Source organism: Canis lupus, chromosome 29, assembly GCF_011100685.1.
Source record: "Canis lupus familiaris isolate Mischka breed German Shepherd chromosome 29, alternate assembly UU_Cfam_GSD_1.0, whole genome shotgun sequence".
NCBI classification, from domain to species: Eukaryota; Metazoa; Chordata; class Mammalia; order Carnivora; family Canidae; genus Canis; species Canis lupus.
Genome location: NC_049250.1, coordinates 12,739,965 through 13,893,397, shown reverse-complemented (window position 1 = coordinate 13,893,397; position 1,153,433 = coordinate 12,739,965). Strand labels below are relative to the sequence as shown.

Below are 1,153,433 nucleotides of genomic sequence, written 5' to 3'. Positions count from 1 at the left end.
GTGCCAGAAATGGAACCAATGACCAAACATATATTTCTTATAAATCACAATATCATAGAATCCATGAAAATAATCCACCACAAATAATGTGAAATCTAAAAGTAAGTTTGGGGAGTCTTGAAAAAAATCAGGGGGCTCTGGAGGGGAGGCTCTCCTGATCCAACAAGAAAAAGTTTCCTAAAACGCATCTCCATTGATATCACAGATAGCTACAACTCCTTGGGTGGAGAGAAAGGGGAAAAAGTCTAAATATCCATTTGCCAATGGACAGCAGATCAAGGTAAAATTGATCATGGTCATAAGAGCAACTGCTTCACGGTAACAATCCACTGCAGATAGCCAGAAAGACATCACAATGGACTCTCAAACTGAAGCTAAGATCCAATGTGAGAAACTCAAGCTCAGGAGAAGAATATCATTCTAAGGATTGAAAATATTACCATTAAATGGGGCCTGAGCCAAATTTTATTTGAAAATTTGAAAACACAAAGATGTGGCTTTTTTTATGCTTAAATGCCATGGAGCAAATTTATTCCACACCTGTGGAAATACAGACATACAAAACACAAAAAATACATACAAAAAAAAAAAAAAACGTAGCACAGGGGATCCCTGGGTGGCTCAGCAGTTTGGCGCCTGCCTTTGGCCCAGGGCGCGATCCTGGAGTCCCGGGATCGAGTCCCACATCAGGCTCCTGGGCATGGAGCCTGCTTCTGTGGAGGCCGAGAAAAATTAAGGCCATCCCACCTAAAGTTTAGCATTAGCACAAGTACAGCCATCCCAGGCCCCTTTGAATAAGAGCTGAACTTTATAGGAGAAACTGCAGAATGTCCTCAATGTCCCTCGGCAGGGAATCCCATATCAGAAAGACAACAGAGCCCACACCTGTGGTAGAAAGTCCCATATTAGAATGAGAACAGAGCTCAATGCCCTTGAAAGCCCCATATCAGAATGTAAACAGAACTTGAGAAATTCCTCCAGCCCTTCTGAAAATCCCCTAGACCAGCCTATAAAAAACCCAGCTGTCACCCAGTTCGGGGTCCAAGTCCCTGCTCTGCTGTGTCAGGTATACTTGGACCCAAGCTGGAGCTTGCTAATAAACCCTCGTGTGCTTGCATCAGTGTCGGCTGCTTGGTGGTTTCTCGGATTCATGATCTTGGGCACAACACTTCTCCCTCTGCCTGTGTTTCTGCCTCTCTCTCTCTATGTCTATCATAAATAAATCTTAAAAAAACAACAACAACAACAACAAAGTAACACAAATTCTCTGATCTGGAGAAATAAAGGACTTCTCAGGTATGAAGAATAAAACAAAAACTCAACTGAATTAAAGACTCTGGTTTGGGGCAGCCCAGGTGGCTCAGCGGTTTTAGCACCACCTTCAGCCCAGGGCCTGATCCTAGAGACCCAGGATGAGTCCCTCGTCGGGCTCCCTGCATGGAGCCTGCTTCTCCCTCTGCCTGTGTCACTGCCTTTCTCTCTCTCTCTCTCTCTCTCTCTCTCTCATCTCTCTCTCTCATGAATAAATAAATAAAATCTTTAAAAAAAAAGAAAAAGACTCTGGTTTTACAGGATAATCCTTTCATTTCTCTGTGATTTAATTTCTTCACTTCCCTTTGGGAGAAATAATAGTTTCTATTAAAAGAAGGAAGTATTGGGATCCCTGGGTGGCGCAGCGGTTTAGCGCCTGCCTTTGGCCCAGGGCGCGATCCTGGAGACCCGGGATCGAATCCCACGTCGGGCTCCCAGTGCATGGAGCCTGCTTCTCCCTCTGCCTCTGTCTCTGCCTCTCTCTCTCTCTGTATGACTATCATAAATAAATAAAAGTTAAAAAAATAAAATCGGAGGGTCCTATGAGTTTAAAAAAAAAAAAAAAGAAGGAAGTATTATGAGAAAAGTTTCTGTACCTATGGTGCTTTTACATAGAAAGCATGACATGAAAAACTTCCCTTTCACCTGAGTTCTCTAAAATGCCTACATACCATTTCTCCAGGAAACTTACTGGACAGAGAAGGTAAACTATAATTTAAACACCAAATAATGTCTGGTAAAAGACCCATCCATTTATACCATTTATTTTATTTGAATGATTTAAACTCTAACTTATTTGGGACCATTAGTCAAGTTTTAATTCCTCCTCTCTAGTCTAACATGTCAAGTATCTGACATAAAAAAGAACAATAGCTTAGGTAAGAAATAGGAAAAGTGTATCTAATTATTAAAGGTAATAGTATAATAATTTTTTTACAAGGATGCAAGTTAATTGATTCTTACATTTTATTCTCTCCTTAGATTTTAGTTCATCTTTATTCTTTTATGTTTTTATAACTATAGATTGTGAATTAATCTATTTAAATGGGATAGTATTTCACAGAAAATGGACATTCTCATGAATCCCAGAACTCCTTACCAAGATGAAAGACCATGTTAATAAAACACTATTAAATTACTCTGCAATAGTAATTGTTCTGCTTCCTTCCACCATAGTGAATGGTAATAAAGGAAGATTTCCCCATACAAGTGCCCACTGCCATTTCAAAAAATGAGACCATTGGCTTGATTTAAAATTTGGCTGTAGGGTCTACCAGTTCTAATTAAGATGACTAAATCTTGATTTAGAAAAGAAAGAGAAAGAGGTTAAAAAAATACAGAATGTCCTGATCAAGTAAGAAGATAATTCAAAGGTCTTTATTTTGCCCATGGAAATGACTGCCAGTTGGGATATATAAAAGAAAATTTAATCAAGTTGATATAATCTAATACATAGGAACTGACTTGAGCTGCAAAATATGAAAAAGAAGTTTTCTGTGATTCAAGAATTCAACATATAATGCATACTAGGTCAACAGAATCAATATCAGCAACTCCATTCCTAAATGAATATTTTTAATTGTCTTTAATTTTGTAGCTATTTATATTAATCAAATAAACAAATAAATGGTAAATTACCAGCATGACAATGACTTCTTTTTTAGAAGCCAGGGACTTATAAAGCATAGCCACTGAGGAGAAAGACATATAGAAAGCCAAGGATACTTGGCAGTACATAGATATACACCTTAGATATATTTAAATATAAATTTACCATATATGTGCTATATTAGTCCACTGAAAATTATAAAACATTGCTGAGAAGACTAGGAAACACTAAATAAATGCAGAGAAAAACCCTGTTTATGAATAACAAAATTAAATATTAAAATATCAAATCTACTCAAATTGATCAACACAATACCAATCAAAATCCCAGCAGATTTTTGTAGAAATTTACCCTCTGATTCTGAAAATGTATATGGAAATGCAAAGGATCGAGAGTTGCCAAGTGATTTTGTTTTGTTTGTTTGTTTGTTTTATTTGTTAAGAGTAGCCAAGTGATTTTGTGGAGGAAGAACAACATTGAAGGCTTACACAATACTTCAAGATTTGCTGTAGAACTACAATACTTACAACCGTTATAATATTGGCATAAAGGACACTCAAAAAAATCAATGAAACAGGATAGAGTCCATAATAGTCCCAAGTATCAGTACTAAAATGATTTTAACAAAGTTACCAAAATAATTGTATGGAGAAATGATCAGTTTTTTCAACAAATGGTGCTAGTACAATTTGATAATCATATGCAAATTTTTTAAAAACTTGGATCTTCACCTAATACATACATATATATATATATATATATATGTATGTATAACTTGAAATGGAAAACTGTAAAACTTCTTAAAGGACAAAAATCTTGCTGATCTTGACTTAGCCAAAATTTCTTGACTATCAGAAAGCTTCAACTATAAAAACAAATTTAGAATTCATCATACTTAAAATCTTCCACTCTTCAAAATTCACAGTTAGGAAAGTGAAAACATAGGCCACACACTGGGAGAAAATATTTCCAAATTCATATCCTATAAGGAACATGTCTCGAATTATATAAAGAACACTTAAAACTCAATAATAAAAGGACAGACAGCTCAGTTTTTTAAATGAGCAAAGATTTAGACATATTTCACAAAAGATGGTATACAAATGACAAGCGAGCATATAAAAAGATGTTGATTATAATTAGTCATTAAAGCACATATTAAGATACCCCTAACACTCACCAGAATATCTAAAATTTAAAGAATTGATATAATCAAGTACTCGTGAGGATGTAGAGCAACTGGAACTCTCATTTATGGCTGGTAGGAATGCAAAATGGCACACAATTTCATAAACTTAAATATACATTACCATTTAGCCCAAAATCCCATTTCTAGAGAGTTAGCAAAGAGAAATGGAAAAAAATGTCCACCCAGTTGTTCATAACAGCTTTATGCAGACTAGCCAAAAAACTAGAAATAACCAAAATGCCTATCAGTTACAGAATGGGAAACTTCAGTATATCACACAATGGAACACTAATCAAGAAGAAAAAGTAAAAGAATACTGATAGGTTGAACAACATGAATGACTCTCAAAGCACTATGCTAAGTTAGAGAAGCCAATCACAAAACAGTGCCTACCTCATGATTCCATTCATATGAAATTTTAGAAAACACAAAACTATACAGAAAGAAAAAAACTCAGTGTTTTACCGGGGCTTTTCAAGAGGAAAAGAATTGACTACAAAGAGCTATTAGAAAATTTTAGGGTGATAGAATGTTCTATATCATGATTCTGGTGGTTGCCATATGATTGTATCCATTTGTCAAATCTCACATAATTATCCACTTAACAATGAAGAGTTTTATTGTATATAATTTACACTTAGATAAAAAAATTTTAAACCTAGAAGTAATAAAATTGTATAAATCTAAAACATGGAATAAATATAGCAAAATACTAATAAATGTTAATAAATTGTTATATGTAGGTAATAGACATATATCTATTCGAATATTATGCCCTTTCTACTTCTCTGTATTTTGCAAATTTTCTCTGTGAAAATATGTTTAAGGAAGATGGTAATGTGATAGGGAAAGGTACCTAGGTGAACACCAAAAGTAAAAAAAAAAAAAAATCTTCCAAGATTGTCTTACCATCAGTTATAACCACCTCCACATACAGTGGCTCTGAAATGAGTTTATGACCCAACCAAGACTGAACTGTCATATTTCTTGATGATACTTCCACTGCCTTTAAAAACAAAGTCTCAGGAACAAAGAGAAAACCAAGCAGTGAGACTAGTGGTGCTATTTTAACAGAGTGAATAATTTCTTACTGGCTTAGACTCCTTTACTCTTTCTCTTTTTTCCAAGTGCAATATTTGCTAAAAAGAAAATTTTTTTTGGTGTTTTATTTGGTCTTGGTGTGTTTCTTTTTAGCATGACTATTCAAAGATTTTCTTTTTTTATTTTCTTTGTAATTGATCTGTTGGTCAACGTATTTTTAGAAAATGAAGAGGTAAAAAAGGACATGTTTCACTTCTCTCACTCTCTAAAACAGTTCTAAGAAACCAGGTAGAGAAAATACTAAGCAGAAAATATTGCCATTTAGCAATTATTAGGAGACTTCGTTTAAAAAGAGAAAATATTCCCTGAAACTCTGTGATGTATTAAATGCTCATTAAAATTAATGAGAATGCTTTTATTCTTACCTGTGAGAATTTTTTTTTTTTTAAAGCACGGTTTAGATAGAAAAATTTTTAGTCTTGCAAGTGTTCTATAAGTGTTAAGAAGTCTGGAGGGACCATATGAGAGAAAGTGAGAATGTGTAATGCTGTGTGAAAAAAAATAAAATTGTTAAGAGTTTGATGGGTAAGAAGAAAAAAAAGATATCACAGTTTTTCTGCTTCTGCCTTTCTACCACAGGATTTCACTAATGTTCTCAAGTGAAACACTCTTCTGAAAGTTTAAACAAGATCAATATTTTCCTTCATGTCAAATACATAAAAACATATTTTGAAAGGCAGAATGTTTTAGTTATCTATTTGTCATGGTGGAAATGATCAATAGTTGATGTTGAGGGAAAAATCATTTTGTCCATGTTTTCAAATAAACAACTTTTCTTTATAATAAGAAGGAAGCCATGTTATATATAAAAAATTATCATTTTGTCCTCTTTCCCTGATCTAATTAATAAAAGGAAGGAAGGGAAGCTCTTCTAACTTATTAACCACAGACAGAGGTAACTATTACATTTTCAAGAGAAGAGAAAAAATAAATGCTATTATCTAAAGAGCAAGGAGGATTAAGAGCAGCTAAAACTGGTCTGTAAGTTCCCATTCAATGTCACTGGATCCTGTTAGCAAATGGTTTTACTCTTGTGTAACACACAGTGGAAGCCCTCATGAGTTCTCTTTAGAAGTCCTTCACTTAGACAACTGAGACTGTCAATATTGAACAAATTAGAAATTCAAGGGGCCAATCAGATCATTTTTTCCCTTAACAGTAACCAACACTGCTTTTACTTGCCTCCTTTTACCAAACACTGCATCACCAAGAGAAATATGGAAATTCCAACATCAGAGATTTCTTTTTTGTTTGTTTTTTACAGATTTTATTAATCTTTTCATGAGAGACAGAGAGAGAGGCAGAGACAGAGGGAGAAGCAGGCTCCCTGCGGGAAGCCTGATGTGCAACTCGATCCCAGGACCCCGGGATCATAACCTGAGCCAAAGGCAGACACTCAACCACTGAGCCACCCAAGCACCCCAACATCAAGATTTCATATGTGTGTATATGTGCCTTCTTTTTATTAGGAAGGCATTCATCACATGCTAGCACTATCCAGGAAATTAGGGGAAAATTACATGCAAGATGTAAATTTTAAAAGTGTGCTTTGGGGCAAGCTGACTCTTGATTTCACCTCAGGTCATGATCTCAGGGTCATAAGATGGAATCCCCACCCCACACCGTCGGGCTCTGAGCTATGCCTGGAGGCTGCCTGTGCTTGTGATTCTCTCTCTCTTTCTCTCCCCCTGCCCCTCCCCTGAAACTGGTACTATCTCAAAAAAAAAAAAAAAAAAAAAAAAAGATGCTATCTAGGTATAACTTACTAGATAACAAGATAACTTATAAGGTAAGACAGTTCCATCTAACACCATGATAGAAAAAAATAATTACTTAGACCATTATACAGATGGCATTGGGTTACATACTACGTAACTTACAGGAATGTATATGACATGATTTGTACCCTTTACCAAAGCACTAGTTTATTAAAGAGAAAAATCTATAGACATAAATCTTCAGGCAGCAGTGTAAGAGGATCCATGGGGCAAACCTATGACTAGATGCCAAAAGGATGGTACTGATAAAGTGCAATGCTCCCTTGGAGGCAGTGATCACTAATCTGTGGAAAATTCTGTGAAGTACTCAGCATAAGTCATCACTGATTGAATGTCTATGCTTTTTGAGTAGTTTCTCATACTGGGAAGGACACAGAATGCAAATTAGTCCCACTTTGGTGTGAAATCAGACTTTACCATCCATAATCTCAGCATTAGTAAAATGAAAATAATAATAGTTTTTAATTCATTTTTTGACGAAATTTATCAAATAAGGTGCTCCAAGGACTCAGAGGTCATCTCCCTGGGGGCCAGGTCAACAACCAGTTCTGAAGATCTTGGGAATGTACCGGGTTTGAGCAAATCAGGCCTGCTAAATTAACCCTTTCCTATACAACTGACCAATAGCCCCCAGTAGGTCCAGGCCCTAATTCCTGGAACCTAGAGATGTTATATAACAAAAAGGACTTTACAAATATGAGTAAGTTATTGAGATGGAGGGAATATGCTGAATTATCTGGGTGGGTCTTAAATGTAACCACAGGGATTTTGTAAGATGGAGACAAGCATATTTAACTATGAAGAGAAAGAGGACAATATGAAGACTAAAAGCAAGATACTAAAATGCTGGCTTTGAAATTAGAGAAAGAGCCACAATTCTTTACATAATACAAAGAATTCAACCAGAAAAGCAAGGAAAAGGAGTTTCCAGAGGGAGCATGGCCCAGCCAACACCTTGATTCTAGTCCAGTGAAACTGATTTCAAACTTCTAAGCTCCAGAATTGTAAGCCACCAAGTTTGTGGCACTTTGTTACAGCAGCTGTAAGAAACTGATACACTTGGGGATAAAACTTTGTAAGGAGATCACTTTGGCATTTTAATTACTGAATCTTCTTGGAAGTCATTTTTTCATTTCATTCAGCTCTAAAAGAGTGAAATATTATAGCAAGATGTCAGTATATCCATGAACATGCATGCGCACATTTAAAATGCAAATGATCATAAGTACAAAACATTTCAAGAATTTGAAAGCCTTAAGAAATAGCAGGCAAGCTACCCTAAACCAGATGGCCAACTAATGGATTCAGCAGTTGTCCTATAAGGATATTAAATTCAAATATCAAAAGCTGTAATATCCTGAGTACTGTGACTTGAATATAAAAAATAATTGCTAACACGGAAATTAAAGAAAAAAAAAACTGGCATCACATGAAGGGTAAGGGTAATCAAATGACATTGGAAATATCAATGAACTTTACTGTGTCCTGGTCTGAATTTCCATATTCTACAACAAACCTTAAATCTACTCAAAGTCTCTTATTTCCTGTTTTTGAAGATGATAACATGACCATATTCTGCCATTGGTGATTTCCCCAGCTTCAATTAACATACATGTTTACCCTTCTGTGAATGTAGTCTAGGTACTTTCCAGTTCTAATTCACACTCACACATTTTACCCATTAGATCAGATTTCTGGGGGAGGGAGGGTTTCCCTCTAGGTACACTGGTAAATCTCTAGTCTTTTTCTTACTAATCAGATTTACCTATATACAATCACATTCATTTTTACAACTCATTAATTTCTTTTTTAGTCATAAGCTAAGCCAGTGGAAGAGTCGAGTAACCAGAATGATTTTCCTGAACACTATTTTTATGGCAAAGATAAAATTGTCAAATAATAATTTTTAATTAAGTTAAAATAATTTTAAAGAGTTAGGAGGGACGTTTATCCAATCTCTCCCATTTTTTAATGTTTATGGTATCATACTCTATAAATCAATTTTCATAATATACAATGCACGCAACACAATTAGTGACTTCTGAATCATCAAATATTCTAATGTCAAGAATGACTTTAGAATCTATCATATTGTATCAAATTGTTTGAAAATTGCTAAGCCATATGTGAACTATATGTCAACAACGAATAAAACAGAAACTTCTTTTCCAAAACAGTCCAATTTGTGGCCATTTATAGCTGTTCAATAAATGTTAGTTACATTTGCATGCCCATTTACTTTAGTAGCATACACTCTGTCAGGAAACTTATAGCCATTTCTGTAAGAGTAGGTCTCAGTCTTCATTACTCCCACTTTGTTGAAACTTTATGTAATAAATTAGTAAACAAAGGCAACAAGAGATTGGTAGGTTGGCCAATTCTCCCAGCAAGGTATTAGCAGAGCCTACACATGGTTACAAAATTTAATAAAAACACACATACTCCCAGTTTATCATGAAATACTTGAGAACACATTTCCCATTGAATACTCTTAAGATACACAATATTCAGGTTTTCTTTTTCTCTAAATAAAAGACTGCAGAATTTTTAATAATCTGGACAAATTCATATTTATAAAAGTCATTCATCAACTACTACAAAAGAAATGTGAGTCCAAATTAAATTGAAGTGTTAATATTTGATCCAGTTAACTGGAGACCAAAGAAGATATCCAATTAAAGGATTTTGGTTTCTGTAAAAGTTCTTTAATTAATTACCAAAACTGTTGGCCAAAATATCAGATTTCCTCAGGCATCTGAGTCACTACAGCTTTGGGGCCCCAGTCAGAGGTTGTGGCATCCCGCAATGATTTCTATGCTGATGACCGGCTCTGAGTATCAAGGGAAATATCAACAGTATCTCAGAGCTCAGCTGGCAGCTCTAACTCAGACACATTGAGCCATTTCTACTGTGATTTCCATGGAAACCACTAGGAACATAACTTGGTAAACCAAGAACCAGTTATAAAGCTTCTCAGCTAAATGCACTGCAAGTTCAATGTTTAAAGGTCAAAATGAGGGTCATGCAGTTACTTGAAAACACATAACCTATATAGTGACCAAGATGCAGATAAGATTTTATAAAATTGAATTAGTGTGAAGGTAACCCCAAACCTCTGTTTCCCTATTGACTGCCTGTGTGCTTGTTACTGCCCATCCCCAAGCGGATACTTTACAATAGCTAAACAGGTAATGGCCATGGTTTCTGTGTGACTACAGTTTGCCTTTGCATACTACTTTGTTTCAAGGAAACCAAGTAATAGTACAAATTCTTACTTCAGTTCTGAGTGCTATTATTTGTAAAATTATTTAACATTTAAAAAATAATTTTCCATTTACATTAATATTTCTCACTTTAAGTCAACAAAGATAGAATTCACAGTTTGTCATAATGAAGCCTTTAAAGCAATTCTTAGTCCCTAAGTTTATTTGCTCTGACGAATGCAAAGTGGGCCAGGAAAATTCACACCTACATCATGGTTATTGGACATGACTATTTTATTTTAAAAGTATTTATTGACCACCTACCGTGTGCCATGCACTGTGCTGAGTGCTAAGGATATAGTAGGAGTGAGATGGGCATCATCCATATATTCAGGAACTTCTAGCCTATGGTATTCCATGTTTCGGGTGACCCAGGCAGACTGATGACTTGTTGGACAAAAATTCAAGGAAGTAACTACGTAGATTGAAAAACTTATCTCGGCCAGCTGGAGCTGAAAATTATCCAAGATACTTATCCTTCCAGTTAGTCCATAAAACATGTATTACTTGGAGTAAATAATCCTAGCTGTTATAATAAATAAAAGAACCCTGAAATCTCATTTCTGGTTTATCTCAGTGGGGAGGAATGAAGGTGCTCTGTTTCATAATATTCCATGGGATCTAGGCTACTTCAATCTTGCGGCTCCACACTCCTCTCTGGCCTTGGAGTTATGATCCATCCAGTGAGTGAAGAAAGTGGGAGGATTTGACAGGCCAGACGTAGAATTTGAGCATGTGACTTCTGGAATATTTTGTTGGCCAGAATTCAATCTCACAGTCATACCAATTGCTCTGAACTCTAGGAAATAGTGTCCAAGAAGAAAAGAATATTCTCTACCTGTCTGCACCCACACCAGACCAAAGTTCTCTCTGTTGTGCCCAAGATTGCGAATCCGGGAAACCACCAAGGAGCCGACACCAATGCAAACTCACGAGGGTTTATTAGCAAGCTCCAGCTTGGGTCCAAGTATACCCGACACAGCAGAGCAGGGACTTGGACCTCGAAGTAGGTTACAGCTGGGTTTTTTATAGGCTGGTTTAGGGGATTTTCAGAAGGGGTGGAGGAATTTCTCAAGTTCTGTTTACATTCTGATATGGGGCTTTCAAGGGCATTGAGCTCTGTTCTCATTCTACTATGGGACTTTCTACCACAGGCATGGGCTCTGTTGTCTTTCTGATATGGGATTCTCTGCCGAGGGCAATTCTGAGCTCTCTTGTCTTTCTGATATGGGATTCCCTGCCGAGGACATTGAGGACATTCTGCCGTTTTTCCCATAAAGTTCAGCTCTTATTCACAGGGGCCTGGGATGGCTGTACTTGTGCTAACGCTAAACTTTAGGTGGGATGGCCTTAATTTTTCTTGGCCTCCACATTTCCCCCTCCAGAGGAACCTAAGGAAGGACCCAATCATGGGTCCAGGCTGGTCTCAGAGTGAGCCAGTGGGATGAGTAAATCATGATTCAAACCAACCTTGTTGCTGTTCTCACTCCTGTTTACATGTAGTCAAACCTTTTCTGACTTTTGCCATAGACTCCCGGACTATTCCTGAGTGGTCAGTAAAGAAGCAACACTCCTCATTTGGGGTAACACATAACCCCCCCACCCTTGCTTGCAAAAGCCTCTCCACAGTTAAGACGCTCCCATCTTTTTAAACCTTAAAAGACTTTAAAAGCAAGGCTGAATTGGGTCCACATTTTTAAATGGCTAAAGGGGATTGGTTCTGGCATGAAGAGGGCAGAGCATAAGCAACATTAGTGGTGTAAGTGAGAACGGCACAGTCTTAAAGTCCTTGAGAATGGCGTGTGGGTCAGCTGGCCGGATGTGGGTGTAGTGGACCCAGGGAGTAATCCCGTCGACCTTGAGAGCAGTGGGAGTGGTCAGGATCACAATGTAGGGTCCCTTCGAGCGAGGTTGAAGTGTCTGTTGTTGTTATCTCTGCATGTACACCCAGTCACCTGGCCGGTATTGATGGGGGCCCGGGGGTGGCCCAGTCTCGTAGAGGGCCCTCAGCTTAGGCCACACCTGCTCATGGGTTCATTTTAACATTTGGAGGGAGAAAAGGAGTTGGTGATCAAATTCAGCAAGTACCTCGGGTGTTAAATTGGGAATAATAGGTGGAGGAAAACCATACATGATCTCGTAGGAAGTCAGTCCCATCTTATATGGGGAGTTCCTCACCCTATATAGGATGAAGGGGAGGAGAGTCACCCAGTCCCCACCAGTCTCCAGGGCTAATTTAGTTAAGGTCTCCTTTAATGTTCTGTTCATCCTCTACCTGTCCTGAGCTTTGGGGCCTATATGCACAATGTAATTTCCAGTCTGCCCCAAGTACTAGTGCCACTCCCCGTGTTACCTTAGAGATGAATCCTGGGCCATTGTCTGATCCAATCTTAAGGAAAACCATACCTTGGTAAGATGTCTTCCAGCAGTTTCTTGGTCATGGTCTATGCTGTTTCATGTTTCATGATGGACAGGGAAAAGCCTCTGTCCATCCTAGCGGACAGTTTGCAGTTGTGGGATCCTCTGCTCTGCAGATCTGGGCTTTTTTAGCTGAGGCCCGGTATCCTAGAGCCACTATGGTTTGGAGCAAGTCCCTGGTGCTTTGCAGGCATGTGTCCTGGTCCTCCACCGCCAACAGGATATCAAATGAGTGTGCTCAGAATGGAACTCACCCAAGTCTTTGTGTAAGACCTCATCGAAGATGGTTGGTGAATTTTTGAATCCTTGTGGTAGTCGAGTCCAGGTGAACTGGCCATTGATGCCTTTCTCAGGGTCTGTCCATTCAAAGGCAAAGAGGTCATGGTTCTTGGGTGCTAAAGGCAAGCTGTCCCTGAAGCCAGCTTCTTGAGGTGCCTCCATCTTTCCTGTGGGTCATCCATGGTTGTGGCCAGGATCTTGGCCAGGTTTCAGGTCTGCTGGTCACTTAGTTTGGTTTGTTGCTCTTCCAAACTTTCTTTATTATTATTGACTCTTTCTGCTACTATAAGTCCTGCAAACTCTTCTGTCCTAGTATTCTCTCTAAGAAGGCTGCTGGACTCTTGTCTTTACCCTGTCTTACATAACCATACTTCTGCCAGATTGGTAGGCTTGCGAGCGGCAGCCTGGAAACCTGCCCCTAGAGTCTGGCGGTGGACCCGGAATCTCTCCTTACCTTCAGCTGAGTTGTGTGCTTTGGGGAGTAAAAATGGTTTTAGCCAAGGAGGGGACTTCTCGCTCATGTCCTGATGTAGGGCACCTGGTCAGGGTGGCCGTCAGGTTTGTCCCTGAAGATCACAGCCTTAACCTGTAAGATAGTAGGTAGGTGGAAAGTTCCTTCTCGGGGCCATCCCACGCCAAAGGGTGGCCATTCTGACATGCAGTAAGTTTGAAATTTCCCTCTCCTTATGTAAACAGTGATGACAGTTAACAAAGACACAGTAACACAGACAAATGAACAGTTAACAAGGGCATAGTAACACAAACGTTCCAGTGCGGCCACAGAGACAAGACAGAAAGTAATCCGAAGGGCTGGCAGCCGGCCCTCCTTACAGGTGAGGACCCCCGTCCCCCTTACAGATGAGGACACTGTCCCCCTTACAGATGAGGACCCCCATCCTCCTCACAGATGAGGACTTCATCCTCCTTACAGATGAGGACCTCTGTCCCCCTTACAGATGAGGACCCCCATCCTCCTTACAGATGAGGACTTCCATCTTCCAGGCAGGGGCAAGGGACGTCTCCTCAAGACCCCCGGTGGGCAGTCTGCCAGCACGTCCACCTAAGCCAATGCCGACCCAATACAGATTGGAATTCCTACAGGTAAAAGTACAGTTTAGAGCTCTCAGAGAATATGTGCACAAAAGGTAGAAAAAGTTGAGTGCACTCACCAGGCCTGAAACCCTCCGGATGGGGTCCTGGAGGTCTCTCGGATCTCGGACGAGCCCCCATATTTTGTGCCCAAGATTGCGAATCCGAGAAACCACCAAGCAGCCGACACCAATGCAAACTCACGAGGGTTTATTAGCAAGCTCCAGCTTGGGTCCAAGTATACCTGACACAGCAGAGCAGGGACTTGGACCCCGAACTGGGTGACAGCTGGGTTTTTTATAGGCTGGTCTAGGGGATTTTCAGAAGGGGTGGAGGAATTTCTCAAGTTCTGCTTACATTCTGATATGGGGCTTTCAAGGGCATTGAGCTCTGTTCTCATTCTACTATGGGACTTTCTACCACAGGCGTGGGCTCTGTTGTCTTTCTGATATGGGATTCTCTGCCCAGGGCAATTCTGAGCTCTGTTGTCTTTCTGATATGAGATTACCTGCCGAGGACATTGAGGACATTCTGCAGTTTTTCCTGTAAAGTTCAGCTCTTATTCACAGGGGCCTAAGATGGCTGTACTTGTGCTAATGCTAAACTTTAGGTGGGATGGCCTTAATTTTGCTCGGCCTCAACACTCTCCATTCCACCAGCACACAGGGGAAAAGAGCAAAGAACCTATGAGAATTTATCAACTCAGCCTGGCAGTGAAACACACAATCCACTTACATTCCATTGGCCAGAACTCAGTTTTGTGGCCACATTTAACTGTAAGGGAACCTGAAAGTTTTAAGGTAGGTGTGTGCCCAGGGGTAGAATAGGGATTACTGGTCTGCTCTAACAGGCAATTTCTCTCAATCATTTCCAAGAGAAAAAAGAAAAGTATGCCCTCATTTGTTCAAATTCCTCTGACTGCCCCTACATGATTCTTCTTTTCGGAAAGTCCTAAGCGTTCCTATTTTAATTTCTCTATTTTAAATTAGAGGACTCAAAAGGAAAAGTCTTGATTAGAGCAAAGCAAGATAGTTAGCCAAAAACAATCTTGTAAGTGAATTTCAGTTTTCCTAATTCATGGTCTATGTAGTTTACTTTTATTCAACATGTACTGTGCACTTTGTGCCATGTTAAATATTTGGAGAATAAAAAATAGAGACTTAACACTTCCCCTCAACAAAATAAGCTTTTATTTATTCTTAAGCAATAAAGCATTTGCACAAAAGGAAACCATATACATAATTATGATTTAGAGAAATAAACGTGCAATTATACATACTGTGACTGGGACCACAACCTACACTCCAAGAAGGTTGTAGAGAAGAAAAAAATGAGCAGTGTAACACCTTGGAAGAATTGCACTGAGTTTAAACTTGAAAACTGTAGGATGTAGAAGAATAGAGAGAGAGAGAAAAGAGTTTTTAGAGATGGTATTTGATGTAGAAGAAAAGTAGGAGCAAAATTCTGTTGTGAATACGTCCAGGAGACAGGTGTGGCTGAGGTGGAGAGCGGGTATGGGGATAATGGAAGTGGCCCCACTAAGATGATTCTGAAATCATCACCAGAGAACTGCTGTGGGGACTTGATGTGGCCAGAGGGGGCCTGTTCAGGTGTTTAAGGAATACTGTTCTGGCGACAATGTGTAGAGCAGAAGGTGAGAGGGTGACAGCAGCACTCAGTGGGCCTTTGCAAAAACTGAGGAACGCAAGGATAAGAGACAGGACTAGAGTAGTGTTATTTAAAAAAAAAAATATATATATATATTTTATTTATCTATTTGTGAGAGAAAGAACAAATAGGGGGAAGCAGAAGGAGAGGAGGAGCAAGCTCCCTACTGAGCAGGGAGTCAGACGCAGGGCTCCATCCCAGGACCCCGAGATCATGACCTGAGCCACCCAGGAACCCTTGGACTAGAGTAAGTGTTAGAGAAACCATAAGAAAGAGTAAGTGTGGAAAAAACATCCCTTGACCAAAGAATATTGCATTTATGAAACAACATATTAAGAAAAGACTTTAGGAGTGCCTGGGTAGTCAACTAAACATCTGACTCTTGATTTTTGGCTCACTTCATGATCTCATGGGTCATGAGATCAAAGCTGGATGTGAGACTCTAAGTGTGGATCCTGCTTGAGATTCTCTCTCTCCCTCTCCCTCTGCCCATCCCCTGCCACTCACATTCTCTGTCTTTCTCTCACACACTCTAAAAAAAAAAAAAAAAAAAATTAAAAATTAAAATAAAGAAGACTAAGATTTTACAGAAAAAAAAAATGCCCAAAGCAATAATTTAAGCTGACATCCCCTAATGGTGGCCCACTTCTAGCAAATCCATGCATTCATATCCTGTTTACATTTCTGTTGTGAGGAGAAACTATAGAACCACCAAAAAAGACCCCATGTTCTCCCCTTAAAACAATAGTTTTTTTGGCAAAAAAAGAGTAAGCAGCTACAAGCCTACTAAGAAATGCAGGATTACGCACATTATCTCTTACAGACAGGCAGTGATGTTTGTTATACACTAAGGAGATATCTTCTCAAAAAAAGCAGATCTCCTCAGTTGACAATAGAAATGTAAACAGAACCTTACAGAATTTTCTCTTCATTTGGCCTATTTATTTATTTATATACTGCCTTTGCTAAAAAACAAATTAGGCTCACAGAGACAAAATAAAACAAGATAAAGTAAAAATAGGTGATGGAATCAGGGCAAAAGAATAATAAAAGCGGAAAAAATAAGAGCCATGAGTAGTGTTAGTACATTTAAAAATAATAATAAAAGTGTTACAAAACTCTATCCACCGGCTAGAAGTGAACCCAGAATTTGGTTCTGAACTTTCTGCCCAAATCAGAATTGCTTGTATGACACAGTGTTCTTAAAACAAAGCATTTATTCAGAAGGGAAAAAGCCATTCCTTGGTCTAAGACCATCCCCTGCCCCAAAAATGAAGTAATGATTACTAAAATTTTGTGTTGGTCAGAACATTCTCCACTGCAAATGATAGAAGGCCCAACTCAAACTGACTGAAGCAAAGAATTTACTAATAGTACAACTAAAAATCCAAGGGGTTAATCTATGATTTCAGGCATTGCCAAATTAGGGGAACTCGAATAATGCTGTGAAGACTCTTCCTTCATACATCTCAGTCCTACCAACAGTGTACAAAGGTCCTTCCTTTTCTTGGCATGCATGCCAGCATTTGCTAGCTCTTCTCTTCTTGAGGATGGCCTTTCTCACAGGTGTGTGGTGATATCTCGTTGTGGTTTTAATTTGCATTTCCCTGATGACTAGTGATGTTGAGCCTCTCTTCATGTATCAGTTGGCCTTTCATGTCTTCTTTTTTTTAATTGAAGTTTGATTTGCCAAGATATAGTATAATACCTGATGCTCATCCCATCAAGTGCCCTCCTCAGTTACCCCATCCCCCCTACCTGCCTCCCCTTCCACTACCCTTTGTTTGTTTCCCAGAATTAATTAGGAGTCTTTCATGTTTTGTCACCCTCTCTAATTTTTCCCACTCATTTTCCCTCCTTTCCCTTATAATCCTTTTCACTATTTCTCATATTCCCCGTATGAGTGAAACCATATGATGATTGTCCTTCTCCGATTGACTTACTTCACTCAGCATAATATGTCTTCTCTGGAAAAATATCTATTCAGGTCCTTTGCCCACTTTTAAATTGGTTTATTTGAAGTTTGTTTTTTTGTTTGTTTGTTTTTATTTTTTGTTTTTGTTTGCTATTAATTTGGCAGGGAGGGTTCTTTGTATATTTTGGAGATTAGCCAGTATCTGTTAAGGACCAGATAGATGGTTTGCAAGTATTTTTCCCATTCCATAGATTGTCTTTTCACCTTATTCTTTTTCTGTGCCGAAGCCTTTTAGTTTGGTGTAGTCCCACTTGCTTATTTTTTATTTTGTTGCTTGTGCCTTACGTGTCATATCCAAAAATATCATTACAAAAACCCATGTCAAGGATTTTTATTACCATGTTTTCTTCTAGGAGTTTCATGGTTTCCATTTTGAGTTAATTTTTATGAGAGGTAGGTATATGGGTCCAATTTCATTCTTTTACATGTGAATATCCAATTATCCAAGCACCATTTGTTAAAAAGACTATTTTCTTCATTGAGTATTTTTGGCTCTCTTGTCAAATATTAGGACCATTCATGTTTGGGTTTATTTCTGGGCCCTCAATTCTGTTCCTATTGGTCTATTTGTCTGTTTTTATTCTGGCACCATACTGTTTTGATGACCATAAATTTCCTTGGTTAATCTAAGAGTTTTTCATTTGTGTGTCTCTTTAAAGAATCAACTCTTGGTTTAATTTATCTATTTATCTATTGTTTTTCATTTCTCTATTTCATTTATTTCTGCTCTAATCTTTACTATTTTCTTTGTTTTGCTAACTTTGGGGTCAGTTTGCTCCTCTTCCTCTAGTTCCTAAGGCACAGAGTTAGATTGTTTATATAGGGACCTTTCTTGCTTCTGAATGTATGTTTATTGTTATGAGCTTCCCTCCCCTCTTGGAACTGCTTTTGTTGCATCCCACAAGCACTGATATTTGTGTGTCCATTTTTGTTTGTCTCAAATAACTTTATTTCTATTTTAATTCTTCTTTGATCCACTGATTGTTCATGAGAGTATTAAATTGCCCTATGTTTGTGAATTTTCCAGTTTTCCTCTTGTTATTGATTTCTAGTTTCATGTCATTGTGCTCAGAAAAGATACTTGGTATCATTTCAGTCTCCTTGAATTTGTTATACTTGTCTCATGGCCTACCATATGGTCTATCCTAGAAAATGTTCCATATGCACTTGAGAAGAATATGTATTCTGCTATTGTTGGATTGAATGTTCTATATATGTCTGTTAGGTCCATTTGGTCTGTAGTGTTGTTCAAATCTGCTGTTTCCTCATTGATTCACTGTTTGGATGATCTATCCATAGTTAGGAGGGGTTATTAAAGTTCCTAACTATTATTGTATTAGTATTTATTTCTCCTTTTAGCTGTTTGTTTCTGCTTTGTATGTTTAGGTGCTCCAATGTTGAGTGCATAAATACTTATAATTGTTATATCTTCTTAAATGTATTGACCACTTTATCATTATATAATAACTTCTTTTGTCTATTTTTACCATTTTTAGTTTAAATTCTATTTTGTCTGATATAAGTATAGCTACCCCTACTTCTTGTTTTGGTTATCATTTGCTTGAAATATCTTTTTTTTATTCCTTCCCTCTCAGTCTATGTGTGTCTATAAGGCTAAAGTGAGTACCTTGCAGGCAACGTATCATTGGCTCTTGTGCTTTTTCAGTCTATTCAGCCATTCTCTGTCTTTTAATTAGAAAATTTAATCCATTTACATGTAAAGTAATTATGGATAGGTAAGGTCTTACTATTGTCATCTTTTACTTGCTTTCCTATTGTTTTGTAGATCTGTTGTTCCTCATTTCTTATCCTGCTGCCTTTTTGTGTTTTCATGTCTTTTGGTATCAGTATGCTTTGACTTCTTTATCATGCTCTTTCATGTAATTACCACAGGGCTACCCCATGTAGTTACCATGAACCTTACATAAAATATCTTAAACTTATAATATCCTATTTAAACTGACAATAACTCAACTTCAACAGAATTTATAAAGTTTACACTTTTACTTCTCCTCCTCACTCAGATTTTAGGTTACACTGTTATAATTTACATGTTTTGTTATATTGTGGGCTAAATAACAGTGGGACAACTGGGATAAGGAGTAGGAACTTGCTTCATGGAGAGTATATCTAACATTTATTAAAGCTAGCTCATTAAGGAGTGTGAAGGTATATTTTAATGGGAGGATTATCTTATAGCTTATTAGAACACAAGAGGGGAATAGATAAATGTGACTTAGGAAAAGTAGAAAAGTCTTCCAGGGATAACCTGAGATCAGTTTTCATCCCCATATAGAAATCCAGGAATATTCCAACTCAAGAAAATTGAGGGGCAGTGCTTCAGAACAACACCCTCCACGGATTACATCCATCTACCAGTTGGCATCTTTACTTTCTATTCCCACAAACTTCAGAAACAATAATGGTTAACCAACTAAATGAGGCCCTCTGGGAACATCTGAAGAAGAATCCCTAATGGTGATATTGCTAAATCTTCTAGAGATGAACATGGTTTTATTCAGCCATTTAAAAAAGAAAAAGGAAAAAAAAAAAAAAAAAAAAAGCCCTAAGCATCTTGTTACCATCCTCTTGATTTACATTATTATTCTCTGCATCATCTGTGACCTACAGCATTACACTTCAAATTTTGTCAGTGCCTTGAAGCCAGACATGGACCAACAATTCTCCTATGACTCACACCATGGGGAAAAACACCTGGCACAACCCCTCAAGGCAGGCTATGTATGGTGAAATTTTAAATGGAAACCAGATGGTTTTGAACACTGACTCAACCCCCTACACAGCTCCCAGATGCCAGCAGTAGACAGCATTCTCCAATGGTTAGTGAGTGAGTATCTCAAGATGTGAACTCCATCTCTATAAGATGACACCACCACCACCACCCCCTCACTCTATTCTTTTTCCTTTCTAATGCCTTCTCCATCCCTTTCCATTTCCCCAGGCAGGGAAATCCTTTCAAGTCCCAGAAGCTGAAAGCTTCATTTTTATGTCTAGCTCAGAGGTATCTAATTTCAGCCATGGTAGACATGATCTGTAATTCTGAGTTATACATACAGTAGCCTTCATAGCCACACCTGACTATTGAGCACTTGAAATGTGCAAATGAAAAACTGACTTTTTCATCTTATTTAATTCTAATTAACTTAAATTTAAATAGATACATGGGGGATGCCTGGGTGGCTCAGTGGTTGAGTGTCTGCCTTTGGCTCAGGTTGTGATCCCCAGGTCCTAGGATTGAGTCTTGCATCAGGTTCCCCATGGGGAGCCTGCTTCTTCCTCTGCCTATGTCTCTGCCTCTCTCTCTCTCTGTGGGTCTCATGAATAAATAAATATAATCTTAATAAATAAATAAATAGGTACATGGCCACGGGCTAGGTCGGGGATACCATACTGGACAGGACAAGTGCAACTCTTGCCACTCAGAAACTAAGAACCAACCAATTTCCATCTATTTTTCTGGCTGATTCTTTCTAATTTCCTTTTGAAATAGTCTGCTGAATAATTGGAAAAGAGAGGACATTAAGTAACATTTCAAAAATATAAGTTTATCACATTTATCCCTTTGTAATGCCCAAAATGAAAGTTACTCTAATCCAGGGCATAGGTGTAATTTGCCCCAGGCTATCTAAGGTAGACTTGATAAGCTTCACTACAGGGGGAACATTCTGGTCTCTCACACGTGGCACTTCCTAGTTCTTACAGGAGGGCCTCTCATAATAGAAATGAAGAACTTATCAGAGTCAAAGAAGGCAGAGAGTTAACATCATACCCATGACTGCACCCCTCTCTTCCTGTTTGTGTGCAAGGAAGTGTTTGAAACCCATATGATTTGATGGGGTCTGGGTGGCCTAGTCCCCCTATTATTGCCTGACCTCTTGAATGGTGTGGAAGTTGACAATTCTGTGCCCTCAAGAGTGGTACTGAAGGAACAGTAACAAAAGTCTGAATCTGAAAAGGCCCATATGGCAGGAACAAAAGATGACTCAGCAATGACCTTCATGGACCACCCACCAGGACCAAGTAGTTTAACAGATGCCTCAGTAGATACAAATGTAGACAGATGACAGCCAAAGACCAGATGTCTCCTCTCCTTCTAGTTCCTTGGCATCATTTAAGTTTGCAAGAAGTATGATGGAACCAAAGAGAAAAGGAGAAGTTTGAATAGGTAAAAATTAGGTTTTAACAAACCCCAAAAGACTAGCACACATTAAAATTTAGTTTTAGTTCTAGGAAAATGAGTTTATACTTATTCCTTATCTAAGTTTGTAAACTGTTATATTAGAATGTTGTTGATATTATTATTATTGTGATATCTAAATGTCTGTGTATATATACTATATGTATATATTTCCCGCAAAAGTACTCAGTGAGAGTGGACTAAAAAGTCTATTCACTATAACCCAACTCCTCTTCATAAACACCTCTTCATAAACATAAAACTCCTCTTCATATACATAAAAACATAAAGAAACATAAACATAATGTAACATAAGGTTACATTAGTATATTTGGTCCCCGCTGTAGCCATGAGTTCCTAAAGTTCTCCAATGAAAAGAGGTAAATTAAACTCATCCTGAAGGCCATCAAATACTTAATTCTACAAATACTTAAAATTTTATTTGACTTGATGGAAGGGGGAGCAAATACTTTTTTAATTAAATTTGAATTTGAATTAGCTTTGATCTGTTTAAATAGAAATACAGTCTATGCTTACTATTGATATTGAATTATGTTCATGTTGCTGCCTTGGTTTAAGCATCCAGCAAAAAAAAAAAAAAAAAAAGCATCCAGCAAGTGGTCTCTAACATACATTGTTTTCTCCCTGTCTACCTGCTTTTACTATTGTGACCAAACACATTAGAGGAAAAGTTAAAAAATTAATGAGATTTGTCTTCTAGTCCTCACAATAGTGTATGTACCAGTGCCCTGGTGCCGCTTATCTAAACCTGGCACCAACTCCACACCTCCCAGCATAACTGGAGGAGTCTATCATGAGCTAACATGTGACCATGACACTTTGCCCAGGGAACATGCATGCAGGATCCATTGTACCTAGTGCCTTAGTTATGAGGAGTGGCTCAGAAGGTGGAAGCATCAAGTATATCCAAAGGATACAAGAAGTTGTAGAAGCTCAGTATAGACAAAAGACTTGGATAAGAAGTCAAAACACATCACTTCTAACCGGACACAGCCACCCACTAGCCAGGAAAACTTAAGCCAGCCACTTAATCTTCCCAGTCCTCCATTTCCTCATTTGTGAGGTGCTAGATGAACTCTAAGATCCCTTCCAGTGAAAATGCTAGATGATTCTGATTTCATCTCCTTATATGTATGCATATATGTAAATAAATTAAAATAATTTACTTCCATAATATCCTGGGCCATTTTTAAGATTTGTCCTATCAAATATCTTATAAAGCCATAGGTAATAAAGAGTTTGGCGCTAATGTAAAAACAGGCAAGCAAAATTGAACAGAAAACACAGACATAAATTGAAGGATACAAACTAAAAGCTAAATATTGTTTAATCACTCAACATGTGCAGATACTATGCTTTGTGTATCATCATTATTCAATTTATCACTTAATCCCTGAAACATGATAAATGACATAAGATGGTGATTTATTGAGAAAGTAATGGGTGTCTTGTTATTTGTTTTTTCTACTTGCATCTACTTTCTCTACTCTTTGGAACAAAATAAAAAAGACTTTTTCTCTTTTCTACACCAAGAGAATAAGTAGGACCTGTATTGCTAAATCCTAGTGAGAAGTTATAAACCAGTGACCCACAGGGCAAATCTGGCTTTCAAATGTAAAACCCATTTTGTGTTTTTTTTTTAAATAAAAGTTAGTTGCCAGTACTTTAAAATAGGAATATCTCACATTTGGAAAAAAAAAAATGCAAATTTTTGTCTTCTGAAAAATCACAAGATTGAGTAACACTGGGCATTTTTGTCCAAAGAAGATTAACAGTACATCAGTAGCAACTGCCCCTTTTAGGCAGTTTACCAGGCCATTTCCTCCCCCTTTTGGTCCACCTCTGTATTTCCACCTAACTGGGCCCTGTGGGCATTTTATTTTGCACTTTCTGATCTCCCTACCTCCAGGTGTAAATTACCAGCTTTTGTAGTTTAGGCTTTGAAAGAAATCAATATGGATCTCCTCAGATGCAGAAGATATGGAAACTTCTGTGCAGGGCACCCCAGGTGGCTCAGCGGTTTAGCACTGCCTTCCACCAGGGTGTGATCCTGGAGACCTGGGATCGAATCCCACATCGGGCTCCCTGCGTGGAGCCTACTTCTCCCTCTGCCTGTGTCTCTGCCTCTCTCTCTCTCTCTCTCTCTGTGTCTCTCATAACAAATAAAATCTAAAAAAAAAAAAAGAGAGAGAGAGAGAAAGAAAGAAAGAAAGAAAGAAAGAAAGAAAGAAAGAAAGAAAGAAAGAAAAAGAAAGAAAGAAAGAAAAAAAGAAAAAAAGAAAGAAAGAAAGAAAGAAAAAGAAAAAAAGAAAGAAACTTCTGTGCACCAAGGGTAAGATAAAAAGTTATGGGAACCTACCCTGGGCAATCATGAGATGTAGAACACTGGAGAATAGACAATTACAGCTTCTATAGGATTATGAGATCCAGACCACTCTGGGAGAGCATATCCAAATACCAAAACCTCCTGAAAGGATCAGGGATAACTAGCCTCAAGGCCTCAAGCCTAGGCAAAGTCCCAAGGTGCTGCCATCCTCAGAAGTTCCTTGCTTCTAAAGGAATTAGACTAGCCTGAGCAAATAGGATGATAAGCCATAATGATCCATTTGAAGATATAGCAAATGATCAACACCCAAGAGCAGCATCATTGGCTATGAGGGAAAATGGCACATTCCCCTCCAAAAGACTCCTTTACAAAGCGTTTATGAGCAACGAGGACTTCTTTACCCTCCTGAGAACTGGAAAGTATCCACAAAGAGCAACTAATATGGAAATTCCCACCAAACTGAATGAGTAGGGCCAATATGGGGGTCAAGGTAGGGCAGGAGTTTACATGTTCAAAAAGCTTCCCTGGAGATTGTGTAAGACAGACTGGTTTGGATCCCATGGACTAGCTCTTTACTCACTAAAGTCATGTAAAGCTCAAAAAATCCATGATGCAGAATTCTTTTGCATAAAAAGCTGTCCATAGATGGGAAAAAGATAAAGGATGTAAAAACTAGTGCACAGCACATTGGTTGATAGAGGAATCCATAAACAAGAAACTTACTGCCAGGATACAAGTCCAAAATAGGAATTCTAACTTGCCAATATATTAGTGCCATCTAAAGGGCCAAATTAAGTCTTTAATTCACAGTATGGTATATACCTAATAAGCCACTCAGTGGCATTAGACATAGAGGGCATTGGCCATTTTGGCCCTCCAGCCTGTGTTCTCCAACCTGGTGGTATCCTGCTTAATTTTTAGGGCCTTACTTTTCCTCCAAATGGCCATTGCCTCAGAACACAGATTAATCTGCAGCAGTGAGAGTTTGTTTAAATAAGATAAAAGTTTATTTTTATTGTATACCATTTGATTCTTATATAACAGAAGTTATATAGCACAGAAGTTGTTTGGAATGCCCAGGTGGCTCAGCAGTTTACAGCCTGCCTTCGGCCCAGGGTGTGATCCTGGAGTCCTGGGATCAAGTCCCACATCAGGCTCCCTGCATAGAGTCTCTGTCTCTCTGTCTCTCTCTGTCTCTGTCTTTGTCTCTCTCTCTCTCTCTCTCATGAATAAATAAATTAAAAATCTTTAAAAATATATATATAGAAATTGTTTCTGTATAAGATAGATAACATACAAGCTATTTCTCACTTCTGTGTTCAAAATGGTGGTGCAGGCCTGTGTGCCAGCTCAGTAGTGTTGAGCACACAGGCTCCTTCCAGTTTTTTTGCTTTGCTGTCTCTAGGGTATGGCCTTTGTTCACAGAAGACTTACTCCTGGTTCATTCATGTAGTTGTTAGCAAGCCTCAGTCTCTCTTCACATGGAGCTTTTCACACAGCTGTTCACAACATGGCAGCTGGCTTTCCCTGGTGGGAGTTCTAAGAGAGAGCAAGAGAAAACACCCAAGATGGAAGTTACAATCTTTTACAACCTAATCTTAGAAGTGGCATCCCGCTATTTTTGTCATATCCTACTTGGTAGAAGTAAGTCACTAAGTCTAACCTGTACTCTGGAGGAGTAACTGACATAAGGCAGGAACACCAGCCGACAGAGATCACTGGGGCCATGTTACAGTGTGCCTGCCACCCCATAACCATCAATCCCTACATATAAATGAATCACTATCAGAAAAGGACAACGGGTAAAGCTTAGCTAAAAGTATTATTTCCTCTTTTTTTCCATGAAATGGCCTAAAAATATTTAAGTGACTATTTTGCTTTCAAAATATCAGGCAGCAATTGTCAAGCAGAATCCACCATTACCAATTTTTTTTACTATACTATAATTTACATTGCACTGCTACAACTGCTATTTCCTATGACATTCCCAAGGATATTTTAAACGATGATAAAAAAGACAGTTATATCAATTTTTTTGTATTTTATTATTATTATTATTAACAATAATAACAACCAGATGAGCAAAAAAGAGGTAATGTGTCCTTTTTTCCACTTATCTTCTTTTAGTCCTCTATTATGATTTCTTTAGCTGCCATTGTAGTTTTCAAAAAGCTAGTTCAATTACTGAAATACTACCCGTTAAATTAGAAATGATGGGTTTGCCAAAGAAATCAGCTATTATTTCGAAATAAAAAGCATAGGCGATGTTGCTAACCCTCAATGAATTTTCAGAAGTCTCAAACCTTTTCAAAGCCATTGTGAACAACAGAACTAAGTTGATGCTTTTGAAATCTAACAAATTGTTAAAGGCACAAAAGTGACAATACCTGTAAATAGCTGGGTTTTCTCAATTATCTAATAAAAGAGCTCATGTGCAAACAAAGTAATGTTTAAGCATCTATATGCCAATTGTTCAAGTGTTGGAGTTCCTGTTACTTTCTGTAGCTTTCCTCTGAACAAGAAAGGTGATATCTCCTGCCTAACGAGATCTATACACACTACCTGGAAGTCTACCTGTTGGGGTGGCCAAGAGGTCATTCAGCATCAAGAAAAAAAAAAAAAATGTTCTTTAATTTTATTTCAATATATAAAAAAAGAAAAAAGAAAAAATCTTGGCAAGGTGCCCAGATTTTCTGCTAACAAATGCATTATCTCATTTAATCCAAACTTAAATGTCACTTTCTCAGAAAACTCCCCTGATCACTACCTCTGAAGGATCTCTAACATCACTTCTGCATTGTTCTCTGCTACATACTGTATTGTTTTCCTTCATAGCACTTATTTGAATTTTAATATGAATTTCTTTGTTTCTTTGGATGTGTACAACACTAAATTGTAAGCTCCATGGTGATAGACTCTTCACTCACCCCACCATGAAGCATGCAGCATAGAAGCTAAGCACCAGCACCTGGAACCAGGTTGCCTGGATTCCACTCCTGGATATGTCAGTCACCAACTATACGACCTGTACATGTTTATAAACCTCTTTGGGCCTCACTCTTGCCATCTGTAAGATGAGAATAAAAGTAGAACCCTCCACCCTTTACTGTAAGGATTAAGTGAGCTAATATATATTAGCACTTTGAAGACTGCATGCCAAACAGCAAAAAGCTATTTCAATACTGGTTGTCAATGAAGGCCTAGCTTGGGGTTCAATAAATGTAGGTTTAAGGAAGAAATTCAATTCTCACAATAGTTTCACATTGTCTCTGACACTACCGACAAGTAGCTCAAGCAGTAGAGGACAGCCAAGATCATACACTAGTTAGTAGTCCTAGAACATGTCTATGTACTCCAGGCAAGCTAGATTTACCAGCCCAAATCGTTTAGTTTTGTGTTACCTTTCATGTGTGCTTTATTTTCAAATGTTCCCAGCTTTCCAGCCTTAGATTAACTGTACTATGGGGTATAAAAGGGAAAAATCACTTCTACTTGAGCTTTAGTGAAAACCAGGAGAGTGGTGCCCCCTGCTGGAAGCCTGCAATGGGCTCCCAAGGTGAGGGGATCCTGGAGGCAATAGTTGGAGTTAACAGAATCCAGGCACTTTTCCTCAGTTTAAGGCTCTTCTCCCTTCACGGCTATCTTGGAGGAGCTGTACCTTATTTATTAAGGACTCAACAATTTCCTTTCAATATTTTTGCCAATTTTCACAAGAGTACTGCTAGCAGGCACCATTCTCATTTTACAGAATAGTATTGTAGAGAGGCTGAATAACTGCCCCCTTTCCTCACGCCCCCCCATCACACATGTAGAACAGGACTGCCATGCAAAAACTGATGACTCATTTGATCCCAAGTTATTTAATATGTCTGAGTTTAGCTTCCTTATCTGGAAAAGGAAATAATAACTACCTCACTGGTTGTTGTGTAATTTAAACACAGTCTGTACATGGGAAGTGCCTAGCACACTCCTGAAAGCATTAAGGTGCTTTTGGTGAGGAGGGGTGGGGGAGATGGGGGAGGGAGGGGGGAGGTGCTGGCATCTCAACAGCATATGCACTGATTCTTAACAGGTAAGGTGAGTTGCCCAGACCGACGATAAGAAAGCACTCAAGGTACCAAGGAGGATCCTGTGAAGGCATGGCACAGGAGGTTTGTTTGAGCAACACAGCTGAAAGAGAAGGTAGCAAAGATTAGAATTGTCCTGAAAAAAAAAAAAAAAGTTTTAGGTGGAAGAGAGACATAGGCAGTTTTATATTTAAAAATATTGTCCTGGAGCACTGAGTTCCAAGGGTTGCATCAGAGGAGACGATTACAAAGACCAGGCCACAGGGGCACCTGAGTAGCTTAGTCAGTTAAGTGTTCTACTCTTGATCTCAGCTCAGATCTTGATCTCAGGTCATAAGAGCAAGCTCTACACTGAGCTCCACACTGAATGTGGAGCCTACATTTAAAAAGAGAGAGAGAGGAGAGAGAGAGAGGCCAGGCCACAGTGCATAGTGAACACCTGAATTATAGCTGGGCTTCAAACAGAGAGAAGGAATAGAATATAAAATTTGGAGGAACATACTTGACAAGATTTGACTGTGCTTTGGGGACACTAAAGGGAAAGAAGGCTAGGATCCTGTGTGTCAAGCATGGGTAACCAAGCAGATGGACCAGCCATTAACAGAAATATGACAGGCAGAAGGAGAACCAGGTTTCTGAAGCGGGACAGAAAATGAAGAATTTTATCAGTGACGTAAAGCCCTTCAAGGGCAGACTTATCAGACAGATAAATCCTGCAAGGACAAAAAGATAAAACTTGGACGGACAGATCTCCTCTTTTGTTTGTATCAGATAACCTGACTATGTGCTCCTCCAGAGCAGAACTATGGTATCCTGGTCCCTGGGCACAGTGCCTGGCCCCCAGCATCCCCTACAGGAGCTAGGTTCTCAACTACGTGCTGTTTCTTCATCTGAGCACCAGAGAAGCAAGGTGGCTTGTTTTTATGACCATGATGTGAGAACAGCGTGTATGTTTAAACACTGGAATAAAATTCAGCATGAAGAAGTACCCACACCATGAGAGATAGCAGGACTTGAGGTGCCATCTCACTCCCACTCAGGACATACCTACATTGGATCAAAAGCAGGCAGACCTCTCTAGTCAATTCAAGTTATTATTTCTCTCCTCTATTTCTTGTCTTTTTAATTTGTTGGGTGAATACAGTTGGATTCACTCATAATGTGAGTCCTTGATAGAGGTCCAATTGATCTTTAATGGGCAAACTAGTAAATGAGTAAGTAAATCCTCAAAGCTGGGGCCTCTGGGTGGCTCAGTGCCTTCAGCTCAGGGCATGATCACAGGGTCCTGGGATGGAGTCCCACATGGGCTCCCTGCAGGCACCTGCTTCTCCCTCTGCCTATGTCTCTGCCTCTGTGTGTGTGTGAGAGAGAGAGAGAGAAAGAGTCTCATGAATAAATAAATAAAATGTTTTTAAAAAATAAAAAATAAATCCTCAAAGCTTCAGGTGCTTTCTCAAATTTACCCCAATGAGAAGGTTGGAAAAATGGAATCCTACACACCAATGGGCTTCAGAGTCTCTTACTTGTCTGCTCCTTGGAGGAATTTCAGAAAACTATGTGCCTGCTTGCTTATTTTTAAGTTTTTGTGGATTTTTTGTTTTGTTTTGTTCTGTTTTATGATAGTCACACACAGAGAGAGAGAGGCAGAGACACAGGCAGAGGGAGAAGCAGGCTCCATGCACCGGGAGCCCGACGTGGTATTCGATCCTGGGTCTCCAGGATTGCGACCCGGGCCAAAGGCAGTCACCAAACCACTGCGCCACCCAGGGATCCCTATTTTTAAGTTGATATAAAAAAATCTTCATCATTATTTAAATAGTTGCAAGATATTATTTCCAGCATAGTGTAAATAATGATTATTTTAAATAAAGCATAAGGTCACTGTTAAATATATCCAGTGGAATATACTACATGACTTTGATACTCATCCTCATCCATTTCTAGAATATACACTAGCAAAGTCTCCTTTAAAGGTGAAAATTTTTACATTATATTACTTATATTCTTTTCTCCTTATATGCTTATTTCCATTCCACAGCCTTTTTAGAATTTTATTCTAATGTAGTATATTTTAGGGGATCCCTAGGTGGCTCAGGGGTTTAGCTCTGCCTTCAGTCCAGGGCCTGATCCCAGAGACCCAGGATCCAGTCCCATGTCGTTCTCCCTGCATGGAGCCTGCTTCTCCCTCTACCTGTGTCTCTGCCTCTCTCTGTGTGTGTCTGCCATGAACAAATAAAATCTTAAAAAAAAAAATTGTATAAAAAAAATGTGGTATATTTTATTCTTAATATTTTTGTGCTTTGATCATAAGAATAGTAGGAAAAGGTATGTAAATTGATATTAAACTTATTTTCTGCAACTATATAGTTCTAAATATTAAAGATATTTTTCATTAAGAATGTTATCAAATTAAATATTATTTTTTATTTATTTATTCATAGAGACACATAGAGAGAGAGAGAGAGGCAGAGACACAGGCAGAGGAAGAAGGCTCCATGCAGGGAGCCTGACGTCGGACCCGGGTCTCCAGGATCAGGGCCTGGGCTGAAGGCGGCGCTAAACCACTGAGCCACCCGGGCTGCCCTGGGCTGCATTTCCTTCTGGGGGTTCTCAAGGAGAATTCCTTTCCAGGCTCATTCAGGTTGTTGGCAGAATTTAGGTCTATGCTGCAGCTGTAGGGTTGAGGTCTTATTTCCTTGCTGACTGTCAGCTAGAAATCATCCCTAACTCCTAGAGGCTTCTCTCTGGGTAGCTCCCGGCCTCAAAACCAGCACCTGTACAATACACCCCACATCCCTCTGCCTCCTCTTCTTCTGCTGTATCTCTCTGATACTTCTACCTTCTGCTGCTGCTTTTATTGTTCTTTTTTTTTTTTTAAGATTTTATTTATTTATTCATGAGGGACACCAAGAGAGAGGCAGAGACACAGGCAGAGGGAGAAGCAGGCTCCATGCAGGAAGCCCGTCGTGGGACTCCATCCCGGGTCTCCAGGATCAGGCCCTGGGCTGAAGGTGCCGCTAAACCCCTGAGTCACCGGAGCTGCCCCTTCTGCTGCTTTTAAAGGTTCAAGTGATTATACTGGGACCACCAGAAAATCCAGGATAATCTCTTCTATTTTAAGGTCAATGATTAGTAAATTTAATTCTACAAAGTCCCTTCACAGAGTACCTAGTTTAGTGCTTGGTTAACTAACCAGGGGTCACGAATCCTGGCACATTTTAAGAAAACTACCTACTTCAGTAACATCTTATTAGAAAAACATCTCTATTGCGATGCTTGAGGCTGTTTTACTTTTTCAATTAGTCCATGTGTTTGTGGATGAATATCACCCACCAGTAGGATGAGATATATTCAACAAAAATTGTATTTGTTTTTCATTTTCAAATATGCAAGTACTAAGAAACATTGTCCATATAAATAAGTAAATGGGAATGGAAGGAATTTTGTCATAGCAATGTAACTGAATTCTTTAAACTCCTAAATTATTCTCCAAAAATATCATCAAGTGATATATCATTTGAAGTCTTTTTTTTTTTTTAATCATCCTTCAACCATAAAGCGACTGAGGATCTCCTTCAATTCTGTAGAAAACAGAGAATTGCAAATCATCTGTCTTGCAATAGGATTCTTTACTCAATCATCCTTATTCTCAATTTCTGGGACTTAAACCAAAAAGTATTTACAAGACTTACCGATTAACTTTACCATGCCTATTACTCTTTCACTTATAAATATAATGGAAATAATTTTTGGCTCGAATTAGTTTGGGGAGAAAGAAATGTTTTATTCTCCAGCTCTGTCTCGCTATGTAACCAATATTTTTAAATGCAAGTACCCAAGTTTCAGAGTTTGGGTGGTCTCTCCAAATAAGCAAAAATCCACCTGGACAGAGCAAAGAGCAAGGTTTATTTTATTATACATTAAGTACCAAGAAAAGATTGTGATCTTTAACTTATAACCTATAATAAAAAGTATTTTCTCTCAGATTGACAACACTACCGATAATATATAGATTTCTTCAACACTCTTCAAATCTGAAAAAGGATATCTAGCCCAATGGGCTAACAAGCTATTTCAAGAGCAACATAAGCCCAGTAGAGAACAACAGGGAGAACCAGAACAGACTGTTAGGAATTGAACGGGATCTATGTCACATCACCCAACCTCCTCACTGCACCCTAGAACCAAAGGCAGAAATCTTCCCTTAACCCACCTTCCAACTTACCTTTTACTTTCTCAAAAATATCCCTGTGCCAGATACCAATTTATTACCTGCCTTATTTGCAAAAATCACCCTTCATTGCCTGCTTAGGAAAAATTGACAGGGATACTTTAAGCAGTTTTTCTCTGCCAAGTGGCATGTAAGCTTTGCCAGGAGGTGGCACTGGAGGGACTTTAGGAAGAAGGGGCTTTCTTTCCTGGTTTAGAGTGGCTTTTTCAGACTGCTTCTAAATCCCAGGGGACTTCCACACCCAGCTGCTGTGGTGCTTACTGCATCTTCCGAGCACACCTCCTACAGCACTCACAGCTTTTCCTGTAGCCAGCTCCTGCAGCACCCAGCAGCCCATGGCTCCTCTTGCCACTCCTCCAGAAGGCTTTGTAGCAGAGTGCCTATAATAAAGTACCTCCTTATCCAAAAAATGTCCTTGGTATCCTACAGATTCTTTTTTCTTTTTTTCTTTTTAAGATTTTATTTATTCATGAGACACAGAGAGAGAGAGAGAGAGAGAGAGAGAGAGAGAGGCAGAGACACAGGCAGAGGGAGAAGCAGGCTCCATGCAGGGAGCCCGACATGGGACTCCATCCCTGGTCTCCAGGATCAGGCCCTGGGCTGCAGGCAGGTGCTAATCTGCCAAGCCACCCGGGCTGCCCCAGAACAGATTTCTAACAAGTTCCAGAGGGTGGGTTTCCAGCAACTTCTATGGGAGCAACACCACAGTGACTTCTCTGTCAATCACTACCCCACAGGCATGCCTTCCCCAATAAGGACTAACTGTCCACTTGGGGACCAGGGGGCAGCCTCTTCCCTGGGTACCCCATCTCTGCCCAGGGGTAGTAGCTTGCTCCTTATACCTGCTACTCCTGTATTCTTGGAGGTTCTCTTTACTTGTTACTAGCCAATCATTTTAACCCCAATTTCCTGTTATAATTAATATATATAATTAATTCTTTACATTAAACTTTCCCTGTTCAAATTCCTGTGTGTTCCCTCTCCTGATTGGACCCTGATAAAACTCTAAAATCAGACACCTCCAGAACTTCCCTCAGTTCAGCTAAAATAGGTATGTCTCTTTAAGACTCACAGAGGAAAAAAAGGTTTTAAAATATGTTATACTTTCTCTTTTTAACAGATCTCATTGTCTGAGACAAATTAATATTATTTTTAGCAAATTCCCTTATTATACAGAATGAATAATCCCAATCCATTTAACCTTTCCTCACAAGCTCTCATTCAATTCATTCAGCACTTTTCATTGGTCTTTGGGGATCTCCAAGATGTGAAGAGGGATTCTGGAATCTCAGACAGACTTCCAGACAGGCTGCTGTGTGCTTCTGTTACACTAGTTACATGTTCACAAATTAGAAAAAGTGAGAAACATGCTGATGCAAAGGTAAAATTATTTTAACGAGTAGAAAAGGCACCCTTTCTTTTATCCTTCTTTATTAAAAATGGAAGTGTGGAAAGCAGAGGAGAAAAGAAGAGAGACTACAAAACGTTAAGCAACGCAATCAAAAATAGAAAATATAAAAAAAAAATAGAAAATAAGCTGGTAATGCTTCAGTAATAAAATGACAACATGGAAGTGAAAATAAGGGACCTATAGAGCTTTTACATCTAAATTCAGACTTTAAGAAAGACTTCTAGCTGCCCTTGGAATTATCTGAACGACCTTTAAAATATAGAACCCATCATTTGCATTAATCCTGCTTTTGCTATTGTCTTCTGAAACAAGCCCAGAGAATTTTTCAATACTTCAAGGTCATATTCTATGGCAAGGGCAAGAGAATTCTGCAGCCAATATAAGTCGATTCAGCAGCTGTAGTAACAGGAAGCCATCTGCAGCCCTACATTTAGTATGTAAATGAGAGAAAGCAAAGGTCTAGCATTGGATGCAAGATCTTAAATTGGGTACTTCTCTCTAGCTTTCTGTTTTCCTCTGATAAGATCTGATTCATTCACTTCTTTATCAAATAGTTATTGAGTATCTGGGGATACCAGACAATAATTTGAATGATAGGAGCAATCTTCTTTAGCCACTGGATTCTTTCTTATTCCTTTAGATTACTAACTCCTTTTTGGATTTACTGACCTCCCTGAAAAACCAGACCAGCCGGTCATTTACTTCCTCAGTTCCTACTTTCAGGTGTCTAAGCACTCGACCGTCTCAATGTTTTTTATGGCCCTCTAGCCCCCAGCTCATTGCTATGCCAAGCAGCTCACAGCAAATGACCTTATCTGGTTTTGTGGAAACTTGAAGCCATACAGTCCTAAGATCTTTAATTTCCTTTCTTTTCTCTTCAACATTTATTCTGACTTGTTCCCCTCATTTTCTGAACCTCCTCTTTCAGATTTAATCAATGACATCTATAAAAGAGAACTCCTCTAACGTCTCTTAAATCAGTGTTGTGCATCCATCTCTAAGCTCTCCCCCTGATGCAAGTTCTAATCAGCTCTCACGGGAACAAAGGCAGTATATAAGTTGGTATCATCTTGTATTGATCAGTGTTCTTAGTTGCAAGTAACAGAATCTCTACACACTCAATAGCTCATAGAATCTCCAGAAGGGCTAGAGATCCAGATTGAGCTGTGCACCCAGGAACAATATCCAACACACAACCAAGGCTGTCCTAGTAAAAGCACCAATGCCACCATCACCTGGCACCTGGGAGGATTGAGGCTGAGGGCCAGAGACTCAGCAATTGCTGCTTCCAAATAGCCAGAGATATGTCTGTTTCCTTACTTGTCACAATACTAGTTTCCCCACAACTAACCAGCAACTCAACATTGCTCAGATCCAAATCCAAGTGTCTCCCAATTGCATCTGAATAATGACACCAGGTTCACATGCCTGTACTCTAGCTTCACGGGAGCCTAGGAAGGTGGGCTAGAATTGAAGTTTTGAAAGGTAAAATTTACAATATGGGACATTACTAAAATGTAAGAGAGCATTCAACAATTCAGGCTGCCACAGAGGCAGATGACCACCAAACATTACTTTTTAATCCATATTTTAATATGGAATACAATTATTTCATTCCTTCTTTTAAAAGAAATAACTTCATGGGTTCCCTATCACCTAAAGATTAAGTATAAGCTGCAAATGTAGCATATTACCCCCTTGCATGCTTCCATCTTCTTCCCCTCTATTCATTCCTGCTATTATTTTATATTCCTAGAAAACTAAAATCCTGTAAGACGTTTTTGAAAAACCCACACTTGTAGTTCCTAACTTTCTCTCCTTCCATGTGCTTCTCCCTCTGTCTAGAATGCTCCTTCCCTTTTCTGCCTTCAAATCCCTGCTGAGGGATCCCTGGGTGGCATAGCAGTTTAGCGCCTGCCTTTGGCCCAGGGCGTGATCCTGGAGACCCGGGATCGAATCCCACATCAGGCTCCCGGTGCATGGAGCCTGCTTCTCCCTCTGCCTGTGTCTCTGCCTCTCTCTCTCTCTCTCTCTATCATAAATAAATAAATAAAAATTAAAAAAAATCCCTGCTCAGAGTACTTATTACATGCCAAGCTGTGGGCTATGCACTAGAAAAATAAAAATTATTAGTGGACTTCCCATCTCAAGGGATTTAGCATGTGCTACAGACTAAATGCTTGTGTCTCCCTCAAAATTCATGTTAGACCCTAATCCCCAGTGTGATGATATTTGGAGGTAGGGCCTTTCAGAGGCGATTAGGTCATGAATGTGGAACCCTCATGAATGGGATTGATGCCCTTATAGAAGAGCCTCCAGAGAGTTCCCTTGCCCCTCTGCCATGTCAGGACACAAGAAGAAGATGGTCATCTATGAACTAGAAAATTAATCCTCACCAGATACCAAATCTTCAGATGCCTTGATCTTGAACTTCTGGCATGAGAAATAAATTTCTATCACTTATAAGCCCCAGTCCACGGTATTTTTGTTATAAAAGCCGGAATAGACTAAGACACGTGATGAGAGAGATATATAAACAAACACGATGAAAACATAAAGCTACTACTAGAGTAGACCAGTACCACTGGATGTTCTGATAGTTCTCTGTCGAGAAAAGCATGTGAAGCCAAAGGATGTGGTTAATCATTCTGTTTAGGTGGCAGGGGTGAAGATTGTCAGGAAAGGCATGGCAATATAACATTTTCAAATATTAACATGTGGGGATTTTTTGCTCCCTGCTATTTCTCTCCTAACCTTTTCCCATATAAGAACTACTTTCTAATCTTTATGGCCTTTACTGTTCAAAAGTCTAAGCTCTGAGGACTGAGATCACAAACCAGAAATCCATGGAGAATATGCAGCCTATGAACACAATTTGTTTGGTTCAAACAATATTTTTATAGATTTAGAATTAGTTGCCAGCATAAACAAATTTGGCAACTTCATATAAAACTTTAAGTTTCCAGCTTCTCTTGAAAATCTGGAACTAGTGTCAACTTCAGGCCTGTGTATATTGTGGCATCAGTGAGCTGCAGCTAAGTAGTGGCTGCCCCTTTAAATAGACCCCATCCCTACCACTCATTATTATATCTTATGTACACCTGCTTCACTCTCATATTACCAACCTTATCCTGTCAGATTTGGGTTTTAAACACAGGCCCTAGAATAACTGAGAGGATTTTTGGAGGACATAAATGGAAAAAGACTCTAGAATATAAATAAATATGAACAAGACTAGAACTTCCCACCCAGTCCACATCCCATCCTAGAAAGAAGTATCACCTGATGAGAGTAGAAGAGCAGAGTAATGAGAAGGCAGCCCACCTTCATGGTCATACTGCTAAAGAGATGCCGAGAAGCCCCACAAAGACAAATGACTGGCTATGCGTCTGTATTCAGGAAGCACTGAGAACCTGCCCATAACCTCTCTGTCCCAAATATGGCATGGAAGTAACAGAGAGCTGCTAGAGATGCCAGGGCTATATGGTAAGAGACAAGGAGGTTTGTCAACATCCTATAGTAATTAGATTATATCCCAAAATGGTGATTCAACTTTGGACAAGAAAAGGAACACCAAGAAGAACTGAGATTGAGTTTCCCAGTAGTGTATTTAAAAAGAGGGCATACAGGGATGCCTGGGTGGCTCAGTGGCTGAGCATCTGCTTTTGGCTCAGGTCATGATCCTGGGATCCTGGGATGGAGTCCCGCATCAGGCTCCCTGCAGGGAGCCTGCTTCTCCCTCTGCCTATGTCTCTGCTTCTGTGTGTGTGTCTCTCACGAATAAATATATCAAATTTTTAAAGGGAGGGTCATACAGATAGAAATTGGCTTGAGGTGTGGAATAAATTTAAGCACATTTGCACGGTTGAGTTTGTGGACAGTTACAGAAACATCACAGAGGATCTAAAGATAGCCACGTATTCACCTTGAAGCCAGGAAGGTAAGTAACTATGGGAACAGAGCATGGAAACATGAGCTTTTTATATTCAGAGCAGAGCAATTAGTTCATTTGGGCTGTAATCCGGAGGTCAAGATGGGGCCTGACAATATTGGAGAGGCTGCCAAGAGCCTGATGATGGAAGATCTAGAAGAGAATGAAGTTCATTCCGCAAGCAAGGAAAATAATTGAACAGAACTCTAGATGTTGAGCAAGTTGGAATAGACGGAGAAGAACTTATAAGTTCAGTTTTAGACATGCTGACTTTGAGATATCTCTAGAACATCCGAGTGGTAATGTAGACAATATAATCTGGGGCTTGAAAGAGAAATCTGGGTTATCAATACATATGTGAGCATCAAAACCATGTGGAAGAAAGTGAGAGAGAACCTTCAGGAAAATCCACATTTAATTGATAACCAGAGAAAGAGGACCCTGCAAAGGACATGGAAAAGGTGCTTCTATAGAAGAAGGAGGAAATACAAGAAGGCATCATCATGGAAAACATGGGAAAAGAGATTTTCAAGATGTGACCAAAAATCACAAGTGCAGAGGAAAGATCAAATCAGAGTCAAATATAGACACATGTGTGTATGTTGGATTTGGTGACATGAATGCGTGTATTTTCACGGCAAGGTCAATTTCAGCAGGTAGTAGGTTAGACAGCGTATTGTTGTGAGTTGAGGAACAGGGTGTCAGTGAGGAAGTAGAGCCTGTGTGTGCAGATAACAACAAGGAAATTGAGCTATGGAGGGAGGAAGGAAACAGAGCTATAATTGGAAGAAAACTGGCAATCAAAAAGTATCATTTTTAAGGTGGGGAGAACTGAGTAGGCTAAAAGGAGTCAAGGAAAGAATAGTTTAGAGATGAAAAAGAGGACTTTTTTCTTTGATTTCACTAAATAAACAGGTCTATAACACTCATGTGCCAATCCACTTCTCGTCACTTTACCAATATTAACTTATTTGGCCTTCACAACAACAAAGTGAAATAAGTACTATTATTAACCCAATTTTCAGATAGGTAAACTGAGGCTCGGGCAGGCAAGTAAGAGGTTTGTCCAAAGTCACACAAGTACTAAGTGTAAATGCTCGGTCCCCTGGCTGTGTCTCCAGAGTTCATGCTCTCCCACTGCTCCATGCTACCTCTGGAGGGGGCAGGGATAATCAGGCTCACTTCTGGGGGTGGGGGTAGAACACAGGGTGCAGCTGAGGGATAAACATCAGGTAAGAAGAATCACCTCTGTCCCATGTAACAAGAAATAAAGAAGGAGTGGGAGAAACTCAGGCTAAGATCATGAGATTTTCATCTGGTGACTTCTATTCCTTTTTCTCTAAAGTGAGAGATAATGCTGTGTGCTGAGAGAAAGGTAGAGGCAGAAGGCGCCTATACATTTGGGAAGAGTGGAAAATGGCTAGCCTTGGGAACAATAGGGAGACAGCTGGCTGGAGGAACGCATAGGGTCTGCTGGCTGGCTGTGCTGAGAAAGCAGCTGGGATCAGTAACCATGAATATATGGTGGTTGCAATCAAAGCGAGCTGCGTTGTTTGCAGAGCCAAGGGCAAAATGAAAAATAAGGGGCCCCTTTTTCAAAGGCTTAGAAAGGGACTATGAAAGATAACTTATTTTCTTTCTTTCAGTCTGTCTCTTGGCCATTCAAGGTGTTTTTATTTGTTCCTGGGCAAGGGGATCCTCTCTGGAGGAGTGCAGAATCTTATGGGGCCCAGGGGCCCCACCCCGTGACTTGGTGCATGTGCATGTGCATGTGTGACTCACTGATCCTCTCACTGGCCTCCAGTCCAACATCCCTTCCCACAGGCCCACCTTGACTTATCGCAGACTGATGACTTCCAAGAGATTCAACCTGTACTCAGGATGCTCCTGGTACCTGGATGGAGGGTTGGGGAGAGGCTCCCACCCACCTAATCACTTGCCAAATATGCTGTGGCCCTGTCAGCCTGGGGTAAGGACAGCCATGACATGGTCACACAAGATACAGCCAGGTTGGAGCATTTACCAAACCTCTCAGGACAGAGGCCCGAAGGTGCCTGAGGTGGGGAGTTTGCAACCCAGAGCCTCTCCAGGAGGCAGGAAGGCTGAGAAAGGAATGCATGTAAACCAAGATTCCAAATCCCAGACACAACAAGGTGCAGAAGGGTGGGATTAGCATGTTTCTATTATGTTCTTTCTTAATACAGACAATGGGGGTGGAGGGAAAGGGGACGTATATACTTGCCAACACACAGAATATTTCTGGAAGATGGAGATCTTCCTAATATAGCTGCCTTTTGTGGGTGGGATTAGGAGACCAAATATATAGAGTGAGAGGAAAATTAGTTTTTATTTATCCCCCCTTTAAAAAAACTTTTATTTTTTTAAGATTTTTGTATTTATTTATTTATTTGAGAGATAGAGAGAGAGTGAGTTGAGCATGAGTGGGGAGAGGGACAGAGGGAGAAACAGACTCTCCATTGAGCAGGGAGCCCCATGGGGTGCTTGATCGCAGGATTCCAGGATCATGACCTGAGCCAAGGCAAGTGCCCCTGTTAGTGGTTCAGCCCATTAATCCTCTGACTCTTGATTTTGGCTCAAGGTCATAAGATGGAGCCCAGCATCAGGCTCCAAGCTGAGCATGGAAGCTACTTAAGATTTTCTCTCCCTCTCCTTCTGCCCCTGCCCACCCCACCACACCCCCACCTCTGCTCACTCTCTTTTTTTTTTTTTTTTTTTAAGATTTTATTTATTCATGAGAGACACAGAGAAAAAGAAAGGCAGAGACACAGGCAGAGGGAGAAGCAAGTTCCACTCAGGGAGCCCAATGTGGGACTGGATCCCGGGACTCCAGGATCACACCCCGGGGCTGAAAGCAGTGCTAAATTGCTGAGCCACTAGGGCTGCCCCTCACTCTCTTGCATGTACACTCTCTCTCATAAATGAATGAATGAAGTCATTAAAAAGTGTGAGTGAATGAGAGTTGAGAAAAGTAGAGCCAATGACTCTAGATTTGCTGTGTTGGGAAGAGGTGAGCACCAGAGGGCAAAGCATGATGGAGACATGCCTCAGGATGGACACCCACATTTCTAACCAACGATGAAGAGCCACAGTGGGAAGGATGCTAAACAGCCAGAGGAAGGCAAGATGGAATGGCAGGGCAGTAAATGGGGATCACCAAGAGGGAGGCATCAGAAGCACAGCGAAGAATTAAGCCTTGAAAAAAGACCTAAACCTTCTGAAACTGGAGGAAGAAATATGCCCATAAGTGTAGGCTGATGTGGGAGAAATCAAGTCCTAATTGTGTCCTGTGTTTTGTGAAGGAAGTGACAGGGGCATCTTCTGAAAGAGGGGTGGAAGGAGGAGAGTTATCTATGTACAAACATTTAGAAAAAAATTTAAAGAAATATATCAAATACTTAACATGGGTGGACTTGAAGGATATTTTAATTGCTTCTTTTTTCTAGATTCTCTAAAAGATTTTTTCTGTTTTTCAATAATTTTGTTCCAACTGTGGGTGAAGAAGTCCATCAGAAATGTGGAAGTGATGATACATGTCTCATTCAGACCCTCACTTCACATCCAACTTGCCAACTCATCCTAGGAGAAAGAGGGACTGGTCCTGGAAGCCACAGGGCAGGTAATGATGCATGCTTCATCTTCACCCTCCTCTGCTGGCAGCCATGTTCCTGCTCCAGAGCCTACTTCTGCTCCAGGGCACTGCTGGATTCTGGGCAGAAGAAAACTTGTGAACCCATTGGAAGTGTTTGGTGCTTTGGGTCCTCAGCCCAGGTTGAACAATGCTACATATCAAAGCAGCCTCTCAGGAGAAAGGCTGTTGGCTTCTAGACTCAGACCAAAAGCCTCTGCTGTGTCCACTGCTCCAGGAATGTGCAGCACCCAGGCCAGTGCTCCTTCCACCATGCTGGCCTCCTCAAAAGGAATCCTATATTCCAAAACCAAAAAAACATTTAACAACACATTTTTCAACTATAACATATACACAGATAAGCCAAAACCCATACACGACATAGTTTTCTCAGCAACCTGAAAAAAGTGGCGATTGCAAAACCAGAGAAAAGACAATGTATGTAGGTTTAGGGCCTAAGCAACTGTAGCCCTTCGGAGATACATGGAGGGAACATTCTCGAGCTCAACTCTAACTCCTTCATTCCCACACCCAACAGCTTCACATATCAATACATAGGTACCTCATCTCAGGTTCATCTTGTCCCGTGCAGAGCAAACACATTGCTTCCAAAACCTAAGGTGGAAAATAAGCTTATAAATTCTCTTCTAGGGATCCCTGGGTGGCTCAGCAGTTTAGTGCCTGCTTTCAGCCTAGGGGATCGAGTCCCACGTGGGGCTCCTTGAGTGGGGCCTGCTTCTTCCTCTGCCTGTGTCTCTGCCTCTCTCTCTCTCTCTCTCTCTGTCTGTGTGTGTGTGTCTCTCTCATGAATAAATAAATAAAATCTTTAAAAAAATTCTCTTCTAGATGGTAACTAATCTGATCTTGCTCATCTGCGTCTCAAGTATCTACTTGTGAAATTCCTATCCTACTCAACAGTGATCACTTCAAATTTGCTCCACAGCATTTTAACCATAAAATTACCTTTCATTCTCAGACAATTTTGATAAATGTAATCCACTACTAGCTTCAAGAGTGAAGAAAATCCCTTTAATGAGGCAACCTTCTGGAACATTCCAAAAGAAAGATTGCAGTTGACAATATACTGATAATAAATAGTTGTTGAGGAGGAAATTTCTGATCTAAAATTCTCAGAGATTCTGCCCAATTTTTAAATCCCTTTAGAAACATTAGAAAAGAATTGAAAAGTGAAAGATTTCTCCAGGGTCATATCATCTCTGTGGAGTCCTGACATAGTTATGGAAGGATTTGGATTGTAGGATCTCTCTTTGAAATTGGCAGTGAAAAATTAGTAGATATGCAATTTAAACAAAAAAAATAGCTTTAAAACTTATAGGCCCTTCCAAAATTGATTGAATTTGAAGAAAACTGTGTATCTTTTTATTACCTCTGAACTCAAGGAAACTGAACTGAGTGAATGCCTATATCGAACCAAGAATAGCAGTCTATTTAAACTATATGAAATTGTGCTGATTTTCATGGCTCTTAACTAAAAAATTCATTTCCTTCACTCTTAAGCCTAAATCACATTCAATTCTATTACTCTATGGGATGATTGTGACTGGAAGACTTTTATAATCTAACTTTACTGATGCCCTCTATGCTCTAAAAAGCCGAGCTGCCTTTTCCCTAAGAGAAATGGCAGTGGGGTTAATCCAGCTTATTTGAACAAGGGCTGCCAACTCCCAACCCCCATCCAACTTGGTTTAAAATACAAACCACTGGTATAAGTATTATTCTTAGAATCTTTGAACTGGGTGAGGCTTTAGAGATCATCTAGTACAATGTTCTTTTGCTTCATGGACTTCGCACATTTGAAAATGGATAATTCCTTTTTCAAATATACAAGGTACAAAAAATAACCTTAGAGGACCAGAAGTACGTGATTGGTTATGTATAAATAGTGAGCATCTTCTGTATCTAGCAGGTAGATGGAAAGAAACCACTTGTATTTTTTCAAATTTTAAAGGGTATGTTCACAGTTGGTTATTAAATTTTAAATACTGCATTGTGACTCAAGTCAAATAAATCACTATTTATTACATAAGTATAGTTTGCCCCAAATTGTATCAAGCAGTAGCATACAGTCCAGAATATCAATACACAAACTAATATGAGTTCACTCTGATATTTTTCCCAAAAGGGAATTTAAGAAAGAATATCATTCTGCCTTCTTAGAGGAAAAATTCTTGATTCCAAATAATGTTTGTGTTATAGTAATTTTCCTCTTTTTAATCTTTTAGATGATAAATATTAGAGAACCTCTAAAAGCTCAAGATAGAATGTCAATAGATCATATTCTAAAACAGTCAACAGTTTGGGCACAGTTCATCACTCTGGTCCCTAAAACACTGTCTTCAGGGGCACATGAGTGGCTCAGTCAGTTAAACGACTGGCTCTTGGTTTGGACTCAGGTCATGATCTTGTGGGTCATGAGATGGAGCTCTTTCTGGGGCTCAAAGGCCAATGGGGAGTCTGCTCTCTCTTTGCCCCTCCTAAGGCTCGTGTACATGTGCTCTCTCTCAAAATAAATAAATAAATACTTAAAAAAATACGAAACAAAATACAATGCCTTTCCTTGCCCTCCAGATACAACACTCCTTTGTTGTTCCTGCTACCCACTGGGCGCCCCTTCTCACAGCCTTTTGCTAGTCTTCCTTCTTCTTCTCATCTTCTCAACACTGTAGTTCCTCAGGATTCTCTTATGTTGCTTCTCATCTCCATTTGTTCTCACAGTGATCACATCCAATCTCATGGCTTTGAATGACATTTCTTCAAATTCATATCTGTAGCCCAGAACTCTGCCCTGAACTTCAGACTCATATATCTAACTAGCAACTTAATATCTCCATTTGAATATCTGATAGACATCTCAAATCTAACATACACAGAACTGAGCCTCAAAACCTCCTCTTCTGGAATCATCCCTATCTCTATTATTGGCAATTCCATTCTTCAAGATACAAGGAAAAGACCTTGTCTCCACCTCTTTTCTTTCTCTAATACGCCACATCCATTCTATCTGCAAATTCTGTTTTCCTTCTCAATAAACACAGAATTCAACCCTACCTTGCCATGTCCACCACTCCCATCCTGGTCCAAGCCACCATCCTCTCTGCCTGGACTATTGCAGGATCTTCCAAACTAGTCTCTCTGCTTCTACCTATTCTCAACACTGCAAGCCAAATGTTCCTTTTAAACGTAACTAGTTTTGCTAATCTGTGTCTTAGTATCTACCCATGAAGTTCCTATCCTACTTCCAAGACTGAATATATCAAACTTATTTAAGTCAGATATTTCACGTCTGCCTAAAACCTCCCAATCACTTCTCAGCCTACTCAGAGTAAGCTACACTTTACAATGGTCCATAAAACCTCACACAATCTACCTGTCCATGTGAGTGCACATGTGCACACACACACACACTATACACACACACACACACACACACACATTACTTCTCTGATCTTATCTTCTACTGCTCTCCTTCCTGTTTTATTCTGCTCTTATGTATGCTGGCCCCTTGACTGAGTCTCAAACATTTCAAGACATGTTCCAGTTACAGGAATCTTTTCACTGTTGTTTCTATTCTTCCCCCAAATTGACACATACTCCCTCACTTCCCTTGCTCAAAATTTGCTTCATTTTTTTCTCTCATCACATATCAGTTTCAAATATATTTTATAATATATAAAGACTGCATATTGAGTTTATTTATTTTCTTTCTAGCCCACTAGAATATAAGCTTTGGGAGAGCAGGAATTACCTGTTTTGTTCACTAGTATATCTGTAATTCTAAAGACAGGACCTAACAGTACTCAATAAATTATTGTCAAAGTGAATTCAAACATATACTTTAAACAGCTGACATGATATTACACAACTTTTTGTACAGTTTTGTTTTCTTAAAATTAGATCCTTTAAAATTAAAATCCTTGATTTTTGTCACACATATTCTAAAGATTTTCCTTTCAGCTACACACTACAAAAAAAAAAGATAAAGACCAGAGTTATAAATGGTGAATACATTTTTAACTTGTTTCAATTCAATTTTATATGTCTATAGAGGTCGATAAATTGATTTTTTTTTCTGACCTTGGACAGAATTTCACATGCCCGTTACAAGTCTTTTTCAGCTTTAAAAAGTTTTATTTCCCATTAAACAAAAGACTCCAATTTCATAAAAGACAGTCATAAAGATTGATATGGTTAATATGGATTTTGTTCACTTACAAACTGTGTTCCAGAAATCTTTCTGCCAATCAGTCTAATGGGATTATTATTTTATTGACCATATATTAACTATTTGATCTTAAAAACTCACAAATTATGCTGTGGTAGTATCTAAAAATCAATTATCTAATTAATTATCTAATAAAATATTTGCTTATTATATTTACTGCCTGCTATAATGGAACCAAGGGCAACAGATTTGTACTGTCTCTCACCTATACACACGCATGTATACACAGGCCACAAACACAAATAGGCACAAGAACTTTTGTCACAAAAGGAAAACCTTTAGCTCTATTTCTGCAGATAGTAAGGATCAGAAAATAAATTATCCATTCATATTCCGAAAGGTAATTAGACTAGAAGTAGGATAAGACCTCTATCTGACTTTTGGGCTACTGCTCAATCCATGACTAGAAAAAGCATTTTTCTTTCAGGAAGAATACAAAGAATGGATAATGTCGGTTATTCCAAAGACAACAACACTGTTATGACTATTTGTCATCTACCTAGAGCTCACAAACGCAGTGGTCATAAAATTGTAAAACAATAAAAATCCAGGTGCTGCAGTAAGAGGAGAATTTTTGGAGAATTCAGAAGTGAGAATGCAAAGAATTCGTATTTTCTTCAGAGTTGAAGAGAATTTTTCCAGGTAACATTCAGTCTAGAAATTGGTCTCTTGTATCCCTACAAAAAGAAGAGATTTACGTAGACTAGACTTCTGAAGCACAGGAGGTAAAGTGTAACAATCCTTAGGGAAAACACTGGTGTTGCTACTACAAGTAGGCGTCACTGAGAAAAAACACTGAAGGAAATCAAATTTTATTTCCTGTATCATAGATGAGCTAACCCAAAGGATGAGGTGCCACGTCACTCACAGGAATGAAGGATCTTACCCAGTATCAAGCTTTACTGATTTCAGGATTACAATAGCCAAGGTACACAGACACAGAGTTCTGATGCCCCAGTTACACTTTCTAGGTTCTTACTTTTTGCACTAGTGGTACCCTCTGGGTCCAAGTAGTGAGTGTATTTTCCACATAAAGTATTGTTTTCCCTCCTGGCAGAGAACATTCCAGGTTATATCTCTGAATAATACTCAGAATGTCAAATCTGTGACATTTTCTAGGAGGGCATATCCCATAAATCCATCGATTCTATGTTTGTTTGTCATTAGCATTCTAAATCGGAGACATCTTGCTAAAATACTCCATGGATAAGGACACCCCTCCTAAACACCATTAAGGGCGTTGGCTATTAGTATTCTTCCCAGGATATTATACCCCCTCAGCTGTCTTCTCTCTTTCTTGGGCTTTGACGATTCTTTCTTGGGCTTTGACAATTCTCTCTTTGACTGACTCTAGTCAGCTTCCTCTGAGCTCTTTTTACAAGCAGGTCTTTGTGGGACCCAGGAAATTTAACCAAAATCCCCTACCCCTGGACAAGCAGAGCAGGACTGATTCCATTTTGTGCTACACCCGCCACCTCCCGTATGACCCCCACATGACCTGCTTATTGCTTAAGGCGCTGCCCCACCCTAGTCAGGCCCCTGGGCACACCCTAATGGGAAATCGGCTCCTAACAATGTAACCCTGCTTTGTGCCCGCCAAAACTGCGCCCCGATTCTGACCAAAGTAATAGGCCAGCTCAAGTGGATCCTATAGGGTAAGGTGTAATTCAATCAGCCACCTGCGTGTGGACCGACATGACTGTGCAACTTTCTGCGTATCCCATTGGCCACTGGCCCCTATAAAGCTGCACCGCCTCTTAGTCTCGGGGTCCAAGTCCCTGCTCCGCTGTGTCGGGTTTACTTGGACCCAAGTTCGAGCTTATAAATAAACCCTCGTGTGTTTGCATTGGTGTCGGCTCCTTGGTGGTTTCTCGGATTCGCAATCTTGGGTACAACAGTCTTGACTTTTGGACTTCTGTATTTATCTTTGAATTGTCCAATTTTAGCAAGAATCCTGCTAAGTCAGTTTAACCAGAAACACATCCTCTCCTCTCCATCCTCCTCATGTGATTTCTCTAGCTGGTTTTCAGCTAGAATCCTGTGAGCTCAGTTTAACCAGAATCCCCTCTTATTCCTGATGTTTCCTTTTAGCAATTTTCTATCCACTGACACCCACCTCCTCCTTGGCTATAAAGTCTCACTTTTCCTTGTATTTGAAGTTGAACCTGATCTCTCTCCTCTTTTGCAAAATCCTCTTGTAGGAGTCCCCTCAAATAAAGTCTTCCTTACTGCCTTTAACAACTCTCATGTTTTGTTTTTTTTTTCCTTAACAGTATGTGCTCCTATCTCCCCATAAAGGAAGAGAACTACATTACAGGCCATCTTTTTTCCCTCATGCTAATCTACACAGTAGCAAATTAGAAATAGCAGTGACTATTACTATGGAAATATGGTTAATAATCACCCAGTACTTAAAGTTTTGACCTTAAACAAATCTAGACAAACTGTCTGGCAATTCTTCACAATTAATACAAAAATTTTGATGTAAGGGAGGAACTTTCCAAAGCCAATTACTGCAAATTTGAAATACCATCACAGATCAGTAAACAACTTCCCAAAAGACAACCAAACACATGATTTTGAAAAGACCAACACAGAGCAAATGCCCTTAACCTATCCACTCTATAATCTTCGTAATTTGTTGTCTGGAAAACTATGCTTAAATATTTATTAAATTGTCTCTATTATATGGGTTTTATTTTTCTCAAGAAGTCTTCTCATTGTTGTTAATATGGTTCAAATTTAATGACTCCCTTCTGGAATTGTTAAACTGAACCAGATGATTCACCAAAATATTTGCAGTGTCAAGATTATGGTACCCAAAGTTGGTTTTAAAAAAATTATGCTGTGTTGCTGCTGGAGTGCAATGCACATTATATGCTCTCATTATTTTTTATAAAGTTCTCCCAGGTACCATAAGGAGCAAATTAAACACATAAGGACTTTGCCCTCAAGGAAATTGCAGTTTAAAAGGGTCAACAAACTGAGAAATCAGCAGAATGATTGTTCCTACACTGACCCTGTTGAACTGACAGATGTCATTGAAACAAATGATGACACTACAGAAGGACATGCTGTCCATGAATAATGGAGACCTAAACCTGGCTCTTGCATCAACTATCTGTTGAACCCTAACACAACACTTCCTTCTTCTGGATCTCAGTTTTATCATTCATGAAATAAACAAAATTTGGATCAGATCATGTAGAGGCTCCTTCAAAGTCTAAATTCATAGAGGAAATACATACAATAAATAGATGAATAGAATTAGCATTCATGATGTCGCTCTTATGGAATGCATTATAAGTCCCAAGAACTGAGTGCAACACAGTATGTATTTCATTTGGAAAATTCACATGAAATGCTGTATGCAGAAATGATTTGAAGTGTCTCGCCCTTAGTGCCTCTACAAAAATAATACAAGTGTGGCCCATATCTTGGCCCCCAGTTATTTGAATCTCATCAGTACTGGCCTCAGCTTTGTACTCAAAAGTCTATTTAGGTAAAAAGTCCTATGAAGCTTTACACCTTTAGTTAAGTCACATACAAAAACTTTCATAAGAAGCTGAATTATTTCTGTGAACATTTGAAAGTTCACCGTTAGTGTATCCTCAGGGGAAGGGCAACCTGAAGACAGGGGTCTTCAGGCTCTAATCACAGGAGGCTCCTTCCCAACCCTGACCAAAGTGAAAGAAGTTATTATAAGTGACCAAGCCTGGCACTGAAAGATAAATGCAGTGTGGTCTCACTTATATGTGGAATCTAAGAAAGTCAAACTCGCAGAATCAGAGAGTAGCATGGTGACTACCAGGGACTGGGAAATGGGGAGAGGAAGAGTTGTTGCTCAAAGGGTGCAAACTTTCAGTTAGGAGATGAAGAAGTTCTGGAGAGTTAATGTACAGCATGGTGACTACAGTTAATAATACTGAATTTTATACCTGAAATTTGCTAAAAGAGTAGATTTCGAGTCTTCTTTCTCCACACACACACACACACACACACACACATCACACAAAAAGATCACTGTGAGGTGATGGATGTGTTAATTAATTTGATGTAGTAATGATTTCATAATGTACATGTATATCAAACTAGCACCTTACACACCTTAAAAATATACAATTTTTATAATGCAAGGTGGGGAAAAGAAATTATTCCTGAGGAGCTTAGATGCTAAACCTTGAAACTGGCAAAGCCTAAGCTGACTGCAGAAGTTATGTAATTTTTTTCTGAGTCTTCCATAACTCTAAAAATAAAGAGAAGGGGGGGAATCCAGTTTGAGTCTTTTTTTTTAAACACCTCATAATGGCAGAAACATTTGAATTTCTTAACTGGTACACAAGAGAGAAGAAGAAACGAGATGGGTAGAGATTTAAATTCAATTCTTTTCTTCTATTGTGTGAGACAACAGCATCAACAACTGGCAATTGAGAGAAGAGATACATCATTATACTTATTTATAGCATTAACTACTTTACATTCAGCCACACAAGTGAAACTGTAAAAAAAAATTATAAAGGGAGTATGTGGTTCTTTCATTAGCTTGTCTGTAATACTGGATTGGTCCATAAATTAATGTGTATAAGAGAACAGGGAAAAAAAAGAATTCAAAGCTCTGCCATTGTAATTACAGCTCTTTAAATATCAAAAGGCACAAAGAAAGATTCCTTTTGAAAAGCCTACCGACTCTCTTGGCAAGACACTATTAATTACTTGCATAAATCTGCAGTTTGTACACCCAGAGCTATGGGTGACATTATTACATTATCCAAGTTTTTACCAGTCCCCATTGGTCTCAGCATGTGTTTCTGTAAATTCTTGTTTACCAAGCTATCCCTCTGTAAACTTCAGCTTCCTTGCTCAGAGGGAATGAGCAGAGCTCTGGGATAACAGGTAGCTTGGAGTCCCCCATCACTGTCTATAACTCACGCAATTCAATTAGAGAAACCGTACCATGTGAATTATTAAATTAGGCTGGAGATTGCCATGAGCAGTAATAATATCACAATCTTATTTAAAAACAAGACATTTAGCTTCCATAAACAAACTGCTCATAAACAAACCACATGGGCAAATGGAAAATACAGAGTGGGCCTGGGATCTAAATTAATAGTTGAAGCCCTAGAGAAAGGACATCTAGAGAAGCAGTTATATCTTAGAAAATATTTGCCTCCAAATTTCAAGCTTTTATATATAAACTTAATCAACATTTCTCTTTTGAGCATCCGTTGCATAGGAAGTTTAACAGAATTAAAACCTGGCCCATGGCTCTATATTTTTGCAATAAATACAGACTCTAGGGAACATCCTCCAAACTGCTTTTGGGGGAGAGAGGGGGAGTGTGTTACTTGATAAAATGAAAACCTAAATTCAAAGCAGCAAATGTGTCCTCTGCTGTGCCCAAGTACCAGTTCTCAGCTTTAACCATGAATAAGAACCTTTGGGATCCCTGGGTGGCTCAGTAGTTTAGCGCCTGCGTTCAGCCCAGGGTGTGATCCTGAAGACCCGGGATCGAATCCCACATCGGGCTCCCTGCATGGAGCCTGTTTGTCCCTCTGCCTGTGTCTCTGTCCCTCTCTCTGTGTGTGTCTCTCATGAATAAATAAATAAAATCTTTTAAAAAAATGAATAAGAACCTTTTGCAAATTTTTTTAAAAGGAAAATGGATTTATGACCACTTATGAATTGATCCAAATCAACTATTTGGGGAGAGAGAAGCAGGAAAAGCAGACAGCACGTCAAAATCTAAACTGTCTAAAGGACCTCATGCTGAGGAGAAAGCAGTAGATGTTCTTCCTCACGGTCTAGTCAAGGCAAAGCCAAAGTGGCAAGAGATTAGGCTCACCTCAGGTCAGACCCTTGTAATGACTGTGAGTATCAAAGATGCAAGGATTGAACTTAGAGGTGACCCCACTCTCACAGCCATTATACCCTAACGTGACATCACTTAATAATACAAGTTGTTGTGTTCCTCCTAATTACCAACAAGCCAATTAATTATAAGACTTGGCCAACAGCCAATTCTATTGATATCATGAAGCTTGATCATGTAACAGAATGGAAGAGTTCCTTTACATCTTTTCCATCCCTTATGCTTCTGCTCACATGGATGAGCACAGGAATATTTTATAGTTTGGAAGTATGGGGGAAAGTCAAGAGTACACAAGTATGTGTATCAGTAGATAAATTCATGTGAGTAGACTGACCCAGTAATATAGACTATAAAGTAAAAATGGGTGTCATTCTTAAAGATGTCTATATATTTATTAAGAACTTACTTGTAGTATCCCAATATGTCCTAGATGAAGGCTACAAAACTTTTTCAATGTTCTGTAGATGTTCTAATACAACTCTTTTGATTTTACAGACAAGGAAACAGAGATAGAGAAGGTATGTGATTTTTTTTCAAATTTTAAAATAATCAGTGGTAAAGTTAGGATCAAACATGGATTTATCTGCTACACAAGGATTCTTTTGCTATTATGCGGAGAGTAGAAAGTATGAATTGGTGAATATTCATTTTACTTAAGTCTAGGAACTGCTTTTTGCTGTGGTAGCCATGATCTAGCTAAATAAATATAAAAAGAAAAGAAGAAATTTTTAAAAATGTAAAAACAAACATTGTATGGGAGTTCTTTTAAAGAATACTTGTCTTTTTTTTTTTTAAAGATTTTATTTATTTATTCATGATAGTCACAGAGAGAGAGAGAGAGAGAGGCAGAGACACAGGCAGAGAGAGAAGCGGGCTCCATGCAGGGAGCCCGATGTGGGATTCGATCCCGGGTCTCCAGGATCGTGCCCTGGGCCAAAGGCAGGCGCCAAACCGCTGTGCCACCCAGGGATCCCAGAATACTTGTCTTGAAGGAGGATTGAGTCACACAATGGATCATGTCACTTTCTTACTCAGAAGTATGACCTTGAAGCATCTGCCCCTACTCTTTCTCCAACTTTCTCACATGCCCTTTTCCTCCACCACTACATTTCTAAGTCATCAGACTCTCTTTGTCCATAGCAAGCTATTGTCGTCTTCCTCCCTAGATCATAAGTCTCATATCTGTCCCTGTGGTCCATCATTTTATTCATGGTGTCCAGCACAGAGATGAGCATACAGTTGACATTCAATAGATATACACTGAATAAATGAATGAAGTTACACATATAAGAATACTTGGAAATTTTCCAGGATGTAAAACACGATGAAAATATTACATTTTTTTTGTTTAATTCTTAATGCATTTGGAAACTGATTCTTACACACAATTTCCAAAGGACATATTTGTGGCCTATAGTGCATGTGTTACATTGTATGATGACATCTGGATGAGCCAGATTAATTAAATTATCTATCACCCAACTCCTTGCACTAACCAGCCTGAGCATCTTACCTCTACCTCTTATTAAAGAAAAAGAGAGCTCTTTCATGTCCAGTAAACAGAAAGAAAAGGGCATGACCATTCACTTCATCTATTCTCCTGTCCCGGTTGCAGGGCAGGATACTCTCAGGTCATACACAATCATCCTTTAGGGATAGATATGTGTGATGGCAAATATGATGCTTTTGGTCCCTCTCTAACCATAACTTGCTTTATTGATCTGAATTTCTGTCAAGGGTCCTCTCCAGGAAACATAGAAGGGGCCTCAGGACATTATCCAAACAGAAAGCATAGGCCAACCAAGTCTTCAGTCCTGATGGAGCTTCAGGATTTGTACAGCAATCGCACTTACACCTCACCTTCAGAGCAACAGAAGCTCGCTATTGGATCATCTCCCCAAAGCCCAGGAGCTGGGCTTATCTATCTTATGTATGTGTGTTTATAAGAGTATAATATGTGGAGAAAAAGTCAACTACCTTTTCTCACTGGAGATGTCATATGAATTAAAATGTTTTAAGAGTCATGTCATGCTGCCTGGTGTGACATTATTTCTGGTCCAGTTTTTCAAAATAAAACACAATCAGTATCTTAAACTAATCATTTCACTGATTCAGGTCTAAAGGATGGATATATATCTGGATGTGTGTGTATATTGATAGATACAGATACAGATATGGAGGTAGATATAAATATAGATATGTACAGCAAAATCTCTCTTTCTCTGTAGGTAGATCAGTAGGTAGATTATTATATTATATATAATACATAACATTATATATATCAGATTTTATATATATCAGATAACATATGCATATATGTCAGATAAAGTCTCTAAATTCTATTTGTGGGAGATAAATAATAAAGTAAGTAGATATGCCAAAAAGTGTTAAGTGCTAAAGAGAACAGAAAAGCATAAAACAGGATAGGAGAAAGGAGATAATGGGTTAAGGTAAGGGAGAGCCAGATTGCATAGAGAAGCCTGTACAATAGGGTAATATTGAGTAAAGACTCTATGGGGAGGGCAGCCCAGTGGCTCAGTGGTTTAGTGCCGCCTTCAGCCCGGGATGTCATCCTGGAGACCCGGGATCGAGTCTCACATCGGGCTCCTTGCATGGAGTCTGCTTCTCCCTCTGCCTGTGTCTCTGCCTCTCTCTCTGTGTGTGTCTCTTAATAATAAATAAATAAAATCTTAAAAAAAAAAAAAAAGACTCTATGGGGAACCAATCCATGCAAATATCTGTGGAAATGACAATTCACATAGAGAACAAAAATTACAATTGTACTTAGGTGAGAAGCATGATATATTAACTAATATATTTCTTGTTTTCTGTATTGATGTGTCTGGCACCTGGGCCCTTGCTGTTTCTGGGGAGACTGGCCCTCCCAGGGTTAGCTAATTCCTAGAGATAGCAAACAACTCATCCTGGGAGCACATCTATTTCATATGCAAATGAACCTATCCAAACTCCTTACTCCCAGTCACTTTCTTTATTGGGCTTTTACACACAAGGCCAATATTCCCCTGTACTAATTATCCCAGGAGCAGGGATCAGACAACTAGAGACAACCCCTATTCCCCAGATACCACTGAAATTATTCAAACTAGCGAATCCTAAACCTGCTTAATCTGTTTTGCTTTGCCTTTTCCTGCAGATCCCAGAATAAAAGCATTTCCCCATGCTTTCCCCTCACTCTGCATCCTGGCTGACCCTGGTGCTTCCTTGTGTGGTCCCCACATGACACACCAAGCCTTCTGCTTCTAGAGAACTGTGAATTAAAACCTCTTCCTCCATGACAGTCATTTCTGTGGATGCATGTCTTACTATATCTGATTAAAATAAATCCGGGGTACATTTTAAAATGCACGCTTAGTGTGTTCAAGGAGCAGTTAGAAGCCCAATGCAGCTGGAGCCAAGTGTCTGGTGGGGATGGGAAGCAGGAAAGATAAGATGAAAAAGGGAAACAGCCACCTTCTATGCAGCCTTAGAGACGATTACAAGAATGCTAGCTCTTCTGCTGAGTGAAATAAAGAGCCATGGAGAGATTCAGAACAAAATGACATGATTTGACTTACATTTCAACAGGACCAATCTGGCTGCTATGTTCATAACAGACTGAAGGGTAGCAATGGCAGGAGCAGGGAAATAATTTATTTATAACAACAATCTAGGTTAGAGATTCTGGTGGCCTGGACCAGGATGGTAGCAGGAGATAGCAAACAGGCAGTTGAGTTCCAGATATGTCTTTTTTTTCTTTTTTAAGATTTTATTAATTTATTGGGCAGCCCAGGTGGCTCAGCGGTTTGGCGCTGCCTTCGGCCCAGGGCATATCCTGGAGACGTGGGATCGAGTCCCACATCGGGCTCCCTGCGTAATTTATTTAAGAGAGAGAAAGAAAGCAGGAAGGGAGAGGGGCAGAGAGAGATGAAGAAGCAGGCTCCCCACCAAGCAGGGAGCCCAGTCCTAGGACTCTGAGATCATGACCTGAGCTGAAGGCAGACATTTAACCAATTGAGCCACCCAGGTGCCCCTTGCATATAAGTATTTTAAACAGTCAGTAGGATTTGCTGATGGTTTGGTGTAGGCTGTGGGAGAGAAAGAAGTCCGTAGATGACTATAAGGTTTTTTGACATGTGAAACTATAAAAATGTGGTTATCATTGCCTGAAATGGTGAGAACTTCAGGCGAAGTATGTTTAGGGATTGGGCAGGGGGCTACGAATCATGAATTTGGTTTTGGATACATTTGATTCGAGATGGCTATTACGCATCATTAATTTTATGATTAACTTCAGCAAACAGGAATAGGAAAAAATATATCCTATTTAAAGGATAATGTGAGGGCAGCCCGGGTGGCTCAGCGGTTTAGCGCACCCAGGGCCTGATCCTGGAGACCTGGGATCGAGTCCCATGTCAGGCTCCCTGCATGGAGCCTGCTTCTCCCTCTGCCTGTATCTCTGCCTCTCTCTCTCTCTTTCTCTCTCTCTCTGTTTCTCATAAATAAATAAATAAAATCTTTAAAAATAAAAATAAATAAAGGATAATATGGGGGGAGCACTTGATGGGATGAGCACTGAGTGATGTGCTATATGTTGGCAAATTGAACTCCAATTAAAAAATAAATAAATAAATAAATAAATAAATAAATGCAGAAATGATCACTGAGTTTAAAAAATAAAGGATAATGAAGTAATCTTCTATGTTGAAGAGGCTCATGTGGCAGTAACTGTGGATGACCCTCAGCCAAAAGCCAGCTAGGAACTGAGGTCTTAATCAGGGCAGTCCAAAGGAACTTAAGCCTGCCACCAACCCTGTGAGCTTGGATACCCATCCTGGCTCCTTAGTCAAGGCTTCAGATGAGACCCTGGTATCCACTGACACCTTTATTGCAACCTTGTGAGAAATCCTAATTCATGCTGTGCCCAGATTCCTGACCCACAGAAACTATCAGATAATAAATGTGTATTATTTTAAGCTGCTAATTAGGGGGTTATTTGTTATGCAGCAATAGAGAGCTAATACAAGATCATTAGAATGAATGTAGATAGAAGAGAGAACTGGGGTTGGCCCTGGGCACACCACTGTTTAGAAAACAATAAGATAAAGAGGAAGGCACAGGGAGACCAGTAGCCTATGAAGGGAAGCAAGGTGGCTGACTATATGACTATAGGATCAACAAGGAGGAGGAAATCATAACTGGTCAAAGACTATCAGTAAGTTAGAGAAGATGCAGTCTGAGAATTTGTCTTTGGGGCTAGCAATGTGGAGATTATTACTACAGTAAACACTATATGAACAGTAGGGCAAAAAACAATTGTAAACTTTAACTTCTTGAATAAAGATAGCCAAAATTTCATAAATGAGGTTTCCTTGAAGGAAGATACAGCTATTTCTATTCCTGCCTGCCACAGTTGATCATAAAATTTTAATATTGGAAAATAATTCAGGGATTTTCAACCTCAAATATCTCCTTCATAGATGAGGACAATGAGCCAAGTGAATCTCAAGGTCACAGATTCAGCTAGTCAGGAATCAAAGTAAGACTAAAGAAGTCTTCGCCTACTGCTCTTTCTGCTGAGAAACACAACCTCTTTGATTTCCTACTTCAAGGTGATGATTAAAACTCCTAATGCTGTATAGCAGTATTAAGTATCACTAACCTCTCTTACCTGAAGTCTAATTTATTTGTGCTTTCTCATATTTAAAATTTTGTAAATGTATTATTAAGAAAAAGTCTGTGGGGCATTTTTTTAAGATTTTTTTTATTGATATATAGTTGGGATACAATATTATATTAGTTTCAGGTGTACATGGGATATTTTTTAAGCAATTGAGACAATCAGCATGTAAAAGATACAAAAATATTGTCATGGGAAATCCCAGAATTTAATTTAAAAGCTCAGTAAAGCCAATAAGATTTCAACGAAAACAAGTGTCAATAGTTACACCATTCTAAAGAACACACTACAGAGGTATTCCTTAATACACAAAATCATTCGCTTCGCAACATTTTTCAGAAATAGTGAATTATCTTGTTCATGTAATCATTATTGTTGTTTTCATTGCACTGAAATGTAGGCTCCCTGAGAGTGGGGATTTATAGGTCTTATTCACCTCTGTATCTCGGTGCATATAATAGTCCCTGGAAACTAGCAGAATGGAAAATATACCTGTAGGACGAATGAATGTTCACACTGGGCATTGAACAACCTAAGTGAAGGCATTTAAGCAGAGGTTTTCCTCTGCATAGACACAGGCCAGGAAGTATAAGACATTTTTTTTAAGATGGTGAGGGGCATGAGTTCCCTGGGCAAAGGTGATTAAGAGAGAGGGGAGGAAATACAGACTGTGGGGTGGAGGGAAGTAAGTACATGTGGTCCTCAAATGGCAGGTGAATGGTTCTGGTCTCCATTTTAAGTCCTTAGGGAGCCACTGGAGATTAATGACAGGAAGAATAACAAACATTAGTAAGACTTGGATTTTGTTGGTTTTTTTTTTAATTTAAATTCAACTAATTAACATATAAGGTATCATCATTAGTTTCAGAGGTAGAGGTCAGTGATTCATCAGTCTTATATAACACCCGGTGCTCATTGATCATGCGCCCTTCTTAATGCCCATCGCCCAATTACCCCGTCCCCCCACCCCCTCTCCTCTAGCGATGTTGTTTATATCCTATGTTTAAGAGTCTCTTATGGTTTGTCTCCCTCTCTGATTTCATTTTATTTTTCTTTCTCTTTGCCTATGATCCTGTTTTGTTTCTTAATTCCAGATATGAGTGAGATCATATGATAATTGCTTTTCTCTGATTGACTTATTTCGCTTAGCCTAATACCCTCTAGTTCCAACCACACCATTGCAAACGCCAAGATTTCTTTTTTTGACTGTTGAGTAGTATTCCGTTATATCTACATCTATATCTGTATCTATATCTATACTTAGAAAGGACTTGGAATGAAAAGGAGACAAAATGTTGAGACAGGAAGCAGGAAAATTTATTAGAATGCTTTGAACTGTTTTTTTTTTTTTTTTTAAATATGGCTTGAGCTACACCAACGATCAAGACTTTTGCTCCCAAGGAAATGACAGTCCAGTGGGAGGCAGACATGTAAACAGTATGCCCCAGCACAGCATAATAAATGCAATAAATAGAGAAAACCGGAATGTGGTAGACACAAATAAAGAGGTTCTGAGCTCAGTTTTAGTTGCAACATCTGCCATGAGACATGGCAGAGATATGGAAGCACTGCCTATCAGCACTGCAGTCAATGGTTCAGGAAGTGGGAAGAGTACTGTCCTAGAACAGCAGGGCTGCTGTCCCAGAGCAGAGAAAGGATGTACAATGGGAACAGAAAGCAAGGATTGGGGTGCCTGGGTGGCTCATTTGGTTAAGCATCAAACTCTTGGTTTGGGCTCAGTCATGATCTCAGAGTCATGATTTCAGGCCCTGAAATCTCACTCCTCATGCATCGGCACCCTCCCTACCCCAGCCGAAGCTGAGGAATCTCTTTGTCTCTTTCCCTCTCCTCCTTACCCCACTCACGCTCTATTTCTCTTTCTCTCTCTCTCTGTCTCTCACTCTCCCTCTCATATATAAATAAATTGTAAAAAGAGAAAAGAAAATAATATAGCAAAAAGGCATTGAGGGCCATTCAAACTACAGCATCATAAGGGTACCTGGCTGGCTCAGTCAGTGGAGCATGGACTCTTGGTCTTGGATCATGAGTTTGAGCCCCACATTGGGTGTAGAGATTACATACATACATACATACATACATACATACATACATACATACATAAATAAATAAATAAATCTTAAGAAAAAGAATCCACAGCATAATAAAGATTCGGTGAGTGTGAACACAGGTGGGAGGCATAGAGTATTTCCAGAATCCCATTACCTTCTGGCAGGCGTTTCTGAGGCTATACTTGCATCCCCACAGCCTCTCCCACACCCATCCCCAGAGGTGACTACTATTGACTTGCCATTACCATGGATTCATTTTGCCTATTCTTAAATTTCATATAAACAGAACCATACAGTAGGGTCTTTATTTTTGTCTAGATGGTTGCTACCCAGGTGAGCATATACATAAAATCATGTTTATGTTTAATATTTGCGTGTCATGCTATATGTATATTCTACCTCAAATTTTAAAGCAGTAGAAGGAGGAGGAAAGGAAAAATAGAAAATGATTCCTAGGCTGTGTTCCTCAGGTTTCCACCAGACACTAGTTTCAGAGGATGTCAACAAGCATTACATTTAAGAAGGAGCTCCTTGTTCAAATAAGCTTGGAAAAGGCTGGGCTAAATTGAGTTAACGCCATTTTGTTGTGTGAGTCTTCTCTGAGTTTCTACTACATTAGTAAGTACTGTGAATCTTCGAAGGGATGACATATATCCAGAATTTCTCACACATTTCTGAATATCTGAGTACTCTGAGACCTGAGTATCTCTCAGTACTAAGATATTAAGAGACTCGTTTTGGGAAAGCTCTAATCTGTACACTGTGAGAAACGGATTATATGAAATGGGAACTGGTCCAGGAGGGAAAGAACTCTCTCGGGTATATTGCATTTGAGGTGCCGGTGGGTAAATCCATCAGGCACCAAGAGTCCAGGAGGTAGCTGAAATGCAGGAGTGGCATTGGGAGAGCCATCAGGCCTGGGGATATCTTTTGAACTCTGACATAGGACTTCTGTTTGAAAATCTGTGGGTAAATATAGAATACATCCTCTAGAAAAGATATCAGGTGAGATATCCCCAGGACCAGGTGGGTAGCTGGAAAGGGAGAAAGGGACCAGGAAAGTGACAAATAAGAGGAGTAATGGAATAATAGATTGGTTTGAATACAGTTGATGCAGAAGGAGGGTGCCCCTCCTCCCGGCAATAATACACGTTCAATGCCTTCACGCTCATTTCTCTCCCATCCTTAAGCTTTTTGTACAAAGTTCATCCAAGAGCCAGAATTCAGAGCTCCTTAAATGTCTTTAGAGTTCCTATCACAGGGGTCAGATTTTACAAGATTCTTTACCTCATGAGAAGAGAAGCTTAGTATCCACAATACAACATATACTTCTTGAGGTGTTATTTAAACAAACACATGATTCTTGAAGAAAACCACTTATGCCAGTCTAAAAACTGGTGAAATAAAAAGAGGATTGGAACAATATGAGTGTGGCTTATTTACATTTTGTTTTCAAAAAAGACAAAGAAATTTCATTTAAATTAAATATTTTATATGCTTCGTCTACTTAGTTAACTAGTTATACCAGCAGTTTTATATGCTGCTTTCATTATTAGCAGATATATCAAGATTTGCACATAGAATACAGCAAAGATGGGTTTAGATAAGAAGGTAAGTTAAGAGAAAGGGAAAAAACAAAATTAGTCAAGAAGAGGCAGCAGTGAGGTGAAAAACCTTTGCTAATATTTTATGAAAAATTTAGAAAAACAAGATTTTGTAATACCAAAGAGACAACCAATAAAGATCTTGTTTCTTCCATCTGACTAATCTGGAAGCTGCAGAAAATGTCGTTCATTCTAACCATCTTGAAAAAAAATGATCTTATAATATTGCCATCTGTTGGCATATGACAGATACAGCATTTCAACGATGCAGATAATGAAGCAAAAATACAGAAAATTAAAGGGACAGATGTGAAAAACTCACACACTCATTTGGCTTACCATTTCACATCTGTTCTCTCAGACCTTCCCACTAACACAAATCTAACTCCTAGATTCAATATCTTGAAACGCTATGCTGGGTGGCAGCAACATGCCAATTACTGACTGCAGATCAATTCATTCCAACACATCATGTGTTTTCTCATCAATATTGGGAGTCTTTTATCCAAAACTCAGTGGCTGCTATCAAGGGAGAATCCAGGTAAGTACACATAGGTGTATATTACACTAAATTTATTTATCTCTGCCTTTAACAAATTGCTTCACAGGCATCCATATGTTCTACGTACCACTCTAAGATTATTCATGTTTTTGCTTGGCAGAAAGATGAAAAATAATAAGAATATTAACTAATCCCTGCATAATGAATAAATATGTTCATTTAAACACTGAATCTCTTTTATGTACTTTTAACATTTTGGACCCTATATTGTCTACTCAAAAAAATTAGTTAAAAATGCAAAAAACAAAAACAAACTATAGTCTAATCTCTACAAGAGCTCAGTGAAAAGGAAAGAATGTAATGAAATAAATATATAATTGTTTCACAACAGTTGACACACATTTGCTGGAGCAAACATTTTCCATGTACTTTCACTATGGGGACAATGTTGTGAAGAAACATGTTCCCTGGGATGGAGCCCACAGATCACTGAGTCCTCATTGGTATTCTCCCCCCATACATCAGTTTTGTGGAGATAAAATTGACATATAACATTGTGTAAATCTAAGGTCAAGGTGCACACCATGATGATGTGATACAGGCATATATTATGAGATGATTACCACGGTAAGATTAGTTAACGGATCCATCAGCCTCCCAGTTGCCATTCTGTGTGTGTGGTGAGAACACTTAAGACCTACTCTCTCAGCAACTTTCAAGTAGATAATTGCTAACTGTTGTCACTACGCTGTACGTTAGATCTCCAGAACGTATTTACTTATAACCAGAAGTTTGTTCCCTTTGACCACCATCTCCCATTTCCCTCTCTCCCCAGCCCCTGGCAACCTCCCTTCTACCTTCTGTTTCTATGACTTTGTGTGTTTGTTGTTGCTGCTCTTTTTGATTCCGCGTGTAAGTGCAATCACACACTATTTGTCCTCTGTTTCTCTGTCTGAATTATTTTCCTTAGCATCATGCCCTCAAGACCCAGTCCTGTTGTTGCAAATGGCAGGATTTCTTTCTTCTTTTATATATCACATCTTCTTCATCCATTCATCGTTCAACTGACACCTAGGGTGTTCCTTGTACCGTGGCTATTGTGAATAATGTTGCGATGAACGTGGGGGTACAGACACCTCTTCCAGATGGTGTTTTCATTTCCTTAGGATACACGCCCAGAAGTGGGATTGCTGGAAAACATAGTAGTTCTATTTTTCATGTTCTGAGGATCCTCCATAACATTTTCCACAGAAGCTGAGGCAGTTTGCATTCCCACCCACAGAGGACAAAAGTTCCCTTCCCTCCAGATCCTTGCTTAGCTGTATTCTTGATAGCATGAGGCTTCCCAGCAAAATATTTAAATTTTGTACCTCCATTAAACTGAGAGTCTTTCAAAAAGTAATAAAACCGTATTTTGAATCACACAGATAACAACCTTATAACCTAACAGGGCCAACACTGTTTTTCTTTTACAAAGTTCTGTCTGTTACTAAAAGTTGAGCACATCGGTAACGTGCCTATCTTAGCATGTTTTTATGAATGTCAGCACCAAGTTGCTCTACATCAAAGGCTAAAGCAAAATCAACAGAAGTGAACTTAATATGGAAATCCTACTTTTCAGCCAAATGGAGACCAAAGACATCAAAAGCTACAAGACAAAAGGCTTCACAGCAGTTTGGTTGGTCTAGAGAAAGTAGCAGAATTGAACTATCACAGGGCAGGTAGTAGAAGAGCTACACTGATTTCAAAAGCTCTTATACCTTCAGTAATCAGCACCATATTCAGCCCTGAAGGAGCCAGCAATGTCATATACTATCAAACATAAACTTAATTTTCAGCTTATGGAAATTTAGTAACATTTAATAAAATACTTACATCTGTAACAGGGATCCGAGACTCCCCTCTCTCCACCCCTGCCCATTAAAGAGGATAGACGGTCCTTAAGCTTGAGTAAAACTTGTGTCGATGTTATGGCCACAACTTTGGGACATACCAGCCTGGATTCCCCCTCTTACTAATTGTCTGATATAAAGTAAGTTACTCGACCCCTCTAAACCTGTCTTTTCACTTGTGCCATGGCAATAACTATAAGCCTCATAGTGTGTCAGGCAGATGGCATGCTCCTGCATTTGTAGGTGTCATCTGTGTTCATAACAGACAAGCACAGAGTTATCATAGGGCAAGATCTTAATACATGTTTAATTATTTTTTATTATTATTTATTCCTCAAAATAAAGCTTCAAGGAAGAAGTTTGGCGCCGGGACACCTGCACCCCGATGTTTCTAGCAGCAATGGCCACGATAGCCAAACTGTGGAAGGAGCCTCGGTGTCCAACGAAAGATGAATGGATAAAGAAGATGTGGTCTATGTATACAATGGAATATTACTCAGCTATTAGAAATGACAAATACCCACCATTTGCTTCAACGTGGATGGAACTGGAGGGTATTATGCTGAGTGAAGTAAGTCAGTCGGAGAAGGACAAACATTATATGTTCTCATTCATTTGGGGAATATAAATAATAGTGAAAGGGAATATAAGGGAGGGAAAAGAAATGTGTGGGAAATATCAGAAAGGGAGACAGAACGTAAAGACTGCTAACTCTGGGAAACGAACTAAGGGTGGTGGAAGGGGAGGAGGCAGGGGGTGGGAGTGATTGGGTGACGGGCACTGGGGTTATTCTGTATGTTAGTAAATTGAACACCAATAAAAAATAAATTAAAAAAATAAAAAAATAAATAAATAAATAAATAAATAAATAAATAAAATAAAAAAAGGAAGAAGTTTGGGTTTGTTTGGGTTGTTTTTAAGGTTTTATTTATTTATTTGAGAGAGAGGGAGAAAGAGCATGAGCAGTGGGGAGGAATAGAGGGAGAGGGAGAAGCAGGCTCCCTGCTGAGCAGGGAGCCAGATGAGGGGCTTTATCCCAGGACCCTGGGATCATGACCTGAGCTGAAGGCAGACACCTAACTGACTGAGCCACCCAGGTGCCCCAAGGCAGAAGTTATTGAGCCCATTTCCCAGGTGATGAAATTGAGACTCAGAAATTTCTAGTGACCATGACACAACAGAGAGCTGAGAGCTGCAATTCAAGGCCGGGTTTGGCAGGTTCTGAAGCCTGTAATCTTTCCACTGTACTCGACTGCTCCTTAGGAAGTGGCCTGAGAATCCTCATTCTCTGTGACTGTAACCATCAGCCAGCCCCACGTACTAGACTTCTTCTTTACTAGAATCTGGGCCAGCACTTCAGACGGTAGTGTCCTAAGGTAACCAAGACAGACAAGGTACTTGTGATGATCCAAACGACTGTGGCCTCCCTTGACAAGGCAGAAGCGGCCGTGTTCTAATGAGATCGAAGCACTTCTGCTCCATCTCCTCCTCAGCCTCCTTGAGCTACCGGAAACCATGAAGAGAAAACTGTCAATGTCTTATCTCCCTTCAATCGGATGGCCTATGGAGATAAGCAAGCATGAACATTCAATATGTTTCCTTCTTCCTGTCAGAGAATTTCCCTAATTATCTGTTATGATTAGAAGATTTGTTATTTCCATTACCAGAGTAAAGATAAATAGTTGTGGGTTGTTTTTTGTTTCTGGAAAGACCTCTTCTATACCTTGCTGTGCCCTCAAAAGTCAACTGGGGAAGCTAATGGGTGGAAGAATTGGATATATAATGAATGTGGTGGCTCACATTTCAGATGTTACACTGTCTTCTCTACACAACAGGGAAATAAAATTCTCTAGACTATCAAATGTGACAAGTCTGCAGTAACAGTCAATCCTTTTTATTTCTTGTCATTAAATGTGCTCTGCATCAGTATAATATGTAATAATTGTCCATGAAATGGATGCCTTCAGACTGACTTACTTTCAGTGAAGGGGAAATAACAGAGATTTGCAATGTGGAGTTATTAGTGGTGATGATGATGAGGAGGAGGAGGGAGTATTTTTGAAATGTCTTTTTTTTTTTTTTTTTGGAAAAACTAAAGGCAGGCTATGAAAAAAGGCTTGACCATAATCAGCAAGCAAGGACTCTATAGCCATTTTTTTAAATAAACTCTTGAAATCTTAACATTTACCTTTGTCCGATTTCTGTAGGTTTCCTATTAGTGCCATGAGTCACAATATGGATTAGGAGATCTAAATCACAATGTTCATCTTTATTCTCATTGGCACAGGGAGACACTGAGGCATATCGGGGTGATAAGGTCTATGCAATGAACCCTTAGTCTGACAATATCCTACCCTCACCCATAATGTCGGGGTCAGCTTTCTAGAAGTTATGTTACAGCTCTATGACACACACTTAGTATTTATGTCAGCACATGTCTCTGGGACCTATGAAGGGAAAAGCATATGAAAGATACAAATCCCAAGGAGCTCGCAGTGAGTTTCACTGGCCTCTGCAATATAGTGGGAGTTTCTGTGGGGCCCATAAGAGGGAACACTTTCCCCCAAAAGTACCGTCTAAACTATGACCTGAAGGTTGAATGGGAGATGTCCAGGTGAAGAGGAAGTCAACCAAAAGAGTGTCTCTGGCAAAGAGAAAATCGTGCTCAAAGGCAAAAAGGCAAAGGTGAGTGAAACAGCTTGGTGCATTTGACAAAGGTTAGGTGATTCAGGCTGCCTGAAGGGAGGAGCCAGCGGGAAAGGGACAAGTGAGGCCTGAGAGCTAAGGAGATAGCAAAGTAAAAAAATAAAACCTCAGCAGCTGCATTAAGGAATTTGGTGTTTGAACTAAGGGTGATTATCATCACTATCAAGAGATCTTAAGAATGCAAGTCATATAAGTGGACTAGTGACTTAGAAATACCATTCTGCAAGTAAAAATAGAATAGAACAGAATAGAAGAGAAGAGGAAGATAACAATGAAGATTTACTGCAGTTGGTTAGGAGACAACTGCAAAATCTGGGTGGAAAACCATAGCGGTCTGAATTAAAGTCCTTAGCACACCGACTGGTTCATAGGAAATGCTCAGTGAATGGCATATATCACTAACAGCACTAACAATAATGCGATGGCAGGAAAGAACGGATTGAGGTGCACTTAAGATGCAAAAATATATACCACCTCTTACTTGTCAGCTAACCGAGATGAGAAAGCAGGAGAAATCAAGGAGGTAGTATCTGTACCTGTACCTGTGGTAGTCACTATGATGGGGATGTGGGAAAAGGATCTTGGCTTGAGGGTCGTAGAAGAGGTTGAATTTATTTGGGGACCATTTCAGCTTAAAGTTGGCTGTGAACATTTCTCAGCTGATTTTCCCTGTTCTCTTTTCTTTTTCTTCTTTATTTCAACATGTTAACCATTTAAAACTGTACAAGTCAGTGGCTTTCAGCATATTTACAGTGTTGTGTAACTGTCACAGCTTTCTAATTCTAGATCATTATTCCAAAAAGAAACCCTATATCCACCAAACAGTTACTCTCCTCGCTCCTGTCCCCTGAGCCCATGGCAGCACTAATCTGCTTTCTGAGTCTGTAGATTTTGCCTATTCTGGATATTTCATGTAAATGAAATCACAGGGGGCACCTGGGAGGCTCAGTGGCTGAGCATCTGCCTTTGGCTCAAGTCGTGATCCCAGGGTCCTGTGATGAAGTCCCCCATCGGGCTCCCTGCAGGGAGCCTGCTTCTCCCTCTGCCTATGTCTCTGCCTCCCCCTATGTCTCTCATGAATAAATAAATAAAATCTTTTTAAAAAATTAAAAATAAATAAATTAAATCACATCCAATATGTGACCTTTGTGTCTGGCGTACACAAATGTTGCTAAATACTGAAGAGAAATCAAAACAGAATAAAATCGAAAACTGGCTTTTGGATTTGCCAAAATGAGACTTCCAGTCTCTCGAGTAGAAGCAGTTTCAGAGACAGAATCAATGTTGTCCTCATCAGAAGTAGAGAAGACAGATGGAGAAGATACGGAGAAGGATGGTAAAATTAGCACGGTTTTAGTTATTATTCTGTTTCTAACAGTGATTATGCAACTTTGGGAAGGTTGTTTAATCACAATGGGCCTCAGTCTTCTTACTTATAAAACATACAAAAGATAATCTATAATTATAAGCCACAGGCATACCACGCCTTCTCCAGGGAGTTTGATAGTATGAAAATGGACTGACCTGACAGAGGTGGTAAGCCCACCTAAGAACTTCCCAGGAATTCCTCTGAGACTTCCTAAAATCCTTTTTTTGCCTTAGTCCAATTACGCTTCCTAATTAAAAAAAAAAAAAAAAAAAATGACAAGGACTTGGGATCTATGGTCAATTCTGTGAATTTAAGTGATCCCGCACTGCAATGGCCCTACAGCCCTGAAAGGAAGGAGGAGGTGGATTCCTGCTGTAGTGGAGACCTGTGCGGCCCATCAGCCCTCTTTAGAACTGAAACACTCACATCCCATTGCTGAGAGCTTGGGTGGCAGGCAGCGCTCAGCTTCATCCCAACCCTGAAATTGCCCTTAGTCAAAGAGAATCGAGTGGCCAAATCACACCCTTCCCTAGGCAGTCTGCACACAATGACCAGCTGCTGGTTACAAAGGCCAAAGAGCCATCCCTGTGCCAGAGAGCCCCAATAATGGGATCATGGTCTGAGGCTGTACCACCTCATGCCCTATGGTCAGGCCTGCTGCCCTCACTCTGCCACAGAGAGGTTTCTCCCCAGGAGACTCTACCCCAAATCTCTACCCAGAGCCAATTTTGCAGGAAACCTCAACTCAGCTACCAAATATTTGAAACATTTATGGCAGATGAGAAGCAAAGTTTGGCTGACGAGACTTGGGAGTGAGTTAACTTCTACTCTGTCCCCAAATATTTAGGAACCCCGAGAAGAACTCCCAAGTGATATTTTTCAAGTGCACCCTGGACCACTCTCTGGAAACTTAAAACCTAAAAAACCAGCAGCCCTTTGGAGAACCTAAAACAGAATTTGTTTAGAAGAAGGTGGTCAAAAGTTGCAAACTTGCAGATAAAATAAGGCCTGGGAGTGTAATGTGCAACTCGGTTACTATAAGTTAACAACACTGGATTTTATATTTTATATTTGAAAGTTGCTAAAAGAGTAAATCTTAACAACTGTCATCACAAGAAAAAATTGGAACTCTATGTGGTGATGGAAATTAAGTAAGCTTATGGTGGTGATCATTTCACAATATACACATCAATCAAGTCATTATTGTATATCTGCAGCTACCATAATGTTATATGTCCACTGTATCTCTAACAAACAATCTGTAAAGTGCAGCGGAGTCAGCCCCCATCTGGCCCTACGTGGGGCCACAAATCTGTGGAGTCAAGAATTGCACTGGTGGCAACAGTAGAGTCACTTAAGAGCCACCAAGAATAAAAGAGCCACCTAGGGGTCTGCCTGGGATGGTGGGGAGGGCAGGTGAGAGCTGAGGCTTGAGGGGCTCGCCTGACATCTGCGTCCCCCAGGCTAAGGCTAAGGCAGCTTTCCCACACACGGGCGCCAAGACCCCTCCAGGGTAAGAGAAGAGCCGCAATGCACAGCACTAACTTACACAGAATGAAAGTGAATTGCACAAAGCAAGGCAACTTGCTTCTACTTAAAGATTCTTTAAAAAGAAAAAATAAGATTCTTAAAAAAATAAATCAGGGGACCTGGGTGGCTCAGTGCTTGAGCATCTGTATTTGGCTCAGGTCATGATCCTGGGGTCCCCGGATCGAGTCCCACATCAGGCTCCCCGGAGGGAGCCTGCTTCTCCCTCTGCCTGTATCTCTGCCTCTCTCTGTGTCTCTCATGAATAAATAAAATATATTTTTAAGAGTTTTACAAATCTCCTAAGTCCAGAAGTCAGAGAATCATATTAAGACAATAAGCACACTCGAATCTAATATGATGCTATATGTCAATTATACTTTGATTTAAAATTTTGTTTAAAAAAAAGAATATGCAGAGAAAGCACATGAACAGGAAGGAGGCATTTGGGGCTATTAATCTGCAAAAGGCTGATTGTTATCATTTCTGGAAGATGAATGTGAGGAAAGGTTTAAAAGAAAATTAAAAAAAAAGAAGGGAGCAAGAGGGATTAGAAACATCCCAGGCAATAGGTGAGGGCTCTTTGCATACATTTGCCCCCACTATCATAAGTGGGTGTTATCACCTTGATGTTACTGGTGATGAAACAGGTTCAGAGAGCCTAAGGACGTTGCTCAAGACTACTCAGCTGGGAGGTGGCCCCACTGGAAGTGACCTGGGGCCCCCGCAGCAGTGGGAAGTGGGAACAAGAAAGACGTCCTGATTAGCAGCTGGGTTTTAGGGAAGTGGGATTAACAGTTAGGCCCCTAGAACACAGCACATAGGACCCCCAAACAAAGAGCGAGGGGGAAAGCCTGCCCTATCTGTCCTCTAAGGACAAACAGGGACATTCTTCTGAGATCTAAAGCAATTGAAGAGTCTCAGATAGGGAGCCAACCATATAGAGGATTATGATCCTTAACTCACTAAATCACCCATGCCAGCGCGGCGGCACGCATCCATGTGGAGGCTCGTATGAAAATTTAATTCCCTGTCCACCGAGTGCTTCTGCTGTGTTCTCAACCTCAGAACTTTGCCGCAAGTTATCGAAAGCTTTTTCTTTCTTTCTTTCTTTCTTTTTAACTGAGCTAACTCTACCACTGCATCCTGACAGTATAATTAACACTAGCCTGGGGAGGGGAATTGTTCTGCATTAAAAACTAAGTATTGCAGACAGATAGTTTTAGATCTTCTTGCATGGCTGAGAAAGAATCAGTACACTGAGCGTGAAGTCAAGAGAAGTCAAAGAACAAAGGAAAAGAACACTAATGAATTCTCAGATGTGTTGGAAACCTGTTAAGTCCCGGGTTTGACACTAGATGTGGAGTTAAGTGATTTTTAATTTTTTTTAATTGTAATTTTAAATTGAATATAATCCAAGAATGCTGTCTGTCATTTTACAAAACCTCGCTAATGGTTACACACGAGGGACATATTAACTCCTACAGAAAGGATTCCCCCAGGAATCAGTCTTCTAAGAGTTTGGGACAAAGGTGATCTTGCATGAAATTATGCATCTATTCTCCTGCATGCTTTCCCAACTGAGCTGTGTGTTTGTCAGGAGGGCCACGCTGCACACTGCAGGAGGGTCATAGGTTTTTGGAGGCAGAAAGGAGCTTTATACAACCTCACACCCTTGTTTCAAAGGCAAGGAAACAGGCATGTGGCAGCTCTAGGGGGAAACACAAGGCCTTGGCTCTCGGACCAGGACTCCTTCTGTCTCATCCTGGACAGTTCTGTGATTCGAGGGCCCCGTAAGACAATTATCTCAATCCATCATCTTGTAGGCTGTCCTGCCAGGTTTAGTAATAATAAAGTGCTGTCTTTCATAAATCAGCAACTTCCTAATTGAATGCAACAGCATCTTCCCCAAATAATCATCGAGGAGAGTAAGGAAGAGTTAGGAAAGTATTCCCTGAACTAATATTGTGATATCTTTCTGAATTAATATGTAAATCAGCCCTACCAGCTGTTAATCACAAAATGAGATAGAATATAGGAAAATGCTTGGTCAGTTATTCAGAACTCCTTTAAGTGATCTATTGTTATTATCGTCATTATCACTACTTCTACTCTTGTCATGTTTGAACTTGGTGTTGAGATATATAACAAAATAAATGCTAATTCAGACTGAGAGAGAATAGTCTAAGTCATACACTGTTATTAAAATGTAGGGTTATTACCCCGAAGTCCAGAGTCTTCCTTAAGCTACTGCTAACAGAATGCAACTAAATACAGTTTTTGTCTGCTCTACTTCAAGATAAAAAGCATCTGTAGTTGACACTACACATTTACATTCTATAATTAATGTACTAGATACCTTAGAAAAGAATTTATCCTGTTAATTATTGTAAACATGCCTATATATTAAAACCTCATTAATCCAGGCTTCCAATAATTCAGAGTTTAATTTGACATTTTCCTTATGTCAAAATGAAATACACATTCTTTCCCAGATACTGTAAAGGTATATTTCAATAAGGCACAAGCTGAATTAATAAAATTTAAGTATATAGTCTCTGGAAAGATTTTATTTGAAAGGCTTTCAAAATCCTACATTGCTGCCATCTGGTGGCCAAATGTGGTTCTCTACTATAATTTTCAAATTAAATCTGTATAAATATATCACAATTTGAACTCAAACAATATGTGTATTTTGTCGCAAATTTAAATGTCTTGCCATAAAGTAGATGAGAGTAGAGAGTTTATAATTGCACACTTATATTGATAACATGCCCAATGAAATACTTCACTTGAACGTGTTTTAATAGTGGATTATTAATTACTGTATAGAGCAAGGTCCCTGCCTGTGAATACAACCCCAAAACAATGAGGAATAGTCTTTGCTAATGCTACTTCATGCTATTTTGTTAATGTAATATGGAATTTAACAATTCATGGGTTTTTCAATTCTATTGCCGTAGATCCAGGCCTCGAAAGATACTACTATTTATTAGCTAAGCGAATTTTGGTAAATAACCCAACTGCTCTATACTCCTTATTTCTTCATCTAAAAGATGGAGATAATTATGTTTACCTCTTTTGTTGTGAGGATAGACTGTGGATGTGTGTAAATATCTGACACATAGTAAGCCCATGTTTAATGGTAGAAATTACTATCATTTCTGTCCTAACAACATACATGAGACTCAGGGAGAATGTACAGTCCTTATTTGGAATGTAAACCTGAGTTTTCAGCCAGCTTCTACCTAAAGTGCGAATCAATCACCCACTTTCTACCCTTCCCAGGGAAATATTTAAGAGCTTCTTTTTTTTTTTTTTAAGATTTTATTTATTCATAAAATTCCTCGATCCCAGGACCCCAGAATCATGCCCTGAGCCAAAGGCAGACGCTCAACCGCTGAGCCACCCAGGTGCCCCTAAGAAGAGTTTCTTTGTAACAAGTCCTCATTCTGGGAGTTTTGCCTCTTGAAAGGCAAAATAGTTCTTGGTGTTTTCAAAACAGCCACGAATATGAGGAATTCACACTCAAACATGGGGAAAATGGAAAATGTTCACTGAATTAACCCTACACTTTGAAATGACTTCCTTACAGGCAAAGTTCTCAGCCCAAAGATATTCCATCCAGTGATCCAGTTGAGAGGGAAATTCTCATTCTGATGGTTCTCCACCTGTCTGGGCATGCCGAAACAGAAGGGGGTGTCATCTGGACAGCCAGTTGCTACCCCCTGCTATGTCTTAAAAGAGGTAATTTGCTACCCAGGTGCTAACACTGACTCACCAGGAGTTGTTTCATACATTCTGCTTTCCCAAAGGATTTGACTCAGATGTTTAGTCTTAAGTTGTTATGTCTGTATTAGTATGTTTTGTGGCAGAAAAACAGCATGAGAGGTTTTATCTTATTGATGTGGCACGCTCCAGTGGCTACATAACCCCACTCAGGACAGCCTGGCCTGATTTAACCCTCCAAACCTGCGAGTCAATAACATTCATTAAGTGTCAGTTGTACGTTTGTGTGGATCACAGTACTAGGTGATAAAGATTGGTTAAAAATGGATAAATATAGACATATGCTGTATTTTCAAGAAACGTAATGACTAGCTGGGACACCCCAACAGTAACAAGAGAAATACTTACTAAGGAATTGCATGAATATAACACAGAGTGTGTACATGAGTCTTTGCAACATGGAGAAGTAGCAATCAAAGCACACTGACATGATTCTAATCTTTCGGTGCCTCTCACTCCCAGTAAACATGATTATCAGGTACTCAGTACACTCTGTCTACCATGTAGCTCATCACTAGTCTATCTTTGGCCCTCCCCCAAAAGCTTAATAGCTAAATTACTTATAGATCTTTTATTGGTCACAAATTACTACGTACATGGAGCCTCTGAAACAATCCAGTGTAATGTTCTTGTTCTAGGGGCATATAAACAGAAATTGGTTTATAAATTTCAGTTAATAAGCTTGAAAACAAACTAGAGAGGGATTAATGTACAATTCAAGTTTGTCATAATCAACCCCTAGATGCGAAAGTCTAGACAGGCAATAATAAAGATTAACAATCTTATCAGGATTATGAAGCAGCAAATTATTGGAAAAGATATCTTTGATTTATTATAGTCATCAAAGGAATTATTCCAGAGCCATAGAAAATGATGTGAGTCACATTCCAAAAGAGACAGAGTCAATTGTTAATCACTAAAATGACTTGTATCTTGGTATCTCAAAAAGTATTTGAAAACACAACAAAGAAATTAATTTTGTCTATCTCAGAAAGGAGGATATGTAGCCAAGTTATCAGTACACATTTGTAAGAGCCTGAACTACATCAGACCACATCATGTCTTTTGACATAATTGAATGAGTACACAGGAGTATCAGAGTAATGATAATCTATTTACACCTTAACAAAGCCCTCAACACTGTTTTGTGATTAAATCCATGAAAAGTCTGTAGATATGTGGATAAAGGAGCTGAAGGTGACATAGTAACTAATTAATTGGTTTCTAGAAGGGCTTAGATAAATAACAGCACTTTGCCTATTACCTCTTTTCTTAAGTTCCAAATGGCAACACAGATTTTTGATGCATTCCATCTTCATAAATTAAAAGATCTGTCTCAGAGCACTTAAACGCTGAAAACATGTGATGCAGAAAAGAATGGATGTAGTAGGAAAAGAGAGGCATTTGGGGGAAGGGGTATTGAGGGAGTCTCTGAGGATGGTACAGAGAATTCCGAAAATTCAGACAGAGAAAGAGAATCACTATCTTGGTTGACCATCACTTTGCCACAACCTGCATTAAATCATACAAATACTTGAAGTTTGTTCCTTCAGGTTATCGTGTCACTCAATCTCAATGATTAGGACCATATTTTCCACTTTGGTTACTATAAGCATGAGAATGTAAGTTCCATTAGGGCAGAGGTTTTGCATATTTTGTCAAAGCTATACCCCTAGTGCTTGAAAGAGTGCTGAATAAATAGTTGTTGAGTGAATGGTAAGTATGATCAATATGCTCACTGAAATAATCCATCTGCTGCATACAAGGTAAATACTCCTAAATCAATAGCTTCTCTCTGCAGCAATAATGCCACTTACAAATGCAAATGGAAAAATATGCCATTCACAGAAGTGACAAAAACTATAAAGCAGTAATAATACAAGCACAGCATATATATGAAGAACAGTATAAATATTACCAAAAGACATAAAATAGTAACAAATGCAAAGATGCACCATCTTTGGATGGGAAGACAATAATAAAAATGTCAATTCTCCCAAAAGCAATAATGTAAATCAATGTAATTCTAATTAACATCCCCAAAGAATCTTTTATTCCAGTAGGATTATATTTAATTTCATGTGGAAGAATAAATATTCAGAATAGCCAAGGAAACCATTTTAAAATCTAATGACAATGGGAGATATACTATAAAGCCACTATAATAAAAATCAATATGGTATTGACATGAAAATAGATTAAAAATAATAAATCAGTGAAATAAAATAGACAACCCAGAAATAGATACTAATGTATACGAGACAAAGGTACAGTAATTTCATGAGTAATGACTTGACTGCTTTGAGAAACATAATGTCATAGCCAGTGCTCCATAAGGAGAAAATAGTTAGGCGAGCCTTCATTTATCCTACACACAAAACAAACTCCAATGTAGATAAGAGTTAACTGGATAAATAAGTAAAATGAAATAAAATAAATAAAAATTTTAGAAGAAAATGTAAGAGACTGAATATATAATCTAGGTATAGAAGTGAGAAAATCCAAAACCTGACAGAAAGAAAGAAAAAGAGGAAAGAAAAGAGAAAGAAAGAAAGAAAGAAAGAAAGAAAGAAAGAAAGAAAGAAAGAAGAAGAAGAAGAAGAAGAAGAAGAAGAAGAAGAAGAAAGAAGAAGAAGAAGGAAGGAAGAAGGAAGGAGGAAGAGGAAGGCAGGAAGAATAAGCTGAACCCCACGCAAGCAAGAAAAAAGCAAATAAGAAAGAAACGAAGATCAAAAAAGCCTAACCCATCCCTCCCTAGATTCCTAAGCAAAAACAAAAAAAAAAACTACATAACAAACAACTAAAAAGACATAAAGACAAAAAAAAGAAGAAGAAAGAAAGGGGATCCCTGGGTGGCTCAGTGGTTTGGTGCCTGCCTTCAGCCTGGGGCATGATCCTGGAGTCCTGGGATCGAGTACCACATCGGGCTCCCTGCATGGAGCCTTAAAAAGAAAAAAAGAAAGAAAGAAAGAAAAAAGAGAACTAGAAAGAAGGACTTTGTATACTTTTGTGTATACAAGTGTGTCTATCTCTATTTATAGTTTGTCACAACTATAAAGCATAGAGTAAAACACATTTGTAAGAGGTGAGTTCTTCCTGATTTGGAGAGGAGGAAAGGAGAGTAGCAAGAGGCAAACAAAGAAAAGAAAAAAATTATAGCCTTAAAATATTATGTATCCCATTTAAGAGTTTGTGTAAAATTATATACACACACACACACACACATATACATCATGCAGGCATGAATACGGAAAGAAAAATTTTAAATTTAGAAACTTAAAGAGAGAAAGGAAAAGAGAAAGACAGAAGAATGGAGGATGAAAGAAGGGAGAGACAGAAGAAACTGGCTATTAGCAATCATGATACAAGTGATCAACTACCAACTTTATCTGCTAGTAACTTTGATAGTTTTCAACAATATCAGATAAGCAAACTTCAGTCCAAAATGTGAGGGTATTTTTAGTTTTTGTGATTTTTCTTTTCTTATCTTACCCTTCCCACCTTTTCCCCTTTAAAAGGGGGAACAACATATTGCCAATGTCAAATGTCATCTACAAAGCTCAGAATTTTGCCAGGCCACATGCAAACTTTGCAGCTGATATGTCTGTCCTATAGACTGATTCCCTAAGCATTTTGTGGCATGTATGAAGCCAGATAATCTAGTAGGTCAGAGGCTTCTCCTCAAAGCACAACTAACTGTCCAACTCCAAGAAAAGCTTGCTTTTGCAAAATAAGAGCTTCTGTGTCTTCTAAGTTATAAAATACTAGAGAATACATTTTCAACACAGAAGAAACAATTTCTGAAACACCTTAATAAATCTCAGTAATTGTTAGAATACCATGAAGTCAAGCAGAAAACAAAGAAGGATATCAATTTCTCAAAAGATCAAGGTCAATAGAATTGGTTTCAGCAAGCATTCAGCAATTTATAATGAGATCAAACTTGTCACCAAATATCTTGGGAAAGTAATTACAATGGACATACTTTGAGGCTATGGGTTAGCATAAGGTGTCACCAAAGAATTAAGAGTGATGACGATATTACAGGTTTAGAGAACAATGGATGGGGAGTACGAATACCAGGGAAAGAGGTTTTAATACAGACATCAAGTCTGCAGAGCAAAATTACTATAAACTTGAATTGAGGTTAGTATCATTCAAATAATCTATATCCATTAAAATGTTATATTCAATCCCCATTGAGTCATTCATTCGACCTGCCTCCCTCATCTTTTCTCTGCTTTAGCAAGGATAGAGGACTGACCCTGAAATACCTCAATTAATGATAATCCCTACTTCTTTTGGTTGAGTCCCTATTCTATAAGAAGTACCCTGTATATAATATCTCATTTAAGCATAATTGCAATTTTATGAAAGAGGTGTTTATTTCACCATGTCAGATGAAGAGACAGAGGTTTGGAGAAGTGCAATGAATAAGACCAAGGTCAAACAGCTAGTAAATGTCAGAGCAGGTATCTACAGCCAAGGCTAACTCACAACCTGAGCTTTATCTACTCTACTACCATAGGTCCATCCTGTCCTGGAGTCAGCCTACTGTGGAGAACTCACCGTATCCACAGCCATCTAACTTGAAGTCACTGACAGTATCATAGGCATATCTCCTTTTATTGCCCTTTGCAGATATTACATGTTTTATAAATTGAAGTTCTTTAGTATTGAGCAGATATGTTGAGCAAATCCATTGGCACCATTTTTTCAACAGTATTTTTTCACTTTGTGTCTCTGTCGCATTCTGGTCATTTTAGTAACATTTCAAACATTTTTTACTATTTTTATAGTTGTTATAGTGCTCTGTGATCAGTGATTATAACTCACTGAAAGCTCAGAATATGGTTAATATCTTATAGCAATAAAGTAGTTTTAATTAAGGTATATATACATGCATACTTTCAGAAAAGTACAGGTTGTTTTTTGGTTTTTATAGAAATAATGCTATTGTACATTTTATAGACTACAACATAGTGTGAATGTAATTTTATACACATTGGGAAACTTTAAAAACTGCATTTGACTTGTTTTATTGTGATATGCACTTGATTATGATGGTCTGGAACCCAGTGCACAATATCCCTCAGGTGTGCCTATATTCATACAAGGCCGTAGTTGTTAACTAACATCGTGGGACAAATCTGAAGACACAGCTACACATGCCATCAGCTCCTTTTCCTAGACACTTATCTAGTGTGAAGACACTTAGCCCATCTGCCCCAGTCAATGCCTAACCCCCACCTCAGCCACCATCATTATCCTAGGTTCCTTGGACATATAAACAAGAGACCTCAGGAAATCAGTCATGACCCAACCCCATATCCTCTTCTTTAGAAACATACACATCTTCTCTTCCTAAGCTCAGAAAATCTCATAGAAAAAAGAATATTAAAGGCTAATGAGTGATGAAAATAAAGCTTCGGAATCTTATCCCTAAGAACATTGTGGGTGGAAGCAGACGTAGACTCTATGAGTTATGAGTCTCTACACTGACGCTTTAACTTTACAGTGAGGAAAACTGTGCTCAAAGAGGTGACATGGGTTCCCTTCATGATGCAGCCCCTGCCTACCCTTCCAATCTCACCTCATGCCCTTCTCCCATCTTCTATGTCCCCAGTATAACACACAACTCAGCACCAGGCAGCTAGATGCAATGAGCAAGTTACTTAATGTGACTATCTCCATTTCCTCACTTTCAAAATAGGGACAGTTCAACTTTCCATCTTTCAACATATTTTTATTGAGATTTAACAATACCAGGGACTTTCTAGCCAAACCCACAGGGTTTATATGCGATTAATTCATTAGAATTGATTGGTGAGGTTTAAATTCCACATAAAACTCTTAGGCTAGTGAGTGGTAAATAGAAAATTCTCTGTAAATATATTAGCTATCAATAGTATTATTTCCTTATCTCACCTCTATATCTGTATACAAACTTCTCTCTCTGTTTGAAATGCCCTTCCCCAGCTTATTCAACTGTCAGGACTCAAATATATCATCTCTGTAAATCCTTCCCCTCTTTTTCTAGGAACAGATACTGGTTCCCTTTCCCTCTAGGCTTTCTTTGTACATATAACAATTATAGAATTATCCACATAGTATTAGAATACTTCATTCCATATCTAACTTCCCCCCTTTCCTTATGGACCCTGAGTCCCTTGAAGACAAATGGGGATAGTGTCTTGGTCACAGAAGTTCCTACAGTTAGCACAATGGCAAGGACAAAATCAATTCTCCAGATGTGAGTACTGAAGATGTGAACTACCCATTGGTCATAGGACCATAGATCTCAAGTTCCCTGATTCCCTGCCTCTACTGCTTTTTCTATCATGTTGCTTCTCTGAATCAGTGAGAAGAGGGTCACAATGTGCTAGTTAAGACACTACAGAGCAGTGGGTATTTCTTAGGAGGCCTAGGTCAGCCTGCGTCCAGTCAGGAGACAAAATCTATGCAGTGATTTAAACAGAAGAAGTTTAATATGAAGAAATACCATACTGGCTTGTGGATAATTTTAATACCCATAAAGCAATATTTAATACTTATATCATATCCTAGAGCTAAGGGAGCATACCCAAGGAAAAAGAAACAGAAAAAGCAGTCCTCTCCTGACTGGGATTCTGATCTCAGTGGAAAAAGCGTAGTTGCAGCCCACTGGATGGCCAGAGAAGTTTGTTGGTTCCTACTCATAGGGCAGGCAAAAAGCAACCCTCTGTGATAAAGGCAAGCTATAGTTAATGGGCAAGTATGCGAGTGTGCAGAGGAAGTGGGGCACAAGTGTAGGCAGGGGGTCTGGGGTACTCAATGCCTGTACTGGGAGAGGTGCAGGAGAAAATCTGAGGCAAGCAGAGGGGACTGAGGGGTCAGGTGGACAGAGACCTAGAGTATACAATGTCTGTGGCCATCAGCCCACATCAGCGCTGCAAGATCACCAAAGGACCCTGGTCCCTGGAGTCATGGCTGGGGCAGAGCACCACTGAGGACCTCATACCCACCCTGCTGATAGGGCAGCCACAGAAACAACACGAAAAGCTCTTTTCTCCTGCAGTGTCCTTCCAAGTACCCTCTATGAGAAGGCTTGATATGCTCACTGTAAAGAAGAAATATTTAAAGTTAGCCTGTCCATTATTGCAGAGTAGGTATTGAAAGATGAATCTGGAACTGACAGGCAATAAAGGGATAACTGGCACAAAGCCCAAATTGAAGTTTCAGGGTACAATAACTGAGGATGCTAATTCTGTTAAAGTCCATGACACTGCCAATCAAAAGGGAACAACAGGCTTGATCTGAATAATAATGTGATAGTATGGGCAAAGGTGTAGCACAAAATATGCTTTTGATTAATATTTTTACCCAATCCCCTTAATAGTTGTCATAAAAGTTTACTATATTAGTTATCTATTGCTACATATCAAACTATGCCAAACATTAGTGGCTTCAAACAATGTGTATTTAGGGGGGCCTGGGTGGTACAGTTAAGCCTCTGATTCTTGGTTTCAGTTCAGACCACAATCTTAGAGTCAAGAGATTAAGCCCCATGTCAGGCTCCTTGCTCAGTGTGGAGTCTGCTTAAGACTCTTTCTCCCTCTGCCCACCCCCCAGTGCTCTCCCTCTATCTCTCTCTAAAATATATAAATAATCTTTAACAACAACAAAAACAACATGTACTTAATTCCTCATAGTTTCTGTACATTTGGAATCCAGGCTCAGTCTACCCAGGAACTCTGTGTCTCACAAAGAGTCTCTCACAAAGCTTCAGTCAAAGCATTGTCTAAGGCTATGGTCTCATCTGAAGGCTCAACTAGGGAAGGAATTACTTCCAAGTTCACTGAGATGACCATTGGCAGGACTTAGTTCACCAAGAACTGTTGGACTGAGGATCTCAGCCCCATAGTGGTGATTAGCTTGAGCCTTCTCAGGTCCTTCCACATGGGCCACCCCTCCCCTAGCTTGTTTCATCAGAGTGAGTAAATGAGAGGAACCAAAGAGAGTGCAAAAAAAAAAAAAAAAAAAAAAAAAAAGAAGCCAATCTTTTATCACTTAATTTTGGAAATGGTAATACCCTTGCCATATCCTACTCAGTAGAAGCAAATCACCAAGTCCAGCTCACCACAAAAGGGTGGATTGCCCTCGGAGACAAGAATGCCAGGAGATGGGATCATTTCAAGTTCCTGTCAGAAGTTACCTACCACATTGCCTTTGCTTTTCATTTCTTACTATTTTCCCTTAAGAATATAAAACTAATACATGAAATTGCAATTTTTTAAATTTAATTTTTTTAATGTTTTAAAGTCCCTATTAGAAATCTAAATATCCTGGGGTGCCTGGCAGTCTCATCCAGTGGAACATGCAACTCTTGATCTTGAGATTGTGAGTTTGGGGCCCATGTTACAGAGATTAGTTAAAAATAAAATCCTTAAAAAAAAGGAAACCTAAATGTCTTATTCTGGTTAGGTAACATATTTAAGATAGCTTTGATCATGCAGGAAGTGAACACAAAAACAAATGCCAAAAGAAAATGCTTTATAATTGATCCATTGGCTGCCAATCACAAATTTCCCTCAAGTTAAACAAGTGCAACCATTTGAAACAGATTATGAAATGTTTTGAGCATAAATCTAATCCCTAAATTAATAATATATATTGCCCAGTCATGCACACTTGTAAATTCTCTCTCAAAAGTCTAATTAGCCATTCTGTATTTATAGCTACCCAAAATAACTGTGTTGCAGGAGCCTTTATTAAGGATTCAATTATGCCCACTACTCTGTATATACACATGTAAGGGTCTTACATTCTAGCATTCACATTCCAAAAGATTAAACTCTGATATAGCAGCAGTAACAGAATCTTATGTTACACTTTCTTGTCTACTCATAGCACCCTTCCAGGAACAATAGGAATTCAGAAAGTGATATATTAAACAAATGTCAATTCATCTCATATTTGTGGAATGCCTATTACATTCCAGAAACTACATTCGGCACTGAGAATACAGTGATAAATAAGGCAAAAAAATCCCTCCTGATAGTACTTTCTCTGTAGCGAGAGACTAGACAATAAACAATAAATAATAAATAAATAAATAAATAAATAAATAAATAAATAAATAAAAAACAATTACAGATGCAGTAAGTGCTAGAAAGGAAATCAACACAAATTATATAATAACTGAGAGGTTAGCTTCGATCAGGTGGTTAAGAAAAGCCTTTTTGAGCAGGGGCTATTTGACCTGAGATCTAAAGAATGAGAATGAATCTGACTCTTGTAAAAGCTAGAAAAAATATTCCAGGCAGAGGGAAGGGTAAGTAAAGGATGGCAAGGATTTGAGTGACTAAGAAACAGGAAAAGAGACGCTGTGCTTGGTGCGTGAAAGTCGAGGAGAGAGAATATGAGACAAGCTCCCAGAGAGCAGAGGCCCATATTGGCCAGGGAAGGGATTTTAGATTTAAGTATTATAGTGATGTAAACTGATCAATCTATATATCTATATATTTTTTAAGACTTTATTTACTTATTTATTTAGAGAGAGCAAGAAGGGGCAGAGGGAGAGAGAGAATCCCCAGTAGATGCTAAGCATGGAGACACTGGGCTTGATTCCACAACCCTGAGATCACAACACCAAGATCATGACTCAATCTGAAGTCAAGAGTTAGATGCTTAACCAACTGAGCCACTCAGGCACCTCTGCTTCATATTTTTTTCAAATACTTTTAGTTCCCATGTGGTAAGGGAGTGGAGTTAGACCTGGCAAAACCTGTGCAGAAGCTGTTGCAGGGGGACAGGTGCCAGATAATGGTGGCTCAGACCCAACTTGTGGCAGTGGAGTTGGAAAGTGATTGATTTCAAAAAATATGTTTGAGGGGTTCAATGGGAATGGTGCAAAAAAAAAGGAGGACTCAGGCTGGTCCTTAGATTTGGAGTTAGAACATTTACTGAGACCAAGCAGAACAGAGCTCTGGGCTGGGGGGTGGGAGGGTAAGAGGAAGCATGTGGCTTCCGAGGCTGGGGAGCTCTGCTGTAAACATGTTCAATTTGAGATGCCTATTACTCATCCAAGTGGAGATGTTAGCAGTGAGATTTTCAAGGTTATAACTCAAGCAACCAAACTAGGCTGGAAACATCAATTTTAATATAATCAGCAAATAGGTGATATTTCAAACCATGAGAGCAAATGACATACCTGTGGACAGACAGTAGATGGAGAAGAAAAGAGTGGCCAGGAGCAAGCCCTGAGATACTGAGTCATTTGGAGACTGGGTAGTGGAAGATGAGGAGGAAGAAGGACCAACAAAGGAAAGTAAGAAGGAGGAAAACCAGAAGGGCATTCATTGTCAGGGAATCCAGGAGAGGAGAGCATTTTAAGAAACAGATCATAGAATCAAGTGCAGGTGACTAAACCCTGACACCTGCCCTTCACATTCAGCAGGTTAGAGGTTGTCAAGGACCCAGGCACAGGAAGTTTTAGCAGAGTGCTAGAGACGGAAGTAAGATGTTAATAGACTGAAGAGTAAATGAAGGTTAAGAAAGTGGAGACAACTGCTCCGAGAAGTACTGGAAGGAAAAGGAAGTCTTCATAGCTTTTTTTTTTTTTTTTAAGATTTTATTTATTTATAGAGACCCAGAGAGAGAGAGAGAGGCAGAGACACAGGCAGAGGGAGAAGCAGGCTCCATGCAACAAGCCCGATGTGGGACTTGATTCCGGGTCACCAGGATCACACCCCGGGCTGCAGGTGGCGCTAAACTGCTGCGCCACCGGGGCTGCCCAGAAAAGGAAGTCTTCAATTGGTTGTATTGCCTTTAATGTCTTTGAATAATTCAGAACATCCAAGAGGGCTTTTGCAAATACTAAATGGTGACCATAACCAGGGTTCTTCAGAGAAACAGAACCAATAAGATATGCAGAGATGTGTAGAACGTGACACATTATGAGGGATTGGCCAAACGATTATCAAGGGTAGCTCCCAAGATGTGTGGTCTGCAACCTGGAGGCCCAGCAGAGCCAGTGGTGGAGTCCCAGTCCAAATCTGAAAGCCTGAGAACCAGCAGGGCCAAGGGTGTAAGTCTTGGCCTAAGTCTGAAGATCTGAGACCAAGGAACACTGATGTCTGAGGGCAGGAGAAGATGGATGTCCCAACTCAGGGAGAGCACATTCACTCTTCCTTTGCCTTTTCTTATTTTTTATTATTTTATTTTATTTTATTTATTTTATTTTATTTTATTTTATTTTATTTTATTTTTATTTTATTTTTTGCCCTATTCTGGCCCTCAGCAGATGGAGGATGCCCATCCATCATGGTGAGGATGATCTTTTGCTCAATCCACAAGCTCAAAACACCCACACAGATTTATCCACAGATCATGTTTTTGGGGTTTTTTTTAAGATTTTATTTATTTATTCATGAGAGAAAGAGGTAGAGACACAGGCAGAGGGAGAAGCAGGCTCCATTGCAGGGAGCCCGACGTGGGACTCGATTCCGGGACTCCAGGATCACGCCCTGAGCCTAAGGCAGATGCTCAACCGCTGAGCCATCCAGGCATCCCTCCAACAGATCATGTTGTACTTGATCTCCAGACATCCCTTAGTCTGGTCAACACAAGATTAACCACCACAGAGTCCAATCAATATTAGGAATAATAATATTTATTTGTTCAACATATGTTTATTAAATACCTCATTATGTGCGAGTCACTGATGATTTGAAGGTAAATGATGAACAAATGTAGGTTCTGCCATCTAACCATTACCAGGCTCTTTAGACAAGTAGAACCAGCACTTTCCAACACAATATGACACGTTGGAAGGTAAGTGGTGATGTGAACCCAGTGGAAGAACAACAGCTCTACCCGGGGAGGTGAGGGACATGTCATTACTGAAGCAATACTAACAGTAAACAATTACAGAGCACTTACTGCATGCCAGGCCCTCCCCTATACACATTCACTTTTTCCTGACTACTGAGTTGAGTAGGCATGGCTATTATCTCCACTTTACAGATGATAAAGCTGAGGCTTATAAGTTTAAATTAACTTCCCAAAATCATATGCCCAGTAGAGAGTGTAGCCAGGATTCAAAGCCATACCTCAGAGTCCGTGTTTTTAACCATTACATCTGTGGTTTTCAAAGTGTGGTCCCCAGACCCGAAGCATCAGCATCATCTGAGAGTGTGTTGGAAACGCAGTTTTTCAGGCAGCCCCGGTGGCTCAGCGGCTTAGTGCCTGCTTTCAGCCCAGGGTGTGATCCTGTCGACCTTGGATCGAGTCCCACGTTGGGCTCTCCCTGCATGGAGACTGCTTCTCCCTCTGCCTGTGTCTTTGCATGCCCCCTCTCTGTGTCTGTCATGAATAAATAAATAAAATCTTAAAAAAAGAAAAAAGAAATGCAGTTTTTCAGGTTCCACCCTATACCTTTTGAATCAGTAATTGTGGGGAAAAGCCCCTGCAATATTTTTTTTAACAAACCCTACAGGTGATTCTAAGGCACACCAAAGCTTAAGGACCACTGTACTCTATTATGCTTCCTAAAAAAGGTAAACAAGTTCGGCAGATAGACAAAAGTGATTAACTGTTCAGGAGGAGAGAGCAGCAGGTGAGAGGAAGAGGAGAACAGAAGAACATGACATGAGGTAGACTAGGCAGTAGTTCCATGAACTGAATACCCTCTTGCTTCCCTTCACATCTTCCGAGCCCACCCCTTACTTCAGCCACTGGTGCAGCAGCCAATTCTGTGCCCCGCTTGGCATGGGTCAAATTGGTTAGTGGCCTCCCACTTTCTGCATTGGGGTTTCTCTGACACCTAATTGTGGGACATCCATGGGAACCCACTTGACACACATATGTGCTTTGTCTGGACATGTGGGGGCATCAACCACCATGGCACCACCTTTTGCCAGTGGAGGAGAAAGGGTGGAAGTGGATGAAAAAATGCTCTGTCTCAAAATTAAGGAGTCAATCCCATTTACAATTACATCCAAAAGCATAAGATACCTAGGAATAAACCTAACCAAAGAGGTAAAGGATCTATACCCTAAAAACTACAGAACACTTCTGAAAGAAATTGAGGAAGACACGAAGAGATGGAAAAATATTCCATGCTCATGGATTGGAAGAATTAATATTGTGAAAATGTCAATGTTACCCAGGGCAATTTACACGTTTAATGCAATCCCTATCAAAATACCATGGACTTTCTTCAGAGAGTTGAAACAAAATCATCTTAAGATTTGTGTGGAATCAGAAAAGACCCCGAATAGCCAGGGGAATATTGAAAAAGAAAACCAGAGCTGGGGCATCACAATGCCAGATTTCAGGTTGTACTACAAAGCTGTGGTCATCAAGACAGTGTGGTACTGGCACAAAAACAGACACAGAGATCAATGGAACAGAATTGTTCCTCAACTTTATGGTCAACTAATATTCGATAAAGGAGGAAAGACTATCCATTGGAAGAAAGACAGTCTCTTCAATAAATGGTGCTGGGAAAATTGGACATCCACATGCAGAAGAATGAAACTGGACCATTCTCTTACACCATACACAAAGATAAACTCAAAATGGATGAAAGATCTAAATGTGAGACAAGATTCCATCAAAATCCTAGAGGAGAACACAGGCAATATCCTTTTTGAACTCGGCCACAGCAACTTCTTGCAAGATACATCCACGAAGGCAAGAGAAACAAAAGCAAAAATGAATTATTGGGACTTCATCAAGATAAGAAGCTTCTGCACAGCAAAAGAAACAGTCAACAAAACTAAAAGACAACCTACAGAATGGGAGAAGATATTTGCAATGACGTATCAGATAAAGGGCTAATTTCCAAGATCTATAAAGAACTTATTAAACTCAACACCAAAGAAACAAACAATCCAATCATGAAATGGGCAAAAGACATGAACAGAAATCTCACAGAGGAAGACATAGACATGGCCAACACGCACATGAGAAAATGCTCTGCATCACTTGCCATCGGGAAATACAAATCAAAACCACAATGAGATCCCACCTCACACCAGTGAGAATGGGGAAAATTAACAAGGCAGGAAACCACAAATGTTGGAGAGGATGCGGAGAAAAGGGAACCCTCTTGCACTGTCGGTGGGAATGTGAACTGGTGCAGCCACTCTGGAAAACTGTGTGGAGGTTCCTCAAACAGTTAAAAATAGACCTGCCCTACGACCCAGCAATTGCACTGCTGGGGATTTACCCTAAAGACACAGATGCAGTGAAACGCCGGGACACCCTGCACCCCGATGTTTCTAGCAGCAATGGCCACGATAGCCAAACTGTGGAAGGAGCCTCGGTGTCCATCGAAAGATGAATGGATAAAGAAGATGTGGTTTATGTATACAATGGAATATTACTCAGCCTATTAGAAATGACAAATACCCACCATTTGCTTTGACGTGGAGGGACCTGGAGGGTATTATGCTGAGTGAAGTAAGCCAGTCAGAGAAGGACAAACATATGGTCTCATTCATTTGGGGAATATAAAAATTAGTGAAAGGGAATAAAGGGAAAGGAGAGAAAATGAGTGAAAATATCAGTGAGGGTGACAAAACATGAGAGACCCCTAACTCTGGGAAATGAACAAGGGGTAGTGGAAGGGGAGGTAGCCCTTTATCTGGCTCAGGCTCTGTGAGCCCTGCCCCTGCCCCCCCGCGGCACCCCATGTGCTCACTGCAGCTGGAGCGCGCTGCCCGGGAGGAGGCTGCACAGCATGAGGTGCACGGTGGGGGTGGCCTCGTGGGCGCTCCTCCCCAGCGTCTTTGCCAGCTGCTCCAGGTCCCTGTGGATGTGCCGCTGCAGAAAGCTGCTGGGATCCCGCACCGGAGGCTTGATGATGTTCATCACAGCCTGTGAGACACAAGACCTAGCGTGTCGGGGGCCGGCGCTGAGCCAGAGGCGGCTCCTCGGAGGATGCTCGCGAGGTGCCCGGAGCACGCATCAAAGGAGCGGCAGAGCAGAAGGGGCGCGGCCTGGGGACCACTGCCCTCGACATCGTCAGTGCGACACAGACCCTCACGGCTCTGTTCTTAATGCATCAAGACCACGCAGCACAAAACCCGTCTTCCTTCCCCAAGATGCATGTTTGTAAGCTTGCATGGGAATGGCCTCATCCCAAACTCATTGAACCTACTATACTGCGTACAAACCTAAAAAAAAAAAAAAAGAACTCTCAGAGCCCCAACATTTTGCTCTCACGGTTCATCAGAGGAGGCACAGGACGCTTTTTCTTTTCCCAGAAAGGTAAACGTCATGGTTACAGGAGCCTCTCTGCTCCCGGGTGCACCCCGAGTCGTGGAGTGCGCATTTAACATGGATTTTAGGGGCGCCTGGGCGGCTCAGTTAGTTGAGCATCCAACACTCGGTTTCAGCTCAGGTCATGATCTCAGGGTCGTGAGATCGAGCCCTGTGTCGGGCTCTGTGCTCAGTGGAGATTCTCTCTCCCTCCACCCCTCTTCCCTGCATGCTCTCTCCCTGAATAAATAAAATCTTAAAAAAAAAAAAAAAAAGACACAATGAGATGAGCACTGGTTGTTGTTATACTATATGTTGGCAAACTGAATGTAAATAAAATAAAATAAATTTTAAAAAAGGAAAGGGAGGTAGGTGGGGGCTTGGGGTGACTGGGTGACAGGCATTGAGGGGGGCACTTGGCAGGATGAGCACTGGGTGTTATGCTAAATGTTGGCAAATTGAACTCCAATTAAAAAAATAAATTAAATAAATGCTCCGTCTCTCAATCTGTAGGCAAACGTGTCATAAGTTTCCTCCAAAAGTCCCAGGAGGCTGAGGTACCATTTGCCCACGGTGGGAGTCAAATCAGTGGAAGACCCCTGTATTAATTTTCTTTCTGTTCCATCTTCCTAGCCCCTCACTCCTACTCTCCAGGAACTAGTTCCCAAATAAGCTGCCTGCACATATGCCTTTGTCAGTTAGATAAATGAGGCCGAGGTGAGGACCGTTTCAAATAGAGAGCAGGGTGTCTTCAAGAGTTGAAACAAGTCTAGTATGGACACGACATGAAGCACAAAGGAAAATGTGGGTTGAGCTGAACCTGGAGAGGAATCCCAAATCTCTTGTGGCCTTGTGAACCACTTGAGATGTTTGGATTTATCCTCAGAGCAGTGGAAGTCTCTGAGGGCTTGAAGCAGAGACTGGCATGATCTGAATTGCATTTTTAAAAGCGGATTCTGGCTGCATAGATTGGAGATGACCAAGGATGGAGACAGGGAGAACTGGCAGAGGGCAGGAGGGATACTGCTTATCTAGAGGAAGGCAGTGACCATTGAAATGGAGAAAAGTGGACAGAATCTAGAGATATTTAGGCTGAAAACATGAATCGATGATTGATTAGATGTTGGGGATGAAAGGAAAGAAGTGTTCAAGAATGAGCCCAGATTTCAGAGTTGGACACCTGGCAAGAGATGGGGTAGGGAGAGGAGCACGCAGAGAAAAATGATGAGTTCAGCTTTCGATGTGATGAGTTGAGGAATCTGTATAACATTTTAGCTTGGTGTCCAAGATGTCTAGATGTGGACCTCATGAGTAAGGTCAGGGCTGGATGCAGACTGGGGGAACATCAGTATATGTAGATGCTTGAAATCATGAGAGAAAGTAAGACTCCCTCGCAAGAGAAGTTAGAGTGAAAGGAGAGAATAATCTCAAGCACAACTCCAAAGGAAACCAGCATTTAAGGGATGTATAGGAAAGAGGGAAGCAACAAAGGAGCCTGGGAAAAGGCTCCCAAAGAGAACAGAATTAACATCCATAGAGTTCAATGTCCTATCCTAAGCCAGGGGAAAGAATGTTCCTTCCCTAATGTAGTCAACACTAGCAACAGCTGCTGAGTCTTCGAGTAAGATAAAGCAACTGAATGTATTGCATTTGATAACACAATGGTGGTCAGCGGTGACGTCATCGAGAACCCCTTCAGTTGGCTGATAATGGGAAACCACACTGCAGGAGATTGTGTGAGGAATAGGAACTGAGCTCTCTGACAAAGTTTGGCTACGATAGAGGAGAAAAACAGGGAGGTAGTGGAGAGGAAGGAAGTAAGAAGTGGTCGATTTCCTGGATGAGGAAGAACTGAATACCTTCAAGTGCTGTTAGAAAGAGCCAAAGGGAGGGACGGATGAGACCGGGGAGAAGTAACTGGTAGAACAGAGTCCCTGAGTTGGCAGGAAGACAGGGCATCCAGTGCATAGATGGTGGGATTAATGGGATTAACTTTGGCAGGAGAGATTCTCGATGCACTGCACAGAAGAGAAGGAGGAAAGAATAGGTCGGGATCTAGTAAGTGGTGGGGAGGCTGCTGGGAATGTGAGGGGGGGGTCCCCCTGGGATTTTCAAGTTCTGTATAAAACAGAGGCAAAAATCTGCTGCTGCTGGGACGGGAGGTGGGGGCAAGTCTGCCAAAAATGTGAATCAGGAGATAGAAATTAGGGCTTACTTATAGGGACTGGGGTGATGTGAGAAAGAAACAGAGTAGAATCATTCACTAGAACTTGCAGTCTCATTTTCCATTTTAGTCAGTACTTCTCTTACACCCATGACACTAATGGTGGAAATATCATGAGATCCTATAAGTCCTTATTTTCCTCAAATCGCAAAAGCAAGGGAATGCTCATGCCCCATGTCTGCCTGTAGCAAGTCATTTTACTGGGTCCCCTACTTGGGGAAAAAGTAGAACCACATCTGAGCTTCTGCCTTGCCACGTATGCTGGAGTTTTGCACAAAGTGCTTTTTTATCCATGATACTGCTCTGGCCCTCTGGTAGCCAAGCCTATTCCCATCCGGCAAGGAACCCGCCCCTAGACTTCACTCTACACCGCCAGAATAAGATAGTACAGGCTTCTTCCCCTTCATGCGAGGGGCGGCTACTTGTGGGGAGAGGGTTGTGGACAGTTTGGGTTGCAAACTGAGAGAAAAGCCCTGTTGGTGCAGAATAGAGCTGGGGTGCTGGGAAGCCAAAGAAACACTTTGAGTTGTCATCAGCTCTCTGTCCCACCATGCTCTGGTAAGAAACTCTGAGAAGGCCAAGAATTCTAAGCCTTAATTTTCTAGGTCATTATGAATGTATAGTTATCATGGCAGGAGGATAGAAGGGTTTTCTCTTGATTGACGACTTTTAAATACTTGGGCAAATGGTATGTAGATGTCTATTTGTTCTCTGGTCTCAGGCCCCACAAAAGTTGGGTGGGTCCCATAGCCATACAGTCCTCCCAGCTCCGTCCCAGCCAGGTTGACTTGGGTTCTCCTAACTCCCTGAGCACATTGGCATTGCTGCTGCTGTGGCAATAACCTAAAGAATTCAAGTTCTAGTGTTGCCTGGATCCAGAAAATCCCCTCTGAGAAGGTGGCCTCTTTCTTTGGGAACTGTACTCGGTGGAAAGTTGTCTCACCACCTTTGGTGCCTGGCACAGCGATTGATCTTCAGTTCGAGGACCTAGAGTTGTTTCCCAACTCTCACTTGAATGAAGCCTGGAAAATCTAATTCTTTCTCTCCCAGGGAGAGAGGAGGCTCTGCTCTTTGGATTACAGCAAGTTAAAGTAAATCTTCCTCCTGCCCCTCCTGCAACATCAGCTTCCATCTCCCCTTCCTCGGCTGAGCCTGGCTTCCCTCAGAGGATTCATTCCCAAACAGGAGAGGAAAATTCCTTCTTGTTTTTACTGTCATTCTTATTCTCATTTCCTCTCCCTCCCTCTCTCCCCCAACCTCTCCCATTCTCTCCTTCCTTCTCTCTCTCTCTCTCTTTCCCTCTCCCACTTTCTCCCTCCTTCCCTTATTCTTTCCCTCTCCATTCTTTCCAATCTCTCTCTCTCTCTCTCTCTCTCTCTCTGACTTGCACAACTCAAGACTACCAGTCTCTCATTTCCCATACTCTCCATCTCTTCTTCCTTCCCACTTCCCCTCATTGATTTTTCCAGGCCAACTGTGACAGCTGATTTGCCTAATAAGGATTTTGACCACAGGTGACTTACCTCCCGATTTTTGTTATGTATCCCTTAAACCTCTCTACTTACAACTTTGCAAACAAGCTTAAACTTAAAGACTTAGAAGACATGAAAGAGTGTCTTTAGGTTCATTTGTTTGGAAGATTACACACATACACAATAATATGAACTACTCGGGGGCTTCGGTTCAATTTGCTTATTGTTGCACCCAAACTGTTGCTCTTGTTGTCAACTTAGAGCTTCCTTGGTTTTTCCACTCGAAATAAATTCAGCTTTCTTTGCAGAACTGGGGCATGAAGCAGATTATCAAAAATGTATGTAACATTTCACAACTGCAAAAAGATATACCAACATAAAATAGCGGATCGTTTCAATTCAGAGACTGAAGAGGGCTGTCACATGAGAAAATCAGATTTTCACTGTGTCTCCTTTGAGAAACTTGTTAACGACATCTCTAACGAGAGTGATCACAAATGTTTCTTTATGCTTCTTTGAGAAATCGTTGCTAAACTCCCTAGCCAGGAGTGGGGGAGAACGGCTTCAGAAGCTAATTTGATATCTAAGCTATCCTAATTTAGCCTTTTCCTTCAAATATGGGAACTTAAGCCTATTCCAGTAACATGTATTAATGTCACATTTTCTGTCCTTCACTTTTAGTTACATTTAAGCAAAAGTAAACATTCATTTCTTTCTCCGCTGCTGTAGTTATGATAAAGAAATTTTTTCCTTGGATTTGGGGGGGAATATTAAAACTTACTAAGGTTGACAATTTCTGTTTTGGTCACATCACTTTCCATTAACATAGGTTTTGGCTTCATTGTTAAAATTGCTAAAGAAATCTGATTGTCCTAAAATTCTATGACATATACGTGTGTGTGTGTGTGTGTGTGTGCGTGTGTGTAAAGAGAGAGAGGTCTTTATATAGTGTTAATTTAAGTCCCTGATACCCAAATATATAAGTTAAAATCTTCTTTCTACATTATATTCCATAGTTAAGAGAGATGCAGGATACCAAAGAGAACCGTGTCATTAGAATTGGTAGGATTTAAAAAAAAAAAAAAGAAAAAAGAATTGGTAGGATTTGTTCGTGTGTTGTGAACGAAGACTTATCTGTAAGTGGTTCCTCTGCCAAGCAAGCACATAAGGAATGATTTATGAGAGAAATGTGCTCTTTTTGCATTTTATGAATTGTGGAAGGAATCCCAAAGACTGGCCAAGCCTCCACAGAGTAGCTTGACCTCATGGGATTTTCCCCCCGCCTTATTTCAAACAGAAGAGAATCCCAATTGTCTCTTCTTCCCTTTCACTTTTCTATGCTTCTAGATACTGAGAATCTCTTGTTACTTTTCTTTTGTGTTCCCATTGTACAAATTGGAAACACTTCTTCAGTTGTACTATCTTATTTTTTTACATTTCCTCTTCAATCATCAGTCTAAGATGGTACAAATTATTTCACATAATGAGGAACAATGGGAAATACACGTTTTCAGTTTTATTGAGATATAATTGTCATATAATACTGTAGTTGCTTAAGGTGTAGAACATAATGAGTTGATATAGGTATACATTATGATACGAATAAGTTTTATGAACATCCAGCACCTCACACAGTTACACAATTTTCGTGGGGAGAACTCTTAATATCTACTCTCTCTTAGAAACTTTCAGATACATGATATTGTTAACTATAGTCATCATGCTGTATGTTACAACCCAGAACTTATATAGCTTGTAATTGGAAGTTTGTACTTTCTGATCACTTTCACTCATTCCTCTAACCCCTGCCCCCTGCCTCTAGCAACTACTCGTCTATTCTTTATTTCTATGAGTTTGGGTTTTTTAGACTCCACATATAAGTGAGATCATACATTTGTCTTTCTCTATCTGACTCATTTCACTTAGCATAATACTCTCAAGGTCCATCCATGTTGTCACAAATGGCAGGATTTTCTTTGTTATGACTGAATAATATTCCATTGTGTGTGTATGTGGGTGTGGGTGTGTATGTGTGCATTATGCGTAAAGGTCTTCTTTCTTCATTCATCAGGGGACACTTAGGCTGTTTCCATGTCTTGGTTGTTATAAATAATGCTGCAATGAATATAGGGGTACAGATACCTTTTCAAGGTAGTGATTTCTTTTCCTTCAGATACATATCCAGCGTGGAAATGCTGGATCATTTGGTAATTCTATTTTTAATTTTTTGAAGAACCTCCATACATTTTTCTGTAGTGGCTGCACCAATTTACATTCCTGCCAACAGTGTGTGCACAAGGGTTCCCTTCTCCCCATCCTCACCAATACTTGTTATCAGTTGTCTTTGATGACAGCCATTCCAAGAGGTGTGAGCTGATATCTCATTGTGGTTTTGATTTTCATTTCCCTGGTGATGACTGATGTCAAGTAAGTTTTGATATACCTGTTGGTAATCTGTATGTCTTTTTTAGAAAAATGTTAGTCAGTTCCTCTGCCCATATTCAATAAAAATGAGAATTCTTAAACACTACTCTACTTGTAGGAGTATAAATTGTTAAAACAATCTCCAAAAAAATTGACAAAATCTAGTGAAGCTGAAAAAGTTTATACCCTAAAAGCTCAGTAATTCCATTCCCATATATGTGCCCTAAAGAAAGCTCTGATGTATTTACATGGAGACATGCATAAGAATTTTCAAAGTAATCTTATCTCTAATAGAGAAATAATATAAAGAACCCAAGTATTCATTAAGAAGAGAATGGATTTCTTTTTAATTGCTATGTGTTCACATATTGGGATATTATGTAAGAGTAGAAATCAGTGGATTACAACTATCAACTATATGTATCAACGTGGATGAATTTTACAATATAATTTTGCACCTTCTCAAAAAAAGCAAGCTACAGAAGAAAAAATTCAGTGTGATGCTATTTATGTAAAGTTAATCAATATGCAAAACAATACTAATAATGAGAATGAGAACCAGTAATTTCAGGATAGTTATATCCTATTGGAAACAAGAGAATGTGATCAAGAAAGGGTACACAGGGGGAATCAGATATACTGGTAATGTTTTCTTTTTAAGCCAGATTGTAAGTACACGTACATGAATGTTTGTTATATTCTTTTTCTAAAAGTAATGCTACTATTTATTGAGCAGCTACTCTATGAGGGATAAGTGACATCCATGAGGCCATATATTCAAAACCATGCAAAATAAGTATGTTACTTTAAGGGGGAAGGAAATGCCCAGAGAGATGATTGATTTACCTTAGATCACATACCATGTGATAGCAAAGGTGGGGTTTAAACACAAATCCATCTCAAATCAAATGTTACATACTTTCCACTACATATCCATTGTTTTGACTGATTTTTCTTTGTGGAACTAACTGTCCTTCAGTCTAAGTTTTTATGGCTGAGTCTACCCACCTCCCAACAAAGGATACACACATACGCAGCCATTTTCTCAGGCAGAATAATAGATTCAGAGGACAGATGACACAAGCCAGGTCAATGAAACTCAATCTTGGTGCCATTATGCAATTGTTGAGAGAGACATATGTTCATTGGGTTTGCTCAAGTAATAAGAGACAGTTAAGTTAGGTGTTACAAGTTGCTTGGCGATTAGGTTGGAGTTGCTAGGCTTGTAGGATATAAATTCAGACCACCGGTGCCCTCTTTGTCATCACTTGTGGAAAACTCTCTTTTAAGAATTAAAAATAACACACAGAAAAAGGAGACAAGTGAGAAAAAGAGATTTCTAACAATACTAAGACCTGGACTCTCCACTAAATGAGTCATTTCTTATGGTTTGGTTCCACTTCAGTTGGTTTTCTATCACTGGCAGCTAAAGTCTCCTAATATATCAGTTTCTTTTAGTATGTGTTTTCATATAACTATGGGCATTTCCTTATACATCAGTGAGTCATAATTCATTCATTTGAATGTATTTTGATTGTGTCTCCTCTTCTAAACAGTAAGGTTCAGGAGAACAAGAATTATGATTTATTTTGCTTGTCATGGTGGTCTCAATATTTCCTAAAACTTCCAATAAGCATTTATTAAATATTTGTTGAATTAATAAATAAGTGAGCAAGCAAACACAGAGCTCCCATTCAAGAAGCTCAATAGCAGAGAGAAGCCACACCAAGTACCTAAAATAATCTACCTAATCTTGTGTTTGTAAATAGAAACAAACAACCAAGAATCACCAGGTATTTGGGGAAAATACTTCATAGAAGTACTGGGTGAGGAAATCTATCAAAATGTAGAACTTGAGAATGAAAGTTTGATAAAAGAACAAAAGCAAAAGACATGGCTTATTTCAGAAAGTTCAAATCAAAAAAAAAAAAAAAAAGAAAGAAAGTTCAAATCATCTAATATAAATTCCAATAACAGAAACTATGTAAAATAAGGATGGAAGATAATCAAATAAGAACAAGGAGCAAATGCTGCAAAACTAAAGAAAATCTTGGAGGTTTCAATCATAGGATAAATCAGGTATAAACTTCTATCATCAATAAGAAAAAAGATAGCCATTGGGTGGGAAAGGGGAACAAAGGAAGTAAATAGCTGTACAAGAAAATGATAGCACTAAGTCTAAAATTTTGCATGCTTTTAAACTAATTTCCATGTAAGAACACTGGGACAGAATACAAGTGTTAGAAAGCTTGGCTATGTGAAAACCATGGTACACCTGAAAGTGGAAAGGTGAAGGAAAACGGAGGTGTTAGGGAAGTGTAGACATGCTGCCTTCCTCACCTATATAGTGGGAGTCAAGAGGAACTGCCTAAAGATGGTGTCTTGGGTATTCTTTAAATGTTCACAGGTAATCAGTGAGAATTAAGATTAATACTGACAAAACTAAATCATAAAAATCAGAGCTATAAAGGTGGGACAATCTGAGTTAATTCCTCATTTTTCAGAGTAGGAAGACAATGAGTACTGTAGAAATTAATAAATCAGTTTCTAGAGATAAATCTAGGGTTAGAGAGGTAAACACTGAAAAAGCTAAAAACAAAAGAAATTAAAGTGGTTAATTCAGGGGTGCTTGCTTCTCCCTCTGCCTCCCTGCCCCGTTTATGCTCTTTCTTTCTCTCTCTCCCAAATAAATAAATAATAATAAAAAGAAACCCTCAAAAATAAAAGTGGTTAATTCAGGAAGTAGAAATGGAGAGACAGAGGATATAGGAAACTTTTACTTTTCATTTGGTACTCTCCTGAATAGCTTGAGGTGATTTTTTTCCAGTGTGTAGGAATTACTTGTATAACTTGTATTACTTGTATTTTGTCCTAAAAAAGGGTAAAAAATGACCAAAACATAAAGATAAGAAATACATGATCACTGTAGACCTTTCATAAGCTAATATAACATCAGTTTTGGGGCTTTTTGTTTTTTATTTTTTGGGATTTTTAAAAAAGATTTTATTTACTTATTCACGAGACACAGAAGAGAGAGGCAGAGACACAGGCAGAGGGAGAAGCAGACTCCATGCAGGGAGCCTGATGGGGAACTCAATCCCAGGACTCCAGGATCACGCCCTGGGCCGAAGGCTGGTGCTAAACCGCTGAGTCACCCAGGGATCCCCCTGAGGTTTGTTTTTTTTTTTTAAAAAAAAGATTTTATTTATTTATTTCAGAGAGAGAGAGAGAAAGAAAGCATGAGCAGAGGGAGGGGCAAAGGGAGAAGCAGACTCCCCACTGAGCAGGAAGCCGGATGCGGGGGTCTATCCCAGGACCCCGAGACCATGACCTGAGCCGAAGACAGACGCTTATCCAACTGAGCCGCCCAGGCACCCCTTATAATGTTGTTGTTGTTGTTGTTGTTGTTTTAATGTTGTTTTAAGTCAGGTTTACTGTGGTATACTTTATATAAAATTCATCTTTTTTGTATAAAATTTGTTGATTTTGACAAATATATAGTCATATAGCTATCACCACAATTGAGGTATAGAATATTTTGATCAGTCTCAACAATGGACCCTTCCCCAGCCCCAGATCCTAGGAATCAATCATCTTATTTCTGCTCCTAAAGTTTTGCCTTTTTCAGAATGTCATGTGAAATGAAATCTTCAGTATGCAGCCTTTTGGTATTTGTTTTTTTTCATTTAGATTAATGCTTTTGAGATTTATCCAGGATATTGCATATATCATAGGTTGTTCTTTTTATTGCTGAACATCTCATTACATAGCTGTGTAACAATTTATCTATTCTAGCTGATGGGCAGGTGGGTTGATTTTTGACAAAGGTTAAGAAAGTTGCTATAGGGATCCCTGGGTGGCGCAGCGGTTTGGCGCCTGCCTTTGGCCCAGGGCGCGATCCTGGAGACCCGGGATCGAATCCCATGTCAGGCTCCCGGTGCATGGAGCCTGCTTCTCCCTCTGCCTGTGTCTCTGCCTCTCTCTCTCTCTCTCTGTGTGACTATCATAAATAAATAAAATTAAAAAAAAAAAAAAGAAAGTTGCTATAAATACTTGCATATAGGTCTTTTGGTGGATACATGCTTTCATTTCTCTTGCGGTTAAGTCTCATTTCATATATATGAGATTGCAGAGACATATGCTAAATTTGTGGTTACCTTTATAATAAACTTCCAAATTGTTTTCTATACTGATTTTGCCATTTTGTATTCCCACCAAAAATGTATGAGAGTTCCAGTGGTATTATATCCTCATGGATACTTGATATTGTCAATCTTTCTAAATTCAGCCATGCTGCTAAGTATAGAGTAAAATCTTATGATTTTAACTTTTCACTTCCCATGACTAATGATGTTAAGCATATTTTCATGTGCTTCCTTGGCAGCTTTTCTTTAGTACAGTGTCAGTTCTCCTCCCTTTCTGCCCCCCCACCCCCAAATTGTGATTAGGCACTCTAAATTTTTGAAAAAAGAAAAGTTTTATAACTTTCAACACACAAATCTTTCACGTATTTTATTAGATAGATTTTTCCTTAAGCATTTGATGATTTTGGATGCTTTGACTGGAATATAAAACTACAATTGATTTTGTACTTGTATTGAAATTTTATCCTAGGGATCCCTGGGTGGCGCAGCGGTTTGGCGCCTGTCTTTGGCCCAGGGCGTGATCCTGGAGATCCGGGATCGAATCCCACGTCAGGCTCCCGGTGCATGGAGCCTGCTTCTCCCTCTGCCTGTGTCTCTGCCTCTCTCTCTCTCACTGTGTGCCTATCATGAATAAATAAAAATTAAAAAAAAAAAAAAAGAAAGAAATTTTATCCTATAAACCTGTTAATACTCTTACTAGTTCTGGTACTTTTTCTATAAGTTCTTTAGAATATTCTACATAGATATTTACTTCATCTGCAAATACATAGAATTTTGCTTTTTCTTTTTCAGTCTAGAAGGTTTCTATATCTTTTCTTTTTCTTTTTTAACAATCACATCGGTTAAGAGTCAAGCAATGAGAAACAACAAGGAATGAGAGCAGTAGTCTTACCTTGCTCCCAATTTTAGTGAGAAAGCTTTTAGTCTTCCCCCAGTATCTGTATTATATAAAGGTTTATCCTAGATGCCTTTTCAGGAAGTTGACAAAGTTCTTAGTTTGGTAAGAGTTTTTAATAAACAGTAGGTGTTGGATTTTGTCAAGTGTTTTTTACGTATGTTTTGAGAGTATAATATGATTTTCCTCTATTACTGAATGTCATCAAATCTTACATTTCTTGGATAAACCTCACTAGTTCACAACCTATAATATCTACTTATGTATGTATATGATGAGCTCATAAATAAATAAAGAAATATTACCTCCTCCACAATTTGGTGAAAGGAGCTTGACTAAGTAAGACTGGTGTGGGGTGTGTGTGTGTGTGTGTGTGTGTGTGTGTGTCTGTCTGTTTTGTTTTTGGTTTTTTTTTTTTTTTTGGTCTGTCTGTTTTATTGTAAATTTTGACAAAATTAACCAGGAAATCATAAGGCCTAGTTTCACTGTGTATGAATGCTTGGAATTATTAATCTAACTTACTTTGTAAGTATAGGTCCCTTCATGCTTTCTATTCATTCTTAATTCGTTTTTCATAATTTTTGTCTTTCAAATAAGCCATCCATTCCATTCACATTGTCAAATTCATAAGCCTAAAGATGTTAACAATATTTCTTTCTTACCTACTGAATATTTCTAAGATCTGTTGTGATACCTGCTCTTTTTTTTCTGGCTCTGGTTATTTGGGCATTCTCTCTTTATTTCTTGATTAATCCAGCTATATGTTTATTAATTTTATTTAAGAACAACCAGCTCTTGGATTCTTTGATTTTCTCAACTGTTATTACCTATTTCACTAATTTTTACTCTTCCTGTTATTATTTCCTTCCTTCTTTTTACATAATACTGTCTCTTTTCCTAGTTTCCTAAGGTGGAGGTTCAGATAATTGACTTTAAAGCTATCTACTTTTTAAATATAAACATTTAAAACTATAAATTTTCCTCTAAAGCACTCTTCTAGCTGCATTCCATAAATGTTAGATTTTATTTTTTTGTCAAAAAAAAATCAGTTCAAAGTGTTTTCTAGCTTTCTTTTTGATATCATCTTTGACCTATGGGTCATTAGAAGAGTAATACTTTCTAAATATTTGGGGATTTTTCCAGATGTTTTTTGTTCCCTATATGATTTAAATCCCTTCAAATTTGTTGAGATATTTTTATGGTCCAGTATGTGAACTATATTGGTTTCATGTGCATTTGAAAACAAAATGTATATTATAGTGTCATTGAGTGTAGGGTTTTATAAATATAAATTAGATCAAGTTGGTTGATAGTGTTGTTCATATCTTCATATACTTACTGAGTTTTTTTATCTCCTTGTTCTTTCAGTTACTGAGAGAAGAATATTGAAACTCCAACAATAATTATGCATTTGCTTATTTTTCTAGTTCTGTCAGTTATTGCTTTGTGTATTTTCAGGTCTCCATGAGCCAACATTTTTATCATCTAAAATGTCTGTCTTGGGAACACCTGGGTGGCTCAGTTGGTAAACATTCAACTTTGATCTCAGCTGAGGGCTTGATCTCAGAGTTGCAAGTTCAAGTTCTGCATAATATAGGCTCCACACTGGGCATGGATCTTAACATTGAAAAAAAAAAGTAAATAAATAAAATATTTTTTAAAAATATCTCTTTATCTCTGGTACGATTTCTTTCTTGAGTCTACTTTGTCTGATTTTAATATAGGCACTTGATTTTAATATAGGCACTTGAGATTTCTTACAATTAGCTTTTTCATGGTATATCTTCCCCATCCTTTTCATTTAATCTGTCTTGAAATATAGTGTTAAACTAGCTCTAGAATTAAGATTACTCTTGATGTGCCCTAATAAAGCTTAATAACAAACCTCCAAAAAATCAAGCTAACCCCAAGTAACATATCCAACCTGTTAAAACAAAATTCAAAAAAAATGTTTAAAGAAGACAATATAATCCAGGAACTTAACCACTCGAGATTGCAATGTCAGTCAAAAATCATACCAGATATGCCAAGTAGCAGGAAAATGTGACCTATAACTGAATACAAGTCAGTCAGTAAAAACAGTTCCCCAAGATGGCAGTGATAATGAAATGAGCATGTAAGGACATGATGCTGCCTGCCTAGGCTGTGCAGGCCTGATCAGCCACATCATTTCACTGGGTCTTATCTCTGTACAGACTCTTCCCAAGAATGTTCATATGAGATACATAAATGTCTTATCTGGCTTCAGCTATGGCTTTCCAGCCCACAGCCTCATAGAGATATGTCTTTAATATATCCAGTCAGACATCACTCAGGTGCCCAACCAGATAGTTATGTTGTTAGTCATGGCTCAAGAGTCAATAAAAATAAAACATGGCCCTTTGGAGTATCGTCAATAGCAACAGAGGGTGCTTTCAATTTAGGTCATTGTGCTCACCTGCCCTTATTACAATCAGTCTTCCAAAGTTGTCTTCGGTTTAGCCAGCTGCTGTCACCCAGTAGACACAATTAGCTTTACATTTGGCTCAGCCTTCAGGAAGCCAGCTGCTCTTTTCCAGAGGCTCCAGTCAGCCTCTGTTAACATTACCAGGTACCTCTACTGCAAGAACATCCTGGGGCTCGTGGGCCCCAAGGGTAGGGCTGCTGAAAAAACCTGTTGCACTGCCTCTATTTCTGCTTGCTGCTCTCCAGCTAAATTTGGCATCTTTCATGTTGTCTTAGATATTGGGCTCAACAAAATGCCTAAGTGAGACAACATTCTCTCCAACCCCAAAAAAATCAAATAAGGAACTGGGCTCCCATTTTGGTAGTGGGGGCCAGACAGTAGATAACTTTTTCTTTACTGTCTCAGGGATCACACTTTGAGCCTCATAACACATTGCTCCCAAGAATTTGGTTGTTTTTTGTATTTTATCAGAATTAACAATCCACTTCTATACTATCATATAAGTTAGCATGTACTCTAAAGTCACTGCCACCTGTTCTTTATGGAGTCTGTGGTGTGCAAACTCTAAGATGGCCTCCAACAAACCTCACCTCCTGGCATTCACAGCCTTCTATGATCCTGCTTTTGAGTAACTTGCTTCTAAATCAATAGAATACCTCAGGATTGAGGGGATGTCACTTTGTAATTAAATTAAATAACCTTATGTGATGTCCATCTTTCTAGCAGACTCCTTTGCTGGCTTCAAGAAGCAAGCTGCTCTTTGGAGAAACCCACATGACAAGAGCTAAGGTGGCTGGCTTCCAGCAAACAACCAGCAAGGAGTTGAGGCCCTCTGTCCAATAACCCTTGAGGAACTAAATTCAGCCAACAACTCTGTAAATCTGGAAGCAGACACTTCCCCAGTAGATGCTCTAGATGAGAGCCTAGTTTGGGTCAACACCTTGATTGCAGCCTCCTCACAGATTCCGAGGCAGAGGATCCAGGTAAGCGTTGCCAGATTATCAATACAAAGAAACTAAATACTTAATGTCTGTTATTTTAAGCTATTAAAATTGTAGCAATTTGTTACCTAGAAATAGGTCATTAATATAGGGCTTGTCAGCATGACATCATCAATGCAGTGAAACTAAGCCTTTTGAATGGAGAGAGATTTACTTCATGTTTCAGCCCATCCATTGGTGGCAAATAACAGGAGAATTCACATACTCCTGTTGCAGTACCATAAATGTGTATTGAGGCCCCAGCCACATAGAGGCAATGTTCAAGGTGAAATTCCAGGTGCCACCAGATTTTTATATACAATATCTGGAACAGTCAGGGCTGTGATAACTGAATTCAGTGGCAATAATCCACTAGAAGTATCCAGCTTCCACAGGCCTTTTCAATGGACACACTGTACTGTTGTAAAAAAAATTGCATCCTCAGTACCCCTGCTGCCTTTTAAGTCCTTATTCATGGCTTTGAATGCTTTGCTTCTATAATATAATTCCATATTGCTTTTGCTGCATAACATGGAACTAGAAGCCAGCCAGTGCCTTCTTCCCACTGCCATCTGCAGACAAACAACTCCTCTCAACTGGGAAAACCCTCTTGTAATTTATAAGCTTTTACAGTACAAGCATATAAAACATCAATACAGACTATGCATTCATCAATGAGAGCAACACTACCAGTGCTTAACAGAGGTTTCAACAGCCCCATCCAGATGACTACAGTTACTTCTCTCCCATGTTTCACTCCTTCAAATCTAATCAATTGAATATGTGGCTCCCACTGCTCAAAAGAATCCGATAAAAGGTTAGCTTCCACCATGGCATCCCCTGCCAGGGCCAAAATGTGCAGAAGGTGATGGTACAGCTCATCAACCTCATCTTCAGATATTTGCAAAATAAATCTTGGATTCAAGTGTGGCTTTATGAGCAGGTGAACACACAGATAGAGGGCTGTATCATTGGTTTTGATGAGTATGTGAACTTTGTATTAGATGATGCCAAAGAGATTCATTCTAAAACTAAGTCAAGAAAATAGCTGGGCTGGATCATGCTAAAAGGAGATAATATTACCCTGCTCCAAATTGTCTAGATCCAACTAGAAGTGATCAATGAAGTGAGAAGTTCTTGAGAAGACCACATAGCTTGTTTTTTTTGGATGCCCGTTTTGGGGAATGTAGTTCTAAAACAATTGTTCATATTGCTTTGATTACTTTGTTATTACCAGATGACAATAAATGCCTGTGGGATTATTTTCACTAGAAGAAGAAGAAGAAGAAGAAGAAGAAGAAGAAGAAGAAGAAGAAGAAGAAGAAGAAAGAAGAAGAAGAAGAAGAAAGAAGGAGGAGGAGGAGGAGGAGAAGGAGAAGAAGAAGAACCTGATAAGATAGTCCTGTGAACAATGGTATCCAAAAGAGTCATAAAAATTTGTTTCCCCAACCCTTCCAACTCAAATATGCCATTGTACCCTCAATGGAGTGTAAGATCTTTAGTTCTTGCTGGGGTCAGAGTTTCTTCTTCTAGGCACAGTTCCTTTTTGGTCCCACTCTTAATCTGTCTTTTTCTCCTAGGCTGTCAAATCTGGACATAAGAATGGAAGGTAAGAAAGCTCCCTGACTTATTTCCTCTAGTAGCTGGAGGTCGATCACTACAGAGGAATCTGGTTTTAAGGAGGCACTTTCTGTTTCACTTAGGTGGACAACTGCCTCTTGGATTCCACCTCCCCCAGTTGATATATATGCCAAATTTCCCCAGCACTCACTCCATCCATCTCTTCTTTGGGAAATCCCTTTTAATCTATACCCAAGTGGCCTTATTGCTGGGTTCCTTTTGAAGGGGTATTGTTTTTATTCCCATTCTTGGTTTTGTTTCAGATTGCAGAGACACTTATTTTGGGGGGGATGGAAAGTATCTATCCTGGGCAATCATCACAGTCTCCTGCACAGGGACTCCAGGTACCATAAACAAAATTCATAAAGTTCCCCAAATTGAAGGTCAGATTTTAAGAACTCATCAGTCATTCTCTGGGTATGGGACTCATTGTTGGGCTTGCCAATTTTTCCATTGTTCTAACCAGTTTGGAAAAGCTAGCTACACTCTCCTTCTCTGAATATCTTTATTAGCCTTGAAAAAGTCTCCATGAGTTGGCCATATTGTAATCATTGAAACAGAAATCCCATGACTTTCTATGGAGCATGATTCCATCCCAAGTGAATAACTTGCATATTGTGTGACCTGTGAAACAGCCTAGCCCAGTCACCCTCTAACAACAGAACCTTTGCTGTGTTCTCATCAAATAGACCTACCTGCTGAGTCTCTAAGAGTCCCTGCTGGAAAATGTTTCCTTTAGATTCTGCTCAAAAATTCAATAATTTCTTCTCCAGTTCATCTCTATCTATTGATACTTTTTCATATTTAGCTGAAAGAAAACCATAGATACTTTTTACTCTGCCTGGCAATCCCAGGCACTTTTAACTATGTTAAAAGTATGACCCTGCTATTTACCAGCTGTGTGATATTGGGACAAGATCTCCTCTAGTTTGAATTTCCTCACCTCGGTAATAGGGGTATCAAGCACAAAGCTCTAGCCACAAGTTCATTAGATATATTTGCTATTTTCCATACTATCAATTTTCTGCCAAGCCTCTGGTCATCAGTAACATGGTTCATCTTTTCTCTGACCTCCAATGACAATTTCCACTCCATCTTTCCAGGCCTCTTATAGTCTCCTTGAGTCCTTTCCAGCTTCTACCCCAAGGCCAAAGCCAAACTCACATGTTACAAGGTTTTGTGATAGAGCTCTCACGAGGTTATAATTAAGAGGGGGATGAGACTGAATCATTTCGAGGTTCCCCTCAGACATGGGCATGGATCCATCTTTCTCTCTACATAGTGTCATGTGGTCTCTCCAGTAGGGCAGCCAGATTTTTTTATATGGCCCATCAGGGCTCACAAAGATGAAAAACCAAAAGCTTCTAGACCTTCTCCAGGCTTACACCCACTTAGGCAAGTGTCATTTAACACTGCCTCTTGTTGGTTAGGTAGTCACAGAGCAGGGAAGATCCTTAGGGAACATAAAGCCTATCTCCCAATCAGGGGCATGATAAAGGAATTGTGACCAATTTTTGTGACATTCATGACTTTTTTAGGCTTGTTGGAGACATATTTTAAGCAGTGTTTCCTCCCAGGTATACATATAACTCGGCATACTGACTTGTTGGTAAAGGTTTTAGCTGTGGTGATCTAGGAGAATCATCTGACCTCCTTGCTCAGCTCTGGGCTTTTGCTAGAACAATGCATTTCATTAAGAACAGATTTTGCTACAGCTATTTTATGCAGACACATTTTCACTGACTCATTTCCTGGGATAACAATCTTAGCTATCAAGAAGAATAGACCTTTAATTTGTTCTTGGTGGTAGGGGGGAGGTTTAAAACAGAGATTAAAAACAGAAGATAAAACAACACATCTCTGGTTGCTGATATAAAAAACAAAGTGTCAAAAGAAACAGAAAGCTAAAACCAAGAACACTTCCAGCTTTTGTTGTTGGAAGGAGACAGGCAGCACTGAATTTTTATAGGGTCTATTTCTGACATGTATTTCGCTCACCTGGATGTATCACCTTATCACATGAATGCAGCACCAACTTACAGAAGCATCTTCTAAACAAGTGAACTCTGCCAGTAGCATTCAGATTTTTATGGAACAATCAAGTTGATCAGTGGTTCTTGCCATATCTGAATGTTTTTCAAGAAGCAGAAGAAAATGTTTGATTATACCTCATTAAACAAAATGACATAAAATTCGGTGCTTGGGAATATTATCAGACTTGGGCAAAAATCATGGATTAATTAATTCATTCAAAATTTTGTGTTGACAAGACTCTGCTATGGGACATATACTGCTTATGAATTTGGAATAAAACATAATAAAAAGCAGTATGGGAGAAGTGCCTCTAGAAAGATGATCTCAGGGATCCCTGGGTGGCGCAGCAGTTTAGTGCCTGCCTTTGGCCGAGGGCTCGATCCTGGAGACCCGGGATCGAATCCCACGTCAGGCTCCTGGTGCATGGAGCCTGCTTCTCCCTCTGCCTATGCCTCTGCCCGCCCCCCTCTCTCTCTGTGTGACTATCATAAATAAATAAAAATTAAAAAAAAAAAAAGAAAAAAAAAAAGAAAGAAAGATGAGCTCATAAGAGGGGGTGACACTATTAAAATTATAAAACCACCCACTATCTCTGATGCAGACTGGTGATGGAGCAGCAGAACTCTGCTCTGTTCTGGTCAGATAAAACTCACACCAACAATAGTTTAGAGACTACCTATGCAATTGGTTTAAGAATGCCAAATCTTCGTCGTGAATTTTTTTTTTCATCGTGAATTTTTTATAACTGTGCTTTTCCTAATATAGTGTATTGGTGTCACCATTAGTCTCACCTTTTAGGAAAGTCATTAGAGGACAATGGGAAACATGACATCCATTGGTATTACAATCAAGACTGTTCATCCAAAGTGCTAGCTGAGAGCACAGCTTGAAGTGACTGAGACATAATGCAGGTACAATTTGATACGGAAGTCTAGAGAATGAGGTCATGCCACAGAAAAACCTGGTGTAGAAAGCGTTACTGCATTTATTCAGCAAAGTGTCGGGGCTTTAAGAATAGAGAAAATAATTTCCATCCTCGAAAAAATACTTGTTACCTCTTGTAGAGCATCTCCATCTACCTGTCATCATGCTATGAGCCATTGCATAAGTACAGTCTAGCCCAATAACAATCTTGCAATAAAGGCATCAATGTTCCCAATCTTTTGGTGAAGAAACTCAGGCTAAAGGAGGTTAAATATCTTATCTAATATCACATGATTTTGCCCCAGGTATGCCTGACATCAAAGCCTCTACTCGTTCTACTATATGAAGCAGTCTCAAGTAGAGAAGAGGACTAACTAGTCAGTGGCCACAAAGGGACACACATCTAAATCAGACCAAGGACTTATGAATGGTTTCAGGGAAACACTGATGCTGGGATCCAATCTTGGAACACCATAGATTTACTCATTTAAATTTAGTCTGTTAATTATAAGTATAAGCTCTTGGTAGGTGGTTCAAATTAAAGAAAGACATAAGACAAAGGGCAAGATCTCTCCCTTTTCCTCCCTCATATCCAGCAAGTCTAGCACCATAGTTCAGAATTAGCCATTGTTTTGAATGTCACGAGTATATTTCTGGAAGCTTTACAAAATCCTTTTAAAAATTGCCTTACATTTAAATTATGTATTAAAATCCAATGTAAATCTTCAATTGTGTGTTAGATTTTAAAACTAATGGTACAGATCATTCAAATCACATGTGACATGAGTTTTTAATTTAAGAAAATACACCAACATCTCTCTGCATAAGCATTCATGGCTGTAGAGTGTTTCACTGTAAGGAATTCCACAGTTTGTTTTTTAGACAAACAGATTTGTTCCCACTTCCTAATTAATTGCTATCACAAATAGTACTACAAGGAGTATCTCCACATACCCACATATTTTATGCACTTCTGCACAGAGGGAGAAATTCAGAAAAGAAGAATTCAAAGTAGTATAGAAAACATGAAGACAATGGGCTTGGAGTGGGGGGTACTCTGAGGCTGAGGATCCACATAGGAGGCACCTGGAAAGCAGGTGGTTTAGGGAAGACAAAAGCATCAAGAGCAGAAGTAGATCATAAACATGGATGTGACCTAAAAAAGATTGTGGGGATAGCCTGAAACAAAACTTTTGCATGTCCATCTCTTCACCACCACCACCCACCACATACCACACACATGCACCCACACATGCATACGGCCGCTCTAGTCCGGGTGTAACCAACCCTCATTCTAATGAGGGTTTTTCATAAAACGCTGTGAATTTTAACCCTTCCATGTCTCAATGCCACCATATAACTGAAGCAGAGCAGAGCAATAGGGCTCATACGAAGCAATCCCTGGAAGACTTCTGAAACCCAAGAGGTCCCAGGAAGCCGGACAAGAACACAGTGTGGGACAATGGCCCGTTAAGCAGCTGACCCTCATGCCCCAGATTCACACGAAGAGAGCAGACTCATGTCTAAAATTATCTCTGTAAAATCATCATTATTTTTCTTATACCAACTACCTTTAGGGAATCCTGGGAATGGTAAGGGAATTGAAGGCAGAGCACAAATAGAAAAAAGCTTCATTTTTTGCAATCCCCCCAACTGCATTACATCCTCCAATATGATAAGAGTTTTCCTGCATATTGATACTGAGATGAGAAAGCCTGAGTCAAAATATTACAGTTTAAAGAAAAACAAAAAAAAAAAATCTCAACCAGGGAAATGGAAAAATGCAATCAAACCTCAATAGCTCCCTCTGCTGTCATCTTGGGTAATTTTTTACATGTTTTTGTTTTATCTTTATTTTGTAATTTTTCACTTTGCAACCACATTAGATTGGGTAGCAAAAGAGTCAGTTGATAAAATCCTTACCAATTTGTCTACAATCGAAAGCATCCCTCCTGAAGCATGAATAATGATAGTTTTATGATCAAACCTTTTCTATAAGGTAGAAGTGTCAGTGTCATTTAAAGAAGTGATTACACTTCTGAAGTGAAAAGTGATGTATATGCTTCAATCACACGGGAACATTAATCTCTAAAAATAAGACTAATTTTTAAAATTAAAATGTTTAAAAATAAAACGTCTTGGTAGCTCAGTAAGTTAAGTGCTTTCAGCTCAGGTCATGATCTCAGCATCGTGGGTGGAGCCCCGTGTCAGGCTCTCTGTTCAGAGGAGAGTCTGCTTCTCCCTCTGTGTGCACTCTCTCTCACAAATAAACAAAATATTTTTTAAAAATAATAAATAAAATGTTTAGTTTCACTTGTGTAGGCAATTTTTGGTCATGTGGAAGCCGATAAGCCCATGGCTTTGAAGAGAATCTACAGTTGGAAGCAAAGAAGGAAAACAAACACTAGCCAAATTAGGAAAAGAACAAGATTTTCCACGTGAGGACAGTCGTCACTGCCACTGCTGGAGGGACAAGAGGGAGAGAGGAAGAAAAGCCTGACATAGTGAGGGCTTCAAGATGCCAAGCAGTGTGCCTCTTCATTTTCCTTCTCTGACAAATCTGCGTGAGACTATTTCTTATACTACAGGTAAGAAAACGGACAGGTGCATTTCATTGTTTGGTCAGTCAACAACTAAGTGAAAGGTTTGGGTCCAGATTTAGAAGTGTTTGGCTTTGAAGTGGAAACAAGAAATTCTGGGCTTGAAGTCCTAGTTCTCTCCCTCCCTGGGATCTTGGAAAAAGAGCATCCCAGCAAGTTCCTCCATCTGTAAACTGAGTCTACTCCCAGGGTCCCTCCCAGCAGTCTAAATGTCCTCAGGATAAATCACACTGGAGTCCCCACACCTTATCTGACCCCAGAGAAAACCCAATTTAAATTAGAATCAAAGGCAATTTTGAAAAAAAGGAAGGAAGGAAGGAGACAGTTTTCAAAAGTAGTTAAAGAGAATACTCAAGGTAAATGGGGATGTTATTAGGCAGCAAACTTGCTCCCCCGCTAAGGAAAATGAGTGTCACAGGGCTTCCTTTCAAGCAGTAATTAGCAGCACCAACTTTCTCCCAGTTCATAGACTGACTTCTGGTTCCCAAGCAAATGAAGGCCACCTCTGCAAGCAGTGATGGCAATGGTGGCCTTCCTCAATCTAAGAATTGGCCTGGAGGGAGTGAATGACTCATGCAGCCAGCAGCTACTGAGCACTTTCTGTGCCGGCCAGGGTTTACAAATGAAGGAGACAAAGTCCCTTAGCCTCGTGATTGTCACACTTGACAGGACAAAGACTACACAACAAACAATTTTAGATAAGTTCTATGAAGAAAATAGAAGGGAAGAGACTAGAGTGATAGACTAACTACTTCAGATATAGTGATCAGGGACTTACTCTCTGGAAGTTATTTTAGCAGAGAGCAAATATACAATAGGGGCAGGGGACAGAAACCCTGGAGGTAGGAATGAACCTTAGGTTTGTGGGGGAGCAAAAAAGCCACTGTGGCTGGACAGAGTGACAAGGCACAAAGAAGGGGGGAACCCAGGCTGCCTAACAACAGGAATGAAAACAGGGCTGAGGAAAGTGGAGATGGGAATCACTGATTCTTAGGCGATTTCTCCTGCTCTGGTGACCACCACTTTTGCGTGAAGCGTGGTCAGTTAAGTCAGTGACACCCAAAGAAGAGCAGAGGCCAACGGCAGTGAGACACTGCTCAGTGAACGGGAGGGCAGACAAATAAGGAAGACCTCGGACAGAAACATTTCCCTTCAGGTTCAAGCCTCCTCATAAAAACTCCTGACATGTCTGTATCAAAACTAACATTGTGGCACAAATCAAAGCTAATTTTTAGTTAAAGCATTCCCGTTCTTCTGTTTATAGGCCATAATGTATCAGATAAGATGAGGAAGTTAAAGCAAAAAGTTCAGCTATGACCAAAAGCTATGAATCAATAGATTCCTTGTAATGACTATGCTGGGGGGGTTTTGTTTTGGTTTTGGGTTTTTGTTTTTTTGTTTTTGTTTTTTTTTAACTTTATGTTCCTAGATCAAGGAGGAAAAAGACGGGTGTGCGCCTGCAGGAAGGTAAGGGGGCCCAGGAATGTGTATGGTGGGGAGTTGCCAAGACAGAACTCGTCAAGAAGTGATTTGACCCATCTTGTGAAGGATACCCATTCACAAAGTGGAGTATGAACACTCCAGTCCATCAACAAAGAGTGTCCCAGAGGACAGGTGCCCCAAAGGGGTCTGCATGCCAAATGCATATTCATAATCATACTAAGGCTTTTCCTCTCTCAATCTCTCCAGTTTTCTGGAGGATTACATGGGAAGTGATACTGCAAAGATTGAACAGAAGATGAAAATCCAGCTGCTTTAAAATGTTGCAGTTCTAACTTCCAGGATGGTGAATATCAATAGATTATACCCACGTGAACAAACCTCTTTGGGTTCCTCAATAATTTGTGTGTAATGGGGCCCTGAGACTAAAATTTTTTTTTTTTGGTTTGTTTTTTTGTTTATTTATGAGAAACACAGAGGGAGACAGAGGAGAGAGAGAGAGAGAGAGAGAGAGAGAGAGAGGCGCAGAGACACAGGCAGAGGGAGAAGCAGGCTCCATGCAGGGAGCCGAACGTGGGACTTGATCCCAGGTCTCCAGGATCACGCCCTGAACTAAAGGCAGTGCTAAACCGCTGAGCTACATGGGCTGCCCCAACTAAAATGTTTTGAGTACTGCTGCCCCACCTGTTGATAAACTTGACATTATTATAGATTATGAATATTGTGTATTACAAATAGGACGTTTATTGGCGGTAGCTTTATTATTAACAAATTAGGAGAGTCCATTAAGTACTCGGAAGTAGATTCAGGAATCAAAATCATTAAAAAACCACTCTAAGGTAGTAAACAATCTGTGTGTCTACAGTGGGCCTGTGCAAAGCTTCCAAATGGTGTGAAAAACAGATACCCAATAATGAAACATCTGAGGTTTTCCTCCAGAATTGTTTAAGACCTCACTGTGAATGTAAGAGTTTCCTCACCCAGCTATAAACACAAACTAAAGGAGAGAAGATGGGTACCTACATGTGAATAAAATTTGGTACTGATTTGTTTTTTAAAATTTGAACATGAGGAAAAAAAAAATTTGAACCTGAGAACCCTGTTCAAAGGGTCTTCTGTAAAACCATTTTAATCTGGTTGAAAGCAATTACTAATGCAAATAAGTAGTTTATTTCTTCATTTATATACTGTAGGAAAGCATTCCATTGGTTTTTGTTTTTAATGCATGACCTTTCAAATATCACCTGGACAGAAGTAAAGATTAACAAACAAAACCAAAATGAAAAAAACAAGCCTATCTGGAAAGCCTAGGCTCTGTAATTCCAAAATAACTTTAATGGGTGACTTCCTCCTCCTTTTTTTTTTTTTTTCCCCTTTTTAAAAGCGAGTAATGAGGGGAAAAACATCAGTTTATATAAACTCTTAGAAATGAAACATGTGCTTTTCTTTCCAAAAGAGAAATGGTTTACTCAAGGCAATTCCCCAAGACTTGACAAAGTTTCACTGGCTGTATGTGTGGACACCAGTTATTGTTACTGATGTTCTTCTCTCCAACATTCCATACAGAAAACATTTCTTACACTTTAGATATTTGAAATAAATATGTAAGTGCTAGCACATTATATTTTCTAAGTGGTATGAATACTTCTTTCTCTTTATTACATTTATTTGCAAATATATCATAACAGCTTATCATCATACATGTACACATGCAGCCACATGCAGAAACTGGTTAACCTGTTTAATGCAGACGGAGAAAAGATTTGAACTTTAAGAATAATAATTTAGGTCAAAATCTTTAAAATGAACAGTGTTAAATAATGATATTGATGTTAATTAAGGAATAGATTCATAAGAAGTGATACAAACAAACTTTAAACATTTTAATTTAAAACAGACGTATACTTTAGTTCACCAATTATTTCATATACGTCCAAGACCTTTTCTATGAATAGGAATCTGGTGATTCAAGTTTCCTGATATCTTTCTTCTATGAATCATGCTTCACCTCTAATGCATCGCCTAAGATTTCCCACTGGAGTGAGAACTCAAAGTACACTTGTACACTATGTGCAAACTTCCACATTTTTCTGACTTTTCTGACAAGTGTTTACAGTTTTCTGATCTATACCTAATTAGACAACTCACCTCTATCAGGTATTGCCAAAGCCGTCAAATCAGTTTTCATAGAAACAACTCTTTCAGTCACATTTTATCAGTTTACATATTTATAAAAGAATCAAGTACAACTGGAATCAACGAGTTTAGAAAGCAGCAAAGATGACTCTTGGGAAGCATACACACAAGGACAAACTACAGAATAGCCACAAGATGCGCGTACCAACGTGCTCCAAGCACCGGGCGCTTCACGGAGGAATGCAAAAGTCAGTTCATATGGCAAGCCCAAGCAGAAATAACACACGTAATATATTACTTGGAGATCATAGCTTCAATATTAGCATGCAATGATATTATGTTGAAGTTTTATTTGTAAACTTTTTTACCTCAAGATATAATCTTTCTTTCAAATACATCCTAGAAGAGTTAAAACTGCCATCTTGTTTCCTGGATGTCAAATACCTCTTACTTCTAAATTGCACAATATCACTGATGAAATATGGAGGTAACACATCCACATGAGTGTTTTCATTCTGAATTGTTACTATTCATAATAAAGCTCTTACTACTTACTAATGATAACGTTAATTTGTATATTGGCACCCACAAGATGGATGTGCCCCACTGGCCAGGTGGTCAGGAAACTGAACCCAAATCAGCCTGCATTCATACCTGAAACACCTATCAAGGAAACCTAACACACCAATCACAGTCCTCCAGCTCAGCCTTAGCTAGTTCATCTTACCCATTAGAAAAAAGGACCTGCTAACCAGGCATGACCTGTTTCCCCATGGTCTCTTGTAGCATTCTTGCCCAAAATCCCTCAGGAAGCACTGCTTGCAAGGTGCTGTACTTCCCCCTCCCCCCCACACTCTGCTCCGCAATCCGTGGATTTTCCCTTGAATAAAGGACATCAAAATCATTAATAAATTGTTTTAGCTTTGTCATTGGATTCCAATGTACTTAAATGGTATCAATATTAAGGAGAGTTTGTAACAAAGTAAAAAATTTCTTCTTAGGATCTAATTTTCATCTTTGGCTTCAATTTTCTTCTATTGTTTATAGGTTTTATGTTATTCCCCCATATTTGCTTTCCTTTTGGTCTAATTCACCATATTTGCTTTCCTTTTGGTCTAATTCACCTTTGGTTCTGCCATCTGCTCCACTCTACCAGATAAACTAGTTCAATGTTGTTACATTTTACTTATTTAGAAAGAGCATGGCTGACAGTTAAAACTCTGGACACCAAAAGCTGGCAAAATAAAGATAAATGATAATTTAAGCTTTATTCAGGAAGTGACTGTTCTCTAGGAACTCAATGATAGAACATTATGAATTAATCACTTTCTACAACCTCTAAACTTCATGTAAATAGTGAAGATTACCCTGAGAAATCTTCAATGGCAATCAAATAAATTCTAAATTCCCCTAAATGTCTAAATTTTAAATAAAAGATAGAACAGTTAACATCTCTGCCACAGGTCCAGGGATTGGGTTAAATACTTTCTGAATGTTACCTCATTTAATCTTCCTGAAAAAGGATCTCTTCATTCCTTTATTTTTAACTTTTAATTGATGAAATCTAGGCTTGGATCTAGTTAGTGGACCCAGAATTCAAGGACAGGTCTGTGGGCCTCCAAAGTCCATGCTCTTTGCCAAAATATTATGCAGCAGCCTCAGTATTTCAAAAGATTCCAAACTATTTAAATCATCTTTTTTTTTTTTTTTTTTAAGGAAAGAACCACTGTAACCTGTTTAGCTCCTAACTCAGGGCTTTCAACCCAGCCAAATTTCAATTTGTTCAGATTTGAACATCTGTTCTTACCTATGCACATAAGATCAAGATATTTTGCCATCATCTAAATCTCCTTTATTAATACATCTTCTCCAATCTGTTTGTTAAAATTCTCACTCTATACACATATGTAGAACTCGGAGAGTTGGTATGAGTCTCCGTTAGAATTCCTCCAATGCACAACTGTTCTGTTGAAAAAAGGAGAAAGGGGAAAAAGCTCTAAAAAGATACAAGCAAAAAGGAAAATATTGTCACAGCCTGCCGGGATGAGGCTAAGTAATAATAAGACATATTCTTATATTTCTCTTCAAAAATACAAGGATAAGGGGAGTACAACTGCCCATTCAAGTGTGGGCTGTGATTCTTTAGCACAGTACAGCAAGGAGGAAAAGAGTGGCTTTGCAATGGAGAAACCCAAGACTACCTGAGCCAGGTGACCAAGGTCAACATCAACAAGCATATGCTGGGGCTATGCATATTTGATATGATATAATGGAAATTGTAATTTCCCTATTAGGTGCTCCTTCCCAAAACTCATAACCTCAGTCTAATCCTAAGAAAATCACAAGATAAAATTCCAGAGAAACATTCTACAAAATATCTCACCAGTACTTCATACTGTCAAGATCATCAAAAACAAGTCTGAGAAACCACCACAGCCAAGAGGACATGGCAATTTAAAAAGTCATGTGCTATATGCTTGATAGCATCCTGGACTAGAAAATGGACATTACTCAAAAGTGTGATAATAATGTATCATCAAAACTGGCCTATTAATTGTAACAAATGTACCATACTAATGTAAGATTTTAATAGGAAAAGCTGGGTGCAAGGTATATGAGAGCTCTGTACCATCATCCCAATTTTTTGTGAAACTATTCTATATAGTGTTATTAAAAAATCTATAAGGATAATGTAAAATGGCAGTATAATGAAAAAACAAAACTCTTGGATTTCTTTGGAACTCATTCTCGTCTCTTTTAAACAATACTACGGCAAAGATGGGGGATTCCATACCGCTGAACTTTAAAATTCACAGAAGGGAAGCAGTGGTCATATTTCTATCAAACATCATGAATAAAATCTAATTTGGGGTACTCATTACTTATATTCTGAAAATAAAGGATGACTATCAAAAAATTATATTGGTTTCCAAACATCTTCAAAAGATCCTAACACTCACCATTGCTAGAATTAAGTTATAGCCTACAAAGTTACTTAAATCATCAGTTATAAAACTTCAGAATTGCAAAGAACCTTGGATGCATTCTACACCAATCTCTTGGTAAGTGCACTAAAACAGAAAATTTGCTCAATCTGCCACTTAGAAGTAACTCAAAGTCTGGTCTTTTAACTTTCAATTCAAAGAAGTTCCCCTATTCGATAATTCCATTCTGATTACAGATAGGTCAGATAGAGCCAATAATGTTCTTAAATGACATTCAAATATCTACATCCCTGTGTTCTATGTAAGGGGTATTCTTTTGATGAGCAAGGGGGTGGCAGGGATGAGGAAGCCATCAGTGTTATGAATTTCACACTTCTATCTTCTTTTCATCCTAAGTTTTACAAAAAGCTTTTCATTTACATTTAGTCCAATGCTCTACATGTAACTCAAATTACAAAACAAATTCTGAACTTAGTGCAGTATTTATAAACAAATATAAATATGCTGATGAGATGCAAACCCTCCCTTTAGGAAATGACCAGTAAAAAGGAGGTTTTTGACGCTGCCAGTGTGGGACACCTGGGGTGATTCTGTAAAACCGTGCCCTAACCACATGCCAACAATGCCGTATGCATCTGGAAAGTTTTGACAGCACAAAACTAAACTCTGATTTCCCCTGTCAGAACAAGTACCTTAGATAAAGAGCCCAGCCAAGAATCAATGCACCAACCAGATTCATCACGATCTACATAAGCTCTATCTATCCCAAAGGATAAAATACAGACTGTTAGAAAAGCATTCCTTGGTACCAAGATCGGAGGATTAGGGTTATTAGACAGCTGGTACCACCACTTCCTCCTATTACATGAAAACAAATAGGCCTCTTTCTCTTTTGCTCTAAGTTTAGTATTAAGAGCATGTAATTCAATAAGCTCACTGGGGCGGGTAAAGATTAGGATAAACTCTCTTTAATTCCCCCCACTTAATTTAAATGGCCAACTAAAACAAGCAATACAATCTATTTGTATTCGAGAGAAACGTCAATCAGGAAATCCGTAATAGGACAGACAGAAATATTAGATTTTCTGGCAGGCAATACATATTTTTGAAGATAAAATGGAAAAAAACACAGATATGAGTGAACAATTTTTATTGAAACCCTCAAAGATTAAAGAGGACCAAATGGTGAGTTTGGGTACCATAACAGAAAATCTCACCTAACTGTACCATCATTCACAGGAATGAACAAACCCAAACACGACAAAATTCAAATTCTCATGTAATTGCTACAAGTGAATGTAAATGAACTAATCATTTTATCATAACCTTTCTTTAATCATACGAAAAAGAAGGGAATTTACATGGCATAACAAAAGATATGCAAAACTTAATGAAAACACAATTCTCTTAAATTTTTCAAACTTATTTTTATAGGATGCAGAATGCACTTGAAATGATTAAATGACGTAAGCTGACTCTTTTTTATTGCAAACTGTTTTAACATCAGCTTAACCCCCATGCATGGTATTCAAAAAGAACACAGCTTTTGAATTAGAAAGATCACTCGAGTTAAAATGAGGAATTAAGTACTGAAATTAGGAAAAGGCTGGGGTTTCTTCTGAAAGAAATCTTCAAGTACCAATATGTATAGAGAAAGAATACTAATTTTGGTTACATTTTCCCCCTTACTGTTAAATATACAAACTATAATACCTTTCAAAATAAAATACCCACATAAGATAACTTTAATAAGAAACATTCAAACCAGATCTTGGAAAAATATTAAGCAAGAAATTTACTGGGCCAGTAATGTCTTAATTTGTGATTATTCCAACATGTGATGATATGTCTCCTGCTGCAGAGCCCAGGTTCTCTCCCTTTTGGTCCCAAAGTTAAGAAATATTTAGTTAGTTGTGCTATTGAGACAATCTGCAATAATTTCACTTAGAGAAAAAACTTTTTGCCATACATTTACAGACCAAAGAGGAAGAGAAGGTAGGTGCTCTGAAGAAAAATTAAACGAGAAAAAAATTACCAATTTTGAAAAGATAAAGGTTTTTGTGTTTTTTTCTTCCCAAAGGAATGCTGCACCCATTTCACTTAATAGAAATCCAGGTTAAAGGCACTGGGATGTACTCCTCACCATGAATAGACTACTCAATTACATCTAACATTGGAGTCTGCTACTGCAATCAGCCTGCTTGCTGAGTGAGTGACACTTCTTACATAGAAACCTAATGTAAATTAAACAAGTTTGAATCCACTTATAGTGTAACTAGTTTTATAAAAATATTCAGAGTTGCTAATAAAGCACCAAGAAAAAGAGAACCTCAGAGAGAGGACTCAGACCCTTCCTACAAGGTCACCCCTTTACAGTTTTGTCTAATAGGACCTCCAGAGTGACAAGAGTCATCTTTGACATGTCCTACCTATATAATCTCAGGGATATAGAACATTGCGATGGTGACTATATACCCAAATGCCAATTTTCATTATAAATAGTTAAGAGACATGTTACAAGATTTCATGGCTTACTCGTAAAAAGGTAAAATAGGTGCAATTTTCCTTTAAGAAAGTCTTTATTCTGTAATATACCATCAACATTTTGATGTTCCCTTCAGTAAACACTGATATAACTACACTGGGACTACCAAAGAACTGTGAAGTAGCTACGATTATCGACAAATACTGTACCTTTTTTTCCACTTGAATACAGTATTTGTACATTTAAGAAAACATTGTACAAAAAAATTATATAAATGAAAGCCTCAAAGAAATATCTGTCACTAAATTTTTGAATTGAAGTGACCAAAGACCATAGTAAATGAAAACATTTCTAAACATGATGTAAACATAAATGGAGTAATGCAAAACATCAAGGTATTCACATCTACTATATTGCTATTTTCACCCTTAATGTATCTTTCTACATAGTCTTCTCCTTTTGGAACAGTAATATAAGGGGCAGTACATTATCTTCATAACCTTATGCCATCAAATCAGTTAATACAGATGCTTGACACATTTAATTATACAAAATCAATTTGTTTCAAGTTACAAAATTAATGTTGATATGTAATTAATGAAAAAAATAAGATGTTAAAAAGATAACTATAAGAATACCCAGATATATGCTGTATTCCCATTTATATAGATCTGATCAATAAAACATCAACACATTCACTTAGATACTGATTTAATCCATGGATCAAGGCCATATTTTCAAAGTATTTTAAGGATGCCAGGACACTGCAAAAGCTGGAGAAAAGAGTTGAGGAACAGTATATGCTTGCTAAACAAGAACTATGTTTATTTAGCTAGTGAATACCTAGAGTAATAAATTTTTACTTCATGATAGCAATCAGGCTCGCAAACACCCAGAAATAGGAATTAAGGGTTTTAAATGTAGTTATAAAGGTCATAAAAAGTCTGATTAGACTGAGGTACATTTACTCAAAATTTTGAGATTCATTAAGTGGTAGCAAACAAAATAATTCCTCAGACAAATGCACATTTTTCAGTATACATATTATTGGGGGAAGGAGGGGAGAAGAATGTGCATTAATTGGTGAAATCCACCAAGCTGCATATCAATATTCTGTTACACCAAACAGTTTGAAGACAAGGGAAATGTTCTAATATAATTTCAGATTATGTTTCATTTGGCTAAAATAGAGCTTAAGGTTGCTTTGCCATATTAAAAGTTTACTACAATAATTTTTCACATAAACATTTAGACTTGAACTCCAGGACTAAATATGGCATGATTATTTTGCTTTTAATCTGTCAAATAGCTAAAAATTGACAATTTAAAAACTACAACAAAGAAAAAGTTGAAGCAGTGTGACTCTTACATCATTGAACCACTTCTAATGGTTAACTGTTAGTATTTAACAAATTCAAAGAGTTAATGAATCCTTGCATTCATTCAGTCTTCTGTGCCTTAGCTAGGATGCATAATTACAAAAGACAGCAGATACTGGTAAAAGCTTCAGGACAGAAAGTGCTTGACGAAGTTACAGTTCTCAAGTGTGTTTGGTGAGAGTATAAGGGCAGATGCGCTGATGAAAACCATTACAAGAAGAGTCAATTCTGTGTTAGAGTTCAAAGATGTCACCTTAAGCAGAAAAAAAGCTTTAATAACGTCTTCTTTGACTTATTAGGCATTTCCAGAGTCTACATCATTAGTGTTGTAATTCTAACAGGACATCTTCATATGGTTATTGTTTGTTTCTATTTCTCTCCTGAAAGAAAAACACAAAGAATTTTTAATAAAATATTATCATTATTTAAAAATTATATTTGTACTATAATGCAAACCATCTTCATAAAAAGTTCTTTAAATACTAATTTGAGTAATTAAAAAAGATTTACTACTACCTGTAAACACCATAGAGGGATGATTACACAAAACATTTTAAAATAAAGAAATCCAAACACAAAGACCTATTTCAGGAGAGTATGGCCCTCTCCACAGCCCTACCTTCCCATGAGATTTTGTTTAAGGTGAGACTATGAATGTCTCTTTAGTCCTTTCAATCAGTTTTTAATGATGAGGTATCAAATAGAAGAAAAGGCCTCTGTAAGCAATTTGAAAACTACTGGCTAGGTAGGGTTAGGAGGAAAGGAAAAGAGTTGTACTAAATTGCATTAAAGTTGTATTACATTAAGATTCTAGTGTTAATTACAAAATATTTTGAATCACAAACTTCTATACCATATTCTCACATTCATATTATAACTTTTTCAATCCCTTGAACCAAAGTTAACCTGAGTGTTGTTTTCACCATGTTTATTAACCAAATATTCATCTATATTATTTCTGTCTGTGAAAAAATGATGACCAGCATTGGGCATGCCTATCAAAGAAATACATCATGTGAGTTAGTTTGCAACATCTTATTTTAATTTGTAACTCCGTTCTCAAATTTTAGCAAGCATCAGAATCACAGGGAAAACTTATGGAAACACAGACCACCCGGCCCCAAATGTTTCATGAAGCTGAACCTGTAAGTCTGTATTGCTAACAAGTTCAAAGGTGATCCACACACTGCTAGCCCAGAGAATATACTTTGAAAACCACCTGTGTTTAAACAAATTATGAGGCTCTTTTTGTTTACACCACGCCTACTTTATTTTTCCATGAGTAATGCATGTTCTATAATAAATATGAATATACATTGTAAATGGTCAAATTAGTTTCCCATCCTGTGACAGCATCAGACAACTGTATTTTAAATTCCAAAGAGAACTTTTTAAGTTCTTTGTTGCTAAATTCCTGTCTTTTTTATTTTAATTTACTCCTAGAACTTGGAGAACAGTATTTTATATAGAAAGCTAATAAAACAAATGCTCTGCTACAAGATAACTACAAATAAATAATTCATATACACATCAGTGGGATACTCTAAAATTAAATAAAACAAAATGAAAGCAGACACAAAGCTAGCTAATTAATCACATTTCAAAAAGATAAAAAACAAAATCCAACAACATAAGAAAAACAAAAAGAGAATTTGGTACCAGGAAGCTGTACTCTAATTTCATAAAGGCCCTAAAGCTTTTAAAAAAACCAACCTAAACATAAAATTCAGTTCTAAACTGAAAGAAATAGTTCTAAACAAATAAACATTAGAGTTTAAACAAATAAACAATAGAGTTTAAACAAATAAAAATTCTGAAGCCTGCTTTAATTAGCCAGATATAAAAAACTAGAGAAATTCATTAACTCCATGAAGAGCCCCAAAAGTACAAAAGAAAAAAAAAAAGGCTCTATTTAAGTTAAACAAAGAGAAATTTAACACAAAGGGAGATGATCAGCTGGATCAATGAGAATCGTGTTATTTTAACAGAAGTTAGAGATGCTATTTCCGTTTGAATGGTGATCAACTATGCACTTTAACTGAATCAAATTCAAAATATATAAATTACACATGTATTATAATAAATCTATGTATGTAATGCATAACTTCTAACTCAGTGGACAGAAAAAGAGGAAAATAAAAAACATCAATCCAATAGAACAGATGGTGGGGGGATAGCTTGAATGATTTAGATTTAATTAGAAAATACAAAATAAAGACAGATAAAGACAGGAGAAATACACATTTATATCAAGCATCAAAAAATATATGTTCATCAATGAAAACATAACCGTTCAGATGCTTCAAAAATCCAGTTACACATGTTTTGTAAGAAGACAAACTAAAACATAAATAAGGACACAAAGTTAAAAGTAATGAAAAGACACAGGACAACACAAACCAAATAAAAGCTGATACAACTATATTAACACCAGACAAAAATGATGGCAAAAACCATTGTTGGGAGATAAAATGGTCACTACATACTAAGTAACAGACATTTTAAAAATAAGCTGTGACAATATTAAACTAAAAAAACTTTACATTATATTAGAAGTTGTCAGAATTTTATAAAGAAAATTTGACAGGCTTCTCATTATAGCAAAAGAATTTAACACATTTCTCTAAGTAATTGGTAAAGCAGATTATTAATAAAAATACAGACTAAATATATACATAATACAGAAAACTGAGGCAATTATAGCGTATACACTGAATCACCACAAAAGTGGTGACTATACACCACAGCAGAAAGCAAATAAATCTCAATAAATACCAAAAAGTCCATGTCATGAAACATCACATTTTCTGACATCAGTTTTTGAAGCAAAACATAAACAAAACGCTTTACTCATATTTGGAAATTCTAAAAACACACTTCTAAAAGTCTTCCAAAAAATCATAATGGAAATTCAAAAATTTTACATCAGTACAATAATGAAAATGCTTAGTCTAAGCATTGAACACTTAGAAATTCACATATGCAGAATTTAAAAAAAAATTAATGAGTTCATTATCCAACTCAGTATGTTAGGAAATAAGTAATAAGTCCCCAAAAGTAGGAGGAATGAAATATGATAGCAGCAGAAAATAATGAAACAGAAAACAAGAATGAAGAGAACCAAAGAGAATAAAAATTGGTGTTTGGGGGGAAAAGCCAGTGTTTGGAGGAAAAAAAAACCTAACAATAAAAAAATCTCTGGGAAGACTGATTTTAAAATAAGATGCATTTAATATCATGAAGACTAAAAAATAATACTATTCATGTCAATATGCAAAAAAACTTAAACTTCCCAAAAATATAATTTACCTACATACAATTTACCAAACCAAACTCCAGAATAAATAGAAAACCTGAAGAGATCTGTAATAACTAAAGAACATTAACCAACAATTAAAAATCTACCCCCTCCACAAAAATCCACCAGGCTCACTCACATGTTTTTGTTTATGTATCTATCTATGTATGCATGTATGTAATCTCTATACCCAACATGGGGCTCAAACTCAAGACCCCGAGACCAAAAGCCACATGCTCTTCCAATTGAGCCAGCCAAGAGCCCCCAGGCTTACATGGTTTTAGATGTATATTTAATTAACTGCCCTACAAATGATCACTCTAAACCTAACACCAACTATTCCAAAGACTAGAAAACAGGGGAATATTTTCTGAGTATTTTGAGGTTAGCAATACTTTGATATTAACACTGTCAAGAATGAAAAAAACTAACAGTCCAATCTCACATGTCATAAAAGGATCTCTTAGGGGCTGTTTCGCTGGTAACTAAGTGTAGAGAGGAGCAAAGGTGAGAATGGGAAGGCCAGTAAGGGCTAGCACAGTAATAATTCAGTATAATAATAATAGCCCTTAAATGGAGATAACAAATCCACAGCTAGTGAAGAGCTTGGATTCGGGATACATTTTGAAAGCAGAACCAACAATACATACTTACAGATATATTAACTAATTAGATATAGAGTAAGAAAGAGAAGGTTCAAGACCGAGTCCCATAACTGGAAGGGCAGTGGTACTATGTACATAGAGAAGGTTTGGGGCAGGCAAAGAAACAGGGGAATTACATTAGATTTGAGATGCTTATTAGACAGCTGAGAAGATGTCAAATAGGCAATTGGATATAGATAGGAGTTTGGAGATAGAAGGAAAGACCCAGGGTGGGTATACAAATTTGGAAGTCCTCAGCATAGTAAATGTCCATTAACAAAACTCAGGTCTTCCTAAAAATGGTCAATACCTTGGCTTTAAGACAACTTATGTTAACCAGATCTAGAACTGCACCTGACACTATTAATCTTAAATAAATATTTAAATATAATGAGACATCTATGGGCATGCTGTCAACTACAGACCACTAGAAATATGAGACTAAGCAATATGGAGCTATCCTAACTTTTTGTGCTATCTAAAAGGAGATACTCATTACACAGCTGACATCATAAATTACATGTACTGGTGTGTTGTTGGGAAGTTAACACAAGGAGAAAGGAAACTTGAATTATACAAACGGAGCCATGGTCCAGTAACAGCTGAAGGACTTAGTGATATGTCAGAAGAAGGCACTTTAAACATATATACTCTCTAGGGTACAAACTTTCCAAATGGACTCAGAATTCTATAATAATTGACAATTCAAATAATGTACAGTGGGACCCCTCCTTCTCTCATTTTCCATTAACAGAGCTAGGCCTCAACCTGGCAGATTCAGAGATTTGAGGGCTTTTGAGTCTCTGGTATAGGGCTTCTTTCCCACTTTGAACTGAGCAGACACTGGAGACCAAACAAATGATCCTAAGGCCCACACCCAGAACCTGGCCTGTGGAGATGCGCTCCAGGAGGTAGTTTACTTGCCAACCCATGTCTTTTTGACAGAGTATAATGGATGAGCTAAGAGTTCTCTACCTAGAAAACAAAATTTTCTTCAGTGTCCTCAGAGGGGCCAACAGCTTACCCTTAACATTACAAGTAAATAAAAAAAAAAAAAAAAATTACAAGTAAATTACTTACTTCCTTTTAATCACTGGTTGGTTTATTACTATTAGCAGTATTTCAATAACCAGACCTGAGACCAAATAAGCCACAAGGGAAAAAGCAACTATGTATCTAAGAAGCCACACCATCCAGAAAGAAAATGAGAATAAGCACTAGGAATATAAGCACAATAAAACAGAAATGCTGAAGGAGATAATGAGTACCTAGCAGGGAGGGGGGGAGGGAGAGGGGAGAGGGGGAAGAGAGAAGAGAGAGAGAGAAAAGGCAGGCAGTCACTTGGGACCGAAATGCAACAAACACCTTTTGTCTAGTTTAAAAATTTGACCTTTGAATTGAAAATTTCAGAACATGAATTAAAGGGGAAAATGGTCATTGTCTCACCTAAGGAGTAGAGTATTAAGTCCAAGAATTATCTCAAATTACAAAGCAGAAAAAAAAGAGCTGGAAATCACAGATTAAAAAATAAGAGAACTGTAGGATAGATCTAAGACAAAAAGAATATTCTAGAAGTAGGAAAAAGAACAAATATAAGAGCTAAATAAATTAACAACAAAAAAATTTCACAAATTCTTTAATATTCTTTCCTGCATAAGGTGGGGCTTGTTTTTCCTCATCTAAAGTGTGGGGCTGGACATACTGACTTGCTTCTAAGACAGTATGAAAAGAGAGAAAAGGGATATTTACATTAGAAAAACAGACACAACCTTAACGAAGTAATCAAAATTAATATCACAAGTAGTAAGTCACATATAATCAGATGAGAAGGACACACCACTTATGCAGTATTCTTCCCATAACGCAATCTAATCATGAGAAAGCATTAGGCAAACTGACACTGAAAGACACCTTGTAAAATATCTGACCAACAGTCTTCAAAAATATTAAAGCCACGAGAGACAGAGAACTGTCATAGCTTAAAGACTATTAAGACATAAAAAGAAAATCTAAAACCTGTTTTCCAGATCTTGAACAGAAAAGGGCATTTGTGAGAAAAGAGGGAAAATCTGGAAAAATGTCTGAGGTTAACAGTACTGTACCAATGTTAATATCTTAGTTTGGATAGACATGATTATGTAACACAGCAATAATTAGGAAAAACTAGCTATACGGAGACATCCTGTATTATCTTTGCAACATTTATTTAAATCTAAAAATGACTTCAAAATAAAGTTTAAAAAATAATAAAAAGTTAGAAAAATACAACTTCCAAATATATTAAATATCATATTGCCACAGAAATACGAAATACATAGATGTTGTACAGGGTATTGTTGATTTAATGGCTGCCCAGCTTCTCTTTTAATTGTTTATAAGTGTTAAATTCTCCAAAGTTAAAACCAGTAAATTATTTTTTTTAAAAAAAGGGGAGATACACATTTCAAAAAAAGACAAAATTATAGATGAAGAATGACTACAGCTAAAATATATAATAGATTTAATTCCTCAGGAAAATTAATCACTTACCAGGAATAAAATCTACTCAGATTGGCTTACCCAACTGAAAAATTTCACACTAGAGAGTAGAACAAGGACAGTAACAGATGGATAAAACCCCCAGCTGTTCAAAAGCCTGTACATTTGTCCAGATCCATTAAAGTGCTTTAATACTGAGATAAGCTTCTGACCCTCACTGTCCCAAAAACATGACCAGTCATTTTGCATTAAGAAAGCAAAAGACAAAGTATTTTACAGTGCAGATTTGGTCTGTTTCTTTTATATTCAAAAATTTTAAAAAATCATCAAGGGAAAGGACGATGATTATTTGGGAAATGAACTGTTCAATTTTTTTAAACTTACATTTCCATGTAAGTGAGACTTAACATTATTGTTCCTCTGCATGACCACACTATAAAAAAAAAAAAAAAAAATGCTTCAAAAGATTCCAGTCCCCAAGTTTGCATTTATAAGTAAGTATTTCGGGCTTGAAAAAAAGTAGATGCAGTCTGATAATTTATAAATAATTCATCTGTACCAATCAAAGATCAAGTAATCTCAAAGTGTACTACAGAACAGAATTAAGTTCAAAGAGTGAAAAATGGTGGAGAATAGTCATAATATATGTTAGCTTATGCCCAAATAAGAGTAAGAACATGATTTTAAGAAGTCTTAGAATTTAGGATTAATTCATGTTTTGAGCTGTGATTTGATTTCAGCAAAATAACATCACTCATCACACTATAAACTTGTTTATGTGTATCCTTATTTTGGTTTTAGAGTTTCCACTTAATTTCACATCTAAGTCACACTATATGAAAAATAAAATCTTGCACAAAAATGAAACATAAAGATCAAAAAGAAAATGGTCTCAATTTTTAACAGACAATGTGACTATTAGGCAGAAAATCCTATTTGAACTACTAGAACAGATAAATTTATGAAAGTCACGGGATACAAGATATTTCTATAAGCTAGCAACAAACTGAAAAAACTTAAATTACATTTACAATATAGCATTAAAGAATATAAAATACTAAAAAAGATAAAAAATACATATATTACATACTTAGAATTCATCAAGAGACATAAAGATCCCCAATACTGAAAAACATCTAACTTCACCAGGAGAAATTAAATGTCTGTCCAAGTAGATTGAGGTACACAAAGGAAAGGCTATATATCTTTAGTGGCTCAATGGTAACCTTTAATATTTATCTGTTGACTGAATAAAGGAATCACACAGTTAAGTAACATACAGGATCTAAATTTATGGTAATATAGGTTGACCAGAATACAAGATACATGCTAGTTTTCTCACATAAAAAGGCTGATCTGAGGATGCAGGAACAGAGGCTCTTAAAGCCACACAAAGGAATCCATATGCAATTCTATTTTGGATCAATTTTGGTCTATTTACAGTAAAATGAAAATAATAAAATTACTACATTCAGACTTTTTTTTTTTATATTTTATTTATTTATTCATGAGAGACACAGAGAAAGAGAGACAGAGACACAGGCAGAGGGAGAAACAGGCTCCCTGCAGGAAGTCTGACACAGGATTCGATTCCAGGTCTCCAGGATCACGCCCTGGGCTGAAGGCCATGCTAAACTACTGAGCCACGCGGGCTGCCCACAGACTTTCATTCACAAGTGGAATTGCTCACTAGTAGCTTTTTTACTTCTTAGTTCTTTTATCATATATTCTATATTTTCTCATTTCCTTATTTCAAATGCAAAAACACACCAGCACTCAATGTATAATGTGTAAGAGTTGAAATATCTGTCAATAAGTTCACAAAGTTTTCTGCCAAGAAACAGTAAAGTCAGTTACGCTCAGAAATTAGAGTACAATGTAAGTAAATTTCTAAATTAAGAAACGGCACATCAAAATTTTAAAATAAATTACTAAGTAAACAGGAAAGATAATTCAACAATTAAAGTTACTTCCTGAGGGGCAGCTCCAGTGGCTCAGCAGTTTAGCGCCGCCTTCAGCCCAGGACATGACCTGGAAGACCTGGGATTGAGTCCGGGATCAAGTCCCACATTCGGCTGCCTGCAAGGAGCCTGCTTCTCCCTCTGCCTGTATCTCTGCCTCTCTTTCTATGTCTCTCATGAATAAATAAATAAAATCTTTAAAAAAAAAAAAGGAAAAAAAAGTTACTTCCTGAAACTTAAAAAAGATTTCATATTAACACAAATACGTATGTTCCTGTAGTAATTGTTTATTTGCTGCTTAGGAAAAATAAGTAACTGAAATACCATTAAATTTAATGATGACTGTTCATACCACAGCAGGTATGGATAAAGTATCTCTGAAAGTTCTGTAATTAATCCAGTAAACTATAGACAGTTCATTTACTAAACTTGTAAATTCCTTATCATCATTGGAACAAAATACAGCCATTTTTACTCTACTATGGGGCAACAATATTAAATTTAAATATAAATATTTAAATATTAAAAATATTAAATTTTTTTCTGAGAAAAAAATAAAAAAAATCAGTATTATAAAACGTTAAAGCACCTCTTTTCCCACCTCTGGCTTACAAAGAATATTTACCAAGTTCAAAATAATCTTACTACAATTAAAACTGTATCATCTTTTCTTTAAATGATTTCATCTGGGGATCCCTGGATGGCTCAGCAGTTTAGCGCCTGCCTTCAGCCCAGGGCGTAACCCTGGAGACCTGGGATTGAGTCCCACATCAGGCTCCCTGCATGGAGCCTGCTTCTCCCTCTGCCTGTGTCTCTGCCAATAAAATCTTTAAAAAAATAAAAATAAAAAATATATGGTTTCATCTTAAATATTTAAAAGATCACTCAATGTTTTATCAGAAAACATGTCACTTAAATACGCAATATAAAAGTTTATAGAATCAGCACACCTGGCTGGCTTAGTCAGTAGAATATGCAACTCTTACTCTGAGGGTCATGAATTCAAGTCCCATGGTGGGTGTGGAGCCTACCTAAAATTTACTGAAAGGTAGTAGTCAAGCACAGACTTCGACTCATTCCTGATTCTAAGAACTAATTATAACTTGATTAATGGGAACGCATAAAACTAAATGCTCTACTTGAAAAAAAGAAATATAGGAAGAACTGTTAGGGAAATGCTTACTGTTATCACAGGTATAGTTATTGTTAAAATGACTTCTTGTATATTAACAAAAACCTGGTTACTCAGAGACAGACCTATCATCTCACCTCAGAATCAAAATTATTCCAATTAGAAAAATACTGTATGAGGCACTGAAATTTACTTTCAAAATACCTAATAATATAAAATAGTATATGACTAAAATGCATAGAAGATTCTAGAAATTAAAGCTGTTTAGGGATCCCTGGGTGGCGCAGTGGTTTGGCGCCTGCCTTTGGCCCAGGGCACGATCCTGGAGACCCGGGATCGAATCCCACGTCAGGCTCCCGGTGCATGGAGCCTGCTTCTCCCTCTGCCTGTGTCTCTGCCTCTCTCTCTCTCTCTCTCTGTGACTATCATAAATAAATAAAAATTAAAAAAAAAAAAGCTGTTTAATGCAGCTAATTATAATTATTATAATTATGCCTTAATTCTACATAAAATGCAGGTTTTCATCTCTTTCTGAGAGAATAGGTAAATGCCATATTTCGGAAATTCATTTCAATGTTATAGGCAATTAAAAACTCTTATTTTTATGGGGAAATAAAAGTTATTAAACAAAAAATTTCACTTGAGATTATATTCCCTGATCACTAAAGATTTATAAGAATGAAAGAAACAGTAGGATCTAAATGACTCACATTCAAATACAACAAAAGTAAAATTTCAATGAAAGGATTACCTAAATAGTCAAAAGTAAATTTTGCTGTGTAGATTACTTGAATTTATCTGTACACATATACTCAGAACATTATTAGTTCTTTCCTTTCCTTTATTTTACAATTAAACTAGCTTTATCATTAGTAGTAGTATATACAGGGACACCTGGGTGGCTCAGGGTTTGAGCGCTGGCCTTTGGCCCAGGGTGTGATCCTGGAGCCCTGGGATCGAGTCCCATATCAGGCTCCCTGCATGGGACCTGCTTCTCTCTCTGCCTATATCTCTGCCTCTGTGTGTGTGTGTCTCTCGTGAATAAATAAAATCTTTACCAAAAAAAAAAAAAAGTAGTATATACAAATAGCAGGTTGAAGTACAAAGTAAGCTCTAATATCTACCACTAGCCCTTTCTGTTTTAAGTTCCTCCTAATGGGTTGCCACAATAATGGTAAGTAGCAAACTAATATATAAATTCCTTGTTTTTTCAGCGATCCCTGGGTGGCGCAGCGGTTTAGCGCCTGCCTTTGGCCCAGGGCGCGATCCTGGAGACCCGGGATCGAATCCCACATCGGGCTCCCGGTGCATGGAGCCTGCTTCTCCCTCTGCCTGTGTCTCTGCCTCTCTCTCTCTCTCTCTGTATGACTATCATAAATAAAAAAAAAAAAAAAAAAAAAAAAAAAAAAAATTCCTTGTTTTTTCAATGGAGACACTATTGATACCCATTGTATGAGTAACTTATCACAGTGGATGGGTATGTTATATTCTCCTTCTCTTCTCCCTCCTTAGGCTAGAAGCCACACTATTTCTAGTTTTAGTGACTAACTTTATAACTTTAAATAATATGCTAAGATATATCAACTCCTTGATATATCATTTTTAACAATTAATTATGTTACCTTATGCTACTTCATAATTATGAGAAAAATACTGCATTTGTTTATCCTTCCTCAAATCTTTCCTTCCCAGTCCATCTCATGACATTTTAACTATTCATTAAATCTCTTACATACTACTGTCCATTTCTACAGATGAAAAAACCAAAAGGCAGCATTATGTAACTTGAATGATCAAGTACATAGATCCTAATTTTGGTACAGCAATTTAAACCAATAAATAATCAATGGCATTCAAACTTTCCAAAAGAAAGAGATTCATCAAAGCATTTACTCATTTAACAAATATTTAATCTCCTACTATGTGCCAATCATTTAAGCGCTAGAGATTCAGCACAGAACAAAGCAAGCCCTGCTCTCACAGAGCTTATGTTCCAATAAGAACATGATTAGCCAAAAATTTTATTTTCTTTTAGCTTCCTTCAATTCTCCAAGGTCAGTGCTTCTGGTCAGCCTTTCCTATGGCTTCAAAGACCATAGTGCCAATTTAGAAGACTAAGTGGAGATACTTTTAGTCCTGAGATATACCACATAAAATGAAGATCTATCTGATGCAGAGTCCCTGTTAAAAGATATTTTTTCCAATATAACCAGTTACCAGGTGTTACCCTTTTCCATTCTCCTGAAAAACTTCTTCAGGTTACTTTCTTCATGAAGGATATGCAGCTACTCTTGCACACCTGAAATCTTTATTTTGCATTCCCCCTTCAATAATATAATATGACACTTACCTTTAAGAATATAATTCTATATACCCTACTCCCCTCCACTCTGAAATAAGATTTTCCGTGTGAGTATCCAGAATTGTAGATGGAAAAATTCTTGAGGCTAACCTGATTCTCCTTTGTCTGTAGTAGGTAATTTGTCTTTTGCTCAGGAAACAAGATTTTCTCTTTATCCTGCCTTTAGTTCAATTTGAAATAATCCTGCTAGTCACTTGGCTTGAGCCTATTCCTTCTGAAAACATGTATCTTTTGGCCCTAGCCATTTTTCTCTAATCATTCTTCCCTTTGATTTTTTCCTATACTCTTCCTCTTTCCATTGCTTCCTTCAAAACCTTTTATATATATTCTTCATCTCTATCACTTTACATTTGGAAATTTCTTTGACTTGAAATTCCAAATCAGTTGATTTAAAACATCAACATTTGATTATCTGCTTGCTCAATGATTTTTTTTTTTTTATTTTGGCACTCGTGTTTCGCATTTCCAAGAACATTTTCTTGTGTTCTTTTGTTTTTACATACAAATCTTCCCTAACAACAAATTAAATTTTGTTTTATATTTTAAATTATCTTCTCCCTAAATTCTTCTAGTGAGTATGTCTTGGCTATTGTCATTAAGTTTGATTTAATCAAATATATCAAAAGTATGTGTTCAAATCTAAGAATGACCAACTAGGCAAATACTATGATTTTTTTAAAGAGTTTATTTATTTATTAGAGACAGAGAGAGACAGAGAGACAGAGAGGCAGAGACAGAGCAGAGGGAGAAGCAGACATGGGAACCCAAGGTGGGACTCAATCCCGGGATCATGCCCTGAACTAAAGGCAAATGCTCAACCGCTGAGCCACCCAGGCATCCCAGCAAATACTATGATTACTAGCATGGATGTGTCTTCCAGTTTTAAATCTGGGTGGCGCAGCGGTTTAGCGCCTGCCTTTGGCCCAGGGTGTGATCCTGGAGACCCGGGATCGAATCCCACATCGGGCTCCCAGTGCATGGAGCCTGTTTCTCCCTCTGCCTATGTCTCTGCCTCTCTCTCTCTCTCTCTGTGACTATCATAAATAAATAAAAATAAATAAATAAATAAATAAATAAATCTCACCAATATCTCTTAATCTAAAAGAGAGAGCATGACTCTCTACATATTATATAACCTGATAGGATGTCTAGCACTTTTCCATCCATTGGGTGTTTTACTAGCAAGGTAACCTGGGGACTTCCTCCATTGTCAAAATAATCAGAAGAAGGAAAAAAAAAAAGTCAAAGACCCAGTGATGAGAAGATGGAATTAGCTTCTTGGCATCCTTGTCTTCTATCACAAACAGGCCTAAGAATTTAAAGAAAATCATGAACAAAAAAGAAGAAAATCATGAACACACTAAGAGAAATGAAAGTTACAGTAACCAGAGACTCAAATATAAAATTTAAAACTAAAAACTCCATGAAAAAACCATAGGAAAAAAATCTTCCCAAACCAGAGAAAGGCAAGTATTTGCAGTCAGATCAGTATAAGCCTTCTAAAATTGATTACTATTTAAAATCGTTAAAAAAAGAAAAAATTAAACAAATAGTAAAGAAAAGAACTATGATATATGGAACTTCCTCTCAATTGTTCAAAAAAACATACACCAAACAGGAAAGAATGTTAATAAGGTAAATTTGTATAAAAGGCATATAAATGTTTCACATATTTCTTATTCTTCCAAATAAATTAATTATTATTTCCAAATAAAAACATGAAGGAAGTAAAGATTCATGTATATTGTTGCATGCTCAATCATTCCACTGTATTACTAAGGCACCAATGTATCTTGGCTATTTTCCTGCTGATGAACATTTACATTGCCCCCAGTCTTTCTACCATTATCTTCGTTCTTGTGTATCTTCTGGGGCATTTGGGAAGTTTCTCTTAGATATATATCCAGAAAAACTAATGAATTATAAGGCATATGAAATGTATGGCTTTATAAAAGAATGCAAAACTATTTCCTACTCCTATCTGCAATTGCAGAAGAGATTTTGTTGATCTACAGTTGCTCCAATACCTGATACCATCAACTTTCTTAATTTTGCCAAATGAATGGATATAAAGCATTTTCTCATTATAGTCCTGATTTGCATTTCCCTAATTATTGTGACTATCTTTTTAAATATTTATTAGCCATATTTATTTCCTCTCCCATGAAAGGACTATATCCATCTTTTGCCCATCTTTCAATTGGGCTCATCTTTCTCTTAAACTGATTCACAGTAGTTCTTTATATATTCTTGATACTAATTTTTGGTCAGTTATATCCAACATTCTCCCAGTGCCTAACATGTCTTTCTACTTTCTTTAAAGCATCTTTTGATGAACAGATTTTTTTTTTTTTTTAATAGATTCCATGTCCAACGTAGGGCTTGAATTCACAACCCAAGAGTTGAATGCTCTACTGACTGAGCCAACCAGGTGCCCCTTGATGAACAGATTTTAATCTGGTCAAATTTTATCAATCTTTTCTTTTATAATTAGTGCCACTGTATGTCTTAAGAAACTCTACCCAAAAACTGGAAAGTATGCACCTAAGAAAATGTGACCTCCACATATCAGAAGGTTTGAAGAATTTCAGCAAAATATAAGACAGATGGAGTCAAGTTAGAAAAGAACACTGAACGATGACCTGCAAATCCTTTTACTTAAAAAAGAAAAAAGGAATAATAAGTTAAAAAAAAAAAAATCTACCAAAACACCACTAGTTTGTTCTTTTTTGATGGAATCAAGGAGAACCTATGACAGACAGACATCCTTCATCATGGGATGCCAAGAATATTTAAAAGCAGTTATGCTGGAAAGCTAAAGTGCAAGCACAAGCTTATCTAAGAGAAAATCTACAAATAAAAGTCTACACATTCCTCCTGGACAGGGGATATAACAGCACCAGGAAGAAAACAGGGCAAGTATACATAAGACTTCAAATGCTAAACAGTTAACAAACAGGGAAAACTGTTTCTTGACTTGGTGGTCTCAAACTCAAAGCAAAGTTAAATTATACATCTGCTAGCACTATGCATTGTATTGATTCTCCCTTCTTATTTACTCCTCACAGGCTGATAAATCACTCGATTGGTGAAGTCAACAATCAACATGATTCTCTTACGCCCACATGTATAGCAGGAAGAGAATGTGCAACTAACACTAAGCATTAAAAGGAAGAAAGAAAATGACAACCCTGTTTTGGAGCAAATATCTGACCTGGATGATCCTCTTCCTGGTTCAGTGATGATAGAAAAAAAAAAAAAAAAAAGTCAAAACAAGTCGTAAAATAGTATTTCACAACAAAGAATACTAATAAAACTATAATGAATCAAAGCCGCCGTATAATGAATGAAACCATCAACACAACTAAAAGGCAGACTACCGAATGGGAAAAGATATTTACAAATACAAATGACATATCATCCAAATAAGGGGTTAAAGATCTGAATGGATGTTTTCCCAAAGACAGACAGACAGATGGTCAACAGACACAAGAAAAGATGCTAAACATCACTAATCATTAGGGAAATGCAAACACAATGAAATCTCACTTCACACTTCTCAGAATGGCTAGTATCAAAATGACAAGAAATACCAAGTATTGGTGAGGATGTGGAGAAAAGAGAACTATCTCATGCAGAGTTTGTGGGAATGTAAATTGGTACAGCCACTGTGGAAAACACAATGAATGTGCTTCAAAAAATTAAAAACATAAATATCATACAATCCAGTAATTCTACTTCTGGGTATGTTTATCCAAAGAAAACAAAACACTATTTCGAAAAAAAATAGATATATATCCCTATGTTTATTATTGCAATATTTTTAACAGCCAAGATGTGCAAGCAACCCAAGTGTCCATCAATATATAAATGACTAAAAATAGATGTGGCATACACACACACACACACACAATAGAACATTACTCAGCCATAAAAAAGAAACCCGAAATCTTGCCAAATGTTACAACATGATGAATCTAGAAGGTACTATGCTAAGTGAAGTAAGTCAGACAGAGAAAGACAAATACCATATGATTTCACTCACTTATACGTGGAATCTAAAACACAACAAAACAAAAACAGACTCATAAATACAAGGAGTGGGAGAGTGGGGGGGGATGGGTGAACTGATGAGAATTAAGAGGTACAAATTTCCAGTTATAAAATAAATATATTACTGAGATCAAATGTACAGAACAGGAAATAGTCAATAATACTGTAATAACTTTGTATGGTGACAGTAACTACACTTATTGTGAATACTTTGTAATGTATATGTATCAAATCACTAAGTTGTACACCTGAAACACTGTATGTCAACGATAATTTAAAAAAAAAACCAAAAAACTATTTTGAGTCTAAATCACAGCTGCCAGAGGTTAGACATGGAGGAAGAATGTAAATACAAAGGGACAGTAAAGACAGTTTGCCTGATGAAACTACTCTGTATCCTGATAGTGGTAGTGGTTACACATATCTACAAATGTGTTAAAATTCATTAACTGTCCACCCTAAAAAAGTGAATTATACTGCATGATTAAAAAAAAAAAAAAAAAAAAAAAAGTTTTAAAAAGATGTGTACATGAATTTGTCGGAGCTTTATTTTATTTACATTCTCCAAAACCTCGAAACAACCCAGAAGTTCTTCAAAGGATGGACGGGTAAACAAACTGGTAAATCCACACAGTGGAATGATGCTTAGTAATTAAAAGGAACAAAGAATATATAAAACAACACTGATACACTGCAAAGATACATGCTAAGTGAAAGAAGCCAGTCTTAAAAGATTACACACTGTGTAATTTTGTTTATGTGACATTACGGAAAATACCTTACAGAGACAGAAAACAGATTAATCAAAGGGGGAAGAAAGCACTTAACTACAAAAAGCACCAAAAGGGAATTTACAGTTTTACTGTATGTAAATTTTTTTTTAAAAAAAAGAAGTTAAAAAGCATATGAGAGGAAGAAGTTTCTAAAAAAAATATATGAAGCAGAAATAAGCTTTAAACCATCAGCTTTGTGCTCAAATTTCAAGATGGACTCTGGATCAAGTAAAAAAAAAAAACAATCAACATGTAGGCAGGAGCTAGATGTAACAATGTAAACAAACTAATACTATCACTGAACAATTCACAACTTCCTAAATCACAAAATCAACACAAAGTAAACCAAATTAATGACATGGAAATTAAAATTTGAAAGTCTCCAAATTCAGAGAAAAATGATAAAGAACCAATGGCACTCAGAGACAAAGTTCCAACACATTTTTTGACATAACCAGAAAAAAGAAAATATAAGTAAAAACTTGGCTTATAGACAAAGATTAAGGAAAGTTATAATAGAGGTCCATATTAAATTCTACATACATGTTCATAGTCCAAGAATAATCTTTGGTGTACACAAACAGAAATAGCTATTTCCAAAGAAAGAAAATTTAGGCTGGCCTCAGACTTCTCCATAATATAAAGCCATAAATAACGTAATATAAATATAAAACTATAAATCTAAGCCTGAATAAAAAGTTTGTGACCTAAGAATTTCATATCCAGGTAAACTGTTGTTCACATAACATGGCCAAAGACATTTACTTAATCTAGAAGGACTTAATAAATATATTTATGTTATCCATAAACAAAACATACACACCAAATTATTCTTCCTAAAAAAATTGTTATATAAGATTTTTAAGGGATCCCTGGGTGGCGCAGCGGTTTGGCGCCTGCCTTTGGCCCAGGGTGCGATCCTGGAGACCCGGGATCGAATCCCACATCAGGCTCCCGGTGCATGGAGCCTGCTTCTCCCTCTGCCTGCGTCTCTGCCTCTCTCTCTCTCTCTCTCTGTGACTATCATAAAAAAAAAAAAAAAAAAAAATTAGGATTTTAAAAAAATTCTTAAACATCATCAAAAAACGGGAAGTAGGGCAGCCCGAGTGGCTCAGCGGTTTAGCGCTGCCTTCAGTCCAGGGTGTGATCCTGGAGACCCGGGATCCAGTCCACATCAGGCTTCCTGCATGGAGCCTGCTTCTCCCTCTGCTTGTGTCTCTGCCTCTCTATCTCTCGTGAATAAAAAAATTTTAAAAATCTTTAAAAAAAAAAAAAAAAAAGGGCAGTAAACCATGAAATGATTTAAATGTATAATTTCAAAGTTTAAAAATTATTAATTTTAAATCACTGTTGTATATGTAATTGCAAAACAATATTTAACTGTCAAATAATTCCTGAGACAATTATGTAATAAAAAAATAATAAAACTGGGACCAAATTTTTAGACTGGGTAGGGAAGAAATGTAGAAGACGTATAAGGGTGACCTCTCCTTAGTGGTGGGAGAGAAAAGAAAGTTGAGAAATAATTCCTTGCCAGGCATCTTTTTCCCTGAGCAATCTCATCCCACTTTTGTAGAATCAACTATTTAAGAAGAGAAAGCTCCCAAATCTAACTCCTACATCTAACTGCTTAATCAGAGATTTCAGTCTGTATTTCTCAAAGGCATTTTAGAATCAGCACATCCTAAAAGGAAAACCTGCACCCTACTTTTCATAGCCCAAATCCAATTCTCCTGATCCACCATTTATAATGGCAGCTACAATATGACCATTTACTCAACTGCTGAGCTCAAAAATTCAGAAGCCACTTTTGATCCTTTTTCCCCTCATTCTCCCACATTTAACTGGAATCACTAGCACCAGAATCACCTAAGGTGCTCTCATTAAAAATGTACACCACCAGATCCCTTATCAAATACAGTTGATCCTTGAACAACATGTGTGTGAACTGTGTGGGTCCACCTGTATGCGATTTTTTTCTGCTAAATACAGTATGATAAATGTATCATACTGTTCTCTTCCTGATGATTCTCTTAATACCACTTTTTCTCTACCTTATTTTATTGTAAAACTAAAGTATACAATTCATGTAACATACAGAATGTGTTAATCAACTATTTGTGGTATCAGCAAGACTTCCTGTAAACAGTATGCTCTAAGTGGTTACGTTTTGGGTAAGTAAAGTTATACACAAATTTCCAACTGCGCCGGGCAAGTCTGGCATGCTTAACCTGCACATTCTTCAAGGGCCACCTATATATCAGATTTTCCTGCAGTGGTCTCAAGAACCTGCATTTCCAAGAAGCACCCCACTAATTTAAGTGCCCTAAGGTTGGCAAAACCACTGCTCTAGAATCATTCTTTCAATTCACCAGTGAGGAATGTTCACTAAGATAGTTCCCTTGTCTGCACAGACCAAGAAGCTCCAAGATATGTAAGATTACACAAAGAAACAAATTACTGACATTTTCTAAACTTCCTACTTTATCTTTTTTTTTTTTTTTTTTAAGATTTTATTTATTCATGAGAGACACAGAGAGAGAGAGATGCAGAGACACAGGCAGAGGAAGAAACCGGCTCCATGCAGGGAGCTCGACGCGGGACTCGATCCCGGGTCTCCAGGATCAGGCCCTGGACTGAAGGCAGTGCTAAACTGCTGAGCCACCCGGGCTGCCCTTCCTACTTTATCTTATTTTCTACATAAGAGCTTTCCATAGTAACCAACATAATTTATTTAAAAAGTTTCTAACTCTATCCCTGCTGCATTTGAAAAGAAATTTAAATGTACTGTCAATGGAAAAATCTCCTAGTTAGGTCTACTCCGTCCATTCTCTCTTTTCATCCTAAAAATAGGACCCCAATTTTGTTCTGTGCTTTGGAACAGAAAATGTTCCCCAGCCTGTCTTGCTCTGTATGCCCTATGATCAAATTCTGGTCTATATGGTGCAAGCAAAAACAGTGCATAAGTTCAGGAAAGTCTCCCTCAAGAGTCCCACAGAGGGTCAACAACAGAATAAGAAATCAAATTCTGCAGTCAAAATCTAAAAGCTCATGCCTTCACAACTCTAAGCTGCCTTCCTAAAGTCAAATTCCTACTGTATTTTGTACAAGTGCTTCAAGTGTACAAATTATAAAAATGGTTTAGGAAGGAATTTCAAGGAAAAAGTCTACATTACTTCTCATAAATACAAATATTCAAACATTCAAAAGCTGTTTGTTTCAGACTCCTGACACATTTTTACATAAAACTAATGTTTAAAATTAGTGATTAGAATCCCTCACCAGTTCGTGAGTCTGCTTAGTTATAAATGCAGAACTCTGATGACCACCACTCAATGACCTTTATCACCTGAGTATGAAGAACAGGCAAAGTCAGATGAGAATGACCCTTGGGAAGAGAAAATGATGGCCACGTGCCATCAGAGGCCCTAAAGGGAGTTTACAAGGTTCTGTTTCTTAAGCTAGGTTTCCCTCAGAGGAAAGCTCCTAAACCCGGAATGTAGTATTAAAAGGCATTAAAGAATACCCATCCAAAAAAAAAAAAAAGAGAATACCCATCCATACATACCACCCCAAAAAAAAGACCCTGCGGAAAAAAATTACTGTACTCTTACCCTACGCATGGCTTCCTCCTCTTCTTGACGCTTTTCATAATGTGCAAAGTCATCAAAGATTGAGGTGGTATGCTTGAAAGTAGCAATTATTTTAAGCACTTGCTTAGCTTTTTCTAGGGGTACCTCTTGAGTGTCCCTTGAATTGGTAACTGGTTTGTTGTCATTATTTTCTAAGCGAATATGCCGTAATTGGTTATTGGGAACATCTTTGACAAAGATCCATTTAACTTCAAATTTGCCCTTCCACTTATCCTGAGACCAGACACCAGCATATGCATTATAGTCCACAACAGACTTCATTTCAGCCACTCCACAAAAATGTCCACTGCCATTCACACTGAAGAGTAAATAGAGTGGGCCTTTCCCATTCAGGGAACGGTAAGCTGCATCCAAACGCTTATTACCATGCTCAGTACTACACCAGATAGAGTACTTAATTGAACGGTGTATGTCATCCTCAGAATAGCTTTTAATTATAAACACACGTCCATTCTTCAGGTTCCAGTCAAAGTCTTTGGGATTATAATTGTTTATGGCCTTTAGCTTTTCCAGCACTGGATGCACTTCCACATTAGAAGGTGAAGCACTGACAGGAACAACACCTAAACCAAAGTTTTCACCGCCCACTCCATTGTTCTGGTTGAATCCAGCTCCCCTATTCCGAGGGGCTACCCAGCGATTCTGCAGCTGCTGCTGTTGAGGCTGCACTTGGTGAGGCTGGGCCTGTGGCTGAGGTCCTTGTTGCTGCTGTGGTTGCGGTGGCTGAGGCTGCTGTTGAGGCAGTTGGCTTTGCACCAATGGTGGTGGTTGAATTAATGGCTGAGGCTGCTGGATTATAGTTTGAGGAGGCAGAACTGGTTGGGTTGGTGGAGCCTTTACCACTGACCCCTTTTCATCCCAAGTTCCAATATTCATGTTGTGTTTTATAGGAGGTGGTGGCACAGCAGAACCCCCAATTCCCACATTGCCCTTGGGTTTAAGTTTCGGTTGAGGTTTGGCAGGCTTTCTGGCAATGGCAGCCCAGGAGGTTGGTTTAGGCGCTGCACTACTAACTGGGGGCACACTATTAGTTGCAATGCTAGTCATACCACTGCTGCTCAAGGCTGTTCCTACAGTTTTTGTCACTGCAGCTGTCAGGTCACCACCAATTTTCAGTCCGGTCATGCCTTGTTCAATACTGCTAATGCCGGGCACCTTACTCAAAGTATCATTGCCAAATCCAGCCTGTCCATCTGTAATAGCTCTCCCAAGAGAACTAGGTGGATAGCCATAACTGCTACTATAAGCAGAACTTTGTGTTGATTGTCCCTGAGATCCACTTGTCCCCCATGTAGAGAAATCAGCATTACCAGGAAAAAAGTTAAATCCATGTTGACCAAGAAATGGAGGGGTATTTCCTAATGCCCCAGGTTGACTAAACACACCATCTGGTATATAATGATGTTCTCCATTACTCATTTGTCCATAGGTTGTCAGATATGGCATAGGTTGGTCTCCAGCCGTGGACCATGCTGCTTCCCCAAGAGAATATGGAAATCCAATGGATGGAGCATAGTAACTAGGCATGTATGGATCTGACATTGGTGGATAGCTGTTACTCTGGAAAACAAAAGATCATAATCAGGAGCGAAATATCCTCTGAAGAGTAAGGGTAAAAAAGACTGGAAGATTAAAATAGTTTTAAATAAATAAAAAACAGATGCATTTGTCCACATAGAATTAAAATTTCAAATCCAATTGTATCAAGACAAAATTTTGCTGGTATTTCTGTTTTAAAATATTTGTTGTAAAACTGTTCTTTTAGAGGGGGTGAGGAGAGGAGACGGGTAGGATGGGATTATTTTTAAGAGTCAGATCCTCCAGCACAATTTAAAAATACCATCATTTCTACAAAAGTCTGAATTATAAACTTTGCAGACACAAATTGATCTTTTACAGCCAACTTTATTTCAAGCAGCTGATGTATCCAAAAATTTATGCAAAGATTAAACAAATCTGGAAGCTATGCCAAATAATACAGGAATTATAGTATACCTATCTATATAATAGAATCCAATTCAGCAATTAAATTTTATACTTTTATTAAGAAAAAATAAAAGAAATGCTCACACTCTGAGAAGAAAATCATGATTCAAGATTATACCCAGGGCATGATCTGCTTCTTGTTTTGCCTTGCTCGTTTTGAAAAACAATCAAAATCAAATCCTTACTATGATTTCTTAACGGTGGGACAACCAGTACCTTTTTTCTTTGTACTCTAATTTCCAAATTTTCCCCAATTAACTTATCACCTTCCCGCTCAGAATTTTAATTTAGAAAGAGTTCCTGTAATTTTTTTCCCAGAATTACTACAATTAAATCATTCGTTTTGGGATAGTAATTAAACATTCATTTAGTAATTTGCCAAAAATGAAACCACCAAATTCTATTAAAGAAAAAAAAGAAAAAAACAACTTTGTTATTAGCCAATGTAAAAAACAAATTATTTTAAGGATTTATTTTGAAATGGGTTCCTTAGGCCCAATACACATATGAAATAGATTTTCTCACTCTGGTTTAGCTCTGATTTTTAAAGCACTGGACAGACCTTTATAATGTACAGAATTAAGCAAAATTTAAAAATTAAACTAGTATCTAGTCAGGACAACTAGTACTCTCCCTGGAAGAGTGAATGCCATTCTGAAGGCTGATTACTCAATTTATACAGGCGTTTTTATTCTAAATTCCCTGGAATAAAGTATTTTTTTTTTCCTGTTACTCTCTTAGAACTATGCTGCCCACTACTTTTCCATCCAAAAAACTGTGGCAATATAAATGTGTGACAGTAACATCATAGATACTACTTGGGATTCATTAGAAATTTCTTTTAAAGGCCTATCATTGAATATTGAGATGTTATTACTATTAAGTTACTTCGCCACACCTCACAACTGTTGAAATTGTCCACTATGAGAAATTTAATATTTTGTCTTTTGAAATGATTCCAATAAAACTGATTAAAAAAATAAGACAATCAAAGTTTGCATTTAAATTAATAATTGTAGGGATGCCTGGGTGGCTCAGCGGTTGAGCTTCTGCCTTCGACCCAGGGTGTCATCCCGGGGTCCCGTGATCAAGTCCTGCATCGGGCTCCCTGTACGAAGCCTGCTTCTCTCTCTGCCTCTCTCTGTGTCTCTCATGAATAAATAAATAAAATCTTTTTTAAAAAATTAATAATTGTGACATAGATTTACTATTTCCAGCAAAGCTTGGACTTAAAAAATAACTCTGCCACTTCATACTATTTTTTTAAGAAAATGACTTTTTAAATATACTCTATATATTTTACTACATTCAAAATGGGAAATAGATGGGTTACTGCTTACTAATTTAATTGAACATATTCTTTGACTATATTAGATACTATATTTGAAAATATATTCCAAAAAATGTTCACAATATTAGTATGAAGGAAATAACGAAAATCTGACATCATCTCACAGACCAACACTGGAAATACTGACTGCTATATTTAATACAAGAGAAACCTGAGGAAAGTTCACAACCAACAATGGTTTTCAAAGAAAAAATTCTTTTTTTTTTCAAAGAAAAAAATTCTTAAATTAGTAAAGATTAAACTTTCCTAGTCATGAAGATCTCACACATACACACACAGTTATGAAGATCTCACACATACACACACAGATTGTGGTAATCTGATCACAAAATTATTGGCTAAAAATAAAGGTACTTGTAGGGTTTCACACTGACAAGGAGGTCCTTGTGATATAAAACTCTAAAAAGCTTAATAAAAATGAACAGGCCAGCCAGTATAACATATATGTTAGAGTAAAATATCTTTTAAGTTATTTTTTAAGTTGCTAAAAATATCCTTTTATTTATTATTTCAACCAAACACTTATTGAATGTCTACATTGTGAAAAACACTGATACATTCATTCTAAAAGAAAGCCTACAGTTAAAGAGACACAAAACACAGGGAAGTGAATAAATTCCACATGGGGAAAGAGCAAGAGAGCTGTGTTGAAGAAGAAGGTAACCAGTTTCAAAGTTTTAATTTAGAATGTTGGCACTGAAATCTGCACTCAGTAAGTCCATACCTGGATGTGAAAGTGGAAAATCAGACCAGGTAGAAAGTTTTTAAAGTTCATTCCTCATAATCAGGTTTTTGCAAAATAACACTCCTAATTTATGTTGAATATTTTTATTTTACCATCACAAATGCTAAATTTTGCAGTTACCTACTAAGTTCCTAACTTACCTGTATCACAATAATTCAGAGGTTAGCAAACTAAAGGGCAAAGAGTAAACAACTCAAGCTTTGCAAGCCAAACAGTATCGAGTCGTTGTCACTCATCTTGTTTTTTTTTTTTAAACAACTCTTTAAAAAGCTATTAGCTTAGAGGTTCTTTCAAAGAAAACAGGGCATAAACTGGATATGATCTCTGGGCTACAGTACGTCCACCTTGTTTTAACTGGTTATCTAATCTGTACTAAATTCCTAAAAAAAGAAAGCCAATTTTCTCTGGGGAATGGGAAAACAAATCCTGCCAACTGTTACCTATGGGGCTGGACCAGGCCCAAACTCTTCGGTGGGAGACTTTTATTAGGTGTCTTTTCAATTATTTTTTTAAATCGTAAATTTTACTACTTCACATCTGTATTACTGATTTTGTCAAAGTAAGCTTAAATTACATTAAAATGTGTTCCATTAGTCACAACTGCTATCAAACAGACAGCTTTGGCTAATAAGCAGAGATCTTACTAAAGAGCTGTCCACTATTACTGCTACCACCTGTACTTCTTAAATATATTGGATAAGTGGCCAGCTTTCTGCAGTTTATCAAACGGTAACCACTTATTTTTCCAGCAGTTTTAGCTGAATGTTTTTTTCCTTAGCTCCATGAAAGTACTTTAAGCAGCTTCTAAAGGCAAGGCTTCATTTTGGGTCCTAGTAAGAAGAAAGCTATAGGAAACTTTCAGAGTTTCAAAGTAAGATAAGGTCAACACATTTCAAACTAGTAGAGCTTTGATTGTAACTGGAAATATTTAAAAATATGTTCTGCTAAATTTAAGATAGATTCTTAATTGCTAGCTATGTGGAATACCAATCAGGGCAATCTACCTTGGTAGGGAAGAGGAACCAAAGTTCCACTTACTGAGGATGGAAAATAACAACTGAAAACTTACTTTCACATTTTACTTCAAACTGGCTATAATGAGACATAATCTCTTGTCACAGTTTATGTTCAAATAATTGCTTTAACAGTTTATTTATAATTTAGAAACTGGTCAGGTATATAGTGAAATTTTACTATATTCTTTAAAGATATGCAACCTTTGAAACAAATGATGTGAAATGTTTAATGTTTCCCTCATAGTCAAAGAACTTTCCCTTTTTGGAAAGGGAAAAAAATAACATCAATATGTAAATATGTAAAGTGATTTAAAAAAAATCAATGAATATAATGAAGCATACTCTTAACAACAGATCTACAGACTTTTTACCCACAGCATTAACTTAGAAACACAATCTGGGGAGGCCATTTAACATAAGGTTGAAGTGAACCCATGAGGTATCTAAACTTTAATCCGAGCCCAGGCACTTATCAGCTATGTGAAAGTAGCCAAATTACTTATACTCTGAATTGTTTTCTTATCTACTAAAAGGAAATAAAGATACAGTGCCTAAAACACATTAAGTATTCAATCAATGATAGTTACATTAGTCAATACAACTTAACCTGCCTCTTTAAAATGTAAATTAATCACCAAACACATGATATAATTTCAAACCTACCTCAAATCTTAAGAATATAAACTCATCTTCTTTAATCTCTTACTTTGTCAGTGACCTCATGAGATCATGTAATTTCTTTAACCCTGACTCTCTTGGTAAAATGGGGATAATACCTGCTGGTCTTTATCAATTGTCAAGATTTTTTAAAATCTACCAAGTTAATTACAAAGTGCTGTTAGGAAGTATAGGAATAAAGCCTTTTATCTTTAGTTCTCTTTTTTTACTTGAAAACTAAAATACAGAAATAATTTAAAAGATCTTCCTTAGAATTTTAAAATCACTTGTTATTTCTCAGCCTTATGATATAGATCAATTGCTTTTCTAGTACCTCATAGAAAATCTGAACAAGAAATTCATGACTACTACTCTGACTTGAGACATTTTAATACAACCCAATTATAGCCAGTGTTTCACAAAGAAACTTAAGATCCATTTTCACTTTCTTTCAAAGAAAGACTCTATAAATAACCCAGAAGTCCAATTAGAAAGGAAAAGGCATAATTCACCAATAAAAGCACTTTCATACAAAGAAAAACAAAAACTGTTTTCCATTAAGAACCTGAGGTACTTCAAACTCCAGAACTCACTTCTGTATTAAAAAGTCTTTAATGCTTACGTATACTTTCTTCAAATAACTTCAAAAACATTATCGTACTTTTCAAAAAAGTATACCCTACACGTATCTAACCACAAGGGTGTCACAAAATAATATAAGTGGTACCCAGTTAACCTAATTATTTCATCAAATGTAATTCTTTGTTCCCTAATTCTAGCAGATAACCCAATCCGTTAATTCAGTACTTGCAGGTAACCCAATCCACTAATTCAATACTTAATAAATGCCTACTATGTGCCAGACACAGTGCCAGTCACTGGAGACAAAAAGATGAAGAACATGGACTCTGACCTGGAACACTTCCCAGGTCTAGTGTGGAAGACACATATACCCTACCATTTGATAGGTACTGTAAATGGAAGTCCAAACAAAGCAAAACAAGCACTCTAGCACAAAGAGCAAGCAGGGAAGCCAGTAACTGGGGAATCAGAAGAGACTTCACGAAGGGACAGATAGATCCATCTGTGTGTATATATATGTGTCTGTAGATTATACATACAAAGACTGAGATCATGAAAGAAAATATTCAGAAAATATTTATATTCTTAGAAAACAGTGAGTTCTATTTCCTTCCTCAAATTAGGTGGAGAAAGTTGACCAAACAGGAGGCAGAGAAGGAAATGGAGCAATTTTTAAGGGCACTCATATAATAAATGTACCCACTGTTGTGAAGCTGCGCTAATAACTCTTAACATGACAGTGGCACAGACTTGAACTTTAAGAAGACTGCTGAGTGGCAATATAGAATTACTGGTTAGAAAATCATTCCAATAGGAAGAGATAATGAAAACCTTAACGAGGGCAATGATGGCAGGGACAGAAAATAAAATTCAAAATATTTTTTACTTTCCTGTTTCTCTATTCCACTTTTCTAATAAACGTAGCTAAGAATTTATTTCCCTATATATACAAGCAGACAAACTCAAACTTCATTTTTCCAATTTATTTTTCAAATTTATATGCACAACTTACATGGCATCTTTAACAGTACCATTTAAACCTGAATTTTCCAATCAACTTAATCATATTACTCTAAGGAACTTTAGAGAACTAATTTTAATACCTAGAGGATGAACATTTACTTCTCAAATTACTATAAAAATTATCCCTTAAGAAACAGAGCACTAAAAAAAAAAAAAAAAAAAAAAAAAAAAAAAAAAAAAAAAACAGAGCACTAGAAAATAGAATATACTACTACAGAAGGCCAACAACCTGTTTTAAAGTATCCTCAGATTTACTTGAATTAGATTTAAGTATACAAAACAATTTAAATCATTAGCCAAAAAATTAAACACTTTTCCAGACAAAAGATTCATTTTTGTTATTTTATATTAAAGTCAGATGGAGGAATTTAATTTTAAAAATATATTATACAATCAATTAAAAACTTTTTAATTAAACAATTATTTCGGCTAGGTCAGTACACGTAACTATAAATGCTTACATAACTTTAATCTAACTAATTACTTCAGATACTTCACTAATAATTCTAGTTTTCATTAACCTGCTTTAAAAGGTCAATTTTTAAAAATTTTCTCTTCTACCTAGGTTCATGTGATCATGAGTAATTCAAATTCTTGTACAACTCATCTCTAAGATTTCTGATAATTTTCAATTTTTCTCTCCAATAAACCCAGTTTTCAACATTCCATAGTGTTAGCACTCTTCAAAAGGTAAATATGTGCCCTGGTTACAGATAATTATTTTTTATATTATAGAAAAATAATTGGTAAAAACCTACTCATTAGTACTAACAAGGAGGAGGAGGATAATATAGCCTTACTGGCATCAAATTTAAAACTTCTCCTTAAATAGCACATGAATATACATTTAAATATAACAACTTAATTAATACAAAGCATAAGACTTTCTATTTAAACATCACATTAAAATGCATCTTTTATATTTTTGTCCCAACATAAGGAAACTTTTATGATACAATTTAAACACTGGGTTCAATAAATGTTTTTTAAAAAATAATGGTTTTCTGACACTCTCAAAGCTATGTTTTGTTTTTTACAAGTTCAATCTTATGCAGAATTCCAATATATAAAACAGATAAAAAGCATAGCACAGCTCTGGTTGCTGCAGGGGAGGGATCAAGAGTACCCTCCCCTGGTTTTCCCTAGCACCTCTGTGGAATGCCAAAAAAACAATCTTCTAAGCCCCTGTGACAAATAATTATAAAATATCTGTTAACCAAGTAGAACAAGAGGATTCTTACTGGTTGCAATTCTCAAACATTTACGTTCCATTAAAATTCCTTGAAAACAGAGGATGAACAAATTAAGTCAGAGAATCTTCATAACTACATCCTTGTCTTAGGAAGTCATTTTACATTATAATACATAAAATATGAAATCAAGTAGCAAAAAAATTCAATTACTTAAAATTTAAAAGAATTTCCCAAGCTTATCTGATCATGAAGACCTTTCTGGGAAAAGATCTACTATACTTCATAATACCAGAATTCCTAAAAAAAAAAAAAAAAAAAATTGGAAAACTCAAAAAAAGTTGGAAACACAGCCATAAGAGATGTTAACCAAGATTACTGTAAGGGCCCAAATATAACACAATACTATACATTTCTTTTAAAACTTGCACTGCAATTCAAAACAATGATCTTCCTCTATTTTCCATTTATACGTTCTTTCACAACCTTTAGGTGGAAAGTAAATTTGTTACTAAGATCATAAAGTTAGATTACATAAGTATGAAATGAATTTTTTCATTCTTTTATGAACAGCCAAACATTCATGGATTTTATCACCCGTTTTTATTCTTTCTCATTTATTTATTCCCTCCCAAAACAAGCTAGGAATGTAGATCAACAGATAGAGGGGGTGGGTAAGGGGAAATGACCAAGAGGTAGTTCAGGTTGAACATAACCGTGGTTCTCCACACTCCCAAAAACAATTCTGCATACCACAAATTGGGAACTACTTCTCAAATTTTCCCTACAACTCTTAAGGCCTACAATAATATTTGGTTCCTTGCTATTTTACAGTTTAAAAAAAAACCTAGAGGTTAAGATTTTATGGTACATTTTTCATATACTTTTTTTAAAGCAAAACAAAAGCAGTTTCATTGCAGAATATTCTCTCAAGAAACTGGTTAAGAACGAAAGTTCATTTTTAAAAAATTTATAGTAATTTATAGTAATTTATTACTATAATAAATAAATGGATGCAGAAATGGTATCTAGAGACCAAAGACACCAAAGAATACTTTTGTTTTTCAATGTTTAAATTATACCTGTATACCAATTCACAAGATAATCCATGAAGAATCCAAACACAAAAGAACCCAAAGTCACCCCTAACCGGATTTGGTGACATTCTCCAAGCCTACAATATAGAAGGCAAGCAGATTTATAAATCTTCTATTCCCTATGTTACCTGATTATATTAAAACTTTAATTATCAATGAAATTCAAATTGGAATACTTTGTAAAAGAGAAAACACTACATTTAGCCAAAAATTTCAGGCATAAACTAGTCCTCTCCCACAAATGTGTAGCTAATTACACTTGTCATTTGCTTTGGCTATGAAGATACGGCAGCGACATTACAAGATAATCTAACCATGCCACAAACAATGTTCATCTTCAAATCTTTGTATTTCACAATCTAGTTTCAGCCACCTAGAATTTCTAAAGAATACTCCTGTACCACAAACCTGCAACCGTTGTTACTCACTATTATGCAGGCACACTAGATTAATACATGTTATGGTTAGCCTTATTCAATTAAAATATCTATTTGAAAAACCAATTAATACTAATGTAAGTTTAAGTTCCTAAATATGGGACTGTCAGACTTACCTGATTTGTCTGGCTACTTAAGTATGGCTCAAAATCATCATCATTTACAGCATCTTTTTGATGAATCGAACCGTTTTGTACTGAAACTAAAAAATATGTTTATATTAGATGTGTGGTAATTATCTTTATGAAACTGACAGAATAACCTAACATTTTCAATATTTTTCAACCAACTCAGAAAAAGTTATCCTGAGTTGTTGTTCTCATTTAAAAAATCCTCTTAAAAATTTAACTTAATTTAGATACAAATATTTATGTGCCACCAAAAACTTACAAATCTTGTATATACCCAAGAATACATAACCTATATATACACTTTCCATTACCAAAAACATAATGTAAATATCTCAATTTCAACGTTGTAGTAAGCAGTTAAATTGCTGGAAGGGTTCCCTAATGCTATATTTGAATCTAAAATAACCACTTCAAATAGTCTTGTAGATAACAGATTGCTGAATGTTCTCTACCTTTGTTAAATCTCCATTATTTAGTACCAGAAAGGTAAATAAAGAATGAAATAACTTTCCTTGGTAACTAAAGTTGGAGTAAATGTCTTAAATATTTCCAGTTAAAGGAAGTAACTAAGATTCATTGAAGCAGTTGTCACAATGAATAAAGTACAAAAAATCTAAATAAAAAGGCCCCATATTCTAAACCAAAAAATTATGAAGACTTTCACTTGAAAGTACAAACGAAATTAAGACACTAAAGATAACCATGATTATTCTTCCAACACATAAGACCAGAGAATAATTTATAATGCCATATTTGTTCAGAGATCATTTCCAAAAATGCCTTATAAAATTGTTTTTCTCTGAATGCTATCTCAGATTGCTTTTGAGCATAGACAGACTAGCAGTAAGGTCCTGAGTTTGAAACCCAAGTCTACACTGAGAAGCTGGGTGATCTATAGTTAGTGACTTAGCCTCTCTAACTCTACTTCTCTGTTCAAGGAGATTATTAACAGTACCTGCTTCATTTCATCTGAGGATTCAAAGACAGTATTCAATAATCTTGGCTATTATTATTACATAAAATATTATAAGATCCAAAAGAAGACTAAAAATTACTTTAGGACCACATAAACAGAAGTTTAACAAGGCTAAAACTTGATATGATGACACTGTCTAAATACACTATTCTACATTTGAAACACATGTGAGATGAAAAAAGCTCAGAGTTTCTTATCGATGTTGACTAATCCCTGAGGGGGGAAAACAACAACAACAACAACAAAAAAAAAAACCCTTTCAGTATCTGAAAATTTATTGCTTAAAAATACAGTGTCACAAAGTTACTATAAATTAAGGCTGGGAACAATGGATTTAAGTTGTGTGTTCCTCTATAGCATCGTTACACTTTTATTTTCCCGAATTTTCCAAGAGTTTAGATCACCAAAAATGTAACCTTATAAGCGGACAATGGCATGGAAGCAAAGATAGGTGAAATCCCTTAATTCTTTGCCACCTACTGAGTAGCAACCATCACTCAAAGAAATACTACTACTCTGTGAAGCCTTCAAAGTAGACCTCTTACGATACTATATTGCCTTCAAATATCACCGGAGGAACATGAAGGTCACCTTGATCTTGGCTCCACTGAGATGGTTTAACTGTATCTGGTAAGGATTGAAAGAGTCAGGGTTGAGCTAAACTAAATGTGCTTGCTACAAATTTAAATATGTAACACCCACTAGCAACAAAAATAAAGAGGAGGATACCTTAGGTTATTTCTGGTGGGCTAATCATTTCCGCCTAGGAGATTCTAACATACCTGTTGTCCTTTACCACTGGCTTTACCACCCCTTTATCAAAGGTGGTTATGCATGGTCTATACCTCTTGAAAAAAATCTTCACTACACTACTAGACTATGACACTAGTACATATTACTAGAAAACAGCTCTCTATTTCAAAATTATAACTAGCTATTTCTTGTATTCATTAGATTCTCAGAAACTTAGTCCATGCTGCTAATACAGTAAAAAGTACCCACTTAAAATCTATCTAAATCTACATTACAGTGCTATTCTTACTCATTTCCTCTGTTCTATTTTCTCTTCTATTTCTAAGATGCCGAGACTAAGAACAAAATATTCTCATGCACTAAGTATACAGTCTACAGTCTGTGCATAAGTGATGCATAAATATGTCTAAAAAGTCCTAAAAGATTATTCAAGGAGTATGTCAATCTAAGGAAAAAATATTTAATTAAAAGTATTTCATGAATACTGACAAGCAATTTGCATTAAATTAGAATGTAAGAAGCTAGCCCTTGAGTTTCAGAATCATACCTTTCCTTAAGAAATTCAACTGTCTTAAAGACTTCAGTTTTTGAACATTACTTAATGAGAATCTAATGTTTTGGATACTGAACGCTATTAAATAGTAAAGAAATCCAAGCCAGTTCCATAGTCTGTATAAGTTCTTCAGGGAAAAAAGAACAGATGACTTACATGATTCTTCGCCTGTTTCCTCTGCTCTATGAAGCAGAGTCAAATCAAGATAGAACATGGGCCTTAGGAGCCAGGTGATTCTTTGCTCTGGTCCTGACTACATCAAGTTAGGAAAGTCAACAGATCTGTGCATCATGTTTTCCCACCTATAAAAACAGCGACAATACCATATACCCTCTATCTCCTTATAGGAATGTTTTGAGGATTAATAATAAAATGAAGCCTAAAATGACAATAAAGTGCTTTGCAATCATTTCCATAGGGAGTGTGGGGAGAGGATACAAAACTACATTTTTCCACTACTTTTCTGAAACACTAAAATAGAGCCAAATTCAACCTAATTCTTTAAACTGCAGTTTTACCAAACAATTCTGTCCCTCTGTTGGGAAAGGATGGGGGAAGGGGGAGGGGAAAGACAAATTCCTTTCCATATATTTGTCTATTTATACACTTATGGCACAGGAGGAAGCTGGTAGCAAGGCTGCTAGGAGTACAGGATCTGACACTTTTATCTGTGGTGCCTGCAGGGAAAGGAGAGGTACCCTTTTATTCCAGCAAGCAAAAATTCTACTTATTAATAAATAACTGATATAAAGTCAGTTTTAAATTATGAACCAATAAAAACAAATAATTAACTAATAGTTAAATAATTATCCTTAAATTCCTACTGTCCTTCTACTACCCTAGCCAAGATAATAAAGAGTTCTAATATTTAACATAAGGAATATTAATTAAAAAGAACTCAAACTTACAAAGAAAGTAAACCTAGAATTATTATTTATACTATGAAAGCATTTTTGTCTTACAAAGAGATTGATATAGAATCCCCTTCAAATTTTGGCTCTGTTAGTGAACTTAAATCCTTAAGTATATACAGAAAAAAACTTAGAAAATCAAAGACACTAAGACAGGTGTTAGGCTCACTGTCAAATGAAGATAATTCAGAAAAGAAATCCAGCACCTCTGAAATTAAGTCAGCTGAGAAGGATTATGCTTTCAGAACTTTGACAACTCCTCAGCGCCATGTATCTTTCATGTTTGAGAAGTTGAATTCAAGTTTAATACTCATTCTTAGAATACTCAGGATGTAGTTCAGGAAAAATAACTTTGCTTTCTGCTTCACAAAAGTAAACAGTAACTGTAAAACAATTTTACTAGCTTGAAAACCAAGTCAGCTAAGGCACAGTAGTTTTTCTCAAAGACACACATAGCTACTGGTATCAGTTCACTGGAGGTGCTGCCTTCGCCTTGTAATTCTCCCTGCAGGGGCATAAAAATACAAGTGATGTATATGTGTATTTGTGCAGTATCTACCATTTTAAAGCATCTTAAATGATTACCAATACTTTTAGGCCAGCAGAGTTTTTCCCTCCTGCAACAGTCTCCCTGTACCTTAAAAATAGATAAGGTGAGGAAGGTGAAAATAAATCCAGCAAATAAAATGGCAACTAGAGCAGTGGACTACTATAATTGTAATTCCTCATAACATACAATAGGATTTACAGCTAGAATTATCACTTTTATTTTATAGACAGAGGGGAAATTCTGACCAAAAGGTGCAAAGTGTTCAAGCTCACTTGGCAAGTCAGTAGCCACAGAAGTATTAGAACACGGGTCTCCTAGGAATCCCAGTCCATCGTTCTATCCATGGATAAAACTATGAATGGAACAATAAGGGTGAAATAAAGAAAACTCTTGGAATAAAGAGCTATCCAAATAAATACTTTGTGTGTGTCCAAATACATCTAAAAGAGGTTACACTGATGGTTCAATGAAATTTTAATAACCAAAAAAAAAAAAAAACTTATTTACATCAATATGCAATACTGTCACAGATAATTTGTATCTATGATATGCAATACTGTCATAGATAATTCATATCTATAATATCAAAAATATTGCTAGGACATACCTTCATGAAATGACTATATTGCAATCAAACTTACAGTAATGGCTTACAATGCTGTGGATGCTTTATTTTTTTGTTTTGTCAAACAAGTACTTCACTGAACTTGCATACTTACCTTAAAGCAGGTAACACAAAACACTTAGCATTTCAAATAGCCTTGCAAAGTGCCACCTCCCCACAGATCTAGGATAAAATAATTTATGCTAGGCAATAATGACCACAGATTCATATATCTCCAAGTCTATATACTTCCTCATGAGCAGACTAGCGAAAAAAAAAAAATTAATGGATCATTCTTTTCGAATTTACAAATATTTAACACATTTAAATAAACAATATCAAATACTGAAGTTTATGCTTACAACAGAAAAAGAATTCTAAAATTAAACTTTAAACTCTAAAAATTAAAATTCTAAATGTGCATATACTCCGCAAAAATACATCTTTAATCAAAACAAACGAAATAAATTCACGCTACCTGATGCAGTGCCATCTATCTGGTATGTACAAATTCTCAAACTGTACTACAACTCAAAGAAAATTAACTGAGTTGAGTACTCAGAATCTATTCTTTTCAAATTTGCAACAGCAAATAAAAGCCCTAAGAATATAAAGAGCACCAATAAAGACCTTGAACTTCCATCTCAAAAGCTACTGTACATCTTATTTTCTAGGTAATACTTTACTACTGAAATAAAAAACAGGAAGCAAAATTCTATTTAGTCTAATTTCAAGCCCTATTACAAAACGTTATAAATATATAATTCACTGTAATGTTAACTGGCACTATCCCAAGAAAGCAGTTATTGTTCTATACTTACTAATGTCACATGATTAATGCCAACGTTTCAGTCAGTTGACTGTATCGTTCCATGTTAATATAGACACAAAATACACTATTTTTTAAAAATACATTGCTTTCAATAGTTGTGTGTTTTTAGACTAAAGAGTAAAACACATAACCAGAGCAGAAACCTCACAAATTATTTCCTTCCCAGTCCTTTCTAAAATACCAGACTGAGTCACACCTTGCAATCAGGACTACACAGCAAGATGACATGCCTGTTCATTTTTGATCTCTCTCGTGTTCCTGCCTCATTATAACTGACTCCACTAAGTGATTAACAGTACAATTTCCACTAATGTGACATGTAACACAGCTGGAGTTGTATTTCCCAACGTAACCCAGCAGTGTCGAACAAAATGTCCACTTATCTGCAGGCATTTGTAGAAATTTTTGTGGTAGAAGTTACATAATACAGATCAATTGCAAAATTAAAGAAATGTCACCACATTCGTAATACCTCCTCAACTGAAACACACAAACTAACAAAACTGTTTCTTGTACCACTTTGGTTTCTATATAAAAAAAAAAAAAAAAAAAAAAAAGTGCCTTCAAAAGCAAGGAACCACCGAAGTTTAAGATAGCATTTGGCTCTGCTCTGTCCACGATGAAGATTTCTCTAAACATACATTTCAAAACATATTAAAAAAAAAAAAAAAAACTGGAGCAAAAACAAACAAAAAAGCCCTGGCAAAGTTTAAAACTGACATCAAACGAACGTTGGGAAATAAGATTAAAATATTCAAACTCACCTTTATTTCCTTGCCCTTTAGGTCTCTGCGCAGCAAGACGAAAGGTGTGGTAATGAGAAGAGGAAAAAAAAAAAAAAAAAAGGAGGGGGGGAGGAGAGAGAAAGTGTGTTAATCAAAGACATTATCAAAGGCAAGTTATTTTCAACAACCCGCGTAGGAGTAAAACCCCCCACATCCTCCACAGCCTCCAATTTCCCAACCGCCCCCGGTCTTTAAACCTCCTACCCGCCCCTCGAAATCCGTCTGCCGGAGCTCGCCGGGCCTCAGCCCCACGCCCGCCGCCCTCGGAGGCGCCCCAAGGCCCCCGGGAGCGGCCGCTCCCCCACCCTCCGCGGCCCCGCGGCCCCGCGGCCCCGCGGCCCGGCTCGCCCGGCTCGGCCGCAGGCTCCGGGGCAGGGCGCTCGCCCCGGCCCGGGCGGCAGGACCGCAGCAACTTGCGCCCGAGGCACCGTTATGGGGCCGGCAGCGGCGGCGACGGGGAGGAGCCGAAGCCCCACGCGAGGGTGGAGCTCCAGGGCTCGGGCCTTCGCCGAGCCTGAGGCCTCTGCTCCCTCACCTGATCCACGCTAGTGGCTGACATTCTTCACCGCAACCCGAGAGCCGCCGCCGCCGCCGCCGCCGCCGCCGCCGCCGCCTGGGCCTCTCCCCGAGCACTCACAGCAGTCGGCTGCCGCCCTCCGCCGAGTGACTGATCCAGCCGCCGCCGCCGCCGCCGCCGCCGCTCGCCGAGAAGCCAGAAAGAGGGCCTCGCGCTCGGGCGTCCGCGGAACGGGCCCCTCCGGTCGGCGTGCAGGCTCCTCTCCCCCTCTCGCTCTTCGCTCCTCGGGTCCACAATGGCGGACAGACGCCCTGGTCTCACTTCCGCTCCGAGCCTCCCTGACCTTCCGCTCTCCACTCTGACGTCCCTGCTCCCCTCGCTCTTCCTCCCCCGCCCGCTACCGACCTCGGCTCCGCCTGCGCATCGCCACGTCACCGGAGACGGGGCCCGCCGGCCGCCCCGGGCGCATGCGCCGGCGGGGGAGCGCGCCTGGGCCGCGGCGGGCGCCACCCTCCAGGGACGCCTCCGGCGCGGCTCCTTCTGCGCGGCTCGCTGGAGGCCGCGGGAAGCGGGAAGCGGGCCGGAGCGCTCGGGGCAGGAAGTGGGCGCGGGCGCTGGCGCGGGCGGGGGCGGCGGCCGCCCGGGGGCAGAGCGGAGCCCAAGGCGCGGTGCGGGCGGCGCCCTCCTGCTGGCGCAGCGGACGCTGAGCCTCTTCGCAGCGTCTGAGCCGCCGCCGCCGCCGCCGCCAACCCACCCCCCCACCCGCCCCGGGAGAGCGAGCAGCGGCGGCCCGGCCTCCGCCAGAGCCTCCGGGGCCGTCCAGGCAGGGCCACGTGGGCGGCCGGGTGAGTCAGGCGCCCTGGGGACGGAGTTGCTGGGCCTCCCGCACGAGCCAGCACGTGCCCCGAAAGTGGCTGCCTGGGAGCCCTGGCACCGATGGGCAGGGCAGGTGGCCCGCAGGTGTCCTCAGCGACCCCAGGCACGCGGTCGGAATTCCGCAGAGCGCCTGCGTCACCCCCGGAGTGCAGGGATCGCCCAGTTCCCGCGCTGGTGTTCCCGCCCCCGCCCCCGCCCCCGCCCCCGCCCGTCGCGCTCAGTTTGGCGAATAAAGTTCTCCCGAGAAAGACACACATGGTTACAGGACGTTTTTCAGTCGCAGAAGTTAGTTTCAAAAGCACTGGCGAAGTTGCTGTCTTGCAGGTCGGCAGAAACAAAGCAGCCGATTTGCGACATTTCGAAAGTTTTGTGGCAACAACATCCTTGCAATAAAGGCGAAGATTCCTTGCCTAACAGGTGTGACGTGGTCTCTCGGTAATTCAGAAGACTAGATGCTTAAAGCTATCAAATGAGGGAAAATTGAGAAAGTAGGAAATTGTTGAATTATGGGATTCATTTTGTAGGTCACGATGCGGTGGTCCTTTAGAAGGGCCAAGAAATAGGGGATCCCTGGGTGGCGCAGCGGTTTGGCGCCTGCCTTTGGCCCAGGGCGCGATCCTGGAGACCCGGGATCGAATCCCACGTCGGGCTCCCGGTGCGTGGAGCCTTCTTCTCCCTCTGCCTGTGTCTCTGCCTCTCTCTCTCTCTCTCTGTGACTATCATAAATAAATAAATAAATAAATAAATAAATAAATAAATAAATAAAAAGAAGGGCCGAGAAATAGAGCTGGAACTTAACGGGGAGGGTCCACTGCTGTGTATCAATCCTCGATAAGCATTTTTCAGACCAGGTCGGCTTCAGACCTGTCATTCCGCCAGTCTCAGACTCAGCGGGATTTTCGGCTCAGACTGGGCCCTCTTGCCGCCTCCCGGGACCTCTCCCGCCCTCCTGTTCTTACTCTGGGTCTCTCCGTCCTGCGCATCCTCCACTCGAGGACAGAACTTTATTTTTTTTATTTTTTATTTATTTATTTATTTATTTTTGAGGACAGAACTTTATGCTGTGAGAGAGGTTGGTGCTACAGGCTGTGAGGGGGGAAACCGCGTACAGGAGGAAGCTTGTGAAATCTTGCAGGCCTTGTCCTTCATTATCTTTGTTAAAAACCGTGGCTTTGGAATCCCAACCTGAGTCTGAATTCTGGCTGGGCTAGGATTAGTTGCACAACCTTGGGAAAGTTACCGAACTTTTCTAAGCCGTAGTTTCCTGATAACTAAAGTGAGGTCGGATATGTACAATTCCTGGCAACAAAAAAAAAAAAAGAAAGAAAGAAAAGAAAAAAGCTTTCAACAAGCATGGCTAGTTTTGGGTTTCTTTGCTAAATAATTACCAGAATGGTGATAATATCTTAACATTCATTGAGTGAGTGAGTGTTCATTATGTGTCAGATACTGTAATAATTTTTTTTTTTATTTATGATACTCACAGAGAGAGAGGCAGAGACACAGGCAGAGGGAGAAGCAGGCTCCATGCAATGGGAGCCCGACGTGGGATTCGATCCCGGGTCTCCAGGATCGTGCCCTGGGCCAAAGGCAGGTGCCAAACCGCTGCGCCACCCAGGGATCCCATAATTTTTTTGAATGCTCACAGCATCCTTGTATGTTAGTGCTGTTGCAAAAACTGGCACACAGTGAGATTAAGAAACACGCCCAAAATAACACAGCTGGCCGCTGAGAGCCGGGATTTAAACACAGGCATTTTGGCTTCAGAGCTTGTACTCTAGCCACCATAAAACTGCCTAATGACACGATGTTTGATGAGCTTCTGTTCTCTTTCACTCTTGCCCCGTCAACAGTCTCCTCCTTTGCTTATGTAATAATACCCTTCCTAGCATTGAGGTCTGAAATTGCAGAATGCAGTGGTGACTATCATGAAATATCAATGCACTTAATCTAGTATTAAATGTTATTTTTTAAAGTACATCAAGGGAACTACCTAAAAATCATTTTTAATGCCTCCAAGAGCATGTAGACGAAATTTTGGAAGAGGCTGCTCTAGAGTTTAGATTCTAAAGCAAAATTTCACTTTTCTTCCGGGCCACGGGTATATCAGGCTCTTGGTAAACAAAACACTGTTCAAAGCTTGGAAAGGAGTAGGTGGGTTGGGTGTCAGCCCCCATCTACCCACCAGTCATCTTAGTGCCTTATCCGGTGAACTTGTACCCTGTACAAGTCTAAGTGATGGCCCTGCACTTCTGCATGACTTTTTGTATCAGTTCAAATTAGGTTCAGCTGCTGGTGACATCAAGTCCAAAATAACAAGAACTTAAGCTAGAGAGGTCTGTTTTTCTCTCATATAAAGGAAGTCTAGGGCAGCCCAGAGCCTGATCCTGAAGACCCTGGATCGAGTCCCACACTGGGCTCCCTGCATGGAGCCTGCTTCTCCCCCTGCCTGTGTCTCTGACTCCCTCTCTCTGTGTGTCTCTTGTGAATACAAAAATCTTTTAATAATAATAATAAATAATAAAAATTAAAAGATGTCTAGAGGTGGTCAGTCCAGGGCTGGGGCTGTCGTCATGGTGTTAGGTACCCAGACTCCTAGCCTGCCGGTTCCACCATCCTCATGATAACTCTTCCGCTTGTGATCCAAGATGGTTGCTCAACTTCCCAATCACATTCCTACCAGCAGAGGTGAAGGAGGTCCTGTCTCTTTCCTTCACGGACATTTTGAGAAATTGCATTTCCTACTTCTACCCACCTACTACTAACTAGAGCACAATCTCATGAAAATACCTGGTTGAAGGATACTTGGAAACATTCTGGATGGCCATGTGTCAGAAAGTTTACTACTAGGGGAATCCCTGGGTGGCTCAGCAGTTTAGCGCCTGCCTTTGGCCCAGGGCACGATCCTGGAGTCCCGGGATCGAATCCCACGTCGGGCTCCCGGTGCATGCAGCCTGCTTCTCCCTCTGCCTATGTCTCTGCCTGTCTCTCTCTCTGTGTGTGACTATCATAAAAAAAGAAAAAGAAAAAAGAAAGTTTACTACTAGGGGAGAAGGGGATGGCATCATGAGAGATAAACTAGTTAGTACTGAACTGTGTATGCATAATTACACAGATTTCACTTCTTACCACTAGACTATTGATTTGGGGGTTACAAATAAATTTTAACTGAGTAGGCATTTGCAAATACAGAATCTAGGAATAATAGGAAGCAACTAAGAATAGTGATTGAGCGCAGCCCGGGTAACTCCGCGGTTTAGCGCCGCCTTCAGCCCAGGGCATGATCCTGGAGTCCTGGGATCGAGTCCCAAGTCGGGCTCCCTGCGTGGAGCCTGCTTCTCCCTCTGCCTGTGTCTCTGCCTCTCTCTCTCTCTCTCTCTCTGTGTTTCTCAGGAATAAATAAATAAAATCTTAAAAAAAAAAAAAAAAGAATAGTGATTGACACAATGTAAGTAATAATAAGAGTTATTTTCTTGTAGATACATACTATGGTACTGAATTATCAAACAAAATTTTATATAAGTACCGTGATTCTCTGAGGTAAATGTATTAGAAAGTCATGTGCAGATTAAACAAATATGTCATCTGTAGTTGATTAAATGTGATGGTTGGGATCCCTGGGTGGCTCAGTGGTTTAGCACCTGCCTTCTGCCTGGGGTGTGATCCTAGAGTCCCTGGATCGAGTCCCACGTTGGGCTCCCTGCATGGAGCCTGCTTCTCCCTCTGCCTGTGTCTCTGCCTCTCTCTCTGTGTCTCTCAGGAACAAATAAACAAAATCTTAAAAAAAAAAAAAAAACTCATAAAAAAGTGATGGTGAAGTCATAGAGTGTCATGAGAAAATCAGATTCAGCTTACATGTTTTAAAGTGACAACCCTTTTCCCAAAAAACAAACAATTCAATTAAAAGATGGCCAGAGGACCTGAATAGACATTTTTCCAAAGGAGATAAGCAGATGTCCAACAGACACATTAAAAGATGCTCAACATCACTCATCAGGGAATGCCAATCAAAATCACCATGAGCTGTTACCTTACACCTGTCAGAATGGCTAAAATAGAAAAGAGAAGAAATAACAGTTGGCAAGGATATGGAGAAAAAGGAACCCTCGTACACTGTTGATGAAAATATAAATCGGTGCAGCCACTGTTGAAAACAATATGAAGGCTCCTCAAAAAATTAAAAACAGAAATACTGTATGATCAACTACTGGGCATTCACCACCACCCCCACCACCCCCAATGAAAAACGTAATTCAAAAATATATACATATCCCTATATTTATTTTAGCATAATTTACAATAAGCAAGATATGGAACTAACTTAAGCATCCATGGATAGATGAATGGGTAAGGAAGATGTGATACACATACACCCACAGGAATATTACACAACTATAAAAAATGATGAGATCATGCCATTTGCAACCATATGGATGGATCTAGAGAGTACTGTGTTAATAATAAGTCAGACTGAGAAACACAAATATGATTTCACTCACATGTGGAATCTGAAAAATGAGTAAACAAAAAGCAGAACCAGACTTATAAACACAGGGAAAAGGCTGGTGGTTGCCAGAGGGCAGGGGGTGGAGGAATGGGGAAAATAGGTGAAGGGGAGTAGGAGATACAGGCTTCAAGTTATGGAATGAATTAGTCACAGGAAAAAAAAAAAAAGGCACAGCATAAGGAATATAGTCAATGATACTGTAGAAATGTAGTATGATGACAGATGGTAGCTATGCTTGTGGTGAGCATAGCATAATGTATAAACCTGTTAAATCACTATGTTGTACACCCAAAACTAATGTATCATTGCATGTTAACTATGCTCAAAATTTTTTAATATATAAAAATACATTTTGCCAATACTAAATCCACCACAAGTTCAAAGACTGAATATATCTTATTAAATGGAATTTGTACTTACCTGAATTTCACATACATGTCAAATAAAAGATTTTAGAAGGAAAACTATTTATTTTTAACGTGAAAATGTTGAAGAATTCCAGTTTTATTCTGTTTTACAAATTTTTTTTGAAATCAGAAATTTCAAATAGAAAATGATATTTCTGATACATCTAGCAGAAGCAGTAAAATAGGATTTGAATTATAAAAGAGTATGAAAAGACAATACTTATAAATGTCATTCAAAATTCAGAAAAATCCCTGGATTTTTAAAACATTGAATGAATATGTTAAATAAATGTTGTTTAATAATAGAGTGTACAGGGCAGCCCGGGTGGCACAGCGGTTTAGTGCCGCCTTCAGCCCAGGGCCTGATCCTGGAGACCCGGGATCGAGTCCCACATCGAGCTCCCTGTGTGGAACCTGCTTCTCCCTCTGCCTGTGTCTCTGCCTCTCTCTCTCTCTCTCTCTCTCTCTCTCTGTCTCTCATGAATAAATAAATAAAATCTTTAAAATAACAACAATAATAATAATAATAGAGTGTACAAAACTCCCGAAACTGACCAAAAGACCTCTTCTTTAGTAAAAATAATATTGTTTCTTATTAATCAATGAATACTGAATGCTTTCTGTGAGTGTAGCACATCATGAAGCATTTTGAGGGAAATGCAAAAAAGATCCTTATACTCAAAAGAACTTATCTAGTTATGGAGATAAAATATGCCATATTAATCTCAGTTGGACAGTAATTTACAGTTTGTAACTTATGTCCTTATATAAGCATCACCTAGGTCCTCTGAGGTAGGATAAGTGGTATATAGTTCATTTGCAAAAGAAAAAATGTAGACTTAGATCATAATAGTAGGTGATAGAATGCTAGAGCTGGAATTAGAACATAGTATTTCAGATGGTTAGGCCAGTTTTCTGAACAAATTTTAGGCAACATTTTGCAAAGGCCTCTGCTTTTTCCAAAATAATAAAATTAATATGCTCAGTGCCATGGAAGTTTTACAAGATCAGTAGATGTTAGGAAGTGGGCCTTGAAAAGTGGATAACATTTACATGGGCGGTGAAAGAGGAAAAAATCTAGATGGAAGGGGAGTATAAAATATAGCATGGTGAACAGGAGCATGAAAGCAATAAATAAGCAGGAGTATAATGGAGGAGAGGGAGCAAGAATCCTGGAATTGCGGACTTATAAAAAAAAGTGCCAATTCTCTCCAAGTGACCTTAATAGAAATAGCACTCTTACTCCCTCCCCTACCTCACCCCCAATAGTGCAATGGGACTAGACAAGAGCATTCTCTCCCAGGTCAATGAGAAATGAGTTACCACTGATTTCAGCCCAGCAGGGTACAACTCCCAACCAAAGTGCTTCCTCTCCCTTCTGGGTATGGTGACTCACTGGTCTCAGGCTGCAGCTGTGACTGTTTTGGAGAAGAAAGGAATCAGGCACCTCAGGCTGAAGATACAGAGGGCCAGAGGGACCAGTGCACTGACTGCATCTATTTCTGCCACTACAAAGTGACATAAGTAACTAGCAGTGATCCACACGTGTCAATACAAAAGTGTAAACTGTTGATAGTTGTGGAAGGGATGAGTTGGGTTTTTTATTTTGTTTTTTGTTTTTTGTTTTTTTTTTTTTTTGGATTTTATGTATTTATTCTTGGGAGACACAGAGAGAGGCAGAGACATAGGCAGAGGGAGAAACAGCCTCCCCACAGGGTGTCCAATATGGGACTCGATCCCAGACCAGGATCATTCCCTGAGCCAAAGGCAGATGCTCAACCACTGAGCCACCCAGGGGGCCCATGGAAGGGATTTTTTTTTTTTTTTTGAATTTTTACTTATTTATTCATGAGAAAGAGAGAGAGGCAGAGATACAGGCAGAGGGAGAAGCAGGCTCCATGCAGGGAGCCAGCCAGACGCGGAACTCGATCCCAGGTCTCCAGGATCAGGCCCTGGGCTGAAGACGGCACTAAACCGCTGAGCCACCCGGGCTGCCCAGTAAGGGATGTTTTTTGAATTACTCATCAGCCCTGGTGGAATGAATAGATTTGGGGTCACAGTTCCCATAACGTCGTAGGGAAGTAATCAATATTGTGATTGCCGTTGTTCTTCCAGTCAGGGGCAGCTTACAGGATCATCTTTTTATTTCCAGAATATTCTGAGTTCTTTCAGGCTGCTTTAACAAAATGCCACAGACTGAGTGGCAGAAATTTATTCCTCTCAATTCTGGAATCTGGGAAGTCAATCAAGGCTCCAGTTTTGTCACATTCTAGTAAGGGCCCTCTTTCTGCACAAAGCCTGCACATTCTTGCTGTGGCCTCACTAGCAGAAGGGTTGGGGAATCTCTGGGAGTGGGGAGAGGGGTGTTATCTTTTATAACAACACTAATCTCTTTCATGAGACCTCTGACCTCATGACTTAATTACTTCCAAAGGCCTCAGATTTCCTCATACCATCACATTAGGCATGAGGGTTTCAACATAGGAATTTGGGGAGACATGAACATTCAAACCATAGCATGCCCTTCCTCACCTGCTAACATTTTTCCATTCTTCAAGATCCAACTGTTACTTTTCCTGTAACACCTTTTATATTACCAGTCAGAATCAATACCCCCCCAAACTCCAGAGTACCTTTTAAACAATCAACTACCATATGTCTGACTCGTAAATACAATTAATTAAGTGCCTATTACGTAGCCGATGTGTACAGGTCATTTACATATATGATTTAATTTAGCTTCCCAGTAGTGTACTCCATTTCACACTTGAGACAACTGGCATTTGAAGATATTAAGTAACTTGCTTAAAGTCATTTGGGTGTGGTCATACATCGATTTGTAATGTGCCAATAAACCCTCTTAAGTTGGTTTGTAATGGTGTAACAAAAGCCTGAGTGACAAGATCTCTGAAACAGAGACTGTGTAGGAAGGTTTCACAAGGTCAAGGAGGTCACAGAGAAGTGGTTAAGAGGGTAGATGCTGGAGTAGGACCTTTGAGTATGTATCCTGATGTTAGCATTGAGTAGCTTTGTGGCCTTGGGCTATTTTCCTCCATTTCTGTGCTTTGGTGTTGTTCCTGCCTCTTTGAGTTCTTAAAAAGATTAAATGAAAAAAAAAAAAGATTAAATGAGAGATAATTGTGTGCAGTGTTTACCACTGTCCTTCAAAGTTAGTAAACATTCAGTAAGCATTAGCAATCATCATTATTGCCATCTTCTTTATCACCGTTGTTAAATAATTATAATGTACCAAGCAAGATGTGAGAAAGAGCTTCAGAATTTTACTAACAAAACCTGGGTTTATATCCCAAGAATACCTCTTCAGAAGGCATGTCTTAGACAAGTATTTAATACTCTCAATGCCAATTTCTTAATTTCTAAAATGGGGGAAATATATTAGGGTTGTTTACAGTATTAAGTAAGAAATCATGTCCAAAAATATCTTGTGAAACTGTTAAGTGTTTTTGCAACAGCAGTATTTATTAGGAACTGATCTCAGCATTTTATACACTGCTTGCACACTTAAACTTTTAAAAATTGAGAAATTCAAAAGTGTGGCTAATGGTGAAAGATTTGAGATATTTACATATTCACTATTACCTGTTTTTCTTCTCACTTTATGAGATGTTAATGACCAGGTGATTAATATGCTGTATGTAAAATGGTGACTATGTTGCTTAAACTGTGACAATCCAGTCTTTTTTTTTTTTTTTTTTTTAAGTAAACTCTAGGTCCAACCTAGGGCTTGAACTCACAACCCTGGGATCAAGAGTCATACACTCCACTGACTAAGCAGCCATATGCCCCTGTCATGGCTCAATCTTAAAGTACTTAGAACATACTTATTGTAGATCAAATCGTGTTCCTCAAAAGGATATGTTGAAGGCTTAACCCCCAGTATCTTATCCAAATAGGGCCATTATAGGTTTAATTGGTTAAGATGAGGTAGGAGTAGGGTGGACCTTTAAATCCAATATGATTGGTATCCTTATAAGAGAAACACAGTAACACAGGCACACACAAGAGTAGAAGGCAATGTGATGACAGAGACAGCAATTAAGGTGCTGCAGCTGCAAGCCAAAGAATGACAAGGGTTGTCAGCAAACCACCAAAAGCTAAGAAAAGGCAAAGCGATTCCTTCTTACAGATTTCAGAGGGACCACAAACCTGCTGACACCTTGTTTTTTACTTCTAGCCTCCAGAACTTTTAAGACAATAAATTTCTGTTGTTTTAAAGCCACCCAGATTGTGGTACTTTGTGATAGTAGCCCTACAAAATAAGTACAATACTTTATGAATTCCTTTTAAAAATGTCACATGAAGTTAATTCTAAAAAATCAGAATTATTCTAGGGAATTAAAAATTATGAAAAACTGAAAAAATAATAAAATACTATCTTGAACCACTGCTCTTCATGAATCCAGAATTCTGTGAGAGGCAATGAAAAATAAAGAGAACACATGGATTTTTCTAGTTATATATATTTGGCTTCAAATTCTTGCCAAGCCACTGAATAACTGTGTGAACTTAAGTTATTTAACACTTGTTCAATTTCCTCATTTTAAGAATGGGATCACCATGCCTATGTCACAGGGCTGTTGAGAAGCATTTGTCCAGCATCTGGGCCAAGCAGGCATTTAGCCAATGTTCTCTCTGAGAAGATGCCAGGGGATTTTCTATACAGCACCATGGTGAGTGCACTTTAAAACATTCTCAGGTTAAGAAATGAAAATAATCCCAAATTCCCCTTTAGTAACCCATGAGAAATATTTCATTCAGAAGTCAAGATTTTACTTGTGAATCTGAAGCAGAACACTAATTTTGCAATATTTATCAGATTTCATCCAAACCCTCTGTCTTTCATCAGCACTTCCTCCTGGTCTTCTTGGTCCTTTCTCCATATTTAAGCAGCAGCTAGGCTTTTCTGTTTGTACTCAGGGAAGGAATGTGGCTGTGGGGAGTTGGAGGGAGGATTCTCTTCCCAGCCTTTGAGTTTTAAAAGCAGAGGCCTAGAGATAACAAGAAGATCATAAAGAATAGACAAAAGAGTAGAGAGATTGCATCAGCAGGAACACAGCTTCTTCTCTTTCTTCCACAATCTCTCTATACCCTGGCAAACAAGAATCCCCAGGGTTGAAAGGAATTTCAAAAGTTTGGAGATGAGGCATGTATGCTGCGCCCTAGAGAAAAGTGCTGTCCCTGCTGAGTGACAGAGGTAGCACCAGGCCAGAGAGTGTGAGAGGTCCCAGCTCCTCTGGGGCAGGCTCCACGCAGGCAACAGGGCTCAGAGGAAGCCTTAAGTGCCCATTGCAGTACTGAGGAAGCAGAATGAGTCCCACAGGCCCAAGGATGGTGACAGGTAAAGGAGAAAAATCCCTGCTCAAAAGAATCATAAAATAGGAAAGGAAGTCTTCAGAGAAAATTTCTTGGACTAATTCAAAGTGGCCAGAGGGGAATTGATATCTTAAGTGATTGAGGGGGACAGATGATATTGCAGATAAATGAGCTTTCATCTCAATATCCTGGCTTTATGCAAACATTAGAGAAAAAGAGGGAAAGATAATTGAATGGACCAAGATAAAATGTATGCCAGCCTGGTAAAATGGTGCTTTGAACTAGAAATCAAGAGGTAGCTGGGTGGCTCAGTCAGTTAGACATCTGCCTTCAGGCTCAGGTCATGATCCTGGGGTCCTGGGATCAAGCCCCCAAGGTCCTGGGATCAAGTCCCCTGTCAGGCTCCCTGGTCAGTAGAGAGTTTGCTTGTCCCTCTCCCTGTGACCCTTCTCCCCTCTCATGAGCAATCTCTCTCTCTGAAATTAATTAATTAATTAATTAATTAATTTTAAAAATCTTTTAAAAAATTAGAAATCAAGTTGATCAGTAAAAATTCAGTTTTGTTTCTTACACATAGGAGTTTGTAGGTGAAGATTCTGGCCTAATGTACCTGATTTGTAGGGTTTGGCTTATAAAGTTCAATTTCATTCATGTAATATTTATTGAGTGCCAATCATGCAAGTCAGTGTTCCTGCCCACGTGATACCAACAGTCCAGTGCAATGTAGGTACTAAAAACCAGTTGCAGGTCAAATAAACTTCACCAAAAGGGAAGTACATAGGATCATAGATCAAAAGTATTTCAGCTATATAGTGGTACCGTAAATGCCTCCTTGAGGAAATTATGTTTAAGCTGCAACATGAAATATAAGCAGGAATACTCAAATTAAGAACGTAATCAGAAAAAAAAAAAAAAAAGAACGTAATCAGGAGAAAAGCAGTAGAGGGAAAGCAGAGAGAAGAATATGTTTCCGAATGAAGAGTGAAATCCAGTACAGCTAGAGAATAATGGGCATAGGGAAGAATAGCCTTGGGCTTGAAGGAAGTTTTGTTTGTTTTTATTACATTATTTCTTTGCTAGGTAAGTTGGCTGGAAAATAAAGTAATGTAGCATATGTAGGTCTAAAGCGGGAGGGAAAGTTTAGCCATTATTTAAAATAGCATTCTCTCACAATGTGCCAAGTGAACTTCAATGACTGATAGTTTGGAGTAAAAATATTTCACTCCCACACCCTGTGCCTAGACATTATCTGTAGCTTTATATTGTGTCTAGATGGGAACTCTCTGAAGGTTTTAAAGACTATGCTCTTGTAATTATGTCACTATCTTTCACAACATGTTATGGTTTTTACAAGTATAAATGAATTCAGAACTTTAAACCACTTCCACCGGAATGCATTACATTTCAAATGTTTCTTTTGATCAGAATATGATAATGTGTGTTTACTTTTGGGTCGGCAGTCACCAACAGCACATTTATTTTGTCATATCTGTGTGGGCTGGAAATTTAAAACTTAAAATGCTTTCTTGCATTAAACTAATAAACAATGACTTACACCAGGATATGTATCCTGTAATATTGCTGGATCAATTTTTTCTACATTTGACTTTTATTTGGCTCACCTGTTGTCATTGCTTCACACAGCATTCATCCTTTTCTTTCTGTTACTTCTATTCATTTTCCCTCTGCATTGCACAAAGTGTCAGTTTACCAAGCCCTATCTGACTCTGGCCAATCCCACCAAATCCCCCTTTCTAGTTCAGGCTCTCATCATTTCTCACTTTGACTAATGCCTCTGAACTGCCTATATACTCTCACCCATCAACCATCCTCTATCTTGCTGCCAAAGTTTCAGATTTTGTTGCCAGTCCTCCCTCACTGAGCCTAGAAAAACAATTTCAAGCATTTATCCCCAATACAACCAAATTTATTTATATATTAATCCATTCATTCATCCATTAATTCATTCAATCATTCATTGTGAGCTCTATGCCTAACGTGGGGCTTGAATTCATGACCCTGAGATTAAGAGTCTCATGTTCTACCGACTGAGCCAACCAGGCACTCTCCAGCCAAATTTATTTTTAATAATTTGTATTATTGCACTAATATTAGGTCTAATATAAATTACATTGTAAGAATTTTTTAAGATATAAACTAAGCTACACATAAATAAAAATTTCTATCTTATGTTCTTCCGTCTGACTCCCAATTCACACACACATGTGTTCCTACCTGCTAGCCTCAATATACACGTAGAAATCTTTCAATGTGCCACACTCACTCTTGACTCTCTATCTTTGCATAGATTAGATTATTGCTTCTGCCTGGAAATCCTTGCATCCTCCTTTTCTTCCCAGCCCTTTCTTTGAGAAACTCCTACTCATGCTTCAGTGTTCATTTACATTACTATCTTCCAGGATACCCTCCTTGATCCTATTAGGTGCAGTCAGATACCTTTTTTGTGTGCCCTAGCAACCTGAGCATCTCTTATATTGCTCATGTCCCTTACTGGTTCTTTAAGCTCCTTGAGGATAAGGAGCAGGGATTTCATCTTGATGTCATCATTGCCTAGCATACTGCTCATCACATAGTGTAACATTCATAATTTGGCCAAGAGTGGCTTGGTGGAAAGCAAGCTGGACATGTCATTTTGGTCATGGGAGTGGTCTTATAACATTTTCTGCATCTTCTAGAATTGCTGCCTATTTTGCTTTTCTTTTTACCTCCCTGGAGCAAGTTTGTACTTTTTTATACTAATTTATCTGCATCTAATTTTAACTGCTCTGCACTATTCATCATGTCAAAAATTTCATATAGCCTAGATAGCCAATAATTGGTAAATTCCAAAAAGGTATGCAGGATATGAGATTACAGAAAAATCACACTTAACATTTTATATAAAAGAAACTTGGAGGATATCATCTAAGGTATTAGTAAACATTTTATTTCGAAAATAGTTTTGTATTATTAAAACACTTCCTGCTTATTACGGTAAATCAGAAACCACAAACAAGGAAATAAACAAAACAGCAGTAAAATTTCATCATCCTAGAAACAACTGCTTTGGAGAGAATGGGAGGAGAGGAGAACTCAATATGAATCGATTAGTGACTAGTTAGGAAAAGAGTAGTCTTGCTAAGATTTTGGGAGGGAGGGATACCTGGGTGGCTCGACAGTTGAGCATCTGCCTTTGGCTCAGGGCATGATCCTGGATCTGGGATCAAGTCGCACATCAGGGTCCTTGCAGGGAGCCTTTATTTATTATTATTTTATTTTTATTATTTATTTATTTTATTATTATTTATTATTATTATTATTATCCCTCTGCCTGTGTCTCTGCCTCTCTTGTGCGTCTCTCATGAATAAATAAATACATCTTTTTTTTTTTTTTTTTTAAATAAAGCCCTTAGAGTACAAGCAGAGCAACTCAAACTACAGGCACAGACAGTGGTCCTCTGAGTGGCACATTCCAGATACCTGCACTTGCTTCAGAGTATCTGCTGCATGTTCTCTCATGCCTCAGATCATGTTTTGCAGTGCCATCAGAAGCATTTACCCTGCCTTAGTTGTCATAGAAGGCAGGGAATTTCTTCCATGCCAGCATTTCAGATCATCTTATCCCCTATGACCTTTATGGACAGGTGGAGTCCAGCATAAAATGAAAATGCCTGGCTCTCTCATTCTACCGGCTGTTTCTAGACCATCTTGGACTACCAGTCAAACGCCATAAATTTTCATTTTTAAGATGTGAGTTCTTGGGGAGGAGAGGTTGAGACAAATCACCATTAGATACAAAATTATATTGTTAGATTTACTCACCAGAATATTTCCTTCATATATGTACATTCATTTATGCATATGTGCTTACAAAAACATGTTTGCTTCTGCAGAGACCATTCCTTTAGAGCAGCACACATTTGCCATAGTCTTATTTTGTGCCAGGTATCCTACTTGCTCCTGAGAATAATGAATTGAAGCCCTTGTCTTATAGAACTTAGACCACACAGTGAATTGGAGAAATGATTACAGTTCACCATGACACATATGATCGTACATACAAAGTACAAGAGTAGTTCAGAGGAAAGCAACAACACATCAATCTAAGAATCAAGGAAAGTTTCACAAATGTATGAGAGTTTTGAAGGATAAGCAGGGGTTCACTGGGCAAGTGGTGTAAGGGAGGGCATTCCAGGCGCACAGAATACTTTGTACAATGGCCCAAGGGTGTGAAGTTGCATGGTAGGTTTGGGTCACTATAGTATGTAATGTGTGAGTGCCTCAGGGGATGTGCACGTTGAAGCAAGTGGAATATCAGGTAAAAGAGAAACACTAATTAAATCTCTCCTGAGATGCCATTTCCCTGTCAGATTAGCAATAATTCCAAAATTCTACACACTCTTTTGATGAGGTTGTAAGGAAAGAGGTGCACTTTCCTTTGCTGGTGAGAAGTTAAAGTAGTACAGAAAATTTGAAATATCTATCAAAATTACAAAATTGCAGGGGTGCCTAGGTAGCTCAGTTCATTAAGTGCCTGCCTTAGGCTCAGGTCATGATCCCAGGATCCTGTATATATAATCTTCCTTCTGATCATTTTCTGATAATATTATATACATACATACAAATGTATATATACACACACTTGCAAAAAACATATATAATATACGGTATAAGTTATTCATTATTGCATCATATGTAATACTTTTGTGATTCATCTCTTATTACCCGTATTAACTTTTCATTCCTTGCTGAATTGTATTTCATTATATAGATATGTTTATTCATTTATCAATTAATGAACATTTTTTTCCCAAATTTTGCCTCTTACAAATAGACGTTTGCCTACTAAACTTGGCAGTGTTTGCATTTCTCTTGAATAAATATGTAGGAATGGGTTGTATAGTAAGAATATGTTTAAGTTTATTAGAAACACTGAACTATTTCTTTAAAATGGCAGTATCATTTTGCATTCCTAATAGCAACTTTTGAGAGTCCCACTTGCTCTATGTCAGCACTTGTTATTGTCAGCTCATTTATCTTAGACATTATAACAGCTGTGGAGAGGTATTTCATTGTGGTTTAATTTGCTTTTCCTTAGCAATTCATGATGTTGAGCATCTCTTTGTGTGCTTATTTGCCATCCACATTTCTCCCTTTTAGTGATGTGTCCAAATCTTTTGCCTCTTTTTATTAGATTGTTTCCTTACTATTGATAAGTAAGGGTTCTTTATATATTTGGGATGTAAATTCTTTTATTAGACAGGCTTTGGGGAACCATTTTCTCCTAGTCTGTGACTTTTCTTTTTCTGTTCATAGTAGTCTTTCAGAGACCAGAAGGTTTTCATTTTTTTTAGTCTTATTTATTAATTTTGTTTTTTATGGTTCATGTTTATTATGTCTAAAGAAATCTTTATCTAAACCAAGGTCATAAAGCTCTTCTATATTTTCTTATAAAAATTTTATAGTTTCAGTTCTAGTATTTAGGTCTATTATCCTTTTGGAGTTAATTATTTGTACATGGTGTGTATATATTAATCTTCAATAAAAAGTTAAAAAGGAAAGGTTCCAGCTATGCTGACCTTTATTTTGATGTGACTTTTAGTATTACTCCACCTAGTGGTTACTTAAAAATATTCACACATTTAATTTGTCAGTTCATATGATATTTTAAAGTTTATTTATTTATTTATTTATTTATTTATTTATTATTTTTATTTAAATAATCTCTACACCCAACAGGAGCTCAAACTCATGATCCTGAAATCAAGAGTGATGTTCTTCTTACTGAGCCAGCCAAGCATCCTCATGTAACATTTTAAATATAAATAAAAACGCAGTTTTGTTTTGTTTTTCAAAAAAAGAAACAAAAGTATTTTGAAAACAAATGTTTGGAAATAATCATTTAATTTTATTTTGAAATAGATATAAACATATCACCTGTAAAAAAAAAAAGTCTCTTATTGCTGCACACTTGGAAAATTTGAGAACAGATTTTTCTAATTTTTTTAAAATACTTCCACTTTAAAATGAGGCATGCCCATGGGATTCAAGCACTTTTTAAAAATCTGACAGCACAGCACGTTCCAATTACTTGTCAAGAATAGTTAATTGATATTAGAAATGGTGGATTTTTTACTAAAATAAATTTAGTAAAATTTTACTAAAATAAATTTTACTAAAATAAATAAAAACTTCTGAATAAGTGGATCAAATTGAAAAATGAATATTGGATCTACATATCTTTGTGACATATGCTTTAAAAAATAACCAATACCAAAACAAGCCAAACTTAAAACTAGACTTTTCGGTTGCTATATCAAAAATCCATAATCCAAAGGGTGCCTGGGTAGCTCAGTAGGTTAAACGTCTGCCTTCGGTTCAGATCACGATCCCCACTTCTGGCTCCCTGCTCAGCGGGAAGTCTGCTTTTCCCACTCCCTCTGTCTTGGTCTCTCCCCCTGCTCATGCTCTCTCTTTCTCTTAGTCTCTCTTTCAAGTGGATAAAGTCTTAAAATAATTGATAATCCAAGATTTTAAAAACTGATTATGCACTCACCAAAATATTATTAATGGCAAAAAGCATTTTTGTACCATTGACAAAATAAAATAAAATTATTTTTATAGTATTTACTTCCTATTTACATCACACTATAAAATACTTGTGTGCATTTTACAGTATACATAATTTTTAAGTATAAAAACAGAAAATAATTAGATGTATCTTTGAACAAATTCCTCAATCTCTCTGGATTCCTATATTCTCACCTGTAAGATGAATGGTTTTGATTCTGTTCAACTTGCTTTAAAATTCTTTGATTTTGTAATTCTATGCCTGGAGAGACTCTTTTTGGCCTGTATGTCTACATTTTTTAAATGATACCATCATCAGCCTTTTTTCACATGCTTAAAAACCTGTAAGACCTACATTTTTTTGGAATTCAGGCAGCACTTCCCCCTGTTTGAGGTCCATCCCCAAGTTACACAAGTATCCTTTGAGATTAAAAAAAGAAAAGTTTTTCATTGGGCATAATGGAGGCAGGGAGATCAGTTTATAACATTGCTATGATTGAAGCATGAGAAGGGGATTTATGTAAGGCTATGTAAAACAAAAACAAAAACAAAAACAAAAACAGATGTGGGGAATGACAAAGGAATCTGTTTTGAGGAAAGAAAGGACAGACCTGGTGATAGGTTGCAGATATAAGAGACTTTGCAAAAAAGAGTTAAGGATAATTAAAAGATTCTAGCCTGGAGATTAGAAGAAATGTGATATTATGGACAGGCTTATGAACATATTAAAGTGATGCCAGTATATGATAGAAGAATGTTGAGAGTTATTGCAAAAGTTAGATTTAAGTCATCTTGGTATATACAATTATCTTTACTTTTTTATTGGAAAATAAGTTACAGATTAAAGAAAATGGGTTAATATTCCTAATGGATAAAGATCATCTACAAATCAGTAGGGAGAAAAAATACAATTCCAATAGAAAAATGGACAAAGACAATGGCCAGGAATTCATCAAAGAAGACACTCAAATGACCAATAAATGTGAAAAATGTTCAGTCTTACAGTTTAAGAAATGTGAAATTAAAATAATAATAGCCTGTAACATAGGTGATCAGGCGAGGCCTTCACCATAATTATGCTGCTTCTTTGGAGAAACTGTTCTTTTCTCTTATAGAAAAGGACTTGAATGTGGTTAGAATATATTTTGAAGCTATGACTTATGAGCCCTGGTTTATGGTGGAAATGAGAACCTGAGAGGGCAAGAGCGGCAGGAAGCCTGGCTGGAGCACAGCAGGTTGATGTGTCAGAACAGGTGGTCCAGGAATGTGCTGAGAAGAGCTGACAATCGGAGGAATTCTTGATGACTACATCAAGTGAAAAAGATAACCTTTGGCAAATTGAAATGATATGTCTCATTTCTGAAGGTGAAGAAAAAGTGAAATACATCCCCTTAAACCAGCTAACCAGGGATTCATTAACATAGAATTAATCCCAACATAGCTAGAGAAGAGTGGAGAAGGCAACCAGATAAACATTGAAAAGCACCAAAGATGCAGAATCTCAGGTGTATCAGTAGGGAGCATAAACAGAATTATGTTGGAAAATCCAGAGGCTGCTCTAGGGATTCAGAAGAGAAATGTTAAAGGTGCCTGGCTGCCTCGGTCAGTAGAGCACGCTACTTTTGATCTCTGGGTCATGAGTTCAAGCCCCTTGTTGAGGATAGAGCTTGTTTTAAAAAGAGAGAGAGATTGAGAGAGAGAGAGAGAGAATGATGTTAAAATACATCAAGAAAACCGGCAGAACTTCTCCAACTCCATGTGGAATCTATTGAAAAATGAAGGGACAAAACGATGGTGAAGAAACTCCATTTTACCAGCTTCTCAACTATTTTTGGTGTCTTTTATGATGTTTTAATCTTCCCAACAGGAGTTCAATTAATTTTCTAGTCTCCTTCTCTATGGACTATACGGATGACTATTTGTATGTCTTTAGTGACTACCTGCTATTCTAAGTAAATAAAACTTAGAATCCTTGAAGTGCCTTCTCATTTTACAGACTGAAATTTCTTTTTTTTTTCTTTTCTTCCCCCCCCGCCCGGGGCCCCCTTTTTTTTAAAGAAAGAGAGAGAGTAAGCACAAGCAGCGGGGCGGGGGGAGGGGGGCGGCCAGAGGGAAAAAGAGAATCTTAAACAGGTTCCATATCCAGCACAGACCCTGATGCAGGCCTGGATCTCATGACCCTGAGATCACAACCTGAGCTGAACTCGAGTCAGATGCTTACCCAACTGAGACACCCAGGCGCCCCTACAGGCTGAAATTTCTGAAGCCATGTTACCACGCATGCTATGTTGAATGGCATCTCAAGGTCTAAAGCTCTCATTTATATATGCTTTTGGATTATTTTTTAAGATTTTATTTATTTATTTATGAGAAGCACAGAGAGAGAGGCAGAGACATAGGTAGAGGGAGAAGCAGGCTCCCTGTGGGGAGCCCAACGTGGGACTGGATTCCAGGAGCCCGGGATCATGACCTGAGCCAAAGGCAGATGCTCAACCACTGAACCACCCAGGTGCCCCAGGATTTTAAAAAATTCTAAGGAGTATCTGAACGTGACCTTCAGTGTATTTCCTTGGATCATCTATCTCCTTGGAGAGATAGTGGCCTTCATTCATAAGCAATCTTTTCTTAGGCTTCTCAGTGTTTAAAGAGAACATCAGTTTTCTGAATAGTCTGGTAACACACGAGTCTATATTTAAGTGACAATGCAGAAAATCTGTAATTCGGGCATAGTCAACATGAAGTATTAACTCAACTTTTGCTGCAATGCTGTCGATGTTTTAGCTGAGAGAAGTACCGTTTGGGGAAGACTGACCAGAACATGGATAACCCCCGGTGGTGTGCTGCCCAGACCCACCCACAGGACTGAGGCCCATCTCCCCAGCCGTGCCCATCCCCACTCTTGGTTGCTGATGGCTCACAGACCCCCTGCAGGAACTCCACTGTGGGAGTTGTTTTCACTCAAGGTCACACCACCTGCTCAGCAACAGCCTGCAGTTAGTGTTTGGGGAGTGGGACACACAGGTGTCCTTCCCTCATCTCTGAAGGGTGACCCAGCTCCAAAGCTCACTTGGAGATTGACTGAGGCCTCTCTCTCCAGCAGTTGCATCACAGTTCAACTTCTGCCAGCTTTCCATCCATGATCCCCTAGGGGTGTTGCTCCTGAGAGCAATCCCTTGCAATCTGCCCCTCCACCCCTTTGCTCCCAGGAAGCAGATTGCCACTTCAGCGGCTCCTCCCAGAGAGCCCAAACTGAGACATACTCCAAATATTCTTTCAGATATTGTCAGCTCAATCCCTGGATCTAGTTGGGTCATAAGAGAGGTGGCTTCCTTCATGACTTAATGTTGGCCACCCTAGAATTGCTTAGCTTAGTTTGCTTGGAGGTGACTCACACCTGCCTTTGTGGAGTGAGGCTGTACAGAACAGCCGTGTGAGACTTGTCATTATTTCGACTCAAAGATCTTATTATTTCTATGGTTTCTTGTCTAAGGAGTTTATCTTACGGAAATATTCTGACTTGCATGCAAAGATGCAAAAGATGAATAAAGATAATGATTAGAGCAGTTTACAACAAGGGTCTAGTGGAAATTATGTAAATATTCAACATATATACATTTGCCACAATTTAAAAGCTCATGTAACAACATGAACATTTTAACCTCATTTATTAAATGCTGTAAATACGCTCATAGAAGAAGATACCCAAAATTTGACATGACAAGTAGGACAGTAGATATAGATACAGCAATTACCTACATAGAGGTGAAAGTTGAAGTGACATCATCCTTACAATCCCATAAAATGATATATATTGGACACATTTTTACCTAATTTTGGACAGAGTCCAATAAAATGTTATATAAAAACTAACATTTTGGGACACCTCAGTGTCTCAGTGGTTGAGCGTCTGTCTGCCTTGGACTCAGGGCATGATCCCAGAGTCCTGGGATTGAGTCCCACATCAGGCTCCCCAAGGGGAGCCTGCTTCTCCTTCTGCCTGTGTCTGACTCTTTCCGTGTGTTGCCCATGAATAAACAAAATCTTTAAAAAAACTGAACATTTTATTGAGTTGATATAATACAATTTAATTTTTAAACAAATTGTACTAATTTGTAAAAATTCTACTAATTGTAATAAAGGAGTTTTTTGAGATTTATTTATTTATTTTAGAGAGAGAGAGTGCAAGCAGGGGAAGAGGCAGAGGGGGATGGGCAGGAGGAGAGGGAGAAGGAATCTCAAGCAAACTCCTTAGACTCCCTGCTGAGCGGGGAGTGTGAGGTGAGGCTCAATCCCATGACTCTGAGATCATGACCTGAGCTGAAATCAAGAGTCAGATGCTTAACTGAGCCACCCAGGCACCCCCGTAATAAAGGAGTTTAAGGACTTGGTTGTGATAGGTTAATTCTAATAATCATAAAATGAATTTCCATAATTACTGAGTGATTTTTTTGTCTATTTAGTTTGAGTCAATAAACATAGGTATGGTTATTATTTACTGATAATCTCTTTACGTACTAGTTATTTTATTTGAACTATGTGTCATTTATTCTTATCAGAGCTATAGAAGTCAACTCTATTCCCATTTATTTTATTGAGAAGAAACTGATCTTCAATAAATTGAGCAGCTGAGTAGCTACTTCATGGGAATTCATTCAGACTCAAACTGGAGGCAGTATTTTTCAAAGTTTTTGCTCTATTAGAGAAACAATAAAGAGGTAAACCAAATTTTTTGCTCTTGTTAATTAGCCAAAGTATATGTTCAATTTATATCTATTTTTAGTTGATTCATCTATAAAACATTGTTATAAATATTTGATAGCTTAATGTAAACCAAAGAAGTGTTAAATGAAAACAGTACTACAACATAAACTCTACCTTAAAATATAAATGTATACACAGGGACATAGGAAAAATGTTTGAAATAATATGCATTCTTGAATGGTGGAATTGTGAATGGCTTATTTTATTGTACTCTTCCTTATTTTGTAAAATACATAAAATGAATATTTCTCAATTTGTAATTGCAAAGCATGGGACTTTTTTTTACAAATATAAAGTTGCTTCTCGTTTTTAAATAGAGCATATCAGTCTCCTTGATCACTTTAGGAAAGTGCATTTTATATTGAGCTTTTATTTGTTTATTTATTTATTTATTTATTTATTTATTTATTTATTTATTTGAGAGGTAAAGAGAGAGAGAGTGGGAGGAGGGAAAGGGTAGAGGGAGAGAGAGAGAGAATCTTAGGCAGGCTTCATTCCCAGCATGAGGTCCCACAGTGAGGTTCCTGCAGGGCATAATCTCACAACCCTGAGATCATGACCTGAGCAGAAGTTAACGCACTGAGTCATCCAGGGGCTCCTATATTGAATTTACTTTTAAATGAACCCTCATTCAGTTTACATTCTACCTTTCCAAGACTGATAGAAAAACCAATTGATTTGAGGGGGGCACTTGACGGGATGAGCACTGGGTGTTATACTATATGTTGGCAAATCGAACTCCATTAAAAAAAAAAATATATATATATATATATAAAAGATTTCTTCTGAAGTTCCACTAGGTGGTGCTACAGTGGAATGAATTGCCTTTTTCTTTTTTAATCTAGTTCTCAAACTTTTGATCCTGTTTTGTTATTCAGGATGTGATTCCCTTCCCCCAGTCAATCCCTTCATCTATGAAATATAATTTAAAAATTAATTGGTTTATGCTTAAATGACAATACAAACAATGGTCTCTTACAAACATGAAACAGACAAACATCCAACTGATCATGGTGAGGGCCTTGGAGATAACTGAAAGTATCTGGACCATGTTTTGTGAAGCATAATTTACAATATAGTATTTTAAGAAATTTGAGTTAATAATTTTCCAATTATCAGCAGTTCTCAACTTTCAGATATTCAGCTACAGTAATCCAAAATTATGGCATACCAATGATTACATGCATATAATTATGTATGATATTTAGAGTAGTCTGTACAAAAATCCTAATTGTTCTGGCCCAGAGGCTCTTTCTCAGTGAGGCTCAGGAAATTCCCCCTTCATTGTACGTTTGTCCTGCAATGATCTTTCTGGCTCATGGTTTCAGACATCACACAATTAACTCATGTTAATATATGTTCTTCAGCTTTGTTCCTGGTAATACTATCAATAATGTAAATGAACCTTAATGCCATTAGATGTACTATTGTGCCATTAGGTAGATTTGGCAACTAAAAAGTATGTTAGATTTTATTACTTATGAATAAATGTATGTAGTGTCTATAGAAGGCTGATGCACTGGTAGGCTGAATAATGATTTCCAACCACCCACATCCTAATCCCTGGAAACTATGAATGTTATCTTATATGACAAAAGAGACTTTGCAAGTGTGATTAAATTAAGGATCTTGAGATGGGGGAAACTTCTTGATTATCAGAGTGGGCTTGATTTAATTACAGTAGTGCTGATAGGAGACACAGGAGTCAAGGTAAAGAAGGCCATATGACAACGGAAGCAGAGATTGAAGTGATATAATTTGAAGATGAAGGAAGCAGCCACAGCCAAAGAACACAGGCTAGAAGCTGAAAAACCCAAGGGTCTAAGGCTCTTTTAAGAGCTTCTAGAATAAAGCAGCCCTGCAAACACTTCTACTTAGCCCAGTAAAACTGATTTTAGACTTCTGGCCTTCAGAATGATATGAGAATAAATTTGTGCTATTTTAAATTAGAGGCAATTGGTCACAATGGCAATAGGAAACTGATATATTTACATATCTGACTTTTGTTTGGCTACCTACCCTATTAATATAGTATTGCTGTATCAAAATCCTAACCTGCCTATTTTACTGTAACACACAAATTGTAATACATTGGAAAAATATGTGCTACCTCTGGTGCATTTATTAACTAGCTCAATATTTCTGGAAGATTTAGCAACATGTATAAAGATATTTTGAAATTTTCATACTCTTTGGGGCACTTGGGTGTCTAAGTTGGTTGAACACCCAGCTCTTGATTTGGGCTCAGGTCATGATCTCAGGGTCATGACCTCAGAGTGGTGAGATGGAGCCCCAAGGAGGGCTCCACACTCAGCAGGGGGTCTGATTGAGATTTTTTCTCTCTCTCTCTCTCTCTCTCTCTCTCTCCCTCTGTCCCTCCCCCGGCTTGTGCTCGCTCTCAAATAAATTAATTAATTAAAACCGGAAAATTCACAAATATGTGGAGATTAAACAACCCAGGAGCCAAAGAAGAAATCAAAAGAGAAATAAAAAAAAATACCTTGAGACAAATGAAAAGGGAAGTACAACATACCAAAAGTTACGGGATTCAGCCAAAACAGTTCTAAGAGAGCACATCGCTATAAATGTCTGCTTCAAGAAATAAGAATGATTTCAAACTACCTAACTTCACACCTCAAGGAACTACAGAAGAGAAACAAACTAAGCCCAAAGCTAGCAGTGTTTTCTTTTTCTTGCTTTAGATTCCACAGATGAGTGATACCATGCAGAATTTGTCTTTCTCTGTGTGACTTATCTTATTTAGCATAATGGGCTCTAGGTCTTTCCATGTTGTTGCAAATGGCAGGATTTCCTTCTTTTTATGGTTGGATAATATTCCATTACCTCTATTATATATATATTTACACACACACACATATATATAATGTTTATGTAGCACAAACATAAGCAAGTTTTACTCTGGAGTCCTATTTGAACTTGGTTGATTTGCATAGTTGAGCTCCAGAACTAACTCAAAGGGCAAGACTAGGTAAACACATGCTGGAATTGGTCTTTGGATATTTACAACACTGGCTAGTGAACCAAAGGGCACCACTGAATAAACAGACTACAGATGCCTGATTGCCTCACTCCTTCCAAAACCTACACATAGCTATTTATTCCTAATAAGACCATCTTATTCCTGAATAAGATAATCTGTATAAATGATTTTCACATAACATAAAAATTACATATTAACATTTATCTACGAAATGAGACAGACTGACATTGTTCATATTCTTAATCTGATGTTAGGTAATAACTAACATCATATGGCTTCACTCCTATAAAAGTCCTTTCTCAATCATCACTCTGCAGATATCATTCTATTTGTTGGGGATGGGGGGATTCCTTCAAGGAAGGAGTGTTAATTATACATACTATGAGTTATATAGATGTAGCTACTTATGTTCATTTTACTTTTCCACCACACAGAAGGTCTTCCATGCAAAGACTTTTACATTTTCTAATGGATATATTGTTAGCCATGTAAATAGTACCATTTAAGGTACTCCAGGAGAGAACAAAATTTAGGTTGATAGACTCAATTTTTTAGAGCATTAATATTTATACCTAACAAAGAATCTGGTCCAGTTCTTTCCTTTTTTTAGGTAAGGAAGAGAGACTGACTGAGTCTCTGTCACTTAAGTTTTGAAATAAGCTCTTTTGGTTTAGTGTATCTAAAATAAAGTCTCATATGATCTTGCGTGGTTCCCAGCACACAGAAATCGCTTCACAAGTATTTGTAAAAGAAATTACTGCTACCGGAAGATGTCAGAATGATTTCTCTCAAAATCGACTGCCAATGTATTATAGACATAATATATGAAGTGCTTAGAATGATCCCTAGCACATGGCTAGCACATATGTTTGTAACAGATAATCCTGTTCCTCAGTTCAACATTCAATGAGCACTGAAATACACGGCAGTCATCTGTTCTGCATTCCATGTATGCTGAATTGAGGCAAACATGATTTCTCAAGGAGGCAATTGGCTAAAGTTAGGATCTCAGTGTTAATCACCCTTTTACAATCTTTGTTATTTATTGTAGTTATAATTTGCCCCTGAAATTGGAGAGCCAAGTGAGTTAATGTTATGAGTCAGAGTTCCTAAGAGATTTCATAATTCCTTCAATACATTTTGGTTTGCAAGTATTTTCTTGTAGATCTCTCTGATGGAATGAGTTTAGGTTAACTTCAATAGCAAAAAAAAATAAATAAATAAATAAAAAATAAAAAAAAAATTAAAAAAGCCAGTTATGTACCTAAAGCCTTACAGAACAGGTCTGTAGACCTAACTGAATGGAATTCAGGCCACCTGATATTATATTAACAGATGTGGACACAGGCTATTGTTATAATCACTTCCTTAACCAGAGTCTATTTTAACAGGACAGGATTAAAACTGAAGATGTGAATTCCTGCATTTAGGCTAAATGGAACTTAGAAAAGCTAAACTTAGATTTTTTAAAGGTAAGATAATTGAGCAAATCTCTTGAATAGTTCAGACTGCTCCATGATATCCCTTTATCAGTATGACAGCTCCTCAAGATTCAGGGCCGATATCATGCCAATTTTATAGTTATAAAATCCGTAGGTGATAGAGATAAAAGAGACTATCTTCAGCTAGTGATTATCAAATTTGCTTTATCCTAAGAATCCCAAGGATACCTGGGATGTCTGCTACAAATCCATATTTCTAAAACTTCTTCTCTGGTTCTCTGGAGATTCTGATTAATAGGTTTGGGTAGAGCTGGAAATCTCTGTCTTTAACAAAAAACTCCAGGTAAATTGTTCCAATGTTTGGCCCAGCTTGGGAAATACAATCTTGATTATTATTTGTCAAAGGAGAAGAGCTGCATGAAAACTCCTATCTGGGTCAGAAATCATCAGAGCTTGCAACACTTAGTCCACACCTAAAACTCAGCAACAAAATAGAGAACTTCCAGAGCCACCCCAACCACTAGTATCTTAAAAGATTTCATTGGTTCCAGCTGTCAGGACTTGATGTTGTACCTCTTAAATAAAAGACTGCAACAGGCATGATACTGGTAAGCAGGAAGTAGAGTCATGCTTTACCTCAAGACTAGGAAGTGAACAGAATCAAAGTGCAGGTAAAGCTGATATATGATTTTATCAAAGCTAAGATGTCATTGACTGTAAATGGCACCATTATTTTAGTTATCACTTAGAAAAGCATTATGATATGATGCTTTATCAGCCAAATACTTTATAGAAAGAGTTTTTTAGACTGATATTTTTATCATATACATAAACTCAATAACTCCAAGAATACATAAAATGGGAAATACTGTATTTCACTGTCTAAGTCACATTTTTTCCATATTTTTACATATGAAATCCAGAGATATAATCTGTGGTGACATAGCAGTGCATCATAATTTAATGTATCTTTACTTCTTAATATGTATATATAAAATATTATCTTACAATGTATGGCATTTTAGATTCAGTGAAAGTTGGTATTAGCAATATATTTTGGCTAATGCATTCCTAAGCTCTCTTCCCACCCAGGGACTCTAATTCAGAGTCATCCATGTCTGTGGTTTTCCACACAGCTGTTTTCCCTTGTGGTATCAAAATGCAGCATTTGTTAAAAGAATCCATGAAAGAACTAAGTCCCATTGGTTCTGGACTCTAAGCCAGGTTTATAATGAAATAGAACTACCTTATTTTGACATTGGAAATGTTGATAATTACATCTGGTTCACCAACGCCCTCAGCTCTTGCCCATGACCTTTTTGGTCTATGCTCTGAATCGTTTGGTTAACAGAGGATAAAAGATTACTCTGACATTTTTTTTTAAAAGATTTTATTTATTTGTTCATGAGAGACACACACACACAGAGAGGCAGGCAGAGGGAGAAGCAGGCTCCATGCAGGGAGCCTGACATGGGACTTGATCCCAGGTCTCCAGGATCACACCCCAGGCTGAAGGCGGTGCCAAACCACTGAGCCACTGGGGCTACCCTGACTTTTTGAGTTTTGTTACAATTTTTTTTTTTTTTTTTTTTTTTTTTAGATAGGCTCCACACTCAACATGAGGCTTCACCTCATGACCCTGAGATCTGGAGTTGCATGCTCTGCCAATTGAGTCAGCCATGTGCCCCAAGATTACACCAATTGTAGCCTCTATGGAAAAGTTTGGCAGTTTCTCAAAAGGCTAAACAGAGAACTATATATGACTCAGAAAGTCCATACCTACCTATATATCTAGAGGACCTAAAAGCAGGAACTGAAACAGATACTGGTACACCAGGACTCATAGCAATGATAGCCGAAAAATAGAAGCAACCCAAGTGCCCATGGACAGAAAAATGGATAAAGAAAATGTGGTACAGGGACACCTGGGTGGCTCAGAGGTTGAGTGTTTGCCTTTGGCTCAAGTCATGATCCCGGGGTCTCAGGATTGAGTCCTGCATTGGGCTCCCTGCATGGAGTCTGCTTCTCCCTCTGCCTGTGTCTCTGCCTCTCTGTGTTTCTCATGAATAAATAAATAATTTTTTTAAAAAAGAGAGAAAATGGGATCCCTGGGTGGCGCAGCGGTTTGGCGCCTGCCTTTGGCCCAGGGCGCGATCCTGGAGACCCGGGATCGAGTCCCACGTCGGGCTCCCGGTGCATGGAGCCTGCTTCTCCCTCTGCCTGTGTCTCTGCCTCTCTCTCTCTCACTGTGTGCCTATCATAAATAAATAAAAATTTAAAAAAAAAAAAAATAAAAAAAAAATAAAAAAGAGAGAAAATGTGGTACATACAAACAACAGAAAATTATTCATCCATAAAAGGAATGCAATTTTGATATATGCTACAACATGAATGGATCTTGAAAATATTATGTTAAGTAAAATAAATCAGACACAGAGGGACAAATATTATGTGATTCCACTTAGATGAAGTACAAAAATAGGCAAATTGATAATACAGAAAGTAGAACAGAGGTTGCCAAGGGTTGGAAGTAGGGAAGTTTTTGGTTAATGGGTACAGAGTTTAGGTTGAGGATGGTGAAAAAAGGTTTAGGTATAGAGAGTGGTGAATAGCTTGTGAATATATTTAATTCCACTTTATTGTAAACTTAATGATTATCCTGAGTAATATTTCTTTATAAATATTTTACCACAAAAAACAGTTTGCAACACTCTTTTTAAAAAAATATTTTATTTATTTATTCATGAGAGAGGCAGAGACATAGGCAGAGGGAGAAGCAGGCTCCATACAGGGAGCCCCATGCAGGACTCGATCCCAGGATCCTGGGATCACAACCTGAACCAAAGGCAGACGCTCAACCACTGAGCACTCAGGTGCCCCTGCAACACTCTTTTATCTCTGGATTTGCTTCCATGTCACTCACACTCCATCTGGTTAGTTTTCATCCTGGCCCTTTTGATGTATGCAAGCAACATCTACTGTATCACAACTGTGGCCAGACCAAGAACAATTAGAGGAAGCCATTTAGATACATACCAATTTCAGAGATGTAAAATGTGGAGAAATGCATCCTTCAGCAATGAATGAACCAAGGTTCAGGGATTGGGGCTAGAGTTAAGTATCTCTGTTAAGGTCAGAAAGGACAGTAGTAAGAATAGATACTGAATAGATCACTCATGTGATCCTGAGATCCTTCATCTGGGGACATGGAAAGTAAAGTAGCAGACACAAAATTAGCTGATTTATCCTGGAGACCCGGGATCGAGTCCTGTGTCGGGCTCCCTGCATGGAGCCTGCTTGTGTCTCTGCCTCTCTCTCTCTCTATCTGAATAAAAAAAAAAAATTAAAAAAAAAGTTATTTAAAAAAAATTAGCTGATTTAGTTTAGTAGTTAGCTAAATTAGAGCTCAATGCCAGAACCACAAAACAGAAAATGTGTGGAAGCGTTTTACTATATTAAGGTTAGAGTTAGGACTAGGGCCAGGGTTCAGTTAGGGTTGGGGGTCAGGTTAGCAAAATATATATTACAAATCTATATAACAATAAACAGATATTGTGGGATCCCTGGGTGGCGCAGCGGTTTGGCGCCTGCCTTTGGCCCAGGGCGCGATCCTGGAGACCCGGGATCGAATCCCACATCGGGCTTCCGATGCATGGAGCCTGCTTCTCTCTCTGTCTGTGTCTCTGCCCCTCTCTCTCTCTCTCTGTGACTATCATGAATAAATAAATAAAATCTTAAAAAATAAATAAATAAATAAATTCTTCTACTTATAAAAAAAATAAACAGATATTGAAAACAGAAGAATGCTTATTTTTTATCCTAAATTTTTATTTACTTACACTATATTTTCATGTATCTTATCTCCTTGGATTTGAGTCCATGTGTAAAAAAAAAATCCCCAGTAGGGGAGGAGGAAACCTAAGCTTATAGCTTGGCACTTCCTTAGTAGCACATATCTGTTGAGAAGCAGAATCGGATTCCAACTCTTAGGTACCTCCAATGCTCAGGGCTTCTCAGCTCTACCCCAGGAAATACTGTATCATCTGTCATCAATGAATATGAAACCTCTGTGTGGTGTAGGTCTCTGAGTCCAGATGAGCTAAAGAAACATACTTAAGTAAGTAGAGATATTCTAGGATTCATCCTTGGCTGTTGGATTTTCAATTTAATTAGAGTCAATTACCACGTCCCACTAGGAGTGACCTAAATGATCATAGTGTTCCTAATATGCCAATGGTTCAGGTAGGCAGATATGTAATGCCAAGAATTGGCTTTAGTCCTCCTGCTAAGCACTTAAAAGCTGAGCATCATGTTTCATAGCAATAACCTTTGGAGGTCCAACTTTCTCCTTTAAATAGGGATATTACCCACATTGTGGCACAATTTCACCGTTGTGAAATTAGAGATAATGTGTATAAAGTATCTAGCACAGTATCTAGGGAAATGGTAGGAATTTGTAACACTATCTACTCAACGATTTTATTTTTACTCATAATGAGACTACATTGACCCAGTCGATTCTTTTTTTAAATTTTTTAAAAAGATTTTATTTAATTATTCATGAGAGACACAGAGAGAGAATGAGAGAGAGAGAGAGAGAGAGAGAGGCAGAGACACAGGCAGAGGGAGAAGCAGGCTCCATGCAGGGAGCCTGAGGTGGGACTCGTTCCTGGGTCTCCAGGATCATGCCCCGGGCCGAAGGCAGGAGCCAAACCGCCCAGCCACCCGGGCTGCCCAACCCCAGTCAATTCTATATTAAAATAATCTGCTTTCCACAATTTACATTCATACAAAAAATAATTGCACATTTGATTGCAACATAGCATGATGCAACATAGCATAAACAATCTTAACTGGACTAATCACCAGCTGTGTGATGTTAAGCAAGTTACTCAACTTCTCTGTTCCTCAGTTTTCCTCAAAAAATAACTTGGGAGTAACAGAACCTGCCGTGCAGGATTGTGGTGAAAATTAAATGAGTTAACATTTGGCTTTGTTTGTTTGTTTTTAAATTTTTAATTCCAATATACTTTACAATGTTGTATTAGTTTAGTTTCAGTTGTATAATATAGTTTCGACTGATGATTTGAAACATTCCTTAGTGCTCATCATGATGAGTGTGCTCTTTGATCCCCATCACCTATGTCACCCATCCCTCCACCCACCTCCTCTCTGGTAACCATGAGTTTGTTCTCTATACTTAAGAGTCTGATTTTTGGTTTCTCTCTCCTTTTTTTCTTTGCGTATTTGTTTTGTTTCTTAAATTCCACGTATGTGTGACATCAGGTGGTATTTGTCTTTCTCTTACTGACTTATTTTGGTTGGCATTATACTCTATAGCTCCAATTAGGTCATTGCAAATGGCAAGATTCCATTCTTTTTTAAATAGCTGAATAACATTGCAATATATGTTGCAATATATATATCTCACATCTTTACCCATTCATCTATTGATGGGCATTTGGTCTGCTTCTGTAAGTTGGCTATTGTAAATAATGCTGCAATAAACATAGGGGTGCATGTATCCCTTTGAATTAGTGTTTTTGCATTTTGGGGGTAAATGCCCAATAGTACAATTATTGGATTGTAGGGTAGTTCTTGTTTTTTTTTTTTTTTTTTTTTTTTTTAATTTATGATAGTCACACACAAAGAGAGAGAAAGAGGCAGAGACATAGGCAGAGGGAGAAGCAGGCTCCATGCACCGGGAGCCCGATGTGGGATTCGATCCTGGGTCTCCAGGATCGTGCCCTGGGCCAAAGGCAGGTGCCAAACCACTGCGCCACCCAGGGATCCCTGTAGGGTAGTTCTATTTTTATTTTTAACTTTTTGAGGGACCTCCATACTGTTTTCCACAGTGGCCTTACCAGCTTGCATTTCTACCAGCAGTGCCTGAGAGTTCCTATTGCTCCATATCCTCACTGCCAGCACTTGTTGTTTCTTGTGTTGTTGATTTTAGCCATTCTGACAGATGTGAGGTGATACTGCATTGTAGTTTTGATTTGCATTTTGTTGATGATGAGTGATGTTGTGCATCTTTTCATGTGTCTGTTGGTCATCTGGATGTCTTCTTTGGAGAAATGTCTATTCATGTCTTCTGCCCATTTTTAAATTGGATTATTTGGTTTTTGGGTGTTCAGATGTATCTGTTCTTTATAAATTTTGGACCATAACCTTTAATTGGATATGTCATTTGCAAATATCTTCTCCCATTCAGTAGGCTGCCTTTTAGTTTTGTTGATTGTTTCCTTCACTGTGCAAAAAGCTTTTTATTTTAAATGAAGTTTCAGTAGTTTAATTTTGTTTTTATTTCCCTTGCCTCAGGAGACATATCTAGAAAAATGTTGCTACAGCCAATGTCAGAGAAATTACTGCCTATGCTCTCTTCTAGGATATTTATGGTTTCATGTCTCACATTTAGTCTTTAATTCATTTTTGAGTTTATTTTTGTGTAGGGTATAATAAAGTGGTCCACTTTCATTCTTCTGCATATAGCTGTCTAATTTTCCGAACACCATTTGTTGAAGACAGTATCTTTTTCTCATTGCATACTCTTTCCCTAATGAGTTAACACTTGTAAAGAGCTTAGAATATTGCCTGGCATATAATAGGGGCATATAAGTCTTTGTTTAAATAAATAAACAAACTTTTTTATCGGCTTTAACATGTCATTTTCAAATAAATGATTGACAGCAGTGAGATATTCCTTTTTTTAAAAAAAGAATTTAGTTATTTATTCATGAGAGACACAAAAAGAGAGGCAAAAACACTGGCAGAGGAAAGAAGCAGGCTCCTTGCAGGGAGACCAATCAGGACTCAATCCCAGGACTCCAGGATTACTATCTGAGCCAAAGGCAGCCACTTAACCGACTGAGTTACCCAGGTGCTCCGTGAGGTAATATTTCTAACAAGGGGAATAATTTTTACTGTAATAATCCGCATGATTTTTTTAAAAAAGATTTTATTTATTTATTCATGAGAGACATAGAGAGAGAGAGAGAGAGAGAGAGAGAGAGGCATAGACAGAGGCAGAGGGAGAAGCAGGCTCCATGCAGGGAACCCGATGTGGGACTTGATCCCGAGACTGTGGGATCCATGACCTGAGCCGCAGGCAGATGCTCAACTGCTGAGCCACCCAGGCATCCCAATCCACATGATTCTTAATGCACAGCTAAAGAATGGCAGGTATGGCTCAAAAATTTAATTTACACATCTAACCAAGTGCCTAGTTCACAGATGCGGGGATCCTTAGTTGAGGGAGTAGCTAGGTCCTTTAAGGACACTTCCTGTTCTGCAACGGATGTATACAATGAATCTTTTCCCCAAGTCAAGCACACAGGTACCTTCAGCCACTTACCAGAGTAACAGAGCAAGGGGAAAAAGAAACACCTAGTGCGTTGGAGGATTACCAGACATTATGAATCCCCAGAGCCCCAAAATACCACCATGTTCTCCAGTCATGGGACTTGTGGAGATCAGGTGACGGATGATGTCTTCAGCTGAGTTTATTTTACACCAGATCTGATGAGATAGGAGGCTGATCCTATGGTCACTTCCTTACTTCGCAGAATATATAATGCAGTTAGACGTATTAGTATTTGGCGGAATCCACCTGTTGTTCACACCCCACGCAGTAAGTGCGACTGTAATAGAAAAACCAAATAGAAGCCCTTGACACTGACCACCTTGCCCCTCTTCCCCCCACTGCCATTCTTCTACTGTCCGCGAGACAGTTGAGCAAAAGCAGCCCCACATGTCTAGGTAACTGCAGAGGTCTGGGCTATTTAACTTAACTCCTTTAGTCAGCAAAAGCCAAACGAGTATTAGAAGATATCTGTGGATTACTATAAACAATCAGGTGCTGAGGCCAATTTTAGCTAAGGTTCTAGATATGGCATCATAACTGGAGCAGATAAACATTGTGCTATTGACATTAAAGACAGGCTCTCCAATTTTTATCAGTGTAGATAATCAGACCCAGTTTGCCTTTACTCGGCAAGGGAATGTGATCTTCACTGTTGTGCAAACTCTGGTTCTTTCTTATATAAAGTAGTCCAGACATCGCAATCATCTTAATGTGCAAGACTGGCTGAGCAGGCCAGTCTATGATCTGACCAGAAACAGGTGGTGTACTCATATTCGACAATATAGGTCGCTTAATAAAGGGACTGTTTACAACATTGGGGGGGGTGGGGAGGAAGACATCTAGTCATTACTACCCTCAGATTTTGTGCCGGGCTGAATGGTATCTGCCCAAAATTCATGTCCTTCCTGGAATTTCAGAATGTGAACCTATTTAGAAATAGAGCCTTTGTAGATGCAATCAAGTCAAGATGAGGTCATAGTCGGTTAGGGTAGAATCTAACCCAATATGACTGGTATCCTGAGAAGAAAGCATTGAGACGCAAACACCAAGAGGTCAGGGAGTTGGCCATGTAACTCTGAGAGCAGATACCAGAGTGCTGCAGCTACAAACCAGGAATGCCAAAGATTTTTTGCAAGGACCTGACACTAGAAAGAGGCATGAAACAGATTCTCCCTCACAGCCTCCAAAAGAGCCACCATTCCGACCTACACTTGGATTTTGGGCTTCTATTTCCAGAATTGTGATAATAAATTTCTATTATTTCATCCACTTGGTTGTGGTACCTTGTTACAGCAGCCCTAGCAAACTAATACAGACCGGAATGGACAAGGGGTGGGTAGTTGTGGAAACTCAGAGAAGTAGTTATAGGGGTCAGAGAGGGCTGCTTAAAGGCAGAGTGGCCTTCAATAAAGGGCTACAGCCAATCTGCTAGGACACTGTGGGAAGGGAGCTGAGGGAATAAGACTTTGACCTCAAACTCTCCCCATCTCTGGCCAGTGGCTCCCACCGGCTAAACAGAACTAGGAGCCAGAGGGCAAGGGGCATATTGAAGAAATCAATAAGTCAGCCTCTTGCCACACAAATGGGAGAGAAGAGTGGTGGCTGCACATCTGAGGTAGAAATGGAAAATATTCAGCACTGGGTATTAGGTAATATTGTGGAACTCTGGCTAAATTTTTTGGAGTGAAAAAATGGTACTCTAGTAATGAAAAAAAATATTTTGATGCACATTAAAATATTTACCAGCAAACTATGATCTGTAAGTATCCTTTAAATTATTTCAGCTTAGGGGCACCTGGGTGGCTCCGTCAATTAAGTGTCTGCCTTTGGCTCGGGTCACGTGATCTCAGAGTCCTGGGATTGAGCCCTGCTGCTTCTTCTCCCTCTTCCCCTCTCCTCGCTCATGCTCTCTCTCAAATAAGTAAATAAAATCTAAACAAAAATTTCAGCTTATTAAAAAAGTGGGAGAGGCTGACAAAACAAAACTGGCAAAAATGGCACTGATTGCTAAAGCGGGCCGTCCATTAATATTCACTACTATTCTCTCCAACTGCAAAATTTTCCATGATAAATATTACATTGAAAAATTTAAATTAAGGCTTCCCAAGCAATGTAGGAAAAATATTGCTTCAGTGGAAAACTATACACTGTGTGGACTCTAGATGACACCCTCTGGATTATCAGATTCTGATTTTATCTAAGCTATGTTGCAACTTTATAAATTGTACATAACTGATAGCAATGGCAAGTAACTCTTGTCTAAAAACATGCAAATTCTGTCCTACCTAGTAGAGTTTCAGTTGGCCTCCTTCCCTCCCTGTGGAAGAAATCACTCTAGTCCCTGTTTGCACATTCATTTCAACACCTTTTATTCCCTACACATGTATGCTGTGTTGATGTCTCCTTCGAACTTGTTACTCTGCTTATAAGTTACATAAAAGCTTTAACACGTGTTCACTTTTATGTTTGCTGGAGTCCTCATTTTACCCCTTTTTTTTTTTTCATAAAGATTTTATTTACTTATTCATGAGACAGAGAGAGAGAGAGAGAGGCAGAGACAAGGCAGAGGGAGAAGCAGGCTCCATGCAGGGAGCCCGATGTGGGATTCGATCCCGGGTCTCCAGGATCAGGCCCTGGGCTGAAGGCGGCGCTAAACCACTGAGCCACCCGGGCTGCCCATTTTACCCCTTTTTGAAAGTTACCTCGTATCAGTGATAAATAGTATTTATGTCCTTCTCGTGAAGCTGAAAGTAAAATAAACGATTTGATATACTCATGAACGATTGTGTGTGAATGAGTAATTAATTGTAAAATGCTTTTAGAGTAAATTGTAAGCTAGTTGTCCAAATATTTGCTAACTTTCCTCATTTTTGTTTCTCATACCACTGGTTCCCAAAACCCCGTTGGAATCTTTGTGCCGGAGGCCTAGCTGGATTTTCAGTAAACACGAGAGCTCATGGAAGTGAAATATGAGCATGGCAAGTTTGAAAACACTTCAAAACAAAAAGCGAGTATCATCTCCTGAAAATCTGTGTTAAGAAAGTCAAGCAAATGACCCCGCTCTAGCATTCCCAGCTCTCCCATCAGAGACCAGTAGCCTTCCTCTGTGTGCTCACAGCACAGTCCCAGTACCTCTTTCATATCAGTTTTCACATTGGATCCTAAACCCTTATGCCAATAGCTTTGCATCTCACTCCAAGTAAAAATCAAGACTTGGGGTCTCTGTCTCTCATTTATAGTGTTTTCCGTTGGATTCTGATTATTTACTGTAATGGCTTCCCAGCTCCCCCAGACTGGAAGTCACAGCCTGCAGCCCTGCAAACCCAGATATCCCTGGGCCAGCTTCCTCACCTCTTCTGGGTGTTGATCCAAACATCCCTGTAGGTGCTATCCCTCTTCATTGCTTTGTTTCCCCACAGCACTTACCACTCTCTCTCATGCCATATTCTGTCACTTATTTATCTTGTCTATTGCCTGTCTCCCTCCACGAGAATGAAAAGTCCCCAAAGACAGGGGTTTCTCTGTTTTGTTCACAGGTGTAGCCTCTGCACCTTGAACAAAGTCTGGAAACAGTAGCAACTCAGTAATTATTCTTTTAATAAATGAAATGCTTGTCTCATTGCTCTCACCTAAGGGCAAAGATTGGGCTTTATTTTTTTATTTTTAAAAAGATTTTATTTTATTTATTCATGAGAGACACACACACACACAGAGAGAGAGAGAGAGAGAGGCCGAGACACAGGCAGAGGGAGAAACAGGCTCCATGCAGGGCCCCCCAACGTGGGACTTTATCCCAGGTCTCCAGGATCACGTCCTGGGCCAACGGCGGCGCTAAACCACTGAGCCACGCAGGGATCCCCAAGATTGGGCTTTATTTGTGCAATTCTAGCATTTATGTGGCACATGGTATATATTCAGTAAGAGTCTCATGGATTCCCCTGGGAGACCCAGGTCAATTCTAGGGTGGCTGCAATGGTAGATATCAGGGAAAGCCAATTAAACAACCTTTCTGGTTTCCGTGTTATTTCCCTGACTCATCATCACCTGGGATGGCATAGATGAGGTCAGACATTTCTGGACTGTCCACTGAAAGACTAGACATGGTGGTGCAGGGTAATGGGAGAAGTATATGGTGTTTACAACTTAATTTTTTTTTTTTGGCACTTGCTAGACATTCATTTATATGTCACTAATAGGATAAAGTTTGAAGAACAGAGAAGACTGCCTGGATTTGGTGGAAGGGGCAGAGAGTAGTGATTTTTTTTTTAAGATTTTATTTATTTATTCATGAGAGACACAGAGAGAGGCAGAGTCATAGGAGCCCGATGTGGGTGGGACTCCCTCCTAGAACCCAGGATGACACCCTGAGCTGAGCGGCAGGTGCCCCAGCACTGGGACATCCAGGGGCCCGGGGTGGTGAATTCTTAGGGTGGCCTTATGGAGTGTGCAGTTTAGAGGGCACTGTGGGAATACAGTGTGAGGTGGAGAGTGCGTGGAGCACCCGTGAGAGCGAGGAGGAGGGCTCAGCGAGGAGTGCGCCGGTGAGTGGTTAAGGCTCCTTCAAGGTCTGAGGTAAGAAAGAGAAAGAGAAGGAGAGAAAGGAAGAGGAAGGAAGGAGGAAGGAGGAAGGAAGGAAAAGAAGAGAAAGAAAGGAAGGAAGCGAGAAGGAGGGAGGGAGGAAGGACAAGAAGAAAAGGAAAGAAACGAGGAAAGAAGGAAAAAGGGAGGCTTGGGAAGGAAGGAAAAGCAAGGGGAGGAGGAGGGGGAGAGGCAGAGAAAGCGGGAAGGTAGAAGAAGGGAAGGGGGAGAAAAGGCTGCGAAAACTTTTCTATCGGAGTGTGTGAGTGTGTGTGTGAGTGTGAGTGTGTGAGTGTGTAAGGCCGTCCCAACTAGCCGCCAGGCGTGTAGGCACACCGGCTTCCCGACACCTTCGGTCCCGAACACCACCACCTCCCTGACCCGGGAAAGGAAAGGCGGGGTGCGGAGGGGCGGGGGGCGGGGGGCACGAGGGGGGCGGGGGGCGGAGGGACGAGGGGGGCGGGGTGCGGAGGGACGAGGGGGGCGGGGGGCGGGGGGGGCGGCGCCCGGGGCTTCCCTGCGGCGGGGCCGAGCGCGGCGCACTGCGCGGGGCGGGCATGGCCGAGACGCGGCCGGGGCCGGCGGCGGGGCTGGCGCTGAGCGCGCTGCCCGACCACTGCCCGCTGCTGCAGCCCAGCCTGGCGGAGCTGCGGCGCCGGGCCCGGGCGGCGGGGGCCCCGCGGTCGCCGCTGCCGCTCACCGACGCCTTCCTGCTGCGCTTCCTGCGCGCCCGGGACTTCGACCTGGAGCTGGCCTGGCGGGTAAGCGCGCTCCCCTCCCCGCGGCGGGGCCCGACCCCCGGGACCCCCGGGACCCCCGGGACCCCCAGGACCCCCGGGACCCCCGGGACCCCCGGCGCGGCGCGGCGCGGCGGGTCTCGGGCTCAGCCGCGGAATCGCGAAACCCGCCGAAGGGCTCCGGGCTGGGGGTGCCTCTCCCGTCCCCGGTGAGAGAAGACAAAGCAGCGGCGGCGAGGGGGGAACCCGGCCCCGCCACATCCCAGCAGATCTCTCCGCGCGGGGCGGGGAGGATGAAGCTGCCGGGAGCACTGAAGGTCGAGAGCCAAATGCCAGCAAAGTAGCGCCATCATTACTGATAATAATTCCCAAGTGTCGGGGCGGCAAAGCAGTCCAGGACATTTTGGGTGAAAAGATGTGCGATAAGGTGGTTCTCTTGTGTTTCCAGGTACGTTACAGGTGGTTGAGGGCCGGGAGGATAGGAAGGCAGGAACCAAACATTGGGATGGAACCTTGAGCTCCTGTCCCTTCGAAGCTCGGCATCCTCCTCTGTGAAATGTTAGCGAGAGAGCCTACCACCGATTGATTTCCAGGATTGCGCATTAACCAGCCTCACGGAACGATACGTACCCAGCAGAGCCTGACCCAGCAGAGCCTGACATACGTAATGCAATCGGGCCCTGAACCTGGTCTAGCCCTTTCCCTAGCGGAGCGGCGTACTCAGTGCAAGGACGGAGATGGGAGGCAGGCAAAGTACCATGGTGCAGAACAGTGACATGACCCAGTAGGAGTGTTGTTGTTGTCGATAACTGATTTTTTTTTTTTTTTGAAAAAAGACTCTATTTATTTAATCTTGAGAGCCACACAGAGAGAGGCAGAGAGGTAGGCAGAAGGAGAAGCAGGACTCCCTGCGGGGAGCCCTGTGAAGGAGGGACTCGATCTCAGGACCCTGGGATCAGGACCTGAGCCAAACGCAGACACTCAACCACTGAGCCAACCAGGTGTCCCTGATAACTGACTTTTAATGGAAAAAACTAAAGAGCATGGGTGATTTAAAAAAAAAATCATCAGCAGTAAAGAGTGCAAAGTATGTTTCTAAAAGTAACTTTATAAAGGAAAAAAGTTCCCCATCCCAAACCTTCATTTTGCTAGTGATCTACCCAGAAGCAGTTTTACTGTTGTTACCTGTTTGTCTTTCTAGATATTGTCTGTGCTTGTACAAACACATGTATGTGTTTTACAGTTGGCCTTGGTTATTTTTGTTTGCTTTTACCTCATTTATCATAGAGATCAGCCTATTCCCCTCTGTGTGCTACATCTTACTCTTTTGGGGGCTGTATACTATTCCATTGTATGGATTTATTATATCAAAATTTATTAACCAGCCCCCTCTTATTGGATATGAGTTGTCCTCAGCCAATGGCAATGCCCACGCATGCTGTTCTTTCCTTCATTCCAATGATTATTTTTTGAACTCTTCCAATTTGCCTGGCAGTGCACAAAATGCAATAAACAATATCTGTCACCAACTGGATATTGTAGTATCTCCTTATACATTTGTCTTCACATTTTTTTTTAATTTATGATAGTCACACACAGAGAGAGAGAGAGAGAGAGAGAGGCAGAGACACAGGCAGAGGGAGAAGCAGGCTCCATGCACCGGGAGCCCGACGTGGGATTCGATCCCGGGTCTCCAGGATCGCGCCCTGGGCCAAAGGCAGGCGCCAAACCGCTGCGCCACCCAGGGATCCCATACATTTGTCTTCGTGCAAAAATAGGAATATATCTTTGTAAGTTCAACCTATATAGTTGCTGGATGAAGTGAGGTTTGCATTTCAGTGTTGACAAATATAACTGTATTTCAAAGGGTTTGCACTAATTTTATGACTTTTGTTATAAAATGGTGCCTCTTTCTCTGTATTATCACCTGTATTGTACGATAAAACATTATGATCTGTGTCAACCTGCTTGATGAGAAATTGGTTCTTGTTATAATATGCATTTATTTAATTATAAATTAGATTAAACATCTTTCATATATTTAAATTTATAAAATTATTTTCCAGTTAACTGTTCTTACCATTTGTTAATTTTCTTCCATTTTGTTCACATAAAATACACATTTTCTTATTCATAAAATGTCTTTATGTATAAAGAAAATAACCCTTTGCCCTAGTTGTCTTTTGACATTGCTTGGGTATTTTTTTCTATGCCTAATTTAACCATTTTTATGTAATCACATATATCAGTTCTTTGATAAGCTCTTCTCTCCAAAATTTTTTCTAGTAATTTATGACTTTTTATTTTTTTATTTTTATTATTTTATTTATTTTTATTTTTATTTTTTTAAATATTTTATTTATTTATTCATGACAGACAGAGAGAGAGAGAGGCAGAGACACAGGCAGAGGGAGAAGCAGGCTCCATGCAGGGATGGATGGATGCATGGATCTCCATATCACACCCTGGGCTGAAGGCGGCGCTAAACTGCTGGGCTACCGGGACTGCCCTATTATTTATTTTTTAAAAAGATTTTATTCATTTATTCATGAGAGACAGAGGCAGAGGAAGAAGTAGTCTCCATGCTGGGAGCCCGACGTGGCACTCTATCCCGGGACTCCAGGATCATGCCCTGAGCCAAACCAGGGATCCCAATGACTTCTCTTTTTAATGTTGGAGTTGCTAACCTATTGGGATTCATTTTGATGCCAAGAATGAAATAGGAATCTGATTTCATTTTTGTCAGATGGCTACTCAGTTATCCTGACCCACTGGGATTTATTTTGATGTTAGGAATGAAATAGGAATCTGATTTTATTTATGTTTTGTCAGATGGCTACTCAAGTATCCTCATACCCAAGTATGAGTAACAAACTAATATTTACTCAGTAATTACTAAATATAAAGACACTCTTAGGTCCTATGAGAAGTGCAGTTTAAATGAGGCATTAAACATATAAATGCATAGAGGTAACTAATAATAAAAGAAGTGTGCAATTCACTGATTTCATTTTAGCTGCTTTTCAAAAGTAATGTCTAAATACAAGAAGAAATAAAATTTACCTCCAGCATCTGTTATATGTATTATTGTCTGTATTCTTTATTTTCCTGAATTGTTTACATCATGTCCTTGAGGAACTGGTTAGCAAGGCTGTCTAAATCCCCTGGATAGGGATCAAGTTTCTGTCTGTGAACTCTTTGCCTTACTTTTCTGCCAACTGGATAGGAAAAGGAAAGGTTGAGTGTGAAACTTTTTTTTTTTTTTGTCAATTTCCTCCATAAAAGAAGCTAATTCAACTCAAACTCCCTTATTTATAATGTAAAAGCCCTATAATTTTAGTATATGAAGAAGGCCTTGATAAGCTCGTCAATTACAATGAAATTTCTCATTCTAGTTTTTGTATTTGAAGTTATAATGAATTATTGAGGTTTTTATGATTCTAATAGCTTATAGCATACCAGGTATCTTGGTAAATAGTGTTTGTGCAGATTATCTCATTATTTTCTCATTTTAGAAGACATTGTGACGGAGACAGTAATTAGTCCAAAAATCAGTAAGTGGTGGAGTTAGGGATTTGAACTTGGGCTGAACTCTGCAAAGCCTGTGCTCCCAAGTATACTGCACTTGCCCCTTCTGTTTAAAACAGTGAACATAAAATGGCCAACTGTTAACCTGTCTGTTCCACATATTCTAGTGAATTCCTGTGTTTTATAAGTGACTAGTTCAGTTTCTTCTGTTTTTGCTCCGTGTGGCAAGTTTTTTATCCTTTAAATATTTTTATGGTTTCCCCTAAGTCTTCTTTGAGGCTTTCAAAAATCCATTGACTCTTCCTATAGGTTCTTTTGTAAAATTTATCTTATCACATGTCAGTTTCAGTGACTCTGCTCCTGATAGTTACTGTATAACTTCTCTGAGCTTTAGTATTCTTATCTGTAAGCTGGAGTAACAATATTTACCTCTCAGGATGGTTGTGCGAAGGAATTGAAATAATGCCATCAAACCCTGTAGAAGCAGCACAACTATAGTTGTACTTCATTTGAAAGTGCATGAAAAATGTCAGAGGCAAAGCATAGTTAAAATAAACCATAACTTTTTACTTTTATTTTTTCCTAATTGTAGCAAAACAGGTGCCTTCCAGTAATGAAAGTTCACTTGCCAATTTTTTTTGTTGTTGTGGACTTTTGATGATTTGTTTGAGAATTGCTCAGTAGCAGTTTACATCATTTATGTAACTTATTTATGTCAGCCAAGTTTATGTCAGTGGAAGAGTAATGATCAAAGATCCAGGGTTAGATATTTCAATTTGCAAAAGTTAAATGTCAAAGGCATGAGAGTGATTTGTGCAACTTTATGACAGTCAGGTTTTCAAGTATGTGAATTCAGCTGGGTTACTCATGCATTAATTTATTCTTTCATTTACCATTTGTACCTAACTCCTGGGTGCCCAGCACTCTGTAGAGATAAATAAGTTGAGGCCCCTGCCCCTGTTACCTAAAAGATCCCTTTTAATGAAGCTACAACTTCTGTGATTCCATGGGAGACTAAAATTGTTATTTTTACAAGGGAGCTAATATGCCGCTTCTAGCATTTTGCTTGAATCAGAATTAAAAGGACTATTTTATATCTGAGGAACTATCAAACACTCATTCTGATGTCCTCTAAGACAGGAGGAGGAAGAGAAACTCATAGAGTAGAATGCGTATATCAGAATCTACAATGTACCTTTTGTTCTTTCTGCTTTTGGAAATTGCTATTTAGGTCACCAACTATTTTGTTGTTGGCTAATTTATGGACGCTTTTCGTTCTTACCTCTCAGTTTTCTTTAACTCATGTCATTCTCTTTTTAAAAAGAGTTCAGAAAAGTTTATTAAATGAAGAACCGAGAGGGAGAAAGACAGAAAAAGAGAAAGTTAGAAAGACACCATCACTGGAGAGAGAGAGGAGGGGGGCCCGGCGGCACACAGAACTTTTTCCTCCCTTCTGTGCACCATCGTGTCGCTTCTCCTACAGTCCAGCCAGCTTTTCTCTTTCGTCAGTCATTGCCAGCCATTAACATTGCCCAAGGTTGGGATTTTCACCCTTTACTTGGGTTTTAAATTTGTATTTGTAGTTTCTCCTCCAGATCATTAGGATTTTGTGATCAGACCTGTCATGTTTATTCCAATGACTCTCCCTTCCTTTCATCGAAACTTCCATTCCCCAGTGCTAGTAGACCTCTTTAAACTCAAAACAAGCATATTGTTGGGGTGCCTGGGTGGTGCAGTCACTTAAACATCTGATTCTTGGTTTTGGCTCAGATACTGATCTCGGGTTTCTGAGATCCAGCCTTGCACCAGGCTCCATGCTCAACATGGAGTTTGCTTGAGATTCCCTTTCCTTCTCCCTCTGCCCCTCCTGCTTGTACTCTTTTTCTTTCTTTACAACAAAACAAAACAAAAACCCCAAACATATTGCCACTTTACAAAAATTGAGAATGCTGAAAATTGTGAAAAGGAAAATTAAACCATAATAAACTTTAAATGCATAATTTGATTTTAGTATTCTCCACAATATACAGGCAATATCTGTATTACTTGTAAATGCAGAGTAACCATTATTGGTGGTTCTCTTAAAATAAAAAGAAAACAGGATTCCTTCAGGCCATACTTTGCCAAGACCTACTATCCAGACATACTGTTTCACTTGGAAGCATACCACTATTAACAAAGTTGATTTTTGTTGTTTATCTATTAGTAGACAGTATAGCAGTGGTCTAGAGATGTTCCGTTGTACCTTTGGCTTAGCTCTTTTTTGTAAGAAAGAAAATAAAACAAAAAAAATTTAGTTATCTGTACAAAAACCTGCACTAATATACTCAAATGAGCAATGAATACAAATATCTTTCCCTATTACAACAATAGCAGTGGTCACTGCCACTCATTATGCCCATATATGCTTTATGCTTAACCCTACAAGGCAGATATGGAGGAAACAAGACACAAAGGAGTTAAATATTTATCCAAGATCACACAGGTAATAAATGGTAGGGTCAAGGTTTCTCTGATGAAGCAACCTGGGAATTTAACTTTTCACTGCATAGCATGGCACGTATGATCCAGTTGTCACCAGCAGGTCAGTCCCAAGGAGCACAGGCATTTTATTCTGTTCATGGCTGTAACTCAAGTGCCTACCGGGTGTGTAGAATATTGTAGATCCTCTAAAAATATTTGTAGAGCTAATTCATTTAATTGATTTCTAGTATTCCTGTATCTTCCTTATTTCAGAAAGGAGTTATCTATTGTTGAGTAACAAGTCACTCCCAAGCTTAGTGGCTTAAACCACAACTATTTATTGGTCTGTGATTCTCTAATTTGGGCAAGGCTGAGCAGGGATGGCTCATCTCTGCTCCACACTGCATCAGATGGGAAGTTTGCTGAGACCAGACCAAGATGGACCCTGCTTGTCCAGTGCCTCTTTCCACATAGACTTATTCTTATGTATTTTTATGTATTCTTATGTATTATTTCTTAAGTATTCCTATTCTTATGTGGTTTCTGGATCCCCAAAAGCAGACTCAGAAAGTCCCAGCCTTCCTAAACTAGCACAGTGTCACTTCTGCGGAAGCAAAATATAAGGCCAGCCCACATTCTGGGGGGGCAGGAGTCAACTGGATTCCACCTCGAATGGGACAAATGGCATGTGTTTAGCAGGAGGGGAGGTATTACTGATAGCTGTCTTTGGAGACTATCAACCATAGGAGATGAATGAAAATTATTCAACTTTAAGTTTGTGATGAAGTCTTATCACCTGAGATCCTTGAAGAAGGGAACTTTAATTTTTAAAACTAAAAGGAAAACCTAAAAAACAAAAAAACCCAACCCAGATTAAAAGCCTGACATAATGGATGGTAAGGGCCATACATAATGCCAAGGCTTTGCTACCATTTTTACAAAGTGCTTTACCATGTATGCTCTCTGTAGACAATTTTTATTTTGTTTTTCAGTTGCTGAAAAACTATTATAAGTGGAGAGCAGAATGTCCAGAAATAAGCGCAGATCTATGTCCCAGAAGTATTCTTGGTCTTCTGAAGGCTGGTTACCTTGGAGTCCTGAGAGCCAGAGATCCCACTGGCAGCAAAGTTCTTATTTACAGAATTGGTAAGCCATATACAGCACTATTTTCCTTTTTCTCTCTTTTTTCTTGACCGCCATGTTGAAAAGCTTCCATGAGTCCATATTTAAGAATTTTGCTTTTTAGGTTTTAATTGAGGCTTACTTTAGACTGCAATGTCCCTCAACTATAACAAAACTGGCAATCGTGAGAAAATTAGAAACCAAAAAAATCTTACTTCCATTTTTCCACACAGTCAACTGTATAAACTAAGAGAGAAAGAAAACAGATAAATATGAGGAAAAGGTGAAAAAGATCAAGGTAGAGTGTTTAGAGAATGCTTAGTTGGAAATCCACATAAGAACTCTGAACTGTAAGAACACAAGCTCTGCAAGAGCATGGATTTTGTCTGTTCTGTTATTCATTGTAGCTAACACTGAAACCAGGACCTAGTACATGGTAGGTATTTATTGAATATTTTTGGAGTGAATGGCTAGTTGGATACCACTCAGGGCTGAGGAGCTCGTTCCCTGGGAAAGGGGGAGGTCCGGGGGAAAGCAGCATCCCTGGGGTGTTGAAGACACTATATTCCACATACCCCTCTTGTCACAGCATCCCCTTTGCACTGTGAGATCTTCCTAGTCTTTCCTGTAGACTGGCGACTGGCCCTTTCTTAGACCTGTGTATGATTAAAAATGGGGTGTAACAAAGGACTCACACTGCTGCCAGCATCCTCTCGTGGCCCAGGTGAAAGGACAAAGATAACCAACGTTTTACGAGGAGAATCTTATGAATTATAATCTTACATAAACTTTTATACCCATAAATATTCAAGGGAACTTTAGAATAGTTATAGATTTGCTTTTCCTACTTGATTATAGATAAGATACCTGCCTGTAAACTCAGCTGTTTATGATCTTGCAAGAAGGCACTGCATTTAATTCTTTAGGGTATCAGAAGTAGACCGATTCCATTTTTTTTGCTTCAGCTTATGTGTCAAATACAATTGGGCCAGTCATGAAGTCACCGTCCATAAACAGACATCCCAATGTCTGCCTTGTCCTTTTAGGAAGATGAATGAAGGTCCCTGAGTTCTTTAGGGATAGAGGTGCCACAGTGAAGATAGTATCTATGTTTTATGTAGCAAGTAAACATATATTGTATGAAAATATGGTATGTCCAGTTTGAATTTGAATTTCAGATAAACAGGATATAATAAGTGTGCCCCATGCATACTAAAAAGTTATTTGTGGTTTACCTGGAATTCACCTTTAACAGGATGTCTTATATTTTATCTAGCAATGCTACTTAAAGGCACAGGAACATAATACTGAAACCTGTATTAATGGGGGGGGGGGACTCTTTCCTGCAAGTGTCCTGGCTCTGTACTGCCTGGTGGGAGTTTTTTCACGTTTGTTCATAAATTACCTGGGGCAAGTTACGAATTAAAAATGACACCTTCCTAGTGAAAAAGCAAATATGCTACTTTGATCATAAATACCTTAAAACTGGGGACACCTGGCTGGCTCATTTGGTGGAGTGTGCGACTCTTGATCTCGGGGTTGTGAGTTCGAGCCCCACGTTGGGTATAGAGATAGTTTAAAAATAAAAGCTTTATAAATACATACATACATACCATAACACTGAGTTCATACTGTTCTATTGCTTAGAGAGAGGGTTTCTTGTGGTACATTAACATTTAAGTACACTGTTTAGCTAAAAGAGATTTTTTTTAGGAAGTATTTTATTTATTTATCCATGAGAGACAAAAAGAGGCAGAGACATAGGAAGAGGTAGAAGCAGGCTCTGCCTGGGGAGCCCGACGTGGGACTCGATCCCAGGACCCCGGGATCATGACCTGAGCCAAAGGCAGACGCTTAACCACTGAGCCACCCAGGTGCCCCTAAAAGAGATTTTAAAATCAGGAAAACATGAAGATTTAGTGATGGTCAGAATAGAAGAGCATGCAGCAAATTTCCTGTGTGTTATGTAGAATAAGATGTTTTATTCTGCGGTGAAAAGGAAAAACTGAGAAGCAGTTTAGGAGTAAAATGAAAGAAGAGGATAAAGATTTATAAATTACCTAATATAATTGAATTAATGGGAGAAACTAAAAAAGGAAATCTGTGGTAGAGGTTTTCAGTAGAACATTAGCATAATCACTTTTCCCTAGGTACCATCTCTGCAGTGAAAGCAGTGAGAAAATGCAGTCCATCAGGGCAATACAAGGTGAAACTCAGTTTTTGCCATTATTAGCCTACAAACCAGAGGATATAATTGTATGCCTCTTGGGACTACTATCCTGCAGTAGCAAAAATAAAATGTAACAAGCAAGTATTAAGCTTTGACCTACAGGACATCGCCCAGTCTGGAATTGCAGCTCTACTACGTTCTAGCTACATGGGAAGCTACGTACCTGTAACCCCACCTTTTCATCTGTCAGAGGCACAGTAAAAAAGTATCTCACGGGGTTGCTGTGAGCATTAAATCTTGTAATATATGGACGCCTGGGTGGGTCAGTGGTTGAGCATCTGCCTTCAGCTCAGGGCGTGATCCTGGGGTCCTAGGATCGAGTCCCACATCCACGCAGGGAGCCTGATTCTCCCTCTGCCTGTGTCTCTGCCTCTCTCCTTGTCTTTCATGAATAAATAAATAAATAAATAGAATCTTAAAAAAAAAACTCGCAATATATATGAAATATAATTAGGACATTACCTGACATATAAAAACAATAAATGTTAAATAGATGCTGGAAAGGGAATTAAGACATATTTTTCTTTTGCCTTAAAGGAGCTTATTAGTTAGAGTCCAGAGCAGCGCTATCCAGTAGAATTTTCTATGATGATGAAATTGTTCTACAATAGTCACTAGTCACATGTGGCTATTGAGCACTTGAAATGTGGCTTTGGCAACTAAGAAATTGAATTTTTAATTTTACTTAATGTGAATTAGTTTACATTTAAATAGCCACTTGTGGCTAATGGCTACCCTACTGGATGGCACAGGTTTAGACAACTCTGTTGGTGAGCTCAGAAATTTATGCCAGTAACTATTTTCTTAACTGCAGGCTTTTAATCATTCAGCTCACATTTTTTACCATTGTGGCTTTCTGCCAGTGTCTAAAGTAGTATAGTATATTTGAGCTGGGTTATCCATGAAATGATTACTCAAATTCTTACCAGGCAACTGAGACTCTTAAAAAGCAAAGCGCAATCCCATTGTGCCTTTTTGGGAATACTTCTGATTGTCTCTATTTTCAAAAATTTCCTTGCTAGTAGACACTCCCCATCAACATTTAAATCTATTACGTGTCAGCCATCCAAAAACAAAGCAAAAACTCCTCCTCAATCCCACAAGATCCTCCAGCCTCCAGCCTAGCCATCTCTCTACTCCTCATTCTCAGCCAAACATCTCTAATTATTGATATTCACCATCCATATTTTCACAGTTCCTCTTAATCCACGTTGGCCTATTTTCACTCCCTCTTCTATGCTGAAATCATCAGTGACCTTCTTTTCACCAAATCTAATGCACATAGTTAGTTCTGTTTTACTTGATCTCTCAACACAGCAAACCACTTCCCGTTTCTTGAGATATCCTCTTCCCTTGGCTTTTCTGATGCCACATTCTCCTGATGTTTTCCTGACTTTAACTGGCTACTCTTTCTGAGTCTCCTCTGCCGGCACCAGTTGTTTTACTACCTTTTAAATGCTGATTTTCTTTAGAAAATTGGCCTCAGCTTCCTCTTCTTATGCAACTTTCTACATAGACCTAAGATGATCCCCGTCACAGGCTGTCATGAAAGTACAAACTCTCAGATTTCTGTCTTCACTCCACTATCTCCTCCTGTCCCCAGGGGTCCAAACAAGCATCTCCATATTCCAACTGTGTCCAATAGGATGGCTCTCACTCACCATTTTTACATGTCCAAAACTACTTATGATCTTTTCCTCCCAAAACATTTCTCTTCCACTGTTTCCAATCTCAGTAAATGGTACCACCATTCTACCCAGTTGTCCAAGCCAGACACTTTGGTATTTTGAAACTTTACCATTAATCATGAATCTTCCCCCCCACCCCTTTTCATTTGTCTCCTTAGGCACTCCACGGAACCTTCAGTATGAAGACTTGGATTTTTTTTCAGCCTTGGAACATTTTTCTCTACTGTTACTCCTCTTTTCCCTCTTCCCTATTCTCTGCATTATTATCTTCCAGAACTCTAATTAGTTGGATGTTGAAACTTCTGGAGCCAGCTGCATGTCTTTAGCTGCATGAGTCTTTTGATGCATACATTTCAACATGTGGGTCTTTTCAGAGAACTCCTCAGCTTGGTATTCCAAACCATTATCCACCCACTGATTGTCTTTTCTGCCATTTGTCCCATCAACTGAGATTTGCTTTGAATTATCTTTTTGTTGTTTCCAAGATCTCAACTAATTCTTTCAAATAATAAATAACCTGTTCTTATAATAATAACCTTCATTACCCTTTTGTTCCCTCACTGAAACTGTTTTGCTTTTTAACGTTTCTTGCTCTATTAACCGTTGGTTTTAGTGCTTTTGTCTATTGAGTGTGGGTCCCCTCTTCTTTTTATTTTTAGAAATGTTGTAATGCTTAGTGGATGTGTATCTTTCAAGATCACCTGTTTGCCTATCCATTACTGTCATTCTGCTTGCCCTGGCCTGCCCAGGGATGGTGGGGGAGGGGAGGACAAGAATGTTGGTAATTCTTCATTGTTTCCCCTGGGTGTGGGCAGCTACTGGAGTGCTTCCCTGGCTCTTTTCCAAAGCCCACACTTACTCTTCTGGTCTGTACAGACCTGACAGCTATGTGCTGTTGCCACTGAGGCGTGTTTGACACATCAGCCTGTCAGTCTGCTCTTCATCCATTTCCCTTTAGCAACCTCCGGTTAGTGTAAGGCCCTCTTTATAATGCTTTATCATGCAAAAGCCATTGCTTTTCCCATTTCCAAAACCTCGGAGCTGGGAGCATAGCTAGGGGTATTTTCATCTTCAGCCACAACCCCTCTCCTGCTTATTTTGGGCTATAGTTTCATCTGGCACTCAAATCCAGCCTGCATTCATTCTCTTCTCCCCCATGCTTTTAAAAATCTGTTCTTTGCTAGGGATCTGAGGATGGGGGGAAAAACAGGAACATGTTTTTGGACCACCAATTTGATCCTTTATTCAATCCATGATCTTGACATGTTTCTATTTCTACTGATCTTTTAAGTCTCAAAAGAATTAGTTTCCTTTTGTAAATCTTCCTGAGTCTTTACATTATGCTGAGATGTGCTATTTTTAAATTTTTTTTAGCACAATGGGACCCAAAAGTTTTCACAGCTTATGATGTTTTTCGTGTAAGTCTAATCACATCCGAGCTTATTGTACAGGAGGTAGAAACGCAACGGAATGGTATCAAGGCTGTCTTTGATCTAGAAGGCTGGCAGTTTTCTCATGCTTTTCAAATTACCCCATCTGTAGCCAAGAAGATTGCTGCTGTTCTTACAGTAAGTGTATATTTTAAATCCTTGAGATACTAACTCCAAATAATAGATTTGAATTTAGTTAAATGTTCAACAAAGCAACAGGACAGAACATTTATTAGAAAATTAAATAACTTTTAAATGATACATAGAATTCAATAATGCTAAGAGGAAATAAAGTGTTATTAATTCACAAAAGAATGTTGCAAGAAACTGTAAATATGTTCAAAATTAGTAACCATTTGAACAATAATATGATAGCTTTCTCTTTCTGATGTTAAAATTTTCTTCCTAAATCAAAAGATTGTCTCAAAACAATATTTATAGCAATGGTATAACAAAATGTTACATTCTTGGTAGGTATAAGTTGATACAGTTCTTTCAGAAATTAAAAGGTTTTTAAGATGGCCATCATCTTTGATATAGTAATTATACTTTTGGGGACCTAGCCAAGGAATTTTCTGAAATATGGTAAAGACTTCATATATAATAATAATAGTAGTTTACCCTGTATCAGGTACTTTGCTAAGTATCTCAAGTGCATTACCATTTAATGGCCAAACAATCCTATGGCTATTATTTTTCCCATTTTACAGGATAATTAACTATGTCAGAGGGGTGACATAGGAATGCTCAGGCATACACATTTTGTCAGCAGTGAAGTAAGAAGTCCAGTTTAGGTCATCTGAATATGAGTTGTGTTTATAACCACCATTGCCTTCTATAAATATAGTTACTATAGCATCAATTTTCATAAGTGAAAATTAGGAATAGCTTATTTGTCTAGAAACAGGGAAATGGTTAAATTAGGGCAAATCCATTTGATAGATTATTGCAACAATATGATATGTACAAAAACTGTATTATGTCAGTGAAGCAAATGGTGCAAATTACTTAGGGAGCATATTGGCAATTATGTTTAAAATAAAATTATTCATAGAAAGAACCTGGAAGGAAAAGCTCCAAATTGATAACACATCTGTAAAAGCCATGCATGGGGAAAAAAAAAGAATTTTGCATGTGAAGATCTTGGTGGGAGAAATCTCTATGTTAACACATTTTGGGTAGGAAAACTATTGAAGTGTTTTTTTTAAATTCTTAACTTTTTAAATTTTCTAAATAAACCTATCTTACTTTGATATGAAAGATTTACACCTATGTCAAAAGTTTAAAAGTGTGTTTACTATTCCTTCAACTTCACTGAAATTTTGTTTCTCAAAATAAAAATGAGGGTAAAATGGTTAAGTATAAAATATCCAAATGACTCATTGGTTCCTTGAAAGAACATTTATACATAATTGGGGAAAATACTTTCCATGTCTTACTTACAAAAGATGCAGGTCTTTTTTATAAAACTTTGCCTAAGCTATAAGGTGAAACCTTTTTTAGAGATCTTTACTTAATCTAGTGACTATGAACTGTAAAGCAGACTATTTTGTTCTTGGAGTAAATAATTCTGAAAATAAAATCCCACTTTAGGTACTGCGCTAAGTATAGCAGGTGTTCAGAAAAGGAACTGGTCAATAGGAATATTTGTTGATCTATGCTTTGTTCTTAATACTGTCTTTCTTTATTTTCAAAAGGATTCCTTCCCATTAAAAGTTCGTGGTATCCATTTGATAAATGAGCCGATAATTTTCCATGCTGTCTTTTCCATGATTAAACCATTCCTGACTGAAAAAATTAAGGAACGGGTGAGTAAAACCTATTCAAGTCACTATTCTTCTGTCCCAAATGTCCCAATACTTTTTTACTTACGGATTGCATTATTACCTCCTCTCCCCACAATTAACCCAATGTTTTGAGTACCTAACAAACCATTTTTATAAATTAAAATTTCTTTTTAATTTTGAAAAATCAAGATAGGCTGTGGAGAAATAGCCTCTCTCATTCACTGAAGTGGGAGTGAAAACCGGCTATTCCCTATAGAGGGCAGTGTGGTAATAGTTATCAAAATCACAGCCTTTGCACATCTGGGATTTTATCCCACCAATGTACCAGCACATAAACAAAATTACATATACAAGAGGATTCATTGCAGCAAAAGATTGGAAACCACCAAGTGTTCATCATTAGGGAACTGATTAAATAAACAGATACATCAACACAATGGAATACAATAAGATTTTCATGATGTAAAGTGAAATTTAAAAATGAAGAGTAGTTTTTTTTGTCTGACATCTTTTGGGAAAAAAAGGAAAGAAATCAGAATCTCTAGTTATATTTGCATTAAAAGGGTATATAAGAAAGTGACCTAACTATATGTAATAGAATAGAGGTGTATGGATGGGGTGGATGAGGTTTGAATAGGGACCAAGGCATCTCATTATGTATCTTTTATCTTGTTTTGATATCTAGTCATATGAATGTATTCTCTGTGCAAATAAAAATAAATGTATTTAAATTAGACATGCATAAATGAAAACCATAGTCCCAAGGTATGTGACTAATATCATGTTAGTTAAAGCAAAGAAATTTGATGTTTTTTTTTTTTTTAAGATTTTATTTATTCATGAGAGACATAGAGGGAGAGAGAGAGAGGCAGAGACACAGGCAGAGGGAGAAGCAGGCTCCACGCAGGGAGCTGGATGTGGGACTCGATCCCAGGTCTCCAGGATCAGGTCCCGGACCGAAGGTGGTGCCAAACTGCTGAGCCACCCGGGCTGCCCCTGATGGGGTTTTTTGGTTTTTGTTTTTACATATCGTGTGGAGCCTTATCTCCGGTGGATATCTAATATCTCTTAGGATTTTTCGAAGTAAAATCTGAATTCCCAAGAATGGCAGCCCCTCTTCTACATTAATCTGTAAAGGATAATTGGAAGAGGTTATCCAGTAGGAATTTCTATCTGTTTTTAAGAAAAACCACACCTATGAAAATGGCCACTCTTCATTCTAGTGTTTTTGGAAAAGTCAGTTTTTGGGGGGCTTTAGTTTTGTCTCTCTCTGCAGTGTAGCTTGATAATAGCTGACCACATTTTATTTAACTCTGAAAGATCTAAAAATAAGTTATTTCTATTTTGGGTTACATTCTGGACAAATAAAAACAAAAACAAATGGAATCTAAATTAATAGAATATAAGCAGAAAAGAAGGAAAAATAAAAAATTGAGAAGGCAGGTGAAGCGTTTCAGCAAAAGGTAATTGACATGAAAGAGATTTGTCAAAATAAGGGAGCAGGGGAACCAGTCCATTCTCTTCCCTTTCAACATTTTGGCACTATCCTGTGAATGTTCTTTCTGAGGAGATAGTGGAATTTTTTTTTTCAATTAGTTGATGATCTTTTAAACATTTCAGAAGAAATCAAGAATTGGGACTGTGAGGTTCTCGAGAACAGGAACCTTGTTTCATTCATCTTTCAATTGTCATATTCTAGCATATAGTAACTGCTTTTAAATAATCATTGAATATATAGATGAACATTTTGCCCTAGCCGTTGGAAGGAGGGCACTTATTTATTTTTAGCAAGATGTACTTTTAGCTGAAAGTTCTAGGTCTTTATTTTAACCTCTTGGCATTATATGATCAATTTTTATAGATTACAGTATTTGAAAATTTAAGGTTCTCAACCATCATAATTGTCTCTTAATTCTGTACTAGCCAAGAGTATCCATCAGCTGTACTACATAAATTACTCACCATATACATAGCTATATGTGCAGATATATGCTTTTAATTCATACAAATGAATACCAGGTAGTATATTTTTATCATCTCTAGAACAGTCTCAGGATGTTAGATATTTTGCTGAGAATCACCTGTACATTAGGGAATAGAATGTATAAAATAATTTTAGAGTTTTAAAATCTATTTTTGAAAGAGTGTAGAATATCTTTTTATTAAAAAAATATCTTTTTATAAACCCTGTATAGTTATGCAAATACAAATACAAATAAAAACAATATGGTGATTACATTCATAAGCAGCAGAATAGAAATATACATATAATTCTGATATAAGCAGAGAAATAAAAGGCATACTATCTATACATGCTCTGCTATCTTGAAAGTCATTAGAATGCTTTATTTTATGGTACTGATTTTACATTAGAAATGTATCTAATACACTGAACATCTGAGGGAGTATCTTCTAAAACATTTTGGCTATTTCAGATTCACATGCATGGGAACAATTACAAACAAAGCTTACTTCAGCATTTCCCAGACATTCTTCCTCTGGAATATGGTGGAGCTGAATTCTCCATGGAGGACATTTGTCAGGAGTGGACAAATTTTATAATGAAGTCTGAAAATTATCTCAGCAGCATTTCACAGATCAGCGAATGAGAAAAAGTTATTTAATGTGAATGACTTCCTAATTATAAATATGAGTGAGATCCTACCTGGTTATATAAATGAAAGAAAAACAATCGTTTGAACCAATTAATGTTAACGGGTCTGACTGATCTTTTAAAATGTAAAACTCTTCTGACATGAGCAACATGGGTATTTAGGAAACTTCCTGACTTTTTAAACGCATTTTCTTTATCTTTCAAGTAGTTAAATGTAGTACACCTTAAAAGCATAGAAAGGATTCACGATTTTTGTACTTGAAAGTATATCTTTAAGTAGCTGTTTCTGAAGTTTCATTTTCAGCAAGTTATCAGACTACATTGGTTTAGTAATGTATAAGTAATCCAAGAAAATAAGTATTAGTACCAATCAACTGATGATAAAAATCTATTAATGCCCATTTGTTTGGGTGTCTGATTAGATTGTAATTCAGATTAAAATCTGAATATAGTTTTACAGAGTTATTTCTGTGGACCAGCAAGATAGTTCATCTCAGGGAAGTTCTGTTTCAGCATATTTCCACAATAGAAACTTTTGATTGAAGAGTCTGTACACCACAAACTATCATAGATAGCATCTAGAGGTCTTTATATAATTACTCATGTTGATACAACTGACAATCAAAAATAATTTAAGAAATATTCCAGGCATAGCTGATGGCTTCTTAATACTATTTCTGCATTTTCAAATATATCAAGAATGTAATTTTGACTTCAGTTTTTGGTTATTATCATGACATAGAGAATTAGAAATGGAATAATATTTGGAATAATTAGAAATGGAATAATAGTCCTACAGGGACTCTATTTTTAACTGAACAATAACACAACTACACAAAGGAAAGGATATGTTTACATTTTAAAAATCACTGTCAGTTACACCTGGAACTTTTCAGATTATGTATGAAATAATTCTACTTTTACTATATATCAGAGTATTCTAGTCAAATTGTCTAATTTATATTTACTTTAAAAAAACAGTTAAAATGTGCTGTTTGTATGATAGCTTATGTCAAGAATATATCGTTTATTAAGAAAGATACAATGTTAACATAGCTTTCAATTTATGACCATTTTTATAGTGTTTCATAATTTTTTAAATTTTATTTTAAGCTTGAAAATAAAAAAACACAGGGTAAAAATTTGTTTAAACATTTGTTCAGCTTAGTTGAGTTTCAACATTAATCACATAATAGTATCTTTGTGATAAGATGTGTGGAAGGTTTTTTTCTTTATAAGAAAATTATTTTAATCAGATGAGCTGATACTTGTGATTCTCTGTACATATGTCTATGAAAAATTGAGAGCAATTGTGAATGTTCTTTAAAGTACATATTTAATTTTGATTTAGCATTGGGAAGCTAACTTTACATTACATTTTTTTATTAATAAATCAGATCATGCCTGCTTTCTAAAAAATTATAAAATCTTCCTTACAAAATCATATAATTCACAAAATTATATAATTAAAAATAACAGCAGAATAAAATCACTGAAAAAGAATAAACAATAACAACAACAGAAAGCTCTGATTTACTCAGCTTTATTCCTCTGAAGGAGATTTATATCAGAGTTCCATTTCATTTATGTTTGGATAATTAAAACACTTTCTTCTAACTCTGTGAAGCACATGGATCAAGGGTAATATTTAAAAATGTTTTTTAAATGTCATTCACTGGCGAGGACATTAAAAGTAAATAGAATTAAAATATGTCAGTCAACGGAAGTACATTTCAAAAAAAAATGAGACTTTGACTTTTTTTTAATGCAACAATTTACTCTTGAAGAACATTAAAAGAACAATGTGAAATGAGCAGGCAGCTTTATAAGATGGTAAGATTGTCTCTGTTACCTTACTGTGATTGCACCGGAAGTGCCTTTTAGAAGGTTCACTGTAACGTGTTCATTGTGTTACTGAACTGCACAATAACTTTAATACTGCTTAAAAGAAAATAAAGATCTTTCACATAATAGCTGTTTCTTTTTCATTTTTAAATACAAATGTTAGGCATTTGTTTTCAAAAATTGCCTTTCTTTATAGATAAGTTTAAGAAAAACTTACCACATCTGGTTGTACATTACACAAATGCTAATTTTTCCTCTGTAAGTTTTCGTTGCAGGCTGGTTTTGCAGGGCTGCTTAGTTCCACACCATTTTCCGCTAGTGTCTCTCGCTGTGCTTAAAGGGACCACAAAACTAATTTCATGAAACAAAGCCATGTAGATTTAATAAGTTAAAACTTCTAAGTGGAAAAAAATGTACTACTTAATCAGATAATCAAATTTTGAAACAATCTGCTGTTAACCTAGATCATGATTTTATTCGTCAAACTATGTATTTTTCTTACAGAAATAACACTGAAGAGCTAAAGCATATACTGTGCCTTTGCCACTCATCCAAATTAAGTCTGTGGCTCATAAAACAGGTCAAACATACAAACCTACCAAAAACTCAACAAACTAGTAGGACGGTGTTGTAGGATGGTGTTGTCTGAAACTCCTTACTGTTAAATTTTGCCACACTTATTGCCATGGAGGAACTGTGAACTCCACACAGGCAGAACCAGTAATGAGGGTAATAAAATTAGGATTGGCAACAATACATCTCCAGTAATTTTCTTGTTAGCAAGGACGCGTACCATCCTCCTCCTTCCCCCATAGCTAGTATTTGCTTAACTGCTTTCTTCTCTACCCAGGTCAATCATATTAATCTATTAAATGTCTACTTTTGATAATTCTGGACACTGAATCAAATACTACAGTGAATAGAGAAATTAACTAGATGTTACTTAGAAAAGAGAAAATATATATACAATATAGCCAGGTAAAGTGCAGGATAGTGTAAGGGTCATTAGAATGGTTCTAATAAAATGCCTTGGAAGGGAAAAAAAAAATGCCTGGGAAGGAAAGATAATTTCCACATTGGGTAACTGAAGATGTGTTTTTAGACAAGGTACAACTTGAAGCAGAACATTTAAGGTGAATTGACTGCCCTAGCAAACAATGAGAACTGAGGAGAGAAAGGATATTCCAAGAAAAGAAACAGCATGAGCAGAGACAGAGATGAGAAAGAATAGGCCATGTCTAAGAAATAGTAAATAGCCCTATATTTTTGGAGGGAGGGAATGGGGACAGAAGAGTAGGACTTCCCCTAGAAAGATGCACATGAAACAAAACGTGTGAGGCTTTACACACCTGCTCAAGGGCACTCAAATGTACAGATTACTTATTTTGTGCCAGACAAAAATTTAGATTCACACATGTTGTGCCTTGTGATCTTTGCCGGAAAAAAAGGTAAGTGGCATTTTGTCCATTTTTTTACAGGCGAGAACTGAACTTTGAAAGTGTCTGCTCCTGGCTCAGATTCACAGAGCTAGCGAATGCCAGCATCACTGAACTCAGCCGGCTTGGCGCTGAAGTCCACACCCTCCACACCACCACCGTGCTCCTCATAGACCCAGTTCCATAGGCCACCAGACTCTACCAATCCTACTTGGGAATGTCAGGCCCCAACCCATTTCCAAGATTAGTCATCTCTCATCAGACCTGCTATAACAGCCTCCACAATAGAGGAGTATTACCAGTATCTCCTTATTCTTGCCCTTACATACCCCTTCCACTGCTGCCAAAGTTCTCTTCCTGCAAGATTTTATTCCCTGAACTTTGAGAGAAGCAGCACTGGTTGTGCGGTAAACTAATTGGCATCCGGAGCCCTTAACAACCAGGCCCAACCTGTTCTTCCAACTTCACATTGCAAGACTCCAAACCCCACCTGTACTCTAGCACTCAGCCTTCTCACCACTTGGAAAACTATCACCCCCTCCATGCAAAACATCTCAGAAGGTGGCGGGGAGGGAGGTAAAATATGTGTACTGTGTATAGCGTGTACTTTGAACCTTTGCTCTTATTGTTTTCTCGGCTCCATTTTCTTTCCTGCTTTCTCTGCAAAGTCCTGCTCACTTGTCACATCTGTGAAAACCTTAACCCTCCAGAGAATTCTTTGCTCCCACTTGTGGATCCTCTGTGTGGATGTCTAAAACAATCTTTATGACACTGAATTTATAGCTGTTTACCTGTCAACCTGCTGCAAAGTGCTCTTAAAGGCAGACAGTCTTTTTCACTTTAGTATAATCAGTATCTAACTAGCATCTAGCACAGGATCAATACTCATAGGATGCAGACCTTACCGAGGGATATTTATTATTGCAAGGCTGGGGATAGCTACCAGGGAAAGAGTCACAAGTGGGATGAAGGTCTGCCTTGCTAAGTGGAATATTTACTAGGAAGTTGGGCTATCCTCAGCAGCCTCCTTACAAACCCTCTGACGTAACCTCCTCTCCCTACTTTTTTTCTCTCTCTCATCCTAAATGTTAGCAGTATTACAGTGATAAGGTCCTACCCTGTTGGGCTTTATTTATCTCAGACCTCAATCCATTTCTCTGTTTTAAGTATTTTAAGTAATTGGCTTTAATTTTTTCGTTGATTTTAAACTTCACTTCTTTTAATTTTACTCTCACACACATACGAATTACAGGCTGGCCCCCAAGATGTTGTTCCAGAGACTGGTTAACCATAGTTGAGTAAATAAACTCCTCCTCAGGAGTTCTCATCAGGAGCTCCCTCTCCAGTCCATAAGAGCTCTTTTTGCACGTTACCCAGAGCAGAGTTTTACCAGGCACCATGCCCCTCTTTCTCAAAGCACTATGCACATGGGGTGATGTAAAGGTCTGGGATGGGGAATGGTCAGGCACAGCCCCACACTGTACTCCATCTTCCTGCCCCACTGCTCAGTCTTATCCACTCATTAATCAGGAGAACCTCTTTTGAAGAACTTCAGTCCATCCTCTGAGGGTATCTGAGTCTCATTACCGGAATTCAGTATGTAGATGACCTTCTCTGATTAATGATGGTTGTCAATACCCAAAATTCACTCCAAGCTCTTGTCCAAAAGGGACATAACATCTCTAAACATAAAACAGCCTTTAAGTTTTAGCACATGATATTCTCCTTGAAGTAAAGGCTTTATTTCAAAAAAAGAAAAATATTAACACCATTATCAATTTCCCTTTCTGTTAACACCAAAAGACAACTCCAAGGACTTACACGAATAGTTGGCTATTGCCAGAACTGACTTCCTAACTTTTCTGCTATTGCCTCTCCCTTATAAATCGTGACTAAAGAGATGGCCCTGATCTCCTTAATTGGGTTCCATGCCTGCAATTCAAAATCTCAAATCCTCTCTGTCCTCTTCTCCACTGTTCACGTCTCTAATTACTCATACCCTTTCCCTTTTTTTATATATGAAAGGGGTAGATCCAATTTAGGGGTCCTTCTTACCACCCAAACTGCTCCAAAACAAAGATTACAAACTTGGGTTCACAATTCACAACTAAAAAGAAATAAAAGCCTTACTTCAAATAGAAATCCACTTCAACAGGAAACCTTAAATTGAAGGTTTTTGGAGAGGCCCACAGAAGCAGATGATGACATAGGTGACAGACTGTGCTACCCCCAAAATATGCCACTTTGACAAAAGTATTATTTTGAGCTGCAGGGAACTGAGAAGAAGCAGATACAAGAAAAGCTCTCCACTTTCCCCCTATTTACCTAAAAGCAGGACATAAATGTCCCCTTTCTTTTCTCTACCAGGAAAGACAAAAGTTAATCACTGATGACAACTATAGACCCTTATCAGTCCCAAGAAATCTATATAATAAACAATAATTTATTTGCCTTTATCTTCCATTAATTCTCCTTATATTTTATTTGCCTTCCCACAATTTATCACCCGTAGAAACTCAAAGTCTTCTTCCTTTGCTAAGATGTTCTATAAGCCCAAGTTCTAACCAACCCTTTAAGTTACCCTTCATTGAAATTCCTCTGACACAATGTACACTGCATGAATAGTTTTTCTCTTGTTAATCTTTATCTTTTGTCAGAGATCCTAGCAGAGTAGAAGGGAAAAAAAAGGTTGTCCTCCCCTATTATGACATGAAGTAGGCTTTCTCAAGAATAATTGTATGATACCATAAAGTGGTCAGCTTGCAACTAACATACTGGGAAAAGATCATCCACAGGTGTTTTTTTTTTTTTTTTTAAGATTTTATTTATTCATGAGAAACACAGAGAGAGAGAGAATGGCAGAGACACAGGCAGAGAGAGAGGCAGGCTCCATGCAGGGAGCCGGACGTAGGACTCGATCCCGGGACTCCAGGATCACATCCTAGGCTGAAGGCAGGCGCTTAACCCCTGAGCCATCCAGGGATCCCCCTGAGCCACCCAGGGATCCCCATCCACAGGTGTTATATTTAATTCCCTCCATATTTTCCTTTTGTATCCTTCGTGTTATCTGCCTTCTATTTTTCTATTACTGATTAGTATCAAAACTTCCTTGAAACATGTCTTTTTTGCCCTTCTTACTATTCCTTCTTCCCTATTCCTTATTTTACCTATATTCAGGATCCCCAAAACCTCTGGATAGCTTTTGCTAAACTGAGACTACTCAAACTTTTTTTTAATATTTTATTTATTTATTCATGAGAGACACACAGAGAGAGAGAGAGGCACAGACACAGGCACAGGCAGAGGGAGAAGCAGGCTCCACTCAGGGAAGCCCAACTTGGGAATCGATCCCGGGTCTCCAGGATCACACCCTGGGCTGAAGGCAGTGCCAAACCGCTGAGCCCCCCGGGCTGCCCGAGGCTACTCAAACTTAACATCTTTATTAAAATTGTTGCCTTTGTTCACCCTTTCCTTCATTTTCCTCAAAATCTTCCCATCCTTAAAACCACCACAGCTTAGCTGTTTTCCCCACACAATGCTAGGGAATTCTTCCTATATTTTATATCAGTTAAATAAATAATCAAATCCAATCTGGACCACTTTTTAGAAAAGTTATATTTATTTCTCTGGCAATTTCACAGACAAGAATTTTCTAGGTTCCAGTTTTAAAATATATATATATATTTTAAAATTTTTATTTATTTATGATAGTCACACAGAGAGAGAGAGAGAGAGAGAAGCAGAGACATAGGCAGAGGGAGAAGAGGGCTCCATGCACCGGGAGCCCGACGTGGGATTCGATCCCGGGTCTCCAGGACCACACCCTGGGCCAAAGGCAGGCGCCAAACCGCTGTGCCACCCAGGGATCCCTCTAGGTTCCAGTTTTTATCTATATAGTTGACCCTTGAATAACATGGGCTTGAACTGAATGTGTCCACTTGTATGCAGATATTTTACAGTATAATACTGAAAATATATTTTCTCTACCATATGATTTTTGTAATAACATTTCCTTTCCTCTAGCTTACTTTGTTATAAATACACAGTCCATAATACATCTAACACGCAAAATATGCATCAATCAACTGTTTATGTTATTGTCTAAGCTTCTGGTCAGCAGTAGACTATTAGTAACTAAGTTTTGGGGGAGTCTAAATTACATGAAGATTTTCAACTAGGCAGGGCGAGGGTGTTAATGCCTCACAACCCTGTGTTGTTCAAGGGTCAACTATACATCTTTTACTCTGCCAACTCTAATGACAGTACTCGTAACTATTCATCATTTACCTAAAGAAAATGCAACCTTACATCTAACAACTCCAGCATGGATGCTGCCACTTGGGGGCACTACAGTTTCACATACGGAAAATTCCCAATCAGGATAGTCTCCTTATAACCATACCCTTTTCTCAGCTACTATATGTTAGAAAGGATGACATTATGGCGAAAAAATGCCCCATTTTCTTTGGTTATTCCAAAAGACACCTATTTCATTTAAGGAAGCAGACCTATTGCTATCTCCTAGCACTGGAGAGGCTCATATTACCTGGCCAGTCTTGTGAGTCCTTACCAGATATGCAGCCCAACCACTTTCTTAAAGTATTTAAATTCCTCTTTGTCTTCTTTAATGACTATCATTGATCTGGACCATAACTGTTTCCTGAAAATGAAGACTGATGCCAAAATGTTAGTATATTCTTCCTTTTTCTCCTGAGCCTGATAACACCCTTGAAAGGGAAGCTGAGAGCTTGGCAGGAGATCTTGAGGACTTGGATGCTGTATCTCACATTTGAACCATCTTTTTGTCTGGAGCATCTCCACTATGGGCTACTCAAGAATTGAGCCAAAGCTCTCACATCTTCCATGAACAGGAAACAGGAAATAACCATCACTGCAAATGATGCAATAAAGAATACTGAACTTCTTGGTAAACAATTTCAAAACTTAGCACACAGAGCTCCACAACTGACTGGCACTTGATCTAATCTTGTGCCATTTGGAAGTGACTGCCACATATGTATTCCTCCAAATCCTTTATTACATGAATGCTTTACCTAGATACAGAGATGTAACCGGGCCTCCTCTAGCTGACTCAGCCTGCATTCAGTTGCTATGTTGAGACAAATTTCACATCTGGCACAGTTACACAATATAGACAATAAAACATGAATAAAGTATGCAGACTAGAAAAGCTTCCACATAGAAATGGTAAAAAGGACAAAATTGCAGATCATGCAGCCAAACCACAATGTACCTTTGAACAGTCTTTCTCTTTTGCTTGTTGTCCTCTGTCTTCTCTCTCTTGCCCTCTCCTCTACTCCCTCCTCTTTACTTCCCTTCCTTTCCTCTCCTTCTCCCTCATCCCTCATTATGTCCCATTTCTCTGGGCTCCTTTGTGATTTCTCTAAATCCATAACCACCCCTCTTCCCTTAGCAAAACAAAATATCTCATCCAGAATCCATCTTCCTTAGAAAGTATGAAAATAGTGTGGGATGGATTAGTGACAACTCTTTACTTTTTTTTTTTTTTTAAGTTTTAATTTTAGCTTATGTATTTTTATTTTTTTTTAAAGATTTTTAGCTAAACTCTACATCCAGTATGGGGCTTGAACTCACAACCCAAAATCAAGAACTGCATGCTCCACCAACTAAGTCAGCCATGCACCCCTAGTCCCATTTTTTTTTTTTAATTGCGAGGGTGAGGGGTTAGTTCATTTTAAATCTTTTTAAAAATGTTGTATTAATTATATATTTTCAAATTAAAATTAATTCAGTTTTTCCTTTTTCAGTCACTTTTTTTAAAGATTTATTTATTTATTTATGATAGAGAGAGAGGCAGAGACACAGGCAGAGGGAGAAGCAGGCTCCATGCCAGGAGCCCAACGCAGGACTCGATCCCAGGACTCCAGGATCATACCCTGGGCCAAAGGCAGGCGTCAAACTGCTGAGCCACCCAGGGATCCCTTTTTTTTTTTTTTTTAATATTTATTTATTTATTTATGATAGACAGAGAGAGACCTTTTTCAGTCACTTTTATTTATTTATTTTTTTTTCAGTCACTTTTAAACCTTTTGTTCCCACACATGTATTTCCACTGGATTCTGGGCAAGCTATGTTACTTTCCTGTCATCTAGCAGATGTCATGAGTGAAAGGAATTGCAAAAAAAAAAAAAAAATGCCTCTTCCCTACCTTAGTAAACAAACACTTGGTTTCAAACATTGCAGTACACATTCATAGGAGAGGTAGACACTCTGTAGCCAGATTCGGGCCACTCTGATGCTCTCATCTTATTAAGCTCTCGGATAGTTATTTCTCCTTCCCAATAGGGTCATAAGAGAAAACTCTTGAGGTTTGCTCCTATCAGTTTCCCTCTACCCTCCTGTAAACCAAGAACTATCTAGAACAGGGTGTAGCCAAAGAAGGCTATAGTTGTTCTTCTGGTTGGTGGTTCTAAGTCTTTGGGTCCTGTTTTCAGTAAGTAGAGCCCTACCTGGGAAGATACTAGAGAAGTGTCCTTTCTTTTGTGATTAATAAGCCATTGCCTGCCCCCAGAGACGTTTATCCTGTTCAACTGAACTTACTGGTTTCACTAAAAGTAAATGCCTAAGGAGTGACTTGATTCAACTTTGGGATGTATGTCACATTGATAATACTCCTAAATTTATCCAGTTATCCCTTCATCTTTCTTCTCCTCTGCTTTTTCCTCTAGTGGCCTGTTGAGTTCTTAATGGGGCCTCACTAAATGGATTGCTCTCCTTCTTGAAGAGATAAGTCATCTGAGATCTCCTCACTCTTTGAACTAAAGAATGAGACTAGTGCAATTGTAATGAGACTGACTTTTGCCAATTCCCAGTCCTACCCAAGGACTAACACTGGAATATTCCTTTCTATACCATCACTACCATTCTGGATGTCAAGGTGTATAAAGAATGGAGCAGAAGAGAGGAAGTGTTAAAAACAGGGTAGTTCAGAAGAGGCTAGGCAAATTCTAGGGTGCAGCCAGACCACCTTCTGTTGATAGAGAAGTCATGATTGATTGCAGGCAGTTGATGACTGGAGAACTATATACTTTACAGCATTTAGATGAGCAGCATCCAGAACTCTGCTTTGGTGACAGTCAGTGGTATTTCTAACAAGAAGTGGCCCACAAGCATCTGTAGTAAAACACTGGTGATGATTTTCTCTAGAGGCAATTAAAGTGCAAAAGTGGCCAGTGGCAAGGACCTACCCTGACTCAAGTAAAAACTGGCTTGAGAAACTCAGACAGACATGAATGTTTTTTTGTAAATAATTGATGTAAACTTAGGGTGGAATATCCAGTTACTTAATTCATCTATACATAGAAGTAAACAAAGGGTTGTCCCTTTTGAAAGTGGAAAAAAATCCTAGGGCCCAGTTAGATGGGATAATGCTATTATAAATATTTAAGAAAAACATGTTACTAATAATAAACTTTATCAATTCAAATGGTCCTTAAACAGATCTGAGGGTAAAAGGTCATTTTGGATATTTTATTTTTCACAGCTAAATACAAATACAGTGTGTGTGTGGGGGGGGAATAAATACATACATATAAGTACGGTGGGAAAAACAAGATACCAGTTTTGCTTATGTTTTGTTTATTTTTGTGTTAGCTCTAGTGGTCTGTTTTATTCTTTGACATTCCAATGGTGACTTTTGTTTTGCTGTTTTCCTGATTTTGAAGAAAAATTCAATGTGTTTTACTCTAGGTGCCCACTTTTAATTTTTGCTTTGCATTATACTTGTATTAAACTTACTAAGTCTTTTGTTTAGCTGTTTTTGTTAGATAACTTACAACTGTTTACAGTGTTAGGAACATACCTACTAATAAAACAGGATCCTCTGATGATACTATGTCTTGCAGTTAAAATTACTATACAAAACAGGAGACATTATTCTTTAGGCAAAATAAAGAGAATTTAAAATTCCTTCTTATAGATTCCAATTCTTTGTTGAAAACTTCTCATTGATTTTGCCCATATTTTTCTCCATTTAACTTAAAATTGTAACTTAAAATTTTATTTAAAATAAAAACCTTGTTTTCTAATTGCAGTATCAGGATCATCTACCCATCTATCCATGGGTCTTCAGTTTTACTTTTCTTTTTATATTACTATCACTTACTTCGTCTTCTTCATATTTTTAGAAATACTTTATAGTATATTGGACATTGCATTTAACTGTAGAGGCTCCAGATAATATCTTCCATTAGCAATGATTCTTCCTTTCTTTTGTCAGATAGAGTGAAAGGCTAGTCAATCCAATCAGGTCTTATACTGGATTGCTAATTTGGTTAAGATTTAGTCCATCTCTGGTTCATCCCTATTCTTCGTTCCTCCTGGGCTTTTTAATTATTTTATTATTATTATTTTTTTTTTTTGAAAGAGAGCATAAGAGCAAGGAGAGGAGTAAAGGGAGAAGAGGGAGAGAATCCCAAGCAAGCTCCATGCTCAGCATGATGTGGGGCTTCATATCAGGACCCTGAGATCAGGACCCAAGCTGAAATCAAGAGTTGATCCTCCACCGACTGAGGCACCCAGGTGCCCTGGTCCTCTTGGGTTTCCGATTGATAGTCTGCATACTCTTTTCTTTTTTTTTTTTTTTTTTTCAGCCTTGAAAGTTCTACCTTTGGAAGATTTTAAACTTAGTACCCATCTTTTGCAGGTTAAAAAATCTTGTAAATGCCTTGAAGTATCTATTGTGGGTTTGCTGAAAACTCCTTCTCTCTAATAGAACTTTGTTTCCAAAACTCTGCAAGACAAGTGAATGTTTCACTCTGCCTTTCCTACTCAGTCTTCCTCAGTTTCTGGTAACATCCCAGAATTTGGCACATATTCCATGGTAAAATTTAACCATGTACTTTATATTTTCCTTTTTTTTTTTTTTTTTTGTCAGTCCTACATAACTACAAAAAACTCCAGATTTCTCTTTTCCAGCTAGGATCTATTTGTTTTATGTCTATGTGCGTAAGTACAGTTATTTATATAACTTTTACCATGCCCTTTGTTCTTTTCTAACTTTTTCTATTTGGTCAGTTTTAAATGGCACCTTTTGACTCTCACCTATTACCTATACACAACAATTTTATTTTAGTTTTCCCTTCCTCTCTCTCTCCTTTCCTCTTACTTTTTTTTTTTCCTCTTACTTTTTTAACTTGCATTCTTCCTATTGGGCAGAATATATATTTATATTCTACTCTTTGATCCAAATCCCTACTCTTATTTTAGTATTAGTACTACAATTCTATTAAATGCTCACCATCAATTGGTTTGTTTTTTTTTTTTTTTTTTTAAAGATTTTATTTATTCATGAGAGAAACAGAGAGAGAGGCAGAGACATAGGCAGAGGGAGAGGGAGAAGCAGGCTCCACACAGGGAGCCTGATGTGGGATTTGATCCTGGGACTCCAGGATCATGCCCTGGACTGAAGGTGGTGCTAAACCACTGAGCCACCCAGGCTGCCCCCATCAATTGTTTTGATGTATTTTCCGAGTCACCTTTTGTTTACATGAAATTCATCTTCTAGATGGATTTCCAGGAAGGGTGTGAGAACATTTATGTTTATATAGCTTGCATACAGAAATCTAAAAATTTGTTTGAATTTTTCTTAAAATGATGCTCCATTATTGCCTTGATTTTTATGTTCCTCTTGAAAAGTGTGAGATCATACTAATATTCTTACCCACATAAGTAAACTGATTATTTTGCCTCATGGTCTTCAAAATTTCTTATTTTTCCTTAATGTCCAAGAGTTTTGCTAGGGTAAGTCTCAGAGTTGTTCATTCCAGGTCAATTTTACCATTCTTCTCTTCCTTACATAAAGTCTCCTGGATTATGGTAAAAACTTTTGTTCCATTGCTTTATTTTCTTCTTCATCCAGGACTTCAATAATACAGATGTTGAATCTTCTTTGCCTTTCATTTTAAGCATTTTTCTAAGATCTGTTTTACTTTTTCAATCACCATTCCTTTGGTTATTTCTTCTCTTTCTTCACTGATGGTTATTAAAATTCTGCTTGAGTCTTCTCTGCTTTAGACAGATGAAGGTAATTTATTCTTCACTTGTGAGATAGTTTTGTCTTTTCCTTCAAATTTTTCCAGATTAGGTCAACTTTTGAGGCATTCCTTTCTGATTTTGTCCATTTGTGTTCTTAGGTGGTGAACTAGATTTGATGTGTACACATATATACACACATCTAATGCTTGTTTGAGAATATTTAATTTTAGTTTAGAACTTGGTCTTACAGTTTTGTTTTGAGGAATAATTTTCATTAGGTGAAATGTTACAATTTACCTTTTTTGTTTCATCTCAGAGTAGTTTTGCATTGTGTTGGTCTGATTTTTTTAAACAAGCATTTTGTAGACAATTTCCTACTTGAAAAGTATCTTATTGTGTCAATATAGTGAAGTGTAATTCCTTTAAAAGATAATGTTTTTGTGGTGGCAGTTTTATGTATGTAGCAGTGAGGTAGGGTGGCTGGCACGACTTATTTCTTCTGTTTCTGTAGAATCCTTAATTTTTCCCCTTCTTTTGTTCTCTTCATTGCCATGTCGTTAAGGGACATTACCTTCTCATAAATGTAGCTGATTCTTCCTCAAAAGTAACGCTCTCTGTATCTGACACTTCTGGTCTCTTATTTTCAAGCTCCTTCTTGACATCCATTGTTATAACTTACTAAGACCCAGGCTGTATTCAGTATGTTAGCACTTAATGTTTGACATTTTCTTTCAAGGTTTGATTTTGCCTATGCTTTGTTTAATCATCCACTCCCTTTTTTCTTTTTCAAAGATTCTTTGAAGTCCTGCCTCTCCCACCTTTACATTTAGATGTCTTGTAGCAGTGGAGGAAACTTTTTAAAATTTGGAACTAATCCATTTTCTGATAATTGGATGTTTGTGGTATTCTCTGTCTTCTAATATTGCTAAAGGCATGCATCACATGTGATTATATTTGCACTACTTGTACATAATGATGTTTTTTTTGAAAATGTGTGGAGAGATTCTGGTTCAGGTGGTTGACTTATCCTCTAGACCCAAGCATAATTTATCTCTGTTATCTCTTATTAATATGGATGTATCTTTGTTTAAAAGCAGCTCCAATTTATTTTCATGCTTTCTAAAAGTCTATTAATTCTTCAATTTGGGGCACCTGGATGACTCAGTCAGTTGGGTGTCTGACCTTGGCTCAGGTCATGATCTCGGAGTCCTGGGATGGAGCCCCATGTTGGGCTCCATGCTCAGCAGGGAGTCTGTTCCTCCCTCTCCCTCTGTCCCTCTCCCTGTTCATGTGTACTAATAAATAAATAAAATCTTAAAAAAATTATTCAATTTATTATCCATTCTCTTATAGGTCATTTTCATTGCGTTTAATATTTCACTGTTATCCCCCCGCAAAAAAAAAAAAAAAAAAAGAACATACTTGTACCTATTTCCTTGTTCACACATCCAAGCATTACTCTAGGGTATATACATATGTCTGAAAAATATTCGTTTACAGAATATGTGCATTTTTTTAAAGATTTTATTTATTTATTTGAGAAAGAGAGAGAGAGCACGCATGAGGGTCAGGGAGGGTAGCAGCAGAGGAAGAAGGAGAAGCAGACTCCCCAGTGAGCAGGGAGCCCACTGCAGGGCTGGATCCCAGGACCCTGAGATCATGACTTGAGCAGAAGGCAGATGCTTAATCGACTGAGCCCCCCCAGGAGCCTCCAGAATATGTGCATCTTCACCTTTACCAGATATTCTCTAACGTTTTCAACAATGGTTGTAATAATTTATGATTCTACTAGTAGCGTTAAAGAATTTTCATTTTCTACACACTTTGTTATTTTCAAGGCTTACATTTATGCCAATCTGATGGATGTAATGTATTATCTTAATTTACGTTTTCCTGATGACTATTTAAGGTTTAATTTGTCTTTTCATATTCTTTCCCTAGTTTTCTTTTGAGATGTTCTTATTAAGTCCTTTGTATATTCTAGAAATAAACTATTAAAATTCTACATTTTGTAAATATATCCTCCAAGTTTGTGCCTTATCTTTAACTTTCTTAAAGTTATACAGAAGTTTCAAAATTATAACATTGTCAAATTTATTACTTTTCTCCATTAACATTTCCATCTTTCTTTTTTTTAATTAATTTATTTTTTTAAGAGAGTTTATTTATTTATTCATGAGAGACACAGAGAGAGAGGCAGAGACACAGGCAGAGGGAGAAGCTGGCTCCCTGCAGGGAGCCCCACGTGGGACTCAATCCCGGGTCCCCAGGATCACACCCTGGGCTGCAAGCGGCGCTAAACCGCTGCGCCACCGGGGCTGCCCCACTTGCATCTTTCTATACAATGTTTTATAAAATCCTAAGTAAGTGTCATGAACACTTACTACTATGTTTTCTTATTGGAGTATATTTTGTTTTACACATTTACATCTTTATTTAAATGGAGTTTAGGGACGACTGGGTGGCTCAGTGGTTGAGCATCTGCCTTTGGCTCAGGTCATGATCCTAGAGTTTGGGATCGAGTCCTACATCGGGCTCCCCATGGGGAGCCAGCTTCTCTCTCTGCCTGTGTCTCTGCCTCTCTCTCTGTGTCTCTCATGAATAAATAAATAAAATCTTTTAAAAAATAAAAATAAATAAATAAAGTTTACTTTTGTGTAAAAGGCCAGATAATTATTTGTCCTCCGAGGATAGCCACCTGTTCCAACACCACGAATTCATATTTGCCAAGGCTCTTCCTCTGTTCAATTATACTCAAAACCAGCTGAGTACTAAAGGCCTTTCATGATATCTTTAACCACATCCTGTGGGCTTATCTTTCACCACGCCCTTGTACAGTAGCATTATTGTCTTATCAAACCAGGCTACTTACTGCATTCAGTCTTGAAATATACCAAAGCTAATTCTTACTAAGTCATGTTCCCTTCCCGTCTTTTCTCCTTACTGAAAATTGCATACTTCTTCTAAAAAAAAAAAAAAAAAAGACACTGTCCAACCAATTCATCTTTGCATCCTCAATAGTTGGCCCTGATTGAACACACTCCCAATACTCGTCAAAGAATTTTATTCTGAATTCACTTTGGCCCTTGCGAGTGGCCACTTCCACCTAGAAAGAAAATACTTTTTGCCTTTTTACCTACCTTCCCACCAAAATATGCCTAGTGATCCTAAAGCATTTTTTTAATTCTATTTTTTAAAAAGTATTTATTCTTTTTAAATTCCACCCTTGTATTTTTAAAAATCTTAAACAAACCCTCAAAATACTTCTATCGCCCAGGAACCAGAGTCATCGTTTCTGCGCCTGTGTGGAAGGCAGACAAGTGTACGGTCCAAGCTAACAGGAAAGGGCACGTGCTCGGGGGCGGGGGGGGGGGGGGCGATGCCAGCAAGGGGCCCCTCCTAGAGCCGCTTGGCAGGTGAGGCCGCAGGTGCGCCCGCGCCGGGGAGGTGTCCACATCCCCGTCCCCCCCTTGCCCTCGCTTCCTCCAGCTGCCTGCACCCTGAGGACGAAGAGCGCGGTGTGGAAATTACCTCCGAGGCCACAGTCTCTCCTTCCAGGGAACGCTGGAGCGCCCGACTGGGCTGTCACCATTGCTAAGGACACGCAGGGTCTCCCCTTCGGGAGGGAGCTACCCCGCTGGCGGCCTGGGTTCAAGATTCGCTCAGACCCAGGCCCGGGGCCGTCCCCTTCCAGAGCCCGGGCTCGGTCACGGGTGACGGGAGGTCACCGCCATGGACGAGCTGAACGGGGAGATCCCGGCCACCCCGAGCCCACCCGCACGTTTCCGGCCTGTTCCGCACCGGCCGCCCCGCAGCGCTGGCGGCCGCGGGGTCGCGGGTGGCAGCGCGAACGCCGAGCGCGGCCCCGGAAACGCCCGCCCGGGCCCCGCGGCCGCCGCGCGCGCCGGAACTACATCTCCCACAAGGCCCCGCGGCGGAGCGACGCCCCCGCCCGCCGCCGCCGCCCCCGCGCGGCCCGCAGCCCGCCCCCCCGGCCGCCGCCGCAGCCCGGGCCGCGTAGGCCCCCAGCCGTGCCTTTGAAAGGCGGCGGGAGGCGGCGGCGCGATGGCGAGCCTCGGGCGCCTGCTCTGTGTGCTGGGCCTGCTCCTGTGGGCGGCGGCGGGCCCCGGCTCGTGCTCTCCTCGCGCCTCCTCGTCCAGCAAGCCCATCATCGGTAAGAAGGCCGGGCGGGAGCCGCGGGCCTGCGGGCGGGTGTCGGTCCCCGGCGCGCCCCGCCCTGGAAACACCGAGTCGGGGGTACGAGCCGTGCCCTCGTTCGTAGCACGAGGAAGAGCCGAGCCGAGGCGCCCTCCCGACCGTGCCGGAGCGCCGCGAGCGCCGGGCGGTTTCCTCGAATCCGCTTGGCTCTTCGAGCTGGGAGGGAGGAGGGAGCGCTGGGAAGAAGCCTTTGCACATGGCTGGGACTTGCTACGGACTCACCCAGCTCTGTTCATGTGTGGGTTGCAGTTGCAAGGAGCGAGGGCCTGCTTTAAGGTGCAATGCATTATACACGTAAACATGGATTGGCCAGAGAATCCAGATTTTACGGTATACGTTGGGTTCTTGTCATCTTCAGCACAGGAGGGCAGCAGTGGCTGCTCTAATCCCAATGTCAGTTCTCCCTGGTGTGGAAGTGAAGCATGCATTTTTTTCATTTCCAACGCATTCGTGTTTTATTTTATATTTTATAATTTTATTTATTTATTTTATTTTATTTATTATCTTATTTTTAGCGCATTCGTGTTTTAAAGAGTAAAATCAGTTTGCATCGCCAGAACAGACATTCGATGCGGGGAAGGGGAAGGCTGCCCAGCCTAGAATTAAAATTTGCCAAAAGCAGTTTATGTCAGACAATTAAGATTGGCCATACTTTAGAGGTAGTATGATGCTATTGAAAGTCTTTAACCTTCCTAGAAGAGGAACATCATATTCTGTAACGAAATAGAAAGTAAACGAATATATATATTTTTTCCTATATATTGGTAGTGCCCAATTTTCAAGTGCGTTCTGTATCAACATTTGGAACGGAATGCCTTATTTCATAGCTATTTAAAATGGTGGCTAGATTCCCCAAAGAGAATGAACTCAAAATAAAATTCTGTGTAGTGCTTTGAGTATTGTGAGTACCGAGAGGAGGGAAAGGGGGGGGGGGGAAAGGAGGGATTCTTTCCCTTTCCTAGAAGCAGTGGTAGTCCAGGGTCAAATACAGAAAAGGGGAATGTTTTTTCAGTCCCATCAGTTAAGACAAAATAGTTAACTAAGCACCTACTATGTGCAAGGCATTAAATTAAGAAGTGCAGAGGAGTCAAAGACAAGGAAACCATAAAAGTTGTGAGGTGGCCTTAAAGTATGGGTAGAATTTGGGCCACATTTTGAGGGACTTAACAGCCTGAGTTTTTGCCTTCTGGATGGGAAAAGTGAGTATGTGGGTGTAGGGGCAGGGAGGGGGAGAAGTTGGTGGAACTTACATTCTAATATACTTTTCTCCTTCCTGGTACTTATGTTCAGAGGTCCCAGACCTTTTTTGTAGCACCTCACCTTGCCTGCCTTGTACCACTCCATTCTCCATTTTCTGTGGCTCTCCCTAATTCTTTCCTTACCACATTTCATTTTCCTCCGCAAAGACAGTCTTATCCATAGCAAGAAAAACAGTCGTAACAAATTGTGGCATCTGGCAAGTGTTAACCAATGCTTAACAAATGACAACTTTTGTGACAAGCTGGAAATAGAGAAGTGATTGATTTAGACAGCTCTTCCTATTAGGTGGCCTCTAGAGGCAATGAAGGTGTTCCAAATGCTGAAGCAGTAAATGATAAGGGCACAGGTGTATTCTCCGGATAGACTTTTTTTTTTTTTTAAAGATTTTATTTATTTATTCATGAGAGACAGATGAGAGAGAGAGAGAGAGAGAGAGAAAGAGAAAGAGAGGCAGAGACACAGGCAGAGGGAGAAGCAGGCTGCATTCAGGGAGCCCGATGTGGGACTTGCTCCTGGGTCTCCAGAATCACGCCCTGGGCCTAAGGCAGACACTAAACTGCTGAGCCACCCAGGGATTCCCAGATAGACATGTTTTGATGTATATTAGATGAAGTACTGTGCTGGGGCTGAGATTTCAGTGATAAGAGGTAGGTGGGGCCGAGCGCATAGGGTCTTGTAGGGTTTATAAAAGTTTAGGAACCCATTGAAGTACTTACTTAAACAAAGAGGTACCTCCTGTTGATTTGTTGTCTCTGATCTCATTTCCAATTGTTTTCTCCCCTTGCTCACACAGAGCTCTAGTCATATGGACTCCTTGAGATGTGAAAGGCACATGCCTGACTCAGGGCTTTGCACTTGCTGTTCCCACACCCTGAAACCCTCTTCTTCCAGATGCTTGCACATAGTTTACTCCCTCATCCCTCTGAAGTCCTGGCTCAAATGTCATGTTCTACTTTCTCAGAGAGGACTTGCCTGCCTGTTGTATTTAAGGAGACTTTCTTCCCCCGATAGATGGGACCAACTCCTCCCCTTCTCCAACACACACCTTCTTACTCTACTTACTTTTTACTTTTTTCCCTTAGCATTTGCCACCAGCCATCAGACTTTCTGTTTTAACTTTTTATCTTGTTAATTATTTGTCCTCTCTTCTCTCCCTCCCACACACTGGGATTAAAGCCCACAAGGGAGGGATTTTTCTTTTGTTCACTCATGTGTCTCCAGCACCTAGTTCAGTGCCTGGCATATATTATGAGTCAGTAAAATACTGAATGAAGAAATGAGTGAATGAATGAATGGCAATATATTCAGATTTCTTTCCATGTGGAGAACTGGAATTGTGGAGGATTGTTTAAGAAAGGATGCAGAGAGACCTTTTAAGAAGCTATTGTAATAGTCTGCAGAGGAGGCAAGATGTTGATTGCTTAGATTAATGTAGTATTGCTAATGTTGGAGGGATGTGGACAGAAGATATTTCCACTCTTTTGCTTTATTATCAATGAAGCAGTGTGTCTTTGAGTGTGGGACGGGAGAGGCCTCCTTCTAGACTTAAAGATGTGACTGATCCAGCCTGTGTGAAGGAGGCTGGTGCTACTGTAAACCTGCACTGGAGCTTATTTGGTCTCCTTCGTGAGGCGAGAGAGAGGAGGCTACTTAAAACTCAGATTAGTCCCTGCTGCTCTTTTACCAAAGTCTATGGATGTATTTACAGAAGAAGCTTTGTATTTAATTCTGTGAATTAAACAAGCAAAGTACTGATATTTTTACTGTGATGTGTCTCAGTTTCTAAGTAAGAAAAAAGGGAAATTGTTTGAAACTAAATTTCTTTCTTTCTTTGTAATTTAGGAGTATTAATGCAAAAATGCCGTAATAAGGAACTGAAAAGCCTGGGAAAATACTATATTGCTGCATCCTATGTAAAATATCTGGAGTCTGCAGGTGCAAGAGTTGTACCAATAAGGTATGAGCTGATATTTTTTACACTGTATAAATAAAAACTCCTGTTTTATCTTAAATTATTTTTTATCTCAAAAATTAATGTTTTCTTTGCTATGATTGTATCATTTAAATGTGGTAACATTGCTCCTAATTTTTGTCATGCACCTAATGCTTAGAGTCATTAAATTGTTTCAAGTAAGAAGCTGTCTGTATTTACAATGCTATTAGAGGTCTGTCAAGCGTGTTAGGTAAAGAATGAAATGATAGTTTCCAATACCCCAGAAAAGGTGGTATTCATCAGACATTTGGAAAATAATGGAGTAAAAGAATTGACAACTAAACCAGCTTTATTCCATAATATTAGGAAACACTATGGAATTAGGGAACACTTATGGAATAAAACACAGTTTTAGAAGATAACTTTAAAAAAACCTTCACACTCTTCTTTAAAAGTTTATAAATAACTAGCACAGTGGTGTTGCTTCAATATAAATAACAAGAATTGCAATCTTAAAGGAGCTACTTTACTTTTTGTGATATAATGGCATAGTAAGATTAAATGACTTACTTATGTCATGTTTTAGAATCTTCCAGCTCTCCTTGTCTAATCCACTGTAAGTGATTTCACACACAAAACAAACTGCTTGCTTTGGGCAACCTGTTTATGTGATTAATTCCACATTAAAAAGCTATAACAAAGAAAGGTACTGTTCAAATAAAACACTAATAATCAAAATGCAAACATTACAACTGAGAGAATTGTACCACAAAATGGTTTTATGTTTAGCCTCATACGGATCGTCCTCTTGTTTAATCTTTTACGTTTATTTATTTATTTATTTATTTTATGATAGTCACAGAGAGAGAGAGAGAGAGGCAGAGACATAGGCAGAGGGAGAAGCAGGCTCCATGCACTGGGAGCCCGACGTGGGATTCGATCCCGGATCTCCAGGATCGCGCCCTGGACCAAAGGCAGGCGCCAAACCGCTGCGCCACCCAGGGATCCCGATCTTTTACGTTTAATTATCTCTACCCCATTCGCTTTTGACATTCGTCTTTCATTTTTTTTCATAGCAAATCTAATTTTTCAAATGAAACCTTATTTGGAACCCAGATAACACCAGAGTTTTAGAACTGAGGAGGTTTTAAGGCTTCAGAACAGTGTTTCAAAGTTTTGATCATGGGAGCTTTTTTCTGCAAGTGTTCTTTTAGGACATTCGTGCCGATAATCTGGATTCAAGGTAGGAGAGACACAGGCAGGTAGACCAGTTCAGAAACTGTTGAGGGAGGCTAAGTGTGAAGTGATGAGGCTTGACCTACTTGTAGGATCGATGGGTAAATATTCTCTAAAAATATCAGCAAGATTGAATGACTAATAGAATGAAAGGACATAGGGAGGAATAGTTGAGAATGAGGAGTTTTGAAACTGGACAAGTTTTGAAACTCGGAAGTTTTGAAACTGGGGAAGTTTTGAAACTGAGCAAGTTTTGAAACCTGATGACTTAGCAGCAGAATGCTGGCATTTATGGCAGTCACTGAAAACATGACTGTCAGGATGGAGGTTAATTTCCAGCTTGGGTTCCCAAAGTTCATCTTAAGGTATATTGCTCAGAATTAGAATCATATTATCCTACAAAAACTATGTAGTGCGTGGCAGCTAAATTCCCAGAGTAACCTATAAAGGATGACCTAATATAGAATGAGAATGAAGTGGCCATACAATAATGTTGAATTTATTTCTGAGTTTTGGATGCTGGGAGCCAACTTCTGTGATTTAGAAGGGAAAAGGAGGAGGATGGGAGACCTAGGCAAAATTCTGGAATACTTAAAGAAATTTGTCTTTGGTCTCCTGTCTTCTTGGGTCCCTGTTGCCCTGAGGTTATCATAAATCCTCACTGAGGGGCTAGTGGAACCCACGGAGCATCCTTCTGAGAGGTAGCCTGTGACAGCCCATGGGTTGCTTTTGGTTTAAAAATGTAAAACAGAAAAAAAATGTAAAACAGTTTTAAACATTTACAAATCAGAAGACTTCAGAAAAGTCTGATTTTCCAGCCTTCTTTTTTTTTTTTTTTAAGACAGTCTTCAGGGCTGACTTTAAAATGAAGTAAGCGCCCACCATTAGCAACAATGCCTGTTACTCCTTTTCTTGCTGCTGAAACTGTCATCTGCCTTCTTTAACAGGCTCAAGCTGTTTTCTTTTAGATAAAGAGAGAATAAACTTTTTCATGCCCTATTGAGAAGGTCTTTGGTTTCTAGAAAGTCTGACTGCAAATAACATTTGTATTCAAAGAATGTGACCTGGCCTGTCTTTCCTGCCCAGACTCTGAGGCACTGGAGTTCGGGACACTTCTTCCCCACCTCCCCTCAACAATTAAGCCCCTTAAGGGTGATTAGCAGGGTCCAAAGGTTCTGTCATGGACAATAGGGGAGCCATTTATTTAGAATTAATGAAATGATTGAAACCAGGCCACCCGGCTAGCTGGTAGAAGTCCCTGGAATGTAGCTGAGTGATCTAAATCCATTCTGGTGGTGATTGTATGTCCTGGTTTAAATATTCATGGGGAAGATTCTGGGTCCTGACAGTTTGGTTCCCTTTTTATTGACACAGTGTGGGGAGGTTGGGTTGGCCGAATACTGGGAATGTGGACTCAGATTTGAATCTCCGTGTCACTTCCCAAGTCAGGGCTATTTGTCCATTAATCCTCTGTCTAAAATATTGCTAAGCACCACTGCAATATCACCCACTGCTTTATAGCTCTCTCTTGGGAGGAGGATTATTATGAACTTTTTTTTTTAAAGAGCATTTGAGAGAGTGAGAGAGTGAGCACAGGGAGAGGGAGAATTTCCAATAGACTCCCTTGCTGAGCATGAAGCTTGACACACGGGCTCAATCTCACAACCCTGAGATCATGATCTGAGCTGAAATAACAGTCAGATGCTTAACCAACCGAGCCACCCAGGCACCCCTAAATAGCTTGGACTTGCAAAGCTCATTTGTACAGGAAAACCCAGCACGACGAAGCACAGCCCAAGTTCTGGGCATCATAAGTGTATTTAAAAATGGAAGAGGTGTTGTAATGCCCTCCGCCCCCCGCCCCCCCTCCAAAACGGTCCCTGGAGCAGGAATGGACTTTGGTTGACATTGATCATAAGCCTACTTCTTTTATGGCTGATTGAGAGGGTATCATACCTTGTTATTTTCTTATAGAACCAGAAGACTGCTTAATGTAGGAAAGTTCTCACAGGAATTTCATAACCAGGATACTCTCTTTTCTCGTTCTTGCATTTTCTTGAACTGTTGGAAGAGCAAACCCATTTTACTGTGACTTAACTAAATTTTCACGTATCAGTCCCATCACTTTTTTCTGGAGAAGGGTCTAAAATCATCAATAACTTAGTGATGTTAGGAGCCCTTAAGTGGTGTTTGATGAAAGGAGCTTCAGCATAATTACCTGGGCAACTTAGCTTCAGAATAATTATCTGGTGTACAGTGATGTGCATGCAGCCTGTCCCTAGATCTGAACTCATGACTTTTGAATACACAGTTGTGTATTCAAAATCTTTTGCAGTTGGTGGTGGGGATGGAATATAGCAGACTTGACATTTATATGTATTGTTTTTATCTGCCCAAACTGCTTATAGTTAAGGTAGGCACATTAATAAATCTGTTTACTTAGTCTTTATATAAAACTACTGAACATCCTTACATGTTTTTGATGGTTTTCACCTAGCAGAGAAATTACTGGTGCCCAAATCTCATGGTCTTTAATGTTTTACATATTAACACGAACTTCACAATATTAAATTATATGAGACCACATAAAAACATGTTTATTTGTCTGATTAGCAAAACAAGGATATAATTACAGTATGCGATTTTCATGTAGTTTGAAAAAATTCCTCTAGGAAGGGAGAGAAAAATTATCTGGTATTTAACAATTATTTTTTATTTGTCTTTTTAAAATTAATGTGGGGACTTCACCTACAGCCTTACATTTTTCCTTTGGTTTTGGAAATGGATCTTTTGTAACTGTTTTTATTGTTTTCAGGCCTGATCTTACAAATGAAGAGTATAAAAAGCTTTTCCAATCTATTAATGGGTAAGTTGGCAATTGGTTTGTTACAGGGTATGAGGTAGATGTAATCTGCTTTTGCAAAAAGGTACTTACTAATATACATGTTACTGTGTAACTATCATATAGTAGTGTAATGTTAGTTTTCCAAGTTCTTTTATAGGAATTGCTTTGTTGAGAAATTGGAAAAGTCCTGCAGAGAGAAGGCAGTTTAAGAAATAAATGTTGCATAGTGGATCCATTTAGTTTATTTAAACATATGACATAATCTTTGTTTTTTTAATGTGTAAATGCTTACTCTCTTAAATATTTTGAAGCCACTTTGAATGCCATGGCATACTGCTTATTTAGGAGATTTAGAAGTCCTAGTCTGAGGATAATAATCGATTATCTTTCAGAGGATAATTTGAATAGAATTTGGAAAAAAGCTTTCTGTTCTCTGGCTTCACCACAAAAGATATGATTGGTTAGCTTAACAATAAAACTTTTAATCACATGAAAAATGTTCAACATTACTCATAATTAAAGGTTAGATAATTATAACTATTAAAAACTATTTTTAACTATCAAGTTGGCAAAGAAGACAATTTGTTAATACTCTATGGTGAGGCTGTGAGGTAACAAGTATTCTCATACTCTATGAGTCTGTAAGTTATATAGTTTTTTGTAGGATAGGTTTGCAATATCTACTGAAATTGAAATGAAATTAAAAATGCACATACCTTTTGACCCAGGAAATCTGTCAGAAGGAATTTTATTTTATAAATATATTCTTCTTGTTATGTGAAAACTTAGACCCAACACTCATAGTAGAATTGTCTGAAATATCTCCAGTTTGGAAGCCACCCAGTAGTCAGTCAGTTGGGAATTGGGTAAAAAGAGATTAACTACATGCATATAAAAGAGTATTATGGACAGATTAAAAAAAGTGAGGGTATCAGATTCTGGTTTGGATCACTTGTTATATGGACAGTGTGATACTGTTATGTAAAAAATTAAGGCACATAATGGTTTGTATAGGATACTCTCGTTTGCTCTTTTTTTTTTTTAAGGTAGGGGTGAGGAGATTAAGCATAGCATAATCTATCAGGTGAACACACAGATTTTAAAGCTGGTAGTTTTTAAAGATATTTATTTATTTATTTATTTATTTATTCTATCTATCTATCTATCTATCTATCTATTTATGAGAGAGAGAGAGAGAGAGAGAGAACACACACCAGTCTGGGAAGGAGAGGGGGAGTAAGAGGGAGAAACAGACTCTTCCTCACCAAGCAAGGAGCCCAAATGGGACTAGATCCTACAACCTTGAGCCAAAATCAGAGTCCAGTGCTCAACTGACTGAGCCGCCCAGGCGCCCCTAAAGGTGGTTGTTTTTGATTGGGAGTTGAGTAGAAGAAGTCTATTTTATGATAAAGCTTTTATAAAAAGAGCTTCTTTCCCTGCTACCCTGACTTTTAAAAGCTATGTTTATTACTTTTTTTTTTTTTGAAGCTATGAGTAAAACATATACAGTACCCATTATGTGCGGTGTACTTTGGCATAGAAGAGATAAGTAAGCCCAGGTCAGAATATATGATAGAACTTCAAAAATATACAAGAAATATATACCAGAAAATGAGCTGTACTCTCCTGAAACTTCAGAATCACCTTTATTGAGCCCGTGTTACACAGTGAACCCCATACTGCTCTGTGAAGGAACACAGATGCAAAGGCAGAGACTTGCTTTTAAAGGGGTTTCCCAATCTGAAAGAGACAGACCTAAAATTTTACTTTATGAAAGGACTTTGGCATTAAACACACCAGGTTTGAGCAGAGGCAGCTTTTTAGAAATGGAGTAAATGAAAAGGGACACCTGCTAATGAGCCTTCTTTAAGCCACTTTTAATTGTAGGGTTTTCTGCATAGTTTCATGGTAGATGTTCTACCTTATAGTTTGTAAGTTTTCTACTAGACTATGAAAAATTCCTCATCCTTTTCTCTCCAAGCTAATACTAAGAGGTAGAATGTATTTGTTGAATGAGCAATAGTCTCTAAGTGAAACTTTGGGGTGCCTGGGTGGCTTAGTAGGTTAAGCATCCAACTCGGGTTTAGCTCTGGTTGTGATCTCAGGGTCATGAGATCGAGCCATATGTCAGGCTCTGCACCAAGCGTGGAGCCTGCTTGGGATTCTCTTTCTCTCTCTCCCTCTGCCCTCTCCCCACCCCCCGTCACATGTGTTCTCTCTCTCTTTCTTAAAAAATGTGAACTGTCATATATCTCAAATTCATATTTAAGTATTTTAGAATTTTAACACATTTAATCCAGTTTTGTAATCTTTTTTGAATAACTCTAGTTATTTGAAGACTTGTTATATATTTTAAATTTTATTTTTTTAAATTTTTTTTAAAGATTTTATTTATTTATTCATGATAGACACAGAGAGAGAGAGAGAGAGAGAGAGAGAAGCAGAGACACAGGCAGAGAGAGAAGCAGGCTCCATGCTTTGAGCCCGACGCGGGACTCGATCCTGGGACTCCAGGATCGTTCCCTGGGCCAAAGGACAGGCGCTCAACCGCTGAGCCACCCAGGGATCTCCTGTATTTTAAAATTTAATATAAAAAGTTGATATAGGGATGCCTAGGTGTCTCAGCGGTTGAGCGCCGGCCTTTGGTTCAGGGTGTGATCCCAGAGTCCCAGGATCGAGTCCCACATGGGGCTTCCTGCATGGAGCTTGCATCTCCTCTGCCTATGTTTCTGCCCCTCTCTCTCTGTGTCTCTCGTGAATAAATAAATAAAATCTTAAAAAAAGATATAAAAAATAGTAAATATTTTTCTGTATCTCTCCTTTATGGGTAGAATAAAATAAAATCAAACATGACTTCCCCTCTTTTTTCCCAGAATTTTTCTGGATTTTTAATTTTGTCGTTTCAAAATTTTTTAATAGTGTGCGTATTTTAGAAGAAATTTCAGGGTGATAACAAAAATTAAATTCTCATGAATATTTAATTCTAGCCTACATATATTCTTATGACCATTTTGTTCTTTATGATTAAAAATAATTCTCTACGAGCCAAGACTGACTCATGATTGTGGGCCTGTAATTGATTTTGGCATCATTGATTCCATAATTTAAACCTAGCTGTACCTAGAATTTTATCTCGACTTTATTTCTAGCTTTGTACACTCTCCTCCTCTTCCCCACTTACTTATTCTTCATTTATCCACCCTCCGTCTCAAAAATAAACTTGTTTATTGAAGAAGTTTTGGAAGAATATGCACAAAAGTATTAACTATGGTATTTTACAAATGTGTAGGAATGTAAATACTTTATATATTTTTGTCATAATTTTCTTTCTTTAGTGATACTGCTGCTGATAAGGAAAACGTTGTTTTAAAATAAAATAGAGTGTTTATTTTCTGTGGGGCATAGGTTTGAAATGCACCCTATTTGATGTTGTTTCAGGATCCTTTTCCCTGGAGGAAGTGTTGACCTCAAGAAGTCAGGTTATGCTCTCGCGGCCAAAACATTTTACAACTTTGCCAAACAGGTAAATATCAGTTGCATATTATTCCGGGTGGGTTTTGTTAATTTTGCATGAGGACAGTTCTTTCTTTCTTTCTTTTTTTTAAAAAAAAAATTTTTATTGGAGTTCAGTTCGCCAACATTTAGCATAACACCCAGTGTTCATCCCACCAAGTGCCCCACTTAGTGCCCATCACCCAGTCACTCCAACCCCTCGCTTACTTCCCTTTCCACTACCACTTGTTCATTTCCCAGAGTTAGGTGTCTCTCATGTTTAGGACAGTTCTTTTCGTAAGCAATGTGGTAATACTTCCCTCACAATGACCCCAGCTTCATCCGCCTTTAACTTTTGAGCTTCCTGCTGTTTAGCAGCCCTTGGTGGCACTCACCTGTTTCCTGTGTTTTCCATTTAATTCTGGGCTTCCGAGGGAACCAGGGCCTGGCAGACTGGCCGTCTGCACTAGTGCTCATTGATATGAAACAGGTGCTCATGCTAAGCTGTTTTTTTTGTGTGTGTACCAGGCATTGTTCATATGTTACTAGTTCTCATCTCCTCTTGAAACCGCTCTTCGTCCTGACTTCTTCTATCCTATTTGACTTGTCCTCACAGTTACTCTCGACTCCACATTCAGATAGCCGGCAGAGCCTCTTGAATCCTTTTGCAATGTCTCACATTGAGCCTGCCTCTGCACTTTACCTCAGATCCTTACTGTTTCTCTCCTGAACTATAATCTTGATTGCCCTCGTATCTGCCCCTGCCCTTAAATATTTCCCTGAAGAACTGCTTTTAGCCTATGAGATACTTGTTTAGAAACTTTTAATTCTAGGCTAAATAATCTGTAGCCTTTCATAGTCTTGGGATCAAGACATAGAGTGTGTGTCCCCGGCCCACTTTCCTAGCTTTTCCTTATGCACATAATTGAAGCTGGTTTGGTATTTCTAGCATGTATTCTCTGTCCTCCTACTTTTAAACTGGTTTAGTCTGTTTCTTTCCATTCCATCCCTAATTCACAACTTGTCCATCTTTCCAGGAAAAGGTCCTCCTTCCCTTCTGCCCAGATTTCTTTCCCAACTCCACCAGGAATGGCATCCTGCTTCCCTCTTAACAGAGCATTTTGTTGTAGAATAATTCAAACATTTATTTAGCTCCTGCTCAATTATATGACAGGGTCCATGATCTTCAGGAGCCTCTATTTCAGAAGACAGAATATCTTGACGCTAGTTATTCATGTCTCAGCAGATTTCATGGTCCTAACACCCTTTGAGGTGTTCCTCATTTCATATTATACGGTACCATGTACTTAGTACATGCTTAATGGATATTATTTTTTGAAAAAGTGAGCAAAGTGGAAATTTTATAATGTGAATGATTTGAAATGCATTGGAAATATATATTTGAATATTATAAAATAGTCATTTTGCCTTTTGCATAGAAGAACTCGTGTAACTAGCTTGCTCAATTAAAAAAAGACAAAAAGGGGATCCCTGGGTGGCGCAGCGGTTTGGCGCCTGCCTTTGGCCCAGGGCGCGATCCTGGAGACCCGGGATCGAATCCCACATCAGGCTCCCGGTGCATGGAGCCTGCTTCTCCCTCTGCCTATGTCTCTGCCTCTCTCTCTTTCTCTCTCTGTGACTATCATAAATAAATAAAAATTAAAAAAAAAAAAAAAAAAGACAAAAAGGAGCCACCGAACCCCTAAGACCCAAAAGTCTCCTTTTTGAAATGTAATTACCTACTTGAAGATACCAAAAAACAAAACAAAACAAAAAAAGCTCAGCAGCCTCAAACTTATTTAGCCACAGCCGTTTCTTTCCTGACTGTTCCTTTCTTTCCAGATCATGGATTTCCTCTGATTTAAATTTGATTAGCTGAAGGTGGTATGATCCAGCTATTACTAGAAATCCAGCTAATAATCCAGCTTTCCTATAAATCCTGAGATAATGAAGGAAGAACTTCAGAGTGTGTTCAAACCGGGCCATCATCCAGAGCAACAAGATTTGTAGAAGATGTATAAATAGACATCTCTCTAGCATTATCTTTAATATTTGCAGTTCCTAATTGTCACTTGTATTGCTTGGTAGTTGCCTGGCAGTTTCTTTCCCAGCACAGCTGAGATTTGGAGAATTTGATTGACTAAAACTGAATTATTATACAGGAGCTTGATCTGAGGAAAGGTTAAGTGCTAGCCTACTTAATGGATCCTGGAAAATTCTTTAGAAACCCATGCATGATTCAGGTGCCTGCCTTGAAATGACAAATCAAATGTATAATTTTTGTTTTAAAAAGTTTGAATAACCTTTTCTCTTTTACTCTGCAAAGAGTTTTGATGATGGAGACTATTTTCCTGTGTGGGGCACTTGCCTTGGATTCGAAGAGCTTTCATACCTGATTAGTGGACAGTGCTTATTAACTCTTACACATACTGATGGAATTACAATGCCACTGAACTTCACTAAAGGTGAGAATTCTCTTTTCAACCATTTTTTTAAAAAAAGATTTTATTTATTCATGAGAGACACAGAGAAAGAGGCAGAGACATAGGCAGAGGGAGAAGCAGGCTCCTTTTCGGGAGCCTGATGCTGACTCAATCCCAGGATCCCGGGATCACAACCTGAGCCAAAGGCAGCCACTCAACCACTGAGCCACCCAGGTACCCCTCTTTTCGACCATTTTAAAAATATTACTTGGGCTGGATTAGTAAGGAGCAAATATTCAAGTCAGAAATACTCCTAATGTTTACTAATTTTTAAATTATTTGCACAAGCTGCCGATATGAATGATCACTTTTGTTCTGAGCTGTGACGACGGCTTAGGAGTTTTGAGTTTTGACCATTCATTGCCTATAGGGATATCAGGACCATGCATGATTAAGACCTCTAATATTGGACCAGAGCTTTAGTCCTAGCTTTGTCCCTTTTGCGTTGGAGAAAAGTTTAACCTCTCTTGACTTTAATTTCCTGGTTTTAAAGGCTTTTCCTTTTAGAATTGTTTGTGAAGATTAAATAAGATACTCCTTTTCAGCTAATGTGCTAAGTGCTTTAAATACAATTCATAAATGTTAGCCATGATTACAGTACAGCATTTTTCTCTTGACTGTGCACTCTGTTCTAACCCTAGCTATGGTGTGCTGCAATTCGATTCTGGTGTAATCACCTGGAGTTAACGCAGGCTCCATAGTTATAGATTATCTCACCAGTTAGACTGCCCTTAATTCAGATACCATCCACAGGTCACATCCCCAGGCCACCCACACTTCTGACCGACTGGCCACAATTTTAAGGATTCCCATGACCCTTCCTGAGATTTTGTAATTCACCAGAATGACTCACAGAACTCAGAAAAGTGCTGTGTTTGCACTAACAATTTTATTGTGAAGGATACACATAGGATGAGGTCCCACAGGGAATGCAGAGCTTCCACGTCCTCTCCCTGTTGAGTCAGAGCACACCACTCTGCTGGCACGTCAATATGTTCACCAACTGGAAAACTCCCATGAGCTTTATTGTCTAGAATTTGTTACTGGGGTTTCATTGCAAAGGCAAGCTAGATTTAATCATCTGCTGGGTGACTCAACTCAATCTTTATTCCCCTTTCCATCCCTGGAAATCAGGCTGGCTCAAAGTCCTAACCTATTCTAATCCTGTGGTTGATTTCTCTGAGGATCAGCGATCTAGGGGCCCACCGAAGTCACCTCATTAGCATGACGAAGACACTCCTGTTGCTTAGGAAATTCTGAGAGTTTTAGAAGCTCCCTGTCAGGAACTCAGGGCAAAGACCAGGAAAATTCTGTTATATCCCTCTGTGTAACTAGGTAATGATTCTTGTAGGTTACCTATCTCTGAATCCTCAGAGTTGAGTGCTGTCAGCTATTTCTATTCTCATGAGGATTTTGGATGGAAAGCAGTAGTTGTTATACATAGAACCTACAGAATGCTTTATATACTTTTCAAAGTTCTTTCTCACATTATCTTTCTTAATTATTGCAAGACCTCTGTGCGAAGTACATGTATTAGGTCAGACTATTTTGGATATATGTGGTGAAATACCAGTGGGTATAAAAAAAGAAATAAAATTCACCCAAGTACCTTACGTCAGATTTTTATCTGAGGTGTAGGATTCTCATGGAAGCCATCAGCATGCTGCATGAGAGGCTTCATTTAGGGAAAGCTGGTGTTGAGGTAAATTGCTCTTTTTGATCTATATACTGAGTAGGAATCTCTTGGCCTGTTTAATGTTCTTTCCTACATTGTTGGTATTTTAAAACTTTTTAAATTCCAGATACCTTCGAAAATATGTTGAACATTCTGGATCATTTCCTGAGAAAACAAAAGTATATAGTATATTCGTGCGGTAAATTGTACCTGTTTTCAAGAAAACACAAGTTAAAATTTTCTGTTTCTTCTATGGCTAGCCTGATAATTAATCTGCCAGAAGGATTTTAGTTATTCATGTTAAAATTCTAGAAGTACTTAATATGGAACTTATTTGAATTTATATGTTAGACTCATGAATATATGAATACATGTGTGGAAATGATATGTTTTGCTTTCATTTGGTTATCTTATGTCTTAATTATGGCCCTTTTTGGCCATACATCAGTGAGTTCAGTGGATTTTATTTTTTCGGTGTTTAAATTATTTATCTTGTGCTTAAATTATTTCAGATGCATCGCAGAGCAGAATGTTCCAGAATTTTCCTCCTGACTTGTTGAAGTCATTATCAGTGGAACCTCTGACTGCAAACTTCCACAAGTGGAGCCTCTCTGTGACGGTATTACATTAATTAACAATGAAATTAATGCAGGTAGATTAACTACAGAAGTAATTATTTTGTTTTATTTTTATACTCTAGAATTTTACAAAGAATGAAAACTTAAAGGAGTTTTTCAGTGTATTAACTACAAATACAGATGGCAAGACTGAGTTTATTTCAACAATGGAAGGTATCTATCATGGCACATGGACACTTTATTTCACTTATATTTATATTAATTTTGATTTGATGCTTACGAATAAAATCATGTTACTCTGGGGTGTGGGGATAGAAGCTAAGGCATTTTGGGGGATAGGAGGTGTGTTTTTGTCTATGTTCCAAATCAGTTGTGATTTACCTGGGTCATCTGATAGATGGAGTGATGGAGAAGGAAAGTAAAGAGTAAGGGGGGATTAGATAAAGAAATAAATGAAGAAAATGATTTCTGTTTCTAGCAGTGTTGTAGAATGAGTACTGTGATGGATTCTCCTCCCAAAAACAACAAAAAATATGACTCATGTTCAGAAAAACATCTTCCTAAACACAAGGTTTACCCCACTATCCAAAAGTAGAGCCTTTCTATGAAACTCCTAAGCCACAATGGCACAAAACAGAGTATCTCTCCACTTTCCAAGAGTTCAAGTTAAGCCACTTTGGTTTTATGAAACACCTGCACGAGTACCTGTTTCCTCTAACAGAGAAATCTGAAGAGGATTTTCACTTTTGTGAAATAAAGCTGTGACTATACTAGTGTAAGTCTTTCATAACAGGGAAGTGGCATAATGTGGAGTTTTGGAAAGCAGAGGGATACCTGTACATTGATGAAGTGACAGGATACTCAGACCAAAACCTCTGGTAGTTAAGTGGAGTAGTTTTTTCTTTAATAAAGTGTAGTTGACAAACAATGTTAATAGGAGTTTTTGGTGTACAACATAGTGATCCAACAATTCCATTATTATGCAGTGCTCACCACAATAAGTGTACTTTTCTATCACCGTAGAGTTATTACAGTATTATTGACGTATTCCCTGTGCTGTACTTTTCACCCCTGTAACTTATTTATTTTATAGCTGGGAGTTGTAACTTTTAATACCCTTCCCTTATTTTGCCCATCTCCTCATGCCCTTTCCCTCTGGCAACCACCAGTTTGTTTTTGTATTTGTGAGTCTGTTTCTATTTTTTGTTTGTCTTGTTTTTTAGGTTCTACATATAAGCAAGGTCATATAGTATTTGTCTTTCTGTCACTTGTTATACTTAGTGTAATACCCTATTGCTCCACCCATGATGTCCCAAATGGCAGGATTTCATTCTTTTTTATGACAGAGTAATATTCCATTTTATGTATATGCCACATCTTCTTTATATACATTCATCTATTGCTGGACACTTAGGTTGCTTCCATATCTTGGCTCTTGCAAATGATGCAGTAAGCATAGGGGTGCATACATCTTTTTAAATTAGTGTTTCTGTTTTCTTCGTGTAAATACTCAGCAGTGGAATTACTAGGTTATATGGTATTATATTACTAAGTGGAGTATTTAAACCAGCATTATTATTATTGAATCAGGAGGACGTAAGATGAACCCCCCCGCAGTCAAAGTATCCCATGTAGCAGTACCCCCAACAAATCCTGCCTGCGTAACTGTGAGAATTGCCATCTTGTACTTTGACCCTTAAGGGAGACGGGGTGGTAGTAAATAAGCCTTGAGCATTCATAATGACAGGCTGGTCACATGTGGCCTGCATTAAACTGGGAAGTTCAATAAATCTCAAGTCGAAATTTTTGTTTAGAGTTGTCTCAGTCTGGTAGTGTCCCAACATGCATGGAAAAAGTGAATATTAATAATTCTCTCTGGAGAAAACTTCATTTATCCCAGACTTTAAGGGAGTTCCACATTATGAGGCTTTAAGGAAAAATGAGCAGTTCCTAGCCAAAAAATCAAGTACCATGAATGAGAGCTTACAGAAACAATAGACATCTTTGAGTCAGGGAGGCCGGTCAGTGCTACCCGAGAGGCCAGGGTGCTGGAGGGGGAGTAAACTGGAAGAAGGTGGGCATGGTTCATGTTACCCGAAGATTGGCCTTATTACTGGCTTGCTCTTGGGGGAGGCCAAAGGTCGGAGGGTTTACAAACAATATCTGGGGAATTCTGGGGAAGGTTGGTCAGCCCAGCCGGAAGTGAGCTGATCATCTTCTCTTTAAGTCTGTTTCCCGCCTCTGTGTTTTGGTCCAGCAGTAGCACTGCCATTTGCCACATCGGCCTAAGTGAGAAACTTGGATGTTGTCTTTGACTTACTGCCCTCCTTTTCTGCATCTAAAAAATTTGTGCCACTTTTCTGCTCCCCAGATGCATGAAAATGTTACCTCCCATCCGATCCAGCTTAGCCTTGTCCTATAGTAACTACTTTCCTAACCTGCCAATTCCTCAGTAGCCTCCTAACTGTCCACAGAGCCACCTCCCAGGCAGCCTCTGAAACACCAGTCATGACTTTAGGAACCATCCCACAAAGGGACATAGTTTAGGCTGAGGCAAGTTGGCTGGCATAAAAGGACCCCAAAAATGCATGGCATAGTTTGGTCTCCTATGAATACATCATTAACGGAGGGAAACAGACCCTTGGTGGAAGAAACTTGGGTCACTAATCACATGGGACAAGTTTTATCTCTGGGAGAATAAGCACAATTTTACTTTGACATTGTGAGTTATAAAATAATGTTTTACATAGGCTATAAAACATAACTTTATTGTAAATTACATTTTAGATCATTCTTTTTTTTTTTTTTTTTCATTTATTTTATTTGAGAGAGGGAGAGAGCACATGCAATGTGCTGAAGGAGCTAAAGCAGAAGGACAAGCAGACTCTGCACTGAGCAGGGATATGGGGCTTGGTCCCACAACTCTGAGATCATGACCACCAGAGCCGAAATCAAGAGTCAGACGCTTAACCAACTGAGCCAACCAGGTTCCCCTTAGACCATTCTTAATACTTACTCATTTGTGTTCTTCATGCAGGGTACAAGTATCCAGTATATGGTGTCCAGTGGCATCCAGAGAAAGCACCTTATGAGTGGGGTCAATTAAAAGGCATTTCCCATGCACCTAATGCTGTGAAGGCTGCATTCTACTTAGCTGAGTTCTTTGTTGCTGAAGGTAATATGTGGGTATATAATTTTATTAGTCTAGTATATGTAGTTTTGGAGGAAATTGTCCTGATCTGAACTTTGTATACTCTTTTGCTCTATAGATGTTCTGTAGGTTTAACTTTAACAAAAAAATAAATTATGTGAAAGCCCTGAAATTCAGATATTAAGCATTCAAATAAAACCAGGACAGTTATTTCAGTTAACGGTATTGTATGCTCTGAAGTGCGCTAAATTCTTAAACAATAGCATAGATTGCTGAGTTCTTTTCTTTCTTTCTTTCTTTCTTTCTTTCTTTCTTTCTTTCTTTCTTTCTTTCTTCTTTCTTTCTTTCTTTCTCTCTCTTTCTCTCTCTCTCTCTCTTTCTCTCTCTCTTTCTCTCTCTCTCTCTCTTTCTCTTTCTTCTCTTTGTTTCATTCTTTCTTCCTAGATTTCATTTATTTATTAGAGATTTATTAGAGAGAGAGACAGAGAGAAAGCATGAGTGGGGTGGGGAAGGGAGAAGCAGGCTCCCCGCTAAGCAGGGAGCTCAGTGTGGGCTCAATCCCAGGACCTTGAGATCATGACCTGAGCCAAAGACGCTCAACTGACTGAACCACCCAGGTACCCCTTTTGTTTGTTTGTTTGTTTGTTTTTAACTTATTTATTCGTGAGAGAGTGAGTGCATGCAGGTGAGGGGAGAAGCCAAGAGAGAGGGAGTCCTCAGGCAAGCTCTCCACTGAACATGGAATCCCAATGTGGGGCTCTATTCCAGGACCCCAAGACCATGATATGAGCTGATCAAGAGTTGGCCACTCAACCGACTAAGCCACCTAGGTGTCCCTAGATGCTTAAGTTTTAGTTGAGTGATACAAACACAATTGCAAGGGACAGGGCATCATCACTCTGGTGAGGCATGAACTTCGGCCGGCTGGGTTTGCCCCCTCTCCCCAAGCTTGCCTTAAGCTTTTGTCAACCCTCCTTGCTCACACATTAGTAAAGTGCTTCCTCATGAGTTTACTCTGGTTAAGAATTACATTCAGTTGAATGGGTAGTTTCATGACCAAAACCCCAAACTGAAAACAAAATCTTCCCATGTGCAGTATTAATCCCAAGTAACATTTTTGTGTCACGTGTATGGGGATAAATGAGAACAGCAAATAGGTGGAGTTGGTTGCAGTACTATCACATGGCAGGGCTATTCTCTTTATCTCTATTTCCCAACATTCTTCTTCTAAAACTGCCACAAAGCCTGTATTTATTTCCACTTGAGGATAAAGTCTGAGCCTTCACTGCTTCACACTCTGACGTCAGCTGACTTGTGCCTCCTCGTCTGTTACATTTCTGTCTTATCTCCCACTTCTCTGTCTGCCTCAGCTTTGCCAGTTTCTCCATTCCCTTGACTCTGGGAGCATCTCCATGAACACAGACGATGAGAACAACACAGTGTATTATTCTGTGTGGCTACTAGGCAAGGTTCTTTTTTTTTTTTTTTTTTTTTTTTTTTTTTTTATTCAAGAGGGAGACACAGGCAGAGACAGAGGGAGGAGCAGGCTCCTTGCAGAAAGCCTGATGTGGGACTTGATCCCAGGACTCCAGGATCACACCTTGGGCCAAAGGCAACTGCTCAGCCACCCAAGCGTCCCTAGGCTAGGGTTCTTGAGTGCTAGGTCTTTGCCCCATTTCTATTTCCATCTCCGGGTTCTGCATCAAATCTTGTACATAGTAGGCCCTTTGCGAGTGTTTAGATCAGTGGGAGAGTGAGCCCCACACTGGATCTGGTGCAGGGCCGATGCAGATGCTCTTTCAGCAGAGGCAATAAATAAGTTAGGTGCTACTTTATCTGGGAGAAATCTTAGAAGACATTTCTCTTTTTCTGATGGTATTTTTTTTGGTGGTATTTTCCTGCTTGATACTGCTGATTATAGGAAGAAATGTTAGAAGGTAGCCTTTTGAAAATTTTATCCGATCTTTTTAAAATTTAGCTGTCTTTTTCTTGCAGCTCGGAAAAACAGTCATCATTTCGAATCTGCCGTTGAAGAGAATGAAGCACTGATTTATCAGTTCCGTCCAGTTTATACGGGAAATATTTCTTCATTTCAGCAAAGTTATATATTTGATTGACAGCCTGCAATGTGTTAACAGAGAAATTTTGAATCATTCCGTGATTAAACTGTTGCAATAACTTGCTACTCATGGCAATAATGGAAAGCCACACAGAAAAGATCCCTTTTCTATGATATTACTAGCTCTGATTCTTCATTCAGTGTATTTGACAATTTATATCGCCTTTGATAATCAGTGAGATAAATAATCCCAGTGTATTTCATGGAAAAGCTTTTATCTGAAGATTAGAACAAAACAAAAGGATTGAAAATAACAAATATTTTTTTTCTTATTGATTGTGGAAATAAACACCTTCCCCCTACCCATCAACCCCATCCTTACCAAAGACCCTTTTTATATCCTACCTCTAGTTCACTGTGAGTCTTTCTTTGAGTCTTAGGAGTATTGGGGTTGTGTGTGTGTGTGTGTGTGTGTGTGTGTGTGTGTGAGAGAGAGAGAGAATATGTGAGTATGTGTATGTGAGTAAGAGTGTGAGAAAATTTGTATATGTGAAGGTGTGTATATGTACATGAGTGTGAGGGTGTGTATGTATGAGTACGTGTACATGAGGGTGTAAGTGTGAGAATTTGAATATGTGTGAGGTGTATGTGAGAGCATGTAAGTGTGAGGATGTGTACATGAGAGAAGGTGTGTATGTGTGAGAGCATACAAGTGAGAATGTTTACGTGAGTGCGTAAAGGTGTGTATGTGATTGTAAGTGTGAGAATGAGGGTGTTTGAGTATGTGTATATGAGAGTATGAGTATGAGGGTGTGAATGTGTACATAAGAGAGTGTGTAAGAGTGTGCGCATATACCTATATTTCCTTTTCTGCCTTTTCAGCTCCATAGTTAAACTGCATACCTGAAAGCAAAGCATGTCTTGAACTTTTTATCTCTCACGGTGTCTAACACAGTAAGCCCTCCATAAATACTTGTGACCATTGGGGAGTAAACTTCTTTCCATGGAAAATCATTTGAAAGCTGCTGTACATTTATTTGCATACACTTTATTTATTTTTTTTAATTTTTATTTATTTATGATAGTCACACACAGAGAGAGAGAGAGGCAGAGACATAGGCAGAGGGAGAAGCAGGCTCCATGCACCGGGAGCCCGACGTGGGATTCGATCCCGGGTCTCCAGGATCGCGCCCTGGGCCAAAGGCAGGCACCAAACCGCTGCGCCACCCAGGGATACCTGCATACACTTTAATACATTTCTCAATCTGTCTTCCCACTCCCATCCCTCATCATCCCACGCACCCTCACCAACTCTGACATTTAGGAATTCCTCGAGGACAACAAAGCAGAAGAGCAGATAATTTGAGCTGTTTTTGACAGACAAATGTTTATGCATCTGTTCTCTGTCCTTCAGAGCTCCTGCTAGAGAAGCAGAAACCCAGGAAACAGTGACTGGGCAAAGTGTTGTAGGAGATGAGCAATGATTTTATGTACAGAAAGATAACAATAGGGGCACCTGGGGGGCTCAGTGGTTGAGCATCTGCCTTTGGCTCAGGTTGGGATCCTGGGATCGAGTCCTGCGTCAGGCTCCCCCTGCAGGGAGCCTGCTTCTCCCTCTGCCTGTGTCTCTACCTCTCTCTGGGTCTCTTATGAATAAGATCTTTTAGAAGATAATCTGAAGATAATAAAACCATGAGCTTTGGGCAAGAAGTCCAAAGAGAACATAGAAATTGTAACACGTCTAGTCAGTTAATCACGGGCCTTTAACAAGAGTGGCAGACTTAGTTTCTATCTACGAGCAAAAAAGTTCTGTTAAGTCTTGTCCAGTGTGCCATTGCTAACTAACTTCACCACCTTCTTACCGCTAGAAAAAGGTTAGCAATGCTGTTAGACTGCCAGGGCTTTTCCTAACCCATTTGCGTTAAAATCTAAATTTCACTTCTGAAGTTCCCTAATAACCCTCCACCCTGACTTTATCCTTGCTCACGATACCATAGCATCCATCCTTCTGCCATGAATACCAGCTTCTAATTGCTCCCAAAGATTCTCACTATGCTTCATTGATAATGACCGCAAACACAAGAAAATGGAAGCCATCATTTCCTTTTACTTTAAGTTTTCCATTTTTCCAGCCATGTATTTTTTTTTTTTTGAAGTCTTCTATGCTAGACTCACATTATTCCAAGAATGCAATCATTTTCAAAGCTGACAACAGCCTTACTTTTTATTTGGCACCGCCTGCCAGAAGGCTTGGCAAGAGGCCCAAGGGCAAGTGAGAAGAGCAGTCCCATCCAGACAACAACTGTCCCTTTCTTGTCTAGCTTGAGACTGACCGGGGCAGCTTGATGTTGCTACATCAATGGAGGGAAGAGAAGATGGAGTAGAGGTGCCTGTTGAGGTTACTGAGCCAACATTCAGGAAGACCACAGGAGGAGATAGCTGCCCGGAAGGAGTAGAGTGACTGCCCAACTATCATGCAGCCCCTGGAAAGAGTAGAGTGACCACCTTGGGTGCCAGTGACTGGAGACACGAAGGCTAAAAGATGGGGGTTGCCACCCCACTACCTTTGCATTCTATAAACCAGAGGCAACACTGTAGTTGGAAGTTGGATGTGTAAAGGTCAATACACACAGGCCCACACTTGCAGCTCAAGCCCAGGCATCAGCAGTAGACCCCAGTAGCCCACATCCTTGAACTTGCCCTGTGCCCCTCATGAAAGTCACTTAAAAGCAGTGTGTCAGCACCATTCTGGCCAACCAATCTCATGCACTCCTGTGAAAGAAATCCTGTGCCTTCTGTCTGGGTGGCCCTCCTGGAACTGGAGTCTGGCCACAGGACCCGGGACAATTCCAAAAGCTGCTTGGGCATCTTGGTAAGGCACAAATGGAGTAGTGTTGGATAGTATGTTGAAGGGCAGAAGCGGGCCCAAGGGCCCATGCAAGTCTGCCTAGGCTCAGAGTGCCCTACCCACATGGCTCTGCCAAGGCTGGCTCCCCACCACTGTGGAGGCGCATAGGAAATGTTGGAGGGATGTGCTTCCTGTGACCAGGACCCACACAAGACCAGGTCCAGGTGCAGGGTACCCAACCCAGACAGCACTTTGCTCTGACCAGTCCCAGGCACGAGAAAGGGGCTTGGATGGCTTTGAGGAAGGTACTCCAGAGAGGCGGCCTGGCTGGGCAAGGTCTGGAGCAGGACCTCTGCTTGCCTGTGTCTAGGGGTGATGATGCTTCCTGACTCACGAGGGGCCCAGTGACAACTGCTGCATAAAGAGAGAAACTGAGGAAGCATTAGAATCTGAAGTATAGATGCCACACTCCACACCATGCTCATGGAAGACACCCCTCATGGCCCCAGGACCCTCATCAAGCCAGTTCATGACTCCAATCATCTATCTCTAGTGTGAGAGCTGATATGTCAGCTGAAATTTATTTGCTACTGCTTCTGGTTGAAAGCAGTGCTTTTCGAGCTTACATGCATGGGAATCACCTGGGCACCTTACTAAAATGCAGATTCTGATTCGCCAGGTCTGGGGTTAGGCCTGCGTATCTTCTGACCAGCTCCCAGGTGATGCTGATGCTATCCGTCAGCGGGCCACACTGAGGCTCGAGACTTCTCTGTTGGCAGGACAGGAGCAGAGTCTAAAAGACAAAGTGTGAGCAAGTCGATGTGTGGGTGGGGAGAAGAAAAAGGAAGAAAGGACAAAAGGAGGAAGGATTGAGTAAATGGGGCTTTCTGTGCGTAAGAGACAGCTAATGAGGATCCTTCCCCAGCCTACAGCTGATGCAGCGTATAAGGGTTTTGGGGGAACAACTACCAAAGTCATTACCTCACCGTCCCCCATATTTCTCATCCTTTTACCCCTATGAAACATTTCAAATGGAGTGGGAATGTTGGACTCCAAAGCACAGGCTGTCACTCATTTCTACTCAGCCAGATGTTTTTGAGTGCCCACAGATTTATGTAACTTGTGGCCTGACACAAGATGTTCCATGAATAGATGTTAGTGGTCTCATTTCCACACTGCGGAGTGTGCAAATCCTTGTACCTCAGCAGGCTGAGTTTCTGGGGTTAGGATGGTCCTGTGGTTTCTCAAAGTACAGTGATAACTCCCACCAAAGTATTCAAGCCCAGTGAGCACATGGCACACGGTGCCCCTCCTCTCATTTCCCCTGCCTTCTCTGCAATATTGAACAGCCCTCATACATGCTGCGTCTTTCTGCCCTATCAGACTAGCAAGAAAATACAGCACTTTTTTCATATGGGAAGAATTAAGAGAAAAGAGTCTTTTGCTCCTTAGACACAGAAGCTTTATTATTATTTATCTTGTAATTTTACCCCACTTATCAAATTTCTTTCTAAAATGAAATAAGTTTTTATTCCATGTAGCATTTTCATTCTCACAGTTTAAAATTAACTGAGGCATTTTGCAGTAATGAATCAGAAACACTAGATGTCACACAAGAACCACCTAGCCTAAGGTTTAACCTCGTGTTTACATTCGACCACTTAGTAGATTTTAGGTTTCCAGAAATCTTAAGAATGTTTCATTGTACACTTATCATATTGATTTAAATACCAATAGTTTCTTGAATCGTTATGTTGTCTATGTCAGGGATATCTCAGAAAAACTAACGGTTGTGTAAACATAGATTTATGCCTAATTCTAGATATTTTATATTCTGATCTATGAGAAGGCCCTGAAAGACATGATAAGAAGAAAAGGAACAATTTTTATCTTTTAATGGCTAGGTAGTTTCATGTACATAAATTTGTGGTTTACATACAAAATTCCCAAACCCTATTCCCCTTCGACCTTAACCTAGCAACTTTTAGGCTAGAGGAGCTTTTGTTTTGTCTTGTCTTCCTGATGGCTAAACTACCAGAGCTTCATATAATAGAGATGCTTCTGGGGAGACCTACCTTGAAGGCACCAAATCAATCAAGAAGTGTTCCTTGAACGTCAACCATAGCAAGATCCATGTAGGAGAAGCATTTTAAACAAACATTGATGTTGGATTTTTTCCCTATAGAGAAAAGTTTCTTAATATAATGTACTCTAAATCTTGTCTTAATTTCCCTTTCAGATTTAAGGAAAAGTCTTGATCATTAATTTTTCTACTGGACTTGTTCCTTTTTGGATAAATTTAGCATATTTTTAGGCTTCCAATTCTCTGACATTTATTATAATTTCTCATAAACCTAATTTAGAGGCAGTCTGTTTCATCATATAGATTGTCTTTAGAAACTTATAATACCACTTTAATAACTTTTGTGTAGTTCAGCATTCAAGTTAATTCATCCTGGAAAATTTTCAGGGAGAAGCTCGAAAGTTTGAGAGAAGTAGAGACTCTCAGAATGGGAGAGTACTTTGATTGTCATGATGGGCAATGGGTAGATTCCATATTTCCATTAATGAGACTTAAACAATATCTTTCAGTCAATGACACTATCCCTGGACTACATTGATCTGAAGACAAATTAAAAATCACAATTTCTGGGGGACCCAGTTTTTGGGTGGCTCAGATGATTAAGTGTCCACCTTCAGCTCAGGGTCATGATCCTGGGGTCCTGGGATCAAGCCCTGAGTCAGGCTCCCTGCTCAATGGTGAGTCTGCTTCTTCCTCTGCCCCTGCCCCTCCTTGTGCTCTCTTGTGCTCTGTCTCTCCCTCTCAAATAAATAAAATCTTTAAAAAAACAAACAAACAAACACACAATTTCTTCTTCTCTGGCTCATCTGTTGTATCTTCCAACCAGTTTCCCAGCTGGATGAGAATGGAAAGAGTACTGGTGTCAGAGGCCAAGGGTCCAGTTCCATTTTGGTCACTCTTATAATCTTGGGCAAATCATATACCCCCTTAGTCATGAAAATTTCTGCTCATACTCTAAGCACTTCATATTCTGTAAAAGTGTTCTTCACATTTTTAAGCCCAGAGTGATGCTTTTCTTTTTCTTTTATATTCTTTGATAATCTAAAAAAAATCAATTTCATCCATTTTTTATAAAGTTAAATAAGATAATAAAAGTTTTCAACTTGTGAAGGTAGAATGCCAGTTTTACTTTGCCAAAAGTTAACAATTTTTTCTGTTTCTCTTTCGATTTTATAAAATAAATTGAAATAAAGATGAACATTTGTGTTTTTTTCTTCTCTAGTTGGAAGGATCTAAATGGATCTTCCCTACTCTTGATCTAGAGACAAAGGAGCTAATAGATAATATATGCAAATCTTTTGGTATAATTAACAATAATGATTGGCCTTGATGTTGAGAGTGAAAGCCACATAAAACAAAGTCTGAACTAAGAATAGAGTTTATTTTATTTTTTAAGAATAGAATTTAGAACAATAATAATGCAACAATGATAATAGAAAAACATTGAATTAAAAATTCTGTCATTTCCCCTTAGTGTATTATTGTCATGTATTTGCAGATGTAATTTGTGTTCTGCTTATAGTTAACTGGGTCAAAAACATGTTTCTGTGTTGCTGTGTGTGGCCATCCTAGTTGTCTGGGTCCTTGCTCTTTGGGAGGGCAGGATGACCTGACCAGGACCTGGCCTTGGCGGCCAGGATTGGCCAATGTGGGAGGTGTGTCAGGGCTCCAGACAGGACAGGAATCCTGTTTAATGTGGTCCAAAGTGGGGACAGTGAGGTAGAGGCAAGCCAATGTACACAGGCAGAATCAAAGAGTGCAAGAGTAAAAAGGGTAAGAGTAGTATAGTAGCTCAGAAATGGAGTCGGGGACTGTAGGGAAGACAGCCTGCAGTGTGAGCCAGCGACTACAGCCAAGGAGTCCTGGATAAGTGTCCCAGCTCCGGGGGGGATTGTCCTTCACTGGATGGTGTTCTGATTGGGGCATGCCTCATCTGCAAGACAGGGTGCCAAGACTGATTTTCCTGACTGTGAGCTATTCCATATGTAAAAGCTGGCAGTATTTGCCTAAGTTGGGCATGGAGGCCAGTATAGAGTACTACTGTTATCACTTTTTTCCCCAATGCCCAGGTTGCAGACTGTGCTAGAGGCCTCCTGTGTAAGAATTACTCTGGGCCACCAGCCACTCTACATCTCATACTCCATGTTTTCTGCCTTCACTCCAGTCTCTCCCCCAAGAGAGGGTTAGATATTTGGGATGTCTTTATTCACTTGCCCATTCCCTTATGTTTGTGGGTCGTTAGGGTGGTTCACTGAGGGATGTATAACCCCAGGCTCCAGCCCAAGCCTTGGCCTCAGCTGTGTGTATGTCATCTCCCTGTGATCAGTGAACCTGAGCAGAACATCCCCCTGTGCAGTGAAGACCGCCCTGCCCAGCATCTACTGGGTAAGTTAAATTCAGGGGGAAGTGGTAAGAAGCCTCATTTTGGTCCCGTGTATAGGCTGTGATCTCCAATGAAGCTTTATTTATTTTTTCTTTTTAGATTTTATTTTTTTATTCAGTAGAGAGAGCACACATGTAAGCTGGGGAAGGGGCAGAGGGAGAGAGAGGATCTCAAGCAGGTCCATGCTGAGCTGAGCTCGAAGCCTTGAAAGGGCTCGATCTCATGACCCTAAGATCACAACCTGAGCAGAAATCAAGTCAGAAACCTAACCAACTGAGCCGCCCTGGCACCCCCAATGAAGCTTTTCTTTTTTTTTTAAGGCTTTATTTATTCATTTGACTAAGAAAGAGAGAAAATGCACACAAGCAGGGGGAGAAGCAAGCTCCCCACTGAGCAGGGAGCCTGATGTGGAGCTCAATTACAGGACCCTGGGATCATGATCTGAGTCGAAGGCAGATGCTTAACCAAGTGAGCCACTCAAGCATCCCAGCCCAATAAAGCTCTAAATAGTAATGCAGTGATGACTGCATTTCCTAATTTCCTACCTGCCTGGAGAAGGAAAGTTGAAGGATTAGGCTTCTTCAGAACCCTTAGTAACTGCCAGGGTGAATCAGTCAATATCCTTGCTCCCCTTTTCAATGGGCAAGCACTCATAACCATCCTTAGGCCAAGGTGCACTGTGGTGGCCTGATGATGTAGCAGCTGCCTAGGGCTGGACACTACTCTTCCCTGAGGCCACCCATGCATACCCTTAAATGCACCACCAGCTGCCAGAGGTCCCATCTGCACTCATCCGTGGTCTCCAGGATGCTCACCCAGGTCTCTAGTGCAGGAAAGGGGCACAGGTCTGAGTGGGACTCATCACCTCCAGATTGAGGAACAGCCAACCTCAGGGATGCCAGGGAGTGTTTCAGTTAGCTTTTATTGTATAATGACTCCCCTTCCCCCATTTAGAGACAGAAAATAACCACTTTATTTAACTTATGATTCCACGTGTGGCTGGCAATCATTTGGTCTGGCCAGGTAATAATGGGTTACTACCCAGGTGTCCTGTCCAAGACACAAATTCTTCCAGAGCAAGCCCACGAAGTTCTGGATGCATTTGGAGGAGATTAATTCAATTCTGCATTTGTGACTTTGTCTTTATCAAATGCTGGGCCAGGTAGACACTGTGGCCTTTTTGAAACATTGAACTATAACTCTTAAAATTTGTTAGCCTCAAGGCTGACAATCCACCTATCAGCTGCTGTTTTAAACATATATTTTATTTTTTATTCAGGTATGGGGAGGTCAACAGATCAGAAGACAATTGGCATTGAAAAGATAGCTTATTGCTTGTGGTTTCTAAGAGGTAAGAGGCAGGCAGATATCACACCATGCAGGGTCACACAGGGAAGCACTCACGTTGGTCATGGGCAGAGAAAGCAAGGGAACTGTGGGCAAGAGCCTTTATTGCAGCTTTTGTGAGAAGGAACAAAGTGCAAGTTTGGGTAAGAAGGCTAAGCAGGTTTAGCCCTGGCTAGTTTGCATAATTTCATCAGGCTCCAGGTGTAGCGGCTACCCCTACTTATGTAATGTCTGGCTCTGGGGTGATTAGGATTGGGGGCAGTGTCCTGAAGTATAACAGACTGATAAAGCAGGTGAGTGGTGAGTAGGGGCTGTTACCTCTAGGAATGAGCTAGCCCTGATGGGGGCAGGCCTCCCCTGGTCAGGAAAGCCCCAATGTCAAAGCATCAATACAGAAGCTACTAGAAAATGTGGTTACTATACCACCTGTGCCTTCTATGCCTAGGCCAGGTGACCATGTGCCTCATTCAATCTCCAAATGCCCCTAGGAAGTTCTTTCTTAGATTACTTTTCCTATTTCTCTTCCCTTACAGTTGTGAGGCTCGGATGGCATCTTCACAGAAACAGCAGATGTTATCCTCTGGGGTGCACAGTCCCCTAGTCCTTGCCCCTTTGATTGGCAGTGAAAGCTGAAGCATCCCTGGACCACCGAGTCACCCAGCATCTGAGTTCAGCCCTGTTTGCGCTTGGATTTTGGAGCCATTGGAAGTCAGATCTGTCTGTTTACACTCCTCAGTCATAGACCCGAGGCCTAGCAGAGTTTATCAGATTAGGAGACAACAATCTGCATGTGATCAACTATATGACTCGCTTGCCTGCCTTCATTCTACAGGGTAGAAATGGAAGGGCAAGCCCCTTCCACAAGGACTATTGTTTTTAGGCTGACAACTTCCTCATTTCCTCTGATGAAACAGAAACTCTCGCTGCTGGTCAGTGCCTGGTACAGCCAAGGGTCACACACAGGGACCTCCTGGATTCCTCCGACACATCAGGGAATGGATATTGGCCCTACTTTTTAAATCTACGTCTTCCCGAGGTACCATGGCATCTGATGCACAATGTTACCAGTGTCAAGGATGCCCCTCACTGGCTACCGAGATGGCTTCTGGAAGTCATTCAGCCTGGTCTGAGCTCCGGGTCTACTCTCCAGCCTTTGAGATCATGCAAGCCTCTGTCTTTTTCCCTTAGTGGCTCCCAGAAGTTGAGGGTGTGCCAAGACTGTCAATGTATCTACAGGGAGGATGGTGGGTATCAACTAGATGCAGGTTGATTAGCAACTGGACCCTCAGACAGCAGCTGGGAACATATATAATGTAGTTAAGTCCTTTCCAGGAAGAAACTGGGAGGTGGGTATTTTCCCTTGCTCCCTCTCAGCTGAGCCCAAGGGTAGTGCCATGGGACATCCTCCTGCACCTGTTTAAAAACCTCTTCTTTGGGGACGCATGGGTGGCTCAGTGGTTGAGCCTTAGCTCAAGTCATGATCCCGGGATCCCGGGTTCGAGTCCTGCATCAGGTTCCCTGCAAGGAGCCTGCTTCTCCCTCTGCCTATGTCTCTGCCTCTTGCTCTGTGTCTTGCATGAATAAATAAAATCTTTAAAAAAATAAAAACCACTTCTTTGTTTCATATAGCCATTTGGGACTGGTGAACGCAAGCAAGCCTTGTTGGCTATGAGAGGTAGATGACTTAGGGCCCATCCCTCCATTAGTGGCTGTAAACGTTGGAGCACTAGATGTGTGGGCAAACTCCTCCTAGAGAGATACTGTAGACCTGGTTTGAGGGTTGGAGTGAGACAAGAGGGAGGTGGGGGACATGCCTACTGGCTCTTTTGGATCTGGGACAAACAGTATTCGGCACCTAGATGGCTGTTAATTAGAAGCAGGACCCTGAGGCAGCAGCTCATATAAAGTGTGCAGTTAAGTTCCTTCCAGGGAAAGACTGGACAATTTGCATTTTTGCCTGCTTCCTCTACACTGAGCCCTGTGGATGAGCTGAGGCGAGTGAGCGCACATCTGCATCTGCCGGGTAACAACTGCTTCTTTGTTTGCTGTAGTCCTTAGGACTCCCAGTGTAGGCCCCACACGTTTTCAGAGCTTGTGATTTGGGGGCAGATCCTTGGGAGCCCGCCTTAGGAGTTGGGGCTCTAGATGTGTTCTCTAAGGCTCTGGATCTTCAGGGAGAGGCTGGGGGAGAGGTTATTCTCTCACAACCCCCCAGCGCTGTGCCCGGGGTAGGGTCTGTGGCAAGAGTGTGTCTCGGCCTTTCCTACTCACTTTGATGTGGAGATTTTCTCAGTTTCCTGATGTATAGGAAACTGATGAAACTCAGTTTCCGCTAGTCTCTAGCTCTTGAGAGAACTGCTCTGTGTAGAGTTGTAATATTCAATGCGTCCATGGGAGGAGGGAAACTCAGGAGACTCTTACATTGCCATCTTGTTCCAGGCCTAGATTTTTTTTTTTTTTTAATGTTCCTTCACCTTTTTTCTCTAAGCCTCAGAAGTTCTTCCATATTTTTATTTCTATTTTTTCTTTTCTTTTCTTTTCTGATTTTCTGTGATATGGTTTTTTGAGTCTGTAACACAACTGAAGTTCATTTGGGAGTGTGGTGTGAATTTACCAGCTAATTTTTTGTGCCATATACACAATGCTTTTTCTATAAGTTATCAAATAAGCATCTCTTTCCCCTTTTTTACAATGTTGTCTATAAAATGTACCACATCTTTGTAAACACTGTTATCCATTTCATATTATTTTCTTTCCTCAACTTCTGCTTATGCCAGTCATATTAATTTAATTATAAGGTCTTTGTAATATATTTTAATGTAAGGCTAATTTTCTTTTATTGGCTTTCTTTTAAAGAACTTATTTAGATTTATTTATTTTTACAGATTTTATTTATTTATTTATTCATGAGAGACACAGAGAGAGAGGCAGAGACATAGGCAGAGGGAGAAGCAGACTCCCTGTGGGGAGCCCGACATGGGACTCCACCCCAGAACCCTGGGATCACAACCCGAGCCAAAGGTAGACACTCAACCCAGGTGATGCTTAACCCAGCCACCCAGGTGCCCCTTGATATCTTTTTTTAAAGTTTTAATTTAAATTCCAGTTAGTTAACATACAGCATAATATTAGTTTCAGGTGTGCATGATAATTTTTCCTATTTATATGTTAAGATTAAATAGAGGATTATTTTGTTGGGTCCTCAAAACCCCCCCACACCCAACACGAATTTTACTTAATAAACATATAAATTAATTTAAGAAAACTGGCATCTTTATGTTTATCTTTTTCCATATAGCAATTCACAATGTATCTTTTATATCTCTTATTTCCATTAGGTAGTTTCATATACATTTTATACATTTCTCCTTAGGATTTTTCTTATTTTGTTGTCTAAGATTATTTCTCAATGGGATTTATTAATTTACTATCTTAATGAAAAGTTTTAAACACATATCCTTTGAACTCATTAGAATAGAATGTCTTTTACATTTTTTAAGTTTTTTTTTTTTTTTTTTGGTGGTGATGTGGGAGCCTGGAGTACAAGCATTCCACTGGTTTTCATGTGCGAATTTTTCACTTATTCTTATCAATTCTGAAAACTTTTTAACTGATTCCCGAGGGCTTTTATATTTCATTCATTTATATAATGTATTTATACATAAATATGCATAATTATATTTTATACATAATATAGTATATTAGGATTACTAATTCCCCTTTTTCTTTTCATGCCTATATACATTTTCCATATTCTATGTGATGATTCTTTCCCAGAAATAAAGACTTGAATGCACATGTTAAATTAAGGAGGGCTGAATCATTTAGATTTTGAAACGTTGCAATTAAAATAGCAAGGGTAAGGTTTACAGACTTCTACTTTATGTGAATAAAAGCATTCTAAGAAGTGGCATTGTAATCATGGAATATAATTTTCTGGAAGGCATTATACCAAACCAGCCATTTATAGGTAGAGTCAGATGTGTGTGGATTGTTGCTGCTCTGGTACTACAATTAAGCTTTTACCTTTTCTTTGCTTTCAAACAGAAAGTACTGACAAAGGATGTGGTGCCTTCAGGGCCTCTTGGAAACCATACAACGGCGCCCTTGTGTTGAACTGTGTGCTAAAGAAAGGAGCGTAGCCGCACTAATGAACCTGTGTCAAGATACTACCAGTTCAGTTCCCATCACTTCTAATTAGGGCTTCCAGAATTCTCTGAACCTTGCCAGGTCTCTGGCAGGGGTCATTTTAATGTTTCCACTCCAAAGTCTGGCTGCTGATTTTATTTTATTTTTTTTCCCTCTGTAAAATTTCCGGAGTCGTTATGACATAAAAGTCATTTACTTTGCCTTTCATAATAGAAGCTTTCTTTTTAAAACCCTTTTTATTTTGAAATAATTTCAGTCTTACAGAAAAGTCTCAATTATTATACAAAGAATTCCCATCTGTCCTTCATCGAGATTACCCAATTGCTAACATTTTACACGTTTGCATTAACATTCTCTTTCTCTGCATTTGGGTACATGCAGGTATGTAAAAGTGCACGCACACACACGCACACATTCTTTCTTTGAACCGCGTGGAATTAAATTGCAGGTGTGCTGTCTTTTACCACTAAATTCTTCAACGTGTATTTCCTAATAACAAGGATGTTCTCTTACATAATACTGTATAATTATCAACATCAACAGAACTGATTAAAATGTTTCCATTTGCCTTGCTATTATTCTCTATAGCAAAAAAGAAATTTGGGAGTGGGGATCCAGAATCCAACCCAGAATCACACAGGGTATTTAGTTGTTATATCTTAGTGTCCTTTAACCTACTCCTTAGTCTTTGTCTTTTGTGACCTTGAATTTGTGAAGCTATAGGTGAATTATTTTGTGGAAGCTTTTTCCTAATCCTAAATCTTCAACTAATTCCAGAGGTATGACCTTTAACTTGCAATTGAGTCTCTGTTATCTTAATTTGCCTATCTAACCCGGAGACATTTACCTCCTATTTGTGATTAAAGAGCTCAAACGTACAAGGGCAAAAACATCAGGAGGAAATTGGCATTTGCTGAGCACCTGCAAAGTCCCTGTACTGGGCAGTTGATAAACATTTCATTAGCACATCAGTCCTGTAGCATGAATTATTATTATTGCTATTATGCACATTTTGCAAATGAAGTAGCAGATGCTCAGAGATTGTAACCTGCCCAAAGCCACACAGTTGGAGCTGGGACATTCTGCAGCCCAAATCCTCAATTTCATCACACTCCTGAGAGGGCACTGAATCTACCTTGACCTTCATCCACATTTGGCTCTATATAGACCTTGACTTCTACAGGGTCATCTAGCCTTCCATGGAGGATATTAATGTATTACCTTGTTCCTCCACTGGACTATGAACCAACCAGCTCCTGAGGAGGAGAGACCACAGTTATTTACTTTGTAGTCCTATGTCTAACTCAAAGTCTAGAATGTCAACAGTTCTTGAATAAAGACATCTGAGCATATACATAAAGTCTAAGAGAAATAAGAAATGCATCCTGGGGACTCCATTTAAGTCTCCCATATTCAGGACTCTGACCACTGCCTGAGCCCTGGAGCTGGATTATTCTTCTCTCCTCAGTGAAACACTGGCTTCGCTCAGCACCAGGAAGATGTGCTCTTTTGATTCCCTCCTGATCTCACCAGCTGTGAGATTGGCTGTGAGATTGGCTTCTTAGTCTTAGCTGACTTATCCTCACCTCTCTGACTGTTAAGCATGGGATTGGCCAGTGTCTGATCCTTGGACATCTCTCCTCTTTCTGGATTAACCTACTTGGTATTCTCTAGTCTCATGGTTCTAAACACAGCATGGCTACTTTAAAATTTGTATCCTGACCTGGATCTTTCTGGAACTTCATTGTTTACCTGCTTATTCTTCATCTGTACTTGGATGTCTAATAAGCATCTCAAACCTAACACATAAAATTGAAGTCCTAGTTTTCCTTCTACCTCAGTAAATGGAAACTCCATCTTTCTTGTTGCTCAGACTAAACACGGTAGATTTATCCTTGATCTTCTTTTTCTCTTATATCCACGCACAACTCAGCAGAAAATTCTATCAGATTTCAGGGGCTGGGATCATGATACAGTGATAATTTCTTAAGTATCTTTTGAATTTTTACTGAAAATCAAATAGATGGCCAGTCCTGTACTGTGTCCACTCAAAATTCATTTGTTGAAATCCTAGCCCCCAAAGTAGTGGCATTTGGAGATGGAGCTTTGGGAGGCAATTAGGGTTAGATGAGGTCATGAGGGTAGGGCCTTCATAATGGAACTGATGCCTTTATAGAAGAAATATCAGAGAGCTTGCTCTTTTTCTCTCTGCCCTGTGAGCATACAGCGAGAAGCAGTGTCTACAAGCCAGGAAGAGAGCTCTTGCCAGAATCAGACCATGCTGACACTCTGATCTCAGACTTCCGGCCTCCAGAACCGTGAGAAAATAGATTTCTGTTCTGCTGTTTAAAGAGAGTTTTGTTACAGCAGATCAAGCCAGCTAATCACAGACCAATCTGCATAGTGAATGGAAAAAATACCCATGGAAACCACCTTTGAGAAAACTAGATGACAGAAAGCCCCTACAAATCCTCCCTCAGAGGATGGACACATTCAAATAGAATTTAAACGTATTCAGACATAGTCAGAATTCAGAATTCAGACCTATTGTCTCAAACCCTACCAGCAATAGACAGTTGTATAGTGGGAGTAGTGGAAAATGAAAATTGAGATTCTTAGAAATGTTTAGTGAATAATCTCATCTCTAAATTCACAGCATGACATGAAGAAAAATAACTAAAAATAGGGGCACCTGGGTAGCTCAGTGGTTCAGCATCTTCCTTTGAGTCAGGTCATGATCCTAGGTGGGTTGGAGTCCTGTTCTCTCTCTGCCTATGTTTTTGCCTCTCTGTGTCTCTCATGAATAAATAAATAAAATCTTAAAAAGAAATAACTAAAAATAGAAAATGCGTTGAACAGAATAGGAACCTTGGGGCAGGTAGGGGAAGGGAGGGCAATTCAGAGGAAGTGGATTTCAGAAGGTGCTGTCAATGCTGAGTACAACCAGAGCTGGAGGCAGAAAATCTTCCTGAACCAGTTCCTCACCCTTTGATTTTTAATTAAAAAAAATTCCACCACCTTGTTGGAGAAGTTGGCTCAGTTGTTCCATAGACTGTCCTCCTTTCTGATTTTGTCTTTTTACCACCTCCATTTCCTATAAACCAGATGTTGCCTGTACACGTTCAATCGGAAGCAAGATCAATTTTTTTTGGCAGAAATACTGCGTATTCCAGTGATGAGTACTGTGTCCTGCATCACTCCAGGAAGGACATAATATCCCATAATGGTTTTCCCACTTTGCATGGCAGCAGATTAATCAGAAGGTCCGTGGGCAGCCCAGGTGGCTCAGCGGTTTAGCGCCGCCTTCAGCCCAGGGCCGGATCCTGGAGACCCAGGATCGAGTCCCGCTTCGGGCTCCCTGCATGGAGCCTGCTTCTCCCTCTGCCTGTGTCTCTGCCTCTCTCTCTCTCTCTCTCTGTGTCTGTCATGAATAAATAAATAAAATCTTAAAAAAAATAATAATCAGAGGGTCCATTGGTAACAACTAGTGAAGACATCTATCAACTAACTCATCTGACTGGTGACCATGGAGTCCAGCCACTTGTAACCAGCGTGGCCCATACTGCTGTGATCCAGTCCACCCCCATGTCACCTGGAGCACTGCAGCATTTTTCTCACCTGTCCCTGCTTCTTGCTCCCCAGTAGTCTCTTCTCCATGAAGGAGCCAAGGAGCCCGAGTGATTCTTTAGAACCCTGGGTCCCCTCACGTTACTTTTCTGTTCAGAACTCTCCAGCTGCTTCCTAACTCACTCAGAGCTAGAGCCAGTCTTTTGCACTGGCCACCTGGGTCTCAGGGATCTGGGCCCCACCTCCTATCCACCTGCCTCGCCCTTCCTGGCTCCCTGCCAGCCACCGGCCCCACGGGCCTCCACCCTGTGTCTCAAACCTGCTTTGCAGCTTCCCCACCTGGCCTTTGCACCTGCAGCTCCTTTGTCTAAAATACCCTTCCCCGGAGGGCTGCCTTACTCCCACCTTTCCTTGTACCCGGTCTTTCCTTATATGTCCTTCTCAGTGAGGCCTTCCCTGATTGCGCTACATAAAATTATAACTCTTGTCTTGGTGCTCCCTCTACCTTTCCCTGATTTGTCTCCACAGCATATAAAACTATCTGATGTAATTTTATTTGCTCGCTCATATAAGTATTTTCTGCCTCAGCAGCTAGAACATCATATACCCGAAGGCCGGCCTGTATTTTGTCCTACACCACCGCCGGCGTGCGGCTGGCACCACTTACATGACTGATGAGGAGTTGTGCGCTCAGGACTGCAAAACCCCTAATTGAGCCCAACCTGAGTGGGCAGCCGAGGAGTACTCTACCCCAGGGGTGGATCACAGCATTTTTTTTTTTTTAAACAGTGTTTTAAAGGAAATTTCGACTATACTTACCTTTTGCTTTCTGCTCTCACTTTACAACGTAATCCCCTGAGTCGGATTTGACTCCACTGTAGAAGGCGGTGTCCATGTGGCCTCCTTCATAAAGTAAATAACAAAACCTCAGTGACCTTAAGGTCTTTAAAGCCTCTGATCACAATTAGTAAGCAAGTGCTGGTGTCACTGGCCTCGAGCATCAACTATACGGAGTGTTAATATGTTGTATGTTATATGTCTGTATGTTATGTTATATGTCTATATGTTAATAATCCAACCCCCCAAACAGGAAACTTTCTGGCTTCCAACTCAAAATGCTTGTCGGCACGGCACTACACATAGGAAAAACTGTAAATCTGACTCTGAAGCACTGCAGAGGAATGCGGGCCTTCAGTTGAAGTTTTCATTTTATTTTTTTATGAGGCAGCAGAGGAAGGGGCGAGTGCCTTGCCACAAATTCACTGAGATCTCCTGCTGCCTGCTGTCGATGGGGGCACCCCGGTCTCCTTGTCTTTCTGCCTCGCCAGGCTCGCCCCAACTTGTCTTCTCCCTCCTTCTCTCGGCCTTGGCCCCAGACTCCAGTCTTCCACGCCTCTCATGACATTTCTCATGTAGATCAGGGATGGCCTTTGTTTTTCCCAGCAACCAGCCTACTTCCACACCCAGCACAATGCATGGCATGGCCGGAAGGGTGAACAAGGGTCTTCCCTGCCCTCTCAGGTCTAGGCCGGGCAGCCGGGGGGCGCTGGCATGTCCCACCGTGTGGGATCCCACTCCTGTGCTGTCTGGCTTCTTTGCTGTCTCCCGCCCTGGCTCCCACCCTGCAGCCTGCCCCACGTGAATGAGCTCCTAAGAAGTGCAAGGATGAGCATCTGAAAGGTCCACTTCCCACGATTAAGCGTGCAACAGGATATGCCTTTGCCATGCCTACCTAATTGCGGTTTATTTGTTTAATATTAAAATGCTCTCAGATCTACGTAGGCCATCTGCTTTTCCTCCAGATTCACTGAGCCCTGATGCATTAAGCATCTGTAATGTTATTTCTCTTTATGTCATTAAGGATGGGAATGTGCTAATGTAAATACCAATTGGAAAGCTTGAGTCATTTTTCAAACTTTTCAATCATGCTGTTTGCTGCATTATTATTCTGGATTAGTCTACTTTAGGTACAATTTTACAGTATCATCAAAGTCCAACTCCAATATTTAGATCCCAAATGACAGATTTAATGGCCTTCGTTAACACCCCAATGATGTAGGCTTAATTTTATGGTTCACCTGTTTTTGCTGTTTACTTTCTTGAGCTTCAGCCAAGCTGAAGAAAGGGTATGAAAACAGAATCTCATTGTCCATGAAAGAAAATGCCGCTTTCCATAGTAGAAAGAAAACCTGGATTCTCCTACGTTGGTACCTGAAGGGGAGTCTGCATGTGGGGGTGGAGGCAATGTGAACCCCACAGCTCCCATTTCTCCCCAGGCGATGCCTTAGTCACACTGGCTCCAAGGACATGCTCCTGCTTTTGAATGTTCAAGCTCAAATGAGGAGCTGTGGCTCTTTTCTCAGGAGTCTGTGGCACTTTTGGTTTAAGATCAAGACATTCTGTGTATTTACTTTCAACTTGAATTTTACTGAACAGATTATAAAAGGAAAGTCTAAAAAGTCTTCTTCCTTGGTCTATGTGCCCAGGGACATACCAGCCCTCTTTCCTGGAGACGACCAGGGTAACTGATTTCTTTATAACTTCTCAGACATGTTCTATATTTAGACAAATACTGATATAATTCACCTTTTTCCCTTTCCAGACAAAGTAGCACACTGCAGCACTTCTACAAGTGGCCCTTTCCCTTGCTGTCTTGGAAATTCTCCAGCACAGAATTCCCCATTCTTTTCTGATAGAGGCTCCATAATGACCCATTATATGGTTGTACCATAATCTATTTAGCCACTTTGCTACTGATAGGCATTCGGGTTGTTTCTTATCTTTGTTTACTCTCAAAGTGCTTCAATAAAAAAAATTTTGTGAGATCTGTAGGACAACTTTTTAGAAACCGTTGGGTCAAAGAGCAGGTGCACCTTTACTGTTAGTCCCTAATGTCAAATTTATGCTAATAATATTCCAATTTACACCCTCCCCCACCCCTACATACACACAAGGAATGTATGCACTTAACAAGAGTTTACAAAAGTCTGGGGAATAGCGTAGGAAGTAAACAGTAGTGGCCTGAAGTTAGATAGTATGGTTTAGGAGGTGTGGCTCATTCATCTTTCGCTTGTGATCCATTAGAGGAATGCTTTGATTCCTAGCTCCCAACCTGCTGTATAGAGCAGAAGCTCTCAGTGAGGTGGGAGTTGTCTCTTCCTGTCTCACATCCTCCCACCTCACTGAGCCAGAAGGGCACACAGATGCTTTAGGTATTGCAATTCAGGCAATAGAAAACATAGTATTTTCCTCATGTCTCTCGAGCGAGGTCATCAAGAAGATACAACCACCAATTGACTCATAAGCTGGACCCAGGCACTCAGAGACTCCCTCACCCCCTTCCCTGTCCTTGGAATGTGGGTTCCACTTGCATTTCCTGTCCTCAGAGGCTGCTCCAAGGACATGGCCCTGAGATGGTGATGTGGTGTTGAAAACATCTTCATGGTATACACGACTGAGCCCACTTAGGGTCTCTTTATAGACTTAAGATTTGGCAGGCAGGTGCAGGGATCCATTTGTCTTGCTGGCACCTCGATCAAGCCTTGCATGTAAGTTCCCTCACTACTGAAACTGAAAACTGCCACCCACCAACCAGGAGTGGCCTGTGTCCTTCTTCAGTCTCTCCCAGCCCTCTGGTATGGGTGCCGACTTCAGATTTCACCGGAGAAACTCCTGAGAGGTTGCAAACTGGCATCCTTCATCTCCCCAGTACCGACATCTGACTCAACTAGAACTCAACTAGGATGAGCCAAAGACTGAGCCCAAGGAGTTGGCTGGCAGCAGGAAGATTGAGGAGACCAAGGAGTCAAGGATGGTATAAATGGGAGAAGAGAGAGAGATTTCTCTACTGGCAGGAGAGATGGGCCATATGGTGCCCCTTGAGAATGTTATGGGTGGCAGCATTTGCTCTTCTTGACTTTAGGGTTTTTGTAGGATGTGTGGAAAGATTCAGATTAGGACAGGCAATATTCTATGGGAGCTTAAAGTTCAAGGACAATTTGTTTTGCTTCAGTCTTCTAATTTCCTCAAATATTGCTAAAATTCTAACACAAATTCTCACTTACAGTGAAAAAATATACTAAACAAAACTATTTGTAATAAAAGATTTTTGTGGCCTAGTTCGCTATATGCTTGCCATAGCTCGCCATTTTCTTTCTGGCCAGAGCTAGATTCTATTTTTCTGCTTTCCTTACTACTTACTGGGGTCCTGTGACTATGTCCTGGCCCAAGGAATATGGGCAGAAGTGATATGCACTGTTTCTAAGCATGGTCCTTCACACCCTTCCCCTCCAACCCATGAAATTATTTCTACACTCTTTTTTTCTCCTTTTTTTTTAAAAATTTATTTTAGAGAGAAAGAGAAAGGGAGTGCAGAGGGAGGTGCAGAGAGACTCTCAAGTAGAGTCCTCTCTAAGCACAGAACCAAACATGAGACTCGATCTCACAACCGTGAAAATCACTACTTGAGCCAAAACGAAGAGTTGGACATTTAACCAATTTTGCCACTAAGGAGCCTCTTTTTCTCTCCTTTTTTTTTGTGCAGCTGGAAACAAAAGACTCCAAGGCCTTAGGCCATTTCTGGCTTATGTAAAGCCAGACCACAGGATGACCTCAGGGCCCTTAATTCTGCTTGATGAGAGCAAGTCAGAAGAGCCTAAATTTTGTGCTCACATTAGTTAGATATTAGTTCTCTCCTTGGGTTGGTCTCTGCTTGGCAGATTGCTGTCCCATCTAGTTACTTTCAGGTCCTCATAAGCTTCTAAGAAAGCATGAAAGTAGGTGTAGGATTCGACTTCATTACATAGACTTCCCCAATTTTAAATAAAAATGTTGCCCTTAATCAGCAGAAGAGGTCAGATAATTCTTTGTGAAACCTTTTGAAATAAAAAAAAAAAAAAAGATAGAACTTTACTCTGCGTGCTAGAATGTGCTTCTGAATGTGTTAAAATCTAGGCCTGTTGGCCTTCAGCCCTTGGACCCCAAGGGTTACAGCTGAAGCTAGTCCTGGCTGTAGAACAACTTGTTGGCCTTTGACATGGATGATGGGAAGAGGAGGCAGGGGGTTGAGAGGGCCAGAATGGGTGAGGGAAGACTAGCATTTGTAGGGCACTTACTAATATGTCAGGACCTGTGTTACCTGCATTAAATGTATTTTCTCGCTTAACAACCGATTGGGGTAGGTATCAGCCTCCTTTTATAGACAAGGAAGCTCAGACTCTGGAGAAACTTCACTGACTCAGTGACATGGAATTAATGCATGGTGGAAGTGGAGATTAAAGAACATGTGTGTGTGTGTGTGGGGGGGGGCGGTCCTAGGCATCAGAAATGCAGAAAGATTGGAGGTGAGAAGAAGGAGAGTCAGAAAAGAAAAGAGAGGAAAGAGGAGGGGAAGAAGTACCTTCCCACCAGCGACCCACCCTGTTTCCCTTCGAAAGTATTTGCTCTGTAATAATGCCTGCAGCTGAAGGAAATTGCTTTAGCTGTTTTTATTCTCTAGGACACTTTGTCCCTTAAGGAATTTGTTCAAGCAAAGAGCTTTGAAAAGCCTGCATTCAGTGAAGACGTCCAGTCTCTTTTATTTCTTATCACCGAAATGGCAAAGACAGAATCAGGCACCATTAGTTCTGATGTCTCAGTCTACACAAGTCTTCATTAGAGCCCTTAAACATTACCATTTAAGAAGACATCAGCTTTTGGGGAAAATACTTTTTGAAAGCAAACTTAATGAAGTCATTTCTACATAATCTGGAAGCAGAAATGTCTTTTATGATTGAATTTTTATTTCCAACATATTGACTAATGTCAGGATTATTATGTCACAGTGAACTGAATGGGCACATACTTTGCTCTGAGTTGGCACAGGTGTATTCTCAAAGGATTAAAATGGCAAAGATGGGGAGGAATGGAATTAAATTAAGTTTCTGCTTAAGTAAGAGGAATAGCGCAATATTCATGCTCTTTGCCAACAATTTTAGTTTCCAAAGATACATGCCGTTCCTAGTATTTGCTGGTATTTATTACCCAAAGAGGTACCTTTGGAAGTAATTTGACTTGTCCCTGGTCAATCAGGGTCTAAGGCCCTCTAGTGGTGTTTTGTTGAATAAAATGTTGACTTTCATTGATTTGCAAGGCTCTTCATCTGGTTACTACTTACCTTCCACTTCCCAACCGTTTCTCACACCTTCCACACTCACTATATTTCAACCATGGGAGTTCCTTGATTGTGCCCACCTCTTTCCCAACTCATGAACTTGCATTGAAATCAGAAGTGTTACTCTACTGAAGGTAGGATCTCATTTCACATTCATTTACTTTCCATCACAACATTTTTTTGCTTTCATGGCCCTTAAGCACAATCTGAATTTATTATTTTTTTAATTTTAATTTTTAACTTATTATTTTTTTTTGAGAGAGAGAGAAAAAGAGAGAGAGAGAGAGAGAGAGAGAGAATGAGCAGGGAGGAAGGGAGAAGCAGACTCCCTGCTGAGCAGGGAACCAGCCCCCCTACCCCCCACTCCCCATTTGCAGGGCTCAATCCCAGGACCCTGGGATCATGACCTGAGCTTAAGGCATTAGCTGGCTGAAGTACCCAGGTACCCCAGTCTGAATTTATTTTTAATTTGTTTATTGGTTTGCTCCGAATTTACCTATCATGTGATTATTGTATTTGTCTTTGCTCACCAAGATGGGATAAGTTCCATGACAGCTGCTAGAGGCCATGTTCCTGGGAATTTTCTTTAGTCTTTAGGAGATGTTATAATTGCAAGTGACTAATGGTTAGTATTTCTTACCTTCTCTGGTAAGAAGTATAACTCACCAGACAAAATATTGGTAATTATTAATTAGCACCATATAATTGAAGAAAATATCTGTTTCTCCAAACTGCAACCTTTCAAAACACAGAGAAAACTGTGAAATCTTTGAATGGAGGAGTTGCATCTTTTTAGCTCAAGATGAACCCTAGTGTCCAGCACAGTATCAGGCACATTATCGACATTTAATAATAACTTGTTGAAATATTGAATAAATAGAACTGCAGGTAAGACCATTCTTTTTGGTGAGCTTGGAGGATCTTAGAGGATGAGAGAATGGTGAGAACACTGAAAATGGGTAATCAATGTGAGAATTCTCAAAAAGTGGAAGAAGGTAAATTTTAAATGTCATGAAGTGATGAATTTAGTGGAAATGCCAAGCCATGACTTATGATATCTCACAAAAACTGACTTGGTCTTTAAGAACTAATTCTCAAAGAACACATCAGGTCAGATATACTATTTGTTTTTCATAAAATTAATATATTAGACTACACTAGAGAGATTCGGGAAATGATGACTGGATTTCAGAGTGGTACTCTACCGACCATAGTGCATCATCCCAGATTCTTTTTTTTTTTAATATTTTTTTTAAATCTTTATTTATTTATGATAGTCACAGAGAGAGAGAGAGAGAGAGAGAGAGAGAGAGGCAGAGACACAGGCAGAGGGAGAAGCAGGCTCTATGCAGGGAGCCCGACATGGGACTCGATCTCGGGTCTCCAGGATCATGCCCTGGGCCAAAGGCAGGTGCCAAACCGCTGCACCACCCAGGGATCCCTCATCCCAGATTCTAAGGAGGCACCTGAGGCCTGCCCCATGAGAATAATGTGATAATTTGGTTATCATCCCTAACTTGTCTTATTCAACAATTTGTAGTCTCTGAAAAAAAGTTTTGAAAATATGTAGGCCACAGGAATCTGAGAAGAGTAACAAATGTGGTTAAAAAAAATCAGAATTCAAAATGATATTACTAGATTTTAATGATTGACTGAATCTAACAAAATTAAGCTTAAAAAATTCACAGTTAGGAAACTAAAACTGAATCTAATAAACCCATTGCACAGATGCTGGGTGGGGAGTTTTCACTTAATAGTAGTAACATAAGTGGGGAAACCCTAACCTTATGGCTCTAGGTGATGGAAAATGAAGAGGGCAATATGACTGGGTAAAAAAAAAAAGCTAATGTGATTCATATTTATAAAGTACTTAGAAAACTCACAATGTAGTAGGTGTAGCTAGGGTTCAACATGTAACTATGGAAGCAGTACCAAAGTTCTTAGAGTATTGAGAGACCAGAGCTGCTTGATAGATTCAGAACCTTCTACCTAGCAAGGACTCCATAATTATATGTTGATTGGAACAACATTTAACTTAGGTCTTGAAGATTGAGTAAAATATATCCTGCATTCAAGACAATATGAGCATATACAGAAAACTGCTCCCAAATAATAGCACATGAAAAAGCAGGAGGAATGTTTGGAAAAAGCATGAAAGAGACAAAGGTATGGGGTGTGAAAAAGAGAGTAGCAGTAAAGAGGCCAGGCTGACAACGTAGGTTGATCAGATAATGGAAGATCTTAAATAACAAGCTAAGGATTTTGGATCTGATTCTTTATCCTATTTCAAGCAGGGTGATAAAACAAAGCTCAGAGTTGTCATTCTAGAAATCTCTTGAAAACAGAGATTTTAGGGAAAGGTAGGGGTTCTAAACCCCAGTATAGGAGCCGATTTAAATAAGAAATGATGAAAGGCAGGATTAAGACAGAAGCAGTGGGAGAGGTTGAGATGACATTTAGGTTATTCTGACACAGATGAAAAATGGAAGAAAAAGAAAATTTGAAACATGCTTGAGTGAGAGAATATATATGCTAGTCTGTTGTTTAAATTCATAGCCACGATTAGATGATGAAATCTATTAGGAATATCTAATATAATTTCTATTTGCCCAACTAGGCATAGAAAATTCAAATGCCCATTTGAAAGAAAAGGCAATAAGTTTCTCAATTTCCATTTTTCTTTAACGTTGCTTTTAAGTACATGAGTGCTCTGAGACTGTATTTCAATCTTATTGATACATTTGTAAGTTTTTATGTTGTTGGGCTTGTATCACTAAGGGTAGAATCTGGACTATACCACTGGAAGCAGCATCCACTCCAGTTGACTTTTTTTTTTTTTTAAAGATTTTATTTATTTATTCATGAGAGAGAGAGAGAGAGGCAGAGACACAGGCAGAGGGAGAAGCTGGTTCCATGCAGGGAGCCCCATGTGGGACTAGATTCCAGATCTCCAGGATCAGGCCCTGGGCAGAAGGCGGCGCTAATCCTCTGAGCCACCCAGGCTGCCCTCCAGTTGCCTTTTTAATATACTCTGTTTTAGAATTACAAAAAAAAAAAAAAAAAAGGAAAAATTAGAGTTTTCACATACCCAACCATCCCTCTCTCTGTTTCTTCGGGGATGAACCCACTCTGAGGTGCTAGTCAGTTGGTTCAAGACAACTTCTTTCACTGTTCTTGGAGAGCCCAGACCTGGGGACAGGATTCCAGTGTACACGTGTCAGGCCAGATGTTAAGTATTCTGTTAACTAATAGAAATAACTGTATTCACTGGTGGTAGATTCTCCAGTGGAGATTACTCTGATGTTAAGGAGATTTTGCTCCCTGGTTGGGATGTGGTGGAGGGAAGGTATTTCTGGTAACCTGATGAGGAAGCACACAGAAATCAAGAGCGTGCAGGTTCTGTGGGAGCAAGGAGGTAGCAGGCAGGTGTTTAAGAAGAGAGGTGCATTCAGAGGCTGCCCTGTGAAGATGAATTCAGAATAACTCAAGGCCCACTGGTATCTGAGATACACTTTTAAGCTTTTCTCTTCTGGGATATAGCCCCTTTATTGACCATCAAACCTTAATAAAATGTATTAGGTTTAATAAAATGTAAAGGTTTGTTTCAGCTTGCCTTGGGAAATAAAAAGAGAACTCGAGTTCCTGTATGGGAAGAAGTTGCCAGGAGTAAGCTGCAGGAACAGGAGGAAGTTGTGAGAAAGTTTGTCATTGGCAAAGGAGCCTATAGCAGTTGTTTGAAGTGAGCCTACACTAGCAACACGTTGGTGGATTTGTAGAGCATCGGAACCCTCATGGGGATGCTCAGAAATTCCTGGAGAAAAGACTGGGTTTTGGGGCACCTGAGTGGCTCAGTCAGTTCAGCATCTGCCTTCGGTTCAGGTCATGATCTTGGGCCTGGGATTGAGCCTCTGTGTCTGGCTCCCTGCTCAGCAGGACCCTTCTTCTGCCTGTCTCGCCTCTCATTCTCTCCCTGTCTCTCAAATAAATTAATTAAATCTTAAAAAAAAGGAAAGATTGAGTTTCCTATGGTCACATGGCCTGTGACTTAATTTCTCCTTGATATTAGAATGAAGGGACATTCAAGATGTATCCCTTTCCCAATTTTACCAGAATAAATACATAACATAATGGGGAAAATGTTATTAAAAACAGTAGTCATAAAAAAAACAGTAGTCATCTTTTACTTCAATGTACATTTTTATTCATACTTGAAAAGAATAGTCTATTTTACTGCTAACTTATTGTAAATGTACCCAGAATCAAAGGGTCTATAGAGACATAAAAAATGTATGTAGTTTCTATTAAATAACACTTTCTGGTCACTTTAGAATATGAGTATAATATACAGGTATTATATGCACAAAAATGTAAAAAGGAATTGTGAAAACAAGTCTTGTTACCAGTTTATATAAGAAAAAAGACATTCATTTTTCACAGGCTACCAATGTCATCTAGGATTGGTTCCTAACAGGATTCAACTTTTTCAGTTAATTCACCTGGTAGCTCAAAAAGCTGTAGAAAAGAAGTTAATTTACAGTGAAGTCACCACACAGTGTTGGGGGCAGTAGAAATTCATATTGGTACAAAATATCATTCAAGATTTTTACATTAAGTTGCAGTGTCAAGATTGAGACACATCTAGGTTGGCAAGCCATCTAAGAATTGTTCAAGACAGAAACTTCTTTTTTTTAATGACTTCTGCTGGTAAAAATGTTAAAGGTTAAAAATATGTAGAAATAGGAGGTGCAATGTCCTGTCTTCCTGTTTTCTTAACCAGCAGGTCCTGGCCTTTGAAATAGAAGGAAAAGCTTTAGGTACTTCCAATTGTTTTCCACAAGATGGCAGAGTTGGAATTTCAAATGTGAGAGCAAACTTTCTACCATTGGTCACAGCAACAAAGAGACATTCTTATCAATTAAATACTGCTACTGTGCTTTCAATGGTAGTAGTGTAGTAGTAGTAGTAGTAGTAGTAGTAGTAGTAGTAGTAGTAGTCGTAGTAGTAGTAGCAGCAGCAGCAGTAGTTGTAGTAAAATAATAATGACATCTAGCTAGAAACAATAGTTAAGAAAGAGCCATGTGTTGCATAATCTAATTATGCATGGGGACGGCATTTAGCATTGCTTTTGCTCTTTTAGTGACTTCCCTTATCTGTCTGGCCTGGTTTTTATTTAAACACTGACCCATCGAATAAGCCCCTAGGGCACCACTCTCAGATCACCCCAGATGTAACAAGAAAATGTCTGTGGATCTCACTTAAGCAAATAGTGACCACAATTGCTGTTGATAGCTAGGAGCTGTAGACTTGCTACCTTTCATAGAAATCCAGAGGTCCTTCAACTTTGCTTCGGTTTGTGGGACATGAGTGCCTGCAGTTCTGGCATTTGTTATTCAGGTCCTGAGCCATAAGAGGCTCATTTTGTCAATGTGTTCTTTCATAAAGTCACAACAAAAAATATGGTACATGCTTGCCTAAATGAACGAGGACCATCTACGGCCTAGTGAGATCTCAAGATCATAGAGTGAATAGATGTCCCTTCCAGAACCTGGACCCAAGGAAAGCAATTTACTGACCACCTGTAAGCTATTTGGATTTCTTCTGTAAACTTCTCAAGGCAAAGATGTGTATTTGATTTATTGGTGATTCCCAGCTTCCTACACAAAGTAGGTGCTCACTAAGTATTTTTTTGAAACACAGGGAGAGAGAGAGGAAGGTTGTGAATGGGTTCTCCTTCCTCTTGCAATTGCTGGGACTTTCGATTCAGAAGAAGGAAAGCCCCAGCATCTCCCATGAGGGCCCTTCTGTGCCGAGCCCTAGCGGGCATTGATTTAGGACTGTGTGGTTAATACACCTCTTGACAACTGGATTGTAGGCTGCTAGCTGGAAAACTCTCCGTTATGATTTTATGTGCCAGTGGCTAGTGCCTGCACACCTCACATATAGAAAGTGATCAGCTGGGGTGATGTGAAAGAAAGAAGCAGCAGCCATAGGTTGCCATCAGTGGGTACTGGCACGTGGGGCAGAGTGAAGGAGGTCATCTCATCCTGTCTTACCCACGTAGCTGGTGTACCCGATGCTAGTATGGCAACAACCTGCAGAGAAACTTCAAGACCAGTGGTAGCTTTTGAGTCCTGTCAGTTCTACACACCAAAGAGCAGATCGGAATTATCCAAGAAAGAAGAAGAAACTACACACCCCAGTTTGATATATGCTGCCACTATCAAAGAGAGATTTCCTATTTTGGAATGCTGATAGGCCAAGAACGCACCAGGAAGCAAGTTTGTTTTGATGAATGTGGGCAGGAGAACTACTTCCCATGGAAAAAGGGGTGCCACATTCACGCTTTCTTCAAAGACTTCCTTTTTCTCTGAAATATCCCAGGACGTTGAGATCTTTGCAACTGAAAAAGAAATCAAGGCCTTCTACCAGAAGAAATAATTCGGCAACTGTAAGGTGGAGGAAAATTTATCAAAGGGGAACATTCCAGAGAGCTAATACCAAGGCCCACAATCTTGAAAATCTATTCTTTTTTTTTTTCCCCACCAGAGATGTCTTCTTACTAGCACATGGCTCCTACATAGGACATTCAGGGAATGTCTTTGGTATGACAGTTATTTTAACCGTTTTAATACCCAAGCATCTTAATTTTAAGCATTTGAATCATGAGTTTTCTAAAGTGAAATTTACATACCTAATTATTAGAAAAGACTGTATTGACCACCAAGGCCAGCATATAATGTGCAGGTCAGGCAGGGCACAGCAGTGCCAGGTGTCAAGGGCTCCTACTCAAACTGTAGACACTGGAGATTCATATGATTATCTGAAAACTTTTGCAGGAGATGACAGTAAATTGTCATACTTAAATAAAAGTGAATAATATAATTTTAGGACAGATGAAAGTATCTTGAGTAAGGCATTCCCGTTCCTAATTCCCAATAAATATTTTTATTGATAAGATAAAAATATCATATGGATCATTGTATGAATAAAAAGCTGCTCCCTGAAGCAATGCAATGTCAACAGTCCACAGACTCTGCTAAGTGTATTCATTCTCACCTTCAATATCCCCAGACAACTGTGCTATAGATTTTTATATTAGTGTTCTGTGTCTGTTCTTTGAGACAGAGTATATTATATGACTTTCACTACTTCTGCTTATTTTATACATAGCTCCCTTTGTAATTTTAGGCTTACAATTCAGTTGTCGAAATGTGGTCGAAAACTAGGACTTTAAGGTAATTAGACTTGTGTATAAATTAGGAGTAACTAGGATTTAAATAAATGCTTTTTTTTCTACAGAAAAAAAAAAACGCAGGAGTTGTAGAATGTGGATTTTACAACATTTACAGGGATAGAAAGCTTTTTCATTTGTTTCTCGGTTCTCTGTTCTGTTGTGGATAGATGAGGTTGCCTGTTGGCAGAGTTCTTGTCACATAAAGGGAGTCTTAGAAAAATTTGAAAGGTAAGCACAACTGAGAAGCCAGTTTTTTTTTTTTTTTTTTCTGTCTCTTTACCTACAATGGCAGAAATTCCTTAGTGTGTTCAGATGGGAGGTCTCAGTGGGAGTTCTCACCTATACGTTTCTGCCACAGGATAAGAAATAACTTTGTTATTCTGAGGCAGGCATTTTGCTTTAGGAACTGAATTGGAAATTAATACTTTTCACTTTGGATTTTCTCCCTAAGGACTTAAAAGTATTTTGAAGTGTTAACACCCAAATTCCCTTTGAGTCAGGCAGGACGAAATTGAAATATCTATGTCTTTAAATGAGAACACGACCTAGTCTTGCCTACAGTTACCATGCGGGCTAATAGTACTCTGTGCTGCTAGCATTTATCACATGGCATCTTAGATTTGCAGGAAAACTTTAATGAAAACTCTCCATTTTTTTAAGGGGTAGTAATTATCATGCAGCCCCATATTTATACCTATGAAAATGTGAAACTCAGGCAGAATAAAATCAAGGAGGGCTGATGGCCATGGGCCCTGAAACAAATGAAGAAAGAATAAAACAGGATCTGGGGTTGGCCTTTTCAACCCTCCCTCCAAACTTCCTTCTTGACAAAGATTAATGGGACCAATGTGACTCAAGCTCAGAGACTTTAGAGCAAAGCCTGGGAGCATAAAAAAAAAAAAAAAAAATTTACAAAGGGCCAGGAAATTTCGATTTTTGGATGAACTTTAGATATTTGTGTTCTGTAACCGATAGCCTTCCTCTGTGATATTTTAAAAATCCAAAGATCAATTAATTGATTTTTTAAAAAAATTCACTACACTAAACAAGTGGTTTAAAAATAATGAATAAAATGGAATTAATGAGCTTTGCCTGGCTTATAAAAACAACGTAAGTATGCCACACGAATTGTCCTAAATTTCATTCTCTAAAGTTATTGAACTTGGTGCTCCATACATTATATTTTGCCTAAAAATGTCTTGCGCAGGAAACTCTTTTTTTACTTAGAGTGATGGCAAAAGTGAAGAGCCACAGAAGAACCTAAATAAATATTTAGGGTTAAATATTTAACTAACTAATGTAAATTATTGGGTTAATTGTGACAGTTAATAATGGGTTAATAAATGGGTTAAATGTGACAGTTTATAATTATAAAAACACTAGACAGTATAAAGAGAAGGCTCACAGCACAAGGCAAGTTCTGCTGAAGGAATGGGAAGGCTGATTAACAGTCACACTTATAATACTCTATTTGTATCATCATTATCTGAATGCAATAGGAATAATCACCATGACTAGGCTCTTGGTTTCATATTACATAGGGGACCCAAGTAAACTATTTTGTAAAACTGCATTCAATGTCTGCTATTTGAGGTTTGAAATAGATTTAAGAAGCCAGCAGAGAAAGAGAGCAATTCTCTTGTAAGAATGAGGCTTAAAAGAAGTGAAACTATGTGAGGCAGTTAAAAAGCAACTTCAAGCAATTATTTGCAAAATCACTTCCTCATGAACAAAAGTCTTTAGAAGACACTGACACCAGTGGTTTTGCTGGATGACCAAAAATCATGAGAAGACTTGATAAGGTCAGATGTTTAAACCATAAGTAAAGAAAGGAGAAGGCCGGAAATACTGCGCTGTTCTGTTTTTTGGGAAGCAATCAGCAGTGATCTGAGATCTGGGATTTTTTGTTTGTCCTGAGAAGACAAAATGGCAAGATGAAAGCCAATCAGCGGGGGACTTTCTGATGCTCAGATCCAAGCAGAGGGAAGGTGGTGGGGGAGGAGCCAACAGCAGGTGTCTTCCTCAGCTGTCCTGAGCCCTGAAGACAAGGTGAAAAAAATCATCAGACTGCAATCAACAGCCCATGCCTAGTTAGTCAGGACCTGTGACAGCTGGAGTCCACCAACGAGAGAGTAAAGAAGGCTGGGCTGAGAGCTTGCATAGCAGACCCAAAGGGACATGGGACAAGCCACTGCAGCTATCAGCCTGTCTCCTCATCTGTAAACTGAGCAAAGGAGTCACTGGGGTCCTTCTATTCTACAACTGGATCCTGCACCAGGCATCTTGTTTCTTGCTCTAGGCATCTTATTTCTTTTAACGTTCAATCCTTAAAATGACCTTATGTTATTTGTTGTTAAGGGATTTGGGTCACATGGCACATTTTAGCAAAGTGATTGTTTAGAAAAGGATACACTCGGGTGTTCAAGTTTGTGGGTGGATGCGGGTGTACAATGTGCCTAACTCAACTAATCCCTCAATCATTAGTGATGGCTGCCAATTTGCAGTCACTGGATATTAGGAGAATATAACACTTTTCAGTGAGTGAAATCACCTCGTAGTATTAATAAATAGTATGAAGGTTTCTCTGTCTCTGTTTTTCTGTCTCTTTCTGCCCCTACCCCCACCCAGCCTAGGAGAGATGTTTGATAAAATGTAATTACAAAATTTTTATGATTTCCCTCAATTGTAGTTTCTCTTAGAGTAAAAGACTATCAAGTAGTTTAAAATACTCATTCCACGGTAGCCAATATGTTCTTGAAAAACAGATGAAGGGAAAACACAGGCCTAACTTTTACTGAGAGAAAATAACAAGAAAAGGATTATATACTTTCCATCTATATATCCTGCCCCACCTTCCTAAGCATCAATGTCCACACAAATTTGTTGAATTGAATAAAAAGAAAATAATGACACTGCTAATCAATTAGAAGAAAAGATGCTGCTAAAATAAAGTAGTTGAAGAGTTATAACCATAGGAGAAAAAATTTATTTTTGTAGCACAATACTGAGGACCAAGCAAAACATCAGATTGGCTCTTGAATTTTAAATTTAATTTCCAGGAAAGGAAAGCTAAAATTTAATTTCCAGGAAAGGAAAGCTTCACAACTCTGAAGAATTGTGGAAAACATAGAAGGATCTTGGGTCATAGATTTATTTATTTTTTCTTTCTAGGAAGAAAGGTAGAAAGATGAGGTAGAAATTCTCATTTCAAGAGTCAATGATTATTTTCTCACAGAATTGATGTATTTTTTCAATTATGTATTATAGTTAAATGAAAACATTATTCTAAAAAATCATGCAAACTAATATGAATTGTATGGCAGAGACTGCTAAACATTCTTCAATACATATTTCCCTTCCTTAATAAGAAAGAAGCCCCTAAATTTAGATGGGTACTAGGCTACCAAGATTAAAGACTATAATTCCCAGCTTTCCTTGCAGTTAAATTTAGGGTGGACCAAGTTTTAGCTAATGGGATGTAAGCAGAAGTAGTATGTACAGCTTCTGAGACATGTCCTTAAATGAAAGAAGCACCTTTCTCTGTCCCTTTTTTCTTTTTGGCTGGAATACAAAAGCAATGGCTGGCACTTTGGCAGCCATCTTGAATTGTGTTAGAGCTTGAGAATGGCAGGACACATAATGAAAAAGAAGAAAGAACCTGGGTCCTCATCTCTAGGGAATCCAAGTCCAGCTCTTTGCTGACTATTTCTAGAATTTTGAAATATGAAGAGGTCTAGACCTCCATCTTGTTTAAGCCACTGTTCATTCGTTCTTTCTCTTTCTTTCCTTCTTTCCTTCTTTCTTTCTTTCTTTCTTTCTTTCTTTCTTTCTTTTCTTTTCTTTTCTTTTATTTCTTTCTCTCTTCTGTAGGTAAATCTAATCCTAACTATTATAGACTGACAAGTTTACCTGCCAAAGCAAGTTCTATGAGAATAGCTAGAAAGATCATTGGTTTCTTCCAACTGTTTAAAACAAAGCAAAACAAAACAAAAACCTAACTCTGGAGAGGAAAGAAAAAGCATGCCCTTGACAGAAAATGGTTCCATGTTTTTAGTCAAAGAAAGGAGCACAAGAACTCTAAGTGAAGGACTGACATCTCCACATTCAAATTAGGTAGACTTTCAATTTTGGATTCTTCCTTCTTTCCTTTCTCCCTCCCTTTCTTTTCCCCTTTCCTACATCTCTTTTCTCTCTCCTACCTCATTTCTTTTTCTTCTTTTTACTTAATTTAACTCTCAAGTTCAAACCAAAGCATATTTTAGATTCTTTGAATATTTCATAGTTTTAAAATGTTTAGCATTTAACATGATTCTTGTCTTTTATATGCTTGCAGGCCCAAGGAAAATGATTAGTTTTTCATCTGACACCAAATTTTTCTAGAAATATTGATACTTAAGAAAGCTTATCCACTTTCTAGAAATGGCTCCCTGCCTCTCCCCCTTCCCCCCACCTTAGTCCTCAATAAAGAAATTAAGCTTCTTTAGGATGAAAAGAGAGAAGCTGCCTACAAATTTTAAAATTTTTGAGAATTTTGTTTTTTGGAGAATTCTTTATTAATAAATACTTTCCTCTAACAATTAAAATATACCTGCCCCAATTCTGCATTGTACATTATGCAGTCATACGAGCAGTGGTTTCTTTTTTCAGTTCTACTTTTGGACATAACATTCTTAGGTTGTGGGCCTGTTTATCATGAATATTTCAGCAGGTTTAACAGACACTTTCACAAACCTATCCGGCAAAGGTTACAGATGACTCCTAAATGGGAAGGAAACAAGAGAAACAGACATTCAAGGTTTCTAAGTTTAAAAAGATCAATTATTTGTATTTTTTCCTGCTTAATTCAGTTATCCCCTGAAAGCAGCTCCTACCTTGAGCTAAAATGTCAAGTTAGAACATTTGAATTCTAATCAACTGTAAAAGTTCTCCTAGTTACATACTAAGGTGACTCAGAAAGGAGAAGCCAAAATATTCACTCCCTACTGAGTCCACATTTTGGGATAGTATAAATTTTTAAATTAGGTCTAAAACGAAGATGTTTATTTTCGGCAAGCTTCCTTTCTAATTTACGAAGATTGAAAAGTGCAATTTTGGTTTTTATTTGCTTCTCAATTTAGCAGAGTCACGATGGTTTTCCTCAGCTTTGCAACGCACATTTTAGCTGGTGTTCTAGGGAACACAAATTCTTCTCAATCATGAGTGTCCCATTCATTAAGTGAGACAAATGACAGCCTTGCTCTATTTTGTTAGATCCAGCCTCTTGAAGCTGGCTACCTTCCTTAGTGAGGTCTATAGGAAATAGCAGCACTTATTTTGCTGAAGGAAAGAGAGAAAGAAGTCAATATTTTGCTAGGGCAAGGTGTCAAGTTATCTTCAAGAAAAGTAAGTCAAAAGCCTCCGAGTTTTCAAGTGATAGGAACTTAAGTTTTTGTTTTAGGGACACATACCCTCACGTTATAGGGCAGGTTAAAGGTTTAAGATACTTGAGGATATATTAGCTTAGAGCTTTTCCTAAGAGATGTTTGAGATTTGTCTGACGTAGATGGTTCTATGCCTCAAGATGTATTCTGTCTCCTGGGAATTCTCTAACAGGCTACATGCTCTTTAACTCCTCTTTTGCAGTCATGAAATATAGCTGGAAGCTGAAACGAATAGAAGGAAGGCTGGAAAGCATCCCAGGTGCCTGTGGACACACAATGCCAGCAAAAGGATAAGTCATGGACACGATAGAAGATACAGCCTGGGGTAGGGTTCACCAAGGTTTTATATGACACAATACCAAGATTGTTCAAAGAAGAAGAAGAAAAAAAAAACATTGGTTTTAACTCTCCCCTTCTGCATTCCAGTCAGCACTAGGGGCTAATGGGCAGTGGACATCCTATCTTTAGCTTTGCCAGGTCCACTCTTGAACCTAGAGCTGCACCATCTCTCAGGCTGCTGAGACTCCGGCAAATGAGTGCATGCTCAGGGACACATTCATGTTCCCTTACTCTGGACACATGTTGCATATGGAGATGCCAAGATTTGGCACGAATGGAGAACATACTGAACAGGTCTGTTGAAAGCCCCACTGCATAATGCACAGTGCTGGATGGATCTCCTACAACAGGAGGCAAAAACTGCAAGAACTGGAGGCACTCCCTCCTAAGGAGCAGTGACCATGACAGCAGTGTGTGCAAAGACCCAGATCAAGGATGACTGCTGAGTGTTACTGTAAAGCTCAGCACTTCTTTTCATCCCTTTGTCATAGGGGAGCAGGACCTCTAAGGGGCAGCCAGGAGAGGGGTGAGGTAGGGAGAAGAAAAGTGGGAAGGAGAGGAGATCGATCTAAGCTGTCTCTGATGAAAGGTAAATTCTCTGGAACTCTAGAATGATCATTATGGATTGCTGGGATCCCATATTAAGCAGTTACCTATATTGAAAATCTATAGAAAAATCACTAGTGTAATGATCTCCTCCTCAAATCTGTCACTGGCAGTTACACAAGGTCTAGGACTCTCCAGTGCATCTTAGCAGTATGTACACATTTACACCAAGATAATACAGCAAGAAAAGTTAGTATGGTGCTACTTTGTGAAATGTTAACTGCGTTTTGTTTGTGCGCATGTGTGTATGTGTGTGTGGGGGGGCAATGAAATGACAAATTAAAATACTCATGTATTGGTTTTATTCTAGTCTTACTGGCTTTCTGTTTTTGATATTCTATTAGCTTCATCCATAATAATAATATGTATTAACCTTGAAATATAAATGTTATTTTTAAATTAGGAAATGAAATTTTTTAGTATTCATTATTTCTAATTATTTGAACATGGCAATTTTTTTTCAAGCTACTTTTTAGAAAACTTAGAAGAGTTTGGTGTTTTCATAACACTTGGCTGTACAGCAAGAGCTCCAGACAGGGTCCAACTTGTTCTGATATTACGATAATAACTGCCTCTTTCAATTGGTGGAATGCTTCACAGTCGACTGGATACATTTTACATTTTACCTGATTCTCACCTTTCTCTTGGGAGGGATTATAGTTCTGCCTTACAGATGAGTAAAATTCCAAGGCCAAGATGTCCAGCACTGTCAAAAGCCACAGTGGTGGGCCTGGGACACAAACCCTACCATTTGCCCTTTAATTCTCTTTCCTTTGGCCATAGCTCTTGCCACTCTGTATACACACAGGACTCTGGACAAGTCCACCAAATCCCCTAGGTTTCAGATCCCTCAACTGTGCAATGGTGGCTTGGATTTGACCATCTATGAGCTTCCCTATGAACTCCTCTTCTTTTGAATTTGGGTTTTTTCAGTAGAATGAAAAATGATGGGTTTCAGTGTGCATCACCGGACTGAGGGGGCACAATCGAAAGGCTAGGGACTAAAATGAGCCACTAGAATGTCCACGGTGGTTGTCATGAACTGGGAGGAACCAGGGCAGACTTTGTTGTATTAGTTCTGATTCTTCAGAGTCTCATAAAATATACGGACTCCAAAAAAAAAAAATCTCTATACACATAAAAATTTTGCATATGAAAAAAAATTTTGCATATGACTTTCGATAATTTACAGATTGACTTCTTAGAGATGCATGGGCCAAACTAACAACTTTTGGATTATATAGGCACATGTACACAATATCGTGGCCAATGGGTGGGCCTCATGTTGGTTGCTGTACAAAGTGAGCAAGACTTATTTTGATATAGGAAATAGTAATTGAAATATATGAAAGGAAAAACTATAATGTTTTTCCCATGGAAAATTATGTTTCCGATATTACTTTCTTGGTTATTGGGATGGGGCAGGAGAAAGAAAAATTGATATAAAACAAATATAAATATCTTTTTAAGAAGAATTTATAGAAAATTCAATGCCATTTTAAAGCTCCTTTTGGATATCTTTTTTTTTTTTTCAAATTTTTATTTAAATTCTAGTTAGTACTCCTTTTGGATATCTAAGAGCAATATCCCTGACTGCAGAATTGCAGTTGTGATTTCTGTCTCCCCATCCCACATCTGTATGTTTTGATCAGATGCCAATGTCAGAATTGGGATAAAGAATTGAAAATATGAACATCAGAGATACCTATGTACCCTCCAAAAGAGGAAAGGTGTCCTACTAATCATGTTACTTTGCCATGCCCCCTTGATATATACTTTTCAGAATACAGGAAGAACAAGATAATGCGCATGAATGTGAAAATTTAGACTGACATAATGTTATTCTGCATTTTGGAAAGTTGAAAACAAAAGACTCCATGTTTTGTCCTGTGGTGTTGAAACAATGACCCATGGTCAGTCTGAAAGTCAGATCTGTGGTCCATTTGTCAGCTGTCACAGCATCTACCTCACTTTGAGTAGTCCCCTGTAACGTCTGTGAATGCAAACTCCATCAGGCATAGGATAACCGCAGTGGTCAGCAACATTGACTGAACACTTCAATACAAAACCCAGTATTTCTCTTAGAATTGACTGTAGAAGGTTTTCATGACATTTTTTCATTTTGCATGCCTCACATTAAATTTGTTAAAAAATGAAAAACCGATTTTTAAAAATAATTTACAAGTATTCATATAAGAAGAAAATGACTTAAAAAATACCCACCCAATCACCTACAACTCATCTAGCGCACAATGCTAATAATACATAGGCTGTGACCAAAGAACTCCATGATTTGTGGGGAAGTAGGGAGGCGCAGGCCGTCCTCTGGGAGGAAGTGAAACGTGTCAATGTGGAGACATGCTCTCAGTGGTGCTTTGCTTCCTAAGTCAAGTTCAGCAGCCAAGTTTCAGAGTCAGCGCCGTTACTTATTTCGACCTAAAACAGAAAACATGAATTGCTTTAAAAAACTTCAAAATTGAAAACTGAATTTCCTTTCTATTCATCCAGGCTTTTCAAAATGCAAAATAGTTTCTGGGTGTTCCTCATGCAGTCCGTGCCTATGACTGTATCAATAAGAAGGCCAAAAAAAAGCCCCCACTCTTCAGATAGGGCGTGCAATCAGGTAAAAAAATCATAATATAGGATTGCTTTCCTGGGAGAGAAGTGTCAACCCTATTAGCAATTGAGGAATGATGTAAAGGTATGGCTTCTGATTGTCTTGAGATAAAGATGATAGGGTAGTATTATGTCTCCAAATTACTAGATATATCCCTAGCTTGGTCTTCCTACAGCATGCTGTTGGCTGATGGCTCAAGAATCATCCTCATCTGGCTTTCATACCACTGATCTATGTTCCTACATACATCCCACCCTGTGATGATCAATTTTATGTGTCAACTTGAGTAGGTAAGGGTACCCAGATATTTGGTCACACACAACCTAAATATGACTGTGAAGGTGTTTTTTTAGATGAGATTTACATTTAAATCAATAGACTTTAAGTAAAGCAGATTATCCTCCATCCTGTGGGTGGGTCTTACTCAGTCCCTTAAAGGCCTTATGAACAAAGACTAGAAGGAATTCTGCATCTGGACTGCCTTTGGACTCCAGACTGTAACATCAGCTCTTCTGTAGGTTCTCCAGTCTGCAAACTTTCCCTGTACTTGTTGGACTTACTTGGTCTAAGTAATCATATGAATTAATTTCTTAAAATCTCTCTCTGTCTCGCTCTCTCTCTCCACACACACACATACACATACACACCCTATTCGTTCTGTTTTTCTGGAATACACACTCCCATCTCTAGTTACTCTGGTCTACTGGTTCTGAGTCTATACTAGGCAGTAAGTCTTTGGGAGGTGGTTGTTCTAGCTTATGTATCTTCCTACAATATCAACTTCAATACACTGCCTGCCACACTTGGCACTTAAAGTATTTGTGAATACTTTTGCTCTCACTGTTTCTCTCATGAAAAAAGTCTTAGCTGATTCAAATCCTATTCATCCTGAGGGTTCAGTTGACCTTTCTTCTCCTCTTCGAAGACTTGTACTTCCACCTCGGCCATCCTGCTTTCTCACCCGGCTGATAGCGGGTCTTACGATGTCTGTTGTAGCCCCTGTGGAGTTAATGTTATTCAACTTCACAATTTAATTTGGCTTTGTTTCACTCAGGTATGTAAGTTTCCTCCCTCCAACTAAATTGTAAGCATCCTGCCAGTAGAGGCTGTGTTTTGCATTTATTTTATAGCCCATCTAGCAATTCTCTTTCATTAACACAGTTCAATGACTTGCTCTATGGCAAAGAATAGACTTTTTGGGTCATAATTTGAAAAAACCCTCCAACCTCCCAATTTTACTTTTGGGTAACCACTCTTCTCTGTATAAGTGTTGTTCCCTCCTGCACACTTCAAGAAGTTGGAGTCCTTTGGCTCTTTCCCCATCTTCTTATCACATTTTCTCTGCCCCTCTATTTCTCTACACTCTGGAAGACATATAGCCCACATGTCTACCTCTTTTGCCCCACTGTAATTTAACAGGGATTGAGGCTGAAAGATAAAGAGATGAGATTATAATGGGGGAATTTTTACAGTTTTGTATGGAGTCTTAGTTAGGAGGGAGACTCAAGGTCCTAAAATTTATTCATCCATCCAACAGGTGAATCTCTTCTAGAATGAGGATAAGGCAGTAGGGGAAGGTGCTTTTGTTTGTTAGTGGTAGTACTGATGGGAGTTTGGGGGGAACTTCTGGATATACTCACCACATTTAACTCTTGTGGTCAGATTGAACTAATTCTGTTATCTTGTATTTTCTACACTTTCAGTCTAAGTGACTTGACCTTGTGGCAAGATACTTCATATGTGGTCCTGTGTCAGCTTCTTGTATCACATCTGGAGACACATCATGTCTAGTTGTCACTCTTTTAATGGTGTGATGATTGATCAATGAGTCTGTGTAGAACAGTTTGAGTTTTGGAGACCTTAAGATCATATCTTTTTTCTTCAGATGTTCATAGATATGTTAGTAGTTACCCGAGGGTACCTACCCTCAAGGCAGAATAAAATCAAGGAATAATATAGTGATGTTATTTCAAAGTGTGTCTTCTGAGAGACCTGTCATTGTATCTTTTTCTATTGCTTTTCTAAGTCTCTCTGTTATCACTTCTGGTGTGTGTGTGTGTGTTTGTGATTGTGTGTTCACAGACACATGTGCTCTCATCTGTGTATTCTATTTTCTTTCCTATGTCTTGTTTCTTCCTAGGACCTGTCATAACATGGGATTATAAATATTTCTTGATGTGAATATAAAAAGATATGTTTTTAGTATAAAATTTGATTTATGTTCATTGCATTTAAATTTAAAATCAGAAGTTATTTTCTTTTGGAAACAGGCAAAATGAAGTTAGTTTACATATGTTGATTAATTTGGGGGAGGAGGGTGCTCCATGTTTCCACATCACCGAGTAAATCTATTTTCATCCTGTTAATATCTATGACAAGGGCTGAGAAGACTGCTAAGAGTTCTGGGAAAAACAGCAATTGACCATTTCCCTGGAGGTTACCATTCAGATGCTAGTTTTCTTATTTTAGAAAAAGCATCCAATGCTTCACAAGGCTGTGTGAGAACCAGGTTCCACAAGGTTCAGGGGGGCAGTGAATGAGGTCACATGTCAAATTAGAAGGTCTTAGAGATCCCAGTGAGGTACAGGGCAGATCATCGGTCATGGTCATGATGGACCCTCTTTGTGTGTTGCTGGCTGCACTGTTGGTGGCATCATTCCTTCCCAGCAAGAATAGTAGTGCATGAACTGACTGGCCTAGTGACGACTCTGAACCATATAAATACAGCCATTTCACTGCTATGTGGTCAAATGGCTACATATTAGGTTGTATTCTTACATAGTTCCTAAAATTAATTAGTCATTTCGTATGATGGATCAAAAAGTTATTTATATCAGTGACAAAAGTGCTCTGAAGAGAGAAAGAGCAACAAGCCCAAAGCATTGCCCCTTTGTGCTAAGTAAAGGTGGGCATGTGAAGGAGCCCAGCTGTCCTCTGGGACAACTAAGAAGGGGCTGAGTGCCTTACAGTTGTTGTTGAGCTGCATTCTCGAGATCCCTGGGGAAAGTTAAAGCCTGGGCAAGTGCCCACCATTTCCAAGGACTGACGGAAGCCCTCAGGCAGAGGGGTTCAGAACAGAACTCCACACTCAGTAATGGGAAGGGTAAGCAGCCCTCCATTTGAGCAGATTATAGACACCCTGCTCTGTGTACCACAGGGGACAGACAGCTAGAATGAGAAATATGAAAGTGTGAAAGGCAATTGAGGACAAATAAAAACACGATAAAGACAGAGTTATTATTTTATTAGCCTTAAGGTGCTTGGTTGAGAAAGATAGGAGTGATCAAATAAATGCAGCTTGCAGCTTACAGACTCCAAATTCTTCCAGCTTTAGTTTACTAAAGCAGTTGGTGGTTATTGGTTTGTTTGTTTGTTTGTTTGTTTGGGTTTTTAGAGAGAGAGAGACAGAGAGAGAGAGAGAGAGAGAGACAGAAAGAGCTAGCTCACTAGCAGGGGAAAGGAGCAAAGGGAGTGAAAATATCTTAAGAGGCTCCACACTCAGTGCAGAGCCTCACATGAGGCTCCATGGGGCTCCATTTGGGGTTCAGTCTCAGGGCCCTGAAATCATGACCTGAGCCAAAACCAAGAGTGGGAAGCTTAACCCCAGCTGAGCCACCCAGGTTTCCTTGGTATTGGTTTTTAAAGCAAGGTTTGAAAGTGCGTCTTTCTGACCTCCGTACCTCCTACAGGTGTGCACATGTGCTCGTGCGCGTGCGCGCGCGCACACACACATCTGTTTGTCCTCCTAGCTGGTTCTTAATCTAGGTGCTGTAAATGCAAAATGGTCTGGCACCAACTTGCAGGGATACTTATACAAAGCAACTTTTCTCAGGGAAGAGCAGGTGGGCAGGACCACCTCTGGCTCTATCCAGTAGCCCGTCATCAGAGACCAATTTCCTCTGGGCTTGGACCATTAGAGGCTGAGACTAGGTGGTGCAGGTACAGGTGGGTGCTGACTGTGGAGCCCCCCTGAAATGGGAATTAGCCTTGTCTGTCTTCTCATCCTGAGTTGCAATAGCTGACAATCAGTAGTTAGCCACATAGCAGGTGACAATTTTTGTGAAGAAAAATTAGTCTCCAGCTAAGGCAATCAGACAAGTCAAGGTGCCAGAGAAAAGTCAAGTTCTCATTTGGAAACCTTAGAAAAAGATTGGCTGAATGTGGGGGAAGAAGCTTTTTCAACAAGTGTTTCTTAATGGCAGTCATGAGGCATCTTACTCATGGGAATTTCTAACGTCATCAGATCTCTCTGCTGTAGAATACAGTTCTGAAACTCCACTACTGTCTTTTTTTGACAAAGTACTTTGGTCTAATTATTTCTACCTGAAGAATTACTGCCACATAGACCTTAATTTCCCCACTACTCAGTTGCTAACCATTTTGATTTTGACGAACTTTAATTTAGTTGTTCACTAGGATGTTCCCTGAAATTCCGTAGCTCTTTCATAGCTGCATGGGTTTTTTTGCCAAGTGATTTTTCTTCCTGACAGATAAATCTGCTTTTATTAGTGCTTTCCCCTGGTGTTACTGCAGCCTCTGCCATAAGCTGCATGGTAAGTGTCCTCTTCAAAGCCACCACTGCCCACATGGCTCACTGCTCCTATGATGAGAGCGACCCTTGCTCTTTCCCCTCACAAAAGGTGATATCAGTGTGGGGGCAGTGATGGAGGAGGCCTTGGCAGAGACCCAGGCTCTATGTCGAGAATTATAGCTCCCTCACTGATGGCGGTACCAAGATGCTGGACCCCCAACACAGGCTATCCCTGACCTGTGTGCCACATGGCCCAAAGCCAGACCCAGGCAAGGACCACTGAGTGCATCTCTGTAGCATTTTTTAATTCTTTTTTTTTTTAGTGGTATTTCACCAGTGCAAGGCTGATGGACCCAGCCCCGTCCCCCTCACAGTGTGTGTGTGTGTGTGTGTGTGTGTGTGTGATGTGGGGGACACCGAGGGCCTCCCACTTACTCTATACCTCTCTTTGCCATGCCAGACTAGAGTCAAGCTCAAGAGGGTCTTCTTTCCCCACTGACTCTGCCAAGCCTGGTCCTTTGGCTGGGGTTTCGCTGGATAGTAGGAATCTTGGTCACCTACATAGCTTTCTTTTTTTTTTTATTTTTTATTCAAGTATAATTAACATCCAGTGGTATATTCGTTTCAAGTGTTTAATATAGTGATTTAACAAATGTATACATTTTTCAGTGCTCATCATAAGTGTACTCCCTTCACCTATTTCATCCATCCCTCCATCCACCTCCCTGCTGGTAACCATCAGTTTGTTTCTGCATTTGGATCTTTTTTTTTGGGGGGGGGGCTCCTTTTTTCTTTGTTCATTTGTTTTGTTCCTTAAATTCCACATATGAATGAGATCATATGGCATTTGTCTTTCTCTGACTTACTTCACTTTATATAATACAGCATTATACCCTTGAGGCCCATCCATGTGGTTGCAAATAGCAGGATCTCATTCTTTTTTATGGCTGGCATCTCCATAGCTTTGGGTATGAAGAGTGATGCTGTTGAGATGGCAAAGCCAAGGCTGCTGAGGATCTGGGGGCATCCCCACCAGGAGCTTTCAAGATTCCTGCTTTACTTAAATATCTACTTCCTCATAGGCTTGCTCAGTTTGTGTGACAATTATGGCAAATGCTAGATTGGAGAGTCATGAATTTCAACTTCACCCTCTGTAGAATGGCCAAGCAAATTAGCCTCCATGCAGGGGACACTTATTCTCTTCTTCTTTCCATTAACTCTTTATTATCTTTCCTAAGTCAGCTCAGGCATCATCCCTTCACTGAACTCCCACCCCTGCAAGTGAGAAGTAAGCATTCTCCCTTCTGCAAAAAAATGGCCTCGGGAACATTGTTTTGCATCTCCTTATTTCTGTGTAGGTCTTCTCTCCTAGATCATTGGCTGCTGGAGGTCAAAGCTCAAGTATTTTTCATTTTTCTGTCTCTGGCACCTAACCTGGGATCTAGGACACACATTATAAGTAATAGAGAAAGGCTTGTAAATAAAGCTAATCTAATTTACTTAATCAGGCCTTCTTGATAGCTTGGTATCATTTTGAAAAGAGACAAAACATTGAGGACTAACTCCATATGTAAAATGCCTTCTCCTATCTCATCACCCCCAACACACACATTTCACACACAATTTGACTGTGGGCACAGCAAAGGTACATTTTATGATTATGAGTAATGACACAATCAAACATGAGAATGGAGGCTTCCTGTGCAAATCGACAGTGTTACCTGTCAATGGAATGTCTGCTTGTAACTACCCCTCTGGAGTCGAAAGCCACCCTTCTACATACAAGTACTTGAGAGTATGTTCAGGATTCTCCTGATTCACTTTTAAAAAAAATTTTTGATTCCCTTAATAAAGTGGCTTCCTCATAAAATCTGGCTTTGTACTCCATGGAGATTAAAGAGACTTACTGAAAGTTAAAAACCAGCATTCCCTCCCTGTCTGACAATTATACAGATGATTGGCTTTTTCTCCAACTTGTTGCTGACTGGTGATATGGCATCACTGAGCTGGGCACAACAGAATCCAATAAAATGGCCTTATTAAAAGAAATCAAGCAGGATGACTGATGCCAACTGGATAAACTGCAATATTTGCATACCAGTGGGGAGCACACACGCTGACCTCTTAAATTGTTTCATGCACAATGATTTTAATTCAGGTTTGGTTTGATCTTTCAGATTCCTGCTCCCTTCATGGTTGAAAGGCTTTCCATATTCATCTGACAGTAATATGCATAATTTGTCAAAGCAGGAACTTGTCCTATTGCCTTCCACGGCCTGTAGTTTATGCTACATTCAGCTAAAAAAGTGTGAGAGTTCATCAGTGAACAGGGTAGTTGAGAAAACCCTTCGAGGAGGCAGTAGAGTTGATCAAAGCCTTTCGGGTAATCTCACGGGTTTGCTTCATGTATTCTTGATTCACAGAGATGGGAGAGACATTAGGAAACATAGATGGCAGTCACTCGCCTCTGGGCCATGCCAGAGAACACTGTGAGGTACACAGATACACATGCCACTCAAGAAAGGAGATCCCATCAACATTAATCAACTGCAATTTTAATAACCTTCCTTAATAGAAAGATCTTTCTTACATCTGACCAGCATTTTTCATATTGTAATTTCCTCTGCTGAGTTATTTTTTCACAGTGGAGATGAAAGAAATCATTCATCACCTTCTTTATTACATAACGAATGCATATTAGACTCTTCTAGCCACAACTAGGCATTGTTTTCCATTCTTTTCTCACTTCCAATGCACTGATCATCTTTATTATTGTCACAATCTCTGCCAAGTTCCACAGATCCACAAATATCAACTTTTGGAGCACATCATTTATGAGCACTCAGTAGCATGAGTAATGAGGTGGTGACTACTTAGTCCCAGAGTGTTATATAAGGTAAATGATTTTCCAAATTGGATTTGCTTTAAGAAGCCGACATTTATTTAAACATCTATCATGTGACAGGCACAGTGCTGATTTGTGTAGCTTGTGAGCTATGTTTCCTTTTGATCATTCTGCCAGAATAAAATTAATTCAACCTGGAGAGGCTGGAGGAGCCCGTGCAGGCTTCTCAGGGCTGGGGGTGAGGGGCTGTGGCAAAAAGGCAGCAGATGAGGACTTTCATGTATGTTTCCTACACAGGAAATTTACATAATTTCTTCTATAAACAATGGAATTGCAGAACATTGGGCTGAAAGAATAGGAAGGTCATCTGGACAAGTCTACAATATCAGGCATGGTGATAGCTTATCATTCAGAAAAGATCCCAGCTCTACCCCTTACTCCTAGTGGGACTTTGGGAAATTTGTTTAACCTCTATCTACCTCTATTTCCTTTTTTATGAAGTGGGACTGTTAACTAGTACATTGCATTATTTCCATGAGGATTAAGAGAAATAATCCATGCCAAGTGCTTAGCACATGATAGCTATTATTTTATACTAAACATGGATAGATGTTTGTTTCTTAGAGTTTTCAAGGAATGGAGTCACTGTATCTATTTTCTTGCTTTCTAGTATTTTATCAATCAGGTGACCACGATTCCTTCCTTATACTCAATTACAATCTGTCCAGGTTAAGATGTTTTTTGTTGTAGTTGTTGACTTGCTTCCATGTCCTCTAGGAACAGTTAGTCAAATATTGGAGTACTAGACACAATCATAGGTAATTTTACATATACCGTACATACCTTATCCCATTTAATCCACTTCCCTTCTCTGCCTGTGAAACCATAATACAGGTGGGAGAACTAAGTCTCAGAGGCATCAAGGAAGGACCCTGAGATCACACACAAAGATCCTGAATTCTAACCTAATCCTTCTCCACTTTTCTCTCTGTTATGTGGCCTCCAAGTTACATATCTAATTTCTCTTCTATAGATTACATTATCCTTTTTTTTTCCAATTTGGCAATCAACCTTTGATAAGAAAAATAAAAAAAAGTTTTAGAAACATAAACCATGTTATCTATTTCAAATTATTTTTGGAATGAGTAATAATAATGATGATGTTGGGTTACATGTAAAAGGTGTGTTTTAAATATGAGTGGAAAATTAAACCAATGATTAGTAGTAGCAGGTCCAAATTATCTCAGGTTTGGTTAGTTTTGACCAAGTTAGAAGGATTAATATTTTCCATCTCATCACACCTTTACTTACAGGTTAACAGGCTTTAACTCAACATGATCCTGGTAGTAGGATTGTGCATCAAGTCCACCTATGAAGTCAACTGAAAATATAACATAGCCTGATGTGAATAAATGTGTAAATAAAAACACACATAGTACTTGGTGTTTGAAATAGAACACATAAAAATAATATTAACAAAAAAAGCTGTCTACCACAAATGGAAAAAATGTATACTTAATATAAAAGACTGCTAAAAGTATTATCAATGGTCAAAAAACAGGGAAATTTTAAGAAACACATAAAGAACTTGGGATCCTAAAGACTGAAAAATCAAAGTTGTTATTGACTTTGTGAAAAATGAAGTAACATCAAATAATGTTAGATTTTAAATAATATGTTTGTCCTTAGGCATACGGATATGCTCTTTCCCCCTATATATCAGAAGATATACCTTTTCATCTTGTTGCCAGAATCCAATTTTTTTCTTAAGAATATTTATGGCATCATTAGAAAGACCTTTAAGAAGTCATATAATCTATGCCCATGCCTTTTGTCCTCAAGCCATCCTTGACGAATAGGCATTTGCTTTTTGCAAAGAAGGTTTCATCTCTTCTCTGGTAGCATGGTACTGGTTTCACAGTCCGTATAGAATCACTATGCTTGGTGACATTCATTCTAATTTCTTTCTGTTTTCATCATACCTTCTGTCTTTCCTTTATCATAATGCCCGTGGCTAATCTTAGTTCATGTCTCTTTTTTTTTTTTGGTAGTCTATTAAAACTATTAATTATTTTGTAACAAAGTTTGGTTATATTACAGCACTATAACATTAACAGGTACATAGGCATGTAGGGATACTGAACTTTCAGTGAGTCTGTGTTTGTGTACACAAGATGCCAATATTGTATCATATCCCCAGCTCAAGGCAGGAATGTCAGTGACTTGTGATTTAGTGAGGGATGACTTAGCCTAGAAATTGTATTAAAGCCTAGACCTACTCTAGGTCTAGCCACTCTGACCTGCTGTATCCTTTTACCTCGATTGAAGAAGCTAAGGTAAGGCCGGATAAATCAAAGCTTCACCAGATCACTGTGTAGACACAACAAGCAGGTGTCAGGGATCATTTCCAGGCAATCCCCTTGGAGACTAGATGAATCTGAAGCCTATCGTTTTCTTGCCAGGTCACATAAGTTACCTGGACACTATATTAAGGAGAGAAACAGTGAAAGAGGAGCCAATATGAGCCACTGAAAAGACTCCCAGAAAGAATAAGCAGTGCATAGGGACCATTTAAATGGTTGGATAGGACAAAAATTTTATCAGATTAGATATATTTTTAAAAGATTTTATGTATTTATTCATGAGAGACACAGAGAGAGAAAGAGAGGCAGAGACACAGGCAGAGGGAGAAGCAGGCTCCATGCAGGGAGCTCGACGTGGGACTCAATCCCAGGTCTCCAGGACCCCACCTCAGGCTGCAGGCGGCGCTAAGCCACTGCGCCACCGGGGCCGCCCTCAGATTAGATATTTAATCAAACATCCACTCCATCTTGCTGACCAATGGGTGGGAAATTAGAAAAATCAAACTGATTAAAAGTTGAATGGGCGGGGGATCTCTGTGGCTCAGTGGTTTAGCGCCTGCCTTCGGCAGGGCGTGATCCTGGAGTCTCAGGATTGAGTCCCCACATCAGGCTGCCTGCATGGAGCCTGCTTCTCCCTCTGCCTGTGTCTCTGCCTCTCTCTCTCTCTGTGTGTGACTATCATTAAAAAAAAAAAAAAAAAAAAAAAATATATATATATATATATATATGCATTTGTGAATAAAATGATTCCATTGAAATTATATTCAAAGTAAAATTTTTTTTATAAAAATAAAGATGGCATATATTTGTATACTTTATATTTTTTTCCAAAGATTTATTTACTTATTTTTAAGAGAGAGAGAGAGAGAGAGAGAAACTAGGGGAGGGGCAGAGGGAGAGGAAAAGAATCTCAAGTACTCCCTGCTGAGCATAGAGCTGGAGGCAGGACTTGATCCCAGGACCCTGAGATCATGACCTGAGCCAAAACCAAGAGTTGGATGCTTAATCAACTGAGCCACCTGGATGTCCCTTATATCTGTATGCTTTAAAGCAAAACAAGAAGACAACTTTTTATGTTGATCATTTGAACATTAAAATGTAACATTAATACAGTCATCATTTTTGGGATAAATTCATGTACTAGAGTGAATCTGCTCCTTAGCTATCTCTGTAATACATCAGATCACCGGAATATACATATAACATATATTTTTTTCTATATGGTTTTATTATTTTCATGAATTTATTTATAATCTTATTCAAATTTTTTGTGGTTAGTAAAGTTGAAATTGTTGATTGACTCTGTAAATGATACTATTTTTAACTATGGAAATATTCTCCATATAAGGCACGAGTGATCTCTATGTGAGTTTGCTAAAGAGTGGATATGGGTAGAGTTACTCAGCCCAAATACTTTCCCAGGTAATGTTATTTTACCTCTATTTAGTGCATCTTTGCCCAAAATTTTATAATACAAGAAATTATAAATTGTATGTATTTATGACTTTTTAAAATATGAATGTTGCAAAATTCTTAGGCCTTCTCACACTTCAGCTTCTTTTCATTCTGGTGCAGAATATAAATTCATCCAATTAAAAATAGGAGGTCTGTCAAAAGAATCTTCTCAAGTTGAGATATTTCAAGAGGAAATTATAAAATTGAAAAATTAAATCTTATATAACATTTGAGCTTTCATGATTTAATTTGCCCGGTTCTCTTCCTTTGGTGAGCATAAATTTCAATGTTCTCCTTTTTATAACCTCTCAATTACTGCCATTTACTAAAAGCTTCAGAGGATGATTTTTGGGGTGCTTCATTTGTTGAATGATTCAATTTAAATCTTTCAACTGACCTTGAATGCAATGCCACTGAAATGTAGAAGATTCATTTATAAAAATGCTTGCAACTATTGTAGGGAAATTAGATTGATCTATAAAGTACTTCTTTAAAGGCTGAAATGTTCTTAATTCTGATGGATGAAGAGAAGCAAAGATAGAAAATGTATTCCGCTTTCCTGAAGTTCTTTTAGTTTGTTTTCAATATCAAACTCATTACCAAAATGTTTTCAGGTAAATGCAAATCAAAATCACAATGGCATACTACGTTATACCCACTAAGAGAGCTAGAACAAAAATGTCAGATAATAGCAAATGTTGGTGAGGATGTAGACAGATTAGAACCTCCCTACAACAGCTGGTCAGAATGTAAAATGGTGCAGCCACTTTGGAAAACAGTTCCTAAAATGGCTAAACAGAGTTACCATATAACCCAGAAATTCCACTCCTAAGTACATACCCAAGATAAATGAAAACATATGTCCTCACAAAAATTTGTACATAGAAATTTATAACAGCATTCATAATAGTGAAAAAATAGTGAAAAAATTCTCATTTACTTACCCTAATGTGTGTACATGGAAACATATGTAATATATATATAGTTATATACATATATATGTTACGCTATTATATATGTTTATATATACATATACGTCTGAAAACTAGAGTTCCTATTTTCATTGCTGCATTCACTGCAGCTTCATTGGGAGGCAACTATACCTCTGGGTGCCCTCTACTGACCATGCCTGGCAGCTGTGGGCTGGTGCCCTGTGTCCAGCATCCAGCACTTGCCCACCTCCATCTGGCATTGAGAGGAGGTGGCCATCTCTGCTACTCCTGTCCAAGCACCTACTTTTTAAATCACTGACTGATCTACATGCAGTCCTTAAAGATTTGGGGAGAAGATGGAGGTGGTGTTGGTTTTCTTATACATGCAAGCATGTGTCATAAGGAGAATTCTATTCATTGCGCTTGTTTCCCACACATCTTGAGGAGACTATGGCAGAAGCTTGATCTACTTGATCCTAATACAATTATCTTTTTTCTAATACAATTATTAATGGTAATATTGCATTCAATTCAAATATTGCATATTTGAAAACCAAAAAAATGTAGGACAGAGCTTAAGTGGGACAGGATGCCAAAAGAACATGTGTAAACAAAGACTGTTTCAACCAAACTAAGACACATGGTCATCCCAGTGGATGGCATGACAAATGAGCTACATTTTTTCTGTGTATCAGAATTCTAGTGCAAGGTAAATGTTTCATATTTTTAAAATCAAAAATTACATATTGGTAAAACTTAAATTATCAAGCATCCAGAACTCAAGTAGACTCCAAAAAAAGTAACTATTAAGGAAGAATCAGGGGGAGGAGCAAGATGGCGGAAGAGTAGGGTCCCCAAATCACCTGTCTCCACCAAACTACCTAGAAAACCTTCAAATTATCCTGAAAATCTATGAATTCGGCCTGAGATTTAAAGAGAGACCAGCTGGAATGCAACAGTGAGAAGAGTTCGCGCTTCTATCAAGGGAGGAAGACGGGGAAAAACAAATAAAGAAACAAAGGCCTCCAAGGGGGAGGGGCCCGCGAGGAGCCGGGCTGAGGCCGGGGCGAGTGTCCCCAGGACAGGAGAGCCCCGTCCCGGAGGAGCAGGAGCTGCACCGACCTTCCCGGGGGAAAGGGGCTCGCAGGGAGGTGGAGCAGGACCCAGGAGGGCGGGGATGCCCTCGGGCTCCCGGGGACACTAACAGACACCTGCGCCCCGGGAGAGTGCGCCGAGCTCCCTAAGGGCTGCAGCGGGCACGGCGGGACCCGGAGCAGCTCGAGGGGCTCGGGGGCGGCTCCGCGGAGGGGGCTGCGGGGCGGGAGCAGCTCGGGGGGGGCTCGGGCAGAGGAAGAGGCTCCGTGCGGAGGGGGCTGCGCGGCCCGGGAGCGCGAATCCACCAGCGCAGGCTCCGGAGCACAGGGCGCCGGGACACAGCCCAGGATCCCGCCTCCCCCGGGACAGGCAGAGGCCGGGAGGGCCCAGGACAGCGAGGACGCTCCTGCCCCAGCTGAGCAGATCAGCGGCCCCGCCCGGAGCCTCCAGGCCCTGCAGACGGAGTTCCTGCGGGGCTGAATCCAGGTTTCCAGAGCTGCCCCGCCACTGGGGCTGTTCCTCCTGCGGCCTCACGGGGTAAACAACCCCCCTGAGCCCTGCACCAGGCAGGGGCACAGCAGCTCCCCCAACTGCTAACACCTGAAAATCAGCACAGCAGGGCCCTCCCCCAGAACACCAGCTAGACGGACAACTTCCAGGAGAAGCCAAGGGACTTAAAGTACACAGAATCAGAAGATACTCCCCTGTGGTTCTTTTTTTGTTTGTTTTTTTTTTTGTTTGTTTGTTTTTGTTTTTTTGTTTTGTTTTGTTTTGCTTTTTGATTTGTTTCCTTCCCCCACCCCCCCTTTTTTTCTCCTTTCTTTTTCTTTCTCTTTTTCTTCTTTTTTTTCTTTTCTTTCTTTTTTTTTTCTCTTCCCTTTTTTTTCTCTTTCTCTTTTCTTTCCTTCTTTCTCTCCTCTCTTTTTCTCTTTTTCCCAATACAACTTGCTTTTGGCCACTCTGCACTGAGCAAAATGACTAGAAGGAAAACCTCACCTCAAAAGAAAGAATCAGAAACAGTCCTCTCTCCCACAGAGTTACAAAATCTGGATTACAATTCAATGTCAGAAAGCCAATTCAGAAGCACTATTATACAGCTACTGGTGGCTCTAGAAAAAAGTATAAAGGACTCAAGAGACTTCATGACTGCAGAATTTAGAGCTAATCAGGCAGAAATTAAAAATCAATTGAATGAGATGCAATCCAAACTAGAAGTCCTAACGACGAGGGTTAACGAGGTGGAAGAACGAGTGAGTGACATAGAAGACAAGTTGATAGCAAAGAGGGAAACTGAGGAAAAAAGAGACAAACAATTAAAAGACCATGAAGATAGATTAAGGGAAATAAACGACAGCCTGAGAAAGAAAAACCTACGTTTAATTGGGGTTCCCAAAGGCGCCGAAAGGGACAGAGGGCCAGAATATGTATTTGAACAAATTCTAGCTGAAAACTTTCCTAATCTGGGAGGGGAAACAGGCATTCAGATCCAGGAAATAGAGAGATCCCCCCCTAAAATCAATAAAAACCGTTAAACACCTCGACATTTAATTGTGAAGCTTGGAAATTCCAAAGATAAGGAGAAGATCCTTAAAGCAGCAAGAGACAAGAAATCCCTGACTTTTATGGGGAGGAGTATTAGGGTAACAGCAGACCTCTCCACAGACACCTGGCAGGCCAGAAAGGGCTGGCAGGATATATTCAGGGTCCTAAAGGAGAAGAACATGCAACCAAGAATACTTTATCCAGCAAGGCTCTCATTCAAAATGGAAGGAGAGATAAAGAGCTTCCAAGACAGGCAGCAACTGAAAGAATATGTGACCTCCAAACCAGCTCTGCAAGAAATTTTAAGGGGGACTCTTAAAATTCCCCTTTAAGAAGAAGTTCAGTGGAACATTCCACAAAAACAAAGACTGAATAGATATCATGATGACACTAAACTCATATCTCTCAATAGTAACTCTGAATGTGAACGGGCTTAATGACCCCATCAAAAGGCGCAGGGTTTCAGACTGGATAAAAAAGCAGGACCCATCTATTTGCTGTCTACAAGAGACTCATTTTAGACAGAAGGACACCTAGGCCTGAAAATAAAAGGTTGGAGAACCATTTACCATTCGAATGGGCCTCAAAAGAAAGCAGGGGTAGCCATCCTTATATCAGATAAACTAAAATTTACCCCAAAGACTGTAGTGAGAGATGAAGAGGGACACTATATCATACATAAAGGATCTATTCAACAAGAGGACTTAACAATCCTCAATATATATGCTCCGAATGTGGGAGCTGCCAAATATATAAATCAATTATTAACCAAAGTGAAGAAATACTTAGATAATAATACACTTATACTTGGTGACTTCAATCTAGCTCTTTCTATACTCGATAGGTCTTCTAAGCACAACATCTCCAAAGAAACGAGAGCTTTAAATGATATACTGGACCAGATGGATTTCACAGATATCTACAGAACTTTACATCCAAACTCAACTGAATACACATTCTTCTCAAGCGCACATGGAACTTTCTCCAGAATAGACCACATATTGGGACACAAATCGGGTCTGAACCAATACCAAAAGATTGGGATTGTCCCCTGCATATTCTCGGACCATAATGCCTTGAAATTAGAACTAAATCACAACAAGAAGTTTGGAAGGACCTCAAACATGTGGAGGTTAAGGACCATCCTGCTAAAAGATAAAAGGGTCAACCAGGAAATTAAGGAAGAATTAAAAAGATTCATGGAAACTAATGAGAATGAAGATACAACCGTTCAAAATCTTTGGGATGCAGCAAAAGCAGTCCTAAGGGGGAAATACATCGCAATACAAGCATCCATTCAAAAACTGGAAAGAACTCAAATACAAAAGCTAACCTTACACATAAAGGAGCTAGAGAAAAAACAGCAAATAGATCCTACACCCAAGAGAAGAAGGGAGTTAATAAAGATTCGAGCAGAACTCAACTGAAATCGAGACCAGAAGAACTGTGGAACAGATCAACAGAACCAGGAGTTGGTTCTTTGAAAGAATTAATAAGATAGATAAACCATTAGCCAGCCTTATTAAAAAGAAGAGAGAGAAGACTCAAATTAATAAAATCATGAATGAGAAAGGAGAGATCACTACCAACACCAAGGAAATACAAACGATTTTAAAAACATATTATGAACAGCTATACGCCAATAAATTAGGCAATCTAGAAGAAATGGACGCATTCCTGGAAAGCCACAAACTACCAAAACTGGAACAGGAAGAAATAGAAAACCTGAACAGGCCAATAACCAGGGAGGAAATTGAAGCAGTCATCAAAAACCTCCCAAGACACAAGAGTCCAGGGCCAGATGGCTTCCCAGGGGAATTTTATCAAACGTTTAAAGAAGAAATCATACCTATTCTCCTAAAGCTGTTTGGAAAGATAGAAAGAGATGGAGTACTTCCAAATTCGTTCTATGAAGCCAGCATCACCTTAATTCCAAAGCCAGACAAAGACCCCACCAAAAAGGAGAATTACAGACCAATATCCCTGATGAACATGGATGCAAAAATTCTCAACAAGATACTGGCCAATAGGATCCAACAGTACATTAAGAAAATTATCCACCATGACCAAGTAGGATTTATCCCTGGGACACAAGGCTGGTTCAACACCCGTAAAACAATCAATGTGATTCATCATATCAGCAAGAGAAAAACCAAGAACCATATGATCCTCTCATTGGATGCAGAGAAAGCATTTGACAAAATACAGCATCCATTCCTGATCAAAACTCTTCAGAGTGTAGGGATAGAGGGAACATTCCTCGACATCTTAAAAGCCATCTATGAAAAGCCCACAGCAAATATCATTCTCAATGGGGAAGCACTAGGAGCCTTTCCCCTAAGATCAGGAACAAGACAGGGATGTCCACTCTCACCACTGCTGTTCAACATAGTACTGGAAGTCCTAGCCTCAGCAATCAGACAACAAAAAGACATTAAAGGCATTCAAATTGGCAAAGAAGAAGTCAAACTCTCCCTCTTCGCCGATGACATGATACTCTACATAGAAAACCCAAAAGTCTCCACCCCAAGATTGCTAGAACTCATACAGCAATTCGGTAGCGTGGCAGGATACAAAATCAATGCCCAGAAGTCAGTGGCATTTCTATACACTAACAATGAGACTGAAGAAAGAGAAACTAAGGAGTCAGTCCCATTTACAATTGCACCCAAAAGCATAAGATACCTAGGAATAAACCTCACCAAAGATGTAAAGGATCTATACCCTCAAAACTATAGAACACTTCTGAAAGAAATTGAGGAAGACACAAAGAGATGGAAAAATATTCCATGCTCATGGATTGGCAGAATTAATATTGTGAAAATGTCAATGTTACCCAGGGCAATATACACGTTTAATGCAATCCCTATCAAAATACCATGGACTTTCTTCAGAGAGTTAGAACAAATTATTTTAAGATTTGTGTGGAATCAGAAAAGACCCCGAATAGCCAGGGGAATTTTAAAAAAGAAAACCATATCTGGGGGCATCACAATGCCAGATTTCAGGTTGTACTACAAAGCTGTGGTCATCAAGACAGTGTGGTACTGGCACAAAAACAGACACATAGATCAGTGGAACAGAATAGAGAATCCAGAAGTGGACCCTGAACTTTATGGGCAACTAATATTCGATAAAGGAGGAAAGACTATCCATTGGAAGAAGACAGTCTCTTCAATAAATGGTGCTGGGAAAATTGGACATCCACATGCAGAAGAATGAAACTAGACCACTCTCTTTCACCATACACAAAGATAAACTCAAAATGGATGAAAGATCTAAATGTGAGACAAGATTCCATCAAAATCCTAGAGAAGAACACAGGCAACACCCTTTTTGAACTCGGCCATAGTAACTTCTTGCAAGATACATCCACCAAGGCAAAAGAAACAAAAGCAAAAATGAACTATTGGGACTTCATCAAGATAAGAAGCTTTTGCACAGCAAAGGATACAGTCAACAAAACTCAAAGACAACCTACAGAATGGGAGAAGATATTTGCAAATGACGTATCAGATAAAGGGCTAGTTTCCAAGATCTATAAAGAACGTATTAAACTCAACACCAAAGAAACAAACAATCCAATCATGAAATGGGCAAAAGACATGAAGAGAAATCTCACAGAGGAAGACATAGACATGGCCAACATGCATATGAGAAAATGTTCTGCATCACTTGCCATCAGGGAAATACAAATCAAAACTACAATGAGATACCACCTCACACCAGTGAGAATGGGGAAAATTAACAAGGCAGGAAACAACAAATGTTGGAGAGGATGCGGAGAAAAGGGAACCCTCTTACACTGTTGGTGGGAATGTGAACTGGTGCAGCCACTCTGGAAAACTGTGTGGAGGTTCCTCAAACAGTTAAAAATAGACCTGCCCTACGACCCAGCAATTGCACTGTTGGGGATTTACCCCAAAGATACAAATGCAATGAAACGCCGGGACACCTGCACCCCGATGTTTATAGCAGCAATGGCCACGATAGCCAAACTGTGGAAGGAGCCTCGGTGTCCAACGAAAGATGAATGGATAAAGAAGATGTGGTTTATGTATACAATGGAATATTACTCAGCCATTAGAAACGACAAATACCCACCATTTGCTTCAACGTGGATGGAACTGGAGGGTATTATGCTGAGTGAAGTAAGTCAGTCGGAGAAGGACAAACAGTATATGTTCTCATTCATTTGGGGAATATAAATAATAGTGAAAGGGAATATAAGGGAAGGGAGAAGAAATGTGTGGGAAATATCAGAAAGGGAGACAGAACGTAAAGACTGCTAACTCTGGGAAACGAACTAGGGGTGGTAGAAGGGGAGGAGGGCGGGGGCTGGGAGTGAATGGGTGACGGGCACTGGGTGTTATTCTGTATGTTAGTAAATTGAACACCGATAAAAAATAAATTAAAAAAAAAAAAGGAAGAATCACTGAAAACTAAGTAATTAAAAAAAAGGTACGTTCAGAAACTAAAAACATCAAGAATCCTTTATGGTTGGAATGCAATGTGGCTTTTTGGCAACAGAAGCCTGTAAGTCCACGAGATGATGATGTTCCTATATAAAAATGAGTTTTTTATCTATATACCAACACTTGCCATTTATCAGAATGGAACAAGAGTTCAAGTAAAAGAGTGAAATTGGAGCATAAATGGAGGGTAAGTGTACAGATCCTGAAGGCTTTTTTTTTTTTTTTTTTTTTTTTTTTTTTAAATGATGTCAAATGCTTTTAAAAAAGGTAGAGGGCAGCCCGGGTGGCTCAGCGGTTTAGTGCTGCCTTCAGCCCAGGGCCTGATCCTGGAGACTTGGGATCGAGTTCCACGTCAGGCTCCCTGCATGGAGCCTGCTTCTCCCTCTGCCTGTGTCTCTGCCTCTCTCTCTCTCTCTCTCTGTGTCTCTCATGAATAAATAAATAAAATCTTTAAAAAAATAAAATAAAAATAAAAAAGGAAGAAAAAAAATTTTTAAAGATTATTTTATTGGAGAGAGCAGAGAGACAGAGAGAACGAGAGACAGCAAGAGCAGGGAGGAGAAGGAGAAGCAGGCTCCATCCCAGGACTCCGGGATCACACCCTGAGCTGAAGGCAGACACTCAACCCAACCGCTGAGCCAGGTGTCCCCAGTACAGTAAAATGTTGCTTTAAACCTAGAGTAGCTTTGTGATTCCTTCATATCAGGGGGAATCCTCCTCAGGGCTATGGAATGGCTAAAGTAACCGTAAAGATATTTGGTTACAAGTAGCAATTTCCTCTAAGAAGTTGCTTGGCTGTGCCTTAGAAGTTGGCACAGGAAATACATTTGAAAGGACTGCAAACAATGGGGTTTCCTGGCTGCAGGCTCTCCCTGTGCGATCTTTTAGAGTAACACCTCGGTTTCCGATGAGAACGAGAATGGGGAAGAGAGCAGGGCTCTGCATAACAGGTTCTTCTGGACAGTTGCTGCCAACTCTTAATTGCACTGCTTTTTTTGTTCTCCATTTTAAGACTTGTATACAGAGTACACAGAATTCAACATAACTGTTCTTCAGGTCACCCAGCAAGCTGTTCCCCCAACACCCACCCCTTTGCCTCCCCGTGCTTCCTTCTTTCCCACCTCTTCCATCTACTCTGCTGTCAAAGATCCCCATATGGAGTTCTCCCTGTAATAACTACAGATTTCATGGAGGTTTCCTTTCCAATCCTCTTGTTCTAATACCTCTGAAAACTTGTCTGTGACTTTTTTGATTCCTTCTCATGTTTTGTTGAAATTCATCATCTCATTTCCATTGGAAAAATTCCTTAATTCAACATCTTCTTAATCTGTCTCATGAAAATGAATTTTAGAATGCACAGTTGCCTTACTTTCTTAATCATATAATATGTCTCCTTTATGGAAAACTTAAAAGCTGAAGGTCCTCCTTCCTATGGATTTGTTTTCAAGTCTTTTGTTAAGTCATCATTAAAATTGTTTTTTCCTTTTTTGGGGCACCCGGGTGGCTCAGTCAGTTAGGCATCTGCCTTTAGCCTGGGTCTTCATCCCAGGGTCCTGGGATACAGCCCCACATCCAGCTCCTTGCTCAGCTGGGAGTCTGCTTCTCCCTCTCTGGCTACTCCTCCCCCTGCTCATACTCTCTCTCAAAATAAAATAAAATAAAATAAAATAAAATAAAATAAAATAAAATAAAATAATAAAATAAAATAAAATAAAATAAAATAAAATAAATAAAATAAAATAAATAAAATAAAAAAAATAAAATATAAAATAAAATAAAATAAAATAAAGAAATGAAATGAAATGAAATAAAATAAAAATCTTTTTTAAAAAAAATTCTTCCTTGGGCACCTGAGTGGCTCAGCTGGTTAAAACATCTGCCTTTGGCTCAGGTTATGATCCTGGGGTCCTGGGATGGAGCCCATGTAAGGCTCCCTGCTGAGGGGGAAGCCTGCTTCTCCTACTCCTCCCTGCCGACACAGGGAGCCTGTTTGACTCTCTGCCTATGTCTCTGCCTCTCTCTGTGTCTCTCATGAATAAATAAATAAAATCTTAAAAAAAAGCAACATCTTACTGTACAAATCTGCAGTTGTTTTCCACTTATAAAAGATACACAACCAACTGCAACTTTTCTGTTTGGCTACAGGCAACTTTTTGTCATAAACTATAAACTAAGTTTCCAAAAGATAAGTCAGTGCTACTGATTCAGTTCCTTACTCACACATTGCAAACCTGATTGACTTTATACACCTAAAGCAGCAATGACATTTGTATAAATATAAACCCGAGGCAATGCCATTCCCAGTGAGAGCTCAAGCTGTCATCTCTGCCCCAGGCTTAGCTATATTCACCAAATAATTACCAGAATATAGGTGTTTTGTTTCTCATCCAGCTACACTGCACACCACCTTGTCACTGAATTAAGAAACTCCCATGCCCTGGAACATTGCCTTTAGCTCAGAGCAATGAAAAGACCCAGGAAGATGAAGACCAATTAATATATTTATTCAGAACTTACTTCCTGGTCTATCATTGTTTCTGCTATTCAGGTATGAGATCGTTTTAATAAACATTGATGGTACAAGTTGCCAGGAATAATGTCTTAAGAAAGCATTGCTCACTCCCTAAAGAACTCAAATATTGTTGCAACATTTGACTGTGGTTTACTTGTTCTGTGATACGAATTCATAAGAGAAAAGCCAGGGTAGAGGCTTGCCACCAACTGAGTTCATGTAGATAGGATTTTGCAGCACCCCGCGGATAATGAGGGCTTTTAGGAAAGACCAGTTATTTCAGAGGTAGCTGACAACTAAACTCCGCCTGTGCATAAGGGAAAGAGCTATTTTGCAGCATCCCTGATCTGCTGTCTTCTCCCGCGTGAAGAACCTGAGTTTTCCGAGCACATGCTGTGCTGTGCCAAATTGTAGGCCATGGTCTGGCTGGGCAAAGCGCCACGATGGGTGTGTGCTGGGCATAGTAAAGATGGACAGTGCCCTCAAACACTTGCTGATGCCCAGAGGGGGCAGCTGTGCTGTGCTGCTGCCTGCCCCAAATAGGTTTATGAACCTGAAGAGCCCTTCAGGCAGACCCATGACACCCAAATGCAAGCTTGATGTCCATTCCTCATTTTCTTCATGGGGCAAGAAGTTTAACATTTCTTCCACCTTTCAGAAAGCCCATGTAACTCAAAAAGGGAAGCACTTGGGATCACTAGATGCTCAAAGATAAGTCAGCTCCAGACCGGGAGAGCAGAGTCCTCAGTCCTGCAGGTTGGGCTGTCTGGGATCAGAATTCTTCAACATTTTTAATCTTCCTGCTTGGCAATAACCATGCGACATGAGCTCTTATTTCTCTTTGGTCCCCTCTCAGTCTCAGGTACTGACATGGGGAACCAATATCACTGTCATTGTTACTATCGGCAATTTGGTCTGGAGAACATGGGAAGCTGTCACTGGGAGATCCTGGAGAGTTTGGAAGCAACCCCAGATCTGTCCAGGACTTCCAGGCCCTGCTTGTCCTAGGGAGGGGGAGGGGAAGCAATAAGAGAGCAGTAGTCTGCAGCTGGAGAATGCGTACCCAGATGTATAGACTTTGCAAATGGTGTGCAGTGGTCATTCCAAGAGCCTTAATTCCAAAATTTATGTGTCCTGAGAAAGTACCTGAGGCTGTTCGGATTCTTGGTTTCCTCATCCTCCTTCACAATTGTCTTCATTCCACTTTACAATGGAAGGTATTTATCTCAGCCATCTGGACTCTTGGCACATTACCCTGGAGGGTATGTATTATCCTCTCACTAAACAAAATGGCTGTTTTAATTTCACATGATGATAAAATAATAGCTTCTAATGACAAGGTATGTGGCTCTAGTTTTTTGTTTTTAAAATAAATTTTGTAATAAATTTTAGTACATTAAGAACATTTTTTGATACTAGGCCACTGTGTTTTCCCATATACCTTAAGCCACTTTGCCTATAACTTCACTCCTCTCTACTTGTCCTTCCTTTTTTCCTGTCTTATTTTCTCTTTTGTGCTTATCACTATTTGCCATGTTATATTGTATATTTTACTTAAAAAGACCTTACTTGTTGTCTGACTCCCTTACTACAGTTTAAGTTTTATGATACAAGAATTTTTGTCTGATCTTGTGTGATTTTGTTCACCACTATATCCTTAGAACCTAAAACAGTGCTGGGTACAAGGAAGGCCCTCAAAACTACCTGGGGAAATAAGGAATTAAAATAATTGAATGACTTTGCTGTAACTAAATTCCTTCCATTCTCATATTTTTTTCTGTATACAAGGTTTCTATAAATGTAACACTATGACCAAATATTATAAGTATGTGAGGTAGCCTATCTCATCCTAGAAATAACTAATATTCATCCATGAGTACATGGACTAATTGAAAGAAAACATTACATTTCATTAAGAGGTACTCTTCCACTAAATGTTTCATTTTATGTGTTAGTTTTTCTTTGGATAGGGTTATAAGTGAAATTATTGGCTATCAACATGACTGAGCAAATGTAAACATATTACACATATTGATGAATACTTTTATGTTTGCTCAATCACATTGGTAGCCAATAACTGTAAGTATAACACCACCCAAAGACAAACTTTAACACTTAAAATCTGAGTCATGGGAAAAAATTACATTTTTATTTTATTTTTATTTTTTATAAAGATTACATTTTTATTTATAGAAATAAATCTAAAAAATCTGCAAGTCCTTTACACTGAATACAACAAAACACATTGAAAGAAATTGAAGGTGTCTTAAACAAATGGAAGAATAGAAAACATTCATAGATTGTGAAACTCAATGCAATAAAGATATAATTTGATCTGTGGCTTAATCTATGGATTCAAAGCAATCCCAATAAGCCTTTCAGCAGTTTGATCAAAATAGTCATCCTATAAAGAAGATGTAATATATATACAATGGAATATTACTCAGCCATCAGAAAAGATGAGTACCTACCATTTCCATTGACATGGATGGAATTGGAGGGTATTATGCTGCCTGAATCGGAGAAAGACAATTATACAGTTTCACTCATATGTGAAATATAAGAAATAGTGAAAGGGAAACTGAGTGGGGAAAAATTAGTGAGGAAGACAAACCATGAGAGACTCTTGACTCTGGGAGATAAAGGGTTGCAGAAGAGGAGGTGGGTAGAGGGATGGGGTAACTGGGTAACAGGCATTAAGGAGGGCATGTGGTGTGATGAGCACTGGGTGTTATACTCTATATTGGCAAATTGAATTTAAATAAAAAAATAATAAAGTCAGAGAAGGATTCTAAAATAAAATATGAATCCTAAAATGTATATGAAAAGGCAAGGACTTAAGATTAGTTGAGACAATCTGAAAGAACAAACCATGAAATTTCCTAATTTAGGACTTAGACTGGTAATGGGACTATATAAACTAAAAACTTATATTCATCAAAAAATAATATTTATTGAAAATAAAATTTCAATCTAAAAACAATTCTGCATTTCAGAAGTATATGATAGAATAAGAAAATATTTTAAGGATAAACATATGATATTAGGACTATTCTATGAGTCAAGTGGAATGGAGATAACATGTTCCAAGAGGAACTGGAGCAATTTAAAGTTTCAACTCAATTAAAGCTTATTTAGTTACTTTTTATTTTACTTTTTTTAATTAATTTTTTTCTTTTTCTTTTTTTTTTTTTTTTCTTTTAGAGAGAGAGAGAGGAGCAGAGGGAGAGGCAGAGGGAGAGAGAGAGAGAGACTCTCCAGCAGGCACCACACCCAGCGTGGAGCCAGATGCAGGGCTAGATCTTACCCTCTTGAGATCATGACCTGAGCCAATTAAGAGTCAGATGTTTAAAGGACTGACCCCACCCAGGCAGCCCAGGTACTTTTTAAATGGATGATTGTGATATTAAATTGCTACAGTGGGACGCCTGGGTGGCTCAGCAGTTGAGCGTCTGCCTTTCCCTCAGGGCATGATCTGGAGTCTGGAGACTGAGTTCCTGCATTGTGCTCCCTGCGAGGAGCCTGCTTCTCCCTCTGCCTGTGTTTCTGCCTCTCTCTGTGTGTCTCTTGTGAATAAATAAATACAATCTTAAAAAAAGATTGCTATGCCATTTAGATTCCATAGGATACATTCAAAAGAGTAATGCTTCAGTTTTACTATTAAATATTGTGATTTGTAACATGTCAATCTACCTAAGATGGAATTTCTCAAATTCCTCTCTCTCTATGGTTCTGAGTTAGGGTTGGCTACAAGAGACTTTGTGTGAGATATGGAGACATAAGAGAAGCAGCAGTTATTGTGCTCAGGAAGTTGATGTGGGGTCCCAGGCTCCATTATGGCTTATACATGGAGTACTGACAGCCAACAGTGAGATCCTGTTGACAACCGAGACCACAGTGGGATCACTGCACAGTTCAGTGGATGCTCAGCCCTACCCCTCACAGATGGCACCACCACATCAACCTTCACGTCAGAATCAGTGCTGGGAGGACAGCCCTCCCTGAGCTCATATCTGATGCGGCTGAGAAATTACTGAAATGGCTGAGTTTTCTTGGATGTGCCTATCATGAGGAAGAAATGCTAAGTCTGGTTTTGTGAAAATAAGGAAAGTCACATTTTTGTCATATAGTTTGGGGGGGGGATAGGGTAGAAGTATGATTTCACAATTTTGTAATATTTGAATTGGATCTTGAGATTCTTTTATTCTAATGATAAGTTTTGCATATTTACTGTTCTGTACTAAATAAAATAAGACAATTGATTTGGAGCAAGATCATTGGCTGTATTACATTATATATGACTCTATATTCACTTAAATTTTAATAGGGTAGCCCATTATTTTTCTCCACAGTGTGCAAGTAATTTATATTCTCACTCAATATTTAAATATGAATGTTCTGGTTTTAATCTAGTGAATGACCAGTGTCTCTTTCTTTACCTATTTATGAAGAATTTACTTGTTATCCCTGTTGGAAAGAAAAGCACAATTGCGTGTTGGAAAGCATATGGACTTTGGTACTTGAAATATCTAGGTCAGATATTAGTTCCACTCCTTACAGGTTATGTGAGTTGGGAAAAATCTCAGTGTAATGAAGTAAGAACAATGACTGCCTCACAATGTGGTTGCCCTAGATGAGACAGTGGCTATGGAGCGCTGGCACTCAGCAAGCATATGGCAAATGGCAGGCTGTTACTGACATTATTTGCACACTTATCTTATTCTGATGACATGTTCCCATCAACTACTGATTTCTGAAATTCTACAAGCTTTGTGTGTAGCTTAGGATAACAATGATCCATGAGAATTCCAACATTCTTTTGCCCCTATTGTCCAGAACACTGCCTGTCCTTGAGGAACTTGCACTGGATTTGTGTCGAGTTTGATTTTCTCATATTTGGAAAGAAGAGCTAGTTTGGAGGAGGGCAAACTGGTTAGTTTGCCACACATTAAAGCCTGAGGTTTCATCTTCTTTGAACATTTTTTTTTATTCTGGAAAAAGTAGGCTCCCCTGCATAAAGGCATAGTGCAAGAGAGGAAATAACGCTCAGTGGAGGTAGAATTTGTGGAGTTAAGTGTGGGTGCAGTACGCAGGACTCGCCCAGGACACACGTGACCATCTCCATCATCACTCATTTAGCTTTTGACTGGCATTGCTTTTATTCCCTACTCCTTTTTTCCCCCACAGTAGCACAAACCCTGAGGGGCAATCTCTCTTTTTTCTCTCCGTATTTCAAGTCACTCTGTGGGATTCTTTGTATATAATATATCCCCTTGGTGCAAAGTGCACAAAGCGACTTTTTCATAATGTGTTCAGCGTTACTCGTTTAGATGCAGTGATATGCTTATTCTAGGCATTCTGTAAGGATCCTGTGGACCGGTCCTTAGTATTTTTTTTTTTTTTTCCGTCTTTAGTATTTTGTCTTTGATTCTTCTGCAGGGGAACTTGGTTGCAGTGTCCCTACAGGGTGCTTTGATAATAATCATCTATTACTGTGGCTTCTTTCCTTGCTCCTCATTGCAAGAGTTGTACCATCTTTGTAGAGATGCCTGTAACGTATCTCCCTCCACCATCCTACCCCCTCAGCACATGCGTGTGCTTTTTAGCTTTGTTTTTCTCATATTTTGAAAGACGGTAGATACTTTTTTCCCCCTTTTTTACATTGGGCTTCATCTTTCATAACACATTTTCTTTTCTTTTTTTTTTTTTAAAAGATTTTATTTATTTAGTCATGAGAAACAGAGAGGAGAGAGAGACAGAGGCACAGGCAGAGGGAGAAGCAGGCTCCATGCAGGGAGCCTGACATGGGACTCCATCCCGGGTCTCCAGGATCATGCCCTGGGCCGAGGGCGGCACTAAACCGCTGAGCCACCCTGGGCTGCCCCATAACACGTTTTCTATTCTCTTTAAAGTGACTCCGCTCTTTCAAAGCCACAAAAACTGCGCTCCATGTTGCTATAGTATATACACTCTTAACCCTTTAGCTAATCTTAGTTGGGTGGAATGGCTGCTCATTGTTCTCAACTACGGTTTGGCTTTACCAAAGGCCTTTGTAAAGTTTTCTAATTTTCCAATTATTATCATTCAGAATCACTGGTGGCTGAAGGCCTACATTTCAACTGCTGGGCTCGTCTGGAGGTACATTTTACTTTAGAGAAAACAAGATAAAAAAGAAAATCTTGGAAGCACCTCCCTTTTCATTTTATTTGGCTGCCTTTCTAGTATTTCTTGCTTTCCTGGGTTTAGAGCTCTGGAATCAGATGTTCCCATAATCTTGCTGACAGTTGCTTCCCACTTTATGATAATTTTTAAATAATGGAATAATGAATTTCTTTTTTTTTTTAAACTTTTATTTATTTATGATAGTCACAGAGAGAGAGAGAGAGATAGACAGAGACACAGGCAGAGGGAGAAGCAGGCTCCATGCACCGGGAGCCCGATGTGGGACTCAATCCCGGGTCTCCAGGATCGCGCCCTAGGCCAAAGGCAGGTGCTAAACCGCTGCGCCACCCAGGGATCCCTGGAATAATGAATTTCTAAAATCTCTTTGGGGTCAATAAAGCAGCACGGAATGGCCGAGAGGAAAACTGATGCTCAAAAAAGTAAAGACTAAATACAGTTCTAAGAAAAAAAAAATACAGTTCTAAGAACTTGTCTAAACAGTTAGAACTTCTTCCTTATATAATTAATTTTTTCTTAGTTATCCAGTTTTCCCAATAAGTTTTTTTTAAAATAATTTTCATTTAAATCAAGTCACAAATATCTGTTGATTTTAAAGTCTCTCTATAATTCCTTTTTATTGTCTGCTTCTACAGTTCTGGACATTTTCCCTTGAATATCATCATTTTTTTTTTTAATGGCCTCTATTATTACTTTTGGTTCTCCTTGTCCTAGAACAATCTTTATCCAAAAAAAAAAAAAAATGTTTCTTCTGAGATCTTTTTTTTTTTTTTTTAAAGATCTTATTTATTTATTCAGGAGAGACACACACACACACAGAGGCAGAGACACTGGCAGAGGGAGAAGCAGGCTCCATGCAGGTAGCCTGATGTGGGACTTGATCTCAGGATTCTGGGATCACACCCTGAGCCTAAGGCAGAGGCTCAGCTACTGAGTGACCCAGGCATCTCTTCTGAGATCTTTTTTTTTTTTTAATTCTTTTATTTATTCATGACACACACACACACACACACACACACACAGACAGAGAGACAGAGAAAGAGGCAGAGACACAGGCAGAGGGAGAAGCAGGCTCCGTGCAGGGAACATGACGTGGGATTCGATCCCGGGTCTCTAGGGTCACGCCCTGGGCCAAAGGCAGTGCTAAACTGTTGAGCCACCCAGGCTGCCCCTGAGATTTTTTTTTTTAAAATAAATCCTTTTCTCTTTCTTTGAATTACTATTCAAAGAAAATTGATCATATTCTTCCCAAGATTAAACCCATTTATTGACTCCATATCATCTAGCAGAGCACCACAACTGGTGTGATCTGAACTGGTACAGATGTGACAAGATATCAATTCCCTTATTCCCTGATGTGTGTGTGTGTGTGTGTGTGTGTGTGTGTGTGTGTAGCTTGGAGTAGCTAGCCCTCTGGGCCAGTCATTTTTTTGCTGGGAGAAAAGTGATTTATTTACCACAGGGTGCCCTGTAAATGTAGCTTAATCTGGTAGTGCTGAAATATGAATTAGGTTGGGAATCACTGATGTAAGACAGAATTCATGATCCCTCAAAGCTCACCCCACCATTCACGTGATGAACTGAACATACCCAATTACTCATCACTTCTTGTGTAATTCATGTTTTCCCTAGGCCTTCTCGAATATTCTATGGTTTTCCCAAGCTTTTTTTTTTTTTTTTTTTTTGACATATTTTCCCTAGTATTTAGAATTTATTTTCTTTCTTTCTTTCCTGGTGGTGTAATATTCTCCATTTAAGACCATGTTCACATGCTCTGAGTAGCCATGTTTGGTGCTCTGAGACACCATTAGCCTCTGCTTAATTTTTCTGTGCATGTGATTTACTTTAAGGAGATCATTATCTGCACTTGACTGTTCTGTAATTATTTACATGCTTGGCTCACTTATTAGAAGCATAAAATCTCTTAGGAAGAGGACCAAGTCTTATTCACCTATGTATCCTTGTGGCCTAACACACAGAAGTCTTTCCAAAACTGTTTCTGAAATGAATGAATCAATGAAGAATTAGCTATTTAACCTTGATTAAGCTTTAAAATTAAACAATAATGTGCTGAATCTGGACTATAAATACTCTTAGATCTTGATAGGTCAGTGACCTTGGAACAAGAGGAGCTATGAGAGAATTGTAGAATCCAATTAAAGATATTTACATGTCTACAGGAATTGGGAACCTACCTAGAACATAGAATGAACACAGAAGGGGCACAGGAGTGGTTTAGTGGTTGAGCATCTGCCCTAGGCTCAGGTCGTGATTCCAGGTCCTGAGATTGAGTCCTGCACTGGGCTCTCCACAGGGAGCCAGCTTCTTCCTCTGCCTGTCTCTGCCTCTTTCTCTGTGTCTCTCATGAATAGATAAATAAAATCTTAAAAAACAAACAAACAACAACAACAACAACAAAAAAAAACAAAAAGAAACTCTTCATAGGAGCAAAGTCTTCTGTATGCTGAAATCTAATGCCATCTGAGTCCTGGTGTTGTAGGCTGCTAAACTAATCACATTTGAAGGGTATAGAATGAAATCTCCTCTTGTTCTACCAACTATTAAAAAAAGCCCCATAAATCCATTAATGGATTAATGCTTGCCAGCTGAAAATCCCTCAGCAGTGAGCCAACTCAAATTGTTTGAAATGCTTATTTATTGGAGAAGTGCATTTCCAAAACTAGGAATTGACTACATAATTCCATAGCTCTAAAACTTTTTTATGAAGTACAGATTAGGATTTTGTAATCATTGGGATAATCTGTATTTACTTGGTATGTATAATCTTTGTGATTCTTACCATAATCAGATTATGTGTGGTCTGGCAGATTCACCCTGTAAAACCAATTCACACTTTGAATTGGGTAATGAAGTTTACACTTTTTTTTAAAAGATTTTATTTATTTATTCATGACAGACACACACACACACACACACACACACACACACACAGAGGCAGAGACACAGGCAGAGGGAGAAGCAGGCTCCACACAGGGAGCCCTACGCGGGACTCGCGGGACTTGATCCCAGGTCTCCAGGATCACTCCCTGGGCCAAAGGCGGTGCTAAACTGCTGAGCCACCCAGGGATCCCCTGAAGTCTACACTTGTGATTTTAGGTTGAAGGACGTGGGAAAACTTTATTAAATTTGTGTAATAATTAAGAAAAGATGAGATTCAATATATGTATAGGTTTACTTTATCAAATTTATTAGATTTGCTGAAATGGTTTAGAAACTAGTGCTTCCTTTACTTATCAGGGTGAATTATTTGAAGGACTTCAAAAGAATGATAATTACAATGAATTCATGAATGTAGCTTACATGCTTAAAGGGCTTTAGTTTCAATTGTAAATGGAACAGATTATTTGAAGGAATTTAGGCTACTGAATTTAAGGAGATCAAATAGTAATTGAAAGTCCAACAGAATAGTATTTAACCTTACACAAGAATGAAATTCTGATACAGGCTACAATACGGAAAAATCTTGAAAACATGGTAAATGAAATAACTCAGACACAAAGAGACAAATACTATAAGATCCCATCTATATGAGGCACCTAGAACAGGTAAGTATATAGAGACAGAATAAAGGTTACCAGAGGGAGATGAGGAGTTCTTATGGGCACAGAGCTCCTCTTGATATGATGAAAAAGTTCTGGAAACGGATATTGGGGATGACTGCACAATACTGTGAATATATTTAACGCCACTTAATTGTACTCTTAAATATGTCCAAGTAGTTAATTTGTATTATGCATATTCTACTAAAGAGAAATAAAAATAATTCCCCCAAAAAGTCGTTATTAAAATTGACCAGATTTATAAATGGAAGAGTGAAAGTTCTATGTAGCATTTAGAGCTTAGGAAAAACCACGGTTTAAAAATGTTGTCACTTTAATAAATTGCACAGTGATTTTAAACCTTGAATCGACAGAGATAGAACTTCCTGTCCAGAAAAATCTTCCCTCGTGGACATCAGAATGCGCACAGTGACAAAGTCCTAAAGAAACTTTGGCCTTCACCTGTTTTCTTCCACCTTTATTGTCTCAGAAGAAAAAATACAGTCAGTATGACACCTTGGCTTTAACTTTAGGACTAGTAACTAAGAGTCTGAGTTTTCTTTAAATAAGAAAAAAAAAAAAACAGATTGCATTTAGTTTTTCAAATAAACATAGGTGAATAGAAAATGAGGCAAATATAGAAGAAAAGAAAACAAAACTTAAGTCCAAGCCGTGTGTGTTTTTTTCACCCAACATGTAAAAAAAGGCACACTTTTCATCATTTTCAACACAGCCTTCTTGCTCAACACAGGGTTTTAAACAGAGTCTCTGATACAATTTGTCTTTTAATTCACTAGTCTTTTCAGGCTCAGCAAGCCAGGGAAGTCCAGATTGTCTTTCGACCTTTGAGAGCATCCAATATGAAGCTGGTTCTGAAGTCAAAGCCTTTGTGTTGGTTGGGAGCCTCTTCCAGGAAGTGACTCCCTATGCACTTGCTACTCCTTCTGCCAGGAATGCTCTCCTCCTGGCCATTCAGCTCTCAACTTCCTATTTATCCTTTCGGTCTCAGCTTTGGTGCCGTCTCCTCCATGAGACCTTTCCAGGCACACAGGAAGCACTGGCATTTTGCAGGATACCTGAAATGTTCTACTCTCCCTTTGGTAGTAGAACTCCTGCCTGTTTCTCCATCAGGGTCTCCACCTCTGGGAACCCTTCCCTGATCATATGCTCTTGGCTGCTTTTCAGTGCCTCATGCCTCAAAGGCACTTATCACCCTTTTCTCAATTTGTGTGGTCATATTTCCAAGCAAAGACTCAGGGACCCAGGTTCCTTCAACACTGTAGCTGCACCAATTTAAAGATGTGGCTTCCAAAGCTTCTATGCTTGTCTGCATCTAATAGGTGGAAAGGGGGAAAAGCATGTAAAACCACATGCAGTCATTTAGAGGCCAGGCCCAGAAGTGGATATATCCCTTCTGTTCACTTCCCATGAGCTAGAATTCAATTTCATGGGACATCTGACTGCAGGAATGCTGGAAAATGCAGTCCAGCTATGTGCCAAGAGAAGAACAAACAAATGGGGCTAGTGAGTAGCTGGTCAGTCTCAGGCACAAGCTTGTACGTAGCTATAACAAAATCTGTGACGGTGGTATTCAATGAGTAAGGGTTGGGAAATGCTACAGGCTTTGCAGTTGATTGAACTATATGTGGCAAACAAAGGAGTTCTCTGGATATACTATTAACTCTACTCTAGAGATTTTGTTCTCACGATCAGAGAGGGAGAGAGAGAGATCCTGCTTCCTTCTATGAGAAAAAAAATGTGGACAAAACTAAAAGGCTGGTTAGGTATAAATTAGAATTAATTTACTTTTCACCTCATCCAACTCAGAAGGAGAAACAAATTCTTTTACTGCTCTTCTACCTTGTTTTCATGCTGGCATCCAAGTTATGGGAATACTCCTAAATGCCTCACTTAGTTTCCAGTTCCAAATATTGCTCCCAGAAGGAACGCTAAATTACTTTTTTCTTAGTCAATAAAGTACTTAGTAAAAGCACATAAAGATGAGTGTTCCTTATATACCTTTTATTGTTGGTTACTTATATGACATTTCTTTAAAGGAATTATAAAATCAGATTTCCATTTAATATTTGGTCCAAGAATGTAGCTCTAGAGAATATTATGTCCCATTTTGTTACTTAAAAGGGATAAACATCTGTTTTATTGTTTGGTCTCACTTTAAAATGCTTCTGTTTTATTGTCTGATCTTACTTAAAATGCAGTGTAACAGTGGGAGTATAAGCCATTTACTAGAGATGGCAAGTTAACATTTTAAGGACTTAATGATAAGTCATCCCTCCAAAACTAGCCAAGGTAAATACTAACTCGAAATTTGTTACCTGTGTCTGCATTGGAGATCCACTTAATTTGCATAAGGATAGTAGAAATAATTTTTAATTGGTAAAATAAGTGCTGTTCAAGAGACAGAATTACCTGGCAAAACTCAAGAGATGGGAGAGCCAGAAGAGAAAATTTTCAAGGAGGGAGCAGTCAACAGTGACCAAAGCCATCAATTATAATGATGCTTGATGAGATCTAAGTGAATTTGACAATTAAGAGGTCATTGCTGGCTTCTGAGTGAGCGTTTTCAGTAATAATGTAGGACAGAAGGCCTGACAGCAGCAGCCTGACAGTGAATAGGAGATGAGAAAGTGAACACTGTGAGTCTGGACTACTTTGTAAGAAAGTCTGAAGGAGGGAAGAAGGACGAGAGATGGGCAAGCTATCTGTCCAGGTGTATGGTGGGGAGGTCAGAGTAATGTCTCTGCATTTTAAAAAAATTCTGTGACTTTATTCATAAGCTGAGGAAAAAAATTCAGTGGGAGGGAGAAACTGGGCAAAGAGAGAGGAGAAAAAGAGAGTTACAGACGGGGTAGGGTGGGGGAGAATGAGAGGGTGAAAGAGTAAGAGAGAAAGAAGAAATAATTAATGGAATGAGGTGCTTAAATACGTGGAGGGAATGATGCCCTCTTTTTCTGTCAGGAAGAAAATAATCATGGGTAAATACAGACAGTCCTGATGGGAGAGAGACTCCAGGCACTTCTAGGGACCCCTGCCTACTTGGCTTTCAATTTCTTTGTGACAAAGTCTTAGTGGTAGAGTTTTCTTGTCGAGTGTGTTGGGCGGTGGAAGACAAGGGTGCTGAGAATCACATCACCTCTCTGGGTTTCACTTCCTCATCCCTGAAGTGAGGGCAGGGAGCTCGAAGATTGCAGTTGTAAGGGAACCCGAGAAGGTACTGACTCAGAATGAGAGGCAGGCTCACAGGTGACATCGTGAAGATGCACCAGGGCCAGTGGATGTGGCCATGTTCTTCTCTACAGCATCAGGACAGCTTAGGAACAGATGTACAAGTACTCACTGTGGAGCACTGGGGTAAGGACACTGAACTTAGAATTAAAATGGAGACACAGGAAGCCCTGTCAGAATGCTGTCAGTTGCTCTTTCCCCCGGGCTCCTAAATTATCCTACTAATAATCTAGAACAAAAGCATTGCACAGGATCCACATAAAATTCTTACAGCCCATTTTCTTTCTCACTGTGCTCTGAGGGTGCCATGAGGGTGCAGATTTTTTTTTTTTTAATTTCTTACTCTGCTCTTTCATAATCGCATCTGGCTTTCAAATCCCTCATCTTCCATTCTGTACCATCTGGATGGCAGATCCTGCATTCTTCCTTCTTAAGGGCATGCCCCACACAGTAGGCTGCTGGGTAACAGTGAGAATGAAGCTCCAACCTATTTGAAACAGGCATGTAGGGAAATGTGATTATGTCCTTCTGAGTGCGACAGGCATTTGTGTAGAGAGCTTGCTTTAAGGAGTGAGGCCGATGCTTCACACTCTGTCGACTATTAATCTGATGCAGAGAGATAGGGATGTTTTCAACAGCTGCTGATATCTACCATTTGTGAATAAATGTAAAAAAAAAAAAGTGTGATGCATTTGACTGCACCTTGAGATAATCCCTTAGCTCGGACATCTTCCATAGAGTTGCAGTGTTAGAGCTCAGAGTGCCTTTGGGATCCCCTAAAAGGTGATTTGAGTTGTTGATATGAACAGAGGTAGATATTGGCAGAGTTAGGACTGCCTTCATTTAATTTCTAACATCCAGTTTCAATTGGAAACGTGGCACATTAAAACCTGATCTGGGGTAGTAGGTGTTCTTTGTTTGCTGGTATCAGCTTTCTGACAAGTAGCTGATGAAAATTTCCAGGCATATAAGTGCACAAACCATATATACCTTATTGTGAATTAATCAGATATTTTTTCTATTGTGTGGGGAATGGGTAATTTAAATTCTTGTAAGGTGTGAGGAAAGAGATATGAAAGACAACATAAAGACAAAGGGGTGTGTACACACTGGTTTCCTATGATGTTCCAGATACTGAACCAGGTCCTGGGATCCTAGGGTAAGTAAGCTATGATCCCCAGCTACACGTGAGGAATGCAGTTGATTAAAACATAGCACATAGCACAGATTCAGAGATGTGCTTAGGGTCCACTGAGGCATGGGGAAGGTGTCCTTGGGAAGAATGATAAAATATGTGGTTGGGGGGGGTCCTGGGTGGGACAGTCGGTTGAGCATCTGACTCTTGGTTTCTGCTCAGGTAGTGATCTCAGGGTTGTGAGACTGAGCCCTGTGTCAGGCTCCAAGCTGAATGTGGAGTGTGCTTGAGTTTCTTTCTCCCTCTCCCTCTGCCTCTCCTTCCTCTGCAAGTGCACTTGCGTGTGCACACGTGCTCTTTTTCTGCGTAGTAGGTTAGTGGGTCAATAGAGGGAGGAGGCCTCTCCGAAAGAGTTTGGTGGATTTAGGAAAACAGATGTGGCTGGAGATGAGGAGATCAGAAAAGACAGCTATGAACAGTCCCCAGTTAGACTCAATTATAAGTCCTGGTTTAGTGAAATAGGCAATGTCATGGTGAGTTTAGTGCTGACTTTGAGGCTGGTTCTAGTAAAAGGGCTTCTCTATCTTGCCCCTGCGGAGAGTTCCTACTTGATTTACTGGTTTGGGTATTTGGGTATTTATGATATTCTTCTTGAGAGAATACTGTCTTTCTTTTTTCAGCTTTACTGAGGGATAATTGACTAATAAAATGGTGATATATTTAAAATTTAATTCATAGTGATTTTATATAAGTATACATTGAGAAAGGATTCTCACCATTGGGTTAATTTACACATCCATTATGGACAGACACTGTCTTGATAAGCTACTCAAGGACTGGAATTCTGTCTCTGAACCACAGCCCTATAGCTAGGATCCTATTCTATGCCGCCTGACCTTTCTAGGTGTGGTGCTGGCTGAGGTCAGCCAGCTCTTTGATAGGAGTCAGTTCCCTTGGCCAGATTCTGTGGTTGAATTCATTCTGCGAGTACATCTATCTTCCAAGTCCCCATTCCCTCTGGGATATCTTGTCCAGGAATTGACAAACTCAAGCTCTTGCTCTGATGTGATATAGTGGAGGTTTAATCCATCTCCCTGTATCTTGACCTTCAAAATTACTAAAAATCATCCAATTTTGTTAAAGAGATGCAGGACGACTGCCATTTGCCAAACATAGATATTTATAAATGCATCAGGCATCTCACTCAATTCCAAACATAAGACAGTATCATTTCATCAAATTTGAAAATCTTGGGGTTTTGAAATCCATTTTTAAAAATGAGTTGCTAGGTAAAGAGAATTTAACAATTTAAATTCAGCAATCATTTCTATGGGATGTTATGTGCAAGGCATTTTCTAGGCTCTAGGATTAAATCAGGGAGCAAAATAAAGATCCTGAACTCACAGATCATCTATTCTAGTAGGAAGATTAGCTAGTAATTCTGTGACTATTTGACAAAGTCTTCTCATCAGATTAGGGAAGATGCTTCAGGCTCTAAATCTAAACTGTAGTGAGGTTAGTTAGATGTGGACTCACCGTGAAGTTACCAAAAGGAATTTATTCTCTCTGAGAACCAGTAGATTTTTTTTTTTTAAGATTTTATTTATTTATTCATGAGACAGAGAGAGAGACAGAGACAGAGGCAAAGATAGAGGGAGAAGCAGGCTCCATGCAGGGACTCGATCTTGGTCCCGGGATCACGCCCTGAGCCAGAGGCAGACGCTCAAACTGCTGAGCCACCCAGGCATCCCGAGAAGCAGTTGATTCTTGATGGCTTATTGGTCAGATGCTCTGACTCCTTTGAAATTTTGGCTATGACTAAAAGATCATACTCGAATCTCTGTCTTTGACTCACTAAATTCTCCTGTCCCTCTACTTCAAATATCTATGTATTGCAAGGCTCACAAGACAATGGCTAGTTTTCTATTCTGAGGATCATCCATCCATCCTCTGCTGCTTTCTCTCTTTCCCCTGTTGCCCAACCTTTGGGTCACTCTCCTTCTCTAAGGCTTCTGCAAACATTACAGAGCCAAGAAGGGATACTGGGAAGCTAACATTCCAAACTAACCAACTGTCCTCCCATTAGCTTCTTCAGTAAATTCTTAGGAGAAGATAGGGGTTGTGAAAATAAATAAAGGAAACCTTAGTTAAAGTGGCACTGGGCCCTGTGCTCAGCAGGGAGTCTGCTTGAGACTGTCTATCCCTCTCTCTCTGCCCCTCCCTGCCTCCCTTTCTAAAACAAACAAACAAACAAATAAATCTTTTTTTTTTTTTTTTTTAAAGAGGGGTGACTGGGTGGTACAGTTGGTTAAATCTCTGACTCTTGGTTTTGGCTCAGGTCCTCTTCTCAGGGGCATGAGATTGAGCCCTGTGTCGGGCTCCGCACTCAGCCAGGGCGTCTGCTTGAGACTCCCTCTCCTTCTGACATGCCCCCCACCCCCAAAATAAATAAATTAATAAATCTTTAAAATAGAACAGGGAAGCCCTGAAGGAGGAGCTCTCACATATGTACCAGGCTGCATAATCAGCAGAAGAAGGAAGATAAGAATTACCTTGACAGCAGAAGGCATTTTTCACACAGGAAATTTCATGTTCCACTTATAAGAAAAAAAAGATCCCTTCCTGCCCCAGCACTAACCACTGCCTGCAGCTAATGAGAAAGCCTGTAACTTTGTACTCTTTCTTGTTCTTCTCCAATGAATTTTTGTTTAAAATAACCCTCCCTAATTTCTTCCTACAACCTAATAATAGCTGACTTTCCCTTTGTCTCTTTGGACTTACCTGTGGTTCCCCATAGTCTGCTTGTCCCAAATTGCAATTCCTCTGCTATTCCCGAAGAAACTAATTTTGCTGATAACTATTTTATTTTTAAGATTGGTAGGGTTATTTATTTCTGATTCACATCATTGGTATGGTAATATCACCTTCTACTCTTGAAAGGCATTTATGGGCAGAGAGGCAAATACACGAACACTAGCCTGCAGGAAGCCTCAAGGACAGTAGATTATGGAATGCTTTCCCAAGAGTCACACTTCCTTCCAATGAAAAGTTCCCCCAAAGTATACTAACAAGGGTCAAACAGTTGCACCAAGAGTTATTTTGAGCTTTTCAATCTAAATTATTGAACTCACACCTGGGGGAATTCATTTCCTTTTCAAAACCTAACTCTTAGTTTTCAATATACTTTTCTCCAACTATTCAACATATGCAACCCAGACTGGCCTTTGTGAGACCAAACAGATGTCCCAGTTGCAATTTGCAAATTAATATCAGAAGCAGTCATGCTAGCAACAGATCCTCTCAAGAAGCCTGGTAATATTTATATAAGTTAATACTATTTTTCAGCATCTTTTGCCTTGCCTTCTTCTGAATTGCCTTCTTCTGAACACTTCTCTGAATTAAAAACATTCTTTTTCATGTGACAAGATAGTAACAAGCCTACAAGTTCATTTTCAGCAGTAGATGATTCACAAACAAGATGTCAACAGGTTTTTACGATTACAGATTCCAAATATCCTGGTCTCACAGAAGTGTTCACAGAGATTGATAGATATTAAAAAAACGAAATAAAAGTGAAACAAGACATATAAATAGGCTTCTTCATTCGAATGAATGATGGCAAGTTCTGATCCCATCAAACAGCATTATTCCCTTTTTGAGCTTTTTATTTCATTGTCTTTGACCTGCCATCAGAGTCTTTATAAGAGATACAGTCAGCAGAAGAGGCCGAGAGGTAACTAAGGAGATGGGTGGCTGGAAATAAATGTTTCCTCAAGCATTTATTACCCTTCAGAAATGTCCATCAGCTGAAATGTTAGTCCCACAGAACCACTTAGGCAGTGCAGAGGAGAGAGCGGGTAGCTGTTATTAATTTTTAAGGCTGGCAGTTAGCTTTCAGTCCAAGAACAAGGCTTAACTTTGCATTCTGAATAATGCAGAGATTTTCATTAGTTAGAATAGGAATTGAAATGATAAATGATACATTGTCTGCCAAAATACTGTGACATTACATTATATATTTGCAGTTACCTTTCAAAATAAGCTTTCTAGAAGTATACTTAGACAAATTGGAAAGCTACCAGTGTTGGCTTTCTTACTGTATGTTTAAATTTTGGAAAAACAAATCAAAAGACACATCTTTTTGACTGCGGGTTGGTAATGTCATATCCAAAGGGCAGTTCATTATTGCACCTAAAAGCTAAGTGTTGGCACAAATTGTACTAGTCTATGAGATCATTGCAATTGGTTTCCAGACATTTCTTTTTGCTCACATTTGCCTTCTGAAGACTCTGGGACAATTTAATTACAACTGCACTTTTGATTTCTACTTCTTTCAATAAAAAATGTAAAATTACACTCACTTGAGAACTATCAAACTAAAAGGTTTGTGATTGCTTTTCCCTGTCGTCTTTCTTCCAGTAGATCATCATGTCAAGTCTGCCTAGAGCACATTTATTTTGTTTTGAGCACGTAAGATTTTTTTCTGGCTCTAAGTTTTGTTTGAATTGATGGTAACACAACTATTATATCCAGATGCCTCTCGATAACTTAATATATGGCCCCAATAACAAACCCTCGAATTAAACCATTAATAGAATAGGCTTCTAGCAGCTGCTTGAATGCCAGTTTGATGGGCATGAAAATAGCTGATTCGGAGATTTCTATAGAGAAACTTAAGCTAATTAAAGATGCCAAAGTCAATGGAACTACAATATCTGCCAGTAGCAATACACTCCATATCCACTGACATTATTATTTTAAAAGAAGGCTGAAAGAAGGTCAAAATCATTTACCCAATTTAGACGAGCTGTTTCTTTTGCATGTCATTTTGTATTTTCAAGTTTTGCTTAAAATCACAAGCCTCAAGAGAAAGTCCTTTATATATTTATTCTAATAGATACAACACTATTGATTAATTTGCCTTTTCTCACACAATAAGGTAGGATGGAGCAGAAGCATCTTTTGAGACCCTCCAACCAGTTCAGGGAGGAAGACAAGAAACAGGTGCTTTTGGTACCTATTCAAATATACATTATAAGGGATTCAGCTGGGATTTATCAGGCAGTGTATCATTTTTTGGGGAAGTATTTATTCTAATAATTTCCGTTAGGTCTCAATTCCAGTTAAAATTGTTCCTGGTCAGCCGATTGTTTTTGAAGGTGCAGCCTGTCTCAGCTGTGAGTTGGAAGCACACTGCTGATTTTCTGTGCATTAACTTTGTCAGATTGGGGAACTACTAATGGAGCTCCCAAAAACATATTTTCTGAAGTTAACTTCACACTGGGAAGTGTTGTCATTACAAGAGCACTTTCGAAATGTCAGAAACTTTCTGGTTCATCTAGTGTTTTAAAAAATACCCCCAAGCCAGTTTAAAAGATGGGATGCAGTATGTTCACACATTTTCACTACCTGAGAGTTTAATCTCGGGGTCTAATATTTCTTCCAGTTGGTTAAATAAATCCTCGTTGTCAACTGGATTCCAGTTCATATACTGTGCCTGCATCTATTTGGTGGGAAGCATTCATCAGATCTCTTTGGAGTTGTGTTATAGAAAAAAGTTATCATGGTTAGCTGACTCATCTTCATTTTTTTTAAAGGATCAACTTTATAACCCAGACAGTAACTGCAATGATATAACTGAACCTTTGAGATAGGCGGGTGTAATTTTATCTAATAATGATTTATTTTAAAAAAATAAATTAAAAATTTCTTTGGTATCACATGAGCTCATGACAGTTGTGCCAAGAAATGCCTTATTCATTAGCAGGCACTCAATAAATGCCAGCTTTTAGCATATGTTGCTAAATCTCTGCCCACAGAACTTCAGGTCATATATGTCTTTCATTTCTTTGGTGGTATTCTGCTGAAACATGACTACTTAGCTTTTTAGCATCCCCTTAGTTATTTTACAGCATTTCTTTAAAAAAAATTTTTTAATCTCACCTTAAAGTTATCTTTTTTAGTTTTTGTGGAGCATTTTATGTAATATATATTCATATAATTCTTGCTGTAATGGGTTGTGTGGATATTATTGCTACTAATCAGACTTCAAAATTCTGCAGTAGCATACTTACAATGAAACAATCCCCAATTTTCTATTCAATATTATGTTTAGATCTCTGAAGAAAAGTTACTAAGACATGGTATGATACCAATCTATAGACTTCCACATCTCTGGGCATTCTCACACACAGCTTAGATTAAGAATTTCAATACTTAGTGCTACTTACTTGTGTGCAGTTCAGTTTGCAAATGTTTGATTGTAACTTTGCTATGCTTCATTTAGTCATTTTAAGTTCCAAATCTGAAAGCTTTCATAGCCCTGTAATGATTAGCTTTGGAAGCTATATTTCATCTAAAATAAACTAATAGGTAGCTATAATGGTACTTACAGGTGTCCTCTTCTTCCATGAAAATACTGATCACATAACAGGCATACACAAAACCGACCAACTGCAAAGGAAAAAAAAAATACTTTAAGAATCTATGCCAAATGTCCAGAATTGAAGAGCCTACACAATCCAATAAATAAAGATAAAGAATATATAGTAATAATGTCTATGAATCTTAATAGGAAAAAAATTCTATTTTTAAATAATGGCTGTGATTTTAAAGAGCTTTTCAATTTCTACTTAGCTGCAATAGCTTTCTAAAACAGTACACAGGAATGGGAAACTTTTTTTAGATATATGACTTAGATTTTGATTTGGGATTTACAGTTTTTACACGTTAAAATCATCACAGATTATTCAGAACACATATTTTTAAGTTCAGACTATTTAGAGAGCAAATTGTAGCAGCACTCATTATTACTATAACTATTTTAATATTTAATAGCCATAAAAGGAATCAAAATATGCTAATTGTAAATTAAATACCAATCATCAACTTAATTATTTGAAATGCTCAGAGAACATAAATTCTACTTAAATACTAAATTGTTTTGTTAAGTATATCATAAGAAAACACATTCATTTTGAGGTCATTAATCATATAATGACACTGAAGAGATACTTTATACTTTGGATACTAGTGATTAAATAAATGCAGGTGCCAGAGTGTAGGCTTTCTACCTTTTCATATGATTTTCTGTGCTTATTACACTCAGAAGGCAATTTTTATTTTATGGAGCTGGAGACACCACAATTCCTGGAGGACAAAATGGTCAATGCATCTAGTCTAGTCTAAAATTACTCAGAGTACTTTGATGAAAAGTAGATACCTAAATAAAAAGTAGATACAGTCTGTCTTCTTACTCTGTTGTTAACATATATCCTGTCCTACCCCTTATAGAATAACATTTGGCAAGGAAACTTTTCTAATAGTCCCAGTGTCTAAGGATGAAGTTCCCAATGCAGAGAATAATCTCTCTGGTGTTTATGACTACCCTGAAGATTAAGAACCTGATCTTGGAGTTCACCTCCAGACTGTTTAAACTGGGTAGGTTCAGGTGCTAGCTCTTCTTCACTTGCTGAGATGGATTTCTTCTCACTCTTTCAGGAAAATGCAGAAGGACTATGAGCTGAGAGGGCTAGAACCATAGATATTTGAACCAAGATAACTGAAGAGCATCTGTTGCTGCTTGACGGTCCCTTCACGTAGAAGACTGTTGGAATGTTGCTTCTCTAGTTTGCTCAGCACCTCATAGGAACTGTGATTGAGTTTGCTCACGTCCCTGTAGATGTCCCTCAACTTGGAAATGTTTTGGAAGATGGTCACATAACAGCCAGTAAGATTATTATAAAGAATAGTCAGCTCTTTTAGTGGTTCCTGGTTCAGACCTTTAAACACAGTCTGGTGTTGCTGAACTCTTCCTCAGCCTCAGCTGTACTGGCCTCATCTTTCTTCTCAGCCTTCTGCATCACCTCCAGGTAGTGCTGGGCACTGTCACGGTTCATGAGTTTCCAACCCACTTGGTGATTTCTTGCCTTCATCTCACTGAATGGGCCTATGTAGTTTTCCATGGTCCTCAAAGCCTGATCAGTTCATTTCTCTTCATAGTCTTCCCAAAGGACATCATTATTCCCTACAATGGTCACCGGTTTCTTATGAAGGTCTCACTCACTGCTGTGGATAACCTATAGGATTTCCACCATTCCCTTTGAGCTTTCAGGCATCACTTTGCACTAAGGGTATTCCTCATGTCCTTATATAACTTTTGGCTTTCCACTACATTCCCGGTTTATTACAAAAGGATATAACTCGGGAAGAACCAGATGGAAGAGATCCATAGGGCAAGATGTGGGTGAAAAACGCAGAGCTTTCATGCCCCCTTGAGTGCACCACTCTCCCCAAATCCCCAAGTGTTCACCAATCTGGAAGGTCTCACAGATATTTGTTTATAAAGATAAGAGAGAGCAAGTTCATCTGAATACTTTTTTCAGAATTTTTATCTTTTTTTTCTTTCTTTTTTTTTTTACTGAAGTCCTATTATCTTATATTTCTTTCCTGTAGTTTCAGGGCTTTGGGTTATGCTAAAAAATATTGTGTTAACTGTGTTTTCTGGAAATATTTATTGTCTATGTACTGAAGAGAACTGGCCAATATATTTCCTTCTTTTCCAAATGAGTCTTTTGACTGATGGAAAATAAGACCAGGGTTTTAATTATAGTTACAGCCCACTATCTTTCCTCTGTCAGTGAAATTTTTGTTACTGATGAAATGGGAGACACCCAGTTTTAAAAGAACAGATAAATGTATAGCAACAGAAAATCTGTCAAATTCAATTATTCACTAATGGGGCTTAATAATATCTTGATAGATGACAAGAAAGGAATTTTGGCTAGGTAATTGAAATATACAGTACCATTAGCTAGAAACAGTAAGATAAAGACATGCCATACTAGAAATATTAGCTCATTCTCTAGGCCCTCAAATAGAAATTGCCAGCCTTAATCTCAATATTATAACAAATGAATTAATTAACATATATTCTTTTACTTTTGCTTTATTGAAGGGCACACTAATAAAATATTTATTCCAAAAATTTCCTTTGCTATCGTGATTAATGAAACTGCTGCTTAATTAATAATGTTATTCTCATGAGAACCTGTCTAGACATCATGTTAATCACCAATTTGTTGATGGCTGAATGTTTTGTAGCTCTTGGTTTCCCAGAATATGAGTTGAAATAGTCCCTGTGGCTTTCTGCTTATCTCCAAGAAATGGAATAATGTGCATTCTTGCCAACAGCAAAGACACACAAAGTAAATAATACCAGGATAGTCCTGATTATGTCTGCTTTTAATAAAGTTTTGAAGGAGTCAGTAAATTTATTTATTTATTTATTTATTTATTTATTTATTTATTTATTTATTTATTTATTTTGGAGTCAGTAAATTTAAACACACTGCTAATCCATTAAAGCCATCCATCTCTATAGTTACAACTTTTAAATGATTTTCTCATATGTACTGTAAATTCTGACTGCATAAGTTCCATTCCATCTTTTTTGGTATAGTAAATTAATGCAAATGACATAAGACTAGATTCTAACACCACTTCTTGTGTAAGAGGTTGATTAATTTTTGCAAGTAGGATTTGTATATGCGATTGATTTGTTTTGGCCTGCAGGCCTTGTATAAGGATTGGCAGGATTTGGTTTCACCCATGTAGAAATTAGGACGACAGCCACTGGCTGTGTGTCCTGCTAGTTGTGGATCTTAGTAAGAATGAATCAGAGAAATGAGTCACCTCTAAAAGCATGAGCATCTTAAGGGATCTCTTTCAGGTGCAACAGATAGGTGAGAAAAGCTCATCTAAGGAGTTCTGAAAAGCTTGTACAAGTCCTGCCTTACAGAGAAAGAATCAGTGGATTTGAGGGAAGCTAAAAGGATCCTTGATCAAAAATAACTCCCCAACTACTTTCCTAAATTTTCCAGCATTCACACCAACATTTAAACACTAAAGTTTAAGAGATTCCTTAACGAATGACAGAAGTTTCTCTATATAGAACCAGGCTCTAAAATGTTTTTTGTTAGTCGATTTTTCCTCAGATCCAAAATGATTCTATAAAGGTCTTGGCCAAAGCCATCTGTGGGAGGCAGGCAGAAGGTGACACAATTTTTTCTGTGTAGAGAGCTTTACCCTTATGAAAAAAGTCATCAAGTTAAACGTTTGCAAGCAGAAAGCTTCTCTATATGTAATTTATTTATGTTAAGGTGTTAAGTTGCTTATAAAAGAAAGCATAGCTACCTAATATCAAGAACTGTGCAGGGTTTGGGATTTCACTGTGTAAGCTAACAAGTTAGCCTCTTTCTGTTTCATGGATTCTGGGTCAGAGGCAAAGGGCTTTATTACTCATAGCTCAGCAGTCAGCATGAGCTTCATATCTCTGCTGCATTCCTCTTGGGTCACGATGGACCCCTACAGACATAGTGGGTTCTGTTACAGGAGAGGAACATTGAGCTACTTTTACAGCAAGGGAAGCAACCTATTCTGCTGGTGGGATGGAGGAGTGGTTACCACCTTCCTAAAGGTTGTTTGCTGAACAATCCTGAGAAATTGCCCAGGTAAAGAGTGATTATAAATTTGGAGGTTATCAGTTTATAGGTGGTATTTAACTGGGTTGGGACACTAAGGAAATGAGTAGAGTTAGAGAAGGGGGTTAAAGAATGAAGTTCTGGGACATTATGATGTTTAGGGTTTGGAGAGAAGTCAAGAAACCAGAAAGAGACTGAAAAGGCCTGACCAGAGAGGTACAGTGACATAAGAAGGCAAGGGTGTGGTGTCTGAGTGGCTCAGTCAGTTAAGCATCAAACTCTTGATTTCAGCTCAGGTCACTATCTCAGGGTCATGAGATTCAGCCCTGTATCCTGTGTCACACCCAGGGTGGAACCCGCTTAAGAATCCCTCTCCCTTGGCCTCTGCCCACCACCCTCAAAAGAAACCAAGGGCAATCAATTGTGCCAAAGGTCTCTGGTAGGTCAAGGACAATGAGCACTGAGACTTGACCATTGGATTGGATAGTTTGGAACAGATGGGTGACCTCGATGGGAGTTGTTTTGATGGAGGATGGGGCAAAAATGTGACCAGAGTGGGTTCAAGAGAAAACAGCATGTCAACAATTCTTTCAAGGAGTTTTGGAAAAGGAGAATAGAGAAAGGAACAGTAGCTGGAAAAAGATGTGAGGTCAATGAGGTGTTTTTTTGTTTTTTTAGTTTTAGTTTTTTTTTTTAAATATATATATATATATACTTAAGGATTTTATTTATTTATTCATGAGAGACACAGAGAGAGAGAGAGGCAGAGACATAGACAGAGGGAGAAGCAGGCTCCCTGTAGGGGAGCCCAATGTGGGACTTGATCCTGGACCCTGGGATCATGCCCTGAGCCAAAGGCAGACGCTCAACCGCTGAACCTCCCAGGCGTCCCTAGTTTTTCGTTTTGTTTTTTAAAGGTGGACAGTAATACAGCATGTTTGTATTTCAAGGGGATTAAGGTTTTCCTTAAATCATGATTCACAAATTGGGGTAATGCAGAACAAAGATTATTTGCCTGTCCAAGCACACGTCACTTTTATCTGCTTCCATGCCCTCTATAATCCTGCCTCAATTTGGCTTTCAAGGCTTGTCTCCCACTATTCTTGGCCATGAGCTGTGCTCCAACTCCCTGAGCACACCCCATTCTTTGCTTGCCCATGACCCCCTAACCTGTTCTCACATCTCTGCTAGCACAGACCCTCTCATCCTTTGAGCCCTGTTGTAAATGTCACTTTCTTTAATCTCTCCAGTGGATACACCTCTAGTCTGAACCGTCTCACTACTTTGTTCTTATATCTCTAATGGCAGTTCTCAGTATTGCTTTGTGTCAGAGCTATGTATTCATTTGTTATCTTCCCAGTAGGTCCTTGAAGGCAGGACCCCTCTGAGAGAGCTGATGCAAAGTCCATATCCTCAGAGTCCTGTCCTGGTTCCTTCCGGAAGGAAGAGCTACACCTTCCACTACTTTGGCACAGTCCCATGTTCTTTTATGAAGGCCCATTTGATCTCTCTATTTGCATGACTAACTCTACTGCCAGGCTCTTTCAAGGTGAGAACTTTTTCTCAATTTAACTTCACATTTCTGAAATTTAGTATTTTGCCTCATACAAAGAAGGCACTTATTAAATGTGTTTGAACAAGTAAATGATGAGATGCACATATATCGAAGCAAAGTGTGGGAAGAAGCCAAGGTGGCTGGAATGAAGCAGATGAATTTCAGAATTCCAGCACATTAGCAAAGCTGAAATTCCCACATGGGTCACCCTGTCACTTAGCCAAAGTAAAAACAGTGTGCATCAGCACCTGTTACCTTGATTTGATAAGTTCCATAGATTTTTCTGCTTTGCTGTGATAATGTCTGGGTCATGCAAACAACACGAGAACAAGCCAATGATTGTACCATCTTAGACAAATGGATGGAACATGAACATGTAGAAAGGAAAGGTATATTAAGCTCTTTTCACTTATGAGTTAACTATTGGTTGGGTTTACATGAAACCAAACACTTAAAGTATATTGAAAGTAGCTAATGTGTATCTGAATACATACTGCTGCCTTCCCTGGGGAAAGAAATAATATGATGGAACAGGAATTTTTTAGCCACTTGACTGAAGTGATACAGTGGTTTTCATGAAGGATGGTAATGCTTCAACTCTCACAGGAAGCCTGAATGCAGCATGTCCTGGTTTCATGTTAGAGTGATAGACAACAGAATGTCCGGCTACATAACACATGGTTGGTTACTAATCTGAGAATCTTCTGACTTTGTCTTCTGGCGGGGGTGGAGGTTCAACTCTGTGCTATGGGTCACCCTCAATTTTGGACTGGAGAGCAGGTGTATCCTTCCTTCCTAGGGACTGATAAAAAAACCTCAAGACTGAAGACCAGGCAGCTGGTGGACAGGCTCATCTCACAGTGCTGTGTGGACACATTTCTTTTTCTATGACTCCCGGGAGTGCTTTTTCGTGGAACTGTCACCCACGCCCATCTGTTTTCTCTTGCATGCCCAGCAGAACAGAAGTGTAGGATCTTGGGATCCTCAAGGGGAAAGAATCATAGGAGGGACTGGTTTTTTATTTATATGGATCACTCTGGGAAGAGCATGAATCCCAGTGAGTCCTAACCTATTTGTTTTCAGTCAAGCTGCTCATACTTTTCCTTCAGGAGTCCAGAATTAGAGTTATGTCTGTTTATGGAAGTGTCCTATGCCAATTGAAGCCTGAAATTATTTGAAGGCATTTGGTTCAATCTCCTAAGAGTCCCACTGGTACACTGGGCTCTAAATGAATCAATGAATATGGAAATAAGTTGTTTTCTCCACGATGACCATAAAAATGCACAACAGCAACAGCATCGCATTTATTCGGGCTTTGGGGATTTATTGCCCTTACGTGTATGGGAAGCACTTGTGTAGACAGTCAAAATGGAAAACAAATGGGTTGCTGGCTTCTACCAAGGAAGATAAGCCTTTTAATGACATGCTTTTGTGAGGCAGACGCTTTGCACAAGCCAGCTCAGCAATATCATAGAGGACACAAATGTTAGTCTGATTTGCAAAGAGCGTTGTTGTCAGATAGTACATTTCTGGTGGCAAGTTGTTGAGGAATAAGAGCATTGTTAAACAAACAAACAAACAAACAAACAAATGTACCTATTCAAGTAGATCTATTTTATCTAGGACTTTTCCAAGTGTCCACTGCCAAATTCAGTAATTTTTCAGTGGTATCATGTGAATAGCTGGGTACGGTTATAGTACCCGAGGATTACGAGGTAATTTGCAGAAAAATTTTTCTATCAAGGAAAATTTCATCTGGCTTTTAGCTGATTTACAACTCTAAATGTAAACTCAATCAGAATCTTTAAATATGTAAAAATTATCATAAATGTAGTTTGGTGATAGAGATGTTTTTGCAATAGTATCATAATGTGATGGGTGAGGTCTTGGGGAGCATACATGTCTGTGGCTACATGGACTTGTAAATAAGCCAGGGCACATAGAGCTCTGCCTGTTTCACACCTGACCATTTAAATGGAGTCTGGCGCAGGAGATGAGTAAAAGCTAGGTGTGGGCAAGAGCCCTCCCCTCCGCCTATGTCCACCCAGAATGGTCTCAGACTTGCTTGTTTGACCTTCTATCCCTTTTCTCATCTTGAGATACTGACTTCACCCTCTGACAACTCAAACCTCTTATCCTTAGGACTCATTTTGAATCTTCTTTCTGGCTTACTAAAGCACAGTCTTCTTGTCACTAGATGCATAGCCTCAGACCTGCCCATACTTCATCACTGCTGCAGCAGCTCACCAACCCTCCACTTGGGGTCAAGGGTGGGGGAGTATCCCATATCATGGACCACCTGACCTCCACTGATTGTCCCTGTGAAATGAATGCTAAGGACGGCCATGTTGCCATGGTGTTCCTGCATACTCCTTGGTTCTGAGCCTTTGCATCTTTTCTCTCCTGACTGCTGGAATGTCACCTTGGTCCTGGGACCAATGACGCTCTTAGCAGGGATTCAAAGAGTTCCATCTAATACTTGGCGAATCAATGAGGCCACTCTTGCTAGTAGCGTTGCTCTCATGCATCCAGGTCTTTGTATGGGGTTCAGCCTTGTTCCTGGGAGCCAATGCTTACCTTACAGCTGATGGTTATGGTGTCAAGAGTACATCTTCTGGTTGGAGAGATCTCAGTTCAAATTTTGGTTTTGGCATTACTACCTGAGTGACCCTGGGCAAAGTATTTAACCTCTCTGAGCTTCAGTTTCCTCATGTGTAAAATGAGACTAGTGATCAGATTACTTTATTGTTACCACATGTGAAGATTACTAGGATAATTAATATCCATTGCTTAGTACAGGGATTAGTTGGACACTCTTTTGGGCTCTATGTGTTCATTAATTCATTAAGTCTTTACATCTTTAGGAGCTAAGTTCTTTATTAACTCCATCCTATAGATGATAAAATTGAGGCATAGAGATAAATTAACTTGTCCCTAACTCACCTAGGTAGGAATTGACACTCTGGCTCTTTAGCCCATGATATTAACCCCTCTCCTTCCTGCTGTTCTGTATGTAGTTTTTCTATGGCTCAAAAATGCATTTATTTAGCAAAACAGTTACAAACTCTTATATAAGCAAAATTCCCAAGAAGAAAGTATTATTTGTCATAGTAATCCTTACATAGACTAAAGCGCTACCCACCTATCTACTTAACACATTACTCATCACACACTGTGTACTTTTTAAATGATGGTTTCAACTTTTAAAAGCATATATCAAAAATAAATAGAAAGAGGAGTTTTTCACTAATGACACTCATTTTCCTATTGCTCAAACTGAGAGTTCCTTTTGTAATATAATTTTGGAATGCTCTCAGAACTATATAGCAGTGATATTTTCTTTCAAACACTAGTGCATGTATGGGTCCAGGAAAATTCATTGTTATTTTATTTTTTAAAGATTTTATTTATTTATTCATGAGACACACACACATACACACACACACACACAGAGAGAGAGAGAGAGAGACACAGGCAGAGACAGAAGCAGGCTCCATGCAGGGAGCCTGACGTGGGACTCGATCCAGGGTCTCCAGGATCAGGCCCTGGGTTGACGATGGCGCTAAACTGCTGAGCCACCGGGGCTGCCCTGTTATGTTATTTTAGTTGGTTACTAAATGCTTTGTTGAAATTCAGGTGCATTATATACTTGAATCTAAACACAGCCTATAAATCATGACCAATAAAGAAAGCAAGGTTAATTCGCTCTTACGTATCCTTAGTCTATGTTGACTTCCAAAGGTTCTACCATTTTTATTATTTCTAGTCATTAAATAATGTTTTTAATAATTGACTCCATTTTGAGATGGTGGAGTAATGGTATTCAATTTTCTGCATAATTTGTGGCATTAATATTTTGGAAAAGTGGGACAGTTGCCTGAGTCAAAGAAGAAAAACAAAGAAACACCTGGGAACAATCTTGGTTCTCTATCATTGATGAAAACCAGTTGTATGATTTCTGGAAGATGGGGAGAGCTCTGGGTTACATAAACCACCCCCAAGATGTTATAATCTAAATATCTCAGAAAGAGCCACAAACTACCAGTGCAGGGCAGTGCAAATTGGTTGTGGGTTCCGTTAGGAGCAGCTGCATTTCCCTAGTGCCAGAGCCTGCTCTCAGCAACCTTCATTGTTCCAAGTTGGCCTTTCAGGGTAGACATCTCAGGTATAATTACCAACCTCCACTAAAGTGAAGAATATTCCCACCTAAACAAATTCCAGAAAGCAACTCCAGAAGGAATTTGGGAGTTGGAGTGTTACTATAAAAGATATTTGGGCTGGGTAAGGAGGGCCAGATTGAAAGAAAGTAGTTTAAAAAGCTATATTTTCAACTTTTTTTTTTTTTTTTGGTTTAAAATATTTTACTTCAGGAGCCAGTGAAGTTTCTAGATGCTTTAAAGATCTAATTTATACTTTAATTAAACAATCTCTGAGGACCTATTGTACTCACAAAAATCCTTAAAAAATAGATTATACTATTTATGTAGTTGTGAGTGAAGTGAAATGGCACTTCTGCTTCTATCTCAGGTGTTTAAGGATCAGAATAGTTGACATTATGTCTATTGATTTTCTGTTTTAGTTCTGCTTCATCAGTTATCCGGCTGAAACCATTCTGCTGTATGGACAACCCAGAAGGAAGGCATTAGGTTTGGTTCAGCGTAATTAGAGCTGGGTCTCCCTACTCTGCCCTGAATGGTAGCAACTGTGTGAGAAGAATCTCTGGTGCCATGTAAACTCAGTGGGAAAGAATGGTGTTCAATGAGTTTTAAAAATATGGCATTCAAGGTCCCCCAAGGGTATCTCCTTCAGAGTAAGTACAAAAAGCATATGATCCCTACCAAGTTTGACAGCTTTCTACTTTTCTACATGGTAGAAGGTGAGCTGAGAGAATGATCTCATTCATTTTAGAGAATTCTAGGGAATATCTGGATGGGTATATATTATACCTCTCTTTTTACAGTAATAATCAGATACTTCAAGACAGATTATATCCCGTTACATATCATGATGTATGTTTACATCTCATTAGAACAAGAGACCTATGGGACAATTTGTAGCCACATTTTGAGTATTTACCGGGGTCTAGTTACTTAGTGCTGAGTTCTTGGTAACTAATTTTTACAATGTATTTGTGAGGTAAATGAGGAACCCAAGGATCTGAATAACTTGTCTCTGGTTACATAGCTAGTTAGTAGTAGAATCAGGAATCAACCACAAATCTTTTAGTCTACAAAGGCCTATGCCTTTGACACAGTTCAAACTGAGCCAGATCAACACTCACCAGGAAAGATCTGAGATGATGAAGACACTGGTTATCTTGGAGGTTCCCCACTGACAGAGGCAAGTCACTTCATACTGCAATCCCTACAGCCATAGGCCCCCCTTTGTTCTTTTCAATGACAGACCATACTAAGCCCCAGCCCAGTAACACTTTCACGTCTCATTTTTTTTTTTTTTTTTTTTTTTACACCTGCTCTTGGGTCACAAAGTAAAGCAGAACTATAACGCTCAGGCCCTACAAACACATTACATTTAACTGCTTCAGCTTCAACTCTGGCTTTCATCTCCATTCTCAAGTTTACTCTTGGCCTCAGCCTTAGCTTTGGCTTCATTTACTTGGCAAATTCTGTCTTCATCTGTAGCTCACAATCTTTAGGGATTCTTCTAGATGGCATCAAACCCCAACAGCCACTAGACTCCTTTAAACTCATCTTGACAAATAGGCTTATCTTATTCATTCATGGTTTCCCATCTCTTCAGATGAAGAGAGCACTTTAATACATTGTTCCATAAGCTTTTCCTACAATGAAAATTTTCGATTCTATGAAAGTCCCACATTTAACTCAGCACACTCCTTAATCCTGCCTATTACTTTGTTGAGCATGAGACTATTGAAGCAAACCAATTAATCTATCCACAGACACAACTTACTGTATTTTCTTTCTACATTTTTCCATCATACCTTCTTGATGTGCCTGAGGATAAGGAATATTTACTCTTTATGATAACCCCCTTCACTAACGTTGTTTTCTTATCTTGATTTTCAAAGATCTTTCTTTTGCTCTTTTGAGTTTGTCTGCGATATCTTCTTTTCACAGACTCTCCCTTGTGCCTTCAAAAATGTTTAGTTCTCCCTTATCTTACAAAAATGTCACTTGATTCTGTTATGTCTTACAGTTCCTTCGTTCCACCCACAAAGTTCTGAAATGAATGTTTTTATCAGCTGCCTTCTTTCCTTTGCTTTGCGTTCCTTCCTTAATTCACTGCGATTTGGCTTCTGGCCCTACTTTTCTGCTGAGATTGCTCTTTTAAAGGTTAACAGCCTACATTTTGTCAAATCTAATGGCCTTTTTATCCATCCACATTCACATAGTATTGGCACTATGCTCCAACTTGACTGTGAGTGTTAGGTTCTGCCAGGCTCCCACATCTCCATCCCTGCTGGGGCCACTTAATCCACCACTGTTTTTCAGCCTGGCCACAGCATCAACAAGCAATTTTTGCTGTAGCAATAGAGGACCAAAAGATTCTAGGTCAATGGTGGGACTTAGCGACAAGTCACTCTTTGACATTAGCAGCATGGCCCTGGTTGATTTTATGTTGATATAACCTTGAGTAAAAAAGAACAAGCAGGGACAGTCTAGGTTTGGCACAAATTTAGGAATAAGAAAAATCTGCTTGGGATCTGAGGAGAAAGGACAAAAACAAACTTTAGGAGAGTATCAAAGTCATCTCTGATCTTCACTGTTGTCTTCAGCCAAGGGTATCCTTTCTCAAGAAAGCGAAGAAGGCCAGGATCCAGGCTTTGGGATGGTGATATCATCTCAGAGCTCTTGGTTTAAGGGATTAAAAACCAGTAAAACCCATTTAGGAAGAGTTATGGAAACTGGAGGCAAGAACAGCTTCCTGAGAAAAGGGGATCTAGAAACTAGGGAGAGAGGCAACTAGAGTTGAAAGACACCTTTTCTCTAGTTTAGGAGAAAAGGGGTAGGGATTGAAGGAAGGAACCAGAACTGATGATGGATGGTACAATTAGGAACAGATGAGTAAGTACGCAGTTGACACTCACATTGGTCATCATTTCAACAGGATTCTTACAGGTATCCATCTTAGGACATGGAATTGCTTCCAGACCCTAATAGCTAGCTGCGAAAAGGCTCCTAACATACTACCAAGCTTGGCTGCCACTCAGCTGGGACTTCAGAAGGGTGGAAGGTATGCACTGCTTCTCAAACTCAAATGCACATATATATTTTCTGGGATCTTGTTAAGCTGCGAATTCTGAATCTAGTAGTTTTAAGGTGGAACCTCAGATTCTGCATTTCTGGCAAGCTCCAGTGATACTGGTAGTTTGCAGACTGCTCTTTGAGGAGCAAGGAGTGAAAGAAGCAACTGTTATCATGAATAGCTGGGGTTAGGCTGAACCCGTCTTTCAGAAGAATCAGGTCCAGGTTTGGTCCTTTGGCTTTGGTCCTACTACAATCTAATAAGTACAGTGGATAGAATCAAAAGCAATGTGGATATTTATAATATGCCAACATTTGTTTAAAAAATGTGGGGAAAGAGAATACATATGCCTATCAGCTTGTATGTTGTAATAGATTGCTGGTTGCTTATTCCATGTTTATTCTTTATTCTTTAGCAACAGAACCCCAGTGTTTGTGAGTGGCAAAGTGCCCAGCTTAAAATCTATCCCTTCAGAGGGCTAGTCAATTAGTTGTGGTATGGGACTTTTAAACCTCTTTAAAAGGAGCTGGCTGCTGGGAGGCATGCCCTTTTGTTCTTCCTTCTTTTTGGCTGGAATGTTGATGTGATTGATTTCACTCTAGCCACCATATTGTGATCGTGAACTGCCTTTCAGGATGAAAATTGTGTCCCAAGAATAATGAGGAAGAAAGATAAAAAGCCTGAGTCTCTGATGACCATGGAGGCACCATTATAGGCCCATTGTGCCTGTCTCCAGATTCCTCTTGGATGAGAGAAAAATAAAACTCTACCTTCTAAATAGCCGTTACTTGGGCTTCCCTTTATATGTAGCTAAATTCAATTGCTATCTGCTACTGTATGCACATAGTATTTCTCAGAAGGTTATCTGAGAACTGATATCAGCTGTTGCCTCCTGGGAGGGAAACTGATGATTCCCTGGGTTAGGGGCTGAGAGGGAAATTTAAATTTTATAGTATCCCCTTCTGTCCTTTTTGGAGTTTTCATTCCAAGAACACAGCCACAACAAACATTCACAAATAATAAACCAACAATAAATAACAACAAAACACAAACAAAAAAGCAAACCAGTTAAACATGAGTAATATGAGAACCTTGCATTCTTGCGAGTGTTCAAGAAAAACATACTTTGAATTTTCAATGCCTGTTTTCATATCCTTTGAGTGAAATTTTCTTTTCATTAAAGATGAAAGTGGACCCAGCTGTATTATATGAACTTAGTAGATATTTGTACATGAATGAAAATTAGCATGCAGAGTTGACATTCAACTCAACTTGGATTTTCTTTTTCGTTTTTGCAGAATTTTACATCAGGATCGCTATGCAAATCATTAAAGCTCCAGCATTTTTTTACCACTGAAATGAGATCTCCAAGATTCGGAATTCATATTTATGATCAGTAACTAGGGAATCAACATCTGAGGAAGAAATGTATTTTGGAAGTTTGTGTCTCTGTTGGGTCTTCATATAATTGAGTTAATCTATTTAATGAAGTGTTAGATTTTCATTGGTAGTATTTATGGCAAATATCACAGGAGACACAAATCTATGTGTGATCAGAATCCATTTAATCAAGATCATTCAAGAATCTTCTGCTTACACAAACATCTCCATTTGCTTTCTAAGACTTTCAAAAGAAGATTTATTTACTTATTTGAGATAGTGTGTGAGCAAGGGGAGGAGCAGAGTGAGAGGGAGAGAATCTCAAGCAGACTCCCGTTGAGCCCAGAGCCTGACACACAGCTCAGTCCCAGGACGCTGAGGTCATGACTGAGCCAAAATCAAGAGTCAGATGCTTAACCAACTGAGCCACCCAGGTACTCCACTAATGTACATTCTTAAGATGGAATGGAACATACTGAGTATTAGGGTTCCTCTCAACTTTATTTTGTAGGTCAGGAAACTGACCCAAAGAGCTGATTATCCCCACCTGACACATCTCATTACCATTTCTTCAGTATTTTCTGCCTATATGTCTGACCTATCTAAATTAATGACAGGCTCCTGGAGGAAAGAGTATCATCTTATTTATTTCTGGAAGTAAACAGAAGATTATGTAAATATATATATGAATGGATATGTACCCCAATAACATTTTACCAAATCACACCATAGCAGTTTTGACACAAGTTTTAAGTTTTCTTCTTAATCTTTATATTTGAGATTTTCTTTATGTTTTATTTCATTTGAAATGGAGTGACAAACCTGGCTTTATTTCTTTTCTTTGGTAGTATATTTGTATCTATATTTTCAAGTATATGATTTGAGCATTTCACTAGGGGGCTAATCACTATAGCTTAGAAAATGTAAAGATAAATCTTATTCACACTTCATTAGATTAAGAAACATTTTCTCACATCAGTTAACATGACGATTCTTAAAATGTCTGCCTTCTTACCCCCATGGTGCTAATGTGAAGTTAATCTAAGACTAGTATGAAAGCAGATTTAGAAAGAGATTTTGCAGATGTCATATGAAATGGTAACCTTTCTACATTAGGCTCTGACTAGGAGATAGTGTTATTTTGAGTACCATGCTGCATCTTTTCCTTTGTTTTTGTTTTGTTTTGCCTTTAAATTCTGAAAGATTTTGCTTTTTATGATACCTCGAGATGTCTGCTCAGAAAAGTAATTAAACAATTGTGCAACAAAGATGTATTAAAATATACTTAATCCTTGCTAAAAAGGACAAAAGTAACCCACAGCATCTACTGTAACCTCAACCTCACACATATTCATCAGTCCCACTTCTGTTATTTTTGCTTTTACTAGCAGTTTTAATCCTGTGAATAGAAGGAATTTAAGCCTTATGCCACTTAACTGATAGATTCTCAATTTTCAGCAAGGGTTTCTCTGATGTCCTTTCTCTGCTCATTTCATCCAACTAATAATATTTATTGTGTAAAGATGGAAGGGGGAATGGAGAAAGAAGAGGGAGAAGAGGAGGAGGAGGAGAAGAGGAGGAAACACCAGAGTGAGATGCAGAGAAAGAGAAAGGAAAGGAGAGAGGGAGGAATTCACAGTCTTCATTCCTACAAAGGATTTATTAACATTTTAGAAACAGTGAAGTCTCCACATAGATCGCTAAATTAAGGAAAGAATTTTGCCTCTGCTCAAAAAGCTAAATAAGAATCCTATTTCCATAGTTAATAGTGAAATCAAACTAGCTCTTTTTGCCTCCCACTTCCCTCCTCACTCATGCTGTCCGGCCTCCAGGGGAGTCCTCTTCTTCCACATTGCTCCCTTTGGGATGTTCTCAGATGCCTCATTGACATGAAAGCGTAAAATCACAGCCATCTTGTAGTTTTCAAAGGATAAAATATTAAAGGGATAAATCCATCTAACAACTTTAAAGGGATTGTTGTGAAAAGTTGAGAAATAGCACATTAGTCAGTGGGTGGAGAAGGGCTTCTCAGGGATGAGAGGGGTGGCGTGAGTGACAGACATCACACCCAAAGAGGGTGGCACCCATTTCCCTCCTGGGTAAGCAGGCCAGCCGGGCTGGGAGAGGCCCTGAAATCCCATCTCACTTGTTGCCCAGGGGCTGCGGGTGAGTGTGCAAGCTTGCACATGCAGAGAACACAGACATCCAGAGTGTGTTCCAGATACAGTAGAAGAACACTCAGCTAACAAGTTTAAATGATAATTTTTATGTTTGAATACATGTCATACTGGCTTGCTTCTTCAACACTACTGCATAAAGGACACGGGGGAAATTAAACACTTTAATTGTAGGCAGACCAATTACCTTCTGATAAATTAGAAAACAGCTCATGGAACATAAATCAGTTAAAAGGAAAAACTGCCCTGAATAGCAAGTTTTTACCAGTATCCTGCATACAGGAGGTGGGCTTGAATGAGGAAATTACCTACATGATATATCCTTTCATCATTGTTCAAATGATCTAACAAAAGGAAAATCAGAAACAAAGAACTATTCAGTGCTCATTTGCCAAAGATTGCTTTGGTGGTCAGTATACTCATTTGCTGTCACAGCATACAAATGTTTCAGTAATCCTCTCTGAAGGACAGTGTTTTTAGAAGTTTAGTAAATGTTGGCCTGTTATCTTTCCAAGGGGCCTGTTAAAACATTTTAATACTGCTTCAGATCAACTGATGTAAGAAGTGTGCTGTGGATTTCAACAGCTAGAACTGTCAGCTAAGCTGAAGACCTACTTAACTGAAGAGCATGTACAAGATAAATTGTGCTTATAGCCATTGCAATACACCACACTTTAATTGAAAGGGTTTGATTAATTTGCTAGAGTAGTGCTCAGAACTCAGAGAAACATTTTATGAACTAGATTATTGATGTATTATAAAAGGTATAACTCAGGAATGGCCAGATGGAAGAGATCCATAGGGCAAGGTGTGTGGAGAGGGGCTGTAGAACTTCCATGCCCTTTCAGAGTGAGCCACTCTCTCCACTTCTCCATCTGGCTTCTGCTCAGGTCATGAACCGGGTCCTGGGATCAAGTCCCACATCAGACTCCCTGTAGGCAGCCTGTTTCTCTGTCTTGCCTATGTTTCTGCCTCTCTCTGTGTGTCTCATGAATAAACCAAATCTTAAAAAAAGATATTTATATGGAGAACAGATTGGTAGTTGACAGAAGGGAGGTGGATGAGAAGATGGGAAAAATGGGATTAAGAGGTACCCACTTCCAGTTTTAAAATAAACAAGTCCCAGAGATGAAAAGTAAAGCATAGGGAAGACAGTCAATAATATCATAACAATGTTGTATGGTGACATGGTACCTATACTTATTGTGGTGAACACTGAGTAATGTATAGAATATTGAACCCATATGGGGTACATGTGGAACTAATACAACATTATATATCAATTATAGTTTAATAAAAAAGATATTTATACAAAAGTACATGTGAGAACTCCATAATGGTTAGACTTTATCAGTAGGAAATGCTGTCTCTCTCCTAGATAGAACTACAGGATTTATTTACTATTTGCATCTTTAGTTGTCACCACAATATCATGCAGTGTTGGTGGTGTTTTGAAGGACCTCTTCTGGTATTCAACAGAATTTAAAATTTTTATCATGCAGTCACTTTATCTTATTTTTCTTTGGGCCTAGTCCATTGCTGGCACACAGCATTTGTCTAATAAACTTATGCTAAAACATTAAATGTAGTTTTTGGAATCTCTCAAGTAAGAGAAACAAAGATTAAAAGGGCTCATTCAAACCTTGCTCGTTGGGGAAGAAACAGACAAACATCAGTGGAGCAGAATAGACAGCCCAGAAATAGACACACATAAATATGGTTAACTGATGTAAGACAATACGATGGGATAAAGATAGTGTTTTTAACAAATGGTGCTGGAACAACTGGAAATCCACATGCAAAAACACTTAAAAACCATTCAAAAAATTAACTCAAAATAGATCATAGACCTTAGTGTAACACATAAAGCTGCAAAACTCCCAGAAGAAAAAAAAAAAACAGAAAACAAAACAAACAAACAAAAAACCCCCAAAACTCCCAGAAGATAACAGGAAAAAATCTAGGTGACCTTGGATATGGTGATGTCCTTTTAGAAACAACACCAAAGGCGCAGTCCATTAGAGAAATAATTGATAAGATGGACTTCATTAAAATTAAAGATTTCTGCTCTGCAAAAGACACTGTAAAGAGAATGAGTAAACAAGCCACTGACTTGTAAAGAAAATATTTCTTCAGATTTCCTCAGATGAGTGGAGAAAATATTTGCAAAAGACATGTCTGATAAAGGATTGTTATCCAGAGCATACAAAAAATAAAAAATAAAAAAAAACAACAACCTCTTGAAACTTAGCAGTAAGAAAATGAATAACTGGGTTGAAAATAGGCCAAAGAACTGAAAAGAAATCTCACAAGAGAAGATATTCAGATGGCAAATAAGCATATGCAAAGATAGTCAACAGCCTACGTCATTAGAGAATTTCAAGTTAAAGTAAGAATGAGATACCACTACATATCTACTAGAATGGCGGAAGTCCAGAACTCTGACAACACCCAATACTGGCAAGGATATGGAGCCACAGAAATTCTCAGTCATTGACAGGGAGAATGCAAAATGATTCACTCTGGAAACAGTTTGGCAATTTTTTAAAAACCTAAAGGTACTCTATTTGGTTCAGCAGTCATATTCATTGGTATTTACTCAAAGGAGCTGATAACATATGTCCACATAATAATCTATCTGTACATGGAGCAGCCCACGTGGCGCAGCAGTTTAGCGCCTGCCTTTGGCCCAGGGCATGATCCTGGAGACCCGGGCTCGAGTCCCACGTCAGGCTCCCTGCATGGAGCCTGCTTCTCCCTCTGCCTGTGTCTCTGTCTCTGTCTCTCTCTCTAATAAATAAATTAAAAATCTTAAAAAAAAAAAGAACCTGTACACAGACGTTTATAGCAGCTTTATCAATAATTGTCAAAAGCTGGAAGCAACCAAGATGTCCTTCCATAGGTGAAAGGATAAATAAACTGTGGTACATCCAGATGATGAAATATTATTCAGTGCTAAAAAATAAAACATTTTGAAATATAAAAGGATCAGTTAGTAGTTGCTGGGGATTAGTGGGGGAAGGAAGGATGAATAGATGGAACACAGGGGGATTTTAGGATAGTGAAACTTCTACATGGTACTGTAATGATGGATACATGTCATTATATGTTTGTTAAAATTCACGGAATGTACAGCACCAAGAGTAAACTTTAATGTACACTATGAACTTTGTATGACCATGACACGTCAATGTAGGCTTATTGATACAAATGTACCACTTTGGTGTGAGTTTTCTTAATTAATAAATTAATTTTTACAGCATTTTTAGGTTCACAGCAACACTGAGAAGATAGGATAGAGAGTTCTCATATACTGACAGTGGGGCCTTTTGATAGGGAGGATCTGCATATGATTGGCAGGGAATGTATGGGAAATATCTGTACCTTCCATTCAATTTTGCTGTGAACCTGAAAAAGCTTTAAAAAGATAAGATCTATTAAAAAAAAAAAGCTTCATAGAAAAAGAGATCAGATTTGTGGTTACCAAGGCAATAGAGGTTGGGCAGGGGAATATTGGAGGAAAAAACATACAGATTAAACCAAATACAGCAATGATTTTCAGTGTGAAGCTTCTATTGACCTTGAAATTAACAGTCTAGCTGTAACACCTCTACCCGTAGCCATGGCCCCTTCCTTCTAGTATTCAGTAGATTTGGGGCTCTGTCAGGTGACAAGTAGGACAAGGCAGCTAGGAACAGGGGTCTCCCATCAGAAGGCCCTGTGGGGAGGATCTCTGCACCAGCTACATCAGGCTTTGTCTTCATTATAAAATGGAGGAATCTGGGAAATGGGGCATGTGTGCAAAAAACCATAAGTAAATTTTTAAAAATTCCTGATTTGAAGGAAAATAGGTCAGTGTATTTAAATCGAATGTGGTTACTGAAGGACTCTCTTCATCTTTAACTGTGTTCCTTTACCTTCTTTTACCCCAAAACTCTGTTATAAAATAACCAGTCCCTTCGCTCCATGCTAAATTCTGGGCTCAGGTCCTGCAGGAGGATGGGATGATGGATTTTAAATGGATACTCTTTTTGTTGTAGAGCTGATTGTGGGGTTTTTGAGGAAGGATCTCCATCTACTGATGTCTTAGACAATCTGGTTGCAGGAATTGGAAGATCTCAAGGAACCATGTGAATTCAGTTCCTTTGTTTCAGTTAGAAAGGTGATAGAAATGTCCAGACTACTTGGAGTCCTATCCCAACTTGGCACTTATTAGATGTGTGATGTTTGGCAAGTGTCTCCTCTCTGCATCTGGATCCTCCTCTACAGATTGAGAGCAATAATATCTAGTCCCTGAATAGAATTTCTGTATGGATTAAATGGATTTTCACCAGTGAAGTGATTAGGTCATGTTGGGCATGTGGAAAACATTACATATGTGCACGGTAAGGTAGGGACTGGGTAAGGTGGGTTCAGGGCTATGACAAGACTCCAGAATTGAAGGAACCTCTGGGCCTCTATTTGTAGATAAGATTCCTTGTGGGATGGATTTGACCTGAAACCAAAGTGCACTCCTACCAAAGGCCACTGACTCTCCCAAAAACAGTTCTCTCTCTTATGTGGGTGGGACCACTGTCCAGGTGGCGGGGGGGGGGGGGGGGGCACTGTTCACAGGGGCATGCCAAGCACTCAACTCTCTTATCTGGGTCCTCTGTAGATGGTTCCTTTCCTTGATGCCTCCTGTTCAAGGACAACCTTGAACTCTGCAACAGCAGAGATAAAGTTCTTTTACAGAGAAGTTATTAACTCAGGATCTGGTAACTTGAGGTGCTTCTGTGGTTAATGTATCTGCCAGCAGCCACCAGCAAGACTCTCGTGTCAGTGGCAAAATTACACGTTGAGGTTTTGCTTTCTCTGGGAGGATATATTAACTGATAAGAAAAGGATTATTTGATTAATCAAGGAGTTATTTCTGTTGGAGTTTTGTAGGGATGAATTCTCTCACAGAAGGAAATGTAAAACTAACAAAGCAACGTATTCTTCTCTTCAAATGCCCAATTTGTGTATTGCCTTACTAAAAAATCCTCCCAACATCCTAAAACATGGGACAAATCAGAAAAAAATCGGAAGCTTGATATAAAGCCAATTGTTGCACATATCTGATCCTTGGCTGAAATGCAAAGTGTTCTGTTAGACTTCTTTGTTTCTCTCTATATGTTGATACTGTCATTTAACAGAAAAAAGAAGCCTTCAAATTATTCACTGAGAAAATGAAGGATACTGTGTTGTGAATATAAAAGTATCAGATTTTGGTAGGACTAAATAACTTATCATCATTTTAGTATTAGAAATTTTAACGGAGAGTGAAGATTCTGGCTCTAGGTCCAAATTCTGTGTGCAACTTCAGGCCTGACCACAGCCAATTGCTGAGTCCTTGTTTGGCAGGTCTCACGGGAAAGCTGCCCTCTCAAGCTAGACTCTGTGCACACTAAGGCATCCTGTCTCTGAAGGGTGTTGCAGTCAAAGACTCAGACTTGAGATCACATGCACATGCACAACACGGGCCATATTCTCTTGTGTGTCTGCATTCCTACCTTAGGTGCCCTCCCCTCTGGAGGCCTTATTAGGCAGGTCCCAGCAAGAGGCTTTTCTAGGCTGCTTCTGTTGAGACCACATTATGGGGGAGAAGGGGTTTGAAGATGTTTTTCTCTCCTCTGATTCAATATTCAGTACCTTTCACTCCTATTCCCTACCACTTCCTTCCCCCTGGCCCCCAGATCTATAAAATGGCAGGAGTCTTTAATTTGGGGTTCCTTTGGCAGTGAGACGATTCTTCCCATGCCATCTACACCAAATACAACTGACCTTGATGCTGGTCTCATTCTGTGGGGAAAAATGGAACCCTAGGTGGTGCTAGCACCTTCTTTCTGGCTTCTGGCTTAGGCTAATCACAGTAAGTGCAATTGACCATTTAACTGGGTCTCAATCAGTTCAGCTCTCTTCACTGGGAGGACATGTGGCTTCATGGTTTTCACTCCTCCCCTCTCCTCCCCACCCCTCTCTGCTGAGAAATATTTCTTCTGTCCACCAAGCCATTTGACAGCGATATCCCTTTCTTACTCATTTAAAAACCCAATCTTAATGGTGCCACAATGTCCAAACATAGTGGTCAGTTCTGCTCCCTCATGCTTGGGCAGGAAGGGGACCTGTACATGAGTCAACGTGGACATTCTTGTGTTTGCATTTGCAGGTGTGTTGCCAGGAGGAGACCGATGTGTTGTCCATGAAACTTCTATACCATATATATATATATATAGTATACATATATCATATATATCATATATGCCACCATTATACTTATCTGCTGAGCTCTATCTGGCCACTGCTTGAATGAAAGAAAAAAAGTAAATATTAAGCCATTAGGATAAAACGAGTCTTCTGTTGCCTTTAATATCTAGAATCATTCCATAGCAGAGCTATACCAGAAAAATGCTCTCTGAGGAAATGTGTTAAAAAACAAAAGCCAGTCTTTAATTCCAGTTTTCTCAGTATGAATTTTGTTGGGTTAAAGAAGACCAATCAAAAAAGAAACCTCTCCCCTCAACCACTTTTCCAAAGCTAAACGGTAAGAGTAGATGGCTTCATTTAGTGATCTCCATTCTTTTTAATCTCAAATGAATGTCTGTTCCTTTTAAAAATCCTATTTAAATTCTGATCATTTTTTTACCTTGTTATCTTAAAATAAGTCTCTATTCCTCCTTTTATCCCTTTTAAAGTTGACAAATTCTGCTTGATTTCAGTTTCCTAGATGTATTCTACTTAATTTATTCCTCGGGTTAAGTATCATTCATTGTTCTCCTAAATTAATCTGCCTATTGGAAAAACACCACCAACACACAGTAATTTTCCTTTTCTTTCTTAAAAATATTTTTAAGAAATGTTAAAAATATCTTCTCTTCAGAGCAGGCATCTCTTTTCCAAATGTTCTTGGCCAAGGCCATTTCAGAGGACATGTAGACTACTTTCCCAGCCTATCATTTCCACAGTTGGGCTTATATTTCCCTTGTTCTCCATCGCCATCAACAGAGCCTGTGGTCAGAAAGTTGCAGAGTCAAGGAGAAAAGATCTAACCTTTTAGATCTTCTTACTTTTTACTTCTTGCTTCAATCTTTTTACTTTTCATCCACTGTGAGCAGTGGTGGGAACAGTCTGAATATTGATTCAGGAGATGTCTTCGTCCCATGGTAGCTCCATCCTTTGGCATCTATTGGCAGGTTCTAGATATGTTACTTGTGATGCCATCATAAGGTAGGATACCTGATGATAGCCCTCTTGTTCAATACTCAAGTATTTAGAAGCTGAACCTTTTGGGCTTTATACAAAGTGTTGGATGCATGCATTTTCCCCTTACTATGTTTTTCAGAATATGAGAGTTGTGTAGTGGTGTTCACAAGTAAATATCCACATATGTGGTAACAATGCCATTATCACAAAATGATCCCAAAGCTCGGGTAGGATGCAGCACGCTGGAATGATCAAAGTCACAGCACTGTGGTATCATCAATACATTATTTTATGTCTGAAACCAAACCAGGTCTGGGGTTAATTCGAGCAAAAATTCTCTTTTGTCTAAAACATCTTGCTGCTTCAGGTATAAATTATTTCTGCCTGAATTATTGAGATAAATGTCTCTTCGGTCCATTTCCCTTTGCTAGTAGAGTCCTAGCTTCTAATGGAAGCAAGTGCCAGGTCATGAGGAAAAAAATGAAATGAACCAAGAATGAATGAAAAGGAAACATGAAAAGAAAAAAAATACTCTAACACTGGTATGATAAAATGACTTTTGTGCTCGTTAAAGCTTAAAGTTCTTATGTTGCACCATACAGGGTTATTTAAAACTGTTATAAAGCTCAAGTATTTGTAATTTGGCTTTTTATTCTATCGAGAGCATCTGTTTCCTTTTCTACCAGTTACACTTCCCTACTTTTTCCTTTAAAGATATGTTTCAAACTCCAGACACCCTGGTCTCTTAATGCATTCTAGTCAGATCCAGTATATTCTTTTCAGAATGATAGGAGAATAGCATACAAGGTTTCCTGTCAGTTTAATGATTCAGTTGCTGATTTGCTGATATGTCTTAAAGCCATTTCCTACTTACACAGCTGGATGTACTACATTTCTCTGTGCATGTGTTTGTGAATGTATGTACATACTTTCAGTGTAAATATACTTGTACATATACAACCAGGTGATCTATTTCATTCTGGGAAATGGCTCACAGAAAAGCTTTTTATTCTATGTTCTTAGACTGCTAGTGAAGGATAGTTATTAAAAATAGGAAATATGTTACTTTAAATACCCAAATTAAACACCAGGCTATTGGATTTGTCATCATTAACTAATATTTCTTACTACGAGGCAGAGGGCTTTAGTATGAAATTTATTGCGGCAACTCACTATTCCTGGTCTGTAAGGGTTTCCTTCTTAAGGAAGGAAAGGTCACAGGCTACCCGGAGGACAGCTGTCAGGATGTAGGTTTTGTATTAGCTACAGGTTCCCATTTGAGCAAGGCTTTGAGCTAGGACAGGCTCCAATGAGCCTGGTCTCACTTCTCTCCTATCTCCTGCTTTCTTGCTGGACTTTCTGGTATGTGTGTCTTATTTTGGTTAAAGACTTGGTGTGTTTATCAGTAAATAATGATTACAATGACTATCATGTATTGATCATACACTTTGTGCCAGGCACTTATATTGAGGTCTTTATGCATGATCTCACTCAGTTCTTAAAATCATCTTATAAGGAAACTACTGCCGTACTCATTTTGTAAATAAGAAACTGAACCATGGGGTTGATGTGACATGATGTAGAAGTGGTGTATAAGAATTTGAACTCGGGATCCCTGGGTGGCGCAGCGGTTTGGCGCCTGCCTTTGGCCCAGGGCGCGATCCTGGAGACCCGGGATCGAATCCCACGTCAGGCTCCCGGTGCATGGAGCCTGCTTCTCTCTCTGCCTGTGTCTCTGCCTCTCTCTCTCTCTGTGTGACTATCATAAATAAATAAAAATTAAAAAAAAATAAATAAAAATGTCTAATCATCATCAGTTTTAAAAAAAAAGAATTTGAACTCAGATATGTTGGCAAATTGAACACCAATAAAAAATAAATTTATAAAAAAAAGAATTTGAAATCAGATATGTATGACTAAAAAACATGGTTTTAACCATTTAGACTACTCTGCCTCCTTCTCCAAGGGGGGGAGGAGGAGGAGGAGGAGGAGGAGGAGGAGGAGGAGGAGGAGGAGGAGGAGGAGGAGGAGAAGCCCTGCAATTACTCTTTCTTTGCTTTACACCTTTCATTTCACATTGAGATGAATCTACCTTCTTAATTCTTCCATTCAAGTACTTTTAGAATATGGAGATAAGGCTGCTGATTCAAACCTGTCCATGGATCAATCCTAAAATTATTCACAATATCAAACATTGATTAAATGCCAAACTATGGGGCTCCTGGATGGCTCAGTAGTTGTGCATCTGCCTTTGGTTCAGGTTGTGATCCCGGGGCCCTGGGATCAAGTTCTACATCGGGCTTCCTGCATGGAGCCTGCTTCTCCCTCTGCCTATGTCTCTGCCTCTCTCTCTGTCTCTCATGAATAAATAAATAAAATCTAAAAAAATTTTTTTTAATTTAAAAAATCCCAAACTACTACTCAAAATAGCAATATAGTTTATTAGGGATGTGTGAGTGAAGGACTGAAGTGTCCAGATTCTCCAGTGCATTTACACACATACACATATACATATTGCATGCACACATGTGGTTACACATACAAGCATGCACATACACAAAACACATGCACACACAGATACACAAGCACAGACACTTAAATTTAGGACTTATCACTCCTGCATTGTGGGATGAAAAAGCAAACCACTTTTAACCTCTTTTTAGTTTATGAAAATAGTAAGTCCTACTGCTGTTTTTCCTGATTCCCAAAGCTTCGCTTGTATTATCTACCTTCTCTGTGAAAATTTCTTATTCTTTTATGTTATTTCTTGTATCTTCATTCTTTCCATTTCTTTAAGTCATTGATTTGTATCCTCTCTCTCCTAAAAGCTATATATCACTCAATATTATATTTTCCAATTTCAAAATGATTTTCAGTGACCTTTAAAAACTCTCAAGTGCATTTTATTTACAATTAAGCATTTTTCATGGTTTTTGGCACTCTTTGGCATAAAGGAAGGGAAATTCAGATATTATAACAAATGCTAAATATTTCCTTTTTTTTCCTCTGAAAATGTCTTAAATTATTTTTCAATTGCACCATGTATGTCAGGTTTTAAATATTTGATCATCTCTTCAATAAGTCGGCTTTCTTGAATGTCTTTAATTTTCAATTTTAAAATATTTTAATTTTTATTTTGTTTTAACTACAAAGAATCGTTATTTCCTATGTGACTTTGTTATGATCTCATTCATTGGTTTCAGTGTGTGTGTGTGTGTGTATAAATTATTTAACATCTTTTTATTTTTTATTTTATTTTTTCAAGATTTTATTTATTTATTCATGAGAGATACAGAGAGAGTGGTAGAGATATAGGCAGAGGGAGAAGTAGGCTCTCTGCAGGGAGCACAATGTGGGACTTGATCCCAGGACCTCGGGATCATGACCTGAGTCAAAGGTAGATCCTCAATGGCTGAGCTACCCAGGCGTCCCTAACCCTCTTCTTTTAAAACTGAATTGCTTTACACTGTTACTTTCTCTCTCTCTCTCTCTCTTATTTTTAAGATTTATTTATTTATTTATTCGTGATAGAGAGAAAGAGAGAGGCAGAGACACAGGCAGAGGGAGAAGCAGGCTCCATGCCGGGAGCCCGCAGTGGGACTCAATCCCGGGACTCCAGGACTGCGCCCTGGGCCAAAGGCAGGTGCTAAACTGCTGAGCCACCCAGGGATCCCCACTTTCTCTTTTTTTTAAGACTTTATTTATTTAGAGAGCATGCATGTGTGCATGAGAGTGGGGGAGGGGCAGGCGGGGGTTGGGGGGGGTAGAAAGAGAGAGAGACTGAATCTCAAGCTGACTCCACACTGAGTACAGAGCCCGATGCGGGGCTGATCCCAGAACCCTGAGATCATGACCTGAGCCAAAATCAAAAGCTGGACACTCAGCTGATGGAGCCATATAGGGGCCTCTATACTTTTACTTTCATGAAAAGTTCTTCTTCCCTTTGACTATGTTTTACATGATGCATTGGATTTGTCATATAAATGGGAAGCCAAATCATTTTTTTAATTACCTTAAAATACAGGGCAGCTGTCTGGTTTTATTAATATTGTTTTTATAATTGGATTCCTGCTAGTAAATCCACTTTTTTGGCTATTAGTGTCAATAACCAAATTGAACTGCAGATCAAACAGATTGTAGTGAATATAATATGTAGAAATTTAGTTAAGACAAGCACAACTTTACAATGCAAGAAACAATGGGAGCCCGAAATACATCACATGAGCATCAAGAGTTCATTTGCTTCACATGTGACACCAGAGAACAAATCTGCATGTCAGCTCCCTTGTTTCACATGGAGATGAATTGATCTTCTTAAATATTTCATTTATTTAAAGGTATTTTAGGTTATGAAGACAAGGCTGCTGATTCAAACCTATCCATGGATTAATCCCAAAATTATTCACAATATCAAACATTGATTAAATGCCAAACTACTAATCAAAATAGCAGCATAGTTTATTAGTAGCAAACATGCTAATATCCTAGTATAATCACAAATTACAAAATAACATGAAAGTTCTACTATTTGGAAAGAATGAACATGGCATTTCTTTTGCAAGGCAGCCACTAAATTGACCCCCTTAAATAATACAATAAGTTCTCACAATATTTTGAAAATGTTGCAAACTGAAAACATGTATGAGTCTGTTCTCATACTGGTCTAACAGACACCCATGAACTCCTTGTGGGGTCATAACCCAGGGAAATGTCCCTTTCTGTCCCTTACTGTTGGTTCATTTAGGCAGATGCAGTTTGAAACAGAGTTAGAAGGGCAAGGAATTTTGTGGCACCTGGGTGGTTCAGTTGGTTAAGTGGCCAACTCTTGATTTTGGTTGAGTCATGATCTCAGGGTTCTGGGATTGAACCCCACGTAGGGCTCTGCATTCAATGGGGAGTCTGCTTGAGGACTTTCTCTTTCCCTCTCCCTCTCCCTCTGCCCCTCTCCCTGCTTGCACTCTCTCTCTAAAATAAATAAATCTTAAAAAAAAAAAAAAAAGGCAAGGGATTTGAGTTACATAGGGAGGTGAGAGGAACTGCAGTCCCAGCAGATTAATCGTGAAAATGAAGCTCTGACAGTCAACAAAAAATAGTGAGGAGTGGGGAATGCTTATCATGGTTACTGGAGAGGCAAGGGGGAAAGGAACCGTCTACACTGTCAGGGGTCATGGCAGAGTATAGAGGTCTAGCAAAGAAGCAGCTGAGACATTAGCTTTAGTCCAAGGAAGGAGGAGGAGGTAGGAATTAAGTTGCAAGACGGCTGAAGCTCAAGGTAAGCAAGCATCCAGAGAGCTTTCAGGGAGAGAGGAGCTCAGAACATGATCTGAAGCAAGTTTCTTCTAAGGCAGTCCAAAGATTGACCCAACCAAACCTACCCTGGCATCCATCAAAGTTGCTCTAGTTCCCCAGTATCAGGGATATGCTATTATCTGCTCAGGAGACCTCTGTGTGTGGCCAGGTTGTGTCTGACCAAATTTGGGCCTCCCACAAGTGGGGGTGGGGTGTCACAGTGGATAGCATAACAATCTCTGCTATTCCTCAGGGACCTCGAATAACCTGCTTTCTCTGGGCTGTTTTTGTGGATTAAAATATTGAGTGGGTACAATATTGAGTGTATACAATGGAATATTACTCAGCTATTAGAAATGACAAATACCCACCATTTGCTTCAACGTGGATGGAACTGGAGGGTATTATGCTGAGTGAAGTAAGTCAGTCGGAGAAGGACAAACATTATATGTTCTCATTCATTTGGGGAATATAAATAATAGTGAAAGGGAATATAAGGGAAGGGAGAAGAAATGTGTGGGAAATATCAGAAAGGGAGACAGAACGTAAAGACTGCTAACTCTGGGAAACGAACTAGGGGTGGTAGAAGGGGAGGAGGGCGGGGGGTGGGAGTGAATGGGTGACGGGCACTGGGGGTTATTCTGTATGTTAGTAAATTGAACACCAATAAAAAATAAAATAAAATATTGAGTGGGAAGTTCTATATGCAATTCAGTGCCATACAAGAAGAAATGGGAATCCTGAGATGAATCACAGTGTTACCTGGAGCTGAATTTTGTATTCTTGGGACAATTTTTGGAAACCCCCTTCCCCACCCACAAAAAATGTTTGTTGAAGTTGGCTTCCTACCAGTCTTGTAGCCAGGTAGTCCAATGTAGGCATGCAATGGACAGCTGGATCTGGTTTTCTATCTCAAGGACTTCCCTGGTAGTCAGATTGCATCATCTAGACATGTTTGCTCCCTCGCCTTAGAATGGCCTACGGGCAGAGGGCAATTGTTGCTGACAATGAAGATAAAATCGGTGATTAATATGTTAAGAGATATTCTGGGGCAGAAGATAGGTGTATTTGAAGAAGCTGGCCTGATTTTCTCTGATGGATGGTAAAAATTGAAGGTGTGGCCCTAAGCATAGTGCATTCTGCAATCTATAACGCTTGTTTGAAAATGTGAATTTGTCCCAATGTGATTGATGTACTAGGGGAAAATGTGAACGTAATGAAGATTTTGCTTTTGTCTGTACATGACTTTGTCCATGAGAAATAACAAGTGGATGCAGAAAACTGTACCCGGTGGAACTGAGTTGTGCAGGAATACACAAAATGCACACATGAACACACCTCAAAATCTACCAGCTACCTTGGTTTCCTACATGTGTTATAAGCCAAGCTCATCCTCTTGTAGAGTTATAATTTTTCATCAAATTTCAGACAAGTTTTCTTCTACCTCTTCACAGTAATTCGGAAGCTGCAGCCTTTCTGTCATCCACTTCAGCAAATAAACCGCCCATCCTTTACAAGGTAAAAAAGCATATGCATTTCTTAATCATTTAATATGTACAAAACTGCTATCATTTTTAATAGCTTCCCATTTTTCATGATGCTAATAAAGATTCTGAGTTGTTCCCTGGCCCCATTTTCTGTGTAAGCCCTTGTGGTTTTTGTTGTGCAAATTTTAAGGGACACATACGTCCGTTGAGAGCAGAACTGATGGGACATTTGGTTTATCCACTAATATGATTGAGATGGATTACGAAGGCTTGGAACAGATATTTGTGATTGCATCCTGGGATTCTGGTAGAAGATTCCTTCCGGGCCATCATTCTTCTTGATGGCATAAATATAGATTGCTCATTGGCCATGGAATAAGGATATTTTCTAGCACTCTTGCAAGGAACTTGATAGAAACCAATGTGCCCGAAGAGCAATGTAGACACAAGATGGAGGTGATGGAGGGTTTTGATTTGAGATGTGGGGCCCTCATTGATAATGAATGCTTTTCTGGGGCTGGGGTACTCCTACCTACTTTTTGCTGCTACAAGGTGAACAATAGGCAGTCTGGCCAGGGCTGCAAGATGGGGATATCCTGCACAGATAGCAGGCAATTGGATAGCTGGGGGCCTTCAGAAATTAAAATGCAGAGGGTTTAGAATTGGCTTTCTGGCTCTGTGATTTGGGAAGGACCTGGATCTGGCAATGAGAGGAAAGAAGAGGGCCAGTAAATAAATCTGTTCTTGGCTGACTTGTGGAATGTCATGGAGGTTCTGCTGGTTCATGCTAATAGCTAATGGGAGGTTTGGCTCCCATAAGAAAGTGCCATGAGCATTTTGTGAATTGTTAGTGAGGATTTGATGGAAAATACCTCGTTCTCCAAAGTGAGGCAATGAGACTCCACATAAATGATATTCAGACAGAGACAGTTCCATTACAATCTTCCCTGTGGGCTTCATGGCCTTCCCATGCTCCCTCCCAGGAGTTATTCTCTGTAGCAAAAATGAGCCACAGGTCTGGGTACAGACTGACTTAATGTGAAATTGGTATATGCAAACCTTAACTATTTTAACTTTTATTTTTTTCTAGCTTTGTTGAGATATAATCAACACACAATATTGTATAAGTTTAAGGTGTACAATGTGATGATTGCAAAGCTTAACTCTTGCTAGACCTCTGACAGCTACTGAAATGTCTGATTGTTGTATATCCGTTGTGTTGGAACAGTGATTTTCAAACTGTGTTTTATGCAGCTCAGGGCGTTTGGGAGAAAAGAGGGAGGAATGGAAGGGAGAGGAGGGTGTCAGGCATTAAGACCCCCTCCCTCCATTCAAGGTAAGCAGATTCGTCCTTTATGTTGTATAATTGAGATTTCTTATTAGTTGAATTGTGTTCCCCCAAAAGATGTGAAAGTCCTAACCCTTAGTGCCTGTAAGTGTGATGTTACTTGGAAATAGGGTCTTTGCAGTTGATTAAAGTGAATCCTTAATATAATCCCTAATCAATATGACTGGTGCTTTTATAAAACAAAGAAATGTGGATACAAGATAGATGCACACAGGGAGGATCCCACCTGAAGATGAAGGTAGAGATGGGTACCTCTATAAGCCAAGGTAGGCCAAAGACAGTCAGCTAATACCAGAAGCCAGGAGAGAGGCATATAATAATAGATTCTCTCTCACAGCCCTCATCAGTAAACAATCCTGCTAATATCTCAATTTTGAACTTTTAGCCTCTAGAAGTGTGAGATAATAAATTTCGGTTTTATAAGCTACCCATTTTATGGTTATTTTGTTACAGCAGTCCTGGAAAACTAGTACAGGATTCTTGGTGAAATTTCATTTGTAAACAAAAACAAAAAACAAAACAAAAACACAAAGACTTCTCAGGTTAAATTTATTTGAAAATGATTGAGTTAGATGGGCCAAGTGGAGAACTGTGGCCACTTCCAATATCAAGCTGCATCATTCAAAGGACGGAAGAACTCTGAGTGCCAAGACTCTACCAAAGCAAAGTCAAATGCATACTTCTTGCCATGGGCATCTAGTTGGTGTTTTCATAGTATTATACAGTGTGGAGAAGTCATGAGAAGAAAAATAAAAAGGTACCTAAACAATCAGGTTATGCAACGGCCTAATGTAATCATGATAAGAAGAGGCTGAATGGCTTTAATGTATATTCACAATGGTCATAATAAATTCAAAATAGGATCTTTTGTCTTTTTTCATGACTATGCCTAGTTACATGCTCTTCAGAATTCCTATTTGGTATAAACTGTGATTCACCTGTGCTAATACAGCAAGCCAGGAGTCAGTGGGAAGGTATTGATTTTGGATAATGATTTTATTTAACACCTGGTACTCATTGCACAGATGTGCATCCTTGCTTCTCTCCTTGACAAGGAGGAGAGACACTTGATGGGCAGATGGGGCCCTACTGTAGATTTCTTTCATTAAATTCTCCATGGGATGCCATCTTTGACTGATCATGAATGCATGTTCCTGGCAGAAGATCAATAGCTCAGGCAGAGGGGTGGAAAGCAGGCAGGGTTTGGTTTAAAAAGTCTAAGTATATTTTAGAGTTCTAGGATTTCTGTGTTTATGGAGTGGTGCATCTTGTGTTATTTGTACTCTAGTATGTATGCTTGCTGCTGGAAGGGATAATGAAAGCAGTAGAAGCTAGCTGTGGCTTTCAATGATGTCAAGTGATTCTGGATAAGCTCTTGCATCCCTGGAATTATGAGGTCATGAGAAACCAGGTAGTATCCAGAAATGGATATCTTTGATAACATTTAAAATTATTAGTGGGCCCAGAACCTCTTGCAGCACTGACCAGAGACTGAGATTGTCTTTGGATGTTGGGTTTGTGGTGTTGTCACCCAGCCAAAAGGATTACTCAGTTACACACAGTGCTCTCTGTGTGTGAATATGTCCATTTGTAGAATAATGGTCTATGTCCATAGTGAAGTAAAGCACCACTTTGAGGATATCCAGGGGATGAGGTTTCCAGCTCTGTCGTGTATGCCCCAGTTACCCTCTCCAGTAACAAGGCACACATTTATGTTGAATCCAGACGAGGTCTTGGAATTCTTCTACACATAGCTATCTAGGCATTTGCTACCAACGGATGAGTTGCCATGCAAGATGAAACCTATTTGCTTTGTCTATATTAGGTCTTGAGTAGGCATTTGGCATAATGCTTACTGCCTGTTCTAAAATGGGGCCATACTGGTGGTTCAGTTGTAGAAAAGCTCCAATGTCCCCACAGAGAAAAAAATCATCTGAGTGGAAGTATCTAGATTCATGTCTTACACATATGGATTGAGGGCTGTCTACCTGTTGGCTGTGAGCCATCTTAGATAGCCAACCACTCCAAGTCACCTCCTGCAGTCCAAAGTCAAGCATTTGGCTTCAGACCACTCTGCATCAGACAGAGAAATCCACTCGAAGTACTACTGAGTTGTAGACTAGTAGACTCTTGACCTTGGATTCACAGATAAGTAAATGTGGGCAAGATCCACTGACTGTCCCCAGTGCTTGCTCAAACATCCTGAGGGCCTGGCCAGGAACTTGGTTGGTAAGAAGAAGCAAGAACAAACCCACCACAGCTAATTAGAGATTCCCTCTGCTAGATCTCTTAGCCCTGTGGGGCTGGGCCAGGCTCTCAGAAAGGATATCAGCCAAATTCTTGATCCCCTCTGAGTATAAATTATCTGCAACGATAAAGTAGAAACAAGGGAGGAAAGGCAAATTGGCACTTATGGAGTCTGGCACTTTGCAGACACTATCTTATTAATCTTCTCAGCAGCCCCAGGAGGTAGGTAGTTTAATTTCATTGTATGGATAAGGGAAGTAAAGCTCAGAGGGGCTGTGTACCTTTCTGAGGTCACAGGTAGGAAGCAGCACAAGTGAGAGCACCTTCAGGTCTGCCCAGAAGTCTTCTTCCCTCCTTGTGGCACCTGCTCCACCATACACCTCTGGCCAATGCCAGGAAAGAAGCCACATCTCTCATATCACATTATTTTGCTTCTTACAAACTTTGAAAAGCTCATTATTATTGTTTCAGGTGCCTACTCCACAGCCAGCATTTAAACAGATTGATGAAACACTATCGTCCACCTAGCCAAACTTACAGTCGGCTGTTTGTAATACTTCTGACATTTCTGAGGTCATCTCTCTTTCTCCCCTCAACACACAGATGGGTCTGGCTCCGCAATTCAAAATGACAAAGCAAAATGGCAACAAATGTCAAGTGTAACAGTGATTCTTTCAGACAGATCACCAAGAGAGCAAAGCTATTAAAAATTTCATTCTCTTTGCCCTTCCATTTGCCGGGCTGCATCCTCTATGTTACTAAAATCAGCACGCTTGGAAGTAATCTCTAGCACCACTGCCTGGGAAATAGCGCTGTTTCTGCAAATGTGAATCTAAGTGGAGTAAGATCCAAGATAGCTTGTTTAGGATTGGTAATTGGTAAGAAAGATCTAGTAAATACTGTATTATTACTTATAAAGAAAGAGGGCAGGAATAGGAAAAAAAGGAGCTCCTTGTCTTTAAAGGAATTCACATTTTTATGTAAATTTATTTGATTTTCATTACATATAAAGAGTCCTCCCATTAAGTATTATTTTACTGAAAGGAAGGATATGGAAAAAGTTAACTGGAATAGGAAAATCTTGCTAAAGGAACTAAACTTCCTTTTAACTTGGAAAAAAGAAAAATGATACTTTCTTATACAAATCTGACATGTCATCATTGGCATCATCATTTCACAAATGATGCATACTAAAACATAATTAAATCATGCCAATGATTAATGATTTAATTTATCTCAAAAAATAGCATAAGACTGATACTGCTTTTTAAATTTGAATTTAAATATTTGACCCAAATCAACCCTTCATCTTTAAAAATGGAAGAGCTGAACCACTTGTCATATTTCTTATGCTCTGGATAAATCTTACCCTGGTTGTCTAGTCATTGATTTCTAAGAAAATTCATTTGTCAAAACTCTTTTAGTTCATGCTTCCCTCTTCCACAGTATCATTTCCTGGACTGAAATCACACAGGCTTTCTCTCCTTGCCCTTTACATACATCATTTTAGTGTTTTTGATCTTTCTTCTTCTTTGATAGCTTGTGTGATCATGTATGGATTTTTAAAAAGCTCACGTACTGAGATTTTTCTGTCTTCTGGGTTATGGTCAAGTCTTGGAAATCTGACGTCCTGAATCTATGTCTGCTAAAAGGATTGAGGCCCTGGTGAGTTGTGTGTTGATAAGAATCAGAAAGCAGATGTATTTTAATTAAATAAAACAACAGAGCACAGAACACAAGGTGAATGTTATAGTTAGAAAATTAAATCAAATTCGGTAGCCTATTGGGGTGTGTATCAACGAAACCTGTCTTCTTTCCTGGGTGACTCATTTTTGTCTTCTTTAAAAAAAAAAATACTGTTCAATCCTTGTTTAAATAATGCCCCTTTGCCTCTCACTCCCAGGCTGGCCTGCGAGCATACTAAGCCTGATTAGCACACATGTCTGTGTAGCCTACTACATGAATGTCTGCTTAAAACTTTCTTTTCCCTGATTTTATTCTGCATCTTCTGGGGTAACTGTGATAAGCAAAGGTAATAAATACAAATACCACATCATTTACTTAGGAAGTGTTCAATCCTGACCCGATGCTCTTTCATCATTCACTCTGTTTCAGTCCAAGACTTCTCCTATGTAAGACTCAGACTCAGGCCCCAGGGAATGTTTCATGCCAGTGCCCTGCATCTCTTTTGTGGAAATGTCTTGTTTGGGGAAGGTGTGCTGAGGGCCAGGGCAGGGGGTAAAGATACAGGGTAAGAAGTCAGCTCTGTTAGGTACAGGATTGTTTTCATCACTTGAGCATTAGGTCTGTAACAAATCTATATTATGAAGGAGATTTATAGAACACGTAACCAGTGGGGGACAGAGAAAATTGAAAATCTGTAAGCACTGAAGGCAACCCTAACATTGGCCATCTGCCTTTATACTATCAAAAACAAAACAAAAACAAAAACCAAGCACATGACAATATATTCCCTTCTTTATTTCAAATCATATCCAAATATGTTCTAGGTCTGGGCAGCTATTCCTCGATGATATATGATTATGTACAATGTACTTGGTGGGCAAAACAGGCATTATTTCATCTAAATTTCCTTTCAGATGTGGGACATGAAGGTTAACTGGCACTAGAAGGCATAGACTATCAGAAGAGTGGCACAGATAGTGTTTTCTTGCTGGGTGATGACAGTGTAATCCATGGACATTCAGGGCCACCATGATTCCTCAATTGCCCAGGCCCAATACTTCTGTCCCCTGACATACAGGCAGTGGCCAATATTTACAGGCAAGCAGAATGGGGACAGTCTTCAACAAGGGACATGCTCCCTTCACTAGTAATTCCTTGTCAGTTTTGTCTTTTGCCTCAACCTTCCTTTTCCCAGACTTCAAGAAGATCCCATTCAATTCCAAGGCATCAGCATTTAGTACTGATACAACTAATACAGAACAAGAAGATGACATGTTCCCATTCAGGCCTAGCTATGAACACCTGATAATATTAAAGTTGAAGGGAGTTAAAATAGGATCTAGCAAGGGCAATGAAGTGAGGATCTTCTCAGGAAACAAAAATATCCTCCACTCCACTCTTGGATTAAAAATAAACATTTTCTTTTAGCCTGTTGTCGAATTTTCTTGCAAGTGCTGACCTACAGAGTAAGTCAGTCTCCCAAATGTGCATGGCCGATCTGAAGTTTTCTGAAAGGAATCTGGAATCCCTACTATCCCCAGAAATAAATCATCCTTGGGCATGAGACCAGACAGTTTCTACGGAGTTATTTTATTCTGTGGATGCATTCCCTTTCTATCCAGGTTTACGTTCAATAACCCTGGAGAGCTCCCCCATTATGCCTTCTATAAATAATGGAATCCTTTCTTTTAAAAGCTCAAGGCAGAGATGCAAATAAGTTGAGCTGAAAAAAAAATCTTTCAGGCCCCAAATGTCCTGTCATATCAGCCAGGCCAATGATCTGCATGTTTGGGGCACTTACGATCATATTTCAGCTCCTGCCCTGGCAGTTACTGTTACTACACTATGACTTTGGCATACAAATAGCTTTTTATTGTGAAGTTGCAAAGTGCCTCGAATCACTTCTTAGTTATAGCTTTCAGGACTTTTCTCATAAAGCTTTGGACCCCTGATGACAAGTGAGATCATCCTGGAGCTTTCTCACTTCTTGAATGGCATGGAGAGGAGAGGTCAGGAATTAGTGTCAACAGCTGCGGAAGAGAAGGGGTGGCCTCGCGCAGAGTGCACCCTCTTACAAGGAAGCTCCCTACAGGTGACACAGGTTAGAAAAAAATCCTGAAAAAACAATCATTTCTTATTGCTGCCGTAGAAAATTATCAGAAATGTAGGGACTGATAAAGCAACACAATTTGTTATCTTATAGTTCTTGAAGCCCAAAATCCCCCATTCCTTTCTGGGGACACTACAGAAGAATCCCGTTCCTTGCTTTTTCCGGCTTCTGGATACAGCTTGTGTTCCTTGCCTCAGGCCCTCTTCCATCTTCAAGGCTTGCAAGGGCAGGCTGAAATCTCATGTCTCCGATCTCTGACTCACTTTGCTGCTCCCCTTTTCCATTTTTAAACAGCTCCGTGATGATATTGGGCTCATTTGCAGAATCGAGGACAATATCCTCATCTCAAGGTCCTTCATCTTATTCCCTTCTGCGGAGTCCCTTGTGGCACTAAGGTAACATTTTAACAGATTCTGGGAATTAGGATATGCACATCTTTGGGGAGCCATGAGGGCACCTACCAAGAATGCCTGGCTGCAAAAGACACGTGAACTCTTTAGTTGCCTCTTTGGGTTTGAAAGTCACTGGGGGAAATGGGAGAGAGTGACATAAGGAAGAATATACACAGCAGTCCCAGAGGTGCTACAACGATAAGATGCTGCTCACACCTGTTCAGGTGATTGCTTTCACTAAGTCATATATTCAATACAGGCTTCCCTTTTTTTGTCATCATGTATTTTTTACGTGGGTTGAGTTGGCAACTTTCTGGGGATTGAAAAGGTGTGTACTACTATTAAAGTGGTTGGAGAAGTCATGCAGTAGTATTTGCCTTGCTTGGAATTATAAAATTTATTTGTGGAACTTCTTTCATCCTGGAAGGTCAATCAGCTTTGGGACAGCAGAGCTACCATCAATCTGACTCTCTTAGGCAATCTGGCCCTCTGGAGGTCTCCTCATAGGAACATTTTTTAATACTAAAAAATGGAGAAAACACAGTAAAAAGGACAGGAGCCAGAAGAAAGAGTCTTAACTTTCCCTCTCACTGTGTTTTCTGACCGTCCAGATTTAAATAAAGCACACCCTAGAGAAAAAGTAAAAACTGTGCTTTATGAAGAAGAGTTAATTTGTTAGAAAGCCTGGTGGATCTGTCTATGATGGAACTGAGCAAATTATATTTAACAATCGTATATGCATTAGAGATTCTAAGTATGTAACCAGGTCACGAAATAAGTCAACATCCTTTTGAGATCTTTCTTTTTCATTTGAAATTAGCAATTGAAGGATTATGTGGGTTGGGGAAGATATATGTCAGAAATATTTTCCCCCTAGTGATTACCAGTAAGACTTGGCTTATATTTACAAAAGCCGTTCATTCATTCATTCATGCATGCATTCATAAATACTTATTGAATGCCTACTAAGAGCAATGCTATGGAGGAAAGGATGTATGGGGAAGTGTATATATAAGAATGAAAATAAAATCCAGCCCTATTCTCTGTATAGTTTATAATCTTAAGAGAAAACACTGTAATTTGTATGTGATTCCTGGGTACAGTGAAGAGATTTTATAAATGTTTTTGATTTTCTACAATTTGAAACTCACTTGTGATTTCATTTATATGATCTTTACAAAGTCATCCAAAGGAGGTCTCTAAAAAAGATCTATTTCCTTTTATTTATAATTTCAAAAGCCTAAAACATCACCACTTCAGATATCAATGTCTTTTGTTTCTTCAACAAATTTGCAAGAGACTTTTTAAGAAACTCAAGTCCTTATGATACAGTTGTAGGATCATATATATCACTCTGTGTTGGTGTTAAAGCCTATTTTGTTAATATAGGCACAGAACCCTAAAATCTTTAAATATGGTAGTCTGTCAGGCTTAGCATACTTTAGGTTGGTTTAAAAAAAAGGGAAATTGAGAAATAGAGAGTATGCATAAATAAAGGAGCTAAATATAATGAAAGATAAATAATTCTTCTTACTAAGCCTTTGGAAGAAAGAAAGAAGTAGAGGCAAAAAAGGGATGACACATAGACTGCTTCTCTATTGTATTTCTGCCTGTTAGGGAAATGGGAGAAGATATGTTTTAGAAGGAGGATGAGATTATGTCAGAAACATCTGCACTCTGTGGTGCACTCAGGAGCAAGGAGAAGCCCCCGGTTCACACTGAAATGTCTCCCTTAGTTATCCAGAGCTAAGAATGTTAATGAAAAGTCACTCATTTCTTTCCATTAAAAAGGCCTACGTTATCCTGGTGACCTCAGGAATGCCAGTAGCATTGTCTGGTTCCAGCTGAAGGACTTCAACACATGCTTATATTTTACTGGAATGATCAGAAATTAGTGTCTCAAATGTTGAGGAGTTTATTTCCTTGGATATAATTACTGATTATTTGTGTAATTTGAAATATTTATTCTAATTTAACGGGATGGTTTTTCCAGCTCTTACACCTAAGAACTATATCCTATAGATGCAAAATCTTCCATATGTTTAGTCTATAGCTCCCCAACAATCAATATTCCCTTCTGCTAGTCCTAAAGAAGAAATCATCTCTGTTTAAAACTCATGGAGACCGTACTTGAGAACAGAACAACATTTACACATCTAAGACGATGACAATGATGAAATAATTTGAATTCTCCTAGCTATATGATTTAACTTGTTTGCAGCTTCCATTTCTTATTAAGTTTCCTCCAAATCCATAAATCTCTTTCTAAATGTCCCAGCTATCTTTGCTGGTGTTCAAAGAAGCACTCTGAACAGCGCCTTCCCTGCACATTTTGATACCATCACAGACTTCTAAATCCTAGGATTTAACTGCTTCCTCCATCTACATTTTATTTTCCTAACAAGTTTTCAAGAGTCAAGAGGACTTATCCTTACTTTTATTACTCTCATTAGCTCTTAGGATGTACTCTGCACAAAGCAGACATTTAATAAACATGCATTACACAGCCAAAGAAATTTAAATATTAAGTTCAAGGATTCCCTTTGGTGGGGGACATATTGGGTCATGTTAAAGGTAAATTGCTGTTGTAATTCAAATTGTTTTTGGCACTAGAGTCAAACTAAATTAGCTCAATGTCTTTTGTTTCTCATTAACTCCAAAGCACATTGAATTTAGAAAAAAATGTGAATATTGTTTGATAGTACCTCATATTTTGTCATATCTAGCTACTTTGAAAGTTATTCTAAAGCAGTAGACAGATGGAAAAGATATAAATCCTGAGGTACAGAGTTCAAACAGAAATACTCTTCTCTGGTCACCAAAAATACCACTATGTTCGAGTACTATAATGCAATACCATACACATTGTCTTCATATTCAGAATAAAAAATTTTCCAATGAATAATTAAAAATCACTTCAAGATAACTCTAAAATCTTACTATGCTTTTCAGACATGGGGAGGGAATTCTTTCAATTGCCTGATATCAATTGTGGGAGTTTTTCCTATGTACCTCTATTACCAAATGCACATGGCTCAGTTCATCAGTTGTGATCATTATTAAGTCATTAATCACTGACTTTAAAATATCATGAAGAAACATTTTAACCTGAAATGGAGATGGCATCACCCTCCCTACTTCATGAAGATGCATAGAATCAGTCAACTTCACACGTCTTAAATAAATTGTAAGTTTGTGAAGACAAAAAGAAGATCACATTCATTAAAAATAAATGCCAGTTCATTATACACAATGTCATTTACAAGGTCCTAACATTGAAGAGGCTGGCTACTCCTTGCTAGTATTTTCTGAGAAAACAAATAATGGAACCTCACAGGAAGGTCAAATGGAGGCAGGACTCTGAGTCTAGTCTTTTCTGTGAGTGAATTTAACAGAGATTGCATTTACTCCCGTTAGTGATAAATGTACCTATCACACTTCAACTTTCCAGGCAAACTTGTTTTTGTTTATTAAAAGGTTTAGGTTTCACTTTCTGATTGATTCTTCAGACAGATTTTTGTGTCTTTAGCTCCCTGAATTGAGTAAATGCTATTTAAGTTCCCACACTGGCTTCTGAGTCCTATTTTTTATTTCTGGACCCGGCCTCATGCTAGAGTCCTCTTTTCACCATGGACCTTATAACATAGATGTGGAAGCCAATGGAGCCAAAACATACGAGGTAGACCCAGAGAGAGACTTCTGCCCAAGCTCCACTGGTGAGCTAGATCTGCCCATTTCCCAGCCCCTGTTCCACGCCGGTGACTTTGTTTCTTTTCTGATCTCATTGCTGTCTGAAAATTCCTTATAATTTTAGATGGGGTAGCTGCTGCTTTGTCTTGTGGTTTTACCAAAAAGGAATCTTTTTTATTTTACTTTTTTAATTTTCAAATTATTTTTAAAGATTTATCTATTAGAGAGAGGGAGAGAGTGAGTGGGAGGAAGAGAGAATCTGAAGCAGACTTCTCACTGAGTGCAGAGCCTGATGTGGGGTTCCATTCCATGACTGTGAGGTCATGACCTAAGCTGAAACCAAGAGTTGGAGGCTTAACCTACTGAGCCACCCAGGTGCCCTGAATCTTGTTTATTTTCTAAGAAATTCTTTTTCTAGCTTTATTAAGAAATAATTGACATGTATCATCATATGAGTTTAAGGTGGACAGCATGGTGGTGTAATTTTCACATATTGTGTAATGATTACAATACATTTACTTGACATCCATCATCTTACACAGATAAAATAAAGAACAGAAAAATAATTTTCTCCTTGTAATAACTCTTAGGTTTTACTCTCTTAACTTTCATATATCACAGCAGTGTTAGCTATAGTCCTCATATTGTACATTACATCCCTACTACTTACTTCTCACTGGAAGTTGACACCTTTTGACCACCTTCCTCCAATTCCTCCTCCTTCCATCTAAAAGGGAATCTTGAAGATGGTCAGAGGAGGCCAGACTGACTTATGCAATTGAAACTTGTGGATGAAAGGTAAGATTATATATATATATATATTTTAATTAAATTTTATTTTTTTTAATTGGAGTTCAATTTGCCAACATATGGTAAGATTATATTTAATAAATTTGCTGAATTTTCTTATAATTTACTGTTATAGGGCATTATGTATTATATTAGAAATCTAAAATGAAAAAGTATTTCATATTAAAAAATTTATTCCAGACATGGGGATTAAGTGGGGATTTTATACCTTATTTCCTAGCACAATGTTTTTAAATACAATTATTTTATACTTGTATGTACAGCTAATTTTATGGTTGAATCAAGCTATGAAAGTGAGCATACATTCAAAAAAATCAGAAAAAAAGGTAGTAACAGAGACCTTAAGAGGCAAAGGAATTAAGTTAACTTTAGAAAGATTTAAGGTAAATTACATTAATTAAGTCCTTGTTATGTGCTGTGATCTGTATGTAGTGTGTTCACATTTATTATTTGATTATTTAATCCCTTAGTTAATGTTACTTATATTTATATCAATCCTAGAGTTTTAATATTAAAACTCAGATTTAATTCTGGTACATTTCCTTTACTTTCTTGAATACAGAGGGAATATTTCTTGAATACAGAGGGAAAATTCAATTATTTTTAGTGGGAGAAATCAGTAATTAAATAATTAAATATAAATCTTAGACACTACTTGATAAGTAATCTGATAAGTAATCACCAAAAGGACTTTCAAAGAACATTTGACTATGTTGTACTAGATAACTTACAGCCATGGCAAAAGAAAAACTAAAACAAAATACAAGAAAAATATTGATTTGTGAAGGTATATCTAGAAATCTTTTATGTTCTGTTGTGAATCTTAGATCTTTTCCATGTCTGTCTGTATTTTGGAGCCTACTTTGAACACGCTGAAGTTCAAATTTATATCCTGGCTCCTCTTTTGATAGCCTTTGTTTTTAGTGATTGTAACACAATGATGATTTCATCAATTTACTCATTTTTTAATTTCATTTCAAGGTCAACTGGAAGCAGGTGTGGCAATTAAAAAATTTCTCTCATTTTGTGATGGAAGGTGCAAAGCATATCTTTCAGGAGTCTACTTCAGGCACAAATAGCTTTAATGAGCAAAAAGCTAGTAGCTAAAAAATAGGTAATTATAGTTTTTAAAGTGGTTTTTCATATATATTTATTTATAAAGCACCAAATTAAGTTATAGAAGAAGATTTAAAAAATGAGTCATGTTACCTTGCCTCCATATTGTCATTCTTATTTAATTTGATAAAAATCACAAGACTTACACATTCTATGAATATAATGTGGCTACTTAATAAATGTCAGTGTTCCTACCCATTCTGTGCAATACAACTGGTCTTACTATTTTTTATTTTCATATCCATGTAGAATCTATGCTCTGCTGAGCTCCATTTTGTCTGGCAGAATGACTTCTTTTACTTGGTTTGCTTTTAGTAATTTTTCTTTCTTTATTGAATTTCTTTATCTTTTCTAATAGTGACATGTGTCATTACCTCCCTGGTTCAGCTATTTCCAATTAAACTTTTCAGGGTGTCTTAAATGCTGGGGGTCAAACATTAGGATGCACACAAATCATATGGGCAGCTTGTGGAAAAGATGTGTTCCTGAATCCCCACTTCAAGAAATTTTTTCAATAGGCTTGGTGAGAGATGGGGGGGTGGTGCTTTTTTCACAAAACTTCTGACACTTTTGATGCAGGTTGTTGAGGCTGACACACTAATCCTCTGCAATAAGGCAAGGACTCATGATCCTGAGGACTAATTTTTCTGAGGAAATCTTTCAATTATCTATTGTTATATAACAGACCACCCAACACCTAGTAGCCTGAAACAACCATAGTAATTAATTTTGCTCATGAATCTGCAAACTGGGCAGGATTGGTGGTAATGCCTTAAACTGTCCACATGATGTCAGCAGAGGTGGTTTGGTTGCAGCTGGATATCCACTTCCAACATGGCTCACTCATGGTTGGCAAGTTGTGGCTGGCTGTTGCCTGGGAGGTCAACCAGAAGGGTGTTAGTTAAGAGCATTGGTTTCTTTCTACATGGGATTGTCCGTGATTCTCTTTGGGCTTCCTCACAGCATGGTGACTGGGTTCTAAGATTGAGCATTCTATGAGGAAGTAAGCAGAAGCTTTCAGTCTCGTCAGACTTGGCCCCAGAAATGGACACTGAATAATTTCCTCTATTCCATTGGTCAAAGCAATGAAAGAGTGCTCTCAGATTTGAAGAGAGGGTTAAATGTCAAAGAATTTTTGACTGTTTTAAATCTTTTATAGTAACTTCATAATTTCAGAGTGTGATCCTAAAAGTGAATTTAGAGGCAATTTAGTCTACTGGCTTCCAAGTGAAACATGGACAACTAGGCATTGGAGTACAAAGAGAAAATATTAGAACTTCATTATATTTTTCATTACTTATTTTGGTATTTATCATATAATAAAATGGACTTTTTTTGCTTTGGAGGTATAGTTTTATGAATTTTAATACCTGTATATATTTGGATAGCTACCACTATAACCAAGATATAGAACAGTTTTAGCACCTCAAAAAACTCTCTTATGCTATTCTTTATGATCACAAACTTACCCTGCCTGTAACTGCTGGTAAACACTGATTAATTTTCCATGATAACAGTTTTGTCCTTTCTATATGTCAAATAAATGAAATAACAGAGTACTCTACCTTTTGAGATGGGCTTCTCACAATGCTTTTGAGATTCATTTATATTGTTGCATTTACCAATACTTTGTTCTTTTTTTTATTACTGAGTAGCAATGCATTGTATGAATATACAGGTTGGCTTACCTATTCACCCGTTGGAGGACATTTGGATTGGTTCTAGCTTTCAGCTCTCATAAATAAAGCTGCTATGAACATTCATGTATAGAACTTTGTTATGTTCTAACTCATACTTTAAAAATATATATTTGTGAAGTGTGTTTTAAAATGTGAATAATGATACAGTAATGCATGTTTATAATTTACACGTAAGTTGTGTATGAGTTCATATTAACTCAATTATAAGAGTATGTGGTCAAAGAGCTGGGAAAATTTTGCTAATGATCAAAGCTATGTGATGAGTACATGGGCTTTATTATGCTGTGCCTTCTACTTTTATTTGTTTTAAAATTTGCATAATATAAATTTTTAAAAGATTCATAGATCTTTATCTGATGCACCCCACTAATGTAACAGATGTAGAAGTGAATATTGAGGGTATTACTGGACATAGGAGCAAATGGCAAAGACACACCCAGCTCTTCTGCCTCTTTCCAATGCGTCATGAAGCTGATTTAGGTGAAATGACAAATTACATAAAGATTTTAAGTTAACTATGCATAGTCTCATATTCTAGCATTTGCCAACCACATATTTGGAAGTATTGATGAATACTTTTTTTTTAAGATTTTATTTATTTATTCATGATAGACCTAAAGAGAGAGAGAGGCAAAGATACAGGCAGGGGGAGAAGCAGGCTCCATGCCAGAAGCCCCACACGGGACTCGATCCCAGGACTCCAGGATCACGCCCTGGGCCAAAGGCAGGCGCTAAACCGCTGAGCCATCCAGGGATCCCCTGATGAATACTTTTTTAAAAAATCACATTATAAGAACAAATCAAGGTCAGCAGCGCTGTTCTTGTTCGATCTTTGTTCTTTTATTTTCCCCTGGTGCACTAGACAGGTGTATTGCAGAGAAAGCAAATCACTAGGCTTGTGAGAACTGAAAGTCCTTACTCTCTCTGCCTGGTGTGTAAACGTATCCTATTACTGTAGCCACTTGTTACTAATGTCAGCACACAGTAGAAAAACAAGGTATAAAAACTTTAGTATGGTTACAATTCTCCAACACCAATTCAAAGACATTTAATTTGTCAGAAACCAGCAATGAACCATCCTGCTATCTCTTAACTGTCATTGGCCCCTTGGTTGGGTTGGAAAATTTTTTATTTACTATTATTGTTATGCCTTTATCATTATTTTCCTTGTAAAAAGAGAATTAAATTACTGCCTTAACTTGGCTAAAACCTGCCAGACATTAAGAGTTCTTTCCATCCCACACTCCTAGACCTTGATGGCCTATGAAAGAAAAGTCTGACACTAGGAATATAAAGTTGCCTTCAAACCAACCTAGAAATCCAGATTTGAAATAAATGACTACAGTTTGTTACAATTTGGCATGTCTCACCTATGTAAGTCCTCACATCCTCTCTTTTCCTAGCTACAATATAAGGAGAGCATTGCATTTCCAATAAATAATGTATAATTAATTAGCATTTCCAAAAGCATATTACCCTTTGCATATAACTGTCTTCCCTCTACCAAAACAGCAGGTACTAATGAGATCAGGTTTTTGTCTGGGAGCAATCAGTTCCTGTTATTTGGCAATTATGGAGTGCTTAGGGGATGGAACTTAATTTCTCTGGGTTCATCCATTTACAATCAACCTTGTTACAATGGAAAGGATAGAATTCTTCTAGATGGGAAATCTTATTTAACAAAGTCAGAGAAAAAGGATACTTGCCCTAAGGGAATCTTAATATGTACTACCTCAGAGAACTGAATAATTCTGAATTTGAGAGTCTGTTCAACATGATGGTGTGGGAAGATCTTGAACTCACTTCCTCCCACAACACAAAAATCCAGAGCTACACATGAAATAATTCCCTCTGAAAAAGGCCTGAAAAACTCCTCCCCAATAAAGAAGAAAAGAATCACATCAAGGGTATAAGAGGTGGAGACTAGTCTTGCCACCTCCTCCCAGTGCTGTGACCTACAATTGGGAAGAATCTCACATCCAGAGATTCTCCCTGAGAAGTGAGGGGTTTGTGCCCCACATCAGGCACCTCAATTCTTGGGAACTGAACCACAGTGATGAGCCCCCAAAATGTCTGGCTTTGAAAATCAATGGGTCTTAGGCCTAAGAAAAATGCCACTCTTAAGGTGCTCCCATACAGACTCACTTGCCTTGGACTCAGCACAAAAGCAACTATCTGAAAAGTGCCTAGACCATAAGTGAAGATTCATTTGCTAATCTTAAAGCATCTACAAGAGGGCAGGCGCCTATTAGGACTCTCTTCAGGGACAAGGGTGCTAGTGGGTGCCATTTTTGCATTCTTCCTCTAACCTGCTGGATGGTGTGTGCACCTCTCACCTCCAATGCAGACCCCACAGCTCCACCAGAGCCAGGCAGCTGAGCATCCCAACTCTGCAGCCCTGCCACCCATGCTATGCACTTCACATAGAGGATGCTGCTTGACTGTCTTATTCTGGTAGTCAGGAAGAATTGGATTTTTGGGTCCCACAGGTCTAAGATAATTGGAGAGACAGTTCTTGGTATGCTTCAAGACTACCACACATCTAGAAGCTATGGAAGTGCTCTCAGGGAATGTAGGCTAGAGGATGCCATCTTTGTACTCTTCCTTGGCTTTACTAAAGCTCCCCAATATCTCACAGAAAGGAGCTATACACTCACTTTGTGCCTTGATTTTTGCAACGATTGCCCAGTAGAACAACATCAGATTGTCTTGTCTGGAGGCAAGCAAGGTTTATAATCTCCCAGGACTATATATATTTGCACACATTAAAAGCTGCTGCCTGAGAGGCTAGCTTCCAATTAGCCTAAAACTAGGGGCTAGTCCCTTCCTCTGGATCACTCATGGGACTTCGTACTCCCTCAACAACTGGGGAGCATCAAGAACAATTAAAAAAAAAGAATTAATCAGACTGTTTAGACAATCACAGAGATTTGAGAAACAGCCAAGAGGGCAGATTAAAGGATAAAGTTTATCTCCTACAAGAAGTCACCCTTTCAAGACTGAAAGAGGTAGCTCTTTTGCCCAATACATAGAAGCAAACACAGAAAGTCAAGCAACATCACACTCAACAGGGAGAAGCTCGAAGTGTTTCCTTTATGATCAGGAACAAGACAAAGGTGCCTACTCTCACCATTGTTTTTCAACATCGTATTGAAAATCCTAGCTAGAGCGATCAGGCAGGAAAAAAAGAAAGAAAAGCCATCTAAATTTAAAAGGAAAAAGTAAAACCGCCAGTATTTGAGGATGATATGATTTTATATATAAAAAGCCCCAAAGACTTCATCAAAAATACTGTTAGAATTAATAAACAAATTCATTAAAGTCGCAGTGTGCAAAATCAATATATAAAAATCTGTCATATCTTATAAACTAACAATGAACTATCAGAAAGAGAGATTAAAAGGGGCACCTGGGGAGCTCAGTCAGCTGAGTGTCTGACTCTTGATTTCGGCTCAGGTCACGACCTTAGAGTCATGAGATTGAGCCCTGCATTGGGCTTCACACTGGGTGTGGTGCCTGCTTTGGATGCTCTCCATCCCTCCCACTTTGCCTGTCCCCCTGCTCGTGCATGCTCTGTTTCTTTCTCTCTCTCTCAAAAACAAAAAAGAGAAATTAAGAAAATAATCCCATTTACAATTGCATCAAAAAGAATAAAATCCTTATGCACTTTAACCCAGGAGGTGAAACTACATCGAAAACTCTAACACAATGATGAAAGAAATTAAAGAAGACACAAATAAATGGAAGAAATTCCATGCTCATGGATTGGAAGAATTAACATTATTAAAATGTCTACACTTTCTGGGACCTCTGGGTGGCTCAGTGATTGAGTATCTGCCTTCAGCTATGGGCCTGATCCTGGTCCGGGGTTCAAGTGCTGCATTGGGCTCCTTGAGAGGAGCCTGCTTCTCCCTCTGCCTCTCGAGACACAGGCAGAGGGAGAAGGAGGCTCCATGCAGGGAGCCCGACGCGGGACTCAATCCCGGGTCTCCAGGATCACGCCCTGGGCTGCAGGTGGCGCCAAACCACTGCGCCACCGGGGCTGCCCTAAATAAATAAAATCTTTAAAAAAATAAAATGTCTACACTTTCTAAAGCAATCTACAGATTGAATGCGAGGTCTATCAAAATTATAATGACATTTTTCACAGAAATAAACAAACAATCCTAAAATTTGTGTGCAGCCACAAAAGATTCCAGATAGCTAGAGCAATCTTGAGAAAGAAGAACAAAGCTGGAGGCATCATGCTCCCTGACTTTGAATTAGGTTAAAAAGCTATAATAGTCAAAACAGTATGGTATTGGCATAAAAGCATATACATAAAGCAGTGAACAGAATACGGAGGACATAAATGAAGCCATACATATATGGTCAATTAATTTATGATGAAGGATCCAATAATATACAAAGGGCAAAAGGATAGTCTCTTCAATAAATGGTGTTGGAAAAACTGGGCAACCACATATAAAAGAATAAAAATGGATCACTATCTTATACCACACACAAAAATTAACTCAAAATAGATTAAAGACTTGAATGTAAGATCAGAAACTATAAAACTGCTAGGAGAAAACACAGGTAGTAGGCTTTTTGACACTGGTCTTCGCAGCATCTTTGGGATCTGACTCCAAAGGTAGTACCAATAAAAGCAAAAATAAATGGGTGGGACTAAGTCAAACTAGAAAGCTTTTGCATAGTGAAGGGAACCATCATAAGATGAAAAGACAACCTACGAAATGGGAGAATATATATGCAAATCATAATCTACTAAGGGATTAATATCCAAAATATATAAAGAACTCATACAACCCAATAACAACAAACTCCAAAACAATCAGATTTTAAAAATTGTCAAGGGATCTGAATAGACATTTTTCCAAAGAAGACATACAGATGGCCAATAGGCACAGAACAAGATGCTCAATCACTAATTATCAGGGAAATGCAAATCAAAACGATAATGTGGTATCGCCTCACAGCTGTTAGAATGGCTATTATCAAAAGGACAAGAAATAACAAATGTTGGTGGGAATGTGGAGAAAAGGAAATTCTTGTACACTGTTAGTGGAAATGTAAATTGGTATAGCCACTATGGAAAACAGTATGAAGAGTCTTCAAAGATTAAAAATAGAAGCGCCATATGATTTAGCAATTCCAATGTCTAGCAGAGATTTATCTGTAGAAAATGAAAATGCTAATTCAAATAGGTATATGAATCCTTATGTTTATTTTAGTATTACTTACAATTGCCAAGATACGGAAACAACCATTGATAGATGAATGGATAAAGAAGTTTTGTTATATAAACTATGGAATATTGCTCAGCCATAAAAAAGAACAAAATCTTGCCATTTGTGACAACATGGACGGACGTTGAGGGCAAGTGAAATAAATCAGAGAAAGACAAATACTGTATGATTTCACTTGTATGTGAAATCCCAAAACAAAGCAAATAAAACAAAATGAAACTCATAAATACAGAGAATAGATTGGTGGTTGCTAGAAGGGAGGGGGGTTGGAAGGTAGGCAAAATGTGTGAAGGGGGGTCAAGAGATACAATCTTTGAGTTATAAGATAACTCATATGGATGTAATGTATGGCATGGTGACTACTGTCAATAATATTCTATTACAAATTTGAAAGGTGCTAAGAAAGCATATCTTAAAAGTTCCCATCACAAGATAGTTATTTTTTGTGACTCTGTATGGTAACAAATTTTATCTAGACTTATGGTGGTGATCATTTTGCAGTGTATACAAATGTTGAATCATGTTATACATCTGAGACTATTATGATGTGTATCAGTCATACTTTAACAAAAAATATTTTTTTAAAATAATTCAAAGGAGTGAACTATTGGCCTACAGAACTTAAAAATAATGCTTCTGAATTAAAATGAACAGAGAGGTCAGTAAAGCATGCTGATCATATTTTTGAGTATGGTTTTGTCTGCTATTATAATAAATACTTAGTGTTATTAAGTAAGTTTAAATAAATAAAAGTTTCTTCACTTTATTTTTTTGGACTACATTTTTAACTTCACACATATACCCACTTCTTAGAGATAAATAAACTCTTATTGCAAATATCTATTTTATTTATGCTCTTTAGGCTGCAAATAGCTCTAAAGTTCTTTTCAATGATCTATTGTTCTCTTAAGTTAGGAAATGAAACTAAAGTAATACAGATCTTTGAAGTGCAGTATCTATTCAGGCAATTCCTGCATGATGATTAGAGATGAACCACAGGGGGTTAGAATTGGTGGCACAGCAATGAGTGGGGAGGGAGAGACCTGAACTAGGAGCATGCATTTTGATATTGAGTGTAGCATTTATTATAAATCATCCTCAAGGATGTTATTGATATGGTATGTAAAGAATATATTTTTCATTGTTTTCTGAGGCATGGCTGCAGCTGTGTCCTTCATCTCCTACTCCAGACCTTTCTGTGACTGATGGCTCTGCTCGAAATGGACTGGCAGGCAGGGGCCATAAACTGGCGGTCTGGCTACTTCACCCTCTGGGGTAGTACCAAGAAGTGACCGAGCTCACACTTTACAGCAATATGATTTCCAAACCTGGCTACATGTGAGGATTACCTGGGAAGCTCTTCATAAGTAGCTCTCTGGATCTCATTTCACACTCATTTAAAGAAGATCTCCAGAGAGTGGGACTCAGGAATTTTTTAAAACATCCCTGGGTAAATCTGATGGTCAGCCTGTGGAGGGACCATCGTTTCACTCAGTTTGTTTAAGTGGTTCAAATGGAGGTATGTATCAAGAGAACATACATGTGTGTGCTTGCACAGACACACACAAGTTATTATGACTAAATAAACCACTGGTTCATTTAATCTTGTGGATTTTATCATGATAGTATCTGGGCACTTTTGGAGGCTGACTGGAGAGATTACAGAGATCATAAAAATATTCCCAGTTTCTCCATAATAGCTCAATTGGATATAAACATTGTATTATGGATTTTCCCCAACCTCTGTTGAATCTATAATAAGAGACACTTATGGTCTTTACCTGAACATATATCTAGTAACACAGAACCATATATGGTAGTTATAAGTAAAGTGACTTGAAGAGTTGATAAAGTTTGTCTATTATTTTTGGGAAAACTCTAATTCCTAATGTGTTCTTCAATGTTTCCTTAAATTTGCTAACGCTGAGACCCATGAACTGTTTCATTCATTGGAGGACAGAGTGTAAGGCAGGGGATGGTATCTATCAACTTGGTTCTATGCTTAAATCTTTGTTTTGCCAGCTGGAGACCTTAGAAAGTCATAATCTCCTTTCTTGATCCCCTCCCCCCATTTGGGTTCATCTCTACATTCTCTGTGGGCTCTATATTCTATGAAGATAATCATTCTTTCAGCCATTTCTGGTGTTGTTTTAGCCACTATCTTCCTGGTGTTTACCATTTAGGCAGGGTGACATGACTCCTTCACGAAATGATAAGTGACATGCAGCATAGGAAGTAACTGGGATTGTGTAGAGCAGCATTCTTCAAGGTCATAGGGTGGGTTGATGAGGGAAGGCTTGTGGTAGGTAGTTAGAACTGAGGGCTAGAAAGAAGAGGATTTAAATAGGCAAAAAAGAGTGGAGAGAGTATATCAGGTCAAATGGGAAGCATGAAAGTTGGAATATATATGCACTGAACTCAAGCTTTCCATCCCCCAGAACAGACTGAATCTCCCATGAAGTAAAACCCCTTCTTCATTTCCAAAGGTCATTGCAATGACCATTATGATAGTCTATTTATAGACTATTTATAGTTATTTGTAAGTAGTTTTTCCTGTGTTTTTCCCCCTTAGAACACAAGATCATTTTCCATTCACCTTTGTATTGCCTGGATCCAGCAGACATCTTATAGCCAATAGACTGAGCATCTAATATATATCTGTTACATTAAGGAATAGGGGAAACAATAAGAATTTGGAGGTAAGGCTGGTGTAGTGAATGTCATGGCACATCACTCAGGTGTCCCATTAGGACCCATCCCCCAACTGTTGGGAGTATTGATGGTTGTCTATTTAATCAGTTTCTGGAAATTGCTCTTAGCTGAAGGTCAAGTCCTAAGTCTGTCTCACTATAGGTCAAGTTCCCTCCCCACAAAGGGTCCATGCCCAATGTCTGGTCAATGCAGGACGATAAAACCCAAGTCTCTTTCCCTAAAAGTGAACAATTTTGAAAGGCTGTCACAGTGCAGGGGCTCCCTGTGGGATTGGTTGATGTCTTTGTTGAGTCTGCATTGCAGTTCAATTCTCCCATCTGTTCAGCCCTGCTTCCTTCACTTCCTCCTGGTGTTCATCCTAAGGGCACACTCCATTAAATTTCTGGTATGCAAATTTCCACCTCAGAGTCTGTCTCTCACAGAATTCAATCTAAGACAGCTGGTGTGGGAGTTTAATTTTGGATACTATATAGGATAAGGTTGGAACAACCCTGTTTTAAGCCCAAATGACACCATTATGAGAATTAGGAGTCACCCTTACTCATCTGTCAGAAAATTGTCCTAAATATACAAACCTACAGTGATTGTAAAGGTGGAAGGCTCTCAAATAATTGAGCGACACAATGGAAATTGGCAGCCTTGAAATGGAAAGATAGGTTTGTGCCAGATTATGAAAGGCTTTACTAATCAATCTGTGGATTTTATCTTCTCAATACCATACTCCCATTTTGCTTGCATTCCAGGGCCTTACTAGCTTTTAATCCAAATTTAAGTAATGATTCTCTTCATAGTTGCTATATGTGAATTTACTATCAGCCTCCAATTCTGTAACATCCTTGAAATAAATCCCTGTTTCTCTGTTCAGTATTTTATGCAGTTTATCTGTATTTAGCATTACAGTGTCAAGGGTGATATAATCTATGGTTTCTCATGTATTCATATATTTGTTCACTGGGAAACATCTTCAGCAGAAGGGGAAGTCTCCTAAATATGTCCCTGAGATTTCTCAGGTTAAACATTCATTACACAGTTAAGTTGAATACTTGGCAAGTATAATTTAACACCAGCACAGCAACCCCGCTCCCAGCCATATCTGTGCAGAAAATGAGAGCTGAGAACCATTTCCCAAATTTGGTTCCAATGTAAGTCTTCCTAAATTCACCTAGATTAGTTAATTTAGGCATATGGGTATTCTACAATGCTTTGCTTACAGTGCTAAACCACAATCAGCTAGCAGGTATGTTATGGACAAGTCAGATTGTTAAAGTCAAATGCTTTAAAGATTCATTAGCATAGAACTTACCTCATATTCATGCTTTCATTGAAAGCATTTCATTGAAACACTCTTGTCATACTAAAAAAAATCTTTCAACTGCTTTCTTTTTCTGTATTTTTATCGACAGAATTTTCCTTTCATGGCCATTTACTCAGAATCCTTCAAATATTTTGTCCCATTCCAGTGATAGGAAATAAATTATGCCCTACCATCAAGAGATAAAATCAGTAATAGAACAACCACTATAGATCAGCTGGTACCTTTTTCTTTTGACAATATGCTTCATTTTGATAACAGAAGGATTTGGCCACCTTGCTCAACCCAATTTAAACTTCACACAGGGTCATCAACTAGTAATGAGAAACTGGATTTTCACAGTTGCATCCTAGAGAGAATTTTTTTCCAGCCCTAATCTGTAGCTTTGGTCATCAGCCTCTGTATATTGGCTTTTTGATAGCCAGGCTATAGATGCATTGCATCATAAAGTACAGTCCTGGTGGGTTTCCTTCTCTAATGTGCAGTAAATAAGAAGTTCATCATTATATTAACTTTCCCTTTTGAACAACATGAATGCAAAAACTTGGCATAGTGGATTACTTATGAATCTCCCACCGACTGTGTTCTCCAAATGAGATGAATATAGAATCTCAAAGAAGGATATTTTTGGTAAGCGCATGTATTATTTATAATCTCAGCTAATATTTAAATTTACGTGCTGAAGATGTGGGTTAGAACATATAGGTATGCGTCCTTCACTTTAATATATAATTTAGAAATTCAAGACTGCTTCAAAAATAATGACGTTTCAAAATGTGATAGGAAGCAATATTATCTCCCCCAATTCTATTTCTTGCTCAAAAAGTCCTCTTTATTCTTACAATGATGGAAAACAGCAGCCAGTAATCAAGGGCTCTTTCTCCTTCTAAGATTGCAATCTTTCTGGACTGAAACTTTTTCTAGTGATGAGAAAGACGTTTAAGTGTTTGAGTAGCAAAGTTCAACTTTGAACTTGGGTAGAAGCACAAGACTTCAATCTAGTGAAAGTAAAAAAAAATAAACAAAAGAGAAAATGAAATCCACCATTGCCCTGTCTCTCTCATGTGAAGCGTAAAATTTGCGGCAGATTATCACCTGTTTGGCAGTTAGATATTTGAGAGTTGACTCTGCAGGTAAAAAAATAAAGGAAACATTTACTATCAATAAAGAGGGGAAAGATTCTACTGGGCAATAACTGGTATAATTCTTAGCTCAACTATCATTTTGAAGCCAAAAAAGCTCAAACTCTGTAGCTCATTATTACAAAAGATAATTTGGGCTTTGAATTTTGCAGGTGTCTCGGGGTAAAATGCAATCAGCATTAATTAAAGTACTCCTGCTTATAATTATGCCTCTGATAGGTTCAGGAGAACAAAAACTACCAAAAAACAAATGTGGCAAAAAATAACTAAAAATAAGGGCTCTGTAGACTCAGATCCCTTCAAACCATTTAGCTAAATACGCACATTCATGTTTATGTTTGTTTTCAGCATTTCTTCTTCATGGATTGTTAGAGCTCCCTAATATAGGATTCTTCGGTAATCAAGTCTTTCCTCATCTCACCAATACCATGAAGCTTTTTGGAAATTGGCAACCTTTTCCTACTGCTCTCCTCTTCACCTCTGCCTGTTGCTTTTTAACTTGCAGCCCCTTCATTCCCACATTTTTCATGTGGGTTCATCAGGGTTCTGCCTTTGATCTTGTCTTGTTCTGTGTGTTTTCCCTGTGCATACTTTTTACTTCAACAAAGGAGAACTAACATCTAGTCCTAAGCTGTCATCCTCAGCTTTGCTTGGATGTCCCATAGACCTTCAACGTGAACATGTCTAATACCATATTCACGTCCTCCCTCCCCAGACCTGCTCTAAGTTCCGTATTCCAACCTCGGCTGGTGTCATTACTGAACCATTCTTCCTCCTCTCTCTTCTTCCACTGAGTTTCCGAATCTTAATTAAATCTCCTCTTCCTAAATAAATAAATAAATAAATAAATAAATAAATAAAATCTGTCTCCAACAAAGCATTTGCTTCCATTCCTAATGCCCTGGTGTAGTTCCGACTCTCATCATCTCTTGTCTGGACCGTTTCAGAAGTTTCCTCTTTTTGATGTTTCTGTAGCCAGATCATTTTCTCCTATTGCACACTCCACATTACTGTCTGAGGTACTTACAAAACAAATACAACTCTGTTATTCCCCTATTTCAAACCCACATTCATCCTCTTTTGCTTATATGATTAAATACAAATTTATAAGTTAGGAAAAATTTGTTAGTTAGTAAATGCCCAATATTATTTTCCTTGCCTGGAATGACTTTACCTTTTTTCCTTCATCTAGCAGGGCTTTTTTGTTTGTTTTATTTGTTTGTTTTTTAAGAGGGGGACGGGGAGCAGCAGAGGGGAGAGAGAATTCTACCGAGAGAGAATTTTAAGCAGGCTCCATACCCAGTGTGCAGCCTGACGTGAGGCTTGATTCCACAACCTTGAGATCACAACCTGAGCTGAAATCAAGAGTCAGACATTTAACCGAGCCACCCAGGGGCCTCATCATCTAGCAGCTTTTAAAAATAAAATTTGTTGGGACGCCTGGGTGGCTCAGTGGTTGAGCATCTGCCTTTGGCTCAGGGAATGATCGTGGGATCGAGTCCTGCATCAGACTTCTTGCATGGAGCCTGCTTTTCCCTCTGCCTATGTCTCTGCTCTCTCTATCTGTGTCTCTCATGAATAAATAAAACTTAAAAAAGAATGAAAATAAAACTTGTTTAATGAGACTATTTGAAGTTTATTTTTAAAATTATTTTTCATTTTTTGCAAACCTTTGGGTTTAAAATCCTATCAGCTTATTCTTAGAGTCAAAAGTATGGGCTTACAATTTCAGAGCTGATAAAAAAAATCATTTATAAGTCCAATAGCAATGAAGACAAAGAGATCTTTCCCCTACTATTTTTCTCTGAAAAAAAAAAAAAGTCATCTTCATCCAATCCACAGAGGAAATACAAATAGCTCCAATAAATCCTTCTTCTCCCTGATGCAATGGCTGATATGTATTTGGAATACAAGTGATCATGACCCAGAAAAAAATATTACTACTGTGACTGAAAAATTAATCAATGCTATGATTCAGGATAAATTAAAATGAAGATTAGGTGTTAAATGTTCTGAAGCTGTTATGTAAAATGTTGATGATTAAGGTACATATTTTATTTTTTATTATGGAAATTTCCCAAACACAGCAGTAGCATAAGGAGAATAGTATAAATGAATTTCCATTCACAGATCAACTAACTTCAACAGCTGGTAACTTTGTCAATCTTGTGTCATCTATCATTCACAATTTTATTTTCTGGAATATTTTAAGGTAAATTGCAGTCATTATTACCTTTTATTTGTGAACGCTTCAGTTTGTAACTCTGACATATAGCATTATTATAAACAATAACAAATTATTATATTACCTAACAAAATTAGTACTTATTCCTTATGTACCATTATTATTAATATATTTTTATTTATATTAATTTATTATTAAACATTATTAACAATTCCTTGCTGTCTCATCTAAGTCATCTATCATTCACAATTTTATTTTCTGGAATATTTTAAGGTAAATTGCAGTCATTATTACCTTTTATTTGTGAACGCTTCAGTTTGTAACTCTGACATATAGCATTATTATAAACAATAACAAATTATTATATTACCTAACAAAATTAGTACTTATTCCTTATGTACCATTATTATTAATATATTTTTATTTATATTAATTTATTATTAAACATTATTAACAATTCCTTGCTGTCTCATCTAATATGTTTTCATATTTCCTTGTTTTCATATTTCATATTATATTTGGTATGTTTTTTCTTTTTTTTTTAAGATTTATTTATTTATTCATGAGAGACAGGGAAGGAGAGGCAGAGACAGAGGAAGAGGGAGAAGCAGGCTCTTTGCAGGAGCCCAATGTGGGACTTGATCCCAGATCCTGGGATCACGACCTGAGCCAAAGGCAGCCGCCCAACCACTGAGCCACACAGGCCTCCATCTTCTTCTTCTTCTTTTTTTTTTTTTAAGTAGGCTCCACACCCAGTGTGGAGTCTCATGTGGAGCTTGAACTCACAACCTGAGATCAAGCCCTGGGCTGACATCAAGAGTCAGCTGCTTAACTGACTGACATGCCCCCCGCATTAGTATGTTTCTTCAGCATTTTAACCTATAACAATTCACCCAATTCCCTTTTTGTTTATATCACTTATTTGTTGAAGTGTTAGGCCATTTATCCCATTAGAATTTGTCATGTTCTGAAAAATCTCTACTTATTCTTTAAGAGTGAACTCATATGTTTGCTCTGGGGTGCTGTCACTGACTCCCAAAGACAAATTTTCCAACCCCTGAGTTCCTGTAGCACTAAGTGCATGGAGTTGCCAGGTTGTTGTACATTTGTTTACGTCTTTCTTTCCCAATAGATTAGAAAGCCCTTGAACACAGGAACATTATTTTATTCATCTTTGCATTTCCAGGGCTTAAAGTCAAACATGACACACAAATGGTGCTTCATAACTTTTTGCTATGTGAATGAGGAAATGAATAAAGATAAAAGACAGGTCATACTTGAAGAAAAAGTTGGCCTAAGAATACCATCATTAGTAAAGGAAATAAGGTAAAATTTAGTTCATACTATCCATTCTTTGTAGAGTGTATCATTTGTTTCTATCCCAAACTGACTTATTCTTACATGAAAATGATAAAAACCAATCTACCATTTGTATGACTTTATAATCCTAGGAGGGTTTTTTGTTTTGTTTTGTTTTTACTTCTTATTTTGAAATAATTATAGTCCTATAGGAAAATGCAAAAATAGTATATCGAGTCCAAGGAACTCTACATACAGTTCCCCCTACCCCCACTGTGGTATCATCTATAACTACTGTAAATATCAACATAAGAAACATTGTTAATTATTACAGACCATATTCAGTTTTCCCCAGTTTTCTCATGAACTTATCATGTTGGTTGTGTGTGTGTGTGTGTGTGTGTGTGTGTGTGTAACTCTATGTAATTTGATAGAATCCTAGTTTTGATGAAAAATTTACTTCCAAGTTGATAATGATCTGAATCATAAAGTCACACAGAAAAAACAGTATTAGTTCTAGTTATGATTTTGGTGCAATCGGTGCAGTTCAAATCCTGGTATACCTCTTCTGTTTTAAATATTTAACAATAAAATATAAAAAGAGAGAATAAAAAAGAGAAAGTTATGGGTTCCAAAGATGAGTTAAGTACATGCAAAATCAGCAATAGGAAAGAAACAACAATGATGAATGACGATGAAACCTTAGGCCTCCTAGTCTCTGGTGTGGGAGCAAGCACTAATTGTAAATAAGGACTTTTCACACATTACCAAGGACAGGCTCAGTAAGGTTTCCCCCTTTTACATGTGAAACTAGGGTATGACTGAGGACTTGCTGCCTGAAAATGTGGCTTACCAGGAAGCTCCCAGATGCTCTGGGAGGTGAGAAAACAAACACTCATCTTCATAATAAAAACTAACTAAGCTGCTTGTTGCTCAGTGTCTTGATCTGTAATATCCTCAGCATCAGAGAGGAAGAGTGCTGAAATTCACTCTAAGATCTGATCTTCAACTGAATGCCTAGGGTCAGGGATGGCGGTAGGGACAAGGAGTTGCTGACTGAAGACCAGACCTGGGGGAATCTAGGAGAAGAAAGAGACAAAAATAAAAACTTCCCGCTCAAAATGAATTTACCAATGAAATTTCTAGAATATATGGATATATTCATATGAAAAAAATGGACAACAAAATAATTGGAACATGATTTTATTTCAGATTCATAAAAAACTATGAGCCTAACAAACGCTTTAAACCATGTACATTTGAGACTCCAAAGGTAATTAAAAAAACATCCACTGAGGGGCGCCTGAGTGGCTCAGTTAAGCATCTGCCTTCAGCTCAGGTCCTGATCCTGGGCCCCTGGGATCCAGCTCCATTCCGGAAGTCCCTGCTCAGCTCCCTCTACCCCTGCCCCTCACTCCACTTGTGCTCTCTTTCTCTAATTCTCTCTCTCTTTCTAAATAAATAAATAAATAAATAAATAAATAAATAAATAAATAAATCTTTAAAAAATTCCATTGAAAAAGAAGAAAAATTTATAAAAAATAATTATGCAGAGATAAAGGAAGAATAGTTAGATTAGGGAAAAAAACCCAAAGATTAAAAATTGTTTTTAAGGGGCAGCCCGGGTGGCTCAGAGGGTTAGAGCCGCATTCAGCTCAGGGTGTGATCCTGGAGACCCGGGATCGAGTCCCACGTCGGGCTCCTTGCATGGAGCCTCCTTCTCCCTCTGCCTGTGTCTATGCCTCTCTCCCTCTCCCTCTATGTCTCTAATGAATAAATAAATAAAATCTTTAAAAAATTGTTTTTAAAACCCAGCCATTGAAATAATTTTTAACAAATGAGATCGTTTCTACATTGGAAGAAGGGAAAAGAGAAGGAAAGAAGGAGAAAGGAAGAGAAAGAAAGACATAAGACACTTATAGGATAGAACAAAGGCTCCAAAAAACATCTGGTTCCGGTTCTAGAAAAGGAGATTATAGAGTGAATAAGAATAAGTAATATTTGAAGAGATAATGAGAATATTTATAGAACTGAAGAAAAATGAGTTGTCATATCAAAATTCTACTCTAAGTATTGATCAAAATAAATAAAAATAAATCCAGACCTAGAGAAGCTGTAGATAAAGAATCTTAACAGCTATCAGAGGGAAAATGAAAAATTACCTACAAAGTAATTAGACTTATAACAGATCTCTTATTGCCAAATATTGATACCAGAGCCAGTGAAAAATAGCTGAAAATTATTTAGGAAAAAACTTTAAGACCAGAATCTTTAAAACCTTATATTTAAATATTTCAAACATATCCAAAATTAGTCGATCTAAAATTGTGTATTCAGGTAAACAATCATATGAGTGAGTACAAAGAAAAATGTTTTTCTTTTTTTTTTTAAATTTTTATTTATTTATGATAGTCACACACACAGAGAGAGAGAGAGGCAAAGACATAGGCAGAGGGAGAAGCAGGCTCCATGCACCGGGAGCCCGACGTGGGATTCGATCGCAGGTCTCCAGGATCGCGCCCTGGGCCAAAGGCAGGCGCCAAACCGCTGTGCCACCCAGGGATCCCAGAAAAATGTTTTTGAACATAGAAGGACTAAGGAAATTCACCATCCAAGACCCTCACCTCATAAACAAAACAACTCCTGCAGTGCTTCAGCAAAAAGAAAAATGAACTCCGAGAGAAGATGTAAGTTTTAAGGAAAGGTGATAAACACAGAGATTAATAATTTTAATCAACTATTAATATTGTAGAATAAGACCAACCAAGAGGTGCCTGGGATGCCTGGGTGGCTCAGTCTGTTAAGTATCAGATGGACTCTCATCACCATCTCAGGATTGTGAGATGGAGCTCCACATCTTGCTCCTATTGGGCATAGCGACTGCTTAAGATTCTTTCCCTCTCCCCTGCACCACAATCGTGCATACACAAGTGCTTGCTTGTTCGCTTACTCTCAAAATACAAAAACAAAAAACAAAAAACCAAAACTTGTGAGTATACTTGGAACAGGTAAAACAAAAACTCTAGGAATAATAACAAGATGGAGGATACTCATTGTGTGGTTAAAGTTGTGGCATGGTCTTGTCATAAAGGAAGGGAATGCATATAATGAATAAATTCAGACTATATATCCCATACTGGTTAAAAATATATATTTGACATATATGTTAAAATTTGAGGGTAATAAAAGGAGATGTAGATTGGAAAGGAAAAAAAAAACCTGTTCCTTTTTGTATGTTACATAATTGTACATACTAAAAATGAACATGTGGAAATCAAAATTTGAAAACATAATACATTTATTCCAAAGAAAATTAAATACTTAGGTATAAACCTAATAAGACATGCACAGGGATCTGTATGCTGCAAATTACAAAATGTTGAGGAAAGAAATCAATGCAGCTCTAAATAAGTGACAAGACAAATTATATTCAATCAGACATGCCATTGGAGGACTCAACAAAGAAAGATATTTCTCCCCAAACTGATCTATAGATTTCATGTTATTCCTACCAGGATCCTACCAATGATTCTGCAAACATAGACAAACCTATTCTAGAAATTATATAGAAATGTGCAGGCCCCCAAATAGGTAAAATAATCTTGAAAAAGAATAAGGTGGAAGGAATCACTCTAATGTATAGTAAGTTCTTCTATGTAGCTATAATAATCAAGATAGTGTGGTACTGATGAAGAGGTTGATATATAGATTAGTGGAATATGATAGAAAATCCAGAAAAAGAGTCACACAAATATGCCAAACTGATATTTCACAAAGATGCTGAAGCAGTTCAATAGAGGGAGATAGCTTTGGATAAATGGTGCTGAGGCTACTGGACATGGGCAAAATGGGCTACCTTCTACAAAAATTAACTCAACGTGGATTATGTACTTTAATGTAAAATACAAAACTATGAAATTTTTTAAAAAATGTACAGGAAAAAGTCTTTGGAGCCTATGGCTCGGCAAAAACTTAGACTTGACACCAATTATATGATCCATAAAAAGAAAGATTGATAAATTGGACTTCGTGAACATTAAAAGGCTCTGCTCCGTGAAAGACCCCGTTAAGAGGACAAAACTATAATGTTCCAGACTGGGAGAAAATATTTGCAAACCATATAGTCAACAAAGAAGCAGCAACCAGAACATATGAAGAATTGTCAAAATCCAACCATAAAAAAAAGCAAAAAATCCAATTAAAAATGGGCAAAAGACATGAACATTTTACTGAAGAAGATATATGGAAAGCAAATATGCACCTGCAAAATTATTTAACATCATTAGTTATTATAAAAAGCATGCAAAATAAAAATCACAATGATATCCCATCACATAAGAATGGCTAAAATAAAAATGATGACAAAAAAATGATGACAACTCTAAATGTTGGTAAGGATATAGAGAAACTAGATCACATATGCATTGTTGGTGGGAGTGTACAATGATACAGCCACTCTGTATGGTAGTTCCATTTAAAACTATGTATGAAACTACTCTACCACCTCACAATTATACCCTTGAGTATTTATCTCAGAGAAATGAAAACTTACGTTTATACAAACCTGTACATAAATGTTTATAACAGCATTATTTGTAATAGTCCCAAACTGCAAACAATTCAGATGTCTTTCATAGGCAAGTGGTTAAAAAAACAGTGATATACCTTATCAAGAATACCATCAGTATACTAGTAAAACAGAATAATTGTTATATGCAACCACTTGGGTGATGAATCTACAGAGAATTATATCCTGTGAAAAAGAGCCGATCCCAAACCTTTACATACTGGATGAGTCCATTTACATAACATTTTTGGAATGACAATATAGAAATGGAGAATAGATTAGTGATTGCTAGAGATCAGGGATGAAGTGGAAGAGAGAGGTAGGAGAAGGGGAAAAGGGTGTGGGTTATAATAGAAAGAATCCTTGTGATGGAATTGTTCTGTATCTTGACTCTAACAAGTTCAACACCCTGGTTAATACCCTGGTTATGATATATTGTATTATAGTTTTGCAAGATATAGCTATGACTAGGGAAACCAGGTAAAGATACACAGGCTCTCTTTTTATAATTTCTTAAAATTGCATATAAGTCTATTCTTTTTTTTTTAAGTTTTCCAAAGTACAGTAAATATTCATTTTTCTTTTTTTTAAATTTTTATTTATTTATGATAGTCACAGAGAGAGAGAGAGAGAGAGAGAGAGGCAGAGACACAGGCAGAGGGAGAAGCAGGCTCCATGCACCGGGAGCCCGACGTGGGATTCGATCCCGGGTCTCCAGGATCGCGCCCTGGGCCAAAGGCAGGCGCTAAACCATTGCACCCCCCCGGGATCCCCTATAAGTCTATTCTTAAATCAAAAGTTTAGTTAAAAAAAGTAAAAAAAAAAAACAAAAAAAAAAAAACCAACACCTAAGGGTACTCTTTAATGGAAAAAAATATTTGTGCAGTTTCCAAGGGAGCAGCAAATACATACCTGCATACATATATTCATATGTGCACACATACGTAAGACCAAAAATATTTGAAACTATCAATTTTACTGAAGTCAGGAAAGGAGAAAAAAGAAAGCAAAAATGAGTATCTTCCTACCTACTTACATACATATATATCTATATGCATACACATGTCCTATGGTGAATAAAATCATAAAATAGAAAGATCAAAGTTTGTCCAATAAATAAGAATGTATTGAGCTCACATATTAAAAGACAGATATCTCCATCAGGTTTTACATTTTATAAATGAGAAAACTGAAGCCCACAGAGCCTAAATGACTTGTGGATATTCTCAAAGCAAATTGGATACAGGGACCAGAGTGAAACCCAGGCCCCCTAATTCCATGCTCACATACTATAAATAATAAAAAAAATTTACCTCAGAAATGACCAACTCCACCAAATATATCCCATTAGACTTGCTGGTGTGCCTTGTGATATCCTCAAATCATAAAAGAAGCAGAATGTGCCTGAAAACTGAATTACATTTTTCTCCAGAGTGAAGACTCTTCTGTATTTCAAAGGTCATTTATTTTTCAATTTTGCCATTTTTCAATTTCTCAACATGTGGCTCAGGGAACCTACACTGAATCGAAAACTTGTGAGCATGATTACTCAAGCAAGCAGCTGAGTTCCTGCCTTTTAGCTCTCGAAAACAGATTTGCTTCCCCAGCCCTTAGGGCCAGGTCGGGTTTTTTTGATCCTTGAGCTTAGGGGGCTGACTTCCACCTTGGACCGTGTGAGGAAGACAAAATCATAAATTGTGGGATCATTAAATGAGAGTGACCAAGGCGTCTGTATCTTAATTCATATTATTCTATTTCCTTTCACTGTCATAAAAATAAGTACAGGGAAAAAGTAATATTATTAATTCTAGAGGCAACTAGACTGGTTTTGAATTAGAAGAACTATGTTTGCATTCATCATTTTTTAGCTGTGTGATCAAGAGTAAATTATTTGCCCACGTAGACTTTGGTTTCTTCATCTATAAAATGTATAGCTATTAAAATTTCCTGATTGTGAGCCACAGTGAGATGAGAAAGCCTCTGGTTTTCAACAGGCATTTAAATTTGAACTAAAAATAATTTGATTTATTTTGAAAAGACTTAAATGTAGGGGTGGTGGAACTATTTAATTAGTCTAAAATTCTTTTCCTGTGAAAATCTCAAGTCAAGTATTTTCTTCACATACATGTGTTTCTGGGAATGCTTACCCAATAAGTGTGATTAATAACTTCAGACAGTTACAGTAGAGGCCAGAAGACAAAGTGCTGAGGGTAACAGTTGTCGACCTGAACTAAGTATCCAGCCAAACCACTAAATAGAATAAAGCTGAGATAAAGACACTCAGATCAACAAAGCCAGAGTTGACTACTAATGATACTTCCAGAAGGGGGTGATTGAAGCCAGCATAGGGAGTGGTATGTGAGAGGCCACACTGACCAAAGAAATGGGTAAGCATGTGGAAACACCAAAATGAACAGTTGTTATAAAAATATAAGATACTAAGTTGTGGTCATTATAAGTAAGGCGAACCTAAAATACTAGACCAAATGAGAGGGGGATGATGGGAATCAAACTGTAAAGGACTTTATGTCCTTTGTGTGTTCAAAAGGAAGACAAAAATATAAGTTGTTTAGATTTTTACATATCAAGTAGGTAGGTAATACTTTAAGGGTAATCATGGAAAGATCTGGAAATAGATATACTACAGTTATAACTAGCAGAAGAGAAATGAAGAGGATAAAGGATATTGATGAATCTCATGGAAAGCAGGAGAGAAGATAAGCAAGGAAAAAGCATGGTAAACAAGACACAAAACAAGCAATTTAAAAAATATAATCTACATGTAAGTAACTTCATATCCATTAGTTAGATAAGAACATGAGGGGTAGGATACTTATTAACTTTAGGGTAATGGCTATTTCTGAGGAAGGATAGAGAAAGCTGATGCAAAGGTGCTTAAGTGATGATATCAGTAAAGTATTATCTGGACTTCCTGTGGTCACGACTTTGTAATGTATAAACTATTGAATCACTATGTTGTGTACCTGAAACTAATGCAATATTGTTTGTATGTCCATTATTCTCCAATAAAAAACATGTGGAACAAAAACGGCAAAATGTTAATATTTGTTCAATTTGGATACAAGAATATGTTATACTATTTTTTTATTAATTTGAAATATAGGGTAATAAAAAATCTATAAATTATATCTGTGTGTTCAAGTTAACCAAAAAAAAAATCTACCCTTTGTTATAAAAAAGTTTAATAAACAAAATACTAGCTTATATAGAATAGTGAAAGCACAATATGGGATTTGGGGAAAGTTCCAGTGATGATTTTGGTTAGGGTAATCAGTATACCATTCACTTGTCAACTATCCTCCATTCTGCACCATTCCTTCCATCCTTCAGAGGCCGGGCATTAGCTCCTCAGTGCAACTTCTGCTTGGTCTGATGTAGACAACTGGAAATAAGCAAGATATTGGTCTGGTGATCTCTGAAAGATAGGACAGCTTTCCTGAAATCCTCCATAGTGAATTGACGGTGGAGAAAATCCCTGGAAGGCCTAGCGATGTATGTCTTTTGATCTATGTCATGATTTTCAGGTCAGAATACTGGGAATCCTTTTAGGAACAGACCTGAGATTTTATAGTCAAATTTGATACTAAAATAAAATTCCATCACAGGAGGGAAGTGGTGGAGCTTGGTCTTCCCTCAGCGAAATTTGGTCTTACTCCGTAGTCCTAGAGATTTCAAGCACAACATGGCCTCGCAGAGGGCATCACAAAAACTCCATCACACATGTAGATGTATAATTGTCAAAATTAATTACTGGTATATACAAATAATAATAATAATCTAGTTATGTGTACGATAGGAGCCAATTTCACGTTAAGTAGGAAGTATGCCCCAAGCAGATTTATATTCTTCTGGGTCCACCAGTTTCCAATTTTTATAGTCTTCCTTTTTACCACATCCACTCCCCTAAATCCCCACATGCAGTTCTGCTCCATTGATGTGGTCCCCACATCAATTTAACTTGAGGAGAGGAACCTTTAAGCAGCCCTAATTCCAACCTTGAAGCAATTCTGCTAACCAAGCACTTGTGTATGGCTGGATGTCCAGCCTCTTTTGGCAGCTACCTTGGTCTTCTTCCTGAGTCCTCATCTGGTCACCTGCCTCGAACCCTAGGCCAGGGTCCTGTCATCTCTTCCAATGCATTAAAGCTCAGTTCTTGCATTGCAATTAGTGGTTGGGCCACTCCATCTGGTAGATACTTCTTAATGTCTCCTTTCAACAATTTTGAGACTCTTCTTACTTCTGAATTCTCAATTGCTAAGTGTATCAGCTGTCTAGGGATGCTAAAATAGAGGACCACATGGAACAACTTAAACAACAGAAAATTCATTGTCTCATAGCTCTGGAGGCTATGAGTCTGAGATCAAGGATGACCATTTTTTTCCCAAGACTGATTTTATTTTTTAATAATTGATCACGAGTCCCAGATTTTGATAGAATAACTGGTCTAATTAATGTCTCCAAATTTCTTAAAAGTACTCGTTACTAAATTAACCTAGGACCAATGTCTATTCCATTGATTGTCACCATTTGTTATTTGTAAACTGTCATGTTCCTGAACTTTGGGTGGACAAGAGGACTCATGTATTTAAGTTTCAGAGCCTGGGAAATCCCGTTGCTGTGCTATTACTTAGCTATGAGAGTGATTTCTGATAAAGAAAAAAAAACCTATGGGAAAAAGAGCACTAAACTTCTCGAAGAGGGATCCTTCTCTGAAGCAAAATGTTCTGCCTTTTCCAGAGAATAAATTAAAGAGCGAGTCCAGTGAAAATATGGGACAAAAGGCAGTAGATATTTTCATCCAAGTCCTGCTACATCACAACAGCACTTTCAGTCTCTAAACAAACGGCACTGGAGAGCACTCCATGCTCTCCTTAAACAACCCCAGGTGACCTTTATAAACGCTTCCTTACCTGGAGGACCAGCGCATCAGGGCAAAGTCACACTGAAGTGCTAATGGCCTGCTTTCAGAATGACAGGCTCTCCAGCCCAATGGCTTTAAATTCTCATTGGGTTCAGTGTGTGTGTGTGTGTGTGTGTGTGTGTGTGCGTGTACAAGTGTGAAATAAAAAATGGTTTTCTCTCATCATAAAAATGATGCTTCCTTTCTACTAAATTCAATGACACAGTGCTCAGTAACTTGAATATACTTGTCACTCTGCCTAGTACAAGATAGGCTGGGACAGGGGGCCCCTAGCTTGGCTGCTCCCTTGAGATTTAAGTAGTAAGAGAAAATATTCTTCAAGTCCAGATCTCTGGATGCATTTAGACATCATTGGCTTACTTGTGTGGAATTTATGTTGGCTGTCGGCACTCAGGTAAGTGCTGAGCATCATATGCATATTTGCACATATTTGCACAGCATAATCATCTAGTCAAACTGGGCAGCCTTGTTCATTTTGCAGAGCCTAAGGGCAGTATGCGTCATCCACTGTGAACTTTAAAATCACCCATCACATCTAACTTGCTGAGCCTCAAACTGAAGGATGGAGAATTAAAGACATGCTGTTATCCAAGCCAATACACTTTTGAAAGGGTCTTTGATCTGAGCATTTGATGGATTTGTAAGGGATCATAAGTGTTGTCAAGGTTAGGTCATTTTGTAAACACACACATGCACACACACACAGGCATATATTATATATGTCTACATAATTATATATGCATATAAATTTATACATAAATTTAAGAATGCAATTAATAAAAGATAATTCAACCAGAAGTAGCATTTGCTTGTGCACTTAAAGTGCATTCATACAATATTGATTTTCTGTGCCTAAGGATATTTTAGGTGACATATTAACATGGGGTGGAGTGACAAATATACACTCAACATATCTTTTGGAACACTTACAATGTTCCAAGCTACTATCTACATTATCTAATTAAATTTGTGAACATGAAGCATTCAGTAAGTTATTAATTTCCTTTTAACTGCATTTTAGAGTAAAAAAAACCCCTAAAACTTGGAGAAGCTAAGGACTTTCAGCTGAAGGTTCAATAGCTAGTAAATTCTGGCACAGAAATCCAAACTTAAGATCATCTAATTCTAAAATGGATAGGTGCCTTTTCCACTACATAACACTGCTTTAGAATCTCTGTTTATAAGACTTTTCCACATAAGGTCCACAAATACCCAAGAGGTGTGTGGTTGGAGCTCAGGGGCTCATGAGCTAGGAGGGAAAACATTACTTCTCCCTTTTCACCAAACTCGAATGGAATTTTAGCATTTACTTCAATTATAAATGTCAGCAACAAACCTTAGAAGTATTGTTTGTGTTTGCTTGTACTCTTTTTAAAAAGATTTTATTTATTTATTCATGAGAGACACAGAGAGGCAGAGACACAGGCAGAGGGAGAGGCAGGCTCCCTGGGGGAGCCTGATGCAGGACTCCGGGATCATGACTTGAGCCAGGGGCAGACGCTCAACCACTGAGCCATCCAGGTGCCCCATGTTTGGCTGTCCTCTTATGAGGTGGGGAAAGAATGGGAATGTGATTTGAATATCTGACAAGGAAGAGCAAGACCTTCTTGGTGATGGGAACCCAGGTTATACATATGTGTAGCCCCTAAATAAGTGGGGCTCACCCAGTTCTGAGAATCAGAGTTAACTTTAGAGTTTGTTAAATATACAAACTCCTGGGGTGCCGAGGTGGCTCAGATGGTTAAGCCTCTGACTCTTGATTCCAGCTCAGGTCAGGATCTCAGGGTTGTGGAATCCAGCCCTGCCTTGGGCTCCCCATTGGGCAGGGAGCCTGCTTAAGATTCTCTCTCTCCTTTGGCCCCTCCACAACCCCCCCAACTTGTGAGCATGCTCGCTGTCTAAAAAAAAAAAGTTTAAAAAGATGAAATAAATAACATTTCAAAATATGCAAATTCCTGGACCTTGCTCTCCAGGAATTTTGATATAACTGGTCTTGAGGTCAGTTCTGGTCATCTGCACCATGATATACACATAGAAAGTACAAATTCAGTGCCCTGAAGGGGGTGGCTGGGTGGCTGGGTGCATAATTAAATAATTCGCAAGAAGGAAAAATAGTGAAAGAAGCAGCAGGACCAACAGACAGTGAGACTATAGGTTCCTGCTAAGTGTCTGGGGGGTCACACTGGTTTTCTTCATCTCTCCCCCTGCTCTTCCTGTCTCAGGAACATGCCCTGTGTTTCCACCCAGTTGGATTCCTCTTTAATGCTGGGAGACAAATTATATACAGTACCTTAGAGATGCAGGCAACTTATCAGGAAGTCTCCCAGCACTGGCAACCCTCCTCCAAATAAATAAAAATGTAGGGCATGAAGAGGAAAGAAACAAAGGTGAATATTAAAAACCTCCAGTTTCCCTGCTTGCCACCTTTCAATTTCCCTTCCCAACTCCTCACCTCAACAAACACCTTAACAGATTTAAGAACAGTATCGAAGATAGATTTTGTGGGGGAGGAGGGCTACAGATTTTCTCAAGAGTAGCTTTCGGAATTGAGGACTATTTTCTAAGTATCTTTACTGAGCTCTGTTTTTGCCTGATGGCATTTTATTTATTAAAGCATTTATTAGTGACAGTTGAATGGGTTTTTCTTGTACTTATATACCACATAGGAAGTGAAAAAGGGATTTTCTATGACATTTGTCTCATGCTCTATTTGATATTTATTGGAGCCAAACTTGAATCTACACATGTTAAAAATAATCACCTCATTAGGAGGCCATTTATTGCTAGTCAAGCCACCTTACTTCCTGTGGAGAAATAACATGCTACGTGTGTGAAGGCTACTAATGGTGGCAAAAAAAGACATAAAGGATGATGAGAAGGGAGCAAAGTGGTTGCCAGCACTGCAGCCCACTTGTTTTCCTAGTAGCTACTGGCATTGTTGGAAAGGCTTTTTATCCTAAAAACTAGAAAGCCAGAGATTCAAGTATGTCTAATCTGGTAGGTGTAAAAGCTGATGACTGTCAATGATTGCTTAAACACTCAAAAGGATTTAGTTAATAAGGCATCATGCTATTGCTTCTTAATTAGTGATTTTCCTCCCTCCCTTGGGCTCAAATTCTAGCAATGCCAGGAATAATTTAACCTTGAAATCTCAAGAATGAAATGGATATTCTGGGTAATCATATTGAGGGTGCATTCTTAGATATTCAGCAAAATGTTAAGAGAGTAGGTCCTCCTGGACCTGAGGAACTGAGTCCGGGGTTCTCACCCCGACCTCGCTGGGGGATGTGAGCAGTACTGCTAGGCTGGCTAGGCCTGCCTGCCACATCGTCCTCTAGGGTAAGTATCCCTACCCACACTTCCTTCTGCTGAGCAGCATGTACTTCCTTTGGTCATAGATAATTGACCTGGAGAGCGCAGTGGACTTAAAAAGAGACAGCTGGTTGATAACTGGCCTGTGACCTACAGCCCAGCACCAGAAGATGAGCTAGGCCAATGAGATTCATCCTCTCAGAATTTTAAAACACATACACATTATCAGTTGAAGGAGGAAGCTGAGGCCAAACAGTTATAATTTGAAGGAAGGCCGGGGTGCCCTCTCTATCACAAGTTGAAGGCATGAAGATGCTGAAACTACAAGTACACCAAGGAAATCAATCCAGAGAGAAGGAAAAGGGGAAGGAATCAACATAAAGAGCAGCCATGCTATGGTGAGGGCAGAGGGGAGTTTATTTCTGTTCAGTTTCCATGATGCTCAGTTGAGTCTAGTTCTTGTTCTTGGACTCCTGGGAGAGCTGTTCTTGCTTCCCCCCAGTAAATCATCCTTTACCTGAAAAACACTAAGTGGGCCTCCTTTACTCATGAGAAAACATGTCGGTTAGACAAACTCACTTCAAAATGCCAAACTCAAAGCTCCACAGAGGAGTTTTAGAAGTCTGAATCTCCGAAATTCTAATATTTGACTCTTGATCTGTAAAACGTCAATTTCATGTGGTTCAACTCAACATTGTGTTTTATGCAGACCATCCTGGGCCTGTGTGGAGAACGGGGCCGGGCACTTTTACTCTTTCACTGTCCACATATTTTCCTATTGAATCTTAGGTTTTACCAAGTCATTTCGCTTCTCTGAACCATGCTTTTCATGTCTCCATAAAATTGTTTATGGTATTCCCTCTGACTGGAATGCTATTTCCTAGCTTTTTTTTTTTTTTAAAGATTTTTATTTATTTATTCATGATAGTCACACAGAGATAGACAGAGAGGCAGAGACACAGGCAGAGGGAGAAGCAGGCTCCATGCACCGGGAGCCCGACGTGGGATTCGATCCCGGGTCTCCAGGATCGCGCCCTGGGCCAAAGGCAGGCGCCAAACCGCTGCGCCACCCAGGGATCCCTTTTTTTTTTTTTTACCTATAGAACACTTTTCATCTTTTTTTTAAAATTCAAGTATAATTACCAGTCAGTGTTATACTAGTTTCAGGCATACAATGTAGTGATACAACAATTCTACACATTACTCAGAGCTCATCAAGATTAGTGTACTCTTTATCCCCTTCACTTCTTTCATCCACTCCTCTCCCACCTTCCCACTGTGGCAAGTATCAGTTTTTTCTCTTTATTTAAGAGTCTGTTTTTATGCTTGTCTCTTTTTTGTTTTGTTCCTTAAATTCCACATATGAATGAAATCATATGGTATTTGTTATTCTCTTATTTCACTTAGTTTTATAATCCTCTAGCTCTACCCATGTTGTTACAAATGGCAAGATATTATTCTTTTTTTAGGGCTCAGAAATATTCCAGTGTGTGTGTGTGTGTGTGTGTATACATACATATTTTATGGAAGTTCGATTTGCCATCATTTAGTATAACACCCAGTGCTCATCCCGTCAAGTGCTCCCCTCAGTGCCCGCCACTCAGTCACCCCATCCCCCCACCCGCCTCCCCTTCCACTACCTCTTGATCGTTTCCCAGAGTTAGGAGTCTCTCATGTTTTGTCACCCTCTCTAATTTTTCTCACTCATTTTCCCTCCTTTCCCCTACAATACACATTTTAAATGCTAACTCACTTGTGAAAGTTTCCTTGATTTGACTAGATTCAATAGATATCTTTTCATTCTACTCTTCCTTCACACCTGGTACTTTAAATTTGTTAGCAAGTACTATACTACACTACTCGTACCTGTTAAAAGTCTGTCTTAAAGGCCACGTCAAGGGCCATGAGGTCCTTTGGAGCAAGGACTACCTTTTTTTCTTTCTGTCTCTAACACAATCCAATACTTGGTAAATGTGTGATTTTAAATAATCTAAGACATGTGGAATTTTGGAATATAATTCCAAACAATTCAAAAATTCAAAAATCAGAAGGCACTCATCATGTGGTAATATCACATGTATTATCCTCCACCATTTACATGTAGAATGAAATAATCTTGGAAAAAGAACTAAATGCCAATATTTTAGGTATTAGATATACTTAGATCTAATATTTCCACTAAAATAATTGTTAAACATGCGACTTCAATTATAAGTAAGAAAATTTATAGTCTGACTTTTTCCTTGTAAGTGTATCCTTCTTCCATTGGGAGTTTGAAAATAATTTAAATTAACCTGTTAATTTATTCTGAAATCTACTGAAAATACTGGTTTGGAATGAACTCTCTGGTTTAAAGTAGAGACATGAAATTTTTTTAAGGAGAGAAGTTAATAGACTTGCATTTTAGAAACATGTGGAGAATAGCCCAAAGGGCGAAACTATATGCAGGAAGACCAGTTAAGGAATCATTCAGGCAGTGGCTATAGAGACAGAGAAGGAAAAAGAATGAGAGATAAATACAAATATTTACAGTAAAGCCACCAAATTTTTATATACCTAGGCCGATAAACTGAATGATATTTGTTTTCAAAGCCTTTTGGTAAGATAATGCTGTTAATTTTTCTGCAATTTGTGTTCTGAATAGAGACAGTGGTTTTCTCATGACTATCATTGTATGAGTGAAAAATAGAACACTGACTTAGAGTGAGCTAATTCACACACATAAGGAATGGCCATTTATACTCTTGGGAATACTCCATTAAAGGAAAAAGTCACAATTTCCACTGCAATTGCTAGGGAACTAGGGATATATGGAGAATACCAAGAATTATTCCTTTGGATATAGCTTCATTTATCTATTGATAAGTTAGACATTCATGTTTTGCTCAGAAACAACAAAAACAAAATAATTGGAATAAACCAGGGTATCTGTAGAGCTCATTTTAAGGGACTGAGTACACATAATATGCCAGTGTTCACACCAAAGCATTTTTTTTCTAGCCCTTGAGGTACAGAGTCAAAGCAAATTCAACAATATTTAAGTAACATGGAGGATTAAGATTCTCAAAACAACCTAAGTTGTTGGTTAGTATGTTTGAAAAACCCTACATAATAGCACAATTTAAAATTTTAGTTTAAATTGTGGATTGATTCTCAATTCAGTACCAAGTGATTTGCAAAATTATCCACCTAGTTGCTTAGGACAGAAAATTTGCTGTCTGATTGATTCCTTTCTTCTTTCTTCCCTACATCCAAACAAACATTAAGATCTATTCATCTTACACTCTAAGTGGTCTTTTCATACCCACCCTGCCATATGGAAGACTGCAAAAATAGTAACCATACTTTGCAGTTCCTCTCATTAAGAAGTGGAATCAATTTCCCTATCCCTTGGATCTAGATGGGTTTCGTGACTCACTTTGACCAATAGACCAATGCTGCAGAAGTGAGGCTTGAGGAACTCAAAGGTTGGGCCTCAAGAGACCTTTCAGCTTTTGCTAGCATGGTCTTGGAACTATGTGACTCCAGGAAAAGATGTCCCATTTAATCCTCTCAATAGCATAATCATGTAATTGCATAATAGTAGGCACTACTATTATCTCCACTATAAAGATGAGGAACCAAGAGCATACAGAGGCTAAGTAATTTGGCTGAGATTGTAGACCTAATTATTGGTAATATAAGCTAATAATTGTGTAGGATTCAAACCTAGGCACTCTGACCACCACACACTTAGGCAGAGATAATGGCTCTGGTTAACCAGGGACAGTGAAATCTCCTTGCTATCAGTGACAAGAGAAGTAGATACTCATAATTTTGGGTAACATTATCAGACTTGCAATTACTTGTTCAAAAGCATTTCTTTCTTAATAGCTTGTAAGTATAATAAGAGCAGGACCATGTCTGTCTTGTTCTCTTTGTATTGTCAGAAAGGTGTCAGACACATGGCAGATGTTTAAGAGGGAATAATATTATTTTCATTTTAGAATACCTGCATTAAAAACGTGAATCTTTAAATTCATAAGTAGCCCTTGAGCTTCCCCTTCAACTGTCAATAGAAATGTCCATGTACTAGACACACACACACACACACACACACATACACACACACACCCCGGAGACAATGAACCCATTGCTCACTGCCTACATGTACTCATTATTTTTAAAGATTTTATTTATTTATTTATTTGAGAGGGAGAGAGAGAGAGAGAGAGAGAGAGAGAGAGAGAGAGAGGGAGAGAGAATATGAACAAGGGGAGGAGTAGAAGGAGAAGTGAACTCCCTGATAAGTGTGAAGCTCAATGTGGAGACTCAAGGTGGGGCTCAATCCAAGGACCCTGAGATCATGACCTGGACCGAAGTCAGACGCTTAAGCTACTGGGCCACCCAAGTGACTCTAATGTAATAATGTAATAATGTAAAAATGTAATAATGGTGTTCACTATTACACCAAAGCAGCAAGAGAAACAAGTGGTGTCTTGATGTGCAGTTTTGAGAAGGTATCATAACTTTTTCAAAAAAAGAAGATGACAGTATTTATTCATTGTTTTCCTCTTTGTTCTGGCTGCAAAGTTCATAATTAAGTATCAGCTTTGTCATTATAGATTTGTGACTTTTTAAAATAAGAAGATGGTAGTGTTTATTTATTGAGGTTTCCCTTTTGTTCTAGTTACAAAGAAAGTTTACAATTAAGCATCCCACTTATTGATTGTAGATTTTCTCAGCCAGTAGATTTTGATCTCTTTCTCTACTTTCCTCTCTTATTTTTGATTCTTTTCTTTGTTATAGCAATAGCTGTTTTGATCTTTTTATTTTGGGGCTTTGATTATTTGCTGCCTAAATCTTTTAGGGAGTAGACAGGATATGAAAAGATCTGCAAAACGATAAGTGATATATTTTTATTTTTCGTTATTTGACACATACAGCATACAGAACTGGAAATGGGATAGATTTATTACTTAAGTGATGCCATACCTTTTGAAGAAAGGATCAGTTTTTTTTTCCCAAGCTACAGTAGAAGAATAACGTTATGTAACACACAGATACAGAATCAACTCAAGGAAAGCGTGTTTCCCCCTACCCCCACCCGCGTTCTTTCTTCTTTTATTCTTGTATTTAGTCTATTCAGAACGAATTGATCCTTATTCCCAACCATTCAAGGTTAAATCTGTTAATCCATAAATTCCGTATTGTTCTGTTTCAGATCAGAGTAGAGAGCAGCTGCGGGTTTGACAGCTCACCCACTGAAGCATATGCTCACAATTGCCCCCCCCAGGAGCGGGCCTCCAACAACTGCATCCACGGTGTTCACATGTGCCAAGCTCAGTCTAGCCTCGGACATATTAAGAAGTAACCAAATCATCAGGGTTTCATACTCCACTGGCACTGTGCAGGTTACAGACCTTTTTTCAAAGGGTAAAAGCTTATGCTGCTTTCTTTAGTTCAGCAATAAATATTTATAGGATTACCAGCCCATTGTAAGTGGGATAACCAAATGCATTCTAATGCAAAACTGCTGGCTGCTTATCTAGCTGTTTGACAGAATGCAATTACACAACCAATTCTCTTTTTTGGTGCCCTTCTGTTACTGTTCCCTGGATCACCGATGATAGACCCTCGGTAGATGTTTCTGTAATTTTTCCAAGCATTCTCTGTTAACAAGGTTAAATATGTCAGCTATCCCCATAAGTCCTGGGATAAACATTACTCTGCTAATATCCAGATATAAAAATGATTTTTTTACTAACAGAAAAATCTCGCTTAAAATCATTATGGCTACTTATGTCTTTGTTTTCAGTATGAGACAGTGCCTTTGATGATCTATGTACAATAATATTACATGTAATGCCTACTATTTATATGACACTTTTCTCATACGAGTTCTATATATCTTTTGACACTTGAGCTAATTTATTTTTATGAGCATGCTGGTGTTTGTGGCATCATTACCAGCTAAAATTTATTGAATGCATATTATGTGCCAAACACTGTGCATATTAGCTCCTCACATGTATAATCTCCAAGCCTTGCAATAATTCAATAAAAAAGACACCATTACTATCTTTACTTTATAGACGGAGGAGAAGAACTTCAATGTTTACCCAGAATATCGTAGTACTAGAATTTCAGTCCAAGTAGGTGTTTCTCCACCACAGATGAAAAGCTGATGTGATGAGGATTGAATTGATTCTCATAGGATCCAGAAGCCAAGACTATGTATCTGTAAATGAGTAATTCAATGTGCATTCTTCTATATGAGTATGTGCCTAGTAAAGCAGCACTTGGCCTCTCTCTTTGATTTTATTTGATACCCCTTGTCCTGGGAAGCAGGTGGCAATCTCCTGGGAGTATCAGGACAGGCCAGGGTTTTACTGCAAAATTCTAATTACATCCTAGCTGACGATCTCCCAAAAACAAAAATGGAGGGTACTTAAAAGTGGGATAAAAAACAATTTCAGTACCAAACTGTTAAATGTGATTGTTCTTCATTTATTCATTCAAAAAACATTTATTTATAATAATGAAGGTTTACTTATGATTTTCATGTCTAATGTAAGCAGTTCTGCAAAAGTACTTGACTCCATAGCATCTATCTCTATTCCCTGTGTATACATTTGAAGAGACTAAAGTTTCTCTAGTGATTTTGGGAGCATCTCAATTCAGCTGTTTTGTCTCTGGCAGGGGTGAGGGGGTGGGGCGCCTTGGAGTTGGGGTTGAGAGAGACAGCCTGCCTGCAAGAATACATTGTCTCCTCTCTACACTTATTTCAGGACTGGCTCCTGTTATCCACCCATGAGGCTGCCTAACTTGGGAGGTAGAGATTAGAAAGCTCATTTGGTTGCCTAGCAAAAAAAGCCATGCTTTGCAATTGGATTTATAAGGAATAAAGCTCGTACCCTGATTTTCATTTGTTTCCTAAACCTTTTTCCTGCTTAATTTAATTTTAATGTTGGTTTTTGTTTTTTCCTGCTTGATTTTAAATTCAAAAATAGATGTATTGTCTCTTAAAAGTGCTCTAAAAAGATGGTAATATCTCTATTCACTGCACTATTAATTATAGCAGAAAAAAAGCAAGAAAAGACTAGAATTTTAGATGTTAACTAACCTTGCATTTCTGGGATAACCCACCCTTCTTGGTTATAGTGTATGATACTTTTGTAAAATAAATGCCTTTAGTGAGATAGAATTCACATAGCATACAATTCACCCATTTAAAGTGTACAATTCAGTGAATTTTATTATATTCACATAGCTGTGCAACTGTGAGTATAATCTAATTTCAGGACATTCACATGATTCCTAAAAGAAACTCATACCCATTAATAGTCACCTCACATTCTTCCCCTTCTTCCTCCTCCACCAGCCTCAGGTGACCACTAATCTACTTTATGTCTCTATAGATTTGCCTATTATGGATATTTCTTGTAAATGGAATCATATAATAATGTGGTCTTTTGTGACTGGCTTCTATAACTTAGCATAATATTTTTTAGTTTAATCCATATTGTAGCATCTACCAGTACTTCATATTCTGGATAGATATTATGGTTGCTTCTATTTTTTTGGTTATTATAAATAAGACTGCTATGACCATTTGTGTGGATGAATGTTTTCATTTTTCTTGTGTATATACCTAGGAGGGAAATTGTTGGTTAATATGGTAACTCTATATTTAATCTTATGAGGAACTATTAGACTATTTTCCAAAGCAGCTATACATTTTGCATCCCTACAGCAGTGTATGAGGGTTCCAATTTTTCTACATCTTCACTAATGTTTGTTATTGCCTATCTTTTTTATTATAACCATATTAGTAGGTGCAAAGTGATTATCTCATTGTGGTTTTCATTTAAAAATAATATATTTTTATATTTTCTAGATTCAGTATGCCAGTCTCTGATGAAAGGTTTATGTGTCTACATAAGATCTTACTTTGTAATTTTCTTGTGATGCTTCTGTGTGGTTTTGGTCTCTTAAGAGTAGACTAATATAAGGAGTTGAGAGGTGTTCCTCCCTGTTCTATTTTCTGAAAAAGTTTGTGAAAGATTGCTATTATATATTTTTGAAATATTTGACAGAATTCATCAATGAAGCTATCTGGGTTTCAAACCTCCTTTTTTGGGAAAAATGTTCTTTTTCTCATTTTTTTTAGAGGGATGAAGAGACAGAGGAAGTGGAGGGGCAAAGAGAGAGGAAGAGAGAGAATCTTAAGCAGGCTCCATGCCCCACAATGGAGGGGAGGGGCTCCATTTTATAACCCTGAGATCATGACCTGAGCTGAAATCAAGAGCTGGATGCTTAATCAAATGAGCCACCCAGATGCCTTTGGGCAATTTTTATTACTAATTCATCTTCTTTATTCCTTGTGGTTGGCCTATTCAGGTTTTATAAACTCTCCTTGAGTCAGTTTTGGTAATTGTCCATTTTATGTAAGTTATCTAAGTTGTTTCCATGAAGTTGTTCATGGTATTCTCTTACAATCCTTTTACTTTCTATTAGGTCAATAAGGATGTCCCTTTTTTCATTTCTCATTTTGGTCATTGATGCCTTCTTTTATTTTTTTCCTGGTCAATCTGGCTTAAAGTTCATCAGTTTTATAGATCCATGAAAGTGCCAACCTCTGGTTATTTTGATTTGCTTTATTATTTTTCTATTTTTATTTTATTATTTACACTTTGATTTTTGTCATTGCCTTGTTTTTGTTTGTTTGGGCTAGTTTGCTCTTCCTTTTCTATCCTAAGTTGATCATTAAGATTATTTGAAAATATTAATCATTTCTGATGTGCTCAGTTATAGATATAAATTTCTCTCTACTGTTGGCTGTGTTCCATAAATTTTATTGTGTTGTTTTTGTTTCCATTCAGTTCAATTTTCTTATGGCCAGAGAACATACTCTGAATACCTTCAATTCTTTTAAATTTATTGAGACTTGTTTTATGGCCTAGCATATGGTCTACCTTGAAGAATGTTCCATGTGCTGTTAAAAAGAATGTGTATTCTGTTGTTAAGTAAAGTGTTCTATAAATGTCGGTTAGGTCAAGTTGGTTGTTAGTGCTGTGCAGGTGTCCAGATCTTTGCTGATTTTCCATTTACTTAATGATTATTTCTGAGTAGGATATAGAAATATACAATTTGTAAATTTTCTATGTATCCTTTCAATTCTTTTGGTTTTTACATATGTCTTTGGGTTCTGTAGTTAGGTGTGTATATATTATCTTGATGTATGATTCTTTTATCATTATAAATCCTCTCATCTATAATTATATCTCTTTTCTTAAAGTCTGTTTTTTTCTGATATTAGTTATAATTCTATTACTATTTCCATCTGGATGGACTATCTTTTTCTATCTTATTACTTTCAACTAAGTCTTTTAATCTGAAATGTGTCCTTTGTACACAGCATACAGTTGAATGTTACTTTTTTTTTATTAAAGATTTTATTTATTTATTCATGACAGACACAGAGAAAGAGAGGCAGAGACACAAGCAGAGGGAGAAGCAGGCTCCATGCAGGGAACCTCATGTGGGACTCGATCCCCGGTCTCCAGGATCACGTCCTGGGCTGAAGGCGGTGCTAAACTGCTGAGCCACTGGGCTACCGCTGAATGTTACTCTTTTAATAAAAAATCTATCCTGACAATCTGTGCCTTTTCTCTGACACTCACATTTATTAAAATTATCCTCATGCTTGGATTTACATCTGTAATTTTTCCATTTCTTTTCTGTATGTTTCATGTATTTTTGTTTATTTCTTTCCTCCTTAGGACTTTCTTTTGTATTAAACAAATATTTTGTTTATTCTTATTGTATCATCTAAATTTCTCTATTGACTTTTTACTGTATTTTAAAAGTAATTTTGTTTTTATTTATTTATTTTTAGATTTTATCTATTTATTCATGAGAGGCAGAGAGAGAGAGAGAGAGAGAGAGAGAGAGAGAGAGAGAGGCAGAGACACAGGGAGAGGGAGAAGCAGACTCCATGCAGGGAGCCCAATGTGGGACTCGATCCCGGGTCTCCAGGATCACACCCCGGGCCGAAGGCGGCGCTAAACCGCTGTATCTGCGGGATGCCCTGTAATTTTGTTTTTAAAATAGCATTACAGGGATGCCTGGGTGGCTCTGTGGTTGAGCGTCTGCCTTTGGCTCAGGGTGTGATCTCGGGGTCCGGGATGGAGTCCTGCATCGGGCTTCCTGAAGGGAGCCTGCTTCTCCCTCTGCCTGTCTTCGCCTCTCTCTGTCTCTCATGAATAAATTAAAAAAAAAAAAAAAAAGCAGTACAATGTGCATCATTATTTACCATAGTCTAATTAATCTTCAGGATAATATTGGCTTAATTCTGGTAAACTATAGAAACTTTGCTCCAATATAGTTTTCCTTTTCCTATTTTCTGCTATTGTTATGTATTACATGTATATATTAGAAACCTAACAGTACAGTGCTATTATTGTTTTATAGACTCTTTCATTTTTTAAATATATTGTGAGAAGAAGAGAGGAAATACACTCTGGCCATTTTTTATACTTACCCAATTATATATCATTTCTGGTGCTCTTCATTTCTTCCTTTTAATTCGATTTACATTCTGGTGTTTTCTCTCAGCCTGAAATTTTTTCTTTAGTATTTCTTTTAAAACAAGTCTATTACCAACAAATTTTGTCAGTCTTTGTTTATCTGGGAATATATTTTCACTTTTATTTTGTTGAAAATAGAATTTTTGGTTGACCATTTTTTATTTTTGGCACTTTAAATTCATCATTTCATTGTCTTCTGGTCTTCACCGCTTCTCTAACAGTCAGCTGTTAATTTTTATAATCATTTCTTTGTATGTGATGAGTTGTTTTTCTTTTACTACTTTCCAGACTTTGTCTTTGATTATTAACAGTTTGGCTATGATGCATCTAGGTGTGGATCTCCGTATGTTTATTGTTTATCCTACTTCAGGATTCATTCAACTTCTTGGATCTGTATTTATTTTTTCATTAAATTTGAAAAGCTATGTGTTATTATTTCTTCAGAAAAAATTGTTCTTGTCACTCTTTCTCTCATCTATCTTTCTAGGATCCCAATTATGTTTATATTATGTTGTCTCCAGATCTCAGAGGTTAATTCTCCTCATCAACTTTTCCCCCTCTGTTCATTAGATCAGATGATTTCTATTTCTCTTTCTTCAAGTTTAATGATTCTTTCTTCTACTGTTGGAATTGAACCTATTTAGTGAATTTTTAATTTCAGCTACTGTAACTTTTGATTATTAATATCCATTTGTTTCTTTTCATAATTTCTATTTCTTTGTTGAGACTTCCTATTGTTGATTTATTGCCATAATATTTTCATTCTATAATTTCAACACGATTTCCTTTAATTTTGAACATTTTTATAATTAGCGCTTTGAAATATTTGTCTGCTAATGTAATATATGAGCCCACTTACAGACATTTCTATTGACTCTTCTCCCCATGAGGCTTGGGACACACTTTCCTGTTTCTTTCCATGTCTCATTCTTGTTGTTGTTGAAAATCAGACATTTTAGATAATACATTATAGCAAATCTAGATTCTACATTTTATCCCTTGTCGGTTGTTAGTTTATTTTGTTTTATTTTAAACTAACTTGTCTGGGTCTAATCTTGTTGGTATGTAACTTGGTATGTGATTGCTAAAGTCTTCTCTGCTTAGTTAAAAAAAAAAAAAAGCCTATTATATATTTTTTATCCAGGGATCCTAGAGCTCATTACTATGTTTGCAAAGCCTAGTAGTTGATCAATGATTGAGAAGAGGTTTGCTTCAACACCTAATACTAGCAAATCTTCTACCCTCTGCTGATGCATCTATGTGTGGGTTACAGAGTACACTAAACATTTAGGCAATTTTCAGATCTGCCCTGGATTTTATCTACTTCCATGCCCTTTAGGTCTTTCTTTGATATGTGTGCAATCACTCAGTCAGCCAGTGATGTTTGGAGACCTTTGTGCCTGCTTGACTCTATCCTGCACACATACAGCCTCCCACTTTTATATAACATAAAACAATCAACGGGGTGACATCTCATTACTTTGCCATATAATGTAAGGTATCATGAGATGTACATATCATCTCGCCATATTCTGTTGGTTAGAAACAAGTCCCAGGCACTGCCCACACTCGGGGAAAGGCAATCATATAAGGGCATAAATACTAAAAGGAGAAAGTAATTGAGGGTCACCTTAGGATCCATCTATCGCATAAAGTCATTGGGGACATCAGAGATTATCTATTCTGTGGTGGGAGGCTGGAAAAGTACAAATTTAGGAATATTTTCAGAGGATGACTGAATCTCTAAACTGCTTAGAAGAATCATCTTAACTCAACATATTAGGCTATGGACAATGAGATTTTAGAAATTTTGGATTTGATGGCATAGAGAAGGTTCATTGCACTGGGAGAAAAGAGAAACTACATAATATTAAAGAAGACTATCTTTTAAGTGAGAAGAAGCAGTACAATGGGTTATTGAAGGAAAAATGAGATAAGATCAAAGCTCTGGCTTTTTAAGATTATCTTTCTAAAATCTTAGGACTGAGACTGTTTTGATCAACTCTTTTAGAAAAATTAACTTGTCAATTTGTTGGTGAATTTTTTTTTCATATTGAATTAACTGAATTGAATGAATTGAATCAACTGAATGCTTTGGACATTATGTAGACAGAATTTTTATCTGGATGTTGATATGGACTGAAACAGGACAAATATGGATGTTGAAAGGGCACTGAAATGCGTTAGCACCAATTGATATATTGAATTAGATTCATTGCCCCTCAATTTATTACTTCCTAAGTTACTTGTCTGGATAATCAGGGTATATTATTGTGTCTACAAAACCTGGATGCTTTAATTAGTGCCTGGCATGAGCTTGTCTTGCTTAACTTCTCCTTTAGGAAATTTATTTGCAATAAAAAGCTTTCCCTAGACAAGAAAAAAATTCCATCTGATCACTAGATTAAAATGTGGATTTAGAGGATAGTGATGAAATCTACATTGAAATTATATGAAATGAAGTTTTGGGCAGATAAGTTTTTGTTTTCAAGAATGTCAGTATTCTGAAATGTAAGGAATACTAATTAAAAGGACTTATCATGGATGCCCACAACTTTGCAATGATTATGTTAGAACCACAGATGATAAGTATTTTAAACTATGACCCTAACTTGAAAGATGTGAATTTTTTTTTAAGATTATTTATTTATTCATGAGAGACACACAGAGAGAGGCAGAGATATAAGCAGAGGGAGAAGCAGGCTCCCTGCAAGGGGCCCAATGCAGACTCGATCCCAGATCCCAGGATCACTCCCAGAGCTGAAGGCAGATGCTCAACCACTGAGCCACCAAGTGTCCCGAAAGATGTGAATTCTATTTGATCATAAAAGCAAGCATCAAGAACCTGAAACTTGACATCTTCATTACATACTTAAGTAGCAATTTGCAACGTTCTACTTATTTTATTTTTGAATTTAAAAAGGACATTACATTTCTGTGTACTTCTTTAAGGATACTAATGACAAAGAAGCTATTTCATCCAGAGTTACAACCAGTCTGCCTTCATAAAGCCCGGGTTGGAGCAGGTTATACCGGAATAGACTCTTGTTTGCCAAAAATGGACTCAGAACTGCCATTTCCTTTTGACAACTGTCCTCTTCTCAGCTTGAAGTCCATGTCCATTTCTCAAGATTAAACTCAGGGCATAAGAAAACATCCCTGCTGGATGACTTTAACTTCTCTCCAGGTCACACCTTATGGGGGTAGAGAGAGCTTTCTAAGTTCCAAACAGAAATCTATACCTTGCCTATAGCTTTACAAGAAGGGCATGGAGCCAGGTTTTGCATTCAACATAAAAAGATTATAGCTAATAAATCTGCAACAGTTGCTAATGCAAATACTGGATCCTGTCAGCAAAGCACCAGTCAAAATGTCTGTGATGTCCAATGAGATAAGATAGTGAAAGATATGCTGTATGGTAATCTTCCAGTAACAAACCAGAAAAGCTGGATATGAATGAGGAGGAAATACTCTGTCCTACTCAGGAGGCAAAACTAATGCCAATAGTTGGAAGTTTCAGGGTGATGGATCTTGGATCTACAGACAATAATTTTTAACACTTAGAACAGCCTAATAATGGATGGGGCAGCCTAGAGGGGTAATGAGCTGCATGTTCAAGGAAAGTCTGCATTACAATTTGTTAGGGAAGACACAGATCAGCATTGTCCAATAGGAATATAGTGTGAGCTGCATATATGATGTTAAATTGTCTAGTGACCACTTCAAAAAAAAAGAAGATAAATTAATTTTAATTATATATTCTGTTTAACCTAATATATCCTAAATACTTTTTATTTCAACATATAATCAATATAGAAAAATGATCAATGGGATATCTTCACATTTATTATGTACTAGGTGTTCAAAATTCAGTGTGTGTATTACATTTACAGCACATCTCAGTTTGGACATACCGCATTTCATCTGCCTCATGACATTTGCCTGCCACATTGCATAGCACAACTGTAGACCATGAGGAAGACTGGCTTATATGGCTTCAAAGATCCCTTTCAATCAATAATTCTGAACTTTTAAGTAACTATGCAGTAAACAGAAGTTAAGACACTGTTCAGGCATTCAAAAATATTATGGAAAAGTGGTATAGGCAGGAGAAATTCTTCTGAAATTAAGCAGAAAAGAGAATTTATTGTAATTGAAAAGTCCATGCGTAAGACTTGTATTGACTTGTAATTGAAAAGTCCATGCGTAAGACTAGTTTGGGTAGGACTCAATTCAGAACTACTATGCCTGTATTCCTCTGTGTCTGTATGTCCTTTCTTTTTTTACAGATCTGTTTTTCTCTCAGATAGGCCTTGTCTACACAATGGCTGTTTCCATCTACAAATCCAAGCCCTCCCAATTCAGCAACCTTGGAAGGAAAAATTTATATTTCCTAAAAGGTGAGAATTGTACAGCTGAGGGATGCCTGGGTGGCTCGGGAGTTGAGCATCTGCCTTTGGCTCAGGGCGTGATCCTGGAGTCCCGGGATTGGGTCCCATATCAGGCTTCCTGCATGGAGCCTGCTTCTCCCTCTGTCTATGTCTCTGCCTCTCAATCTCTCTCATAAATAAATAAAATGTTTATTTTTTAAAGAGCTAAATTTAAAAAATGGAAAGGCATTATTAAAAAAAAAGAATAGTACAGATGAATCTTAGAAATAAGCTTATAGGACTATTTATGAACCAGTCACTGGGTCCAGGGGAAGGAATATGCTGACTGAAAAATCTTAGGATTCATGTTTTACCCTGGAGCTAGAGGGTAGTGGAGTCAGTCTTGCCCTAACCAGAGCCCACCTTTAACATGCAGAGGGAGAATGGATGTGTGTCTAACTACAAGGCAATTGAAGTCCTGTCATCAAAAGTTAGGGATATGGAAGATGACAGGCAAAGGCAATAGATGTCTGCTGTTCCTTACTGTAGTGTGTACTATTATCCTCTTCTCCCTACTCTGTTAACCCACCTGTGAGTTACCCTGAAATGTCAGTGGACAGTTCTGCACACTGACTTCCATGATTCTTGGCTTGAGAGATTTCTCTGGCCCCAAAACATCCTGCTCACATCTTGGGCAGGGCATCCCGGAATGCCAGGGATTTAATATTCTTAAGGAAGCACTCAAGTTGAGAGGATGGGGACATACACATGGAACTAAGGGATGATCCCCAGGATCTTGAACTCTGAGCTCACAGTAATAACTTGTTCAACAACCCATTCTTCACTAGCTTTTCTCATTCCTTTTTTCCTGTGTTCCTTCGGATCACCTCCTAAGGCAACTATCTGCACTGAAGGCCTTGTTTCACCATCTGGTTCAGGGTAACCAGAACATCTCCCATCTCTGAATTTCAAAGAGGATTTGAAATGTCTGTTTTATCTAATTGGAAGCCAATTCTGAAGGCAATCTCTGTTGGAAGATCAAAAACCAGAGGCTTTAAACAATGTGTGTTTTTGAGCCAGACTACCTGGTTTCAATCTCAGTTCTACTATGTGTTATCTGGGTGACCTTGGGCAAGGTGTATAGCATTTTCTGCCTTACTTTCCTTATTTGAAAAATGGGGATAATAGAATTGCTAAGAAGATTAAATGACTTAATATTTATACAGTGTGTAGAACAAAGCCTATACCTAATAATTATTACATATTTATTCCTTCACTCTTTTCCTCTGTACTATTCTTTCTAATCACCAACAATTATGAGTGTTAGGCTGTGTCAACATGTCTTATATCTGTAGTACCGAGATAGAGAATCTACCTACTTTAGTGCTAGGCCAAAAGTAAATTGTCGATTAGTATCTGTTGCTGATAATTACAAATGAAACAAACAATGAAGATTCAAGTCACTTGCAAAGTAGTGCTGAAGAGTTTAGAAATAAGTATTTTGGTCTGACTCAGTTGTCTTAGTCCATTCAAGCTGCTATAATAAAATACCACAGATGGAGTAACTGATAAGCAACAAAAATTTGATTTCTTACAATTTTAGAGACTGGAAAGTCCCAGATCAAGGTACCAGTGTGGTTGGGTGAGGGTCCTCTTCCTGGTTCATTGACCACACCTTCTCACTATGTCCTCACATGTTGGAAGGGGTAAGGATCTTTCTGGAGCCCCTTTCATACCACACTAATCCCATTTATGAGGGCTCCACTTATACTGCTTAAGCACCTCCCATAAGGCCTCACCTCCTGATACCATTATCTTAGCAGGTTAGGATTTCAGCATAAAAATTTGGGGCGGAGGGCACAAATATTCAGACCATAGCATTAGTAAAATTCTAACTGCTTTTCCAAGTATATTCTAAAAATAAGATCTGGGACGCCTGGGTGGCTCAGCGGTTGGGTGCCTGCCTTCGGCTCAGGTCGTGATCCTGGGATCTGGGATGTAGTCCCACATGGGGCTTGCGAGGAGCCTGCTTCTCCCTCTACCTATGTCTCTGCTTCTCTCTCTCAGTCTGTGTGTCTCATGAATAAATAAATAAATCTTTTAAAAAATAAATAAAAATAAAATCTATTATAATTTGAACATAAACACTAATTTCATAGAAACAAATCCCATGCTGAAATAAAATATAAAATACTGGCTTAATATAAGAGATGAAAAAGTTTCACTTAATGGAAATTATATACATATAGCTATATATTGACAATTAACTTCTTGTCATATAAAAGTCGTTGAATTTTTATTAAGTCCTTTTTTACAGTGTAGCTCCTATACAAATATAAGTTGACTCAATGGCCAGGAAAGAAAATTCAGATTGAATATATCATGTCTCCTCCAAGAAAGAAAGAGTCAAATGAGAACACATGTCTGGATTAGAAGCAGGTGAATTTTGCTTAAGCACGGTCTTTCCATCAGTCTGAAAGTTACAGAGGCTGAAGAAGTATTAACAGGTTGAGAAGGTGTTCTAGGTTAAGAAACTGAAAACTCTTTACAAATTGAATCTTCACTGATTTTCCTCTTTGTTTTTCATGCAGACCCAGAACCCAGCATGATTTAATATTCATAAAGGTCTTCCAAAGCCCCACCTGAAAGCATTACTTGGTAGTTTTGGTTTTGTTCTGATGATTTACTCCACTAACAAGAATAATTGGATATTAATAATAACTGGAATAGAATTTGTTTCCTCTGTCCAGTACATGTAGGACACAAAAATCTCACAATTTAAAGATTTGGACTTACACAAAATTGTGAAATAAATGGACAAGATTTGCAAATTGATATTTTAGAACTTTAATATCTTTCCAAAGCATATGAAAAGATGTATTTAGATCTATATTACCTTTTGTTTTATGTATTAATGAAATATCCTCAATAAGCATAATAGTTTTGGGATACATAAGAACAAAGTTTGATGTCTCCTCCCCAATCACTGACCACAGGATCTTGGACAAGATATTTATTTCATGTCACAGTTTCTTCATATATAACTAGAGATAATACAGCCTACCTTTCATTATTCCTGAGAAGATTATGCAAGATTATGCAAGGTAACACTTCAAAAGGAGATGCCAAGGCACATAGTATATACCCAGTAATGATACCTGTGATTCTTTTTATTATTAACATTGTCTTTAGAATCCTTTTACAGGTGATCCCTGGGGTAGCTCAGGGGTTTAGTGCCTGCCTTTGGCCCAGGGTGTGATCCTGGAGACCCGGGATTGAGTCCCACATCAGGCTCCCTGCATGGAGCCTGCTTCTCCCTTCTGCCTGTGTCTCTGCCTCTCTCTCTCTCTCTCTGTCTCTCATGAATAAATAAAGAAAAAATCTTTAAAAAAAACCTTTTATAGCTAAACATTATAACACAGTTTTCTATTTATTTGGATTAGTTTTGCTTATTATTAAAAACTTTGTGTATCTTAAAGATTTTAATTGTTCATGTTTCATTGTCCACAGGACTTCCTGATTATCTTTGCTACTAAGTAGTAATTATGCACTGCAAATATTTGCTCAAATTTTATATAAATCAATTTTAAATGAAAGAGCTATTTACATTGATTAATTTAAATAAAGAGTATCACCTTCATAGCTCTTTTGCTATCAGCTTAGTCAAATGTGAATGGCCATTATCGCGCTAGTTACTTTAAACCATTATAAAGTGATAATTCTGAACCATTAGAATGGCAAGATTTTTCAGTCTGAGGAGGCATATCTTCTACTTTTAGATGGCTGACTGTGTTTTAAGTTTCATGATAAATCTGGGAATATTCTTTTAATTATTAAACTTAAAAAATAATCTGTGTTTGATTGCTTTTGTTTTACATGTCAAGCAGAGATAAAAGCTACCAGTAAAATAAGATTCCCAGACTCGTCTCAGTAACTAGCAGCATTATCTAGTGCTCAAATCCAAACCCTAAGTTCCATCCTTATTTCTTCCTTTTCCTCACATGCCACTTGCTCTCATCCTGCAAGGACTCCTGTCTAGGCATATCTACTTCCATGGCCACAACTCAAGTCCAAGTCACCATCCTTTCTCAGGTGGTCTATTGGAATAGCCATCAAATTGGCTTATTTTCTTTCATCCTTGTTCTCCAATCCATTCTTCAAACAGCTCCAGAGTTGCTTTCCTAAACATAGATCATATCACTCTCTTGGTTGAAACATAATAGTATCTTGCCAGTGTCTTATAATCCAACTCAAATTCTGTACCATGGCTTCTCTAACTCCTACCTACTTCTCTCATTTCATCTTTCACTACTCACTCACTTGTTCTCTAGGCTCTGGCTGTGCAGATCTTTCTGTTTCCTCTGGAATATTCCTAGCTCTACTCTAATTGACTTCATTTGTATGTCAGCTCAATGCTTCTTCCTAAGAGACATCTTCTCCGGCTACTCTGCTAAGTATTGACTAAACCGATTTGATCATTTATAATCATTAAGTCTTTTTTGGGTAGGTATTTAGAGGAAGTCAAGGAACAAAGTTTTTTTTTTTTTTTTTTTTCTCCCACAATCTTGCTACCAGAAAGCAAGCAGGTCTGGTATAAACTTTGCCACACACGAGACAGTATTTATTAGCAAATAACACAAAACCAGTCATAAAACCTGTCCTGCAAGTTCAGTGAAGTCCCAGCACTCTATCCTTTTGGGCATTCTAAAAGCTGATATTTTGCTTGCCTGCCAATCTTCCCTAATAGACTGAATGATACCTTGGGAAGGACTATGTCAAGTTCTACTTTGGTTTATCCCCATCCTTTCCTCCCCAAAGCTCCTAGCATGGTGCTTTGTATAGAAGAGGGGGCTTACTGAATATATTTTTTCTGAATGAATGATGTACAGCTTGTTTTCATTTAGAAAGAACACAAAAAATGACAAAAGATGTTCTTTAGGGAATTTGTACAAAATTTGGTCTTCTAAAAGGAGAGTGTAAATGTTTTTGCATTAATTCTTATCATTATGAAAGCTACTTTTTCTTTTTAACGAATAATTAATTCTACCTAAGGCTAAAGATGAAATGTCTGCCAACAGCTGAATGACATTAAATTACCCTAAGTAAAGCATCAATAAAATTAGCTTTCTTGCTTCTAACATCTCCATAAGCCCAAGTCACAATGTTTACTTTGATTAATTATTAAACATATCTCAGATTTCCTATATAATGATTTTTGTGCTAGATATGATTTCTAATTAAGCTTTACATTTCTCTGATGAAATTGTATTTAAGTCTACCAAATGTTATAACTCACTTTTGCATTTAATAATCAATGTCTAGCAGATTATTTGAAACCAGTAGGGCAGTAATAATTTATGAAAACTGCAAACATGCCTGGGATAATCATGAATGCTCGGGCCTTATGAGACTTAGTTCTGTTGTTTGGAAATGGTATGGAATTTGTGGTTTGAGACATAAAGGTCTGTGATAACTGGTTAACATACAGAATAAAATCCAATCATACACATACTATTAGGGAGAATGCTATGGTATAAGAAAAATATGAACTTTAAATGTGTACATGCTTTAGGTTGTTAAAACCCCAGATGCTGAGTACAAGTGACAGATATTAATACTGGATTTATGTAAGACGAAGCATCTATGAGCTGAAAATTGCTATCTGTAATCTAAAGGTTTCCAAAACATGGATATATACGTAGACAAAATATATGGTAGATTGTGCCAAATTTCACTTAAGTTTTTATCAGTGAACAGGAATTGCATTTCCTTTTTTTTATTTATTTAGGCTTTGCATTTCTGAAAATTCTGTTAAATACTGTACAAGTGTTAGACAAAAATATTAAAAGTGAATACAGGAAAGAGTATTATTCAGCCATAAAAAGGAATACAGTTCTTCTACAAGATGCATGAGGAAATCTTGCAAACATTCAGAGTGAAAGAAGCCAGACACAAACAGCCACATATTACATGATTTCATTTATATGGAATGACCGGAACAGCCAAGTCCATAAAAACAGAAAGTAGTGTAGTTGATGCTTAGGATTGGGGGAGAAAGAAAGGATAGATGGTAATAGCTAAAGGGTCAAGGTTTCTTTTCAAGGTGATGAATACATTCTGAAATTGACTATGCTGATGGCTGCCGTATCTGTGAACTGAAAACTACTAAACTGTATGATTGAAATGGATGTATTGTAGGCATGTGAATTATATTCCAGTAAAGGCTTTAAAACATGTATGCACATTTCAAAGACAGAGAACATACACTGCAAAGGCATGAATAACAAGAAAGACATTACTTACAATTCTAGTTCACAAGACAATCACTTTCAAACCCAAGCGACTTTACTGACCAGACATATTCCTGGTTCCTGAACACAAATGTCTCTACCAAAACCTTTTTAGTGTTGTCAACATGGCAATGGCAATTCTTCCCCCACAACCATGAACACTTCCCAGTATTCTGATGGTCCGATAAGTCCGATAAATGGTTCCCTTATGGGCCTCTGAATGAACTGTTGACTCAGTTTTCTGAGGATGAAACTGAATACAGAGATCAAAGATGGTGTATAGGGAGTAACTAAAGTAAATACTAATACTTCTAGGTAACACTTAAAAATGGCTCACATTTTGGCACAGACAGAAACCATCTATTTCATGTAAAAATGGATTTAATGGGAAAGAGTGATTCTACGAAGAGTTTAGGTGGTAGGTTGATTATGATTTATTTCCTCTTAGTAGTGCCTAGAAAGGCCCAGCAAGCAAAGCAATGAAAAAAGGAATGTGATATACTTAGCATTTCATGCGTTGAAATCTTCCTTTTTTTTTTTTAAACAACAAAAAGGTAGTTAGACAGTTTCAGGGCACCTAGGTGGCTCAGTCAGTTAATTATCTGACTCTTGGTTTTGGCTCAGGTCATGATCTCAGGGTCCTGGGATTGAGCCCTGTGTCAGCCTTTGGACTCAGTGGGGAGTCTGCTTGAGATTCTCTCCTTCTCCCTCCTCATCTGTACCTCCCCTCATGCTTCCTCTGTCTCAAGTAAACAAATAAATAAATAAAATCTTAAAAACAGATATTTTCAAGGGTGAAAGGAACATTTTGAACTATTCACTTCATAAATCTTTTAGCTATTGGATAATTATTAATTGCTCTCTTTTATTTTAAAATACTGGAGTTGTCAGTAAACCCATCAACACAAGAGGAGATTCACAGCCCCACAACTCGGAGGGAGTTTACCACTGACCTCGGCAAAGGGCTGTCAGGAAATTAGACGCTCTCTTTCCAATGTCATAAGGAAGCACAACAAAGTAGTTAAGACCACGGACTCTGGATTCCATCTGCCTGGGTTTGAGGTCAGCTTCGCTCATTACAAGCCGTGTGACCTTGGGAAAATTGCTGAATTTCTCCATACATCTCAGTTTCCACACTGGAGAAATGAATAAAATAATACTTTCTTCTTGGGCCATTTTAAAGATTAAATGAGTTCATATTTGCAAAGCACTCAGAGAAGCTTCAAAAATATTGGGAGCAGGTTAAATAAATATAAAAGCTAATATACAAAAACAAAACAACAACAACAACAAAAACCCTTCTTTTTGCTGTATTCACATTTTTGGAGGAATATAATTCATAGTAAGTGGAACTTATTTCAAAGCTTATCTTTTGACTTTCATTCTTACACTGTGTGAGCATATGTTAGCGAATTAGCAATAGTATTATCTGCTCCTGTCATGGGGCCGTTTACTCTAAGCAGATGGAACAGATACCCATGCAGCCTTCTGAGGATACAGATTCTGCAGGATACCTTGTGGTCTAATGTTACTTTTCGCTCTATAGAGTTTTAATTTATCTTTAAGCTGAATGTGTCTGATATAAAGGGCAGAGAACAGTGATGAACGCTGACGTGTAAACAGAATGGGGATGTTAGAAAAGCCATTCTCAGAGTGCTCTGGGCCCCAGATCTGACCACGGGGACAGCCTCCAAAGATGTTAAAGAATGAAACACTGTCACCTATCAGATATGAAGGAGAATATGTTGACAGCAAGGATTCAAGACAATATGTGTGTAAAACTATCTCCGGGGAGATAGGTGAGTTTTCAATATCTCTTCCAGGTCTACAGATTAGAATTCGTCTAGTAGTTTTAAAAAATAAGGTCCTTAAAATATTTATCTAATTGTCTATCTAGATGTTGTTTAATGGTTAACATGAGTATATGGATCTGTTTGCCAGCAAATAACTAATGCCAAAAATTGAAAAAGAGCCTTAAGTTACATATTTATTATTACTGACCTCAGAACAGAGCGGTCCACTAAAATGGAATAACTTGTAATAACATAGATTTAAAAGTGTCTCTAAATGATCACGTAAATATTATGAGATTTAGGAATGTTTAATGATCTAAGAAAAACAACCATAATATCTCTTCCACTCTCCTATACAAATTATGTGACAATTAAACAGTATGTTAAACATGTGATACAATATTTAAAAACATTTTGGGAGAAAACACATAATTCCACACCTATCTTTTGCATCTTACTTCTTTTCCTTGACTGCTTATTTAAATCAGAAATCCTTTCCATGTTTTAGTATAAAATTTTATATTAAATTATCATAGTTATTGCTATCTATCCAGTGATCATGTTGATGTACTGTAAATTGTTATACTGTCTTGAACAGGATATGTTTAGACATACCTAGGTTCACTATTATAAATAACAGTGAAAAGAACATCATGCAGGTAGCTCTTTGTTTCCGTTGAATTCTTTTCTTGGGAGAAATTCCACTGAGTGAGCTTACAGGGACAAAAGGTACAGACATTTTAATGGGCCTCACAATAAAGAATGCCTTTACCAATAAGTTAATAAAAATTTACTTCAATACTATGTATTATTGTTTTTAAAGCTGTTAAATTAGTGTAAATTTAATTTGTACATATCAAACTACTATTGAAAATAATCATATTTTACACCTTTGTTTACAATTTGAATCTTCTCTTATGTAATTACATTTGTTCATATCCTTCATTGCCTGAATGATTAAATTTCATTGTTTTTATTATTCATTTAAATATCATGTGTTTTTTTTTTTTAAGATTTTATTTATTTACTCATGAGAGACACAGAGAGAGGGGCAGAGACACAGGCAGAGGGAGAAGCAGGCTCTATGCAGGAAGCCCGATGTGGGACTTGATCCCAAAGTCTGGGATCACGCCCTGAGCCGAAAGCAGACGCTCAACCGCTGAGCCACCCAGGCAATCCTAAATATATGTTATTGATAATGATCCTTAGTTCATTATATGTGATAGAAATATGACTTTTCATTATTTGTTTCATTTTAGTTTTCAAGATTTCATGGTCAGATGTTTGGTAATTAGGTGAGTAAAACATAACATTGTAGAATGAGATTAATTGGTTATAGAGATTCTTTCAATCAGAAATATTTTATCCATATTCTTTAGTGGAAAAAGGAAACACTGCATTCTGGGTTGTAGTATTTAATTTCATATATATGTTTCTTGTTTAAATCTGTGGTGTTAAATTTCCAGAATGGAAATCTGATTTTGAAAATATGTACAGTATAGTGCTTGGAATTTAACTGGACATAATTTTACATTTTCACCAGAAACTGTTTTGATGTTCTCCTTAACGGGAGCAAAGTAACTAGACTAGTGGAGGCCTGCTCAAATACAAAACACACAGATTTGGAAGAACAAATTCACAGGGAGAGTTATGGTCTTGGAGCAGACTGACTTTCCTTTTCTGTGCACCTGGGTATTCTCTCACCAATCCAAACAAATAGCATCTGAATCAGAAATAATTTGGAAGCATGTTGTTTGGATAGGTTTTCTTTACCAAATGGTATGAAACAAAATTAAGACGTAGCCTCAGTAAATTATATTCAATGTTTATACATTATGCACTGTGTTTTATAAAACTAAAATCTAGAAAATTTATATAATTTACTCAACAACTCTGAATGAGTGGCCACTCTGAGTTAGGTATAGCTGTAGACATTAGGGATACAGGGTAAATAAGGAGTCAAAGCCACAGCATTTGGGAGCTTGCTACTGGCCTTTAACTTACTACTTCAATCATGGTTTCACTATGATAAATAATTCTGAAATTTTTCACGAAAATAGGAATTTATTCGGTCAGCCAAATGCTCTCAAGCAGCATGGGTAGGGAAGGACTTTAGGAAACCAGAATGAGGAAAATAAATACATGTTAAATAAATGTTCACTCCTCAGAATAAAAATTTATGATTGAGTGTCCTATGAAGATCATAGAAATGACATTTTTCATGCAGGAAATGGGTGTCAGGTGTGGGATTAAAGACCTAGGAGTTCAGTAGATACAGTCTATCAGGATGGAGCCTTTGGCTTTTGAACAAGGACCAGCTTGCATAGGAAAGGGAAAGGTATGGAGCAATTGTAGTAGGAACTCAGTAATAGCAATACAAAGCTAATATTTACTGAGTGCCTCTGTGTTATGCACTGTGCTGAACATTTTGCATACATGCCCTTCGTTCCCCAGATGAAGTTCAAGTTCATCCTGCCTCTTGCATTTTGTCAGTGCACATTCCTGCCATTTTTGGTCAAGTGGATTCTTCCTTTTGTATTTACCACGTGAGACTTTGAATCTCTTGTTTCTTGGCCATTTGTTCATTCACCAAGTATTCACGTGCCATCACTCAGCTACTCACTGGTACTACAGAAATGAACAAGTGGAAAAGGGCACAATTCTAGTCTTCAAGGGGCTTTCATTCTGGTAGACAGACCAGAGACTCAGTGATTATAAAACTTCTCTCATGATAGGCCATCTACTACACTTGGAGGTGAGTGAGCAGGGCAGGTTTGGGAAATGTTCTTACTGGTGCATGCACACAATTATTTAGTTTAACGCTATGCATAATAGTTAATAACATATAACTATGATAATTGGTATTCTATTATTCATTATATATTATGTTAGCTATGTGATATTATGTTCTATACATCCAACATCATTATATTCAGATGAGGTTAACAATTTAAATTTTCATCAATGGGGGGGGGCATTAAATAAATAACGAACCACTGATGTTCTGATACAGAAATAGCTCCAAAATATATGATAAGTAGAAAAAAGGAAGACATCAGAAGAGTACATGTCATATGCTGTCTTTTGTGGGGGGCAAGGAAGATAATCACATTTTCTTGAATTTCACATAGACACTTTGGAATCATGTGCATAGCATTAAAAAACAAACAAAATGAAAGTGGTTGCCCATTGGGGAGCAGAGATGAGGAAACCAGGCAAAGGGGTGCACAAAAATAAGAGGGAGTACTTTCACTATATACATTTTTATGTTTTTGGACTGAGTGAATGTATTATCTATTTAAAAAATTAACATGTCCTGAAACTTTGGGGGAAAGGGTATCTACTAGTGGACTGTGGCCAGGTGGCTGGAGACCTGAGAGGGAGGAAGGTGGGTGGAGAGGCATTCCAAGCACAGTGTTGCATGCTGGGAGACCTGCCATGCTTGCAAACCTATCATGTTCTGTGAAGATGGCAGGTGGGCTACTTTAGGGGAGTGTTGGGAGATGAGCATGGGAATCCTACAGGGGGGCAGGTCCTGAAGTTCTCATGTAACAAGATATTAATTCAGATTTCATCTTGAAGGTAATGGGAATCTTTGGCTGGTGATCAGAAGAAAAGTGAGTGATCAGATTGGCACTTTGTAATCATTCCCGCCCCCAAGGGAAGCAAGTATCCGTGTGATGGATGAGGCAGAACTGGGGCCAGGAAGACTATTTAGGAAGTTACTGGCCATCCTTCCAGTAGAAATGATGAGCATATGAACCAAAGTCTGTGCTCACAGAGAGGAGGGACTAACAGCTTGAACCATAGCTAGCACACTTGACTTGTCATCTCCTCCATGGATTTGATTTTGTTTCTTTCCTAATATTGTCCAGTTTTCTTTGGATTCTATGTTAAAATTTAACTTGGTGGGGTTAAAAATTTGCAGGAGCCCCAAAGCTACAAGCTTCAGTGAGATCTGGGTGATAGGAACCTCTTCTCTGACTTCCACTTTCTCTCTTCTGCTCATCCTGGGTGCCTGGGAGGGAAGCCCAAGGCAGGGTGCTGCTCTGCAGAGACAGCGGCATTGGCCCAGGGTGGAGGCCAGAGCTCCCGTGCTGGGGCCAGTTGAGCTGGGCACGTGGTCCCACAGGGGATGCCAGGCCATTGCCTTCTTTCCAAATTCTGCTATTTTTTGTTGGTTTGTTTTTGTCAAGCTTGTACATAGTCCCTGTAGATGGTTATGACTGGGATTTCATTTTTTTCAGTTCCAAGCTCTACTCTCAGGTGGGACAATTGTACAGGCAAGATTCGTCAGCAGAGCAGAGCTGTATCATGGGCATATCATTCAAATACTTCCCTCTCACTTGCCAGAGAGCTGCTGCCTTTGAACCCTGAGACAGCTCTCCATAATCCTGCCCACCTCCATTGGCCTCTTTCTAGATCTCTCTGTGCCTCTAATGCCATCTCAAAGCCCTTTATCTGTTTGCAAAGTTGGTGCCCATGCAGCATAGGCTGCAACCATCACCCCCCTTTTCAGGAATAAGACAGACATCTCAGCACATGTTAGGCAACTGCTACAGCAAGTATTCCCATGTCATCACATTAAAAATTGCAATTCAAATAATTATAAACATATTTTTAAGAAATAAGTGGAAAATACAAAAAGCCCATGTAACCACGCAATAATAAATAATTTGACAATTGTGAAACAATTTCAGAGTATATTCTATTTTAATATAAAAAGATAAAATATTGGAAATCTTGTCTCACAGGTGTATTACCCAAGAAAAGTCAGAGATAAGCAACTAATTCTTTTATTGTTGGAAGGCTGACTGGTACAGTCAGGTCTATATATGCAGGTGGACAGTTTTGAATGTTCCCTAAACAAATATGTTAAGGAATTAATGTATAACTGAGGAGTACTTTGAGGTGGCAAAATATATTTTATTTTATTTAGTATTTCTCCTTAGTGTGTGTTTTTATGTGCCAGTTCAGTCTCTTATCAAATAAATACTGTAACTTTGCCATTCATTTGATATGGCAAAATGACTTTCTGATTCCACACTATTCTGTTGCATTCCAAAAAAATTTAAACATTATGCTATCATTCCACAAAGTGGTTAGCAATTTACTATGAATAATTTTTTAAAAGGAGGGAGATCTGTCCAGATATGAAAGATTCTAGAAAAATGCTTCAGAATCAAAAAAGAATAAAAACCTTTAGAATCTAATATATAATAAAAGAGTACTCATTTACCTTAAAAATAGTGTGAAAATTTTTAAGAAAAAATTTGTCTCCATATTTTTTTAAAACAATGGCTTAAACATATATATTTACCACTGTTTCATATGCAACCACTGGGAAATTAAAGAATGACCAGAAAATAGGAAAAGATGATAAGCATCTATTGACAATTGGCAATATATGAAAACCATGAATAATCAGATTTCCTGTTACATCTCAGAAGGAAAATTCCTAAGTCTCATGGCCCAACTTCTTTCTTTTTTATTTAGTGCAGAATTTGTCTTTCATTGAACTAGAATCCTAAACAATCTTCTCTTTGATTTTTTATTCCAATCTTTATTCCTTCTAGAGAATTATATTTCAAATGCTCTAAAACACTTTTTAAAAACTTGAATATGAAGGTTAAAGAACAATATTCATACATTATACAAGTGAGGTAAGACTGCTACATGGGCAGCCCCAAATGAGCCATGGCTCCTGATATTGTCACTTTTCCATAACAACCCCCCTACATTCAACTTGGGCTTGGTCATATGGCTTGCTATAGTCAATGGAACAATAATAAGCATTACTCAAGTAGAAGCTGCATAAACACTTACATGTTGGTCTTCTCTTGGAACCTACCTGCCTTGTTATAAGAAAGCCTGTCAAGTTTCTGCAAAAAAAACAAGCCATATGGAGGAGAATGGTCCAATAGCTAGCACCAGACATATAAGTGAGGTCTTCTTAGAGATTCTAGTACCAGCAGAGCTCCTGGTTAAAAGGTACATATGAGTGACCTTGGACCATATCACGTGTAGCAGAAGAATACTCAGCTGAACCCTGCTCAAATTCCTGATCCATAGAACTCTAAGCAATACATTTATATTGTTCAAAGTAATTCCATTTTGGAGTGGTGTGTTATGCAGCAGTAGATAATCGATATAGTAAGTGCTAGCAAGGGTTTTTCAACCTTCTTTCTAGAAATAATTCCAAGGTACATTCTTAACTGACACACACTTCTTTTTTTTTTAAGATTTTATTTATTTATTCATGAGAGACAGAGAGAGAGAGAGAAAGGCAGAGACAGAGGCAGAGGGGGAAGCAGGCTCCATGCAGGTAGTCCGACGTGGAACTTGATCCCGGGTCTCCAGGATCATTCCCTGGACTGAAGGCAGCGCTAAACCACTGAGCCACCCAGGCTGCCCCTGACACACACCTCTTATATTTCTGTTGTCTATTTATTTACTATTGAGCCTGTATCTTTTTTTTTTCTGACTCGACCTCTAACCATTTGGACAAAGGACTGAGAGAGATGGTTGGTTTAAATGAAAAGTGTGATTAAAAATGGCTTTATTACATATTGATTCAAATAACATTCCAAGTCCTTGTTGGATCTTAAAGGAACATCATTCTTGATAATGGTATATATCCTAAGTTAATTCCACTTTACGCTGTAATCAAATTGTGGGTGGGACAATCTGGTAGAAAAAAAATGAACAGATTCCTAGCACATGAACCTTATGTGGTCCATTCAAGCCATTTCTTCTCTATGCTCCTTTATATGGAAGTGTGTCTTGACACCAGATTTTAGGCAACACAATGTGGAAAACTCTTTGGTGGGATTTGTCTTTTAAGGATTTATTATTTGAAATATGAGGCTTAGGAGATTGAACAGGCCATTGGGTGTGTTTGCATCCTTCTTTCTCTGGAATTAATGTGCATTAGTAAGAATGCTTTGGAAGTAGAAGCAGAAGTGTAAGTAGAAGAGCCCAAAGTAGAGAATGTACAAGGCTATTTCTGGGGGACAGCGATGCTATTTCATTGAATGGTGTGTATTCTGTATTAAGTTAGAAACTATAATCACTAACTAGTTCTAAAACAAAGTACCTGGATACCAAGAGGAAAAGATGTAGCCTCATTAAGTATAGCTGATATTAGCATACTTGCTACTATTTCCATTGTTTAAAGGATGTTCTCCATGTGCTTATTTAAGGCATAATCTACCAGATGGATGTGGACAAAAGGTTTACTTACAAAATGGCCATAAAGGAGAGTCTTGATTAGGCAACAATACAAATATGCTACTTACAGAGAGTAGTATCTGGACAGCACTGTGGATGACCTCTAGGTACTGGAAGTCAACAAAGCAGCCTGTGACGGAGACATATGTGTAGTCATCCATCATGCCGTGGGCTGACGGAGGCAGCACTCTTCGGACACAACCAGGCCCATGCTCCCGCCACCATGACCGGTGTACAGAAATGTTGAATGTCATCAGATCTGTATCCTAGGTGGGCAGAAGACAAGAGAACACAAGAAGACAAGCCTATCATAGCACATCTTTGATTTTCAACCTTAGGAAGAATTTAGGATGAACAAAATTATTGAAATGATTTAAATTTCAAGTGAAAAATAACAAAAGGCAGAACCACAAATGGCTCTTTATACCTTATATCTAAACTATTGGATTATAATAGTTTAATATAGAGATAAAGTCCTTTGAAGAGTAACAATTTAAGATTAGTGCACATCAAAAATCCAGAGACAAGACCACCTATGTATGTTCATTTTAAAAATTACTTTGTTCATTTTGAAACTTTTTGTCTGCATTTTCCTATTCATCATCGTTGGGATCACCATCACGGTCTAACATATAATGAGTGCTTTTTTGCATGTTAGACATAGTTTTAAGCATTTTTCATATATTATATCCTTTAATGTTCATGCAAGTACTATTACTAACCCAATTTATAATAGGCTGAATAATAGTCCTCCCAAAAGACATTCAGGTCCTACTTCCTGGAATCTGTGAATCTGACCTTCTTTGGATTCTCTGAGTGGGCCCTAAATGCAATCACATGTATCCATATGAAAAGGAGTCATAGGGAGATGAGACACACAAAAAAAGAGGAGAAGGCAATGAGACCATGGAGGCCGAGAGTGGAGTGACGTGGCCAAAAGCCCGGGAAAGTTGGCAGCCATTAGAAGGTGGAAGAGACAAGGAAGGATTCTGTTCTAGAGCTCCAGAGGGAGCATGGCCCTGTCAACACCTTGATTTCAGAGCAGTGAAACAGATTTCAGACTCCTGGCCTCCAGATCTGTGAGAATAAGTTTCTATTAAGACCTCAGGTTTATAGTATCTTGTTATACAGCAGCCATAAGAAACTAACACAGGTAAGGAAATAAAGTCACAGAGAGGTAAAATAAATTGTCCAATTTAATGAATAAATTTTAAAAATTGCTTATTTGGTCCGCCTGGGTGCCTGGGTCCTTTCTCCTCAATTGTTTCCAGAAAATACCACTGACAGCTCCAGCAAAAGAACAAAGAAGGCAATCCTTGATATTTACATATCAAAACAGCTTTCAGGAGTTCTTTTTTTTTTTTTTTTTTTTTTTTTAAGGAGTTCTTAGCAGAAACAACAGCCCAGGTGTTTAATCCTCAAAAGATGTCTTTTAGTAATTTGGGGGGAATGTCAGCCTTGTACAACTAAGATCATACTGTTTTCCCCTTAACAATAGATTGAAAAGCATAAGTGAAGAGCCAGGCTCACAAATAGCCTCACAAAAAAACTAAAAATTGCAGCTGCAGGGTGGAGCCAGAAGGAGGAAGTGTGATGATGGAGAGAGGGCAGGAGGGCCCAAGGACTAGGACACTGCACCTGCAGGGAAGCCACAGGAGCAGGGTCAGCCTTTCTGGATTTCCCAGCCACCACCGTGAGCAAGCTCTGGTGTCACTACTGCCAAGGGGTGGTGGTCTTGGCTCAGAAGCCCAGGAGCAGCCTAATACAACACAAATGATGCTCATCCCTACCTCAGTGAGATGAGGACAGTCCCTATCTCAATGGCACAGGGAAATTCTAAGGACCAGAAATTGATTTTTGGAACTGTGAAAACACAGAGGCACCTGGTATGAAATGGAAAGCCCTTCACTTGATGGGATGAGCACTGGGTGTTATACTATGTATTGGCAAATTGCTTTTAAATAAAATATTAAAGGAAAAAGAGATGGAAAGCCCTTCCATATATATGATTGGGGGCTGAAAACAACCAGTGTGAGACCTCTTTGAGTAAGGACAATGGGCAAACTCTCCCCTGTTATTCTCTGCTGTATATGAACATGAACCATGAGGTAAGAAGTGCGTCCAGTTCATCTGAGTAGGCAAAGCCACTCTGCAGTTTTAGGTTCTCCTCAACTCAAGGAATTCAAATTGAGACAGGGCAGCCCTGCCCATGAAATCCAGCATTTCTCAATAGTGGAAACTATACCTCTTGAGTAGCTTATCTGGTAGCAATGAGGAAGCAGGATGTTCACCAAAGGAGGGACTCCACTGGGAGATTGTTGAAGACCAAACCAGTCTGTGGCAAGGTGGGTCCCAGCACTGAACTTTCCCCTCCCCCTTGTAAGATGCTAAAAATCATGTGTGTGTGGAGGGGGTTAACATGCTTATTAGACATATGATGAGTGAAGAAGCATGAGATCATGGCACATGCAAGTGTGCAGGTGCCAAGAAATTCCCATCTCTACATGCCTGAATGTCAGTCTTTTCCTGTCTCAGCTCCTTAAAAAAATTTTCCTGGCCTTTGTTCTGAAACCCAGTCTGAAGGACACTTTCCTTTCTGCAGTCTCCCTTGGGCTGGGGTATAAGCCCCAATATAAAGCCTTGCTTGGAACTTCCTGCTTGGCCTCCCATCAATTTCTATTACTTGGAGAGCCCAAGGATCCTGGTTGGTAACAAAACTACTATTGTAAGTATACCTCAGATTATCTCGCTATTAAAACATTTTACAACTTTTTTTTCTTTTTTGGGTTGTTGGTTTGTTACACATATCATTCAGTTACCTTCACAGTTACAGCACTTTATTGATACTAAAGTATTTTACATCTTTTTTTTTTTTTTTTTTTTTTGTTCTTGGTTTGCCACCTGTATCATTTGCAGTGCCCTCTGAAGGGGAGAATATTATCGAAAAATAATTGCTTTAGCTAGTGAGTTCCGTTTAACACAAGGCAATTTACCTGCAGGCAAACTGCACACTGACTGCTCCCTTTCCTGACCCTCAGATTTAATCTCTTACAGTTAGTCCTGATCACAACCGAAAAACTATTATTTCCTGTTTTAATAGAATTCATTAGGTTCAGGATGAACTAGCATGATCTCAAAAGTCATAGCGATTTCTACTCTTTAAGCATTCTTACCCAGTGGCCTTTTCTGTTGCTGGACTCTAAATTCCTTCCAATATGACTTGGACTAAAATTTATATTACACAAATAAAACAAAAGTAAATTTATGAACTCATGATATTTATTTGTTACACTAATAAAATCCCTCTGCGTAGTTCTCACTTAATTTGTTGGCACTATAATTATTTATAAACTGTACTGTTTTTGCAATGACTGTATTAAAATTTGAATGAGAACATCGGTAATATCAAATTATACTTAAAGTTCAAACTTCCAACTTATAATTGGTATAAAATTGTATTGCAAGTTTGTGTCTGATTTCCATCCCTTTCAATAGCTAGATTTCAAACATTAAAAAAAAAAAAAAACCCAAAAAACCAAACAAACTTTACCACTCGATAATTCAGTTTCCTGTAGGAGGCACATCAGAGGAAATGCAGCACAGAAAACTGTAACAATGTTTTTTTATAAAAAAAATAAATACAGATCACTTACTTTGTTGAAGCTTTTTGTTACCACATCAAAGCCTGTAGTTTTGAAATATATGGGTTAATGCTAAACCATAGATCAACAGCGTGATCTTCAAAATAATTTCAAGTACCTCCAATGTCATTTCCCTTTCACCTCTTGGAGTTAGAATATTATGTTATGATTTAAGCACATCATGGTTAAGAAAATTGGCAACGGGGATTTTTGTCATTTTCTTTAGAATTTAAAAGATAAAAAGACTGATATTTGTATTTATGCAAGTGTCAGTGATTACCAAGGGACAGTTTGGAGAACAAAGAAGAAGAAAGCAAGGAGGGAGAGGAAAACATGAAACCAAAGCAGAAGGGTTTGGGAGGCATGAGGACAGCCTGAAAGAGCACGTCAAAGCCAACAGAAGAGAGAATCAGGTAAGGTGGTAATGCCATAGACTCAAAGCCTGGTAATAAAAAAGGACCACTGAATTTGATGACTGGTTGGGCAGGGGGAGTTTATAAAATGCAATAGCAGGATGGAGCACTCGGGTGGCTTAGTCAATTAAGCATCTGCCTTTGGCTCAGGCCATCATCTCAGGGTCCGGTGGGCTCCTTACTCTGCAGGGAGCCTGCTTCTCCCTCTCCCTCTGCCACTCCCCCTGCTTGTGTTCTCTCTCTCTCTGTCAAATAAATAAATAAATATAATCTTTTTAAAAATGCAATACCAGCAGAGTATTGTGAGTGAAAAACTGGATTACAAGGAATGGACGAGACTGAAAAGAGGGACTTTGGTGTCCTTCTTCATGAAATTTGAAAGTCAAGGTAGTGAGAACACAGGGTGGTAGCTTCAAGGATGAGCAAGGAGAACATTAGCGCATGGAGATCCACACGTTAGCTCTATCTGCTCACACTCACAACATTATGACTTAAAAGAAAATTATTTCAGAATACCTGCTTTCCCCAGGTATCTATTTAAGCAAGTATTAAATGTTTAAAAGTTCTTTGATATCTCTAGTGTAAATTCCAAACTTGTTCCTGTTTTCTTCAAATACTTGAATTAAACAAAAAAGGAATTTCCAAAATTCTTTGAAATATTCTTTTTTAAAAAATTTATTTATTTATTCATGAGAGAGAGAGAGAGAGGCAGAGACACAGGCAGAGGGAGAAGCAGGCTCCATACAAGAAGCCTGACGTGGGACTCGATCCCGGGTCTCCAGGATCACACCCCGGGCTGAAGGCATGCTACACTGCTGAGCCACCAGGGCTGCCCTCTTTGAAATATTCTGAACCGAGTAGGTGGACATGCCTGCCTACATCCCATTCACTGTAAGTATACCCACAGTACTCGAGTCAACTCAATATTCACTTCTTTTATAGTATACCCCAATATAATTTCTGATTAATCAAGGAGTTAGTGTCTGTCTTATTCTTATATGTACTTTCACTCATCTGCTTTTCTTGGTATGTCTGATTAAACTATAGCTAATCCTCTCTACTTCTAGAAATGGATTCTCAACTGCTAATAATATTCTTTTTTTTTTCCTGTTTCCTTAGTTGTGACTCAAAGTCATTGAATCTACTTTTATATGGTTATCCACTTTCTTTGTCTTTTTACTATGTCTTATCATAAGCCAGCCCATCTGGAAGTGGACATTTATTTAACAAAATAGATTTTGCTCAATTTTAAAGAGTTAGCATTGGGCTTATATTTATATGATACAATTCATGTCAGTTGAAACTTCTTTTGAAATATTTGTTCATCTCAGAATATGAATTAGACAAGTTAAAACAACTTTCTCACATTTCTAGTTATTATTTTTTCCATCAAAGCACTAAACATTTCAGAGGGTACTGTAGGTCCATAGAATAAAGGGTAAACACAGTGCTTGGCAGTGAGATATAAGTGTTTGGAGCACATAATACAAAGATTTGGAACCAGTTCAAATATATCAACAATTATATGTTGTTGTCCTTAAAGATAGGTTTAAGAGATATTCATTCAAACTTCCATCAAGAAGCATCTGCCATTTGTTGGTGCTTTCTTAAAGAATCCTTAGTACAAGCCATGGATGAGTCATAATCACTTAGGTTTGTGCCACTGGTTCTGAATGTAAAGAGCAGTCTGCACCTATAAATACAGAGAACAAAGTGATGGTTGGCAGAGAGTGGTGATGAGGGGAGGGCAAAATGAATAAAAAAGAGTGGGAGGTACAGGCTTCCAGTTATGAAATGAGTAAGTCACAGGAATAAAAGGCACCGCATAAGGAATATAATCAATGATATTGCAGTAGTGTTGTATGATGACAACTGCTAGTTACACTTGGGAGCACAACATAATGCATAAATTTGTTCAATCACCATGTTGTACACCTGAAACTAATGTAACATTGTGTATCAACTGCACTCAAATTAAAAAAAACTAAAAGAAAAGAGGAGTCTGTAGAATAAGTGGCTACTGATCATTCTGACTTCCTGTTTCCCATCTCTACATCTAGGTATTCCTGGGATTTTTCAATTCTGTACCATTGGTCATAGGCCAAAGGCAGAACTAAAAGTAATCAAGCCTCTTGTTTTCATTCTGGGGCTTCATTCTCTGGATTGAACAGCTACAGGAAGCAAGGAAGTCTCATCTGTCCATTCAGCAGGTATTTACAGAGTTTCTAATATGAGCTATGCATAAGGATGTAATATTGAATATAAGGGATCTTATCCCTGCCCTCATGGAACATATATTCTGGTGGATAGGATAGGTAATTAAGTAAACAAAGAAGTAGGCAAAAATAAGTATACATTGTAAAAACTAATATAAAGGAGATTATGTGCTGGAGAGTGGCTTGGATGTGGAAAGAAGTTACTGTATGCAAGGTGGCCAGAGAAAGCTTCTCCCACAGTGGATATTTGGGCTAAGATCTGTTAGATGAGAAAGAAGTAGACATGTGAAGATCTGGAGAAAGTGTTGCATGCTGATAGAACTGCAAGTGCAAAGATCGCATGATGGCAAAATGATTTCAAACTCCAGGTGCTGACTGAAGGATCTGACAGCTAGAGGGAAGCTGACGTGAGGGTAAAAGTGGTATGTAGAATGTATGCGTGTGTGAGTGTGATCTCTGTCCACTGAAATGGCCTAGAAGCAATGTCACTCCAGTAGCAACAAACACTGCTGGTTCACACTCCCCAGTAATAAGAACAAAGGTTATTCCTTGAAGAAATGCTAAATCCAGTGTTGGTGCAAGGAGGGAACAAGGAGACTGTGAAATGTATTTTGTGCTAGAAAGTAAGACAATTTTCAAAAATTAGTAAGTCATGTCAAAAGGATGTAGGAACCAATATGAAGGGTCTGTCTGGCTGAAGTTGTAATAATTTGAGCACTAGAAAGAATCATAATTGAGGCCGACCAAACACACTGAATCACTGAAAATCTGTGACTCCACAATGATCAAAAAGGAAAGGCAGAAAAACTCATTGTTAGTATTTAAAGCACCTACTAAACAAGACCTCTGTGCTTTCTGCTCAATTTTGCTGTTAACTGCTCTGAAGAAAGTTTGTTAATTAAAAAAGATAACCACACTTGAAAAATGAGTAATTAAAGAGAAAGAATTAAGCATTTATTTTGCCTTTTTCCAGTAGGAATTCTATATCAAGTTAACCAAGTTTGTAAACTAAAGCTCTACATTACTGAAGAGTGTCAGGCAATAAAGATAGAAGAAACAAAACAGCTTTAAATTTTTCCCCTAATTTTAACAGAATTGTTTGATGCTTATAAGGATTAGCAATTGGTTATTAAAAAAATTAGGTAAACAACAACAAAATTAGGTAAACAGTTAATCCATGTAGTGCCAAAGAACATCATATATAAATTTCATTTGAGTGTCAAAAATACTTACAGAATAATAATAACAATAAATATATCACATTTTGGAACTTATGAAATGTACATAAAATGATATTCAGGGAAAAATTTATAGCATTAAATATTTATAGTAGAAAAAGAAGAAAGGCTGAAAATAAATGACCTAAGTGTCCAGTTTAAAAGTTTGAAAAGAATAACAAGTTAAAGCTAAAAATGTTGGAAGAAAAGATGAATAGATACATATTTAATTAACAAACATTTGTTATATGCCTAAGCTGTTCTGGGTTCTGGATTAATCCATGAACAAAACAGACAAAAATTCCTGCTCCACTGGAGCTAACATTCTTGTATGGAAGATAGAGGTAAATATAACAAAAAATATAGCACATTTCGTGTTTCAAGATGAGTGGTATTTAAAAAGAATAAAATAAGGATACAGAAATATTTAACAGCAGAAATCAATTAAAAAGAAATCAAAGATCCAACAGAGAGGAATAACAAAGCACAAATTATATTTTTTAAAAATCTCTAATAAAATGAACAGTATCCTGGTGAAAATGACCAAGCTTAATATGACTTGTCATTGTCCAGGTGTGGCTTGGTGGCCACTCATATGCAGGATAACTCCGGTCTTTTATAGAATAGTGTGGAAACATCAAGAAGTTTAAAATGGGAATGCCTCTTGATTCTGTGATTTTACCCCTCTGCCTTTATCTTAGCTCACATATCTACCTGTACATATGAGTGTTCTTAGCAGCATTGGTTGCAACAGTAAAACGTTGAGAACAACTTAAATGTCTATCAGAAATTAATAAAGTAATATTCATGCAATCACATGCTTTGTGAAGTAGAAATAAACTAAGTAAGCTTATGTATATTAAAAGTGATGGATCTCCTGAACCTAGTGTTCACAAAAAGACTCAAGTTGTGGACAAAATAGTGTATGACCTCAGTTATATACAGTTTAAAAAGTCACACAATAACACTATGTATTCTTTTAGGAATGTATATATACATGTATAGTAATACTTTAAATAAACATATAAATACAACAAATGCAGAATATAGAGTGAAAAAGGAATCAGGGAACAGTAAACGAAGGGTTTAACTGTGTTGAAAAAGTTTTGTCTTTATTTCATTGGTGATAACATGAGTATTTGGTCATTTTGATTATGTCATTACACTTTATTAAGTATTACATACTGCTTGAAGATACAAATTTTAACAATATTCTATTTCTCTCCATTCCAGTTGCCGCTTTCCTAGACTGGCCAACCACTGTTTTTTTGGGACAACTGCAATGACCTCTAAATACACCTCCTGGCATCTCTTGTTCTCCTCAAATTTATTTTTATTTTCTTTATTATAGCCAGAACAGTATTTTTTAGACCCAAATGTGTCACTAGTTGCTTAAAACACCTCAAGGGTTTCCCACTTCCCAAAGATAAAAGATTAACTTCTTGGGACAACTTGAGCGGTCATTTTTAAAAAAATTCCATTTATTTATCCGTGAGAGATACTGCCAGAGCGGCAGAGAAGCAGGTTCCCTGTGGGGACCCTAATGCAGGACTCAATCCCAGGACTCCTGGATCATGACTTGAGCTGAAGACAGATGCTCAACCACTGAACCACCCAGGTGCCCCATTTGACAGGTCTATATCTCCCCTGCCTCTAATCATTTCTGCAGATTCCTTGTCCTTCCCTTCACAATCGTGCTCTAGCCTTACTGACCTGCTTCCCATTCCCCTTGAACTGTTCTGTCTAACGTGGTCTCTACACACCCTAATCCCCTTTCATAGAATATCATCTTTCACTCTCCCCCTCCATCTGCTTTCCTGTCACTGAAATCTGCCCTTCCCCAACCTGGGTACCTGGCCAAGTCCCATTTATTTTTAGGTTTCAGCAGAGAAAGTCATCCCTGGCCCCTGGAAAGTCTGGGCCAATATAACTCTTCTATGTGTTCCCAAGTGCCTAGTTCTTCCACCTAATTTTATATCTTTATTTGGGTAATGAAGACTCATTCTTTTGTTATAGTCAATTTTCTGACTCACCTACAAGATGATAAACCCAATATAATCAACACTGTTTTCCCATGCCAACAGCTCAATATATATATTTTTAATCAAAAGACTGAACAAATCTAATTGCTAGGTGCTTGAGTCACAATTTCAGCTGAGAATTGAGAAAACTTTAAAAAACCAGAAAGCAACCACATATCCATCAAAGTGTCTCTTATGTTGCTTAGTGGGAGTGTGTATTTGTGCAGCTACTTTGGATAGAGTCTTGTATCCCCAGTAAGCTAGATGTGTGTATGCCTTATGATCTACTGTTTCCACTCCTGAATATGTAGCCAGGAGAGATGAATGCATATACCTACCAACAACCCATATGAAAATCTAGGCATCTCTTTGTAGCCAAAGTCTGAAAGCACCCCAAATATCCATCAGCAATAGAATAGATAAAGAAACGTGGTATGTTCATACAATGGAAGCCACACAACAACAAAAACAAATGAACTGCTGATACTCACAAGGACATAATTTAATCTCACCGACATGATGTCAACTGAAGGAGATCAGGCTCTCAATAGAGCATATATTTCATGATTCCATGTCTGTGGAGTCCTAAGAACGGCAGGACTCAGCTATGTGATGGAGGTTGGGATGGTGAACATGGGTAGAATGGCAGGGGAGAGGGATCGTCTCTATAGTCAGCAATTACAAAGTGTTGGAAAACCACAGAGTTTCTTCTAAAGCTTCATAACCTTTTTTTTCTATACAAGAAAGTTGGAGTTGCAGGATTTTTCAAATTCATACTTCCCTGTTTCATTCATTTTAGAATTGACATAACTTCTAGAAATGCATTTTTAAAAAAAGATTTATTTATTTATTTGAGAGAGAGAGGGAGAGTGTGAGATTGTGTGTGTGCAAGCAGAGGAAGGGGCAGAGGGATAGAATCACAAGCAGACAATGCAGGGTTTGATCTCACAACCCCGTGATCAAGACCTGGGCTGAAATCAAGAATCCGATGCCCATTCAAGTGAGCTACCCAGGTGCCCCTCAAATGCATTTCTTAAGAAAGGTAGTGTACAGATGATCAATAATCTTTCTCATGTGTAATTAAAATAATTGAGACACTGTGCGAAAGTAGGAGGAAAAGAACCATGGCTGCTGGGGCACCTGGGTGGCTCAGTCAGTTAAGCATCTGCCTTCAGCTCAGATCATGATCTCAGGTTCTGGGATCAAGCCCCACATCTGGCTACTTGCTCTCCCTCTCCCTATACACCCCCCTCCACTTGTGTTCTCTGCAGTCTCTTCCTCAAATAAATAAGTAAAATCTTTTTTTAAAAAAAGAACCATGGCCAAAGACCTAATTTCCTTCCTTAAATTCGTTTGTGTGTGCTTTTGATGCTATTAGAAGGAATCAAACAAAAACTTGGAGTTTCCAAATAATGACTGAAGAAATAATTAATTCCTTTAAAAAAGATGATGTAGGGGATCCCTGGGTGGCGCAGTGGTTTAGCGCCTGCCTTTGGCCCAGGGCGCGATCCTGGAGACCCAGGATCGAATCCCACGTCGGGCTTCCGGTGCATGGAGCCTGCTTCTCCCTCCTCCTGTGTCTCTGCCTCTTTCTCTCTCTCTATGTCTATCATGAATAAATAAATAAATCTTTAAAAAAAAAAGATGATGTAAATGATGCCACTTTTACTGCAGGGCCACTGTGAATGGGAGAAGGGAAAATACAGTGAGAAGTTAACAAAAATCTACAATTTGCAAGAGAACTTTCATTTTTCTTTTACATGTTAAGTTTCCAGGGTACCTAGGTGGCTCAGTGATTGAGCATCTGCATTTGGCTCAGGTCATGATCCCGGAGTCATGGGATTGAGTTCTGCATCAGGCTCCCCAGAGGGAGCCTTCTTCTCCATCTATCTATGTCTCTGCCTCTCTCTGTGTCTCTCATGAATAAAAAAAAGGCAAGTTCCCCTAATCCTATTTGTATTTAATTTTTAGTTGTCAATTTATTAGTCACATATTCCTATATATTAGTTTGTCTACTTTCGATGTGGATCAGGCCAATTGGGCAGAACCAGGGATGTCTCTGTAAAAACAGCCCTCCAAAAGCGTCAAAAGACTTAAGCACTGAAAACATTTCAAATATTAATTATTTGTGAAGGTATAATGTACATTCACAGATATTGACATTTGTGGTATGTAATTGCTGCACCTGACTACACTAAAATTTGCTAACAGATGATTTTTTAAAAACAAGTATACCTTGCATTTGTAATCTATGAATTTTAAACACCTGTAGTTTACTTAGTTAATTACCAAGCTCATTCAACACATCTGGCTTCTCTGTCTTTGTGTTAATCAATAATTATTTGATCACAATGTTATGCCTTTTATGCTAATCAGGATTTTGAGACCATAAAATTGTGCTACCTTTGTGCTTCATGCTGGCACTAATGTGTTATATTTATAGTGTAGTGTATTCATAATTCATGCATACATATGCATGTATGCACACATTTTACTTCATTGGTGCAACAGGAAATTTTCTTTTCAATCTGTTTTTTCTTTCTTTTTTTTTTTTTTGCAAAGTTCACTACATGAAAAGAATAACTTTACTTATTTTTAATTGTGGTAGGAAAAATTCCTCATTTAAGAAAAAAATAGATATTTGTTTTAATGTGATAGAATTATTTTTGAAAAATAGAAGGAAAAGTAGTTGTTCCTTTTTTGAAAGGTATTTGGATAAATAGAACAATATTGGTCTCGCTGACCTATGAATGTGGCTGCTGATGTGGTTTAAAACCCTCTACAAAAGAAGACTATTTTTCTTAATTGCTTCCTTTGCTGAAATAATTGTGAAGGCTGGAAAGAGGTCTGATTAATTGCAAACTTGGATGTGGTAAAAACCTCTCTGGCAGGTTCTTATCTATCACCATCAATCTCAGATTGCACAGTAACCATCTTGGAAGCCTTGCAAGAGGCAGCCTCTTGGGATGTGGAAGTTTCAGAGACAGTGACTTAAATACAACCCTGGTTGGATATTCACTGTAGCAGGGGGATGTTTATTAACCCATTCTTATTGCTTGACTCCTCATTAGGATCTTTAAAGTTCCACACAAATCTTTGTGTGTTTATGTGTGTGGCAGTGTTATGCACTGTACCGTGGGGAGGAGCTGAACTGAGAATAAAAGCCCACCTCTGCCCCTTTGTAGCTATTTTCACTTTGAAATATTGTTCCCCTTTATATCTCCCCAGATCCTTTGATATGACCACATGTCATCATACCAAGTTTGGACATGCCTCATGCCAACAACAGTTCTATCTATGCCCTTCATCTAAACAGGATTAAGTTAGCACCAGCCAGATATTCCCCAAGTTGTACAAAGTCCAGTGGCCACAAAGGAGTTACCTAAATAATGGACATATTGTTTCATTTTCTTACTGTTTAATTCTTTTAGGAATAATGCTATTTAAGATCATTTCCTTTTTTTTTTTTTTTTTTTTAACCCCACAGCTATCATGGAAGTATCTGTTCTGGGGTTTTAAGGATCTCAGGGTGCTTCTAAAACATTAATTAATTCGTATTAGAAAGTGAATTCTTACTAGCAGTGAATAATCCCAATAATTTTAATGACCCTAAATGAAGTAAAGATTATTTTCAGCTCTCCTTAGGTAAAGTTGCAGTTGTAATTTTCCAAAGATATTTAAGTCCCTTACAATTTGCTAATCATGGGGAGAAATAGATTTTTTTTTCTTTATAGATAACTACTTTTATTTTATTTTAAAGATTGTATTTATTTATTCATGAGAGATAGAGAGAGAGGCAGAGGGAGAAGCAGACTCCATGCAGGGAGCCCAACGTGGGACTCGATCCCGGGTCTCCAGGATCACGCCCTGGGCTGAAGGTGGTGCTAAACCACTGAGCTACCCGGGCTGCCCAGATGGCTACTTTTGAATCAAACTATCTAACTTGTCCAAAACATACCTAGCCTCTTTTTCTCTAAGGACCTAGATGAAGACACATACTATTAAACAAAGTAGAAAACCTCCTCTCCTTCACAATTCTGCCTACATCCACTAAACAGTTCTCCTACCAGGAGCTGGGATTATTTCCATGGGGGTGGGGGGGAACTTCAGGGATCTTCAGGGATGCTGGTAATTGCTGTGACTCCACCTTTGCAATGACTGAAGGAGTAACTAACAGTATGAGGCCACAAGTGTGTGTCTATGCTTGCTTTATTTCTTTTCTGTCTAAACACAAAAGTCCAACAGTGTAGGTTTTCTCCTGTGAACACAATAATTTCACTATACTTATGGAACATTATAAATTTAAACCTCTTATTAGGTCACAAGATTTTCTCTGAGAATCACTGCATAACTTTTTCCTTGCTCGGCCCTTTAACAGAAAGACTGTTTACAAGCACTGTTCTCTACCCATCATATGGCAAAAAAAGTTCATACTTTCTTAATTAGCACTTTATAATCCCAAATACCTAGTCTATATTAATTATATTGCAAAACAAAGCTCTTTAGAACTATTTTAATTCAGAGCCAGTTATGCAGCCCTTATATGACTCACACAGACTGCTATATTTTTCCTGTAAGAACGATGCTTTGAATATCTCGTCAACCAGTGCTAAGGCCTGATGGCATCTTCTATGTTATTTGAGGATAAGAATTGTGCATCAGAAGCTCTGTGCACACTGAAAGGCCAAGGTTTGGAGAAGTGAAGGCTGGTTCAATCAGTAATCAGAATATGCCCGCACCATCCCTGAGGCTGGAAAAAAAAAATCATTCACCAAGGGTCCAGTTCTTTTTTCTCAGAGTCTGGGAATTAGAGATATGGTTTTTGAGGAAGTCTAGCACTTTTTAAAAAGTTAGTTTGGAGACTTTCTAGAAACAGATCAAACAGAAGAAGATTCTTTCTTTTTACTGTCACATCTGTCATTCCTTTAAAAGTCTGTTTCCTCAGTGAAGGGCACTGTTTCCAAGGGCCGTGTTTGGTAGAGGGAGAAGAACCTGGAGCATTGAAAGCAGAAGTTGCACCTCCAACCTACTAAGTGAGGCTAGAAAGGCACAGTTGGCCCGGCATTCTCATCATAGTCTCGCCAGTAAGAAGAAGAAAGCAAAAACTCAATTTCCAGAGCAGACTATTGGCTGACTACTTTTTTTTTGTTTTGCTTTAAACCTTTAATCAGAGGAGAATTGAAATAGAAAAGTCACTTGCATTATCTCTCCATCCTTCAGGAGTTTAATTTTCATTTATGTGCTTAACATTCTCTAATTTCAGGTCATGTGCTGGGTCACCTGTAATACTTTAAGCAAGTTAACATAAAATTTCTATTTCAACTTAAAAGTCCAGGTAGTTCCCTTATGCTTTACAATTGAGGCAATCCTCAGGGAAGAATTAGGCTGTCTGGTACATCTGCCTCTGTTGGGGAACATTATACATTTATATTTCCAGCTTCTAGATGTGACTCTGATAAGGGGTCTGTGACCCCATGTGTCCATACAGACCTCCCCATAAAAAAAGGCACCAGAATTGGTGAACACATGTGACATAAATGCTGAAAGGACAGAAATCTTCCCAACAATCCTCTTTCCTTGATGTCATGTTCTATCAGAGACCAGCATGTGCTATTATGTGGCCCTTGGTAAGGTTCCAAGAAGAAGGGGAAGAGTAGATGCATAACACATACCAGAGGCGTTTTAGGTAAGGATGGACTGACATCACATAACTTAGAGCAAGTACAGTGAAATAAAAGGTTGCTGAAAAGATAACAGCCACCTTTTTTTTTCTTTTTAAAGATTTATTTATTTTTCTGACAGAGAGGAGCAGGAGGGGCAGAGTGAGAGAGAGAATCCTGAAGCAGCTCTCTACTGAGCTTGGAGCCCCATCTGGGGCTCAATCTCATGAGCCTGAGGTCACGACCTGAGCCAAAATCAAGAGCCAGATGCTTAACTGACTGAGCCACCTAGGCATTCCAGCAGCCACCTTTTCTGGTGGGCATCATAATATGGGGAACTTCCTTCCTTTTCTCCACTTTGTCCAGAATCTAAACAGTAGCTTCTCTTTCAGCCATTCGCCAGATGGGACCGCTTTGCAGTGGGAACTCAGGTAACTTGATGGCATGGGTCATCTTGGCTTTGAGGAGTAGAGTGTGAAAAAGGACTAGAATAAAAAAGGGAGAAGAAGGATATGCTGCCATTGTCAGAGAAAGATCACCTGGGTGGATGCAGGAGAAAAGAGAGTTTTATGGGGACCTTCAGTAAACCTGGAATCAACAGGTCAGAGCCATGCATTAGATAAAATTAACGGGGATCCCTGGGTGGCGCAGCGGTTTGGCGCCTGCCTTTGGCCCAGGGCGTGATCCTGGAGACCCGGGATCGAATCCCACATCGGGCTCCCGGTGCATGGAGCCTGCTTCTCCCTCTGCCTATGTCTCTGCCTCTCTCTCTCTCTCTCTGTGACTATCATAAATAAAAAAAAAAAAAATTTAAAAAAAAAAAAAAAAGATAAAATTAACGAATGATGGAATTTAAATTGCAAGATAATAAATAATTCCATTGAGAATTTGTGTAGCTATTTAATAATTCATAGTATTCTCTGGTTATTTATTTTACTCATGCCCATGAATACTACTCTCAAATTCAGATAGCTTATAATAGAATGCACTACACAATGCATATTTATTTATTAACATTTAGAAATAAAGACATTCCTATCATTTAATATGAATGTATAAATGTGTTAGGGCCCTCAACTCATCATAAAATACCAGGAATTGTTACTGAAAACATTCTGGGCATTTATGTAATGATTCTCAGTATTGAATAAAGAAAGTTCTATATTGGGGATATGTAAATTACAGCTTCTTAGTTTAATAAATACTTAATTTGGATCATAACTATACAGAACATGAAGGCTTTGGTTTAGTGTTTGTGTATGAATTGTAATAATTTTTTGCTGGGTCAATTCTTACGTTTAATAGAAATGTGTGCAGAGGATTAAAGAGAGTGTCAACAACCCACAGCATTAGTGCTGATGATGGTCAAAACTTACCCACGAGGCAAAACATAAGGTAAATGGATTATTTGTGAACACTTTGCTAAGATTGAGAACAAAGATGCTCAGAGTAAAAAACAAACACAAACAAGACCTCAGCTGACTATAGGACAATGATTCATAAGATTAGCTCATCCCAGAACTCTTTAAGCCTTCTCATTGTGGACTAGAGTCTCAAAGGCCTCACTCCCAAGAAAATCTAATCAAGCCCCTAATCAACACAGAATTGCTGGGGAACAGAATTGGAGAATTTTTTTTTCTATTTTTTTTAGGCTAGTTGCTTCTGATAGTTCCTAGATTTTTAATGAAGTGATGGCAGATGCTCCCTGCCTTTCTTCCTTACCTGTGCTCCGGGCTCCACACCTTTCCACACACACCTCTTATCTCACAAGTAGGAAAAGCAGAAAGACATGGAGAAGACTGTAGAGAGCTCAAGTTGGGAGAGAGGAAGGAAAGGGAGATTCCATATTACACACAGGTTAGATATAACATTGCAGAAATTCTGGGGACCATCCTATGCCTAACATTTACCTGAAAAGCAATCATAATGCTTGGTCTTTCTGATCTTCATTTGTTTTTCTTTCTGATCTTCTGAGATGGGACTGGCAGTAGGCATGCCTACTCAGTGACATTTGTCTATTGTTTTTGTCCAGCCTTGGACACAGCCAGTCCACAGCCAGGAGTACACGTACTCTTTTCTACTAAAGTGAGTCTGGCTTTGTAATTAGAGTACCCCATGAATTCAGATCCTAGCTGCATCAAAAACAGAAAAACTGCCACTATTGGCATAGCTATGTGTCCCCATCTTGCTCTTTGGCCCTTTGCACACTGTAGTATATTTGGCTTTTTATGGTGGTCTTGCCTACTGATTTTATGTTTCTCAAGAGCTGGCATGGATTCATTTTTACATACATAGTACCTAACACAGGGCTAAACATACAGAGGGTAAGTAATAAATGTTCATTGATGAATTATTGGTTCTTAAATAAAATGAATAAGATGCACACTTTAAAATCAAATGGTCAATTTTTTAATCTACTAAAGAGTTAAACATAAAATATAAACTATAGAAGCCTTACAGAAAACAAACACAAATATATATCTTAGGATAAGCAAAGACTATACAAACAAAAATAGCAAAGGAAAGGAATGATGAGGAATAGGTATAAAAAATTTGCCTTTGATGACAGCTAATGAGAAAAATTGGCACTGGATTTGAGAGTTGACTATTTCCACCTGTGTTATGCTAAGCTTTGAAAAATGGTTTTGCCACAATTGAGTCTTTTCAACCACACTATTAAAAGGAAAAATATTCCTGTAAACAACACTATGTTTACACAGATGAATTAGTTTAATGCATTAAGGAAAAAGGCTACATGAATTTAACGAGATGCATTAAGATGTCTTTTTAAAACTTACCAATAAATAATTGGTTTGACTGTATTTTTCAGAGTTTAGTCAATTAACCTTGGGTCCCTTAGGTGTGGTCCTAGGATTAAAGTACTAGGGAATTACATTGCTGTAAAATATATACAGTTTTACAGCTCTATAAGGATATAACAAGAAATGATCTCTCTATTTACCACAGCCCTTTTCACTCAGATTGTTTTACAAGTAGTATGTCATACTAACCAAGAAAATGTACAATTATATGTCAAGGATCTTAAGCAATAATTGAGAAGAAGTCATACTCTGAAAAAGTTACAAAATTTATTGTTTTACCTTTAATTTTTGCCACCTGATTGATTCACCATCACAAAGATTTAGAGGAGTAAATTATTGTTTGTCTAGTAAAATTAAAAGGTCTGAAATTCTATTTACAAAGCCTATTTTCCGTGTCCATACAGAAACACATATTTTTTTTTAAAGATTTTATTTATTCATTTGAGAGAGAGCGAGAGAGCACAAAAGGAGAAGAAGAAGCAGACACCCCATTGAGCAGGGAGCCCCATGCAGGGCTGGCTCCCAGGACCCTGAAATCAGGACCTGAGCTGAAGGCAGATGCTTAACCAACTAAACCATCCAGGTGCCCCTAGAAACACATATTTATAAGAAAGCAACAAAACTAAATACTTAATAAGAACTTTAATCTGTGTATAAATATTGAATACCTTAAAAATTAACTTGACTAATTTAGAATTCAAAATTAGCCCTTGATCAAATTAGCTGGATAATGTTTATCATTATTTGGTATAAAAAAAAGATACAACTTTAATTATAATAAAGCATATAACATACAATAAGACACACAACTTTTTTTAAAGACTTATATTATGATGTCAATTATATTAGGCAAAAAACACTAATTGATGAAGCAAAGAGTAAAGTGTAGGCATGCTAAAAAATCACTTTTCAAATCTGAGAAGTTAATGTGTTATAGGGAATATTCTAAAGCTTCTAAGAAAATTACTCAGTGAAGTATATTGAAAATATAATAAAAGACTTTGGCTAGAAAATAAATATCCTCTCTATAGATAAATATGGTTATTTAGTAAAGGTCATAGGATTACTGACTTATGGTCTCTTCACATTTCATATTCTGGGTGTGGAACTACTTTTAGCTGAAGTCAAACTTCCATTTGCAGTAAAATTCAGTGCTACCTCGTGATTAAATGTTCTTTTGCTACAGCAAATTTTTTTTTTTTTGCTACAGCGATTTTTAAAGTAGAATTGAAGCTATGATAACTTAAATGTGGATAGAGCCTCCTTACTAATTTTGGATATCAGATACAGTATCAGTGGCAGGTTAATTTCTAGGTAAGTTTCGTCCAGCTTCTAGAGATTATTCCTAATAGTTTTTATTCTCGAAGTTTTTTTTTTTTTCAGAGAATTCCAGTCTCTAGGCCAAAGGGAGCAGCTCCCCATGTATCTATCAGTGTTCTGATGCTAGCTCTTTAGAATGACATTAATCTCTATGCCACAAATTCATGTATTTTTTAATCTGCTTCAAGAACAAAAAGGATATAATGGCCCATTAGGAAACATTAAATCTTGATCATTTTGTTAATGTTCTCACTAATATGTGTTCTATAAAGTTGCTCACTTTTAGAACTAAGATTCTAGTGTCATGGGTTAATGAGCCACATAGCTTCTAATGTTGTACATCTGCCATTAATCCATTATCGGAAAAGGACTAATCTATGGCCCTAGCAGATGGATCAGAAGTCCTGTAGGGGTAAATTAACCCTCATCCTTTACTGCTGGGTCTTACAGTTTTACAGAGCATTTTCATATCCTATCATATTTGCTTCTTAAAACCATTCTCTGAAGTCAGGGAGATAGTGAATTATTATTACCATTTGTTTGAAGAGTCTGGCAGGCAAGCATAGCCTCTTGTATATCTTTGACCAAAAGAGGACTGTGTGTGGGGGTCTCTTACTGAGAAGGTCATTGGCTGACTGAAGTATCTGAGCTGGGAAGAGAACATAGGAGGTCAGTCCAAATAAGCCTCGGTGACCTAGCCCTGATCATTGAATTAGGAGTCAGGGTTTCAACCAAACAGCAGTTATGCTGCAGAGGAGGGAGGCACACTCAGGTGCTGACATGCTGCTTGCCTATTTCCACTAGGCCTTATGTCAAGTTATTTGGTGCACCAAGGCTAACAGCTTCCATATCATATTCACAGGAGATCAGAAAGGTTTCTGAGACCTGTTCCTTTGTGCTCACTCCTGCATGGCCCCGTACTTCAGGGTTGATGACTCTACCCTCCACTGTGGAGTGCCCTGGCTGTTGGGCTAAGGTTGAATCTGTTATACTGTCTGGTGACTCTTAAGAAAGGCCTTGAAACTCAACTCCCTCTGGTATAGGTGGGAGAAAATTAGTTACAAGGACTAAGAATTTTCTTCAGATCTCGGAGAGTACTATCAATTCTTTTTCTGAACGTTGTCATAACAGAGTAACAAGAAAACCAGTGATGACAACAACCGCTAACACATCTGGCACTTATAATGTGCCAGCCACGGTTCTCAGCACTTTACATATTTTAATTGACTTAATCCTTGCAACAACCCCTGGAGTAGATGCTGTCACACTGCTGAAACTGCGGAGGAGCTAACAGGCACTAGGTTATGAAGCCTGGCCTGTTTCCAGTCCTCAACCAACACTGTGTCATTCTCAGATATATTTGAATATACTTGGGTTTATTTTCAGATCACTTAAATAACTTGCTTTAATTGGTAGCCTTTAAGGGGCAGACCTGATTTTGGAAGGTGGACTGACATGGCAAAACAGAGACCTGCTAATAACCTGGGTCCTTGATGACGTTACTGCATCAGCCACCTTTTGAAACCTGTTCTACTTCTGGGGTTTGGCATGCAAAGGCTAGATGCTCTTCACATCTACAGCGCTTGAGTCAGGATTTCTGTTACTTCCATCATCAATTTTTCCAAGTGATCCAAGAGTCCTACCTTAGCACCAATTATAGATGCAGCGACTTGTGTCTGAGTTTTGGCCTTGTGATTTGGGGTCAGTTATTTTTTTTTCCTTTGAGGGAAAGCATCCTTTCCCTTTTTCATTTATAGAAAGGGAATGATCACAGCACCTACTTCATCTGTGTGGTGAGGATCACATGATATACACAAAGCACTTTAAACAGTGCCTGACCCAAGTAGAGTTTGTATTCACTAACATGTAGTGAATATTAGTTTTTTAAATATTATATTATTATTGCTTTGTTATTAATCCTTGACATTTTTCTAATCTGTAAAATGTGAATAGCAATAAATTTATAGGGCTGTTATGAGATACAATGAAAGAACTCACTTATGGTGTTTAGCAGAATATCTGACATGTGGAAAATGTCCAATAGATTTTCGGTATTTTTCTTTCCAATTAATTTTTTATTTTAATCAAAATAGTGTACATATGGTGTAAAAGATAAAATAATGCAAGTCTTATAATGAAAAAAGGGGTCCTTTGTATTTTATGAGTTAAATCTATCAAAACATTTATTTTTCCTAAAAAACCCCCCTATGTACATTAAAAAATAATACTGTCATCTTTTGTGTAAAGATTTACTCCTTCAATAAACCAGTCTGAATACACAAACTTCATATTTTTCATTTTATAAATGAAAACCAATTACAGTCTGTGCAAGCTGTTACATAAGAAATGCTATGCTATTATATAAGCAATTGGTCTCTTTCTAAAATGAAAAATGGAGACATGTCTGGAAAATTATATTGCTTGCTGATCCATAAAGTTGTATAGATCAAATATCCAAGTACAAAAATTAAATATCTAATACTACACCCCTAAGGAAATATTATACTATCTGGATAAACTGAAACCCTGATCTATCAAAATCTAGTGGTTTAATTCCAGTCGCAAGACATATTAATAATAGCAACCTGATTCTAAAAAGATTCCAAATACATTACAATTAACTTTCTAGCCCTCTCAGAAACTGATGAAGCTTTATACAGAGCAATAAACTAAAACTCCATTTGCATTATTAAATTTTGTAATAGAATGAGGGATTCTATATATTAAAGTCATATTTAGTGACACATGTAAATCATAGAACTGTTCACTTCAATCTGTTCTTGATTTAGGAGCTAACAAATCTTAACCTATAAAATTCATTTGGGGGACATTCCTAGTAATTTAATGATATCCAATTTATAATAGACATGCTGTGTAACAAAATACTAACATTAATCTCAGTGATTATTTGTGACATTGTGCCTTCTCAATAAATATTTGTTGAATAGGTAAGAACACAGGAGTTGATAAAATGCCCACTTACAATGTTGTCAACTTTTTCCAATACAGATTTTTAAAGAAACTTATGAGCTATCTATATGTTTCATTATTATAGGGGAAAAGAGTTACTTAGTTTTATTAATTTGTCAAATATATCAATCTGTAGTATGTGAAAGTGCTGTAGTACTGTTTTGGATACGTTCAAAGCATTCAAATGCCAGTTTAGTGTCTACTATTTGCAAGACATTGGTATATACTGTGAGAGAGTCAAAAATAAAAATGATACTATATTGGGCTCTTTTTAAGGATAAGGTACTGAAAACACACTTACAAAAACAATAGTAAAGAGGAGCCTGGGTGGCTCAGTCGGTTAACTAGTGGACTTTAGCTTAGGTCATGATCTCAGGGTCCTGGGATTGAGCCCCAAGTAGGGCTCAATGCTCAGCAGGGAGTCTGTTTGAGGATTCTCTCTCTCCCTCTCCTTCTAACCTTCCCTCTGCTCTCATTCTCTCTCTCACTTAAATAAATAAAATCTTTTTTTAAAAATCCCAAACTATATTTTAAAGACATAATCCACAAGGATGAGGCAAATATGAGAGGAGGCAAGGCCACACAGCTTTGAAAGGTAGAAGCGAATGGATAAGCGGGAATTGATGGCAGTAGGAAAGATAGGGACAGACTCAAGTTATACTCGTAAAACCATAAAAAGCATCCATTATTTCAGAAATGGAGGCAAAACGGGGTGGTTCTGAACTTAGGCAAGCTGGGTACTATCTGTTTGAGAACTAGTTAGACCTCCTGTGTCTTCTCCTCCTCACTGCTGTGTGCCCCTCCCTCCCCTTAGTCTGGAGATGTATTTCCCGGAGAGGAAACACAGAAGCTTGTGAGCAAGCAAGTGCTACTCACAGTTGAGGGTGTATGTGCCATGCCGTGACAACAACATGGGGATTAAGAATCAGAGGTATACCAAATGAATGCAAAGACCCCTGGCCTCTGCCCCTAATTGGCTCTCAAGATGCTGGGCTCTGAGATCCCTTCCCTCTAGATACAGATTGGAAGATTCTTCCCTGAAGAATTTATTTATTCCAAAGCAGAAAAGACAAAGACACTGATGGCTGGAATTCCCCAACAAATGGTCCCCACAGGCCAATTTATAGTGTGGCTCTGAACTGAGGAGCCCCATGACGTGCTCAGGTGGCCAGTAAGGTTTAAAGCCCTCCTTCAATCATGCACAGAAAGCCAAGGATGAGAAATACTTGAGGAAAGACTTTCAAAGGTAAAGAGTCAAGCTTACGAACTGGGGAAAAAGAAAACAACCCAAAAAGCAAAACAACTTCAAGGAAACAGATCATGCAAGGAAAAAAAAATACTTAAAAAAAAAAAAAACCCAAACTATTGGGAAGACAAAATTACAAGCCAAAATTAGGATGCTGTTAATGCAGAACATTCAAATTTAAAAAGAGCATTTGATATGAGAAACATAGTAGCACCTGTGAAAATTCACTGAAAGGACTGGAAGATAAAATTTTCAGAAATCTCCCTGGAAGTAGTATGAAAGGACAAAGAGATGGAAAATAGAGAAAATCAAGAAACTTGGCAGACTAGCCCAGAATACCCAATGTCTGAGTGATACAGAATCCTGTGAGAAGTTCAGGACACAGAACATGGAGGGGAGAAAATGATTAACAAATGATTTTGAGGATATTTACATAAAATATAGGTCATACATTTCCAGAAAGAGAGGGTCTGCTAAGTGTTCAGCATGAGATGGCCTTATTTGTGAAGAGCTTTTCCTTTCCCAGAACTTAACCATTCCTAGATCTGGCGATGCCCTAAAAGGCCTTCTAGAATCCCACAAGCCAGACCCTGATTCAACTCTTTCAGGTGCCTTGAAATATGAAAGACTAAATTCTGGAAAGCTGGATGATAATTTAATGAAAAAATAATAAGGCACTGTAAGAAAAATCCCTGAATAGTATCATATGTTTAACAAGCATATTAAAAATCAATAGTGGGAGGAATTTCTCCATAATGTCATATGTACACAACTTCTTAGAACATACATTATCTATGTAAAACTGTGATGTGTCTTCTGGGCTATTAACTTCTATTAAAAAGGTATTCCATGGCTCTGAACCATGCCAGCTGTGTCAAAGAAAAATGGATAATTCTTACAGTCTTTCATTCCATTTGACCAAATCATTGTTCTCAGCAACAAATGAGCCATACAATATGTTCTTTAGAACTTTTAGACCCTTTAACTTTGAATTCAAAATAAAAATTTTCCTAAACAGAGCATTAAAATAAGAGTGGCAAGGATAATCACTGTTTAACTTCTTAGATTCCTTCCATTCACCATCGATTCACTCAACAATTACTTAATTCATCCCTACTTTTGCAAGTTATGCTCTAGCTGTTAAAACTATACAGAAATCAATGAAAATCTTTGGTCAAGATGGTGGTTTGAACAAATATATATACTTTAGTTCCCTTTTCAAAACTCATTAAAATATCAGTAAGGATTTTAAGAAAAATGGATAGGCATACAGGGCTGAGTCAGGCTGTACCTTCTATGTGGGCTACAAGACTCTCCTATGGAATATCTGACTAACTGAAGAGTCAAATCTATCACCTTGGTGTGAAGGGGCAGCAAAGAAGACCACAGCATATGTTGAAAGTTTTGAAGCAATCCCTCTCCCAACTTTTTAAAAATATTTAATTTATTTATTCATGAGAGACACAGAGAGAGGCAGAGACCTAGGCAGAGGGAGAGGCAGTGAGCCTGATGCAGAACTCAATCCCGGGACCCCAGGATCACGACCTAAGCCAAAGGCATCAAGATGCTCAACCACTGAGCCCCTCAGGTAGCCCCCTCTCCCAACTTTTAAAAATAAGGGTACAATTAAGGATCATTAGACATTTGAATAAAGCCCCTAAGAGAGGAGATAGAGACCATAGCAAATAGAGGAAAAACCAAAGTAGTTGTAAGAAACAAACACCCTGATGGCAAAGACAGCTCTCTTTCTCGAGAAAAGACTATCATTTGTATCCACAGAAAGCAGAAAGGAAATGTCAAAACTACAAAGTAAAGATTTTGTAAAAAAGGGAGAATTTAGGGGGGAAATGATATTCTGAATACTTAAACTACTATGCTGTACACAAAAAGCTCATTTAGAAATGCTTGAAAATAAAATCAAAGAAGTTCTTCAGAAACTGGAAAGTTTAAAAAGTTCAGGAAATTAAATATCTGTACTTTATCACATGTCGCTCTCTGAATACCATTTTTATAGCCATAATAAAATAAACATTGAATAATAAAAACAATAAAATAAGATAAAACAAGATGTAACAAAATTCACTTTGTTAATTTATAAGAGTAGATGTAAATGCCTATATTTAGTGATTGTCTTGTGAAATGGTCTGTTGCTCTTAAAAATCCAAATTAGAGAATGATACTGTTGAAAGGAAGGTGAGAGTTTGCTTCAGAGCATACCTTATGCACAAGATGACCAAAATAGTGGATATTAGGAAATTAAACAACCAAAATAGTGGATATTAGGACTTACTTAACTGTGGTTTTAGGTAATATATTTTTAATAAATTAAAGTAATGAATGTATGTACTCCTTGCAAGGTAGAAGCAATTAAATTTAGTAGCTCTGTCATGGAACAATACCCCTGTCCCCCAAGCTCCCAAAATAATGAGTTCCTTTGGAATATATTATCCTAATGGTACTCATTCTCATGATGTTACAGAATGAAAGGAATGAAATATTGGTGCAAATGGAGGCAATCAATGCTGACAATTTGATTCAGTGCAGTATAATTCCCTGTGGTTTTATTTTTAATTCTTTTGTTATTATGTGGCTTCACTGAAGTTTACATTGATATGCTGTGGTGTCTTAATAGCTATTAAATTTGACTCAGAAATAAAAAATGAAACAATCAGCCCAAATTTCCCAGAACAAGATTCCGGACATAGAACTTTAAATATTGTTAAGTGGGTTCTACAATGACAGAATTATTTACAAGACAAATAGAAAATCGAACCATCTAGAATTTTCAAAAAGAGATCTGTGAATAACGATAGAACTTGGGTGACAATTTACAAGAGTCATTAAAATAAAGTGCTGGTCCCTGACCTCTAAGCTGCAAAATGTAAACCGTCTAAACTCCAAAACCCATGTTCAGTCATCAGTATTCATCTTTGGTATTACAAATAAGATGATTATTGGTTTGATCAGAAAATGAAGTTTCCACAGGTATTTTTTCTTTCCATACACACTATCTGCCTAAGAATCTAACTTTCAAGGCTATAATAACCAAACATTTGCTTCTAAAATGTCCACAATTTCCAATTTAAAATACTTTCCGAATGCATTTGACATGCACCCTTTTTTAAACATTATAATTGTATGCTCTCCTGTCTTTAATTGAATGATTTCTGAGTGGAATGATGCCAATAATTTTGATTTAGAAGTTGTCTATATGGCAAATATAATACACAGCTGATACCTTCAAATTCTAAAACGAGCATACGTAGCCATGGTGGAGCTGAAAAATGCATAGTTTTATTTGATATTCTACATTCACTCAACTCCTAACCGTCTTTGGTTACAGGCCTTCAAGTGCCCAGACTTGTGTGTATTATCCAGAGGAACAAAGTATGGCCACTGACCTAGAGATGTTTATAATCTAGACACGAAGACAAGCATGTAAAGAATTAGATCTATCCATACAGAGAAAGCTCTATAAGTCGCGCAAGCATACGGCTGCTATTAGCCAATTGGGTACATTAGGAATTTGAAGAAAAAGATGCACCTGTGGATGGATGCAACTCTGTGCATCCTGTACACATGGGGTTAAGTGGAGACCACTGCACACAGCTCTGTAAGCTAGTGCTTTGGAACTGCGACAGGAACATCAATTCCAAATGGACATGCATGGAGAGGCTTCCAGGAAGAGGTGGCATTTGAATTTGCAAAGAGCCCAGGAAGTACAGTGTGTTTCTCACTCTGGCCCATCTCCAAATGATGGAAACAGGGTACCAGAGACTCATTTTGAAGAAAGCTAATTTGAATAGCTGAGATGATTATACCCTTCACATGAGTTTTCCACTTAGGACTCTGCTGCATATGCCTCTGCAAGCATAGCGTCCCTCAGTTACTCAATGCTGAAAATAGGATTGGATTTTTTTATTTCAATATAGACTGAGCATAGGAGTGATAGTAAATCACTGATCTGATCTGGGAGGAGTCTCACTTGATTCGCATTTAACTGGCCGCCAAATTTTTCAGCTGTCCATCCATTTGAGGGACCCCCTGTGTTTCCACAACCCATAAAACATGTAATGACTAAATCTGAGATTATTCTAATTGAGAGTTAGAAAGCATGACTAAAGGATATGTGGCCACAGTAAACTGTTGGATACAGGCTGTGGGTTTCTGGCAAATGGTTAGTTATGTGGAGTAAAGAGGTGAACATCAGACCCTGCACCAAACGAAGATGCCATTGGTCTGATGCCATGTTTTGAAATGCCCAGATGGCCAAATCCTAACATCTATTGCATTAGAGCAGGATTATGAATCAAAATGAGAGAAAAGATAATTGGGGCCAAAAAGTGGTTATAGTACAGTGATAAAAAGCTTACAATCTAAGCAACACACAGGGATTAATAAAAGGTAAATCTGGCTGGATTTAATGCTGACCTTCAACAAAATAATTTACTTTTTAGCAACCACAGATGGGTTTATAGGAGAAAAGACTAGCTATGTATAATTTTACAGCTAAGATAAAGGATCTAAATGCAAACATAATATTTAGAAATAATTTGTTTCTGGCCAAGAGCACCATGGAGCAGTTAGGGTCCATAAAGTAAACAGATGGAAGACAATTGTGTAAAAATATAGTATTTTTCAGTTTGGAAAATATGGTCTGATGATGATTTATTTTATTTTTCCTGTAACAGACAAAGTCTAGCATCTTCAGATTCGAAGATTCGATCAACAGCACAGAAAACAAAACAGTTAATTGGTTGTTGTTAAAAAGATGCTACCATAAAATTCTTAAAAAAAAAAAAAAACTGAGTAAACACAACATGTACTTGAGATCCCGTATTGGAGTGTTTTTTTGTTGTTGTTGTTGTTGTTGTTGTTGTTGTTGTTTTGTTTTTTAGAGGAAAAGAGAGAGACTTCCAAGGAGGCTCCACACTCAGCATGGAGCCCAACGTGGGGCTCAATCCCAAGACCCTGAGATCATGACCTGATCTCAAATCAAGAGTTGGACGCTTAACCGACTGAGCCACCCAGGTGGCCTTGTACTGGAGCTTTTTAATATAGAATTTTTTTTTAAAGATTGTATTGATTTATTCATGAGATACAGAGACATAGGCAGAGGGAGATGCGGGACTCTATCCCAGGACCCCAGGATCACGACCTGAGCCAAACACAGACGCTCAACCACTGAGCCACCCAGGCACCCCTACACCTGTTATTTTTGCATCTCCATTTTCTTTGCCAAAGGTGATGATTAATAGGCGATTCAAGGTTTAAATAATACATGTCTACCAAATTGACCATTCTGATTGAATTAGGGGATGAATGGGAAAAGAGATTATATTTCTGGGAGTCTGCACAGTATTTCATAGTTCATAAAACACTTCCATATTTGAGTGAAATTATCCTGAGGCCGTTCTGGAAAATACCATTTCTTCTTTTTTAGCTAAGGCAACTGCAATGCGGAGTTGTAACAACCTGCCCCAAACTTGCTGCGTTTAAGCTGCAGACCTGGTTTTAGCTTGGTCTTCGGGTTCCTTGTCTAGTCCTTTCTTTTACTCTGTGCACCTTCTCTGAATTATTAAGCAGATTCAAACCAAAAAGCTGCTCCAGAGATTTCTTCTCCTCCCCTGCAGAAGCACACCCTGAAGTTGAATGTTTTAGTGTAGCAGAGAAGCAGGCTAAACTACTTAGCATTCTGAATTTCAAAGTCGCCACCAAGTAATTAAATAACCAAATTAAAAAATATATATCACTCTAAAAACATCAAGATTCTAAGTCATAATTCATAAGCTACCTGTTTTCCTACTCTGAATAGTAGATAGCTTCAAGTAGCATAAAATATTGTGAATTTACCATTTCGTGGTACAGCTCCTCACTAAGTACTCACAATTTCAGGAATGTTAATAACAGCCAAACAAATGTGAAGATTTTCCTTTAATCATACCAAAAGATGGGACAGAATGAATAAGCAATGGAAGAAGGAGGTTAAGGCTTTTGAAGATCTTAAGTTCAACTACGAGACCCTCCTTCTCTCTCCCCCACCCCACAAAGGTAGGAAAGTGAATGGAAGAGAAGCAGATATTTAGAAGAATTTGATATTCAGGGTTTCCCAATTAGTTACAGCAGCGATCATTTAATCAGAGTTTCTATAGCATCAAAAGCAGTTTATTTCATTAGCATTAATTCCATTTTGAAGGGCACTGCCAATTAAAGATGTTTTTAATTGATCATCATTCATGGTTTAATATAGATTCTCAATATAATTGATTTAGGATGAAAACCATAATTATAGAGAAATCTGGCAATGTGCTTTATAATAATGCAGCATATCATACTGATTTTCTTGAACTTGTTTGACATTTTTTGAACAGCTTTTGTGGGGCTATATCAAATGAATTTTCTAATTTTCACAAAGCAGGAAGTGAAATTATGGAAATCATTGATGTGTATCTTGAAAAAGATTTTAGGATAAATGATTAAGAAACGATGTGCCAATATCACGAGGAAGGCCACAAGGAATCTGGCATGTATCTAATGACAATATCGTATCAGGATTTATTTCTTTGATGGGGGTAGTAGAGGGCAAATGCAAAGAAAGAATTGTTTAGAGCTTGTTCTTAAGTTGGCTAATGTTAGGCAATATTCTACTTCTTAAGGTAGAGAGAAATTTGATCAACAGATAAATGACTTAGAAACTGCTTACAACACAGTACTTCCATGGTGCTTATTAATAAATTTATATCAATCACAAGGGAGATTTCCAGGGGACAGCTACCTCTTCCTCTGTTCTCTTCAGTGTTTTTTTCATTACTTACATTTCTTAAGTAAAGAAATAGAGGGCATACTACCCTCAACTAGTAGTTGAAATTAACTTTATGATTAGTAAATATACTGAGTCAAAATTGTCCTGACATGATATAGCCATAGGCTGAAATCTACCAAATTGCTGTTTAATTGGAAAAATATAAGATTCTACACTTGATTGTACACAGTGGGAAATATGTAGCCTAAGAGTCTTAGGGATTAAATTTAATAGAAACTCCACAGGAGTCATTAACATAGCCTCAAAAAAAGCAAACATGATCTGAGGCTGAATTAATAACAGCGAAAGATCTAAGAGCAAGAGGAGGGTTGTGCTCTGCCCTGTGTGGTGGGAACTCTTAATTCTGGGCGTCTCTCTTCAAGGGAAAATGAAAGAAGGGACTCAGATGATGGACAAAAACTCGAACGTACATCAGTTGTGGAATTCAGTAATTACCCTGCTTCAGAATAGACTAAGAACTTGAGTGAAGCATGAAAACTCTTCAAATATTTGAAGGTCTGTTATTTAGAAGCAAAGTTTAAGAAAGGTACTTAAACTAATGGGCATAATCACACTAAAAGAATACCTATTCTCTTGACTCCGTATGTGAAAAATGGAAACTTTTTTTTCAGTTTTAATTCATCCTTTCCACTTTTTTTTCCATTTCCTAGTCTATATTGATTTAATGCGTAATTTCAGGTCAAACTAATGATTATTTTCTTACATTATTTTGGGTGTTTGAGATAAATCAGTGAACAAAAGACAAAGATCCTTGCCCCACATATGCTAATGTGGGGAAGATGCTAGAGGTTGAGAGGAAGACCAACAACAAAAAATAAAATATCTAGGCACATTACTAACTAAGATGGAAAACGACAAAAAGACAAAAATGGAGTTCACTAGGGGTGGAGGAAATTTGCAATTTTATTTATTTATTTTTTAAATTTATTTATTTATTTATGATAGTCACACACAGAGAGAGAGAGTGAGAGTGAGAGGCAGAGACACAGGCAGAGGGAAAAGCAGGCTCCACGCACCGGGAGCCCGACGTGGGATTCGATCCCGGGTCTCCAGGATCACGCCCTGGGCCAAAGGCAGGCGCCAAACCGCTGCGCCACCCAGGGATCTCTACAATTTTAAATAAGAAGTGATGAGAGTATCTCATTGAGAAAGTGACAACTGAGATAGAATTCAAGAAGGGGAGGCAGAGAGCCATGAGAACAACCCATGGAAGAGAACACCAGGCAGAGAAAAAGCATAGGCAAAGGCCCTGAGGCAGGCATCTTTCCAGCAGGATCACAAGGAGGTGAGTGGAGCTAGAAGAGAGTCAGCAGGAAGTAGGGCAGAGGATAGGATGGAGAGGCAATGGGGAGGTTGCGTGGGGGGTATGTTTCCATAGATCATGCAGGACCCTGTAGGCTTCGGTAAGGACTTGGCTCTTAATCAAGTGGAATAAGGAGCCATGCAGAGTACTGAGCAGTGGGGCTGCCATGGTCTGACCTATGTTTTAAAAGGATCACTCTAGCTCTGTTTTGAAAATAAACTGTGGAGGGGCCAGCATGAAGAGATTCAGGCCAAGTCTCTTCCATTTATTTCCTAGTAGAGCAAAAAAGGAAGCAATTTAGAAATGTCATTTTGCATTTATTATACACTTTTTTTTTTTAGTTTTACTAGGAAAAAATGTAATAGAGCATATCACAGAAAAATCATTGAATTATATGACTGGGAGAAACCTTGAGAAATAATCTATTCCACCTTGCCTCAATCAGATAGTATTTCTATAAATGACTTCAGACATATATGAATCTGCTTTATGTTAAAGCACTTCTAGTAAAAGAAATTTCACAGCTCTATATATCTATACTCCAAAGCTTCACAGATGTCTCTTTCGAAAATTTCTTCCCTGTGTCAAATTAGAATTCTTTGCTTTATTTTTTAAAAAAGATTTTATTTATTTATTCATGAGAGACACAGAATGAGAGAGAGAGGCAGAGACACAGGCAGAGGGAGAAGCAGGTTCCATACAGGAAGCTCGACATGGGACTCGATCCTGGGACTCCAGGATCACACCCTGAGCCAAAGGTAGATGTTCAACCACTGAGCCACCCAGGTGTCCTGAATTCACTTTATAAACTACAATTTCCTTCCCTCCTTCTCTCCCTCCCTCTTTTCTTCCTTCCTTCCTTCCTTCCTTCCTTCCTTCCTTCCTTCCTTCCTTCCTTCCTTCCTTCCTTCCTTCCTTCCCTCCTCCCTGCCTTTCATTTTTTCTTTCTTCCTAAATGGAACTTAGAATAAAGACTACTAAATGTCAAAAATCCAGATTTCTAATCACATAGGATTCTAATCACACTGGCATACAGTATAACCTTTGTCAGATCACTTTGTCTCAACATATAAATTAAAAGATGTAGACCTTCCTTTAGCTCCTAGGAAGAAATGAGCTCTATAAATCCAAGACATAATTAGAATCATTGTTGGTTTTATTCTCTTCTCATCAGAAATGGAGAATTAATCCAATCCCTTACTAGGATTTTAACTCAGCAAGATGGTGTATGTTGCCTATAGATATGAAATCTTCAGGGAGCCTTGAGTCATTAATTCTGAGATGGGGAGGGGGAACACTCTGAATTCACCAAAAGCTTTTAATCCAGATTTAGATCCATTCTTACCCTATTACAATAAGTGACCTTTAAAGAAAAAATTCTGACAGTAATTTAAAAGAAGTTTAACAGAACAGTTCAAAATAGCTAACATAGATTCCCTTGAAAAACATACTTTAGGTCTTAAAGGACAGGACTAGGTATTTGAGTGAAACTTCACTAGAAGACTATTAAAAACTAAAAATCATGTTGTACAGCTGAAACTAATGTAACATTGCATGTCAACTATACTAAAGTAAAATAATTAAAAATAACAGTGTCAAAATAAAAAATTAAAAATAAGATAAAAATTAAAAATCAATAGCTCAAGTTTTCAATTTATTTTATTTTTAAAGATTTTATTTGTTTATTCATGAGAGACACACAGAGAGAGGCAGAGACACAGGCAGAGGAAGAAGCAGGCTCCTCGCAGGGATCCAATGTGGGATTTGATCCTGGGACTCTGGGATCAAGCCCTGAGCTGAAGGCAGACCCTCAACTGTTGAGCCACCCAGGCTTCCCAGGTTTTCAATTTAAGCCTTTTATATGTATGTGTTTATATATATTTGTACACACACACATATTTATGTACTTACTCATTTACTGGAGAGATCAGAAACTGACAGCAAGGAGACCAGTTAGTTTTTTGTAGGAGTCCAGAGAAAAGATGACTAGGGTTCAGTCAAGGAAGCAATGGCAGGAATTTGGAAAGAAAAGGCCCCATTCTAGAGTCTGTAAAAGGGAGTCTTTTCACTGGAGCTATTCTGTTTCTTAATTTGTCTGTCAAGATTCTGAATCTAAACTCTTCTAGTTAATGCAACTTCTTCTTTTTGTTTCCTAGAGCTGGTCAGATATTGCCCAGGTCGTTGTGTTTTTCCTTATAAATGATATTTGCTCTTTTCCTAGGGCATATTGATTTCCTGTTTTCCCTTGGCCTATGATTTTTAAATTGGGTTCTTCAGGGCCTTAAGATGTGTTAGAGTTGCTTCGTAGGTCTTGCAGAAAGTGCTTAGAAGGGGTCAGAAGGAGACCAAGGGCCACAGTTCTCATACCTCTACCCTTCACTTCAACAAAGCCAGCTCTGCTTTTATTTTATGTGTGAGTTTCCCCATAAGATTTTGTTTGAAGAAAGCTGTTTAAACAACTTTAGCACAAGGTAGTGGGTAGGACTTATTTTAATTTTAGTAGTATTCAGTTAGTGTTGACATAAGACTTGGAGGAATAACCCAATCCATTTTATGTCAAGATATAGAGAAAGGTTCACCCGAGCTTTTGCTGAAACTATGGGGAAGTGCTATATACCAGAGGATTGGAAGTCACATGAAGATGATGTTTCTGGGGCCAAGTGTATATGAAGGTCAAAAGTCACATTGGAAGGATGCCTGGGTGGCTCAGCGGTTGAGCGTCTGCCTTTGGCTCAGGGCATGATCCTGGGGTTCCCCACATGTGGATCCCTGCTTCTCCCTCTAGCTATGTCTCTGCCTCTCTGTGTCTCTCATGAATAAATTTTTAAAAAGTCAGGTTGGAAAGCTTGTTCTTTCCAATATTTCTAGATAACACACTTGCTTCTGGTAATGGGGCAAACTCTCATGTTGTAGGGAGCCAATTAGGGAATGCTTCAGGGAGCCAAGATGTTTACCTTAAACATCACTTGGTCAAGATACATGATGACATCAATGAAATCATCTCCCCACTAAAACGAAGTGAGCTGAATTATCTATGTCCTTTTCATATAACTTGGAGAACCCAAGGAACCACAGCCATCACTACTAAGTGGAGTCTTTTAGTACTAACCACATACCAGGAAATGTAATTGACAGGACCTAAGACTAAATGTGAGGAGACAGAGAGAAAGAGAGAGAGGATGTCCATGTTTTTCCTGAGCTTCTGGCTCATGCATGTGGCTGGATCACAGTAGTCCTTACATAAAAGAATACACAAGAGAATGAGAAGCATAAAAGGGAAGACAGTAAGATTCATTTTGAAACAAGTAGAGTCGGAAATGCCTGATGAGTATCCAGAATGTGGTGAGATAAATGAGTCCAGAATTCAAGAGAGCATCTGGGAGGGGTGTAGATCTGTGAATCATCAATATGGCATTAGTGGAAATTAAAAAAGGGATGAACTTGCTGAGGGGCCATGTTTGAGTGAGAAGACAAAGTGAGGATAGAATGTTAGGTGGCCCCAGATTAGTAGATGACAGGGAAAGAGAGCTAATAAATAAAACGGAGGAATAAACATAGGATGAATAAGTAACTCAGGGAAGTGCAGCTCTTATTAAACTCACAGGAGGGGAGAGTGTTAAGAATAAGAGAATGATGATCAGCGTTAAGCTGCAAACAAGCAATCCTCTGCTATAATTAATTCTTTGTGCCTTCAACTGATCATAGAATAAAGCTCTACTTCTTGGTGTGGAATGGAAATCCCTCCCAAATCTCATTTCTAGTCTTCTTTCCCACAAAGCCCCAGGTTCTTTGGTGCTTGCAAACACAAAACACAAGTGTTCTAATAGCACTTCTCTTTGCGCTTCATATAATATGCTTTGTGCTTAAATATTATATGCTTTCTGCTTTTGTCCCATTGTTCCTCACACTTGGAAGCATTCTTACATGTTACCTGTGCCACCTGGGCTCCTACTTATCCTTGAAATTCCTGGTGCCTTTGCAAAAATAGCCTCTATCTCTAAGCCCCTTGTAATACGACTTTGCAGATCCTTCTATCAAGAAGTAGAGTTGGGGCGCTTGGGTGGCTCAGTCAGTTGAGCACTCAACTCCTGGTATTGGCTCAGGTCAAGATCTCAGGGTCATGCCATTGAGCCCTGTGTCCGAGTCCACACTCAGCACAGAGTCTGCTTAAGCTTCTCTCTCTCCCTCTCCTCTCTCTCTCAAAAATAAATGGATAATTTTTTTTAAAGATATGGAGTTTATTTCTCCAGCTCTTGAATCTGGGCCGGCTTCCAGACTTGCTCTGGCCAACAGAATGAGCAATACAAAGCATGTCAGTTTTTGAACCTAGGTTTCAAGTGGCCTTGAGAGCTTTCATTCTCTCTTCTGGAACACTGCTATGACTTGAGAGGAAGCCCAGGATGGTCTCCTGGACAATGTCAGATCATGTGGAGAAGAATCGAATCTATTACAAGCTGGCCACCAGCAGTACAGTCCTGGAACATGTAAAGGAACTCAGCTAAGGTGAATGGAGCTGCTTGCCTGACTTAGGGCTGATCACAGTTGCATGGCATTTCTTTCTTCTTTTTCTTTTTAAAGTTGTATTTGTTTATTTATTTGAAACAGTGAACATGTGCAACAAGTTGGGGGAGGAGCAGAGAGAAAGGGACAAGCAGACTGCATTCTGAGTGCAGAGCCTGACACAGGGCTTGATCCCATGACCCTGAGATTATGACCTGAGCTAAGATCAAAAGTAAGACACTTAACTGACTGAGCCACCTAGGCGCCCAGGTGCATGTATATTTCTAACTGTGCCACAAGACCTGCTAAGTGACCTTAAGACTCATGAGCAATACCAATTTTTTTTTTAAGCCACTGTGTCCTAATATGGCTTGTTATGCAGCAGTAGCTAACTGACAGAGTGGACTAGCTTGTACCTCATCAATTCCATGAACCATGGGCTGATGAAACTTGCCAGTAAAACAATATAAAAAACAAAAGCAGAGCAGCCTCTTTCCTTTCACAGAGGCAAGTGACCTGAGATGAGGCAACAGAGGGAAGACAGAACCCAGAATACACAGGGCCAGATGGTCCTTAATAAGAATTTCAGAATTGGACATTATCAAATATACAAAAAAATTTTTTTCTTCTCCTTTAGATTAAAAATGAAAAATCACCATCAGTCACAAAATCTTAATATCATATTTAAAGTTAAAAAGTTTGGAAATCTTGAGACAACTGGAAATCTGTGTGAAAACCTGCAAAGAGCCCTCTGTTTCCTTTAACTTGGGCCAGCATGCTGTGAGAGCCCCCACCATCGTGCTGAGCCTCAACTCCCACCTCCTTCTCCCCCTGCAACCCTGCTTGCTATCTAAGCCATACTTCTGCAACAGCCCTTGGAATCAGAGACAATGGAACGAGTACATCTCACCGTCTTTCTTAGGTTATATTCCAGAGCGGAGGCACTTAAGATCCTCCAAGGTTCATTTGCGTCAACCTCTCTACCATAACACCTGCTTCAGTGCTGAAAGCACTTCCATGGAGGAGATAATGTGTAATGCATGATAAAGAAGCACAGGTTGCTACTTAGCTTCAAGTACTTATAAAAACATTGAACCACCCACGTACTTGAAACTGTGGATCTCTAAGATATGTGAATATTTTTAAAGGCCTCTGAAAGTTGGACAACTTGATCTTGTATTCTAGATGGCAAGGACTGTGAGTCTGATACCCCCGTGCATTATAGCAGGGGGACAAATCGTTACCTTCATAATTTAGTCCGTGGCTTCTAAGTATTCCAAGTTGATCCCAAGTATCAGGGGACATAATGAAAGCTGGTGAAGCAGTTAACAACCATAGTGTAGCCCTCCACCTGTGCTGAAGCTGTGACAACGTCAGTTCCTCGCAGACCCTGTGTGCTGAAGCTCATGACTTCGCACTTTCCCAGAGTGTAGCTTATTCAGACAAACTCAAGCTGCTGCCTCATCAGTGGAACATTCTGCTTGTGTGAAATGTGTGCAGCTGTCAGGGAAAACCTAACAGGCTCTGCAAACTGAGAAACTGGCTGGGAGTACCTCTGTCACAACGCCTGGGTTCCTACCTACCCAGCTTCTGGACAACTGTCTACTTGTTAGCGCTACCAGCCAGGCAGACTGAGACAGAGACAGAAACGTCCATGGAGGCGCCAATGTTGAATACCTTGTGCTTTTCAGTGATGAATTTGGAAAACTTCCCAGATTGTACATCTGCCTTGGCATAATATCTTGTACTTCAGAGAATGAGGCTTTCAAGGGAGAGAGTGAGAACAACCACATCTATTCACAGGGGGAGGGTGACATTTCTTCCTTCTTTCAGGGACAAGTGCTTGCCTTGTTACGCTCTGCCCCTGTTGTTGTAGCTGCTGGTGAATGCGTGTAGTCAGGAAGTGCCCACTTGGCACACGGGCCCCACCAGGGTAGGCTCTGCGACTGGTGCACAGCCCAGCCAGCTCCTCCAAAGGAAGATACTTAGGGTGGTAGGATGGGCCAAGAGGGACGCTGCTAAAGTATGCATGCAGCAAGGCCAGAGACCCTTTGGCGCTCTTATCCTTCTCATGAATTTGCAGTATCTGTTTTTTTTCTTTTTTGTTTTTGTTTGTTTGTTTTGCTCTGTGCCAGTCAAGTAGCCAGATGCCAATGAGCCTCTTTTGGAAAGGAGGAGACAGAGATTCAATGTTTCATAATATTCCTTAGAAAGTACACAGGCCCAAAGTGGTACTTTGTAAATCTCTTCACTGGGATAGTCATCTTACTCCGTGATGAGATCTCATATTTACGTTCAAATTTACATAATTTCAGGGTTAATGAGACAGAGATACAGAAGAAGAGATTTTGATGGGGGCACAGGAATTCTGGGCACCTGGATGGGATTAATAAGAATATCTGAACACTCTTTAAAATATGTTCTGACAGTGTAGGGAGTTCCTATGATGTCCATTTTATAAAGAAAGAGAATCTTTTAACAATAACACATAATCTACTGAGTTTTTAAAACAAGGATGACACTGATTGTGGAGTGTATATTAATAGGAATGAAAGATCCAGATTAATTGTTGGGAACTTCTGATGGCTGAAAGGCAAAATGTACAGGCAGTGTGCAAACATAAATCCTTAAAAACAGAAGGAAATGAACAATGTGAGATAGAATCAGACTGATGACTTCAATACTGGGATGTGCAGGAGGAGGGTGGGAAGGGACTTGGTCTGCGGGTGCTGTGTTCTGTAACGGCATGTATCCAGGTAGACAAAAAATGTGCAAGATTAGAGGCATGTGTTTCAGGCATCTACTTAGAAGGGATGATAACAAGCACGTTTAGTCACTTTACAATAGTAGTGGGTCTTGTGATGAGGAGAATTGTAGAAACGCTATCTAGATATCTAATAACTTTAAAGTAAATTTCCAAAAGGAAACAGATCATAGTTTCTGTTAAAACATGTTTCTCCCCTCAATATTATTATAGAAGCAAATATAATAGCAAATAAAAATTGGTGTTAGAATATGCAAACTATAAGAGGGTGCATGTGTTTGCCATTGCTATCTTACATGTTGAAGGAGGCTTAAAACTTTATTATTAGCCTCAAGGTTAATTTAAGAAAGGACCTTCAATGTTCCATATTTTAATAGAAAATATAAGCCATCCTATAACCATGCTATCGAAGAATAGGTGAAAACACTGGAATGTTTATTCTTGAGATGAAAAGACTTTGTAGGGGGAGATGATACATAATACTTACTTGTGTATGTGTGTGTGCAGTACAAGTACCTGTATATGGCACCAGTGTGTATCAGAAGGTGAACTTGTCCTTATGTTTCCTTTGTAAGTGCTCTTTTGTGCCCTAGTGTTTTCTTTCACAGCACTTCTAACATTTGTAATTCAATGTTTACTTTGGATACACTCTATCTCTTGTAGACAAAGTATGTATTTGTTTTATTCTTTGCTCTATTATCAGAGTCCATTCTAGGGTTTGCAACAAGGAAAATGCTAAATCAGTATTTTATGAGTGAATGAATGAATGATTCTGGACGATTACTGGACAGGAATAATATTTAGCAAATACCTCCAATGACAAAACAAACACTATACCAGGTACTTATATATATTTGTATCATTTAATCTTCCCTAGGACTCCGAAAGATAGATATTGTATCTGAGGTCTGTTTAGGTCTAAGACCAATGCTCCTTGGACCATGATGGACATCCTCTGTAGCCCATAATAGAAACAGATGCCAACTCGATATAAGGATGGACTTGCTAAGAAATCTGACAATTGTGGAATGCACTCTCTTATGAGGAGCTGAATTATCCGTCAGTGGAATTATGGAGTCTGTTTGACCATCTGTCAGGACCATATAATAGAGAAGATGCAAAAGAAGATAGAATTAGAAACCTATAGTGTTCCTCTCAATGCTAAAACTTTAATTTACTGTGTAGCCATATGCTGAAGTGGCAGGATAATATGGTTCTTCCCTACTCTTGGTGCTCCCCCGCTTCTTCTTTTCCTTTTAAAGCAGATGGCTGCCATTGTGTTTGCTGCCCCAGGAGGAGCATATACAGAACAACAGTCAGAGGGTCTGCTGTCTTTTGTCTTTGTTGTTACAGAAGCCTATGCCTTCAGGGGAAACTGGAGGGTTGGGGATACAGATAAAATTTTTAAGAGAAAGATCAAAACAGAAAGCAGGGCTTCCCTCAAAAGATAACGTGGCCTAGTGAATAAGAATTGGATGAGCGAAGTAGAGAGGAGTTAATGAGTGGTAAGCAAGGTGCTTCACAGGAAGAGATGCCCTTTAGCATCCTTCTTGGGTAGAGCCATGTGGTTGCAGAACTATCCCAGAAAGGGTTTGAGGGGCTTGAGAATACAAAGGACCATATCTATTAAAAACTCTGGGGACCTGGCAAAATGTTGTCCAGAAGGAGTACTGAGGCATACAGAGCCAGAGAGAATACCAGGTGACCCCACAATTAAAGGGAAACATCCCAACCCGGGACCTTGGCTTTCAGGAGCCTCCCCAAACTCAGACACAAATGTGGGGAAGGTAAGGAACAAGGCAGTGGATTAGGAGTCTTGAGGATTTGTTCTGAAGCCAAATCAAACCAAAGATTGAAAATTTATTTTTAATCCCCTTACTTGTCATTCCTTTGTTTCTCTGCTGCTTTTATATAGTTGAAAATACACATACTCCTCCAAAGAGAATAGTTTAATGTGTGGATTCTGGATAACCCAAATGTGATTTTTTGATGGAATTCACACCCTAATGGGGGTTGACTTATGTCTTTTGAGAGATGGTCTTTGTCCATTTTGCATTAATTCTCCTAGTCTTAAAAAAGAAAGAAAGAAAAAACTTCCTTAAGTTTGGGGCCTCCTATGACATTACACACTTGTTTCCCCCAGAGGAAGTGCTTCGGCGAAGTCGGAGTAGTGATCGATAACCTCTTTCTATTCCTTTCTCCAATAACATGCTTTTTCTGTCGGTTGCACAGACATTGTCCTGTCAGTCAGGGTCCTTTGTGAAACAGACACCAGAAGTTTCTAGAGATTTAATGAGGGGAAATGCCCATGAAGAATAAGGTGTGGAGAGAAATCAGCGGGGAACTTTTCGTGCACAATGCCAGTGGGACACCTTGGAAGAGAGAGAGGAATGGAGAAGCACTGGATGGAAAGGTCTCTGGACTGCACGCAGTGCAGATCTGACAAAGGCTGACAAGGAGCACCCTGGTGGAGTGAATTATTGACAGAGAACAGAGTTTTATTTTTATACCCCAACATATCATTTCTCAATAAACCAGTTACTCATGATTGTTATCTACCCTTTATGGGGTTAATACTACCTATGCTCCTGCTGTGTGAGAATTTGACCTTTGGCCTGTCTCTAGCTCTGTTCTACTGGTCACCTGGTAAAGATGATACGTGTCAACTACTTTATGAAGCCATATTTAGTATGGTTAGAAAGTAACCCATGATTGACAAATGACACGTGGACTAAGATTTTCTGTTATAAATGCTGGTGAAAAGCCATAAATTTTGGTTTTCCTGAGTAAGCGCCACATTCCTAATGGAGACTCTAGAAGCTATACCTATGGGGATGCTACAAAATATGTGAGTTCTCCTGATATATGAGGTTTTTAAGCTAGTGTGGCTCCCGGACATGTTTGATGTTTCAAGAAATCTCAAGGAAGAGGAATACCTGACAATGCTGTGTTGGCAAGCTGTGGTTCCTGCCTAGATCCTTCTAAGTGCTGGTGTCAAGTGTGGTCTATCATGGCCTGGGGCCTCAATGTTTAGTTGAACCTAAGAAGACTCTCCATGGATGTTGCTTACATAAAAAAAATGCTTGAAAAAATTGCAGCCATGACAAAAATGACTCAGAGAATATCTTTACTCAGAGAATATCATTATCTATGTCTTTGGAGTATCCTTGAGGAATCAAACTACTGCTTAGTGGTCCTTCATCATTCCCAATGGAGCAGAAATTCTCCCTTCTTCTCCCCAAACTCCTCTCTACACATTAGCATTTTCCTTTCTTTTTTTTTTTTTTTTAAGATTTATTTATTTATTCATGAGAGACACAGAGAGAGAGAAAGAGAGAGAGAGAGGCAGAAACGCAGGCAGAGGGAGAAGCAGGCTCCTTGCAGGGAGCCTGACGTGGGACTCGATCCCGGGTCTCCAGGATCATGCCCTGGGTTGAAGGCAAGTGCTAAACTGCTGAGCCACCCAGGCTGCCCACATTAGCATTTTCTTATGTGGGTTCCTAATCTTTATTTTCTTTTTTTTCCTCCATGTTAATTGCCATTTTTCATAAAAATTGCTAATATTTTTTGGGAGCTGACTACACTCCAGATACTCTTCATAAACACTTTACCAACATTATTTCATTTTATTTAATCCTCACAACAACTTGAGGTGGCTTGATAATCCCTATATAAAGACTAATGTAGGTTTAAGTAATTTTTCAAGATGCAATTATTAAGCCATATAGTTTAAATTATAATTTAAACTTGTCATCTGGGAGGTGATTTAAAGTCATATTCCAATGATAGATAAGAACCTTTAACTTTCCCTTCGGTAGCTTAGCTGAATAAACTTAATTATATAACAAATATGTGAAGATACTGTTCTCATATTATTTTTTTGAGAGTCTATCTCCCCCCAACTTCAACTTCTCTTATCACTTCTAGTGAAAAAGAAAAAAATGTTCATATGATGTGTTTTCTTACTATATTCCAAAAATAGTTTTAATGACAAGCTACAGTTGGAAAGGTGGAAGAAATTAAAATTGAAAGTCTATGGTTGTGACAATAAAAGATAAATTAACTGAGTATCAACTCTACACCTAGAACACTCTAGAAGAGATCATAAAACCTGAAGGAAGATCAACCAAATGACACTGAGATATTTTCCTTAGGAAAAGAAGGGGAATGTGGAAGTTTTATGTGCTGGAATCTCTTATTCAAATAATCTTTAAGTTCTTCCTAAAACAAAGCTGATTAATTGAGGTGTCATTTAATAATCCTGCAATTACATATGCAGTTTTGAAAGTAGCAGCATTTTATCGCTTTTAAACTGGGCATTCTAAGCATGTATGGCTAACTGGGAAAGGGCTTGCATTGAGTATCTCTATTGGTTGTTCTTATCTAGTATGATGATTCAGGTATGGTATGCCATGTTTCAAGATCAAGGGGCTAATTAGTCACCAAAAAAACTTTTCTCCTTTGCTAATATCATTCTAATTCTAACTTCATATTTGAAAAGTTTGTACTCAGTTGCTACTACTTCAAGGAAGTTTGAGAGGTCTCTACAATATATATGACTTATTAAACTTATCAAAATATTTACTTGTATTTCTAACCTTTCTTTAAAGTTCCAATTATGATAAACTGAGACAAAATTGGTTATAATTGAATGAAATTATCGAAAAAATATATGGATAATTAGTGGATAATTATTTACCTGAAATAATTTAATATAAATATATGATGAAGCATTTTTTGTAAAGAGACAGGAAGACATAAAAAACTCACCACCAAAAGTTTTAGTTCAAATCACACATATGTTAGTTACTTTACTGAATTTCAGGGTTCAAGAGATTAAAATATCCTTCCACAAAACATCAGAGTTCTACAGATAATGCTCAATGAAATGATGAAGTCACTTTTGTCCTACCTCTGCTTTGGTATGCTGAATTCCCCGGTAATCTTTTTTGTGTGTGTGCCTAAGTGGGAAAGGGAAGAAAAGTCAAAGAAAGGGCAATGGCTAAAATCCTTTCTAAGCCATTCATGCCTCTTGACAATTACAGCGTGCCTTTGGATATCTGTATCAGTTTGCTATGCCTGCTATAACAAATGACCACAATTTGAGTGCCTTAAAACAATGCAAATTTATCATCTTATAGTTCTGTAGTTCAAGAGACCAGATGGGCTGGGCTGGGAACTTCTGAGGGACTCATATCAGCAGGGCTGTCCTCCTTACTGGAGGTTCTGGGGAAAAAAAAATCCATATCCAAACTTGTTCAAGTTGGTGGCAGAAGTCAGTTCCATGCAGCTGGAGGACTGAGGCCCAGGTTCCCTTATTGGCTATTGGCTTGAGTGGTTCTCAGCTTCTAAGAGGTACCACACTCCCTGGCTTATGAGCTCCTTCACTTCCCAAAATCAGCAATGGTAGGTCAAGTCCCTCTCATGCTTTGAGGCTCTCTGACCTCTCTCCTTTTGCTTCATCTCTCTGATGTCTCCCCCAGCTGAAGACAGTACCCTGCTTTTAAGATTTTTTTTATTGATTTATTTGATAGGGGGAGGGGAGAGCAGAAGATATGGCGAGAGGCAGAGGGAGAAGCAGACTCTTCCCTGAGCCCAATGTGGGGCTAGATCTCAGGACCCTGAGATCATGACTTGAGCCAAAGGCAGACGCTCAACTGACTGAGTCACCTGGATGCCCCAGATCCCTGCTTTTAAAGGCTCATATCGTTAGTGTATAGAAATGCCACTGACTTCTGGGCATTGATTTTGTATCCTGCCACGCTACCGAATTGCTGTATGAGTTCTAGCAATCTTGGGGTGGAGACTTTTGGGTTTTCTATGTAGAGTATCATGTCATCGGCGCAGAAGTCAGTGGCATTTCTATACACTAACAATGAGACTGAAGAAAGAGAAATTAAGGAGTCAATCCCATTTACAATTGCACCCAAAAGCATAAGATACCTAGGGATAAACCTAACCAAAGAGGTAAAGGATCTATACCCTCAAAACTATAGAACACTTCTGAAAGAAATTGAGGAAGACACAAAGAGATGGAAAAATATTCCATGCTCATGGATTGGCGGAATTAATATTGTGAAAATGTCAATGTTACCCAGGGCAATATACACGTTTAATGCAATCCCTATCAAAATACCATGGACTTTCTTCAGAGAGTTAGAACAAATTATTTTAAGATTTGTGTGGAATCAGAAAAGACCCCAAATAGCCAGGGGAATTTTAAAAAAGAAAACCATATCTGGGGGCATCACAATGCCAGATTTCAGGTTGTACTACAAAGCTGTGGTCATCAAGACAGTGTGGTACTGGCACAAAAACAGACACATAGATCAGTGGAACAGAATAGAGAATCCAGAAGTGGACCCTGAACTTTATGGGCAACTAATATTCGATAAAGGAGGAAAGACTATCCATTGGAAGAAAGACAGTCTCTTCAATAAATGGTGCTGGGAAAATTGGGCATCCACATGCAGAAGAATGAAACTAGACCACTCTCTTTCACCATACACAAAGATAAACTCAAAATGGATGAAAGATCTAAATGTGAGACAAGATTCCATCAAAATCCTAGAGGAGAACACAGGCAACACCCTTTTTGAACTCGGCCATAGTAACTTCTTGCAAGATACATCCACGAAGGCAAAAGAAACAAAAGCAAAAATGAACTATTGGGACTTCATCAAGATAAGAAGCTTTTGCACAGCAAAGGATACAGTCAACAAAACTCAAAGACAACCTACAGAATGGGAGAAGATATTTGCAAATGACATATCAGATAAAGGGCTAGTTTCCAAGATCTATAAAGAACTTCTTAAACTCAACACCAAAGAAACAAACGATCCAATCATGAAATGGGCAAAAGACATGAACAGAAATCTCACAGAGGAAGACATAGACATGGCCAACATGCATATGAGAAAATGCTCTGCATCACTTGCCATCAGGGAAATACAAATCAAAACCACAATGAGATACCACCTCACACCAGTGAGAATGGGGCAAATTAACAAGGCAGGAAACCACAAATGTTGGAGAGGATGCGGAGAAAAGGGAACCCTCTTACACTGTTGGTGGGAATGTGAACTGGTGCAGCCACTCTGGAAAACTGTGTGGAGGTTCCTCAAACAGTTAAAAATAGACCTGCCCTACGACCCAGCAATTGCACTGTTGGGGATTTACCCCAAAGAGACAAATGCAATGAAACGCCGGGACACCTGCACCCCGATGTTTATAGCAGCAATGGCCACGATAGCCAAACTGTGGAAGGAGCCTCGGTGTCCAAAGAAAGATGAATGGATAAAGAAGATGTGGTTTATGTATATAATGGAATATTACTCAGCTATTAGAAATGACAAATACCCACCATTTGCTTCAACGTGGATGGAACTGGAGGGTATTATGCTGAGTGAAGTAAGTCAGTCGGAGAAGGACAAACATTATATGTTCTCATTCATTTGGGGAATATAAATAATAGTGAAAGGGAATGTAAGGGAAGGGAGAAGAAATGTGTGGGAAATATCAGAAAGGGAGACAGAACGTAAAGACTGCTAACTCTGGGAAACGAACTAGGGGTGGTAGAAGGGGAGGATGGCGGGGGCTGGGAGTGAATGGGTGACGGGCACTGGGGGTTATTCTGTATGTTAGTAAATTGAACACCAATAAAAAATTAAAAAAAAAGGCTCATATCATTAGCTAGGGCCCACCAGGATAATTTGCCTATTGCAAGGTCCTTAAACTTCACTACATCTGAAAAGTTCCTTTTGTCACATAAGGTAGCATATTCACAGGTTCCAGGGATTGGACCATGTCCACTTTGGGGACTGTTCTGCTTCCTATGCTATTGGTCATATCAGTGGGCTTACCCCTAGCAGATGCATCCTCTAATGACCACCTGCAGATTCTTGATGTGTCCCCTAGCCTTTGCTTATTTCTGTATGGAAAGCATACAGTGACTCTTCCCAGAAATAGTCTGTTTTCAAGATCCCCATTCTTAGTGAATCCTCAAGTTGACTCCGCTATCAGCTTTATGCTGCCCCTTCAATTCTGACAGGTGATCTTTTCCCTGCCATCTGTCTGGATGTCAGAATATCTGATTTTCTCCATCTTCTGCCCTCTCTTGCTTGATCAGCATGGTTTCTTTCTAAACTTGTCAATCCCAACCTGGGATCTCCATGTCTTTTTGGAGAATAAGTCTTTCCATGGTTTCTCTAGTTCTGGCCTGAGTTCTCATCCTTAGTACCATGAGACATTGCTGTTCTTATTTTTAATGTTTATTAAGAGTTATCACTAGGTGTGGAATGTTACTAAAATGTCCTCTCTGTGTTCCAGCATTTATTCACTAGAAATATGATGTGCTTATTAGCTATGACTTAAGCTAGTATCTATGTGTTATGTGATATATCACAACACAAACTCAAAATTATCTTTCAAAAACCTGTAAGACTACATTAATAGAAAAAACATTTATATAGCCTGGATCAACTATTTGCTAGACATTTTTGATAAGTTATTGAATTATGATATAATTATACTGATGTTATTGCTAATGCCTGAAATGAATGGGCTATAAAATATTCATCTTGGTAATTTGAGTCATTTTAATAAGCAGATTATATTAATATTATAGTAAACTAATAAGCTACTTGGTAATTGGTTATTAGGCAACCAGAGCTAACTGTGGGTATTGAGTGGGATTGAACAGTTACTATCAAAACTCTTACTGGGCTATTTCAAATATTATGTGACTCCATAAGCTCAAATTATCAATATTTATTTTACATCTATTGCATGCAATGCACTGCAATACAAATGAGACATACATGGATTCTTTCCTCAAGACACTCAGCCTATTAAAGGGAGTGAGCAGGTACCTCAATACCTGGAATTCAAGGTAAAAAGTAACAAACGTCCTACCAAAGGCACAGATGAAACATTGCAGGGGCTGAGAAGAGAGGAAAAAAATGACTCTGCTATCAAGAAACATATCTGGTATCTAGTCTACATTAGACTTTAATAAATATTGAATGTATTGGGCCTATTGTTTGATTTGAATCTTGATACATTTAAACTCAGAAAGAGGGTGAAACCAGCAGTCTATCAAATGAGGAAATGCAAACCAAAGCACAGAGAGAGTGGAAGTTCTCACATTACTGTCTTTACCTCTGTCACTTAGGTCTCTGTCAATTAGGTCATTCTCATCTTGGTTTCTATTACCCAGTTTCATCTGCCTTCTCCACACCCTCCCTGACTGGCACACATGGACATACAAAATCTCATCTATTCTGCAGCAAAAAAAACAAACTGTTGGTCACTCTCTTTTTTCCATTCCCATCATCTTCATCCCACATAGAGACCTGTTCCTTGCACCTGGTCTATTGCAGTAACCTCCTGAACGGTGTCCCTATGTAGAGCATTTGATCCCTCTAGAACTCCTCACTGCCATTTGAACTCCTCATAGTACAACTCTGAGCATGTCACTCCCTGCATCAAAATTAATATTTCCTGAATATAGTCTGATCCTTACTCTAGCTGTCAAAGGCCCTGTGATCTGATTAAATTCGTGGTTGTCTTGTATTTTGCCATAGTTGACGACACACTCCTTCTCTTGCTATTCATTGCCTTCCTGTTCTGTTCACACGCCTCCCTATTTTGAGGATGCTTTTCCTCACTGACATTACTTATCATTTCCTACATGGGGGACCTCACATGTCCTTAAAAATTCACCTCTTTAGCTACTATAAGAGCTCTTTACCTTGTTCTCTTATTTGGAATTGATTTTTGTCCAGTTGTTCGGACCCATCCTAACTTCTGTGATTTTCCTATATTACACTTCATACTGTCTCACAGTAGAGTTAAAACTGCCCTTTGAGTTCCTTGGGAGAAGAATATGTAATTTTTTTCATTTCATAACCTCACAAAGGTTACTTAACAAACGATCGGTAATGATTTAATGTATGGATTGTTGTCACTTGGTCCCTTTTTGTTTTATTTCTCAGTAGAACATTTATTTGCTATTTGCTATTTTCTAGTGGGATGGTTGATTAGGTGAATTTTCAAACATCAAAAGTAGGTTTTATTTGAGAGACTTCAAATCTTTTTCATCACTGAAACCTCTTGCTTAAGATAATGTCCAACATGTCTTACGCACTCACCTAATAAGTGTTGAATAAATAAATGCATGAATAAAACGAAAATTTAAGAAATAGCATTGATGTCTTCATACACAAAGCAGCTTTATTTGGTGACTCATAATCACTTTTATATATCAGAAAGACAATTTCAAAGTATTTGTGGGCTTAGTATCCTTATACTTCCAGGAATCTCGTCATACTTATCATTGACATGTAGGAAGTATAGAGTTCTTTCCCGTTATATAGAAGACAGAATTTTAAAGTTTCTCAGTGATGCTGATGTTTGGGAGATAGAAGAGCTCAGTAATTATCTGCTAATGTTTCCTACTGCCTGAAAAATTCTAACAGGTTAATTGCTAATATGCTCCTTTATTATTCTCAACAATGACATTCCTTTATGGTAAAGAGATTACTTAAAGCCCTCCTCCATGTTATAGAGTACACTTAGAATCTTTACTGAAATGATAAATTCTAAAAAATGGTAAAAGTTACTTTCCATTGGTAGGTGTCAGTGATGCAGTTCTTAGACTCTAATCTCAGATGGACTTGGGCTTGAATGCTGGTTCAGACAATACTAGCGTGTCCTTGAGCAATTTATTCCATCTCTTGTCTGTACAATAGGGTAAAAATGGTACCAATTTTAGGGGGCTGTGATGGGGATTAAGTGAGGTACTACATAGACATACTAATGGAAATGTGCATTTCTTCTATGCCCTGTGGTGTGCTAAGTGCTCAGTGTGATTTGCCCTCACTTGATCCTCACATTAGCCTTTTAGAGTCAGTACTACTATTATCCTTATTTTTGGATCAATAAATTGAAGCACAAAGAGTTGGCTGAGACACAGTAAATCCTTAATAAATATATAGCTAACATGTTTATTTGCATTGATTGACATACTCTCAGCATATATGTTATCAAACTATTTTAATCAAACGGTTTATTTTTGCTTTATATATTTGTAAAATATATGTGACTTGTAATTATGAATGTTTAATGAGCATTACATTGTACCTGATGCTTTGTTAACACTTTATGTGGCCATTTAATTTAATTCTCACAGTCTGTCTATGTGATGCGAAATTCCTTTCCATTTTGCAGGTAAAGAAATTGATGTTAAAAAAATAAGCCATATGTCTGAAGTCAAAAAGCTAGAAATCGGTAGAGTCAGTACTTAAACCCAGGCTGTCTGATTCCAGAGCTGGTGTGAGAACCCTGCCATTACTACATAGCCTCCAGCCTAACTCCTCACATTTCTAGAATTTTCATATAAAAACATAAAAGGAGGGATGCCTGGGTGGCTCAGTGATTGAGCATCTGCCTTTGGCTCAGGGCATGATCCCAGGGTCCTGGGATCAAGTCCTGCATCAGGTTCCCCACAGGGAGCCTGCTTCTGTCTCTGCCTCTCTCTGTGTGTCTCTCATGAATAAATAAATAAAATCTTAAAAAAAAAACCATAAAAGGAATGGAGTCAATGGAAAGCAGAGTCTTGAGAGTAGTACTGTGGGTGCAATAGTTTCCTATATGGCTGGTGTAAAAATCACCATAGATTAGGTGGCTTGAAACACTGGAATTTATTCTTTCACAGTTCCAGGAGCCAGATGTCTGAAATCAAGATGTTGGCAAGTTTGCACTACTCCCGAGGCCTGGATGATGATCCGTTCCTTGCCAGCTGTGGTTTCTGGTAGCTGCTGTGCTGCTGCCTCACTACAACCTTCAGGACCGGTATCTTCAGATTTTTTTCTGCTCTGTCTTCACTGCCTTCTCCTATGTATATGTCTAATTTCCCTCTGTCTGTCCGTTTTAAAGACACATGTGATGGCATTTAGGGCCTGCATGATCCAGGATAATGTCCCATCTCAAAACCCTTAACTTAATCACACTGGCAAAGACTCTACCATATAAGATAACATGCAAAAATTCCAGGGATTCCACTCGGCATCTACAGGGCCACCCACTAATGCGGGAAATATTTGTCAAATCCATTAATCCATTGGTTGTGACACTAATTATTCTATGTACCAAGAGTGGGAAAAATACCCAACATGGGCAGTCCATGAGGAGACCTTCTAACATAAAACATATACAAGCGCTATATCCTCAGTGTAGATATAATTCAGGAAAAAAAAATCTACAACACAGAAAGAGACGGGCATCCTGCTTGCCTCAAGCTTGGCCACGTTTGGGCACTCTAATGGGTAAGCCCTAGAGAAGTGTAAGTGATATGTAATGGAAAGCAATTAGTATCTCTTGTGGCTTTAAAACCAGCACAGCCATGGGGGCTATAATTTACATCAGTAATCTTTCTTTTATAAATTATTCCAGGAAATGGGAACATCCAGAATCCCAGAGGAACTGGTCTTATATCAGGATCAATAGGCTCTGAAGATACAGGAGGGGAGGGTGCCTGGGTGGCTCAGTCAGCTGAGCAGCCGGCTCCTGATTTCAGCTCAGGTCATGACTTCAGGGTCCTGGGATCTCAAACTTGCATCTTAAGCCTCACATCAGGCTCTGAGCTCAGCGGGTAGTCTGCTTGGGGATTCTTTCTCCTTTCCCTCTGCCCCTCCTCTTTCTCATGTGCCTGTTCTTTCTCTCCCTCTCTAAAATGAATAAATAAATCTTAAAAAAAAAAAAAACGCATAGGAGGGGACTGTAGTGCATGTGGCAGTCTCCATTCCCGACCCCACCCCCCACTCCCTCACCCAATGACTGGTGCATTCTTGTTGTCTCCTCTGGGCCAGATAGCTCTCAGTACAGGCCTTTCCCAAGAACTACTTTCTCTGGAAGGAAGTAGTGCAGCCCAGGGTTATGCCCCCTTTTCATATCTAGTGCTCCATGCAGGAGTACAAAGGCCAAGGCTCTTTGTCTGGATGGACTACTGGGAGGATTTATCTTCACCTCAGAGCTCACTCTGGAATGATGAGAGGCCTCTACTGGAAGTGTATTCCTCTCACTATCCTTCTGCTAATCCTGCTTCCCTCCCTTTCTTACAGGTCTAAAGAGCATACCACAGTGGTCCTGCAACAAGTAATGTCCATCTCAGGGTCTGTTTCCTGCAGAATTCTACTTACTGGAGATTTGAAAAATACAAAAACAAACCAACAAACAAAAATACAAAAGTACCAGGATTTATCAAGCAGTGCACCTTATTTAAAGGCTGTGTTACTGTGAACTGCCCCAAAATTTGATTACAGATATATAAACTATGTCCTACTCAGCTTTAAAGCTAGAGATATTTCTAGTTTTTAAAAAATTTTGGTAATTTAACTGGACCCACAAAGAATGTGTATTTTTAAAGCACCTGTTCTGTTCTAATCTAACAAACGTGTTCTTTGGAGATAATGGATACACATTCCCATCCTTCCACTTACTAACTCTACATCTTTGCATAAGTGACTTAGTCTTTCTGAGCTTCTGTAAAGTGGGGATCAATGTTACCTAGCTACTCCAGAAGGCCGTTGTGAACATTAAGTTATATATCCTCCCTGCACAATCCTAGCACTCCGCCTGCCATGGAAGAGGCAATTTATGAATGTTAGTTCCTCTTCCAGTTCAGTATTCTCTCAAGAGAATAATTGCAATAGAACAGCAGGAAACATATGCTTTTTGGGTGGATACTTTACATAAATAAAGTTAGTATACAGAGTATAATAGGAAGAACAATGCCACTTGAATCCTCTCCTAATTTAAAAACAAACTCAAAATCACAGAGTTATTACTAGAAGGCATGGTTGGTGTACTATGCTCTATATATGATGTCAAGGGTGATCTGATGAGCCAAGATGGCACGTGCCTCTGCTTCCATGGCAACTCCTTACCAGGCCTGCCTGCCTTTCTTCCTTCCTTCCTTCCTTCCTTCCTTCCTTCCTTCCTTCCTTCCTTCCTTCCTGGTATGCCTTTGCCTGGTGGTCCTGAGGTGACCTGGCAGCTTTTGATGAGCTAGGGAGGAAACAATAGTTGATGGTCCCGGTTTACTTCCTTTCTAGCCCATGTTGGAATTTTTTAATCCTTGATCTTCAAAGTCCACACAGACCTTGCACAGGTGCCTAGCACACCACTGGTGAAGTGGTTTTTTTTTTTTTTTTTTTTAAGATTTTATTTATTTATTCATGATAGTCACAGAGAGAGAGAGAGGCAGAGACACAGGCAGAGGGAGAAGCAGGCTCCATGCACCGGGAGCCCGACGTGGGATTCGATCCCGGGTCTCCAGGATCGCGCCCTGGGCCAAAGGCAGGCGCCAAACCGCTGCGCCACCCAGGGATCCCGGTGAAGTGGTTTAAACTTAGCTGCTCTTCCAGGAAAGTATGTCTACCTTGATGGCCATTATGAATTTTATGTGGATTTCTTGGAGCTTAGGCAGAAGAAAAAATGCATATACTCTGAATAGTAAGAAAAATATTAAATTTGATTTGTAATAACTAATTCAATTATTTTTGTAAATATCTATCAAAGTGATTCGGAAATATGGGTTTATTGATCATGAAAAAGAGAGCCAAATTTAGTGATATTTGGCAGTGCACAGGGCATTTGAAATTTTATAGAACTGACACAAGGAAAAGATCTTGGTATAATAGGAAAAGAATCATGTCTCATTTTTACAGTGCCATACAGGTCACACAGCTTTTTTGAACATATTAATGTTCATGATAATGGTTTAAGATAGGTAGACTATGTGTTCTTAACCTCACTGTACAGATGAACAAATTGAAACTCAGAAACATTAATGTGAAAAAAACATTAACTTCCTCACTCCCACACAAAAGCTGGGTAAAGACTACGCTGCACCTCCGCACTTCCAGGAAGTTGTGTGTGGAAGCCTGCATATTCCACAGTAAGAGTAGGGGAGGAGGGTACAGAGCAGAGAACTGGATGCCAAATCCCCTTCCCCTAGACCCCCATTTTGTAATTGGCCACACTCTCATGAAAGGTACAGCAAGAACCTTTGTTCTCCTCTCTGAAGTAACAATGTTAAAGGATGCTAACAATCCCACTGCCTTTTCTGTTCACATTTTCTCTCATTGGGTTATCTTTCACAGCTGAACTCGTTTCCCATTTATAGCTGCCTGCTGGCCATCCTTACCTGGATATCTGACTAGTGCTTAAAGATGATCATGTTCAAATGGAATTAGTTATCATCCCCATCAAAATCTACCCTTCTACATGTTAAATAAATTAATAACAAGCCACGAGACTAATTGCAATTCTTTGCTTCTCTGTCATCTATTACCTTTTGTGTGTGTGTGTGCTTTAATTTATTTGAGAGAGAAAGAGAGCAAGAGAGCACATGAATGGGGAAGGGCAGAGGGAGAGGGAGAAAGAATATAAAGCAGACTCCGCATCGGACAGAGTCTGATGTGGGACTTGATCCCAACTGTGAGATCATCACCTGAGTCAAAACCAAGAGTCAGAAACTTAACTGACGGAGCCACCCAGGCACCCCTACCTTTTGTGTTTCTGATGACAGTGACACCATTGTGTTTCCCCCAACCCAAGCACAATGCCTGGAAACATTCATACAACTAATGCAAATTGGGGCAGTGCTAGGCACAAGGAGTCATTAATAGAGGGAAATTGACACATAAACAAAATTAAGCACAAGGTAGATGTTTAAAAGAAAGCAGTGCAACTATAAACAAGGTGGCAATGATGTCTGCTTCTGATGAAGTAAGCAATGGCTTCCCAAAGGAGGGACAGCTAAGCTGGTTCACCAGGCAGACTGGTAGGAGAGGGAATTCCAGGTGAAGAGACAGCATGAATGGAGGCATAGGCCTGAATAAGCCTAGCACATTTAGGGAGTTTTGAGTTCTGCCATAGGTCTGGATGAGGCCAGAGAGACACATAAGGTCTGCGTGTGTTTGTTAAGTAGGATGGAAGTTATCCTGTAGACCAGTGATCAGCCTGGCTGCAATTGCACAAAAGAATCACATGGAGGGCTTTTTGTAAACAAGTGTCCCTTGCCCAAATCCTTTAACAACCCCCACATAAGAGATTGATTTAATTCCACCACTGAAGCCTTGGAATTAATTATTTTTATAGTGCCAGAGGTGATTCACAGGTGATTTCTAGGTTTTAAGCAAGAGAATGACACACTCAGGTAACTGGCTCCTCTGTTGCTATGGAGGTTATTTTAGCAGGGCAAGACCCTAGGTAAACATTCTGAGTAGATTAACTTTGGCTCTTCCAATTCTGTGGTCCCTCCTTTTTTATACTTGGCAAGTCATTAAGATTGAGCCTCTGGCTTTCTTGAACCAATTCTCCATTTATTTTCTATTTTCATTATTGTGTCCTGGTTCGGCATTTCATTATTTTTTACTTGATGTATTTCAGTATACTTAGCAGGTGAGTCCCTATAGTTTCTCTTTACTCAAGTTGAATCTATTCTAGACACCCACATTTATCTTCTTAAATTGTAAATTGGAACACATCATTTCTCTGCTCAGAAACCTTCAATGGATTCCCATTACTTATTGAATTCTGTCTTCCTCAGTCTGACAGTAGAAATCTTCACCTTAGCTCAATGGTAATGTTTTCTACTCCTTAAATACACTCATTATGTTTTTGTTTTGCTTATGTTGTTTTTTTCCCTAGTAGAAGGTTTTTCCCAAATTTCTATTTATATAAATCTCTCCCATATTTCTTCCAATTTCTTCCAAGTTTGGCTCATATGATTCATCTTCTTTGAAGCCTCTCTTGCTTGACTGGCCAAGCTCATCACAGACTTCATAGTACCCTTTCAATAGAAGTATATAACTTTCTAGTATCTTCTCTATAACTACCATCTAACATCTAAAATGCTCTCAGATCAAACAATTATTAATGCTAGTGCATAGTTTGCTTCATTGCAAATAAAGATGGTGTCCTGGTCATCATTATACATTACAATATATATTTTCTATAGGTATTTGCCCAGTCCAGGCATAGAATCCATAAAATAAATTAAAAACTTATAATTTATAAATAAATAATTTTGAATTATTTCAAAATTGAGTAAAGAGAATTATTTCAAAATTACTTGAAATATATCAAGTAAAAAAGTTTAAATGAATAAAACTTGAAATAATGAATTAAGAGTTTTCATTGTCTCTAAGGTAGAAGAATTTTTCTTTTTAACAGTTCTAATAATAAAGTTAAAAATGAACTGGGGAAAACACAAGACCCATCTTAATATTCTCCCATACTAGTTACATGTGGAAAGTTCCCAGATATTGGAATCAGGCAAATATGAAGTTGAGTCCCACCTCATTATTTACTAGTTGTTTGACTTTAAGAACATTGCTAGATCTCTTTGAAATTTAGTGCCTTTTTCTATAAAATTAGACTTGTGGCACCTGGATCACATGAGTATTCAATGTGTAAATAGTATAACATAGGGCATGTGTGATAATCAGTGTATAGTAGATAATCAAGTATGCTCTCCATCTATATATGTTAAATCAACAAATTCTATAATAGACTAGTAAAGAGTCATTTACTTGGTATATAGAGCAGAGATCAGATTTTTGCTAATATGATTTGCCTTGTAGAATTAAACTTTAAAATTGATACATAATGATCCAAGATACATGTATATATAGAGTGATTCTTGGATTAAAAAAGAATTAAAGGTTCATGTTTGTCTAAAGAAATAATGAGTCATTCAGAAAAGGTACTGATAGCCAAAAAGCATAGAAAAAGGGAAGACCATGAGAAATATCTGGTTAGTGTCTAAGTCCTAGTACATGGTCAAGGATTTGCCTACTCTGATCTGGTCCAGGAGATGTAGGCATCTAAATAGGAGGTGCAGACATGCCTACATGCCTCTTCAGGCTCCATATATATTAGATATCCTCCTGATAATTAGCTTTTCCTATAGCTTGCTTTAGACAAATACTTGGTCACCTTGGAAAAATAATTTTTATTTCATCTTACTGGATAAATTGTTTGTTTGTTTGTTTGTTTTAGTTTGGAATCATGAGTTCTTTCACTGTGGATCACTGTTTCTAAGTCCAGTATCTTTAAGACACTCACCAGGTCAATATTCTAAGACATTCAAGTCCATGCCACATTGAGGAGACCATCCTATTATCAAGCACCTTTGTGTCACTTCACATCTCAGAGCCTTGGTACACAGTGATAAATGGTGTGGATGAGCCTTGCATCACATATCTACATGTAGTTTCTGTCCAGTAGACTGGACAACATAAGGGTGAATGCCTGGGCACTTGTTGATTGCCTATACTCTGTCTTTTCCTGCCTCCCTCTTATTGAATTTTGTCTTTTCAGTCTGACAGTAGAAATCTTCACCTTAGCTCAATGGTACTGTTTCCCATAGCCTATTTATGTGGTTTTGGAGAAACTGTGCCCACCATTGCTCTGGGATGGAGCTCATGACCCAGATAGGTCAATCAGAACATTCTATGACTCACTACGGTGATTGGCTTATGTTGGGCATATGAGCTAATTCAGTTTAGTCATACTGAATCTCAGGTTTTCTTGGAATTGTGAGACAAAGGTATGTGACCTTCTTCTCATCTAGAGAAGGGTATGGCTGTCAGGCCAGGTTGTCAGGCCAGGGATTGCAGCAGGCATTTTTTTTTTTTTTTTTTATGAGGAGGAAAACTGTCCTGAAAAAACAACCAGAGGAGGACGGAAAAACTAGGAAAAATTTAAAGAAGCTGAATCAGAACTTCAGCAATATCATAATTCCAAGAATCAAACTGTGCCTAAAGCCTGACCCACGAGTGACATCTCAATTACATAAGCCAACAAATTCTTTCTTCTTGTTTAGATCAGTTGTTGAGTTTTATGTTACTTACAAAATAAAGAGCCCTGACAGAAAAGTGCACTAGCACATCATCATAAATAATTTTTATTTTCTCAATTGTTTAAAATAATAGCCCTGAAAAGAATACATAGAACTATAAAGCAAATAGCTTCCTGGTATTAATATTTTATAGAACAATTCATACTTTCATTCTTTCAAAATGATTCTACCACACTTAACCAACTTTCTGATGTCATTAGGAAAAGATAGTTATGGTGCTTACTTACCTGTATTCTCCAGTCAATAAAATCTGGGCATTAAAATTTCAGTTTGAAGCAGCTAAATCTTAAACTGTTTTCAAGAGCACCTGAAGGATATAACAGAGTGTTCTTGGGCATGAATAGATTTTTTATAAAGTCTTTTTTGTCAGGCAGATTCTCAAAAAGCTCAGCTCATCAAGAGATGTAGGATGTGTTCACATCTGTTCTCATCCTGAGTGACCCTTCTCTCACATAAACTGAAAAGTTTCAAGTGTATGAGAATGAAGGCAGCATACTAACACATTCTAAAAGAGATGAGAATGTAGAAGAAAATGGCATGAATTTATTGAAAGTCTCTAGATACAGTTCACTTTTTACATGACAACATCTATCACGCCATTCTTTCTTCACACAAATGATTGCTAGTGCTCAATGTTCAAGGACTGGGACAAATACATACCCTACTAGGGTTTTGCTTATCTGCTTTTTAAAAACGTAATATTCAGAATCATGGCATCATTGAAATTAAGATTCTTGCTTATAAGCAAGAGAAAGTAATTCTAGCTTCTTTTTTTAAAAAAGATTTATTTATTTACTTATTCATGAGAGAGAGAGAGAGAGAGAGAGAGAGAAGCAGAGACACAGGCAGAGGGAGAAGCAGGCTCCATGCAGGGAGCCTGAGGTGGGACTCGATCCCGGGTCTCCAGGATCACGCCCTGGGCTGAAGGCGGCGGTAAACCACTGAGCCACCCAGGCTGCCCTAATTCTAGCTTCTTGAGTATAACAGATTTATTTAGAAGAATATTAGTTGTGTGTATAAATGAATGTGGGGCTTCACAGAAATGGTAGGAGAACAGAGACTAGTCTTAGAAACAGGTGGAAATTAATGAAGCTACAGAGGGACAAAACCCAGGAAATAGGAGCCATAGTTCCCCTATTTTAACCTGTCCAGGGCCCCACCACTGGGATTAAAAAACTGCAATCATTCCTTCTGTCAAAGTTTCAATTGTCTGTGTTAAATTTCCAGAAGAGAACTCTTTTGGCCACATACTTGCCCAGGAAAGAGAGGCTCTAGTTTCTTTAGCTTGTGTAGTGGGTAGTGAATCACCTTCCCAACAGGACCATATATAATGGCAGAGGTCCATTTCCAAAAAAATCTAGGACTAACTCGTGGCCAACCAAAACAGCACACATTTTCATAATAGTATATATAGATCCAGGAATCCCAAGGCAAATTCCTGCCTCCTCAGATAGACATAGAATGCCAAAGGAGTTAACAGCATGGTAACTTCTTTGTGTTTTGTGTCAGAAGTCTAAAGCATTGGGTCTAATAATATATATCTCAAGGATAAAATGCCAACATTCTTCAAGGCAAAAAATTAAATAGAAGCAATTCCTTAGAGGAAATGTCTATTGGTTAGATGTTCTTTCTACTACAGATAGAAGAAAATGCCTGTTGTTCTGCCATTTAAAGAGACTGAGTCTTGAAAATTACACACACATAATATGGAATAGCTCTCCTTAAAGGAAAGGGCTGACTTCTTTAATCCTTGAGCAAGAAATGGGGTAGAATTATTTTGCAAGTCTTCACTTTCTATGTTTCTCTTTAGTAAAGATTATTTATTTTTTAGTGTATAGTGCAGAACCTGACTTTAATTGTGTTGCTTTTGCTAGTTTGAATTATTTAAGGCTAGCAAAACAAACAAACAAACAAACAAACAAACAAACAGATTTGATTCGTAGACTGGACAAAAAGCACTGGGAGTTTGCTTCCATTAGAGCTGAGTAGCACAAAACTAGTGGTAAGACGAGGAGAAGAAAATATATCATTGTTTTTTATCAAGTGATTCTCCAGTAGCTGATTTTCTTAACATGCAGGAAAACATACAGAGGGAGAGGCAATTACATTTTCCTTGAGTGCAGCTGCTTGTAAATGTAATGCACTAATGCAATACCTAAATACTCAAATGAGTTTCTGATAGTTCTATCCATCACAATACAACTCTCACCATGTCACCAAAGCATAGCCATTCTATTGAGCCAAAGGGAAGAGAAGGTGAATAGATTGTTAAGCCACTTATGTTGTTGGTCCATAACTTTGTAATGTATGCCTTTTGCTCTCCTTTTTCTTTTTGCGGTATAGTCATAATTGTACATGCCAGCATGATTATATACTATGTGCAACTACATTTGATGAGATGCATTTCCTTAAAATGGAAGAAAAAATGAATTTAGAAAATGTTTCATTTCAGTCCTCTTGGAAGCAGATCTTAAGACAAAGCTAAGAGTGGAAGAGGTTTGTTAAGGGTTAATGTCTAAAAAATAAAAAAAGGAGGAAGCAGAATTGAGCAGGGAAAACCTTCAGACTGAAATGCAGATCTCATAAAAATTTGAGCCAATTGAACAAGAGAGATCTAAAGCAAGGGTTGGCCCCTGTAGATCTACATTAGGCAGAAATGACCAAAGCTAGCACCCCAGTCATGCTCAGTCATTACAGGGAACTGCTTGGGTGAGTAAGATCTTCATAAAGATGAAGCAAACCTTGCAGAACACTGTCAGCTTACAGTATCACTGCAGATAAACAGGCAGTGCTTTCTTAAGGGAATTCAGAACGTTAGGCCTTCCTAATTGTCATAGAACGGGAAATGGTTCCTCTAGAATTAGATACTGGTTTAGTCCCAGAGTAAGTGTCATATACTGACTTTGTCATTTTTATGACTGCTATCAAGGAGCCCAGTCCTAAATTTGCAGGCAGAGGAAGTGAAAATGTAAACCATTAATCATATCAACCATTCTATTGAAGGAAAGTACTGATGATTTACTGTAAACCAATTAAAAATTAACAAAACATTGTCTTCTTTAGGTTGCCATAATAGAATATTGTAGACTGTGAGCCTTTAACAACAAACGTTTATTTCTCAGGATTCTAGAGGCTGGAAAATACAAAATCAAGATGTCAGAGATCCTATGTGTGGTGAGGACACTCTTCCTGGTTTGTAGTGGGAGGTCTTATTATATCCTTCCATGGGCAAGGGGAGAGAGACATCATCTCTCTCCAGTCTCTTCCTGTAAGTGCACCACTCCTAGCATGAGGGCTCCTCTCATCATGACCTCATCACCTCCTAAAGACCCCATCTCCAAATACCATCACACTGGGGATTTAGGCTTCAACATATGAATTGTGGGGACAACACAGTCAGCCCACAGCAAAAATATTTTGAAAATCAATAAATTACAGATAAATAGAAAAATTTAAATATGTATATTAACAATCTCTCCTTTCCTCACCCTTCCTTTCACTGGCTTATTTTTAAGTAAATTGCTTAAGTTTATCAATAGTCAGCATCGCCTGATACGGACTTAGTCATTTCTGCTCCAGATATGTTACTAAAAATTAGTAGACTAACATGTGGACTCTTGGATAAACAATATAGTTATTTAACATATCATCTAGAAAGACAACATGCATGGTGCAATGGAAATAACTCTGTGAGGAAGTGAGAAGACTTCAGTTCAGGCCTTGAATTCTCCTCTGACAGTTAATATCTATGTCCTACATTTCAAAAAACCATTTACTTCCTATTGATGATTTCGTTGTGGATTTTATCTTATCAGAATTAGAGGAGATGACACCAAAAATTTTCAAAAGTCTTTAGAGATACAAAGCAAAGTCCACATTTTCTTGGAATTTGTGCTCTAGTGGAGGAGAGAAACACAGAGAAAATACAACTACAATTTGTGATAGACAGTGCTGTGAAGAAAGATGAAGCACATGATAGAAAGAGAATGCCTGTACGATTGTATATGTGTATGTGAGGGTGAAGGCTTGGATTGTGGTGGTTCAGGTCACCCTCTAATGGAGAAGATGCTGGGGCAGAAATCTAGATTACATGTAAGGGAAAGCCAAACATAACAGCAAGGGTAAAACTCTAGGGCATGAATGAACTAAGCTTTTTGGAAGAATCTTGTAAAGTGTGGATATATTTTCTGAAAGAGGCTGGTTACAGAAGTGAGGTGGGTAAGAAAAGGCAGATCTTGCAGGAAGTAAAGCCCAAGCAAAGAATTTGAGGTTCATTCTAAGCCTGAAGGTAAGTCCGCAATGTTTTTAGGCAGGATGACCTGATATGAAGTATCTTTTAGAAAGATGACTCTGGCTGCTGCAGAGAAAGCACCTGATGAGAAAGGAGAAAGGAAGCCAGAAGCCAGGCATTAATTAGCCTGGGTGAGCAATGAGGGTGATTTAGACAGAAAAGGTGGTAATTGGTCTGTTTCACAGTACATTTTGAAGGTAGAATTGTCTGGAATTGCTGGTGGACTGGATGTAGGGTGTGAGGGTAAGAGAGCGATCAAGAATGACTTCTAACCTGAGCCATCGCCTAAATAGGAGCTCAAATCTGTTATCAAGCATTTGGTAAAAAATCAGGAGTGCTTGCCTTCTGTGGGCTCAGCCTAATTTTTGGTTTCATTAACATGAGCAGTGAGCGGAGATTTCAGTTTGGGGAAGAGGGTATGCTGTCCTTCATTTTTCACTCATTACTTTATTCTCTACTCACTACCACCCTAGGAGTTGACTCTTACATTAATTGAAATTTTTATGTGAATTTTTATGACTCTTACATTAATTGAAATTTTTATGTATCTTTTATGAAATTTTTATGTATCTTTTAGGTCCTCTTTTGGGGAGGTAGAAGAGGGGCAGAATTTAGACCATAATTGGGCATCTGCATTAGAGGAGGGGCTTTCTAATCTCTGCAATCCCGCTTAGGATAGAAATGATTGGCAATGATGATACCCAATCAAATCCTCATTGTGCAGGTTAAAAAAGTAAATCCTTTTCTGCGTTTTGTAATAATAAGAAAGCAAAAGCTGGCACAATTTTTAGATAAGGGTTTTCTCATAAAAGTTTGGCAGCATCATTATGTTCTATTTGACATAAGGTAAAGACAGACAGAAATAGTAGCAGGACTTCCTTCAGAACCATAATGTAGACAGGGAGACAATTAGTTTTTTTCTGGCCTGAAGCTTGAAGAACTTAGAAGATCTTCTTCAAGGTAAGAAACAAATAATTATAGATATGAAAATCAGAATGAGATTACTTATATGAGAAAAAAGCCTGCAAAAAGATAACTATTTAAAACTAATAAAGTCATAGACACCACATAATACACACATTAATAGCATAATATTTTTAGTTATTGCCTGACATTGTTCTGTAATAATTTTCCCTACTTTCGGTTGTATATACTTTGATCGCATTGACACAAAACAAAAATTACATCATTTTTAAATAGAGAGTAAAGATAGTTCTGTTTCACTCTGGCATGATTGATGAAACTTTAAAAAAAATTTATAGTTGGGATGCCATAAAAATATGTCTTCTTCCACAGATGTATTCACTGATGGGAGAATTACACCCTACAAAGACAGAATTCTGATTAATTCTATTTTGCATCATTTTTATTTAAAAAATCCTATGTTTTAATGATTGAAACCTTTTTGAAAGGCCAGTTTTGGATTCTTTATACTTCAAATGTTATTCGTCCCCTGTACTCATAGACATTTAGTGTGAGGCACAGACAGCCTTGCATCATGGCATAGGCCTGGTCCTACCCCTTTGTGTTAGGATCCGGGGAAAGAAGGCACAGTAGGCTGTCAGTTTTCTTGGAAGCCCTTCCCACACTGGGAAGGCTACACTAAGAATTATCTATGAAACTCCTAACTTGTTTAACTAGTTAACTTCATTAAACTAAAACCGAATATATTCTCCACTTAATTTCTCTGTAACCAAATGACCAAAACACCCATGGCCACTCCAATGCCATCCTGTCACCAGGAATGTGACAAAATTGGAAAAGAGTGATGGTCTTAAGCAGTTGGAGCAAATTACTTTGGCAAATTTTGCTAAAATGTATGTGAACACAGTACCAGGACCCCTTGCAGCACCTTGGAAGGGATCTGTGCAAGGAGGGGCCCAGGAACTTGAGCTTCATTTTGTCTGTGACAAATACTCTTTTGTTCAAGAGTCACAGTTTGGCATGTTCTTTGTTGTAATTTGATGAGAGAGAAGAAAGTCATAACTAGATAAGTGGTAACCTAAAAAGGAGTTTCAGGCTTACAGAAGGGAAATTTGTTCAAGAATCTCTTGAGCACATTTAGGGGCACCTGGGTGGCTCAGTCGGTTCAGCATCTGCCTTCGGCTCAGGTCATGATCTCAGGATCCTGGGATCAAGTCCCATGTTGGGCTCTCTGCTTAGCACAGTTTGCTTCTCCCTTTGCCCCTCCCCCATTTGTGTTCTGTCTGTCTCTCCCTCAAATAAATAAATAAAATCATTGAAAAAGAATTTCTTGAGTACATTGAAGAGGAACAAGTGGAAAATAAAAGATCTTTTTTTCTGGTATGTTTTACTCTAGTGCCTCTCAAACTCACATATGCATGTAAATTCTGAAGCTCTTGTTAGAATGCAGACCTTGACTGAACCAATCTGGGTCAGCATCTCAAATTCTGCATTTCTAACAACTTCCTAGCTGTTTGTAGTGCTGGTCTTGGGATCACATTTGAGTCACAAGATTGTAGCAGTAGTTCAAGTGGTGATTTCAAGGTCTCCAAAATTAAAGAGGAGACTTGGGGTTTAGAAGGAGATTTGGGGTGTTCTCAGCATGAGATCACATAAGTAATAAAGGTAATCAGAAACAAGAGAAAAGCCTGAACTTCTGGGCACAATGACATTTACAGCAGCCTTTCTTGACTGGAATTCCTCACCTCAACCAGAGAACACAGAGAATGATTTCAGTGGCTGTTTAACCTATCCAAAGGGTGGCACCTAACTAACCCATTCTAGATGCATAAGGGAGAGGTAAGGTCAGTGGATGTTGTTGGCCATCAGGGATTTATCTCTGGGAACTCTGGCTGAGAAAGACTGAATTAAAATAAAGGAAAAGAAGAAACAATTCATCAAACAATTGACTGAGATTGGCAAGGAAGTCCAAGTAATTTCAGGAGTTTAGGGCTTCATCAAATTTAATATGAAAACTGTATGGAACATGAGGAAGTGCTCAACTATATGAAGAGTTATTAAGAGCTCAAATAAAATAAGGATAGATTATTGATTATCATCCTCTCCTTCCACAAGACAGGTTGTGTTGATTTTGGCAAGAACAGCTTCAGAGAGCAGGAGATAGAAGATTTGATGTGAGTGGGTTCAGGAAAGAATAGAGTGCAATGAAGGTTAAATGGTGAATACAAGCACTGTTCTTTATCGAGTGGTGAAATGGGCTGTAGCTGGACTTCACAGGAAGGGGTTGGGTAGATTTTTTTTTATTAAGAGATGGGAGTTATTATAGCCTTTTTTGGTATGCTAATCAAAATATTCTAGTAGAGAACTGAAGTGAGAAGTGACAATCTTAGTAGTAAAGCTTCTATTGGGATCAAGGAGCTAGGATCCACCAGGAGGAGGAGGAATTGACTTTATAGAAAAGCATGGAACATGTAACAGGATGGGAGGCAGAATGTAAGGATCAAGTTTAGGCCCCAGATATATGAAGAGACATAGTGAAAATATCAGCAGAAGACAGATCTCTTCACCAAGACCCAAATGTTCCATTCTGCGGTACTTGTTAGGGCCATGTATGCAGCTCCATGCTACTACAAATGTTGTAGTGTTCCAATTCATTCATTTAGCAAAATCTCACAGAGGACTGACTATCTGGGTATCAAATACTGTTGTTTCCTACGGTTGGCTGAATTCTTCTGCAGAACCTTTTTTTTCCCTCTCCTCCATTAATGTCTCATCAAACTCAAGAGTCTTTTTGTGAGTTTATTGGAAAAAAAAGTAGGTAGATAATAAGATGCTTAAGATATGGGAGCCCAAGTTCTGGTATCACTGAAGTAAATCCTTCCCTGTGTGAGTGGATAAGCCTAGAATCGTCAGGAGTGTATGTAAATGGGTATTGGGCGGCAGTCCTAGGTGCCATAATCTCCACCTGTCCCAGCACCTCTGAAACACTCTGGTTAGGAAAGTCCTGGACACCCTTCACTCTTCCTTCAGCTGCTTGCTAAATTCTCTTCTTCCTTCCCATACTGTCAACCAAAGTTTACTGATGTCTCTTGCACCTGACCCCTCGTTGTCATTTCTATGTCAACCTCTGCATCTAACCCCTTCAGAATTTACCACCTGAATTTCTGTGATAGTCAGCTAATTGATCTCTCTGCTGCTTCAAACAACTCCTTACTCTGTCTCCTAAATCACAGGCCAGACTCACCATTCCCCTTCTCATAACTGCCAGTTAAAGAAAGCCTGAACTGAATGGGACATTTGGAGCCTCTGGATCTGACATTTTCAACTTCATTCCTTCTTCCATCCATCAAATCACCCTCTGCTTGAACCACAAAGGGCTACTTGTCCTTCATGACCTTTCTTATGCCTTCTTCACATCTTTTATTCTGGTTTTTGAGTCTGAAATAGAACACTTACCTTGGCCTTCAAATTACTGCAAGGACTCATAAAAAATTCTACTTTCTTGGCAAAGCCTTCTGAAATATATCAAGTCATAATGCATTAGTCTTTTTCTACATCCCCATGTAAGCTGACTTGTACAGCTACTGCAGCACTTAACTCATGTCCTGTGTGGAAGATAGATGCTTTTTTATGTATATTTCTTCTACTCAATGATCAATTCATTACAGAGAGGGACAGTATTTACTCATCATTGAACTGTCTCCCAAATACATTCACACATCTCTCAAAATGCTATGTACACAGTAGGTGTTCAAAGAATTGTGCATGGATATATCAACCAACTAATCTATTATTTCATAAAAAGTGAAATTAAAAAAAAAAACACCAAATCTTGGGCCATTCACCAGGTTGTCAGTGCTACAAGGGCAGAACCTTTTATTAACTTTTTTTCTCCCAGCACAAAGAACAAAACTCAATGAAAATTTGTTGTATGAATAATTCAAAAGATCCTAAGGATCAATGAAGAGTAGGCCTTTCTGATGGTTAAGGGTAAAGGATGACTCCAGTCAGAGAAGTAGTAAAACAAGAATAACTTCCAAACACAAGGGGCAAACAATAGAATATGAAGGGATGTTCGAGAAAAATACACGTTCAAAATAACCCGAGAAAGATGCTGTGGACATCAGGCCTGGGCAGGAGGGGGTTACAGGCATGATGAGAATGTTGATAGCAAATCAACATTGAAATGCTTTTGTTCATAATCTCAGACTGTCTGGAGAGACTGCCGGGCAAGACTATGATTTGTAGTAACCACAGGAAGTAAAAGTGGCAGCTCAGTGCACCTGGGCAGGAAGGGGGCTGGGTTAGTGCTCCTCAGCCAGCCTGGGCTCTTCTATAGAACAGAAGAGACCAGAAATGACTGCTTCCTGTGGAGTAAGAGATGGCCATAAGATTTGAGAGCCATAGTGGGTCTCATATTGGCACGGGCTAAGTGACCCCAAATCCAAGAGCTGATGGATGGGCCTCTCAGGATGCATAATGACCTTGGCTAGAAAGAGGCCTGCTCAGCAGCAGGATACTTGGCTCCCAGGAGCATGGCCTGACTGAGTGAACACACTGGGAGATACACCAGCTAAGGCCTGAGCAGAAACACAGGCAGACTCTATAGTTAAGACTGGATCCACCTCGACTGGACAGAGATCTGCCCGAGGACAGCCAGGACCAAGAAGCTGATGCAGGGGGACCAGCCCAAGACCTCATGTGAGGCCAGGACCCCTCTCTCCCTCCCAGCATTGGGAGGACAGGAAGCTGTCACTTTTGGGAAGCCAGCCACCATGTGGGGAAGGTGCAGGGGAGAATGGGGGGGGAGCAGGTCTGTTAGGAGTGAGCCACCCCATGGACTGTTCACCTGACAGACATGATCTAGACTGAGACTCACCAGGGCCATTCATCTCCACCTTCCCCATGTTCTTGGCCCAGCCCTGGGAAGCAGAGGCTGGTAAGCAGGAGGCGTAGGTTGGCCACAGAAAAGAAAAAGGTGCCATTTTATGTGTTTTTAGGAATCTAGTGTGTTAATTTGTGACCTGTCAACTTGGAGGTCCAGGGGCTCTGAGAAGGGGGGCTTCAGTCAGAAACCAAGTGGTGGCCTGTGGCTCAGGCAGGAAAAGGCATCGTGGTCCCCAGTGTTCCTGGTGGGCCCAGGAGAGTGGAGCCTGAGCAGAGAGGGCTGGGGACACAGAGGACAGCCGAAGGGCCAGACCAGAGCATGAGCCTGCTGACCCAGGGAGCACAGCTACGGGGCCTGGAGGAGGCTATAGGGGCTTGGAATCTGCATTCTACTAACTGAATAATGGAAGTGTGTTTGTGTCGGGAGTCTCCATCTGGAGCACCAGCTCTCCTAGATTGCCTGCGCTGAGTATCTGGAGATGCCCTAGGAGGGTGTTGAAAATAGTTTGTACACGTCAACCCATGCTATTCTCAAGTGTTCCGTGAGGATGTTCCTTTGGCAGAGGGAGGTGGGTAGAGGCCACAGGACGAGGGAGAAGACAGTGCCCTGATGCCCAGAGGGACCCAGTGGACAGCTCCCCGCCCAAGTTGACTGACCAGCTGCTCTCACTCTGTCAGTCACCTCTTCTTCCTTTGGCAAGTGACGTGAACACAGATGATATGGAGGACAAATTTCAAGAGATGGTTATGCACAGTCTTGGGATGACTATTTACTATTGTCCACAGCATGCCCATATCCAGAACAGGGTTAAGACATTGAATTTCTATCTGTGACAAATTTCTTTTCTTTGTGAATCAAGAATGGCTGATCACATTTTGTTGTCTTGGGCTATCTGATCTACTTTTAATCATTTCACTTGCAGCTTTGGTATCATAGTTGCTTGATGCATTAAAGCTGCCATAATGTCATTTAGTGGGGTCCTTCAGGTAGTTAGTTCTACTAATGTCCGGACCAAGCATAACTGAGGTCTTTAGTTTTCTTAGAAAGGAAAAAAGAAAACAAAACCCAAGTTCTAATTTTTAAATGTATAATTCACATGTGGCTACTTCCTCACTATCTATATAGTTAATTATAGATTATAAAACTAATTATGTGTTCTGTAGTGTTTTCTTCCAAATTGAATCCCAAGATCCTACATTAATCTTCGCTACATATCTGTGAGGTGTGGCCATAAGATCGATTATCTTCCTTTAACAGAAAGAAGAGAAGGGAAGTGGTTTGCCCAAGGTCACTTGTGAAATCAGTGCTGGGACCTGGCATAAAGCCCAGGTCCCATGATTCTTGCTCCTGTGCTCCATCCAGGAAACCCTGCTGCCCCCAAACCCTGACACCTCCTCCGGACTAGCTCCAGTTCAGCTAAGCAGACAGACGTCATCCAAAGCATCTGGCTAGCTAGAGAGTGTGCAGGCCAAAGCATGGCTAAACCTATTCTGACCCTTAGACCAGAAAACAGCACAGACTAACTAGATCACAGAATGACAAGTAGTTTGCTATCTCCATCCAGTCCTACAGAACATGCTGGAGAACCTCAGTCTCCTAAACCCTTTGTCATCACAACACAGCAAAAGCAGAGGTGCAATGTACCAGACAGTCACATTAATCCATTAAAAAATCAAGAATTTAATACACGCAGGCCCCTAAGGTATTTCTCATGTCTCAACCATTTAACCCTTCCAAAGCATCGAAAGGTACACATAATTATCCTGACACATGGCTGGTAAGTGCCAGAGTCAGGATCTGAACTCAAGTCTCATGGAGTCCTCCACTCTTAGAGCAGAAGCAGCATGACAGTGGGTCCTTATGGATGGGGTCAGTGCTGCTCATGGGGATGGGAGAGACAAACTCGAGTAAGTCTCTCAGAAATCGGCTCACCAGGGACCAGAAGATGGAGTGGAATGTGTCTGTCATGTTTCCTCTTGGCTGTGGTGCTAATTTAACTTTGATCTTGGCATAGTCAAGCCTAGTGTCAAAGCGATTCCATGGAGATACAAATGGTTTCTGCCTGGATGAACACGATGGACACTTGGAGGGTGGAAAATGAAGAATTCCATGTGGAAGAGGGGCTACAGGGATATGCCTTCCAAGTGGGTTGGGCCCCTCACTTTTTAATCACTTTTTTCTTCTCATCACTGCTCTATTCTAAGAGCCTTGAATAACCCCTGCATTTCAGATATACACTCCAGTGTAAATATGCAGAACATTCTGACACTTAAAAATATGTCCGTAGCAAAGTAGGACAGGTTAGAATTACAGTGTAGCCTGCAGGCATAAGGGAGAGAAATGAGTAGGTAATACTTCACTTCCTGAAGTTGCAAGGAATAGTTTACCAGCCAATTGCTGCAGAGGGAGGATAAAATTACTATCCAGATCAACAAATGCATAGACTAGAAAACAAATAAATTATTTCAACACTCTTTCAAAAACCCATGTTTTATCGATGATAAATCACTGAGTGGAAGGGAAGTTATGAATACTATACTTATTTTAAAGACTCTGTATCTTCATGGTGTGATATATTCATTTATTCAAAAGTGCACCATCAAATTATCTGAATGGGTAAACCTCATTTACATATAATATGCCAAGCAGTGATAAATTAGAACTGTGAACATCCATTGCCTCAGTTCCCTGATGATAAACTCAACTAATTTCTTCCCAGGTAAAGCAAACAAATAAACAAAACAACTGTTTCTAAAGTTTACTGAAGAAGCTTGTATTACATGCTCATGACTGAATTCAATTTTCCCAAAGGATGGTGTGTTAATGTTTATGATGCTCAGCTCACAACTATCACAGGGCTGGGGATCTGAGAAGCATCCTTTTACACACAGAAGATAGAGAGATTGTCACAAGTTGACCCCCAAGCCAATGCCATGGAAGAGGATCTTTATAGTATGATTTCATGATTCTGTAAGAAGACACTCTTGAAATGTACACAGAGCACATTCAAATTTAATTCCAAAGCCAAACAGAAGTGCTTGGGATTATTCATGCCTTGGCTGTCCTTCATTAATGCAAATAATTAAAAGAGGACTGTAAACAGAGAGGCACATGGGTTGCTGAGATAAACCAAGAGATCTGTATTAGCTTCAGTCATTCTGATCTCTTTTGTCCTTTTGGTTATTTGGATATTTACAGAATGTTCTCCATTTATTCCAATGAATGCCTGCTGAGGGATAGGGTAAGATTGCTTTATCCCCCTTCCTAAAATGAGGAACCCCAAACTCTGAGATATGGACTTGGTCAAGGTCACTAACTAGTGACCTAACTAGATCACAGAATGTGTGCAGAAAACTGAATCGACGTTAGTGCTTCTGTTTCTTCAAGCAGGGCTCTTCCTCCTGTAGTACAGACATGGAATATTGTATAGCACGCACACGCAGTTGGCACCATTCGCTCATTCAGCAAGTACATACTGAGAGCTCATTGTGTGTGTGGATAGACATTTTTGGCACTGCAGATAGAATGATGAAAAGCATAAAGATCCTGCAACATGGAAACCATGAAGGTCTTTTCTTTTTCTTCTTTCAGCCTTCTAATAGGAGCAATGAACAATTAGGGGATGGGCTTTGAACACAAAAGATGAGAAAGAGAGGATTTACTTATGTGTGAGAGTTCTGGTTTCCTGTTACTGAGAACTGGCTGTGGGCACACAGCGGGATATGCTTCACTTCTTATATAATGCATATGTAAAATGAATCCAAATAAATATAATTAAATGTAGGATATTGACCAACCGGTCTGTTAAAGGGAATGTCATTCAGTACATGTAATAGTATATTATTTCAGTTGCTAAAATGGATTCTGACATCTTAAGAGGTTTCATTATATACCTATGAAATATTTACAAAACTGTTCTGGGCAGCTGATAAATAATAGCAACTTCAGACATGCTTAGATGGCTATTTTGGAAGGCAGCATTCCCTATATAAGCAGCCTTTTTAAACAGTATGAAAACTGAAGATGTGATTTCTAGCCTGAAGAAAATAGCCAAAACAATGAAAGTGATAGCTTTTATTTTTATTTTATTTATTTATTTATTTCACATAAAAAGTTTATTTAAAACAAAAATAGGCATATGTTGAAGGGCTTTATTTTGCACTTCTTTCATTATCTGGAGGTGGGATATATTTGGGGATTTATTGGCCATTTACTTTATCCCAAAATGTGCAAGTTCTTTGCTCTGTAAACGGGGGTCTGAGTGTTCTTATTCTTGTTTTTGATTGCCTGTTGTTCTTGCTGAATCATTTTCTTTCTTCTTTCTGATAGCTGTTATATACTGAAATGGCCCATTCTAATGCTTGGGTTTAGAAAACACAAATACTCTCTTATTTAAAAAGGATTCATTTACACAAATGGATTTTTAACGAAATTCAGTTCTTTTGGTAACATGTTCATTTACTGGTCTCTTCCCCTGTCTTTTCTTATTTGTAGGTTTCTTTATCTGCCTGGAAGAGTCTTAGCTGGAGGCAATCTCAGAAATACAGAACACTGTTACAGGCTTCTCTTTAAAATAAGGGAAAAAATGGTAGGGGCCACGGTTACCAAAGAGCTGTTAGGAAAAGTGAGAACTATATATTTAGTTGGGGGATTTAGAGGAATGGTTGGAATTAGACATTTTAGAGTAACCACGAAAAATGAGAAACAGTTATTCCAATTCACAAATTCAAAGCGTAAAATAACTTATGCTTTGGGGAAGCATGATTTTTAAATACAAATACAGGTTACAAAGTGTTTTGTAATCTAATTTGTGAGCTCTAATTTATGAGGCTGGTTGCCGCAAGCCACACAAGAACCCCCAACATAGGTTTTTATAATTCTATCCACTTCACTTTGTTTCATTAGTTTGCTAAATGTTTCCTGATGTATAAAATAATAGCTGCTGAAAATCTGCAAGCCACAAAAATATTCTGAAGCTTAAAAATCTATGCCAATTTTCTGGGGTGAGATCTAAACAGGTTGCTGAATCAGATTTTCTAAATTGGAAAATAGGGAGCCTAATGGGGAATCAATGGTAGCAGTGGTTCAGAATGGTAGCAAACTCAGCTCCAGACAGGGGCTGCTGCTTCTCCTGACAGCAAGGCCACTGCTCAGGGCAGACGGCCTGTCACCTCTTCTCTCAGCTGCCACATGCTCTCTGAGATCCACCTCCTGGAGCCATCCCTCTGGGCTCTCTGGGAAACAGGGCTATGAAAGTTGGCCAGGGTGGATGATTTTTGTTTGATTTTATTTGCAGATTCAAAGGAAATGGAGCATATTTTATTTCCGACACAGTTTTTCCAAGAAAGCAATTATTTCAATGTTCCTAACTTCTCATGCCCAATATTTCCTCATGATTTGCCACAAGTTTACATCTCTCCCTCGACTCACTTTATATACTCTTTGTGATGGATTTCTTTCTTTCTCTTTCTTCTTCTTCTTCTTCTTCTTCTTCTTCTTCTTCTTGTTTCTTCTTTCTTTTTTAAAGATTTCATTCATTTATCCATGAGAGTCACAGAGAGAGGCAGAGACATAGGCAGAGGGAGAAGCAGGTTCCCTGCAAAGAGCTGATGTGGGACTCCATTTTGGACCCCGGGGATCATGCCCTGAGCCTAAGGTAGATGCTCAACCACTGAGCCACCCAGGCATCCCAATTATGTCCATTATTAACAGGTGCTTTATTTCTGCTATTAAGTTTTTAATTTCCAAGAATATTGCCTTCTGCAATATTTTAAGCATTCTGTTCTTGTTCTGGTGTTGTAAAATCTTTTTTTCATTTCTCTTAGAATGTTAGCGATTCTAAAGAGTCATTAGAAAGGTTTCTCTTCCCTTTGTTTACTTTTTTGTTTTTTGTTTGTTTTTGAGGGGGGCACAGTTTTTGTTTTTCTAAGTGTTTTATTTCTGCTTTGTTTTGGTCACTTCCTTCATTTCAAAGACTTTCTTTAGGTATCTGTAATCCCATGGATGTCTGATCATGATTAAGAGTGAGAGATCAAAACAATGATTAGAACCATTGAGGGCATTAAGGAGCCCTTGTCAATTTGGAGCTTTTCTGAAGGGTGATTTGGTTTGTATGTGTTCCCAACCTGGACATCATAGCAATTCTCATAAAAGAATGCTGATCATATAGGTAACAGATCAAACTCTATCCTACTCCACTGGAAGAGCAGGGCTGGTGCAGCCCTCTAGTTCTAGCCAACCATACATTCCCCAGATTTAGTGCAGTCTCTTCTTTTGTAAGACCTGCTTTGAAGCCGTCCTGCCCCTAAATCCCAGACAGAAGTAATTGCATCCTCCTCAGTGCTTTCAAGATACCTTGCATATTTCTTTATTTTAGAATCTATCAGGTTGTCATAACTTGCTTATGTATCCCCTTAATTCTTATTTCCTTGAAGTAAATAGCTAGGTCTTTTTCAACTTTTAACCCCACACCTGGATTAGTACTTACTACGAACTGAATTGTTTCTTTTCCCAAAATTCATATGTTAAAGCCTTATCACTCAATGTGAGAGTATTTTGAGATGGGGCTTTTGGGAGACAATTAGGATTAGATGAGTCATGAGATTGAGGTCTCATGATGAGGTTAGTGTTCTGACACAAATAGACACTGGAGAGCTTGCTGTCTCTCTGTCACATGAGAGCACAGCACGGAAGCTGTCTGTAAGCCAGAAAGGGGGCTTTCCTCAGAACCCAAACATGCTGGCACCCTGATCTTAGACTTCCAAGCCTCCAGAATTGTGACAATATAAATTTCTGTTCTTTAACATACCCACTACATGGTATTTATTTATGGCATCCTGAGCCAACTAACATGGCACCTAACACATAAAAGAATCCCATAACAATACTGAATAAACCAAAATGGGACTCTTTCCTGGATACAAATTCATAATGGCAACAGAGAATGTGGTTTAATGTGCCAAAAAGAGTATCATCACATTCCTCCTTTCCTGGATTCTATTTCTTTTAGCATCTCTTATAAATGAACAGTTCAGAGCATTGTTTCAGTGTCAGACCCAAGTCTTGACCTAACTCTAACACTTACTAGTGTAGGGCCATAAGTAAATTCATAAGTTACCCATGGCTGTTTCCTTCTCTGTAAAAGGGAAAAAAATAAGTTTGTCTATATAAAACAGCTGTTCAGATAATTATTATTTTTATCTATTTATTCATGAAAGACACAGAGAAAGAGAGAGAGAGAGAGAGAGAAAGGCAAATAGACATAGGCAGAGGGAGAAGCAGGCTCCATGTAGGGAGCCCGACATGGGAGTCGATCCCGGGACTCCAGGATCACACCCTGGGCTGAAGGCGGTGCTAAACCGCTGAGCTATCCAGGCTGCCCAGTTGTTTAGATAATTAAACATACAGTGCTTGGAAGAGTTCTGGCAGAAATTATTTCCTAAAAAAAAAAAAAATGTAGTTGTGATAATCACCCACACTGTTATGCTGCCAGGATTCTCACCAGTGAAATCAGTGAATTGGCATATCTCAGATTTACTCCAAATGATCTGCCTCTTTAAGACCTCCTCAGAAACTTTTGCTAACTGTCTCAGTGAAAAGAATAGATATTTTTCATTCTTTGTTTTTGTTCTAACATTTTGAGAATGAGAAGCTTTTCTTACCCTTCTAGAAAATGGTATGTTTCCTTCTGAGAGCAAATGTTTGGTTTCACCAGTCTGGCAGTGCTTCAGCTAAGCAGCAGGATGGCTAGATAGTTTAAAGAGAGGCTCTGGGTACTAAATTAACGGGTCTAAATTCTAACTTCTCTTAACTGGTCTAAATTCTAAGTTCTTTTAAAAGACTGCTTGGATGATTTCTTTAATATTGAAAGCCAAAAATTCTAGATGGATATAATTCCATATAAAGTATTGAATAACATTATTGAGCTTCCATGAAAATTGCCAACTAAGATTTCTCCACAACCTTCCACAAGGGAGACAATCATTTGCTAATGAGACTTAATGAGGTGAATATTACAGAGTTATGCAAATTGCTCCAATATGAGACTTGAAAATTGTTATTCCTCTTTGATTCCTTGGGTGTCTCTCTTTAACAATTCAACCATAAAGAGGTGATTTTTAAAAAGATGTGACACTTTTTTTATCATGCAAATATGAATACAAAATGTGTAAAAATTAAATTATAAATTATAGGTTGAAGACAAAAAGATTTATTAGTGTTATTCTAAAAAAAATCCATTTTCCCAGTAGGGAATAATCTTGCAATGCATTCTCCTTCCCTTTCAAAAAAGATGTTTTGCTTTTTTGCAGGTACTGGTGGGAAATCAGAATTATATTCAAGTGAAGGTTCTTTTAAAAATACACATCTTTTAGGCATTCTGAATCTTTAAAACAGTTTGAAAGGTTTAATTAAGAGCCTGTGAAAGATTAAAACAAAGAATTCCTGTTAAGACCAGATGGCTTCACTGGTAAATTTTACAAATATTCAAAAAAGAATTAATACCAGTCCTTTCTGAAAGTCTTCCAAAAAATAGAAGAGGAGGGAATGCTTCCAAACTCATGTTACAAGGCCAGCATTACTCAATACCAAAACCAGATAAAGACAGCAGAAGAAAAGAAAATGATAAGTCAAAATCCTTGACGAATGTGGATGTAAAAATTATTTAAAAATCTTAGCAAACCAAATTCAACAATACATTAAAAGGATCATACACTGAGATCAAGTGGGATTTAGTCCAGGGATGCAAGGATGGTTCAACATCTGCAAATCAATGTGATACCTCACATTAACAAAATGAAGGGTCAAAATCATATGGTCATCTCAATAGATGAAGAAAACATTTGATAAAATTTAACATCCATTTACAATAAAAAGCCTCAACAAACTGGGTATAGAGGGAATGTAACTCAATATGATAAAGGCCATATATGCTAAACTCACAGCTATTATCATATTCAATGATGAAAAGCTGGAAGCTTTTCCTTTAAGGTCAGGAACAGGACAGGGATGTATTACTTTCAGCACTTTTCTTCAAAATAATATTGGAACTGGAACAGGAAAAATAGAAAACCTGAACAGGCCAATAACCAGGGAGGAAATTGAAGCAGTCATCAAAAACCTCCCAAGACACAAAGGTCCAGGGCCAGATGGCTTCCCAGGGGAATTCTACCAAACGTTTAAAGAAGAAACCATACCTATTCTCCTAAAGCTGTTTGGAAAGATAGAAAGAGATGGAGTACTTTCAAATTCGTTCTATGAGGCCAGCATCACCTTAATTCCAAAACCAGACAAAGACCCCACCAAAAAGGAGAATTATAGACCAATATCCCTGATGAACATGGATGCAAAAATTCTCAACAAGATACTGGCCAATAGGATCCAACAATACATTAAGAAAATTATTCACCATGACCAAGTAGGATTTATCCCCGGGACAAAAGGCTGGTTCAACACTCGTAAAACAATCAATGTGATTCACCATATCAGCAAGAGAAAAACCAAGAACCATATGATCCTCTCATTAGATGCAGAGAAAGCATTTGACAAAATACAGCATCCATTCCTAATCAAAACTCTTCAGAGTGTAGGGATAAAGGGAACATTCCTCAACATCTTAAAAGCCATCTACGAAAAGCCCACAGCAAATATAATTCTCAATGGGGAAGCACTGGGAACCTTCCCCTAAGATCAGGAACAAGACAGGGATGTCCACTCTCACCACTGCTATTCAACATAGTACTGGAAGTCCTAGCCTCAGCAATCAGACAACAAAACGACATTAAAGGCATTCGAATTGGCAAAGAAGAAGTCAAACTCTCCCTCTTCGCTGATGACATGATACTCTACATAGAAAACCCAAAAGCCTCCACCCCAAGATTGCTAGAACTCATACGGCAATTTGGCAGCGTGGCAGGATATGAAATCAATGCCCAGAAGTCAGTAGCATTTCTATACACTAACAATGAGACTGAAGAAAGAGAAATTAAGGAGTCAATCCCATTTACAATTTCACCCAAAAGCATAAGATACCTAGGAATAAACCTCACCAAAGAGGTAAAGGATCTATACCCTAAAAACTATAGAACACTTCTGAAAGAAATTGAGGAAGACACAAAGAGATGGAAAAATATTCCATGCTCATGGATTGGAAGAATTAATATTGTGAAAATGTCAATGCTACCCAGGGGAATTTACACGTTTAATGCAATCCCTATCAAAATACCATGGACTTTCTTCAGAGAGTTAGAACAAATTATTTTAAGATTTGTGTGGAATCAGAAAAGATCCTGAATTTTAGCCAGGGGAATTTTAAAAAAGAAAACCATAGCTGGGGGCATCACAATGCCAGATTTCAGGTTGGACTACAAAGCTGTGGTCATCAAGACAGTGCGGTACTGGCACAAAAACAGACACATAGATCAATGGAACAGAATAGAGAATCCAGAAGTGGACCCTGAACTTTATGGGCAACTAATATTCGATAAAGGAGGAAAGACTATCCACTGGAAGAAAGATAGACTCTTCAATAAATGGTGCTGGGAAAATTGCACATCCACATGCAGAAGAATGAAACTAGACCACTCTCTTTCACCATACACAAAGATAAACTCAAAATAGATGAAAGATCTAAATGTGAGACAAGATTCCATCAAAATCCCAGAGAAGAACACAGGCAACACCCTTTTTGAACTCGGCCACAGTAACTTCTTGCAAGATACATCCACGAAGGCAAAAGAAACAAAAGCAAAAATGAACTATTGGGACTTCATCAAGATAAGAAGCTTTTGCACAGCAAAGGATACAGTCAACAAAACTAAAAGACAACCTACAGAATGGGAGAAGATATTTGCAATGACGTATCAGATAAAGGGCTAATTTCCAAGATCTATAAAGAACTTATTAAACTCAACAGCAAGAAAGCAAACAATCCAATCATGAAATGGGCAAAAGACATGAACAGAAATCTCACAGAGGAAGACATAGACATGGCCAATAAGCACATGAGAAAATGCTCTGCATCACTTGCCATCAGGGAAATACAAATCAAAACCGCAATGAGATACCACCTCACACCAGTGAGAATGGGGCAAATTAACAAGGCAGGAAACCACAAATGTTGGAGAGGATGCGGAGAAAAGGGAACCCTCTTGCGCTGTTGGTGGGAATGTGAACTGGTGCAGCCACTCTGGAAAACTGTGTGGAGGTTCCTCAAAGAGTTAAAAATAGACCTGCCCTATGACCCAGCAATTGCACTGCTGGGGATTTACCCCAAAGATTCAGATGCAGTGAAACGCTGGGACACCTGCACCCCGATGTTTATAGCAGCAATGTCCACAATAGCCAAACTGTGGAAGGAGCCTCGGTGTCCATCGAAAGATGAATGGATAAAGATGTGGTTTATGTATACAATGGAATATTCCTCAGCCGTTAGAAACGACAAATACTCACCATTTGCTTCAACGTGGATGGAACTGGAGGGTATTCTGCTGAGTGAAATAAGTCAATCGGAGAAGGACAAACATTATATGTTCTCATTCATTTGGGGAATATAAATAATAGTGAAAAGGAATAGAGGGGAAGGGAGAAGAAATGCGTAGGAAATATCAGAAAGGGAAACAGAACATAAAGACTCCTAACTCTGGGAAACGAACTAGGGGTGGTGGAAAGGGAGGAGGGCAGGGGGAGGGGGTGAATGAGTGACGGGCACTGAGGGGGGCACTTGACGGGATGAGCACTGGGTGTTATTCTGTATTTTGGCAAATTGAACATCAATAAAAAATAAATTTATTATTAAAAAACATACAAAATAATATTGGAAGTCCTAGCCAGAGCATTAAAGCAAGAAAAATAAATAAATCATTCAAATTGAAAAGGAAAAAGTGAAACTGTCACTATTTTGAGGACGACATGATTTTATATACAGAAAAAAATTCAATCTGATTTAAAAATGAGTAGAGGACCTGAATAGACATTTTTCCAAAGGAGATGGCCAACAGATACATGAAAAGATGCTCAACATCACTGATGGTCATCAAAGAAATCCAAATCAAAACCCCAAAGGGTATTTGAATGGGTATTATCATTGTTATCAGAATGGGTATTATCATATTTATTAGAATGGGTATTATCTAAATGATAAGAAATGACGGTGTTGGTGAGAATATGAAAAAAAAAGGAAATCTTTGTGTATTGTTGTTGGGAACATGAATTGGTGGAGCAGCTATGGAAAGCAGTTTGGAGATTCTCAAAAAATTAAAAACAGAACTACCATATGATCCAGTAATTCCATTTAAGAGTATTTATCTGAAAAAAAATGAAAATACTAATTCAAATAGATGTATGAATCATCATGTTCACTGCAGCATTATTTACAATGGCTAAAGATATGGAAACAATCAAAGTGCCCATTGATGTATGAATGCATAAAGCCGATATATATTGGAATAATTATTCAACCATAAAAAAGAGTGGAATCTTGCCATTTGTGGAGACATGGATGGACCTTGAGCGCATTATGCTAAGTGAAATAAGTCAGACAGAGAATGAAAAATACTCTATGATTTCACTTATATATGGAATCTAAAAAAACAAAAACCTAAATCCCCCACCCAAAAACAAAATCAAATCAAAACAAAACAAACAAAAAAGCTAAGCTCATAGATATAGAGAACAGATAAGTGGTCTCCAGAGGAAAAGGGTGATGGGGTGGGTGAAATGGGTGGAGGCGATTAGGAAGTACAAACTTCCAGTTATAAAATAAATAGGTCATGGGCACATAATATACAGCATGGTAACAATAGTTAATAATACTGTATTGCATATTTGAAAGTTGCTAAGAGGCTAAATCTTAAAAGTTATTATAACAAAAAATGGTAACTATGTGTGGTGATGGATGGTAACTAGACTTACTGCAGTGATCATTTTGCAGTGTATACAAATATCAAATCATTATGCTATATACCTGAAACTAATATAATGTTATATGCCAATTAAACCTTAATTAAAAAAAGAGAACCTGAATCAAAGACATTAAAAAGGAACAAAAAACATTCCTCTTAGAAAAGCTTGTTGCAAGTGAAAGAGAATGAAGATTTTTCATGTAAAGAAAAAATTGTTTCAGCCAGTATAAAATCATGATGTATGATTTTTCTATAACATCCTCAATGGTGCTTATACAATCTTATATTTTCTGTATGTCTAAAAATATGTTAAAAAACATGTTGCATTGGGATTGACACTGGCTTCCATGAAATAATGAGAAGAATATGCAAAGCAATGGCAGGCATCTGAGCACAGCCTGTGGTCAATATCCACGATCATATTTTGGTTCTTAGTTGGTGATAATTGGAGGTGCAGAACTCAACATCAACATGCTATACATTGGTATAAAAGTAATTATGGAAAACATCTCTTCATTTAATTTGTCTTACCCATGAGGTGAGACCTACTGAAATACACCCCAACCTTGAAGAAATCATAATCAAGTCATGAAGAATAAGAGATAAAAAAACAGAAACACATTCAACTAATAGTAATAAAGGAAGACTATGTGTTCCAACAAACAAACAAACAAACAAACAAACAAACAAACATATAAGTGAAATTCTCCAATAGATATTTAGGAACATGGTCTTATACTGCATGATTTAACTGACACTAGGATATTTAAGTAACTTCTGGATTATTCACCTGGTAGTAGGGTAGATGATGATAGATGGAGCAAACCATGTGTGAGGCCCAAGATTAATTAGGGGGATGTTATTCTATCCTAAGTCAGAGGTAGTGAGCGTCTACATTTTGTAATACGTTTTGAACAGGAAAAAAGAGTGGATGAGAGACATGTTGTGAAGGAAAATTGAAGCTGCAGTGACAGATCTGTTTTGAGTCCATGGAAATATGAGAGTTGTGGTATAGTGAAGAGCTACACAGAATTTACATAAATATTTCTACTTCCACAGTTACTAGGATGAACAGATGTAGAAATCAAAATACAATTTTACTGGGCCATCAGAAGGATGGAAGGACACTGTTTTCTGTCAAACTGTAGATCAAGTGACTCCTGTGGGCTGCTCCTTGCTCAGGTAGATTGGGCCATTTGAATGGACCTGTATTTAATAAAAACCCACTACATACTTTGCACAATGTTAAGTACTTGGGGAAAATAGAAAATTAAAATCAAATCTATGTATTATCATGGAGATCTTATAACTGTTTAAAAAAGATGGGGCTCTAACTGGGCTCTGACAACATTGAACCCTTACCCTAGGTGATGTAGCATACCTGTTTCCTAGATGAAGTCCAGAACAGCATAGTGCCAAGACTTCTTGCAGATGTCACTTCTGCTTTCTGCCATGGGTTTTCTACACCTTGAGTTAGACTTTCACCATCCTTTCATAAGTAGGTGAAACTGTTTTTTATTTTTTAAATATTTTATTTATTTCTTTGAGAGAGAGAGCAAGTACACAGGCAGGAGGGACAGAGGGGAAGGGAGAGAGAATCTCAAGCAGACTCCATGATGAGCATGGGGCCTGACTTGGGACTCAATCCCATGACCCTGAAATCATGATCTGAGTTGGAATCAAGGGTTGGACGCGTGACCGACTATGCAGCTAGGCACCCCTGAAACTGTGTTTTAAGCATAAAGACAATGGATGAAGAGGCATTAAGAATTTCCCTGAATTTTGCCAAGGTTGCTATACTGAAGCTGTGCTCACTGAAGTTATCAACAACCTTTGTCATTAAATCTCATGAATATTTTTCTGTTCTGTAGTAATCAGGTGTATTTTGGTTACAAATGACAGAAAAGCAACTCAAACTGATTGAAAGGAGAAAAAAAAAAGGATTTTATTGCTCACAACATTTAAAAGTTCAGGCTTCCAAGCTCTTTACCAGTAATTCCAGTGGAATTCTTGGCATGGAGTCCCACTGGCTTGTGTTCCTCACAGGACAGGATTTCTGATTTCCCCCTGATTTCTATTGCCAACTGTAATCAGACTCCCAGACCTCTTCCTCCTCCCTGTGCTCAGGGAGGTCACACACTGCTTATTTCCATCTGGTAACCACTGGGTGGGGTTCACTCAACCCATACCAAGTAAATCAGGAGAAGGCATAGTTCCCACAGGAAAACCAGAGTACGTTATCAGAAGTATAGGGAATCCATGCATTTCCACTTGAGCATTTATTTGATTTGATTTGACAGAAATTTCTGACACTGAAGATTCATTCTTGAAATATGGCATTTTCTTGCCATCTTTGGCATTATTTGTTTTTCTCTCATTTCTGTTACTCCTCCTTAGGTTTCTACATATACCTGACCCAGTTTATGTTCTATCCCAAATTATTTCAGGCCATTGGTTGCTCGCTCTGATTCCTTGCTGAAGAAAATCCATTGAGACTCACATCATTCTATCATTTACAAAATTCCAGCTACTAATGATATCACTTCATCTCTTGGCACTACTTCCTATCTCAGTGTTTCCCAGTGACTCACCTGTGACCAAATCTCCATCACATCCATTACTAAGGGCAGTAGAAGCTCCAGCATTGAGGCTTGATTGGACTGAACTCATAGAGGCTCTAACTTTTCCAGGGGCTGCCTAGAAGGGCTGAGGGAGTTAACACCCTGAAAGACACACTTTGATCAATGAGAAGCAAGACATGGAAGGAACTGGAAGATAAATTGCATGTTGTTTCATAGCTTTAAAGACTGGTAGCAAGGCGAGGAGGTGGGTAGTTCCATAGGGTCCCTCTGGGGATGTCTCCCTTGACTAAGCATCACCCTATTTTCATGTGAGGCTAAGAAGGTAATGTACCACCACCTGTTTGCTTTCCTGCCTTTTCTACCTCACTACTATTTTTTCTCTTATTCTTACTGCCCCGCTATGGCACACTCTCACCCAATAAAGGGTAGCATGGTGGTTTACTTTGGGCTTTGCTTCTTAGGAAAAAACCTGCGTTAAGACAAAGAGCCATCTTTCTGTGATCAATGCACATTTATGGTGCTCCTTCAGTTTATTGCTAGGTCACTTCTCTTCTCATAGCACATATTTTTCCAGGGGACATCACCCACCCCCTGATTCCTATTGCCAACTGCAGACTCCCAGACCTCTACCTTTATCCCAGGCTCCTCTTCTGAGCTCTATCTCCACGAACCCAGCTCTTTCTGGGCATCTTTCCTTGGGGGGCTCACAGGAGTCACAACTTATGGACATGCCAAACTCAACCTGCTCTTCTGTTGACGCTTTCTCTCTTAGTGAATGGCACCACCATGCACCCACTGTCTAAATCAGACACCTGGAGTCCTTGATCCCTTACTCTGCTTTATGCCTCACTATTCACATCCAGTTTCTCACCAGGCTCTCATAATTCTATTTTCTTTTAATGCTTTTTTAAAGTAGGCTCCAACATGGAGCCCAAACTCAGGACTCTGAGATCAAGACCTGAGCTGAGATCAAGAGTTGAACGCTTAACCGACTAAGCCACCCAGGCATCCCGAACAATTCTATCTTCTAAAAGCCTGTAGCCACAACAACCTCATTCTATCTTCCCTGCGTGACCTCTCCAAGTTATTTTCCTACTTGCCCACATTCCTCCAGTTCATTTTCTATAAAGCAGTACCTATACTTATTTTTCCCACTTTATTGAGATATAATTGGCACGTAAAATTGTGTGAGTTTAAGGTGTACAATGTGTTGATTTCATATAATTACATATTGCAAAATGGTTACCAAGAGTTGGCAGAGGATAGGTTGCAAAATGGGGAGATATTATCAAAGAATACAAGCATCCAGTTATGAGTAAGAGCAGTTTTTGAGATCCTTGAAAACATCGATCTCGAAGGCTTTCTGTTATTTCAGGTAAAACTTCCTTAATGAGGTTTACTGTGACCCTTGTGCCCTATGCTCTACCTTTTTCTCCAGGGGCATTCTTGTCTCTCAGCAATCCAGGGAACTCAGGTTTTAGCCCTATTGAATTTTTGTTTTCTCTCAGCTCCATGTTCTATCTCACCTCTAAGTCTTCACTTAAAGACTGCTTAAAACTGTCTTCCGTCTCCTCTTCATCTAGCTAACCTCTACTCATCCTTCAGAGCTCAGCCTACATAGCTCTCCTTCCAGGAAGCCCTTCTCTATATCCACCCTGTTCCCCAGTCCAGGTCAATGCCTACTGCCAAAGCTCCCACTGCACCTGCTCATTTGCTCTCATAGCACTTACAGTGCTGAATCAGACATATCATTTAATTCTGCTTTCTATTCAGGGTCAGGTCCTCTGTCTACTGTGCTCATAACTGCTTTCCTCAGAACCTGGTACAGGGACTGGTTTAAAAATATTCGTAATGTATAAGCACCTTTTTACAAGTAGTTTTGCCACCTAGCTTCTTGTTTCGTATCAAGTCCCAGAACGTCCAGAGTTTTCTCCTCAGAGTTTGGGACAACTGTTGTGTGCAATCTCACCTCTGCAGACCCTTTGCACAGCTTTCCTTGCAGAATCACAAGTGATGGTATTAGAACGCCTTTTAGCACATATGCTCTAAGGCAGAATTTATCACTGACTAGTTCTAAGAAAAAAAACACCACATAAATGAGAATGCAATTGTTACTATGTGTTTCAAAGTTTGTCTCCTTTCTGGCTTACAGAGTTAAAAAACCTAGTCTTGAAGAACTGATTTCATGGCAAGTGAGTAAATTAAACACGCGCCAGCATTGCTTGCCAGGGATCATGTGCAAGGGAGCTGGGTGAGGTTCCATGTCGCCTTTTTATTCATTTATGTCTCTTTGAGCTCAGCCTCTTTTTATTCATTTATGCCTCTTCTTTGCTGTTTTTCCCCAATGGCTATGTGGGAGTTTTTTTTTTGTGTGATTATTCTAAACTATTGTACCCTTACAAATATTTTTTGATTATCGTAATTTTTGCTCATGTGTATTTTTATTTTATTCTCTGCTACTTTACATGATCACACGCACTATTTCCATTATATTTTTTGGCTTTGTTTACAGTTTATTATCTGTTGAAGAGAAGTTGCTGATGGCAATTTTTAGGGTTATAAAATGTAATATGGGCTCATATCATAACTGGGACTTCTAAAATGGAATAGATTTCCAAAGAAATCAACTTTATGTAAAAGCTATGCCTATTCAAAATGGATAAATACAATGGCTTATTATAAACATTAGGAACATATAAATTAACCTCCCCATTTTGGTTTTATGTTCAGAACAAGCTATTACAGGCTGAATAAGGACATTTTATGTCTAAGCCTACTATCTTCTGCACCAGTTTTTTTAGTGTCTTAAATGATTTGTTTTGTGGTGAGTGAATGAATGAAAGGCTCCACCAGCACAGATACAAAATCTGACCCTGTGCACGGCTTTGCAGTCTTGTATGTAAAATTGTATATAATAATAGTACAGTATTGTTAGGAGTGGATTAAGTCTTTAAAAAGCACCTTCTAAGACTTATTTTATTTAAACCATGAATTGGGTGCAGTACGGGGGTTGTGAGGATAAAGCTGTCTAGTAGATATGTGACCAACAAGGTCTGGTCAGTCAATATGTCTGCATCCACTTTCCTAACAAGAGGAGTGAAATACCTTTGATTTTTTTTTGTGTGTGTGTGTCCATTGTAACTGGTGTATCTCTATCATCTCAGATGATTGCATCCCAGATGTTTTTGGTATGTATCTCAAAGCAATAAGTTTCAAAATTTAATTATAAAACAGGAGGGCAGCCTGGGTGGCTCAGCGGTTTAGTGTTGCCTTTAGCCCAGAGACTGATTCTGGAGTCCCAGAATTGAGTCCCACGTCAGGCTCCCTGCGTGGAGCCTGCTTCTCCCTCTGCCTGTGTCTCTGCCTCTCTCTCTTTCTGTGTGTCTCTCATGAATAAATAAATAAAATCTTTAAAAAAATTATAAAATGGGAAACAGCTATTAAAAACAGGACTATTTTTGGAAAGTAGAATATTAATTTCATGTAAATGAGTCCTCAGATTAACTAGGAAATACTTTGCAAAGTTGTTTTGGGGGCTAAACAGTTGAGAACGGGAGCCTCAGGTGATTTGCATCACAAAACAGCACTAATGACCACAGCAGTGGTTGAGAATGTCAAGCCCAGAAAATCATTAATTGTCTAAAGCAAAGCTTGTGCTCAGCAGTAATGCTGCCCTTTGCATATAACACCCCAGAAAAATCTACTTTAGAAATGCCAGCCTTTGGGCCATCTTTTCATATAAATTTAGTTAATTCTTTTATCTTCAATCCAATGAAATCTTTCACTTACAAGTGGGAGTGGATTTTAAAAGTAACCTGTATCTGTGGTAGTGCAGAGAATCACTTTACTTCGTGATTATTTTAAGGATATTTATCCTCATTCACATTTAAATAAAATCTCAGAAAAACAAGTATCTCCCTGCTGTCACCCCCTTCCTAGAGCAGCAGGACTTCATTACATTTATAACAAGAGAATGAATAAACACTGCCAATCCTTCATTAGTTGCTGGTGCGGCTTTCTTTAAAAGCTAAAAAAAATTGGAGCAAAAATTTGAGGTAAGTAGAAAGTTTTGGGTTAAATTTGTCAAAAGTAAGAACATGCAATAGCTTCAAAAAATCGCAGATTCAGCTTCACCTCAGAATTATCCCTATTTTTGTGCTCTAAACAAACTCTGTGACCTGAAACCACTGAGGAAGAGTCTCACTGTTCTACACTCGCCCAACCTCTATCTATTCTTATACCTCTTGGCTTCTCTTACCCGCTGCTCCTAATTAGCATTGAAATCAGCCATCAAGAGTATGCTGTGATTTGGCCTAGGGGGATGATAACTTAATCAACCAAAGTTAAAGACCTTTCCTACAAGTTACATTTGTTATGATTCTCTTCTGGGTATTCCTTTAACCCACCTAATGAGAAAATGCAACAAAATTCACATTTTTAAATAAATCATATAGCCACGATGGTATGCCTGTATACAGAACTTGGGGGCTGAATGTGGATAAGTGCATGAACAAATTAATCAGCAATCAATTATTACTCATCTGCTTTTGTGCTTGGCATTGTGGACAACAAAGAAGGAAGACCTTCCCAATGCACATAATTTCTGAGGAACCACTTAAAAAGCCAAAAACAGGGGAGCCTGGGTGGCTCAGTCGGTTAAGTGTCTACCTTGGGCTCAGGTCATGATCTCAGTGTCCTGGGATCAAGCCCCACATCTGGTTCTCTGCTCTGCGGGGAGCCTGCTTCTCCCTCTCCCTCCACCTGCCGCTCCCCCTATTTGTGCTCTCTCTCTCTCTCTGTCAATAAATAAATAAAATCTTTTAAAAAATTAAAAAATAAAAAGCCAAAAACATTCGGAAAGAAAATGTCAAAATCAATACCTATAATTGACAATGCAGCCATTACTTAGTTTTCTGTCATAACCAAGAATAACTGATGTATAGTTGCCCTTTCCATACACTTCATGATATGAACATGACTCACTGATTCACAATGTAAAAAGCTTCCTAGAAGTCCTAATTCTGAATTTCTAGGAAATTTGGGATATAGGTATATAAAGAGAAAAGATAAACAGACATATTCACTAGGGATTTATTCTTCTGGTGTTCTAAAAAAATGTCATTTTGAAGGATTTTTCTGCTTCCTAGAAAAGGAAAAATGTAATGTGGCGATACTAAGAAAAAAAAAAGTAGCTATACTCCTTAACCAGAATATTGTGCCTGATGTGCGTTAAGATTCCTCGTTAGAGATAAGGATAGAAAAGTTTGATATTTGTATCAATGAAGGTCCCAAAGGAAAGAGTTGACACGCTTATATCAGCGCATTTTGAGAAGGTCTCTATTTGCGAAGGGAATAATTGCAAAGACAGTGACAAGGTCTAGGAGAACTACAAAGGGCAGTGCAAGGACCTGGCACAAGCAGGGCCCCTGAAGCTGTTGCCCTGAGCCCAGAAGAGACTAGGACAGGAGCCTGCTTCTCCCTCTGCCTGTGTCTCTGCGTCTCTCTGTGTGTCCCTCATGAATAAATAAAATCTTTTTTAAAAATTGGGAAGTGTTTTGTGCCAGTCTCGGCCTATCCATAGTAATTCTGTTGGCTAAAAATGCCTGGGGCACTCACCTGAACCCCATGAGCTTCCCACACATATCTCCCCATTCCAAAGCAGTGTTGCAACTGGACAGACCCTTGTAGATCTTATTGTGGTTGCAAGATGCCCATCAGCAACAACCATCGGGACACTTTGAAAAAAGAGGGGCCCTAGGGTTTCATAGGCCACTCTTCATTGATGAATTTAAAACAGGGGAGAGAGATTGAAAGAATAGGAGGACAAATAATACACTGTTCAAATGGTCTGTAAATTACCGAGATCTCTAAAACAAAGGCAACCCACAGTGAAAAAAGTGGCCTGAATCTTTATCTAGTTTGTGGCTGGCAACAGAGTTTGTCTTTGAAGTGGGTGCCTTTTTGAAATGGATGCATCAGCAATCAAAGTTTAAGTCCTTGGCACTTGCATTACAAAAAAAGAAAAGAAAACCCAACTCTTGGGGCTTCATACTACTGAAGCCAACTGCTGCTTTCCTAGCATGGTCAGGCAGTAAGTATTCCTGCAACTCACGTGATAAGGGAGTCCTTGGACCAATTTCCCACATCACCATCCCACCAGGATTTTCCCACATCACCATCCCACCAGGATTGATTGCCTTCCATACTCTAACCAGTTTTCTTGGTGCCTTGCAGGATGTGACTCCTCTGGGAGACCAGCCTGAAGGGAACCAGTCTTGGACAAATTAATACATATCTCTGCAGGTAATGTTCTTGTGCGTTAACTTCCTAGCTGATCATATACTATTTTTATTCTTACCACATCAAAGTTTTATATATCTTTTTAAAGATTTTATTTATTTTATTCATGAGACACACACACACACACACACACACACACACAGAGGCAGAGACACAGGCAGAGGGAGAAGCAGGCTCCATGCAGGGAGCCCAACACGGGACTTGATCCCGGGTCTCCAGGATCACGCCCCAGGCTGAAGGCAGGCGCCAAACCGCTGAGCCAACCGGGCTGCCCCAAAGTTTGCATTTTTAATAGGCTCTCTGGTACTGCTGACTCTGTTGGCACAAGGACCACACACTGAAAAAGTAAAGGTCTAAAAAAAAAAATGAATGAAATGTTTCTTTTCTATTTCTAGGGCAGAGTCCATGATTTTTGCAACCATAATGCTGAGCGTCAGAAATTACTGAGATTAAAGAATGTGAGCACCAAAGTGTGATTGAGAAGGACTGGCCCTAGTTTCCATCTGCAAAGAAACAAACTAGAAACAGACGTCTCACGCTGGTGCTCATTCTGGCTCCAGACCAGATGGAAGAACAGAGGGCATTTTTAAAGGACTGTGAAACTTAGACTCTGGGGTGCTCACAGGAGGGCCACTGGATACATGGGCTAAGCCAGACCCTGTGCTGACCAAGATGAGTGTGTGCAATCATTTATATAAACACCTATGTTAATTAGGAGCAGGGCCAAGGAAAGAAATACTAGAAATATTTACTGAAGTGTTTCATTCAGATTATTCAGGTTAAATTCCACAAATGTTTATAAGATACCTACTTGCCAGGGCTCTAAAGCATACCCTGGAGAAGATACCAAGTAATACACAATATTGGGATTCTACTTCTGAGAAACTTGCAAATGATTTGGGAAGACACGATTTTCACACACAAAACGGTTTCTTGGTCACTAGTAACATGATGCACTATATTCTAAAAGCCAAATAAGGGCAGCCCGGGTGGCTCAGCGGTTGAGCGTCTGCCTTCAGCCCAGGGCCTGATCCTGGAGACCGGGTATCAAGTCCCGCGTTGGGCTCCCTGCATGGAGCCTGCTTCTCCCTCTGCCTGTGTCTCTGCCTCTCTCTGTGTCTCTCATGAATAAATAAATAAAATCTAAAAAAAAAAAAAAAAAAAAGCCAAATAAGAGAAAAGGACTAAAGTTATGACTACAAATTTCAAACCAATACTAGGTGAAGCCTAGGAATCCTATTGTACTTCGCTCATACATACATCTGTGTTCCCATATTCCAAGATGATTATTGACTTAGTTTTCTCTCCATGTCCAAAGTCCCTTTCTTGATTCTCAGCTATGACCTCCCCCATTCTGTATTGGTAAAAAAGGTAATTAATCAGAAAAGAACCAGTTTATCAACCCATCACCAAATTAGTGGAAACTTAGACTCCCTGCACCCATGTTCTCCTCCTTTCCTCTTTTTGCATGTTCCTGCTCTTGCCCATGCTCAGGCTCTCTACTTTTATCACCATTAGTCACTCAAGGATCTTACTTTTGCAACTTCCCCTCTTTCTTTTGCAAGGTCAACTTCTTTTCTACCAGAACCACTACCACTGACTTGCAAATATGCCTTAATATTGCCTAGACTTAAGAAAAAAAAAAGTTCCATTGATACTATATCTTCTTCTGGGCACTGCCTTATTTTTTAGCTCATTTTCAGTACAGTTTTTCAAAGAGAGTTTTTCCTTTTTCCGGTTCTCCTCATTTATACCCTGTGAGTGGGATTCCTTCTTTCAAAACCCTATAAGTGACCTTCATTTCTCCTCTGCCCATCAACATGGGTTTTAATTTGCCAAATCTGGTAGCAGGTCTGCTGTCCTTATCTCATTGGAATTCCTGGTAGCATGACATAATAGACCATCTCTCTTCATCTGGAAGCAACTTCTTCTCTTGATGTCCATATCAACATATTTTTGGTTTCCCCTATGTTTCTCTGGAAGCTTCTTCCTGATGCAACCTCCAGATTTTGAAGAACCCCAGGCTCAAACCCTGATTCCTTTTCTCTATCTGCACTTAGTCTACAGAAAGGATCTCACTGAGTTCTATGACTTTAAGTCAACTTAAAGGGCATGGTGTCAGGATTTGAGATGTATTTCTGAAATTCTGAGATGTTAGAAGAGAGTTGAAAGAGTACAATGTAGAGAACAAACTTGCAGACTTCTCCAGGGAAGACCAGAGGCAAGGCAGTCTCAGCTGGCTTAGTAGTAGCCTTTAAGCATTAAGAGTTAACTCGTAAGAGCAAAGAATGAGGCAGAAGTTCCCTTTGGGAGCAGGCCAAAGTTTGTGGACCACACAATCTCCTTCATGTACTTTTGGAACTATGTGAACTATCCATCCCTCTACTTACAGCATGCTGGTAATTGTACAGCGAAGCTGCATCAAAGTTCAGGGAAGGAAAATATGGCACAGGTTTGTGAAAGCAGAGTTGAATCAATAGCAATAGGAATGGATAGGCTGTGGCAGCTGGGTGGCTCAGTGAGTTGAGAGTATGCCTTCAGCTCAGGTCCCGATCCTGGGGTCCTGGGATGAGTCCTACATCAGGCTCCCTGCAGGCAGCCTGCTTCTCTCTCTGCCTATGTCTCTGCCTTTCTCTGTGTCTCTCATGAATAAATAAATAAAATCTTAAAAAAAAAAAAGGACTGGACGGGCTTTTGTTCTGAGCACTAAACTAGTGCAAGACTACCAAATTAAATCTTGAGAAAAAGAAACAAGATCAGCAATACTAATAGGTGTTGCCATTTTTGGCATTCCAGTGTAAACCCAAATATACTCTAGTTCTAAACCCATGTAACAGTTACTCTGCTCATTAAATCTACTCCAAGGGCACATAGACCCTCAGATGATAAGGCCATTTTGGCAACTTGGAGGATGGGCAATATGGCTGCAGATTTTGAGTGGCTATAAGTTGATGACACACATCCTATTTTGTCTTTAGCTTTGCTTAACTGTGTCTCTCACTTTCCGTTACTGCTTCCTACCATCAGCCTCTGATTTGCAGATTACTTTCATATTTGGAAAACCTGGTCTATGGCCAAGGATTAATAGGAAGCATGGAGAAAAGCAAGGTTTGTTCGTTTTGTCTTTGTGTGTGTGTGTTTTTTAAAATAATAACAGTGAAAAAATACTGGATATGGGTTTTTATTCAAAATCAATCTTCCTTCTACCATCATGGTTTCATAAAGATGTTATTAGGAGGTTACAGACCTTATTGGGATGGGTCAATAATTCTTTTTTTTTTTTGGTAAGGTTTTTGACTAGCAATCAAACAGTCTAAAAGCACCCATATTTTATCAAAGCCCTATTTCCAAGATTTTAACATATTTCCATAAAGTAGAACGTATTATTTGTATATTCTTGGATTGAGGATATGAATTGAAGCCCCATACGTTAATCTACTGGCTATTCCTTTTGGACTGAACAATCTCTTATGCAAGAAGAAGGACCCTGCCCCGAGGTCCCTAACACTGGTGGCGTCTAGCCAACTGCTGGGAGGTATCTTTTTACTGTACTATTTGCAACACCATTATGCCTCTTGATTCTCCAGAATGAATTAATGATAAATGCCTAGGAATTATAGTACTTCCCCTTTGCAGGACAAAATTGGCCCAGAAGCTCATTTAGGGTCTTCTAAGATTGGCTCCAAAAGACTGAGAATTCCTTGTGATGAAATACTAAATGGAGATAAGAACATTCCCTCTAAGAAGCCCGCTAATTGCTTGGTTTCATTATTTTGTTTCTGCACAGGAAACTCCAAGCTGAGAGAGCTTCTCATTTCTCAGCAGTAATGTGATTAGTGTCTTCCTCCTAAAGTTTTCCTGTGGGGCAGGAAAAGAGCAGAAATCACCTGGTCCGGCAGGATTTGCCAAGATGGGAAGCTCATTTGCATGCACACAGGTGCTGTGTTTCTTCCACAGATTGCTTGGTCCATATAACAAAGGAATATTCCTATGAATTCTGAGCAGCCTCAGGGGTGCTCTTCAAAGACTCCAGGCAATGAAAAGGAAGAAAAGGTCTTTTGGTTAAATAGTGAACTTCATTAATTAGAGGAAAACATTTGTTTCATGCCTGGTTATGTCTGGTATTAACTTTTGTTATTTATTTTTTTATTTTTTATTTATTTTTTAAAAGGTTTTATTTATTTATTCGTGATAGACATTGAGAGAGAGAGAGGCAGAGACACAGGCAGAGGGAGAAGCAGGCTCCATGCACGGAGCCCGACGCGGGACTCGATCCCGGGACTCCAGGATCGTGCCCTGGACCGAAGGCAGGCGCCAAACCGCTGAGCCACCCAGGGATCCCCAACTTTTGTTATTTAAAATGTTTTTGTACCATAGTCCTAAGCTTGAAACCATACTTTCCCCAAACATACGAAATTCACCTTTTTTTAGAGAAAACTGATAGCTATTGCTATATGTACAAAATTTAAAAATCTATATTTTTCTGTAAAGTGAGGAACTTAATTCACACTAAAGAAGCAAAAAACCTCAGTTTTTAAACAATTGTAAGCAGGAGAGAATGGAGTTCATCATGAAGGAATGAGAATTGCTAACTATTGTGTATTTTCAACTATCAATTTATCATCACTAATTACTATCATTACAGAGTATGAACATAAGATTAATGGAGATTTCCGAGTTCTCTAATGAGGTGCTTTGTAGCAAAATTTATACCAGTGACGTGATTTCCTTTTGTTTAGGATATCAGCATAATTACTTCGGTTCTCTAATTATAAGGAAAGTCCTAAATAGAGATAAAAGTTTCATCAATGAAAGTATGCCCACTGCATTTCACAAACTAATGATTAGTCTCAAAGTAGACAACTTCAAGTTCAGATTGAGACCTTTCTGTTATTGTTGGGACCTGCCATAGACATGAATTTTCAAGTTCCACATTGTGTGGAGATTTGCATTTAAATTAAAAAAATTTTAAAGAGGGAGGAACCAGAGGCAGAGAGAGCAATTTTGTTTACAAGGGGCTCTGGCCCCATCACATCAGGCATTTTATGGACTTCCCTCCAGCATACATCCCTCTTTGTTATCAGCAGTGCCTCGGTCTACTGTGGGCCACTGACACCTTTCCTCGGGGCTATTGTACAGATTAGAGATAATATATGCAAAGACTTGACGTTTGGCTAGTGACTGGTTATTATTATTTTTATCTTATTGCCTGGTGGGTCTTTCCCACTGCAAGAAACATGGGATGTGAGACACAAATCAGGCTGCAGATGTAGACACGAACCCCTCATCTGTGATCACAGGACTACAGACACAGTAGGTGTTGCAGGGATTGGAAGTTCAGCCCCCCCCCACCAATGGTAGGAGATGGAGTGATCAACAGGCACACGGGATGCAATAGTCATATGGAAAATCACAAGAAGAGAAATACTTTTATTTTCATGCTTGCAAAATATTCTGAAATTATAATGCCCTTGAGAGCCCATGAGGTTTGAATGACTTTTTCCCATTTTATAAGATGCAGAAACTGTTGGGGCTCCTGGGTGGCTGAGTTGGTTGAGCATCAGCCTTTGGCTCAGATCATGATCCCAGGGTCTTGGGATTGAGCCCCGAGTTGGGCTCCCTACTCTGTTGAGGGCCTGCTTCTTTCCTACCTCGGCCCACCACCACTCTCCCACCCTGCTTGTGCTCTCTCTCTCTCAAATAAATGAAATATGAAGGAAAAAAAAAAGATGAAGAAAGTGAAGCTCAGGGGAGGAGAGGGAGCTTGCTCAGTCAGGCAGCATCAGGAGGTGGAGTGACTATTTGAGTCAGTACTTGCAGGCCCCCTCGCTTTTACCCTACCCTTCAAAGCTTCCATATATCCCAAAGAACCACAGAGCCACGCTGCTCTGCTCCTGCAGCCAAGGACCATTCTGTCTTTGTTCCCAGGGCCCACGCTGCAAAATAAGGTATGGATGGAGCCTTGCCTCATGATAGGAAAAATCTGTTAAAGGCATATTTTTATTAATTTTCCTTGAAATCAGGGTGTGAATCCCTGATTTCCCCATCCTTCAGGATCACTGAAACCTAACTCTTAATTAAACATATTTATCAATCAACTGTCTTTTTTTAAAGAAGATTTTATTTATTTATTCATGAGGGACAGCGAGAGAGGCAGAGACATAGGCAGAGGGAGAAGCAGGCTCCCTGCGGGGAGCCCAATGTGGGACTTGAGCCCAGGACCCCAGGCCAGGATCACAACCCGAGCCAAAGGCAGATGCTCAATCACTAAGCCACCCATTTGCCCCTCAATCAACTGTCTTAAAAGCTTACTCATTTTCTCTTCAACCCCATAGGAAATTTCAGTTTCCTGACCAGAATTGAGAGGAGCAAACAATGCAAAGTTTATGTTAACATTTGTAAAAGTTTCCTTGGTATTTTCATATTATACCCTGGTCCAGCATTTCTCAGTTATGTTCCCTAAAGGGTTAACATGTGCCTCAAAGTAAAAAAAAAAAAAGTTAGCAAACTGTATTAGAAATATAGAAATGTTATGGGGCGCCTGGGTGGCTCAGTTGCTTCAGTGTCTGCCATTGGCTCAGGTCATGATCTCAGGGTCCCAGGATCAAACCTATGTTAGATTCTTTGCTCAGTGTTTCTCCTGCTCTCTCTCTTCCTCTGTGCAGTCTGTCTCTCAAATAAATAAAATCTTTTTTAAAAAAAGATTTTTAAATTTTATTATTTATTTATTTGAGAGAGTGAGCTTGACAGAGCACAAGCAGGGGAGGCAGGGGTAGACAGGGAGGGAGAAGCAGACTCCCTGCTGAACAGGGAACCCAACATGGCACTTGATCCCAGGACCCCAGGATGATAACCTGAACCAATGGCAGACACTTAACTGAGTCATGCAGGTGCTCAAATTTAAAAAATCTTTTAAATTTCAAAAAAAATACAGAAATGTTGTATCAAAAAATACAGAAAGATGTATGAAACTACTAAGTCAGTATAAATGGTTGCTCTTACTTAAGTGATATGTATGTGTCAGTAAAAGAATGTCAAGGGTGCCTGGGTGGAGCAGTGGGTTAGGTGTCCAACACCTGATTTTGGCTCAGATCATGATCTCAGGGTTGTGAGATCGAGCCCCACATCAGGCTCCTCGCTCAGTGCAGCATTGGCTTGAGATTCTCCTTTTCTCTCTGCCCCTCCTGCTTATGCGCTCTTTCTCTCTAAAAATAAATAAATAAATCTTAAAAAAGAAAAGAAAAGAAATGTCATAGCTGAGAAAAGAAAGTAGCTACAGAGAACCTACTCTATAAAGGCAAGCAAGGGGTGTGACAAATCAGCAACATTTCAAGATCTCCAAGTGGCACTGGGCTTATCTTTTTAATGTTCACTCAGCTGTCGACATTGTGTTACAATTCAACATCCGATGGTTTCTGATGCTTAATCTGTGCCAGACATTGAAATAGGCACCATGACTAAGATGTCAATTAGATATTGTACCCACCTTTACGCAGCTTATAACCCAGGCAGATGGACTCTCAAATCAACTATGCATGCATTGCATGCATGCTTAGTACATAGATATTAAGACAGCAGAAAGGAGAGGGGCCCTAGGAGTTCACAAGAGACAAATCTTTAGTAAAAAGGATTGTGGGGGAGTTGGTGCTGGACCCAGATTGTAGGATAAAGGGTTAGCTAGGCATCAGAAGGAGTAGGAGTGTTCCAGATAGGTGAGACTATAGAGAAGTCTCTGGAAACTAAAATTACTTTGAAACAGATGGAGTGAAAAATACCTGTAAGGGAAGGTCAAGAGAAGAAAGTGGGAAAATATAGGCAAGATCAGTTTGTGAGGGATTTGGAGTATCTTGTTTATTGTTTTGGCTTTCTTCTAAAAGCTGTGAAAGCTACTAAAGGGTTACAAATACAGGGGTGACATAATTGGATTTTTATTTTTGGGAAATTATTCTAGCATCAGCATGTTGTAGGCATGGGTGACAGGAAAGGGTATCAGTTTTCCATATTTCTGGGTGAAGCTCTGAGCGAAGGGTAGCATCCCCCACTAAGGTACAGAATATCAGAGAAAGAGCAGGATGCAGGGAGCGGAATGCAAGGTCAGCCTCTGACACGTGGGACATTGTGTAGCAGCCGTGGAGGAGGAAATGCCCAGGCACTGCTAGAGATACCTGTGCAGAGGTCAGGAAAGATGGTCATGGGTTCTAAAGAAAGCTAAAGAAAAGAGTGTGGTCCAAAGTTTTCAATGCTACAGAAAATTCTAGTAGAGAGGGACTGACAGGTGCCAACTTAAATTGGCAGAGAGAGGTCATTTGCAACCCCTGAGAGAGTAGCTCCATCTAAATGGTATGGACCCCTGCATCTGGGGAGTGATTGGGGGTTTGGAAGTGGAGATTGTAACCACAGATTTGTCCTAGAAACTTAACTGTCGAAAAAGAGATACAGGGTAGGATATAGAGGCAAGTTGCCTTGCTCTTAATATTGCAGAGCAGATTTGAGGCTGGTTACATGATAAAAAGAAACACCCAGTGGTGTGTGTGTGTGTGGGGGGGGGGCAGGGCTGGAGAATAAAAACACATGAAAGAAAGAGGCAATCTCTGGAGGAAACAGAAGGTGTGGGGCAGCAGCACATCTCTTCCTCTGAGTCAGAGAGAAGGCAAACTGAGGAAGTTACAATGGCTCACCCCTATTTCACTCTGAAATAGCAAGTAGTGTCATGGGTAGAGCTGGGGCACGAGCAGAATCAGGCCAGCAACTGGGACCAAGTGAGGGAGATGGAGCAGTGGGGTGCATGTACGGTGTCCTGGATACCTTTGTCACATTTTGGCAACTTGCTGAATATACTTGGAAAATCTGGGATTGATTGATTGTCAGATTCTTCCATCTGCCTTTAAGAACCAAAGCCTTATTATTATGAGATTATGAAGTGCTACTTTTAATGAAGAGTTTCAGCTCTCCATCACTCATTAGGTTAAATCTCATTATAACTGTCTGGTGTATGGTTTACAACTCACTTCACTGCAGAGTATCATTTATAACCAGAAGAAAGGCTCCATCCTATAGTATGTTTTTACAGTCAGACTCTACCTCTTGCTCAAACAATTATCCAGTGTAATTACACTAGAACTACTAGTATGTGCCTTTTTATGACTCCAAAATGAACCCAGCTTTTGGATACAGATACATACATCAATTTCACAAACTCCAATTCATATGTCTGATGGATAGGAGTGAATCTGAAATACTTTGATTAGTTTTTTCTGGTCTAAAGGAGCATATGTCACCCCCAAGTTTCTGGATCCATCATACATAGTCTAACACTTAGAATTGTTTTTACAGAGTGATAATGAATTTATATTGAACTATTTGTTCTCTGCCAATTCCCTCTTAATCAAGGAGAAACATCTACTAATCTACTAAGTATGTTGTTGCATAATAATAATGCCTAACATTATTGAGTACCTACTATGTGCCAGCATTGTTTTAGGTGACTTTGCTATGGCTCTCATTTAATACTCCTAGCAATTTTATGCAGTATGTATTATTATTAATGTAAGATCATGAGGTAGAGGATACTTTTCCATTGTGTTTGCTGCCTACAACAGTATTTGGTAAAGGGTAGACATGTAAAACATATTTATTCAATAAATAAAACTCCATTTGACAGATGAGAAAACTAAGCCACAGAGAGGCTAAATAACTAGCCCTAAGGTTTTACAGTGCAAGTTAAATGAGCAACTATAAGAAAGATACTTCAAATAAGGTAATGGTGAGGATGAAATATGTTCATATTTGTGAGTTGATAAAACAGCGCCCGGAGCATCCTAAACACTGTTAGGGGAATTTGCCCTAAACACTGTTAGGGGAATTTACTAGAATTATCTATTTACTTTTGTGTCTTTCTCTCATGATCAGGCAAGGCCTTATTTATTTCTCTACCCCAGGGCCAGTGGGTCACACACATTAGGTAGTTCACAAATATGTTTTGAGAGAGAAAGTGTTTTCAAATAGGTATTTCTGAGAGCTTAATGAATTTTTTTAACAAAAGTAAAATGAATTTAAGTCATCTATTCAATATTCATTCAACAAATATGTATGAAGGACTACCATATTCCAGGTGTTCTGCTAGGTGTTAGGAATAAAATGTTGGTGAATCCTGGGTGGCTCAGTAGATTAAGCATCAGGTCCTGAGATCCAGCTCTGCACTGGGCTCTCTACTCAGTGGGGAGCCTGCTTCTTCCTTCTCCTCTGCCTCTCCCCGGAGATCATTCTCTCTATCGCTCTCTCTCTTTCAAATAAATAAATAAAACTCCCCCCCCCCTTTTTTTTAAAGGAATAAAATTTTGAAGAAAAACAGAAAAGACAGTCCCTGCCCTCATGGAAATTGCAATCTAGGGAGGGGGAAAGATACCAATATATGTGTTCTTTTTTTTACAGCCTTGAATAGGAAGTAATCCAAACCATGTCTTACACATGTGGAATCTATAAAAACTTCTTGGCAAACTGGAACATAAACTAAAGTGGTAGCAGTGATTAAATGCATGACCTATGCAGAAACATTAAGGACATAGCATATGTATAGATTGGAGACAAATAATACTGAGAGGAAAGGGTAACTATTTAGTAATATCTGGAATAGAATAAAAGAACTGGCTAGAAGAATTACTTAAAGTGATTGAGGGTTGCATAATAAGAAACAACATTATACAATCTAAAAATGAAACATTTAGATTGGAAATGGAAAAAAACCTGGTAATGATAAAATTGGTTAGATAATGGGATAATTTGTCAAGAAACATCCTATTTTCAAATACAGGTGATGACAAAATGTGTAAAATTTGTTATGCAAACCACGTATAAACCCAGCAGGGAAAACATTAGCACATCAATAATGTATTTTGTTGTGCAGCAACATATACGAGCACTTAATTCTGTATTGAGATAATGACACTTCAGCATCTCACTGACATAAGCTTGGATAAAGGCCCAGTCTTGTCTCCAGGCCCCCTGACTCGTGAGATGTTTCCCCAAGCTGATGCGCGAGATAGCTTTATAGTCTTGATTGTGCCCTTTGAACTTTGTGGGCTTCACTGTCCCCATCTGTGAAGGAGGGTAATGATTTAACTCACAGTGAAGAAAACGATAACTAGCATTTATAGAGATCCTGCAGTGTTTCTGAGTGCAAGATGCTTTTACAGATGCATGCTGCTACGACAATAACGGGCCCTGTCTTTGTGGGATCCAGAAGCTCATCTTGAGTGCATCATAAGTCAGGGGCAGAGCCAGGAATGACCTTTCTGACTCCAGCAACCACTTTCTGTCCTCTGGGCCCTGCTACTACCTAAAAAATGGGCCTTTCCTTCAAACCTCCATGAAACTAGCAACCTAAAGACAAAAGATGCACCCTCTCTATTGCTCTATTTTACATCAGAACTCTGATGCCTTTTTCAGGTGAAAAGGGTTTTTTTAAACTTCAAAAGGGTTGTGAAAAGGGATGTTTCTAGAATTGCTGCAATCACTACCTTGTCTCACTTTTGATAAGCAGTTACATCCAGGCTCCATCAAGGCATGTGACAAAGCAGATCCTGCCATCTTTCTCTCTGGACCCCTTCCCATCCCAGTCCCCGAGTACTCTATGCTGGAAGAAATCTCTCTTTCCCCATCATCCTATCCATAGCACAGAGTGTGTTCCCATCATCCAGCTTCCCTGGTCCCAGCCATGTCTAACAGGAAAGCAGCCTCATTATCTCTTGAAGTAATTCACAATAGCCTATCAATGACTGCTAGAGCAACCCAACCCTCCTAGGACATACACAATATAGGAAGGCTAGCTAGCATTGCATAGAGCACTACTGCTCACAGAGCTACGGAAAGCACATTTAATTCTGTGAGGTGCTGTTATCCATATTTTTCAAATAGGGAAACTAAGTTTGAGAGAGAATAATTAGCATAGAGTCATTCTACTATTAAGTGGCAGAGCCATAGTTTATTTTTTTATTTATTTTTTTTTTAATTAGCATTTATTTATTTATTTATTTATTTTTATTTATTTTATTTTATTTTATTTTTATTGGTGTTCAATTTACTAACATACAGAATAACACCCAGTGCCCGTCACCCATTCACTCCCACCCCCCGCCCTCCTCCCCTTCTACCACCCCTAGTTCGTTTCCCAGAGTTAGCAGTCTTTACGTTCTGTCTCCCTTTCTGATATTTCCCACACATTTCTTCTCCCTTCCCTTATTTTCCCTTTCACTATTATTTATATTCCCCAAATGAATGAGAACATATGATGTTTGTCCTTCTCCGACTGACTTACTTCACTCAGCATAATACCCTCCAGTTCCATCCACGTTGAAGCAAATGGTGGGTATTTGTCGTTTCTAATGGCTGAGTAATATTCCATTGTATACATAAACCACATCTTCTTTATCCATTCATCTTTCGTTGGACACCGAGGCTCCTTCCACAGTTTGGCTATCGTGGCCATTGCTGCTATAAACATCGGGGTGCAGGTGTCCCGGCGTTTCATTGCATTTGTCTCTTTGGGGTAAATCCCCAACAGTGCAATTGCTGGGTCGTAGGGCAGGTCTATTTTTAACTGTTTGAGGAACCTCCACATAGTTTTCCAGAGTGGCTGCACCAGTTCACATTCCCACCAACAGTGTATGAGGGTTCCCTTTTCTCCGCATCCTCTCCAACATTTGTTGTTTCCTGCCTTGTTAATTTTCCCCATTCTCACTGGTGTGAGGTGGTATCTCATTGTGGTTTTGATTTGTATTTCCCTGATGGCAAGTGATGCAGAGCATTTTCTCATATGCATGTTGGCCATGTCTATGTCTTCCTCTGTGAGATTTCTGTTCATGTCTTTTGCCCATTTCATGATTGGATTGTTTGTTTCTTTGGTGTTGAGTTTAATAAGTTCTTTATAGATCTTGGAAACTAGCCCTTTGTCTGATATGTCATTTGCAAATATCTTCTCCCATTCTGTAGGTTGTCTTTGAGTTTTGTTGACTGTATCCTTTGCTGTGCAAAAGCTTCTTATCTTGATGAAGTCCCAATAGTTCATTTTTGCTTTTGTTTCTTTTGCCTTCGTGGATGTATCTTGCAAGAAGTTACTATGGCCGAGTTCAAAAAGGGTGTTGTCTGTGTTCTTCTCTAGGATTTTGATGGAATCTTGTCTCACATTTAGATCTTTCATCCATTTTGAGTTTATCTTTGTGTATGGTGAAAGAGAGTGGTCTAGTTTCATTCTTCTGCATGTGGATGTCCAATTTTCCCAGCACCATTTATTGAAGAGACTGTCTTTCTTCCAATGGATAGTCTTTCCTCCTTTATCGAATATTAGTTGCCCATAAAGTTCAGGGTCCACTTCTGGATTCTCTATTCTGTTCCACTGATCTATGTGTCTGTTTTTGTGCCAGTACCACACTGTCTTGATGACCACAGCTTTGTAGTACAACCTGAAATCTGGCATTGTGATGCCCCCAGATATGGTTTTCTTTTTTAAAATTCCCCTGGCTATTCGGGGTCTTTTCTGATTCCACACAAATCTTAAAATAATTTGTTCTAACTCTCTGAAGAAAGTCCATGGTATTTTGATAGGGATTGCATTAAACGTGTATATTGCCCTGGGTAACATTGACATTTTCACAATATTAATTCTGCCAATCCATGAGCATGGAATATTTTTCCATCTCTTTGTGTCTTCCTCAATTTCTTTCAGAAGTGTTCTATAGTTTTGAGGGTATAGATCCTTTACTTCTTTGGTGAGGTTTATTCCTAGGTATCTTATGCTTTTGGGTGCAATTGTAAATGGGATTGACTCCTTAATTTCTCTTTCTTCAGTCTCATTGTTAGTGTATAGAAATGCCACTGACTTCTGGGCATTGATTTTGTATCCTGCCACGCTACCGAATTGCTGTATGAGTTCTAGCAATCTTGGGGTGGAGACTTTTGGGTTTTCTATGTAGAGTATCATGTCATCGGCGAAGAGGGAGAGTTTGACTTCTTCTTTGCCAATTTGAATGCCTTTAATGTCTTTTTGTTGTCTGATTGCTGAGGCTAGGACTTCCAGTACTACAGAGCCATAGTTTAAATGCAGAACGTCTCACTCATGATTGCACATTCTGTCCGTCATCTCTTACAGCTGTTCATTGGTACTGTGGTTTTTTGTTTTTCTGTTTTGTTTTGTTTTTTTTTAAGAGTGGGAGGATAACCTTCTTTCTTGCCTCTTTTCTAGTTCTGGCCACCAGGACACCCTTTCTTTGAGTCATAACAAGTACAAGTCATACAGTCAGTGATTTAGCAAACACAGTAAAAAACTTACTAAATATTCTCTCATATTTCACTGACCTTTAAACAGAGTTCATTGTTAAATTTGGCAACATAGGAGCAAAAGTGGATGATTTACTGTCTTACTATGTAAGCCTTATAGAAAGGTGCTTTCAACAAAAGCGCATTAATTTTTCATTGTTTCATTTAATGTTTGGTGGGTACTATTTTTGGCACGTTGCATACATTGTTTCATTTAATATGTACGGCCACCCTCAGATGAACAGTGCTATCACTATGTGCATTTTATAGATGGCAAGACTGAGGCACACATAGGTAGGTAACCTGTCTGAGAGCTAGCAGATGGAGCTGGGATGCAAACACTGAGTGTGTCCCGGAGTCCCTACCTTAGAACTGATGCCCTACTGCCTCCCATGGATCTAGCTCTTTCACCCTGTGAAATGCTGTAGAGTTTGGTGTTGATGAGGGCACTAGCAGCTATGCCCGATAGCCTGAAGACAGCCATGACCTCACATTTCTGATGCTTTCCCAGCATCTGTGCCCAACAGGCCACTTGATGTGCTTACTCACACAGTAGGAACAAACTCTAGAATCTTCATTGGTCTGAATTCAACTTCCTTATTCTTGAGAATTATTGAGCACAGCATGAAATATGAGTTTATGTCAAGAACAAATAGATCTATCTTTGCATTCCCATCAGAATGAGGCTTTTTCTCCATGGAAATCAATGAAAGTTGCGTGGCTCTGAAGAGCCTGCACTCAGGCTCATATCAACGTGCTAATAGTAGACTCACTATGTGCCCCTCCTACTTATTATGGAAGGGAGGAGGCTTCAGGTGGTGCCTACATCCCATTAGGGAAGGTGGGGTCAGAAGCTAATAAAGACAGAAATATCTCAAGGGCTTAGTGAGCTGGAAAGTTAGGTTTCTTAGAAATTAAGCAACACACAACTCATGAGTGGTGGTCCTGCTGTAAATTATTTAAACTCTCAGTGCCTCTGATTCCTTATCATAGGGTTGCTGTTTGGGTTATTTTGTGTTAACTTATGTAAAATGTTTGTAACAGTGTTGGACATCCATGCAGGGAGTGTTCAGTAACTGTGATTTCTCTTTGCTGCTGACTCTCCTGAATAGATGATCGGAAGAGTGGAAAAACATGACTATATGTCAAAACAGACCCACAAAAGGAGAAGGAGGGAGGATATGGCAATTTCCAGTTTCTTCTCATTATTCAGCTTTGTCTCATGCTGTCTCTTTTTCGGAGCCCTTCTTAATTCTTCAAACTGTTTCTCCTCCTGCAGGTCACATGCTTTATTTATTTCTCTGTCAGATTAATTCTCACATTCATCACAATCTGATGAGGCAGGAACTACTACTGTCCTCATTTTCGGATGAAGAATCTGAGATGTGATGTTCAGCAATCTGCTTCCATCACAGAGTTGCTACGCAGTGGAGACAAGACTCAAAGGGAGCCAAAATATAATCATTGGATTTACATAATTCAGGGTAGCACAGTGCTTAATTGGCTTTTGAATCAGAAAAAGCTGAGTAGGAGTCCAGGTTTCAACATTTATTATCCATATGACCTTCGGCAAACTCTAGTTTCTTGACCTGTTAAATGTGAATAATGGTGTTTACCTCTTGGGACAAGTGAGGATTAAGTGAGATAGCACTTACGGATCATCAGAGGGGACTTAATTAACTGAAGCTTTTACTAAAATTATCTACCACTACCAGACCTTGATCCCAGCTTTATATCCCCAGCACAGTGTCCAGCATGTCCAGGTATGGATGGATGGATGAGACATGAAGTATTAAGTTGGACTGAGAAAATTAAGCTCTGAAATACCACATCAAAGCAATATTATATATCAGTTATTTTAATATAAATAAAGTTATTTAATGCAAATATATTCCTTACTGGACATTTTGTGCATAAAGTAATGAAGGTAGGAGAAATAATATAAATATAAAAGTTAGACATAGACATAATTTTTATAAATGGCTATATTAACATTTCTAGATGTTTAAACAATGTACAAATGCATCATTTTTTTTCCTAATCATAATATTCCATTTGCACTTACATTATGTTGCTTAGAAACAACTATTCATTATATTACTGAAAAATCTCACCATCAACCATTGATTCTCCATATAATGTTTTTATTATGACTATTGTTCCTCAAATAAGTACCCTGTCACTTGGCATATGCTGATCGTTCATATAAATTTAAAGTGGTGAGAAATTTTTTTCTGGCACCACTGATCTCATAAGAGAACAAGAACATCCTAAATCATCTGCCAGGCCTGTGACAAAAGGGGCACTTTATGACCTGGCTCCTGTCCAGAAGTTTCCTTCATTGCTGGTGGTTTTGAGAAACATTCTATTGCTATTACCCAAACAGAAATATGGAGATTTTTCCTTCCTTAAAGCTAATGGCCTTGGGTAATAGACTTTCTCTTCCTTTCTATCTCTGTATCTCCAGAGACACACGTTTTTTGTTTCCCCTCCCTCTGGAGCCTTTAGGCCCCTGTAAGAGCTTGTAGCCAATGACATGTTTCCTCTATTTCATCATTCTGTTGTATGCATTCTTTTTTCTTTTTAAATATTTTATTTATTCACGAGAGAGACACAGAGAGAGGGGCAGAGACACAGGTAGAGGGAGAAGCAGGCTTTGTGTGGGGAGCCCGATGCAGGACTCCATCCCAGGACCCCAGGATCATGCCCTGAGCTAAAGGCAGACGCTCAACCACGGAGTCAGCCAAGCATCCCATGTATATATTCTATTTAAAGAAAGAAATGCTGACTCTGAGACATTTCCGTTGCCCCCCCAAACATGTTAATCATTACAATTATGAGATCAATAAGAGGAGACAGGTAAAAAAAGTGTTTATAAATTCCAGTGAACCTAGGTCCATGAATTTTCCCCATTTCTCTTCTCCCAGGATGTGCTCTGTCTGATATCTTTCTGTCCTCTCTTGAGTCTTGTGATTCTTCCTCATAATTTGCTAATCTCAGTGGCATTCTTAGAGATTATACCTGCCTCCTAATCTAGACATCTATATTAGATGTATCTGGATTATACACAAATACATGTATACTGCTTTATTGAAGGCTATTATATATTTAATTAAGAAGGAAAATGCCATTGTGGTTATATACACAAAGATCATTTCTAGGAAAGAGTTTCCTGATTTTAGGTTGTTTGATAATAGTTGAATGCGCTCACCAACATTAGCACTAGGTTGATACTCTTTATAATCACAAAGAGCATAATAAGTGTAAAGAAAGAAGAGGATGATGAGAGGGTTTAGTGGATCCAAGACTTTAAAATAGCTCAGCAGTAGGAACGAGGGTTGAGGAGTGAAGAGATGAATGTCATTCTGGATTGGACCTTTGGAGAACTGGAAAAAGCAGACTTCCAGAAGGCAAGTCAGTTTGAGTTCCTTGTCTCAGGTTGGTTCCAGTGGACTATAGTTAATCCTTAGTTAATATCTAATTATGCTTCTTTTCTCCTAGCCTCACTCACCCATAAATTTCTTGGTTTAACAGAAAAAAAAAGAAAAAGAAAAAAGTTCTCCCACTGTGAACATATTAATTCAATCCTACATAAAGAATAAAATTACAAAAAAAAAAGAATAAAATTACAGCTAAACTAATCAAATCAAAATGGATTGCAGACTTAAATATAAAACTTAAAATTGATTTAAAAAGTAAGGAACATTTCAGAATCTAGGGCTAGGCAGAGTTCCGAGACTTGACTCCAAAAGTATTATTTATCAAAAGAAAAACTGATAAATTGAATCTCATCAAAATTGAAAACATTTGCTCTGCTACAGAGTCTGTTAAGGGGGAAGGAAAGGTGAACTACAGATAGGAGAAAATGTCTACAAGCCACACATCTGACAAAGGACTCATATGCAGAATATATAAAGACGTGTTAAAACTTAGCATTAAAAAAATCAATAAATCCAAGTAGAAAATGGGCAAAAGATATGAAGAGATATTTCACCAATGGCAAATAATCACATGATAAGATATTCAACATCATCAGTCATTAAGGAAATAAAAATTAAAATCACAATGAGATATCACTGTGCACTATGCTAAAATAAGTAACAGTGACAATACCAAATGCTGGCGAGGATGTAGAGAAACTAGATCATTCATATATTGGGAGTGGTACAGTCTCTGTAGAAATCAGTTTGGCAGTTTTCCAAGAAACTGAGCATGCAACTACCAAATGATCCAGCAATTACATACTTGGGCATTTATCTCAGAGAAGTGAAAACTTATAGTCACACAAAATCTGTATACACATGTTCACAGCAGCTTCATTCATAATAGCCTCATGAGTTTGAAAAAGCCCAGATATTCTTCAATGGGTAGCTGATTAAACAAACTGTGGTATATCCATATCATGGAAAAAAATACTCAGCAAAAAAAAAAAGGAATGAACTATTGATACATGAAATAACTCTGATGAGTCTCTAGAGAATTATGCTGAATGAAAAGAGTTAATCTCTAAAAGTTATGTACTGTATGATTCCATTGATATAACATTCATGAAATGACAAAATTATAGAATTAAAGAACAGATTAGTGGTTTCCAGAGGTTAAGGACTAGAGATAAGTATGTGTCTATAGAAAGGTAACATAAGGGATCCATTGGTGATGGAAATATTCTGTATCTTGAGTATATTAACATGAATATTCCGGTTGTGACATTGTACTGTATAGTTTTACATGATGCTACCATTGTAGCAATTGGGCAAAGGATGTACTGATCCTCTGCATTATTTCTTAAAACCTCATGTGAATCCACAACAGTCTCAAAAATTTTAATTAAAACATGGTTTACACATTTACATTGAAGTGGATGGAACTGGAGGGTATTATGCTGAGTAAAATAAGTCAGTCAGAGAAAGACAACTACCATATATATGGCTTCACTCACATGTGGAGTACAAGGAATAGTGAAAGGGACCATAAGGAAAAGAAGGGAAACTGAGTGGGGGAAAAATTAGAGAGGAAGACAAACCATGAGAGAGACTCCTAACTCTGGGAAACAAAACAAAAGGTTGCTAAAGGGGAGGTCGGTGGGAGGATGGGTAACTGGATGACAGGCACTAAGGAGGGCACATGATGGGATGAGCACTGGGGGTTATACTATATGTTGGCAAATTGAATTTAAATAAAAATTTTTAAAAAAAACATGGTTTACAAAGGATATTTATTACATAGGGAAATGCTCTTCCAATATTTTAACCTGTGAAAAAAACAAAATATGAAACTATATTTTAAGTAATGAAAAATTTAGAGTGTCTATATTGACCTATATGCTGACCCATGTATATACTGTATATACAGTATACATGCATACACACACCCAAATCTATATATATTGCTGAGCTCAACAAAGGAGAATATTAAAATACTATGAGGGATGGGGGAAGAATAGAAGATAGGTTTTTTACTTCAACATATTTTTCAGGTTTTAAAAAATGTTTTATGTTACGTTTATAATCAGCAACAACACAACAAAACAGTTTAAGCCATGGCCACCCATCCAACTCATACTTCAAAACTTCAGGCCTTTTCCAGTAGGGTGCCAGAAGAAATGGTAAATTATTGAAAACCTGGATCTGATATTAAATAAATTATCCTTTCCTACTTTCCAAACTGATGACTTATAATTAATGGGCTAATTTAACTGCAAATCTTCAAGTCAGTAATATTAATTAAAAAGAAGACATGTAAATGACCTTCTGAAAAGGACTTATTTCTTAATTTGCCCACAAATGAGCACTTGCCATTACTTCTTAATCAATACCAGGAAGCTGGCTGGAATTAATGCGTGGCTTCTTCGTTTTAGCCACTTTTAAGAGCACTCAGGATCACCACATGTAGACTGTTCAAGGCCAACCCTATATTTCCCTTTAATTTACCTGACCTTTCAGGCAGTGAGTGAATTTAAGGCCTTTATAGGCTTGGCCTCAATAACTGGCAACTTTCATTACTTTAATCATGGACCAAAAGCTTTGGGAAATGTCAGCCTTTTCTATGCCATTGTTTAATATGTTAATAAGATCATTAACATCTTCTTTTGCTGAGAAAAGGACCTGATATATAAAGAAAATGGTAGGAGGCTGTAGGTGGAGGGGGATGAATAAAACCTTATTTTTATTTCTAGGAGGAAATAGGAGTTCTTTCCTCAGTATCTTTTTCCTCACATTAGGTATAGCATAAATAGTGGCTAACAGGTTCTAAAATTCACACTTCTAAGAAATGCAGTTGCCTCTTTTGGGAAGATCTGGGTCTCCAGACAGCATATAAGGTGAAAATCAAGTATACTGTATTGCAAATTATTCCTGGGATCCCTTAAATTGTCCAGAAAGGACCTTGCTAATCCACACTTGTGTATAACACAACCCTGTAACTCTTTTCAGAGCTTGCCTTCAATTAATTCCCTTTTCTTTCTCAAGAATGTTGTTGACTGTGTTCTTCTGCACATCTTAACAAGCATTTTACTAGCTTGCCAATAATTAGGGAGATCCTTAAAACCCCTGGCATGTTCTTTCCGCAGGTCTTACTAACACCCATTGGCTGTTTCAGGCTTGAATGCTTCCATTCCCTTGAAAATTTAACTGACCCACGATGGGAACTGCCAAGTTGAATTCAGCTAAGGTAAACAAATACTTGCATCACATGACTGCATTATAATGAAGAGGTAAGGGTGAGTCTGAATATCTGTCCACCACAGACAGTATCATCTTCACATGAAATCACTGGTTATATTTTATGGCTTAAATTAGCATAGGATTGGGGATCCCTGGGTGGCTCAGCGGTTTAGCGCCTGCCTTTGGCCCAGGGCGTGATCCTGGAGTCCCAGGATCAAGTCCCGCGTCCGGCTCCCTGCATGGAGCCTGCTTCTCCCTCTACCTGTGTCTCTGCCCCCCCACCCCCCACTCTCTATGTCTATCATGAATAAATAAATAAAATCTTTTAAAAAATTAGCATAGGATTTAAGGATATTTTATTTCTTACCTTTGTGTGTGTGTGTGTGTGAGGGAAAAAGCAATGCAAATTAAATAAATAAATGGGAAAAAAAAGAAGAGACACCACAATGAATTGTCCATTACAAGGGAGGTAATCATAAAGCTACACCTGCTTTCAGATGCAGCTAGATGGATGGGATAGTAGCTTTGATCTGGCTCAGCATTAAAGTACCTCTCCTGTCCTTGTCATGGCTGGGCTGAGTGCCAAGGCAGCTCCTGGATCTTGATCAGTCAATTAGATGGCTCTGAACCCAACCCTGAATCAATTCCTTGAAAATGTCGATGAACTGGTGTCTGATATTCTAAGTCTGATTCTTTCTCTAGCCACTCATTTTAGGATTTCCTCATCTGCCCAGTGGGATGGGAGGCATGGGGTAGGACTCATAGGGCTACACGGGTGGAGCTGCTGTAAATCACCAAGTTCCAGGCAGGTGTTACAAGGATAACCAATGAAGACAGCAAGTGGGGCAGTTGACATTTCAGATCCTAATTACAAGGCTGTGAAAATATAATTTTTCAGATAATTCAAAGCCAAAGCCTTTCTGAAATCTGAAAACACAGATGTTGATTTACAGTCTTTGATGACTGAATTCACTAGACGGCTATGCTGAGTCTCATTATTTTGTGTTAGGCAGCCCTGGTGTCAGCTATTGGGACAGTGTTTTGCTTATTCATAAATCTCCCTTGTCTCTGTCTTTCAGGCTGCTTTGAGAAGGGAGAAGTGTCCTCAGTGGTGGGGGAGGAAAAAAAAGTATGAGTACAGTAATATGTTTGCTCTAGGTTTTTTTTTTTTTTTTCTCCTCTATGCTGTGTTTCTTATACCTAACAGGGGCAACTGTCAATAATGGATATGATCTTAGTCATAAAAGGGATTAAAAAATACATTTTCCAGATATCAGTTGTCTGACCAGGGGTAAATCATCTACTGCCTATAATACTTTCATTTTCTTATCTATGTCAGGGGAAAGGTCACTTTCTTTGAGAGATTGATGTCAGGGTAAAAAGAGCCACCTCATGGACTTGCCTGGTATGTGGTGGACCTTCGAGCCCTAGCCTCTTTGTTTCTTCTTACCTGCCTCAAGCTCTTTGCACTGAGAAACAGCATCTTGCTTGGAGAGTGAGCTCTGTGTTATAGGAATCCTCCGCTACATTCTGATTTACTCACTGGTGCTATCTTACAGGCGAGAAACTATGGCTCCTAGACATCACATGCAGCAGAAACCGAATTTAAAGGTCTCTCACACACCACTTCTGATCCATTAGCAAATTCTGTGAACTCTGCTTTCCAGTTGCATTTCAAATCTGATTACTCTCCCTGGCCACTGTTATCATCCTGGCCCAAGCCACCTTTATGTCTGATGTGGACCACCATAACTATCTCTCTGTGGGTCCTCTTGCTTCCACTCTTGTCCTCTGCATAGCAGTCACACTGATTTTTGACTCTGTGATTCTACTATGCTCAACATGCCTCTGGGTTCCCATTACATTTGGACCAAACCCCAGTCCTAATTGTGGCAGATGAGATTCCCACAGGATCTTGCCACCGCCCAGCTCTCTAGACACATGGCCTGACCTCCTCACCTTGTTCATGGCATGCTGGCGACACAATACAGCATCCTGCTCTTTCTTGTGCACGCTGAGCATGCTTCTATCTTGAGGACATGGCATTCCCCCATATGTTTATATGGCTTCTTTCTCCCTTCCACTCCCCTCATTGATAGCACTTAGCACAACAATATATTATATCATGTATTTGTTTGCTTATATATCCTGGCTCTTAAACCAGAATATAAACTATGTGAGAGCAAGTCCCTCTCATCTTCCAGATATATCTTCAACAGCTACAATAATATCTGGCACAGAGCAGATGTTAAATAAATTTGTTGAATGAAAAGTGTCAGATTCCAAAGCTGAGAAAAGAAAATGTTTAAGAAAGTTGGACCTGATCCTAAAGAAAATCTCTAAAAAGATTATTTCTGAAAAATGTGTAGAAAATGAACAGTTTCCAGTGAGCTTTATGCCTTTGGCACATTTATACCAGCATTATTTCTTCCTTTACATACGTGACAGTGTTTTGATGATGGTTGTCGTGTTTTGTAAAGCCCCTTGAGCTACTCGAAGGAAAATACAATATAAATGCAAACTAATAATAAACCACCTCTCTGTTTGGTACTCCTAATAAAGTACAGGAGGTTTTTGATGATTTAGTGAAACATAAAGTAGGGTGTTTCTAAAGGTAGAGAAATAGATCAAGTCAAAATCATTATAGTATTATAGTAAGATCCAAGCAGCAAGGGGCCTTCACATGTAAACTCATCGTAAGTTAGACCTCAGAAATTCACTTCCTGATGGTCTGAACAAAGGTGAAAGCCTCCTACCTTCAAGACATTCTGTTAGGCTACCATCATTATTCTAACTCTAGCACAATCTTTTAGCCAAACAGATACAATTCTTATTTTGTTGTCTACAATATAGCTATTTCTGAATAAGTCAACATTTTTTTTTCCCTTCTGGAGCTTATCTTTTCTTATATTAAAAATACTATAGACAGGGATCCCTGGGTGGTGCAGCGGTTTGGCGCCTGCCTTTGGCCCAGGGCGCGATCCTGGAGACCCGGGATCGAATCCCACGTAGGGCTCCCGGTGCATGGAGCCTGCTTCTCCCTCTGCCTATGTCTCTGCCTCTCTCTCTCTCTCTCTCTCTCTGTGTGACTATCATAAATAAATAAAAAATTTAAAAAAAATAAAAATACTATAGACAAAGAATGAATAATAGAACCATATATGATTTAATTGGTTAGACCTATCCAAACCAAGATTATATAAGTCATTTAAAACTTTCTTTCCATAATATTTATGAATACATTTTTTACTTTTATGATAAGTTTAAGGAAATTAGATTCCAAGTTAACATGACTTAATTATAGATGCTCGTAGTACATAAAGGAAGGAGAATATTTTGGAAAAGTTAAATGTTACTATATTTTGCTGCTCCAAATCTGTGCTTCTAAAACTATCACAGAAAGGAACACGTGTTTACCTAAAGTGCTTTTCTACTGCCTTTGATAGAAAACAATACATTTGCTGAGCCACTTTAGAGCTGTCAGTCTTCAACATAATGTTTTAAAAGTAATCCATTCATGTGGACTTTCATTTTATTGATTTTTTAATATTAAAAAAAAAACTTCTGGGGGAAAGCCAGAGTTAGAGTCTAAATATGAATCTCTATTAAACAGTTTAATTTTGACCTGTTATGGTAACATTCTGGCATTTTGTATTTTTCCCTTACTATTTGTCATGGAAAACAGAAATAGGCTTATCATGTGGTCATCTTTTTCACTCCTTTTGGGGAAAAAATGTATTAAAGCAAAACATAAGAGCTGCTGTTAGTTTGTAAAGGAGTTTACAGAACCAGCCAGATAGACGAATAGAGAACATAGAAAGAAGAAAAAAAGATATTTGTTTTAGTTTTCAGATTGATTTTATTGCTAATAATGACACACATAGGAAGTCTTGACTTGTTTCTCATATGGAAAGCTAAGGTCTTAAAAAAAAAAAGGTTATTTGACGTATACGATTCCAGAACAGACATTCCAATTACAACTCTGATTTGCAAGGTTGAAGCTTGCTAGGAACCCTTGGAGAATTTGACAAATTAATGTCAACACTGAGAATAAATTTTAAAATATATCAAAAGTCCATTTTTTGGGTTAGCTCCGAAAATGACCCATCATAGGTGATACTTTATCAGGTTTAAACTATGAGACACTATTTCATGGGTATTCTTCCTAGAGAAGTCATCCTACAGGGTACTTGAGAGTTCCAAATTTCTCTGGAAGCTGAGCCTACTTCATTTCACTTTTTTACAAATTCAAATATGAAGAAATTATTGTTACTGACTTAATCCCCAAAGGGAAAAGAAGGGGAAAGAAATTACAGCAATAAAAAGGAGATTTTCCTTTAATCAGCTTCTTATGAAGAACTGTAAAGCAAACTCCTGGTACAGGATGAAGGTGATTAGACCTCCCAGATGGCACAGGACTAAAGAAATATATGGACAACTATTTCTTCTCCAAGAAATAAAGGCCTGTCCACTTGCTTTCTCTTGGACTAGTCAGTTCATGAGAGCACTGAGTCATGCAAAGGTGCTTGATGGCTCCATAGAAGGTGCATCACCCTCTATGACGGCTCATTTGCATACACTCAGTTCATCCCAGCAGGAGGTGTGCATTCAGGGGTCTCCCAGAGCAGAAACGGAGAGATTCTTAGATAAAAGCAGTTCTTTACTAAACTTTATAACCTCATTCCCAACTCCAGTTGTCAGTTAACAGCTTTCAGGATGACATCTTAAATCAGGAAAATGTCACACGTGTACAGTAACTGGCCTCATCTTTTCTGTAAATTGCTGCCTGTGGTTTTCAAAAACATAGTAAATTGCTGGCAATTGACAATGTGTCTCCCCTGCACAGCGAACTTCACTTCTGCACAGTTAACAAATCAGGCTTAAATTATTCATCAGATCACCCAATGTCTAGGCTCTTCTGCCTGTCATTGATTAGGGACCGGTAGCCTGCCTGTCGAGAAATTCATGCTCCCAGCATATAAGATTAATTGCATACAGGAAATAATAATACTCTCTGTCTCAGTATCTCAGCTAATGGGGAGCACAACTCACTGTATAACCATCATTTCTGCTTCCTATGCTATCCTGAAGCGGGACATAGTATTTTCTCACACTAATACTTAAAACAGCCTTACTGCCCCTGTATACTTCCAATATACTGAGGAAGCGTTTTCTCTATTAATTCTATCATTACAGGGCAAGAAGAAAATGTGATGAGTTATTTGTACAAACTAAAACATCTGATGGACCATTTAGAAATGATGCCATCAAACCATTGTTCACTGTTCTGGAAACAGGGTCAAATCAACTCCCCAGACGGCTCAACTGAATTGAATTTTTGTTGCTAAAACAAATGGGGGGATACAGTGTTTGTTTTGAAAGGGCATCTTAACACCATTTTTCTTTCAGCAGCAGACATGGGATCTTTCAGGAACATATTTAGCCTTCCTTGAAATATTTTTTGAATCAGTACTGGCTCTAAGCTGAACAGTGCGGTTGTTCAGTGCAATAGTCTTACATTTAAGGAACACACTTGTCTACTTATGCACAGGGAAATTAACTTCAGATCATCACAAAAGGATCCCCAGCAGGCTGGCATCTTCTCCCAACTGTGCCTGCCCAGACATACATGTCCAGGACATTGGTAGTCATGGTCTAACTTGATAGCTTCCTTCTTTAGAGCATGTCCCTACAAGACCACTTCCCAAAGGTAGTGACCTTGGCTCTGATGTCTGTAATTCCACAGAAGTTATCTCACTGATGTCTGCTGGCCAGAAGAAAGTCTGAGAGCGTGGGATGGAGGTGGGTGGATAGACACAAATTCATTTCAGGAGATTTTAAACATTCAAAGCGTGTTTCTCACTTATGGTTTGTCGGTAACAGCATCTGTGTTTGTGAAGGTCAGCTTAGTTCTCGTAATGCTGTTCTTTACTGAGTATGCACAACCTTCATCCCATCTTCCTTAGGAAACCTCCCCTGATCCTGGTGAAGACTATATTCCCTGCTCTGTGTTTCCCTGCTCTATGTTGCCAGCAGTTTTTCCTTCATTATCGTAACACTGGTGACATTTTCTAGTTATGACTCATTTAATGTCTATTTTTCCTATGATACAGAACATTTTATGAGGGCAAGAACCGAATTCAGCCCTAGTGCCTAGAACAGTGCTTCAAATTAAGTAAATACTAAATAAAATTATCTTTAGAATTATACGTGTTTAGTTAGACATTATTTTCAGCTGCATATACCAAGCTCCCAAACACATTTTATGCTATAAAAGAATTCTGGTCATAGGCAGCTCAGGGTAGTATGGAAACTCCACAGTTATTAGATTGCCAAGGCTCCTTTTTACTTTTTATTCTGTTTTTCTCACTCACGGTTAACATCCCCAGGGTCACCTCATAATTCTAGATGGTTACCATCAGTGTGGCAGCAGAATAAGGGCCCCCAAATATGTCCACGTCCTAATCCTCAGTACCTATGATTATGGTACCTTCTGTGGCAAAAGGGCTTTGCAGATGTGATTGAAGGATCTTGATATGCTGAGATTAACCTATGTTATCCAGGTGGGCTCAATCTAATCACATGAATGCTTAAAATTTGAGAAGTTTTCCCAGCAGTGAAAAATCAGAGGTGCCAGAATGAGGATTAGAACTGCCATCACTGGCTTTCAGGATGGAGGATGGGATGCTGGCAGCCCTAGAGGCTGGATAAGAGAAGGAAAAGTTTCTTCCTAGATCTAGAAAGGAATACAACTCTGCTGATACCTTGATTTTACTTTATTTTTCCTAATTTTAGTGAGATATAATTGACATATAACACTGTATACAATTAAAGTGTACAACATGATGATTTGATAGACATATATATTGCAAAATGATTGCCACAATAAATTTAGTTTAACATTCATGACCTCACATAGTAATAAATTTTTTTTTCTTGAGATGAGAATGTTTAAGATCTATTCTCTTAGTAACTTCAACTATATAATATACAGTACTGTCAATTATGGTCATCATTTTGTAAATGGCATCTCAGAACTTATTTATTTATTTGTAAATATTTTATTTATTTATTCATGAGAGACACAGAGAGAGGTAGAGACATAGGTAGAGGTAGAAGCAGGCTTCCCATGGGAAGCCTGATGCGGGACTCAATCTAGGACCCCGGGATCATGACCTGAGCCAAAGGCAGATGCTTAACCACTAAGACACCTGGGTGCTTATTTATTTTATAACTGGAGGTTTGTAGCTATAGAGCACCTTTACCCATTTCCCCAACTCTCCAAGCCCCACCTCTGGCAACCACCAATCTGATCTCTGTAACCATGAGCTTGATTTTCTTAGACCCCACATATGAGTGAGATCAAATGGTACTTGTGTTTCTCTCCTGACTTATTTCTCTTAGCATCATGGCCTTAAGGTCCATCATGTTGTCACAAATAGCAAGACTTCCTTCTTTTTTATGGCAGAATAATATTCCAGTGTGTGTGTGTGTATATGTGTGTGTGTGTACACACATATCAAATACATACAGATATATATCACATTTTCTTTTTTTAAAAAAAGATTTTATTTACTTATTCATGAGAGACATACAGAGAGAGAGAGAGGCAGAGACACAAGCAGAGGGAGAAGCAGGCTCCATGCAGGGAGCTCGACGTGGGACTCGACCCAAGGACTCTAGGATCATGTCCTGGGCCAAAGGCAGGCGCTAGCCACCCAGGCATCCCTATATCACATTTTCTTGATCCTTTCATCTGTCAATGGACAAAAAGATTGTTTCCATGTCTTAACTGATATAAATAATGCTTCAGGGGCAGCCCCAGTGGCGCAGCGGCTTAGTGCCACCTGCAGCCCAGGGCGTGATCCTGGAGACCCTGGATCGAGTCCTACATCAGGCTTTCTGTATGATGCCTGCTTCTCCCTCTGCCTGTGTCTCTGCCTCTCTCTCTCTGTCTCTATGAATAAATAAAATACAATCTTAAAAAAAATAATGCTTCAATGAACATGGGGGTGCAAATAATGCAAGTATGTCTGTAGGACAGTGGTTTCATTTCATTTAGATATATTCCCAGATGTGGAGTTGCTGGATCATATAGTAGTTCAATTTTTAATTTTTTGAGGAACTCCCATACTGGTTTGCATCGTAGCTGTCTGATATCTTGATTTTAGTCCATTGAGACTCATAGGATTTCTGACCCACAGAAGTATAAGATTTGTATTAAGTGTAAGATGTGTATGCTTTAAGTTACTGAGTTTGGAGCTGTTTCTAAACTGTATTAATTCCTTAGCAGCCTTCCAGAAGTCCTCCATAATTCTTCTACTTCTATCTCAGTGGCCAGAACTTAGATGACCATACCTACTCTTACAGGGACAAAGAGATACATGTTTTTTAGCACTTCTGTCTCAAACAAAAGCAGGGTTTTTCCTGACTCTTGATGAGAAGAAGGGGGAATAGATAACAGAAGGTAACCAGAAACTTCAGCCATCATTTTTTTACAAAATCATGAATAGAAGATGAATATAGTTGAAAACCTAGAAAACGAGGAAAATGACATAATTTTCATGGAAATTGATTTCCCATTTGGAAGTTAATTTAACAAATGGATATCCTTCCTTTAAATGTTCAGTTATCTAAATTTCATTCACTTTTCATCTCTTCCATCTAATTTTAATCTTAGAAATGTGTGCTTTCAAAATTTCAATACTTTTAGTAAATTAAGAATTACTGGGACAGCCCGGGTGGCTCAGCGGTTTAGCGCCGCCTTCAGCCCAGGGCGTGATCCTGGAGACCCGGGATCGAGTCCCACATCCAGCATCCTGCATGGAGCCTGCTTCTCCCTCTGCCTGTGTCTCTGCCTCTCTCTCTCCCTGTGTCTCTCATGAATAAATAAATAAAATCTTTTAAAAAATTAAGAATTACTGATATCCAGGTTCCATAAATAAGAGACCTTGAGTCAAACCAGCTGCTATAAGAATAAAGTAGAATTACTTGTTTAATACCTTTACTTTTCCTTCAGCTTCATCTTTTATATGAATTTGAAATATTTGGTCTGGTTTTTGTAGTAAACTGAAAGTTTCCCCCCAAAAGAGCCAAGCTTTCAGGGAGTCCGGAGTGCTAGCTGCATCAACATTCCTAATTGTAGCACACAAGCACACTGATTCCCAGAAACACAACTGGACATTGTATTGCTGCTGTACTTCTGTTATTCCTGGATCAGCAAACAGGCAGAGGGTGATTAGTGCTGAGAGCTTCCAAAGGGTGGAAGCTCATCCCTGATTACTAGACACTTGGATGCTTGTTCCCTTTTCATTCTGACTTCCCATGCCTCTGTTCTGTGGGCTGTGCTGACCACCCATTCTGTCTCATTTTCTGGGCAATCTTTGCTCTGGGCACTTTTTCTCTGTTTTCTTCTGTCAGTCCTCAAGACATAAAGGGCTGAGATTGCTTATGCCTCCTGACTCTGGGCTGGTGCATGCTGCAGGCAGCATCCCATTCGGCTCTGCAGGTGGGCAGACATGACTTGGAAGCTCCTTCATACTAAAGGGCATGTCATTCCAAGGATTTTCGAATTGTCATTCTATTAATACTCCCTGCATCAAGAGAAAGCAAAACATACCTCCCCTCCCTACCGCTGATCTATGACAATAACCTCCTGATCAATCTTTTTTTTCACATCTTCTCCTATATATCTGGTTTGATTTCCTTATCATCCTGTTCATCCTGAATTCTCAAAGCTTATCATTTCTGAGCCAGGGATCCAGAACTCTCGTGCCATGGCAGCTGATAGAACAAAACTGGGCTTCCAGTGGCTGCTAGGACAAGACAAATTGATGCATAGATACTTCTAGGGCCATTTGTGTTCAAGATCCCAATCGGTCTGAGGCTTCGGGCACATAATTCCCTATACCATCACAGCACAAGAGAAACTTTCTCTGTGCAAAGACAACTTTTTAGATATTATCATTGTTATCTGTGATTTACCCCCTACAGGTTACATAGGAAAATTTGAAACAAGGCATGTAAATGGCTTGTGATTGCCTTCATCTGAGAGTAGCGTTGAGTAATTGTTATCATAGGCTCCTCTCTTTGTACAGGGCCCTTCAGCTTAATGTTCCTTAGTTACGATTTGGCTATGTAGTGCTATTTTATTTTATGAACTACACCATGGTTCATGCTGGTTTTAAAAAGTAAGTAAATGCAACTAATCAGGCTCTCTTTTTAATCTTGTGAAAGCTGCAAATGTCACCTGAAATTCTTCATCACCAGGATTATACTCTTAATTGACATTTCATAACAAAGAGATTGTGTCTTCACAACAAACTAATTAACATCACAGCAAGAAAATCTAAAATCTTAATGGCATTTACTCATGTTCTATTCATTCTACACATTGTTCTAAAATGTCTTATGTTCAACTGACTGCATAAAAAATTCTGCAGTAGCTACTTTAAATTGTCTTTAAAAACATAGCAAAGCATTTGACTATTAGCTAAAGAGTGTGGTTTCTCTGCAGCACCAGAATTTTCCTGAAGATAATGCTTACATGGAAATTCAGCAGGCGTGGTCAACTCAGAATGGTTTAACTTATGAAACCAATGGCTTAACATTACAGATATTGGGATAATTATATGTCTGTTAAAAATAAATATCATTTAGGGGTGCCTGGGTGAGGTCATGGTCCTGGGGTCCTGGGATAGAGCTCTGTGTTGGGCTTCTTGCTCATGGGGAGTCTGCTTCTCCCTCTCTCTCTGCCCCTCCCCCTATTCATTCTCTCTCTCTCTCAAATGAATAAACAAAATGATTTAAAAATGAATATCATTTAATCAAATTTAGGGAGAATTAGGCATATTTGAAGAGTGTCACATAGGCAGAGGTCAGTAGTAGAAGCTGGAAAGACTAAGGCCACAATGAGGTCAGAATGTCTGCAATCTCCAGCATCAGCTCTAGGATGGCTACGTAAGAAGTTGACTACTTCCTGTCTCTTCCATCAGAGGAGCAGTCACAAAAAGGGAGGAGAGAGGGATATGTGAAGACCTTAAGCATGATTAGCTCTGGTGAGAGCACAATAGATTTGAATCAGACACGAGACTAAATTTTAATGACCAAATCTGTTACAGAATCTATATACAATGTAACAAGGAATGCAAATAAGGTCTGAAACAAAATAGTTGAGAGACCACTCACTCTAAAGAAATAGAACTATTTAAAAATTATAATCCAATGAGTTGAGACAATAATCTAGGTATACAGGTACCATGTCTAGCTTTCTTCAAAAATTGATCTTAGGCATATTTTCATTATAAGAAGAATAAACTATAAAATACCCCCCAAAACCACTCAAAACCAAAACTTCTGTGTAGTTTTCTAATTATATTTGCCTAGGCCTTTTCAATATAGTCACTCAAATCATATACAATAGAGCTATTGTTGATAAAATAATATATCCATCTGCTTTTTTGAAAACAACAACAAACTGTTTGAACCCATACAGAAGGGCATCAGATAATCACACAAATTTCTGATTAAAAATTCCTAACATCACCCACCCCGCAGCATTTATTTAGCAGTATGTTATAGTTTCTATATGTTATTGGACTACAACATAGAGGCAGATTATATTTTTAGAGGAAATGTCTTCAAAATGTTACCCTTTGATGAAATTTATGAGAAACAAAGTACTAAGTTTAAACTTGGTTATAATTTTCTTTGCGTAGAAAAGAAGCTACAGGGGAAAACAGCCATTTTCCTATACAAAGAAGGACACTGAAAATGCTATTTTAAGAAGTTGTGTTCACTTAGATCCATGCCAAAGGAAAAAGTATAGTTTCAGTCTTTCGGAATAAGAAATGCATAACTATATTTATGCTGCTTTGCTATTTTTTTAAGAGCATAATTATATTATTTTGGAAGAAAAGAGTTTAGACATAAAAAATGAACGAAACAGAAGGAACCAAACATAAAAATAAACATTTGCAAGTCTTTGGGTCTTATATCAATTTAATGCCTGGAAGCAGATTGTGATGGCTCTTCCTTTATTAATCCTTAATAACCAGGTAGATATCCGCCACCACTTCCATCTTCCCCTATGCCAGGCAATATTAGAGACAAAAAATTCTTTCTGGATAGCAGGATAAGTATGCAACAATATATTAATTCAGATACCAAAATATTTTGTTATTCTAGTGAGCTGAAAGAGTTTATGCAATTCCCAAAGTGTCTCATTGATACAGATATCACATTTACTTCACGAAATAGCAAATAGGATACCATTCTTGTAGTTCCGAATGTAGGCATAGTTCTGCTGGGTTTCTAGGATGCTACTGTATTATCTGCTGCTACATTATTCTCAAATAAAAATATTTCGTGCCCTAGCTTCACCCCTCTGTAAACATCATATTTCAAGATTCCTTTTGAAAAATGGCCACATAGGAAGAGATCATGAAAGGGAAAAGATAAATGTAAGTTTAATGTACATGGTAGATTCAGTAAATTTTATTTATTTAAATAAAAAAAGAAATATACTATACATCATTGATTTACTTTGAAACTGTCATCTGAAAAAGAATTCTTTGAAATAAAAATGATTAGGCTGTTTATAAAAAGTAATGGATGGACTGCAAACAGCCAAAGGAAACTGAAGTTTTGTTTCCTAAGCAATTGCTTCTGTACCTGACTCTGAACTGACTCTAAAAGTTTTCTACTTGAAAGTGCCTGTCCAAAGCCACAGTTAGTGGAAGAATCCAACCTTGAAGGAAAATGAATCTTGAGTAAGAAAGAGAATTTTTCCAGTAAGTACAAAGGAACAATTCAGGCTAGGTAATAAGGATAAGCCTTGAAAAGAAGAATTATCTCATTGATCTTGCCCGGCTGCTCAGGTGAAATATTCAACTGAAGAATCTCACAAGAGAAGAGGACCCTTATATAAGAGGGTGACAATTTAAGTAAAAAAAAAAAAAAAAAAAAAAAAAAAAAAAAAAAAAAAACCGAACAAAAAGAATGCTATTATTGCCATTGGGGGAAATGACTTAAATTTCCTTAAGAATCAAAATACCTATAAATCAGGTCACAATGGAAAAAAAGTCCAGATGTTAAAACATGATATAGAGGAAAAGAATGACGGTAGGTTTCTTTTTGTGTGAAGGCCATGTAAAGCACCTGTACAGAGTAGAAATCACTAAAGGTAGTCTCTCTCTCTCCTCAACCTCTTGTTTATTAGTTTTTGAAAGGCCCCTGACAAAAGCACATGATTAATAAGATAAATCTTCATAGAGTTTGTTTATATTTATTTTTATGCCTAAATTATGCTCATGTGCTGTCATGTACATTTTGAATTCTATTAAAATAGGACACACTCAAAATTCCCTACGATCACAATGTGTAAATTCCAAGAGAAGTTGCTTAGAAGAAATATTAGCTGAATATAAATATAAAGCATGTGTATGCTTTAGAGTAAGCAGGAACATGGTGTAAGACCCTAGCTTAAATTCCTTTGGAATTAAAAAGAAAGTACAACTTGAGTCCTCAACAAGACTTATTTTTCAGTCTCTTTAAATGTAGCAAATGAGTTGAGTTTTCATATTTACATTCTGAATGTATTCCTAGGGAGGAAAAAATGATTTCAAGTCTTGCAACCTCCAAAGAAGCAGCAATAACTTATTAATTGTGCCCTGGGTGATCTTAAACTGTGGCAGAAAAACAGCCTTAGAGACTTCCAAAGATGCATAAAGTTCTCCTAGGAGGAACAGTAGGGACACCAGGAGAATCTAACTGCAGAAGTATTTCAAAAAAGCCATTTACATGTTGAAGGAGAGGATTTAATTAATAGTGTTACAGCTGTGAAGTTAATATGCAGATCGGAGGTCCTATCACAAGGGACTGTTACATATTTTTTAAACAAGTCACTCAGTCCTACATTTTTTTTCCCTTTACAGCTCTTTGCATAGTAATAAATACATGTCCCGAAGGTTTCAGGATGAGAATCATGATGTCTGCTAATTTCTTCAATAATAATAAAGATGATGATGTTGATGGCAATTATGAGAAGCACACTTTACTGAAACCTCACTCTATGCCAAGATCCTTTCTCAGTCCTTTATATGCATTATCTTAGTTAATTCTTTCAACAATGCAGTAAAATCAGCGCTAGGAAACCGAGGCTCCAGATCACATAAATGCAGACCCACAATCATCCCTGACCCTATCATATGTGTATGCATTCCCTAAAAACAAAACAGTCATTTCCTTCAAGTTCTTGATCTTCTTCAAGATCAAGAAGATCTAAGGAGAATCGGGACCCTTAAGACCAGGGACAAACATATGGTACAGAGCTGACTGGCAAATGAAGTTAAAAAGGAAAGGAGTGTTTGGATGCTGAGATCAAGAATCCCCATAACAGGCCAAATGTATGATGATCATTCATGCCCACTATAATGTGCACTAATAGTTAATAAGAATGGTTATATGGTTTCTGTCATTGCAATAACACCAAATAGAGAGATTTGTTATTTTAGAATGGATATTTTGGGCAAAAATCCAGGCAAAAGGAGACTTCTATTAATCTATCCAAATGGGTCATGCCAAAAAATGCCTTCACGAACTAGCAAGAAGTAGAGAGCTTTCAAAAGTACATACCAGCATATATGGACAATGAATTTCTTATAAAAGCTGGAGTCCAACCTCAAGGAGTGGCAAAGGTGCTTGGCTGTGTCAAGCATCCTTAACTCTGCTCCATTTCTCAGAATAGATTTCCTACAGATTGCAACTGAAGCTAACCTGTGGCTAACCAGGGAAATGTTACCAGCCTTTGAGGCAGTTAATAGAAGGAGAACACCAGAAAATCTTTAGTATGCTCACTTTGGAGTCGTCTATACTTTTCACGACCTAAAATACTTGGTTGCTTGCCTAATGGTATTTGAATGCATAATAAAATGAGTGACCGGGACTAGAACATCCATTGTTTTTAAACTTGCACCCAAAGAAACGAGAAGGAAAAAACCCTTGATGAGCATTTTGATATTAGAAAATCAGTTACGGAAAGCAGGGAGGGAAAACTGATATAAATGACTACTACTAATATTATTATCTTCTTATCATTTCATAGGGTTGTTTTGAAGCTCACCTGAGTTACCATAAATGATGTGCTTAAGACAATGCTTAATACTCAACAAGTGCTGATTACTACCATTTATTGGCAAAACTGGTCCCATTTTTAAATTTCCAGGAACTTAGTATGGTTAAATGATTTGCCTAAGGGCCCATAGATAATAGGTGCTAAAGACAAGATTTGAGTAAAAGACTTAGGATTTGAAATTCAGTTTTCTTTTAGCACACCACAATACCAATTCCATAGGATGAATTTCTTCTGGTCTAATTATTTTTTTCCAAAAAATTAGTTTATATGGAAGAAAATAGAAGAGAATTACTGCCCAGTACAGTAATGATTTAAAATGACCATTCAAATTACAAGATAGAAAATGCCATGGTTTGAAAAATGCTATGCTTAACTTATTATTCACAATTATTATATTCATAGAATTTGCATTTCAAAATTACTTTATAATCTGCGTGTTACAGAAGATTACTAGGCACTGATTTAAGTACTTTTTTCTGTCTTAAAAATTAGAGGTAAAATGTGATTAATGGCACAAATATTAAAGGTAGATGCTCATGCATTAGTATAAAGTCAGTATTAGAAATGTCATTTTTGGCTCCTGAACACATTTGCCAATGTGAGAAAATGATGACAAGTTCTAATTATAAAGTTATTATAGTGTAGAATAACGAGTAACCACCTCTGGAGGTTCAGAGAAAATCCTTCAGCGATTTTTGCTGCTTAGCTGAATCAAAAATTCTTACCATATGGACTTCAATGGAGCCTAACAATCCTAACAGTCTGTGTTGGTCAAGGCAAATTTTCTAAGATCTAAAACCACAAATGCTACTAGAAGACCATTATGTTACCTAGGAGTTTTTAGACTATCATGCAATAGAATAAGTTAGCACAAATAGAGTTGATAATGAGAAATCTATAAACAACAACAACAACAACAACAACAGCAAAACTACAGCTTTTTCATTCTTTTTGTAATTATACTGTTACCTTTCTTCTCTATGATTTCTGCAAGTAAAGGCTGTGCTGGTTTATGAGAAAAATGTATGAAAAACAAAGCTAGAAACTTTACTCAAGATGCTCTTACATTCGGATGGCAGTCAAAAGCCAGTTCTGCAGGAGTCACAGTGAAAACTGTGTGCTCTGCTGACACTCGTCATAGACAGAAGTGAGGATGGCAACACGTTGCATCAAGACAACTCTCCTCTGATCAGAATTTCAAGATGTACTTAGTTGTTAGTGAATGTATCCTCCACTTCCACATATGAAGTTTTCACGGTTTTTCAATATTTTCACACTGAAAATATGTCACAAACATATTTTCCCCCAGGATCATTATTCAAGCAAAGATAGCAACTTGCTCTTCATATTTATTCCGTTAACATTTTCATTAATCCCTCTTTCCCCTTTAAATACAAGAATGTTCAAAACCATTTTTCACTTAACCTTTGGAGCTGTTGTCACTGTGACATTAGGCCTTTTTAAACTGGACATTAGAATACACTGGAAGCTGAGTTCCACCAGAGCTTAACAAACCAAAGCGTAAGGAAATAGTTGTGGAGTTGATTAATTTAACATGCTCCCAAGATCATTCTTCCCTGATCAGTATCCAAACTTATTTTTGATTAGTATTACATTTGTAATGTTAGATTACTCTCTATATATGAGAGAGAGTTTATGTGTGTGTGTATGTGTGTATACATACACACACACATATAGTCATGATAATTATTTATTAGTGTACTCTTTTTAAAGTGTACTTTGAAAGCATAATAAACTTACCTTAGAGAGCCCACCTACTTCCAAATAAAAGCAGATAATGAACACATTCCAGGTGACCCAGAGGGCAGTCCATACTGTGTACTAGAGAGAAAGGGGGCAAGGGGGAGAAAGAGAAGAAATAATGTAGAGATGAAAGGCATGTATACTAAATAAATCAATAATAATGTCAATAAGTCTCAGTCTTCTGGGAAGAAGCAGGGCGCGCTCAGAAAAGAGTGCTCCTTATGAGGTCCCCTAAGATCTAGAAATTAAAAATCCAATAGTTTCTACAGCTTTCAGTAGTGCCAATAAAGCTAGATTTATTTTTAAAGTGCTTTGCTGGCTTGCAGATAAAGTTAAATCCAAGTGCTGACTTGATTTCTGTTTTCTGAGTATTAGCTTTTCTAGGGAATACAATTATGCAAATTTTCTGTGGGTTATCTACCTTTTAGTTATAATACTAACCTCTCAAGTTTTTAGGAATGTTAGTCAAAACTCAGCACTTCCAGATTCCTGAATGAAGATCATGTTTGAAAAGGGATGTTTGGAGTAAAATTAACAAACTTTCCCACTGAAGTATTTTAGTATGAGTAGAGTGTGTGTATGCCTCCAATACAATCATATAAAATATTTTTTAAAAAAACACAAAAACTAATAAATAGGATTAAGAATAAGCAAATAAACAACAGACTTCCATAATGGGAAAATACCTTCCAATCACATCCAACAGACTCAAACACACTAGCCTTACCAATTAATTGGTTTTATTAGTGTGTTAGATATTAGGAAATGCCTAATATTCAGGTTGACCATTACTCACAGGATAGCCTTAGATCAAGACTCACCAGTGGAGAGGGTCTTAGGGTGCAATGCACCCAGTCATTGATGAAACTAAGATATAGAACTAACATATGGAATAGCTTGGATGACTGAGGATAGAATTTACTGTGGGAACACAATACAATGATTTTCTCATTCCCTTTACCACAAAAATCTATAAATTCTAAATTTCTCAAGTAGACACACTAATTAAATCACTGCTTTTTACCAGTGGTTTTAATCACATGCTATTGCCAAATTAAAATAATTCTTTTTTAAATTAAAATAATTCTTGAAATAGTTTCATTAGTTTATTCTATGCTGTATTATATAATAAAATTACAAATTTTAAATCTGTGTAAAATAGCCATGTTCCAATTGGAAACCTTATCTGAAGCTTTGAACTACTCATAAAATTTAATTTACATTTGTCTTTCTGTTAATTGTGATTTTCAAAAGGCTTTCAAAATAATCAAAATGATCTCATCCAGTGGTGTAGTTCTATAACTGGTTACATTTGATGTCACATCAACATCTTATTTTTCTTTCTGGAGAGGTTTTGCTTTTCTTTTGTTATTAAGAATAGTGCAATTATAATTATGAGTTAAGGCTCCAAATCACTGGAAATTTAGAGAAGTTGGCATATACATTAAAACATTAACACAATTAAAATATATAGTGAAGCTTTAGTATTTGTAGATATTACTGATGCTGCCAATATCCTGTTAGTAAAATCTTCTGGTATGAACGGATTTAGACAGTTTTAAAAATGTGCCAAGTGCCTTGGAATACACTTTTATAAACCACAAAATTAAAAAAAAACACACAAAATAGTCCCATGGATACTGAAAATTGCTAACCTTCATCCTCAATGTATACTTTTTGCAAACTGACTGAGTCACAATAGCCACAACAAATTTTAAAGCTGTTGCTAATTTAAGATGGCATCTGGCATCTGACATTTTTCATTCTAAATTTATCTAATTATGAGTCTATTAGAATGAGAAAGCAGTGCAGACCACTAAGTCATGAGAAAGAAGCCAATGATAAAAGTTTAAAAAAGGACATAAAAGAAAGTAAGACTAACATAAGGAAATAAACAAAAGTAATTGCAAAACCATATGATTCTTAATTATTAGGGCTTCAAACTTCAATGCTTAAGTATTCTTTTAGAAAAGATAATCCACTCGCAGTTACAACAAATGCAAAATAAAACAAATCTATTTAAAAAAATCACAGCACAGATTCAGTGATTGAAGTGTACTCATGCCATTTGTGAACTTTCAAAGATAAAATGGTTATTAGTTGAGTAGGTTTCAAGTGTCAGCTGCTAAATTCCTAACAATAACATGAGTTATTATATTACTCTGCTGTTTTCTATGTTCCTGGTACTGTGTTAAGCACTTTGTATGTTCCTGATACTATACTAAGTACTTGATATAAATCAAGTTTTCTGTCATCACACTAAACTAAAGAAGAGAGTAATCCTTTGATCACCTAGTTAGTGTCGTAGCTGGGAGAGGAAATCTAACTATCTGACTCCAGAGCTGAGATGCTTATGTATTGAATGACAGGCTTTGTTTTAGAAAATCTTAGGAAAAGGACTATGAAATAATTTGCAAGTTAATAGTTCACCAAATTTTGCAACTTATGAAATGACCAATTCACCAAATTTCCAGTTTTCCAAAAATCAGTTTCATTTACATAATTCTACAACAGGCAAAGTATCTGAATAACAATTTCTTTTGTACTTTGCAACTAACTTGTGTTGTGTGTAATATGAATGTTATAGGTTTTTTAAAAAATATTTTATTTATTCATTTGACAGAGAGAGAGAGCACAAGCAAGGGGAGCAGCAGAGGGAGCATCAGAGGGAGAGAGAGAAGCAGGTTCTCTGCTGAGCAGGGAGCCAGGCATCTGTCTGGATCCTGAGATCACAACTTGAGTTGAAGGCAGATGCTTAACCAACTGAGCCACTCAGGCGCCCTGAATGTTATGGTTTTTTAAAAGCAATATCGTAAGCTTCCTTCTTCTAATATATTGGTTTGTTGAGAACAAACATTATTAGTATGACTGAATTTTAGACTATTATGAGATGAAAACTATATACCTCAACCTGCACTGGAGACATAAGTCCATACATAGAGATATAGGGAAATAATTCTCTAGCAATACAAACATATCCATAGGCATTTAGCTAGGCAGGAAGTATTAGGACAACATATGTATCTTTTTTAAAAAAGATTTATTTATTTGAGAGAGAGAGGGCATGAGTAAATGGCGGGGGGGCAGAGAGGGAGAGAATCAAGCAGACTCCCCACTGAGGGTAGAGCCAGACATGGGACACAATCCCACGACCCATGAAATCATGATCTGAGCTGAAATCAAGAGTCGGACATTCAATCTACTGAGCCACCCAGGTGCCCCAATATATGTATTCTTTTTGACATGGGTGATTTTATTTTATTTTATTTTATTTTTATTTATTTATTTATGATAGTCACAGAGAGAGAGAGAGAGAGAGAGAGAGAGAGAGAGAGGCAGAGACACAGGCAGAGGGAGAAGCAGGCTCCATGCACCGGGAGCCTGATGTGGGATTCGATCCCGGGTCTCCAGGATAGCGCCCTGGGCCAAAGGCAGGCGCCAAACCGCTGCACCACCCAGGGATCCCTGATTTTATTTATAATTCAACTGAAACAAGAATTTAAAAAGAGATGACTCCATTTTTTTATGAAATACCTTTTGGTTATCATGAAGCAAACCTATATGTTCATATATCCAGATACACATAAAGTATAGAAAATAGCTTATATATATTTTTCTCTGTATAATTATCTATTTATTTGTTGTTCTTTGCTTATGTTCAGTACACATATTTTAAATCCTATTTTATGTAGATAAAGCCTATAAGCTGAAAAAAAATGCCCATGTAAGCCATGTAGCTTCTTGAATATTTCATGGTTTTACAAAGATATTTCAGTGTTTTTTAATTGAAATGAATTTTGAAAGTCTTACAGTCTATTTCTTCCTCATTGAGCAATTAGTCTATAACATGAATTATTTTTACTTCCTGAGCTTGTTTTCCAATTACCAGAAAGGCCATTTATTCATTTATTCACATGTGCATCAATCAGATACAGTTTTATGCACAGTATGTTAGACTTATAATTTTTAAAAAGTAGGTTTCTTGCTCACTCATTGTTCTAATAGTTTCTGGAGTTTAGTATTAATTTCCAGAAGAACTTTAAGAGAGTAATGTCCTGTCCTTTCATTTTAATGGCTAAAAAAGCAGAATGAAAGCAAAAAAAGATATATTGAACAGTTCGATCATTTACTAAGCACTTACACTGTGTTAGGTTATGTTAAGCAAGTCACATATATTACATAATATAATTCTTAAAGACAACCTGAGTCAGATTTTTACATATGAAGTTAACTATGGTACAAATAAAGCAAATTAATGTCCCAACTGTTCACACCCAGTAATTGGTGGAGGGGATTTAATATAGGACCAATTAAATGGAAAATGGACACTCTTAACTGTCATGTTGAGTAGCGGCCCAGGAAGGAGATTTATGATGACATAGAAGGGAAATTTTCCTGTAACGATTCCAGTTACACAAGTTCTTATGTTTGTACATGAGCATTTGCATGAAAGTCCCAATAACTAAACTGTGGACCTAGCAAAACAACTTGGCTTTCTCTTTAATTTTAATTTTAATTAATTAATTTATTTTTAAAGATTTTTATTTATTTATTCATGAGAGACACAGAAGAGAATGAGAGAGAGAGAGAGAGAGAGAGAGAGAGAGGCAGAGACAGGCAGAGGGAGAAGCAGGCTCCATGCAGGGAGCCCGACATGGGACTCGATCCCAGGGCCTCCGGGATCACACCCTGGGCTGAAGGTGACGCCAAACCGCCGAGCCACCTGGGCTGCCCTCTTTTTAATTTTTAAAAGCAGTTTTGAGTTAATTTCCAAAGTCATTATTTATTAAAAAATTTAAATTAGCTAATGCTTTTGCATTTAAATTGATTTAAAATTGCTTAATTAAATTACTGCCCATGAAATAATAAAGATTTAAACAATTCCAGGGCAGAATCTCATTTTGGAGTTTCTTGTAAGATTTAAAATTTTTGATATAGGAGTAAACAGACAGGAAGAAACAGTTGATTCTAGAACAATATGCTTTCTGCTCCATTTCATCTATAGTCAAAGAAACACGAAAGGTGCATTCAAACCCTACAACTGGCCTTGGTATCCACTAATACATATATATCACACCTTGCACTAAGCTAAAATAAATTTCAATCAATATAAAAAGTACCATATGACAAAGTTGTTTGGTGTTCTAAAAGTAAATATAGCAATATCAAACTGCACCTTATCAGCAGTAATAGTATCCAGAGTGGAATTACTATCCTTCCGTTTTGGGACTTGACTGCATTTTTCTAATAGTCTTTATCATGAGACCTCCTCAAATACAGTAGCTGGTGTCCACAGCTTTCTATTTCTTAGAAAAAAATGAGATGCATAGTAAGTCAGGTAATGGTAGATGCAGGCAGAACAGCCCATAATAAGTTTATCATGTAAATCCTCAACTAAGCTCAGATTGGGATCAGCAAGGCTATAAGGCCAGTTTCTCTTATTGAACTATTGTAGGTGTGCTCTTTTTTTTAATTTTTATTTATTTATTTATTTTTATTTATTTATGATAGTCACAGAGAGAGAGAGAGAGAGAGAGAGAGGCAGAGACACAGGCAGAGGGAGAAGCAGGCTCCATGCACCGGGAGCCGGATGTGGGATTCGATCCTGGGTCGCCAGGATCGCGCCCTGGGCCAAAGGCAGGCGCCAAACCGCTGCACCACCCAGGGATCCCTTGTAGGTGTGCTCTTGTAAGAAATCACTCTCCAGTCCATCTTATAAAATAATTTTATCCAATAACCTTTAATTCATTTATTCTTTGTTCACTTAAGTATTGAGCATCTTTAAAGCCCCATACATGCCAGGAGAGACCTCGAAAACAGCAATGGGTAGGTGCAATGAGCCTGCCAGGAGGACATTGGTGAGTGGAGTGAGATAGGCCTGCAAGTGAGGATTGTGGGTGTGCAGAGTGCTAGGGTGGAAAGTGTCACCAGGATCCACAGGAGCAGAGGGGAGGAGGCATTTATCCTGGAGCAAAATGCTCAAGCAAGGCTCCTAAAGGATGACCCTTCAGTGGAAGCATTATTATTATTATTTTTAAAGATTTTATTGATTTATTTGACACAGAGATTGTGTGTGAACACACAAGCAGGGGGAGCAGCAGAGGAAGAGGGAGAAACAGGCTCTCCCCTGAGCAGAGAACCTGACATGGGGCTCCATCCAGGACCCTGGGATCACAACCTGAGCTGAAGGCAGATGCCTAATCATTATTAACAGTTTTCCAAGAAAGTAAGGAGAACAGGGCATTCCAGGTAGGAGGACAGTGTGTGCAAACAGAGGAGACAAGACACAGCATGTGGTCTTTGGAAAACACAATAGTTCAGCATGGCTGGTATGAGATAGGGGTGTGCAGTGGGCAGCAGGGACTAGAAGAGCATATTTTATGAGCTTTCATTTTCCACTCTAAGAAGTTAGAAGTTCGCCTATAGACATTGCTATTCTGCATGGTTCTTTACCATAACCATTTCCATAAGGGTGATTAATTCTTTAAATTCAGCTGTGATAAACCCTATTTGTCTGCAGAAATGGCAGTAACTTACCATCTGTGTTTCAGTGCTCCAAAATGTCTGTTAGTTTGAAATGGATTGAATTTTAGTGGCATTACTGGTTATTGTTTCAGCCAACAAAGACAGCTAATAGTAAGAATACTGGTGGGTGAGTCGAGAGAAAACCTCCTGCAATCAGAAAGCTCTTTCCCTGCTCAGTGAAAAGTCAGTATGAATTTCTGATCCAGCACTCTTCTCACGGCCACTGAAAAGTTGGTGCCTTCTGAGGCACATCTTCATTAACATGAATGCCATATTTATTTTCTAGCTTTTCATACCAGAATTAATCCTGGCCACCAGTGGTAGTTTCAAACTGAAGCATTCATGGAAACAACTTAGGGATGAACTGTCCGTGGTGTGAAGATGGTAACGTGGCCTAGCCATTCTCCCAATAACAACATGATCTTCCCATTAAAGGCACTCTTTGTGAACAGAATTCCCATGCTTGTGGATTAATAATGACTCTTCAACCATTTCTCCCAAATGTACAATTTATATCCATGTTGGAATAAGACACAATCTGGAATCCCACACAGGTAACAATATTCTGTGATCAGCTGAGATGGAAGGGCAGCATTATTTTCAATATCAAAATTTATACTGACAATGCCACCATATCATCTGGAATCTGGTGGTGAAGAAAAGTATAATAATCATGATAAATCAACTTTGTAAACCTAACAATAACAGAGGTGAGGCAGATACACACCCATTTCTGCCACTTACTATCTGGGTTTCTGGGGTAGGTTACTTCATATTTCCTTGTCTGTAAAATTAGGGATGCTAACACATACCCACAGGTATTTGTGAAAATTAAACCCAACAACATCTTTGGCTTTCCCACCAATTCATTGCTTTCTTTCTCTCCCTATCCTGGGATATGGTCTTAAATAAGGTAACAAACAAGATAGAAATTTGATTGGCATACAGCATTAAAAGAGAAAATCAACATGAGCAAAAACATGGATTGTTTTTCTAATAGATTTTTCTTGAACATTCATAAAGATCTAAATCTGCTTCCTTCTATGCACAAGAGGGAGAAGGGAGAGAGGGAAGCAAAGAAAAGATACCAGAGAAAGAAGTGATGCCAGTTCTATCATGAATGGACTCTGAACAGATAAGGAACTCCATGGTAAAAATGATGATAAGTATTTACTGAGCATCTACTACATTCCGTGTTCTCAAAGAACTCTGCCTAGTGGGAAAACATAAGTGTGAACAGATGATAAAACATGCTCAAGACACAGAACTGGAGTGATTAACTATTACAGCATATGGAAGGATGGAAGTGTGCTACAGAGACAGAAACCATTGCTGAGTTGGAGCTCAGAGACATAGGCAGGACTACAGGGCAAGAGGCTGGACAAGCAGGTAGGAGCAGGGTGCGTGATGCTGAAGTGCACAAACTCTCCACACTTTGACGGCTTGTGCTCAGCCCCATCAGCCTTCTCATGCCCTTTTTACAGTCCTTTCATCACCTCCAGAGACACTCCCCCCACCCGGTGCCTCCCTACTTTGCATAATGAATTCCTGGAGAGCAGGGATGCTGTAGTTTACCTTCTTTTCTATTTATCAAGCTGTAGCCCAGGGTAGTAGGGCTCAATAAATGCTTAATGAGGGAATGGGAACTACTGCTACTGACGTCCTACTATGTGCCTGCATTACCTTCTGCCCACAACCCCCTTGGGGTCTCCTCTTCCCTGGTGAACTCCCACAAATTGCAGATCTCCGCTCCCCACTCACTTCTGCAGGGTCAGCTCCATCTCCTCATTATACATTGCATGGCACAGTGTGCCCCTTTGTAAAATGTGTCACAGTTGAAATTTAACATTTACCCGAATGATCATTTGACTATTTGTAAGGTAACTACCCAAGATGGCAGAGAAGACATGTGTCTGTATTTGATCACCAATGTAGCTCACACTTAACACAATGCCAAACATAAGGCAGAAACCCAATAAATGGGGTTTGAATGAATAAGTTAATGAAGAAAAGGAGGAAGTTAAGAAAGAAGGGAGGTGGGGCACCTGTCTGGCTCAGTGAGAAGAATGTGCGACTTGATCTCAGGGTCCTGAGTTTGAGCCCCATGTGGGGTATAGAGATTATTTAAATAAATAAAAGTTTTAAAAAACAACAAAGGGAAGGAGGTAGGGGAGTGGGGAAGGGGAGAATGAAGGAAGGGAGGGAGAGAGGACAGACTGTGAGATCCATGCTTGGACAGGTGGTCAGCCAAGGATATTCTTAGATTTCATCCTGCTAAGAGCTGGCAAAGAGTTTTAAGCCAGCGATTTAGGCAAAGTGCAAAGGACACAGTGGAAGGCAGGAAGATAGAAGCCTCAACCAAGGCAGTAGCTGTGTGACCAGTGTGTAGAGCCAGTATGTAGAGGGTACAAGCAAAGGGACTAGGTAATGTCACTAATGTGTACCAACAGCTTTATTCCAAAGAGGCCACTGGTTTCAAGCCATCTGGTGTTTGGGGCTTCCAAGGAACACCAACATGATAAAGTCTACAGTGAGCAAAAGTGCCATGTTTATAGCAACAAACTAGAAGACAGAATTGATATAGTAGTTTGATATTATGCATATGGAAGTGTTTTATGCTACAAGTCCAACTCCATGAGACACCCTTCTAGCAGATTATACAGTGCCTCAGCAGAGACTGGCTTTCAGAAAAGAGGAGCAAAGCAGAAATTGTTTAGCGCCTGCAGCTGGCTGAGTGATACAAACGCCCCTAATGCCCCGGGGCAGCTATTTTGAGTGCAGAGTCAGCTGTGGGCCCATTTACATTCACCTCTGCTATACGGTGAAAGATACAAGAAAGCCAATTTTGAGATTCAAAATAGAGAATTAATACATTCATACAAAAATGTGTAGCTTTATTCTTTCCACAGTGGTGGCCTGGATTCAATCAAAATTGAAAGATGGTGTATGTTTAAGTCTATAGTTTTTTTTTTTTTTTCTAGTAAAGCAATGTCACTGCACTGCAAGAAAATATTCACTAATCCTACTGAACACTGTATATTTATTTAGGCTTATGAGTAGGTATGTTATTCCTAGTTACAATCACTTATATATGCTTATTTCTCACAACCTTATACATGTAGCCTAAAACATTGCCTTTTTTAAATAGAAAACTAATTACTGTGAATAATTCCCATTCAATTGTGGAACACAGCACACACTTCATTAAACTGCCCTGTAATGGGGGACGTGCTGACCATGTTTGGTATAGTGGGAGTATAGAATTAATATTTCAAATTTATCTTAACAGAATGGAGACATGTTCAATGGTATAAGTTATGAAATACATTAGGGGCAAGTACTAAATACCCTTCAGTACATGCATTTGTAATGCCCTAAATCAATTAAAATTAAATTATATTATTGTCATCAGTTAGTAAATATTTATGGCTGTGTAGGTTTGCTTTTTATTGACATATGTCACGGAAATGACAGTTAATGCACATTTACGTCTCATTCTGACATCGGGACCACAGCCAGACCTCCTACTCTATCCAACTCTGTTTCAAATTTCCTTGTGGAACTTGAATTCAGTTACATGGTGTGTCGGACTATGTGTCTGTCTCACACTTATAGTCATGTTGCTTTGCTCTCATTAAGAACATTCACTGAGTCATTTTTCCTACAGATTATCATCTCTGAACAAAATTCAATACCTAAAGGCTCGAACAGCAATGCTACATAATATCCAAGGGAACAATTTAAGATATTTCGTTAATCTTCTTTTAGTAATTTTGTAGCATTTATTGTAAGACACAGGCTAAAAGGAAGACTTACCACAACAATATATCGAGGTCTGTACTGAATGGTTCCAAACAAACCCAATATGACCACTATTATGTGTAGAAAATTTCCAAGAATTGGTGCCCACTGGAAGCCAAGGAAGTCAAAGATTTGCCTCTCCAATGCTGAGAGCTAAAATAAAGCAAAGAGAGTCCATTAGCATCTAATCCAAGCATCCTCACACCATTTTAATATTTATTTCATGCCTAGAAGTCTGCATATTTAATTTCAATCACACTTATGGACATCATCATCACTAGAGTTATTACACTCATTTCCTGTACTGTTTTATGCAACTTCTCTCAGAAAATACAATAAGATAATTTTGAGGTTATAAAGTATAAATGGATTTTAAACCTCTGGAGAACTTGACATATACTCCTTAAATCATTTTCAGTAGAAAACCCCAAGCAGATATTTTAGAGTATCATATTCTATGGTATAAGTGCATCATTTTTAAAGGTTTAATTTATTTATTTGAGAGAGACCGAGGACAAGTGGGGAGGGGGGCAGAGGGAGAAGCAGACCCTCTGCTTAGTGGAGAACCCAACTTGGGGCTCCATCCCAGGACTCTGAGTCAAAGGCAGCCACTTAACTGACTGAGCCACTCAGGCACCCCGAGTTCATCATTTTTTTAAGTAAAATGGTTGGCTTAGTATAACACACTTGGAAAAACAACCACAGCTTGAATGCTAGAACTGGTATGATTTTGGAAAGAAAAAAAAAACCAAAACAAATCTACACATCCCTGCCTTCGTAAGAAACATAAACTACCAAATCTATGTGGTTTCTTTGCTTTCATTAGTCTATCATTGATAATAATGACTAACCACTTTTTCAACATGAAGCTTACTGACTTATTTAGCTCTGAGCTCATGGCTCCCATGTAAAACTAAGTTAAATAATTCTTTTGAATCATATTTTATTGAGATCATATGCCTATGTGAAAATTCATCTTAGACTAGGCAAAATCCATTTTGAATGCAGAAGTAAAAATTACGGGACCATTAAAATTTTAGATAGCCACAGTTTATTATATTTGCATTATATACAATTACATTTTAATCAATTACACAATGTATTAAAATATACATTTAAATAATTTGTGTGTGACTGATGACATAGATGAATTTCATATAGTCCAGTGAGTGCCAAAAATGTCATTATCATATAAAAATGATGATCATTGTATTCCATATCTAAAAATGTTATAGTTTCACCTGCTGTATTTGGACACCAGTTTTATATAGTCCAGGCATTTTTCTAGATTTACTTCGATAAAATAATAATTCTAATACAATGATCCAACGATTAGCTAAGTTGATGGCACTAGAAACCACAGGTTTGAAATGAAAATGGTACCCTAGGTGTTTTTCTAGTTATGTGGCAGGTGTATGCTTGAATAGCTTTAATTTCCTTGGACATAAAGAAATGTCCTCCATCCAGAAAGCTGAATTTACCTTGGTTAAAATTCACCTTCAGCAAGCTGTGGAGGAGAAGAGAAACGAGCAAATGCCTAAAGACAACCACACCAGAACCACATTCATTTCATGGGCATTTCCTGATCATCAAGCGATCTGTCACCATCCTCTGCTTGCACAAATGAGAGGATGCACAGAAATGGCTACAACACAACATAATCAGAACAAGGTAAGAAGCAGCACCATGTTTTCAATCCCCTGTTTGTCTGTTTGTGACTCTAATTAGTTCCCAGGAACCATCCCCTAAAAATGCGGCATTTTATTTATTGGCCCATCAGCGATGTAAATATGCAGTTTTTTTTTTTTATGTCCAAACTGGATGGATGTCTTCAGATAAAAAAGAAACCCTGAAGAGCAGCTGCAGGCAATTTATTCTGAAAAGCAACCCTATTTTAAAGCTGTCGCGCATCACAAAAACCTTTAAAGGGAACTTTTCAAACAGAGAAAAATCCATTTTCTTTTCTGTCAGAACATGCATGGATAGCATTCTCTTTTATGATATTAAAGAAAACACACATAATGAAAGAGAAGCTGAATTAACACCACTTATTAGAAAATTGGCATTCTTTCTTGGAGACATTATATCTATTAAATTTATTCTCTGATAACTTACTTAAAAATGGATTCATGGTGGCTTGATATAAGAGCCAAATGAAAGGTCACAAGCAATCTAAACAGGGAGGGGATCATATCAAAGATTAAAAGAGAGGCAGCTGTAACAACTATACAAACCATGAAAAGTAGGTTTCAGCAGTCGACCCTGAACAACACAGGTTTGAACTGCACAGGTTCTTATATGAGAATCTTTTTTTCAGTAAGTACAGTAGGGTACTGTAAGTGTATTTTCTCTTACAATTTTCTTAATAACATTTTCTTTTCTCTAGCTTACTTTATTGTAAGAATACAATATATAATATATAAAACATAAAATATGTATTGACTGACTATGTTATTGGAAGGCTTCCAGTCAACGAACGGTAGGCAATTGGAAGTTAAATTTTGGGGGAGTCAGAAGTTATATTTGGATTTTCACCTGTGTGTGTGGGGTGGTGTTCCTAACCCCCATGTTGTTCAAGGGTCAGCTGTGTTGTATTTTAAAAAGTCAAATAACAACCAAAAGCTCTTCAGAAATAGACAAAACACTATTGCATTTTTAACTTAATTATTTGATCTAATGTCCATGTTAATTTATTTTGTCATTTAGTTTATAGGCAAATATCTTCTCTCTAAATGTCATAATCTCTAGAGACATCACTTACTGCCTTAGAGCTTGACATTAACAATAATGACCCACAGCCACCAAATGAAGTTAAGTGAGATCCAGGTTGCTTGGTTAACACAGAGAGTATTAATTTATTTTAGAAATATATTTGTCAAAATGGTTCTCATCAATGGAGCAGGCCTGGGAGTGCAGATAGGGTGCATCTCTTCCAAATCCATGGTCAGTAACCTCAAATAGGGAACTTGACATCAACATTATGGGAATATGTACAACATGGACATTGGGAAATCCTAAAAATCAGGGTTTTGTTTGCTATGAGAATGTATTGTTAAACATTACCTGTGCACCACCAATTACAGTACCTAGAAAACTAGTTCTGATTCAGAAAGGCGATAAAAGGAAGTGATCAAATGTGCAATGTAGCATGAACATCAAGCACCCAGCTCTGATGAGCACAGAAGATGGAGGGCTCAAAGAGGGTGATGACAGGGATGCCATAGCAAAGAAGAGAATGACCGAAATGTCTGAAGAATTTGAGGTTTAAATTAAAGTAGAGAATTCAAGAAAATATAAAGGCAACAAGACACTCCAGAGAAAGCAAAAACCAATCTGTCACCAGTGTAAAACAGGAAGCAGTGATCTAAAGAACAATGGAATCATTTCTAAGAGAAAAGTAAAGTAGGTAAGATTCTGGAAGCTATAAGAATATGATGAAAAAGGATATATTTCTTTTCCTAATAAGATAAAAATAAATGCAATCAGAATCTTAATAAAATGGAAGGAAAGGAAGAACAAAAGGAAAGAAGGAAAGGAGGGAGGGAGGAAGAGAGGAAGAGAGAGAGAGAGAGAGAGAGGAAGGGAGAGAGGGAAAAAGACCAAACCGATGATGTAAGGAAAGCAGAGTTCAAAGATACCAAGCAGATTAGAATGGAGAGTTATTTTGAATGTAAATATGAAGAAGCCATTGAAACATTCTCCTTGAGTGGTAGAGGGATGGGACTATTGGAACTATAGGAGAGAAATGGCTCATACTTGGAGCTGCAAGAAAAATATTCCATACTCATTATAATGTAAATTGTTGCTTACTGGATTGTAGCTTTCGGAATCAAATTGTAGAAAGTCTGAAAGTCTTCATTATGGTTATGGAATGAACTGTAAGTGCAATCTGACCATATAAAGTGTAATCTGACCATAAATATATATGACCATATATATTTAACAAAAGTTGGGAAAGGCTTAATATTCTGTATGTATGGCAACGGGAATGGAGTGTGCTTTAAAATTCTTTCTGAAGGATCAGGTATTTCCTTTGACTAGGCTCCTAGGTGGGAATATTCCCTATAAATCTACAAATCATTAACTGCAACCCACACTAACCACACACACCAATAGCTCAAGAAACATTTCTGTTTCCTTATTCTATGCCCACACAAATAGGAGTAACTTTTTTTTTTTAAGATTTTTACTTATTTATTTGAGAGACAGAGTGAGCGAGTGAGCGAGAGAGAGCACACATGAGTAGGGGGCAGCAGGAGAGGGAGAAGCAGGCTCCCCTGCTAAGTAGGGAGCCTGGCATAGGGCTTGATCCCAGGATCATGGGATCAAGGGATCCCATGGGATCATGACCTGAGCCAAAGGCAGATGCTCAATTGACTGAGCCACCGAGGTGCTCCCAAATATGAGCACCTTTAAAATACAATAGCTTTCTTATTGATTCATCTATTATGTTTAATGATTCACATAGTATTTTGCTTAATTACTCATAATTATTACTAATTGTGAATATTAATTTATACTTAATTAAAGAGCTATAAAAACGCCAGGTGACCAAACATTTCCATGGGCATTTACCTAGGCTGGGTCTACAGGATAAGCTTCTGGCCAAAGAAAAGCTGGGTTAGAATGTTCATTCTTAAGCAGTGAGTACCCTTGGAGATTCAACTTCCCAGTAAGAAAAGTGAGCTGGCTTTTGCTCTCATTTCCCTTGGACTTTTCCCCAGCTCACTGGAGGCAAGCACAATAAAAAAGATCAAAACAGGGTTTTTCCTGTTAGCAGAATCATAAGGAAACATTTGATCAAACCATAGTTTCACAAAAGACTGTGAAATTAAAGCATATTGTATGACTGATATTCTCATCTGTATAACTTCTAGCCTAGGGATTCATGCAGTCAGTATTTTATTACCATGAAGGATCAAATCTTCCCTTAAAGTGGGAATTTATTTTTATTTATTTTTATTTATTTTTAAATTTTTTAAAAATTTTTTATTTATTTATGATAGGCACACAGTGAGAGAGAGAGAGTCAGAGACACAGGCAGAGGGAGAAGCAGGCTCCATGCACCGGAAGCCCGACGTGGGATTCGATCCCGGGTCTCCAGGATCGTGCCCTGGGCCAAAGGCAGGCGCCAAACCGCTGCGCCATCCAGGGATCCCTAAAGTGGGAATTTAAAAGCTCTAATTAATATTCCTATTAGCTAAATTGATATATCTCAGGCCATTTTAAGTAAGTTTTGAGTTACTAGAGTAGGTTTATGTCTAGGAAGTCCATGTAGCCCTCTACACCACCATCATCCTTGCTTCCTTTGCTTTAAAATTTCATAGCTACTCAACTCCCAGAGGACTTTTCATGCTTGGAGGTGATAATGTCCAACTTGTATCCTCACAGACCTGTCCTAGGCCAAATTATGGTCTTATATTTCAAGGTATACTTTGTGACTATTTCTTCATGTCTCTAAAAAAAAGGATCAATAGCATTTATGTCATGATTCTGTTTCATAGAGACATGTCACAAAGACTTCTAACAACCTGGAGCTTTACCACTATGGTAAAGCAGTTGCTATTCCAGAGAAGCTTCTATGTGTCTGTAGACAGGTAACCAAGACTTAGGAGGTACACAAACTTCAGTGGATCCAAGACTTCTAGATATGACCTTTATTGGTTCATCCAATAAAGACAGTAATAACGTCAAGGGCTTCACAATTTCTGCATAGTTTTATATTATCTTTGGGAGGGGTAGATGGCAAAGATTATTCCACTGAATCCAGAAACCAATGATTTAATGAAATGAATAATGCCAAATCAAGCTTAATATATCACACCTCCTTTTTCTGTTGCTTGATTTTTTAGTACCCTTTCCAGTGGCTGAATGGCCAGTAGTATTTATGTAGCCAGATGTCTTGGAACCATAAATGCTAGGAGTATTCTCCTTAATACCAGGTGTGATTGTCTAAGTTGTTCCTTGAACTAACTTTACTAGGACTTCTCACAAACTGTCTTGCACCAATCAGAACGTTTCTTTGCAGAAAAATTCATTGAAGTAGTATTAAATTTCAAAATTTGTGATGTGGGTATTAGGATCTTGACGTAAATAAATAAAGTTTTAAGTCTATAGAAGCATCTATAAAGCACAATAGAAAGGAAAGGAAAAATATTTCCAGTACATGTACTAGGATTCATATCATATATCCCAGTAACACCTTATTTGAAATGAAAATATTATTATAATATTATTATTTATTTTTGGCCTAGATAAAATCACTTTCATGCCGATAATGAGGAAAGTTACTTGAGCTATGTGATATTTAATGATCAATAGTAATACTCAACATTTATGTTGCAGTTTTTCTTTTTCTTTTTTTAAAGATTTTATTTATTTATTCATGAGAGACACAGAGAGAGAAAGAGGCAGAGACAGGCAGAGGAATAAGCAGGCTCCATGCAGGGAGCCCAATGTGGGACTCAGTCTCGGGTCTCCAGGATGACGCCCTGGGCTGAAGGCGGCGCTAAACCACTGAGCCACCCAGGGATCCCCAGTAGCAGTTTTTCTTTTCAAGTCACTCGGTTAACCTAATTCAAGATACTCTGACATTTTCAAGAAGAATTAACTGAAAGAGAATTTGTAGTAGTTGGTCTTTCTAGAGTCCAGAGTATACCCTGAATGGCCAGCATTACAAAAATCACATGATACCAGATCATATATGAAATGATTAATGAATGTAATGTGGAAAGATTGGAGAGACAAGCATAAAATAGTCTCAAAAATACTTTTAATTAATCCAGTCATTTAGAATGTCATTGGTGATTTCTTTTTGGTTCAGCTTTTTGAACCTAAAACCAATTATTTTTTTCTTTTGTGTTCATTCATTCATTTGTTCAACATGTACCACTTCACAACTTGCTAGGACGCAGGCTCTGAGGGTAAAAGATGAATGGTCGAATCCTTGGACTGGAGAAGCTAGTTCATATTCTAGTGGGGAAGAAAGACATAGATCAAAGAGTTATAATAAAATATATATACCGTGATACAGCAGTGTTCAAAGAGGTATAGGAACACAGAGAAAAGTGTTTTAACTTCTGCCTTGCATGACCAGCATGTTTCAGACACCTTTACAAAAGAGGTGGCTATTGAGTATGGTTCCCAATGAATGGTCAAAATTTTTCATACAAACAAGAATGGGGCAATTAAATTAACAATGAAATTCAATTAAAGCACAATTAAAGAACAATAATTAAGGCAATCAATTAAATAATTAAACACTTCATTAAATTAATTAAAGAACAACTAAATAAAAAGCAGCACAACATATCAAAGTGCCATAAAATGTCAATTTTAGTTCCACTAAATTTAAGTCAACTTTCAGGAATTTATCTTAGTTGGACAAGTAGAGGCAACATTGCATAATGCAAGGTACAAAACTCTTGAAACAGACTGGCTGGTTTCAAATCTAAACTTTGTCACTGGGACACCTGGGTGGCTCAGTGGTTTAGCGCCTGCCTTCAGCCAGGGCGTCATCCTGGAGTCCCAAGATCCAGTGCTTTCTTGGGCTGGGCTCCCTGCATGGAGCCTGCTTCTCCCTCTGCCTGTGTCTCTGCCTCTTTCTCTCTCTGTGTCTCTCGTGAATAAATAAATAAAATCTTTTAAAAAAACGAAAACAAAAACAAAAACAAAAACTCTGTCACTTATTAGCATGTGATCCTGGGCAATATACTTAAATTCTCTGTGTCATGGCTCCTCATCTGTAAAATGATAATCTATTTCCTCATGTTGTTTTGTAGACTAAGACACTTAAATCTGTGCCTGTAGTACACATATACACACATATATTACACACATATATATTTAAAGATATTATGTATTTATTCATGAGAGACACAGAGAGAGAGAGAAGCAGAGGAAGAAGCAGGCTCCATGCAAGGAGCCCAATGTGGGACCTGATCCCAGGTCTCCAGATCACGTCCTGGGCGGAAGGCAGGTGCTAAACCGCTGAACCACCCACGGATCCCCTGCACAGCATTTTCATTTATGCTCCTTGTCAGACCCCTCTGGCATTTGAGTTTGCATCCTGCTCTGGAACCCATCCTATAACTAGCTATTATTTTCATAGCATAGCTTAAGTTTCTAAATTTAACATAAGGCACTGAAAAAAAAAAGAGGGTTTGAACTCAGACATCTCTTGGTTTAAACCCTGATTTGGCTTTCCTAATGGCTGTATTATCTTGGGCAAGTTACTTCCTGCCTCTGACCCTCAGTGTCCACATCTGTGAAATGAGGATCAGAATATGTGTGTGTGTGTGTGTTTGTGTAATGAGGGAAGACAGAAAACTAAGTGTCCAATATTATGAGATATTAAAAGTATATGTTGAGAAAGTAAACCACTACATATCCATACAAAACAATGTAGATCGGGATCCCTGGTGGCCCAGAGGTTTGGTGCCTGCCTTTGGCCCAGGGCGTGATCCTGGAGACCCGGGATCGAATCCCACGTTGGGCTCCTGGTGCATGGAGCCTGCTTCTCCCTCTGCCTATGTCTCTGCCTCTCTCTCTCTCTCTCTGTGACTATCATAAATAAATAAAAATTAAAAAACAAAACAAAAAACAAAACAATGTAGATCAGTATGTATTAATTTAAAAATTGATCATAATATATTATGTAGGACAAAATCATGTGTACGTATAATGACACTCTACTTGATAACAAGAAACACATCTAGTCATTCAATCAACATATAGTTTGAGATCCTACCAAGTGTATGAAATGCTTGTATAGCTATCCATGTAAATGTGTGTGTAGACACATACAATATTAAATTCGCCTGTCTAAATTGTAACTGAATAGTAGAATCCTGGTTGTTTAAACATTATTGCTATTCCAGTTTTTCTAAAAATTTTACTCAACAAAATGAATTACTTAAGAAAAAGATTTGTGCTTTCTCCTTCTATTGCTTTCTCCCACTCACTCTCTCTCTTCCCTTCTCATTCTGTGTGTGAGTGTTCTTTTACCTTAATCCTATGAAATACATTTTACATCTTCTACAGCATACATACTGAAACAAAACATCAAGAAGCAATGTTTAATCTTATGCCTGCCATAGTCTGGTTTATTTTCCTGCATTTCATTAGTGGTGCAAGTCTAGACCAACTAAATTGATTTCCACCCTACCAGTTGGTCGAGAATTGTAGTTTGTTAAACACTGGTGTGGCACACGTGCTTTGGAAGGTGCCTCATCAAAGGAGGATGAAGAGCAAGGTGTGCCTGGCTAAAGAGTTTGTGATTTACCTTGTTAAGTGTTCCAAAGTCATTAAAGGTTTTTTATCTCAGGCATAAAAGAGTTTCATGAACAGTATTATGCTTTAGAAAATCCCTCCATCAGAGGTTTGGAAGTGTTTTTATCCTGTTTTGTAACAGGAATAGGGAGGTACTGGGAGTAAGGATAAGACTTGGATTGAAGGTAGGGCATATGGGGTGGAAGCTATTGCAACTTTCACATGAGAGACGATGGAACCCTGAACTAAGAAGTAAAATGAGGGCAATCAGAACAGAGACTGTGGAAATGTTCAAGAATGAGAATTTAATGGCCACTTATATGTGAGAGGTGATGGACAACCCAGGTCACCTTGGCTTACATCTTTGCTTTGAATAAAGAAAGCTGACTGGGTGGACAGTTACAATCATTGAAAGTGAGGAGGAAAAATTATAGGTTTTGAAGCTGATGTGTTTGAATTCCTTACAGATCTTACACAGCATCAGATTACATATTCCAATTGTGGGCTTTCCCTCTCTCTTCTTTTTTTTCAAATATATATTACAACCTGGTGTGGATGGTCCACCTGTACATTGTGCATAATACTCAAAGCAAGGGACTTTGAACTCTGCCACTGAACTCAATACAGGTATGAAGCCCCCCATGCTCCGTCAGTATGTACATAAAAAGTCAATATAGGTTAAGCTAAATATAATTTGAATAATAGTTAAGTACTGGGGGAAAAAACCTGCTCTAAGGAAACTAAAGCCTACTAAAAATAACTTCTGGGTTACCTACTACTAGGGGTTATTTTAAACACTACTCTTCTTATATCAACCCAATTAGCTTAACTAAATATACGCAATTTCAAGCTTTGGGGTTGAATTATAAGAAATGAGGTTCTTATAATCAAGTAAACTTTTAGAATCCTTTGGCAGAAAACATTTTAATAAAGATTCTTACATTTACCAATAGGTTCTTGTCCAGAGAGTGGTTTTCATACTTGTTTTCTAGCGCCACAGACACTGATACAGATATAAGACAAACCCAAGCCATAAAGATATTCTCCTTTCTTCTTTCACATTAAGTCAGTAATACTCTGAGTAAGAATTCCACAGAAAATTAGGCAGAAGGGAGTAATCTGTTAGTATTTGTTCAAGGATGTCTCTTGATCTCTAAACAGTGTGGTTTCATCATTTAATTCAGCTTCTAAGTATCCTTTCCCTGCCAGAAATTATCCCACAGCCTAACTCCTCCGACTTTGCCATGCAGAAGTCGACCTTAAAAAATGCAGTTCCAGTCCATGAATAGTTCAAGCCAGGAATAAGCAACTATTTTAGCAAAAGCCCAAAGTGTCAATTTGTTACAGAACAGTGATTGAAGATTGAATTTCAATCCTCCAGTGGAGTCATAATGGATCCAAGAACACTAAAGTTGAACCCCTAGGCTGGGTGACCTATACAATCCCACAAACAGCTGGCAGGAACATGCCTGCCGTGGCATTTAAGACTCCCATGGAGGTTTTACTTAAATGGCAACCCAGCATGAGAAGACAGAAGAGAGGGTTATGAGCCAAAAGTTTCTTTAAGGGCCTTTTCACATTTTTATTTGTAGTAGAGACCACCTGAAAGAATGCCTTCTTTAAAGAATTCCTTTAAAGTACACATTTTCAGCAAGGAGTAGATTTTTCACTTGGGAATGAAATGAAATGTTTCTTCTTCAGAAAATAATACAGAGAAAAACGTGAACATGTCAAAGCATTTAAGTTATCAAGATGGTATTCTTATTTGAAAATGAGAGTGTACAATTAACATTTAAGTAAGACACAGTTGATGGTATTAACCTACTTTAACACCATCAACCGTTTCTTCTTCCTATGATCCTCTGCCTTTCTCTTGCTATCCTGAATGCACTACATAGCAGCTGCTTGAGTATCCCATTGCTGTCCATATTCTGGGAAGGCTCCTAGTACTGCTGCAAACTGCTGACAGTAGAACATATCTGTGGTAGTAAAACAGTGAAAACTTCAGACAACATTTGAGGTGTTTCTGATGTAAACTTGCATTTTATCTTCTTCTTCACCACTATCACTGACCAAGAGTTATGACCTAATTTGGTGAAATGGTCTTCAGTAACTCCATATAGGTGTCTTTCATCTTCAAAGTCTCAGGGGACAAACTGATGTAACCACTTTTTAGCCATGCTCATACTGTGGGACATTAAAAATGTTCTCAAAGGATCAGTAAAGCTTGGTCAGCCGGTTAGCACCCTGTGTTTTAGATTGTAAGTGTACAAACAGACTGGATAGAACAGAACCTTTCCTATGATCTGTCTTCTGGGCCCTGTATTAGTGACGGGTTGAATGAGTGTTAATTTTATGAGCTCTGATGCAGCTGTGCTGATCATACAGAGAGATTCACTTTCAACACCTTCAGCTTTTTTCTCAGCCCCACTCATTCCTTTGCTTCTACTGAGGATCCATATTTGTAAATTTCTTTGTAGGGATTATGCTTTTCCCCACAACTTATGTACAATTAATGTAATTACTGTTCCATACTGAGCCTTAACATGTTAATATTACAGAACATAGTTGTGATGCTTTGACCTATATTTCAAAGAGCTTTACATTTTAAGACGAAAGAAGGACTGTTGCTTTTACAAATCTCTTTCCTTCTCTGATAAGGTTAGGAGAAGAAGAGGGAGCTCATATTTGCCCATCACCTACTGTGTGGGAGGTATTATATTTAGTATCGTATAGCCTATAATGTACCCTACAATGACTGTATTTTTGCTTTCATTTTACACAGATTTAAAGGGAAACTAATACACTTGAGAATCAACGTGAGAATCTAGCTCAGTCAGGCTCTAGAGTCCAGATGTTTTTATACCATAGCATGGCCTTGCCCTGAAGGTTGACATTAACTCCTACAAGGCTTAAATATTTTATCAAAGATATATATACTGGGTAGCCCGGGTGGCTCAGCGGTTTAGCGCTGCCTTCAGCCCAGGGCGTGATCCTGGAGACCCAGGATCGAGTCCCACGTCAGGCTCCCTGCATGGAGCCTGCTTCTCCCTCTGTCTGTGTCTCTGCCTCTGTCTCTCTCCCTGTGTTTCAAATAAATAAATAAATAAATAAATAATAAATAAATAAAATCTAAAAAAAAAAGATATATATACAGCTTATAAAGTTTACAGACATCTTCTCATTCATGACTGCTTCATGATTTTTTCTGATCTGTGGTAGCAAGTTTGTAAGAATAAATTCAATAATTTCTAGAAAATAATTCAACAAAGCAGGTAAGATTTTCTCCTGCAGGTTGATGGAGTAGGCATACTTTTCTGTGTTATTCTGCTAAGTACATCTACTGAAACCTCAGACATCACATTTTAAACAAACATGACTCTGAAAGGTGGAGACAAGAGGGTAGGTAGAGCAGTTAACAACCTGAGGAAATAAGATACATGGTGATTTCCCCTGGTTTTCTTGTTGCTGCCTAGACTCCAGACTTGGAACTATAAAACTGGTAACTCAGAAGTACCAGTGGGTGCAGACAACAAAGTTCTTCAAAATTTGTTCTCTCTAGCCCAAGAACCAGGAAAAGGGCAGTGCTAGCTCAGTAGGAGAGAAAACTTTTAGGCAATAACAAGTCTACTCCACTCAAACACCACACACACAAAAAGTGCAGTCATTCCGTTACTGATGCCAGGAAGGGTGAGTGAGGGCCCTATAATGCTGCCTTAGGGAAAATTTAATAAGACGAGGGTGGTGTCAGAAGTCCAGATAGGAAGTTGAGACTTTCATCCCTGCCAGCCAATAATGAGTCCTCTCCACCCTGGTGATAGTGGTGACCACATGGGGAGCTGAAACTTCCACTCTTACCTGACAGTGAGGAGGCATCTCTCTCTTTGAAAACTAGTGGAGAGTTAGGGCTTTCACGAATGTCCAGAGGTAATGAGGCTGTTCCCATCATGATGCCAGTGGAGATGAAACTCCCACTCACACTTGGCAGTAAAGAGATATCAGTGGGGTCTGAAAGGAAAATCTGTATTTCCACCTCCACCTGGAGGTTGCCCCACACTCTTCTCTTACAGGAGCAGTGTCACAAAAAATACAGTTAAAGCAGAATGTTTATTTATTTATTTATTTATTTATTTATTTATTTATTTATTTTTTATTGGAGTTCAATTTGCCAACATATAGCATAACACTCAGTGCTCATCCCATCAAGTGCCCCCCTCAGTGCCCATCACCCAGTCACCCCCACACCCGCCCACCTCCTTTTCCACCACCCCTTGTTCATTTCCCAAAGTTAGGAATCTCTCATGTTGTGTCTCTCTCTCTCTGATATTTCCCACTCATTTTTTCTCCTTTCCCCTTTATTCCCTTTCACTTTTTTATATTCCCCAAATGAATGAGACCATATAATGTTTGTCCTTCTCCGATTGACTTATTTCACTCAGCATAATACCCTCCAGTTCCATCCACGATGAAGCAAATGGTGGGTATCTGTCGTTTCTAATGGCTGAGGAATATTCCATTGTATACATAAACCACATCTTCTTTATCCATTCATCTTTTGATGGACACTGAGGCTCCTGCCACAGTTTGGTTATTGTGGACATTGCTGCTATAAACATCGGGGTGCAGGTGTCCTGGCGTTTCACTGCATCTGTATCTTTGGGGTAAATCCCCAACAGTGCAATTGCTGGGTCATAGGGCAGATCTATTTTTACCTCTTTGAGGAACCTCCACACAGTTTTCCAGAGGGGCTGCACCAGTTCACATTCCCACCAACAGTGTAAGAGGGTTCCCTTTTCTCCGCATCCTCTCCAACATTTGTGGTTTCCTGCCTTGTTAATGTTCCCCATTCACACTGGGGTGAGGTGGGATCTCATTGTGGTTTTGATTTGTATTTCCCTGATGGCCAGTGATGCAGAGCATTTTCTCATGTGCTTGTTGGCCATGTCTATGTCTTCCTCTGTGAGATTTCTGTTCATGTCTTTTGCCCATTTCATGATTGGATTGTTTGTTTCTTTGCTGTTGAGTTTAGATCTTGGATACTAGCCCTTTATCTGATATGTCATTTGGAAATATCTTCTCCCATTCTGTAGGTTGTCTTTTAGTTTTGTTGACTGTTTCTTTTGCTGTGCAAAAGCTTCTTATCTTGATGAAGTCCCAATAGTTCATTTTTGCTTTTGTTTCTCTTGCCTTCATGGATGTATCTTTCAAGAAGTTACTGTGGCTGAGTTCAAAAAGGGTGTTGCCTGTGTTCTCCTCTAGGATTTTGATGGAATCTTGTCTCACATTTAGATCTTTCATCTATTTTGAGTTTATCTTTGTGTATGGTATAAGAGAATGGTCCAGTTTCATTCTTCTGCATGTGGATGTCCAATTTTCCCAGCACCATTTATTGAAGAGACTGTCTTTTTTCCAGTGGATAGTCTTTCCTCCTTTGTCAAATATTAGTTGACCATAAAGTTGAGGGTCCACTTCTGGATTCTCTATTCTGTTCCATTGATCTATGTGTCTGTTTTTGTGCCAGTACCACACTGTCTTGATGACCACAGCTTTGTAGTACAACCTGAAATCTGGCATTGTGATGCCCCCAGCTCTGGTTTTCTTTTTCAATATTCCCCTGGCTATTCGGGGTCTTTTCTGATTCCATACAAATCTTAAGATGATTTATTCCAACTCTCTGAAGAAAGTCCATGGTATTTTGATAGGGATTCCATTAAATGTGTAAATTTCCCTGGGTAGCATTGACATTTTCACAATATTAATTCTTCCAATCCATGAGCATGGAATATTTTCCCATCTCTTTGTGTCTTCCTCAATTTCTTTCAGAAGCGTTCTGTAGTTTTTAGGGTATAGATCCTTTACCTCTTTGGTTAGGTTTATTCCTAGGTATCTTATGCTTTTGGGTGCAATTGTAAATGGGATTGACTCCTTAATTTCTCTTTCTTCAGTCTCATTGTTAGTGTATAGAAATGCCACTGACTTCTGGGCATTGATTTTGTATCCTGCCACACTGCCGAATTGCTGTATGAGTTCTAGCAATCTTGGGGTGGAGTCTTTTGGGTTTCCTATGTACAGTATCATGTCATCAAAGCAGAAAGTTTAAATAAAGATCCGGAGTGTCACAACGTTATGCAAAGTTGTCCAGGTTTTAAATCATTTGTCATATTGAGAAACAGAAAGAACTCAACCTTGATGAAAAATACAGATAATAGATGCCAACACCAAGAACAAAGAGGTGTTAAAATTATCTGACAAAAATTTTAAAGCAGTCATAATAAAAAGCCATGATTCAATAAGCAACAAGCATACTTGAAGCAAATGAAATATTAGAAAGCCTCGGCAAAAATAGAAATTCTCAGTAAATAAATAGGAGATATGAAAAACTAAAATTTCAGGACTCAAAATACAATAATTAAAAAGCTCAGTGAATGGACTCAACAACAGAAAGGAGAGGACAGAGGAAAGAAGCAATAGAATGGAAGCTAGAACAATAAAAACGACTCAATTTGAGAAACACAGAGAAAACAGAAAAAAAAAATGACCAGAGATCAAGGGCTTATGAAACTATAACAAAATATTTAATATTTCTGTCATTGGACTCCCAGATGGAGAAGACTAAGAAGGTGAGACTGAAAAAACACTTGATGAAGTAATGGCTGAAAACTTCCCAATTATGGCAAGAGAAATAAACCTAGAGATTGAGCAGGTTGAGTTAGCTTCAACCAGAATAAATCCAAAGAAATCCATGAAAGGTTGCATTATAGTTGAACTTCTGAAAACTAAGGACAGGTAAATTATCTTGAGAGCAGCCAGAGTAAAACACTTAAATTACAGAGTAAGATAATTTTAACACCAGAAACAATGGAAGCCAGAACAAAGTCGCACAATATTTTTCAAATACTGAAAGAAAAAGAACTGTCAACTGAAAATCTCATACCCAGCAACAGTATCTTTCAGTTATCTGTGGAAATAGAGACATTCTCAGATAAAGAATTGAGAAAATTTGTCATCAGCAGACTTACCCTAAAAAAATGGCTAAAAGAAGTTTTCAAAATAGACAATGACCAAAGAAGGAATCTTGAAACAGAAAGAAGAAAGTACACAATAAGCAAAAAATACCAGTAAATGCAGTAGGCTTTCCTTCTCCTCTTGAACTTTCTTGTTTTGTTTTGTTTTTAAAAGATTTAAAGACTCTGGGATCACACCCTGAGCTGACAGCACATGCTCAACCACTGAGCCACCCAGGCTTTCCTTCTCCTCTTGAACTTTCTAAAGTATAGTTGATGATTGAAGCAAAATTTATAACATGGTTATGGTCCCAAATATATGTGGAAGAAATATTTAAAATAATTATGTTATTAAAGGGGTAGGGTAAAGGGAAAAAATGAAGTCATATTTCTATACTTTACCTGAACTGGTAAAATGATGACACCAATAGACTGGGGTAAATTAGGTCATCCCAGGAGAATCCACTAAAAAAGCTCCACATACAGATACACTAAGTAACACTATAGATATATCAAAATTGAATTCTGAAAAATGTCCAAGTAATCCACCAGAAGTCAGGAAAAGGAAATAGAGAAATGAAAAAAGTGAGAAACAAAATAAAAAGTTAGAATTTCAATCCTAAATATATCACGAATCACATTAATGCTAATGGTCTAAATATATCAATTAAAAGATAGAAACCGACAAAGTGGACTAAAAAATATGACCCATTTATACGTTATCAACAAAAATTCACTTCAAATAAATGACATAAGTATATAACTGGACTTATTTTTTTCAATTCGACCTGAGAATCTTTGTCTTTTAAGTCAAACATTTTGTGCAATTATATTTAGTGTGCTTAATGATATGTTTGTTTTGTTTTTATTATTCTAGTTTTGTGTTTATTTTTTTTTGCCATTTTTTATTCTGCTTTTTTCTTTTGGAATGATCTTTTTTCCCCCTTTCTGTATTCTCCCCTTATTAGTTTCAAGTGCATGGACTTTATTTAAACAATTACACTAGACTTGTTAGCATATACATACGTAAATTATCAATGTCTACAGTTAATCATTATATTTCTCTTCTTTCCAAATAATGCAATGACCTTAGAACACTATAATTCCCAAAGTAACAATTTTTATGTATGTTTCTATATTGACATTATTATTATTATTATTTGTTTTACAGTCAATGTCTGTATCTGATTTTTCCACATATATACCACCTTCCTATTCATCATTTATTCTTGTCTCTAAGACCTTCTCTCTGGGAAAAATTCTTTTGTTCTGAAAAATATATTTTCAAATTTATTAAATGAGGGAATCTTGATGGCAAACTCTTCATTCTTCTTCACTTGAAAGTATATTTTTTTCATTCAAATACTTAAAAACAATGTCAATTAAGTATATTTTACTTTCTGCACTTAAAAAATGTGCTAGATCATAGTTGTTCTAGTAAGAGCTAATTATTTTTCCTCTGAACACAATGTCTCCCTCCTGCTCCACCAACAGATTTCAGTATGTTCTTGAACTCTGCTGATTGATTATAATGTATCTTTGGATGTCTTTTCATTTATCTTTCTTGGTAATTTTTGGTTTTCCAGCATCTGATGATTGGTGTTTTTCATCAGTTCTGAAAACTTCTCAGCTAAAATTCTCTTCAAATACTTAACACTCGTCCTATTATGTTTCTCTTTTTTTCCTACCAGAACTCTATATAGGCATATAGAACTCATTACATCTCTCTCTCTCTCTTCGTCTTCTATATTTTCTAATTCTTGTTTTTCTCTACTGCATTCTGTATAATACCCTCAGAAATATTTTCTCATTCATCATTTCCCCCATTCTTTTGAATTTTCTAAACTCCTCCATAGAGTTTTAAAAAATTAATATTTTATATTTTTATGTCTCTTAATCAGATATGGTCCTTTTATCAAATATGCTCAGTCTTTTGCTCTTTCCTTATGTCAAACCTCTCTTTTACTTCTTTGAGTATATAAATTTATACTTATTTCATATTTTATCTCTGATCACTTTGTGACTTTAATTCAGCTTGTTGAATTCAGTTTGCCTCTTCTATTGCTTTATAGCTATGGTGCCTTGGTTCTCTGTATAGTTTGAAGTGCTGATTTTGAGTCTAGTTCCTTCAAACTTTACCTGTGGGAAATTTTTGTGATTTTTTTTTAATTTATGATAGACATCGAGAGAGAGAGAGAGAGAGAGAGGCAGAGACACAGGAGGAGGGAGAAGCAGGCTCCATGCCGGGAGCCCGACGTGGGACTCGATCCCGGGACTCCAGGATGGTGCCCTAGGCCAAAGGCAGGCGCTAAACCGCTGAGCCACCCAGGGATCCCCTTTGATTTGTTTTTAAAGTAGATAACCTCCAAAAGGGTTTTATTTGCTTTTGGATTTTCATTTGTATTTGCCAGGTGACCTGAGACACTAATTAATAGCCTACTACCACCTGAATTTAAATTCTTTGCTTATAGATTTTCTGGATCCCCCAAGTGGTGTGAATTTAATTTACAAATCCAAGTGGGGACTAATATATTTTTATGAACATTCAGGAGAAACTTTGGGTGGGTGGGAGGACTTGGGTCTAGTTCTCACCTTCACTTTGAAGCTGTAGCTCTTTGGGGTCCCAGCTCTATGAAAGTGTTCTTTTATTAAACTTCTAGCTTGGGTGGTCCTTTAAGATTTATCTTTTTTTCATTGTTTTTTGATTCTTGGAAAGTGAAGCTCAGGTTTAGAAAAATTTAGTTCCTTGTTAGTTCAGTGATGTGGTTAAAACATTTTTTAAATCTGACATTTACAGTTGTTTTTAATAACAGTGATGTTCAGGAAAATTATCCTACCATACTGCCAGAAATATGTCTTCCAAAGATGTTTCTGATATCAAGTATTATATTGCCTCTATTACATGTTTCTCTTACAGAATTACAAAGAAAAATGTCTTATTTCAAGGAAACAAAATTCCACTAATATACTTTATTAGGACATTACTGACATAGGTCATCTTTATGTTTTGGGACAATGTAGAAAATTGTACTTATCTAGTTCTCTAGCAAGTAATGTTTATTGCTTAATACTATAATACTATATATTAGAACAAATAAAAGAATTATTTGTTTGTAATAGTGATTAAAACCTGACTTTTCATTATTAAGCTATGTGTTTTAGAAACTCATGGATCAGACTGTGTTAAATAGAAAAAATACTGCATGTTCATTCTCATTATGTAAACATTAGAGGGCAAAGCTGTAGCATGAGATACAAGGTTTTAGTAATTCAGAACCTAGGGCAGCTTATGTTTTTTATCAGGTAGCATACATACAAGGAATAGAGCAGTGCTTTGCATATAGTGGCAATATAATAAATATTTGTCAAACAATATTCTCTTCAGAGAAAGGCAAGAGACTTTTTTTTTGGAGGATACTTTTTTTTCCACTGTGAAAATATTTGGTGGGCAATCTTGCTTTAAATCATGATAGATTTTTTAAAAAATAAATCATGATAGATTTAGTAAATAAAATGGATATTTACTTGAGTTTAATAATAATTTAATAAGGGCAATGATCTGACAAGTGAAGTGGGGGAGTTTAGTTTTTGACTTGGGACATAAGGGAAATGAGACAATGCGATGATTTTAATGGTGTATTTTTGCATTCATGTCATATTAATGGTAATGTAAGTCTTCAAGTTATACAGATGACATTCTTCCCTGAATTGTCAAATTCTATACAACTTCTACATGGAAGGGAATTTGGGGCTCTTATTTCTTTGTCTGCACCACAATCACCACCATCTGTTTTTTTTCTTATAGCCATCTCTCCATGGCAACACATATTGATTTACCAGCATGATTGCAATTGTATGGCCAATTTTATGTAACCCTGTACTGGCAACCATGAACTCTGCAATTTTCTCTTCCTACCTTTGCATTCAGAGTCACCTTCTATGGCCATGTTGCTGCATTTTAGGGCACACCCCATAGAGGGGAGAGGTGGTGCTTTTTAGTCAAAGATGCCTTTTATCCCAGCAGTTAGCTAAGGGCCAGAACTTCTCCAGCAGTTCTTTTGTGAAAGTTAAGGCCTGACTAGCAACTTCAAGTGTACATACTTGTAAACAGCGTTAACTAAGATTTTAATGTATCAAACCAGACAAAAGAGAAGCAGGGCAGCTGGCATCAAGTTCAGAAATAGCATGTTTCTTTCCCCTGTATTCTGCATAGTGCCATTCAGGATACAGTTTAATGAGAACTGGATGCTTCTTTAGTCACTGAACATTAACATCCATAGTAATGGAAAATGTGAATGAACCGCTTATCAAGATTGGACTCATTCATTTTTATGGTTTAACTAAGGAAAGGATGTAGGCATCTCATCACAACAGATCGCCAATGCAAAGAAATCATTAAATTCACTAGAGTCAGCATACTATTTTTATTCTAATAACTGTTAAGTTAATCAAAATAAATCTTTAAATAAATGAGGAAAGGAAGCCATCCTTAGAAAGTAAAACATAGGACATAATGGAACTGATTATGATATGTGAATGCAGCTCAGAGTGTTCAACAAAGTCCTTGCTCTTTATTTCTTCAACGATTAATATATCTGTTGCACCACAATATTTAGAACGTGTTGAATCCAACAGTTGCATGTTGAATACATGAATTATGTCCTGGATCAACGCCTAAGAAACTCAATGGAAAGATCCACATCCTCAGCCACTTTGCATTTTGCATGTCGTAAGACGATGAAAAACACTTGCCAAAAAATGTGATCCAAAGTTAATTTTTCCACCCAGATTAAATAAAGGAACAGCAAATGTTTTCAAGTGAGAGGTTGCTCCAGCCAAAGACACAGGATCGTATAAAATGTACATGGCCAGCAGTATCTCTGACAAAAAGTTTATTTACCAATATTTCCAGAGTAAGCATGTTTTACACATTTCCCATCTGACTTCTATATGCAAAAATCTTCTTGCTGAAAGTACTGGCACAGTGACTGGTTGGTTTTTAAAGTGATATACCCCTGTTGTCTATGAAAGTAACTCAAATTACAAACTCATTTCCAAAGGTCTCAAAACACCTGTTCAAACATAATAGATTTTGTCCTCTCTGACCTTTGTAGGCTAAGTTAAAAGCCTCTAAGTCAGGAGCAAGCCCTATTCCAGCAACACACGCTCAGAAACAATATGATACTAATTTCTCTCAGCTTTAAAGAGACTTCCTTATTTTTCTCTTTTATAATAAATGCTAAAGCACAGATAAGCACTATTTTCACATGTCCTTCGTTTCCCCTCTTCATCATGATTTGATTGCACTGAAATTTCAAACTAGGCTAGTTTGTGGTTAAGCAACAATAACATCAAACACCAAAAACTCTATGGGCCTAAAACTTTCTGTTCATATTACAGAAGTCCTAATAAAAAAAGATACCAAACTGAAGTGAAGTTGAGGAGCCTTAGAGACTCAACTTTTGCCCTTGCCTTCTGCCAAGTCATCCCATGACCCCCTATCCACTCTGGAGGAGCAGCATTTGAAAAATGCTAAAGTTAGATGATGAAATTTTGTTCACACAGTCCAGAGTAGCCACAGATAGAAGCTTTCTCTTCTTCAAATAATTATTCACTATGGAATTTTGCATCAACAATTCAATATAAAAAGTTTCTCTTCTAATTTGTGTCAAGGACTAAGTATGGGGCAGAGTCCATCCAAAGCTCACACTTAAGTTGAGGAAATGGGCAAATAAATCAGCCATTCAAATACTGTCAGACAGTGAAGGGGAGGACAAAGCATCAAGATGTCATCAGGATCCCAGCAGATAACTGGTAGCTCCAAGGTCAGGATTTATAAACAAAATAAGGAATTTACATTGCTCTCCTTGCACCAGCCAAAGACATGTTTGGTCTGTTCTTGTATATTCTCTCCTCACTCCACTTCGTATACAAAGGCAATCCTGTTTCGTGAATATGTAAAAACTCTTACAATATATAGCACATTTAATTTTCTAGGAACATCAAAGTCTCTTTATTTGTTTAAAATGCCATGCTAATTTGCCTCAGAGAAGTTTAATAAATATGACTTTTCCTTGAGCACCTTACTCTTTTGAAATCATTTCTACTCTCCATCTCTGGATAAATAGTTTGAACATTTTTAACTGTGTTTCATTGTTTGTGGAGAATGTTTCAAATTTTAACTTGATTTCAACCATTGCCAGTGATGTTCTAGGAACCAATCTCAGCAATACCAGAGATTTTTTTTTAAAAAATTAGAGAATTCATTATTTTTCCCAAAAGGGTTTCAAACCTAGTAGGGATGAAAAGTCAACTTCCCAAATGACAAAGCAGGATGAGATAAATGACATAAGAGAAGTGCAAACCAAATGCTGTTTTAGTTCAATGGAGAAGATGGAATTACAGATTCTTGAGTGTTGTCCATATTTTTCAAAAGGAAAAGAGGAGATGGTATGAAAATAAAAAAGGTGAGTAGGATTTAAAGGCCATGGTTTGGTGGTAAATAGTGAAGCAAAGGAGAAAAATAAAATTTGCCAACAAAAGTGACATGATTGAAGATTCAAAGAAAAGGACAGTCAATGTGGATATGCAAACTATAATTAGGAGTTTCTAATCATTTGTTGGTCTTCAACACTATTTCTTACCTCACTAGTAATAGCATTTGTTCATTCTTTAATTCACATATTCATTCTTTCAATAGACATATACGGAGGGATCTGTTAGGCTCTAAAGGTACAAAGGTGAGCAAAAGGAGAGTTGTTTGTGCCTCCCAGAACATGAGGATGCCATAACGGATGTGTACAGGCGTGAGTGTATGTATGTGTTTGTATGTGTAGACATACGCTCAAATATCTGAATAAAAATCAATTTGAAGACATTTAGTTAGAAGTGCAGATCATTTAAGGGAGGAAAAAGAGGAATAAAGAAAAAGAGAGAAACTGATGGGGGGGGGGGAGAAGAAGGGGAGAGAGATAAGAAGTATGTCCACTGGCAGAAGAGAAAGGAATCCATAGGCTAGCCTAAGAAAAAGAATTTGTCTTCTGCCTTAGTCACACTATTTCAATAAGGACTCATGTTGTCAATTTCAAAGCAGAAATTTTACTTCTCAGTAAAAATGCAGAAAGTTAACGTGACCTTTCAGCTGCTGGCTGGTTTTAACTGATAACATCACTTTCAAATTTAACCGTTGTAGCAGAAAGATGAGGGAACGTACCTGTTAATGTGGCTAGATTTTATACAGGAAGAAAACAAAGCCATGATTCTAAATTAGAAAAAATAACTGGGGATCCCTGGGTGGCAAAGAGGTTTATCGCCTGCCTTTGGCCCAGGGCGTGATCCTGGAGACCGAGATCGAATCCCACGTCGGGCTCCCGGTGCATGGAGCCTGCTTCTCCCTCTGCCTGTGTCTCTGCCTCTCTCTCTCTCTCTCTGTGACCATCATAAATAAATAAAATTAAAAAAAAAAAAGAAAGAAAAAATAACTGTGTAGAACAGAGGCTGAAAGAAGTCCAGTGGGGAAGACACTATCCAATTGATTTAAGCAAGCGAGAGTTTACACTCCATTTGATAAGGAATGATAGGTTCCAGACAGCCTATCATTCCTTTTGCTGAGTGTCTGGATGAGGAAAGAACAAAATGAATACAAGAGCTCTTCCTTTAAGGCCCTGGGAGTTTCATCCAACTTTAAGGAATACTATAGAGTTTACGATGAAAATGAAAGCATTAACATAATCTATAAAAATTTATGCATTCTTAGACTTAAATGTTTTCAAAATCTCTCTTTAATTTCCCTAATGGGAGTCTTAGGTAGAGTTGGATTTTACAATTAAGTACATAGAGGGAAGCAAGAATGATGTCTAATGATAGTAATATACAACTCATTGTGGTTTCTTATTATATATAATTTACTGAAAACTGTAATATAAAAAAAGAATACTTTTAAGAGGAAATTAACCCATCCATAATTAGCCTATTTTCCACTTTCCCATGTTCCTTTTTGCTATTTATTCATTATTTATATATTAAAAACTGTAAACACACACAAAATGCACTGCTGCATCAAGTTTTTTTTCACTTAACATAATAATATGAAATTTTCATGTTGTTAGAGTTGTTGCAATTACTACTTCCTGATCTTTATTCCACTGGATTGATATGCCATTCCAGTTGGATTGATACGCCATAATTACCTTTACATATTTATTTCAGAAAGGACTTTTTTTTCACTAGCATTCACTGAGCATTTGCAGGTGCCTGGGCTTGTGTGCGGCAGGTGGACATAGGAATGAATGGATGCATAGCTAGTCCTTGGAGCAATGTGAGAGCCCCATACAGAGGCAAAGCCGAAGTGCTATGAAGGCAGTAATCCCAGGATTTCCTGAGTACTGATAGGCAACTCACAGATTTGCAACTGTTTATCATTACCATTCTTTTTTAAAAAAAATTTATCTGTTTGCTTTAGAGAGAGAGAGAGAAAGGGAGACAGAGACAGAGAGATAGAGAGAAAGCACACAGAGGGAGAGGAAGGAGCAGACTCCCCACTGAGCAGGGAGCCCTACTTGGGACTCAATCCCAGGACCCATGAGATCATGACCTGAGCTGAAGGTAGACACTTAACCAACTGAGCCACTCAGGCACCCAACATTACCATTCTTAGCAAACATTCCCAACTACTGTATTTATAGCTCAGCAAATTGTGAAATATGTTTCAAGAACTGAATATATTCAGTTCACTTATTAAAGTTCAATGCTAACTCTGGTTAGTTTACTTTGTGACATCATAAGAAATGAAGGGACGATCAGAAAAAATATGTCCTTCTATCATTGTAAAAATTGAATTTCTGTTCACTTATGTCCAGATTAGGGCATGGAAGTGGAAGTTCCCTCAAGGTGAACAACCCAAAGGATCACAAACCAACAGAGTTTTTTATATCTTCAGCTACAATGAAGAGATTTAGAACATAAGACTTCATATATGCAAATGTGCTGCAGACCAGCAGCACCTGGAAGTCGTGAGTACTGTAGAGTCCTGGGCCATACCAAGCACAGCAGAATATGAACCCAGAATCTGCATTTTCACACGATCCCCAGAGAACTTGTATGCACATTCAAATTTGAGAAGCAGAGCTTTAAAGGACAACCTTATGCCGACTGCGTGCCATAGGGCCTGCCAATCCATGTGACAATGGAAACAATCAATCCAGGATTGCCCTTGAAACCTGAAGCTCGGGTAGCCTGGGTGGCTCAGCGGTTTAGCGCTGCATTTGGCCTGGGTGTGATCCTGGAAACCTGGGATCGAGTCCCACATCGGGCTCCCGGCATGGAGCCTGCTTCTCCCTCCTCCTATGTCTCTGCCTCTCTCTCTCTCTCTCTCTCTCTCTCTGTCTCTCTCATGAATAAATAAATAAAATCTTAAAAAAAGAAAAGAAAAAAGAAACCTGAAGTTCAGTAATAGCTGATCTTTCACACTGTATTTGCTTGCTAGCCTTTGTAGAAGCAATTTCATGACCTGTGGATCATAACTGAACTTGTGGCCAGGAGCCATTTTAAGAGACAGCTCTGAGATTCTACATGCATTTTATTTTATTTTATTTATTTTATTTTATTTTTAATATTTTATTTATTTATTTATTTGAGAGAGAGAGCACAAGTGGGGGCAGGGGTAGGGGGACAGGGAGAAGCAGACTCTCCACTGAGCAGGACCCTGGGATCATGACCTGAGCCAAAGGCAGATGCTTAACCAACTGAGCCACCCAGGCGTCCCTCTACCAGCATTTTAAAGCAGATTCAAACAATGGAAATGAAATCACTAACATCATGGAATATAGATTACTATTTTTTCTCACCATCAGCCTACTGGCCTCTGAGTTTTTCCCTTTGGATCAGAAATGAATAAGCAGGAAAAAGCTGCTGATAGTCAACTCAAGCTGCCAGAAGCCAAGATCTTATTGTTACTAATTATTCATGATATTCCTCCTTACACAATGTTCTTTTAGTTGCCTTCAGTTTTTACAAACTCATAAGAAAATTGGATCTGGAAGGCTGGAGAGAAGGAGACATGGTATGGTGTCAGGAGCTGCAAGAGAGAGGTGTACCAGTGGAGATCTCTCTAAGGACAGGGATGAAATCATCATGTTTCTAATGTAAGAGAATTTAGGCAGCTTGGATCACGCACAGATCACTAGGGACACTATCAAGTCATTCAAAATTTATGTGGTTGTGGCAATTGCTGGTGTCTTTTTTGGGCACAGTTGTAACTCATTAATGGCCTTACCATTGTCTGATTTCTTCAAGTGAGTCTCCATCCATCTTTTCGATCTTAAAAACCAGTCATGAAAAGAGTTGTCTTTGATGTAGGCTCACCAGGTCTTCAAAAACCCACTTCCTCCCTGGCATCACACATCATATAATGGAATATTCATTGTTCACACAAAACCATATGCTACATTGTCACAAATCCTATCATTCAATATTTAAAGCTGCATTGGGTCCCCTGACACCCTTTTTCAGAATCCTGGGGTTGGCATGCTAAATATAATGGCAAGATTTACACATCTACTATTGCATTTTCTTTTACTACTCTTTCCAATATTTTTAAGGCTTATGTTTAAAGAAGTGAAATTATAGAAAATATTTCACACAGAGACAATCCAGAGACTTCTGATTTAAAATACTGTCTGGTTCATCCTTATGATCTTTCCAAATTTACACAATGATAATGATGAAGACACTAAAATAGTGAAAATTCAGAGGTGTGCAACACAAGCAAAGGGCTAATTACAGGGTCTGGAAGAAATAAAAACTGATTTAACAAAAAGTCCAGAAAGCACTCACTTGGGCTTTGCCATTTGGAAACCAAGCAAAGCTGCAATTCTGTGTATAGGTACCTAGATGCCACCTCTCCCCATCATTTTAGTATCTCATTATGTGTTGCTGAGACCAGGAATGCAAGATTCATAGCAACTCTGAAACTAACATCTGCTCTTTTAGGCAGCTAAGGTACCACATCAGTTTTGCTCTGATAAGTAAGTTTTCCATTCCAAATGTGATGCCCAGAAAATGACTTGTAGTATGAATGGTCTGACTGTAGTATGAGTGTTCTGATGAAGGTCTCCTGAATCTTTTGTCTACATTCTGAGATGGATATGGGCACACAAGTAATGCATTAATCTAGTATAGACAGAAGGAGAACACTATAGACAGAAAGACAAGCCCTGGAAGCAGTGCATGCTGTGGAATGAAGCTTTTCTACACAAATTGCCAGACAACCACAGCAACCTGTCTACTTGCAAAAAATTCACTCTGCATGAATGCCTCAACTCCAAGAAACATGTATTCAAATAAAAATTACTATTTTGTACTGTTCAAATTGTCAAAACATTTAAAGATTGACAATATTCAGTGTTGATGGTAGTGTGAATAAGCATATTTATATATTCTTAGAGTTGCTCATACTGCCGTTGTGGAATTGGACCTTACATTATATGTCCTCTGATAGAATAATTCTACTTTTAGGACTTTATCTGACTAAAAGGTTTATTTTGTACAGGTATGAAAAGTGGTTTGTGTGTAGATACATACAACAGTGTTGTATATAATAGTAAGAAACTATGGGATGCCTGGGTGGCTCAGTCGCTTAAGCATCTGATTCTTGATTTCAGCTCAGGTCATGATTTCAGGGTTGTGAGACTGAGCCCCAAGTCAGGGTTCATATTGGGCATGGGGCCTGCTTAAGATTCTCCTTCTCCCTCTCCTCTGCACCTCCCCCTTCCAAAAGAAAGAAAAGAAGAAAGAAAGAAAGAAAGAAAGAAAGAAAGAAAGAAAGAAAGAAAGAAAGAAAGAAAAGAAAAGAAAACAAACCTAGACAATATTAAGTATTTATCAACTGGGTTTTTTAAAACATAAATCATTGTATATCAAGCCCATGTACTTGTACTTTAAAAAGAACAAGATATATTTATATTCACGGAGACAGAAGATGTGCTTATTGTAAACGACCAAGTTTAAAAAGCAGGTTGTGGAATAGTATGTGTGTTATAATTTTATTTAAGTAAGAAATATTAAAGGTTGGTATAGATACCTATTTATGTTAGCATCTTTGGATCTTAGAAAGTGTGCTTTATATAAATGCTATAAAGAGCTTTTAAGGGGATCCCTGGGTGGCTTAGTGGTTTGGCACCTGCCTTTAGCCCAGGGCACGATCCTGGAGTTCTAGGATGGAGTCCCGTGTCAGGCTCCTGGCATGGAGCCTGTTTCTCCCTCTGCCTGTGTCTCTGCCTCTCTCTCTCTCTATGTCTATCGTGAATAAATAAATAAAATCTTTAAAAAAAACAAAAAGAGCTTTTAATGCATAGAAAGATCAGGGAAAATATATAACAAACTTTAAAGACACTAAACCTAAAGAATTTTAGAGAAAAATAAAGCTAAAAATGGAATTTTAATTATTTGTTCCATAACTCTGTTATCTATATTTTTTTAAAGATTTATTTAGTTATTTGAGAGGGGGCGGGAGAACATCCTGAAGCTCCCCACTGAGTGTGAAGTCCACCTCAGAGCTTGATCACAGGATCCTGAGATCATGACTTGAGCTGAAATCAAGAGGCGGCTGCTTAGCCCATTGAGCCACCCAGAAGCCCCTCTGTTACCTATATTTTTAAATAAATATTTATTACTGTTGTGATTACATTTATTTTTTTTTTAATGAGCCCTTGAAGAAATACATAAGTATAAGGTTTTAACATGGTTTTATCTGAATAGTCAGATTCTGGATTTAAATTTCTTATGTGTTTCTGTATTTTCTAAATACTTTTATTTATTATTTTATTTTATTTGTATTTTCTAAATATTTTAAAGTGAATACATAGTATTACTGCAATCAAAAAAATGTTTATCTTTTAAATTTAGTATGCCAATGTTGTTTCTATCAACATAGTAAAGAAGAAAAAGTAATTTGAAAAAAGTACAAAAATATTAACAGAAATTTCCTTTCATTAGTGAAATTCCAGATAATTTTTAAAATTTCACTGGACTTTAAAAATTGTCTATCCCTGGGTGGCTCAGCAGTTTGGTACCTTCCTTCGGCCCAGGGTGTGGTCCAGGAGACCTGGGATCGAGTCCTGCATTGGGCTCCCTGCATGGAGCCTGCTTCTCCCTCTGCCTGTGTCTCTGCCTCTGTGTGTGTGTGTGTGTGTGTGTGTGTCTCATGAATAAATAAATAAAATCTTTTAAAAAATAAAAAATAAAAATTGTCTATATAATACTTTTGCACCAATAAAAAAAGTAAAAATAAATGAGAACCTTCCAAATCCTGGGAGATGCAAGCCAAAACAGTTAAACACTGCCAATCATCTAAAATAGAAGGTACATCAAAATGGGAAAAGAATTAAATTCAGGAAACCAGTTTGAATTTTCCAGTTTCCTATGCACCAAAGATGTTACATATTGGCAAAAATTTAGGTAAAGTACTCAATAAGCTTAAATAAAGCAGATAAGGATTAGCATTCTCTGGGTGCTAAAAGTATGGTGCCCATGAATTATTACATTCTAGACCAATGTGATAGGAAATTCGGGGCATTTCTAAGTATCCATGCTCAAATCCCTTCTGTGATTCCACTAATCCCAGGGGGGTTCTACAATGTGATTGACCGTGTCCCTTATGGAGCCCTCAGAAGGGTTCCATCAAAGCTACTGAGCAACATAGCACCATTATTGAACCACTATTTCTTTAGAAAATGAAGGCATGATCCTATAGAGTGAAATTTTTATAAAATTGTTTACATGTGTCTTCTGGAACAGGCATACAAAGAAAATGAGTCATCTCTAAATTCTCTACAGACACTAAATGGGGCATCTATGAATAGAGTGACTCAAAGGAAGGCTACTTAAAAAATTAAGAAGGCTACTTAAAAATTGGAATGGTGGAAAAAACCACCAGGCAACAAAGTAGTCCAGAAAACCAGGATGAGTGGAACTGAGTGTCGCCAGCAGTCTCAAGCAACAGGGTGGTTTGCTTACAGAAGGAAGTAAGTCAATAGTCACACATAAACAGCTTATCCTTTAATGTGTGTCTTTGCTGAAAAGATCACCCCTTCAGGTATAAGTCAACTTCCAGAGAGACTGTGAATGTTGAGAAAAAAAAAACTTGCATGTTTAACAACACACAAACAGTACATAATGCTGAGGTGTATACATGTAGTGAAAATAAACAGAAAAGCCAAAGAGAGAGAACATAAGACACATTTAACTGTGCACTAAGGGTTTCTTCTAAAATTTGATAGTGGGTATATGGGTATATACAAGATGACACATAACACACAACATAACACATCTTTAACACAAAAGACATCAAAATATTTTAAAAAGAAACAGAGAAGAGACTATGCAGAAGGAAGAAATTTCCACAACAAAATTTAAAGTAATCCTAAACCTATCATTTATATTCTTAGACAGGTAGAAGATCACATTTATAAAGCAAGAATAGGATGCTATAAGGAAGAAACACTTTTAACACAAGAAAGAACTTTTGGAAATTTAAAAATATAGTAGTAATAGAAAACTTGTTAAGGAAGATAAATTTGAAAAGTAGCTCAGAAAATAGAATTAAATATAGGAAAATAGGAGAAAAAGAATGAGAGATACAATATCTAAATAATAAGAGTTCCCAGAGAAAACAAAGTAATTCAATAAAATTTCTCAGAGCTTAAAAATAAAAATTTCCAGATAAACAATCTTCCTCCTCAACCAAGGGCCCAGCAAAACTACCCTAACAAGCTACATCATCGTGACATTTCAGCACATTGGCTACAAAAATAGTTTTCGTTCTTCATTTTTTTTCTTTTCTTGGGGGTGTGTGTGGATTATAAACCCATACAAAGGATTTAGAATCACAATGGCATTGGCCCTCAGCTTCGTTCATATTGTTGCAGATGGCAAGAATTCCTTTCCAAGAGAGGATAGTACTACATTATAGATATGTCACTTTCTCTTTATCCATTCATCCACTGACAGACATTTAAGTAGTTTCCATTACCTTGGATATTGTGAATAATGCTGTTATATACATGGGAGTGCAGTATTGTTTTGAGATCTCGATTTTCATTTTTGTTGTATATATACACAGAAGTGCAACTGCTGGATCATAAGGTAGTTCTGTCATTTTTTTTTTTTTTGAAGAAACTCTATAGTGTTTTTCCATAATGGCTGTACCAATTTCTGTACTGTACACTTGAAATTTGCTAAGAGGGTAGTTCTTAAGTGTTCTCATCACCCTCCCCACCCCACCCCCACACACAAAAGGTAACTATGTGAGGTGATGAATGTGTTAATTAGCTTAATTGTAATTATTTCACAATGTATACAATATATTAAAATGTCAAATTGTATGCCTTACATATATACAATTTTTATGTCAATTATACTTTAGTAAAGATAAGAAAGGAATACACTAGAGTTCTTGATGCAACACAAGAAGGTAGAGAACAATGGACAATGCCTTCAAAATTTGGAGGGAAACAATTTTGAATTCAGAATTCTATGCCTATTGAAACTCTTCCTCAGGCAGAAGGTTTTGGCTTTCTAATTTTTTAAAAAAGATTTTACTTATTTATAAGATTGAGAGAGAGAAAGAGAGAGAGCGAGAGAGAGACCATAAGCAGGGGAGAAAGAAGAAGGAGAAGCAAACTCTCCACTGGGCAGAAAGCCTGATGTGGGGCTTGATCCCAGGACCTTGGGATCATGACCTGATCCAAAAGCAGACACTTAGACTGAGCCAGGCACCCTGGCTTTTTAATTTTTTAAGTAAGCTCCACACCCAATGTGGGGCTTGAAATTGTGACTCGGAGATCAAGAGTTGCATACTCTACTGACTGAGCCAGCCTGGTGCCCCCTATTCAAACTTTTAATTGAATGTTAGCATTGAATAAAATATCTTTATAAAGTCTTTATTCTTTTTAAAAGATTTTTTAAATTTATTCATGAGAGACACATAGAGAAAGGCAGAAACATAGGCAGAAGAAGCAGGCTCCCCTTGGGGAGCCTGATGCAGGACTTGATCCCAGAATTCTGGGATCATGATCAGAGCCAAAGGCAGATACTCAACCACTGAGTCACCCAGGTACCCCTCTTTATAAAGTCTTTAAAAAATTACTTCTTTCACTCTGTTTCCCAGAAATCTATTGGAGAGAGTGCTCTAACATAATAAAGAGTAAACAAAAAAATGTAACACATATTTAGAGAATAGGAGATTCAATGTAGAAGACAAAAAATCCCAAATACCCAAAATTATAGTGGAGGTGGCTCTTCAGATGACAGCTGAAGAGCAGGCCCAGAGAGTACCCATGCTGGAGGGTTATGAGGGAGATATCTTTGAGAAGATAAAACTGATAGGATAACCAACACATTGAACATATTGACAGATTTACACTATGGATGAGAGTTGGGAGTTAATTAGAAGCAAATATGCAGAAAATCAGTAACCAAAAAGGTAAGATTATAAGAATGGAAATCTAATTGTAGTAAACTACATGGCTCAGTTACGAATAGTACTTATACAATCATGTTATTACTGAATATTGATCTATCCCAAAATTATGATTTATTTATACTGGCTAGGTGGTAGGAGAAAATTGCAGGGATGGGAGGGGATTGAGAGTGGTAAGGAATAAAAGAAAAATGATAAAAAGTCAAGGGGCACCTGGGTGGCTCAGTTGGTGTTAAACATCTGCCTTCAGTTCAGGTCATGATTGAGCCCAGTTCAGGTCCTGGAATTGAGCCCCACATTGCACTCCCTGCTCAGAGGAGAAGGGCTTCTTTCTCCCTCTCTCCCCTGCTCATGTTCTCTCTCACTGTCTCTCTTTCTATCTCAAATAAATAAAATACTTTTTTTTAAAAAAAATAAAAAGTCAGGAAGAAGCAGCTTAAACATGGTATTTAGTGATCTGGAGGTAAGTACCAAAGAAATAAGTAGAATCAAGTCTTAAACTGTTTCCTTTTGAGAACAGGAATTAGGAATGGGGGCAGGCAAGAGATGGAATACTTTTCATGATTGTTAAGTAGTTGATTGTTAAATTATATGAATAAAAATAATAAAATACCATAATATTGGGCAAGAATGTTCTTGTTCCTCTTGACTAAAAGCTGATACACTTAATAACACAAAATGAAGCAATGCACAGGCTGTTTGTTGCCTTTTGTTGGGAGTATAATTGACAAAATATACAACATGCATTAGAATGTTCACTTTAGAGAGAAGTGGAAAAAATGCACACAACTTGTTTGATGTCTTCATGTGACTAACCGAAATAAGCCATTTGAATCTTTTTAAGATCTGCACACAGTACTTCTCTGATTTTGGTGATTTGTAGGAAGAATCTATGGCAATTGGCCAATCGCATACCGCAGTAAAGCGGAAATAAGTTCCTACACCTGTTTTCTGCCAGTGTTACAACTGATTTTTCAAATATTCCAGGCAAAGCCTTTTACTTCCCTTCATTGTTTTGGAACTCTATTACTCTGCTGAGTTATCGTTCCAGGAATTCATTCTTCCAGGGGTCACATTTGTAAAGTGATGTTGCTTGTTCTGTCCTCAAGTTCAAAAGGAATTCATGATTGATTCAGAGAGTTCCAGAGACAAGGTAAGAATGACACACACATTCCCTAGGAATCACAGGTAGAGCATACCAAGCTTGAAACTAGGAGAAGTTGGAGCCCTACTAATATCATTTATTCACGGGCTAAACATCCACTGAATGCCTCTCATGACCCCCTCACTCTTCTACATGCTTAGAGAATAGAACAAAGTGGGAATAGGGAAACAAACATTTAATATGTACAATAGTACAAAGGAAAGTGAAAGAGGGTAAGGGGATAAAGAGCTAAGAGAGATGCGAGTGTTCATTTCATCACCTGCTTAAATGAACTTGCACCCATTTAATTTCTCAAAATTAGTATCCAAAATTAGTATTCCAAAATTAGTGGAGAGATCCACTAGGGTTCAAGGTAATAGGAAAAACAAGAAAAAGTACTATGTGATATAGAGAAACCTATTGATAGCACAGGAATACAGCAATCAGCAGTAAATTCAACTTAGACCACTAAGGCTGAAATCGGACTTAGTGCTATGGGATACTGACATGTGTCACTAGTAGAAAAATCTTTATAATTCCAAAGAGAATTAGTTTGGTGGCTGAGATTAACTACTGTGCATTTTATGGTGGTCAACACTCTGAAACCGTTTTCTTTTGGAACTGTGTCTAAGTTGTATTTTTTGATGGAAAAAAAAAAGAGGACAACTCTAAAGCTACTTCATAATAAGAGCTACCTTTCTGAATGACATGTTCAGAGAATAAGGCAGACCTCACAATTTTCCAGAGTCCCCTGTTTTCTTTCCCTTTCTCCCTCTGCTAGACTGCCTTCTGTCAGGGGAAGCAGCTCCTGGCAGAGACACAGGACTTGGGGAGACTGGGCTCTAACTGCAGTTGCCATCACTACAAGGAACAGGATGAAGATGACACAGCTTTGTCACTGAACTTGGCTTCTCCGAGGTTGTGTCAAAAAGTAAAACTTCAGGAAGCCTGGGTGGCTCAGCAGTTAAGCATCTGCCTTTGGCTAAGGGCATGATCCCGGGATCTGGGATCGAGTCCCGCATCGGGCTCCCTGTGGGGAGCTGGCCTCTCCCTCTGCCTATGTTTCTGTCTCTCTCTCTCTCTCTCTGTGTCTGTCATGAATAAATAAATTAAAAAAGTAAAAATTATCCTGCCCAAGTTTCTGCAAATGCAGTGTTGATCAGGGGCATCTTTCAAAATCAACCCAAAGGGGCCCAGAAAGCAGAAATCAACTTTTCAAGTCACCAGCTCTATTTTGTACATAATGAGGTTCTTGTACGTTCTCAAATAATCCCAAGAACTTCGACTGGCTTCTTCTCCAGCCACCATAAACAGACAACTTCAAAAGTAGAAGAATATATATAAAAGACAAACAAAGGCATCTTCTTAAAAACTTCGCCAGCACACCTGGGGTAAAATTGTCCTATTTGCTTGACAAACATGGCTTCCGAACAAATTCTTCCAACTAGCTTGTTGTCCCAGAGCTCTACCTATAAGGAGATTCTGGAGTAGACTCTGTTTGGTTAAACAGTGAATTCCATAATGAGTTCTTTCTAAGTCAGCTTGCCAGGACATGTTAGCATTTTGTCCTCATTTGAAATGGGCCCTACCCAGAATTTATTCAAAGTAAAGGCACAAGGTAATTCTTCATCTTTTCTTTCTCTTTCCTGCAATGCTACAGTGCTTATCACAGAAACACTATTTATGTGTTGTCATGTATGCATGTCCTTGCTCCCTAATGAGACCGGCCTCAGTTCTGATGATTACTGCTGTCTTTAGAATCTTCTCTCTCCTGACAGTGAGGAAGAGCTCAGCAATAGTGAGCTAACAAATCACAATTCCCCCTCCAGGAGTGTTGGGAATATTGTTGGAACGTAGGCTGAGGATGGTTTGTACTGTTATAAAATGCATTTAAGTTTGGGTAAAATGAATGGAAGTTTATTGCCAGTGTTCCAAATACAATTTAAGAGAATCTAAGCAAGCAACCTCTCCAAACCCTTTCATTTGTTGAAAGAATTTAATTCAGGAGGCAAGAAAGAAATAGCAACTGTTTCAAGAGGGTTTTACAGGTTCTTCCAGAGACAGATTCATGGCCACAAAATCTGTATTTCCAGGCCTTCTTAGCTGTGTTCACAGATCTACCACTTGGAACATCTGGGAAACATTCACTGCTGTTTTACTGGTTCCCTTATCCAATTTCTACAGAGAATATACTAAAAACAAATGCAATTCAGCAAGTCCAATCGATTAAGTTCTATCTCCCATGGAGAGAAAGGACATATATAAATATCATTGTTAAATTAATGCCTGACATGCACATAATAGGTGTTTAAAAACTGTTCTATATGCTTATGCCTTAAATATATATTTTTTCCAGATCTAATGAGAAAGCAGGTGAGTCAAGTCACCCTTTTCTTCTTCAGCTAGGGGCTTGGCATCATAGGAGTCTGTAGCCTTGCTTTCTGATGGCATTAGAAGGATAAATTTATTTTTTACTGAATTTTACTCTTAAAAATGTTATAAACATTCTTTATCCATGTCCCAAAGAGCTCCGCTTACTATGTTTCTATATTCAAAAAAATACTTAGGGTCACTTCTTTTAAATTAAAAAAATTTTAATGCAAGTACAAGGGAAATTAAAGATTATACATATATATGATTCATATATGTGTGTATGTCTATATATGTATGCATGTATTATATGACAGAGATCATATGACATGTATTTGTATATGATTGAGACAGGGCATGTACTATGGCATATGCTGCTAGTAAGATGAACAGTATAAGATGAACAATATATGGATTCAACTCGGTGCTCATCTGTTAGCTCTATCAATTTTGAATGCAAAAAGGAATCACTTAGTGTTGAACCAAATGGTGGTAATGACTCCATAAAGACAGTCCAATTCCAAGTTTTATAAATAATGCTACTCATAAACAAAGCATGCACACAAATCAGTTTGAATTCCAATATCCATCTGCAGTGGGTAGAGTGTTATTTGTTTAGCTCGGTTTCACAAGAAGCTGCTTAGGAACACTTCCTTTGGGACCATTCTGTGGTACTTTCAGAAAATCAGAAAATCCACAAAGGAAAAAAAAAAAACAATAAATGGAACGTCATCCCATTTTTGCCATGAAGAAAGAAGTTTTTTTCTGACAGGAAGTGGCAGCTGTGTGCAAAGGCAAGGGTATCTGTTAGAACGGTGGTTCTCAAAGTGTAGTCCAGAAGCGGCAGCATCAACAAATATAAATTCTTCTACATTGTCAGAAATATCTGGGCCCAAACCCAGATCTACAGGAGAGAATCTTGGGGTGGGGCCCAGTATTCTTTGCAAATTGGCCAGGTAATTCTGACACATGCTACAGTATGAAAACCATTGTTAGGTTATCAATGATGAGAAACAGCCAATGACTTTTAAAGTTCAAATATGAGACTTATCCCCTGTTGTATTTTGGCGGGGAGAGGAAGATAGATATAATTAAGATCAAAATTACATAATTTCCAACTACAATGAAGTGTGGATGGGTGAGATTTCATAACTCAGCAATATCCTCCCTGCAAAAGAGAAATTACACTACAGAGTTAGCCTAGAGGGGGAGCTGTTTTATTTATTAGCATCCCTTTTGGCTGGTATGTATTTCCTTCAGACAGGTCTAGATGTTCTATGTCACTCACCTGGTTCTCACAAACCTTCAAAGGAAGCAACTCAATTCTTCCCACACATGGCTGCTGTCTAGTTCACAGCCAGCCTTTCTGTGCACACCGATTGGGACACACACATCGGAGCCAGCCTACTGAGGCAAAGATCTTTAATTTCATGATCATAGTGCTTAATAAAGAATGACAGATCTAAGCAAGAAAATCATCAGAGAGTACAGACAGCCTCAGAAAACTCAGTAGCTGGGCAAAGCTCAGCTCATTCTTCCCATTTTTTCATGGAGTTGCCATGGTGATGATGATGCACCCGAAGGCTGGGGCAATCACTACCTCTCAAGGCCCTCTGTGGACTCCACATTCTCCAGTGGGCTCCAGTTCTCAATTTCAGTCTGCTGCCTTTCTTTCATGTCTGACAGTTTGCAAAATTGGATGATACTACAGAAAAACTATTATCACAACTTTGTTTTCCATAAATCCATGGTGGAGGACTTCTATTTACTCAGAGTCTAGAGAGAAGACTTTAAAAATCCAGGAATAATTGCCATTCCTGTGAATGTAATCTGAACTACCAATTTATACATACTGACTTTTCCTCTCTATCTAACTAATGATCACACTCTCTAGGAAAAGGGAGAAAAGTTTCAAAAGTTTAAGAAGCTTCTAAAAACCATCTACAAAGGAAAGAAGCAGCAGAGATCAGGGCGGAGACCTCTCCTGGGGTTTCAAAGTGAAGAGAACTGTCTTCCAAATCTAATTCATATTCCTTGAAGATGTTTCTGCCAGTCCAAGCATCTTCAAATGCTTGGTGTTGCAGCCGTGGAAGACTAAGTGATTCCAAACTACGTTTAAAATAGAATTTTTTTTTTTTGGTGTCGCCATATAGACTCCCAATCTAATTTCTCCACATTTTTTCATTCAGTTGGGTTCTACTGTAAGATAATCTCCTGGGAGGGTTCAACTATTAATGGCGTTAGTCACTACTAGTTAAAACTCCATCCTTTAACAATTTTTCCCGTGAGAATCACACTTTAACACAGTACTTCCTTTTTTTTTTTTTAACACAGTACTTCCTTAAGTCATAGTTTCAGTGAAGCCTTTCCTAATCAAATGATAAATTACAACTCCCTTCCTCGAGTTCTTCATTTTTCTGTTTTCCTGTTTTCTTTTCCTCTGTGGCACATAGAATCATTCCAAAATTACATATTTTTTGTGTTTGACTTATTTTCTATTTTTTTCTCACTAGAATGTCTGAGATTTTTACTTGGCCATCTATGTATCCACAGTATCTAGAGAAGTGAGTAACACAAGGAAGACAGTGAAAGATCTGTTGAATGAATGAATACATGAATATTCTAGGAGATACTATCTTCCAAATCTAAAATGTTGACTCACCAGTGCTGGAATGTAAAGCATCAAACCCAACACTGATACGGGATGGGGAGTAGAATTTTCCACACATACCCTCAAATATCACTAATCTCAATCAGTTTGTAAACTCTGTGTAGAGTGATGAGGAACCTCCAGAAGGTTCTGGGGAGAGCGAACCCTAATTAAGTCTTAGGCTACATTAATAAACTTTCTCATGGAGTGGAATTGAAAGGCAGAGCCAAATGATAAAATGATAAAATGATAAATCATACTGACTTCTAATGAGACTTACCTACAAAAATATTTCCAATATGATACGGACAAAATGCTGACACAAGTAAACATAGGACAAAGCCATGTATCATCGCAAAACAAATGCAAAATGTTGAACTTGTCTTCCAGGGACACTAATTCTTAAAGAGATTAGCTTCCCAGCTCTATGAATACATGGATAATTATAGCATCATGTTTATTATGCTGTAGCTAGCAATGCACACATTCATTATAATGCAGTTTTCCTCTCCCTGTTGGGGCTGCAGCACAAATATAGATGTTATATTTTGGACTGGCTCATGCAGGCACGAAGCCTCAGTACGGGGGACTGTGTAGGGTATGCTTGGTGAAACCGGATCACAGCCTTGGCATGGCTAAGTCTGTCTCTCTGCCAGGCACCATGAGGGTCCTTTAACCTTCACTTAGCAGTCACGGTCAATGTGATGACATGGTACATGTTAGATGATCATCTCATTTCTCACGGATGTCCCTGACAAACAATAGTTCAATAGAGCCCCTTGCCAAACTGAGCTCTGTTCAAGGAAGAAAGCACCAGATTGGGAGCTTTAAGCCAAGGACAGATGCCAAAGTTGGTTAAAAGAATGTGTCCATTGGGGCTCACAAGAAGATTCCAAATAACAACCTGTTTTCCCAGGCACAGAGGTGAGGTGTATTGAGCCCCTACTTTATGACTGTTATCTGAGGGAACTGGGCAGTCATGATAACACTTGGCAGGCAGTTGGGCACATGGGGATCATCCAGACTTCCTCTTCCCCAGGAGGGAGCACACTTTTGTAGAGCTGAAAGTTACATTCACAGAGGAAAGTAGGCAGTTGTGCTGCTGCTCTTCAGGGTGGGGTTGGTCATTTCCCTCCAGTCTGTCTGCTCATCTCCAATCAAACCAGACACCATTTTGAATGGAGTTGGTAGAAAAATCCCACCAGCTGTTTTTTTTTTTTTTTTCTTCAAATCATTCTATGTCATTGCATCTTAAACTATTTTGGGGGTTGATTTCGTCCTTCTTTCCTTTACCCAGAAAAAAATACATAAGCCACCTACTCTGCACCAGATAGTGGGCTGGGGATACAACAGAAAAGAGATCATGATCCCTGTTCTTCAAGTACCTAGTGTTGGGAAAACCCCACAATGAACATGGCGGCACTGTGATTAAAAAACAGAAAGTCCTGATGGGCTGGGAGTACACAGAAGGAGCAATTAATCCTATCTAAGCGTTGAAGGAAATAACTTAGGCAGAATTCCTATGTTGTTTTAAAGATATGTTAGTATCAACCTATGAGACACGTTAGGTGTATGTAGCAGAGTGTAGTGTGCCGAACACAGGTAGAAAGGGACAGAGAGAGCCAGAGGTTACCTATTGTTCATGATCTCTAACCTTTATGACTTATTAAAAGGATGTAAGGTAACCTCAGGACCCTAGCCAGCTGCGGATGTGGCCAGGGGATTTTGCTACTGTGTCCCAGAGAGAGACACACGTGTATAGGCTCCAGAACTTTTGGTCTTTGGCTCCCTAACTCTGATCCTCACAACTTCCTCGTCAGTGAGGAAGGCTGATGTAGCAGAGAGACAGAACTTAGGAAAAGGATGTTGACCGGGATGCCCAAAGTACAGCATCTAATTTAACACAGATTTGAGAGCCTGCTGGAACATTCTCTGGGGACAGAGAATGGTGGATGCCATTTTTATGCTCTCCCTTTGTTGTGATCCAGAGCACCGGTATCTCCCAGAAGGAAGCTTTTACACATCTGGTGCTCTGATCTGGGGGGCTGCCACCCAGGGGATTTCTCTTGTATGTCTGACTCTGGAGACCAAGAAGGCTTATGTACACCAGATGTGTGCCCATGGGGTTGTAATAATTGATGTCACCTAGAAAGGAAATCAGACCCCTGTATGGTTCCTTGATATTTGCAGCTGTAGCTAGAGGATGCCTTTACATTGTCTGGCTCTGGCGGCCAGTGCTGCTCATGCCTGTGGGTCCCACAGGATCGTAACCAACAAAGAGTTTTCACAATAGCTACCATACCCAGGGCACGGTAAGAAGTAGAGACCCAGGAGCTCAGTCTTTCTATGAAGGAGGACTTTTAGTTAAGTATCATGGCTGCAGGCCTCTAATTAAATGCCTATCTAGGAACTGAGTGTAATCCTTTCCAGAGAGCGTGGAGGGTGGGCACTGCCTTCATCTTCTCCCTCTGCACACTCCAGAGCACCAGTGTCTCCTGGAGGAAGTCTTACATGGCTAGTCTTTACATCTGTCACCTCAGTTTTTACAACTATACCCAGGGGACACCACTTGACCACATAGCTCTAGTGGCAGGGAGGCTTGCATTTCTGAGTCTCACAGGACTGTAGCAACTGAAGAGATGGTTCTTGGCAGGTTATCACCAGTAGGGCACTGTGTAGACAGTAGACTGAGGCACACCCTTCAGATTCTCTGTGAAGAGGCCTCATTGCCTGGCCTGAAGCTTCAGGTTTGGTACACATCTAGTAAACTATGGAAGTGCTCTCAAGGAATGTAGACTATGAATACCATCTTGGTGCTCTTCTACCTGCCAGCTTACCAGTACCTCCCAGGAAGGAGCTTATACACTATCTAGAGCCCTAGGTGTTATGACTGCCACCCAGGAAACACCATCAGATGACCGTGGCCAGCAGGGCTTACACTTGTGATCCCACAGAACAGATATATTTGTACTTTTAAAAGCTGCTGCCTGAGAGTCTGGCTTCCAAACAGTCTGAATCTAGGTGCTGACTGTGATCCTTTAGGGACAAGTCTTGGCACACCCTCAACTACTGGGAGCTATTAAAATACAATAGGCTGCTTGGGTAAGCACAAAAGTTTGAAAGACCAGAGCAGGGCCAGGGTTGAATGACAAGGTTATCTCCTACACAGGACCACTCCTACAAGCTGGGAGAGATAGCTGTTTCATCTACTATATAGAACCAACGCAGAGGAAACAAGAGTATGAGCAAAATGAGGAAACAGATGAATATGTCCAAATGAAAGAACAAGATGAAATCTCAGGGAAAACCTCAATGTAATGGACGTAAGTCATTTACCTGATGAAGAGTTCAGAGTAATGGTGATAAAGATGCTTACCAAACTGGAGTGAAGAACGGATGCACACAGTGAGAACCTCAATAAAGAGATGGAAAGTACCAAAGAGAAATCACAGAGCTGAAGAATACCATAACTAAACTGAAAAATACACTAGCAAGGTTCAACAGCATACTGGATGAAGCAGAAGAAAATACTGAAGACAAAGCAGTGGAACTCATGCAATCAGAGCAGAAAATAGGAAAAAAAAAAGTGAAAATGACTCAAGGGACTTTTTGGACAACATCAAGCAGACTAACATTCACATTGTAGGAGTCCCAGAAGGAGAAGAGAGAAAGAGGCAAAAATCTTGTTTGAGAAATAGTAGATGAAAACTTTCCCAACCTGGGGAAAGAAATAAGACATATAAGGTCCAGGAAGCCCTCAGAGTTCCAAAGAAGATGAGCCCAAAGAGACTCACAGTAAGACTTACTGTAATTAAAATGTTAAAAGTTAAAAAAAAAAATGTTAAAAGTTAAAGACAGGAGAGAATATTGAAAGAAGCAATTGTTACATACAAGGGAACTCTGAAGGATGATCGACAGAGCCAGTCCCTGTCCGCATGGCTACTAGCTTTTATGAGGCCTTCACTGTGATAGAAAAATAAATGTTCAAAATGCTTTAAGAATAAAATAGAGTGGATGGTTTCCTGATAAATAACAAAATTTTAAAAAGGAAATATAATAATGTGTAAAAATTACAAAGTTGTCTACATACTATTTAAAGGTAATGCCTTAAAACTAAGTTCATCTAGAACGGTCAACTGGGGTAAAGATATATTAAACAAAATAAAATAATTTTGCTTTTCCCTTTGTTTTCATTCATCTTTTGACTATCTTGTATTTGATTTTTCAGGGCATTTGGAATCCTAACAACACACTCAAAAAAAAGCAGCAGCATCTCTGGGATCTAGCATTCTGAGGAATGTGTTTATCAAGATGTGGCAGATACATTTCCCAAATTGAGAAAAAAAAATCCAAATATAAAGTGATTTAAATTTAATAAAAAATCCTCTATATTTAAGGAATGTGAATATAAGGGTCTAAGCTCTTAATACATATTTTCTGTTTATATGACATGACTCATTTTTATTTCTGCACATCGTGACTTCTTTCAATTTTATTTTTAAATGTTTTAAGTTCTAATCTTTAAGACTGGAAGATAGACTTGAAATATGAGTATAACCTACCTGAAGAAACAGAAAGTGTTATATGGAGATTTTTCTCCTTTTATATCATTCTCAATAGCAGTTACCTCCCTAACAAAATGTGACAACTGAAGTTTTAAGAGTTACAATTGCTATGTAATATGTTCAAGTTTCAGGTTAATCAGGAGTGTCTACCATTGTCCCTTACTTTTGAAAATATATATATATTTTTTTTACTTTTGAAAATATTAAAGCCCACTGTGTGTTGATCTCGGCTCCAACATCCTATAAAACAGTCCAAGGATTTGAATGCAAGAAGTACCACTGTCCCTTACTTTTGAAAATATTAAAGTCCACTGTGTGTTGATCTCAACTCCAACATCCTATAAAAAAGTCCAAGGATTTGAATGCAAGAGCAGAAGTATCAACTTTAGAAAATCAAGATTACTTGTTACATTTGATAGACTTTCAAAATATGTCCTACCTATTTGTACTGTGTAGATTCTATTTCTTTAAATACTTGATGCATTTTTTATTTGATATACAAAGCTTTTTCCTGCCTCCAGTTTTGCTACTATTGGGGAGTGGCAAAGGAGTTAAAAGGATGGATGTATTTCTTTCAGTGATTCATCACATCCTGTCTGATGCACCAAGATGTACTAAATTTATCATGAAATTTTGTGTTTGCCCTCCCAATAATTGAAATGAAAAGTGTTATGGATTTATGCAAATAGACAAACTTCCTATGCTGAAATAATGAGAGAGAGAGAAAGATGCAGTCACATATATTACCATACTAAATTGCATTTTGCTCTTTAAAGTAAAGCCATAAGACAAGAATGCAAAGAAAAAAAATCTCAAAAAACAAAAAACAAAAAAAGAAAAAAAGAAAAATGAGGAAGCAGTAAACCTCAAGGTGATGCTCAAAAGAGTAGGTCTGGCTGCTTCATTTACTTAGCTTTCACCAAAGGTCCAGTCCTTTGATTGTGGAGTCATTTGGCTGAAACTGAGATGGGAGATTCTGGGCTTCACCACAGCCCAGGTGGGGAGGTTGATTGGATGGGATTGTCACATATGCAGTCATGAGCTCCTCTACATCTGGTTTGGCGATTCCATAAAGGGATTCCAGTCTAAGGATCAGAAAGACCGAGGTTTACCTCTTAGAGACACTGGTGTGATCATACATGGAAATGCCAGATGCTGCAATATGAGTGGAGGGCAATGAAATTAATGCTTGCCACAGAGGCAAGATCTCCAATATTGGTTCATCTGGGGGAGTACATGTCAAGAAGTGTGTGGCTGGGGGATGCAGGAGGGTGGCTTCAGAGACTTTCATTGCTGTCATTGTTGAAATACAGATTACTATGGGCCTAGCTTTAACCAAGATAGAAAGAACTGAGGAGCTTTTATCAAGGAATAGTGCTCTGCCCATTACTAACTAAAAAGCCCTGGGAAGGGCTGAAGACTCTGGGCTTCTCACTTTTCACATGAAGTCCATTTTAGACCTAATGTTCTATGGTTCTATATTTACACAAGATCATGGCATTTTTGTTTTCCTCATAAAGTAAAGTTTGGAGATCAATAATGCTAAATAACACTAAATACTCCTTTGTGAATATCTTAGAAGCTGATCTGGTTTCTGGGAAGCTAGTGTCAAGTACTACAAAGAAATCAAACAATCCATTACTTAAAATGTTGCTTTGTACGTGAACAGATATATAATAATCAGAGGGAATCCAGTTCAACCTCTCTTCCAATGCAGAATTCTACTTTAAAATGCTCCTAATTAATTAATAGTCAGCTTCTTGCTATGATGGGAAATTTGGTGTAGGGGCTCATTCCACTTCTGGAATGCTCTAAGTTAGAAAGTACTTATGTATTTGAGCTCAACTCTGGTTCTCTGTAGAATCCAAAATTTTTTCCCCCTCATTCTGTTCTCTGTAGTCATCCTTCTATATTTGTACTAGTCTTGCACACTGAATATTGTTATTATATATGCCCCTCCTTTCCCATCTTGTGCTCATTCACTCAAATTCTCATTCTTTCAATCTTTCTCTCATTCCATAGGTTCCAGGGCTTTCTTCCTGCAGGTTGCCCTCTCTGATCCACTCTTAGGATCAATCCCTCTCATACAATGTACCAGACACAATCTTCAGATGGGGTACGGCCCCATAAACCTGGGTATGATGTACATATTGGGCACAAAAGGAAGGTGTTTTATTTGTTTTTGTTTTTTTTTTTTTTTTAAGGAAGGTGTTTTAAAAGTCACAGTGTAACTTGTGCCCTATTAAAACTGCCAGTTATTTAATGTGAATTGTTGTTTGATTCCCACTCAAAAGTTCAATATGAGACATATTCATTTCACTAACTATACACAACTGTCATGCTTTCACCCTGTGTCAGAACAGAGTTACATTCCCTGCAAATCTTTGAATTCATAGATAGGAAAATATAATTGTGGTTCTATCGATAATTAACTCAGATTTTTGAAATTTAGATAAGAAGACCACTAGCAACAATCTTGTAAATATCTAAGAAAGTTTTAACATAGATCTTAATTGCTTTATAAGCTTTATATAGTTGATTTAACCTTCATGACATCATCTGATAAAATCTTAATATGAATATTTGGAGAAAATTATTAATGTCTAAATCATCTCATCTTATTTTCTCTATTTTTATTTTAACTATGAATTATTTCAAATACATATAATGTACTTATCACTATATTCATACCAGGATTCCTTTTCTTTTCCTGAGGCATAAATAAAGCATTGCAGCTAATGTCCTGTTCACAACCACTTCCTTGTTTGTCCTTTCTAGGGGTAAACACTGTTTGAAGTTGGAGTCCATCATCTCTATGTATATTTTTATATTTTTACTATATATTCAAGTATATATGTAAGCCATATATAATATATTTTGTTTCAAACACTTATATGAGTGGTATCATGCTGTATGTATCTTTTTTGCAACTTTCCTTCTTTTTCCAGTATTATGTTTCCAGTTTTATTCATGTTGATATATGTATATCTAGCTCATTCATTTTGACAAATATATGATAAGTTTCTAAATAATTAGCTAATTTAGTTAGCAAACCTTTTATGGAAAGGTCAACTGATTGCATTCGATTTCTCCCATTACAGCCAGTATGCTTTTTAGTGTATGTGTGAGAGTTTTCATAGGGTCTATCCGTCAAAGTTGGAATTGTGAAGTCAGACCATGTATATGTATTCAACTCTCCAGGTTATTTACAAATTGCTCTTTAAATGGTTATATTCATGTTCAGAAGAAAAGCTGTTGTTCTATATAAAGATAAGACAAAATTTCTTTTGAACAAAAAGTAAAATGTGAAGGGGTTTAGGACAAATATCCTGGAAATGTACCATTTTGGCATGATTATTCTGATTTAAAAGCAATCAAAACCCAGCAGGTTCAGGGCATACTTCCCCCTCATTTGCCTAAATTTACATTGGAAAGAGGGGCCTGTACCAGAAGGGAAGGGAACTATTTACAGACTCCTTTTTATCTAAGAAACTTATCTATATATGGGGCAGCCTTTGTCTTCTAACCATTTTCTCTCACCTTCCTGTTAAAAGCCTTCCTCTCATTTGTGCCCCCAGACTCCCATCCCTCTCCTTAGCACAGGACATTATTAAACCTCATTTTGCCTGACCTTATTTGGAATCTCTTATGTTTATACGGATTCCTCTTATGTAAGTAATTAACCTTTGACTTTCTTCTGTTAATTTGTCTCCTGTCAACTTAATTCTTGAACCAGCCAGAAGAATTCTGAGGGGTAAGGGGAAATTTTCCTCCTCAACCCCTACAATGTTCAATAAACTTATGAGCTAGTGTAAGGAGACAACAATAAAAAAAATAATTTTAAAAGATAAATTCAAACCCAATGGCACTATTTGGTAAAATGGATGCACTGAGGAACATTTTAAGAAAAGGTTTTGTGAAATTCTCCACTATAGTTAGTACAGGGAGAAATGCTCTTCTCATTGTTCTCCATTGTATTATATAATGGCTCCTTTGTAGCTGCAATGGGAAAGATGTTCTTGTGGGGACTGTAAGAAAACTGTACTTCTTGACATCTGTTTTAATTTTATTTTCTCTACTCTATAACTTTTATAAATGTTGATATTTTCCTCTTTATTTTGACCAAAGCTTCCAGAGGGAAGCTTTGACCACACAAGCAAATGTGTGACCACCACTGACAACAATGCAAAACAGAGTGATAGAATAAACTTGTGCTTGGCACAGTTGTTGTTTTTTTTCCTACTCATACCCTCTCCCCTCTCTCCAACAAAATTTTCCATGAATTTATTTCATTTGGTGATAATATTAGTGTTTTTTTTTTTTAATTTTTATTTATTTATGATAGTTACAGAGAGAAAGAGAGGCAGAGACACAGGCAGAGGGAGAAGCAGGCTCCATGCACCGGGAGCCCGATGTGGGATTCGATCCTGGGTCTCCAGGATCGCGCCCTGGGCCAAAGGCAGGCGCCAAACCGCTGCGCCACTCAGGGATCCCTATTAGTGTTTTTTATAAGCTTCCTCAAATCCCTTTTGGAGTGAGATGGGTTATATAAGAATAAATCAGTAAAAAAGAAAGAAAGAAAGAAAAAGTGAGAAAAATAAATCTCTATAGTGAAGTTTTAGAATATAAGTGAGGTCCCCAGACGATGACCGAGAAAGAATTCTTGAGATGTCTTTCATGCAAAATGGTGGTTTTACTAAAGCATAGGGACAGGACCCCTGGCATGGGCAGGAAGTGCTGCTGCCCTGGGCTTGTGAGGGTGGCTGATTGTATACCTGGGAGTGGGGGGAGGTATGGAAAAGGGAGATTTCAAAAAAACTTTCATATGCTAAGGAAGACCTACAGGATACTGGAGGCCTTGCCATTGTCAAGTTAAAGATTGTTTTTCCCTTGTGCAAGGCATTAAGACAATTGGAAACTTCCTGAGGAAGGTCACACATATCCCACGCTGGGCAGGGGGCAGGGTTGTTTGTGGGATATCAGCTGTGTTTTGTCCTCCACTAGCCCTGTTCCCCATCAACTACAATCAAAATCTAAAGCTCTGATCTTGCTTTCTAAACTACCTTCTGGACATTTCCAGTTAAATGACCTACAATTGACTCAAACTCTAAAATAAAACTCATCATCTTCCTCACAAAATAGGCTCCTCTTTCTGATATCCCATCAAAAATGTGTTATTGATTATTTTACATAATAAAAGTAATTCTGCATATTATTAATAGTGGTAAGATAGTAGAGAAGGGGGATTCCACTCACATAATTTGTTAGTTCCCTCCACAACCTCGCCTATATATAAAGTATTATTATGTAATAGAGAAATTTGGAGTTCTCTTTATCTCATTTCAAGCATGAATATGGATTGTTTAGCATGTGTTCTAAGTGTTAGGGTGATGTGTATCCTATGTTCAGCATCAGGAATACAAAGTGAGATGGACACAATCCCTGCCCTCTAAGAAGGCAACCTCAGCATCATCTCTGACTCTATTACACCTTCACCAGATATATTTAGTCACCCTGTAACTGATTCTTTTGTATTATTTTATGGTATCCTTCTAATATTCTTGTACAACCCCTACTGCTTGCAGTTCTTTTCTCTCATTCTTAGACCACTGTGTTTTCTTCCTCATTAATTTCTCCAATCCTAGGCCTTCAATCCTGCCATCTTTCTTGCTGAACACTGTTGTCAGATTAATATTCTCTAAATCTTGGCCATCTCTTTCCTGCTTCAGATAGCTCTACTTCCACATCTTATCCCTCGGCCTGTCTGGCAACTTTCCATAAGCACCAGTTCAACTTCTAACTCTTCTGTTCCCACAGTAGCTCTCCCATGCCCCATTGCTCCCATTCTAGGGCAGGACCACCTCTACTGCTTCCGAGACAATGGAGAAGTTTCAGGTTCCTGTTATTCTTAATTCCTGATTCTTAAGTCAGTATAGATATTATGTGTTTTGACAAACTCTATGTTTGCAGTCCTGACAAATAGAAGAAACAACAGTGCTATATTCCTATTTGAGAAAGAAATGGAGAAGATTGGTAATTACGGTGTGGTTACACCCATGGCAGGAGTATGCTTACCATGGAAAGCTGTCTTCCATGTGTAATATATGGAGAAAATACTAAGAAAGGACCTAACTTAAACTTAGGCACTGAGGAGGGCACTTGACAGGATGAGCACTGGGTGTTACGCTATATGTTGACAAATCGAACTCCAATAAAAAAATATACAAAAAAAAAAACTATAGGCATTTACTTTTTTTTTTTTTAAGATTTTATTTATTTATTCATGAGAGACACAGAAAGAGAGAGGCAGAGACACAGGAAGAGGGAGAAGCAGGCTCCATGCAGGGAGCCTGATGTGGGACTCTTTCCCAGTACTCCAGGATCATGCATTGAGCCGAAGGTAGGTGCTCAACCACTGGGCCACCCAGGCGTCCAATATAGGAATTTACTTAACAAGTCCTGAAACCATTTACTTGGGTCGTGTCTGATAGTAAAATAATGTTATTAAATTTTTAATGGATAAAATATGGGTGAGAAAAATAAATTAAATATAATTTTCAATTATTTATATAGTGAAAGACGCCAGGAACTCTTCCAATTAAAGTTTTGATATAAACACCTCTAATCAGCACCAAATGCTATTCTGTTCCAAAGAAGAGCAAGATACTGGTATGGAAAAAAAGAAGAGAGAGCAAAAAAGGTGATTTCACTCAATGGAATGCTTGTTAGGAACAAGGGGTCCTTCTGATGTGATCCTTTCCTCTATGTATGCAATTGCCTCCTCCTCCTCCTCCTCCACCTGTTACTCAGTATTTGTTTTTTCTTTTGAAATGTCAATTTTGAAAAGGTTACAATTCACTCCTAAGTATGCATCCCTTAGTAAGCATTTGAAAAAAAATATATAATCAGCTCTCCTTAGGGGGTTCTGCGGCAGAACTCTCGGTACAGAGCTCCCCATTAAAGCTAATCGGAGTGTAGTTGATAGCTCACAGCAGGAATTATAAAGCTGTTAGCAATTGAAGAAATTTATATGGAATCATTTACCCTTCGAGGGTCTCTCCACACCACCCCCCACCACAGTAGCCTCTGTAAAAGATGAGATAGATGACAGGGCAATAGTTGGTTCTGTGTAGGCTCTTTCCTATGGACTCTCTCATAAAATCAATCCTTAAGTGCAATTAATACATCTTTAATACGACCATATACATCACCAAACTAATGCAGCTATTAACCTAGAGTATCTCAAGAATTTGTTGAAGGCTTGCATTCATTTTATAAAATCTCAAGATATACTCAGTAGGGCAGCAAACAAGTCACCAACATGGGATGGACAGGGTGCTCTTAAGAATAAAGAGTGAGGGGCACCTGGGTGGCACAGTCAGTTAAACACCTGACTTTTGGTTTCGGCTCAGGTCATAATCTCATGGGTCGCGGGATAGAGCCCCATGTCGGGCTCCAGTCTCAATGGGGAGTCTGCTTGGGATTCTTTCCTTCTTCTTCTCCTCCCTCCCCCTCTGTCTTTCACCCTCCTCTCTTAAATAAATGAATAAAACTTCAATAAAAGGACTAGACAGTGAAAATAGTACAACAGTTTAGTTTAAAGCCTTTGCAAAGAAAGCACAACAAATTTGAAAATTCTGGATAGCTACCTTAGAAGGATGGGGTATGCCTGGAGATTTCAAATAATTAAAGAATGCCATGAGGGTTAATTGATGTCAGTAGTGCAAGGCTAAGGAAACCACTCACTATGGATTGGATTGAAGGTGAATAATTTGTTCCATCCAGGGCTATTTTCTGAATGACCTATGCTGATTCCCATCAGCAGATAGAATTAGTTATCACTGCCAATGTGTCCCTTCAGGGCCTGCTCATTTTTCAATTCACTGCCATTTGGTTGAGTTATTCCCTAAATGAATCAATCACTAATTCATAATTAGATCTAATGACAGCATAAATCTCTGTAGTGGAAAACTTTGGAGATGACAACGTGAATCTTTAGACAATTCAGAGATACGATATGTTTGTTATTCTTAAAACTAATTTAAGACTTGGCTTAAAATCCAGGTCAAGATACATTAGCTAAAAATTATTTTGTTTTTGGGTTTAGTGTGATGAAGTTAACAGTTCTTTTGTTCATCTTGCCTTGTTTTTCACATCCCTACACAGCAACTATTCTAGAGTACCAGATTTAGCAATGTCACTGACATAAAAGGTCTTGTCATCAGCTCAATGTTATAGAGTAAATTATATGAAAGTAACTATTGTTACTTTAAGGCCAGATCATCATCCCTGAGGACCAAAAAGTCCCACAGGAGAAATCCCTTGTGGCTTTGCTAAGACTCTGTAAAACAATGGACTATAAAATAATGAGTCTGGATAAACTAGCTGGATTTTCTAATTCATCTTTTTCTCTCTGAAGCTTGGGCAAGTCTGGTTCCAGTGTAGTGCTGTTGGTATCACAGTCAGAACTCATTGTTTTCTCTTATGCTTGTTCCACTACATGCTCTTAAGTACAGCTGAACATACATTTAAATGTGAAACATACTCTCCTTAATGTACTACCCCCCTACCCTCTCCCAATATTCAGAGCCCTGATACCTTGGAGGTCAAGATAAAACCCAGAGATCCTCCACTGTGATATCTCATGGGAATGCTACGCATGCCTACAGTGTGGACCTTCCTCTTTTCCTTTTCCTGCACCAGGGAAATACTTTCCAGTTCTAAATGTTTTGATTTCTGATATGCAGCAGTGAATATGGGTTGGCTATTTAATTACTCCCTCTCACAAGTTTGCCTAGCTGTTCACTTATCAAACTTAACATTTTGCATCTGTTCAGGTAAGTCAAATATTGAGGAACAAGGTCAATACTGGGGCACTTGGTCACTGCGTTATATGTTCCAAGGGCCAAAATTCCCCAGCACTCTCTCACCAAAACAGTATTTAAATGAATACATGTTTCACATAGGAGTATAATGGGATCTAACCTCAGAGCAAATCCTAGACTGCTGCCTTTTTTGGACTCTACTTTTTATTTACTCTCAGCTCCACAAGAGGACTAGGGTCGTTATGCAACTTGGATGTCCTTGCCACCACTGTTTCCTAACAACTGTCTCATCCAGAGAACTCACGCCTAATCTCAGCCAAAACACAGAGAAGTTTCAGTTTCATATACATAATGTTTTAAAAGCAATTATAACATTTGATAATTCAGACTTCCCTGGACCAAGGATAAAAATGGTTTAGGGAAAACCTTAACTAAATCTTATCCAGGAATAAAGGTTTTGATGACATCAGCCAGAGATGTTTTCCAGCTTCTATAATCATTCCTTTTAGAACTGGCAAGTCCTAAGTACTCTGGATTAATGAACCTTCTAAGATAAACTAAACTAGAACTGATATTATAGAGAATTGGATGCTTCAATCTAGGTCCAGATCCAAGATGCTCTTTTTGTTCATGATTCAGCTACACTGCAAACAATTAAAGCTACCCAAGATGATTTCCAAGTGGGATCAATGGGTTGACTCTGCATTTAATTCAATGTGGATGTGTCCTTGGCCTCAGCAGTCTTCTGCAGACCACTTAAATGAGATCTCTGTGTGTGTCCCTCAGAGACTCACATGGGATTTACTGTCAATTGACCTTGATCACACTTTTAGCCATGGAAAGGATTCCTCTACCACTCCAGAACTTTCCTAATTTCATAGTTGAACACTTGCTCGATTATTAACACATTCCCAGGCAAGAAGAATAAAAGAAAACTCTATAGAGCCAGTCACATAATCAGACAGATTAATTGTTCTTCCAATAGCAACATTTAAAAACAGCTGGCATGTGGCCTCTCTACCCACGGGTTATCCAAGAATCAGAGAATCAGGCAGGAAGAGAGACCTTGAGAGAACATTGATGCAATCCCTTGGTCCTTCTGGAAGCTTGCAACTAAATCATCTCAGACAGAGGTACATTTGCCCGAATTTTAATGAGCTCAGGGGACAGAGCTCTCATGACTTCCTATTCAGAATAGGAAAAAATCTTTTCTCACAGCTAAACGATCTCTCCCTTTAGAGCTGAAGTCTATTCATTATGTCTGGCTGTGGTTTGAGATGGAGAAGGGCTTCTCTAACAATTCCTAAATCACACATTCTCTACAGGACACGAAGCCACTTCCTACCTTGCAGATCATATTCTCACAAAACGTATAAAATATTAAATTTTGGGGAGTGACATTCCCTTGTTTCTCAAAGTTATCTCTATTTCTCCTTAGCTCTTAACTCTAGAGTTAAATATTATTTTCTAGTAAAGTCTAACCAGATATGAGTAAAATAAAAAAGTCTCTATGCTGTCCACTCTGGTAGACACCAATCATATGTGTACTTGACATATGGCTAACGTGATTGAGAAACTGAATTTTAAATTTTACTTGACTGTACTAAATTTAAGTTTAGATCTAAAGACTGGTATTTGCTACTTTTTTTTTTTTTTTGTATTTGAATGTTTGGAAGACGTTCAATATGTTTAGGACATTTTGGGTTTGTACATTTACTTTTTCAAATGTAAATTTTATGACATGAATAATGTTCAAGTAATGCTGATGGAAAGTTAGCATCCATTTTGAGATGTCTTTTAGTGTATAATACACAGAGGATTTTGAAGACTTAATATAAAAAGAACATTTAAGTATCTCATTAATATTTTCATGTTGATTACATATTGAAACTATAATATTTTGGATATACTGGGTGCTATAGACTAAACGCTTCTGTATCTTCCCCAGAAAAATTCTTATGTTAAAACCCTAATTCCCAGTGTGATGGTATTTGGAGGTAGGGCCTTTAAGGGATAATTAGGTCTTGAAGGTGGAGCCCTCAGCAGGATCCAATTATGCTGCCACCCTGTCCTTGGACTTCCCAGCCTCCAAAAATGTGAGCAATGTTCCTTGTTGAAGCCACCCAGTCTACAGTATCTTGTGATGGCAGCCTGAACTAAGACACTGGGTTAAATAAAATATGTTATCAAAATTAACTTTATCTTTAAAAAAGAACTATTGTTAATATAACTAATCACAATCTTGAAAATAATCCCTTAATGGGCATTCTATACCTTACTATATCGCCTCTCATAAGCATCATAAATCTGACACAGGACTAAAAGGTCGAAGGAAAGGAAGTTGGAAGAGCAGGATTTTAAATGTTGTACCATAAGGTCATGATTAAAAGCAGCCCAGGGAAAAGAATTTAAGGTCTTCTACATGGTCTTAGCCCTCCAGCTAGTTACAAAATCAAATGTCTAATGTATACAAGCATATCAACTTCAAGGTTTTTTTTTGTTTTGTTTTGTATTGTTTGTTTCACAGCTTGATATGATTATGCATATGATAGATGTGAAACGGGAGTCTGCAAAAACAGGGAAAATGCTGCAAAAGGAATTTTACACATCCTCAGGATGGTCTGGGAAGGCCTCAGACAGTCCCATCTACACAGGGTTATGCTCGGTTGTATATGGTATGATGTATGTGCACAAGTTTGTGGCTTGAGACTTGTATTGCAAGGCAAATTCACAGAGATAAAGAGTCTTGGCAATTTGAAAATTTAGCAAGCTATTTTGATTGCAACTTGGTATAAAAATATTAGCAGCATTATAACTCGGAAATAATTTTTGAAAATGTTGCCTCATAGATTAGAACTAAGGAAGGGCCCATTGCCAGACCCAACTCTGTCCAAGAGGAAAGATAATCATGCAGAGATGCCCACAGAAAGTTGATCTGGGGCGGGGGCGGGGGTCAATGTTCACTTCTATCACCTTAACTTAAAAGCTGACTTTTCTTTTCCTTTGGACCCCCCTTCAGGTGTCTTTTAATCATACTAAAAGAACATTCTATGTGGGTACCCCCTGTGATTATAAGCATTAATATTTTATATGTTCTCATGGATTCTGATCTTCTAAGAAAGTAACATCTAATGACCAGCAGCTTTTCTTTGATATGAGATATATTTGTGACAGCAACATTTTAAGTGTCTGGAAAGTGAATCTGGCCTGTTCTGACAGAGGAGCCCCCAAGAGGATGAACACAGAACACATGAGATACCTGTTTCCAGATCTTTTAATGAATCATCATGAGAATTTTAGCAACTTAACTTTCTCCTCTAACTTTTCCTCAACATTTTGAAATACAGCCTCCTGTTATTTCATTTTTTAAAAATATGCAAACACCGACAGGAATGTAACCACACTGCTATCAGAAGCTCCCTGAGGGCATGGATTGTGTCTCCAACCTCTGGGTGCTCTAAGTCCTGCTATGTACATGACCTGGTACAAAAGTCTACATGAAATATTGAATGGGTTTTTTTAGCCCTTATGCGTATGAAAAGTATGTCCACTTCGCATGTTGTTAAAATTATTAAATATTAGAATTTGAATGCTAAAATGACTCTGAGAGATTGTCTAGTAAATTCTTTCATGGTAGAACTCACAAAGCTGGGACCCAGGCATTAATGTCACTTCTAAATCCTATAGCTAGTTAGCAGAAAACTGTAGCTAGAATCCAGGTCATGGAAAGATTTACTTCTTTATGCTGTCTTAGCAATAGCTGAGATTACTTAGGTGGACTTTTATGAACAACTCAAATTCACAGACAAAATATTTCAGAGTCCACTTTTTGGTCTCTCCTTTTAACTTGAAAGAGTCATGGTAGAAAAAAGTAATTTTTAATGTTTTTAGAAAAACAATTTTTAATCTTTTGATACCTAATGTTCTTGTTGCCAAAAGTTAAAATCAAATGTTTATAATATGATGAAATCATATTTCCTTAATATCCAGCATTGCTTAGCATTTACTCTGTGCCAGGAACTATATCAAGCTCTTCACATGCATTATCTCATTTAATCTTCCAACATCCCAAGGAGGTAGGCTATAATACTATATTAATACTTTGCAATGAGGGAACTGATACACAGAGTGGTTACCTAATAGCCCAAAGTCCAACATTAATCTATTTCAATAATAGAATCAATTGGGCATTTGTAGGTGCCGAATTACACTTGATCCTTCAACATCTGCTCTCACAATCAACTCATTTGGCTGAAAATGACCAGTCAGGTGTGCTCATGCTGTGATTCCGATGCTGACATAGATGAATATGAATACAGATATAGTTATAAACACACACATAGACATAGATATATTCTCCTGAATATTTTCATTTCTAATGAAATTCTGAAAAGCAAACATTAAAGACAGACCCAGAGCACATAGGTGGCTCAGTGGGTTAAGCATCTGCCTATGGCTCAGGTCAAGATATCAGGGTCCTGGAATCCAGCCTCACATTGCACTCCCTGCCCAGTGGGAAGTTTGCTTCTTTACCTCTCTCTGTCCTTGCCCCCTGCTCATGCGAGTGCTCTCTTTCTCAAATAAATAAATAAATAAATAAATAAATAAATAAATAAAGCCATTAATAAAAAAATTAATGACAGATCTCTTGTTTTAATGTATTGTTGGATTTGGTTTTCTAATATTTTGTTGGGGATTTTTACATCTATGTTCACCAGAGATACTGGACTGTAGTTTTCTTTTTTTGTAGTGTCTTTGTCTGATTTTGTTTTCAGGGTAATCCAGGCTTGTAGAATGAACTTGGAAGCTTTCCTTCATCTTTATTCACCACAATCAAGTGGGATTTATTTCAGGGATGCAAAGGTGGTTCAATATTCACAAATCAATCAATGTGACATATCACATTAACAAGAGAAAGGATAAAAACCATATGATCATCTCAATAGATGCAGAAAAAGCACTTGGCAAAGTACAACACAAATTCATAATAAAAACTTTCAACAAAATAGGTTTCAAGGGAACATACTGCAACATAATAGGAACCATATATGAAAAACTCACAGCCAACATCATACTTAAAGGTGAAAAACTGAGAGCTTTCCTCTAAGATCAGGAACAAGACAAGGATGTCCATTCACATCACGGTTATTCAACATAGTACTGGAGGTCCTAACCACACAGACAAGAGAAAGAATTAAAGACATACAAATTGGTAAGGAAGAAGTACGACTTACTATTTTTAGATGACATGATAAATACATAGAAAACCGTAAAGATTCCACCAAAACCTACTAGAACTCATAAATGAATTCAGTAAAGTCACAGGATACAAAATTAATAGACAAATCTTTCTGGACACTAATAATGAAGTATCAGAAAGAGAAATTAATAAAACAGTCCCACTTACAGTTGCATCAAAAAAGAATAAAAAAACCTGAGAAACAAACTTAACCAAGAAGGTGAAAGACCTATAATCCAAAAACTATAAAACACTGATGAAAGAAATTGAAGACAATACAAACAAATGGAAAGATATTCCATGCTGATGGACTGGAAGAATCAATATTCTTAAAATGTCCATACTAACCAAAGCAATTACAGATCTAATGCAATCCAGTCAAAATACCAACAATGTTTTTTATAGAACTAGAAAAAAATATTCCTAAAACTTGTACAGAACCACAGGAGATCCCAAATAGCCAAAGCAATCTTGATAAAGAACAGGGACCTCTGGGTGGCTCAATGGTTTAGTGCCTGCCTTCAGACCAGATCCAGGAATTCCAGGATCGAGTCCCACATCAGGTTCCCTGTAAGGAGACTGCTTCTCCCTCTGTCTGTGTCTCTGACTCTCTCTCTCTGTGTCTCTCATGAATAAATAAATAAAATATTTTTTTTTAAAAAAAGAACAAAGCTGGAGGTGTCACAATCCCAGATTTCAAGAGATACTACAAAGCTGTAGTTATCAAAACAATTATCATCTGGGCACAAACCTAGCATTTAGATCAATGCAACAGAAGAGAGAACCCAGAAATAAACCCAAATCTGTGTGGTCAATTAGCTTATAGCAAAGGAGGCAAGAATATACAATGGGGAAAAAGACAGTCTCTTCAACAAATGGTGCTGGGAAAACTGGACATCTACATGCAAAAAAATGAAACTGGACTACTTTCTTACACCATACACAAAAATAAACTCAAAAAGGATAAAAGACTTACATTTGAGACCTGAAAACATAAAAATCATGGAAGAAAGTATAGGCAGTGATTTCTTAGACATTAGCCATAGAAGCATTTTTTTACATGTTTCCTTAGGCAAAGAAAACAAAATCAAAATTAAATTATTGGGACTATACCAAAATAAAAAGCTTTTGCAGAGCAAAGGAAACCATCCACAAAATGACAAGACAAACTACTGAATGAGAGAAGATATTTGTAAATGATACATCACATAAGGCGCTAATATCTAAAATATATAAAGAACTTATACAGCTCAAAATAAAGAAAAAACAAATAATCTGATTAAAAATGGGCAGAGGACCTGAATAGATAGATGTTTTTCCAAAAATAATATACAATTTGCCAAGAGATACACAATAAGAAGCTCAACATCATTCATCATTAGGGAAATGCAAATCAAAATGACAATGAGAAAAGCAGGACCCATCTATTTGCTGTCTACAAGAGACTCATTTTAGACAGAAGGACACCTACAGCCTGAAAATAAAAGGTTGGAGAACCATTTACCATTCGAATGGTCCTCAAAAGAAAGCAGGGGTAGCCATCCTTATATCAGATAAACTAAAATTTACCCCAAAGACTGTAGTGAGAGATGAAGAGGGACACTATATCATACTTAAAGGATCTATTCAACAAGAGGACTTAACAATCCTCAATATATATGCTCCGAATGTGGGAGCTGCCAAATATATAAATCAATTATTAACCAAAGTGAAGAAATACTTAGATAATAATACACTTATACTTGGTGACTTCAATCTAGCTCTTTCTATACTCGATAGGTCTTCTAAGCAAAACATCTCCAAAGAAACGAGAGCTTTAAATGATACACTGGACCAGATGGATTTCACAGATATCTACAGAACTTTACATCCAAACTCAACTGAATACACATTCTTCTCAAGCGCACATGGAACTTTCTCCAGAATAGACCACATATTGGGTCACAAATCGGGTCTGAACCGATACCAAAAGATTGGGATTGTCCCCTGCATATTCTCGGACCATAATGCCTTGAAATTAGAACTAAATCACAACAAGAAGTTTGGAAGGACCTCAAACACATGGAGGTTAAGGACCATCCTGCTAAAAGATAAAAGGGTCAACCAGGAAATTAAGGAAGAATTAAAAAGATTCATGGAAACTAATGAGAATGAAGATACAACCGTTCAAAATCTTTGGGATGCAGCAAAAGCAGTCCTAAGGGGGAAATACATCGCAATACAAGCATCCATTCAAAAACTGGAAAGAACTCAAATACAAAAGCTAACCTTACACATAAAGGAGCTAGAGAAAAAACAGCAAATAGATCCTACACCCAAGAGAAGAAGGGAGTTAATAAAGATTCGAGCAGAACTCAACGAAATCGAGACCAGAAGAACTGTGGAACAGATCAACAGAACCAGGAGTTGGTTCTTTGAAAGAATTAATAAGATAGATAAACCATTAGCCAGCCTTATTAAAAAGAAGAGAGAGAAGACTCAAATTAATAAAATCATGAATGAGAAAGGAGAGATCACTACCAACACCAAGGAAATACAAACGATTTTAAAAACATATTATGAACAGCTATACGCCAATAAATTAGGCAATCTAGAAGAAATGGATGCATTCCTGGAAAGCCACAAACTACCAAAACTGGAACAGGAAGAAATAGAAAACCTTAACAGGCCAATAACCAGGGAGGAAATTGAAGCAGTCATCAAAAATCTCCCAAGACACAAGAGTCCAGGGCCAGATGGCTTCCCAAGAGAATTTTATCAAACGTTTAAAGAAGAAATCATACCTATTCTCCTAAAGCTGTTTGGAAAGATAGAAAGAGATGGAGTACTTCCAAATTCGTTCTATGAAGCCAGCATCACCTTAATTCCAAAGCCAGACAAAGACCCCGCCAAAAAGGAGAATTACAGACCAATATCCCTGATGAACATGGATGCAAAAATTCTCAACAAGATACTGGCCAATAGGATCCAATAGTACATTAAGAAAATTATTCACCATGACCAAGTAGGATTTATCCCTGGGACACAAGGCTGGTTCAACACCCGTAAAACAATCAATGTGATTCATCATATCAGCAAGAGAAAAACCAAGAACCATATGATCCTCTCATTGGATGCAGAGAAAGCATTTGACAAAATACAGCATCCATTCCTGATCAAAACTCTTCAGAGTGTAGGGATAGAGGGAACATTCCTCGACATCTTAAAAGCCATCTATGAAAAGCCCACAGCAAATATCATTCTCAATGGGGAAGCACTGGGAGCCTTTCCCCTAAGATCAGGAACAAGACAGGGATGTCCACTCTCACCACTGCTATTCAACATAGTACTGGAAGTCCTAGCCTCAGCAATCAGACAACAAAAAGACATTAAAGGCATTCAAATTGGCAAAGAAGAAGTCAAACTCTCCCTCTTCGCCGATGACATGATACTCTACATAGAAAACCCAAAAGTCTCCACCCCAAGATTGCTAGAACTCATACAGCAATTCGGTAGCGTGGCAGGATACAAAATCAATGCCCAGAAGTCAGTGGCATTTCTATACACTAACAATGAGACTGAAGAAAGAGAAATTAAGGAGTCAATCCCATTTATAATTGCACCCAAAAGCATAAGATACCTAGGAATAAACCTCACCAAAGATGTAAAGGATCTATACCCTCAAAACTATAGAACACTTCTGAAAGAAATTGAGGAAGACACAAAGAGATGGAAAAATATTCCATGCTCATGGATTGGCAGAATTAATATTGTGAAAATGTCAATGTTACCCAGGGCAATATACACGTTTAATGCAATCCCTATCAAAATACCATGGACTTTCTTCAGAGAGTTAGAACAAATTATTTTAAGATTTGTGTGGAATCAGAAAAGACCCCGAATAGCCAGGGGAATTTTAAAAAAGAAAACCATATCTGGGGGCATCACAATGCCAGATTTCAGGTTGTACTACAAAGCTGTGGTCATCAAGACAGTGTGGTACTGGCACAAAAACAGACACATAGATCAGTGGAACAGAATAGAGAATCCAGAAGTGGACCCTGAACTTTATGGTCAACTAATATTCGATAAAGGAGGAAAGACTATCCATTGGAAGAATGACAGTCTCTTCAATAAATGGTGCTGGGAAAATTGGACATCCACATGCAGAAGAATGAAACTAGACCACTCTCTTTCACCATACACAAAGATAAACTCAAAATGGATGAAAGATCTAAATGTGAGACAAGATTCCATCAAAATCCTAGAGAAGAACACAGGCAACACCCTTTTTGAACTCGGCCATAGTAACTTCTTGCAAGATACATCCACGAAGGCAAAAGAAACAAAAGCAAAAATGAACTATTGGGACTTCATCAAGATAAGAAGCTTTTGCACAGCAAAGGATACAGTCAACAAAACTCAAAGACAACCTACAGAATGGGAGAAGATATTTGCAAATGACATATCAGACAAAGGGCTAGTTTCCAAGATCTATAAAGAACTTATTAAACTCAACACCAAAGAAACAAACAATCCAATCATGAAATGGGCAAAAGACATGAACAGAAATCTCACAGAGGAAGACATAGACATGGCCAACATGCATATGAGAAAATGCTCTGCATCACTTGCCATCAGGGAAATACAAATCAAAACCACAATGAGATACCACCTCACACCAGTGAGAATGGGGAAAATTAACAAGGCAGGAAACAACAAATGTTGGAGAGGATGCGGAGAAAAGGGAACCCTCTTACACTGTTGGTGGGAATGTGAACTGGTGCAGCCACTCTGGAAAACTGTGTGGAGGTTCCTCAAACAGTTAAAAATATACCTGCCCTACGACCCAGCAACTGCACTGTTGGGGATTTACCCCAAAGATACAAATGCAATGAAACGCCGGGACACCTGCACCCCGATGTTTCTAGCAGCAATGGCCACGATAGCCAAACTGTGGAAGGAGCCTCGGTGTCCAACGAAAGATGAATGGATAAAGAAGATGTGGTTTATGTATACAATGGAATATTACTCAGCTATTAGAAATGACAAATACCCACCATTTGCTTCAACGTGGATGGAACTGGAGGGTATTATGCTGAGTGAAGTAAGTCAGTCGGAGAAGGACAAACATTATATGTTCTCATTCATTTGGGGAATATAAATAATAGTGAAAGGGAAAATAAGGGAAGGGAGAAGAAATGTGTGGGAAATATCAGAAAGGAGACAGAACGTAAAGACTGCTAACTCTGGGAAACGAACTAGGGGTGGTAGAAGGGGAGGAGGGCGGGGGGTGGGAGTGAATGGGTGATGGGCACTGGGTGTTATTCTGTATGTTAGTAAATTGAACACCAATAATAAAAAAAAAAAATGACAATGAGATATCACTTCACACAAGTCAGAATGGCCAGAGACAAAAAGAAAAGATATAATAAGTGTTGGTAAGGAAAAAGGAACCCTCATACACTCTTTGTGAGAATGCAAACTGGTGCTGCCACTGTGGAAATCAGTATGGAGGTGTCTCAAAAAAATGGGAAATAGGAATGCCTGGGTGGCTCAGTGGTTGAGCGTCTGTCTTTGGCTCAGGGCGTGATCCCATGGTCCTGGGATCAAGTCCCACATTGGGGTCCCTGCATGGAGCCTGCTTCTCTTCTCCCTCTACCTATGTCTCTGCCTCTCTCTGTCTCTCATGAATAAAAAAATAAAATCTTAAAAAAAAAAAACCAAAAACCTAAAAATAGAATTACCATATGATTCAGTAATTCTACTGCTAGGTGTCTACCTAAAGAAAATGAAACACTAACTTGAAAAGATATATGCACCTCTATGTTTATTGCAGCATTGTTTATAATAACGAAGATATGGAAGCAACCAAAGGGTCCATCCATAGATGAATGGATAAAGAAGCTGTAACATGTATATATAATGAAATATTACTCAGCCATAAAAAAAGAATGAAGTCCTGCCATTTGCAATAACATGGGTGGATTCTGAAGGTATAATGCTAAATGAAATTAGACACAGAAAGACAGATACAATATGATTTTACTCATATGTGGAAGTTAAGTAGCAAAATCAAAGAACAACAACAAAAACAACAAAAAAGAGACAAAAAACAGGATTCTTAAAGAACAAACTGGTAGTTGCCAGAGGAGGGGTAGGTGGGAGGATGGGTGAAATAGATAGAAAAGATAGAAAAGATTAAAAGAACTACAATTATCATAATGGGCACTGAAAAATATATAGAATTGTTGAATCATTATATTATACACTTGAAACTAATATAGTACTGTATGGCAATTATACTTCAAAAGTCAACAGACCCATTGTAAACAAACTATTGACCACAGTATTTCAGTAGAACTCAAAATCCATGGTTCTAAGAGAACAAAGTATATGCATCACAAGATGCTAGTGCTGGAAGGAAACATGAAAAACATCTGGTTATGGATGAGGATATTTATTTGCTTTTACTTTCTTAGCCATGCACACTGTGTGGTAGAAATTACTAGTGCTTGGTCACATCCTATTCTTCATAGGAGATTAAACTTCCTTGCTGTTTTGTAGTTAGGTGCTGGTTCTGGACAATGGTCAATGAGTAGAAAATGTGTCACTTTCATCCAAACCTTCTAATTACTGATGAACAGCCATATAGTATTCTTGTTCTCTCCAATGTTAATGAAATGCTGTAAATTCCAGATTATGTGGATACAGGATGGTGAAGACTTCATTCACCTGTATCACTACAAAACTGCATGGAGAGCAATTGTCTTGGAGAATTACCTAAACTTGTGGCAGACTTTACTTAATAAAAAATAAATCTTCAGAATTTAGGAATATTTATGGCTATAGTGACAAATTTAAACTACTCAATTAACCCATTGCAGTTTTGAGAATAAGCTTAGCAGAAAAAACAGTCTTTGTGAAAAACCATTACTTTATTTTAAGCTTAAACAAGAACAGTATGCCCCAATCTAAAAGTTATAACCAACCTGTGTAATCAGAGGAAAGAAATAACTACAATAAATCACTCATTTGTTCAATAAATATTTATGTATCAATTTTGTTCTTAAAAATACTATTATATAATTAATTTTGGCATTAAAATAGAACTTAATGATGGATTAAATGGGATGGTAATGAAGAGGATAGAATAGGTTGAAAATCAGTAAAGGATTTATTGCCAGATGTCTGGAAGGAGCTGAAGTGGTGCCAACTACTAAAATATAGAAGACTGAAGGAAGAGTCATTTTGAGTGTTAGGTGAAGATCAAGTTCTCAGTTGGGTGGGTACACAATAAGTTTAAAAACAGATTTCCAGAATGGAAGTGTCAACATGGCAGTTGGGTACATATAGAGGGTTGATTCCCAAAGGAAAGATTTGAACTACTGAAACAGTAAAATGAATAAGTATCTAGGAATTAACTGAACCAGGAACCCATAAGATATGTACAAAGTATATTTTTAAGACTTTGTTAGAGAATGTCAATCATATATACATAAAAAGGAGAAATATACTTTGTTAATGGATGGATGGTTTCATACTTTAAAATCTTCATCGGGCAGCCCTGGTGGCTCAGCGGTTTAGCGCTGCCTTCACTCCAGGGTGTGATCCTGGAGACCTGGGACTGAGTCCCACGTTAGGCTCCCTGCATGGAGCCTGCTCCTCCCCTCTGCCTGTGTCTCTGCCTCTCTCCTCCCCACCGCCCCCCCCTCCGTCTCCCGTCTCTCATGAATAAATAAATAAAATCTTTTAAAAAAAATCTTCATCTTTCTCGTTTATCCGTAAATTTGAGCATTAGCCCATTAAATTTGCAGAGAAAGCTTTTTGAAGATATCGGAGAATTAATTTCAAAGTAATGTGAATCCTAGGTTACTTTGACAAAGAAGAGCAAAAACAAGGATCTTCCTTTATCATACATGAGGACATATTTCAAAGTCCTAGTAAAGAAACAGAGGTGTGGTACTGGTTTAGTAAGATAACTATATCTGCATATATGCAAAAAATATTGCATCTGTATTAACTTGATATATGATCATGCTGGACCATTAATCAATGAGGAAATGATAGATTGTTTAGTGGAAGGTACTGGGAGAAAACTTGCTTATCAATTAAAGAAAAAAAGTAACAGTTGAATCCTAACTTTATACTACACAGGGGCAGGAGGCAGGTTAAGACGGGTAAGAAAGGTAGTCATGATTAGAAATGGATTGTGAGAGGTGGAACTATAGGTTAGTACAAGAATAAATAGATGAATGTTTTGAGACTCCTAAATATACAAACCATATATCCAAAAATACCTGAAGGACTTGATTACATCTACACTTTGACTTTTTCTTAAAAAAATATTTTTAAATTTATTTGAGAGAGAAAGAGAGAGAGAGAGAGAAAAAAAACCAGTAAGGAAGAGGGGCAGAGGGAGAAGCAGACTCCCCGGTGAGCAGGGGGCCTGACCTGGGGATCAATCCCAGGATTCTGAGATCATGACCTGAGTCAAAGGCAGAGAGGCTTCAGGGACAGGCACCCTAAATTTTGACTTTTTGTTCAGCATAAGTTCTCTTCAGAAAAGTTAACAGATCATATACTGGAAAATAATTACAATATCTAAAATAAATAAGAGGTGATATCTTCAAAATGTAAGAAAACTGAAAATCAAGAAGATAGGAAACTCAACAGAAAAGCAAGGAAAGAATATAAACAGACAATTCATAGTGAAATCCAAATAGTTAACACATATATGAAGAACTGTCCAGGCTCACTAACAATTTAATAAAACAAGATAAATAAATAAATAAATAAAACTAGCAAATTAAAACAAGATATGTCTTCACTTCTGTGAGAGTGACAAAAATGAGAAAACACAAACAATATCAAGTGCTGGTGAAGATGTGTGGAAACATAAATCCATGCAGAGTTATGGTGAAAGCATAAATTAACAAAATCTTTCTGGAAAACAATCTGGCAGGACTTAGTGAAATTAATTTTTTGTGTTCCTTATAATAGAACCACCCCTGATGGATATGAACACACACACACACATTTCCCTCATGACAAAAGAGAATATGCGTAAAAATACCACAGTGTTGTATATGGCATGAAAGAGACAAAGGCAGTTTAGCAGAGGGGAAGTAAAATGTGGAAGGTTCATGCTATGGAACTTAAGAAATATGTTAGAGGTACATGTAACAACATAAAGATTTTAAAAATAGTACTGTATGTAAAACAAATGTTAAAATCAGAATGACTCTTTTGGCACAATTTTGTTTTCTTCAAATTTAGCATAATTTTCCCTTCTTGAAAATATGCACAGACAAAAACAATATTGCAATGATATATCTCTACTTGAGGGTACTATTCAAGGATACTACATATAAAAAAGGAACTGAGCTGCTGTATTAGTAAATCTATAATCTGGCATATAATCTAAATCCTACTTAACCCGATAGAGAAGACCTGACCCCTATATATCTTCACTACACAAACACAATTTCTGATGACATGTAGAGAAACTTACATGTATTGTTAACTATATTCCAATAGGGAAATTTGGTTTAGGAAATCAATATTTAAAAGTTTAGAATACAGTGCAAGTAGACATGTACTGTTGTATCCTGCCATAACTATTCTCATGCCTTATCTCTAGAAAATCGCAATAGAGTCTGTTACTAAGTATGAGCTGAAGTGACACAATGCAACATTACAGATGTGTTGTCTGAATCCTGCACTACATTTCATTGCAGTAAATGGCCTTAGTGTATTTTTTTCCTAGCAAGGTGTGAGGCATCTGTCATTATAATGCATTACCACTATTTACATACATGAGGCTAAACAGGACCTCTGTCTTCTAGTAATGCAAATTCTTTAACAAGAGGTTATTTTCCCCCAATAACTGTGTTCCAAAGGAAGTGTACATGATGCTGAACTCTCCAATTCAGTTTCTTTTGACATTATATATTTTTTTTTCCAGAAATGGGTCTTATGATACCAGTAGGAGAGCAAATAGCATGATAAACTCACTTACTTTCTGAGTTGCCCCTACACCCTGTTGCAATATTTTTCTTTATGGTTACTTTTATTTGTGTCTAAATACTTCTTAGGAAGATAGTCATTTAAATGTCACTTGCTGGTAATGTACTATCTGTTCATAGGAAATGAAAACATGATAAATAAAAGTTTTCCTAAACAGAAAAGAAAGCAAAGATGAAGCAGAAAATGAGAATTTACACATGTGGTTTCATACACAGACTCTCCATGTGAAAGGCATGGTTTGATTTGTGGTAGCAGCTCGGATACCAGCAGTCCAACACACAGTTTGTTCATTACAAATGATTTTCCAGTATCAGTAACTGTGATGTGGACACTGCCCTTTAGGACTTGGGTTTGTGGGAGTCCTGTGAAGTGCCTATTCCCCCAGTGCAGTTTCTAGATGAAAGAATGAACAAATATAAAAGTGGAATTTGAGATCAAGGGAGGTGTTTCAGAGGACTAAAAACCAAAATAAGTATCTACCTCAAACAGAACTGACTATAAAGTCTAAAAGGCAGTCAGAGGGATCTAAAATACCAAATCCTATAAAACCAGGAAAATCGTGGTCACATATTGGAGGAGATTTATTCCTTGGTCTCATCGTAGGAGGCAGAAATGAGAAGATGTTTCCAGGTCTTCAATAATTATTGAAAAAAGAAGACTGGGTAAAACAAATGGGTTAGGGGGATGACAGAAGTATTAGGTAAGCATGAGGGATTAGCTGACCAGGGCAATAGACTCCTTACAAACTCACAATCTCCCATTGATAGCCATAAATTTATTAGCTTGATATTCACAATCACTCAATTACTAAATCAATCATCCATTGATAATTTCAGTAACATTCGTGGAAAAGAACTCTCCATGGTCCTGGAAATGTCGTGTTAAATAAAAATTATCTCAGTTCTCTAGAATTTCATGGTATAAAATCAAAAGTAATTCACTCATTCATTTGTGCTAAGAGAAACTATATTTTTGAACATCTACTACATGCCAGGTATCATGCATGATGCTGGAACTATAAGTCTGAGTAAAATAGACCCAACGGATACTTTCACAGAGATTACTATTTAGATTGAGAAAGAGATATTTAAATAATTACAAAAAAAATTCCATGGTCATGAATAAAGATAAACAAAGTGAATGAGTGAGACATGACTCCCTTAAAATGTGGACCAGAATGCTAAGAAAGGCTTCCTTAGGGAAATAGTTCTTGAGCTGTGATCAGATAGAGGAGTAGGAGTTTGTTTGGTGAAGGTGGAGAAGATAGTATTCGAAGCAAAGGAGGGGAAATTGGTAAAGATTCTGTGAAGGAAGGAGATGGCATGGTATTTTTGAGTAAATGATGGAAGGCCAGTGTGATTTTGGTAGAGAGAGCAAGGAGATAAATGTACATTAAAGCGGAAGAGAGAGACCCCTTGTAAGGCTTTGCATGAAATCTAAGGATCTTTGTCCCCTGAAAATAACAAGCACCTTTTGAGAGGTTTTAAGTAGAGAATAGTCATCATAGTATTTTTTGTCCAGAAAAGATATATATATATATATATATATATATATATATATATATATATATATATATTTTGCTGCAGCCTAAAGCACATTTGGGGAACAGCCAGAGGAATGCAAGGAAATTAATAAGATTTCTCCAGTGATGTGGATGGAAACTGATAATGGCCTGGAGTGGGCAGGTTACAATGGCTTTGGAGAGACTTAGAGAGTCATTGGTCACTGAGTCAATGACTCAATATAGTGAGATAAGTACCTCAAAAAGTGAAGGAGGAGCACCTGGATGGCTCAGTGGTTGAACATCTGCCTTTGGCTCAGGTCATGATCCCAGGGTCCTGGAATTGAGTTCTCCATCAGGCTCCGTTGTGGAGCCTGCATCTCCCTCTGCCTCTCTCTCTCTCTGTGTTTCTCATAAATAAATAAAATGTTTTTTTAAAAAGTGGGCTGAAGGAATAGGGACCCAGAAGGGAGTCAAAGAAATCAAACTGCAGGAGAAGATCCAGAAATAAATGCCCCCTAAGTGAAGTTTTGAAGAAGGAATTATTGGTTGAATGAGACCAAAGAGAGGATGTGGTAGTCTACCACCTGTGGAAGGCATGGGGGCAGATGTAGTGCCACACCAGTGTGGAAAGCACAGTCAAGAGTTTGTGCCAGAAGCTTTGAGTGTAAATAGCCTGGTAATTTGATGTAGGTTCTGTTAGAAAGGGGCGAGTAAAAGACAGAAACTGGCCAGAAACTTGGGGGCACCGCCACTTACCTGGGAATAAGAGAGTGGGCACCAGGAAACCACACTAAGAAGGAGCAGCTAGTTTTGTACAAGAAGAGCACAGGGGAAGGGCTGACACAGAGAAGGAAGGTGCATCAAGAGTCAAACTCCAAGAAGTGGTCAAGTAAGAAGACAACTGGATTTTAGCAAATGGGGCTTGTCTATAATATAGCCCCCAAATATTATCCAGAATAATCATGCACTATGATAAAAGCTCAACTTTTAGGCTCTTTTCTTCTCTTCTCTTCCTCACTGTTCTTTTACTTCTTCTTCTTCTCCTCTTCCTCCTCCTTCTTCTTCTTCCTCATGTCCTCCTCTCCCTTTCTTCATCTTCCTCCTCCTCATCTTCCTCCTTCTTGCCAACAAACCTTGTTTTTTTTAAGGGACTCAGTCATAACTGGTCGAACACAATTATCCTAAGTCCACTGCCTTCCCCTTAATTAGCCTGGAGATGGGCTTGAGACTCAGTCCCAACAAGAGTATCAGGGAAAACTGGCAAAGAGCCAACGTACTCAGGATGACAGAGAAACAGGAGAAGGCTGGGTCCCCGATGACACAGCAGATCCCGGGACCCACTACCTGCAGGCTCCTTGTAGACTAAACCCTGAAAGTCCTTTCAGGTTAAGGTAGTTTAGCTCAATTTGTTATTGTTCCATCTGAAAAACATTACTAACAGATATATTACCAAACTATTCATTCTTCCCTATATAAACTCCATTGTGTGTTCACTTTTCCCTTTATTCATTCTGCTTGTTCTTGCCAGGAGTTTCTATACCCAATTTTCAAGTGTCCCAAATCAATCCAACTTCCAAGCATTAGTTTCATCATGTGTTTTCCTCTCTTCCTCCCAGGCCTAAGGAATTATTCCTACTTCTCATCCCTCAGCCATCTATTTCCCTTTCTCTAAATCTCTTTGACTATTTAGAACATAGGTATTTATGCACATGTCCTATATCCCTTGCTGGATCTTAATCTGCTCAAGGGCAAGATCCATGTCCAAATTATTTTAATTTCCCAGTGCTTAATACAATATTTTGTTTATAGTAGGCCTTTAATAAATTGAGCTACTTAATAAAATGTCTGAAAGTTTTATATCCATGAAGCTAATAATAAAGGCATATGGAAAATGTAATATGTAGAAGAGTTATGATAAGAAAAAAAGCTCCTAGTAGACAATCAAAGTCAGAGGAAAGAGTTAATAGCAATTTCATATATGTTTCATGGCAAATGACATGTTACTGGAATTGTGAACCCAGTTCCCAGGGCAATTTAGTGACCAGAGTACACTTCTGGCACTTGGATGCTTATGGTGCTTCGAGATAAGAATGCAACCACTGCTGCATTTCATTAGTGGCCCATAGATCAGGTATCCCAAACCCATGGCTGTTTCTGTTAAGCCAAGGATGTGCAACATTGGCAGTAAATGAAGGTTTAGCCTACGGAGCACAGACATAAGTGAAAGTGACAGATAAAGGATGTGAAGAACGAGGCTCACAAATCTCACTGGGTGGGACCCGTCACCTGGACAGATGCACGCTAGATGGCCAACACTATTCTGAGACAGTAGAGCAGGTCTGTGAGTACAAACTAGGAAGTGAGGTGAAGGATACAAAGAAAGGTGTCTAGAAATGCTCTTCTCAGCCTTTGACAAAGCTTTCCTTGGCAAAAACCCACTGCACTCCCTTCCCCTACTCCCTTTGATCAGTGTCTTAGCGTCACAGATACAGTTCACGGCAATCTTGCATACATTTCCGCAGAGTGTTCTTCCCTCGTCCTGGATATTCTGCTCTCCTAACAAAGTTGCAAGCTACACCCCTACCGAGAAAGCCACCTCCTCACTAAAGATGGTACCTAACTGTGCATCCAGGAGCGCAGAGAGCAGAAGTAGAAGACTTCTAAAAAGATCCTTTCTTAAAAGTCTATTGAATTGTGAAAAGGAAAGAGGGGGCATTGGAGCAACTGATAATGGCAATCTTTTCTCTTTTTCCAGGTGTTTTTTATACCGACATGGCATTTTGTGGAAAGTCAACCCATCACACATTTATAATTGGCGTATATTTCAGTATGTACATTATACTTCAACAAAATTTCAACTTAAAAAAAACTTATTAAGAAAGTCATACTGAGAAATCTCTATTCTAAAAGAAAACCCATAGGATTATGAGGGTCTGGCTGAGAGGTGAGGACAGTGAGGGGCTAAATGACCACCATTGTAGAATATTAACTATGTCATCCTAGAAGACTGTCTTGGAGCTGGCCAAGCATTTAGAATCACATTATTTTTGGGGTGGGGAGTGTTCCTCCTAACAAACCCATGAAATAGGCACCTCTAACTGATCTCAAGCATATCAGGGGCTTGGCACGGCTTCAACTGTGATTACAAGAGCCACAGCCTGAACTGACAGTGGATAGGGCATTTGGAAAGTACAGCAAAGGGTTATCAGTGGTTGGGTCTCAGCTCGAGTGAGCTAGAAAGTAAAGAGGATCCAAAAAGTGGTGTCTAAGGTGGAGGATGGAGGCACAGAAAGGGTCTAAAGCAAAGTGCTGAAAAGAGGGCATGTCCTATAACTAACCAAAACCTGTTCTTTGGTTGTGAAAGGTTGGGGGGAACAATTCAAGTTTACCATCTGGAAGGACTGCCTGTTTCTTCCTTATCCTTCCTCTGCATTTGTGGGGAGATCTCACTGCTCTCTGACCCAAATTTCCAGGTTTTAACAGACCTGCTTCCTTCCCAGCCCAGCACACAGCTTTCAATGACTACCTAAGTAGGAGACATAATAGGAATTATTTCCTAGAAATAATAATGTCTCACCTTCGCTGTGGAAGCTCCATCACTAAGTTATGACATGTCTATTTTAGCTGAGCCTGAGAAACAGCACACCAACTACAACACAGCACCTTCAGGCAGCAAAGGATGAACTCGGAGAACCTCTCCAAAGGTCGCCTGATTCCACCTCAACTCTATCTCTTTTCTTAAAAAAATATTTTATTTATTTATTTGACAGAGAGAGAGGGAGAGCAAAAACAGGTGGAATGGCAGGCAGAGGAAGAGGAAGAAGCAGGCTCCCCAGTGAGCAAAAAGTCCCATGTGGGGCTTGATCTCAGGACCCTGGGATCATGAGCCAAGCCAAAGGCAGACACTTAACCAACTGAGCCACCCAGGAGCCCCAGCCCCATCTCTTTATATGTCCTCTCTGCAAGCCCTTACTCTATCCCTGGCCTGTGCAGTGGGCAGCCTGGCACAAGGATGGTTACTTTTACAGATCTCACATGGAACAGCTTTTAGTCTGCTAAATAATTTCTGCCAACTGTGGGATGTGGAAGCAGGTTTCTAACAGAAAGGAAGATAGGGTCATATTAATGATGTCTCCTCTATCCATTCTGGGACACTATTTTTTTTTTAAAGAGTGAGACAGATGACAGCTTTGTGGCCTCAACCAGTGGTGTATAATTTCTAAATGTGGAGGAAGATGATAGTGTGCAGCAGAAAGCCTTGTAAAGGACTGGGAGTGGACATCAACCTGAGATATGTCATGGACAACTGTAGTACGAGACACTAATCTGACAGGCACGTCAATCATTTCTACCTGATTCAAACTGCGCTGCCTGAGAAGAATACCAAAAACAACTGTGGACTAGAGAGAAAAACTAAAACATTACTCTGTTATTCAAATACTAAGTATGTATTGAATCTCTACTGTGCGTAGAGTTAGACCAATGCTGAGGTACTAATTATACTGGTTTTAGATAAATCCCACCGAGTAACTCATAATGCACAAGGAGCATTGGATGCTTTTTTCACCTTCCAGACTTAAATCGGAAAATCTTCATCCATCTGGTCATATCCACAATATCCAAGATGGCTTCAATTTTGCAAAGTGAAACTGACAAACACATAATAGAAGTATGTTTTCTCTAACCACTCATCCATTTTGGAAAACAGTGGGAAACTATTCACACAGTGCAAAATTATCTTTATTCAGAAGATCACGTAAGCAGCATGTTCACAATCAAAAACATTTTACATTAGCAATAAACACCAGTCATTTATGCAGGAGCTTCCCAGCATTGGTAGGTATTTTTGTTGCTTCATTTTGCTTCTACCAGAGAAGTGAAGTCAATGTTTTTAACCCATTAGTCATCCTACATCAGGTATAGACTAAGGAAGTACAAAGCATTAGAAAGAGATGGGGGAGGAGGGGAGGAACTTCCAATCCTCCCTGTAAGGAAGCTGATTCAGACATGGTCACCCCAGACATCCTCTTCTGTTTTCTAACCTTGGAAAGCAGTAGAAAATGTATGTGATCTAGTCACACATGCACACGTTTCCCTACCTAATTAGCCATGGATTCTGAAGAAATAAAACTTTTGTTGTTGTTTTAGGGAAGCGTCCAGAATTACACCACACACTTTGCTCCCCTGAACAGATAGTGGGGAAGTCACAATCTCCAGTGTAAATTAGAACATGCCAGTAAAATGGTGTGCCCCAAGAATAATGGTTCCCCAAACATACTCCTACTGATTCTAAAATTATTGGATATATTATCTTGCATGACAAAATGGGCTTTGCAGATGTGATTAAACAAAAAGAGGTTAAAATGAAAAGATTATCTTAGATTATCATAGGTGTGCCCAATCTAGTCACACGAGTCCTTAAAAATGGAGGATCTTTTCCGGTCATAGCCACAGGAAGATATGACTTTGTGATAAGGACCAGAGAGATGCAATATCACTGGCTTTAAAGATGGAGAGCACAAGCCAATGGATGGGGGTGGCCTCTGAAGTGGGAAAGGGCAATGGAACAGATTCTGCCCAAGAGTTGCCATAAAGGACCCTTGTCCTGCCAGCACTTTGACTGTTAGCCCAGTGAGAACTCTATGGGACTTCTAACCTATTGAACTCTAAGAAAGTAAATGTGGTTGTTTTAAGCTACTATTTTGTGGTAATTTGTCACAGCAGCAATAGGAAACTAATACTATGGACTGGCAGACACAGGTTTCTTGGTGCCAACATCTCAAACGAATGCACAAAACAATTTTTGACTGTGATGTCAATGATACTATTGGATATGGGTCTGGCTATATTTGATAAAAAGACCAACACCCTCAGACAATAGTGCTTGACTTCAACAATCATTTCCAGGTTCCCATAATACAACAGGGGACAGTAAGTGCTTTTCAGTATTATGCCTTAGTTAATAGACATACAAAGCTATGCTCCTATTTTTATGATGAAAGCATTGTTGAGGTCCTTACCCTTTATCTCACTCAATAAACCTTGTGGAATGTCCCAAATGGGAATTGCTCTCAAAGTGTAAACCCAGGAGAAATTTTGCTCTTCATGATGAACTGCTGCATATACTCCTCTGTGTCTATTTCAATTCTATGACTTTTCCCTCTAAATTCTTTATGAGTAGGAGCCAGATCTGTCTTGTTCTTAGTGGCCTTTCAATACCCAGTGCTGCACACAAGTGATTCACCCCAAAATTATTTGTGAATTGAATGAATCAATGACTAAATCTGGACTAATACATGGTTCAGAGCTAGATGTTGTGCGCTGCTATAGTAATTGCCTTTATTGCTTTACTGACATTATTACTGGCACAATTGTTTTTCTTGGTTCTTCTTTGACCATTTTATTTCTTTTTTCTAGCTTTATTACATTGATCTTGTTTGCTCTCAAAGGACTTAGCCTGTGGGGAAAGAGAACACTTGCATAATAATTACAATAGAATGGAACATCACTAAATAGATATTCAAGTATTATGGGAGCCAAAAGGGAAACGTGGCTACATGTAACTGGCATTTTGTTTGAGGAAGAAGGGCATTCCAAAGAGAAGGAACACCATTTATCTAGATCATTGTTTGGGGGATACTGAGTCATCTAGTGTTACTTTGTTACTAGTGTTTGTGGGAGAAGAATCTGGAAAAGTCAGTAGGAATAACACCATAAAGGGCAATGACAGGTAAGCTAAGGCAACAGGAGCTACGGAAGAAGTTTGAGAAGACTAACCTGTTCATTGCTGTGTTTCAGGCAAACAAAACAAAACTCTGATGGCAATATGATGGATGCTTTGGAGAAATGAGAAATTGAAAGCATAGAACTCAGTTTGAATGTTCCTGCAATAATCCAGGTAACAAATAACAAGGACCAAGACATACATAGCTGTGGATGGATTTGAAGGATTGTAAAGAAGTGGGAAGGACATGACATGACCAATAATTGAGAAAATGGCCATGAGATGAGTACAAAGGTCATGCTCTCTGTGCTGTTTCTCACAATCCAATTTCCTATTTTAAACCTGTTGAATTTGGAAAGCCAGAAGAACGTCCATGCCCAACAAACTGATGCATATGTGCATGTGGTGGCTAGAGAAATAATTGATGTACACAGATTTCAAATCATCTGAGGGTAGATGATGGCTGGGAAGTGTCAGAGGTAATTTGAGGAGGACACAGGTACAGAACAGACCAATAATTTTACACTTAAAGCATAGATGGAGAAAGAAAAGTCAGAAGGGGAAACTGAGAAGAAGTAGAATGAGAAGGAAGACATTAAAGAGAATAGTGTTACATAAGTTAAGAGGGGGGATGTCAAGAAGGAATGGATGATAGGCTGGAATAAACTAGAAACATTACAGGAGGGGGAAAGATGGGGAGGGTTCACTGAATTTTGCAAAAGGAAATTCATGAGAGACTTTAAAAGGCAGTGAGATGTCAATCATCAGGTATTGACTGAACCCGGAACCAAGACTGTAGGTAGGGCTGGATGGTAAGGAGTAGTGAAGAAATAGAGCCTGTTCTTTATGACATTTAATAATGACAGGAAGACTACAGATGGGACAGAGAATGAAGCAACAAGGAGAAAAAAAAGACAAGGTTCTTTTTCCTTGTATATTTAAAAGTGTATAGGAAGGTTTATTGGGTGTAATCATGCAGTGGAGAGAGAAGAATATAAATGTGTGAGAGAGAGATTCTCCTCACTGTCTTGGTAGATCATCTGGAAGCAGTGCGAAGGATGCATTAGTGCTAGGCCACATCCTTTTGATGGCCATCTGCTATGACCACATGGGCTGTTACGGATGGACTGCAGACAGAGCTCTGGGCAGCTCTACAGCACATCTCAAAAACTGGGACCACTTTTAAACTCTCTTTAACTTAAGGATAATATCCAACAAGATTATATTGGTACTTAAAACACATTCACTGAGGAAAAATGCTGTATTCTAGACATGACTCATCACTTAGCATAGTTATATTGTTAGTAAATACCAAGGACATTCAGTGAGGTTTATGATTTTTTTCTTGTATCTATATAGTAGCAGTGATTTGAATACTTAAACACAGTAGATGTAAGTCCAGTGCCTTATGTTTGCTACAGAAATGGAGTTTAGCTTTTCAGTGGGCAACCACAATACAAATACTCAGAATACCATAGGAAGAATATCTGCAAGGGTCTAGGCCCATACTTTACAGAATACAGAAGAGTAATAATGCACATTTTGCAAAATGGCTAAGCATAAAGGGTGGGGAGAGTAGAATAGAGCTTGACTCCAGACAGGGAGCTTCAAGAGAAGAGCAACAAAACTTTGGAACCAACAACAAACATGAGAAATGAAGAGACTGGAAAAGACAAGAGTAAATAGAAAGCTCTGTAATTCTGAGGGAATTGAGAAAGCAAATGAAAGATAGCAAAAGACATATGTCAGCCTTGAAGAGAAAGCCCCAAAGAACAAAATCAGTGTGGCATCCTAGGCTACTCTGTCCCTAGAAGAGCAATTTTAAAAAGAGAAAAAAAAAAAGGCAGATTGATGATTTGGTAGAGCTATGGGGGGCGGGACCTCCAAAGGCACTCACCCTATTCTTTCATACATTCAAAATATTTTCACACTGTATTCATAAAAAAATACCAGGGGATTTAGAGAGAATACAATTACTATAAATGCTCCTTGCATTCCCCAAATTCTCAGCTCATCTAGTTGGAAAAAGTAAAGAAATAACATAAATGGAATAACTAGAAAAAAGGAACTTGTGTAAAAATATGTGCACGTGCGTATACTAGCATAACAAAAGAATAATCGATTTAGTCTCAAATTCTTTGAAACACTGAAATGTTCTGCTTTTGTGCTGCAATCACGTTTAGCATAGCAAAACTCCAGTTCCTCCCTCATGGCAGCCTGTGAACCATGGCTCACTGCTCCCAGGAGGAACACTGATCTGACCACATTCCCTTCCTGGTGCCTCTCTGGTTCTCTTTGATGACTCTGTCTCCCTCCCGGCAATATCCTACTGCCTCCCTGTCAAAACCCATATCCCACTACACTGACATTAAACACAGTCTATTCTTCAAAGTCCAGCTACAATGTCATTTCCTTGACCAAATCCTCCTCAGATACTGCTCCCCTCAATTTCATCCTTTCTACTGGTATGTGATGCCACAGAGGTAACATCTAATTTTTTGGTCATTTCTTATTTTTTAGGATAAATGCTGACATTTTTCTCCAGGGATTTAAACCCTTGTAGCATTTGTCCCTGGTTAAGAAAGACACAATAAATATCATTATCTAAAGCTTTCAACTGCTGACATAAATCTCCAAGAGAGCTGACAAGATTTGAAGAGCAGAAGATCAGAGACAGAATATTTGGGTTCAAATACAGACCCTGACACCAACTCACTGTATACACTAAAATAGGACATTAACTTCTTGGGCCTCAGATCACTCATATGCAAAATGCCAGGGTTGAAGATTATAGAGTTCTCTGTCACTCTGCAACCCCAAGGCCCCATAACCTTGCTCAGTCAGTGACAGGCAGTCCACACACTCAGACCCATCAAAACACACTCATATCAAGTGTTCACTGAAGTTGGTGTTAACCTGAAAATGTTAGGTCTGATCTTCCTCTTGAAATAAATCATCAATTCTCCCCTCTTGTTATCAGTTCTTAGAAGATGCTTCAACCATGACAAGACATAATAAAAGGGAAGATTAATTGGTGAACTGAAAAATCCTTGCAGTGACAAGGACACAAAAAGAAAAGAAAGAGAGGGGAAAAGAAAAAAAAAACCTAGCTGCAGCATTTTTTTTTTTTTTTTTTGCAATCCTTGTTTATTTTAGTTTTCAAGGTTTTATTTGTAGGATGACCAGCTTATATCCTTAAAAGTATGCTGTCTAAATTATTAATAAAGGGAAATAGTCCTAATCTTGTTATTAACTAACCTTGATTACAGTACCTATTTATAATGACTTTCAATCCCTTAGGAGGTATGATGCTGTATCCTTTGCTGCATTTTTCTTTTCCGCAATGGTATATTAAACGTCATATTTTTCCTAAATTATCATAAATAAAATTTATTTTTTTCTGGAGACTTTAATTAATTGAAACATGTCTTGAATAGATTGGAGACCATGAGTATTGCAAGGTTGGATATGGGAAACATTCAATGGCATTCTGTCCTCGGCAGGCAGCAAAAAGATCAGAAAATAGTTTCCATCTTCAGAAGTGTGATACTTAACGACTTTTACCGGGGTTTGTTATGGGACAGAGAATAATACCTTTACATACTTAAAGCAGTCCTCCCTGTGGGGGGGTCACTGTTACCTGCACCTTAGTTATGTTTAGCACAATCTGACAAGTACTGCAGAACTATGTATCGAAAAGGATCCCTTCATTGGTGTAGAGAATCTTAATTGATAAAAGTGGGAGAACATAGAATAAAAAGGATTACTGTTGGAAATCAACTTCCTCCAGAAGTGGTATTTGAATCACTCTTGAAACCGTATTAGATATAAATAAATGGTGTTAAGGGGAAAGGATGCTCAGAAAAAAATACTTTATGGTGAGGGAAGTCTTATCATAATAATTATCACACCTGCCCTTTGTTCCATGTTAGTCATCACCATTGCATTGTAAGATTCATCAACTCTGAGACTCTTGTCTGCTTATAGCTACAATCCCAAGTCCTAGTATATAGCAACATGAGTTGAATGAAGGAAAATACAGATATCACTTAGTAGAATTCATTATTGGTCCAATTATTTATTCATCATTCATCATGATCCAATTCTTTATTCATCGTGTGTGTGTATGTGTGCATAATTTATAGTTCCTCCCTAAAACAGTAGAGTGTGAACTTTATCTCTCTGTTATGCACTGAATGTTTACGTCCAACCAAAACTCATATGTTAAAATCCTAATCCCCAATGTGATGATATCTAGAGGTGGGGCATTTGGGAGATCAAATTAGATTTAGATTAGGTAATGAGGGTAGAGCCATCATGGGTGAGATGAGTGACCTTGTAAGAAGTGAGATATCTCTCTCTCCAGGCTCAGGCATGGAAGAAAAGTTATGTGAGCACAGAAGTAAGAAGACAGCTATGTACACACCAGAAAGAAGGCTCTGACCAGGAACTGAATCTGCTTATGCCTTGATCTTGGACTTCCCAGCCTCCAGAACCAAGAAATGAATGTCTATTGTTAAAGTCACCCAGTCTATGGTATTTTGTTATGGCAGTCCAAGCTGACCATGACACACTCATCGACTTTGGGCTTGGCTGTGTGATTTGCTTTGGCCAAGCAGAGATTTGCTGTGATGCAAACAGAGACTTGAAAAGCACCTCCCTTGTCCCTTGTGCTTCTGCCAACACCACAGGGAACATGCAGCAAGAGCATATGATGGTAGAGCACGAGAGCTGGGGAGGCATTTGGACTAACGAACAAAGTTGAAGCAGTAGGACACTCCATGTGTTAGAGAGTGGAGCTGTAGGTAGGAACCTGGGGAGGGGAAAGCAGTGGAGGCATCGTCTTCCTAAATAAATAAAAAAAATTACATTTCAGTAGAGGGTCTGGGAAGAAGAGTAATTCCGTTGTAGAATGTTTATAATGGAGTTGAGTAAGATAAAGCAGAAGCCAGAGACTATGAAAATAAAGCATTCTTGAGACGAATTCTGCACTGCCCAATGACAAGGGCTGCACATCTGTTATCTTTATGTCACTTTTTTTTTTTTTTTTTTTTTTTTGGAAAAACAGCCACAGATCTTGTGTTATAATGTGATCTATACCAGTCCTGGCTATAATATTATCCTCAACCCAACCCAAACATTTGGTGATTACCAATCTTCCTTACTTATGATGGTAGGCTACACTTATAACCCATGTACACCTATTACACATGCATACTGGCAATGTTCTAAAAGCCCAAGGAAAGAAATTAAGCAACAAAAGAGGATTTGAATTCATGAATGCCAAGTAAAGTAACTTAGTGACTTTCTCCTTAACTACTCAGCCACTTCAGTGGTAGGTGCCAACAAGCTTACTGATGTTAATCCTAAGATTTTTGTATTTTATAGTTAATATGCTCAAGCTGACAACACCAGAAACTCAACCTGCAGAAATTAATAAACTAAATTCCCTAAGACTGGGAATTCACAGAGCCATAAATGTCCAAGGGCATTGGAATCAAAACCTCAACAACACAGCATAGGATTCCTGGACATCAAGATCAAATTCAAATTTGGCTGCCAGTGTATGTTATCAGGGATGTTTTGGGCCTCTACCAGATACTTAGTCTTGGCCTCCTGATACTCCCAATCAGAACTGGCTTCCTTAAAACAGAATGAAAAGTCTCTGATATGTCTCCAATAAAAATAAGTCTGGAACCAAGCAGCGACTTACAGACAGGAAGTGAATTGTAGGATTAGCAGAGGATTTTCTACTCCCATAGCAAGATTTTATTCTAAATTAAACTGCCTGTAAGGCAGTAGACACTTTTACAACTATAGCCGGCAGTTTGATAAGAAAATTCAGGGCATATCTCGAAGTCATTGCCCATATATCTTGCATTTCAGAGAACACTTCAATTATCATCATTTGTTTTTATGGCTGAAACAGAATTTATATCCTGTTTTCCACTATTATTTAGTTTCAAGTCTACAACTGAGACACATATTCTATGCTTAGTAGTTCATTTTTCTATAATTTGTCATTCTCTTTCCTTTAAATCCTGTATTTTTATAACTGAAAACTATTAAATTGTATATTTTGGTAGATTTTTCCCTTTTTGAAATAGCAGCCAGAAAGCATTTCAAGTACTTTAAATTTGGTCATGGTAAGAAATAAAGAATTTATTTTAGCCTTAAACTTTTTTTTCCAGATGATCAACTCTTTAGTTAGCAGCTGTATCATTAGGGAAATGTCTTTTTTTTAAGACCTTGAACTCCAATGCCTTCTTAATTGTGAAACTCATTAAATGTTCAGAAATGGCATTATTCTCTAAAGCTCATACCCATTAAGCACAGCACACCCATTGTAGTTATTAAGATACTAGGGAACCACTGCATCAGTAAGGAGGCAAGAAAATAGGAGGCCAAAGACCATAATTAAAACATTCCCACTAAGAAACTAATTGCATAAGCAATACAGAGCAAATGAAACTTCTGCTCCCCAAAAGACGAACTGCAGTCAGTCCAATCTACTCTAATCAGATCACACAACCCATTTTAGCTCTGCTTCTTTGAAAGAAGGTCTGTAGTGGCCTTTCAGAATTCTTCCCATATTCCCCAATATCACTGAAATCCACCCTTCATGTTATCTCCATTGTGAGGTCTGCTGAATAAATGCATGTGTGAATCAAGATAAATGAATGGATGAGTACACGCTTTGAACAAGCAATACTAGTGCGACTTCCTCCTAAACTTATTTCAGCAGTTTTATGTGTCAAACAGGATCAGGTGGCAAGACAGTGGTCTGTGGAATTCCTTTCCCTACAGTTCTGTTCCTCTGTCCATCTCTGATCACCCAGCAAGGACAGACTTGCTATCCAGTGCTTTCAACACCATTCAGATGGGACTGAAGTAAAGACTAGAAACTCACTGGAGTTATTGAAACATGTGTCTTTCCCCATAAAGTAAAGCTCTGATGAGAATACTGGCTGTGTCAGCTGTTTATGCCCAGTGGAAGGCAATGTAAGAAGATATCATTAGTAGTCTAGTTTAAAATAGCTTATTTCTTCTTGTGTGTATTTACAGTTTTTTGCCTTTCCTTTTATGTTTACACATTATAAGCAGGAAGCACATCATTAAAAGCTGTTAAATTAATAAGGCATGATGATTTTAACAAAAGCATATGCCACAGATTATACTTACACATAAAAGGTGTCCACACTCAGTGTCCAGTTACTAGACTCAAAACTCCCTGCTTAGACCAATTTAATGAAACAAACTTTGACTTTATTGTGCTGTGAACCCCGGGCTGGTGCCAGCACAGGGGGACTCCTTGCCAAAGAGCTTTCCAGGGGGAAGAAGCAGGCTTAGAAGTCAGCCCTTGGGCTAATCTATTAGCTGTGTGACCTTGGGCAAGTTACTTTGTCCTTATGAATCTCCATTCTTTTATCCATAAGGTAGGATTTTCAGCTTGCTGATCTATTGAGATGTTAAATTAGGTAATGTGGATAAATGGCTTAGCACAGTACAAGTCAATACATGATAAAGATATCTATACTTTGAGTGCCTCAGTTAACTCTCTGTAGTTCAGTTTTCTTTGTTTTTTTTCAGTTATTTAACAAAAATCTAAGACACTTCTTATCCCATAAAAGTATATTTTTAATATGTTTTTGCATATTATTTGCTTAATTACTCCCCAAGAAGAGATAACAGTTCTACTTTTGTGTCTCCCTTAATACTTGCACCATTGATCAAATGAATTTGCTGAAAAAAATTAGCACTAAAACATGAGCCTGTGTAATTCTCATAGGGCTGATTTTTAACATTTCATTATATTCTGCACACATTTATTTATTTTTAATTCTCAGCTACAGATTTATTTTCCTTTTGGGATTGTGAACTTTTTGGACTATATAACCATGCTCTTATTCTATTTACTTCAATCTTTGATTAAAACCTATTCTTATTTTTTAAAAAAAGACTTTATTTAATTATTTGACACAGAGAGAGAGAGAGTGAGAAAGAAAGCACGAGAAGAGGAGAGGGACAGAGGGAGAGACAGAAGCAGTCTCCCTGCTGAGCAGGAACCTGACATAGAGCTTCATCCTAGGACCTGGGGACCATGACCTGTGCCAAAGGCAAGCAAGATGCTTAACCAACTGAGCCACCCAGGTGCCCTGAAGCCCATTCTTGCTTTTTTATCAAAAATATTTAATAAGAATTTACATAACCTACATGTAATTGGGCATGAAACAGAGCAAAACTGCAGTGTAGCAAGCAAATAATTTTAACCTACAGCTGCCATAGCAAAATATGATAATGGATAGCGGGAGATAAGAGGTAGCCAGAAAATAAAGAGTTTCTGATAATGGAGGGACAGATTTCTAAGGAGCCCTTCGACCAGACGTTGCTCTTGCCCTCCAAAATTGCTACTAATTAAATTACTGATAACATTTTCTGTTATTCACATGCAGCTGCAAAAAGCATAATTGCAAAATTGGTAGAAATTTGTACTTCCAACATTTTTACAGAACTTTGAAATAACAAATCGAACATTTGAACTAGCTACAACAATAGAATAACAGTTGGAACGTATGTGCTCAGAGTAAAATTTGAGAGATTGCAAATAGAGTTGGGTAACATCCTGAAATTAGTATGTTAGCTCAGATACAAAGAAAACAATCCAGTATGGTGGGTCATGGGCCATACATACAGATGCATATACATATGCATATATTTTTATATCTATCTATATCTATATCTATACCTATATCTATATATCTATATCTATATCTATATCTATATCTAGTAAGATAAGAAGAAAACCAGGACCAAAGAATGACTTACTCCATTCCTGAAATACTGGTTTTTAGATTGGAGGTAAGGCTTGAGCATCTATTATTTACAAAGTTTCACAGGTAATCCAGATAAAACATCAAGACTAAATAGGTGTCAAATCCCATCATTATACTCACTAGACAAATACTAACTACACTCTTCACTTCTGGAGAGAAGAAACTGAATATCATTTTTTGTTGAACACCATTATGGACCATTAGATCTACTAAAATACCTGGCATGGCCCTCTTTTCATTCTTTCCTTCTTAGCTGAACTTCTTGGCAAAGCTTTCTACAATTCTCCATGTCTCTCTTCACTTACCCTTCTTGATTCAAACTACTGTAATCCATTGTCGATAGTCACAGCTCCAATTAAAATGTTCTCACTAGGGTGACTGGTGATGTCCTTAATGAAAAAATCTAAAGAATGCTTATAGTGCCAATTTTATTGGCTTCTCCCCTCAGAAGTAACTGACATTATTGACTACATCCTCTTTAAAAGAGTCACATTCTTTTATCTCTTCTTTTAGTCTCCTCCATGAGCTTCTCTTTCTCTTCCTGCAGCTTAACATTTGGTATTCTCCAGCGTTCTATTCTCAGTCTCCCTCTCTTCCCACTCTAGATTCCTTTTCCAACTAATCAAGAATATGGTGATAATGCTCAGATTATTCTAATTAACTTTGTTATCTCCTACAGTCACTCAAATAGGACTCAAAGTCCAAGATGGAATTATGTCCACCAGCCCTGCCTTCCCACACATGACACTTGCTCTTTCTTCTCTATTTATATGATTTTCAATGGTTTTAAAATTTTATACAGGCCACAGTAAACTGCTAGTATATGTGTCATTAAATCCCTAGGAGCCATTATTTGTGTTTGTCTCTATCAAGAAAAAGGAGAAAAGTCTAGAGTAAGTCTTTCAAAAGACAATTCAGATATAGTAGTTAGTTTGAAAGAGCAAAGGGAGCCACTACACTCAGTTACATCTAAAACATTTAATGTATAATAAATAGGTAGGAATACTAAAGTAATCTAGGCATAATAGCAAAGGAGACCACATGGACAGAGGCTAGAACAACAGTTGACCACTGGCCTGTAGAATTGATCTGTGGTGTGCCTGCAATTTCAGCTGTCTGGTATGATATAGAGGAAATCATACATTGTCAATGGACATGGTAAAGGGTCCATCTCTTAGGAGCAAGTATGGTGAGATTACTAATAAATCTTTCTACACAATTTGAGAAGCATGATCTGGTGACTTGCTTTGGACATTTACTATTTCTTCTTCCTTGTTACACAATAAGTAGAGGGTATGTAAATGCTCTTAAATAATAAACAATTACCCACTAAAGATGCTTGTTGGTTCTTAATACGAAGTTTGGAGAATGAGAAAGAGTATATAGTGTGTTGACAGTCCACAGTTCCAAGGGAATACTATTAGCTACTATTTATTGTTTATTTTATGCTGGCCCTACACATATATTATCTCTTAATTCTTACACATTCATTGAGAGATTATTCCACATTTACATTAAAAAGTAATATAAGTGAACTTTAGAGAGGTTAAAAATAACGTGTCCAAGTTCAGGCAACTAGATATGATTCACCAAGACATGATTCCAGCACAGGTCTGTTTGACTCCAAAGCCCTTGCTTTTTCCACTATGACTTGATAGGTTGCTTTGGACCTGAAGCTAGACCTCTGGTGTCATGGGTTACTCTTGGCAGTACACCCTTCGAGAGGTCATGCTCTAACTATTCATGGAAGGCTCCAGGCAATATAAAGGAAGAGATGATGTTAGAATTTCATTTAGCAAAGTAGGAAATTCTCTCTCAGATAACATAAGTTATTTTAAATTCAGTGTATCATATACTTGGTTTATTGATTGCCTTATTGATATTTCTTACAAGCAAAGAACATAATTAAAACAAAATGCAAACTCATAGCTCTTTTGAATATGCTAAAGGTTTTGTCTTCATTTTTCAAACTTGTTATTTCTTAGTTCCCATCTACAGTGGATTTTGGTTTTTAAAAGTTCTCTATTATTCAGATATTAAAAGCTAGGCACAGGGGAGCATACAGAGGCCTAGAGGCCTTCAGAAACTTTCTAGTTTTCATATACTCTCAGACACCTTCCCATAAAATCTGTTATAGATCATTGATGAGGCTAATATGTTTCTATAATTTAAAGGTATACATAATTTTAAATATTTCAGGATACAGTTTTACTGTTATTAATGTATGATTCAATACCTAAACAAATATATGTTTAACTTTTAAGATTTCAAATAAATAAATTGATGATCAAGTCATATATTTAATAATAACAATCATAACAGGCATTATTGAACTTTTAGCATATCCGCCATTTTGCCAGGATACTTCAACATGAAATGTAATTTACTCTACCCAGCTAAGTTAGGTGGCAGCTTCAGTTATGGGGGATATCAAGGATACACAGCTGCTAAGTGGTAGAGCCACAGTATGAATCGAGGTCTAACTCTAGGCCCTCGGTTCTTAGCACCACTAGCTAACTACCTTGCAAATGAGTGCAGTCCTACATGTAGATATTTCTCAACAACTCAAGTTTTAAAAAGATTTTGTATTGTTCATAGTAGTTGATTATTCTTTTCCTTCTATTAGCAGCTGCCCCATCAGGTATCCTTAATTGCCTCTATTGATCCCATTATCCCAGGGTAATAAGGAGCCTACACATTCATGTTTACCATAAGCCTTGCATGAAATAAAAGGAAAATAGGATTCCCAGTAAAGAATGTATGAGGCACTAGCTCACTGATTTACTCATTTATAATAAGTATTTACCAAGATGATGTGCTATCCACTCAGGTAAGCAACAGTATAGACGAAAAAGAAAGAACTGTCAAAGAACTCACTGTCTATTAGGGTGGGGCAATGGGACAATTACATAAAATGATAAGTGTCATGACAAAGAGGCATATGGGAGCTATGAAATCCCAGGGAGGCTGACACTTAGTTCATCCTTGAAGAATAGGTCAGAATTAGGAAGAGAAAAGAAGGAAAGCCTTTAAAGCACATAGAACAGTATGCATAATGGCATCAAGTAAGGTAGAGTCTGAAATGCTTCCAGAACACAGAGATGTTCTCTGTGGGTGAGCAAGGAAAAGCAGGTAAGGAGGTAGTGTCTTTGGGCGATAAGGGAGCTGGGCTAAAACTTGTTTGAGTTATTGCTAAATTTATTGCTGCATTGGATTCCATTCAGCCAAAGTGATCTAACTTTATAAAATTCAGTTTAAAGATGCAATGCTTAAGCTTATAAAAATACAAATTGGATTTTAAAACAAAACATTGCCAACAATGAAATGGACCAATAAATCTCCCCAGAGATACAGTTGTGTTCCCAGGAATCTAACAAGTTACAAAGTGAAGTTCTGACATTTATTGATCACATCAAGACTCCTCAAAGATGGACATATATTTGTCATTTTTCTGGTACATTCCCCCAAACTCTATTCCCAACTGTAATTTGTAGCAGGCAATGGAACTGGCCTAATTGCAGCTGTTACAAAGAATGACAATGGGCACATTTCAAGAGAATGTGATAGGTTTACAGGATGCCTGTTCATAATGGAATTGAATGACACTGCTATTAATAGTTTAAGAATAATCCTCTTCTACCAAGTCATTATTTATTGAATTATCACATGTATTTTGCAGTCATATCACATGTATTTTGCACTCACTGAAACCTTAAGGCAGTAAAGTCGCCAACTGAGCCAACATGGAAACTTAATTGTCTCTCTATAGCATAACATCACTATTTGAATTAAAACATGATCTGTGTCTTTACCTCCAAAAAAAAAAAAAATACTACTTCCTATTTAAAAATGAGAAGTGAATTTTCTTTTTACAAAACAAGCCCCTCAATTTGTCCATGTCCAAAGCCCACTTAACTCTTTGCCTCCATATCCTTTTCCCATTGAGTAAAACCCATAATTCTGAGGTTCTTATGATTACAAAGGAAGTACAGATTCTTTCAGTTCCTTAGCACTCCCTACGCCATTTTGGAAACCAAACTAGAGCGACTGCTCTGCCTTTGCAAGCTCATTAATGCACCATGGCCAATGACTGCCTGAGCTGTGTGGTGAGTGCAGGGAGGCTAATTAAGGCCTCTTAAGATATTTTCAGTGTTAAGGTCTTTATTTTGATTATGTGAACTCTCTGATCTGGCATTGTCTGGAGCTCAGGAATTCTGGTTGAGAGTCTAATTGAAAGTAAGAGACAGTAAAGATGTGAAGAGTTTTCGTGCTTGTGGTTTCAGGCTGGGTCTGCATGACATGACTGATTCCATTACCCTGCTTGCCCCATTCCATGTCACCAACAGATATCCAAATAGAACTCTCCAAACTATCCTCTCCCCTATTTTAAATGACCCTCCTTCCCATTCCTTTCATTCTTCCCCTTTGCAGCCTTTCCTCAGAAAAAGGATGGAATGAAGTTGTTGCCAGTCACTACTGTGGAGCTTTAAGAAAATCACAAGCAGTAATAAGAATAACAGGAGAACTGCCTTGGGAAGATTAATAATTGTCTTTCTCACTTTTCCACTCCATGGCGTGTGTCAGAAGTTTCCTCTCTGTGTGTTTGTGAAACTGTAATAAAGAATATTGCTTCCTCACATTGCCTTAGGTCAAAGATATCACGTCAAAAATCAAGCGCAAGTGAGCAAGACATCCTACTCAGCTTGTGGTTAGCTGTACCAGAGATGAAACTTGCTTTCAAGCTTAATTTGAGCAATATTTCCAATTACCATGAGGAGATGTTCCAAATATCCAGTAAGTTAATTATTGGAGTACCAAATATTAGGTGAAAGAATTACACAAAGAATATTTAAAAGAAGAAGGAGGGAGGGGGTGGGGAGAAGGAAGAGGAGGAGAAGAAAAAAAAAGAAATGCTATGACCCTAAGTGAAGCAGACAGTGAACTAATTCCTTATATGTCTCTCCATCTTTGAGATGATACCGACTTATGAGAACTCTCTTCTTCTTGACTTCTATGTCTACCTCTCCCTCCAGAAACCCTCTTATCTCACTCACATCATCATTCCATCCATTTGGTCTGATTCTCCTGTTATCTTTCAGTTTCCTTGCTGGCTCATTTAATTTGCCTCTCCAATGTTGGTGTTTCCCCCAAGACTCTCCTCAGCAATTTCGATTTCTGATTTGCTTGTCTTGTGTGATTCGATCATCTCTCATAGCTTTATTTCCCAAATTTTCTTTCATCTCCAATCGTGATCTTACTCCCAAGATGACATTCTCATTTCCAAGTATTTCTTCATTAACATGGACTTACTGTCATTACTCAGCCATGCCCTGTACCCACAGTTCCTAAATCAGCTAATGCATTATCAATCCCCTTCTGACTTAGGCTAAAACACTTCCCTTCAGGATTCCTATCTGATTTGTCATTAAATCTCCCAAGTCAACCTCCAGAACCATTCTCAAACCCATTTTCTCTTTTCTTTTACCAGGGTCATCACCCTATTTAGATTTTATTCTCTTTTCCCTGAATGAATGCTATAGCCTCTTAATGGGTCTCCCCAAATCACCACTCTCATCGCTTCACCCTATCCTCAAAACTGCCTCTCTGTATGACCCAGGGTTATGATCAGTCCAGACTTCCTAGGCATGGACTAAAAAGATCTTCAAAAAACTGACCCCTGTACATACAACTTAACCTTATAACCTACCTTCTAGTTCAGCAGACAATGAACATAGTACACAATGAACATCTACTGAATGAATACATGAATGATTTTTAAAAAATAGGATTTAGCATATTTGCACTATAAAAATGTTATTTTCCCCTTCCTGCAGTGGAAACAAAAATCATCTAACACATCTGACCTGAAATTATACATAAAGACCCCACATAGCTTTCCAAAGCCTCTTAGGAATGGATATTAGGAAAATACACCTACGTTGACCCATGGATTCTCATAACCACCATTACCAACGCACTCTCTAGGATTTTCTTCCACATTCTGATGCCATGAGAACAGAACAAGCAAATATGAGTTGTCCCAGCTGTGCATAAGCTATGAAAAAGGACTCGATTCTGGTACAATAATGTCATGTCTCCTTCTGGCTCAGGGGCTTTTGCCTAGCCGGGACTATTCAGTTCCTGTTGGGTCAACATAAATAAGTAGATAATTAATACATAATATTGTAAGTTCAGTGATAGGATTGTACACAGGATTTCTTTGTTATGGTTGGATGAAGACCTGCTTTCACTAAGTCCATAGCCCAGTGAATACCCGTCCACACCTGAATGGAGTCTCTGCCAGCATCATTGCTGATGCTGCCCAAGCAAAAGCTATACCTGGAGGTGATGACTTGAGGTCCAATATTGCCCCCCACCTCCACCGTGCTATACTTACAGCTGCAACCCTGAAGGAACTATCCTAACCTCTGATGGGGGCTACTATAAAGGACAATTTAGTTCAGAGTAGCAGTATTTCTCTTATAGGGAAATATGACTCAGATGCAGCCAGGGATACAAGACCATTGGACCTAACAGGCTTCACGTTTTATCATTTCAACTTAAGTACTTTTGCTGCTGATGGATGGAACAGAGAGAACTTACTATTCACCTCAAATCTCTATTAGGCTGGGTTTGTACTCTACTCTCCCATCTTGCCCTTGACCCTGTACCATGAATTCCCCTCCTTTTAGCAGAAAGGGCAAGAGGAATCATGAGCTTCCCCAGGGTGGCAGCAGTCTGCTTGGCAACCAATCAATGTTGGGTACAAAAGGTGCCTCACACGGGGTACCTCATTGTAGAATAACAGGTTCGTTGAAGAAGGTGAGCAAAACATAGGATTAATGAATAAGAATCCTGCTTTGGATGGTGACTTGGATAAAGAGTTTTAAATTAAAAAAAAAAAGAGAGAGAGAGAAGTGAGGCTGAAGACAGGTTTTCCCACTCTGGATCCCTTACCTATGTCTGAGAGGAAAAGAAATAGCTTACAAAGTGAGAAGGAAGGAAATAGATTCTTACTTATCCTGGAGGACAAACTAGAGTACATTTTTCCATTCTCCTTACTCCATCCCTGCTTCTCTCTCTCTCTCTCTCTCTCTCTCTCTCTCTCTCCCTGTCTCTCTCTCTCTCCCCGCGCCATAGAAAGCACTTAGTTTTCAGTTACATAAATTGTCCTGGATTGCCAAGCCTGTAAGTGGAAATTTGAGATTTGAAATCAGATCCAGCTCAGAGTAAATACTATGCCACCTCCTCATTAAAACTCCTAACAAAGAGCTATCTATGATGGAGATCTGCATGGGCAAAGACCCACATAGCAGAACAGAGGATCAGCTCAACTGTGAGGGATGATGAATGGCTCAGGAAAACGTTCACTGAGAAGATTTTTAAGCTGAATAATCATGAGAAATGAGTAGACATTCTCTGAGTGGAGGAGTGGTGGGTGGGAGCTAGAGTAGAAAGAAGGCTGGGCATGAGGTACCCTGGAAAAGAGGGAGACTCATGGAGACATGGAAAAGCTAAGAGTCTGACAAGACCATGTTGTGGGAGATGAGATGTGACAGGATATCAGTCCAGTGAGGAAAATAGGAGTCCATCAGAGAGTGCCATGAAGAAAGGCAGACTTTACCTCAGTGCACGGGAAGCCAGGAAAAGGTCTTACAAAGGAGGGCAGTACTTGTAGATTTAACGGTCTGCTGAAGATATGTCAATAAGTTTCTATATCATCCTTTCACTTCATGCATCTATTAACAGTTTGTTGTAACTATATCTACAAAGTGAAGGAAAGATTTGGGGGGGCAGCTGAATTGCAACAGAGACCAATTAGTCATGCATACCATGAGAATGCATGCTCTGGACTTAGGTAATAGGTATAGTGATGGAGAAGAAGGGGAAAACTGTGTTGGGAAGTCAGAATCTAGGTGCTATGAACTGAATTTTTGTGTCCCCCAAAATTCAGGTTTTGAAACCCTATATCCCTAATGTGATGGTATTTAGAGGTGGGGCTTTTGGAAGGTAGTGAGATGAGATTAGATCATGAGAGAGAGGCCCTTCTGATGGTATAATGCCTTTATAAAAAGAGGAAGAGATTTGAGGTCTTTCCACATGCATGTACCAACGAAAAACCATAATGAGAAGACACCAGTCTGCAGGAAGAGGGCCTTCACCAAAGAACCTGCCAGCACTTTCGATCTCAGACTTCCCAGCCTCCGAAACTGTGAGAAATACATGCCTGTGGGTTTTGTTTTTTTAAAGATTTTATTTATTTATTTGAGAGTGAGAGTCAGAAAGATCACAGAGGGAGAGGGAGAAGCTGACTTGCCAGTGAGCAGAGAGCCCAATGCAAGGCTTGATCCTAGGACCCTGAGATCATCAGCTGAGCTGAAGGCAGACACTTAACAAACTGAGTCACCCAGGTGTCCCCATGCCTGTGGTTTAAGCCACTCAATCTATAGTATTATGTTAGAGCAACTTGGGCTGTCTAAGACACTAAGATAGAAATGTGCAAAAGGGAGTGCAAAAAAAAAAAAGGATAGCTGCAAGAGAGGAAGAAGAGTTCTATGTAGGATTAGAAATTATCATTCTGAAAGTGACAATGAGGAGATAGAAGAACCCTGAAGGCCTCTGGGTCCATAACACCTTAAGTGAAGAGAAACAACACAAATATTCTCGGGGGAGAAAAGTCAGCTACATTGTGGGTTACCAAGGATTTTATGGGCTAGTGGGCTGGTGTGGGCACCTGACCACCATTCACAGCACAGACTCATTCTGTAATACATTCTGAGGTTCAGATAAATGAGATATTCAATGGAGTGGAATCTAACCTATTCTCAAGTGAGGAATTCTCTACTACATGATATGGGATTTTATTGCATTCAACATTTAATTGTATCTCAGAGCATAAGGATACTTTCTTTGGTTAGTGGACCTATTGTCTTGTATTCTGACAAATCATAAGGAAACAATACAGTAGGCTTTCAGTTTGGGTTATTTCTGTAGATTTCTAGATGACCTATAAATTTTCATTTGTTTTTATTCCATCAGTTATTAATCAACTGATATTACCAAATACTACGATGGAACTGCTCTATGCTAATTGATGGAGATTTAAAGATGAACAAAGCTTAGTCATGGCTCTCAAGTAGCTCAAAGTTATAGTGTAGGTGAAAGAAATAAATAGATACTTAATATATGATGGGTTAAGTTCAATGACAGAGTCATGCACAGGAATTTTTATGTCCATATGGGATGGATACATCACCCAACCTCGAGCTGCCTTAGAGGGTGTCTTAGTAGATGAGTAATAAGAGTTGGCTAGACTGTGGGAGGAAAAAAAAGGAGAGGGCATGAATGTCAGGAGCAGTGTGCTATATACAAGGAATTAAGGCAATTAAGTGTTGCTGGAGCAGCAAGTATGAGAGGAAGAATGGCAGTAAAGAATACTTTGAACAATTATTAATATCATTGTGAATATCTAAATCAAGGGACAATTTAGCATTATCTGTCACAAAATCAATCAAAAATATGAAATGGCAAAGATATCATGATTATAAATATGAAAAGCCTGAGAGGTATTGGGTTTTCAAATGTCTCTGGCCAGCCATTCAGATTTTATAGTCATGGTCAGTCCAGGAAGGTAAGGCTGTTCAAGTTTTCCTGGGATTAGTGACTTCTCTGTTGGCATCCTTTCTCCTGCCTCTTTGCAGATCCCTGGGGAACAATTCTATTCTGATCACTTCTCAATTTTGGTTTTCTTTTTTGTTTGTTTTTGTCTCCATAAATTCTTCACTCTATAGACATTGACAAAAAACACCCTTGCTCCGATTTCTGCCTTCCCCCCTCCTCGGAGCCTATTGCTCGCCACTCCTCAGTGCTCTCCATAAATCTATGACTTTGGGGTCTAGCTTCAAAGAAAGCTTCTTCAAAAGTTATTCAAGAAATGTCTTTTTCTGGGTACACTTCAGAACTGTCCTTTAAATAGAAACACAGGGCTTTTCTCAACAAGCCCTGAGGCATTCCTCCTCTTGGAACATTTTGAAAGTGTCTTGAGCAGACTTTTTCTCTCCTGGAGGACTTTGGGAAATCCCCATTCTCTGTCCTTTATTGTTTATATCTAAACAGGAATGATAATTTAATTACTTCTTCCCCAACTTTATCCTGAAAACTCTATAACATGGCAAACTATCAGTGATTTTATTCCCCTTTAAGTTCCTGTCAAGAGAGATGTTACATAAAAACCAAATGTTGCTTTAAAAAATTCGTTGGTTCAAAATAAAAAAAATTAAATTCTAGAATATTCTGACATGCAGCCAGGATCATTCTCATTGTCTCTTTTCACTCCCATTCCTTTACCTTGCTCCCTTGTCTCTTTGTCATTTGGAATTCCACTGCAAGGATGGGAGACACAAAAATGCTGACCAAATTTGGATGGAATGAAGTTTGCTAAAGTCACATTACTAAGTTTGATATGCTTCTGGAAGTTAATTCTGAGCCTTTAAGTTTATCTCTTATCTCTTCTTCCAAGAGCAAAAACTGTCAGGATCAGAGAAATGATATACTTTGTTTCCTCCTTCACCTTTGAATAAGATTCTTGTTGAAAGCATCCAGTGTTTCTAGAACCATCTTAGTCTCTATGGGTACAATCCCTCAGGAACCAAAATTGATCTATTGTTCTCAAGGTTAAGGACAATTTGGGGTGAGTCCAAACCTGACATGATGCTTCTGGCAGTCCAATGGTGACTCAGGCAGTCTTATCCAGGACAATACGAACATTATGGAGAGAGTGGAGGCTCTGGAGCTACGATGTGGGTTCAAATTCTACCTCCCCACTTAGAAGCTATGTGTGTCTGGACAACTTGATTTCTCTCTGCATTGCTTTCTTCAGCTGAAGAATCTGGAAAATGACACCTATCTCAGTTGTTCTAAGGATTAAATGAGGCAATATATGTAGAACCTGGGATGGAACAGATATTTAATGTTATAATTCTAAGAATAGTGATGATAATACCAGAATTAATTCATAAAGATTTAAGTCACTTCCCGCTAAAACATTCACATCCTGGAATTATGAGACTCCTCATATTCAGTGAACAATCAGTCTAAGTAACACATCAATTCTAATACTACATGTTATGGTCTCTTATGACCCCAGAGGCTAGCCCCTGCAGATTACACTGGATGCATAGTAAGGAAACAGACCCAGCAATTTAAAGTAGAGACTTTGTCTGAGGCCAGATTTCCTGGTCCTGGGGTCCGTGTAGAAAAACTCCACACTGTGTGCTCTACATGCCAGGGTGTTTAGTTCTGTAACAAGCTCCTCACTGACTACCATGGTGCCCAGAACACTGCTACATCCACACTGCCTTGCAGGTCATATGAATATTAATTGACTGATGTTATTCTTAATCCTAGCTGCACTTTAGAATTATTTGGGGAGCTTTACAACAATACTAATAAGCAGACCCCATCCTCACCCCTCCACCCCTAATATCTTCGCTTGTTTGGCATGATATACGGCCCAGGAAATAAGTATTTTTTAAAACCTTTCCAGTTGATTTTAAAGAACTACCAGGTTGAGAAGCACCATCAAAAAGTGCTCCTTTACTTATATTCATAATAAAGATCATTAATAATAGTGATGATCTTTAATAAATCTGATCTGATAATAAAACTGATATGCACTAAATGTTTACTTCATGATACTTTCTATGCTAAGTGCATGGTTATACAACATGGTGGTAGATTCATGATAGGAAGCTGGGTCTGGATGACTTCAACACTTGTATTTTTAACTTCAACACTTTATTTTTACCATATATTATGTCTGGTATTAACCTTATATGATGGTTAATATATATAGATGATGGGCCATCTATATAGTATAGCTGAATATTAGCATACTGCATGAATTTATTTTCTTCCAAGGCAATGTACAGTCTATATTAGCAGTGGCCACTGGAGCCTGTGACCGTGGCTTTTTATAAAGGCTTCAAAAGGTGGTAATTAAAAGCATGCATAGATTCTGGACCTGGATAGCATTGGTCCAAATACTGGCCCAACCACTAGCCAGCTGAATATCTGGCTCTGCTAGTTACATTTGCTTAATCTCTCTGTTTCTCAGTTTTCTCCTCAGTAAAATGGAAATAATAATAATAATAATAATAATAATAATAATACCTTACAAAGTCCATTGTAGTGGATTAAATTATACATGTATAGTGCTTACAATACAGTCTGGCATACAGTAAAAGCTATATAAGGTTTTTGGTTTTGTTTTTTATCATTACATACCTAATTGAGGCAATGAGCAACAGTGAGAATTTCAGGAATTTCAGGAAGCCTGGCAAAGGTGACACTTTGGAATGCTTAGCTCTTTGCTACATTTTTAGGATCATGTTACATTTGTGGCAATTCAGTTCGGAATCTTTAGCATACACAGTGAATTATGTATGTTAGTGATTCTCAGTGGGGGTGATACTACCTTCTAAAGAGAATTTTGGAATATGTAGAAGCATTTATTTATAATTTTTTTAAGGTTTATTTATTTATTTTAGAGAGACAGCACAGGGGGAGGAGGGGCAGAGGGAGAGGGAGAAAGAAACTCTAGCAGACTGCTTAGATCGCAGAGCCCAACACGGGGCTCAATCTCACAACCCTGAGATCATGCCTTGAGCTGAAACCAAGAGTCAGTCACTCAACTGTGCCATCCAAGCGACCCATGTGTGGGAGTATTTTCATTTGTCATGAGGAAAGGTGGACCCTACTCAGATGAGTGGGTAAAAACCAAGGTTGTTCATGTTCCCTTCAAGGGAGAACTGCTCCACCGTCAATGGCAATAACATCCCCTTGACGAACATTTAGGAGGCAGCATAGAGTCCAGAGAAATATGCATACATAAGATTTTAATCACAAATCAGAAAGACAAGGGCAACTGTAAGATGCCTTTAGCTTTGAGAAGGAAACATAAAGTAGAATATTTGGAAAATGAGACTGGCAGCTCATAGAAAATCAGTTTTGCTAGGCAGAAGAGGGGTGCTTCAGGGGAAAAGTATAATAAAGACTGAAACACAATGGTTAGGCTGGAAATTCAGGGCTCCAAGCTATAGGTAGGGAACATTCTTTATCAAGCTATGCTATAATTACTGGGTCAGAATATGTAAGCTTATGAGCAAGGACCAGACACGAAAAGTAAAAACAAATGTTGCTCTAATCAGCAAGAGTTAGAATAATAGGACTATGTATGGTTTTTCTTTCTTTTAAGAGTAAAAACATTGTGAAAAATCTATAAAATGAAAAATTAATAAGCTTATAATGACTTTCTAAGTGTAGTGGTAAGGATGATGCTAGTGTTATGAACAGACACTTTTAGGCAGGTGAGGAACCCCCAAATGAAGATAACAGTCTCCTTTTTTTTAAGTTTTAGGTATGAATTTTATATTTTTGACTTGTCCTTTTAATTAAATGGAATGCACTTTTCCTATATCTTTGCATATATGAGAACTTTTAGAGATTATGATTCTTTAGAGAATTAGGTGAACCCTCTTGATTTTTTATAATTTACATAGTAATGACAGTTAATTTAGGGTTGGTGGATACATCTGTGAGAACTTATTCTCAATTTCAAATTTGACTTTTCTTTAGTGAATACATTATTTAAGAGCGAGTCCATTTTGACTGGGTGGGAATCCTGTGCAATTTAAACATGTTTATATCTATTTTCTGCTGTCATTTCTAAATTATTGTTTATAGGCTATAAACTGGCTGTTTATCATGAGAAGATATACCATCCCTCGGGGCCAATATAAAACACTCTGAGTAGATTTTGTCCTATTTAATTTGGTACTATACACTGCTGAAGATAATATAAAAGTACACAAAAAACCCCAACATTTCTACAATTTTGATGTCTTTCATTTGCATTGTTTTCTTTGGCGGTTATATTTTCCTGTATGTGCTACTCTGTAAAATGTTATCAGGTTTTGGTATGTTTGTTCCTCTAATGGAATTACTTTTAGAATGAAACCTAGAACTCTCTTTGTAAACATCTGCAGCTCTTATTTGAAGTGGCATTTTCTTCTACTGGAAGCAACTTATTATTCTAATATTTACTACACTTTCACGGACTGTCCCTCTTCTGTCTGACTTTTTATGTAGGCATTTTTTTGCTTTCCCCAAAGCACACAGTATATGGATTCATTTTATAAGCTTTTTTTTTTTTTTTTTGCCAATATTTTCCTGTGGAACAATTTTTGTTTCAGGTCTCAAAAGCACCTTAGATATAAGATAGAATGATCATAAAAACCTGGTTGTTTCCCATCCCTTCGCTTATTACACTACCCACAAAGTACAATAAAACAGAACATTCCTCCATTTACCTTTTCTGCTTATCATTTTCAGATTATGTCAGTCCAATAAAAAGTATGATGTTGAAGTATGTTTTTTAAGAACTTTACCATTTTTGATGACCCTATTAAAAATAATCTTATTTATATATTTTCATTTGAGCTTATAGGAGTTGGTTTGTTTCCTAGATACAAAGTAGTTTCTAAAAACTACTTATTTTTTTTCTGATATTTTACCAGTGGGCCTGTTCCTCTGCCCTCATTTTCAGGATGTCATTCCTCTTTTTCTCTACTTCTGGCCTACACCCGCATGACTTCTTGCCTTTTTGATTATATTTCAATGGGGGTCACCACTATTGTCTTTGTTTTACTGCTGCACTCCTCTTTCCTATTTTCTTTCTCCATGGGACTTTCTACGTCCTAAGATATACATCTCCTAGAAGCCCCCTTCACACAATAAGCAAGCACTCTTATCTCTTAGAAAAACTATTTCTCTCAATCAAGGAGGCTCAATATATGCAAGTATAAAAGAGAAAGCTGTAAGAAACCATCTTGTTGGGGGAATTGTTTCCTGGGCTCCGTGGTCAGGATGACAGAGCAGCAGTGCCCTTTGAGAGCCATGAAATCAATGAAAATCACAGCCTATATGGCTCTTTCCCTCACATGCCTCTGCAGTGGCCTGCACAGAGATAGCTCACAGCTCTTCATTCATCCCAGCACCAGGAGAACATTCCTCCTGGAAAAATAATGTGCTGTTGTCCCTGTCCTTGGCAAAGGACTCCAAAAGATGTGTGTGTGTGTGTGTGTGTGTGTGTGTGAATCAATATGTAAATCTAAGCCCATCCTTGTCCTCATTCCAGTCCTAGCAAGGAGCCTGTACTCTCATGCTGCTCAGTTCCATGTATATTTCCCCACATGATCCATACTCTGTACAGTTTTAACCAGCTGTTTCCTCCCCCCATGAACATTTCCTGCACAGACTTTCCCCTCTGCCTGGGAGATCTGTAATAATTTCCTGATTGCTCTTGTACCTTTCCTATGTTTTCTCCAATCAAAGCTGCCTCTACATTTGCAGTCAAATCACACTTCTTTCCATCCTAAAGTCACAGTGTACTCTCTCTCCTCTTGTTTCCTCTTGTCTTGATATAGCAATTCATTTTAAAATTCCCATGACCACTTTAAAGTGTCAGAGAAAAGCAGGATCTTATTTATGAAATAAGAGACAGGGACAAATAGAAGTCAATAAATAAATAAATAACCCCAAAAATGTGTAGGTGGAGGAGGGCACAAAGGTTTTTGCATTACTATAGAAACAAACAGATACTAACTGTACAACACTCACAGGCTTCTAACAATCCTTTAATAGCAAACAAAACATGGTTGCATTCTAAGCTTCCACAATAATAGTTCCAAAAATGTGTACACTCCACTTATTTAAATTTCATCTGAATAAGATGAATAACTTACTATCCTGCCATTTGGCTCTCTGTTTCATATATGTATTCTTCAGTGACAACAGTTCTATAAAATAAGTGCCATGGTTATAAAATCCTAAGTCTTTTACTTGATTGTGGAAAAGAGCAGTGAAATGCTTCAAACTAGTCTTAGAATAATCCTAAGGTGAATTATAAGCCATACACTAGAATGATGATAATAATTAACATCTAGTGAGTATTTACTATGTGCTAGGGATTATCTCAAGTAATCGACTTCTTTTGTTTCATTTTATTCTCATTACAACCTCATGAAAAATGTTTTGTATCAGAGAGGGGACTTGAGGTTCATGAGTTCGAGACACTTGCTCAATTTCACAAAGATAGTAAGCCACATTTGATCATATGGTGCTCCACTGCTCTTGTTCTTAACCACTACTCTCTATCACACTTTATATTAATTAGTTAAAATGTTTGTTTCCTGGGATGCCTGGGTGGCTCAGTGATTGAGCATCTGCCTTCAGCTCAGGGTGTGATCCCGGGGTCCTGGGATTGAGTCCCACATCGGATTCCCTGCAGGAAGCCTGCTTCTCCCTCAGCCTGTGTCTGCCTCTCTCTCTGTGTCTCTCATCAACAAATATGTAAAATCTTAAAAAAATAAAATGATCCTATCCTTTAGCGAAAATCTTCAGTATTAAACCAATGAGAGTTTCCATGCTCTCTAAGATCACATCACCCTGGGGAGTCCATCACAAACAATGAAATGTAAGGTGTGCCTCTGGAGCTGGGCTGTGCCAGGATCCTGGATGTACCATTCATTTCAAAGGGACTATTCTCCCCATCGAAGAATGAGATCTTCATGAACTTCCTAGATTTCACAAAGGGGCAAAATGAAATGGATTTGGTGAGAAAAGAGCAGGTTTTCTGATGTGGTTGTCAAACGTGGGTGTTGTCTAAGATCATCGGGGGGGGGGGGGGGGTTGTTATGCATGCAGACATTCAAGGCTCCAGCTGGCATTTGGTTTCAGTGAACTTGGAGGTCCCAGGAGTCCAAATTTAACAGAGTGGAGAGAAGAAAAGAGCTGATACGGACAAGCTTTCTTTGGGCATGATGAAAAATTTTTAAATTAGGTTACGGTAATGGTGGCAAAAATCTCTATATTAAAATACGTTGAATTGTATTCTTTAAATGGATGAACTACGGGGCACGTAAGTTGGATCTCAATAAGGCCATTGAAAAAAAAGTCATGAGCAAAAATGACCACAGACTCACACAGGGCTCACAAAGAACAGGACTGGGATGGATCCTTTCTCTGAGCTAGAAGTGTCATGGTTTTTTCATTCACTTTGAATAATTAAAGTACTGTATGACAAAGAGATCCCCAGAGGGACACATCATCTCTGTTCTCTTTTGGTCTTTTCTATTATTTTCTCCTTCTTTCCATTTCATATTTTTCTTTCTAGAGAGGAGTTCTATAAAAAAGGATGTTTTAGTATCTTCTCTACTGGCTTTTTAGCTATTCCTCTTTTTATTATTTTTATAGTAGTTGCTCTAGGAATATTAATATGCATTTTTAACTTGCCATGATCAACCCTGAATTAATATTACATGTTTTCACATACAACATAAGACGTTTTAATTGATTTTTAAAAAATTTAATAGAGCAAATAATTTTTCATATTTATTGCTTTTTAAAAAAATTCTTTTCGAGGTTCTTTATTTGTTACTCTAGATCTGAATTTCCATCTGGCACCATCTCCCTTCAGACTGAAAACCTCTCTTTAGCATTTTTGATAGGGTGAATCTGTCACCAACCATTTCTCTCATCTTCTGTTTACCTGATACTATTTTTATTTAACCATAATTTTTAAAATATATCTTAACTGGGCAGCCTGGGTGGCTCAGCGGTTTAGAGCCATCTTCAGCCCAGGGCCTGATCCTGGAGACCAGGGATCGAGTCCCATGTCAGGCTCCCTGCATGGAGCCTGCTTCTTCCTCTGCCTATGTCTCTGCCTCTCTCTCTCTTTCTGTGTCTCTCATGAATAAACAAATAAAATCTTAAAAAAAATTAAAGACTGTTCTATATATATTTACTGTATGCAAAGTCCTACATTGAGAGTATTTAGTTTTGCATTTTAGTACTTCAGAGGTTATGTTCTATTTTCTTTTTGTCTCTATTATTTCTTATATTGTCATATTTAATATTATTCCTTTGTAGGTATTGGCCTTTTCCTTCTGGCTGTAAGATCATGAGGTCTTTCCCATTTTCCATCTCAGCTCCCTGCTTCTGCTTACTCAGTGCAATTCCCAAAGAGGGAATTACTAGACAAAGAGGATTGATTACCTTTGTGTTGGTGGCAGCATGAGATTCAAATACAGATTTGCCCAGCATGTGCCAGTTTCTGCTAGTCAGAGCAAAGACAGTCTTTCCTTAGCTGATGGCCTCCTCCAAGCTCTCTGATCAGTGCCTAAAAACTAGTCTCACCTCCATTTACTTCTCCCTCTGGTGTTTTAAAATGTATTCATACCCACATCTCTTCAAGGTATTTAAGAAAAACTGTGATTGTTTCTGTTCGTATGTTGCCTGGTAATTTCTGATTTTTATCACATGAATGGAGATCTTGCACATCCTCCTGTATCCAAACTAGAAGAGGAACTCTTCTCTGTTTCTAAGGGGATTAAGACTTGACTGAAGACACACGACAGTACTGGTTGGAAATGTCACTGATAGGTGAATGATAAAGACAATCTCCCAAGGGCTCAGAGTAGGAACTAGGGTTACTAGGTACAATATAGCACATCCATTTAAACTCGAATTTCTGATATGCAAGGAATACATTTTTTAGTTCAAGTGGATTCCAATTATTTCATGGGGTACAGTTATTTAGAAAAATATTCCTCATTTATCTGAGATTAAAATTTAACTGGACATCTTGTATTTTTCCTAAATTTTCCCTGGTTGGGGGGGGGGGGGTCACTAGTAGGGACAGAAGTCTCTAGAAGCAAATAAAAATTAGGTCAGGCTATTAAGGCAGAACTGAGATGTTCAAAAATTACCACATAATGTGTATGCAGATAAGTTGTGGGAGAAATGATCAGAGAAATATGTCAAGTTCAAAACCCCAGAGGATTCTGAATGCCAATCTAAAAAGAATGGACTCTATTTTGCTGGCAAAGATGAATAAGAAAGACTCTCTGTAAGTCTCTCATTTTTGACCTCTTTAAAGGTAACAGTAGCAATAAGAATCAATTTTATGGTATAGGTCTTCCATAGCAAAGCCCTTTTCAGATTTTATAGGGCTTTTTGCTTCAAAAAGATCCCATTTTCCTTTTTATGTTTTTCCTTAGGTTTTACAGTCTTCCCTTTGTTCGGGTATAAGAAATGATGATGGCTCTACCTCCAGGAATGTGAAACAAATAAGACTTTCTATTTCTGCCAAATGAATGAAAATCTAGATTGTGTAGAAATTGACAAATGCCAAACAATAGACTTTTTAACCATGTTTATTTGAAGCAACTCTCTGTACTTCAGTGCACAATTACAAATCATCTTTCAAGCTCTTCAGAATCTCAGACCTGCCAAGAGCTAATTAACTGCTCTGACAGTGGGAAGATGTGGCAACATAAGGCACAGTTTCTGAATGACTGTGAGGTATTTAATTTGAATAAAAGGAGAATTAAAAAGCAGCAGCAGAAAAAAAAAAAAAAAAAAAGGCAGCAGCGAGCAGGAGTGCTAACCGACAGAGAATGCCCGGATTAAAGATTCTTATTTGATTTCAGAATCATCCACTGGAAATTTATACTGGGATGCGTGTTTTAAAGTGTCTGCCGGCCTCAGAGAGCAGGGAGCAGGCACAGAAGCAGTGATGGTGAGCCTGTGTCGGGGCGGATCTTCCAGAAGAGGCAGGCATGTCCCCCGGGGGGACCTTGCCTGCCCTGCTGACCCCTGGTCAGAACCTGAGCCAGGGCCTCGGTGCTGAGCATCCGAGCGCCCCCCCAACACGTAAGGGAGTCAAGGGACTGCCATGCCCCACCCGCGCCCTAAGGATCCTAGGAATGCCTCACAACCTCATCAGTCCCCTGGTCACTCATTTGCAACTCTTTTCAGCCACTGCGCTCTAACACTCCCCCCAACCCTATGGTCTGGTCTGAGAAAGGGGTAGCCCAGACGGGATTTTTATTCCTAGATCCCTAGATCTGCAGGGGCCCTTCAGATCAGGCAGCGGAAGCCTTCTCGCTGCTTCTCTGGGCCTCCTCCCTATTTTACCCCACTTACACTCACCTTATTTAGGTGGAGAGGAAAAGAGTTTTTTTGTTTTTTGTTTGTTTGTTTGTTTGTTTGTTTTTTTAAGGTGCCAAGACCTTCCGTGTGTTGTTTAATTCGACTCTGACAAGAATATCATCCAGAGTAAGGCTAACTCCTACTTTGGAGGTGAAGAAACGGAGTCTCAGAATGCTTTAGTAGCTCGTCCACCTGGGTGGCTCAGCGGTTGAGGGTCTGCCTCAGGCTCAGGGTGTGATCCTGGGGTCCAGGGATCAAGTCCCACATCGGGCTCCCCGCAGGGACCCTCCTTCTCCCTCTGCCTATGTCTCTGCTTCTCTGTGTGTCTCTCATGAATAAATAAAATAAAATCTCGTCCATAATTCAAGGTCAGGTAGGTGGCCTCCAACAGCATTGGCCTCCCACCTTCTCACGTAGTCTCAACCACATAGACTTTCCTGTCTTGTAGACTCTTCAACTCCAGTTTTCTTTATCACTAATCCCTGATTCGGTTCTGATTTCATGTGGAATTAAAGGCCCTTGTAACTTCCTTCTCACTCAGAGGTTGAGTCCTATCTGTAACGGAGGCCCAGTTGTCCTTATCAGGTCATGTGTGAATCACCTCCCTGAACACCCAAGATTTCTAGGCGTTTCCCCTGGTTCCAGCCCTCACCCTGAGTGAGTTAAAGTACAAAGTGCTATTTAGGTTAATAACCCTGTGAGTTCTTCTGCTATGTGGGGATTTGATCATCTTTCACAACCAGTTTTCCAACTCATACATACCTCCTCCCACAGAAGGCTGAGTGTATGCATGTAAGACTTTTTACCAATAACTGTAATACTTTTATGGCACAAATAAACATGGTTAAAAAGTCTATTGTTTGGCATTTGTCAATTTCTACACGATCTAGATTTTCATTCATTTGGCAGAAATAGAAAGTCTTATTTGTTTCACATTCCTGGAGGTAGAGCCATCATCATTTCTTATACCTGAACAAAGGGAAGACTGTAAAACCTAAGGATTTTCCTCTTTTAAATACTAGCCTGCAATGTTTCATAGAACTTAATTTTAACAGAACTTACAAAAAATTGCAAGCATATTTAATTAAAAGCATAAGAAAAATACAATATCTACATACTTATTACCAAGAGTGAACAGATGTTAACATCCTGCAATTCACTCCAGATAATTTTTTAAAAGAAATATAATGTTGCAGATACTGCTAAAATGTTATTTCTATTCCTTACCCCTTCTTCCCTAGAAGCTTTTCTCTCTTGAAGTTGGTGTGGATCATTTCCACGCATGTTTTTGAACTTCTGTAATATGAATAAATTCCCCCACAAGCAGTATGCTTGTGAGTTTTAAAGATTTATATAATTGGAATCCAGCTGTACATATCTTTTACAACTTGTTTTCCTCCCACTTTTTATGGGTGTCTGTCCTAGAGAAACTGGATGAGCTACCTCAAGGAGCTATGTCTAAGAATTTTCACTGAATCACTGCATGCTAGTAAAACAACAAATGGAAACAACCTAATTGTTACTGTCTTATGCAATGTTTACATAAATGTGATTTGTGTAATGGAATGCAAAAAATGTTATCCAGCAGTTAAAATGGATCAACAAGATCTACACATATTTACAAAACTCAAGTTCCTTTTTTTTTTTTTTTTAAATGCATTTAGGCCAAGGAAAGCGATGAATATAAAGTGAGTTTTTACCATAGCAGGTTTCTGTTTGCTTCTTTTTATGATTGATCCCTTGATAATACTGGGGATGCCTGAGTGGCTCAGTGGTTGAGCATCTGCCTTCAGTTCAGGATGTGATCCCTGGGGTCCTGGGATTGAGTCCCGCATCAGACTCCTAGCAGGAAGTCTGCTTCTCCCTCTGCCTATGTCTCTGCTTCTCTCTCTGTGTCTCTCATGAGTAATAAATACAATCTTTTAAAAAAATAAAACATTGAATGGGTGTGTACATTGAATGATTCTTAGTGTTAGCACCGGTGCCAAAAAAATCAACAAGTGTTTCCGGTATTTTCTTCGTCTAAGCCTCTGGTCTATCTTATGAGAGTAGCAGAAAGATGCAGGGTTTTAACAATTAGGTCATCATGTTAGCAAACTCTCATTCAGTCTCTGTAATGAGACTCCACTGAAAACTCAGGATAAAGGAAAATATCTTTCATTCTTAAAAAATTATTCCCATCTGCTATATTTGTGTATGGCAATCAGATCAGTGATGCTTTTCAGAGACTTGGTCTTTCCTGCTATCTGATTTTATCAAGTTAGTTCTGAAAATACCTCCCTCATTTGTATGCAGGCAAGAATTTCCAAATTGGCATCTCTAACTACCACAGCGTTTGAACCACCATATATAGATGACAGTAAATTTCTTTCAGTATTACCTCCAGACTATTAAAGCTATAGTGGTATGAGAATAATGCATGTGTGCATATTGCTACCGTCAGTAGGCACCCAATCAATAAAACAATATTGCTTAGTATTTCAGCAGAGCAGAGGTCTGATAAGGTAATGGTAACCTGAAATATGTTAATATATTTAGTAAAACCTCTATTAGTGGGGATGAGGCTGCTGTGAACTGGGAGAGCTGCAAAGCATGCTGGGACCTGTGCAGCTCAGAGCTGGAATTCTGCTAAAGGAACTTAGTTGTGGTGAAGCCTGGAAGGGAAGTAATGTGTGAGTCGGACAGTAAGTACTGAGCCACCCACCTTAGTAGGTAAGGCCAAGCAGCAATTCTCTGACCTGCTGGAATAGGTTAGGTCATCCTACTGCTGTAGGCTTTTATTGTACACTGCAATCTTCCTTAGCGAACTTACCACGACCCTATGTATGCATTCTTCTGTAAGATTACATGATTAAGGTTTCTTTCCTCTGCCACATACTTAGAAGGACGGAAAGAATTGTGCCTCATTTGTTTGTTGTATGTCCCCAGTATCAAACAAAACTCCACAAACACATTTATTTAATAATAGAGTCATAAAAATACTTAAAGGGATATGAGGGGAAGGGTCCCAGTGGAGAGGTTTTATTGAGTACCAGTCCTGAGAAGGCAGGTCTTCTCTGTGTACCCACCCCTCACCTGTGACCAATCCACCAGGAGCAGTAAGTCAGTAATTCTAGAGGAGCATAAAGCAGGATTTCAGAGCACCAGTCTGGATTCAGGCCATTTGATTCATATCCAACTCCATTATTCACCTGCTGTGTGACTTTTAAGGACGAGATAATCCAGGTGTTGCTTACATAGTGCTGCTAAAAACATGATTTCCATTATGATCATTATTATTCAAGATTAGAATCCATCCCTAAGAAATGAAGGTTGATGAAAAATAAAAGCATGATCCAAGCTCCAGCCTTTGGTACTGGTTTAGGGTAGGATTCCAGTCTCAGGGATGTGAAGTCTCAGGTGGAGTCACCAGCATATTTTAGAAAACAGGGGATGCCTGAGTAGCTCACCAGTTTGGCACTTGCCTTTGGCCCAGACTGTGATCCTGAAGACACAGGATCGAGTCCCACATCGGTCTCCCTGCATGGAGCCTGCTTCTTCTCCCTCTGCCTTTGTCTCTGCCTCTCTCTCTGTGTCTCTCATGAATAAATAAAATCTTAAAAAAAAAAAAAAAAAAAAAAAAAAAAAAGAGGGCAGCCCAGGTGGCTCAGTGGTTTAGCGCCACCTTCAGTCCAGGGCCTGATCCTGGAGACCCAGGATGGAGTCCCACATCGGGCTCTCTGCATGGAGCCTGCTTCTTCCTCTGCCTGTGTCTCTGCCTCTCTCTCTCTCTCTCTCTCTCTCTCTCTCTCTGTGTGTGTCTCATGAATAAATAAATGAAATCTTAAAAAAAAGAAAAAAGAAAACAGCCTAAATTTATGATCCAGGTCAACACAGAAGTTGGGAAAAGGATGAAGTTCTAGGCCTTCAGGGTTTGAGGAAAAGTAACACAACACTGGGTTGGATGAGATTAAGTTTGATTTTTGGGAGGAATGCAGAAATCCAACAAATCCCAACTAGGTGTTGGTATTTGGGTTGCTTTACCAGAATTAGTTGATCCAATCTTGAGAAGCTGGCAAAGACAGAGGAAAACAAGTGAGGAGTTGACAATTCATTCTGGTGGTAGAAATTACTATAGGAAGCCTTATCCAGAGGCACAGATGGGACATTAAGCAGAACTAAGAAGTTTTAAGGACATAAGAAAAGGGGAGTAGTGGCCATATATTTATTATAAATTTGTTGAAATTGAAGCACACCAAAATAGAAAACAATGTGGATAAATAGTGTTTTTAGATTAGTTTTGACTGTGGGCAGTTTTCACCATAGGGTAAAAAATTGTGCAAACACAGCGAAGAAACTTAAAAAGAATCACTGAAAACTGTCATCCTGTCTAGGAATTGCCAATATAGGCCACAACTGCACCATTTCAGAATTCTGTTCCTGGCCAACCTCAAGGAGCAATGTCTATTCTTCCCCAATGAGAGCATATATGGCCTCAAGACACTTCTTAATACAATGCAGCAGCCTCTCAATTTCATTTAGCACAAAGAGAGGACCTACTTGCTTTCCCTGATTTAGATTAATTCTTTAGTATTTAAATGAGAAAACTGAGATCTAATGAGACCAAACCACTGTTCTCTTAAAATCGTAGAATCAGGGGCTCCTGGGTGGCTTAGTCAGTTATGTGTCTGCCTTTGGTTCAGGTCATGGTCCCAGGGTCCTGGGATCAAGGCCTGAGTTGGGCTCTTTGGAGTCTGCTTCTCCCTCTTCCTCTACCCCTCCACCTGCTTGTGCCTGCTCTCACTCTCTCAGATAAATAAATTAAATCTTTAAAGAAACAGAAAACAAAAACCTCAGACCCAGCTATTGTACTTCTGGTCAATGTATTCCCTTACTCTTTTTATGAATCTCATTTCTATTCAATTAGCAGTTATACAAAATACATCCAGACGAAATATCAAATACTAAATATATTAATTTTTCAAATGATCTTTCTTGACATCACATGACTAGCTGTTCACAGAATTAAGACCCCAGCCATGTTTAAAAAAAGGGGGGGAAATGTCGAATAAGCTCAAAAATAAAAACTTTTTCAATGGAAGAAACATAATATTTGAGCATCACAGTGACTCTCCTTGATGTAAAGAAAGTCACAGAAAGACAAAGAAGACATAAACACAACCTACTTCAGTAGCTTTTAAGAGAGATCTGGACCATCCAGATCAGCTTCCCTCAGCCTTGTAAATTCTCAACAGTAAAAATAATAATGAAATGGCTCATGCTTTATTGGTTTATATGCTTCCATATTAACTTCAGGTAAATTTATGACAAAGACAATTATACTTTTTTGTCAAGTATTTACAAGTACTTATTACACCCACTGTTCAAAAAGAAGCACCGATTTACAAGGTGTTTCAAGATCATTAAACTGGTTACAGGAATTTAGAATGTTTGTAACTTTGTTCTCATAAGGTTGCTGACGATGCCTATGATTTCTTTACTACAAAATCCTTGGTTAGGAATCCTCTAATATTTTATTTCCTGGGGACATATATGATCTTTTGGTTTTGATACAATTTCTAAGATATACATGAAATTAATGTGAATAAAGCACTGCCCAGAATTTCTGTCTTACGGAGGTTTGGGGGGTGAATAAGGGAAGAGCCAGCTTTCCAGACAGAAGTAACAAGAGCAAGTGCAAAGGCCCTGAGGCACTGTTTACATCAAAATGTATCTCCTATGGCAGCTGCACAGTAGAGTTGGATAGCAAAAAGATAACAGAAGGGAGAGGTCAGAGCTAGGTCACAGAGGGTCTTAAAGGCTATGGTTAAAAGTTGGATTTGAATTCAAGCCCCATGCGGAGTCATTGAGGGAGTAAGCAGACGAATGCATGATTTTATTTGTTTATTTTTAATGACATGACTGGATAGAGCAATTCAACTCATTTAAAATCTTTAAAAAGATTTTATTTATTTTAGAGGGAGAAAGAAAGCATGAGTAAGGGGGAAAGGCAGAGGCAGAGGGAGAAGCAGAATACCTGCTAAGCAGGGAGCCTGATGTGGGGCTAGATCCCAGGACCGTGAGATCATGACCTAAGCTGAGATCATGACCTAAACTGAAGGTAGATGCTTAACAGACTGAGCCATCCAGGTGACCCAAATGCATGATTTCATTAACCTTTTAAAATGATGGTATCTTTTTTCTTTGAGTTAGTTTATTTAAGCAAGTAACCTAACTAGATTTGGGATAGGGACTATTTGTTTCTTTGATATCTCTACACTGTCCAGTTCTAACAAGCTCAGAATAAAAGTCTACTAAATAAATAAGATCAGATGGCTTATTGATAGAGACATGAATAGAGGAATGACTTTCAATGTAGATAGAGTTCAAAACACATACTGAAACAATTCTGGCCACATCTAAGTCTAAATGAACAGGAAAAAGACGTTTCTTTCGTTCTTTCTTAGAAAAAGACTTTAAAATAGTATGCATTTATGATTTATTGTTGGAGATATAATTAGTTCCTGATTTTTTTCCTTCTTCAAAAGTTTGTTTATTCTGGAGTTGTTGTGTTAGCATTCTTGTTTTATTTAAGTATTTTCTTGCTGATTAGTATGCATTTATGTAGCCAGGATAATTAGGTTGAATTACATCAATTTGGAGAGGTTAAATTCTAGTAATTATACATTTGCAACTTACAATTAGGGTATAAATCTGATGATGGTATATTACTTGCAATGCATATGATAATGGCAATTTAAGGAAGAGGTTGTAAAGTTAGAATTCTGGATACTATTGACTTAAGTGAACCATTTAGTCTATAAAAATGTTTGGGTTGAATATTCTAAAAAAAAAGAAAGCTGTAAATTGATACTTTCCCATTTCATAGTTGAAAATACTATATTGTACCAATCTTTAAAATGTTCTCCAAATAGGCAGAAAGCCACTTAGGAAACTGCATAGAAGACACAAATTCCTGCATGCTAAGCCCAGTATGCTGAAATATACATTCCATGTTCATGTATGAATTACAGTGCCAGGTGTTTTTGCAAACAAATTGTAAGTAGCACTGTTAAATAGCTTAGTGATAGATCATTCACAGTATATCTCTGTATCACGGTATAAATAACTACATTTATATATTTAGGCATGTGAAATATCATTGATATCAAGAAAGATTCCCACCTCTGACACTTTTTAGTGTCAGCAAGGAATAATTGGAAAATTTATTTGATAATAACAATTTTGCTTTCCAAAAATGGTTATACCTGAAGATAGATCCTCTTGACCCATCATGGGGGGACTTTTCTTATATTAGAAGATTTAGAATATCATAAAGATATATCTGTGAACATCTTCAAATGGAATATTTTAGCTAGCACTTAAGACATACTCTTCAGCATTACACTTCTAACAGGCATTAAAATGTTGCCAAACAAAAACAAGACAAAGGCCCACATATTGACCATTTTTTAAAATGTTATTTTATGAATCAAAATTAATTGTCCTCTTTTTAACTTGCTTCTATGTTAATTCAAACACACACATACATGTATATTTATACCTAGAGAAATGGTAGATGAACAATTATTTGATAAAATATGCTATTATCAAGAGTAATTCTTCTGACTTCATGATCTAAGAAAAATTGAGGGATGCACCAGTTTTCTGAGTTTTAATATGAGGATACCTTCTAAACTCTGCACTTTTCATTCATTTATTTTTCAATAAACTTAATTTTGAAATAACTGAAAATGTACAGGAGGGTTGTAAAGATAGTATAGACAGTTCCTTTATATCCCTCACTCAGTTTCTCATTGTTAATATCTTACTTTTTGTCCTGGATTTGGAGATATACATCTACAAATTCACACAGGCACAGGGAAGGCTGGCCCTGTGTGGTATGAAGTTTGGTGGTCAGGACCTGGGGGGTGGTCCTGAGTGCAAGCTGGTGGGTTTGGAAGAGTGTGGTACTATGGGGACTTGCTCTGCTCCCCAGGTCCCATAGCCCCCGGAAGCCAATAGACTCTCTCTGAGACTTTTGGTTCATCGGCTACTTACCTGAGGGGGGTGGGGAAGGAAAGCACTTAGGGACAAAGATTCAGCTTTAGGGGCAAAGAAAATGAGCAAATTGCCATGAGTTAATATGGTTTTCCATGTTATGATACAGTTTTTAAATACACAAAATTTAGTCCAAGGGCTAGTTTTAATAACAAATCTGCATTCAACAGACCCTCGGTGCATTTTAGGAATGTCTGCTAACTTTTATGACAGAACTTTAAAAGAACTTTAAAACCGAGTTACAATATTATAATGTTGAACATAATAGGGATTTTGTATTTCTGCAAAGTTGCAAGATGAATTACACTGTTTTTCAACATTTTCCAAGATAACATCAACGCTAGTTGCTAATAAGCCTTGTACTGTGCCTAAAATAGATTGAAAATTTGCTGGATTCTATTAAACTCAGTTTTAATGGACCAAGCTTCCTTTCATCACATATTTTGTTGTTTCTACCTATGTAGAAATATTTATTAGCTCTGAGTAGAAATAACAAACTGAAAGAAATGCCAGGCCTGTTTAAGGAGCTTGAAATGTAAAAGGAGACAGACAGAAAGGAAGAGCAAGCAAGATTTCATAAAAGACCAAATACATGAAATGCTGCATGAGTTGAGCCTACAAAATGCAGTGGAAATTTTGAGAATACACGAGTCTGCAAGAAGCAGCTTTTAGATTGCGGGGCTGACTAGAATGTTTTGAGTACCCTGTAATATGAGAAAAGGTCATTCTATGAAAAGAAAATGTTATGAACCAAGGTTTGTAAAGCTGGCATATGGAGTACCTCCAGCCTGGGAAGAAGCTAGCTGTCAAATGGATGGACAATGTTTTAGAATCATCAGAAAGACCTTCCATCTGACAAATGCATGTTGTTGTACAAAGGCAAAGACTTGGAAAACCATCTGTCTCAGCTGCTTTTCCAAATCAAGATGACCAGCAGGACATGCTTTCTTCTTGTCCTTCATAGTGACAGCTGATTCAGGATCTGGAGCTAAATTATCAACAGTCATTATTCACCTTCAAGTTTGGTCAATAACTTCCAAATCCAACCACACATCACTCTCCAGTCTCCTTTCCATGGACAGATATGTTTTGACATGTTTGTATTTTTAAAAGCCTCACCCCTTTTTTATTAACATTAATCCATTTAACATGTTCATTTATACACACATCCTTTCTATAATTTTTCTTACTCTGTAGGTTTGGCAGGTAAGTTTTTGTTGAGATAGCATGAGGAGTAAACAACCTAGTCAAACGGCTGAATTTCAGAAGCAGCAGCCTCAACTAAGCAACTGAATAACACAAAGTGTTTAATTGTGACATAGTCAGACTTGCAGATACTCAGGAAGATGATGATATGCTTTGAGTTGTCTATTGTAGTGCTGTTATTTTTGTTTCATGTAAAATTAGAGGATTTGAAGATCAGATAAAACTAGACTAATACATTAACCATTCCCCTCTGTAGAGGGAATCTACATGATCTACCTGTAGACACGATCTAAACAAAAGAGACAGAAAATCTGTAGGTGATCAATAGTTAGCCTATTACAGTGTAGTGGCTTAGCTAATTTGGCTACATGCCTATTTTATCCACTTGGAAAATGCTTGAATAAAGCCTTCCTCCCACCAAAAATTAATTGAGTATAAGCAGGTGCTAATGGTCATGGTAAGAAAAAGTAATTTATGATATATGACAGACTCAAATTGTTTCTGATTACATCCACACATGCCTAATTAAGTATAGTAAGAACTATTTGTGTAAATTTGAATCAATGGTAAACTGTGCTTAAATGATGACTTACTCAATATTTTTTATCAATCATTATCAACCTAGAAAAAAGAACTCACAGCTAGAAAAATGGGAAAATGGATTTTTAAATGAAATTAGGAAGTGTTTTGAAAAGAAGAAAAATAAGAGTTAGAAACCACAAGTGGAAATCATTGTGTGTTCAATTACATTAATGCCACACAATCATATATCTCAATAAAGCTGAAATTAAAAAAGAATCACAAGAACCACCAAAAAAGTCCACATGATCATAGTTGCAGAGGATTTAGAAGTCAGCATGTCTACCCCCACCAGATGAAAGAATCTGTTATATCACCCATCGCTGCAAGTCGATTATATCATCTCTGAACAATACTAGTGTCAGAGAACTTATTACTTTGCAAGGTAGCTCTATCTGTTCATATGTGAATATTCTACTTTGAGTCTTCCTAAGCCAAAACATTTATAAGTAGTACCAGAACTCCATGTCATCCTGAGTAACATAAAATTAAATATATATATATATATATATATATATATACACATTCCATTAAAGACCTTCCAAATATTTGAAAATGACTTTTTATCTCTAACTTTGTCCTATCTCCGTAAACAATCCCAGTCCTGACAAAGCAGGAAAGAATATCCAATGGGAAAAAAGACAGTGTCTTCAACAAATTGTGTTGGGAAAACTGGACAGCCACTTGTAGAAAAATGAAACGGAGCCATTTTCTTACACCATACACAAAAATTAACTCAAAATGGATGAAAGATCTAACTGTGAGACAGGAATTCATCAGAATCCTAGAGGAGAACACAGGCAGCAACCTCTTCGACCTCGGCCACAGCAACTTCTTGCTAGACACATCTCCAAAGGCAAGGGAAACAAAAGCAAAAATGAACTATTGGGACTTCACAAGATAAAAAGCTTTTGCACAGCAAAGGAAACAGTCAACAAAACCAAAAGACAGCCTACAGAATGGGAGAAGATATTTGCAAATGTCTTATCAGATAAAGGGCTAGTATCCAAGATCTATAAAGAACTTATTAAACTCAATACCCAGAAAACAGAAAATCCAGTCAAGAAATGGGCAGTAGACATGAATAGACATTTCTCCAAAGAAGACATAAAAATGGCCAATAGACACATGAAAAAATGCTCAACATCACTTGCTATTAGGGAAATACAAATCAAAACCACAATGGGATACTACCTCATAGCAGTCAGAATGGCTAAAAATAACAAGTCAGGAAGCAACAAATGTTGGGGAGGATGCAGAGAAAGGGGAACCCTCTCACACTGCTGGTGGAAATGCAAGCTGGTACAGCCACCCTGGAAAACAGTATGAAGTTTCCTCAAAAAATTAAAAATAGAGCTACTCTATGACCCAGCAATTGCACTACTAGGTATTTACCCAAAGGATACAAACATAGTGATTAGAAGGGCACCTGCACCCCAATATTTATAGCAATGTCCATCATAGCCAAATATGGAAAGAGGCCAGATATCCATGGACAGATGAGTAGATAAGACGTGGTACATAAATAAATAGAATATCACTCAGCCATCAAAAAATGAAATCTTACCATTTGCAATGACATGGATGGAACTAGAGGGTATTATGCTAAGCGAGATAAGTCAATCAAAGAAAGACAAATAGCATATGATCTCACTCATATGTGGTATTTAAGAAACAAAACAGAGGACCATAGGGGAAGGGAGGGAAAAATAAAATAAGATGGAATTAGAGAGGAAGACAAACCATAAGAGACTCTTAACTATAGGAAGCAAACTGAGGGTTGCTGGAGGGATAGGGTAACTAGGTGATGGGCATTAAGAAGGGCATGGGATGTCATGAGTGTTGGGTGTTATATGCAACTGATGAATCACTGAACTCTACCTCTGGAACTATAATACACTATATGTTAATTAATTGAATTTAAATTTAAAAAACAAGCAAAAAATAGTCCCAATTCAAACACTTCCCATATGCATGGTTTCCTCAACTTTCATGATTTTAGTTGCTGTCTTTATTCATTTAATATACATTTATTGAGCACCACCACATGCCAGGTATTGAGGATATACTGATGGATGAACAACATAGTACTTGCACGCATGGAGCTTAAAGTCTACTAAGAAAGGTAAATGCTTTAACATAGATAATTAGAAATGTGTGTTACAAAGCAGAAGGTCACAGTCACTATTCAATTCTTAAAAAGTAGTTCTTTGTGGGGTGCCTTGGTGGCTCAGTAGGTTGAGCATCTGCCTTCAGCTCAGGTCACAATCCTGGGGCTCAGGGATTGAGCCCTGCATGGGGCTCCCTGCTGGGTGGGGAATCTGCTTCTCCCTCTCTCTCTGCCCCTCCCCCTAGCTCATCCTCTCTGGCTCTCACTTGCACTCTTTCTCTCAAATAAATAAATATATAAAATCTTAAAATAAAAAAAAGGAAAGCCTAAATCTGTATGTAAAACTCCAAGAATTGTTTTAATGAAGGCAAGGTACATTAGGATGATTTATCACCTTGATCCAATTTACGATTCTTTTAATTTGGCTAAGATTGAAATAACTCAGAAATCACATATCAGAATAGAAAACAGTCATATTAAGGCTGAGGTAAATCAACATTTTGGCATATAGTTCACAGCAACTGCTGACTTCTATAATTATACCATGCTTCTCCAGGTAAAAGTATAAACTATCTTAAGGAAAACTTCCAAAGGAAGCCACCTGGTTCAATTAGTTAGTGCTCTGTTCAGATGACCAATGTGCATATCAAGAGCAGGGTCCTCACGTAGGTAGAAAGGGGTTTGATCCCCTTCCATTTCTTAAGATTCTCCATATGTTAAAAATAAAGAAGAACAGCAAAAAGGAAATCCGTAAATTAAACTATTTTCTGCTAACGAGCTAGCAATTTTATATCAATATAAAGATTACTGAATGTGTAATCATATTCCCTACAGACATCACCCATAATTTCCTCCAAATGCCATCCTGCCTGGACATATATCTCCCCTTATGAGTAGTTTGTGCTGTATTATCCTGAGTATGGTGAATGAGTTGCATTACTGTAATGAGCAGATCATGTTGTGTCTTCAGATGTTGTCAACTGTTAATCAAGGTATCCTACAAAATAAATAGGTAAGCAAAAAGTAGTTTGCTGATTAACAGGTAGTGTTCTACTAAAGCAACTGCATAATCTTCATGCACTTCAATTTTGTTTTTTTTGGTTTTCTTGGCCTTGGATATTTTGTCTAGCATGTCAAGATGTCAATTCTGAAGCTTTGTAGGTTGTTTCTGGCTTTAACGTCCTATGAATCTTAATACTGCTTAATTAAGCTTAGATTAATTTCCTATCACCATCTCCATAATGTATAGAAAAGAAATCCTTCGGTAATTAAAAACAACTAAAAGATTAAAGAAATAACAAAATTTTAAAAGTTTCAAGAAACTTGACTACAAATGATGTTAAGTAATCTGTTGCCACTTTTGAAACAATCAGTTCTTATAATTCTATAAAATGTTTTTATGGCAGATTTTAGCATAGATCTTTTCAATCAAATATCTATGAAACAGCATGAGTCTAGAAACAGATTACTCACATGGTGTTTATTACCCCTTTGCATGTTCTGGATGAGTTGTACAGCTAGCTAAGTTAACTGCTGCTCAGAATATTCTGAGAGTAATAATCAATGCAGAAAAATAGCAGATGTCATAGATGTTGGGATTTTATCCTGCATCACTATGACATTTATTTGAACTCTTGTTTTGCAAACTCAATAACTTCTACTTTACTTTTTGCCTACCCTTAAGTGTTTTTACCTTTCTTTGTAAATTATCAGATATGAGTAGTAACCTAACTGGCCAAAGGTCAGTTGAAATATCTAATACCTACCACTTTGGAGAAAAAGGGAATTGCTAATGTTATTCTGGATCTTGAAATGCAGATGAGAATGTGAGTGTGTTTATAAATAATGCGCTCAGGATGAGATTGGTGAGGAAAATACACAGTACCCAATGTACTTTTCAAATACTGTTTAGAAATATTTATTTCCTTTAGGTAGTAGCAATGTATGTGTTATTTTTTTAAAGATTTTATTTATTTATTCATGAGAGACACAGAGAGAGAGACAGAGACAGAGACACAGGCAAAGGGAGAAGCAGGCTCCATGCAAGGAGCCCGATGTGGGACTCGATCCCGGGTCTCCAGGATCTCACCCCGGGCCTCAGGTGGCGCTAAACTGCTGCGCCACCAGGGCTGCCCCGTATGTGTCATTTAGAAAATGTATTGCAAATTCTGGTTTGCTTGTCTTCCAAAAAGTCTCATAAAAAAACATGTACTTCTGAGGATTGGAGCCTAATTTCTACATAAATTGTCTATCTATCTAGATAATCTATAAATCTATAATCATATATTATGCATGCTTTGGATAACCATCTAAATAGTTACAAATTGATTTGGGGAATTCTCTGAGGTTTAACACATTGCTCTCTTTGATATCCATGTTAGAATAGTCGTTGGATTTTTTTTAACCCAAACAGACTTTTCAGCATCTGGAACTGTTTTCAAGGAAGAAGAGTGGGTGAGTAGATCCAATGGTGAGCACTTGATTTTAGTTAATTGTACTTTATGATGGGTATACGCTGCTTTAAAATTACTGTAATAGAGCCATGGATGACAGCTGCCTCATTTCCAGACAAATGTAATCTAAATTAATTTAAATAAACTAAATTAGTTATCTCTACCTTATTATTATACAAGGTTGTAGCGACAATGAAATAATATGATTCTTCCAAGTAGCTTAAGTTATTTAATAATTGGATCAAAATTTCTTCTGCAGGGATTCAAAGTTCTAATTTCTGATCCCGAGCTATGTTGTAGATATATGAAAAGAGAACATGGTAGAGATTAGTAGTCAAGACTCTAGAGCCACACTGCCTGGGTTCCACCTCTTGGCTCTAGAGTTCACTTGCTGTGTGACCTAGACAAGCTAACTCAACCTTTCTGAGCCTCAGTTCTTCTTTGGTAAGGTGTGGTAATAACATCATCCCCTTGTTGGGTTGTTTTAAAGGTGAAATGAGTCATTATTTAAAATGTTTAATGCAAGCCATTTAAAGTGCTTAATGGGCATAGTAAGACCCCCTCCCCGCACCCCCACACACACATCCATGGGTGTATTATAATTATTATCACTGTGTTGATTAAGTGTCATTTGCTTTGGGGAAGCAGACCTAAGGCAACTATTGGCCTGTTGTATAATATTGAAGATGTTTAAGATATAACTGGGGCAGGATCCCAGCACTTGTTCTTGTAATTCTTCTGGGTCTGAGAAAGCAATACTTTTTGTACTTGTCCTACTCTCCCACCTTACCTGTGCTCTGACACCAAGTATCATCCCTGGTTCACATTACTGAATACTTCTAAGACAATGTAGATGTTAAGACCATACTAAAAATAAGTAGCCACTTATTTGCTTTGGATGTTGAAGATTAGGATTCAGTTTAATTCAAACATCATTCCCCTCAAACATCATTCAGATGATTTTTCTTTCTTGTGTTCTTACATAAGTCCTTAAATAAGGTTCTAGCTAACAGTGAAGGCAAGCTAGAACTTTCATTAGTTCCCTCACCATAAGAGCAGCAAAAACAATCTTTGTTCAGACTAAAGATTGCAATGCTATCATTAGTAACGCTAAAACTTATTATCTAATAATAAATTAGATACTAAAACTAAAACTTGGTTATCTGATTTCTGAAGACAGTGATTTAGTAGAATTTTTAAAGTACAAATTGATACATTAAAGTAAGTTTTTAGCCTCAGTTTTTGATTTGGAAGATTACAACATTCTGCATGAAGTAACAAGAGATGGCAAGGTGGAGGGCAAGAAATGACTGAAATAAAGATGGAATAGCACATCAGTCGCCAAAGGCACAACATAAATACTGCCCCACTCCAAGGTACAGGGAAAAATAAACAGGAATGAAAACTCACTACTAACTTCAATACAAAGAGTTTTGAAATTAAAAATATATCAGGGCACCTGGGTGGCTCAGTGGTTGAGCATCTGCCTTTGGCTTGTGTTGTGATCCCGGGGTCCTGGGATCAAGTTCTACATCGGGCTCCCTGCAGGAAGCCTGCTTCTCCCTCTGCCTATGTCTCTGCCTGTTTCCCTGTGTTTCTCATGAAAAATAAATTTAATTTTTAAAAAATGAAATTAAAAATGTATCATTTTGCTTTTCCCTGAGGCTCTGGTTTGAGATACTGTGGATAAAAATTTATCTTCTCACTAAGATTCACTTCAGTCAAAGCCATTTATATCCACTACTGACAGATCACAAACCCAGTAAGGAAGGACCACATGTGGTGGCTTTCCTTGTGGTGTGTCATGTAATGTTTTAATATGGCTTATTAAATTTCAATAAAGACAAGTTTTTCTGACAATTCAATAAGGCATAAACTCATCAAGAAGTAAAGGGAGTAGGTAGGGGACGTTTGGGAAATGTTCTCTTTCTAAACTATAAACTACCACTCAGTGTCTTAGTACTTAAAACTCACTCATTCTGAAGACTTAGTTCTAGCTCTCTCAATCATGTACACATGACCCAAAGGCTGGAAAAGAAAGGGGAAAAAAGAACTTAAGGGCATTTCAAAGTTTATTGTTAGCTTTACGATAGAACTCAATGAAATCAAAGAAAACAGCAACTGTGGCTATATTTGACATAAATGGACAAATCTTACCTAAAAGCCCTGCATACAGTCATGTATGTGAAATAGATCATTTTGACAGTCCTGAGTGCTTCATGGGTTCTAAATATTTTATGCCTTCCCCATTTGTTAATGCTTCCAGTCAAATACAGATATAGAGAGAAATACAGCAGGTATTTCCAGCAGTCAGACGCATTTAATAGACTATAGATAGAGTATGCCTGGCTTCTAAACTTAGGCTTGTTTCATTCACTTAGAATCTCAAGAAAGTATTTGTAAACTCAATGTTGTGTAATCCTGGAAAAGTATGCAGAATAGTAGATTCCGTAACTTTTTAACATGTTTTCTAAAGACCAGTTGTTTTTCACATAAATGAAACTGTCTGACCCCAGATAAGAAAAGCATTGGAGATTTCTGTTGTGCTTTAAATAAATATTCAGAGTTCCTTCCAAAGATCACATTGTGGACATTTTCTCATGGTAAACATTTGAGTTAGCAAATATAAACCCTACCAAAGAAAAAACACCACATAGCTTGAAAATCCTAAGACAACATTTGCTTCTTCAACAGACATTGATAAGACAATGTATGCTCAAACTAGGGACTATGTTCTCCTTGGAAACAGAACCAAAGAAAGAAAGCAAGCTGGAAAGATGCGTTAAATGGAGTTTGAAGGTTTTCTGTGTGCTTAACAAAAATCCATACTGTATCATATCCCTTATAACATTAAAAATCGATCTAGACTCTAGTTCAGTGGCTCTTCACAAAAAACTCTGAGTTATAACAATCGCCTTCTACCTCTTCTTTCATTGACTCATAGAGCTGCCTCCCTTAGCTCTGCTGTCCTTTTTCTTTGGTTTTTCTGTTTGTTTTAAAAATACCCTTAAGAATATTCATGATATTAAAAGAATGAAGTATAGGATGATATGTATTGTACAATCTCAATTGTATAAAAGGATAGACATCAGACTTTCTCTCAACTCTAAGTGGCTTTTTCTTTATTATTTTCTGCATTTTTCTTTTTAAATTATATATTTTTTAAATTTAGATAATTTCTACCCCTAACATGGGGCTCAAATTCACAACCCTAAGATCAAGAGCCACATGCTCTACCTACTGAGCCAGCCAGGTCTCCTCTGCATTTTTTTTTTTCATTTTCTAACACTTCTAAAATATACTGGTATTGTTTTTATAAATCTGAAAGTAAACATTATTATAGGCTTTTAATCCATTATCCACATATCTGAAATATTGAAAATGAAGTTTCTCATGATTTTAGCACTCCTTCATTTGGCAGCACAACCTGAACTGACCTAGCAAGAAACTATTTACAGCCTTTATCCATCTTGTGAGAATCCTGACATATTACTCTGCAGAAATACTAATGTGTTTGATTACGGAGTTCTGTCTCAGACTTCACTGGGTTTTTACAAAATTTATAGTCCATGTGTCATATTTCCAAAACCTAAAAAGTTCTGAATTCTGAAACACATTTCACCCTAAGCATTTCAGATGAAGAATTGTGTATCTTTCATAAAGTAAAAAAATTAGTAAGATTTTTCATGAAGCCTAAACGCTATATATTGATGGTCGTGATCCAATGCCATTGAGAACTCAGATGTGACTACTAGATATTTTGTTCTATAATGAAATAGGTCATAGTAAAGAAGATAACTGACAAACATTAATTTTTAAAACTGTTGTAGTAAATTCTATTTGCAGTAAGATCCACTAGCTCCTTCCCTTTGGAAGTCTCCATAATTTTGAAAATGCTATAATTGGATATTTTCTTATCTGATGCTTCCTTATGTGAGATTAACCTAAGGAGGCTGGACAAACACTATCATTCCTAAGTCCTAATATTCAGTGAGGTAAAGTCATTGATTCTACTAATATCCAGCAATACTCAAGTTAGACAAGTGCTTCTGATTCCCGTGATAATGTGTTTTGTTGTTTTTTTTTTCCAGCATACCATTCTGCCTTAAAACTTTGGAACAAACTTTTTTTAAACGTTTGGTTTTTTTAAAAGAACTTTTCCCATTTTCTACATAGACAGTATGAGGTAGAGCAAACACTATGAGTGCTGAGGTCAAACCAACAATGTCTCCCCACTTAGGAGACCCTGACCTTGAATAACTTATTGAACCTCTCTGATCCAGCTTCTCATCTCCAAAATGGAAATCATCATAGGTAAACTTTAAAAAATTCTAGCACATAGGCTGCAGTGGGTGGATACATGATCCCCACTAGCTTTGATTTTCCAAAACAGTATCGGGTAACTTAGGCAAAGACAGTTTAATGACAGTTTAATGGAATTTTATTTTAGATGACAATTTGGTTTTGTTTGTTTTTACACTTCAAATTTTTAGAGCTGGTTAGTCTTGGATAATTTTATATTTATTAAATTGAACTTCAAAGACTGTCACCAGTTTTGAGAAAAATAATCTCATTTTAGTGTATGCAGGAATGGATGCTGGATCGCGGCACAACTCAGTCACTTATTTACAAGTTAAGTTTTAAAAACTGTTCTGTTTTCTTCAGTCATCTTTCTCAATGGTCAAATTGTCATCCTATCTGTGTTACAGAAATGAGTTTTTTTTAGCATTAAGTTTGATTCAGATATCGAGAAACTTACATATTTACATATTACATTATATATAATATATTTTATATATAAATAAGTAAGTGCTCCATATATGCATATGTATATGGAGAAAGAGAAAGAGAGAGGCAGAGATAGAGAGACAGAGACACACAGGGTGAGTTCACTACGTAATTTCCTAAAATGCTTTGAGTGTATGAACAAGTGAGGAAAGCATTTACATATGTATTTTTATTTTATCAATAAAGCCTTATGAATTCACAGGACTTACGAATTTATTTGGGCTAAGTAAGAAGCAGGAACTCCTGGAGATAAAGACCCAGGAGGAGTTGATCACCGCTGCCAAGAAACACAGCACTAAGAACAAGTGTGCAGCCCCTAGGGCACTGACGTGCAATAAGAGGTAGGAGCAGCAGCTGGTGCAGATGGAGGGCAACCATGGAATTTCAGTGAGAGGCCCTGGAGAATGCCAATACTGACACCGAGGTGCTCTAGAATATGGGCTATTCCTCCAAGGCCACGAAGGTTGCCCAGGACAACATGGACACTGATCAAGATGAAGAGTTAATGCAGGCCATGGCTGACCAACAGGCACGAAGCAGAGGAGATTTCAACAGTATTTCAAACCCTGTAGGATTTGGAGAAGAGTTTGACCAGGATGAGCTCCTGGCAGAATGAGAACTACAATAGGAGGAACTGGACAGGAATTTGCTGCAAATAAGTGGACCCGAACCAGTCCCTCTTCCAAATGTTCCCTTTCTAACCTTACCATCAAACCCACATGCCTATACCCTGTCTGGCCTTCCCGGCACATGCACACACCTACCCGTTGCACAGGCTTCCAGAGTCTGGCCAGCCCCGGCCCACATGGGACCAGTTCGATGGCTCCAGCCCAGTTCTCTATTTCCTTCATGTTGTCCTCTTCCTCTTCCTTCTTCTTGAATCTTCCTCCAAAGCAGCAGGGCCACATCACTGCTCACTCTCTGTGTAGTGGTCTGCACCCAGCCAGACGGGGATGGGGAGGGGAAAAGGGAAGGAAGTGGAAGGGGAGGATGGGAGGTGCCTTATGTTTATAATGTGGAATTTCTGTCAAATAAACTGTATTTGCAAATCCAACATAGAGCTTCTGGACTACGCTAATTTCACTGCTGAACCACAAAGGAAAGGGTTACCATTTGTAGTTGAAATGATCTGAAAGTGTAGCCTCTGTCCTTTTTAAGTCAGTTAACTTGTCGCACTTCTCTTTGTAAGACTCGTATGGCACTGGCAGAAAAGTCGTTTTTTTGAAACCCATAAGCTTTTCCTTGTACTTAGCTCTAATCTGATTTTGCTTTCCTTGAGAGCTGTATTTCTGTTCATTGCCTGTGTCCTGGCCCCTCTGTTTACCACTCTGCACAATCCTCACTCTTACTCCCCTGGTTTTTAGTAGTTTGTGACACTGATTTGGAATAGATGTGTTCTCTTGAGAGCATGTGAGACTGCAGAGTTAAATTTGAGCTATATATTTTTCTAACATAGCTCTAAGATCCTTGTTGCTATTTGTGATAACTGATACTCATTGGAAACATGTGCATTCATTTATATTCAGATGCAATTATGTTTTGCACTATTAAATATCTCAATTAATTTTCATAAAGAGATAATTTGGAGATTAGGTCAAACAATAATTTGAAATACTTCTAAAATAAAAACCTCTAAGAAGGTTAATGATATTGTGTACATCCCAATATAAAATAGATATTTCCTTGACTAACCCTTGGAAAGTGACTTAAACTAGTTTGCTAAAAATAATGTTATTTGATATCATCTTATAATATGAGAGACTTAGCAAAACTTAACTGTAGGGTGTCCCTTATCTTTGTGAAAAAAGTATTATTAAAACAATTCATCCTAGATGTAAATGTGACATATCACACAGTAAAGACAGTTGTATTATCTTACACATAATAACTATCATCTATAATAAGCAATTTATTAATTATAAACTTATCCACTTATTAATAGATTCAAAAAAGAAATTCACAACTTTCTCTTTTCTATACCCAATAATGGTTTCTATATGAAATAAAATTTATAAAGCTTCATGTCTTAATTAGATTCTGAAATTCAAAATTTAGAGAAAACTATGTTGGCTTTTCCCCTTATATTAACTTATCAAGATTATTTCCTTTCATTAGGAAGGAAAATGTTCCATCCCACAAACAAACAGTATTAACCCAGAGTACTCAAATAAAGACCTTCTACTTCAAACAATATTCCACCCATTTATTTATTTTTATTTTTAAAAATATTTTATTTATTTATTCATGATAGACACACAGAGAGAGGCAGAGACATAGGCAGAGGGAAAATCAGACTCTCAGCAGGGAGCCCGATGCAGAACTTGATCCCAGGACCCCAGGGATCACATCTTGAGCCGAAGGCAGCTGCTCAACCACTGAACCACCCAGGTGCCCCTTCACCCACTGATCTATATCATTTGCCAAAGAAAAAGATATCTTTGATTATCCTTTATCCATTTGACTTGGAAGTCTCATCATACAGATACAATCAGGATTCCTTCCCTATATTTTGGACATTTAAAGAAGGGAAACCAAATTGACTATCAGGATCAATGGATCACTGGGATGTCTGAATTTCTGCTTCTGATGAATGAAGCAAGAAGTCATGAGAGCCAGACATTATTCATTACTTTTAGAAACAATTTTTAGACCTTTACCATGTGCATCGGTTGGCTATGTCTATGTCAGAGAATGAAAAAAAAAGTACAAGATTCTTTCATATTGTGTCCAATAATCCTTTTCTCATGCACTATTTGGGTTGACTAGTGACAAAAGTGCTAGCAATGGGAAACAACAGACATCTAGACATATCTGTTTGATGTCAACTCTATTAATAATCACCACTTCCTCAAATAACAAAGAATTTACAAGTGGTTACTCAAAGGAAATAGATGAATTTGATTTTATTTCACTAAATAGAATCCTAATGGTTTAAGATTACTAACATACTTCCTAATTGACCTCACTTTCCAATGACATTAAGTAAAATAATTCCATTTCACATTTACCAATCACTGGTAGTAGAAACTAAAGATTCTAATCAACTACGTCTCAAAAGATGAGAGGTACTACATGGCCTGGTTTGCTTGAGACAGTCCTGATTAATGTCTATTTTCTCTGGGTAATATTAATCATGCCATTTTCTGTTGTCATCCTGGTTTGAATTATAAATTACATAGTCTTCTTAACTATACTTGATACTCACAAAATACTTCAAAAATCTCACCAGGAATGGCACCTTACTAACACAAAGCATTAGATTTCTCGCATCTTGTCAATTTGTATTAATGGCAAAAGATAGATTTTTTAGATACGCAAATCATATGCATAAAAAGTATGCCTTTCACACTAATGTTTATTAACAATAGCCAAAAGAAAGAAACAACGCAAATGTTCATCAACAGATTAATGGATAAACAAAATGCAGTATATACATACAATATAATATTATTCAGTCTTAAAAAGGAAGAAAATTCTGACACATGGGACAACATGGATGGACCTTAAAGACATTAGGCTAAGTGAATAAACTAGATTACCTAGAAAAATCAAATTCAAAAATATAGAAAGGGGTGTTACAGGGGTTAGGGAGAGAGAGGAATAGAGAGTTACTATTTACAGGGTTAGAGTTTCAATTTGGAATGATGAAAAAGTTTTGGTTGACAGTGGTTGAACAATAACATGAATGTATTTAACGCTACTGAAGTGTACATTTAAAAATGCCTAAAATGGTAAATTTCATATTAGGTACATTTTACCACAATGGAAAAAAAAGGCATGTATTAAAAGTAGGTGAAGGGAATTAAAAGGTACAAACTTCCAGTTATAAAATAAATAATTCATGGGGACCTAGTGTACAGCATGGGGAATACAGTCAGTAATATAATAATTTTGTGTGGTGACAGATGGTAACTAGATTTATCATTGGGTTCACTTTGTAATATATAAAAACATTGAATCACTATCATATACACCTGAAACCAACAAAATATTATATATAGGTCAATTGTACTTCATTTTTTAAAAAAGAAAAAAATAAGGAAAGTAATACAAGTCTTGTTAATTAATTTTTACATATGTTTTAATAATTTACTATAGCTGTTTTTATTGAAAACAAGTAAAAGCTAGCCACGTGTCAAGATCTTGATGCCATACAAGGAATTTTGATAATACTAGCTGTATCTCAAGTGCCATAATCATATGCCTAAGATCCCTCCTTTATGTTATTATTAAGAGACTCTACAACCATTTTACATAAACTTTGTCAGTTGACTCAGCAACTATCAAAAGCATTTTGTTAGCTCCACCTAAACTTCTTTGGCTTAAGGTCGAATCTTAAAATCAGCAATCATAATGAATACATCAGAGTTGATTATTTTAATTCAGATCAGAACAGAAAACCTTTTCAGGATATTTAGTTGTTACTGCCTGTAAGTTATCAATTGTTATTATAACACCTCATCACCTTCTTGCTGCTCTGAATTGCTGTCACAACATTTCCTTTACTCATCTCTTTAAAACTACCATTGTAATCTATGGTTTTCAGTTTCCTGCTTATCAAGCACAACTATCCATATGCCTGAAACACTCTGGAGTGTATGCTTTTCCTCTCTTGTAGTCTCTCACCATTAGACTCAGAAGAAACAGCTAAGTCACCAGACCCCACACTTCAATATAAAGGGCTGTTTCTGCTCCCATTTTGAGAGTAGATTTTTACTGGAGTAAGGGGAAACCATATGGAAGACTAGAGAGGCCAGAAGCTAAGAGAGCCAGTAGAAAACGGGACTGCCACTATTCTTAATCTGCCTCCTCTCTTTCATTCCTGCATTCCCTTGGTGCCTCCGCAAATGTATTGCCTCTTCTCAGCTCTGTGTAATTGTATAATACAATGAGTAAAGCAAAAATAGGAGAATGTACTCAGGAGCTAGACACTCCAGATTCAAATTTTTGCCCTAGCATTTGCTATGTAAACTTGGACAACTTCTTTAACCTCTCTAGGGCTCAAGTTTTGTTTTTTCTTTTTTGCTTTTTTTTTTTTTTTTTTGCTTTTTTTAAATAAAAAATGTGGATATAATAACATCACTTACTTCTGAGGGTATTATGTAAAATGTTTAAAGTACTGTTAGAAATACTTGGCATATTGCTAGAAATCAAATATTATTAACTCTCCTCATGAACATGATTCCTTTATCACTTGGTAATTGCATACCCAGTCTTGATGAAAAATAACAATTCAAGTTCCAAATATTTCAAATAACTCAATCATTAAGTATAAGCCTTAAGTAACCACTCTTTCTTATTCCTTTTATTATATTTATATGGTCATTGAGAAGGATATATCTATCTTATCCCTTCGAATCTATTACTACAGTATAAGGGTGTTAGTAGTCAGAATGTGTAGGTTATAATCCTGGTTCCATTACTCATTGAGTTGCATGAATGTGAACAAGCTACCTGATTTTTTGATGCAGAATTTCCTAATGAGTAGAATAGGAATACTTTTATTATTTATTTATAGGTTTGTTACGTGTATTAAAACAATTATCCCAATGCCTATCAAATAGTACCTGATGAAAAAACATCTCTGTAAACTGCAAGCACGAATAAGTAAGAAAATCTTCTTAGGAGGAAACAGAATAATAGGGGAGAGACAAAATAATTTAAAAGAACATAAGAAGTACCCTCAAAATATAAGGGACGATAATAAGAGTGAGGTAATAAACAGTTTAAAGGAAGAACTAACTGGAGATAACAGGTGTGAAAATATAATAGTCAAAATAAAGAGCTACCTTGATAAGTTGAATGGCAAAGGAAACACAGATGAAAATGGTCAAGTGATGCAATTACAATAGAAAGCATGAGGCGGTTGAAGAAATAGAAAAGAAGGGCTATGGAGGAGAAAATACATGTCTACACTATAAAAAATAGTTTGAAAATAAGAAAAAGTAGTGGAGGAGCAACAATATATTTAAACATGTTAATTAGTAATCAGCAATTTTCCAAAATTAAAGAAAGATAAAAAGAAAGATAAAAACCTTAAGGTGGGTCACAGAATGACAGTTTAGATAAGAAAATAATCCAAACAAGTCATATTGTAATAAATTTAAACAATACCAAGGACAAAGAGAAAATTCTAAAGGGTTTCAGGGAAAACACTACCAACAAAAAGAAAAAAATAATTCAAATTGACATTGTACTACAATATAGCAATAATGTATATAAGAAATATACAAATTATATTTCAAAGCATTGAAGAAAGCTTAAGCCTAAAATTTATAGGATTAAAATTAGTCATTCTCAAGGATACCACATCTGAGAATTTCTTCCGCAACAAAATACTCTGTAATGCATTCTTAAAAAGGTAAACCAACAAGAAGAGAAATAAATTCAAAAAGGTACTAGGAGGGGTGCCTGGATGGCTCAGTCAGTTAAATATCTATCTTGGGCTCAGGTTGTGATATTGGGGTCCTGGGATCAAGCCCGGCATCGGGCTCTCTGCTCCATAGGGAGCCTACTTCTCCCTCTCCCTCTGCCTGCTGCTCCCCCTGCTTGTTCTCTCTCTCTCTCTCTCTCTCTCTCTCTCACTAAAGTACTAAGAAATATGGAAAATAAGGATGAATGAATAAATAAAGTGTACTGTGGTCTAAATAAAAATTTGCTCCTTCTACCCAGGAAGAAAATTATATCCATAAATATACAAAACTAAGTTATTTACTCTATATTATCCAATACAGTAGCTACTGGCCATATTTGGATATTTAAATTAAATTAAATTAAATTAAAAATTAAGTTCCTCAGGCAGTCATAGTAGTCACACTTTGAGTGCTCAATAGACATGTGGCTGGTGACTACTGTTGGGTAGCACAGTTATAGAATGTGTCCAACATCATAGAAAGTTCTGTTCTACAGTGCTGTTGTAGATGATATGCCACATGGTAATTATGGGTGACAGTCAGGAAAAGAGGGTCAGTAGAGGAAAGAGAGTGTCTTGGGAGATATATCTCTTCCAGAGGAAGACGTACATAATGACATATGCAAGATACTGATGTAATAAAAGAACTATAAATACGTTATATTAGGTCTAATTAACAGAAAGAAAAAAAACAAATACATAATTTCTACAATTAAGATATTTTACCACTTCAAAGAAAGAAAAATAACTTTGTATGTAATTGAAAACTTTGGTATAATAGAAATAAGTTATAACTAAAATTACAATAAATATAAATGGATAAAGTATTTAATAGTGACTCTCGATAGAATGCTTAAAAATTGATTCAACAATATTAAATTACCTATAAGAGCTATTCATTAGTGACAAAAAGATGCAGAAGGAGAAGAATTAAAAATAAAGTGAGGAGAGAAGGAAAACGATAAAATAAGAAAATAATATGAACTAGTTGACAATTGCAGTGGTAATTAAAGTAACTGATAAATGGAATTTGAGACAAAAAATAAATCAAAAGCAACAATGAAGGATGATATATACTACCAGAAAAAAATCATAGGTAAGTCCGAATATCATAAATATGTATGCATTTGTCTATATTGACATTAAAACTGCATCAAGTATCACATCTCTAGGAAAAATAAATTAATGAACAACTGTGATGGAGATTCTGAAGACCATTCTTTTTCTTTTTTTTAAAGATTTTATTTATTTATTCATGAGAGACACAGAGAGAGGAAGAGACATAGGCAGAGGGAGAAGCAGGCTTGGGGAGGTGGGGCAGGGAGGAAGGGAGAAGCCTGATGTGGAACTCAATCTCAGGACCCCTGGATCACGACCTGAGCCAAAGGTAGACGCTCAACCACTGAGTCACCCAGACATCCCTCTGAAGACAATTCTTACAGAAACTGATAGGTAAAGAGAAAAGAATAACACAATGTCAGAATTTTTTAATAAGATGACTCATAAGCTAAAGTTAACAGATACATACATACTCTTATACTGAATAGAATAAACATTTTATGTATGAAACACACACAAAAGTCAATGATGAAATAACTTTCAAAGGAAACCTCAGTAAATTTCAAAGAATTGATATATTTTTATATTCACTAATCATAGGAATTAGAAATCAGTAAAAAAAATAACTAAAACCGTATATATCTGTAACTAAGACTTACTACTAAGTAAATGAGCTGAAATGGTAATAGTATGGGAAATTAGGAACAGTTTAAAGCTAAATGACAGGGACACCTGGGAGGCTCAATGGTTGAGCATCTGCCTTGGCTCAGGGCGTGATCCTGCTGTCCTGGGATCAAATCCTGAATGGGGCTCCCTGCAGAAAGCCTGCTTATCCCTCTGCCTGTATCTCTGCCTCTCTCTTTCTCTCTGTGTCTCTCATGAATCAATAAATAAAAATCTTTTAAAAAGATAAAGCTAAATGATAAAAAAAACTACACATCTACAAACATGGGACACAGCTAACAAAGGGCACAGAAAAATTGCAGCTTGAAATGGATTTAATGGAAAAAAAGGGAAATGAAAACACATGAAATAAGAAAAAAGAAGAGAAAAAGATAATAAAGCCAAAGAAGTAAAGAGAAGATGAAATTAAAGTCGGTAATCAGTGACATAACCAAGAAACACTAACAATTCAAAGAGATGAACAAACAAAACTGAATTTTTGAAAATACTAAGTTAGACAAGCTTCTGTTAACACTTTTTTTAAAATGTAGATGGGAAGTGAAAAGATCTAAGTAAACAAATTAAGAAAAGAAATACTTCCAGATATAAGAACTTAAAATAATATGACCTTCATCCATATACCAATAACTATAAAAATCTTTCTAAAAAGATACATTTTGGGGAGCGCAGGTGGCTCAGCGGTTTAGCACTGCCTTCAGCCCAGGGCGTGATCCTGGAGACCTGGGATCGACTACCGCGTCAGGCTCCCTGCTTCTCCCTCTGCCTGTGTCTCTGCCTCTCTCTCTCTCTCTCTCTCTCTCTGTGTCTCATGAATAAATAAATAAAATATTTTAAATAAATAGATTAATAAAATAAAAAGATACATTTCTAGGAAAAGGCAAAATGCCAAAACTGGTAATATTGATCTCATGAATATGACAATGACTACTGAAAAACTGAAATATAAATTAAACATTTTCCTTTCCACCAAAAAAGATCCAAAGCTCAGACAATTTTACAAAAAATTCTGCTAAACTTTCAAGGAACAAATAATACAAACTGGATAATGAAAAAAAGAAATTTGTATGGACACTTTTCAAGTGTGAAAGAAAAGCCAAATTGAGTAAATTAGCTCTTCTACCTCAATTTAACAAAAATAATATACTGTTTGAGTAGGATTTAATTTAGAGATACAAGCATGTTTTACTATCAGAACATCTATCAATTCAATTTATCAAACTAATGAATTAATGGGAAAAAATTAGGATTTTCTTAAATAAAAGGTGTTTGATTAAATTTGTATCAAAATAAAAATTCTGAGAAAAGCAAAATTAAAGGGAAATTCCTTAACTTGATAAAGGCAGTATACCAAAAACCAAACATAATGGACTAACTTTGGCACAATTTTATTGACATAATATTGATATAAAGTACTACAGAAGTTTACAGCATACAGCATAATGATTTACATATATCATGAAATGATTACCAATTAGTTACCATCCATCTCATACAAAAAAGAAAAAAGAAAAAGAATTTGTTTTCTTATGATGGAAACTCTTAAGATTTACTCTCCTAACAATTTTTATAAATATACAGCAGTGGTGCATATTTTTTTTTCCAGTGGTGCATATTTTTTAAAAGAGGAAATGAAGCAAAGATGTTCCTTATTAACTTTATTTTACCTTATTTTATTTTATATTATTTGTTTCTACATAGTACTGACAGTCCTAAAAAAATGAAATAAGATAAAATTACATAGGTACAAGGATTGGGAAATAAAGAGATAAAATAGTCATTATTGACCAATATATGTCCATCTACAAGGAAAGTGCAATGGAATTAACAGATGAGATGAGCACTGGGTGTTGTACTCTATGTTGGCAAATTGAATTTAAATAAATTTTTTTTAAAAAACCTTTACTTATTAACACTACTAACAGATATAAAAAGACCCAAACAAATGGAGAGTTATACTCTGTTCACTGATAGACAACACTGTAAATGTATTAACTCTTATTAAACATATTTATACTGAAGACTTGAGGTAAATTACTTATCTAATCAGATAGTAATTAAATACTACATACTACACACATACCAAGAAGAAGCAAAATATCACACCTATAGTAAGTCAAAATAGTAGGGAGCTTAATTCTTATCAGTTGGATTGTGTGCTACTTCTTAAAAAAAAAAGAAAAAGAATAAAAAGCATAGCCCTTTGCTTGAACCAATGAGACCTAAACTATAGATTACCTGTATTTTAAAATTGTAGATGTAATAACAAAAGGTAAAAACAAAGCAGAAACAGGATAGAAAACAGATAAACCAAGCTTAGCGTGTTATCACCAGATGAAGCCTTCTAAATAGAGAATACCTGGCAGCACGAGAGGACACAGATCAGCACTGAGGCTGATTCTGAGAGCAAAACTTGCAAAAGTCATGGAAGTTCTGAAATAAGTCAGGATATTCGAAACTGAAGTTCTGAGCAAACATTTATTGCCTCACACTTAATACAGTCTTGCAATAGCCACAAAACTGATCTGCCTGCCTGTGGCACCCCACAGCAGATTAATCTTTCTGGAACACTGTATGTCAAGAGAGTAAAAAATGTCTGAGAGTGAAGATATGTCATTGCCATCTTTATTGCACAGTCCTTAGCACTCTCTTGATGAAATAAAGGAGAAGCAGTGTAGCCATGAGAAATTTACTGAAGAGCAAGAGAGCAAGCATGAACATGTATGCAGGCGGCAGGGTGCAGACAGGAGAAAAATGAAAATGAGCCAGTGTGGATGAAGGAGACCTCAGGGCAATGAAAGGAGAAAAGGACTGAACGAAGAGCAGAGTTCGACCACGGCTTAGGACAACAGGAGGGGACCTTACTTTCTAAGACCGCGCAAAAGTGACACACTTGTCATTATATTGGCTAAACTGATTCTTACCACATCCACTGAAAAATGCTGCCTGTCAGCTGCAAATTTTCTCCGAATCTTGATCAGCTTTTCATCCCCAGTGGAGGTTGAACAAGAATCGCTTGATTAACATTAATTTCTGAACGAGACCTAAGAAGTCATAAAACTCCTATCTCAAGGGCACCTTTGGTTTGGGTTGGATTCTGTTCTGGTATATACTTATCTCCTGGGTCCTTTCAGTGTTCCGTATGGAGGGTAACTAAAAAGACTGACAAATCAATAGTAGAGATAATGATGTTTTCCTAATTCAAGAACTGCCCTGACCTTGGAATTGCATAAGGGAGTAAACAAAATGCACGTTTTAGGAAAGGCAGAGCATCCAATCCTGGTTACAAAAAGAAAGGCGGAATTCAATGAAAAAGTGGGTCCTGAATGTCTATCAATTAAAATTAGCATCCAAATGTAAGCAAGAAAGCCTCCCCACCCCCATATTAATCATATCTGCTTCCCCACACAGTAAGCAAAACAACAACTATAAACCAGTATGGGAACAATAGTTAAATCAAAGCAGTAAAATAAAATGCTTCCCCAACACAAGCAGCACACTCATAACTTAGCAGCAAACAAACAAAAATGCTTCTCTGTTGACTGCACCTCATGTTTGGTGGCAATGGTTGTTCAATGCAAATGAACAGAGGAAACTGTGAAAAGAGAACATCTTTGGTAACATCTGCCCGCAAATGTTCAGAACACTCAGCATTTGAGTCCATGTGGCTAAGTACAAATGTTAATGAGTCTGCATTAGATTGGATGGAGTATGAAGACTGCCAAGTCTGACACCTGGAGTAACTCGAGGGGTGACAATCTGTGTGCTGGATACATTTTTTAAAAAAATTCAGGATGAATGCTGAAGTGCAGAGACACTTGACGGAAATCTATTCGTTAGCCAAAATGATGCTGGCATTTTTAATTTGCTTTCTTGCTTCCAGGCTTAAATACCTGCTAAGTTTGAACTTTTTAAGAAATGAAAGCATGGCCTAGCCAGGATCAAAATTACGCTAACAGAGAAGCTGGAGCTGCATGGTAATTGTCCCAACAGTCTCCTAAAATGTGATGCCTCCCTTTCAATGTGTGATTTGCAAGTTGTACTTAACAGAGCCATCTTCGAGGTTGTGGTAAGTGTTCATATGTCATAATCCAGAGGACACGGATGCTAACCCTGGCACATCGACTCCCAACCCCCCCTGCACAAATGTGGACCACAGCCAGAATCATCATTTATTCATCACATCAGATACATCCCTCCCCCCTGCTTCAAATCTTTCAAGAGTTATCTAGTGACCCTTGAATAAAGCCTAACGTCCTTAATTAACTTGGCCTGGAAGGTCCTGCATGACTGGCCTGCCTACCTCTTTACTCCACTTGCGCCACACTCCTGATTGCTTCTATGCTTCAGCTATACTGTCATTTAGTCCCCAACACCATGGTAGTTGCTCCTGACACTGGCCTCAAGGGCATCTTTGAGAAGCGGAACTTGAGAAGAGAAACAATATGGTAGATAGTCCAGGGTGATTCTGGGTGACAGACTGGTCTGTGAGCTAAGAGACTCATTGGGGCACTCATAAGCCACAAAAAGGGGAGGTGGAGCTCACAGCAACCTTAATTGGGTGTATATGTAAATGTCACTCTATTTGTGAACACAGATTGCATTTGATCTTAGCACACTGATCAAATGCTAAAGGAGGAAAGAATAAAAATTAATTTTATTCTTTTCTTCCAGATAAGGATGGGACTATGACCCGTGGAAAGAAATACAAGAAAAACATGAAACTTGCCGAAGGAAGCATAGAGAAAGGGGCTCGAAGGAAGGGTAGGGAGCAGCAGGTCCTATGGATCCCAAGATGCCCTGCTCAGGGGATCCATAGGACATTTTCAAATGAGGGAGCATTATGAACTTATAAAAATAATTAATATGTTCATTACAGAAAATGTGGAAAATTGGAAACATAGGAAGATATAAAAAGTATCACCCAAGATCTGTGCACAAAAGACCAAAAAATGTTAAACCTCTGCTCTATTTTCTTCCAGTCTTTTTTGACATATGTAGTTTTCACAATTATGTTTAGGTTTTTACATAGTGGACAATTTACCCCTTTTGTAGCATTTTCCCAAGCGTCTTAAATCTTTCCTAATCTTAAATTTAAACGACTATATTGATCCCAAAAGGAAGATGGACCATCATATTTTTATCTAAGCTTCCTACGTGGAAGACCCTTCCAGTTTTGCACATATATAAATATTCACTGTGGCAATTACTTTTGCCATTAGACATTTCTAAGTTCACAGTTTCTAAGTATAAACTGAGGACTTCCAAAATGTTGTCTTCACTGCTCTCGGTGGCTCCCATAACTTCAGAGTTTCATAGACTCTTCCTTACACAGGAAGACAGTTCTTACCCTGTAGCATCTATAAGTCATTTTAAGTCACTGCTGGAAGTTTCAGAAAAACACTGCCCAGTCATCAATCAACACTTCAGGATGCCCACGTTCACACGTAAAATGGAGACTGTGTATAAATAAAACATCTCAATATTCTGTTATTTGTGTATATCTTTAAGCCTGGGAGAGTTTATTTTGCAAGGCAAATTTAATTTTTCTTTCTTTAACTAAGAGTGTTAAAGTTTTGTTTCAACTCAGGAGGCATTTTATGATGATTCTTTAAGGGCAATTTAAATAAATTGGTTGTACTTATTTTCTTGTTTCAGTGGTTATTCTGAGTGATATGATAGGTCATTATTGGTCTCATGGTTTTTTATATGTTTTTAGCCCCTCTATGCCAAAAGAAAGGTATTCTACTGCTCATACTAACAATCTTGCAAATTTCACATCCCATAATAGCAATTTGTAATCATACGTCTCTCCTTCTAACTCATTTACCTCTGTTTTAACCTCATGAAATGAAAATTTAAATGATTAGGAAAACAATATATTGAAGAATCTAAAACAATCTTTCATTTACTTTGGCACATGATACTTAGATTGAAATGTAATTACTAATTCATTTTAATACACAGCCCCCTCTTGGTTATCTCACACATCAAAATTACATTTTTTTCACTTTGCAGGGAACTCAATTTCTTAATTCTGCTCGTGCAAAGCCTGCTACATTTGAGAAACATGAAAAATGCAAACTGCCAGGGCAAATGGCATCCGTTCAATAGCCTGTGCCATCACCATTCATTCTACAAAGTAGATTTATGATTCTATATTATTTCTACAGAAACCTAGTCGACATTTATATCATTGTTATTTTAGGAAACTGATCAACATGTAATAACTTCTAATTAAGTGAATAAAACGATGATATCTGAAAAAGGAGAATGTCTCCAATTTCTATGTGTTAATATAATTGGATTATAGTGTACTCAACAACTAATAATAAAAAAAGATGAGAATTGGAATCTATCAATAGTTAAGTAGAACTTCTACATTCATTAAGCTGGTGTTCACAGCTGTTTTATAACCACTTAAACTGACAAGAAAGAATGTAATGGCTTTATTCTGCCTTATTCAAAATATCCATATTAAATTCTACTTAAATAAATAAAAGATGTCAGCACAGTTTAGACTCTTCTCAGAAAATACCTTTAGTGTACAATTCTTAGCTCTGAATTCAACTCCACTCAAGAACAAGAAAAACTTCACCTGGCTGCCTTAATTAGAATACAGCTACTAAGACTCAAGGTAAAATATGAGTGAAGTGAAACTTTCAAAGAGCTCTTTTTTGAGACTTTACAATATTCCTTTATCAGTGAGGATGGAGAGATAAGGACTTTTCCACATATCCTCTGGTGGACGGTGAGATACCTAATATCTGAAGGGCAATTTGATAATCTGCTACATTATAGTTTTTATATGTTCCAATACACTGACCCATCAATTCCCCTTCGGGAATTTATCTTGAAGGAAAACAAAAAAATTGAAGGGGAGTGAAAAGATTAACATCTAAGCATATTTATTTCAGCATATCTTTATGAGATTAAAACACTGGGGATAAAGGGATGCCTGGGTGGCTCAGTGGTTGAGCATCTGCCTTGGGCTCAGGTAATGATCCTGGGGTCTTGGGATGAAGTCCCACATCGGGCTCCCCGCAGGGAGTCTGCTTCTCCATCTGCCTCTTTCTCTGTGTCTCTCAATGAATAAATAAATAAAATCTTTAAAAATTTTTTAAAAAATAAAAAAATAAAACTCAGGATAAAATAGAGCAGGATTATATATGTTAAAGAATTACAATCTGTTCATATAAAGGCATACTATGTACAATATTTAATGACTAGGGAAAGTACCATCATTACATATCAATTAATTATTTTACTTTATTTATTTATAAAGAGAAAGTGAGTGTGAGTAGGGAGGGGTGGAGAGAGGAGAAGGAGAGAAAGAGAATTTCAAGCAGGCTCCACGTCCAGTGCAGAGCCCCGCTGGGGGCTCCATCTCATGACTCTGAGATCATGACCTGAGCCGAAATCAAGTCAGACACTTAGCTGATTGAGTCACTCAGGCATTACATTTTGAATGAAAAAGGACTAAAAAACAGTGTTTGTAGTATGATACGAAGTTTTAAAACTTATACTTGCTTAAATGTACATCTTAGAAAAAAATCCTAAAATGATGTACATCAAAATATCATTTTTTATCATCAGAGAGGTGATTTTAAATATTTTAAATATTTTCTACATTTCAAATGAAGGTATCTTACTTTGTAATCTTTAATAACAATACATATTAATTTCTAATCAGTGTAAAGGGGTGAAAAGAGGTGAACTTTATCTTCGGGCCACTTATATATACTTATATACCCGGAGAAAACGAATTAAAAATTACTATAGTTGATTTTAGCAACAACTCCTTTTCTGCAAAGTTTGTAAGGAATTAAAATTATTTCTTTTACTTTATACATCGACTTAAGTTGGTTATTTCTATTTTATAGAGGATCCATTTGCCCAGCAAGCCAATCCCCATGCCCCTCACATTGCAAGTCTGTCAGCATGTGGATTTGGTAAAGGTACACATAAAGGAAGCTGTGTTAGGAGAGATTTTATTGTGTCTACAACCTTCAGTTGTCAGAATCCGATGTTGCTGTGAATCACGAACTGGTTATTAGGCCCCCAGGAGGAATTGCCTTTAACAATCAAAAAGCCGAGCCCTGAGGTCCAATAAAGTCTTCATACTTCCAGTAGCCAAAGGTAGGCCACAAAAAAATCCCAGCAAACCCTAGGGTAGAATTTCAGAGCCTAAAGTATCTTACCTCAGCAGCTGGAAGTATTAGCCATGACTAGAAATTTGTCAATTTATCAAAAATCTCCACTTTTTTTTATTCTCTTTTTCTCTCCTCTCTTCTTCCCTGTCCCCAGCCTTCATCTTTCCATCCATTGCTCAGAGCTCAGTGTGTTCTAGCACTCTCCTGGCTAATGCCTGCTATTGGGAAAGGGAGCATATTTTACGACATGAAAGAATGACTGATGTATCTCAAAGCTCCTTCAGTGTTAACAGATGTTCTGTAAAAAATTGGGGAAGAGAGAGGTGTTCAAGGTTAGTTTGTTTATTTTTTAACCACAGGATTTCTTAGCTCCTTAATACACACGGGTATAGCTGATTTTCAAGAGAGGTCAAGAGACTGAATGCTTTCTAAGTTTAATCATCACGAAACCCTTTTCATCACAAAGCATATCCAGGACTCATGCTTTTCAAAAGACATTTTAAAAAATCTTTGCCTAAATCCAGTGGTATTTTCTTTTAGGTAGAGTTTGAAGCCTTTATAGAAAGAAATGAATTGATTATGTTGCAATTTCTTTCATTACCTACATCAGGTGTAGGAGCAGAGAGTTGAGGGAAAAGATGTGTCCCTTCCTTAGAATTTTCCTTAAATTATACATCACAGGGTCTCTACCTTAACACAGCCCTGGTTCTCATAAGGCAGAACACCCCTGCTACCCAGCAGGACCTACTCAGGGCTGAAAAGTGGGTGGCCACATTTCTAGTCAACTCCATTGTCACTGCACCCAGGAATTGTACCCCTGATTACTCCCAATGGGAGTAAAGCCCTCATCTTTTGAACTCTCATCCCATATTTTGCCCATCTCTTTCTTGTTTCATTGTTTTCTCTCTCCCTCTCCTCTCTCACATTGTGAAATTTGAGAGCAGAGCCCTTGACTGACCCATCTTCGTAGTATCCCTGGCATCCTGCAAAATGTCTTTCACATCACAGAACAAATGTCCCTGGACAAAGGATGATTTCTCTGTATTTCTTAAGAAGAGTAGAGATCTTCTTCTATAATGTCAATACAAATCTCTATAAAAGCACTTATCCCAGGCTGTGATTGTGTATTTTATGTTTATTTCCTTCATTAGATCTTGTCCTATTCACCTTGGTGGGCTCAACATGAAGCTCACACAGACTATAAGTCCCATGAGGACAGAGAGTGTACCTGTCTTGATTGTACCTGTATCACCACTTGGTGAGTGCTCAATAAAAATGCTGGACAAATGGACTGTAGGCTGGATGGACATCAAATGCACGAAAGGCTAACAAGATCTTAAAGGTCTGATTTCATGCCCTCCCTTGACTTTCATATTCATTAAAGACTTAGTTTCAGAAACCACAGAAGGGAGAAACTATAGATATTGCAGCCAAGGAAATTTCCAGCTCCTTTCAGTCCACTTAATTCAATTAATTAAACTGAATGTCAATGAAATTTAAAGTAATAACCCCCAATTTGCGACTTGGTTAAAGAAAAATCCCCATCACCTTATAAAAAAAGTCTAATAGGTATCTCAATTCCCGTTTCTGATAGAGCTTTTAAAAATGGATTCACTGGACACAGGGCTTAAGAAATCACTATAAGATGCAAATAAAGTTACCAAATCTGTGGAGACAGTATTTGCTATACATTTGCCTATATTTTTTTTTTCTAGTAATTCAAGCGATGAATATGCCAGATGGTATTTTTATTTTACTTATATCCATAAACACTCTGTCTTTTGCATTTTAAGCCTTTATCTTTTCAAGCAGCAAAATTGAGAAGAAGGTACACAGATCTCTCACATACCTCTTGTTCCCACACATGCATAGCCTTCCCCTTTATCAATACACTCTACCAGAGTAGTACATTTTGTTACAACTGGTGAACTTACTATTTTTTTCTCTTTCTTAATCAAATTCTATGAGTTGATCATTTTGATTCCTCACTTCCTACCAAGAGACTGTCAATAACCTGAAGTAATTTTAGAAGAAGTTGATGCTTCTGCTCAGAGATGGCTCATAAACTTGTGACTTCAAATTTAGCAGGAAATGCCCTTTAATAACACTAAATTTTCAGTTGTATTGAACTGAAATCATTTGAATTTTATTTGAATAAGGAAATATCAGGGGCACCTGGCTTGGCTCAGATGGTAGAACTCTTGATCTTACGGCTGTGAGTTCAAGCCCTACATTGGGCCTAAAATTTATTTTAAAAAGAAGGAAGAAAAGAAAGAAGGAAGGGAGGAAGGGAGGGACTAAAGGAAGAAATGCCAAGAATAGTTAAACTACTTTTAAAGGGCTACAACATTTATTGAACTTTCACAAATATAAAAAACACTTTGTCAAAGTAATTAATTAAGGATGATTCTGTTTGGGATTGAGAGGGCAACAAACTTCTCTAAGTGGTTAGTGAGCTGTCACATGCTCAGAATAGACAGATTCATTTCCCTGTATCTGAATGGTCCAAGTTGCTGGAATAGATACCAATGCTCAGGTGTAATGGACGATTCTGAGTGCTGATCAAATATTAAGAATTGCTTTGGGATCAAGAGGAATGAGGTAGTATAAAATTCATGGCCATCTTCTAAATGATAAATCAGATTCCCAGGGACAAGACAACCTCTAGTTCTTAGACTCATTATTGCATGCTCCGGTTGAGAGATAAGCAAATGTTTGGAGCAAATATTAAATCTATATTCAAAATTCAATTCACATGGTACAAACTGAAGGGCTTAAAATGGGGTGCATTCCCTGTTAGATTATGCATTATACTTCAGATAGATTATTTCCCTTGACAGGGCCCTCAAGAAGGATCAAAGACAGCACAGAAGAAGATAATGTACAATATTATGACAGACATCAAATATCATGCTAATTCTGTCACAGATTAATTTGATGCATAAGCCCTTAAGTCACATCAATATCACAGAGGGTTTTTCTGGGTCACAAATCTAGACCATTCTATAGTCCTCTCTTCTAACATAGAAGTAGTTCATTAAAATGATTCTCTATTTGTAAAGAAATAATTTCCCTATCTCTCGAAGTTCCTCCAAGTGATAAAAGAGCTCTTAGGCTAAGTTTTCCCTTGACTGGAAAGGCAGTACTCAGCTAGGAAATTAAATAAAACCACTTCTGCAGGGATTTCTCATCGCTCACGATTTCAGACTTGTGTAGAACCATTATAATGATCCCATTTTTCTTCAGTATTTTACAACATCAGAGATCTTCTTTTTGTGCATTTCTATGGATTATTTTGAGTGTTTTGGCTATCTTTTAAGGAAAAGCAAATTGAGGAGACTATAAAAGTGAATGATCAAATTAGAAGCTTTTTGAGGTTAAACTTATGTAGTCAACTATTTGGTTCTCAATTCCTATTACTTATTTTATTTCTTTTGCTAAAAATGCTTTTCTCTCATATACTTAAATATCTAAAAGGTTATGACATGGAATAACTATATGTCAGTTACGGTTTAATTGGGTGGATACAGTTCTTAGCGCAAGTTAATTAACTTTTTATATGCCTTTCTTTTGGTTGTTCTTAGAGCATCTTGAGCAGATAATTAAGCATTCTCTAAGGCACTTTTACAGGCCTTGTTACCATCGATTGCTAACAAGACTTAGCAGAAAATAAATCACCCCTTTTTTTTAAGGTTACCTGAAAACATTTAAAAAATCCTTTGTTTTTTTAGAATACAAGAAAATCAATTACTACAGCAATAATGCTTTTCAGATACAAGCCTTGGGTAAGACCAAACACAGATATTTGTTTCATTTTGTGATAGTTTAATCTAGTTGTTAAAAGATACCTGAAATTATTATTGTTTCCCACATTCACCTCTCTGAATTCACAATTACAAATACAATATTGGTTTATTGTGGGTCATCTGTCTTAGTCAATTTAACATAAATCAGCTCAACCAGAGCTCTGGGCAAATAAAAGAAAAAGGCTGACAAAGAAAATGCTATTAATATGTTTATTTTGAATGCAAGCTATAGTTAAAAGTGGACATACAAGTGAAGAACCCATCAGGTACATGTTAGTTTTTTGTGTTCATTGTTAAGTGCATTTAAAGAATTAGTTTTCATGTTTTCAGAATACCCACTTTCAATGAATACAACCTGATTAATGGTTAGAATTAAAGTAACCCAATCAGGAATCACAGGAATCACTCTTTGATTCAAACTGTCTTTGGTTGTGACTCAAGAAAACTCATCTAATGAAAGGAAGAATGATTTCCAAGTAACATCAAGATTAAATGCAACCTTATAAACATATTTGTAAAATGTTAAGAATGCATTATCTCCCTATCTTTCTATTACAAATTTTATCCTAAAATCATATTGCTATGCCATTCCTCAGGAAGCCAAATTCATTTCACTGATACTCATTTTGTGCCACAAGCCTGTGGTGCTTGCTTCCCTCTTCAGGGTCTACAGAAACATTACGAACTATTTAGTATAGACACAGGGACTTCCATTCCTTCTATGATTCTTTCCTGGCTGCTCCTTCCCAACTAGAAGTCCTCCACTATTCAGATACCTAAATCTTCATACATTCTTACTGGATGTACCACAGAGGAAGGAACTTACTCTGTTGTAAGTGCTTTCACAGTTAGGGGTTGATTTTCATAGTAACTCATCGATAGCCCTATCACATTTCTAACTTAAGACAGTTTCTTTAATCTATCCTTCAGAAAAATACCTACTCTAAAATGCAAAGTTTCTATTGTGGCTTCTTTTAAGGATATGCTAAGAATAGATACAGACTGCTTGTGTGGCTCATTCGGTTAAACTTCTGACTCTTGGTTTTGGCTCAGGTCATGATCTCAGGGTCCTGAGATCAAGCCCCTTATCAGACTCTGTGCTCTTCGAAGGAGCCTGCTTGTTCCTCTCCCTCCCTCCTCTGCCCTGAAGCTGTTCCAGCCAGCAACTATTAAAGAAAGGATCTGAGACCACATGACAGCCTCAGAGGCTTTTTCCCATCAGTCAAGGTGTCTTTCAGCTACTTTTTCACTGGATCATAGGAGAAATCTGGAGAGATCTAGGATATTTCCAGTTTTTGCGTATCTTGGAATATTTTGTTTCAATGTCAAAAAAAGAATCCAACCCACTAGATTTCCAAAAATTATATGTTTGAACTTACATTTATTATATTAATAATTTTGACATAAAAATAAGCTCATTGCAGATAATATGAAGGATATACTTACAGCTTTCCTAGATTTATAAATACCTGGGCTTTATGGTCATCTTGACCATCCTTTATCTATAATAGCAATACTACGAGTAGCTCCTGTCAAGCACAAGGGTGCAAATCACCTCTACATGCACTACCTTATTATACAAAGGTCTCAGGCTCGGGAGCATCTTTATCATTCACAGGTGCTTTCTCAGGTTCCTGTATGATTTTTATTACCCATACTCCCACCTTATCTCCACCATGGTCAAGCTAATTGACATGGGCAGATTATAATTTTTTCTTACCAAAGTCACCAGCTTCTGAAATAACATCTTAACATGGATGCATTTGATAAAGAAGAGAGCAAAACAACAAACAAACAAACTGAAAAGCAAACCACAGAAAACTAAAGTCAAAAACTTCTTCAGTATTTCTTCTATGGAACATCTCTATGAAATATTCACTCGAGGCTGTTTTACTAAAGCTCTTAATTAGCCATAAACAAAGAATCAAGGAGAAGATAGAGCAAGTCTGGGGAAAGAACCACAGTAAACAGACTCTTTAAGAGGAAACAGCCAATCAGAAGTCTGTATTGCAAAAGAAATGTGTTTTTACTTTTTATTTTTGAAGATTTTATTTATTTATTCATGAGAGACACAGAGAGAGGCAAGCAGAGACAGAGGCAGAGGGAGAAGCAGGCTCCATGCAGGGAGCCCAATGTGGGACTCAATCCTGGGACCGCTGGATCATGCCCTAAGCTGAAGGCAGCCACTCAACTGCTGAGCCACCCAGGCGTCCTGGAAATGTGTTTTTAAAAGGGAATATTGCAATATGAAAAAGGCCACTTTACAGTTAAAGGTGTTTGCCACCATGGCAATGGCTACTAGCCACTACTGATTTTTCATACACATCCCTTCACCTTAAGATTACATTGTCTGACCATCAAAGAAGTAGATTCTCACTCTAAATTCATATTCTGAAATAATGAACTTTTAAAAAATTACAGCTCGGCTCAATGATTGGGGAGTTCTTCTTTAGGAAGGTTCACTTGAAGAAGTTAACATGGACTTCTTATTAACAAATATCCATGATCAAATTTTCCAAAAATACCTTTTATCCTCATGAAATTGGAAACTGGGTAATGAAGTCACTGTGGATTCACTGTTCTCATCATTATCCTCTCAAAATGGACAAGACTTTCATTTTAGACCTCAGAGACTTGAATAGATATTGACCTGACATTCTCAACCTAATGATTAAATGGTCTTGATGATTTCTCATAATAATGTAAGTAAATTTGGGGAGAATGTGAAAGACTTCTGACTAGTAGAACCAATCAATTAAAGTAGATGAGATGATAATTGCTTTTTTCTATTCTGACAGATATCCTAATTTTTCATCAAAGTAAAACATTCATATAGTATAACAGCAGATTTTCAAATAATATATGTAGGTAAAACAGACATATATTTTGAGGCTTTGACACTAGAACAAAATTATCTACTCAAGAAAGCATGCATTTGACACTAACGGTCTCACTGCCAAGACCTACATTTTGAAGAAAGCTAGCCGACCTTCTAAGACAACTGGTGCATTAATTCTTCATTCTTTTTCTCTTGTTTCTTTTTTTAAAAAGATTTTATTTATTTATTCAAGAGAGACACAGAAAGAGAGGCAGAGACACAGGCAGAGGGAGAAGCAGGCTCCCTGTGAGGAGCCTGATGCGGGACTGGATTCCAGGACTCAAGGATCACGACCTGAGCCAAAGGCCGGTGCTCAACCACTGAGCCGCCCAGGCGCCCCTCATCACCCTTTTTCAAATGACTTTTCAAGCCAAATTAGACTCTCATAATATCTAAAGGTTTATTTTCATGATAAAACTTATTAGGAAAAACAACAAAAAGTAGAAAAAATATGTATCTTATCCATGGACTCCAAACCAAACCAACAGCAGACTTATTAGCATCACTCTTTTTTCTTTTTTAAAGATTTTGTTTATTTATTCATGACAGACACAGAGAGAAAGGCAGAGACACAGGCAGAGGGAGAAGCAGGCTCCATGCAAGGAGCCCAAGTGGGACTAGATCCCGGGTCTCCAGGATCCCGCCCTGGGCTGAAGGCAGCACTAAATTGCTGAGCCACTGGGGCTGCCCAGCAGTCTTTTTAAACTGCGTATAGCATGACCATTATTTAACCACAAAGTCTATACAACCAAATTCATTCATCCATATTTTTATTTTTATTTTTTTTTAGATTTTACTTATTTGAAAGAGAAAGAGGAGAGAGTGGTAGAACACAAGCTTTGGAGACTAAGAAGCAGGCTACTCACCAAGCAGGGAGCCTGATGCAGGGCTCTATCCCAGGACCCTGGGATCATGACCTGAACCAACGACAGCTGGTTAATAGACTGAGCCACCCAGGCGCCCTCATTCATTCATATTTTCAGAAAAGCCTGTCTAGAGCAGTGTTACCCAGTGCACATACTGTGTAAGCTACATGTGAAAGTAAAATTTTTCTTTTAGATACACTAAAAAATTTTAAGAAGTAGATGGAATTCATTGAAATCATCTATTTTATTTAAACCAATATATCCAAAATATTATTACAACAAAAAAAAATAAAAAATTTAAAACAGATATTTCCTTATCTTTTTGTTCTAAGTCTTTGAAATCTCATCTGAATTTGAGACTTAGAGCTCATCTTAATTCAGACCAACCACATTTAAAGCGTGCAATAACCACATGTGACTCATACTTATCACACTAAACAGTGCAGTGTAGAGTAATTCTTCCCTTCCTGGGAGAAGGAGTTAAAGAATAGGTAGGGAACCCTCTGCTTTAGCCCTCAAAATTTACATGGAATAAGCAGAGGGTGTGGTTTCTATTCAAAAGCAGAGAAGATAAGAAACAACAGCTACTATTCCCACAAAGCCAGTGTTCACTCAGATACAAAGAAAGATATGGAATGCATCATGTCACTGCATGTTCTGACAAGATGAGAAAGTGTCAGTATTTACTGAAAAAGGAAACCTTCGTATAAAAATGGAAATTTCAGTATAAAAATTATACGTTAGAAAAAGTCATGGGGAGCTAAATTTTCCAGCTGTGAAAAGTATGTGATTTGGATGGAAACAGGAATACCTCTTGAAAAAGGCAATGCTAATTTCAAGTTGATATAGAATTGGGGGAATTGCAAAAAAGTACTAAAAAATTACTGCCAAAAAATAATCTTAACATTATTTTTAAACAGACCTGGTTAAGTAAGGGTGTTAAGTGATGAAAACAGCTCTGTGATGGCAAAGCTATGAAGAATAAGAATACCAATAATAGAGAGGCATACAAGTTCATGTTAATTTGAGAAAGATGGATAGCATTAAATTTCGACACTATCTATATAAAAGTGCATGTATGTGCATGTGTGTGTGTGTATATACGTGAGTATATATATATGAGTAGTATATATATGAGTGAATATATACATATATATATGAGTACTCACATATATATACACACACATATATATACACATATATATACATACACACATATATGTATTACACCTACGTCTATATTTATAATATGAATGTTATTTGAATATATAAGTGATCTTAAATTTCTAAAAGGACACATATGCTGCTGGAAATGAAGAATTCAAGGGGAATAAAGCTTACATTAACTAGAAAATTCCATGAGTAAAGTACCATGCCTGTTTTTCCAGAGTTAACTAGCTGATCACTAAAACATTCAGGCTGTCCTTCCACACTTTCTCTAAGGAAGAGGAAGTCCAATTAGTAATATTTTTCTAGATTCCTTGCATTTAGTTAGGCCATGTGACTTTTTCTGGCTAATGGATGTGAATATACATGATTGGTGTCACTTCCAGGCTGCAGTGGTTAAGTATATTACACACTCAATAAGCTTGGAGATGGCAGGGTCACACGTTAGAAGGAGCAGGGTCTTGCAACATTCCTTGGGTGCCAGCTACTCCACGGAGCCACCCAATCAGTAATACCTGCAATGGGCTTTGCACAAGTGACAATTTTTTTATTTGATGAAGTCACTGAGATTTAGTGATTGTTTCTTTTTTTTTTAAATTTTTATTTATTTATGATAGTCACACAGGGAGAGAGAGAGAGAGAGGCAGAGACACAGGCAGAGGGAGAAGCAGGCTCCATGCACCGGGAGCCCGACGTGGGATTCGATCCCGGGTCTCCAGGATCGCGCCCTGGGCCAAAGGCAGGCGCCAAACCGCTGCGCCACCCAGGGATCCCAAGTGATTGTTTCTTATAACAAGTTTGCCTACGCCAAATAGTAAATTATCTTACTTTTTTAACTATTTTATTTTCTTTGTCTAACATAATACATAAAAATATAACTAGTAAGAAATCAATATTTCCTTTTAAGATTTACACATAGCTATGGTAGAAATGTCTATGTCAGAGATAGAAAATAAATTTAACACCTGTACTAACTCCAGTCAACTGTTAAGCGCTGCCTCAAGCCCTGTGTTGAAAAATGTCTGGGATACATTTAGTTTCAATGAGAAAGAGCATGTGATTGATTAGTAGTGTTATACATGAATGCCAGATGGGAGTGTTGGGACACATACTAGGTGTTTGCTATTTGTGATTTTCTAAGTCACCTCGCAGGATCCTCAAAATCAAGTTTAAAAAGGCAAGCCTTTACCAAAGTATCCAGCAAACCTGGAAAGCTGAAATTTTGTTCTTAAATTCTTCTCACAGATACTAGGGACCTATTCACTTGACCCTGCATTCAGAATATTTATTGCATTCCAATTTTGCCACAGTATGTGGCAGTCATTACAAAGGGAAAGACTCATAATCTTAAAAATCAATTAAAGTATTGTTCATTCAAACCACATCATTTTGCTGGGAAAGACAGCACATATGAGAAACAATTCTTATTATAACAGAGCATTTAAAAAATCTTGCTTCTCTAGATATTTAATGATGTATTTCATTCAACAATCAAGGTAAACAAAATATATAACTTTACTGTATGACATTTTACCCCCAAACAAAACAACTCAACATATCTTAGTTTTCTCAAGTTCTTCGTTATGTTTGTTATCTGAGTGTTATCTGTTAAGACTGGGATAAAGACTGGGTGTTATTCTGTATGTTGGTAAATTGAACACCAATAAAAAATTAATTTATTAAAAAAAAAGAAAACAAAACAAAACAAAACAAAAGACTGGGATAAAGAACTCATCATACTCTTGGCCTACCCAAATAGCAATACCTCTGAAAGCTTGGCTGTAACAACAGATCTAATTTCAGGCCTTGCTCTGCACCACTCCATGTAGTAGTGATGAGTTCAAAGTTCTACAGGTTTCAGATTTCACCTAGCTTCCCCACATCCTAACTAGAAGACTCCATAGCTACACTTTATTCAATTAATCTCTATCTCAGTTTTTCCCATATATAAAAATGGGATCCCTGTCCTGGGGCTCTTATAAGGATTACAATATATAAATATAAAGCATACTGTAAGCATTCAACACACATTTGCTCCCAAACGGTGAGGAACTGAAACCTGCTTTGCTGTGGAGAGCAGATTCACATTCTCAGGCAGGTGCAGAGAAATGGACTCTCACTGAGAGCCAAATTCTCCTGTAGCCTTTCCAGCAGATCTAGAAAAATAAACTCCACTCCAGGCAAATGATGTGTGGTGTTCTCCAAATAGGCTACCTCCCCAAAGAGCAAAGCCATGGGGGTTAGAGTCTCCTCCCGCACCACCTAGGAGATACACACTTAGACTTAAATTAAGGAATGCTAAATTACTGAGGGTGTGGGGAAACAGGTATTCTCAGGAACTGTCAATAGGAGTAAAACTTGGTATAAACTTTCTAAGAGACATTTTGTTCCCTAACTACCCAACTAGAGCAGAGCTGAGGGGATCCTGGAGTTGTTGACCTCACAGCAATGCTGCACCTCTCTCCTACTGCAACTCCTGCCTGGCCAGGCTGAAACAGAGTTTGGTACCAAAAGGCCTAAGAAAGTTGACACTCTCTGCTTAGGACCAGGCAGCTGGAGGCCTGGAACTGAGGACAAAGGAAAAAATCCATCTCCTGGTGGAGATTGTCCTTCTGGGCACCTAGCTGCTCTGGTTTGCAATCCCTAACCCTGTGTGGGATGCTGACTCAGCCATGGAGGCTGAGATGGATGCCTGAACGGGTTGAAAGGTTCATTAGTCATGTTTAAGAGTTGACATAGTCATCTGATGAAGTGATAAAGTCTGCCTGTTGATGTTTAGGTTATTTCTGAGTAGTATAGCTGTTTAATTTCTGAACTAGGTTGAATAAAAAACAGATATTACACAAAACCACATCTCAGTAAAATTTCAAGGATCATACTGTAATAAAATCCACTGAAATATTTTTAAAAACTAATTTATGGGGCAGCTTGGGTGGCTCAGTGGTTAGCGCTGCCTTCGGCCTGGAGCGTGATCCTGGAGACCTGGAATCAAGTCCCACGTCAGGCTCCCTGCATGGAGCTTGCTTCTCCCTCTGCCTGTGTCTCTGCCTCTCTCTCTCTCTCTGTGTCTCTCATGAATAAATAAATAAAAGTCTTTTAAAAAGTGCTAATTTACGGTTATGGATTTAAAGAGATCTGAAAGATGATCTAATTCCTATTTTAGCCTGTTTTTATAAACTATGCAGACAATATTTTTCTTCTTAAAATTTGGTTTATTGTTAATGTAAACAGTGGGGGTAATCTTCATTAATGTAAATCTTCAGGTTTACTAATCCAAAAGATACTCATCTCAATGGTGATTTGGGGAGTTTCTGACAGTTTCATGAAGCCTACACTTGTAAAATTCTCCACATTTATTTTTTAAAGGCTAAATAAACTCCAAATTTTATACCACTTCTTTTTTTAATACCACTTCTCTATCTCCTTTATTATTGATATGCTTAAGGCCAATAGCTTCAAAAGGAAAATAAGAAATTTTTACAAAATATTATTTTTCAAGCTTTATTTTTTCAAGGCTTTATTACTCTAAAACTTAAACATTAAGATGTATAACATGGAAATACCAATTACATTTTTTAAATGGATGTCTTGCTTTAGAATAAAAATCACCTATACAATAACTGCCATGTTAAGTTGGGTATAATCATATCTGCTGAAGCATGAGTTCAGGTGGACACAGCATTAGCCCATCTCTTGATGGAGGGCATATATCTAGGAGTGGGCCTCAGCAGGTCCAGAAAGCATGAATAAATATGAATAAGGTAACACAAACTTCATGTCACCTACTTTACCTACCAAGATTTCTTCCTTCACTTACATGTCTGGCTTCATGTGATATTCCCTACCACCAAAAGATGGAGGAGGAGAAAACTCTGGCCTGGCTCATATTTGATATGTTGGTGCTAGCTAAAAGCTGACTGTTGATACATTAGAGCTCCACTCAAGTTTTGCCCTAAAAATGTAGTAAGGAAAGGCAATGCTTTCAGGTGACATATTTGTAGGTTTCAGAACTAGCCATCTACTTTACATGTAACTAGAAGTGTCTTTAATTATAAACATGCATTTACTCCTTGGGAAGGTGGCAAATATCCTGGCTGCTTGGTGATGAGCCTCAAAGGAGCAAGACTAAAACCAGGGATGGACATCTGAGGAGGTAATCTATAGTTGGATCCATGGGAATGAGTACAACACACTTCAAACTTTGCATCACATATTAATGCCCTTTGGAAATTGTCTACCAATGTGGAAACTCTAAACAACCAAGAAGATTCATCATATAAATGTTAGCCAGAATTTCTTCTTGATTATCTCAGGGTTATACTATGAGCAGAATGGCTCTGATGACAGAGTTAAAGGGAATGAATAAATAGAATAGCACAGACTCCCCCTCTAGAAGACTGATCTAGATTGCCACTGCTGAATGCCCAAGGCTAATAGCAAGCAGCAAAAACTTACACTTGAGCCCTCTCCATGACACCATTACCTGGAAATACCAACTGGCCTTTATCAGCAAATCAGTTACATAAGATGTCTTCCACCTTGGAGAATGATGACTTGTCCTTCCCCAAAATAACAACTCTTCCATATTTCTTCCCCTGGCTGTAAAGCCTTTAGAAGCATGATTTTCCAAATATGTACCCGACCTGTCAATGTGGTATTGCATATAGCATTGCCTCACGTAAAGGTACCTATTTTAGGAAAAAAGAAGTGGACCAGTCATACACATTGGATTCATGTACACAGTCACCCAGAAGCAGTCATGACTGGTGAGATGGCCTGACGAAGTCTCAAAGTACAAGGTTACAACCAATACCTCGTAGATTGAAGTGCTGACCTCCAGGACACAGGACATTCACTGAATCGATTGCCAGTATACACTCCTATGTCCCCACGAGCTAGACTACCTGGGTCCTGAAGCCATGGGATAAAGTAGAATTGGCCTTTTTTTTTTTTTTTTTTTACTCTGACTCCCAGTGACCCACTGTAGAATATATGCTTCCCGTCCCTGCATCTTAGACTCTGCAGGGTTAGAGATCCTAAATCCCAGGAGGGAAATGCCTCTGCTAAGGAACACAGTAAAGTACCCAATTCACACTGTGTTCCTCATCCCACTGGATCCACAAGCAAATAAAGGAACTGCTGTTTGGTGCAGGTAAAGATTCATGAAAAGTCACGGTTGTGACTTTGCAGTGGGGCCAGGGAAGTAAGTCTGATACCCAAAGGATTCCACAGGACATCTCTTGGTACTTCTGTGACCAGTTTTGAGAGTAAATTAGGATATGTAGAGACCATTACCCGAAAATACCAAAGAAAAGTAGCAGCAAAAGAAAAAAGGGAGATTTAGACAGCGCTGAAATTAAGATTTAGGTCACCCCACCAGGCAAGTCACCTGCACCAGCCCAAGAATTGTGCAAAAGTGAGGGGAATCGAGAATGTGTGGTGGAGAAAGGAGGCAATAAATACCAATTACAGCTTCATGACCAGCTACAGAAACAAATTCTAGCTAATTTCACTAGCCCACTTGCATTAAGCTAAATTATCAGAGTACAGCTGCTACTATCTTAAAGCACATCCTGTGACCTGATTGAACTGATTCTTCCTCTCTGGAAAGAAGTGAGGGCCATTTACTTTTTCTCAATTTTTTTATGGAAGCCACGTACATGGAGGGCACCAAAGTAGCTGAATAGTGCCAGGGGTAGATTTTATTGGACTCTTCCTATTAGGCACCTTTTCACATCTTCCCTACGTCATCTGCCCCTTGTTTGTTTGTTTGTTTGTTTGTTTAAGATTTTATTTATTTACTCATGAGAGACACACACACACACACACAGAGGCAGAGACACGGGCAGAGGGAGAAGCAGGCTCCATGCAGGGAGCCTGACGTGGGACTCGATCCCGGGTCTACAGGATCATGCCCTGGGCTGAAGGTGGCGCTAAATCGCTGAGCCACCTGGGCTGCCCTGCCCCTTGTTTCTATTGGCATGACCTCTGATCATCTTCATGCAGGCACCCCCACACAGTGCCTCATCTTCTGTCCCTGTATGTGTCTCTCACCACCCATGCTCACACATGCATACCCTTGGAGTGCAAAGGAGATAATGCTCATAGAATAAAACCTAAAGCACAGAAATGGAAGATGACTGATACATTCTTCCCACTTCCTCTGCTGGATGGCCACAAAATCCTGTCAATATGCCCTGAGGAACAAAGTTCCTGGATTAGACTGTCAGTTTCACTTGTTGGCAGCCAGCTTGATAACTCATGTCACAAACAGAGCTGGAACTGAGGCAAGATGGGTGAAGCACTTGCTTTGGATGAAAAATTTAAGAGGGCCTCAAAATCTCACTACAGAACATACAGAATACTTAAAAAAAACCTCAAAATTAATTTTAAAAATCAATAATGAGCAAAATATAAGAATTTTAAATAAAGACAGATCCCCTACGAGCCCCTACTACTTTCCCTCCCTCCCTCTTCTTCAGTCATTCTTTCTGGATTGCAGTCCCTAATAAAATACCAGCCATCAGCGCTCTTTGTCAAGCTCTTTCTGGAAAGAAGCTGACAATTCTTACAAAAGGGATATGACCAAAGTGAGGTATACTAGAGGACCACTGAGGGATAATGAGTAAAATACCCTTTGAGGAGACAGGAAAGGGAAAGACAAAGCAATGGAAGTCGATGGTGACATGTGAGAAAGCACCGAAGAACCCCTCACACATAAAACTAGAGAGAAGCAATCCTTGACTTTTTTTGAAGAGAGAGGCTCGATATTACTTGTGAATCCTTGATAGGCAGGAACTGCATCTTTATGGAGGAGGGTAAGGAGCCAGCCCTGTGGGCTCCAGAATACTCCTAGAAAAGCTAACGCCCCTTGCTAAGGTCAAGGCCTGAGATGTGGCAGCAATGGGGTGGAGGAAAGGAGCCTCACCTCCTCCTGGGTATGAATTCTTAATGACATTATTAGACTGAGCCATTTGTAGCAGCAAAAGGAAGAAGGGAGTTTCCATAATTTATAGACTATAATCAAAATGTCCTTGAGGAATATACATAAACACCCACAAATGCCTCATTGCAAAACGGGCTTGAAATCATTTGTGATATAGCCTACAATAAAAATTGAAAGGTTTTGGAAGAGTAGATTCTAGGTAGAGTTAATATTAGAATATTGTATTAGTTTTGTGTGTATCATTAATCACTACATTACAAAATAAAAACATACCTGGCCAAGATGTTCAGCAATTTCATGACTCTGTACAAAGTTGATCATGACAATGTTGTTGTTAATGGTGAAAAAATGTCATGTAGTTAGTTTATTAAGATCCAGACTTTTCTGATATCTCTGTCTCTGTCTCACTGTCTCTGTCTCTGTCTCTCTCTCTCTCTCTCTCTCTCTCTCTCACACACACACACACACACACACACAAAACCTATCATCTCAAATTATACAAGCTAAAGAGGCAGAAATATGTAATATTTCTAAATAATTCCTAATTCACAGATGAGTAAACTGGAATTTAGACAGGTGAGATATTTGCCTAAGATTCAACCCCTGTGAGATTCCAAACACTTGATCCTAATGACACTACGTTATAAATACTATGTACTGAATCATTGACTTGAAAGTGTTCTGGGTAAATGCCCTTCTCAGTGTCCAAATTTCTACTCTGATAGTACTTACAAGTCATTAATGCTAAAATACTACCTGTATTTAGCTTGTTTCCTGAAGTTCCATGATAATTCATGTTATCTTTAACTGAAAGCAGGTAACATTTCATACAGAGTAGTCAAATACCTACTGCTGGCTAAGATCCTCAGCCAAAGGGAACAATCAGCTATTTCATCAAATACAGTTCTTTTCAGGCATGTCCGCATCCTCTGAAGGTTTTGTAAGACCAGTTGAAGCGGTATTTACTGTGCTTAATTTAATCCAGTTTGCTGAAAGTAACTGGAAGAGTAGAATCATTGTTCACATTTCCTTGACTGTTCTTATCAAATCTTCAGAGTTCCTGCCATGAGCAATGGAATTGTTGCTATAGCCATACCACACATTTTGTTAAGAAGTGATTACACCTTGGAGTAAAGCATCATAAGAATGGTATCATTGAATATTTTTGTCCCCATTTTCTCCCACTTTCCCCATAACTCAGTTTAAATGGCAAATGATAGAAATATTTTAGAGCTTATTTAACTCTCAGTATAACCAGGAAAGATAGTCATAGGCATTTTAATTTTTTTAATACTTTAGATATTTCTATGAATAATTTTAAAAATAACAAAATGATCATTCAAATCAACTTTATTGTAACATATACTAATTTAAACATAAAAAACCTTTTCCCTTCCATTTTTCCTAGGTTTGAAGTATATATATACAGATTAAGTTTCATTAAAGGAAAAGATAGGATGTGTAATCAAGACAATTGATTGAGGAACTATTGCAATTAATATGATGATTCAGTAAGATGCCATGTAAAAGATGGATGCATAATAACCAATAGCATTTCTTGCTAGAGTTATATCAGAAAAAGGTTTGATTTCCCATAGTAATAAAAAATAAAATATTAAAAATTACTGTAAAAGAAATCTGAACATTTTAAAAACTACAAAATTTCAACAAGACACTAACGAATATTTTAACAGAATATAGACCCATGCTTGTAAATAAAAGGGTAGAATATTACAAAATCAACCAACTCCTCCAGTTTGCTTAACATTTTAATACAATCTCAACCAAAAGTAAATAAGCTCTTTAAAAATTTGACCAAATAAATCTAAGAAAACAAATACAAAAAGCTAAGAAAATGTTTGAAGTGTCAATTACCACCAAATAAGTATGTATGTATGTGTTTATTTATTTTAAAAGATTTTATTTATTTATTTGACAGAGAGAGAAAGAGAGAGAGTGTGAGTGAGCACAGGCCGGGAGTCGGGTAGGGGGAAAGGGAAAAGCAGACTCCCTGCTGAGAAGGGAGCCAGATGCCAGGACCCTGGGATTATGACCTGAGCTGAAGGCAGATGCTTAACTGACTGACTGAGCCACCAAGAAATAAGTATTTCTTATTCCACTAATATGGAAAAACTAGAGTGCGAGACTCAAGCAAAAACTAAAGAACAGAGTGATAGGCAAAATATTTGATAGTGATGTGACAGTTACTCCACACATTCTGATTGGATCCTGCTAGATACTCAATGCTCACATATCCTGGCTGAACATCAGTCTGGGAGAGGGCAACACAAAGAAGAAAATGGAATCTTAAAGAGATCCTAGACTGCATAAGAACATAATGCAACATCTTATAAAATTTTCAATATAATGTCAGATAAATTATTTTTAAATTAGTAAAGAAAAACCATTAATTATTCATAAAAAATAGACCTCAAGTTGGACATATCTCTTCTTAGCATTTTCAAAAACCAAAACCAAAAAGCCAACAAATAAGAATTTATGCAGATAAAAACAGAATTACAAGTGAAAGTTATTATTTTGAAATTCAAGAGTAAAATATTGATGAATATAATCCTGAGGAATGGGAAAACTTCCTAAATATAAGAGCAATAAAATTGTCATTGTGGGTTTTGACCACATAACCTGTGAGGCTCTAATAAACAAAAAATGTTATAAAAATGCATGAAGAAATAAATGTGATAAATAAAAATTTAACATAAATCTTGCCCAAAAACTAATCCAATGGAAAAATTAGCAGATAGCATTAATGTGTAAATCACAGAAGAAAGTAGATAAACGTATGAAAAAATGTCAACCTCTAGAGTAATCAAACACATTATAAATTTAAGATTCTTTTTATGGCACAGTAAGACCACCCTTCAGAACTGTTCTTCTCTTTTCTCAATTAGTCCTTGTTTCTAGCTGGCCAAAATAAACACTGTATTTTCCAATTTCTCTGGCAGTTAAGTTTGGCCAGGATGACTCAGTGCTGATTAATGGAACATGTACAGAAGTTTTATAAGCAAACTCTGTATTGTATCCCTGAAGGGAAGGAAAGATCTGGCTCCCCTTTTCTTCTTTTACTTTTCTCCATCATGCTTTTTAGAACATGGTGGTTGTAGTGATGTACTATTTTAGACCAAGTAGAGGCAGCAAAATGCTGTGGTGGAGAAACATAATTACAACAGCAAGAGTCTTCATTATGATGAAGAACCCAACTAGAAGATATGGACCTCTTCTGCTTACCTCTAGATCTTTGAGTAAGAGTAAAAACAAACTTCTACTCCTTTACACCACATTTTTTTTGAAGTCTCCGATAAATGCAATTGAACCTTAACTAATGTTCAATGTTTTTTCATCTTTCGCAGAGTCACTGTTTTTAAGTGTTTACATTTAATATTAGTGACAGTAAATGAGATGTATATACTCATACTTTGAAGGTAGGAGTACTCAAAGTTTAATTGGGTGAGTTGTGCACTGTACAACTCCAGAAGTTGTTATTAACTAAATGCACAAATATACTTATTGGATCTAGATACACATATACACTTGCACAGTCTTTAAAAAGACATTTTGAAAGTGTTTATCAAGAGTCTTAGGAGACTGTGGTTTCACTGGGGAAATCTATTGTGATGAACAGTGTAATGAATACCTAGAGCTATGTTCAAAGTTTCATTATATTAAAAAAAATGGGAAACAATCAAAATATCTAAACGAGATAATAAACTATGGTACATATGATACATATATGGCATCATAAATAGTATGATAGATATGGTACACAAATTATGTACCATAAGACCTGGTACATAAACTATGATACATAAAAATTTATGGTAGATAAATATATGATAGACTATAATACAGCCACTACACATTATATTTTTGAAAATTGTCTGTGGTCAGATAATAAATTCAATGCGATATTAAGTTAATAAAAAAACCTATCTGTATGATCCCATATTTTTTGGAAGTAAGAAAAAGGCACACACACACACACACACACACACACACATATACATAAAAAAGGGAAGACTATATAAAAATATTAATTATCTCTGAGTGGTGATATTACCTGTGCCTTTTATTTCTTCTCTGTTAATATCTGCTATCATTTCTTTTTTCCTATAATAACCATGTATTATCCTGAAAATCAGTAAAAAGCAATATTTAAAAATCTTTGCAATTGAATCCTGAATAGAATAACTACTATAGGGCAGCCCCGGTGGCTCAGCGGTTTAGCGCTGCCTTGAGCCCAGGGCGGGATTCTGGAGACTGGGGATAGAGTCCCACATCAGGCTCCCTGCATGGAGCCTGCTTCTCCCTCTGCCTATGTCTCTACCTCTCTCTGTCTCTCATGAATAAATAAATTAAAATCTTTTAAAAAAACTACTATGAATGTCTCATCTTCGCATATCTACTTTATTACAAACATTCAAACATGGGTCAATGGTATGGTCTGAATATTTATGTGTCCCAAAATTCATATGTTGAAATCCCAACCCCCAAAATGATAGTGTTAGAAGGTGAGGCCTATGGGAGGTGCTTAAGTATTGAGGCGGGAGTCCTCCCCCCTCAATACTAATACTAATCCCCAATTAGTATTGGGGATTAGTATTAGTATTGGGATTAGTGCTCTTGAAAAAGAGACCCCACAGAGCTCCCTAACCTTTTCCAGCAACCGAAGATACATAGAAAAGGTGCCGTCTATGAAATAGGAAATGGGCTCTCACCAGTCACCAAATCTGCCAGCACCTTGATCTTGGAATTCCAGTCTCCAGAACTGTGAGAAAGAAATTTCTGTTTTTTATAAGCTTTTTTTGTGATATTTTTGCTCTAATAGCCTGACTGTACTAAGATAGCTAATGATTACAGCTTCAGCAATGTGGTTCACTAAATTATGATAAAGGAAACTGTTTTTATCTCACTGACAACTAAAAATAATTGGAACACCACTTGAAACATATTCTAAATGAATATTTTTCATTGACCTTTTCCCAGAAAAATACACATGAAACAATAAAGTGGCCTATTTTACTTGCATGATCACATATAAATTTAGGAAAAATACAATTCCCCTTTTCAGATGTCGAGTTAGAGAAAAGAATACATAGTTGGAAGAAGAAAATTCTTAAACATTAATTATGCTTAAAAATCCTTATCTAGATCAGTAGAAATTCTTAAAAAATGTTTTTAAATCAAAATAAAAATGGTATAAATGATATCTCAATGTGTACAAATATGATATTTTTAAATATAATACTTTAACATTCTAATTACAAGTTCCATCACAGGGTCAGTGTTTGAGCAAAGTTTAGAGCCCAGAAACTAGAGAATAACAGTCTTAGAATATAAATTGATATTATTTTAAAGTGAGAGTGACTAAAGCATCCTACTTTTCCTTTTGTTGTAAAGAAATATTTAGCTTTTATCATGAACAACTTACAATTTTATTTTCCTCTGTTTGGAAAAAAAATCTTGGGCATCATATAAATTTATGTGTTTCTTAAATTTATGCCAGGTCCATCTTAAGGGTTCCTATATATGGTTTCTACATTGCAGCAGACACTAATTCTAGTAAGGTACAGCCATGTCTAAATTTTAAGATGTTGAAAATATATTCAATGAAATTATTTACATGCCTTACATATTTAATAGTTGTCCATATCAGGTCAATAAGCATTTGTAGAATACCTTGTATGTATTGAGCCAACTGTTAGGCGTTGATGATAGAGACTAAGTATAAGGCATGACTTCCCTAAGAAAGACTCTGGAACAGTATTTCATTAAACATTAGTGGTGACTAATATAAATCATCCTTGGTTATACTGCAGTGAGCAATATTGATCAAAGAACTTATTAGAGAAAGGAGACTCATAAATTTCAAACAATTGGATACTGGTTCAAAATAATTTACAGCCAAGTGATAACTATGTATGGTATAAATTATTAATACTTTGTTAGTTAAGGGAGAAATTAGTGAGTTTATAAAGAAAGACTCATCAAGAACACATGAATTTAGACTTAAAACATGAGCAATATTAAGGCAAAGAGAAAAGGGAGGAGGTTATAGCTGGAAAAAACACAAAGGAAATGGCATAGAGATGGGGTGACCAGGATACATGGAAGGTAAAGTTGGTAGGTAGGATACATGGAAGATAAAATAGGGTGCTCCATAATTTAGAAGAACAGATGAAAGATTGAAAGAGTTATAATAAGGTTGAAACATTTTATTAGCATGTTTTTGACAAATTTATAAATATTTGTCTAAATATATATGTACATATACATACATATATGTATATATATATACACTCTGATCCATATAATTGCTTCAACCAGTAGGGGATATTCAAATGTAGGCTGGAAGCAGCCACAAGATAATTATAATTAACCTGGGAGTGGGAAAAATCAGTAGACAGTTGCGCCAGAGAAATGAAACTGAGGCCACTGCAGACACATATACTACATACACTAAAAAAATAAGCCAAAACTAAGGTTAGAGAGTAATCTTAGGAAAGAAAAAAAGGCTGTAAAGTTCTTACACTTCTGTGACCAAATAAAAATTATTAATTGTGGCTGGCAGACTCTCAACGGGCTCCCAAAGTCTCAGCCCCTTATAGTCACACCTTTGTGTAATCCCCCTTGACTAGGTCTAGACTAGTGACTTGCTTCTGACCAACAGGATAAGGCAAAAGGGATGGGAAATCATTTCTGTGATTTCCATACATAAAATTTAGACTTCTGTCTTCTTTTAGACTCCTTCCCGTTTGCCTTGATGAAGCAAGTGCCATGTTTAGGAAGTTCACACGACTAGAATTGGCAGGTGGCTGCCATGCAATAGCCAACTAGAAACTGAGTTCCCTAGCCCCAATGCCTTTGAGGAACTGCAATTCTGCCAACAACCTCACAAATGTGGAAACAGATCCTCTGTAAGCCTTCAGATGAGACCTTAGCCCGTGGTAGCATATTATGAAAGATTCCTGACCCTGCTCTGAGATAATAAATGTGTGTGGCTTAAGCCATTGAGTTCTAGAGTAATATAGGTTATGGAAAAAGTAAATCATGAATAGATGTATGTATTTTTTCCTTACTTTTCCCTCTTTTTATCCATTAAAAACAAACATGGCTTCCATGTCTTCTCCTTTCCCAACTTGAGAAAAGTCAAACCACTGTTGAAATTATTCTTTTGAAGTTGTGTTCAGAAACAAGAAGAAAGAGAGAATAAGGAATTAGAAAAAAAAATGGAGAACTGAAAAGGGCAAGAGGGTACTTTTGAGGGAGGGAAGGGGTTAAGAGGAGAGACGTGAAGTATCACGTCAAAGGAACTCAGATGAGGAAAAAAAGGAAAACACGAAAGAAATACTAGTTGTCATTCTCTTTTGGTGGCGGGGTATGTAATTTTCATCATAAGCACTTCTCTAACACTGGACCACATGGCTTGTGACATCAACAGGGTAAAAAGAATCCATCCTCTACTTTTCACTGTGGTATTTGCTACTAGTAAGGATAAGGCTTATCCATGTTGTTGTTTGGTTCTTTCATGACCCTAATCTTTAAGGTGTTTCACAGAGCTTCTATCTTCCCAAAGGCATGTATGTGGAGTTACTCTGAAGCTGGTTTTTCAACCCATGTCATCCTCCATTCCTTAACATGTTTCCATAATTAAAAGGGGAGGGAATGAAGCTATGCAGGAAAGTCTCCAGCAAAATAGGAGACAGGACTCGATATAAAAGACTGGTAATGCAATTAGCTCTTAATGTACTAACATTTCATAAGGAGTACAGATAATAATCTTCAAGTAAAAAAAATATTATTATCACTACAGGTCACCAGAGTTCTCCTCAAGGTAGATAATAATAAAATAATAAACACTTTTGAATACTAATTATATGTCAGGTTTCTAAGTGGTTTACATATATGAACTCAAGTGATTTCCACATTAATATATGAAAAAAAGTTTCTACTGTTACCTCCATTTTACAGATCAGAAAAGAGGCAAAGAGATGCTATAAGCATCAGCTTACAAAACTACTAACGGGTTAAAACTTTGGCAGTTTGAGTCTTTGCCCTTAATAAACACTCATAAATACTGACTGATCAATGATAATTCTGGAGACAGTACCATAAGCAGAGTCCTACACTAGTAAGTTTAAGGAGAAACTTGCATAATGTGTATTTGGAAGTTTCAGGTATTAACATTTCCCTTATAATTATTGCTAACATGATTATTACAAGTGCAACATCTTGGGACACTTGAGTGGCTCAGCGGTTGAGTCTGCCTTTGGCTCAGGGCATGATCCCAAAGGCCCAGGATCGAGTCCCATATCAGGCTCCTTGCATGGAGCCTGCTTCTCCTGTCTCTGCCTCTCTCTCTGCCTCTCTCTGTGTCTCTCATGAATAAGTAAGTAAAATCTTTTTTTTTTTAAAGAAACATCTTTATAGGCTTCTAAAACCTAAGTTTATGCATGATTCTTTAAACAACAAAATTCAGTGTTTGTGAAGTCCCTTTTTCTATCACCTTTTCGCTTTCAATCTATTTGAAAGTCTTGCCAACTCTACCTCCCCACAGATCCTGAATCCAATAATTTCTCATTGCTAATCCTAGATAAAACCTCACCATCTCTTTCTGGACTTCTGTAACAGCCCTCTTCCCAAATTCTCTGCTTCCACTTTCATCTCCCTATTTTTCATTCTCTATATAATAACAAGAGTGATTTTATTAAAGCACCAATAGATCAGGCTCAAAATTCTCCAAGGGTTTCCAAAAGCAATTCACATGAAACCAAAACACTGTACCATGATCTATAAGATCCACTTGAACTATCTCCTCCTGTTCTCTGACTTCATGACCATTCCACAGTTTTGTCACTCTTCGCCAGTGACACTGGCTAGCTTTTGTCCTTTGACTATTTTTAGCTCACGTATCTCAGGGTCTTTGCACATGGCTATTATTGTTTACTAGAATGCTCTATCTTCAGACCATCACATGACTATTTTCTTTACATTATTTACATATCAGCTCGAATGAAAGCCTGTGAGCATCTTACCCTCTTCTTGATTTATTTCTTGATAGCATTTACCACTCTCTGCAATTATCTTGTTTTGACTGTTCCTTACTACATCCATGAGGAAAGGACTTTACTTTACTAAAGGTATCCCCCATGCTTACAGCGATGAGTAGTTTCAGAAGATGCTCAATATATAACTGTTGAATGGGTAAGTGAATGAATCAGTGAATAACTAATACAGGCCAGTAATAGTTTTAGCAATTAGGACTTCAGAAGTAAGTAAAAAGACACAATATCTAGTCTTGAATCTCAAGATGTACCTATTTTCTCCCAAAGGAAGCAAAGTGTAAACTGAGATGTGAGGAACAGAGAAGAGTCATGGAGAGTGTAGGAAAAAGTTTTCCAGGAACTTGGACTATGAAACACCAAGGCTCAGATTTAAAATGGAGCTGAGCCTGTTGGAACACTGTAAGAGGAGCAGCAATATGATCATGCTGGGGACAGAGAAAACAAATCTGAGGTTAGAGGGTAGATCACCCAGGGCTGCATAAGTCTTGTCAAGAGTGCGGACTTTATCATGAGGGAATGGAGAGTTCTAGATGAGCTTTAATTTGGGAACTGAAATTATCATATTAGAGACAAAAGCTTGAAACCTGAAATGCCTGGGTGGCTCAGTAGTTGAGCGTCTGCCTTTGGCTCAGGTCATGATCCTAGAGTTCTGGGATCGAGTCCTACATCGGTCTCCCCATGGGGAGCCTGCTTCTCCCTCTGCCTGTGTCTCTGCCTCTGTGTGTCTCTCATGAATAAATAAATAAAATCTTTTAAAAAAAAGCTTGGAACCTGAATTCAGTCAGTTGCACCTTAAGCTACATTTTAAACTACATTTTTTAAAAATATTTTTTTTATTTATTCTTGAGAGACACAGAGAGAGAGAGAGAGAGAGAGAGAGGCAGAGACACAGGCAGAGGGAGAAGCAGGCTCCATGCAGGGAGCCCAACATGGGACTTGATCCCGGGTCTCCAGGAGCAGGCTCTGGGCTAAAGGTGGTGCTAAACCGCTGAGCTACCCGGGCTGCCCTGAACTACATTTTAATAGAAATAAAAAATGTAACCTCACGGGGTGATGCTGTGATGTGCAGATTTGTATTGTCAAACTCACAGGATATCACTCACCAAATGAATGATAGAATCACTCAATACTAGTCAGAGAGGTTAGTGGAAAGTCAAATGTAAATCTTTCTTTACATATATTTTTTTTCCTTAAAGTCTTTTCACAAAGCTCAGAAACACATTTTTTTTTTCTAGTAGGACCATTTCAGTTCTAAATTAGCCCCAATTTTTATATTTTGCCTTTATAGAAAGGGCTCAGGATTATTTTTCCTCTTTTGTTCAGGGGGAATGTAATTCAGTCTAAACCATATTTCAGAAAAGAACACAGGCATAATTCTGTCAGACTATTCATTCCTTCAGAATTTTCAGGCGTTACATTTTATTCTTGGGTATTTTTACTTTTAGATATTTTTACTTTGTCCTCTCTTTGCACAAAACTCGTATTTCTCTGAGATGAATACTTTAGAGTATCAATATATAATTTGTCCATTCTTCACTTTTTGTCTCGACTCTTGTAAAAAAGTATTCATGGAGCTCCTACTATATATAAGGTGCTGTGAGACATAGGCATATTAAGTACGAAGATCATGATTATTTCAAAATAAAACCAAAACTAAGATTTGAGGGATGCCTGGGTGGCTCAGTGGTTGAACATCTGCTTTAGGCTCAGGCCATGATCCTGGGGGACGGGAGAGGGGGCGGGGGGTGGGGGGGGGTCCTGGGATTGAGTCCTGCATCAGGTTCTCCACAGGGAGCCTGCTTCTCCCTCTGCCTATGTCTGTCTCTCTCTCTCTGTGTCTCTCGTGAATAAATAAAATCTTAAAAAAAAAAAAAAACACCTAAGATTTGAGAATCTGTAAGATTGATCCAGATAACTCCCATATTTTGGAAAGTGTGTATAATCATTTTGCCCATCTTTACAATTCCATTAACTAAATAATTGATTCTTTGTTTCACGTTCAGTTTTGTAAGCCCAATTTACTGAACTAGAAGGTGTACACTTGTTAGGGAATAGAAGTTACTCGTAAGCTCTTCCACTTGTAGCCGGCAGCTGGGGCTGGCACTTGTCTGTGCCATCAGCACTTTGCACAATGCCTGGCACATCATAGGCACTGAATTTTACTGAACAGAATAGAGTGGGATAAAAATTGATCTTTGGCTGTTAGACTTTATTGTTTGTAATTTATTTATATAAATGTCTGTGAGATTTAACATTGAAACTGATTCCGTATCAATGATGCCCACATAAAAGTTAGCAATGTGCACTACTTGCAAAATTAACTTGTGTACTCTTTTCCTCTTGCAGCTGCCTCCTATTTTAGTTTGTTTTTTATCTCACCTATACTGTGATTCCCCAATGACCAGCTTTTGAAAAACAAGAATGTTCTCGTTTGTACGTGAATAATTTATTCACATTTTGTTCCACCCACCAATTTTACTGACATTGAAATGTGGCATAATCTCGGGCATATTGTTATTAATATTAAAGCCATGTAAAACTAGGGCAGAAGCCTGTTTTGCATTAATAAAAGTCCTTATCAATGCAAAATATTTTCACATTACCAAAATTAGCAATGCAAAAATGCAAATATGGTCCTCCAAGGATTGAAGAACGGGAGTTCACTGGAATGCAGGTATTTCTGGAACTCCTGTAAAACTTTTGTTGAATATACTGACCCAGCAGATTTGTAAACTTTGAAGTGATCTTTCTATTTCTGGTTTAGCAACTATGAAAATTAATTAAATCACACTTGAAAATACAGAAAATATCTATAATTTTTTTCTTCATTTACCTCCCTAAATAATCAAAAAAGAAACAGCCAACTTAAAGCTGTATTTATAAAGATAACATCAGAGTGTTATTAAAGAAAGAGTAACCAAAATAACTTTTAATATGAATATTTGCAATTGCATTTCCCAAAAAAGCTTTAGATAAATAATGAAATGTGGATTCTGGTACAACATTCAAGGTACATGTGTACAGTAATTTATTTTACTATAAATAGCACATAAATAGGAATGCAATTGGTGATTACATTAATCAATCTACACTTTTGAAAATCTTTATTTTAGATTTGTGCAAGTAACTACAGCTTAGAGTCCCTTTCTACTTGAGAACAAACTATTGCATAATTAGAAATATTTCTATGATATTTTTTTCCTCAGGTACTTGCCCTTATACAAGGAGAAATTGACAAAAAAGACAAGTATTTATAATCAAGAAAACAGAAAGCCAAATCTATCACAGCTGTTGGTTAGAGTTAGGCTCATGATCTGATCTTGTCTGAATATTTCACTTGTCTGAATGTGCATTCAGTTTAGGCCACATGGCTAATGCTATTCTCCTTTGTCTTTGTGTCTACTTCCCTGTCATTTCCCTCATTTACTCAAGACTCTACTACTGGAGATCCCTGGGTGGCTCAGCGGTTTGGCGCCTGCCTTTGGCTTGGGGCGTGATCCTGGAGTCCCGGGATCGAGTCCCACGTCGGGCTCCTGGCATGGAGCCTGCTTCTCCCTCTGCCTGTGTCGCTACCTCTCTCTCTCTCTCTCTCTCTTTGTCTATCATAAAAAAAAATAAATAAATAAATAAAATAAATAAATAAATAAAAATAAATATTAAAAAAAGAAAAAGACTCTACTACTGGTCCTTAGACTTTGTTTCCAACCAAGTCTTGCCACTATCTAGATGATTTCAGGGACTCTGGAATGACTCACTAGATGAGGTGGTTCTATGAACTATGATCTCCTTTTCTATCCCTGGGCTTTCCTGCTGCAATGGCTTCTAGAGCACCCACCACTAGGTGACTGTGCCACTAGGAACTCATGCTCTTCTTATCCATGCTTTCTCCACATCTCTATAATCTTCTGATCATTCTCCACAGAAGGGCAAATTTGTAGAAAAAATAGCACCCACCACAGAGGAACTCACCCCATTACCCCACCTTAAATATGAGCTCACAGTCCCCGTCACTCCTAAATGAACAGAAGTAATCTTGTCCCTATCTGAGGCGTATCTGAGACTAACCTGATACTTCTGCTTGGGGTACCATCCCCTCCTATGTGTTTAGGAATCTTATCCTATATATTATTCCTCTCTTTCCTATACCGTCCATTGGCTCTGCTATATTAGACCCTTTTTCTCACCTTCTGACAATGCTAAAAAAAAACCTTTAATATCTATGAGACAGTTTTTATTTCCTCTGTACTTGAAACACCTTAAATGATACTCCTACGCTTACTTTCTCCAGTTCTTCACATCTTTTGCCTTCTGCAAGTCACTGAAATTGGATTTTCTACATCATTCATTTAGACCATCAACAGATATTGATTGAGAGCTGTCAACGGACAAAGCACTGCACTAGGTGCTGAAAGACAGCAATTCATGAGACATACACCTTCCCAACCAACCAGAAGCTTATAGGAAGCCCTGTTCTGAGATTCCACACCCACTTATATTTTCTTCAAGACTTACCATATTTTCCATTCTCCATTTTTATACAATCATCCCTTGTCTAAATTTTTAAAATGAATATATATTTTATAAGTTCATCTTCTGAAAAAAATAATTTAAGATATCTCCAGGCAATAAGGAGAAAAAATAAAATTGAGTAGCTTTACCCATACAAACTATGGCTATGATTTCTAATATCACACTGCAAAACCAACTGCTCTTCTTATCCATGTTTTCTCCACATCTCTACAGTTAATACTTCCGGTCACTCTCCACAGAAGAGCATCTACTCCTTCCCAACTGCCCAGCCCAACCTTCAAGAAGATACATAGAAGTCACGGAGAAGTAAAAATAAACATAATAATAAATAAAACACCATAGTAATAGTTCATTCTGCTAATCATGACCATACTTCAGTTTATTTCTCCAAGGCACCATGACCAAATCACTACTTATGTAAATTTAAGAATTCAAAATGGTCTTCCTTTTGAATTTTGTGACATATTTGTTTTAATTGTCACCATTCCTGTCTGGAAATCTTTACATTACGATCACATACTTACAGGTCTGTCATTTCCTTGATATCAGAGATTTAACAGTTCATATGAAATATGCCTGTGCATTGGAAGGGCAGTAACTGTGCAGAACCCTGAAAGCTCTAGTTTCAATGGCTCCTCACTTATGCGGTAGTGAGCTTTGCTCTTATGTTTATTCGAATTCCTATGGATATGTGGGAAATTACATATATATATGTATATATATATATATATATTAAAAATGTCATTTCAATTTGCATCCATCTGCACAGATAGAGAGTAATATAGTCCTTACCATCCAGCTCTGCAACCATTATTCTGTTTCCCCAAACTTTCTAGTTTATATTTCCCAGACACAGGATCCTTTTGCTTCTATCACTGCCTTCCTATTTGCCTTTCTTCCTGCCTCTGCACAGTACCAATGAGACAGCCGACCTGAAGGATGCTGGCAAACACCCCATAACTGGCTAGAGATCAATGATATGACTATAAACCAGGATCTGTAGATAACTGTAGGTAACTGAGAGTTAGCTTTATATAAAATTTATCATCTATTTGCCAAGGACTGAGGGCACAGGTAGTGTGATCTAGTGCATTGAGAACTAATTGGGAGTCGAGAGACCTCGATTCCATTCTGAGTTCCATTACAGCAGTGCTCAGTGACTCAGAGAAATTTTCCACATCACTCTATTTCAATTGTCCTCCCTGTAAATTGGATATACTACTTATCACCTACAACCCTCCACAGAATTTGAAGATCTAAATGAGTTATTGCCATAGAGTAGTTTGTGCTCCTGAGGAAAAAGAACTACATACCTCATGATAGAAATGCTTTAGTTTAAACAAAGTAACTCTGATACCATCATATCCTTGCTCTGCAAATAATAAAGTGAGAATTTTAGAAGCTCTGTTTTTTTTTTAAGGAAATGGGTAATTAAAGGCACAGATGGGATGATAAAGTTTATTTTCTATTCTAATTATGTCAAGATGGTAGTAAGGATCAGTATTCTGAGAGCAACAAGGCCAATGGCATCCCTGTGAAACTCTAAAATCTCGAAGATGGTAAAAGATGCCACTCATAATAGAAATGCTATTCACAAGCTGAGCGTTTTAAGATGATTTCTCTAGAACACTCCAAAGGATATCTTGAATAGCTTCAAACAGGAAATGATCCAAATGTCCATCAACTGGTAAGCAGAGAAACAAAATGATGTATCCATACAATGGAATATACTTTTCAATAAAAAATACTAATTCATTTATTGACTGAGTAAACCAAAGGATTCACTGGGGAAACTGGTGATGTTACACTGGCCCAGAATAATTTTCATTGTTCTCAGCAAGCAGAGGACTAACTGAAAAACTCTTAAACCAGAAGGAGAATATTGGTCTGAATGATGACAGTAGAGGATTCCTACATACCATCACCCACTGCCTCATCTCAACAAGTAGATAAGAAAATACAAAATCCAACAGAACCTCATCATAGCCTTATGTGCACCACATGCAGAATTCACTAAAGGAAGTCCAAAATGCATACTAAATGTGGCACAAGAGTAAGGACCTCTTTCCATTTTCTTGTTCGTTGTGTTCGCATTCTTAGCACGGTGTTAAATAACAACAGCAACAATAACAATAGGTGAATGACTGATGGTACATCTTTGGACTTCATGTCCTTATCCCAGATCCAGCTCAGATTCCTAGTAGTTTTTTCATTTTGTTGAGATTTCTTGCCAAAGGATTTGACACATTCCTGTACTTATCTCATGTATTTCTCCTTAATTCCATGTAATATATACCATTTACCCTTTAAAAATAGATGTTGAAATGCTCAATCCAATAAATTCAAGAGTTAATTTTCATCAAGACACTTAGGAAAAAACAATAGAAATTCATTTAATAATTCTTATTAGCAGATTCTGTTAATTTTACCTTCAGGTTATACTCCTTAACTATTCTGTGGTAGCCCTCAAGTCCTCATTTCACTTCTGACAATGGCAAAAACATCTCGTCAGTGGCCTTTCTAACTCCTATATTGACTCTTTCCATAGATTCTTTACCGACAGGCCAGAGCAGTCCTTTAGAATGAGTATCTGATTATGTCACTCCTCTGGTCAATGACTCTCAAGGACTTGTGTCATTTAGAATCAAATACAACCTTGACTGACCTTATGCAATTGAGTCCCTGCCAACCTCATTTCTCTTTGCATAAAACTCTTCTACCACTGGAATTCTTTCTCTTTTTTCAACTCATTACACCCACTGAAGCCTCAGCACCTTTGCATTATCTATCCTCTCTGGAACATTTAATGAATACCTCATTAAATGCATAAACTATGAGTTAATAGAAGAATTTTAACCAAGAAAAGCAAATCTGGCAAATTCTGGAGTCAGAAAGACCCAAGTTTGAATCTGTATTCTACCGCTGATTGCAATAAAATCTTTGATGTCTAGAACTTTGTTTCTTTATATGAAAAACTGGGACCATAAAACCTACTTCAGGGGCACCTGGGTGGCTCAGATGGTTAAGCATCTGCTTTTGGCTCAGGTCATAATCTCCAGTCCTGAGACTGAGCCCCACCTTGGGCTCTCAGCTCAGAGGGGAGTCTGTTTCTCCCTCTGCCTCTCCCATGCTCCTGCTCATTTTTTTCTCTCTCTGTATCTCTCTGTCTCAAATGAATAAATAAAATCTTAAACAGGAGAATTGTAAAAAAATAAAATAAAATCTACCTCATAGGGATAACAGATTCCAGACACTTCATAAAGGACTCAATACAAAGTACGTTCTCAATAAATTGTTGCTAATATAAATCAAAACATAATTTATACCCTTAGGACAATAAAACAAAAAATGAGATTTCTATTTTTAAATAATAATTTATATCCAGGACACATAAATTATATTGGAGTTTTAATTTGAAGAGTCTGCTCCAGCACAGTCCAACAGAAATGCAACATAAACCACATAGTAATTTTAAATGTCCTCGTAGGACATTTAAAAAGTAAAAAAAATGCGTAAAATTAATTTTAATGATATATTTCATTTAACTCAATATATTATTATTTCAAAATGTAATCAATATAAAATTGTTCATGAGATCGTTTCCATTCTTTTTTGTACTAAGTCTTTGAAATCTGATATGTGTCTTACCTCAATTTGGATACTATATTTTCACTCTTTAGAGAGCTCTACTGAAACAGTAAAGTTATGACTGATGGAAAAATACTTTATCTGGTTGTTTATAAATTGAAATTTAAGATAATTAAGATCAACTAAAATTAAAAATTCAGTCCCTCAGTCTCACTAGTCAAATTTCAAGTATTCAACAGCCACACAAGGCTAGTGGCTGCTATTTGGGGCAGTACAGATTTACTCCATAGAGTTTTTCTCTTTTTCAGTATAAGTGTATTTTCTCTCCTTTCACACTGCATATTGTTAGGCGTCTACTAAATATACATTTAGTTCCAACCATTCTCTCCCATTAGAAAGAAAGGAGACAACAGACAAAGTAGCTTAATCTATAGCGATATTTCAGATTGTGTTTAAGTATATGTGTTAGCTGATCAAAATGCTTGTATTCTAAATACAGAGAAGAATGAAATTAGGGGTCACTGTGATTTTATTCAGATACATCACCTCCTGCCTCAGGCTTCTTCAGGCTCCTCATGCCAAATGAAGTCCACGGTGAGAGTCACAGTGAAGGTGGGACTGAGCAAATCTGAGTGGGCTTTCTGGGAACCAGCGATCTATCCGCAGAATAATGTAATCTTCTCCAAAGGGGACATCTCTATACATTTTGACTTCTCTTACAATCTGAGGTTTCAAATGTGATTTCTTGGTGTATATGCATCATCAGATAAGAGTTAATGCTTTTATGACCTTCTGTAGCTGCTAAGTTTTAGAACATCTTTTTTTTATAAGCCTCTATGATACTAGCAAAGTTTGAATTCTTGAATTTCTAATCATTCTTCTAAAAATGGAAAGACAATCACCAAAAATAGTAACATCTAATTTACAAAGATGCTTTTCTTATCCAAAAACTACTTATAAGACCACATGATGTCATAAAGGAAGAATTTCCAATGAAGCAAAGAATTTTCTCAAATACCAATGATGGAATATCAAATGATATTACTAACAAAAACACGTTGGTTCCTTCAAGAAAACTGTATGTATTACCCTGGTGCCACTTCCTAGCTAACAATGCTTAATTTACATTTTCAATGAACTATGAACACAGATTCTACTGAAACAGAATACAGGGTCCTGTGCTATAATTACCTTTCTTAACCTCTTATTTAACCTTGTATGCCAATAAACCAACACTTCTGCACATTGTCAACGTGAAGATTTGTGCTGCTGTTTAGCTCAGGAGACTGACTGACGGCAGAATACGAAATCAAGTCTTCTTATCTCCAAGTCATACATTTTCTTCTCAGTATTTCTGAAGACAGTAGTTAAAATATTTTTATTTAAATCTAATCTGCCTCTGAAAGATGACAACACCTACAAAATATGATGGAAATGGAAAGATAATTACCAAAAATAGTCACTTCTCTGTTCATTTCACCAAAGAGATGCAATACTTTGACAGCTAATCAACATGATTGGTTGTGTGTGTGTGTGTGTGTGTGTGTGTGTGTGTGTGTGTTTTACTGCTGTTTTATCTACCCGGTTCCTGGATGACCTATTAATTTTAATGGCTTGCTGGACTCCCATTTAATGGTTCAATGAGTATAATACATTTGTGCTTTTCTTTGCATAATGAAGTGGCCAATAAAGCAAGATAACTTTTGAAGTTTATGTAGCTAGAGTTTCCCCAAACAATTCAAATGTTTTAACTTATCTTTGTAATTAAAGTAAAACTTAGTTAAATTCTATCCTTAAACTTGCAGACTAGCTCTAAAAGTGAACTTCACTCCACTACAAAAATGTCCATCCAATTATACATATTTTTAAAGAGTTATATTTAGCAAAAAGCTCTTTAAATTTGCAATAAACTTATTTCTCCAAGTTCCATGTTTATTTAGTTTTGAATTGCTCTGTAATCATGTGATTGCCAATAAACTTATCTACTGTGCAGAGTGGAAATATTTGGTAATAACAAAATTTCAAAAGTATGGACCTGTCCTACAAATTTCCTCATAGGCTTATTTTATTAGACTGTCGAAATACTTGGCAGCTCTCGTATTTTATCAATCTTAATTTTTTTTTCTACTAAATATATTTGTAGGACTTTCAGTAGAACTTCATCAAGTTGTCTACTGGATTTTTTGTTGTGGTTGTTGTTACTAGGAAAAGGTCAGAGATTAATTTAACAAGAATTATCTCAATTGGGACAGAATGAGCATAAAACAATTTCACTCTACAAAACATGAGAAAATGTTTGTCTTGTTTTTGATACTATATATTCTTCCCAAGTGAATCTAATATTTTTCACACACACACACACATTTTCATATTGCATTAAGTAAAGTTTTAAAAATCTAACCTAGTATTTCATATTTCCTATTGTAATCTGCAAAGTATATCTCAAAGATTAGCACTTGCTCTAATTTTTCCTGTTGCTTTATTTCCACTAAAATCTATTTTGAAGTCATACATATATGCATTTCACTTCTTATCCACAGGATTTCCTCATGTTCTTGTCTTGTTTTATTCCATTTCAAGGTATATTTTCTCTTCTTCCTTCATTGTGTCCAAATTACTTTTCTGCATAGTAAGTTTGCCTGCCCTTCTCTTCATTCTCTCATCCCTTACTTACCACCAGGTATGTTAATACCTACCCTTTTTATTTAATGTAACCCCATGGTTTAGACCTTTTAATAGCCATTATTATTATTGATCTTTATTTCCATCAACCAAATTAGTGCCATTTCATTTAAGACTGTTCTAAAAGACTGTGTTAAATAAAGTTATCCCTTTGACCAGTATGGTTGTGACAGAGATATGGACTCTACAGAGCCACCCAGGGAAGTTCCCAGGGTGCCAAGCAAAAATGGTATAAGTATCTGCACAGATAGGCAACTGTTGCTTCCAGTATGGACCAGAAGTTGATCCACAGAGGCTAGAGAGGCAAATCAGGCTCTTTTTAGACTGAACTAAATTTCATTATTCTCAAACAAACAAACAACAGTAACAAAAAACTAGGCAAAATAGCATTATCTAAGATAAATCATTACTATTAATACTGCACAATAAATGATACTAAAATGGTGCAGACACTTAATTGCATTACCCTCAACTACTAGACTGTATCAGAAAGCTACATAATGAAAAGTTACTCTGCTATGCATTAGCTCTCCTCGGTACCCACCTGTACCTATTTCTATATCCACATATGCTACACAAATATACTCAGTTTCCGTTTTATGCAAATACATTTAATAAAAGATATTGGGAAGAAGAATGAGATAATTATTCAGTGACATCAAACCCTTTCTGTACCCTAAAAAGAAGGCAGCTGAGAGAATTCCCAAGCATCCATGCCTGAAGTCTGCTCTGGAATGGGTGGAGGGGGATACTATTGCCAGACCCTCTCATTTCCACGTTGGCCTTAATATGGAAGTGCTGGGGGAGGCCATTTCAGCCTTTATTTCTCTCTCTTTCTCTTGTCCAGAGGAAAGGAAGCAATGTGGTTTGAGAGCCTGGAATCTTTGGGCAATGTTTCTCTATCAGGTGGAATTAGGTGTTAGAGTACAGGATTCTTGTATGTGGTGATATTTTGGATCTCAGTCTTCTGTGGATGAAACTGTGTGCCAGTGGAGGGCAGAGGAGCTGTTTCCACTTTCCATGTAGCAATGCTCCCACCAGCCTGCCACTCCCCATCCCACCCCTGCACACCCCTCCCCCTGCCTGAAATACTTTTAGGCAGGGTGCCTGTCCTTCCCAGTTTCTCTACCTTCAGCTGAGCAGATGAGGTCAATATAAGCTGGTACCTGAAGGGCCTGCTCTATTTTTCTGTCCAGTTTTACCAGAGAAGTCTATATTTTGGGGATACAAATCTGGCCCATTAAGAAAGCTGATAACGCAGTTTCTTGCTTGACCACAGTTTTGGGTCCGCTAGAGATTTTATTACAAGCAGAAGGACTAGTGTCTGGAAAAGGATGGCACACCTTATGCCCAACAGCACTCAGCAGCTGTCTCTGACAGCCCAGAGACCTACCAGCAGTCAGATCTGGCTCAAATCCCAATTTGGAGACAAGGTAATTGTGAAAGTTGTATAATCGCACTAAGGTCTGGTCTCTTGATTTTAAAATTAAGATAATGCAACCTTTACCTTATTAAGATAAAATGCAATCGTTATCTTATTAAGATAAAAATAACCTTGATGGTTATTTTTAAAATTAATTTAGGTAATGATTGTAAAGTGTCTAAAGTAGAACTAGTGTCCAAGCTTTGATAAAAGTAGCTAATTAGGTGTGAACAGCATTTAGTTCACTTACACTTTAAGATTTTCCCCAACTACCTAAGTTTGTTTGTAACCACATATTATTTTGTTGGGCCTGAATAAGCAATGACCAAGTATTACAAACAAGTTTTTTCCTAGATTTTTTCCCAAAATTACGAAACAAATTAATGCCCCACATATAATGTTCAACTATTAAATTGAAAGTGGCTATATTGATAAATGAACAAAGACAAGGCGATTTAACAGACTTTACATGTTAGAGATAATCAACATAAATTATTAATCTGAAAAAGAGAACACTTTGGGGGTCCTAAAATATACATTTATAAAAACCAAGACATTTCATCCAGTATTGAATACCTTCACAATAACATTTGTAATCTAAATGTTGATTCACAGGAAGTTGTTACTGCACAAAATTAGTAAATTAAAGTCCATATAACTATTGACAAACATTTGGAGAAAGTATTAAACACTTTTAAAAGTCAGTATTCTATGGCAATAGGTAATAATTTACTCCGATATCCCCACAATATCATTAAATAGCAAAGCATATGAGTTAAATTTACCCGGGCTAAGGGGTGCCTGGGTGGCTCAGTTGGTTAACCGCCTGCCTTCAGCTTGGCTCATGATCTCAGAGTCCTGGGATGGAGCCCCACGTTGGGCTCCCTGCTCAGAGGGGAGTCTGCTTCTCCCTCTCCTCCTGCTGCTCCCCCTGCTTGTGCTCTGTTTCTGTCAAATAAATAAATAAAATCTTAAAAAAAAATTAAAACTAAAACAGACTAAAAATACCGAGGCCTATGGAAGCACTTTTGGAAAATATTTATTAATAAAATAAATTTATATATATTATATATATAATATATAAATATATTTATATATATATATTTATACAAATAATATTTATATAAATAATATATAAAAGAGAAATCTTTGCGTCTGCAACAAGATGCCATTAGCAGAGGTACTGTTTCTCCTTTTTCAAGATAAGACAGAAAAGCACATCGAACAGTATGCTTAAAATTATATTTACTACCAATCCCACTAGAAATGCATAGGATATTAGAGGTGAGAATTATTGCAGATTTAATCTAGTTCAATGCCTTCATTATATAAGTAAAGATGGTGGTTAAGTGACTTTCCCAAAGTGCTATCGCAGCACCAAGACATGTGCCAAACTGGGTGAGTATTATCACAACAGACAAGTTTTTGTCCCCTCCTAAGTGGAATGAGATCATCCTTAAGAGGAACAAAGGTGAGGAGGGGCAAATATGACCCATTTTTTCATGTGCACCCTCCATAAAATAAAGGTTTCTTTCTGAATGTGAAAACCAATTGTTGAAGGTAAGATGAATCATTTTACAGGGTAGCTTTAATAAGGAGCAAACCAAGCTGACAGTGACATTCTCAATCAGAGGTCCTAAATGGTAGCCTGCATGGTGAACTCACCATGAGCATATTTTTATTTGATCAGCTCCATGTTTGGGACATTTACCTTAGCAAAAAATTAAAGGAATGAAGCATACTAGCTTTATTGAAAAAAATCACATGGGCCTTTATACCATGCGTCCTAGGGTCCCATGTTCATCAGAAGTAATTAGGGGTTGATGGCTGCCTATTCAAGGGGACAAGAACTCTTCTGTTTACTACAGAATCTACTATCTCCATTGTTTTCCACTCAGTTCAATTATTTTACCTACCTGGCCTGGCCTGGGTTGGTACTTGTGACCATCTGTAAAGATGACCAGATCAATTAATAGAATACTTTACTAGAAGCAGTATGATCTTTTGTGTGCATCCCAAATCTTGAGAGGTGTAATCTGTGATCATGGACATGGGATGTGGGGTTTATTGGCTCCGTTCTTCTCTCTCGTGTATGGATTTGGAGGTTCCAAGTGCACTATTTCACTTGATATCCTCACTATAACATGCAAAGTGAATGACACTGAGTTTTAAAAGTCACATTTTACAGATGAGAGAACTGAGACTCAGCAAGTTTCAGTAATTTCATGAGGCAACTCAGTAAATGGCAGGGCTAGTGTTCAAACTGTGGTCTTCGTTTTTTTAATTTTATTTATTTATTCACAAGATACACAGAGAAAGTCAGAGACATAGGCAGAGGGAGAAGCAGGCTCCCAATGGGGAGCCTGATGCGGAACTTGATCCCAGAACCCTGGGATCAGGACCTGAGACAAAGGCAGATGCTCAACCACTGAGCCACGCAGGTGCCCCCAAACTCTGGTCTTCTAAGACCAATAGGCTTTCAATATATTGTGCTACTTTATCATATTAGCCATTGGAATGGTACTGTATATCTTAATATACAAAAGAAGCTTTGCTTTTAACTTGTTCCTCAATAGTCAGAAAGCAGAGTTATCATATTATAAATTCATTCATTATTTTTATTATTCATATTTATTACTTATTTTTAAAATTAGGACATAAATCAAATAACTAACGTAAAATAACACAGTGAGATATGAGGTGGGCATTATTATAACTGCTTTAAAGATGAGTAAATTGAAATTTGAAGTCATAAGCAAGGTATCTGATTTTATGCTACTTGAAACGTGACTGTCACATATCCTTTCAAAAAGCAGGGTCTTTTTCTCTCCGCCATAACCCTGGGGTTTGGCCAAGTGACTACCTTTGGTCCACAGAATAGTAGCGAATGAGATGTCAGCCAGCGACGGGAAAATGTGTAGGCAAGCGAGAGAAATAAAGGGCCAGTGCACACCATCTGCAGCATTTGGAACCCAGAGGCCTCCATATGAATGAACCTAAGCTAACATAGGAGAGATCTTGTCGATGAGAATTATGGCTCACCGGCCAATAGCCTGGTGACCACTACTCCTAGGACGAGGCCATGAATGGATGAATAAACCACAGTAGATGTACAAATCCATTTTATCCATGTTGATACACACAGAAACCTGTATGAATCTCAAATGCATTATGCTAAGTGAAAGAAGCCAGACCAAAAAGGCTGAATATTGAAGATTCCATTTATATGAGTGGAATGACATTTACATGTCATTCTGAAAAAGGCAAAGGTATAAAGACAGAGAACATATCAGTAGTTTCCAGAGGTTAGGAGTAGGAAAGCGTTTGACAAAGAAATAGCACAGGGTATCTGGAGGGATAATCTGGAGGGATAATATTCTGTATAATGACTGCCGTTGTAGTTTTATGACACTATGCATTTGTCAAAATTCATAGAACTATAACAAAAACAAGTGAATTTTATGCATGCAAACTAAAAATTTCAAAAGTTCTCTTTCTCCATGTTAACTGAAATCGTGCAGAATTGATTAGAGTTGAACTTAAGAAGAACCTGGGTTATTTGGATTCTGGCTCTGTTCTTTATTATCTGAGCGACTTAAGTAAACACCATAATGTCTCTGAGCCTCAGTTTATAATATGTAAAATGGAAATAATAATACCTTATATTTCCATGTCTTCATATGTGAAATGAAGCAAATAATACCCTCCAGAGTTATGGTTGAGATTTAAATGAGATAATGTCTGTAGAAAGCTTGGTGCAAAGTGCTCAATAGAAGGAAACAATAATGGAATAGATGATCATGATAATGATGATGAAAATGAAGAAGAAGAAGAAGAAGAAGAAGAAGAGAGGGGGGAGGAGGAGGAGAAGAAGAACCATCATCTATATTGGGGGGCACTATTTGGGAAACATTTATGCCTCTAGGAAACTGATAAGGTTCTTGGAGTTCTGATTCTAAATTTATGTTGTGTAATATATACCTCCTAAAAGATTCTTGCCTCCCATGAGTAATGAGGACTTTGAACAAATGAAGACTTCCAAAATGAAGGAATTCAGTAGATAGATAGATAGATAGATAGATATGCCTATATCTTCCTATAAACAAAACACTGTCAAACAGATGTTCTATGTAGTAATTGCATTTATAATATCTAAAAGATCTCTTACAACAAACTACCATGGTATTTTACAGATCTTTGATTTACCCTCAATTTAGGAGGTCCCATTCTAACCCCACTTGTTACCTCTGACTCACTCATCCTTTGGAATCTGCCAGCTCTAAGCCCTAAAGCCTCATGATATTCTGGAGTCTCTGTATCTATGGCTATGACTTTTTTTCTTTTTTTTTGACTATGACTTTTTAGTGAAAGTTGTTTCTATTATTTTGGTTTCCTTGTCAAATCCTTAGAATCAAGAAAATTATCTAAAGTCTCTGAATCTTTGGATGATTAATGCTCAAAATAGATTAAGCTAGAATAAGGTGCTAGCTCACATCTGAATGCAATGCAGTCCCAAGAGATAGACAGCAATCATTCACTCTTGGGGGCAAGAAGGGGTCACAAGCTCCCTAGTCTTCCCTAGCAAACAACTTCTTAGCTTAGGATTGTTAGAGTTTAACCAGAAGGAAGAAGAGAGAAAGGCCAATCTGCACATACACATGGGTAAAAATTCTATCTTCAGGTCTAGGGGAGAACTCATGAATATGTATATATTGATATTAATATTAAACCAGCTAACATATACTGGAAAGAGCAATAAGCTAGGAGTCAGAAGAATTTGGCTCTAGTCCCGGCTACAGATCAAACTCTCTCCATCCCATCTATCCTAGACTAGGATAAATCTGTTTAATCCAACTATTTATGTAACTGGCCATTTTACCTTCTTTGGGGCCAACATGGAGAAATGACATACCATCACATTGCTAACCAAAACCTCGTTTCCTTGTTTTACCTAATTTATAAAGTTTTTGTCCCCCTTAATTTAAAGAAAGCACCATCCTAATGAAACAGCACTTTTTAACCCAAAGGATTAGATGCTTGACTCCTGGGGGTGGTGAAGGAAACAGTAAAGGGGCATCCTCGTATCAAGTGGTTTCATGCATGCTTGAAGCTTTAGGCAAAGAGCAAAATTTTAGCTTGAATTTGATTGGCAAAATAAAAATGTCTTAGTGAATGGGGAAGAAAACCGATTCTCAGTATTCTTAAAGGTCCTCATATAAAGAAGTAGGTAAAATTTTTGACTACAGGAAAAATTATCAATGCCAAGGGGAATAAAAAGCAAACTAATTAAAGTTCCAAACATTCAGAAGTAATAAAGGGTCTTAGAGAAGTATGGAAATAGTACTTTATTCGCCTTTATGAGTCTAGAAAATATAATATGGAATAAAACATAGTTAATTTATGTTTTTAATTGCAAAACCAAGTAATTGATATTTTTAAAAACAGGGATACTCAAAAAGTAGATCACAATGGGATTTTTTCAATAGGCTCCATAAGAAGTAAATTATAAAGTCCCCATCTGTGCCGCACGGGGGGAAAAAATCCATTACCATTTGCTCTTTATTGGCATTATAGTTCTTCAAAATGGCTTACAACTGAGCTTATATTTCACACATGAACGTTTGATTGAGCTCACCTATTGTGATCTACTTTAAGTGCTCACATTTTTAGTAGCAGCTGTAGATTGCGAAAACCTAGGCTTTTATAATGTTTTAAAATAACTGAGAGAGGTTTTCCTTTGTTTTGCTCTCACTTTATCTCACTTGAATGTTAAACAGAAATTACTCAAGTTTGGAAACTCAGGGATGAAAATGGAAGCTTGCTTATCTCACAGATTCTAGACTGCCTTTCCTACCTATTTCTTGTGACAAGGCTTTCCCGAGACCAGCTGCTCAGCCCTACTCACTGTCCCATCTCTTAAAGCCCCCTGACAGAGGCATATGCTCAGCAATGGGGGCTCTAGGGCCTTGGGTGCTGATGGCCAGTGCTGACAACTGGAGCATCCACCCACTGGATTGTCTGATAAGCCAGAGATGCTGATATTCCTGGAATGCTCTAGCCCATCCTCCTATTGTTATCTTACAGGAGAAAGAGATGGAAAGCTCATTATATGAAAGCAGCCAGGAGGAACAGAAACAACCTGACTTATGGCAAAAGAGATAGTCTAGAGGCAAGTGGTAGTCCTGGTTATCCTACTGAGGCATGAGAGTGAGTGCATGTACCCTTTGAAAGTGCAAAGTACGTATTCATTGGGAAATCTTCTAATGACATCCCAGTTCATATCAAAGGCTATGTTGTCTATTTCTCATTCTTCAGGCAGAAGCCTATGTAAGCCCTTTCAAACAAAAACATTTAATATGTTTTTAAAGCACATTAACAAACTAGTTACCAAACTCCTTTACCAATCCATTTTACTCTTTAATAATCTTATCTGCCAAGAAAATTTTTTGTAAATAAGTTGACTCCCTTAGTGAGATAGAATGGCAGGAAGATCTATGCAGATTCAAGTCCCAGTGCTACACTGATGAGCCTGCCTGAGTCTCATTACCCTCATCTATACAGTGAAAATGCCAGCTTGAGAAAATAACCTATGTAAGAGTTCCTAGTGGAGAATCTGTGCCAAAGGAAATACACTCATATCCATCCATGTTAGAGTCTACCACTCGATATTTTCTAATAGATAAAGGCAGTAATAGAGAATAGTAAATTAACACCCTTCGTGGACTTGAAAATAAGCACCATTTTCAGCCTTTTTTTCCTGATCCCTTAAATACATATGTATGTACAGAGTCTATTAAAAATTAGAACTACAATGTGCTTAATAATCAAAATTTTTAAAAGAAATTGCTGTTATACTGAAAATGGTTCTGAGAAACAAGGCACTTAAAAGAAAAAGAAGTCTGTAATAAGTTTTAAATGTCTAAATAAGGGAATTTGGGGGATTTATTTTGAAGGAAAAATAAAGAGAAAAGTGTGTTTATATGTATGAAAGTATGTATTTGTATATGGGGGGTATGAGAGAGAGAAAAAGAGAAGAATTTTTTAAAAATAAGAGTGGACAAGTTCTAAGCAATCAACATTTCTTAATAGTAGAAATGAAAATTCAGTCCTAATTAAATGCTAATTAGATAGTAAAATGTGTTTTTATTCTATTGTTAATTTTCCATTACATTAACCTCCTCATCAAAACTTATGCTTATACACTAAAGTTTCTAATGACAGGACTTCATGAAAAAAGTTTAGAACACTTCATCTGTATAAAATGTAGGTTTCCCTACTGGGTTATTTCACACTCTATAGAGAAAAAAATATATACATAAAGTAATTAAGCATAAAAGTAGCTATTGTGACTTAAGTATCTTCCACAGACCTCATTCTAGATAAGACAGTAAAATTAGATATAAATTCACCAACATCTCAAGAAAAGAGATTATCCTAGAGGTTATCCTAGAACCACATCCAAAATGTACTTTTATAGAAAGAATGGGATCTGAACCTATTTCACATTTGAAAGCGCAATAATATGATCCTCCTTCTCCTTCCAGATACAACTTCTGACTTCCCTGTCAGCTCCTGAAGAGCAGAAAATCTTAGTCGCCTTCTAACTCCACCATTTTGCAGGAGCTTAGCACGTGGTTAGCACTCAGCACATGTGTACAGAACCAAGCAGGTCACACAAGTTGATTCACTGTTTTCCAGTACAACTTATACATTTTCCTCTTGCCATTTATGCTCCCAAGATTTTTTCAACCAGAAAAGGCCTTCATCCTTTTTCCTTTTCCTCTGCCCATTTCAATTCAATCTGTTTTGAAGGAAGAACTCAAGTCACCTCCCACAGAAAGGTAGAGCTGCTTGAACCACTTCTGACTATCCACTGGGTACACTCACTCTTCCTCCACGAAGGAACTGTCACACCCAGGTCTGGATGCATAGCACCGCACAACAGTGCAGGGGAGGTCAGGACCCTTTTAACAAGTCTGTAGGCTGGACATCTGAGTCCAGGAGCAAGACTTAGAGGCAGTTATCACAGCTTTAAATGTGAAAATATGAGTCTGGGTGGCTTAGTGGTTGAGCGTTTGCTTTGGGTCAGGTCCTGATCCTGGGGTCCTGGATCAAGCCCTATATCAGGGTCCCCGTAGGGAGCCTGTTTCTCCCTCTGCCTGTGTCTCTGCCTCTCTCTGTGTATCTCTCATGAATAAGTAAATAAAATCTTAAAAGAAAAAGAAAAAGAAAAAGAAAACATGAGTCTGCATCTAGATCGTCCACAGGGAAAGTGTCATGGGAGCATAACAGATGGGCAGAGATGCAGGGGGTCACAGACAATGGCAGGCCCCTGGAGAGAGGAGTGTATCATGTGGGAGTCTCTATTTAGAAAAACTGATTTTCAAAGGGAAGGGATTTCAGTACCCAGGGGGTGCTAAGGGGACTAGAGATGGCAACAAGGTGTGATAAGCCAGGAACAGAGCAGATGGGGATGCAATCTGGGGCTAGAGTCTTCAAGAGTCGAGTCACCATGAAGAGGATACATTCAGAGTGAAGGTAATAAAAGAGGCTCAAGAATTTAGAACATCAGGGAATGCCTTTCTGCAGAGTTGATCACTTTCTGAACTCCATGTTAGACGTTAATTGTTCATTAATTGTTTGTTGTTAATACCTCCTAGGACAGGATGTACAGAGTGTCCATGAATATAGAACACTTAGATCCCAGAGTAAAGTGAGAGAAGTTTCAGGCTCTTGCAGCGACTTTCTCTCTGACAGGCAGGTCCTCATGGCCCAGCACACTGTTCCTTCATAGCTCCCAAGAGTGGCAGTTCTACCTTTTGTATTTTATCTGAGTGATTTTCATCAGTGGCTTTATGTACGCACGTTCAGGGCAGGGGTCATGTCTGCTCTCTCCTTTGCTGCACTCCCAGCACCTAATGTAGTACCAAAACCCAAGTAAGAATTTCGTGCATGGACCTAAGCAAATACATGTTACAGAAACAATAGGTCAGAGCTGGAACAGACAAAAATGACGCAGAACAGCAGTAACCACACACATGGACTGAAGCCTTATCAAAAACAAATCCTGAGAAAGTACTGTTGCTAAATATATTTTTTTTCTAATTAGAGTTTTAAGAGTGCACATGAGTTACCCATTTTAACATTGTCAAAGACTCTTTCTGGAATTGCTTGGCCTTTATCCCAAGTAACTTCTCCAGGCAGTAGGATATGTTCTGAATATACTTGGCTTTATGAAATTCCAGTCTCTCTAATCAGTAAATTAGGTAGGTAGGATTGACACTTGACAATCCTAAATATAGCACTATTGGACTCTTACGAATCAAAAACCAACTGAAGCTCAGTGCCTGAATAAATGATTTGTGGGCTCACATTGACTAAGTAGCCTGGACAGCCAGCTCTGACTCTCCAATCTGAGCTCTCGCCATGGCACAGCGCCTGGAATCATTGTCATGGTGGGGGGTTCACATTTGCTCATTTCCAGGGCATGCCAGCTACGGGTTTCAAACGTGTTTTGAAAGGAAAACTCTGCAGTGCTTATCGCTGTTAACACACAGCCTTTGTGCTGTACAGCACAGTGTTCACAGACCTGACATAACTGATCTTCATATTGCATGAGGAACATTGACCTGATCATATTGCTCCCATTTTATAGGTGACAGATTTGAATCTCTGAGCTGAAATGACTGGCTTAACATCAAGTAGCTGGTTAATTCAAAATGTACAAGGTTGACTTTGATTCCAATGTTGAGAATCATCAATTTATTTCAAATAATGCATCTCAACTAAAGGAGCATGGATTATTTAATTTGGTGTGGGCAGAACAGAGCATTTACACATAAAAAAAAATACTGAAAATACTCAAAGGTTTAACAAACCCGCAAATAAAAGAAACAAATATTGTGTAAATGCTGTTGCAGGAAGGGGTATCTCTCTTTTTCTGCATGTGTGTTTTAGCTGTGATTATTTTTTTCCTGAAGTTCGACATTCAGATGGTCCATTTCACTCAAATAAATGGAGTAAGGAGATGCTGTAGCATTGCCATACACTCTGTTACACACTGTGTGTCACATGTAATATGCTGTAACTGCCGAATGAAGTTAGGTTAAAACTTCTAATTTTAACAACACATTTGCTTGAGGTTCCACTGCCTGGGACTTTGCCAGATGCTCTCAACCCTGCAACCCACTCCCCACCCTTGCCTGTAGGATTGTGTTACTTGCCAGGATTTCCTTTGCTAGCTGACACTGTGAAGCTATAAGTTAAAGCCACGGCATAGATGTGCAATTTGCCACTAAGAAGCCCTCATTTCATGGTTCAAACTCAGAGCTGAAAACCAGCAGCAACCTGCCTTGGGGGAAAACACTCATTTTGCTAAAGCTGCCAAACAATCCTTCTTGGCCTGGATTCCTGAATTCTCAGGCACCTTAGGGATTGCATCGCTCCTGGGGAATCCAAGGCATGATTTTAATTTCATCTGCCAATTTAGGCTTACCAGAGTTAGACTGCGATGGTCGATACTAATGAATTAAGACTCAGACTCTGTAGAGATCTATGGTCTCATAATGAAAATATTCTATGGAATTTTTGTGAATAGCACTAGCCAAAGTGGTCTTCTTCCAAAGATGGCCACTGATACCATTCTCATTGTGAGTATGTACTGTATTGTAAGCTGGGTGGCTTTCTGAGGTCAAGAAGTATAATTTCTACAGAGTGCACTGGGAGTCAAGTCTACAACTTACTGAAGTGACAGTGAACACCTTTGTGATAAGAAAGCGCCTTTGTGGATGGACTGCTGCGATTAATGACAACTCATTTCCTCAGTGCAATAAAATGTAACCTACATCTTCATTTAAGTAAGTTTTTGATTTGCTTTGCTTGCCTTGCAACTTTACATCAAATGATCCATTATTTGCACTGTAAAGGTTCTTCCTGGGAACTAAACTGTAAGTCTGAAATAACTTATCCAAAAGTCGTGGTTTAGAAAGGTTCTAAATTTGCAAACTGCCAGAATGCAGTAAGACATGGGAGCAAAATAGATTAGTATAATCTCTCCCCTCTCAATGAGAATAAAGGGTGCAAAAAATACTGCTAAGTAGGTGAGATTTCTGACAGTTACTCCAAGAACTCTAGTAACACTTATGAAATCATGTTGATTTTTAAAATAAAGATAGGAGAATTTCAATATAGAAATCTTAAAAGTAAATCTGGCCAAAAGAGTTTTCTAATCCATATTTTATCTATGGTAGAACATTCAACATAAAACTTGTCTTTTTCAAAATTCATCTAAAATTCTACAGCCTTTTCAAGTAACATCTATTTATCTGTACCAAAAAGGGATAATATTTGAGATAAAACACAGCACCTCACACAATTCTGGCATTTAATTATCACAAAGAGCTCCATACTGGCTTTCTTTCTATTAATAGTTTTGACTAATCTAGTGTTATTTTCTTAAGCTAATTTTTCAGAAGCAGAATTTTTAAGTCAAAGGATATATATGAATTCTACAACTTTTAAAAAATATTTTACTGAATTGCTTTCCAGAATTTGCTTGCCTTAACAGCAGATAGAGAATGTTTCTTTTCCTAAACAAAATTAAAATTTTTTAAAATTTATTTAAGATAGTCAGACAGAGAGAGAGAGAGAGAGAGGCAGAGACAAGGCAGAGGGAGAAGCAGGCTCCATGCACCGGGAACCCGACGTGGGATTCGATCCTGGGTCTCCAGGATCGCGCCCTGGGCCAAAGGCAGGCGCCAAACTGCTGAGCCACCCAGGGATCCCCCCTAAACAAAATTAATAATAGAAACTGTATTTCTTTTAAATCCCTTCAAAAACTGGAAAAGGAAATTGCTAAGAGGTGTACTTTAAGGTCAAAAGGTAAAGGATAATAAAAGGCAGAGATAGAACAAGAGGTCATAGTTACCATTTTATTCTTCTGCATCAGAATTTTGGCTATTTTGACTTGCTTTTAATTGTGAAGGAAAAAGGAGGGAAGTCATCCAAGGAAAAATTAAAATGCAATGAAATGCTCTACCCCATTTTAGCCAGTCTTCAGGATTACTCAATGGTCTCACTGGGAAGTCCAACAGGACTTTCAGGTCACATGTCACTAACAAAAATATTTATAAGAACTTATTCAGAAACCCAAAAGTCACTTGAAATTTACACGAAAGACACCATTTCAAGCAATAGATGAATTAAGCCTGCTTACTGAAAGATTTGTGAGAAAAAATATCATATGCACAAATATGGTGGGGGGGGGAGGAGAGAATATAATATATATCATTAAATTCTTCCTTTGTTTGCTTTCAGCATGTTTAGAAGCAGCACTGTGTTTTCAGATGCTTAGGACAGCAGAAGTGATTTCTTAGGTCTAATAGGTACCAACAGTCCACTAGGGGTAAATAAATAGTAACATCATATAGTATAGGACCATGAATTTTCTATATTTTAACCATATTAGTAAAAATTATTTTCATCATCTAAAAAGCCTTATTTGTACTCAAGTCAAACTACAACTAAATCATAGAAAGGCAAGAGGCTTTGGAGACGCACATCATGAGCAACAGCACAGCTAGGAATGCATCATTAACACTTTCTGAGACTTAGGGCCTTTCTTTTCATTTATTCCAACTTCCACCAGAATTTCTCAACTGGGTCATGTCAAAACTAAATCCTGTCAATGCTCAGTCTATTGTCCTTCAGAAGCCTCAAGCCAGTAAGGTCTACTTTAGTTTCTAATACTAGATCATCTCTGCTTTCTTACAACCAGTGATTAGATTCTGTAGATCTGTCCTTTCAGGGTTTCAATAGACTAAAAGTGAAAGGAAATTTAAGTCTTATAACATACTCAATGTTATTAGGAATGACTTTTAAAATGATTACACACACACACACACATACATACACACGCTCTTAACTCAATATTTATTTTTCTACTCAGACTAAAAATACAAATTGATATATTCTTCAATTTTTATTGGCCTTCAACAAGCACATGAGAAAATGCTCCACATCACTTGCCATCAGAGAATACAAGTCAAAACCACAATGAGATACCACCTCACACCAGTAAGAATGGGGAAAATTAACAAGACAGGAAACAACAAATGTTGGAGAGGATATGGAGAAAGGGGAACCTTCTTGCACTGTTGATGGGAATGTGAACTGGTACAGCCACTCTGGAAAACTGTGTGGAGGTTCCTCAAAGAGGTAAAAAATAGATCTGCCCTATGACCCAGCAATTGCACTGCTAGGGATTTACCCCAAAAATACAGATGCAGTGAAACACCGGGACACCTGCACCCCAATGTTTATAGCAACAATGTCCACAATAGCCAAACTGTGGAAGGAGCCTTGGTGTCCATCGAAACATGAATGGATAAAGAAGATGTTGTCTATATATACAATGGGATATTACTCAGCCATTAGAAAGGATAAATACCCACCATTTGCTTTGATGTGGGTGGAACTGGAGGGTATTATGCTGAGTGAAGTAAGTCAGTCGGAGAAGGACAAACATTATATGGTTTCATTCATTCAGAGAATATAAAAAATAGTGAAAGGAATTAAAGGGGAAAGGAGAGAAAATAAGTGGGAAATATCAGAGAGGGTGACAAAACATGAGAGACTCCTAACTCTGGGAAATGAACAAGGGGTGGTGGAAAGGGAGGTGGGCGGGGGATGGGGTGACTGGGTGACAGGCACTTGATGGGATGAGCACTGGGTATTATGCTATATGTTGACAAATCAAATCCAATAAAAATATACAAAAAAATTTTACTGGCCTTTTTTATTAGTTTGAACACCACATAAAGCCACATATTTTCCATTTTTTAATTTAAGGCATCATTATCATAATAAAATGCAGCCAGTTTAGTGGACAGTTCTTCAAATAGTGTTAAATGCAGAGAATGAGCTAACTTCTGCAACAATTCAGATACAGAATATTTCCATTACCCCCACAAAATTCCCTTTACCTCCTTTGTAATAAAATCTCTTTCCCCTAGCAATTGCTATTCCCATAGTTTTGTTTTTTTCCAGAATATTTTTATAAATAGGATGATATAATATGTAGCCTTTTGAGTCCAATTTCTTTGACTTAGCATATGAGATTCACCCATTTTGTGCATATCAGTAGGTCATTCCTTTATATTGCTTAACAGTATTTCAATTTGTGGACATACCACCATTTCTTCACCCATTCCAAAATTGAAGGGTATTTTATAATGTATAGGCCTCATGTTTTTTTCATTAAGAGATTTAAAGTTATATGGTCAAATCTTCCATTTTTCAGATCTTTGACTCCCTCTCAAACTATACTTCCTTCTAGAGCCTCTGGCCTTCAAATTATATTTATCTTGGAATTTTTTTTAATTTTCTGATATAGTTCAGATTTCATTCTCTTACTGTGAACCTGGAGGTAGCATCACTTCCTTCAGAGGTTCCCTCACTTCCACACTTAAAACCGATTTTTCTTCAAATAATGCACACTCATAACAGTGTGTCTGAGTTCCCAGTCACAGAGCCTGTTTGAACCTATTACCGCATCCTTAAAAATCAGGCATTGGTAAATGGAAATATGTTTGATTCTACCTTTATATCTAGGCAATCACCTGAGACGTATTTCTTTCACAGAGAGAAGAAGGGATAAGAATTTCTTCAGTCCTCCCTTACTATTGTGCCATAATGAAAGTAAACACCAGCTATTGTTTTAAAAATAAATGCTTCTTGTAAATTGGGTTTAATAAAATATTATCTATAGCTCCTCGTTGACAGAATATTACCCAAGGTGATCTATCTCTGCCTTTATGTGTGTTCTGCTCTTTTGTAAATACTTCATAAAGTTGTGATTTTTATTAGATTGTAATTGGTTGCTATCTTTGTAAAACAAGCAGGAAAGATTAAAAAAAAAAAAAGAATCAAAAACAACACTATTTCAGGATGAAGCCAGAATATAAACAAGCATATAAAACTCAAATTATATCAAAAATGTAAGAAATTATATCTCTAGTTAAATAACATCCATTGCTCCACCTACCTAACTATAACATAAAACGTGTCATGTTGAATAGCCACGACCACAAAAAATGTCTAAAGGTACTCATTCAGCTGACAACTTTCTTCTTCAAGCAGAAAATCATGTATTTGTTAGAAACATAAATGGGAAATATATTAGTACAAAGTTCAGAGAAAATAATGAACTAATCCTTTTTTTAAAAAAAGAATATCACTAAGAGAAATCAAGACACATCTATGGCATTTTGTGTCTTTTTAGAGAATTATAGTAAAAATTAATGTCTTTTGTATGTGATTAAATATTATTCAGTATGTATCTGTGTGTAACCTAAAATACACTTTTTGTCCTCTTTTGAAGCAAACACTCATACACAGAGGCAAAGACTCACAGGCATATCTACCATATTCGTAAATTCCTTGTTATAATCTCCAGCTAATCAATATTGCTCTTCTCAATCCCAGAATATCCAATCAGGGTGAAAGGTATTTTTCGTTGATTGATTAAAACAGGACTAAATTATATTCTGATATGTTTCTATAATCAAATATTAGAATATAGGGAAAAAAGGAACACAGAAAAGCATGACCTTTTGATAAGCTCTTGTCAGAGAAAGGAAAGACAGCCTAGGCTACAAGAAATGAAGGAGAGGTAAATGGCTGAAAATAATTTACCACAGTTATCAGGAATAAATTTCAGAAACTTCTTTATCATTCTCACTAGTGCACAGAAAGTAGAATAGGCTGAAACTAAAAACAACAGCATGCAACAAAATGGAGATATATGAAATAAGGAGTGAATTCAAGTGTATTGAAATTACTACAAAATGTAAAATCAGAATTAAAATCCACACTGGAGAGCAGAAATTTACACTTCAGAAAATGCACTAAAAAAACTGAAGCACATGGAAAGTTCTCCCAGAATTCAGAAGAAAAGCTAAAGATATTAACACAAGAAAACCATCAGAAGTATGGAGAGCAGAAAATAGTTTCTCTAACCTATGGATTGTAGCTGTCCGTGAGGAAGAAGCAATAACTGAAGTAGAAGTCACAATAAAAGAAAATGGAATTAAGCTTTGATTCAAGAAATTTCTTTAAAGTTCCTATTATGCATATAATCACAAATTTCATTCCAGGCAACAAAAACAGTTAGAGGGGTGCCTGGGTGGCTCAGCAGTTTAGCGACTACCTTCGGCTCAGGGCATGATCACAGTCCTGGGATCGAGTCCCACACTGGGCTCCCTACATGAAGCCTGCTTCTCCCTCTGTCTGTGTCTCTGCCTCTATTTCTGGGTCTCTCATGAAAAAATAAATAAATAAAATAAAATCATAAAAAAACCCAGGAAGTTACATATATGTATTTTGAAAGGACAAAGAAAGGAAGAAGAAGAAGAAGAAGAAGAAGAAGAAGAAGAAGAAGAAGAAGGAGGAGGAGGAGGAGGAGGAGGAGGAGGAGGAGGAGGAGGGGAGGGGGAGGAGGAGAAAAAGAAGAAAAAGGAGAAGAAGAAAAAGGAGAAGAAGAAAAAGGAGAAGAAAAAGGAGAAGGAAAAGGAGAAAGACAAAAGGAAGAGGAGAGGGATGGGAGAGCGGGAGAGAGAGAGGCAAAGAGATATAGAATTAAGAATAAACAGGCTATCTTCAAAATAACAACAACAATGAAATATGTTGGCGGGATTTGGCTTTCCTGGGACATTGCATTCAAAAGACAGGAGTATACTGTTGACAGAACTTTGTGAATAAGATGGCTTAGTAAGATGACAATCCCATTGTTACTGCTGTATTAAAGCAACAGAAGGATAAAAACCAAGTTATGCTAGGGCTCAGGACATATCACATTTATGTACTCATGTTTATAAATGTTCTTTAAGATTTACTACAGTTAGTCTTGAACTGAAACACATTTACAACTCAGGGCTCATATAAGACTGGACTGGTGAATCTGCCTTTACTGAGCTTAAATCTCAAAATAAAAAATTCTATAGTGTTTTGTGCAGGGGGCAACTGGGGGCACAACATTCTTGCAGCTTTTCTTCTGGATCTGTTCCACTCCCAGTCACAGGAATTGATTTCTTAAACTTCATTCATGCCCACAATTCAAATAGAATGTTTTGCAATTTTAATGATTATTTCATACAATAGATGGTGCTCATTATTACATTGTTGATAATATTCCTTAAATAACAATACTGAACTTTGGAGCTAGAATTACTAATCAAAACATTCTTTTCTTCCTTTCATAAGAGACAAGTTGGCAGTAATCAACACTGTCACAGTTCTGGAAGAACTTTTTTTTTTTTTTTGCATATCTGAAACCTATTGAAAGGCATATGTAATTTTTTTCTTTTATGATGCAGACTAATAATTCATCCAGAAACAAATATCCTCTAATTTATCTTCCATATAGAACATGAATTAATTCTGCTTAAAATCAATATGTGATGTATAGTCATAACTATGAACAATAACATTCAAAAAGAAATGAGACAGTGAGGAAATGATTAAAACAGAAAATTCAAATAGTAGTTATCCATAAATAATGGAGCTATCGGCAATCTTTTTCTTCCTGAATTTTCTTTTTCCAATTTTTTAATGCATGTGATTTCAATGAATATTTTTGAAAAACACATAAAGCAAATTTGCAAATGCTCAAGCTCACACTACTACTCAAATCAATGAGATATCACTAAAAATTCAAAAGATAAGTGAAAACTTATGGTCCAAAAGCATTGAGAGATAGCACAGCAGTATGCAGCCCTGGTCCCTGCAGGGAGGAATGCAAATTGCAACATCAGGATTTGGTAAAGCTGAAGATTTGTGCTTAGGCTACGGTTTATCAATTCCACTTCTATAAGCTTTGAAAAACTCTTGTAGCATATGTATGTATACATACGTATATACAGGCTCATTGTGTGTGTGTGTGTATATATATATATAAATACAAGATCAATATACATATATATATATAGGATCTATCTATCTATCTATCATCTATCAGCTCATTTGTGCCCGAGTTTGTAGGAATAAAAACTGGAAAGAACATAAATGTCCATTCTTTTACTCACTGTAAAGAAATTAAAATAAGTGAATTAGAGCTGCATGTGTCAATACGGGTAAATCCCAAAAACATTAGGTTCAGCAGAAAAAGCAATAATAATGTGATACCGCACATATTTAAATTTTATGTACTAATATTTAAATAAAGCTTAAATAAAGCTTAAATATGCAAAACAATACTATATTGTTTATAGGTCCATAAATATAAAGTATAAAAAGATTATTGAGAAAAATGAACACCAAGTGTTGCAATGTGAAGGACGGGAGAGAATGGGATTGGCAAGAAATACACAGGTGTTTAGTTTTTTTTCTCTATATTTTTCTGCATGTTTGAAATATATTAAAATAATAATAATGCCCTATAAAAGATCAAGTCTTTTTCATTTAAACAACCATCTCAATTATAAAAAGAAGCAAAGTGGTTTGAAAAACAAGGTATCTAGATTCCAATTTTTAGATGCGGTCTCTTTTGATTCTTCATCCTCTGATATCTTTAAAGAGTTGCAAATCAGTCCGTGTTGGAACCGATCTTTTAACAAATCACCTGTAAGGGGATCCCTGGGTGGCGCAGCAGTTTGGCGCCTGCCTTTGGCCCAGGGCGTGACCCAGGAGTCCCAGGATCGAGTCCCACATCGGGCTCCCGGCGTGCAGCCTGCTTCTCCCTCCTCCTGTGTCTCTGCCTCTCTCTCTCTCTCTCTCTCTGTGCGACTATCATTAAAAAAAAAAAAAATTAAAAAAAAAAGAAAAGAAAAAAAATCACCTTTAAGCTCTACGGATTCATCTTGAAGGGCAGCTTGGACAATGCTTCAGCAAATAAAAATGTTTAACACACGTATATTTTAATTGATTGAAGCAAGAAAAGCTTAAGTGAAATATGGAATTGAAATATCCCATCGGTGGGATCCCTGGGCGGCTCAGCGGTTTAGCTCCTGCCTTTGGCCCAGGGTGCAATCCTGGAGTCCTGGGATCGAGGCCATGCGTCGGGCTCCCTGCATGGAGCCTGCTTCTCCCTCCTCTTGTGTCTCTGCCTCTCTCTTTCTCTCTCTCTCTCTCTCTCTCTCTCTCTATGTCTATCATAAATAAATAAATAAATCTTTAAAAAAAAGAAATATCCCATCGGTAATAAAATTGATTAGAATGGGAAGAATAGAAGAGGCAAAATGACCTGTAATGATTTAAAATTCCATGGAGGAGAGAAACCATTTTATGAAAATGTTTTAGTCTATCACCTAAGCTGCTACCATAAAAATAAATAAAATCCAAACTCTGGGTTCCATTCAATGTCTAAAATTACAAGGAGCTAGATGTAGGCCAACAATTTTAGTAAAAAAAGAGCACTGGCTTTGCTAAATTCTTCATGATCACGTTCTATAGTTTTATGAACTTTCCAAGTTACAGAAGTCCAGTGATTTTGTGGGGGGACTTACAAAAGTTTTACAATCACTTTTACGGCACTGCTATAAGTCTCAATTTGCTAATTGACTTTTTGTATGTTAATAGGCTCGAATCTATTAATATACACGTTAAGTAATGCCCTAATTTGTTTTAGTGCTTTCATTTAATGGAATTACAACAGGGCACGTACAAAAAACTATTCATTCACTCATTAACATGCCTAATAAACATTCACTTTTCCTTATACTCCAATGGGCTTTAAAGAAAAGGCTATGTGAAAAATTTTAAACTCACATAAACCTCTAGACAGAGAAGGAAAATCAAATGAGAAATATCCTCTGGGTAACTATTTCCCATTATTATGTTACACTGTATCATTCTCCATAGGTTTTTTTTCACTATTTCTAATCTGTATTGAAAAATAGAAAGACATTAAGAACTGATTAAACACCTTTCTCATTTCAGACTAGTAATTTGTTTCTCCTGCTGGAAAAAGAAACTATCTCTTTAAAATAGAACTAGTTAGTGAGAGAGTAGATTCACCAATAGAATTTATGATAAATGTTTGCTTGCTCAGGGGGTTCGCTTGTGGGACAGACACAAAATTACTTTCCCCTAATCCCTAGCATTTTTGTTTGATCATTCCAGGTAGAAATGATATCTCTTTCCTCTGATAATTTAAGACACTTAGGGGTACTGGCGTGGTTCAGTGGCTGAGTGTCTGCCTTTGGCTCAGGGCATGATCCCGGGGTCCTGGGATCAAGTCCCACATCAGACTCCCCACAGTGTGCATGCTTCCTTCTCTGCCTATGTCTCTGCCGCGGTCTATGATTCTCATGAATAAATAAATAAAATAGCAAAAAGAATTAAGACACTTGAAACATACAACTTTGTATTATAATGTTTTGAATAGTACATTTTATCCACCCCAATAATAATCATTAACATTTGAGTAGCGTTTTAGAATATACTGTCACATGGCTGATGACATGTTCATTCAATAGGGCAGTATTATGGCCTTCACCCAATTCTTCAAGAAGAAGAACAGCTACAAGAACAACATCAAGGTCCAGAAAGACTGAATGTTCATGACTCCAGAGAGTTAGGCAGCTACCCACAGTTCCCAGCGTTAAGGGCTCAAGCAAGATGAAATCTGAATTGTGGATGACAAAGTTAGAAGATATTCCAAAAAAGGATCTCCAGTGATAAGCGCTTGGCCATCATCATGCTGATTCACTGCCAAGAGAATCAGAAGTCCCAGAAGATGCCCTAAGTGTGCAGAGAGGGGGTCACGAGGCAAGAATGGGAACAGTATCAATCCCAGGGTCCTGGGACCATGACCGGAGCTGCAGGACGACACAACCAACTGAGCCACCCAGGCGTCTCTACTTAAGAGTAGTTCTAGGGGATCCTGCTTTTATTTTATCTAGCTTACTTTATTGTACACAATATACAGAACACAAGATGTGTGTTAGTCAACTGTTAATGGTAAGGCTTCCTGTAAACAGTAGTCTATTAGTAACGTTTCAGGGAGTCAAAAGTTATATGTGGATTTTAGACTGTGGGAGGAGGGGCTGGTGGCCCTAGCCTTTGTGCTGCTCAATTGTATATAGTTTTGTGGGGGAAACAGACCAAAAGAATGAGTTACAGTGCATTTTGAAGGTGACCAGAGCAGAGAGTACAGAATATGTATTCAGTCCATTTGGGGAGGCCTAGAAATGCCTCTTAGAGGGAGAGACATGCACAAAATTGCTCATTACTGACGCTGTGAATGGCAGAGGAAATTTTATTTTTAAACACTTAACTCTTCACTGCTCACTTCACTTTACATCAATTAAAAATAAATAAGTACATACTTATATTAAGAATATGAATCATTAAGCACATACTTGTATTAAGAATATGAGTCATTAAGTACAACATTTAACAAAATCATGGACCTGCAAGGATTTTCACTAATTCACTTGTCTCAGCTTCCTAAAAATTTTGAGTCATGAACAGTTTTCCTGTTTAAAGCTATAGCAAGAAAGAAAATGGGCCACTGTCGGCTAGATAAATAACTTTTTAACTTCACTCATTCATTTAATCTTTGCACAAATATTTAAGGAGTTCCTACGACTGCCAAGCACATCTTTCACGATGCTTACGATGCTAGTGGAGGGAAGGAAAGACCAGTAGTAAAAAAGCAAACAACCAAATAAATCATGCTGTACTTCAAATATGAACATTAAAGGCAAAGAAGAGCAAATGATCCACAAACTTTAGATCAAGTCACATAAAAAATTCATTTACTAAAGTGCCATGGCAATCAAACCAAACACTTAAAAATCCTTTCTAATAAATAGCATTAGTTATAATTTTCTTTACAACTTACTAAATGACTGCAAGTCACAGATTTCACTTTCTAGAATGGCATTTCGTTTATTAGGGATAACAAACAATTACATTACACTGCTCACTGGGAACTTCTTATAAGGGTAATGTGCTCTGGCTGCAAAAACCAGCTCTAGCCCTTGTTGATGAATTTCAACAGGTTATCTAATCTTATAAGAACCTCATTCTTTTTTTATGATATGGAAGTATAAATTATAATAAAGTTAGTATAAACTTGGGTTGTTTTGAGGCTTCATAGGAGTTCATTTATATTAAATGAGTTAATTAATGTCAAGCTCTTAGAACAGTGGCTAGCCCATTCTAAATATGTTAGATACCTGCATTATAATCCATTAAGAGAAAAGTAAAGACTCTTGCTGTTTAGAACCACCACGAGGTTTATGAACTATGTATTTCTGCCTTCCTAATGCTCTCACTAGCTCTCATGAAACAGCTATTCACTATTGCAAATGATAAAAAAGCTGGTTTTCTCTCAAGCAACCCCACCTGATTGAAATGTTATTTGACTTTAGATAATTAGGGGGTTAAGCACAAGCTGCTTGGGAACCTCCATCAGTAAGTGGTCCATCCATGTGGAGATCCCACTGTAGACATGCAGATGTCTCCATGATGAACCACAGCTACGCAGTGCGATAGCTACACTGCGACTCCATAATCCACACAGACACCTCTCTGCCTCACCCTGGAAGCTCTCTCCCTTCCCATACCGGGTCACTGCATGGTGTGGAACCTGGAAAGGGTTCCAGGACAAGTGCAGTGAGACTGCATTACGCTCAGGTGAATTTTCTGTTATGGCTGGCCGATAGCAGCATGGGTCACAGAGAGAGGTCGTGGCATTAAGGAGCTTGACACCAGGACTGTTCGTCCTTTACCATTTGTTGTGACGGCTCTGGACTCAGGCAGGAATGACATCAACAAGTTCTACCATTTACACAGGGAAACAGAATGAAGGTACACCTGGGTTCCCCATTGCTTCACGTGAGACATCTTTTAGAGAAAAGATTTAAGTGTATGTGCCCCTCCAAAACTCACATGTGTTCCCCACATCAGGAGTATCCATGAGAGATTACAAGTGAAGATGCTGGCTGTCCCTCTTCTGGTTTTGAGAGAAGACTTGATCTGGCTCTTGTTTCATCTTTATTACTTCCCTCAGTTATAGAGTTGTGGGACAGCCATTTGGTGGATGACAGCAATTGGTCCTCTCAGCTGGATGGAACATGGGGATTTTGGTCTCTGTCCTCCTCTCTTGGATCAAAGAGAGGCAGCGATCCTGGGTAAGTGTCTCTCCTCTGCAGATTTAATCTCCTTTCTGATGCAGCGGTCCATGGTCTAGACTGGAATCATGAAATGTTAGTATATTCCCTTAACTTACCAACAGATATAAGCTACAAGCTCCAGTAGCTCTTTGTCTGTTAAAAAACAAAAAGTGAGGTGCCTGGGTGGCTCAGGTGGTTAAGCTCTGCCTTAGGCTCAGGTCATGATCTCAGGGTCCTAGGATTGAGCCCCACATAGGGCTTCCTCCTCAGTAGGGAGTCTGCCCCAAAAGCGGAATCTTCCTTAGTGCAAGATGTATTTGCACTTTAGTTTTTGCCTGTTTGTTTGCTTTCTTACCTATATAAATCAGTGAAATCTGTAATGTAAATAAGAAATAATATGTATGTTACTGTTTTATATTTATTAATGAGGATATAAATGGAATGAACTATTTACTCAACCAATCGACCTTATAACTTAAAGCGTGATTCTTCAGCATGACAAATGCTGAAGACATCTTTTCCTTAATTCCCTGTTAAGGACGATTTGTACGTGCAGATCCTGAGGTGCATTTGTGTGAAGAGGTGCTGGCTTCAGCAGTGCTCATCTCCCACAAATTACATATTCCACTACTCATATCTAAGAGAAAATGTTTAATTTTTTGAACTAATGCATAAAAAATGCAAATGTGAGCTCATTTATATCTACACTTAACATATAATGGAATAAAACTTCCTCTTTTGGCTTACGTAGCATTTTGTACCTTATCAACCACCATTAAAATGCATTAAATGGCTCTAATAATGATGCGCAATTGACCTGCCCAGTACTTCAGCATTCCTAATCATGTCTAATTTCTGTCTGAAAATGAAGAACAGCCTAATTATCAAACTACTAACTTCAGGTCCTTTGAGTATTTAAAAAAAAAGTCAAAGAACATTAATTAGCTTCAACTCTCAATCTTAAAAACTTATGCACTTCTTGGTGAAACCGTCAGTTACATAATCCCAGCCTTTCCTCCATATGTGTACCTGACATATTAATAACACCTTGGCTTGATAAGCTGATATACTGTATGCTCGTTTTCTACCCATACCTTCCACAGTGTGAATCAGTAATGTATTCCAATAGGTTTACTCTTAAAGTATCAACCAAAATAAGAAATCTAGTGTTCAATTAGTCCTTTGAGATAAATGTGCTACCTACAAAGAACCAATAGCCTGATGATGTCTGTTTCAAAGAAAAAGACTAGATGATATATATCATCTAGAACAATTATAAATATATTGTAGAACAAAAATATTACAACTTATTTGCATTTTAAGAGAGAAGGCTATACCTCAATTTCTGAGGAAATCAAATCCCTCTTTTTTTGTAAACTCTGCTGACTGAGACCAGAGTTTTGGGGTCAAGGAGAACAGGACAGATGGGTTGAGAGGGGAGGATGGAGAGAGCAGAGCAGGCCCTGGACCATGTTTAGGAGTTTGGGCTCTATTTATAGGCTTGCACTGTTCTATGTGCCTTTCTTAGAGCAATAACAAATGTTTTGCCAAACATAAGTATTTGATTATCAAATAATTAAGGAATATAACATTAATTGGGAAAAGAAATATCTTTATTCCAGGACTTTGAAGAGCCTTTAATATGCAAATGAGCATTTGTCAACAATAAGTTTTGAATATACTCTACAGAATTTCCTATTTCCTTTTTTACTATGAAATGTTTTATAGAAAAAAAAAGAAATGTTTTATAGAACTTGGTATCAAAAAATGCACTTTAGGTACTTTTAGGCAAATGAGAGACATTTAGAGATCTTAATCTTAGGACTGATATGGGTTTATCTGCATTTAAGACAGGTGACTCTGTGAGAAAAAGAATGCAAGGTGATCATGGAGGCTGTCAAGAAAAAATGAGCAAGGTCAGAACAAAGCCAGTAGTAGTTATAAAAAGAGATGTAGAAATACTAGCATATATCCAAGAGAAAAATTTTAGCAGGAGTTGGCAATTAGTTTGATAAGGGGGTGGATCAAAAGTGACTCCCAATTTTGAAGTTAAGTGACTAGGTGAAAGTCCATGCCAACAATCAAGATGAGAATAACAGAAATTACATCATAAATCAATACACAAACACATGGAAACTATAGTTTGCAAAGTTCTTTCCCATTATTTTACCCAACCACTCACAACAATGCTAAGACAAAAGTGGTATATATAGTTTTTCTTATTTTAATGATAAGAAAAATAGGTTCAGAATTGTAAATTACTCAACTGAAAAAAGCTAATACCACATGTATAATAAGGTGAGGATTCCCTTCCATCCCTCAAATTAACTCTCAGTAAAGTGGAGTTTTTCCTGTATTCAAGTTCTTAGAAAATCTCTCATGGTTCAGGGCACTTGATAACTAACTGTCTTTTGAGGAAACTGCATTAGCCTGAAATGTTCTCAACCAGTTCTATTTGAGGTATTTCTGGAGCTCAGCTGAATGAACTGATTGAAGTGGGGGGCAAGAAATACAACCTGGATGTGGGATTAATTCCCAGGGTTATGTCCACAAACCTGCCAATGTTGGAAGTCACTGTACTCAAAAGTTTTAAAATATTGCTTTGAAAAGCAGTAGATTGCTTTCTTACATTTTAGAGGATCATGACATACCTATAACATAGATGGAAAGAAACCTTACCTAATATATTTATGGTTTAAGATAAATTTTATAATGACAACATCATAAAAGAAACAAAACTGTTGAATTTTAAAGACTTGAATGAATGTAGAAAACAAGGGTCCTAAAAAATTACATTAGGTAATCCCAAAGTGGCTCTAAATTTTGAAGATGCATGCAAAGAATTTGAATGACATTGTTTCAGGATATGTGAGAAAAAGCATTCAACTAATATACCATATAATTTCATATGTGACTAAGGTATATACAAACAATTAAACTTTTAATTCATGTATTATAAATAAGCCATAGATTCCCATCTACATCTCTAAGAGTTATATGTTTAGACTGGCCAAAAAATAGTTCTTCTTACTCACAAAATGGGGAGAATCATCTTCTTATGCTGAGTTGTCTTCTATTCAGGCTTTTTTGACATTTGAGTGCTGTCCCATTCTTTACTACCACCACTGTTTTCATGGACTCGAGAGACACCTGATCAAATCCTATCAAAACTGAAATTGGGAAGCCAATATTGACCTTAAAGCACGGGAGGCAGTAAAGCAATGTGAAATCAGGAATGACATATTCAGTACTGACTCTCTAAACCTTGTCATGAAGATTTCAAAGCCTGCTTCTGAAATTGAGAGGAATAAGGCTTCCAGAAAATGAAAAGCTATATGTTCCAAAAATGCTGTTGTGACTTGGGTGTTAATGGAGAAATAGTAAGGTGGTGTGAAAAGAGGCCCAGGCTTGAAGACAGCCGTGTGGTCTTCTGTAAGTGACTCACCTCTGCTGGGAGACAATTCTCCGTGCATCTCTCATATTTGTGCACAGCTTAGCAGTGAGACATTGACTGCCCTTCACTCTGGACTGTGTTTTCAAAGATGTTTGGATAGCAAACTGCCTTGGAAGATAAAGACAGTGTCTCCTTTCAGAGAAAAGGGCAGGTATATTTACTCCCTGGTATAATAAAGATAAATCCTCATGCAAAGGGAAGGGAAAACATGCCTTCTACCCTCCTGAGAGCCCTGAAGCTCAGGGCTCTTCTCCAATGCAACCCACTACATATGCATTTGTCAGATGGCCTTCTCTCTGCTCCCCTGAGGGTCCTGGGGCTGAGGGATTGGGGGCACAAGTAATGACAGATTGGCTGCTGTCATCCCTGTGTGACATAAACTGTCTTTCACCTCTAACCAGAAGTCTTGGGTCTTCTACCAGCATCCATGAAACTGTGACAAGCTAACTTGCTAATTTGCAAATACTCTGAAATCTCGGATCCTTCACATTTCATGAAATTCTCTACATGCCCTCCTTTACTTATCTCAAAAGAAACCGTGCTGGGCTAGATGATTCTTTAAGTTTTCTTTGCAGCTCAATGAGTACACATAATTTATATTAGGAATATAAATATCCTTGGCAAAAATGGTTCTTATGATTTTATTGTTTAATAATTCTTAAAATTGCTTTTCCAAAAGAATTCCGTATGTCTAATGCTTTGAGTTATACCTGTTTCCTCTTTCCTAAAAAACAAAACAATGACTTGAATGTTTCTTTCCATTTACTTTTCAAAACAAAATTTGCTCCACTCAGTTAAAACCTCAGCTCTTAAACATCTCTGACTGAGCTGTAATCAAACTCCTCTCAAATCCCTCATGCACACTCACTTCTTTAAGAAGCCAATCAATTATGGCTTTAGTTTTGAAGGTTCTCCCAGAACCTGAAAATATCTATTAACATCATACCTTTGAAATCTTAAATCATTTGATCTACTTTATATTCAAATTTTGTCTTCGTGGCTATTTCAATTCCAGGGATATTAGCCACGAGAAACTGTCACTTTTCATATTTGGTAAGAAAAAGTATTCACTCATGTTTGACATAATTTCTCTATAAAAGTAGGAAATCTATTCAGTCATTAAAACATATTTATTGAATTCCTACTATGTGCCAGGAACTATAAAAAGATATTATGATATAAAAATTAATAAAACATAATTACTGCCTTCATAAAGTGTCCAATAAAATAGAGGAGTCTGTTATCTAGTAATATATCTTATAGCCTTAATTTCCTTATAAAACAAGACAATATATGATTCATACTTTAAAATATTTTTGGAATAATCACTGAATGAATGAATACATGAATACTGAATGAATAAATACTAGTATGCTAACTGTGGGGAATCCAGGCTATGCATCAAATATATATTTTGGTAGTCAGGGGATTTCTGAAACCATTTCAGATCACAGTACTAATGAAGAATCATTTTTTGCAAGAAACTGGAATTTAAATTCTAATTGCATTAAAATCCCTGGGCTAATACTTCTTACTAAGAATGCACATAGAAACTATTAAACTACACTTTAACTAAAACCCTGTCTCATGGTTGTCTATTTTTTTTTCCTTGTGTAAAACAGACAAGGGTTCACCTAAGGATCTATACAGAGGCACAATTAACCGTTGTCATGGATCTTTTATCCTGATGCCACAGGCCTACCTGGTCCTGGGCTGCAACCTGAGGCTTTGAGGTTTTCATCTTAAAGTCACAAATTACACTATATTCAAGGGTTGGGCTGTTGATTTGCTTTAATTTGCTGATCAAGTAATAAGAAGCAGATGGGCTCTTGTTCTTCCAACTGGTATAGACTCCCAAGCCATCAGTCTATGTGTTTAGACAGAAAATGGGAAATCTGGGTCCCTGAAGCTTGAATAATTATGATGCAGTGGATACCTGTAAGGGGTTAAATCCTTGAGATCTTTATCATTAATGCATTCACTCCACAACCAATAATGTAGTGCCTATACTAGGGGAACCACTGGCTAGGTATAAAAGCAGTGTAGTGCCATAAAGGGTAATGGTGTCTTGGTGGTCCTGAGGAATCCACAGTGCAGGAGGGAGAATGCATGCTCACCAGGAACTGGAATGGATTATTGGAAATACAATGTCCTTGTGGTGATTGAGAGTTCGGATTCATGTTCAGACTATGTGAGATAAAGTCATGTCAAGAGAGAAAAGCAACTGCTTTCTCTTTGATTCTTAAAGATCTAGATCAAATGTCAGTTATCTTTAAAGCTGTGAGGGGTAAGGCCATTTAAGAAGATTTTGTGCAGCTTAATTCTTTTCCCTCGAAGAATCTTCCAGAGCATCTGACTGGCTCATCATCCATTTCTTAGCCTCCTTGTCTGTACATCTTTGTTATTTAATTTATTTACTCCATGACTTCTGGGGAAGACAGAGAAGATGCTGTCTCTCTCTACAAAGCACTTAAAGTTTAATAAATAGGTTCGAATCAGCATAAGTGAATAAAATGCTATATGTGTTATGAGAGAAATGGGTGTAGGATGCAGAAGGGAACTGCCATTTCTATCAGGGGTTTTTGGAATGGCTTTAGAGATTTTGATCAGACCACTTAGAGGAGTGGGTGCTCACTGCGTAGGCAAGGAGATGAGAAACACATGCCAAAGCTCAGCAGCAAGGAGGCTCACAAAAGAAGCATCTCAGCACTCCGCCTCACCCCTACCTGACCTCCCTAAACACCCCTGTTCTAATAAGAAATCTGACTTGTTTCAGTAGCATAATTCTCTCTTCTATGTCCCTTCTACAATTCTTAGCTGACTCTTTGGTCTCAGTACATCTCCCTGGTCTTTGAGCAACCCACCAGCTTCATCCTTGTTTTTCATCCATAACTTTTACTGATCCAGTCCTGGAGGAAAATCTGTCTCCATTTTGTCACATGCCTTCTGCAACCTTGTTTCTTCCATGGTTGTCCAGGATACCCACAAAGCACCTCAAAATAAAAATGTCACTTTTTTAAAAAAGATTTTATTTATTTATTCATGAGAGACACACAGAGAGAGGCAGAGACATAGGCAGAGGGAGAAGCAGGCTTCCTGCGGGGAGCCTGATGTAGGACTCGATCCCAGGACCCCAGGATCGCGATCTGAGCCAAAGACAGACACTCAACCACTGAGCCGCCCACGTGCCCCCAAAATGTCACTTCTTGTTAAAGCTACTTCCTCTTAGAATCATAAATCCTGAAGACTTGTAAAGAACTTTTCAGTACATTAGTCCAACAGAAATTAACATTTTAATGGGCATTTGGTAAACCACAAAATGGATTGTTCTGGGCAATTACATATTTATCATATTACTTGGCTGATCTAGCATCTCTTCAATTTAGGAACTATATATTTTATAAATCAGATGCCTGAGGAGGGAGAAATCATAACTTGTTCAAAGTCACACAGCTAGTAAGTGACTGAGCCAAGACTGTACCTCCAGTCTCTAACTGTAAGACATTTCTCAAAAAAAAAAGTCTTTATCTCTGTATCTAAATCTATTCTATCTCTATATATCCTGCCTTTGCTTGATCACCGTCAGTGATAAAAATCTCATTATTCTCTAAGGCAACATATTTTGATATTTTTATGATGATTAAAATATACATGACATATTCCATATTCATTGCTAAAAAGAAATGAGCTATCAAGCCATGAAAAGACATGAAGGAACCTTAAGTGCATATGACTAAGTGAAAGAATGCAAACTGATAAGGCTACATACTACTGTATGATTCCAAATATATGTCCAAGTAAAGGCAAAACTATGGAGACAACAAATTTTCAATGGTTGCTGTGGTAGGGAGGAAGAAATAAATGGGCAGAGCACAGAGGATTTTGGAGGTATAAATACTCTATATGTCACTATAGTAATGAATATATGTCATTGTACACTTGTCCAAACCTATAGAATGTACTACACCAAGAGTGAACCCTAAGGTAAACTACTGACCTTGGGTGATGACAATGTGTCAATGCAGATTTATCTTTAGCAAAAAATGTACCATGATAATATAATACTGCGTGGAGGGAGAGGTTTATGGAAAATCTCTACACCTTCCTCTCAATTTTGTTGTAAGTCTAAAACTGCTCGAAACACTAAAAATATAAAATATTTTTTAGAATAAAATACATCACATTTACCATTTGAACCATTTTTAAGCATATAGATTAATGGCATTAAGTATTTCCCACTGCTGCGCAAATATCACTGTCCATCTCCAGAACTTTTTCATCTTCCCAAACTGAAACTCTGGACCCATTAAATGATTAACTTCACATTGTCTTCTCTCCTCCCAGCCTGTGGTTACCCATTCTCCTTTCTTCTCTATCAATTTGACTACTCTAGGTACCTCATAAAGTCAAGTCATATACTATTCGTCCTTTTGTGTCTGGCTTACTTCATTTAACATGGTGTTTTCAAGGCTCATCCTTTTTATAGCATGTGTCAGGACTTCATTCTTTAACGGACTATTTCACACTATTCCATTGTACAGATATGCCACATTTCGTTTATCCATTCATCTGTTCGTGGACATTTGGGTTCTTCCTACCTTTTGGCTATTGTGAAGAATGCTGCTATGAACATATGAACCTCAAAATCTCACTCTCAATTCTTTTGCTATATTCCCAGAAGTGAAACTGCTATATGCCAATTCTAAGTTTATGGGTTGTGTTTTTTTTTTTTTTTGAGGAACTGTCATATTTTTTTTCACAGCAGCTATGCCATTTTACATCGCCACAAGAGTTCCAAACTCCAGAAATAGTCCCAACATATTTTGGACCACACTAAATTAAATGTAAATATTAATTTGTCAAGAAAAGTGAAGCCCTCACCAGAACACAACTTCAACTCTCAAAGTTGTAAGGAGGTTGGGACCATGTCTGTCTTTAAACCCTGGAAGAAATGGGACATAGGCATGAGACAGGGATTCACTGGGAAGGGGTCCTAATACACCTAGGTTAGGTCTTTGATATTGGGGCAGGTTGAATAGTTAGTTATCTTCTGGATAGAAGTGGCCTGAGAGACCACATTCTTTTCAGGCTCCAGTGAACTTCAGAGACTTCAATAGCCTGGTAACTAACCCTGACCTGTTTCCGCTTCCTAGATCGATCCCAACTGTGTTTTTGTGTTTGATCCTGGTGGGACCCAGGGCTATGCCAATCACATATTTTGTTTCAGTGTTTGTGCAGATACCAAGTTTCAACCCCTGTTCCTCCTTTCTTAAAGCTTTCTATTTTCCTCTACTTTACCTAGATTTTATGTTTAGAACCACCTTTATCCAACAAATGTATCCAGACACCTACCAATTGAACAAATTGCAGTTCGTCTTCTCTAACACTTGAGTGCAGTTCTAATCTTTATCTGTCCCAAACAGATAAAAGATTGGAGCAGGGGCTGGATCCAGGAAAGTAGTTTTTAACTTTCCTGGATCCAGCCCCTGCTCCAATCTCAGCTATCTCATCTCCCTGCCTCTCTGAAGCAGAGAAGCTTGCTCCAACACTCCCTACTGGGATAAAGTATTTTTAAAAATCCCACTACTGGGTGGCTGAGTCGGTTAAGTGTTTTGGCTCAGGTCATGATCTCGGGGTCCTGGGATTGAGTGAGCCCCATATCCGGCTCTGCGCCCAGTGGGGAGTCTGTGTGAGGATTCTCTCTTCCTCTCTCTATGCCCCTCCCCACACTCTTACCCTCTTTCCTTCTGTGTGTTTGTGTGTGTGTGTGTCTTTTAATAGAGAAATTAATCTTTCTAAAACTCCCATTGCTATACTTCCATATGAAGACACATGGCCCTCCAGGTCTCTGGGGAGACTACCTACCACCTGGTACAAACAGCTTCAGTTGCACAATTAAGTACGACAGAAGGAATACAATGATGTATTTTGAGAAATAAAAATGAGAAATACTGAGAAATAGTTTAAGGCTCAGGAAATACTTAGACTCACTCTTTGTCCATATGGAGTTACTAATCAAATGATTTCTACTAGAATTAGATACTCTAGGTCAGGTGTGTTTGAATAATGACCCATTCAAGTTCAAGGATTATGTAGCCACTTCTGCTAAACTAAAATTGAAAATCTGAAAATAGATGGAAATTCTCTGAAATCTAGTATAACAGGGACACTTCTTGTCTCTGTTGAATGGAACAGATAAGCTTTGGCTCATATCTGTTGGTCAGTTCTCCTTCCTGGGTGAGCAATGAGTAGATCAAATTATTTTTCTTGTATTGAAGTACAATCATCATACTTATTAATCACTTCCAGACTAATATCCTCCAATTGCTTCAACAGCTTCTCATATGACATGGTTTTCAGTCTCCTCAGATGAGGAAATTCACCTTTATTAGGGTCTGTCTTAAAGGTCGCAGCTCAAAAGCAAGCTGGATGCTCCAGGTGAGGACTGCTCAGTGAAGAGTTCTGTTAATCTCAGCACTGCATGCCTGTAGAGCAAGCTATGATTGTGTTGGCTATTTCTAGGAGTCAGAGATATAAGTGGCTCCCATAAAAACTGTGAACAAGCCATGAGAAACTGAAACCACTGGCTATTTGTACATTAATGTTGTTAAATATACATTGCCCCCTCTGATGCCAGATAGACAGATGATATAAATTATCTTGTCTGTTTCTTTCTATCACATAAGCCAATAGAAATATCTTCAATTTTAGTAATGTCACTAAATTTATTTACAATGCCTAAAAGACTGTGCCAACTACAAATCTCATAAGCAGGCTTTCTGGGATTCGTAATCCTTCAAAAGAGAGAACAACATTTAAGTCAGATGACTTGTTTTTTAGTGAACCCATGAGGTGTCCTAGTGATTACTACATTCTTTCAAAATACTCACCTTATGCCCCCATTTATTAGCCCTTGCTAGATAGAGATTAATTGTATAATAATTTATAGTTGCTTGAGTTTATCTTCTCCTCAATTTTAGAAATAAGGATCAAGGCTGCTTATCTCTGACAATCTGATATGGTCACAGACAAAACCATTGTGGAAAAAAATATATGTATACTGACAGTGAATCTAAGATCATATCTTCAAATTCTTTTTAAGACCTAACAATTCTTCTATTTGAAGTTTGACTTATTTTAACAACTAGGTACTTTCTTACTGTCTGATCTCCTATATGAATGATGGGAGAATTTCTTCCTTCTGATTTAAAGTTCATTCTCTTACTTAGACAAAATGGAAGCAATAAAGAATAGGTAGTTCTTGCTTTCTCATTGTCATTTTGTAACTTATGCTTATCTATCCCAGAAATGAGCCTATCATATCCTTCTCGTTATCCTTGCTCCAATTATCTTTGCAAAAGTATTTCTTAAAATTTTTTAACATTTTTCAAAACATCATCCCATTTTAGGCAATAGACTGACATTATTTTTAAATGTTTATTCTTTTTTTTCAAAATCCTTACTTAGTTATGCACCTTTTCTTTGCTCTTTTTATGTGCATCTCCTTTCAACAGGTTGATTTATTATGTATCTACTTATATTGCCACAGGTTTACTTTTTCATCTGCATTAGGATCATTTCTAATTGCATAGTCCAGATTTGCCTTTTGAAAGTCTACTATCCATTCTTAGATAATCTCTCTTTTTAGAATCTTTAAACATGGAAATGAATCTGTCTTCTAAACTTTTCTGATATTTTCTTTAGAAAAGGAAAGATTCATATCTGGAGATGCCCAACATTTTCTTTTCTCTCCACTGTGACTGCTAAGTTAATAGCATCATGTGCTCCTGAGGTTCCCACAGATCTAAAGCACCAATATATTTTCCTCTTTGGATAAAATTAATTCAACAAAAGCTCCTACTTTCCTTCATAGAAATGTCATTTTGAGTTATAGAGGACATAGACAAACCAAGCACTCTGCTTTTAGTGAACTGAACTTATAGTAGATGTCTTCACATTAAAACCTTCAATTACTACTCTATCCTCCAGAACCAATTTATAGTGTGTAACAGAAAGCATCACTTGTAACAATATCTATCCAAAGCAGATTTTTGCCCTGGTTCTTAAAGAATGTATGCCACCATCACTTCTCTAAATGTCCCCAGTTCCTCTATTGTATACTACCATTCATTACCAGAATTTTTAGTTTAATCATAATAAATGAACGATAAACTCGGATGTTTTAGCATTCATTTGCTCGTAGAATAAAACTCCTGAGAGGTTACTGTGCCCCTTTCAAATCACAATCTGAATCATTGCATGATGGTCATTGAACTATTGTACCCTGTGGTATCTCTGAATTATGGAGAGCTCAGGCTGAGTCTTATGGTCTGCAGTGGCCTTGATGATTCCTGAGTCAACTGCTAATGTAGCATAACATGACTCAGAACTATCTTTCTGGTGGTGTGTGGAGCCCAGCTCCCATAACATCAAAGCAGAAACCTCTGGTAGACGCAGCAATAGCCAAGTCTTCACACTTCTTTACCTTTTGAAGCAAAACTGGAGGACTAATCATCCCCTTCACACATGATTCACTCACTTATACTGTATGCAGGTAATTTTAAATCCTTTGAAATGTACATGTGATTATCTCTGAGATCATCCTCATGCAAGAAAATAAAACTCATTACTAAGTAAGTAATTTTAAAAAAACACCTGAAATTTCCTATTTTATTGCCTAATAGGGTATACGACACAATTCCAAATTTCTTAGTTTTAACAATGACTCACTGCCTATTTAACATGCTGTAAAACTTTCACCAACACATATAGGCAACAGAGTTGCAGGATAAAAAAATATAGCAATTAGAAACTATAAAGTACCTCTTAGATTATGCAGTTTACCCCTTCCCATTGCCAGTTCATAACGAAAAGCAAAATATAGAGTAGAGAAAACACAATACACCATTCTCTACCAAAAGCCTATGTATAAATATTAAACATTCTAGGTGACAAAAAACAAAACAAAACGCAAAGCAGAAGGCAATCTAATGTTCTCATTTTAAAATGTCATTTAATTGGTTCTTCCCCCTAGTGTATAGAACTTTGAAATACCACAAACATGACTATTGTGATACCAGTAATTGAAAATATACAGGAACATGGTGCATGTTTGTGTATTTATGTACAATACATATATGTGATGAGTGTAAGTACATAATGTGCTTATTTATCCACAGTATATTTATCATTTACATCAACTGTTCTAAATGGGAGTCACAGAGATTGTACTATTTACTGTTTACTGTACTATTTACTGATATTTACTGTTTCTTACCTCAAACTCACCTCAAAAGCTGCTTTATTTATTTGGTTTTCAGAGAAGTCCATCATTATCCAGCTCAAGGATTATGATGCCCCAGAAGCCATTACAACACCCTCTACCCACCAGCTTGGCTGTCAAATCTATTTCTGAATCTCAACAATCAATCCATATGTTCATGTCAAAATGAAAGTCCTTTTCAAGTTTCTTTTTTTCTTATCTTAAACTTGTTGATAGAGTCCCTAATATTAGTAGCATTAATTTTAAAAATAATAAGCAACACTTGGGTGATCATATATTGACCAAAATGAAAAATCAAAATGTGGTTTCTATACCACAGCAATTTTGTATTCATTTCAAAAGACTAGTTCCTATAAACAGCACACTGAATATGACTTCTAAACTTTTGCTAAACAAGGGAATATTCAATGTGATAACAGAATAATAATAGAAGTTTTGTGAAAAGATTTTAAAAGAGGTGACCACAGAAAATCACCAATCCACAAAGGTATACAGTAAGAGAGGGAAAAAGTAACAACAAAACTATGAAACAATCAGAAAGCATTAAGAAAATGGCATTATTGGGATCCCTGGGTGGCGCAGCAGTCTAGCGCCTGCCTTTGGCCCAGGGCGCGATCCTGGAGACCCGGGATCGAATCCCATGTCGGGCTCCCGGTGCATGGAGCCCGCTTCTCCTTCTGCCTATGTCTCTGCCTCTCTCTCTGTGTGTGTGTGACTATCATAAATAAATAAAAATTAAAAAAATACTTTAATAAAAAAAGAAAGAAAATGGCATTATTAAGTCCTTACATATCAATAATTACTCTAAGTGTAAATGGAATGAATTACCCAATCAAAAGTAACAGAGTGGCTGACAAGCAAACAACAACAACAAAAATTAAAAAAATAAGACTCAACTGCATGTTGCCTAAGAGACTAACTTTAGCTTTAAGGACACATCTAGGCTCAAATTGACAGAATGGAAAAAGATATTCCATGCAAGTGGAAATCAAAAGAAAGTAGAAGTAGCTATGCCTGTATCAGACAAAATAAACTAAGCCAAACACGGTAACACAAAACGAAGGTCATTCTATAATGATAACAGGGTCATCAAGAAGATATAACAATTGTACATATATACACGCCCAGTTTTGGAGCACCTAAATATGTTATTTAAATACCAACAGAAACAGGAGAGTGATGCCTGGGTAGCTTAGTAGGTTGAGCGTCCTACTCTTGGCTTCAGTTCAGGTTGTGATCTCATGGAATGAATTTAGACCCTTATCTTACAACAGTTTAAAAAATTAACACAAAATAGATTAAAAACTTAAACATGACACCTGAAACTATAAAACTCCTAGAAATAAACATAAGAGGGAAAAGAGCCCCTTGATATTGGTCTTGACTATATGTTCTTGGAGATGACACCAAAAGCACAAGCAACTAAAGTAAAAATCAACAAGCGGGATTACAACAAACTAAAAAGCTTTTTCACAGCAAAAGAAACAATCAACGAAATGAAAAACCAAACCACAGGATGAAAGAAAATATTTTAAAATGATATATTTGCAAACCATATATCTGATAGAAAGCAAATATCCAAAATATATAAAGAACTCACACAACTCAATAAGAAAAAAGTAATCCGATTAAAAATGGGCTAAGGAACTGAATAAACATTTTTTCCAAAGAAGACATCCAAATGACAACAGGTACATGAAAAGATGTTCAATTTCACTAACCACCAGGGAAATGCAAGCCAAAACCACAATCACTGGGGAAATTCAAACCCAAACCACTATGAGATAGCACTTCACATCTGTTAGAATGACTATGCTCAAGAACATAAAAGATAAGCACTGGTGAGGATGTGGTGAAAAAGCATTGTTGGTGGGAATGTAAATTGGTGCAGACACTATAAAAAATGGTATGTGATGCCTCAAAAAATTTATAAATTAAAATCACCTTATTATCCAATAATCCAGCTTCTAAGGAAATGAAAATAGGATATTGAAAAGATATCTGCTCCCATGTTTGTTGCTGTATTAGTCATATAGCCAAGATACAGAAATAATCTAAATGTCCATCAACAGATGAATAAATAAAGATGATGCCACACAAATACAGACACACAGATATTATTCAATATGAGAAAAAAAAAGTCCTGTTATTTGCAACATCATGGATGGATCTCGAGGGCATTATGCTAAGTCAGATAAATCAGACAAAGAAACAAATATATGATATCATCTATATGTAGGATGTAGGATCAAAAAAAAAAAAAAACCCAAACAAAAAATCACTGAAATCTCAAAAATGGAGAGTAGAGTGGTGGTTACAGGGGCTGGGTGGGGGATAGGGGATCTGGGGGGATGTTGGTCAAAGGTACAATTTGTAGGAAGATGAATAAGTCTTGGGGATCAAATGCACAGTAATGTGATTATAGTTAACTATACTGCATTATAGACTTGAAAGGTCCTAAAAGACTAGATCTTAAATGTTATCTCCACAAAAAAGAAATGGAAATTATGTGACCTAATGTTGGTGTTAGGTGATGCTATGGTGGTAATGATACTGCAAGACACACATTGTACACCTTAAACTTACACAAAATTATATGTCAATTATATCAAAAGAAAGAAAGAAAGAAAGAAACTAACTAATGGCAAGTAGGAAGCCAAGGTCTAGAAAATAGCCTAGGGTGACAGCAGGAGTTGGTTACTGGGATGATAAGGCTCAAGGACCCTGTGTTGATATAGGTACAGCAGCAGTCTTGATAAAGGATTCTGACTTAGAATGCTCTCTTTCCTTCCTTCTTCAAGACCAGAAGAGAATGAGTACTGGTTCAATTTGGGATCAGAACAAGGATCCTTAACTTGGTGTCCACTAAAGGATCTTGGAGAGAATTCTGGGAGCCAACTTAAATGAAAAAATAATATATTTTTATTTTCACTACTATCTAATTGAAATTTATCATTATCTTCAGTTGCTGAATGTAGGCAACAAACTATATAGCAGTATTAGCAGTATCTGTGACTCTGTTACCGATAAAAATGACAGTACTTGAATTTTATTTCACATTTTACTTATTGCAGATATTTCAAACATTGGTCATGCTGCTCACCACTTTGGAATTATGGAAGTTCTCTGATAAAGCTTGTTGTTTAATGTAGTAATAAAGAAGCACATCTATTCCTGCCACATTTTAAAAACACTTTGACAGCAGTATTTCAATATCTTTGATTTCTTTTGTCATCCATTGTGTTTTATTTTGTACATTTAAAAATACTATTCTGAGAAGCAATTCATTGGCTTCAAAAGACTGCCAAAGTAGTCATTGGGCAAAAAAGATAACATGTTGTGGGGGGGAACAGAGAGTTAGAGTGACTCTTAACCTCTGAGCCTTGGGGAGGAGGTTGCTCTTGGAGGTGCTAGAATCCAGGGGTAGGGCTTAAGACCACCCATTACTGTTGCAGTCTATTCCTGAGTGGTCCTCAGGCCTGGAAAATGGAGCTGGGAGGACCCCAGTCCAGAAGAAAAAGTAAGGAGGTTTTATGATTGCAGTTTTATATATGTAAATAAGAGAATCATGTTGCATTAGGAAAGTAATTTTTCACCTAAGTAGGATAATTTATATAAAAATAATAGCTATTCAAATAATTTTGATCTCATGTCAAGCAGTGTTCAATGCAACTTAACAAATATTAGCTTCATTAATCCTTACAACAATCCTATACAATAGCACTATTATTATCCCCATTTTGCAGATGAAGAAAGGAGGCAAAGTGAAGTTAAGTCTGTTGCCCAGAATAGTCCAGGTGTTATGCCACAAAACTAGGATCCGAATGCAATGCAATCAGCTGGACAATGGACTATGTACCCTTATTCAGGCTGCAAAGTGATTTTCTAAAGGATTAATAATAACAACCAATGTTATTTGTCCTCTGTAATAATAATGATAATAAAGGGAATATGATATATGCCTGTCAGAAATAACACTCTATGCTTGTATTTTCCACTCTGAGCTCCTCCCCTCAGATGTGCTTTCTCTAAGTACATTCTCAGTTTCTCCTCCAAATGGCTATTACTGGAATATTGGCAGTTAAGTTAAAGTATGCCTTGCTCCATTTTTCTGACATCTACCATGACTCTCATTGGATTCTAAGAAAGCAAATCTTCACCTCTCAAGGGCAGCTCTTGCTGTGACTGATGGCTTCACCCAACTTTTGACATTATTAATAAATTCTTTTCAGAGAACATTACAAAGAGTTCAGACAGCTGTGCCATGCTGGCTGTGGCTGCGGTTGCGGTGATAACCCTTCTTCCATTCAGCCCACCAGTGAAAGAGCAGCCCTGTAGTGTGGTTTCACCAGATGAGAAACATCAAGAGCTCTAAGTGTGCCTTTGTGCAGGCTTCTCCACTGGGGGAGTGGGGGGCAACCTGATGCCCTGCAATTTGTGACTGGGTGATATTCAAATGCATTTAATGGATTCAGCAAGCAAGAACCCAAACATTTTTGTTACAAAGGAAAAGCTTAATTTAAAAGGTTTCTACTGCATTGGTTTTTGTGGATACAGTCTGTATGCAAAAGAAACACAAATATGTCCCAGATTTTATTTGATTATAAATGTACAGGCATTTATACAAGACTGAACAGTTCTAAGTGCCAATAAAACAATATACTTTCCGAATTTCTAAAGAAATAAACACTTTTTTTTCTTGAGAGTTAAGAGGTGTGATTAAGTTTTTGAAATTTGGGTCAAAGTTATACGGAGAGGTAGACAGACATCTCTTTTGCTTCATATACCTCTTTTACATAAATACTGGAAACAGTTATTTTTCTCTACTGGAAAGAAATAGAGATATGAATGTTTCCCAATAAAGATATTGGGGGATCCCTGGGTGGCGCAGCGGTTTGGCGCCTGCCTTTGGCCCAGGGTGTGATCCTGGAGTCCCGGATCGAGTCCCACATCAGGCTTCTTGCCTGGAGCCTGCTTCTCCCTCTGCCTGTGTCTCTGCCTCTCTCTCTCTCTCTCTCTGTGTGACTATCATGAATAAATAAATAAAATCTTTAAAAAAAAAGATATTGGGATGGAAATATCCAATTCCCAATAAAGACATTAGGATGGAAATTTGGATTGAGAGTTGGAAAACCTGAACTCTGGTCTTGACTTTGTCCCTCAGTATTTTTTCCTGAACAATTTATAGTTCAACAGCTTCCAAAAGGCACTTGTGGAGTGATTTGCAATAAAAATATGCACGCACACACACACACACCAAAAAAAAAAAAAAAAAAACCAACAGAACTGAACAGGAAATCAGAAACAGAATGAAAAGGGAGAAAATTTCTATAATCTGGTTCTTCTAACTCTGAGGCTCCTGGACACAAAGTGAAAAAAGGGAGACATGATGAACCTCGCAGGTATTATTACTGACAAAAGAAGTAATTTCTGCTTTGCTTTGCTTCCTGGTTCTAAATTTTAGAAAGAAATTTTTCTTTTGGATCATTATACAAAAAAGCATCAATTTAGACTCTTCTTTGGAAAATGCAAAAACTCTGGAGAGAGGTTAAATGTATTTTATTGAATTGTACTTGAGGGAAGGTAATTTCTTTGGAGAGTTAATCCACATAGTTTAAGTCAATTGCTTTTGATACTCTACCTTGACTGAAGGAGTCACCAAGTAGTAGCTCTGTGACCTTTCCTGCTTCTTTGTAAAATAGGGATTTTTGATTAGATGAACTCTTAAGGTTCCTTCTAACTCACAAGTTCAGTAATTTTTAGGATTAATTTCATTTAAACTTTCTGTTATTGTCAACATGCTTTAAAACCACGATGCCCAAAGTGGAAGGATTCTCATTCTCTTCTTTTTGTCACAAAAGTAACGTTATAAATATGTCTGGAACCAGATTATGTGCTTTAAATAAGAGATAGGGTATACTATAGCACATGAAAAACAATGCTTATTAAGTTTATAAGTGAATACGAATATTTCAAAGTTCCCACTGTCACTTTTTTACCTTGTCTTTAGAGGTCTCAGATTGATTAATGGCTAACAAGTGAGGTCTGTGTATGTCCCATGAATTCTAAAATAAGCAAAACAGAAATCTTGCTGTAGTCGATAGCAGTTCAAAGAGTAATCTAATAGCACTAAAGTACATGCGGCAATTTTTAGATAAATAAAAATGTCATTATTTCAATGGGTAGTGAAGGGGAGCAGACTATGCCACCACTAAAATATACCTCTGTGACACAGTGATTATTTTGAGCTGGTTATTTTTTAAAAACAGACAGGAAAAGCACTTAAAATGGAATACAGGTTAACCTTTTGTAAGAGACATTTATGTTTATAAGGAAATCTCCATTTGTAAGGATGTCTCCCTCTCTGGACCAGGAAGAGAAGAATGACTCTAAATCTCTAGAAACTCATCAATGGAGTAGGCAAGGACTTAAGTCTGTTAACAACCTACCCTTGTTCACAACGCTTTTTCTGATAACCTCCCGACTGACCCCCCCCCCCCCGCCCCCGCCCATGACTTGTTTTGTCTTTAGCTGGAGAAGTTATTGGGCTATTTTGGAGTGTTACTCAGTTTTCTTAGGTACCTCCCCTGAACATAGGAGGTTTAATGGTTTTAAACTTCTGTTTGCTTTATTACAGGGGTGCTTCAGGCAAGAGCCAAGAAGGGTAGAGGAGAAATTATTTTTCCTCCCCTACAGCTTAAGGGGAATAAGGTTAGTGTTCTCACTTCCAATTTTGCTCCTCTCTGGTTCAATCTCCACAAGCAAACTCAGCTTCCTATAAAGTAAATTAGAAATTGTCCTCTCCTGCAGAAACACCTGAATAGCCTCCTCTTGGGCAAAAGGAAAAAAAATTCCATAGTCATTGTGGCCTCTGAGGCCCTGCTGGATGGGTTCCTGGCCACCTCCTACAACTCCCTAGTCAGACTCACTAGGCTTCACTCACTCTGGGGTTTCAGTTCTCACACACAACAACCACTTCCTGACCCTGGATCCTTTCTATTCCCTGGAATGCTCTTCCTAATGGTCTAATCACAGGTAGCTCCTTCTCATGCTTTTGTGCCTTCTTAATTGTCACCTGCTTAGAGAAGCCTTCCCTGACCACTCTTTGTCAAGAGCGGATTCCAACATTCTCACTATCTGCTCATTTGTTCCCTTCATACAATCCATCCCAAATCACAATTATTTTGTCTGTTCACTTGTTTTCTTCTATCCTTATAGACAGGAAGCTTCATGATGGCAGAGTTGTGAGGCCCTGTTTATTGTCACATTTTAAGCACTAAGCAAATTCTTGCTTAGAGCATAACAAAAGAATGGCGACATTGTAAAATAGTAACACCATAATCAAATTCATTTCATGATCATTTTCCCCCACACCTTTTCCTATTTCAAATCCTTAACATGAATACACAGTTTCTACACAAACTAGAAAAATGACAAACTTTTCAATCATAAAATGTGATGACTGCTACAAGGCCATAATGTTATTTTCACAAGCTACAGAAGTTAACAAGGTTTCATGGCTCCTTCAAACTAATGTCTTATCAGAGCAGCTCAGAATTAGCAGACACATCATTGGCAGAGAATCAAATAACATATATCAAAAGATACTCAGCATATGCTTTGTCAGGAAAGCCACTGGACAAAGAATTGGTGTTAAAAGTTCTTTCATATTCCCCTATTAAATCAATTCCCAGATCTTCCTGTAAAGAATAAATTTTAACAATCAGTCATTGTACAACTGTGACTCACGAGACTTTTTCTGCTCTGCCTCTGCTAGACAGTTGTTTTTCAAAGAACAGATTATGAAATCAAACTGCAGCTGTGGGGAGACCTGGGTGGCTCAGTTAGTTGAGCACCTGACTTCAGCTCAGGTCATGATCTCGGGGTCTTTGAATAGACCCCTGTGTTGGGTTTCCCATTCGGTGGGGAGTCTACTTGTCCCTCCCCCTGCCCCTGCCCCTGCCCATGCTCTCTCTCTCAAATAAATAAATAAATTTTATTTTTAAGTTTTAAAAAACCCTGCAGTTGTGAAATCGATTCAGGGGATAATGGCTAGAAGTTCTAAAAATTAAATACAATAGAAAAGAATAGAAAACATCAAAGTACACTGCACAGTAGAATAACTGTCATTTAAAATACTTGTTTTGTATTTGAGCGTATATGAATGTGTGTGTGGTGTGCATGTTTATTCCAAGTTACAATGTAAATCACTGGTTCCAGTTAAAAACAAGTTAAAGACCACTATACTAATAAGTATGAGAAATGAAACAAGAGCTAGTGACTACTTGTAAAACGTATGCATATATCCAGATTTCTTATACTCCTAGAAGGTACTAATGGGGCTTGGGGCACTCTACCCCAACAAATGGCATCTTCGCATATTAAGCTAAGGAGTTTGCAAAACCAGAAAAAGCAGGTCACTTTGACCTTCCCCCAACCTTTCTCCCCTGAATAAGGTCCTAACACTCTTATGTAGACATGCCCTCTTTCTATTCCAGAAAAGGAACATCCTTATCCTAAAAAGAAGCCTTGCTGAATTTCCATCAGTTTACTACATGAACCTCATTTTTACATGACTGTCCACTCTTCATTGAACATAGAATAAAAACACTCAGGTCTGTTTCTTTAGGTCCTCATTTCCTTATGAAGGCTCCCATGTCACGTAAAACTTATATTAAACCAATCTATATGTATTTCTCCTGTTATCTTCCTTTGGCAGTTTAATTTTCAGACCCAGACAGGGACTCTGAGGGAGTCAAGGAAATTTTTTTCCTTACTCACAGACTTTGATCCTTATTACATTTGTCCTTATTACATGTCATTCTGCTTTGCATTTTAGATAATTGTTTTCTTATCTGCATCCAATTATACTATAAGCTTTTTGAGGGTAGGAAGATGTCTCATAGACCACTGACTTAAAGTCACCCATCATGTTGGATTAATATGTTCACGAGTTATCTGACACTGTTTCCATTAAGAGTGTCCATTAAGGGTCATGTCTTTTCAATCTGGGGGTAGTTGGTGATTGCACTGCCCAATGAAAATGGCAGAAATGATGACACAATGCACATTTCTAAGCTCAAACCTCACAAGGCTGACAGCTTCTACTTCCTGTCTCTTGGATCCTGAGCTTCCATGTGAGAATTTAGACTACCATCCTAGAGAAACCTTGGTGAGGCCCTGTATCTGCCGAGAGAGGGAAAGAAGGCCTCATGAGCCTATCCTTCTAGCCGTCTTCATGAAAGTAACAGGCACATGTATGGAGCCTTCTTAGGTCTTCTAGATTAAGCACTGGAATAATTTTTTTTATAATAAATTTATTTTTTATTGGTGTTCAATTTACCAACATACAGAATAACACCCAGAAGCACTGAAATAATTGTAGCCCATAGGGCAGCTGCTTAATTTTGTAAATACAAATATTAGAACATGACCACAGTCATTTATTTACATATTGTCTGTAGCTACTTGCACATTACAACCACAGGGCTGACGAGCTGACAGAGACAATATGTCCCAGTGTTTACTATCTGCCCCTTTACATGGAGTCTGCAGACCTTGGTTCTAGCCCTTTCCAAAGGACTACAAACAATGCTAGCTGAAGCAGAATAACCTCTCAGCCAAGCCTTGCCTGTATTTCTAATCAACAAAAATCACAAGGTCTAATAAAATGGTTATTGTTTTAAGCCTCTTGGTTTAGGGCATGCAACAGTAGGAAACTGGAACATAATTCATTACCTGGTAGTGTGGTTTTATACAAACCCTGTGACCTGTGTAAATGGTTTTGGAATCAGGCAGCGAACACAAGCTGGAAGGGCCTCACGGAGACGGTCAGTGGAAAGAAGGCCTTTAAAGAAACTGCTAGTAAAAGCTTCAAGGGCCTTGAAAAGAGAGTTGGTGATGCCTTGAGGGACAAAGAAAATATGTCACTGGAAGCTGGTGAATATGGGATACTTTCTCTGTGTACAGGGTGAAAAGCTGGCATTCGTGTTGTATGTGATAATAAAGAAACTGGAAAAGGAAACTAATGAATTTGTGGACCTGGCAGAGAAGACTAACAGGCAGAATGAGGGAAGCGCCAACCGGCTTCTAACAGCCAAAGGTGAAACAGGAGGAGAGCGATGAGCTAAAGGAGGAGCCACTGAGTCTGTGAGCACAATGAGAAGAAATATAAAGGAGCCAGAGCAGGCTGGGTGTGATCGAGGAAACCAGTTCTCAGCCCAGTCTCCGCTAGACATAAACTCGCAAAGTCAGAAATGGCCTCAAGACAAAGACTAGGGCAGCCCTGGTGGCTCAGCGGTTTAGAGCTGCCTTCAGCCCAGGGCCTGATCCTGGGGACCCTGGATCGAGTCCCACGTCGGGCTTCCTGGATGGAGCCTGCTACTCCCTCTGCCTGTGTCTCTGCCTCTCTCTCTCTCTCTCTCTCTCTGTGTCTCTCATGAATAAATAAATAAAATCTTAAAAAAAAAAAAAAAAGGCAAAGACTATACCTGGACTACTATCTGACCATGGGGTAAATAATCTAGAGGGCTTCTCGGAACTTGAAGGGCTGTATATCTTACACACTCTCTGTCAGAAAGGAGGGCCTCTGTGAATCTTAATGTATGCTTGGTAAACCCTTTTAACTAGACAAAACGGCTTCTTTGTATAACATGCCCCATTTCAAGCACTATGTTAGAAACAATGCATGTGTGGCTTTTGCTTGGATTGGACTGGATTATCTGATACACAGGAGCCCTATAAACTTTGTACGGAAAAGGAGAGTTGACTCAAAGGGCAGTTAATCAAGAGCCACCCTGATCACTTCTAGGGACGAAGGCTGGACCCTAACTGAGGAACCAGTGACTCGCATCTGGCTGGATTTCTAAATCAGTGTAGAACAGTTAACTGCTACGTGCCTCCCACTTTCTCCTTTTGAAGAGGAGAACCTAGGGTTATTCTATCTCCATCTGACCATTATATACTGGAAGGAGGGCCGATCTATGCTCCCAAGAGTTCACATGTCTTCACACTAAGAGAAACCTACTAAGAGACCTTCATCCACACATGGCTTTGATTTAGTTATCAGCTTTTTAAATTCAAGGCGATGCTGAAATGAGGTGAAATTTTTTCACGTGGGAGGAATATATGTACTCTGGCCAGAAGGTATACAATAGTCCTTCTATAGACAGTAACAGGGAATAGGGGTTAAACTTGGGAGTGCTCTGAGACTATACTGATCAAAAGAATTGGGTAGAAGCTTTACTGACCCGAATTTTAGACCTGGCCCTTAAAAGACTTAAAGTTTCTCTTGGGTTACTTACTGTTGGAATCTTACTCTTGGAGTCCTAAACTGCTATATAGAACCTTCCCTGAGAGCACATGGAAAGGTCCTGAATCCACAGCCTCCTAGGTGTGAATAAAAGCCATCTTCGACCCTCTGGCAGAGCCACTAGTTGGATACCACCATTGATGCCACATGGAGAAGAACTGCCCAGCCAAATCCTGCCCAAATTTTGACCCACAAAATCTTGAGGTATAATAAAATGGTTGTAGTTTTAAGGAACTAAGTTTTGGGGTACGTTGTTATACAGCAATAGATAGCGAATACATTTCATATTGGTACTAAAAATTAACACATTTTTAATATAGCTAATCTCCTAAATCATTAAGTTGCAAAAAGTATGATATCTGTTATGGATCTATTAAAGGCTCCCAGAAAGATCTATCCAAGTCCAAACTTCCAGAACGTGTGAATCTGACCTTATTTAGAAACAAGATCTTTCCAGATGCAATCAGATTTTGGTTAAGTCACACTAGACTAGGGTGTGCCTTAATCCAACGATTGGCGTCCTTATAAGAAGACAGAGGCAGTGATTGGAATGTATCTGTAAGCTACCAGAAGCAAAGACTGAACCCTCCCCTAGAGCCTACAGAGTGAATTAGCCCTGCCAACATCTTGGTTTGGGACTTCTAGCCTCCAGAACTGTGAGAGAATAAATCTCTGTTATTTTAAGACACTTGGTAGGTAGTACTTTGTTATTGCATCACTGGGTGAATAACATAGTCTCCCACGGGACGTGGTATAAGAGTAGAACTTATCTATTACAAACACTGCTGACAACATACAACACATCTTTTCGAATATTACCAATACTGGGTAATAATCTTCACATGGCCCTGCACTTCTAAATTCCAAATGTTTAGGATGATTCTGCCTATCGTGCCAATGCTCTTTTTTTATGCAGATTCTTAAAGTCACAGGACTGGAGTATTTCAGTATTCCTCCTAGCCCCTCAAATCCACTTAATGGCTTATAGACTTTACACCTGAAGAAAGGCCAGAGCCATAAAAAAGGATAAAAAAATCCAATGAGGCAATGCCATTACTTGCCAGCAGTTTGGTGATGGATAACTGTAATTATTCTCGAAAATGGGGTTTAGAAGTTTTCTATGGCTTTTAGTTACTCTTTCTTAATACTTTCAGATAATGATACTTGGGCTCAAAGCCATAGGTAAAGCAGTTAATGATATACATTTGCGTCTCTATCAATGTTTCACAATACCTATCACCCTAAAAACAGAAGGGAAGTTTTCATTGCTTATTTTTACTTTATGATAACATGGATAAATGTTAAGAAAAATGATACATCAATTTGATGCTTCGTAAATCCTCTTCCAAAGTGGTTGTTTACATCTGGCTTCAGGAAAAGATCAGATAAATGTGACTATCACAAGATTTCAGTAAGGGCATCTCAGTATTTCTTATTTGACATTAAACCTCGCTTAAGTGGCTCCTGGAACACCTCTGCAGGATGTAGAATTATTGCCTCTTTATTATTAAAAATGCATGTCATATTTCCAGATTGCATTCATTTGGCCAATGGGACATGCACTATAATAAGCTAGTACCAGATTCACCTGAGCTATAAAAATAAATAATAACTGCATGATAATCTTTTGATGTACAGCCAAGAATCATTTAATTTCTGGAGTCATAAAAAGGTGAAATGAACCACAAGTTCAAAAATGCCAATGAGTACTTGAAGGAAATATCCTTTAGAGACAAGTAGCTCTAGCTTTTCTATGCAATAAAAAAATTCTTTCTTACGGGAAAAGTTGATGGTAAAATGATGCATTTCTATGCTAGTGTAATGGGAAACCAGAAAATATTTTTCAGTATTAGTTTATGCATTTTCAAACACCATCTTGTATATTGTGCTAGAAATTTTTTTTATAAAGAAACTAATAAATAAAAACAGAAACATGATGTCATACCAAGTAGAAGCAATAGTAGACCGAGGTTCACATGGCAGCTCATTCATAGCTTAGCAGGGTTGTGTGCCACATAACCCTCTGCTCCTTAGATGTAGAATGAAATATTATTACCGATATCATCGAATCACTATGATGAAAATTTTTTAAGGTGTATGGAAATTTTCCTAGTAAACTTCAAATCATTATGCAGATGTTATGTTATTCATCAGTCTAACTGGGGAAGTAACTCCAAACTACAAATGTTCATGTACATTCTCTCTAGCTTGAGGCTTTGAAATTTAGGTTTCAATCTGGTTTATGCTTAATTCTTTGTGATGCTGAGTTTTTGTTTGTACTCACAATATAAACTCAGAATATACCAAACCAGTTACTTATTAGCAATGGATTTTTAGAATAGGAACAATACACTCTCCTGGAATCCTAAAGCATAAGCTGTTAAAACATTCTTATTGACCTTTAACAAAGTCTGTTAAGCAGAAACAAGGGGTTAAGAATGTAATGGACTGAAAGACATTTTCTTATTTCTGAGGCATTTATGATTTCATATGTTCCCTTTTCAAAGTCTTTTTAACAGCCCTGACAGAAAGCTCCATTGAAGTTTCAGCTGGAATGCAGACAGGTTGAAGGCATAGAAGTAAAAAGGCCTGCTATTAGAACCAAAATGGAAATAACTCCTTAATTGTTCCCTTCAAATTCATACCATGATCAGTCAGAGCATGTTTCTGCCCAGGTTATCCAGCTGGGGAGATCCCCCTGACTTCAAAGAACGCTTGGAGAAGAAAACAGCAGAATCATACCTGAAATAAAGTCACACATGAAAAAAAAAAAAGGATTTGTTTGATCATTCTAAAAGTACTCCTGTAAAGCACTGCCTAATTGGTCTTTCACAAACAAAGACAAAGATACACAATAACCTATCAGTCCTGGAACTCTAAATTAGTTGCTGTAGGTTGAGTTGGGAGACGTTTGCTCCTATGGCTCATTAATTTACTTTCCAGTTCATTCAGGATAAAAGCCAAACTCGTTTCTACAGCTGATAAGAAAGATTTACTCAAGCTTTCCCAAGTCTCAAAGAAGAACAAAGACTTCTTATGCTTAGTATTGGCATCTTTGGATTGTATCCTTCAGAAAAACAAGTGGAATGTCTGAATGTGATGTTCCTTCTAGTCACTCAACCATTTCATAGACATTTATTGTCTATTTTATACCAGAGGCTGTGCTGACAGTCCCAGGCACATGAGGGATGGTTCCTGCCTTCAAGGAGTTCACCAACTAGTAGGGGACACTGCCATGAACCACAAATTATTATATAATGGGGTGAAAGCCAGCCTCAATGGGAATCAGAGATGTCTGCTTAGGAATCCAAGAAGAGGTAATAGGTAAGCTGAGGCTTCATAGACATGTAGGAGTTAGCTAGGGAAAAGAGAGAGGGGGATCCAGTCAGACGCGAGCACAGGTAGAAAGGAGCATACAGGTAGTTTATAGAGCTGTGCATAAGGCTTCAGGAGGAGGAGAAAAAGTGGCGTTAAGAGGAGGCTAGGGAAGTGAACAAGGAGGTCTGTGTCCAACCAGAGCCTGGACTGTGACCTCAGTGACATAGAGAACCAGTGAAACACATCTGAGCAGGTAGGAGAGTGCTCACAATAGTGTGTGTGCTTGCAGGTGTGTGTGTGTGTGTGTGTGTGTGTGTGTGTGTGTGTGTGTGTGATTGTAGACACACATGTGTGTTTTAGTGGCCCTAGCAAGAGTAAGAGAAAGAATAGCTAGGGGCAGAACTGTTAGAAAGTTATCACACTTATATGAGAGTTTACTTAACATTACTTAGTAGGGAAAGAATGAAAACGGAATTATTTCAGGCATTAGAAACATAAAATCTGGTTGCTAATTCGGTACAGTTGCAAAGGAAAAGGGAGCCTCTTCCCATGATTTCCAGGTTTCCATCTTGGGCAACTGGGTCTTCAGTGGAATATATCACTGAAAGAGCTGTTCTAGGGGAGGAACAGGTATGAGTTATATTTCCTGGGTTCTTAGTATAGAAAGTGAAAGCCAAATATGCCTAATATTATACATCAGGGTCAAATTCTGCCATTTGTAAACTCTTAATATGCCTGAAATCCAAGCTTCTCTTGTCCCCCTGCACTAGCCTCCATCAAGTAAAGCCTCCCACTAGTATCTTCTGTTACTGTGCCAGCACCTCCTTGTCTCGAGACTTACCCTCCCTCATACTCTCAGCTACAGCCAAGCTCTTGCCTAAAGATCTTCAGCGGCTGTCCTAGAGCTTTAGGAGAGAAGTCAAACTCCCTCCTGTAGCTACCACACTCCTCCTCAACGGTTACCTCCTTACCTCTCCATCCTCATTTTTCATCACCCCCTATTACCCCTGCATGAACCCTATCCCTAGGAACTACTCTACTCTTTTATCTCTGCCCTGGACCTTTCATCCTCTCCCTTCTGTCTGGAACACTGTGCCTCTCCAAGCTTCCCTATGGCTCCCTCCTCTTCCTCAACCTTCTAGTCTCTGATTAGGCCTCAGCTCTGCAGCTGTTCCTGGCTCCCAAGACATACAGGCGCTGCTTCTGTGCCCTCATTGTACCTACCTCAAGTTCAGCAGTAAATCAACACATCACTCACTGTGCCAAAGCACAAGCTTCTTGAAGGCAGGGACGCTGTCTTGTTCATCAATGTGCCTCTTAATTAGTTTACTTATTGCTCTGTAAAAAATTATCCCATATGTATAAGGGTAAAAGAACAAACATTTATTTATCTCCCAGTCTCTGCAAGTCAGAGATTCTAGAGCAGCTTTTCTTTTATTTTTAAAGATTTTATTTATTTATTCATGAGAAACAGAGAGAGAGAGAGAGGCAGAGACACAGGCAGAGGAAGAAGCAGGCTCTATGCAGGGAGCCCGATGTGGGACTCGATCCTGGGACTCCAGGATCACGCCCTGGGCTAAAGGCAAGCGCCAAACCGCTGAGCCACCCAGGGATCCCCTAGAGCAGGTTTTCTAGGTGGTGGTGGGACACAGGTCTTCATGAGGCTGTAACCAAGGTGCAATTTTGCCTGGGTTTGAGAATCTACCTGGCAGGTCACTCACGTGACTGTTGGCAGAGGCTAAGATCTCTCATCACATGGGCCACTCCATAGAGCTGCGGATGGCATGGTTTCCCAAACAGGGTGACCCAAGAAATAAAAAAGTCCAAGATAGAAGCTACAGTTTTTACTATCTAATCTCAGAAGTGACATGCCATGATGTCTATTATATTCTATTAGTCACACAGCCCAATTCTGTTGTAATGTAGGAGGGGACCTACTCAAGGGCATGAGTAGCAGGAGGCAGGAATCCCTAGGGGAGCTCATGGTCTCCAGTGCATAGCTGTGCAATTAGCCCTAGAAGTCCTAATTGATATCTGAGAATTAATTACTAAATCAGCAAATGAACAAAAAGTAAACACACTTATGCAAGTTTGGGTTAATTACTCTGGAGAATTTAAAGATCTAAAAGACAGATTTACTATCTTTCAGATATGTTTCTTTGCTAAAATAAAGTATGCCATAGTCTCTGGATTCTTAGGGTCTTCTTTTGCATATGCTATCTGGAGCAATGAAGACCGGTTAAATGGCATATGGTGATTTATTCCCAGATGGGTGAGCAGACAGGAAAGCTCTGTGAGATTATATCTACACCATCTCTTTACATCTTGAAAAGAAAAAAAAATCAACATTGCTACCCATAGATTCTCATGCTTTACTTATAACAAGACTTGTCTCATTATGGGTATTTTGATACATTTAAGCTGATTAAAAAGCAAAGGAAAACAATGTCTGAAATAGCAGGTCCATTAAGCAAGAAAATGAGAACCATAAACAATGCAAAGGATATTAAACTATTTTACCTTTCATTGGACTTGTGAATTCTATACAAGGTAATGCCGAGCTTAGTGAGATGTAATTCAAAAACTGAATTATTACAATAATAGGCTTGTCTACTGACACTATATTCTATTCTGCATTAAATGTTATTTAGCCATTCTAATAAGTTTTTAGCCCAGAGCCACAATTGATAAGCATTTCTCTATCTGCCTACAAGTAAACCAAGCTGGATGAATAGTAATAGATGGATCAATGTTCAATGTAACATTGTAATATGATGGTAATGTATTAAGAACTGAGCCAATAAGAAAAAAAAATCATTATTAAGGTAATTGCTTTAAAATAAAATATTCAAAAAAGAAAGTTATGCAAGGAAAACTACACAACATTGCTAAAACAAAAGAAGACATAAATAAAAGGAAAGATATCCCATGTCCATGAATTGGAAGATTTAATACTGTTAATATCCCAAAGTGACCTACAGATTGATTCAATGTAATTTTTATCAAAATCCCAATGACTTTTTTTTTTTTTTTTTACAGAAACAGAAAAATCCATACTAAAATTCACTTGGAATCTAAAGAGACCTCAAATAGCCAAACAATCTTTAAAAAGAACAGTTAAAAGATTCATTCATACTTCCTGATTTTAAAACTTACTACAAACCTACAGTGATCAAAATAGTGTGGTACTGGCATAAAGACAGACATACAGACCAATAGAATAAAATAGAGTCCAGAAATAAACCCTCAAATTTATGGTCAAATGATTTTCAATAAAGTGCCACGTGCATATAATGCAGGAAAAGACAGCCTTTTCACCAATGGTGCTGGGTAAACTGGATATCCACATACAAAAGAATGAATCTGAACCCTCACATAAACACCACATACAGAAATTAACCCAAATAGATCAAAGACGGGGGCTCCTAGCTGGCTCAGTCAGTAGAGAATGTGACTCTTAATCTCAAGGTTGTAAATTAGAGCTCCACGGTGGGTATAGAGGTTATTTAAAAATATAAAATATTTTTTAAAAAATGGATCAGAGACCTAAATGTTAGAACTAACAAGTACAAAACTATTAGAAGAAAACATGAGGAAAAGGCTTTATGATATTGGATTTAGCAATGATTTCTTAGATTTGGCATCAAAGGCCTAGGCAACTGAAAAAAAATAGATAAATTTGGTTTCATAAAAATTTTAAACTTTTGTGCCTCAAAGGACATGTTCAACAGAGTGAAAAGGCAACTCACAGGGTGGGAGATAATATTTGCAAGCCAATATCTGATAAGGGATTGCTACCTAGAATATATAGAGAACTCTTAAAACTCAATGACAACAAAAGAAACAACCCAATACAAAAATGAGGAAAGAATTTGAATAGACATTTCTCCAAAGAAGGTATACAAAGACCAGTGAGCACATGGAAAGATGCTCAACATCACTCATCATCAAGGAAAGGCAAATCAAAAAATCAAAATATCACCTCACATCTATTAGGATGGCTGCTATAAAAGAAAGAAGAAAAAGAGGGAAAGGAAGGGAAGAGTAGAAGAAAAAAGTGTTGGCCAAAATGTGGAGAAACTGGAACCATTGTGGACTGTTGGTAGGAATTTAAAATGGTGTGGCCACTTGGAAAACAAGCTGACAATTCCTCAAAAAACTAAAAATAAATTTGCCATTTGACCCAGCAATTCCACTTTTACATATATACCCAAACAACTGAAAGCTAGGTCTCAAAGAAGTATTTGTACACCTGTTCATTGCAGCATTATTCACCACAGGTAAAATATAGAAGCAACCCAAGTGTCAATTGACAGATGAATGAATAACTGAATGAATGAATAAGGAATCAATACATTCCTTAGAAAGGAAGAAAGTGGTAACATGCAGTACTACATGGATAAACCTTGAGGATATTATTCCTTTATTTTTAAAGATTTGATTTATTTATTTGAGAGACACAGAGAGACTATAAGTAGGGGAGGCACAGAGGGAGAGGGAGAAGCAGACTTCCCACTGAGTGTGGAGCCCAACATGGAACTCCATCCAGGACCCTCAGATCATGACTTGAGCTGAAGGTAGATGTTTAACCAACTGAGCCACCCAGGCACCCAGAGGACATTATTCTAAATGAAATAAGCCAGTCACAAAAAGACAAATACTGTATCATTCCACTTATAAGAGATATCTAGAGTAGTCAAAATCACAGAGAAAAAAATGAAATGGTGGTTGCCAAAGGAATGGGGAGCATGGAGAGTTATTGTTTAATAAACAAAGTTCTGGAGATGGATGGTGGTTATGGTTGCACAATAGTATAAATGTATTTAATACCACCGAACTACACATTGAAAAATGATTATGATGGTAAATTCTGTTATGTGCATTTTGCCACATTAAAGCGAACTGAAAAAATATCTAGAAAGATAAAAAGCAACAAGTGGGATCTGTATAGTGATGAAATGTCTGTATCTTGACTCTGTCAATGTCAGTAACCTGATTGTGATATTGTACTATAGTTTTGCAGGATGTTACCATTGAAAGAAACTGGGTAAATTATAGATGGGACTCTATGTATTATTTCTTACAATTGTATATGAATCTACTTTAATCTCAAAATAAAAATTTTTAGCTAATATACAAAGAGAATCCTTAAAATTAGTAGTTAATGCTACTGGGTGTTAATATATACATCTTATTTAATTTTCACTCTTTCATTTAACAAGTATTTATTCAGCACCTATAATGTGCTGAACCTTATGGATCTTATGTTATTATTTAAACAAATTATAGTTATTCATAAGGTGAAGACTAAAATTCCTTATGACCACTCTACAAGTAAGGGCACAGATCATACAGTGGATGCTATATTTAATAAACTATATTTTGTATTCAGAAAATAGATTGCATAATAGAGAATAAATTATTAAAAGGCTGCATTATATAGAATGAGTAATGTGTCAGCAATTTTTATAAGATTAAAAGTACATACATTTAGTTTTTTTGAACTATTTCCATCTGAATTCATTTTCATGGAAAAGTTAAAATATCCATTATATTCTGTATACTTTAATAACCAGGGAGCTAGGGCAGAGAAAAACACTGCAAGATGACATTTCTTTTTATATAGTATCTTTTTTCTAGGCCAGTAAAGGACATAAAGGTCCAAGATGCCCAAGCTTGCAACCAAGAGAGAGAATAAGCAATTTGCTACTTTGGACTATCAGCAAAATGGAAAGCTACATTTCATTTTCACGGGTGGGATGCTGTGACTTATCAAACTGTTAATCTTCAAAGATCCCATTCTTTACTAGAGAGCAGTCAAAATGGTTTAAATGTGCCCTGTTGTTCTGTTGACTGGTTGGGAATTTAGTGCTTTCTTTCTGTTTTTTTCTGGTATTTTTTTTTTTTTTCAATTTAACATAAAGCCACTTAAAGGAGACTGGCATTTAAAGTTTTAGTTCTCTCTTGTAATGAATATTTCCTGAAAAAAAAAATGCATTAGAATGCAACACTGTGTGTCAACTTATACTAAAAAAAAATGCATTATATAACAATTGATAAAATAGCCCAGCTGCAACATATGTGTATTTAATTCAACACATTGTTTGTTATCAAATCAATCTCAGTTTTTAATTACTGGTTGAAAGGTCAGTTTGAATTTGGGAGAGAAGGAGAGTATGCAATCAGATTTTCAATGTAATTTTATTACACACAACTATATATTATTTAGATTTATAAAAGTTTAGAATGTAATAATTTCCATTTAGAGACCCAGCTAAATCTGTTTAATAAAGTCTGCAGCCTTTATTTTCAGAGCAATTTTAGTTGTATAGAAATATAAGCAGAAATTATAGAGTTCTCATCTATACTTTCACCTTCCTCCACTCAGTTTTCCCTGTTACTAAAATCTTTCATTAGTGTGGTATGCTTGTTACAATGGATGAATCTGTATTGACCATTTACTGTTAACTAAAGTCCATAGTTTATATTAGGGATCACTCTTGATGTACAATCCATGAGTTTTGACACATGTATGATGACATTATAATATTATACACACTTGTTTCATTGCCCTAAAAATCCTGTGCTCCATCTATCCATCCTTCCCTCCCAACTCCACAGTCTGGCAACCACTGATATTTTTTACTCTGTCCATAGTTTTGTCTTATCCAAAATGTCACATAATTGGAATCCCATAGTTTGTAGCATTTTTTCATTCAATATATATTTAAGTTTTCTCCATGTCTTTTAGTGGTTTCATAGTTCATTTGTTTTATTGTTAAATAATATTCCATCATACAGATTCGACATAGTCTGTTTATCAGTTTGCCTACAGGATACCTTGGTTACTTCCAAGTTTTGGAAACTGAGAATAAGGCTGCTATAAACATTTGTGTGTATGTAGGTTTTTGTACACATTTTTTAACTCATTTGGTTAAATACCAAGAATCATGATTGCTGAGTCATATGATAAGAATATGTATAATTTTGTAAGAAACCTCCAAACTTTCTTCCAAAGTGACTGAGCCATGCTGCATTCACATCAGTAATGAATGAGAGTTTGTGTTCCACATCCTTGCAGTATTTCATGTTGACACCATTTTGGATTTAACCATTCTAACAGACATAATTAGTTTTCCTTTCCTTTGTTTTTCAATTGAAGTATAATTGGCATACAAAGTTATATTAGTATTAGGCATACAACATACTGAATCAACAACTTTATACATTACTCAATGATCATCATAAGTATAATCACCACCTGCTGTCATATACCATTATTACAATATTATTGACTATATTCCCTGTGCTGTACTTTTCATCTCTGTGACTTACTCATTTTATTTTTTTACTTACTCATTTTAAAATTGAAAGTTTGTACCTCTTAATCCTCTATTTTGCCCACCCCTTCACTCTTCTCCCCTTTACCAACCACCAGTTTGTTCTCTGTATTCAAGATGTTTATTTTTTATATTCCACATATAAGTGAAATCATATGGTATTTGTCTTTCTTTGTCCGACTTAACCTAGTATAATACCCTCTCAGTCCATACATGTTGTAAAAGGCAAGATCTCATTTGTTTTTATGACTGACTAATATTACATTGTAGGTATATGTCACCTTGCCTTTATCCATTCATCTATTGATGGATACTTGGTTGCTTCTGTATCTTGGTTATTGTAAATAATTGTGTAATAAACATAGGAAAGCATATAACCCTTTTGAATTCATGCTTTTATTTTCTTTCAGTAAATACCCAGCAGTGGAATTACTGAAACTTAAGTATTCCTATTTTTAATTTACTGAGGAGCATCCATACTGTTTTCTATGCTGGCTGCACTAATTACATTCCTACAGGTGAGCACAAGGGCTCCTTCCCTTTCCTCCACATCCTCATCAACATTTGTAATTTCTGGCCTTTTAATGCAAGGTATTCTGACTAGTGTGAGGAGATATCTCATTGTGGTTTTGACTTGTTTTTCCCTCATGATTAGTGATATTGAGTATATTTTCATTTGTCTGTTGGCCATATGTAGGTCTTCTTTGGAAACATGTCTTTTCAAGTCCTCTTCCCATTTTTTCATTGCATTGTTTGTGGGATTTTGTTATGTTTTGTTTTGCTTTGTTGGTATTGAGTTATATACATTCTTTATACATTTTGGAGATATATATATATATATTAGGATTTTATTTATTTACTCATGGGAGACACGCAGAGAGAGAGAGAGAGGCAGAGACACAGGCAAAGGGAGAAGTAGGCTCCCCGCAGGGAGCCCGACATGGGACTCGATCCCAGATCCCCGGATCACGCCCTGGGCCAAAGGCAGACGCTCAACTGCTGAGCCACCCAGGCATCCCTATATTTTGGATATTGACCTATTATCAAATATATAATTTGCGAATATTTTCTCCCATTCACTAGGTTGTTTTTTTGTTTTGTTTGCAGTTTCCTTTCTGTGCAAAAGCTTTTTATTTTGATATAGTCCCAACTGTTTAACTTTGCTTTTGTTTTCCTTGTTTGATCAGACTGCCTGCATAATATATTGCAATGCCCAAGAGATTACTGCCTAGGTTTCCTTTTAGGATTTTTATGGTTTCATTTTTTAAAAAGATTTTATTTATTTATTTGAGAGAGAGAGAGAGCGCACAAGTGGTGGGAGGGGCAGAGGGAGAGGGAGAGACTGACTCCCTGCTGAGCAAGGAGCCTAATATGGGGCTCAATATCAGGACCCTGAGTTGGTGACCTGAGCTGAAGGCAGCCACTTCAACAACTGAGCCACCCAGGTGCCCCAGTTTTATGGTTTCAGGTCTCACATTTAGGTCTTTGATCCATTTTGAACTTATTTTTGTGTATGGTGTAAAAAAGTGGTCCAGCTTCATTCTTTTGTATGTAGCTGTCCAGTTTTCCCAGCACCATTTATTGATGTCTTTTCCCCCATTGTATATTCTTGCCTCCTTTGTCATAGATTAATTGATCATATAGGTGTGGATTTATTTCTGGGTTGTCTATCTTATTCTATTAATTTATACATTTGTTTTTGTGCCAGTACCATATACTGTTTGCATTACTATAACTTTATAGTATCTCTTAAGATCTGGGATTGCGATACCTCTAGCTTTGTTCTTTCTCAAGATTGCTTTGTCTATTCAGGGTCTTATGCAGTGCCATACAACTTTTAGGATTATTTGTTCTAGTTCTGTGAAAAATGCTCATTGGTATTTTGATAGGGATATTGCATTAAACCTATAGATTGCTTCTGGTAGCATGGACATTTTAACTATTTTATTTTATTTTATTTTTTTCATTTTAACAATTTTAATTCTTCCAAACCATGAACATAGGAGATCTTTCCATTTGTTTATGTTGCTTTCAATTTCTTTCATCAATGTCTTACACAGTTTTCAGAATGTAGGTCTTTTGCCTCTTTGGCTAAATTTACGTAGGCATGCAGTTTTATTTTTTTAATTTTTTAAATTTTTATTTATTCATGATAGTCACACACACAGAGAGAGAGAGGCAGAGACACAGGCAGAGGGAGAAGCAGGCTCCATGCACCGGGAGCCCGACGTGGGACTCGATCCCGGGTCTCCAGGATGGTGCCCTGGGCCAAAGGTAGGCGCCAAACCGCTGCGCCACCCAGGGTTCCCGGCATGCAGTTTTAATGAGAAATTTCTTGATGACACGTGATGCTAAACAGTTTTTTATATGCTCATTTGCTATCTTTATAACATCTTTGGTGAAGTGTCTGTTCAGATCTTTTGCTCTTTTTTTAAATTGGATCATTTGTTTTCTTATTGTTGAGTTTTAAGAGTTCTTTGTATATTTCAGATAACAATCCTTTATAATATATATTTTTTATATTTTCTCCCCATCTATGATATGATCCATTTAAGATTTGAGAGAGAGAGACATGATAACATGGTGGGAGGTGCAGAGGGAGAAGGAGAGAATTTCAAGCAGATTCCCCAACATAAAGCTCAATCCCATGACTCTGAGATCATGACCTGAGCTGAAATCAAGTCGGGTGCTCAACTGACTAAGCCACCTAGGTGCCCCTGACCCATTTTTAATAACTAATTTTATTATTCCTCTTTTATGACCTTAAAATAGATTCATCATGTAGTATTTATCCAGTAAGTGTTTGCAGAAGCCCATTTAAAGTGCTTCCCCCTATAATATGGGTTTGCAGAAAAAAAAAAAAAAACTTGTTTTGAAATAATCAAATATTCTACAGTAATCATTGAGAATAAATACTAATATATTTCCATCCACTCTCCAAAAACGAAATCTGAGTTTCCCTGTAACAGAGGAGAGATTGATGGAAATATATCAATCTTCTCTTAAGATTGCCACTCCTTTCACAAATACTTGCATTTCAGTTAAGAAAATTCATCTTTTTATGATTGGTCATCACCTGCCAGTGCAAAAAAATTATACTATTACATTGCCACATTAGACCAAGATGGCCACATCTTTGACCTCTGCCCTTCCCCAAGTTAATATGCTTCTTTCAGGTAAATTTCTATTTTATTTTCAGATACATTTTATATTTTACATATTGTATGCAGGGTGACCCTCTCATTCTGAGGCCCCAAGATAAACAACTTTTAAAAAATAGTTCCCTTGCTACATAAACTCCAGTGAAGTATTATGGACAAGTGGGTGACTCCACCAGCACTAAAGATCATCTATCCTTAGCATTTGCAACAAATTTTAAAGAATCCCTAAGGCTACCCTGGAAATAGAGGTTAAGACATTTAATAGATGGGTCCTGGGCTGACAGCGCTCTGAATATGTGTAACAGAAATCTATAAAATAATAATACGCATGACATTATGTTCACATTACAATTTGTATTTGTAGTAGAACTCTGGAAATGGATTATCCAAGAGCTTTCTATGAATTCCATTTTCAATAATATTTTCCTTTCTAGTTTGTTTTTAAACAACTGTAATATGCAGTTAAGCAGTGATTGTTACTTCAATAACATGTGCCAAAACAGATTAGCTATCCTTGTCAGAAAAAGGAAATGCATCCTATATGATATGTCTTTAAAAAAATCTATTAAGTCTTCTTTTATGATCTTTTGACACCAAACACCCAGTCATTCTATCCCCAGTAAAGTTCTCCAAGCTGAGTGCAGCTAGTGAAGGCAGGCAAGCGGGACAAATCATCTTACCTGCAAATTTCATGAGTTAGAGCTCTCAAGATTTAATCTCCTCTAACAAAGAATTTTCCTTCACAGGAGAATTTTGGGTTCCTGATTACAGAGCCTTGTTACATAAGTGTTTGCCAGCATGAAATACAGGGTAAATTGCATATTAAAAATATCTGCTGCAAAGGACTCGGTGTTCTGATTATTGGCAAATATATTATTTGGCAAGACATAGTCATTATAGGGATACCTCAAACGGACAGAACTCTCTCTTGCCTATCAAAGAAAATGCCAAATCCTAATGCAACACAAATGAGGAGTTGGGGCTAATCATTAGATCTACTTCTGCTGAGGAGGAAGAAGTATGTCATATAGGCTAGCATTGCGATTGGAGCCAGATAATGATTACAGAAACGAGAATAACTTTCATAAGGAAAGATTGGCTCCTATCAATACAGTTAATGTTGCCTAAAGACAAGGGCAGGAGTCTGGTTTCTTCACATATCTTGGGCCTGTCATTATAGCAAGATGGAAGTCTTTTCACTTGCTCACTGCAATGGAACTGTTAAGCTGACTGAAGGCTTGGATAATGGCACACCCAAGTGACATTGACCGCCACTACAGCCAGACTACAACTCTGGAACATGTCAGCTGAATGACAGTTTAATACAGCAGGAGAATTTTCTGGGGTGCTATTAAATATTGAAAGAGCTAAAATTTGCCTGGTAATTTAAGAAACTAAATTTTTTTATCCAGTTATGCTTTCTACACTTTAAAATTGTATTAAATGCATACTATTTTAAATCTTCCTTTAATTTATAAACTTATTCTAGGAGTCTGCATAGATAGGAACTTGAGTGAGATAATTTCTCAGATGGATTCACCCGCTAAAGGATGCTTACAAGCAGTCTAATATAAAGAGACAAGTAACATAAACAATTCTGATAACAGTGCATCACACATTTTATTGCAGTTCTCTAACTGAAAACATTGTTGTGTCCCTCTTGTGCCACAGATAGGGTTTATTTTATTGACAGCAATGTCTCCAGTGTTTTATACATAGTAGCCCCCCCAGAATATTTTGTGAATGAATAAATAAATGCCAGAGCACAGAAATTCAGCACCATAAGCAGCTTGATAGTTGTCTGAATGTGGGCTTTAGTGCACTGTGAACAGCTGTGCTAAGTCTATATCGTTTTACAAAAGGTGCTGGAATTCTTATTTCTGAAAGGACAGACTTTTATGCTTTTTGGAAACTATGACTGAAATATGTAGAAATTCCCCAAAATAGAAAAACCTTTTTATGCATTCAGCCCTTTGTGTTTATTATTCCCCTCAGTAATATCTGCTCTTTCCCCTTGAGCTCCTTATAATTAATACTAGCTTTGTAAAATTGCTGACATTTATGCCTTGAGCATTTGCTCTTCCAAAGAAATACTCTGATTTACATCATGGGGAAGTTTATATGCCAGTTGTGTATCAATACCTATGCTATCATTTTTCCAGCTTTCGGAATAAAGGGAAGAAAAATCAGAATGCCAAATAAAATTCTGCAAAAAAAATTTTTTTCCCAAAAACACAACTTTCATTGTTTAAATGACTTATAGCAATGGGAAAACTTCATTCAATCTGTAGAACTGATTTCCTGAAGAAAAAGTCTCAATTTTCTATTTAATCCATAATAGGGACGACTTGAAAGAGTTTACACAAATTTGTTTTTTGCAACGATTTCAAGGATTTAAGCCACACACCCATAATTAGCTTGTAATAGGCACAGAAAAAAAGTGTTTGTTTCTTTGCTGGAAATAGTAGTTGGTAATGGGATGGCAGGGGGGAGAGGGGTACAAGTAGCTCATTTAAACTCAATATGTTCCCATGTCAGCTCACTGCTCACCTGACATTTATTTTCATACATTCCCTCCTTACTCTATCAACTATTATCTCGTGAAAATTGGAGACAGAAACACATATGACAATTCATTAGAAAGAAGACTTGAATACTCAGCTTCAAATTTCCAGATCCCTTCCAGTAGTTTCTTGGGGATGGCAGTCTTTGTGGTTATAAGCCCGGAACATCTCCCACAACTCAGCAGGCTTTTAAAGTACACATGCAAAGGCATTACTGGAGAAATTGTGGGGAGGGTGGGATCCTTGTACATTTATCTCCTCTTTCTTACCCAGAGTTGATCCTATCTAGGTTGGTGATAAAGAAGATTCAAATGGGAGAGAGGTCATTCAATCTGTAGACACCCAGAATCTATCGTGATTATCAACTTTTTTTTCAAGATTTTATTTATTTTTTTTAGGTGGGTAGGGGCAGGAGAGGAAAAGAGAATCTCAAGCAGATTCCATGCTGACCATGGAGCACAACCCAGGGCTGGATCTCATGACTCTGAGATCATGATCTGAGCCTATATCAAGAGTCCAACACCCAACCAACTGAGCCACCCAGGTGCCCCTCAACACTTCTTTGTTTATATAGCTCCAATGTTTTTTCCTCTAAACTCACCTATTTCTACGTATCTGACATCTAAAGAGATTAAGAATTTGCAAAAGATGTAATTGTTATTGTACTATAATTAATTACACTTTAAAGTAAAATTGCTGAGACTCTTAACTACATGAAACAAACTGAAAGTTGCTGGAGTGGGGGTGGTTGTGAGTATGGGGTAACTGGGTGATGGGCATTAAGGAGAGCACAGGATATGATGAGCACTGGGTATTATATGCAACGGATAAATCACTGAGCTCTACTTCTGAAACTAATAATACGCTATTTGTTAATTAATTGAATTTAAATAAAATAAAACTTAAAATGAAATAAAATTCCTATATTACTCATCTGAATATAGTCATTGAATCTAAATATTATAGCGAACCCAACATTATCTATTTCAAAAGACATGAAACATCTTATCTTTAAGAATCAGGAATTTTATATAGTTCTTTTCTCTACTTGAACTCATAGTGACATTTCACATGTCGCTAAAAATTTGATTCTCATGCATATTTTTTTCTGAAAACATTTGTTCAATCTATCCTACTTCTTTGCAAAAAGATGTCTATAATTAAGATTTTAATTTTCTGTCACTATTTATTATCCTTTCTCCCAATACTAACATCACTATTTTGAATGTTCCTTTCTTTGGTCCTCCAGTGGTTTTTACTCCCTCAAACCACACACTACAATAAAATAAGGGATGAGTAAGAGTTAAGCCTTTATTCTGCAGAATGGGAAAATGAAATTTGAGAATGGGAATGTGGGCATATTACAGGTAGAATGACTTTACAAAAGACTGTATGGAAGGTGAGAATTTGGAAACTGGTTCTCCTAAAAGTCTCCATAAGAAGGTATACCTCAAGTAGTCTTCATGTGCCCTAGGTGGCATACACACTCCCACATAAAAACTACTAAGATAAATGTTCACTGCCACCGGGGATCTCAAGTGGACTTAAACCAGTCTGGAAAATGCCTTAGATAAAGGATGACCCAGACAAGTATAACTTCTTAGGTGCAGTCCCCACATTTATTCTTCTTTGCCCCATCAGCCTATAATTCACCAAGATGGCCTCGCAGAGTTGTGGGCTCCTCTCCTGTTTCTTCCCTCCTCATGTGAATGCAGTCTCAGGCATTGAAATAATGATGATGTTGGGAGTCCAACAGACATGAGCTGGAAGCATAGATTTGCCACCTATTATGAGAATGAACTTCAAATACTCACACCCCCAGGCTCCAGTCTTCTTACCCTAAAAATAAAGTTAATAACACTGCCTTGCCTGAGGATTCAATGAGGCAATGCTTCTTTGAAGTACCTGGCACAGAACACACAGTCTATTTGTTCCCCTTTCTACGCTCTTCTACAAGTTATCCAGAATCCCTCTCCACTAATCTCCCACCAAAACATAGATTTTAGTCAGTTCTGCCATAAAGTTAAGATGTAAAATGTCAGGAAACAACTTAAATGTTGCATTTTCCACATGTTTATAGTTTTTGTTTGGTTAAGTTGTTTTGTTGATTGGTTGGTTAGTTGGTTTGGTTTGAACAGGTTTTTAGAATAAGCTATCAAAACTTGCATCTAAGTAATGATTCTTCAAAGGCTGATATTTCAGGTATAACTTAGTCATGAAATGAATCCGAGGAACAAAGGAGCCTCCTTTTTGCTCAGAAATTCTGCTGTGTTGGTTTTTTCTGGCTATGAGTATTGAGTGGTCTTGATTATGACTCTAGATTGGCTGTTGAAATCCTCCAGCCTGGAGAGAAACAGTCCCAACTTTAGAGTCATCCTGGAGTTACCACCACCATTGCCCCACCCATACCTAGCTTCATGGCAAGGTCTGTAGCAAGGGGTTCACTCCCTGGGTGGTGCTGGGGCTCATGCATACAGCTTACTTCCATTTCAGATGACAGCAGGCTCTGGGTCTGTGCCGATCTGATTATACAACCCCTGAAGATGGGCAAACAGAACCAGCTCCTCTGCTTATTCAGTGGTTCATCAGATACTCCAAGTAAAGGCAATACCCACTTTTACTTTATTTGACCCTGAGAATTTTATAGACTACACAGCCTACAAGCCAGTTTTTTTTAGGAGGAAGTCTCTGGGGGCACATGGGTGGCTCAGTTGGTTAAGCGTTTGACACTTGATTTCTGCTCAGGTCATAATCTCAGGATCATGAGCCTGAGCCCTGAGTTGGGCTCCCAAATCAGTGGGGATTCTGCTTGAGATTGTTTCTCTCTCTCTCTCTCTCTCTCTCTCTCTCTCCCCCTCCGTCCCTCCCCACTCACCTCTCTCTAAAATAAATAATAAATATTCTAAAAAGTAAATAAAAGGAGGAAGATTCATGTACCTACCATAGTGTAGTAATATTTATATAACGGGAATATTTTCTAAATACTTCCCAAACATACTGAAACCGCATATAAAATTGTTCTTTTGGGGGCACCTGGGTGGTTCAGTGTCTGCCTTCGGCTCAGGTCATGATCCTGGGATCGAAGCCCACATCTGGCTCCCTGCTCACAGGAGTCGGCTTCTCCCTCTGCCCCTCCCCCACTCATGCTTGTGCGCACGCTCTCTCTCTCTCTCAAAAATTAAAAAAAGTTCTTTTCTACAATTTAAGAATTCATATATACAATTTGCTTTGTAATGTTTTAAACATACAGGTCTTCCATGTCCTTTAGCTCTTTTCCTAATCAAATGATTTTAAAAGATCATGCCAAGTTTCAATACTTAAAAACATAGCCAAAAGGTTGCTTTCACCAACCTCACATACTCTCTTAAGTCTTTAAGTACATTCTTTTAAACTTTTTTTTTATTTTTTAATTTTTTTTTAATTTATTTATGATAGTCACAGAGAGAGAGAGAGAGAGGCAGAGACACAGGCAGAGGGAGAAGCAGGCTCCATGCACCGGGAGCCTGACGTGGGATTGGATCCCGGGTCTCCAGGATCGCGCCCTGGGCCAAAGGCAGGCGCTAAACCGCTGCGCCACCCAGGGATCCCTAAACTTTTTTTTTTCATTCTTTTTAAGTTTAAATCTCACTTAAAGTTTCCCTTCCCTTTTAGTTCATATTCACCTCTCACATTAAGGTATTTTATAAGACTCAGTATAAAGAAGGCAATCTGAAAAATCTCAATACAACAAACAAGTTACACTACTAGATCACCAGCCTGACATTGTATCAATAATAATTTTCTGTTTCATAAAAATTACCTTTAGAATTTTTTCTTCATGGGGTCCCTGGGTAGCTCAGTTGGCTAAGTGTCTGACTCTTGGTTTCAGCTTAGGTCATGATCTATGGGTCCTGAGATCAAGCCCTGCATGGGGTTCCACACTAAGCACAGAGACTGCTTGAAATTCTCTCTCAATCTCTGCTCCTACCATCCACCTCTAAAATAAATAAATAAATCTTTCTTAAAAAATAGTTTTTCTTTATGTATCAGAGTTTATGAAATTAACTTATAATTGAGGTATAATGCAAGATATAGAATTCCAAGCAGAAGTGGGAAACAAAAATTTCAGGAATATTCCATTCTGTCTAATTTAAAATACATAGCTTAAGCTTGGCTTGCTATTTTTGGAGATCTTCTGATGTGTCAAAAATTTCATATTAACAATAAAAATTTCATATAAACAACAAAACTAAGAGTCTTTCTTGCCTCCTGCTAATATGAGAACATATTCTATTTCCAACAGTACAAAAAATCTAAATGATCAATACTTACCACAATCAACCAAAAATCATATAAATACACAACTAGAAAGGTCTTAAGCCTCATGGTTGGTTCTCTGGAGGTAGCAAACTCAAAGATTTGGGAGGTTACAGGTAGTGATTTAGTAGACAGGCAACTCCTTGCTTTTCAAGCCCTTCTAAATGTGAATTGTACACACATTTTCAAAATAGGAAATATTCAGACAGTTTTCTATCACAATAAAAACATAAGATGTATCTTATGCTTATATATAATTTAGCAATTCAAATTATTTTTTCAGCAATTTATATCATTTTTTAAATGCTACACTTGCAAATTCCTGAATCATGATTAAACAAATTTATTTCAATAAATTTGTATGTATGTGCAAATACTATTATTATTTTTTAATTCTAAAATCTAAAGTAAAATAAACATCACTTTTACAAAACAAAGCACCTTTTGGTATATAACTTGAGCACAGCTTCATAATGGATGGATAATTTGTGTTATAAAATTATTCAATTTTTTATTTGGATAAAATAGGATGTTTTTTATCCAATCTGAATCTCACTAATTTTCAAGATAACTTGGCACTAATAACAATGCCCTTTCACACTTGACGGGATGAGGACTGGGTGTTATACTATATGTTGGTAAATCAAACTCCAATAAAAAATATACAAAATAATGCCCTTTCAAAATTTCAATATATGTTGGTATCGATGTTTCACTTTTCTAAGAATGAGGCAAGAGAATATGTACGTTATTATGACGAGCTACTTTGTTTAGTACCTCTTCCCATTTGTCAGCGGGCTATGCAAGTGAACTTTCAGCTGTGAAATACAATATTTTTCAGCAGATCTGAATGTTCTGCTACCACATCGCTTTATGCACTTGCTTATTTCCCCACTTCTGCTAATGGTACCTTCCTTTTTACAGAAATTGGCTTATCACCTGGACTCAAATTCTTTGCATTACATGACTCTTGTTTCTCATTCGTTGCCCATAGTCAGTTGATTGCCAAGTTCTATTGATTTCATTTCTACCATGTCCCATGAATATGACCTTTCATACAGAATACAATTATTCTAATTGATCATTCTCATACTTCTTCCAAAGATATGGCAATATACCCATAAATGTCCTCCTATATCCAGACTTGCTTTTGGCAGAATAATCTTCTTCAGTTACAGCTCTTCATCATGGCCTTCTCTGATAAACCTTCAAACTCTTCACATCACCATACAAATTGACTTCCAATTCATTACCTTGATTTAGGACTCACGAGTCCCTGACTCAGCTGTCTCAACATCCACACTGGCACGAGTTTGAATGAAGTATTTATCATTTCCCACAAACACCAAGTCCTCAAGCTACCATATCATCCTCAGACACGAAGTGTGAGGAAAGCTGTCTCTCTGAGCAATCTCTCAGGTAAACATGCCTTTGAGGTACAGCTGACTAGACCACTCCAGGCCATATCCAGAAAAAAAAAAAGAGAGAAAAATTAAAAATGTATAATTTCCTTTAAAAAATTTTCAGTATAACTGGCTTCTCTCACAGCTATCTGAGGACACTACTTTTGGCTCTGGCTTCCACCTACCTATCCAGCCAAGCTTGCCCTGTCTGTTCATCCTAGACCACAGCTCTTAACTCAGTGCTATGCTCTCCTGACCAGCTACCGGTGTACTGTCCTATGCTGAGGGAATGTCATCTCTAACCCTTAGCACTTCAGTCAGTTCTGACCAGCTCTAGCTGCCTTACCCTATCTCACCCACACTCCTACCTAATCACACTCCCCTGATTTAAGTCCGTTCCATTTAAATTCAGTTCACAGAGTCTTGTCGCACAACCTAACACTATTCACCTTAACCCAGAATATCTCACCTAGAAGTGCTATCTGTTTTTGCCTACAAAACTATTTTATACAATTCACATGACATTTCTCACATTCTGCATAGAGTTGTTTTTTCTTATATTTCCTACATGTTTAATACCACAACAACCTAAAGCTAAGCCTTCTGCTTTTTGCATTTTCCACAAAACCCAAAATAGTGCTTACACACAAGGAAGTGTAATCCATACTTGTGGAGTTAAAGTGAATTCATGCCATAAATGAAAAATAGGCTTAACCTTTTACTGCATATTTGATTATGTGTCTCTTTCTTCCTACAAGATTATACAGTTTTTGTATCCCTAGAATATAAAACTTAGTGTTTGGCACAGAGTGGTGCTCAAAAAAAAATACATGTGAAAGGAAGTAAAGAAGAAAAATAAATAAGAAAGGAAAGAAGAACGAGATAGACAAAGAAGAAAGAGAGAGGGAGGGAGGAAAAAAGAAAAGAATGGAGAGAGAACATAATATCCATACATAAAATTTGACTTGTTAGTCTGCACTGAATTTCAGAACAATAAAACTATTTGTGAAGCATTTTTAATAGAAAAGAGTGCATTAAACCATAAGGAAAAAAAGCTATTTGTTTCTTTTAAAATGAGTAGGTAAGATGGCATTTAAAATGGAATCACCTGCGGGGTGGTTAGCGTGTCACCAGAAGCCAGCTGCTTAGCTACCCTGGGCCTCTGGAGTGGCAGCAGATTGACAAGGACAGGGCCTTTGGCTCCACAGGCTCAGAAATGTGAGCACACTACAGCAGTGAATCATTTCTCAGGAGGGTATTCAAATTACCATGCTCACAAAAACCAAAGTGGTGCATTAGAATGCAACTTGACTCTTCTAAAGTACAGGGAGAAATAAAACTGTAGCAGAACTGATGAGGTCATGACCCACATATGCTCTCCTTGTTCATACTTCTCTGTGAGTACTGGGATCAGAACCAGGCAAGTTCTATGACTTGAAAGGGTAATAGCACCAGGGCTAGGACAGTTCGAGGTGTCTGCTCAGTGGTCGGGCATTCATCCTGAACGTGAAATTCTATTACCTGGGTCTTGGGCCAAAACTATCACCTCACTAGAACTATCAGTTATTGAATGATCAGTGTCAAAATTCAACACTCTGACTCTTCCTTTGCTATGTTCTATTGCCAAGCCATATCTGCCTCTGCCTTCACCCCAACCCCCCCACTGCTTTCTCATGATTGACACATCCTTTCTTTATTTAATGAATATATTCAGTCAGATGTTTCTCTGGCTGGGAAAAACTCTCATTAAGGTTTTCACAGCTCAGCTCTTACTTCTTGTATTCTGCTTTAATAGTTTATCCTTCTGAGCTGTTTTATTGTTCTTAATTCTAAATTCGCAGGAGATACCTAATCATTACCCACCCTCCACGTACAGTGGTAAAAGGCAAACAAGTCCTTTCAAGAACTCCTTCAAGAACTTTCAAGGTGGTCAGAAAGTACAAATTTTCAGTTATACCATAAATCAGGCCTGGCATGATGACTATACTTAATAATACTGTGTCGTATATTTGAAAGTCGCTGAGAGTAGATATTACAAGTTCTCATCACGGGGGAAAAAGTGTGTAACTGTGTATGGCAATGGATAGTAACTGGACTTACGGTGGTGATCATTTCACAGTCTATCAATATCTGTGATATTCTATCACAGAATATCAAATTATGCCAGGCACCTGAAAATAACATCATATGTCCATTATATCTCAATCAAAAAAAAACCTCCTTGGTGAAAAATTATAAAATTGAATTCTTTCTATATTCAAATTCAGTAATACAAATAGTACGAAAAAAGCTATCAAGCACTTAAAAGAGTAAGAAACATAACAAAGAAGTAGTACAAGCAGAGCCAAATTAATGACAAATATAAAGTACATCTTTCAACACTGAAACAGTTTAAAACTTATGAATGGAAAGGAAGTTCAATCACAGTATTTGATTCAGACCAAAATTCCAAGAGCAATACAAATAGTTCAAAAAGGCTGAATAGAGTGAAGTGCTAGGCTTGAAGAGTCACCATCCCCTCATTCTTTTTTTTTTTAAAGATTACTTAATTATTTATTCATGAGAGACACAGAGAGAGAGAGAGGCAGAGACACAGGCAGAGGGAGAAGCAGGCTCCATGGCTCCATGCAGGGAGCTCGACGTGGGACTCGATCCCGGGTCTCCAGGATCACGCCCCGGGCTGCAGGCGGCACCAAACCGCTGCGCCACCAGGGCTGCCCTAAAATCTATTTTATTTTATTTTACTTTATTTTATTTATTTATTTATTTTTATTTTATGATAGTCACAGAGAGAGACAGAGAGAGAGAGAGAGAGAGAGAGAGAGACACACACAGGCAGAGGGAGAAGCAGGCTCCATGCACCGGGAGCCCGATGTGGGATTCGATCCCGGTCTCCAGGATCAGGCCCTGGGCTGAAGGCAGCGCTAAACTGCTGAGCCACCCAGGCTCCCCCATCCCCTCATTCTTATGTGAGTCTTAGTTGTATCCAAAATTATTCCCCAGAACTGGAGGCACAGGCTGGATCGTTAGACACTAGCAGAGCACAGAGAGCTCAGGGCTCCCAGGCCAAACTCTCCGTTTGTCAAAGTGACACATGGGAATGAATCAAAGTTCTCAAACCTATTAATACATCCAAGGACCACAAGTTTTTAGAACCCGACAGGAGAAGGCTAGTAGGGAACAGCTCTTTTCACTCTTTTCATTCATTACTACACTATTTCATTCTTTTTCATCCATTAGTACACCATTAGTGCCTGAGGACCAAGGAAGAGGACCAAGGAGGAGAACCTGGGGACACCATCATGCTTAGACCTGGGGAGACTTACAGGACACTGGAGGCATTTTGGAAGAACACACAGAGGAAGAGGGATGGTTTGCATGGTCTCTAGAAAGGAAATCAAAAGTTATTTGCCTTTTAAAAAATAGTGGCTTACTCTGGAAAACTGTGTGGAGGTTCCTCAAAGAGTTAAAAATATACCTGCCCTACGACCCAGCAATTGCACTGTTGGGGATTTACCCCAAAGATTCAGATGCAATGAAACGCAGGGACACCTGCACCCCGATGTTTATAGCAGCAATGTCCACAATAGCCAAACTGTGGAAGGAGCCTCAGTGCCCATCGAAAGATGAATGGATAAAGAAGATGTGGTTTATGTATACAATGGAATATTACTCAGCTATTAGAAATGACAAATACCCACCATTTGCTTCAACGTGGATGGAACTGGAGGGTATTATGCTGAGTGAAGTAAGTCAATCGAAGGACAAACAGTGTATGTTCTCATTCATTTGGGGAATATAAATAATAGTGAAAGGGAATATAAGGGAAGGGAGAAGAATGTATAGGAAATATCAGAAAGGGAGACAGAACATAAAGACTCCTAACTCTGGGAAACGAACTAGGGGTGGTGGAAGGGGAGGAGGGTGGGGGGGTGGGGGTGAATGGGTGACGGGCACTGAGGGGGGCACTTGACGGGATGAGCACTGGGTGTTATTCTGTGTGTTGGTAAATTGAACACCAATAAAAAATTAATTTGTTAAAAAAATAAAATAAAAAAAAATAAAAAAAGTGGCTTAACTGTATATTAACTAACAAAATTCAAAAAATTTTTAAACAGACAAAATAAAATTAAATTTAAATTTAAATTAAATAAAAGATAGTGGCCTCTAGGAGTACATCTGTAAATGAGAAACAACAAAGTCAGTAGGCACTTTGTGAAATTTACTACTACATGCCTATCCAAATTAATAACCATACTCTGCACTAAGGTGAGTTTTTAAGGCTGTTGTAGTCTTTTCAATATCCTCTTGTCAACATTACCATCTGTGTGCATTATGAAATTTCTTAGCTCAAATTCTATTTTCTCCTAAAACTCAATTTCTGCTGAATGATCTATAACCATTAAAGCTTTAAAGTCATATTTAATAGAAATACCTGTTCTCAAAACAGTTATCAACAATCAAAACAGCAATAAAATGGATGTGCAACTCTAAAGGTTGAAAGATAAGAAAATACTTCTTTATGTTTTGTATAATCAAGGGTAAAGAATGTTGCAGTAAATATGATAACGCTGAGAATAGTCACTGTTCATGGAGAAGCTATTCTGTGCCAGGCAATGTGCTATTTCCCTCTTTTTTGCTCTTTTCACCATATCTGAGACTTTCCAAAGTAAAGTTTGGTCCACCCCAAAATAAATTTTCCTGTAACTTTGGAGTAGCCTCTGCTGACCTATGAACTTTACCCTGAACATCACTATGTCAAGGATCAGATCACAGCAAGATGCTGCCACTCTAGTCAAGCTGAACAGAGGCAAATACTTTCCTACAGCAACCACTGGTGCTTAAACTCCTGATATGTGAAACAATAAAATCATAGAATATTAATCCTGGAGTGTTTAAATAATCAACCCAGGAACAGAGTAAGACTAGTCTCTTATACCTGTTGGCTTTCAATTCTTTGTTCTTTCTTCATTCTTTTTGCATCCTTACATTTCATCAAATATGTGTTAAGTGTCTATGTGTGCTAGGTAAATCAACTTTGAAGACTCACTTATGCATTAGAAAACAGCTACATAGGGGCACGTAGGTGGCTCAGTGGTTGGGAGTCTGCTTTAGGTTCAGGGCATGGTCCTCGGACCAAGTCCCTCAGTAGGCTCCCCACAAGGAGCCTGCTTCTTCCTCTGCCTATGTCTCTGCCTCTCTCTAAGTCTCTCATGAATAAATAAATAAAATCTTAAAAAAAAAAGAAAGAAAAGAAAAGAAAAGAAAAGAAAAAGAAAAGAAAAAAGAAAAGAAAAGAAAAGAAGAAAAGAAAAGAAAAGAAAAGAAAAGAAAAGAAAAGAAAGAAAGAAAGAAAAGAAGAAAAGAAAAGAAAAGAAAAGAAAAGAAAAGAAAAGAAAAGAAAAGAAAAGAAAAGAAAAGAAAAGAAAAGAGCTTCGTAGGCCTGGTATAAGAACAAAGTGATCAGGACAGGACCTCTATCCAGCTACTCTACCTTCCTCTATCCCCTGATTGGGACTGATAGGGCACTGATAATGTCTTGCACGGGTTCCTTCCTGCTGGACAACACCCTTAAGCAGATGGATTTGAAAAGATACGTATCTCCCCAGGAATGTACTTTCACACCATCTCCTGGGGTGTATTTCTACAGATGACTCTTCTTGTCCTGTATCATCTTAAATACAAAACAGACACTTGCCCAGGCTCCCATGACTGGTCATGGACAAGATAAAGTCTGTTCCATTTTCTATTTCTCTGCTCCTCTCAATGTCTTAAAAAGACAGCTCTAATCATACTTTATTATTTTTTTAAGATTTATTTATTTATTTGAGAAAAAGAGAGCAGGAGGAGGGCAGAAGGGAGGGGAGAGAGAATCCTAAGCAGACTCCTCGCTGAATGCAGAGCCCAACACAGGGCTTGATCCCACAACCTTAAGATCAGGACCTGAGCTGAATCCAGGAGTCTGACTGACTGAGCCACCCAGGTGCCCCATTTTTAAAAAATGAAATTAGAAACAGAAAATTATTAAATACTCCCTTGGAAATTAAACCTATACAATTATAACAACTTTTCAATCTACACTGGTTGTTTTTATTCTATGCACCTAGAATCCTATAACATTAAAATTAAGATGATCAGGCCTTGAGTTTCAGATGCTGTATTTCTTTTATTAATCAGACAATATTTTCGATATCTATTTTGAAAGATTCTTCGATCCTAGCAACTTGGAATTTGAAGTTATTTTATTTTTTATCCTGAAATTTTTAAAAAATAGGTTGATTCCTACCTAAGATGTATTATATCCAATTTGAGAAGAAGCAACAGGGTGCCTGTCAAAACTATTCTTTGGTAAGTCAACTATATTTTCTCATAGTTTCCAAATTATGTATGTATACCCCTTCACCACATTAAGCTACAATTTACAAAAGGGTCCTCATCTTAAAGCAATCTTTTCTGCAAAATTAGCATTATCTGGCCTGGATAAAGCTCACTTGGGCACCCTAAAGAACAGTTACATGTTAGTAAACACCTTTTTTGGGGGAAAATTTTATAAAAAATGCATGAGGTAGGAAATGAGTGGGCTAAAAATTAGATCCTCAGTCATTGGCTGTATTTCAAGAGTCCTGTGATGACTTCAGCAAATTAGAACAGGGAGCTTAGCTCACACCCTGGAGCATTCCCAGGGTTATTAGGCTCATCCAAGGATCATTCAACAGTTTCACACATTTCATTTTAATTGTTATAGAATTAGTGAGCAAAGAGCACAGCTCTTTTCAAAAGAAACAGTAAATCAACCACTGAAGAACACATTTTCCCAATCGTCCCTGCTCTATTTGAATTCTAGACCTTGTTTTTAAAACTCTCAACGAGTCCAGAATCATGAGCAGGGAACAAAATCTTTTCATTGCACATTCACTCCACCCATTAGAGTCCAGGTACACAACTCAAATGATTTGCTATGTGAACTTGTCAAGATGCCACTGTGTTCTTAAAAGGCACAAATGAGAGGACTTAACAGCCCAAACCTTTGTATATCACTGTTGTTAAGAGAAATCTCAGGGATGATGAGCAACATAAACCATGAATCTTTTGACAGAGATGGCCTAAATAACAGTTTTTATGATTACATTAAGCCCTACCATCATTGTTTTTCCCTTATACATATGTTTACTAAGAAGAATATACTTTTGTTACTAAGAATGAAGCAAGCCCTGCAACATGTTCTTTGGTGATCTCCTGTTAGTTTTTCTCACCTCTGAAATAATGTAGAGGATAAGAGTTCACAACATTATGCAGCAAGTATTCATGGAGTACCTTCTATATGCCTGACATTATGACAAAAGCCAGAAACCACTATCAAACCTCAATGGACATATTCACATGCCTTACAGTCACTAACCTGGGCCAGTCTGTAACTATAACAAACCATAAATTTCATTAAAATGATATTTTAAAATTCATGTTTACATTTTCCTTATTATTGATACAACTTCTTAAAAGGAGCCAAAGAGAAACAGCTTTTGTGTAATAAACCTTAATTATTTTTCTGTATAGCATCAAGAAATAATGCCTCCTCTTTGAAATACTGACCTGTAAATTTCTCTTTGATAAAAAGGACCGCAAAAGAAGTTGGGAACCCAGCTGAGGTAAGAAGAAAGGGTGCCTTTTATTCATGTGGTTTAGGGAAGTAGAAGAGTCTAATGAGCAAGAATAGAGAAGTGCTTTCTTCCTAATGAATAGGTAACCCACATGAATGCCCTTGGTTTACCCATTTGGCGAACCTGAAATAGAAAACACTGCCAAGTCATGCCTCAGTGAATAGCTTCATTTGAGAATTCTGAACATGTCAAGGGGGCAGTGCTAGATGGGCATGTTTTTATTCATCTTGGAAGCCTTGTAGGGTAATTAGGGAAGTAGGAACACTCAGATTGAGTAAGGGGTAGCATTTGGGCTATTTTGGGGACAGATCGTGGTGGCAGCTGCTGAAAACCAAAAATTTTCCAAAGGTAAAAAGGATAGGATAACACTCAGTAGGGCTCTTGTAGATGAAATCCAAAGTTTAAGGCCCTATTGACATCTCTGGTTTCATTTCAACTTTGGTTTAGCACAAGGTAACCCTCCTATTTACTTCCATTTTATGCTTTTTTTTTTACATGCCTTTGTTCTTTTAAAAGACTGACTAAAATGGAAGGACTGATTTTGGAGTTTTGTTTTTGTCATATGAAGGCCAACAGCAACCACAGCTGCGTGTGTGTGTGTGTGTGTGTGTGTGTGTGTGTTGATGAGACAGAGAAATACAAAGGGAAGGGCAGAAAGAAAGGCAGTCAGAAACAGAAAAATCTGAGTATGTTCCCACTTACCACCCACCCCCCAAGTTAAATAGCTTTAGTTCATCTCATGTGTAGCTTGACGCATGGTGAGGTCCAATGAGGTGACCAAATCCTGATTCTGCTCTTTCCCCGAAACTTATTAAGAGGCTATAAGTTGTAAGAAGCCCTTGATCTCCTGGGAAATGTAATCAGATAGCTCTCTGGTGAAGGCGATGTGTACTCTTCATGAGGGCAGCATCTGTATCACTTGCAGCATGGCTCTGCTTGGTGGCATGTGCACAAATGCTAGGAACAGGACAGTGATGAGACTACCGCAGTGACGAAGAGTGCAACAAGGCACACTTCAGAGAATGCCAGAAGAGTCCTTTCTAGCCAACGGTTGGCCTCTCTGCTCACCCTTCCAGTGTTGAAAGCTGGAATCGCAGACCTGTACAGAGAACCTCTGAGAGTTACAACTCCGGCAGGCCACGCTATCACCCTGGTACTTAAGCCATTTATCTTTTTGTCAAACCAGTCTAGCTATATACTTCAGCATGTTGGGGCTATAATTAGAGGTCCCCGGACCAGTGATAGTAACTAGAAGGAACCTACCAAATGCTGGCCATCTCAAGAAAAATCCCTGCTCCCTGTTTGTGAACCCTGTATATGTCTCTATGGTAGTCCTTATCTCCCTGAATGTAACAACTTGTTTATTGGCTTCTCTTACCTATTGTGTGTGAGTTCACTGAAAATAGGGACCGAGTGATATTCCTCTTTCTATAACCTCAATACACAACATGACATGTGGCACACACAGCCATGCATGATGCACAAAACATTTTGTGGAGTGAATGAATGATTGAAGATTAAAATCAGATTTACTTCCTCTTGAACACTTCAGTCTCCAAAGAATAAATGAAACCTTAGAGGCCTAAAGGAAAAAGATCAGTGCAGAGTCTGAAAAGAGATGTGTAGTGATAAGGCTGTAGAGTCAGAGACACATGAGCTCAAATTTTCCACCACCACTAGCAATGTGATCTGGTACTGTTTACATAACTTCTCTATGTCTCATTTTACTAAACTATAAAATACCTATCTTACAGAATTACTTGAGGTCTTAGATAATATTAACAAAACACCTTGTACAATATCTGGCCCATGGAAGGCACATAATGTGTAAAGGCTATTATTTACAAGATGCTTGAGGACAATGTAGGAGAAATATATCAAGGGAAACATGCTTTGTGTCTGAGTCTCCATGGTCCACTGGCACAAGGTTATTTCTTTGGGACCATTACTGACCTGACCAAATGGCCAGGCTCTAGAGCCAAAGGACAGTAACCCACTAAATCACTTTTATATGGGGAAGATTAAAGCCAAGTTCTGTGTAGAAAAAACTGCAATGGGCCTCACTACAAGAATTAAAGGGCAGTGTCTATGAATATTTGCAGCCTCCTTGGCCTGTGCTCTTTCAAATGTATTTTGCAAAGACTAAGGTCATTCCAAATTTCATATAACTCAGGATTCAAGAGTCAAGCATCATATAGATATCTGGTATGACTCAAAATCACCATCACATATGCACTGATTTGGCTATTCACTGAGTTATCACTCCCACACTACTGGTGGGCCGTAGCACTTGGTGTGAGCAATACAAGAAAGAATAAGCCACATCTATCTTCACTAAGCCCCTGTACTAGAAAAAAAACACAGGTTTACAATTTATAACTCTGTAGTCATAAAAATGATGACTTGATGGTGGCCTCACTGTTTCTCATTCAGGTCTCAGCAGAAATATCACTTCCTCCTGGAAGCCATCCTCATTCCCTACAACCTGCCAAACCAGTCCTGGATCCTTCTTATTCCCACAAAGCTTTGATGTTTTTCCTTCAATTGTGAGCCACGTTCTGCTTCTTCAGGTTCAATCTTTGCCACCTGACTGGAGATTCCATGAGATAAAGTTCCATGTGCCTGGAATACAACATCTGCTCAAAAAATGTTGAGTAAAGATGAGGTGACAGTAAGGACAGGCAAGTCAATGGATGCAGAGGAGTGTCAAGGGAGACCCAGACATCAGCTATGTAAAATGCTCTAAGCAATTCAAATCAGACCAGAAGGAAAAAGAAAACTACAAGTATCTATGGCCCTGTTGGTAAGGAGACACTACGCCAGTTTTCAAAGGATGGCAGGTAAAAGAAGACTGCATTTATTTGAGAAATAAATAAAAGTGGAGGAAGAGGGCAGCCCTGATGACTCAGCGGTTTAGCGCCACCTTCGGCCCAGGGCCTGGTCCTGGAGACCCAGGATTGAGTCCCACGGCAGGCTTCCTGCGTGGAGCCTGCTCCTCCCTCTGTCTGTGTCTCTGCCTCTCTCTCCCTGTGTGTCTCTCATGAATAAAAAATAAAATCTTAAAAAAAAATGGAGGAAGAGAGTGCAAGTGGAGACAAATTTTAAGAGCACATATTTTAACAACTAGAAGGAATCAAATGAAGGAGGCGGCAGAAAAAGGAAGAGGCTGAAAAAGTAGAAGAAGGAAACCATTAAGAAGTAAACATGCAAGCCACACATGGGAAGAAATATTTGCAACACATGTAAATACTAATATATTTATAACCAGAATCCATAAAAACCTTATTGTCAATTAATTTTAAAAAATGAAAATTGGTAAAGGGCTTGAACAGGCACCATATAAGAGGGAATTCAAGTGGCCAAAAGGTATAGGAAAAAGGTGCTTAACCATGTTGACATTGGGGAAAGGCAGTTTAAAAGAATGAGACACCACTACGACCCTACCAGAAAGAGGGAGGAGAAGGACTATGAATGTAGATGTATCTAGAAGTCTGAAAATGAGCATGTAAGGTTGCTCAGGTCTGTCTTTTACTGAATATGAGAGAAGCTGTTAGTGATGTAAGTACTTAAAGTGATCCATTAAGATTTGGAATAATCATTCTAAGGAATGTAAATGCATAATCTTTGGAATAAGAATATAATCCCCATAAAAGTTTTATGGGTCTAGCTAAATCGTAGACTCTGTGTATCAGCAACAACCTATACAACAGTGTTAATTTTCTTCACATTATTCAAAAACCCCAGTCCAGGAGGATGACTACATTGACACAGGGTTAATAACTGCAGGGTAGCTAGATTGATAAAGGGCATTGAAACGACTAACAGAAGAGCTGAACTGAAGATTCATAGGTAAGGTAGAAGAGATGAACATCCCAAGATGAGTAAGAAAATTGGAAGGGAAGAATTGCCAAGGGATGTGACATGGATATCTCAGTGAGGTGGAGAAGCAGGGATGGTGGGAGTTGGGATACAGACAACAGAGTATAAGACTGTAGAGGTCAGGCAGTTCCCAGCAACACTCAAGATGTGGTTGAAAGCCAAGATGACCACCAGGAGTGGAATTACTCCCTGGAGAAGAGTATCTTGGCTTTCTTCATAAAATAAGAATTTGAACCTCCCAGGGATTCCAGAGAGAAGTGTGGTGAGGTTGTAGGCAGCCAGCCCTGATGGCCCTAACACTTGTTCCCCTGTAGGGATTTCTCAATGACTCCTGCTGCCACAGGCCTTGACAGTTTCTCCCCTGCACAATTCTGGGCCAAGTGAGGATGCTTAACTTAATTATATCTGGCTCTGTTGGGACCAGTTCTGAAATATTAAGACTTTACTAAAGACTCAATGAGACAAAGGTAAATTGATAGAGTAACATGAAAACCAGATATTCTTTTTTTCTTTTGTTGTTTCATTTTGTTTTGTTTCTGAATATGATTTAGGCATACAGCTTGGGGCCCCTACATGAAGATTTTCCTGTCTAGTTCCCTGCTCTAAGAAAGTCAGTGAGGCTCTCTAAACCTTGGTTCCCTCACCTTAAAATATGATGATTGAATTGAGCCTTTCACATCTACTTCACAGGACTTGCAAGAATCAATCTCATGAGTTCAAAAGCATAGAAGCTTTTATTATTATACATGTGCTGTGTTACTACTAATTTATATTAGATATCATTAAAATATTTTCGTAACATATAATCTTCACTTTAAATTGTGATCTTGACTCTAACCTCCTGGAAGACATGGTAGGTAAGCTCTATTTTTACCTCGCTTATATCAAGCAATAAAAACTCATTTTTCCTGAAATTTACACACTACACACATAATTCCCAAACTCCAAGCCTCAGGCCATCCATCCTCCTCAACTCCCAGGGGGAAAGTGACAGGGAGGCTCAAGCTGAAATGCTCCTACTGAAGAAATAAGTCCTTCACAAATGTGGCTGTAGCTATGGTCACCATCATCATTGTCACCATTGTTAGAGCCTAGAGTTATAGCTAATGCACTTAAAAAATAAACCATAAATCTTGACCTAGTCAGATAGAGAAAGAGTGCTCAGCCTAACTCCCTTGAACCTGAAGTGGGACAAGGGGAACAGGACCACTGTGGGCAGCATTTTTAGAAGCTATAATTCTTAATGATTCCCCAAGCACATCAATGAGTATTTTAAATGGCTGAGTCAACAGAAATGAAGAATAGTAGCCTAATTTCATGTTCTTTAGGACTCAACAGCCTAAATAATATGGAACATCAAAGATTTCATCCCTCTCAATATCTAGTTCATCTCTTTAAACTAGCATTTCAGTGTGAGCCTGTGATTTCAAGTTTTCTCTTTCAACCTGTATGGTTTTGTATAATCTGTCACTGGCCATTAAAAGCAGTCAAGGCCAAGAATCATAAATCACTACTCTTCTATTTTACTGACATGTTTCATTGCAAAATATGTCAAAGGAGTGTACTTTTGACACACACCACTTCTTTGCTAACAAATGTCTATTAAAAAATAAGGAAACACAATTCCTTGAAAGTTAGCAACTGGAAAGGTCTATTTGCCATAATGTATATATAATGGGTCCACTCCAGTACATTGAATATTATCAGAAAATAATGGTAACTTTATCATTAACATATATAGATTCCTAATAGGTATTGCTTGAAGCACTATAAGATCCAGATAATTATTTATGTAAAGAAAAATTTCCCCTATTCCTGAAGTCATGGTATGTATTTTTAGTTCTGTCTTAACTTACTTACCCAACAGAGCCAGTGAAAGAGAGAGTCAATCACAACATGTAAGGCCAGGGCCAGGTGGCTCAGTGGTTTAGCCCAGATTCAGAACTCCCAGGATGTCACTTTCACTATTTTCTATTGGTTAAAACAAGTCATCCCAAATACTCTGAAACTACTGGGAGACTTTGTGCCTGATAAAATGAAACCACATTATCAAGAATGAACTCTCTTTTTATGTAATAATTTCAGTGGATTGTAGAATTATGGGAGACTTTAAATGACCAGTTTAGGTGACTAAGGCAATGTAAATAACATAGAGCAAGAAAATGGAATGAAAAAACTGTTCTTAAAATTTACTGAATATTGCTCTTTTCCTAACAAAGGCTAAACTTTATTTTATGCTGTGTGATCCCAGGTTTTTATCAATATGTAAAATAGTATCTTATATGTATAAAGAAACAGCTTATAAGTATGTATAAGAATCAAGAGAACATATTTTCCGTCAATAGGTGAATGGATAAAAATATATGGCTATACATAGAAAAAAAAAAAAAAAAAAAAGCCCAGTACGTGATCCTGGAGACCCGGGATCGAGTCCCACGTCAGGCTCCCTGCATGGAGCTTGCTTCTCCCTCTGCCTGTGTCTCTGACCCCCCCGCCCCCCTCTGTATGTCTCTCATGAATAAATAAATAAAATCTTAAAAAAAAAAACCATGTAAGACCAGGCCTACTGAACACATGCACATGTCATATCTAAAGTAGATAATTTAACTACTTGTGCACTCACTACACAAAACCTTTTCAGATTCTCATACTCCATTGCTCTAGGATCATCACATTGCCACAGTCCCATCTAGAGTGTGCACAGAGCAGGCAATCAGTAAATACATGTGACATGAATAAAAATATGTGTAGAGTTTCTTTATTCTTAATTTTGCTTCTGGAGCCTTCTAGCCCTGTCCTCCTTCCATTTACATAAAATTTGTTTTTGTAATCTATTATTTCCTAGCTCACTACTCTGAAATCAGTCATCCTCTCTACCTCCCAAACTCCCTCTGGACTTAGCCCTTCCCTGACTTACCACTCTGGAATTTAGACCTAAACTCCCTTTTATGTAGTTTTCGGATTAATTTGTATTCCCAAGAAGGTCAACCCAACTCCTTGGCCCTACAGATAACACCCAGTACGTATTACCAAGCACTCAGAGGGATCCCATAATATGAAGGAGACAGGAAGAGGAAAGAGGTATAGAATAGATGGAGCCAGATTTCCTTTCTACAATTCTACTCTGTTCAGATGAGCTAAAATGATCCTGAGTATACAGGACAGCGGACAATAAAGCGAAAAGCAGATTGTGAGGTTGGTTCTCACACATGAGATTAAATGGGTCTACGCTGGAAAGTGGCTCTGAGAGGAGCATGCTACATGTGTAAAAAGAAGGGCAAATAAGGACATCTACAATTACCAGATTTTCCACCAATGCCACTCTACAAGAAATATTAATTCAAATGAAAAACAAAATAATTATCCTCTTAGTGCTAAAAAGATACTTAACAACTTACATTATCCACTCCTAAAATATATTACTTGTATTTTCTTATGTAATCAAAATATCTATTTCAAACTGATATTTAACATGATATTCAAATGGGAAATATTATATTGATGTGTACAGTAAAACTTTTGAGAATAAAAATAATTATAAAAATGTTACAATTTTTTTCCTTTGCTTTTTATTTTTCAAGTACATGAACTGTTCAAATTATTTTTTGTAAACTTTCAGGTGCCTGGGTGGCTCAGTTGATTTTCTGCCTTTGGCTCTGGTCGTAATCCTGGGGCCCTTTGTCAAGCCCATTTCAGGCTCCCTGCTCCATGGGGAGCCTGCTTCTCCCTCTCCGTCTGCCTCTCCCCATGCTTATGTGCACTCTCTCTCAAATAAATAGATAAAATCTTAAAAAAAAAAAAAAGAATGACTTGGTATAAAACAGTAAAAATTATTTAAAAAACAAATTCTTATTTGTAAACTTTCTAAGCTTAATTTAGAAACTATAAAAAACTATAAAAAATAAAAATAAATAAATAATTAAAAAGAAACTATAAGATGATGATAAAGAAAATTTTTCTAATACAGTAAAAATAAAATATCCTGTAGTCTTTATGCAACTTTTTGCAAAATGCGTATGTATTCCCTTCTTGTGTTTTTAGATATTTTTTTAACCTCCTAATAAGACTGCACAAAATTTGTGTCTTGTATTCTCATTTATTGCTGTGTATCAAGCATTTTTGTTTGTGGCTACCTTATTTGAGTATCCCCTTTAACACTGGGTAACTGTCTTATTTTCATTTTTTAAGAAATGTCAAAATAAATAGCTTTTGGCATGCATTCATTGAGTTTTAATAGTTCTACTTATTTTTTTTGAACACAATATAAAAATATCTTCACTATACTGTTGCAAATATTAATCTTTTGCTTGACTTTTTAATTTTCACCACATAATTTTTACTCTTCATGTAATCCTAGATCTTTTCTTTTGTGATTTCTCAATCTTAAAAAACAGAGAATTATCTTCTTGCAGAAACTGACAGCTTAAGGTAAGGTTTTATGTGGATCTTTCTCTAAATTTCTAGTTAGTCCCACAATACCGCTTATTGAGTAATCTTCCTCCATCTTCATTTTATGGTAATGCTTCTTTCAGTACTTACTAAATTCCAAAATATAAAGAAATATTTTTAGGAAACCTGTCCTGTTTTACAGCTCTATTTTTGTGCCTAAACCAGAAAATCTGTTGAATTTGTTTTTTAATATGTTTATGCTAGCTTAAATAACATTTCACTTTTTTTTTTTCATTTTTGTTTTACTACTGCTTTCTTCAGGATAATTTCTTTGTGGGGGCACCTGGGTGGCTCAATCAGTTAAGTGCCTGCCTTTGGTTCAGGCATCATCCCAGGGCCGTGGAATCGGGCCCTTCATTGGGCTTCCTGCTCAGTGGAGAGCTTTCTCCCTCTGCTTATGCTTGCTCTTTCTCTCTCTCTCTGTCAAATAAATAAACAGAATCTTTAAAAAAATAATTTCTTTGAATTTACAGAATTTCCTCTTTGAGATTATGATTTAATTTCCTTAAACATACGAAGTAGATCACAGAGAATTCATACATTTTATATATTTAATATTTGCAAAATAGAGCAATGACCACCCTCCTTGTGTACTAAAATCTTTATTCTTTATAAGGTTTGGTAGTCTTCTATTTGCACACCTTCACCATTTCTGTGAAGTTTGCTAATACTATAATATATACTTTATTTTCTTATAGTATACTCTCTTTTCCACAGTAATTTATATTTTGTAATGATTCCTATATTAAAGGAACTTCAAAATCTGGCTGAGGAGAAAAGAAAGTACCCATTTAAGGATCATATAAATGACTGAATGGACCAAAAAAGCTGAGAGCACTTTCTGACCCCATCTCACCCTCTTTGCCCCACCAGAAGTGTTCCTTGCTAGCTGACTTCCCTAAATCTTTTAAATTACTTATATGAAAAAGGTATTGTGCCATTTTCCTCATCTGATGTCAAGCACTAAAATTAGGATAAGTTCTAGAAATTACAATAAAAAGACTGATTTTAACTAAATAGGATTTTTTAAAAAAAACTTTTATGTGTTCCAACTGTAATACTTTTATTTCATGATTTCATTTATTTTTAATTCCTAGAACTATATATTTTGAAGCTGGTAGTAATAAGTTAAAGTTGACCACGATTTTTATTTTTTATAATTAGAAATTAAACTTTTTACTGAAGTCTATCTTTGCTTTTCCATTTGAGTGGATAATCTCATTACAAACCATACCTAACTTTATTTAATTATGCTCTCCAGATAGAGATAAGTGATATATCAGTAGGATTATAATTTCATTTGTTGCTTCTCCTTTAATTTTGTTTATACATCTGTTCCGAAAGGGTTCTTCTTGTCTATTTTGAATTAAAATAATATAATTATGTTTCAGGTTATTATAACTTTTTTTTTCATTTTTATTGCATAGCCACTTTCTCAGGAGGGCTCCCCCCAATCCCCGCCAACTCATATACACACAGACACTACAGCTACCACCACACATAAAAACTAAGGTCCAAATGGATGATACAAATGTTGCTTCCAGTCAACAGAATCAACCTGTAACAGCCACTACAGGAGGTGAACATCGTTTAGCCACTCAGATTCTACCAATGAAAGGCAAGTCACTTTTTCTGACTATGGTTTTAAACACAGATAGCACTACCATTCCTAAATCTCTACTTTACAATTTCCTGATCAATACTCATGTTCAAAATACCACGTTTTTAGCTTAGAATGTACCCCCAAATTGATAACAAAGTAGTCTCTTTTTAAATGAAGAAAAATGTGGCAAAAGCAATAAAATAAAGCCTTTCTCCATCCACATATTGTTCAATTAGTGTCCTATTTCTAAGAATAACTAAGAAAAACCTTCTTTTAATAGATCTTATATGAACATTTTCATCAAAGTCTGGTACATAAAGGACACAACACAACTTACAGTATCTCTTGTTTTGTTTTGTCTTAATTACCAGTAACCCTTAAATTCACAAAATGTGTCTCTAAAATTATCTTGAATATACATCATATCTATATGTAAACAAATGTCGTGATAAAATAAAATTCACTGAAGCTAAACCTTTAAAGGAGAAGGTAGAAAAACTCTTCTGCACTTGTAACCTCAAGTTCTCCATCTAAAGAGGCTTGACTTCAGCAAGATGATGGGACACTCAGTCACCCGGGGAGACAGACCTGTGTAAACAGTGGAAGAGCACTTCAAAGCCTGTGGTCAGGGGTTGTCCTTCTAGCCAGGCCACTGAAGCACTGCATGTGGCTCCATTTACTGGCCCATGACAGGGCTTCCTCTCAGCTCCCGCCACACTGAAGCAATGCTCCATAGAACCTCCATAGAACCCACAGAGGCAATAGAAGTGGCTAGAGAGGAGAGGTTCTCTTCCCAAAGAGTGTTCAGCACTAATTCCCAAAACCAAACCAAACCAAAGCAAATCAAAACAAAAATTAATGCATAACAGAATAGTAAAATACTTTGCACAAATCCCCAAACATTTTACTAACAAGAGAGAAATGACCAAATCAAACACTTATTTGACTTTGTTAGCAACTTAATGTTAGTACACCAACACTGCTTAGCTATGTGAGATGGGCATGGGTTCCTGAACTCAGAGAAGCTATGTCTTAGAAATACAGGGAAAACATTCTCTTCTCATCCCTAAACTTCTCCTCATTCATTTACCCATTTGACAAGTATTTACTGAGTACCTACTCAGTCGCCAGGACTCTGTGAGTGATAGGGATCTACTGGTGAGAACAGACAGTTCCCTGCGCATATGGATCGCTCATGGTCTCGCAGGTACATGCAGCACACTGAACGAATACATAGCTAAAGTAAGGAAAATGCCATGAAGGACAAAAATAAGGTTAGAAAGCAAGACAAGGTTTCTCCAGAAAAAGTGACATTATGCTAACCCCTAAAAACAAGGAGGAGGGGAACCTACACAGTTTACTTAGGAGTAATAGCATGTGGGAAGGCTCTGGGGTAGAAAGAGCATGGGATTTTTCAGGGGAAAAAAAAAAAGGCCCAAGTGGCCTCAGCAAGGCAGCCAGAGGGAGGTCAGGCTGGCAGGAGGTCAGACTATAGGGGAAGACAGGGATCACACAATCCTGGTGATAGTCTGGGGTTTATCATCTTAATTGAAGTAGGAAGTTGTTGGCAGAGTCTGATCTTAGCCACTCTGCAAGGGCACCATGGCTGCCACATGGAGAGTAAGAGGAGGTAGGGCCATCTATTTAGCAGATACTAGCAGTAGTCTAGCAAGGGGTGGTGGCTTATCAGAGGTGAATGGTCCTGGCAATGGAGTAAAGCAAAATTTACATTCAAGAGCTGTTTGGAGATGGAACCTAAAAGATCCGGTGATGGATCAGGTAGGAGAGCTGAGGAGGAGCGTGAGATTCTTGGGTTTCTATTGTGAGCAACTGGATGAGAACAGGTGCCAGAGATGGAAAAACTGGCCGAAGACATTGCCATGGGCGACAGGGAGGGGCTCAAGGGCTACACTCTGGAATTCTTATATGAGGGAGGCCAGTGAGGAAGTACAACTAACTGGCTGCAGGGATGAGGAGCAGTGAAGGGAGTCTGGGCCAGGGAAATGACCTTAGGATGTAGAGGGCAGGCGAAGAAAGGACACTGGTGACAAGAGACGAAGTAAGAGAGAAGGCTGCCTCCAGGACTGATCCTTGCCACATCCTGCGTGTTATTACATTCAGACATCGGATGCAAAGATCTTGCAAGGAGAGAAAATGAAAAATAGCACTACAGATATTCATCAAACGAGGAGCTCAAGGAAAACAGTCAAGTGCAGCAAGATGAAGAACGAAAGGTGAATATTAGACTTAGCAATAAGAAAGCCATGCTCAAGAGCCATTTTAATAGAACATTGCAAGTGGAAACCGTATTATATAGGTTGAAGAGTAAACTGGAAGAAAGCGAAGATCAGTGTCAAAACACGGAGAAATTTTTATAGGAATATCCTAAAAATATTCTTATAATGTAGAACATAGGACATTGTGGGGTGTTTTTAATGGAAGATAAAGGGCATATTTATACATTAGGAGGAATAAAAAAGTAGAAAGGTAGAGAACTGGAGAGAAAACACACCCACCTAAGAAATCATAAGTTGTGGGACCAAGAGTAGACAAGCCACCCTTTGAAAGGTGGGCTCAGAGGTAAAAAGGGGGAAGGTATTGCAATAGATAGTGGGGAGATGGGGAACTCGGTGGCTTCCATTTTCTCACTTGGTAAATGTATGGAACATGTGAAGGTGAAGGGTGGGGTAGAAGGATGAGACAGAAAAGTTGAGAAGGTTTGAAGAAGACGGACAATGGGTGGGAGTCGCTGCAGTCTGGGAATTCACAGAAAGACTGAACACTGTGGTGAAATGGGGGGGGGGGGAGAGAATTTATACCAGCACCAATATACTCAGTTTCCTGCAGCCCCCTCTACTTCCTCTCTACAGTAACAGCATTTATCACCCACCCAAGCACCGGACATGACTGCCTGGGGTCATCCTGACTCTCCCTCTGCATGAACTTCTCATCAACCCGATGCATTTAAACTCCAAACCTCCCAGGCGCATGGCCCCTCAATACTGTCAACTAGAAAAGTGCAGTAACTTTCAGCTTTCCATCCTCCAGGCTCTCTTCTCTCTTGACATCTTTCCTCAACCCCATTGCTTTATTCACTACAGTCACTGGGACTGTTCACTGCAACACTGGCTTATTTCTAGATCCTTCTGTTACCCTTTTCTCCTGGAATTCCCTTTCTCCTTCTGGGCAAAGCTAATTTACTCCCTCATTGCCAGTCCTAGCGCTTCTGTGTCCAACTCCTCACTAGACTATGTGTTCCTCAAATAAAGATCAAATGTTCACCTCTGTGTCACCAAAGTCCAGCGACAGACCCAGCTACAAAATTGGCAGCACCCAGTGCAAAATAAAAATGTGGGGCCCTGGTTAACAAATTATTAAGAATCTCAAAGTGGCAATTATACAGCATTAAAGTAAGTGTATTGCCCGGACAGCCACACAGGTCACAGAGCCATGAAGCCAGCCCTGTAAGCCAAAGACCGGAAACATAGCATGTTCAAGAAATCGCTGATGCATAAATATAGAACTTAATGAGAGCTAAATGCATTTAGGTATAATCTCTCACAGAGTAAGGTGGTGTTAAGATAAATAGAACCCTAGATTTGATCTATGATAAAAACTGGCTGTCTAATCTGGGATAATTTTTTTGATCTTCACTTTCATAATCCCAAAATGAGAAGACTACATTACACAACTTTTCACCCATAGTTTTAAAATTCTAGAATCATAAATGTGCTTAGGTATCAATTCATTTGATAAGCTCTCCTGCTAGCAAAGAAAAAGAGGAAGGGAAGGGGGAGGAAGGAGAGAAAAGAAGAGGAAGATACTAGTGAACTTCAGAATACCCAAATGGTTCTCTTTATTTATAAACTCAGTACCTATTAGATTTGAGAGTCCCATTCGAACAACAACATTGAGAATTTTAAATGAATACTAAGTTATGAACTAGTAAGTAAATAGGAAGATTCAAAAAATGAGGATTAATCAGAAGTAAACCCACACTTACATGGTCAATTAATGTATGACAAAGGGGATAAGAATATCCAATAGAGATAAGACAGTCTCTTCAACAAATGATGCTGGGATAACTGGACCAGCTGCATGCAAAAGAATGAAACTGGACCACTATCTTACACCATACACAAAAATAAATTCAAAATAGATTAAACTTAAATGTGAGAATTGAAACCATAAAACTCCTATAGGAAATTAAACATAGTAATCACTTTGACATCAGCCTTGTCTAAATATGTCTCCTCAGACATGGGAAACAAAAGCAAAAATAAACTATTGGGACTACAACAAAATAAAAAGCTTTTCCACAGTGAAGAAAACCATCAACAAAATAAAAGGCAATGTACTCAATGGGAGAAGATATTTTAAGTGACATATCTGGTGAGGAGTTAATTCCAAAATATATAAAGAACCTATACAACTCAATATCAAAAAAATAAATAATGTGATTAAAAATGGGCAGAGAATCTGAATAGACATTTTATAAAGAAGACATACAGATGGCCAACAGATAATGAAAACATACCCAACATGACTAATGATCAAGGAAATATAAAATCAGAACAAGAAAAAAATAATAAATTTATAAAAACGACACATCACTTTACAACTGTCAGAATAACTATAGTCAAAAAGACAAGACATAACAAGCATTAGTGAGGATATGGAGAAAAAGGAACCCTCTTGCACTGTTGGTGGGAATGCAAACTGGTACAGACCCTGCGGAAAACACTATGAAGGTTCCTCAAAAAATTAAAAATAGAACTACTATATAATCCAGTAATTCCATTACTATTTGCCCAAAGAAAACAAAAACACTAATTCTTAAAGACATATGCACCCCTCTGTTTACTGCAGCATTACTTACAATAGCCAAGCTATGGAAGCAACCTAAGTGGCCATTGCTGGGTGAATGGATAAAGAAGATGTGATACAGATACACGACTGAGTATCATCCACCATAAAAAAGGAACAAGAAAAAAAAAAAAGGAACAAGATCTCGACATTTGCTACAACATGGATGGACCTAGAGGGTATCACGCTAGAGGAAACAAGTCAGACAAAGATAGACGAATACCATATGATTTCACTTATATGTGGAATGTAAAAAACAAAAGGACTAAACAAACAGCAGAAACAGCTCCATAAATACAGAAAACTAACTGATGGTTGCCAAAGGGTGAGAGGATGGGCCAAAAGAGTGAAGGAGAAAAAGGGGTACAGGTTGCTGGTTATGGAATGATTAAGCCATGAGGATAAAAGGTACAGTCTAGGGAATCTAGTCAAGAGCACTGTAATAGCATTGTACCATGACAGACAGTAGCTATACTTGTGGTGTAGCATAACATGTAGAGTTGTCAAATCACTGTTATACACCTGAAACAAAGTAACATTAAACGTCAACTATACTTCAATTAAAAACAAAAAAATCAGGCTCAAGTTGACAAAAGAGAAGATAGAAGCATGACTTAATTCAGGCAATATTCTGGTTTTCTGAATGCTTATGATGAGCTTCACAGGGTGGCAGGCCTTGCAAATTCAAAGACAGACAATTCTGTATCTTAAACTCAAGCAATTTGCAATCTGTATTTCTGCACATATGAACAGATAGGGTTTCTCTTCCCAGGCCTTGTATTCAAAGATGAGTGTTTCAGGGCCCTCTATATCCACATAACAATAAGGAAAAGAGCAATACGATGCTGTAGTTAAAGCATGGAAGCCGGTACAGTGATTGGGTGAAGGGGTCAGACTCTGGAAATCAAATGGCCAACTCTTTGTCTTAAGCTACATACTTACCGGAAGCCTTAGTTTTTGAGGTAGTAAATATCTGTACCTTCCTCTTGGAACTAGTTTAAAAACTGAGTGAGAAAAAGACTGCAAGCATACATTGCAGCAAACAAATGTTAGTTTATATTTTTCCTGTATCCATTAGGCACACATAAATTAATAATCATAGAGAAACTACTTGAAAAAATCACTCAACATACTCCTGAGATTTATACTTCATACGTGATGTATGATCTAGATTGGCCAGCTACGTTTTCTTGTGCTCAATAATTAAACCAATTTCTGTTCTCTTGGCCTAAACATACCAGCTCTCTGGGTTAATTTCATAATGTTCTAATCTATTTTACATAGAGCTAGATTTAATTAAACGAAAATTAAGAAAAAAGTTTTCTTAAGCTGTTCTCAATATATTTTGAGCAAAATATGACCCTCAAAAGTATCTTCAATTTTCCTAATAAATCTTACTCATCAATATCAGTTTACTCCCCCATAAAATAAAGAGTAGCCATTCGTGAAATTTTGAATAAAGTGGTAATAACTACATAAAAAATCTTAAAAACTTAAAACTATTTCTTATCTTCCAATTTGGTTTATTCCCACCGTCTCAAAAAACAAAAACAGGGATCCCTGGGTGGCGCAGCGGTTTGGCGCCTGCCTTTGGCCCAGGGCGCGATTCTGGAGACCCAGGATCGAATCCCACATCGGGCTCTCGGTGCATGGAGCCTGCTTCTCCCTCTGCCTATGTCTCTGCCTCTCTCTCTTTCTCTCTGCGACTATCATAAATAAATAAAAATTAAAAAAAAAACAAAACAAAACAAACACTTTTAAAAATAAAACCCACTGGCTCTAATAAAATAATAGCCTCTCCAACTCCAGTATTCAGGAAAAAAATATATCTGTAACAGTATTGAGGGCTGACAGGCAACATCAGACACTTTTAGCAGAAAATGCTCTTAGGACATACATGGTTTTTAGAATTTATTTTTCATACTGAAGAAAGTCTATAAAGATTAATATTTCTAAATATTTAGGGAGACAAAATAATAAAAAAAGATTTTTATATGTGTTTATACATCTGTATGTATAGACACAGATGTATATGTGTTTATAAATTTTCATATTCTAAACACTTTCAAATTTTCAATAAAAGAGTTAAGAAATTAAACATTTCTCTCTGTCTGTAAGGGACACTCATTAATACTGAAAAAATATTTTTTTCCTAACAATCATATTTAAAGTTCTTATACACTTTGGTTGGGGCTATTCTCATGGAAATATAAGACAGGCAGGTTGAAAATGCTTGATTATTAGCTTGTTTTTTTTTAAAGGATTTTATTTATTTATGAGAGGCACAGAGAGAGAGAGGTAGAGACATAGGCAGAGGGAGAAGTAGGTTCCCCACGAGGAGCCTGATGTGGGACTCGATCCAGGATCCCATCCCGGATCCCAGATCACACCCTGAGCCAAAGGCAGACGCTCAACCACTGAGCCACCCAGGCGTCCCTAGCTTGTTTTTTAAACTTAAAAATATCTTTGCGAAACTATTTTAATAAACACCAAAGGATTTTGTAATTATTTTGTTCCACTATTTCACAGTGATAAATAGTATTTAATTTTCTTACATCAAATACTGTTTGAGATAAGAAACTGATTAGGGGGTGGGGAGATTAACCATTTTATTGTAATGGAATCTGGTGGGAGAAGTCTTGTGACTGAATAGGAGAAAATCCATTACAGTCGCTTTACTTCAAAAGAAATCTCGATGTGATTGAAGTACAAATTCAAGACTTTTAAAAAAGTATATGAAAGGGATTTATTTTTCAATGTATGATGCTATTGTAACAACTCACAAATATTTAGATACATTCTAATTCCCCTAACTGATGAACATCTGTGGACAGATGGCCTTTCTATAGCAATTGGACACCAAAGGAACATATTTACTTTCTCTCCTCTGGATGCAGACTTGCAAATTTACAAGTCTAATACAGTTTCTCTAACATTAAACTGAAAATTCAAGTTTTCAATCACTTGAAAAAAACTCTTGTTCTTTCTTGATTTCTTGAAGACATTAATTGCAATGACAGCATAGAATATCTCTAATCTTTTATTCCAGTAAATATGCTATACTCATCCCTGAGTATGAGATGATGAACTCAAAGATTTCCAAACACAGCCACATAGAATTTCTTTTAAATGCTTATTCAGGATAGCACTTTCAAAGTTCCCATCATGTTCAATTCCCTAACAAATTAGTGATGGTTCATGATGAAACGGGTTGTAGATAGTTCACACTGATACATTTAATTTAGTTAGTCAAATGCTTTTCCAGCAGTTGTGTTCACATGGCTGCCTCCTGTAAGTTATTCAGACTCTTCCTATTTCTCCTTTTTCCACCTTTAATTATATCCCAGCAGCAAATAACAGCAAGTTTCTCAGCATCCATTTCTTCAATTTCTCCATGAAGGAGTCCTCATATATCTTTGTATTTCCATAAAAAGTACTCTTTTCCCCAAACATAAAAACATTCTTAGCCCCAAATGGAATTTCACAAATCACAGCAAATATTAAGACAAGGCAATTTTGCTTTAGTCAAAGTTAGGGTGCTCTCTGAAATGACTTGATGTAATTTTGCAGATCAAACAAAAACATGTACTACCTTAATAATTGCAAACTGGTCTTGGCTAAAACAGAACATTTATATTGGGTGTGAGGTTGCTAGGAATGTAACTCCATGGAAGCACAATTTGCCTGTCTTGTTCATTGCTGTATCCTCAGTACATAGAGGTTTGATGGCCCTAAGTAACTATTCAATAAACATTGTTGAATACATAAATAAATAAAATTAGTTGAAAAAATCTTGATAAAAAGCACTAAAAACACTGTGAAAATTTTTACTTTATGTCTAGTAGACTTACCAACCAAAGAGTGTAGCTAGAAAGACAGAATTGTGCTCTGAAAAATCTTTCACAGAATTTGGGAATATGGGAATGAAAGTGCAGCTCCCTTACCCTCCACTCCAGTATGGAAGCTTCTCCAGAGCCTACAGTTTCTGGGTCTGTGGGCAGTGAGGGAGGCCTTGGGCTATTCTAAAGTCTGTGAAAATGGTTGGTAGAAGATTTCATCCCTGTTCTCAGGCAGAGACCAGCATTAAGAAGCATGAGTTGACCCACAGAGACCTACAGACCCCTAGGGGGAAGAGTAACATCAGCTCCCCACAAGAGGACCACATCGTACTGGCCTTCTGAAGAGCAAGAAGAAGCTGAACCAGTGGGCTGAGAGCTCCTAATCCCTAGAGCAGTAAGATTTCAAGGAGACTGGGGATATGGGAAACAGAAAAGCTTCTTCCAGGAAGAAGAGAATGGCCAACGTGCTTCAATATTTCCTTTCCTTCATTTCCAGAAAACCAAGACTTGGGATATCTGAACAATGAGCAAAGAAAATGAACACACACAGACATACACACAACCAGACCCACTTGTCCAGTGGCCAAAACATATATAGCCAGGGCAACAGAGTTCCTGGAAAAGAGAAAATTTTCATAAAAAACTAAAAGTACTAAAAAGATTCAGGAGCACCACAAAGATGTTCTTCAGCTAATAAAGATCATTTTCTAATTAGACATCTAATAGATTAATATTAGGAGAGTATGGTTGTTTGAGACCCAAATTAGAACCCAAGATCAACTGAAAAAAATAAAGTTAAAAAAATTGCTAATACATACATACACATGCTATTTAAATACATATACCTATCAAATACACACACAGACACAGACACACACACACACAAGAATAGGTACAGAAGATTTAACCTAAAGAAATAAAGAGTTTCAGAAGGAAAAAAGAAATAGTTGGAAGGGTCACAATAATTAAACAAAGAATGGAAATATAAATTCTTAATCTAAAAATAAAAACAAGAGAAAGAATATCAGGCAAATTCTGGTGAAAATTTCTTAAACTTCAAAAATCAGGAATATCTTACAATGTTCCAGGCAGAAAGAATAAGCCACCTACAAAGGAGATAATATGAGTGTCATCTGACTATTTTCAGTGGAATACCATTTACTATCTACTGAAATGAGAGAATGAAACTCAAACTTACACCATTTATGTGTCAGAGTGAAAGGAAGATATTGGAGAACAGCAAAATTCAGGTAGTTCTTTACAGGCGAATCCGTGTTCTTCACAGGTGAAAAATACTTAAATCAATTTAAATGGATAACAAATGAAAGAGAATAAAGATGTAAAGATGGGGTAACAGGAAAGTAGCCCCTGACATCTGGTAGCTGAGAGCCAGGTCTTCTCATTCTCACATTAACATAAACAATCTCACAGCACATGAGCATGAGACAAAGCCTCTCTGTCCTTGATGTCATGTCAAAAACAAGACCACTCTGTAATCATGTCCAAACTCAGACCAAAATATGAACACTGTCCAAACCAGAAAATAGTGGAATCTTCTTTTCCCAGCTAATACCAACAACATCTAGTACTCTACCAATTACAGGTACTCTACCAATTACTGCTACTCTACCAATTACAACTACTCTAGCAGTTAAGCTTCACTCACATCTATCCTCCTTAAAGATAAGAGTTATTAAGATGCCCAATCAGAGAACTACATTGGCTCCTTGCAGTATCCAACCTATTTCCTTACACCATCCCTCAAATCCCTAAACATAAACCCAAATTCTATGAATCCTTTCAACCATCCTCTAAGCTATTAGCTGCCTCACTGTCACAAACAATAAATTCAACTTGCTCAACTACAGGTGTATTCAGCTGAAGGACACTGATACTGAGAATACAGAAAAGAGGAAACAGGGGTAGCAAGGAACTTTTTTTTCCCCTTTATAAAAACGGGGGGAAGTAAAGATAAGCTGACTGGAAATTTAAGAAAAAAAACAACTAAAAAAGAACCTCAAAATTGCAGACACACATTGCAAGGGAAAGACTAACTTAGGGTAGAATTAAGAGTGCCAGGGGCACCTGGGTGGCTCAGTGGTTGGGCATCTGCCTTGAGCTCAGGACGTGATTCCAGGGTCCAAGGATCAAGTCCCACATGGGGCTTCCTGCAAGGAGCCTGCTTCTCTCTCTGCCTGTGTCTCTGCCTCTCTCTGTTTCTCATGAATGAATAAATAAATAAATAAATAAATAAATAAATAAATAAATATCTTTGACAAAAAAAAGAGCGCCAAACTACTTCACAGTAAACTCTAGAATTGTTGAGGGTAGGAAGACTGGTGGACATGAAGGTAGAAAAAACTGGAGAAATAAAAGCAATGCAAACGATCTCATGAGGAGGGCAGGTAGAGGAAAAGGATAACTTTGTAACAAACAATTTCAAGGATGCCTGGGTGACTCAGTGGTTGAGCATCTGCCTTTGGCTCAGGGTGTGATCCCGGGATCTGGGATCAAGTCCCACATCAGGCTCCTTGCAGGGAGCCTGCTTCTCCCTCTCCCTGTGTCTCTGCCTCTGTGTGTGTGTGTGTGTGTGTGTGTGTGTGTGTCTTTCTTGAATAAATAAAATCTTTTAAAAATTTTTTTCATTTATTCAACAACTATGAATTGATTGCCTTACTCTATACAAGTTATTTTTCCAATGACTCCAGACACAACAATAAATGAAACCTTACAGTTTTTACTTAAGATTTTATTTATTCATGATAGACAGAGAGAGACAGAGACTATTCTTGCTATATTTTACGATAAAAAATAGATTGTATTTATTTGAGGGAGAGAGAGAGAGAGAGAACATGAGCAGGGGAGGAGGGGCAGAGGGGCAGAACGAAGCAGACTCTCTCCTAGGCAAGGGTCTGACGTGGGGCTCGATCCTAGGACCCTGAGATCATGACCTGTACTGAAGGCAGATGCCTAACTGCCTGAGCCACCTAAGCACCCTCTTCCTGTGTTTTATAACAAAAAGACTCCCAGTGAGGCTGGAGCACACTGACAATGGGGAAAGGCAGTAAGACGAGAGAGAAGCCAAAAACCAAGTCATGCAGGATTTTGGATTTTGAACAAATAGAGCATTTTCTTACAGAACAAGAAATCATACACTCGGCAGCTACATTGGCTCAGTTGCCCAGAATCTCTGCCAGGCTATTTTCTAACCTTTCCCGTCTACCATCCTTAGAACACTAACTCTTCAATGTCTTCATTCTCCATTACCTCACAGTGGTAATAAAGTTGCTGCAGCTCCTGCAAAAATGTCCTCACACTAGAAACCAAGCAAGAATGAAGGTAGAAATGTAAAAGCTTTCTCTCCTGAAGACCTGTGGGGGTTTTTTCTTCTATTTTTAATCAGAAAAGGGTTCTTAGGTCTCCTTGATTAGACTATGCCACATGCCCGGATTTAGAGTTAGCTCCAACAAAATGAAATGCAATGTCAATTATGCCAATTACCTTAGGGGTAATACTAACCATCCCAAGGAATGAGAGAAGCCACCCCTTTCCAGATCAAGGTATAAGTTGGAGTTCCACTACCAAGATAAAAAGTGAGAAGGAGGAATGGCCATGGAATAAGCAACCAAAAAGTCTTCCAACAAAATCCACAATATCTACAAATTCAAAAGGAACTTCATGTGTCATATCACATTTTTTAAATGCTAAGGAAGTATTTGAAAAAAAAAAAACACAACAAATCAGCATTTAATCCTAGTGAAGCTACTATGTAAAATTGGAAGAGAGGATTTTACAAAAACCAAAATAATATATTATCCTCAACTTCAACTCAATATTATCCTTATTGCATTTGAAATCAGAGATCTGAAAGCAATGGCCACTATTCCATTTTTATTTCATAGTCTTAGAGGTTCTAGTAAATGTAATAAATCATGAATATTAAATAATCCATACAAATGTTTAGAAAAAATAAAATATAAAACTGCCTCTTTTCGGATAGGAGCAGAAAATATAGGATATCCCACTATAAAGCAGAATTAATATATAATTTTGGTAAGGTGCTAGAATACAAGATAAAGGTACCAAAATCAATAGGTTTTCTCTATTCACAATATGCACTTGGAAATGTAAATCAGAGTATATTTTACCTTCAACTGAAAAACACCATGAATGTTAAGAAATACATCTAGGAAGAAAGACAGAAATTCTATGAAAAAAAATGAAAATTTTATTGATGGGAGCCAACGGAAAGATTTAATATCACATGCACACACTCAAACACATATACACCAAGTCTTCTAATACATAAATTTAATCTAGTTTTTATTAAAATCCAGCAGCCAGGATTTGTTTTACTAGATAAAGTGATCTTAAATTTTATATGAAAGTATTTAATAATGTCTTTTTAAAGGCTGTGAAATAGAAGCATAAGAATAATCCCCAAAGATATATGTTAATATTATTACTTTTATAGATCACAGTACTGAAGCTCAGAAGTTATTATGCTGTTCAGGGTTACACAGCTAGTCAGCGAACCAGAACTCAAACTCAAGTCAGCCTAACTCCAAAGCACATATTATTGTCATGGAGTCACAATGAGTCTATAATTATTAGAATGATTGCCTGATACACCTAGGAGCTTCAATAATGCGTGTTTTTGGATATTAAACATCTTATTAAATAATATTCTTGGCTATAAAAAGAAGAGTCAGAGATTAATTTTACCCTTTTATAAAAATTTACTCATTTAATTTACTAATTATTTACTACAAAATCAATTTTATTATTTATTATATAATTACATATTATTATAATAAATAAATAAAAGTTTATTTATTCATATGAGCCAGGCAGCTACTATACTCCCCATGTCATAAATGAGGACATATTCCTCTATATACATTACTTGATTTGGTCTGCAAGGGCCTACCAGTGTGATTTTGAAATGAACAAAAAATAAATTCAAGGAAAGAAACCATTCTATTGAAGTCTTTGCATCCTTTCCCTTCAAGCCAACCCTGGTCTTGTTAGACCTCCTAAAGCCTGAGGAGGAACAGAGGCCACATGGATTTCCAGGAGAAAAAAGTAATCCAAGGCCATTTAAATTTTCATTTCCAACAGACTGACACAAATATTGGGACATGACCCAAAAGGGGACTTAATTTCTATAGGAAAATTTCAGATATCTGTTAATGAACCCCTACTGAGCAGAGTGTTTAATGTTCATAATTTTTATTATAATATATTTTGTGCAATTCAATTAGAAATGTTGAATGAGGAAAGATAACTTTTTGTCAAAGTCCTTCAAATAAATTCACTTTAACAAATATTTTCTAAAGGGTGGCTCAGTGGTTGAGCATCTGCCTTTGACTCAGGGCATGATCCATGGGTCCTGGGATTGAGTCCCACATCAGGCTCCTGCAAGGAGCCTGCTTCTCCCTCTGCCTGTGTCTCTGCCTCTCTCTGTGTCTCTCATGAATAAATAAATTTAAATAATAATAAAATCTGATTAAAATATTGTTCTCAGGGAATTTATAATCTCATGTGTAGAACAAGAATATACACCTCGAGAAATAACGTGATGGTACAAAGACACTATGGAAGCACAAATCATGTGGAAAGATTTATTTTACTAAGAGGATTCAAGGAAGAACTATATAAACTATATATATATATTTTTTTGTAATATATTAAAAACATTTTAATTCCAGTGTAGTTAATATGCACTGTTATATCTGTTTCAGGTACATGATATAGCAATTCAACAATTCCATACATCACACAGTGCTCACCATGACAAGTCACTCCTTAATCTCCATCACCTATTTAACCCATCCACCCACCCATTTCCCCTCTAGTAATCATCTCTTTGTTCTCAATAGTTAAAAGCCTGTTTCTTGGCTACCCCCCCTTTCCTGCCTTTGCTCATTTGTTTTGTTTCTTAAATTCCACATATGAGTGAAATCACACGGTGTTCATCTTTCTCTGACTGACTTATTTTATTAGCATTACTCTAGCTCTATCCATGTAATTGCAAATGGCAAGATTTCATTCTTTTTGATGACTGAATAATATTCCATTGTATTACCACATCTTCTTTATCCATTCATCTATGGATGGATGCTTGAGCTACTTCCATAATCTGGTTATTATAAATAATGCTGCTATAAACTTAGGAGCATGGGACTGGTAGTCTTTGATAGGCTATTGACAGGTGAGGATGGGAAGAAGAGAAAGGAGTCATTAGGTGAGAAAACACAGAGACTAGACAGTACAGGTTATGCCAAGGCTGAGAAGGCTAACATGGTTTGGAGCACAAATTGCTAGGATGAGATGCGTGTGCTTCACAGGGGAGGTGGGCAGGGAGATAGCGTGGGGAGGATGGACATGCAATGTTATATTTGTTTCAGGTATACAATATAGCAATTCAACACTTCCATACATCATATAGTGCTCACCATGATAAGTGCACTCCTTAATCTTCATCCCCTATTTAAGCCATCCCCCCAGCCATTCCCATTCTAGTAACCAACTATTTGTTCTTAATAGTTAAGAGCCGTTTTAAAGATTTTATTTTGGGTGGCTCAGTGGTTGAGTGTCTGTCTTTGGCTTAGAGCTTGATTCCGGGGTCCTGGGATTGAGTCCGACATCAGGCTCCCTGCAAGGAGCCTGCCTCTCCTCTGCCTGTCTCTGCCTCTCTCTCTGTGTGTCTCTCATGAATAAATAAACAAAATCTTTGAAATAAATAAAGATTTTATTTTATTTATTTATTTGGCAGAGAGAGCAGGAGCAGGGTGAGAAGCAAAGGGAGAGGGAGAAGCAGATTCCCCACCAAGCAGGGAGCCCGATCATGACCTGAGCCAGAGGCAGATGCCTAAGCAACTGAGCCACTCAGGTGCTTCCTACCAAAAAAATTTTAATAGATTGTAAGAAAATAATACAGGAATTTCTCTGTCCCATGTGAAATACACGGACACTGCCCTTTCATTCTTTCCTATGTTTCCGAAAAGAGACCTGCAAGGAATTTAGAAATGTCCCATAATAGTTTTCTAAAAACAAACAATAGGAGAAAACAGATGTCCAGGTATCTACATTCTAAGTGCAAAGGCCACTGACTTGTTTTCCATCAGCTCCCCCATGAAAGTTCCCTTGCATCTCCATCTTGTGCTGAAATGAACTGGCTTCTCTCCAGGTAAGAACACAAGTCAGGCTTTCTGACCTGCCCATCACTGAGTGTCAACAGTGCCTCCTCATGTTGGGACTGTTTCTGTAAATCACAAACCAAGACTAGCTCGGCCACTGGTATTTGCTAGGGAATCATGAACTGATTGGCACTGGGGAACTTGCCAATACTAATATTTGAAAGTGATAGGTTTTTTTTTAAACATTTTTATATATTTATTAGAGACAGAGACAGAGACAGGCAGAGGGAGAAGCAGGTTCCACGCAGGGAGCCTGACGCAGGACTTGATCCCGGGTCTCCAGGATCACACCCTGGGCCTAAGGCAGCGCTAAACTGCTAAGCCACTGGGGCTGCCCTGAAAGTGATAGTTTTAATAGGAATCCATTCATTTAAATTGTACAAGTCCTATTATATTAAATTGGAATATAAATAGAAGACTCCTAGACAGCATTATCTCTGGTCCACAGAGGATCCCGTCATTGAAATATGGCACAGTATTGTGTCTTCTACCTTTGAGAGTGTGGAAATAAGAACTATGCACTTTAAAAATATTTCTGCATCTTCCTTTATATAAGTAGGGGAAAAAAAGCACAGTCAAAGATACTGACCACTGTGTTTTACTGCTTCTTTATATTTAGCCTGCTAAGATAAATTTTATATTCTTTTACTTACAAAATAAGGCTTATATGCTGTCGTGTCAGAAACTAAATCCTGAACAATTTTATTACAAAGGGAATACTGTGCTGAATTTAGGAAGCTCAGAGTCAAATTAATGGCCCAATGATAAGATTCTGTTGCATTCAGACATCTGGTATGATCACTTCCTTCCTATAAACCATCTCTGCTCTATTTTACAATTCAATTTGATTTAACAAACATTTACTGAGTATCTACAATATACCAAGCACTAGGCTAGACATGCAGGATGCAGATATAAATAAGCATCTTATCTTGCACTTTAAAAAGATATATAAGCTACCCCAAGTCCAGTAAATGGAAAAACGTACATTATAAATAAATATGCCCACATGCATAATATACGTTCAATTTTCTGGGAGAAAAGTTGTGTCTAATTTAGCCTTTCTTTCCCCCCCACCTCTAATATACAAGTACAGAAAATCGAGTTGATAAATCATGTAAAGCTCTACATAAAGAAAAACTGCAATTGCTTCCAGGCTTCCCGGTCTGGATATTTGTGTAGGGTTGTGTGTTACCCGCATCTATGGACTCCAGAGAAGGGACTGGACAGGAATAGAATCTAAAAGCCCTCTGTAGTTTCACCCAAAATTCAGGAAATGGCATCAAGAATGGGCAGTGGGATTAATAACTGGTGTACTAGCACAGAATGCTCTGAGAGCCACACTGAAGGCGCCTCAAAATCCTAATGCAGAGCCCAGTGAGGGACAGGAGGGGACAGACCATAGCACAGGACAGAGCTCTGATGACCGTGCTCCACATAACATGCCCTGCTCCAGCCTCAGCCGGTTTTAGGGTCAGCCCCTTCAACTGTAATTCTTATTCCAGGGACACCTTAAAAGAACGTGAGAGCTCCTGATAAGGAGAAATACAAAAGCCAGAATTTCCAAAAAGGAGCTGAGAGCGTCTTTGCAGGTGAGCACAATATACATTTGTGTATTCTCTCGACTTTTCTCTGTCATAAAATATATAACTTAGCAGAAGCAATATTTTGCCAAGATTTTATAGCTGGCAACTTCAGATCAATGGCTTAGAAGGCATACATTCTCAATTTTACAGTGACTCTTTTCCTCCAGTGAGTATCTGTATTTGGGGGGCTTTTGCACTGGTGAAGCCTGGGCTATATCAGGGGAAAGATTAAGGAAGAGGTTTTATAACGAGTATTGAAGGATCCTAGAAGAGTGCCTTTTTATCTTCCAGAAATAGTCATAAACTTGAAATTACAGAGTCATACTAGTGCATTCCTGGACCAACACTCTAAAATACAGCTCTGCCGCTTTTCACTAAAAACTGTCTGAAAACTAAAAGGTCAGTGTTCCTCACTAGCTTGCCCACAGATGTGTGTCTACACCACTCAACTGGAACGTCACTGACGCCATCTACACTACACTTACCCAGGAATTTTGATTGGCTTACATTTAGGTAATTACGTGTGAGATTTTCCAGTTTAAGAGTTTAGTTTTGTATCTCATTTATACCATGTTTTACCCCTTTCTTCCTATTGAAATTCTGCCCACTGTACTTCATTATTGCTGGATCTTGGATGAGCCCTGCAATCCGAAACTAAGTACCATGAAAGTCTACTATTTTAACCAAAACAAGGACAGCAAGCACTGCAGGAAGCAGAAAAAGAGGAATGGCCACCAATGAAAGCCACCACTGTGTTCCCCTAAATGCTAGTCAGAGGGGTTACAATGACCAAAAAATAGACGACATCCCAGAGTTTTCCAAGCTAGCCAGGACCAGTGCCCCGTGGGCCCACCTTGCCCCCCAGCAGACAGACCCCCTTCTCAAATCCTTTCAGGGCTGCCTCTCTTAGGAGGAAGGAGCACATTCAGATGGTAGCAGGTGGCGTTCTAGGCTGTGCGATCTCAAGGTGTAAGAAAGGAAAAGTTGAAGAAGAGTTTGTAGTTCCCAGTAAGGCAGGCATGGAGGCATTTCAGCTTTTCCAACAGACAAGAACAGTATTCTCAAACTTTAATTTTTACATTTCATCTTCATAATCCCTGCCACTGTTGTACTATTGGCTCGATTTCCCTTTATTTTTTTTTTAATTTATTTATGATAGTCACAGAGAGAGAGAGAGAAGGCAGAGACACAGGCAGAGGGAGAAGCAGGCTCCATGCACCGGGAGCCCGACGTGGGATTCGATCCCGGGTCTCCAGGATCGCGCCCTGGGCCAAAGGCAGGCGCCAAACCGCTGCGCCACCCAGGGATCCCCCTCGATTTCCCTTTAAATCAATCCACTGTAAAAAAAAAAAAAATACGGAAATGTATCCCTAGAGGAATCAAAGAGTTTCATGGGCCTGTTGTATTTATTTTTAAAGTATGTAAAATACAAAGAAATAAAAAATAAAAATAAATAAAGTATGTAAAATACAAAATGTTTAAAATAAAGCGCTTTTCCAGATCACCTAAAATATAGACTACTAGGAGATGTGGCTTCAAATTAAGAACTTTCCAATCTATAACCACACTTGCAAGGGTTTTTTTCTTAGGATTTTATTTATTTGGGGATCCCTGGATGGCTCAGTGGCTAAGCATCTGCCTTTGGCCCACGGTGTAGTCCTGGAGTCCCAGGATCAAGTCCCATATCAGGCTTCCTGCATGGAGCCTGCTTCTCTCTCTGCCTATGTCTCTGCCTCTCTCTCTCTCTCTGTGTGTGTGTGTCTCTTGAATAAATAAATAAAATCTTTAAAAAAATGTGTTTATTTATTTGAGAGAGGACAAGAGTGAGAGCAAGAGAGAGAGAGAAGCAGGCTCCCCACTGAGCAGGGAGCCTGATGCAGAGCTTGATCCCAGAAGCCTGAAATCATGACCTGAGCCAAAGGTAGGCTTAACCAACTGAGCCATCCAGTAACCCCCCACATTTGCAAGTTTTAAGCATAAATATTTTCAGTTCATTTGGAAACTCAGTAAGCAAAAGCATTCCAGGATGATTATTTTTAGGAAAGTATGTAATGAGTGAAGCTTCTGTTTGGTGTGGTTTCAGCAGCTCTGGTTTATGCTCCATCACGGGCTCTCTTCCCATTCTTGAAATCTGCAGAGCAACAAAGACAACAACCCAGGCCTCTTCCTCACACACAGGTCTGTGCCCATGACTACTCTGTCAAACTATCTGCCTAGTAAACAGAGTATCTGAAACTCTAGCAGGCCTTTGTGTGCATGCTTCCTATAGCCAGAAATCCTCAGAACAGGATCCTTAGATCAGAAGACGAGGAAAGTCGGACCTTGAAAGGAAAATAGTCTAATTACCTGTTTTTCAGGAGTCCGTGGGAAATTTATTAACAATCAATTGGCCATTACAGAAAATGGACATAATGGTTAACGAGATGGAAGAAATGGTTTCTGCACAAACACGGCTTTTAATGAACGGACAAAATGCAGAACTCACTTAACAGTGCTGACAGTATAATGTCTGCAGCCATCAAAATGAGGCCCTGGAAAGCTAATTAGCAGGTAACTCTGCAACACATAAAAACAATTTTTCTTAAACGAGAAACATCAACAACATTCAGACCTTTAGTGTATTGAAAGGGTATCTACAACTGAATACTTAAACATCTTTCTGATTGAAGAAACATTTGCACACAGTGAAATGCAAAGATATAATTTATAGAATTCAGTGAGTTTTGACAAATGTGTACACTGTTTTAGCCAACAATCCCGGTGGAGATCCAGAAACTTTCACCATTCCAGAAAGTTTCTCACTTGCCACCTTCCACTCAACTTCTCTTCCTCCCCTCACCAACCTCCCAACCACAAGGAACTGCTATTCTGATTTCTATCACAATAAAAGTTCTTGAACTTCAAATAACCATATTATAAAATAAGAACCTCCATGTCTCCTTCTAGAAGTTTATGTCTGGCTTCTTCCTCTCAATATATTTCTGAAACTCAAATTACTGTGTGTATCCTAGTGTATTCTCTCTCTCTGGTGGGTAATACCACTATTTATTTGTTCATTCTTCCATCGAAATACATTTGGGTTGTTTCCAGTTTGTGAATATTATGAATAACTACATAAACTAAGCAAGTTTTTGTTTGGACATATATTTTCATTTTTTCTTGTGTAAATGCCAAGATGCAGAATTCTGGAGTGGAGTAAGTAAGTATATGTTTTGCTTCCAAGAAACTTCTACTTTTTCAAAGCATTTGTAGCATTTTACATCCTGGTGTGTGAGGGTTTCATTTGCTCCATATTCTCACCACCATATACTAACGCTATTCTAAAGGATACGTCATAGGATTTTGTTGTGATTTTAACTCCCATTTTCCTGAAGAACAATAACGAAGAGTATTTTCCATATGCTTCTTTGTCATTTGCATATGTTCTTGTGTGGGTAGCTCTTCAAGCCTTTTGCCCATTTTTAAATTGGGCTCTTTTAATTATTGGCTGCATTAGTTCTTAAAGTATTTTAAATACAAGTTCCTTGTCAGGAATATATAATGCAAACATTTTCTGCAGTGAGTGTCTTGTCTTTTCATTTGCAAAATGTGTCTCTTAACGAGCAGAATTTTTTTCATTTGATGAACTGCCATTTATCAATTTTTTTAAGGTGAATGCTTTTGTATACTGTCTTGGCCTGTTCCAAGGTCACAATGCTCGTCTCCCATGTTTTCTTCTAGAAAATCACAAGTTCAGCTTTTATGTTTACGTCTATGATCCATTTCAAATTAATTTTTGTGAATGGAAATAAAATAGAGGTCAAAAGTCATATTTTCCCATATGTATATTCAGTGTATAGACTATTGTATACTTTGTATGTTTCTTTGATCTGTGTGTCTATTTTTATGTCCAGCCACATTGCTTTGATTATTATAGGTTTATATAGCAAATCTTAAAGTCAGGTAGGATGAGTCCTCCAACTTTGTCCGTCTTTTTTTTAAGATTTATTTATTTATTCATGAGAGACACAGAGAGAGAGAGGCAGAGACATAGGCAGAGGGAGAAGCAGGCTCCCGGCAGGAAGCTCGATGCGGGACTCGATCCTGAATCCTGGGATCACACCCTGAGCCAAAAGCAGACACTCAGCCACTGAGCCACCCAGGAGTCCCAACTTTGTTCTTCTTTACCATGATTGCTTTGTATATGTGGGTCCTTTATATTCCATACATATTATAGAATAAGCTTATCAATTTGTTTAAAAATTAAGATTTTTTATTGGAATTGCATTGAATCTATATTTTACAGTTTTTGAGTATATTATTTTATAAATGACAGTCCTGTTGATCTGTCTTAAAGTGTGGTTTAACTCTTTTACAGCCTTACTAATTCACTTTTTTGTCTGATTTTTCTACTGATTACTAAGAGTTGTTAAATTGCTGATTGTGAATTTATCTATTTTTCCCTCTAGTGCTGTTAGTTTTGCTTAATATATCTTGAAACTATGTTATTTTTTTTATTATTTTTTTTTAATTTTTATTTATTTATGATAGTCACAGAGAGAGAGAGAGAGAGGCAGAGAGAGAATCAGGCTCCATGCACCGGGAGCCCGATGTGGGATTCGATCCCGGGTCTCCAGGATCACGCCCTGGGCCAAAGGCAGGCGCCAAACCGCTGCGCCACCCAGGGATCCCTGAAACTATGTTAATAATTGAATGCACATTAAGATTTTTTTGAATCAACACTTTTATCACTATAAAAACTTTTCCCCTTTGTAACTGGCTATAGTTTTTTTTCTGATTTCCATTTTGTCTAATATTCATAAAGCACACTAGGTTTCTTATGTTTGTTGTTGGCACAGTATATCTATAGCTTTGAATTTTTTTAATTTCTTATTTTTTGATTGTATGTGATATAATTAACATATGGCATTGTATAAGATAAACAGCATAATGACTTGACATGATACATTGTGAAATGATTATCACAATAAATTTAGCTGACATCCATCATCTCATGTAGATAAATACACATACACAACTGTTTCTTTTTCTTGTAATGAGAACTTTTACAATTTTCTCTCTTAGAAGATTTTAAATATACCATTGAGCAGTTTAATGTATCTAGACACCCATTTAAAAACTTATCTTATTTATAATATAGTTGGCACACAATGTTACAATAGTTTCTGGTGTGCAACATAGTGATTCAACATCTCTGCATGTTATGCTGTGCTCACAAGTCTAGCTAACTAACATCTGTCACCATACAACACCATGAGCATATTGTTGAATATATTCTTTATGCTGTGCTTTTTATTCCTATGACTTATTTATTCCAAAGGGGAAGCCTGTACCTCCTCCTACTCCTCTTCACCCATTTTGCCCATCCTCTCTCCCTCCCTCTTCCTTCTGGCAAATATCAGTTTGTTCTCTATAGGTCTGATTCTGCTTTTTGATGGTTTGTTTACTCATTTGTTCTATTTTTTAGATTTCATGTATGAGTGAAATCATATGGTATTTGTCTTACCTTTCTCAGTCTGACTTATTTCACTTAGCATACACCCTCTAGGCCCATCCATGTTGTCACAAATAGTAAGATCTCATCTTTTTAACGGCTGCATAATATTCCTTCTCTGTGTGTATGTGTATACACATTTTCTTTATCCATTCATCTATTTCCCATCTTTGATTTTTTTTTTATTTTTTAGGTAAGCTCTATATCTACATAGGACTGGAACTCCCACTCAAGGACTGCATGCTTTACAGACTGAGCCAGTCAGGCACTCCTCCCACCTTTGATTTTTAATTGCATATATCAAGGTTTTGATCTATTATCCTGTCTGATAATATATAGCTTTTAATTGGAGTGTTCAATAAATTTGTTGATGCAATTATTGATGTATTGAAAATTTTTATAGCATTATAACACATCTGTTAATTTGTCAGTTATGATTTTTTATATAATTGTTCCTCTTCTCTTTAGGCTTTCTTTAGGGTCATTTTATTTTATTTTCTCTGCTGGTACAAAACTACACCTCTCTGAACTATCTTTAATATTTTTTGTAGGCACTATAGATGCATTCTTTACTTATCACAGTCCACTTAAAATTAATATTCTGCTTCATATAAAATATAAGAATCGTACTACAATGTAATTCCATTTATTCATATCATTTCTTTTTCATATATTTTACATCTATATGTGATATAATACTGATAATGCAATGCCATTATTTTTATTTTTGTCTTTGAAGGAAATAAATTAAAAATATGTATCTGAATATTTATAATTTCTGATGCTATTCTTTGCTATTTGTGGATCTGATTTTCTCTCTGTTATTTCTCTCGAGCTGCAAGAGCTTCCTTTAGCATTTCTTGTAGTGCAGTTCCAATGGCAACAGATTGCTTTAGATTTTGTTTATCTGAAAATTGTCTTTATTTTATCATGATTTTTAAAGGATATTTTTTAACTTGGTATAGTATACTAAATTATCATATGACCTTTACTTCTTCCAAAACTTTAAAGATGACATCCATTGTCCTTCTGGTCTCCATTGTTATTGGTGAACTATTAGCCGTAATTCATATAGTATACATATATTCCCTATGTATAATGTGTCTTTTGGTATTTTCTGGCATCTTTGAAGACTTTATTTTCGATAATCAACAGTTTGATTATAATGTGGTTCTCTCTATATTTATTTTTCTTGGGGTTTACTGATTTCTTGAATCTGTAAGTTGATTTTTCTTCATGACCCTGGGAAATTTCTGTCATTTCTTCTTCAAATATTATTTCTTTTTCCATCCTCTTCTATCAATTTTACATTGCTCCATATGTCACTGAGGTTCCATCCTTTTTTTTTTTTTTTACAATACTTTATCCCTTTCCTTAAGGTTTTACATTTTTTTATTGGTTTTTCTTTAAGTTCACTAGCTCTTTCTCTTAGTGAGCAATCTGCTGACAACGTGTTACAGCCATTTTTCATTTCTGATATATTACTTTTAGGTTTCAGAATTTCTGTTTGGTTCTTTTTTTACTCTCAATTTCTCTGCTGAGTTCTATTCATGCATCATTGATGTGATTTTCTTTAAATTCCTGAACATACTTATAACAGAGTTTTTAAAGTCTTTGTTCATTCCAATACTTTGATCAACTAGAATTCCATTTCTATTGTCTAATAGAATTCTAAATTCTGGATCACTTTTTTATATATTGGGCTGTTCTTTGAACATCTAATATATATATATATATTTTTTTTTTTTTCAATTCTGGCCATGATGGAGTCAAGTCATGCGGAATGTGAATTACCTTGTCCTCTTCTTTTAAAAGGACATTGGTATTTGTTACACTAATGACAGGATCTCTGTCTCCTGCCAGGCATGGTTTTATGCTTTATACAGTAGGTCTTTTTGTTTTCTTCCCCATTTGTTTTATTTTATTTACAGTGTAATTACTATTACTCCTGAAACGGCTTTTGGTAGTACCAATTACCTGAGGGGTGGTCTGGAGGCTTCTTCACTCTGCTCCACCAGAAATCCAGTGGCTCCCATGACTGCAGGACACCATCTCTGTGTTCCTCTCTTGGTCCTGCAACAGCGTCTCTGTGCTGGGCTTTGCGGAGCCTTACTCAGAGATATGTGGCCCAGTCCATAGCCAGTGTGTCTTGAGACAAAACCACACCGACTCCTTCATTCCACTGTCATTCTCTATATTCTGCTCCATGAATTTCAGTTCCTGACCCCCAGGACTTGTCTCCTCGTATCAGTAAGATCACTGTTCTGGGTAAGCTCCTGTTTCACCCTCAGAAAGTACCCTAGAGTGTCTTTTCTCTAAAGGTCACAGTCCTGCTCTGAGTGTTGTCTAACACCCAAAAACCACTGCTTCCTCTCTTTTGCCCAGCGTTATAGTTGTTTATGTCAAAAGAGTAATTCAATGTCAGTCACTTCATCTGCCAGAAGTACTAATCTACAAGTAATTAAAGCAGGTGTTTAAAAATAAAGTCAACTTTATTCAAGGACATATACCCTAAGCCAGGGTTAATTTACCTTAATTCTTTCCATAGAACAAAAAAGATATAAATCCCCTTGTTTTGGATGTCTACTTGGGGAAATAGCCTTATATAAATAAATTTCATCTCAGCTTTAAAGATGACCATATGCTGGATGGCTTCAGAGAAGATGATAAATTTTAATACCACATAAGCTATGTCACATAAAGGATAATGACTCATCTTCCTTTCCTGTGAAAGGGATCAGTCATCACCCACAACCCACAGCCCACAGAGGGAGAGTGTGCAACACTAGACCGCTCAGACAGGTCAGAAGTCTGAGTGACTGACAAAGCCATCATCAATAACACTCATCCACTTACACTTTCATACATCAACACAAACCTGCTTGGGTCTAAATTTAATTTTGGAGAAAACCAGATGCTCAAAACTATAAATCTCTTTCTGTTCAATTATAAACTAATAATTACAAAGGTTCAGAAAATACCCTAGGAAAGAGATACCTTATGTACAAAATATTCTATCCAATACTGTTTTGACAGGTTCATTAAAAACTTAGCTGAAATACACTTATTCTTTTTTTAAGATTTTATTTATTTGAGAAAGACAGAATGAGTGGTAGGGAGGGGCAGAGAGACAGAGAGAGAGAAGGAGATTCTTTGTTGAGCAGGAAGCCTGATGCAGGGCTTGATCCCAGGACTCTGGAATCATGACCTGAGCCAAAGGCAGATACCTAACTGACTGAGCCACCCAGGTGCCCCTACACTTATTCTTTAATAACAAACTTACATTAGATAGTATTTATCCTTGACTTCAAAAGTAGTTACTTTGGGGGTATTTTTTGAAAAGTGCATTCCATACACCATTATTAACATTGAAATTCAGTGATCAATAAAATTTAACTACTATTAACAATTAATTAAATTATACAAATCAAAAGAAAAAAATATACAAATCAAAAATCAAAAGAATAGTATATTTGTTGTAAAAGTAGAGAGTGCTAGGAAAAATAGCATTCATAAAAATAGTGAGAAAATATGCATTTATTTGCCATTGAAAATAAATTGTAGAAATATCAGTTGAATTCTAAGAAGAATTAAGAGGTGCCTGGGAGGCTCAGTTGGTTAACTGTGTGACCTTGGCTTAGGTCATAATCTCAGGGTCCTGGGATTAAGCCCCACATGGGGCTCTGAGCTCAGCAGGGAGTCAGCTTACCTTTTCCCTCCCTCTCTCTCCTTACCTTCATTCATGCCTGCTCTCTCTCTCTCTCTCTCTCAAATAAATAAAATCTTTTTAAAAATAGAGCCAAAATAATTATTTTATTGTGATGATTGACTTAAACAACTCAAACCTATTCCTATTGAAGAAAGCACTGGAAATTGCCATTTCCATTAATTTAAGCATGACTGCTAGTAATGATAAATTCCTAGACTTTTAATTTTAACCTTCCTTAGCACTCTATGGAATAGTGCCTGAAATAAATAAATGAACTAATAAATTGGGAAACATGCCTACCTAATATACACACAAGAAACATAATTTTAATAGACAAAGCTGAATTTGTGGATAAATATAAAATTAATATGAAGCATATGCTTACTTCATAGCACATCATCTCTAATTTTTATAAATGATCATTAGGATAGAGCTTGAGGTCATCTGAAGCACAATAATTGCTTTATTTCTAGTTTTCTCTCGTTAAGCCCAGTGATGTTGCTTAGCAATGTAGAGATTTGTCACCACTCTAAAATACTTCTCCTTGATTACTAACTTAAGAAATAAAAATCAGAATTGATATAATAGACCTACACTAGTAACCTTCGGTGCTCTTCTATCTGACTTTCCCTCCTACATTCCCAGCCAATCGGGTCCTATTTAAATCCAGGAAAAAGATAAGCTGAGTTTCTACATAACTAAGTTATAGCCTTGAATAGTTTTTTTTTTTTTTTTTTCAGAATCTAAGAAGTTGTGAAAAATTCCAACAAAACAAATGGTAACCTTCAAATTCAGAAGAGTGAATACTGTTCAATATATTTTCTCCCTTTGACATTAAAATAATTACAAGGCTCACATTATTGTACTAGTCACAGAAATCATTTTATGCTAATGGAATTGTATTAGGAAAATTATATACTACAAAAAAGGTATACTGTGATTCACTGAATTATACTAAATAATACTTTGAATATAAATATAAATTACAAAAGATTCTTCTACTCCCTCAATATAAATAATATTTGACCATGTTTCATAGCACTTAGATTTACTCTATTAGTTCTTCATAAAACCTGGACTTTAAACTGGAAAGGACAAAATTATTTGGTATAAAATAGAAGACATTGATGTAAATATGTGACAGCTGCGAGGGTAGGCTTACAACTTGGGGGAAATGGCAGAGAAAACTCAGAGAAAGTCTCAAATCCAACTGAATTTTATCAATGCTGAATCCCAGAGTTATATGATCACAGCAGACTTCAAGGAATCAAAGACCCCAGACTAGCACTCAACTTCACAAATGACAAGTGAAGGGTAGTGACAAAGAGTTTCTCTTTGAAAACTCTAGCCAGGTTCCTCTGAGTCTACTTCTTGATTAGATCCATCAACTGTGACCTAAAAAGACTTAAACAAGCACTAAGGTAGTTTCTAACAGCTCTAGGTCACATCCCTAGGATGACCCTAGTCCTCCTCAAAGTGCCTGCCTGAGAAAATTCAAGGTTGCCAAAAAAGTGTACTGTTTGTTCCAGCCAACACCTGAAGATATGCATCTCCCAGTCTCTGTGGGAGGAGTGGCACTGGACTTCCATACGTGCCAGTTGGCAAACCCAGAAGCATTTCACAAGGACCAAACCTCCAGTTCCTGCCTTTTGTAATCTTTCACTTCCCTGACTCTACAAAGGCTCTGCTTACCCCCCCTCCCTATTCCCTCACTCTCCCTTTAAAATGCCCCATTGCCTCTGTATAATTTGGGCTTCAGCATTCACATCAGAACTCAATACTAGTAATAATAGTTATTACCAAATAAAATCTGTTCTCACCACATTATCTAGTGTTAGGCTTTGTTTATCTTTGACAGTGTAAGTAACTACAGGCACACTTGTAATCTGAAGAGCCCTGATGTATCACAGCTTCCAAAAAATTCCTTTTTTCAAATGGGATACAATTTGGTCTCAGAGTAACAGATGAGTGTTTTGTGTGTGTGTGTGTGTGTGTGTGAGTGTGTGCACACGCGCGTGCGCGTTGCCTCAAGGAAAACAGTTTAGGATTTCTTGATTTGTATTTTTTAATCTTTTTTTAAAAGATTTTATTCATTTATTTGTGAGAGGCACAGAGAGAGAGAGGCAGAGACACAGGCAGAGGGAGAAGCAGGCTCCACGCAGGGAGCCCAATGTGGGACTCAATCCCGGGTCTCCAGGACCCCGGGATCAAGACCTAAGCCAAAGAGAGACACTCAACCACTGTGTCACCCCGGTGCCCCAAGTTTCCTTAGGTTTTATATTTCAGTCTTCATGTAGATAAAGAACTCATGTGACTACCACTCTTCAGCCACCTGTATCATATCAATTCCTGGTTTATTTATAATAGGTAGTCATACAAGAAGAATACACTGTTAAAAACATTCTCAGATATGAACTTCTTAGATAACCTATTACCAAATCTCCACAGGATGTCTAGTGGAGGTCAGCACTTGGCAGTAAGATCCTTGAGAAGGGAAGGAGGGAGCTAGGACCACTGTTATCTCCCTCCTTCCCACACAAGGCACTACTGAATCCGTAACTATGATCTCTGGACCACAGGCAGACATTTGTCTAGTCATGCTACACATTTGGGCAAATATCTTAAAAGGAACAGCCTGATAAGATTTACATCTCTTCCTGGCAAATTGCAAATATATATGAACAAACAGATGATTTACTAAAAGTCAGTTTAGTATGACCAATATTAATATTGTTGGCATTAATAGAGTGGCATGCAAGAGCTTGTCATAGACACACATCTTGATTCCAAGAAGAAAATACAATACTGACAATCCCCTTATGATTCTTGTGAAGCAAAGTGGCAAATGTACTGCATAATAGAACTTGGGCATCGTTTCATGAATTAATTGATGGTTCAACTATGATAATCAAAGATATTTATTACTGAGACCACTAATCATTTTAAACTAAAAAACTAGTTATGTGGTACAGAGCCACTTTTAGGCTTTATTCTGTTTAAGGTGTCTTTGTTTTGGTCTGGAGAAAAAAACAGATAAAAGTAGAGAAGTATGTATTAGGTGACACAAAGTGAAAAAGGAGTTTAATTTTTTTATGGGATAACCAGAACTGGAATAATTAAAATTCAAGAGGTTCTCAGCTGGTTGGAACGATTGGCTGAAACCAATACAATGATATGAACAGACATAATAGGAAAGTACTACTTTTGGGGACACCCGGGTGGCTTGGTCAGTTAAGCGTCTGCCTTCGGCTCAGGCTGTAATCTCAGGGTCCTGAGAATGAGCCCTGTATTGGGCTCCCTGCTCAGCGGGGAGCCTGCTTCTCTCTCTGCCCCTCCCTCCTCACCCTCTCTCTCAAATAAATAAAATCTTTAAAAAAATACAATGTTTGGATTTTAACCAAATAATTAAGTACAGAACAGGGGTTGGTAAACTGCCCCATGAGCCAAATCTATCCCCTCACCTGTTTTTGTAAATAGGATTTAATTGAGACAAAACCATCCATTCATTTTCGTATTATCTACCGCTGCTTTCAAGCTACAATGACTAGCTGAGTCGTTGCTACAGAGACTGAAAGGCCTACCAAGACCGAAGGATTTTTTTTAATGTAATCTGTCCAGCAAGGTATTTGGATAGTTAATAAAGTGATGACTTGTGTGTCTGTAACCTTCCTATCCAAGAACCCAGATGGAGACTCGGTGCTCCTCAAGGGGATGCTGTTTAATATTTAAGGCAAGAATTTCCCATTGGGCAGGACTCCCTGTTGACTGAAGGGCATTAGCTCTCTACCCTTTGATAATCCCTAAATCCCCGAAGCACTCACACACCCCAATGCTCCCAACACTGGGATAACCAAAATGTCCTCACACAAATCCAAATGTCCTAGGTGAGCAGAAGGGTGAACCACTGTCCTGGGTTAAGACCAAGCTGAGATGATATGCTGTTGGAATTCCAAAGAAAAAATACTGAATGATCTGAATCTAGGATCCACTTCCACTTGAAAAGTCTATCGACTCATTCCCTCCTTCATTCACTTGTACAACAAATATTCACCAAGCATCTCTTACACGCAAGACGCTATGATCCTACTACTTCATCTGAGTCTGGCTGGCAGGCAGACTTTTTCCCATTGTTTAACCACCAATAACTGCCTCTATCATTAGCCACATCTTTTTATGAATCGCTTGGCTGAACTATGCAAGTAGAGTTCCACCCAACAATCCTGCCTTGAACCACAGAGGGGAGGCAAATTGCTTCTGGCTCACCACAGATCCTTGTGGACTTTCGCTAAGTGTTATGGAGAATAAAGCTGAAGAACCACAGGATTTCAGCACCCTTGCATGCTCGATGAAGAAACATGACAGCAGAAACCAATTCTTTATTCTCAGAAGAAAGGGATTGTAGTAAATGACCTCTAAAGCATAATTTAAAAAAAAAAAAAAAAAAGGTAAAAGATTCTAAATCCTTTCCAGGGCCAGTCACACCAATGGAACCCTTGCTATCCTAAAAGAATGAAACATAATACCTGATACTCTTCACTACAAGGAAACTGTAGCATTAAGAAACCATTATGTTATTGGCTTTACAAAGTATGATTGAAATTCTTAGCTCATGTTACCCTGTAAACCTCCTAATACTGCCAGTCCAGAGCTGGGGTTTAATTATACAGTTCGACTCTTAGGCACACCCTGATACTTCATCACAGACAACAAAACGAAGCTATTTTCAATTCTCTCCCTGAGTCAGTCCTTGTAGAGCTTTCTTTCTAAAATTCCCAATTTCTGGGCCTGCCACAAAGCTCAGGTATAAAGACAATACGAAGAACAGACAAGTCACAGTGTTTATTGCAAAAAAAAAGAAAAAAAAAAAAACCCTCATTCGCGGCCCTATCTCACTGACATGAACCATTTTGTTGAATGTTTAGGTCACAGTAAATCTTATTTATGCTGTACTCCAATCCAGATAGAAGTAGATCCACTCTGATTTATAGTTTCAATCTTTGACTCTCTGTATTGTTTTTAAGTAAAATTAAAACAGCTTTGTAAGTATTTTGAAGTTTTTTTAGAGACAGAATACTCTGTGTTTCACCTTCAATTCTAGAAATATCCAAGGAATATGTATCTTCTTATGACCTCTAAAAATATCAGTTATGTCTTTAATACTAATTTTTAATCTTTTCATGAATTTTCAGAAGAATAATAAATTATTTCACAAGACATTCCAAATTTGGATGTAGCTACACTTCAACATTGCAACATCAATGTTGTAACATGTTTTTGAAGTAAACATTTAATATTTGAGTTACCAAACAGTAGAAAAAGCATGAAGATCTCCAGATGAGCTAAAATAAAATGAATTCATTAAATTTTTCTTCAGTGTTTGTACTTCAACATAAAATATTACTTTTATTTTACTTTCCCTAAACCTACATGGAAAGTTTTAGAGGACTGATGGACTTATTTTACCTCATGTGTCATTTTTATAACTTCTCATGAAATGGTGAATCTGATGAGAATAATTATATATTTTGTACATGCTAGAGTTTTCTATCCAAAGGCAGTGTCAGCAACATTAATGGTGCGTCATCAAATTCCATGCATGTCAAAGTTGTTGACCTGAACTAACTTACAATTGAGTAAACTGACAATAAAAATAAAATAAAATAAAATAAAAATAAAAATAATAAAATTGACAATAAAAGTCTGTGATAGGAAAAACAGACCTCAGCGCGGACACACACAGCTTGATAAATGCTGAAATCTTCAATTGATAATAAAATTCACATATTTGGGCATTAAACATAAATGTCCCAAAGCTTATTCTCACAGCCCTATAAATTTTGCTATGCTTCATGCATTAACTAGAATAGAGTATCACCTGCAGAAAGGAGCATGGTCAAAGATAATTAGGATTGTATGCCCAGATCTGCAGTAGAATGAAAAAAAAAAAAATGGACTGCTCTAGAGATATATCATGTAACTTATCTCAAAAGCAATTTTCTAGGGAATTGGAATATGAAAAACTATAGGATTGAGAGAAAACCCCATAAACTGAGCAATTTTCAGCTTACCAAAGAGCTTTGTTGTAAAGAAGTCTTTGAAAGTTGGTTGTCTGGGTTCAAAATAGTTTCTTGAAGCCCATGAAAGCCTAAGTGACAGTGCTATTGATATATAGTATTGACATATTAGTAAAGTTTCAAGTTATACTTATTCACCATGCACAAGAGTTTTACTGAGCACTAGTCTTGTAGATTGCAGGATTACAGAGAATATATCTATCTACCTATTAGGTCTAACCCTGTGACAAGAGCGGGGGGCCTTTGACCCTTGGGGCAGCAATTGACAGTGACAGATGTTGTATGAGGGAGAGTGCTTTTCAGACAGTAGCAGAGTGGGTTCACCCTGAAGGAAAGAAAATATAGAACCATGTGCCAGAGAGCTATTGGAAATATTAAGATAGTTCACACTTGGTATTTAAAAGAGGGCATTGCTTGGGGCACCTGGGTGGCTCAGGTGGTTAAGCGTCTACTTTCAGCTTGGGTCATGATCCCAGGGTCCTGAGATCAAGCCCTGGGGGCCCAGGCTCCCTGCTTAGCAGAGAGTCTGCTTCTCTCTCTCCCTCTGCTCATGCTCTCTCTCTCTCCCTAATAAATAAAATCTTAAAAATTAATTAATTAATTAATTGAGGGCATCACTCAAGTCAGTCTCCTGGATCAGACCTTCCCAGGTTTCTGATATCATGTACACTGCCTGGTCACCCTATGACACCAAACAAAACTAACCTTTGCAGCACAGTAGAAGGAGGCTGGATTGAGATATTCATAATGCAGCGCTAAATTCCCAGCTCTGCTTTATCTCCCAGGGATGTGACCTTGGGCAAGATGCTTAACCTCTCTCTGTTTCATTTTCCCTATCTGTAAAATAGAGTAGCACTGGTTATGTGCAGGGTAGTTATACAAAATATAAAGAAACACAGAAAATACCTAGCGTGATAGGCACTCTATTAATTTGAACTATTATTACATCCCCCACTTATGAAAATATTCTCAAGGTTACATCAATTTCTGATAATGTTAGGTCTTTAGAGAAATGTGCAGAACTGCCATTCCCCCAGTCCTTCTCGCTGATAGAACCCCGGCTCTGTTCATGCAGCGAGGTGTCCTGTCTAGAGGATGCGCCATGCTAGACTTAGGCCTTGAGAGTTCTCCAGGGATTGACTGAGGGAGCACAAGTGACCCAAATCTCATCAAGTAAACATGAGTAGCAATCTGGCAAAGATCTCTTTCTAGATGAAAAAAAAGCTACAAGAGAAGAACGGCTCTTTTCCATCTGTCCTTTTCTTGTCTGAGACAAATATTTTTGTGGGAAAACATATGAGACTTGGAACCCACTGAAGGCATGTTGGAACCAGGATAGAAGAAAGGGAATTCCAGAAACACCACTAGAGCCCTAACACTGCTGAACCAGTAAGCCAACCCCAGCAACTATTTCCCTTTGATTTCTTGTTATGTGAGAGTTATTATGAAACACTCAGTGTCTAAATGTCTGCTTCTCTAACACTCTGTAATACAGGAACTGTTTGCTTTTTTAAAAAAATTCTCAATTAGCAGAAGACGAAAAACTGTTTAAAATAAAAAATTCTGAGGATAATGGTCAGATACTTAAATGCTGTGATAAATTCAAATTGCTATGAGTATTTCCAAATGCTTACTTAGCTCCTTACAGATCAGAAATGAAGTTTGTGTGCTGATAGCAGTCTATGGATTACACTTTGCATAGTACTGGTTTAAGTAACTTTTACCTGTGTGTTTTGCCTCGTGTAACCAAAAGCATCCTGACGTTAAGGAAACAATAACTCATCTAACCAGAATCCAACAAATATCCATTGACTCTGATTTATAGCAGAGTACAAGCACCATGAGGAATACAAAAACAAGTAGAACAGGAACCTTCCATCCTTACAATGGGGGAAGTATACATGCAAATAATAAAAAATAAGCTAAAAAGTGATAACAATTTAGAATACTGACAAGACTAATAATTTAGAGAAGATAACCATTTTCAAATAGAAAACATACTCATGTTAAGATATACTCATACCTCCCAAGAGAAATTTCACAAATAATTAGGGGAAATATAAGAAGTCACCTATATTTGACCTAAAAACTAAAATTTCATAGAAATTCCACCAGAGCACACTTATGTAATGTATTAAAAAGTAAACAAATGAGTTCCATGTAAGGAAAAATGCTGTGCAAGAAAATCAAGTTGATTCATTTGCTCTATTGCTACAATTCTAAATAATCTATACAAGCCAAAATTTCAATTGTGGAACACAAAAAGAGAGTTCTATTTATTATCTGCCATAACTCAGAAAACCGCATACTTTTGAAAATAACACAGTAAAAATGTCTGCTTTAAATATAATTATTGTGCAATGGCAGGGATGGATGCAGCCTCCTTCATTTCTTCAATGGAATATGTATTACAATTCTCAAAGTTACCTAAAGAAGGGATGAGCATTCGGTGTTATACTATATGTTGGCAAACAAATTTAAATAAAATATTTTTTAAAAAGGGGGTTCCCTAAAAGTCACACTATGCAGATTAATCCTTTCATGCTATGGTCCCCTTTGAACATGTCTGAAGTTTTGATAATAGGTATTAAAAATTATCATTTTTATTTCATATGTGTGTACATTTCTAAATGAATTTGCCATCTTTTAATAAGAAGGTATGCATGTGAAGAGAAAAATCTTGATTTTTTTTAAATATGGTAACTTCCTAGTTAGAATTTTATTATGGATTTTTTTTCATTTTAATAAATAAAAAGAAATCATCTCGATTTTAATAAATCAACCACTAACATTTTCTAAACTAGTGGCTTTAAGAGTCTTTTCAGTAGCAAAATCACTTTCTCAAATTACAGCCTTAGTTAGAGTTCAGCATTCTGTAAGACATAGAATCTTAACTGCCCTGAGAACTCCTGGGCAGCTCAGTGGTTGAGCATCTGCCTTTGGGTCAGGGTGTGATTCTGGAGTGCCAGGACTGAGTCCCACATCGGGCTCCCTGCATGGAGTCTGCTTCTCCCTCTGCCTGTGTCTCTGCCTCTCTCTCTCTCTTTCTCTCTCTCTCTATCTGTTCTCTCATGAATAAATAAATAAAATCTTAAAAAACAAACAAACAAAAAAGAATCTTAACTGCCCTGCTGAAAATGTTAACCTTGCTGTCCTACAGAATTAGATCAGGAGTGGAGTCCGGAGCCCCCTGAGATTCCCTCATTGCTCCCTTCTGGGGAGACAAGAGGCACTAGGATTCCTTAGGACATTTTAGCAAATGTGCAAAGGAACATATTGCTGCAACAACATTTTTTGAAATGTTCACCCCTATTATTCCCTCTATTGGAGAAGATATGGTAGATTGTTTTTGTACTAGAAAACTCCACTGCTTATTGATATTTCTCATTCTTTTAGATATTTTGAATGTTCCATGTGGCTTGACCTTCTACTTGGTTCACAATAATATGTGTACATTATTTACTCATGACCATATCAATCAGGTAATCTCATCCAAATTGGTTGACACTGAGCCATACTCCACACCTTGTTCCAGTATGACTTACTCCTGGAAGCCTCCTTGAGCGCCTTGCTCTTAACCTGAGTTGGATGCGTACTCAACAGCCCCAGAGTTCAGTCTGTAGCATAGCACATTACATTGACATTATCTATTTACTTGTCTCTAGTCTCTCCTCAGGACAAATAGGATTTTTTTTTAAAGTTTCACTAATTGAGGTTATCTCTACACCCAACACAGGGATCAAACTCACAACCCCAAGATCAAGAGTAGCATGCTCTTCAGGGGTAACTGGGTGGCTTAGTGGTTGAGCATCTGCCTTTAGCTCAGGTCGTGATGCTGGGGTCCTGAGATCGAGTCCTACATAGGGTTCCCCAATGGAGAGCCTGCTTCTTTCTCTACCCATGTCTCTGGTCTCTGCCTCTCTCTGCGTGTCTCTCCTGAATAAATAAAATCCTAAAAAAAAAAAAAAAAAAGAGTGCATGCACTTCTGACTCAACCAGCCAGGCACTCCTGATTTTTAATTCCTCTCATAGACAGTCATACATTAAGTATGGAAAAGAGTAAATAAAAATTATTTCAAACATTCTATTAGGTAATGTTAATATTAATAACAACATTATTACAAATGTTAGCCAAAAACCCTCAGACATATAACAATTGCTCATGTTTTAATCCTCTGTGCTTCAGATATTTGCTGTACCTAAACTACGTTTTATCATTATACACCCCACTCCATGAGGGGGAAGCTATGTATGCCCTATTCAGCCAGCATCTGGCACTGCGCAGAACACATGGAGAGCCTTCAGTAGTTATACCTGAATAAAGTCATGAATAAATCAATACATGCTTGGGAGAATGAACGAATGTAATGGCTTCTGAAATTTGATTCAGATCTATCTAATCACATTTGCTGTTGTGATTTCATTGATGAGGCTCTAAAAAGCCTCACAAATAATCTTGTTGGTAGAAATGAGTTAATTTTAAGTGCTGCAAGTATCTCAAATGGAAATAATAAGGTCCAAAAGTAAATTGGCACTCAGGAAAAATATGTAACACTATAAAATATATTATTAACCTTTCAAACTCCCTTTTTCTTCACAAAGTTAAGAGAAGGTAGAAAACAAATGTAAGATAGGAAAGGCAGAAGGAAGGACAAAGAGGAAGAACAGATGAAGAGAAAAGAGAGAGGGAAGGAAAGAATGAGCTCTTTTTTTGAAGTAAAGGAAAATTCAATTTAAATCAGTTTTGTGGGGCATGGAATATCCTGAAGAATATGTCCCCCGGGTGCTGTGAGTTTTCACTGTGGTCATATATAATAATGCAGGAATTACGCTACATATCTGAGTCCACAGACTTTCAGATACTTAAAATCTCAAGCCAAACTAACCGAGGAGGCAGTATGCAATATTAAGTTTGGAATGAAAAAAAAAAAAATTTAAAAAAGTTTGGAATTGTTTCAAATTTCCTTGTGCCTCCAAATCTAAAGCCACCTAATTATAGTTTTGATGCCACATACTGGAAACGTGTACTGAAAAGAATGCAACCAAAGTCTCACCGATGTAGAGCTTCCATAGATTCTAATTTAGAGTATAAAATTTGAGTGTTAATAAAAAAGAAGGGAACTGACTCAATGACATCATTAAAATATAAAGTATGCTTTATATCATATTTAGGTGAAACCACAATTAAAATTTACAACTTGAAAAATAAACAAATGTCAAAAATGTTTGCTTTGGCAAGTGGAATATACCTATTAAATGCCTATAAACATTACTGAAAGCTTCTTGTTTTATTTTTCTGCCTCAATAATGGCTCTATGATGGTAATTTTTATATGTCAACTTGACGGAGCTAAGGGATGCCCAAATAGTTGATAAAACATTATTTCTCTACAGGCTAATATCCTTGATGAATATAGATGCAAAAATTCTCAATAAAATACAAGCAAACGAATTCAGTAGCACATTAAAAGGATCATTCACCATGATCAAATAGGATTTATCCCTGAAATGCAAGGATGTTTCAAAACACGCAAATCAATCAGTGTGATATATCAGATTAATAGAATGAAGGAAAAGAATCCAGGGATCACTTCAATAGATGCAGAAAAAGCATTTGACAAAATTCAACATTCATTTATGATAAAAACTCTTTTAACAAATTAGTCAAAGAAATATATCTTAATATAATAAAGCCCATACATGACAAGCCCACAACTAACATCATACTCAAGGGTAAAAAGTTGAAAGCTTGCCATTTCAGTACAGGAACAAGAAAAGGCTACCCATTCTCACCACTCCCATTCAACATAGTACTGGAAGTCCGGCTAGAACAACCAGGCAAGAAAAAGAAGTAAGATATCAGAATTGAAAAGGGAGAAGAAAAATTATCTCTATTTGCAATTGATATGGTTTTATATCGAGAAAATCCCAAAGTTTCAAGGAAAAAAACTGTTAGATCCAATCAGTGAATTCAGTAAAGTTGTAGAATACAAAATTAACATGTAAAAATCAGTAGCATTTTTTATACACTAACAATAATTATCTTAAAAAGAAATAAAGAAATCAATCCCATTTACAGTAGCATCAAAAACAATAAATACTTAAGAATAAACTGATCAAAAAGAGGTAAAAGATCTGTATTCTGAAAAAAAAACTGATGAAAGAAATTGAAAAAGACACAATTAAATGGAAAGGTGCTCATGGGTTGAAAGAATTGATATTGTTAGAATGTTAATACTACCAAACGTGATCTATAGTTTCAATGCAATCCCTATCAAGATTCCAATAGCATTTTTTATAGAAATAGAAAAAAAAATCCTAAAATTGGTATAGTACCACAAAAGACCCTGAATACTGAAAGAAATCCTAAGAGAGAAAAACAAAGCTGGAGGCATCACACTCCCTGATTTCATGCTATACGATAAAGTTACAGTCATCAAAACAGTATGGAACTGGCATGAAAACAATCAATGGAACAGAATCAAGAGCACAGAAATAAACCCAAGCATATATAGTCAACTGAATTTGACAAGGGAGACAAAAATAGTCAATGGAGAAAAGAGAGTCCCTTGAATAATTGGATAGTCACATATAAAGAAAATGAAACGACCCTAACTTATACCATTCACAAAAATTAACTGGAAATGAACTAAAGACCCATATATAAGACCTGAAACCATGAAACTCCTAGAAGACAACACAGAAATAAAGTTCCTTGATAGGAGTCTTGGTAATGATTTTGGAAATCACAATTACTACCTAAAGCACCTGCAACAAAATAAAAAATAAATAAATGGGAGTCATCAGACTAAAAAGCTTCTATACACCAAGAAAAAAAAAAAAATCATTAGCAAAGCGAAAAGACAATCAATGGAATGTGAAAAAATATTTGCAAATCATATATCTGATAAGGGATTAATATCTAAAATACATAAAATTGTATATATACAACTCAATAGCAAAAAAACAAAACAAAAACAAAAACCAAATAATCCAACGAAAAATGGACAAAGGACTTGAATACACATTTCAATTTTTTTCTCTTTTGTTTTTTTCTCTTTTTATTGTATCTCTATGATATGATGGATGTTAGCTGAACCTATTGTGATAAATTTCTCAACAAAACTGGGGAAGAAATCCACATTATTTCTAGGTGTGCCTGTGAGGATGTTTTTGGGGAAAGATTAGCATTTGAATCGGTAGCTTTTGAATCAATAAAGTAAATCACCCTCAGGAATGCTGGTGAGCATCAGGTAGTTTGTTGAGGGCCAAATGAAACAAAAGGGCAAAAGGGAGAATTTGTTTTTTTTGCTTTGGGACATCCATCTTCTCCTACTTTGGGATATCAGCCCTTGTGGTTTTAAAGACTTCAGACTCAGACTGAATCGTATCACCAGATTTCCTGGTTTTCCAGCTTGCAGATGGCAGATGGTGGGACCTTTCAGCCTCCATTACCACATAAACCAATTCCTATAATAAATCTCTCTATGTATATATTTATATGTATATATTTATATATATTATATATATAAAATACCTATCTAAATATCACATTGAGAGAACTAATATAGGCTGTGTCTATCTTTTTAGATAAAAGTAACCCCAATCTACTCTACTCTTCAAATCTTCATAGAATAGGAGACGCCTGGGTGGCTCAGCAGTTGAGCAGCTGCCTTTAGCTCAGGGTGTGATCCCGAAGTGCCAAGATCAAGTGCCAGGATCGAGTCCCACATCAGGATCCCTGCAGGGAGCCTGCTTCTCCCTCTGCCTGTGTCTCTGCCTCTCTCTCTGTGTCTCTCATGAATAAATTTTAAAAATTCTTTTTAAAAATCTTCAAACAAAATAATAAAAAAAAATTAAAAATCTTCATAGAATAGAAATAATTTTCAAAATCTTCTTCCATAGCTTCACAAGACATGTTGTTTAGACAAATGTGTTTATAGAATTTGATCATACCTGCCACTTTGTAGAAGAGATTAATTATAGAGTAGTCACTGCTGTGGCTTATATATGCACATATATACACACACATTTGGCTTTAGATAGATAGAAAGATAGATAGATAGATAGATAGATAGATAGATAGATAGATAGATGATAGATAGATACACACATACATACATATGTATAGCAAATGGAGTAGTAGAAAGAAACATGCATCTACTCTCAAAGTCCAGGTAGTAATTTTATTATTTTTTATTTTTTTAAAAAGATTTTATTTATTTATTTATTTATTCATGAGCGACAGAGAGAGAGAGAGAGAGGCAGAGACACAGGCAGAGGGAGAAGCAGGCTCCAGGCAAGAAGCCCGATGTGGGACTCGATCCGGGACTCCAGGATCACACCCTGGGCCAAAGGCAGATGCCAAACCGCTAAGCCACCCAGGGATCCCCCAGGTAGTAATTTTAAACAGTGATTCAAGAAGTAGACAGTTAAAAATTGATTACTTACACACCTAAATTAACATCAAACTCGTTTTCTGTAATGGTACCTTTTACGCATCTATTTTTATCTGCCATGTGCTACCATAAGGTACGAGTTCCTGATATCACTTTTCTTTTTTGTCAAGGAAGTGATCGTGTTGGAAAATATCACATGGCTCCTTTTTCAGCCATATGGGTGGAAAAGGCCAGATCATAAAACATTGTTCCAGGTGGCCTCTGAAAGTCTCCATAAGAGTGTCACATCCACAAAATACAACTGAGGAAAGAATTCATGGTGTGACACCAGCAGACGGTGGTCACAGGCACAGTGGCACAGGCACTGTTATGCTGTAATTTTATCATCACAATGGATAGCTGAACAGAACAAGCTGCAGCTGGGATCTGCAGAGTGAGGGTGGTCTGTAATGACAATTGTGTATAAACTTCCGTGTCTGCATCTTTCATGGTGGTCAGAGACAGATGCAGGAAGCACAAGCAAAGGATGTAAGTAAATATTGTGCTAAGTTAACATCAATTGCATCTTATTACATTGATTGGGCCCGGGGCCAACAACATAGGGTAGGATCAGTTATCAGACTTAGGAACCACCAAGAAAGCTCAGGAACCCAGTGGGTGAGGAGCAACATGGGGCACCTTTGGAAAGGTCATCTTTGATAAGTCATCTTACTATGTCATTGTCTTTCATTCTTTCTGCTTCTAAGAAAAAACGATGTTTCAGTAAATGATTTAAAGTCTTACTGGTCACCAACTGAAGAGCTGAAGATAACATATGTACTATTCTGACTCTGTCAACATTGGCTCAGTAATTAAGGTAGGTCAGAATATGCACAGTGAGACAATGATTCCAGAGATGAAGGAAATGGGGGTGGTGGAAAGGAAGGAAAGGAAAATATCCATTTCAACATTCTAAGACAGCATCTTGTTATACCAATAATCTACCATTAAGCTCAACAATCTGAATTCCTTCATTTTTCCTTCTGAATTGTTTCCAAATTAGCATTCCCTTTAAATCTGACTGTACATTTCTCAAAATATTCCACTATGAAAAACATGAAACTATCACATTCTTTTGTTTAAATATATCTGATAAATGCCAACAAAAGTGGATGGCTACATATCATGTTTATATTTATACATTCCAATATTCGATGTTCCTTCATCTTTTGTCTGTGGTTTATTACTGTTAAGATTGTTATCTCCAGGACTTTCTTGCAAATTGTTCTCATTGCCCATGACGGAGTATATACATGAATATGCAGTTTAGTCCCACCAAAAGCACCACTGCCCCTATACATGAATGTAATAGAGGAAAAGAAGTCTGATTATCAGAAACTCCCAGAAATGTTCAATGATTCCATTCCTTAGACTTAAATAGATTAAGCTGATAAAATTTGCCATGATTGACTGCACTATCTTTTAACTCACATTTAGTTCAATCTGGATAACCTATTTCTAATGTCATCTGTCCCTGCTGCTACCCTGGGTTAAGTTATATAATATTAAGTTTTGCTCTTACAGTGCTAATCCTACCACCACCTAGCTGTGATTGCCCCAATGAGCAAGGCCAACCTCCAGCCTCCAGAGCACCTTGGAGAAAATCATGGCTACAGAGCTGTTAACCACCCATTAGTCTAATTCTGATGTGTCTGGGATAAGGGTTCCCTATTGCTTTTTCTTCTGCTCTGAGGCATGGAAACTACACAGACATTGCAGGTGTTGCCTAACCCAAATCTAAATTTCAGATTATCTCCTAATTAAATATAATGCAAAATACATAGTGACCAAAGAAGTATATTTCTTTTTATAAAAAGAGCTTTGACTATCATTTCCCTAAAGGCATTTTAAACTTTTCCTTGATAGAATGGCCATTAATCAACATTTCAAAATCAAATCAAATTTTATAATGACTAAATGTATAATAAATATAAAGTTCAGATGTCTGAAAATACGTTTAAAACTAATATCTCATCAGTTTTGATATGGTCCTCTAAAATATGAGAATAGTATTATTTCCTCAATATAATAAAACAAAAATAAAGCATCTTAATTAGAGTCCACATATTTTTTTTCAATTACCAAATGGGTTTGTCATCAGAAAATACATGAAGAAAATCAATATCCTATACTTTGTATTGTCTTAAAAGAAAATCAAGCTATTACTTATATCTTAAAAACAAACTCCCCCAAACCTCTGTCCTCCAATAAAAATATAGTCAGTGGCGAAGGAGTTAAAAGTATGTATACAGATACTTTAGGACTAGTCAAACAAACATATTAATAATAGATGACCAATGTTCCTCTGCATGATGTAGTCTGTGAAATGTTACAAAACGTTAAGTCTCCTACTTGTGAAATGCTTCAACAGAACCATGTGTATGAAGGACAGATCCCTGAGGACGACTCCATCTATATTTCCAACCACAGCTCTCTGTTCAGATGAAAAGACTGTTAGGGATCTTTGCAAGCTTAATTGTTCAGAGGCTTCATCTAATGACTTCTCTAATTGGCCCTGCATTTAAGACTCTCAGTCAAGGGTGTGGCTGTAACATTCAGATCTTTGACAGTCATACACTCCAATGCCAAGTTTCCCATCAGAGAGAGAGAGAAAAAAAAAAATGTGTCTTAAACTCTCAGAGAGAGGAAAGATATTTGTGAGTAGATGTCCCAGTGGTATAAGAAAGTTATATCTGGACAAGGAAAGCATTTCTGAAGTGTTTTATATGTTGAAGAAAATAGAGCATGCAAAAATTGTGAAATATCTGGTCTGCAGAACACTTGCATTTCATTCTTTTGTTTTAGGATAAATTGGGATGCCTCCTGAGGGACTCCAAATATAGTTATCAATCATGAGGAAACTACCTCCTACTAACAGAAGCAGAAGGGAAATAAAAGCTGTTTCAAAGAGTTACAGTGCCTCTTCTTATTATTTAAAGCACCTGGATCACATTTTTAAAATTACATATTATGTAAAGAAATCGCTTGCTTAAATAATTAGTCTTTCCAGCAGGTTTGGCCTGAGCCCAGAAAAACGACTCCTTTAATCCAGTCATAAGGTAACACACATAGAATTTTGTTTCATAGAATTTTTACCCACATTTCTGCATTTCTGATGGCTTAAGCCATATCTTAACACACAATTTCATATACTCAATTTCTCCATGTTTCAGTTTTCTCATCTGGAAATGAGAATATATTAATTATCTGCCTATAGAGGTATTAAAAGAATGAGACAAGGAAACTGAGGTGCAATAGGAATTTGTTCCCTATTGCAACAATGATTACTTTTTTTAAAAGCTCTTTTAGTAAATTAAAAAAAAAAGATAAATAATATATTTTAGTATAAGTAAATCACCTTTCAACAGCCTCCTTCAGGAATGACTATTTAGGATTTCAATGCAGGGAGAACAGAAAGCCCATCCTAAGGCTGGAAGAACCAGATGTGATGCAAGAAGGTATTTTGATCTATTTGCCATTGATTAGTTGGCATCCGTGTGGAAGGAGCTAATTAGAACCAATAACACAGCCAGGTGGCCAAGCTGGGCATTGGAGTAAGTCCTCCATCACTCATGGGAATTGACTAATACACATAGGCAGAAATGGTTTTCTCTCGTAGTGAGGGTTTCTAGATTGTAGTCGGTCACCTAGAAATGAAATTTAGGAACCGTGATCAATTCTGGATCATCGAGTCACATATCAGTTATGTATAGGGAGGTCTGGAAGCTATTAGATAAAAGGAGTTAGTTAACATTGGAACTTTTGAGAATAAAAACTCCATTATGTTTAAAGAATTTTACCAATGTATTCAAGGCAATAAATAAAACATTTAGGTTAGGAAATATACTTTCTATTCATGCATTAATTAGTTACATTAAGGGCTTATAAATCAGTCCCTCCTTGTACAAGAAAATTGGCTTTCTTCTGAGGAAAGCCCCTGCCCAGTAGTATGCTGGTAAATGTTTAATGTCTGGCTCTGAGGGGTGACAGAAGGGCCTGATTTATGATTGTGTGTTTTCTTGATGTAAATACTTACACCATATAATAGATTTTTAGCTACCAGTATGATCTCACTAGATGCAGAGTTGGAAAGAGAAGTTCAATAGCATACTGCTATACGGAACGCCTACCATACAGACACAATGGATAGCACACGTAACAGTACAATGCGGTAAAATAATCAGAAAGGGCTAAGTTTTTTATTTAATTTAAAATTTATACAATTAATTTTAAACAAAGGCTAGGTTTAACAACGGGCTCGCAGAATTTGTAGAAATGTAATGGTGAACTCTCCCCAGCTGGTACTAGCCAGCTCCTGACCTCTGCCTCCATCCACTATTCCTCATCCAGATAAAAAGCACGTGCATAGAAGAGAAGCTAGGAATCCAAGCACAAGAAATTCAATTTAAACATAAGGATGACTTTCCTAACGGAAAAAAATTCCAGTCGCAGAGATATTTAAGAATCAAGAAGAGAGTCTTCAGTATTGAAGAATTCTGCTTAGTCCTGCCATGGTGCTGAAGACAGTTCTAGATCATTTCTCAAGGACTCCTCAAATCGAAGATATATTACCTTTCATAAACTAGCACTTGCAAGAGTTCCCTCATCAAGAATTTATATTTTAAATACAAATTGAAAAAGAGTTGCACTAATGAGAATTTTATATTTCCTGTTATCTTAATTATGATCAGTTACAGCTGGTTATCAGTACAGGAAACAAAACCTGAGTATAGAGCATTCTTCTTCGTACCTTAATTAACCGATTTAACCAATCAACCTCTATCGCCTAGGGCTTCCCACATGCAAGTACTTATTATATTACATATTAATCAATAGCGAAGTACAGCCATGACTCTAATTACTGGAATAGAGAGAAACCATCAGAAATATATTTACGACTTATCATCATATCCATTGACATCACATCTCTTACGAGAATCTGATAGCAAAAATCCTATTCCAATACCTCTTGTTAATAAAGGAACCGGGTGTTCATAGTAAAGCATTCATAATGCAAGTATGTGTGAGGGGAGTGCAGTGAAAAAACTCAAACACTTAATTCTACTTTATAATTCTGAAATACAATCAATCAGGAAAACCATTCTAAAAGAATTGTCCTCAATGCAGAAAAGAAAAAAGGAACAAGATCATTAACACCGCCATGATCTTGCCCTGGTTCCCTTCACAAGGGACCATCGAATTCTGATCATCAGAGTCCTCGTCAGTACTTCTGACCCTTGTTACCCACTGGGCCCTCACCCTTATATCTTTGTGAATAGGTAGATGTTTTTCCTCCAAATCAAGGAACTGGGGATTCTCTCACCAGCACCGAACACAACAGTAACCTACTAGTTCAAAAGTTTCACTTTCCTATGGCATCAAGTAAAGATGCGATACTTCCACAAGAACTGTTAATGCCCATGTTAAAATATATGTTCTCCAATTCCCTACCTAGAGCGTAAGACAAAAATATGTTCTTTTAAAGGGATTTAGGGCCTGTGTCCCATTTTATTTTAGTATCTTTGCAAAATGTACCAAATTAAAAATGTAAATTAGTTTGTGCAATGTGTCATTTGTTTGTACTACCATTTAACTGGCATTTTGAATAATAATCATTGATAGAGTGTTATCTTTTGGTCTAATGTTATATTCTGTTGTAAATGTATGAAGATTCACACACATTAATACCAATTAGTGTTAATGGGGATTAAAAGCATGAATTTTTGATGCACCCAAGGAAGAAGATCCACTTGAACATTATCAAATATTTGCCAAATAATCTCCCTAAAACTGACGTTCAGAACACCTTCAAAATTATGTTTGGAAAGTCTCACCTTTTAACGTTGAAATTACCTACAAGTGTAACATAAAAAGTATTACAAGAAAATCAAAATAAGCAATTAAAAAATAATCATTTGCAGTTTTTTTTCACCATCTCATTGCTGTCAAAACTACAAGAAAACCTAACTTGCCCATGAGTCAGCTTTCCTTTCAAAACAATTAATATATTGGGCACCTGGTGGCTCAGTGGTTGAGCGGCTGCCTTTGGCTCAGGGCGTGATCTCAGGGTCCTGGGATAGAGTCCCACATTGTGCTCCCTGCAGGGAACCTGCTTCTCCCTCTGCCTATGTCTCTGCCTCTCTCTCTCTCTCTCTCTGTGTCTCTCATGAATAAATAAATAAAATCTTTTAAAAAATTAATATATTTATTCTCCTATTCCATATCATCTCCACAATGACATTAGGCAGCTAATTCTAAAAATGCCAAAATAAAGGCTCCCAATTTTGCAGCCCCATGCCAGGGCTCCCCTTGTGGCAAGCAGAACAAGTGCCAGATTTCAGCTCAACACAGAGCACTCGTCTGTGCAGTGCACAAAACCTCTACCTTAGATTAAGGTCCTGCTCTTCCCAATACACCCTGCTTCATAGCCCCCTGGACACTTCAATCTTGCTGGTCATCTGTCTGCTCCATTTTTTTCTTCCCAGCACTCTTATTGTTCCATTTGGACACTGGGGCCTTGGGAGAAAGGAAGGTACATTCTTCTATTGTTTGTCATCTTGTTTTTAAAAGCCCTCAAATTTTATGTTTTCTGTCTGTTTTCTGTTTTCATCTTTAATAAGTAATTGTTATTAAGTACTTGAAATCCTGTTATTTTAAGCAAAACATACTCCATCCGACAAAAACAAGTGCTTAAGAAAACAGTCAAAATATACATATATAGATCTGTTCTATATTTTGCTCACTCGTGCAAACTCTTGTCAAGAAAGTATGCAAAGTTTATATTAATGTGCATTTTGTCTCTAATACCCAAATCGTAAGTAATATTAAGCCAAAATTTCTTATGTTGAAAGCATTTGAAATTCTTCCTTATATAATCTGGATAATTGTTCAAATTCTTCCTATATGCCCAAAACATACATTGAAAAATCTGTGACAGAATGGTGAAAAATATGAACAAAGTAGTTCATGTTTTTAAAGTAGAAAGCACTAATGAAGTTCTGGGGATAGAAAGTAATTTATTTCTCAAAATCTTATGATAAGGATTATCCTCTTCGGAGAAAACAAAACAAAAAAAGAAATCTAGGCAAAACAAAAATCCACACAGAAGTGACCAGAATGAAAATGATTTATTAAAATTGGGGAAAATTTCTAAAAAATCAATACGACTTGACATTTTGTGAAGAATAAAATAACACAGGTATATCAAATACTCCCATTTGGTGCACTTTGCTCATTTCCATTATCTCAGAGGTTTTACAACTTTGAGTCCTGTTTCTGGTTCTATTCTCATCTATCCTTATTTTCTCTTTCTCTCTCTCCTCTTCCCCCTCTCCCTCCCCCCTCTCCTTCCCTCACTCCCTCTAGCTCCCCTCTCCCTCTCCCTTTCCTGATCTTATCTAGGGCTTTAAATACCAATATTGTTCATGATTCTCAATTCTGAATATTTGGTTCAGTCTTACTCTCTGAGTTCCAAGCTCATAAACCTTACAGTTACTTGGCCTTAGGTATCAGAATCTCAAAGTGTCTAAAACCGAACCTTTATGGCTCTAGACAAAAACTTCTGCTCCACCTCCACCCCCATAACACCCAATTCTCTTACTTTCAGTAAAAACGCCAATTATATATATTCTGTTATACAAGATGTGTAGATCAGTGAGTCCTAGGCTTCCTATCTCCTAAAGCATGTCTCAAGTCCATCTTCTCTCCATCTGTTCTGTTATGACATGTGCCTGACTCGCATTATCTCTAGCTCAGAATAACAGAAGAGCATCCTGTCTCCCATTTCCTCTGGTTTCCCTCTAATCCGTACTCAGAAGTGAGAGTATTTTGAAATGTAAGTCAGATGATGGCATGACTCTATTTAAAATGCTCCAATGGATCCACTTTGCTCCGTAGACAAAGTCAGGTATCACAACATGTGGCCAATGCCATCTGACAGCACTCACTCTCTCATACTGCACTCTAGCCACAGTGGACTCCTGCATATCTAGAGACATATCACGCTCTTTTAAAACTGGAGACCTTGCTCATTTGGTTTCCTCTGCTGAGAATGGTTCCCCTCTCTTTGCATGACTGACTCCTGGTCATTCTTTCAGACTTAGCTCCCAAATACTGGGAAGTCGTCCTGACCACCCCATCGAAATGATACAATTTTCTTCTCCTTAATGACATTTTAACAACATCTGTGATTAGATCATCTTTGTGTACATATCTATTGACAGCCCCTCAGCCCTCAGATATAATTCATACTGCTACACTCAGTGCTGAGGGACTCTGTGAATATTTGTTGAACGTTGTTGATTATTTCAAGTACAGGAAGCATGCAACAGTGTAAACAGTGCAGACTCAAATCTGAACCCTGGTTTCACCTGTATGGCTCTGGGCATGTTACTCAAATTCTCTTTGTCTTAATTTCTGAATCTCTAAAATGATTGGTTGTGAGAATGATATGATTTCATAGACATAAAGTGGCTAAAACAATGCCTGGCACATTAAAAAAATTCAATATAGTTTAGCTATTCATTTATGCATTAATTTATTCTCCAAATATTTACTGAGTGCTTACCCTTTGTAGGGTATAGTGGAAGATTCTGTGAGTAAATCAAAGTCTTTGTCCTTTGTGCTCTTAAAATCCAGTAAAAGAATTAGCACACATACAAAGAGACAAAAACAAAGAAACGTGTGATTAATGTCCTAAGGGGGGAAAAAAAAGGGGATCAGTATTAGTTTGCTAGGGTTGTAGTGATACAATACCAGTAACTGAGTGACTTAAGCCACAGAAATTATATGGTTTCATAGTTCTGGAGGCTAGATTATACAGAGACTAGACTAATATCAAGGTTTTGGCAGGGTCGTTTCTTCTGAGGGTCAGGGGAGAGAATCTGTTCCATGCCTCTGTTCTAGCTTCTGGTGGTTTGCTGGCAAACTTTGGCTTGTAGAACCATCACCCAACCTCTGCCTTCCTCGTCATATGGCATTCTTCCTGTGTGCATACCTGTGTCCAAATGTCTCCTCTACATAAGGACACCAGCCATATGGATTAGGTGGGCATCCTACTCCAATATGACCTCATCTAACTACATCTGCAATGACCGCTTTTCCAAATAAGATCAAATTCTAAATTACCAGAGGTGAAGACTTCAAAATAAGAATTTTTTTTTGGGGGGGGGCACAATTTAACCTATAACAAGACCGTAAGAATAGAATATTTCCCAGGCAAATTCAATACTCAGAATGTATACTTCAATAGCAGCTATAAATGGATCTGGATTTTCTAAAAAAAAAAAAAAAATCGCTAATGCAGAATATTGTAAGGATTTTAACAGCAACCATGTTATAACTCAAGTCTCATTATTAGCCGTAATTTGATTTCCCTAACCTTTCCTAAGTTTCATAAGATGAACCAGAGTTTTTCAATATAGAAAAAGAATGGAAACTAACTGATTAAGAGTTATATTTCACAGGAGAAAAGAAAAAGCTAATAAAATGAAAAACATGTTAGAACAAAAGTATCAGTATATCCATATAGTAAATAAACATATCTATGCATCCACTGCTAAATACAAGGCCAGATGAGTGCTATATTTCACAAAACTAAGTTTAAAGCATGTTAGCACAACTACACCATCATCATTTGGACACCTCTCAATACCTTATACCTCAGCATCACTGTGTCACTGGTGATGACAAGATAGCTTGAATGTGGCATGGAGGGGAAGTTAACTTGGTTCTCACTGTGAGGAAAAAAACAACACTAGTTTTAAGTTGAGAATATGTTCTCTAAAATAAAAACATACAGCCTATGAATGTGTTCAAAGCTGTGTGTTTTCTATGAATCTTCTACAAGTGTCTGTTATGACAGATATGTAAAGTAAAAGTTTTGAATTTTGTTCCTGACTGATGACTGATTATTAGGCCTAAAAGGCATATGGATGTCACCTTTCCATAAGGTGATGCAAGGAGCAATAAATCTCCTCTGGTAATACAACATCCAGAGACAAAAATTCTGTTGACTGTGTCTTTAAGTCACCTCTGTGATATCAAGAAAATGTCTTAAGCTCTGTGGGAACAGGCTCTGCCAACCTAATAAGTTCAACACTTCACTAGGGCGACTCTAAGGAGATGGCTCTGAAGCGGCTCATGGAGTCAATTTTAGACTTTAAGAAATGCAATTAAGACTTCTTTAAATGTGTTAATTAAAAATAATTTACTAAGAGCATATAATCAGGTGTTCCTTTTTATTTTTAGATTACGCATACATGATAACAGAATACACATTATTCTAAAACAAGCAAAATGAAAAGTATCCTTACAAAAAATATTTTTAAAACTTCTTAGGTGACTTGATGAGTCTGTTACACAGTGGTGAATTGCTTTTTCAGAAAGGATTTACTTTGCACAGTCTTCTATGGATGTACGTTCAGGCTTTTCAATTTATCTTTAAATTCACGTAGCAGAATTAAGAACATGAATATAAAATCTGGGGCAAACACACAAATTCGCTCAGGGGTAGAAGCATGGAGAAAAAGGAATGATGGGACATGGCCAAGAGAAAGAAGGAAACAGAAAGACTGAGATTTTGCAAAGCAAAGCTCACCTAAATATACGAGCCAGTAAATGAGTTCCCTCCAATTCTTATTCCCAACCTGATGTTTCACTCTGGAGTGGGGTTTGGAGGAAATGTGAATGAGATAATAAAAACCTTCCCTTGTTTCTTTAACTTTTAGAAGGAGCTAATGTGCCATCTTTTAATGACCTGCACAGTTACTCCTAGTCATTAGCATGTAGATTCTTTTCAGCAAATGTGTTTTCCACATGCCATTCCCCTCTCAACACCCACTCGTATTTACTGCTTCATAACCTCCAACTTCCAACAGTTGGTGGGAGCACAAAAAAAAAAAAAAAAAAAGAAAGAAAGAAAGAAAGAAAAAAAAACATGAAAGGGAAAAAAAATGACAGCTGGCTTCAGTGGAAACAACACTAGATCTTTTTACCCGGTTTTTACCGGTTTTACCCTGTAATATGTTGGAATAGGCTTATACTGGCTCAGAGAGTCAGTTACATTTTTATGATTTTGTGAGCCAGTTGTTAAATAGAGCCACTATTAACAATTAAATCATATAAACTTCAATGTAAGTAAATAATAGTAAAAGAGAGGTACTAGATATTCAAAATGCATCCCTTCCTGTTTTACTGTTTTACTTTCACCATGCTTTTGAGGTTATTTATGCCTATTCTATCTGTACGCTAGAAAAATATGTAATGGTATACTTCAAACTGGCCAAGGTGGGAATATTTGCACCAAAGAAATTGGCAAATGCTAAAAATCAGGGTGTAACTCTGTTCCGTTGATTATCTAGGCTTAGGAAGGCCATGGAGAGTGTTTTCTAATAATACATATTGAACCTACAATGTGTCCAGTCATTATCCTGTCAATAGCACACACAAAAAATTGAGGAAATTTTCCAGCATGCGAAAATGATTACCTTATTCAGCAAAGAATCTGCTGAAGGAGGAGGTCATTGAGAGGACGGGACTGCCAGGTGACCCTTAAGCTGGACCAAGACTTATTCAAGCCTCTTTACTCCTTCCCCTGTCCTTGGAACATATGAACGTGGGAGTCATTTCAAGGATAGAGCCTTAAGAAAGCAATGTGCTGTTCAGACCATCAAGATGATATACATGAGTGAACCCAGTTAAGGAGTCTGTTTAAACTTTTAAGATTCTAGTAGGCAGGGGCAGCGATCTACTCATCTTGCAGCAACTTGGTATGTAAACTATCTTGCTTATGAAATCTGCCACCTACCAATCTGGAGTGGCCTGCCTCTTTCTTCAGGCCCTCCTTGCTTTCCATGTATGGGAGGCCCAGTTTTGAATTTCACCCCAGAGGCTTCTGAGATTGTGAGCCAATGTCACATCACTGATAGAGTGAAATTCCAGTACTGGCTTCCTTGTTTCACTCTCCTAGTACTTGTCAAAATAAATAAAAACATCATTCAGCATTCATGTCAGAGGTATAGAAGCAAGCGTTTACCAAATTCAACAAAAAGCTTCTGCCAGCATTATACCGGCGATATAAAATTCACAGTAAAGGACATATATTATTAATTATTATTTGTCAAGTGAGTGCTACACGTTCTTTAAATACATTAGACATAATGTATTATATAGTATCATAATGTAATAATATATGTAATATAATATATACTTGTTTTGTTTGAGATCTGATCATTAAAGGTTTACCATCACCCCTGTCTCTACCAGGGGAACACCACTGATTTGGAAAGTTGTTTAATTAACTCTGTGAGTATCACCTTCCTCATCTCCCACCCAGTGACATGGGTGCCTTCCTCAGAGGATAATTCTAGGAGTAAAATAAAATAGTTTATGCTAAAATCCTGCATGGATTGCAAATGTTAATTACTATCAAACATTCAGCAAATACATTTCAGCTCCTAATATGAGCCCTCTTAAGAATTCTCAAGGTTTCCAAAGATGAATAATATTTAATCCTTATCCTCAGGTTGCTTACAGTCTAGAGATGAGAGATATAGGTAAATAAAATAATTTAAGATGATGAGATGTGATCCAACAGAGGAAAAAAGCAAAGTGCTATGCAATTCAAGGAAAAGAAGTGATTGATTTTTACCTGGAGCACCAGGGAAGACTTCATAGAGAAGACAGAATAATGAGATAAGTTTTGAAGAGTAATTTGCATTTGTATCAATTGAGGTGGTGTGTGTGGACAGTGGAGGCATTCCAGGCTGAGAGATGAAACACCAACCACACTATCATCACAAATATTACAATACCAACTTAGGAAATCACAACTGTTATTGATAAATCCACCACATCAAAAACCCTTATGTGTAATTTCCGTGTACAACAGAAAGAATTATGCCATTATACATTGTCCAATCCAGCGTGCCTAATGACATACTTGCATATTCAGGAGTTGACTAAATATTCGGTGTTTTCACTTTATAAGCCACGTTCATTTCTAATAACCAAAATGTAAATTATCCTATGACCTTCCTTAGTGAAAGAAAACATTCACATGCAGGTGAATTTTAAAATTATTTTTCAAGAAATTCTGTATAATGTGTCCTATTTTACAGGACAGAAGGGACTGTCTCATAGACATAAAGAAAACTTGCCACTGATTGCAACTCTATAAATACAGAAATTATGAACATAGTATGTAAACAATGAAGGGCACGTCTGAAGTGAGGTTTTCATGGGAGAGTGGAACACTGATGCAAGAGGAGAGGGACGCCTTTTAATACATTCATGGGAACCAGGACTAACTATTCAAGAAGGAGCATTGTTTCATCTCCCAGTTAATGAGTTTGCAAGAGTTGACATTACCGGGTAAAGTTCACCGGAAAGCTTTTCCCCTTGCTAGTCAAAATGCGCCAGGTAATGTCTGTGACTTTGAAAAACAAACAACACTTCGAAGATCGCTTGCCAGGGCATCCACAGAATTTAAGTGTAAAAAGAGATGTCTATGACCCTCTCACACACTAAAGGCTAACACGATGGGTCTGCAGCCTTGACCTCAAGTGACTACAAGAGAACACGGGGCCCGGCTAGGTCCCAATGGGACGTACCTTAGAAAAGCGTCCCCCCCACCCCGACAGGAGAGCCTCTCCCTTCTTTACTCTGGATCTCTCACCTCCCGGTACGTGCACCGCCTCGGCAAGCCACCGTGCTCCTTCTCTCCCTGATGACAAATGTCAGTCTGTCGCTGTGAACATGCAACATTTCAGCAAAATCTAAAGGGACACTGGAAGCGCTGGGGCTGGAACACCCTGTTCGAAACTACGCTGCCAGCCCAGCCCTCCTTCCTGGAGACCCAAGGATCCTCGCAAACCTCCGAGGGTGAGCATCACCCAGTCTTAACTACGAGTTAAAGCTGTTTCCGTCTCCGCAGAAGCTGAGCACTCGCACGCGCCTTCTATTAAACAACGTTACCGGGAATCCTCCCGCGGAGAAAGAGCCCACGAGCCCCGGGGAAACTTGAGCGGGCAGGCGGGGGGGCTCGGCCGGCGGCCCGACCCAGGGGCGGGGACGGCTCGCTCCCTCTCCCGAGCGCGGGCAGCCGCCCCCGGACCTCCGGGCGACGCCCGCTGGCTGCGCCGTGACCCCCGGAGCGCGGGGCCAAGGCGGGGACCGCGCCCTCCCGCCGGGCGAGGGCGGCGGGCTGTGCGCCCGGGCGCGGGGCGGCGGGGCGGGAGGGGGCCGGGGGGGGCCGGGGGGGGCCGGGGGGGGGCGGCCGGCCCACGCGCCCGCCCCGCGCCGGGAGGTGCGGCCCGAGGGTCGGCGGAGGGTGGGCGGAGGGGCCGGGGCTGGGGCGCGCGGGGCACTCACCAGCTGCAGCGCGCAGAGGCAGATGAGCGAGCAGCGCCCGGTGCAGCAGCCCATGGTGCCGGCGGCGTCCAAGCGGCGCGCGCGGGGAGAGGTGTGCGTCCTCCGCCGCCGCTGCCGACTCCGGAGCAGCCCCCGCCCGGAGCTCGCCCGGCCCGGCCCGGCCCCGGCTCGCCCGCCCCCGGCCGCCGCTCGCCGCTCGCCGCTCGCCGCTCGCCGCTCTCGGGGTCCGGGCTGGCGCTCGCCGCCTTTGTTGGTTTCCCGGGCGGGCAGAGGTCAGCCCGGCGCGCTCGCCCCGCGCGTCTGGCGGGGTCCCTGCCTCCCACGGTGCGGGCTGCTTCTCGGGGAGGGGGAGCCGGGCGGGGCGGGCGGAAGGGAGGCTACAGATGGCGAGTGGGTGGAAGTCTGCTCCGGGGAGGGGAGGATGAGGTGGGCGTCTGGAAAGTGCGGTGGGCCGGCGGGGCGGGGCGGGGCGGGGGCGCTGGGAGGCGAGGAATGAAGGGAGCGCCCCGGGGGAGGCTCGGCCTGTCTGCTTAGGAGTCTCTGGAGGGAGAGGCGGGGGGCGAGAGAGGATGAGGATGAGGATGAGGATGAGGATGAATACGAATGAGCGTGAGTCGGGGCGGCTGCCGCGGCGGCGGCTGGAGCCCCTCGGCGGCCGCTGTAACTGGGGAGGCCGGGCTGGGGGCTGGGGGCGGGGGCGATCCGAGGCGTGTGTCCGGGAGAGGACTGCGTTTCGCTGAGCGGCCCCAGAGGTGGCGACGGTGGGAGCCGGGAGGGCTCGGGGTCCGGGGAAGCGGGTCCCGGGAGCGGGCGGGCGGGCGTTGCGCTGCGCTGCGCTGCGCTGGCGGGTCCCCTCCGCGGCGCGGGGAGCGCAGCCGCGCGGGGCCGGGGCCGGGGCCGGGGCCGGGGCCCGGGTCGCTCCTGCCGCCGCAGTCGGCTTGCCCCGAGGGCGCCCGGGAGCCAAAGTTGGACCGCGTGGGTCCTGCTGGAGGCGAGGCGGCGGCGGCGGCGGCGGCGAGAGCGCGGGCTCGGAGCGCAGGGGGCAGCCGGGACGCCGGGCGGGGAGCTGCCTCCGGGTTCCCAGCCCAGGCGCTTTGGAGCTGTCGCCAGGCAGGAGAGAGGAGGCGCGGCAGAGGACCGCGCGCGGCTGTTTCTAGGAACGGAGGAGATGTCCGGGAGGACGATAGGACTCCTCCGCGGGGGAAATTAAATGGTTTGAGAAGGGCTTGGAAACAAGACCTCGTCCCGCAGAGTTAAAATCCCGGACCAACTCCCCACGAATCCCGGGGAGCCTCTCTTGCTCCGGCTCACCCGACACCGGAGCGCAGGAGGTCTGCAGAGGATCAGAGTTCATCAGGGCCCAAAGTCAAATTTCACGGGCACGTTGGCTGTACCTGGTAGAACTAGGCAAGTGGCTCGAGCACGCTGGAGGAGCGGAGAGCAAGCCTCGGGCCATTTGTCACAGAAGAGGCTTCCTTCAGAACTTGGCACAGAAACCCCGTTTCTAACCTACTGCTGCCCTCCTGGGTCCTTGGTGGGAGGTTAGCAGGAAAAGGATGCGGTCTTTGCATGTTTAAAACATGCGCTCTACACTTGGAAACTCTGCTCAGGTCATTCCTTCAGGCACTGAAGGGAGTTGGGGTTTTTGTTGTTGTTGTTGTTGTTGTTGTTTTGCAATTAACTGCCTTTTTTTCTGAACTGTTCCTCCAGGACCTATGTTTATGACTGAAAACAGCTACAGCTCCCAGAAAAATCTTTCCATGGTAACTTTGAAATTGTAGTAGGGACACATAATAACCTCAGGATTTGGGTCAATAAAAAGGCCAAAAGCATTCATTGTTTAGTTTCCACTTCTGTCCATTATCACAGAGAAGGGGAAAATGAATGGAATCAGAAGCCTTTGTTGTTGACCCAGTCTTTTAAGACATCAAGCCATCAAGGATCAGCATTTCTTTTATACGCAATAAATGGAACCACCATGAGATTTATGATGAATGAAAATAGGGGACAATGGACCCTGGCATGTAAATAATTTAGCATATTTTAGACGATGGTGCAGAAGATTTCAGGCATCAACCCCTCCAAAAGCTGTAGGAGGCAGCTGAAGAAGGTAAAGACATGATCAAGTCTATCTACAACTTCCAAAAATTATCACACCCTCTTCATCTCTGGAGATTGTGATGGATGATGATAATAAACATGATGACTCTTCCTTCTCTCCACATTTCATATGTTTACCTAAATATACATTTTTTTTAGTCATCATTTTATTTACTTACTGAGGAAGCATGAAATGTGCAGCTAACTGGATCCTTGCCAGGCACCAGACACCAGTCTAAGTGCTTTATGAGTATTCACTTACTTAATCCTCGCAAGAGCCTAGGAGATTGGTGTACCATCTTGAGCATCTCCAGCAAAAAGATGTGGAAATGGGAACAGGGAGTCTCATGGCTACTGACCAGATGAACAGCAAGGCAAAGCCAGGTAATCTGACTCAAGAGCTCCTTGATTTATGCACTCACCGTTGCCTCTGAAACTTAGGACCCAAGTAACACCTGCACTGGAGCCAACTGCTCTCTAGGAAATAGGAATAGTAATTTGTATTGATTTTACCCTCCAGAGTCAATGCCACCCATGCAGGTACCAAGACAGTCTTCCTGTACTTTTCCCTCTCCAACTGCCCCCTCTACTGATGGACCCAGCCTTTCTTCCTTGAATCATTTAAGACAGTTAAAATGCATTTGGCTTTCAAAGACAGGAAGAGGGAAGGAGCAAAGATAAGACAATGCTAGTAACAAGTCTAGAAACTGTGTGAAGTCTCTGTAGTTTCTTACTCGCATTTTCTAAATTAACTGCCTCATGAACTAAAAATCTTCCTCCCTTCCTTCATTTCATTCCTTCCTCAATCCCACCCTCCAATATGTCATACTTGCTTCATTTCCACATTGCTTGTTATGTCAAGGGCCATGCTGGTTGTCAGGTTTGCAAAGATAAGTGATATACTCCTTCACTTCCCCTTAAGGGCTTGGTATGGGAAGGGAAAGCAGAGGAGTAAATGGAGTAGAGCCCACTCTGAGAAAAGTTAGCACTGAGTGCTGTCACTGTGTTTTCTTTCTGTGAGGGTAAGGGAGGGTTTAAAAGAAGAATTGCCTGTCTCTTGGGTGGGGGAGAAGGAGACAGTAGCCAAAGACTGAACAATGGAAAGGGTGAGGCTTAGAGAGGATGGTGGATAAGCTGATTGAGGAGGGAATGATAATCTAAGTAGAACAGCTGATCCAGTGTGGGGTTGGTTATGCCACTTCCTAGCTATAGAATCTCAGAGAAGTCAGTCAGTTTCCATTAGTCTACCTTGCCTATGTAAGTGGGTATGATGGTATGACTTGCCCACAGGACTAAGCCTTATGTTGTTCTTTATTTTCCATCCACATGTGTCTTGTACCTTCGCCTCACGCAGGTCTCAGGCTCATGTCACGTCTCAGAGAGGCCTCACTGACCACACTGTCTGAAATAACACTCCAGTCACTCAATTGCGTTTTTATCCAAAACAGTGATTGGTTTACTTTATAATTTCCTGCCTCTTCTACTCAAAAATAATGTTAATTTATAATAATGCATATATTTAGCATCATACTTCCCACATCGTGTATACGTGTATATTTATACACACATAAATATAGTATATATAGTAAGTACTAAACATATGTGTATATACATACATATAGGATATTCTAGTCTATGTTTTTTTCTTTCATTTTTTTCTCAGTTTCTTTCTTTTTTAAAAAAAGATTTTATTTATTTATTCATGAGACACACAGAGAGAGGCAGAGGGAGAAGCAGGCTCCATGCAGGGAGCCTGATGCGGGACTCAACCCCAGGACTCTAGGATCACACCCTGGCTGAAGGCAGCTCTAAACCACTGAGCCACCCGGGCTGCCCTTTTTTCTCAGTTTCTTAGTAAAATCCCCCCCTTTTTAATTTTTTTTAATTTACTTAAGTAATCTCTACACCCAATGTGGGGTTCAAATTCACGAGATCAAGAGTTCCATGCTCTTCTGACTGAGCCAGCCAGGGAGATGCCCCTAATAAAATTCCTTTTGGGAGACTACCCTCATCTTCCTTAAAGTCCAGAGAGAATCAAATCATCTATACCAAGAGTAAGAGGATTGAGTGGGAGGGAGCACATCTAGAGACCAGACCTGGAAGTGCAGTTTTCTAAATTTCATAGGACTTTCAAACACAGTCGTCCCTTGAACAACACAAGGGTTGGGCACTGACCCCTTACACAGTCAAAAATCCAAGTACAACTTTTTAAAAGATATATTTATTTATTTGAGAGAGAAAGCAGAATTGGGCAATAGGGGGAAGGAGCAGAGGGAGAGAATCTTCAAGCAGACTCCACGTTGAGCTCGGAGCCTGTCGGGGCTTGATCCCAGGACACATGAGATCATGACTTGTGCCAAAAGCAAGAATCAGATGCTTAACCAACTGAGCCACCAAGGCACCCCAGTTTTTGACTAATAGCTCACTGTTGATCAGAAGCCTCTAACAGCAAGAACACTGTTATCAGAAGTGATAACATAAATAGTTGGTTAACAAATATATTGTATGTGATATATACTATATACTTACAATGAACTAAGCTAGAGAAAAGAAAATGTCATTAAGAAAATCATGAGGAGAAAATACACTGACAGTACTATACTGTAAAGAATCTGAGTGTAAGCAGTTCCCTATAGTTGAAACCTGTGTTGTTCAAGGGTCAACTGTATTAGGACTGGAGATCTGAGCTCGAAGGAATAAATGTGCTTCCTTAATTTTTTCTCTTTCTTTCTTTCTTTCTTTCTTTCTTTCTTTCTTTCTTTCTTTCTTTCTTTCTTTCTTTCTTTCTTTCTTTCTTTCTTTCTTTCTTTCTTTCTTTCTTTCTTTCTTTTTGTCTTCTAGTTCAGCATTTTGTTTGAATGGCCGCTCAGTTGGAGCAAAAATCAAGTTTACACTGAAACAAAATTGGAGACACGCGTGTGGAGAGTTTGAAGCATGGCTGTGAAGGCTTCAGTACATCTGTGTGCTGCCCAACGCCTGTGGAGTTAGAAGTGATTCGTGTTATGCATAGCAGTGAATGTGCCAGAATGTTTGGGGGCAAGGGGAGAGGTGGCAGTTATCATTTCAATATTCCTTTTCTCCCTGAGGAGAGAGACACTTCCTGCTACTGTAAGCACTTTACATCACAGCATTTAAAAGTGATCCCCCAAGGCCTGTTTTATTGGGAGGTGAAGTGAGAAAGAAGTGGGAGATGGATATATGGTATGGGAGTTTTGAAGGCCACTGCAAAGCCTGAAGGATGCACGAATTATGAAAGAGAAAGAATAAGGAAATTCTTTTGTATATTTTGCTTCAAGAAATGTTGGTAATAACCAGTTTTAAAATGTGAATGGGATAACCAAGCAACATCTTTTTAATTTGTTTGGGTAAAAAAATAAGCCTCAATTAATATTTATCTATCATAACTCTTCAGCGGTCGAACAACACTGATTGTGTTGTTGCTATTATCATAATTAGTATTGCAGTGCATTTAGAGTTTTTCTAATGTCATGCGCTGAGCAGCCCCAACTGACACCGACAAATTCAAGCTTTTCTCACCATTTAATCTACTGCTGAGTATTGGCAACTATTGTTGACTTCTATGCAACAAACATTGCTGTGTGCCTCTTATGTCAGAGTCCTCAAATTGGAGACAAACACTTCCTTCCTACTATTAACATTTGCTCCCCTGCCCTCTGTTTTTCTCAAGGTTCTAGAAGATCAGATCAGAATTTTCTGCACAGTGACTTAGCTAGACCCCCAACAATTGACAGTAACAAAGGAAGAGGAAAGGTAGCATAACTCTAAGTAAAAAGAAAACATTAATACTGAGTCTTAGTTGAATCCTGACACCACCACCATGTTTCTGTACATATGTGTATTGATACATCTATCAATCTGCCTATATATCTTGGATTGCATTAAGTGTTCCAAATTAAAGAGAACACTTTTATTTTTTTCTCCCAGTTTTAAGCCCATTGCAGTACCGTATATGGAGAGAATACGTCTCTAAAATAATGAACCCTTAGAGTCTCCTCAACTCTGTTTTAAGGATCAGTCTCATATTATTGTATAATGCTTATGTATGATGGTAACACTGAGGAAAATATATGAGATCTCTCTGATTTACTTTGGCACCTTTTTGTAAGCTAAGACTATTCCAAAATAAATCATTAAAAACAAGAAACAATCACATAAAATGTGTTACACATGTAAAGCAGGCATATAGAGTACTGAACAAGTTGTCCGTCAGAAATATAAAACCTAACATAAAGTACATTGTCTCATGCTAATGTAGAGCGAATTCTTTTTTAGAAATATATGAATGATGGTTTTTTTATTTGTCCATGGTAATTTAATATGCATATAAAATCCCTCAAAATTATACCAGTGCACATAAATATATATTTGTGTTATTTTTTAAATCAGTGATACAAGCTTACAATTCACATTGAACCAGCTTTTGCTTTTTCCCATGCATTTTTATTTAAGAAATCTAGACATTTTTAAACAATAAAGATAGTACAATCAGATAGTTTGCCTTTATTTTCTGAATGGCAAAATAAGAAAATATAATAGGTAGAGAGCAAAAATGAATAGTCATTAGTAAGATCGCTGTGATATTCTGAGGCAGTCTTGAAAATTAGGAATGGCATTCAAGGCCAATTAGCATAGATTCCGTCTGCATTCACTAGGTCCCAAATGTGCCCTCAGTAAGGCCATGGTCTCATGTAAAGAGATGCAAATCACCACGGAAGAAAAAACCTAAAATAAAAAAAAAAAAAAATTACCAGAGGAGGTCACATTTTATTATACAGTGTCCTTTTCTTTCAGATTTGCCTAGAATGATTTCCACAGTTTGTGTATACTGAGCAGTGGTAAGGAACTGACAGATTTTGAGTACAGGTGGAAACATAGTTCAATTTTTAATGTGAGTCATATATAAAAATAAATTGATTAAAATTAAAAGTAGAAGTCCAATTCGTGGTCATAAACAACCTTGAATACCTGCAAACAGGTCCTCAGCTTTGTGGCCATATCATTGGTGCTGGGACAGAGTGGGAAATGCACAAAGGTAATTTCCCCAAGCAGTACATCTAGTTTAGAAAAAGCCTTGTTAAGACGGCATCCAATAGGGGTTTAGAAGAGGCGCTCTGGCTGTCTCATTCCCATCCTTTTGCTCCTACCATTTCAGTGCACATGGCTCCAATTTCCTCCTGGCAGTGCCAATACTTCACATTCAGAGCAGTCTGCAGTTCTGGAAACATCACCTCCCAAGAGCAACTCTGGAATGCCAAACGTTAGGAGTTGGTATGTAAAGACCTTAGCTGCCTGGGCCCTTGGAGAAGATGACTCCGAGGTGCACATTCTATACCATTTCCAGAGTTTCCCAGCTTCAGCAGCCCATGGGAATAATATATTTCATAGTCTGCCTTTTATTGGCCCTTCCCCTTGGTTTCACATCCACACTCCTCTGCTGTGGTTTCCAGGAATTATCTCCCAAACAACCTGCTTGCACTTGCATTTGAATTCTCATCCAACAGTCTGCTTCCATAAAAGCCCAAATTAAGACTGTGACACTCTCCTAATCTTCCATTGTTGGCACCAGCATCTTGAACAAATAATCAGTAGGCATTCACTCCCATTTTTTATAGATGAAAACAATTTGAAGGATTCTTCAAATCTTGATTTTATGAAGATAAAAAAGACTGGCAGATAATGATTTCATGCACAATATAGGATCAGAACTGCATATAACCCATGATCATTAAACCAAGCATCACAACATACCACATATAGAGATTTTACACAGTGGGAGTGCTGACATGAATTTATTTCCTCGCTAAGTATTAGGAACGCTCTTAGTAAGAGGTGACTATAAAAACTCTCTGTTTTGGTTGCATCCATGTTTCTCTTCCAACACTGATGGATTATGCCAGGCCTACTTCTAGATATTCTGTATCGTGATGATCTCCAATGAGTAATCTTGCCCTTGTGCCAAAAATTCTGTCTCTGCTTGTGTGAAGTTCAAATTCCATTTTCAATACAAAGTTATTATCATTTGTATTCAGAAAAAGTTGCTTCTGAGAAGAGTTTTCTCCTGCTTGCCTCTCTCATCAGTCCCTTATATCTCCAACGAGGGCTTCTTTCTCCATTTGGCAGAGTTCAATTCCGTCTATGAGTTCTAATTTGGAAGGGGACGGGGAGCCTTTATGTCTCTACTCCTTTTGGCAGGAAGGATAACTTCCAGATGGTGTCTTACTTTGAAATAGAAGCAGAAACATACACCTGTGATACTTCCTATCATATCAACTCAGAGGCTTTACCGCTTTACTATTTAATTTCCAGTCATGTGATGACATACTGATTAATGAGCTGGGTTTTCTTCCTTAAGTTTCATGGATAACAGACACTTCCAAGGTTGAAGGATGGAGAGAGAGGGCCCTCTCAGCTGCAGTTGAATTTGAACCTTTGGGGACACATGTCAATGCACATTAGAAATAAAAAGGCTTCCAGAAGAACAGTGTTGTCATTTCTTCTGCCATAAATGCCTACTGTAAGTGACTGTGCTTGACTCATGGTCTCTGCAGCATGAAGCACCCCTTAAGCTGGGCATGTTCACATGTTAATGTTTTGCCCAGACTTATAATTCTAAGGTGCTATTATATCTTTTAATTCACTTGGTTCTAAAAATAACCAGAGGTGCCTACAGTAAGTACCTAACACAGCTGGTCAGTGGTGACTCTCTGTTTTACTTCCTCATAGTCCTCACTTACTATCAGCAACACACATATAAGCTCTACAAGGTAAGGCAGGACATACTAGTTGCTATAATAAACAAATCCTAAATCTCAGTGGCTTTGCACAATACAACTTTCTCTCTCACACACACAAATATTCCTTGTTGATGGAGAAAACTTTCCATGCATCATCCAGTGATTCAGGCCCTTCCATCTTGGGGAGCCACCCTCCTCTCATTCAGCAGACAGGGGGAAAGGCTGAGAAATGGGGATGTGCATGTGGCAGGTTTGTAAGGGCCAGACCTGGAAAAAAATACACCATTTCTGGGCTCATCCTCGGGTCAATACTCAGCCACAGCCAAGTGCAAGGGAGGGTAGGAAAGGTAATCTAATTCTAGGACCAATAGGAAAAGAAGCAGGATTTAGAGAACACATAGTATTCTCTGCCAAATATGCTTCTAAACTCCTCCCTTTGTCCTGTAATCTCCTCTGTGTAGAATATTCCTTTCCCTTCTTGCAGTTTCCTTCTCTAGACAACATTCACCCATCATGGTAGCTGACCTCAGATGTTGCCTCTGCTGAGAAGTCTTCCCTGATACACTCATTTCCACCCTCAATGTACATAAGGTGCCTATTTTCTTGTTCCCTTTCTACTCTTAATTATCTTCTGTTATTGATTTACATTAGCTGTATTAACAGTTTCTATCTTTGGATGGTGCATGTTGGTGACGAAAAATATTTGCTGAGCTACCAAAGGAATGAAGCCCATCATTTCTCTTGCTATGACATATTCTCTGGTGGCACCAAATGGCAATCCTCTAATAGGTAGTAGGATTGATTTCATGAAAGTTACCTGTTGAATTGCTACATCTAGTCCCTCAGTACTAACTGTCCTCACCATTTACAGCCCCACCCCCCAAGTGATCATTCCTCCTCCCTTTCCCCTTGGGGCAGAATGTACCTTCCAAACTCACTGCCTTGGGCTTCATCGTGTGACTTGTTTTGACCAATGGAATGTGGGCAAAATCAAGGATGGGTCAGTCCAAAACTGGACTTTAAAGACCATCATACGTTTTGGGGATCCCTGGGTGGCTCAGCGGTTTGGCGCCTGCCTTTGGCCCACGGCGCGATCCTGGAGCCTCAGGATCGAGTCCTGTGTTGGGCTCACGGCATGGAGCCTGCTTCTCCCTCTGCCTGTGTTTCTGCCTCTCTCTCTCTCTCATTCTCTATCATGAATAAATAAATAAATCTTTAAAAAATAATAATAATAAAGACCATCATACGTTTTCATTCACCTTTCTTTTGCCTTCTGCTATGAAAAGAGCAGCCCCAGATGGCTGCTGTTCCTCAACCTGGGTTCTAGAATGAGAGACATGTGGAGCAAAGCTGAACCCAGGCCCAACCCAGCCCAGCTGAGTCACAACTAACCTTCACACCTTTCAGCAAGAAAAAAAAAAAAAAAAAAAAAAAAGTTTGTAGGCTACCTACCTCTTTACCAGTGTTTGTTACAGTGTTACTGAAACAGGAGATAACTAATAAATTCTCCCAACCGAATTATTTTCTAACTAGTCAGGGTGGGACCTAGAAATCTGCAGTTTTAAATAGTCTCCAAGGTTATTTGGATGCTCTTCTAGCCACATGTAGAAACTTGTGCATACTAGTCTCCTACTCAAGAGGAGAAAAACTCAATGTTTAAGTCCATGGAACAGGTCATCCTTAAAGACTTTACTGTCAGCTATTTCCCCAATCCTATGCCAGGGAACACGACTTCAGATAGAATCCTAGAAGTTCTCAAGTGGCAGCTGAACATGAACATGAGATGCCTAAGCAGGTAAGTCTTCTAGATCAGCCTGTCACTCCCTCAAAACTGGCTGGCCCTATTCCTGATATGACTTCTTTGGAAGATTTTTGCCTGCTGTTACCATAAAAACATGCCGCAGTGGGGGATTTAGGAGGCAGAAGGAACCAGAAGTGTGTATTGCTGTACCCTTCCAACCTCATTGTGGGCCATAATGCTGTATAAGCCTGTGTAGGATGGTGTGTTTTTCCTTCAGCCTGAATTCACTGCTCCATCACAATATTAAAATGGGCCAGATTACTAAATCTTCTATCATCAGTTGATTCTCTCTAATCATTAGGTAATATAATTTAGAGGCAAAAGAATTATGTTCTGCATATAGTCTAGCAATAAGAAATACAGTTAACTGTGTCTAACATAATTACTATTTCATGTCTACAAGGTTTTTTCCCCCCTCTATTAGCCTGACATGTAGGATGCTATTATTGGCCATTTTTAAAAAGATGCTTAAATGATTTTTTAATGTTTCTTTTTCCCCCTATTAACTCATCACATTTCAGTTCTCCAGTTCTATGTTCTCAGTCCATGAATTGAGGATTTGCATTAGGCACATAGCTTTAAAAATATATATATATATAAATATATATATTTATTTATTTATTTATTCATGAGAGACACAGAGAGGGAGAGAGAGGCAGAGACACAGGAAGAGGGAGAAGCAGGCTCCATGCAGGGAGCCTGATGTGGGACTTGATCCCAGGACTTCAGAATCACACCCTGGGCCAAAGGCAGGCGCTAAACCACTGAGCTACCCAAGGATCCCTGGCACATAGCTGTTCTTATGTGCTGTGATTTAATAAGTGACAGGAATTTTACTTTTGCTATTTCCTTGACAGAGTAGGGAAGGTGTAGGGGGAAGAAACATACTTAACTCTCTAAATACTATGTCTAATTTCCTTATATTGTGGTAGAAAAATAAAAGGAGACAGTCATAAGAACACTGAGAAATTTGTCACATCCACGAATCACATGAGGTAGAGAGATTAAAATACTTTTTAAAAATAGTTGACAGTAACTATCATGCCAAATGCAGAGCTACAATCCCAGAGGGCAGGCCTATTATGCCAAAGTCCTCCAGAACTCCTTTGGATTGTCACAAGCAGCAATCCTGGCTTATTCTTTGTTTGCCTATTCCTTATAGTTCCTAATTTTATAAATGTTCATTGAATGAGTAGATGGGCAAATGGACAGTGGTAGGGAGGGGAGATTTCTGCTGAGCAAAAATGGAAAGCATTGAGGATGCTAATCCAAAAAACTATGTATGTGATTAAACAAATATTTGTTGCCAGGAACTTCTGCCCTTTGTCCCCGTGCAAGGAAGGTGTCATGCTCATACCCATTGCCTGGGCTACTTGAGATGCCCAAGCAGGTAAGTCTTCTAGACTAGCCCGTTACTCCCTCAAACACTGGCTGGCCCTATTCCTAATATGAGTGCCTTAGAAGATTGTTGCCTGCTGTTATCTTTTGCATGGACAGCACTGAATATTTTATATTATCACTAGTGTTTTTAGCAAATCCTATTTTCAATATATCCTCTAAAAGACAGACATAAAGATGATTTAATTTTAAATTCACACATGTTTATATCTTATGCTAGGAAATAACATTCTTCATTGAAATTAAAGCAGTTTATGCAAAATGATGAAGTTACTAAGTATTTGTAAGCAGACTGAGAGGAAGTTTTACCAAATGCTTTGCAAAGGGATATGGAGGGGAAAAAAAAGCACAGTCTTCTTATCATAACTAACATAGGAACTTGCTATGAATCTCTGTAAATATAACTTATTCTACAGAAGATAGGAGTGCGTCCTCCGAACTTATGAAGAGGACAGGAAGCTTTTTTCTCATGTGATTACTTGGTCAAAGGCAGAGGAATTCAGGCAAAGTTTTTTCATACCACTACTGAGTCTATATGATGAGGTTACATAAAGGTAAATGCAGCAAACATTCTCAAGTGCATCACCATCATTTTAAGCATAGACATCATTAGACAATTAAAAAAAAGGAAAAAATACATGGCTTAGTCCTCATAATACAAAGCACATGACAATGCTAATTTTGGTATTGAATGAGAACGGAAACTCTGATTCTAAGCCAGATTTTAACTATAAGTTTGGCTACAATCTTAATGTTGCTTATCTTTTAATGCCTGGAGCAAGAGCCTAGCTAATGATGCCCAGCAGCTCTGCCCAGAAGACAATCTATTTCTAAGACATTTGGCAAAAGAGGGTATGGATTTTTCTTCCCAGTCAAAAGTTGTCACAAAGTTCTCAGGTCAGGGATACAAGTTTCACCCAGGCTAACCAGGTTGAATTTTGCTTTCCCAACAGGAAATTAGAAACTACATTAGACTTACTTTGGGAATCCAAGGACCGTAATAGGCTAAATCTGGGCCACTTATCCAAACCTATCACTTCTTCCTAATACTAGTCATCAAAAGCTACCACAAGTTAAAAATCCGGTTTCCTCTCCTTCCATGCCTCTTTCTGAGATGGAAACACTATGACCTGAGAGAAAGAACATGAGCTCTACAAAGAGACACATCTGAATTTGCCTCCTTTCTTCTACTGCCTGGCTGTGAGAGGGGCCCCTTGGATGATAGCTATGGTGACCTACAAATCCCATTGCTTGCCCTTAGTCTCTGTTTCTTCAGAATCTTCGACATTGGACACTTTTAACCATGCCCTCTTTCACTGGTTTCTTCTAGAATGTGAGAGCATTCTTTTCTAGTGTGATCCAATACAGTGTTGGATCTAAAATAATGTCATGATCTTTAATAATATGTCATGACAACAGTGCTAGGTCAAATAGTTACTGAGACTGTGCAATGAAGCAAGCACTGTAATAAGTATTGGGGAATACAAACTTGCCCTTTAAGAGTTTATGGTCTGGGGCAGCCCGGGTGGCTCAGCGGTTTAGCGCCGCCTTCAGCCCAGGGTGTGATCCTGGAGACCTGGGATCGAGTCCCATGTCGGGCTCCCTGCATGGAGCCTGCTTCTGCCTATGCCTGTGTCTCCGCCTCTCTCTCTGTATCTCTCATGAATAAATAAATAAAATCTTTAAAAAAAAAAAAAGAGTTCATGGTCTGGAAAGAGAAGTAAGATTATAAAGAAGTGATTGCAAACCTTGTAACATGTAAGTGGTAATAGTAGTAACAGTAGTAGTAATAGTAGTAGTAGCAGTAGCAATAAAAGACTAGTAGGAAGAGACAATTAATGACTAGATTATTAAACTTCTGGAATGCCTGTAAGAGTAGAGTAAGGCTTAGTCTACAGTCAGTTCTTTTTTTTTTTTTTAAGATTTTATTTATTTATTCATGACAGAGAGAGGGGGGGGGGGGCAGAGACACAGGCAGAGGGAGAAACAGGCTCCATGCAGGGAGCCTGATGTGGGACTCGATCCCTGGTCTCCAGGATCACGCCACGGGTCGAAGGTGGCACTAAACCGCTGGACCACTGGGGCTGCCCTACAGGTCAGTTCTTAAACATGCTTTATTATGTACCATTATCAGTAAAAACACCTGAGAATACACCAGTGAATACACATACAAGACATATACAATCTTTATTATTCACACAATTTATTTTTGCGAATTCACCTACTAGCTAACATTTATTTGTAACCCCGAAATCAACACCCAACACTTTTGCAGTCATTTGTGGACGTGTGCAGAGCAGGGGAAAAATGTAAATGCCTGAAGGGTAGTTTTCCCACTGAAAGCAAGCAACATGATGCTGTGCCTTCTCCTGTCAGTTCTTATACTGTAAACAAGTGTCCTTTTCATAGTTTACTTTAATGCCCTATTTGTTGCTCTTTTATGCTCCTTACTGGGGCTTTTGCTGTTTGAAATGGCCCCCAAGCATACAGCTAAAGTGTAATCTAGTATCTCTAAGCACAAGAAGGTTGTGATGTACCCTATGGAGAAAATACATGTGTTAGACAAGCTCTATTCAGGTGATCAGTTGATCAGTACGATTGTTTCAGCTGGGTAGAGAAGGCCAAATTTTAATGATTTGATGTAGATAACTCAATTATTTTTTTCATGTTAAGTTGACTATTAAGCCAAAATAAACATACTTTTGAATAAAATTTTTCCATTGTTCTCTAATTTCAGTAAGACCCTGAAATTTCACCAGTTTTGCCTTCCATAATACTTGCTTTACCAAGTGACCATCCTAAGCCATTTTCCTATTGGCAGTTTTATTAGCTATTTATCCTCTATTGTGTATTTTCTATTAGTGATTGCATTATGAAGCCCCATCACTGTCTGAAGTCTATATAGGAAACAAGACTCTATTATCTTCAACAAATAGAAGTCAGAGAGACCAAGGAGGAGACTTTTAGGAAGGAGGGACATGGTAGCAGCACAAAGTGAAACAGTAAGGCCAGTATTTCAGTTGGAGGAAGACTAGAGAGCATCCTTAGCAAGATCAACTTTACTGAGTGCTACACACAGAAAGTGGCCTAGGCCATTCCAAAGATGAGGGAATGCTGGCTGATAGAAAGGTCCAGATCATTATCATGGGAGGGAGGGAGAAACATGTTTATCAGAAATGGAAATAGTAAGACATCAAGTGGTCAAAGAACTCTACCTCTGTGAATATGACCAGAATTGGGACCAAAAAAATCCATGAACCAGCACTAAAGTTCTTCCTAGAAGAGTGACCCAGAGACTAAAGCTCATAGAAAAATGGGTAGAAAGGGGGTATTCCGGTCAACTAATATTCCATAAAGGAGGAAAGACTATCCATTGGAAGAAAGACAGTATCTTCAATAAATGGTGCTGGGAAAATTGGACATCCACATGCAGAAGAATGAAACTAGACCACTCTCTTTCACCATACACAAAGATAAACTCAAAATGGATGAAAGATCTAAATGTGAGACAAGATTCCATCAAAATCCTAGAGGAGAACACAGGCAACACCCTTTTTGAACTCAGCCACAGTAACTTCTTGCAAGATACATCCACGAAGGCAAAAGAAACAAAAGCAAAAATGAACTATTGGGACTTCATCAAGATAAGAAGCTTTTGCACAGCAAAGGATACAGTCAACAAAACTAAAAGACAACCTACAGAATGGGAGGAGATATTTGCAAATGACATATCAGATAAAGGGCTAGTATCCAAGATCTAAACTCAACAGCAAAGAAACAAACAACCCAATCATGAAATGGGCAAAAGACATGAAGAGAAATCTCACAGAGGAAGACATAGACATGGCCAACATGCACATGAGAAAATGCTCCGCATCACTTGCCATCAGGGAAATACAAATCAAAACCACAATGAGATACCACCTCACACCAGTGAGAATGGGGAAAATTAACAAGGGAGGAAACAACAAATGTTGGAGAGGATGCGGAGAAAAGGGAACCCTCTTACACTGTTGGTGGGAATGTGAACTGGTGCAGCCACTCTGGAAAACTGTGTGGAGGTTCCTCAAACAGTTAAAAATATACCTGCCCTACGACCCAGCAATTGCACTGCTGGGGATTTACCCCAAAGATACAAATGCAATGAAACGCCGGGACACCTGCACCCCGATGTTTCTAGCAGCAATGGCCACGATAGCCAAACTGTGGAAGGAGCCTCGGTGTCCAAAGAAAGATGAATGGATAAAGAAGATGTGGTTTATGTATACAATGGAATATTCCTCAGCCGTTAGAAATGACAAATACCCACCATTTGCTTCAATGTGGATGGAACTGGAGGGTATTATGCTGAGTGAAATAAGTCAATCGGAGAAGGACAAACATTATATGTTCTCATTCATTTGGGGAATATAAATAATAGTGAAAGGGAATATAAGGGAAGGGAGAAGAAATGTGTGGGAAATATCAGAAAGGGAGACAGAACGTAAAGACTGCTAACTCTGGGAAACCAACTAGGGGTGGTAGAAGGGGAGAAGGGCGGGGGGTGGGAGTGAATGGGTGACGGCACTGGGGGTTATTCTGTATGTTAGTAAACTGAACACCAATAAAAAATAAATTAAAAAAAAAAAAGAAAGGGGGTATTCCATCCCAGTGCCACAGACTTCAGTATATTTTTATTTAAGAATAGAACAGTAAAAAAAAAAAAAAAAAAAAAAAAAAAAAAGAATAGAACAGTAATTATTTGAAAAGATTGGGTAGATTGCTCTAGGTTGAGAAATCGGCAGTAATTTGGTGCAAACGAACAGCTCCCACTTCCAGGAAAACTTTTTTTTTTTAACCTATTGATTTCTTTTATTAAGTTTTGAATTTTTTTTTAAGATTTTACTAATTTATGAGAGACACAAAGAGAGAGAGAGACAGAGACACAAGTAGGCTCCATGCAGAGAGCCCCACGCAGGACTCGATCCCAGGTCTCCAAGATCATGCCCCGGGCTGAAGGCGGCACTAAACCACTGAGCCATCTGGGCCACCCAAGTTTTGGATTTTAATTCCAGTGTAGTTAAAATACAGTGTTCTATTAGTTTCAGGTGTACAAAATAGTGATTTAACACTTTCATACATCACTCAATGCTCATCACAGCAAGTGCACTCCTTAATCCCCATCACCTATTTAACCCATCCTCCCACCCTTTTCCCCTCTAGGAATCATTAGTTTGTTCTTTTTTTTTTTTTTTTAAGATTTTATTTATTTATTCATGAGAGACACAGAGAGAGAGAGAGAGAGAGAGAGACAGAGGGGCAGAGACACAGGCAGAGGGAGACACAGGCCCCATGCAGGGAGCCCGACGTGGGACTCGATTAGGTGTCTCCAGGATCACGCCCTGGGCTGAAGGCAGTGCTAAACCACTGAGCCACCCTGGCTTCCCTAGTTTGTTCTTTATAGTTAACAATCTGTTTCTTGATTTGTCTCTCTTGCTCTTTTTTTCCTTTATTTATTTTGTTTCTTAAATTCCACATATGAGCAAAATCATATAGTATTTTTTGTTTCTCTAACTGACTTATTTCAGTTAGCCTTATACTATCTAGATTCATCCATGCTGTTGCAAATAGCAAGATTTCATTCCTTTTTATAGCTGAATAGTATTCCATTATATACACGTATAATATATGTATAATTATAGTATATATAATTATATATAATGTATGTATAATTAAATAATGTATAATATGTATAATATATGTATAATAATATATGTATAATAATATAATATATATGTATAATTAAGTAATATATATATTACTGGGTAAATACCCAGTAATGCAATTCATGGATCATAAGGTAGTTCTATTTTTAACTTTTTAAGGAATCTCCATACTGCTTTCACAGTGGCTGCACCAGTTTGCATTCCTACCCTGCAACAGTGCAAAAAGGTTCCTGTTCTCCACATTTTCATCAACACTTGTTGTTTCTTCTGTTTTTGATTTTAGTCATTCCTATTGGTGTGAGGTGATACTGTGATTTTGATTTGTGTTTCCCTAATAGTGATGTTGAGTATCTTCTCATATATCTGTTGGCCACCTCGGTTCTTCTTTGGAAAAAATGTCTATTTGTGTCTTCTGCCCATTTTTAATTGGGTTATTTGGTTTTGGGTGTTAAGTTATATCAGTTTTTTCTATATTTTGGATACCAAACTTTTATCAGTGATGTCAGTTGTAAATATCTTCTCCCATTCCGTAGGTTACCTTTTAGTTTTGTTGATTGTTTCCTTCTCTGTGTAGAAGCTTTTTATTTTGATGTAGTCCTAATCCTTTATTTTTGGGTTTATTTCCCTTACCTCAGGAAATGTATCTAGAAAAATGGTGTGATAGCCAATGTCATAGACATTATTGCCTGTGCTCTCTTCTAGGATTTTTATGGTTTCAGGTCTCACATTTAGGTCTTTAATGCATTTTGGGTTTATTTTTGTGTATGGTATAAGAAAGTGGTCCTGTTTCATCCTTTTGCATGCAGCTGTCCACCTTTCCCAACACCATTTGGTAGACTTTTTCCCACTGTATATTCTTTCCTCCTGTGCTGAAAATTAATTGACCATATAATTGTGGGCTTATTTCTGCGTTTTCTATTCTGTTCCATTGACCTATGCGTCTGTTTTGTGCCAGTATCAGACAGCTTTGATTACTATAGCTTTGCAATATAACTTGAAGCCTGAATTATGATACCCCTAGTTTTGTTTTTCTTTCTTAAGATTACTTTGGCTATTTGGGATGTTCTGTGATTCCATACACATTTTAGGATTGTTTGTTCTGGTTCTGTGAAAAAATGCCATTGGTATTTTGATAGGGATTGTGTCAAATTTATAGATAGCTTTGGGTCGTATGGACATTTTTTTTTTTTTTTTAGTATGGACATTTTAACATTTGTTCTTTTCACCAATGAACATAGAATGTCTTTTCAATTCTTTGTGTTGCTTTCAATTTCTTTCATCACTGTTTTATAGTTTTCAGAGTACAGGTCTTTTACCTATTTGGCTAAGTTTATTCCTAGTATTTTTTTTTGTGCAGTTGTAAATATAAATGTAATTTCTTTGGATCAATATTACTGTATAGAAATGCTACAGATTTCTATACACTGATTTTATATCCTGTGACTTTACTAAATGAATGTCCACTGCTCTATTAAATCTTATCTAACTGTTCTTCACCTCCCCAAGCTTCACCAAACTCCTGCTTCTGGCCTCAAAGTTCCCAGAGTACTTCAATCAAACTGAAGTTGAGCTGAGGATGGGGGGCAAGGAGTGGGGCAGATTTGGAAAGAATTAGATAGAATTAATGTATGCTAAGATCCCTAAAGATGTGTTTAACATCCATGTCTAATGGAGAAAGAATTAGCAAAGTCTGACTGTAAATAAACATGTAAACATATATGTGTGGCAAATGAAAGGTGGCAATGTGTTGTGGTAAAACCTCCAGACTCCTATTGCCTGGGCTCAAATCCTGCTCTATGAGGGATTAGCTCCACGGAGTTGAGAAACCGATTACTTCTATTTCCTTTTATGTAAAGTGAGAATCGTAATAAAGGTATTTAAGACAGAAGTGTTATTATGAGGATTATATGAATAAATTAACATGCAGCCAATGCAACTGCCCCAGACTCATGGTGAATGTGCAGTAAGAGGGAGGTATTATTTTGATTAGTACAGTTTTTAAATTTTTGATTGTAACTGAAGATTGATGTTGAATTTGTTACACAATTACTTTCATTTTCCTTTTTTTGTTGTTCATTATTTTATACAAAAGTATAAAGCTTTCCTCTTTTGGAATAATTCAAGCAATAAAAAGTAAAGAAAATTGTCAGGAAACATTTTAATTACTCCCTAAGTTTAATACAGCTCATGCTTCTTATCAAATTATGATTTGATATTTTTACACTTAACCCCACACACACGATAATAATTTAAATATAATTTTAATTAGTTATCTACGAGCTTATCTCATTGATTGTATTCTACCAATAACCCCTGGAAAAGAGATTTCTAGAAAGTATTTTTAAGTATGTAAGGAAAAACAAGAATATGTTTAGACAGTATACTTAAGTTAACATGAAACTTTCTCTTACCAGTTCTTGCTCTTACAAATCTGTAAATTATTTTAAATAGGGATTCTTTACTTGCACTTCTTATTAGAGTCATATGGGAATGCAAATACTGGTAGCTTTTCAGATAAAACTGCAAAGTGAAATGTATTCTGTGCTTTGGTGGACCTTTACTCCACTCTTAAAATAAAACAGCAAGTGGAAGATTTTAAGACATGAGGTCTATTTATTAGCAGGCTGCTTAGGACAGCATTTGTACTGTCCTTTCCTGGAAATCTTACTAACTCAACACTAGCCAATCCATCATAGCTACACAAAGGGGACGATGAAAAGCATGCCTGTCTCCTGCACTTAAAATTGAAATTAGCCTGATTGGATTGCACAAAGAGTCGTCTTGCAGTCAGCCCTGGTTGACTTCAAAGGATTCATACACATGGAAGAAAAAAAAAATCCAAAGCCAAAAGGAGTTGAGAATCTGGCACAAATAATGTCATTTTTTACTTAAAGTCTAAAACAAAGAGCAAACAAAACAAAAAACACCAATGACTACAACAAAAACCCTGCTGTCACCAGTTAATTTTAAAACTGCATTGACGTGATTAGTCTAATACTTATCGTTTAATAGTTACAGGTGGCTCTAAATGTTACAACTCAAGTTTAAGTCAAATTTATGTAATTTATGTGACTTATAAAATATATCTTTCTTTGTAAGTGAAGAAAATAATTAATATTCCTGAAATTCTGCTATGCTTGTTTTATTTAAAGATTTTATTTATTCAGAAGAGACACAGAGAGAGGGAGAGGCAGAGTCACAGGCAGAGGGAAAAGCAGGCTCCATGCAGGGAGCCCAATATGGGACTCGATCCTGGGACTCCAGGATCACGCCCCAGGCCAAAGGCAGGTGCTAAACCACTGAGCCACCCAGGGATCCCCTCTGCTATGCTTGTTGACCATTTACAGTGCTGCAAAAATATAAATGTGCATAGTGCTAGAAGGAGGAAGATTCTAGAAGCAGTCTGAATGGGGAAATTGGTGAACTGAGGAAGACAGTCTTATTTAAAGGGCAGCCATTACTCAGCATCATCCAATTGTTGCCTTGCAGGAAGCTAGCTCAGCATTGCCAGCTCTTGAAAACTGCCAAGACTGAAAACTGGATTTTTATGGGATTACTCCCAATTTTTCCACGGTTGTAATTAATTAAAAACGTAAACACTGTACAAGCTAAGAAATGACTCATATTTATCATATTTCATAAATCAAGATACAAGGGTATTCGGAGCAAAAGATGAAAAGGTCCAGTTGTTCAAAAATTAATAACTACAAGAAATCTATGCTGCTTCTAAGTTAGAAGAGTGATAATGTTGTCCAGAGGTCAGAGGCAGGTGCCTCAAGGCTTCCAATGTCCAAAGTCCAGCTTCTTAGGCAGAGCCTAGTAAACTTACACTTCCAGGAATGGGCCACTGCTGCTGTCCTTGGAGTTGCCACCATGAGGACTCACATCAGCGGCTCCAGCTGTAGCGAATATTGTTATTACTTCCTGAATTATTCCCATTGCTGCCCCTGTAGCCTCCTCCGTGGGGGACTCCACAGCACTGCTGCTGCTGCTGCAAGCAATGTTGTTAGTACTTCCAGAACTGTTACCACAGCAGCATTGTTATGCCTGCAGCCACCACTGGAGAGAGCGTCAGACACTGGGAGCAGAAAGAGTCACTTCTCCCCTCTAGCTGTGTGGTTTTCAGTCTGGTTTCCCCTAGGCAGGTGAGACAGAAATGCTATGCCAACTTCCTTAGGAGTACGGATGCAAAATTCTCTTGAAAATGTGAGAAAACTAAGTTAACCAGCATGTATGTGTGTGTGTGTGTGTGTGTGTGTGTGTGTATCTATAATATATATGTATCAGTAATACAGAATAATGGCATTGCTTTCATCTAGTAATGCAGGAATACTTTAACAACAGAAAGTCTTTTAATGTCATTGACCACATTAACAGATTGAGGAGGAAACCATAGGATCATCTCAGAAGATGCAAGAAAAAAATATATAAGAAATCCAATATCCATGTATAATTAAAAGCTTCATACCAAAGTAGGAATAGGACACAACTTTTGAAACCTGGTATGTTTATCTATGACAAAACCATCAGGACACCTGGGTGGCTCAGTGGTTGAATATCTGCTTTCAGCTCAGGGCGTGATCCTGGGGTCCTGGGATCGAGCCCCACATCGGGCTCCCCAGAGGGGGCCTGCTTCCCCTCTGCCTATGTCTCTGCCTCTCTCTCTCTCTGTCTCACATGAATAAATAAATAAAATCTTAAAAAAAGATTATAACAAAACTGTCAATGCCATCATGTTTAATGTTGAAACACAATATTTTCTATAAAAACTAGGAAAAGGAAAGAGCTGTCTGATGACACTGCCTGTGTTTATCATCATTCTGGAGATCCTGGCCAATGCAGTAAGGCAAGACAAATATTATAAAAAAAGAAAAAGACAGAAATTATTGTTGTTTGGAACTGTTAAAATTACCCATAGAAAATCTGTAGTTAACACTATTCAAATCAACAAAGTTTTTATACACAAAATCAAAATTTAAAAAAATCAATGAAGTTGTTATAAAACAACAGCAACCAATTAGAAAATATTATTTTAAAAACATAACATATATAACAGTCTCTGCTATGACTCAGGATAGTGTAATATACCTGAGTCCTAATCCAAACCCACAATGCCGCTTCTCACGATAGGACCATTTTTTAAAACAAAGCTGTTAGGTAGATAATGGTTGGAAATGTGACCATTGTGTGGATTTTGGGAAATGCTGCTTCATCAGTATAAAACTACCTACCACAGACAACCATAACCCACCTTAAAGAGATTGCAAACACTGAAGTTGGAGTTTTCCCTTCCCTAAAATTGATCACTATAAATGCTTGTTAATAAAGTAAATGAATACTATTTTAATTATCAAGTCAAATATCTGAAAAGAAGGGAGGGAGAGAAGACCATTTTTTAAAAGAATCTCAAATTTTCCTCCAGATTCACCTTGCATTTTGTAATTTCAATCACTGTTTAATACCAGCTCATTTAAGTCACTATTGGTACCATAACCCATTTAGAAATACAGAACGTCTTTATGAGCACATGAGTAATTAACCAAATAATAGGCTATACATCAGCCCATTATTCCAGGGCATAAGCTTATCCTTGGAAGGAAATTTAATCATTAGAAGGCTTTGGATCACTTTTTCTCTCCTATTTTAGGAATATCAAACTAATTCCCCAACGAAATCTAATGTACTAAGATAATCGGATTCAATAAAAAGAATAGCACTCCTATGTCATTTCTAATAAAGAAAATTAATTTTCCTGGCTTACTTGAAATGTCAGAATTCATACCCACAACCTCTATGAACTACAATAAATAAACTAATAACAAATAGTTAAAAGGGAAAACTTAAAGAGTAGTGTTACCAAAGGGGTCAAATACTTATTTGCTTTTAATAAATAAAAATTTTTGTATATTTTCCTAAGGATAAATTTGCGAGGAAAACAGAATGTCTTAACACAGGAGAAACACCCAAATGGAATAAATGAATTTCTTTCCCTCTTTTGAATAAAATAAATATTAAATAAATAAATGATACACCAAGTTAGACACATGGAAAAAAAGAATGTGATTAAACAGCTTCTCATTTGGGTGCACTGTTTACGTATTCAGTCCTGATGATAATGCACTCAAACACAATCGATCACTGATTTTAATTTCCTTTATTGTGTTACAGACAGATGAAAAGGAAAGAATTAAATGAAGGAGCTGTTTAGCCAGGCTGCGCACCATCTCCCTATCCAGATGGCACACACATCCTGTATTCTTTGCAGCATGAGTTTGGCTGAGCAGCAATGTGCACTCCATCCCAGTCCATACAGTTCACAAAGCACTTTCCTAGGAGATAGCATGAGAAAAGACTTCTTTCCTTACTCTGTATATATGTAAGGGGACCATAAAGCTATAAGGGTAATTTTCATGAATTAAGTAAAAAAAAAAAAAAAAAACCAGTGTCATATTCTGTATGTATTACATGTTCTAAAAATTACAAAATCAGTAATAGATACCTTAGACACTAGTAGAGATACAGTGATCAAGGGTGTCTTTGCTATTTCTTTTCACTATAATAGGGTTGGCAACTCCTGTTTTTTTTTTTCCTTTTCTCTCTCTTTTTAGCTGTACGAACATTAATCAGAATTTACAATATAAAGTGAAAAAAATTGTGTAGAGATGAGAATAACAATATTTTTATCAAGTTGAGTATTTTCTACAGGAATAGAATAAAACTTAAAGAAATGATTTGTAATTAAAAATCTGAAATTTCTTTTAAGATTTTATTTATTTATTTGAGAGGTAGAGAGAATGCATGAGAATGAAGAAGGTCCGAGGGGGGAAAATCTGAATTTTTTTAAGCTTTATGTCCAATGAGAATACAGCATTTTTAAAGCCCTCTATTCTGCACTCAGAACTCAATTTTACAAACCACGCACCATCCGTTCTGAAACCTTTAGCTTGAGAAATTATTTCAAGGAATTTCCTCAAAATGCTTGACTTTTCCTGGAAATTCATACATACAGCCTCTTAAATTGGACATCTGTCAATATAATCGATTAAAAAAGTAAAGCATCTGGTGACAAAAACAAGGATCTAAAAAAGGATCCCTTTTTCCAGACAACCTTCTCTGCTACTCAATCCCTCCTTTCTTGGGCACCCCAAGCTCTCTACCTATCATACAGCACTAAATTTCCAAATATTTGTTTCTCTGTATCTTTTCCAGTTGACTATGTGCTCTTCCAGGAATAGATCTCCATCCTTGTGTCCCCCAAGGCCAAGGACAGTGCCTGGTTTCTGAATTCAGTAAAGTGAAAGGGATAGTCGAAAAATTTTCATGTTAAAAGAAAAACTACTTATGTATCTGCTGTCATTGAATCTATGGATATTTCTCAATAGCTCAGAGCACACTTAAAACATTTCATGCTGTTCTCTGTTCTTTTATGGGATGATTGTCCAGGTATGGTCCAACAGAGGAGACACAGGAAAAATTTGGAAAAACTATGTTTTTTTAATACTTACAGGTTGCAGGCACAGCATGCAGGACCATGTGGGGAAGATGCAGGGTGGTAGAGGAAGAAAGCAGGAGCATAGGAAACTAGGGTTAGACCCTTTATTGGGAGTTCCAGGGGAAAAGCCAGGGAGGGCAGGGTAAACAGTTTAGGATTGGCTATTTGAATAATTTCAGTAGGTTCCTAGCTTTTGGGATGTCCCTTTGCCTAGGCCTTGGTCCTGATGTGATCAAGGCAGAGTCATATTGTCTCCTGGGGTGCACCAACCGGAGAGAGGAGGTGGGCCTCTGGATTGGTCAGTTTGCCTATAAAACGCATGCATTGGCCTGCACCCTTTAGCTTCAAGAGATGTAGTCTCTCCTCAGCCAGAAAGGTTTTTAAGATGCCAGGACATAGTAATATACAGAAGCACCCAAAAATATAAACAATACACATCCTCATGGAAAGGCTCATGCAAGCCTGGTAGCAGGAAAAGTCATGGTCTGTAGTTACTTTCAGGGTCTGCACTACTGCCCACCTCTCCTTTCCTTTCCCAGTATGAAACCTCCTGTTCTCTCACTTATTCTCCATCTCCATTTAATGAGAATAGCAGGGACAGAGTGGTGCACAGTCGTGGAAGTAGTGGAGGTGATTTATCTGCTGTGTGGAGATTTGGCACAGGTGCATTATACAGTGGAGAGATGGGGCATTTGAGAAGTGAGGCTCTCTCTTCATCTTCTTGCATTCACAGGTCCTTATTTTGTTCCAGGGCCACCAGCAAAAGTGCTAACATATGGAACCCTGTGAACTGGGCTGACTTCATCCTAAAATCACAGTTGGGTCGTGGGTGCCAGACCACCAACAGCAAAGACAATGGAGCCAGTAGAGGTGCTTTTTCCATTTTGTCTTCTTTGTGAGCTTTTCACCCATCCATCATCCATCCACCATGTTCTTTTCTACCCCCGCACCCCCCACCCCAGGACTTTCTTCTCTAACACAGGTCACTCAGTACAGGAAACTACTCCTCCACACAACCATCAGCTTTGTCAACTGCTTCCAAAGCACTTGCAGACATGGATGACCGTTCCACAGCCAGGCATTTCCAACCCACCCCATACTCATTTTCTGCTGTGCTGCCGCTACCACTGTTTGGCCTTGCACCTTATTGATTGAATAGGGTCTGAGACCCCTGCCGACAGACCATATGTGGTCCCAGGCACACAGATATTCTCTTTAGTGTAATGTGTTGGGTAGGAGAACCCAGTCCTAATTTTCTTCTTTTGGGATATTGTGGGACATCAGTTATTATTTCTGGATTGTTAAATTCATATCATAGAATTATATCATAGAATGATGGTCTTCCCAGAAGTATTGTAATCTTTGTTTTTGATCTAAAAAAGTTACTCTGTATCAAACTGGGAAGGAGTGTAAAAATAAAAGCCCATAAATGAATTCTGATTATTTCCTCTCTTCTTCTGGAATTTTTTTTTAAGACTTTATTTATTCACGAGAGAGACAGAGAGAGAGGCAGAGACAGAGGCAGAGGGAGAAGCAGGCTCCATGCAGGGAGCCTGATGTGGGACTCCATCTGGGGACCGCAGGATCACTCCCTGAGCTGAAGGCAGATGCTCAACTGCTGAGCCACCCAGGTGTCCCTCTGTAATGTTTTTATAAAAGCCTCCAGCCTGAAAAAGCTCTCCCTGAAGCTGTTTGTCTGAGCCAGTACCTGTGATGTCAGACTTTGGTGTGTGCCATTCAAACTTGTCTCCAGTTTAGACTCTAGGGGATTGAGAATATAATCTAAAGAGGCTGATTAATCCTGAAAATGGTAATGTTTAGGAAGTTAAACCGCCATAAAAAATTAAAATCCACTTCAACATATATAGTTAGATTCCCACCACTTATCCATCAAGGACAAATAATAGGAAAACGGCTGCGTCCAAGGTCACAGGTACCTTCTCCATCCTCACCATGGACCTTGGATAACCAGGTTTAGAACAGGACTGAAACCTATTCAATCAATAATAATAATCATAAAAAGTGTGTCCCTATAACTCCATGGAACTACTTTCCATAAATTTGCACTTAATGGAATTGAACTGCAGGTGGTTGCAAGGCATTCATGGTGCTCTCATTGTCATATGGGGACACAGTGCAAGAAGCCCCCTGAAACATCAAACCTCAAGGTTGAGGAGAGGAGAAACACTGCCTTTGTGTTTCCTCCCATCCTGAAACAGTGTGCTAAGTGGCCAGACTGATGGAAGGCAAGAAACAAAGATACAAAGCAGCAGGCATTGCCCCTGGAAGAATAAGGGAGTATGCAATACAACACACATAAAATGTATCCGAAGGAAAAAGACAAAAAGCTCTTTTCTCTTGCCGTAAATAAATAGAATTTAAAGAACAGCAGAATAAAAGTGTATACACAATGGAAGACAGCCTGTAATGTGCGACTTATCATCCACATACTTTTGTCAGTGATACACTACTCTTTGATTCTAGATGCCACAGTTGGAACCTAATTAAAAATAAGACAGTGTATAAAATGAAAGGTGAGAACAAACATTAAGTAGAATGATCAAACTACTCTCATGGAAGTAGAAGGGCATCAATGATTGCTTTAAATCACCATCTCGGACCTGATAAAGATTATGCCTTTAAGCTTCCATTTCCTTTTCTACTTCACAAATTGATTCGAAAAACAATGAACCGCTGTTTGTGAAGCACTTATATCCTTAAATAATGATTGTAATAAGAAGGAAGATGATGGTCAAAGGAGGAAGCATTCTTTTCAGAGCTGAACAGGTTTTAACCAGTGACTTCATCTTTGAAACTCCAGCAGCCGAGGTCCGGATGACATTCTACTACCCAGACCTCATCTCTTAGGGAGCAGCAAAGAATTACCCACAGCAATTCTCAGAGCCTGAGTGCTTGATCTCCCCATCAGATCGAAGCTGCCACTCTCAGCTCTCTTTTGGGAGATAAAATCAACAGTCATTTGTGCATCCTCACACCAAAAATTGAAAATTAGTTAACTATGTCACTCCACCTGGAAGAGAAAACTTCAAGGCATTCAATTTGCCATGGTGTAGGATATTGAAAAGATAAAACTTCTGTGTCTCTGGTTATCAAAAAGAAAAAAAAAAAACAGATGAATTGCAACTAATACTGAGTGTCAAGTCTCAAAAGTGCCAGGTTGTTTATATTTTCTGCAATGCTCTTAACACTAAATTAGAACAGATACTAAATAGCATTGGAACTGACAGACTGTAGAAAGTGATACCAACAAAACTGCTCAGAAATAGAAGGAAGTCTTAGCTTTAAACGTCCAAGTCCAAATTGATCTGTAGATAGAGAAAGATTCCCTCCTGGAAAAAAAAAATTGCAGCCAAATGCTCATCAATAGAGACAAAAGATGAGCTTGGCAAACTCATTATAGTGCCAGTGAAGCTGTTTGATAAACCACAGGACAGAGACAAAGCTCTCTGTTAAAAGAGCAGTCTGAGGCTCTCCACTCAACCTGCCAACTACAGCTAACATGAACATCTCTTAACAAGAAATGCGCAGGGGGTGGAAAAATGAAGGAGCGATTCACTGAATGAGACAGAAAGCTCCAGATCAGTCAAAGGCATTGCCTGAAATGCCTGGACTTGGTTAGAAGCCAAAGCCCAATGATGCAGCAAAAACATCTGCAATCAACTGCTCAGAAGAGATCAACATTCAGCACACCCCAAACTTGGCTAACTATTCATTTAAAATTCTACACATCTGGGGCAGGGCAAGACTGAACAACGAGCTGGACCAAATGTCATTCATGGGAGAAATAATGAGCACTGAATATCAGAACAACCGTCTCTTCCTGCTTGACTCAAAATGTCCTTGCAGATTAAGCTTTGTGCAGATGATCCGGGACTTTGCATGGGGTCTAGATGTATAGGCCTCCACACTTGGCTTGCAACGAGTCCCCGTCTGCTGGTCTTGACAAATGTTACTCTAAGCTACTGAGAGAATTTGAGCCAGGAATAATATGTGCTCAAAGATTCAAAATGCTTTGAAAAGAGATAGACTTGTGACAACCGTGGAGCCTCTCAGGTAGTAGTACCTCTCTTCTAGAGAACCTCCTGCGGAGGACTGACAGCCTCCAGCTGCTACACTTCTGAGGGCTCAGTACACATGCTGAGATCTGCTTCTCCCTGCTGCTCCCAACATTGCCAGAGCAGGGCAGGGCTACTGGAGCAGGCCACCTATGCCTGACATGGGAGTCCTCAGACAGGTGACCTTTGTTTGGGGCCCTCCTATCAGTGTGGTGAGATATCTCACAACTAAATGGTGGTCTGAGGCCCTTTTCAATCCTTCCATTCCTTTCTTCTCACAAGCCCCCCTACACCCCCAAAAAGGCTCTTTCCTCCTGCATCCGTTCCCTCCCTCCCCTCTTTCTCTTTCCTGACACTTCCACAGTAAATTGGGTGTGTGTCTGACCCTGCCTGGGCACCTGCTTCTTTGAGGACCCGAGCTAGCATATGCCTGCATCTACAAACTCTACGTGGCCATCAGTCTTTCATCCTGCAAACTACAGATACTATCTGTGGAAGAGACCAGATGATTTATCAGGATGTTTGTTTAGAGGTAGAGAAAAGTATAGCCTGGTTCTTCTAACTGTAAAATGTGTACATAAGATTTAAATCATTTTCTTTTTACAGCAGGGTTACTCGCATGATACACGGGGTGGGGGAAATGCAGAAGACATTTGTGTTTCACAAAGCATCTGGCAGTGTTTCACATGTTATGACGCCTGGTCTACAAATGTTGTTAGCCCCGTGTGGTGGCTAACCTTGACTACGCCCAACCAAGGACACTTCAGAGGGAAGGTTGTGAAGGATGCATGGGAGAGGCGACTCAGGGAAGATGGGAAAGACAGGGCAGACCCAGCAGGCACAAGCTGCCATCCACAGGGATGTTTTTAGCCCATTTACTACACACCAGGCAGTGTACAAAACACATTGCATACTATATGTACATAAACGCATAAAACCAAAATGTAATCGTTCTGATAAGCCTCTGAAAGAGATCATTTCCTCAGGTTAAGGTTGAGGAAGCCAAAGCACGGGCAGTTTAACTTGACATTCTTTGTCAAGGGCCAGGATCTAAAACCCGGTCTATTACCCTCAAGCCCTGCGCTAACCACAACGACCTGCCTCCTGCCTTTGGGGAAGGATTTCAAGTTCAGTGTGGCCAGACCCTGACATGCAATGTGAGGAGTGGTGGTAAATGAGGGTCTCCTCTATAGGATGCTTGTTGCACAATATGCAAGACCTGCAAGCCCTTTTTGCATGCAGCCAGTGTCCTCTGCAGGGCAGTACACGGGAGTGCAGAAGAACATGCTGTGACTCTCTGGATGCTCTCCAAACACTAATAACGCAGCCACCCCACTGATGGGGTGGTACCTGGGCAGAGCAGCTACAGGATGGGGCTCAACATGGGGAGGGTGTGAGTTAGGTCAGGTGATGAGATTACTCCTCCTGTAGTGGATGTGTCACATGCTCACCTCACAAAAGCTTATTTCAGGTGGAACTGGTGGGTAGTTCCAGTGAAGCTCAGCCTTGCTTTTGTGTTGCCAGCTCAACAAATCGCACCCCTTGAATTTTTTGCCCTGCTCTCATAAGATCTGTATTCAGCTCAGTGGGATCTCATTTCATTATTCTATGTTCAAGTGAAGCCTAGAAGTGCAGAAAACTTAGCCGCTCCATCAGGGTAAGGGAGACACTGGACAGTTCCAGGGGCATTCTCTCTGCTTCTTAACAGTCACGGCAAAGTTGAGCTACTGTTGGTTATAATAGCATTCTACATAATGTGCCCTTATATTAGCTTTTCATCTTTTCCTGTCTCAATTTCCCTCCTTCCTCATTCCCCTGTGATCCCCTCTCAAAAAAAAATCCAGCTGGGCTCTAATCCTTGTCATAGGCTCTTCTATCAGGGTACTAAAACTACAACGGGTACAGGAAGTGATTCTAGAACATGCTTAGGATGGGATCTGGAATGGGGTCGATCACAGACCGTCACCCCATTTCTGATTAGATGGGGGCCATAATCCCTGAGTGACTACATCAAAATTACTAAATTATACATGAGGTGACTGGGGTGAGGGACAGGCAAACATCAAGTGACACAGTAGCCCTAGCACCTGAGCAGTGTGAAGCAATGGTAAATATGAAGACTATGGATTTTTTTTTCAAAGATTTTATTTATTTATTCATGAGAGACACAGACAGAGAGAGAGAGAGAAAGAGAGAAGCAGAGACACAGGCAGAGGGAGAGGCAGGCTCCATGTAGGGAGCCTGACGTGGGACTCGATCCCGGGACCCCGGGGTAACACTCTGGGCCAAAGGCACGCTCCAAACCACTGAGCCACCCAGGCGTCCCGAAGACTATGGATTTGCCTGAGTTTTACTTACTGCCTTAGAAGGCTTGAACAGAAGAGAGAATCTAGGCTTAGGTTAGTCAGCCATCAACCTGGGACTGTGACAGCCAGGGCTCATGGAAACACGGAAATACCTCCTGCAGCCATAGGGCAAAATGTACTAAAAATGCATCACAGAATTAATTTTTAAGTCTGAGAGCTCAATGTCTAATCTCAAGAGGTAGCCTCATGGGGCCCTCCTAGGAAATACTGGCACCCTGAAGCCTGGGATGGGGACTTTCAGACATTTGCATCAAACAAAGATACAAGTAGAACTGCCTCACTCCCCATCACGTCCAGAAACACACATGCAAGATGTGTGCTCTACAGATCTTAGGCCCCATTGGATTAGAGATCCAGGGGAAAAAACAACAAACATTCCACCGAGGGACAGTTTCCCTTGAAACTGGAGCTCTGATTCATAATTTTTGACTCCTTATTTCAGCAGAAAAGGGAATTCTATTTTTTTAGTGTAATTGGTTCTGTTTACTCTCAGGACCTAAATAGGGAGTATGGCTGTAGTTTGGGGATGCAGGCGGGTCCTTTGGACCTTCCATGCCTGATGGTTACTGAACTGACAATTGTAACAACCACTGGCAAAAAAAAAAAAAAAAAAAAGAGCAAAGCAATCAAGAATGTGGATCACTCTGTGATGAAGGTCTCTCTACCAGGTGAGCACCTGAGTTCTGTAGCTGTGTTGGCTGAGGGTGAGGATAATCTAGAAGGCGTGGTTGCAGAGAGAGATGCCAAATTCTGACTGTGGACATGATACCAGTTGCAGCAGGGAGGATAGTAGCTTATTCTACTAAACCTGTCTGCAAAAAGCTCTCTCTTAGAAATTGTAGCCAGTCTCCATCTTGAAAATGTGTTGGCAGAGTGGACCTAGCAAGGGGCGTGCTCCAATGTGAACAGTGCAATAGGCCAGACTGTATGTCGCAGATGCCACTGGCACATTTCATTTTCAGCCACACCTATAGTGGCTAGAGGCATGAGGACTGCCTCGCCTTGCTGTACCACAAACGAGCATGGCCTGAGTCAATGCTCCAGGGCTTTCTGAGATGCCAACAGAACTTGCTTGGTTTATTTGTAGGCACAGCCTTAAGCTAATACCCTTGGAAGCAACCTTCAACCCATGGGAGATGAGTGCCAGTGAATGAAGGCTTCAGCCTCCTGACTTTCATGAGAACATTTCTGGAAAGTATTCTGTTCATTTCACAGAGATTCTGAACAAATTACCCAGTTGCCTCTGGCAGTGGAAACAATAATGCATACCCATATCCTTATCCTCCTTCTGTCGTTCTGTACCCCTCCCTTCCTTACTTGTGCTTCCTTAGATCGTCTCTCAGACAAACTACCTTCTTGAAACCCCTCCTCAAGCTCTACTTTAGAAGGAAACCAAACTAAAGCACACAAAATGTCTCCAAAATCAGTTTTCTACTGGTAACAAATGTACTCATGCCTGCTGGAAGGGATAGCCGGATTGAATATTGGATAAGGAATATTTATTATTTAGAGCCCAAGAGCAGTATGAGGTCTGGGGTATGTGCCAGATTTCAGATTTCTACTGCTTTGCAGAATCTTCACCATAAAACTTGGTGGAGATGCTGAAAACCCACAGTCACAGCCAGACGAGTTATTGCTACTGGAATTTTTAAGACACTCAGATAACATATTTTTAGAAAAAGTCTGCCCAGAGCAAAATTGGAAGCATTGGGAGGAAATATACCTTATAGGCCTATAATTTTTTTACCTTTCAGATTCCCTTACCTATCCTGTTCAAGCTATCATTAATATTGCTTTGGGGCACTCCAAGCTGTCCCCAGTGAGCAGTCTGCTACTAGCTCTAACCACTTTCTAAGAAACATGAAGTTCAAGCAGTGTCTAAAAGCTTAGATCAATGAGTCATGAAGAAGCTAAATGGGATGACTAGCCTTCACAGAACTCCCAGACCCAAGTGCCACGCGGAGGAATGCTGACAGATGCTCTCTCAGGCACAGCAGTTAAAATAACACTTAGCACTCAGCGGTTTCCAGTTCCAGATTATTTACTGAAATCTTGTATATTCCATGGCCATGCCTTTGAAATATGGGATATGGCTCTTATTTTTCTAAAGAGAGGAAAAGAGATTAAAAGTGACTTATTTATCATAAGAGCGGTCAAAAATCTTTTCAATTTTATTTTAGTAGGTCCTGAGTTCAGGGGGGCATTTTTCCTGTGGGTGTGCAGAATTCAAACTGGACTGCCATGTCATCCAAGAAGTTAATTTTTTTCTGTATGCTGTTTCTTGCAGTTTTCTAGAAGCACAGGCCATCAATGAGTTCTTTGAATGGAGGCACCACCTTCAAGCTTTTTGAGTGAGGAATGTTTTTGTTGCACTCAACAGGCCACAGAGGTCATGGAGACCTCGGAAATCGTTGTTGAAGACAGTAAAAGAATATTTACTATTCCTTACTTATTTTGAATAGACAGAAGAAGAGAGGTGCTGACTAGACTGACAAGAGGAAGAAGCAGAACTGACATCTTATTGTGTGCCCACAGGTAATCCAAAATTAAGGTATTCCTTTTATTGTGCAACTAAGTTGAGTAACTTTTCACTGAGAGTGCTTATCGCAGAAGGTGTGGATAAGGACTTCATTTTTTATATATTACAAAATTTCCTTTGAAATGTGGTTAAAATGAATCCACTAATTAAATGATTTTAAATTATCTTTCCACATAGATATAATTCCTGAAATCCTAGTCATAGTTATATCCCCGAAAGACTAACAATTTCCTCAACATATATAAATTTAAATATGTTTCTGGAAACTAAACTAAAAAGTATAGAAGAAGAGAATTGCACGAATATAAAGTAAATTACACTACTAGAAAGTAAATTTAAAGTAAAGCATACCTAAGTGCCATTTTCTTCGAAGTCCCTGGGCTGCTTATTAAAAATACAAGTTTCTGGATCTCACCAAGGACCACTGAATCTGAACACACTGGGGTAAAGTCCAGGTACCTATACTCTGAAGTGAAGTCCACTCCTCCCTCTCCCCCTCTATGGCACATGACTGACCAACTGAGCCCTAGGAGGTCTGGAGAAACAAAACCCTGTATATTGTAACCTTCCTCCCCATGTTGGGACCTCAGCAAGTTAGGTGAGGTCTGGTTTATAAAAGCTTATTCAAGTTGGGATTTATTTTTCTCACATATCAACAATTCTGCCGGGAGGTGCCTACCAGCTGTGCTCCAACAGTGCTGTGATGTCAGGGCCAGCGTCTGCAGGTCCTCTCGGGTTCTTCCTCAGGACTGTCCCCTTATGCTCAGCTGACATTTAAAGCGCCTGCTGTCCCCCCTCAGAGGGCGCAGCCTAGGGACAGGCGCAGTCATCCAGGGCTGCCAGCTGTATTAGCCGGTTTCTCTTTGTCTCCTCTGATCTCTCTGTTAAGCTGTCCACCTCTGATCCTGTCACCTGTGGCTGTTCAGCTGCACACTAATGGCTGATTAATTGCTCTATTGTTTTCAGTAACACCTTGATGCATAGATTTCTCTAAGGTCCTCTAGCCTCTACAGGGAAATATTCTTTTGCTGCCAGTATTTGAATTCTGTTCTCACCCTGGAGGAGCTCCCACCCGCCCCCCTTCTCTCTGGTTGTCTCTGGTGAAGTCACTCACCTTCAGTTTGCTTGCTGTTCTAGTGCTGCTACCAGCGTCCTCTTACTAGCTTTCCATAAAACATCTCTTATTGTTTTTGAAAGCAACCTTAGGCTTGAACACCCCACACTCAGCTTCAAATAAAGTCTGTTTCTTTCAGGAAAGATGTGGAGCTCTGACCTTGACTCTGAGCAGTCTTGGAGCCACTGCCCTTGAGCTGGGACACTCCTGATTTATGAGCAGGAGGCTGGGGAGAGGCAGCAGACTTAGGTCATCTCAGCTGGCCTCTCTTAGCTTTGAACCTCCACGTATGAGTGATTGAGGGGGAAGGTGATTAGGACCTGCCAGAACTAGAGCAGAGACTTTGCCCTGTCAGTGGGGACCAGAGGGAGGAAAGCCCCAAGCTCCTAAGGTGACTTGGAATTTAGCTTGGGCAACGTGGAGCTGGGAAGACAGTAAGAAATCCTGGCAGCCTGTTCCTCCCAGAAGATACCATAGCCCTTGACTGGGAGCTGTGAGGACACGGAGCCCTGCTTTCTTAACCACATTCACCTGAGGAGTGGAGCATCCCTCTTGCAGGGTTGGGTGGGAAGGAGTAGGTCATTGTCAGAATCTGTGACACAGACTCTTCTAACCCAGATTTAGGGGTTTTTCTGAAAAGATGCTTCTTCATTTTTTATATACCCTTAACACAGTTTCCAGAGACTTTATGTCTGTGTGTGTCTGTGTGTGTTTTTAAACGAATATTCATAAGTTATAGTTGTATTGCAGGGGATGCATCTGTGGAGCTACTCACACTGCCATTTTAGAAGTCATCTCTGGGGATCCCTGGGTGGCGCAGCGGTTTAGCGCCTGCCTTTGGCCCAGGGCGTGATCCTGGAGACCCGGGATCGAATCCCACGTCGGGCTCCCGGTGCATGGAGACGGCTTATGTCTCTGCCTCTCTCTCTCTCTCTCTGTGTGACTATCATAAATAAAAAATAAAAAAAAATTAAAAAAAAAAAGTCATCTCTGTTCTTGACTCTTTAGATATGTTAACACATTACAGAATTTGCATCTCTATCTGTGGTATTAGTTGCAAGTATCTTCTCATTTGTCTTCTTGAAACAGTTGTGGTGTATTATTTTGGCATGAGAGTTTAAAATAAAATTGTCTGCATCTTATTTAATCATTGTCCCTTTATTGGGTTTTGAATCTTAGTTGGAAAGGCATTCTCCACTCCCACATTATACAATAACTCACACACTTTCCCCTTATACTTGTATGATTTAATTTACACATTTAGATTTCCAAGAATTTTTAGTTTATTGAAGTGGGTTGTGTGAGGTACAATTTCTAAATTGCCTTGTTCTAAATGCCTATTTAGGTGTTCCATACCATGATTAAAAATTCCATCTTCTCCTCAGTACCTGCGATTGCACATATTATCCACATGTTTTAGTTGTTTGTAGATTCCATTCTGTTTTATCGGTGTATCAATCTATTTATGAGCTATAATCTTTTAATTATACAGGTTTTATGTTTTTAAATGGTTGGTCTCCTGCAACTCAATTATCCTAATTTTCCAGGGTGTTCTGGAAGGTTCTTGTTTATTTTTAAGTTTTATTAATTTTAGAATTAGTTTGTATAGCTCCAGACCAAGAAAATAAAATTAAACTTGTAATGTGTTATCACATGAAATTTATACCTTAACGTGGAAAATACTGACATCTTTTGATTGGATTATTATAGTAATAGCAACACCAAATTTCCAAAAATATTTTTAATAATATACAGGCAAAATCTAAATAAGGAAAAATCTAAAATACCACTGAAAAGCAGAAAAAAATGGGTTCAATCACATGGGAAGACCTTCTATAATTTTGAATATAGTAAGTGGTGATTTTCTCTTCTAACATACTTCATGTGTTGTTTTTGATCCATATATTGATTTTTGTATTTTAACTTTATAACCTGCTAAATTGCTGATTCTCCTGTTGTTTGTATTAAGTTTTTCGCTGATTGCCTTAGATTTCCAGGGTATACTATTATGAAATATACAGATAAAAATTATTTTGTCCCTTTCTTTTAATTACTATGCCTCAAATGTTTTTAGCTTTCTGAAGGATTGGCTAATTCTTTAAAAAAAAATAATTAGCAGTAGTGCATATTTTAGTAGCTCTTGCCTTATTCATGATTTTATCAAGAATATGAAGGATGTGTCTGTCTTAATTAAGGTGCCAAGGTTGAGGGGTGTTTGGGTAGCTCAGACCACTCTTGATTTTGGCTCAGGTCATGATCATGGGGTCATGAGACTGAGCCCTGGATCAAGCTCTAGGCTTAGCATGGAATCTGCTGGAGAGTCTCTCTCTTCCTTTCCCACTACCCCTCCCCCCATTTGCAAGCTCTCTAAATAAATAAATAAATAAATAAATAAAATCTTATTTTGAAAAAAGATGCTGATGTTGATTTGTCTTCATTTTCCTGGAATAAATCCCACTTAGGCTTGATGCACCTTTATTATCCAACAGGTCACTGTTGGGTTCTATTTGCTAATGTTTTTTTATAAGTTTCATCAATATCTGAGTGATTAACCTGTAATTTGGTTGGTTGGTTGGTTGTACAACTATTATTGCAATCACAGTCAGATTTGGGTATCACTGTGCATTCCCTTCCAGATATTAATTTGGAAGTTTTCCTTATTTCATAAACTCCTAAACAAGTTTAAATAACAATCACAGTATTTTTTCTTTGGAGGTTTGATAGAAGTCTCTGTGAAAACATGAGTGAGGTCCTTACTGAGGGTGCAACACTTTGATATAGTGCTCCACTTCTTCCAAGGACACTGAAATTCAAACTTTCCCTTTTTCCTGGGGTTGGTTTTGGCAGTGTTGTTTTCCCAGAAATTTAGCACTATCATCTAAGTTTTCATATTGATTTATGATGAATTGTATATTGTATAAAGTCTTCTCTTAAGAATTTATTTAATGCACCTATACTTTCAAAGGTATTTTCCTTGCCATTTTTTATTTTGTATGTTCGTGTTTCTTTCCTTTTTTCTTGATTACCTTAGCTACTGATTTGTTTACTAGGTTGATTAGTTCAAAACACCAGCTTGTGTATTATGTAAGCTATATTTTCTTGTTTTCCAATTGATTAATTTCTGCTTTTATCTTTATTACTTTATTCTTTCTGCTTTCTTTGTGTTTATTGATCTTTTTCTTGCTTTATGAAGTGGATTCCCTCTTCACACTTTTTAAAAAAGATTTATTTATTTATTTGAGAAAGAGAGAGAGTGTGTGTGTGTGTCTCCATGAGTGGGGAAGGAGGGGCAGAGGGAGAAGGACCCTGCTGAGCGAGGAGCCCAACTTGGGAATTGGTCCCACAACCCTGAGATCATGACTTGAGCCAAAACCAAGATTCAGTAGCTTAACCCACTGAGCCACTCAGGAGCCGCACCCTTCACCTTTTTAGTATCTGTATTAAGCACCACTAATTTGTCTCTGAACATTGTTTTAATCAATTCTACAAATCCTCTTTTGTACAGTTTTAATCATTTCTAAAAGAAACTCTTCCGTTTTAATTTGTTTTTCCTTTTGACTCAACAGATGTTTATAAGGAAATTTTTAAATTTCGTTATAAAGACTTTCCACCCTCTTTAAAAAATGACTTCTAGTTTAATGTATCATGATCAGAGAATATTGTTTGCACTACTTTTTTTTTTAAAGCAACATATTCAGATTTGGCCTATTTTTATATATTAGATTACATATCCTTACTTATTAAGTTTTTAAAAATATTTTATTTATTTATTAATGACAGACACAGAGAGAAAGAGAGGCAGAGACACAGGCAGAGGGAGAAGCAGGCCCCACGCAAGGAATCTGACGCGGGACTAGGTCCCGGAACCCCAGGACCACACCCCGGGCTGAACGCAGATGCCCAACTTCTGAGCCACCCAGGTGTCCCACTTATTAAGTTTTGTTCCAATTACTTACTTGTCTCAGCTTGCCAATATTTTGCTCTAATCTCTTATTGTTGGTAGGATTCTGATTTTTTGCTCTGTTATTATAATTATTATTTATCACTATGTAAATTTTCATTATTATTCATGTTTTATATATTCATTGCAAAATTATGCATTTCCCCAAAACCAGACTTTTGCAACATTTCAGGTAATTCAAAGTTACAGAGAAGAACACAATTGTCCCTCATGTATCCACCACCTAGCCTGCATAATTCTCCACTGAAGGTAAGTATTGTTCTATCTATATACTTCCACCAGCCCTCTACCTGTTTCCTCTACATTATTTTGAAGGAAGTCATAAAATAAAATTGGAAAATTCTCTTCTTTTTTCATGCTTTCAAATAGCTTAAGTAGTATCAGGATTATCTAATCTTTAAGATTTCTCAGAATTATCCCTCAAAACCATCCGAGTCCAATGCTTTTCTGTGGTTGTTGGCTACATCTTCTACTTGTTCTTTGATAATTGTTCTGAGCTCGAATTTAGTGAATTGTACTTTTTTCCAGAAGATCATGTGTTTCATGTCGCCTTTCAAATATACGCAAACAGTATTATAAATCATGTTTCTTGTGATTTAAAATATTCTCAATTTTATGGTTAATTCCCTTTTTATCTTTCAATATTATAAACTTTACTCTTCTGCTCCTTCAAAGCCACTTCTAAGAAAATGATAAGTTTCCACCTAGGAGAAGCATTTGTGATGTATTCAGGTATATAAATGACTATCAAAATAATAAAACAAGCAGTCCAGTAAAAAAATGAATAAAAATTTTGGACAGGTCACAATATCAGGTGAATATCAAATAAGCAATGAAAAGAGTCTCAATATCATTAGTCATCAAAAACTGGAAGTCTAAATCACAATGAGATACTACATAATAGATGCTAGAATGACCAAAAAACAAGACAAAATGCCAATATCAAGCACTAGTGAGAATGTGAAGGAAGTGAAACCCAAACATTATTCAATGCATATACAAAACACCACAGTTATTTTGTAAGGTAAAAAATATCACTTACATATGATAAGTGATGTCACTCCTAGGTGAGATTCACACAAAATCTGTGTATGAAAGTTTATAGTCGCTTATTTATAATCATCCCTAACTAGAAACATCCCTTATGTCCTTCAGCTGGTGGATGGATTATTTTAAATGTGGCACATTAGTAAAATGAAATATGATGAAATAATATAATGAATTATAGTATAATGAAATTAATATAATGAACTACTTTTCAGTGATTCAAAACAAAGAATAATTGATAATATACCACACAGATGAATCTCAAATATGCTCTGATAAGTAAAAGAAGTCAGACTTAAAAAGCTATGTATGTATGGTCTGGAACAGGTACAGCTACAAAGGAAGAGACTATGTCATTGGTGACCAGCCGGAGGGGTTGGCGATAAGGGGTGACAACATGAGCAAGTCAAGAGGATGATAGAATGTTTCTGTATCCTGATTGCCATAGTACTTGCAGAACACTATGCACTTGTCAGACTCATAAAACCGTGCACCAGTAAGAGTGTGTTGATTGTATATAAATAAAAAAATTAAAATAAAGTTTAGAGGAAGCAGGAAGGTATAGAGTAAAGGTAAAAATAAATTCAAGGAAAATAAAATAAATAAAATAAATATGTTGGATATCTCCTGTTTTTTTTTTTTTTTTTTTTTTTTTTTTTTTTTTTTTTTTGCTACAAAATTGTTCTTATTCCTTCACACCCCTCTGTGTGCCCGCAGGCTGACCTTTTTAGGTAACATCAACACGTTCCCTTTCCATCAGTCTTCGGTTGGGCATAGCCACATGGGGCTCCCATCATGAGATCAAAGGAAGGAGGAAGGCAATGTGAGGGTACTGATTCTCTTGGCTCCTTCCCTGTGGGACTGCCTCGGGCTGGCTGTGATCTTCCACCAATCACGAAAACTCCTCTGGTCATCCTAGCAACATGAATCTCTCTTTGCATTTTTCAGCATTTACTTCTTCCTCTGATCCTTTTTGATATAGCCATGGTAACAATTCCCACTGACACTAGCCCTAGGGAATTAACTTACAGAGGTAAGACATTTCCTTACCTCTGTCAATAATTTTGTAAGTACTCTTCTGTTAAAATCTTTCAAATTATCCAATTTAAAACTTCCAGCCATTTCATGCAGAGATCCTAACAAATAATACAGTGATTGAAGACTCGTGAGAATGTTCTGGGGATAGTGAGGAGGCTAGCTTGACTGGAATAAGAAGCTATAACTTGAGTAAGTGAGAAATAAGGTAGAGTGAGGCCATAATCAGCAAGGTCACAATGTCTAAAACCAGGTCACTCTTAAGTATGTCGAGAAAAAAGAAACCACTGGAAACTCTGAATAGCAAAATAATATTATTAAAGTAATACTTGATAAAACTTGGCTGTATGCAAGATGGAATGGAACGGAAAACATGGAATTTAGAAGAACAATGAAAAGAATGATATATGACATGTAAGGTGAGGGAAGCCACACAATCATTATGTAGTGGAAATGACAAGCACAGAAAATTATCTCTTAGAAAATAAGTGGATACAGGACAAGAAAGAATAAGAGAAGCCAAAGATAACTTTGCATTTTGAAGCCTGGGTGACTGGAAGAATAATGATCTTATCAAAAGATGACGTTTGTTGGGAGTACAGACCGATTTGTAATGGAAGATGATGCTTGAAAAGTAAGGAACTCACACCCTCACACCACCATTTCAGGAATTTGCTCTGGTTGGTAGATTCGATTTCAGCTTTGAAATTGTTTTTTCTCCCTATGTTAAAGGAAAATCTAAAGTTGACAATCCTCACTGAGAACCAGCAGATGGCTCAATGTGCACTATTCATAGAGACTGGTTCCAGGAACTGTTGGGAAGAGAAGCTCCAATCCCAGGACCAAGATAAAATAATAATTTCTGTGATTCAACTCAACATTAATGGGTCAGACAGATTGATGGTTGCACTCAGGTGAAAGTTACTTGTACTGGATTGGGAAAATGGAAAAGCTTTCCAAAACGGAAGAAAGACTGAGAATGAGAGCTTATCTAGGGGAAGCTGTACCACACCTGAGGGTAAAGGTGAGGGGAATCATGATACTAGACACTTTATTTACTTAGTAATTTACCAGGCAGACCAAGGCTAATTACCAAACTAAAATTAGTTAGCCTGGGAAGGAGTCACTTCTGCTCAAGTTCTTGCTCTGGTCAGTAGTGATTTGATGCAGCGTGTGGGCACCCAGCCATGGCGATCAGTCTACTGAGTCTGACATTTGAGGAACACAGCTGAATGGTACATTTGGGTTCCTTAAGTAGTTACTGATACTCTTACTGCAAAATGTGAAATCTGGCTTGAGATCTAGAGTAGGGAAGAAGATACAGATGGAGGACATCTCTAAACTGAGGTAAGTGAAAAGAAGCTACGGAGGGAATATACCCCAGATTCAGAGTTGTGAGGGCACCATTTTTTTTTCTTTTTCTTTTTTCTTTTTTGGTCTCATACAGAGTCTAACACAGTACTGGATTTACAAAATATGCTCATGAAATTCATGTTGGGTAGAATTACTACTCACCCAAACTAAAGGCAGTCTTACATACAAAGTAGTATATCACTGCCTGAAACAATCAAAAAGCCTGTAAGATTCAGTGACCCAACAAAGATATTTAAGTTCTGAAAAATCCAATTTGCTTCCAGAATCATGAAGTGCAATTCTCAAACTATATAAGGGCAAATAAATGTCTTTTAGATAAGGGGTAGCTAATATGACAAGACAATATATATAGCTCAACAAATACTGAAGAAATAAGAATGGATAGGCAGACTGAAGTGATTATATTTCTCAAAGAAATCCCAGTGGGGATGAAGATTTAAGAAGGCATATCAGAGGGCAGCCCAGGTGGCTCAGTGGTTTAGCACCACCTTCGGCCCAGGTGATCCTTGGGACCCGGAATCGAGTCCCACATCGGGCTCCCTGCATGGAGCCTACTTCTCCCTCTGCCTGTGTCTCTGCCTCTCTCTCTCTGTGTCTCTCATGAATAAATAAATAAAATCTTAAAAAAAAAAGAAGGCATATCAGAGAATGAGGTTCAGCAAATCAGTGATTTCTCTTACTTGAAATTGAAACTAGCGCAGATCTGTTCACAAATACCTACCTGATGAATTTCTTTCATCTCGAACGATTAAGAATAGAGATTAAAGAGACATTTCAATAACTGATTTAAATTATATCACTTCCAAATGAGTAAAGACACTGTAACAAAAAGTACCTATAAAGATCATCTTCTGAAATACATTGCTGCTTCCTTCCTTAGATAAGCTTCTCTAACAGTGTTTCCCAGTGGTCAGAAATTCATGATTCAATTTTAACAGTAAAATCTTGAGTTTGTTTGTTTGTTTATTTATTTATTTATTTATTTGAGAGAGAGAGAAAGGGAGTGAGAAGGAGAAGCAGACTCCCTGCTCAAGGGATCCCAATACAGAGCTCTGTCCCAGGATCCTGAGATCACAACCCAAGCAGAAGGCAGACAGTTAACTGACTGAGCCACTCAGGAGCTCCGAATTTATATGTTTATCATTGAATCAGAAGGCTCCAAAGAACTGCAAAAAGAGACTCTAAAAGGAACCTGACCAAAAAAAAAATCTACTGGCATTTCCAGAATCACTTGTTAGTTTAGTAGAAAGTATCCATATCAGTGATGCTAGATTTTTTAGTTGTAAAAGATATCTTTGTCCTCAATTTTTTTATCATAATTAAAATACCAATAATAACACCTATTGCGAGGAATACTTATAAATCCATTTATGATATATTATAGGTAATTAATACATATGTTTTAATGAGTATTCTTTTATTCATTTTTTCTGGGGCTTACCCCCAGTTAATTGCCTATGTACAATTTTTTCAATTCTCTTGGTCAGAGACAATGAAAAAACCTAAATTCTGTGCCCAGAATATATATTGCATACCTTGAGGGCAGAATCAGTCTTATTTGTTCTTAATTCTACTGATATAAAAACTGAGGCCTAGCTGTGAGGTCATAGAACAAACTAGTTTCCATACTACTGGGAGAGTAAACTTACCCAATATTCAAATATGCAACCTCACTTTTCATAAAATATACATCAAGAAATAGTTTTTATTTTTACATTATTAACAATAGTAAACAACTTAGCTATATTAAGGTATTTATAAGAATCACTATAAAATACAATGAAGCAACACCTCCCAATACCAATATATGATAGCAGACAGTAAGGGAAAGTTTAAGTGGACAGGTAGAGAGGTATTTATCCAATTCTTGATGTTTCATTAAATTATTTAAATCACAAAAGCTCTAACAAGTGCTTCCCAGCAGAGATCAAACACATAAAGAAACCCAATTGAAGGGGTGTTTCATTTAAAAAACAATATGCATTGTCTTATTTAAAAGCTTATTAATAAAAATCTGAATTGGTTCTTTTCTTCAAGCTTAGAGAAGAGTAAAGTTCCCATGGGAAATTTTCTCAGCTTTCTTCAAGGCTAAAGAACTTGGTTTTATATAGATTAATAACCTTAGAATTTTATCCTCAAAGAAACGTTTAATAACCTGATGGATTATGGTATAGTGCAAGTGATTTCTATGAAATGTTATCTTTCACTTGTTTTCAGCACAGCAAAAAGGGACCTCATATAATTGTAGTCTCCCTTCCTCAATGTAGTTTCCATTACTCTGAGTTTATCAAGAAGAATAATGATACTTTGATTAAAAAAAGAACATCAGTGCCGCTATAGTCAGACCTCACCAAGGGCAGGCCTGCACATGATTCTTTGCTCTTTTCCCCGCAACCATGACAGAGAACAATGGTGAAATACATCAGATTGTGGCAATTGTGCAAGAACTGCTGCGTGTCTTCAGTTCCTCATGAAACATTCACAAAACGTTTCTAACCACCGCCTTGTACATAGTTATTAATCTTCATGGTTTCCTCTCTATAAATATGTAGAAATATGCTAAAAGAGGCAAAGTCCATCAGCTTCCAACCCACCAGCCCCGAATCACCAACCCATTAGTGTGATTCTAAGATCTGAACAGAAAGGGCAACATGAGAAATGTCATATATTCTATATTTCTTCTACTTTTCCAGCCTCCCTATCACTCCTCTGGTTCAGTTTCCTTTTCTTTTGTCTTTCTTTTTTTTTTTTTAAGATTTTATTTATTTATTCATGAGAGACACACAGAGAGAGAGAGAGAGGCAGAGACATAGGTAGAGGGAGAAGCAGACTCCTTGCAGGGAGCTCGACGTGGGACTTGATCCCAGGTCTCCAGATCACACCCTGGGCCGAAAGTGGTGCTAAACCACTGGGCACCGGGGTTGCCCTCTGGTTCAGTTTCTTACCACACCTAACCTGCTGTATTGTAATGGTCTTGCAGTCCATTTGCTTGTTTCCTATGTCTTGCCTCTGAATTCATTCTTCACATGTTCCAGACAGTACTTCAGGTCAGCACTCTCCTCTCACTGCCCAGAGTTTCCAAGCCTTTTAAGTTGTCGACTCTCTTTAATCCATTCCCATCTTGCCTTTCCGACTACAGGGAATATCCTCTGTCCTCCATTCTGCCTTCAATCTCTTTAGATTTCAAGCCCTCCTTTACCTTCCGTTCATCATATTATTCTGGGCTTAGTGTTGTTTTCTATCCAAGTTACGTTGAATGTAATTCGATGAGTATGCTTCATTGATAAAACTTGAGTTTCCAGTGGGTTCAGGATAATTCATCTTGCAGAAATGTCCATGTGAATCTGTTTTAAAACACTGGGATTTCTTATCTTTCTCTTTTTAATCTTCAGTGATACTTCTTTCACATTATTCCAGTGAGACAATTCCTGGTAGCTTTAAAGGCTAACATCTTATATATTTTTAATCACTTTAAACACATAAAAGGCAATATGACTATTCAAAACGTACTGTCAGAGTATTTTTGAACACTGGAAACATTTCTGGGCAAAGTGATGTACATTGTTCATGAATTGATAGTTGTCTTACTTTTAACATTATAACTAATGTAAAGGTTTGTGAATATCCTCTATATGTGGGATTCTACATATGACTGCAAGAAATCATGTAAGTGCAGAATTAGTTATATGGACCTCCTGTTTAGGATCTATGTTTGGAAATGGTCCATATGTGAAAGATTGGTCCTGTTCTTTATGGAGAAAACAATGAAGTGATATAAATCCCATTGATATTATTGGCTCTGACTTTAGATAAACTAAGTATATGAAACTAAACCTGAGCAGAATTTTTTTCCACTCTCTTTATCATTTTTTACTCATATAAGAAAAATTTTGAAAGCCATATACATTCAACAATATAGAACCTGTTGCTCAAAGCCACTCTGTCCCAGAGCATTTACTATGCTAGATGGTATTTGTACATAGTCCTTTATTCAAAACCTTAGGACCAGATGTGCTTCTGAATGCAGAATTTTGCATATTTTAGGAAAGTAAAACAGTGCACGCATCTTCCATTAAAAAAATACTCCCAGGGGAACCCTGAGCAGTATCTTATAATCACAAACATTAATGTGTCAGCAGTGAAAATCATGACTATTCACTTAGGAATAATGAAGTTTATAAATGGTATCTTATCAAGGTAGACAAGGGTTTTGCAGTCAAATGAGTAATAGAGACCATTTTAATTTTTTCGGTTTTTTTGGATTTCAGAATTGTAGATCAAGGCTTTTGGACCTGTAGTGTTTAATGCAAAAAAGAACATAGTTTCTGTTCAGAAGGAATCCAGTAAGTGTTAATATTCAGCTAGTTCATACTGGTAGGCCCATACTTGTATTAAAATACTGAAATACTTTTTTCCAGTGATTAAGACTTTATCCCAAGCCACTCAAGGACTCTCCCTTCCAACCCATCCATCTTTTGGATCCCTGGTGCTTTCTCTGCATCTACTGTGGCCCAACTGAAGGAGTATTTGGCTCCACATCCAAACTCTGTGTGGGTTGGTGGGTGCCTGAACCATACCAACTATTCAAAATTTTGAATATTGCTCCTAAAATCACAGGATAGTGAATTTATTTCAGTAGAGCCAGAGGATTTTGACAGAATGAGGAGAGATTGAGAGAACTGAGTAGTCCCACTTCCCTCTATTCTTAACTTTCATAGATCAGAGGTTTAGTTGAGCAAAAAGCCAATGAAATCATCTGTAATCCTAAATTTCTGCTGCTCCATCAAGGATGGCCAGTCCGCAAGAGGGCAGTAGGGAAGGGGTATCCCTGGGAAAGAGAGTCTTCTATGACATCTCATCAGTGGCTTCCCTAATTACATACATTGTATTTACCTCTAATTTAGGAAATTCCATACATGCTCACAGATAGTTTTTTTTTTTTTGACAACAGATGTTAATTTTTCAGCATGGCATGAAAACATGCCATGTTTGATTTGATGAAAGACCTGTTGTTAAGAACCTCTCTTTTACTTTTTAGAAATAATGACCCCGAGCAAATTTCAACCTCCCTGAACCTTATTTTTATTTTTTATCTGTAAAACGAGTATAATAGTTCCTATCTGATGCCAGGATGTTTGTGAAAATTAAATGAGATTATATATATTGCTCAACAAATACAAGATATTATCTTTTTTAAAAAATCAGTTTGGAAGTGACTCGTTTAGATTCCTGTTGTTGTTTTCACTGAATTTGATCAGCACCGATGGCCATGCTTCTAAATGAGCTGCACTGCTCTGTCCTCATCCTGCCCAGTTGGCCAGGGGTCATGGGGTTGAGCGGATACTTATTAAAACTTCCATTACAAAATGCTCCCTCCTCTAACTTCGTGTGAGAGGCAGTACAACAGAGTAGTTAAGAGCATGGGAATAGGACTGGAATATGACTGCTCTTGGTTTAAATCCCAGTTCTGACACTTACTAGCTTAAGCAAGTTACTGAATCTCTTTGTTCTTCAATTTCCTCACTGGTTAAACAAGGATAACACTTGTTCCTATCTCATCATATTGCTATAACTATTAAATGATTTGATAAATGCAAAGCACCTAGTACAGTGCCTAGCAGAGGTTAAGCTTCCTTTAAGTGCTGACCACGACTGGAAAGACACCTCTCTCCAGAAGGAGCCCTCACTGTGGGTTCTGTGGAGGAGTTATTCATTGCGTGAGCCGTGATGAGCCACGCTGTGGCTTTAAGAGGCTGCTCTCTAATCAGTTTCTCCAGAGACATGCAATCAAAGCAACTCAACTTGTTATCAGATCTTTCTTGTTGTCATTGCAATTGGTGCTGCCTTCCTTCTCCTTCCCTTTCTTCAACTCTTCTTCCTTCTTCTAAAAGTCATCTGTCATGCGTATCTGTTAGTACTGTAGGGGCCAAAGGCAGGCAGTCCCAAGATAGGCCACTCTGGCATAAAGATTATTCCGAGCTGAAGGCAATCGAGACCCTACCAGTTTAAGAGAAACTTTTGCCCCTTCCTTCACTACATAGAAGAATGTAAATTGAGGACCTTCCCAGAATGAGAATTATTAGCAGAGATAAATTTTATCTGAGTGACTTATCTATATGGCAGGGCAAACATCTAAGTACCCAACAGCTGCTCTTCTTACTGGTCTGTGAATTGCATTCCTTTCCTGTGAAGTCCAAGGCCCCTAATTCCTTTATTTCAGGTTGACACATGTACCTCATTTTGCCTGTCTTTGCAATTTCCATGCCTGTCCGGATTCCCCATATATACTCTAACAAATCTGATTTTCTTCTGTTAATCTGTCTCCTGTTAATTTGATTCTTAGTCTAGCTAGAAGGATCCTTGAAGGGGGCAAGAATTCTTGATCCCTGACGGTGCAAAATGTGTGTAACCTGTTATTATTATTATTATTATTATTATTATTATTTATTATTATTATTATTTTGCTCTTCTACCTCTAAACTTCTCATGCCTAAATTCTCCCACTGCATCTTTATATACGGACACAGTTCATCACACACACACACACACACACACACACACACACACACACAAGTTCTCCATTCTGTTGTCATCACTTCTTCAGATTTTGACTTCTCCTCATTGGATATTTCTATTCTTATTTTCTCACACATCTAACACTGTGACCATTATACAACCTATTACAATCCTTATCAGAACCCTGAAAGTACACTCCACCAAATCAGTATGTGGCCCTTCCCCTGGCTTCTCCATCAGCCACAAGTTTAGCAGTGTTTATTTATTAGCCTATGTCACAGCTTGCTGACAACAGTCTTTAATTTCTCTATTTTCTAATGCCTATTATTAATATACCATTTCAAAGAAATATTGCCAAGGTCACAGTATTTAAATGGCAAGTGAGAACCATCTAAGTTCATGGAGTAAAGGTTCTGGTATTGTAATTTTTTATATGTTAAAAAGGATTCAATTTGCAGAACATTCCCTACAGAGGTTTTCCCACATCTACATTTTAAGCCAAAATCTTAGATAACCAACTGCATTTTAGGATGACATGCAAAGTCAGTAGCAAAATTTATTATCCTTGCTAACTTGACTTTGTATTAAGAACTTGGATCTTCTTAACATCACTTCTTTAACTACTTGAACTTTGAGAAAAGAATAACTGTGAGGCATACAAGAAAGAGTAATTCAATTCTTTTTCTTCTTTTCTGATTTCTCTAGTGGGTTTTCAAGTAACAACGGTTGCTTTTGATCAGGTTCCCCAGCAAAGAGAAATTAAGATAAAAGCATATGTGCTAAAAATTGACTGATTTAGCAATCATAGGGCAATATGATGAAGGAAGCAGAAAGTGGAGTAAGTCAGCCAAGAGTCTAGGAATGACCCAGCCTCTAGAAACTGGAAGAAGCAAGAAATTGAAGAAATAGATTCTCTCCTAGAGCCTTCAGAAGAAATCAGCTTTGACAGATAGCACTTTAGCCCAGTAAAACGAATTTTATTCTTTTGATCTTCACAAATATAAAAAGACAAATATGTGTTATTTTAAGCCATTGAGTTTGTAGTAACTTGTTTGAGCAACAATAATAAACTAATACATATTTTGGTACCAGAAGTGGGGTGCTGCTATAACAAATACCTAAATCATCATAGACGGAATTTTGATAGAAATATGAAAATTAGGGACATCTGGGTGGCTGAGTGGTTGAGCACCTGCCTTTGGCTCAGGGTGTGGTTCTGGGGTCCTGAAATTTAGTCCCGCATCAGGCTCTCTCCAAGGAGCCTGCTTTTCCCTCTCCCTTTCTGTGTCTCTCATGAATAAATAAAATCTTAAAAAAAAAAAAAAAGAATACGAAAATTAAAGGTTGCTAGTGAGAACTCAGAGGATATGAGGAACATGTTTCTAGAAACTGGAAGAAAGGAGATCCTTGTTATATAGTAGCAGAAATCTTAGTTTAACTATGGCATGCAGTTATGTGCAAAGCAGAATATGTAAGTGATGAACATGGATATTTATCTGAGCAAAGTTTCAAAGATACAGCCTGGTTTCTTCATGTTGATTATAGTCAAGTTGATTATAGTCATTCTTCATGTTGATTATTGGAGGAAAGAGGTAAACTGAGGGAAGAACTACTAAGCAAAAAGGAATCTGGTTTGGGAAATTCTCAGCCTAACCAGATTGCAAAAGATGCTAAAATTAGGAGATTCCCTGTCAGGAAAGAATGCTGTGGAGAGAAAGGCAAGGGTGTGTCTACACAACCTTTTGCCAGTTCCTGGGAAGAATCAAAAGGTCAAAGTATTCAGTCACACACACAAAAACTGGTTTAAGAGATAATGCATATGGGGCAGCCCAGGTGGCTCCAAGGTTTAGCGCCACCTCGGGATGGAGTCCCACATAGGGCCTCCTGCATGTAGCCTACTTCTCCCTCTGCCTGTGTCTCTGCCTCTTTCTCTCTGTATCTCTCATGAATAAATAAATAAAATCTTTAAAAAGAGAGAGAGATAAAGAGAGAGAGAGAGAGAGAGAGAGAGAATGCATATGAATCATGGATCCTCTCAGCCAAATCAGTAGAAGCTAGGAATAGAGATTAAATTTTCAGAAAAGACCTTTGAATGAGCCTTTGTCTAATGGAGTGAATACCTGTGACATATGTGGGAAACTCACAAGGCTTTTGCAACTGTGTATCAGCAGAAACATTGCCAGCTTGGACTGAAAGGGGACAGAGAGGATGAATTTAAAGAAAGCTGTTGGATTCCATAGATAGGAAGGCTGGTGTAATTACTCGGCTTCAAAGATGTCCCTCTTCATTCAAAAGGAGGAACGACTCAGAGGGTACATATGGAGGCCCAGTGGGCAGAACCTCAGTCCTAGAGGGTGGAGCCATTGGCCAACTAGATGGAGCCAAGAGTTGCAGAGGATTATTCTCAGCCCTGGAAACTGATGGAGATTTTCATCCCAAAATTGAGTCTCAAAATTGCTTGAGAAAAGTGACTTCTTTATTCCTTCCATTTTCTTCCTTTGGGGATGGGAACTGGATAATTTATTTCTTAGATGTTTGGTACAATTTATCAGGGAATCCATCTGGACCTAATGCTTTCTGTTTTGGAAGAACACCAATTATTTATTCAATTTCTCCACTAGATATAGGCTTTCCAGATCATTTATTTTTGTGTGAGTTTTGGCAGATTGCGTCTTTCAAAAAAAAAAAAAAAAAACAACTGGTCCATTTTATCTAGTATTTGTCATGTGACCTCACTTCTCTTCTGGATCTAAGAAGAGTTCCTCAGCATTTTCCTTGTTTCTAGAATGGAGTGGCAACATCTAAGCTCCTTGCACAATGGACTGAAAATAGAAACCTTACAAACTACTTTTTTAAGCAGTATAGTTGAGATGTGAAAGAATGTAAAATCACTTGATGTTATTACCAGTGCTTGAGATGTGAAGATGCACCAAATAAGCCAAGAGAGGGGAGACATTGTAAACAGAGAAGAGGGGATACCACATGGAGAACCAGACAGGAGGGAACATAATCTGGAGCAAACACAATCTGGAACATGGATGAAAAAAGTATTCTTGAATTGAGAAGTGAAACATTCCTCACAGGAGATTGATGATTCCATTACTCATCTGTAGAGATGCTGAAAGATAGGAAGACCTGGTGTCAATATCCTTTCAGGTGGACCGTTAAATTAGAAAAATAAGATACTGAGAAGTGCTAATAATGTGTGATGTTCAGAACACAAATGAGACAAATGATACCTTTGTCCAAAACCACATAAACTTTCAATATTCCTCATCATGATACTTTTCTTATCTACACATCTGAAAATTTTCTACTCCCTCTTTTCCCCCCAAACTACATGACATTTCCTCTACTTTTCTCAGTACCAATATCTCTCTATATTGCATTATAATGACACTTTTTCTTTCATTTTTATTTCATTTTCTAGATAAATATTGATTGACAGGTATTTATTGAGTACCCACATTGTGCTAGGTAGGCCTCATATATCTTCTTATGATTGATTGAGATTGGGAATTTTCTCTAATTTTTTTGGATTCAACCAAAAGGCATGGACCATGATTTTTTTTTAAGATTTTATTTATTTATTCATGAAAGACCCAGAGACAGAGAGAGAGGCAGAGACATAGGCAGAGGGAGAAGCAGGCTCCATGAAGGGAGCCTGATGTGGGACTTGAACCTGGGTCTCCAGGATCAGGCCCTGGGCTGAAGGCGGTGCTAAACCACTGAGCCACCCGGACTGCCCATGAACCAGGATTTTATACTTATGTCAATAACAGGCAAATGCTTAGTGAATTAAAAATAAATGAAGTTACTTTGGTGTTGACATGTTCATGCTTACACACATTAATTGGCAAAGATAACAGCTAAATGGACTATGTTCTTCTCACGAATTATATGATATAAGTACAGTTATGTCTATTTTACTGTTGAAAGAATTTAGCTCAAAACAGGTTAAGTAATTTACTCAAATTTGGGATGCCTGGGTGGGCCTTTGGCTCAGGGTGTGATCCCAGAGTCCTGAGACCGAGTCCCACATTGGGGTTCCTGCATGAAGCCTGTTTCTCCCTCTGCCTATGTCTTTGCCTCTCTCTGTGTGTCTCTCATGAATAAATAAAATCTTTAAAAAAATTTTTACTCAAAGCTACACAGCTAATAAGGACCCTGATCCATGACTAGCCAATTCCAGTAGCTTATTTTTTAACCAGCATCTTCTTGAATCCATAGAGCATACTGTCTATTCACATAAACTCTTGACTTTTCACCATCAGAACTTCTCAAAAATGTCAAGGTCAAACATTAAGAAAAATAATTTAGGGATGCGTGGGTGCCTCAGTGGTTAAGCCTCTGCCTTCAGCCCAGGGTGTGATCCTGGAGTCCCAGGATCGAGTCCCACATTAGGCTCTCTGCATGAAGCCTGCTTATCCCTCTGCCTGTGTCTCTGCCTCTCTCGGTGTCTCTCATGAATAAATAAATAAAATCTTAAAAAAATGAAAAATAATTTAGAGGACAAGCAAACGGGAAGACCTTCACCTGAGAATACTTAAGCTGTGTGATCGTAGTAATGCAGCATTATGAGAAACAAAATTCCCAAGAAGACAGTCTCTGTTGGTGAAGTCCCCTCTTGCTCACAAGACAACAACATGCATAGGAGCCTTGGCTCAGCCTGTCCTTGTCTGCTCAGACATAGTGCATTTGCTGACATCAGCATGGAATGCCTGCCTGTCTGCGTAACTCATCAGTCATACAGCTTGACCACAGTTTGTCTGACTCCTTGTCACGGCTCATATTTTGCTTTCCATTTTGGCCCTGGTGCTTAGCCTGTTCACAAGTGCCCTGAAGGGCTTTGCCAGGACCATTTGATGACAATCATCCAGGCTGCTGCAGCATGCGCACTCTGAAGTTGAAAGCACTTGATTGAAAATCACTTACTCCATCCCTAAGAAGTAATATTTTCAGTTTATTTCACAAAGACAACACTTTCTCAAATTCAGAGTGGTTGTCTGTTTCCATAGCACAGGTAATTTATTCCGGTTACTTAAGACTGAACTCTAAATCCATGTGCCATTGGTAATTTAGGATGGATATAAGGAGGAATTTCCTGAGAGCCTTATGGGTTATTAAACACTGAAATGTGCTACTGAAGAAAATTGAAGGACCCTCTTCCTACAAAGGTGTTTAAAAACGGAATCAATGAACATTATCCAAAGTGGGTGAGGGTGAACCCATATGAAGGCAAGGATATGGGAGAGATGACTTCTCAAGGTCCTTTACAGGGCTGACATTCTATGATTCATTTGCTTTAAAATCAATGATCTGTGTTGAGAACAATTATATCTTATCAGTATGTGAAGAAAGAAAATATAAAATATTCTAGAGGCAATGATAAGCATTTATGATGTACTAAACCAATCCTGCTGCCTTAGAAGATATTTACCAAGTTTCATTGATTGCAAATGTGGCAGTGATACTATACTCTTGAGAGGAAGATATACCAGTTTTTAATGTAGCATTTAAAACTCATGCAGTTGTGATGTGATGAGCACCGGGTGTTATACACAACTGATGAATTACTGAATTCTACATCTGAAACTAATGATGTACTATATGTTGGCTAATTTAATTTAAATAAAAAAATAAATAAAACTGATGCAGCAAGAATAGAGATAGTCTTCCAAAATACTCGACCTTCATTTGCTGCATATATTCAGTAAACGAGAGGGGTTAGAAATCTTCCAAAATGTCCCTCCATTCATATTATACATGAACCTGAAGATGTAAATGAGGTTGTACCATGCTATTTTTAAATGGGATCTAGCCTCTTTATTCTTCCATTCTCATAGATTGTTTAGGCAGTATCCCATTTAGCATGGCTGTACTCCAAAATCTGGTGCTTTGGGAAATGAGAATGCATTTTTTGTTGTTGAACAACATTGATATACTTGCCTGCGGAACCTCCAAAAAGTTATTTAGCCTAAAGAATGAATATAATGCTGCTTTAACCTTAAAAATAAATGAATAGATGAATTGGAAGTAGGTTGTTTTTATGTGTGTGTTGCATTTTTTCATCTTAAATAGTGGATTTGGAAGAGGAAGAAGGACATTTGTGTAGAAATACTGCAAAGAATGTATTGGCATTTGCATTGGCCTTAGTACTTGGTATGGCAATGAGTAACTTTGTTATTTCATTTTAACATTTATTACTTTTTTCATGTGGGTAGGTATAACATTATTGATAATTTTCACTTAACTTTGATAGTATCATATTTCCATTCATTTACTGGACAAATAATTTCTGAGCACCGAATGTGTTCCAGGTACTGTTCTGGATGCTGACATATAATAGTGATCAAAAAGATGAGGCCCTTGTCTTTGTAGATCTTACAAGACACTAGAAGACACATTCTGACAAGAGAATTGTAATAGAAAACTGCTTCAAATGTGTACACATGTTTTAGGCAGGAAGGGCCTGCAAAGTGTAAACTCAGAGGGAATGTGAGAGAGTAAAGGGGAAAGGTGCATGGGATGAAATGAGGGTAAAGTACAGGCTAAAAGCAATGAGGACACACTGAAGAGAAGCAGAATATTTTGTTTAACATATAGATAAAAGAGAAAAGGAACAACAGAGAGGAAAGAGGGAGAGACAGTTGGATAGACTTTCTTCAGTTACCTGGGATAAAATGGGAAGTAGCAAAGAAAGAAATGTGTTGCGTGTGAAAAATGAAGGAGTGATGATGGGGGATGACAAAAAAGCATGAGATAGTATGAAACTGTTATTAAATAAAAATGCTTGTATGCTGGAGGTGCAAATTTCTGAGGTTGATGCTTCCAGGACCTTAAGGTACAAGCCTTTTTTCCAAAGGCTTTCGTATATCCGACTCATAGTATGACTTTAGATTATGAAAAGAAACATTGAAGGAAGAATAAGAACAGGGCTGTAAATAACATTCCTTCCATCAAACAGGTGGGTTCTATTTCCTCGTCTTTGGATCTGAGCTTATCCGTAACTGTTTAACCAACAGAGTACAGTGAGAGAAATGCTATGCCAGTTTGGGGTCAGTCTCTTAAGAAGACCTGCCATTCACGCCTTTTGCCTTAGATTCCTAAGTCACAGCATTAAGAAATCTGACTACTCTGCTAGAGACACCATGGGGAGAGGCTCTGAGACTACACAAAGAGGAAGAAGGGCTCAAGTGAGCCCAATATTCCCAGCATTCCCTCCAAGGTGCAAGGCAAGTGAGTGAGGCTGACTTGGCCCTTCAGATAAAGCCTCTTCATTAGTTAATTACCACTGACTGATCCCAACTGATGCCCCCAAAGAGCAAAAGAATCCCCCAGCTGAGCCTTGCCCAAATTGCTGACTCAGAAAATTGGGAGTATCAGCAAATAGTTGTAGTTTCAAGCCACTAAGTTTGGGTACTTTGTTCCAGAGATATAGATAACTGGAACAGTATTTGTTGCCAGGAGTAAGGTACTGCCATACAGAAATCTAAAACCAGTGGCTTTGGGATCTGGCAAAAAGAAGCCAGAATGACCTCAAGGAGACTAGCAGTGAAAGCTGGAAGAGCTTTGGGAAGGTTGTTCATGAATACTTGAAAGACAATGAGGAGAACATTATTAGAACTGACAAAAAGGACACTTTGTTTATGTAGTGCCAGGAGGTTTGGCAACACCTATGACCTACAGAAATGTAGAAGATAAAAAATGTATCTATTGAACTCATTGATCTAGCTAAGTGGATTTCCAGGCAGAATGCTGAAACGTTGACTATTCCAGCTATGATAAAGTAGTCTGCTATAAAACATAAAAAAAGAAGTGGACGTTATTCAGTTTCTGAAAAGAATTTAGAGAAGATATAGAGTTCCCAGGAAAGTTCTTCTAGCCAGCAAAATACTCTCAAAGTAGGAAATGACCTTAGGACAAAATTCAAACCAAACTCAGTAAGACTTGGTCTCTGGGAAAGGTTGAAGTCCGGATGAGGCTGTAAGACCCTTTGTTTAATACTTCAGAAAGATATAAGGGTATGCCTCACAGACTGTTTTCCTTGGGCAATTGTATTTTTAAGAATTTTAAGTGTTGATGTTTCCAAGATTCTCACCAGTTGCCTAAGAGAGGAAAGTGGCCATCTTGGGAAGTAGCAGAAGTATGTTTTTTGTCTAATGGAGTAAAATATAGTCTGATATATTAGACCCTACATGATGTTAAGAGATTTGTAGCTGAAAGATTGAATTAAAACAGATAGTACAAGATGAAAAAAAAAGAAAATTCTAGTATTTGATCTGTTTATGGAAAGGAAGCAGCCGGAGAAGACTATACAGCTGTGCCTAAGATTTTTTATGGGAAAGGAAGGATGACTCAAATTCATAAAGGGTGGATCCAAATAGCACTGAGAAAATTTCCCAGGAATCTAGAACTGGCAACATGCACCTGGGTAGAGTCAGAGCTGCTATGAATCAGTTATGTGCCTCTATTTCCCCATTTTGAAGGCAGGTGTCTACTGTGGCTGCCCTAACTGTCTCACATTGTATACTGAGTGTGTAGATCTACTTGTGTAGATCTCACAAGTCTTCAGAGCAAGAGAAATCATACTCAAGGAACCATTTTTGAGGAACTTCATCCAAACCTGGTCATGATCTTAGATAACTAAAGTATGGACTTTGAGATGATGCCATAATGGAATGAAACTTTGGGCATCTTGCTAGAGGAGAATGAATTCTGCATTGAGAAGAAATGTAAATAATTTGTGGCTGTAGGAAAGATGGTAGCAGAGAAACCAGGTCTGTGAATTACATAAAATTTCCCTTTTGAGAGGTTGGATCTATTTTCCTTCCATTGAATCTACACCGAACTAGATTCCTTGGAGCATTATGTCATAATGGGATGGAATGATACTACACCAGTTGCAGGCCTAGACTTTAAAGGGACTGCAAGTTTCTGTTTTGATACCTTAAATCTCTGAGCTGTCATAATAAATCTGATTTACCAGCCGGAGATACCACATGAAGAAAATCTAAGACTACATGGGGAAGGTGAAGAGCCCAGCTGAGGTCCACTCTCCAGACATGCCTCTGCAATTGGCAGGCAAGCCAGTGGACTTTCTAGAATAGTCCAGCTGAATTCCACTGAGAATTTATAGTTATATATAGTTATATAGAGAAGTTTTATATATATATATAGTTATATAACTATATATATATATAGTATACAGTTATATATATAGTTATATAGAGAAGAACCACCCAGCTAATTTGGCCTGCCCAAATTCTGATGTCAAAAACCATGAGATAAAATGAAATGCTTTCTGTTTCAAGCTACTATAGTCTGAAGCGATTTAGTTTTGCAGCAGGAGATAGCTGGCGCAGTTCCTTAAGAAACTGACTTCGGAGGAACTGAGGAATCTCAGTGGAAAGTGTGCATTTGTATCAGTGGAAGCATTAACTGAAGTAAAGATAGAAGCTTTGAGGACTGAAAATAAGGAGAGACCTTAAATGAGAGAGACAATGATTCCAAGGCAATGAGGAATACTTATGGGCTTATAATCCACATAAGCAAATGGCTGATGACTGATAGATCTCTGGCAGGCCAAATGAGTAATACTGGTATATATAATTATGTATATATATATATATTATATATATATATATAAAATATATACTGGTATATATAATGTATGATTGTGTCTATCACTGTAAGAACTTTGAAGTGGCCATGGTCCTAGATGAATTTGAGGAATGAATTAGGTGAGTCTTTAAGAGTTCATATTCTAGGAAGTAACTGGTCATTTTCCTGAGATTTAGACTTATCTCAGAGGTTTTCTAACACCTGATGAAAGTTCTTACTTAATTCATCATATCCATTCATTTAACAAGGCTTATTGTATCATTTGGTTTTGTACCTTCGGTAAGAGTTCTGTTAGGGACAGAAGGAAGGAGATGCTGTCCTTGGATTCAAGGGACTTAGCACAGGTGGAAAGGATCAGACAAGGAACCAAAATAACTCTAAGGCAGGAAAGAAAATAATGATTTCTAGCATTTGGAGAGGGTCGACTGACTATATGATTTTGGAACCTAGTCAAGGAGCTTCCTAAGTTTAAGAGGTAAGAAATTAGTTCCTGAATAAACTCAGGTACCAGACAAAGACAAAAGAATAAAGCAAGAAGCCAGTTACTGGAAAACATTTGAACCAAGATCCCCATGCAATTTGAAGCAAAACTGATTGTATCCTGAATCCTAGTTTCTCCACTGAGCTTTCAGAACCTGAAACATCCTAGAGTCTACTTCTCAGAAAAATTGCAAGTAAATGACAAATCATTAAGAAAATTAGAGGCCGGTTTGAGGTTAGAACCAGTAGCAGTAGATGAGATGTCAGTAACTCCAGGAAAATGTTGTTGCCTGAAGTTCCCACATAATTCCTGTTGGAAGAGTGGGATACTGACCAAGTTGGACACAATTTGTCCATGACTTTCTAATGGATGCTGCTCACTGAATCCCAGAGCCAGTACTCTTCTTATTTTCACTCCTGCTCTCTTGTTTTCACCCAATCCTCCTTTTTCTACAAATTGATTGTGTCCTGTATCACTTAATCCATAGGACTCCTCCCTTTGCCTTCCCACTTTTACCAGCTCCAACCAGATATAGTTGTTTAGGTTGTTCAATAATTTACACACTTTTTTTTTTTTTAAGTTTTACTTTCTTAAATCATAGTCCCTCCTCCATACTCACTTTCCCAGACTCTCTAACCACTGTCGTTGATTAGATAAACTGATTTATCAGTTTTCTCCAAGGAGACATAAGAAAATCTCCACTAGTTAGATAGGTAAGATAATTTGTTTCCTTCAAGAAGAGGTTTCATAAGCTGCCTCTTTTCCCTTCCTTCTACCTTGAAAATAGATGTGATGTCTAAAGATTCAGAAGACATCTTGCAACAATGAAGCAACCAGCATGAAAATGGTTGACAGAGAAAAAGGAAAGAAAGATTTGGGTCATTGATCGTTGAGTTTCCAAATTGCCTGTGAGACCTTTTATTAAAGACATAATAAACATTTTTACTCCACTGTTGGACAGGCTTCCCAGACTTACAGAGGAATGAAATGCTAACTAATGTAGGTATTTTTTATTTCATTAAATACATGATGCAATTGATTGTAAGTTATATCATTAATTATATCATTATTTAATATGCTACTGAGCAAGAAAATAAGCTGCAAGTCGCACAAAATAAAATGTTTATCATTTATAATTTTTATTTTATGCTTCTGAAAAAAACTCTTTCCTATTTAAAAAGACATGGATTTTTATCATTGATTCCATCTGTGAATACATTAAAGAAAATAAGTGAAGCAAATTTCTTAAAGTACCCTAAAACTTCACATTCAATGTACTGTTCTACTGAATAATTTTGTTACTCAGTCTTCTATTTCCATGGGTTTTTTCCTATATAATATCATTGTTTGTCATCAACAGTGTGGATGATGCAGTATTTGTTAAATGACTTCATAAAACAATGAATTCCAGTGTTTGGGCTCTTGAGCCTGCTTTGCATATGTATAGAGCAAACCAATTTTTTTGCACTTCCACTCTAAGAATACCCCTAAACACATGTGATTATCAATTTCTAGTACCCCCTCCCCACAATATTGAGTTCTTAGGAGTTATGAAAATGTAGAACTATTGTCCCTGAAATTCTCTTCCATGTCACTATCATTCATCCTGAAAGTTTTTACTTGCTGGTGCTTCTGATACTTGTACATTTTGTGCAAATAATGAGTACTACATCAGAACTACTTTCTACCAGCAACTAACTGGAAGACCCACTCCAATGAATGTAAAATTCATCTTTTCTTACATCAGATTTCTCAAAGGCAAAGATTGGATGAAGTGATTCATTATAGTACAAAAAGATTGGCAGCATCCCTAGCTTTTATGTTTAAGTGGGACCTTCACTGGGACCTTCACTGTGCCCTCCTCTGGGGCCTGGGATCTCCAGATCTGCAGAGCCTAGAATTGTACCAAAAATTCACCAAGTCAGTCACTGAAATTGATGGTGATTGAGGCACTCCTACAAGTGTGCTTTGGTTTTTGAACCAATGTATTTTACATGTGTGCCAGATTCTGATTTAAGATGTATACAATACACTGACAAACAGCATAGCACAGGACGTCGTTTCCAAGCTAGCAACTTTAACAGAACATTACACTACATTAAACAAACGCTCTATGGTGCAGTATATGTAGAACCAGAGGATATCATAATCACGCAGCCACTGCTACATCTCCTTTGCTGTGGCAATGTTATATGAAGTGGTGTTTGTAAGCAGATATTCTATGAATCATTGAATAATGGTCCTGACTAGAGTACTGTAGACAAGAAAGACAAAAACAGGCCTAAATAGGTATCACTCTGATCACAATGAAAAACTGTCTGTTAAAATGTAGAAAATGACAGGTATAATGAACCTGCTATCAAACTGCTGATTTTATTTCTTTATGGATTATACTTCAACCTGGTACTGGTATCTCGAAGAAAAGTTGTATGCTTGAAATGGAAAATAAGCATGGAAATTATAATGATTTAGCTAAAGAGCTGGAGGATAAGAAAGTGAATATGTGTTAAGAAAAACTCTAGTGATAAAGGTCAGGAGAGGGTAGAGTGAGATAGGAGTTCTCCCATCCATTAACACTGGTAGAGAAAATTATTAAAAATATTCAGCAAAATTAGGGCACCTGGTTGGCTCAAGCATCTAACTCTTGATTTCAGCTCTGGTCATGATCTCAGGGTGACCCATGAAATCAAGCCCCTGGTCAAGCTCTGTGCTCAGTGTAGAGTCTGCTTGAGATTCTCCCTCCCCTACTTCCACTCATGTGCACACATTCTCTCTCTCTCTCTCTCTCTCTCTCTCAATACATAGAATATTTTAAAAATATTCTTTTTAAAATATTTAAAAATATTTTAAAAAATGTTTTCAGCAAAATGAATTTGTAGAATTAGCCAAGTATTAATACCATTTAACTCTGTAATTCCAAATCTAAAGATAAATTTAGATTAAAATTTAAGAATAAACAGTAGGACGCATGGTGCAAAAAATTTTAATTGACTAAAAGATAGAAATAAATTAAATAGGGATGCCTGGGTGGCTCAGCGGTTGAGCGTCTTCCTTTGGCTCAGGGTGTGATCCCAGATCCTGGGATTGAGTCCCACATCGGGCTCCCTGCATGGAGCCTGCTTCTCTCTCTGCCTGTGTCTCTGTCTCTCTCTCTGTGTCTCTCGTGAATGAAAAAAAAGTAAATTAAATAAACGGTGTTAGATTCATAGACTGGACTATTACACTGGTACTGAGTTATGTTTCAGTAATGGCAGCAGCTAGAACTGCCCAAGTAAGAGGAACACTATATATTGCCACATTTATATTCTCCATCTTCTGCTGAAATGGCTACACAATTCTGAAGCTCATTGTTTAGGTACTGAGATGGTTGATAACACAGGTTGCCTGCCATGTACCAGATGAATCATCCTATCCATTGCAATGTTTAGTGCCTCTTCTACAGTGCATGCTCTCAGGTGTGTACTAACCTGTGACACAAACATTTCCACACTTTGTGCTCACTTTCATAGGTCCAGTCAATCTTCAATGAATGAGAGCTCCTATAAGCCCTTGGAGGCTTATTCCATAATCTGTCTCTTATTGCGCATCTGCTTTCTCACTCAGATGACCTTGAAAGTTCAGCCTCTTTATCACGATGTTTGCCAGACATAGCTGTACATTGTCACTGTGTATCTGAACCCCAATGGTAAGACCTATTTTTGATTTCTTGTGAAAATTAGGGAATGCAACTGGTTATCAAATTAAGTGTCCTTTAGCTATGCAGAATAAGGTAACTAGGAGATTCTATTGCCTAACTGTTTTTACTAATTTTCAGATTCTGCATTTTGGTTCAGTTAAGAGATGTTTTGTTTTGCCTGTTACCAGAGAAATCAACCTTTGAATCATGTGAAGTCCTTGGCCTGGATCAGAAGCTGCATGTATATTGTTCCTTTCCTCCTGTCTGCCCTGCTCAAACCATACTTATAAAGTATTATCATCAACTAATGCTTTTGTGTAATCCTTTATTCTATTATTTTAGGTGATGACTAAAGTTATTTTAGTCATCTTTCCAATCTGTGTTAGCTGTGTGATTTCTAGGTATGCTAAAAAATTTGCATCCTGGCTTGTAGGATATACTGAAAATGTTAACTTTTTATATTAGTAATAAAAATAATAATGAACAATGTCAGAGCATAAAAACTGTTTCAACATCACAAACAAATTTAGTCAATCCAGTTTTGGAAGGACCAATCATAAAACATACCACTGTCTCTTCCCTTCCTCATTCAGGCTGTCACTCAATCCTATTGCTTCATTTCCTTAAATTATAATACATGGATTAAATTTCTTGTAGACAATTTAGAAAATAATAAGTAAAAGGAAGAAAATACAATTTATCCCTACAGAAATAAGCATCATTAACATTTTTGTATATTACATCTTGGTTTTATTTTTTAGATAAATATATTTCTGTGAATATGCTTACATATTAGAAGCATACATAAACAATATAGTACGCTTATATTTTCTCTTGGTTTCATTTCATAGTCATTGAGTGACATCACTAAAATTACTTCAAAAACATAACTGTCAAAGTAGAAAAGTCTGTCCTATGGATCTAGCATCATTTATCTAACTTAACTTTATTTTTAAACTTTTTACTAATTAATTATTTTTGTACCACATGTCCTATTACTTCTACTTAAATTCTCTTCTAAATGTGTAGTTTAGAATTCATGCTGAGAAATGGAATCACAAGGCTAAATTAATATGTGGTTCAGTCTACAAATTAATTTTGCAGAACAATGTTAACAATTTCCTCTCCCACCATTAATGAATGAGACAGCCTGTCTCACCATGCCCTCTCTTGACTTTATCACTGTAGTTCTTTTTGCACATGTTCACTTTCTTGATCTCCAATTCTACAGCCAAATCTTTATAATTTCTTTGCTTATTTTCCATCTCAAGCATTACCACTTTCCTTTGGGCTTTGACCCGGCATAAAGCTATGGATTAAAAAGAGCCACTACAGAACTGGACATATTGGTAAAAGCAAACCAGAAAATTCTGTGTCTCAGGAATGTGTTTATATGCATGAATCATTGTTTGACCGCCTTCTTCCTTTGCTCTGTAAAAGCTCCCCACACTTATGCCAAAGACCCACATCCATCTTTCTCAAACATCTGTGTTTCATTTATAAACTCAGAATTATGGAACTGAAGTGACTTATCTCTACTTTTTACTGATCTTAGCTTCATTAAATACATTTACACAAAGTAGCCTTTCCCTATTAATTTCTTTTCTACTTGCACAACTTCCTTGATATTAAACTCTTCTCTGTCATGCCCACAGTTTGCAATATTCTTCTTTCATGACAAAAAAACCTGTCTTAGAATCTCTTCCATTTCTTCATTCTTTGGTTTATCCAAGAGGTATTCATCAGGGTAAACCTAGAAAGAGGATGGAATCCTGCCTTTCTTTTTTTTTTTTTTTTTTTTTTTAAATTTTTATTTATTTACTTATGATAGTCACAGAGAGAGAGAGAGGCACAGAGACACAGGCAGAGGGAGAAGCAGGCTCCATGCACCGGGAGCCCGATGTGGGATTCGATCCCGGGTCTCCAGGATCGCGCCCTGGGCCAAAGGCAGGCGCCAAACCGCTGCGCCACCCAGGGATCCCGAATCCTGCCTTTCTGATGTGTTCCTACTGCTTGTAATTCCCGAGGGATCTCAGGAGTCAACAGTATATTACTGGTGATAGTCTTATTACTCCAGTTTACTTTTTTTTTGTTACTCATCATCTATCAGTGTGAATGGCCTATAAGAAAAACTTATATCCCCTTCTTATGCCATATTAAAAAACCACAATATCACATCTTTATATGTTTCATATTGAGTATAAATATTTGACATATAACAAACCCTTTTTCCATTTGTTTTCAATTTGATATTAACCATTAATTGTGCTACTTTGCCTCTTACCTTACTCATTATTTAATTTATAACAGATGTTTCCAGTAGCAGTGTCCACATGGTCACACAGCACAATAAACTATGTTGTTACAGCAATACCTCCTACTATCCAAAATTGCTTTTGTATCCTCTTCTCATCAGCCAATATTTACTACTTAAATGTCAGTTACATATTGTGAGTGTTTGAGTTCAGGATAAGAAGGATGCTCAAAAAAAAAAAATGAAGGATGCTCAAAAATACACAACATAATGAAAGAAGACGTGGGATCCATTAGGGTCACTCTTCCTTGAGTTGAAGATCTGATAGTTGCTTATTTGATCATAGAGGCTTGTCTCAGAGCAGAGCAGGCATTCTCAGATACTCAAGGGGCCTCAGCAATTTCAGCTGTTTTTGGAGGTCAAGGTTAGCTTTCTAGATCAAGAGACTAGAGTACAGAAATTTAAGATGAGTCTCTGGACCCACAAGTGGGCATGGAACCTGGAAGATACCTAATCTTTTAAATTAGCATCAGTGGGTGGGCAAGTGTACTGAACTCAAGGGCTACCAGCATGATTGCACAGTGGTCAACACTGTGTGGCTTGTGGAGACAAAAAGAGAGCCCTACATTCTGCAAAAGATCACATCTCAACTGGCTTTAGGTCTTTTATTAAGCTAGGCTTAATTATGTTCAACTGTTTTTGAACTGGGGAAAGGTAAAGCAGGGAAAAATGAGGAGCATCCTATTGGCTGAGAAGCTAAGCCAGACCTGGACTTGCAGATGTGATCATAGATGAAGGCAGGTTTGAGGAGCCAGAGAAGCAAAGAAGATCCTGTAGAAGTGTGCCTTCTAGTTTTGCTTTGGCTTCTATCCCAGCTTTCCCTCTCCTTTCTTTACACTAGGGGTTTTGATGTCTGATGTAACTATAGCAACCTCTGCCTGAATTTTTTGTTTATTTATACATTCATATTTCTTTGAAACCATTAAAAGGATTTTCTGCTTCTTGTCTGATAGCACTACTGCCAAGTTCCTGAAGAGGCTGGTCCTATAGCATCTCTCAACATGCTGAGGACTTGATTTGGTAAGATGCTATGCCAGGGTGCTATAGGGATATCATTTTATAAGACAAGGTCCAACAAGGAGCTAAAATACAGTCAAGTAGATGAAACACGGCACCTATAACTCTAGTACAAAGCAGTATGTAAAAATATTTTGTGAAAAATAAAACATTTTAATTTCCCTAGGAAAAGATTGATTGTTCTTTGGTCACTGGTAACCAGTAACTCCCATATCTGGCATTAAACAATCCCAACTGATCACTGAAAACTACGAATCAGTAATCATACATCTAGATGCCAGGCATTCTGTGACAGCCTCTTATTCTGGAAGTATCAGCAACAGCCACATTCCAATAATCAATTCTCCACAGCTAAAGATCAATGCATCCCTAACAGGTCTTGCTTCTGTACATCACTAATCCTGAACTTCATGCTTCTCCAAACCTATATGAGATCAGTAATTACTTCATTCAGAGAGATTACATCCTGTAAGCACAATATTTCTTTGCTTAATAAGCATCAAATTCACCTTATTGTTTTAGATCTTGAGTGATGACTCCTTTCTTTGACTCATTGGTCTATTTGGTCAGGTGTGCCTCCTTGGAGTCACAAGGTATCAGGAAATACGCAGCCAATGAGGAAACAACCTTACAAATCTAGATTGACTCATCATAAGTCTTTAATAATGCTGTTACCAAGTCTGATACTCTGATCTTGGGAAATAATTATGCCAGTTGCCAGGATATAGACAATATCATGTACAGAAGCTTTCTTTGTAAAAGCAAAATACTAAACAATTTTGGTAGGTATAAACAGTAAGGCATGCTATCTTTCACTATGAAGTGTCAACATCAAAATGGAAAAAAAATAAAATGTTTGCCTGTGAGTTCAATGATAATCTTTCACCTTCCTTCTTTCATTAAATAGAATTAAGATGGCCAGGTCTCTTATCTCTGCTGCATTTTTTTCTCCCATGATAGCCAGAGAGGAAAGAGCCAAAAGCTTTGAATAAAGATAATTTCTTTAAAAAGATTTTATTTATTTATTCATGAGAAACAGAGAGAGAGAGAGGCAGAGAGACAGGCAGAGTGAGAAGCAAGCTCCATATAAGGAGCCCAATGTGGGACACGATTCTGGGTCTCCAGGATCATGCCCTGGGCTGAAGGTGGTGCTAAACCGCTGAGCCACCCAGGGTGCCCCAGGACTTATGTTTTTAAATCTAGGAATCTAGCAGAAGAAAAATTTTAGAGTCAAAAAAGAAAAGATAAAAGATCTGAATTATAATTGTAACGTTAGCTACTGGGAAGTATAGTCTGAGAGTTTCTTCAGTATAAAAATAGGCTATTAGTTTACAGAAATTTAGAAAGAGAAAAAAGTATGTAACTCTGGCTTGATAGACCTATTTGCTCACTGGACATGGCAGGCCTAATGCAGATTAAGATACCTCATGTCTCACCAATTCTATTTGGTTGAAAAGTCCACCAGCTTCTAGACTAGGTTTTGCGTGGAAGTGTATGGCAAACTGAGAAGTCAATTGAGGAGAATTATCATATAAGCTTTCACATTTGGGTAACTGATAATGAACATTGAGGATAACTAAGGATCTATAATCCTGCAGGACAGAGGAGATTTGGAGGGGCAATTATATTGTAAGGCAGATGGAAAATATCCCAGGGGGAGGGAGGAAGCTGAGCAGAACAGTCTAACAACTAACTTTTCAGAGACAGATGTCTGGTTAAAAAACTATTCTTTCTAAAATCATAAGCATAACTATTAAGAAGTCTACCTTCCTTTTAGGACAGCTGAGAGCTAAAGTAAGAGATGAAGCCGGGATTCTTTTTACTCTGAAATATCAAGCAAGGTCATGCTGCTTTGTTTGGAGACTGTTTTTTGTTTGTTAGGTGATCCCACAGAGAAGAAACTGTCTTTATTCTGAAATTATATAATGAGAACCTTGGCCCTAGCCAACTTCCCCTTACCATACAGAAGTGTAAAAGAAATCCCCCAAACCTCATGAATGCTTACTATTTGATTAAATTAATCTAAGAGGGAGGCACCTTCCCTGAATAGAACTATCAGCCAACTTCTTTCTTTTGTCCAATGGCCACCTATTCTGACTTGTCCTAGGACCCATGATTGTGCAAGCAAAGACTATGGATTTTAGTCCACATTTTGATACAAAAAGGGTTGGAAAGTGCTAAAGATCTATTGAAAACCAAATGAAGGAACAAAATTGTTCAACCTAGGGCATGACTTATTTAAATACCTGTTCCTAATATAGTCTATATATACTTAAATTTAAAAAGCTTAAACAATCAGCAAAAATAAAAATATGAAAGAAATTAAAGAGAGTAATGAAAATAAATGAGTTAAAAGAGAAAATTTTTAAATTCAAAAGAATTAAAAACTTGCTAAAACAAAGACAAAAATAAAATGTAAGAAAAAAGAAAATTTCAAGCAAGTAATTGAAAATATACTTTAAAATATTCAATAAAACTTGAAATTTTAGGAGACAACAATATAATCAGATAAAAATAATACAAATGGACATTTTTTTTAACAGACTAGCTTATAGAAGAACAGCAAACAGACCAAAAAGAGAAAGTTAAATGATTCAATGATAATATTCTAAGACTTAATACCATGGCACAGTGGCACATGTTCTCATAAGGGAAAGCCAGTAAGCACAATACAAAATACTCAATCTTTGCAAAGATTCTATGCAAAAGGCCTTTTGTGTCTTATTTTTTAAACAAAGGTTCTCCTTATTTATAAAGTAAAAGTAATCCAATATACGGATACAATTTTATTAAATTAAAATATTTATCACATTTATAATAGTAAAATATCAGAAACATTTAACTCTAAACAAAGGTTTAAGTTAAATACAATATAGGCCCAAGGGCCTAATCCTCTTGTAAGGGGGCCTATCTTCTACTGCCTACTCAAGGGTTTCTCTCCTGCAATTTTATTTCTATATTTTGAGTTGCTTCATTATTCCCATCAATATACAAATATACTTTAATATTTCCCATATCTTAAAATAGATATGTATTTATCAGTGAATTACTTATACTCAGGATATAAAAACAATATCTATGAATCAGTGGATTTGTAGATATCACAATACTTACAAATCAGTGAGGAAAAGACAGCTAATCAAAGAGAAAAATGAGCAAAAGGCTTGAAATGACACTGGTATTCAGTGAGATGCCAACTTATCACAATTGATAAAATAAAATTTTAAAAAGGCAACTACATGTTGGCAAACTTATTCAGCAACAGGAACTCTTACACAGTGCTTTAAGAAAAAACAATTTGTAGAACTGATTGGCTATAATAATATATAGGTGCCCTATGACCCAGAAATTCTATTTCTAGATAAATTCATCATGTGTTCACCAAAAGTCATGCATTAAAAATACATGACTATAATTTAGAAAATTATGACTAGTACTAGCAGCATTATTCATAACAGTCCAACATGCAAAAATATCCAAGTTCCCTTCAACATATTAATAAATAAATAAATTATAGTATATTCAAACAGTAGAAAATTAAGCACCAATGCATGAAAAAGAAAAACCTACAACAAAGTGAAAAATTCTCATGAATACAGTGCACAGCAAAGAAAGTCAGACATGACAGAGTAGCCAACACTAGTGTCAGACATTATATAGATATGGATCTTTTGAGGGTAGTTAATAACGGCACGGAACACTGGGATTATAGGAAGGTGGTAACATTGTGTTCTTTGATCTACAGGTGCTGATTTACTGAAAATTCATCAAGTATATTTAAGATACATGTAGTTTTTCTAAGTATATGCTTAAATTAAAGGTAAAAACAAAAAACAAAACCTTGACTCCCAGTGCCCTCGATTACCACACATTACATGACGTTTTGTAATTAATCTTCTCTACTAAGTGTTCTGTACTTGCTGCATTTACTACTGTATCCACTTTCTCATGCTGTTTTCCCTGTCTCTTGTACCTACTGCTCAACAGGAAGACTCTTTTTAAGGCCACTGATGATCCTAAACCAAAGGTTAGTTTTTAGTCTTCAACTTAATCAACCTCCTGGTAGCACCTGCCACACTGATTGCTCCATTGTTTTTGAGCACTGTGTATCTCCTGGCTTTGTGACACTACATTCTCCCCACTGGCTACTCCTTTGTAGTATGTCTTGCTCAATATTATGAATAAAACCAGCACATTGGCATACTAGAATTCAGAGAAGACCACAAACTTCAAATTACCCTTAAGTACAAAAGTAAATGTCAATTTTCAGCAGAACCATCTCTCAAGCTTTGCAGACAGAAAGGAGGAGGGCACTGGGAGGAAGGCTTGGAATTGCTGCTGAGGAAGAGAAAATAGGGGAGAAGAAAGGCCTATCATTGATCGAAGATTCCCTCAGAAAGAAAAAGTCCACTGTGAGTGTGAAATAACTGAAAAATCATTTTCTTGTCTTTTTTAAGATTTTATTTACTTATTTAAGAGACAGCATGCGCATACAGAGGGAAGGGGAAAAGAAGGCTCCTTGCTGGGGGGGAGCCTGACAGGGGCTCAATACCAGGACCCCAAGATCATGACCTGAGCTGAAGGCAGATGCTTAACTGACTAAGCCACCCAAGCGGCCCCTGAGAAATATTTTTGATAAACCTGAACACTGACAGCAGAGAAAGGACATAGTAGTATGTGGGGCTCAAAGTGAAGGTTAAGAAGCACTGTTTCTGAGGGATGAGGGTACCAAAAAAGGAGTGGCCTCCTTTGTGGAATGAAAGGCAAAAGAAAAAAAAAAAGAAGCAAAGGGGGAATAATGAGATCCTACTGGAAAAAAGAGAATAAAAAAAATCAAGGGCACATAACTTTTTTCTCACACTAACTAAATACACCAAGTCAACCAAGAATCTCCTATTCTTGAAACAGAAAACTTGCAACCCATTCCACTGGTATCCTGTCTGCAAAGGGCACAGATTGAAACTGTCATTACTACCATTGCTACGACAGGAGGAAAACAGAGAGAATAAAACATTTCACCCAATGAAAATTCTCTCTCAGGAAACCAACCACAAAGCAGAAGAAAACTCTAACACAATATTGTAAACTGAATTAAATATCCTCAGATAAGCATTTGTGAACCTATAGCCAGGGTAAGAAATGTATATATTAAGGAAGGAATTAAATAAAATATGATTGTATTTAGAGAATAAGAAGAGAAGGAAAAGAAAGAAGGAGGGACAGGGGAGAAGGAGAGGAAAAGAAAATTATAATAGCATTGATGACTAAATTATATGAGGCACCCTAGGGAAAATAGTAAAGGATTTTGGAGAAAGGCAGGAAAATAATCAAAGGTGTAAGAATGAGTTAAAATAAGAAGTAAAAGGAGTGAGAAGGAAAGTGGTTAAAATGCAAAACAAATAAATACTAAAAAAATAATATAATATGATGGAGTCCCTGACAATGAAAACCAATAAAACAGAACACATATTTAATTCCTTAATATAAAAATTCCAGGAAATAGGGATCCCTGGGTGGCGCAGCGGTTTGGCGCCTGCCTTTGGCCCAGGGCGCGATCCTGGAGATCTGGGATCGAATCCCATGTCAGGCTCCCGGTGCATGGAGCCTGCTTCTCCCTCTGCCTGTGTCTCTGCCTCTCTCTCTCTCACTGTGTGCCTATCATGAATAAATAAAAAAAATAAAAATAAATAAAAAAATAAAATTCCAGGAAATAAAATAGAAACTCTTTCTAAATATGGAAAACACCCAATAGGTGTCTGAGGGCCTTTCTTGAAATGACTATGGAGAAATAAAGTTGGAAGTATTAAGTCACTCATAGCAAAGTGACACTTGGTTTAACCGTTACCACTTCCTGGGATGTCTGCTGTCAGACACCTCAGCTGGAATCATAACTGCTCTATTTCCTCATCTGCCTTCCCCTACACTAGGGCTACAGTCCATCCTTGGCATTATTCAAAATTCTCTGGCAGCCTCCTGTCATATACCTACATAGAATCAAGACCTCTTGTCTCTCTCTAGGCCTAGACATCAAAGGGTCCTAGCCCAGGTACTCCCCTCACTTTGCATTTGCCTGAGTAATCAGCCTTTGAATTATGTGCACCACTCTCTGAGGTAAGGTATGTTTTGACATATGATACCTTTAAAGGCAAGAGAGCTGGCCAGATTGGACCTTAACAATGGTCAACTCTAAGATATATAAATCTATAAGACTTTAATGATTTAAAAAAATCTTTAGGACCTACAGGCAAATCCTTTTGACTTACAGGCAAAATGATCAATAATTTAAAAGGACAAGAGAATTAGACTAACATCAGATTTCTTAAAAACAACATAAGATGCAAAAAAAAAAAAAAAGAGAGAAAGAAAAAAAGAGCATTTTTCCATGAAAAGAAAGTGAATCAAAGATTTTATACTCAGAAAACCTGTCATTTAACTATCAAGGCTTTACGAAAATGGCTTTACATGTGCAAGAACCCAGGTGGCACTTTAATCTCAAGCTCTTGAAGAATCTTCTAGAAAATTAGCCAACCAAGAGATAATGTGGACTCTTCAGCAAAGGAAATGTGATAAACGCTTATTCTACTGAAATGTAGAACTAAAATTGAGTCTAAGGTATGGAGGAAGGTGAAAGAATGGCAAGTAAGTATTATGTGTTCTCACAAAGTAAAAATAATGCAACTAAAATAATGGAAGAAATAAGAGCAAAAGAGGAACACAGAATAAGCTCATTGATTTAGTCAATAGGCAAAATCAAAAGATACTAAAAATCAACAAACCAGGGGCACCTGGGTGGCTCAGTGGTTGAGCATCTGCCTTTGGCTCAGGTTGTGATCCTGGGGTCCTGGGATCCAGTTCCCACATCAGGCTCTCCACAGGGAGTCTGCTTCTCCCTCTGCCTATGTCTCTGCCTCTCTCTGTGTCTCTCATGAATAAATAAATAAAATCTTTAAAAAAAATCAACAAGCCAAATAATAAAAGTTTATAAAAGAAATCAGGGTACTAATAGCATTAGAAAGGTTTAAGTACAAGGTAATTACTAGAAAAAAAATTAACTATTCTAAATGGCAAATGAAATATAAAAATGGAAAACAAAGTAAACACAACCAATGCAGAAAGAAATATGATATGATACATAGAACAACTGTATAATTATATACATAATTGGGTAAATGTATAAAAATTATAAAATGACTTATCAGTCATATTTAAAAGTGGGTTTAACTCCACTATTAAAAGAAAGCTTTTCATTTTATTAACAAAGTAATGCCAAGCTGCATTCTGTACATAAGTAATATGCCTACATGACAGTAGTCAATAAATTGTTTTTACATCTTTCCTTATCTTTTATAAACACAAAATATTCCATGTATTTATGTAACTCATATTATATAAATGTATCAAACCCCAAATGCTAATACAAATACATGGGATAAATAATTAAGAAAGGATTATTTACTGTACCGAACAGATCCACAGCAAAACCTTCTTAAACTATAAGTCACTATAGTACACTTATTCTTTATGAATAATTCCCAAGAGACATTTAATGAACACATAAATACATATAAAAAGAGAACCAAACAATTAAGATCTATTTACATGAGGAATATGCACATCACATTCACATAATACAGATAATCCTTAGTAATGCTAAAACAGTTGAATCTTTTCCTGTCTGTACCAGTGGGTACATTCTGAATCATAATCAGCTGGAAGACAAGCAAAAACTATATTGAACCTTCTCTGCCCTGCATTTGTTGTTTTTTATTTTTAAAGATTTTATTCGTTTATTAATGAGAGACACACAGAGAGAGGCAGAGACACAGGCAGAGGGAGAAGCAGATGGGAGCTCTATCCCGGGTCCCCAAGATCACGCCCTGGGCTGAAGGCGGCGCTAAACCACTGAGCCACTCGTTTTTTGTTTGTTTGTTTGTTTGTTTGTTTGTTTTTAATTTTATTCATTTATTAATGAGAGACATCTGCCCTGCATTTGTAAAACTAAAAAATGTCAATAAGCTGACTTGATATTAATGTCAATAAGCTGACTTGATATTTTCTGAAGTTTCTCAAAACAAATGCTGTTATTCAAGTGTGAAATACAAAGGAAAAATATATGCTCTTTTGTCTGGTATCTGCTTTTCCCTCTGGATGACTGTGTCAGGGAACAATGGAGTTCTCTCTCCTCGGGGCTCAATGGCCCAGGCTGTTCAGATTTGAGAAAACATAAGCATCCATGGTGTAGAAAGCCCAGGTGGAGTGGCTTCTTTGGGTCAAGAGGACGAGAACAGAAGTGTCTACCTGGCTACTGTGTGGTCCGTGGAAAAGGTGGAAACAGTTCTAAGAAATGCTTAACTTTCTAATAAACTCTGGTCCTATTCTAACCTCGCTGCTGGGAGAGAAGGCAGAGGGTTTCTGCCAAAAACTGGAGGTGAATGCTGAGGTGTTCTCTATTCCACTAGCAGCATTAGAAAGAGGGAGGGAATGTCTGCTCTGTTCTTTGCCCTACACCTGCCAAGTTCCATCTGTGAGGAGTCATCATTTTCTGCCCACAATGAGATACCCTACCTCTGTAGGTCTGAAAAGATGCTCTGGAGAAAACAGAACATTGATGGGGAATTTAAAGGGCAGAGGAAACAATAAAAGACATCAAAGGTCAATTGATCCAAACATTCAGGCAGCCAGAGCTTAGCCTGCCCATCAGCGTTCAGAGAGCAGGAAGGTAGTTACGAAGCACACTGGGTCAGGGCGAGCTTGAAGTGATTGACAGGGAAAACAGTTCTTCCTGGAGCTCAGGATATTTGCCTCAACCACAAGAACTTTGCTTAGGAAAATCTTCCCAGTCCGCTGCATCGTGTCTTGACTTTTTAACAAATCGTTTTTCAGGCAAAAACGGTCACATGGAGATGGTTGATTACATTGGTTCTTTGAAGACAGAACAATTTCTTGAAAGAAATCTGCCCTTTCAAGGGGTCCAAACATCTAAATGATCCACTATCTTATACTGGCTAAAATAAAAAGATGGTTGCTACTATCTAGGCACATAAGAGGTAAGTGAATGGAACATATACACACAAATACAGAAGATGCTTTTTTATTTTCCTTGGAGGTTCTATTCATGGAATGCAGTTTATATTTTCTTAGAGAACAGTTCCACTTCTATAGCCCATGAAGCCCTCACTCAATGTTTTCTGATCTCTTATTTATACCCTTCCCTGCTCTGCTTTAATCACCGATGGAAGGGGAAATAACTTACTAATTCTACACAAAATCATATTGTGTCTATTCCTGTGTGCACTTATGTGTGAGACTGCTTGTGCATACGGCCCCATATACTCTTAGTTAACAAACAAACATAAGTATCTCTAGCCTTAAAGATGGTAAAATTATGGTAAAATCCATTGGGAAATAACTTTAAAGTGGATGCTATTAATTTCCCATCTTTATGATTGCATTTATTTGACTTTCAAGATTTCGACTGTGGCAAACTGTAGCTTTTGTCAAAGTACATGTAATTCTACAGGGGAGAGAAAAGAAAAAGAGAAAAAAATAGGGAAGGTTAGGAAAATGTACATAACAGTGGTGCATCTAGGTAGAGATAATGTAGATTGCTAACTATGCATTTGGTTTTAAGATTTACTTTCAAAATTCCTGTTAGACTTCCACTTGTAATGCTGGCATTAAAAACTCTGAAAGTATATTTTTACTTCCTTACTTTTTTAGTTTTTAGGACAAAACTTTTATTTATTTTTATTGTTGAAAACATATGCATGAGTAATCTAACAATACATAATAGAAATTCAGAATATAATTTAAAAAATCGAAAAATCCAAGATACCTATAGTATCTGACCTAGAGCATAACAGATAGAAAACGACTATTCTTAGCCTGACCCCTAGTGTTAACAGCAAATAAGCATGCAGTCTGACAGTATTAATCCAAGATAAAACTATTTAAAAAGAAATGCATAATAATAATTTTTTTCAACATAGAATCACTGACCTGTAGTGAATAAATCCAGAGTATGGGAACATCAATCCAGAAGGAGCTCAGACGTGAACACCTTCATTTGACAGAAGAGAAAACTGAGTCTGTTTTGGGGATGACAGAATTAGTCTGAATTAGTTTCTGGAGCTGCATTTCAGTCTTTGCATCCATTCCACTGACAATAAATCTATTTTAGAAATGTGGGAAGACAGTCTCTGGCTTTTAATCCCTGTCTTCACCACTCCCCAGGCACTGCTGTGGCTAAAACATGCCTTTGCTCTTTGCCTGCTCTGAAGTTGGCAGGCAAGTTCAATTTACTCAAAAGCCATAGCAGAAATGGCCAGAGAAAGTATTCTTTATTAATCCAGTCTTTTAGAATTGTCTGTTGTTTCTCTAATCAACTGAGACAACCTTAGTAATTATCCACCCACTTACAAGACATTTCTAGATATAGCTCCTTATAATTCAATCAACGCAAATGTGTCCCTCTATTCCCTGGTAGGGGAAAAACTCTTCTTATAGCAGAAGCCTCCTGAAGCTTTGAATGGGGTGTCTCCCCCAATGAAGTTATCAGCCAGGGATTAACTTTTATTCATCCAGGTAATAGAGTCTCAGCAGGTAAAGAAAAGGAGAATTGTGAGTTGTATGCTTATTTTTCTGAAGATCTGGAACATCCAGCTCTTCTGATCTTCGTTGCTCTTATATGCTGTACTTCTTTTAATAACCCAAATCTGCATTATTTTTTTTATTTATGAATTTTCTACTTCTTGAATTCAGTTTATAAAAGCCTTCCCAATAATAATTACTTAGTTTTATTTATTCATTTTTTAATAGGCTCTTTGTCTTTTTCTTTTAAGATTTTATTTATTTATTCATGAGAGACACAAGGAGAGAGAAATGCAGAGACACAGGCAGAGGGAGAAGCAGGCTCCATGCAGGGAGCCCGATGTGGGACTCAATCCCTGGTCTCCAAGGTCACGCCCTGGGCTGAAGATGGCGCTAAACCGCTGAGCCACCCGGGCTGCCCAATTACTTAGTCTTAGATCTTGGATAATACAACTTTGCTTCCTATTACCAAACTAATAAGCACATTTACTTCTTAAGCCTGAAAACTGCCCCACCGTGTTCGATGCTTTTGATAAAACCTACCAAATTGATTTTTCAACAGAAATCTGAGTAGCTACTGTTCAATTCTTACCCTGAGAATATTTGGGGGTGGGAGGAAAGAGTAGATATTTATTTATAAGCTGATTAAAGACGGGCATGCTTGAGGTAGCCTAGCTAGTTGTTATTGGTTTTAAATAGCACAATTCTCATTGTCTTACTAGTCATTCTCTTGTCTCTTAATGTACTGATGGAAACACCTGACTAAAAAGTGATTTCAGAGATGTTGTCAAAATAAACTTGCAATCACACTTTGAAAAATTTCTGATAGAGCAACTGCAATGGTTCATGCCATGCATATTTTAATTTTTGTGTGTTTAGAAGTTTGCCAGGATTAAAGAAGCAACAAACATGATAAAGATAATGATTTTTGAGGGAATACTAATTCTCATATGAATTATTGGGACTCAGAGCCCCCGTCCTTGAATCAGTTTAACTGCTATCCCTTTGCCCTCCAATCCCCCACCTCACTTCAGAGTTTCTTGATTTGTGTCTGTTTTACAAAAATGGGGCCCAGCAACCTAACCATTCGACGAGCTTCTCCAATAGTATTCTGATCAATCTCCTCCATTTTTTAATATGGGTTTCTGTTGCTTGCATCCAAAAACCCTAATTAACCCAGGATAGCAACATTACAAGTAACAAGCAAAAGCTGGAATTGGTTCCAGGCAAAATAAGGCAGGTGGCAGTGACAATTCCTATCCATAAACCCAGAGAGGAATGTAATACTCCATGGAATGAAATGGCTAGATTAGTTAATTAAATCACCACCTGTGCTTATCCAAAATCAAATTCCTATTTATAGCAAGACTTTGGGAGATTGCATTGTTCTGCTGTGGAGAATAAGAGATGTTCCAGACCCCAGGGTGACAAAACTCCAAGCCACACTGCTATATGAAGCAAGTATGGTTATCATGAGAGGCAGTAGGACAGGCACAGTGAATACATTTTGATTCACAAAATCACCATGGTCAATTGAGCATAGTTTCCTGGAAGAAAATAAAAAAATAAAAATAAAAATTCAGGTCTAGGGAACAAAAGTCTGTCATGAGCCATTATAATAAATGGGTTCAATCTTCCCTCATTCCCCAATCCTGAAATAGTTCACAAAGAGCTTCTTTATATAAAGGAAGGCAAGGTGGACTTGAAAATAAACCCTGAAATATATCCATTGTGTATGCTCTGTGAGATTTTTCCTAACCATAATCAAAGGTTTCTGAAGCTACTTGCCAGAGTAATTCTTTAGTGTAATGAAAATACCAAATCTGTCAAGGGCTATGAGGTACTATCTCTGAGCTAATTGCTGGGAACCCAAAACACTGCTTCTCACTCCCAGTCTTATTTGGGGTTTATGAACTACAAGAGAACAGTGAACTTCTCACATTAGCCTCCTGGAAAACCTAAAAAACTTCAATCACATTTCATGGTTATTTTTTTTTTAACAGTTCCTGAGTATATAGCTTGAATAGACATCTTTAGAAGTAGGCAGCATCCCTACATTGATGCCATTGACTAAAATCAATGATTATATAGGGCCAAGTGGAATTTCATGGAGATCTCTCTTCCTATTGAGCAGCACATCATAAATCTCAGTACTCTACCTTGTTAGGGGAAATAGCACGGACTGGGGAAACCATTACAAACTTAAAAGATTTAAGGGTAGTAATAGTAATTAAACATCGTTGTTTAATTATACAAGCTTAACTGACGCAAAAATGTAGCAGGCAATTAGGGGGTTTGATTATTTGAAAAAAAAAATGATCATTTTGGCTTGATTTTTGAGAGATAATTTATCTGGACATTAATTCAAGGTTACTAGTCATTTTCTTTTTAGGACACCAGAGACATTCTTTTAGCTGTCATTTTTGCTTTAGAGAAGTCACTTACCAGTAGAAAGGCTGCTACTGTGATTTTTTTCTTTGATTTTCTACAGTTTCACTATGATGATTCTTGGTATGTGTTTCTTTTTATTTAACTTGCTTGGGTTCATTGGGATTTTGAATGTGAAGACTGAGATCTTTCAGCAGTTCTCTAACATGGTAAGCTATTATCTTCTGAGATACTGCTTTTGTACCATTCTTTCTTTTTTTTTTTTTTTAAATTTTTTTTATTTATTTATGATAGTCACACAGAGAGAGAGTGAGAGAGAGAGAGAGAGGCAGAGACATAGGCAGAGGGAGAAGCAGGCTCCATGCACCGGGAGCCCGACGTGGGATTCGATCCTGGGTCTCCAGGATCGTGCCCTGGGCCAAAGGCAGGCGCTAAACCACTGCGCCACCCAGGGATCCCTGTACCATTCTTTCTTTATTCTCCTTCAGGAACTCATCACATTTAGATTTCGTTCTCTTCTGTTAGCTTCTTTTGTATTTTATACTTTTTTGTCTCCTTTCTTTTATTCTGGATAACATATTCTGATATCTCTTGATTTTTTTCTTCATTTGTATCTAAACATGTTCATATTTTAATTTTAATTCATTAATAGAATTTATTTTTACAAGTCTTAGATACACAAAAAATTGAGAAGCTAGTACGGTGTCCCCACACTCAGTTTCTGCTATTATTAGCATTTTACATTATTATGATACATGTGTTACAATTAAACAACCAATGTTGATACATTGTTACTAAAGACCATAGTTTATTTAGATTTCCTTAGATATTCCCTCATGTCCTTTTTCTGATCCAGGATCCCATCCAGGACACCGCATTAAATTTAGTTGTCCTCTCTCTTTAGGTTCCACTTATCTATAAGAGTTTGACTTTCCTTATTTTTAATGACCATGGCAGATTTGCTGAGTACTGTCCAGATATTTTGTAGAATACCCTTATATTGGAATTTGTCTGAGGTTGTTCTCATGATTAAGCTGGGATGATAGTACTGGGAGGAAGATCCTAGAGGTAAAGAATTGTTATCATCACATCATAATAAGCATACATACTACCAGTATGATCTGACACTGGCTTTACTCACCTGGCTGAAGTGTTTGCCAGGTTTCTCCCTGTAAAGTTTAAGCCCCAATACTGTACATTTTGGAAGAAAGTCACCATACACAATACATACTTACACAGTGAGAGTTATGCTTCCCTTCCTTAAGTAGGAAGTATTTATCTAAATTATTTGGAATTCTTCTGCATGAGAGATTTATCTCTCCTGCATTTATTAATTTATTCAATTTTTTATTTATATAATGTACAAATGCATGATATTTATGTAATTTTATTTTGAATAATCCAATACTATTCATTCATTTTGTTGCTCAAACTGTTTCAGCTTTGGCCTGAAAAGTTGTCCTCATGCTCCTTTGATTCTCCTATCAATATGGGTTTTTGTTTGTTTGTTTGTTTGTTTTTTAGCTATTTCTTATTTTCTGGCACTACATAAGTTCCAGGCTCATTTTGTTTATTTTTTTGTGCTAGTCCTAGAATCAGCCATTTCTTCATTCAAGGAGCCCTGGCTCCTTTTTTAAGAAAATGGCATTAGAAACCAAAAGGTGGATGCTACATATGCATGTTGCAACAGGGATGTCATTTGTTTTAGGCTCTTTCACCTAAAAAGCACAAAATACACATGATGATACATGTGTATCATTAAATACATGATATGTATTTAAACATATCTATAAATATTTCTATGTACAATCATCTGTACTTATATTAAGCTAAACATAAATTTATATGATGTTTCCAACTCTAATTGATTGCCACATGAATATTTTTAGGCGTTTCTTTTCACTTAATTGTAATCTCCCATTCCAACAGTAAGAAATCTGACTCCCACTGTGTGTCATACATTTGCTGAATTGTTCCATTCCAGTATACATGTATAGCAGTGTCAGAATTAGTAACATATAATCCCATGGAAAACAACTTAATTGATTAGAGTTAAATGCTTCTGTGTAGTTCCTTATAACTTTAGTCTTACAGATGCCACTCATTTCCAAAAATACTCAACTTATCACTTTTTCCCTAACCCTTTCAGTGAGATTCTTCCAATTGTTTGTAATAGACTTAAATTTCCTTGTCACAGTCTGCATTTCTTCTTGGAATACCCCAATTTCCTAAATGATAATTAAAATTTTGCATCCATTAAGGTTATTTTGTGCTATACAGTTCTCTGAGTTTTGACAAATGCATAACATATTGTGTTCACAATTAAATTATCATAAAGAATCACTTAATTCTCCTAAAAGCCCACTATGCTTGACCTATGTCTTTGACAGTTTTATCTTTTCCAGAATGTTACATAGCTGATTTCTTTCCAGTTTGGGGAGATTACCAAGAAAGTTGCAATAAACATTTACATAGAGGTTTTTGTGTGGGCTTAGCCTCTCAAATCAATTGGGCAAATACCAAGGATATGTTTGCTGGATCATATAGTAAGACTGTGTTAACTTTGTAAAAGACTGTCAAACTGTCTTGGAAAGTAAACATACCATTTTATATTCCCACTAACAATGTTGTTCCTCATCTTATTACCTTTGAAAAGGCTTTAGTTATTTCACATTTCACAGTTGTACCCACCCAAAATTGATTTCTATATATGCAGTGTATATGGATCCATGTTTTTTTCCACATGAATTTCTAGACAGAATATTTGATGTTTTTGCAATTATAAATGATAAGTGAATTTAAACAATTTGATAACATGTTGAAATACAAATATTTTTGTATATTGATATTTTATTCAGCAACATTAACAACCTTATAAATTAATTCTAATAACTTAATGTGCAGATATATAAATTATCTTTCTTTTTTTTTAAAGATTTTATTTATTTATTCATGAGAGACAGAGAGAGAGAGGCAGCGACACAGGCAGAGGGAAACAGGTTCCATGCAGAGAGCCCGACATGGGACTCAAACCGCTGAGCCACCCGGGCTGCCCAAATTATCTTTCTTTTTTATTGAAGTATAGCTAATACACTGTTACATTAGTTTCAAGTGTATAACATAGTGATGCCACAACTTTAAATATTATGCTATGCTCACTACATGTGTAGCTCCCATCTGTAAGTATGTGACTCTATTACAATACCATTGAATACAGTCCCTATGCTGCACCTTTTGTCCATAACTGTAAGCCTATATCTCCCACTCTTCTTTACCCATTTTTGCACTCTTCACCCTCCTCCCTTCTGGCAGCTATTAGATTATTCACTGTATTTACAGGTCCATTTCTGCTTTTTTTGATTGTTTAATTGGTTGGTTATTTTTTTTAGATTCCACATATTAAATGAAATCATATGGTATTTGTCTTTCTCTTGTTTCACTTAGCATTATACCCTCTGAGTCCATCCATGTTGTTTCAAATGGCAAGGTTTCATTATTTTTATGGCTGAATAACAATCCATTTTATGTGTATAGACACTTTCTTTATCCATTCTTCTATCAATGGAGTTATATTTTGTTTTAATATCTTGGCTATTATAATGCTGCAATAAACATAGGCATGCATATAGCTTCTTGAATTAGTGTTTTCATTTCCTTTGGGTAAATATCCGGCAGTGGAATTACTGATCATATAGTATTTCTATTTTTAATTTTTTGAGAAACTCCAAGTATGGCATTTCCCATAATAGCTGCACTAATTTACATTCCCTATCAACAGTGCATGAGGGTTCCCTTTCCTCCACATCCTGGCCAACACTTGTTATTTTTCTTGTCTTTTTTATATTAGCCATTCTGATTGGTGTGAAGTGATATTTCATGGTAGTTTTGATTTGCATTTCCCTCATAGTGATGTTGAGCATCTTTCCGTATGTCTGTTGGCCAGCTGGGTGTCCTCTTTGGAAAATCTCTATTCAGGTCCTCTGCCTATTTTAGTGGATTATTTGGGGTTGTCAGTGTCAGGCTGTATAAGTCCTTTATATATTTTGGCCACTAACCCCTTATCAAATTTGTAATATCTTCTCCTATTCATTCAGTAGGTTGTCTTTCCATTTTGTTGATGGTTTCCTTTACTGTGCAAAAACTTTTTTATTTTTTTATTTTTTAATTTTTCTATTTATTATTTATGATAGTCACACAGAGAGAGAGAGAGAGGCAGAGACACAGGCAGAGGGAGAAGCAGGCTCCATGCACTGGGAGCCCGACGTGGGAATTCGATCCCGGGTCTCCAGGATCGCGCCCTGAGCCAAAGGCAGGCGCCAAACCGCTGCGCCACCCAGGGATCCCTGCAAAAACTTTTATTTTGGTGTAGTACCAATAGTTTATTTTTGTTTTTCTTTCCTGAGGAAATAATATCCATAAATATGTTGCTAAGGCTGATGTCAAGATTACTGCATATGTTTTCTTCTGGAAGTTCTATGGTTTCAGGGCTCACATTTACATCTTTTGTCTATTTTGAGGGTTTCATTTTGTTTTTGAGAGAGAGAGAGAATGTAAGTGGGGTGGGGGGGGTGGTAGTGGCAGGGGGGGCAGTGGGAGAGAAAGAGAATCTTAAGCAGGCTCCACACCCAGTGTGGAGTCCAACATGGGGCTTAATCTTATGACTTGGAGATCATGACCTGAGCTGAAATCAAGAGTTGGACTCTTAACCAACTGAACCATGCAGACACCCCTAGAACTTTTATTTTTGTGTATGCTGTGAGACAGTGGCTCAGTTTCATTCTTTTGCATGTATCTGTCCACTTTTTCCAGCACCATTTATTAAAGAGACTATCTTTTTCTCATTTTATATTCTTGCCTCCTTTGTCATGGATTAATTTAACATACAGATGTGGATTTATTTCTGGGCTCTCTATCCATGTCCTTTGATTTACATGTATATTTTTGTGCCAGTATCATATTGTTTTGATCATGATAGCTTTGTAGTATATCTTGAAATCTGAAATTGTAATACTTCTACCATTGTTTTTCTCAAGACTGTTTTGGCTATTCGGAGTCCTTTGTGGTTTCATATAAATTTTAGGATTATGTGTTTTAGTTCTGTGAAAAATGCTATTGGTATTTCGATAGGGATTGCACTGAATCTATAGATTGCTTTGGGTAATATAGCCATTTTAATAATATTAATTCTTTCAATCTATGAGCATGGAATATCTATTTTTTGTGTCATCTTCAGTTTCTTTCATCAGTGTTTTATAGTTTTCAGAAAACAGGTCTTTCACCTCCTTTGTCAAGTTTATTTCTCAGTATTTTATTCTTTTTGGTGCAATTGTGTAAATTTTCTTAATGTATAATTATATCCATCTTTATTTTTTTATATCCACCTTTAAACACCATGAGTGATATTTCTACTTGTCCAGTTTTTATGTATTTTATATACTTTTCTTGCATTAATGCATTGATTATAATTTGTACTCTGTGGAATATAAATGGTAATATCCTTATCTCATTCCTAATCTTAGTAAAGTGTTCAATATTTCATTAATAAGTATGTTCTTGGCTGGCATCTAAAATAATTATAAATATCATTATTTACAATAATCACATCAACTAATTACCAAATTATTCTGATTAGATACTTGTTCTTATCAGATTAAGGTGGTCTCCTTCTATTCCTACATGAATACTGGCTTTTTTCATTATTACAAGTAAATGATGAATTTTATGAAAAGTGCTTTTCTTTCTTTTTTTTTTTAAGATTTTATTTATTTATTCATGAAAGACACACAGAGAGAGAGGGCAGAGACACAGGTAGAGGGAGAAGCAGGCTCCATGCAGGGAGCCCAATGCGGGACCCGATCCTGGGACTCCAGGATCATGTCCCGAGCCAAAGGCAGACGCTCAACCGCTGAGCCACCCACAGATTCCGAAAAGTGGTTTTCTATAAGTACTGGATTGCTCATAATTATTCTTATGTTCTATAAAAGCACAGTATAGTAGTACTTAATTTTCTCATATTAAATTAACTCTAAATTCCTGAAATAAGTCTAACTTGTTTAAGATGCATTAATTTTCATAAATATTGCTAGATGCAGTTTTCTAGATTTTTACTTAGAATATTTAGATTTAAATCATAAGATGTATAGCCTTATTATCTTTACTAATGTCCTTCACAAATTTTGGTTTCAAAGAATTTGGACTTAGAAAATTTGTTTTGGCATGTTCCCCTTTTTCTATTTGTAGAAGAGTTTATGTGATAAAAGTGTTATTTCTTGCTTAATATGTAGCAGAATTTTTTCATTGATGTATTCTGGTTGTGGAATTTTCCTTGTGGAAAGAATAGTGATAGGAATATTTAGGTTTTTCTAAATTGTCTTAAGTGAGCTTTGGTAAGTAGTATTTATTATTCTGGAAAGTTGTACTTTTTCTTTTGTTATTAGTTAACTGGCATGAAATTGTTCCTCATGTTCTTGTATTATATTTTTGTTAGTAGGATGCAGTGAGATCCCCTTTTCACTCCAGTATTATTTGTATCTACTCTGTTCTTATTAACCTTTTAAAAAGTTTTATTTTATTTGCCCTTTTATAGAAACATGCTATTTTCATATCAACATTTGTGAGGTTTTTTTGGGGGGGTACTTTCTAATTTGTGATTATTTTCTACACCACCTGTTTCTACTCTGAATTTTATTTTCTTTCTTCTTCTTTCTTTGGTTTAACCTGCTGTTTTTATAAACCTCTTGAGAAGAATACTTAGTTCATATACTTAAGGATTTTTGTCCTTTTTATAGTTATTCAGCTAAATTCTCAATCTTCTGTTTCATTTCCCTATGCATGCCAATCACAGTTATTTCTATATTAATAGAAATTATACTTATTTCAGTAACTATTATTTGAATCTCTTGATAGTTTCAGTTTTATTATTTCTCTTTAGTTTTTGGTCATGTTTTCTAATATGCCATGCTATTTATGTATCTACTTATTTTTACTTAATTGCTGGATATTGAATATGAAAAGTTGGAAAGGTCACTGGCACCTGTAATGGCATTATCTTTCTCTGGAGAAAATTTGCACCAACTTCTGACAGGAGACTAAAGACAAAACAAATCTCATATAATCTCAATCCAATCAGGAAGCAAGATGATCACCTAGTTTAAATCTTTAAGGGGGTTTATCTGTTTTCAGTTTAGCTTTTCTTTTAGGGTGATTTTCAGAGCGCTGGGCACTTACCAGGGGACCTACAGACCTTGAACTCCAATTTTTTGCCCCAGGAGCCTGTGAATTGATTGAAGATTTCTTCACTTTTTTAGGCACTTAGGGGGCATCTGGATGGCTCAGTGGTTGAGGATCTGCCTTTGGCTCAGGTCATAATCCCGGGGTCCTGGGATGAGTCCTGCATTGAGCTCCCCACAGGGAGGCTGTTTCTCTATCTGCCTATGTCTCTTTCCCTCTCTGTGTGTCTCTCATGAATAAAATCTTAAAAAAAAAAAAAAGGCATACAGGATCTAGGATAAAGTTGCTCCCTCCAGAGTAGCCAGAATCATCTCTTGGGTATTTTTGTTTTCCCAGATATTGGTCCCTTAGTTCTCCATAAACTTGATAGCTCTTTGATATCACCCAAGATTATTAAAAAAATCCTGTATATCTTCTCTAGTTCTTCTTAAGTGTGCTGCTATCTGAATGTCTGATATATTCTGCCTTAACTCAAAACAAAACTTCTATGTTGGAATGAAAAATATAAAGAATTTTGAGAAAGGGGAGAGATGGATGGTTTGTAAAATATGAAAGATATGAGGCAATGAAACTATAAAGAGAAACATTCAAGGAAATTAAAGTTATATGGAGAGTCCTTTCTTTTTTTTTTAAAGATTTATTTATTTATTTATTCATGATAGAGAGAGAGAGAGAGGCAGAGACACAGGAGGAGGGAGAAGCAGGCTCCATGCAGGGAGCCCGACGCTGGACTCGATCCCGGGACTCCAGGATCATGCCCTGGACATTTCTCATCCTTAATTTCCTGTGAAATTTTTAAGCAAATACAATAAGGTTAAGCTTTCCCTTAAAATTATATTTTTGTCCCAATGCTATTGGATCAATTATATTTCTATACACAACCTGGCTGCAATTCAAAAAGAAAACATAGCCTGTGTTTAATAATTAAATAATTTTAATGCAGGTCATGTGAAGAAAACCCCCATAAGCTGATTGCCCAATCACTTGGAGAGACAGGACCAATTCATCTGCAGAATGAAATAGCAAATATTGCTGTAAGGAACATGTAAGAAAAATTTGAATAATAACACTAGACTCCCATTTCTCCAAAATCTGAAATGGTTTAGCTACTAATATTTTTCCCTCCTGTAGGATTCATCAGAAGCCTCCAAGAAGTTGTGATTCAGTTATTTAGTTTCAATTTTCAGTGTGATGACCTTGTGTTACTTGTGTCCTTTAAGTACAGATTAAGAGTCAGAGCCTTTCTCCTGCCTTCTTTTCTTTAATTACTGTGATGCCATTGAAAATATGTTCACCTCTTGGGCCAACAAACTTAGTATCTGAGTGACAGTGATTTCCACGGAGCAAGCAGTGTTCTGCTGAGCTGTCAAAAAAAAAAAAAGTTTGATATGTCACATTACACCTTCTTTTGAAACAAAGTAAAATAGTTTGGATGATTATTCTCTAATGGAACACTAATTTCATCAGTCTTTGAAATATTAACAAGGGTATCTCTAATGGGTAAAAAATGCTGTATCAGAATGCAAAGCAAATGCTGGCAGTTGATACATAAGTTGTTTACATTTAATTTTTCTTTTTTTCCCCTATTAAACTTACAGAGAATAGGAAATATAAAGGCAGAAGAAGTAGAACACACAAAGGAGCTTTTCTATCGTTCTGCATTGATCAGCTATAAAATGAAGTTTTTAAGCAACTGATTTAGAATAGCCAAGATAGTCTCTGAAAACTGCTTCTCTAGAAACTGAAATCTTTTACAGAAAATTAACACCACAGAAAAATTATGTTTTAATGCTGAAGGTTTATAGTATAATAACTTGATGAATCAGATATCTTACATTTTTATGTTGATGTCTTGGCTTTTAACTGCTTAAAATCACTTAGGAGGTCCAGGGGATGTGTGGTAATGTTGGAAATCAGTATATTCATGTTTTTCATCATATATAAAGTTGGATTGAACATGTATATGGTTCTATCTTGAAAGTTGTGTATTTGAGTATAAAATTCAACCTATTTAGGTATCTTTTGTCTTTCATTATAGAAAAAGGCAAGTAATAGATTAATAATTAATATACATATTATTCCAACCTAATGCTTCACTTTTCTTTTATCCTTTTCCAAATTATACTGTTTGCCCTCTATGGTTGAATTCTGCCAGCTTAAAAAAGGAAAAACCAGTATAAAATAATATTTTAAGCAATATAGCCTATCAAAAAAAAAAAAAGAAGATGGAATTTCTGCAACAAGGAAACCACAACAAATGGTGAATTTTAATAATGCAATCACCTTGATGTCTCAGGTGTGTAATAACATACCAGTCAAGGGCTTTATGTGTGTCACTTAAAAAATATAGATTAGTGTCCAATGTCACCCTGAGAAAAATCCTTCATAAAGGAAGCTCAAAATCTACTGACTAAAGAGATGCAGTCTCCAATGCAGAATGCTGGTTCTCTCATGTGTTCCTTATTGAAGGAGAGACCTCAGAAGGGTATCTTTATATATAGTACCTATGGTAATCCCAACTTTATACTCCTTATTCAGTCTTTAGGTCCCCCAAAATATTGCCTCGACTACATGTTAATATCATTCATTCAACAGTACTAGGTACTTTTTGAAATATGCTTGAAATATGGATAAATTCTATGTTCTTATCAAAACACTACATTAAAAGTTTCAGTTTGTGAATTAGATAATCTGTGTATTTTCTGACTTCAAACTAATCACTTTAAAAGTGATTAAAGCCATTATAATTTTTTAAAGATTTTATTTATTTATTCATGAGAGGCACAGAGAGAGGCAGAGACATAGGCGGAGAGAGAAGCATGTTTCCCGCAGGGAGCCTGATACAAGACTTGATCCCAGGATCCCAGGATCATGACCTGAGCCAAAGACAGATGCTCAATGTCTGAGCCAGCCAGGCATCCCACCATTATAATTTAGAAGCCAACAGAAGGCACTTCAAAACTAAGTAAAAGTTTAAGAATTAAGATATCTGAATTACAATTCTGACTTGTTCATTAACTCTCAGCAAGATGTTGTCCAAAGTACTTAATCCTTTTCAGTCTCAATTTTCTCATATGTAAAATGAAGAAGCTTAAACTCAAATATTTTTTAGGTCCCTTATACTCTCAATAGTGTATTTGAGATAGATACCATTGCAGAATTTGAAGAAGTCCCATATTCTGGAGAATGAAGGCAGTGTTGTATGCAGAGTATCTGGAATAGACCCAGGCCCTGGAACTAAGATCACACCTAGTTATACCTTCATCATCAGAAGGAAAAATCCAGCCTACTCATTTGCTGTAATGCCTTCTCTAAAATCTGTTTCATCACTGAGAGTGCAACCAAAGCACACATGCTCCAAGAGCATTTCCTCATCTTCCAGAAGGCATCGTGAGCATGCTAGCTCTAAACAATGTGATGCCTCTAGAGCTTATACACCCTTAACAGAGAGCCCCAGAAAGCTACTCTCTTACTTCTCTGTCACTCTGGGCCTTTCCACCACTGCCTGCTTTGAATCGACAGGGGCTGACTCTGTTCAGCCTGATTCTCCTTGTCTTCAGCCACTACAGGAAGCCCCAGACCATCAGCCAACTTCCAGTCTCTTATTGTCAAAGCTTTGCCCTTTCCTTTTTTCTGAACCCTTTTTCCACCTATAACTTCTGAATCCCTTTCACTATGCACCTCACCTTTCATCATCAGCAAATCTCCCTGCCTGTGTAGCCTCTTCTCTAAATCCTTCTTGCCATGTTCTTGATGCTGTAAGACCTGGCTCTCGTCTGAAGACCTTACTTCCTCTTAACTCTGTCTTACATTGTACATTGTGCAGGAGGTAGGGCAGGTGCATGTGCAGATGGCTGACTTGATCCTCCTTGTTATTTTCAAATTACTTTCCCTTCCTTCTAAGAAGTCCTCAAGCTTTCAGTCTCATATATCAGATAATTCTCTTTATAATTTTTTTCCTTCTTATTTCAATTCATTTCTTTTGATTTTAGTTCCTAGCTCCTTATATGAAACAGAGACTCTCCACTGCTTTAATTCTGTGGAGGCAATTTCAGCATATGTGTGGCTAATTTTTCCCATATTCCAGCCTCACAGTCACTGGATCACCTCTCTACAATGGTCTCATCCACCAACTCTCTTCAGATACTCACTCTCTTAGCCACACTCAAGATCTTGCCATTACCAATAACTGTAGAACAAAATGGCATCCTTTCTTCACATCCTAATCTGTGCCACTAACTATATAGGGAAATCAGCTGCCCTGGTCATACACAGACACTTGCTCAACAACAGCCAGGGCCAAGTGCCCTAAGACACTGAGAATTCAAGACTGGTTCAAACTGAGTTAGGGACAGATAGGTCTGGGTAGGGAAAGATATGCAGGGGCCATGGAATCAAGTTCACAAAAATCCCAAAAATGCTAAGGTGCAAGGAAACCAGAGATAAGGGAACAAACCAGACTACTCTGCCTTAGGTGTGGGCAGGAAGGTGTCTTTTTTATGACAGTCATCTGTGACCAACAAAGAATAACCAGACCCCAAAGAAGAAGTAAGCCATTAAAGATGTTATCACTAGTCCTTACTCAATGGTGGTATCAACAGATATCTTAAAAGGAGTTAGGTTCCCTGGTTGGCTTTCAATAAAAGATCAACCCTACACGCCCTCAGTGGCAACCCTTTCAGGACTCCTCTCACTTATGAGAGCTTTCTCTGTATCCCTACTTAATAAACTTCTATTGCTTTACTCACTCTCCTTCATCCGCGAGATTCATTCTTTGACTCTGTGAGACCAGAACCAAGCTCTCCGTATCAAAACTATGCTCCCTTTTGGAACTTAAAACATGGAACCCCTGGGCATCTTTTTCTCTTCATAGAAGGAAACAAAGATGTGTATTAAGACTATTTGTACCATTTATATCTGTGCTGTCTTTTTTTTTTTAAAGATTTTATTTATTCATGAGAGACAGAGAGAGAGAGGCAGAGACACAAGCAGAGGGAGAAGCAGGCTCCATGCAGGGAACCCAACATGGGATTCATCCCAGGTCTCCAGGATCAGGCCATGGGCCAAAGGCGGTGCCAAACCACTGAGCCACGCAGGCTGCCACTATCTGTGCTGTCTTAATGTGAACTATAAAATCCGCAAGCTTTCTAATACACAGACATGTACCCTGCAGCACTGAAAAAAAGAAAGAAAGAAAAGAAAAGAAAAAAAAGAGTTATGGAAGGAGTAGAAGATTTCTATGGAACTAGAAAAAAAATTTTTAGGCAAACAAAATAATAGCTCCTAGTAAAATCCACTCAAGAAATAGGGATTTGGATTTACCTTTTTTTTTTTTTTAAGATTATTTATTTATTCATGACAGACACAGAAAGAGAGAGAGAGAGAGAGGCAGAGGCAGAGACACAGGCAGAGGGAGAAACAGGCTCCATGCAGGGAGCCTGACGTGGTACTCAATCCCCAGGCTCCAAGATCAGGCCCTGGGCTGAAGGTGGCACTAAACTGCTGAGCCACCCGGGCTGCCCTGGATTTACCTTTTTAAAGCAACTAAAATGAGACTGACCAGGTTAGTTTGTTCAAATTAGGGCTTTGATTATCTAGGTTATTTAAATTTAAATTTTGAATGCAAGTTATTGTCAAAATGCAAGGGATTTAGTTTACCCCAGCAAAAGAGCTCTATTTGCTAATTATAGGCTTAATGTTAAATTAGGTCCTGTTTCTTTGCCGCAGCAAAGTAATCAGACAAGAATCCCATGCCCCTATTAAACATTTACATTAGAACTCAGTCATTATACCGGATTTGTTTGGGTCGCACTGGCAGATGTCCTGAAAATGCAGTCACTGTTTCATAGAAGATGGGCACCCACGTAGAGCAATCCTGATATCAGAGCAAGTATGGGAGTGCATGTGTAGAACAAAAAAAATGTACTGGATGCTTCTCAGTATAATTATGATTATAATTAGATAATTTAGTACAATGGATCATCTAAACACCTGTGATGAAGGTGTCTGTTCTCCATCTGCCTCAGGAAAATATTGCAAGGATTCACAAAGGAAGCCCAAAAATCTTTAAGCTTTTTCAAAATTCAGCCTTGTGGAAATAATAAGTTACTGTAAACAGAACTCTAATGTTGAAAAATAAAATCCACATAGTTTTCTTTCGTGCCAAATGACCACACATTTCCTAAAGCTGTTTTTACCTCCACAAAGACATGATGTTTAGAATGCTATGACATTTAGCTGCGATAAGCTTTTGTGGTTCATAGTTGAATAGATGACATCCAGTCAATCCTGCCACTTGAAAAGGAGTGCTGCTGGCTCTGTTTCCTCCATTTAATTTTATGATGCCATGCTTGAAGGACTAATGGTGGGTTGGGCAAACCAAAGAAGGGAAAATCCAGACCATCTAGGTAACAGCAAAGGAAAAAGAAATAAGCTCCTAGTCCAGATTCACTCTGTGTCTCCTGCTCCTCTGCCTGAGACCCAAGATTCTTTTTCGTTTTTTACATTTTTAAAATTTAAATTCAATTTGCCAACATACAGTATAACACCCAGTACACTCATCACATCAAGTGCCCTCCTAATTGCCTGTCATCTACTTACCCCAACTCCCCTCCCGCCTCCCCTTTTGGACCCTTTGTTTGTTTCCCAGAGTTAGGAGTCTCTCATGGTTTGTCTCTCTCTCTAATTTTTCCCACTCGGTTCCCCCCCTTTCCCTATAATCTCTTTCACTGTTTCTTATATTCCATGTATGAGTGACCTATAAAAGAAAGAGGAAGCCCAAAGTAACAATCCACAAAAACAGGGACTGTATAGGTACTACAATGACACTAAATCCATATCTTTCAAGAGTTACTCTGAATGTGAATGGGCTAAATGATCCCATCAAAAGGCTCAGGGTATAGGACTGGATGAAAAAGCAAGACCCATCTATTTATTTGCTGTCTACAAGAGACTCATTTTAGACCTAAGGACACCTCCAGCCTGAAAATGAAGGGGGTGGAGAACCATTTACCACTCAAACCGTCCTCAAAAGAAAGCTGGGTAGCAATCCTCATATCAGATAAATTAGAGTTTATACCAAAGACTGTAGTTAAAGATGAAGAGGGACACTATCTCATACTTAAAGGGTCTATCCAACAAGAAGACCTAACAATCATGAATGTTTATGCCCCTAATGTGAGAGCCACCAAGAATTCAATTAATAACCAAAGTAAAGAGATACTTAAATAATAATACAAAATAGTAGGAGACTTCAACACGGCACTCTCAGCAAATGACAGATTCCTAAACGGAACATCACCAAAGAAACAAGGGCCATGAATGATACACTGGACCAAATAGACTTCACAGACATATACAGAACATTCCATCTGAATGCAACTGAATACACATTCTTCTCAAGTGCACATGGAACTTTCTCCAGAATAGACCACATTCTGATTTGGGTCACAAATCAGATCTCAACCGATATCAAGAGATTGAGATTGTCCCCTGCAATTTTTCAGACCATGATGCTTTGAAACTAGAATTCCATCACAAGAAGAAATTTGGAAGAAACGCAAACACATGGAGGTTAAAGAACATGCTACTAAAAGATAAATGGGTCAATCAGGAAATTAGAGAAGAATTAAAAAGATTCATGGAAACTAATGAAAATGAAAATATAACCATTCAAAATCTTTGGGACCCAAGATTCTTCTATAAAACCTCATTTCTTTGGTTTGGGACATACCTCCAGGCTCTCTGAACATCCTGTGTTCCGAGTACACTTGTTCTCACCCATTTTCCTGATGTTGAACCTTTGGCATCATACCTGGATCCTCCCTCTCTATCTAGCTCCCTTTGATAAATAAATTGGTTGGATGGTCTGCCTGATTGTCATTTGAAATTCTTCCCCATGGACCTGACACCTGTTGAAAGATGTCATTAAAAAGGCGTGACTGCCAATTGCCCCATATGATTCTGCTTGCCTCTCCTGCTCCCAGAGGTACTTCAAGGACATGGCCTTGAGAAGGTGATGTGTGGTGTTGAAAACACCTGCATGATATAAGTAGCTGAGCTCAGTTAGAGTGTCTTCATACACTTTTAAGGTTTGAATGGCAGGTGTGGGGATCCGTTTGTCTTGCTGCGGCCCCAGATAAGCCTCATTTGTTAAGTTCCCTCTGCTTATCAAAACCACTACCTGGGCAGCCCCAGTGGCTCAGCGGATTAGTGCCTTCAGCCCAGGGCCTGAACCTGGAGACCTGGGGTCGAGTCCCACGTTGGGCTCCTGGCATGGAGCCTGCTTCTCTCTCCCACAGAGCCTGTGTCTCTGTGTCTCTCATGAATAAACCTAAAAAAAAAAAAACACCACGTACCAATCTGGAGCAGCCTGCCTTTTTGTTTGGTCTCTCCCTGCCCTCTGAGTACAGGGGCCAGTTTCCGATTACACCAAGGAGGCTCCAAAGAGGGTTGTGAACCATCAACACCCCTGGGTTCCACAGAGTGTGGCCATGCAAGACCGACCCCCTTTACATGTGCACACTTCTCATTGAACCTGATTAAATTCCTGTAATACATAGTGCCCAGGACCCCCACATTTTCAGGAAAGGGGTTCAGATAATGCTTATATGTAGAAATGTTTTAATGTGGGACTTTTAGCAATAAGTTAGTTATTGATAATTTGGACTAACATTGTGCAGCAATACTTCGAACATAAAGTTCATCCTCTTCTCTAATCCCCATTAGGGTTTTTCCAAAAACCTTTAGATTTCATTCTTAGCCTTTTCATCTGCAAGTGCTCAGAAATGACCTCAAGGGACATCCTAACCATTGATTTTTGTTATCCTAATTTATTATCCTATGAATGACCTCCTCGGTTTGCTTGATTCTGTTTGCCATCTTTGCAATCAGAGAATTCTTTGACCTTTAAAGAAATATTCTAGATAGTGTCTTTCTACTTCCACTAATTCTAAGACAGTATGGAATTACCGATCATTTCAAGCTCTTTTTAGTGGGAATGATCGTTTTTTGTTTGGCGTCCAAGTCCCAGAGTCATCCCAGTCAACCGCTCTCATGGCAGCTGTGGTCCAGGTTAATTCCTGCTTGATGCATTTCCCGATTACAGTGTCTATGGCTGCACACTAAGCTTCTCTGCCTGTGGCAGCATGGCTTTGCAGGTGGCCACTGTGACCACTCATTCATTCCATCTGCTCTTCTGCTCATCTGCATTCCCTCTAGGCTATGGGCTCTCTCCTAAATGTTTGATCATAAAGTGATATTTGATGCAGGTACTAACCAAACCCCTAACATTTCATGCAGTCTCAAAGATTGGCTCTACTGAGGAATCATAAAGGCTGAGAACTTTCCTGGAAAAAATGAATGTGGCAATGATCTAACTATAAAGAAACCACACGTTTATGCCAATGATAAAGGAAAGACATAGAAGGGGTGTGGCTTAATTTCCACTATGCCTAAATATATCAGCACACCTAATTTTTATTTTTTTCCCATGCTATTACTAATATATGTAATGATTCTTAGAAAGAAGTAGCCAACAGGGATATTCCATAAGGATCAATAGCATATTTTCCTAAGTCCTGGAATTCTATTTTATTCTACGAAGACAATATTTCTGATCAAGTTCTAAACCAACGTCATGACTGTAGATTAACCCATGCTTTAGGAAGTATGGAAAAGAAAAGTGATAGAAGGAAGTTTCTCTTTATTGAGTTGAACTGTGACCCCTAATAAAAAATAATATTGATATCCCTAACCCTTTGTACTGCAGAATGCAACCTTATGTAGAAATAGGATCATTGCAGATGCAATTAGGTAAGTTAAAATGAGGTCATACTTGAGCAGGATAGGTCCTAATCCAGTATGACTGATGTTCTTATAAAAAGATGGCCATGGGAAGACAGACACACAGGGAAGATGCTTTGTGACAATGAAGGCAAAGATTGGAATGCTATACCTGAGACTCAAGGAAAGCCAAAGTTGCCAGCAAACCACTAGGAGCTAAAAGAGGCGAAGAAAGGTTTGCCTATAGGTTTCAGAGGAAGTATGATCCTGCTGACAAAGATGTTAGCCCTCTAGCCTCCAGAACTGTGAGACAAACAATTTCTGTTGTTTTAAACCAACTGCTTTGGGGTATTTGTCCCTTTGTCCTACTCCCAAAGCCAAACCAGAGCAAGTGCTGTTGCAATCTGTGGTCATTGATGCAGCCATTGGGAACTGATCTCAGGGAGGCAGCACTGCACAGCAGTGTACCCCAAAATTGCATCAAATAGCCATGAGAGAGCCTGCCAAACACTGAAGCTCCCATCCAAGCATGGCATTTAGGATTTGCTAGGAATCCAAGGCTGGGGGAGAACAAAATGAGCAGTATGTTAGAGTTAGATCGGGGCTCTGCCAATTTGGCTTCTGATCTTGAGTATGTTCCCTAAGTATTCTGGTCTTCTGTGTCTTAATGTTTGTAATGTGGTTAGTAATATTTGCCTTACAATATAGTTGCAGGATTTGGGGGAGAAGTATACAAGTTATTCAGTGATTGCTATAATAATAACCACCAAGAGCTCAAAGTATTTGTAATCCCCAACACCAAATGCATCAATTAACATCAATCAATAGCTTTGTTGAAATTATTTTCTCAACCTGCCTGGTACTTTCTCTAAAATACATCCTAGCCCCCATAACTACTGATAATTCATTTTACAGTACTATCTACAAGTTGCCTGGGCCTCTACAGGTGGGATCTGGTTTTGTGACCAGGGGATCCTCCCTAGATTGGACTCTGCTCTATGCTAATACCACATACAAGGATCATGATTAACCTAAGAAATCTGAGAGCCAACCCAGACTTAATTCTACAAAAGAACAATGACTGTAACAACTGCCATTAGGTGCAGACTGTGGGTCAGGCATTATAGTGAATTTTAAGTCCATCACCCTTTTCTGTTCTCACAGTAAGCCTGTGGAATATCACTATCCTTCTTTTTGGATGATTAATTAGAAGCCTATTAGGTTGCTCAAGCACACTCCCATAGCATGTGATAGAGCCGGGACCCTAATTCAGTTCATTCTAATGCCAAATCAGGCTTTTAACTACATTAGCCTTTCTAAAATGTTTTTTTTTTTTTTTTTTTTTTGCCAGCATTTCCCTTTTCATCAAAATACCATTCAGTCTCTTTTTATCAAAATGTTTCACAATCTCATCTTTCATCATATTTTCCAGATCCCTAATAAACAAAACAAAGAGATCCAGCTGGTGCAAAGTAAGCTCGGAACTCCAGGGCCTGCAGAACAAAATGAAAGCACTCACTTCAGTAGAAGCTACTTCCCAGAAACTACTTGAGAAATATAAACAGGCTATATACCGTCATGTGATACTTAACGTAATGGAAACAGCAGCACTGTCCTGTCAGGTCTCCGGTCACCTACGTGCTTTTGCCACTTCTGTGTTGACTCAGCTGAGACAAGCTCATGGTGCCATTCTAGTGGCAGCTAGTGGCCATTCAGCTTCCACAGAGAAAATGAAAGTGGATCCCTCATTCTCCAACTGGGAGAGACTGGAAAAAGCAGAATGCAGAGAAAAGAGAGTTTTCAGAGCATTAAAAAACAATGCTAGACTGTTGTCTCAATCATCACTACACGCACATGTACTGAGAATTCCACACATAATTTGGGGTAATACTGCCACTGCCCAGAGGGAGCTCTCCATCCAGGATACCAACTCAACATATGCATTACTGCAGATTTCTGGTTGTTTGTGCTAATGTATCCAGTGTAGCAAGGGCCACAGATTGATTTTACTCACAATGACCAATTTGGACATTTCCGACTTCTTGTATAATTTTTCCTCATTGTATTGCTTTTAAGGACCCTACTTCAACCTGTTTTCATTTTCACTGCTTTTATTCAACTGCAATATTGCTAACATTTGATGATGAAATGATCTTTTTCTTAAAGCTGGAATTTACTGATTATCCTTTGAGAACTGTCAGCTTACTGACAGCAGCTTTACCCAAAGCATTCAGCTCTCTGATTCTCCATGATGCCCAAGAGGATCTCCAGTTTCTTCGGTGATTACATGAAGAGATCCTTCTTGAACATCCTATGATTACAGCTGCTTTGGTGATTACTCTAGAGCTGTGTTGACATTCATAGTCCTTAGCTTAGCAAAACTGCTGAACCACCTCCATCCTGTCAGTATTTGGCAGAGAGTAGGTCAAATGACATGAACTCTAACAACTCATATGTAGATTCACTTCATATATATCACATCACCCTTATCCATTCATCCATAAATAGACATTTAGTTGGTTTCCAAGTCTTGGCTATGATAAATAATGCTGCAATGAACATGGAGATGTAGGTTTCTCCTTGAGATAGTGTTTTCATTTTCTTTGGATGAATATGCCCAGGAGTGGAATTACTAGATCACATGGTAGTTCTATCTTTAATTTCTGAGGAGCCTCCATACTGTTTTCCATAGTGACTGCACTAATTTACATTCCCACTAACCGTGCACAAGGGTTTGCTTTTCTCCACACCCATGCCAACACTTGTAATCTCGTCTTTTCAATGACAACCATTCTGAAAGGGGTGAAGTGATAGCTTATTATGGTTTTGATGTGCTTTTCCCTTATTATTAGTGCTGTTGAGCATCTTTTCATGTACTTATTGGCCATTTGTATGTTTTCTTTGGAAAAAATGTCTACTCAGCCCTCTGTCCATTTTTTAAAATCAGATTATTTGTGTTTTTGCTTTTGAGTTGTGTGAGTTCCTCATATATTTTGGATATTGACCTCTTGTCAGATAAAAGGTTCTCAAATATTTTCTCCCACTCTATAGATTGCCTTTCATTTTGTAATTGCAGATCTTTATGTGTTTGGATTCACTTCCTCTAGTGGCAGATTCTTTTTTTTTTTTTTTTTTTTTTTAGTGGCAGATTCTTAAACATGTCTTTTCTCTACCCTGCAAAGCCAAACCAGGTGCTGACAGCCTCCCTTTTGCTTTCTGTAGGGCACTGCTGTGTGTTCAAGTTTTTCTTTGGTTCTGTTTTTGTTTTTTTTCTAGGTCTGCAGATTCAAGCCTGCTTTTTGCACATGTTCACTAATCATCTGTAAAAGTTCACTCTTACTGTCACTGGGAGCATATAGAGGGAGTCTGTCATATGGTAAAGGTTTGTGTGAGTAAGGCACACAAAGGGCTGGGGATGCCCATGGGCCAGCTGGGAGGATGCACAGGTGAGGCATCCCCAGAAGTTCATGGGCAAGAATTCCAATGGAAGCCAATGACATAATTAGTGGGAAACAAGTCCCTTTGATACATTCTATTCTGTACTCTGGTAAGAATGGGCCTGTTCAGCAACACCCTGCACACCTTGGGAAGGGGAACACTCACTTACATGCTCTTACTTTCCCCTGCAAGATAAATGCTGATTGGAGAATGGCTGTCTTTGCATGGAGCTATGCTGCTCTGGGGAGAGGCAATGGAAGGAAAGCCAAACTCTTTCTCTTACCTCTTTGAAGCATCCAATCTGATATTTTTCCTCCAATGCTGCACTGGAACTACTCTGCCAGTCTCCTGGACTTCCATAAAGGCTATTTTGTCTCTGGGTGATTGACTAAATCTGTGTTCTTCAGGGATTCTTGGCCCATGGCTGAGAGGGGCTAGAGCCATTCAGGGGCCACAACTGGGATCAAGGTCTGTGTGCCTATTACCTCCGGCACAGATGGATGAGATGCTTCCTCAGTTCCATGGCTATAGTGCTAGTGATAGAACTAAAGCCAAAAGGGGTTATGGCCAAGTCCTCACGGGTACAGCACTATTTCTGGGCCTATAGTTGGGACCATAGTTTGTGAGTTAGCTACCTGGGTGTGGGCTGCCTTATGGCTTTCCTCAGTCTTGGACTGCACCAGGATTTCACAATTCCCTGCTTAGATCCCAAAGCTCCTACTAATCACTTTTGTCCATGAATGAGTCCCAAATTATTGCTGTTGAAGGGAAAATATGAGCGATGGACATCTTATTTGGCTATCTTGCTGACATCGTAGTCTCTTAATACAGATCTTAGAATGCTAAACACCAAGGCATTTGCGTGCATTTTCTTTTTATTCTTGATAAGCATTACACACTGGAGGTATTTAGGACCCAGAAAATTATTTTAGCCCATCTTCCAAATGATGTGCTAACAAGTATGATTTGCAACCAGGAATTACATAAACATTGATTCTAAGAATTTTATTACCTTCATTGAATCTTAGTACTAATTATATATCTATTAAAGAGAGGAGAAGAAAAAATGCTCTTCCTTTATAGGATCTTCTTGAGCAATACAAGTAGTAGAGAAAAAGTAACAGAGTAACTAGTAATGGAGTAAAAGTAATAGAGAACTACTGCCTGACACCACATGTAGTCATACTTATGGACTGACAGAGCTGTTAGAGCAGGTGCTGAAGGGGACTCACATTCAGGGTTGCCTTAGATGGACTGGAGGCCAAAGAATGGCCAAGGGCAACAAGAGACATAAGGTAGCATCCTTTCAATTAAACATGCAACAGAAGCTCAAATTTTCCCATCTCAGCATGACCATCAACTCTGACAGAGGTTAGAAACATAAGGAGGGGTTTGTGAGGACTGTGTGTGTGTATATGTGTGTGTGTGAGAGACACTAAATTCAACAATACTATCTGACTTTGACTCTTTATTCCTTTGACCTCCACTTTCTACCTCACTTGTAAAATTGACCTCAGTGAAATATGAATAAAAGGGTGATTAGGGTTTTAAAAAAAGAACCATTTACTCATTAACAATTAGTTGAATAGATAGCATCCAACCTGTCAATGTGCCCTTGAAGTGAGCCTCCTTTACGGATTTGACAGTTTACAAACTGAATTATCTGCTCTCCAAAAGACCCCACGCTTTCCAAAATCTGCATTTACTCATGTTACTTCTGCCACAGTTCAAATTCACTTTCCTTGACTGACTGTAACCAAAGCTTTCCTAAATTTAAGTCTTTAGATGAAATGTCACTCTTTTCTCTGATGCCTACCTTACTTTCCTTATTGGGAAGGAATTTTGTCATTCCTTGCATTCTGAAAATATTCTTACCGTACTTCTTTCACGGCATTTAACACTTTCTATCATGAATTATATTTATTTATCTACATGGCTTACAGTAAAACTGAAAAAGACTGTTGTGTCTGGGTCACCTCTTTTTGTTTACCCTTGAAGCCACCCAATGCTTTCTCAATATATATGTTCAATAAATAAATGAGGACTTATGAAAGAATACCTCTAAACTGGGAGCTCTATTTACCCTATTTTTGCACTCTTTTTTCATCTGAATAAGGCCCAGCTCTCCCAACAGTCGTGTAATTCACTACTAAGATGGTTCTATCCTGTATCACGCTCACTCTTTTAGATTCCCCAATTCTGTTTGGATATTTAATACTTAGTCACTTTTTTCTTCACAAATATTCTTTAGGTCCAAATTATATAAATAAGTCCTAGAATGAACTCAAACAATCTCTACAAAATATCCTTGGTCTAATGTGCAGGTTTATCTCCAGTATCTGAAGCTTGCACCTTCTACAAACACAAAGTACTGCTTACCCCTCCTCTTGAGTATCTTGACCTCCCCTACCTTGGATTTTCCTCCACCTTTGTCAGTCATATCAACTCCTATTGTTCTGAGAAATCTTTCTTGGCTGCTTCAGATATGATAGAGCTTTTACCCTGAGCTCTGACAGCATTTTACACCATTTTTTTTTACCCCTGAAATAGTTGAATAATGTAACAGAATAAAGACTATAACTCAATGTTTAATAGAACAAAGTGTTGTCATTATTTATACAAAACTGTTAAATTTATGCAAAGCAGGATCTATTCAAAAGGTAGGTGAGGAAATTAGATTTTTCCAGATAGTGTGAAGCACTGATAGCCACCTGGTCTTTTCTAAACAATCTAAACTTTTACACAGGCAGCAGGCTTTCTCAGCATGTTGGTATAATGTGTGAAAAAAAGTTTAGTAATTGAAGGGAAAAGGGCATCACCAAATTAACTACTAAAAGGTTAGAAAAGGATAAAGGAGGCACTGTGTTTCCAAATGTCAGAGAAGTGTCTATCTCAGAAAAAGAAAAGTCAGACAATGGGTGATCTCTTGCAAAAGGTGTAGGAAATAAGGATCAGGGACTTCACTATAGAAGGGAGAGAGAGGGAAATGGCATTTTCTAAAAGTTTGAAAAATAAAGAAAATAATATGTGTCAGACTCCAGTAGCAATTTCAGGGAATGGCTGGGTAAGGTAGGGAGGCAGAAATAATCAGGACCAGAGAGAAACGTCAGTCCTGTGTTAAATCTAGAGTTGTGAAGTTAAGGAAGAGACTTGGCACAAATGGTCAGTTCCATCCAGGATGTGGCCAGGTCAGGACCTGGGAGGGTAGGTAGGAGCTGGCCATATTGTCAGTGGTCAGGGTTTCTTCAAATGTGGTAAGCAGATCACTGTGGGGACTTCAGCTCATTTTAAATCATATAAGAAAGACACTTTTAAAACTTATTTATTTTATGCTTCATATTTTTATAACTAGTACCTAATACACCATTTTATTGCTATTATTGCTTGGAGGATGGTTAAGGAAGCTGTGCTGTGTTCACCAATCCAACAGAGACAGTGTAAATCACATAATTCCTGGTAGCCAATCCCTGGCCTATGGATAAATTCAGGAAGACAGTATATGAAGGAATGAAACTTAAGAAACGATGTCTCAAACTAACAATTCTCCAAGAAGTACTCTAGCTTTACTGAAACTCTAAACATTCTTCTTTAATGACCAATTTTTTTTTCCCCTGTGATGCTTAGCTTTGAGAGGAAGCTAGTATATCTTGGTATGTGACAGGTTGCACTGGAAAAGTGCTAGTAAGTTGAAAGTGTTATCTATTCAGGCAAATACGGAGCTAATTTCCCTACCCATATATGAAAGGCAAAAATATCATAAGTTAAGATATTCTGAACACATTTTGTGACACTAACTTAGAAGCAAAAGAGTTTCTTTAATAAAAAATATTGTATAATTTTATATTTCTTTTATTTTCTCTTTACCACACAAAAGAGAGTTGTTTGCATTTATTAGTATATTTTTATTGTTCCACAGGAATGGTATGATGGAATATTATTAAAAATTCAATTTGGGAGAGTCTTAGTATTCATTCTAGCACCTAAGCAATGTCTTCGGAAATAACATAAAAATAGCATTATTTTATAATGTTTATAATTTTCTCCTAGTGCTTTTCAGCAATTTACTACATCTTTCCTCTTTCTGCTACTATAATCTACTTATTACTTCCTTAGAAATAAAATTTAAAAAGGATCAGGGGATATTTCCTGGTAAATGATTTGTAATTATTTTAGGTTTGTTTTTGGGAGGGGGAGATGAAGGATAGGGATAACAGAAAACATTCCTGGCATCATAATTGGTTACAATGAAGAGGAAATAGTAGGATCAAAAGGAGTAGCATTTATTACATACAGAATTCACTGAAATTCTTTACTGAAGCAAAGAATCAAAATAGAACTGAGTCTTATGAAATATAGAACACTGAAAGCAAGACTGTATTTGTGTGTGTGTGAGTATGTGTGTGTGTAAAAAGAGAGAGGGAAATATAACTGGTCAATATAAAAATGTGAATTATCTTTTGTAAGTACAAAGCATTATTTCAAATATTGTGTTTTGTCAATAAATCATTGTCCTCACATAAGACAATGGAATACTAAACATTTGTTCGTATAATAAAATATTGGATTAATAAACAACAAATGAACCCAGTCCTTTATTTTTTTTTCTTTTTATTTTTTTTTTATTTTATTTTTTTTTTTATGATAGGCACACAGTGAGAGAGAGAGGCAGAGACACAGGCAGAGACACAGGCAGAGGGAGAAGCAGGCTCCATGCACCGGGAGCCCGACGTGGGATTCGATCCTGGGTCTCCAGGATCACGCCCTGGGCCAAAGGCAGGCGCCAAACCGCTGCGCCACCCAGCGATCCCGAACCCAGTCCTTTAAAAATGCAAGAGTGATTAAACATAAAGCAACCATCAAAATATCCGAATCTCAAATCCAAATGTGCCTAAAATTAAAAACAGTCATTTCTTTCACTCTTACATGCTAACTTCACAATTTGCTTAACAAGTGAGCTGGAACATAGTTGAAACTGAACAGGATACTAAAAGTTCTGCTCAAGAAATCTGATCTGCAGGGATCCCTGGCGCCTGCCTTTGGTCCAGGGCGCAATCCTGGAGTCCCGAGATCGAGTCCTGCGTTGGGTTTCCTGCATGGAGCTTGCTTCTCCCTCTGCCTGTGTCTCTGCCTCTCTCTCTCTCTCTCTCTCTCTCTCTCTATGTCTATCATGAATAAATAAATAAAATCTTAAAAAAAAAAAAAAGAAAACTGATCTGTGTGGGTGGGAGGAGGGGCCTTCCCGTCCCATCAAGAGATGCTCTGGACACACCAATTGTAGGTGTCCTACAATTCAACCCAATGCTGACACTATTGGCCTGGAGACAGTATCAGGCCCCAGAGGCTCAAGGATTCATACCCACAACAGTGCCCCCATCCCCTCTTTAGAAACCAGTTACAAGTCCAGGTTGTCATCTGTGTTTCTGACCAATATTGGGAGGTTTCAACAACCATCTTCTTGGATTTGATTAACTTACTAGATGGGCTCACAGAACTCAGAGAAACATTTTATTTGCTGGATTGCCAGTTTATTATAAAATGATATAACTCAAGAAGAGCCAGTGGAAGAGATGCATAGGGCTTGGTATGGAGGAAGCATGCGGAGCTTCTGTGCCCTCTCTAAGCACCCACTCTCCCCAAATCTGAATGAGTTTACCAATGTGGAAACTCTGGGCCCTCTCTTTTTGGGTTTTTGTGTAGGTTTCATTAATAGGCAGGATTAATTAAATCATTGGCCACTGGGGTTTAAACTCAATCTCCAGACCATCTTCCCCATCCCAGAGATATGATGGGGGAAGTTTCAACTTTTTAATCACAGGATTGGCTCCAGCGGGCCAGACAGAAAATGGACTGAATTCTGTACACAACACAGGCAAGTGGGAATTTATAGCCAAGGAGAGGTTGGGGTCGGTGGATGGAAATTTACTAAGGGGAACATCAGGGGATTGGGGCTATACTGATTTCACAGGATTGTTGCAGAAGGCAAGCCAGGAAATCAGATATCACCTGGGGCATGGTGGAGGATGAGGAACCAGAGTAGAAATCAAGGGAGATCAGATAGGAAGGATGGGGGATTTTAGCTAACTAAAATTAACTTAGCAAGATTCCTACAAAATCTGTAATTTTGATTTTTTAGACATTTAGACTATTTCCATCTTTAGCAGTTGGAGATTTCATTTGCAGCCAGGATTTATTTCATGGTTTGGAAACTCTATTTCTTCTTCCAAGTAAGTTTTTCTTTGTAACTCTTCTTTCCTTTTAAGACCTAACAAATAGGTAAATAATGAATGTGATAAATTATCACAAGCCAATAAGAAGACTAATTTTTATTCACACTTAATCAGCGGCTCTTACCAAATTCTCAGTCTATATACTGTTTATAAGGTGTTATTCTAGGAACTTTACACTTATCTGTAATTTTCAAACAATAGTCATGGTTAAATTATCCTAACTTAAGATGAAGAAACCAGGGCTCAGTAGACTAAAACTTCTCAGTTTCTCATAGATAGTCTCTGAACTGGGAATTCAACCCTGTTCTGTCTGTACCTAAATTACAAAAGCTTTTACTTGCCATTTGGCCAGGTGTTAACCTTTATATGTCCTAGTCACTTACAAGCAAAGAATTTTGTGGCTAAATGACAAGCCAGCTTCTTGATTTTATCAAGGGCCATGGTAATATCCCAAACCCACAAAGAATAGGTCTCTAATAAAGCCAAGAAAAAAGGCTGCAGCAGGCCTCCTAACACAAGCCTGAATTGAATTTACCCACTTCAGAGTAGCTGGAGAAGCTGCGGCATGGCTGGCCTGTTCTCTGAGAGGGTCTCAGCTAGGGAGAAAGATGTTTCTCTGGAAAGGATGAAAATTTCCTTTATCTGGGAACGATGAACTTTATATGTTGAAGTAGAATATGAGAAAAGCACGGCAATGGTTTCCCCATATAACCTTTCCAAGTTACATTTTTAAAAAAAAATTTAATTTGGATAATCTTTGTCATACGAAATGAAGAAATCATTTTAGGATTCTGGAAGGGCTCAATATTGCTGAATAGTTAACCTATTCCTTTGCTTAAAATTTCATGAGTAGACAATTTTATAACCAGGGAAATTACAAATACTGTTCTATGTGGGCATTCTTTAAATGGATATGGGCATGCATGCCTGTGAGTAGCAAAGGAAAATTATTCAATGTCTTTACTCTTCTAGAAAGCAAAATACCTTGCTTATTAAGTTACTTCCTGATATAATTTCACAACTGCAGGGAATCCAATTAAATCCTCAGACCCCTCAGGGATCATTTAGAGCAATGTAGTAATGCAATATCTTAGAGAATTAGTGTTATTTCTCAAATGATTTTTCTATGAATAAAATGGATATTCAGTTTAGTTTAAGAAGAGTATTTGCTTTTTGAGCCCATGTAAGGTAGACATTCTGGGAGCTTTAGTTATCTGCCTGGATATACCTTTTCACTTTTGGGGATAGACGAGAATAATGGTTCCTGCCTCTAGGAATGCCGCTGATGGCATCTTGATGACTTTTCTGGGCTTTTTTGGGGAGGCCAAGCTGGATGTTCTGTACATTCTGAGTATTGAAGATATTAGTAGACAAAGGGATGGTTCATTTACACTATCCCTTAAAAAAGGAGTTAAGTGAAATCACTAACTTGGTGATGGAAATAAGGATATAATCCAGGCTGTGAAATAAGGCAGGAGCCCTGGAGACAAGGTAAAATTAAGAAGATACTTGGAATGAAAATAGGTGAAAATGAGAACAAAGAAATAACCATAGAAAGAGGAATTTAGATGTGAAGAAAAATTATTTGAGTATAATGAAGAAGAAAAAAGATTGAGAATGGAATAAAAGGAAGTTATAAAATCCAATAGACAAGAAACAAAAATACATATGAAAATAGTATTTCTAAATAGGGATGGAAAAGTAATTTCTTAAAAAGAGAGAAAATGCCAACTTTGAGATATAGTTCCCTGCTTTAGAATGGAGAATATAAAATATGACATACTCTCTAATTCCAGAATTAAGTGACACTCAACATGAGCTCATGTGTCATTAAGGACATTTGTTTGCTATCCAAGCTGGTTTTCTTCCATTTCTTCATTTCCCACTGTCCTGCCACTTTCTTTTCCCCAAAAGCAAACTGACAGGTGCTAGCGTGCGTGCACACACACACACACACACACACACACACACACACTGACTAGTATTTACTTTCTTAAAGGTAAACCACTCCTTGGAGTTTCTAGTTTTTGAGGATAATCAGTAGTTGAGAAAGACAATAAGTCATTTTCCTATTTTTAGAGTGGAAGTAGGGAAAGCCATAAAAGAATGGATAAGTTAGCCATCTGCACAAATAATTTAAAAGCTTGGTCTTGATAGCACAAGCCTTTTTGAAGTCTTACAATATATTTTCATATTTCAGATTCTTTATAGTGTTTTCTACAGTTAAGAATGGGTAACAAGGAGACAGAAATGCTCTGAATCCTTTGCTCTTTTTAATTCTAATTATGAATGTAAGTAATGAGGTAACCTGATTCCTACATCATCATTTTAAGTTTTTTGTTCACTGTGAGTTTTCCTACTTGCTTGATCATCTTAGGAGTGCCAAGAAGATTCTGTTGCTGAATCAAAAGCTAAAAACTTCTGCAGCCTGGCTTTGCTTGTCCAGCTGATATCTTATCTGGTTTGTCACTCTATGGTAGCAGCAATAACCTCCCTACTCATGTCTTTAAGATGTCTATGCCAGTGTGTCCACACAAGCCTTGCAGTTTAAAACACTTTCACTTCCATCATCATTACTTTTGATTTTCACATCATTCTCTCTTTTTAAAGAATTTATTTATTTATTTGAGAGAGAGAGCATAATCCGCACACAGCACGGGCACAAGCACAAGCGGGGGGGGGGGGGGGGGCGGAGGGGAGGGAAAAAGGGAGAAGCAGACTCCCCACTGAGCAGTAGGTTAATGAGGGACTCAATCTCAGGGCCTTGAGATCACGACCTGAGCTGAAGGCAGACACTCAACCAGCTGAGCCACCCAGGCACCCCATGTTCTTGATATCATTCTTATGATGGAGGCGCAATAGTACCAATCCTTAATTTGATCATTCTCCTCTTTGGAAACAATTGATAAAAGAAAGTGCATGGGGGACAAAATGGGTATGCAAATAAAAACAGCAGATACTTACTGAACACTCTGGAATACATATTTCATGTAGTATTTCTAATTATCATAACAGCCTTGCTAATTGACTGTTATTATCTCTACTTAAAAACTTGCAACTGGAAGGAAAGAAGATGTTTGATTCAATTGGGAAATGTATATAATGACAAAAAAGATTTGTTTCAAATATGTTTTCAATAAATTTTCTGTTATAGTATGGTTGTTACCTGGTTTATTTGGGCCAACTGCTGTATCTTCATATCTTTAATTTATGACTTTTTCTTTGTATTTAAACAAAGCAATTAATCGCCCTACCAAGAAAAGTTTAATAGCTGAAATTCTATGAAGTTATTTTGGAGAAACTAAATATATTAAGTTTGATAATCATGACCTAACATATTTTGAATTTTTATGTAATGCTTTGAGAAGCTATGCGGAATATCCATAATTTTAATATTTTTGTTAAATATGTTAAATATGTTAAACCACTGTATAAATAATTTTTTTGCCAGCTATCTAATCTTTTTAAAACTTTTTTTTCTTTTTAAAACTTTTTACAGTTTTATTGAGATAAAATTGGCCAATAAAATTATAAGATATGAATTCAATGTAATGACTTGATATATATATATATATTATATATATATATTGGGAAAGGATTCCCCTATGAATTAACACATTCATCACTTTTCATATTTACTTTTCTTGTATGTGAGAATGTTTAAATTCTACTTTCTTAATAGCATTTCTATTCTCTTATCAGTTATATCATATACTGTTATCAATTATAATCACCATGTTATACTTTCAATCCTCAGATCTTACTCATAACTGAAAGTTTGTACTCTTTTAAAAACTGCATGTGTTATCAAGGAGATTCACTCAGTGGGTTAAAGCTCCTTCTGTGGCTAGACTCAAGTTTACAGAGAGAATTTACAATGTAATTTTATTAATAGTACTAGTGAAAATGTGAGATATTTGAGTTGTTTTGGAAACCTGTGAGTATATTAACTTCAAAAAATTATTTTATCTACTGGAGCACTGCATCATGAAACAAAAACCATAGGTGTATTATATTTATTGAACCATTAAATGACAGTCCAGTATGCAAAACAATTGATCATAATGGAGTAGAAAACAAACAAACAACCTTAAGGACATAAACACCAAGTTCTACCTCTGTTTGTCAGGGTGATGGAAAAACAGCTTTTTTTTTTTTTTTTTTTTTGCAATTGCCTTCCCTTTTTCATCCATTATAATTTATGTGCGGTTGTATTCTTTAAAGGATGCTGATTAGAATTAAATGAAAATTTTATGACCACCTTCTTCAACAATACCACTAATAAATTCTAGAACTTGAAGTATGAAAATTGATTTCCTATTCAGCACCATGGTCTCCTGACTGTAATACCAGAGGATATGAGTTGCACATATCTTTACCCTGACAGCAAGTGCAGAAGCACTGGTGTATCAGCATGGAAACAGACCTTTTGTTTCATAGAGGTTGTGCTTAGGGAATGTGTAGGATAAATACTATTAACAAAGGATATCCCCGTAATATGCTGTCAGTGTTTTTTGAGGACCAAGATGTCTGAAATAGAGTTCAGTATTCCACAGATGAAATAGAAAGAAAATCATTTACCTCATTATGAGTTTGGGATCTCATTCCTTCTTCCCTTCTTCTCTCCCTCTCTCCTTCCCCCACTTCCTCCCTTACCAGTATCTCTCTCTCTTTCCCCGCCTCTATGTGGTATATGTGTTTTTTTTTTTTTTTTGGCTAGGAAAATATTTCCTTCCTAATGCTATTTTGCTAATTTAATAATAGTTATGGAATTTATGATTCCCAATTCTTGGATATTTGTAAAGAAAGTGTAGGAGAGAAAAAATAACTTTTCCTCTATATTTCTAGGTTCTTGGCTGAGAGCCCCCCATAATAAGACAAATTTTTTTTTTAATATTTTTTTTTATTTATTTATGACAGTCACACACAGAGAGAGAGAGAGGCAGAGACACAGGCAGAGGGAGAAGCAGGCTCCATGCACCGGGAGCCTGACGTGGGATTCGATCCCGGGTCTCCAGGATCGCACCCTGGGCCAAAGGCAGGCGCCAAACCGCTGCGCCACCCAGGGATCCCAATAAGACAAATTAATAGAAAAAAAACAACTTTAATTATGCTTGTTTGTTTATATAGGAGTCCCACAAAAATATGGAGCTCAAAAGGTATCCAAAAAATTGAGACTATTGAGGATATATACCATCCTGAGCTAAGGAAAGGAATAGGAGTTTGGGGTTTCTGAAGTTGGGGTAGTGGGTTTCTCTGCTATGCAGGTGACTTTCTCAAGTAAAAGATTTTCCCTGGTAGTAGCTCTTTTCCTGGTTCGGCCTCCCCTTTCTAGTGTTACAGAAGGGTAACTTCTGTGTTTTCAGAGCTTCTCCTATGTTTGCTGCCTCTCAAACACCTCAAAATATTTTTATGCCCCAAAGGCATATTTTGGGTGGCATACCCTGCTACTCTTCCAAAGTCTGTACAAAAATTAATGATTACAGAAAGTTATAAAGGACCAGTGACTGTGCTCTAACTAAAGTATGCCACAGTAATAAGACAAAGTGCTAAATACAACTGTCTTTGTGTATTAAGGAAACCACACATGTGAAAATACTCATGTACCCACAGACAGAACCAGATACACACGTGACAATGAATTAGATAAATCAGTGATCTATTATTTCCACAACAGGCTTATCTAGGTTTTAAGTGTTTAGAGACTTGGGAAAGGAAAGGAAGAAAAGAAAGGAGGGAAGTAGGGAGGGTTTTATAGATTAATAGGTGGATATTACCTAAATAGATATTACATATTTATATAACCAATCTATAGAGAGATATTACCTATAATATATAAGTGTTCTATAGACAACAGTAAAAAATTTGAATATGTGTGCATGGGTATAGAACTCATATATATTTTATACACAATTTATATTACATAATATCTATATGTTTTACATATATATCTCTTGCATAGACAGTAAGAAAGAATTTTAAATCTTGAGATAAAGACATTGTGTGTATAATATGCATAGATTTCCAATGTCACCCATAATGTATACAAGAAATACAAAACTTTAAGTCTTTTTATCGGGAGATCTAAATCCCTGTTTTTCTGATGCAGAAAACTCAGCCCAATCAGTTACAGATTGATTTTCTCAAATTCAGTAATTTCACAGATAAGTCAATTTTAAATTCAACCAATTTAAAGTTCCACACATCCACCCTGCCTCCTGACTTGGGTCCTATCGCACAGCTCCTGACAATCCTCTGTTCTCTGCAGGCATCCAGCAGGGGTCCTCAAACTTGAGTCTGTCCCAGAATCTCCTGGAGGGCTTGTTAGAATGCAGACTTCCACCCTGGTTCCCAGAGTTTCTGATCCAGTAGGTCTGAGGTGGAACCAGCCTATGATGATTCTGCTGATCCTGTGGATCTAGGGACCACACTTTGAGAACCACTGCATGAAGATATACATGTGCCGATCTTTTCTCTGTTGAATCTATTTCTGAAGACAGTTCACTAGGTCAGTGCCATACCTAAATCTCTGTAGAATCACGAGAGACATTCCTAAGCTCTTCTTTGACATTCTGTGGACCCAGAGGATTGAGGAAACTGCCATATGTTCCGTCTGCCTGGCCATGTCCGGTCATCATTTCTGTTTGCTACTCCACTCTTCTAGTGAGACTTCAGACTTCTATTTTTAGACAACCCTTCTATATCTAAGCTGTATCTAAGGGCTGTTTTTTTTTCCCTCCCCTATTAGAGCTTTATCCAGAGAAAGGGGAAAGAAACACTAACCCTTGCTCTTCAGAACCCAATTTATATTTCCCTGAGGCTTCATCTTCTCTGCAGAAACATCCGTTCATAGTATCACTATGCATTCTGCTCAAGTGTATGTTCTCATTTCTTTATGCCCTCACCATTTTGGGGTTTCAGAAATGTTTCTCCCAAGAAAAGCTTTTAAAGTTGAGTTTAAATATTATCTATTTTATAGGTTGGAAACCAAATTTTCATATTTTATTTTATATTTTCTGCTCTTCTTAGATAGTCTCAATTTAAGATTTAATTTTAACTGTGGCAAGTCCATAAAGAGAGAACTATTCAAAATAGCAGTAAAAAAAATCAGTTAAATTTCAAAATATTACCCAGCATAAATATATTTGGTTAGTTTTCTCGAGGAATGCAATACTTGCTGTCTTTGTGCTATTGGTGAAAATGTTACTGATGCCCATTATGAAAGAAAAAAGGGGCCTCCATGGCCCATTGTTAGAATTGATCAAGAGTTATACTCAGGAGATTTGATACAAGGCTATTAAAGGTGTCATAACGCTCCCTCTAGGTGAAATAATTGAAATGCTCATGAACCTGGCCTACCTGAACAAAAGGCTCACGTGCAGATTCTCTTAGTTTTGCTTCTGGAATCCTCTGACTGTGGGCCCTGAATGAGGAAACTGGGGAAGCCAGTGCTGGAGGGAGTTGTATCTGAACAAAATTATCCTGAATCTAATTTGGCTGCACTCTGTGTGTTAAGAATACAAGCATTGCTAGTCAAACAAGGAATGTTATGTCAATTAGCTCATGTTTACACAAATAATATGTACTAAACAGATTTAAAGATTTATTAAAAATGAGAAGTACAGACTTAATAGAAACAAGCTGAACTTCCTAGGCCTCCATTTTGTCTAATTTAAGAAAATGACAGACTAAAATTGCTAAGTGGACAGTGTAAAGGGAGTTAAGGAATGCTTATATTGAAAGAGTGTATACATATATACACATATATATTTATGAAATCACACTTGTCTTTTATTCCTCTTTATTGTATTACTAGCTACTACTACTAACGTGCCTACTATGTGTTAAAACTTCAGTAATATGTCTTTAACAGAATATGCCTGTGAAGCCAAGATTATTATTCAGGTTGTGCAGTGAGGAAGCTGAAACTAAGAAGTCTTAAGGATGGTTTTAGTCCAAAAAATGTCTGCATGGATTTAAGCTAGATTTGTCTAACTCCGGATATTCCGTATTTTTTTCTTAATTCAGATTATTTGATTTGGTTTTGGTTTTTATTTTTTTATTATTATTATTATTTTTAATATTTTATTATTCATTCATGAGAGACACAGAGAGACAGAGACATAGACAGAGGGAGAAGCAGGCTTCCTGCGAGGAGCCTGATATGGGACTCGATCCCAGGTTACCCCAGGATCAGGACCTGAGCCAAGGGCAGAGGTTCAACCACTGAGCCACTCAGGTGCTCCTGGTTTTGGTTTTTAAATGAAAATATAGTATTCATTCAACTGTTCTAATTGCTAGTGGGATACTATTGGCTGATCTGAAGGAGTTACTCACCAAGCAAGAGAAGCCCATGGCTAAATGAGCCCTATGTGTTAGAAGAAGAGAAAGAGGTAAGTGTTCTTGCCAAGGAAGGAAAGAGGAAAGGAGGGGGTGCTAACAGTGTGGTGATGAATATGTTAATTAGTTTGATTATGGTGATCACTTCACAATGTACACATTACCAAAATATCAAGTTGTATGTCTTAAATATATATGCTTACTATTTTCAGTTATACCTTAATACAACTGAGAAAGGGAAAACAAAGAGATGTAGTCAGAGAGGGGCAGGGGTTAGATTGTATAGGGCTAAGGTTTGTGTTTTATTCTACAATAGATAAGGAAGCCACTGAAACTATTGACCAGATGTATTTATTCTGTTCTCTTTCAGTCTGACTGATTTATTTTTCACATCTGCTTAATCTAAAATCTAAATTTTACTTCAGAGTTTAAAACTTTAAGTATATGGTTTCAGCAAAACTTTTTTTTTACCAGATATTAAAATCCTGATGTTACCATGTATTCAAGTTCATGAACCTTAGAGAATGATATTTGTAGTTCTACATTACTAATTTGACAATGGAAAAATAGTTTGCATAAGGACTTTATTAATGCAAAACTCCTATTTTAGTTTCACATTATTTTAATATTAATAATGATATGCCTTAAACTGTCCATATTCCAATGTCAGTAAAATTGATAGGTGGAACAAGATGTGAATACAATTATTTACATACAAACAAGGCATTCATGTTTTTACAAAAGCTCATTTTTGGGGAATCACAAGTGTCCATGTGATAAAAGGGATTGAATAGGGGAAAAATGACAGTAAGTTTAATTTTTTAAGTACCAAATGTTGCTTACTGGAGTGAGAACATAATTAATGTGGAGTCTGTTTTCAATATGAGATTTCATAGACATATAAATAAATTGCCCACCAGTCAAATTTAACAACCAAATGATTTGTAAGGGGAAAAAAAGACAATTATTTCTACTTTGTTCCATTAAACAAAAATATACTTCACATTTACTCTGTGTCCAGCACTGTGCTAGATAAAGAGAATACAAAGGTAAGATTCACTTTCTAATTACAAAACAATTAACAGCTACAGGAACTCCTAGACTCACTGTAAGTCATTTTTTAAAATATAGTCACACGTAAATAATTTTTCATTAATTTTGCTTTACAAATTACAAACTGAAAATAAAATTATTTATTAAAGTTTTTGTGAAGGTGGTCCAATCTGATTTATACATTCCTCCTAAAACAAATCACACCAGTCCTAAATTATCTAGGTTATTTTTCATAGACATCCAAATTTCTGTTTAGATTTGTGCTTCACAAATAATCATGATCTTTCTGCTTAATGTGACTATAGTAAGATCACCTTGCACATAGTAGGATATGCATAAATATTGTTAAACAAATGAAATAAACACAATATTGATATTCTAAAATATTCCTCCTGAGCTCTTGGTAGAGTGATACAAAATGATTTCATTATGTAAATGGAAGGCAAATTAAAATTATCTCAGATAAAAAGTAATTACTGAGAGCCCTGGCTGGTATGAATGAATGGTCTGATTGAATCTGACCACTTTACTCTTTGTGAAACATAATTTAGCAGATCTGCACATGAATAAAAGAGAAAAATTAAATCAATTTTTTAAAAATGTAAAATTCTAGAAGGGTTTACAACTGAAGTGATTTCACTAGTCAAAAAACATGTCTTCTGCAGTTTGTGAAATGTTTAATATATTGCAGAAGAGTATCATTTGATTCAGGATTTGATTGGCACTGAGCCATTTTGTCATTCACTGGGTGAATGACAAAATTAAATTCAGTCCTGAATATTGGATTATAAACATTAGAAGGAACCCTCCATCACCAACTCTCTATTTACCCAAATTATGATCTCACTGCCTATGCAAATGTGGTTTAGTTGCAGCCTTGATTAATTCAGGTTCCATGCTTTAATCACTATGTAATATGATAACATTACCTACTGATATAAAATCCTTCTATAGCCCTCCAGTCACTCGTCATAAAGTCCACATTCTTAATATCTATAAGGTTCTTATAATGTACCTTTCTACCATCCAGCCTCAACTCTGGTTCTTCTGTGTCTGTCTCTAGAACAGCAATGCTGCTCCTACCACAAGCTCAGCTACCTCTTAACCCTGAGCTTCAGTGTTTTGTAGTACATTCATACTGAAAGTTCTTTTCCTTGCTTTCCAACTGGATAACTCATTCTTGTTCTTTGAGTGTCATTTAAATTTTTTTTTAAAGATTTTATTTATTTATTTACGAGAGATACAGAGAGAGAGAGAGAGGCAGAGACATAGGCAGAGAGGGGAGAAGCAGGCTCCATGCAGGGTGCAGGGAGCCGGATGCGGGACTCGATCCAGGACTCCAGGATCACACCCTGAGCCGAAGGCAGAGGCTCAACCACTGAGCCACCCAGGCATCCCTGAGTGTCATTTTGTACTTTACTTCCTTGAAGAGAAAGTGAGCATGTTCAAAGACTGGAGAAAGATACAGTGTTTACCTTGTTGAATCCATAGCATTAAGCAAATCCCTAGCCTTTAGATTTTATTCATCCTCTTAGTAGTTCATTCATTATTCAAAATATTTATTAATGGACTCTTACATGTCAGGCATTATTCTAGCCATGAGGAATACAATAGACTTTGTAAGACAAAGTCCTTTCCTCATGAGGCTTACACTTTTGTATATAACATGGAACATTGAGACATAAAGACAGAAGATCATTTCAGAAAATCATAAATATTAGGAGGAAAGTCAATCATGGGTCAGGAATAAGGCCTCTTAGAAAAATTTTTATTTGATCTGGATCCTAAAAAGTGAAGAAGAAAGGCCACGTTAAACTCGAGAAAGAATATTCTAGTCAGAGGAAATGCAAGTACAAAGCTCTAAGATGGAGTTGAGCTTGGCATATCCATGGGACAGTGAAAAGACCATTGCCTGGAAAATAGTGAAAATTAAGCATCTTGGGTAATAAGAGCTGAATTTAGGTAGCAGCCAAGTCCTCTGTGGCATATTGCAGTCATAGTTTGTAGTTTGGGTTTGATTTTGTTTTAAATTATTTTATTTATTTATCTGAGAGAAAGACAGAGTAAGCAAAATCGGGGGGGAGGGGTAAAGAGAGGGACAAGCTGACTCCCTTCTTAGTAGGGAGCCTAATGTGGGGCTCAGTTTCAGGACCTCAAGATCATGACCTGAGCCGAAGTCAGACACTCAACCAGCTGAACCATCCAGGTGCCCCTGGGTTTGATTTTACCCCATAAAGGAAACCATTGGTGGCTATGGAGGAGAGGGTCATGGTCTTATAGGCATTAGAGAAGGTACACTTCTACTAATGAAATGTAGGAGGAACAAGAATGGAAGCAGAAATGATGGTCTATCTATAGGTCTAACTATAGGTCAGTGACAAATGTCAAGCTTCAGGATATAATTTGGCAAATGGAGTCCTGAAGGCATGTGATAATCTAAAGGTAGAAGGTGAAAGAAAGAGAAATCAGTTAAGTATTTCCTGAAATTAATTCTGTTATTTTAAGAATACTACAAATAGAACAGTTTTAGGTCATATCATGATTTTTCAACCTCAGCACTATTGACATTTTGATCTGGATAATTCTTTTTTGTGGGCACTGGCCAGTGCTTTGTAGAATGTTTGGCAGTGTCTCTGGCTTAACCTCCTAGCTGCCAGAAGCAACCCTTGATTCTGACAACTAACAGTGTCTCCAGACATGGCCAGATATCCCCAGGGGATAAAATCTTTCCTGGTTGAGAACCACTGGATTTGATATATAAAATGAAACTTCATTCATAATAATAGTACAAATATTAGGCTGTATTGGCAAATCCTACCTATACCCTACCCTAGCTAGGATTAGTGATGAGAATAGTCAAACCCTTCTCATGAAGATTGGTTTACATGTAAAATGTGCAAACCATTTAGAATAGCTCCTGCCACATAGTAAGCACTTGGTAAATATTAGTTATTGTTGTTATTATAATAATCTACTCAGAAAACTACTGGTAACTTATGGATGATTCCATAAAGAAGAATATTTTTCTTCTCTCAAAGAACTACAAATGTACTTCCTATAAAATAATAGTGATCTAAGTGGTAATAAAGTTACTGTGGTTATTTCAAGGTCCCTGTCAGGATGACAGGACTCACAGTAGAGGGTTTATCTAAAGGCTATTCTAGGCTTTCTCAGATGGTTCAGAGACATTTCTACCTATCACCATTCCCTTTCCCTTCTCTGTATAGAGACAGTTCTAGGGCAGAGTGATTGGGAAAGCAGTGGGTGGCTCTTTGGAAGTCAAGGACAATGTGAATCTTCTTCAGACCTTAGAGGTATGAATAAGCTGAAGAGTAACACTGATTAGTCTTTTAACTCATGATGTACTTAAGAGTTCCCTACTTTTTGTTGCAAATATCATTTTTGGTGTTCACTATATCATATCAAACTTCACGCTCCACTAAAACTAAACTGACATCATGAGTCATGTGGCCCAATTCCAGAGCAGAGAACATAGACCAGTAAGTGTAAGCAACTATGAAATAACTCAAGTATTCTTTGTATTTTTCACATGTAGTAAATAGTATATACATAGGCCATGGCGATAGTTAGCTTTTTTTCTTTTCTTTTTCATTTAAATCCCTTATACCTCATGGCTTATATCCACCTCAAAATTTCTTCCCTAGTCCATTTCTTCCCATGTCTTTTCTTCTGTGACCCTCTTCTCATTTCAATCTGCAACATAAAATTCAGAAGGATGAATATGGTAGGTAAAAGGGAAATATATGAGCTAAGAAGGCTGGACTACTCATTGATGGACAAATGACAAAAATGTGTGGGATGATAATACATTGTTACATTTTGTGTAGTCCCAGTGGTATATGATTTTGCCACAGTGCTTTCTTCTTTCCTGAAACTATTCTCATGTTTTATATTTACTTCTTGTTGGTCAAATCAAGGATCAAATGACTATGACTCCAATACTTTATCTTGTCTTGTTCCATTTTCCAACCTAGACTTTACTGCCCTTCACCAGCATCAGGGAAATTAGCATATGTCCATTCATGTCAGGTAACATTTTCAAATCCTCCATGAGTTATGGGCAATACAGTGGTAAAAGAGGTTAAATTGCTAATATAAAAATGTCTAGATTATATTAATATCTAATATAACTAAACTCATTTAATTAAACTACTTCTTCGGCTACTCTAAAAACCTATCTTATTGCCTTGCACATATGCTCATTTCTACCTTCTTGCCATTATACTTACATGCCCTTCCTTAGCTAAACCCTCCATCTTATTCTTTCTGACAAAATTTTGCTTATATTTAAGCCTCATTTAAAGTGTTTCCAATGAAACCTTCCTACTCTTTTAACTCACAATAACTCCTCTATTCTAACAAATGAAGCATTCATGATTTATACTATACAAGATGTCACTTGACTAGAAATTATTTTTTACTAATTACTAACTGTTTCTACTTTATAAGCCTCATTTCCTTAATAAGGTTGTGAGATCTTTAATCAATGGAGCTTGCTAGAGTAAAACTAAGGAAGATTTATCATAATCACCACAAATGATAAAGTGGAATGTCATTTTGATGTCTTTCTAAGGGAAGATACATTTATTCTTATTCTATGCCTTAGTGCCTAGCACTTGAATGGGTACATACAAGGTATCCCATAAGTAGTTATTGACTTGATATGGCAAATATATAAATAAATAAATTTTATTACATATACTTTTATAAAATAAAAGGGAGGATACCCCTCACTAAAGATTGCACTTGCCTCTAATATATGAAATGTGTTTGTAGTTCTTAGAAGAGATTATATAACTTTTTAAAAATATAATCTAATTGGTGCTAAAGTTTATCTCCCCCTAGTCTAGAAAATAAAGTTGTAAGTTGCTCAATGTAGAATTTAAGCAGTGGTTTTGAAACTTTAGCATAAATCAGAATTTCCTGGAGAGTTTTAAGACACATTGCTTAGCCTATCCTCTGAGTTTCTGTAGGAATTTGATTCAGTAGGCCTAGGGTGGGACTCAGTAATCTGCATTTCTAACAAGTTTTCTGGTGATGCAGATGCTACTCTTCCTAGAAACATGTTTTAAGAGCCAGCATATAAAGTATTCTTTTTCCTAAGGAAAAAAATCAGCTACTTCAGTCATAGCACCACCATATTCCAAGAACCATGATGGAGGAAGGCAAAAATAATATTCACGATTATTTTACTTAAGACAAGATATTCAAACAAGGGAAGGCTGATTTTCTCGGAAACAGGAGGACCATTGTTCTTACTTGCAAGGGATTGTTAATGTGACCTGGAGGCCTCTGCTTCACACAGCCTCCACAGATATCCCTGTTTCAAACCTCAAGGTCTCACATTTTCCCAATGATAATCCTCACTTTTACATAAAAATTTTGACAAAACTAAATCCAACTTATGTTATAGTTCTGCATCATTCACAACAAAACTCTGTTCGTTTTTCAGAAAAATATTTCTCATGGCTTCATTCATAAGAGATTCTTTAAAGGATTCTCTTCAGCTCTCTGATCATAGACCCAAGAATATAGACTTGAGTTTGTAATTTTTTTAAGAAGTCCTGTGCAGTCAGAAAAATCCATCCCATGCAGCCATGGGTCAGAGTTGGCTCATACCAACTAGCAGAGGATGATGTGTGCATCTCTTTTCAACTCCATTTTCAGTGACACCACATTTATAGCTTCATATTGTCCATGGTGAGAATATTTTCACCAAAGAAATTGGCCATGACTACAGACAAGATTTTTTTAAAAAACAGTCGTTAAACATTAATCCCATATTACCTTTTCCTAGTCAACATTACTGTAATAAGATTCAGTGCAGAAACCTCATGGTCCCCAAGATACTTGCTTGAGAAGGCACTTCTTAAAATCAACCACAGGTGATTATTCATATTTTGCAGCATCTCATGACCCAAGTAGCATCTCTTTTTCCATTAGCAAGGAACACGGGATTGTATTCAAGCTCTGAGACATGATGAAGCCATTTCTCAAATCCCATTTTTGAAGGACCATTTTCCTGGGGCCACCCTTGATAAAAAAACTTCTGTATCAGTCAGTGTTTATTCAGGAGACAAAAATTACAGCAGTTATTTCACCAGAGAATTTAATATAAAGAATCCTTATGTTAGCTTGGTACACACACTATAAACTAGATAACAAATACAAAAAACACATTAAGATATCATGGCAATACATCTCCTATTAGGTATATTATATGCTTATACCTATATGTAGGAAGTATATGTTATCACAGGGAGAGGTAAGTTGGGGGAAAGTTGAAATTATTAAAATTCAGAAGGTTGGAAAATGAGCTCTGCCAAGCTACAGTTCAGATCTGAGAAGGGAATTGATTCTCTTTGGCTAGTTCTAGCTCTTGGTAGAGAGGACCTATGTTCTGGACGTGATAACTAATGAATGAGAGGTTCATACTGCGCTGGTGCTGGTGTCTATGTCAGCATGCCCAAGAGAAGATATACAAAGTCTAAGTCAGGAAAAAACAGTTAATACAACAAAAGCATTGCAAAAACATACAGAAATATGTCTGGGAATTGATTCCAGGGTATTAGACAAAAGAAAATACGATATAGCAGTGGATCAGACCAAAATGATTAATGTGAAAGCACTTGTTAGGAAAAAGTTAGTATCAATGAGTACATTTGAAAGTACATAATTAAATGACTAATACCTGGACTCAGACATGGTCTACTTTTAAAAATGTTGAAATGCAAAGACTTTGCTAGCATAATGGAGAGGAAGAAATGCAAAAGAATGGGCAATGGGAATATTAGAAACAATAAGGCTATGTCCCCAGGTACTTGAAAAACTAAGCACTGTAATCAAAGAATAGGCTTTGTGTATGAGTAGAGTTTAATCTTTTTCTTTGCAGATTCAGTTCTCAGTGGATGATTCTAAAAGCATCATCAACTCTCAGTGTGGATACTAATGTAGAATTGGACCCAAAGCTAGGACTTCCATTACCTAAATGAGTATTTTCCTATAAAAGTATTATGTTAAGCAGTCAAGTTCCAGGGCTTTATTTATTTTTGTCAAAATTTATATTTTCTGTTTTTTAAAAAAGATTTTTTAAATTTATTCATGAGAGATGCACACAGAGAGAGAGGCAGAGACACAGCCAGAGGGAGAAGCAGGCTCCATGCAGGGAGCCCGACATGGGACTCAATCCCAGGTCTCCAGGATCATGCCCTGGGCTGAAGGTGGCCGCTAAACTGCTGAGCCACCAGGGCTGCTCAAAATTTATATTTTCTAATATTATGCTCTAAACAACACAAAGTAGCTAGAGGTATAGAATGACATCCTATGAGTCTATTATTAAACAAGAGAGTATTGTACCAGGGTGATAAAAGTCAATTGCCGTGAAAATCTTACACATTATCTTCTAATTTTCCAAAAAGTAGTCTGCCTCTTTTGTACTCTGAGAGAAATTTTTGGATGACTGATAATGCCATCTATTAGTATTAGCTAGTTTTATTAATATTTGTGAAGATGAATAGACCACAATGAAATTACAACCGAAAACATGACCTGATGCTACATTTATTAATAAGTCTTGTTTATGGTTTTTGGAGTATTTCTTTGATACAAAATATATTGAAATGAAATTTTAGTCATATTTAATGTCTTATAAATAGCCAGTATGATGAAGCTTTGGACTGAAAAATAGTATCTGAATAAAACTTTCATATTTTCCACATAAAACTATTTGCCTTACATATCTTAATAATACAGGAGCTTTATCTGTCTGGTTATTGAAAATGGGCTCTAAACTTTAGGATCTATTTAACTCTTTTGAAATACTTACGATTTCTGATAATGTAGTTACCCTAAACTGAAATCCAAAGATGTATCTTTGGAGTAACCCATTTGAAATTTTAACAAAGCATTTACAATTAAGCATTGTTAGAAGTCAAGAAAAGAAAAGCAAGACCCCATACATTAAGAAAAAAGAAAAAGTACTTGAGCAGAAACTGAGTGAACACACTGAGAATAACGATGAGGGAATCATTTTTCAGATCAAATCAAGCCACTTATAAAATAATTTCAAAAGGTAGATTTTGATGCTAGATAGATCTAGGTCCAAATTCTGGCTCTTAAATTTGCCTGTGTTGGGACCTACATGTTTACTTAAATCCCTGAATTTCTTTGTTTTTCTCTGTAAAATGGAAGTAATACACTGACTTTCAGTGTACCACATACCATGTTCTTTACCTAGAATGTCCTTCTGTCCCTCATAACCACTTCTCTTCGCATCCTGTAGCTCACAGTTTTAATATCACTTCTTCAGCAGTCTTCCCTTATCATTTGATTTATCCTTTATGGTTTTGACCACAATGGAAATTGACTAATGGTGATTATTGTCTAATGCCTCTCCCCTTCATTAGTCTGTTTATGAGAGCAGAAGTCATTTCTGTATTGTTAATGGCATCCCCCCAGTAGATGTTCAATATATACTGTAGGATGGATAAATGGATATCATATAAAACATCTGACACAAGTAGATAAGCAATAAATGATATTAATAGTATATTCATCATTTATATTTTATGTAATTGCTGTAATTTACTGTGTAGTCCTTAATAAAAATCTGCTATGGCTTTATTTTGTGCAGCGACCTTTTTTGGTCCTATAGAGATTAGACACTGTAGCATAAAAATCAAAGGCCAAATTTTATCACTTCATCAGATGACTATGTTGGCTCTTATTTACCTGCAGAGTTTTATAGATGTAAGACATTTTAGAGTAGGGAGTTACCCTTTTGTTCCTACTAGAAAAAATTATGATACTCTCTTTAATTTTTACTCAGGGTTAAATACTTTTTTAAATGATGCACATTTGACTGTAGGCACAAGCATTAAAACAAGCTAAAACATTTAGCTTGGCTAGGCAGCCTCACTGTTTATAGGCTAGCAAACTTACCACAGAATTAGAGGGCATAATCCAAAGCAGCCAGGTGCCAAACTTCATCTTTCTTTTTCTAAACCGGGCCTTTTCTCCCAGCTCCCTGGTCCCAGATAGGCCATTATTAATTTGTTTGTGCCTATGGAAACTCACCTGGTGTCCACCTGACAAGGTTAATATTTGCAAGAGGAGAGGTAACTATTCTTACAAAATTAATTCCCTCAGAATCCTTGCCTGTTATTCCACAGAGGACTCATACAAAGGAAGTTCCACTGCAAGATTCAGTTTCCTCCCTGACAAAGCCAGGATCCCACCCCTAATAAGGACTGAGGAATAAATGGAAGAGCCTTTTAACGAGTATTGGGATCCTGACTTAAATAGCATTACTGAAGAGAAAGGAAGCACAAGTAATATTCCAAATGTTAATTGTTTTCTTTACAAAAGTTATAGAAACTGATTGTAGAAAATTTAAGAAATAAAGATAAGCATGATGGCACTACCTACTGATAATCATTATCAGTAGTGGGTTTTGGTACAGATCTGTCCAGACCCCTTTGAGATGTGTGTGGGTAAATTTATGATCTACATATATAGATAAGTCTTTCATCTTTTCTACTTCATGTGTATAAAATAAATAAAAGATATGACTATAGCATAATACTTTATGATTATCCTTTATGTTACATATTATTCTGCAATATAATTTTATTGATTATGTAATATTTTGTGGAAATAAAATAACCCTATTGTTGGAATATTTAAATATTAGCCTTATTGTTGGACATTGTATAGTTTTATTTATTTCTTTATATATATGAAGCTCTAGTATTCTTTCACATATATGTGCATACATGACTGATGATTTTATCAGGATATATTTCTAAAAGTACAACTACTTGGTAAAGTATATGCACATTTTCAAGGATGTTGACACCTTTGCCAAACTATCATCTAAAACTTTTGTATCAATTTAAACTTATTCATATATTTGTGTATGAAGGGATTTATTTCCTGGTGCCCTCCCAAACACCAGTTACTTAATTAACATAAATGTGTTGTGCTGCATTGGTGCCAGAAAAGATTCCGATGCCACATGGCTTTGTTCTTCGGAAAAGTAGCCTATTTGGGTAACATTGCCCCATCTGCTCTTAGGCTGAGTTAATTTTCTGGAGCAACTGGAAGAGTTCTCAAAGGACTCTCCTTTGATGTTTTTTGCCTTTCTCTGAATTTGCCTGGATATGCATATGCAGAATTTCTTTACTAAAAAGCTTAATACATATTATACTTACATTGCTTTATACATATTTAATTTAATGTTTACAACTACCTTATAAAATAGCTACTGTTATCCCCAGCTTCTAAATGGGAAAACTGAGGCACAGCAAAGTTAAATAAATTATAACTTGTTCTGCAACTAGTAAGTAATGAATCTGATATTTGAGCAAAGCTGGTCCAACCCAGAACAGCCACTCTTCACCCCTATGTAACATAGCTACAGAAAAGAGTGTCAATGAATGGGAATTTATGTTTCTGATGTGTGTATTTACTGTTTAAATAGAAAATACATGAATTTATTTGACTAGTGAGAGACATATGCCACGGCCTCACTATGCCAACCAAAAAAACCCCCAAACAATAGAATTGCCAATTAGACTGAGATTAGGGAATGTTCAGCAAGAACTTAATAAATGAGGTGAACTTGAAATCAATCTTTTTTTAAATTAATTAATTAATTAATTAATTTTTATTTATATATTTATTTGAGACACAAAGAGAGGGGCAGAGACATAGGCAGAAGGAGAAGCAGGCTCCCTGTGAGGGGCCTAATGCGGGACTTGATCCCGGGACCTCAGGATTACCACCTGAGCCAAAGGCAGATGCTCAACCACTGAGCCACCCAGGCACCTTGAACTCAATCTTGAACAATGAGTGTGCTTACCAGGCAGATATGATGTGATGCAGAGATTGTAAAGGCCTGCCAAGTGAAGGAGCAGTTGGGCAAAAGCATGAAGGTGTGGAGCAGCATGATGAACCCACCAAAAAGCATGTGCCAAGCTATTGACTTTGTGTGGAGTGGTTCCTTAGCAGTTTGCAATACTTATCTTCAGGTTGAAAAACATACTTTTGCTTTCTATTCCTAGATTTTAAAGTCTGGGGCGGCGGTTTCCTCCAGTATGTATTACTTTATCAAATATCCCAGGGAGAGAGACACTACTCTAGTGTCTGTTAGAGTGTCTGTCAAATGAATGAATGAATGAATGAATGGTTGCATTCGGGTATAGGGACTGCCAGGTTAGATAAGAGAAAAATGGGGATTTAAAAAGTCTTTTCTTGATTTGGTTTGGAAATAGCTAAAAGGGCATTTTGAACTCTTTTTAAATGTTCTTGTGGTTCTTCATTATAAAAATTTCTAAATGTGCTGACCTTTTTATTCAATCATTTAGAATGCTCATTAGAGACAGGATCATGAATTAATAGATTATACTAATAAATGGATTACAAAGTCCTCTCCTGCAGTTAAATGCAGCTTGTATGTAATTCAAAATAAAAATGTATGAAAAAAAAAACAAAATAAAAATGTTAACAACATTTTTTTTGTCTGTGGCAACTATATTCTTTTACATGGCTGAACCTCAGGCTGAACTGATTTGTATTGAATTTATTGAGACATAAAACTTAACAGTAACCACTACTGAATTTGAACTTGTGAATTCTGAAATGTGGATAGTGGGGAAACACTCCTAATTTCATGTATATAAGCCTATTGACAGATCCAAATATAACAAAATGAAACAAATGACATCCTGTGTTTGCTTTAACTCCAGCTTGTGTCTGAAAAGCACAATTGCTATAGTAAATGATTTTATCACTCTCAAAAGTAACATTTCAAAAATACTCTAATTACCTGAAAAAAGTGAATTACTTTCTACTGTCTTATTAGCAATCAATGGTAATAAAGACTGTGAAAATGCCTTAGAGAATGCTCAATTATCTTTTCGAGATCCTCTGAGAGCAATTGATAGAGGCTTATAAAAAAAGAAAGTTAATTAACTTGTGCTAAGGACTATACCCATCCAATGAAATACAAATAAAATATTGTTAACATAAGTTGTTTGATATGAGAGATAAATTATGCAAGATGAAGAAATAAGGAATGAAAAATAATTTTTATTTTTAAAGTTTTATTCCAATATAGTTAAAATATGGTGTTATATTAGTTTCAAGGGTACAATGTAGTGATTCAACACTTCCATACATCATTCAGTGCTCATCATGACAAGGGCACTCATTAATCCCCTCACCTATTTCACTCATCCCCCCCCCACCCATCTTCCTTCTGGTAACCATCCATTTCCTTCTCTGTAGTTAAGAGTGTGTTTCTTGATTTGTTTCTTTCTCTTTCTTTTGCTCATTTGTTTTGTTTCTTAAATTCCACGTATGAGTGAAATCATACAGTATCTGTCTACCTCTGACTGATTTTGCTTAGCATTGTATAGCATTGTATTGTCTAGCTCCATCCATGTCATTGCAAATGGCAAGATTTCATTATTTTTATGGTATATGATATATATACCATATCTTTATACATTCATCTATCGATGGATACTTGGGCTGCGTCCATAGTTTAACTATTGTAAATAATGCTACTATAAACATAGGGGTTCATATATTGCTTTGGGTTTTTTCAAATTATTTTTAAAGATTTATTTGTTTATTTAAGGGGGAACAGGGACAAAGGGGGAGGGAAAGAGAATCTCCAATGGACTCCCCACTTAGCAGGGAGACTGACAGGCTCCATCTCACAACCCTGAGATCATAACCTGAGCCAAAATTGAGAGCTGGACCCCTAACCTGCTGAACCACCCAGGCACCCCAGGAGTGCATATATCCCTTTGAATTAGTGTTTTAGTATTTTTATATGTGTGTTTGTTATTTTTAGGTAAACACTCAATAATGTGATTACTGGATTGTGGGGTAGTTCTATTTTTAATTTTTAGAGTAACCTTTATAGTGTTTTTTCCAGAATGGCTGCACCAGTTTGCATTACTACCAGTAGTGCAAGAGAGTTCCTTTTTCTCCACATCCTTGTTAACACTTGTTGTTTCCTACGTTTTTTTCTTAGCCAATCTGACAGGTGTAAGGTGCTGTCTCATTGTGGTTTGATTTTCATTTTCCTGATGATGAGTGACATTGAACATCTTTTCAGATATCCATTGGCCATCCGGAAGTCTTCTTTGGAAAAATATCAGTACATGTGTTCTACCCATTTTAACTGGATTATTTTTTGGGGGGTGTTGAGTTGTATAAGTTCTTTATATATTTTGAATAATATCCTTTATCAGATATGTCATTTGCAAATATCTTCTCCCTTTCCGTAGGTTGCCTTTTAGTTTTGTTGATTGTTTCTTTCTCTGAAGAAAGAAGATTCTTTTTCTTTTCTTTTTTTTTTTTTTTAATATAGTCCCAATAGTTTATTTTTACTTTTGTTTCCCTGTTCTCAGGAGACCTACTTAGGAAAATGTTGCTATAGCTGATATCAGAAGCATTACTGCCTGTCCTCTCTCCAGAGATCTTTTTTTCTTAGAGAGAGGAAGAGAGAGAGCATATGCAAGGGCAGAGGGGAGAGAAAGAGAATCTTAAACAGACTCCAAACCCAGCACAGAGCCTGATGTAGGACTTGAGCTCATCGACTCAGACTCAGGACTTAGATCATGACTGAAGCCAAAATCGAGTTGAACACTTAGCCAGCTGAGCCATCTAGGCTCCCCACTCTAAGGATTTTTATGGTTTCAGGTCTCACATTTAGGTCTTTAATCCATTTTGAGTTTATTTTGTGTGTGCTGTAAGAAAGTGATAAGACCACTTTGTGTGTGTGTATATATGTATACACACACACACACACGCGCACAGCTATATAGTATATATATAGTATGTTGTATATAGCTGACCAGGGTTCCCAAAAACATTTGTTGAAGAGATTGTTTTTCCTATTGGATATTCTTCCCTGTTTCATCAAAGATTAATTGACCATGTAATTGTGGATTTATATCTGGGTTTTCTGTTTTGTTGATCTGTGTCTGTTTTTGTGCCAGTACCATACTGTTTTGATTACTGCAGTTTTGTAACATGAAGTCTGGAATTGTGACATCTCCAACTTTACTTTTCTTTTCCAAAATTGCTTTGCAATTCAAGGTCTTTCATGGTTCCATATAAATTTTTTAAAATTATTTATTTATGATAGTCATACAGAGAGAGAGAGAGAGAGGCAGAGACACAGGCAGAGGGAGAAGCAGGCTCCATGCACCGGGAGCCCGACGTGGGACTCGATCCCGGGTCTCCAGGATCGCGCCCTGGGCCAAAGGCAGGCGCCAAACTGCTGCGCCACCCAGGGATCCCCCATATAAGTTTTAAGATTATTTGTCCTACTTCTGTGAAAAATGCTGTTGGTATTTTGATATGGATTGCATGAAATCTGTAGATTGCTTTGGGTAGTATGGCCTTTTTTAAAAACAATATTTGTTCATCTAATTCATGAGCATAGACTGTCTTTCTATTTCTTTCTGCCGTCTTTAATTTCTTTCATCAATGTTTTATAGTTTTAGAGTAGAGGTCTTTTACCCCTGGTTGAGTTTATTCCCTAGATAGCTTACTATTTTTGGTACAATTATAAATGGTGTTGTTTTCCTAATTCTGCTTTCTGCTGCTTCATTACTAGTGTATAGCAATGCAACAGATTTCTGCATGTTGATTTTATATCATGCAACTTTATGAATTCCTTGATCAGGTCACCTAGTTTTTTGGTGGAGTCTTTTGGGTTTTCTCATATAGTATCATGTCACCTTCAAATAGCGAAAGTTTTACTTCTTTACCAATTTGGATGCCTTTTTATCTTTTTGTTGTCTGATTGCTGTGGCTAAGACTTCCAGTACTATATTAAATAACAGTGGTGAGAATGGATATCCTTGTCTTGTTCCTGACCCTCGGAGATGAGCTATTTTTCTCCACTGAGTATTATGTTTGCTGTGGGTTTTTCATAAATGGCCTGTATTATGTTGAGGTATATTCCCTCTAAACTTATTTTGTTGAGGGCTTTTACATGAATGGATGTTGTACTTTGTCAAATGTTTCACTGCATCTATTGAAATGATCATATGGTTTTTATTCTTTCTCTTATTGATGTGATGTGTCATGTTCATTGATTTGTGAATGTTGAACTACCCTTGCATCCCAGGAATAAATCCCACTTGATCCTGGTAAGTGATTTTTTAAAGTATTATTGTATTTGGTTTGCTAGTATTTTGTTGAAGATTTTTGCATCTGTGTTCATCAGATATTGGACTATAGCTCTCTTTTTTTGTGGTGTTTTTATCTGTTTTTGGTATCAGGGTGATACTGGCCTCATACGATGAATTTGAAAGTTTTCTTTCTTCTATTTTTTGGAATAGCTTAAGGAGGATAGGTGCTAACTTGTTAACTTTAAATGATTCATAGAATTCACCTGTGAAGATTTCTGGTCCTGGACTTTTGTTTGTTGGGAGTTTTATGTTTACTGATTCAATATCCTTGCTGGAATTGATCTGTTCAAACTTTCTATTTCTTTTTGGTTCAGTTTTGGTAGGTTATATGTTTCTAGGAATTTATCCATTTCTTATAGGTTGTCCAATTTGTTGGTATATAGTTTTTCATAGTATTCTCTTACAATTGTTTGTATTTCTGTGGTGCTGGTTCTTATTTCTCCTTTAATTTGTGATTTTGTTTATTTGAGTCTTTTCTCTTTCATTCTTTTTTTTTATGAGTCTGTCTAGAGGTTTATCAATTGTTGATCTTTTGAAAGAATCATCTCCTGGTTTCATTGATCTGTTCTATTATTTTTTAGGTTCTATCTTTATTTCTGCTTTAATCTCTATTATTTCCTTCCTTTGCTGCTTTGTGGTTTGTTTGTTAGGACCTCTGTAACTCTACATGGTGTCAAAGCACCACTATGTAATATATATGTGACAATTTTTTTTAGAAATGATCTCTTCACTTTCAAAAATAGTCTAGGGGCACCTGGGTGGCTCAGTTAAGCATCTGCCTTCAGCTGAGGTCATGATCCAAGGGTCCTGGGATCAAGCTCCGAATCAGGTTCCCTGCTCAGTGGGGAGCCTGCCTCTCCCTCTCTTGCTGCAGCTCCTCCTACTTATGCTAGTTCTCTCTATCAAATAAACAAATAAAATCTTTAAAAAAAAATGCTTTTAGTAAATCTCAAAGGTTTTGCACCATTGTGTTTTCATTTTCATTTATTTCCATGTACCAAAACATAACTGTCCCTGATGTGAATCAAGGGCATATATGCTTCAATTACCTGAGAAAGACATGGTATATTAGCATTATTTTCTATGCCTTGGAATATTATACATTATGCTTTGTCATTTGTCTCTGATCTTTTCTTGGAAATAGCCTAAGTGAAGGGTATTGCACTTTAAAAATTACCGCTTGTCCTAGACCACATGATTTGAATATGGATTTTATAGCACCTAAGAGTAGATTATGTCTCATCATGAGCATGCAACAGTGAATCCAAGAAATAACGATTATTTGTGTCTCTTAATACTGCTATCTAGAAGACTCTAATGCATGTTAGACTTGCTCAGCACTTATCTCCACATTATTTTTATATTCATCAAGACTCAGTACTAACCACTACTCTATATCCAAAGTCTTGCCTGATGATTTGGTACATATTGAACTGGGAAATTAAATCTCCCTCACTTAGAGACATGAAAGAGACCACTCATAACTCTTGTAGTAGAATGGTACAATTCCAAGTGAAATAACACTTAACTTATAATTTCATGGAACCTTTTTATATTTGTAAGAATTTAACATCTAGCTAGAAGGCAAAAAGACTCAGGAGATGGCTTTTCTGATTGTAATAAGGAAAATAAGCCAGAAAAGCTGTAATATCACAGTAAACTATGTTGGAGTAACCAGTATCAAATTTTGCCTCCTGGCATAAACAAATAGAAAAACAATTGGACACAATCTAAGAAACAGGTGATTTTACACATTGGACACAACTACTGCAGGATTGTGATCTCTGAGAAAATTAAAATAACAAAGAAGCTTATAAGTCATCCTGAGGTTTTTCACGGCAGTACTTTCAGAATCAGGGTATAAGAGCAGACCATGTAGAGTTTGCTGAATTGAGGAGATAGAAGTTGCATTTTGATGAGGCTGTAGCTGCCAAAAATTTAAAGACAAGAGTATCGAAGAAAAGAAATATGTGCAGAAAAAGAACACTAGAAATCTGCAGAGAGTGCCACTTGAATTTGTTGATGAACATTAATTTGTTCATGTATAGGATAAATACCCTGAAGTCAGGCAAAGATATACTCTTGGTTATAAGATAAACAATTCCCAAAGATCTTCCAGCACTGTAAGATGTTCATTACAACCTGCCATAGTGGAGATGCCTCACTGAATAATCAGAGTATTCAGTAGAGAAATCTGGAGAATCACATCTCAGTAATAAGGCTGAACTATAGTAAATTTAGTGTGGACCCACCTTAAACAGTTTGAAAAATAAGCCTTTAAAGGATCAAGCTACTCCACGAATAACTTACCTGTCAAGACAAACTTCAACTTTTTTTAAAGGAAGACAAAACACTCCAGACAAAAATGCAACAGCAAAAAAGATGACTGGCACCCAATTAAAATTTACTAGAATATGAAAAACCAGGACAATCTTAGCCACAACCAGAAGAAAAATTAGACTATAGAAAGAACTAAATATGACAAATATGATGGAATCCATAGAGAAGGACTCTAATGCAGCAATTTACAAACATAATTAAGAATTTAAAGGAAAAATAATTTGAAGAAAATGTAGGGGTGTCTGTGTGGTTCAGTTGGTTGAGGTTCCTACTCTTGATTTTGCCTTGGGTTATGCTCTCATGGGTCATGGGATCAAGCCCCATATTGGGCTCTGCTCAGCAGGGAGTTGACTTAAAGATTCTCTCTCCCTCTGTCCCTCTCCCTCGGGGTTCATGCTCTTTCTTTCTCTGTGCATGTCTCTCTCTCACACATGTACACTCTAAAGTAAATAAATAAATTTAAAAAAGGAATTTAAAGAAAATGTAAACTTAAGAGAGAATTCATAAAAATGAACCAAATATTGTTTCTAGACAAGAAAAATACAATGTAGGAGCTGAAAAAAATCCCTTTTTAGGTTTAACATATTATCAGATATTTATAAAAACTTTATTCAGTAAACTTGAAAACATAGCAGAAATTAGATGATAGATAGGTAAGCATAGAGAGAAAAACAACTATAAAAATTAAATAATGCCTCAACAACTTGTGGGAAAATATAAAGCAGTCTAAATATGTTTAACTTGAGTCCCCACAATGGAGAAAAGTAAAAAAATATTTGAAGAAATAATATCACTATACCTGTTAGAAGAGCCAGGAATTTTATTTTGTTCATTCTTTGGTATTTTATATGTAAAGAATCATGTCATCAGTGGGCAAAGACAGCTTTATTCCTTCTTTCCCAATCCGAATATTTTTTTTCCCTATCTTATTGCAGTTGTTTGGAATTCCAGTAAAATGTTGACTAGAAGTGATGAGAGAACATCTTTGTTTTGCCTATGAGCACAAGGGGAAAATGTTCAATTCCTTCCCATTAAGTGTGATGTTAGCTGTAGCTTTTTGAGATACTGTTTATCAAACTGAGGCAGTTCCCCTCTAATGCTAGTTTTCTGAGACCTTTTATCATGAAAAGGTGTTCAACTTTGTCATATCTTTTTTTTCTTTGTTGTATGATACAGTCATATCATTGTTCATCTTGAGGCTGTTGATAGGGAGATTCCATTGATTACTTTTCAAATGTTAAATCAATCTCACATAACTGGAGTAAACCTCAATTGGTTGTAATATGTAGTTTTCTTCATACATTATTGGATACAATTTGCTAATGTTTTGTTGAAGATTTTTGCATCTACATTCATGAGAGATACTGGTCTGCAGTTTCCCTTTCTCATAGTGTCTTTATTAACATTAGAGTGGTGCTAGATAGAATGAATTAGGATGTATTCACTTTGTTTGTATTTTTTGCTTAAGATTGTGGAGAATTGGTATCAATTCTTCCTTAAATATTTAGTAGAATTCACTCCTAAAACAATATGAGTTGGTGCTTTCTTTTTTTGAAGATTTTAAATTAATGCGTCAATTTCTTTCATAGACATAAATCTGTTCAGATGATCCATTTCTTCTTGTGTAAGTGTTGGTAATTTGTGTTTTCCAAGCAGTTGGTCTATTTCATCTAATTTATTAAATTTGAGGACATAGAGTTCTTTATAGTATTTCTTTATTATTCTTCTAATGTCCATGGGATTCACAGTCATAAATCCTTTTATACTTTTGGTATTGGTTATTTGTGTATTCTTTTTTTATTTTTTTCTTGGTAATCCAAATAGAAACTTAATAATTTTATTGTGTCTGTTTCCAGAGAACCAGCTTTGAGGTTTACTAATTTTTCTCTGTTATTTTCTTATTTTCATTTTCATTGATTTCTGCTCTAATTTTTAAAATGTTCTTGCTTTAGACATAATTTTCTCTCTCCAGTCTCCTAAGGCAGAAATATAAATTATTGACTCCTTTTCTAATTAATTCATTCAGTGCTATACATTTCCCTCAAAGCACCGCTTTCAATGCATCGGACAAATTTTGACAAGTTGTATTTTGATTTAGCTCAAAATGTTTTTAAATTTCTCTTGAGAGGGACACCTGAGTTGCTCAGTGGTTGAGCGTCTGCCTTTGGCTCAGGGCGTGATCCCGTGTCCAGGGATCAAGTCAGCATCGGGCTCCCTGTAAGGAGCCTGCTTCTCCCTCTGTCTATGTCTCTGCCTCTCTCTCTGTGTTTCCCATGAATAATTAAATAAAATAAAAAATATATATATATTTTAAAATTTTTCCCTTGGGACTTCTTTGTCTTAGGTATGTCGCTTAATTTTTTAATATTTGGGGTTATTCTGGCTATCTTTCTGCTATCGATTTCTGGTTTAATTCCATTGTGGTCTGAAACACATTTTGTATGACTGTTTTTTAATACATGTAAAGTTTTTTTTATGGTCTAGAATGAGGTCTGTCTTGATAAATGTTCTATGTAAGCTTGAGAAAAATATTTATTTTGCTGTTTTTTTTAGGCAGTAGTGTATAAATGTCAGTTAGATACAGTTGATTGATAGTGTTGTTCAAGTCAATTATATCCTTAAGTCTTTCCTGTCTGTCTTATCTATCAATACGGAAAATGTGGTACAGAAATCTTCAACTGGAATTGTGGAATTGTCTATCCACCTGCAGTTCTATCAATTTTTTGCCTCATGTATTTTGACAGTCTGCTGTTGGGTACATATACATTTAAGATTATTACACCTTCCTGGAGAATTGACATCTTAACATTATGTACTACCACTCTTTGTCTCTGAAAATTCTTTTATTTTTGAGGTCTTATTTGTCTGCAATAATGTAACTACTCAATCTTCTTTTAGATTCATGTTATCCCAATATATATTTTCCATCCCTTTGCTTTGAAACTAATTGAATATTTATACTTAAAGTGAGGTCCTTATAGACAACACATACTTAGGTTTATTTTTTATTTTCCACTTTGACAATCTGTCTTTTTTTTGACAATCTTTTAATTGGTTTGGTGAAGTATTCATTTTTTAAAATTTTTATTTATTTATGATAGTCACAGAGAGAGAGAGAGAGGCAGAGACACAGGCAGAGGGAGAAGCAGGCTCCATGCACCGGGAGCCTGAAGTGGGGTTCGATCCCAGGTCTCCAGGATCGCGCCCTGGGCCAAAGGCAGGCGCCAAACTGCTGCGCCACCCAGGGATCCCTGAAGTATTCATTTTTAAAGGATTTCTTAGGGGTCTGGGGTAGCTCAGTTCAGTAAGCATCCAACTATTGATTTCAGCTTGGGTCATAATCTCAGGGTTGTGAGATTGAGCCCCGTGTTGGCTCCACTCTGGGAGGGGAGCCTGCCTAAGATTTTCTCTCCCTCTTCCTCTGCCCCCCCACCTCTCTCTAAAATAGCTAACTAAATAAACAAATAATTTTTAAAAAGATTTTATTTATTTATTTATGAGACACACACACACACACACACACACACACACACACACACACACACAGAGGCAGAGACACAGGCAGAAGGAGAAGCAGGCTCCATGCAGGGAGCCCAACGTTGGACTCTATCCCAGGTCTCCAGGATCACGCCCTGGGCTAAAGGCGGTGCTAAACCACTGAGCCACCTGGGCTGCCTAACAAATATTTTTTTTAATAAAAAATAAAGAGTATCTTAAACAGCTAACTTAATATTTACAGTGTTTATAACCTTTTCTGTTTACTGTATTTGTTTTTTTGCTTCCCCTTTGTTCTTTTCTGCCTTCTCTGATTTTAATTGAGCATTTTACATGATTGATTTTATCTTCTCTTTTATATATCAGTTTTATTTCTGTTAAAATTTTTGGTGGTTTCTCTAGAATTTGCAATATATATTTACATTAATCTAAATGTCCCACAAATAACACCAGGCCACTTTACATGTAGTTCAGGTAATTTATGACAGAATATTCTCCATTTCTCCATCCTGTCATTTATTACTGTCATTTAGTGCTGTCATTTGTGTCACTTAGCCAGTTGCTATACTCATCCAATATTCTATTCCTAGTATCACTTTAAACAAACATCTTTTAGATGAATCAAGGATTAGAAAAATAAAAGATTTCATTTCACCTTCATTTATTCCTTCTCTGATAGTCTTCTTTTGTTATACGGTTGTCTGAGTTTTTGACCTACATCATTTTTCTTCCTAAAGATCTTTTATTCACTTCTTGCAAAACAGGTCTATTGGTAATAAATTTCCTCAGTTTTTGTCTGAGAAGGTCTTTCTCTCTCCTTCAGTGTTAAAGGACAGTTTCATTGGACATAGAATTCTAGGTGGTGGGTTGTTTCTCTTTCAACACTTTAAATATTTCTTAAATATTCATTACTTGTCTTATTACTTGCATGAATTCTGATGAGAAATCTGTATTTCTTATTTATTTACTGAGATATATCGGTCTTCAAAATGAGGTTTTATGTTAATCAGGCTAGAAGTCAGGCTATGTTTAATATTTACTATAGTCTGTGGTGCCAGAGGCTTCATTTCCTCTGATTTTTGTCTCTTGTCTCCCTTGTTGACTTTGAGCCTTGCTATGAACTCCTTTTAGGTAGAATTTGCATTCTGCAGCTCTTTCAGCTGTAATCCCCAGTTACTGTACTGAAGCTCTGTTGGTGTGGTGGTAAACTAGGGGAGAAAAGGTTCTATAATCTTATGGTTGAATGTCAGCCTTTTAGTGGGTTCGTGTCCGGGATGTGACCTTCACAAATGTTTCTTAGCTTTCTGTCCTCTTTAAGGTGAGCCTGCAAAGCTAGAGGGAACCAGGAACTGGAGTCAGAGAACTGCCTTTCTCTCAGGTGGGGTTATGATCTGGAAGGGGCTTTCCCCTTGAAGAATTGGTCTTAATTTTTGAGAATGTTCTAGTCATATTTTATAATGATTACTCTCCCCCTCCCCCTTGACCCAAGCCAAGAGGAAGTTTCTCTTCACAACTTCACTATGAGAAGTTGGGTTTCCTGAGACTAAAATCTACAAAAATGTGGGGGTGCCCCTCAGAATAGGGGCACCAGAATTTTCTCATTTAAGCTTTTCTCATTGAACCACCATTAGTTACCATTTAAATTCATCTGCTAGTTTATGGTTTCAGCAGTGTTTGCCCCAGGGAGGCAGATCTTGGTTGTGACTATATAGTCACCTTTCTTAGATTTGGTGGTGGTGAATTGCCCAGCAACTCCAGTCTTTCAGTGGCTCCAAGAAGAGTCATAGACTTTCAGTTATGCTTTTTCTGGTCTAAAGATAAGAGTGATAACATCCAAGATCTTTACATGTAAGAGCAGAAACTAGTGGTCTGTTTTACCTTAACTTTTAACAGTCCTTTCATACTTGGGATCTAGGTGTGCATTAACTCTCTCCTGTGATCTCAAAAAAAGTAACCGTAATAATACTTTCAAATGACACTTCTATGAACATATTCTTTCATCCCTTCCATATGCATAAGCATATAAGTTATTTGAAATTCTCTGAGCTCTTAGATCACTGTGTCAGTCAGAATCACCTGAAGACAACTATTATATTTTCCCTCTCTTCTGTGTCTCACGCCAATTACGTTTACTACAAAGCGAGTATCAGGAATCCTTCTTCTGCCAAGGATGACTGTAGCCATTGAAGGCCAGTGTCTATGAAATGATCAATGTGTTTTCCTGAAGTGTTGTTACCTGACATTTCCAAGGTTTCCTATCCTTGGAAGGCTATAGGAGTATTGAGGTTTGGGAAAGTGAAAGACCAGTATGGCAGTGCTATAAAAATTAAACTGTTGTGTAGTCCAAGTTAAACTGGAGAGGGTGGTACAATCTTGAGAACATGTTAAGTAATCTCATTAGGAAGCTTTGGAAAGGTTTTAAGTTTGAAAACGGTAATATCCTTTAATGTGCATCTGGTCAAAAGTCATCCAGCTGGCAAAGGACATACTTGGATATATATCCAAGTTCTACTATTTTCCAAAATGTATTCTCTTTCCATAAGGAAGGCTCATTTATGTGCAGTATACTATTCATAAACCTAGTAATAACATAGGTGGTGCATTTTAGAAGCCTATTAGGACAATTACCGTGCAGCACCAACTTCTTCATTAATATTATTTAGACTCCTTTCAGTCCACTTCAGTTCATAGAATGACCAAACTTAGTAGTATTTGAGCATAAAATAAAAAATCCAAACTAAAACATAAGCACCAGTGAAAGGCTAACAAATATACTTCCTGCAAAATTCTTTGCATGCAGCATTCACCCTTTGGAGAAAAATATTCCATACACAGACTGTATCTCCCTCATGTTATACCTGCCAAGTCAGACTTGGCAGTCTCCATATGCCTTCAGTATGATTCAGAAACATTTACACTTGTTCTTTCCCACATAGATTCAAGTGTTGAATGCTCTGAATGCTTTCAGACAGATGTTATCAGACATTTTCTTGACATAGTTTCCTTAGTATATTTGCATAGAACCACCATTGCCACTGAAAATGAGGTGCAATCAACGAGAAAACAATTTGTGTTGTTAGTGATATCTGGCAACATACCTATGTGTATTGAGAAGATTTTTCCTTTACTATACTGAAAATACTTCAGTTTCAACAACAACATTTTTACATTATATATATATGTATATATACACATATATATTTGTGTGTGTGTGTATATATATATATATATATATATATATATATATATATATACAGTTGACACTTAAGCAACATGGGTTTGAACTGTGCAGATCCACTTATAAATGAATTTTTTCGATAAATACAGTAGAGTACTGTAAATGTATTTTTCTTATGATTTTCTTCTTTCTTTCCTCTAGCTTACTTTATTATAAGAATACAGTACCTAGGGTGTATTACCGCCTGGGTGGCTCAGCAGTTGAGTGCCTGCCTTATGCCTAGGGCATGATCCTGGAGTCCCAGGATGGAGTCCCACATCGGACTCCCGGCATGGAGCCTGCTTCTCTCTCTGCCTATCTCTGTGTGTCTCTCATGAAAAAATAAAATCTTAAAAAAAATAAGAATGCAGTACCTAATACATATAATATACAAAGTATGTGTCAATGAACTGTTTAATTTTTTATTTTATTTTTTTAATAGAGGTTTGTTTACTAGATCCACTTTACTCTTTTTTTTTTTTTAAAGACTTATTTATTTATTTATGATAGAGAAAGAGAGAGAGGCAGAGACACAGGAGGAGGGAGAAGCAGGCTCCATGCCGGGAGCCCGACGTGGGACTCCATCCCGGGACTCCAGGACCGCGCCCTGGGCCAAAGGCAGGCGCCAAACCGCTGAGCCACTCAGGGATCCCCTAATAAATTGCTTATGTTTTTGGTAAGGTTTCCTATCAACAGTAGGCTGTTACTAGTTAAGTTGTGGGGAAGTCAAAGTTATACCTGGCTTTTTCCCTGCATTGTTCAAGGGTCAACTGTATATGTATTTCAGTTTATCAGATTAAATATATGCATTTTCCCCTTTGCTGCCCTCCCCTATTTTTCTTTAAATAAGATATTATCTCTTTCCTTTCTTTATTCCTAACTAGGGAACTGGGGTTAAACTTCTAATTCTGGTTAGCATTTAAAGAATCACAAGAAGCTACAACTCTCATTATAACAACAAAAAAATTTGGATGAGTCATAAAAAATCATTGTTTTTAAAAAGATTTTTAAAAAGATTTCAGTTTTTTTTTTTTTAAATCTGAAGATGCAAAGAATTTTAAAAGAACTAAACTTGAGAGAAATGAAGACTCCCTAGAAAAAGAGAAACTGCTTACTTTTATGCCTGGGGCAGAGTGGACAAAAGATAAGATCTTCTATAGACAAGGGGCAATCTATAGGTAAGAAGAAACCACCCAAACTTCTAATGGAGCATGTGGGATAGCAAGATGGATTCTATTTCAGAAGTCCCCAGAAGCAAAATCTTTCTTCAGCCATCCATAATTATTTCCCCAAGGGTCTCCAAATATATGAAAACATGCTACATGCTGAGACCAAAACAAAAAATCGGACAGCAGTCTCCTGAAGTATATAATGCTGGACAGGCTATAGTTGGAGAACTTACCAGCAGCCCCAAAAGATGCACATAAAGCATAAACAGATCTTGAGAGTTCACAATCCATAGACTCCAAATCCTTATGAAATGTGGAGTCTTGATCTTACCCTCAAAACACTTGAAGCCATGGGTAAAGCTAAATGAACAAAAGCCTCAGCCCATATCAGATCCACTTCAACAAGAGCTTAGATCAGACCTTGTAGAGGAAGAGGTATCCTCTTCTGAAATTAAGTATCATTGATTTCCTGCCTAATTATTTTTAATGCAGAAGATTTAACAAGCAATAAGATATTACATGACGTAAAAACAAAACATATTCAGAAAATTATGGTTAAAAAGAAAAGAAAAAATTATTATAAAGAACAGAATCCACAATGAGATACCACCTCACACCAGTGAGAATGGTGAAAATTAACAAGGCAGGAAACAACAAATGTTGGAGAGGATGTGGAGAAAGGGGAACCCTCTTGCACTGTTGGTGGGAATGTAAACTGATAACAGCCACTCTGGAAAACTGTGTGGAGGTTCCTCAAAGAGTTAAAAATAGATCTGCCCTACGAACCAGCAATTGCACTGCTGGGGATTTACCCCAAACATACAGATGCAGTGAAACGCCAGGACACCCGCACCCCGATGTTTATAGCAGCAATGTCCACAGTAGCCAAACTGTGGAAGGAGCCCCAGTGTCCATTGAAAGATGAATGGATAAAGAAGCTGTGGTCTATGTATACAATGGAATATTACTCAGCCATTAGAAATGACAAATATCGGGATCCCTGGGTGGCTCAGCGGTTTAGCACCTGCCTTTGGCCCAGGGCGCGATCCTGGAGACCCGGGATCGAATCCCACGTCAGGCTCCCGGTGCATGGAGCCTGCTTCTCCCTCTGCCTGTGTCTCTGCCCCTCTCTCTCTCTCTCTCTGTGACTATCATAAATAAATAAAAAAAAAAAAAAAAAAAAAAGAAATGACAAATATCCACCAATTACTTCAACGTGGATGGAACTGGAGGGTATTTTGCTGAGTGAAGTAAGTCAATCAGAGAAATGCAAATCCAAACCACAATGAGGTAGTCACCTCACATCTGTTAGAATGACAATCACCATCATCAGAAATGAGAAATAACAAGTGTTGGTGAGGATATAGAAAAAAGAAAGCCTTTGTGTGGTGTTAGTGGGAATGTAAATTGGTGCAACCACAATGGAAAACAATGTGGAGGTTTCTCAAAAAATTAAAAATGGAACTACCATATATAATCCAAGAGTTCCACTTCTGGGTATTTATCAGACAAAAAGAAAAACACTAATTGGAAATGTTGTATGTGCCCCAAGTTCACTACAATATTTTTACAAAAGCCAAGATATGAAAATAACCTAAGTTTCCATTGATGGATGAATGAATAAAGAAGTTTATATACATATATTTTTTCAGCCATAGGACCTTGAGGGGATTGTTCTAAGTGAAATAAGTCAAACAAATACAAATACCATATAATCTCCCTTCCATGTGGAATCTAAAAAAATACTTATATATATAATATAAATATAAATAAGCACTTACATACAGAGAACAGATTGGTGATTGCCAGAGTGAGGCAATAGGGTTGGGAGAAATGGATTAACTGTTTTTTGTTTTGTTTTGCTTAAATAAATTGAACTAAAAAAAATCCATAAAGGAGAGAAAAAGGAAACTTGGAATTGATAGGTAAGTTTATGATTTTGATTATGTGATAGTATATTGAGTGTATACTATGTCCAAATGCATCAAGTTGTATACATTAAATATATTCAATGTTTTGTATGTCAAGAAAAAAAACCAAAACAAGGCAATTTTATTCCTCATACCAACAATGAAAAATGGAATTTTACTTAAAATTTTTACTTAAAAAAGGAATTTTACTTTAAAAATGAAATTTACTTAAAAATATTTTTTAAATAAGTACCAAAATAAAATGAAGTACTTACATATAATGATAAAATATGTCAGAATCTCTGTGCTCAAAACTATGAAACACTGATGAAAACATTTAAAAATCTAAACAAATGAAAAGATAGTCCATGTTTAGGGATTGGAAGACAGTATTATTAAGATATAAGTTTTCTCACTCATTGCTGGAGGCTATACAAATTAGTAAAGCCACTTTGGAGGATGCTTGGGCAATTTTTGAAAAAAATTCAACATACAATTCAATCCAGCAAACCTATTCTTAGGTATTTACCCAAGTGAATTGAAATTTTCAGTTCACACAAAAGCCTGTATCCAGTATTTATATAGCATTTTTATTTGTAGTCAGTAAAAAAATGGAAACAACCCTATGTCTTTCAACAAATGAATGGATAAACAAAATGTAGTATACCTATTGAGTGGGACACTTTAACAATAAAAAAGGTAAACTGTTGATTCATGCAACAGAATTGATTAATCTCAAATGCTTTTTGCTAAATGAAAGAAGTCAGACCTAAAGGGCTACATGTTATATTGTCAATTTACATGACATTCTGGAAAAAGCAGCACTATGGGTATACGAAACAAGGTTGTAGAGAGGAAATAGTTGACTGAAAGGCTATATTGCCCTTCATATAAGAGAAATGAGTATATAAGAAAATATTCAAATATTAGGTCATCTGTCCAAGAAAATGCTGGAGGATAAAGCAGAAACTAAAGAGAAAATGGTTGCCTAAGGGGTTGAGTGGGAAAGAAGAGAATGAGGGATCCCTGGGTGGCACAGCGGTTTGGCGCCTGCCTTTAGCCCAGGGCGCGATCCTGGAGACCCGGGATCGAATCCCACATCGGGCTCCCGGTGCATGGAGCCTGCTTCTCCCTCTGCCTGTGTCTCTGTGCCTTTCTCTCTCTGTGACTATCATAAATAAATAAAAATTTAAAAAAAAAAAGAAGAGAATGAAATGGATTAGTAGAAATGAAAAGGGAGTTATGCGTTTCAGAACTTTTTTTTTTGGTAAAGCTTAATCATTAGAAACATAACGTTTCACATACCTCCAAACATGAATATGTACATAAATTAATAGATTAATTAAATCAAATAGGATATGAAGGAATCCAAAATGAAGTACAAATAATAACAATTTAATTCAGATATATTACAAAAAATATCATAATCACATTGAAGAGTATGGAAAAGAAAAGAACTGACCTACTTTGGAAAACAGTATTTTAGTGGAGTTCTGTGAGGCTAAAACAAAACAAAAAAAAAAAAAAACACCAAAAAACCACAAACAGTAACAAGGACAACAAACAACCTATGCAGAAATACTATAGTTGAGGGGATCCCTGGGTGGCGCAGTGGTTTCGTGCCTGCCTTTGGCCCCGGGCACGATCCTGGAGACCCGGGATCAAATCCCATGTCGGGCTCCCGGTGCATGGAGCCTGCTTCTCCCTCTGCCTATGTCTCTGCCTCTCTCTCTCTCTGTGTGACTATCATAAATAAAAATTAAAAAAAAATACTGTAGTTGAGTTAGTATATCTCTTTCTTGCAAGTGTATGTGTTAGCTCTGTAAGTACTTTATGTGTTTACTAGCATGAAACAAATAAGTGAATATATATGTAGCAGATAACAAGAGCCAGATTTCTTACTAACAAAGTAGTTAGAAATAAGGTAAAGAAAAGGAATCTAGAAGGAACTTTGTGGTATTTAAATCAGAGGTATCAATATTAACTCATGGCTATACACACACACAGTTGTGAGATAATATTAATACCTTTGATTCAAATATACACACACATATACACATATGTATGCATACGTCCATAAGTGTATATATGTACATATACATGCATAGATACATGTGTGTGCACATGCACAAAAAGATTACTATATGTGCATATATTTCCTTGCTTTGTTCACTGAGAGGGCCTATGAGCAATTCCTGTTGAATGAGTATATTATTGTCTAGATCTTGGTTTCTAAATACAACTGTCCAATAAAAGGGAGCTGGGCTACTTGGAGACCTGGTTGATTCCAGGACTGGAGCAGGGAAAATATAAGACAGGCCTAGAACATTTTATGATGCCAAAAAAATAAGGAAGTACTTGAAGCACAGGGACAAGCCAAAAGTACAGAGTTCATCTAAAGGACCCAGCATTGGCCAAAGCTGGAAAAACTGACCAATAAGATAAGTAATGATAGTAATGGATTATGACCCATAGAATCAAATATCCATGAGTTCATAGATGATGGATGGATGGGTGGATGAATAGCAGAGATGGGACAGTTCTTCTTTACTAAAGAGTTCCAATTAATCTGGAAGAAATGAGCAAAATATTAAAACACAAAATACAAAAATGAGGGAGATACTACAGTAAGCATTTTTATAGGCAAGCTCCACAAATGAATGCTGAAATTCATGGGTGAAAATTTATAGAGAAATAGGATATTAGCATTGCCTTAAAATATTTCTCCAATATATGTATTAGTTATGAAGGGAAAAATAGTCATTTTATAGTGGTGAAACCTAGCATACATCTCTTTATTCAAGTGACTAAGGTTAATACATATAGTAATAAGTCTTGCCACATCATGTACCAACAAGGGCAAACATTATTTCTGTGGTATTCTTGACAAAATATAAAGCCCTCAGTCTAATTATGAGAAAATATCAGACAAAACTAAATTGAGAGAAATTCTATAAAATAAGTGACCAGTCACACAAAAAGTGTCAAGGTCATGAAAGACAAGGAAAGAATGAGGACTGCAACAGATTGGAAGAGACTAACAGAACAGTTTAATGCATTCTAGGATCCTGGATTGGATCCAGGAGCAGAAAAAAAACATTAGGGGAAAAATGGAATAAATGTGAATAATGCCTATAACCTAATTAATAGCATCATACTAATGTTAATTTCTTAGTTCTGATAATTCGATTATGGTTACATAAGTGGAAAGTATCAGATTAAACTGGGTTAAAAGGGCTTTTAACCCATTTGCGACTTTGATATAAGTCTAATTTTATTTGAATGTATAAACGATCCTTTGGCCCTAACACAGAAAGTTATATAATAAATTAAATAAAGAGATAATAAAATGAAAAAAGACAAAAACAATTTCCACGATGGAATTTATAGTCCAAGCACTTTAAAAAATATAGATACTGCTTTGGTACATCCAAACAATGGAATATTATATGATTTTAAAAAGAAGTGAGCTATCAAACCATGAAAAAACACGAAGGAACCTTAAATGTGTATTACTGATAGAAAGAGACCAATCTATAAAGCTACATATTGTAAAATTCCAATTATATGGCATTCTGGAAAGGCAAACCTGTGGAGACAGTAAAAAATTTCTGGTTATTGCTAGGAGGGAGAGAAAAAAGAACATGGAGGGTATTTTAGGCAGTGAAACTATTCTGTATACTACTTTAATGGATAAATTATACATTTGTCCAAATCTGTAGACTGTATAACACCAAAAGTGAAGCTTAATGTAAAATATGGACTTAGGATGATAATGATGTGTCAATGTAGATTTATCAGTTGTCACAAATGTATCACTCTGGTGGAGAATATTGATAATGGGATAGGCAATGCATATATGGAAACTCTCTACTTTCTGCTCAGTTTTGCTGTGAGGCTAAGACTGCTCTAAAAAATAATATTTGTTATTTAAGAAAATAGATATGTGTATATGCATTTCTTTACATAGTACACACATATATTTATGTTTATATTTATATTACTATATGTATATAAAAACAAATTAACAGTTGGTTTCCTGGTTGAGAGAAGAGTACATAATCAAAGGGATGGTTTATTTTCCACTTTATATATTTCATTCTTTTCTTTCGTGTTTGAATTTCCATAACAAGGGTGGGTTCCTTTTGAACAAAACAAAGCATTCAAACTTAAAAAAGAAAGGATATTGGAAAAAGTTTAGAAATTAAACTTACTTTATCCATCGTCCATTAAATACATGCCCAATATCCTGAACCAAGCCCTAGTCAACCTGCTATATTTCAATTCATAACTGTGTTTGACTGGAAACATTAAGAAATATAGGGGAGGTATAAAATATTTAAAGCCCATGGAGCACTTAAGACCGTCAGAATGATCTATTTTGCACATACAGCCTTATGTTATAGCTTTTAGGTTAGAATTGCCCATTTACGTTAGCTATAGCTTACAGTCCAGCTTTCTTGTGTACATTTAGTTATAAAGTAACAAACTTTGATACATATTAATGTTCCTTTCATTTTGCATCATTCAGGTCACATACAAATTATTTGGAGTGGCAGATTATGTTCTCTGCAGGAGTAATTTTTAAGTATTAAAAACACCTAGAAAATACATTTATAGTTTAAGGGAGAAAATTACCTTCACATTACTCCCCACCCCTAAGCGCATTTAATTCTTGATGATGTTGTGTCTTGCTGTGTTGTCAGAATGAACTAAACTTGTGTTTATCCAAATGTCTAATGAGCCATATTAAGGTTATTCATTTTCTGCATGGACCACAAGTAAAGTTATCATCACTGTCTATGCAGTCCTTCCATGCTGGGACTGCCACATGTCAATAATGCACTCACATGACTTTGGCTAGGTGCATCCAAAAAAGGAAATGAGTGAGTATCACAGTCTCTTAAAACAGGATCTCTAGAACATAAAAATAATAAAATTTTAATTTCAATATTCATTGCATTTGGATTTCTGGTGAGTTTTATGTCTATGTGTTATTTTCATGTAGCAGTTATATCCTGCTTTGGGTATCTAATTTTCAGTACTTCAGTTATACTTATGTCTCACCCTTCTTCCTTCTCTAGTACAATTTGGTAGCTCTTAGAGAATGTCATGATCTTTCAAATCAAAAACTGAAGCTATGAAATGATATACTAGGATAATGTAGTAACTTGGACTCTAAAAATTTCATTTAATTTGTAAAGTCACTTTGTTAATGAATCAAAGTAATCAAAGTAATAAAGTATCTGTCCTCAATTTGCAGAATGTTCTTTTCTTTGTTTTTTTGTCATTGTGATTAATTTGAGCCAATGATGGTATTAATGGGTAATGAAAGTCCTAGATTGGTTTTGCTACTTATAAAAGACTAATATATGGATTAGCAGGGGCATAGGAAATATGATGTGATAAATTGCCTGGATAACCTCATTAAGTCAACAGAAAGAGCCATTTTTTTAGTTAGGCTCAAACTTATTTTGCATCCCAAGGCACCATACTCATTACCATTACTATGACATACATTAAAAATGTGTACTGGCTTAAATTTAAATTTAAAATTACTTTTTTGTTAAAGAACATCATAAGGTTTTGAGAATCCTCTTGAAGTACCTACATTCCACCAGACGTACTTCAGTTAAGGATGAGAATATACGAATACTCTGACTTTCATTTTTGGGTTTGACTTCCTTTGTCCTAAAATAAGGACTTGCAAATGTATTTGGTAAAGGGCCAGAAAGATTTTAGGCTTTGTAACACTATGCTTTCTGTCTCCACCGCTCATCTCTGCCATTTGTAGCACAAAAACAGCCATAGATAATACATAACAAAAGGTTTTGTTTGCTCCCAATAAAGTTTTATTGACAAAAACAGGAAGTAGGGGGGGATTTAGCCCACAGATCACCACTTTGTATATTAATACATTCCTTTTTTTAAATTTTTTAAAATTTATTTGTTTATGATAGTCACAGAGAGAGAGAGAGAGAGAGGCAGAGACACAGGCAGAGGGAGAAGCAGGCTCCATGCACCGGGAGCCCAACGTGGGATTCGATCCCGGGTCTCCAGGATCACGCCCTGGGCCAAAGGCAGGCACCAAACCACTGCGCCACCCAGGGATCCCTATTAATACATTCCTGATAAAGTACAGCTAAATCAAAATCTGTGCCAATCAGAGCAAAAGTTACATTTTCATGGAAAATCATACAAATTGAAGAAATCTATTTGCTGAAAAATAATATATATAGAAAGTCTTTGAAGTCACATAAAATTGAAACAGACTGATGATATTGCTAAAACAATTAGGGTATTCTGAAGTTTGGCATTAGAAATGCTCACATTAGAAACTATCTGGTCTGATATATGTATATTACATATAAATAATTAGGGGCTCAGGGAGATGGTGTGACCTACCTAGAGCTACTAGGTGCCAAACTAAAATCCAAGTATTATGTCCTCTGCTATGGTTCCCTTCATATATCATCATATTACCATTTAAATATTAAACGAATAGTTTCATGATATTATAATATCTATACTTTCTGCCCTATATCTAGGAGAAGGTAAATTATATTGGAAGGTGTGCACAAATGAATTAACAAAGCCCTTCTTTGACTTAAGTAATGCTGGCACTTTTCCTTTCACACATCTTTTCTCTAAGGATATGAAAAATGCAATACTTTGAAGATTAAATATAATTATTAAAGGGAATTGTCATCGAAGGTTAAGTATAATGATTAAAGAGAACAAATGACAATCCCAATGCAAGCAAAGAATCTTGCCATTCAGGTAATGGTTGTGTCCAAAGGCAAAGATATACAGAAGGAGATGTAATCCTGTTGATAAAGTAGAACCAAGTTCATAAAAAAAAAATAAAAAAAAATTAAAAAGGAAGAAGATCATAGTAATGAGTCGTTATACAATAAGGAAAGGCCGGCTAAGATGGTACTGATGTTAGCAGCAGCATTAGCTACCTTCAGTTTCATCTTGAAACACAGGAGTCTAATTTGTGCAGCTGCTGGAGAGGAGAGTGAAGGCTAAGACTTGTCAGTTTATATGAAGACCTACAGCCTTTCCAACGTTTTGAGTGTGCACTGTTGACCCTACTCACGTAGGGCACCCTGGACTGTGGAAGAGAAGTTCTATCCATTCTCTTAATTTTCTGTCAGTGACCTACATGAACTCTAAAGCAGAAATCGGTGTCCCAAATACAGCAAATACTAAGTGTTCCTTGATCTTTATGTAAAATTTCCTGGGGACCCAGATCTGAGACAAAATGCTTAGTTCATTTCTTTGTAACTATTACTATTATGGCAAATTGTGTGGCCACAACAAGCTTCTCATCTTACAAGCTCTTCCTTCGATGTGCCATTAGCGTTTCTCCCACCAAGAGATAGGTCCTAAGTTCCCTTCCCTAAAATCTGAGTGGGCCTCTGACTATGGCAGAAATACCAGTGACTCCCAGGCTGGGTCATAAAAAGGATACAACTCCTTCCTCCTTACACGCAATACTTATATTTCATAAACTCGCAGTCTGTCCCACGAGGTTGGTGGAGCCATTTTTCTCCGTTTTCTGTCTTCCTACACTGGTATCTACATAGCACTCTCCACACAGGTGGAGAGGAGAGTCAATGTAGTACTTACCTCATGTTTTCTTCTTTATGAATCAAAGTCCTGTGCTGCCTGCTGTCCAATGCGGAAACTAGTTGCTTCATATATTTAGCAGAGTTTGATAGTTGTTTATGGGAGGAAAGTAAGTCTGATCCTAATTACTCTGTCACCCAAAATGGAAGCTTGCTTTTCCCTTATATATAAAAAGTATTTTTATGTTGTATCCTTGTTAAAAAGTAGAGCTTGTTACATTAATGTTGGTGAACTTAAGTTAGCAGTGTAGTTAAGTTTGCATTTTTTAGAAACTCACCAATTCCTACCTCTAATTAATATACCATTGCCTATATCTATCAGGATTTTGTGGATATCAGGCTAAACAGAAAAATAAATCCCTTCTGGGACTTAGCTCCTTCTCACTGTTGAATGTAAAAGAAAGGAAATTGGATTCTGACTCTGGCCTTGGAAAGGTAGTTGGTTTCCTAGAGTCTTACTCTCATCTATCATCATTGGTTTCTGCTGCAAGAAACCAGGGCTTCTGTCTGGGCCAGAAGCCTCTACTGATCCTGATCCTTCAGACTAGGCATGATTTTAGGCCAGGTGGGGTTTTTACCTTACAGGCATTATTTATTGATTCTACAAATATTTAGTGAGTACCTGTCATGTACCAGGGATTTGGCAGTGAAAAGCAGCTTACATTCTTCTGAAGGCAGCCCAACATTAAATAAATATATATTTGATTAAACATGTAATCTGTAAGGCAATCATAAATACTATGGAGGAAGGGTGGGTGGCTCAGTGGTTACGTGTCTGCGTTTGGCTCAGGCCATGATCCTGGTGTCCTGGAATCAAGTCCCACATCAGGCTCCCTGTATGGAGCCTGCTTCTCCCTCTGCTGATGTCTCTGCCTCTCTCTCTCTCTGTCTCTCATGAATAAATAAATAAAATATTTTTAAACAAAGTACTATGGAGGAAATAACTCTAAGAGAGTAGATTCTAAGGTTGAACATTCCAAAACATAGGAGGCAGAAGTTGCCAGCAGAGAAAGGTCAGTATTCTTTTCTGATGCACAGCACAATCTCCTCCATTTTCTTTTGGTCCAAGCAGTCACAGGCCCAACCAGATGCAAGAGGAAAGAAGAATAGATTTTACCTCTTGATGGGGAGTGGCCAGGACACATGCAGAAGATCATGGGATGAAGCCATCATTGGAAAATGCATTTGACAACAGTTTACATGCCTAAATGTCCCACATGGTAACAGAGATATATTTGTGAATTATCTGCCCTAAAACTATATAGCACAGTGAGAATTAAACTTTGCAAAAATATCTGAGGCTGAAAAAAAGCAGAAGATGGCGTTGGAGTAGGGGTGGCCCCACCAACTTACCTCACTCACCTCCCCACCACTCACTTGGCCCCACCAACTTACCTAGATAATTTCAAAACATTCTGATCACCTATGAATTCGACCTGATGTGTAAAGAGAGAACAGCTGGGATGCTACAGAGAGAAGGGTTTTCACTTCTAAAGAGGTAGGAAGGTGGAAAAAAATAAGTTGGAGCCCCCCCCCCCCGCCCGGCCCCCCAGGAGACAGGCTAAAGCCCACGGTGAGAGCCCCTGGGACAGGAAAGCCCAGCCCCAGAGAAGCAGGAACTTTAAAAAATCCACACCAGATTCTTCCCGGAGGGAAAGTGCTCAGCTGGGAACTCGGCAGGACCCCAGGAGGGGCAGTGGAGCCTCCAGCCTCCCGGGGTCACTAACAGGAGGAGCGCCCCGGGGAGAGCGCGCTGCACACCGCAGGCGGAGGGCGGTAAAGGGCTGGAGCGCGCCCGGCGGGGCCTCCGGGCGGAGGGGGCTGCGCTCTGCTGCCTTCGGAAGCTGTGGCCCCGGGAGCACGATTCCAGCAGCGCAGACCCCGGATCCCAGGGCACCGGGAGACACAGCCCACGATCCTGCACTCATTTTGCTCTACAATGTTGGAAGTTAATACCTTCTAAAACATGACAGCATGCACCCAGAACCAAGTGGGATACCGTGCTGGTTCATTCCGTGAGATTATATTCTCTCTTCATTCCCATTCTGCCCCCCTCTTTTATCTTGTTTATGTTTTGGTGGTCAACGGTGGGGCTCTCTACAAGTATTTCTAGTTTATATAAACTTGGGACTGAGCATCTTCTAACATACAGAACTTAACACACTCAGAACCAAGAGGATCACCCTGTAGGACGCCTCAGGTAGACTACATTCTCCCTCCACTACAACTTCTTCACCACCGCCATCTCCCAGCCCACCCCCTTTATTTTTTGTTCTCTCTCTCTCTTTTTTTTACCCCTCTTTACCTTTGCTTTTTTCTCTTCTTGTTTTCTTTTTTCTTTTTTTTCTTCTTCTTTGGGATTCTTGGCCTTTTAGTTTTTACTACTTCGTTTAAAAAAAATTTTTTTTTTTTTCACTGTAGTGGTCCTCTTGTTTTATTTCATTCTGATCTTTGTTTTCATTTTCTGGTCTCTCTGACCTTGTCAGAATCATGTAGGGTGAAATTTACTTAGTTCGTGGTTGATATTTTTGACTCAGCTGGCTCATACAGCCACTCTGCACTGAGCAAAATGACTAAAAGGAGAAACTCCCCACAAAAGAAAGAATCAGAAACAGTACTCTCTGCCACAGTGTTACAGAATATGGATTACAGTTCGATGTCAGCAAGCAATTTCAGAAGCACAATTATGAAGCTACTGGTGACTCTGGAAAAAGCATAAAAGATTCAAGAGACTTCATGACTGCAGAATATAGATCTAATCAGGCTGAAATAAAAAATCAATTACATGAGATGCAATCCAAACTGGAGGTCCTAAGGACAAGGGTTAATGAGATGGAAGAAAAAGTGAGCAACATCAAAGAAGAACATAGAAGTTGATGGCAAGGAAGGAATCTGAGATAAAAAGAGAAAATAATTAAAAAACCATGAGGAAAAGTTAAGGGAAATAAATGATAGCCTCAGAAGGAAGAATCTATGTATTATTGGGATTCCAGAAGGCACCGAAGGGACAGAGTGTCAGAAAACATATTTGAACAAATCATAGCTGAGAACTTCCCTAACTTGGGGAGGGAAACAGGCATTCAGATCCAGGAGATAGAGAGATCCCCCCCAAAAAGCAATAAAAACCATTCAACACCTTGACATTTAATAGTGAAACTTGCAAATTCCAAAGATAAAGAGAAAATCCTTAAAGCAGCAAGAGACAAGAGATCCTTAACTTATATGGGGAGAAATATTAGATTAACAGTAGACCTCTCCACAGAGACCTGGAAGGCCAGAAAGGGCTGGCAGGATATATTCAGGGTCCTAAATGAGAAGGACATGCAGCCAAGAATACTATATCTAGCAAGGCTCTCATTCAGAATAGGAGAGATAAGAGCTTCCAAGATAGGCAGAAACTGAAAGAATATGTGACCACCAGACCAATTCTGCAAGAAATACTAAGGGGGACCCTGTAAAAGAAAGAGGAAGCCCAAAGAAATAATCCACAAAAACCAGGGACTGAATAGATATTACAATGACACTAAATTCATATCTTTCAATAGTTACTCTGAATGTGAATGAGCTAAATGATCCCATCAAAAGACGCAGAGTATAGGACTGGATGAAAAAGCAAGACCCATCTATTTGCTGTTTACAAGAGACTCATTTTAGACCTAAGGACACCTACAGCCTGAAAATGAAAGGTTGGAGAACCATTTACCATTCAAATGGTCCTCAAAAGAAAGCTGGAGTAGCAAACCTCATATCAGATAAAGTTTATCCCAAGGACTGTAGTAAGACATGAAGAGAAACACTATATCATATTTAAAGGGTCTATCCAACAAGAAGACCTAACAATCATGAATATTTATGCCTCTAATGTGGGAGCTGCCAAGTATATCAATCAATTAATAATCAAAGACGTACTTAGATAATAATACGCTAATAGTAGGAGACTTCAACACGGCACTTTCTGCAAATGACAGATCTTTAAGGACAACATTACCAGAGAAAGAAGGGCTTTAAATGATACACTGGACCAGATGGATTTCACAGATATTTACAGAACTTTCCATCCGAATGCAACTGAATACACATTCTTCTCAAGTGCACATGGACTTTCTCCAGAATAGACCACATAGGGGTCACAAATCAGTCTCAACTGATACTAAAAGATTGGGATTGCCCCCTGCATATTTTCAGGCCACAATGCTTTGAAACTAGAACTTAATCACAAGAAGAAATTTGGAAGAAACTCAAACACATGGAGGTTAAAGAGTATCCTACTAAAAGATGAAAGGGTCAATCAGGAAATTAGAGAAGAATTAAAAAGATTCATGGAAACTAATGAAAATGAATATACAACCGTTCAAAATCTTTGAGATACAGCAAAAGCAGTCCTGAGAGGGAAATACATTGCAATACAAGCATCTCTCAAAAAATTGGAAAAAACTCAAATGCACAAGCTAACCTTGAACATAAAGGAACTGGAAAAAGAACAGCAAATAAAACTTACACCAATCAGAAGAAGAGAGATAATAAAGATTCAGGCAGAAGTCAATGAAATAGAGACCAGAAGAACTATAGAACAGATCAACAAAACCAGGAGTTGGTTCTTTGAAAGAATTAATAAGATAGATAAACCATTAGTCTTATTAAAAACAAGAGAAAAGGTTCAAATTAATAAAATCATGAGTGAAAGAGGAGAGATCACAGCCAATACCAAGGAAATACAAACGATTTTAAAAACGTATCATGAGCAGCTATATGCCAAAAAATTAAGCAATCCAGAAGAAATGGATGCATTTCTGAAAAACTAAAAATTACCAAAACTGGAACAGGAAGAAATAGAAAACCTGAACAGGCTAATAACCAGGGAGGAAATTGAAGTGGTCATCAAAAACCTCCCAAGACACAAAAGTCCAGAGCCAGATGCCTTCCCAGGGTAATTCTATCAAATGTTTAAAGAAGAAATAATACCCATTCTACTGAAGCTGTTCTGAAGGATACAGGGACAGAATACTTCCAGACTCATGTTATGAGGCCAGCATCACCTTAATTCCAAAACCAGAAAAAGATCTCACCAAAAAGGAGAATTAGAGACCAATATCCCTGATGAACATAGATGCAAAAATTCTCAACAAGATACTAGCCAATAGGATCCAACAATACATTAAGAAAATTACTCACAATGACCAAGTGAGATTTATCCCAGGGATGCAAGTTTGGGTCAACACTCATAAAATAATCAACGTGATAGATCACATCAACAAGAGAAAAAACAAGAACCATATGATCCTCTGATGGATGCAGAGAAAGCATTTGACAAAATACAGCATCCATTCCTGATCAAAACTCTTGAGAGTGTAGGGATAGAGGGAATATTCCTCAGCATCTTAAAAGCCATCTATGAAAAGCCCACAGCAAATATCATTCTCAATGGGGAGACACTGGGAACCTTTCCCCTAAGATCAGGAACACGACAGGGATGGTCCACTCTCACCACTGCTATTCAACATAGTTCTAGAAGTCCTAGCCTCAGCAATCAGGGAACAAAAAGAAAAGGCCTTCAAACTGGCAAGAAGTCAAACTCTCCCTCTTCAGAGATGACATGATACTGTACATAGAAAACCCAAAAGTCTCCACCCCAAGATTGCTAGAACTCATACAGCAATTCGGCAGTGTGGCAGGATACAAAATCAATGCCCAAAAGTCAGTGGCATTTCTATACACTAACAATGAGACTGAAGAAAGAGAAATGAAGGAGCCAATCCCATTTACAATTATACCCAAAAGCATAAGATACCTAGGAATAAACCTAACCAAAGAGGTAAAGGATCTATACCCTAAAAACTACAGAACACTTGTGAAAGAAATTGAGGAAGACAAAGAGATGGAAAAATATTCCATGCTCATGGATTGGAAGAATTAATATTGTGAAAATGTCTATGCTACCCAGGGCAATTTACACATCCAATGCAATCCCTATCAAAACACCATAGACTTTCTTCACAGATTTGGAACAAATAATCTTAAGATTTATATGGAATCAGAAAAGACCCCAAATAGCCAGGGGAATATTGAAAAAGAAAACCAGAGCCGGGGGCATCACAATGCTGGATTTCAAATTGTACTACAAAGCTGTGATCATCAAGACAGTGTGGTACTGGCACAAAAACAGACACAGAGATCAATGGAACAGAATAGAGAACCCAGAAATGGGCCCTCAACTCTATGGGCAACTAATATTAGACAAAGCAGGAAAGAGTATTCACTGGAAAAGGACAGTCTCTTTAATAAATGGTGCTGGGAAAATTGGACAGCCACATGCAGAATGAAACCAGACCATTCTCTTACACCATACACAAAGATAAACTCAAAATGGATGAAAGATCTAAATGTGAGACAAGAATCCATCAAAATCCTAGAGGAGAACACAGGCAACGCCCTTTTTGAACTTGGCCACAGCAACTGCTTACAAGATACATCTATGAAGATGAAGGAAACAAAAGCAAAAATGGACTATTGGAACTTAAGATAAAAAGTTTCTGCACAGCAAAAGAAACAGTCAACAAAACTTAGAGACAACCTATAGAAGGGGGAAGATATTTGCAAATGACCTATCAGATAAAGGGCTAGTATCCAAGATCTATAAAGAACTTATTAAATTCAATAGCAAAGAAACAAACAATCCAATCATGAAATGAGCAGAAGGCATGAACAGAAATTTCACAGAGGAAGACAGAGACATGGCCAACAAGCACATGAGAAAATGCTCCGCATAACTTGCCATCAGGGAAATACAAATCAAAACCACAATGAGATACCACCTCACACCAGTGAGAATGGGGAAAATTAACAAGGGAGGAAACCACAAATGTTGAAGAGGATGTGGAGAAAGGGGAACTCTCTTACACTGTTGGTGGGAATGTGAACTGGTGCAGCCACTCTGGAAAACTGTGTGGAGGTTCCTCCAAGAGTTAAAAATAGACCTGCCCTACGACCCAGCAATTGCACTGTTGGGGATTTACCCCAAAGATACAGATGCAGTGAAAAGCCAGGACACCTGCATCCTGATGTTTATAGCAGCATCCACAATAGCCAAACTGTGGAAGGAGCCTCAGTGTCCATCGAAAGATGAATGGATAAAGAAAATGTGGTCTATGTATACAATGGAATATTACTCAGCCATTAAAAATGATGAACATCCACCAATTACTTCAACATGGATGGAACTGCAGGGTATTATGCTGAGTGAAGTAAGTCAACTGGAGGACAGTCATTATATGGTTTCACTCATATGGGGGATATAAAAAAATAGTGAAAGGGATTATAGGGGAAAGGAGGGAAAATCAGTGGGAAAAATCAGAGAGGGTGACAAAACTTGAGACTCCTAACTCTGGGAAATGAATAAGGGGCAGTGGAAGGGGAGGTGGGTGGGGGAATGGGATGACTGGGTGACAGACACTGAGGGGGACACTTGACAGGATGAGCACTGAGTGTTATAGTATATGTTGGCAAATCGAAACCAATTAAAAAATATACAATAAATAAATAAATAAATAAATAAATAAATTTAAAAGCAGCTTAATTCCAAAAAAATCTGAGGCTATCATTCATATTTGAGAATGCATGAGAACATTTTAACACACTGATTTCATCATTTAAAGAGAATTTTTGGCTTTTAAAAAATCTTTTTTAATTACATTGTATCCATTTAGAAAACGTTTAAACAGACAAAGCACAGTAGATTCAGAGTTAAATGAGAAGTTACTTTGCAGCTTTTATTTTTTATAATATTTGAGTTCAAGTCAATAGCATTCATATTCCAAGCTTATATTTTATTAAATTGCCACTATCCTATCTACTGTTACTCCTATAACGTATTTATTTTATAATTGTATGTTACAATATATAATTACAGTAATTTAAACTCTCTATAAAGATGTAATTTAACAAATTATCCTGGCTATTTAAATACATGCTAATCAGCAAGAGATTACTTAAGTAAAACTAGAAAATTAATGCAAGGAATAGAAAACAAACAAACTTCTAGAGAAGGATAATTTCAGGGACTAATTGCATCTCCAACAATAAATCTTAAGTGCCTCACTAATGTAAACACCTATTCATTTCCATTGAGTTTTTAGAGGTGACCCAAATTGGTACAATATGCATTTTTAATCCTATTCATATTAAAATTTTTTTTCTTACATTAAATTATTCAGTAATCCATTCATTCTTCATTCTTTCATACATTCGAGTATTGTTTACTCTTGGTCATAATTCTGTTTTGAGTAGTGTATTAGGGTTCTCCAAAGAAGCAAAAACAATAGGGGATTTATAGTATATGTTACATATAATAGTATTGTGTAATATAATATGTAATTATATAATATAGTAATATATAATATGATATTGTATGATAATGTACAGTAATGTCATATAAGATATATATAATTTTAATTATATTATTATACTATGTAATATATTATATAATATATAATAATATAATAATGGATAAAGATAAAGCATTAGTATATATTTATAAATTTTATAGTTTACAAGATAAATATATGTGATGTTATATATTGTAAGTATATGAAGTATACATAATTATATATAATTATATATTGTATATGTATACAATATATAGGTTAATTATGAGGAATTGTCTCCTGCAATTATGGAGAATGAGAAATCCATACTCAGGAGAGCTGCCAATGTGATCTCCAGTCCTAGTTTAAGTCTAAGGGCAGGAACAAAGCAATGTCCCAGCTCAGACACAGAATTCTTCCTTACTCATTCTTTTATGTCTATTCAGGCCACCCACACGGATTGGATGAGGTCTGCCCACATTGGGGAGCAATCTGTTTTACCCAATCCACAGAATCAAATGTAAATCTCATCCAGAAACACCTCCACAGGCACACCCAGAAATGCCTATTAGCCAAATATCTGGGCCTCCTGTGGCCCAGTCAAGTTGACACCAGAAATTAACCACCAGAAGCAGTCATGAGTGGAAGAGTCAGAGATAAGGGGATAAGCGGTTTGGTGCCTGCCTTTGGCCCAGGGCGCGATCCTGGAGACCCGGGATCGAATCCCACGTTGGGCTCCCGGTGCATGGAGCCTGCTTCTCCCTCTGCCTATGTCTCTGCCTCTCTCTCTCTCTCTCTCTCTCTCTGTGACTATCATTATAAAAAAAAAAGAAAGAAAAGAGTCAGAGATGAACAGAAACCTCTTCCTGACTTTAGGATGCTTATTGGCTAGATTGCAAAGAAGTTATTTACCAAAATAACAATAATCCAGCTAAAAGGAATGCAATCATTTTAAAAGATTAGGTAGGTCATGTCACTTCACTACTTAAAACCTAATTATGCTTCCCAAATAAAATCTAAATTCCTAACCTTGGCCGAAACAACCTTCCATGGTTCTCTGACTGCACCACCTTTCCTGTGTCTGCTGCACTAGAACAAAACTATTTATTCCTAAAAATGCCAAACTCCATTTTGTTGGGGCCTTTGCCCTTGCTTTCTTCCCACTGCCTAGAAGGTTGTTCTTACTTCTCTATCACCAGGCCCCCACCACAGGTCAGAGATTGAAGCAGCAGTCCTCTATACTAACACACACACACACATATATCACGAATATATAACACAAATATATCATATTTTCTCATAGAAGTATAACTGAGGCAGTTATAACCAAGAATTTCACAACAGATAAATCTGAGTCATGACAAAAAATGTTATGAAAGCATGGATATATCCACCTTAAATGCCTATAAGTATTTTAATATATGCTGAAATACTAGAGTTGCAAGTTCTTGTTGAACCAAAGTATAAATTAAGTAGCTGGTTTAAAAATATAATTTTTCTCTTTAATAAATTTGATCCAAATTCAACCAGAAAGGTAAATTCAGCCTGTAAACATTAATTACCAAAAAAACAAAAAACAAAAACAAAAAAAACAAACATTAATTACCTATTTTTATTGCTTTAAATTAACAAGAGTTTGGCAAAAATGATTTAGAATATCCAGACCTCTGAAAAACCTGTGGATGGTAGCTTGCACATAGGTGTTCGTTTTCAGTGTCTTGCTTGGCATCAATAAAAAATAGTGAAGATTCTCAAATGTTGTGCTTCTCCCACTGAGATGTGTTTTTCAGAACAAAACTAACCAAATGTTTTCCTTTTCATACTTGCTTACATAATTGATTTATTCAAGACCACAAGTACAACTACTTAGTATGTGGCTAGAGTATTGACTAATACCTAGTTATAGGACTTTAGAAAAATTCTTTTATTTGTACATTATTATACAAAGACATTTTTCTTACTGTTTGAGATAGCTTCTAACAATGAAATTAATGAATAGACATAGAAATAAAAGTAAAGATCGTTTTAAAAAGGTCATATCTAACTGGAAGAGGTGAGAGAGCTGGCTCAGATCTAGGGGGAAAGAGGCCTTGTTCTTGTTTAAACAAAGTGGTTGATTTAGATGGCAGGCAGGTTCTCTCTCACGTGTCAAACCTGACTGGTTGGAAGAGGCCACTGCACGGGGATAAGATGTCTTGAAGCCATCCATGGGCTCACCTGGGCAGAATGCCCAGATTTCTGGGTGAGGTCTGCCAAAGTTACAGTACTGGGAAGTAACAGGAGGTGTGCATGCATGGGCCATTTCTGGACAAGATTATGGTTGTCAGTAATTCTTTTAAGTGTCCTCACCATTTTTGCAGAATTTCTCAAAATGCAACAACAAACTCTTTGCAAATAATAAAAAATCATCTGAACTGTTAGGCTTATTCATTGACATCATTCGTTTGAATTATTTTTTTAAATGTATTTACCTTAATTCCTTTTTATGACATCTTGGATATTTTGGGCATGGTTCCTTACCTCATTTGGCTGAGTATCTGGTAGATGAGAAAAGCCTTAATCATGTAATTATACAAATAACCCTGTAATTTCTGTTGTGAGGAGTTCTATCAGAGAAGAGCATTGTACTAAGTGAAACATACCTGGACTGTGCTGGCAAGTGTGAGAAGGCTGCTAGGCCTCATCCCTTGGATTGGAGGACATGCTACTTAGGCTCTGACATGCTTGCTTTCTCATGTATGGTTTTACAGAATATTTATTCATTAACAGATTTCAAGCTACCATTACCTTATCAGACCTCTACTCTGTTGAAATACTGTGCAGTACAGTTTTATTGATTGCATACCTAGTGACAGCAGCAATATGAATTATTCTTATACCACTATAACTTTAATAATCTGAAAGTAATAATGAAAATAATGTACTGTTGCCTACCTATGGAAGTTTAGATGCTATAGCAGTTGGAGCTGCCAATTTGGAAACAAACACAGTGAGTTATTTAAAACTTTTGCAGAACTAAGTTAATATATCAATCAAGCTGCTGAGAGGGGTTAAGTTTCTTAGAAGCATCAGTGATCTGACTACTGTTCACAACTATAGCATATGGGCACTGTTCTTGAAAGTTGAAAAGTTCTCCTCCTATTTTTGCTGGAGGAGGTTGTGCTTACATGTTCCTTTATCACAGTATTGAAATCCTGCATCCTTTAGCTGACTTTAGTATAGGATTTAACACATGAGCTAAAGGATTTGCATATATATAAAGAAATATTGTTCTATAGAGAAAATAGTGATAACACCAGTTTTTTTGGATTGTAGTTATTGAATATTTTATATTATCAAGGAAGTAATCCTTTTAAAAGTGGGAGTTTTTAAGAAATGATTTTACATACATTGCTCTTTTTTAAATTTTTCTGAAAAAAGCCTAAATTCTATATATCTTACACAATTACTTCAGCTGCTAAATAGCATTCCATTTTTTTTAAAGATTTATTTATTCATCTTAGAGAGCAAAATGGAATGTAAGAAGAAGCAGAGGGTGGGTGAGGGACCTGAGCCAAAATCAAGAGTTGAATGCTTATTCAACTATGCCACTCTGGCACCCAGATAGTATTCCATTTAACTGTTAAAATTCTTATGCAGATACTGTATATAACTAGTTTATCTAGAGTAGACACCAAGAACAAACCAGAAAAAAAAAAAGAAACAGTTGCAAAAGAATGGGCATGGTAGGATGAAATTGACATAAATTTTTATGTAAATTGACATAAATGTTTTATATAACATTTATATATTTTTATATAATATATATAAATTTTTATATATAATTTTTATAAAATTATTGAAATAATTTTATATATTATTATATTTATATATAATTTTATATAATTTATATAACATATAAATTTTTATATGACACTTTTAATAGATACAATTTTTATTGAAGAGAGGCACAAAAGTGCATGCAAATGATCTATTCTAGCTTTGAGATGGTAGTTACTTTTGGGGACAGAAGGTTCAGAGGGACAGAGGTAAAGCTTAGCAAGATCTTTACCATTTCTCCTTTAAAACTCATCAAAAATAAATAAAAAAATTGAGAACATCTGTTTAGTTTCAGTGATGGTTACATATATGTTTCTTTTATTGTTTCCCATACTTCTCTTGAAGTGTTTCATAATTTAGAAAATAATCTTAAATTCTAATGAACAGTTTTTCTTTAGACAAGAAAATCCAAATGTATCCAAAGTACTTTGGAGTCACAGATGAAAGGATGAATTACATGTACATATCCAATTGCCTCACTTGAAAGAAGTGCGCTATAAACAATAATGATAAAAAAGAGCCATAAAAAATGACACATAATAGTAGAGTTCACATAATTAAGAAACTAAACACTGTTGTATTGTGTTGAAGAGTTTCCCACCCCCCAAATTTATATTCATGTAGAATCTCGGAATGTGACCTCATTTGAAAATAGGATCTCTGCAGATGTAAGTAGTTAGGTTAATATGTGGTCATACTAGATTAAGATGGATCCTCAAAGAACAGAGGACACACAAAGACATATGCACACACTCCCACAGAGGAAAGGTGAACATGTGGAGATAGAGGCAGAAATTGGGGGGATGATGCACAAGTCAAGGAAAGCTGTGGACTGCTAGCGATCACTAGAAGGTAAGAAGAGGGAAAGATCCTTCTCTAGTGCCTCTGGAGGGATTGTGGCCCTGCCACACCTTGATATTGAGCAGCTAGCCTCCAGAACAGTGGAGGATACGTTTTCCTTGTTTTAAGCCACCTATTTTGTGGTACTCTGTTAAGCAGCGGCAGGCAACCAATGCAAATATTTTCTCTTTCAGTTCTCTGGTGGTTGGTTCCTGGGACAGGAACCCCCATGATTAAGAAATAGCCACACAGGCCACGTCAACAACTATCTCTTTTCTGGGATTAGCTGGACTAGGTTATAGGCAGCACTCAACGTAGGTGAGGAGGAAGTTGTAGGTGTCTTAAACTCCAGAGAAAATCATAAATGAGCCAGAGATAAGATACAAAGAAAACCAGAGAAGATCTGGCAAGAAACACATGGCAGTTCTGAAAGATGTGTCATGGAGTGGGACACTGCTGCAGTTCAGTTGGAGTCAGCTGAGACCAGCCAGGGTGGTGTCCAAAATCAGTAAGCAGTGGTGTGGGTACTTAATAGGTAATGGATTGGGACTATATTTCCCAGGTATTCAAAGATAATTGTTTGCAGGTGGGCTGGTATTGTCATTTGTTTTAGTTACACAGGCTTAGTGGAAGCCTGGCTGTTCAGACCCTGATGTCCTAGACCATTAATCCTCATTCACATGTTGCTGCTGCCTAGAAACACTGTATTAGCTTTTCCAAGGCAAGACCACAGAGTGATTGTTTCCCTTGTTGGTATTTGCAATGTAAGTCTCTCTTAAGGTTGAAAAAAAATCCCCAAATAAATCTTCAGGCAATTCATTTTTCAAATTGAATAAGAACCATTTGGGCAGCATACTCCCATCTGCTGATATACTTGCTAACTGCTGCCCTCTGATTCTTCTGTTGTTCAAATTAAGTACCTTGCAGCCATTCAGATACTGAATTGTGTTGCCACATCTTCCCGTAGCCACAGCAGCTAATTAGTTCCTGGCAGGTCTGAATATCTGAGAAGACTGCAGGGAGGACTTCTAATGACGTACTGAAGTATAGGAAGTTGCTTAAATGTCTTCTGCTCAGCATTTACAATTTTTACACCATTTAGATTTTGAGTTTTCTGATAGAAAATGGAAAACTTTATGTTCTACATTCCTGATGGTGGCATCATCATCATTCTTTTAGCTGAAGAAAAGGAACACAAAAATTGGATTTTACTGAAGCACACAGCTTTATAAAATCTGAAGAGGACTTTTTTTTTTAAATAGAATTTTACAAAGTTAAGTTGCTTGACCAAGCTTTATTTATTTTTTTTTTAAGATTTTATTTATGAGAGAGAGAGAGAGGCTGAGACACAGGCAGAGAGAGAAGCAGGCTCCATGCAGGGAGCTCGATGTAGGTCTCAATCCTGGGACTCCAGGTTCATACCCTGGGCCGAAGGCAGGCACCAAACCACCTAGCCACCCAGGGATCCTTAAAGAAGACTTCTTAAATGAAGGTCTATGGCACATTTATTCTTATTGTTACTGGTATCTTCAAAGAGGTCAAGTTTGAAGAATGTACTGGAAAAGCTTTTTTATTTGCCCAGTAAAATAAAGTTTATTATTTTTATATTTATACTGGCATTCAAGAATCTCAACAGTTTTTGAACTTTACAGGTAGATTTCTCTGATCATTTCCCTCCCAACTTTCCTGTATGTACATTATACGACATTTAAATGGGACATCTTGGGTTTTTTTTCCAAATTATTTTCATCCTTTACAGCTCAGCTCAATTTTTGTTGTCTGAGCCCTTTCAGGACTTGCCTCTATTATTGTGTTTTTTTCCCCAACTCCTTTGAAATCCTGTGATATGTAGCATCTGTACTTGTCACTTGTCACCTCTTATTTTCAAACAAGTTTAGTGTTATATCTTTCGTCAGCTTTATCAGCTTATTAAGAATAGAAATCTTGTCTTCTCTTTGGAATATGCTGTTTTATTTTTCATAGATAAGTAAGAAAACAATCCTATTGTTCTAAAAGCCATCTTTCTTTCCAGAGTCAGACAACCTTTTCTAAAAGACAGGGTCTTTAAAACCTACTTTTCGCCAAGTCCTTTGATAATATTTCCTTGGATTCTGCATCTATCCATAGATTATTCAACTCAGTTGTCCTGAGGAAAAAATATGACAAATTGGGATCTAAGATAAGATCATTATTTTATTTCTCCATGTTATTTAAGTTATTTCTAGGCACATCGGATGGTCGAGATACTAGCTCTAGAGGATAGCCACCTTCTAGAGAAATGAGGTCAAGGCACAGTGACCAGAATGAGAGTTGGTTTCCAGAGGGACAGTAAGCCTGATATAGTGGACAAAGTATAAAACTGGGAGAATCTTCTGGAACTGGCTTGGTCAAGGAGGTCCCCTACAATAGACAGGAAGGAGGGGAGTGGGAAACAAGAATCTCAGCCACATAAGCTACTAGTTAAGGCACCATGCTGGCTGGAATTCAAATCATGGCCCCAGAGCAGTAGCTGGTGAACAATCTAAAAGAATGCTGTCCAAGAGGAGACTAACACCACAGCCCAGTTCTATGATGTGGGACAACCCAAAAGCATCAAGGCCCAGGCAAGCATAAACTTATGAAGGCTGGTTGACAGCCAAGTTGATAGGATGAAGTGAATATGGGAAAGCAAGGGATAAAAATGGAGCACATTGTTTCAGGTTTGTAATGATGACTAGACAGGGGGGAAATAATACCAGAGATGACAATACAACTGCTGCTTCCTGCTTTGCTCTCCTGTCGCTTCCATGTCAAACCACTGCATTTCCTATACCTTCAGGTCACTGCATGGGCCAGTACTGCTGTGAATCCTTGTTATCCTTCCCACTGACAACAAACACTGGAAAGTGGGCCCAGAAATCTGCATGTTTGATTGAACTGGAGAAGCATTACACCAATACTTCTATTCTAACCCTTTTTTTTTTTTTTTTTTTTTTTTTTTACCTAGACTTTAGAAGCTATGAAGTATTATGAGGAAGAGAACAGCCCCCTGGAAATTTCATGACACTGCAGGCCCTATTGCTGCCTTTCTTTCTAAGGCATACAATTCACATTGTATTCATATGTGTGGTGCCCTTAATGTTGTACATGTTTGCTCTGTGTAAACTCAGGTAAATTTAAACAGAAAATGTTATGCTACAGAGTCGCATATCTTATTAAGGAGTTGCATAAAGGCATGGTAGAGACTAATGGCTCTGTGGTTTGATTCCCTGCAGACAAATCATGTTCTGCCTTGTGTCTTACTGGGGAGCATGGACAAATTACTGAAACTCTCTGTGCTGTAATTTACTCAACTGCAATAGTACATACTTACAAGGCTGAAATGAGATTTAAATAAAACAAAATAAGTAAAGTGCTCAGGAGTGTTCCTGGCAGGTGATAAGCACTCCATAAACATTTGCTATCATTATCAGTATAGTTTATAGTTATAAAATTGCCAGTTAGGCTTGTACTAGTACCGACCTAAAGCATGTTGCTGCTCTGTTCCAGGATCAAATGAAAAGGCTTAAAATTTTAGAGCCAGTACAGTGATACTTCATGTGACTATTGGGCCACTGAGAGACAGATTTATGAAAACATAGGGAAGTATCAAGAGAGTAGCTTTTTCTTTCAGATGGGATTTAAAACAGAGAAGTCTGCACATTTGAAGACTTATGTGGTGGAAAAAGTGAATGACTCCTGTATTTTTATTGTTTAAACATTGCTATGAGTGTGCACATTTGTATAGTAGGCATATGTGTCTCCAGTAGCTCTAAAAATAATACATGAAATACATCCTTCATCCATTTTTTTTTCTTTTTGGTAATTTATATGTTACTTTCCTCTCTTTGTCCCTGTCTCCTTTCACCTCTTTCATAAATAATATATAGCTTTTCTCTGTCATTCTAAAGGGGTCATGGGGCCTTTAAACTAAATTGATACAGCTATAAAGGAGGAAAGGAGAGACAAGGGAATATAATGTAACTTTAGGATGGAAAGATATGTGGTCTGACTGCAAATGCAGAGGAAGCTTTGATGGAGACAACATAGAAGAGGTCCGAGAACAATCAGAGGAAACTATTACAGATCTCCTGGGCAAGATAAAAACTCAGTGGGAGAATGTTCTTGCATAGGAGTGGGGAAGTAACAGCTAGTTAAAATGTTAAGATTATCAGTCATGTGGGGAAACACACAGGAGCGGAGTCAGGTAAGAGCATAGACTCCTTGTCACCACTGGAATGAGGACATGGATGGTTGGAGAGTTACATACTCCCCCACACATCCAGGCATACGTGCATTCACACACACACACACACACACACACACAAGCACACACGTATCTTCAGGGCTCTGTCAAGGAGCATCAACAACATATGCATACTCCCCTGGCAGTGAGAAATGCGAACTTGGTGACTGAGATGAATGGAGAGCTGTGAGCTTTATGTGGGCCACTGCAGAGGCAACACAGCACAGGCAGCACAGGCCATGATATTCACAATTCCCATAAATTAGGCCCTGATGGATTTTCCCTGGGCTCTCCATTTTGCTCCACTCCATCATATCTTGCTTTCCTGTTCATGGCTTCTGAAGGTGAGGAACTGTAGGCCAGGTCCTCCCACTAGCACTTGGACTGATTTCTTTTGCTCTCTAAGGGCCTTGTTTCTCACATACTGACTGTGAGCCAAGAAAACAATTTCCACATGGATGGTACTGTCAAACAATGAAAGGGAAAACTGCAAGCTGTAAAATAAAATATGTGTGTTTACTTGCGGTCTTAGGGATTGCAATCTGGGGAACACAGACTTGACCAAAATAAGAAAATGGGCTCTGAAGAAGTTAGAGTTTTTAAAGAGGAAAGGTGATCTACATAAGTTGTTTTGAAGAAAGGGTGACTTATATGCTGGTTTATCCACATTTACATTAATCTACATATGATTGGTTGCTAGGGCTAGTGTTAGAAAGTTCATTTATGTCTATATATATATATATAACCATGCCTGGTTCTTAGCTGAACTCAGCAAAAATCTCTGAGAATTTGAGACAGTTGTGCACAAGCCCCATCTCTTCAATGCCCTGCTGTTCCATGTTAAATAACTCTCTTAGCAGGGCTTATTCCATTTTATTCTCTCTGTTGTCAATACTTTAAGCCTTTCATTTTCACACTCTCAACACTCTTGTATTTTGGGTTTAGAAGTAGCATTATGTGTAAACAATGATGTAGGCATCATATGCAACCCTACAGAAGACCATCTTGGAGGTGTTTCTTACAGGTTCTATGAATCACCACAGAGAAGCCAAAAAAAAAAAAATGGGGAGGGGGGAATTAAAGATGAATGAATGCGGTGGAGGAAGCATGGAGAATAGCTGTGACACTGATATAGAGGAGGAAAATTATAAAACAAACATGAAGGTAATCCAAAAATTGGGGAATAAGAGAACTGCCATCTGGGAATAGGGGAAAGAGAATACCTCTCTAGTAAATCAGAAATTCAGCAACTACCAAAAAAAAGTTCTTAGTTTTGTTTGCCTAACATGAATCCAATCTAGGAGAATGAATTTATGAATACTAATTTATAAGCTAAAAAGAAAAACATGATTTCTTTTTTATTTTAATAGAAAGGTCTAAAGAAAACTATAAAATACCAGCATTATGCACTGCACCACACTAAAGGATATGAACAGTGACAAGAAAAAGTGGTAAGAAGAGTCTATGTTTCACTGTAGTTTATGTGTAATGTAATATGATGAAAGATGAAGAATAATCTGGGCTTTGTGGACATAAGGTCTTATTTTATCTAGAGTCTCCTGTGACCTACAAGAGAATTTGGCGCACGGGAAAAAAGTATTGGGGAAGAAATATGTGTACTTCCGTGTGTTTTGTGGGGGAAGGGGAGGAAGCTATGCAAAAATGAAATTACATTGGAAGTCATAAGTGAAGACAGTTAATACCAGGGTAACAATTATACTAATTGGGGGGAAAGAAGGCCACAGAATAGACTTTTCTCCAAGGAAAATATAAAATGACCAACAAACACAAAAAAGACTATCAATATCATAAGTCTTCATGGAAATATAAGCCACAGTGAGACACTACTTCACACCCATCTGGACAGCTAGAATCAAATATTCAAATAATAACAAATGTTGGCAAGACTGGAGAAATGTGAGCACTCACCCATTAATGGTGGAAACAGAAAGTGGTACAGCCATTTAAGAAAACAGTTTGGCCATTTCTCAAAAGATTAAACATAAAGTTACCATTTGGTCAAACGATTCCACTACTAAGTATATACCCAAGAGCAATTAAAAATGTCTACAGAAAACGTTGCATAGAAATATTTCTAGCAGCATTACTCATTTTAATCAAAATATGGACATAACCCAAATGTGCATCAATAGACAGCTGGATAAAAAAATATAGTATACTCATACAATGGAATCATATTTGGCCATAAAAAAGAATGAAGACTTGATAAACACTGACACAGATGAACCTTAAAAACCTGTTAAGTGAAAAAAAGCCAATTCAAAGACCACATATTATATGATTTCACAAAAAATAGGAAAATATTTTAGATGGAATTAGAGACCATGTGCTTAAAACAGAGAGGAAGTCGGGGACTAGGAAGGTGATAGCTAAAGGATATGGGACTTTCCCTGGGGTGATGAAAGTGTTCTAAAATTGACTTATAGTGTTTGTGCATATCTGTGAATATATTAAAAACCACTGACTTGAACACTTTAAGTAAATTGTATGTTATGTGAATAATATTCCAATCAAACTGTAAATAAATAAGTAAAATAAATAAATAAAGACATCAAGATACTTGGGGAAAATAAGCCAATAAAATTTTCATATTTCTTTTTAACAGATAATATAATTAAAGGAGTAGATCTCTGAATGACAGTATTTTTTCATAAACTATCAGAACAGGCACACTGAAGGGAAAATTTAACACTTAAAAATGTCCAGGCCAAAATTATTGCACTAGATAATTTTTCCAAACATTTAAAAAAGAACACCAATTTTTCTTAAAAAAAAAAAAGGCGGGGGGGGGGGAGAGAGAACATCTTCTAATTTATTTACAAGGCCAGTATTAACCTGATATCAAATTAAACAAAGATATAAAAAGAACAAAAACTAGAGATCGATATCTTTCATGAGATAAGATGCAAAAAGTTTCATCCAAATATCAGTAAGCTAGTTCTGACAATGTATAGAAAGAATTATATACCATGACCAAATGGGACTTATCCCAGGTATGCCAGGCTAGTTGAACATTTGAAAACCATCATACGAATAGGATAAAAAAGTCATGTAATCGTATCAGTTGACACAGATTCATTTCACAAAATCTAATACCCATTCATGATGATAAACAAATCTCTCAACAAAGTAAAAATGGATTGGAATTTCCACATCTTAATAAAAAGCATCTACCAAAAACCTATAGCTAAATTCATAATGGTGAAAAAGTGAATATTTCCTCCTAAGATTGAGAATATGTCTTAGCTCATGTTACCATAACAAAATACCATAGACTGGATAGCTAAAAAACCAGAAACTTATTTTTTCATAGTTTGGAGCTTAGAAGTCTGAGATCAGAGTGCCAGCATGGTTGGGTTATGGTGAGAACTTCCTTCATGGCTTGCAGATGGCCACATTCTCATGTGTCCTTTCTTGTCAGAGAGAGAGAAACATAGACAGACAAACGTAGCTCTTTCTCTTCTTTAAGGCCATAGTCCTTTCAGATCAGAGCCCCATCCTTATGATGTCCTTTAACCTTATTGTCCCCAGATACAATCCCATTGGGGGCAAGGACTTCAACATATGGATTGGAGGAAGCAAACAATTCAGTCCATAGTGGAACAAGGCAAGGATCTCCACTCTCATCATTCTTATCCCATATGGTACTGGAAGTTCAGGTATCACAAATAAGGGCAGAAAAAGAAACAAAAGACATAAAGATTCGAAAGGAAGAAATAAAACCCCCTCTCTTTTCAGATTTCAGATTCAGACATGATTTTATTTATGGAACATCTCAAGGATTGAAGAAATAAAACAGTCATAGAATTAACAAGTAATTTTGACAGGTGACAGGCTACAATAACAATACACCAAATTAAATAAATGTTTTACATATTCAAAACAAACATGTTTAAATTAAATTAAAAACACATCACCATTTACAGTTGCTCTCCCCAAAATGAAAGGTTTGGGTATAAATTTAACAGAATGTGTGCAGGATCTGTATGTGGATGGTTATGAAAGGCAGATGAAATTGATGGAGATGCATATTGTATTCTTGTATTGGAAGACTTAACAGAATGAGGATGTCAGTCCTCCTCAAACTGGTGCATAGATTTAGTGCTATTCCTATCAAATGCCAGTGCATTCTTGCAGACATAGACAAGCTTATTCTAAAATTTATATGGAAAGTCATAGGCCTTAGAATAGGTAAAATAGTCTTGACTAAGAGAAATAAAATAGAAAGAACCACTCTATCTGATATTAAGTTTTAGTAGACATTACAGTAATCTAGACAGTATGTATTGGTGGAAGTATAGATGTATCGTCCAATAGGGAAAATGCTCATTAAAAATGCTGAGATACAGCTTAATTAGAGAACCCAAAAACAGACCCACACTATTGATTTGTCAGAAAGGTGCAAAAGCTAAAGCAGTTGGAGTATCTGGTGGGGGAGAAAAGGAAACCCAATCTAAAAGTCACATCTTACACAAAAATAACTTGGAATAGATAATGGACTTAGCTGTAAAACATAAAACTATACAACTTTTAGGAGAAGGTACAGAGAAAATCTTAATAATCTAGATTGAGATGAGGAGTTCTTAGATATGACACAAAAAGTATAATCTTAAATGGAAGAATTAATAGCTTGGACCTCATCAAAATTAAAAACTTCTGCTTTGCAAAATACCCTATGAGAAGGATGAAAAGACAAGCACAGACTCAGAGAAAATATTTGATAACCACCTAAAGGACCAATATCCAAAATACATGAGAACCTCTCAAACTTGACAGTAAAAAAATCCCATGCAATCTAGTTATGAAATGGGCAAGTGACATGAATAGAAATTTCACTGAAGAAGACATACACCTATATTGAGACTAAGCACATCAAAATTGTTCAATACAATTTTAGCCATCAGAAAAAAAGCACATTAAAACTACAATGAAGTATCTCTACACCTATCAGAATGGTTAAAATAAATAATGACACCAAAAGCTAACAAGGATGCAAAGAAACTGGATCAGTCATACATTGCTGGTAGGAATGTCAAACAGGATAGCCACCTGGAAAATACTTGGCTTTCTTACACATTTAACATGCAGTCATATGACATAGAAAATGCACTTGGGCATTTATTTCACAGGAAATGAGAACATAAAACATGTCCACACAAAAACCTGCACACTAATGTTCATAGCAGCTTACTGATAATAGACCAGAACAGGAAAGAGCATTGATGTCCTTCAGAGAGTGAACAGTTAAACAGTCACACATTGAAACCAAGTAATTCTACTCTGCAGTGAAAAGGGGCTGTCCTCCTTGCATGTAAGTCATGGGAGAATTCTCTGGCCAGGAGGGTCTCTTTCTCTTTAACTGTGCTGGGCTTCCACCCTTTTCAACTCCACTCTTCTCCTTTCTGAATCCCACCAGAATGCTGTAATCTCTTACCTGGATTCCAGCGCTCTGATAAAGCTGTTTTTTTTTTACCCATGAGTGGTTGTTAAATTTCAATTCCACGTTGATGGGGTGAAGGGGGTGGTGGCAGGGACCATGAATAAAGATTGGCACTTCGTATTATTGCCATCTTGCTGACATCACTTCCCAGTAATCTTTTAAATAAATTATAAAAAATAAGGAAAATTAGGACATTAAAACCAGGTCTTTTATATTCAGCAAACTATTTTTTTTTTCCATTTTGCTGTCCCTCATTCCTTTCTTTAGATACAGGATTCCACATGACATTTCTTTTTGGCCTAAAGATATTCTTTAAAGCATTTTTTTTAAGGCAGATATGTGGGCTATCAGTTATCTTAGCTTTTGTTGATCTGAAAATGCCTTTATTTCACCACCAGCTCTGAAGGATATTTTCATTGGATATAAAATTCCAGGAGGGGGTGAACAAAGTCTTGACCATTTCTGAATTGGATCCTTTGTCTATGGAGTGTATACAACCTAGGTACCTCCTTATTGCTTGTTTTGTCATCACAAAGTTTGGTGACAAAGACCCTAGAGAGAGGTGTTAGTAATGGTAATAGTGTGGACTCCAGAATTAACTCCAAACCATAATATTTTAAAGTTTATTTTTTAGGAGGCATTGGGAGCTGCATGGAATCTGTAGATAAGATTTAATATCAACAGTTTAGGTCTTATAGTTTATTTTTACTGTAGGAGAAATAAAGATTAAATGTGTATTTTAGGCTCAATTTTTTTAGGACTTTTTATACTAGTCATTATTCGGTGGAAGTGGGGAAAGGAGTATCTCAGAGGATAGACAAAACAATACATTATATCATAAAATTTATCCTGGGGGGCACCTGAGTGGCTCAGTTGGTTAAGTGTCTGCCTTCAGCTTAAGTCATGATCCCAGGTCCTGGGATCGAGCCCTATGTTGAGCTCCCTGGTCAGTGGGGAGCCTGCTTATCCCTCTCCTCCCTGCTCCTGCTCTCTGTTGCTATCTCCATCTCTCTCTCTCTTTCTCTCTCAAATAAATAAATAAAATCTTAAAAAAATTATCCTGGAAGCAGCATTTAGGATAGTTAGGAAAGAGAACAGAGAAGAGTCAAGGATATTAGTTATGCTTTAGCATATGCTTTTTTATGCTTTTTTTATGCTTTTAGCATAAAAGCATTAGTTTATGCTTTTAGCATAAACTCAAGGTGAAGAAAACAGAACCAAAGGTAGCATAGTGATCATGGGAAAGCCAGAGAGGGAATGGATTTGAAATCATTCTGAAGGATGATCTGACAAGACAGAGTAACAGATCAATTTTGAAGAATATGGGGATGTTTCTAACTTAAATGACTGGGTACTCACAGTGCACTAACTGATTTATGGAATAGGAGTAGAAGGGGCAGGGTTGAGTTCTATGCTATGTAGCTAAAGCATGTGACTACTTTTGGGATACTGCTGAGGAGGGATGTCAGAAATAGAGATCAAATTAGATTTGAGAACTTTTTGTTGTATAATTAAGCTGTATGAATGGAGTATGTTACACAAGTAGGGAGAAGAATAGAAACAAGAAAGATCTGAGGATGAAGTCTTAGGGACAACAATACTTAAGAGACAAAGATGAAGAAAATGAGCAAACGAGCACCTGTGTGGCTCAATTGGTTAAAGCATCTGCCTTCGGCTCAGGTCATGATCTCAGGGTCCTGGGATAGAGTCTCACGTGGGAAATCTGCTTCTCCCTCTCCCTCTGTCCTACCTCCCCACTCATGCTCTCTCTCTCTCTATCAAATAAATAAAAATCTTTAAAAAAGGAAGGAAGGAAGGAAGGAAGGAAGGAAGGAAGGAAGGAAGGAAGGAAGGAAGGAAGGAAGGAAAAAGAAGAAAAAAGAAAGAGAAATTAAAAGAAAGAAAGAAAGAAAGAAAGAAAGAAAGAAGAAAGAGAAAGAAAGAAAGAAGAAAGAAAATAAGCAAGCAAAGGAGGTTAAAAAAAACAGGCAGAAGACAAGTAGGTGAGAGTAAATGCTACAGTGGAGGTTATGGGAGAAGTTTCAAGAAATGGACATAGTCAACAGCTCCTAGAAGAAAACAGGCTCCCCCAAGTTGGCACCATGCTCAGTGACGCAGTCAGATAAGGAAGGCAATTCATTGTAATCTTAGCTCAGGGTCACAGTGTTTCTTAAACTACATTCTGAAGCTTTTATAGATACTTTAATCTAAAAACAATGGTGCTCAAACAATATATAACATATTTGGAACAGGGTAGCAAGGAAACTTGAAATATTGGTCAAGTTAAATTTAGAAGCAAACTTTACCTCTTGCACTACCAACTAGAATGGAGCATTTTGATCACTTCGGTTTCATTTTTGACGTGGAATCCTGGACCTAAACCAATGAGAAGAAGCAATATACTTTAGTACAGCTTGATAAATACACAGACAGAAATCTTCCTATACAACATGAATGGAAAAGTGAAAAAGACATTGTTAATCTCCCCATGGTAATTCTACTGCTGTTCCTATTACTGCTTCACATTGTCTTAAATTCAGGAAATGGTGACTGGCAACAAATTCATTCCCACATCCTTTCTCTGAGGAAAGCCTATAAATTGGAAGAGGGAAAAATGTGGGAGATCATTCAAACCAGCATTGATAACAATTCTAAAAATTCTTTTGCTGCTATTTATATATCTGATGGTGAAATATCATGGTCTTCTAGATGAGGGAAAGCACTCTAGCAAAAGCCAATCATCTCATACAGACCCAGACTGAATCTTAGGAGCACTTGTATCTTTTATTTTCTTTCTTTCAATTGAACCATTAACCAGGATATCCCATGCCCTGGCCCTGTCAGATAAGAAAATTCTCTGTAATTAATTATAATGAGCTTAACCATTTAAAATATCTTAGAAGGTAATAATTATCCTCATTACACTGAGGACTCACCTACATTTCAGACAAGCACTTGGCAGTGGTTGATATAATTGGGGCAGGGCTATAGCATTTGATGAGCTTGAGACTGGAGAGTTGGATTTCTGATACACACTTTTAGTTTCCAAGGTGACAAAGAATGTGCTAAGGAATTGAAAGGACCTGTGCTCCTTTGTTTAAACATTACAAATTCAGAACTGTGGTGGCCAGTCCAGGGTATGAAGGGGCAGCAGTCAGCCACTTAGGGAAGGCAAGATGGGAAGAAGCTTCATGAAGTGTCACATTGAGGCAACACACCTGATGTACAGTCTTTCTGTTAATTTCTTTAAGAAACATTTTCATAAGGGAGATTCATCTTTTTTAAAAAGGTAGATACTGGGGCACCTGGGTGGCTCAGGGGTTGAGCATCTGCCTTTGGCTCAGGTTGTGACCCCGGTCCTGAGATCAAGCTCTGCATCGGGCTTCCCACAGAGAGCTTGCTTCTCCCTTTCCTATGTCTCTGTCTCTCTCTGTGTGTCTCTCATGAATAAATAAATAAAATCTTTTTAAAAAATAAAAAATAAAAAGGTAGATACTTTTAGAGGCTACAACATTTCCTGTTGCAATTAAAAATAATGCTGCAAATATGAAGAATCACAGTAAAATTTTCCACATGGCTTTAATGGCTACAGTATTACTTTAATGTTTGACTGCTAGCCTCATTACAGTTTACTTTTTCTCAAGAAGATTGGATATCTGCATTTTCAAATGTGACAAAGAAATACATTTATAACACTAATTTACAAAGAGCTAGGGAGATATGGCATGTTCTAAATGTATGTTAAATGTTAATGTATATACCATTCTCAAGCCTATTATTACCATATATTTAGTAAGCCAATCACACTCTCTTGATATGTGTAGCACATCACTCTATAAAAGTTGCACTTAACTCATATAGAGTTCTTAATCACCAGATACAGACTACCCATGAGAATAGAACTAGAGAGTAAACCCGGAGAAGGACAATTAAAAAAAAACAAACAAACAATAACGTACATCTCTTGAGGGGGTCTTGGTAACATTAATAAATGTGATAAATTCACTTTTATAACTTAGAAGATTTCTAGGAAGACAGCTGGATCACTGCAGGATTTATTGGTCCATTTCATTGTATGCAATGTTTTTTGAAAAATTTATTTTTATTTTTGTGAATAAACATTGCATCTTTAAATTGGGACTTTATAAAATGTGAAGCATTTTATCTGACAGTCATACAATGATGTCATTATTTGGCAATAACCTATCCATGTGTAAGTCTAACATCTCCAGAATCCAAAGATATCATCTCTAAGTAATCCAATAGCCTTATCATGTACTGTTTCCTTCCTTTAATTAATACACAGAAAGCATCCACAGTTCAGGACACACACTTGTTTAGATGCTTTGAGGTATTCCTTCATTGTTCTGTTTAATTCTACTCCATCCTTCAAAGATAAGCTCAAATAACACTCAGGAAAGAAGTCTTTCTAGATGCCCTAAATCATTGTTTTTCTCTAGCACTTGCGTCCAATCTCTGATTGTTTGTATGCTTACATTATAATGATTGTTTCTCATTTTATATAATTGTCTACTCTCTAACACATTCTCATCAAACAGCATGTTATTTGACAGTAGAGATTCCTTCTTACCGATCTTTGTATTCCTAGGGCTTACCTGAGTGTGGCCCAGTAAGTCAATGGTTTGTTACGAATGAATGTGTGTTAATTAAGAATTCTATTTACTGGGAGTTCTGTTTTTTGTTTTTTTCAGAATTTCATGGAGAGATTTTGGGAGAAGTTCTTAGAATATAGAGCTATCTTAACATGGAAGAAATTGAATAGATAAAAAATATAAGAGCAGCTAGAAGGACTGCTACTAGTAGCAAGGCAAAAAACAGTAGGTACCAGGATCAATATAGAATCTTTGTCAACTTGAGCTTTTATAGAAGTAGATGTAAGGCAGCATTTATCAGAGAGATAGTAGGGCCAATTGGCTAAGAACATTGGCCCTGGAGTCCAATTAAATCCTTTGCTTAAACTGTGGCTTTGTCACTTATCAGCAAAACTAAGTTTTAACATCTCAGATTCTTCTTCTATAAATCAACCTTCTAAAGTTTGAGGAACATCTTAGTAATTTGGGCTACTATAACAAAATACCACAGATTGAGTGGCATATACACAACAGGAGTTTATTTCTCACAGTTCTAGAGACTGGAAGTCTTCCAACAGGCTGCCAGCATGGTTGAGTGAGGGCCCTCTTCTAGTCACAGACTTCTCATTCTATCCTTATGTGGGAAGAAGGTTAGGGAGCTCCACGGGATCACTTTTATAAGAGCTTTAACCCCATACATGAGGTCTCTGCCCTCATGATAGCACTTTCCGAAAGGCCTCACTTTCTAACACTGTCATGTTGGGTGTTAGAATTCCAACATGTAGAATCATATGATCCTCTCATTAGATGCAGAGAAAGCATTTGACAAAATACAGCATCCATTCCTGATCAAAACTATTCAGAGTGTAGGGATAGAGGGAACATTCCTCGACATCTTAAAAGCCATCTACGAAAAGCCCACAGCCAATATCATTCTCAATGGGGAAGCACTGGGAGCCTTTCCCCTAAGATCAGGAACAAGACAGGGATGTCCACTCTCACCACTGCTATTCAAACTACTGGAAGTCCTAGCCTCAGCAATCAGACAACAAAAAGACATTAAAGGCATTCAAATTGGCAAAGAAGAAGTCAAACTCTCCCTCTTCGCAGATGACATGATACTCTACGTAGAAAACCCAAAAGTCTCCACCCCAAGATTGCTAGAACTCATACAGCAATTTGGTAGCGTGGCAGGATACAAAATCAATGCCCAGAAGTCAGTGGCATTTCTATACACTAACAGTGAGACTGAAGAAAGAGAAATTAAGGAGTCAATCCCATTTACAATTGCACCCAAAAGCATAAGATACCTAGGAATAAACCTAACCAAAGAGGTAAAGGATCTATACCCTAAAAACTATAGAACACTTCTGAAAGAAATTGAGGAAGACACAAAGAGATGGGAAAATATTCCATGCTCATGGATTGGCAGAATTAATATTGTGAAAACGTCAATGTTACCCAGGGCAATTTACACGTTTAATGCAATCCCTATCAAAATACCATGGACTTTTTTCAGAGAGTTAGAACAAATTATTTTAAGATTTGTGTGGAATCAGAAAAGATCCCAAATAGCCAGGGGAATTTTAAAAAAGAAAACCATATCTGGGGGCATCACAATGCCAGATTTCAGGTTAGACTACAAAGCTGTGGTCATCAAGACAGTGTGGTACTGGCACAAAAACAGACACATAGATCAATGGAACAGAATAGAGAACCCAGAAGTGGACCTTCAACTTTATGGTCAACTAATATTCGATAAAGGAGGAAAGACTATCCATTGGAAGAAAGACAGTCTCTTCAATAAATGGTGCTGGGAAAATTGGACATCCACATGCAGAAGAATGAAACTAGACCACTCTCTTTCACCATACACAAAGATAAACTCAAAATGGATGAAAGATCTAAATGTGAGACAAGATTCCATCAAAATCCTAGAGGAGAAAACAGGCAACACCCTTTTTGAACTTGGCCACAGTAACTTCTTGCAAGATACATCCACGAAGGCAAAAGAAACAAAAGCAAAAATGAACTATTGGGACTTCATCAAGATAAGAAGCTTTTGCACAGCAAAGGATACAGTCAACAAAACTAAAAGACAACCTACAGAATGGGAGAAGATATTTGCAAATGAAGTATCAGATAAAGGGCTAGTTTCCAAGATCTATAAAGAACTTCTTAAACTCAACACCAAAGAAACAAACAATCCAATCATGAAATGGGCAAAAGACATGAAGAGAAATCTCACAGAGGAAGACATAGACATGGCCAACAAGCACATGAGAAAATGCTCCGCATCACTTGCCATCAGGGAAATACAAATCCAAACCACAATGAGATACCACCTCACACCAGTGAGAATGGGGAAAATGAACAAGACAGAAAACAACAAATGTTGGAGAGGATGCGGAGAAAAGGGAACCCTCTTACACTGTTGGTGGGAATGTGAACTGGTGCAGCCACTCTGGAAAACTGTGTGGAGGTTCCTCAAAGAGTTAAAAATAGACCTGCCCTACGACCCAGCAATTGCACTGTTGGGGATTTACCCCAAAGATACAGATGCAATGAAACGCCGGGACACCTGCACCCCGATGTTTCTAGCAGCAATGTCCACAATAGCCAAACTGTGGAAGGAGCTTCCGTGTCCATCGAAAGATGAATGGGTAAAGAAGATGTGATTTATGTATACAATGGAATATTCCTCAGCCATTAGAAACGACAAATACCCACCATTTGCTTCAACGTGGATGGAACTGGAGGGTATTATGCTGAGTGAAATACGTCAATCGGAGAAGGACAAACAGTGTATGTTCTCATTCATTTGGGGAACATAAATAATAGTGAAAGGGAATATAAGGGAAGGGAGAAGAAGTGTGTGGGAAATATCAGAAAAGGTGACAGAACAAAGACTCCTAACTCTGGGAAACGAACTAGGGGTGGTGGAAGAGGAGGAGGGCGGAGGGTGGGGGTGAATGGGTGACGGGCACTGAGGGGGGCACTTGATGGGATGAGCACTGGGTGTTATTCTGTATGTTGGCAAATTGAACACCAATAAAAAATATATTTATTATAAAAAAAAAAGAATTCCAACATGTAAATTTGGGGGTGAAAGACACAAACACAGCTACCATAGCAAGGGATGATTAATAAGATAAATATCACATGAAGTACTTGTCAAAATCTCTGGTACATGCTAAGTGCTAAATTGTAACTATTACTCTTTTTTATGTATGACTTTACATTCCAACCTATTTCTGCTCTTTTGGGCTTTCAAACATGCATATCTGTGGCTAAAATTAATATGGGTGTCCATGTGCAAACCACTCATTTAAAAATATATTTTAAAATATTTTGAATATTGAAAGCCTTTAGCTTTTAGTAACATGTCAACACCATCTCTTATATATTACATCAGGAGAGATAAGAGCAGGAGCAACGAGCTAGACCAAAACTCTCATGGTTTATAATGGTTTTTGTAACTGTAGACCCACTTTGGCCTGTTTTTACTGTCTGGAAAATAGAGACAAAAAACTGAAAGCTCACTACGGATTCTCAGGAGTAGCTGGTAAGGGAAATGAAAAAGCATTTAGTTTCCTTTAAAGCATTGCAAGGTGGCATCATATTTTAATTATGTTCTTTTCACAAAATAAATAGAAAAAAGAAGTCAACAGACTTAAGGCATAAATCACTTAATTTAAAATCGGCCATGAAGTGTGGTCTGAGACAAACTGCAAATTAAAGCTTTAGCATTGTCCCTTTGTGAATATTGCCTAGTGCCTTGAGTACATAATTAATGTAGTGACCTCTGTGAAGATGTGGTAGCAAGAGCAGATACAGGGTCAAGTAGCAACTACATTGTTTTCTAACTCAGGGATGCTAGATATCTACACCATCAGATTGTCAAGTCTTCAGTAAATTGGGAATAATCACCCTTCTTCCAATTACCTCAGAGTTGTTTTAAGAATTAAAAAATACGTATAATTCTACACATCTGTCTTCTTTGTAGAGAAAGCAGTGATGGAAACAGAGCGAGATAAAGGGTTAGGATTAGCTAATAGAAACCTCCCTGAGGAGCTACAGTGAGAGACTGCAGTGGAAGATGATACAGATAAGCAGCAATCAGCAGTTTAGTTACATGATGCTGGGCTTAATTACCAGGTAATAGGTAATAGACATTCATAAGCATTTATGAGGAGATTCAAGAAGCTAATGGAAGGCTCAATCTTTCCATCAAGTCACAATGGTAGGGGTGGCAAGTTGTTGTGGAAGGGCTTGAAAGAAGATAGGCCTGGGTAGGAATCCTGCTTTGTTGATTTCCTGGGAGCTGTCTGTCCTTGTTGGGTTTCAACATCATTTTAAGTCAACCGGGGATCATAATATTCATCTTATGGGAGACTGTGAGAATCAAATGGGATATTGCAAATACAGTGCTTAACCTACAGTAAACACTCTGTAAATACAGCTTATTGTTATCCCTTGGGAATGGGTATTCTCAGTGCCCTGTCCTCACTGATTGCACTTATTACTAGGAAACTACACAGATCACCAAGCTTCCTTAGCAGAGTTTATCATTTCCTGTTATCATTAGTCAACATTCGCTATTTTCCTACGTGGAAAGGAGATATGTTAAATGTCCAAGGAATAGTAGTTCAGGTTAAGTTCTTCAAGTTGGTAGAAAACTTATTATAAATCTATTGACTTAATCCCTGAACATGCTGACTTCATCATTGCTGTATCTTTCACTACTTTTCAGTTACTATCTACTATTAGTAAAGTGTATTGGAAATAATGGAAGGAAGGAAACCTCACCTCCCTTTTCCTCACATACAAGCTACTTTAAATATGAAAGCTTTGCTTTGATGTTTTTAGCAGGGTATATTGCGGGCTTACTTTAATTGGAATGTGTTTATGACAGTATTACAAATGCCATTCAAAATCATCCTCTGGGGCGCCTGGGTGGCTCAGCGGTTGAGTGTCTGCCTTCGGCTCAGGGCCTGATCCTGGAATCCTGGGGTCAAGTCCCACATCAGGCTCCCTGCATGGAGCCTGCTTCTCCCTCTGCCTCTCTCTGTGTGTCTCTCAAGAATAAATAAATAAAATCTTTAAAAAAAAATCACCCTCTAACTTGGATTATAAAATTTTATTCAATTTATATAACTTGTGAAAAATGCACTCATACTTTCAAATTGAGATGCATATGAAGATAATCATGTATGTAAAAAAAATCTAGATAGAACTTAAGTAATTTTCAGGGTATACTATTTTGCATACCTAAAATCCTTGCATAAAAATATAATTTTGAGGGTGCTGTGTGGCTCATTTGGTTGAGCAGCTGACTTTGAACTTCAGCTCAGGTCATGATCTCAGGATTCTGGGATTGAGCCCACTCAGCACGGAGTCTGCTTCAAGATTATCTCTCCCTTTCTGCCCTCCTCTCCTCTAAAAATAAATAAATAAATCTTTTTAAAAATGTAATTTTGATTTAATTCAAATTCAGTTAATAAAAAAATTAATGCAGAATGCTTCGTTTATATAAAGGTATATGCTTGGGGAAAAAAACAGACTTTTCATGTAGTAAACACTTGGCTTTTTGACTCTGAAGCATCTATACTCCTATCTTGTGTTAAAGCATTCCCCTTGGCATATTCTTTTTGAGAGAAGACAAAAAAGATAAGAGAGCAGTGTAGTGGTAGTGTTAGTTGAGATGGCCAGCCTTCCCTGAGTCAAGGCATGAACATGTGGCTGAAGACAAACTGATTGGATTCAATCTCCTGTGATTTTGAAAAATGAATAAAATAATGCCAATGTGAGGAGAAATAAAAAACCATGGGAACCAATTTATCTAACTGTCAGCACCCTGGTTAGATAATTCCATTTACTCCATTATGTCACTAAGGACAAAAATCTCTTTATTTTATCTCTATATTCATAGGGTATAGATTCATCTTGTTCAGCTGCCTCCTTCCATGGTCTCAACATGGCTCCTTAGTTCCAGTTTCACAACACAATATGATTCTGTTGACTGGCAAATTGATCAAGGCTCAGCTCGACAGCTCACTTCTGCAGCAGTGGTACCAGCTAAGCTTGGTCATGGCTAATAAAATACATACCAGCTATACTTATATTGCTGTAGACTTGCAAATATTCTGATTTGTTATTTCATAAATCTGTGAAAATATTCCAAATACAATATTCTACTAATTTGCTATTGTACCTTTTGAAGTTGTACTTTACTACTAAATACTTTCAGTGACTTTTTTGGTAGCAATTTTGGAGGGAAGAGAAAAACATCTTTCTATTACCTAGAAATCCCTGACTATCTTATTTTATGTTTCTCTTTATACAGAATCCCCCACCCCACCCCCCCAGCTATAACAGCTGTAGCTAAAATTGTTCATTTGATGCTGCACTGGGATTTTGCTTTTTTACTCTCTTGTGCCTACTTATATCTAAGCTAAGGGGGTCTTCATTAAATGTTTGTTGAATTAATTATTAAAAATAGATTAAATGACAAAAGGCACTTGCTATAAGCACTAGAGAGTGTTTATTATAAACAACACTGACATGGGCATGATTCCTGCAAAAGGAAAAGAAATGTGGACCTCAGATTTAGAAAAATGAGGGACAGCAGAAAGAGCTGCATATTAAAAATACCACTGTCTTGGGACTCATAAGACTTGGCTCTGAGAGTTATGAGATCACTCAGGCATATACCTTGACAGTGAACAATCAACATTTTCTGTTGTATTTTTTTGTATGTTATATAATTCATTTAGGCAACACTATCCTTGGTAAGACCATAAAATAGAAACTCTTGGTGCAATCTAGTAAGATATATTTTAGATTTCTAGACTAGCAATAGAAGGACCTAAATTTATCTTTCAATCTAACTTCTGATTTTATTCTTTCTTTCTTTCTTTCTTTCTTTCTTTCTTTCTTTCTTTCTTTCTTTCTTTCTTTCCTTTTTAAAAAGAATTTATTTATTTATTCATGAGAGACACACAGAGAGAGGGAGAAGCAGGCTCTACGCAGGGAGCCTCATGTGGGACTCGATCTCGGGTCTCTAGAATCAGGCCCTGGGCTGAAGGAGGCACTAAACCACTAAGCTACCCGGGCTGTCCTAACTTGTTGATTTTATTTTTTTTTAAGATTAATTATTTATTTATTCATAGAGACAGAGAGAGAGGCAGAGACACAGGCAGAGGGAGAAGCAGGCTCCATGCAGGGAGCCCGATGCGGGACTCGATCCCGGGTCGCCAGGATCACGCCCCGGGCTGCAGGCAGCGCTAAACCGCTGCGCCACCGGGGCTGCCCTAACTTGTTGATTTTAAATGAAAATATTAAAGAATGGAGAAGTTTAACTAACCTATACTATTTTATTGGCATCTATTAATCACTTATTCTGTGTTATCTTAAATCATTTACACTTGTTATTTAATGTTGTAGCAGTCCCAATTTATGTATCAGGTAACTGAAATTCAGCAAGGTTACGTAACTTGTCCAGGGTCACTGCTGTGCTTCTCATCAGCAATAGGGCCCAGCTCTGTTGACCTCCAGCCTAGTACTCATTCTGCAGCACTGACATCCAGTACCTGGATCTCGGAAACAGCCTACCTGGGAATCTGGAGCCCAGGAATTGGACAGAAAGGTTTAGGTGGCCTCTGTGTAGGTTGTAACATATAATTATATGCTTTTATTAAGATTATCATGTCTTATTAATTTAACAGCTCTTAATAATATGCTTAATGTTAACAAATGTAAACATAAATGGAAAGGGAGAAAATCATGAAACTGTACCTGATGAAATAAGCTATTTTAAGCTAAACCGGTAATTGCATTCTAGTCAGGATGAAACATAGCTGACATTCCTAATATAGCATAACCAGGTTGGTGGGGGCAAGAATATCAGGACTAATAACTCCAATGATACCCTTTTCTGTTTCTACCTAATAATGTTGAGATCACAGAGTATAAAGGTATGGCCAGGGTGAGGTTAAGAGACTGACAGGGCTCCTACAGAAACATCCAGATTGCATATAGGAAAGAGTGCCATTCACTGTCGTCTTACCCATTGATTCTGGTCAACACAACAAAATGTCCACAATGAGGGCACCTGGGTGGCTCAGTGGTTGAGCATTGGCCTTTGGCTCACATTGTCATCCTGGGGTCCAGGGATCAAGTCCTGCATCAGGCTCCCTGCAGGGAGCCTGCTTCTCCTTCTACCTGTGTCTCTGCCTCTCTCTCTCTCTGTCTCTCATGGATAAATAAATAAATAAATAAATAAATAAATAAATAATCTTAAAAAAAAGTCTGCAATGAGTTCAGTAGGAAGCATCTCCAGAGTTCTATGTTCAAACCTAGGATTATTCATTAATTCATTTGTGCATGCATTTATTCAATTTGTTATCATGATTGACCTCATATGATTGGTAAGTTGCAGTTGTGGAAAAGACATATGGCAAATGTTCTGAAAGACTACCAGAGATTCCCTATCAAAGAAACAGTCAAAATATGTTGGGTAACATAATTAGAATAGATTAGACTAACTTTAGTTCCTCCTCTTTCTAGAGATAGAAGCTTCATTTTTCTATTTTGTTTTATATAATTAGTTTCCAGAAATGTTTTATTTTTGTTCAATGGTCTTTAATTTACCAGCCTCTTTTTCAGGAGAGCATTTCCTAGTATCTTAATAACTACAATGGAATGGTTATGCTCTGCTTAATGGACATGATCTTTAAAAAATAATGTCATTTCTGAATACTTAATGAAATTCACAATTAAGAAGGCATTGAAGTTCAAGATCTTATAAAAAAAGAGACATTTTCCTAAATATAACATAGCCATCTAAGTTAGTTCAAAGTAGTCTTTTTCTTTAGTTTAAGGTTCAAAGACATGAATGTATTCCTATTTCTTCCTGACCTTGTAATGATTCAAAATGTGAAAAGTTAGTTGACTGCCATCACAGAAAACTACTATATATGTATGTGTGTATACACCCATATTCATGGGTGTATATATATCAATCTCTATAAAATACTAAATATAATATAACACATATGATACAGATAGAATAAACTGTATCTGTATCTAGGTACAGTAAATTATATCTGTACCTGGAGTAAATTGTTTCTATAGTATAGAAACAATTGTATCTATAGCATATGGAACCACTATATATATATGTACATATACATATATATAGTGGTTTGTGTGATAGTTGTTTAACAGCCATTTCACATATTGATTATATCAATCATAAGATATTATATCTATATCTACTATACTATATATCTATATGTAGGTAGATAATACAATATTTATGTCTACATTTACTATGATATATAGTATATACTATAGTAGGTATAGATATATATTAATGTACACAATGATTTTTAATTATTAATAAGATATAATTTGAGAAAAAAGTCACAATTTTTAAAGAATGAGCCAACATACATAGGAATTCTGTTTTCAGTGTAGACTAGATTGGTAATAGTGAAAAGGCTTATTATATTTATTTTCTGTTTGAGAAATAAAGAAACTGAAACTATCCTTTTAAAATTATGCTCAATGGAACACATGATACTTGGGCAGTTACCATGGGTTTACTGTGAATTTTCTTCTCAGGCAGCTCACAGAAATTGCAAAAGTCTGTCTCTAGTCCTTCAAGAAGCCTGGCTACAATAGACTCTCACTATGGGAAAAAAATCCTTTCTGCTAATTCTAAATTCAGTTCCTACCTCCAAGATCCTGCGTAGATCCAGACTTGTTTCCAATGGAGAGTCCCCAGAATTGTCTTCCTATTATAAGAGATCTATTCTAATTTGTAGAGGATCCTAAATATCTAGTCCAGGTCAAACATAATTCTATCAAAATATCCAAGAGATAAATTCAAATATGAGCTAACATCTAGCTTCTTCCACAATGGACTCAGGACTTTATTGCTTTGGACTTCTGTTCTCTCCATATTTTCAGCCAGCTTGTGCTTGTTATCTGCAAAAGTCTTAGCGTTAACCTTGGTAGCACTTTGACACATACTGCTTGAAGCATTTGGTTGTGTGGTTAACATTATAACTGGCTAATACCTTTTATTGTGTTGTTGCTTGGTTACTTTTTGGTTTTTTGCATGGTGCCAGAAACTTACTGTGCTATTAAAATATATGTATTGATGATTATTGTAACTGCTATCACTATAAAGGCAGAGTACCTAAATACATAAAGCAAAAACTAACAAGGCTAAAAAGAGAAATAAAAGGTAATACAATAATAGTTGAGGGGAGCCCCAGTGGCTCAGTGGTTTAGCACCACCTTCAGCCCAGGGCGTGATCCTGGAGACCCGGGATCAAGTCCCATGTCAGGATCCTTGCATGGAGTCTGCTTCTCCCTCTGCCTGTGTCTCTGCCTCTCTCTCTCTCTGTGTCTCTCATGAATAAATAAATAAAATCTTAAAAAAAATTAGTTGAGACTTTAATACCACACTTTCAACAATAAACAGATCATCCAGACAGAGAATCAATAAAGAAACAATGGATTTGAGCAACACTGTAGACAAAATAGACCTATCAGGCATCTACAGAACATTTTATCCATCAAAAGCAGAATATACATTCTTCTCAAGAACATTTGAAACATTTTCTAGGATAAACCAAATGTTAGACTATGAAACAAGTCTTAGCAAATTCAAGAAAATTAAATCATACCAAGAATCTTCTCTGACCACAGTGGTAAGAAAGTAGAAATCAATAACAAGGGGGAAATTGGAAAATTCACAAACACCTGAAAAGTAAACAACACTCTTCTGAACAATCAGTGGATCAAAGAAGAAATTAAAGGAGAAATAAAAAGTTTCTTGAGACAAATGAAAATGAAAACACAACTTTCCAGAACTAATGCATTGCAGCAAAAGCAGTTCTAAGAGGGGAAGTTCATAGCAAAAGCATCTACATTAACAATCAATAAAGAGGGCAGCCCCAGTGGCGCAGCGGTTTAACGCGGCCTGCAGCCCAGGGTGTGATCAAATCCCACATCAGGCTCCCTGCATGGAGCCTGCTTCTCCCTCTGCCTGCTTCTCCCTCTGCCTGTGTCTCTGCCTCCTCTGTCTCTGTCTCTGTCTCTGTCTCTCACTCTCTTTCTCTCTCTGTGTTGCTCATGAATAAATAAATAAAATCTTAAAAAAAAAAAAAGAATCAATAAAGACCCCAAATAAACAGCTTAATATTATGCCTTTAGGAACTAGAAAAAAGATCAAACTGAGCCTAAAGTTAGCAGAATAAAGGAAATAATAAAGATTAGAGCAGAAATAAATAGAGAACAGGAAAACAATAGAAAAGATTAACCAAATGAAGACTTAGTTCTTTGAAAAAACAAAATTGACAAACTCTTAGCTGGGCTAACCAAGGAGAAAAGAGAAAGGACCCATATCAAAAAAAGTATAAAAGTAAAAAAAGACATTAATTACAACTGATAAAAGAAATTCAAAGGATCATAAGAAACAACTGTAAACAACTGTTGGCAGATAGCCAACAAATTAAGCAACCTAGAAAAATGGGAAAATTCTTAGAAACAAACAATTTACCAAGACTCATGAAGAAAAAATAGGAAATCTGGACAGATCAATTATTGGTAAGGAGATTGAATCAGTAATAAAAAAAAAAAAGCCCTTCAATGAAGAAAAGCCCAGGACCAGATGACTTCACTGGTGAGTTTTACCAAACATTTAAAGAATTAGTACCAACTCTTTTCAAACTCTTTGAAAAAATCAAAGAGGAGGGCACTTCTTTCACGAGACCAGCATTATCCTGATACCAAAATCAGAAAACACTATTAGAAAAGAAAAGTACAGGCCAATATCCCTGATGAACGTAGATGTAAAAGTTCTTAGTAAAACACTAGCAAACCAAATCCAGCAACATATTAAAATATCATTCACCATGATCAAGTAAGATTTATATCTATGATGCAAGGAAGTTTCAACATATGCAAATCAATCAATGTGATTTACATTAAGACAATGAAAACAAGAAGCATACGATCATTTCAATAGATACAGAAAAAGCACTTGAGAAAATTTAACATAAGTTTATAATAAAAACTTAACAAGTTGGGCAAAGAAGGAATATATCTCAACATAAGAAAGGCCATATACGATAAGCCCACCGCTAACATCATACTCAATGGTGAAAGATTAGAAACTTTTGCTCTCAGATTAGAAACAAGAACAAGAAAAGGCTGCCTACTCTCACCACTCCTCCAATATGGTACTGGAAGTGCTAGCTAGAGCATTCAGGCAAAAAAAGAAATAAAAGGCATCAAAATGGGAAAGAAAGAGGTACAATTATCTCTAATCAATGAATTAAGTAAAGCTGCAATTTTTGCAATACAAAATTAACATTCAAAAATGAATACCAGGGCACTTGAATGGCTCAGTCAGTTGTCTGCCTTGGGGTCAGGTCATGATCCTGGAGTCCTGGGATTGAGCCCCGCATCACACTCTGCACTCAGTGGGGAGCCTGCTTCTCTCTCTTCCCACTCTCTTTCTCTCAAATAAAGATTTTTTAAAAAATAAATACCATTTCTTTTTTTTTTAATTTTTTTCAATTTTTTAAAAATTTATTTATGATAGTCACAGAGAGAGAGAGAGAGAGAGAGAGAGGCAGAGACACAGGCAGAGGGAGAAGCAGGCTCCATGCACCGGGAGCCTGACGTGGGATTCGATCCCGGGTCTCCAGGATCGCGCCCTGGGCCAAAGGCAGGCGCCAAACCGCTGCACCACCCAGGGATCCCAATGAATACCATTTCTATACAATGACAGCAAACTTCCCATTTAGAATGGCATCAAAACAATTAAATAGTAAATTTAAGGAAGTAAAAGATCTGTGTGCTGAAAACTACAAAATACTGATTAAAGAAATCATAGAGACAAATAAATGGAAAGGTACCCTCTGTTCATGGGTTGGAAAAATGACTTGTTAATATGTCAATACGATTAAAGACCATTTAATCGTGCAATCCCTATCAAAATTCCAATGGCATTTTTTACAGAAGTAGAAAAATAATCCTAAATTTATATGAAACCCCAAAAGGCCCTGAATACCCAAATAAATTCTGAGAAAAAAAAAAAGAATAAAGCAGCAGGTATCCCACTTCCTGATTTCAAACTATACTATAAAGCTATTATCATCAAAATACTATGGTACTGGCATAAAAACAACAATGGAACAGAATCAAGAGCCCAGAAATAAACCCAAGCATATATAGTCACATAAATTTGACAAGGAAGCCAAGAATAGCTAACAGAGGAAAGACAGTCTCTTCAATAAATGGTTCTGAGATAATTGGATATTCACATGTAAAAGAATGAAACTGGACCCCTATCTTATACCACTCACGCAAATTAACTCAGAATCGACTAAAGACTTATATGTAAAATCTAATACCATAAAACTCCTAGAAGAAGGCATAGGAAAAAAGCTCCTTGACATGATCATAATGATTTTTTGGATATGACACAAAAAGGACAAGCAATAAAATAAAAATAAACAGGTGGGACTATGTCAAACTAGAAAGTATCTGAAGAGCAATAGAGACCATCCACCAAGTGAAAAGGCAACCCACGGAACGGGAAAAAATATTTGCAAACCACATATGATAATTATAACCTGATAATATCCAGGTTAATATAAGAACTTTTAAGACTCTTTCTTTTAACTGCAGAATACCAAATAACCCAGCTACAAAATGGCCAAAGGACTTGAATAGACATTTCTCTAAAGACATTATTCAAAAGGCTAACAGGCCAAATGAAAGGTCAGTTTTAATATTAGGGAAATGCAAATTGAAATTACAATGAGATATCACCTCTCCTATTAGAATGGTCATCAAAAAGACAAGAGATAACAAATGCTGGCATGTGGAGAAAAGGCAACCATTGTGCACTTTTAGTGGCATGTAAGTTGGCACAGCCACTAAGAAAAATAGCATGGAGGAGCCTTGAAATATTAAAACTAGAACTACCAAATGACCCAGCAATTCCACTTCTGGAAATATATTCAAAAGTAACAAAAAAACCAAATAGAAAATACATTTTTGCCCCCATAACCCCCATGTCCATAGCAGCATTATTTATAATGGTCAAAGCATGGAAACAACCTAAGTGTCCATTGATGGATGAATGGATAAATATGAGGTAGGTATGTGTGCATATACATATATATGTGTGATATATATAATCAAATATTACTCAACCATAAAAAAACAAGGAAATCCTATATGTGACAACATGGATGGACTCTGAAGGCATTATGCTAAGTGAAATAGGTCAGACAGAAAGACAGATACTGTCCACCTATATGTGGAATCTAAAAATAAGAACTCATAGAAAAAGAGACTAGACATATGGTTACCAGAGGTGGAGGGTGGGGGCAAGGGGATTTGGAGAAAGCTGGTCAAAAGGTACAAACTTCCAGCTATCAGATCAGCAGTACTAGAGATGTAATGTACAACATGATGAATATAGCTAACAGTGCTGTTTGATACATAGGAAGGTTGTTGAGAGTAAATCCTAAGAATTCTCATCACAAGGAATTTTTGTGTTAATAATTTCACAATATATGTAAATCAAACCATCATACTATATGCCTAGAACTTAAATAGTAATGTATGTTAATTCTCAAACTGGAAAAAAAAGTTGAATACACTTAATATATACTAGAATGGCTAAATTTTTAAATCCTAAATATACCAAGTCTGGTGAGGGTTCAGAGTAAACAGAGCTCTCTTGTATTGCTGTTGGGATCACAAAATAGTTCACTCATTTTGGGAAACAGTTTACATTTTCTTGTGAAATATGGTATGTGAAATACATACCGTAAGAAATAACATTCCCATTCCTAAAAATCCTTTGCTTTTATCTAGGATGCAAAAGTGATTTTGTTCTGGGGCACCCGGGTGGCTCAGTCAGTTGAGCATCTGACTTTGGTTTCGGCTCAAGGTCCTTGGGTCAGAGCCCCCATCAGGCTCCAAGTTCAGTTGGGAGTCTTGCTTGAGGATTCACTCTCTCTCCTTCTCCTCCTCCCCCTTATCCGCTTCCTCTTTCTCCTCCTTTTCCTCCTCCTCCTCCTCCTCCTCCTCCTCCTCCTCCTCCTCCTCCTCCTCCTCCTCCTCCTCTTCTTCTTCTTCTTCTTCTTCTTCTTCTTCTTCTTCTTCTTCTTCTTCTTCTTCTTCTTCTTCTCCTACTCTCTCTCTCTCTCCTCTCTCTCTCTCTCTCTCTCATTCTCTGTCTCTCTTACTCATAAATGGATGAATCTTAAAAAAAAAAGTAGTTTGTTCCTTTAGTTCTTCTCTTTGGGGATGCTTTGTTTGTTTTGTTATCTTTTATTTGTTTTTTAATCCCTTCCCCAATTACTAACTTTTATTCATATCTTTTTGTGTTCTTATTTCTCATGATTTCAAAGCTGCTGATTGCAAAGTTATCATTATAGCTCTTTTTCAGAGTCACTATATTCTACTCTCTGTGTTACATCTGCTTATTATGCAAAAATGCATGTTAATAGTACTGTGTGTACTATCTGCCATCAACTAGACCAAAAGCATGTAATCCTTACAGATAGTCTTTTTCTTTCTTTTTTTTTTAAGATTTTATTTATTTATTTATTTATTCATGAGAGACACACAGAGAGAGAGAGAGAGGCAAAGACACAGGCAGAGGGAGAAGCAGTCTTCATGCAGGGAGACTGATGTGGGACTCAATCCCCGGACTCCAGGATCATGCCCTGGCCCTAAGGCAGGCAAGAAACCACTGAACCATGCAGGGACCCCCCAGATAGTCTTTTTATGTCGTGGTCCTTAATTCTTTTTTGACTGCCAGAGATATATTTTATGATTGCTATTTTAAAAGGTGAAATATCAAGATTTCTCTGGCAAACAGAAAGAAGCTGCTGGTTTCCACTCCTACAGTCATCTGCTTAAGGAAACTTCTTTAATATTTCCCCATGGTATAAATATGATAAATGGTGAATTGTGCCTGAGATACATAATTTTTCACAGTGGATGCATTTTACATGCTAAAAGAATTTAATTAGACATGACATTTAAGTTAAAGAGAGTTAATGATGTTTCAATTTGTGGAGTCCGTTGTTCAGTTGCCATGAATGTCTACCCGCAGCCTGCTGTGTCAGGGGTCACATAGTCAGTGCACAGGGTAATGTATCTTCCCTCACTTAATTTTTCTCTTCTTCTTTTGTTTTTTTATATCCTTCCCACCACTGCCTTCTGACACCTTGATAAGTCTTCATCACAGACTGACTAAAGAAGGAAAACAAAACACAAAACAATCCACAGAGAAAAATCTCTATGATGTGATGCTTTTCCATTTGTTCTTTGATCACTGACAAAAATCACAACTGAAAAGGCTTCGGTTCTTTACTACATTTTTATCATCCAATACTCTGAAGACTCATTTTTGAGCTTAACAATCTCTGGTACCTGAATGATGCTGATCTTTTAGAGTCTCCAATAAGTCCCTACTTACAAAGTCCAGGTGCCTCTTCCCAGATCTCACACTCAGGTAACTTTCTACAGTATTTGACCTTACTGACCACTCCTTCCTTCCTTCTTCACATGCTACTCCTTGGCTTCTTTGTAATCTCCTCATTCTTGTTCTACTAATTATCAGCCTTCTCTATGACCCCTCATTCTTCACCTATGTTTTAGGTGTAACTTTCTCAAGGTTACATCTTGGTCTTCTCTCACATACTCTCATTTCAACTTTCACCACCCTTCAAATGATTCCATCTCCTTATTTCCAGCCTGGCTCTTCTCTTAGACACCACACCTACATTAGCAACCCCTTGCTGGTTATCCCTAAATTCAATATGTTCAAAATGAAATTAGACAAAACAGTTTTCTCATTAGGAACATTGCTTAAAATTTTGCCCTGACTATATTCTGTGTGCCTATGGAGAAGACACTTAAGTGGTAAATACAGCTATAATTTGGGGGAAGACCACTCTACTCTACAGTTACTGTGAGGATTAAATATCTAACTTACTGTTTGGAGTATGGTGGCACTCAATATCTAGGAGATAGTCTGTTACTATCCTTTCTTTAATGTCTCTCTCTCTTACTAGAACTCTGATTCCATTAGTAGAATCATTGTAATCCTATAGCAATTTCTTCATGCACTGTCTTCATATCCCATCGGTGATCAAGTCATGTTGATTGTATTTTTTTCACTTTGTCTTATATATGTCTTTATCTGCATTGGTTCTTATTATCCACAACTCACACTATTGCGAAACGAACCAATTGTCTCTTCTGCTTTCAGTCTCTCATTGTTCCAAATCATCCTTCATTCTGTGATTTACATTATTTTCCTAAGGAACAGCAATAATGCCTTTATATTTTCCTTGAGATTGCTTCAGTGGCTCCTAATTGCCTGAAGTATAATGACCAAACATCTTAAATTAGCATTCACAGTCCTTCTCAGTCTGATTATAGTTATCTTTTTTGTTTCATTTCCTACTAGTAGTCATTATAAACTCTCTCTTCTAGCCAGACTGGATAAGTAACTGACCTCCAAAAAAGCTAAATAAAGCATGCTCAGTGCATTTCTTTACTTTGCAAGGATTCTCTCTTTCCTTAATAAATTCCAGTTAGACAAACTGCTTCCTCCTCAGAATTCATGTAACATGTTGTTGTATTTCTGTTAAGTGCTTTATTTTCTCCTTTCTCTCTTATATTGTTATTAGGCATATGATATCTTTCTTCACTACAAGTTAAGTCCAATGGAAGCAAAAATGGCAATTCAATAAAGCTAGTAAAAAAGAAACAGAAATAGAAAATTAGGGCTGAGAAAAAGAACCCCACCAACACAATGACCCAATATAATTGCTGTGATTATTGCCAAACGTTGTTCTGAACTTCTTCTTCTTCTTTTTTAAAGACTTTATTTACTTATTTGACAGAGAAAGAACAAGCAGGGGGAGAGGGAGAAACAGGCTCCCCACTGAGCAGGGAGCCTGATGCAGGGCTCAATCTCAGGACGCAGGGATTATGACCTAAGCAGAAGGCAGACACTTCACTGACTGAGCCACCCAGGAGCCCCTGAACTTCTTTTTTTAATTGAAATATAGTTAACATACAATGCTATATTAATTTTAGATGTACTACATATTGATTCAACAATTCTGCATATTACCCACTGCTCACCACGAAGTATAGTAAGCCATATAACATTATTATAATATTATTGACAATATTCCTTGTGCTGTACTTTTCATCTTCATGACTTACTTATTTTAAAACTGGAATTTTGTACCTCTTAATCCCCTTTATCTATTTTACCCATCTGCTCTCTGGCAACCACCAGTATGTTCTGTTTTTAAGAATCTGTTTATGTGTATGTTTTATTTTTTAGATTTCACATAAAAGGGAAATCATGTTTTTTGTCTTTCTCTATCTACAGCAAAAGCAGTTCTAAGAAGGAAGTTTATAGCAATACAGGATTACCTCAAGAATCAAGAATTCTGGGACATCTGGGTTGCTCAGTGGTTGGGCATCTGCCTTAGGCTCAGGGCATGATCCTGGGTTCTGGGGATCGAGTCCCACCTCAGGCTCCCTGTGAAGAGCCTGCTTCTCCCTCTGCCTATGTCTCTGCCTCTCTCTGTGTGTCTCTCATGAATAAATAAATAAAATCTTTAAAAAAAAAAGAATCAAGAATTCTAAAATTTAAATGGAACCACAAAAAAAAAAAAAAGCCAAAGCAATCTTGAGAAAGAAGAACAAAGCTGGAGTTATCATAATTCTAGATTTCAAGATATATTACAATGCTGTAGTAATCAAAACAGTATGGGGCTGGCACAAAAATAACCACGTAGATCAATGAAACAGAATAGAGAGCCCAGAAATGAATGCACTTTTATATGCTCAATTAATCTATGGTAAATGAGACAAAGACATACAATAGGGAAAAACAATGTCTTCAACAAATGGGAAAACAGGACATCTACATGCAAAAGAATGAAACCAGATGACTTCCTTACACCATACATAAAAATAACCTCAAAATTGATTAAAGACCTAAATGTAAAACATAAAAATCCTAGAAGAAAACGTAAATAGTAATCTCTTTGACATGAGCCTTTGCAACATTTTTCTAGATATGTCTCCTCAGGCAAGGGAAACAAAATAAATAAAAGATAGACGTTTGGGACTATACCAAAATAAAAAGCTCTAAATTTCTAGCTGAACAAAATTCAATCATTCATTTCACAAATAATATTTTGAATGTCTTCCTTAAGTCTTGCAACATGCTAGATCCTTGGATACAAATCCACTGTTCATAGGGAACTTAAAACAGCAAGTTAGATAACTCAAATTTTCGAAGAGAGAGAAGCACCATTCTTCATAAGAAGTAAAATTTCTGTCAGTGCTTAAGTTTGAGAGAGATTTATTCTTTGGGACCTTATGAAGGACTCATTGAAAAAAAATAAAACAATGACTAGGAGTACAAAAATATGGAAACAAAGATCCATATGACTGCTAAAAAAGCAATTTGTATGATATACATAATATTCAGAAGCATTAGTATCTTAATTTGTCACTGTTTTCGTTAAATGTATAGCCAAACTATTGACAACGGCATATTTGACACATTAGTCAAATCGGGTCTATGCATTTAGCTTAGGTTTAGCACTAAGTGATCCTTAAATGACAGCCTGTATTATAGGCATTTCCCAATGTATTGTGTGTATTAATGACTATAACTACTAATTAACTATTCAAATATAAAAACTCAATGAAAGAAGTCTGCACCCACATCTTGAAACAAATATGTCTTACTTTTCCTTAAATCTGTAATTGTTTGTGTATGTATCTTTCAGAACATGTGCATTTTTCTCTGACTTGCAGAGAATCAGAACAAAGTAAGCTGGTGTGTTCTAACAGGTTTCTCCCTGAATGTCTGCCAAGATTTTTTTCCTTCTTAGGGATTATCTTCAATACCTTCTTCCTTCTCTCTTTCTAGTGTTCTACATTTCTTGACCTAATGTGTAATAGATAATGGGTTGAAACTATTCTATTATTGAAGCAAAGTGAGAAAGTAATAATAACATTTACTAACAGTGGTTAGCTCTTAAACAACTTATTTTCATTCTTATGGTAAGATGTGCTTAGTTGTGAATAAACTCCTTGTATGATCTGCTGAATAATCATAATTTTGCACTGTGTGAATGATTTTCCATTGTTTGCTAAAGCATATGATTAAAAGAAATATTGCTACATAAGTCTACTTGCTTCATTTTACAAAATTTTAACAATCTTGGGTACTGTAGATTAAAATCCAGATGCATGAAGATTTTTTATTTGAGTCTTGAATGTGAACAAAACATAACATGCTTTTTCTAGATTATAAGTTACTCACTGGGATTTATTTAAAACCCACACAGGCACTGCCTCAGGAACTGTTTAGTTCTGTGCACACAGCAAGAATTCAATAAATGCTAAATACATAAATAATAGAAGTATTTTCTACCCTTCTTTTCCCTGGTCACGTTTATATTCTTGCCAAGTCACATGGAATCTGAAATCAGATAGAAATAATTGACACTGATGATTAGGTAATACCACTATAGTCTTACATGCCATCTTTGGAGCTAATGCCCATACTAAGACATTGTTTACTGTTCTAAAGAATACAAGGTACTAGATCTTTTTCTGAATGCTGTGAGAACGGTAGCACCCTTCTTGGTAATATTAAAATTATAATCCACTAGGTGGGAACAGTTAGCTTAACAACGGATTTCTTTTTTGTTGGTTTTTTAGTAGAAGAGGGATTACCCACTAATTAAATGAAGGGCACAATATTAATAATATTCTTTTTTCCATTAACTATCTCTTGTTTAATGTTATGTCCAGAGTTAAAGCAAATTAGTCTGCAGATTAAAAGCTTGATGAAATTTTCAGAAGCCATGACACCTGTATTAGACTGCTCATTACAAGTGTCAGAAAGGGTATAACTTGCAGGACGACCCATGAAAGAGACAGGAGGTGGGGTGGTGGTAAGAGTGAAGAGATTCTTCCAATTCATGTACTGTTGCCAGAAAAATGCCGAGGTTTACCTCCATGGCACAAAAAATACGTAAAAGACATCTTGACATATATAAGACAGGCTCTGTTGAGAAAAATAACTCAGTTACAACTTTGTTAATCAGGCTTACTAGAGGAAAGTGATATGTCATTACTTCCAGGGAATAACTCCACAAATGTCCTCTTCCCTAAGAAGCCTTTCTTCAAAGAAGTCATATGATATTAAAGAACATGCACTTGAGCCAGAAGCCCTAAATTCTTATTCTGACTTTACCAATTATGGTGTCATTTTAGGCAAGTAACTTCATTTCATTTTTTGGTAAAATGGGAATCCTCTTAGCCTTCCAATTGAACTCTTAATAGCTTTTCTTCTGCCCTTGGATTCCCTACCTATATCTCATAGAAGATAACCATCCTTTGTCTCATTCTTTCTAGGTCAAGTTTTCAGAATTATGTTTGCTCATTTTAACTTCTTTCCTGTTGCCATCTTGCTTTGGGCACCATTTTCTGTCTTGCCCACCTCTCACACCCAGCCCTGCAGTTTCCTTTTGCTCCAAATGTCAAAAACTCTGACAACTCTTAAAGTGGCTGTGACACCTGAAATACCAGCTAATGATATTCCCTTGGTGCCTCACTTGGGAAAGGACCAGTTAGACATACCTATTAATTGGAAAGACCCAGTTATATGTATCTGGAGGACCCAATGAGAGGGTTTTGCGTATGGTTGTTGAAGTCTATAGAATTATACAAAAGTGAGCTTCTGTCCCAGATTCAGAGATGCACATTAATGTGGCTCCTTCACTATCTTCTCATTCAAGCCTTTAATAGCTTATCTATACATATGATACATATATACCATATATACTATAATATGTAGATATTATACATTATACATATCATAATGTATATGTCTTGTAAAATATATAATTAATATACATTATATTTTAATATAAAATTTTCATATGGTGTATCATTTTTGATCCTTTCACTTTTAGCTTACCTAGCCTGAGTTTCTTGTACAGTCAGGTTGTGATTTTTTAATCCATCTCTCAATCTAAGTCTTTTTATAGGTCTATATAAGTCACTCTTATTTAACTTAATGATTGACATGTTTGAGCTTAAGTATGCCATTTCATAATATGTTCTGTTATGTTCCTTTGGTTCTTATTCTTCTGTTTCCTTTTTCATATCTTCCTATGGATTATTTGAAGATTTTTTAGTATTCCATCTTGGTTTATTTATTTTTGAGTGTCTCTTTGGAAAACTTTTATATTGGTTGCAATGGATATTATGATTTACATATGTGACTTATCACATTCTACTAATATCAGTATTTTACCACTTTTGGTGAAATATGGAAACCTAGCTTCCACTTAGGTTCTTTTACCATGTTCACATTTAAATATCATTGTCTTTGAGAAAGGGTGGCAGAAAATTTTTTTGAAGAATAGCTGAAAACTTACCTAATCTGGGGAAGAAAACAGATATCTAGATACAGGAGACACAGAAATCCCCCTAAAAAAGTCAACCAAAGGAGGTCCACACCAAGACACATAGTAATCAAAATGTCGAAAAGTAGTGATAAAGGAAAAATGAAAAGCAACAACAGAAGAGAAGACAGTTACCTACAAGGGAAACTTCATAAGGCTATCAGTGGATTTTTCAACAGAGAACTTGCAAGCCAGAGGGGAGTGGCATGATATATTCAAAGTGCTACAAGGGAAAAATCTACAGCCAAGAATATTTTATCCAGTAAGGCTATCATTCAGAATAGGAGAGCTAAGGAGTGCTCAGACAAACAAAAACTAAAGGAGTTCATGACAAATAGAGTAGAGCTACAGAGAATTTTAAAGGGGACTCTTGAGTGGAATGCAAAGACCATAAGACAGCATATGAGAAGTAGGAAATACAAAAACAGTAAAACTAGGTATTCCTGTAAAAAAATCAAGGGATTCACAAAATAAAGGATGCTAGGTAAGACACCATATATGTAAATGTAGAGAGAAAGGAGTAAATGATGGATTTGAACTTAAGTGACCATCAAATTTTTTTAAGATTTTATTTATTTATTTAGAGACAGAGAGAAAGAGAGAGAGAGAGAGAGAGAGAGAGAGAGAGAGAGGTAGAGACACAGGCAGAGGGAGTAGCAGGCTCCACACAGGGAGCCCGATGTGGGACTCAATCCTGGGTCTCCAGGATCACACCCTGGGCCGAAGGCGGTGCCAAACTGCTAAGCCACTCGGGCTGCCCCCATCAATTTAACATAAATTGGTATATGCAGAAGATGTTATATACAAACATGATGATCACCACAAGTCAAAAACCAGTAATAGATATGCAAATAACAAAGAGAGGAATCCAAGTATATCACTAAAGAAAACCAGCAAACCATGAAAGAAAGAAAGACAAGAAAGGGTCAGAAAAAAAGCTACAAAAACAAACACAAAACGAATATAAATAATAGTGAAAGGGAAAATAAGGGAAGGGAGAAGAAATGTGTGGGAAATATCAGAAAGGGAGACAGAACGTAAAGACTGCTAACTCTGGGAAACGAACTAGGGGTGGTAGAAGGGGAGGAGGGCGGGGGGTGGGAGTGAATGGGTGACGGGCACTGGGTGTTATTCTGTATGTTAGTAAATTGAACACCAATAAAAATAAATAAATAAATAAATAAAAAAAACAAGTAATGAAGTGGCAAAAAATAATATCTATAAATAATTACTTTGGATGTAAATGGGCTAAGTGAATTGAGCTTCATGCTTAGTGGGGAGTCTGCTTGAGGATTCTCTCCCTCTCCGTCTGCTCTTTCCTCTGCTCACACATGCACTCTCTGTCTCTCTCTAAAATAAGGTAAAAATAAATAGTTAAAACAGAGACTGTAAAGAGACGAAGAGGACACTATATAACAATAATAAAGGGGAAAATCCAATAAGAAGATAAAAAAATTGTAAATATTTATGGACCCAACATGGAGCACCCAAATACATAAAACAAACATAAAGGAACTAATTGATAATAATACAGTAGTAGGGGACATTAATACATCACTTACACCAGTGGGCAGATCATCCAAACAGCAAATCAAAAAAGAAAGAGTAACTTTAAATAACCCACTCAACCAGATGGACTTAACAGATATACTCAGAACATTCTATTCTATAGCGGTAGAATACACATTGTTTTCAAGCACACATGGAACATTTTCCAGAATAGATCACATATTAGGCCAAAGAAATAGGCCTCAACAAAGTCAAGAAGTTTGAATTCATACCATGCATAGTTTCTGACCATAATACTATGAAACTAGAAATCAACCACAAGAAAAAAAGTCTGGAGAGAACAAAAATAGATGGAAGTTAAATAACATGATACTAAACAAGGAATGTATCAACCAAGAAATCATGTAAGAAATCAAAAAGTACATGGAAGTAAATACAATGGTACAAAACATGGTCCAAAAGCATTCAGGTACAGCAAAAACTGTTCTAAGAGGGAAACTTATAGCAATATAGGCCTTTTTTAGGAAGCAAGAAAAGAAAGGGACTAGGAAAAGAATAACAAACAAAGCTAAAACCAGCAGAAAGAAGGAAATAATTAAAATTGGAACATAAATAAATGATACAGAACCTTAAAAAAATGATAGAACAGATCAATGAAATCAAGAGATGTTTTTTTTCAAAAGATCAACAAAATTGATGTGCTTCTAGCCAGAGTCATTAAAAAAGGACGCAAACAAAATCAGTTGAAAGACGGGAAATATACCAACCACCACCACAGAAATACAAACAGTTTTAAGAAAATATTATGAAAAACTGAATGTCAAAAATTAGACAACCTAGAAGAAATGGATAAATTCCTAGAAACAGAACTTACCAAACTGAGGGAAGGAAAAATAGAAACTTGGAATAGACAGATTACCAGCAAGAAGATCAAATCAGTAATCAAAACCTCCCAACAAAAAAAGTACAGGAACCAATGACTTCACAGGTGAATCCTACCAAAACTTTAAAGAAGAGTTAACATCTATTCTTCTCAAAGTATTCCAAAAAATAGAAGGAAGTCTTCCAAATTCATTGTATGAGGCCAGTATCACCCTTATAGCAAAACCAGATAAAGACATCACAAAAAAAGAGAACTACAAACATCTGATAAACACAGATTTAAAAATCTTCAACAAAACACTAAAAAACCGAATTCAACAATACACTAAAAAAATTATTCACCACAACCATGTGGGATTTATTTCTGGGATCCAAGATTAATTCAGTATTTGCAAATGAATCAACATGATATAACCCATCAATAAGAGAAAGGATAAAAATCATATGCTCATTTGAGTAGATACAGAAAAAGCATTTGACAAGTACAACATCCATTTATGAATAAAGCCCTCAACAAAGTAGGTTTCAAGGGAACATACTTCAACATAATAAAAGTCATATATGAAAAACCCACAGTAAATATTATTCTCAGTGGGGAAAACTGAGAGCTTTCCCAGTGAAGTCAGGAACAAGACAAGGATATCCACTCCCACCACTTTCATTCAATATTGTACTGAAACTCCTAGCCATAGCAGCCAGACAACAAAAAGATAAAACAGCATCCAAATTGGTAAGGAAGAAGGAAAACGTTCAATATTTGAAGATGACATGATACTATTTAGAGAAAACCCAAAAGACTCTACCAAAAAAACCTACTAGAACTGATAAATGAATTCAGTAAAGTAGCAGGATACAAAATCAATGTGTCTGTTCTGTTCATACACTAAAAATAAAGGATCAGAAGGTGAAATTAAGAAAAACAATCCCATTTACAATTGCACCCAAACTAATAACATATAGAAATACACCTGACAAAAGAGATGAAAGACCAGTACTCTGAAAACATTGGTGAAAGAAATTGAAGTTGACAGAAAGAAATAGACATTCTATGCTCATGGATTGATTAGAAGAACAAATATTATTTTTAAAGACCATAATATCCAAAGCAATCTACAGAGTTCATGTAATTCCTATCAAAATACCAACAGAATTTTCACAGGTAGAACAAATAATCTTAAAATTTATATGGAATCATGAGAACCTCCGATAGCAAAGCAGTTTTGGAAAAGCAAAACAAAGTAGAGGTATCACAGTTCCAGATTTCAAGTTACATTATAAAACTGTAGTAATCAAAACAGTGTGGTATTGGCACAAGATAGACACAGATTAATGGAACAGACTAGAAGAACCACAAATAAATCCATAATTATGGAAAGAATATCCAATAGGAGAAAGACAATCTCTTCAACAAATAGTGTTGAGAACCCTCATCAGCTACATATAAAAGAATGAATCTGGACCACTCTCTTACATACATACACAAAAATAAACTTGAAATGGATTAAAGACCTAAATGTGACATCTGAAACCATAAAATCCTAAAAGAGAACACAGGCAGTAATGTTGTTGACATTGGCCATGGCAACATTTTTCTAGATATGTCTCCTGAGGCAAGGGAAATGAAAGTAAAAATAAACTATTAAGACTACGTTAAAATAAAATGCTTCTGAATAGTGAAAGAGATAATCAACAAAATTAAAAAGGAGACTAGTGAATAGGAAAAGACCTTTGAAAATGACATATCTGATAAAGGGTTAGTGTTCAAAATTTATAAGGAACTTATACAACTCAACCTCCCCAAAACAAGTGATCCCATTAAAAATGGCCAGACGACATGAACAGGTATTTCTTCAGAGAAGACAACCAGATGGCCAACAGACATATGAAAAGATGCTCAGCATCACTCATCATCAGGGAAATGCAAATCAAAACTACAATGAGATATCATCTCACATCTGTCAGAATGGCTAAAATAAAAAACATAAGAAACAAGTGTTGGTGAGGATGTGGGAATAAAGGAACCATCTTGCATTATTGGTGAGAATGCAAACTGGTGCACTATTCTGGAAAACAGTATGGAGATTCCTCAAAAAGTTAAAAAAAAAGAATGGTCTAGTAATTGCACTACTGAGTATGTACCCAAAAAATACAAAAACAGTAACTTGGAGGGATACATGCACCCCAATGTTTATAACTGCATTATTTACAATAGCCAAACTATGGAAGCAGCCCAAGTGTCCATCAATGGGTGGATAAAGAAGATGTGATATATATACAATGCAGTATTATTAAGCCACAAAGAAAAATGGAATTTTGCCATTTGCAACAACATGAATGGAGCTGTAAAGTATAATGCTAAGTAAAATAAGTCAGACAAAGACCATATGATCTCACTCATATGTGGAGGTTAAGAAACAAAACAAATGAGCAAAGGAAAAAAAGAGGGGAAACCTAGGATCAGACTCTTAACTATAGAGAACAAACTGATGGTTACCAGAAGGGAGAAGAATGGGGGGCTGCGTGAAATAGGTGATGAGGGTCAGAGAGTGCACTTGTCATGATGAGCACTGGGTGATATTTAGAATTGCTAAATCGCTCCATTGTACACCTGAAACTAATATAACACTGTATGTTAACTACACAGAAATTAGAATTTAAAAAAAGACTATTTATTGTTTATACTTTTTAATGTTTTCAATCTCACATATTAATCTGAAATTCCACTATTATCCTTGTTAAGATGTTGTGTCTGGAAACTATAGGAAAAAAGGCACTTTTCAACCCTACTATGGACTTAGATTCTAAACTGCAAGAGTATGTCATAGTTGTTTCTACAAGAAAATCTGCTTTACTTTGAAGTGAACAGCCAGTCTTAATTATTGTTCTAAGTATATTATTATATTACTTCAATCATACTTTTTATATTTGAGCTGCTGCTTCAATTTCAAATGCAGCTCTCATGTGTGGAGTCTATTTGTGTAACAACATGTTTAAGATAAGGATACGTTCTTGGTTGTATCCCTATCCTAACTTTGTTTTTCTCACAAGAAAAATTTTATTTACCATCATCTTCGCTTGCACTTTCTCTGAACACAGAGTACATTACTGACAATTTTTCAGACATAAGTAAATGTTTAAAAAGTCATGGCAGCAAGGTGTGTAAAATATCATTATGAAAATGACTTTATCACAGCATTGCTTCCAGTTGACATCATGAAAGCCATTATGGAAAAATACGAAATGTTGAAGGAAACTGATTTGGATAGCATATCTCCTTTCCAAGGCAATTAATGGGGGGAAATAACTTTTCTTGTCAAAGCATTGGTACACCTGGACAAAAGCACTGCTATTTAGTCTTCTATAAATACTTATAATGCATTATGATAAATAGATGCATCATATATCCCTAAGTGAAAAAAACTAAGTAATTTATTGCAACCAATTGTAATGTAGATTTATTTCACACTTCTACAAAATTATATTCTATCACATTAGCTAACATAGCATCAAACTTACCAGAGGGAGAAAACAAGAATATTTACATTTAAAGTGGATTACCTTTAGTGCACTTGTGGCTAGAAGACATGGTATGCATTCATTTGAATCTCTATTTCATGTTTTTAAGGTACTGTCTTTCTTTATTAGAACATAGCTAAAGTTGCACATATTTTGCTCCAAAGATTTCTCAAGCAATTTATTTGCATGGTGAGGAAGGGTAGAGCCAGGTTTATTTAATTAGGCAAATAACTTACATTCCATTTTGTCTCATAGACAGACATGTATTCATGGATTAAATTGTTTTGCATAGTATGTGCATTAAAATATGAGCTCTTGGAAAACAAATGTCTGTGTATCTTATATGCCTAGTCACTAGGTAGAGACTTAATACATTTTTAATTAATTAAAAGGCTCAGTATTGAATGATTGGTAAATTTTAATTCATTGTGAAAATAACTTAAGGGTGATTTTCATTTGTACGCAAATATTTTTATTGAGTAAATGAAGGAAAAATCAAATAGGATGTCTGGTAGCATTAATGATTATTATTTGTACTTCTCTTACTCTAACATATTAATTACTTGTATTGTTTGCTGCTCTCTACCAATTATTTATTGACAGTGCTACCAACCCCTATTCTCTGAGATCCTCTATCTTCAGTGTGAAATACTAAACATTTCTGAGCCCTGTATCCCAGAAAGCAGAAATGGTTAAGAAATCTCTCTAACCCTTTATGTTCCTGGGAATAACCAAAAAGAACCACCTGGTTTTTTTTCAGAGATAAAACCCACCTCCACCCCAAATTGAGACTCCTATAAGAGTCACTGCTGATCTTTCTTCCTGATGGCTTAGTTGCTTTCATGAAATTTCAAGTTTTCTCCTTCTTTGAGACATTTTGCATTAAAGACTATTTTTCCTGCTGCAATAGCCTGAATAAAATCATCCCTTAATTACCCAGTGTGGTCATCTTTCACATGAGAGATATCTTGGAATTGAAATACATGGTTAGAGTAAAATAAACAAGATAAGTGAAACAAAAACATTAAATACTTTATTAACAGAATTTTATTTTAAATTGTACACACACATACAATGCAGGTATTCAACAGCAGATAGATCCTAGAGACAATAGTGAAATTCAACATGTTACTAAGTTAAAATAGTCTCAATAACAGATTATTTCATTTTGTGTTTTAAAGAGTTCATTATTAAAATAAGGAAAAATATGAGTTTATAGACATTTCAATAATAATCAACAATTTAAGTGTAGATAAATAGCAGCCCAACTGCCCTTTAAACTACTTTGGGTAGTATATTCACTTCCTAGTGCTGCTATAACAAATTATCACAAAATTAGTAGCTAAAACACACAGATTTACCATCTAACAGATCTGGACATCAATAGTCCAATAGGGGTCTCATTACACTAAAACCAATAAGTCAGTAGGGATGTGTTTCTTCTGGAGGCTCTCAGGATAATCTTTTCTCTTGCATTTTCCATCTTCTAGAGGAATCCACATTCCTTGGCTTATAGTCTCCTTCCACCATTTTCAAAGCCAGCAATAATGGGTCGAGTCTTAATTGCATTACATCACTCTGACCTTCTCTTTCATTTTCCTCTTCTACTTCAGAGGAGTCTTGTGATTATACTAGACCCAACTGTATAATCAAAGTTAATATTCCCACGTTAAAGTCAGCTGATTCCCAACCTTAATTCCCCTTTGTCATATAACGTAGCATATTCATAGATTGTGGAGATTAGCACTTGAACATCTTCAGGCAGCCATAATTCTGCCTACCACAGATCATATGTTTTACTAGAAGTAGAAATACCTTGAGTTCTTCTGACACAAACAGTCCTAGGAAAATTGTACTATAGATGAGGTTTCTCTGCTCTTGTCTGAGAGCATTTTCTTTCCTTTATCCAGACTCGCTTTGCCCCAGTTAGGCCTTTCACACATCTACTCTCTTTTTGCTCCATTATCCTTCTGAACAAACCTGCTCTCAGGAAAGGATCTCTGCATTTAGTCCTAGTACAGGTGTATGCAGCCAGTGGTCTAATTTGTTACAGATCTTCCCCCTCAGATTTTTATAATTTAACAGATGGTAACATGTCTAATTTTAGAGATAAATGTGTGGATGTGGGAAGCATTATGCTTGTGGAGGTACTTCAAAGAGTTCTGAGACTGTGTTATGTACAAAGCCATCCATGTAAATAACATTGCTACCATTGTGCTCTCATCAAGTTCTATCAGAAAAGAGATTTCAATTTTGGACCTCAATAGGACCATAAGTAAATGACTGCCCTAGCTGTTTACCTTAATCTAGTCCCAAAATCTCCACATGGCATAGAAAAGGAAATTTTTTAAAAATCATTTAAACATGCATTAGCCATGAAGTTATTGCTTCTCATTTTCTCATATAGGTTTTTTTTTTGCACCTTAAGTCAACTCATATTTATTATTTCACAGTTTGTTTTATTTTATTTTAATTCCAGTGTAGTCAACATACAGTATATAATTAATTTCAGATATACAATATAGTGATCCAATAATTCCATATATTACTTAGTGCTCATCAAGATCTGTGTATTCTTAATCGCCTTCACCTATTTCACCCACCCCCCACCCACCTACCTGTGGGTCATCTAGAAAGATAAAAATTATTAATGCCAGGAATAAAAGAAAGGACATCACTACAGATCCTAAATATCAAAAAGATAAGAAAAAAATATTATGAACCAAATTTTATTCCATTGAGCTCAACAACTTAAATGAAATAAATTTTAGAAAGATAAAAATATCAAAGCTCAATGATTAGGAAATAGAAAACCATGAATAGTCAAGTATCTATTAAATAATGAATTTGTAATTATAAATATCCTCACAAATGTTTATATGCCAAAGAGGTTTCTTTTTCTAAGATTTTATTTATTGTACAGAAAGGGAGAGCACAGGAAGAAGGGCAGAAGGAAAGGGAAAGAACCTTAAGTGCACTTTGCTTTGAGTGCTGAGCTGGATGTGGACTCTATGCAGGGCTCAATCTCTCGACCTCAAGATCATGACCTAGCCAAAAGCCAAGAGTTGGATGCTCAGCCTACTGAGCCACCCAGGTGTCCAAACTAGAGAGGTTTCTTGGTGAATATTCCCAAAAAAGAAGTAATACCTATTACATTAAAACCTTTCAAAGAAATAGAAAAATTCTTTCCTGCTTATTTTAGGATGACAGCATTACCCTGATATCAAAACATTGAGACATGACAAGAAAACTTACTGTATTTCTCAAGAACATGGATGCAAAATTCCATAACAAAATGTTAGTGAATCATGTCTATTTATTATTATATGTGATAATATTTCGTGAATTTTTCAACAAATGGTGCTGTGACAAATGGATATACATCTACAAAATAATAAAGTTTGATCTTTATCTCAAAACATACTCAAAAATTTTAACTTAAAATGAGTTAAATGCCTAAATATAATAGATAAAATTATTGAACTCTGAGGAGAAAGCACAGGATTAAATCTGCATGACCTCAGATTTGGCAACACAGTCTTAGATACAAAATCAAAGAAAGAACAACAAAAGAAAAACACATAAATTAGACTTCATCAAAATTTAAAACCTTTGTGCTTCAAAGGATACTATCAAGAAAGTGAAAAGCCAATCAACAATAGAGGAGAAAATACCTCAGATCGCATATCTGATGAGAGATTTTTATCCTAAATATATAAAGAACTCTTACAAATGAAAATTAAAATTACAATGAGATATTACATCACAATCATTAGAATTTCTCTTTAAAAAAATACTTACAAATTTTGTTGAGAACATGGAGAAATTAGAACTGTCATAAACTATTGGTCAGAATGTAGAGTGGTGCAGCCACTTTGAAAAACAATCTGGTGGTTTTTCAAATTGCAAAAATAGACTTAAATATGACCCAGCAATTCCACTCTTAGGAATAGGAATATACTCAGGAGCAGTAAAAATACATGCCCACATAAAACTTGCCCATAAATAGCAACATATAGCAACATCATTCATGATAGCCAAGAGGTAGAACAATCCAAATGTCCATCAACTGATTAACAGATAAACAAAATGTAGTATATTTGTACAATGGAGCATTATTTGCTTATATGAAATGAACCCTGGAAACATCATACCTGGTAAAAGAAGCCAGTCACAATATGCATTTTATGATTTACTTATATGGACTATTCTGATTAGGGAAATCTATAGAGACAAAAGGCAGATTAGTGGTTGCTTAGGTATGGGTAGGATGGGAGGATGGCGGGGGGTAAGAGCTAAAGGGCACAAGGTTCTTTTCTAGGTGTTAAAAATGTGAAATTGTGATGGTTATACAACTCTGAGAATACACTAAAAATCATTGAAAGCTTTAAATGGATGCATTTTAAGACGTGAATTATATCTCAGTAAAGCTGGTAACTGCATACTTTCCAGTTTGAGGGTACAGTTCATAATCTGCCTGCATGGTAGAGCTGCCTATGGTGCTGCCTGGAGCCCAAAAGAGCCAGTGGGCAATTTCTACACATTCTCTCTCCGACTCACTCCAACAATAAGATGAAGTCTCCAGCATCTCCCTGGAAGGAACTTGTCCACACATTTGGCATTCCCATCACCTAAGCGCAGATGCGCAACTGGCACCTAAATCATCTAGCTCTGAGCGCATGTGTCCCACAGGACCATAAAAACAAAGAGGCAATTGTATTTGGGTGCAAAAGCAGTTCCCAGCAATTATATCCTTTGGCTCAGCACAAAGTACGCAAAAATACTAAGCTCTACATTTATCCCTGATAGGGCTAGACTATATATTTAATGTCCTGACATTCCCAGCTGTTACCTGAAGATTGGGCTTCCAATTAGCCTGTATTGAGAAGCTGAAGGGGCAGGAAATTAATAATCCTTCAGAAGCCCAAACAGAAGTACATGCTGAAACAAGAATAAACCTCTCAAATATTATGTTGTATGAAAAATCCAGGCAGAATTTATACCATATGATTCCATTTTTAGGGAACTCAAGGACAGGAAAAACAAATTAAGATAGAAATTAGAGGAATTGTTGTCCATGGAGAATAGGGATTTATGAGAAGACAACATAGAGGTGAAATTGAATAGGAGAAATAATTTGGAAGGCGTATCATGGTCCCAAGGAGTTAAGATGCCTCATCACGTGAATATGTGAAACAAGTATTTATTTAAATATTGGTAGGAGATAGGACAACTGCTACTACTTGAACCAAAATTGTTTTTTGTTTTTTGGTTTTTTTTAGGTAGGATCCATGCCCAAGGTGGGGCTTGAGCTCATGACCCTGAGATCAAGAGTTGGATGCTCTGCTGACTGAGCCATCCAGGTGCCTCCCAAAATTGTTTTTTCACAGTGCCTCAATATCTCATCATTCCATCATTCACAGTAGTTCTTATTGATTTAACTAAATTCATAAACCATGGTAAAGTGGTTCAGAGGAAAAGGAACAGCTAACTCCCTAATACAGAATAGTTAAATAACTCACTTCTATCCATTGTTATCCAGCAGAGATCTGCATGGGAAAATATTCGTTCATGCAGAGAAAGGGAATAGAAATGGCCAACCATCCACTGCCCAAAGTGGGACATATTGGAGTCACCAATATACCATAGAGGAAAATGCTATAGTTTCTACAAGTAATAAAGGGTCTGATTCCTTATTTTTATGCTTGACTGCTAACTGCTTTTAAACCTCACCCCTCCCTTTTGTTTTGTGCACCATATCTGGGAAAGTTGATAAGAAAGCTCAGGTATTCCCTCCTTAAGCACATATGGGATAATCACACAACGTTAAGTCCCTGCTTACTCATATGCAAGAATCTTCACACCAGCCCCACCAACTAACCAAAATAAAAACTCCTGATCTCTCAAGTCATTTTTGGACCAGCTTGGGAAGCCTGTCTTGCTCTCCCCCTTATGTAAATAATAAACCTTTCCATACCCTTTTGTGAGAGAGACAGACACAGACACAGAAGAAGAGAGAGAGAAACATCATTATTTTTGACATCCAAACCAAATTTTGGGGAGTGACACATCCTAATTCTGCAGAGTGCCAGAACATTATGTAGTCTCAAGTACATCGAGACTCTAAATGTTGAAGAGGGGAAATAATTAAGTACCAGTAGCAGGTCTTCCTGTTTGACACTTTGTGTAACTTTAGCTGTATTTACATAGGCAGAACGAAACAAAATCAACTTAGAGATCTTGAATTGGATACCAATAGCACTAAACTAAAGACTGAAACTATATCAAAAACTATATCCTATTAGACTGGAAGATTAAGTAGAAATCTGACTGGCTTATTTTATGGTAATGAAGTACCACAGTAACTTCAAAGACTTTTTCATGTGTAGCTTTGATAATCAAGAGTGCTAATAGAGTCTTAAAGATCTGTTTTAATCTTTTAAGTTCATGGTGGGTTTTTTTTTGTTTGTTTTTGTTGTTGTTTTGTTTTGTTTTTGTAGAGTTTGTGTAACATACCCGGAATAAGACAAGACATTAAATATTAGCAATATTGAAAATTCACTAATCTTTAAGCCTGTTAAAGATTATGCAAAATAGAAATATTCGGAAAAAAATAGATTTATCAGAATGCATCTATCCAAATAAAATGCTAGTCAATTTACCACTGAATGATTTAGGGCAATTAAGAATTGATGTTATATTTTTTTTAAAATTTGATGTTACATTAAGGATATAATGTATTTGTTCAAAACTGACAAACATGCTATTTTCCTGACTTATAAACATTCTCAGTGGCATCTCCAAGGTTTTCTATTATAATTTATGCTGCCACTGGTCTAATTATGAATTACTGATAGATTCATTTAGTGATCACTTTGACAAAATGAACATTCATTCATGAAGAGAAATTGTCAGTGTTAATTAACTCTGTACTGATGATTGGAAAACAGGAATGCAAGAGAAATATTGTTTGCTTTCAATTGACCATTAACTTCATCCCACTGATTAATAATTTTTGATGGAAGTCCTTAATTAATCACATTACCATACTTTAGTTATCTAGAACTTTTCAAGTTTTTCTTTTCTTTGCAAAGGTTTTAATCAGAACAAGTGTGATATTTAAACTCTTTTATACTCAAACTCTTTATTTTTAAGAGCACTCTGTCCAATTCATTTGAAGTGTAGTTACCCTAACAACTGAGTGCATCTTGACATTTGAGAATGAATATAGACCTCAAGAGAAAGCGCAATTTGCTCAGGCTTCACAGCTGCTCTTGCTTATTGATGTATATGATCATATTAAAGATGTATTAATTGCACTTCAGGACTAACTCTGACTGAAGAGTCTATGGAAAAGAGTCCACACATAATTATTTATTGCTCTGTTTCCTTATACTTTGTAAAGGCCCCTTTTGGGAGGTTGGATAGGAGATCAACCAATAAAGGGTAAATAAATCCAAATGCATTTTTTAAAGTCACTAAAAATTGTATTATTCCTGCCAGAAGCCATCAGCTCTACTCAGATTAGCTTTAATGGGGAGTTGTGTACCAAGAATCCTGACACAGAACCTCCTCATTAGAGCTGATTACATTTTTCAAATGCTTATTTAGAGAATCATCCTTAATGGTGAATTGTAACCTTTCAAAAATTGAAATTACAAAATAATTGAATAGGAGGAGATAGAAGAGGATGCAGGGAAGAGGCAGTTTCCTAACTAGAGGAAAGGGCATCTCCTCTAAAAGAACTTCTGCTTCTGGTAAACCTACAAAGGCATTCCATGGGCAAACATCTCTTTCTCTTGTTTTGTGTACCAATTTCGTGGTCTACTTGCGGTTGCAAAAAGCTCTGGAATTAATCTGAGTTATTTACATCAGAAGTTTTTAAAATTTTATAGGTTTCCTATAGCCATTTGGCATATAAATCATTGCAAAAGGCTTTTGTCTTATTTATTGGCCCATATCTTTTCTATTAATAATTTAATCTTGTTTATCATTCAACTTAACTTGAATGAATAGCCAGTTTCATGATCCTTTAGGTAAATTGATCTTTTGTAAAGTCAGTTACCAACATTTTCCCTTTAGCAATATATGTGGAAGATGACCTTTATATGCAGTACACTTCTACTATCGGATATACACAGGGTACTCAACCCCTGGCATGTCAACTGTGATTCTACACCATTTCCTTTGCAACTTGAAGAAGAGTACATGGAAACATAAGTGATAATGATGTTATCATAGATGTAGTCTTGAGGTTGGTTTACTAAAGTTTCAAGCTTCAAGGTTAAAGCCTTAATGGTAGAAATAAAGTAAATCTTAACAGCTGATGAGTATGTCACAATTAATACAACAGGATATGAGATTAAAAGTTATAGAACCATTAATGAATAGCATTTGTGCTACATGGGAATGGAAAACCTTAACTTCGGAGGGCATTGTTGGTGGCCCAGAGGGCATTGTTGGTGGCCCAGAAAAGTTACTACATCATGATCTTTGGTTGAAGGAATTCTCTACCTTTTTAAGAGTCAAATTGTAGCTGTCAATCGTTGGGACACCTGGGTGGTTCAGTCGGTTAAGCATCCCACTCTTGAACCTGAGTGGGGCTCCTCTACAGGCATGGAGCCTGCTTAAGATTCTCTCTCTCTCTTTCTCTACCCCTGCACTCACCCTGCCACTTGTGAGAGCCCTCTCTCATAAATAAATAAATAAATAAATAAATAAATAAATAAATAAATAACTGCCAATCATCCATGCCTCCTTTTCACATAGAAATCTGGACTGCTGTCCTGAAAGAGTAAGATTTCCTTATAATCTACTTACTTGATTGCGGAGTTTCCTCTATTTGCCAGAGGTCTACATGTAGACTTGCCAAGTCACACTGGAGAGTAGACACGGTACTTCACTTTCATGATGTTGACCCTTAAAAAGATAAAGAACATTTATTTTGTGGAATCTCCCCTCAATTGGAAGTTTTACTGATTTTTTTCTGATTACTTCCTGCTTATTCTTCTTTAACAAGAGTATCAATAGATAATATAAAGTATTTTTCTCTTTGTAGCTATCAGGTGGCACACATTTTTTTTATATGTACTATTACTGATCATGTTACCTCTATTACTTTGTTGAAGTGGTGTCTGCCAGAATCCACTGTGAGGTTACTTCCTTTATCTGTATTTAATAAGCCATTTTTAGAGAGAGTTTTATGTGTCAATTTGGCTAGGCTGTAATACGCAGTTATTTAATCAAATACTAACTTAGGTATTGCTGTGAAGGTATTTTTGTAGATGTAGTTAACATCTACAATCAGTTGACTTCAATTAAAGGAGATTGTCCTAGATAGTGAAGGTAGGACTCATTCAATCAGTAGAAAGGCCGTAACAGCAAAAACTGAGGAAGAGTATCTGCCTCAAAACTGCAGACTCCTGCCTGAGTTTCTAGCCTGTTGGCCTGCACTAATAATTTGGACTTGCCAGCCCCTGAAATTGCATGAGCCAATTCTTTGAAATAAATCTTTTAATATAACAGTAAAAATTACTGCTTAACTATTAAGTGAAAAACATATTTTATCCTTTTATATCTAATCCTTTTGGTTCTATTTTTCTAAAAAATCTTGACTGATCTGACTGATAGGGATTTTGGTGTTTGGGACTGGTTTAGGAGGAACAGAATCTTAAGGATGAAATTTCTGAATTGACTCTGTGGAGGTACTTTGAAGTTATGAAATGTCCTATTCCTCATCAAAATGTCAATTTGTCCATTTCTTCATTTACATCAGTATGGACTCATGATTTCCTGATTTATTCAGAGGTTTACAATCTATGTTTTGTAGTAACTTTTAAAAATATAATTCATATAGTATATAATATACATTTCTAAAGTATAGAATTCAATGGTTTTTACTATATTCAGAGGATTGAACAACAATCACCACAATTAACTTTTGAATACTTTTTTCACCCCAAAATGAAGACCTATAAACTTTCTTTTTATCCTCCAAACTCGTCATCTCATCCAGGCTTGGCAACTACTGATCTATTTTCTGTCTCTATAGATTTGCCTGTTCTAGACATTTCATATAAATGGGAAAATATAAAAATGAATTAATGAATGAATGAGTGGAAAATATATGTAGTCTTTTGTGGCTGGCTTATTTCACTTAACACAGTATTTTCAAAGTTCTTCATGTGTAGAATATATCAGTATATCATTTTCTTTATGGTCAAATAATATTCCATTGTGTAAAATACCACATTTTGTTTATCCATTCATCACTGATGGAAATTTAGATCATTTTCATTTTTTGGCTTTTAAAAAGTTGAAAAAGTTACTAAACAAATGGATAACTTTAGCCCTCAACAATCAAACCTTAGGAAGTGGAGAGAACCTTATTTACAGAGTTATAATAATCAAAATGTCAAGTTTTCAACAAAAATTTACAAATGCATACAAGAAACAGGAAAGTGTGTGGTCAATTCTCAAGAAAGAAAAAAGAAATTGTCATAAACTATCCTTGAAGAAGTCCAGGCATTGGATTTGTAGGAAAGACTTCAAATCAACTGTAGTAGAAGGTGATTAGAATAACTGAATTATGTGGTCAGGGTAAAAACACTTGAAACTTTATTTTCATTAGACTGACAATTCCACCAACTCTGCTCTGTTATTTTTAGTACAACTCTTTTTTCTATTTAGTATACCCTATATTGAGCTATCTAGGCAAAATCTTCATTCTCCCTTGGAGAAAAGGAGGGATATCAAGAAGAACAGAAGAGTTCTCTTAAAGTTGATGTTCTGCATTGGTCTGAAAGGCAATGCCACCTGTCTTCTGATTGGATTACTGAAGGTATGGATCTGTGGAGAACCATGAGAATCTACCAGGTCAATGCAGCTGGAAGTGCTGGCCTATGGCCTGTGTGTGTGCTGGTTCACCATGAGATAAGGAACTAGAGTGTGACTATTTAGAAACTCTTACAGCAATTTCAAAGACTATGTCTGTGGAATATAATAAAATATTAGATAATATTTTAAATGCTGTTTATTTCATTTATCTTTTTAAAACATTTATTTATTTATTCATGAGGCAGAGAGAGAGAGAGAGAGAGAGAGAGACATAGGCAGAGGGGAGAAACAGGCTCCATGCAGGGAGCCTGATGTGGGACTTGATCCCAGGACTCTGGGATCACACCCTGAGCTGAAGGCAGATGCCTAACTGCTGAGCCACCCATGTGTCCCTATTTAATTTATCTTTATTTTACTTTACAGAAGTGCTGATCCACAAAAAAATTGGAGAAGAATTTTTAAAAATCACAGATGGTTTGAAATCATTGTTCTGAGCAACTTCATCAGATCTCCTTGGTCAGGTTTATTTATTTGGGAATATAATGATTTGCTAAAATACAAATGACATCTATGTCAATGTGAAAACAAAATTGACAAACCATTAGCAAAAGTAGTAAAGAAAAAGAGAGAAGACTCAAATTTTAAAGTCAGGAATAAGAAAGTGAATATTCCTTGCATTCTGGTGGCCCCTTATTTTTCAAAGAACTACTTTTGGAATTGTTAATTCTATTAATTTTCTATTCTTATTAGGTTTGTTTGTGCTTAATATTTATTATTTCCTTCTATCTGCATCCTCTTGGATTTAGTTTCTTAAGGTGGAAGGTTAAGTTATTATTTGACATTTTTCTTCTATTTTAATATAGGCTTTAATGGCTACTAATTCTTAATAACATCTCAATTGTTTTTCTCTCTTTGTACATTTTCTAATTGTCTAAAAGTAACATGGACAGTTCCAAAGAAATTGTCTAAAAGTAATATGGACGGTTCCAAAGAAAGTGTTTACAGTTCCAAAGAAATTGTCTAAAAGTAACATGGACAGTTCCAAAAAAAGCTACTTGTGAAACAGAGGTATAGGTAGAACAGCTACACCCACTACATATCTACATGCTCACTGGATTTCAATTTCTTTTGGGTGCACACTTTATTTATAAGTAACATTATGTATAAAATAGTGAAGGGGATCCCCTTCATGGAGTCATTCTCGATACTCAAATAATCACTCAGTAATTTTTCTGATGAATCAAGAATTGATAGAACTGATTGGTAAGCACTGAGTGGAAGCCACAAAAATGTTGAAGTATGTGTCATGTCTCTACCTTTTTTTTCCTTAACATTTAAGTTTTCTAATGTAAAGATTAAAGTTAATAGGAACTATTACTTATAATTTAAAAATGACCTAAATGAAAACACTAATTTGAAAAGATAGGTGTGTGTCTGTGATCATTGGAGCAGCATTTGTAATAGCCAAGATATGGAAGCAACCTAAGTGTCCATGGATGCATGAATGGATAAAGAATATATGTGTATAGACACAATGGAATAGTATTCAGCCATGAAAATGAATGGAATCTGGTCATTTATGACAGAGGCTTTTATGCTAAGTGAAATAAGTCAAATTGAGAAAGACAAATACCACACGATTTTACTTCTATGTGGAATCTAAAAGACAAAACAAACAAAAAAACAAACATAGACACAAAGAACAACTGGTTGCCCTAGAAAAATAGGAGAAGGGGATTAGAAGATATAAACTTCCAGGTATAAAATAAATAAGACACAGAGATGCAATGTACGGCATAGGGTATACAGTTAATAATATGTAACAACTATATATGGTGACAAATGGTAGCTAGATTTATCATGATGGTCACTTCATAATGTAAGTGTTGAAGTGCCTAATATAATACTAATATAACATTGTTATGTCAATTACACTTCAAAGAGAAAAAACCCTGACCTTACGTAATTTTGCAGTAATTTCTGAAGGCCCATTTAAAATTAAAATTTGGGAAAAAATTTAAATTAAACTTTGTTTTTATTACCTTCAAAAATTAGGTCTGACAAGCTCTTATAATGACAGGCCATTAGCCCAAGTAGAGAAGTATAGCATAACCTCGCTGCTTTCTCTCCTGGTTTTGGAACAGTACGTCAGTGGTATAACATCCAGTAACACTTATTAAAAACTATATACAAGATACCTGCTTGGCACTGACTTAAAATTGCTGGATATATACAATCCCTTCTCCCAAACAGCTATCTCCATATTGCAAGTGATATAGAACATAGTAAATTAAAACTTATAATATTCGCTTTGGCTATATTTTTTGGATATAGGAATAGTAAAATAGTAAGAGCCAATTCTAGACATAGTCCTAAGAAGGACTGGAAAAACATGTAGCCAGGAAAGGCTTCTGTCACTGCAAAGCTCTCTTCAGAATAATATAGGAGCCTCTCTTGATGCATTTCTCACTTCTTTTTGTCATCTGTATTATATTCAGTTGGCAAAGGGGATGGTTAACTTCAGCCAAGCAACTTACTCAGCTTCTCTTTAAATTGATGTTAGCCACAATGGCACTAGACCTCAGTTCAATAGTCTTTATTACCTAAGATGCAAACCAAAATCCTTTCAGCCGAACTTCTGATATCACCCATACGCTCATACCAAAATGAATGTGATCTCTTTATTCCACTCAGCATCACCAAGCACCTCTATTTTCCATGTGCTACATTCAGAGGGAAAGAACCAAAAGACAAGCATAAAAGTACTGACAGATATGGCACTGCATTATTTAGTGTTGGATTTTTATGGTAAATAGAACAGTGATTCAGAGGAGAGAAAGGCTTTTACCATTGACTTTTCTTTAGAATGAATACTTGGTGAGGGCACATTTCCAATGATGGAAAAATAATAATACATACTAGTAGTTAGGAAGAAGTACCTTTGTAATTTAGCTGTCATTTAAGCAGAGATCCCACTAGAATTTCTATATGAGTGAGGCTTAGAAAGAAGAATATGTTTGGGAGGAGATGCTGAGTGACTTCTTAAATAAATGTACTGCTTTTACTTAGAGTGTACCAGCAGAGTTTTCTAAAGATAATTTACTTATGGAGGAGGGGCAAGACGGCGGAAGAGTAGGGTCCCCAAGTCACCTGTCCCCACCAAATTACCTAGATAACTTTAAAATCATCCTGAAAATCTACGAATTCGGCCTAAGATTTAAACAGAGACCAGATCGAATGCTACAGTGAGAAGAGTTCGCGCTTCTATCAAGGTAGGAAGACGGGGAAAAAGAAATAAAGAAACAAAAGGCCTCCAAGGGGGAGGGGCCCCGCGAGGAGCCGGGCTGAGGCCGGGGCGAGTGTCCCCAGGACAGGAGAGCCCCGTCCCGGAGGAGCAGGAGCTGCACCGACCTTCCCGGGCGGAAAGGGGCTCGCGGGGAGGTGGAGCAGGACCCAGGAGGGCGGGGATGCCCTCGGGCTCCCGGGGACACTAACAGGCACCTGCGCCCCGGGAGAGTGCACCGAGCTCCCTAAGGGCTGCAGCGCGCACGGAGGGACCCGGAGCAGCTCGGGGGGCTCGGGGGCGGCTCCGCGGAGGGGGCTGCGGGGCGGGAGCAACTCGGGGGGGCTCGGGGGCGGCTCCGCGGAGGGGGCTGCGGGGCGGGAGCGCGAATCCAACAGCGCAGGCCCCGGAACACAGGGCGCCGGGACACAGCCCAGGACCCGGCCTCCCCCGGGACAGGCAGAGGCCGGGAGGGCCCAGGACAGCGAGGACGCTCCTGCTCCAGCTGAGCAGATCAGCGGCCCCGCCCCGGAGCCTCCAGGCCCTGCAGACGGAGAGCTCCGTGGTGACTGCGGGGGCTGAATCCAGGGCTGCAGAACTGGCCCCGCCACTGCGGTTGTTCCTCCTGCGGCCTCACGGGGTGAACAACCCCCACTGAGCCCTGCACAGGCAGGGGGCTGAGCAGCTCCCCCAACTGCTAACACCTAAAAATCAGCACAACAGGCCCCTCCCCCAGAAGACCAGCTAGACGGACCAGTTCCAGGGGAAGTCAAGGGACTTAAAGTACACAGAATCAGAAGATACTCCCTCGTGGTTTTTTTTTTTTTAATTCTTTTTTCTTTTTTTGCTTTTTGATATCTGTTTGCTTCCAACACCCTTTTTTCCCTTTCTTTCTTTTTGTTTCTTTTTTCCTTTTTCCTTTTTTTCTTCCTTTTTTATTTTTCTTTTTGCTTTCCTTCTTTGTCTCCTCTCTTTTTCTCCTTTTCCCAATACAACTTGTTTTTGGCCACTCTGCACTGAGCAAAATGACTAGAAGGAAAACCTCACCTCAAAAGAAAGAATCAGAAACAGTCCTCTCTCCCACAGAGTTACAAAATCTGGATTACAATTCAATGTCAGAAAGCCAATTCAGAAGCACTATTATACAGCTACTGGTGGCTCTAGAAAAAAGCATAAAGGACTCAAGAGACTTCATGACTGCAGAATTTAGAGCTAATCAGGCAGAAATTAAAAATCAATTGAATGAGATGCAATCCAAACTAGAAGTCCTAACGACGAGGGTTAACGAGGTGGAAGAACGAGTGAGTGACATAGAAGACAAGTTATAGCAAAGAGGGAAACTGAGGAAAAAAGAAACAATCAAAAGACCATGAAGATAGATTAAGGGAAATAACCGACAGCCTAAGGAAGAAAAACCTACCTTTAATTGGGGTTCCCAAGGGCGCCGAAGGGCCAGAGGGCCAGAATATGTATTTGAACAAATCATAGCTGAAAATTTTCCTAATCTGGGAAGGTAAACAGGCATTCAGATCCAGGAAATAGAGAGATCCCCCCCTAAAATCAATAAAAACCGTTCAACACCTAGACAATAAATAGTGAAGCTTGCAAATTCCAAAGATAAAGAGAAGATCCTCAAAGCAGCAAGAGACAAGAAATCCCTGACTTTTATGGGGAGGAGTATTAGGGTAACAGCAGACCTCTCCACAGAGACCTGGCAGGCTAGAAAGGGCTGGCATGATATATTCAGGGTCCTAAATGAGAAGAACATGCAACCAAGAATACTTTATCCAGCAAGGCTCTCATTCAGAATGGAAGGAGAGAAAAAGAGCTTCCAAGACAGGCAGGAACTGAAAGAATATGTGACCTCCAAACCAGCTCTGCAAGAAATTTTAAGAGGGACTCTTAAAATTCCCCTTTAAGAAGAAGTTAAGTGGAACAATCCACAAAAACAAGGACTGAATAGATATCATGATGACACTAAACTCATATCTGTCAATAGTAACTCTGAACATGAACGGGCTTAATGACCCCATCAAAAGGCGCAGGGTGTCAGACTGGATAAAAAAGCAGGACCCATCTATTTGCTGTCTACAAGAGACTCATTTTAGACAGAAGGACACCTACAGCCTGAAAATAAAAGGTTGGAGAACCATTTACCATTCGAATGGTCCTCAAAAGAAAGCAGGGGTAGCCATCCTTATATCAGATAAACTAAAATTTACCCCGAAGACTGTAGTGAGAGATGAAGAGGGACACTATATCATACTTAAAGGATCTATCCAACAAGAGGACTTAACAATCCTCAATATATATGCCCCGAATGTGGGAGCTGCCAAATATTTAAATCAATTAATAACCAAAGTGAAGAAATACTTAGACAATAATACACTTATACTTGGTGACTTCAATCTAGCTCTTTCTACCCCCGATAGGTCTTCTAAGCGCAACATCTCCAAAGAAACGAGAGCTTTAAATGATACACTGGACCAGATGGATTTCACAGATATCTACAGAACTTTACATCCAAACTCAACTGAATACACATTCTTCTCAAGTGCACATGGAACTTTCTCCAGAATAGACCACATACTGGGTCACAAATTGGGTCTGAACCGATACCAAAAGATTGGGATCGTCCCCTGCGTATTCTCAGACCATAATGCCTTGAAATTAGAACTAAATAACAACAAGAAGTTTGGAAGGACCTCAAACACATGGAAGTTAAGGACCATCCTGCTAAAAGATGAAAGGGTCAACCAGGAAATTAAGGAAGAATTAAAAAGATTCATGGAAACTAATGAGAATGAATATACAACCGTTCAAAATTTTTGGGATGCAGCAAAAGCAGTCCTAAAGGAGAAATACATCGCAATACAAGCATCCATTCAAAAACTGGAAAGAACTCAAATATAAAAGCTAACCTTACACATAAAGGAGCTAGAGAAAAAACAGCAGATGGACCCCACGCCCAGCAGAAGAGAGTTAATTAAAATTCGAGCAGAACTCAACGAATTTGAGACCAGAAGAACTGTGGAACAGATCACAGAACCAGGAGTTGGTTCTTTGAAAGAGTTAATAAGATAGATAAACCATTAGCCAGCCTTATTAAAAAGAAGAGAGAGAAGACTCAAATTAATAAAATCATGAATGAGAAAGGAGAGATCACTACCAACACCAAGGAAATACAAACAATTTTAAAAACATATTATGAACAGCTATACGCCAATATATTAGGCAATCTAGAAGAAATGGATGCATTCCTGGAAAGCCACAAACTACCAAAACTGGAACAGGAAGAAATAGAAAACCTGAGCAGGCCAATAACCAGGGAGGAAATTGAAGCAGTCATCAAAAACCTCCCAAGACACAAGAGTCCAGGGCCAGATGGCTTCCCAGGGGAATTCTATCAAACGTTTAAAGAAGAAATCATACCTATTCTACTAAAGCTGTTTGGAAAGATAGAAAGAGATGGAGTACTTCCAAATTCGTTCTATGAGGCCAGCATCTCCTTAATTCCAAAACCAAACACCCCACCAAAAAAGAGAATTATAGACCAATATCCCTGATGAACATGGATGCAAAAATTCTCAACAAGATACTAGCCAATAGAATCCAGCAGCACATTAAGAAAATTATTCACCACGACCAAGTAGGATTTATCCCCGGGACACAAGGCTGGTTCAACACCCGTAAAACATCAATGTGATTCATCATATCAGCAAGAGAAAAACCAAGAACCATATGATCCTCTCATTAGATGCAGAGAAAGCATTTGACAAAATACAGCATCCATTCCTGATCAAAACTCTTCAGAGTGTAGGGATAGAGGGAACATGCCTCGACATCTTGAAAGTCATCTACGAAAAGCCCACAGCAAATATCATTCTCAATGGGGAAGCACTGGGAGCCTTTCCCCTAAGATCAGGAACAAGACAGGGATGTCCACTCTCACCACTGCTATTCAACATAGTACTGGAAGTCCTAGCCTCAGCATTCAGACAACAAAAAGACATTAAAGGCATTCGAATTGGACAAAGAAGAAGTCAAACTCTCCCTCTTTGCCAATGACATGATACTCTACATAGAAAACCCAAAAGTCTCCACCCCAAGATTGCTAGAACTCATACAGCAATTTGGTAGCATGGCAGGATACAAAATCAATGCCCAGAAATCAGTGGCATTTCTATCACTAACAATGAGACTGAAGAAAGAGAAATTAAGGAGTCAATCCCATTTACAATTGCACCCAAAAGCATAAGATACCTAGGAATAAACCTAACCAAAGAGGTAAAGGATCTATACCCTCAAAACTATAGAACACTTCTGAAAGAAATTGAGGAAGACACAAAGAGATGGGAAAATATTCCATGCTCATGGATTGGCAGAATTAATATTGTGAAAACGTCAATGTTACCCAGGGCAATTTACACGTTTAATGCAATCCCTATCAAAATACCATGGACTTTCTTCAGAGAGTTAGAACAAATTACTTTAAGATTTGTGTGGAATCAGAAAAGACCCCGAATAGCCAGGGGAATTTTAAAAAAGAAAACCATATCTGGGGGCATCACAATGCCAGATTTCAGGTTGGACTACATAGCTGTGGTCATCAAGACAGTGTGGTACTGGCACAAAAACAGACACATAGATCAATGGAACAGAATAGAGAACCCAGAAGTGGACCCTCAACTTTATGGTTAACTAATATTCGATAAAGGAGGAAAGACTATCCATTGGAAGAAAGACAGTCTCTTCAATAAATAATGCTTGGAAAATTGAATAGCCACATGCAGAAGAATGAAACTAGACCATTCTTTTACACCATACACAAAGATAAACTCAAAATGGATGAAAGATCTAAATGTGAGACAAGATTCCATCAAAATCCTAGAGAAGAACACAGGCAACACCCTTTTTGAACTTGGCCACAGTAACTTCTTGCAAGATACATCCATGAAGGCAAAAGAAACAAAAGCAAAAATGAACTATTGGGACTTCATCAAGATAAGAAGCTTTTGCACAGCAAAGGATACAGTCAACAAAACTAAAAGACAACCTACAGAATGGGAGAAGAGATTTGCAAATGACGTATCAGATAAAGGGCTAGTTTCCAAGATCTATAAAGAACTTATTAAACTCAACAGCTAAGAAGCAAACAATCCAGTCATGAAATGGGCAAAAGACATGAAGAGAAATCTCACAGAGGAAGACATAGACATGGCCAACATGCACATGAGAAAATGCTCTGCATCACTTGCCATCAGGGAAATACAAATCAAAACCACAATGAGATACCACCTCACACCAGTGAGAATGGGGAAAATTAACAAGGCAGGAAACCACAAACGTTGGAGAGGATGCGGAGAAAGGGGAACCCTCTTACACTGTTGGTGGGAATGTGAACTGGTGCAGCCACTCTGGAAAACTGTGTGGAGGTTCCTCAAACAGTTAAAAATAGACCTGCCCTACGACCCAGCAATTGCACTGTTGGGAATTTATCCCAAAGATTCAGATGCAATGAAATGCCCGGACACCTGCACCCCGATGTTTATAGCAGCAATGGCCACAATAGCCAAACTGTGGAAGGAGCCTCGGTGTCCATCGAAAGATGAATGGATAAAGAAGATGTGGTCTATGTATACAATGGAATATTACTCAGCCATTAGAAATGACAAATACCCACCATTTGCTTCAACGTGGATGGTACTGGAGGGTATTATGCTGAGTGAAGTAAGTCAATCGAAGGACAAACAGTGTATGTTCTCATTCATTTGGGGAATATAAATAATAGTGAAAGGGAATATAAGGGAAGGGAGAAGAATGTGTAGGAAATATCAGAAAGGGAGACAGAACATAAAGACTCCTAACTCTGGGAAATGAACTAGGGGCGGTGGAAGGGGAAGGAGGGTGGGGGGTGGGGGTGAATGGGTGACGGGCACTGAGGGGGGCACTTGACGGGATGAGCACTGGGTGTTATTCTCTATGTTGGTAAATTGAACACCAATAAAAAACAAATATATTAAAAAAGTAATTTACTTATACTTTATAAAATATTATTTTTATATGAATATGTATATTTATATGTAATATAAATATTGAAACGTATGAGATAATGTAAATTATATTTCTATGCCTACATATTTATTATTGCTTTCTGTGTGTGAGGCAACTGGGTTTATCGATGGAGAATATTGGGAGTATAAAGGGTTCCTCCATGCCATTCTTTGCTATCACTATTATGAGTAAGAGAATACAAATAAGGCCTTAGGATTTTGTCCAGAACTGTGATGTGCCACAAATGAAAGAATGAATGCAATTAGAAACAAATTCTTCTCCTTCTCAGAAAGATTCTTAGTTTAACTTTTTTTTTTCTCCACAACTTCTACCTAATTGAATCTCATTATGTTTAGTAATGCCCTAATTGCTTTGTACCTTTTTATATTTATATTTTGGTATAAGAACCTTCAGTCAGAAATTCCTTTGAACTTTATGTGCAGTTCCACAGAGGCTGTTACGACTTCTTCAGGAATCTCAGAAAATAAGTTCTAATGGACACGATGCAAGAGCTTCCTCAAATACAAATGGAGTAAGTGACTTTTAACATTGACCTATGTTTTTTAAGCCACATTAATCAGACTGCTTTATTACAGATGCTCCGGTCAACAGTGGACTTTTCAGAACTTTATGCAGCATAGTGTACGTTCTTCACTTCTTGACACAACCTCAGAGAGGCTGAGTTCAAGAACAGATCTGTGTCATCTCTGTGCCACACCTCATAGTAATGGCAGCTGTGATTACAGCCCAGTCTCCCCAGAGCCAGTCTCTGCCAGAAGCAGTATTTCAGAAAGCAGGTGTCTTAGCACTATAGGAAGAGGGGATGAAATCAGCCTTGAGGAGCTTCAGAAAACAATAGTTCTGACCTGTAAACACATACTTTGCAATGATTGTCCTTGCTGCGGGATAAGTTTTACATTTTTCTCTTACCCTTGTTATTTTATTTTCTCCAAAATAGATTGAGAATGGATGTTCAGCAAAGATGCAGTTTCAGAACGAATGTTATTGCCATAAAATTCACATTAATTTCAGTCATAAAAGTGATTCCGGTTCTATTTCTGCCTTATGGTGTGATAAGTAGGCTTCTTTACTACAAACCAATTTCAAATCATTTATAGCACTGAATGTGATTTCAATCCTGGGCATTCATTTAAAGTTAATGATGATTTCTCTATCCTGTGCCATTACTATTCTACTATATGAACTCTTTGTTAGCTAGTGAAATTATAAGTTTTCCAGTTTTTAGAATTTATTCCAAGAATAAAAAGGAAGAGGAGAAGAGGAAAAAGAAGAAGGAAGAAGGGAAGGGAGAGGAGGAGAAGGAAGAGAAGGACAAGTTATTCAAATGCATTTAAGGCATCAATGAAACATAAGATACCATCTCTTCCTCCCATATTACACTTTATCTGATATATTACACATGATAACCTACATTACAATGGGGATTTGGAGGACTCCTGAGTGGCTCAGTGATTGAGTGTCTGCCTTCGGCTCAGGGTGTGGTCCCAGAGTCCCAGGATGGAGTCCCATATCAGGCTCCCTGCACGGAGCCTGCTTCTCCCTCTGCCTGTGTCTCTGCCTCTTTTGTGTGTCTCTCATGAATGAATTAATAGAATCTAAAATAAATAAAATAAAATAAAATAAAATAAAATAAAATAAAATAAAATAAAATAAAATAGGGATTTTTATCTGCCTCCCCTAAGCAGTGCCAAAGACAAAGGAGGCATTTAATAGATGTTCCAGTTCTCCTGGTTTTAAAATCTGCAATACTCTACACACTAATTCCATTGTCTTTGGCATCAATCTTGTGTATTATTCTCATAGTGGTTTTCAACCTGTCCTCACTCAATTTATGAATATTGAATCAGGTTTACCTTGTGAGGAGCAATAATATACTCCAGGAGTTTATTGTATTTAATTGATTTCCTAAAATTTTTATCAAAAAAGTACATTTATGTATCATTAGGTATCAACCACTTTAACAACACTAATGACAAATAGTCCTTTGCCGACATCGACTCCTGATTCTTACTCTCCAGAGGAAACAATTATGAAATTTCTGGCAATTAACCATTTTTACCTACAAACAGGCAATTTCATATTGTTTCTCATTATACTTTTTTTTCACATTATACTTGTACTATGCGTATGCCCAAGCCACGTAAAATATCTGCCTTTTGTTTAAACATGGAACTCTTGAATTGACATTATATTCATAAAAATCTATATGTATAACGTTAGGGAATTCATATTCTTCTTCTGAATAATATCCTATGCATTTATCCATTTCATTCTTGATAGGCATTTCAGTTGCATTCATATTTTTCTTCACAAACAGCATCTATTCATGTCGTTAAGTGTTGTCTGTTTTACAATTTTTGGGATTATACACTTAGGACTGGATCACAAAGTATATGTGTCTTCACCCTTACTAGCTGTTGACCAATTGTTTTACAAAGTAGCTATATTGATAGACCTCCCATTAGCAATGTATAAATGCTCCTTTGCTTCAAATCCTTTGACAATGCTTGTCAGAAGTTTTTCCAACATTCTTCACGTCCATCTTTGTGCTCCACCACACTCCATCTCCCCCCAGAGATTCCTGAGAGCATCACTTCCTGAGGTTCTGCAATGCAAATTAGGTTACATGTATTTCTCCACTTCCTGCTTTGATCTGTTTTCTTGGATATGTTATATCTATTTCTGCTTCCCCTGCTTTCCAGCTTACAAAATTTGGTGGCTATCACCTTCATTTATATTTTCTTTGTTTTGTTAGATTCATGCCTTTATTGATCCCTAAAATATTTTTATTTCAGTGGAGTTTAAACCAGGAATTCAGATAAATCAGTGCTTTCAATCACTATTTTTCCTTAAAGTTTAAAACTTTCATAGAGTTTTATTTGCAAAAACATTGATATGTTGCAAGTACTCAACTCTGCATTACAGTTCAAAGCAGCTATAATGACATATAAATGAATGGATGTAGCTATGCTCAAAGAAACTATTATTGGCAAAAATAGCCAGTGAATTGGATTTAGCCCAGGAGCCACACTTTTGAGTCCCTAATATAAACACAATGCCTGACTGTCCAACATTGTAAACAGCATATGAAAAATATATTTCTTCCTGTGTATTACTTCCAGGACATGTCTTGGCCAAACCCCTGTCATTAGTACATTCATTGTGAAACTTTATAACTCAAATAAAAATTCAAGAGTTTTTTTCAGTCTACTTGCAATCCCAGGCTTTTCTGGCCATCACTACCTGAGCAGGTGGGCTAGAAAAGGCTGACACAGAACACTGGCTGCCTCCAAAAACCAAAGTCAGTTTTACTGTTGAACTCACATCTGAACTCAAGAGCAGCAGCTGAAGCAGTGCTGGGCTGGGCTCTCTATCAATTGCTTTTGTGCTTGGTTTGTTTCTGAGCAGCGAACCCATGTGGCCACCAATTGTATGTTTCATCTGCTTAATTCCATGTCAGTCACCACCAAACACCAGAATTCTCTGAGTTGTGAATAGAAGTATTTGTCATTTTCCTTTCATTTGAGTGTAAATTTTAAGCACATTGGGAAAGAGTAAGAAAGGAAAATACCACTTTAGATGTTTAGAGCTTGCTGTACGCTTGCATTCCATCCCCAGGATTCTCACAGAGGAGTATCATGGGGGCTGGCACAGCTGTAAATATTGAACAATGGGATTTGTGCCAGTGCAGCATATGGTTTTATGTGAACAATGAATATTCTATTATCTGGTGTGTGATGCCAGGGAGAAAGTGGGTTTGTAGAGGCCCCCAGGCAGTTGAGCCTCTGTCACAGACTCCCCTTTTGTCATCACTGGTATAGAAGATGGAATGATGGATTGAAGGACTCCCTAGAAGAAGGCAGACAAGGAGGAGGTCGTTTGTGAGTTACAGCTGTGCCCCAAAATGGCACTGGCAGTTGCTACAATCAAATACATTTTGAATGACTTGCTGATGTCCCTTGTGATCTGCGCTTTATCTGAGCTGCCAGGATGCCTAGATTTTCAAACATTAGTAGCCTGGTATTTTCATTCCTATCCCTAGAGAGGGCTCCATTTTTAAGACCTTCATTTCTACCTTCTGATTAGTTATTAAAAGATTAAGCTATTCCCATCTTTCTAGGATATGATATATAATATATATTAAATATGTTTTATTTGTGTATATGTAAATATTTACATTCACACACATTTCTCCTTGTTTCCCAAGAGCAAAATTCTAATTAAACTAAGAATATTTGTTCAAAAAAGATTATAATTCACATTTAATAAAAATAAAGTAGTTTCAACTTGTGGTGGCTTCCGTGGTCTGTTAAGACCTTCTTTCCTTGCCTGCTTATTTACTCCTGATCAAGCATGTAGACTACACCTGGCCAAGTGGAACTCAGAGACAAGTGTATGATCATACCACTCTATATTCCTTGACCTCAGTGACTAGGAATGTTCTAATGTTTGATTTTGTTCTAAAATATTTGAAGAATTCCCATGAGTGATTCTTGAAATGGTCCCTGAGCACAAGTTCCACGATGATTTAAAATGGAATAAAATTGCGACTCCAATTACCAGCGAACAAAATTCTGATATGGCCTCAACTCTACTGGGCTTCAGGCTACAGAGTAAGTCATGAGTTGCTTCATTAATTGGCAGGCAGCATATCATGACATGGAAATGAAGGATTGCTTTTGAAATTTATATATATATATATATATATATACACAAATCACCTGGGATCCTGTTAAAATGCAGATTCTCATTCAGTAGGTCTGAGATAGAGCCCAAACTTCTGCAATTCTAACAAGTTCCCAAGTGACACTTATGTTGCTGGGCTACAACCCACAATTAGAAGAGCAAAGTTATTTGGAACCAGTGATCCAGGGGAATAATACTTTTCTCCTTCCTTGGCAGTTACTGAGAGATCTCCCCTGGAACCCATTAAGCTGAGAATCATTTCTGGGTTTTAAAGATAAACTTTTTAGCAGAAAAGCAGGATATATATGTCAGCCTAGACATTTAATGTGGCTGCTATCTAGCTTTTGTGTACATATCTGTGTATTCAGTATATGTGTCTATGTAATGCAGGTCTTGCAAACATGAGTATTTGCACCTACTGTCCCACAAAGGTCATCATCATTTTTAGATAAAGCCTGGATGAGGGGAGTGAGGTGATGGGCATGAAAATGTGATAGTTTATATTAAACTATCAAGTCTAATATATTCTATGACTTTGTGTTCTAATCTCATAATTCTATAATGTACCTTTTGTTTTATTTTTTCTTTATTTAAACTCCAAATAATTGTTTAAAAATATTGAGTATCTTTTGCCTTCACATACATTTTTGAAGTTAAATTTATTATAGCTATAAGCCAAGTTTTGTGGAGTATATATTTGAATCTAAACTAACAAAATACAATATGAAAGACATTAAGTTTATCACTTTCATATTCAATCATTTGTTCTCATAAATATATATGAATTACTTACTATATGGGCCAGGCTTCATAGTAGGAACTACAAGGATGTAGATGAGAATATAAGGAATAGTAAAATAGTTAAAATTCCTTTCCTCACCAATCATAGGCGATTTAACTGTTTAGTAAAAAAGGCACATTGTGATAAGAATCATGTGAGGGAAGTACAGAGCTATAGCAACACATACTTGGAGGAACTAGCATAGCTGTTTCTACCTCTGTAAAATTCCTAATCTGTTCATAAACTAAATCCACTCGGTCTTTTGACCTATAACTATATTTATTCTAAAGTCCCTGTGGGTTCATTACAACATCTCATGTATTTCTGAGTCTGGTTCTTTTGATTGCTCTATCTTCTATCTTTGTTTTTCTTATATGTCTTGTAATTTTTATTGAAATATAGATATCATGAGTAAAAAACGAGAGCATTAGGTAAATAATGCTTACACTTGAAACTGGGCATTCCTCTTCTGTGCCATTAGTGTGAGCAGTTAAGACAATCTAGTCCGAAATGAAGCAGTGTTTCAGTTCTCTTGTTGCTCCTGATAGCTCCAGAGCACCATAAGCTTGAAAGTTCTTCCAGTGATGGATTATTATTATCTCAGGCTTAGTGTAGGGCCTGGAGTCCTTGCAGGTGTTTCTTATTATTCCCATTCTTACCTCAGTTTTCAGCCAGCCTTCAGGAACTATGCTACATTGGGGCCTCCCATATGCTTTTGCTCCTTCTCTGGAAGTACTGTTGTGCATTATTTGGAGCCAGGATCATAGTAGGGGTAACGTGGGTAGGTCTTTGGTCTTATGACTCCATCTCACACTCAGGCAGGCCCTGTGAATGTGGGAGTATGGAGTGTGGCTTTCTAAGCATCCCTTTACCTCTTCACCAAAGTAGCTAACTTTCTGATGGAAGAGCATTTCCTTCCCCTCCTTCAGTGGCATCAGACCTCTACTTTGTAGCTGTGCAGGAGGAACCTGGACACAAGAAAATTTCTTGTCTGTCTCCCCAAAGAGGAAGAATTTTCCTTCTATTCCTCCCAGCCTGGTCTTTGGTTTCCTCTCAACCTGCTTCTTGTTAGACAAGTGTACAGGAAGTAGGTAATTCCAGAGATAAGCAGTCACAACTTGTATGCCTCATCCTCCAGTCTTTTGCCTAGCCCTCAATTTTTCACATAAGCCCTCAGCGGAGACCTATAGAAAAGATTTTTTTGAGTCATTACAAATTTCCCTTATGTCTATAACTTTAGTTATTAAAAACTGTTATGCTAGCCCATTCTCAGTCTTTAAGAATTCATTAACATTTTAGCTGATTTCTTATTATCTATTTTTTTTTTGGAACTACCTCCTTTTCCTGTTGCCAGAGGTGAGATATTTTGTTTTCTATCTCTCCTTGAATTGATTGTCTCTATTTGGAATTCATTTCACTAGACAACATTGCTACCTCAGCTCTCTGATGGACTCAAGAAAATTTATGATTTTGTAAATTACAGTTTTTTTCCTGGTTGTTAGAGTGGAAGTGATGTTCTATTGTGGTTTTGCACACTCTAGACAGAAGATGCACAAAATACTTTAGCTTTAAAGAAAGAATCAATAAGGTGTATCATAAATATTATTTTTGATTTGAGACCAGAGGATAATGTAACAATGGGACAAAGGACAGAAGAGTATTCAAAGAAGAGGCACACTATGTGTGAATATCCAGGAATAAGAGAGGACAGTACTGCAGAGAGTTCAATGTGGTCTGTAAGTTGTATTAAGGATTTTAAGCTTTACACTAAAACATATAAGTAGACATTTAAATTTTTAAGTAGGGAAGTGATGTAGTGAGAAGTATATTAAAGATATTTCTTATCTTGCTTTCTGGAGAATGTGAGGAAAGTGGGAGTAGAGTGTGAGGAAACCAGTTTTAAGGCTTTGCAACTGTCCACCTGTGAAATGCTAATGATTCTTTTAAGACAGTGGCTGTAGAGATGGAAGGAAGTGGGTGGATTCAAGATAAAACTTCAGAGATAGAACTGATAGAATTTGGTAAATAAACTAGAACTTACTTACTTTAAATATGAAGAAGCCCAATAAATAAGAATTTCTATGGATTTTTTTAGTAGGGATTGAATAATTAATCATTTCATAAGAAGGATTGATGACTAGAAAATAAGAAGTGAAAATTAAATGTAGAATTATTTCTTACACATTCACATTTTTTCTTAAAAAAAGGGAAGTAAATTCATGAGAATTATTTTTACAGAATTGCCATGTAGAAAATATTGGCAAAGCTCAACTTAAGCAGTATATTTTAAAAATATTTTTGAAAGATGTATTTTTGAAGATTTAATTTACTTAAATATATAAGAAAAACCTATTTTTTTATCATGACTTGTTGTGTTCATCAGAGTAAAAATAATTCCATTTCCTACAATCTCTTGGCTTCTTAGCAAGAAGTAAGATCCTAGAACCTGGATCAAATGGAACAAAATTCCATTTCTATACAGACCAAAAGGTAACTAACATGTTCTCCTGCCTTATCATTTTACTGCTCAAGACTTCACAAAGGAAGCAGGTTGTTTAAATTGAGCTTTAATGTATAATCTGGAAATTATACTTAGTATTTTCATATTTATAGCATATTTTATATTTTGCTGAAATTAAAATATTTGGTAACGTTTATTAAGAATACTATTGTTTTGGGGCACCTGGGTGGCTCAAACTGTTGAGCATCTGATTCATGATTTCAGTTTAGGTCATGACCTCATGGGTGGTGGGATTGAGCTTCCAGTGGGCTCTGCACTTAATGGGGAGTCGGCTTGAGATTCTCTCCCTCTCCCCCTCTCCTGTGCATATGTGCACATGTACACATGTTCTCTCTCTCTTAGTTAAATAAATAAATCTTTTTTAAAAAAGAATACTATTGGGCACCTAGGTGGCTCAGTTGGTTAAATGTCTGCCTTCAAAGCTCAAGTCATGATCCCAAGGTCCTGGAATCGAGCCCTATGTGGGACTCTCTGCTCAGTGGAAATCCTGGTTCTCCCTCTCCCTCTGCCTGCCCCTCCACCTGCTTGTTCAATCTCTCTCAAAATTCAAATAAATAAATAAAATCTTTTAAAAACAAATATTATTGTTTTAAGACATTAGCAATTATTTATGTTTTACAATTTTATTAAAGCAAGATCTCCCTGGGTACTTCACATTGTGGGTATTTATTTATTTATTTATTTATTTCATCGTGGGTATTTATTAAAATAGTTTGACTATAAGCACTGCATTGGCAGATAATCAACTCTTTCTTAGACTTTAGATTCCTTTTTCAGGTTCTAGAAGCTCTATCTCCTAAAGTCTCTCTGTCTCTCTCTCTCTCTCACCTATCTTATATAATCTGTATTTATAACCAAAATGCTAGAATTTATTTTTATCCAAATATTTGAGAAATTATATATACATATGAAATACATCTATTTGGACATATATTTTGTGCTCCCATTCTGTTAATTTTAGAGATGCACACTTCATGAGAAAAAAGGGCAAGTCTCCTTTTGGTCATCTTGTACTTCTAATTCCTTGAATAACACTGAACATTAAATAGGTACTCAGAAATTATTTACTGAATAAATGAGTGAAATAATAAATGAATGCAGTAAATATTTGAAAATCTTACAATAATATTTGGGGTCCATATTGATTGTCCCCTGGCTAATGTCTTCATCCCCTAGTTCTTTGTTGATAGGTAGTTCTCTTTCTGTTTTGCTGCTTCCTATCAGAACTTGATCTTTTAAAGGAGATCTTATATTTTCCTCTCAGCGTCTCTCTTTTCATTTGCAAAATGTAGAGAAAAATGGATAAATTTTAATTTTGACTTCTTCCTTGGTCCATGAACACACTTGATTTATATTTCTAATGTCTTTTGTCTCTTTGATTTGTATTAATTACTGAAAGACTTAACTCTTCACCACTATGAGATTTCTAAGCCCTGTTAAGACAATAATGATGTTTCTCAGTTTTTAAAATCTCTGACAGTGACTAGATTAGTAGCCCCTAGAACATTATTGAAAATGGAGTTTTCTCTAATTACAGTAAGATAATGAATCTCTACAATATTTAAATTTACTTTAAAATATTTTAATAGGAAGTAAAAGTTATTTTCATTACACTCAGTTTCTCAGGAAGGAATATTTATCAAAACGTTGGAGACAATAAAAGAGCATTATATATTTAATGTGAATAAAAAGACTTGGTGCATTGGATCCTCTTTTATAAATTCAGATGTGTACATCCTAAGATATTTTAGAGAATCTTAGAGTAGGATCTGCTTTGTAGGGAGATGGGGAAAAAAAGGAAAAAGTGCATGAGAAACAGGTTAAAAAAATTTAATAGGCAGAGAAAATAATGCACATTTCTTTCATTTTTTAAGTATAGTCAAAAGAACTATGTTTGAGAGCCATTTTAAACAAAAAAATCACCCACAAAAATGTGAAAAATATCTCATTAAATAGACTGCAAAAGGACACTTGTTTACTGTATATGCATGGTGGGTGACTCAATTTGTTTGCCACTCTGCACATGTCTATATCTGACAAAATCAAATCAAATATTGATTTTGGAGTTATAAATAAAATTAAACAAGCAACAAGTACACAAATACGGAATCTAAAAATAATGAAGATTAACTACGTGGTCTCTGATGATCTAGAAGTTTTTTTGTTTTGTTTTGTTTTGTTTTTTTTAAGATCTAGAAGATCTTTAGAGCTATTGCTCACTTCCCGGGATGGTCCTGATGACAACCTACTGCCCTGTGCCTCTCTCTGCAGCACAGTGTTGGTAAGAATGAGTGATTTATCTGTATCCTCACCTTTAACTCACAGTAAAGTGAGTTCTGGGTGAACTCTGTCCCCAGTAGAGTGGAGATAACGAATAATCAATTGCTATAAAAGGTATATAAATGAACCAAGTTATGAATAGCAGTCTATTTAATCTCCTTCAGATGTTAGTAACTGATGTTCTTCATAACTCTCTGGGAAACACGAGTGCAAGGGGTTGGCATGGGGAAGAACCAACAAAAGTGGAAGACTCCAGGCTTGCTTTCTAACCTCACTTTGGTTTAGTTCATATGTGTTTAATTTACATCACATTTCTATAAGATCTACTGTATACCAAAGTTTTATGGTTACATTTCTTAAACGACTAAATGTACTGAATCTGAGCTACATTTCAGTTAGTAGGTCATAAAGAGTATCTTTATATATATCTCAATGTCTGAGGATGCCAAGCAACAGGGGATTAAGAAACTGAATTAGATCTCTGGAAATATATTTGAAGTAAGGTGAGAAAGTTTGTGAGAAGGTAAATTTATTGGTGACAGCCCTGGAAGTTAGAAAATATTTACTTTGAGGGACGCCTGGGTGGCTCAGCAGTTCCCGGAGTGTGATCTGGGAGTTCCAGGATCAAGTCTGGCTGGGCTCCCAGCATGCAGCCTGTTTCTCCTCCATCTGCCTGTTTCTCTGCCTCTCTCTCTCTCTTTCTCTCATGAATAAATAAATAAAATCTTTACCAAAAAAAAAGGGGGGGGCGGGGAATATTTACTTTGAAATATTCAATGCAATTGAATAGTTTTGAACATATAATAATATATACCTTAGTAATTAGTACTAAAAGGAAAAATAAGGATGTATTAAACATTTTTAAAAATCAATAAAAGGGAGATACTCGAGTGACTCAGTCATTTGAGCAAACGACTCTTACTTCGGCTTAGGTCGTGATCTCAGGTCCTAGAATGGAGCCCCCACCTCGGGCTTCAAGCTCAGTAGGGAGTCAGCTTGTTCCTCTCCTTTCCCCACTGCCCATATCCCCCATGTATGTTCTCTCTCTTTCTCTCAAATAAATAAATAATAAAAATCCTTTAAAAAAATCAATAAAAGGATTTGTTTCAAAATTTGTTATTGGAATATGGTAGACTGCTACTTGTAAAATTTTGATCCAGTCCATATGTTTCAGAGAGGACTAAAAGCTATTTCCCTTAAAGAGTTGTTTTTTAATCTTTGTGAAATGTGTTTATAACTTGATTCATGGGAAACAGGTCTCAATCATCACAAGAAACAAGGAACACAACCAGCCACTACCTTGCAGGTAGTTTTAGGAAAATATTTTGGGTTCTAAAATCAGAAAGAAAAAAAATGTTATTCCCTCAAGTTTGGAAAATTACCTTGCTATTAGAGATATATCTCACCAAGGACATTTTTATTATTTTGCTTATTGAGTTCAATGAAACTCTCTCTGGAAATACTTAATTATCACTTTGATGTAATTAGGTAGAAAAAAATAATTTTTAGGTCAAATTTCCCTAGAGCTGCATATTCTGAAAATCCTTAATATGTGCGAATAAGTATGTTGGCAATATAAACATAGCTGAGGACTTTACACCTTGTTTGTTATGCTTTGATTAAGATACAATATATTTAATTAAGATGCAATTTTATCATATACACATTATATATGTGGTAGTGCAATACACAGATAGTTGTTTGGAAAACACGGAGCAAGAACCTTGTGATGTTAACTTGGGCAACATTTACGAATCAGGATCAGTTGTGATGTTTCCTGTTTTCTACTTCCTATCTCAAATTTGTTTACAGGAATGTTTATATTAGTTATCTTAGTTGGGATGCTTGAGTGTCTCAGTGGTTGAGCATCTGCCTTGCACTCAGGGCATGATCCCAGGGCCCTGGGGCCAAGTCCTGCATCAGACTCCCCACAGGGAGTCTGCTTCTCCCTCTGCCTATGTCTCTGCCTCTCTCTCACTGTCTCTCATGTATAAATAAAAAATCTTAAAAAAAAATTATCTTAGTCACAGTTAAAAATAATAACACAAGAATGTATCAGCAAAAATGATTGAGAAAACTTCTAAACCCTTCCCTCCATAAAAACCCTGAAAAACATAGTTGAAATGGACAAACAGCTTAAAAGAAAACACAAACTACCAAAACAGACTCAAAAAGAATTAGTAAATATAAATACACTTGTAACAAGTAATTTAAAAGAGAAAAACCTAGGACCAGATGGAATTTCTAGCATTATGTTTTATTTTTAGCACTTTTTTCTTTCTTCTTGTTTTTTTAATTCATATATAAGTAACAGTGCTATATTAGCTTCAGTGCAATATAATGATTAAACAATTCTATACATTTCTAAGTACTTAGCAAGATAAATGTACTACATTTAATCCCCCTTATCTGTTTTCCCAATCTCTCATCCATCTCTCCTCTGGCAACCACTAGTTGACTTTCTGTATTTAAGAGTCTGTATTTTTTGCTTGTCTCTTTTTCTTTGTTCATTTGTTTTGTTTCTTAAATTCCGCATACAACTGAAAACATATGGTACTTGTCTTCCTCTGTTGATATATTTCACTTAGCATTACAGCCTCTAGGACCATCCAAGTTGCTATGAATGGCACAAGATATCCTTTTTTATAGCTGAGTAATATTCCACAGTATATATGCCACACCTTCTTTATCCATTCATCTATGGAAGGACACTTGGGTTGCTTCCATATTTTGGCTATTGTAAACACTGCTGCAATAACCAGGGGTGAATATATCTTTTCGATTCAGTGTTTTCATTTTCTTTACATACATACCCAGTAGTAGAATTAATCTTTCATATGATAATTCTATTTTTAATTTTTTGAAGAACCTCCGTACTATTTTCCACAGTAGCTGCACCAATTTGCATTCCCACCAGCAGTGCGTGAAGGTTCTTCTTTCTCCACATCCTCATCAACACTTGTTATTTCTTGTGTTTTCAATTTTAGCCATTCTTACAGGTGTAAAACGATGTCTTGTTGTTGTTTTTAATAATACATTATTTTTTATTGGTGTTCAATTTGCCAACATACAGAATAACACCCAGTGCTCATCCTGTCAAGTGCGCCCCTCAGTGCCTGTCACCCATTCACCCCCACCCCCCGCCCTCCTCCCCTTCCACCACCCCTAGTTCGTTTCCCAGAGTTAGTCTTTATGTTCTGTCTCCCTTTCTGATATTTCCTACCCATTTCTTCTCCCTTCCCTTCTATTCCCTTTCACTATTATTTATATTCCCCAAATGAATGAGAACATATAATGTTTGTCCTTCTCCGATTGACTTACTTCACTCAGCATAATACCCTCCAGTTCCATCCACGTTGAAGCAAATGGTGGGTATTTGTCATTTCTAATGGCTGAGTAATATTCCATTGTATACATAGACCACATCTTCTTTATCCATTCATCTTTCTTTTTTTTTTTTTAACCGAGAACACAGAGTCTTAATCATTTTTATTAGACTTAATTGATAAATAAATACAAGAGAAGTGTTGTGAAACCACTAGCAATATAGTAAACTTTTAAAGAATTTATTTCAATTTCACTCACTTACATTTCTTGGAAGGGGAATATATACATTATCCACCAATAAATGCTTAATGCTTTAAATTTACAGTTGTCCTATTTGCAGAAACTTGAAAATTATTCCAATGAAAAAAAAGTACAAAAAATGTTTGTTGTCACAATTCGAAATATATCTTAAAATAACATTTGTACAGCAGCCAAAACCTTTAACCAAAAGTTGAGAACTGCAGTCTCAAAAACTTAACAAAATGGCCACATTCATACTTAATAATCTTCTTTATTAACGGCAGCGGGGGGGGGGGGGCATGGTGGCCCCTAAATAAAACAAGACAGACAATTAGTACAGTTTTCCTTCTGGACACTCAAAGCTCTAGCCTTGATTATTATTTTTATTTCATCTGTTCAAACACAGACAATTACTCCAACCTTAAAGAAAGTTTAAATGGACTTTGAGTATTTAATGTTGGTGACACTTGCTAAGATTTAAGAACTCCAAGAATGAGAATCAGAAAATGACCGAAGATTTGAAAAAAACACCAAAGGGACTGCTTACTACACAGTGTAATCTGCTGTTCAACATCAATAGTGTTTTTGAATTAGATATTTTTTCACAAACATAGCACCTCATTAAATTACCTGGTAAACACGTGGCAATCATAAGAAGTGTTGGGAGACTATCCAAAGAGATTTAATGTGATTCACTTAACATAACAATGCGAGACAAATCTCAAGCATAACCAAGATTAGGAACACAATCTGTTGGTCCCTATGCCTTTAAAGACGCTCATTTAACAGATCATTTGTAAAGCAAGAGTCCATTTCAGTGTTTAGCTACTCTGGATTTTGGAAGCAAAGTATCCATTCATCTTTCGATGGACACCGAGGCTCCTTCCACAGTTTGGCTATCGTGGCCATTGCTGCTATAAACATCGGGGTGCAGGTGTCCCGGCGTTTCATTGCATCTGAATCTTTGGGGTAAATCCCCAACAGTGCAATTGCTGGGTCGTAGGGCAGGTCTATTTTTAACTCTTTGAGGAACCTCCACACAGTTTTCCAGAGTGGCTGCACCAGTTCACATTCCCACCAACAGTGTAAGAGGGTTCCCTTTTCTCCGCATCCTCTCCAACATTTGTTGTTTCCTGCCTTGTTAATTTTCCCCATTCTCCCTGGTGTGAGGTGGTATCTCATTGTGGTTTTCATTTGTATTTCCCTGATGGCAAGTGATGCAGAGCATTTTCTCATGTGCATGTTGGCCATGTCTATGTCTTCCTCTGTGAGATTTCTGTTCATGCCTTTTGCCCATTTCATGATTGGATTGTTTGTTTCTTTGGTGTTGAGTTTAATAAGTTCTTTATTCTTCCTGTTGTTTTAACTTGCATTTTCCTGATGTTTAGTGATGTTGAGCATCTTTTCATGTGTCTCTTGCCTATGTGCATGTCTTCTTTGGGAAAATGTCTATTCATGTCCTCTGTCCATTTTTAAAATGGTTTATTTGAAGTTTTATGGTATTGAGTGGTATAAATTCCTTATATATTTTGAATATTAATATTTTATTTTCTCCCATTAAGCACATTGAATTTTTCTTTTGTTGATGGTTTCTTTCATTTTACAAAAGCTTTTTATTTTGCTATAATCACAATAGTTTAATTTTGCTTTTGTTTCCCTTGCCTAAGGAGACATATCTAGAAAAAAAATTTTTTTAAGTAGGTTCTGTACCCAGCGTGGAGGCTAACATGAGCTTAAATTCACCCTAGAGATGAAGACCTAAACTGAGATGGAAAGCTGGATGCTCAGGGCACCTGGAAGGCTCAGTGGTTGAGCATCTGCCTTTGACTCAGGTCATGATCCTGGGGTCCTGGGATCAAGTCCTACATCAGGCTCCTCACAGGGAGCCTGCTTCTCCCTCTGCCTATGTTTGTGCCTCTCTCGTGAATAGATGGGTAAAATATTTTTTTAAAAAATGAAGAAAGTTGGACACTTAACTGACTGAGCCACCCAAGTGCGCCTCTAAAATGTTTCAATGGCCTATGTTAAAGAAATTACTGCCTGTGCTTTCTTCTAGGATTTTTATGGCTTCAGGTCTCATATTTAGATACTTAATCCATTTTGTGTTTATTTTTGTGTATGGTGTAAGAAAGTGGTCCAGTTTCATTCTTTCACATGTAGCTGTCCAGATTTCCCAGCACCATATTTGTTGAAGAGATTTTTTCGGTTGTATATTCTTGCCTCCTTTGTGGAAGATTAGTAAACCATACAAGTGTGGGTTCATTCCTGAACTCCCTACTCTGTTACCATTGATCTATGTGTCTGTTTTTGTGTTAGTACCATAATGTTTTAATTATTACAGCTTTATAGTATAGCTTGAAATCTTGGATTGTGATACCTCCAGTTTTGTTCATTTTTTAAGACTGGTGTGGCTATTTGAGGTCTTTTGTGGTTCCATACAAATTTTAGGTTTATTTTGGCTGGGTCTGTAAAAAATGTTTTTGATATTTTCACAGGGATTGTTTTAAATCTATAGACTGCCTTGGGTAGTATGGGCATTTTAACTATACTGGTATTGTTCCATTCCACAAGCGTGGAATATCTATTGTACATGTCATCTTCAGTATTTTTAATCAATGTTTTAGAGTTTTGAGACTACAGATCTTTCACCTCCTTGGTAAAGTTTATTCCTAAGTGTTTTATTGTTTTTGGTGCAATTGTAAATGCAGTTGTTGTTCTTGTTTAATTTCTCTTTCTGCTACTTAATTATTAGTGTATAGAAATGCAAAAGATTTCTGTATACTAATTTTGTATCCTATGACTTTACTGAATTCATTTATCAGTTCTAGTACTTTTTTGGTGGAATCTTTAGGGTTTTCTTTATACAGTACCTGCAAATAGTGAGTTTTATGTCTTCCTTACCAATTAGGATGCCTTTTTTCCCCCTTCTCTTATTGCTGTGGCTAGGACTTCCAGTATTATACTAAATAAAAATGATAAGAGTGGACAACCTTGTTTTGTTCATGTTAGAGGAAAAGCTCTCAGTTTTTAACCTTTGAGTTAAGATGGTTGTGGGTTTTTCATACATGGCCTATATTATGTTATGATATGTTTCCTCTACACTTACTTTGTTGAGTTTTTATCATGAATAGATGTTACACTTTGTCATATGCTTTTTCTGCATCTGTTGAGTTGATCATATGGTTTTTATCCTTTCTCTTGTCAAAATTATATATCTTATTAATTGATTTGTGAATATCCACTTGCATCCCTGGAATAAATCCCACTTGATCATGGTGAATTATTTTTTTAATGTTTTGTTGGATTCAATTTGCTAATATTTTGTTGAGAATTTTTACACCTATGTTTAATAGAAATATTGGCCTATAGTTTTCTTTTCCTTGGTTATGGTATCGGTGTAATGCAGACCTCACAGAACAATTTTGGTATCTTTTCTTTCTCTTCTATTTTTTGGTATAGTTTAAGAAGAATAGGTTTAATTCTTCTTTAAAGATTTAGTAGAATTCACCTGTGAATTCCTCTGGTCCTGGACTTTTGTTTATTTGGAAGTTTTTTGATTATTGGTCTAATATCATTACTAGCAATGGTCTGTTTAAATTTTCTATAACTTTCTGATCAATTTTGGAATGTGATGTATTTCTAGAAATTTTTTCATTTGTTCTAGGTTGCCCAATTTATTGGCATATCATTTTTGGTATTATTATCTCATAGTCCTATGTATTTCTGTGTTATTGCTTGTTATTTCTCTTCCTTAATTTCTTTCTTTTTTTTTTCTTAGAGATTGTATGTATTTTTTATTTATTTGAAAGAGAGAGAACATGTGCCCAAGTGGAGGGAGGGCAGATGGAAAGACAGAGGGAGAATCTTAAGCAAATATGGGGCTCGACCTCATGACCCTGAAATCATGACCTGAGCTGAAATAAGAGTCGGACACAACCACATGAATCACCTAAGTGCCTCTTTCCTCCTTCATTTCTGATTTTACTTATTTGAGTCCTTTCTCTCTCTCTTTCTCTCCCTCTCTTACTTCTCTCTCTCTGTCTTTTGATCAGTCTAGCTAAAGTTTTATCAGTTTTGTTGATCTTAAAAAAAACCTCCCATTATTATTGACCTCTTTTATTTTTTATTTTTTTTTTTAGTCTTTATTTCATTTATTTCTGTTCTTATCTTTGCTTTTTTTTTTTTTTCCTTTTACTGGTTTTGGGCTTTGTTCTTCCTTTTCTAGCTCCTTTAATTGTAAGGCTACGTTGTATTTGAGGTTTTTTGATTTTTGCCTTTTGAGATAGGTGTGTATTGCTGTAATCTTCCCTCGTAGAACAGTTTTTGCTGCATCCCAAAAACTTCGGATCATTTTGTTCCATTTTCATTTTTCTCCATGTATTTTTTATTCCCCCTTGATTTTGGGGGGCAAACCATTCATTGGTTAGCAGCATGTTATTTAGCCTCCATATATCTGTGTTCTTTGAGATTTTTTTTCTTTTGATTGATTTCTAGTTTCATACAATTGTGGTTGGAAAAGACACATGATAATGGTTTCATTCTTTTTGAATTTGTTAAGAATTATTTTGTGGCCTAGCATGTGACTGTACTGGAGAATGTTCCATGTGTACTCGAAAAGAATGTGTATTCCACTGCTTTGGGATAGAATGTTCTAAGTATAGGTCCATCTGCTCCAGTGTGTCATTCAAAGTTACTGTTTCCTTGTTAATTTTCGTTGTCTAGATACTCTGTACATTGATATAAGCAAGGTGTTAAATTCCTCTACTATTACTGTAATATTGTCAATTTCCTCCTTTATATCTGTTAATAGATGCTCTATATATTTGGGTATTCCTCTACTGGGTGTGTAAATATTTACAATTGTTATATTTTATTATTGGATTGTCCCCTTTGTCACTATGTAATGTCTTTTTTGGGGGAGGTTATAGTCTTTGTTTTAAAGTCTACATTACCTAGCATAAGTATTTCTATCGTAGCCTCTTTTTGCTTCCATTTGTGTGGTAAATGTTTTTCTATCCCTTCATTTTCAGTCTGCATTTGTCTTCAGGTCTGAAGGGAATCTTTTGTAGGAAGCATATAAATGGGTCTTGCCTTTTATCCATTCACTCTCCCTGTGTTTTTTGATTGAAGCCTTTACTCCATTTACTTTCAAAGTAATTATTGGTAGGTATGTACTTACTGCCATTTTATTAATTGTTTTATAGTTGTTTGTGTGGTTCTTCTATGTTTTTTCTTCTCTTTCTTTGTAGTTTGATGACTTCTTTACTGATATGATTGGATCTCTTTTTATTTTTTGTCTATCTATTACAGGTTTTTGATTTGTGATTACCATCAAGCTCAGATATAACATATTATATATAGTGGTTTGTATTAAGTTGATGGTCTCTTAAGTTTGAACCCATTCTAAAAGTACTAAATATTTACTCTGCCCATATATTTTATGTATATGATGTCACATTTAACATCTTTCTATTTTGTGACTTGACTGATATATATAGATATAATTGATTTTACTGCTTTTGTGCTTTAACCTCAATATTGGTTTTATAAGTGACTAATCTACTACTTTTATTGTGTTTGTATTCACAAGTGAAATTTTTTCCTTTCATAATTTTGTTACTCCTGGTTATGGCCCTTTTCCCCCTCAAAGAATCTCCTTTAACATTTCTTGTATGGTTGGTTTAATAGTGATAGTTTTTTTTTTTTTTTTTTTTTAATTTTTGTTTGGGAAACTATCTGTCCTTGTATTCTGGATGATAGCCTTGCTGGATAGAGTATTCTTGATTGCAGATTTTTTTCCTTTGACCACTTTGAAGTTAAGCCTCAAGTTTTCAAAGCTAAATGTTACAGGGACGACTTATCTTCCCATTGCAGGTCCCTTGTGTCTGGGGTGACTGGTGTGGGTTAGTTATACTCTCCTCAATTCTCCATGCTTATGTTGTCCCTACCACTTATGATTATTCCCAACGGAAGTTGGGTTCCTGATGCATATCTCTAACCCTCCTACCCTTTTCAATGTGGCCTCCTCTCTGGGGTTAACAGTGGAAAGCCTATTCTGCCAGTCTTCAGGTTTTCTGTATTAATTGCACTGAAGTGGCTGTTATCTAGCGGTGTCCATGGGATGGGGTGATCTTAGGATCCTCCAACTCTGCTATCTTTCCAGAAGTCTCCTAGCAAACATTTAAGATTAATTAATGTTAATCTTTTTCAAACACTTCCAAAAAATAAAAAAGAACATCTTTTCATTCTTTCTGAGGCCAGCCTTATACGAATTGCAAATCAAATCTAAATAGCACAATAAAAGGAAATTATAGACTAATATGCCCTACAAAGATGGATGTAAAATTCCTCAGCATATATTTATAAACCAAGTCTATCAGTATGTTAAAAAAAATTTTACACAATAATCAAGAGAAATTATCCCAGAAATGCAAGGTGTTTTTTTTTTTTCAGCATTAATCAATGTGAATAGGATAAGGAGAAAAAAGCATGATAGTCTAGATACATGCAAAGGAAACATTTGACAAAATCTAACATCCTTTTATGATTAAAAAAAATACTCAACAAATCAGGAATAGAAGGGAACTATTCAACCTAATAAATGACATTTATGAAAAACCAATAATGAAAGACTGAAAGCTTTCCTCCTAAGGTCAGAAACAACACAAAGTGTTGACTTTCATCATATCTATCCAACACTGAACTAGAAATTGTAACCAGGGTAATTAGATAAGAAAAATAGTTAAAAGGCATCAAAATTGGGAAAGAAGAAGTAAAATTATTTCTATTTATAGGTGGCTTGATAGTATATACAGAAAACCTAAAAAAAAAAAAAAAAAAAAAAAAAAGAAAACCTAAAACACTCACAAAAACACTCTTGATGCTAATAGTATGCTAATGAGCACATTGAGCAAAATTGCAGGATATAAATTAATATATGAAAATTAGTCCCATTGTTATATGCCAGCAACAATCTGAAAAAAAAAATGAAGAAACTAATTCCATCTACAATAGCATCAAAAAGAAGAAAATACTTAAGAAAAAATTTAACCAAGGAATTGTAAGACTTGTACACTGAAAACTACAAAACATTACTGAAAGAAATTTTAAAAGTCAAATAAATGGAAAGATCTCATAGTCATGATCAGAAGATTTAATGTTAAATGACAATACTCCTCAAACTAATCTGCAATTCAGTGCAATCCCTATAAATATCGAAGAGCCACTTTTGGGGAAGAAATTGAAAATGCCAGTCCTCAAATTCATATTGAATCCAAATACCAAAAACAGTCTTGAGAAAGAACAAAGTTTTAGGACTTGTACTTTCTTATTTCAAAAATACCACAGTGACCAAACAGCATGGTACTGGCATAAGTACCAACAGAATACAATGGAGAATTGTGAAATAAACCCATACATCTACAGTCAAATGATGCTGGGGTTAATGGATAGCCACATGCAAAAAAATGAATTTGGTCCCCTACCTCACTATACAGAAAAGTTTATTAAAAATTGAGCAGTGACCAATTGTACGAACTAAAAACATTATTTTACAAATAATAAAGCTTACAATTGATATGATATTTACTAACTTCCAAAAATGCTCTATCATGTGTTTTGTGTGCAGTGCATGCTTCTATTCCTCTTTTGGAATCTGGAATTCATTCCAGGAATTTTCATGTGAGTAAAACAATAGCATCTTGAATTTGTTTAATGCCAATAAAGTGGTTAGAGGATGAAAATGGCTATATAAATACTAAGTATTATTATTGATCATTAAAAATTACTTGACACAGCACAAGTGATTCTCTTCATTACTGGCATGAAAAGCAGTTTTCTTTAGGCAAAGGGTAAGAACTTATAATATTGACATTTTAAAAAACGTAATACCAGAAGACATGACATGCTGCAAACACTTATCTTTCATTTAAGACCTATTGCTAGAATTTAAAATTTTCTAGAGTCAGTTCTATATTTATTTATGTCAGATGCTAATATTGATACATTATAAATTTTGCAGAAAAGTGCTGTATCAATGAAATTTTCAGGAAACAATGTCTCCTGTTAGTAAGAATGACTTAGGTGCAGGTAGGTTTGCTGAAGAAGTACTGGTCAGCTCCGTACAGGATTGATGGCAATTGCAGCTGGAAAAAACAGTGTTAACTCAAACATAGATTTTTGAGGTTCGAGAGGAATGAGGGGATGAATTTTGCAAGGGCTGGTGTGTGCCTACTGAGGAAAAGATGTTTTCTGAGTTTTCCCCTCCAGATTATGGTCATATGATGATTGTGGTCATATGATGGTTCACCAATACCATCCAAGAGGGATCTCTGTGTTGAGCAGACAGCAAATAACATATTTCACTTATTGACTAGCACCTAAGTGTTTTACAAGCATTCAAGTGCTAGGAACTACCTGAATAGCAACAATTAACGTTACATATACTCGAAGAAGAAACCAAGCCTCAAAGGTTGTTGCTTGGCCAAACTTACACAGATAATAATTTTTCTTAAGTGCCATATTACTCTTCTAAGGGATAGGGAATTTTTTATTGTCCCAACTAGGCTAAAGGTTAAGAGTGGGAAGAGGAGAGGATAAAATGGGAAAAGCTCCATCATGCTCCCTGTGTTATTTCCACCTTTGGTGATAAAGCTTATTTTGGAATTCATTCCCATTATGCAAAGAACCTTTTGCTGCCTGATTTCAGGGTGGTATGATAGAAATAAATAGGATTAAAAATGAAATTTGTATTCTTAGCTCTATCGTTAATTGGTGGATTGTGTTCTCGTATATCCAGTAGAAATAACCATCACTTGAGATTAACAGATGTGGAAAAATTTACATGTTAAATGATTTCTTACCATAGAATTGCTATTATTTCAGATGTTAGAGCACTTCTTGAATACTTTGGCTTGCTCTTTGACACATTGAGAAGTTGGTGAAGTAGTTGTTACTGGTTTCCTATGATTTCACTGTCACTTTGCCAGTTGAATGCTGAGTCAGTGCACAGCATGCCATAAAGAACATTTCTAAGGGTTTTTGTAGTACATAGATGCCATTCAGGTGCACTCTTTCAGCAATTCAGCCTCTCTGAATTCATCCATTCACAATGAAGTATGTAATATCATGGGAAAAGTACTTTAATATATTATTCCCAATCCCTATTTCCCTAGAGAGAAAGTTTACAACACTTTATGTTACTTTTCTCCAGGTTCCAAAATTGTTTCCAGAATCATGTAATTCATGCATCTATTATGAGTAATTAACTAAATTCCAAGAGCAGCTTATGCTCATTAAATTCCCTTAATGTATTTGGACTTAAATGGTAAAGAGAATTTAAGGGAAATTCTGTCAAATATTTTAAGATAATTTCTTACCCAGTGATGCTATTTTGAAGAATAATTTATACAATTATATTTGGTATTTTAAAAAATTGCCCTATCCATATATTCATAGTCTCTCCACAGTCATAAGCACTACATATGTACTAATAAAAGGTCAGTTAGGCTACTGGATCTGTTAATAAAAGAATAGGAAAAATAAGTCAGATTTTAAATTATTTTGCCCATTATCTACTTTATTTGATTTCACACAATATTGGGTTCCTATATCCATGACATAACTTTTGTTATTAAAGCAAAGCAAAAAAAGATAAAATCGTAGAAAGTGTGAAAAAACTTAATACTATCACTTAATTGCATGAGAAGAATTCTAAACAACCCAGAATATCTCTATACTTAAAGAAATCCATGTAGACCCTTGAAATAGAATGTTCTCCAGAGTTGGACCCACCTCAACATAACCTATTAAGTAGAAGTTATTGAGAAGATAGCATGAATTTACACAATATGCTTAAATTCAGTTTGATTCATGATTGTCAGTAGAGCTGTAAGTGAGCCTGTATGAATCCTCATGTTACAATTATTTTATTCTTTCTGCCTCTAGTCAACAGGAAAGTTAGGAATAAAAGGCTGTTCACTTTATTTATAATAAAGTTGAATTTCCAAAGGTAGAGTACACAAGTCTTAAAAAAGGATACTCTTATCCAGTTTTGTTTTGGACAAAGATCATTATATAGATTCAGTGTAGGTAAATGTCCAGGAACATGCTCTGTTAGCTGGAGTTTTTCTCAGTAACTATCTAAGTAAAACTGAATTTAAAGGATGTTTATTGTGCACAAGTGTGCAAAGTATATTAGGCATTTTAGGCAATACAGAAACCAATAAAGAGACTACTTTAGGAGCTTCTCTGTGTGTGCATGTGTCGCTGTGTGTGTGTGTGTGTGTGTGGCTTGGGCATTACATAGCAAAGTAGTTCCATCTCTGGAAGTATTGAAAATGGATAGGGAGGGATATCCAAAAAAGATGTCAGAACAGAAGGATCCTAGGCTCACCTCATCCCATGGATACACCAAGATAACACCCACAGCAGAGTAAATAATGTAGCAGATGACCCAAAGGTTGGCAGAACAAACTCTCTAAAGCTAATGTACAGGAGGCCACATCAAAGTGGGTATGAAGGGCAGAGACATAGATTTGGAGCCAAAATGATCTCTGATACTATCCATGGGAGGGGGGATGCCATAAATGTGGAGAGGAGAGAGGAGCAGACCCCACGTCAGCCACCCCACCACACTAGGAAGACAAGCCTCCATAATATTGAGCTTTGAAAACCAGAGAGTCTTAACTTCTTGTATTCTTACACTTAGTGAGGCTTAACACCTGGAACTGTTTTTTTTTTGTTGTTGTTGTTGTTGTTTTTTAGATTAATTAAATTGTTGTTTAACCCCTGGAACTTTATTTCTTAAAAAAAAAAAAAAAGGACTTTATTTATTTATTCATGAGAGACACAGAGAGAGAGAGAGAAAGAGAGAGAGAGGCAGAGACATAGGCAGAGAGAGAAGCAGGGTCCCCCACGGGGAGCCTGATGCAGGACTCCATCCCAGGACATCCCAGGACCCTGGGATCATGACCTGAGCCAAAGGCAAACACTCATCCACCGAGCCACTCAGGTTCCCCAAACTCCAGGAACTTTAAAAATCAGACCCTCGGTTCTGGGAGAGTCAGAGGGTGATAGGAAACCGAGTCCCTGCCCTTAAAGAGATAGCACAACAAACAGCCCCACAGAAGCAGCAGTTTAAAAAATTGCCTGTGGTACACAGGAGGATTCGTTTACTAATCTCAGAGCTTGTGTTGGAGGGCCAGGGACCTTTGGGAGACTTTTCCAAGAATAAAAGAGCTGTCAAATGGCATTTCTTTCCCCTATGCCCCTGTCTAGATACATGGACATCTGTGAGAACTAGCATAGCATGAACACTCTCAACCTAGATTGCTAACAGTACACTCTACTACCAAATTCTTCCATGGACACCTTCTCTCTATCCTAGTCTTGGCAGGAGTCCATCCAAAGTGGCATCATACGCATGGCAGTAGGAAAGCAGCCACAAGGATCAGCACCACTACGAAGTGGATCCTGCCTGAGGGAGAGTGGAAGAAAACCACTGTTCATCTGTGGCCCCAACAGTGAGCTGGGGATAGATATCTGGTTTGACTGCAGGCCCAGCCCACAGCAAAAGTTTCTCAAGGAACAAAATAAGGAGGGCATCCCTGTAGTTTGGTGCTATTGCAGCTCTGGCAAATGCCTGGTCTGACCCAACTCAAGGCCAAGGCAGGCCCAGACTGACTCCCTAACAGAGGGAACAAACCCTGCCCCCAACAGGCAAGGAAAATCATTGCAAATGACTGGACTGCAGGCAAACATGACTCTGTCACAATAGTAGGGCACATACAACACACATAAGAGACACTGCTGAAAGCACTTGGATCTAATGAACAGAGGACATTGCACTGCAGAACACTACAGGACCTCTTATTCATAAAGAAACTACTCTCAAGAGTAAGAGAACAGAACCTTAAAGATGGCCATAAAGATATTCACAAGACTTGAGAAAAAGTGGAGGACTTCAGTGAGACCCTCAACACTGAAACAGAAAACATACGAAAGAACCAGTCGGAGATGAAGAACTCAATAACTGAAATTAAAAATACACTAGAGGGAATAAATCATAGACTATAGGAAGCAGAAGAATGGATCAATGACCTGGAAGACAGACTAATGGAAAGAAACCAAGCTGAATAGCAAAAGGGAAAAAGAATAATAAAAATGATAAAACATTAAGGGAACTCAGTGATACCAACAAGTGTAATAACATTCGCATTATAAGGATCACAGAAGGAGCAGAGAAAGAGGGCAAAAGGTATATTTAAAGAAATAGTAGCTGAAAAATTCCTGAATCTGGTAAAGGAAACAGATATAAAGATCCAAGAGGCAAAGAGAGCTCCCAACACAATCAACCCAAGGAGGTCCACGCCAAGACATATTGTACTTAAAAGGGCAAAAGGATAGTGATAAAGAGAGAATTCTTAAAGCAGCAAGAGAAAAGGAAACAGTTCCACAAAAGGGAAACTTCATAAGTCTATGAGCTGATTTTTCAAGAGAAACTTTCCAGACCAGAAGAGAGTGGCATGATAAACTCAAAGTGGTGAAAGGAAAAAACATTCAATCAAGAATACTCTATCTAGGGCAGCCCGGGTGGCTCAGTGGTTTAGTGCCGCCTCCAGCTCAGGGCCTGACCCTGGAGACCCGAGATCAAGTCCCACGTCAGGCTCCCTGCATGGAGCCTGCTTCTCCCTCTGCCTGTGTCTCTGCCTCTCTCTCTCTCTCTCTCTCTCTCTCTCTGTCTCTCATGAATAAATAAATAAAATCTTAAAAAAAAGAATACTCTGTCTAGCAAAACTATCATTCAGAAGAGAAAGAGAGTTTCCCAAACAAAAAACATGTTTAAAGAAATTCATCACTTAATCAGCCAATGTGGGGGTGAGAGTAAAAATTTAGTGCTTTTAGAGTGGGTTCAAACTTAAGTGACCATCAACTTAATATAGACTGCTATATACATACATGTTATATATAACCCTAAGGGTTACCACAAATCAAATACTGATAATAGATACACAAAAAGTAAAGAGAAAGGGACACGTGGGTGGCTCAGTCAGTTAAGCATCTTCCTTTGGTTCAGGTCATGATCCCAGGGTCTTGGGATGGAGCCCTATGTTGGGGCTCCCTGCTGAGCCAGGAGTCTGATCCTAACCTGTGCTCTCTCTATATATATCAAATAATTAAATAAAAATCTTTTTTAAAAAGTAAAGAGAAAGGAATCCAAGTATATCACTAAAGAGGGTCAGCAAACTATGAGATAGGGAGCAAGAAAAGAAAGGAAAGAGAAGAACTACACAAACTATTATAAAGCAAGTAAAACAATGGCAATAGCTACATATCAATAAATACTTTGAATGCAAATGGACTAAATACTCCAATCAAAGGACACAGGTGACAGAATGGATAAAAAAGCAAGACCGTCTACATGCTACCTACAAAAGACTTATATCAGAGGACATGCATACTGAAAGTGAAGGGATGTAAAAACATTTATCATGAAAATGGAAATGAAGAGAAAGCCAACGTAGCAATACTTATATTGGACAAAATAGACTTTAAACCAAAGACTACAGCAAGAGATAAAGAAGGACACTAGATAATCATAAAGGTAACAATCCAACAAGAAGGTAAAACAATTATAAATATTTATGCACCCAACCTGGGAACACCCAAATACATGAAGCAGCTAATAACAAACATAAAGATAGTAATTGATTGTAATACAATGATATTAGGGAATTTTTACACCATATTTAAATCAATGGATAGATAGATTTAAATCAAAATCAACAAAAGAGGCTTTGAAAGACACATTGGACCAAATGGATAAGACAGATATATTCAGAACATCCCATTCTAAAACAGCAGAATACATTTTCTTTTCAAGTGAATGTGGAACATTCACTAGAATAGATGACGTGGTAGGCCACAAAACAAATCTCAACAAATTCAAGAAGATTGAAGTCATACCATGCATCTTTCCCAACCACAACACTTTGAAACTAGAAATCAAGTTTTAAAAAAATCTGGAAAGGATTTAGTAGTTAAGTAGCGGGCTACTAAACAATTAATGGGTCAATCAAAAAATTAAAAAAGAAATTTTTAAAAATCACATAGAAACAAATGAAAATGAAACAAAGCAGTCCAAAATCTTTTGAATTTTTAACAGCAAAAGCTATTCCAAGGGGCATATTATAGCAATACAGGCCACCTCAATAAACAAGAATAATCTCAAACAAATAACCTAAACTTACACATGAAGGAGCTGGAAACAGAAAAGCACACAAAACCCAAAACCAGTAGATAGAAGGAAATAATGAAAATTGGAGCATAAATAAATAAGATGGAAACAACAAACAATAGAGCAGATCAATGAAACAAGGAGCTGTTTTTTTTTAAGTATCAACAAAATTGATAATCCTCTAGCCAGACTCATCAGAAAAAAAGGAAAAGAAGAAAGAAAGAAAGAAGAAAGAAAGAAAGAAAGAAAGAAAGAAAGAAAGAAAGAAAGAAGAAAGAAAGAAAGAAGAAAGAAAGAAAGAAGAAAGAAAGAAAGAAAGAAAGAAAGAAAGAAAGAAAGAAAAGAAGAAAAAAAGAAAGAAAGAAAGAAAGAAAGAAAGAAAGAAAGAAAGAAAGAAAGAAGAAGGGGAGGGGATTCAAATAAATAAAATCATAAATGAAAGAGGAGAAATAACAACCAACACCACAGAAATACAAAGGATTATGAAAGAATAATATGAAAGGCTATGCAAACAAGTTGTACAACATAGAAGAAATGGTTCAATTCATAGAAACCTGTAACTTCCCAAAACTGAATCCAGAAGGAAAAGAAAAATTTGAACAGACTGATTATTAGCAATAAAATTGAATCAAAAATTTTAAAAAAAAAACTACCAACAAGCAAAAGTCCAGGACCAGGTGAGTCCTGGCTTCACAGGTGAGTACTATCAAAACTTTTAAAAATTAATACTATTCTTCTCAAATGCTTCCCAAAAATTAAAAGAGGAAGGAAAGCTTCCAAATTCATTCTTTCTTTTAGCCCAGCATTACCCTGATACCAAAACCAGATACACACACTACAAGGATAGAGAACTACAGGCCAAAAGCTCTGATGAATACAGACGCAAAAATCCTCCACAAAATATTAACAAACCAAATACAATACATTAAAAAAATAATTCACTACAACCAAGTTGGGTTTATCCCTGGGATGCAAGGGTGGTCCAATATTCACAAATCATTTTCCACAAAACTAGAACAAACAATCCTAAAATTTGTATGGAAACACCAAGACCTCAAATAGCCAAAACCATCTTGAAAAAGAAAAACAAAACTAGAGGTTTTACAATCCCAGATTTCAAGATATACTACAAAGCTATAGTAACAAAACAGTATGATACTGGCACAAAACATAAATAGATCAATGGCACAGTACACAGAAACCAGAAATAAACCCACACTTACATAGTCAATTAATCTTTGACAAAGGGAGCAAAAATACACAAAGGGAAAAAAGTCTCTTTAACAAATGATGCTAGGAAAACTAGACAGCTATGTGCAAAGGAATGAAAATGGACCAGTTTCTTACACATATGAAAGTAAACTCAAATGGATTAAGCACCTAAATACAAGATCTAAAACCATGAAAATCCTGGAAGAGAGCACAGGCAGTAATATTTCTGGCATTGGCCATACCAACATTTTTTATATATGTCTTCTGAGGCAAGGGAAATAAAAGAAGAATAAACTATTAGGACTACATCAAAGTAGAAAGCTTCTCCATAGCAAAGGAAACAATCAATGAAACTAAAAGACAGCCTACTAAAGAGAGACAATATTTGCAAGTGATGTATCTGATAAAGGGTTAGCATCCAGAACTAATACAACTCAACAACCACAAAACAATCCAATTTAAAAATGGGCAGAAGACATGAATAGGCCTTTCTTCAAAGAAGACATCCAGATCCCAACAGACATATGAAAAGATGATTCACATCACTAATCATCAGGGAAATGCAAATCAAAATGAGATATTACCTTACAGTGAGATGTCATCTCACACCTGTCAGAATGGCTAAAGAAAGAACACAAGAAAGAAGTGTTGACGAGTATGTTTTCTACATACTTGTTTTCTACAAGGAACCCTCTTGCATTGTTGGTGAGAAAACATATTGGTGCATTCCCTGTGGGAAACAGTATGGAGTTTCATAAAAAAATTTAAAATAGAATTACCATATGATCCAGTAGTTCACCTACTGGATAATTACCCAAAGAATACAAAAATAATACTTCAAAAAAGTATATGAATCCCTGTGTTTATTGGAGCATTATTTTTTTAGATTTTATTTATTTATTCATCTCACACACACACACACACACACACTCACACACACAGAGGCAGAGACATAGGCAGAGGGAGAAGCAGGCTCCCTGCAGGAAGCCCGAAGTGGGACTCAATCCCAGGACTCAGGGATCACGCCCTGAGCCAAAGCAGACGCTCAACCGCTGAGCCACCAAGCGTCCCAAATCGAAGCATTATTAAAATAGCCAATTATAGAAGCAACCCAAGCAACCATTAATAGTTGAATGGAGAAAGAAGTGGCATATGTATGCAATGGAATATTACTCAGCCATAAAATGAATAACATCTTACCATTTGCGACAACACAGTGGATCTAGAGGGTATAATGCTAAGTGAAATAAGTCAGTCAGAGAAAGACAAATACCATATGATTTCACTCATATGTGGAATTTAAGAAACAAAACAAAGAAGAGACAAACAAAAAACTGAGTCTTAAATATAGAGAACAAACTGATGGTTACCAGAGGGGAGATGAGTGAAGGGATGGGTGAAACAGGTAAAGGAGATTAAGAGCACATTTATGATGAGTAATGTGTTGAATTGGTGAATCATTATATTGTACACCTGAAACTAATATGATGGTGTAAAACAAAAACCTTTTGTATGGTGCTTGGAACATAGTAAGCCCTTAATAAATTGAATCTCTTGTTATTAAAACAAAAAAAATAGAAAATGGATAGAGATAAATTTAATGATTGATGTGATGGCAAATATATTGGTGTCGAATTAGGATAGTGATTTTTGCTTTCATCCCAAATGAAAAAAATGTCTGACACTGTAAAAAGAGGTTAAAAAAACTTCCCTTTTTCTATGCATGATCCATGACAGAACTTTCAGCACCTCATGCCTTTTGTAAAATACACTTAGTAATATGCTTAGGTATTTTTGAATATGCCTATGCTTACATTCCAATCTCCAATGCTAATGGCGTTTTTCATGCTTTTTCTATAGTTTGATTCTAAATGTCATAAACCAATAAATGACATTTATTTTGTAATGACACATAAATATACTTGATGTAGAAGTAATAAGCTAAAATCACATTCCTTTTTTATAGTCTCACTATTAATCTATGTGTTCATGTACTTTGCATTCTTACACTCAAAATTATGATAATTTTAATATTTTTTTATATGAGCCATGTCTTTCAGGTAACAGTGGGTTTGGTTTCCTTGCTTTATTCTTTCCTTACTTTTTTGCTTTCTGGTAATACCTAATTCTCTTTCATCTTTTTATCTTTGGAAATAAGGTATATGTTTTCTTTGTCATATTCTTTTTTTAAGATTTTATTTATTTACTCATGAGAGACACAGAGAGAGGGAGAGAGAGAGGGGCAGAGACACAGGCAGAGGGAGAAAGCAGGCTCCATGCGGGGAGCCTGATGTGGAACTCGATCCCGGGACCCCAGGACCATGCCCTGGGCTGAAGGCAGGCACTAAACTGTTGAGCCATCCAGGGATCCCCTTCTTTGTCATATTCTTAATTACTTTTGGTTATAATGCATTCTCGCTATTACATAGAAATTATTCTATTCTTCAAGGTCTTGCTTCCTATTCATACTGGTCAACTTGTCGCTGCATATTCAGCTTTTTGATTTCCTGGAGTGTCTAACTGTGGACTCTGTAACTTCATTGTATCCTCAATTCTATACATCAAATGATAGCAAATTTTTCCTGTAAAGAGGACAGATTACAAATAAGTAAATAATTTTAATTTTTGCAAGCCATTCAGTCTCTGTTGTGACTACTCACTTCTGCCACTGTAGCACAAAAGCAGCCATAGACAATATACATAAATAAATGAATGTGATTGTGTTTCAATAACACTTTATAGGAGGAGGGGCAAGACGGTGGAAGCGTAGGGTCTCCAAATCACCTGTCCCCACCAAATTACCTAGATAACCTTCAAATCACTCTGAAAATCTACGAATTCGGCCTGAGATTTAAAGAGAGAACAGCTGGAATGCTACAGTGAGAAGAGTTCGCGCTTCTATCAAGGTAGGAAGACGGGGAAAAAGAAATAAAGGAACAAAGGCCTCCAAGGGGGAGGGGCCCGCGAGGAGCCGGGCTGAGGCCGGGGCGAGTGTCCCCAGGACAGGAGAGCCCCGTCCCGGAGACGCAGGAGCTGCACCGACCTTCCCGGGCGGAAAGGGGCTCGCGGGGAGGTGGAGCAGGACCCAGGAGGGCGGGGATGCCCTCGGGCTCCCGGGGACACTAACAGGCACCTGCGCCCCGGGAGAGTGCGCCGAGCTCCCTAAGGGCTGCAGCGCGCACGGGGGACCCGGAGCAGCTCAGGGGGCTCGGGGGCGGCTCCGCGGAGGGGGCTGCGGGGCGGGAGCAGCTCGGGGGGCTCGGGGGCGGCTGCACGGAGAGGGCTGCGGGGCGGGAGCGCGAATCCAACAGCGCAGGCTCCGGAGCACAGGGCGCCGGGACACAGCCCAGGATCCGGCCTCCCCCGGGACAGGCAGAGGCCGGGAGGGCCCAGGACAGCGAGGACGCTTCTGCCCCAGCTGAGCAGATCAGCGGCCCCGCCCCGGAGCCTCCAGGCCCTGCAGACAGAGAGCTCCAGAGTTACTGCGGGGGCTGAATCCAGGGCTGCAGAGCTGGCCCCGCCACTGCGGTTGTTCCTCCTGGGGCCTCACGGGGTAAACAACCCCCACTGAGCCCTGCACCTGGCAGGGGCAGAGCAGCTCCCCCAACTGCTAACACCTGAAAATCAGCACAACAGGCCCCTCCCCCAGAAGACCAGCTAGACGGACAAGTTCCAGGGGAAGTCAAGGGACTTAAAGTACACAGAATCAGAAGATACTCCCTCCCCCGTGGTTTTTTTTTTTTTTTTTTTTTTTTTGCTTTTTGATATGTTTGCTTCCCCCACCCTTTTTTCCCTTTCATTCTTTTTCTTCATTTTTCTTTTTTTCTTCCTTATTTCTTTTTCCTTTTTCTCTTTTCTTTCCTTCCTTCTCTTTTTCTCCTTTACCCAATACAACTTGTTTTTGGCCATTCTGCACTGAGCAAAATGACTAGAAGGAAAACCTCACCTCAAAAAAAGAATCAGAAACAGTCCTCTCTCCCACAGAGTTACAAAATCTGGATTACAATTCAATGTCAGAAAGCCAATTCAGAAGCACTATTATACAGCTACTGGTGGCTCTAGAAAAAAGCATAAAGGACTCAAGAGACTTCATGACTGCAGAATTTAGATCCAATCAGGCAGAAATTAAAAATCAATTGAATGAGATACAGTCCAAACTAGAAGTCCTAACGATGAGGGTTAACGAGGTGGAAGAATGAGTGAGTGACATAGAAGACAAGTTATAGCAAAGAGGGAAACTGGGGAAAAAAGAAACAAACAATCAAAAGACCATGAAGATAGATTAAGGGAAATAAACGACAGCCTGAGGAAGAAAAACCTGCATTTAACTGGGGTTCCCAAGGGTGCCGAAAGGGCCAGAGGGACCAGAATATGTATTTGAACAAATCATAGCTGAAAATTTTCCTAATCTGGGAAGGGAAACAGGCATTCAGATCCAGGAAATAGAGAGATCCCCCCCTAAAATCAATAAAAACCGTTCAACACCTAGACAATAAATAGTGAAGCTTGCAAATTCCAAAGATAAAGAGAAGATCCTCAAAGCAGCAAGAGACAAGAAATCCCTGACTTTTATGGGGAGGAGTATTAGGGTAACAGCAGACCTCTCCACAGACACCTGGCAGGCCAGAAAGGGCTGGCAGGATATATTCAGGGTCCTAAATGAGAAGAACATGCAACCAAGAATACTTTATCCAGCAAGGCTCTCATTCAAAATGGAAGGAGAGATAAAGAGCTTCCAAGACAGGCAGCAACTGAAAGAATATGTGACCTCCAAACCAGCTCTGCAAGAAATTTTAAGGGGGACTCTTAAAATTCCCCTTTAAGAAGAAGTTCAGTGGAACAATCCACAAAAACAAGGAC

The 1,153,433-nt window shown here is 37.8% G+C and overlaps 4 protein-coding genes, 5 long non-coding RNA genes and 1 pseudogene across 22 annotated transcripts; 7 read left to right on the top strand and 3 right to left on the bottom strand.

The window, feature by feature from the left end:
* Positions 1-117,428: 117,428 nt before the first annotated feature.
* On the bottom strand, positions 117,429-157,590 carry YTHDF3 (YTH N6-methyladenosine RNA binding protein 3). 10 transcript variants are annotated; one of them, XM_038579389.1, is made up of 6 exons: positions 157,330-157,590; positions 156,672-156,696; positions 153,167-153,312; positions 150,714-150,799; positions 140,475-142,073; positions 117,429-120,539 (listed from the first exon to the last, which is right to left on the bottom strand). In XM_038579389.1, the coding sequence occupies exons 3-6, from the start codon at positions 153,222-153,224 to the stop codon at positions 120,516-120,518; spliced, it is 1,767 nt and encodes a 588-aa protein (XP_038435317.1). In that variant the 5' UTR covers positions 153,225-153,312; positions 156,672-156,696; positions 157,330-157,590; the 3' UTR covers positions 117,429-120,515. The 10 variants fall into 10 exon arrangements, with proteins under 10 accessions (XP_038435317.1, XP_038435314.1, XP_038435316.1 ...); XM_038579386.1 differs by having other exon boundaries at positions 157,228-157,339; XM_038579388.1 differs by lacking the exon at positions 157,330-157,590 and adding an exon at positions 156,897-156,977.
* Positions 157,591-196,605: 39,015 nt separating this feature from the next.
* Positions 196,606-215,618, top strand: TTPA (alpha tocopherol transfer protein). The gene is made up of 5 exons (XM_038579384.1): positions 196,606-196,809; positions 203,769-203,922; positions 209,191-209,384; positions 210,944-211,054; positions 213,469-215,618. Exons 1-5 carry the CDS (start codon positions 196,606-196,608, stop codon positions 213,640-213,642), a joined length of 837 nt encoding a protein of 278 aa, XP_038435312.1. The 3' UTR covers positions 213,643-215,618.
* LOC111093132 lies at positions 211,946-230,798 on the bottom strand. 2 transcript variants are annotated; one of them, XR_005380998.1, is made up of 5 exons: positions 230,477-230,798; positions 215,710-215,825; positions 213,506-213,698; positions 212,996-213,114; positions 211,946-212,162 (listed from the first exon to the last, which is right to left on the bottom strand). It is a non-coding gene; the product is annotated as an uncharacterized LOC111093132 (long non-coding RNA). The 2 variants fall into 2 exon arrangements; XR_005380997.1 differs by having other exon boundaries at positions 211,946-213,114.
* Positions 230,799-230,932: 134 nt separating this feature from the next.
* On the top strand, positions 230,933-252,279 carry GGH (gamma-glutamyl hydrolase). The gene is made up of 9 exons (XM_038579383.1): positions 230,933-231,119; positions 234,266-234,380; positions 238,408-238,458; positions 241,876-241,960; positions 244,256-244,394; positions 246,600-246,706; positions 246,788-246,878; positions 249,703-249,840; positions 251,812-252,279. The coding sequence occupies exons 1-9, from the start codon at positions 231,011-231,013 to the stop codon at positions 251,931-251,933; spliced, it is 957 nt and encodes a 318-aa protein (XP_038435311.1). The 5' UTR covers positions 230,933-231,010; the 3' UTR covers positions 251,934-252,279.
* A 26,324-nt stretch (positions 252,280-278,603) lies between these two features.
* NKAIN3 (sodium/potassium transporting ATPase interacting 3) lies at positions 278,604-892,971 on the bottom strand. 2 transcript variants are annotated; one of them, XM_038579381.1, is made up of 8 exons: positions 892,836-892,971; positions 573,325-573,462; positions 562,981-563,061; positions 435,452-435,649; positions 332,883-332,943; positions 299,307-299,376; positions 290,226-290,438; positions 278,604-283,675 (listed from the first exon to the last, which is right to left on the bottom strand). In XM_038579381.1, exons 1-7 carry the CDS (start codon positions 892,887-892,889, stop codon positions 290,429-290,431), a joined length of 612 nt encoding a protein of 203 aa, XP_038435309.1. In that variant the 5' UTR covers positions 892,890-892,971; the 3' UTR covers positions 278,604-283,675; positions 290,226-290,428. The 2 variants fall into 2 exon arrangements, with proteins under 2 accessions (XP_038435309.1, XP_038435310.1); XM_038579382.1 differs by lacking the exon at positions 299,307-299,376 and having other exon boundaries at positions 278,604-290,438.
* Positions 438,961-444,321, top strand: LOC102153247. Its single transcript, XR_005380996.1, has 3 exons — positions 438,961-439,437; positions 441,498-441,647; positions 444,104-444,321. It is a non-coding gene; the product is annotated as an uncharacterized LOC102153247 (long non-coding RNA).
* On the top strand, positions 690,830-698,031 carry LOC119877725 (annotated as a pseudogene).
* Positions 878,821-881,376, top strand: LOC111093106. Its single transcript, XR_005380995.1, has 3 exons — positions 878,821-878,954; positions 879,173-879,282; positions 881,271-881,376. It is a non-coding gene; the product is annotated as an uncharacterized LOC111093106 (long non-coding RNA).
* A 343-nt stretch (positions 892,972-893,314) lies between the features above and the next one.
* Positions 893,315-899,446, top strand: LOC102153406. The gene is made up of 3 exons (XR_005380994.1): positions 893,315-893,444; positions 894,546-895,319; positions 897,777-899,446. It is a non-coding gene; the product is annotated as an uncharacterized LOC102153406 (long non-coding RNA).
* Positions 899,447-950,755: 51,309 nt separating this feature from the next.
* On the top strand, positions 950,756-956,199 carry LOC102153180. 3 transcript variants are annotated; one of them, XR_005380856.1, is made up of 4 exons: positions 950,756-950,894; positions 953,007-953,218; positions 955,729-955,904; positions 956,034-956,199. It is a non-coding gene; the product is annotated as an uncharacterized LOC102153180 (long non-coding RNA). The 3 variants fall into 3 exon arrangements; XR_005380858.1 differs by having other exon boundaries at positions 950,759-950,894; positions 955,823-955,904; XR_005380857.1 differs by lacking the exon at positions 950,756-950,894 and adding an exon at positions 951,882-952,213.
* The last annotated feature ends 197,234 nt before the right edge of the window (positions 956,200-1,153,433 follow it).

Excerpts from the sequence above, each read along its gene's own strand:
- TTPA (XM_038579384.1), top strand. The coding sequence starts at position 196,606 with ATGGCCGAGACGCGGCCGGGGCCGGCGGCGGGGCTGGCGCTGAGCGCG. Across the intron at positions 196,810-203,768 it reads ACCTGGAGCTGGCCTGGCGG|TTGCTGAAAAACTATTATAA; the intron begins GTAAGCGCGCTC and ends TTTGTTTTTCAG. Across the intron at positions 211,055-213,468 it reads CTGAAAAAATTAAGGAACGG|ATTCACATGCATGGGAACAA; the intron begins GTGAGTAAAACC and ends TGGCTATTTCAG.
- GGH (XM_038579383.1), top strand. The coding sequence starts at position 231,011 with ATGGCGAGCCTCGGGCGCCTGCTCTGTGTGCTGGGCCTGCTCCTGTGG. Across the intron at positions 231,120-234,265 it reads GTCCAGCAAGCCCATCATCG|GAGTATTAATGCAAAAATGC; the intron begins GTAAGAAGGCCG and ends TTTGTAATTTAG. Across the intron at positions 246,879-249,702 it reads GTTTATTTCAACAATGGAAG|GGTACAAGTATCCAGTATAT; the intron begins GTATCTATCATG and ends TTCTTCATGCAG.
- NKAIN3 (XM_038579381.1), bottom strand. The coding sequence starts at position 892,889 with ATGGGCTGCTGCACCGGGCGCTGCTCGCTCATCTGCCTCTGCGCGCTG. Across the intron at positions 332,944-435,451 it reads CTGTCCAGATACTACTCTCT|TTGGTCGGTTTTGTGTATGC; the intron begins GTAAGTAGCATA and ends TTTCCTTTGCAG. Across the intron at positions 299,377-332,882 it reads CATGGAAGAAGAGGACACCT|TTGACTTCATAGGTGGACTT; the intron begins GTAAGTACCATT and ends TTATATTTTCAG.
- YTHDF3 (XM_038579389.1), bottom strand. The coding sequence starts at position 153,224 with ATGTTCTATCTTGATTTGACTCTGCTTCATAGAGCAGAGGAAACAGGC. Across the intron at positions 142,074-150,713 it reads TAAGTAGCCAGACAAATCAG|AGTAACAGCTATCCACCAAT; the intron begins GTAAGTCTGACA and ends TTTGTTTTCCAG. Across the intron at positions 120,540-140,474 it reads AGGAGGAAGCCATGCGTAGG|GAGAGAAATAGAAACAAACA; the intron begins GTAAGAGTACAG and ends TTTTTCTTTCAG.